This window comes from Rhinolophus hipposideros, assembly GCF_964194185.1.
Source record: "Rhinolophus hipposideros genome assembly, chromosome: 17".
NCBI lineage: Eukaryota > Metazoa > Chordata > Mammalia > Chiroptera > Rhinolophidae > Rhinolophus > Rhinolophus hipposideros.
Window position 1 is genome coordinate 26,655,084 of NC_138063.1, and position 1,153,433 is coordinate 27,808,516.

General features: G+C 35.7%; 1 pseudogene across 1 annotated transcript; it reads right to left on the bottom strand.

The window, feature by feature from the left end:
* Positions 1 to 668,786: 668,786 nt before the first annotated feature.
* On the bottom strand, positions 668,787 to 669,833 carry LOC308509758 (annexin A1-like; annotated as a pseudogene). Its single transcript has one exon. The product of its transcript is annotated as an annexin A1-like (transcript).
* Positions 669,834 to 1,153,433: the final 483,600 nt, after the last annotated feature.

A 1,153,433-nucleotide genomic window follows, 5' to 3' on the forward strand; every position in this document is an offset into this window, starting at 1 on the left:
TTGTTGCCTGTGTCTTGGCTGAAGGATTCACCTAAATATTTGAGGGGGAAAGAAAACTAAACAAACAACTATTAGACTATTGAGAAATTTTCACTTGGAAGGCTTTAAGATGAATTTACCTAAACCCTTACAAACAAGAATGTAACATTTGCTGTGGTTTTACTAATGGCATCGATCTATTGTCTTATATCAGGGGACACCAAAGCAGGTTACAGCTCAGTGCTGTCAGTCTTCTTTCCTGTCCCTTTTGAACACAATACTTGAAGCTAAGCTATATGACCGTCTTTTCTTCTTAGATTTGGTTGTTTCAAGTGTTAGTATCTCAACCACATAAGCAGGGAAGGTAAGAGATGAAGGTTGAATTGGGCAGGATGACGAATGGGAAAATCAGTCTAGTTATAGATGTGGCCCTTAAAGGTAGATCACTCCAGTATTTTTTTTTTTTTTTTAAGATTGCTTTGGCTATTTGGGGTCTTTTGTGGTTCCAAATAAATCTGATGATTTTTTGTTCTATTTCTTTAAATATGCCATTGGGATTTTGATAGGGATTGCATTAAATCTGTATAGTGCTTTGGGCAATATGGCCATTTTAACTATGTTGATTCTTCCAATCCATGAGCATGGAATGTCTTTCCATTTCTTTGTGTCTTCTTCAGTTTCCTTCAAAAATGTCTCATAGTTTTCAGCATATAGGTCCTTCACATCCTTGGTTAAGTTTGTTCCTAGGTATTTTATTTTTATTGCTGCAATTGCAAAAGGAATTTTTTTTTGTATATCTTTTTCTGAGATTTCATTGTTAGTATATAGGAATGCAATGGACTTTTGTACATTGATTTTGTAGCCAGCAACTTTACTGTATTCGTTGATTGTTTCTAACAGCTTTTTGGTGGAGTCTTTAGGGTTTTCTATATATAGCATCATGTCACCTGCAAAGAATGATAATTTAACTTCTTCATTCCCAATATGCATTTATTTCTTTCTCTTGCCTGATTGCTCTGGCAAGGACTTCCAACACTATGTTGAAAAGCAGAGGTGATAGGGGACAGCCCTGTCGTGTTCCTGAATGTAGAGCAAAGGACTTCAGTTTTTCACCATTAATTATGAGATTAGCTGAGGGCTTGTCATATATGGCCTTTATTATGTTGAGGTATTTTCCTTCTATACCAATTTTATTAAGTGTTTTAATCATAAATGGATGTTGTATCTTGTCAAATGCTTTTTCTGCATCATTTGATATAATCATATAATTTTTGTCCTTTATTTTGTAGAGTTTATTTATGTTTGAAAGGGTTCAATACAGAGAGTGAAGTCAAAATAGTAAATAATACTCCAACTCAAGCCAGTGGTACAGCTGTAGGTTCTGAGTATAAATGATTGATTAATTAATACATGATCAACTGTAACTACAGACTTGTGAAAATTAAGCAGAATGTCAAAAACCTCTGCTCTTGGAATGATACAAGAAAACAAGAATAAAAGCTGAATAAAAATAATTGATTTATTGTGACCAGAAAGTACTTGAAGGTTGCGACTTATATTCTCACAGATACCAAGGTTTTACCCCTGGCAGAGTGGACTACTTCTAGAGTCCACGGTTTAAAGAGCTGAGCTTACTGACATTCTTTTTGTTCAGTTCCTACTAGTTGAGATGAAAACACACACACACACACACACACACACACACACACACACACACACAGACAAGAAAAACAAACAACAACATCCATCAGTATAACAGGGGCTGAGAGAACATACTACCTGTTAGACATCATTGCCTCTGCTTCTTTCTGTCAATGGAGCTGCCTGTCTGCTAGGCTGGAGAGCTCCATGTGTTGTAAAATTACTTTTTCCAGTCATCTGGATATAACCTTGTTACCACTTCCTTCACAGGAAGAAGGGAGAAGGATCTTATGTCTTTCTCAAAGACTGAATTTCAAAACAATATTCCCATGAGGTCTCATGATAGAGTAGATAAAGCATAACTTTTGAAGTCAGTCAGAAATTGAGTTCAAATGCATGAATGCTATTTGGGTCTTGTGTGTACCTTGATGCTTAGTTCCTCAAAGTGAACCTGTATTGTCTATTTCATGGTATTACTGAGATGATTAAATGAGAAACAAAAGCATTTTCAATGTCCAGCTCTTTAGCTGGCGCTCAATAGTTGTGAATTTCCTCCACCCCATCCCATATTATCTTTTCCTTTATCTTACGGTTTCATGATGCTCACCTTCTGACTGTTTATATACTCATCTTTCTGGTCCACCATAGTATCTTCAAGTACAACACATGCCATTGAGATTATTTTACTTAAGTCTGGCCAAGTGTGTGCCACTTGTGGGCTTGGGGTGGAGGTGGAGAATGATGTTAGATCAAGGGTGTTATTACCAACTCAGATTATAGAATGTCTAAAATTAAGTCAGCAGTTGTTGGGGACAAGGGGGATTTAAAAGTTAGAAGGCTGATAAGTTAAGATAGCTTTGACAGTTTGTGTATACCTTAAAATTTTGTATATACCTTTGTAGGAGTGATGTACACTTGGATTTATGTCATTTTCATCTTAATGTAGAGTTAATGCAAATTGGAACTCTATAAACCTGGAATCTCATTAACTGATGTAAATATAATTTACCTATGCTTTACCTTGCCATAGGGTGTTTTGCTGCTGTTTATTTTGATATGTTTTATTCTGTGTTGCTTGGTTTTACCTTACAATTGTTATACATGAAAGTGGTTAAAATATCTTGGAGATGAGAATTCAATGAATAATGTCTGATGTCTGTTATAGTTAAAATAATGGATCAGAATCTTTCCTTTTAAGATGCTATTATGCTATTCAAAAGAATGTTTTTTTTTTTTTTTTTTTTTTTTGGTGTGTTTTTTTTTTTTTTTTTCTTTTCTGACTGTGAGTTACCTTTCAGGAATATATCAGTTCTGTGAGGAATAATTTTTAAACATTTAGGACTATATAAAACATGGATAATGCTTAAGAGGTAATCATAGAGTTGGGCTAGTCCATTTCAACCAAAATATATAAAGGAGGTCCTCAGACCTCTTTTAATAGGAGAGATAAAATAGTTTACTTGCAGAGTTAGGCCTGTACAGTTCTAACTGGAATAGTAGTAAGAAAAAAAAAAAGTCAAAGAATTTAAGCCCACAATAGAGAGGAAGTTCAGAAAGGATCATATTGTGCAATAATGGTGATACATATTGCCATTTAATGAGGAAGTTCTATTGTACTTTTTACACCAAACAAACTAGCTTCTTGCAGTGATAGGCTTTCAAAATAAAAATAAATAAATAAATAAAAATTTTAAAAAAGCAGGAAACTTTGGGGCAAGAATATCAAGTTGGATAAATAAGTCAGCTTACACAGCAAGAATTCAGCCTTCCTAGAATAGTATTCTGTTCTTTTTCCGATGGAAAAATGAAGTATCTCTGGAATTTAAAATTGACTCAGAACCCTGAGCACTTTTCTAAATGGGTTCAACACAAGACTTTCAGCACAAACGACACTCTGAAATTTCAAGGGTATAAGAGATGGGTTATATGGCAGTTCAGATATAAGGCTACAGGGATGATTTCAGGGTCCCCTTTTTATAAGAATATTTAAGAGAATAAATTTTTGAAATCTTGATTTATTGGCATAAAAATCTAACGACTGACAGTACCCTTAAGACACAACAGTTTGATCCCCACAGATCCCTCCTATTACCTTTTAACAACTAGAATCATCTACACCCTACTTCCTGTTTCCTATATTTCTAACCCCTTACAATCAGTAGTCTTTTTATTTCTACAATTTTCCATGATAAAATTAGTTTTAATAACATTTAATTTAATCTAATAATCTAATATATATAAACTGTTACAATTTTCATGTGTAATTAGCATAAAAATACATATAAGATAATCCTACTTTCTTCCTTTAGTATTAAGTCTTTGAAATGAGGTGTATTTTGTGCTTAAGGTACGTATCAATTTGGACTAGTGACATTTCGACTGTTCAGTATCTACATGTGTCTTTTGATACTGTATTAGCTCAGGTCTAAGGCATGAATATTTGCCCTTGGATCATCAATGTCATTCTTCTTAGAGGTTTTAATTAAGGGGGAGGGGAAACTGGGTATATTGGATACTTGGAAACAACCTGAACATTTATCATTGAGGAATGATTAAGTAAAAAGTTATACAATGCCTTAATATTATGTTATAGACAGAAAAAAGATTTTTACAAAGAAAACAGGATAATATAATGTAGGGTGACCTACTGTTTTCCTGGGACTGAGAGGTTTCTTCAGACATGAAACTTTAATTGCAAACTAACTTAATGATAACCTTAATTGATGGGGAAATCCTTATAAAAGAAGTGTGTGTGTGTGTGTGTGTGTGTGTGTGTACATATATACCAGGGGTGTCAAAAAATGTATATAAGTGGACACTTTGGTTAACATCGCTCAAGCAGTTGTTTGTCATAATCAGAAGTGTCTGGACACTGATGGTAACCACTTTCAGCACTTCTTGTAATTGCAGATATCAAACGTGACTTGTATTGATCTTTTGTTATTGGTATATGTTGAGTAGTACAATTTTTTTTTAAGTTTATTGGGGTGACAATTGTTAATAAAGTTACATAGATTTCAGGTGTACAATTCTGTAATACATCATCTATGTATCACATTGTGTGTTCACCACCCAGAGTCAGTTCTCCTTCCATCACCATATATTTGACCCTTTTACTCTCATCTACCACTTTCCTTCCCCCTTACCATCTGGTAACCACTAAACTATTGTTTGTGTCTATGAGTTTTTGTTTCTTCATTGTTTGTTTTGTTCTTTTGTTTACAGTTTTAATACAGTTTTCCTTTCTTAAAATGTGTACATGTTCTTGGCACTCTCTGTATATCAGTTATAAATGTTTTTTTCATATATTCATATATATCATATGTATAGATATGTACAATTTAAGTATGTAATATATACATATATGATGAAGACAGGATGACAATATTCATATAAAAACATTTTAGAAACAAGTGCAATAGATAAGCATTTGAAAAATAAAAGCCGAGTTATCACATGGGGAAAAATTGAGCTTTGTAAAGCAGGCATAGAACAGAAAGGCGCTGAAGTGTCTCGGTTATTTTATTGTAAAATTACAAATACGACCAGATAATCTTTAACATCCCTCCTGGTTCCAATATTCTACAATAATAATTCCGAATAAGCCATTGTACAGCCCAAAATTACTAAATAAAATCAAGAAGTGATTTCCATAATCAGAAAATGTTCATAGAAGACGTGAGACGTACATATGTCTTTGAAAGTTAGGTGAACTTGATCTAGGTCAATGGAAGACAGAAGGTAATTTCAAGCAAGTTAATCATAGTAAATTTAGCAAGGCAGAGTGACAAAGCAGTTGAGCTAAGGTCCTTGTAAGAAACATTTTAGGCATGTAAAATTGTTTTAATAGAATCTTATTGATCACCCTTAAAGCAGTCCTCTCTGTATTAATAACTGAGTATTTTACATTTGCCAAAGAGATTATAAAACAGAAGGTATAAGTTTAAAAGAAATTATCACGTGTTTTAAAGCACTATTTTGATTTATAAGATATATTATTTTAAAGACTAACTTGAGATAGTTTAGCTGGACTCTGGAATGTGTGTAGGAGATTCAGAGGATGAGAAGCACAGCAATGAAAAAATGTCCCGTATCTGGAATGAGCTTGGAATGTGGGATAATGAAAAGACTGCCTTCTCTACAAAGTTGAAAATGTAGAATAGGACCATGTTAAGGAATGCCACATCAAGCTAAGTGGTTTGTAATTTATTTTATAGATAGCAAGAAAAACTTATACATGACATGACATGTAGGAAGTGGCATTTATCCTCAGGCTAGTTTAAAGCATTATTTATTTTTCTCTTTATTATCCATTAGTCTTTCACAGAGGGTAATGCTTATAAAACAAGCAAGCTCCTTTGTCAATCATTTTATCCTTGGATGAAAATTGTATCTTTAATAAATTCCTCAGTTGTAGAATAAGATGGCTCCATTGACAGAAGATGTTGTATTTATTTGCTTACAATATTTTGGCCATGTTCAGGACTTAAAGCATTAGAGTATACTTTCAAATGTAACTGGAAGCAACATATTTTTGACCTTGCAAAGTATAATTGATAACAGGCAACAGACCCATGTCATAATCATTTACAGAAAAAGACCATTCAAACACATTTGAAAATTCAACTAAATATCCCCACTGAAACCCAGATCACCAGTTGCCAGTTGGAGGCAAAAGGTCAGGCTTAGAACCTCAGATAACCATAAAAACAAAAATAATAACAACAAAATTTTACTGCATCTCCACATGTTAAGTATCTAAATGGAAACTTAAATCAAAAATCCATAATTCTAATTATCAGGTTGTGCTTTTTTCAACAAAATAACTTCAAAAAGTAAAAATGATAGAGTAGCACAGATTATCTTATGAAATAAAAGTAAATAATTAAATTCGGTGGAGGCAAAATAAAAAAGTAAGTGGTTATTGCTTGATGGAATAACAACAAAAATGATATGTCTGTAATGTTCCATTTGGAAGATATTTTTCTTTGTTTTCTAGAATATCACAGTGTAATGCCTATATAATCACATATACTCACTCATTCAAGAATTTTATTAACTTATTTATTCAAGCATAATTAAACTCTATGTCAGGTATTAGACAAAGTGTGGGGCCACAAGGATATAATACCATCTATCTGAAATTTGACAAACGTGTCAACTCTGAATAATTAAAACCTATGGGAAGAAATATCTAGACTTTTAAATCAGTGGCAAGAAGACTGAACAAACTGTATGTATATATAATGAACATGTTGTCCTTAATCTAGAGAAGCAAGTAATTGAAACTTTATTTATTGCCTATCCTGCTACTTAGTGATCTAGCTTGAGAAAGAAATAGCCAACAGTGATACCATTAAGATACCTACCCAATGCTTATGTGTTACCTTGTAAACTACCCATTTCAACTCATAAAACAGTCATGTTTATAACATATCACCACCCTTTTTTTTTGGCCACATCTAATTGGACTGGAATAAAACACCTAACATAGGAAAACCTAATCTATTAAAGAGGCTAAGCCATTCAGATTCTCTTGTGGAAATTTTAACTGGGCCTGTGTAAAAGCTCAGTTAGCTATGACAAAAGATTTATAAGAATAGTAGAGTTGAGAATAAAGTAGTTACGTTTGGGTCATGGTGAAATAAAACAGTTTGCAGGAAGAGATAACACGCCCTGAAGGGACTGGGGAGGCACGTTTTTACAAAACCGAATTCTATTCAAAATGGCCACTGGCCATTAAGTCATTTGTCACCACAAGCATGTAAAGAAAAAGGTAGTTAATAGATAAATTTCTAGAAATATAGTCTTCCAAGACTGAATCAGGAAGAAACAGAAAATGTGAACAGACAAATTACTGCTAATGGAATCAAATCACTAATCAAAAAACTCCCAACAAACAAAAGTCCTGGACCAGACAGCTTCACAGGTACATTTTACCAAACATTCAAAAAATAATTAACGCCTATCATTCTCAAACTAGTCCAAAAATGTCAAGAGGAGGGAAAGTTCCTAAACTCATTTTATGAGGCCAACATTACCCTAATTCCAAAACCAGACAAAGACATTACTATATATATAATTATATATATATATATATATATATATATATATATATACGTATATATATATATATATATATATATATATATATATATATATATATGTATATATATATATATATAGCCTGATATCCCTGGTGAACATAAATGCAAACATCTGCAACAAAAATATTAGCAAACTGAATTCAGAAATACATTAAAAGATCACATGCCATGATCAAGTGGGATTTATTCCTGGAATGCAAGGTTGGTTCAAGATTTGCAAATCAATTAATGTGGTACACCACAGAAACAAAATAAAGGATCAAAATCATGTGATCGGATCAACAGATGAGAAAATGTGTTTGTCAAAATCCAGCATTTGTTTATAATGAAAATGATCAGCCAAGTGGGAATAGAAGGAACATACCTCAATATAATAAAGGCCATATATGACAAACACACTGCTAATATCACACTCAATGAGGAAAAGCTAATAGTGTTTTTCTTAAGATCAGGAACAAGACAAAGATGTCCACCAGTTTTATTCAACATATCATTGGAAGTCCTAGCTAAAGCAATGTGACAAGAAAAAGAAATAAAAAGCATCCATATTGGAAAGTTCCAAGTAAAAAGGTCATCATTCGCAAATGACATGATACTATATAGAGGACCCTGAAGAGCCCACAAAAAAAAAAAAAAAAAAAAAAAAAAAAAAAAAACCTATTAAAATTGATAAATGAATTCAATAAAGTAGCAAGATACAAAATTAACATTCAGAAATTGGTTGCATTTGTATACACCAATAATGAACTCTCAGAAAGAGAAATTTAGAAAATAATTCCATTTACAATTGCATCAAAAAATTAAAATAGCTAGAAATAAATTTAACCAAGGAAGTGAATGAACTGTACTCAGAAAATTACAAGACATTGAGGAAATAAATTAAAGAAGATAAAAATAAATGGAAACACATATTGTGCTCATGAATAGGAAGACTTAATATCATTAAAATGTCCATACCACACAAAGAAATCAATGAATTCAATGCAACCTCTATTAAAATACCAATGGCATATTTTATGGAACTGGATCAAATAATCCTAAAATTTTTATGGAAGCACAAAAGCATAGCCACAGCAATCTTGTAAAAGAACAAAGTTGGAGGTATCATGCTACCAGATATCAAACTAAATTATATGGCTACAGTAATCAAAACAGCATGGTACGGGCATAAAAAAAAAATAAAAGACACCAAAAAAACAAAATAGCACATAGATAGTGGAACAGAATAGAGAGCATAGAACTAAGCCTACACTTATATGGTCAATTAATCTATGACAAAGGAAGCAAGAATATATAGTGGGGTAAAGACAGTCTATTGAAGAAATGGTGTTGGGAAAACTGTACAGATACTTGCAAAAAAAAAAAAAAAAAAACAAAGCTGGATTACCTTCTTACATCATATATAAGAAAACCTCAAAATGGATTAAAGAGTTAAATGTAAGACCCCAAACCATAAAACTTCCAGAAGAAAACATAGGCAGTAAACTCTCTGATATTGCTCTTTGTAAATAAAGGGCAATATATATAATGGAATGTAGGGAGATATATATATATATGTAATTATATGTAATTATATAATTATATATATAATAATTATATATATATATATATATTAATAATTATATATATATATAATTATATATATAATTTATTTATTTTTTCTTTCTGATATATCTTCTCGGCAAGGGAAACAAAAGAAAAAAATAAATGGGACTATATCAAACTTAGAAGTTTCTTCCCAGCAAAGGAGCCCATCAACCAAATGAAAAGACAAGCTATTGAACAGGAGAAGATATTCGTGAATGATACATCTGATAAAGAGTTAATATCCAAAATTGATAAAGCACTCATACAACTTAATACACACAAAAAAACAAACAATCCAATTTTAAAATGGGCAGAGGATCTGAATAGACATATCTCCAAAGAGGACATATAGATGACCAATAGATACATGAAAAGATGCAATATCACTAATCGTCAGAAAATGCATATTAAAACCACAATATGATATCACCTCACAACCATCACAATGGCTATTATCAATAAACCAATAAACACAAGTGTTGGAGAGGATGTGGAGATAAGGGTACCCTCAGGCACTGTTAGTGGGAATGCAAATTGGTGCAGCCACTATGAAAAACGGTATAGAGTTGCCTAAAAAATTAAAAGCAAAACTACTTTATTACTATTTCTGGATATGTATCTGAAGAAATCTAAAACACTAATTTTGAAAGTTATATGCACCCCTATGTTCACTGCAGTGCTATTTACAATGACCAATATGTGGAAGCAAACTCAATGCCCATCTATAAGTGATTGGATAAAGATAATATGTCGTGTGTGTGTGTGTGTGTGTGTGTGTGTGTGTGTAATGAAATATTACTTAGCTATAAAAAAGAATGGAATTTTACCATTTGCGACAAATATAAATAGACCTAGAGGGTGCTATGCTAAGTGAAATAAGTCAGACAGAGAAAGACAAATGCCTAGGATTTCCCTTATATGTGAAATATAAAGAAACAAAAATAACAAACAAAATGGAAACAGACTCATAGATGCAGAGAACAAAGTGATGGTTGCCAGATGGGAGGGGGCTTGAAGAGCTGGGTGAAAAAGTTGAAGGGATTAAGAAGTACTAATTGGTAATTGCAAAATATGCATGGGGATCTAAAGTACAGTATAGGAGATATAGTCAATAATATTGTAATAACTATTTTTAATGCCTGGTGGGTACTAGACTTATTAAAGGGGATCACTGTGTAACGTATCTAAATGTCTAACCACTATGCTGTACACCTGACATTAATATAACATATGGAATGTCAACTAATTGCACAGTTAAAAAAATAATAAGCCATTAAATGGAAAAAAAAAGTAGTTAAGTATGCAGTCAGTAAGGAAATAATATCTTATATTGGATATTGTTAGTATAGTGTTATAATTACCTGTAACCATTCAAAGTTGTTAATAATGAACTTAAGTGGGCTGTGGAAATAATGCTTCTCTGGGCTTTTTCTTTCAATGAAGAATTCCCCACAGTGTCTCTTTAGGACTGAATCTCTTGGTTCACAATGTCATTTCTTTTAGCAAACAAAGATTTCAAGCATGCACACGTGTGTCAAATAAGTTTTGTACTGCTATTGTAGGGCAAGGAAAGAACAAAATTTTACTCACAAGCCACATTTGGAATACTTCTAGTGGGGAAAATATAAGTCTTGGCTTTTTATACAAGGAAGTTGCTCTTAAGCAACTTTGGGGTTCAAAACTCCAGGTGTGTTGGGTTTCCTTCACAAGGTTTGTGGTACCATCTGCTCCAGGGCCAAAGAATTGCAACTCAAATAATTTATTTTCTACTTAAGGATGAATGAGGGAATAGATTAAAAGTATGCTGGGTAATGTATAATAGGCTGGGCAGTGATTCCAGTTCTTTCTGTGCCTGTGCTTAAGAGGTTGATTGTGATAAGCTTGCCAAAGAACACAGACACTTGTCTTCCTCCAAACATCTGTGGGTGATCCATTCCTCCCCAAATGACAGTATCTGTCTTTCTGCTAGCTGGCTAGAGAGCTAGTGTGCCAGACTCTCACAGCTGTGGGACACAGCTGACTATCCATCTTTAAAATGTACTACATGCCAGTTTGGATTGAGGTAGCTTGGAAAAGTCACTTCTTAGGAAGAAAATTTTATCTGAGAGCTGATTTTCTCATGAGGAGCATATTTCTGCTTTTCCCTCAATTTCTGCACAAAGGGGGGGGCATCAGATGAGAAGTTCTTTTCATCAGATAATGGCCTTGGCCTTGTCTTAGCCTTGCTTCTGAGGGTTCTTTTTATCAGCTTGTAACAGCGTGACTGGGTCACATGCTGAGAGCTTTAGAAAGCAGTCACTACCCTGAATAAAGACTACCCTAAATAAAGGTTATCCTTTCCCAATGCAGATTGACAGATAGACATTTTTTTTTTTATTTTTGTTGGGGAATATTGGGGAACAGTGTGTTTTTCCAGGACCCATCAGCTCCAAATCAAGTTGTCCTTCAATCTAGTTGTGGAGGGCGCAGCTCAACTCCAAGTCCAGTCGCTGGTTTTAATCTTTAGTTCCAGGGGCCGCATCCCACCATCCCATGGATGGGGAATTGAAACAGCGACCTTATTGTTGAGAGCTTGTGCTCTAACCAACTGAGCCATCCGGCCACCTCTCGGAAGCTCTGTGGCAGTTCTTTGTCTTCAATCTAGTTGTGGAGGATGCAGCTCACTGGCCCATGTGAGAATCGAACCAGCAACCCTGTTGTTAAGAGCTTGCATCTAATTAACTGAACCATCTGGCTGCACAACATTTTGAAAATTACAGTGATTTCCCATAAAAATTTTCCCCAACTTTGCTCATAGGAGAAACATGCAATAATAGAAATTTACTTTTGCCAATAAATAAATGCTAGATATTCATTCATGTAATTTATTAATTGTTATTTCAATTTCTATATTATATTGTAAGGAAAACTATAAATTCATGTGTTTTAAATATTAATATAAATATGATAGAAATTTATTTAGCAAAATGTGTCCTAAGGCATCCAACCAAATGACAGAGATCTATATGTGTATACCTATAGATTATATATACAAACACATGTATACATACATACACATATATATTCATACATGTGTCAAAAACATACCATGTTTCCCCGAAAATAAGACCTAGCCGGACAATCTGCTCTTCTGCGTCTTTTGGAGCAGAAATTAATGTAAGACCCGGTCTTATTTTACTATAATATAGGACCGGGTCTTATATTAATTTTTGCTCCAAGAGATGTGTTAGAGCTTATTGTCTGGCTAAGCGTTATTTCTGGGGAAACATAGTACAATAAATACTTAGTCATGTAGTGTGTATACTCATGCAGACATATAAAGACATATGTGTACTCTATAACCATATGCAAAAATATCATTTTATTAAGTAACATAACACTGAATGTCCTAATATGACTTATCTGAGGGTTTTGTATAGATCCATGACAATATCACCATACACCATTTTTAGCATACATAGATAAGTGAATGTGGAAGGGCAAATAGCATGACTCAGATGTAATTTTAATGATTTTTAAGTATGGCTGTGTTCATAAGATTGCAAATGCATTGATTGACAATTTTATTAACTTGAGAAAATTAATGGATTACCCCCAAGGAAGGCCAATTACTTCTCCACCCAACCAATGACCCTCCTTGGAGTCAAGAGTACTTTTTGATTTACCTAGTGAATCTGATTTCTCTGGTTCATATCTTGTATTTCTCCAAATGGGTTGTTGGTGTTTAGTGCACCTTTATCAATAGACTAAAAATATGTAATAAGGTTTGTAGTAAAATAAGCATTTTATATTCTGATGTAGCTTTTTTTTTTTTTCTTTCAAATTAGAAGAGCCATTATGTATAAATTACTTAGCACAGCTCCTGGTACAGAATAAGAGTTCAATGAATGTTTTTTTAGTAATATTATGAGACATCACCATAGCCATATCAAAAAGGCCAATCTGAATGTTTTGCTTTCTCAGTGTTAGGAGAAATGAAGAGCAAAGGGACTGGGTGAGAACTGAGTATGCTTCATAGAGCAACCCATCAAATGTCTCTGGAAGGACTCAAAAACTTTACCTTGGAATGATGATTGGGGAAAAAGACTAGGCTTTAGAGGACAGAGAAACGAGCAAATTCATCTTCCAGATGTAGATAGCTACTGGAAGAGATGGAATAAAAAAAGAAGTCATCAATAACTGAGTTAAAAATGTCGTGGTCATTGACCTCATCTAAACAGTAGCATTGCTTCAGTGGTTGAATCTTTAAAGAAAACAAAAAGCAATATTTGAATATATAAAATCCGCTTTTGCTAATAAATCTACAATTCATTTACTTTATATTTTGGAGTTTTGAATGAGCGCTCATTTGAACAATTGCACTGTTTAATATATTTGAAAAGCACTAGTCTAAATACTAGTATAAATGTAACAATATTATTACTGATATAGAAGTAGGTACACACAGTATGTGACATCAAAATAAGGCAAGGCAGAAGTCGAGTTCTCTGTATAATTTTAATAAAAAGTTAGAGAACATTTATCTCTGTTTTTATACAGATCACGCTAATCAAATGTAAATTGAGAGAGAAAATTACTATGTACATGTATATGAATATATATACACATATACATAAACATAAACATACATATACATATACATATACATATATATACATATACATGTATATATATACATATATATATATATTTATATTTAAAAATCAATGGGAAGTGTGGAGCTGCTCAGAATAATACTTTTTGGAACCAGTTCTACTTGATTTCCTAAAGACCATAATTCTTAAATATCATGAATTCATCATGATATTTTGAAATAATTTTACATATATTTTTCTGTTCTTCAAAAGAGCCACACAATATGTAGAATAGTTATACTTTAATTTTGGATGGGTTAAGTGCAACTACAGAAAATATACACAATTTACCAGAGTTTACAGAGCAAGTTGCTTTCAAAAGACATCTAAAGAAGTCCTCGGGAGCTGAAAAGTCACAGCTATTTCCCCAGGGTCATCTTTCCATCAGCAGTGAAGAGTTCTGCTTTACCCCAACCCACATTGGCAGTGCCTGGTTAGTGCACTCCTTTTTCCTCTCCAGTCACTTTTCCAGATAGCATCTATCAAAAGTAGCCCTGGACAATCTCAGAAGGTAACATGTGTATGCAAATCATTTTCTTTGGAGAAGAGAGAGAGGGAGGGGAGATGTATGGCTAGGGTGTCTCCTTTCTCAGAGTGATTATCTTGGTTTTGAGCTCTCCTCTGAACAATGAGGGATATGATCTAAAGGAAAGCTATTCCCTCTTCAATTGACCTACAAAAACAGTCATACAGCAAATTCCCAGTGAAAGGACAGTGTCCTTTTCCTTTTGACTGATAAGAGTTCACAATATTTTCAGAACAAGTGGGGATTCTTTATTGTCTTTGTTAAAAGTATGCTGAATATGCATAGGACAATAAGGAGAGGGATAAACAGAGGGGACAGGGCCACAGGGACTTGCTTAGGACAGAAACGGGCTGTCATTTGAGGGAGGACAAAACAGTTACAAAGGGCTTTCTTTTCAGAAAATGATCTTCCTTTAGTATGTTGATAGACTTTACTATAGGAAAAGCTGCTTTGCTTCTTTAGCAGTTTATTTCCTATAACCATCTTTGATGGTATATTTGATCCATATAGTTACCGCAGGTATTATCTAAGCGGAGATTGAATTTCTTTTATACTATCACCAAATGTAAAATAAATAAATAAGTAAATAAATAGAAGGGAAAATTCGAAAACTTTATTTTCAACTTCATTTTATTTCCTTATGCCTGTTTGGAATAGTAACTACTTGTTTTAATTCTGTTTAAACTACTTTTCTACAAATATACTAAATATAAGATTTAAACACTTAGAATTGGAAGATGCCATTGAGCAGAGCTGCGTTCATTATCTAACCCAAAGAAAGGAACTTTTGAAGAAAAAAGAAATCACAAATGGCAAGACTTTGAAAAATCTACTTGTTATCTTTTCCACTCCGGTGATTTTAGACTTTCCCACCAAATTGAAATACCATTTCCTGAACAATAATGTAATACATTTTTGACATCACAAAAGAATGCTTTTAAGGCATAAAAATGCATTTCCCTTATGTAATCAAAAACAAAAACCCTATAAATTATAATGCAATGAACAGTCCAATTTCTCTATTGAATGTATTTAAACAATATGTGCTGATGAAGCTCTTAGTCATTTGTGTTAACTGTCTAGTGAAAGCTTTTTGAATCTGGTTTAACCCGTATTAAATGCCCTAGTGGTGGCCCTGAAATAAAAAGAGAAGGGGAAAATTAATCCTACCCTTTGTTCCCTTATATATTTTAATAAATGTTGCTGCACATTGCTAATACATTTATGTATCACACAGAATACCAAATGGTTTGACTCTTTCAATGGAAAAGCCAAGAACAAATTTACACATTAAAATGCAAAGCAATTCAACAATGCAAGCAGTGTTTTCCAGCAGATGATGTGTTTTCTCTGTTTTTTAATAACTCTTCATAGTCATTTCAGCTTTATATAAGTAGGCTTTGCTAAAAGTTGCAGAGTATCTTTTTTTTTTCCTCTTTCTCTCTCTTTGTTACCCTCTGTTTTGCTGAGAATGTTTTAGGACTATTTTGTGCATTCATCCATTAATAGACTCCACCTATTTAACATACTAATTTGCAGGTTGATAGGGACATTTGCTAGATTTTGCCATGAAATGCCTTTACATAGAGAAAAATAAAATAAAAAATAATAGAGAAGACCCCACAATATTATTAGCAGCGATGCACTTAAATAACAGAATACCAGAAGACATTGCAGTAGTCCATGAAGTTGCCATTTCTGGGACATCTTTAAATTGAGATGAAAGGGGTTGACAACCAAAAATAATAAAAGGAAAACAAAGAGGGGAGCCTGTAGATGATACAACATCTGGCTTACTAACTGCCAGATCTCTGGTTTAAGAAAAAGGAACAGAAGAAGAACTATAATGTAGATTCAGTTCCCATACTTAAAAATGTAATTGTCATTGGTAAACATGAATGCAGCCAGACCAGCTGATTATGGTTTAATAAGTCTTTTGAAATAGAAAATTAAGCAGGGAGCTCCTTCCGATGATAGATGTCTGCTACCTAAAAAGTCGTAAAAGTGGAAATGAGTTATACAATAAAATGTATATGTAGAAGGAAAAGCAGATAGGGAAAATTAGGACCAAGTTCGTGGGCTCTGTGACTTAGGACAGATCATTTAACCCTCCAGGTTTCATACTTGTCCATCCTTGTAATACTATGTAACCATTAAGATTTCTTCAGCATAAGATTTTATATGTGAGGAGACTAAGCCCACCCTTTGCTGGGATGTCAAGTAAAACTGATGGCATTCCTTGAGCTAAGCCTCAGTTCCCCTGTAGGAGTAGAAATTTTAGCTTGGAGAACATAGTTCCAACCACATGGAATGGTAATGTTTTTCAAACAGACAACTATGACATCATCTTTCTTTCTCCATACTGGAAATATTTTGCCCATCAATAGTTTTTCAGTCTAGAGAATTTGCTTGGTTTTAGAGTGGAACATTAAAATAAGTCTGCCTATTTCAACAGAGGAATTGGACTGTTCAATTTAGATGACTCTGAAGCAAGTATTTTTTTTCTGCCCTTAATTACTCATTCTGTTGTGCTCATAACTTGTTCTACATTGTTTCTTTCAACAATTCCCTATTCTTCCCAGTTGTGATATCTGAACTTACAATGATAAATATTTAAAAGAAAGTACAAGTAGACCATCACCTCCTGTTTTTATATGTAAGAGCAGGCTGTTTTTAGTAGTAGTGCACTAACGCCCCCTTATCTGTGGTTTTGCTTTCAGCAGTTTGTTACCCTTGGCCAAACACAGTCCAAAAATATTAAATGAAAAATTCCAGAAGTAACTTATAAGACTTAAACTGTGTGTAGTTCTGTATAGTGTGATAAAATCTCATGCCATCTCACACCACCCCACTCCAGACATAAATCATCCCTTGTCTAGCATATTCATGATTTCTACACGACATGCCCATTAGTCGCTTAGTAGTCACCATGGATATCATATCAACTGTTCCAGTATCACTGTGTTATTCTCAGGTCACCCTTATTTTACTTAATAATGACCCAAACAGCAAGAGGAGTGATTCTGGCAATTCGGATGTGCCAAAGGGAAGCCATAAAGTGCTTCCTTAATGTGAAAAGTTATGTATGTATAGGAACAAATAGTATGTATGTTTCAGTACTACTGTTGATTTCAGACATCTACTGGGAATCTTGGAATGTAACACACTCAGATAAAGGGAGACTATGGCATAAGAGAGCTGATAATTCTCCTAACAAGAGAATAAAACAAAAATAGATTATTTTTTAAAACCTAAGAATGGAAGTATAAGAAATTAATCAACGGCATTTAGCATAGACTAATGTGACCTATGCTCTTTTCCCTTTAAATTAATGGCTTGCTGGTGTGATAACACATGACTAATAACTTTGACTACCATTCTTTGAACATATATTGTCTGCTAGAAGTATGAGCTCTGAAACTAGAGCACCTGAGTAAGAATCCTTACTCTGCTACTTAATGGCCTTCAGTTATTTATCTTCTCTGTGTCTTATGTTCTATTCACAGCATGTGTGTGTGTGTGTGCATGTGTAAAAATAATAATATAGACCTCAGGGTTGTTGAGTGTTAAATACTATGATACTTATAAACGTTTAGCCATAGGCCTGGAATGAAAGTAATAAGAATTATTATTATCATTAAAGTTAATCAAGATTATGTAATTAACATTCATTATAATTAATGATGTTAATTATATATAATCAATCTTGATTGTATAATATAATGGTATTAAATATTAGTTATTATCAATAACATTGTTATTCATGTATTTCAATTATTTGTATTATTTACATCTTTCAATTTGCACATTGTATACATTTTCTATGAATTTCTATTTCATTGTATACATTTTCTAGTAACTTATTTCACTGTTATCATTTTATTTTATCTTCCCTTAATCCCTTTGAGTTAAATACTACTAAAATCCTCATTTTGGACATGAAGCATTTGAAGCATAAGGAAACCATGTAAATTGTGCAAGGTTACATAGAGAATAAATGATAACTCTCAGATCTACTCACAAATTCTCCTCTGTCTTGTCCGCCTTTGAGTTCTCTTCGGTTAGCCTTCTCCTCATAATAATCTATACTTGACACTTGGTTTCCACCTAGGACTGTGGACCACAGTATGATTTCCAGAACTGGGTCCTTTATCACCTGGCCAATCTAGTTTTGTTGACCCTCATTCTAAAGGAATAGGGGAAGTAGTGTTAAGGTGTCATGTCTTAGCTTTCTTGAAAGGATTTAGATAGTTCTTTTTAACTTTTCAGAAATGTATGCCTATGTATTGCCACTACCTATAAATAAATTTATAAGAAACTATAGTGTTTTTCTTTTTAAAGATAATGCTTCATATATACACATGCACACACATACACACACACACACACATACCAAGTTTTAATGGTAGATTTTTTTAACCTATGTATTAGGCTGGAAATGTAGAAAATTTGGGGGTGAATATTTGCTCTAGACAGATAATCTATTTTAGTCCTAAAAATGTTACACATTCTTGAATACATATTAGACAAGTTGAGATTATGTAAAGTAACTGCCATAGTCCCTGACACAGAAATCTTTCAAAATAGTGTTTTTTTTCACCTTTTTGTTCAATGTCTGAATGAAAATAAACAGCTATAATCCTCTGCTTTTCTAAATTCTATGATTTATCTCCTTGGGGTTGGGTCATGACCACTGGTCTGACCACCTCTTATTGCCTTGATCCTTGCTCAGAAAATGTGGGAGGCCCTAGCATTTCTGAAGCATGATCACTTAGACCTACCTCTTCCATGTGCTAATAAGCCCTGTGTTGTAGGGAGGAATACACATTCCCCTCTTTCAGACTGTATGCTGCCACTGCACACTGCTGCCCTTTAATCTCAATTCTTTACCAAGACTTCTGCCATACAGATTTTCAAAGATGTTACAATTCCATGAAACCTCTTTTCTTATGTTTTCTGTTTGTTTGCTTTAATGATGATAAAATATACACAATGTAAATTTTACCATTGTCACTATTTTTTTTGGGTTTTTTTTTTTTTTTTTTTTTTAATTAATTTTATTGGGGTGACAATTGTTAGTAAATTTACATAGATTTCAGGTGTACAATTCTGTATTACATCGTCTATAAATCCCATTGTGTGTTCACCACCCAGAGTCAGTTCTCCTTCCATCACCATATATTTGATCCCCTTTACCCTCATCACCCACCCCCCACCCCCTTACCCTCTGGTAACCACTAAATTATTGTCTGTGTCTATGAGTTTTTGTTTCTCATTTGTTTGTCTTGTTCTTTTTGGTTTATATACCACATATCAGTGAAATCATAGGGTTCTCTGCTTTTTCTGTCTGACTTATTTCACTTAGCATTATTCTCTCGAGATCCATCCATGTTGTCACAAATGCTCCTATATCATCTTTCCTTAACGCCGAATAGTATTCCATTGTGTATATGTACCACAACTTCTTTATCCATTCATCCATCGAAGGACATTTTGGTTGTTTCCATGTCTTGGCCACCGTAAACAAAGCTGCAATGAACATTGGAGTACATTGTCACTATTTTAAAATTTGCTCTTCAGTGGTACGTACATTCACATTTTGGTATAACAATCACCATCATCCATCTCAAGAACTTTTTCATCTTCCCAAACTGAAACTCCATAGTAATTAAGCAATTCCCCATTCCCTCCCTCCTTCCATCTCCTGAATGTGAACACTTCAAGGACCATAGAATCATACAGAATTTGTCCTTTTGTAATTGACCTATTTCACTAAGCAAAATGACCTCAAGTATCATCCACATTGTTGAATGTGTAAGGTTGAATAACATTGTGTGTATATACCGCATTCCCTTTATTCATTTATCAATTGATAGACACGTGGCTTGTTTCTACTTTTTGTCTGTTCCTTGTGTTTTTGAACATTCACCCATGGGGATTGTATTAATCACATGAATTCAAAATTATGGATTCTTTAAAAAGATAATTTTCTGGATAGGCTTATTCTCTTTTGTAGAGAGTTTATCACCATGATGTTCTATTTGAAAATAATTATATTATTAACATAAAAATAATCATATTACTAACAATAAAATTAATGAAGAACACCAAGTTTAATGTCAGTTGATATGCCAAGCTGTTTTGAGTAACTCTCTCATTGAATCCTTATAAAAATCATATGAGATGAATACTAGCGATCATGGATACCGATATGAGGAAACAGAATTGTGGAGTAGTTACGTTAGATGTTCAAGGTCATACAGCTATAGTGAGAAGGAGAGTGACAACGTAAATTGTTTAAGATGCTTTTCAGAGCAGTAAAGCATGATAAAATGATATGACCAGAAGTTTACACATATGAGAACATAGATGCTAGTAATTTCAAGGAAATGGCAGGAAGATCTACAATATGAAAAACAATGAAGAGGGCTTTATTCCCACCCATTATACAAACAATTTATCTGACTTCAATAAGTCACCTGATCTTTCAAACTTCTACTTCTGTTATGAAAAGATAATCATGTTGAGCCATGTAATTTTCAAAGTTCATTTCAGATCTAAAAATTGTATGCCATATTTTAATACTTTCCCAGCTCTTTTCTGCTTATGTTAACTGTCTTTTAATTTCTTATAAAAGATTCATAGGATCTAGCAAGAAGACATCATGAAAAGTTGTCTAGATGGAAATTGATGAACTGGTCCATGATTTTTAATTAGCACATCTATTCATGGACAATTTAACATTCTATTGTGTAGTATAACTGTATTTAGGCAACTGAAGCATTAAAAATTTCAGTCCCTCAAATTAAAGGTGTGTAAATAAATATAATAATTTATGCCACTATATGAAATACGTTCTTTTTTTTCTAGTTACCATATAGGTGACCCTCAAAAGTGCCATTGCTTCCCTTATACAAATGGCACACCATCTGCTCCAACTAAGAAATACTCTTTCACGTCTGAAATCCTACCAGGCAGAAAAAGCGATACCTTTGAAAAGTACAACTCTCTTATTCAGCCCCAATGTGAATAAAACACAAATTAGAAAATGAGAAAGTTAAAACTATACATGTATGTCAGCTTATCACTGATTAAAACCATGGATTCATTTGGAATTGTCTGATGTGAATCATTTTGACTAAAGAATACACCATCCACCAAAGCTATTTGTTTGTTTGCTTATTTCATATGCAGTTTACAAGAAAGAGGAAGGAAACAAATATCAATGACAATAAAATCAAACAATTTTCCAGACAGTTCAAAGGGAAAAGCAACTGCCAATAGATTTGAAAAGTGCTAACAATGAATTTTAAAGTGGTAGTCCCTCCCTATCTCTTTGTTTTCAAGGGTGTTTCTTCCAACTTTTTTCAATTAAAACACACATAATCCTCCAGGGATTTATGAACAGTAATGAAAAAGACAATTTCTATTTTTAGAGGGGATTTGAATTTTCCAGATAGTCAGACAGACAGAAATATAAATAACGGAGGAAAAATGTCTATTCGGTTATGGTTCCTACCGGGTACTCGATCACTTGTGACTCAAATTTGGCAAGTCAAACGTTTCCTCAGCAGTAAATGAAACATGAATTGCTCAGCCCAATTCAGAGATTGCTACAAGTCTTAAATGATGTTAAGTATATGAACAATTCGGAGCACTCGAAATCATTGGTTTCCATTGTCAACTTTAGAAATAATTGTGTAAATCCCATTTATTTGATAGCACTCAAGCAATGGTAAAAACGATAACAACAAAATGGCTTATTAACGTAACAGAGGGATTTTTGGAGTAGGAGAAAATAAACATTATGTTATAGTTTCTTATTTGGAAGATTTTCTTTGAAATCATACTTGAAGTAGAGTGCTTCAGTTATATATTCACCCTCCAGTCCAAACATTCAGGTAGAGACCAGGGACCATCTGCAGCATCCCACTCAGCCACTGGGAGACAATCTGACTTATAAGCTAATGGTTCTGAAAACTTCTTCATCATGATTTTTTTTTCTATTTTTCTTTTTATTATTATGTATTATTGTTAGGAAGAAAAATAATGGCATCCAGTCTTCAAATGTTTACTTCTTTTTGGGAAATAAAATTCATCTGAATAATCTCTGAACTCACCTTGAATAGGACAATATTGAGAATATCATCAGTGAAATTTTCATTAAAAGTGTACATGTTTATACAGATGTTACCATCTCATAATAGTAAAACCAACATAGATGCTACCTGAGGAAACATTACACATAATGTACAATAATTTTCATTTCCAAATCATTTTCAAATGAAATATGTATCCTGTATGCATTTTGTAAAACTTTAACATTATTTATTTTTAATATTGCTTCTTTTATATATGTCTAGTCATAAAATATCTCAAATAGTTATTTTAATTAGTAATAAGGTTCAGGACTTAGAAATATAAGAAAAAAAATTCTTACCGTCATTCTAGAAGTTTATATCTCTATAGCACTTAAAACCTCCAGTCAAAATTTTGAAAGCAAAATTTAAAAGCCTCTTGACCTTATATTTGGCAATGTCATTTTGCTTGTCATTGTAAGCTACATTTAGATATTTCATTGACAAATAATGCATTATTTCTCCTGATTAAAAAAATATATATATGTATTTTAATGTAGAAAATGTAGATGGTCAAAATGCAGAAAATAAGCAAATCACCTCTAATCTCATAATGTAGAAATAAATACATATGCTTTTGTGGGTGTAGCATTCCAGGAGATTTTATGCAATTTTTATCTATTAAATTCATCTTTTAAAAAATTAATTACTTTTGTTGAAATATAATTGACGTATAACGTTATATTAGCTTCATGAGTACAGTACAATGTATGTATATATTGCAAAATTATCACCCTGATAATTCTAGTTAGCATCCATCACTGCACATAGTTATACATCTATTTTGTGATTAGACCTTTTAAAATCTTTTCCCTTCACAACTTTCAAATACACAATACAACATTACTGTAGTCACCATTCTGTACATTACATCTCCAGGACCTATTTACTTTATAACTAGAAGTCTGTATCTTTTGACCATATTTACCCATTTCACCTACCTCCTTCCCTTCTCCCAACTCTGGCAACCACCAATCTGTTGTTCACTGTAGCTATGAGTTCAGGCTTTCATTTTTAGATTCCATCTATAAAAGAGATCATACGGTATATGTCTTTTTCTATCTGACTTATTTTACTTAAATTAATTACCCTCAGGGTCTGTGCACATAACACATAACACATTGCAGGATGTCTTTTTAATGCAGAATATTCCATTTGTATGTGTGTATGTATGTGTGTGTGTATACACATACTACAACTTCATTATCTATTCATCCATCAGTGGGTGTTTTGGTTGTTTCCATGAGTTGGCTATTGAAAATCATGCTGTGCACATAACACATAACACATTGCAGGATGTCTTTTTAATGCAGAATATTCCATTTGTATGTGTGTATGTATGTGTGTGTGTATACACATACTACAACTTCATTATCTATTCATCCATCAGTGGGTGTTTTGGTTGTTTCCATGAGTTGGCTATTGAAAATCATGCTGTGCACATAACACATAACACATTGCAGGATGTCTTTTTAATGCAGAATATTCCATTTGTATGTGTGTATGTATGTGTGTGTGTATACACATACTACAACTTCATTATCTATTCATCCATCAGTGGGTGTTTTGGTTGTTTTCATGAGTTGGCTATTGAAAATCATGCTGTGCACATAACACATAACACATTGCAGGATGTCTTTTTAATGCAGAATATTCCATTTGTATGTGTGTATGTATGTGTGTGTGTATACTCATACTACAACTTCATTATCTATTCATCCATCAGTGGGTGTTTTGGTTGTTTCCATGAGTTGGCTATTGAAAATCATGCTGTAATAAACATGGGGTTCAGATAACTTATCAAAATAGTGATTTTGTTTCCTTTGAATAAATGCCAAGAAGTGGAATTGTTGGATCATATGATACTTCTATTTTAACTTTTTGAGTATTTTCCTTTGTTTTTCTTTCACACTGGCTGCACCCATTTACATTTCTACCAACAGTGCACAGGGGTTCCTTTTTCTCCACATCCTCACCAGCTTTGCCAGGTAGTTTTACTGATTGGAAGTTGTTTTTTTTCTTTCTTTCTTTCAGCATTTTGAATTTATTTTGCCACTCCCTTCTGGCAGAATATATATATCTGCTAGTCTTATAGGGATTTCCTCATTTGTAACAGTTTGTTTTTCTCTTGCTGCTTTTAAGATTCTCTCCTTGTCTTTAACTTTTGACAATTTAATTGTAATGTGTCTTGGTTGTATGTCTCTTTGGGTTCATCTTATTTGAAACTCTTGAGGATTCCTGGATTCTCGAATGTCTGTTTTCTTCCCCATTTTAGGGAAGCTGTCAACCATATGTTCTTCAAAACAGTTTTATGCCTCTCTCTTTCTCTTCACCATATGGGACACCTATGATGTGAATATTGGTCCAGAGTTTTGAGAAATCTGTATTTCACTTTGAAGATTGAAGCAGCTCTAATTTTCTTAAACAGAGTGTTAAAGATATCCCTTCTCACTTCCTTACCTGCACTAGGGAACCCAGGTCTCCTGCCAGTGACATATACAACAGTGAGATCCTGATCTGTAATGCCTACATCAAAGCAGCAGTCCTGACTTTAAAATAACATAGAAACATGGAAACTCATGCTAGTAAACATTGAAATTCCATCCCATGCTAGCCAATCCTAGAATCCTTCACTCTTTGCCGAACTGGTTCTTCCTTATTCAAATCTCATCTCATTTCTTCTTATCTCAAAGTAATTTTCCTATTTTTTGCCCCGTAGAAAGTGGGTTCTTTGTTACTGTGTCTCAGAGCACTCTGTTATTTTCCTTTCTAGTACTTATGTACCCTCATTTGTCTGAATATACTGTTTTATTTTTTCTCCTCAATTACACTATAACTTCTATGAGGGAAATCCCACAGCTCTTATCTCATGTTAGTACTTTAAACTACTTATTGGTAACATGGAGTTAATGTGGATCTAATGCCTATAGGGAAAACATACAAACTAGAAACATCAATTCATCATAGTATATCAAATCTAAAATCAGATGCTGACTCTTAAAGATAAGTGTTTTCTATAAATCAAATAATATTTATCTTAACACAATGGAGCACACTCCTAAAATTGTATTCAGAAAATGTGACTAGATTAAAATAATTTAATAAATTAATGATATAAAATAAAAGAAAATAAATGCTTTGATAATCTGTGTAACATTTGAGATTGCATCCTGAAGAGCAACCATTCTCCCTCCGATCTAACTTTGAAAATGAGAACTGGGCTAGGGGTGGAGAGATGGGTAACTTTGTAGCTGATGTAAATTAAGAATCACTGTGGTAAATCAAGGAGCAAAATAAATCACAATTGAAAAAATCAATTAACACAGCACAAAATAATTCTATGAATTTTTAAAGAGGTCTAAGACTCAAATTTGGTACTATTTCACCAAATTAAGTTTATAGACTAAAGCTAAAGAATGAGTTTACTTGAATGTCATGCTGTAGTTTAAGCAGATACAATGCGATTCTGAATTTAAATTATTTGCTCTATAAGAGTCTTGTATTGTCAAAGCAAATAGACATATTATAATAAAATGAATATGTTGTTGGTATTATGATGTGGAAAAATTAGTAATATGATTTTTCTTGATGGTAGTTATCCATTTCCTTTATTAGCACCTTAGAGTTTCACATCATGCATTCAGATTGGCAAAATATGGTGGTTCTTTTAATAGACAATGCGTATTTGCAGCTCTCTGTCTCTTTATTTTACCTGGTTATAGAATTCACTTTTCAGCACTCTGAATATATCTTTAAGCTTTTTGTGTAATCCATTGTGTTTTGACTTCTATGTTTTTTGATGAGCAAAAAGCTAGTAATTTTACTGAGAATCTCTTGCATATGATAATTCATTTGTCTCTTGTTTCTTTCAAGATTCTTTATATCTAGCTTTATACACCTTGTCTTATAAAACTGATTATGATGTGACTTGGCGTGGTTAAGTTTATGTATCACCTTGATTGGGTCATGGGTGCCCAGACATTTGATCAGACATTATTCTGGGTATATCTGTGAAGATGTTTTTGGAGGAGATTAACATTTGAATGACGAGATTGAGTAAAACAGATTGCCTTCTCTAATGTGGCAATTGAGAACAAATTGCCTCTCTCATCCAATTGAGAACACAAATGGGAAAAAATAAATGATTGAGTAGTGGGGGACTTCTGCCTGACATATTAAGCTGGGGCATCAGTCTTCTCCTCAGCTTGGACTAGAGCTACACCATTTACTATCCCAGCTTTTTAGCTTGCCGACTGTACATATTGGGACTTTTCAGCTTCCATGATTATGTAAGCCTATAGGCATATACACACACATACAAGTAATGCCTGTATAGTATGGTTGTTAGGTTCCTAAACCATGCTGTGTTATGCGAATCCGTGTTATACGAAACAAAGAACTAGTACAAAAAAAGGGTTAGGTTCCAAAAATTTTAAAAAACACACATACTATTATATTTTAATAATTAAGAGAAATATCTTTATTAAAGCAATTTTCATCATAATTATAGCCTATTAATATGTATTAAATAATGTTTTCTTCGTCATCACTACTAAGCACCATTAACTGAGGACATTTTCTTTTTGACAAGATATCTCCATCCTCTGAACTTAATACTCCATGAAAAAAATGAATTTAAAATTCTAATAAATTTTAAAATTCTGCAGTTAAATCTGATACAACATCCACGCTCCAATGAAAAATTTCAAATAAGATGTCTTTTGCTATTAAAAGCTCTATTATGTTCACATTTTTCGGGGATTTCCCTAATTTCAAATGAGGTATTTTTCTTCTTAAAAGCTCTTATTATGCTCCATGTTGTTCGGGGATTTCTCTAATTCTCAAACCATGTTAGAGTGAAACCGTGTTAGAGATCTCCCTCTCTCTATATATATGTGTATATATATATATATATATATATATATATATATATATATATATATATATATAAACACACACACATACATACATATATATGTATATATATAGAGAGAGAAGATAGATATAGATATAGATATAGATAGATATAGATATAGATACATAGATATAGATAGATTTTTTTTTTTGTCCTCAAAATGTATACACTAAATTCTAACCCCTAAGATTGTGATAAGAGGATGATATTAAGAGGTGGTGCCTTTGGGAGAGATTAGGTCATGAGGATAGAACCTTCATGAATGGAATTAATATCCTTATAAGAGAGGCTCTGGAGAGATACCTCATACTCTTCCCTCACGTGAGGACACACAGGAGTTGCCACCTATGAATCATGAAGTGGGCCTCCACCAGCCATCACACCAAAGCTGCTGGCACAGTGAGCCTCTAGAACTATGAGAAATAAATTTTAGTTGTTTATAAGCTATCCAATCTGTTTTATTTTGTTATATTTTGTCATAGTTCAGTCTAAATGGACTAAGACCAAAAATTGGTACCTGGACTTGGAGGTGCTACTGTAACAAATACATAAGAGTATGGAAGTTGCTTTGGAACTGAGTGTGTAGACTAAAAGAGTTTAAAGGTGCATGTTAGAAAAAGCCTACTTGCCATGAATTGACCTTCAAAGACAATTCTGGTGAAGGGTCAGAAGGGTAAGAGAGCTCTAAAGAGAGCCACAATTTTCTTAGAGAATACCTAAATTGCCAAGACGAGAATGTTGATAGAAATATGGATAATAAAGGCTTTTCTGATAAGGTCTCAGACAGAAGTGAGGGACATTTTGGCCATCCTTGTTATAAAGGGACAAAGAACTTGGTTGAATTGTGTTTGTATGATAGTGTTTTGATGACAGTAAAACTTGTAAGCAAATAAATTGAATATTTGGCAAAGGAAATATCTAAGCAAAGTATTGGAAGTGTTGCTTGGCTTCTTTTGAATATTTAAGTAAAATGCAAGAAGAGAGAAATGACTTAAAGCTAGAATTGTTAAGAGGAAGTAGAATTTTAAAATGTGGAACACATTCCACCTATCTATATTGAAAGAAACGAGACAGCTTGTTCAGGAGAGAACACAAAGCTTGTTAGGAGCAGAATGATTTCAAAAGAGGAACCAAAACTGTTCAGCACTCCCAAAATCCTGATGCCATGCTCCTCGGCTGCCGTAGGTTCAGTTCCAGGGGCCCTGGTGCAGTGTTTTGCTGTATCCAGCAAAGCATGGGGGGCATGGCTACCTTTACCTAAATTTCAAAGGATGGAATCTCTTGGAGCTAGGGGTGCACGACCCAGACAGAGGGTTGCTGCAGGAGTAGGGCCCCCATGCAGAGATTTCCCATTAGTGCAATGCCAGTAATGAAGTGGGGGGATGCATTTTTCATCCAGGAAGGATATGAATTTTGGGGGCCACGGGTGAAATGTTATTTTCTAAATGTTTGTGTCTCCCCAAAAGTTATACACTGAAATCCTAACCCACAATGTAATGGTATTAAGAGGTGGGGCCTTTAGGAGGTGATTAGGTCATGAGGGTAGAGCCCCTCTGAACGGGATTAGTGCCCCTATAAAGTAGGCTCTGGACAGATCCTTTGTACTCTTCCACCAGGTGAGGACACAGTGAGAAATTACAATTTATCAACCAGGAAGTGAGCCCTCAATATCCACCACAATACATTTGCTAGCATTGTGACTTTGGACATCCCAGCCTTCAGAACAATGGCATACATTTCTGTTGTTTATTAGCCACTCAGTGTGTTGTATATTCTTATAGCTACCCAGAAGGATGAAGACACACACACACCCCCTACTGCTTCTACTTTTCTGGAAAATTCTGACTAACATAGAGCTCTTTGAATTTATCCTACATAGAATTTGTTGAAGTTCTTGGATATGAAGACTAGTAATTTTTATCAAAATTAGTTTTTTTTCCCCATTATACATATTATTGATAAGTTTGATGGTATCCGACAGGTCCCTGTTCATTAATCCTTATTCTTTTCTTTCTGCCCCTCAGCCTGGATAATCTCAATTGATCTGTTCTCAAGTTTGCTAATTCTTCTGCCTCCTTATCTGTAGTTGAACCCCTCCGTGAATTTTTCATTTCAGTTAAATTTTTCAACTATAGAATTGTCATTTGATATTTAAAAATAATTTCTAGCTCTATATTGATATTCTCTATTTGATGAGACAGTGTTTTTTATATTTCCTTCAGTTCCTCAGGCATGGTTTCTTTTAGTTCTTTAAGTATATTTAAAATAACTGGTTTAAAGTCTTTGTCTAGTAACTCCACTGTATGGGCTTCTTCTTTCTATTGATCTTTTTTCCTTGAGTATGGACCATACTCTCTTATTTATTTATATGTCCCATATTTTGTTGTTGTTATTGTTGAAAACTGGGTATTTTAAACAATATTTCTTAACAAATCTGGAAACACAGGTCCCCCTCACTCTTTTGTAGTTTCTGTTGTTTGTTTATTGACTTTTCTGAACCAACTCTGTAAACCCTGTATTATTTGTCATGTGTGGCCACTGAAGTTTCTGATTGGTTAGCTGAGTTGTCAGCTAAAGATGGTACAGAGATTTCCTTGAACATGTGGAACAATAAGTCTCCAAGTTTTGGTAAGGGATTCTGTGTGTTCAATAGTCAGTCAGTTGACAAGTCTGCCTTTTCCTCCATTTCCTGTTTGTGCAGAGCCCCAATACAGCCATACATCAGATTCTAGGATACTCAGGGATTTTCTGAACATTATATAAATCTGGGCATGCACATAGACCTATGTATATGCATGGCCTTCTTGATATCCAGAAATATGTTGGACATTTTCAAAGTGAATCAGTTGCCTTTAATTGTTTTTTTGACAAAGGCATAGGGAAAACGTTTTTCACACTGGGAGATCTCCATTTAAGGTTAAATAAAGACAACCTTGAAAGTTGGGTCTTTTAGGGAACCAACAAGCAAGTTAAATAATGACAATTTTCAGGGAGTGAAGATTTGAAAAATGTCCAAAATCATTCTGCAGCCCTGGTTGCTGCCAGGCTGCCAGTTTTCACCCTGATTAGAAGTTATTGATTTTCAAAGTTACAATGAATTGAATTTGGGGGAAGGGAATTGGAAAAGGACATGTTGAAATGACACAAATCTTGCTGTTCTTAATAAGAATCAGTAGTTTTTCTTGAATGTTGTTCCTTATATTGTTGTAAGCCTTTGTTTGATTTCTAGATTTTGAAAAAGTTAATTCTGACATTTTTGTCAGTTCTCTCTGTCTCCCTCCCTCCCTCAGAACGTTATTTTTAGAGGTCCCTAATTGACGATTTTCACTAACTATATCCCTTTGCTTTTTTAAAGGTAAACATCCACCTTAACTTTAATATCAATAGACAGCTATTGAGAGTGTAAAAATTGGCATTGAAACGCAACCTTCTTTCAGAATTTATCTGGGAGATTTTGTTTTATTTCCATACATTAAAAAAAAAATCAGTACTTTCTAAAATGTAATTGTTTTCATTCTGATGCATCATATTCCTCATAGGTTCATTGCCTCAGTTCCTGGTTGACTATATTGTTGATAATCATTATATGGAAATACCTACACATTGATATTTTCACAGGTCTTTGCAGGACCAAAGAAATATTCCCCTCCCCAAGTAAGGTGTAAACAAATCACCTGCATAGAAAACCATAGTATAGAATACTCAACATGTTTCAGCTAAAGAAGTGGGGTAAAACTTACAAAAAAACAAAACAAAACAAAAACTGCTGAAGATGAATGATGAACAGTGGAAACCAGAAATTAGGCTGCATTCATAGACAGAACCTGATAGTATTATAAAATTAAAGAATAACCAGACTCCAAGAAGAAACCCTACAAACACATAATACTATAGAAAATTTTTATTGTTCTCCCTTTTTAATAAATAAAGAAAATGCAATAACTGTGTTCATTGGTGGAAGTTTTATAGCTCTACTTTTGGTTAGGGGGTCCTCCCCCTGTTTTTTTGTTCAAAAAATATGAACTTAGGAAAAGCCAATTTCATGTGCTGTTAATTTAATTCTCAACAATAAAACCTTACTTCTACTGATGGAAAATGAAATTACCCTCTCTATACCCTTTTTATCTGTCAATTAAATGCTGCTTTTTCCACCCCAGAATAAACCCTGCACATTATTTGACATATATCCTCCTTTCAACAAAAGTAAAAATAGATAGGAAGTAATTTACTGCAATAAGTCTAGCAAATCCTGCCACTTAAAGTTTTTGGCACAATGACCCTGAGAGCCATTGTTTCAAGGTTTATACTGCCAATGAGATGATAATTTTTACTCCATTTAATGGAGTATGTAGAAGCATGATAGTTTCTTGCCAATTATATATATTGTGTGTGTGTATATATATATATATATATATATATATATATATATATATATCACCTACAGTGTTATATACATAAATATATGTATATTAAAAACACCTACAGTGTTTTTACCCAGCTTTAGGTGAATTTATGTCACTTGTACACCATTTTCTTAGCATTTTTGGTAGAAAATAATCACTAAGGTTAGTTTGTGAAATGGGAAAATTTTCCTGAGATACGTAAAAGGTAATAGCATATAGGAATGGTTTCTCTCCCATTGAGTTAAAAACTGTCAAAATGATTGCAAAGTATTCTAACCAAGATGTACATAGACTCTGTCCTCACTAAATAAATACTTATATAATATTATCTGAACTTCTAGTGGTCTGGGCTTCTTGTTTTCCCTATAGGCTCCATATATAGGGATATATAGAAATCCAGTGTTCAAAACACAGGTTAGGCTATTTGAACTAATTTTTCTATATTATCAAAAATTTTATTTAAAATCATAAATTTGTACAAACACACATATAGGCACATACATGTGTATATACATTTAAAATAAAGGTTTCTGAAAAGAGCAATTCAATAGATAATCCTTCCCTAGCTTAGTTTGGAGAAAAAAGAAAAATGTCAGACATACTGTAATTTAAACATGAAAGGACATAAAACCAAAGTTATGGGATAGGTTATGTACAATTGTATGGCAATATCTTTGAAAACATAGAAAAGGTCAACACTTTTCTAGAAACATAAACATTAGCAAAATTAACTTCATAAAAATGGTAGCGTATAGAACAGTTACTTTAGAACTGGAATGTTAATTTAACATCTGCCAATAAAATAGCCAAAGGCCAATTGGATTCCCTATAAATTCTATCTAAACTTTAAGGAATACACAATTCCCACAATATTTAAAATATTCTAGGTGTCATAGAAAGATGAATATATTGCCAAGTCATATTATTAGGAAAGTACAATTCTAATTCAGAAATATGTCAAAAATGAAATCCTGAAACAGACAAACAAAAGCCTATATAGAACAATCTTAATTATAAGCATGGAAGAAATTATTCTTCATAAATTATTAACAAATATAATGCAATGGTATATAAAAATAATATATCTCAATATTATTTATTCCATGCACACAAGGATGATTCAATGTTAGGAAATCAATCATCAGTGTAGCAATACATAGTAAATTTAAGGAGAAAAAATAATTAAATAGTATATGCTGAAAAATATTTCCATGACATCCATTAGTCATTCCTCATTAAAACAAAAACAATAACAACAACAAATCCCTAAACAAAGAGGAACAGAAGAAAAACATATTGTTTTTTATAAATAATTTTTAATCATATCATATAAACATTATTTTTAGTGGAAGAACTCTGCTATTTCCATCTAAATCAGGGATAAAAATAAGAGGTTCTTCATTTAATGATGGTATCAAACCATCATGGTTTTAGAAATTCTAAAATCATTTATTCGTTTGACAGGTGTTAATTGCATACTTGATATGTACCTGGAACTGAAATACAGCAATGAACATGGGATATAATCTTAGTTCTTATAGAATTATCTTTTCTAGTGAGAGACACAAAAAATAAATAAGAAAGGACTGAGGACATAAGATAATTGTAAGTAGTAGTTCTTAAAATTGATATACAGATATTCTTCAAGCTAGATATCCACTCCAACAAATCTATTTCCTAACAATAAAAAGTTGCATTGGTGAAAATATTTCCAACAAAATGAATGCCTATAAAATATTTTTAAACAAATTGTGGTAAATCCCTACCAATGAGTATTACTCAATAATGTAAATGAATGGATTTGATTTCGACTGGTTGACTTGAGAGAATATTTTACATTTTGTTATTAAGAAATCAAATAAAGTTGCAAATAGGAGATTGCATTTTGATAGAACAAATATTAGATTGTTGCAAAAGTCATTGCGGTTTTTGCAACTAATTTTAACCTTATAAACCGCAATAACTTTTGCACCAACCTAATAATAACAAAAAAAGGTACATATGTGCATGTTAATCAATCAATCTGCATACATAAATGCACATATAAAATTATATGGAGAACATATAATAGTAAATAACGGTTACTGGCAGATGATGATAACAACTATTATGGTAAAAAAAAGCAAAATTACTCAAATAACCGTGTGTATAATATTATCCCATTTATGAGTTTTATGAGGAGCTGTAAAAAGATGTTATGAAAATGTTCATGATGACTCTCAGCATCGTAGACTTGTAGGTGGTTTGTACTAATGTCTTATTAACTGTATTATTTTAATAATAAAAACAATAATAATAGCAATCTGTGAAGATGGTGCAAATGAGATTCTGATTTTGGTGTAGAGTTTCCCAGAGTACAACTAGTTAATTAAGAAGACTTTGATATAAACAAATGAGTCAAACTAAAACTCTATGCCACCCAAGAGAATACTCTAAGAAACTCACATGCATTTGTTTACATTCCTTGAGCATACAGTGAGATTCAAGTCTTGGAACCTGAAATAGAGACAAGGGTATTTTATCCACTTCTGATATCCTACCTTTCCTCCATCCCTTATTAAGACCAAATTAACTAAAATAGCTTTTTAAGATGAAAAATCAACCTGCCTTTTCATCCCTTTAAGGCATTCCAAGCATGGATTTCAGTTACAGGATTTGTTACTCTAGAAATGACTAAAGTAAATCATGCTCTTTATGATGAAAAATGTAACATGCACACTGCCATTGCACTCCCTGCATCTCGTTCAGTTCATATTTTGTTTCCTCATCAAAATGCAAAATACAGTTTGAAAAATTAAGCTAGGCCCTAAGTGTTTTATCATCAAGTTTATTTGTATTGTCAGCCCTCAGATACATTAGGCAGTTGGCCTAATCTGAGCAGACTTCTTAGTGTATATGGATTACCTACCACCTTGGGAGTGGTTGGGAATATGCCAATCTTTCCCTGCTGGAGAAGGTCTATGAATACCCATAGCAATTTCCCACTCCTGACTAATATGTAGATGATTTCAAATCTTAAGTGTAATAACAATGACCCATTAACATTTTACACATCATATTAGCCGTTGGTTCTTTCCTTTCAGCGCTCCAATTCACCTACTTTGTTCTAGAGGGAGGGTCCATGGATATTCCCATCTCAAATTCAGCCCCAGGTTTGTTTCCACTTAAACTTTAGATATGAACTCTGAGTGAGAAAATCCACTAGGATATGGTGCAATATAATATGATATAATACAGTACAACACAACAAAATACAATACATTTTTCTAGGTTTAAAAAGGAAAAAAAAATAACTAGACAACTTTTTTAACCTAACTATTTGTTAGGGCCTGTGAACTATGAGAAAAGTATCTTAAGAATCCTCTAAGCAGAATAACTGGACAATGATGATGCCTTTGAGAATAATTATAATCAAACTTTTTTTTTTTTTTTTTGGTTTTTGAAGTGGGTTTTCTAAGCTTTGGGTGGGCCCTGCACAAACTCTAAAGCAGGCTGTATTTGTTTCTGGATCCCTTTCCTCCAGTTTATTTCTCTGTTATTCAGTGTCCTCATGATGATGATGTGGTAGAGTAGAAGTCCTTTCATTATTGTTGTTTATTGGTTAATCACAGAAGATAATTATAGCTGGAAATCAATTTTAAATTGTGTGTGTGTGTGTGTGTGTGTGTGTGCGTGTGTGTATACACAAAACATTTGGGGATATTTCTGCCTCTTCTAATATTTTTTAGTCTCTAAACTTCATCCAGTCTTTCCAAAGATTCTAATTAGATTTTTCTTTTCAAACATATATTACATAAACTTTCAATAAGTTAATAAATTACTGATGGCACAAATAATTTTGGAGACCAACACAATTTAATCTTGGTAAGTATAACAGTCCCCTGGTGGGATCAGAAAAGGCAGACAGTCTTAGCAAGAAGCCCACTGGCCACCATAATTCTGCAGGTAATGGGCATTATTCTATAGGGTTCGTGGAAATTAGAAGTGAAGCCTTGGTTAATTTAGAAGGTAGAATCTGCTTATGAAAGCATCCACTGTAATAATAAAGGATAATAACAGCAGGTGATTGGGCATAGGGCATGTATTAGAAAGTCTGCTAAGCTATTACAAACATACAAACTTCTCTATCATGGAGCCAATTCTGGGCTGTCTGACATCTACTCCTCATTACCAGTAGCTTTCCTTGGTCTATACACTGTTCACATGAGCTCGTTTACATCCAGTTGTAAACATTGTTTCCCTATTAGTTTGAAAACCTTGTTTTTATTTGGTTTAAGTTTCAGTTACAATTTTAGTGGACAGAGTATCGCAGAATTAGACAAACGACATCTAGTACCGCAGAATTAGGGAAAGTATGTCTTACTTGTCAATCAGCACAGTTAAAGAGTGACCTAAACCAGAAAGTGGGTGCTGGTACTTGGAACAAGCAAAGATTGAACAAATTTCTGGAGCTCGTTGATTGAAGAAGGACCGGGTAGGGACTCAAGTTAGGACAGGAATTTCTCAGTTGAATTTAATAAATCATAAGCTTTGTTCTCACAGGATAGGATATTATACATACACTCAATATTTCTTTAATAAGTGTAAAACACCCAAATAAAGTTGTTCGTTTTGTGTAGAACTGTCCAAGAAGAAATGATCTTCTGGCAAAGCAGAAGCAATTTTGACAGGAAGCACAGAAAGAACTTCAGCTGAAAACATAGGTTATCCGTGGAGAGATACCTATCAAGTAAACTGTGTGTCCTGGATGACACAAACTTCCTTACCAATATAATGTCCACATAATGAACTTCCACCCTAAAATATTTTGAATCGATCTATAATGCTGGTGCAAATAATAATATAAAACAAATTAAAACCAAGTTAAGATAAATCAGACATGGCAGCAATATTCTCTGTGGACTGCTGCTGCAAGGTGAAACAGACTGGAGGATTTCACGGAGAAGGAGGGAGAACGAGGGAGAACATCCTTGAGGCGGATGATGGTTAGGACTCCTGGGATGTGTCTCAGGGCTTTTGGGGGTACACATGTTTGAAGAGGACACCAAGACTGAGGAGATAAATCCACTCACCACCTACTTTCAGCAGAAAACTCTAGTTTTCTTCTTCTTTTTGATATAAATAAGTGTTTCTCTCATCACTACATTAAAAAAAAAACAGAAGAAAAACAAATCAACACTACTACTTTAAAACAATGAATATCATCCTGATTTTCCCAACTATGAATCATTTAGTATGTAAAAGCAACACTTTTGGGGATTTCAATTCATAAAATCTTAGATGGATGTCCAAGAATCTGTTTTGTTTTTTATTTTGTTTAAATAAAATATTGGGATGACATTGATAGATGGTATCTCGGGCTATCCTTTAAAAAATGCTTCTTGGAAAGATTTTGTTTTTTTGTTTTTTTGGATTACTCTGACTCTTACCTTCAAATATTTTCAGCACACTTACGTCCTAAAGGTCCCCTTCATCTGATGCAGAGCTCCTTGTCTTCTCTGGACATACTCGTACAGGGACTTCGTTTTGCTCACTCTAAACTCAACATCTAATCCTGCTTCTTTATCAGTATGAAAAATCTATCTCTTTGAAATTTGTTATCTATGTCATTATGATGTAAAAGGGACTTACTTTAGGAATGTTTCATCATTCTGGGTACCATTAATTGAGACTGGATCTATAACATTTTAAAATGAATACATAATATTTCATAGTGATCATATTCACATATCTACATTGCTGTGATGATTTTGAAAGAATCAGTGGGAAATGTGTGTTCCCAGTTATACATTTGGTTAAGTAAGGCAGTGGTTTTAACATTTTTGTGCAGTGTGACAGTTTTAACACAAAATTTTAATGGGAACCTCAATATTTGAAACAATGTAAATTCCTTAGGGACTTTCCTTTTTTGGTTGATAAAAGGAAAATAATAGTTTTTATGGGTGTGCTCAAACACCTCCACTGGGCCCTAAGTTTCTGGGTAAGATAAATTGGAAACCATTTCCTTCAATTGCATAGGTTCTGTGTTCTACCTGAAATTGGGCTTTCCTGGTACTTTTTTCTTCTTCTTTTTTTTTTTTCAAGGACAATTCAATAGAGCTATGTATAAATGCCAAGAATTTCTAGCGGCCTAAAAGAAGAAACAAATGAGCATTTCTCTTTTAGTCGGTGTAAATTATAAGCTAAAATTCTCTCTTGCTGTCTCTGCCCACCCCCTTTTGCTTTATTATGTCCACATGTGTGAGTTGGGAGAAACATATAAAGTGGACTCTTCATTAAGAAAAGAAAACCGCAACCCTTAAATCATGAATTTATGCAATTTTTAACTGTTTTTAACAAGCACAAAATGGTTCACGGGAATTATGCAAGTACAGATCATTTTAATTTGAATCATTGTGGAATCATAAAAGACTCAGTCCTTTAATTTTGTGCCTTCAAGTCAGCTACTTTGATTAAAAAATAATAAAGCATGAGAGCTGTAGGGTCCTCACAGGTTCTCGGCGCTATCGTGGCTCCCTGATCTTCAGTGCTAATTCTCCTCATTAATATTAATAAAAGGCCGATAGGCCATTGCAAAGCATGATACGAAAAGCAGACAATTAATTGCTTGTAGTATTTTTATGCTTATTTTGCACAATGAAAATAATGCCTCGGGATTGACTATCAGCTAATCAATAGTATTAACTGTGTTGAAAATGAGCACCATCGTTTTTTTTTTTTTTTTCATAATCTCCCTTACACCTGAGAAATGTGAAAATCCAGTGAATGTTCTTGAAATGAACAGGACGGGATAGAACTTGTTTTGTTTTAGCTGGCAATCTTCTATTTGGGGAGAGGAATGCCATATATAATTGACCCTTGAACACTGTGAGGATTAGAGGCTCCACCCCCTGCACAATCGAAAATTTGCATATAACTTTTGACTTCCCCAAAACTTAGTTGTCCCTCGGTATCCACATAGGTTTGTTTCTAGGACCCCCTGCAGATACCAATACCCAGGTATGCTCAAGTCCCCTCTGTAAAATGACATAGATTGATGCACACAGTCAGCCCTCCACATCCACAGGCTCCCAGCTATGGATCCAAAATAGTACAGGTATTTACTGAAAAATGTCTGCTTGAAGTACATCTGTGCAGTTCAAACTGGTGTTGTTCACAGGTCACCTGTGTGTGAGTGTGTGTATTTGGGCATTTCAGATTGTTCAATCATTTCGATTAGTACATTCCAGGTGTTTTTGCCTTTTTGTGAGTGAAATTGACATTTGGAAGATAAGAGCATATTGTAGATTAGATAAGCCATTTTGCACATTCCACATCAACCTTATAGATTGATTTTATAAATCAGCCAGTTTTATTGATTTTTAAAAATATTAATCCGTATCTTGATATTTTAAGGCCAAATTCATTACCCATGAGTTGAGTTTTAAAAGTTCAATTCAGGTTAAAAAAAAATCCTAGATTTAGAGGCTCCTCTTTTTTCACTGGAGACTGTAGAAGAATGCTTCTGATTCTGCTATTCCTATCTTGTGGATGTTATGTAAACTCTACTATAATTTTATCATTAAGAAGCCATATTAATATATGGAACAATAAGTTTAATTTGACTCTGTCCCTGAGGTGGCCACGTTTATTTCCTCTTATACTTCCTTTAGTATCAGGACATTGGTTCCTGTGCCATACTGAATAAGGCCAATCATTAGGTGTTTAATAAATCCAGTTGCCTATAATTTAGATGAAAATACATTATATAAATTATTTTCATGGAAGTAACATTTTCTAAGACAGCTAACTTTAAAAATAATTTATGCATTTTTATAAAATAATCAAAATAACAAATGGACACAGATAACATAGTTTGTATAGATATCACAATATTCAAAATAATATGACCCCAAATTCTGAGAAATCAGTTGTTAATAAATAAAAATTTGTATCCAGCTAAATAATCCTGCCTTGAAATTTCTCTATGTCAGTTTTATGTGAATGTGGGTATCCTCTTCTAAATAAAAGAATAGTTACTGAATGAGTGGAATCTCTATGTGAGTTGCAAGCCAAATAGTCAAATTAAAAAAAAAAAAAAAAAAAAAAAGATGAGACAGGCACAAGTCCAACATAAGAACTGGCAAAAGACGCTGCCAGTTCCTTTTCACGTGTTAACTTAATTTCTTAACCAAATAACCAAATAGAGTAACAGAGTAGAACAAATATGATGTGCTTAGAAGGGCTGTGTGCAAGGTCCTGGGATTGTAGCAAATATCAAATTTCCTATCATCAAAATGACTTAGATTTACAAAATGCCCATCTAAAGATTATCGTTCACTGCTAAGAAGTTACTACCAGGAGATTCATGACATTGTAGATTTAGAGTGTTGACTTACTCATTGTGTTTTGGGGATAAATAGTTGTGAATCACATGGTAGATTTAAAATCCTTTACAAAAACATAACTTGATTTGCATATTAGACAATTCATCTCCATTAAAAACGGTAAAATTTACAAAAATTGTAGAAAGCAATGTTAGTGATGTGACAACTTTTATTCATTCTGTTTTTATAACCAATTATTAAACACAAATTCTTCATTTACTTATATTCATGTATTTTCCCATTGAAATTGAGGTGTTTTAAAGCTAAGTGATTTAAAAAATGAAAAACATGCATATATATATATATATACATTCTATTGTAAAATGTGTCTCCAGAAGTAAAAGAAAGCTCTTGAGTGGTTGTTCTTATTGTCATTGGAAGGTTCATTTTGCTATAAAATTTTAAGATCTAATCTAATTTCTGAGTTTTTTAGAAACTAAAGTAAAAAAGGAAACACATTATGATGCATAACTTTCATTTTCTTATAAAGTACAATTTGCAAATTAGTCCCCAGAAATACCTTTTTGTCCCAGAAAGTGAACTCAACTAATTGACTAATCTTAGATTAATTACACTATTTCTCAGAATGCACTTTAGAGGATGTACAAAACATCCTGCCTTTGTTATAGAGGAAAATGATTTTAAAGCTGAAATTGACTTTGGAATATATATATATATATATACACACACACACACACACATATATAATCATTATATAATATATATAATTAATATATATAATCATTATATAATATATATAATTAATATATATAAATTATATATATATATATGATATTATATAAACAGTTGGACTGAGTCTATGAAAAATAGATAGTTTTTGTAGAAAATTCAACTGATTAGCAGCAGCAGCTCATTTGGAAGTTCCTGGCCTCAGATCTCCATTATACTCCACTTTCTTCCTTACTTTTTTTTGGTCTCAAAACAGAAGTACAGCTCAGCCTCCCCTCTGCCCCACACATTCTGACTAACAAATCCCTACAGATGCTTTTATCTAAACGTCTCCCATATTAGATTATGACATAATTGTCCTTTTCCTCTGCTAACCAGTCTCAATTACGTTTCCCACAGAAGCTATTATTATTATTTTTTTTTTAATTTGAAAGCTTGCCTCTTTTTATCTTCTTTTAATTTCAGTAAAGCACACTGGCTCGCCAGCACACCTGCTCCAGATTCAGATTCTTTCATTGACGACCATGGCCTTATCCAAATTTGCTAAGGTAAAACCTCTCCTTACCAAATAAGGGCCAGTATAGAGTAAAACTGCTTCATCTTTCTGGAAAAGACGGTGGTACATCTTTTTATTTATTTTATTTTAAACACTCTTTTAATATTCTCCTTCATGTTTTTTTTCTTTTCAAAAATTAGTTTATTTTTAAATGTTTATTTTTCAATTACAGTTAATATCCAATATTATATTAGTTTCAGGTGTACAACACAGTTATTAGATATTTATATAACACAAAGTGATCACCCTGATAAATCCAGTACCCATATGACACCATACATAATTATTACAATACTGCTGACTCTGTTCCTCATTCTATGCTCTACATTTCCATGTATATTTTGTAACTACCAATTTGTACCTCTTGATCCCCTACCCCTCTTAAACCTCCCCCTTCTCTTCCCAACATTGGAAACTTCAGCTGGCGAGCTTGGTGTGAGCTGGGACTCCTCACTCCTCAGGGGGTATCTCCATAACCAAACTATCCCTCCCAATTTTTAAGTGCCACATGTGGGTGTAGGGCCAGCTCATTTAGCATCTCTGCCCCTCCTACCAGTCTTGATGTGGCTTCTTCTGTATGTACTTAGTTATAGGACTTCTGTTCAGCTGGACTTCAAGTAATTCTCAATGAAATCTGTTCTGTAATTTTGTTGTAATTTTGATATGGTTGTGAGAGGAGGCAAGCACTGTTTTACCTACTCCACCATCTTGACTGGAACTCAGTATCATATCTCTTTAAAGATGCAGTTAAAACGGAAATTTCAGGACACTCAAATAATATTGGCTGGTCAAAATCTTGCAGTCATCTTTTATTATTTCTCAAATATGATACCGATTGACACATAGAAAATACCCACATTTCTTTGTTTTTTGCCATGGTGGTTTTATGCTTTAATTGTATTAATGGACTCACGCCCAGGGGCCACAAGGTGAACACTGCTCACTCAATCAGGCACATGACGTAGCAGTCCTTTTGACATAACTGAGCCTCTGCAAGGACCACCAGAGGAACCAGCAGAGTTTGGGGAGGAAATGGAAACAGGAAAATTGTTCTCTTTTTATAAAAGTTGACTCTTGTATTATCTCCTATGGAAATATCTACTGATACATATATTTTTTGTAGCCTGTTTTAGCTTTTTCTAACATTGAAAATGAGTTTCTTCCTCCCAAATATTTATACAATGACAAGCGATAAGCCAAAATTCTAAGCAAGGGGACTTAAGCTGCTGACTTGCAAATGTGTGTTCCCCTACTTCCCCACAGATACAGCCCTTCAACACAGGTCCTTGGTGAGCCTCCCTGAGGAAGCTTAGACAGTGGCCCGTGTCAGTCAATCCCACCTCCCTCACAAAAGGAGACCATGGAAGACAATGGTTGCTCTAGTGTTAGAGGCCTCTCATAAAATTTTGATTGTTTCTCCTTACACACACACACACACACACACACACACACACACACACACTTTTAAAGAAAGTTTTACTTCTCAAATACAGAGATACAACAATTTCACTATGCAGAGATATTCAACTTCACCCTTCTCTTATTATCTTCTCTATTCAACAAAATGGGGTGTTAGGGAGGGGCACTTTTATCTACTTTGGTTTCCTAACACTTTGTCCATGACTAGTCATTTCAAGGGTATCAAGAGAGTATAAATGAGTAAATAAAAGGCTAGAAAGAAGAACAAAACTTTAATACCTTTTCAACACCTCCATCCCCACCAGAGGCAAGCCCTATCTACACTATGAAATATTCTGTATATAAAGCAAAACAGAGGGTTTCATTCAATTAGGAATTTAATGAATCACTTTTTGAAAATGTTGTTTTTGCTGGTGTTGCTCTGACCTGTTTAGAGGAAAAAAAAAAAAAAGTAGGGGTCATGAATTCCAAATAAAATCCCAAGTGCTTGTCTTTTAAGAAAATGTGCTGTTGCCTTCACTCAGCTCCTTTCAGTGACATTTGCTTGGAAAGGTCTTTGTGAATTTTGCTTACAGTGAGTCCTCCAGCATTAGGGTTTTATTGCATAGCGGGCTTTCCCAAGATCTTCAAGCTGATCTTGACATCATTCAGGTGACAACAGTACATACTTGACATCCATAAAAGAAAGGCTATACGTGACTACACAGTTAAGCCATATCCAAGTTTGGCAGTGTCAAGTCTTAAAATGTTACAGAGAAAAATATTCTGGATTCACGTGTCTGTCAAAAGTGACTGGATTTCCACTTTAGGTCTGCTTCTGTTTAGGAGAAAAGAGTTATTGCAAAAAAAGAAAACAGTAACGTTTCTAAATGTTAAAAAAATACAATATATGTTTTAAAAATTTGACCACAAGGAATAGCATTTGTTATTAATGAGTCTTAACTTTTTAGAAGTAGTTAGTGAAATATATTATTTATTCAGAGAATTTCCTATTTTTAAAATAACGTAGTACTGTATAATATCATTTTAAGCTTGCTATAAATAAAAGATACCATAATGACAAAATCACCCAGCCCTAAAGATACCATAAGTCACTAATTGTGACTTAATGTGGTCCATAACCTCCAATACTCTAAAGCTAATTATTTTGTGAATAGTTTTTAATTCAGGAAATCTGTTGATTAATGTTGGCACTTTGCCAATAAGTTATATAGTGTGTACTTGGGAATAGCTATTACCAAAAAGAAAAAGAAATGCAGTACTACTACCCAATTTCCCACCACAATGAAAAGAACATTTAGTTCATATAGAGAATATGCAATAGCACCCTGGTGCTACATTTATGACCCATGTCACTCTTGGCAAATCTACTGAGTATTCCATCTGTTTGGCAATAGCATCCGTTAGTTAGGACACTACAGTAAAGAACATAAAGCTCCTATGGTTCCATCATTACTGTAGGTCAGTAGGAAAAGTTCTCTGAACTCAGCTCTTAAAATTCATTGGGGGAAAGAGTGGAGTGTAAAGGGCCAAAGTCATCTGATTGGCTCTTATTTCTTGGAACAATGTGCCAGAGACCTACAATTGCTTTGTAGAAGTCTGAATTACCACCAGCTTATTCACATAGAAGCAGGAAGAGCTTCAGTTAGCATATGTCTTAAACCATCCTCTTAATGAAACATGCAAATGTATAAAAATTAGAAATTACAATTGCAATAATATTTAAAGAAAGACTGTCACTCATGTTCTGTATCTTAATATGAGTTGGTATTTAAGACACGATGTAGGAATGGCAGAGTTATTTCAATTGGGATGACTGAGGGAGAACTCATGGAAAAGGAAAAGTTGGATATATATTTTAGATAACAGAAATTACAAGTACGTATCTGTGAAACCTGAAAGTGGTTGTATAGGAGATGAAGGGAATACATTATTCTAAGCAGTTGTTCTTATGTGAACCAAGAATGGTGGTGTGGGGGTGGGGGGGTAGTAAGAGAGTTGGTGTCTTTTGTGGACATTAAATAGTCCACGCAAGCTTATCCAGAGCATCATTTATGATAAGAAGCAAAAGACACTTAAAAGTTGCTTTGGAATGATGGTGGAGGGCCAATTATTTGGTGTCTTCACATATTTTGAAAAAAAAGACTTAATCTCAACAGTGCTTTAGGGAGATTAATGGGTAAACTAGCTGAAAAGGGAAGGCAGGGCACTATTTCAGTTTCTATGATTGAGACTGTATTTGATTTGTATCAAAGTATTGGTGACAGAAAATGAGAAAATAAAAATGAATTTTAGAGTAACAGTGATTAACAAACTGTGGAAGGCATAAGTAGAGATCAGCTTTATGAATGAAGAAACAGTAAAGAAGTGGGGAAGCCTGCATGGGTAAACTTTATTTCTATGGTTCCTAGTTGAATTTTGGTTGGGAGACTAATTAAGAAGACAATATAAACATCTCTGTCTTGGGGCATGGAAATTTGGGGTGAATTATTAATTATTCTGCCTTTGATATCCTCATTTTTAAATCTATGAGAATGGTCTCTGCACTGAGTAGGAAAACATTTTGTGAGACTGTTTTATTTACTTAATATGTGGGAACATGCTCTCAATTCAAGATTTCACTCTTACTGCAATTTAAGGCAGTATATCTTCAGTGTTAAGAAATACCCCAGTAACAGTAAGATCTGGGCGGTTTACAAGAGTCCTAATTAAAGCAATTAAGAGATCAGATAGAGGAACTGGCTATGTTCATGAAGACGGAGCAGCAGATTGATGAGTATTATAATAAACATTTTGAATTTGCAATGCCTAGAGTTATTTAGATGAAAACGTGCTCTGTCATATTGAATATAGATTTTAATTCTATTATTGCATTTTTCATTCCCTTGCAATTCTCTCTTATCCATTTTTGCTTACATCTAATCTTGTTGTGTTTTTAAATTTATCTTTTTTCTTTTCTACATCCAAAAGCAGCAAGAGGTCTGGAATTCTTAACTTGGGATCAATAGCACCCCTAGGGTCCCATCATTAGCTTCAGGGTGCATATGGAATATGTAAAATACTGAGTGTTCAGTTTTCTGGGGAGAGCTTTCTGAAGATTATCAAAACACTCTCCAGTGTTTTGCATTGATACATATTTGTCCGTATACTGACTCACAAAGTAAAAATTGCTTTTAACTTTTGTATGGAATGGCCAATGAGGCTTTGCTTTTGCAAATAGTTAAATACTGACAATAAATTCTATGGCTTTTGTAAGGGGAACAATTAACTCAACTCTTAAAGGCACCCTTTAACATTCCTCATTCTGGTCATAGGTCTAGTCCTGCATGGAGAGTGGGTGACTGTTCTCTTGTATAACATTGTTTCTTCCAAATCCCTCTTTTTCTATCCTAGCTCATTGTGTTAAGTACCCTGGGAAATAGAGAACTGAGGCAGAAGTAACGAAGCTCCTTGTAAAAAAAAATGCCTATTGCTTGCATGGAAATGGCATGAGCTTCTCCCTCTGAGTGATTTCCACACAGGATTCTAACATTTATGTGTTGAGCATCCATAGAATAAAATTCCATGAAGACAGGCAAGTTTGTATGCTGTGTTCACTACTGTATTCAGAGTGCTTAGGATCAGTTTCTTTCAGATGAATTTCCTTCTTTCATTAACATGTGCCTCCACTTCTGCCATCTCTCCTTCTCAGCATCCTGATATCCATCAGATATTCCCACTATTTCCTGCAGCTTTTTATCTTTCCCTCTTTGCCAGCGTCTTAACATAAACATTTACATGTCCTCAGGTCTCACACTTAAAAACACAGAAAAATTGAATCTCTCTTGACCGCGTATTTCCCCTTAAAACTATTTTTCATCTTCCTTTTAAAGACAAAAGTCCTGGTTGTCAAATGCTGTCCTCTCCACTTCCTAATCTCCAACGCACTTCTTCCATTGAAATTTTATTCTGTTCCCACTCTACTAATAAATCTTTTCTTTCCAGGATCACCAGGTACCTCTTTGCTGCTAAATCTTGCGGGTGATGATTTAAGTTCTAATTTTACTTGATTTCTGGGTAGCCTTTGACACCTCTCCTCCTTTTTCAAATAGTTCCCCCTTTAGCTCTGTGATATGTCTGATTTCTCTCTTACTATTGTATAGGACTGATCCTTCCTGATCTCATTTGTAAGTTCCACTTCCTCTGCATATTCTTAAAATGGTTGTATTCTTCAAGGGCAAGTCCTGAACCCACCTTTCTTCTCACTTTGCATACTTTCCTTTGTCCTTTCAGCAATTGCTAAAACTGTGCTTCCGTCACACTTACTGAATGCATATATGACCTCAAATGAAACTCTTCCTCCATCTCTACAAATCTGTCCCTCCTCTTCTGTTTTCTATTTCAGTGAATAAAACAATAATACAGTAAATATTATAACTCATCTAACTTCACCTCTACTGCCACCTGCCACCTGTTATCTTCCATGTCTCACAGATCCGAATTTTCTTTTCTTTTTCTTTTTTTTTTTTTGCAGAGTACTGCAAGAGACTCTCAATTTGAGCCCAATTCTTCTAGTTTTGCCTCTCTTCTATTCTTTTATTTACATAGAATACATAGAAGTTGAGTGATCTTTCTCTAAATTGCAAATGTAGTCCTATCACTTCTATGATTAAAGGCCTGTAATGTCTCAGTATTAAGTACAAACTAATCATGGTGTATAAAACCATTCCTGATGTGATCCTTCCTTACTTCTCCAGCCTCATCTTTTACTCCAATCACTTTGAACCGGATGGGTTAACTGTACTGATATTATATCGTACACTGTCTCATCTTTCTACCAACTCTGTACATTTCACAAAATTATAACTCATACTGGGCCACTACCTAATTTTCTGCTTTCTCTTTGACTGAATAGTTTCTTCTCATACTTTATACAGCAGCTTTAATTTAATTTTCTCTGGGAAGCATATCAATATTGTTATATTGTTTATATATATATATATATATATATAATTCCTATGTGCTCTGAGAGAACTAAGTGGTTCACCTATCAGTTACCCAGGTACTTAGAAAACATCATCTTACATAGTAATTGCCTATGTACTTCTCAACATTCCCTAACAGAATCCAAGTTCAATTTGAATAGTACCTACTTTATCTTGTTTCTCTCTGTATTTACAGCACCTAGTACAATGCCCAGAATAAAATGAATGCTCACTAAATATCACTGAAAGGATGAGTAAATGGGATCATGTTATTTTTCCTATCGTTGCTGTTTTGAACACTTAATATGAACTTGATTATCCTTCAATTCTCATTCTGACTTCCTGAATGACATCAGATCTGAAGAAAGTTCACTGCTTAGGAAATAAGTTATGTTGTTAGCATGCTCTCCCACCCCAAGTCATTCATAATTCTTCCGGGTATTATATCATCACAAAGAAGAGTATTTAATCAAATACCTTCTGCACATGACACAGCTAGTCAATATGTGGTAAACATTCATTTCAATATAAAGTGGGGACACTGTGCTTCAGAGAAATGCTCTGATCTCAAATGGCAGAGTTAGTCTTTTCTGGTGAGAAGAATCTTTCATATAAAGCTACTTGAGTGTTTGAAGGTTTCAACACTTTCATGTTTCAAAGCCTCAATTATTCAGGTACCACAGAGCTGAGCATTGTACGTCTGCCAATGTCACATTTAAAAAGCTCACATGGCTAAGATGCCATGTTCTGTTCAAGGCTTCTGATATTTGAAATTAAGAGAGGAGCTCTTTCATTTCAGCAACTCCTAAGGCTCACCCAGTCTTCCTGCTGTTGCTCTGAAACTGAGCATTCATTAGATGCTTGCTTTCAATTTGAGTACATTGTTAATGGAGTGGACAGCCTCTGAGGTTGAAAGTTCAATTTATACTCTAGGGCAGGGGGAAACTTTTGATATCTCTGATTGAGATTGGTTATTGAATCAAGGGCCTGGTTTGGAGCCGCAGATGTATCAGACAAATTATCTGAGAGGACTGAATAAAATGCTTTTATCTTGTGCAGCATCTGCCCAACCTACAACTGTATTACAGCATATGGCATTCAAAAAATATGTTGTTCTCCTCCCAGATGGCTTTGAGAAACTTTCCTGAAGAAATCAAGTATAAACACTGTGATATTCTCCCAACATTATAAAATACTTCTTTATACCATTCCAGTGATATAAAGCTTCAGGTGCACTGGCTCTGAAGTCACAACCGTAAACCCTGGGGCTACACCACCTTTTGTCAGGCAAATACTTGCATTTCAACGCCTAGTACAATCTTCTTCAAAGGTAGGCTTCCTCAGCCTCAAAAAATCTGTCATTTGCATTGGTCTGAAATAGTCTGGAAATGAGATTTGGAATAAATAATCCTTTGGGTAAAAATTAATTTTAAATAATTGGGAGAAATAATGTATGAAACACATCAGAGGTATCATCAATAATACTAACAAATGAAGTTAGAACCTCTGCTATTTCCATCCAGTTCATGCAAAATCCAGCTTCCTATAGATGCTCATTCAGTAGGTAATTGTTTAATCAAGAGGGAAAAAGCAGTAACCATCCAGCACATCAGTCTCAGACGATTCCTTCTAAAGCACCATTTTCAAAAATGGCTAAATAAAACATCCAAGCTGCTTGGCCACACTACCACTTCCTTTTTGTACCACATTGGTCTTGTTTTCACTCTCAGAATGTGCTCTCCTACCTTTAGGGTCATGCTCACTGTAATGCCCAGCTTCACAGCAGCCACTACCTATAGTACACCTGATCTACCCTTTAAGAATCTGCTAGACTGACTCTTCCATGAACAATTCTCTTACTATTCCAATCTAGAATAATCTTGCCTGCCTCACATTTATATTACTTACCACCTGCCCCATTTATTTGGCATTAAGGCATCCATTGCCTTGTGACATCTGTTCTATTTTTGGCTGATATGGCTATTGACCTTTTTATGTACATAACTTGTCTCCTTAACTGGATGGAATGCTCCTTGAGGACAGGGTCATGAATTGAATCAGAGTTTTACACCTAGAAGAAACTTTGGAGATAAAATCGTCTAACATCTCATTTTATAATTGAGAAGCAAAGAATCTGGTATAAGTTAAATAACCGATTTAAGGTCAGACAATAATTTACTTAGAAGGGGCAGGAATTGAGTTCCTGGCTTGAAATACACTACTCTTTACAGGGTGCTCCACTGTAACTTTCATAACATATTAGAGATAAAATGAGCATTAGTACTTCAGGCTCCTGAATTTATAGAGTGGGAAACTGAAGCCCGGAGAAACTCTGAAACTGTTGCCAATGCCATATATTGAGTTAATTCTAGCAGTCCTGGGACTACAACTCAGATTTCCTGACTGGTAGCATAAACGTTTGCCCACTGACCTAAATTCCCTTCATCTTTCTGTATTCCATAAAATTCTGTGTACAGAGTAAGTACCTATTCAGCATCTCTTTAACTTTATACATTTAAAAATATAAATGTCTCCAGTACAGAATTCTGAAACCTGGTATTTCAATGGAAATGGAGAAGTAATAAATGTCAATGTTTAACTTTGGCCTCCTCCCATTAGCCTTTCTCTGTATGCTCTATTTCATCTTAGGACACCTAAGTTGTGTATAAAAACTGACAAATGTAAGGATACCTCTATTTGTAGACTATGCCTCCTGCTCTGTAAGGTTTTCTGGAGTCAAATCCTCACCTATTTTATTTTATTTTATTTTATTTTATTTTATTTTATTTTATTTTATTTTATTTTATTTTATTTTATTTATGTATGTATGTCAGATATGTTTTCCACAAAACTCTCAATATATTTAGAATTAAGTTGGGGTTTCAATTTATCATCACCCAGTAGTTGCTCCTTTCATGTGAAAAATTCTTATTTTCTGTATCTCATATACAGAAAAATCCTGTACAGGAAATATTATAGTCCTTGACTCAGTGATGTCCATGCAAGGCCCTAAAGTTGTCTTTAGCATGCCAATATGCTTGGCAGCCAGAACACCTAAGCTTTTCAGGGTTTTCATGGAAGATACTACGTAACATTTTTTGAAGACTTACAATGTGTTATGAACTTCATTAGTATTGACTTACTTATTCTGCACAGTAATTCTATGACCTAAGCACTATTATTATCCTCATTTTACAGGTGACAAATCTAAAGCACTGGCTTTAAAGTAACATGTCTCAGAGTGCACAGTGAGTTAGTCACAGGTTGTGCTTTGCAACCAAATTCACTTTCTACTGTCTCTCATGGACAGTCTCCAGAGAGCACATGTCTTCATATTAGAAAAAGGAGATCAGAGAGATCTACAAACTTTCATGCCCACAGGAAAAATTACAAACAAACAAACACAGAAAAAACAACTGCAATATAAAATATATCCAGAGTAACAAATATATAGAGCTAGGAGGTAGGTTGTAGGTGGAAGATTGTGATACAGTGTTTGGGTAAAAATCAAAGTAATTGATAAAAAAAAACACACAAAACATCAGGACTCTAAAGGAGCACCTGATGTTTGTTTTTCATGAGCGTTTTCATCCTCCTTATCTGCTTCTCAATTGACAGTTTGTTTCCTGTCCAGTATACCCTGGTACCATTTTCCCCTGTCTTTAGTGGTCCTCTATCTTTAAATCAGTCATTGAAGAGAATTTGAATATTCCATTGTATGCCCATCACTGTACTTGGTACTAATGATTATGTATGCAAAGTAAATAGGAGATAAGTGGTTAGGAAACTCACAAATTTTAAGTCTTATTTATTGGAGACAATTGCATTATGGTATGAACCCTGACGTGTGATCTTATGTTGTAAATTCCATGTTGTTATAGTGAACCAAATGACATCTAGTCTTGTCTCTGATGTTAAGATATACCTCACTGGCTGAGGCTCAAAAAATTCTACGTTGTTTGTAGAATGAAAGTTGGACTGGTTTGGCTGTAAGATCTCTTCCTGGTATATACTGGGGGTGCCCCCAAAAATGTACACATGACTTGTATTCAACTTTTGTTATCGGTATATATTGAGTATTATAATTTTAATACAGTTTTTTTCTTTCTTTAAATGTGTATGCATTTTATTTATTTATGTATTTTTATTTTTTGGCACCCTCTGTATATACATGCCTTCCGGTTTTGATTAGAGTAACCTATTTTATTTCCGATTTTCTGTTACGTTACTTACATGGCTATGGTGAATAATGTTTAAATATTCGTGGTAAGGTATTTGGTATTCCTCAAATAAATTTAGAGGAAATGGTCTAGCATTTTATGGCTGAAATTAATCTTTTCTAATTACTTACTTAGGTAAAAAGGTCAGTGTTCTGCTTAACTCTTTCAAATGGTCTTTGCCCAGTCAGTGGAACCTATAATCCGAGGGATAAATTAGTGGAAGTTGAGAGCTTATCTTCCTTAAAGTAAATGCCAGCATTGATGGTTGCCCTATCTGAAGAATATGATGTATCTTGCCTGTTTTTTGTCCCCATTATGTTCATATCTTATCTATTTAATTTTGGCCCCAAATGTCTTATTCCTGGGTTTCTTTCTCTTGATTTCTGCTGCCTTTCTCTCTCAAGGTATATTTACACAGGTTTCTTTAAGGAGATCTTAAGCATTAGTTACTGCTCTGGCACTGCTCAAAGAAAGCTGGAGCAGAAATCTGGTCTTTCATATTTTAATTGTCCTTGCTCAAAGGAGCTGTTGCTTTTGCCCCACATATTTATTTTGTTTATGTGTGTATTATTATTTTTTTAAATGAATGACCTTGGGTTCTTAGTTTTAACATTATATGTTTTAATTTTGAGGTCCATCTGTGTTAAATGCTTACCTTCTATTGCTTTGAATTTCGACACATAAACCGTGACACATTGTCCACCAACCATACATTTGCTTCAGTGGTTAAAGACCTGGTGAAGATAATTTTGTTCATCTGGATTTATTTGGAATGACAGGAAAGGGATATTTAAAATAAAACTTACAGCTCAAAACTATAAAATAATCTTGGGGAATATGCACAATTAATTAGCTCAAACAGTCAGTGAAATCAACATATCTACTGAGAGATTCCCCAATCATTCTGTGGCTAGTGATACAAAATCTTGACTTGCTATTTCTAAAGATAATTTAACACTAAGGTTTGAATTCCTAACCATGAAAGTATGGAGGAATTATAAATGTTTTTTGTCAAGTCTCTCGCATTCCAGTTTGTTGAATCTATGCTCCTGTGTACTATGATGCTTAATTTGTCTAGACTGGGTACCGTTTACAAATGTACCCTAAAAAAATAAATTAAATAGAAAATAGAGATAATTGTGATTTATTTATTAGAAAAACTTAATTAAAAAAACTTCAGGTCACTATATATTTTAATTCTTTTTAGCTGTAATTTTAGATTGTTAAAAAGGTTAGGAGAAAGTGGAGAAATAATACAGCTAGCAAGCAAGCTAGAGCCACTTTAATTCTCCTGGTTTATTAAAACCTATTCGAGTCTTTGATGGTCTATGAAATCATGGTGTTCTATCAATTATGATCTCAAAAGATTTCTGAAACATTTTTTTAAGCAAGAAGTAAGTAAATTATGGGTTTGTCTTTTAAAATGTGTTTTATTATGTCATTACTTCAAATAATGTCAGTAACTCAGTACCAGTTTGAATGGTTATGGAACATTTGTAATTCAAGGGGGTGTGATTATCATTGTATATTCTGGTATAAAAAAAGACTTTAGCCAGATTACTTTTTATCGGCTCATGAATTTAGATGCAGTTCTTTTAGTTCCATAATGCAGCTGTCTAGGGGTAGATATATGCAACTCTCCAGATTGGCTGCCATTGAAAACATGTAGTCTGAAACTTGATCAGGGTGGGGAGAGATTGCTGGCTCTCGTGGGGAAAACATTTTGAAACAAATAGCTACCACAATGATAAAAAGAATGAGATTTGGGTTAGATCTTTTCCCAGGTGATATTTTTGTTCTCCATCTATACATGTAATGGATTAGGGGGGGAAAGCTGCCCTCTTTGGGTTCATTTCTAATGCCCGTCTGTATATGATAAATTTCAATTTTACCAATCAGACAACAAAATAAGGACTCTGTCACAAAGAGTCATTCATTTAACTGCCAAATTCACTCTCTTCATTTAATGTTGCTTTATTAACAACATTTTCCATAAGCAATTTTCAACCCTTTCATTAATGCTCACTTAAGAAAATAATTCCTAATTGTCAAACACTGAATAGGCATACTGTATACTCTTTAAAAAAAGATGTACATGAGTAAGAAAAGACAAAGTCATTCACGCAGATTTGGTCTAAACCTCTGAATCATGACAAGGCACTGGCAGAATGGGGTAGGATTACCCCGTTTCACACAGACACCTGTCTCTGTTTATCATGAAAAGTTTTCAGGCAGGATTCTCAATAATGAGTGACGGATAGTGCATCGATTAGGAATCAGAAATATGGGAAATATCAATATTATAAACTCAGTGTGTGTTAGAAAGAGAAACCATTGTAAGACTATAAAGAAGACTTGACTTTAATAAAAATATGATATCCAATATGTGGTTTTAAGGCCCTGAAATCCTGTATTTGAGATTGTTTTGGCACATTTTCCTCTACTCTATCCCCATCTTATAAAACTTAGTAACCTGTGTTCTAATACTAGATGAGGGACACCTCACTAAGCCCAGATTGATGAGAGAAGGAATCCAAGACAAACAAAGTCTGTGATTTAGCCTAAAGGGCACAGGAATTTGCTGGATAATAGTAGTTGAGAAGTGAAAGGGTAAGCACTAAAGTCAAAGGGGAGAGCCTGAATATTGAAGAGGAGATTAAAAAAACACGCAACTTATGAAGAGAGGAGCAAGCCCTAGTGGCTGTTGAGGAGGGAAAACATTCTTGTTTTACCCTCACTTAGGTTCAGTGGGTAAGGCCCACGAATCAAACTAATAAAAGACAGAGTAACAAGAGAAAAAGATTCAGTACACATTGGGGTCAGAGAAGAATGGAAACTCAAAGAGGCAGATAGACCCAGTGGCTTTAAATACCATTTTAACCAAGTGTGGAAAAGGAGGAAACCACTGTGTTTCCAGTGGTGGAAGGTGGTAGGTAGCTTGTGGGAAGACAACTAGGAAATATATCGTAAATAGGGTTGTTCAGCAAGGTTTGTTATGCAGATTTGAGTCATTTCATCTCCAGTGATAAAAGTTGTCTCCTGGTCATTCTTCTTTTCCTGGTTCATAAGAGGGCACCTTTGTAAATGAAAATTTCTTTATAAAAGGGAGTATCAATGACCTGTTTTTAGACAATTAGGAGGAGGATAGAGAGCTTTTCCTGCATCTGCTGTTTCTGAATCACCTTCAATTCAAAATAATCCTATGCCAAAATGGAATCTTTTGGGGTGGCATATCCCAGTCTTCTTCAAGCCAGAGCATAAAGTGTTGCATATAAAATAAAAAGGATAATGTATATTAGGTAGGATTGTGTAGAGTCTGGGAAACAAGCTATATGGATTGTGTATACAGTCTTTGCTGTCTCATTTCTCATTTCATCATCATTAAGTGGGGGTTTCTGTTCAGGGTCTGTAGAGTTTGTGGTATTAGTCCTCTTTTAAAAGAAAAAAAAAACAATTCGCAGAGAAGAAGCAAGTTTTTGAAGGCTCACAAAAAGTCAGTGGTAGACACTTCACTTGAGTCTAAGTCCAAGCATTGTGTTCTTTCCCGAGGTGTTGGGCCTGCTAGGAGGGATCATATGCATAGAAGTGCAAGCAGAGGAGACTTCTTGAGTGGCTGGAATGCTTGAACAAAACAAAATGTAATCACAGCAAATGCATTTAGTTAAAATTCAAATATAAACTACAAAGGCACATCAGAAATGTGGAAGGCTTAAAAGCCAATGTATGCAAAAAAAAAAAAAAAAAAAAAGACAGAGAGAGAAAAGCAAGCCTTCAGTTTACCACATGCCCAGTGTGTGCCAAATGTGTAACATGCCTCTAAAACACAATTCTCAAAAAATATATATCGCTCCATCTATTAGAATGGCCGAAATCTGGAACATTGCCTACACAAATGCTAGCATGCATGTGGACCCACAGGAATTATCATTGCTGATGGGAACACAAAATGGTATAGTCACTTTGGAAGACACAGGGTCTTTTACAAAACTACACATTCTCTTCCCAATTTCATTCATAATTGCCAAAATGTGGAAGGAAACAAGATCACTCCTTCAGCAGGTGAATGAATAGATAAAATGGTACATCCAGACAATGGACTGTTATTCAGCATTCAAAAGAAACGGGCTATCAAATCATGAAAAGACATGGAGAAACCTTAAAAGCATATTACTGAGTGAAAGAAGCCAGTCTAAAAGGTTACATATATATTGTATGATTCTAAGTATATAACATTCTGGAAAAGACAAAACTATAGAGATAACGAAATGATCAGTAGTTGCTAGGGATTAAGTGGGGAAGGATGAATAGGCAGAGTACAGGGCAGTGAAAAAAAAAAAACTACACTATGATACTATAAAGATAGATACATTCCATTATACATTTGTCTAAACCCATAAAACTTACAACACCAAGCATGAACTGTAACTTAAACTATGGACTTTGGTGGATTATAATATGTCAATATAGGCCTATCTTTGGTAAAAGATGTATCATCTGATGGGGAATGTTGATAATGGGGAAAGCTATGCATATGTGGAGGCAGGAGGTATATGAGAAACTTCTGTACGTTCCTCTTAATTTTGCTACGAAGCTAAAACAGCTCTAAGGAAACAAAGTATTTTTAAAAGTGTATGCTGCTCTCTGGATTCACCCATAAGACATTATGCTTCATTCCAAGCTTGAATCTAAGAGAATGGATCATGGAAGGATGGAGAGGTAAAGAACTAACATGGTCTCTGCCTCCTGGGGCAAGGTCGTAACGTAGGAAATGACCAAAATGTAGAAACTGTAGTGACACATCTGTGCAGGTGACATTCAGTGTTATAAGGAAAAGGCATTGTGAAGCATGGTTCTGGAAAGAGCTCACATTTAGGTTTCTGGTCACAGAGAATAAAATCTAGGCACCAGCTTGGACTCAGGTCCTGAGGAGTAGGCAGCCATGTTCTTGCATCCCTTGTCTCCAAGCCTTTAGGAACGGCAAATGAAAAACTCTTTAGACAAGCATGATGAACAGAATAAGGCAGGACGGCTGATCTCCTTATCATTGGGTGGTAGTTGTGGTAGACACCCAGTCTTTGACACTAACTAGGATACCTGGCTGAGTAAATGTTATCAAGGATTGCAGACATTTCTATAAATTGTATCGACCCTCGGGGAAACAATGTGACTATTCCAGGAGACATGGACCTACTACCCATAACACGTTGACATATAAAATTAGCCATAATGCCGCCAATGGATATGTGTCAATGAATTTTAAGTGAAACATTAAAGAATCGTCATTCAAAAGAAATGGACTATAATGTATATGTGTGAGAATAAAATATGTGTTTTTATGCCCTTAAAAAAACTCAGGAAACAAGTTGAAAATCCTTTAGTTATGGTCAGTTATGATCCTAAATGTGAAAGAGGGACCACTTTCAGTCCTATTGGGTAAATGATACGAAGCAGAGAAACCACTGAAAAACTACCTCAAACAAAATTGTGGGAACTGGAACAGAGAGACTCTTTAGTTGGGGGCATTAGTGAAAACTGGAGGGCCAGGTAATAATGGTGACAAAGCAAACAAGATGAAGAAAGAGAATTCTGATCTTAGGTATAGTAACAGAAGTGTGGTATCTAGAACAAGAGAGGTAGCTGTCCTCTTTTGCTTACACTAGTGAAATCACCTCTTGGTTGTATTAATTGTAAGGCACCATGTTCATTGACATTGTCTAGAATATCATCAACCATGTGTGTTAGGGTTTGTGGGATCTCGTTGTCATAGCTGTAGAAAATTTCCTTCTAATTGTTGGACACATATATTACATGTTCATCTCTGTCTCAGAGATTGAAATTAGACACGCCATGGTGCATTGGGCTTACCACCACATTTGCTTATATTATGTGTTGCCAAAGCTACATATGAATGACTGCAACTCAAGTGTGCTGCTCTCCAATTTTCTCAAGATATTGAGAAAATATAAGCACCCCAGAACCAAGGTCAGAGTAATGTCATGGTGTATTTTTCTCTGATCTGTTTTTGATTTTAAGGACAGCAGAGAAAAGAGTAATGATTAACTCAAAGATGAAATAGTAAATTTTTAGACTCTATGACATATTGTTGAAAAGAGTCCTTCAAAATGGCCCTGAAATGACCCCACAGGGGTACCTATTTCCTCATATTTTATAAAAATGGTCTTGATAGAAACTAAGGATATATTATGAATAATGAGGCTAAATTTTAATAAAAACCATGTCTTTACTAATCTAAATGTTCATTCCATCAAACTGAAAAGAATGTTAATCTAAGTGCTATTCTCCTGACACTTAGAAGCCTTGATTCATTCTATTAATATTTCTCTCCACTCTTTCAAAGTCCTAAGATCACAGAGAAGCTATGTTTATTTTTTTAAACAAATAGGGAATTTTCCTGGATGCAATCTTTATCAAAAAGTTTTAATATATTTATAAAACAGAAGGAAACTTCTCAGTACAATGGAGCATCACATAGTCTACAGTTGTGCAATTTAGGGTCTTGACTAGTGAAATAACTTTTTCCCCCAATTCAGTAAAACAGTTATTGATTAAGAATTGCATGTATACTATTTTGCTGGATTCTTAACAGTATAGTTTCTACCTTCAGAGAACATTAAGTCTACCCAAGGAAAACAGATACTATAACAGAATCCGTTAAATATCATATAAAACAGTATAAGAGTAAATATCATAGGTTATTAGTTGTGCAGAGAAACTACTAACATAATATTTGTAGGGTCCAGAACAATCATACAAATGAAGACCTGTGTATTATTTATTTAAGTATTTAAAAGTTATAAGCATTCATAACAAACTGAAAGGCCAAGTTTGAATTTGGGATACTCAGAGTCCCTCTAGCTTTCCTATTAGAATGTTGGGATCAGAGAGAGCCCACTGGTAGCCCATCTGCTGTAGCAGCCTGCTCCATATTTTATATTCCCCTGGCTCTAGACTATACAGCAACTGTCACCCCTTCTGCAGGCATATTGTTACTTTGATCCACACATTGAAGTTCATCTATAGTCTCCAGAAACAGCTACTATTTGGTCAGTGTACACACTGGTGATGAGATCTACATTCTGAAGGAGGGATATGAAGAAGACACCAGCTTTCTAGCAGAACTGGATATTGAATCAGGCCCCAAAAGATGAATAGAATTTGAGATTTGGTTGAGAAGGACAGAAGTCCATTGTAAATAGGACAAAGAATATGATCAGAGCCAGGGAGAAAGAAATCATATTAGATGTTGGAGTTATAGGTGGTACTTTTTTTTTTTTAATTGAGGGACGTTATAAGATCAGGGAGTCCATATTACAAAAAGAGTGGCAAGTTCAGACACAAAATAATCATCTTTAATAATCTTTTCCATTAGCTGTAGAATTATGTTAAAAACTTTTTGGTATTAAAGTCAAGATTTTCACACTCTAATTCTAGACTACCTTTTTGTCCTCACTGCCCAATTTTTTCTCATACCTCCAACTACATTTTTATCAAGAACAAAGAACATGACATTTGACTAGACAATGAAATTTAGCACTTAAATCTAAGAAAAACTTACAAATATGTAGTCAATATATCTTTATGTTCCATATAAGTTATTATACTTATCACATCAGTTTAGTTTACCATTTCTCATTCATGTAAATTTTGACTTTCACATTTTAAGTTACTAAATGTGTTTTCAGGTCAAATATACGTACCCCATGCACTATTAAACAAATCCGTTCAAACCTTTACAGTTCATCTCAAATATGACTAATCATAGAAACCTTTCTAATTTCCTTGAAAAAATTAATGAATCTTTATATTATCATAGAAATGTGTTTGTATCATACTCTTTATTTATGTACATCTTATAACTACTGGATAGTAAATACTTTAAGACAAAGATCATGTCCTATAAACTTACTAAACCACCTACCACAGTCCCTGATATATTGCAAATACTCAGTGAACAGTTAATAAATAAGTATAAGGAACCTTTAAATTTCATGTTGGTACAATAAGTAATGGTCATGGACTTTCAAGTAAATAAGCCTTTTGGAACATATGAACGTCATGGACTATGTACTTTATATAAAGCTAATTTCTTTAAATGCCAAGAAAATAGTTCACCTCAGCCAGTGATGTCAAAAGATTCTCCGTCATGAGAACTTTGCCTTAGTACAGTTCCAGTGCGGATATGGACTTGGTCTGAGGGAAATCCCACTGGAGTTTATGGTGCATTCTCTAGCTTAAGTCCTATCTGTCACTAGATCCTATGTCATTTAAGGAAAAAACACCAATGACTGAAATCCTGCCTATAATTCAATTATCAACTTCACAGAGCTTCAGTCATGGCTGCAAACATCAACAAGCTCCATGAAGTGATTGGCACTGCCCATCAGTCATAACTTGGCTGCAAAATGAAGGAGAGTTTTTTCTTTGTAGTGGACATCTGAGAGAGAAAACATAGTCATCTCAGGTAGGTTTGTAAATGTCACACCTCAGTACAGTGAACACAAATTACGTCCACCTATTATTCACTTATCTTCCTTCTGAATGTGGGTTTGTTCCATCTGAGATAAAATATTGAGTGGCATAACCAGATTTTGGATCATAAGGTAATAACGCTGACAATAATGCTTTTGGAATGAATGTGTTCAATATGGCAGGATTATACTTTTAGGGTTAATTGGCTTTTGTTTTTGATTTGGTTATGAAAATTCAGCATAGGTATGAGACACCCTAATGTAACAATTTGTATTTCCAACTATTAGTTCCACAAACTGTGAAGTTTTATTTGTTTATTTGTTTTGTTTTGTTTTGTTTTAATAATAAGGGCATTGACTTGTATTAATTTATATTGCTTTTCCCTCTTTGGCTGTAATAGAAATTTTCAGAGTAGTTAAATTTCCTTTCTCATGAGTCTTTAGAAATTTTAGGAAATAAACTGATTGGGAACCTAGTCTGATAACCAGTGTAAACTGTGGCTCTATAATTTTAAAAAAATCACAAATTAAAGATACACTGAATAGAAATTTGGATTACAAATTACTGAGTATTTGTGTTTGAAGTGTGCATACATTTCACATTTTACTCTTCAACAGCATTTCCAACACTGTGGACATAAAATGTATCAGATGCAGAATAGAGAATACACATTTCCTTTTCATTGGATCAGTTCTGCAGCAAAGTTGATGATCGATTGCATTTCTGAAGTCATATAACTGGTTAAAACCTGGTAAAATCATATTCTGAGTAAGTTGACTTCAGTGGTGGCCAGATTTGCCTTTTCCTTTGAAAAGCTTCCATTTCAATACATAAAACAAACAAACTAAACTTGTATGAGCCTAATAAAGTAACGATAGTTTAGTTCCGTTTCATGAATACAAACCACACTCTACCCCTAGACGCTGAGCTTACTATAAGTGACAGATTACACAGCAAATCAGTTGAGAAACTGTAGATGACAGAGTCAGTCTGTCCTCACTAGTAGACAAAGCTATGAAAACCCATACACAGCTGCTGCTGGCTCAGTCATTTCTGCTTCCTTTTCAAAGAAAAGCCTACAATATAAACCCCTCTTTGCTATGTTTATACTTATTTGGCCAAATCTGAAAATCTCTTGAGTTCCTATCTGTGACTGAGAAAACTCTTGGAAAAAATAATTTTGTTTGTTATTGAAAGTGCTTTTCACCTCTAGACCCTTTCGGGCCTTCACTTCGAATGGTGTACGTGGCATATGAATGAAAATCAGTGAAAAGTGCAAGGTCATCAGGCGATGACAGAAAACAAAACAGTATCTGGGAGAAGAAAGATGCCAAAGCAAAAGCAGCTCTGCTCTCCTTAGATAAACAGTCCCTCTCGGTTCTTTTCTTTCCCATTACCGTGACTGACAGGCATTGCATGATCTCAGAAAGAGGAGAGAGATAAGCAACCAGAGAACAGGGAAAGGCAAGTGTTTTTAGAAGATTTTAATACTTGGCTGTTTGATTTCCAGCTTGCTCAAATGTGAACACAAGAAGGGTGGCAGGAAAAAGGCGAGAAATGTCTTTTTGGTATCAAGAACTCTTTATTTGAAAATAGATCCTACAAACTCTTCATTTGTCCTCTAAATTGATATTAAAAGGTTTCTGGTGTTCTGTTCTGGTTTCAGCTTGGAGATAGATAGTTGGAAAGAGCATTACTCCCATCCTTCCAAGAAGAAAAAAGCTGAGCAAACTGCAAAGCAGTAACGGCTTTTCTTGAATCCATCAGAGAACTTGATTGGCAAGGCAGCTAAAGAACCCTAAATCTCAGGAAAGTCAGGTGTCTCCAAAGAGAAACAGATCTTGAGCATTTGATTACCTAGGACAGATGCCAGAGGCCCAAAAAGCCAGGAAGAAGAAATCAGCTAAAAAATTTTAATGAATTGCTTAAGACGGAGTGTAAGGTGAAGTCAGAGTAGGAAGTCCCTGTGAACAAAGAGGGGTTGTTTGTATTCTCTTGAAGATTTGTTCTTCCATAAATTTCACCAGGAATTTATAAGGAAAATTGGGAAGCATACTGAGATAGCTTTCCTTTTGGTACTTGGGGCTGGTTGGGGAATACCGAAGGAACAGCATCCACTAAAGAAAAACTGCATGTACCATCGTTCCTATCTCTCCTACGAGACAAAAGCCTTAGGGCACTGGTGGAAACTCACAAGAGCTGTAGAAGAAGAACAGGGAAAGTCTTTCCTGGAGGACACATAGGGATATATATATTGGCCTAGCTCCACAGGGATGGGGATCCACAGGAAAACTTGTGGGAATATCATCTTGAGTCCTAGAACACAGTGTTTTCCTAAGATTGAGGCTTAATCAGCACATCAGAGAGCCATTCCCACTCTTCTCTCCAAAACTAACAAGTGTGCAGTAAAGACAGCAGTGGAATACAGTTGGGAGAAATATAAGTCAGATTGTCTCAGGAACAAAGCACGCATAAGAAGGCACAAAGCCAAGGGTGGCGGTCAGACATTGAGATAATTTTTCGGATTGCAGCCAACACATAAACATGAGGAACTGCTAAAGGATGATAAATACTGTGGTGCCCTAAGGGTAAAATTAGGGCCAGCGATGCTGAAACACAGCCTAACTCCTGACTATATTAAAATAAACCCATACACTAACAATGTAGTGATAGGAAAGTTGTGTTCATCTCCAAGTATTAGAAAAAAAGATTTGCCTGAGTGTCTTCTGTGTCACATAAGATGTTTGACTTTTAATAAAAAAACATGATAAGTCATACAATGAAGCAGAAAATAAACACAATTTCAAGAGACAACATAATCATGAGAACCAGAATCACATTTGTCACAGATATTAGAATAATCAGACCGAAAATTTAAAATAAATAATATGAAAATGTTAAAAAGTTCTAATGTAAAAAGTAAATACCATACAACATCATGTAGATGACTGAAGCAGAGAAGGACACTACAACAAAGAATCAAAGTGCAAAAGTGAAAAACAGATTAACATAGAAAAAGAATATGTTTGGTGGCCTCTTCAGTAGATTCAACATGTCTGATGACAGAATTAATGAATTTGAAGATAAACCAAAATGAAATACCTATACTGAAACATGGCAGCAGGTGGAAGGTGGGAATATACACAAATATATAGTAGAAAACATCCTACAGTTGTAAGGCAGTGTCAAACAATCTAATGGTGTATGTGTAATTAAAATTCTGTAAGAAGAAGTAGAAAACAGAGAAGTATTTGAAGAAACAATGACCAAGAACTTTCCAGAACTAAAGATTATATCAAACCACAAATCCAAGAACCCAGAGAACTACAGCAGAATAAATGTTTCCCCTCCTTTCCACATACACCTATGCACGTCATATTGAGACTACTGACAAACAAACATGAAAAGAAAATCTTGAAGGAAGACAGAGGAAAAAGGGCATGTTACAGAGGAATAAGAGAAAAAAAATATAGCTTATTTTCCCTCAGAAACCATGAAAATAGAAGATGATGAGGTGACATATTAAAATGCTGACATAAAAAGAAAAAGAAATACAGAAATATAGAAACGTAAAGAATTGAAGAGCACTAGAGGTAAAATAATGATAGAATAAAATTTATTTTTATATAAATACCTTAAAATATAATTGTCTAAATCAAAAATAGTAATGATTAATGTTTATAGCATACGTCAAAGCAAAATAGGTGACAATAATAGCATAAAATGTAAGGGAGAAATTTGGAATACACTGTTGCAATGACCTTATGCTACCTGTGAAGCAATAGTACATTATTTGAAAGTAAGATTAATTTAAAAGGGGTAAGCCCTAGAGTGACCACAAAAAAAAGCACAAATAAGTAAATAAAAGTGATGAAATTAAATAATAAAATAAATAATAAAAGTGCTCAATTGACTCCAGAAAAAAAATAGAAAAAGGAGAAAAAAGAAATTGAGACAAGATGAAATAAAGAACATCTAGCAAAACAATAGATTTTATTTATTCTTTCTTGTGTAGGCAGCTGTGGCATAAGGTGATAGCTCAGTTCATATGCTGGTTTAACGGTTTATATATTCTGTGATATTGAAGGTATTCCTTTGACATTCTTAGCCTATTTTTTCATAGTTACAATAGAAATTGCAGTATGTATTTATTAAGGATGCTTTTCAAGAATAAATGAGATCGATGACCTGAAAATGTCTCCCTCAAGTTATAGGATCAACGAATTTCTACTGAGGCTGAATTTAATTCTTTTGAAAATTTCTTCAATAGTAAATGACCAAGATTCTTTCTTTGAGAGTTGTTAGTGTCTGGCTAGAGCACGGAAAAATGCCTTCTCCTCAATCTTATTTTAGTTCCTTAACAAATCGTGTAGCTAATATAAAAGGTTTTTGTTTGTTTGTTTGTTTCTGTTTTGTTTTGTTTTGTTGTTTTTGTGTGTGTGTGTTTAAACTTGCATTGCTTAAATTTTGTCATTCACTGAGCTGTGAAACATTAAACTTTGGGGGAAAAAAGTTGAAGTCATCTTTTCTAGACTCATTATTAGTAATAATAGCCTCCATCAAATCTCTCAGCATCTACTTGAAGGCACCAGTAGTTGGTAATGCACTATTACAGAGTTAAATTTATTTTGAACTATTCTTATTTTCACTTATTGAGCCATCAAAAGGGTAAAAATCATTTTCTCAAGAAAGTTTACACTTAAGTAGTGTAAACGTTACAAATAATAGGGAGAAAGAGATTGATTGTATACTGGTTTTTATTATTGAGTCTACCTCGAATTTTGAGAAAGAAAAAGGATACAGGCAAGGAATGGTAACAGAGAAGGGATGAGAACACAGATGGAAGGAAGGTAGGGTACCCAGGAGCCACTTATTGCTTTTAACACTTATCTAATTCCGTGATATATCGATATACTTATGTATAACTAACTGTCATTAGTTAAATACATCTATCAAACCTGAAATAAAATGCACTAAGCTTTAAGTTTGATTCCACAGTCATACAAAACCTGAGCTGTTTGAATAGTCCTGCTGTGAGATGCAGAGTCCCTTTGATTGATTGTATTTTTTAACTTGAGGACCTGTGGGCATGGAGGCCTGCATAATTTTGAAGCATAAATTTTGGAAATTGATTTGGTCCAATCCAGAAAATATTTATTAAAGGTGTATTGTTTGCAAACTAATAGCAGTCAGTCAAATGATTGGTTTAGCAAAAGCAACTGATAAGACTCATGATTTGAATAAATAGACTGGATCCCCTTAGGAACTAGTATCATGTGTAACAAAATTAGCATTCATCTTTCCCGTAAGCAGTCACTTCTCAGTTTTGAGGAACTGGCAATCCTCACAGCATTGCAGAAAACTTAAAATTTTGACTATATTTTGACTACATGCATTTGATTATATAACGTCCACTTGGATTCATCACATCCCACTAGTTTTACCCAAAAAATACGTTGCCACTCTGTTCACTTCTCTGTATATTCTACATCCTAGTTCTGCCTAACATTGTCATCTCCGTCGGCAATTCAACACTTCTTATTTGTTCTGATTTTCCAACTCTATCTCTTTCCTGTACAATTCTTCTTCCTCAATTCATCCAGAATTATTTCTTAAAAAATTGAATTCATGTCACCTCACTCCTCTTCTGAAATGATTTCCCCATTGTGGGTAGAATAAAATTCATATTTCAAAGAGCAACCCTCAGATCCTTCATGTTTTAGGCCTACCTACTTCATCAGTACATATTGTGTCTCTGTGTGCCCTGGTCAAAACACTTAGAACAATTAAGCCACACTGGTCTTCCTTCAGTTTCTTAAATATCTCAATTGCTTTTTATGTCAGTCTTGGTTCTCCAGAGAAACAGAATATATGCGTATGGAATTGGCTCACATGATGATGGAGGCTGAAATATCCAAAGATCTGCAGTCAACAAGCTAAAGACTAGGAAAGCTGGTGATATAGTTCCCCGTCCAAAGGACAGCTGGCTTGAGACCCAGGGGATGCCAATGTTTCCATTTGAATTCTATCAGGCAGGAAAAACAAAAACAAAACAAACAAACAAACAAAAAAAAAACTGATGTTTTAGCTCCCAGGTAGTCAGGCAAGAGGAATTTATTTTTATTCAAGGTAGGGTCAGCCTTTTGTTCTATTCAGACCTTCAACTGATTGGATGAGGCTCACCCACATTAGAGAAGGTGATCTGCTTTACTTAATCTCTTGATTTAAATGTTAATCTATTACAAAAACACTCTCACAGAAATACTCAGAATAATGTTTGACTAATTATCTGGCCTCCCCATAGCCCAGTCAAATTGACACATAAAATTAACTATCCCTCTTCTTCAAGTCAGATTCTGTCCTATCTGGAAAGCTCTTTTGCTAAAACAGTGGTGGGATAGTTTATCTTAATCCTTTATTATCCCTTCTGCAGTGAGCACATTTCTGACTCACCAATGTATTCACTGGGTTCTCCCAGTTATCCACTCACAGAGTGTCCCTTCATTTGTTGTCATAAACCTTGTTCATGTTATAGTTATTTATTTTTGATTTTGTTTAATGTCTACTTTTTTCACTAGACATTAAAATTCATGAGAGGAGATATAATCTCTCTCTCCCTTCCTCCCTCTTTTCTTATCACTGAAAATTGCTGTTGCCTAGTATATAGCATGTACTCAATAAATATTTTTAAATAAATTAATGTGGAATAAATTATGGAAGAGGGAATGTGACACTCATTGCCTTCCTGCTTTCAAGTCCATTCCTTGCTTTTCCTATTTTTTATTCTTATAATAAATGGGATCTGCCACTGAATACTGCATTTTCCAAACTCAGCTGTCCACTGAGTAGGTCTGGCTAATGGGAGGAACTTGCCAGAAATCGATAGCTGGGAAGAAAGGAGAAGTCAATATGTTGCTCTCCTTTTGCGCTCCCTTCATGGCTCCTACTAAGAAAGATCACAGTGGTTCTAGCTTCAACTGGGTAGCTCTATCTACAATAACATCATCTCTTCAATTGTTCCTGGAGGCATAGAGTTAGCGGCACTTATGTACAGTTACTAATCTCTGAATTTCCTCACTGTCCTCTGATTTACACTTCTAACATGTTTGTCTGTGTCATATGTTTCTCGTATTAAATTCCCATAGAAGCTTATGTTTCCAAGATAGCACCCTGGATGATACAGGAGAATTGGGTTATTTGCCTTCGATTGTCAAGTCTGGTTGGAAAAAGACAGAAGAGAAACTCTTTCAATAAAAACATCAGTGCTGGAACGTTGTTTGATGGTGACCTATTATTGTTCCGACCTTTCTAAAGTAGTGTCACCATGTGATAAGTCTTACATAGGAATATGGTTTGAAATGCTCAGGCAAGTAGGATGGGTGTTGCACCAGTCTTTCTAAAATTGATAGACTATTATATGGAGTTGAATTAGTTTCCCAGGGCTGCCATAACAATGTAGCACAATCCAGATGGCTTACAGTGGCATAAATGTATTATCTCATAGTTCTGGAAGCTAGACGTCAGTAATTAAGGGGTTAGCAAGGTAATACTCTCTTTAATGTCTGTAGGGGAGGATTCTTCCTTTTCTCCTCCAGCTTCTGGTAGCCCCAGTCATGCCTTTGCTTGTGGCACCATCACTCCAATCTCTGTTTCCATCTTCACATAGCCATCTTCCCTTTGTGTTTGTATCCAAATGTCCCTCATCTTATGAGCCCACCAATCACATTGGATTAGGACCCACCTTAATGTCTTCATTAATTTGATGACTTCTGCAAAGTTCCTATTTCCAAATATGATCACATTCACAGGTACTGGGGTTAAGATTTCAACATACCTTTTGGGGGGATACACAACAGGAAGAATGTGGATGTTGCAAGACCTCCCTTTCTCTGCACTCCTTTCTTCTGAAGCTCATTGTTTATCCAGCTTCCAAAAGCTTTTTTATTTTCCAGTATATGGAGGAATGCAAGTTTCCTACACATGTCTCTTCTTTAGATCTTTGTTGCTAATAACACTCCCTGAAATTCCTCCATGAAAATCATTAGAATTCCATGAAAATCATTTGAATAGGGGATCAAAAACATGAGGACCTCCTGGTCTATAGCAATCAGTATGTTCAGGCCTTCTGTCCAATTTGACCACGCTATTTCATGCTGTCCATTCCAAACCGGTTTATTGCCAGGCAATTGTGTTTATTAAACCTTTCTCGGCGTTGAAAAATAGCTACCTCATTGCAGTGTCTGGCAGGCACAGAGTGCATTGTAAACTTCCAAGTGATTCAGCAATTCACACTGTAAAATATAAGAGTCAAATGCTGCAAATACAATATTCTATTGGCTTCCTGGGAATCCTGACCTCAATCCCCCTTCTAACATTTCTCACCTAAAGGGAATTCATTTACTGTCTGTAAACATAGCCCTCAAATACATTATTTTAAGATCTATTATTTACTATACTGGTTAGCAAGCTTTAATCTCTTATTTATGATCAGGTAAATTTTAATTGGAAATTGCTTGGAAGTCATCCAAGCTAGGTGGGTACTATGGTCTCTGTTGTAAATGGATCTTACAAACACCTGCTTGTTGTGTAAAGTTATGCAAAATCATTCTTGAGCTTTTGCTATATTTTTCCTTTTATTTTTAAACTTTTGAAGCAATGTGGAACTTGCCAATTAAATCAAGAAAATATAAATAAATCTCTGTGAATTTGAAAGAGGAAGAAGAATCTTTGTTTAAAGGGTAGTTCTCTTGACTAAATTATAATTCATCATTTTCAAGTTTTATGAGGGTTTTTATTGTTTTTAGCCCCAGTGTGCTTAACTGAAAGAATGTTAACCTAGTTTTAACAAATGAAAAATAAGAAGCTGAAGTCCTATAACCTGAAGGTAAGAGGACATATAGAAGAACAGAACTTTAAAAAAAAAAAAAAATCACACATATTTGTAAATGTGTATGGTCTAAAGTTTACATTTTCAGAACGCATTCAGAGTAAAAGTTTTTTCTCCTTTAGTCTATAATGCCACTATGGACGGGTTACTTCCAGTTCCTCAATGTGTTTTGGGAAGCAGTGAGTAAATATGTAGGATTGAGAGTTTTCTGGAAGGCCAAGATAAGTCATTAAGTCTAATTGCTGTTTGACGGTTCTTTATTATACATGTTTTGGCGAGTATATGTGACTATTTTATTCTATTCTGAAAGCAGTGTAACTTGAGTAAATCTGAATTTTAGTGTTGAAATAGTCTAGCTTTGCATATACATTCGACTCAATTACATGCGCTAATAGAGAGGAACAGTTGTATGATTGATTCAAGGAAAAAAGAGATTATTCACAAATGTCTTTAGATTTTATTATATCACTTTTTCTGCAGCATAATTGCCTTCCTAGCTGCATCTAGCTCCAGCCATTCAATGAGTTTACATTGGTTCACTGAGAGGTGGAGGCAGTCAGGGTGGTTCTCCTTGGTGGCCAACAACTGGAATTGAAATATTTTTCACAAATGAACCCAAAGTAATACAACCATACAACAAAATACTTTAAAGTTTACCTTTCTTCCAGTTAATTTCTGAAATCATAGAATGATGATCATGTGTTGGGCAGCCTCCATTCCTAGTTTTGTTCTTCCATTAGCTGAATCTTCCTTTGTCCCTGAGATGGACAAAATTTCTCATGAAAACTCAGACAGACTTACAAGTTGGAAACACAGAGTGGTACTCTTTCAGGAGAAGAGTTACAACTATTAAAATAGTCAGTGGGTATTACCTATGGGACTTTAGACAAGTGGCTTTGATCTATTTGTGTCTATTTTCTGATCTTTCAAATGGGAATAAAATTATTCTTTGTTAGTTGCTCAGCGTTGTTTTCAATGAAATCAATTATTGGCTTTGTCAAATATAATGCACAATATAAAATTACGGAAAAACAATTACAGAAAAAGATATTATATGACTACGAGAACGAGAACACAGGCCTGCAATAAACACCCTTAGGCTCTGTGTGCCATGCTACTATACATGCAGGTATATGAGTAGTGAATCCACTGACGTACCGCAGTTTGAATCACTATGATTTTGGGGTTGACATTTAAGAAACTGTATCTTTATATCATAGTAATCTCTGAGACTTAGTAATTTTTACATGTTAAACTCCTTTCTATAGGTCATTTCAGCAGTTTCTTTCATTTAAACATTGTCTACAATCATTCCTATTTAAAAAAATAAATATGATGTTCTGAATTTCAGATCAGGGAGAGAATGTGATAAGGCTAAGTCAGAATGTTTTTATTGTGGTTAGAGGACTTTATGGAAAGTTTTAAATCCATTCATTCTATTATTTGTTAATTAACGTATTCATTCAATGAATAAATGCATGACAAATATTTTTTAAATTAAAAAAATAAACATAAGGAATTATTCTAGGCATGATGAGACATGCAAAGCGATGTTATACTAACAGTTTATTCAGAAAGATAGTCAAATCAAATACATGACAACATAAGAACTAACACAAAATGGAATATAAGTGGGCTATCATTGGTAAGACTGTTATGACTAGTGTTGTGAGTTTAAGTGAGAAGACTTGGAATGGATATGATTGGAAAAGGATTTGAAAGGCAAGCTAGGTGTCTGATTTTGAAAGACCTTGCATAACAGGTTAAGTGTATGGAATTTGTCCTATTGTTACTTTAGTTGTAAAGCATTACTGGCTTGGGGGTAGGACATTATTTTCTTCACCTAGAAATAAAATTAAATGTAGATTCCCCCTAAAGATATTAATTTGGTGGGGGGGGAAAAAGAAAGAAAGAAAAAAAAAATGAAAGGAGGAACAAGGGAAAAAGCATTAAAGTAACCTGATGCAAGAGGGAGATTTTAGTGAACATAAGTAGAAAAAAACATATATAAAATCTAGCAAGGACAGAAGAAAATGATTGATGCGTATAACATAACCAGTAATTCTGTTGATTGAATGATTGGTTAATAATTGAGTGACATAATTTGAAAAGAAGTAGGGCAAGCACTTGAAACCTTTCTGATATCAAGGAAATTCATGTTTGAAGATCCAAGACTTTTAATTCTCCTTTTGTTATCACTTCTTATTTGTAAGTCCTTCCCTTGCCATTTGCCCTCTCCTTTCAAAACTGGGTCGGTCCGGTGGCTCAGGTGGATGGAGCTCCATGCTCCTAACCCCAAAGGCTGCCAGTTCGATTCCCACATGAGCCAGAGGGCTCTCAACCACAAGGTTGCCAGTTCAATTCCTCCAGTCCTGCAAGGGATGGTGGGCTCCACCCCCTGCAACTAAGATTGAACACGGCACCTTGAGCTGAACTGCCTCCCGGATGGCTCAGTTGTTTGGAGCACGGTCCTATCAACCACAAGGCTGCCAGTTGGACTCCCGCAAGGGATGGTGGGCAGTGGCCCCTGCAACTAGCTACTGGCAACTGGATCTGGAGCTGAGCTGCGCCCTCCACACAAGATTGAAAGGACAACAACTTGACTTGGAAAAAAAAAAATCACTGTGTCAGTAAACATAGTAGTTAATGTTTACTAGAATATTAGTTATGATAGGCTAGGTTATGCTGTGATGATAATAGTTCTAAAATATTAGTGACTTAGACCACCTCTTCTGATAAACTTATCTTTCACCACTTTAAAAAAAAATAAAATAAAATTTTAGTTACCTAGCTTAAAAAAATTTCTTCATCACTCCTAGTTTGCTGTGAGAGTATGTAACTCTTTAGGGTAGCCAACCTCCAGACCTGGACTCAGCATTCCAGGCCACTTTGATCTTATAGCATAGAGTGTACCAGCATATATTCCAATGATTGCTATGAAGAGAGAGATTCTTACATTGGCTCTACAATATGTCTATTTGTAAAAGATACATATCACTTTAGCTTAAATTTCATTAGCCAGAACGTTATACAGCCACACTTAAATTCAAGGAGAAGTATATACACTCCTATTGTTTGTGCTGAAAGAAGAAAACTAGAAATTCTAGTGAATAGCATTAATGTCCCCCATAAACACTTATTATGTGTTAGCTATTGTTCTAAGAAATTTACATAAATAATTTATAGTTTCATGCATTAATTAGCACAACCATTCTATAGTGTAGAAATAAATCATGTGTTCCCTCTTGCAGATGAGAAAAGCAAGAGAGACATTGAATAAAGTCCTATCACAAAGAGAAGATGGAGTATGTTTCCAGACCATGTGGCTGAGAAGTATATCCCTTAACTATGAGATTATGTTTTCTCCTAAACCATTACTTCTCAGGTAGCACTGATATTTTTAAATAAAATAAAACCTTAAGTTAATGGAATACAATACTAGCAAGTCAAAATTTCAGGTTCTCTAAAATCTTATCACAGAGTCATATTCTGCTCCACATTTGGTTGTAGAATCTTAGTTCCCAGACAGAATGAAGAAGTAGAATTCAACCATGGAGATGTAAAAAAACATTATATAATTGAGTATTTTAAAGAAAAAAATAATCTTAAAGCTAATCATTTGTTTTATCAGATTGCATAAGGGAAAAATTAATTATCACATCAAGTTAATCTGGGAGAAAATCTAGCAAACAAACAAAATTTCAAGTGACATTTTTATTCTCCCTATACATGATTCTTTCCAAGACTAGGTGGTATTATGTTAAACATTGTGAGAGGAAATGGATTAAACAAGTCTCAGTTTATTTAGGAAAAAAGAAGAAAAAAGATTTATGAAATGATAATAAATGTAAAATAATATTATGAATAAATCATGTTGTGACATTATACTTGGGGGCTTCATCACTCAGGAAAGGCATATGCTGTCCAAGAAATATAGCCTCCAGAGTACATCATTTTAAGATGGAGTATTTAGTGAGCACATTAGCAAAGCTTAGTCTCTTATTTATGATCAGGTTCATTTTAATTGGAAGGAAGCTGGAAGGCATCCAGGCAAGTAGCTGTGGCCATTGGATTTCTCAGAACTCAGTAATATTGCTCTTTGAAAAGTCTGTACAAACTCCTAGGGTAGAGGCAAAAATCTAATCGGATGTCCTGAAAAGCAGATCAGCATTTTCATTCCATATCAAAGCTAATCCAAATGAAGACTTTAATTTAGAGAGGATTTGATAAGTTCATCAGACTGAAAGAAGGATATCACCAAAAGAAGGAGAAATCTGTATATTCTTCAATGAAGGAGTTGAGATTTTGAATGTTGACTTCTCCTCTGGAATATGTATACATAATATTATAGTAATAGAATATTGAGATTCTCCCTAGGATCACAGGCACCATGAAAACAATTAAGACAGTGAAAAAAAAAAAAAAAAGGAAAAAAAGAAAACAAAGAAACCCTCTGCTGTAATATTGAACAATCTTCCTTTCTTTGAAATGTTCCCAAATTGCTGGCTTGCCTTCTAGCATCCAACCAAGCACAAGCACATGTTCCTAAAGACCAATGAAAACATATCCCCATTTCTAAAAAAAGCCCACTTGCCAATCAGAGACTGTCAGTATTTCCTCTTTTGGGTTTATAAAACTTACTGTCCCTTCTAACACATTTGAACCCCTGCAGAAACAAAAGTGATGGAAGGCGGTTACCCTGATAATACGTTTATAAATAAATAACCTTTGTTAATTTTGTCACTGACTTAGTTTTGTCTTTGACAGTTATCTGGATGCCACACTTGGATCCTGCCAGATCTACCTACAAGACTGACTTTGGCTCTTGAGCAGGAGCGACAGCCACCTGGGCCCCTTGAGCTAAAATTGCTCCTTCACTTGCTCAAAACTGTAAGTCTTCTTCACTGTGTCCACCCTTATTGTCTAAGAGTTCTTCTATTATTTTATTAATTTATTCTTCCCTGGGTATTTGCATTAATTGGAAGTTTCCTTTATTGGTTTACATCCTTGGCGATTTGCCTCTCTGATGGTTGTTCCTTTAATGTTGTTTAATCATAAGGAAGAGAGTCTCCAGGTATTTTTAATCGGTATACTGCAGTTTCTAAGGGAAATTCTGACTCCCAATTTGCTTCTCTAAAAGATTGTTCAGCCAAAGTTAGAAAAGATTTCAGTGATACTAAACAAAGGACAACTTTCCCCCATTAAAACCACGTCTTCCAGTGTACCCTGTACACACTTCCTTATACCGTGTAGTCTCCTCACTGCACCTCTAACTCTTCAGGCTGACCTTCTCCCTCTGTCCCCAGAACCTTTCCTTCACAAGTTTTCTTTCACTTTTGTCTACCAATGGGCAAAATCCCTTTATGAATCCACTCAGCTCATGAGACAAGAATGTCCTCCACAACTGAATTTAAACCTTGGTCTTACAAATAATTAAGAGCCATTAGTAAGGATTTTCCTCAGCCTCAGGAAGACAGTCAGCTAGTCAGTGAAACATTTAGAATCCTCCTCAGAGTCTATGACTCTGGCTTACCTAACCTTTATCAATTAATCCACATATTAGTAAGCTCCTCAAATGCCAAGCTGCAGAGAGGTTAAAGAATTTCCATTCTGAAAAACTATAGCTTGCATTGTTGCTAAGAAAAACTGTTTTATTTTGTGTTTTCAACATAGATAAGATAAACTTTTATATCAACTAATGGAGGCACACATTATTCAGAAACTATTATAGAATAAATCTGTGAAGTATTACCTCTTACTCAAATCTACACTGCTCTTACCACCCACAGTCTTCTAGAAAGATTAAAAGAACCCGTGACAATCTTAAGTGGAGACTACCAAAACCTCTCAGAAACTCTTGAACTCCTCTGGCCAAAAGCAGGCATGTCGCTATTTTGGCCATTCGATCTACCCCTTTGGGGACAAGTCAGTTATCTCTCTATGAATTTATGATTGGAAGACACTTTTTCTCATCTCTCAAGTGGTATTCAGGTTAATATTGCATATTAGGTGTTATTCCTGCTTCATGGATAGGAACCTGTAGCTTTGGAGAAGTACAACATATTGGCAGTTGTATAGTCAAGTAGGAAGACTTAAGATTTGTGGGTTAAATGGTAAATTGAAGGAAGAGCCAGCACCATAGGTTAGGAGTTGTGATTAGTAATTTTCTTGTTTTGTGACACTAAAAACATTTCTTCTTGATCCACATGGTCTTCTCACAGGGCACATATTATTTTAGACTCTTGTTCAGGGCAATCTGAAAAATAAAACAAAACTTGACCCGTAGTTCATCCCTTGGGAGAGATTCAGTAGTTCACAAGGCCAGACATGGGAAATTACTTGAGGAAAGGTAAGGAACTGGGGACAATATGAGGTGTTGGAGAATGTGAAAAGTTGTTCTATAAAGTCAAACAAGAAACATAGTTATCTTAAATCTTTAGACAAGTGATTTTTTTAATGGTTTGGGATCAACTTTCAAGGTCTGATAAAGACAAGAACTTCCCCAGTAAAATGGAAACAAATGTATATTATCCATTGGTGAATGGTTGATGGTACACACACACAAACACACATATATACAGGTATATACAATGTTAAACTTTTTTTCACTGAAAGTGTAGTTCAAATAAACAAAATTTTGGAACTACTTTAAGCTTAAGTTTAAGAAATGTTTCAAAAGATTATAGAGAGTTCCAATATACTCCTCCCTTGCTTCCCTTAATATGAACATCTTACATAACCATTGCACAATTTTCAAAATCAGGAAAAGAGAATTGATATAATGCTATTAGCTAAACTAGAAACCATAGTGAATTTTACCAGTTTTCTCTCTGCTGTTCTTTTTATGTTCCGAGATTCAGTCCAGGATCCCACATCAACAATATTTCTCCTTAGTCTCCTCCAGTCTCTAATGATTTCTCAGCCTTTCTTTGTCTTTCATGATCTTAAGATTTTAAAGAGTACCAAAAATTATTTTGTAGACGCTCCCTCAAATTACATTTATCTGCTGTTTTATCATTATTGGGATGAGGTCATGTATTTTTAGCAGTAATACCCCAGAAACTATGTTGTGTCTTTCTCAACACAGCGTAATAAAAGAATTCATGATGTTATCACTCCTGACTGGTGATGTTAACTGCAATCATTTAACTAAGGTGATGTCTTCTGGGTTTCTGTACTGTAAGTTATCCTTCTACTTGCTGTAGTTAATAAATACATCGGAGGAAATACTTTGAGAATGTGTGTATCCTTTCACATTAAACTTTTACCCATTAATTTTAGGATACTTTAGTGGGACTTGTCCGTAACCATTTTTACGATGGTGTTTTTCTGATAGTGACTTTTCAATTTCTTCCTTTCTTTTTACATTTATATATGGTATTCGATTATAAGGAAAAACTACCTTTTATTTCTCATTTATTCATTTATTTAAAAATTAGGACTGCATGTCAGTATTTCTGATACATGAGTATGATACATGAGTATGAACTCTGATATTTATTTTATGTCATGAACACTATCTTTTTTAGTTTGGTTTTTACACACATATGCTCTCTATCATTTTTATTTTTTTTAAACTGCCATTTGTAAGAAATGCATATAACAAAGTTACTCAAATAAAATAAAAGATTGGATTCAATTACACTAACAGTAAATTTCAATTGCTTTAAAATTCGCCTATCGCTTCTTGGCCTTTTGGCTAATATCAAGTATAAAATTTGCCTATATAAAAAAGAAAATTTCCATATGATCTTTGACATACAAACTGATACGTCACCTTAGACAGTCAACCAATGCTAACCTTGCCTTTGATGATAGCACATTTGATAAATCCTATGTAAGTAATCCAAGATTTACCAAAGTAAGGTAACAATTAGCAAATGGAGTAAGAGTACTCACATCTCACTTGGGAGAATGAGGGTAGGTATGTGTCAAAGAACACCCTAAAGATCCTCTGCACAGAAATGCACAATAGTTCTTCAGTGTTTCTAGGTGTCTCTGGACTTCCTGCCTACGGAGAAATCAATAAAAAGAAATACTTTTTCTAACACAGTTGCAGTAGAATTCCACATCCAATATATCCTTCCAGTAAAGCATCTTTTGCAAAAGGAAATTGATATTTTTCTCCCAGGACATACATGGTGGGGACTAAAGCATGTGAATAGAAATCACCTGAACTCACCATAGTTTTATACCATTACAAGATGAAGGCGAATGGCATATTTGACAATTTCTCCATGATTTGCTTCAAAAAATTGAAATAAACAACATGTTCTATGGAGTGGAAGATGTTATCTGACGAAAGCCTTGCTTACATTGTCTCCCGCTGTTTCAAGCCACAGAACAGCTTGATAATTTTCAAGCTCCATATTTTTCCTACGACTGTTCTAATTTTTTCACGGCTCCTTTTCTTGCCCATAAGATTAGAAATCTAAGATACTGCACAATAAGGTTTTGCTTTGTTTTGCGGTAAATTCAAGTTTATGTAAACAAAGATCTTAGAAATCAAGACATACCCTCCACCCCTCTACACACACCACCTAGGGCATTATAAAAATAGAGATAAGCACATTTATTAGCTACAGGGTTCCTTTTGTATGGATGTTACAGCACAGAAGCACTGTGATTTGGTATCCATTTGATCCAATAATGAAAGAATTGTATCAACTAAATGATTTATAAAAGTCAACATGCACCCTTTTTTCTGACATTTTATAACTTCAGCTGGGCTAGATATAGGACTAAAGCAAGCTCACATTTGTAATCACAATGTTTTCCCCTTTCCAGTAATTCTATCTGCCATTGTGATTTAGTGATGATGACCCACAAGCATAACATTCTAATCTTCTATATTTGAAACAATACATTAGTAACATATTTTGAATGTAATTTGACCTTGAATGCTTTTGCCATTTCAACTTTCTAAAAACATGAAAAATGGTGTGTGTGTGTGTGTGTGTGTGTGTGTGTGTGTGTTTTGTTTCATTTCCTGGATCATCTAAATATACTAATGTCCCTGATTCTTAGTTAAGAAAAGTCTCTGACTTGGAAACAAGGTCCTTACTTATATGATAGCATAATACTTCTCAGACTTAGTTTTATAAAGAATAAGAAAGAAGGTGTCTCTTTCTCTTGCTCTCTCTGTATATAAGATATATAATGTATACAATATATAGATAGTGTCTATGAGGTGTGATAAAAAATATGGTGAATGTTTAAATTAAAAAAAAAAAAAAATATATATATATATATATATATATATATATATATATATATATATATATATATATATATTACAGTAAAAGACACAGTGCCATTAACTTCCCCTCAAAATAATCCCCTTCACTTCAAACACACTTCTGCCATCCTTCTTGCACTTTCTCGAGCAGTTCTGGAAGTCCTCTTTCATGAGTGTCTTTATGAAGTTTAAGAGAAGTTTAAGAAATGATGTGCATAGAAAACAGCCTGGGAAATGAGCAAATAGTTTCATCTTCCATCATGACAACGCTATGTGTCACACATCACTCCTGGTATGCGGCAATTTCTGTCAATTAAAACATTATGGCGTGTCCTCATCAACTTTACTCACTGGACCTAGCACCATGTGAATTCTGGCTCTTCCCCAAAGTCAAAATGACCATGAAAGGCAATATTTTTAATTGATTCCGGACATCAAGGCAGTCATGGCAGCACAACTAAAGATACTCACAAAAGAGGACTTCAAGAACTGCTTCAGAAAGTGGCAAGAACGATGGGATAAGTGTGTTCGAAGTGAGGGGGACCATTTTGAGGGGGATTAATAGCAATGTGTCTTTTACAGTAACAAGGTTTGTTTCTATTTTAACAGTCACCTTATTTTTCAATCACACCTCATATACATAATAATTTGAAATCTTGTTTTACAATAGCTACATTGCTAATAGACACTTGTAGCTTACATATAGGAGGTAGCCAATAGATACTGGATCTGCATGCCTTTGATTATGATTAAGAAAACCTCAGAGAGAAGTGAAGGGTGAATTGAATTTCAGAAAAAGGGAGCCACAGAGGGGAACCAATCAAAGGAAAAGTATGAGGAGATAAGTTGAGAACTCAGATGTGGCAAGTGCTCAATGAACATGTTGCCTTTGAGGAAGAAAAAAGGAAATGTAGGTATATCTAAATGGGACAGGAAGATTGTCAGGAGGAACAACAGAAAGCAGACTAGCCTTGCTCAAACAGAATCCTTTTTCCAGAGATGTTGGAAATATTTTCTAACTAAAAAGAATAGAGTACATTTCACTCTTCTGTTAAACACTTCTCTTACTTCACTGGCATAGAGTAACTGAGGGGAAATGTACTTTAATTAGATGAAAGTGTTTTAGGAAGTTTTGAAAATAATCCACAAAGAATACCAATATATTCTTGTCCCCTTTAGATTATGTCTGTACTTTATTTTCATGTGAGAGGGACATCCCCAAATCAGGGATTTAAAGTTCTGTCACGATTTTTCTTGCCTTGGTCTGTATCTCCATGTTCCTTACTGAGTCAATAAAATAATAAGGTTACCGATTCACGTGGTTTTCTAGCCTTATAAAACTCTGCATTCAAGTTCATTGTCCAAACACATAAAATACCTTAAATCCTCCATGTTACACACTGCAGTAGGTTTTAAAACAGCCGGTGTGAAGGTTTGTAGGGGGAGGAGGTACACTTTTATGGCTGTACCGATTTAGTTTAAGCTGAAGACACCAAAGACTTTGAAATGCTACAAACTTTCCTGAAAGGGAAAGCATTAAATACCATTCTGCTCTTACTCCCTTCTTATGATGCAGATAAAAAATAATTTCCAGGAGTTAATGGTGATCCCCTTAGGAATTTTGAGAACCATAAAGCATTTTGTTTTTTCAGAGTAGCATTATATCTTCTCCTCCCAGCAGGACAAGCTCCCCAATACCTACCCACCTGCAATAATTTCAGAACTCTAATGTATGACTCAGTACTTTTTATCAGTTCTTAAAGAATGTAGTGAGATGATTCTTTGCTTGATGCACCAAAGATTTTAAAAATATATTTTTTGCACATGAGGAGATGAATGTGTCATGCACGATTAATATGCATAAGATTTTGCCAGCTGTCGACTATATCCAGAGGAAAATACATGCAAATCATTTTAGCTGCTAGTACAAGGTACTGAACCACGTCTGTCCAGGGGCAAGGTCACTGCCTTAAATTGTTCAGCTCTGTCCCTGCCTCAGGATATTCTGATTATGGTTAAAGCGGGAAAGACAAGACTGTCAGATGTGAGAATGAAACCTACTTGGGAATAGATTCAGGCCCTTAAATCTTCAGCAGTTCATGAAAATGAATGTCATCCTCAACTCTGTCTCTCTAGAAAAGTTAAACAAATACCTTTTCAAGTCAGTTATGAAAATAAAGGTGTTTGTGTTTCTCTCCCCCAGCTGTTTGGAAATGAATGTTTTAAAGTAAAATGAGTAAATCTGTGCTTTCTAGGCTGGTGTATAAAAGTGGTTATATTTACTGTAACATCTTTTCTAGAAACTCTATTCTGAAAAGCCAGACTACACCTATACCAGAAGCATTACTAGATTGCAAAAACTATAAAAAATAATTGAAGTTGCAAAATATCTCCTATCCTTTCACTCAAAGATGCCACTGGAGGAGGAAGAGATAACTGGGGTCTAGGAGATGGATATTTCAGAAAGCTAAAGGAATGAGAAATATGTTGATTATTGGGAAGATAAAGTAGAAATGAATTGATATTTGGTGCTACATAAGAACAGGAGAAATGGCACAATGGTTCAAATCTGATGTCCATTCAGAGAAGGATTTTATATCTGGGAAAGTCTGGTATTATATTTTCTCTGAAATTACTCTCACATATTAGGAACAAATCCCAGACACTTGATGAATGTTTTTGAACTTTTCTTTTATAACATTTGTTGAATCTATTAACTTATCGAAACTATTTCTGTACCCACTTATATTTTCAGATTATGTTTATTAAATTTATGCCATCTAAATTCATGTTAGTGATTGCTGGATCACACTGTACTTTCAAAATTCTTCCTGTTATGGATGTTAAAGCTTTTTTTCCCTTTCATTTCTCTACCAACTTTCAAGAAGATTATAGGTCTAGTAATCCAGAAGTTAATATGCAAAATTCATTAATATCAACAGACTAGCCAAACTCTATTATCACACTCCTATATGAGATTTGCCACTTTTATTTTAGAAATTTTAAAATATAAAATAATTTGCTCTTTTAATTGGAGCAGAGTTATAATTTTACATTCCTCTTCATTGATGCCTTCATCCAAATTTGGTTTCTAATTATAATGGGCATATCCTTTTATTGATGCATTTCAAAAAGTACATGGAATACATGCTATATGGCCATCATTGTGCTTAATTTTAGGAACACCTAGAGGAACACCATAAATTCTCTTCCCTAATGGAACTCACAACTAGTGAATGAATAATTATAAGTCATCATATTAAGTACAATATATGATGTTATATACAGTGTCATGGAATCACCAGGGCCCTTTGGGCCTCAGGTAATTATTGTCAGTACCATTAAATGAATCAGGAGAAGGTGTATAAGTGTGTTTGGGAAAGCCGGGTGGGGGAGGTGGTTATGAAGTGGCATTGCGGTGCCTGCAAAGTCACAGCACATGGATGTTCATACCCATAGCAATTTGTGGTGAGGTTAATCAGCCACGAAGTACCTAGATCTTCACCTCTAAAGTCTATAAAACTTGTTTCCTTTAGTTTTCTCTGACATCTATGGTTCTGTGTACAGCTTTGTGTTCTACATATATTTTTAATGATAGTCTATTGGCGATTATGTATAGCAATGACAGCACCTTATTAAACATTTTCATTCCTGTCTATCTTGCCTCTACCTTGAGAGAGAGAGAGAGAATGAAAACACTCTAGGTTACTAAAGAAATGGGAGATTCTATTTACTGAAATGACTAGAGTATCTGCTAGGAAAAAATATTTTGTACAGGTTGGCTCCATTTGAATTTATAATTCTGCCAAGAACCTAAAATATTACTGGAATACCTATCATCACTTATGTATGAAACTAACCCTTTTGTAGGTGGGTAATTTATATACTTAGATAACCACTAAGCATCAGAAACATAACATATGTAAGATGAAACTTATATTCACTCACCCCTAAAATGCTTACCTGTATGTCAATACATGGTACTATCATTCACCTCGTTGCTTAGGTGAGTTTTCTCACCCCCGCCACCTCCCACATCGAAGCAATAAACGAATAATGTAGGCTCATTTTTCCCATTACACATCCTGAATCTGTTCACTATCACCAGTTACGTAGCTACTTTTTTAATACAAGTAACCATCATCTCCCTCTCACTACTGAACTATATTAGCTTCCTAACTGGTCTCTTTGCTCCCATTCTTTATCCATTGTGTCACTCTTCTCCACACAGTAGCTAGAGTAATCATTTTAAATGTATATTAGATCATTTCAATGCGCTGCCTTCAAGTTGCTGTGGTTTCCTGCAACACTTAATATAAAATACAACCGTGAACTATTGCCTACAATGCTCAGCGGGATCTATCCCTGTTCACCCACAATCTTCATCTCCTCATCCTCTGTGCCACGTTCTCTCTGCTCAGGCCACACGAGCTATGCAGCTGAATGAGTCTCAGGCACATCATGCTCCCTCCTGCTTCACTATCTTTGTTCTTCCCCCTGGTTAACAATTTTGTCCTCAAAATTATTGCAGGATTTACTTTCTCACTGTTGTCATGTTTCTTTGAAATTTTTACCTCCTAATCGAAATTAGCTGATTAGATTATCAAAACAATCCTACGACAATCAGATTCCTTATCTTGCTTCATTTGTTACTTCGACATTTTTGCTGCCTAACATATTATATATTGTTGTGGTGTTATTTTGCTGTAAATTAGACTGGAGCATAAATTATATCATACCAACATTGTTTTCCTAGGGGCCAGAATAATGTCTAACACACAGTAGATACTTATCAAGAGACCGAAATTCTGTTTCAGACCCGTCCTTATCTAGGTAGGTGATGGTTTTACAGGTTTCTTCATCCCTCCAAACCCCATTCCCCATCTATATGTAGCACAGCTTTCATGGACTACAACACTTTGGGAATAAGTGTAGATTTCAGTAGTAGGCTCGAGACTTTGTTCCAGATAGCTCTCACAGATCCAGCCTATGGTCATCCTGCCATTTTTCACTTTTCTCACTGGGTGCCTGCCTGCTGATGTACCAAGTGACTGCAGTAGGGGAACACCCACCAAAGGGGAGTGTCATTTCTCCAGGGCCCAGGTGAGACGACTGAGAGCCTCAGAGCTATAAGCCTCAATGTTACAACACTGTGAGCTGACAATGCCCCAAAGGGAACTGAGTGAAATATACCTTCGTAATTGTCCCTACTTTCCATGTACTCCACAATTCTGAGAAGCTTAGGAATAGACATATTGTGTCCTCTAATTTCCCCGACCAATATTATCTATATCCCTTTGTCTTCCCTCCATATGGGAGGATGAGTCTAGAGTCTTTCACTATGGCAGACATCTGACAGAAACCTGAAAACTAGCACGTACATAATTGAAGCTCAAGTTGAGAATCCTACAAAAATTGATGGATGAGATCTATATTTCTCAAAATGTTTACAATTTGTCATGGAACTCCAATAAGTCTGCTGGATTTCTTTTATGATAATTCATTAATACAAGTTTTAATAGTTTCATATTGGCATTGCTAATCACCTTCCCTCAAAGTATGTTGGCATTATAGTTTTCCAATGTTTCTTTTGTTGTTGTTGTTCCCTTTCTAAAATGGACAAGGAGGCTAACTTTTAAATATAGGTTTCAATACCTACATAGTTGTTTTCTTTCTCAGAATTCTTTTAAAATCTCAAGGCTTTGATATTATCCCTGCTTATTTATTTAATTATGGAAGAATATCCTGTGGCAGGTGTGGTGATCAACTTTCTGGAAGCCACCGGAGGCAAGCACCTGCTTATTGCTAATGTTTGCTTCTCTTTCACCCCGCTTGGAGAAAGAACATCCTTCCAGGGGAAAACTGGAGGTTTCTGTCAATCAAGATGTGGAAAGAGCCTTCCATAGCCAGGGGGCCTCCCTCTCCTCTCCGTTTGCCATCTGGTCAGGGCCTTCCCCTGAACTTGCTTGGAGGCCTTAAAAGTTCAAGAGTACATTTTTGTCACCACTTCCCCTCCCAAAAAGTAACAAGAAAAATGCATAATGTATGATAATGGTCAAACTAGTAAGAATTAAAGTAAATGGTGTGGATTAATAATTCTGCAATTTGTTATACAAAGTCAATTTTTTCCACTTGCAGAGCTAAGTTGCCCAGTGGGTTTATTGGTTCACTCATTATTAGGTATATATCACTTTTATTGTTTCACATTTTTATAGTTTATTAAAAAAAAAAAAAGACATCATTCATGAATAAAACATTTTGGCTCCAGGCTGCCATACACTGAGGTTGGTCAAAGAGATTATACCATCCCTGATTTAAAATAATAACCATGCATACAAAGTAGAAATAGTATAAATAGCATTAAATAACATAGCAGCATGTAGGGTGAGTCTTCCATACAAAGAGAGTTTGTATCTCAGGTAAATTCCTCAGCATCAGTTCCCTTGTTTTATGTGTCCACTCTCTAGACAGGACCTCTCAAAAGAGCTTTCTGTTCTTTCTTCTAGAGCCTTCAGTGGCCAGGCACACCTGGGTCCACATTGAATTATTGTGGCTTCTCTCCTCTTCCCCCTCCATCACATAGAATGATGGAGCATCTCAGGTGCAGTTCACTTGCTAATATACATGGAGACATGTAGCGTGATGGACATATTTAATGTTAGTTGTTTCGATCACTCTGCACATTTGGGAGGTCACAGCTAAGCATCCTCAAGAGTCATTTAGAACTCCACAAGTAAAATGTCTATATATTCACACATTAATTTGGTTGTAATGCACAGTATGCTTGTCCTGTTCCAGACAACTCTGAGGATGTCATCAGGAGGAAGTCCTAGACGTTGTCAAGGACCCTGTGGCTACAAACCAGTGCACAGGTAGGCAAATTGGCCAGGAGCTATCTGTTAGTTTTGTGTGTCTGCACCAGGAGTTAGGCTAACCATATGGTTCTAAGTTAGAGCTGTCTACTACTGTAATGGTTACCTTCGCAGGAGAGCAGAAGAAAAATGGTGAGAATAAGTTATCTTTCCAACTTTCTGCCTTCCAAGCTTGCTACCAGTGTTTTCTATACAGAATTAATTTTCTATCAATGCCATGAAAATAAAAGAAAATCATTTTTTTTTAAATCAATGGTAAATTTATCCATTGCCATGATTTGGTGAATTTGAATTAACATATTGCTCTTACATGGCAGAAATCATGGGCAGGGCCTCCAAGGGGACACCTCTACGACTGTAGTTGCTGCCTTTCATCGTGATGGTTTTCCTTAGATACATCATCTACCTATACACGTCTAATTCTGCAGGGATTTTAAATATTCAACATTGTTAATTACCACAGTTTTCATTTATGTTAATAAATTAGAAAACTAAATGAAATGACTCATTCAAAATTAAAGGCCAATACATTGACATTTGCAGTAACTTGTTAGCTTGCTCTTTCCTCTTATCAATTCTTTATTTTAAGTAAGTGGGTAGTTTATTTTTTTTTTATTCATATTGTATTTAATTATCTACCTTTGAACGTGGCTTTTCTTTCTTTCTTTCTTTCTTTCTTTCTTTCTTTCTTTCTTTCTTTCTTTCTTTCTTTCTTTCTTTTCTTTGGTCAGCTATTAGAAATAAAGGGATACGTAAAATCCTTTGGCAGATTGATAAATTGAAAGTCTCTTTAGGACTAGAATACATTTTTAGTAAGAGGTCAGGATTATTGAACAGATAGGCACGGTTTTTCATAAGTTGCTAATATTATTTTATTCCCCTTTAGAGCTCAGGCTCAGAGGTCCCATATCACAATATAATTCAATGTGCCGGAGGCAATGGATTCTGCTTTTAAATGGATTAATTTCAATTTCTAAAAGGAATCCAGTCAGTCAGCCAGTGAAGCAATAATCAATTCAATCAATCATTTTGACCACTGCCACTCACTGGATTGATTTGACATTTAACTGAAATATGATGAAAATAACTAATTTTCTATAGCCATGTATATGTGATATAAAAATCTAATCACTAAGACAGTACTTGTCCATTTTAGGATCTTACTCAGATATCCAAAGCAGTCTATCAGAGAAGAAAAAACTCATTGGAACAGGTTAGGTTGGCTTAGGCGCCCTGGTTAGACTTAGCCTGAGAGTGAGAAAAGAAAAGCACAGTTCTCCGTGATTCTAGATAATACCCAGCCTATGGTATTAATGGTTCTAAATGTAGAACCATTGTGTGTAATTGGACCACTCTGGAGAAACTACGTATTTTCAGTATTTATGAGAAAGAAGAGGCATAACCAGAACATAACGTAAGGGAGCCCCCAAACTTGCGTAGATGTTTCTGATGAAGCAAAGCCTGCAGTTTGCCTCAGTTTGCCTCAGTTTGCAAATGGACATCACATATAGAGGCAACTGCTTGCCTCAGCAATGTGTTATAAATGCCATCTATCAAAACCTTACCTGAAGAAGCAAAACGTAAAGACCTAACAGATTCTCAAATGTCTAGAAAGATAATTTTTTGGTTTCAATTTCAAAGTAACCCCGTGGTTTCTTCAGAGACTGTGTATAGATTCCCCTCAAAGTTCTATTGCTCTGGTGCAGTACAAAACATATATTTTATTATAGCTAGATAGGATTCTTTTATATCCTTTTCATGACATTTAAGTTCTTCATTTACTTTACAGTTACGTTGAGTCATGTATAATTAGGCTAATATTGATATATGATAAACAAAGTCTGTTACTGATGAAACCTTGTGAAAAGCATAAAACTGATGTATCATCTCATGTACAACTCAATAGAGTTTTTGGAAAATAAACATTTCCGGGTCATCGTGTAATAAACACATAACATATGGTTTGTATATTTTCATTTGCAAGGCTTTTAGCTTAGAGTTACATTTATAAAGTTTAGGAAGTGATGTCTAAAAACTCTGAGTATATTAAGTATATGTAGAAAATATAAGAAAGTCTTTGTTTTTTGAGAATATAGATGAAAAACAAATCAATCATTTTCCACTTCAATTTTCTTATGTGTAAATGAAATAGAACTTCAAAGAGAAAAAGAAGGTAGAAACAGTATTGACAACTAGCTTATGAAAGAATTTCCATTTCTGTTGGTAACAAGGTGTAGGCATTCATGATAATGTTAAACAGGAACTATAGGAAATGTTGTCCACTGTTCCAATATTCAGACTTTGGCAAATCCCCATCTAAATGATAAACAGGCGAGCTGGTCTCAGGTGAATTAAATGCAGCAACCCACTACCACAAACACACACAAAAAAAGCAGCTTATGAATGTTCCTCACTAATCATATGTCACTTAAAAATCAGCAAATTCAAACAAGCTCAAGCCATGAGACTGGCCTCTCCTTCCCCAATGTTAGAAATGTAAAAATATATTGCAAAATTTTATATGTGTGAGTGTTTGTACTTCAGTATCAGATACTCAGAATATACAGACAACGTCAATATTTTCACAAATATGTCCTTACAATAATTTGTCAAAGAATGTTACTTTTATTATTACTTATAAAAAAAAAAAAGATAGAAGCAACCAAAAAATCCCCTAAATAAGGGAGCGAGAATACAGAGGTGGATGATATGCATAAGATGAGATGTTTCATCAAAACTTATATTTTAATAAATATACAATATAAGGCACTGCTAATGATATAAAATTACATTATAAAAAGCATAACAAAAACCTACTTGTTGAGCAGCATAATTTTTAATAAATAAATGCATAAAATGACTGAAAAGAAAGAAGATTTATAGCATCGTTATAAGTAATTCTCTAGAATAATGAGATTTTAAATCATGAGATTAATAGTAATTTTCTTACTCCCGATTCTTCTGTTTTACGTTTTCCAAAATATCCCTTTTCACAAATATATATTGTATTTGTAACTATAGAAACTATCATATATGTGTGTGTGTATGTCTATATATAAATATAGATATATGTATATATATAGATATATACATATATGTGTATATATATATATGTAATTAACTACTGTAAAAGTCAAATGAGAAAGTGTGTGTGGTGTGGGTGGCTGATACAATTCATGTCATCACTTATGATAAAAACAATTCTGAGGTCATCTTTCATTTCTCTTTGTATAGTGACACTAGTTTTTTATATGAGTAATGGCATATTAACTTTTGCCTATTAATTATCTCTATTAGATATTTTGACTCAAACATTTCACAATACTTATTTTAAAAATTATGTATCATCTCCTATGTGTTAAATGCTCTTCTTGGAACTCAGAATATAGGTGTGATAGATACAAAATTCTAGGTATAGTCTAGTAAGGGAGCCTGAAAAGCAACACGTAAAAAGAGTCCCCAAACTATATCTATATCTATATATGTATCTGTATATTTCTACACATCTCTATTCATTCATTTATATATTTATCATTTTAAGTGATAAATGATGAAAGGCAAAATAAAGGAGCATGATAGCTTAATGATGGGGGCACGTAAGCTGGACAGTGAAGATATCTCTGATGTGTTAACATTTGAAATAAAATGGAATGAAGCAAGGGAGTAAAGAATAGGAAAGTTAAGCATAGGAACATTTCAAGCAGCAGGAATAGAAGCAAAAGACCCTAAGGTAGCAGTCAGTTTAGCATTTTCAAAAACAGACACACAAACAAAAAACAGCTAGGAGGACAATTTGGTTTTGCAAAACCAAGAGGTAAATAATAAAAATGGGTTAGAAACATAGGTGGGGACATAATTATGAGAGTCTTTTAGGCCATGATAAGAAAGTAAGTTTTAATTCTAAACATTGTTGGAAATAAATAATGGAGTTTTAATAGGTGGTATTGTGATATAATTTATATGTTATATATAAAATTGGTGGTTATATAGAGAAAACTATAAAAAGCGAAGTTTCAAAGACAAGAAGAAAATTAAAAGACATTACAGTAATCAACAATGGAGAAGAAAGTAGCTTGAGCTAGTAGTGGGGGTGGCAAAATTCCTCAGGTTTGGAACACATATAAATAAATAAATAAATAAATAAATAAATAAATAAGTTATATATATGTGTATATATATTATACACATATATATAATATATATACACACATATATATATATAATATATATACACATATATACATATATATACACACATATACATGTATACACACATATTTTTAATGGGAAATATGAGAAAATAACTGGTAGAGTAATCAAAGATAACTTGTAGGTGTTTTCGTCTGCAGATCTGGATTAATAATATATAAACTATGATGGAAAAGACTGGGCAGAACAGGTTAGGGTGAGTTAGGAGGAATCCTGAATTTCAGATATGTTAATTTTGATATGCTTATTCTATGTTTATGTGGAAGACAATGAGAAGAGATTAGAATATTTAAGTTTGGAACTAAGGAAAGAGATTGAGGTAGCAAGACATACTTTTGGGAGTAAGAAACATATAAATGGAACTTAGAAGAAATACTGAAAATAGAAATTTAGAGCATTCACTACCAAAGGCGGATGTTGCTGTAGAGAGAGAATACTCTGGAACTAGGCAGGTGAATAAAGTTTTCAAAGCAATGTCAGTTTAATAACAAGAGAGATGTCTGTAGCTAAAGATAAAAAAGTATTTTGACCTAATCTTTGTTTTTGAATACCTAAGAAAACAAATTGCATTGGCTGACTATTGAGTGAAATCACAACATTCTGGAAGTTCATATTCTGCCCCCAAAATGCAATTCAAATTACAGGGCAATTACATTATATCCACAGAGTAAATTACCTTGTTATTGGCATTCTGTGGAATAAAGTAATCTAGAAATTGGTTTCAATGATGAAACTATATCGAAGGTTTTCAGAGCAACATGATTTCTTATCAGACATTATTCCCCAAACCCTTCAGTTTTTGAATTGACATCTCTTTTCTTCCATTGTCTTCCCCAAATTAACAAACACAATTTATAAAAATGTATGAGTTGGTTTTTGTTTTGTGGTGTCTTAAAAATTCATTATGTTATGAATCATTGTGCATATTAAAATGAAGACATATAGCAAGACTAGAAGCAGTCTTTAAAGATGTTTACTCCTACTGAGATGACCATGTTGCTATCCAACATCTCTAGAAGAGTGATTCAATATAATCTTCTAGCTTCTGTATTTTCTTGATCATGATTATGTAGTCATTAATTTAGACTGCATCAAGGTATTTGAGAATACAATTTTATGCCATATTGGGTGACTGGGACTCAAGCAAAAAACCACACTCTTACTGGAATAAGGCATTAAAATGTAAAATTCAGGGCTGCCAGAGCAACTGAAATTTGAGCAGGAAATTCCAGAATGAAAGTAACTGCAGAGAGAGGTGTTCCACAATTTGTATAAAAATTTTCCCTAATTTCATAAATGACTTGTTATTTACAGATCCACAGAGGAGAACTCAGGGGCTTATCAGAAAATAATGACTGAAGTAAGACTTTGCTACTGCTCATCACAGATACAGTTGAGTTAAACATCTGCTAATAAAAATCAGTGCTTTTTAGAAAAATAAATTAGAATCCAGAATCTCTAAAACATAACCACAATTTCCAATATTGGATCAATATTTCTAAACATATGAAAAAAAAACAACAGTGAAATGTGACAAATTGTCAAGAGAAGAAGAAATTATTAGAATTTATACTGAAATTAGTGGGCTAGAATATTGAAATGGCTATTATAAACATGCTCAAGAGCTTAAATAAAAATATAGTTATAATGAATGATTAGATGGGAAATATCAATGAGAATTGGAAACTATAAAAATGAGAACCAAATAAAAATTCTCAAAACTGAGAAGTAAAATGTTAACAGTTTTTTCCCTATACACTTTTCCTACTCACAAAAGCAGAATACCATCTGAATTTGTATAGAGAAGTCAATAAAAAAATACAGAATATGAAGAAAAAATGAAAAGATTAACAAATATATTGTATTATTTCATATTTATGTGCATATTTGCCTTTAGTAGTGCTCTTTCTTCATTTTTATAGATTCTGTTTTTCATCTGATAAATTTCTTTCAGCCTGAAGAATATTTTGTAAAAAACATTGACTTTTTTAAAGAAAAAAAGTATATCATTTTTGTGTAAGTGATGATTTTTCCAACGTATAGAGATGCAATGTGTGTGACAATAGCACAGACAGTGGAAGGAGTGGTCAATGAAACAATACCATTAAAAGTTTCTTACAATACATAAAGTTCTACAATATTTACTCTAACTTGAGTTTTATTTGTTAAGAATACACTTTAAAATTTCCAGAGCACATACTAAGGAATGCAATGTGCTGTAGCTAAAACCCAATGGACAAATTAAAATTGAATATAAAAACAGTATTTGTTTAAACCAGAAGAAAGCATTAAGAATAAGTAGAAGAAAATAACTAGTAAAAATTAGCAAACTAGAAGAACTAAATCCAAAAGTGTCAATAATTATATTTTATGTAATTGAGCTAAAAACTCCAGTTATAATGTGGATATTGCCAAACTAGATATAGATCAAGATCCTTCTATGCGCATTCTAAACTATGACACAGGATAAAAATAAAAAGATAAAAGTGGGCATACCATAAGAAAAAAGTAAGCATAAGAAGGCTGGTTAATTATTTTCTTACTATGGCTGTAACCAACTATCACAAAGTTGCTTGAAATAATACAAATATACTATCTTGTAGTTTTGGAGATCACAGGTCCAAAATGAGTCTCACTAGGCTAAATTCAGGGTGTAAGCTGTGTTGCTAATACTGGTTTTAGGAGAGAACCCATTTCCTTGCCTTTTCCAAGTTTCTAGAAAAGACAAGATTCCTTACCTCACACCCACTATCGTCTTAAAAGCAGGCAATCAAATTATTCTGACCTTCGCTTTTGTTGTGTGACACTTTTTCTACTCTGTCTCTGACATTCTTATGTCTCTTTTTCGCTTAAAAGAATCCTTGTCATTACATCGGGCCCACTCAGATCATTCAATATAGTATGCCCCTTCCAAAGTCTGATTAACAGCCTTAATTCCATCTACAACCTTAATTTCCCTTTGCCATAGCATTTTCAAGTCTCTGGGGAATTAATAAGTGGAAATCTTCAGCAGCCCATTATTATGCCTACCATAGCTGAATATACTGCATAAATATCAGATAAAATAAACTTGACAACAAATTATTACAAGAGACACAGATAAATATTTCACAATAATAAAAATGTATTTCATCAGGGATTAACCATGTTAACACATCCCTCTCAGTAATGGACATAGAACAATTTAGACATGCAAAGACTTAGCTGCAAATTTTCTTTCAAATTTGTTAGCAACTTATATAGTAAATATATGAAAACGCTAGAACATTGTAAACAAGTAGGGTTTATCCGAGGAATTCAAGGATAGGTTAAAATTTAAAAAATCATCATAATTTACCTCAATAATAGAATAAAGAAACAGCATCATGATTATATCACATGCATTCATAATAAAATATCTCCACAAACTAGGAACAGAAGAAAGATATCTCAATCTGATAAAGGGCAGCTATAAAAAAATCTGCAGCTTACATTGTGCTTTTTAAAATATTAAATGTTTTTTGTGGCAAAATTTCCCACATAGTGTCCTCTCTTAATCACACCAAAGTGTGGAGTCTATGTTTCCTCTCATTCAATCTATTTGGGTATATGACTGCTTTGATCAATATAGTAAAGCAGAAGATATATAGTTTTGCTTCTAAGGCCAAGTCATATAGGCGTTTTGGCCTTGTTCGTGGAACCAGTAATTTTGTACCTCTGAGGTCACAGATAAATCTGATTACCCTAAAACTCTTGGATGTTAGGAAGTTCAGTACCAGGAGAAAGGTGTTTTAGTCAACAGGTCCAACAGAGGTCTCAGCTAACAACCTGAATTAATCCCAGATGCATGACTGAAAACACATCAAGATAATTTCAGCCACTATTGGTTGGGCTTTCCTTAGCCACAAGTCTCTTGAAAAAGCCTCTGAGATTGTAGAACAGAGGCAAGGTGTAGCCATTGCACCTTGTATAATATAATGACCAAGAAAATCTGTGATAAAAGTAAAATATTAGTTTTATCCCACTACATTTTGGAGTGACTTATAACGCAGGAATAGTAACCTCCTCCCTAAGAACACAGACAAGATAAAATTATCTAATCTTGCACCTTCTATTTGCTATTATCTGGAAGTTCCTAAAATTTTCAATGAGAAAACTCAACAAAATAAAGACATACAGATTGGAAAAGGAAAATAATAAAACTTTTTATTTTCAGGTAACATAACTATCTACACAAAAACTCCTAAGAAATCAACAAGGCAATTACTTTGCAACAAATAAATGAATTTAGCAAGGTCACAGGACAGGTCAATCAATATACAAAAATCAATTTTATTTAGATATCGGGATACACAATTTGAAAATAAAATGAAAATAATTTCATGTACCATAAAAGCTATCATGTACCATAACATCAAAACACAACATACTTAGGGATAAATTTAACAAAACACAGGTAAAATCTGTGCACACAGTGTTATAAGACATCACTGAAAAATTAAAATAGACTTAAGTATGTGGAGATATATCTGATTACCAGACATAGTATCAGTAAAGTGTCAATTCTTTCAAGTTGGTCTATAGATTTAATAAATCTAAATAATATCCCCAGCAGGCATTTAATATTATTTATTATTAATCGTCTATTGTTTGTTATTAACATCATTACTTAATATATATGAAGATCTAGAAGTGGTAAAACTATTCTATAATGAAAAAATCAATGGTGGCCTTTGGGTGGGTTGGAGATTGAGTGGGAAACAATAAAGAGGAATTTAATGAGGTAAAAAGAATGTGCTTTATCTAAACAGTGGTATAGGTTGCATGGGTTTATGAATTTGTCAAAAGTCACTGAGTTATTCACTCAGTTATGCATTCACTATATGTGAATTTTACAAAATATATTAACAGCTTTAATGTTAATATTTAATAATTGAACTCTAGTTTGTAGGTTGGCTTTTTTCAGTGGATTGATGGCATGGGTTAGCAATTCAGAAAGTATTTTAGATTTATCCTGGTCTTAAGAAAATAGATAAAAATATTAAGGTTAGTAGGAACCATATTTATTACTGTTGGAGAAGATATCAGCAAATAATGGAAAGCTGGATGATATAATGAACCTATGTTAAGGAAAAGCTGAAGAAAATTAAAGACATGTTAAAAGAAAACAGAATGTAGATTGAAGAGGCTTGCTTTGGTCAAATGTAGAGTAATTTGATCATCAAAAAGATTATAATGATAATACAATATAATCCGTTGAATAAAAGCAGAATTTCATGAGTTCATACTAATATAAATACACGAATGAATGAATGGATTGACATGGGAGAAAGGAAAACTTTCTTACAATGGAATACCAACTAATACATACAGAAAGAATTGATTAAGGTAGATAATCTTCAAGATTACTAAAATTAGTAGATGAAAGTTTGATTAGAAAGATTGTTCAGTAGTCTCAAAGCATCTTCACAAAATCATTTTCTTATTAGAAGGGGGGGAAATCATAACTTTATTATGGAGAAATCAGGTGGACCCAACCTTAATAAAATCTTTAAAAGTGACATCACAAACATGATATGCCTCTGGACATGATTCATGAAAAAGGAAACAGCTTTATTTCTGTGGTATCCTGCCTAAAATGCACAGCCTAAATCTGTTCATGAGGAAATCACAGCTACACCCATATTGTGGGATATTCTATAAAATAGTTGACCCTTTACAATTATCAAGTTTAAGAAATAAAAAGATACATTGAAATTAAAGAAGGCTAAGACTTCATATTCAATCTAGCACGATTTCTTGCACCAAGAAAGAACAGTTATAGAGCACATCATTGAGGACATTTTTAAAATAATGAACATAGACTACATGTTAGAGGATGATATTGTGATTGACATTAAATTTTCTGATTTTGATCATTGTACTTTGTTAATATGAGACTATCTTTTTCTTAAAATCTAAGTGAAAATACTTAGTTATAAAGGATCATGATATCGCAACGTTACTCTCAAATTGTTTTGAAAATAAATGTGTGTGTACACATGCACACTCAAACACATACACAAATATGCAGAAAGAAAGCAAATGATAAAACAAATGAGGCAAAAGTAAAATAACTGGTTATTCTGGGGGAAAAAAGTATAGTCAAGTTTCCTGTATTAGTTTTGAATGTTTTCTCTAAAAATAAAATGTTACACACAGTAAGGCCTTATCCTAAAGCTATTGATATTTTATCACACATTAAAACTCACAGAAAATTGGTCATTCTGAAAACCAAATGTCAGAAAATTTAATAGGTTTGTTTTCTCTTTTTAAGAGGAGTGGAGATAGCTTTCATGAATATGATTGACAAGTCTTGGGAACGAATATCTTTTTCTCCAGAGGACAATTGCACTAGCTTTGCACCACCTCTGTTAATCTGCCTCAACCTTGGCCCTAGTTACCACTGAAAACGAAAAGGTAGTTTTGCCTTTGGGGCCTATTCCATCCTTAGATCCTCTACATAGGCTGACAACCAGAAGGGCAAGTGAATGAGTTTTGTGATCTGTACAATTGTCAATTGGGAACAGATTTGAAACTCTGATATGTTTCACATGCCTCCCAGAAACAGGCCTGGGAATGTAATGATTCTACGATACTATTCATCTAATATGAGATTGAACCTGAGTATGAATGCTTGGAGGAAAATTAGAATGTTTTAACTGTTTTGGTTTTTGTTTAAGTCAACACACATTCATTGAGTATGTGCTTTCTACCTAGCTCTATGCCAAGTACAGTGGAGAATAAATAAAGAATATGTGGTACATGATTCTAAGTGCTTATATGCAGTTTGAGAAGAACAAAAAGCGTGTGACTAAAACAATAATTAATAAACTATAGATATATGTGTTCAAATGTATATCGAAGGTTTCTATTTCTAAATGGCCAGCTAAACCATAAATTTTAACTTCTTCCCTCTTTTATCCCCATTTAAATTATCAATAAAACAACGTTGAAATAAACAAAAACACTGTATGAGAACTATAAAACAGAGATGAATATCATCCACATATACTAAAGCCAAGAAATAACAATTGCTATTACTTATTTAGCAATCTCTATGCACTAGACAGTATGTTGCATATTTTACATATGTATTCTATTCAATCTTTTAAGAATTATTATCAAATTTACCTGAGAATTATGAGACATTGAATAATTCACCCAAAGTCACGCAAGTTATAGAGTTCGCTTAAATCTCCATGTAATAATTCAGCATCATGGAAAGGAGGCGAAGATTATAATTTGTATATTTGTATATGCACAGGAACTATATGACAAACATCTACATATAAATGAGTAAAAAAGCTCTTTCACTAAATCGACAATAAAATTCTAAGAAATTGAAAAAAAAGTCATAGATTGATTGACAGTGTTTTTTTTTTCTTAGAAGATACAAAAAATAATGATGTGTCTCCTGATTAATGGTAACCCAGGTTTACTGAAATTCAAGAAGTCTTAAGAGTTTAATAACCACGAGGAAAATGGGGGTGGAGGAATTAGTCAAGGTATGACCCCCACAAATGTCTAGGATCCAAATGATTTTACAGGTCCACACTTTTGAATTATGAATACCTTAAAAATAATAAATAACTATCACGTGATTCTAACTTTTCCAGAGCTTAAAAAAAGTAGAAAACAGTACCAGTTTAAAAAAAAAAATCAAGCAATACTTAGATAGTAAATGATTTGGACAAAGTGATAACAAATTTTGCTAAGATAGAAGTTAAAAAAGAAGCCTGCAGGATACATGCAAGAATCATAAATAAAATATTGTCAAATAAATTAATCACTGTGGATAATAGACTTTAATTCCAAATAGCAAATGGGAACTATATTCATATAATTTATCATTTTAATCTGCCTAAGAAGAAAAAAATATAGTATCTTCTCAAGAGATTCCAAAAAGCACTTGAGAAAATTTGCATATATTTGCCCCACAAAATCCAAGAAGAATATGTCTACTCAAACCATTATATTTTTATATTTAATGAAGAAATATTATAGTCTCTACCATTGAAAATAAGAACAAGAAAATATTTGCCTAAAACACTTTTATGTAACATTTTAAAGGTAAACTCAAAACAATTACATGAAAAACACATATAAATAGTGAAGAGTTAATGCAAAATGTTATTTCAGTCTATATCACATTATACTTGAAAATTTCAAGAAAACAAAAACCTCGTATGAACAAAGATGTCAGTTGTTTCTTCATGAGGTAAATGAAACATCTCTGTATAATAACAATTTGTTAGACAATTCAATGAAAAATGTCCCAAATCACATTTTTCATTGTCCCAAATCACAACAAAAATAGCAAATATGACCTCTTGATGAGATTTGCCTTGTTCCATTTATAAGTTTTTACAAACTTTTCACAAGGATGGGAAAGCTCAAAATGTAAAGCAATTTTCTTCCCATTTTTCTCACTTACTTTTTCCAAACCTTTCCACCTGGTGACACTATGTTTTTCTGTTGTATGCTAATAACAGCAACATTGACCTACCTTTTGCCACGTCCTGGTTACAGAAACAGTGATTCTATTTTGAAAATGATATTGTTCAAGAGAATTGGCACATAGCCTATTGGAATAGTTACGGTTGGTTCCGGCTTCCAAATGTTGTGGGTGTTTATAATCAGTTAATTCATTGAAATATTATAATTATAGGACACATGAGGGAATTGTTTTTAAAGTTATACTGTTATATGTATTTGGGTGAGGCTACATGGTTTCAATATTAAGGACTTTGGTAGGCAGAATGACCCCCCGAAGATTTGATACCCTAATCACTAGAACCTGAGAATAAGGTCAGTTGCATGAGAAAGGGACTTTGCAGATGTATTTAAGGGTAGATCTAAAGTAATCACGTGAATCCATGAAAGCAAAGAACTTTCTCCAGCTGTAGGTAAGAGAGATATGGCACAAGTAGAGGTGACAAAGATTCAAAGTGTGAAAAGAATTCTACCCACCATTGGTGGCTTTGAGGGTAGAGGTCATGAGCCAGGTAACGTGGGGTTAGGAAAAGGGAGCAGGCAGCCTCAGAAGTTGAGAATAATCACTGACTGACAGCTATGAGTGAGAGAGGGACCTCAGTCCTACCACCACATGGAAATGAATTCTGACAACAACCGGAAGGAACCTGAAAGTGGGTTCTTCTCCGGAGACTCCAATAAGTAGTATAGGGCAGCCAACACCTTGATTTCAGCCTCATGAGTTTCTAAGCACAGTACCCAGCTGAGTATCCCTGTCCTCTGACTTACATAACTGTGAGATAATAAATTTGCATTGTTTTAAGCCATTGAACGTGTGGTAATTTGTTATAATAGCAGTCAAAATCTAATTCAAGGGCAAATCAGTAACTAGATACAATTTATTTCTATATGAAATCAGCATGAGTGGTGGGCAAGAGGAAGGACAATAATAAGAGTAGAGAAAAATAAAATCATATAAAGTCTATTATTGAAAAGAAACACAGAAAATAATATTACTGATAAATATGTATGTATATATATGAGTATATATATATACATACATATATATATATAATTTGTATGTAAAGCATTAAAACTAATAAAACAGTTTATTGAACTCCAATCCACAAATCGCATTAAAAATCAAGAATCTTTAGCTATCTAACAAAACAGTTTTGAGATATATGCTATAAAAAGCAAAAACCTGAACTTCTAGGAAAAATTTAAAAAGATCTATCAAAAAAACAAAGATATTCACAGTTAAAGTAGATATGAGGTAAGTAGAGATATTATACAAATTTAAACAAGCAAATAGAATATATACATTGTTTTCAACAAATGTAGAACTTACATAAAAATGGACTGTTAGGCCATAAAGGGAATCTCAGCAAATGCCAAAGATTTAATATTGTCATGTTTTATTCAGTACAACAGAATTAGGATATTTTTTCAAATCAAATATTGGGAAATAAAAATTAAAAAGTGAAAGTAACATTACTTTGGAACAAAGTCAAAATAAGCATTAAGTACCTGTTTTATTCAAAGAGTTATTCAAAGAGACCGTTATAGTTTAAATACATTCATTTAAAAAAAGAACATGTGCAAAGAAAAATTGAAAACATATACATTTATTAATCAAAACAAACAAAAAAATAAAACCAAAAAAAACAGAAAGGGGAAAAATCAATAAAGATAAAAACAAATTGTTGAAATAAAGAATAGAAACAAATCCCCAAATACCAATTGGTAAATCAAACAAAGTCCTTCCCACAAATAACAAACACCCAACTAATTAAAACAAAACAAAACAAACAAAAAACAACTTAGTTCTTTTTAAGCATTAATAAAATAAAAATGGACTATGTCGAGTAACATAGCTGGGCGTAATTTGAAGTGGGAAATAAAATATACGGCAGTTTATCATTTCATTGTAGTGTTGTCTATCTGGGAATGCTTATTAAAATCACTTTGGATGCTTTTCTGAAATTCAAAGGATCAAATTTCTTTCCTGAGACTCTGAATCCCAGATAAGTGTATGGAGGCAGATATGCATATAATGTTTACCTTCCCAAGAGACCGTGATGCTCACTACCCTATATCATAAGGACCAGGAATACCAGCAATCATACCAAAAGTCTAAAACATTTCAGGGGATCCTGTGAGCAACATTGAAAACGAAATGAAACATTCCAATTATGAATCTGAGTTGCTAGTCTCACCAGTTTGGCAAATAAAAACAATAATTTAGCCAGTTCTTGCTTAAACCTTCATGAGGCTTTATTTGATATCTCTCTTGATCTCTTTCTTTGAGAGGCACAGAATGCATCCTAATAAACCATAGGTGTAACTAGTCAATTCACTAGAGGTGAGAGAAAGGATGTAATATGGAAGCATATTATAGGCTCACCAAAAATGCTAGAGAGCCATCACCAAGACAGAGAAGTATTCTGTTACACATTTAGTCATTTATTCACATTTCATTGTGACCCTATGATGCATCAGGTGTTAAGTTAGAAGTGGATGTACATCTGCAAATATTATAGTCCTGTTTCTTACTAATAAAGATCTTTGTCAACAGAAGAGTAAGCAAAAAATGTGTTATTTCAAATTCTGATGAATGCTTTGAGATGAAATAAATAGGCTATAGATAAAAGATAATTAAATGGGAATACCTATAGATAGTATGCTCCTGGTTTCATAATGATACAAGAGATGGAGATGGAAGGAGCCAGGCACTAAAATACTTCTCCATAAGGAAGGTTTTCTTTGTAAAATTTCCCACTTCCTTGATGACAATGTAACAACAAAATGTTTCACTCAATCTACTTTGAGGATACATACTAATTAGGCCAAGTGGGACTCACTGTGGGACTCAAGGGCAAAACCACCAATCACTCAGCCTTCTCCTGTCCAGACCATTAGTCCTAAGGTGAAAAGAGTCTCCCCAGCTCACATCTGCTTTCACTTCAAATGGACTTGGTAGGAAGACCTTTTGAGGGTTTGGGACACCGGGTAGAAAGAAAGCATGATGCTTTGCTTTACATGTTTGAGCACTGTTAATCTTAAATTTGTTTATTGGCTCTGAGTATCCATGAAAAATTCAGAAAATTGAGATCCTTTTCACAGCTCTTTTCAGAGAACTTACTATCAAATTAGTAAACAAAAGATAATTCACAGCAAACAGTATGTTAGATGACAGAGTATAACTCTAGAAGATTTTGGTGGACTTTATATCCATGCAAGGTAACATGGAGAAGGTGGGACATTTAATGAGTCTTGGAAGAGCAATGGATTAGAGAGTAAAGTGAATAAAGCTAAATGAGTTAGTTTTCATAGAGAAAAGATGGCTGTCACCTCAAGAGTATCTTTATTAAAAAAAAAAAAAAAAAAAAAAAAAGAAACCAATGAGTAACTGTGGGTAATTAATTTCAAAGAGTATGTATTATTAAAAAATGTATCAGTGGTATAATTTTCTTGTATGAAATATGGCCCATTGAATTTTTCTTACTACTTCTTCTTCTTCTTCTTCTTCTTCTTCTTCTTCTTCTTCTTCTTCTTCTTCTTCTTCTTCTTCTTCTTCTTCTTCTTCTTCTTCTTCTTCTTCTTCTTCTCTCTCTCTCTCTCTCTCTCTCTCTCTCTCTCTTTTTTTTTTTTTTGACCATTGATTTTTTTGAGGTTGAAATGAGCTAATTTTCCCCCCCCATGGGGAACATATTTTCCCAGAACAAAAAGAAAAATGATTCCTCTTTACCTACTAATAAACGTTTCTAGCAGTTTTGCATCTGTCAAGCTTTGTCGGTTTATTCTAAAACTTGAACTATCGAAATTTACCGGTAAATAAACAATAGTTTCTTTAGAAAAAATTATTACTGTTTTCCTACATTTCTACTGTGATTTACAAATCCTTAAAAAAATTACTCCATTTTTTTGTATGCAGTTGTATCATCAAAATGCAAGGTCAGATCTTTGAAGTGACAATTCCAAAGCACTAGATAAATGGTCAGATGGCAAAGTGCAGATAATAGATGACCTTGGGAGAGCTAGGGTCTTGAAACTCTCAAGGAAACCATTAGGAATGCTTTATATCATGGCAGTAAGTCACTGCCCTAAAGCTTAGTCTGTAGGTACGTCTTGTTTTCCAATAAAGCGAGGAGAAGATGGAGGAACAACTAGCTATATACTCATACATGTTTACCCATAACCTATACTAAAAAGAATAAATTATTCAAGAGAAGTTTTTTAAATGCTAACTTTCGTCACTCTCCTAACTATACCGAAAGAGATCTGAGGAGAAAGATTGGCTTGTATCATGACAATAGAATTGTAGCATCTTATCATAAAATTACTTGCGTTGTGCTTGCTGGCTTTTTTGTTGTTGTGGTTGTTTAGCCATGTGTGATACAGTTGTGGAAAAAAAAGCCATTTTGCTAAGGAAAGGATCTGGAATTATGAGCTTTTTATACATATATAACATTTTATATGTATATATTTTCCTCAATTTCTGCCTTTCTCTTTGTCTGTCTCTGTCTCCCTTCCTCTCTTTCTCACATACACACATGATAAAAAAAAAAAAAAAAAAAAAAAAAAAAAAAAGTACGTTGATCTCATTTCCCTGACATGCCAATTCTATAGGTCACTAATCATGAGTCTTTGGAAGAATTATTTAAATCTTCTAAACTTTGGTTTCTTCAATGTTAAAAGTATATAAAATATCATCTGTTGGGACTAAACTAGCATATTATTTGTTTCCCCTCTGTTGGGCTAAAACCAGTGTTATGTGTGCCCTGGGGTTTTAAGACTATATAGGGGCAAGGGATACCTGGGCATTTTAAGGGGAATTTTAAGGGGATAATCAACTGTCAGGTGCTTAAATTCCAAACTTTTCCCTTCTGAGCTGCTGCAATTAAAGACTCGTTCAATTTTGCTTTTCTGACTTTTTCTTTCACAATCACACCTTTTCTAATTTATAAAAGAAAGTCACACCTTATATCCATTTCACACCTAATAATTGTGATTCTGGATTGTCTGCTTTAGAGGGTATGAGAGTATTTTTCTTATGGAAGGGGGAGTGAGCCAAACATTTAGTGACCAAAATGAGACACTGTGGTAATTAGAATAGCAACTCACCAAGAATTTCTGGAGTCCCACCTTTCAAGCACATAATAGGATTGCATGTCTTGCCAATGATTTAGGAGTAAAAGTGGCAGATGTCATTTCTGGGCTGAGAATTTAATTGCTGGTAATGTCTTTTCCTTTGCCACTGTGATTTGCAACTTCCAAGATGGTGGCTATTCTGACAGACTGAAGGTTGGAGGTAGTAGACAGTGGACCATAGCCCACAACTGACTTGCATTGAGTACATAGAGGGTGAGAGATACAGACAATTTTGTTTGTTTGTTTGATTCCTTTAATCATTGACGTTTTGAGGTTGCTAATTACGTCTTGATAGCCTGGTGCTTCCTGACTGATATCGTGTTTCTGCATATTACAGGTATAAAACCCAACAGACATAAAAGGAATAATAGAATTGATGATGAATCGATACCAGTCATGGGAGGCAGCCTCATCCATCTCATTAGGAGATTTAAACAACACTTAATGTTTAAGTATACTAATTATTTATTGAAAATTTTAGTATTTTTTAATATTGTGAACAATATTACGTTACTAATTCTGATAACTAATTTAAAATAAGTTTTTTAGCACTTAGAAGCATATAATCACAAAAAGTTTAACATTAAATTTCAATTTAAATATTGTTTGGAATTTGTACAGGAATATGATAGGGATCAATAATAGGGTTTTCAGCATAAATTATATATGTATGGTTCAAAATATAAAATATATTTTATATATAAAAATATGTGGTGAATGTAGCATCATCAAAATAGAAAAAAAGAAACTACGTAAAAGTTCTAATTCTTGAAAAGTTTTTAATGTATTTTTAAGTAAGTAGCAGTGGGCATAGTACAATGATACTTAGGTCCCATTGGAAACATTTGAAAGAAAAATGTACATATTATTTTAAAATGTCAAAATTGACAACAGGTTGAACAATACATCCATTACAACTATGGCAAAACATTTTAAATGTCAATTCAAAAATGTTGAAGGAGATATATTTGTATTTTAAATTATTTTAATTGTATGCAAGCCAAATATGTGAAAACCACTGGGTTATAAAAATAGGGCACGAGGCTTAACACATTCAAGAAACAGTTATTTTAAAGCAGAAACTTAAAATGTGAGCTATTTAGACTCATAACAATCCTTAGGTTATTGTAGTTCTAGTCCTATATGTTTTTATTTATTTACTGATAAAACAGAGGGATGAAGGCAACAAAAACACAGAAAAATGACAACTATTTGAGAGCTACTAAATATTGGTGGGAGAGGTGGCAAATTGTGATTTGTTTTTTTTGTCAGCCTTTGGGGTTTTAGGACAGACCACTGTATGAGGGGGTGAGGTAGGGGCCCAGTCACAGAGTCAAAGCTGATGAACACAAACTTGACAGAGAGATGGCTCTGTGAATTGAGGGTGGAAAATGCCCCTCTTGCAGCTGTCCTTGGATCTGGCCCTTATAGCATTATAATAAAATAACTATAGGATGTTTTCAAAGTTAAAAGGCCTCCATTTGACCTTCTGCAGCCATATTGATCCCCCTCACTCAGAAGAGAAAGGCAGTGCAATCATTTTCTAGAGCTGTTCTAAACAATTACCACAAATTGGGTGGATTATCCATTAAAACAATGGATATTTATTTTTTCACAGCTCTGGAGGCCAGAAATCCAATGTGTTGGTATGGCGATTCTTCTTCTGAAGGCTCATAGGTGAGATTCTGCTCTTTACCTCTTCCAGCTTTTGGTGATCTCAGGCATCTCTTGACTCATGGCTATGTTACTCTCGTCTTTATCTCCATGGTCACATTGCCTTCTGCTCTTCGTGTCTTCTATCTCAAATCTCCTTCTGTCTTTCTCCTATGAGAATATAGGATTTAGAGCCTACACATATAATTCAAGATAACCTCCTCATCTCAACATCTTTAATTCAATTACATTTGCAAAGATCTTTTCCCCTCTCCCCCAAATAAGAAGACATTCTCAGGTTCCAGGGATTAGGGCATGACTATCTGGGAGGCCACCATTCAACCTACTATATAGGCTGCTTTCTGCACCTATGGATAGGTGGCTACATCTGAATGTGAGGTTGGACAATATAATCAGAGAAGTGGGATGGAGCATCTTCTTAACTGATGGCTATGAAATGGCTTAGAAGAAGCCTCTCAATAACTTTTTTCCCCTTCTCATCATTCTCTCTACCACAATCATGTAGGAAACCTGACGGAGACAGTTTAATGGCAAATACATTAGTAGAAGCTGAGAGTTTAGGCAGTGGTAGGAGAATTAAAGGAGACTAAGCTTTGGACCTTCCTGGATATGAACTTTTTGAGGGATAGGATTTCCCAAAAATAAGGAAGGGCTGGGGCACTGCTGCTTACGAAACCTGAGCAAACCTCATCTGGGTTGTTTGGTTTGGCTCTTCTATGGGCATTGTGAGCGAACTGCATAACCTGGCTTTTATTTATTTATTTGTTTATTTTTTTACTATTAGCGTGGTCAGTCAAAAAGGGAAGACAATTTTGTTATACGCTAGGACTGGTCTAGTGACTGGCTTTTAGTTCTAGGTGGGTGGTTCTCAGACTTCAGCATGTATCAGATTTGTGTGTAAGCTTGTTAAACCCCATATTGCTAGACTCCACTCCCAGGCAATGATTCATCAATTCTAGAGTAGAACAAGGAATCTGCATTTTTAACAAGTTTCCAGGTGACGCTGATGCTGTTGGTCTAGAACCCACACTTTGAGGACCACTGATCTAGGCTTAAGGCCTGTTTTTAGCTTCTGCAAGGAATCAGCGTTGGGCACTATTTAGCTGTCCTCACTGGTGACTGCTTTAAAATTTGTAATATAAACCTCATAAGAATAGAGCAGTGACTTTTCACAATTTAATGAGTAAATCAATCACCTGAAAATCTTGTTAAACGTAGAATCCTGCCTGGGTGCCCTGAGTTTCTGATTTACTAGGTTTGAGGTGGGCCTCTATTGGAGAGGGTCATCAAGAGGGTTGGTGACCACTGGTTGACCCGAGAGTTCAACCCAGGCCATTGGAGGTTCCTGATTTTGGAATGCATGATAGTTTCCACTCACCTTGCCACAGCTGGTGCTGTTTTAAGGGTGCTACCTGAGAGAGCAGTGTGTTATTGAGACCGTGTGATGATTCACGTGACCAAGTCCAATTGAGGCCTCTATATAACGTTTTAAGATTGTGACGGGCGGGTGCAGGGAGCTGTTCATCTCGCAGTCGCCAAGATAAGCCTCCTATGTAAATCGTCTTGTTTATTAGATTGCCACCTACCAATCTGCAGTGCCCTGCCTTTTTCTGCCATTGGTCTTTACCCTCCCTGTATGGGGTAAATTTTGAATTTCACCCAAGAAACTCTTGAGGTTGAAACCAATAGCCTGCGATTCTGTGTTTCTAATAAACTCCCAGATGTAAATGTTATTGGTTCAAAGACCACACTTTCCCTAGCAAGACAATAACAGGACATTCATTTGCCTGACCTGTTCTCTGCTTAACCCTTCCTGGAACCTGGGCCAGAATAACATCTAAGACTATGATGGTAAACCTGATTTGAGGCTATCATCTCTGGAATGTGATTAAAATGCTCTTTGGCCTCCAGAAGGAGCTCAAAGATCTCTGCTTTAACAAAGGGTTAACCCTTTCTTTTTTAACAAAGGGTTAAAGGGTCTGGGTCCCAAGGGGACTATTTGGCATTTTTTATGTATGAGACTTAAGTGGGTGAAATGATACCCAGGATTTCTCCTCCTGGGAAGCTTCCCAGTTGTTGCTGTAGGTGTTACTGCAAACCAATTTCCCTTCATCTGTCTTATACACCTTTAGAACACATGTCTTTGATCCAACAGGTTTTGTCTGGTAACTACTCCTTGTAAGAACCAGTGGGCAGCAATTCTTAGGTGGGACTAAGTGAAAAGAGGAAATCAATCTGTGGCAGTGTTTTTGTTTGTTTTCTTGATTGGCGATCTTGTTCCTTGCTTTGATCAGAGGCTTACTTCATCAGGTCCAGCTGAAGAGCTATCATCTGGGTCTGAGGAAAAAAATCCTGTCTAGGAATATATTCTTCTTCTTCTTCTTCTTCTTCTTCTTTTTTTTTTTTTTTTTTTTCTCCTTGCCTTATTCTGAAGACAATCCTCCTTCCAAAGCTTCATAATTGTGGTGGTTGGTAGGGGGGCAAGGGTGTGTATGGAATGACAGTGGGAAAAAAAAAAAAGAGGCTATTGGGATCTAGGACTCCATTTCCCTGCAAGTTCACAATCTCTTTTCATCTTGAATACCATTACTATGGATGAGTTATAAGACAGGTTTGTAAACTAAATAATACTATGAACAAAGCAGTGAAAATTGGGAGGAAGAAAAAGGAATGGGAAAAGAAAAATGATAATCTGAGAACCTTTGGTTCCTGGGAACTATCTCAAGTGCGTGTGTGTGTGTGTGTGTGTGTGTGTGAATATAATCCTCAAGATATCGCAAGACACTAGCACTGTTATGCACTGTTATCACCACTGAATATATAAGGAAAATGTAGAGGTATTAAATAAATTGCTCAAAATCGCAAAATTAATGTTTTAGGTTGAAATTTGAACCCAGGCCTGTCTTTCACAAAAATAAGATTTTTATGGCTCAACCACTTTCTGAAAGTTAGGAAATACCTAGATGTTACTTAGAACTTAATGGTATGCTGCCTAAAACTGTTTCATGAAAAATAAAGGCCATAGAAAGCAAGATGGCTTCTATTCAGCGAGTATGATTACGTATAGGGGGGAGGGGGAGTGGTAGTAGAGGGTAAAGGGGATCAAATACATGGTGATGGAAGGAGAACGGACTCTGGGTGGTGAACACACAGTGGGATTTATAGACGATGTAATACAGAATTGCACACCTGAAACCTATGTAACTTTACTAACAGTTGTCACCCCAATAAACTTTAGCTTTTTAAAAAAAGAAAATAAGAAAGCCTCCATCACTGGGTAGCCACCAATAATCTTGACGAAGTGGTAACTGGGTGTCAATAGGGTGTCTGTTACCTGACAATAGGGAATGCAAGAGGGAATTCTTTTTCTCTTCCTGGATTTCAATCTTGCAGAGAAAATTACTCTCTGATATAAATTCATTCTAAATTCCTGCTAAATCCTTTGGCCCTTCCCAAAAGGTGGTAGATCCTTAGAGAGCAAATCCCAGATTGGGACTTTTACTTGGTTCATCAAAATCACAAATCATTTTTCTAAAAATATTTCATTAGTGGGAACTGTGCAATTCCTTCCTGGCTTCCTACTCAACTGCTTCTTGATCATCAGTCCCAGCGTTCATAGAATGCAAACAGTTTTATTTTAGACTCCTGGAAACAAAAAGGGAAATGCAAACTAGGCCTTATGTGAAATAATTTAAAGACCAATCAGAAAGCATGAACGACAACTGCAAATCATCAGAGAAATGCAAATGAAAACCACAATGAGATATCACCTCACCCCAGTCAGAATGGCTTTCATCAACAAAACAAATGGTAACCAGTGTTGGAGAGGCTGTGGAGAAAAAGGAACTCTCATACACTGTTGGTGGGAATGCAGACTGGTGCAGCCGCTATGGAAGGCAGTGTGGAGGTTCCTCAAGAAATTACGAATAGAATTACCATATGACCCAGCAATCGCTCTCCTGGGTATCTACCCCAAAAATATAAAAGCATTTCTCTATAGAGACACGTGTACGCCAATGTTCATTGCAGCTTTGTTTACGGTGGCCAAGACATGGAAACAACCAAAATGTCCTTCGATAGATGAATGGATAAAGAAGTTGTGGTTCATATACACAATGGAATACTATTCGGCGTTAAGGAAAGATGATATAGAAGCATTTGTGACAACATGGATGGATCTTGAGAGAATAATGCTAAGTGAAATAAGTCAGACAGAAAAAGCAGAGAACCCTATGATTTCACTGATATGTGGTATATAAACCAAAAAGAACAAGACAAACAAATGAGAAACAAAAACTCATAGACACAGACAATAATTTAGTGGTTACCAGAGGGTAAGGGGGTGGGGGGTGGGTGATGAGGGTAAAGGGGATCAAATATATGGTGATGGAAGGAGAACTGACTCTGGGTGGTGAACACACAATGGGATTTATAGACGATGTAATACAGAATTGTACACCTGAAATCTATGTAAATTTACTAACAATTGTCACCCCAATAAAATTAATAAAAAATATATATATATAAAAAAAAAATCTCTGCGGGTGTGAACATTTGAATGTTGATGTATCATATTACAACTAGAAATTAGTAGTACAGTAGTGACAATAGCTAACATTTATTGAGTGATTACTATGTGCCAGGCACTGTTCCAAGATTTTTGTTTATCTTTTCCATTTAACCTATGCAAGAACTTCTAGTGATATTTTTATTTGAAACATGGGGCTAGCGAAACACAGAGAGGGCGTGTAGATTGCCCTGGGTCACACAGACAAGGATAGATAAGAATGTTGTATGGAGCATATATCCATGCTTACAGGTTTAAAATCCTGTGCACAATCAGACTTCATGTGTACATGCCCACACACACATATACATATTCACTCATATAAAGCATCTTTAATTTTATTTTGAATGGCCCAGATCAATAGATTATAATAATATTATAGCTGTATTTATTCTAGCTGGCAGTAGGACAGTATTTAGATAAACCTATAGCACTGTAAGTATAGCATCTTTATCTGCAAGTAACATGGTGGAATATTATTAGTTTTTACATCTATAAGTTTTACTGCTTTTTCTTTGACAATGTCTGAAATAGTACACTGGTGACATTTTTAAAAATTAGTCTTCTGCATTTAAAGACCATTCACTATTGTCATCTATCATTGTTCTGGAAATGTCACATTGATTTTTATCTTCTTTGCAATAAATGGTAACATCCAAAAAAACAAATAATGGTCTGACACTTCAAAATCAACTGCCAGTCATGGGTAGAGCAAAAATGAATAAAAGGGCAATTTTACTTGAAGAACAGGGAAAGAGGGAAAAGAGAGAGAGCAATGCTGTATCAGACACTGACAGTATTGACAGAGATCCAAAGTAACTGAAATTATAATATTTTGTCTTTTCTATTTAAAAGATGTCACATAAATGATTAATATAGTGTGCCCTATCATAGCGCTATTAAATTTTGCAGATCATCTAAATAGACTTAGATGTAGAACCATAGCAAAGATTGAAAATTGCAAAATCAATGTACACGGAAAGCAGATTACTTCCAGATAATATATTCTGGAATTCTCATGGATCATATCAAATTAATTACGTATAATTAAAGATAGGGTGTCAGAATTATGTGGAATTGTATTAAAAGGTCCTGATGTGAATAAAATGAAGTTGACTTTTTTATGGGTACTGAATGAATTGATTTTATTAGAAATGAGCATTGAACAAGGAGTCCAAATTCTGGGATTGTATTGCTAATTCTTCCAGCAATGACTGTTGATTTTGGACAGATAACTTGAAATATATGTAAATATTGTGTCCATGGTACTAAAAATATGAGTGCCTTTACCGTATTCACAAGGCTTTTAATTCAGTGTGTATGGGATTATGGGTCAAGAAATTGTATATTATCAAATTCCTTAGCACCGATAATCAGCAAGTTTTGGGAACCTTTGTTTTTAGAGTCATAGCTGCAGATACAGATTAGAAGGAAGCTATTAAGGGCATCAAATGAACTCAGACTTTTTTTTTTTATCTCTTTGAGTGTACATAAACTTCAAGTTGAATAATAGCCAAGAAGTGTGTCGAAAATATTTGTTTTGTTTTCTCTCAAAAGACTCTCAAACAGTTCTCTGAATACCATGGTGTAGAGGAGTCTGTGGGAATAGGAAGTTGAAAGTGTGGTTGGGTATAACACTGTGAGAAAGCAGGGGTGTGGTCTCCTTTTTGATGTAAAAGCACCATTCATCTACCAAAAATGAATATATTTTCCAATATGTTCTCCTCATCCCACCCAAAAGAGAATTCCCCTCAAAAATTATAGTGGTAGTTTGAAAAAAAATGTGGCCATAATACTTTTAAGCTCCTTCCATTAAGCAGTACATTCAATTACTCCACACTTGAATCTAGGCAGACTTTCTGAATTGCTTTGACCAATGGAATGCAACAGAAACAATGTGTGATTTTGATCCTGATCTCCAAGAGGACTCATATGCTTCTTTCCTTTCTCTTGGAGGCCAGCTACCGCTGTGAACATTTTGGCTTAACCAAATAGAAGATGGGAGACCACATGAAGTAGATTTAAGATCTCACAGCTGAGGTTCTCTCTAGGTCACCCAGTCCCTGGTCAACCTGGAAGCTGGTTAAACCTAGAAGTGCATAAAGAGAATAAGCTAATAATATAGGGCAGTTCAAGTCCTCTCCGATATTCAGATTAATGCATTGTCATGGAGTTCACTCCTGTAATTTGATATTCTACCCCTTCAGGTGATACTGCAAGTGACAAAAAACTAGGATGCCTAAAACATATGGGTAGGTTTTACAGAGCCGTCGTGATATTCTTAGGTACTTAAAGTCACCACATTCTTCAGGGTCAATAAAGTAAGCAGAACTGCTATAAGTTATAGGGTAAGTGATTTATTATAGGAATTACATATTACTCAGTTGTGGGAAGAGCTGGGCAAGTGAAGGTCTAGCAGGAAAGATAGAGCATCAGAGCAGTCATCAACCAACAATTACAGGAAGCCAAGCCATTGAAGGGTATTAGGGAAGCAAGGCTAATGTGTAGGTCTATAGGATACTGTGCTAATACTTCTAATAGGCCTGTGCTGAAGCACCGACAGATGGATCAATAGGATCAATAATGATGGAGAAGAGCTAAATACAAACTAAAGGAAAGAACAGCTAGAATCTGCCATCTTTTCTACAATGATCTCTCCCCAAATCCAACCATGATGACATTCAGGGAGTCATGGCTACTTTTTCACTTCCGCCTTCCATATCTCATGCAATTTCCTCTTTTGGCAAACTTTAATCTGGCACTATACAGGGAAGAAGATTCTGGGAGATGTAATTCTAGCTAAACCAGTTGGATGTGGTTTATATTGCTATATTTGAGTTGAATATTATGTCCATGTAGTTGAAGTCATGTTTCTGAATTCTGGTCATTTAAACTTATACCTAGAAAAAAACTGTTACTAGGTCTTGATCATGGGAGACATAGACCTCAATTATGACATAGTATTTGTATAAGAGCCAAGAAGAGCAGATATTAAAGGCATTAACTGGATATACTGAATAATAAACTTCTTTGTCTACACTATCCAAGCTTAGGAGGAATTATATAAGAGGAATTTACCTTAACCAAATATTAGCTCTAACTTTCTAGTCTACTTTGATTAAATGCATACAAAACACTAACAATCTCTTTCTTTCCATTAATGAAAAAGAAAATACCTAATACCATTTTCTACATATTTACTTTTTTAATCTACATTTGTACAATTTCTGAAATACAAGATCTAAACTCTTTTTCTATTAGCTTTAGTCTGTCTATACTGTCATATAATAACAACCAATATCAGGTTACAATTTTCTAAAACTTGCTTAAAACTTCATGGTAGGTACCCCTTTGTAGCCAGGCCCTTCGTCTCCTTCCACTCCACTTCTAGTAACCTCTGAGAGTTTTCAATCATTACAATTATATCTTTTGTGAGTTGCACATAATTGGAAGGAAGTATTCCATCTTTTGTGTTTGGCGTCTTTCACTTAGCTTAATGCTCAAGAGATTCAGCCACGTGTCAACAGTCTGCTCCTTTTTATTGCTAAGTAGTATTCCATTTAACATAAGTGCCACATTTTGATAATCCACTCAACAGTTGAGTTGTCTCTAGTTTTTGGCTACTATGAATAAAACTATTATGACAACTCAGTCTGCAATTTAGTATGGTCACGTATTTTTGTTTGTCTTGGAAAATACCGAGGAGTGGGATTGTTGGATCACATGAAATGTATTTAATTTTATGAGAAATTGCCAAGCAGTTTCCTAAAATGACTTACAATGTTGCATTCCTACCACTAATGTATGTGAGTTCCAGTTGTTCTACATCTTCACAAACACTTGGTATTTTCTGTCCTTTGTTTGTTTGTTTCAATTGGCCAACCTCTTTGTTTTTAATTTGTACTTTCCTAATGGCTAATTATTTTAAGTGTATCTCAATGCATATTTGCCATTCACATATTTTCTCTGTAGTAGTACCTTTTCAGATATTTTGCTCAATTTTAAAATCAGTCTGTCTTATTATTGGCTTGCAAGAGGAATTCACATATTCTGAAAACAAGTTCTAAATCAATATATATTTTGCAAATATCTTCTCTGAGTTTGTGATTTAGATTCACATTCTTTTAGGTGTCATTTGAATAACAAAACTTTGTAAAATTGGTAACTTCAATTTGTCTGTTTTTTTTTTTGTTTGTTTGTTTTCTCTAAGACATATATTGTTGAGTCATTTGGTAAGTTTTTAACTTCATTAGAAACTTAGAAAAGATAATTTATGGTTTTCAGTGCGTATATCAGATAAGGAGAAAAATTGAAAATTAATTGAAGTAACCATTCATCTCAAGAAATTTAAACAAGAACAGCAAAATAAACAGGAAGAAAATAGAAGGAAATAAATAGTAAAAAACAAAGCACATTAATTTGAAATATTTATCACATTGTACAATCTTAACAAAGCCCAAGTTATTTTTTTAGTAGACTAATAAGGTTCATAAACTGCAGGCAAAAATGTTTAATAGGGACAAAAACTTAGTTAACTTAATTTCGGAATGATAATGGAAGCATTATTATAGATCCTGTGGACATTAAATAAATGTAAAAGGGTGTTAGAAACAAATTTGTGTTATTAAATTTGAAAACATTGAATAGAGAAATTACTTGCCAAAGCTTACTCAGGCAGAAATGGAATATCTAAGTAGTCTTATGATTACTAAAAAAATTGAGTTTATAATTAAAAATAATTCCATAAAAAATCAAATGAAGAAACAAACAAACAAACAAGCAAAACCAATTTCATTTCAGATGGCTACCTCCTTAAGTTATACTAAATATTTACGTAGAAATAATTCCAATATTATGTCAATTCTTTCACAGAATGAGGGTTAGGGGGAAGGTACATTCCCCGATATATTTTAGAAATTCATCCTAACTTGATACTAAAACTTTGAGATTTGATAAAGAAGGAAATTTACAGACCAGTATTTCTCATGAATCCAAATTAAAAAAAAAAAAAATCATTAAAATGTTAGAAATCTCTATCTCAATATATAGAATGAGCAAAGGATCACTACCAGGTTGAATTAATCTCTGGAATGTGGAGTCAATTTAACATTTTAAAATCAATCAACAAAATTTACTATTTACACAATTAAAGAGAAATATCAGATGATCACACAAAGTAGACATAGGAAAACTGATAAATTCAATATTCACTCATAGCAAATTAAAATTAGAAGAACATTAAGATTAGAAGATGAATTTCTGAACTCTTACAAAAAAAATAACAAGTCAATATCAATAGAAAAGACCATAATTAATGGAGAAACAAAACATTCTCTGTGAAAGGGAGAATTAGATGGATAGTAGTTGCTGTCAATACTCCTATTCAATACTGTATGGAAAATCTGAGATAGTGAAACAAAATACATACATATGCATGTGATTCTGTGTTCTTTATGTGTGGTCACAAGAAGACACACAAGAAAGTAAAGTTTATTATATTTGTAGGTACTAGAAACAGGAACCACCAGCATCAGTCAGGGGTAAAAGTTAGGGGAGAGCTTAGGTCACTTCCTTTATTGGAGTTTCTGTTGGAAAGGCAAATAGGGCAAGATTAAACAGTTAAAGAATGGCTACTTTGAGTACTTTTGACACTGGACATGACTAGACATGATAGTGGTGGTTCCTGGTGGCCTTGTCCTGGGATGATTAAAGCAGAGGCAGATTGCTTCCTGGGGTGTCAGATAGAGAAGGTATGATTCTGGATTCCTTAGTTTGCATATCAAAGGCATTCCCTTGGTAGAGCCCTTTGCCATTTCTAACATTTAGCCCTGAGAGGGGAAGTCTCTCCCAAGCCAGAAAAAAATTTTGAGATGTTAAACATCATAATATACAGAAAATAAAAATTATAAAATATATATATATATATATATAAATGTATAACCACATAAAAATAAAAAAATAGAGAGAAGTGAAAAGAAATAAAATTCATATTATTTACAGAAGATATATAATACACATACAGAAAGTCCAAAGAAATCTACATAAAAAGACATTATTCTTAATAAGAGTTCAACAAGTTTATTAATATTCAAAAAATATCATTTTATATACCAGAAGAAAACTACACAAAAATGAAACTTAAAATGGTACTGTTTAAAATAGTATACATATTAAATTCCTTATTAGAAATAAATCTAACAAATCATATGCTAGTCCTCCATAGAGATAACCAAAAAATATTACTGAGGTACTCAGGATGATCTAAGAGTAACAGAGAAGTATTCCATTTTTATGGATTGGGAAATTCAACATTTTACAGATGTCAATTATCATTAATTTATAAATACTATGAAACACCAAACGAAGCCCAAAACTCTTACTAGTATTATTACTGGAAGGCATTTAATAGGCTGGATTTAAAATGTATATGAAAAGACAAAGTGTGAAGGATAACCAAGGCATTCTTGAAGAAGTAACTAGTGGTTAATCTTACACTACCAGAAAATAAATCTTATTATAAATACAGTAATTGAGACAGTACGCTTATTGCTCAGAGGTAACTATGTAGACCAATTAAAAAAAAAAAAAAAGCTTAGAATGACCCATCTATCGTAGAAGTTTAACGATTGATTTAAGACAGAGGTAACAATGAAGAACTTTGGCTATGGCAGTTGTATAATATCCCCAAACAGGCAAAACTAATTTGTATTATTTACAAATGTAGAATTATTTGGTAAAAGTGTAAGTAAAAGCAAGGTATTTGATATCATGTTTTATAATGGTTACTTTCCAAGGATGGTAAGTGTAAATGCCGAGGGAATTAGGGAAGGTTCTGGGTACAGAGATGAGTCTATTTTTGTCCATGTGATGGTTAAACAAGAGATAACTTTTTCAAGCAATCAAGCTCTGTATTAATGTTTCATGAAATTGTCCATACATATGGATTTTTTTCATTCTATGAATTATGCAGTTTGTACACACCAAAAAAAATGCAGGGGGCTTTAAGTTCAGAAAGAATCATATTGTAATTCTAAGTCTTCTACATTTTCCCTGTGTGGTCTTAGATAATTGCTTAATCACCCCTAATGCTTAAGTATATTATTCTGTGAAATGGGGATAACATCTCTTGGCATTGTTGTTATTAGTATTCATGATGCTTAGCTACACAGAAACACTGAGCTAAGTTACTGAGCATTTGTGATTGTCAGACAGTGTCCAAAGTACCTTACGTGTATTAACTCTTGTAATTCTCACGTTTAGCCTTTAAGATAGGTACTATTATTACAAAATTCATAATATACATAATGTGAGGGCCGAGATCCGTCTATCTTGTTATCTATTAATTCTAGTACCTGGATGGACATGTTTAAATTCTGACCTCAGGGTAAGCTTAGAACCAGTGACAGACATGAGTCATCATACTATCAGACCGCACTCACCATTTGTTTGTTCAAGACTGAGCACTTATACTTTAATTGAGGGAAAAAGGATTATGTAGGAATGGCATAAGATGAATGCAGTTTTACTCTCTAATCACCTTATAAATTACTCTGAGGTGAAACACAGATTTTTTTTTTTTTTCTGTAGGAATGAAATCTTAATAAGAGCAAGTAAGTCCTTGTAGATGAACTTGAAGGTGAACTTGGGTCCAGCTTTTGAGAAAGTGATTCAAAATATTCAATAGGAGGCAATAAAAATGATATGTTTGCTTTTGAAAAGGTAGAGAGAAGAATGAAGAGGAAAAATTGAAGGGGGATAGACAAGAGAAGAGAAAGGAAGAGGGAATCTGTAACATTTTAATAAAGTTTCGGAAGTTCATATAATTCTTAGTGTGGTGACAAAATTTTTGTGGAAATCATTTGAAGAGCTGAGATTGTACCCTAGTTGATATGGGCGAAACAGCATGTGCGGATAGAAGCATGAGACAGAGACATCATAAGAAAGCAAGAGCTCAATTTGCAACTGTACTAGGGGTTGGTGTTTGGTCTGGAACCTATTAATACTATGGAATTAGGAGCCTGAGCTAAGAGCCCAAGAAGTCCAAGTGACAGCAGGTCCTGAACTCATGATTGGGGTTTACAAAAACAAAAGCAAAATGCTGGTTGGAAGATCACAGTGGGCTAGAGTAATCCAAAAAATAAATGGACTTCCCCAAAGTCTAAGTGGAATATCCCATTTTATGTGGAAAACACTTAAAAACATTGAACTTCTTTGCAAATGCACGAGTAGAGGGCTTTCATGAGAAACCTTGAATTAAGTCTTCTGTAATCCTTATTTTCACTGTAAAAGGACCTAGAGAGTGACAGAAAGAAGAATGTAGGATGCTGAACCCACCGCCCGCATTCTGCAGCAGCAGCAGTAAGACTTTCCTTGGAGGTCACACATTACACTTAGCTTGGAGCTTCCAGGATTATTGATGGCAGCAGCCAGCAGAATAAAAATTCCATAGGTAGGCAGTAAATATTTGAAAAGACCTTTCAGTTTGGGGAATGGTTTATATTGTTGTTTAAAAATGTAGTTTGAGAGCCATGGGAGCCTCCGATTGGGTGCGGCATGTTTTACAAATGATACCCATTTGTCCTGAGCGAGAAACATTCCACCCTGTAAATGTCAGTTTCACAGTGACCAGATATGATGAATGAATCCTCTGGCTCATATTAATATGGAGGTCACACATTTAGAAAAAAATTAGAGACCAATGTAAAATTAATTCTCCCTTTCAGTGTGGCTAAAATGATAGGAAAGGAAATGGGGAGAGCAAGTTTGCGAAAATATGAAATATCAAGTTTCTTTCTGAGCCTCCAACTTCATAAAGAAATTATCTTAATCATATTGAAAAAAAATGAAAGCGCTTGAAATACGATCTCCGATGGAAACTCCGACACAGGGAAGTATAGCATAAATTTCTAGGCACTCAAGCTTGGGATATTGCAGGCATGATTCCATAGCTCAACCCCTGAAAGGAATAATAATTACTATTTGGCTATTTGTCAAGGTGAGGGTTCCACTAGAGGGAACGTCTTATTCAATTTGGGAGCTGAAATTACACAACTGGTGAGATATTAAATAACAGCACAAAGCTGAAAAGGGAAAGAAGGCAAGCGAGTAGCTGAATTGTAAGTGAGGAATAAGTAGATATAAAGTGTGAGGAGGGCCTGAAGAAGAGGGTGGTTGGTTCTGTGATGCTAATTTTGGGCTTAATCTGATTATATTCAAATTCAGACAATTTTTGGTAATCCATTTATGTGTCGTTAATGACAGATGATGGCACTTTGCAATTAGCAGGTGTGGTAAATCGATTAACTAACCAACAAATATTTATTAAGAGTCTAATATATTCAAAGTCAGTGCCAAGTGTTGTGGAGGATGCAAGTATAAATTATCGTACTTATCTTCCAATTTACTTGACAAATAAGACTACATATGGAAAATTTAGCAATGCAAGACAAAAATATGATACATCACAAGTGAATGGTTGGTTATACATGCTGTAGAATTTCACAGAGAGAATACAGTCTACCCTTCTACAGAAGAATTAATGTAGATACAGGTGGGGATGAGATTCAGACAGGTATTTGCTGCACTTTTGAGCTTGAGGATCAATTTATGTTACTTTTTTTGAACATGCATTTAACAAACATGTATAACATATACCTTTGCTGTTCTAGGAAGGGTGGTAGGTATAAAACACACACAAAAAATTGAGTCTGCTATTCCATCTTTATTATTTCAGATTAGGTGAAGCATTTCTCCATTGCTTGGTTTGAAGGAGTGAATCAGGACTATGAGCTTCCACCTTTAGACAAAAAACCGCATATTACCTTGGGAACAATTGTTCCTATGTATTGTGGCACATTTCTTGGCGACTTGGCTTTAAATTAATTCCACAGTAAACTAAAAAATGTACAATTTGCACCAAATGTATGTTAAATATTACAGTGTTTTATTTGAAAATCGGTATGTGAATGTGGAAATCGGGTTGGTGTTTAATCTCTGGTGTACTTCAAGAAAAGACTGGCTTATATATGAGTTACTGCCAAAATATGAAGGCATCACCATGTTTTATGAAGGAAGTCCCTGAAGCCCCTGGGTAGGGGTTAGAGCAAGGACAGGCACTTTCTCTTGATAAAGGTATTAAGGTATCCATTATAACCTCCTGACCGTCAAATTACTCTGTTTGTCATACCGTTTTAAATTTACATGGTACCAGGGTCTTAAATGTCAGGATTCCTGTTATAACTTAGACTCTAGTGTCTTTAATTAATGCTTCATGTTCCTGTTATGGTTATTTAGAATTTGCTGAAATCCCTAGAGCCATAAATTTCTTTTACAGGTCTTTGCGGTATGAACTTTAACAAAACAGCTATAAAGGGGTAATAGGCAAGAGCAGTATATCACAGAGTAGCAGTGGCAAGATGGGAGGAAGGAGGGAATATTTTGCAAACAGATTAAAAGATTTTGTTTTTGTCAAGGGGTTTGGGACTGGAACAAATTGGACATAAAACTTAGGCAAGAAAGCATGGTCTCCTTTAATGTTTTTAGTGGGTGTACGTTGCCACTTTTCTTTCACAAGATAGATGATTTCATATAAATCTTATTACACTCAAATTGATTTAATTCAAATGAACACTTTTTTTTGAATGCCTACTGTGTGTCTAGTATTTTGTAGGAAAAGGCAAACTCCTCTCATTTATCTTCAAAAACTAGTTTTGAAGGCAAAGTTAGCATATATGAAGCAATTACAGACCATTACCAGACAAAACATAAATCTGCCAAAGTGCACAGAATAGTCTGTGAATTTTGAGTACTCCTGCAGCTCACAGGAAAAGATCAGTGGGAACTAGAATTATCATGGGATCCGCCATAAAGCAGGAAACATGAAGTGTTTCTTGTAAAATGGATGGCCATTGGAATGTGGAAACACAGGGGAAGGCTATTCCAGAGGAGAGAATAGCACAAGAAAATTCATGACAGGACGATAAAAAGACTGCATTGTATAGAGGATAAGAAAATGCTTTTAGATTTGGACAATCATAGTTTTGAATTACCACATTGTATTATTTGTTTAAGGGAAGATTGGACTAGTTAGATAGACACTAGTGTCTTGGGTTTGAAGCATGCATATTTTAAGTATTTCAAGAATAGTTTACATGATTAAAAAAGGTATTAAAATTTCCATTAGTGATATTTTAAATATAAAATGCTTATGTAAGATTGGACAACAAATTAATATGCTACAGTATTTTTTTAAGCATGATGGTTCTTCTTTGACCTTCTGATTCCTTCCCCATTATCTAGAAGAATGAAACCTGGAGGAAAAGAAGTGAAAGAGGAAGACATATGAATCCATATTTATTTTTAAACATTAAAACCCTGCAATAATATTTAAAAGAAAAATTAAAAGCTTTAAGTTATTTTCTAAGACAGATGCAGAGAATTATGCTGGTCTCTGATCTTGATATTTTCTCAGCCTAGGAACTTTAAGCACAATGGTAATAAGAAACAGGTTGTGAAAATGAATGTTTAGCATATCAAGAATTATTTTAGATATCACTGCTACCATATTTCATAATAAATGCATTACAGTTGATTCTTGACTGAGACATAGTCTTGTAGGTATTATAGTGAAGTTGAATTTATTCATTCTATACATATTAATATTTATAAATATTCCATACATTCCAGAAATATTCTATAAACATAATTTAAGTCAGAGCAGGCTAGGTTATGCTGCGGTAACAACTAACCATAAACCCACACTGCCTTACTATCCCATAGATTTACTTTTCCACCCAGCTACACGTCCATTCTAGGTGTTCTGTTCAAGTGGTTCTTATTTAGGAAATAACACTAACAGAGTCTGTACAATCTGGGCAGGTCTTTGGTTTCTGTGGCAGGGGAAGGGAATGTGGCAAAGTACACACAGACGTTGAGAGATTTCTTTCTCAAAGTGGCAATTCAATTCTAGTCACAAGATCATGCCTAACTTCAAGATTGGTGGTCGTGGGGTATGGTGCTGTGCAACATTAACATATGACAGAGGAAAGGAGAACTGGAAACATAGATAAACATTAATGACTCCAACAATTAGTCCTGAGACTTCGGAAGAGAAAGACACACAAAGCCCCTGATCTAATGGTGCTTCCATATTTGTTGGGGACAGAGATAATAAACATGTAAAGAAATAAATAACATAATATTAGATAGTGGTAAATCCCATAAAGAAAAAAAAAGAAAAAAAAAAGAACAATAATTGAACGATAGGAGAAGGAGATGCCTTAACTATGATTGTTGAGAAATAACTCTCTCTAGTGTTAAAGACAGACCTGAAAATTAATGGTGTGCAATGTCCTAAAATCTAGAGAAGAATGTATTTTGAGAAAGATATGGAGATTCAACTTTGTTAACTGATACCAACAAGTTAGAAAGTTAACTTTTGGGATTGTCTAAAACCCTTCCCAGGTTGCTATGGGGATTAAACCTGGAGAAGGGAAGTACAGGTGAGAAATTAGACACTGAGAAAAACCAATCCTTACAAAGTCGTTTTCAATAAGGTAGTTAGGTAATAAATGGGGTTGTAGTCAGAGAGGATATATATTTAAAATAGATGAGGTTAAGGAATGCTTATATACAGATAATTATCATTCAAGTAATATGCTGATTTCAGAGAGACATTCTGGAACAGGTGAGAGGGGATGGGGTATAGATTATACATAAGGAGTTGTCATTAGATAGACAGTTGTCATTAGATAGAAGAGAGCAAATTTTTTCATCATAGAAGAAAAGGCAAATTATGAAGACCTAAATTCAGATAAAGGATATATTTTCTAGTGAGAAAATAAGTTGCTTCTCAATTAATTGTGTCTATTTTCTGAATGTAGTATGAGATGAGGTCAGCAGGTGAGCTAAAGGAAGAAGATAAAGGGTTAGAAGAGAAAAGAAATAGTATGAAATAGTCATATAGTAAGATGGGAAAGTGTATGTTCTAAGGAAGTACATTAGGAATATCTTGACTGTATTGAATGTTCATTTGAGATTTGGGGCCATTCTGTGGTCTACTTGATTAACAATTCAAAGAAATTATTCAAGGACCACAAACACAGAAAATAATTGGGGATGACTGAAATTATTAAGTATGGTTTTAAATCTTGAATAAAGTAAATATATAAAAATTTCTAATTACTATTCAATCGCAGTATTTCATGTGGGCCATCAGTGTCTTAAGTAGAAAATCAGTTGGAGTTACCAGCTTTTAGTCTTAAAGGAGATTGTGGTAAAGGCATATGAATAATTTATAAACCTGTACATTCACTGAAGTATTTATTGAATTTCTACTGTAAACCAGTCATGGGAGAACATACACTAGTAAATGAAAATAGACATGATTTTTCCTAACCTTCTGAATCATCTATTTTAGAGAAAAACTCAATGTTAAGTTATAGACTCAATTTTTATGTGAAAATTTGTAAAATTATTCTTAAATAATCTCTTTGCAAATTAGATTCTTAAAGTGAATAATATTAGTGTGATTTTTCTTCCTTAGCAGCTATATTTTTGGCCTAGAATTTAAAAACAGGAGTTCTCACTTCGGCAACACATATACTAAGAGGGGGAAAAAGGAAATAGGTCATAAGTAACTATTTGGAAATAAGAAAATATGGAAATCATACAGGAGTAAATCAGGTCACACACTGTATCACCTGAAGGAATTGGGTTTTTTTTTAAAGAAATCAACTAAATTTGTCATTAGATTTAAATTTTATTTGATATTTTTGCATGCAAGAAGAAGCAGGTATCTTTATTATTTTTCTAAATATAAAATCAGTACAGATTTCTAAGCATGATTCAGGAAAACAGACTAGTTTGTAGACTTAAGATACTCAGGTCATTTAGAATTAAACACTAATGTTGACTTGAGTTTATAGGAAATATGTTCAACTTCAATAAAGAAAATAAAGGGGATAAAGCATGATTTATGCAAACTGCAAAATACTATACTGGAAGAAAGTTATTTCACTGAAAAACTATTCCTTCTATGAAAAAGTATGAGACTTCACTTTGACAGCTTTGTCAATTACAATGAAAAATTTCCAAATTATTCTTATTGAGAAAATGTGGCTCACAATGCTCAACAATTCATTTTCCTGCATTATGATCAGTAGGAGAATCAAAGTTTAGTAGTTTAGCACGATGCTTAATTACATACCTGTGAAGCTGGATTTGAACCTTAGTTTAATTTAATATGGTAAATTGGCCAATTTGACAAAATTAAGTGTCTGTTGGCTGTATCTGCTCCCTGGTGTTGATAGAAAAAAAAAAGAAAAGAAAAAAAAAGAAAAGAAAGAAAAGAAAACGTTAATATCTGAATTTAGTACTGTGAGTCCAAGTCTTTCAATGAAAATTTATTAATCTATCACATGATGAATATCATACTAGTTGTTGGGTATAAAAAAGATGAAGATAGGCTCTGTATGTAATTTACTGGCAACCTAGTGGGAAAGAAATGCAGGTAAACACACTCGAAATATAAGATATGAATTTCATCTCAATAACATTCAGTGAAGATAACAGGCAGGTTCAGAAAGGAGAAATAAACCTTTCAGAATTATAGAAAGTAAAAATTTGGAAAGTATGGATTGATTATATCTCTGACCACCAGAAAGGGGATGATAATAGGCATTCATTTTAATTCGACTAAAAATCTACTGGATAACCTGAAGGATCAGAATTATTTGTTTTTATTTCTTTAATTTTATATATTTTTTTTATTTACAGAAATTTCAAACATGTATGCCAAAGTGGAGATTATGACACATTATAGACTTATGTATCTATAACCCAGCTTTACTAATAATCAAAACATGGCCAATTTTATTTCCTCTAAACCCTTACATAAATATTAGAAGTGCTTTTATTGATGATAGAGCTCAATAATGGAAATATTAAATATGTTTATTAAGAATATACTTTGCCAGCGTGTCCGTTTATATGCTATTTAGCATTTATAGTGATCCAGAAACATAGATACTACTATTACCATTTTACAGTAAAGAAGCGTGTCTGTTACTTCAAGTCCTCTTGGATTTCCAGTCTTTGTTAGAGCAGTTGCCTTAGCTTTGTCCCTGCTGGGTTTGGGCTTCCACACAGGCACCTGACAATCCCTTACCTCATGCCTGTGTCTCAGACCTTTATCTCTTTCCCATGTTCCCTACTGATTCCTTTTCAGACTTTAACTAGAATGCATGCATTCAAAATCAAGAAAGGCAGGGGCCAACTTTTCGCCAATAAGAGATATAAAGTGGATATTTTTTCATCTTTTTCCTTTTTGATGAACAGTCTTGAGATGCCATTGACTTTGCTCCCCAGAAGACAATTCCATATGACTTGGCAACTGGTTTTATTTAATGGCAACCACATTGCTAACGTAGCTTCCTTGTGGCTTTTCTTCTTCTCTGAATCACTCTCCTCATCCATCACTCTTGTCAGCTGGGTAGCAATCCATAATGAAATCATCTTATATAAATCCTGTTTTAGGCTCTACTCTCTGTGAGACTTAGGCTGCAGCACACACAAAAATAATAATAATAATTTAAGACATTTGTCCAAGTTTACTCAGCTATTGTGTATCAGAATTAAGATTTAAACTAATTTTTTTGGTGGGGGGGGTTTGATTGTTTGTTGATCCAAAGCAAGTGCTCTCTCTCCACAATGCTTGGGATCATGAATGAGAACCCACTGTGTGTGTGCAGGATTGGCACAGATAACATGGCCTACTTTCATGAGAATTTCGCTGAATCTTAGATAATTTTTGAATTCAGGAAAAGGAAAATATTCAGTTTGGGGACATATTTAAGGATTAAAAAAATATATCAGGCGATCCTTGGATATCCATGCCTGTTTGAGAGTGGTAATGAGTCACTGACTGGTAGCTGTTTTGTGTGATTGGGTCTTGTTGACCAGTGGACTCCAGCACTCTGATCAGGAAGATGCCCAGATGGACAACTGGAGTTCTCCAAATATTAGTGCCTATACGCTATTCCTAGGACATTCCATGTCTTTGAAGAAGAACTCTTCGGAATCCATCCTGGTAGAAGGAAACATTGCTGCTGAGCAAGGAAAGAGAGCTAGGAGTCTTACTTTTCATTCCAGATTTTCAAATAATACCTTAGTTTCAGTGTAGATCCCCACCCATACCTCCAACTTTTCTTTGCTTGGTGTACCCAAGAGACTGGAAGCATTCTGGTTTGATTTTGCTAGAAAATAAACCTCTTGTCTACAATGAGTTTTTGAAAAAGAAGCTGCTTAACTGCTTGGGATGATGGAGGGAACATGGAAGTGTAATATTTCGTGAAACATAACTTTAATCCATTGCTTTCATTCCCATATCTCTCTTTCACCAGTTAAAGTGACTGGAGCTTCCCATTCCTGATTTGTCTCTAGGTTGCCCGATTTTGTAAACACCGTCTGCCCTTACAGAAAGTTTGACCACTTTGTGCCCTGCTTAATCTATTAAAAATGTCCCATCCGTTTCCATCTTCCAAAAATTAGTTGACATCTCTCATCCACCCTTATTCATTTTATACTTGTGATATTAAACCTTTTTAATTGACCTACAGTTATTATATTGTAGCTTGAGATAGATTAGAAATAAATGCATATATTTAGTCTGCCATGATTGACTCAACATTATATTTTCTATGATATATAGAGTCATCTGCTCGCTTTTAAAGGTATCACTCTCGTGTTTGTCCTAGTGTTTCTTTTAAGGTTCAGAAAGGATAATATTTTTAAGCTGATACTATATAGTCCAAATTTGCTCATAAGTGATTTATGGGGTTTGATTCATTGGAAATGCTGTAGAAGGGGATTATGCATTCAATCACAATTTTGGATAGAATAACTCATTAATTAAATCAATTAATATGCACTGAATCTATACTAGGTGCTGGGCTTTGCATGTGCATGTGTGAAAAAAGATAGGAGCTTTGTGTGTTGGAGAAATTAAAAGAGGACAAGTGTGAGTCTAGGAAAGGTAGGTAAAGGGAAGCAATAAGGTGGAGGGCCAGAACAGAGTGAGATCATGTGTTTCTACTATGCTAGACTAAACGCCTTATATATAATTACTATAATATATGAAGGATATGTAAAATATCATTTTATTTTTATTCTTTTTATAATAGATGACCATTGAGACATTTTAGGCAAGAGAGCAATGTGAGTTAAGATGCTTAATTAAGTAAACTAGTGCAGTAATGAAGAATGCATAGGAGCTGCTAAGACAGGACACCCCAAAACCATGTAGGCTATTATTAAAATGGCTCAGTAATGAATGATTGGAATTTGGAAAAAAAGAAGACAGTAGAAAAGAGTGCTAGTAGAAAAAATAACTGACTTGAGATATGTTTAGGAATAGATCTTATAGAATTTGAATAGACATGAGAGGTGAAAGAGGCACTTTTACCACAAATGACTCAGTTTTTTGCCTTTGGTGGAGAATTATAGCACTTTCTGAAATAAAGGAGTGGCAATAGTTCTGAGATGGGTGTTGGCAAGAATAAAAACATTTTATTACTTTGGGATATGTTAAATTTGTGATTACCTTGACACATTCACGTAAAAAGACATTTGTATATTTACACGGTTGGACAATTAAGTTCACAAACTCATCCTAGAAACTCATACCTCACTGCTGAATATCACTATGGTCACCTCTAAAGTACTCCTGTTGGGAAACTATGCACTGACACCAGCACTTAGTCCACCCTTCAAAGCAATTTTGGAAATCTTTTTCTGGAATGACCATCAGAGTTGTCATCATATTAAGTCCCGAATGTCATAAAAATGTCTCCTTTCAATATTTCCTTGATCTTTGTGTAAAGAAAGAAGTCATCGGGGGCCAGATCAGGTAAGTAGGGAGGCTGTTCCAATACAGTTATTTGTTTACTGACTGAAAACACCCTCATAGACAGTGCTGTGTGAGTTGGTGCATTGTCGTGATGAATTGTTGGCTAAAAGTTCAGGTTGTCTAACTTTTTCATGCAGCTTTTTCAGCACTTCCAAATAGTAAACTTGGTTACCTGTTTGTCGAGTTGGTACAAATTCATAATGAATGATCCCTCTGATATCCAAAAAGGGTTAGCAACATAGTGGCAACAAGTTTGCAAACTTAATTGTCAGAACTCGTAAGTCTAAGGCAAGACATATAATGTTCAGAGAAATCAATATATTTATAATATTAAAATATATGGAAATTGGTTAGATTTTTCTCAGCAAATACAAGAGGATGCAGGGAGAAAAGAGAACTATAATTTTAGGGTTCTGGAGGAAGAATAGTGGCTGAAAGAGTAGTAACAAAGAAGAACACAAACCATATAGTACATGAGAGAGAGAGAGTATTTAAAGTTGGAGAGAATGGTCAACACTGCTACATGGTGCTGAAAAGTTTAGAAAGATAGGGGCCAAACATACCTATTGGAACCTTAGCAAGAGTTATGTGAGTAGAGTGGTGGGGGCAGTTGGAAGACTGAAAGGTGTGATGATAGGAGTACATAATTGGAGATATTGGTGCAGACAGTGATTTCAGGAAATGTGTATTCTTTTTGAAACACATGAGGTACTACAGCTTATTTGTTTGTCAGTGGTAATGATCCACTTGACAGAGAGAGATAAAGATGCTACAGTGGGAATAACTGAAACAACAAATGTGTTGAGAAAGCAAAGTCCACATTTGGTGAAAATGACCTTTGATAAGAGTGGGGTCACTTTTTTTTTGCTATGAAAAAAAAGAAAGAAGGATAAATTGGTTCTGGTAATAGGATCATGGCTTCTATTTTGTCAATAAAGAGCTTCATACAAGTTATCCAACTTATTCAGGTTGGAGGAAGAAGGAGGAAGATGTGAAAGCATTATTAATTATGAGAGAATACATTTATAAATTCAATGTAGTATAGTATTGCTGTGTATGTGCCCATTTAAAGTTGGTTATAATGAATTATTGCTACGTGAAGCACACCTGCCTAAATGAACCACCATCTCAAGTAGTACTCCATTGAGCATGTGTGCAGGGACCAAAAAAGACAGGTGGTTGATTTCATGTAAGAGTATGTTTTTACCTGATAAGTACAATGAATGGATCACCGAAGTTGATTGCATATATTACGTATGGATGTGGTAGCAACAATAAAAGATAAAAAGTATGATGGTGAAGAAGCAATTGATGTAAACAAAGGAATGAAATGGAACTCTTAGTAAGTTGAAAGAACATTCCAGAACAGATCCTTAATCGAATAAATTAGAAGGATAAGAAGTAGCTATAGAAGAGTGGGAGGTTGGACTCCTGATTTTAAAGTGTCATTTCTGGTGCTGGTAAAGGTTGGACTGTGGCCATGGGAGTAAGTACTAAATAAAGTGGGACAGAAGAAAGGCTCATGGTAGAAGAGATCAAAGAAGTGAGTTAGGTGTTGACTCTATATAAATGTTGGATGCCCTGAGCATGATGGCTGAAGCTGGGTGGAGAGGAGGGCAGTGAGATTGATCTAAATAACTGTGATCCTTACCGATTATGAGATTTCACAATTATGACTTTCTAATTTTAATTACCTTAGTGATATACTTCATTTTCTTGCTCAGAATTATTTTTTAATGAAAGAAAGCTTGTGATAAAATGAAGCTCTTTTCTGAAGATCATGACTGGCAGCTTCTTATTTTTTTCCTAAAACTTTAGATACAAATTTAGGGAGAACAAATAATTATCTTAAATAACAACGAGCTTTCATGAGAATTCTACAAGGAGAATAGTATCTCATTATTAAATAGTTTGATATCGAGCATGTATATGTAAATAGGAAGCATTACCTTTGGTGTTCATTTTTCTGTTGAAATTGTCATATTTTCTGACAAACAAAAATGTGGATTGTATTACATACATCCAGAAGCTAGGTGATATGCACTAGTTTTAAATCTCTATTCTCTTACAGTAATCAATCTATAGAATGTCAAAAAAAAGAATGACCTCTAAATGTGCACAGGATTTAGCTTAAAGAAAAAGAAGCAAATGAAACTGACCTTTTATTGTAGATTATACATTATGATGTATATAGTGGAACTACTTACCACAGATGAAGTTTCTAAGTGGGACCTCACTATTTTTTTAAAAAAGCACTGTAAGTCGGTTAGTTTTGTTACACTTGATTGTGTGACGTTATTAAGGGAAATACAGGACACATAGTTTGAAGTAGAACATCACTCTCTTATGATTTCATGGAAACCCAAATGATTTTTTGGGTTTTAATTACATCCATATGCATATGTGTTTATGTATGTCCATGTATATTTGTATACATGTAAATATGTGTATCATGTCTACACACATGAAAATATATGATTAACAAATAATAGACAAATGAATTTCCGCAAGGTAGAACAAAATTGCAGGAATAACTAATTTTAGTTGTTGACACTATTAATCCAGTTGTTGTGATGGCATATGCATCCAAACTTTATTTCAAGAGTTATTGTACCCAGTTGTACTTAAACTATACATGGAACTCTCTGATTATCAGATGATTAAAAATTATCTATTAAAAGATGTGAATACAAATGTGTGGTGAAAATGTGTATGATTACTTTCAAAATTTTTGAAGCCTAAATTGGCTGAGTATGTGCAAAGAACCACTAAAAGGGCTTTTAAAATATTTGTTTTAAGGGAAGAAGCAGGGACAGACAGAATTACCACTGCCAAAGGTGAAGTGGAATTACACCACTGTCACATAGCTTGTTATGATATGTCACATATGTTTTGTTGGTTCAAATTGCCTACACAGTAATTATCTATGTTTCAGTGGTTCTATCTGTCCTCTTTACAAAGGGCCTCTTACTTTCCAGGGCCATGTTCTGAGTACAGTTATCACTTGTATCAGCCAATATCACTACGTGTGCCAGCATCACTGCTTCCACCAAACCCACCAGGCAAGGCAAGGCTGAGCAAGTGACCATCTATTTTATTCAACAGTGTGTATCCAGAAGCTGGCATAGTACCTGGAGAAATACCATGCTTTAAATTTGTTTCTTGTTGATACATGCGATATTCAATATACAGGTGAACAGAAAATGACAAAGGACATAAATATTCTGGTGTAACCCAGCATTAAAGCCTGCTTTGGCAGGCTAACAGATTCATAGCATTGAAAAGCATTCATAAAACAGTGGTTTACATTGGCATTGCTGGAAAAGTGTTTGATTTTTGTCTGCCATCTTTTACTGGTTTTATCTGACTCTGATATTTTGTGTGTGGGGTGGGGAGAGTACTGGTGTTGGTTTGCCCCCCTCAGGTATCTCATGTGGCCATTCCTATCCCATTTATCCAGGGGCTGAGAAAGCTCTTTCATCTTGAACACCCTATGTCCTTTTTTCTTTCCCTGGCTTCTGAGTCCTATGATGCCACAGAGGCAGAACCTGAGTGCCTATAGGGACCAGTCAGTAAAAATGAATGAGAGCAGAATCTGGGAAAGCTGTGGTAAATAAGAGACTCCATGCTCTATCTCAAGGAGCACAACTACAGTTGACTTGTGCGTCTGAGAATGCTAGTCAAGGGTTACTACATCTGCATTCTAAGAGTAGTTGAAATATCTCCCTATATTTATATATTTGCAAATAAATCCTCCAACTCAAAAACAATAATGCATCATTGGAGACCACATGAAGACCAAATAGAACACATATATAACATAGACCAGCTCACGGTTACCCGCTGGAGTAACCTCCTTTTATCCCCTTTGGTGTCTCACCTCCAGATTCCCATCTCTTCTTGTGTTGATTTTCAATCTGTAAACTACAGAGTTTCCTGATAAATGTTATATAATCATATTACATGCCTGGCAAAAAAAAATAATAACAAAAAAATAAGGTCTTCATCATGATCTGAAGTCTGTTGTGGGACCTGTGAAATAATTATCCCTTCTACTTGGCCAAGTAGTAATAGCAGTTGCCTCTCCTGTGCACTGTATTTCTAAAATCATGATTTGTCTCATGTTCTTATTGTGGCTTGGCTCACTGTTTCCTTTTAGAGGAGGGAAGAAGAGGAGAAAAGGCTAATCCTGTTTCTCCTGTGAAACAGAGGTATGTGGGACACAAGATGGGACAGCTGACAGATGAAGCAGGGACAATAATGACCAGGAGACTTGTGTTTCCTATAAACTATTCTAGTTCCTAATGCCAGTGAGATCAAACAGGCAAAACACCCTTTGTGAAGGTCCCCACTCAAGACTATTGTATGGTGGTAGATGCAGATCAATGGCATCAAACATACGGTAATGCAAAGAAAACTGACTCTGGGTGGTGAACACACAATGTGATATATAGATGATGTAACACAGAATTGTGCACCTGAACCCTATGTAACTCTACTAACCGTCATCACCCCAATCAACTGTAATTTAAAAACAAAAAATGATTATTGTGTAGGATGGGGCTTGCATTCGAACTAACAAACTTCTTAGATTCCTTCTAACTCTGAGATTTTATCAAACATAAGAACACAATTCTTGTAGCTCAAATTCTAGAACTTAAATCAGTTTTTACACATCAAAGTTTTAACTTCTTGAACTGTAGGCGTCTGAAACAATTTATTGTCTTCTTTTTATGGATAGTATTTTGGTCATGACTCTGCTGTGGAGGATACTGAACACATAGATGGTGATCAATAAACCCTTGCAAAATCAAACTGGGTTCATATCTGCAGGTTTCGGCCTACCGTGGTACACATATGGCCTTAATTTATATTGGCGTCCGAATGTTTAAGAACAGATTAAATTAAAGTGCCACCTGCCATATTTCTAAAACCAAGGGAAAAACAGATTTATAGAATAATTGGTACCAGAGATGAGAAAGCGAGCAGAGAGGACAAAGACCAGATTTTATTCAATCCATTTAATTCAACCGATATTAATGAGTATCTAGTCTGTGGAGGTGCCATGCTAGGTGCTGTGGTGATAGGAAGATGTTTCTGCACAGTTCGGGCTGGAATAGTTAAGATGTCTATTATCTCCCCTGCAACCTTGTGATCTCAGAAACTATGAATGCAGTGCTCACAGGACAATAGCTGTAGGAGGACATCAAAATCACTAGGTTCACATTTAACACATCGAAGCGAAAATAGTGAGAAAAGCTGTTTTCCAGGGATATGGTGTTATTGCCATTAACGCTTTTATCAGCCTAGAATTGTGTTCAATGCAGAACCCTGGCACTTGTGAAGTCTTTGGACCAAATGGAAGGGTGGAGGTGGTGGTAATGACACCCAAGCAACATGACAGGAGGCTTTGAGCGTAGCCCCTTTCTAAAGAAGGAAGCTTGATCAGATGTACCCTCACGTCAAAACAACCTGGAAACATGACTTTGTCATACGTAAAAAGGAAATCATTTCTTCCTACATATAAATGGGGCTCAAACTGTATCAAAAGGGAAAAATTCTTATCCTAACCCATGAGCTCAAGCAGTGTGGAAATCTTACAGGAGGGCAGGTCAGCCTTGCCAAGGCTCCTTGTGTGGGGAGCCCTGATATGAAAGGAAGATTTTCGTGATATTAGAGGTGTTGCTATGGGCACTGATGCAAAGGAGCCAGATACAGTGGAAGAAAAATAATGAAAAATGCTGATTAGGAGCTCAGAGAAAGGAATGGAACATTTGTGCTCAACAATAAAATGTGATGCTCTGTTAATCTAGTTCTTGGCTGTCCTTACTCTGTAGGTTTTTAAAATACACTTTTGTTCCTCATTTAGTTCCTTACACTATATTTCCTCCTTTCTCATCATTTTTCCTATTTTGACACTGACTTTAATTGTGCCGAGATTCAACCAACTCTGCAAGGGCATGAATATGAAATATAATGTCAGCATCAAGAGAATCAATGCTTTTTGCTCCATACAAAATCAAAAATGTCAGATATGGATAGTGCATATTAGAACCATCCCCAGTAGAGGCTCAGGAAAGGTTCACCGTTAGAGCCAGGCACAGAGTTCCTGAATTTCTGGGGTAATTTAGAGAAATGTCCCATGCCCTTAAATATCCATGCCACAGCTTCAAATACAAATACACACATATAATCTCATCTCTACCTATGTAAAATTGACAAGAGAGATATTAGACCTGAATGACTCTTTGTTTTAGCTATTTGTCAGTGAGGTTCCAATTAGCTTATGAATAGAACTCCATTTCAATTCTAGAGATAAAGAGAAATATAAGAAGTGTTTTTTTTCCCAGTATCTATTCATATTTTGTTTGTTTGTTTACTTATCATCTGTAAACCTTGCTATCTACAACATCCTGTGATTCTATTTTCTACTTTGTCACTTCCACGTATCACTTCTGCATAATGGAAAATCTTGAGGCTACATTCTATAATATCATCCCAACTCAAGTTCAGGTATGTAAACCACTCTCCTTTTCTGTCTCAACTCTCTATTTCATTAATCCTACAAGTGGTTATATTTGATTTCATGGATTTGTGCCCTTCATTTTTCATTAAAAATGTGACATTTTAAAACAGTACATTAATAGCAATACGTGTTGTGTTTCTTTGGATATCTGCTTTATTTACACTTTGCAGTTTTAGGATATCCAGGTTCCCAAATGTCATACCATTCTTGCAGACTGCAAAGGTCTGCCTGTTATTGGTAAGATGTCATCAGTGTTGGGTGAAATGTGAGTGAAATCCAGATTACGGACGGAATCAGCATACCATAGCTGGCGGGACTATGAACACCGAGGGTTGACATGACCAGCAGAAAGACTACTTCATAAACTTTCCCAGAAAGCAGGCTGTTTTTGTTTCCTAGCCTGCAAAGAACCAAAATGGAACACTTAAACCTTGGCTCCCAGATCATGACCCTCCTCCTGCAATACAACCCCTCCTCTAGAAAATAAAGAAATGAGTCCAGGCAGGGACTACATGTGGCCAGATGCCACAGGGTGCCACTGCTATCAGGTGGCACAGATTTAATCTCTGGGTGCAGAGTTGCTGATTTGATTTAGGATAGCAGTTGTTAAGAGCAGAAGGAGCTGTTGGCACAAATGGCGGCTCTCTCGGCCAAGCATGCTTTCCAACTGTCTTGGATTTAGGAGGAAGGGAAGAAAGAGCCACAAGAGGATGAGAGGGAGGGAGAGAGCATGGTAGCAGACCTATAGAAGAGTTGGGCTGTAGCTCACTCAGAGGAATTCCATTAAATGAACTCATCCGTCATCTTGCCTTTTATTGATGAGTGGCATTGCTTGGTGGCAAGTGACATAGCAGAACAAATAGCATCAGAGTCCTGGCTCCCACTCTGAGGCACACACAGACGCGGGACCCAAAACAATGAGTCATTACTTATTACATCCATTATTAACTCAGCTCAGCCTCATTAGGCTTAGAAATTGAGGAGACAAAAAAAAATCAGAAGCTAAGTAACACCAAGTACCCACACATTTAGGGGGAAAAGGGTGGTGTGGGAGAGACAGTGAACAAGTGAAGGGCAGTTACACCAGCAACGCAGCAATTGTGACGTTTACAAATCCTGAGGGCCACAGGTAGTTGATTGTGTGTTTTCTCTTTTCTGACATGATTTCTTTGAAGACGACATTTTAAAGTAGTGGGGCTGAAGTTGAAAAATATAGGAAGTTAACACCAGCCCTGCAAAATAAAGTTCATTAGAAGTCCGTTTATTAAGGGATGCTTGCAGATTGCTATATGCTGAAAACCAAATGCATGATCACATTTTCTAAAGAGACTTCTAGAAGTAACAGAGATCACCTGCTTGTCCGTAAAGCAATATACCTACTGTCAATATTGTAAGAATGCAGGGGAATCTTTTTATTATTTTTGTTTCTCTTATATCTGCCTAGGGTTTCTCAAAGTTGGCTTCTGCACCCAAAAGTAAACACATTTTCTGAAGTTTAAGTGCTCAAGTACAGAATCCAGGTAATTAAAGAGAAAATTACTTTTGTATTTTAGCAGTGCTGCACAATGATGGAAATACTACACAGAAAAAGATAGAATTAATTATTTGGAAATGATTGTCTTTTGCGACAAAATATGGATTCATATTGAGAACAACTTATGGAAGCATCTCTTCTTTTACTGCTAACCATGGGGAAAATAATGTTTTATATAACCCCATGTGAAGCTAACTGATCAACTCTGTCCACTAAGTTTCTGAGTTAATTAAGTCAAAATGTTGGCTGTATTTTTTTGTCTCTGAATTTTAATAAAATAAACTGTTTTGCCCACGTGGCCATGATTTCCTGGTTCTCAATACATAAGCATGTTTCCCAAGCTTTCAAATACTTCCTTCTTAAATACAATATTTTAAAAGTTCATCTTTTAAGATAGTATAAGAATAGATTTGGGGACGGGGGTTCTTCATTTAAGCTGTGAAAACACTTATTTCTCTACGAGGCAGTTGACATTTATAGTAATGTTCATCATGCAGCCTATATACAATAGGTTGTTAAGTCAGAGTGTGTTTACAAATTGGCAATTAAGTTTCAAGGTCACCAAAAGAAGGAAAAAACCAGTAGTACTTGAGACAAAGGTTAAAATTCTTCCTTTTGTGGAGTTGTAGTTTTGCTAAAATAACATTTTGGACAAGAAATAAATATAAAAGTGGTCATCAAAATTGGTTAAATATAAAAGTAAATCAAAGAATATATATTAATGTTAACTTTTCCTTTTGTTGCTTTCTGTGCCTAGATTTAATTATATATTTGGAAAAATAGTTAAATGTCTTTAGGATATGGTGTTTATATATAACCATAACCAATATAACTATAACCAATATAGATTGCAGGATACTGAATTTGATTGCACATATACTTAATATCTCTTAAAAATAATTGATTTATTCAATTTTACATCTAGACATGTAATCTAGCCTTATGTCATGTCATTATAATTATGAAATTATGAAGAGTAAAACCGTACTATAACTGTCATTTTACCCTAAAAATGAGTGATATTTCTCTCCTAACACTAGTGTTAAAGAAGAAAGAGAAGGAGAAGAAAAAGATAGAGAAAGAAGAGCAAGAGGAATACATATGTATTTGTTAGTTTTTCCCGCTATTTTGAATTTTTTCTAATTATAATTTTCTAAAAAATTACCAAATGCATTTCATTTTATTTTCTTTTAGAATGAATTAAACATTCATCTATTGGCTATGGTTTGGGTGAAGGCCTCTAGCAGAGAACTATGGATAAGTGATAATCCACTTTTTGGTTTGTTCTTGAGAAGCTCCTAGTTCAAAATATATTCAAAATAGTTATTCTCCTATTTGGGCTTTCAACACATTTAGAGGTAGGAAGGATAGATCTATACATTTGTAAATTTTCATTGTAATACTTTTGTCCTTAGGAATAACAGAACAGTTGTCCTTAGGAATAACTATCTTTCCTATTAAACATCCCTTATAACTATTCCAAGATAATGATTGCATTTCTTAACGTGATGCTGTATGCACACTCAGTTTCTTCAACTGTACCATGTGAAAAAATCATTTAAGGCCAAGTCAGCATAGAGAGAATGAAAGATTTTTGTGTGGTAGGAATGTAGTAGTGACTCGGTGGCTTCATCTTCTGTCTGACACACCCTCTTTCCAGGCAAATCACTATATGGGTCACTCCTTCATCCTTACCTTCTAGTCCAAAGGAGTTAGACCTATCAGATAACTATCAGGAGTTTGTAAAACATTTTCTTAATCCACAGAGGTTCGCCCAAAGATGAGGTCACGGGATCTAGAGGCTACCACCATAACTGACAAAATTTTCCTGCCACAGCTGGAAGTTTCTCTACCAACCTGGCTTTTGTCCAATCCATCTTATTTTTCACTAAACATTTCCACTATATTTTCCTTTCTAGTCAAGCAGATTTTTCTAAGGATTACTAAAGAGAAATGCCCTTCTCCCACTGTGGGGACAGAGCCCCAGAAAGCAGTTTCCAGGCTCTCGGCCTCATGTGGAGAGGTGCTGGCTCGAATAGTAGATGGCCATCAGCTGTGGCTGGTTGGCCATCAGCTGTAGCCTTTGAGCCATTGGCGACTGACATGACTGCCGCGGCTATGGAGGGGAGTCGAGGAGAGTGAAGTAGGAGACTGGAAAAGTGAAGGAGAGTCGAGGAGGAGAGTTGGTCGGTGGGCAGCAAAGCGAACAGCAGGTCGCACGTCGTGTAAACCCAGCCTCCAGTCAGACCATAGTGGTATGACTTCCCTACCTATGGCTCCGTGGGTGTTCCTTTTTGGCCTCACCATGTCCTGCGTTCTTATGTGGGGAGCGGGAGCTGAGACCCTGCAGGAGGCCCCGCAGGACGCCCCGCACGACAAATGGCGCAGCTAGCAGGGTGTGGTGTCGGCTGAAACTCTAAGGAATATACTGGAGCAGTTTACACGTATAAAAGCTCAGTTTCGTAAGCAGGGAATGGTGCTGGCCAAAACCTACCAAAGCATGGTGGAGCGGTTTGTGCCTGTGAGAGCCCAGCTTCGGGAGGCCCATGAGGAGCGACACCGGGAACGGGAGGCACGGTCTGCCTGGGAGACTCAAGCCTCCAGCTGGCACACCACCCTCTTGGCCATGGACGGTGTTGCCCTCATTTTGGTAATCTGCTGCGGCCTTAGGCTCCGAGGCTTGTGGACATCTTCCGCGGAGGCCTCCACCCACTCAGAGCCCTGGCATGATGAGCAAGATTCCGACCAGGTAGGAATGGAGTCTGACTCTGGGCAGGAGGATGTGTGGCCCCCTCACAGTGTGTGGTGTCCGGTGGCCACTGTTCTCAGGAGTTGGACCCCCAAGGAGGGGTGGGATGACATGCACCGCTCTCCGGCCAGCATGGAGAGAGCCCTGCAGCCTCTGACTGAGCAGTTGCTGGAGGAGGAGAAGGCTACGGCCGGCCGCATGGGCTGTATGTTCCTCAGCACCTTGAGTCTCAACACGGAAAATGTGCTTAATGAAATGGCCCAGGTGCTGGACCAGGTGTCCCGGTTGGAAGTGCTGGAAGCCCAGGTCTACCTGTTAGAAGAGGGGCCCCACAGTGGAGACTCTGAGGCAGAGGCAGAGGCAGAGAGTGGAGACAATGTAGCTCCCAACCCCCAAGCCCAGCCAATCTTGAAGCAAAGGGTAAAACATGAGCAACCTTTGGGCCCCGGGGGCATTGCTGCCGGCAGCCCAGCTGTGACTGAGTTCACAACCTACACCCCTTACACTCCCACTGAGTTGCAGGAGCTGGGGGGGTGGTGCCGACAGCGCCCTGGAGAGCCAGTCTCGGCTTGGCTACTACGTCTATGGGATGAGGGAGCAGACAACATTCTCTGCTCCCCAGACAAGATGGAAAAGCTAGCCTTTGTGACATTGCATCTATCCCTGCAACAAAGGTTACAGAACTGCCATAGGTTGACCTAGGACCAGGGCAACCACTCTCTAATGCAATGGCTCACTGCTGCGGTACGCACAGTATGGGGACGGGCTGGTGAGCTGCCAGACACTGTGAGTCGATGGCAGTCATATATGGAACTCATGCAAATTATCCATGAAATGGGTATGAGAAATGCTATTTTTAACCTTAACATGCAGGGGCCGGATGACGAGCTTTTTACAGCCAGCATGAGAGATCTGGGTTTGGATACTGCACCTGTGAGTGCTTTTGAATCCTTGGTTGCTATTCTTACACCTTATGTAGGGCGATGGATCCATGAAGTTACAACTGGCATGGCCACCCTAGGGGATGTTGAAAGCCAGAGGCTAAGAAAGTTAAGACAGGAAGTCCGCACAGTTGAGACCTGGAAGACCAAACCAAAAGTAAAGGGGCGAGGTCGCGGGCCTCAGAGAGTAACATGCGCACAGATGTGGCATGATCTCGTGGCAGCAGGGGTCGATCGGGAGAAAATAGACCGACAACCCAATGCACTCCTGCTGGAACTTTGGAAACAGCTGCGTCCGGAACAACAATTCCAGAGAAGCCTAAAGGAGAAGTCTGGGAAAGCACGACCTGTGTCCCTCCAGGACTTCATGCAGCCGCTTGAGGACGACTCCTTTCAGCTTGATTAGGGGTGGGGCCAAGGGACCCGGTCAGAGGGGATGAGCAGGGACCGGAGGCCCCATGTGGAACTGTCCATACATTGGTCCCCTTCAAATGTGCAGAGGGTTTTGGCCCTAGTTGACACTGGCGCAGACTGGAGTCTCATTTATGGGAACCCAGAACTGTTCCCCGGACCAGCAATCTGCATTGATGGCTACAGGGAAAAGACTGTGACTGTGAAAGCTGTTTCCTTACCACTGGGTATAGGAAGGCTTCCCCCTCGTATCTACAAGGTTTATGTCTCCCCCGTTCCGGAGTATATTCTAGGGGTGGAGTGTGGGGATAGAGCCCCAAAAAGCAGTTTCCAGGCTCTCGGCCTCACATAGAAAGGTGCTGGCTCAGGTAGTAAATGGCCATCAACTGTGATTGGATGGCCATCAGCTGTGGCTAGTTGGCCGTCAGCTGTAACCAGTGAGCCAGCCATTGGCCACTAATATAACTGCTGTGGCTACGCTAGCAGAAAAGAATGAGGGCTGGCAAGAAGATGGTGGCTGGCAAGTGCGGACTGCTGTTAGGACGGCGGGTTGCAGATCCCTACTGTAGATCCTACTTCCTGTGTCTCCAGCTCAGCTGCCAGCGAGAATATAGTGATATGACTCCCCAGTCTATGGCTCCGTGGGTGTTCCTTTTTGGCTTCACCATGTCCTGCGTTTTTATGTGGGGAGCGGGAGCAGAGAGCCCGCCTGACACCCCGCGTGACACCCACCAACAATACTTTATGCTACAGAGCAGAACTGACATGTGTCCTCATTTTTCACATAGAAACTCCAGTAGTGTAGCTTTTTACCTGATTTCCTCTTTTATTACGTCTTCCTCTGCTTCGGACTCAGCCTGACCTGAAGAAGACTGGGACACAAGAAAATGTGAGTGACATTTTACTACTGTGTAATCAATAATCCTCCAATTCTGACTCTGACCCTTGTCTCATATCAAGTTTAAATATGCATCTCTCTCTTGTAAGTGAACTTGTCCCGCATTCAAATGCTGCCAAGGACATGCAGGGGTTGCTCGTGTTTCTCACAGACTAGGGATCTTAGTCCTTGTGAATTCTCCAAGAAAATATACTTTTGGTGAGACTTGCCTGTGAGCCTTCCATGAAAACTTCACCACTCCTGAATATTCAGGTGATGCATGACTTGGGCTATTTCTGAAATCCTTTCCACATATCTGATAAGATTTCCATATCATTTGGTCTCATATATTCTTATAAACCCATTTGGCAATAGCCTTCTATTTTATTGAGGATCCTCTGATAGCACAGTGTACACTTCCAGACAGAGCTTTTCCATTTCTGATCGTTTGTGTGTGGTGTACAGGACATCAGCCTCCTGGCATCTGGGTCTAGAGGGAGGCTCATTTTTTGTTGTCCCTTTAATACTTTCCACTCTCTGATGTGATATATAAATTTGCTGCCCTGGTTAGACAGGTTGAACTAATGTCACTTCAGCTCAACAAAATTCTCAAAGCTTTTCCACTTTAATTTTCTCTTAGTTTACATATGTAAAGTATGGCTATTTTGATATTCAGTATGGCAACACTCAAGGTTTCTTCTCCCCCTCCTCCCCCATAGGAATGGCCTCTGGAAAAAGCAGGAACATTTGCTTACCCATGTCGAGAGCCAGAAAAGCATATGGCAAAGAGAAATTCACAGCTGTGATTGAGTGGTGTTTTGAATGGGTTTTAAATGCCCTATAGGATTAGCCACAGGCAAGGGCTGAATAAGGGCCTATCTGCTGGTATGATTGAGGGGTGACAGGTAATCTCACTGCCCAAATATATGCATATCCCCTAAACCACCATGCTGATATTAGAGAATCATTCCTTTGGGCATTATTTCTAAAATGTCTCTGTAAAAATGCAAATACTTTACCTAGAAGTGATGGAACATTAAGCCATTTATAGTCATTTAAATTTTAGGAAAGCTTATAACATTGACATAGAGCTAGAGTAAATCCAGGAAAACGGGATATATAAAAGAATTATTGATTCAGAAACTGAAAGTATTACCTCAAAGCAGCCTATGAAAAGTTGGGGATGGAAGAGAGCTGTACACTAGAGACAAGGATACCTTGGTAGAGGCAATTCAAGGATCAGTAGGTAAAAGGGGGAAGTGAAGCAGCATCAAATAATACATTTTCAAAATTTACCAATTCACCAAGATCTGACCCTGGCACTGTGAGCTAAACCAAAACTGATCACTTTAAACATTTAGGCCATGTTAGGAATGGTTGATCATTGACTGGAAATTGACTAAGGACCAAGAATCTCAAATCTTAAATTTGCCCTTGGAACTCTGAAAGGATACTGAGTTTCCCTTATTTAGTGAAAATAAGTGGCAGATCTCTCCCTCAAATATCATCCTTATATTATAATTTTCTTCATTACTGTGCAGAGTGTAAAGGAAAAATTAAACCAGATGGAGTTAAACAGACTTTATTTAAGACTATTGCAATAAGAGAGAGAGAGTAAAGTCAATGCCACTGAAAGCAATGGGAGAGGCTAAGTGCCACAGTGAGCTAATGAAAAAAAAAATACTTAAGGGCCTTGGGTCTAGAAGGATTGGTCAGTGTGATTAGGGCATGTATGTCTGATAATTTTTCTATATTGAAGTTAGAATCCCACCCTCCCACTATGACTGGGAGTTAGAAAAATACTACCTCCTTCAGTGATTGCATTTCAAAGAGATGATACACAGATTTTTGAGAAGGGGTTTAGAGGATTTGTATCTCAAAAGGACAGGGGGAAAAATTATAATTGTCAGTTTTCTCAAGCAAGTGCTCTAAGAAAAGGAAGGAACTTTTAGTTAGGAAGAAAACCTGTCTAAAGTTTAGTTAAGCTGACGGGGGAATGTTGAGGCCATCTTGGTCAAGTGAGAGCTCCAAGTTGTTGGTTTATTATTTATGTTTTCTACAATGTGATCTCAACTTACTCCAACATTTTTCCCTTTGTTCTGTATATACAATTATCACACACACACACACACACACACACACGCACACACACACACACACTGCAGTGATGTTTGATTCTATTTGGTTAACATTTTTCTTTGTATATGTAAAACTACGTTTATGAAACATTCTCATTTAAAAAAAAAACCCATCATATCATGAAACTTGATTTTTTTTTTTTCTTCAAACCCAAACAAAACAGGCATTGTGACTATTTTACAGCCTGGGCCACAGGATTTTATATGTGGTCAACATGAATTATTGATTCAGAAACATGCTCATGCCTCATGCTTTACAAGGCCATGCTGCAATTATTATCCCTAAGGAGTTCAGTCTTTGTTTAACCTTATCCACCTCCTTTTTTATTTTATCTCTAAACATTAACATCATTTGAAACCCAAGGAAAGCAATGCCAGTGGAGCCAGTGGGGCCAATAGAAATCAGCTAGAGGAAGATGGGTTGTGAAAGGGTAGATATTCCCATGTTGTTCCTTGAGGAGCTGGCTTCCAAGTTCTTCGTGGCAAGTGAGTGAATATTTCAGTGACTCACAGTGCTAATTAATTCTGAAAAGAAAAGGAGAAGAAAGTGGATTGCTTGACAGCTGCCCTAGACATTAAAGTGTCAATGCCAGTTAACAGATGCCACTGATTAGCTGCTTTCAACTTGTTTTCATAAGTCTATCATCAGAATGGCAGGGAGTTTTTACAATTTCTTTCGTGGGTTTAGACTCAAGCAAAACAGCACTTTCTCTGAAAGATGTACATTCAATATGTTGTACCTGCTTGGACATTATTACTGTTTGCCAATAATTGCTAACTTTCGTGGACTCCTGACTATCATCAGTAGCAACTACCAAATTTTATTGGGCACCTACTATGTGCAAGAATCCATAATTAAAGTTCAGTAGTCTAAAAGATGTAGGCAAAAGTTTTACTCTCAAGGGACTTAAAATCTAGGATAAGAAAAGAAGTAGTACACAAAAAATAAGATGCCAAAATAATATTCAAACAAGAATGACTGAAGTCCTACTAGAAGTAGGACTCTGGTATACTTTTACAATTTCAAGTATTTTTCTTTATTTTCCTCTTGGCCGCTTTATATTTATTTATTTATTTATTTATTTATTTAGTCTCAGTCGCTAATTTTTTTCCAACGGTTTTCACCAAGGGCCATATGCGGTAAAATACACAAACAGCCAGGCCACTCACTCGAGGTGAAGTACATATTGCCTCACCTGGTTTATTTAAGTAAACTAAATATATTTTTGGAATTTGCTGTGGGCCAATTAACAATGGATCATGGGCCCCAGTTGACCCACGGGCCGCAGTTTGGACACCCCTGCATTAGTGTGATTCTTATTGAAACTGTGAGGTCATCAGAACATGGTATCTTCTTTCTCAAAATTAGGAAACTGAAACTCTAGGTTAAGGTTGTAAATTTGGGACTAAGGATCAGAATACATGGCATTTCCACTCTGAACACTGCCTCTCATACTATTATATCTAAAAAATACCAAGACTCAAAAGCATATTTACTGAAGAATGGATTCTAAGGCCTTATGGATAATGATCTAGGCAAGACCAGCATTAGACATAATTGTAGAGTTGAAACAGCTTGTTTTCAGCAGGCCTAATTCCTATTCTATAGCTTCCCATCCTTCTTGTCCTTGAACTTCCACTGTATTTCTCCAATCTCAACTATCACCTCCCTCTAGGCAGAAGGCTTTTATTGCTCCATCTTTCTCGTCAGAGACAAAGTGGAAGATGAGATGTACAGCCCGGAGAAATTGGCTGATACTGTTATTGTGTAGCTGCAGTGTGTTTCTACATCATCCCTCTGGTACAGGGTTAGGAAAGGGACTTTGTAAAGGTTAATATTAGGGACTCAATAGCACGTTCTGTTTATCCTTCACTGCTTCACTAGCGTTTCCTCCTCCTGGGAATCTCTCAGACGCACACAGTGAGAGTTGACCAATCTTCCTCTACGCGTTGGTAGCGTCCTACACTTGTCTCTATTATAGCATAATGTGTTACATACTACTATACTCTTTTACTTGCAATTGTCTCCTCTCTGAATATGAGAGCTTTAAGAAAAGGATTCTGTCCTCTTTACTTTTATCATGAGCACCATGCCAGGAGCATAGTCAGGACACAGGAAATATTTTCTAAATGATAGAACAAATGAAAGGATAGAGTAATGTTAGAATAGTGTCAGTATTTAATTCCGGCAATTTCTTGTAACATCTAAATCAGAATAATATTGTATTTATTAAGGAAATTCTGACACATTCTCATTCCTGGAAAGGATCCTTTCTTAAATACTTTCTTACCGAATCTTCTTAAAGGTATAATACAAGTAAACAGCCAGAGACTTGACATTACAAAGGGAAAGTTTTTCAGTGATACATAATTTTCAAATTAAAGAGTAGATGACAGCATTTGTCTCTTATCTTAATCACTCTATCTGGAATGTGCCTGGAACCAATAAAAGTGAACTGTTAAGGTCCAAGTGTAGCTGCACTTTAGAGCTGTTATTTTAAGATCCCTCAGTATAAAATGAACTAGATGCACATATTAAATTATTAATAGGTTAGCTTTCTAAGCCCAAGCTAAGGTAAAAACAGTTAGGTGAGGAAAGCTATAAGACAAAAGTAGATCAAAGGATGTGATGTGATCAACACTCAACAGCCTTTCAGCTTTTCACCTCCTTAAATCAAGGAGCTTTTTGTTGCAATTACAATCAACTGAGTTGAAACAGTGTTCAGATAACCTGGTAGCAGGCTAAGCGTCACTGTTTCAAGCCCAAAATGCATCAGATTTGGTCCTATTTATCTGAGTGGTGGACATACTTTTCTGAGATTCGTTGTAGCTTCTCTGAGACCCATGCCCCACCCTAGTAATTTGAAGCCAATTTCAAACCAACTACCATGTTTCCCCAAAAATAAGACCTAGCCAGACCATCAGCTTTCATACGTATTTTGGAGCAAAAATTAATATAAGACCCAGTCTTATTTTAATATAAGATTGGATATAATATAATGTAATGTAGTAATAATATAATATAACTTAATATAATATAATAATACTGGGATTTATATTAATTTTTGCTCCAAAAGATGCATTAGAGCTGATGGTCTGGCTAGGTCTTATTTTCAGGGAAACATGGTAGTTTATACTTCTAAATGTGATTAAGTAAATCATAATAATGTGTAAACAACTGAAGCTTTTTTTTTTCTTCCGCAACTCTACAAATCTCAGATTTGGGGAAAAATTATATATATATTTTAAGTACCTGAGACTTAGCTTCTTTATATATATATGTATATATATGTATATATATGTATATATATGTATGTATATATACTCACATATATATAAAGAATATATATAGACTATATATAATAAGAGCATATATATAATGTTATATATTATACATATATATTATACATATTGTATTTATATATCATTTTACATTAGAAAAATTTTTTTTACAGATAAGTTTTTCTGATTGCCCTCACGACAGCCTTGTAGAATAAGACATGCATTATCATCCTTATTGTCTATCTGAGCAAATTTAAGCTTATTGAGCTATATATGTCAGCCATTCATAGGAGTAGAAGCTACCTAACAATAAACAAAAAAGAAGGTGTTTATTTCTTGGGCTAAGTTAAATAATCAGAAATGAGGCCAGGAGTTGTTTGGGGGCATAGTGTCAGAGGAGCCTTGAGACAGGGTATTTACTGGAACAGTGGAATGAGGTTTTAGGCAGCATGCAGTATATTTATGGATTTATAGTGGAGTGAGAAATATTTTCCAAGTGCATCAGTCAGGGTTTGATCAGAAAAATGGAATCACTGAAAATGATATATATGTGTATAGATATATAAAGAGAGATCTAATGGGGAATTGACCATATTTAATTTTGAGAACTGATGCAATGCTGTTTTCTTTGCATATGAGCCTGAAATAGTGAGGGCAGGCAGTCAGGAAGGGATGACAGATAGTGAAGTAGGGGAAGGCAAGAACACATTGGAAACCATGAGGATGAACTAGAACCCACAGGATGGACTGGAACCCATGTTTATGTCTCCCTACTTCCAAACTTCAAAATTCAATGACGTGGGTGACTTTATGGAAATTTGGTACCTTTCATTATGTAGCAAAACACACACTGGGTCCAGAAGTTGGAAACACTAAAGAGGAGCCAGTGGGAACCCTTCATATAACATAGGACCCTTCATATAGGACTGCCTCCTCTGCACCAAGACAAGCCCCCTTATCAGTAGTGACAGTGTGCATAGGTTAACACAGTCCGTGGTACTCTTGCATCAACCTTCCAAACTTAAATTTCAGTTGTACTTTTTATTTTCTAAAACTCAAAATGTTGGTTGAAGCTCGTGAAACTTCAGACTGATGCTAGGGAAAGGAAATCTGGAAAACGTAGTTCCCATTTAACTATGTTGAATGGATGTGAATTTACACTACCATTGGCATTCATGTGTGTAAAATGCAGTTAAAACTTTATAACGAAAAGAAGATCTCTAATTCATAAATGTTAAAAGGTAATGAAAACAATATCAAGGAAAAGTGTTCATTTTATTAACTAATCGATTTAAGTGCTGTGATGAAATTGAGCATATACAAGTCTTCAAGACTGTCGTGTTATATTTATCAGACTACTGCTTTTAGATTCAAGGAAGATTTGTGAAAAGCCTGAAAAACAAGACATGTAAGGTGATATTTGGAGATAAATTAAAATGAGTAAGATGAAGACAAAGACAGTTGATTTCCCCAAGCAATGGGTCCAACTTCGACCTTCACCTGCTAACTTAGCAAAACAAATATAAGTGACAAAATTTTTGAAGACTTTAATAACGCTGTGGAGGTTCTTTCCTAAGAAACGTGGACACCACCAGATTATAAAGGGATGAAAATAATGAAAACCACAGAATTGTGAGAGGAAAAAAGAAACAACAATAAAAATAAGAGGCTGGACTTCCAGCTGTGCCCTCCAGTTAAATATTATTGACTAGAAGCAGTGTTTATGGACAAGCTTGTAATGTTTTCCTCTTAGGAAAAATGATTGCTTAAAAAAAAAATATATATATATATATATATACACACACACACACACACACACACACATACATATATACACACACATATATACACACATATATGTATATACGTATACATATATACGTATATACATATGTATACATACATATATATATACACATATATGCATATATATCCTTTACCAGATATCAAATTGACAGTCCTTCCCATTCTGAATTTGCTAAGAATTATATTCATGACTTTTTTTTTTAATTTTATGAAAACGTTCCCCACATATTGAAATATGTTTTCCTTGAAAGTTTCTTTGTCCTCTTCTATAAAACTGTCTGGAACTAATGTTTTATTTATGGTTTTTAAAAAAACTACACATTCAAATTATTTGATAGATATAGGAGTATTTAGGGTTTCTGTTTCTTCTTGATTCCTTTTAGGCAAATTTATTTTTCTACAAATATGCCTGTTTGCCTAAGTCTTCAAATTTTGTGGCATATAAATATACTAAGTATCCTCTTACTATTGTTTAAGTATTTTCTGTATCTATAGTTCTCTACTGTTTTACTTTTATGATATTTTTCTGCCTCTTTTTTATTTTATTAATTGATATAGATTTGCATATTTTATTAGTTGTATAATAATCAAATTTTGGCTTTCTTGAACCTCTGTTTTCTGTTATCTATGTTATTAGATTTAGTTTGTTATTTCCTATATTTTTATTCCCTCTTTTCTATTATTTTTCCTTGGTTATTTTTACTTTTCAAGGTCTTGTTGAATGCTTACTTAATTTACTTTTAGCTTTCCTGTACCTGTACTGTAAGAATTTAGGCTGAATGCCAAAGAAAATAGTTTTTAACTACATCTCAATTTCACAAGTTATGTAGAATATTTAATCTTTAGTTTTTAAGAATTTAAAATTTTTATTATTTATGTTTCATCCCAAGAATTATTTCAAATATAAGAAAAATACTTGGATTTTAAATTATAGTTTGGTTATTGCCTCTTAACTTTATATTTTGGTAAAAAAAGAAAATCTGTATACTAATATGAGTTTTGATATTTGATGAGACAATTTTATCTTCACATTAATTTTTATAACTGTTCAAGGTGTGCCCAAGAAAAATGTGTGTTGACTTCCTGTGGGTAAAGACTTTTGCACATGTCTAATAGGTGAAGATAGTTAATAGTGATGCTCAAAATATCAATAGCTCTATTTTTGGGGATTGAGGGAGCTGGATGACTTTTCAATTTTTTTAGAATAATCTTGAAATGCTCCATTATGATGGTAGATTTGCCAATTTCTTCCTGTCTTTCTCTCAAAATGTCTCATGTATTTTGAGGATATTTTATTAGGTGTATGTATTATTATATATTTCTATTTAATTAAACACTTTATCATTATATACTGACCCCTATCCCTAGGAACAAAGTAATTTTAAAGTCTATTTTGCTCAAGATAAATAGAACTATATTGGTTTTCCCTTGGTTGGTATTTCTCTCAAAATATTGAATATATTTTTTCATTGTCTTATGTCTATCATTTTAATATTGAAAAGTATATTGTGATTGAGCTGTATTGTCTCCTGTGACAATTTTTAAGATAGTTTCTTGGTTTTGATGTTATTCCATTATACTGTAATGTGTCTTGGTATATATTTCTTCATAATTATTATACTTTCTTAGTTTATATAGCCATGCTTTTAATCAACTCTGAAATAGTCTGTATGGTGGTCTTCATAAATATTGCTCTTTGCCATTTTTTCTATTATCCCCTCCTGAATATCCAATCAGAAGCATTTTTAACTCTCTTACTTCCATTTCTATATCTCATATATTTCTTATAATTTCTCTTCTATATTTCTACATTTTTATTCTTATTTTTATTGTGAGCATTTTTTTTTTATTGTTTTTGCTTCTTCTGACACTCACGCTGTATGGCTTTTCTATTCTTGTGCGTGTTGATCTTTGATTGTGAAGTGACTGGATGATGGTAAACCTATAGAAATCCTGCATGCATGCATTAGAAATGCTTTCCTCCAGATTGGATTTGCATATGCTGCTAGGCACCAGAGAATGCTAATGACTCCAAGTCCCCAACTTGGGGACTGAGCTTAATATAGATGTTTTTGGCTCAATTCCCATACCTCACTGGTTGACAATGGCTCAGCATCAAGATCTCAGTGATGACATTGATATCAACTTTCAGGGAAACCATAAACGCTTTTCTGCTCACCTCTTTCTTACCACTTATCACTCTTTGGTCTGCCTCTGGATACAGCTCATATTTCTTTTTTTTTTTTTTCTTTTTGTATTTTTTTTTCTTTCCCTTTCCTTTTATTTTTCTTGTCCCTCTCATCTTTCTCTCCTCTCCCACTTCTCTCCCTTGCTTTCTTTTGGATGTAAAAGAGCTAAAAGACATCCTGTACTCCTTACAATCCCAGTAATGAAGTCGTCCAGTTTTACAGTTGTCTTTTCCAAGATCTAATGGTTCAAGATGGAAAGGATACCTCATATTACTTAGTGAACCATATTTCAGTTCAACCTAAGGACATACAGTGTATTTGATTCTAGAACCTTTTCAGTCATTGTTTCTTTAAATATAACTTCTCTTTCATTTTTTCCATTAAAGATGTAATAGTAGATAGAGTCATTACTACTACTAGAAGGATGCTACTATATTGTTTTCATGATTTTGAGTAAAGAAAAAGATTAATGTAGATGAGTAACCCAGAGTAGTCTGGTAGACCAAATAAAAGCATATTAGAGTAGCTGATATTCTGAAGAATTCAGAATGGTTAGAATATTGTATTATCAAGAATTTAGGTAAGGGAGAAAGAAAGAGCATTTTTGGATACTGGCCTAAGGGCATTTTTAGCAGAAGAAGGGGAGAGGTGTCCTGTATTTTGTATAAACCAAATCAATAATCCCACTGGAAATAGTTCATGGAGAGTAAGTATAAGAGGAAGCGTAGTTGATAAAGACTTGCCTCTGAGCCATCAGAATTAACACTCCTCTGAAAGATCACCATTGAAAGAAGCAATCAAACATAAAATATTGATCAGCACTCATTGTCAATTCCTTAATTTTTATCTTCTAAGTTAATTCTTCTCCTGTCTATTTGTCAAACTCTTCTTCTTGGTACTGATATCCATTCACTTGGTCCCTCAACGTGTAAACTTGAGAGTCACATTTTACACCACATCCTACTGATATTTCTTTCTTTGTATCTCTAGGCTCATTTATTTATCTCCATACTCACTATGTTAGTCACCACTGATTCACCAGGACAATTGCAGCTTGGTCTGCTTGCCTTCCACCCAAAGAAATCTCTTACATAGCTTTTGTTGATTTTTTTTTTCCCCTCAAGGTCAAATCTGATCCTGCTATTTTCCTATTTGTCTTTGAACTTTGCAGTTTTTTTTTAAGCCATATCTCAGTTTTAGATCTTTGTCTTATGTCCTTCATCTTCATTCCCCTCTTATACTTCCTATGCCACACTATATACAACTGTTTCCCAAAATACCACTGCTATATGATTGTGTGTCACAGACTTTATTAAAATTTGGGGAGATCAGGATGAAGTGATTATATCACAGTGCAGCACAAAAAAATAATTTATATTAAATGTTAGAAATACATACTCCAAACACCAAATTCTGTCCTGGGATGCTCCCCTTTTATAGTCAAATCTGTCAGTTAGGAGATGTATCTAAACAAAGAGTCATCTGCCCTAGAGAGCATTCTTGTTCTTTCCTTAGAGGGCAAGCGTGATTTTTAGCAATACTTTTTCCCTCTGATGTTATGGTATATAGGATGTTTCTTCTCTGCTGCTTCCCTCCTCCTTTGTCACATACCACACCAACCATCATCTAATTTTTATTGTGCTGAATACCCTCGTTGCTTTTCCCTATCTAGTGAAACTCATGGAAGGTCAATGTCCAATGACCTGCCCCCTTGGCCCTCAACAGTATTAGTGCTTTGAAATGTTTATTACCACCTTTGTAACATGGGGTAGGTATTTGTCTTTTTCTCACAAATGCCATGTTTCTTAATAGTAAGTATTGCTTCCTGGTACCATGCTAGAACAAAGTATGCATTTTAAGCATTTTTGTGGCATAAATGATTTTTGTGTCCCTTAAATTCCTCCAAATATATCTAAGTCAAATAAATGCTGCCCTCAAAATAACAGGGGAAGAGTCCCTTTCTTAGTATAATAAACTTTATGAAATCATGAGAAAGTCTTATAAAATAATTAACACAAGAACACTGAAATATATTTATAAACACCAAGCACTTTACAATTATTATCACTAACCTTCACAATAACTCTGGGAAGTAGGCATTAATATCCTGATTTTGTAGAAGAGGAAATTAGTCTCAGATCTATTAAAGAAAGTGCCAAAAGATGACCTATTTAGAATTTATATTAGGAAATGGCCTTCTAGAAGAGGATACTTTTTTATCACAAATTACAGTTTTTTGTAATAATTCTTGGGTTTGTTGTGTTGTATTGTGTAATGCCTTTTATTTTCCTTGTCTAATTAAAATTTGAGGAAATGTTGGGAGTGTAAAGTGCTACAGTAGGAATTTTAGGGTTAACTGGCATGCGGTTGGAGATACTAGTGTCTGACTAAACCCTAGGCAATGAAAGCAAAGATGACGCAGAACAACCGTTGTCAAAAGACGGGAAGGGAATTCAGGTCACCTAATTCCCAGTTAACAGTATTGAGTGTTAGACCCTGGGTCTCTTACTGTAGCATTATTCCCTGCATGATGCTTTTTAGTGTCTTAGCCAATCAAGTGTGTAGTTGTCCAAAGGAACTGATGTGCCCACTACTACATGATTTCACAGTCTGAGAGATTTTCATGAGTAAGACTTTTTTTTTTTAAGACTTATCCAAAATTGTCATTTCTTTATCTATATACTTTCATCCCACCTCATTCAAATGTGTTCTCTCTGTCATGATTACCTACCAAATTTACTGTTTAGGAGGGACAAAGAGGATATTTTCAGTTAAAACGTGCATTTGCCTCAAATCACATGTGTGTCCTTAGGGTATGAAAAGACCAGTGGGCTTGAGGAGCATTGAATAGGGAGTAGGGCAGGCAGGTACTTTTTTATTTCTTTAATATATGCAAGAAATACTGAGTAACCTACTTTATATCCAGTACTATGGAAAGCCCTGAGAAAATAATGGTAAAAATAGGGTAAGGGCCTTATCCCTGCTCTCAGTGGGCATATGGGACAAATAAACAGAGCTTTTCATGTAATTAAAACACAAGTTTAAAGTTACCCTGTGAGTGAGGCAGGTGGAAGAGAGATGTCTGTGGATCTCATTGCAACTACCTTTCCCTAGGCTTGCAGGGTTCAGGATATCTTCCAAAAAGAGGTGTCATCTCACTTGAGCCACTCCACAGAGAAGCACAAAGGAAGAGCATTGTAGGAGGAGGGAAGCATATCAAAAGTTTCATAAGAGATCATGTCAGTTTCAGTAAACTGACATGTGACTGAAGAGGAATTTTGGTCCAGATCAACATACAAAACAAAGGGATCAGGGGAGTAAAGAAAGCATTGAAGTTTCCCCATTTTTTAAAAAAAATCCAATACTATTGCTTCCTAATATTATATACCATTTGAAATATATTTCTGTGAGTCTTTTTACCTGTTATCTCCCAGAGTCTCCCATTAAAATGCAAATACAGTTCGAAGGTGTATTAATCAAAGCCCCTTACAAGCTAAAAACTTGGTGGATTTTAGAAGAGCTGAGGAGTGTAGGTGGAAAATCGCCAAAGGAAACTTCTCCCATTCTGCAATTTTGCTGCAGGCCACCCCCACATGTAATTATCATACCCTACTTCTACTCCCTGGGAGGAACTATATTAATGCTTCAGTGCCAAGACCTTAAGGCAGGGGCTTCCAGGCTGGCTGGAAGCAAACAGTAGAGAAAATGTCATAGGCACATCCTCAATAAATTTCTGTAGACTCTGAGATGTGATTCCAAAGTTTTCTGGGTAAGCATCCAACTCTAGCCTTCTGAGATTCACCCATCACCAATCTTTAATCCTTTCAAATGTTTGAAAATGATAATCATATTCCTCTCCCCTCCAGCTGTGAAGATTGCATTTTACTTGGTTCTTTGTAAATCAATCCTTCCTGACACATAGGTGATGGCTTTGCAGCAGACAGATTTACAATTGTTAATTTAGGACAAGATTAGTATATTTCCACATACACATTATTTTTTTCTAAATCTAAATGGATATGTAGGAAGAACAAGTTTGTCATATCTAAATACAGTCATCGATTTTGAATATCTGTATTGCTCGTTCATCTATACCTCTTAACCTCAGAGATACAATAGGAAACCCTTAACATGGGATATATAATTAATTTAACCCTCTCAGTATCCTCAGTATCTATTCTTTATTTCATGGTTTTTAATCAGTTTTTCCAACTGCCTGTGAGGAATTCTGAGCCTAAAGGCAGATGATTTTTCAAAAAGCAAGGAAAGCTTAATAGGACTTAAACAGTCAGGTAATGGAAGGGGAAGATGTAGATAAAAGTATGGGAAAGGATATTGAGTGGGACGCTTTTGTAGATGTCTTTAAATAGTGCCCATAAGGACACATGGACACCTAACTTTATCATAATTCCCTCCCTCCCTCTCTCCCTTCTTATCTCCCTCCTTCCCTCTCTCCTTCTCTCCTTCCCTCCATCCCTATCTTTCTAACTTTCTTCCTTTTGTGCAGATGACCAATGTGGTTGATTAAGACAAGACAATTTGGGGGGAGATCTAAAACACCTATTTATATAAGATTTAGACAATGCTGAATTTAGTCTTCAGATTGCTGTTTTTTTCTCTCAAACTGAATATGTATGCAATGGATAATGGAAGAGTACCTGAAATATTAAAAGCAGAATTGATAATATGCATTTTATTTATTTGAAATATATAGGATTGTGGTAGAGATCAATGAGACTCGCTGTAATTAACAAGATATTGTATTCTATTTTGAAAAAGTGAAATAATTTCAGTATCCATTTTTACACATGTGAGGAATATAATTACCAAACTCATAAGTTCGGTAAGAGTCTCCCCCCATTCTCCCTTCTAAAACCCTTTTTGCCACACTGGATATTTTCCTTCTGCTGTTGACTTGATGAAATGAACCAGATAATTGCCAAATTTTACTTTATTATTCGTCAATGTAGACAGAGTCTAATTTGACCATATAATGAAATGTTTAAATATACCCATGCATTTTGTACAAAATGAAACCCCACGCCACTACTCCTCGTAGAACTTGGTCACTGGGGTATTTAAGGATGCGCAACTGCAGCTGATGCAGAAGTTCTTTCCCAGATGTTCAATTTGACCTGGGGCAGCTCAATCAAAGTTTGTAAGGTTTCCAACATTCCTAGTGGGAATTTTCAGAAAAGGAGGCATATGGATTATTCTGGCAGTGGATATGCAGACAGAAACTCATGTGCAGTGACTCCAGAACGTGAGATCTCCCTGAGAGCAAGTCAAATAATAACACTATTTGTAACAATAATATTAATAAATAATGGAAGGAGCAGTGTTAATGCTTTTCAAGGAAACGAAGCAAGAATCCATAAAGTAATCAGAGTAAAGTAAGTGAGGCTACCTGTCGAGAGCCAGAGCCGAAAGACAGAAAGGAGAGGCAATCAAAAAAACACAAAGGGTGCTAAAGCCTCATACGTGACAACTATATGGTAGGGGAGATAGGCAGGCAGTTTCAGAGGCAACTCTCCTCTCAGGTGTTATTGCTCATATCCCAAGTCAGTCAGCTTTCATGCCATGTCTTTATGCTTAGAGGTCCAAGCCATGAGGAAAACAGCCCAGCAAAAATTTTAATTTTGGTGCTAGTAAATTCAAATAGACAGTTACACAATGAGAGTTTATTGTGTGTTCAGCAGTGTCCTGGGCACTCTGGGGAAAGGAGTTTAGGGCTTTAGACCTAGTTCTTAAATTGTTTTGTGAGATTATGTAAGTCATTTGGATTTTAACCCCATTTTGCTCATCTGTAAAAGTAAAGGTATTAAACTTTCATATTTACTCACTTATTTGACATAAGATATAGTCTCAGTGTCTCTCTCTCTCTCTCTCTCTCTCTCTCTCTCTCTCTCTCTCTCTCTCTCTCTCTCTCTCCCCCCTCTTCCCCAACCCTCTCCCTCTCCCTCAGATGCTAACAAATCTAGTAGAAGGTGAAAATATGTATAAACACTAAATTATTTGTAAAAACAATGAAGCTGTGCACAAGTTCTTCGCTAGACTCTTTTCCTCTTATGCTTTTGAAAATCTGGTATTCCATATGGCTAAAATGGAGGGATCGCAAAGGAAGAAGCTATTTCACTCATACCAATGCTTTTTGTAAAAAACAACAAAAAGAAAGGAAAGCATTCTTTATCCTGTGTGCTCTCATTTTATCAAATACAAGAATCTTGTCGACTACCTATCACACTCTATTTGCAAGCGTTTCAGTTTACATTTGTTCTCCTCAACTCTGAATTTCTTAAAGTCATTGGCCATTGTTGACAGAAAGAATGAATATATTGATGGATTAATAAATGCATGTAAAAATAAATGATCATTTCCACCCAAATGACACAGAGAGGCCTTTTAAGGAAATATTTGAAACATAGCCCAGTAGCTTAATTCTCTTCAGACTTGCCATTTTACATATTACACATTTATCGGTTCACATGAATCATCTATGCTTTCATCCTATTACAGGCCACCATCATTTCTTGTCAAAACTTCTGAAATTGTTCTCTCTGCCTCAATTATTGATTGCATCTAACCCATTCTGACAATGTGGATAGAGAAATTGTTTTAAAAACAAATCTGATTCTGCCAACTTCTCATCCCATCCCTGCATTAAAACCATCATTCTCAGAATAAAATTAAAACTTCTTACAACAATTTAAAATAGTACTTTAAATATTTGGAGAGCAACTCACTAGTGAATAATAATTTAATGTTTTTAAAGAAGAAGAACAAAAAGCATAGATAATACCAAAGAACCTCATTCATATTTAGGGTAATTATAAGCACACACATACACATGGTTATGGACTTCCAGTGTAAAATGTAACTTTTACTATAGACCACAGTTTATGATCATGAAAACTCTGGCCTCAGCCAATCTTGTCGTTTTCATTGCCTGAAATTCTTTGTCTCCTGCTATACCCCATTGATCTCCCCTTACAATTTAGCCATTGCATCTCTTTTAGATCAAGGATTTTGTACATAATCTCTAAAACTCCCCTTCCATCTCTTTAACTGCCTAAATCATCCTCTAATCCACAGTATAAATAAAACTTCAGGGAAAAACTCTTAACCATATGATAGCATTAGTTCTCTCTTTTGTATATTACCTCAACACTGATATGTTTTCTAAAATGGATTCTTTGTCCTAGTCCATTATTCATTCAACACTATTATATAATTATTGTGAAACTATTATTAGCATCAGACTTTAGTTATCTAGTTTTAGCAGGAAAAAACAAAAATAAAAACAAAAAAACTGACTTTAATATGTGAGAAACTTTAGGATATATCCTTTGTCATGGTGGTCACTTTACATATGAGATGACAATATTTTAGAAAATCAATAGCTGTGGATGAATTCAACTATATCAAAAAGCCATTTCTAGCACAGACTTCTTTCTGTTTAATAAGTCTACTTTGTCTTTATAACTTAGTGCTGAGTCTGTCTATTCTCTTCTTCAAGCTCTTTTGGAAAACCAGTGCCATAATATCATTCCCTTTGATTGACTCAGGCATATTGCCATTATTTAGGGTAAAACTACTTTAATTTATGGGTTTATTTATAAAAAACATCTATCTAGCCATTCAAACAACAAATTTTATTACACAGTATTTGTAGTGTGGTAGGTGAAGCTACTTTAACAGAAATGCCCCAAAATCAGTGACAAAATAAAATACATTGATTTCTCTTTCACATGCCATGTTTCCCCCCAAATAAGACCAAGCTGGACAATCAGCACTCATGCATCTTTTGGAGCAAAAATTAATATGAGATCCGGTTTTATTTTACTATAAGACCCAGTCTTATATGAAATATAATATAATATAATATAATATAATATAATATAATATAATATAATATAATACTGGGTCTTATAATAATTTTTGCTCCAAAAATACACATTAGAGCTGGTTGTCTGGCTAGGTCTTATTTTCAGGGAAACACAGTAACAGTCCAAGGTGAAGATTTCACAATGTCTGACTCAACTCCGGGAGTGACCCAAGCTGATGGGAATTCTACTGTCTTAAACATTCAGTCTACAAAGTTACTGTCTTTATTGGCTTACCCACTAGCACATGGGGAAAAGATGTAATGTTCAGGACAAGAAAAGATTTCTTAAACAAATGAAGGGAAAGTTCACATGTTATATTTACTCATATTCCATTGATGAGAGTTCTGTCAAATGGGCAAACCTAGCTGAAAGAGAGGCTGGGATCATAGGCCTGAATAGAGTTTTCATGTTCCATTTATCACCTCCATTACTATGGAAGATGGGGAAAGTAGATTTAGAGAAACAATTATTAGTCTCTATTATATCAGCTTTGAGAAAGGAGGCAAGTGAAATGTAAAGAAAGAATATTGGTTTCTTTTATTATGATACTTAAATGTAGTAGGGGAGGACAAAATACTATAGAAATAGCTATAATGCTGTGCAAAAACCATGTAAGTGGTGCCTAGGAGTCATAATGTTATAAAAATACACAGACTGAAGAAAAATGATAGATTTTGTGACTGAAAAGTTTAAGACATTGGTGAGAGGTAAGCTGAGTCTTGAGGAATGCATGAGGCTTCAGCAGGTGAAAGTAATTGTCAGAGATGTATTTATTTTTTTCTCAAACTCTCCATTGCTCAATTATTCTCTTTCCTAAACACATATTTCTTACCCACTTTAAAAGAACATCATATTTAAGCAAATGATTATTTATCATAGCTGTCCAGTGTCCTATATTTTAAGATTTGTGGAAAACACATTTTTTTCATGAAATTGAATTAATTGAAAAGCACCACTTTTGGAACTCTAAAATATTTTCTTTAATATAATGGGGAATATACAAGCCCATCCTATATTTTGGGGATCTTATCTCATCTATGTGCAATTACTGGATCAAATTAGCATGTGAGTGGAGTCAAAAGCGGCTCATGGGCCCTGAGCCCACAGATATTAGTCAAAATCAGAAGGAGGTTAGAGAGCTGCAGGAGAAACCTGCTGTTCATTATGGCCAGGTCAGAGATGATGCCATTACCTCGTATTGCCTCCAAGGTGACACAGAAAACGTCTACTTTGTCATGCATTTGTTCAGAGTCCAATGTAACACAGTGCTCATAGTCGTGGATATTCACAATATCCACATGTGCAAATATGTGATTAGTTAACATATGATGTGTGATCAAAAAATATGGTATTTAAATTTAAAAATTTATTACAATGAAAGACACATTGCCATTAATCCTTCTCAAAATACACCCTCTCACTTAGAACACCCAAATCCCGTTGTTCTTGCCACTTTGTGAAGCAGTCCTGGAAGTCCTCTTTCACGAATGTCTTTAGTTGTGCTGTTGTGGCTGCCTCAATATCCTGAATCATTTTGACTTTGGGGAAGAGCCAGAAGTCACATGGTGCAGATCTGGTGAATAAGGTGGATGAGGACACACCGTAAAGTTTTCATTTGATAGAAATTGCCATATATCAGAAGTGATGTGATACAGGGCCTTTCTGTTGTGATCACAAAATATGGCGAATGCTGCTGCTGAGTGAGATCCAATGGAAAGGCAGGGATCTGCAGTACAGGAAGTGGTGGTCAAACCACAGTAACAATGTGTGACAAGTTTCAACTTATTCGGTGCAGTCATTCCGGTATGAGCTACAGTTGAGAGGAATGTTTCAAAGTGTGCCATAAATCATCCTCCATGACATCGCTTCTGGTACAGCAATTTCTGTCAAAAACACTACGGTGTGCCCTCATCCACCTTATTCACTAGACTTGGTACCATGTGACTTCTGGCTCTTGCCCAAAGTCAAAATGATTCAGGACATTGAGACAGCCATGACAGTGCAACTAACGACACTCATGAAAGAGGACTTCCAGAACTCCTTCAGACAGTGGCAAGAACGATGGGAGAAGTGTGGTTGAAGAGTGGGGTAGTACTTTGACGGGGAGATTAATGGCAATGTGTCTTTTACGATAATATGCACATTTTTTAATCTGAAAATTCCACATTATTTTTTGATCACAACTCATATGTTGAAAAGAGAAACCAAGTGGCACCATTACACTGTTTATCACAAGAAATTAAAAATGTTTTTTATTTTTTTTTCCTACTGCTTCAACCAACTAGATGTTTATTCTCCTGCAGAATATTGGAATCATTCTTTTGACTTCCCACAGAAATTTTAACAATTGATGTGACAAATCAGATTGACTTTTATTTCTTATAATCTAAACCTAATCTTTCAGGGTTCTGAGATGTTACCTAGGTCAGCTAGATTTCTGTCAGTCTTTCTTGCCCAAATTTGGCTCCTCCAAACCAATTCTCCACACCCAACTGGTATTTCAAAGCCATTATGTTTTTACGTTCTTACCAAAAGTGACCACAATAGGTAGGTGTATACCACCTAGTTCCTGACTCAACAGAAAGTAAGCGGATACTATTGTTAGCTACTTGATGAGAAATGGTGAACATTAGCATCTAGTCACAATACATATGCTTTTGATAATGGTGTGGATTTTATTAGCATAATCCTAATCTCTTTCTCCTGACCCTTTGATTTCTCTTTTCTGACATTTGTTTTGTCCTTGCTACTTTCTTCCAAATGAAATTATATGGCTTATTCAATATGTGATATAGTACAGTACCTGTGTGCCATATACAACTATATTTATCATTGAATCTTCAGTGACTAACTCTGTACTCTATTAATAACACCCTTGAAGATGTGTATTACATTGCATTAGAAGATAAATCAAAGCAAAGAAACTATTGACATTAGTCAGGTTACCAGCTAAATTTTGTGAGGAAGAAAGGAAGAGAAGACAGGAATATAGTGTCTGAAACAAGAGTTTATTTATCATGTAGTAATCAAGTTATAGTCCAGAAATCCAGGGCTGGCAGCAGTGCTGCCATTGACAGGAAGTATTTTGTGCTTGTGGAAGTTCTCCAGTTCTCACTATTTTTGAGCAGCTGGTAGGAAAAACAAACCAGGAAAACATACAGACCTTATTTTTTATTTTTTTTTTTTCCCTTTTTTCCTTTTTTTCAAGGCAAGGCCTGACACTGACACATATCAGTTCTTTTAATCTCATTTGCTAGAATTTAGTCACATGGCCATAACTGACCGCAAAAAAGGCTGGGGAATGGAGTTTTTAGTTGAAAGGACATGCACCTGGCTAAAACACTGTTACTATACATTAAGAAGAAAATGGATATTATGCTACAAACTAGTCATCTTTCACACAATGTGTGTGTGTTTGTGTGGTGGAAGTATCTACGAGCCCAGGATTTTGCCAAGGTCATTAGCATCCTTCGTTGCAGGTACAGAAAAGTCCACTTCATCAAGGAGTAATTGCTTCCTGATTTACCACCACTTTGAGATGAGGTCAGAGATTTCTGCCAGGAATGCAAGTTGCTTTAAGGTGTAGCTCATAGATGGTCTCACTATAATGCTTTGCTCTCACCAGTTGAAGCAATGTGCTATCAAAATCAAGCTCTACAATATCCTCTTTTTTTCTGATATGCCATTTCCCAACAACACTTACTGGAAATTTATTTTTTTCCCCAAAAAACATAGTTGTGCATCATTTTCATTAAAAGTTCCACCCATTTATCTTAATATTTGTATTAAAATGTAGTATCTCCTTTTACTTTAAAATCCTCCAGGTGGTATTTTACAGGAACTCTCGTCTACATCCTGAAGAATTAACCTTCAATAATCAGCACACATTTTGCTAACGCCCTATTTTACCTGAGGATTTCTAATATAATAAAGAATAAGTAAGTTATTTTTAATTGGCGTTTTTTATATATTGAAACTATTTTGCATTCAAAAAATGATCCATTTTAGTTTTCTTAATCTAATTATTTAATATAGAGAATAAAATTAAAAGGTATTTAAAAACATGGTGTGGTAATTGAGCAGAAAACGACAAAACTTTCTTTTTAAAATTATATCTTATGTGCTTGATCTTATGGGGATTTTTTTGAAAAAATCACCACACAATACACTCATTTTTATGAAAATATAAAACTATTAATGTGAAAATATATAATATTCACATGGAAATATATAATGTAAAGGGGCAAATGTTATGTTACAGACAATACATTTTTTTAGGTATTAGTACAATAACACCTAAAAAGCAAACTCTGTGTCCTGTTTCTCCATATTTTGCCTTGTACTCCTTAGTTATACAATAAATATTTGCTGAATGCATCAGTACTTTCTGTCCTGAGCTGGGCATTACCACGGTTGGCTCTAGGTTGAATGGAGATGAAAAGGAAAGGAAAGGGATTGGATTCAGCAAGGAGGGTATTTAAAAAAAAAAGAAAATCAACATTAAAAGAGAGATTAGAAAGTCTCAATTAGGTCACAGTGATTAAAAAACATGTTTTTTGAACATCTGCTGTGTAGCTAGATTTTATTGTATCCTCGCATTCAGACTTCTCTGTGAGGTGGTCTGTGATCTAGATTAAAAGGCGGAGGATGGGGGGATGCATTTCTAACCAAAATGTACACTAGCTCATTTTAGGATATGCGTGGTTACTAGTGTATTCTAAAATCCAAAATGTCCCTAGTCTATAGAAGAAGACATTCCTCACTTTGGAGGTAAAAGCATTTGATCTACTTGTCCTGAGAGTGCCGTGTCAGTAGGACACGTTAACTTTTCCCAGTGCACGAAATGGCCCTGCCCTTCACAACAGCATCACGATGCTGAAAAATGTGATTTTCATAGAAATGTTCAATTTTGCAGCTTAGAGACTTTGTGAAGGGGAAAAATATCGTTTTTGCACTTAAACTGCTCCTCAAATTGCTCACTTCAGAAAGTTAAAATTGGCCCTGAATATAATGACACTGGACCAACATGTGTTGAGATATTTTTAACTCTTTCGTCTTGGTGAGCTCTGCTGTCCTTTGATTGCCTACTTCAGGTCAAACATCCAAACCAGAATGAAATAAAGCCCTTCGGACTTCCATTTGTTCCACTCTGCTCCCAAACAATACCCGGTACCAAGTTCCAATACCAAGTACCTGGATCGCTTTTTAATCTTGATTTGGCTACTGAAGATGAGTAAGACTTTTGACACTGAATTCTACAGGTTAGGACAGCACTGGAGTATGGAAGTCTTCCATGAAAGAGAGGCTGCTTTTATCTCAGCATCCTTCCTCAAACCTCCTCCTTCACCCCCACTTCTCCCCCCAACACACACAAACACACACACAAACACACACATGCACGTGCGTACGCATGTGTGATGCGTGCGTGCACGCTGCGTCTTGACTTAATTTTGGTTCTCAGTCTACTGGTTTATGAGCCCTCTGTAAAACACCTTCCCTTCCTGTGTTTGAAGACTAGGATAGGGAAGGAAGGTTTTAGTCAGACATATTAAAAAGTGAAGTTGCAAGCATCTTCACATCAGAAGATAAGGCTGTATATTTATCTTTTTTAAATCATTGAGTGGTTTCTGAAGTTCTGTTTGACAACTTATCTATCATAGTTTTCCTTTTGAATATCCTCACACTGTGACTATTTAATCTTCTGATATAAGCAAAAGTTTAGTTTTCTACATCTCCCTCAGTATCTGCAAAAATTTGAGACTGAATGTCAATTTGTCTTTGAAAAGCTACCAACCAAAGCACTGAAAATGCCCCCAATAAGCAAAATGCCTATAGCATGATCCATTTTTTTCTTATCACTTTGACTCTTTCTTTCTATCATGATCAATTTAGCAAATGTTTATTTAATAGTCTCTATAAATAAACCCATTGTTTGGCACTGTCTGCAGAAAAAACAAAAGGAAGTTTAAAAATTCTGTTAGCAGATGAGATTTGCTATCTCTTGTAACTCTATGGTGAAAAAGTTCTATCACTCCTGTCTTCATCATCCCTATATTTATTTTCATCCATAAGCATTGATTCAGCATTGACCATTTGCAATACACTATTTTTTTGCAAATAGAGATGAAAAGAAATACTAGATACGGTCTCTGTCTTTAAGTAGTTTGCATTTTAATACCAGAGAAAAGTAGCTAATTATATGATTCAGGAACAATAAACAAACTAAGGATTATTCATTTAGTTGAGGTTCCCAAACTTCAGATCACAAGAATTCCCTGATGTGCTTTCTCAAAATAGTTTCCTGGGTCCTTCTAAGCTGGAGGTTACTTCTCACCTTTAATGTTCAGGTAAAGCTGCTGGTGTACCCACTCACTTGGAGTACCAAGGCCTGAGGACATACTGAATCTTATTTTATGGGGAAAGCTTCTGATGAACTGTATTTTTTATGAGGACCCCAGGTTTGATGATACTAGGTTCCATAACTCTGATCTCATTTTTACAGATGAGGAAAAAAAAAAAATAGGGCAGGTTGATTAAGTCAGTGTTTCCCAAAGCTAGCTATAGATCAAAGTGGCTTTTCAAAAAAAAAAAAAAAAAAAAAGAAAAAGAAAATCAAACAAAAACAAAAAAACTTTTTTTTTTCCCTACTGAATAACTCTCTTGGGAAGAGGCCTAGGAATTGCTCTTTTGAAAAGCTGTTTTTATGTATAGTCGGGAGGGGCAATTGCGCTCTAGGACTTTCCCACATTTACTACAGAAAATTAGAGGTTGAGTTCACGTGTTTCTGTTTTGTTTTGTTTTTGTTGTTTTCTCCTAAAGAGAGGGGGGATGTTAGAGTGATTGGAGACCAAGGAGTGAAGTGTGAAACTGAATCATGACTCAATTTAATGATCTCTGTTAAGTGTGGTAGTCATTGGTGCTGTTCTCCTTCCAGGCACAGAAGAAAATTGCATTTCCTGGCCCTTTGTTGTTGAGGTGGGCCAAATGACAGGTTCCTTTTGTAGGAGGAAAAGGTGAAAGTGAAATGTCAAAGCCTTTTTCCAGCACTTTTGTTGCCTGAGGGAAGGTTTAGAGTAGACCCCTTTATTTCACCTAACATGTTAATAACCCTTTGGATATTAAAGAAGGTGGGTATATCAATTTATGAAAGCAGAGAGCTAAACCATTCTACATGATTAAGGGAGAGGAACTGATTTCAGAAGTAACAGTTGTGAGCCAGAGAAAAGAGATTCCACAAAACTGAGAAGTAGGGACAGGAAATGCAAGAAGAGTCCAAGGGTGGAGGAAGGGAGGTAGCTAGTGGTGGTGGTGGTGGTGGGGGTGGGGAAATCAAGTAACTAGACAGGAAATTTTATAAAAAGCTGAACTACAGAGAGATAAAAATGTTAACTCAACTGGCAGGGCAAAGGACGTTTGAGAAGATGGTTAATATCTAATTTTAACGATTTATGTATCTGTCACATAACCTTTATTGAATGTGTAGTAATTACTTGGGTTCTTATGTCTGTGTATGTGCTTGTTTAATAGGTATTTATTAAGAGATGTAAGCATAAGGAAATTAGCTCTAAGAACTTGAAAACATTAAGAAAGATTGAGAACTTAATACAAGGTCTTTGCAAATTGAAGGAAGTGAAAAGTATCTTGGATGCCTGGTCATCCTCCCTATAAATTTGAATTCATCACCACCCATAGATCCCTATCTTTCCTGCCATTCTCAGGACAAACAGCTATAAGATATTTTGTTTTGTTTTTCTGTAACATATCTTTTTTCTTTTGTTTTGGCTGTTGATGATGTTTTGTAATCTTCCTCCAAGGACATTTCTGTGTTGGGAAATTCATAAACCAACAAATATTTATAGCATATGGATCTTTAGGGGTGACAGTCCCTAGAGGGACTGGGGCAGTTAAGATCAACTGATACTTTAGCCTGAGAAAATACAAGAATATTTAATACAATTATTGTGGTGAATGAAGTCTCTGAAAGGCCAACACTAGAACACTTGAAAGAGGAAGAGAATGCTATCTTTGAGGCAATTTGAAGAGTTTATCATATGTAAACTTCTCAACAACCTGTGACCCTGTGATCTAGGTATTTTATCACCAATTTGTATATGAAAAGCAATAAATCAACATCAAATTGTAGTAAGGAGTAAGAAATTTGTTTACACAACATGCCTATAGCAAGCAAGTGGTGGAGCCCAGACCCAATTTATGACAGCACAATTCCGAAGATTAGTCATTTCTCATTCTGCCTCAACTCATGAATGCTTTAGTCTATTTTATACCAGAATGCAGAAACCAGGGTGGAATTTTAAAAGATGAAGATTTTATTAAAAGGTTTTAAAACATAAGATTATCTAACAATGGAATAAGTTGTCTCAGAAGTCGTTGCTTCTGCCACACTGAAAGAGTTCAAAGGGAAGATGGATGACAATCAGCCTGCAGTCTTGTAGAAAGGATTCCTTGTCTGAAGTTGGATTAGATGTTAGCTAAAATCCATTCTATCCCCAATTCTATGCCTCTAGGGTCCTAAGTGCTTTGTAGGGTGGTGTAGAATGTAAATGAAGTAAGTTAAGAGAGACAATCAACCAACAGATATTTATTAAATTTCTACAATGTGCAAGGCACCGGGATTCTCATCTCACACCGTGAAAATAACTGCTTTTCCTGCTTCCTCCCTGATCTCTGAGAGTGTACATCAGGCTTGGTGTCAGGAAGGCAGTAACCAAGGAAAAAATGTGTCAAAAGGAAAAAAAAAAAAAAGGACCAGAGGGGGATGGGAAAGCCAAAGTTAACTTCTCGCAATTTGCTAAGATGCTCTTCTTTGAGCATCTTAAAGTTCTATGTTGACCTCTCCTCCTCCCCTGGGTGTTAGAATGTGGGGGAAGAACCCCCACTGATTGACTCATGAAACACATTACCAGAAACTCTCTATTTTAACAGTTAAGGCCACAAAAGCAATTTGTACCTTACTTAGAAGTTTATTGCATTTTGATAATTGCTTTTCCCCTTGAACTGTAGTTTTAAAATGTAATTTTTGAACGACTATAAAAAGGAAAGAAAAATCCATATAACTTTAAGAGCATTTCCAAAGCTTTTAAAGTCTTTACCAAACTAAAATAGCCCAAAGTTACCTTGTTGAATTGTTTCAAGTTAGCATCATAGTCATTTTTTTTTTTTAACCCTCTGACATGCAAAGCATTCAGAATGGAAAAGAAAATGACAGATAACTTCTCCTTGTAGAGCATTGTTAAGTCAAGGAGCATTGTTCTGTCCAGGAACAAAATGTTTCTGAAAAACACAGTGAAGGGAAGAGAACATCAAATAGCTTGTCAATGAGCTTGGCTCTGTTTGTATATGCACAAAAAACAATGAGTCTGAAGTGCTTGAACTCATAGAGCTCAGTAGTCAGTCAGTGTCAATGAAATAAACTGAGTAGGTACAATTTCCTATGGAGGGTCTTTTCTTTTTTCTTTTTTTTTTTTCCCCCTTACCCTCATTTCCCTCCCCCCAACCCCCTTACCCTCTGGTAACCACTAAACTATTGTCTGTGTCTATGAGTTCTTGTTTCTCATTTGTTTGTCTTGTTTTTGGTTTATATACCACATATCAGTGAAATCATAGGGTTCTCTGCTTTTTCTGTCTGACTTATTTCGCTTAGCATTATATTCTCAAGATCCATCCATGTTGTCACAAATGTTCCTATATCATCTTTCCTTAACGCTGAATAGTATTCCATTGTGTATATATACCACAACTTCTTTATCCATTCATCTATGGAAGGACATTTTGGTTGTTTCCATGTCTTGGCCACCGTAAACAAAGCTGCAATGAACATTGGAGCACACGTGTCTTTATGTATAAATGATTTCAGATTCTTTGGGTAGATACCCAGGAGAGGGATTGCTGGGTCATATGGTAATTCTATTCGTAATTTTTTGAGGAACCGCCACACTGCCTTCCATAGCGGCTGCACCAGTCTGCATTCTGGAGGGTCTTTTCTAAGTGTGAACATCCTCATGGGTTGTTAGTCAATGGTTTATGATGGTTTATAAACATAAACATAAACATAATAATAATAATAATAACTTACAGAGACCAACCTCTTTTGGGTTACAAACACTAACATATCTTCCCATATAAACTCTCAACATTTGGAGAATATTTACTTTAGATTGATCCAGACAGATAACCAGGATAATAGTAGTTTAAAATACTATATTCCATTCTAAAATATTTCCTAGGATTGCTATTGAATAATTCAACTTTGTCTAGCTGTATTTGTATTAGGTTCAATTCAATCAGCTAATTGGTTTCAACACAGCAATTCTTGACATGTGTTGGTTAGCAAACCATCTGAAAATCAAAAGGCCAATCATCTGCTTCTCTATAATAAAGACATTTAGTCACCTATGTTCACACTTTATTTGTTTGATTATGATAACTACCTTTATAGTATTATAACTTTTGTTTTCTGGAAGAGGTCACCAAGTTAACACAAAGATTTGTGACTTGCCAAGATAGCTATAAAGCCAGAGTAAAAACCAATATTGTTAATTTAACATTTAAATTAGAAACACACATCTTGACGGCACCAGTGAGGCAAATTATCTTCCACCAGAGTTGACCTCTCTTCATATCCATCAATAAACATGGAATATTGTAAATTTATGGAAGAAAGTGCAAACACAGTGGGAAATGAAAGACTTTTCCACAAATGACTTCTACTCAAGTGAAATAAATAAAAATATTTCAAGGAGGGGGCATTTCATAGAGGGCTCTCATTTTGGAAATGTTTCCTTTTCTAGTGTAACCAATTCCCAGTTTATTATCCCATCTATACAATAAATCCATGGATGATGGCTCTATCAGGGGCAATAAAGGGAAGTTAGGTTAATAACAATAACTCATTTATCTAATACTCTATACTTTTCAAAGTGCTTTCAATTATAAAGGGTATTTGATGAAACACCACAGGGAGGTTGACAAGGCAGAGATTTGTAGTGTTTGGCCATAGCACTAGTTAAATGGCACAATTATTTTGTAAAAATGAAAACCTTGTGAATGACCTATACCCTATGTACATAAATGTCTTAAAAGAGTAGTGATAATCCAGTTTAAAACAACAAATGACCCTTCGATTGAATTATAGTATGTGAACATGTAATGCAGAATGTGCCATCTTCAATTTAAAGATGAGGAGACAGAGGCAGAAAAGCAGACTTGGTTACTCAGGAAGTTCATTCAAAACCAGCAATAGATTGCTTGAGACTTTCAAGCTATAATGGCAAGGTTCAACCACACTTCTTTTTATTGCATCCCCCACTAGCTCTGTCAGAGGCAAATTCTTTACTAGATGGGCCATGAGTCCAATTATCATGGTATTTTTTTTTCATTTTTTTAATGAGATACCATATCCTAGTGGTGTCAATATAAAACGCTTTCTCTCTCCGGGTGTTTTGTGGGAGCTTTTTCCCAACTTTGCATCACAAAGTTGTTCAATATTGTATTGGGAAGCACTTTGAACTCCTAGGAAGATAAGTGCTATTTAATTGCACAGTGTTATTAGTCCTTTGACTGTCATTATGTTCACCAGCCCAATTTTACAGTTAATGCATCTCACTATCACTGCTGTTGACATCCTTCACTTTCTTTTAGTCTTTTCTTTTTTAAGACTGGCTCAATGGAAGAATTGGATGTCTCAGGGGACTGGTTATTAGAAATTGGATTCAGAGTCTCTTACTTGTAGGTCTTTAATATCCAATGTGTTGCTCTATTACCCCACGTTGAATGGTGTTTTAGTAGCATCAATACTGTTCTCACACATGACTCACAATCCTGCAACATTATGCATCAGGTCTACTTGATGGGAAAAGATCAATTTGCAGAGAAATGTAGTTCTTATCCAGACTTAATGATTTGAACACTCCTACCTCCTACCTGCAAAAAGAATTTATTTCACTAATTGTATCCCTTTTTTTTTTCTTTGTTAAAGAGATATGTTGATTTAAAATGTTTAATCTCTACTTGCTAAGGTAATTTTATATCATGTATTCTTTTAGGTTCCCTTTTCCCTCCCTAATTCTGTCCACACCTAATTCCAAATACATATTTCCCACTGAGACATCAATATTCACTTCTGGTTTCTTATTTGATGATGAAAAAAGCAATGATATGTGTATGAAATATATCATGTGTTCTTCCCCAACTGTTTTTTGCCATACTAAAATTTTATTACTCCTATTACTTAGGTACCTCTCACTCATTCTTGTTGGCAATTATGCCCTGAATTGTCATATTCTCTATTTGCTGCCACACATCTGTGTTGGTTACTTAGATAGTTGACAGCATGGAATTTGTATTGTGAGGTGAGGTAGAACTTTTGTACAGAAAGAAAGCACTAACAGAACTTAATATCGAATGAGCTAAAGAGGTAAATAACTATTTCAGCTCCCAAAACAAAACTACATATGAGAACCACCTTTTATTCTCAATATTACTATTTTTTTTTGTAAAAATATGTGCAAAAATGAGAAATATAATAGATTCTGGAAAATGGAAACATGGTATGTAGGTACAAATTGTGCTTTGTAGTTCGAAAGGGTTATGTATGGTATGTGAATTTCTTATTGGAATTTTATACTAACATCCTGTTCTTTAATTACTGGTGTATATTTAATGCAGTTCAGTTTGGTTCAATTTATGACATGCTCAATAGCCAATCATTGAATGTATGTATATATCACAGTTCTTTCTATATGTGTTTTCTGTCGAGAACATAAAAAAAAAAATCAATGGGTAAATAAAGCCTATATACATGAAAAACATAATGAGACAAAGGATATGGGTTAACAGATTCTGTAGCTCAAAGCGCTCTGATAAAGCATATAGCATTATACAATTTAAATCAGTGTTATCATCATGATATAATCAATTATTCAGTAAAAGCAAGCTGTACTTTAGGGAATTAGAAAGAAGATACCAAAGTGACTTAAATGAGGGTTAAAAGGCATGAAGGAAGGGTAAAAAAAGTGTTTTGAGTTCAACTTCAAAGGCTATGCTGGCCTTGGATGATCAGAAGTAGGAAGCTGATCTTTGTCTTAGGATGGATTCCCCCAGAAGTGAACCCTGAGACAGGATTAAAGATTTTATTTGCGAGGTGCCAGAATGGTAAATAATTAAGGCAAAAGAAGTTAGTAAGCCCAGGAGGTGACGAGAACTTGATTTTACCAGAAAACTTGATGAAATATGCTTCAGAAGAATCCCACCGAAAAGGCAAGAGAGTTAGGTCATTTATAGACCAACTACAAAGAGTTGAAGACTGCTGGTGAGTGTGTTAATTTCTGGGCCAGACACAGCATGGCCTTCCAGAGTTCCAGAAAAACACTCTCAGACACAGATCTCTTACATAAAACATAAGATAAATAAAATAATAGGAAGTAATGATGAATTTTAGAACTTGAAATAAAAATTCTCTATTCAATTAAGGACAGAACCGATAATGAGGAAAACGAGTTGGAGTAACTTTTATCCCAAGTCCTGAGCAGGTCATTACGAATGTCTGCTCAAATAAATGATCCCATTGTTCTTTCTCATTGATTAGGAAATTAGAAAAGAGAGAGGTTGCATCAACTGTTATTAATTGGATTGGTGAGAATGCCATATTTAATATAAAATTATGTTTAATAGCATGAGCTTTGACCTCAAACAGACCAGAGGTGAAGTCCTGGTTCTACTCCTAGCTGTGAGAGCTTGAGAGATTTACTTCAGTTTCTCAGATGGAAGTTGAATGCATCTACCACATACTATAATATCTAAATATTTAATATTCTCAGTATCTATAATATTATGCAGCTCACAAGTAAGATAATACAGTGTCTGGTACCTATTGTTAACTTGTAAATGTTCTCCCCCCCTCCTCTCCCCCCCCATCTTCCATAATTCCTTTTCTCTGTTTCTCCCTCCTTCTTTCAACCTGCTGGTCATTGTGACAGGAGATGGAGTACGGTGAGGGATCATTTCCCCAAAGAATTTAAGTCTAAAATTTTGAACATATATTTAATGCTACTAATAATAAATACATAATGATAACAATAAATGTTCGATAGTCTACTTTGGCAAAAATAATACTAAATAAATGTAGAAAGTATGAATTTCACAGAATTAAAAAGCAAATGAAATAACTTCCTAAACCCATAATTCTGCTGGTGACAGAAAACCTAATCTTGCCAATTCAAAGTAAATTCAGTCATTTATGTTTAATAACAATCTCCTTGAGGTAATATCTGTAGATTATGGGGAGTTTCCTCCTTTCCCTTTCTCATTCCCTTGTCTCCTAGAATGAGAATCCCAAAGGTGCTAGGTTAGATGAGAATTATCATTGTAGTGTCATCTTTTCTAAGATGGCTGCTTCTGAGATGTAAGAATAACAATAGCAATAATCATGAGTACAATAAAAAATTATATAAATTAATGATTTAATGTACAATGAAAATAAATACAATTAAAATTCTAATATTAGCTGATGTTTACTGAACATCTATTATGTTTCAGTTGCTGTTATAAATAATTAAATGCATTATTTTCATTTTTCACTTCAGTGCAATGAGGTAGATACTGTAATTCCCCATTTTATTGACGAAGAATCCTCACTGGTCATCGACCTCTACTTTGATTGCTTCCATATGCAATGTCTCTGTCTCTCTCAGCTTCCCAGGCACCAGGCCCACACTTGTCCTTCCTGGTCCTTTCCACCCTAGCCCTGAGGCTTTTCCAGATCTGCCTGCCTGCTGTCAGACACTTCTGTATCCACTGAAAGCGTAGAGAATTTTGTATCTTATCCCACAATGCGCTGACATATAAATGCGACTGTCTGAGGCAACTCCTAGTCACCATGCTCTGTAATTGTTTCTATGAAGGCACCGTGCCAGCATCAGGATGTATGACTTTTCTTAGTAAAGATTTCTAATTTTAACAAGGAGCTTACTCCTTCCTTATTCTCACAGTGATGTCTCTAACATTTGGAATCTGTGCAGATGACGGATTAGTGACTGGGAGATGGCCATACCCCAGAAAGATCCTCCTCCTCTCTGCCCACTCCTGATAAGAAGAGCTGTTCTTTGGAAATATTAAGTGCTGTAGATGTCTAGATCAGGACCCTTCTGCCTTCATTTCTAGAGGCACAGGACCACAATATCCACAGCAGGACTCTACTTTGTCTTTTTTTCAAACTAACTCTGCTTCCTGAAGGAGAACTAGAAGGCAGAGAGCTGGTCACCAAAGAACGATTTTTGAATTGGCAATACAGGGGAGAAAAAATAATTCATTGGATTAAAAATTCAGTGGAAATGTGAATTGGGAATGGGTTTTATAAAGGAGAGACTGTCAGTTACACTAAGAAACTAATAAGCTGATTTCCATCCACTGGGACAAAAGAGAAGGAAAGTAGAATGAATCACCATTTTCTGCTATAACAATGACAGTTGGAAGACTGTTATGGCTCTTCCGATGATAATAATTTCCATTTCGATAGGCACCTTTTTCAAGACGTCTGAAGTATTTTACAAGTGATTTTTGCCATCCATCCTCATGTCTCAAAGAGGAGAGATACAAACACTTGCATCCTCATTTCATAAGGAACAAAAGTGTCTGAAGGTTTCTGAATACACTGCTCTTTTTCCAAAGCAATTTTTAATAAGTTCTGCTGTGGAAACTGAAGCATTCAGTCACATCTAGGAAGAAAAAGAAAGGAAGACAGAAGTATAATATTTGGATACAAAATGGCTTAAAAGTTCTTATCATCTTCTTATAACCCATCTTTTGAGAAGTAGAAAAAGGATAAAATAATATTTCCTGTATACATTATATTGTAGCCTTTGATTAACATCAATTTTAGTCCCTTAATATTTAGTCTTTATATACCTCTCTGATTCAGATGTTGTCCTTTTCTCCCTTATATCATAATATTTATCTGCTCTTTTATCTATGACAACCTCTAGGATGGGTTGAGCACACATTAGATACTCTGTAGAGTTATATTTACTTGGTGAGTGTACATAATCTCAAGTGTGAAATAAAATTCTACAAAATTATTCAGCACAAGAAAGGAACTGAGGAAAATACCCATTAAGAGGAGGGGAATATCCTGTAAATGGTGACAATTTTCCTGATTCTTCAACTTCTAATTTAGTACATAGTTGCACTATGGTTTTGTCTTTCTCTTCCAATTTTTCACTCATTAAAAAAAAAAAAAAAGGAGGATTTCTAGTAATTATGTTTGGCAGGCAGACTAATAGCTAACCAAAGATGTCCGCATCCGAACCCCCCATAACCTCTGAAAGCGTTGTTATGTGGAAAAGGAAAATTAAAGGTGTGAATGAAATTAGAGTTGCTAATCAATTGACATTAAAATAGGGAGAATATCCTGGATTATTTGGATGGATCCTATAAAATTAAAAAGTTTCTTTAAATATAGAAAGAGTCAGAAGAGTTTTGTATGAGAGTGATGAATGATATGATGTGAAAAAGACGTAACTGATCATTGCTAGCTTTGGCTTTTCATGGACCAGGGAATGTGGGCAGCCTCTAGAACCTGGAAAAGGCAAAAAACAAAAACAAAAACAAAAACATATTCCTCCCTAGAGCCTCCAGAAAGAAATGTGGACCTTAATTTTAGCCCTATTAGACTCATTTCAGACTTCTGACCTCCAAAACTGTAAGATTATAGATTTGTGTTGTTTTAAGCAACTAAGTTTGTGGCAATATGCTACAACAGGAATGGGAAACTAACAATGTATGCAAACCATGTTTAATACATAATTGAATGAATGGATGAACCACATAGAATAAGTATAATCCTCTCACTCACATCCCACAATCTGAAAATGAGCTGGGAGAACTTTAGCTAATGGACTAGTTTCAAAAGATATAGTTAAGAATCATGACAATAGCAGTGTCCATATATGTCATTTTAATCCCAGTTTCATTCATTCACTTGTATCTGTGAGGAAAAGCATGGTGTTGGGAAAGGAATAAATAGTTGTCCATGAGAGAGCCAAAGGAAATTTTGGAAGTGCTCCAGTTCTACAATAATAGTTATTCTAACATAAGATTTACTCTGTTGCTTACTATGTGCATTGTTCTAAGCAATTTACAAGTATTGTCTAGCTTAGTCCTCACAACCGTCCTATGAGGAAGCTACTTTCATTATCTCCATTTTATGCATTTATGTAGTATAAACAGACACAGAGAGGTAAAGTAACTTGCTCAAGGTCACAGTGCTACCAGTAGCAGAGTCAGGACTTGAAATCTTAGTTATTACAATATATTCCGTCTAAAAAAAATCCCCCCCACATCTCAGTGTCGCTTTTGATATGTAGCCCAACTTGTTTTCTTGGCACATATGAAGGTTAAGGATATTCTAGAGTGAGGAATCAGTGTTAAAACGAGGACTATGAAAAGATCCAGGAAGTGTTCTTCCTTGGTTCTTGCCTAAGGCACATGAAAAACTACAATGAAAAAATGAAACTAGAAGGGTATTTTGGGCTGGGTTTCAAAGGCTTCTGAACTCGAGCATAAGAGATTGCATTCTATTCAATCATCAGTAGAAAACATTAGGTTTTTAATTATAGTTGTGATTGTTTGGTGTTTGTTATTTGCTTTTGCCCAGCAATGAAGTGATCAGAGATTTTATGTTAGAGAGGTTAACGTATATTGGCTCATGTCAAGGGGGACGACGGTTGAGACAGTGAGGCATGGAGTTCAGTGAGAAGGCCATTATAGTCTCACATATGAAGAAGTGAGATTTGAAGAAGGGAGGTGACTACTGGGGTGGAACAAAAGGGGTAAGATAGAAGAAATATTAGGGAGGTAGAACTGACTTGCAAGTCTCTCAAAAGGTGGAAGAACAAGCCTGGATGGTTTCGATCATTTTAGACTGGATGGCAGAGAGACTGTGAATTTGAATAGAAGCACAGCTCAGGGAGCTATACCAGTTTGTGTTTAAGAGCACAGAATAATGAATTTGGTTTGCAGGGACATCACTGAAACTGAAGGAATTATATACATATGAGATATTTAGCCCCCTGAATAATGAGTGCCTGGTTTGTGATTGTCTTTCAGATATTTTGCAAACTCCTTCAAAAAGGCTTCCACTTTGAAGCTACTAATCTAAATTTCATTGCTTGTAATGATACCTATGTCACATTAAAAAATCCCAGGGTTTCACTTTGATTCTTAAATACTCCAACAATAATTCCTAGGTCCTGCTGCTGTGCTACCTGTTCACACCCTCAGTTTTAGATTGATGGATGCTACAGCCACGAAGGTGAGAATCTCCTGATACAAATACACATCTTGGAAATTAGAACCATCCTTATTGTGTAACCAGATGCAGCCGCATAATATACACCAGAACTAGGATACTCCACCACACTTCAGGGGCTCCTGAAGTTCAATGTCACCTGGGCTATCCAGACCATACATCTTACCCACCTGCTACAAATGCATCAGACCCAACAGGCCATTGAAATATTGCTTTGCTAACTCCCTGATATTAAAATCTATGGACTGTCAGTACTTTTTTCTGGGGAAGTAGATACTTCAAACATGGGAATAGGGGCTATATCCACCATCTCTGCCTATGCACTGCTCTACTGCAGCCTGCTTTTTCATTGCTTATATCAAACTCCTAAGCCGTGAATACCTGGAATGCTGCCTGGCAATCTTCTTTCAATTGACTGTCCTATTTCTATGTAGTTTAAAAATTCATCATACTTGAAAGTCATAATGGATGTGCAAATTCTCATTTTTGTTAGAATCCATCATAATGCCTGACAATCCATTGCAACAATTACATTCAATCATTATAGGAAAGCTCTCACAAACTTTATTACAATAATGTTAAATACAACTTCTCCACTGGCCTTTAACCAAAACAGTTTTTTATGTTGAAGTGTAGTTTTATGAAGCTTTTTGAATGCCAACTTTCTCCTAAGATCAAGGAAACTTCCAAATGAGTATTTGGTTATTTGCATCTTTATTGATCACACTTTCCCCACCTCCAATTAAATTATTCTCTCTCTCTCTCTCTTCTTCCTCCACTAAATATTGTACATATTTCTATTCTTATACCTAAAGTTTCTTAGATTTTAATTCCATACATCTTTAATCCTCCCATTGAACGATAAGAACTCCGAGGTCATTGTGGTTTGGTCCATGAATGTCAGAATCAGAAAAAGCTGCTTTTGTATACAGGTTCCACCAGATCTCCAAATAATGTCACCAAATCTTTCTACTGGTAATTGTTCTCATCTGAAATATGGAATTGATCACAGTGGTCCATGTCTTATATACCTCAAAGGGACGTTAGGCAAATCAAATGAGAATGCTTTGTAAGCTGAAGGTACTGTGAAAATCAGATCTACAGATTTTCACCTGTCAGCCTATTTCCCCTCCCCAGCGCAGACTTCTTGGCCCATTCTGCCTCACTGTAGCCTGATATTGACATGATATGTGTGTCTGGTATAAAAGAGATTAATTAAAACACACATATTTGCATTTTTAGACACACACACACACACACACACACAGATAACAACTGCTGCCTGTAGTGTTCTCCTTAAACAGAAAGAAAAATAATGTAAATATCTCCTGTATGCAAGAACAGTGATCCACACCACCGTCAGACCCTTCCCAAAGTCCCCTGGGAAATTAGACCTTATCAATGTCAAGCATCAATTCACAATCACCACAACAAAGTGGCAGAAGTTGCTACAGTGACACGCTCTGCTGCTGAGGCCAAGACTGTCACAAAGAAATGAAGGACAATTATCCTGAGATTTAAGTCCGTGTAGACAGCCACCTTATATTATTCAGGACCAAATTTTTCACATTGTTAGAGCTCCCCAATGACTGTCCCCAACTACTGCCATATCACTCCCTATAGTTCACATTGCTTTATACAGAGTAAACTGGTTCTGAACTTGGTATCTAAAGAGTTCTGGAGAAGGGCCACCACCAAATTACACTTGGTAAGTCTTGACAGCTTCAGGCAACCCAAGAAGCCTGGAGCTGTTGTCCCCCTGGGGCCGTCCTCAAAAATGACACATGTATTTCATGAAGATATTCTAGCAGATAGCATTTGAAAAAAAAAATAAATAAATCTCACCATAGCACACTCTCAGGTAATAAGTATCGAGTGGCTTCAGCAACTAAAGACATCAGCCTCGTGGGGATATGTTAATCTGCTTGAGTCTGCTAGGCGAAGGATGAACTGGCAGATGAAAGTCTGAGACTGTCACTGCCTACAGGGAAGTGATGGGTGAACATCAAACTTCAATTCAGATGAACATCCCAATGCCTGGGTAGGAATTTCACTGTTGAAATCAGTTGATTGGGAGGGGACCAAAGGAGAGGAAATATACCAACACAGTCACAATCCACACACTTCACCCAGCAACATGACTTTAAGGGTGGTAGTTAGGTATCATAAAGGGAAATTGGAAAAAAAAAATAGTTCAGAGCTTGAATAAGATAGACTGTCCATAAATGTTAATGAGAATAGGAAAGATGCTTCAGAACAGGCTCGTCTGGCCACAAGTTAGTGCAGTCCATTGGCAAATAATAATACCACTGAAATGAGTATGCTTAGAAACTCAGGGAAAATATTCAAATTTAAGTGAAATGCACATCCCAATGTAATGTTTAATATTCAAGGTAAACAAAATCAGACTGTGAAGGCACTGTCATTGGGGTAAGCCTTCTTGTTTCACTTATCGACTAAGGTAAGAGTTCTACCTGAAGTCATCTCTGTTCCATTTCTTGAATTTTTTTTGCTAATATTCAGTAATTTGGTTCTTTCACATTCATATTTTACAAATTAAAATTTTAAGGGAAATGGTGACAAGTAAATTGGGTTTTAATTTTTCACATGACTCTGATCTATGGGATGATTTAGATTTAAACTCAAACATTCATTTCTTAATAATCTTCCCTCTGTTCATTGTCAGATTGGCTGCTGGATACAGAATATTACCCCATCACTGCCACAGAAATAATAAGCATCTTTGGAGTGTTTTTCTATTCTAAGCCTTATGTTCTGCATTTAAAACGGATAATGACATCTACCACTGACCAGATAAAGTGTGTGTTAGTATTTCCATTTTATAGATTAAGTAAACTGAGGCTTAGAGTATCTAAATAATATAACCAGGGTTAGGTAGCTAATAATGGGTAGAGCAAGAATTTGAACCCAAATAATCTAAAACCAGCATCTCTATTTTGGAGACATTTATTATGGCACCTTCCTCTTATTTAATGTATGTGATTAAATCGAGTCAGATTTTGTGCTAGTTCTTACATTGCAACAGGACACACATTAGGAAGCCATGCAGTGTTATAATGTACATCATACCTTTCTTTAAATAAGATATAATCCATTAGAACTGTTTATCAGACAGGTTCAAAAGCCAACGATTTAGCAAACAGAAACAACCTGGGAAGCTTTAGTTATGAAAACCACTGTGGTAAAAACCAGTAGCTATATTATTGTAATATATATATATATATATATATATATATATATATATATATATATATATATATACACTTTTTACTTTCTTTATTTGGCATGGTAAAACAAAGTGTATTGCACTGAGGAATTACAGCTATGTGAAGAAGGTTATCCCCTGGACGTACCATTCACAGGTCACATATTTGTTGATTTTCCCAAGGCGGGTCTAATTCCGTATAGTTTGCCCTTTTGCCCCTATTTTTGTCCCACTCTTTATAGATACAGAGTACAGATATTCCTTATTTAAGAAATTAAATATAGCCCTGTTTATACATACAGAAATTAAATAATATAAACATGTATGCACATGAATATTGAAGATAGACATGCCTATCCTTTATATTGAGTGTGTAAATTTTAGTTCTCTACTGATTTTTATTATAAAACAAAGCATGCATTTTTGAGAAGTAAACAAAAGACAATCCTAAGACAATATATTTATACTTAAGAATGTACCAGATCCCTTACAAACGTACATTGAAAAGAAACTTAGTCTTATAATAAAATGCTAATGATACTAAAAATATGCTTTATATTATAAATGTAAATTAGTTAGTATTTTATTTTATGTTTGGGAAAATGTACTGAATGTCCATAGGGAAAAAATGCCTGACAGCCTAAGGAAGAGAACACACTGGAGTATAAAGTTCTTTAGCTTTTCAAAATCTGTGGTCCCCATTAGACTTCAGGAGGAGGACATATCACTGTCTTCTTTCTCAAATCTTTGCCCAGCACATCGTGGAAGTTGTTGCTTTTAAGCCATTAAATAGATTGATCTGAACTAATGGGAAGAGGGTCTCTCTCTCTCTCTCTCTCTCTCTCTCTCTCTCTCCCCCTCCCCCTCCCTCCCTCCCTCCCTCCCTCCCTCCCTCCCTCCCTCATCTCTCCCTCCCTCCTCCCTCTCTCCCTCCCTCCATATATCATCATACACATACGAAGTTCTGACAATTAAGTCATGAACTTGTTGCAATGATGCTGCTAACCTTTTTTGATATCAGAAAGATTATTCATTATGAATTTGTACCAGTTGGACAAACAGTTAACCAAGTTTACTATTTGGAAGTGCTAAAAAGGCTGTGTGAAAAGGTTAAGGTAACCTGAACTTTTCCCCAACAATTCATGGCTCTTGCATCACGACAGTGCACCAGCTCACATGCACTGTCTGTGAGGGAGTTTTTAGGCAGTAAACAACTGTATAGGAACACCCTCCCTACTCACCTGATCTGCCCCCCCGTGACTTCTTTCTTTACCTGAAGATAAATGAAATATTGAAAGGAAAACATTTTGATGATATTCAGGATATCAAGGGTAACACGACGACAGCTCTGATGGTCCTTCCAGAAAGAGTTTCAAAATTGCTTTGAAAGGTGGTCTAGGTGCTGATGCTGGTGCACAGCTTCCCAAGGGGAATACTTCGAAGGTGACCTTAGCAATATTCAGCAATGAGATACGTAGCTTTAGTTCTAAGATGAGTTCGTGAACTTAATTTTCTTATCTTCCTAGATGCATATTCAGATATTCATGTACTTTAAAGGTAAAAGAAGTATACATACATATTCACATATTCATGTACTTTAAAGGTAAAAGAAATAAACACCACTTTATTCTGATATTCTTAAACCTTCATGGTATACAAACTGCAACATGCAGAAAAAGATAAGAGGAAGGCATAAAACATACCCCATAATCCCAAACTGAAAGAAATTAACTGGTAAAGTCTCTTTGTCTTGGTCTCTCTCTCTCTATCTTTCTCTCTCTGTCTTTCTCTCTTTCAATCTCTCTCATTTTCTCTGTATGCATTTGCTTAGAAATATTTACATAATTACATCACAATTATTTTTTTCCATACACATGTTTTTAAATCCTGTTCTAGTGTGTTTAATAGAATCTCAAATTTCTAAGACAGAATAGAGACAGGCATTCCTTTTTTGTAGGACACATATAATTGCCGTCAGACAAATAGTAAAGAGACACATGGAAAAAAGAGCAGTAGAACATTCCAGTGTTTTACAGCAGAGAATCTATTAAACAGAACATTTAGGAGAGGGAGCTAAGAGTTTTAAACTTGTCTGGCCAGGAGACCATTTGCTGCAAAAAGCAAAACTCTATGAACGGAGGAGTTGTAATTAAAGTTAAACAATGTTGAAATTCTCAGAGGGAGAAACAACCCAAGTGTGAGAGGAAAACAAAAAACAAAACAACTGTATGTATTTAGATATCAATAGAATTAAAATACAGTAACAAACTTAATTAAAATTTACTTAGAAGTTTCTTCTATTGTGTGATTGGATTAATATATGTAAATCAGTATCTCCTTGGTAATATAGTTATGTTAATTCAAATGTAGTAGTTTATTTTTTTTAAATGCTGAATTTATTAAAAAATGAATTTATTAATCTTATGCTCCTTTTAGTTCTCAAACGAAAATCAGTGTGTTACTTGGGGCAATAGTTGGTACCCTCGAGAACTTTAAAATAAGAGAAGTAAAATTGGTCCCCAGGCCCTAAACTATAAAATAAATACATAATGCACAATCCAAAAATATGCACAGGCATATTAAAGCATTGGAATGAGTCCAGAGCTAGTCGACAGAATCATAGTCTGACTGAAAACTTATTTATCTGGAGAAAAGAAGCAAAAGGAGTCAGCAGCAGTCAGCATTAAGACCTTAGGTAAAGGAAGGGTAAACTAGACACATACCTAAATCCACTCCTGGCGTGGGTAGGGGTCAGGGTAGAGGGTGCCCTGCTTAGAGGTGTGACCTCCTCTTCCTCATGTCAGAAATATCTACATTTTCTGTCCCCATGTTCACTAAATAATTTTGATTATAATTTGCCTTCTCATGAAGCACTATCTAATCAGACTGAGGTGGGCAGAACATATATTCATCCAAGCTGTTTGGCGATTATTTTACTGTCAATTACAATACTGACAGAAGATCAGAAACTATACATATGAATGATTGTATCCATTCAGCCCTGGGACACTGTGTAGATCAAGTTTCTTTCTTTCAAGGCTAAGGGCCCTATCTTAGACAATACTGATTTTGTTAGCTATGTATATCCGGTCTGAAAATACGTAATATGTGATCCATGACTTCTCTTAGCTGTTTGAGAATTGACATCTCTGTGACAATACTGCAAACTTCCTGCACCCCTCCATCAGCAAGTCCACAAAGATGTTTCAGTGCAACTGTGTTCAGCCTGGGTTTACTGACTTGGGAGGATAAAGAAAATAAAATAAAATAAAAAAGGAAGACGGGGAAGATAAAAGTGGATTCAGCTGAGACTGGAATCACAAAAGCTAAGACTCATATGTAAAAAAGAAATGAACCAAAGCCTAGGAAGATAAACAATATAAGATTAGATGCATGTAACAAGGCCATATAAGACTAATGGCTGCTCATATTGTACCAATAGAGAATTAGCAATTCTGAGTCTGCTTGAGAGGAAGGGAAGGGAAAGTGTAAGATCTCCACATCTCTGCAATTTAGGATGGAAACTAATGATCATTTTGGGCAGTGAGGACACTTGCAACGATAGTGTCCTGAGGCAAAAGTTTCCATGATAATCCCTGATTTTCAAAGACCTTTTTGAACCTTCTAATTAGATGATGCTTCATTATGTTTAACATGCCTTTTTATATAATTTAATTGAGTATAGTATGTGGATCCTAATTCATTAATAGCATTCCTCTGGCAATTTTATATCCTATTATTATTCACGCAAAATGCAACTTTTTAGCTAGCAAAATTCTTAGGATAATTTACCGATATCCATGTCTCCATAAAGCTTATTTCCACCTAATGATATGTGTTACACTCTATATTACAAAACTTTACTAACCTCACCGATTTGTTTATTGTTTAATAAGTATTCATTTAACACCTGATGTTTGCATAAGCACGATCACCCTGAGGCATAGTTCCTGGGTCACCATTGACAACTCAGAATGGCACGGTGGAATTGTGGAATTTGAAGTTTGCATGGCCATATGCTGAATGCTCTGGGCAGGCAATGACCTCAGAGATCTGCTTCCTGCCCAAGAGATTATAAATCTCAAAACTCCATGGTAGGTTATTATTTTAATGGACTGAATGTTTGTGTCCTCTCCAATTTGATATATTGAAACCTAATTTCCAACAGGATGGTCTTAGAAGGTGGGGCCTCTGGAGGTAATTAGGGCATGATGGTGGAACCTACATGAGTGGAATGAGTGCCCTTATTAAACAAACCTCAGAGGGCTCTCTTGCTCTTTCCATCATGTAGAGACATAGTGAAAACATGATCATCTAAAACTAGGAAGTAGACACTTGCTAGATACTGAATGTGCCACCACTTTGATCTTAAACTCTCCAGCTTCCAGAACTGTGAGAAATTAATTTTTTGTTGTTTACAAGCTACCTGGTCTGTGGTATTTTTTGTTGTAGCAGCCTGAACTGACTAAGGGCTACTGCTGAAAGGGAAGGAGGCGATATCAACCATCTCTGTGTTATATGAATATCAGCCTCCGAAAGGACTTATAATGTTCCAACAACCTTGTAACGATCCTACGAATATTCTTCATTTCTTGAGTTTTAAATGACACAGCTTCTCTGTGGGAAAGAATTTGACCCTTATCCAAAGTTGGAGTTCCCCGACTTATCTGATAGTTGGAGAACACTAAAGGAAACTGGGTGGAGTAAAAAATTAAAGATTCTGTGTAACCATATGAGTGAGGGAGAAGCTGGCTGAGACTTACTGGCAGCCGTGTACCCTGGGAACACTGGAGAGTCAGTCCTAGAAGTCCTTACAGGAGACAGAGACAGGGGACAATTTATTTGGAAGGAGAGGCTATGCTGTCACTTTTGAGCAACAAAGTATACATACGAAGGATAATGTTTCCATTCAGAATAAATGTTTATGGGGTATGCTTTAGCAGTGCAGAAATTGAGATTATGGCTGGGAAACTCCCCTCTTTCCGCTTTACCCAGGCCTCCGTCTCACCAGAAAAAGAATGATGCAGTCTCAGGAGGAAAGTGAGCCTGCCTAAAACCCACACACAATCTGGGGCCTGGAGAATGAGTGAGTCATGTATGTGTACAAATCCTGGGCCTGCTAATTCTAAGTTGTGCTTCTACATCCTGTACCTCCTGTTGTCACCAGTGATGGCCAGCAGTCTTGGCTTCCCAGACTCATGGCAACTGCACTCCAGCCTGTTTTTGCCAACAGGAGGCGAAAGTGACAGGTTGAAAGACGGGAGAAGGAGCACAGTCTGAGTTCTTCTCCCTCTTTTTCTTTGTGTTCAATGGCACTGGTGGCATTAGCCATATCTCTTGGATCCATGTCTGACTTTGCAGGCTTCTCTGTTTCAGTAATGCCGGTTTCTCTCTTTCTACTCCCAGCGTATGGGTGACAGCTTCTTTCTGATACAACTTATCTCTGGGTTGCTTTACCATTTCTACTTGACTTCTCAGATTTGCCATTATTTGTGTAATACATTTCCTGAATTAAATTTTCTCTGTTTCTCTGGTTAGACCCTAACTTGAGGCTATTTGAGACTGAACTTTTTGGTAGAGGCAAGAGGCACTAAAATTTGGGGTGTTTATACAGTCAACAACTTAGATGGCAAGTGAAACCTAGCACATACTGGTTGTAGCACTGTTGAAGTCAGAGCAAGGGAGACTTGTAATTCCCATAAGTAGATACCCTAGATCTTTCAGGGTGCTGAGAACTTGGGTGCATTCCCAGGTCAGACCCTCAATGCTATTCTTTTTATTGGTTTTGTTGTGGTTTTGTTTGTTTTTGTCTCCTATAGTTTCTGGGTTTTGAGATTTTGAAAAGTGAAGTCAATCTTGAGAGGATTTGGAAACTAATGAAAATTCCATTTTAGTATCTCCGATTTTGGCTCATGATAGTGACTAAAACATACATGTCTTAATTTACTAGTCCTCTTTTTTATGAAAACATAGGGGTTTGATATAATCCATTGTTAGATTATAAAGTAATAATATGTCACTAGAGACTAATAGATACTACATTTACAAAACTGCAAAGTATTCTATCTATTTTGGTAGAGGCACCTCTGATAGCAAACAAATACTTTTCACTAAAATGTACGTAGATCTAATTCAAACCATTATTAGGAAAAATAAAAAAAACAAAAACCTGAGATTTGTTCCATTAATTACGAGAATATGAATCTCAACTTATCTGGAAACTCTGAATTTGTTTGCCTGCTCTCTTTTCCTTGAATGTTTTTTAAGTATCAAAATCATTCTTCAAGAGCTACAACATTAGTAATTGACTTTTCACTGGGGAAATACGCTGCAAACAGCTCAATTTTATGATGTTTCTACAACTGTAGAAAAACCAAGAACACAGTTTCAAAGAGATAACGGTTAAAAAATAAATTTCCTAGGGAGGCTACCATATTGATGGGCAGAGCTATAAAGTTTTTGAGGTTCAGTGCAGTGAGGTATCCACATGTTAGAATAACCTCTAACTTGTCTGAATATGTTGCAACGGTAAATTGAATCTGAAAATATCCTTAGGATATTCTTTATTTTTGAAACTTGTCTCTTACTAGACTCTCTCCTTCCAAATGTAAAGAGTATAGAAATATTACTCTCCTGCACTCTGTAGGTTCTGATGAGGTCATGCTGCAAACTTTAAACCACATTTTACTAAGTTGGGTGTTTAGGAATATGATTCATGGTGTTATAACAAGATGGATTGGTGTTTAGAGAAGAGGAAGGAGGGATACTAAATTTAAATATTAAATAAGACCCAACTATATACTAGTTATCAATTAAATATTTTATTCTAAGGGATGGAAGAAAGAGAAGACTGGCAGAGCAGGGTCATAGGGATTTCAGGGGGAAAAGATTTGAAAATGAATTATGTTTGCTGTAATGCACTTTATATTTTATTTTGTAGCAAATTGTATGTCCTTCTAGAAGAGAAAATGAATCAAAAGTAACTCTTAGATTTCTGCCTATTTCTTTAAAAATATAGAACAATTTTTATAAAATGAGGAAGACGAGAAAAACAAGCAGCATGTTCAATTAACAATAAAGATTGAAAATACAGATTTTCTATCAGTTTTTCTGATGATGTTGGTAGGAAATATTTTTAAATCTTGAGAGACAGATCTCTGACAAGGTTTTAGAAAGAAAATATGTTCTGTCTTAGAGAAGCACAATTTTTACAAATTTTCATAGAAAGCAAGACTTCATCTGGGATTATAAAGAATTACACACGCTCACATAAAAACTTTCAAATTATATTTCAAAATTCTGAAAACTTAAGCAATTCTATTTTAAAAGTAAGAAAATTCCTAAACATTATTGAGAGATAAATGCAAGTGATCCACTTTGCAAATAGAAAAGCAAATATAGAGTGTATTATTTTAAAATAAAGATAGGTTTGGAAGTGATCAGAAAAAGATTCAATGCTTTATAGTTTAGGCTTTAGAATGTCAAAATGGTTGCAGGAGGACTGAGGAATAAATACATAAAATCCCAGCCTTAACCAAGGAATTTTATCAAAAAAATTGAATGATCTGATCTCGATTTGGTGTTCAGGGAAGAAAATAAATACAGAAAACCTGTATTTTTAAAAATCTAAATAGTATTTAGAAAGTTTTTCAACAAAAAAATAGAGCATTTGGGCTGTGTGGAATATGTCTCTGTGGAAAGAAAACAACTATAATAAATGAATTTTAAGAGAAGAAGTTTGGGAAGTAGGCCATGTATCATTGAGTTCTTTGAAGGAAAGGTTGGGAGGTATAGTAGACAATTTGCCACCAGCTTTGTTAATTGCTAAAAACTGGAAAATGTCTCTTTCAATTTCGAGAGAATGAAGTGCATGGAAGGGAATGCCTCATCCTTTAAAAGGTGGGGACTACATAGCTCTTAACAGTTTCTCCCTCTGCTTCCTGCAGAATCTGGGTTCCTTCACTAACTGTTAGTGGAAATTCTAGCTCAATCATGTCTCCTATGCACTGCAATTTCTTTCTTTTTTATCAGGAAAATTATCCAGTCAACATTACCAGGCCTGATGCAAGACACCTAAAACTGAGCTGTTCTATTTGTTGAGCAAGAATACCAGAGCCATTGCTGGCCTGCATGGGGCTTTTTGCAAGTGACTGGTATATACCCCTCCAGATGGAGGAGCAGTGCTCACAGGTCTACCAGTGCATAAGAGGGCTGGGGCTGGATTTCAGCTCCCACTTGTCCCCTCAGCTGAACACCCTTGTGCAAAACACGACTGCAACAACCAAGTACAGGATCCAGAGTGACACAAGAAGCTCCAAAGGAGGGACATAGTCAATGTATCAGTCAGAGTAGGGAACAAGTTATTCAGGAGAGATCAATGGTTTATTCACGAAAGCATGGATAGGGCTAAGAGAAATCAATAGGAGATAGCAAAACATTCAGAGGCTAAGCCCCTAGGAACATGGGTAAGGAAACATTATCAGAACCCAGAGTTGTAGCAATAGCTGTTGCTGTAGTTGCAGCAGACCCATAAGGTAAGCACAACCTTACAGGAGCCATGACGTAGTAGAACACTGCCAACCCTATGCCCTGCAAGGAGGGAATGGGTAAATAAATACCCAGACTTTAGTCTCCTCTCTCCAGTCTATCTCCTGCCTTCCTCTCATTGAACAGGAGCCAGAGAGCAAAGGAATCTGGTTGATAAAGTCCAAAGATTTCAGCCTCTGGAGGCAAAGAATAGGGTAGATAAAGGTAGAAAATAGATCTGGACAGGCAAATGGAAAACATTCAGCATAGTAAAGCTATTATCAAAGCCATGTATCAGATCAGCCTGTATCAAATTTGGCCTTGAGACAAATGGATTGCTATTTGCCTATCTAAAATAACTTATTTTTTGTTGTTCCCTATTATTGAAACATTTTCTACCCCCAGTTATATCTTAAATTCTCATTCAGGAACTGAAGGTACTCATATACTTATTTCTTCTCCATTCCCACTGGGACAGAGAAAATAGACCATCTTGTACTGTCAGTGCTGTTTGTTTCCACTTTGGTCTTTGTTCCTCCTGGCCACAAATGGAAGACTTGCTAGGAGAATATAAGAGAAAATCAAATCTCTCATGATATATGAGAAGAACAACATTTATTCCCTGTCTTTCCCAGACATGTGATTTTATCATTTCTCCTTTCTTCTATGTATGAGAATCAGTGTGTACTTTGTTGAGATATCCAACAGGACATTTGAGCTGTTGAGCAGGGATTCAGATTTTGGTACATTGTATTGAAAATATGACATCACATCTGTTTCCTATCAACCATCTTGATCACATACTGTTAGAGGAATATGGCAAAATGAAAACAAACAAACAAACAAACAAACAAAAAACTATTAATTATGTTAACGGTGGACTCTCAGACTGCCACAAACAATGGTATACTAGAACCGAAGACAAAGTTTTCTATAGAGTTAGTCATGCGGCTTGTCTCTTCATTTATTCATGGAATCAAACATTCTGGTACGTTGAAGGTGTATGATTTTGGAAACAGTTAGAGATCACACCTTTGCTTAGAAATGCATGTTCTCTCAGGAATCACTATCAGCATTTACAGCATAAAGGTTCTTTCCAAGGGTTTGGGAGACATCAGCCATTGATACCTGGGAAATAATGTGAAAGATGCATCTGATAGATTGAGCACAAGGTGGACCTTTTTGGAGGTCCCTTGTTATGTACTAAATTCCTGCTATGGTTGAGGGAGTACTTGGATTCATTTTAGTTTGGGCATAGTTATAATGTGACCTCACTAAGCAGCCACAGATGATCTAGTCCAGGAGATGGTGAAATACAATTGTCTAAAGGGAGATGCGATTCCAACTAAGAAATGACAAATGATTGCATTTCAAGACACAACCCTGGTGAAGATCTAATCTCCTTATTGGTAACTGTACCATCTCTAGGGTAAAGTTATTGTAGACAATTGCTCTTGATCACAGTTTCAGGATAGAGTTGGAAGAGTGAGGAGAAGATGAATGTTTCTCTCACTGTATTAGGTAGGTAGTTTTGGGGAAAATAAAACAAAAGCAGTTCTGACCAATAGCATACATGTGCGTGCGTACACACACACACACACACAAACCCCACAAAAAACAACACACAATGAAATATAATCAGACTTTAACTTCTACTAACCATTTTGCTAACATGAGAGGATAATGGTAACTTTCACTCTATAGAAAGTTTTCCTATTAAGGGCTAGGGATTTTACTCTTATTATTTAATTTCTACATAAACTTCCAAATACCTTTTCATTATTACTCTTTAAAACCAAAGATTTTCTGACTTCCCTCTTATTCTTTCTCCACCTTCTTTTCCTGTATCCTAAATGTTGTCTTTTAAAAATTGCCCTTCATTTCTTTACTTAATCTGCTTACTACAGACAGTCCAAAGCAATTCTGAGTGAATCACACTTGCTTTTAAATGCCTCAAGATGTCCTAGTACCTAAAATTGCCTTTAGGCTTAATCTTACCTAAATCAATTGGAATTGATTTCAAAATTAACAAATGAGTAACTGTTTGAAAGGGAAAAAAAAACAAAACAAAACACAAAACATCAGAATTCATCATCTAACATTTCTTCTTTCTGGAAAAATTAATTACTGTTCTGGTTTTACTCAAATTTTTCTACTGAAATGTAAATGCTGTTCTATCTCTCCATCTATCCATCTTCCCCTTGGACATTTATTGAGCATCTACTCTGTGCCTGATACTCTCTTTGGAATTTAAAAAAACACAGTGATATCCTGAAATTCAGTTAGATGCTCTGCAGATATTGAATCTGTTTCCTGCTTTATATACTAAAAAGAGGTGAAAAGGCAAGCCCTCACTTGAGACTCAATTTCATCATATACAAGGTTAAACATGCGAGTAAAGTTTTGTTGATTTATCAACTGTATCATTGATCTTCCTTTGCAAGACAGGAAAGTTGCCCTAGTCCTGATAATCGACATTATTTGCCATAATACACAAAACTTAGAATTGTAATTACACAGTAAATTGTACACATCCTCCACATCACAGTGTGATGTGGGTAGGGTAATTCTCTATCCTGTAGTTCTCAAATATAATATTCTAAGTATAATTTAGTTTAGTGATTGTCAAAAGTATACGTTAGATTTCGCTTTAACAGAGAGGCAGGTGTCTCCTTTTAGGCGCAGATCACAGAAGCCATTCAAATGTCCTCCAAGAAACAAGTGGACACATTAAAATGAACATAGTTGACTAGTTCTGCAGAAATCAGGGTAAAACCCGCACTATATAATTCAGCACACCATGATTTCTCCTCAAATTGAGTAGGCATATGGCTTTCCATTACAATTCAACAACCATGTCAAATCTTGAAATCTAATTGTAGTTTACACTCCCTGTTTTGAACTGGTTGGCTTGGGCAAGCAACCAAGAGCAGAAGCATTGCGCAGGTGTTCCTGAATCCTCGGCTGGTTTCCATTTGGTGATTCTTGCAAACCCTTTGGCAAGGCTGCCTGCTGATAAACTCAAACCTGTTCATTGTTGGGATTCATGGATCAGGGAATGAATACCTTAAAGTGAAGGGTGTCATGTGCAGCTAACACCCAAGGATATCTGTTTACCTGTGAGACTGTGGAGTACCATTTGATTATGAAGCATATGCTGAAATAGCAGGGTATGAGCTAAATACAAACAAAAATGTGCCATTTGGCTTGGACATATTGATAAACAAGAGCAAACTATGTTCCCAGATGATATTTAGGTTACAAATAGACCAATTAAAATTCTGAGGGGTGTATTTAGGAGTTAAAATGGCCCAAAGTTATACAGATAGGAGGTAAATTAGCATGAAAGTGTGTGATATGGAGGCAGCATTGAGAGCTATGCTTTTTCAGTGGAATGAAGTCCACTATGTTTGATCAGTATTAGTGTCCAGACTTTGATCAAAATAACTTGGATAAAGCCTGTTTTGTCAGTTTGAAAATAACTTCCAATAAAATATTTAGGGATTCTGTATGAAGAAGATTGTTCAGCCTGTTCTAAGTATATTAGCCTACATTGTTTCATGGGTGAAGATCTGTGTGTGTGTGTGTGTGTAAGATACAGTGTAGACTAAAACTTGGTGCTGTTACTCAGAGGTGGAAGAATTTCCCTCTCCTAATAGATCAGGCTCCAATAGAGTGACTCTCAATCTTGTTTGCACTTTGCAGTCATCTTTGGAGCTTTATAAAGTTCTGATGCCTGAGTACTACCACCCATCCTGAGTTTAACTGGTCTGAGGTTTGGGATAAGCTCTGGGATTTTTAAAGCTCCCAGGTGATTCTTACAATTGCAGTTGAGAAAAAGCAGTTCAAACACTTGTTTTGGGCAACTCCCCATTTTGGGTTAATAAAAGGTCCTCAGAAAAAACAATGTGTTACGAAGAATAGAAGTGCTTGACAGATATATTGTTTAACATGCTTATAAAATAACATTGCCTTATAAATGTGAATGAGAAACTCAATGAGGACCCAAAAAAGGGGATCAAGAAAAAGTGAAAAATACATAGAAAAGAGAGAACCAGTCAAATCAGTTTTGATCAATTGCATATTTAAGACTTAGTTATTCTCACAAGGAAGGATCTCATAAATTTTCTAAGAAATGTCATGCTGGATACCTTGGAAAGGACACAGGGCAAAAGATATACTGGGTCACATTTATTTCCTTAAGTCTTAATTTTCTCATCTTAGAAACTGGTTAAGAAATACAAATACCATGAAATGGTCTTCTAGATGCAGTGTCTATAGGTAAACGTTGGCTACCCTTTGATTTGGAGTCCCTCCTCCTTTGTTTTAGCCAAAGCAGAGCTCTTGCAAAAATTATTTGTTTAGCCCTTTAATATGAAGTGCTATTTGGGCACAGGGAATTGTAAAGTTCAAATATGTTGTGAACTAGAGTGTAGTTTGTACATGAGGTACGGTCTGGGCCTTTACACTGAGAAGGACATAACTGGAAGTAAGCACCTGTTATCACAGATGATGCTTTAGAGTGGCCTCAGTCAGAATGTATCTGTGCAGGAACTATACTGGCCCAGCGAGGCAGAAATTATCTTTCAGATAACTAAGAATGCAGCTGTGTCCCTCAGATAATTGATTAATTGTCAAACAAGTTCAGTGGGGAAAAAAATAAGTTAGATGTCAAAAACAATTTTATCCCACACGATGGTGGGGATTTTTAATTTAAAGCCAGACTTATCCAAAGAAAAGCCAGAAAAAAATATATAAAGTGAAAAATTCATGGGCCATAAAATGTGTACGAAGGTGAAAATTGTATGAAATTCACATTCAGTTAATTAATTTTTGTTTGAAGACCCTCTGGTGACACATTTTATTAACATTAAATTTATTTGTTCCAAGTTTCGATATTTTTCAAAGCATTTTCAAAAGAGACCCTCACTATTTTTTTTTTCTAAGAAGGGAAATGATAATTCACCACTGGAAAGGTAAGAAATCACTATGGTAGAGTAATAAAATAATGAAGTCAAATTGGAATTTTGGAATCTGAGAACTAATACTTTTAGTCAAGATCCTTGCTTTCTGTAAGTGAGAACTCTAAAGCCATTAGATGCAGGGTTTTACCTGATCTCACTCAACTAGTTACATTATGAGGACTAGAGTCCAATCCTCTATTCTCTCCAGTGATTTATATTGCTTTCATTTGGACAAAACCACATAAATACTCAGGGGTAGTGGTAATCCTAAAAGTCAGTACTATGTTAGGACAATTACTGTCTCCCAAGTTAAAAAACAATCTCCCTTAGAAACTCCATTTCTGAACCCCCGAACACTGGAAAGTCCACATAATATGATATGATCACAACATTCCAAACAGAGCTTTGGAGACATTAGGACCCATTTTTCATACCATGTTCTCAGCAGTTTAGTCTGGAATATCTAGGGGATAGTTTCTATTCAGATTTGGTGATCTGAATAGATCTGAAACTATGTTGCCAAAGTACTCATACAACATTGTTAAGTGATGGATTCTATACCACCCAAAAGGTAGTGTATTTTTACCTCAGTTATCTCTGATAAGCCCAAGAAGTCTAGTACTTCAAATTGGACTTGCAGAATTCTAAGTGTGTATGCCAAATTTAAGTATTATTTTATCTCCAAAACCTGTTCTGACTTATACTGATCTCTTCTCAACCTATACAATTGAAGTGATAAAGTAATAGACAATAGATGTAGATGGTATTTTAGACTTAATTTTCTAGAAATTGGTGACATATGTGATGGCCAAGGTTCCAGACTTAGTTGAGTTCTTCTCAGAGATTTTAACCCAACTGGGTTCTTCTCAGACTCCAGCTGTTTTGTTTTTCTCCCTCCATCAGTTAAGTATGAATTGATACAGCCCAATCGATGAAAAGTACTTGGTGTCTTCTTTAATAGTTTACATCTTGAGCGTGTGATGTTATGTGTCCTTATAAGATTTTATGTCTTCAGACAAGAACTGCCTTCTGTGGTGTCGCTCACAACCTAAGACAAACAGTGTTAACCTCAGGGGGCCTATAAATATCACAGTTAGCCAATCTTATTCAATCAATCAAGTACTTGTTCCATAAAGAAAATACAAAGTTATGTTGGGCCAAATGATGTTTGCTTTGATCTCTGATACCTTCCCATCCCCCATTTAATCACTGTCACAGTTGTGTTAGTCCTAACCTGAGAATGAAGCTCTGAAGTAATATGTAGGGAAAGCAATATTTAGCCCAGGTGTTTTGAAAATTGAGAGGGTGTTGGGTTAGTGGGCAAGTTCTAATTTGGGTTTTAATAAAGGCATTCCCAAGCAATTAGCTAAGCACACAGTAGAAAATTAAGGAGGAGGTGAAGAAATAACAGCAATTTATGAACATCAGCATAACGGGCAGCTAAATGGGAGTCAATTTTGTTCATTCAGAGGTAAAACACCCAAGAGAATTAGGCTAAAATGTTGCCTTTCTTTGGCTAGTAAAGGATGATGACATAATCTCCTGCAGATCTTGTAAGGACCTTCCCTTTGTTGAGACTGTGATTGAATACTGGGTCTATGCATGCTGTTCCATTGCATCTGAGCTCTTCTAATGGACTACTGTATGCCAGCTTGTTTGCTTGTTTTTGACAGCAGTCAGTTAAGAGCAACACAATAATTTGTATATATATTTCTTTAAAATCTTCTGTGGAAATTTTTTTTGTGGGAGTAGGACTGCAATTTCCTGTTTCCATGCACAGTTAGTGAAGTTTGCCCTTACTGAAATAGACAGAATTTGACCATTATATTAATTCAATTTGTGCTCTAAATGTGTGCAGAGAAACTAAGGAATAACTTGCATTGACTATTGGAGAGACTGTTTGCTGAAAGACAATTCTATAAAGCAAGAAATTTCGAGAAGTGGGAGGTAAAATAAAAGAACCTGTCATCGTATGTTCATTTCTTCATGATTGCATGTTGGAAGGACTGGGAGTATTTTGGGGTGTGATGATGGAAATTTCGAGTGTACATTTGTCAAGAAATATGACACACTCTTCCTCTACTCCTGAAAGTATTGAAAAAGATATTGCCTTGCAAATCTCTCTAATTCTAGAATGGATTTTTCAATTGTCCTTTTAGAGAATCAGACTTTTCAAATGATAATTAGCTAGTTTACTAAACTGAGAAGCAACCAGCTCTGTGATCACTGGGCTGACAGAGAAGAGAGCACGAGAACTAATCCATATTCTAATTACTGCAGATGGTAACACTATCATGCATCTCATACATTTCTAGGTGGAAATTTTCTTATAAATACCCAACCTTATGTCCATTATAGTTGTGTGTGTGTGTGTGTGTGTGTGTGTGTGTGTGTGTGTGTGTGTGTGTCCACTGATTTCCCACTGGGGTGGGCGATTCACGATTCTCCAGAGTAGATCATTGTTAAATCTAAGTTTATTCTTCCCTCCAGAGCTTTGTAATTATAAAGTTACTACACGTATGGCGATATATACTACCTCACATTTTATTTATTTTCAAAATAACACTGCTGCTTTTATTTTTTAATGCAGAAACATGGCACAATGCAAAGAAAGAGATTTAGCAAGATAACAAGGATTGGTGAATAACAGTTGAAAACCAAAAAAACAGAAACAAAAACAGAATCCAGAGAGAGTGGTCATTTGGCAATTTTGACAAGCAGTTGTAAAGTCAACTGCAATAGCAATGATGACAGTACTAAGTTGCCAAATTCTTTTGGCTTGGAAACAAATTGCTTATGGTTGTCCACTCCTGATAGGTACCTTTGTACTAAGAAACCTATTGGAAATTTGGGCAATTGAAGCCTAGCTCATACCCTCATTAAAAAAAAAAAAAAAAAAAAAGAAAAAAAAAGAAAAGAAAAAAGTAAAACCTTCCTATCTGAACCACATTACCGATACATTTGCTGCTGGTTTTGATCTTCTAAAATGATGATATACTTTTCGGGGGTTTAATACACTAAATGTACATGTTGAGTTCAGTGGTTCTGTTTTTAAGCTATACTAATGTAGTAAATAAAAAAAAATATTAAATGAAAGAATGTTTGTATATATTCACATTTGTATATAGTCACATTTATTCTAAAGAGATCCTATTGTATTTCTCTAAATCTAATATCCCCATTAATATTTTTTATCATTTTTGTTTGTAAACACTACTTAATAAACTCATAAGAAGATGATAAGTTTGGAAGCATTAAAGTGAGTTCAAATATGGTGGCTTTTTACACAGCACTTTCAGTCATTATCATTTTGAGCAGTTGGGTCCCTAATTAAAAAGTTAGTAGTGAGTGATTGTCTCCTCCAGTGTTCCTCTTTATTCAGAAATATTCTACTAAACTCCTCTTCATTTGCAAGAGCACATTTTAAAAAGAGAAGGTCGCCTTGGTCCTTTTTAGAAAGGAAGGGTCTAGTTCCATTTTCTTCTGTAAACCCCAGGCCAAACACCCTTGAAAAGTGTGAATGACACTGTGTTTTCACATCTGAAATGAAAGCATTAAATTCATTTTCATCAATTAAATTATAAAGTGTTTATATTTGGAGAAGCCAGTCTAGGGCCTATGACTGAGCGGCTCATTTTCATTTTCAGACTTAGATTTGTGTTAAGGATCATGGGTTGCACTCCAGAAGGTACCCAAAATGAATTGGAAGATTTGCCGAAAAGAATTCTCATGGAATCAGTTGAACATCCTCTGTAGTACTTATGGGATTTCCCAATTTGTCTCAAGCAGGGACTCACTTGGTTGGAGTGTAGTAGTAATTCAGCTTGGCTGAATTGCTATCTCATTTTATGAATTCCTCTCCTACTAGACTTAAATTTTAAAAGGAGAAAGAAATATTGTAACAAAATTGAATTATTATTATTTTTTGTCAACATAATATATCTGGGAAGTTTCTTAAAAAAAGAGATGAATCAAATTAAAGTGATTAAACTAAAGTGAGATAATTATTTTCAGTATAAATGTATAGCTAATGTCAAAGACATTTGTTGAACAAGCTGTTATGCTACAAGGCTGTCCACAGAATACAAAATATAGTAATGTTCTGAGCTGGGAGACTTTACATTTTAAATGTCACTGGAAATTAAATCCAGTTAATAATGTAATATTTTGAGATTCATGACAAAGGTTTGTTTCTACTAATCAAATGCCTTAGCCTACTTTCATCTTTCTTCATCCAGAGTTTTCTTGTGGTCTAATATTTACACATTGTGACTATTTTTCATCTTTATCTAAATAATAGTACCATTTAGGTAAATAAAACACTTTTAAGATGAAGAATATTTTTGTGCCCATTTTCCTGGAGAAATATTATAAGATTAGTTTGAAGGGAAATAAGATTCAATTTTTAGGAGTTCAATTTATTCTCTTCAACGCTGACTTTCTTGGTAATCCAACTTTGTTTTGTCAAACTACCAGGCAAATAAACACAGAGAATAGCAGCCCTTCTGCTTCTAAGAACAGCCAAAGGAAAAAAAAAAAAAAGGTTTTAAAATAACAATTAAGCAACACCAAATGGGAAGAAAGATCCAGCGGTTTCCTTTAAAACTGATATTTAGAGCTTGATGTATCAATCTATATATAATAAAGTGGAGAGGAGAAAAAATAATCATTCTGTCTTTTATTTGTATAGCATATTACAAATTTATTTTATAGCATTCTCATATTAAATCTTTTCAACAATCTTTGTTAATATCACTAACATGAGTCTACAATATGTTAAGTAATCCAATTCACTAGCTGTGTAACATAAGTTAGACAAGCACTATCAAAGTTAAATTTACAGGTTAGGAAACTAAGGCACACAGTGAGTAACTTTCTTGGCTCAGGGCCTCAAAGATTGTGCACAGCAAACCCAGGACTGGATTTTGCTTCTTTTGGTTCAAGTGATTTTTTTTTTTTAAGAGCTAAAGCTTCCACAAATCAATAAGCTGGTGTTAATGGACCATTAGCAAAGTGAAAACAATTGTAGAATTCCCTTCAAGGATTTCTGTGATGATTTGAGGTTGAAATCCGATGGGTTGACCATTAAGATATCCTAGGGAAAACTCCTTGTGATATTGATTTTCACTTCTCAACATTTTTCTTAGTGACATTTGGTTGTAAGATTGAGGTGCTTAAAGAGCATAAGATGCAGCTCCTCTCTGAGAGGAGGTTTTGAAGACCTCATACAGCTTAAATCTCATCATCAAAGCAGTGGTTCCCAAGCTTCAGCACACTTAGAGCTTATCCCAGGAGCGTGTTATAAAGTAGAATTTGATTCTGGGGCAGGATCCAGAAATCTGCATGTTTAACAGGTACTCCAAGTGAAAGTGATACAAGGAGGTCATTTTGTGAAAAACTGATAGATTTTAAATTAGTTTAGACTAATTATTTCATTTAGATGAAAGAATATAGCAAATGAGGTAGGTATATTACGAGACAACATTTCAGGTAAATAGCATTGTCTCTTTTACCCACAAAATAATTTCTGTTAGAACAGAGAGTGTTGTTCTCCCACATGGCCAGACCAACTATGCTGGTTGTTCACCTAAATGGGCAGCCTTTAGATAAAGGTTGTAGCTAAATTTTTGTGGCACACTTAGTTCTTGGCTTCTCTGGTTTTCCTGCCAACAAAGGGACAAATTAGTGAAGATGGTTTCGGTACTTTTCTTAAAGAGAAATCCCTTTCCACCAGGGAATTACATAAGCCCACCAACATACTTTGCATAACATGAAAAATCAATTCTAGGAGGGACTCAAGATACTGATGTGGCATGGAAAAGAACAAAGCCATTCATCTTTTGTGGATGAGTGAAAGGTTGGCCCATGTGGGTAGGGTCTTGGGCAAAGTAGAATTAAAAGGTGGTCTCCCAGAGAAGACAACTCTGTGCATGTTTTTTAACTATAATGATAACACTAAATTCATACACTTTCTTTTACATTACATGAAATAATGTAGTATATATTTATTCAAGGCTGTTATGTAAACAACACAAAATGAAGAAATCTAGCTACATAAAAGGATAAACAAAAAGTAACCATTTACTCTGATTTTTCATAGCATTATATTACAGAATATTCCTGTTATAGGAAGCCTTTAATCTATCACCCAACTCCTAAGTTTTCCACTGAAAATACATTTTATTGAACTGTATTTAAAATATTTAGCCATTTTTATGGGCATCAGGTAATCAGATACATAATGTATCACACAGTTCCCTAAAAGTCTCTAACCGATGCTGTCTTTCAGCTAATTAAATCTACACCACTGTGGAGGGGTGTGGGGGGGAGACAAAGTTGTTGTTGTTTTTTCCTTTTTTCTCTTTTTTTTTTTTTTGGCTATTCTCAGTTCCTTTTCTTTAAAAGGAAAATTAAAGGTCATCTGTTAATTAGGTCCTTTTGAAAAATATCCATTAATATTACATAAATTACTGCCTACAAATCCAATTAAATTCTTAGGTCATTTTGGAACTAAATAGATGATTTAATTTTCAGGGCACATTATGAAATGAGGTCTATAGGAGAAATCGATACAGACACAGTGAAAAACGAAGTTCTATGTTTGTGTGTGTGTCTGTGTGCACGTGTGTGAATTTCTACCGGTTTTTACAGACTTTTTTTCAAGTGCTAAATTATATGATTAAATGGAGGTATACTGAATGTTTTGGTAATCCTCTGGATTGCTGGTGAGACCACCGCCAAAAATTACCCAGTAGTACCTCCTGGTTAAAATCATAAATAGAGGAGATATGGGGGAAAACAAACATATACATAGAGATTTAGAAATGCTTGAATCTGAGAGCAAAATATGAAGCATTATGAATACTTATGCCCTAATCCATTAATTTAAGCCTTCTGGAAATATTCGGTTGCTCAGAATTAGTCTGCGTTAACAGTATAAATGATAATCAAATTCTATCATTGCAGGAGAAAAGTTGGATAAAGAAAAGACAGAATTTAAAAAAAGTATCCCCTAAATTATGTTTAACTCAATCATGTTCAATTTACTCTGCCATGTGGACCCCGATATATTATGGCCTCAGAGGATATATTAGTTTTCTAGGGGTGCCATAACCAAATACGAAAAATCTGTGGCTTAAACAGCAAGAATTTATATTCTCAGTTCAGGAGGCTGGATGCACAAGGTTAATGTGCCGACAGATTTGCTATCCTCTGAGGCCTCTCTCTTTGGCTTGCAGATGGCCACCTTCTTGTTGTCTGTTCCCATAGTATTTTTTCTGTTCCCCTGCATCCCTGATATCTTCCTTTGTGTCACCATCTCTTCTTTCTATAGGGACATCAGTCAGATTGGGTTAGGGCCTGCACTAAAGACATCATTTTATTTTTATTTTTTTATTTTTATTTTTATTTTTATTTTTTTTTTTTTTTAGGTTTTAGAAATAACATTTATTTTTTTGAAAGTTAACATGTGCATATAGTAAGAAAGTGAAAACACAAGACAAAGTCATAATCACAAGCAGTTTGGTTTGATGTGTCCTTCTAGGTCCTGTGTGTATCTACACAACTAAGCTTCCATTTTTATGTAATTAAGATTGTATAGTTATGTATCAAGCTTTTCCACACGTATGAATATTTACTATTTCAAAATCCCAAAACTATATGAGTATTTTGATAACCCAGAACACACTACACCAACTCAATCTGGAAGAAAAAAAATGTAATCTTGCCTTTCTTGGCGACAAAAATTTCATAAAGGATAAAAATGGCAACAGGCCTCTATGATAAAGGTATTGGCAGAGTTACAATTAAAATACTGCATTCCCTTCATGTTCAATTAAAAATGAGACATAAAGCAACAGAGTACACAAAGTATTCTAAGAGAATTCATTATGATCTACACTTTTAAAATATTAACGAGGCAAATTTCCACGGAAATACTTGTGTATTTCGATAGTAAAGCCAACAGACGCTCACACATCGGTGGTTATCATCACAATGTAAATACGAACACACCTGCATACATCCCTCCCTCTATCCTTCCTTCTGCCCCTCTGCCGCCAAACTCAAGAACAAGTCTCATGAACAAGTCGGAACATCCATTTGTCAGAGATGGTTTAACAATTCCATGTCCAAGCTGCCTCTTTTCTAGCAATTGTAACAAAAAGATATTTACAAATTGGTTAATTCACTAGCTCTACTTTTTATCATAGTCACCTCAGGACATCTAAAAAGCTCAGCTATTGCAAAATAAAGAATGAACCTTGTCCACAACACAGGTACTTTACAAAAATGCACATGGATCTATGATTCTAACCTAAAACTGTCTTCTAGATGTGGGGATCCTAGTCAAGAGCCCTTCCCGTCACCCTTCCCCTTCTCCCTCCTCCACCACGTCAATGACTAAGCACAGACCTACATCTAGTAGCTCCAAGAGGGGGATTAATAACAAAGACTCCCAGAAGACAGTCCTTCCTACAAACTAACAAAAGGGCATTTGTAAAGGGATTATTTTACTACCTCTACTTTTGATATACTTTGGGCATTAGGACTTGTTTATCCTTGAATACATAGCACTATTAACTAAAATGCACATTTATAACAATGGTTAGACAATCTGAACTTGTCTGAAAACTCCTGGGCACAGAACCTGTCTCTGTACTTCCTTTCTTCCCCCCACCCTGTGAACAGTCAGCATCGCTCCAAGACATCAACACTGCATTCACCAAATACAATCACTCCTAGGAAAAAAAACAAACCCAAAACCTTAAAGGGCATTAACTCTTTTAACATGTTAATTTTTAAACATCTAGAGAAGACTAGATGTTTCAAATAAGGATTTAAGTTTGGCCACTATACACCTAGTAGCATTGAATAAACTGCACACAAAGGCTATAATCTGAAAGTCTTCTAAATAGCAAGGAACATTCTGGCCTAGAGCCCTTCCCCTTCTCATCTGTCAACCCAGTGGGAAAGTATAAGCATCTGTAATGCTTAGAGGGGATTTTTAAAATGCCCACTTCCTCACATTTTCAGAATAGTCTTTCCTAGGAATTTTAATACAAACTGTATACAATGTGTTTGTTTATTAACTCTACTTCTGTCATACACTGGCAACCAAAGACATCATTTTAGCTTAATCACTTCTATAAAGATCCTATCTCCAAATAAGGTTATATTCAGATGCACTGGGGGGGATAACAATTTGAATTTTGGGATAACATGAATTTTGGGATAACAATTTTGCCCATAATAGAGGAGTACTGTGGTATGTTACAAAGAGCACCGCACTTTACTCAGACCTTTTATGTGACATAACTGAATAATTATTCGGAGACTCGATGTAGTATAACATAGTAGTTAAAGTCATGGGACTTTAATTCACAGGTAGGTTCAAATTCTAACTCCCTCATTTACAAGTTGAGAAGACTAGAGCATGTTATTGAACTTCACTGTGTTTCAGTTTCCTTATCTGAATGATAACAAATATTTCTGAAGACTTGGGGATTAAATAAAATAGTTTTAAAGCATTTAGATTATGTCATGAAACAACGGAGTGACTAATAAATTGTAGCTATTATTCCTTTTTAACAAAAACAGCTTTGTTGAGGTGTAAATTACATACCATGTAATTCATTTTATGTGTATATGTATATACACAATTCAATGATTGTTAATAAATTTACGGTTGTACAACCATTACTCCACTCCAGTTTTATAAAATTTTCCTTAGCCTAAAGAGATTTCTTAAGTTTTTTTGAAGCCATATCTTATTTCCATTCCCAGTTCCTGGCAACCAATAATCTACCTTTTGTCTCTATGGATTTGTATATTCTAAAATTTCATATAAATGGATTCATGAAATATATCTTCTTTTGCATACAGCCTTTTCACTTAGCAGAGCATATTTGAGGTTCATCCATGTTGTAGCATGTATTAGGAGTGTGTTCCTTCTTATTTCTGAATAAAATCCCGTTGTATAGATAACAACATTTTGTTTAATCCCTTATCGATTGATGGATATTTGGGTTTTTTCTACTTTTGGGCTATTGTGAATAGTACTGCTATGAATGTTTATGTACCAGTTTTTGTGTGGACATGTGGTTTCAGTTTTCTTGGGAAGATTCCTATAAATGGCAGAGTTATATGATAAAATATTGCCTAACATTTTTAAAAACTTCCAAACTATTTCCAATGTGACCAAACCATTTTACATTCCACCAGTAATATATGAGAGGTTCCAATTTCTCCACATCCTCCCCAACACTTGTTATTGTCTGTGTTATAGCTATGCTAGTTGATGTAAAATGGTATCATACTGTGGTTTTAATTTTCATTTCCCGAATCGTAATAATGTTGAGTATCTTTCAATGTTTTTCTTAATTATTCATATATGTACCTTAGAAAAATTTCTATTAAAATTGTTTGCCATTTACAAAAAAATCAGCTATTTTTATTCTTATTACTGAGTTGAAAGTGTTCTTTACTTTTCAAAGTCTGTTTACCAATCCTTTATCAGATACATGATTTGCAAATATTCTCTCTTCGTGTGTGGTGTGGCTTGTCTTTTTGTTTTCTTAGTTGTGATTTTAAAGTGCATCATTTTGAGGATGTCCAATTTGTTTTTGTATTTTTTTTCTTTTTTCTTTCTGATTCCTGCTTTTGTTGCTATACTTAATCCAAGACTTAATGAAGTCTACTTAATGAAGACTTCCTCCTATGTTGTCTTCTAAAAGTTTTATAAACTTAGCTAAGTCTTTTTCTGTTTAGGTCTGTAATCTGTTTTGAGTTAATATTTATATATGATGTGAGGTAAGGATATAAGTTCATTGTTTTATGGATATCCAATTGTTTCAGGACAATAAATTGAAAAGATTATACTGTCCTCAGGGAATTACTTTGACAGCTTCATCAAAAGTCAATTGACCAAATTGAATTATTTTTAAACTCTCAGTTCTGTTCCATTAATATTGCTCTCTTTTGCCATTAGCACATTATCTTCTTTCTTTACTGTAGCTTTATAATATATTTTTATGTTGGAAACTATCAGTTCTCCAAATTTGATCTTCAAAATTGCTTTAGCCATTTTAGGTCCTTTGCTTTTCGATATAAATCTAAGTCAGGTGGCCAATTTCTGCACAAAGCCTGCTGAGATTTTGATAGTGATTATATTGAACCAATGATCATTTTGGGAAGAATTGCCATGTAAATGCTATTGAGATTTTTAATCCATGAACATAGAATGCCATTTCATTTATTTAGATCCTGTTTAATTTTGCTCAGCAATGTTTTGTAGTTCTCTGAGGATAAACCTTGAATTTGTATTTCTTCAATTTAATCCCAAGTATTTAATTTTGGTGCTATTTTGAATTAAGTTATTTTCTTAATTTTGTTTTTGGAGTTTTCATTGCTATTATATAGAAATACAATTAACAAATATTGATCTTGTATTCTGCATTCTTACAGAATTTATTATCCTTTTCTTTTGTTGTTTCTTTTTTTTTCTTTTCTTTTTTTCAGGGGGAGGGATTTTTTGAATTTTCCCAGTACAAGGTTATATCATTTGTGAAAAAAGATAAGTTTTATTTCTTTGTTTTTCTTGTAGCATTGTATTGCCTGATTGTACTGGTTGGAATGTCTAGCACACTGTAAACTAAAAGTGGTGAGAACTGAAATCCTTCCCACTTTACTGATTTTGGGGGAAAAATTGACCATTATGTATAATTTTAGCTATAAGGTTTTTGTGAATGTCTTTCTATCAAGTTGAGGAAATTTTCGTCTATTCCTAGTTTGTTGAGAGTTTTTATTATTAACGAGTGTTGAATTTTGTTAAAATTTTTTTCCACATCTATTCAGATGGTCATATGGTTCTCATGTTATATTCTACTTCAATGTCATGAACCTGGAATGGGTATGGGAGCGACCCAGGCTAAAACTCAGCAGATCTTCTTTCTTCTTACTAAGATTCAAGAATTTTTATTGAATAAATGCTTCTAGATCACAGTTTGCCCTGTGCCAGTGTCCAGAGGCCTGAAGTTGGTGTTTTGCCTAATTTCCATTTATTTATTTATTTATTTATTTATTTATTTATTTATTTATTTATTTATTTATTTTAGTTTTATCTTTGCTTTTTAGGAGGATTTGCTGTGCTCATCGTCAATCCATTTCAGAAGTCATCCTTCCCCTACCACCAACAGCTATTATTTTGTTCAATTATTTAATATCAGTCTTAAATTTTTCTCTTTTGTAAAATAGGATGGCTAACCCTCCACTGGGTTGTTGGGAAGATTAAATATGTGATATATGTGGAAGTGCTCATGGAAGCACCGTATAAATAACATATTCGATAAATGTTAATTAATTGCATTTGAAGTTCAGGTCAATATAATAGAACAGGGTCATTAAGAGGTGACTGAAAATTGTTTGCAGTATTTCAGTATAACTTGGGGAGCTCTATGTGCTCCCCAGTTATACTAAGAGAGAAAAGATTTAAATCAATGTCTGCTAATGCATCTAATTTCTTTGTTGTCTTAGAGAGACACTTTTATATTCTCTTAACTTTTATATCCTTATTAAATCAGGGTTACGTGGTGGCAATCTGCTTTTTTTCTGCTCTCAGAACATTTTACTTTCAGCTGCTTCTTTCTGAATAAATATAGCAAAAATCTAAGTATATATCTGACTTACTGAGGCCCTTTGGAAAAGCCAGTGGCAATACCCTTAGCTACCAATTTATCATAATAGCACAGATTCATTTAATAAAATATATTGTTTATGGGCAGATTCTGTGTATCAGAAATGTCTAATATCAATAATAAGGAGCTAATGACACAGGTAAGTTCAGATAAAATTTGCTGTCTCGAGTTTGTTCTTTCCTCCTTTCCCTTAAGGTTTGGTTTCTTTCTGTAGGTTATGATTGCTATAGTGTGTGTATTGGAATAGTTGTAAACTTGTAGGGAATTAAGTGGCAATAAAGGAAATAAACCTTTATATGAAATTTTTATATGAATCAATCTAGGATCCAGCCCTCTCTAGCAAGATTCCATAATTTTAACTGACCCTTGTGGTTCAACACAATATTCTGGAATTCTCCAAAATAGACTGTTTCTGCCTTCTTGCCTTAAATTATTCATTAGTATAACTTAGTACCCGTTAGTAATGGCTTCTAGTGGGGAAGAGGTTATCCTGGTAATGATATTACATTTATTACATATATATATATATATATATGTATATATATATAATTATATATAAATATATATGAATTATATATATATATATATATATATATATATATATATATATATATATATATATATATAATTTTTAAAAATGTCACAGCAGAAGAATAAGATAAGCAAATATGTAGGAAGGAAATCTATAATAAATGGTGACTCTTGGATTTGGCTATTTTGATCATGCATGCATATCTTGATCTACTCTTTATTTCTTTTTCTCTGTTTCTCCTCTTTTGATAACTTTTCTCAATTTATTTTCTTTTATTTCTCATATCAACATTATTGTTTTTTTCTATACTACTATTCTACTCCCCCGCCCCCACACCCATGTCTTTCTTTATTTCTTTTCTACAGAATGCCTCACTAACTCTTGTTTCTCTTTGTCTTTTCTATATCATCCCAAACATGTCTAAGTATACCGGGAGCAGTTCACATTCCCCAAATAATACACGGGAGGAAGCAGTTAATGTTATCTTTCTAATAAACAATTCCAATTGTACTAACCATAAATATCTCAAAGATGATTCTCTCTACATTTTCATTGAAGCCAGGGCTTTGTTTGGTGTTTTGGTTTTAAACAAACACTTGTCCCAGCAGTGCAGCTCACCAATATAGAATAGAATTACAATGTACTTCCAGCCAAATTCAGTTTATTGTCAATTTCAGTAGTGTTTCTTATGGTAGCAATTATTCTCTGTAAGCCTGCAAGCAAGCAGCAGAAAACTGAAATCATCAAAGAGTTTTTATCTGCAGCAATTCCAGAAATGGCAGGTAGCTGATAGTTTAAACTTTAGTTCTCTGCAGTGGAATACTGCAAATAAGAGAATGCCATCTGCCTGCTCCTGGAGGCTTTTTGAAAAATATACCCAAGTTAATAAAGTGTTGGGGTGATATTCAATGACTTTGGTTACTGTTGCACTGGATGCTGTGGCATATCTATGACCCTTTGCTGCTGCCCTAGACACTCCTGAGACAAATTTCACAAGTGGGAGTGATATTGCTTTTTTAAATATATGAATTATATACTTGAATGTTTATCACAATTTTCTAATTACCCAAAGTGATATATTCTAAATGTAAGTTTCTTGATTTAACCTTGAAAATAGGATTATTGCTGAGAGATGCATGAGGAGGAATGAATATATAAATGAATAACCAGCTTTGGATTTAGTCTTCAGAGAATTCTTAGGAGATTAGATCAAAGGATGATTGCAAAATGTCACCCAGTTGATTCTTCCTATTGATGATAATTTGTTTAACGTATACTAGAGAGCAAGGTGAACTGACATTTTCTTTAAATGTTATAAAATAAGATTTTTTCCTTATTTCTTTAATTGTTAACTCAGCAAATATTTACTGATCTTATTACCCATGCTTTGATTATACTATCAGGGTAGGAAATGCCCTGAGGCTAAAACAGGTATAAAATAGAAATGCTCTCCTATAGCTTATAGTTCAGGATAGAAGAATATTAATAACACATTTGCTTAAATACGATTGTAATAAGTAGACAAAGGAGTGAAGCAGAGAGTGCTATACATAAACGAAGATGATATGGTCTGAGTATTTGTGCTCCCCTCAAAATTCATGTGTTGAAATACTAATGCCCAATGGTATAAGGAGCCTTTAGTAGATGATAGATCATAAAGGTGGAGCTCTCATAAATGGAATTAGTGCCATTATAAAAGTGGTTTAAAAGGAAGCTTGCCCCTTCTATTAAGTGAAGACAGTGAGAAGTAGGCAGTCTGCTAGCCTTTTCCAGAATCCAGCTATGCTGGCACCCTCATTTCTGATGTACAGCCCCTGGACATGTGAGAAATCAATCTCTGCTGTTTGTAACCTACCTGGTCTGTGGTATTTTGTAATAGCAGCCCAAATGGACAAAAACGGAAGGGAATCTGCTCTTGTCTCTAGAAGCTACCTTAAGGAATTTGATGAACCATAAAATATGATTTGGAATTAACTCAGTAAGTGAGGAAGAACTGTGGAAGATCAGTGTAGGCAGATTGGACAGAGTAAGCGAAGGTCCTGAAGCAGAAAAGAACACAGAATATTTGAAGACCAGAAAGAAAGCTACTGTAGTTAGAGCACAAAGAATAATGGAAGAGTTGTTCGACGTGAAGTTAGAGGTAAGCAGGGTTGGAGGGTGTAGCGGTTTGTAAGTTAGGTCAAATATTTTGGTCTGTATGGAAACAATGGAAATGTAATTTAGGGTTTTAATCAGGGGAGTAATATGTTTTATTCTTTCAAAATAACTCAGTTTGCAATGTACAGAGTCAATCTTTGAGACCAAGAGTGAATATTAGGATACTAGTGCTACTTAACCCTAAGCGACAGGAGAGATGAGAAAGAAGATGTGGGAGTTTTTAAGAGTATTTTAATAACGTCTTGTAGTTTTCAGTGTGTAGGTTTTTCATATCCTTTGTTAAGTTTATTCCTAGGTGTTTTGCTTATTTATTTTTTGTTGTTGCAATTGCAAAAAGAATTGTTTATTTATTTCTTTTACTGAAGTGTCATTGTTAGTATGTAGAAATGCAACGGATTTTTGTACATTGATTTGTGTATCCTGCAACTTCACTTTACTTGTTTATTGTTTCTAATAGTGTTTCTGTATAGTTTAAGAATGTGGTCATATGCAAAAAGTGACAATTTAACTTATTTATTTTCAATTTGGATACCTTTTATTTCCTTCTCTTGCCTGGTTCTCTGGCTAGAACTTCCAATTCTCTGTTGAATAACAATGGGGAGAGAGACATCCTTGTCTTATCCCTGATGTTAGAGGAAAAGCTTTCAGGTTTTCACCATTAAGCATATCAGCTGAGGGTTTGTCATATATGGCCTTTATTACATTGAGGTACTTTCCTTCTATACCATCTAACTGTTTTAATCATAAACAGATGTTGTATCTTGTCAAACACCCTTTCTGAATCTATTGATATGATCAGATGATGTTTACCCTTTATTTTGTTTATGTGATGTATTATATTGATCGCTTTGCTTATGTTGAACCCTCCTTGTGCCCCTGGATGAACTCCGCTTGATCATGATGTATTAGGTTGATACAAAAGCAGTTGTGGTTTTTGTAAGTTTTAACCTTTAAACCGCAATTACTTTTGCACCAACCTAATATAATTTTTTTTAATGTATTGTTGTATTTGTTTTGCTAGTATTTTTGCATCTGTATTCATCACAGATATTGGTCTGTAGGTTTTTTTGTTTTGTTTTGTGTGTGTGTGTGTGTGTGTGTGTGTGTGTGTGTGTGTGTGTGTGTGTGTGATCCTTGCCAGGTTTTGGTATCAGGATAATGCTGACCTCATAAAATGGCATAAAATGAGGAAGTGTCTCTTCTTCAGTTTTTTTTTTTTGTTTGTTTGTTTTGTGTTTTGTTGTTGTTGGTTGGTTTTTGTATTTTGTTTGTTTATTTTTATTTTTTTAGAAAGGTATTAAATCATCTTTGAATGTTTGGTAGAATTCCCTAGTGAAGCCATCTGGTCCTAGACTTTTAGTTTCTGGAAGGTTTTTGATGATTGTTTCAATTCTCTTACTGTTGATTGGTCTATTTAGGTTTTCCAGTTCTTCATGGTTCAGTCTAAGAAGGTTATATATTTCTAAGAATTTGTCTATTTTTCTGTTTTATTTAATCTGGTAGCATTGAGTCTCACAGTATTTTTATGTAATTCTTTGTATTTCTGTGGTATCTGTTATCTAACCCAAAAATTTGAAAACATTTGCCTGTGAAGACATATGTGCTCCCATGTTTATTGCAGCCTTATTCATGGTGGCCAAGACATGGAAACAACTGAAGTGTCCTTTAATAGATGATGGATAAAGAAGATGTGCTACATAGATACAATAGATACTCAGCCGTAAGAAAAGGTGACATACTACCATTTGTGACAACATGGATGGATTTTGAGAATATCATTCTAAGTGAAAAAAAGTAAGACAGAAAAAGTCAAGAGCCATATCATTTTACTCATATGTAGGATATAAAAACGAAGGCAACAAACAAACAAGACAAACAAACAAAAACTCATAAACACAGACAACAGTTTAGTAGTTACCAGAGGAAAAGGTGGAGAGGGGGACGTAAAAGAGGGAAAAGCGAATAAAATGTATGGTGATGGGAGGAGATTAAACTTTGGGTGGTGAACACACAATGCAATATATAGGTGATGTATTATAGAATTGTACACTTGAAACCTAAATAATTTTATCAACCAATGTCACCACAATAAATAAAATTTGAAAAAGGGTGTCTTAGGTGATACAATGACATGTGTTAGAATGAATGAACTAGGGAATGGAAGATGCCAAGACTGAATCCCATGGGTTTCACATATAATTGGAGGTAGCAAGGTTCAGAATTAGTAGAGATATTAAACAGACATTTGACAATACTTGAATTTTGAATGGTGAAGTAATCTAGGCTAGTGCAAAATAATGGAAATGATCAGCATATGTGGCCATTAAGACTTGGCTGAAATCACCTAAGCAGCGGGTATGGAATGCAAAGAAAAGACCTAGGTTCTAGTCCATTGAAACTCCAATATTTAAAGTTTCGTTAGAGGATGATGAACACCAAAGCATATACTGTCAGAGATGCAGAGGAAAGAATAGGATAACTGGATTGCCATGGAGTCAAGAAACACACTGATGTATGAACACGGAATTGATATTAGTCATATGCTGCCAAGAAGTTAAAACACTTTCCTGTAAGAAGTGTACTTAGTTTTAATAAACTTCTTTTCATTGCTCAACTTTGAAAGTAAAGGGGATATAGAATCTCCTCACTTTCATTATTATGGACCTTTTATTTCCTTTAGGTTATAAATGGAGTCAGAGTACTGTCTGACTATAAGGAAAATCCCTCCTTTATACAAATAGAATATTTAAGTTTAAACACAGTGTTCCCATGGGCAGCAGAACCTGGGTGCTTCATTTCTGCCTGTCCTTTATCTATGTTTCACTTTCAATTTTTTTTCCTATACCTATTATGGAAAGAATAAGGATTGTATTGTATTAATCAGTAGCTTGGATATTACTGGTAATGCTCCTATAAAATAGGAAATCTTTAGAGTTTTAAGGATCAATGCTTTCCTTTGTCTTAATAAGATATGCATACTAAGGTAAACTAGATTCTTATAATGTTTTTTTTAATTAAAATTTATTGAGGTGATGATGGTTAGTAAAATTACAAAGGTTTCAAGTGTACAATTCTGTAATACATCATCTATATATCACCTTGTGGGCTCACAACCAAGTCAGTTCTCCTTCCATCACCATATATTTGACCCCCTTTACCCTCTTCTATTCCCCACCCCTTTATTCTCTGGTAACAACTAAACCATTGTCTGTGTCTATGAGATTTTGTTTCTTTATTTGTTTGTCTTGTTACCTTTTGCTTTCAGCTTTATATCATTCTACTAGTTATTTTTTTTTCCTTAGGAGATTTTTATTATTTTTTATTAATTTATTGGGGTGACATTTGTTAGTAAAATTACATAGATTTCAGGTGTACAATTCTGTATTACATCATCTATAAATCCCTTTGTGTGTTCACCACCCAGAGTCAGTTCTCCTTCCATCACCATATATTTGATCCCCCTTACCCTCATCTTCCATCCCCCACATCCCCTCTTACCCTCTGGTAACCACTAAACTATTGTCTGTGTCTATGAGTTTTTGTTTCTCATTTGTTTGTCTTGTTCTTTTGTTGTTTTTGGTACAATCCTAAGTGAAATAAGTCAGACAGAAAAAGCAGAGAACCATATGATTTCACTGATATGTGGTATATAAACCAAAAACAACATTCTACTAGTTTTTAAATTTTAGAATATAGGAAACTTCACTACATCATTAGAATTTTGAACTTTAGAAACTTCTTTTCTATGACACTACTTTTTGATTTTTTGACAGGTGATTTATAGGCTCATTTCCATGAAGGATGCAAAAGGAGACTCCCCTGTGCTCATAAATCTGTCCTTGATATTCAGGATCCTTTAAGCCATTGAACTAGCTCTAAGCCCATTTTGAATGGGCTTCTCTTGCAGGATTTCTGGTCAGTCACTGAAGAACAGATCTTGCTTTCTGCCACATATTTAACCGTGTGTGGTGATTTGAAAGGGAGTTAGTATAATGTGGCTCTATATGGCTTCATCTATAGAAATAACAAATGGCATTTTATATTCAATTCTTTAAAATATTAGGGAATTAACTTTTAAATATTTTAAAAGCTATTTGGCTATAAATGAAATAATCACTTCCAACTTTCTAGTGTGTTTTTCACTGATTAAGTGTATCTTTTCAGTTTCTTTCTTTTCTTATTTCCCTTCTTGTGACTACTACAAGTGACTCTATTCTTACTCTCTTACCTCTCTGTAGCACTTTATACTTACAATTTATGTTTAGGTTTTTTTGTTTGTTTGTTTGTTTGTTTTTAAATAACAAGTGTTACTTTGCCTCCTCACTTACGAAAGGCCTGTGAAATACCTGAGGCACCTTCCATTAAACTTAACTAACAGATAAGGCAATTGAGAAAAAAAAAATGAGGCAGAGTTCTGAAGGTGTCCTTGAGCTATGTTTTCAGAATGCAGAACCCAAATTTTCTGGCTCACCAACCTCTGATCATGGTACGATTCCCCTCTCTGGGATCATAAATCTCATTCTCCGGACTAATTCTGCAGGATGTTTGAGCATATGCCACATGCTTAGAACTGTCCTGGGAAAGGTGGGTACAGAGAACAGATGTTTCTACTGAATAAATATATAAACTAAGTAGGAGTTATATAATCCCTTTTATACAACATCTAGAATGAACTACATTGAATGTGCTTTTGAAGGCTTACTGGAATGGTGATTCTTATTTAGGTTCTTTGGAAGTAAGAAACATAGATTTGGAAGTGACAGTATTGAAACACATACTACATAGAAAATGGCTTCGTACAGACTTTGAGATTGAGATTGATGAAGGGAACTTTTGATTTTTGAGCTCCTTGTTCAACTCAGTGGCTCTGTATTTCTTGCTGAATGCTTCTTCCAGTTCTATGAAAGCATAGAAGAAGGTCTACGGAAATATGAAGGTCTGTGAAATCATAAAGGAAGAATATACATAAAATTTACATTTAGAGAGTATATCATTTTTTCAGTATGTCTACTGGGAGTGCCAAAATATGTATACACATGACTTGCATTCACCTTTAGTTATCAGCATATATTGAGTATTACAATTTTAATAATATTTTTTTATTAAAGTGTGTATATATATATATATATATATTTTTTTTTTTTTTGGCATCCTCTGTATATTTTATAACTGTGAAAACCCAGCCCAAAGTTTTTTTTGTTTGTTTTTTTTTCTATGTTCTAGCTAAATCAGTGTTTGAGATTTGAGGCAGTCATAGCACAAAGGTAACGTGTTTTTATGACAAAGCTGATTGTGTTTTCTCCCAAACTTGAGTGGTTCTCTTTTTCATTTACTAACAATCTAGGTAAGGTTGAGACCAAACATGTTATCCACCTAATAGTAACAAGACAATAAAATCATATTTATAATACTGTTGTTTTCCTGCCCCGCTGCTGGCAGGCAGAGAAGAGAGAGATCCAGTCCAAACCGATATTCTCTACATTATGCCTTTCAAATGTCTCTCTAGTATAAAAAGTAACAATGGCTTGCAAACCATTCCTCTCCTCAAAATAAAGGGTGATCTGCCACAGTGAGAATGAGGAGAGAGATCACTCAGCTCTTCTAGCCCCGAAGTGTGGTGTTAATATAAAGGAAAGCTACAAATACAAAGTTGGACTTGTAAATCTACAGAGAATGCCTTGACCCAGTTAAAATAACTTGAATTTAAATTTTCCTCTGCTCTTCAATTTTTTTCTCCCCTTTCCTCTTCTTCCCTTGTCTTTTACTTCTTGCTCTTCCTTACCTTTTCTTTTCTATTAACACAGTTCTAGTTAGGAGATAGGCATTGAACAAGATTAAAGAGAGGTATTATATGTTGCCTCTGCCCTTAAAACAAACAAACAAACAAACAAACAAACATAATTATTGGGATTAGGATGGAGCCATGAAGATAAAAAAAAGGATTTGTAGAATTGAGGAACGGAAACAACAAAAACTTTAACTAGTTGATATAAACATTTTGCAGATTTTTTAATGTATAATGATGACATCACTTACCCCTCATGTCTTGTTAAAACTCATTTCTAGGCTATAAGTGATTTACTCAGTAAATTCACCAGTACTTGTTACCTCTCTAGTGGGAATCATTCTCTGTTTTAGTCTCCAAGAATTTCTTTTATTTTTCAGTGGATTGAGGAATACAGTTAAAAACATACATTTAAAAAAACATTTTTCCAGAGTTGTTGGATTTGTTTTAGAAAATTTCCTTCTGTATTTATTTTACCACATTGTTAACCAAAGCTGACACTATTTTTGGAGTGTTAATTCAAATGGTGTATATAAATTACTTAGCTCAACATCATATAAATTATTGTCATTATTATTAGCATTGATTTCAAACTAATACATTGGATAATGTGAGAATAAAATGTACTGATCCATAGTCCTGTGGTTTGGAAGATACAACAAGTGATTAGCAAAATTCTAAGTCTCCTCTTCTTCAGGTATATCTCTCCTTGGCTTTAGTAATGGCTATATGACTGACTTTGGTCAATGCATGTGAGTATAAGTGATGTGTCGTTTCTGGGTAAAAGCATTTCGGAGGACATTATCTATATTTTCTTCCCTTAATCTGGAAAGATGTGTTAATGTGAAGATACAACAAGGCTGGAACAACCTGGTATGTAAACCCATCACAAGAAGGACATCTGCCTTTGAAAATTGCTTAGTCCCTCAGTGAATATTGGCAGAATAAGAACAACTTTTATATTTATCTCAGTATGCCACTGAGATATAGATAATATAGATATAGATATAGAGATAGAGATAGAAATAGACATAGAGATAGAGATATATAGATATCTGCATAACACCACCTAAACTGACTGATACCATATATTTTTGCTCGGCTTTATGCTCATTGTTTTTTCTAGTTTCTATCTCCTTAATATTTATTACATTATTTCTACTGCTTCATATGCTGTACTTGTTCTGCTCTGATTATATATAACAGTCTTAGATTCCAGGGCCTTTTGACTTATTTTATCTTTTATTTAACTTTATATAAAATAAAACCTTATTATTATTTTTTTTGTTTCCATAGAATTTGTAAGTTTTGGGGGCTATTGATGATATATTAAAATACTTTTATTTCACCAAGTCACCTAACCCAATTTGGTATCTACAGTTTATTTTCAGTAATTATTTCCAAAATGAAATATGTTTTAAATTAAAAGAATAAATTTACCATTGCCCTGATACCATTTTGAAGAATATATCCAATCAGTGAAATACTAGAAAGATTAGAGTATAACATATACATTTTTTTGTTCCATAGAATAGTATAAAAATATGTTAAGCTGCAGTAGTGGTAATATATTTTTAAAATGTGCACTCTACAGGAAAAATAAATTATTTGGATTAAATGGTCCTTTAAAATAATAATAATAAAAAAACAGGTTGTGCTCATTTATTTGGCCATTCATTCTCTCACTTCAAAATAATACTGACTGGTTTCAGTCCATACCCCAAAGCTATAGCACATGTTTTATAACAGATGTTTTATTGCCTGGCACTTTGCAAAACTCATCCATCCAAAATACTATAATATGCCCCCAACCCCAATCCCTACTGAAAATAAAACAGCAAGAATTATAAAGCAACCCAAAAACAAACCCAGAAAGTCATTCCAGAGCTTAGGAACTCTTTTGTTCTTAAGTTTCTCCACATGATGTGCTTTCTCTTTCTTAATTAAACTTTGGTCTCAAGAATGGAGTGCTGTGAGGTTTTGTTCTGCTTTTCTTTTGCACCAGTGCACCCTACTCATCAGAAACCATGACTGTGGATAATGTTACTTGAATGGTATCACTACTTTGACCTTTTGTAAAGAGTTTTATTAAGATGTATCAAAAAATCTCTCCTAGAATTCTTAACATAATTGCAGAAGGTGGACACCAGAGAGGAAACATCTATTTGACTTTATTACACACTTTTGTAAAGACGAGTTCAGACTCCATATCTGCCTGCCTGATAGTGCTAACCCATACTTTTTGAAGTATAAATGCTCTAAGTACAGACAAACGAGGTAGTCAGTCTCTGTAAAGGGGAATGATGGTTGGGAATACAGTTAATAGTGGAGTGTATAACAAATATAAAAATGTCAAATAAAGCATACTCAGGTAACACTGTTTGGCTAGAAGAAAACTCATGCTTTTTTCTACCAGTTTGCATCCCTGTTTAACTAATATGTTTGACTAGCTTTTGCTTGAATCTTATTTATATAAAGATTCATACTGGGAAGAATAGTTTTCCCTGAAATCTTTTGGTTTGTGGTACTTCTGTAAACTTAATAAAATACCCAAAAATATACCCCACACTTAACCCCCAGTCTTCTGTCCTAGTGTCTGTTCATTTGTGTCCCTTGCATCAATAATACTTCATATCTAATGATCCCACAAACAGTAGATTTCCTTTTTTCCACCTCTGTAACTAGACCTTCTAAACATTAGTGTTCTTTTCCAAAGTGTTACAAAGGGAAATAATATCTAAGTTTCTGTGATTTCACTCTACATCCCATGGACATTATTGGCAGCTGAAAACAAATAGAAAACATGTTATGAGCAATAATTGATTGCACATTTTCTTTTAGGACAGGTTAATAAAACAAATCAAATTTAGTATTATCTTGACAAAGATCAAAAGAGGCCAATATTTTTATTTTTTTTAATAGTGACTGATTATTTTCTTTTAACATTTGCCCCACCTTTTGAAGCAAGGAAGCACAGTAAGGAAGAGAGAAGGAAGAGAAAAGGAAGCACAGTAGCCATTGTTTTGTTTTGCCATCATATCATGGGGTTGGGGGGATGTGGTTTTGTACCCAAGCTCCAAGAGACTTGATCATTATTCTAAAGTTATGGATGTTATATTCTAGGATCAAATGGTCTCACAAAAAGTGTTCAACTAATACCTATCGGTCTGAAGATTTTTCCTATAAGTTAGAAATTCTTAGAGTATTTGAAGTTGTACCTTCTAGATGTATGCTTCAGGTTCATCCTGTAACCTCCAGTGAGAAATGTTGGTATGATATATTGTTTCCAATCAGTAACAATATCCTCAAGCTTAACCTATGTAAGGAGAGCCAAGATAATTCTTTGTTTGTGCCTACTTTATTAAACAGACTACTTGTTTAATAATACCAGGTAACTGAGATGGAGACTCTTTGTTTTGGAATATATGAGAGTTGTTAAACTACAGTAGATAGTAGAAGCCCTTTGTAAAGTTAGTTTCTCATGAATACCTGAGAGTCACAGGAGTGGACTATAGGAGTGGTAAAAAACAGCTGATCATAAAGTACCTAATTTCTTTTGAAGAGGATATTAAACATTAGAAGAATTGGGGTTCTCATGCTGTCTATAATGTGTGATCATTGACAAACCACTCATTTAAAAAACGTGGATAGGAAATAGATCATATAATTCCTTCTTTGGGACCTTTTGTGAATCTGGAAATTTCCCACTATAGTCTAACTGCACAAGATCGTAAAATTTCTCCAATATGCATTTGATTTTATGGATGAGTTAAAATTTGAGAAGTACCCATAGGAAATATGAGACTATAAGAAACCCATCATTAATCATGTTCACTTAATTTTAAGTTTCAGATATATAGAGTAATGATGTCCTAAAGTTAGAGTCTTTCTCATTTTTCCTGTCTTAGTCTTCTTCAACTCCCCTAAATTGGTTCTATTTACATTCTCCATATTAGAATTAAATCATGTTTGATGCAGAGCATAGGACTAGGGTCTAACCAGCCATTGGTTTCCTTGTGCTTTCAAAGACTATCATTATTGACAACCTGTCCTGAGTTTCACTGCACCAAAACTATACCCTGAGCCTATGAAACCACAAATGCCTGCACTCCTACATCCCCTCAACCTCAATTCCTCAATAATTTTACAGGATCTAGTTAGTCCTAGGAGAGACAGTGATTCACTGAAAGACCCAAGATTCCAGATCATTTATCTTCCGTCATTGACAAAAGGACCACAATAAAGCTGCTATTGTAAAAGCTATGTTATGGTGTTACCTAATGAGAGACTATAAAAGCAATGCTAGTTTCAGGAAGCATAGATACAAAGAAATGAAAATGAGATATGGGGCAGTGCAGAGGCTGTGTGACTGAAACAGAGACTGTGAAAGAGTGACTTTGTAAATTTCGCTGATTATGGGATGACATGCTTGCACAGAATACAAGGTTAAGTTGGGTTCTAGACGGAGGCTGGGGTGAGGGCAAGATTGGTGGAATATACAGTCAACCCTAATTATTCACAACATCCATATTTATGAATTCTATATTCATGGATTTGCCTACTCACTAAGATTTATTTGTAACCCCCAAATCAGTACTTGCTGCACTATGTGGCCATTTGTGGATGTGCACAGAGCGGCAAAAAATTTGGGTCACTCCATCAGCACATCCCAGGTGAGGTGGGACAAGGCAAGGACTGGCTTTCTTGTTTCAGCTCATGTGCTTTAAACAAGTGTCCTTTTCATGGTGCAATTAGCAGCACATTTTTTCTTTTTTGCACTTTGTGTGTTTTGTTGTTGATTTCTATGTTTAAAATGGCCCCCACATGTAAGACTGAAGTGCTGTGTAGAGTTCCTTAGTGCAAGAAGGCTTTCATGTGCCTTACAGATAAAATACATGTGTCAGATCATCTTCATTCAGACATGTGTTATAGTGAAGTTGGCTATGAGTTCAGTGTTAATGAAATATATATCTATATATCTATATAGATATAGATATAGATGATATAGATATAGATATAAAGATATATATATATATATATGCTCACAAATAATGAGCATCAACTGTAATTTGTTGTTGAACTTCTGTATTCAGTTGTGTGTGTGTGTGTGTGTGTGTGTGTGTGTTTGTGTGTTTGTGCGCACACATGCATGCATACTCAGCACAGAAAGAAGGTCTCTGTCATGCACTAAGCCAGTGAGAATTGTCCTATAAGAAGATCAGGGTTCTGGTCAAGCTTTAAATGCTTCACTTATAAGAATATCCAAGCCCCTTGATTGTGGTTTGTATGTAGCCACACCCTTCTCCTTCGTGAAAAATGTTTTTGAGTTTTGCACAGATGAAAATGTGCAGTGGGTACCTGACATTTTTACTTCAGTGGTGGACAAGTCTCTGGCTCACCAGTTCAAGAGATATATTTGATATATATTTGATATACTGCAGGGGTGAAGCCAAGCTCAAAACACAAAATTATTATTATTATTATTATTATTATTATTATTATTATTATTATTATTTGTCCTTAAAGGCAGAGTCAAGATACTCTCAAGATCAGGTTCCTATTGTATTTAAACATACCTGAGGTATGGAAATAACCACTACAGTCACAGATGTTCTTATGTTACCATTTCCCTTTTTTTGTAGAAGTTATAGGAGTTCATGTCAAAAAAGAACCAACATTTCACCATAATTTTGGCCATCTTCAACTTGGTTTGCTTTCAAGAGTGAGAGAAATAGGGGTTAGTACTGAGCTTACTAAGGACAGGTTTGCAAATGCATCTATGTAAATTGCCAATCCTTCCAGAGGCCCTGGCTAGCTAGAATTCTGACACAATGCTTTGTAATAAAGCTGCAAAATATCCACTTGGTCTTGGACTTACTAATTCATTGTTATAACATGGTTCTCATAAAATTATGTAAAAAACTCATTTTACGGTTGTCAGGGGAAATAACTACCTAGATAAATAGGCATGAAAGTACCATAACTACAGCATAGAAAGCCAATTCGAAATTGGGCCCCAGCCCCAGTCTCCTAATTGGCCTTATTATATTGTCATAGGAATGAAAAGTTATGTTCGCAGTAGTTTTAGGTTTAGTTCACTGTTCTGTAAGATAGAGTCCTATGTGCATTATTGCTTAGAAATTCTGCTGCATTTTGCTATAGTCTTAAACATTTTTGGCATTGATTCCTATGTGAATTTGAAATACTTAGGCAAAAATGGCAATGCTTTCTGTTTTAATTCTTGTAAGTATTCCTAGCAATTATTTTATGTAAGAAAGACTTTTTACTAATTAAGCAAGTGCCATGGTTTAAAATATTTTTTTAAATGTAAGTTTTCCCTGAGCCAGGGCTTCTTATCCTTTGATAACATATTCTCAAATAAATAGAATAAGATAGAACACTTTGTTCATAATTTCTTCTAAAGGGAAAAGATAATAGCAGCACTTCCAGGTTCTCAGAGACTGAAAAGTGTGTGAATGCACAGAAGCAACTATTTCAAACCCTTAGGATACACGCTTTTTATTAAATATATAGTTTAGTAAACATCTTCATATGTATATCAGGTTATATACACATATAGGACAGACAACTGAAACGCAATGTGGAAGTTAGAATAGTAAGAAATCATGGTGTGGATTGGCGTGCATATATACCCTCACCGATGAACACAAGTAGACAGTGGCTGTTTGAATATAATCCCATAAACCAGGGTTTTCTCTAGAACGACCCTCACATCTACTTTCTCTACGCAGAGGGATCGATTCCCAATTTGCTAGGAATCCCTAGACCTGGAGAGAATGTCCCGATTTCTCAATATTCCTAAGACAAACCTTTCGATAAAACACGTATTGGCCTTGGGAAATGTGAATGTAGAGTCAAAAATTGGCAGAAAAAAATATAGCCTTCTTTGTCTCATTGCCTGATTCACAACCAAAGAGGCAGGACTCGGCAGCATCTGGTGGGATGAGAAACCGTTTTAGATTATGTAGGTGTGAGGGAATATTCCTCATCCTAAAAGTACCATGATGATTACGGAATGACTTTATGTTTATGACTGCAGGGATGCTAAATCTCTATGTCTTTCAGCTTATCCGGTTTACATCTAATCTGGAAAATGAGAAAAATTTAGTGCACATCATTAATATTTTCAGGTACTTAATATTATAGTGAACTCCCGTCATGTACTTAGCATTATAGATAACACACACTGCCTGCTCTGTTTTCTCAGTAGAAACTTGAGGTGAATGGGTAGAGAGAGAGGTCTGGATTGAGCTGGTGGAACCACAGCTCAGCTCATCTGAGGACAATAGACCCAGCCAGAGCCTTTATTTATTTATTTTAATTACTTTTCTCTGCCTCCTATTAAATGCCTCCTCCTTTGTTCTTCATTTGAAAACATCCCCGTTCCCATTTAATTACTGTGCTTTTGACTGACAAGCACAGAGGACAGGAAAAAAAAGAAAGCTGTCTCCTTCATGTCCTATTTGACACAATATAATGAATGTGTGATGGCTAGTTTATTTTTTCCTTGACAACTTAAATATTTGAAGATGAAATGTGGAATTTAAGTGCATAATGCCAGAGAGCAGAGGGACAGGAGAAGAAAAAAAAAAAGAAGTTAATTGGACCAGGAACAAAATACAATACTCATTTGTGCATTTGCCTAATAGTTTAATAACTGCCAATTAGATGCAGGGATTCTGTGTAATTGTAATAAGAATTTCATCTTCACCTCTTCTCAGGCAAAGAGGAGTCAGCAAATAGACTGTGTCCACTGGATGCCCCGTCCTGTGTTTTATTATGTTTACTTTATAATCCCATCATCCCCATGCCACCAGCATGCTTGAGGGGTAGTGAAGGCAGCAGCCGCTGCTCCCTCTCGGCCCCCTGTCTTTCAGAGCTACCCTAAGGTACTTAAGAATGACAGTATAAAGAATATCTGTGCAGATGAGCCTGTAGATTTGGGGAATTGGCTGCTTATAGACAGGGATTCTTTTGGTAGACTTAATTCCTTTAGCAAGGGTGAGGTACCATCTGTGGGGATTCCTGTCATGTATAAGGAAGTTAGTCACACTCTCTATGGAGCTGAGTTTCTTGAATTTTAATGAAACCCATGTCAATCTGTCTCCTCTATACCCTAGTGTTAAAATCAGTGGTCAGCTACTCAACAATCACAACAGTAAATCACAGTAGATAAACCAACCAGGACAGCTCTGAAGAATTTAAGGTTGTGTTCCCCCCGTATCCCCCCTTTGCAACTAGGACACTGAAAGAATACTTAATGAACTGGTAGCATTTCTGTTTTAAAGAGGCAGCCTTGTGTTCAAACCAGGAATCAAGACTTTTTAAATGTCCTTCATTGGGAAGTTTTCCTTCTCTTATTATTTATATTTCTTTTAATAGCTCTGTCATAGATTCTGGGGCTTTTGTATAGGTTATGTCTGGCAAAGATTTTATAAAATACTCAGAGAAAAATGCTGATTCTAATCAAAGAAAATGAACTGTTATGCAGAAATTAAGAGAAAATGATGTGTGTGCCACCTGAATATGAATTAACTGTGAATGATGTAACTCTGGGAAGCAGGTGGCAGTTCTATATGAGATATTTACAATTAGCTGTATACATCACTCTGAGAGAACAGCATAGGAAATATCTCACCCAGATTGGATTGACTCCCAGTGGGTTATAATAGCATTACAGACCTCAGTATGGCTTTCTAATTCTTCAATGATGTGTCACTACCATCTCAAAGACAAGGTCATTGAAACATAACTTTCATTTTCACTTTGTTTGCATGGATAAGCCAAAAATGTTTCGATGAGGAGAACTGAGAGGGCAAGTTGGAACTGAAAGTTCTTTTTGGCAGAACTGTTCTGGCATGAAATGGAACTCTAACCGGTTCCTTAATGGTAAAAGCTACAACCCCCATTTATCTTCTTGTTTGAGCTACTGGTTAGAATTACTGGCTGCCTGTTGTCACACATCTATTGTCTCTATCCAGAGTCACTATTCTCTTTGTTTTACTTGTTTTCTTATTGGTGAAGGTATATGCCATTATAGCAGGCTGTCAACGTTTACAGTTTAGATAAAAATTGATGCCCCCCCATTTGAATTCATGTATATTTCCTTCTCAAGTAGTCATTTGAGTTAAAGGCATTACTGTGTGGGTGCATGTGCTAACCCACATCAAGTCTCTACTTAAAATATTGCCTATCTTATTTTCCTATTAACACATGGCTGTGTGCAAAGTTTCTATGGTCATTCTTCATGACTTCATCCATTTACTGCCATTTAACATTTAAATATGTCACAGATTACATGGATGCAAAAGTCTTAATATATAGAAAAAGCAATACTGAGAGAAACACTTTACTCTCAAGCAATAAAACAAAAAAGAAAAGAAAAAGCATCTCATATTTAGTCCTTAGTATTTGCTGCCTGGTTATATCTCACACTGTTTCAATTTATTCAGTGGAGGGTATATAGTAGACACTCAACAAAGGTACTTGATTAATAATTATGTAATCTTTTAGCTAATATACAAAGATCTAATCTTTTTTTGTTTGTTTGTTTGGAAACTTGGTTTTATGGAAACTCTGTAGTTTGGGGACAGCCATTCACAAATACTATATATTTACTAGCCATTTGTTTACTAATTAATTTAGTCATTTTTTTAAAATAAATATTTAATGAACATCCACTGCGCGCCAATTACAACTCTAACCCCAGGCAGTGTGATGGCCAACAAGAGAGATAAGTCTTCCCTCTCTTAAGGAGTTACCATCTAGGAAGCGTATGTGTTACGTGCCGTTGAGTCAGCTCTGACTCTGGGCAGCCCTCTGAATGAGTGATGCCCGCAGTGTCCTGTCTGTATCAGCCCTGCTCAGAACCTGCAGACTCATGCCTGTGGTTTCTTTCATCCATCTCATATTTGGACTTCTTCTTTCCCTGATGTCTTCTATTTTTCCCAGCATCATTGTCATTTGCAAAGAATCTTGATTTCTCATGATGTGCCCAAAGTAAGAGGACTTCAGTTTTGTCATTTTTGCCTCCAGAGGTGATTAAGGCTTAATTTTCTCTGGGACCGACTTGCTCATCTTTCTGTCAGTACAGGGTATCATAGAGCTCTCCTCCAATACAATGTTTCAAATGAATCAATTTTATTTCCCTGCCAGCTTTATTCACTGTCTAACTTTCACATCTGTACATAGTAATTGGGAATACAAGGGAAGTCCCATCGATAAATAATCTAAATGGTTCAATGTCCTTAATGCAGATGTCAGTAATCCATCCAACTTTTACCCAGATCTCCCCTTTATCACTTCAGCACTTAAATTCCCCCAGGTATCAGAACTTTTAGCAGCTGATTACTCAAACTTGGATTCTCTCCAGAAATCTTGCTCCATTGAAGTGAGCTTCCTTCAATTTCACATTTCTTCCTTGAGACAGCCCTCATCCATTTCATGGTGGGATTCAAAGACCTGGAATTTTTTTTTCCCTTAAGGGGGGACACTCCTTAAGGCCCAACCATCTCTAGAACTCCCCTGAGATTAACTGAGGCATTTGTTACAAGAGGCATCACAGTTCATTTTTCTCTGCCCAATCTTACTTCCTTTATTCCTGTTAAACAGAAGTCCCCATACAGTAATCCCCAACAAACCTCAAGGATATACATTTCCATCTCAAATTCTGTTTCTTGTGGAAGCTAATCTAAACAAAGGCCTTGGCAGCTACAAATTGTAAGGTGTAGTAATATATGAGTTCCTAAAGGTAATGTAACTCACTGGATCGGGAAGATGAAGAATAGATTTAAACAAGTGGCATTTGAAATATGAAAAGGAGTATGAAACAATCCTAAATTTGGTCCCCTCTCATTCTCTATTAATATCAAAGTGAATAGGATCAAATCAGAAGGAATGTACCTTTATGTTCCCCATTCAAGAAGTTTTTCTCTTAAAATATCCACACTAAAAGATTATCAGGACTTCTAAGCTGACTTTGCAAAGTATGTTCTCTCCTCAACCTCTATTGCTTATTGAAACATTTCCTAATCTATAGTAATTTCGACTTCCTATAAAATCATAAAACAGCTATGATCTCTGCCAAACAAGTAATCTTTAATATTTATTCTATTGTATTATGAGTTTCTCTTGTACATAGAGGTGCTTGTCTTCCAACTTAGATTTTTTGTAACATCTGTGAGGACAGGTGCCATATTTCAACTTCCATATCCCTCTACTTGCCCACATTCCGGGCTGCAGAGTATATAGGAATGTCTCAAACTTTGAGAGTTATTAGAGGAAAGAATCAAATTCAACATATTCCTTTTTAGAAGATTTGAAAACTACTTGGAAAATTGAAAATAGATTGTTTCTTAAAGCTTGAACACCATCTCTTCCCTCTATTCTTGCCTTACATTTGGCTATGTATACTTCCAGAATGCAGGCTTGCAAATATGAGTTATGAATCTGAGATCTAAAATTGTCTGCTGATAACTATTTTGAAATATTAAAAATAAACAATAGAAAATCAAAGATGAATCAAAGCCATTGAAGAACATGTTGCCTAATTTATTAGTGTAGTACAATAGAGACTAAAATTGCTTAAAAAACAAAAATAATCCAAATATCTCATTCCTTTTCTAAAATGCGACAATGCTATCTAGTTGAAGTTAATAATAATATCTAAAGCAACATTTCTTGTGGATATTTATTTCACTGCAGCTTCTGGTGTTTGAAAATATAGATGTCCATACAGACTGTTTTTGTTATTATTGTTGCTGTTTTGACTGTTGCCGTGGTATTCTTTCTTGCTTGCTTGCTTTCTTGCTTTCTTTCATTAGTAGGGTTAGGGTGCTGGACCTCTGCAACTTATGAGATGCCTAAATGGTCCTCATCTTCAGGAAATAAATTCATTCCACCCGAGATACCCATCTCTGAAGTTAGCTAGAGTGTCATTTGATTAGTTGGATGCAGTCAAATATCAAGACCCCTTTCTTCTCTCTGATATAATGAATGGAGTGATTTCTTTCTCTTTTTATTTTGGAAATCTCAGTAAAAATTAATCAACATGTTTCACTAAACCCTAGTTGTTAAGCCTTACAATTCATATGTTTATGGACTCTTCTTAGAAGGATGAGTTGGAATGAGGTAAAAAGAGTATTCATTCATTTTCATGAATGCATATAAATAGACTAAAAATTTCAGTTGTGATATTTGCAATCATGGCTTTACTTTTAAGATCAAATTTGGTGCCCCGTGAGTGCTTATTTATTATTTATACAGTATATGTTACTTTGATTTTAGACATTAATGGTCTTCTCAACAGCAAAGATCACATCCAAGACATTATCTCTGTTGTTACTGACATCCTATTTTAGGATGTTTTAGGTTTTATTTAAAAAAAAAAAAATGTAGTGTTAAGCCAAAAGGATACAAACGTTATTTTACTAAAAATATAGAGAAAAAAATCAATTTCACTTCATTGATTAAAATATTTACATATGAAATATTGTAAAGAAAATGAGTATAATACAGCTAAAATTAATCCTGATGGTATATATCAAAATGCATTTGGGGCATTTTATGAAATTGCCCAATTTTACAAGGTCAAACACACACACACACACACACACACAGAAACACTTTGTTCTCTATCTCTATTTATACACTATATATTATATTAATATATATTCTCTGTGCTAAATAATAGCTTTATAACTTTTCCACCAAAATCCAGATAAAATCTTCCTTTCTTTGGTTCTAGTTCAAATAAATAACCTTGATTAATTCCTCGGGTGAACAACTGAATTCAATTTTCTATTTTGTTCATATTCAGGATAAAGTACTGGGCCTACAGAAGGCATTTTGTAAACCCAGTTATTAATAAATTAGTATTCAAAAATTAAATTATATTATAATACCATAAAAATAGAATATAGGTTAATTCTGTCACAACTTCCTTTGTTTTCCTCCAACCTTTTCACTCCTTCTTCTCAGTTCTAGTTTTCCTTTCAATCTCGAGTAAGAAAGATGAAACAATAAGGTCAGATGATCCAGTGATGTCAATTGAGTAGTATGTGTAACCAGAATTATAATAACTATCAGTGAAAAGTCCCATCTCAACCAAAAACAAATGCAGAATAAGCCACAGTAATGGCTGCTGTGGTAGAATATAGAAAGGAGAAGTCAAGGTTCCTGGTTTCTAATTCCAATGGTTTATCTATCATCTTAACTGGAGATGGCCATTTATCCTTCTAACTAATATATCCTAAAGTTGAGATATCAAGTTTTGTATATTATTACCTAATAAAGGAGCATTTAAATTTCATTTTAGAAGAGTAACCGTCTCTTCAGAATTTATAATATAGAAGATTGCTTACATAAAATATCCTAGATATCTGTCATATGTTGTATAATGTAAAGTGAACATTTTCTGCTGTAATTATTTTCCTTACCTAATGAGCAGTATAAGGTCAACAGTTCACTAAGCATTTCTTCTTGATGTGAAATTCAAGTGGGATTTTGGGGATATAAACTTACTTTCTTGCACTAAAAAGCATACTCAAGTCAGCAACCCATATTAAACAAATAAATAACTCGCCTTGAGGGTTTTGATATCCTTCAGTACATCTCAGAAAGAAAATAGTAAGTAATGTGCCATCAGACATATCAACATTTCTTTTCTAATACTTCTGTACAGAATGGGTATCTCTTCAGCTCATTTACAGTATTTTTTGAAGTTGTACCTTAATCACAACAGTGTTTTGCAACCAAAGATCAGTTTTCGACTCTAACGTACTGAATAAGGGAGTCTGCTTTCACTTCCAGGTTTTATGCTAGGGGAAACAAACAAAAAAACAAACAAACAGAAAATCAGTTGCTCTAATTGGGATTTTTTTTTCCAAACGTGTTTCACTTTTATAACTTTGCTTTCTTCAAAAAAATATGTGTATATATTACATATATATAACTTAATTGTCTAGCCCCCCTGCCGTGTGTGTGTGTGTGTGTGCGTGCGTGTGTGTGTGTGTGTGTGTGTATGTGTATTCTTAAAGCCTCAGAGTAGACCATTGTACTCAATTTTGTATTTTGTTTAGATCTGCTTCAGGATCTATAGTGCTAGGCCCACAGAAGACAGTCTGTGAATCTTAGATGTAATTGTTAGATGTAAAGTTAGATGTAATTGACTTAATAATCACCCACTAGTGAAGTTCTCTGAAATAAAAATGGGGAGGTGAAAGACAAAGGTAAGCCTCTTAATGAAGATTTGGTGTCACAAATCCCAACCACCAAAGCCAGCATGGCTGAAATAGAACAACTCTAATTATCAAGGTTGCCTTTTTTCCCTTTTTACTGAAGTGATCAATGACCTTGTTTTGCCTTTATCAAAAAAAACTCTCTGAATTTTTTATTGTTTTGATTTCAATTTCAAAAGAAGAAGCTCACAATCTAAAATTCCTCCTTGGCCATCAGAAAAAGTTAAAAACAAGCCAAATAAAACTACCCCAAACAAAACAAAACCATAAAGTGCCAAAGAGCAATGTTTATAAGTTTTCACATAGAAGCTGAAAAAATACCAGTAAAGTTTGGATTTAACTCAAATGTACCATCAACCTCAGGCAGCTCCCTCCTACTACGGCCCCTCTTTAATGGTCCATTTGTCTAGTCCCCCTGGAAGATCTATAGAGAAAATTACCAGGGCAGAATGTAGATCCAATTGCACATCCTGCTACAGGAGAAACGATTCCTGTTCTCATCATTGGGATCAATAATTTGCTAACACAGTATTAGCAAGAGCAACAACTCCACCAGGTTAAAGGAGTTTTACACTGAATAATGATGGCTTAGGAGAGGGAAAAGCTGAGCGAGTAAATCCTGGCAGCCTTTTACTATTGAGAGAGCACATGCCAGTGAATCAATAGCAGCTCTGGTGAGCCTGGGCTGTAAAGATGCTTTATTGTTCTGCCTAAGTACATTGGCAGAGACGCTCCTCTTAATATCTGTACACAGGAGCCACTGGGGTCCAGGCCTGCCCTATTAGTGAAAGCATTTCCACTTCAGAAGAATGGAAGTCCCTTCCAGGGACCCAGAGCTTGGCTGTGTCTTATCTCTATAGAAACTCCAAGAAAAAGAAAAGGGCTGGGATGGGAAGAATGATAAGAGAAGCTCCACAGAGAGCACAGAAAGGGGACCAAGAGCTAGAGAAAGCCGTTTCACCTCAACAGATTTCAAAAACCAATTAAGAGACCTTTTCTTCTACATATTTTCCTTAGTATTTCTAGAAGCAGATACGATTAAAATTATTGTTTTGTTTTGTTTGCTTTTGTGTGTGTGTGTTTTGGTTTTTTTGGATTTTTTTTTTTTTTTTTTTGGTTTTCCTCCAGGACAAATAAATGACCTCTTGATAAGAAAATGCAAAACAGTGACTTGATTTACCCAAAGTCATCACACCTGGAAGAGTTTAGACAGGGATGGAATACCCTGTGCCAGTCACTAGGCTACAGTGGTCTTCCCACTGCCTCCAGTGATAATCTGCAATTAATTTCCCATTAGATAGTCTTATAGGTCTTCTCTTGCCAAATATTTAAGGAAGAGAATGTTGTCATCGAATATTTCTGGCTCTTTACTTTTTCAGGTACAAAGGGAAATTGTATTTCTTGGCCCCATTGAGGCTGAACAGGTCATGGGACAATTTCTGCTAATGAACTCTGAGCAGATACTCTTCTTATACTGGACCAATTACATGCTCATTAAATACTTGAAGTGAACAACATGGCCAAGAGAAGGAAACATTAAGGGGTGTCTCACCCATGGACACCTGACAGATTTAAAGTAACCCACGATTAATTAAGAGAAAGGCAAAGATATAACTAAGCAAGCGTGTAGTGTAAAAATTGTTTTAAAAAATCTAGAAAAAAATATGGTGTGGCTGTTGTCACATGAAGTTTGCTGCAGTTAAAAAGACGAGAAAACTCAGAGAGTTGTGCTTCCAAAAGAACCAACAGCCTGAACTAAAAAGAAAACAAAAACAAAAACAAAACACAAAAAAACAATTGTTTAAGATTTAAAGCAACTCTCAGTCTCTCTGCTGTCTATGGGCAAGAAGCAGGCTGAGAAAGCTGCTCAACCTTTTAGTAAGGTATAATTTCAAAGGCCCATTTCAGATGTTGTGTGTGTGAATAAAGGAGAACAGGCTCCCCAAGTAGGGCCAAGGGTGATGGAGAATAGTGGTCTGAGTGCTCTTTCCATGAAGCTGTTTCAGCATCTAATCAACAAACATGCTTATAGAGGAGGGCTCTTGCTATGTCTGCCAATAGGATTTCCAAATTTCTGCAAATTTCTGCAAAAATTTTGTGTCTTCCCCTTCTCAATGGATTATTACTGTAATTACCTTATCCTTGTTTCATTAAAGTCTGTGAGACAGTAAAAGCAATTAATTCCTCTCTCAAATAATACACAGATTTCCTAATGAAGAAGGGCTTCTAGTGTGCCAGATTAATGACTCTCACATATACCCACCTGATATACTATCGATGTCACATTCTATAAGATCCTGAACTGAGATCTTTTGAGTTGTCTCCCTTGGGGAGGGAATACACACTATATATATATATTTTTTTTTTTTCTGAGGGAGGGGTGTGGTCTGAATATTTTGTGACCAGAAGGGTACACTTTGGTTATCATCGATGCTGTTCATCTCTGCCATGTGATCATATGTTTAGATTATACTTCCTCGATCCTTTGTAATTGGGTAAGGCTATAAGAATAGCCAGTGAGCTTTGAGCAGCTATGCTGTTCATTACTTTTGAGCTAGGGCATTTAATTGGAAATTCTAAACCCTCCAGAATTCTCCTTCCTTTGGTCATCTTTAGAAATGGTGGCTGCTTAGTAGATCAGAAACCAGAGTGTAGAATAGATACTAGTCAAACCATAACAGACCTGTAAAAAAGCAAGAATAAACATGTGCTGCTACTAAGCCTTTATGCTGTGACAATTTTAGTTACTTTAGCATAATCTAGCCTGTTCTGTTTGGTAGAGAATCTCTGTCATCACCTTATTTTACATATCTAATACATGTAAACCAGCACTATTGCTAAAGTATGTGGCTATCATAAAAGGAATAAACAAATGCATAAATAAAAGTGCAATATAGAAACATCTTTAGAAGGAATTATTATTTTACCTACTTCTCACTCCAAATTTTTTCTCATTTTTATGCCCTGAGACTGAAAACTTGAATCACTATACACTTATGCAAACTGTGACATTTTTCTGCAGTTAAAAGTAGTTATTCCTATTTCCTATAATAATTGTCCTGCACAATTTCCAGAAGGTTTTATGATGGACTCTTCAAATAACTCCAGAAGTAGATATTTTCAATGAGCCACCAAAATTCTGTCTATAACATGCATTGGGTTGTAACGAGCCCTACTAGCTGGAGATACTCCCGCACAGCTCATCATATCCTTTGAATGATATCCTTAAAAATTATTTCCTCAGGTTGCCTTCTCTAATTTTAGACTCAAGCTTATAAAATGGCATCCAAACATTGGCCAGTTGATATGCTTCAAAGAATTGGGTATTCAATTCTCTCCTCAATGTGAGGATCCGATTTATAGGTTCTTCATTCTACATACATATTTAGAGTTTATTCCATCAGCTTTGAATCCCAAGGGCTAACACTTCCTGGAAAGAGGAACTACAGTTGTAAAGGTAATGATCCTTCATATTGGTAACCAGATAAGAATTATGTAAAGGTCTTCTCCTATTTATTCTTCTCATGTGCCTATAGTATGTCATTGCCTGAGAAAAGTAGTTATTTGGAACAGTATTTTCCAAAGCAATCTACTTTCATCAGAATACACCACCTGCACTATTCAGAAGCATTTAGAGAAACATTAACTATATTCTATAGTACATAGGTTTTTTTTACAGTCCAGCCAAATGAAATAAGTGTCTGGCAAAAACTGTTCTGTTCTTAAATGAATCTTATGGGCAGCATTCAAAACTCAAGTTAATTATTACTGGAGAAAACTTCATGGGGGACTGTTTTATCAATTCTTTGCTCCTTATCTGTGGGAATAACTTACTATAAGTGGAATTGCAAAGCTCTAAAAAACTGATCTTAAAATCCACCTGCAGACAGAAACTGATTATTATCATTGCACCAACGAACGAAACCAGTGGATTTCCCAAGAAAGGTACATCCAGCCTCACGGAATAATAGACTAAGAGATAGAGGACATTTTAACAACCATCCCATAGTTTTAGAGCAGAGGAAACTGATGTCCAAGTATGTAAACTGCTCCTCAATTTCACAGAGAGAATTAGCAGAAGAGGTATTATTGGTACCAAAGGATACTGATTCTTTCTCTAATAATTCACTCATCAGAAAGTCCAAACCGCTGATATTCACATGTCTAAGGCAGTCAGCAAAAATCGTACCATGTTATGAGTTGGTCCATCAGATCTTCCTATAAAACTTTGCAAAATACTTTAATAAATAAATCCAAGTTTTTATCTTTATATATGTATCAGCTAATTTCAATGCCTTAGCTCAGTGGTTTTCCATGTGAGTCCTTAAACTCCAACGTTCCCTTAAGATACCTCATAGGGAGGATAGCCATATAATTTATTGTCCAAGCTAGGTCACTGTTGAGAGTGAAATAGGGCACGATTTATAAATTCATCAAAGCCACAGGCATAAACAAAAACCATACTGGGCAAATTGGTTTATATTGTCACTTTATTCATTGTGTCTCTAAAAGAAACTGATCCTGAACAAAGAGTTGTCATCAGGGGAATTGTGTGTTTCCCAACTCTGATTCACAATGCATAATTTCATAAGAATTTTATTTTCCATAATAATAACAAAAAGATCTTAAACCACTCTTTCAATGAAGCTCAATCATTTAGGTACCCAACATAGTTATGAAAATAATATTTCCTTGTTTCAATGTACTTTTAATAACCACATGCTCAAATCTCTTCTGAACAATTCTTAGCTTTGCATATTGGACCCAAGATGCTCTCTAGTTCTATATATTAGTAAGTAAGCAGATGAGATTAAGTTGTTCCATTTTTTACTACTCATGCTCATAATTCTAGTTCTTGGAGGTTATCAGAATATGTCAAAGTGGAGTGGTTTATAAAACAAGTGAATATATTTTAATAATGTGCAGAAACTAAAAATAATATTTAAAAGCCTCCAAAATGAATTTATCCAATATGTTTGGTTTTTATCATTTGGAAAATTTGCTGAGTTACCTATTATGCCTTAGGTATCCATTAGATGCTATAACTAAATGTATTTATTAATTTCCTTGTGCTTAGCACTATCTACTTATCTAGGAATAAGAGAAAGAGGTGTGACACATTTAGAAATTAACCCAGTAATGGAGACAAAGTAGATTTAAGTAACAATGCCTTGAAATATTCAATTAATTCACAGTAAATAAGCTACAAGTTATAACATGTTCCCCTGAAAATAAGACCTAACTGGATCATCAGCTCTAATGCGTCTTTTGGAGCAAAAATTAATGTAAGACCTGGTCTTATATATAATATAATATATAATATACAATATACAATATATAATATGTAATATATATAATACATTATATATAATATATATTAAAATAATACCAAGTTTTATATTAATTTTTGCACCAAAAGACACATTAGAGCTGATGGTCCAGGTAGGTCTGATTTTCGGGGAAACATGGTAGTAGTCTTGGAAGTTATCAAGAGGGGATCAATGATAGCAGCAATAAATTGGGAAGACTTTATCTCTGAGGTTATACCAAAGTTGAACTTGAAAGTTTACAGAGTTCAGATGAAGAGAAGTTATGATAGATACTTCTAGGTATCTATCTACACAATCCTTATTCTCTCCTCCTTCAAAACAGAACACAAACTTGACCATTTTCAGCATAATTCCCAGAAAAATAAACCGTAAGTTTTAGCCTTTCTTCTTCTGATGACAGTGAAGAGCATGTGACATAAGTGTAACCAAAGATACGGAAATGAAAATATGTTGGATATTTCTGTGAAAGTTTGTCTTTCCTGATGTAAATTCTATTTGTTTTTTATGACTCTCTTATTCTTGCCTGAAATGGCTTTCTGATGATAGAGGTGGAAAAGCCAATTTATAATTAGGAGGAGGCTACTCACATAAAACCTACAGGCTCCAGATGGCAGAGAAGAAACTAGAGATTAGCTGCTTTCTTTTTCTTTTCTTTTTTTTTTTTAAATTACAGTTGACATTCAATATTTTATGTTAGTTTTGGGTGTACAGCATAGTGATTAGACATTTATATAATTTATGAAGTGATTCTACCCCACCTTCCAATTAGTCGAGTACCCTCCTGGCTCTATACATAGTTGTTACAATATTGTTGACTATCTTCCCTATGCTGTACTTTACATCCCCTTGACTACTTCCTAACTACCAATTTGGAAGTAGCTGCTTTCTTGATGATCTTTTTAAGCAACTGTACCAGCCTTAACGTGCCAACATTCAGGTTCTGGTTGTAGAAGTAAATTAAAACTTCTTTTTGGTTAGTTACAGTAATTGTGTCTCTGTTTCACGTAACCAAATACAATATTTCATTGATAACAAGGGAGTAATTATGGTTTTTCAAATAAGAATAGAAGTACAATTTGATACATGAAATAGAAAGAAAGGAATTATTCAGAATGGAGCCAAACATTCTTACAAAGGACATGTGTCTGGAATAAAAAAAAAAAAATAGTACACAAAGAAAATATTCTGAAACTGCCACTACCCATTTTCATATACATGCTTAGTTCATAAGACTGTCTATGATTTACTTCAGATGTCGTAATGTGTCCCATGTAAGATCCTAAAGGAGAAAAAAAAGCTCTTCAAAATATTGTTATTCTTTTGCTTTTCTTGTGTTTATCGTGTTTGTCATGAAGGTTGAAATCCCCTCTCCCATCCTTTTTTTCTTTTATGTGTGTTTATTTCTGAGCTCTCTATTCTGCTCCATTTGTCTGTGTGTCTGTTTTTATGCCTATAGCCATATTGTTCTAATTACTAGAGGTTTGTAATATAGTTTGAATAAGGGAGTGTGATGGTTCCAGCTTTGTTCTTCTTTCTCAATATTGCTTTGGTTATTCAGGGTCTTATGTGGTTCCATACAAATTTTAAGATTATTTGTTCTATTTATGTGAAAAATACTATTGGAATTATGATGTGGATTGCACTAAATGTGTAAATTTCTTCAGCTTATGGACATTTTAACAATACCGATTCTTTCAATTCATAAACAAAGAATATCTTTCATTTTATTTATGTTTTTCAATTTATTTTATTAATGTCTTATAGTGTTCAATATATGTTTTTCACTTCTTTGGTTAAATTTATACCTGAGTTTTTAAATTCTTTTTGATGCAATTGTAAATGGGACTGTTTTCTTAATTTCTCCTGCTGATTGTTAATTATTAGTGTATAGGAATACAACACACTTTTGTGTACTGATTTTGTATCTGCAACTTTACTGAATTTGTTTGTTAATTTTAACATTTTTTGATGGCATGTTTAGGATTTTCTATATATAATATTATGCCATTTGCAAATAGCGACAGTTTTACCGTTTTCCTTCCAGTTTGGATGCCTTTGATTTCCTTTTCTTGTCTGATTACTGTGGCTAGGATTTTCAGTACTGTGTTGAATAAAAGGTGTGAGAGTGGGCATCTTTGTTTTGTTCCTAATCCGAGAGGAAAAGCTTTCAGCTTTTCACCATTGAGTATGTGGGTTTATCATATATAGCCTTTATTATGTTGAAGTACATTCCATCTATACTAATTTTGTTGAGAATTTTTATCATAAATGGAAGTTACAGTTTTTCAAATGCTTTTTCTGTACCCATAGAGATACTATGTAATTTGTATCCTTCATTTTGTTAATGTGGTATATTACATTGACTGATTTACAGATGTTGAACCATCCTTGCATCCCTGGAATAAACCCCACTTGATCATGATGTATGATCCTTTTACTGTATTGTTAAATTGGGCTTGCTAATATTTTGTTGAAGAATTTTACATCTGTGTTCCTATTGACCTGTAATTTTCTTTTCTTGTGGAATCCTCATCTGGTTTTGGCATCAGGGTGATGTTGGTCTCATAAAATGAGTAAAATTGGAATTAATTCATAAAAGTTTGGTAGAATTCACAAGTGAAGTCTGTTCATACTTTTAAAATTAATTTTTAAAGTAATGAAAAATACCTTTGTCTATTTTTAAGCAAATAAACAAACAAGAGAGAAATGTGCAGAATCAAAAGTGAAACTCCTCTTCACACACCTCCCACCTGTCCCAGACACTCTGAAGCATTACTCTTCCTCGTATAGGAAGCAGGATTGTAAATTAGTCGTTTGGGCTTCTGACCTTTTTATTATATATATACAATTACATATCTCACATAAATCAATATTAGTGAAAAAATATTTTTGCTACTATATTTTTTGTATGTTTACCTGTTTTAAAGTTAATAGGATAAATTTATTCATATACAATTTATATATTTTTGACTTAATTTTCCTTGGAGTCTTCCTGTTGTATGCATATATGCCTCTCTCTTTTTAGTGACTGAATTATGTTTCGCAGTCTATTAGGCAAGACCAGTCTAGTTATGCTACATTAACAAACAACCCTAGTGACTTAAAATAGCAAAGCTGTATTTTTTAACCATGATGTATTTGCATCTCCACTAAGTGGGAGATCTGCTCCACGATTCCCTTGCTCTGGGACTGAGGTTAATAGAGGAAACATCATGTGGAATGCTTCTTGTCACTATGGCATAAGCAGAGATCATGAATAATCACACATTGTCTCTTGATGTCTTCCACCCAGAAGTGACACAGATTGCTACCAGAGAAATACATTTTTACTATGCATCTAGAGGAAGGTATGTTAAAAAGACGTATTTGGGTTTTGATTACCACAGCTTTACCCTAACTCGTATAACACAGTAGATTTTGTATTCCCAGAAATTATCTTTAATTCAGCGTCATTGTCCAGTAATCCCTGAAAACTCTGGGAGTTTCCCTTTCCTCAGCACAGTAATCCTGGTCAATGGTCTTAAGTGCTTTTAGGGAAAGCTAAAAAATAGTTTTATCATTGTGGCGGCATTGTAGGGTAATTTGTCTTAGGGAGACTACCCTATCTCTTTTTTTAAAGGATTCCAGATTATTAAATAAACTCAGGACTTGACATTGGATGAGAGGTTGTGAGTCTGTTGTGAAAATGTGACTCTAATTCAGGCTCAATTATGTAAATAAATTATGAATTCAAATGGCTTCCCACCTTTTTTGGGACTAGAAACACCACACAATCAAGTAGTCCCTTCAGAAGATCTCTGTGGTTTATCTATGTTGAGTTCTGCTCCAATTCTGCTTCCCAACATAGTGTCAAATCCACCTTGTCTCTGGAAATTCACTGCTGCCATTGGACTCTGAATTTCTGAGTTTAGGAAAGCAGGCTGTCCATTTCAGTGGTGACATCTTTTACGAACAACTGTAGCTTTCAGAGGCCAGCCTCTGCAGAAGTGCTTGTGCCCTCCCCACCAATGTGTTTCTCAATGTTATGGTATAGTTGGTACTCCAGGTCTTTCCTAGGTATGTATTTAGGGGATAGATAAGAAAGCCACATGTAATAAATCCAATCCAGCACTGCTCTTCAGGACCATTTCAGTTTATTTTACCATAGTATGAAAAAGAAGTTCTGACATCTCACCTGTACTTATGAAGAGATTATGAGTATAGGCTTTAGTAAACCAACTCAGCAAAATATTTGAAAATTTCACATTCTGTATGCTAAATTCATGAATCCAGAATCTCTTGTCAGTGTACCTATATTGATACATTCAGCCTGATCTATCATTCAGCATCCTTCATCATATACCTATAGGATTAATCCCCACACATATATAGAAAGGTTCTACCAATATAAATATAAATAAATCCTGAAATTCTTTTTATGTGGATAGTGCTTTTATCAGGGTCAGACATTGTATGTATTTTAATACAGAGAATTACAGGTTTATGTGACCTTTCAAAGAGCTGAGGGATTGAACATCAGATAAGCTGCTGCAAATAATACCAGTTTTCCACAACAGAAACTACTACAGGTTGTTGGGGAACCATAAGAGTGTATAGTGGGTTTTCCTAGGAATTGAGTCAAGTTAACGATACAATAGCAGTAAGATCAGAAGGGTCTTGAGAAGAATTGGCACTTCATTGAGAGGCAATTTCCTCATCTCCAGTTAATAAATGTCTTCAGACCAAGAGTTACCTAAACAGGGAAGGAGGAGCTGGGTTGCTGGAAAAATTATACCGAGCCACAGAATTTGGGATTTTTCAAACTCAGTGGAATCTCTCCAAATTCCCCTATTCCAATTTGCTGGATCGTAGAATTTCTTTATCCTTGGTATACTTTTAACTTAGGAAATAGGGTATATTTAATTTCAACATTTGCTCTAACTTAGCCATCAGTAAGATAAAACATTGAGTGTAATATTCACAGACATTAAACTTCTTGAAGCTTTAAGAAATAGGACATCCTTTTTAGAACAAAGAAAGAAACTCTCTGCCCTTCTGATCAAACTTTGGCCAGTTTATTGAAACCTTCACATTTATCACTTTCTCCTGCAAACTTTCCAATGCAGTCTGCTCTACAGTCCTTGTACTCACATGTAGCTATGTTTCCACTAAATTGTTCTATTCCAATAGCAACTTGGTGCTCAATCTCTTGCCTTCTACAAATACTTAATTCCAGGTAACTATAAACAATAACATAAATTTGTTCATTATTGTCTTCAGTTAACCACGAGCGTCATATTTTATACAAGCAAATAGACATCTCTGATATCAAATCTAATCTGGTCAAAGCATCTATTCATAATTTTTATCTTCAAGATTCTGTTTCCCACAAAAGTTTCTCATATGACATAATGTGTCAGTAGTCCAAAGGCATTCGATTCTTGCATTTTTATTTGTTGATGCAGATAATTAGATTTTTAAACCTTTGGATGAGTTGAGGTGTATCAGGGAAGTTGTTGCCAATAATATAAATCTGCAACATCAAAACAGTGGTCCACAGGGGTTTACTGGAAAGCCATATATATATATAAGCCATTCATATATATATATATATATATATATATATATATATAAATCTAGAAACTCTCTGCTTAGTTACATATAGTGGATCAGATTATGTTCATTTAAAATTACATTAGATGTTACAAAGTTCATTTCACAAATGATTTTCCAATGTATATTCTCCCAGTAACCGTGTGAGTTTTCATTTTCCTACAATTTTACAAAAAAAAAAAAAATCTTTTTAGTATGTGCCAATAACATAGAAGTAAAATAGTGTCTCAGTGATAAGACCCACTTTCCAACCATTTTAATAAATTCCTATTTTCTAACCAAGAAAAATCTATAGTGCTAGTTGCATTTTTCTATCTATTGAGAGACTTTTAGAATCCTTCATATCAGCCTATGCTGTGGATAACTTTCTCTTGGGTTTAGGATCCAATCTCAGACAGCATCTGAGAAAGCAGATAGAAAATGGAGAGAGACATATGCATTTTCGTTTGTGATGATTGATTTGGTGCCAACTCCATGAGTTGAACATCATCCACCATCACCGTTGCCAGTTACATACATAAAATATCATGCAGGCAATGGATTTGAAAGGACCTGCCAAGTACAGTGTTGAAAACCCTAGAGATATTGATTTTACAGTTTCTCCAGTGATTCTACATCATGCTCCTTTACTTTCTGGCAATCTTTATAACTTTTACACTGACATAAATTGCCATAAAATAAGCATCCAGTACATCCCTACCCCTCCTCCTCTATAAATGGTTAAGGACACTCCATTATTCTATTAACATGTTTTACCATTAATTCAGCTGATCTCCCTGGGAATGACGAGGTGACTTTAAACTTGGAGGGCAATTTGTACTGCCCAGCAGATTTGTTACTATCCTCTCTAGTGAAAAGCACATGAATTCATCTAAACATTTATTTTCTTTAGTGTGCTGCTATTTTTCTTTTTATGTTTTTTAAAGTAGATTTAGTGGCAGAATATTAGCAGCTGTGGATACTGGAGTTGTTGTCTATGCAGGGAGGCAGGCAGTTCAGTTCTCTGAACATGGCTTCAGACACCAAGACTTTCTTTCCCTTGGCTGTAGAAAACGGGGAGGGCAGTACACTGTTCCCTGATTGGTTATAAATTAGCCAGTCTTTCGATAAACAAAAAGCTCTAGGACATAACAACAATTACACAGACACGGCCACTGCTCAGCCTAAAATATTGATATATAAATTTTCTGTTTCTTCTGTAAAAACTTACCACAATTTTCATGTCTTAAAAAAACACAAATTTATAATCTTACAGTTCTGTAAGTGAAAGTTTCCACACAGGTCACACTGGCTTAAAATTGAAGTGTTAATTTAGCTGTGATCCATTATGGAAACTCTAGGGGAAAATCCAATCCCTTGCCTTTTCCAGCTCCTAGAGCCATCTGCATTCCTTGGCTTAGGCCTACTTCCTCCATATTAATATAAGTAATGTGGCTTGAATCCTTTCTACATTGCATTTATTTGACACTCTTATCAGCCTCTTCTTCTACTTTACTCCTGTGATTAGAGTTACCCCACTTGTTTAATCCAGAATACTCTCTCTGTTTCAAGGTCAGCTGATTAACAGACCTAATTGAACCTACAATCTTAATTTTCTTTTGCCATGTGAGGTAGAGCATTAACAGATTCTGGGGATTAGAATGTGGACATCTTTGGAGCTAAATATTCTGCATATCTAGTAAATTTATATAGGTCTTTGACTGTGAGTAAGGATACATAAACTGGGTACTTTACATTTAAAATAATACTTATGAGTCACCCTAGAGTTCACAAAACTAAAGGAAATAGAAAAACATCCAGAAAATGATTAATCAGGCTTTTTTTTTTTTTCCCACACTAAGAAGTAGGTGAAACGATCAACTGATTTCTTTCAAGGATGCCAAAAAGATTCAGTGGGGATTAAGAATAGTCTTTTCAGTAGAGTACCATAACAACTGGACATCCACATATAAAACAATTTGAACCCTTTTTTAGGACACACACACACACACACACACACACACACACACACACACACACACAAACACAAAATGGATTATAGACCTAAATGTAAAAAGTAAAACTATAAAGATATTAGAAGACAACAAAGGGGTAAATCTTCATGAATTAAGTAATGTCTTCTTATATACGATACCAAAAGCACACAAAAAATAAAATTTTAAAAATACATAAATTGTACTATAGCAAAATTACTATTCATTGTGCTGCAAACAATACCATCAATAAAGTAAAAAGACAGCCCACAGAATTGGAACAAACATTCGTAAAATACATTTGATAAGAGTCTTATATCAACAGTATACAATTTTTTTAAATAAAGCTTACAACTCAGTAATAAAACTATATTAAAAATCCAATTAAAAATGGTTCAAGGATATAAATAGACATCTCTCCAAAGAAGATATACAAATGCACAATAAACATATGAAAAGATGTTCAACATCATTACTCATTAGAAAAATGCAAATCAAAATTGCAAGATATGACATTACTCTCACTAGGGCGACTATATTTTAAAGGGACAAAAACAAGCATTGGTGAAAATGCAGAGCCCTCATGTATTGCTGAGGGGATTGTAAAATAGTGCATCAATTTTAGAAAAGTTTGACAGTACCTCAACTTGTTAAATATAGAATTACCACATGGCCAAGAAATTCCACTTCTACTTACATAGTCAAGACAAATGAAAATATATGTCCACTCCAAAAATTATACTTAGATGCTCATAGCAGCTTTATTCATAAAAGCCAAAAATTACAAATAACCTAACTGTCCATGAAATGATAAATAGAAAAAAAAAAATGTGACATACCCATACAATGGAATATTATTTGCCAGTAAAATGGAATGAAGTACTGATATATACTACAACATAGATTAACATTGAAACCATTATGCTAAGTGAGAAGTCAATCACAAAGACAATATATGATTCTGTTTATATAAAATATATGATTCTATTATCCATATGGAAGGTCCAGAATAGGCAAAGAAAGTAGAGCAGATGTAGGGAGTGGAGACAGGAGGAACCAGAAGAAACTGCTATTGGATATGGACTTTCTTTTTGGGTGATGGAAATATTCTGGACTCAGATTGGGTTGAGAGTTGTACAGAAAATCAGTTGAGCTATACATTTTAAATGGTTAATGGATGAGGTTTTGAATTATGTTTCTATAAAGCTGTTAAAAAAAATGGTGACACAGCTTTAAAAATCTTTGTGACATATAGATATCTAAGAGGCCACAATGCCTGTGCTATGATGACCAGTTAAAGGTGATTCCTGGAAGTGAAATAAGGAGCAAAAATTCTTTTGGAATATATTAACAGTCAACTACTAATGTTAATTCTTGCTATGAAAATTAATTATGCTCTCACATGTGTTTCATTACCATTAGGAGAATCTGACCCTAATATCATTTTGATACATCAGATTGTCTGTGGATGGCCATGAACAACAGGACTGATCACTTAAAAAAAAAAATTACCCGTATGTGTTCTCATTGTGTTTTTTGTAGATTGAGAGACACTGCATGCAAGTGCTTTGCTAGTGCCTGGCATTTGGTGATTGTTCCATAATCCAGAAGACATCATAAACCTGAGTTTAGGCTCTGAACTTGCTGCTGACTGCAAACCCTTACATTATCTGCTCCCTGGATGTTTCACCTGGTTATCCTGAATGTACCTCAAACTCAACATTTTCCACAAATACCTCTTTTTGCTCAAGACCACACTCAGTTATCCCAAATCCCTCCTCCCTCCACCCAGCCCTACCCGATCCCAGCCTTGACTTAATCAGCCCCTGAATTAGAGTGATTTTGCTTTCTAAGTGGCACCTGGTTTTCTGGTATAAGCCCTCATCATCTCTCACCTACAAAACTACTACACATTTTTGATTGATTTTCCTTTTTTTAATCTCACCTATATTCTACATTCCAACCCTCTCTAAATTGATCCATCTAAAACTCAAAATTGTAAATATTTTTCTCCTGGTGATATTCTACATTGATTTCTCAGGCGGGAGTTTTTAGTTTTTCTAAATCATTTGGATTTAGCTATTTGAGTAAGCAATGCATGTTAATTGTTCAAACAAACCATTTAAAAAAAATATAAACAGTATATACAGAACTTTTATTTCTCCTACCTTCGTTGTCCACCAGCCCAGTTATTGATTTGACCATTTCCATAAACAGGAAAAGACTATTATTAGTTTGTGTGGATATCCTTCCAGAGAATATTTATGCAAATACAAAGATAATGCAAATATATATATATATATATATATATATATATATATGTATATATGTGTATATATATACACATATATATATTTGTGTGTGTTTATATACATATATACATATATGTGTGTATATATTTACACACACGGTAAACAAGTATGTATGTATATGCACATATATATTTTATTTGTTTTTACACAAATAATAGCACACTTTCTTTTTTCAATCAATCTATCTTTAATGTATTTTCCCTCTAGAACCTCTTTATTCATTATTATTATCATCATCATTATTATTATTTATTTATTTATTTTCTATAACTTCATACTATTTTGTTGTAGGAATGGACCATAGCTTATTTCACCAGTCTACTGTTGATGGTAATTCAGGCTGTTTCAAGTCTTTTAGTAAGATTTCTTATCCTAGGGTACAAAGAAAAACTTGGGGGAAACCAAAAACTTTCTGAAATGTTGCAAAACCTGCTTGTTGATACATTTTTTTCCCATGGGTTTCCATGGCATTATCAATAATATATCTTAATTTAGAAAAAGCTTAAAAAACATTTGACTCTCACAGTAATCACCATAATTAACTAAGAAGCTTTTTTCTAAAACGTTTGAGGTATAATTTATGAACAATATAATGAACAGATTTTAGGTAAGCAGTTCAATGACTCTTCATGAGTGTATATACCCATGTAATCTACACCCAAATCAAGATCTATAACAATTCCATCAATCATAGAAGCCCTTTTAAAAATAAAGCCTTCCAAGAACCTCTTGGAAATCCAAATTCAGTAGAATTTAGGCCTGGGATTGTGGAGATAGATATTAATATTTGAAATCAGAAGTTAAGGTGGAACATTATTTAAGGTAAACCATGCATTGTGAAGATGAGAAACTGGATTGCTGTCCATGGGACTCTCAAATAAATAAACGAATAAGAAGAAAACTGTCCAGACTTTGTGACTTGAAGATACTAAGCAGACAAGAGAAGGGAAGTCCATAGGAAACCAATGGACATATTTCCTGAAGTAAAAAAAAAATTCTTAAGGACAGTCTCTGTATATTTCATCTTTGTGTTTCCAGAATCTAACATAATAACTGGCATCTATCAAAACAGCAGATTCCAAGATGGCTGAGGCTGACTGAATGAATGATTGAAAGTGAGTGTACAAGGTTGTATTTGTTCTAATGCTTTAACCATCACTTAAACCATGTCTAGTACTCGGATCCAAAATAATATCACTAAATTGACCAGGAAGATAAATAAAACCTCCAGAGTTATCCGAGATTGGCTTTGAAAAAGGGGGCAAATGATTTCAAATGATTTACCAGCATTTCTGACTCCACCCCAAACTGACCTTGAGAGGGAAAAGTGTTCATCTGAAGACTTCAAAATGAATGGTCAGACACTTGATACCAGTGCAACAGTGACAGAAAACAAAAGAGCTCCACATGCTTGAACAAAATCCATAGACCATTTAATTAAAGGCAGACTTGGCGGGGACATCCCTGGCAAAATTAGATCCCTCCTCTTAGATAAATGAAAGCGTGCTCCTAGGGGAATTGTGGAGCTGGGCCCAAAGCACTTGCCGAGGATCTGGCTACAGTTGTTATATTTAGGAATAAGGCAACCATGAGCATTATCTCAGAAACAAAACTTTCTCAGGGCCATGCCCACTAAGAATGAATGTGTGGCGTGAAGAAAATGGGCTGTTGCAAAGACCTCAGCATAAGAAAGTACGCCAACAGGTTAGAGCATGTGGGAATTTTTAGATACTGTGAAAGTAGAGACCAAACCTTGGTTGTGGTCTGATCTGTGCCGTTATCTAGTTTTGTTACCGTAGTGAATCATTCTAATGATGAGACGTTCAGTTTTCCTGTCAGTATAATATATTTATGACTGAAGATAATTTTGTAGATTTCTTCAGGTTTTAGAATTCTTTGAAGTCAAATAGAAAATCAATATGCATCTTATCCAGGTGACTGCATTTATTATTGTATTTATTTATGACTAAATAAAAAAGGTGAAAATTATCCTCAAGGGTCTTTCTTGAAGATGAGAATTACTTAAAAAAAAACAAAAACAAAACAGAGAGAGAGAAAGAAAGACACAACCCAACTTAAAAGCTTTACACATTTTTTTAAAAGGTGGAGAAAAAATTATGTTCTGATCAATTCTCCTTTTAACCACTTACATAACTTAGGAAGGGATTGTTACCTAATCTCGATAATTTTATAATAAACATATTGCCTTTGTACTCCTTTACATGGTAACTCTTCTTATTGTATACTTACCCAAGGTTATATTTAAAATTTTGTATTGTACAAGTTTATAAGAATTTTAAAATATATTATAATTCTGGATATCTATTTTTTTTTTTACTATATGTTTAAAATATTTAAAAATGAAACGAGAAGAGGGGTGAGGGATACACACTAATTCCCTCCAACCTGCTGACAGGGAATTAATTTTGTATCAGTTCAATAAGCATTTCACAAAGAAAAGCATAGAGAAAAAATTTAAAAAGTAAATAAAAAGGAAAACTACCCCTTAAGTATAAAAAGTACAACAAATCATTCCATATAATGGAACTACATGATTCTGATCAGGAGGTAAAGGATAGGGGGGTATGGGGTCAACAACAAAAATGCCAGATTAAGAGAAATCACAAATCTATTTAAGAAAAGAAATCTTGCGAATTGCATTCTTTTCAAGGTCTTTAAGAGATATTGCATTTTGGGATAGAAAAAAATAGGCTCACCCTCTATCCAATTCTTCATTCATTTTCAGTTAGTCAAACAACAAACATGGACTAAATATCTATTTTGTGGACGTGACTGTTATGTTCATCGTTTTTTTTTTTTTTTTAAGCTGTAGTTCCCTCTACAGAATAAGTGCCCTCGTGTGAACCCCGGTTTGTTTCTCAGTGGAGACATATGATCTGCTTATGGAGAGTTCTGCAAGAGTTTATGCAGTGGAGGGGATGGGGCCAAAACATTGTAGGCAGAGAGAATCACAGAGGAAATGGTATTTAGTATAAATGGAGTAGAGACGTCTGAGAAATGCCAGTAGATTGGTATGACTTCAGCTAGACCAAGGGATAGTATGGTAGATTGGAGAGATATGTTGAGACGTGATGTGAGAGTACACACCTGTGGTACAGTAAAATGTTGTATTGTCTTATCTTCTAGGGTTTCATTTATCACTGGGAGAAGCAGGTTTTATCTGCCAGTAGCCAGGCTGTCCCCACATTGTGTGGAGCAAAGATTAGCATGACGATTTGTGTATGCACTTGGTATTTTTTCATTATAAGGACATTTAGTACCAAAGATGCTTCCTTTCTCACACACCTTCCCTGTATAAGTCCCTCCAACTTTGCAAGCTGCCTGTATTCTGCATTTATTGCCACACTAGCATAGGGAAGTGAGGCACATCTTCAGGCCTAGTTAATTTCAGCAGTTGACAGCAATTGAAATGCTAATAATCTTTTTTCCCCCTGAATTCTTATAAAGATACAAATGAGTCATACAGCTGCAAATCATCTGATGGCAGGAAGAATCTTTGACAGCTTCATTTGAAGTTCCAAAGTTCCTGCTTTATGGCTTGTTTAATGTTTGGTAAAAGATAGGCTGTTTAAATTAGAGAAATCTCGTGGTAGAATATATAGTCTCATGGTGAGTGACAAGTTTTTCCAAAAAAACAATTCAAAAAGAGAAGAAAATACACAATTTTGCAAGCTTGTGAAATACAATGTAGTGTTTCCTTTTCTATGTCATAGTTTTTTTGTTTAACTGTTTGCACACTGTACGGTATTGTAAAACACACACATTTTCCTCAACTTGGTCTATTAGTTCAGATCTTCTTCCAGCTCTACTCCAAACTGTCTTCTCTATATGTAAAACAAACCTCAGCCAAACTTAGACAAGTATTCATATAGTTGAAGACAATAGTAAGTAAACCAGGATAATCCTCAGATTTAAACTGAGACATGGAATAATTGGAATGGATAGTCCACAGTTATTCTTTAATAGAGGGTTAAGTCTGTTGGATAAGGAATGCATAAAGTGCTGAGGCTTGTAATCAGAGTGGTTTTATCCCCATTTCCCTGAACCTGTTTTTACCCTTTCAGTGTTTTTCTCACTTATCTGGGTTAGAGCTCCAAGTCTACCACCAAAGATTGGTGAGTCCATGGGCAAGTCAAGAGCCCACTCTAAGTTTCTGTTTTTTTCATTTGGTGAGTCACAAAACTGCTCCCTACTCTGGAGACACAGACGTATGACTGCAACGTGGTGGCAGGCAATGTTTGCTATTTTATAGAGGAAGAAATAGAAATTTAAGGAGAGTATGTGACCTGGTCCTAGAACCCTGGTTTTCAACCAAGGGCTATTTTACCCACTAGGGGGCAGCGGACAATGTCTGGAGACATTTTTGGTTGTCACAACAAGGTAACAGGATGAGGGACTGGTACTGGCACCCAGCAGTAGAGGCCAAGTGTACTATGAAACATAACTTAGGTACACAGGACATCCCAACAAAGCATCAGCTCACTCAAAATGTCAGTAGTACTGAGGTAGAGAAGCCCTATCCTACAGCCCCAAAATTCAGGTCTAGCAACCAGGTATGTTCAATTCCAGAGTCTCAACTCAAGCATTGTACTAATTTGCTTATTGATATTAATCACTATTCCTCCAAGGACCTTACGAGTCAACTGTACCATGGCAGACAACTATGGGAAAATATTAGTTGTTTTCCATGTACTTGAGAGCACATTTCAATTTGTCCTGGTAGGCAGTGGAGAATTTCACCTATATGAAATGGCAGCTTTGTAATCAGTAAGTTGTTTTATCCTTTGATTATAAAAGTTCATTTTTATGTTTGCTGGAGAAGCCATGCCTATCTTTAAAAATTGCTTTCAAATCACTCCACATTTTCTTTTCTGTCTATCTTCCCTGGATTTTATCTTGTTTGATGCTTGTCAGCCTGCACTCTCTAATGTTGTAATTTCCCAGAAATCTACAGATGAATTGAATTTCAGTAGGGCAACCATAAGACAAAAGCTTTGAAAAAAAGTAGCCTTATCACCCAAAAGTCTCATTTGATATTAGCTGAATCCTAAAGTCTCGACTCCAGCGCATCAGTAACGTAAATGGGCCCCATGCAAGCAGAAATGTCAGTGAGAAGTGTCTGTTTGTATTTGTTATCCAAGGTTTGTAATTGTTAAAGAAGTTAATGGAATTGTCAGACCATTGATAAAAGTGGGTCCTGTCGAACAAGAGGTAGATTTAATGAGCAGCTCACCTCTGTCCTCACAATGCAATATGCTTGCTATCCCCATCCTGGCACCCCTTTGTTCGAACTTTTTCAAACATGTCTGACTGACCAAAGAGGAAGTGGTCCGTTTTCCCTATAAATGCTTTCACACTTATGTCTCTGATAAGTGCTTTCATTTAGCTTCTTCTACAAATCGCCCCTTTCAGGCTCGTTCTAAATATGCTCCTTGGAGTATAGATAGTTATTAGATTGAATATACTGCTTGAGGTGAGGTCTAACAAAACACACGGTGTTTTTTCTCTCAATAATAATGGAGTTGAATAATCTTTAATATGGGTTTTTATTAAAATAACTCATATCACTCTCCAGGTCAATATGCTGTAGTACCTTCCCATTAAGGAGATATTATGTTCTTTTATTACATTCTATAAGACTCATTATTCTGCACTTATCTGCATTGAATGTTCTATCTATTAGCCCAAGTATTTAAGTGAGCTAATTCTTTTCCTACCTGAGGATTGTTTTTCAGAGATGACCTTTCCTCCCAATTTAGCATCTTCTGCAAACTAGAACACTGTAGTGTAAGTAATGTGCTTGGAGTCAGTTATTTAAGATCCTTAATAGCAGGATATCCAATATCATTTTTTTTTTTTTGACCAAAGTAGCTCTGCCTTGAGTAGCTTAGCAGTGATTATATTCATTATCTCCTGTTTCATAATATAGAAAGATTGATTGGAATAAAAGCAAGAAAAATATCTTGGTTAAAACAAAACCTCACCTTAAGTAGAAGTTTCTTCTGCTTAATCTCTTTGTAATGCAATGTCCTCTAAGATGAATCTGCAGAGCACCTCTCTCATCCTGGCAGGTAACCATTCACTTTACAACCCTGGGTCACCAAGACAGACATCACTTAGACCCAGAAAATTGATGCAATTAATTCCAGGCTTCTACTTCAGGAGTCCCTGAACTGGTAACTGTGGGTCAGTGACTCAGGGAGGGAGGTGGGGAGGAAAAGGAATCAAAGCTCAGCTACTTATCTGCAAGGCTTTCCTCAGTTACAACAGGGAGATGTGCCTGCATATCCATACCAGGTAGGGAGAAACCACCAATTTGTGAAATCTTTTCACCTTCAAACCCATGTTTAATAGGATTAGACTTTGCCTGAATAAAATGGTGGAGACAACATGGCTCTTTCAGAGCAAATCCTTCCTGCTCTGAATGCTGTCTTTGAACCATACACTGCTGACTGAGAAGGCTTGTACTTATAGGATCGTGGAACATTATGCACTCTTAGAATAAGAAAAGTTAGCAAACATAGAAATAAATAAATGCACGTTGTCCATGTAAACTGTATGCTACAAAGCATAAAGGTAATGATAGCATCCCACTTTATTAGAGGACTAAATTGGTTATCTACTGCTCCCGTAACAAATTACCAGAAATTTAGGAGTTTAAAACAAGGCAAAGTTATTATCTTATATTTGTGTTGATCAAAAGTCCTGTACAGGTATCACTAGGCTAAAATCAAAGTGATGGCATTATTGTGTCCCTTTTTGAAGGCTCCGCAGGTAAATTTATTTCCTGCTCATTTAGGTTATTAGGACAATTCAGCTTCTTGTAATTTCAGGACTAAGGTCCCATTTTTTGCTAGGTGCCATCTTACTGACATTCCCAGCTTCTAGAGATCTGTACATTCTCTGCCTTATAGCCTCCTTTATCCATCTTCAGTGCCAAAAATGCTGTATCAAGTCCTTTCCAGGCTTGGAATCTCTCCTATCTGTTTCTTCACTGCATCTTTCTGACTTCAGAAGAGAAAAGTTCTCTGCTTTTAAGACCTTACGTGATTAGATTGAACCTATGGGATCATCCAGGATAATATCCTCATCTCAAAATCCATAACCTTAATTACATCTGCAAAGTTCCTCTTGCCATGAAATATAAAGTATTCACGGGTTTTAGGAATTAGGACATAAACATCTTGAGCGCCATTATTCAAATCTACCACAATACTTGTGTATTAGATTAGAATTGGGTTTGCAATCTAGAGTTTTAATCTTATCATTGTCTCATAGGTTAGTCTTGGCTGATAAATTCATTGTTGTGACCATGTTTGACCTTGGCATGCTGGATTCTGATTGTAGCCATAAATGGACCTTACAGGTTTCCACAATGTGGACTCCAAATGTTTGTTGCTGTATTAGTAATGGTATCCTTGTATAGATGGGACGATGTATCGTGTGCATTTATTAATTTATACACATTCATTGATTTTCTTCTATGTTACAGGTACAATTATTAACATCACTGCCAACCCATCGACCTGGAGTCATCTTGATCAGGTCAGTCCAAACTCACTATTATATTTCATATTTCTGATATACAACTTTTTACTTGAATGGTCTTGGGATAGAATGCTAGAGACCCAATTCCAGTGGTTAGTACATAGATTATGGATTGAGGTAATGGAATCAAGAGTCAAAAACTTTGATCTTCCCAGAAACAATGTTTTAGGAAAGCTCTGGATGAGAATTATTCCTTTTTCTCATGACCCACCCGTCCCCCATCCAAGTCCTCACAGATTGCGGTGATTACAGGTAATACAGTGTTTCTTCAAAATTTCAATACCATTGAGTATAAAATCATTCTACGGTCATTTTCAGGTTTCTGTGACACCCTGTCCTTGACTGGTAATTCTGTTAAGGCAGTTTGGGTCAGCGTTCAGTCTCCTTTCTGGATTGTCTCTGGAAAGGCAAAGAATTTTTCTTTTTATCTGGATACTCTAGGTACAGGCTATATGGTAGGCAGGAACAATTGTCTTCCCCCAAATATCCACATCCCTAGCCCCATTACCTATGAATATGTTATATTACATGGCAAAAAGGAAGTTACTCAGTCCTGGGAATAATTCTACTTTAAATATTCTGGGATATGTATAACCATTATTTAGAATCTTAAAAACCTATTTGGCCAAACAAGTTAAAAAGATATGAAGGTATTAGGAAAGGCAGTCTTGTGCATGTAGCCTTTTGGACTCACTCAGTCACATAAGAATGGGCCTTGAGCCTGGGATACTTCTTTACCCAGAGATAAAGAGTCCTCAAAACTTGTGCTGGGTTTATTGCCTTCTGTGGGATCATATTTCCCTGTTTCAGACTCAGTGTGTACTTCTTTTGTCTTCTTAAACACATATGTCAGTGGCCCTCAGGCATGCCCCCAGTTTCTGTATTTCAGACCCCAAGAGTGGGAGAGGTTATGATTTTTTTGTTGCAGAAGTGGGATGTATGCAATTGTATCTCTTTTGTTGGATGGGGAGTTGATGTGCTAGCCTTGGGGGACCCAATCATTGCAAGGGGCTGAATCTTATGCATTCTTTCTCTCCCCTTGCTGTAAGTAAACTCTGTACTACTTGAGTCTAATGTAGGAGTTGTCTGTTCTCAGTTTTGTTGTCTCAGTTGTCTGGTTTGTACATTGTCACATTCTTGGGTGTGCCTTTTAACCTCAGCTGCATAGCCTGGCCACTCAGAGAACAGTGAAACAGAAAAGTTAATTAACAATATGAGACATAGGTGCATTTGCTGTTACACTATTCTGTGTGCCTCAGTTTCTTCATTTATGAAGTTGGGAGAATCAGAATATAGGCCATCTTGAATTTTGTTGAATTATTAATCCTGTCTTTTGCAAGACTATGCAGGCTTGCAAAAATGTAGCTTTTACTTCTCTTCCTCCCACCCCACACACAACTATGCATTGCATATTTTCTACGTGTATGATAGCATTTCCAACACAATATTCCCAAACTTCAATGTTAGAGTACGTGTTCATTTAGTGATAGTTTAACATCAGTTAAAATATGCCATATCCTAGCAGTAATTGTTAAATCTTCTAGACAGAGATAAATATCTATGCCTGAGGTGAACTACATCATTTTTGCCTCTGCATTGTTTGCAATTAGGTGGTACATACAACCTAGAGGATGAGCAATGGACTCTGAAGCGAGGCTGCCTACACTGAAGTCCTTTCTTGATAATTCACGAGCAAAGATTTAAATTAGTCGACAAAATATATCTCAATTGAAGTGTTGGTGTATGAACTGAAATAAAGCAAGCAAAGCATTTAGAACAGTTACTGGCAAAGCAGTGTTTGCTTCTAAAACTTGCAGTCTTTCTGGTCAGTGTATCTTTTAGTGACACATTTAATATGGAAAGGGAGCTTGCCAAAACAACATATACAAAACAACATATATTCATCTTTTGTTATCGGTATATATTGAGTATTACAATTTTAATACAGTTTTTCCCTTTCTTAAAATGTGTATACATTTTTTGGCACCCTCTGCATTTTGTCATTATCACTCTTGACACAGAGGTCTCTTAGATAGATTGAATCATTGTAAAGTAGCCAATTTTACATGTAGCACAGGTACATCTTTGCCTTGTTGACCTTGTTAAATTGCTGGGGATATTATACAAGCTGAAAGTTTCTTAGCTTTTGGATGTATGCTTGTTTCTTTACTATACAAGAAGCTCATATATCCATTGGCTTCTTAATTCTATGTTTTCCAATGGAACACAAAACACACTTTCATAATAGTAAATTATAGCTATTATTATAATTTGCAGTTGGCCTGAGATCTCTGTTAAGAAGTATTGCCACATTCTTCACACTTTCTGGGCATCCATATCTCAAGAATGAGAATATTATCCTTCTCTCAGTGATACACTGGTAATAGTAACAAGTGAGGCCGCTAGTTGCTTTTTGTTCCAGCAATGGAATGAAAATGCTTACAATTCAACTTAATCCTTCCAGCAATCCTACAATAAGCATTCAATTTATCCTATTTTATAGATGAGAAGACCAGGACCCAAGTGAGATTAAATAACCTACCAAGGTCATTCAGCTAGATGACGGAAGAGCTAGAATTGAGACTTAGGTCTCCTTCTCTAAAGCCAAGTATCTCCCTAATAGATAACCATCCTCTCTGGAATAATATACCTGTTAGAGAGTTGAATATGGGTGACTCAGTTTTTTTCAGGCCCAATTCTGTATGTTAGAACACTATGTTAAATTTTAAGGTAGCATATTATTATATGTGATATTTTTATCAAATCACTTAAATACTCTATCAGTTTCCTCTACTAAGATATGGGGATACTTTTCTGTTAAACTAAGAGGTGATAAGTAGCACCTAAATGTCATGAGAAAACTTGTGTATATGTTTTTTAAGACTGTAACGCATGCATTTTTTTCTAGCACCCCAAAATTTTGTAGAGATCATTATGCCTTCTTAACTGCCTTATTAAGTATGAATCCATTCCTCTATTTTGACAACCGTCTATGGGGCAACTGCTTTTATAGAGTCTGTGGTTCTCTAAGAAGATGCTATTTTTTTTTTTTTTTGGTGACTGAAGAACCTCTAAATTAATTACAACCTGAATGTCTTGACCAGAAAACCAATGCATGCTCCCTGAGTTAAACTTTAGGTGCTAGGGTGATGTCTACAATGTAAGATTGGCTTTTTGCTAAGCATTGACCATGGTTCACTCTGAGTTTCTTTGACTTAAGGAGCACAAGCCTTAAAACCTGGCTATCATTAAGAAAGAACTGCATGCAGCATATCCCGTCAATCGCAGGGCCCAATATCTTTGCCTTTATGTCAGAATGAGGTAATGGGACATCTATCTGGTTACACCACTCAGCACTTGCCAAGACCTTCTACAGAAGTATCAGTGCCTCCACAGCCAAAACAGCTAAAACTGAGTTACTCTGGGGACATGCAGCCTGTTGTAATGACTTCACCACCATGCATTATTGTTGTCAATATTGTTTGGTAGCTGAGAAAATATGATGCTTAACTTTGCTCTTTGAGGACGAAGTCTCTCCTTTCATCTTTTGCTTAGTCTTATGAGGATGGACAATTGTTCTCAAACTTCTTTGTGTTTTGCTCTCACATGGTGATTCTGTGTCTCTGTCAAACCCTACCCATTCTGAAGATTAAGAACTTGTTTTCCTAACCATGTTGTTCGCCTTTACAAAGATTAATAAAGCTCCATGGGGTTGGATGGCTTCAATCTCTTCTGTGTCATAGACAAATGGCCACCCTCAGACCTGAGGAGCTACAAAAAGCAAAAAACTGCTATACTGGACATAAAAACAACCACTTATTTCCTAGTGGTGATGAGACTGGAGCCATCTATGCTTACTTATTTCATGCAGGATGTTCTTTGTGCTTCCTCATACTTTTAATACTTTTTAAATTTTATCTAGTGTAGTCACTTTCTTTTTAGATAGTTGTCAAAATTCACAATTTATAGAAGTTGGGGTAATTCTTTTTCTACTCTTCTAAAAATCATTTTTGGTAATGTCCAACTTAAACCCCTGCTAAGATATATCCATTTTCATGAAAGAAATTTTTAAAAAGCCACAAATAATTTTTTTAAAAAAGAAAGAAATTTTAAAAAGCCACAATACAAAGTTGTTTGACATTGCAAAGATGAAGTAAATTTAAGACATAAAGATTGTCTACAATTTTCTTGACTTTCTGATAGCTACTTATAATATGTCATCAGGACATTTATAACTAAATGAAGTGCAGCAAAAAAAATAAATGTAAAAGCAATATGACAAAATGCAGAATAACCTTAGTTACCTGAATCTAGCATTAAAGTTTGAAAGTAGGTTTAAAGATGGAGGGGGAAAAAAAAAGAATGTAATAAATAAGTAAATAAAATCATTTGCAGATGGTTCTCCTCTGTAAGCAGAAAATGAATAAAGTCTCTTTCTAGGGTCTTAAATAATTTAAATTCTATCAAATACACATTTTCCCCAGTAACAGGTTTATACAATTTTCACAACACCGTAAGTTGCTACTTTCTTTGGCTTTTGCTTTTCTACACTCCCTGAGGATGTTCTCCAATGATTATTTCTTTCTGTCTTTATTTTGTTTCTTTCTATTTTTTTCCAACCCCCTCCTGTTCCCTGAGGAAGTGTGCAGCCATAATGCTGAAGTGCTGCTAAATGCAATAAGGCAAAAATCATCACAGCTTGATGACACCAGAGTGCCAGTGCTCTGGATAAGGAATTATCCTGCTAACACAGCATGAACCAGCCAAAAGGAAAAGAAGAAAACAACCCCCAATCTCATGGTGTATTTATTTTTTATGATCCTCAAAACCTTTATTTAAAAAAAAAATAAAGTGGGAATCGTTGGATAAATATATTTGAAAGCAGGAATCTCACAGGAAGTTAGGAATGTTTTTTTTGTTTGTTTGTTTTTGTTTTTTTCTTTTTATTAGTTTTAGGTATACAAAGCAACATTATACGTAGTTAGACATTTACATCCCTCACAAAATGATACCCCCCAATCTACTACCCCTCTGACATATATTTTATAATATATATAAAATTATAGTTGGCATTCAATATTATTCAACTTCAGCTTCAGGTGTACAGAACATTGGTCAGGCATCTACACAGTCTATGAAGTGATCTCCCTGATAAGTCCAGTGCCCATCTGACACCCTACATTATCTTTGCATCATTATTGATTATATTCCCCATACTGTATTTCATCTCCCCATGACTGTATTGTGACTACTAATTTGCACTTTCTAATCCCTTTACATTCTAGCCCATCCCTACTCCACTCCCATCTAGCACCATCAGTTTCATTTTTGTTTTTCCTCCCTGTATCTCTGAGTCTATTAACGTAGGGACTGGTTTTGTAAGCTGGTTCTTGGCACTGAGTTTTTCTTAGCTGGGAGGCAAATATACAATGTCCACTAACTTCAACCTGATGTGAAAGGTCCCCTCTTTGATTTGTTCTTTGTAACAAAAATTATGATTTGAAAATAAGCTTTCTCTATTATAATTGGAAATGTGAAAGAAATTAAATGAGTTTAATGAATTCTGGGTTTAAAATATAAAGGAGAAAAACATATTTTCTTTTAAAGTCTCAATAAGGTTATGATATTTATAACCTTATTATAAATATTGAATATATTCTATGTGTTATATACATACAAAAATATATATGCATTTTCTTAGTAAGCTTCATCCATTGTCTAGAAACTTTCCTTGGTGCTTTACTTATATTACTCTTACCTTTCCTCAAAGCACAAACATGCATGCTGGGTCTCTCTCTCTCTCTCTCTCTCTCTCTCTCTCTCTCTCTCTCTCTCTCTCCCCTCTCTCTCTCTCTGTCTCTCCCCTTCTCTCTCTCTTTCTCTGCTCAAATTCAGATGTAGGATTTTATCATCATGGACTGAGGCATTCAGTGTTATGACACGAATAAATACACTAGGGGAATCTAGAATTATTTATATTGGACATGCTTAAGATTTCCTTACTTTCATTGTAAAGTAAGTTATCCTGAATCCAAATCCAAATATTGTTTGTTTAGATTTTAGGTTTCCAATCAGTTTTCTTTTGAAAGGGTTGTATGTTTTTGTGTATAGGTGAAGATTGATTGATTTACTCAGAGGTCATCTTTGTTCTGTTTTCCTGTTTAAAATATTTCTCAACTTTATTTAGATAGCTAGCAAACAAAATTATGTCCATTGTGACAGACAACCTGAGTCATTGTGACTTTAGATGTTTGCAGCAAGATTTGAAATTACAAACCTAATTCCTAGTACTGAGTGCCACATTTCACCAAGACGTTGTGAAGAATTCTCCACATATGAAAGGCCCTTTTCGATTATTTTACTTCTGAATGTTGTGTTTATCTACTAATAGGATTTTAATGATGATATTCCTAACTACAATAGGCAACAAGGCCTGCCAGACAGGCCTGCTAGGTATTTCACTTTTTTTGTTTTAGTTCACTGCTTTCTGGATTGCTTCTTTTCATATTTCTGATGTATATTTTTGTCTTCTTTTTAAACTTCACTTAAGAGGAGTACTGTTTGCAAGATGGAGTCACTGAAAAAAAATCAGTAAGTTAAACTAAATATTCCTAAAGTATTTTTAGAATTCAGGATTCTGTAGTCAGAATTTTAAAGATAAGGAAAGGCATGAGAGTGTGTTTATTTTGTGTATTGTTTTTTCCATGATGATGTTGCAAGTTAATGGAGGAAAAGACTAGAAACCAAGTTGTTATTTACTGTGCTTACGTGTAGACGTTCATTTTCTAAGCGATAAATTCCAAAGCAATTCTTTTGTGGACCATTTGTAACCCATCACATAGAACAACAATGACATTACACCATAGCTTCATTTGTTTCTTTTAACAGACATTGTCGTGGCCTTTTCCTTCTCAGTGAGACACCATCCTGAGCTCTGAGATTATGTGAGTTGAGAGGAAAGGGGAAGAAGTTTATAAGATATCTGTGTGGGTGTGTTCAGAGGTACTTAAATTGACATTTCACAAGGTACTCATTAGTTGTATCACCTAGAATAATTAAGTTTTACTTTGCTAAATTTAATTTCCTTTTTTTGATGTTGGTTAAATAGATGTATTAGTGAGTTAGACTAATTGCTATAACAAACAATAAACTCAGTCATTTAAAAAAATCTTCATTGCTCCCTTATGTTACTTTCTGATGTGTGTTCCTGTTTAGGTGACTTTTTTGGTGTCATTCACCTCCAAGAATCTATTCAGGAACTGTAATTCCAATATCCCACAAGAGTCTTAGAATCCATCACTGCAATCCCTGTATCTAGACAGCAAATAAAGGCAAAAGGGAGCCTGAAGTATTGTGAGGGAGGTTTTTTAGTGGTCAGTCCTGAAAGTAGTGTAAATCAGATCCACCTACATTTCTTTGGCCAGAATTCAGTTCAATGGCAAAGGTGGCCTTGTCCAAATATGAGACTAGCTGGAACGTTAGATCTAATTGTGTGTACAGTGGAGGTGGTATGCAAAGAATATGGAGAACATACAGCTTTATCTCTGCCATATAAGAAAAATCATAGCACCCATCTCTTAAATCTTATGAGCATAAAAGATATAATATGTATCAAACAGTGTCTGGTACTTGATAAACACTCGATTATTATGGGGAAAAGCAAATAAAACAAAATTAAAATAACTAATCCTATTTGACATGGCTAAAGTGATAAATCCCGTAAGTACAGGCAGATTACTGTGGGAATTTAGAGGCACAGAAATCATTTTTCACTGTGAGGATTGATTTGAATACCTTAAATGTGGAACACCTCAGGCTTTTGTCCTTTGCAACTTATCCTTCAGCCCCCTTCCCCCTATATTTTCCTTTTGTTGTCTCATCGCTTCTCCTGGCTTCTATTACCATGTAAGATGGCAGTTAGTACTAAATCGGCATCTCCCTTTTTGACTTCCCTCCATATGTAATTCAAGTGCTTAATGGTATACTTCAGATTTTATAAGGCCCTCACTGAGTTCATCATGCCTTTATTTTCTGCATTCATGTGTATGCTCATTTCTGCACTTCCCTTTCCCACATTTGCCCTTATGTGTTCTTCACATCTTATCATCTCCCTCTCTCTCAACCTTCTTACAACATCAATTACTAAAACTTGACCAGCTTAACTCTTACACATTGCTCCTCCTTTCTTTCTATCTCACTTATACTTGATGAGGACCATCCATCTCTAACTTAGATTAGTATGTCATTTCTCTGCCTTTAGCCTTTCCTCATCACATCATTTTCTTTACAGCAGCCATTAAAAAAAATAAATTATAAATACACATCTAGTCAACTGATTCCACTTTTGCAAGGATTTTGATGACTCCCCATTTTTATAAAGTAGGCACAGACTTCTTGGCGTATCTTAGAATGTCCCAAAACATATTAATTCTCTAGCATTTTAGCTTTATCTCTTGTCACTTTCCATCTGTACAGTGGCCATACTGAACATCCATCCATTCTGCTCATGCATAATAGAATCTCTCATCTCTGGAACTTAGAATATGCTTTTTCATCTACCTCCCATCCTACCCACCTGTGATATTTTGATTTATAATAAGAACTATGTATTTGTCCATTGTCTCCAGTTCCTGTCTCACAGCTCCCAAAATCCGTGGAATTTCCTGAGTGATAAGAGTAATGGGAGCATAATACTTGTCATAATATTTGGTCTTTTGTCCTTAGGTCCTGAATAAACCACCATAAAGTTTAAATGGGTATCTTGTTATTCATAACAAGACCCTTTCCACTACAACTGGGTTTATGTTACTGAGATGACTTTTGGAAAGCACCTAAGGATGGAGGCTGGTGCTAGAAAAACAAATCATGTGATTAAAGGCTTGGAACTTTCAGTCCCACTCCCAACCTCCCTGGAGAGAAGAGGAGCTGGAGATTGAGTCCAATCACCAATAGCCAATGATTTAATCAATCATGCCCACATAATGAACTTCCATAAAAACTCAAAAGGACAAGGTTCAGAGAACTTCCAGATTGGTAGATGCATGGAGATTCAAGGAGACTGGCATGCTCAGAGAATGTGAAACTCCACCCCCTTTCCTTACACCTTTCCCAATGCATCTCTTCCATCTGGCTGTTCCTGATATATATACTAAACTGGTAGTCTCATGAGTAAATAGTTTTTCTGAGTTCTGTGAGCTGCTCTAAAAAATTGACAGAACCCAAGAAGAGTGTCAGTGGAACCTCCAATTTCTAGCTGGTTGGTCAAAAATACAGATGACAACCTAGGTTTGTGATAGGTATCTGAAGTGGAGAACAGTCATGTGGGACTGAGACCTAAACCTGTGGAATCTGCTGTTTTCTCCAGGTGGATAGTGTCAGAATTGAGTTGGATTATAGAACACCCAGCTGGTGTCAGAGAATTGCTTGTCGGTGTGTGAATCCCCCCCACACACACACGTACGCATTGAAATTGGGAACTAAGAACACTTTCCACCCATCCCCTCAAGTAATGAAAGAATAAATACAGCTAACTCTTACCCATTCTTCAGAACTATCTCATATATAATTTCTTCCAGGAACCACTGTAATCTACCACCAGTCCCTCTTTGATAAATATCAAAGTGCTTCATTTTTACCTGTATTTGACCATTGATCAAAATATATGGGGTTGTTTTACTTTTCAAACTATATGGTTGTTTGCCCCTACTTGATGATAAGAGCACAAAGGTAGGTTTAGGTACAAGATTTTTCATCTGTGTTTCCTCAGAAACTATCCTGGAGAATAAGACATCAATCATGTTTTAAATAATCATGGATGGCTTTAAGAATTATTTGTCATTTGAACTGAGACTTGAAAGATAGACAATTATAAAAACTGATGCTAAGGGGTAGAGAATGACATTCTCCCATGAGGGAAACACACAGTCAAAGTCCTGCAGTCAGAAGCATGTAGACAGACTTGTGTGGACCATGATAAAGTCCAGTGCGGTCATCAGTGGACTTTGAGAAAGGTCCTATGGGAGAAATAACAGTTGCTTTCTTATTGTTTCAAATGCATTCTCTTGTAGAGAAGAGGCTCACTCTAAAAGTTACTCTTTCAGACAAAACAACCTCCATATTTCTAGAGAAGCAGCTTCATGTTCAGGTCTAGTGGTTGGGATGTGCCCTAAGAAGGAGGCCCAGTAACAGGTGGATAACACTGGGAATCCCCCTAGCAGCTACCCTTTTCTTCTCCTTAACCCACATGCACACCTCTCCCCCTCGAGTTGCTCCCCAGCTGCACCAGACTCTGCACATAGGCAGCTTTGAGCTACAGTGGAGAGCAAGTGCCGGACAGCTGCTCCTTCACGGCTCTCAACTTCCTCCAGTAGCTGAGTGTGATCAGTTTTGCAACAGCATATGGAGGAGTCTTCTCTGGATATTGCGTTGTGGCAGCAGCTGGGAATTTATCAGATTGGATAAATTAGTATTGAAAGGAGGGGAATGGTCAACACAGCTCAGGGGGCAGATATGTTCTTTGATTTCGCCTCCTCCTTTCTCCAATGTAAAAGCTCAAAGGAAATGCATTTTGCAGGACTTCTTTATAGAGAAGATTGTCTTTTGTTTCCAAAAGTGATTCCTTAAACAAGTCACCTATACCACATCATTTTCTTTAAACTTACAATACACTTGTTTCCAGAACTCAACAGCATCATGGAGTCTCCCGATTTCAAAAGAGCAGTAGGAGTAGAACATGAATAATAAAACATCCTTTGGGCTAGACTTAATGACTAAGGCAGTGTGATGGTTTCAGCATCTAGTTGGTACAGGGCTCTGTCTATGATGAAGACACCAGGGAACATTTTTTATTGAGAAACCTGAGAATGTCTTTCATAATATAAACCATGAAATTGAAGTGACTTTTGTGATGTAAACTACCAATTGTTCTCCAAATTCCTACTATTTCTTCTTCATAATCTGTCATTCATATATTTATTAATTCTATTTGATAATATGTACATTTCATATTACCTCTGATTATGAGGTTTTAATTTACTCTGTGGATTTCCAGAATTGAGTAAACAATCTCTTTTTCTTCTCCTGCATGATCACATTGGTAAGAATTATATTTCCTTTAAAAATGCATGTAACCAGGAGCTCTCTGGTGGTACAATTTCTGTTTAGTGTGTAGTACTTATACGGCAGTATGTGTGTGGGTGATTCCTAGGTTGAGAGTTGAAGCCTCCCCTGGGGCCTTGCCTATGGCAGGACCCTCATGGCTCACCATTGCTGCATGTTCCAGATCACATTCCCAAGTAAATGCTTAAAAACAAAGAATTCCTGTAGCTCTTGTAGATCATTCCATTCATTTAGTTCATCCACATACCGAAGTTTCTCCATATTTTCATCATTTGACTGATTTTTGTCTAGCATAGCTATAGAACTGAAGAATGTGATCAGGCCTTCCCATCTAACTACTTGAGAGAGACGAGAGAGAGAGAGAGAGAGACGAGAGAGAAAGAGAGAGAGAGAGAGAGAGAGAGAGAGAGAGAGAGAGAGAGAGAGAGGGGGGGGGGGGTGGGGGTGGAGGGAAAAAAATGCTGTTAAAAGCTTAATAGAGCTCTGTCATCACTGATGAATGAAGACACGCCTTAATTTAAAAGTAAAATGCAATTATATGTGTGTATCCCAATGTGAAAATTACCATTTTAAATCTATATAGAAAAGAATAATGGAAAGCACTTTTTGATCACTTTGGCATAAGTCAATTTATAATGACCCTTTAGTAAAGCCATAGTCTAACATGGCAACTTAACTGGCATCCCTAAACATTATATGCATGTTGGAGCTCTGTCTTTTAGTTCTAATATAATGCAATTAGGAGGTACAGCAAAGGAATCGAATGCAAGTTTCCAAATTCTAAGATACAGTCGTCTTTTATAAGAGGGATACAATGTAAGGACTACTCTGGCAACAGTTCCATGTTAAACCCTAGTAGTACTATGCTTCTTGAACTTTCTTATAGTAGGAGGCTTGTTGAACATCTGATAGAGGTTAAAGCTCTTCCCTCTGTCCAGAAAAGTTCAAGAAAGATTTTGAAAGATTCAGAGGCAGTCCTACTTACGGTCTCACTGGCTAGACAGCACACACTTCAGGAGGTGTTATATATACAGATGCAATGTGAAGGGAATCCCTGGATGTGTGTGGTGAATGAACTCTAGTCACAAATTATCTAAGGCCTACCTTTAGACCCTCTAGGGATCTTCAGTACAAATTACTGAACATTGTCTCTCAGCCCTCGGGATTTGGTCCCTATCACTCTCTAGCCTCTTATCTCTGTCCATTCTCATTCTCTAATTTCTTCCACTCTTCCTCAAAAAAATATGTTTCAGTAATAGCCAACCCCCTATTAGTTTTCCAAATGTCATACTGTTTCAAGCTTCTGAGCTGCTATTTGTATCACATATACTATTTGGGTTGTCCTTACCTCCTACTTAACTTATATATTATTTTGAAATTGAAATTCAGGTATCCCTTCTGCACTAAAATCTTATTTTTTGAGGGTAGAGCTGAGATAATTTTGTTCTTTTCTTTCTTTTTTTCACACATCTAATTTTGATTACCTATATTCTATTCCAATGATTTTAAAAGTGTCTATGTATCTATTTCTACCCCATATCTATCTTTGTTACTATCTTTTCTAGAAGACTAAAATTTCATGAAAGAAAGAGTCAAATATATATTTACCATTTTATTCCCAGCATTTAGTATTGTTAGTACATGCACATGTATGCTAAATCACCAAATGAAGAAATGCAGTAGAAAATATGAGTAGGCAGGAAATGTGAGTCAGTCATTCCTGATGAGAAAAAATGTTGGGGAAACTGCACAATACAATGTAAAACATTTTAGAGAAACATTAAATAGCCCAATTAATATAAAGTAGAGGTTATACATGATTCTGTAAGACAAAACATCCCCATTAGTAACATGTCTGGAATCATAAGTGAGTGCACTTATATTGTGTCCCTTTTGGATCACTGAGGACACATTAGGGAATTTCCTTTTAATTTCTCTGAATTATCTAGATGATAGAAAGAATGATTTATCCAAGCGCTCTTTGCATGGTGGCCACTACCATGAGGGTTCCGTATAATGACCACACCCATACATCCCACCTATACAAGCCCTGTTGAAAAGAATAAATTAATAAACTTCTTGTGTGTGACTTGAAGGTGTCTTAGTGTCCGATTTAGTCATTTTAGCATTGATGAGTCAATCAGCTGAGCCATAAGGCAGCTGCAAATCTGGATAACGCACAAAACGCTCAATTTGTTGGCCATATGTAGACTTAGACTTCGTGATGAATAAGCAAGACTAACCCAAACCTCTTCTTATATGGGGAATGCACATGCATGTTGATGAGCTGTGAGATCCTCTGCTGACTCAGGAAAGCAGAAAGGGAGCATAAAAAAAAATCTTTTACAAAAAGAAAGCATACAAACTTTCACTGGTTCATTTGCCTAGAGGTTTAATTTATTCATACCTGTTAAGAACACACAAGCCATTCAGTCTATTGACTTCTAGAATCAGTAAATTTATTACTAAAGATTTGTACATGGAAAAAGTGGTCAATGGAGACAATTCACTATTGCAGAAGGTCAATTGGACACATTAATTGGACACATGGCCAATTCTCTAAAGCATGAAGGATCATTTTAGGGCTAGCATTACGATTTGTAGTTAAATAGACAGGTAAATGTTAAAAGGGCAAACAAATTTCATTCCCCTAGGAACTAGCTAATGGCCGGGAGACCAGGAAGTCAGCCCGTATTTCCTACTCACCTGTCCCAAGCCCTTTGATTTCTATTCTGTAGAAATAAAGTTATTTCTCAGTGCCCTCTAGCAGTCTTTGGTCGAGATGGCCTTGGTCTTTGACTAGCCCAGTGAATGCCAGGCATGCTGTGAACAGCTGTGCTCCAGCTGTACCATGGCCTGGAGGACAGCCTCTTCTAGAGATTCTAGGCAAATTTTCAAATTAAGAAAAATATGTCTTTAATGTCCTTTTAACCTTAATTCTACATCCATCTTTCCTGTTCCTGTCAGGTACCCTGGAATTCCATCGTGCTCCCCTTTCTTAGGATTCTGTCACTTCACTACCCAATTTCATCTAAGGCAGTCCACCCAAAATTAGCAACATGGGCATGTCACCCTTTTCTGCATCTCTCCATCAAAACTTGTTCCTTGTTCCAAGAGCTATTGCCTATGGAATTTCTGACCAGTAAGAATTAATCTGACAAAATATATCAGATTACCAACTGTGGTTAGCAAGACCTCTGATTTTAAATTTAAAAGGAGATATTGGTGAAAATTTTAGGCTGCATGGCAGGGTATGAATACATACATTTTTGCCAAAGGGACTTTTGGAGACTGCAAATCATGCCACTTTTATGATTGTGGCAATTTGGCTTTGAAATTTGCCATTACAACAGAAGAACAAGCAAACAAACAAACAAAAAAAAACTTTACACCATGGGATTTTTCTAACATATTTCAATTCTTACTCTCTGGAAATTGTTCCCTAGATATTTCAGCTCACAGTGGTCCTTCCCCAGAGATTGAAAAGAGAAGTAAATGGTAAATAAAGAAAATGTTGCTCATATGTGCAAGAGGCCCTCATGTTTTACCGGACCTGAGGATTTATAATACATTTGCTAATTTACAAAGTTGGTGAACACTCAGAATGTTTTTTTTGTATATTACCTTCTCATAACTAGGAGCCTTTTTATTTTCTTTTTTCTGCCCTGTTCTCCTGCTTTCAATTGGTGTCGTTTGAAAAAGGTACAGATACTGCATTCTAAGCTCCCAAAGGCATCTTGGTTTGCAGAAGGCCAGAGACTGGCTTCAGGGCTTGCAAATAAGTTGAAGGGTGTTTCACCTCAGCATCACTGAATCTTAGCCAACTTGGGTTAATAGCGCCCAAAAGTCATTGTCTGGTTTACTCACATGGTTGCAGGGGGATGGAATGATGGCGGCAATTTCAGATATCCACTTCCCAGATGAGGATGGCCATATGGGCACAAAGCTGGAAGGGAAAGTGTGATAAGTTTGGAGGCAGCAAATACAAATGGGTAAGGAAGCAACCTGAGCCAGAATGCCAGGAAGAGCAGGGCACAAATGAGGAAAAATCATTTCTTCAAAACAACTTATGGCTAGGGATCAGGATTTCCGAGTTTTCTCTGGCTTTACCCCCATTCAGCTAAGTGACCTTGGATAAGCTACTTATTCTATCTAGGAATTTTTGGATTTTGGTGTGTGTGTGTGTGTGTGTGTGTGTGTGTGTGTGTGTGTGTGTGTGTGTGTATGAAACAAGGTAAATTTAAATGTTTATCCCTACATTTTCTTCCAGCTCCAGAATTCTTGAGCAATATTTTGTTATCAAATAATTATAATTTGTAAAGCAGTGACCATATCTATATCTCAGTTTTATTTGTTTATGTGTGAAATAGAAAGTGCCCATAGCTGCCTTACAGGTTCCTCAAGATAATTTAATTACTAATTTTATTACAGCTAGATATATGTGCATTACACATGTGTTTCATTCGATCTTCTCAAGAATACTCTGAAGTATTATTATTCCCTTTTTATGGAAGAGAAAACTAAAGGTCAGAGAATGCAACATTTCCCAATGCCACATAGCAATGAGAATTCAGTAGTTTCTGACATGAAAGCCAAGCTCTTTTACTGTGACACACTTATTCCAAATGCATCTCTAAATACCCTAATAGACATAAAAAAGGCACAGTCTCTACTCTTTATAAAACTTATGAATTAGCCATGAAATCAACACACATAGCACATATTACTACATCAAAATGAAAGACTTAAGGGCAATATAAATAATACACACAAAAAATGCTCAATAGAATAAAATAACAGCAAAATCCATTAAACAAGTGTCATTGAAAATTAAGATTTAGAGAGATGAAAATGAAAAATACTTTATTGAACACCTACTATATGTGTGTATTTCTCCAATTAGTACAGTGAGTATGGTTTCCAATTTAGACATACACACACTCACCCATCCCAAACTACGTGTTAAATAATGTTGTCTTTTTCCACATGATAAAATTAAAGTTGAGAAAAGTGAACTGACTTGCCTAGAATTCACAAAGTTGCAGAGCCAGGATTTCAACTGTAATAAAGAAACGACAAAGTCCCTTGATTTTTCTGTCAAGGGCCAATTGTATTAGAATACTTTCATAAATAACTTGGAGGTCATGATGAGAGAAGGAGAGGAAGCTTTCTATGTTGAAGCAATAGTGTGAGGAAATGCACAAAAGATAGAATCTATCTTGGGGAAAAAATCCAGAAATCACTTTCCTTTCAGAAGACTTATGTGTAGGAAAAATGGGAATTATGCATGAAACTCAAAAGATGATCTTTCTGAAGAAAATGGAATTAGTTATAAACTTAAAAATATATACATATGCCAAAAATTATAAAATGCTAATGTAAGGAGGAAAAAAAAAACTAAATAAAAGGAGAGACATACTGAAATTATGGATCAGAAGATTCAACATGGAAAAGATTTCAATTCTCCCCAAAGTGACCTATGGGTTTAATGCACATTCTATAAAAATTCCAGCAAGAGTTTTTTTGGTTCTTTTTTTTTTTTTTAGACATGACAAACTGATTCTAAAATTATGTGGAAAGACACAGGCCCTGGAGTGGGGGGATTCTTAATAAAATTGGAGGAATCACTCTTCTCGATATTAAGGCTACTGTAAAGTTATAATAATAAAGGCATTGTGGTATTGATGGAGGTACAGACCCATAGATCAATGGAACAGAACAGAGTGCCCAGAAAATGATTCCCACAAATATGATCAAATGATTTTTGACAAAGATGCAAAAGTGGAGAAGAGATAGCCTCTACAATAAACAGTAAGAACAATTAAAGATCAAAAGGCAAAAACTAAATACACATATACATGTACGTACTTACATACATATATAATAGTATCATATGTAATAGTAAAAAAAATGTTAACTTAAAGTCTATCACTGACTTAATGTAAACATAACACTATAAAACTTTTTGAACAAAACATTTTCAGCATCGAGGACTAAGAAAAAAGTTATTAGACTTAACATGTATTTTTATTTCTTTGGAATAAATAGCATGATCTATTAAAGGAAAGATTTATAAATTGGACCTTATCAAAATTTAAAACCATTTGCTCTGTGAAAGATCTTGTCAAGAGGATGTGAAAACAAGCTATAGCATAGGGCAAAATATTTGCAAATCATATTTCCAACAAAGGAGTAATATCTAGAATATATAAAGAACACTCAAAATTCATAGTAAAAACATGTCCAATTATAAATTGGCAAAAAATATGACATTACTCTAAAAAAGATATACAGTTGAGAAAATGACATAAATAGACATTCAACATCATTAACTGTCAGGGAAATAAAATTAAAACCATAATGGGAAATCGCTATATCTTTGTCAGAATGGCTTAAAAAAAATTACTGACAGCATCAAATGCTGATGAGGTTTTGAATAAACTGGGTAATTCAAGTTTCTCATAATTCATATGTTGATAGTGGCTATGTAAAATGGTCTGGCCACTCTGAAGAACAGCTTGGCATTTTCTTAGAAAACTAAGCATGCAATTATCATATGACTCAACAATCCCATTCAGCCATTTATTCCAGAGAAATACAAACATATGTTCAAAAAAAACATATAGAAATATTTATAGTAGACTTATTCTTAATGGCCCAAATGTCCTTCACTGGGTGAATGATTGAACAAATTGTTATATCCATGCCATGTAATACAGAAATATAAAAGAATATATTATTGATACAAATAACTCGGATAAGTTTTAAGGTAATAATGCTGAATGAAAAAACAAACAAATAAACAAAAAACAACTTGTTCAAAAAGATTATATATCATATGTTTCCATTTCTTTGACATTCTTGAAATGACAAGTTATAGAGATGGGGAGCAGTTAATAGTTGTCAGGGATGAAGAAAGAGAGGAAGGAGGTAGATGAGTGTGGCTATAAAAGGATAACAGGAGTGGTCCTTGTGATAATGGCAATACTCTGCATTTTGATTGTGGTGATATTACATACACTTACACATGTGATAACATCAGATGCAACTAAACACACACACACACACACACACACACAAAGAATTGCATATAAAACTGGTAAAATCTAAACAAGGTTGAAGGAATGTATCAATGTCATATTTTTAGTTTTGATATTATTTTCTGGCAATGCAGGATGTCATCATGGGGAAACTGGGTAAAAGGTATACAAGATTTTTCTGTATTATTTCTTATAACTGAAAAATAATTCTATAATTATCTCAACATATAAAAGTTTAAATAAGAAAATGAAAAAGGAGCTTTGACCAAAACCATCAAAGGGCCTTGAAAAAATTCTAAATATGACATGTAAAACTTGGGACCTTTGGGAAACAAAATCCTTCAGTTGTTCTTGCATGATGGTTTGCATTTTGCAGAAAGGAAATTCAAGTACCAAAGCCACTAAATTTCAAGTTCATTTGGAGGTTTTGTGGCAACAGAACCTTGCCTTTGAGACACCATACTTTCCACTCAAAGACAAATTGTTATGTTTGTCCAGTGGTTTGTTCTCCCTCCAAGACTCTTTGAGACCACAGTGCCAGACTTTCTGGACAGACACCACTCGTTTTGCTGTATAATAGGATGACAAATTTCATTTTTGTGTCAATCCACACCATTTTGTAAATGCTGGGCATATTAAGTTTTCTTTCTTTTTCTATCTCCAAGCCGGGGTGGGAGGAAGAGTTTCCCACTATAAAATAGAACATTTTTCCCCCTCATTTATAAGCAGCTCTTCATGTTCCTATAAGACCAACAATAATGCATTGTCTTCCCTCTCTAACTGCAAAAATGGGACCTGGGAGATTTACCCATACATCGCAAATGTTATACATTAGACATGATTATATCCATACAACTATTGGGTTTCAAAAGTTATAATGTTTTAAGCCTAGTCAACTAAAATACTATCGTCTATGAACAATCAAACCTCTCTGAAGAGATTACGCAGAGACCATTTTAATTTATCCATTCTGGAAGGTGGTTCCAAGAGTGCTACAAAGATGAAATCAAAGAAACTTCTGAGTGAGCAATTTTTTTTCCATCAACAGAAAAGTTGCTTTGCTTTGGAAAAAATAAGCATTGGCAGCATGCTTCAGCCTCCTCATATACTTAAAAAAAATGGCATTGACTCTTGCTTACATATGCTCAAAGTTTTAAAGAGCTTGTGTTTTTAGTTCATGTGTCCTTTATGTCTATCAGCTCCTCACAGCCTCCTTTAAACAAGAAACCTCCTAATTTAATCTGTGACATTAGAGGGGTTCTTATGTATGACCTCAAATCAACTTGTTGATACTACTTTGTTCTATGAATTTCAATGCCTACTATCATTTTTGATTGGACACGGAAAATTTTATAAAAGTGTATTGTAAAAACGGTTCCATAATTGAATAGGAAACACACTCTGTACATTTAAGAAGGTCTTTTCTTTTCTTTTTAATTCTATTGACTAGAATATATGCTGGAAGTATGGATAAGCCTTTTAAATTAATATTGTTCTTCTGGTCTTCTTCAATGATTGAGGCAAAAAGTTTGAGAATGGGCAATCAGGTGCATCAGGACCTTTACAGAGGATTTCACATATCACACATAAAGTCTGCCAATCTTTCTTCAAAGTTATTTCTTTGTTAGACGGCAGGAAGAAGTAAAAACACTCAAAAAGTAAGGCAAATGATATATTACAAATGATAATACAAAGTCTGCACTATTAAAATATTTGTAGAGCTTTTTGAATGGAATAGTAAAGGTACTTGTGATATGAGAATCTTCTAAGAAATATGGTAGAAATATGAGTCTCAAGACTTGTAGCAGGATTTATGCAACACTGACATTTGGCTTCAATATTTACTGTTTTCTATGCATTTTTGTTCTTTTCAAGCATTTAACTATACCCTAGACATCCTTCGTGTGTGTCATATGAAGAAAATCTTGTTTGTTTTACCCTCTGTGGCAGGCAGTATCCTGCCCCACAACCACCCTGCCCTATTTCTGCCTGATGCAGATTTGATCTTCCTATGTGCCCAGGTACAATCACCCTTTCCAACCCTAGAGAGTGTGTCATGGCTGGCTTACACTGTGGCTCAATGCTGAACAGTGCTGATACATTCACTGAGAAATCCACAGTAACGTTCCTTGTAGGTAAAACATGGTTAAGTCCCTACTTCTATCCCAATGCACACGTTATAGAGCAAACTAGAGCCCCGCCTGCTATCAGACTTGTAAATAATGTTTTATTTGAATATAGTTACACTCAAGTATTTATGTATGTTCTATAGTGGCTTTTACACTATAAGGACAGTGTTTGCTAGTTGTGACAGAAACGAGGTGGCCCATGATAGTTACTACCTCATCCTTTTGCAGAAAATGTTTGCAGATCCCTGGTACAGGAGGTGGTGACTCAAGCCTTCTAACCATTATTGTCAGGTTGAATTACCTGAGCAGAACCACTGCCGGTGCAGCCACGTTATGCTGAGATGAAAGAGAGATATTTTTAGTTAAATTTAGCCTTAAAATGTAAGACCAACTTAAAATGAGAAAACTTGGACATGTTACCTATTAAGAAGTCTGGAACTAGGGGTTATCAGGATTGATGACGTACTGATACAAATTCAACACTGTCACTCCAGCTGAACAATATCATTACAGATTTTTCCAATGTTGCTTTCCACCTCTCAGCTCCATCATCCTAACCTTGGCAGGCTAGCTCTGATGACCACACTCATGATCCTAAGGTAGTGGGCAAATCTGAACAACGCGTTCTCACATAGCGAGACCCAGCATCACAGTAAAGATATGTTTCTCTTCATACATTTCTTTTTAAAATTAGGGGATAAACCTTTGTCAGAAACCCATCAGCAAATTTCCCGTTGTCTTATTGTTTACATGGCAACTTCCCTCATTTTCTTTTTGAACATTAAAGAGTGAATCCTCACATAGGAGATATGTAAAGCAATTTCAAATTATGGAGAATTTGTTTTTGGAAAAAAACAACAACAGAGAAATGAGAGTAATTCAAAAGATAACAATACCTCCAATGTCATGTATGTTGTGTCACATACAGACTTCCCAACAGGGAATGATTCTAAGGTGGGATATCGTGGCTAGTTCTCTACACCTATGACTGACACTATGGTGAGTTTTAGAAAAGTATTCTAGATATGTATATATTTACTGCATCACAAAATCTTCCTCAAAGAAAATACCAGCCCCAGATTGTCTCACTGAAGGATATCTTGAAGGATAATGTTCCATTTACTGCAATTTTATATCAGGACTATAGATTCTCAGAAGGATTCACACTAAGTGGAATTTTCCACTTTTATTTTTTTATGATTCTGAAAATCTCCACAACTAGCAGGTGTATTTGAACAATTAGGGCTGTCCAGATAAGCATGTGTAAATGCCATATTCATTTCAGGCTTGTTCTTCACTGGACTGCTGCTTGCCAAGAACAAGAGAAAAATGTACTTAATGGTTGTCAAATGGCAATAAATAAAGTAGGTCTTCCTTCAAATGGTCACTTATAAATTCTCTAGTACACCTGTATTTTTGAGCTGTAATAATTATTTTAATAACATTTTAATTTCAAAGAGAAGTCTATTCAGACGTCTAAGAACAAAAATTCCTTAACTTGAAGACATGTAGAAAAGACCGCTAGGATAAATTTCTGCATATTTTGGTTTAGTTTAATATTTTTACATGAGGCTTATGAATCAAAAATAATTAAAGCAAAGGAATATGGTCAATTTGATTTTGTAAAATGTCCTTGGCTTTGCTTTAAATAAGATGACCATTACAAGTAACTATGTGTAACTCATATGGAGTGAATATTCCATTCACTCCATATGAGTTACATATAGTTACCTGTAATGGTTATCTTATTTAAAGCAAAAAAAATATATATATATATATAAATATGTACACATTTTAAGAAAGGAAAAATCTATTAAAATTATGCTGATGGTAACCACTTTGAGCACCTCTTGTAATTGTAGAAGTCAAACATGACTTGTATTCATCTTTTGTTATCGATATATATTATTACAATTATAATACAGTTTTTTTTTTCTTTCTTAAAATGTTTATACATTTGTTGGCACCCTCTCTATATATTATTCTGTATTATACACATATACATAAAAAAAAACTTTCTTGTATATATTGCCTTTAAAACGTGTCATTTTCTGACTTTGTAAGAAGGCAAGTTTTATTTCAATAGGAAATGAGGGGAATTGGGATTCTTTTTCAGGTTTTGATAATAGGATTATAAAGATAAAATGAATTGAGAAAGATAATTTATTCCTCCAAATTCTGAGTAGTTTGTGAAAATTTGTATTATCTCTTCCTTAAATGTTTGGTAGAATTCACCAATAAGATCATCAGGGCTACTGTTTTTGAGAAGAATTTTAAATTATGAATCTTATTTCTTTAATAGACATAAGATTGTTCATATTTTCTACCATTTCCTCGATTGAATTTGGAAATTTATGTATTCTACATGTATTGCAATATATTATTCCACATAGTTATTAAATGCATTGACATAAAATTTGTGTATATATATACACACAATTTGTAATTTGTATATATTTGTGTGTGTGTATATATATATATATATATATATATATATATATATATCCCTTTGTTCTATTTTTTAATAACTATGGAACCTGTGTCAATGTTCCTTTTTTTCATGTCTGTTACTGGAACAGCATCGTTTTTATATCTTTTTCCATTTTCATAATCATAATAGCTGGAGATTTATTGATTTTATTAATCATTTAAAGAACCAACTTGGCCTTGCTAATTTACTGCTTGTTGGTTTTCTATTTTATTATTTTATTTGTTTACTTCTATTTGGATTTATTTTTTTCTAATTTCTTGAAATCGGAAAGTTTAGAAGCTAAGAATATTAATTTTAAATATGATCTTTTCTGACATGGATATAAGGCTATAAATTTCCCTCTAAAAAACTGCTTTCACTACACCCCACACATTTTGCTTATAGCTTTATTACAATATAATTAATATACCATAAACAGCACACATATAAAGTGTACAATTTAATAAGTTTTGAGGTGGCAGACACCTGGGAAGTCATCACCACAATTAAGATAATGAGCATAACCATCACTCCCCAGTGTTTCCTGATGCTCCTTTGTAATCAGCCCTCTCACCTCAGGATTTTCCTTTTCACCAGGCAACCACTGACTTGTTTCTGCTGCTGTAGTTTAGTTTTCATATTCCAAAATTTTATATAGATGGAATCATACAATATATACTCTCTTTTGATTGGAATATTTCAATCAGCATACTTATTTTCAGATCTGTCCATGTCAGTGTGTTTATCACTAGTTTATTCCTTTTTATTACTGAGTAACTTTCCATGGTATTGATATGCTGCAATTTATCTGCCCATTCACCTGTTGATGGACATTTGGGTAGATTCCAATTTGGGACAGTTATCAATAAAGCTTGTGTGTAAATTAGAATACAAAGTAATTTTATGGAATATGTCCATAAATATTTATCTTGGGAAAATACCCAGGAGTGAGATGGTTACAGCTTTGTTAAACTCATAAGTTTTAGTAACTTTTTTTTTGTATAACATGTTGGCAATATTTTCCTGTTAAGGGAAAAGATAATAACTACCTTAGGTTTTGTAGGCAACATAACATCTTTGTTTCTTCTTTCCTTCCTTCATTTTCTTCTTCCCATCTTTAATAATAAATGTTCTTAGCTTGAAAGCCACACAATAACTAGACGTTTGTTTACTTAGATGATTACGTTGTTTGAGATTAAAAATAGTTATACTTACTTTCCAATTTGGATGACTATCACTTGGCTTTCTTTTCTTATTCCACTGTTTAGAATTTCTAATACAATGTTGAGTGCAAGTGTTAACATTGGACATCTTTGTCTTATTCCTGGCCTTAGGGACAAAATATTCACTGTTTTTCAAAATGCCATTTATCAGCTTGAAGATGTTCTTTCCAAAAGCAAACATAAAAAAGAGAAATAAAAGTAAATGTTATATTTCCTTCCAGTACCAAAATAGATTTTATTGCACAACCCACTTTAATGACCATTTGATTAGAAAATTATGTGGCCACAAAATAAAAGTCATGTCATGTTTATTTGAGATGTTAAATTTTACATATGGTAAGTCATTTACATGAGAAAAAATATCAATAACGCCACATTTCCCCAGATTAGATTTTACATATTTTATTCAGGGGCTTGAGATACGACCTGTCATTCACTCTATAAGACCTTCCATTCACCAAAAGATTCCTACAGTATCATGAGTTCTTTAACCACAATAAAGATACGTAAAATGAAGAGAAACATTGACAGTGTTACAACGCTTACAACTTCTACTTCAGTTCAAATGATGTGGTTAATATACAGAGGGTGCCAAAACACGTTTTAAGAAAGTAAAACTGTATTAAAATTGTAATACTCAATGTATACTGATAACAAAAGATGAATGCAAGTTATGTGTATAAATTTTTTTGGCACCCCCAGTATATAGATGTGTTTTATCACATGCTCTGCCAGGCAGTCTGATCTTGTTCCATCCTGGTCAATTAGTGTGTTGTAAAAATATGTAAGATTTGCTTCAATAATTATCATTTTCACAGATTAAAGTCATGTTTTTACCCTCATTATACTACACTGAAATGTTAGGTACTTTCATACCTCCTTGCTGTTTCTTTAATGATAATAACTTTATCCCTGTAACATTTGGTGAAGTCAAACTCATATTTTAATATATAGATCATAAAAGACAGCACTGGTAATATCTACCCATCTACCCCAGGCACAGAAAGTTGCTTTCTTTTCCATTTTCCAAGAGGTACCTCTTTGAAAGGGCTGATTACACTGAATTGTGATGTGTTCATATTTATACTCACCTCAACTAAATTATAATCTCTTCCTTCCAGTAAGACCTAAAAACAGAGACTTATATTCTTTATGCTCATAAAAATCAATGATGATGGTTTTCAGCAGAGATTTTGAATGAAAAAAATGAATGAATGGTGAAAATTTGTCAAATTTCCTGAGTTTTCAGGGAAATCAGACCTTTGAGTTTTGTCGCAAATCCTCATTGTTCCTTTCCAGCAACTTTACTTAGGAAGAATCTCTAAAGAGTAAATAAAAATCTATAACCACTCTGCAAAGCTGTCAGTGACCTTGAACAGGACACACAGATAAGAGATAAGAATCTGAAAATCGGTGGGACTAAACTGAGAATTGACAAAGGACTGGCATAAAGGCTTTGGCCTTGGACAGAAAAACAGAGCAGAGCTCTGAATTAGGGACTGCAAAAGAAAAAAGAAAAAAGAGTTTACTGCTGAGGTGAGCTTGTAGCAGAAAGACTATCTGGGTGTGAGGTATTTGAGTGGGTTAGCAAGAGGGAAAACTAGACACTGTTAGCTTTTTGTTTCTCTGCCTGTACTTCACTAACTTAAATGTGGCCTTGTTCACGTCAGTCAGAGAACTCAACTCAAAAAACTGTTTGTTGAATTTTTTTGAACCCTGTGGCATGAAAGAGTTATCTCTTTATTGTTGTAGTTATATGATGAATAAAATAAGCTTTTAGTACCCAGTAACTCTTAAAAACAAACCAACAACAGCAGCAACAACAAAACTTTGATTTAAAATGAAATAATTCAATCACAAACAGTTCCTGTTCCTTGGCAGGTCAATTTGATTTGCCCCTTAGCCTGCCAGTAGGGATGTGACTGAAGAAGACACATTTCCAGCAGAGTACCCAAAGTTTTAAAGCGTCTTACACCTTATAACACTAAAAAGGAAATTTGACCAACCAGGAAATATGGCCCATTGGCAACTTTACAAAGTTCTTGGGAGAAAAATAGCAAACCTATATGATTGTTTCTTGAATACTTTATGCAAATGTGTTGATGTATATGCACATGTTGGTGGGAAAATAAATGCTAAAAGATGGAAGTTCCAACGAATGAATATGTTGAATAGCTAAAAGCGACATATTGCAGCTTATGTTCTGAGAGCTCTTTGCTCACCATGAAATCCCTAAGCTGAATGTATTCAGAAGAAATGCAATAAGGTATGGAATAGTTCCAGGTTCAGATGTGAACACAGATACAAACACAGTGAATGCCGAAATGTGTATTTGATGCTGTTGTGCAGTGTTGAGAAAATAAATTGGATGTTGTTCATGTTGCTAATGCAAAAACAGAATGAATGCTAAAATGAAGTTATCTGCTGATTTTGGAATCTCATTTATCCCCTGCTGATTCATATCATCTGTTTTGGTTATACACGTGATGCAAACATTCATTTTGTGAAATCCCACTCCTGAGTCTTCAACAACTTTACCCCAGCTTTTGAAAATTAGCACTAGTTCAAATACCAAGAGGATGAAGTAATTGATTTCAAGCTGGTTTAAGAAAGTATTTTCTGGGCTTGATGCTCTCTGGAAATAAAAGTTTGTGTTTGTTTGTTTGTTTGTTTGTTTAAAGAGAAGGATGCTTCTTGCTCATAGTAGGCATGTACTAAAATACTTGTTTACAGAAAGAAAGAAAAAAAAGTCCCTGTCCTAAAGACGCTTAAGATACAATTGGAGAAAAACCAGGACTATATCTTTTTGACATCATTAAACTACAAAACAAAAATAAATAATAATCAGAATATAGAGCGATTGTATTTAGGTATCAAGCTTGAACTGGATTTTATGGTGAAGGTTCTTAAAGGATGTTTATGGTCAGGTAGGTATTGTGAAAGAGCATAGGAGGAAAATGTGACTAAGCTGTAAACATGAGGGAAGTCATTTCTGTTGGGTGGTCAATCCAAACAGAGGAGAAGAGATGAGGATAGACTCATTATGCATGGACAATTAATAAAAAAACAATAAATTCATATCTCATTCTCCCTTGGCTTTTTGTTTGTTGTGTAAATATGGAATTCTAGACATTTGGAAAAACTCTAGATACACACTGAAGTTTCTGCTTCAGGATATTTACATTCTCCTTTTGCCTACAATATATAATTAGATAGTTAAAATCTAGCCAGCTTGTTTTGTTCTTGAAGTTTATAATAAATTAATCCTTTAATATAATTAAATAGATTTTTTCTTCTGTAACATGTATTCACTGTACAATTAAGTTGAGAGAATTCTTGCTGTGATGATGGTTGGCTTAGTCTCTAAATTTAGGGTGTTTTGAGTCTGCAATTTAGTTGTAATATCTTTTTTATTTTTTAATTGATTATAATGTTTCATTGAATTTTGCTAGGAGAAAAAATACAAAGAAACTGTCCCTGGTGTGTCAGAGAGTAGAAAACGGAGTTCAACGCAACAAAAAGTTCTCAGAATTGATTGACAATGTGAAGAAGCTAGATACAAATTTTTGGGGAAATCACTTTTGCTCAGTTTTTGCATATTGTTTATACCTCATGACATGATAGCTGAAAAGACCATCTCTGTCACAAGTGACTTTTATTTAGGCAATCATCCATGTAATGCTAAACCTACAGGTAATTTCCAATCTCCGAATGTAGGTATTTTCACATACAAAGGAATCACTAAGCCTTGTCACTATGGAAGACTGAGCTGAGACACATAACTTCCCTTCTCTAACTCGAAAAACAAAGAAATTCTGAATAAACTGTGACAAAGGAATCCCAAGTGGGCACTGGGGCCTGAGTGAGATAAGAATTGGAAAGTTAAGTCTGACATACATTTAAGAAGTAAGATCTTTGCATTTTTAAGGGTCCTGAGACAAAGCCTGGGACCAAACATGGGGTGGATAGGAATTGATACCCTGAATCAAGGTGAAACCACAAAGGTCTGTATGCTGTTTGTTTGTTTCTTTTGTTTTTATCCATCTACTGAACAAATAATGAAGGTCCGCCGTGTACTAGGCACTGGTACTATAGAGGAAGAAAATAAAAGGAGCATAAGTCTGTGCCCTTGTAAAGCTTAATTCTAGTCTTGGAGAAAAGGCTACACAGAAATAAAGAAGTATGCTGTAGATTATGATAGATGACATAAAAATAGATTAGATATAAAAATATACGTATTTCTGCAAGTCTAAATGCAGTTGAGAAGCATTTTTAACTAAAAAAAAAAAAGAATGAAAGAAAAAGTTTTGGGTAAAGACTAGAAGGAGGTGAGTCAAAAGTTGAAATACATCCATGTTTATGTTTGGGCAGAAGAAACCACAATTACAAAAGCCCTCAGTCAGGAGCCTGCCAGGAAAATTCATGCACAGTAAGGTGACCACTGTGGTTGTGTCAGAGTGATAGGACATTTTAAAATTAGGTCAGAGTGCTAATGAACAGCTAGATCAGATGGATATTTTTAAGGAAGGAGGGGTGATAATGGGAAGGTTAGTTCCAAAGATATGCTAATCATTCATAGCGGTGGATTGAACCAGACTGGTAACTAGAGGTGATGAGAATGCTAATATCCTGTATAGTATTCTCAGGTGAAGTCACTAGGATTTACTGACAGATTGTATATGTGTGAAATAGTTACAGAAGAGTCGAAGATGACACCAAAAATTTTATTTTGGTACTGGAAGGATGAGGTCATTAATTGAGATGAGGAAGACTGTTGGGAACGCCATTTTTGTCAGAAAAATCAGAACTCAGTTGTAAGATATGCTAAGGTTGAGATGGCTATTAGAAAACAAAGTAGCTGTCAAGTGGACAGTTGGATATATGAGTCTGGATTGATGGAAGGTGTCTGGGTTAAAGTGTAAATTTGGAAATCATCAGTGTATAGATAATATTTAAAGCCACTAGACAGGATGAAATCACCAAGGAAATAAGTATAGATAGATTCATGGTTATTAAATCATGTTCTTGAAAGACTACATCTTCTGACTAGGGGTAGGCTGAAAACTGGATGCCCATGGCTGTGACAAGGAAAAGATTCATGCATTTACAGTTAGAAAACCCAATCTGCTCCATGTTAAAGGGAGGGGTCTGAATTCATACCACTCATGTATAGCAAAAAGCTTACATTTAGAAATTAATAAGAAATCTAGCAAAAGTTCAATGTAACCTGTGAGTCACTAGAGAAAGAAATAAAGATATGCTCCTTAAAATGCTTCCTGAGGTCAAGCTTATGTGTCTCCATAAAATACTATGTCCATAGAAAATGACATAGCTATCAGCTTTTATAAGCCACAATAAAGTATCAAAAAGTATTAAAAATAATAATAAAGGGCAAAATGAACACTCAAAGAACATTAAATAGAACATGTTATGAAAATAAATTAATACATATTTGGAAAATTGCCATTTATAAAAATGTTAAAAATTATTTCTTAAAAATAGATAGGTGTATTTAAAAAGTAGATTACTCATACATGAAGCAAGATATAGTACATTAGAAGATAGATTTGAAGAAATTATCTATAATGCATCTGAGAAAGATAAAAAGAATGAATATATGAGGAACAAATTAAGAGATATAGAGAATAGAATTAAAAGGACCAACTTAAATCTAATGAATATTAATCATGGAATGAGGAAAATGAAGTGATAAAAGGATAATGGCAGGAAATTTCCAGAATTGAAGAAAGTTGTAAGCCTTCAACTTGATAGGGAATCCTAGTGTTTCAAGAAGTATAAATAAAAATAAATGCACACCTAAACACGCCATGGTAAAATTAGAAATATCAAAGACAAAGAGAATGTAAAAAATGTAAAACCAAAGAATATTTAATAAGAAAAATAACTACGCAGGCTAACAATTGTACTGACCTTAAGTGTTCTCAACAGCAATGGTAAATGCAAGAAAATAGAATAATATATTCAAGAAATGGAGGAAAACCCATTGCCAACCTAGAATTGTATGAATAGTTACACTAGTGTTTGGGAATGCAAGGGGAATAAAAATATTCTCAAAGACAGAAACAGTTTACCATGCACAGAACTTCTCTGAAGATCTAATATAAAGATTAGACCTCAGCTTTTTGCATTTATGTTTTCCTTTTTGTTCCAAAGAATTCAGGAAAACCTCTTGGGAAATCTAAAGAGGTATCAATTGCCCTGTTTAAAAGAGAGAATGAAAGAAAAAAGGAAACAACACTATTTGCATTTATATGTTTTGGATGCATTTGGCTTCAAGCAATAAACCTGAAATGTCTTAAATTATTATACAAAAAAAAAAAAAAAAGAGTAATAGAAATCAAGAGGTAAGGTAGGCTCTAGGTTAGTAAATCAAGTGGCTAACTGATATTAACAAGGGCCCGATGTGTTGCTTTGACCTCAGGTACTCCCTGAGTTTGACTGCAAGGTAATCTCAGAGCCATAAATTAACTGTAGCGGTTCCATAGATGATATCCACAAATGAGCAGCCTCAGAAGAATACATGGGTCTATTCTGTACCTCCTTATCAGAAAAGAAAAAAAAAAAAAAGAAAGAAAGAAAGTAGTGAGGAAAAATTTTCCAGAAACCTCAGGTAGACCTTCCCTCAAGATTCATTGACCAAGATTAGAGTACGACCTGTTTCCAAACCTGGAGGAGAGAAAGGAATTATAATTTGCTTAGAACTATCCACTGGGGAAGATTTGATGTTAAAGAATCAATTATAAGGAAGAAAAAAGGAATCAGGTAAGGGATATAGAAATCTAAGGCCTTGTCTCCATCCAGAGGAGGATGAAGAAATATATTTACGTATATTTAAATTAGATATAACCAGATATATATTGCCCCCAAATATAGTGAATAATGTTAACATTAAGAACATGAATAACACAAAATCATGTTTACAGCACAGAGTATTACAAGAAAGAAAGAGGAATGACTTGATGATATAATAAATAATCTACCTAAAGACATCATAACCATGCACCTTTATGCAAAGAATATAGTTTCAAGGCTCAGAAAGCAACTGATAGGGTTATCATAGATTTATTACTGAAAACTTCATGCCCATTTAGGTTTTTCACTAGCAAATGCAATAATTATGCTAATAAATGTCTTTAACCCCTACTTTATTGTGTCTCTGATGATGATTCGGGGCTTGTTTCGAGAGCCAAGGGAGCCAGGTGTTTGTAAATATTCAATTTAACTAAAGTGCCTGGTCTGTTTGTGCAAGTATTCCCTGAATAGTAATGTGTCTGCAGTATACAAAGTCACTGGCATATCCAGAATTTCTTTTTCTTTACTCTGGAAGGACAAAATCTAGGCAGGAGCTTCATGGAAGTTACATTCCCAATAGAGAAAAAATAATCAAGAGCCAACTTGCTTAAAAAAGGTCTATCTGTCCTTGTTTTGTATAGTCAACTCTCTTCTGTTCAGAAATTAAGTGTACACATGGCAGGGAGCAGGGATGTGGTGTCTAAGCCATAAGTGGTAGGCAACCACCCCACCCAAACCTATGCAGCAGCTGTACGACCCAAACACACATACTTCATTTATATCCTCTCTTTATTCTCTAATGGATGTAAATTCAAAGGGGAGTCTCTTTCCCCAAACTCCCCCCTTGCAGTTGGTGGAAAGGGATCGCCATGACAAGTTTTCAGGAAATGCCCTGACGTTGAGTGGTCCATCTATACCATGTGATTAAGTGCTAGATTTTTCACTGGGCCTCAGTGCTGTCAGTCACTAGGGAAAATCATTTAGGAACTAAAATGGTTTCTTAGATAAGAACTTCAAAATTAGTGAGAGGGCTGGGATTTCTGGGGACATTAAATCAGAATTAGGGATTCTAGGATTTGTGTTTAGATATAATAGAACTGCAGAACTAGAGTCAAGAGGACACAAAGGAGATAAATACGATGCAAGTCTCTGCTGCATTAGTATTTTGCTGAGGGCCAGCAGATTTTCAAATGGGTGTTGAATAGCAACTTGGTGTTACTGCTACAGAAACCCACATATTAATTTCTGAGTCTCAGATTTCTGTATGCACAACAGTTAAATTCATTTCTAAGCTTGTTACCAAGACTTTGGCAGAAACAAATAATTGATGTCTCTGATATGTTAGAGCATGGAAGCAGGAAGCTGAGTGTCAAATTAAGTAAACTTGTCCAATAGCAAGTGTATCTATTAGTCAGTAATGCAAGTGTCACCAGGTTGATGAATATATAAATCTTTCATAAAGTATTTAAATCTCTCTCTGACAGTCATTTGTCCCCAGATGTACATAGTTATCCATGCTAAAATATGCTATTAAAACATTTCAAGCAAAAATCTTTTGCTCTTATGGTGAAATACAACATATACTGAAAGGGCATAATACATAACAGTGCAGATTAATAATTTATTATGAAGCAAACACCCATTAAATAAGAAATGCACAATTGCGAGCACTCCACAAGTCCCACATGACTTCCTAACAACAATTCTTTCTGCCCCTCTTCTTCTCCCCTTAAAAGTAAAGCTAAAGATGATTTTGATCTTTGAGGTAATTGTTTCCTTATTTACTTTTAGAGTTCTACCTCTTTAGTACTTATCTCTAAACTCTTTAGGTGAGTTTTGCCTGGATTATGAGAGCCATTTATGTTGATTTGTGTCACTGTAGCTTGTTCACTTTCATTTTACAGTATTCCATTTTATGACTATACCACAATTTATTCATTTCTCTTCTAACAAGGACAATTGAGTTGTTTGGGGCTATTTCAAACAATACTCTTATGAAAAGTTTGTACATGACTACTGATATGTGTGTACACACATTTTGGGGGGAATATACCTAGGAGTGATATGTTCTATTTACTGTTTATTATTTCTTATATATGTATGTTCAACTTTAATAGATAAATCCAAAAAGTTTTTCTAACTGGTTGTAAAACTTAAATTCCCATAAACAGCATATAAGAATTATTGTTATGCTTGCCAACAGTTGATATGTCAATATATCTATTTCTTTATTTTACTCATTCTGGTGGATATCAATTTTCCTTTTTTCTGATCAGTCATTAGGTTTAGCACCTTTTCAAGGGTTTTTTTTATTTTTTATTTTTTCCTTTTGTCTTTTAAATTATTTCGTTCTTGTGAAGGACTTGTTAAATCTCTTGCTTATTTATAATATAGGATTAGCCATCATTTTCTTATTGACTTATAGAAGGTTCTCTCTCATTCATCTTTATCACGTCTCTATCATAAATCATCTCATATATGATATGATTCCTTTGCTGGTTATATATGTGGCAGCATCTTTTCCCACTAATTAGCCTGCCTTTTATTTTCTTAAGGGTGTCCCTTTCATGAAAAAATGTCCTTATTTATTTCTAGTGTTTTCTATAACTTGTTTAGAAAAATTTTCCTGTGTTAACTTGTGTAAGCTTGATTGATTGATTTTTTTGCTCTTTGAATTCATTTCTACAATCCAATTGGAACTGCTTTTTGTTACATTGAAAGGTAGCGATGAAATTTCATCATCTTCCAAATGGAAACTCATTTGTCCCAACATCGTTAACTCCAGTAACCTTTATTCCTTCCTCTACTCTCAAGAGTTTCGTCTTTGTCATCAATCACGTGTCCTTGTAACTGTGGGTTTCTTTCTGGTCCATTGGTATATTAGAATATCCTTGCATTAATATCATACTCTTCTAGTTACTTACCTATATAATTTGACTTGATTTCAGGAAAGCAAGTTCTTCTAAGTAGGTATGTTCTTTATCCTTTTCCATCAAAATATATCAGATGCTCCCAAACTTAAAGGACAATAATTTATATTTACCATAATGAAAACTTGTTTATTATGAAACTCCGTGGTGTGTCCGTGGTGTGTCTCACAATGGTGCTGCAAGACATCTGCCATATAGATGGGCTTGGAATTTAATGAAATTTGCACTGGATGAGAACTATACTAATATAGCCTAGAAAACAAGAACCAGAGAGACTAACCAAACATAAACTCAAAGCAGAAGGCTACATTTTAAAGACCAAGGCCAAACATAATTTCTCTGAAGCCAAGATTGAGGTTATAGAAGCAGAAGTTTATTTTCATATATTTATGGGATCAGATAGAAACGGTTTGAGATGAAGGAAGGTGACTTATAAGGTGATAGCTGCAAATATCACTGACTTTTGGCTGCCTGCAATTGATGGTGACAAAAGTGAAAACCAAAGGGCATTTCAGGTTTCTTTTGTTACACACATTTAATGTGATTGCTTTCTCTAAAGCATTTATTTTTTCTAACATGCAATTGTAGCACTCGTCTAATTGCTAAAATTAGAAACTTAAACTTCTAAATTTCAAATTCCCTGGAAACATATGGAATGAAAACAGTCTGAAGGAGACAAGAGAATGGAAGAGAAGATATATGCAACAACCTCATTCTCATCTTGAAAAGTTTGTTTTTGCTTTATTTTCTTCCTTAAATGCCTATACATAAATACCTCTATCCCATGACTTCAACTCCACTGTGGTCATGGGGATTTTCTCTTTTATAAAGTACAATTTAAGATCTATGAAGTTATATCTATCAGTTTCAGGCTGCAACAATTTTATCTTTTCTTTAAAGTGAATTTTTTTTTTTAATGAAATCTGTTATATACCACCTTATATATGTCATCTCACTGTACCAAGTTTCCTCCAAGAATGCTAATTTTAATATAATTATTAATTCTAGTCTAATATGTACCAATATGTTTTTAATACATGCTGATTGATAGGGTAATATGATTGTTCTAGCATTGATCATTCTCTTAATGCTGATAATGACACAAAAGGTGAAATGACAACCACCTAAATGGAAAATATTTTCCAATTCACAAATATGAAGAAGCATTGCAGTTATAATTTTAACTACCCAGTGAATCATTAAAGGTTAACTCAAGATAAAACCGACTGAAAGTTTACCCTGTGCTTGCTCCATTGTGGTCACAGTTGGTACAATGGAGGATCTAAGACATTTAGAAGTAGAGATGAGGATTATATGAAGTCTGTTACCATCAAGTTAGGTTATTTTTTCCTTCGGGTACTACAAAATGTTGTTCTTTTATAAAATTTAAGATCTCTGTCTTTTCTATAAGTGTCCTGGGAAGTCTATATCCCCAAAACAGAATCGGTAGTTTCCATATCAATGTGGAGATTTTTTTTTCACACTTATCATTTTCTTTTCAACCATTCCCACATGCACCAACACTGTCTCCACTGCTTTCCCTCAGAGATTGTATTATTTTAGAGAATTGCTTGCCCCATGAATGCATATTATCTCTCATCTTGAAAAATGCCAATAAAAAAGCAAATTATATTTGTTCTCTAAGATGTTTGCTACAAACCATGACTGATGAGTGTTATATGTGACATCCACAGGAGCAGTAATCAAGGTTATGTTAGCATTGATTTTTACAGAGGTGAAGTCCCTTTGATGTATTACTCCATCAACACCTGCAATGACAAAATTTGCACATGAAATTAATCCCAATTAATTATGCTGTTTGTAGATAGTACTGGCTTTTTTATGTTGCAAAATAAATATTAATTTAGTGACTCTTTTTTCACCTTGTGAGTCTTATGTAGTTAAAGGAGGGGGCCTCTATTGATCAGTATTATGAAATACAAAAGAAAGTTTAGATAACCGAAGGGGCCTGGAAAGCTATTCTAGTCCATTGGGAGCAACTCAAGTATTAAGGCATTGTAGCACTATTTTATTTTCATTTTTAATACTTTAGCTTTGAATTCAGGTTCCTGAGAAAAAGTGCTCAATCCTATATGACCTATTTTTAATATTGACTTTTGCCCACACATGTTATTATACTTCTTCATATACCATTTGACTTGGCCACTGTGTCTAATGGCCTTAGCCTCTTCAATAGTAGGAGAGAGAGAGAGAGAGAGAGAGAGAGAGAGAGAGAGAGAGAGAGAGAGAGAGAGAGAGAGAGAGATGTAGGGAGGGAGGAAGGAAGGAGGGAAGAAAGAAAAGGGACTTAAAGAAGGAAGGAAGGAAGGGAGGGAGGGAGGGAGGGAGGGAGGGAGGGAGGGAGGAAGGAAGGAAGGAAAAAAGGAAGGAAGGAAGGAAGGAAGGAATTCTTGAACTACACGATGGCAAATAGAACTGGGCAGTGCATTTGTTGAGGACCTTTTCTGTGGTTTCTTTCAACTTTTAAAAATGCTGTGAAAACTTGGCCCAGGAAATAGAAGAGTTCCTTTATGTTACCAAGATGTTAAGATAGCATTCCAAAATTATAGTTCTAGCTAACTGAAGTTTATTCTCTAATTCTTACTACTTTAAATATGTAAATTGATAAATAGCACTAAAATACAGTATTCTTACATTGCACACATTTCTAAGTGGGGGCTACGGGAGCTATATCTTATATGTATCATAATTATATGTTTAAACATTAGATTATGTTTTAGAACAGAGTATTTTTTTTAAACATTGTCCCTAAGTCCCTAAGTGGCCTTAGCAGTCTTTATCTTTTCAGCACTTTCATTGGCTTCTTAGGGTTCATACTGCTTCCTCACTGATTCTGATATATTGACCAATTTCACATTTAATTTCCTCCTTGAGAGATCCCGCCCCTATTTATTTTACAAAGACTTATACATGTGTATAGTTACATTTCTGTGCACTCAGAGGTCAACCCTAACTTCTGGATATGTGATCAAATTCTAGATGACTGAGTTGACTGGGAGTCTGCTCCTGGGTATTCGCTTCAACATCCTTCCTCTACATTAACTTGAATGTAGCATTCTTATATTCCAATAACCATAGCCCCATAATTTATCTAATTGAAGCTTTTGGGTAGATATGATTTAACCTACAGCATTGACATTGAAACTCAAGCCGTGGAGTGATTATAGTGAATTCTAATTTTTTTTTTCTTATTTTCTTTATTAGCCCCATTCACAATAGGCAATCAGTTCTATTATTTTAGCTAAGATAATTAACCATTAATATCCTGCAATGTTAAAAGGCTTTCCAAGTAAATGCATGTTCACATTTGGGCAATTGTTAAACAGTTGGCTGTGATGTGTCATCTGTTCAGTGATTTAATATTGTGAAGGAGTAATGTGACACAGTATACAGAGATGAGGCTCTGAAGTCAGATATTGTATTTATGTCCAACTCTTACAATTACTGGCTACGTGACCTCAAGCTAGTTATATATACTAACTTCCTTTTTATCCCTTTTATTCTCTTAAAATATTCCTCAAAGCAGAGCCGAATAAATAATTTCTGGCATGATACATATTGCCCGAACTCAAAACGTTAATGAGGTGTCATGAAAGGTTAGATGACATATTTAATTATCTCTAATCCTCATAATGACCCTGCAAGGTGATCCCATTACACCACTTTCACTGTAAAAGGGGACCCTTTGCAAAGGAAATTTCATGCAGAGTCCACTGTCTGTAAACCAGCTGTTCCAAAAGCTCTTGACAGTAGTGCCAGCATAGGTATTGCCAACAAAAAGCAAACCCGTACCCTAGGGAGAGAAAACATGGTAGGAACAAATTTATATCCCCTTAAGATGGGAGGAGTCTGATGTAATCAGCTTGCCAGCTGGTTGGCGGTCTTCCCCATGACTAGGTCTCAGCGCATCTCTGCTGCTGGTAGCACAGCATTCAGCAGCAATGGCGGCCAGACCAGCGTGCTGAGATGGAGCCCAAATGTGGGTTCATTTAGTCTACATCTTTGAAACCATTGCTAATCCATTCAAGAGTCTAAACTGCAAATGTTACAGTGGCTCAAAACAGTGCTAACCAACTGCTGATAGACAAGCTATTATGGTCACCTGATGGTTAAAAAAGTCTCCTCCACAGTAGATGCTTTATGGTGGGCAATGGAATGAGATAAAAATATTGGCATACAATATGCTCAGTCCCATACATTTATTCACATGCCTCTTTTCAAGGTCTCGTTGGCTCTGATTTTTCCAATTTTACATCTTCTAGGCCCTGATTGATGGGCTAATAAACCATATGCCACTTCCCAGGAGTTCCTGTATATTCTCCACTCAGTCAGTAACTCCCACTGTTTGAAGTTCTGCCCACTGGAAAGATTTCCCTCACCACTGTCCTTTAGAATCCCCCATGTGTGACTTTGGTACAATTTTCACGAACATGTGACCTACCCATTACTGATTCAAGCCTGTTTATTTATTTATTCTTTTTTATTTTTTTCTCCTCCATTGGCTAGTTTAGGGAAAACTGTCAAAATGTCAGAAGTTTGAGATAATGGAGAGATGCCAAGTACAGCCGAGGATCTGGACATAGTGTTTGTATAACGGACTTGTGTCCTTTAGATACATTTTCATCATACGATATTTGCTGCAAAGCCTGTTCAACCTTATAACATGGGAGGTATGACAACACCCAACCCATAAGGAAAAGCTCCTGTCACAAAGCTTTGATAGCAATCATCAGACACCCAGTATCCACTAGGGATCGTTCATACACCTGGAGCTGCTGTTTAGTGTCTCATGAAGTTCTCTGCCGTACAAAATAGGATTACTGTGGCTTCAGCCAAAATTAGAGATGCATGTGAATCAGGTCTTCAAAAGCATATGATTCCAGAAGCTTCCATTCTTGTTCGGGCAATGAGATAGGAGTATTTGTAGTAATTAAAGAACAATTATCTATGCAATAGTTATCAACTGAACAAAATATTTACAAAGACACTACTATACCAAACATTCTCCTAGGTACTGTGAAACATAGAAAAGCATAGACTACAAACTTGAAGCAATTTGGAGTACAGCAAAGCCAAAACCAAAACGGAGATAAAGGATTCAAGGAAAGCCACACTAGGCAGTAGAAATCTGTGTGATGCCAGCGATAAGATAAGAGAGGGGTTGTTAGAGAGCTAATTTTGCAGTCTACATAATGATTTAAAAATTATGACTTAGGCCTCAGGCTTTACCACAGGAAGCAAGGACAATCTCTGTTCACCAGTTAGATCAAATGTAATAGCTGCAGTTACTGAGTCTTCTACATGCTCAAGAGACCACTGCATTGATGGGTCAGAAACTCAATTCCGCTTGGGGGCAGCATTTTGAACTGAAGGAGCAAGCTGTGGTTCTGGTACCAATACCAGTGCTTCCAACAAGCTGCAGAGCAGTGGACAGGTAGTTTTATGTTTCTGGAACTATTTTTTTTTTCCTGATTTAAAAGGTCACTGAGCTTCTTTCCCGATCCTACATTCTTCCTAGAGCTTGGAAGTTAGACAGGGTACTTGATACAAAATACCCCTGGCTTTTCCTTTTTACTTTATGTGATCATCTCTTACTTTCAAGTAATAGTCACTAATGTCTGTTGCCAAAATAATCACCCAGAAATAATCATTTGGTTTATATGAAAATGGATTTTTTTAACATTCATAAAAATGTATTTATAAATATGCCATGGCATTTGTCACTGCTTCTGTTATACATTTTTAAGTATAGCGATTTGTGGATATATGAAAATACATCCACATATTTATTGAGCAGATAATTTTGTTAAGAAAGTCAATTAGAAATCATGAGGGCCAAATGAATGAGGCATCAGATATTGTTTGTCTTGCCAAGCATTTACAATAGCAATGGATGCCTTAGCTATGTGTAACTTGTACACATTTGCACACCTGCATGCATACACACATTCACTCAAAGTAAATAAAAATAGGGGCTGAAATAATAAATGCTGAAATATAAAAGATACAAACAGTAACAGTATCTAACATTGACCATGGAGTACAATAGTATGTAGGAGGTGGGAGTTAGTTAGAGCAGTGGGGAATGTGGTGTTTGTGGACAGTGGGAGCTTTGAGAAATACGGATTGACATGGGCCTTGAAAAACGGTATGAATACAGCTAAGAAAAGAGAATGGATAATAATATGTAGACACAATATAGTATAAGCAAATGGAAGAGATGTGAGTTTAGAGGACTGAAGTTTACTGATGTGTTGAAGAAAAGGACTTCATTGGAACCAGAATGATGAGTTAATGCTGCATTATGAAGGGAAGTGATTACAAGGATGGGAAGTTAAGATTGTTTATTAGTCAAAAAAAAAAAAAAGACAGGAGTTTTCAACTTTAATGCAAGAATCATGTGCATAGAACTCAAACTATGAGTGTTTTCACTTTCTGCTTTCAATATTGTGTTTTTATTTGTTAACTACATATGCATAAATTCTACTGACCTATAAATAAGGGCTATTAACCAGAAAGGGGCGGGGGGAGACCTGATAACAGGTTGGTCTGTATTCTTTTGTTTCTGGTGTCAGTACAAATAACTTAAGACCTGTTGAGAATATTGTTAAATCTATGCATATGCTGTTTGTCAGTGGATCTGCACTACATTGCAACATTTAACCACAATTCCAGGAACCTTATAAAATCCATGGGTCTGTAGTTCACATATTTACAATAGGTGCCTTTTATATACCCAAATATGCCAATGCCAAATATAATGCTTCTCTGTTGGTACATATTAGTATGTTCAAAGAATCTGGACCTCTCCATTTGCATATGAATGTGAAATAATTCTATGAATGTGCGTGAGGGATTTAATTGTTTTTCAAACAATATACTCTTATCTTTCTGGAAGCAATTCAGGCCATCAAAGGGTTGTCAGTGATGAGCTCGCTAATTACTTTCCGATATTTAGCCTTGTATTTCCCTTCATTACTGGTATTCTGTTCCCTCTAGTTTTACATTACTATTAAAAAGTTCATTTAGAATCCAGTCAATCTTCCAGTGCCAATTCTGCACTTTCAATTTGTTATTCAACAAGGACGCGATGGGAATATGTGGAGCTGCCAAGGAGATACTCATAAACTTTTTCCTACATTGTCTTTGCAAAACTTCATGGAAAATTTAATTCAAAAAAAGAACAGATACAGCTATAGTGTACTCAGAAGAGGAACTGTCATTCTGGGCCAGAAGCCAAATAAAGACGAGTTAAATTAGAATGTAAAATTTGTATTTCAATGACACGGATGCTGATTGTTAAGTTTTATTTACCTCCTCTTTTGTTTGCTAGGCCACTGAAGGTAGCCAATATATATATAAAGGAATCTACTAGGATGATTTTATGACTAGAAGAATCTTTCAGCAGCAACTACAGATCTAATGTATGTTTCTGATTTTCTGTTTGCTTTTTGAACTGTGCATTGTGGAAAAAGTGTATAAAAGCATTATTAGCAAAACAGATTATCTGAGAGTAACATTATTTCTTTCAGCAGACTGACTTAATGGTCTTTGGATATGTTTACATCATGCCAATCATAGATATTTCTAAACATCTGGACTTTGAGCATCCAATCAGTAAAACATCTGGATAATTTATTACCACTGTAATTGCTTTTGTAATAGTCTAGATGCCACATACATTTAATTCTGCCTCCAAATGAGATGAAGGTAGAATGCTTGGCAATAGACTCAAATCCAATGTTCGGGATTTTCTGGCTTGCTTCCATGATGAGGGGCTAAGATAAGGTCTTTCACATGTGTAACTAAGTAACATATCCTTACACACATTTTTATAATCACCAATGAGTAAATTTAAAATCTTAGCAAACTTTTCAAGTACTGAAAGAGTTGGCAGGTAAGGTGGGAACAGTTTGGGCAGCCAAAGACAGATTAAGACTGTGATGACAGTTCATTTGAAGATGATTATAGGCAAATGCCAGTAAACCTGTTAGATATTCACAGTTTTGATGACGGTTCAGGGTTTGTGTGATACTGAAAATGAAACACTCGAATCATGTGTGAGTCCAAGAAAGTGAATACCCAGCGAGAGGCATGCATATTAAGTGCCCAAGGTAGGACAATCATCTAGGCTGGAAAGACATAAGGCATTCAGAAGCTATTAGGGTTTAAACCAGTGTAGCTTGGGAAATGTCAGAAATTATTAAATCGTCCACTTTAATTGGGAGATAAAGTCATGTGCACTCTATTCATTATATGTGAAATTTAACGGAAGACTCTCCCTCCTACATGGCTATCTCCATACAGCTATTTAGAGGAGGAATTCCTTAAACTGAGATAATGAGAAAGATTTTCTAACTATCTCAATGTACTGTGGATCATCTTCTATGCAAAATGTCCTTGTGTACTTAGAAGTCAGGCAATTAAAGCAGAATAAGAAATCTCTTTCAGCAAATAGGCATTCTAAGTACTTGGTTCAAGCAAACTAAAAGGACCACAATTATAATAACCGAATGCATACTTAATAACTTAATAGTCTTTGGATATGTTTATATCATGCCAACCATAACTGAACGAATTATATTACAAGATTTTGTATTCTAACTCAGACTACAGGAAGGCTAAATATGTCTGTATGATAAATATAGTAGAACTATCTATACCAAACTGTGGATGAGTTGCAGTCATATAAATGGGAAAAAAAAATCATTTCAAAGATAAGCTGTTTTTCCAAATCTGTGTTTTACAAGTTTGGGCAATTTAATTAGATGCCCCAGGGCAATCTTTAGGTAACTTGCTGACCATGGAAACAATGGTCCCTTAATCATTTGTCTCCATGACGTAGGGCCAGTTTCCTCCTGAGTTATCTGAGAACATTGCCAGGCCGAAGTATTTACTGACTGAGGTGGGAGGGCAGAAGTGGCTCATAGGTTAAAAGATGAGTTGGTAGAGAAATCTAAAACAACTAAATAAGGACCACCTCAAATCTCTCATCATCCAAATAAAGTTTTCACTATATGCCTAACCCAACATGACCTTATGGCTTCATAAAAATTTTAGTTTTCATCACACATATGGTGGTAGGCCTGTACTGCCTAATGAAAGATGTCCCATTGTTTTATACCTTTAGATAATGTTTATTAGTGCATGTAATATAATTATGTAGTAATGGAGATGTCTACATGTATGCTTTATTGAGCCAAATGAATTATTTTATATAGTCACTACTTCAAAAGCTTATCCTCCAGCAACCTAATCTAACTGGAGGACAGGAACTTTGTGTTTAAATGTTGGACTCTCATTTACACATTGTTTCAGAACATACAAGGTGCCTTGTAAGTGAACTATCGTGATGGTTGAGGAATTTCTGAAACCCTGGTGCTGTTGAGAGATAATATTGAGAATCGAATGATATTTGTTAAAACTATATTCTTTCTGGTTATTATAGTTTTTTTTTCTTTTTTCAAAAGACATAGACTAAAAGAGTATCTTATGTGAAAGAAATAAAGAGCATATCTTTGAACGCTGTCATGCTTTGGTGGAGAAAACAATAGAACACATGCTAAAGCATATTAAGCAAGTCACTGAAACTCAGTTTCCTTCTGTAGTATTGCAAAACATAATGTCTTCCCTTTCTATCCCAGAAATTTGTTTTGGGAATAAAATTGAAAGGATACAAAAGCATTCAGAAAGCAACTGTTGGTAAAAATGTAGGTACTATTATATTTGTAAAACATTTGTAGAGAAACAGTTTAACATATTATATCTATAGAAGAATCTAAAGAGTTAGATGATTAAGTTATTTTCAGGCAAAATGCTCTGGTCTGAAATAAATAAGTATGTGCCAATTCACATGCTGTCCCACGAGGACACTCATCTCACATGTGCTACATCAAGTACAACATTGTGTGACGAGGTAAAAGGAAGAAAAAAGTTTTTAAAAGTTTCAATTATAACCCTACACAAAAATAAAAGTCTCTTCAATTTTCTCATTTATTTTTATTAGTTGGGTAGAAAGAGAAATGTGTACATCTTCTGACAACTATAACAGTTTATGAACCATAAAGTTAGGTAATAGAAGTTGTTGATTAAAAAATACATGTTTTTTTGAAAAGTATTAAAAATAATAAGACACCCTGATGTTTTAAAGGTTTGGATGAATAAGTCTCTTGTTTTGACATTTATATCATCACTGAAACGCCTTGATTAAACATTTAACCATCGTTTGAAGTTTGTTTGTCCTTAAATTTTATCTCACAATTTGATTCAACCTCTTGCTTCACTGATTTAATAAAAAATACTATTAACTGTTTGCAAATTATTAAATTGTGGGATTTTATCGTGGATTGTTAATACATCAGATGGGCATAAAACAGCAGTTAGCTTCTGAGAAAGGTAATATTTGTATGTATGCTCCGTTTCTCACTTTTCCCCAGTTTGTCATTTTGCTGATGACAACTGCTAAAAGAAAAGGCTTGATTAAACAAGAAGCAAGTTCTTGGTTTTAAAAGGGTAGTAGATGTGGGGTATTTACCCTCATATACACTAATGCATAGAAGGTCAGAGGCAAAATCTTAACAATCTTAAGTAAATGTATGTGAGTGCATTACTCACAATGAAATCCACAAAGCAAGAAAAAGCCTATAAATATATTTTAGATTCCGATTGCAAAGGTGTGAGTCTTTTTAAGAGTACTACTTATTTCTGAAGACCAGTATACATAATAGTGTGCTAGTCTGAGGGTGATGTAATTGCATACTGCTTGAGCATGTGGATTATAAACCACATGGCCTTGAGCTTTTGTCCCAACTCTGCTATTTTCTAAGTGACTTTGAACACATTACATAAATCTCTAGGATCTCTAGGACTTGATTTCTCTAAATGGGAATACTAATACTAGTGCTTCTTCACAAAGTTGTCCATATCTCTTGGAATATTAGTTCCTGACTGTGTTAATCCGTTTATTTTGTGATAGCAAATAACATACACTGGGTGACTTAAACAACCAATAGATACTTCCTCAGTTTGGGAGGCTAGAGTCCAAGATCAAGGTGCCAGCAGGGTTGGTTTCTGGTGATAAGTCTCTTCCTGGCTTGTAGATGGCCTTCTTCTCATTGTGTCTTCACATGGCCTTTCTTCTGTGTACCTGCATCCTTCAAAAGAGAGAGCTTTGGTGTCTTCCTTTTCTTATAAGAACATTAGTTCTACCTAATTAGGACCCTACCCTTATTAACTCATTTAACCTTAATTGCCTTTTTAAAAGCTCCATGTCTAAACACAGTCACTTTGGGAGTGAGAATTTCAACATACGGGTTTTTGGATGACACATTTCAACCCTTGGCACTGGTCCTATTTTCCACAGCATTTTCTGAGATATCTAGGATGCTCTCTGTGTTGAGGTATTGTTTTCTTCTTGCCCTCTTATGTGTGTCCTGCTTGATCCATGGTTTATGACTGGATAGGTCTCAGATTTGGTCAGCAGCTCATGCCTAGTTTTTAGGGACCCCTAATTATCTTATTTGTTTGTGTAATTCTGTTCATAGCTACTCAATGCTGATCTAGCTTAGTACTTCATAACTTGATAATCTAACTGGAGGGGAACATGTGAAAAATTATAGGGCACCTGTAAGGGACTTGGAATATAAAACAGAGAGGAGAAAAGGTTAATGTTTCTGCCTTGATGTACTCGCAAGGATCCAGGGTAAGTCACCAAAATTGATTTTCTGACTAAAGAGCAGTAGCTGTTTCAATATAGCTTTAAAATTACTAAGACATATTACCTACCATTTATGTTGACATCAGAGAAGGTAGCATTCAAGGGGCCACAGGAGCAAGGGACATGGCATATATGTCTAGTGCTCATAATTCCTTTGTTAGGAAGAATATGAAACTACACATCTCTGTTTCCAAAAAGCTCTCAGCCAGATGCTGACTAGGCTAAATGTAGTTTATATCTTGGAATTTGGGATTTTCTTAGAGCAATTGGGGAAGACATTCCCCCTGCTTAGTACCAATTCCCCTGCTGTTGAACCTCAGATGTCCCTGGAGACCTCCTTCAGTCTCCCATTTCTGACTGTAAAGGCAGAAATCTACATTTAAGTAACTGACCTTACACCCGAAGGTCAATCTACACTTGTAAAGTTTCCCTATCCTCTCTTCCTGAATTCCATGTACACAGTTAATTCTCCCCACGACACATAGTTCATGTAATTTTAAATCTCTCAAAAATAGTTTACATAAGTAATCTCCAATATGCATTCATGCAAACGTGGTTTTTTATTTGATTCCAAGACGTTCACTCTCTTCCCCATCTCATGAAGACACAGAGTTTCAGTGATCCAGTTGCCTTTCTGTTAAATAGAACACCTTTAGGCTGAGGATTGTGGGGACCATTATACCACACCACAAACTCCGGGTATTTCAATGTTGATTTAACAAGAGCGTAATCACTCATTTCCTGTTTAAGAATATACTTTATTGACAGAAAATAATTAAGAGAATGGGATCAAGTCTTGAGAGACATAGTCTTGTTTCTGTTCCAGTAATAATTAGCTAAGTGACTTAGGTCGAGTTATTAATCTCACCAAATCTTAGTTAACTTCTTAGTAATGTGGAAATAAGGGGAGGATCCCCTCATGCAGTGGGGAGAACTTCACACAATCTCAGTACTCAATGAATATCTGTTTATGTAAGCAGCTATGACACCTGCAGTTCCCAGTCTAGGATTCAGCTGTACACGTTCTTTATCGTCCCATTCATCTCTATCGCCACAGCAGGCTGGCCATAACCCTGCTCAACAGCTTAGAGTCGAAAGAGGTAGAAGAGGGAAAAGGGTGTCAAATATAAGGATATGCTGAAGGTAAAGCCAGAAGATATTGCTAATGACTTGAATAGTAAAAGTCAAACAAACAAAAAATGGTGATGAAAGATCTTTCCCCTAAGAAGTTGGATTGAGAATTGGGTCTTTCATTATATTTGAAAAATGTGTTGGGAAATCAGCTTACTATGCACCCATTATAAAATACGATTTAGGGCACGCACGCGTGTTTAACAGAAAGATCAATATATGCGTCAATGTATGCATCAAATAATACCAAGTTGGTTATTCTTTGAGGTCAAAATGTACTCTTCTCTCTTAGTTCTATGATATTAGTAAGTACAGTGTCTCTTTTCTGAATATAAGTCTGCAAAAATGGTGAATAGGTGAAGCCCAGAAAAGAGAGAGGACTCCAGGATTTAGTTCTAGATTAAATGTTGCTTGACCTTGGGCAACTAATTCAACTTGCAAGGGCACAAATATCCTTATCTGTAGAGTGGGGATAATGATACCAGTCTTATCTACCTCGGAGGATCATTATGGACCTCCATGGAATAAGAGAAGTGAAAAGACTGTTTAAAATGTTAACATCATGGTGAGTAATTTATATCACATTTAAAATTTTAATTTGATTCCTCCCATGGTATTCCTTGGTAAAAGCAACCACTTCTCATGCTTGTTCTATAAATTCCCATGACAATTTGGCTTCTCAAAGCAGGTCAAGCAGACACCAAAACAAACTGATAAAGTTAGAATGTGTAGGTTTAAGATAATCAGGGTTTTTTTGTTTTGTTTTGTTTTGTTTTGTTTTTTTGGTGTTTTTTTATAATCCAATTTATTATTTGCAATGAATATATCAAGCAACCTTATTATAAAGACTGATGGTTACAATTTTCTGTATAGCCAACAATATTCATTTTAAAGATTAAGAGCAACTTATCAAAAATGCTTTAACAAATTCCTTTAATCAATCAGCAAGCCTGAGTAATTTTAATACCTTTTATATGAAAGGCAATTTGTATGAAACTTTCTAATAGATGTGTGACTATATTTTGGATTTAGGACCTACAAAATAACCTAGATTTGGTAAAGTACAGAACAATTGGAAATCTAAGATAAATCTTAATATTTATTTTCTTCTCAGCTATCTCTGGAGAGCAATGCTTAATTTGTTGTACCAATAGGTATTTTTTAAAAGATTTTTATTTAAATGTAAGTAAGATAGAATATTATATTAGTTCAGGTATACACCATAGTTATCTAACATTTATATACCTACAGAGGTGATCACCATGATGAGTCCAGCAACCATCTAACATCATTACCATGCTATCACAATATTCGCTATGCTGTGCATTGCATCCCCATGACTTATTTGTTTTATATCTGGAAATTTGGGCCTCTTATTCCCCTTCACCTCCCCCTTCCCCTTTTTAACTTTTCAGTTACAGTTGACATTCAGTATAATTTTATATAAATTTTAGGTGTACAGCATAGTGGTTAGACATTTATATAATTTAAGAAGTGATCTCTCTTACTAGTCTAGTACCCACCTGGCACTATACGTAGTTATTACCATATTACTGACTATATTCCCTGTGCAATACTTTACATCCCCATGACTGGTTTGTAACTACTAATTTGTATTTCTTAATCCCTTCACCTTTTCTACTCTGCCCCCCCAAACCCTTCCTATTATCACCCCAATAAATCTAATACCCATTTGATACCATTCATAGTTATTACAATATGTTTGACTACATTTCTCATGCTACATCCTACATCCCCATGACTACTGTATAGCAACCAATTTGTACTTCTTAATCCCTTCCCCTTTGTCACCCACCTTTCAACCCTCCTCACATCTGGAAACCATCAAAATGTTCTCTGTATCCTGTGTCTGTTTCTATTTTGTTTCTCTGTTTATTTTGTTCTTTAGATTCCACATATAAGTGAAATAACATTGCATCTGCCTTTTTCTGTCTGACACTTCATTCAGCACAAAACTCTTCAGGTCCATCCATGCCTCTGCAGATGGCAAGAACACATTTCCTTCCAGGCCAAGCAATATTTCATTGTATTTATGTACCACTTCTTCTCTACCCATTCATCTATCAGTGGACACTGAGGCTGCCTTCACATTTTGGCCATTGTAAACAATGCTGCAATGAAAATATGGATGCACATGTCCCCTTAAAATAACGTTTTGGGTTTCTTTGGATAAATACCCAGAGGTGAGATAACTGGATCCTTTGACTCTTGCTATAGTCTTTGTTTTAAAGTCTATTTTGTCTGGTATAATATTGCTACTCCAGTTTTGGTTGTTTGAATTTTCATGAAATATCTTTTCCATCTCTTTGCTTTCTTTCTGTCTGTCTTTCAATTTGAAGTGAGTCTCTTGTATGCATTATATGTAAAGGTTTTGTTTTCTTATCCATTCAGCCACCTTATCTTTTGTTTGGAGCATTCAATCCATTTACGTTAAAAGTAATTGTTTATAGGTATGTAATTATTGTCACTTTATTATTCACATTTTTTTTTATTTTTCCCCTCCTTAAAGAAGTCCTTCTAACATTCCTTGTAATACTAGTTTGGTGGTGATGAACTCCTTTAGCTTTTTCTTGACTGGGAAGCTTTTTATCTGTTTTTTCAATTCTAATTGTTTTGCTGGGTAGAGTAACCTTGGTTGTAGGTCCATACTTTTCATCACTTTGAATATTTCCTCCCAAACCCTCTGGCCTGAAAAGTTTCTTTTGAGAAATCAGCTGATAATCTTATGGGAGCTCCCTTGTAGGTAACACTGCTTTCTCTTGCTGCTTTTAGGATGTTTTCTTTATCTTTAACCTTTGGCATTTTAATTATGATGTGTCTTTGTTTGAGCCCATTTGGGTTCATGTTGTTTGGGACTCTGTGCTTCCTGATCTTGTATGTCTATTTCCCTTGTTAAAGAAGTTTTCTGTCATTGTTTCTTCAAATAGGTTTTCAATTCTTTGCTCTGTCTCTTCTCCTTCTTGTGTCCCTATGATGACAATTTTGGTACACTTGATGTTGTCCCAGAGGCCACTTAAACTATCCTCATCATTTTGGATTCATTTCTCTTTTTTGCTGTTCTGATTGTGTGTTTTCTGCTACTTTATCTTCTAAATTGCTGATTCAATCCTCTGCTTTATCCAATCTACTGTTGATTCCCTCTAATGTATTCTTCATTTAAGTTATTGTATTCTTTATTTATGACTTTTTTTAATGTTTTCTATTTCCATTTTTATATTTTTTATCCGTTTCTTAAAGTTTGCCCTGAGATCATTGAGCATCCTTATAACCAGTTCTGCATCTGGTAGGTTGCTTGTGTCCGTTTTGTTTAGTTCTTTTTCTGGAGCTTTGTTCTATTCTTTTATTTGAGACATATTACTTTGTTTCCCCATTTTGACTGCCTTCCTGTGTTTGTTTCTATGTATTAGGTAGGGCTGCTTTGTCTCCTCATCTTAGTAGAGTGGTCTTATGTGGAGCCCAGTGGTGTAATTTCCTTGGTCACCTGAGCCAAGTGCTCCAGGTTTGAACTATACATGGGTTGTGTGTGTCCTCCTGTTGTAGTTAAGCCTTGGCTGCTGTGTACATATCAGTGGGAGTGATTGACCCTTGGGCTGATTGGTTGTGAGGACTGGCCGTGACTACAGTGGAGGAGCTATTGTGTAGAGGCTGACCACAGTGGAGGAGCTGTTGTGTAGAGGCTGACCCTATGGACTGGAATTTACTTTCGTAAGGCTCTGGTGCCTGTCCAGTTTGCCTTTTGGGTGTGTCATTTTTATAGGTGGCAAGGTGATGCTCTGGCATATTCCAAAGCTAGCCACTGGGCATGCCAGCACTGGGATTTCCTGGGAGGGGCCCTGCCACAGGCCAAGTTTAGCCTGTTTCCTCCCCAGGGTCTTCTGGCATGAGCTCCAAAGCAAACCATAGATGGCCACCACCTGTGTTGAGCTTAGCAGTACATTGAGAGGCCACGTCATGTACCAAGGCTGGCTGTCTTTAGTGCCAGGCTTGGGACTTCTCAACAAGTGGTACAGAATATGCCAAAGCCAGATGATGTTTGTATCAGTTTTGCAAACCTTTGAAAGATTTTAGGAAAGTCCAACACATGATTCAAGATAGGTTATTTGTATGAAAAATCCGCTGGAAACACCTTAGGTCGGCCCACACATTAGGTACAATGAGTTCTCAGGTAATCCCATGGTAGGGTAAAACAAGAGTGTTAGTGTTAGAGTTTTGTGGAGACTCTGCACACCAGGCAGGTGGAGGGCTCAACAAAGAAATTGTGGATTCTGCCAGCATTTCTGTCTGTGAAAAAGCTTCCTCCTCCAGCCCTCATCCTTAAGGCAGACAATTCAATTCCTCCCCGTATGTTCTTGGGACCTTTTGAGCTGCTGCCCCAGTGCTGGAGCTTAGAGTGAGCGAGTCCATCAGAGAGTAAGTACATGCATGGGCCCTTTAAGAGGAATGTCTGGGAATTTAGCTGCCTTCCTTCTCATCCAGACACAATCTCTGCTGGTTTTCACAACTAGAAGGTATGGGGATTTCTCTCCGCGGCACTGGAACCCTGGGATCAGGAGCCTGGTGTGGGACTGGGACCTTTTGCTCCTCTGGGGAGTACCTCCACAGTCAAGATATACCTCCCAATTTTTAACAGTCACACACATCTGTGGGACCAGCCCATTCGGCATCTCTACCCCTTCTTTTAGTCTCAAGATGGCTTCTTCTCTGTGTCCTTAGTTGTAGGACTTTTGCTCAGCTAGACTTTATGGGATTCTCAATGATGGTTATTTTGTATTTAGTTGTAATTTTGATTTGGTCATGAGAGAAGGAAATCACAGTGTTTACCTACTCTGCTATCTTGACCAGAAACTGTTGTGCCAATAGGTTTTGACTATCATTTTTTCTCAAACAAAATTATCTCAAGGCTATAACATTGCATTCCTAAAGGTGATATAACTCCATATTATGAAAACAGTGTTTCTTTCTAGTGCATTTTTTTTTACTGAAAGATTTCTGTAAATAGGTTAAAAATTTGAAACATCTTAAGATAAAAATTGATCTAGCATGTATTTTAATGCAAGGTTTGATGATTAAGAAAAAAAAAAAGGACAAGGTTTTTAAAGAAATATTGCATTAGTGGTAGCACCATCAGGCTGAGCCTTTGACCTCTAGGCTTTGAGTTCCCTCCCTATCCCCATTAGGAGAATATCAATAAAAATATCTAAGAAAAACCTCTTTAGAGTTCTAATCAGATCTAGGTGACTTATCTGCACAAATGAAATATTTTTATGTCCTTATCAGAGCCCTAAAACTGTGGATAGTGGATAAAAAAGCTGTCTACAATATAATTTTTATTTGAAATCATCTAGGATTACCCCCTAGAGGTAATAGTACCTCAAATATTGTGTAAATGCCTGTCATTGATATTTTAATATGTCTAGTATGCATAGCTTTATAAGATCAAGTTTATAAGATCCTTTATAAGATCCTCTGTTAGACTAGATTCTCTGAGGAACATTTGTTATATGGAATAATTGGCAGCACAGGAATAAAAGTGACCAGAGGCATGGCAGAATCTGAAGGAACCGAACAATATCTTTGGGACTCAACGTTTTTTAATCTTTCAGTATAGCCTCTGTGTTTGGTCACATGTTTACCAACTATACAAGGTGTGATCAAAAGATACGATGAATGTTTAAATTTTAAGAAATGTATTACAATAAAAGACACATCACCGTTAACCCCCCTCAGAATACTCGCCTCTCACTTCAAACAACTTATCCCATCATTCTTGCCACTTTCTGAAGCCGTTCTGGAAGTTCTGTTTAGTGAGTGTCTTTACTTCATTCTCCATAATGACAAAGTTCTGTGTCACACATCAATTCTGGTACAGCAGTTTCTGTCAAAAAAAAAAAAAAAAAACATTATTCTGTGTCCTCATGCACCTTATTCACTGAATCTGGCACTGTGGCTCTTCCCCAAAGTCAAAATGACCATGAAAGGTAAATGTTTTGAATCAATTCAGGACATCAAGGCAGCCACGACAGCACACCTAAAGACACTCATGAAAGACAGTTTCCAGAACTGCTTCAGAAAGAGACAAGAACAACGGGGTATGTGTATTCCAAGCAAGAGTTGATATTTTGAGGGGGATTAATGGCAATGTGTCTTTTACTGTAATATATATATTTAATTTCCACATTCACCATATTTTCTGATAACACCTCGTACATGCTTTTCCTACATTTGACTTGAAAAAATGACTACTGAACACTCAAAAATCAGATCATTTGACTTAGCAACCACAGTGGAAATGGAAGGTTTTTTCTTCCCATTCTCTGTGCATAGTCTGGAGAAGGAATCTGATTTGTGCCACCTAGACCAATCACTTTGCCACAGTAATGAGATATCTACATTTGTTCAGTTTGTGTTATGTGCCCACACTGATAATCAGGTGCATTGTTTTATGTCAGAACTGGATGGAAGAGAGGGTGAGAGAATAAACAAATCAGTGGCTAGCACAACCAGGAAAATTCTGTAAATAATTATTGCATTGAAGCTTTGTTTTGTTTGTTTATTTAAATGACAGTATTGGCATTGAAAAATTCAATATAATCTAAAACAACCAGAATTAATGCCCAGGATATTAATATCGTACATCCCTGGCATACTCAGTTTCACTGTTTTACATGACAGGGAACCCCTTTCCTTACTTGGCAGCACAATTAATTGTTGGATAAATTTTGCTCTACAGAAATCATAATGTAAGCCCAAATCTGCCTCTTGTTTCTTTGGTTGTAGTTTTACTTTCTGAGAATGACATGGGCCTAACAGACTTCCTCTTCTCATATCAGGTCTCAATTTTGTTGGCTACGTTGTATCCTTTCCTATTATTTTGTCTTCTGCTTGTCACTTTCCATTCTTATGTATCTCCACTGGGCAATTTTCTAAGAAGATGGATACACATGTGGCTAAGGGGAGTGTTGGGAGAGGAAATAAATGAAGGAGAAGAAGAGAGATAAGAAGAGTAAGAGTAGCTATCAGAATGACTGTTTTTCTAATGTGTAAGCTAATAAGGGGGCAGGCAGAGGAGACAGAATTTGATGGGTGAGATTATTGTATTCCCCATCAGGTCACGTCTGCCTAGTAAAAATACTAAGCAAATTAAACAGTACACCGATCTTTCCTAATGCAAAGAAGCAAGATGATATTTAAACAAACAGGATTAAACAGATGGTATATTATGGAAGAAGAACGATTACTTGTAGTTCAGTCATACCTCAAAGTCATTCCCAATATAAGGTAGCTGTTCATTTAAGCCAAATTGAAGATTGTCTTACTACTCTTTTCTTATCAAACATTTATTTATTCATGCTTTCATTTGTTTGTTTCACTTTATGGCTTATGTCCCTCTTTAAAATGGGAACATCCAGGCATTTCTGGTCACATTCTTAGTGCCATAAATAAGAAGCTGACTGCCCAGCTCTCTTTGGAGAGAGGAAAATGTGTCAAACATTTTTATCAGAAAGTCAGCAAAACTCTGCATATATTTTGATGGTTGAATAAAATTACCCAAGGTTGCACAACTAGTAAATGGCAGGCTTGAAAATTAAACTTATATTTCTAAGATAAAAATTACTATACTTTTAACCCATTGTAATAAACTACCTCCAAATTACCTCAGAGCCATCTGGAGTATCTTCCAATCATTGTAACTTACAGGTTTTGATTTCTTTTCCTTCGGTCACTCTTCACGTTCTCCAAACAAATATGTTCCAGGAAATGGTCAGGTCTCAGCTATACTGCTATGAGTAATTTTTTAATCTATCTTGGTATGTTTGGATCTTCAACTTCTTCAATCCACATATGGGACACTCGGTATATAGTGTCTCTTTTCTCAAGTACCTGAAGCAGATGCCAGTGGAGTTTATGGAGGAAGACACAGAATATTTTTTGAACCTGTGAAATGCAAAAATCAACACACATGCTATAAAAAAGTTAGGCCACTTTATTATGCATTTGTTCACTCCCACTATTGGTATGAACAATCAGGATTCAATCATTTACTGATCCATCCAACAGATATTTATTGAATGCCTACACATATTTAGACACTATTTCTGGTTTTGGGGGATTCGGTGAATCAGAAAAGTAAGAAAATGCTCTTGCCTTCATTCATAAAACTTATGCTTAAGAGGGAAGATAGATGTTATGTAGGCCAATAAATAAATAGATAGACAAAAATGCAATTTTAGATAACGATAACTCCTGGGGAAATGATAAAATATTGGTTATAAGGATTGGGGATATCCAATATTCTGTATCTAGGGTACTTGGACTTCTAGAGCTTCTATATGTGTACTTAATAGTTTCCAATAAAATAATGTGTGCCTATGAATATGCACATTTTGGAGGGAAAGAGTTTATGGCATACATCAGTGTTTCAAAAGAATATGCAGCCTATAGAAGATTCAGAACACTTAGATCGACATGGTAAACCTTTCAGATGTGGTACTGTTAGAGCTGAGACCTGACTGTGAAGAACCAGACTATAAGAATTTGTGGGTTGAGAGTTCCAAGCAGAATAATGAGCAAGTTTCTAAGACAGGAACAAACTTAGTAGGATGCATGTGAGTAAAAGATCTAAAAGAGTGAGAAGGAGAAAGATGTTCAAATACTGGAAGAAGTAGGTAAGAGATGGCTCAAGGAGCTTTTGTAGGCTGAAAGAAATAATTTAGATTGGGGAAAAAAACAAAGAAAAAAAAAAAAGAAAGTACTGGGGAACCATTGCAGGATTTAATGGGAGCTATGTGATATGATTTGAAAAGATCATTCTTTCTTGAAACGAGACTTTAAAGAGGTGAGAAGAAACGTTCAGAGCCCACTTACAACTTTTCTTGGTGTCCAGGACAAAGGCACTGATGACTTTACCAGAGTCACTAGTATGAGACATAAACAGACTTGTGCAGACTCCAAAATATATTTTTGAAGCAGAGCTAAGAGAGTTTCCTTTGGTAGCTATTAGTTCTGTTTTGATGATCTGTGTGAGATACCTATTTTTCAACATGTGGTCAATACACATTTTGGTTAAGAGCCAAATGGTAGAATTTTGAATGTTGAACTCAAAATCTGACCAGAATTTTTGTCATAGGGAATAATGAATTTTTCAGCAGTCACAGCTTTTAGGTGTCAATTATAAATAACTGCTCCCTTTCAACTGAGGTCACTGAAGGAGGAAGGTTGGTATGCATCACTTCCCTCCCTTTTTTTTAAATTGGATATTTCACTACAATATTTAAGTATATTTTAAAATAGAAATCAGAAATTGACAATAAATTCAAATTACATTCCTTTTACATTCAATAATATAGATACATGTATGTTTTCATCATTATTTAAATTATGTAAATGATGATAACTTATGCAATTACATAATTATTCATTGTACGTTTCATCAAGTGTGCCAGAAATGAGGTTGAAGCATATGGCTAGTTTGCCTTTCAAAGCCAAAATTTAAACATATGGATAATTCAATTATGGATGTGATAGTAAGAAAAAAAATTATAAGACTCAATAAATCTATGAGCCCAAAGAAAGACAAATTATTCATAAATAAATATGTGTATATTCTTATATGAAATGAAAATCAGCTATTTGATAAACCACCCAACTCCTATCTCAAAAATATTGGCTAGCAGCATGTCTATACTTGTCTGAAACTCATTGGAAAACAAATATATGTAACAAATTATTCTTCCTATTGCTATATCCATATTAACAGATATATACATATCATTGTAGTGAAAGGGAAACTCAAAGAACATATGTTATTTAGTTTATTTTCTATCACCTTATCTATTCTCAGTCCCACCTTTAAAAGAATATTGATTAATATGCTTTTTCTGATACGAAATTTGTTCTGCCCCATGTCCCATAGCCAGTATTCCCAGGGAAGGTAACTACAGATGTTGCACAATTTGTAAGGTAAGTTATATTACTCAAATACTCCAGTTACTTTTTGTTCATATCTTAAGGCTTAGTTGAGAATGGTGGCATGTACTTGGTCAGGTATGTCAGGGGAGTTTCATATTACAGGCCCTGTCTATCATTTGATAAAGATACAGTCAAGTTCATATCACACTGATAAGACCTTGAGATCTGTGAGGTCAAGACAAAGGCTGAAAATGTACCTGACCTCCACTATAACTTTACTAAAGTTTGTGATGACAGGCAGTAAATTGAATGTAGTGTTTCAGTGAGTTGATTTGACAGCTCAGAGTAAGCTGTAAAAGTTTGTAGAAACTCTAGTTTCTGTTACCTCAAATTGATGATTACAGTATAGAAAGTGATATAATGAAACCATCAAGATTTTTCATACAGAGATTACATGTATGCAGAAACATATATGTGTTTCTGCACATATATGCACACAGATAAGCAGAACACCTGAAGTATGTTTGTTTACATTCCACCTTAAAAAATTCAAATTATATGGGGAAATTATTGATCAAACAAAATTTTGTTAAAGCTTTTACCCAAGCTTGCAGAAAGATGATAAATTAGAATTTCTACTTTTTATCTTATGCATGAAATGTAATAATTATTCAGAAAATATTTCTGACTGACATTTATTTTGTAAAAATAATCTTTCTCAAAAAATTAAGAAAAAATAATATCATTGTTTTCTCCTCTTTTATTATTTTTTTTTTTTACAATTTATTTATGTTGTTGAGCTACATAAAAACACAACAGCCTTAGAACAGAAGTATAGTAGAAAGGATGTGACCCAAGGAGACACAAATTGATGGGAAAATTCAAGGCCGATGCAAGAGTATTATGCTACCTCTTAGTGAATTCTATTTAGTAGTTGACCACTGGTGTCACTAAAGGGCCCTCAAATTTTTTTCCAAATCATTCTATCTTTGTAGACTTTTGTCTGATGGACTCCAGACACATGAACAATTGCTACCAGAAAGTATGCAACTAATTTATGTTAACTGTGACATGTATAAATCATGTGGTGAAAGGACAATGGTTATTATTGACCAATAAATTTGAAAAATAATGGAAACATCTTAATATTTCCTTTGTGTTCAAGCACTGCCTTCTTCCATTCTTTACCTCAGGGTCCACATCAAAAGACAAAAACAAACAAACAAACAAACAAAAGCCCATTTAATAAAGTGAGGAAGTAGAAGGCATAAACTGTATGATTAAAAAATAAACTATCGATGTATTCAATATTATTATCATGTACTAGCAAACAACTCAATCCAATCTACCACCCTTTGTTCCTTCTTCCTTTATTTTCTTCCCTTTTTCCTTCCTGCCTTCTATCCTTCTCTCCTTTCTTTTTTTATCCTTCTTCGTCTACCTTCTTTCCTTCCCCAAACATTTGTTGCGACTATAGTACTAGGCATTCAAAAACACAACCTATTTCTTTCAACCTTAATTTTATTTTTGTTGTTCTTCACTTGTACCATAGTATCTAATTTCACACTGCGCCAAGACATTAAATTCCAATGGGCCAATTTTAAGTTACATATGGATTTTGTTTTGGTATCAGGATAAATACAATAGCTGCAAATACACAGTTGTATATCTTTCTAAATGCCTATACGAGGCAGTTAGAGGTTATGCACTAGCATACCTTTCTCACCTGAAAACATTGTTATGCTTCAGCTCATAAAAATATGTTTGCAGATATTTAGTATATTGTATGTTCTTTCAAATGCATTTTCATGCCTTATATTGGGAAGAAAGTCCATTCTTTCTGCAGTAAAGATGGTCAATATAATGCTTGCTATTGTTCTTCTTCATTAAATTTTAAGTACCATTGTAAGTCCAGAAAATACCATATTCCATTTGTATTACACTTGTTGAAATGGTTGGTTCTATGGGTATTTGTTTATTGCACATTTGCTAAGAAAGATGAGCCTAAGATTTAACATTTGAAGTGGAAAACAAATTACATGTAGAACATTGTGAGAACTACGAACCAGATCATAGAAAAGTCCACATATAGAAAATATTCTAGATGTAATTATTGATAGAATCCCACCATACACAGGCTTCAAAAATAGAGGTAGATGTCAAACAGGTTTATTTAAAAAAAATGGAATTAGACATCAAAAATGCATGGCTTTTATAGTGGTTGATATATGCTGCTTTAGAATCTCTTAAATGTAAACCAAAAAAAAAAAAAAAAAGAAAGAAAGAAAGAAAGAAAGAAAGAAAGAAAGAAAGAAAGAAAGAAAGAAAGAAAGAAAGAAAGAAAGAAAGAAAGAAAGAAAGAAAGAAAAACAAAAACAAAACAAATAGGAACAGTATATGTGATTTACTTAATTGGGGGATATTATTACTTTTAGGTTATTTAAGACCTTGAAGTGCATTAGCATATACTCAACTTTAAAGAAAAAGCAAAATTCTTGAAAGACAGCTGCTGTTAAAAGACTGCATTCCATTATTTAACTTAAGGAAACAATCAGTGCTGTACAAATATATTTATATACAAAATTATATCACAGAGTTATTTATAATAGTAAAAAATTGAAAGAACCTAAAAGCTTGATAAGAGAGATTGGTTTTAAATTAACATTCATATGAGGGCACTAAAAATATTTTTGCAGAATGTAAAAATAAATATAAAAAGTTTGCAATATATTGTTAAGTGTAAATAAGAAGGTTACTCATAAGTATATCAGGAATGACCCCAATTTCAATTTCATTTTAAACTCACAGTTAAAAAAATATATATAGAAAATAGGTTTATATTTTCCCCATTATTATTTCAAGGTGGTGAGATTACAAGTAAAATTTTTCAATCTATAGGCTTTCCTGTATATTCCAAATTGAGTAAAATAAGTCACCTTATTTTTATAATAAAAAAGTAAGATAATTTTAAAAGTGTAATACCTAAAAATGCACCCTTAGAACTCCATTTTTTACTGCCACCATTCATTTCCATTTATCTAGATGTTTTGGGAGACTGAATTGTTCCACTTCTGTGCTGTAGAAATACAATATACTGCTCCAATCATATCATCCTACTAACTTGCTCTAACCCTATCTTGTGGCTGTTTATGAAGAAAAGTTTTAGTGTAAATAGTAAGGAGAGAAGTGGAAGAGAGTGTGGAAGGGAAAGGAGAATGGAGGGGAGATCAGAGGAGAGGAAAAAAGAAAGGAATGGTAAAATAAGAGTTTAGTAGGACTTTAGAAACCACATGGACTTCTTTCTCTATGCCCATAGGAAAACACTCCTAATGCAACAAATGCACCTGCCATAAAGAAATAATAAATAAGTACATTTCTTATTCTGTTGAAGATTTCAGTCTTTCTTACCAATGGGATGGGGTTCAGAATTAGAACCTTTAGGGAATTTGTTCCTTCACTTCCATTTTGTAAGGAAAACATATGACACAGTCCCTAAAAATTATTATGAGTTCTCAGGTCCTTTAACTGCCCAATCAATATGATTTGCTTCTGGCCATATCTACATTTTACACTTAAAAAAGAAGGAAAAATGTCTTTTCTACCATATTTCAGAAGCTTTGATTTGTTAAGATGGTTTGTTATATTTGGGTTCTATTCTGACTCCTCTGTCAACAGAAATTAGGGTTTCACTCATAATGGATTTTTCTCCTCCAGGCTCATACCGCAATGAGCCAGAAAAATTGAAGTGAGAATTTGTACCTGAAAGTAAATATTAATTGTACCTTAGGGAGAAATCTTCATTGTGCCAAGAAATGTGTTTGGCATATCTTTCTAGCTTCCAGACCCAGAAATCTGATTGTTGCCTATGCTGGTATTCGGGCTGCCAGGACTAAAAGCAATCATTGCCTGTGACTGCTCTCCAACATGTGCCTGGCTAGAGATATCTTTTATGAAAAAGAAAAAAAAAAAAAAAAATCAGTATAGCCCTATAGGAAATGTAATTACAAGAATAAATACGAAAATGCTAAAAATGTTGAGGGACTCTGTAACATTGACAGATACTTTTCATAACTCAGAAAAAAAAATCTAATGTATATTCTCTATAAATTGAGGTAAACTGCTTTTGTAATGTGAGAACCAATTAATAAAAGATACGATATAGGACAGTACGAAGCATCTGAATTTAATTCTCATTAAGTGGGAGACATAACATTATATAAACTAAAGTCACTGATACTAAGGATAACTTTGGAAAAACAAACAGGAAGGAGAAGAAATAACATCAAGAAAAGGTGGTAGAATGTATACTAGGTGTAGATCACCAGATAATGAGATATAGCCCATGTTGACTGTGGTCTCCAGAAGAAGAAGTGAAAAAGGAAGAGGAGAGGGAGGAGGTGGCCCTTACTAATAAAAAATAAAATAAGTCTTGTCTACCAAACCTGGTCTTTACATAAAAACATAGAGAATTAGCATCAATGTACAAGCAAAATGAAGGCAAGTGTGACCAGTTGGTGCAAAAGTGAAGAAAATTTATACGACTGAAGAGCCATCAGTTAAATATTTCATCACAATAAAACTAAAACATAAAACAAATAAAGGGGTTATGTGAGGGTAAACAGTAGACATTAAACACGATCTTAAAAAAAAGCAAAAATGAAAATGTAAATATCATAAAGAGCACAATTTCATAGTGTAAAATAAATATTTGACATGGATACAAATTAATTAACCTACATAGGTAGAAAACATTGATAAAATATACAAAATCCAGGCTATTTAAAAATGCGGAGCAAGACAGAAACAAAATTGTATAAAAAGTATTTCTGGAATTTTTTGTTCATATACATATATATTCACAAATGCATGGAGGTAATCACAATATATGCAGGTAGGGTATATCGGGCAGTCTTTTTTGTTATTTATTACCTTTTTAAATTTTTCCCCCTGCCCTTCTTTTTCCTGACATTTTTCATCTTATTCTTCAGGTAAACAATATTAGTACTGTAAGCCTTTACCTACCTCTTCTTTTCTCTAGGTTAACAACAAACTATACTTATAAAGTAATGGCTGCATGCCATCCCATAGTTGAGATGTACCATAATCTATCCAATCATACACCTGTTGGTGGTAATGTTTCTTTTACTTTTTTCCCATATGTACAATTTCACAATACAAAAACTTCAGACATATATCCCTATGCCCTATTTTTATTATTCTTAAGATTCTCACGAGTAGGATCAATGAGTCTATTTTTTTCAAGTGTTCAATATACTCTTCTGGATTGCTTTACGAAAAGGCTTTTTTTAATTTAAATATCCATAAGCCATTTTCTCCACCTGCAATAAGTGCTAATGCTCTTTTGAAATTTTCCCCAGTCTGATGATTGTAAAGCAATGACACATTTATATTTGCGTTTCCCTAGCTACCACTAAGTTTTTTGTTCTGTTTTGCCATTTGGATTTGCTCCTTTATGAATTTTATCTTCATATCACTTGTCATTATTCTTGACAATAGATAAGAGTGAAGCTTTATTTTAGATATTAACCTTTTGTCTCCTCCTTATATTGCAATTTCTCCCCTAAATTTGTGCTGGATTTATTCAGACTTGTTAACCTTTACAAAAATATTTCCATTTTTATGGTTAAATATCATCTGTGCTTTTTTACAGTTTTTTCTTTGCACTTTTTAAAAGAAAGTTTATACATATAGTATATACATAAATAAAGAGAGAGAACTATACGTTATACCAAAGGTCATCAATGTTTCTGTAAAGGGCCAGGTACTAAATACTTGACTCTTTGTGTGCGAGGTAGCCTCTTTCACAGCTACTCAGCTCTGCTGTTGTGTTACAAAAAAGGCATAAGCAATATGCAAGTAAGTGAACATGATGTGTTCCAACAAATCTGTACTTAAAGACACCAGAATTTAAATTTTACATAATTTTTATGTGTCATGAAATATCATTCTTCTTCAGGAATTTTTTTTTCAGTCATTTGAAAAGGTGAAACCCATGTGAGAACAGGTAGAAGGCAGGAAGTGACCCATGGCCATAGATTGCCAACCTCTATGTCGTGCTAACAGTTTCCGTCCCTCTGACAATGTCATAGTAATTAGATCACAGGGTCCTGGTTGTGTGCTCTAATTTCAGATGAAACCATGCCTCCATGACTGTTCTTTATTTCCTACTTTTCTTGGTTATGCTAGGAAATTTGATAACATTTTCCCATTTATTTAGCTCTTGTTTTATTTCAATTAAAAGCATCATGGCTTGATCTATGTTTATTCTTAAGGTTTTATAAACGTTTTTCAAATTATAACAGGAATAGTTCATACATGTAATAGAGAAAATGATTGATTTTTATATTATGTATCCATCAATCTGCCCAAATTCATCTCTTAATATTAGTAATCTATAAATAAAAATTTCAAGTATGTTATCAAAATAAATATTTGTATACTTTTTCCAATGATAATATCAGATACTTCATTTTCTTGTCCAATGATAATGTCAGTTACTTCATTTTCTTTATTTCAGTAACTGTAATATCAGTTGCTTCATTTTCTTTTCCAATAATATCAGTTGCTTCATTTCCAGAACCCCTGAACAAATATTTAATAATATAATGATACTAGGTATACCAGTCTTACTGTTGATTTTATTTAACTTATGTATGTTTCATTCCTTTGGCAGGTCTAAATTATCCCAGTATGAGTGAGTGTGAGAGGGGAAGTGTATGTGTAAGCGCACCCTGTGATCTATCCCTTTTTCTTCTTTCCTTTCTTCCAGGTCAATGTACAGTTTCCTTTATTTGAATCACCTTTTTATTTGTTTGGCTAGAACTAGTCCTCATCATAGCAATAGGAATATAATTTGAATGATACTAACAGCAATAATACTAAGTGGTGCATTAAATAATAATAATAATAATAATAATAATAATAATAATAATGATAATAATAATAAAAGCTAATGTTTATTTAGTAGTAACTACATATTCACATCAGAATGTAAGCACTGTGGTTTTTGTGAATTCTGTCCCAAATGCTTGGTGCTTAGGGTCGTCCTTGTCACATAGATAAGACACTTGAGCAAATGAATATTGGTACTATGCTACAAATTTCATGCACAGTATTTCACTGAAGTTTTAAAATATCTCTGTGAGGTATTTATTAAAATCTAGATTAAGTGACGTGACTGAGATCACAGTTTTCCTAAAAGACAGAAGCAGGATTCAAACTCACGTCCGTTCTTAAAGCATGAGCTTAACTACTAGGCAAGGTGATTTCTTTTTTTCCTTGCATATTTAAAGTTTGGCATTAATAAGTGGCTTTTATGATTTAAAATACTGTCTTTAAAATGTGACTTTTGCCGGTGGACACCTGCAGTTTGTCCCATACCTGTTGCCTGTAACCATGTTAGCTGTTAGGCTGGCTATTTTGAATCACAAGAGTTACCAGTCTCCTGCACTGTCTTGCTCAAGGTAGACTCTCAAGAAGGTAGTAGGGTAGTACAGGGGGTAATAGTGGATAGACCCACACTTGCTACTTAGTTCTTTATTAGTGACTGCGTCCTTGTTTGTCTTTATGGTGCCTCTCTGCTTCCTCAGATCTGGGAAATCCCCTGTTTTTGCTTCCGTGGAGTCTTTGCCTTGCAGCCCTGAGTTTCCACAGGCAATTGACCACTTGCCTAAATCTGGTTCTAGCACCCTCCTTGTTTTCCTTGTCTTCTCAGACTCGGCATTTCTGCAGACCTGACCTTTGCATTTGGGAACTCACCATCTCTCCCCTTGTTCTAACTTCTCTTGTCCATGCAACCTGCGGCTCTATGTACTTGCACATGACTCTCCCATTTCCTGCTCCCCAAGACATTTGTTTTTATCATTAGCACTGCCACTGCTACAAATCTCCCCCAATAGTTCTCCCACAGGTAGAAGGATTTTTGGGGGAATACCACCTGGTAATTAAGATGCAAACCCCATATCACAGCAAGGTAAATAGGAATGCTCTATGTTAAATATATATCCACTGGGATTCTCGCGGCCATGCCCATTTTTCTTTTATCTGTCTCTGTCACTTTGTGTTTCTCTCTTCACCTCCCCTCAGGGCCAAAGTCCCTGTTTTTTCTACCGTCAGCAATAGGATGGTCCTCTGTTGGGAGTTTGTCCTTATAGATCTGAGACTTTGTGGATATACACTGAAATGGAGGCCTGCACATTCTTGACAGACTTACTTGATATCAGGAGAGTTATCTTGGAAATGTGCACTTTTCCTAATGCTTCATTTTTTCGTTGTACAGGACAGGCATTTATACTTGTGAGACCGCAGTACGGAGAGCAGATGGTTGAGCACTGCTCTTGGTCACGAGCGAGTTTCCTAACAAAAGAGGTTTTATTCTCCCCTGCATTTCTCTTGCATATCAGATGCGTTTCCCCCTTGTTCTTCCCTTTTATTGTTTTCTTGGACAGCATATATGATCTTGGCTACAGCCTCATGGCATTTTGCTCATTGATCAGCATTAGCTCAGAACTAATAATAAATCTCCTTTCATTTTCCCCACTGGGATGCATTTGAGTTATGACTTTGGAAAGTAACTCAGACCAGCTGGGTTATCTCTGTCGTCTGTGCCTCTGGTGGCCTGGTGTCGTCATGAGGATGCATTTATGAAGCCCAGAATTGTTATCCAGTCTCTCTCTCTCTCTTTTCTTTTTTTTTTTTTTTTTTAAAGAGAAGTTATCTTCTGAGACCCTCTTGTTCTCTGTTTTCATGACAAGTACTGAAGAATTTATTAATATCCAGTATAGCTTATGGAAATTTATATTATATCTGTACATAAGTATTGTCCACTAACTTCTAAAAAACCATGTGTACTGCAACCTAACCAATGGGCGTCTGCACACCTAAATCTTCACCAAGGACTACCCTTCAGACTGTACAGGATAGCTGGTGCTGCTAGATCTTAAACTTATTTTTAAGTTGTTCAAAACACAGAGGCAGCAACAGTGATGATGTGTATGGTTTTAAATAATCATACTATAGCTGAAAGACGTGTTGGTTATCATCTATCCCATTCAGATTCTTAGGGGGTAAGTGACACTGAAATCCAAAAATGGTTTTATGGCGCAGGCTTAAGCCAACACAGTCCTCCAAAGGTGCCAGCTGCAGGTCTCACTCCAGGTCTAAGGTCCCCTTCTGTCTGGTCCCATTCTCTCCTCCCATGTCCACTGCTTAGTGCTCTTCTCCAAATTAAAGCCAAATGGCAGAATGGGAGGATTCCTTTAAACTGGATGATAACCTTTAATATAGTGATAATTGCATAATGCTTTTGTTTGTTTGGTTGGTTGTTTGAGGATTCAACACTTAGTGAATTAAGAATTTGATTTAAAGTTTTCACTTTCTATTTATTATGAGTATTATATGAGCTAATACACTATGATATAAATACACACACACACACACACACACACACAGCAGGTGCCAAAAGAAATGTATACACATGACTGTATTCATCTTTTGTTATTGGTATATATTGAGTATTACACTTAATACACTTGTTTTTCCTTTCTTAAAATGTGTATACATTTTTTTTATATTTTTTAAAATGTGTATGCATATTTTTTATGTGATATATATCACATAAAAATAGCCGTAGTGCCTTAATAACTGCTTTAGTAGAAAGAGAAGATGGTTCTGATCATCTAAAATATATGTTGTATTGTATTAATTTCTATTCAACTTTTCAAAACCTGAGTAAAGGTTTTGATTACAGGTTTGCTTTTTTAGTCATGTTTTTTCTTGGACAAACAATGAAATCTGTTTGCATTTGATGAGTAAACATCAAGTGACCACAGAGACAGACCCATCTTGGCATTACATTTTTGTTGCAGATAAAACCCACAAGCATAATGAGAGTTGATGCTGCACAAATAAATGAGGATTACACATTATGAACATGTTTTGGGAAAGCACATGTTTAGAATAGGAAAATGGGGGAAAGGAAGGAGAGAAGCCAGAGACAAATATGTCAGCAGCTAATTGATCTACCGCAGAATACTTCATGGAGGGAGAAAAGAAACAAAAGTTTTCATCTGTCTGATTGAGCTTCCCTTCTGTCATTGAATAATGAAGTCACGGCCTACACAAACATGACTTTTGATAAGGTTGGAAACCAGAGGATCAAAGAATCTTTGTATCACCAAGTTTTACTGCTGTCAGCAGTCTAAGATGTGAGCTCTAATTCGGCAGTTATATTTGGTCCATGAAGGAATGGCAGCCACCAACATTTCATAATTAAAATGCAGGAGCTGAGAAACTTCTAAAGCCTGCTGGGGTAGGCTGGGACAGCTGAAGAAAGGCAAATAGAGAGCTAGAAGAGATTTTATCAAAAGAATTAGAAAAGGTAATACGACAGGATGCCAGTTTGGTGTTTCCTATTCTGTGACATAGGATGCCTAAGTTTGCACAATAAAAAGATGGGGAAAGATATCCTGAAATTTCTCATTTCCAGCCTATATATGAATTGAGCTATTCACTCATTTATAATGGTTCCTATAACTGTCTCCCCTCCTCTATTACCTGTAAAATTGTTCTTCAAACATCTATCACACCAAATAAATTTTTAAAAAATAACAAAAATGAAAATAAAAATAAAGCTAATGATTGTCTTCACCATCCTCCCAAGGTCCCAAGCCAGGAAACTTGTAAATTATTATTAAGCATAGTCCTTCCTGAATGCTTCCATAATGCTCAATTGATCTAGCCATCTAAGATATGACATATCTAAAATCAGTAGAAAACTTTAATGAGAGTCAAATAATTAAAGAAAGAATTAGAAGTTACATACACACAGCACAGCACTGCTCACTTATTTTCCTGTCATATTCCTATTCTCCCCAATTTTTCCATTAATCGAGATTTGTTAAGAATTGAATTCTGTCAAAGTTTTCTTGTAGTGACCATAAAAATTTCCTCAATCTTCTTTGTGGAGGTTATCCAACAGAGTATTCTTATTTTATTTCCTGTCTACTAACCGTGGATATGAAATTTCATTCTATTAAATTTCATCTCTGGAAATTGAACATCTTGATGAAAGAAGCTGATTCTGGCAAAATTCATACATGCACAGCAGAACCTGATGCAACCGAAAGATTCAGTACATCCCACTCAATATGCCTCCTTGGCAGCAATTACAGGCTATCTTGATTTCACAGCCAAAATGGCCTTGCTTTGCCAATTGGGGACAGGCCACAAAGTAATGGGAAGAAAACTGGGAAGGGAGACAAGAGAACTGGGTTCTAATCACGCTCTGCTTACTAGCTTGGGAATTTCTGAGCAAGTTACTGAAACTCATTTAATCTCAGTTCCCTGACCAGTAAACTAGAGTTGGTAAGATCTGCCTTACCTATTTCATACTTATACAATATATTTCAAGTAATCGATAATGAAATACTTCATAAAATCCTGTAATTATCACTATGAAGATGAATAATAAATCTACACGTTTGTCATGGTATTAAAATAATCTGAGTTAAAATTTATATTTTTCTATTCAGCAAACTTTAAATCTAATAAATATGAAGAGAAAGGACTTTCACTGAGTGTCCTTAATGTTTGAAAAAAAGGGAAAAATTAAACTAAATAGATTAGCTTTAAAATACTATATGCTGACACAGAGATGAGATTCAAAATCTATTTTCCACATTTTAGCTAAAACTGCTTCACCTTCCAGAAATGGTTTTGGCTTAGACTTCAAAAGCTTCGCAAACAGTAATTACTACAGACAGTATAAATAACTAGGCTACAAGGAAAACAAGTAGGAGGGATCCAGGTTTTTCTACTGTTTATCATGCGAAGTAATAATGGTACAAGGGCAATTGTTTGGGAATTACAATACAGCCTAAAATTTAGTATTGATCCTACGGTTTTTAATAAAACAAATAAAAATGCATTGAACATATACTATGCAGTTACTCTGTCGAGTACTTACTCTGCCAAATATTGTGCTAAATACAAGGGGGTACAAAACATGAATTGGGCATTTAAGATACCTAAAGCTGAGCTGACTAAACCTGAGATGTGGAGAGAAAACCTATGTACTTAAGAAGTTAATTAGTAATGGAAAGTGGCAAGTTCAGTAGACCTAAAAGCAAAATGGAAGTGGAAGAGATCTCTCTGATGTAGGTTCTGACATACTTGTGTCAAAAATTTTGTACAAGCTGTGTGAGCTTAGATTAGTCCCTACACTTCTTCCTATCATCATCTAATTAATGAAGACCCATTGAATTAATTATATGATTACATACTTTTAAATTATTGATTCCATGATATGAACATTATATTACTATTTTCTTGTGGAAGAAATTGTGGTGAAGTTAGGAAGGCCTCACAGAACAAGTAACATTTAAACTGTTCTTTGAAAAATGAGTAGGATTAATGTAGACAGAGAGGAGTAGAACAAAGTCTGCTGAGGAAAGGAACATGATAAAAAAAGATGCACACTCTTCAAGGTATAGAATATTCTAGAAACAAAGATCCTACTGACCATTGCAGATATTCAATCAAAACAAAACAGAACAAAAATGTAGTGAGGGAGTTTGGAAATTACATTGGGACCAGGAGTTATAAGTTTCTCTTGGTCACCTAAGAGTTTGGACTACCTGTTTTACACAATGGAAAGGCTTTGGCATTTACTGAACACTCTCATGTCTGCCTGATGGATTTCTTGCTTCACACAATTTCCAACAGGCATGCATATGCTAATTGTTTCCAAATGCTTGTCTTTAATGCAGACTTCTTCCTGAAGTGAAATATCTCAGCACTGTTACAAATGCTTTTTGAGCATTAACTCAAGGATATTGCTCACAACAGGTCCTAGACTTAAATGTTTTAAAGCAAAATATAGGAGCTTAATTTTGGAGTGAAATAAGTTTGCCGTCAAGCCCAGGACATTTGCCTTTGAATCTTGAAAGATAAGAACATAAGTTGATGGATGGAGGTAGAGAAAAGGGCGTCTTCATGGAGCAAACAGCAGAAACAAACAAATGGAAACCCCAAATTTCACAGAATCTTGGGTGAATGATGAGGTATTACATTGTACACGGATGCACTAAGAATGTTGTTATAGCCGCAGTGCTCAAGATGGACCTCACATTGAGATACAAATAATAGTTGTAAAGCCACTGCCACAGTAGAATACAAAGATAATTATGGTTTAATTTAAGGGAATAGTAGTTGAAGGAAATGAATTTTAAAAATACTACATCAAAACAATAAACTAACTTTAGTTACTGATAAAATGTAAATGGCAGACAAAAGGAGAAAATAGAGTTATTGCAATATGTGAAACTTGTATACTATGAGCTTAAGATTCATGTTAAAAATATCAAAAAATAAGAGTAACGGTAAAAGGAAGAGTCCTGTCATCCTTTTCCAGGATAGCTGGCCTGGGCAATGGTTTCTTGCAACAGTGAATTTTACTATGTATAAATTAGAAAATAATAATATGTGGCATCATAGTCTTTATAAAGAGTTTGTTCACCTTATGTTAATTATGATATTCTTTCTATAGCAAGATTTTTGTCAAATATTGGGTATTGAGAATATCCTATTTCAACTACAAATAGAACAGAGGAATGAAAGAATACAGTTACTTAAACAAAAACAATTCTTTAACTTTGAAACCACACTCCTTTTGAAAATTAATTTTGAGTTCTCATCCATCTTGCCCATACTTCTTATCTATAGTCCTTTTGTGTTTTTGCTTTCTTCTCTGAACAGGGAATGATAACAACTGGAGTTCAAATCTGTACTTCTTCACTCTAACCACTATTTCCACAACCTTCTTATCTTTATCAAGTTTCTTTCCTTTTACCATTTGTTTGTGTCAAGCAATATCAAGAAATCTGTGAAAATCAATACGTTATAAGTTAAAATAATATTTTCAATTTCCTGTCACCTGCTTTCAATGTACATGTATTCTCTGTAACTCCTCATCACTCACTAAATCCATCTTGTGGTCAGTTAGATGTAACTTAATGTAAAATTAATCCTTTCTGAGTGACCTCAGAGGTCACTGCATCAGAGCCATGTCTGCTGAACCAGTCATTCTTTGGCAATTGAGAAGGTGAGGAAGAAAATGACAAAGGCAAAAGCCATACTCACTCTAGTAGTCATATTTACACTATGTAGGGTCTGTGGTTGTGAATAGTTTGATGAAAAGGAAGGAAGGAAGGAAGGAAGGAAGGAAGGAAGGAAGGAAGGAAGGAAGGAAGGAAGGAAGGAAGGAAGGAAGGAAGGAAAGAGAGAAAGAGAGAAAGAAAGAGAAAGAAAAAGGAATAACTTTGGCCAGTGCTGCTTAAGTTACTTCTTCATTTCACGGGTGTTGTCAATTGTTGGTATTTACTGAGGTGTGAATTGTCAGGTTATTGTTTCACCACAATTTCTTCAATTGGTAATTTCAAAGGCATGGACTTTTTAAAATAATTTCCAAATATATCCTTGCGTTTCATAAAGAATTTTCTCTACTAACTTTGTCTTACATGGTAATGCTCCAATGTATTAGGAAAGCTGTTTGTATTTTCCAACAGAATAATTGCATATATGCTAATTTTTTGTCTTTTTTAATTTCAGTAACTTTTTTTTATCCAACTGTAAATGTAGAATATACTCCATAAATAGTGTTTAGAGAAATGAAAACAATTACTTTCACTTTTGTTACTATGTTGCACAATTATAGTTTATATATGTGATACTATGCACCAATTATATTTTTACTTTTAATTCAATATATTGTGACCATTTGCCATGTGCTATTAAAAATAAAAATATTTAAAATATGTTTTTATAACAAAAATATTTCTGGCTTTTGCAAGATAGCAAACAAAAGTAACTTGAAAATCCTCTCTACAAACATCCAAAAGACTCATTCATTACAGTAATAAAAACAAATTAAAATGCATTGTTAAGATTACATGAAAAACAAAAAACTCAATAAGAAGAAATTCCCAGATTCCAGAATCAAAGCCAGTTAGACCCAGAGATAATAGTTTTTATGACCTGAAATGTGATTGGGGGCATCTAGGGACTTAGGTATTAGCACTTATATAGCCATGAGCGTCAAAAGTTGATACCCAGAAGAGTCAAGAGTTTAGAACTGAGGCCCCAGGATGATTTTTTTTCTCACTCATTCTTTAACTACCGTGTTTCCCTGAAAATAAGACCTAGCCAAACCATCAGCTCTTTTGGAACAAAAATTAATATAAGACTCAGTATTATATTATAATATATTACATTATATTATACCCAGTCTTATATTACAATAAGACCTGGTATTATATTATATTATATTATATTATATTATATTATATTATATTATATTATATTATATTATATTATATTATACTATATTGTATTATATTATATTATATCCAATCTTATATTAAAATAAGACCAGGCCTTATATTAATTTTTGCTCCAAAAGACGCATTAGAGCTGATGGTCTGGCTAGGTCTTATTTTCGGGGAAACACGGTACTTAAAGAATGAGTGAGAAAAAAATGTGTCCATTGCCATAAAAGACCACAACGAAGTTTGTCTCTGCCTGTTTTTTTCTTTTCCTTGAATGATCAAGACTTTGGACCTCTGTCCCAGAGAGATGGAAATAATATAAATTGAGTCTAGCAGAGTATAACCTAGAGTCCCTGACATGAGCAAATTAAAACCTATAGAGAGAGAATCAAAGCCCAGAAAATCCTGAATCCTCACTGAAGGTGAGCTTAAATTTTAAAATTTCTAAACACACAAGAGTATACTTACTTTAAGTCAACAGATAGCAGTAAATGATAATGCCATTTGCAGCTCTTTTTTACTTCCTATAACTTTTGTTTCTTTATTTTGCATTACTGCAATAGCTAAGACCTCCAGCACAATGTCGAGCACAGTATTTCTCTATTAACATAAATTTAGTTGTAGATTTTTTTTTGTTTGTTTGTTTTTTCCTAGATGGCCTGAAACAGACTAAGGGAACTCTTTTCTATACCTCTATAACTAGTTTGCTGAACACTTTTATCATGAGTGGGTATTGAGTTTTTTTCAAATGTGTTTTCCACAGCTATTGAAATTACCATGAGGTTTTTTGTTTTTTTTTTATTCTAAAATACGGTATATCAAATGGTATGATTTTAAATGTAAAGCTACCCATTATTAATGGTCATACTATCATCTTTTTATCTATAATTGCTTAAATGTTATACATTGTTAAGCATATTTGCAATGTTCATAAGGAACATTTGTCTTTTTTTGTTTGTTTTTTTAAGGTTTTTGTTAGATTTTGCTCTCAGAGTTATGTAAGCCTTATAAAACAATTTGACAATGATTATCTTTTTCTGAAGGACATTGTGTATTGTTGGTACTACTTTGTTTTTGAATCTTTGATATATTTACTGGCAGAAATTCTAGGCCTACAAATTAATTGGCAGGAAAGCTTGGATAATTAATTTACGTACTTTAATAGGTACAGGACTGTTTATACTCTTGGTTTCACTTTGTGTAAATTTTTGCAAGTGGAATTTTTAAAGAAATTTGTTAATTTACATGAAATTGGCATGAATATCTTCATGATTTTATTTTTTATTAAAGTTTATTGGAGTGACAATTGTTATTAAAGTTACATAAATTTCAGGTATACAATTTTGTATTTACATCCTTTATAAATCACATTGTGTTTTCACCACCCAGAGTCAGTTCTCCTTCCATCACCATATATTTGATCCCCTTTTCCCTCATCTACCATACCTCGCCCTCCTTACCTAAACTATTACACTATCGTCCGTGTCTATGAGTTTTTGTTTCTCATTTGCTTGTCCTTTTCTATTGTTGTGTTTGGTTTATGCACCACATATCAATGAAATCATATGGTTATCTACTTTTTCTGTCTGACTTATTTTGCTTAGCATTATAATCTCAAGATCTGTCCATGTTGTCACAAATGGTCCTATTTTATCTTACCACTGAATAGTATTCCATCGTGTATATATACCACAATTTTTTATCCATTTGTCTATCGAAGGACATTTTGGTTGTTTCCATGTCTTGGCCAACATAAATAAAGCTGCAATGAGCATTGGAGCACACTTGTCTTTATGGATAAATGTTTTCAAATTTTTTGGGTTAGATACCCAGAAGAGGGATTGCTGGGTCATATGGTAATTCTATTCGTAATTTTTTGAGGAACCTCCACACTGCCTTCCATAGTGGCTGCACCAGTCTGCATTCCCACCAACAGTGTATGAGGGTTCCTTTTTCTTCACAGCCTCTCCAACACTTGTTACTATTTGTCTTGTTGATGATAGCCATTCTAACTGGGGTGAAGTGATATCTCATTGTGGTTTTCATTTGCATTTCTCTGATGATTAGTGATGTTGAACATTTTTTCATATGTCTATTTGCCATTTGTATGCCCCCTTTGGATGAATGGCTCTTGAGGTCCTCTGTCCATTTTTCAATTGGGTCGTTTGTTTTTCTGCTGTTGAGTTGCATGAGTTCCTTGTATATTTTGAATATTAGCCCCTTATCAGAGGCACTGTTTGTTCTGGAACTCAATAAAAGAAATAAAAGAACTCAATAAAAGAAAATAACTGAATAAAAGAAATGAAGAAAGAAATAGCAAGCTTAGGTAGTAGAGTTGACCAGATGGAGGAAAGAATCAGTGACATCGAAGATAGAAACCTGGAAACGACACAGATGAAAGAAGAAAGAGATTTGAGACTTAAAAGAAATGAAATAACTCTATAAGAACTTTCTGACTCCATCAGAAAGAACAACATAAGAGTAATGGGCATATCAGAAGGAGAAGAAGAGAGAAGGGAACAGAGAGTATGTACAAACAAATAGTCAACGAGAACTTCCCAAACATGTGGAAAGACCCGGATCCTCGAATCCTAGAAGCAAATAGAACACCTAATTACCTCAACACCAACAGGCCTTCTCCAAGGAACATTGTATTGAAGCTGTCAAAAATCAACAACAAAGAAAGAATCCTCAAGGCAGCCAGGAAAAAGAAGATGGTAAACTACAAAGGAAAGCCCAATAGAATATAATCAGATTTTTCAGCAGAAACTCTACAAGCCAGAGGGGAGTGGAACCAAATGTTCAAACTATTGAAAGAGATAAATTATGAGCCAAGATTAACATATCCAACAAAGATACCCTTTACATATGAAGGAGAAATAAAGACCTTTCCAGAAGCTGAGGGAATTTTCTACTGCATGACCTGCACTACAAGAAATACTAAAGGAGGCTATTCTACAACCATCAACAGGGACAGTTTGTGGCAACCAAAACATAAAAGGGGAAGAGTAAAGGCCTGAACCGGAATATGGGAATGGAGAAAGTAAGCATGCTGAAGAAAATGGAATACTCTAAAGATTAAACTTTCTTTTAGATAAACTTAATGGTAACCACTCAAAAAAGAAAAAGAAAAAAAAGAAAAATCTAGAACTGAAATATATACCGTAATAAAAGAAGAAGCGGAGGGGAAAGTCATAGAATACCACTACACAGAAATAATAGACAACAACAAAAAGGCAAAAAAGCAATGACATTTTAATATAATTTTATTATACACAGTATCTGCAGTAAGCACTCTCTTGTAATTCTGATATTCATGATTTTTATTTTTATTCAAAATTATTAGACATTTCCCAGCTGGTGGTTTTGTTAAGCTCCTCGGTAGTATGTTTTCAATTTCACTGACTTATGCTCTTTATTTACTTATTTTGCAGCAGTTACTTTAGTTTTACTTTATTCCCTAATTCTAGCTTTTTTTTAAAGATTTTATTGGGGAAGGGAAAAAAGACTTTATTGGGGAACAGTGTGTACTTCTAGGACTTTTTTCCAAGTCAAGTTGTTGTCCTTTCAGTCTTAGTTGTGGAGGGCGCAGGGGGCTCGGCCCAGTATCCCTTGCGGGAGTGAGGAATCGGGAGTGAGGAATCGAACTGGCAACCTTGTGGCTGACAGCCCATGCTCCAACCAACTGAGCCATCCGAGAGGCAGCTCAACTCAAGATGCCGTGTTCAACCTTAGTTGCAGGGGGCGGAGTCCACTATCCCTTGCAGGACTCGAGGAGTTGAACCGACAACCTTGTGGTTGAGAGCCCACTGGCCCATGTGGGAATCGAAACGGCAGCCTTTGGAGTTAGGAGCACGGAGATCCAACCACCTGAGCAACGGGGCCGGCCCCCTAATTCTAGCTTTTGGGATTGAAATCTTAGTTCATTAACTTTAAACCTTTCTTCATTTATATAAATATTTAAACCTACGGATTTTTCTCCTACTACTATTACTCTGCCTGCATCTCACAAATTTCTAAACATTTTATTAGTAATAATGTTCTGATTTCTTTGTGATTCTTTTTTTGATTTATAATATTTTTAGGACTTTGTTGATTAATTTAAAAATATTTAGGTTTTCTAACATAATCTATTATAATTGATTTCATAGTTAATTCCATTGTGCTTAGAGGATCTCCTTTATATGATATCAATTTTTTGAGATACAATTAATTGAGATAGAGATAGTGTTGTACAGCTATGTATGTATTGATTGGTACAGTATCAAGGTCTAGTTGTTCTATCAATTGCCAAGAGAGAAATGTTAGAATTTCCTGCTATTGAAAATGTCTTACTCTTAAAATCGTTTCTTCTTTCTGTCATTTTTTTAATGTATCCCAGAATTCTGTTTTACCCATGCATGTTAACCATTGTTATATATTCTTGATTAATTACTTGTTGATATGAAAGTTCCCTTTCTGTCTGTGTTTGGTGAAATACTTTTTCTTGAATTCTATTATATTTGGTTTTAGTACAGTCACTTCATTCGAAGTTTCTATTTGCATACGTATTTTTTTACATCCACTTACTTTCTATTTTCTGTCAATATATTTAAAATATTTCTATTGTAGGCAGTACAGAGTTGAATCTTACTATTATAGCCCTTCTGATAATCTCTGCTCTTAATAGAAGTGTTTAGTCTGTTAACATTTAATGCAATTATTGATATAAACAATTTTAAATGTACCATTTTATTACTTTTTGTTTATCTTCTCTATTTTTGACCTCTTCTTTACCTGTCCCACCCTTTTTGATTATTTAAGTACACTTTTTGTTTTAAAATTTTATTTTAACTAATTATTTGTATATATCTTTGGTTGATTGATTAATTGAATGATTTATTGATTGATAGTTAGTTATTGCTCTAGGCATTACAATGTACATCTTTAACTCCTTAACTATCCCTCCTTTTATTTATTCTCTAGAGATGTTAGGTAGCAGATTTTTTAAATTTCGTATATACTTTATAGTTATTACATGAAGGATAATTAATTTGTTACAAGCTTATTCATCTATACCAGGTATGAAATCCCTAATAATGATATTTAATGAGGAGAAAAGAAAAGAAAAGAAAAGAAAAGAAAAGAAAAGAAATGAGAATTTACCTCTTATCAACACCATATTGAAAAGAACTATGATTAAACTCAAGAGGGGTGATAACCCTAACATAGATAATGAAATGTTACAAGTAACGTTGAACAACTGAATTGCTAAACCACGCGATGACTCTAAATTAGCATTAACTATATAAAAATAATGATTAATATTAAATTAGAAGAAAAGATATATATAGTTGACATATGTAGCATGTGATACGGAAATGGCATCGTGAAATCTTTAGGAATGATTTTAGCCGAAACAGAATACCTGACTACTAGTGACTGAATCCAGTAGCTGCTTAGAGAGCACATAACTAGCCTTTTTTATAGTGAAATTCAGCAAGGAAGAAATTTCTTAGAAACCCTTTTTGGGTCAGCCCATCATACAAGCTTTAGTTTCACAAGGTGGAGTGAGTACATATTGCTTTCAACATCCTTAAGTAAAGTATGTGTTCTAAAAACTTAAGGACAACTATTAAAATAAAATAAGTGAAATGTAAAGTTATATATTTCTGGTAAGTAAGAATGAAATAGCAAATGGGTGGGTGATAAATTTAAAAAAAACATGCAAAAGAGAAAAAAGCAAAGAAATCATTGAAGTGAGGATATAAAATAAGTTGGTTTGAACAAATCCGAATGTACCAGAAGTTAAATAAATGTTAATATCTGTTTATTACAATACATTGATTCTCAGATTGAAAATATATATCTCTGTGTGTTTGTGTGTGTGTGTGTGTGTGTGTGTGTGTGTGTGTGTGTGTGTATGTGTGTATCTGGCTATTTGTACTTAAGAAAGATACAAATTTAGAACATAATTTATTAGAACAGAGAATGAAGGAATGAAATAAGTAGTACAAGTTATGGTCCTAGCCAAAAATAAATAAATAAATATAAATATAAATATAAATATAGATATAGATAGATAGATAGATGCACACACGCACATATATTTTTTATACAAAACATACATATTGATGTGAACATCAATTAAAATGTACTTTATGTTAAAATATTATTAGGTATAATGAGAGGAATTATCTAAAGTTAAACAGAATAAATTTTCTATGAGAATGTAATAATTTTAAACGTGTAACTAAAAAACCTAAGACAAAGTACAAATGGCAAAATTGAGAGATTGCAGAGAGATTCAACACTATTTCAATCTCTAACTTTATTTTGGGTATCAGTACAAGGCATCTTAAATTTTGTTGACCCTGTACTATACTTGAGCTCATAGAATTTTCTTATTCAGAAGAAACAAAAAGAAATGGAGGGAGTCATTTATTTTCACAGTTGAAAATCGCCTAAAGTCAATACTACAAAAATCACAAAGGTACTAACATTGGTCTCTTAGCTAATGAGAAGAAATGAGAAAAATTGATGGAGCTGCAGTTTCTTTTATCTTTTTCTTCCCCATTGTTTCCTTTTCAAAGAGTTCATTAACAAAAGGAAAAAAGTGAAATAAAATGAAAATTAGGCTGCTATTGGACAAAGGGTTTACAGATTTTCCTTACAGATTAAAACCAAGAGAGACCTAACATGAAATTATAGTATGTATTTTTAATTCACAGAGCCCAACGATTTCTTTATATTTCTGCATTATAAAAAATATCACTTCTACCTACTTTTTGATATGTGAGATCTCTATTTAGAGACAAAATTTTTCAATCAAGTGTTTTCAATAATAATGAAAATTCATGTTAATTCAGAAGGTAAATCAATAGTTTTAAGTCTCACTCAGCTGGAAATAACTGATATAAGATCTAAAAGCAGTTGTTCTGACTTATCTGTGGTTCCCTGTGCTTCCAAAGCAATGTTCATGGGATTTTCCAGAGCCTACTATGCTAGAAACAACAACAATAAGACAAAGCAAAAATGTTTAATCAAATGATAAAAGCACAAAAGTTGTTGATAGGGACCTCTGAAGACTCCAAAACAAATACAATTACCTTCTCAATGTAAGCATGTTTATCCTATGCACATAGTTTTTCCCAGGATACTTGGTGTACTGGACAGCATATCTATGTCCCACTAAAATACTTATGTTGAAATCTCTAACACTTATGTGATGGTATTTGAAGAAGGGGTCTTTGTGATATAATTAGATCATGAGGATGGAACCCTCATAAATGGGATTAGTGACCTTACAAGAAGAAGCCAGAGAGCTAGCTGACTTTCTTTCTATTGAGTGAGGACATGAGAAGTTAGCAGTCTGCAACCCATAAGAGGGCTCTCAACAAAAGCCAGACATGCTGGCATCCTGATCTTGGACTTGTAGCCTAAAGACCTATAAAATTCTGAGAATTAAAATTCTGTTGTTTATAAGTCACCCAGTTTATGGCAATTTGTTACAGCAGCTTAAATGGGCTGACACTGGGACAATGAATCTGAAGACTTGCTCTTGAGCAGAGAAAATAAACTGGGATAAGTTCACTTCTCGAACATTATAGAGATATCCTAAAGTGGCATGTTTTATTATCTGTCTACCCATGTACTTCCCCCAGAACCAAATAACCTCGTTATTGGTGCTAAAGTGACACATTAGGGACAGATACTAAATCATCTCCAATAATCAGAGTAGTTTTCTTTATAATCAGTTGAATTCATATAAAACATATACTACTGGAGAGGATGTACTTTGATGAGTCAATCTATTATACCTCATGAATTAGGTATCAAACATTAAAATAACCTGGATGTCAGATACTTTGGCTTTCAAAAAATCTTAGGAGAAGAAAAGCAGGAGGAAAAGAAAGGAAGTCGGAATGTATAGGCAATATGAGATCATTGGCACAATTACGTCCATTCTACTTGACTAGTTACAAAGCGGCCCGATTGTGTTTATTTGTATACATTTATTCCATTGCAGAACACCTGTGATGGGATACATTTAACTTTATAGCTCAGTGTCTCTTCTACATAGCACCCTGCTTATGTCTTCACAACTCTTGTTATTTAATGTTTGAGATGCTTCTACAGGACTCAAGATTCTTCTTCCCATCTAGAAAAAGATGTCACATTGCAAATGAATCATAGACCAAATTGTAAAAACAAAACTATAAAACTCCTTAGGAGTAAACCTAGATGGCCTTGCATATGGCAATAATGTTTTAGATACAACACCAAAGGCATGATCCATAAAAGAAGTAAGTTGGACTTCATAAAAATTTAAAACTTCTGCTCTGCAAAGGACAATGTCAAGAGAATGAGTAGGCAAGGCACAGACTGGGAGAAAATATTTGCAAAAGACACATCTGATAAAGGACTGGTATCTAAAATATACAAAGAACTCTTAAAACTCAATAATAAGAAAAGAAACAAAATGGGGCAAGACCTGAACAGACATCTCACCAAAGACATAAAGATGCCAAATAAGCATATGACAAGATGTTCCAAATAAAATGTCATCATGGAAATACAAACCAAAAAACAACAATGAGATACCATTGCACAACTCTTAGAATGGCCAAAATGTGGCACACTGATAAGGTTGTCAGGCAACAAGAACTTTCATTCATTCCTGGTGGGAATGCAAAATAATCCAGCTGCTTTTAAAGCCAATTTGTCAGTTTCTTACAAAACTAAGAAACTATGAAAAGATGTGGCGGAAACTTAAATGCATATTACTTAGTAAAAGAAGGCGATCTGAAAAGGCTACATACTGTATGATTCCAACTCTATGACATTCTTGGAAAAGACAAAGCTATGGAAACAATAAAAAGATCAGTGGTTACCGGGATAGAGGTTGGGAGAGGGATACATAGGTAGAGCACAGTGAAAACACTCTGCATGAGACTACAGTGATGGATACAAGACATTGTGCATTTGTCTAATCTCAAAGAATGTGCAACACCAAGAGTGAAGCCTGATGTAAACTATGGGCCTGGAGTGATTTTGATGTGTCAGTGTAAGTTCATCCTTGGTTTAAAAAACAAAACAAAAACAAAGTATCATTCCGGTGGGGATGTTATTAGGAGAAGCTGTGTCTACGCGAGCAGGGGTTTGTGAGAAATCTCTGTACCATCCTTTTAATTTTGCTGTGAACCTGAAATTATTCTTAAAAAAGTCTTTAATATCTTTTGCAAGGGCTATGACAAAATTAAACAGAGAAGGTGAAGCATTTTAAATCAACAGATTTCTAAGAATATCCACTCTTATTACCATATTTATGTTAAATGCCTTCTTTCAACATGCTGTGTTACTGGACAAAGTGGTTTAGACTAAAATGGTGAAACTTGCCTTTTGAAAGGTGATGGAGGTTCAAGAATGCAAATGCCAGAATAAGCAGTTTCTCTGAGGCAAATTTCCCCTCAACTATCCTATGTATTTCTCAAAGACACCTGCTAATGGAGGGTTACGTTAGCAAAAAACCAACAACAACAACAACAACAACAACAACAACAACAACAGCATAGAAAGCTACAGAAATAAAATCAACTGCAGGTATATTGACTTCTCTGGCTTCCCCTGGGTCAGAAAGGACTGCAAATTCTCCATTACATAAAAGAAGGCTCTTTGTCTTCTAATTATTTTTGTGACAATTTACCTCCCAGAGTCGGAAATATTTTCTCCATGTAGGAAGGCTTGTCATGCTGCTTCCTTTGATTTCTTCCCCAACATCCCTCTCTTCCCACCCACTCAACACAATTCAGATGATTGATAGATAGATAGGTAGGTAGATAGATAGATAGATAGATAGATAGATAGATAGATAGATAGATAGATAGATAGACAGATTCATAGATACATAGATAGATAAATGATAGATTCTCTCTTCTTACCATGTTTCCCCAAAAATAAGCCCTAACCAGAAAATAAGCCCTAGCATGGGTTTTCAGGAGAACATCCCCTGAACATAAGCCTTAATGTGTCTTTTGGAGCAAAATGTAATTTAAGACCTGGTCTTATTTTCGGGGAAACATGGTATCAAGTGTCCTCTGTTTCCTTGCCCTATGATATGTTGGCATGGGTCCACTAACTCCCTATGGCTGTGGGTTAGCTTTTACTCTATTTTGGGAAAGACCTGTTATTTAGACATTTAAACACTGGAAGAATTTAAGCAGATCTTTCTTTATATCTGCATAAGTTCTAGGGGTGTCTTATTATCTGAGGTTTTTATTCTTAGTGTCTGAAAAATCAGGAAGCTCATTTTAAATGGGCGGTTTGAGTTCATGGCCTCATAGCCTCAGGTTTTGAAAATGCTTTCTTTACCTTGCTTGTTCTCTATTTCCCTACAGGGAAGTAGACATTTTGGATACATCAGCATACTGTTATTACCCCAAATAAATATAAAATATAAAATAGTTTTGTCATGTAATTCCATTAAGATGGCTCTCTATGGCGTATCCGTTATTTAAAATATTTGACTTCTTTCATGAAAGTTGCTCATTTACTGGTAAGTAAATGCTATCAAAAAAAACCCCAAGACATTGGAATTTTCAGTCTTGATGACAAGATTGATTTAGAATAGGGTTTGAAAATGAAGGCCCACAACCTGAATTGCATTAGCAAATTCTCTCTCTAAAGAAGATAGATGATAGATAATCGATAGATAGATAGATAGATAGATAGATGAATAGATAGATAAATAGATAGATGATAGATAGATAATAAATGTGTAGATATATAGGCAGATATATAGATAAAGATATAGATATAGATATACAAATATAGATATAAAAAAACAAGAGAGAGTGCATTTGCATTTTTGGTATAGGATTTAGAAAAAGATTATATGTACCCATAGGCAAATAAGAAATTCTTAAATTATCCACAGTCACCACCGCTACCTATTGACTAGTATCTGGCTCAGTTTATACGTGTTATTAGTTTTTTGAATACTAGGTGCATTTGAGTTTGAGTCTCCTGCTTTAGTATATTCAACGGCACAATTTCACTCTGAAAACAAAAAAAGATAGGTTCCACTAAAATAAAATGTATGGTAGACTTATGAATCAAAAGTCAAATGTTAAAACAAGTTCTTAGAATAAAATTCCAACAAAGGCAGCATCTTCCAAACAGAGTTGAAGATAAGCAGACTAAATGAGGTTTCTGTGGGCAAATAAATATTGGGAAGACTAGTTTAAACAAAGGTGAACTGCTGAATTGATGTTTAGATAGTGATACTCCACATGACATGAAAGGGATTAACATGTAGTTTGGATCATCACAGTATTTGAAGGGGTGTATGTGTTCAGTGTTTCACAAGTGTATTTTGTAATGGAATTGTGTATGTAGGTGTGTGCATGCAGCATCTCCTGGAATGACTGTTTCTTGAACCATTCTTTAACTCCCTGGTGTGTTACTCTATCTCCCAAAATGACAGGATCACATGAAGGACTCTGTAATCTTTCCAATTTTCAACAAGAAGGGTAAACCAACAGACCTAATAATATGTCTATTAAGCATAACAGACATGGGCAGACAACATTGCCAGTTTATCCCAGAAACTGGCTTCACTACTTAATGTTTCCTGCAGGATATCTTCTTTCTTTTTGGTACAGGTATCTAAGATCTTCTATCACATACTCTAAATCAGTAGGCCTAGTTGCTTAGAGGGCCTCAGACATTAATATCTCTTAATAGGATCCTTACTTGATTCTAATGCAATCTAAATTTGAGATCTACCCTTGTGAACTCTTCTTGCTTACCAAAATACTCAATACCTCTCTGTCTAACAAAATTACAAGGATAGCAGTCCTCATTGACTTTCACCAGCCATATGTGTTCCATCCTCTGTGAATCTTATTTTTCTCTCCTGGACATTTGTGCTGCCCCTATCATCCTGCATGCCACTGGTAGGGCTATATGTCTCTAGACCTGTTGAAATCATTACTTTAGGTATTACAACTGCCTAAGACTTTTGACAAACAGTTGCATTAGCTCTTGTGGGGAAATAAATAAATAAATAAATAAATAAATAAATAAATAAATAAATAAATAAAAAGTCTTACTCTAATATCCAAGTGAATTACCTATGTTATTACATTAGGACATAGAGACCACAATGAAAAACAAACAAACAAACAAACTTTAGTAACTGAGCGGGAGAACAGGTTTATATATGCCAAAGATGGAAAGATTTTCATCTGGAACATAAATGAAAATACGGCAGGTATTTAGCAAAACAATACCAGTTTTACTCAGCTTTCAGGTATTGTACTACAGTGTATAAATCTTATGAAATATAGCCTTCAGGTTAAACAGAGATGCTCCCTTTAAATACATAAATATTAACTAGCCCAACACATTCTCATTTTTATTAACTAACCCCAGTTAGTTAATTTAGCTGCTGCATATATAGGCTGGTCCTCCTCGGAGACCAACCCACCTGGGGTAATAAATTGAAAACTGATGTCAGGAGAATTGCAGATTGGTTTCAAAGCAGAAAATTACAGTGGGCAACATAAATGCTGTTGACAAAGGCGTCTGGCGTCTATCAACAATTCTCATATGGGGACAACAAAGAGAATGGTCCCATATGAGTCTCACTTTCTGGACTTCTTTTGTATTAGTGTCTTTCTTTGTCTTTTTTTCCTTTTTTTTTTCCCCTCTCCTCTATTTTATAACCAAAAGGACAAGTGGAACAACAAAAATTCCATTTCATAAGCCTGTATTTTAGAGGGCTTATCTACACTTGTCTACAAGTACCCTCTAAAATACAAGCTTATGAAATGGTGGAAGGTTTTCAGGGTATTTCTCCAACTGTCTGCTTTTTGTATGTGAACACTATAGTCAGTTATGAATTCATCACCTTTATATCTGAACTAAGTTTTTTTTATGAAAATATTATTAAATCCTGCTTTTCTCATCTCATCATCTCTGTCAGTTAGCTGTCCGCTTGGAAATTATATTGGATTGTGTAAATAGTTATCTCTGGAGATTTAAAAACTTAATTATTTGTGTTAGGGTAATTTTTAATAAGAAAACTTAATTTAATGCTGTTTACTTGTAACTGGCATATTAGTAAAACCAATGGTCAATCCTCAGTTTTCACCTTACTTTACCTGTTTGCAACATTGAACATATTTCTTTCTTCTGTACACTTTCTCCATTTGGGTTCCAGATTCCCTACTCTCCTTATTTTTTACCTAATCCACTGGCTACTATTTAATCTTTTTTTTCTGGTTTCTCCTCATCTTCCTGACCTCCAAAAGCTAGTGTTACCCAAAGTTCAGACACTGGACTTCCTATTTCCAAATAAAGTCACATTCTGAGATTAGACAAAGGACTAGTAAATTCTATAAGGTCACTATTCAACCTAGCACAATTTACAGGTTATATTTCCAGTCTTATCTCTCCTGTGAAGGCCAAACATGTGTATCCAAATTCACATTCATAGATCTAATTGAAGTTATATTTCAAATATAACATGTACAAATCTGGACCTTTCTCTGCCATTCTTAATCTATTCTTTCTACAGTTTTTCTGTCACAATTTGTAGCAACTCCATTCTTCTAGGTAGTCAGTCAAAATCTTGAAGGTATTTTTAACTCCTTTCTTTATTTCATATCCCACATCCAATCATTCAGCATCTGATGGTTTACAAATGTATCCAGAGTCCAATTTATCATTGCCACTCCTTCACTTTCAAATTCCATCAAACCAATTTCTTGTGATTCCTTCGAAAATGGATATCCTGGTTTTTTTCTTTGCCTCTCTTGAGTCTATTTTCAACACTAGATGCAGATTGTAGGGTGATCACATTAAACCAGAACAGATCATGTAATTCTCTGCTCAGACTACCCAGGTAACATCCCATCTCACTCTGAGTACAACTAATGTCCCTCTACACGATTCTATGAGAATTTTTTTCCACTTAATTCTCTGACTAGATTCCCCAGCTATACTGAGCTTCTTGCTATTCCTTATATTTATCAGGCACATTCCTGTCTCAGAGCTTCTGCATTTGCTTCCCCCTCTTCCTAGATTCTGTTTCACAGTTATTCCCAAAGCTTGTTTCATTGCCTCCTTCAAGTTTTTATTGGGAGGCCATCTTCTCTCTGAGGCCTTCTGTGATATTCTATTTAAAATTTCACTGCCCCAACTTCTCAATCCCTCTTCCCAATTAATTAGATTTTTCTCCGTAGTACATAGCATTATATAACGGAACTCACACTACATATTTTTCCCTCTTCAGAATGTGTTAGGAGGATAAAGGTTTTATGAGCTTTGCTCAATGCCATATCCCTTCCATTTAGAAGAGTGCCACATGGTGACACTAATCACTGTTTGCTGAATGAAGGAATGAGCCATGTCTCATAGCAAGGAATAATAGGAAAACGTGAAGACTAGGTTTCAGAGCAGCAAGTTCTAGCCCCAGCTCTACTGCTTGTAAAGCATTTGCTCTGTACTAAATCTCTTAATCTCATGAAAGTTCTATTTTGCACTCTCTCTTTATGTGAACCTAATCTGGGAAGCACTGCTGTAGAACCACATCCAGGCTGACTGTCTCAGAATTTCCTGTTTGTGGAAAACTCATAAAAAGGCCAGTGCGTATCACAAGTAACCAAACCCTCTATTTGTCATGGCCCTATGAAATTCTTTCTAAAACTGTACAAGTTATTATGGAAGCTTTAAACAGTGATGAAGCATGACCAGTGTCTCTCTTCACAGATATATTCAAGTCTTAGGTCAGCCTTTCAAATGTGTAGGTATTTACAGATATACATTTAGTTTTGATTAGAAAGATGAAGCCGGAGTTCAAATATTGAAGGAAAAAATAATTGGCGGCCTGCTCTTCTTTATCCTGAAGAGACTGATAATGCTACAAATCCCTCATAGTGCTCTTCTCTCACTTTTCCACCAGTTGATATAGAGAGATAACACTGAAAAACTTTTGTTTCTCTTCTCTTTTTATAATTGCTTCCAAGATTAGGATTTGTAGATTCCAAGATTACCTTTCTGATATGGAAAAACAAAACAAACAAACAAACAAAAAAACATTTTGTGTTGTTTTTCTTTTTTAAATAGAAACTGAAATGTTTGGGAAAAAGTAAACTTATTTCCCAAAGTATTATGTTAATGAACGTTTATTAGTTTTCCTTCTGGCAATTTAAAGAGCTCCTGAGATTCCAATTGGGAGAGCTCCATTCAACAAGACAGACACTTAGTTTTACAATAAACCAGGTTATTTCATGCAAGATGTGGAACTTTCTTTCAAATGTTAACTATTTTTCCCATTCTGAATACTTTCAGAATACTTTTCAGAAAAATAGTTACCATTTGAAACATCATCAGGGATTCATTTTGTTTTCCTCTCAGAGTAAAATATCATTGAATAACATAACTCTGCAGATCAACGCTACACAATGTTTGAACCTCTTTCAATTTTAATTATAATATGAAATCCCAATTAATTATGTGTAGAATTAGACTGTTTTACTATATGAAAGAGAAAAGCCTAATCCATAGAATCAGGCAAACACCCACTCATTGATTAATCACAACATTTTCTTTCTACCAGAACCTAAAATGGGACAGTCAGCTGATCAACCCCAAGACACACTTACGGCAAATGTGATTTTGGAAACTACAGACTGCATTTTCCAGGGGAGAGACTTGACACAGTTCTTTCACCATGCTGTGTGGAGACAGTTTTTTCTGATAAAATCAGGTTTAAAGATATTAATCACTGCTAGTGTGATTTTAAAGAAGCTTTTCCACAATATACTAAGTGGCTTTTGACACTACAGAAAATCAAGAAGAAAAATTAGCTCTGTGATCTATTATTTTTCTGTCGCTAAAAGATGAGTTAGAATCCTCTATGAACTTTTTAGATACTGTTGCAGCTCGTGCTTCAGTGGGTGAATCATCAGGTTATACATATTCTGATTACTCAGTTAGATATTTAGTTTGCAAACAAATTCCATTACTTTCTTGACGACAAAAAGATCTCCCATTCATATGAATTACTTTCATTGATTAGCGTCTCTCTGTTTTGTGTAACACTGAGGATTTGAGGCCACGTGGAGGGCGATGAGATTCTCACAGCATGGGGTTAGAAACCATCTGAAGACTGGCAGAAGAAGCTTTTGGAGGTCACCGAGACATTAAAGAGTAGGAACTACAAAGACAACCATGATGTTAAACAGATTTGGTGATAGGTTGGATATAAAGACAGAGGGAAGACAAAGGAGGTATCTAGAAGGACTCTTGGTTTCTGGATTACAAACTTAAATTGATAGACATAATGGCTAAATGATAGATAGAAACTAGCCTATCAGAAAGGGAGCCACATTTTATATATGTATGTATGAATTTATTTGGACATACTGTTTTGAAATTAATTTGAAAACTTAGAGTGGATGTTGACAAGACAGTTAGCCATGTAGACCCGGAGCTTGGAATATATGGACCTGTGAGAAACATCACTGCCACATGTCTGGTGAGCAAAGCCTAAGACTGGGTGAGACTGCTTGGCAAAAAGAAAACAGGAAGAACTGCAGAGGACCTTGGAGTAAGACCTAAGAATTTTCAAGTGTAGGTACCCCAAAGGGGCCACCTATCTCCATCTATTTCCAGAGTAAAATGCTTTGAGCTTGGCTGTGATCATATCACACCTCTGGTCAAAAACCTCTGTGACATTAAATATCGACAAAATAAAGGTCAGAATATTCTGACTAGCATTCATGCCCCTCCATAGCCTAGTCTCAGCATGGCATTCTAACTTTATTTCCAAGGATTTCCCTCAACAGTCTCTTTACTCCAAAATCTTCTTCTACTTGTTCCTATGAGATTTTCTACCTCTGTGACTTTGCAAATAAAATGCCCTTTACATGTAATAAGCATGTCCATATACTCCGATCTCTGTGTATGTTTCAATGTTCTTCAAGTCCCAGCTCATTTGTCCCTCCTGGTGAAGTTGGCAAGAAGCTCCTTGGCTCCATCTCTTCACTTCATTGCGGCACTCTCTGCTTCCCATTATATCACATGGCCTCTAAATGTAAACACCATGCTTTATGACATGATGTAATATGGGTAAAGTGCATACCATAAACCTTAGATGCCCGAAGATTCTCAGTTGTATTCTCTTGTGTCTGTCACAACGGCATGTATGTGGCCTTGTATGTACACATTTCTGTAAGCAATTTACATACATTGAATGAACAAAAGCTTAAGTATATAGGAATGTAATAGAAATGAGATTAAATTTCCTTCGTCCAAATGATGTTTCTCTGAGCATGCATATAAAGGCATTTATAACCTTATTCTACAAACTTTCTTATTGGAGACTTTTAGAAAGTGGAAAAAAGGAAACTGTGAAACCTATATTTTTATCAGTGCTCTGACCTCAGTCAGACAAGCCAGTCAACTACCTATATTTCATTCTTCTCATTTCTGTATGAAGATTATGATACTATCCATCCCTATTCGTCAGGTTATTTTAAGTATCTAGTTAGGGGGAGGTTTATAGAAGATATTTGAATATTTTTTTTAAATATTTATACATATTTCAGATCACATTGGTTGCTTGTGAGCTATAATCATAATGAAGCATTCCATTGAGAACTTTAATGTTAAAATTATAGATTTTATATTGGGATTAATAGATATTTTTTGGTAAAGAGATACACGAGGAATGTTGCAGGATAAAAGAAAATCAATGACTGAATAAAGTAAGGAAATGAATAGTTGTGATAGACATTTTTCTTTATACCTTTGAAATCTCCTGTCTACCCTGCTCTGCATTTCATGAGGTTGACGTCAATGGTCTCGCTTGCCTTCAGGCCTCTGGTTGAATTTGGTCAATGGGAGGCTAAATGCAGGTCACTGGAGAATAAGAGCAGAGTGAATTTGGGACTTTTATTTGCTGTGTCCCTCCCTGCAGGGTTAAGGGTTGGCTGTGTCTCCCCTGAAGGACAAAGTTTTTGCTTAGATATTTTTTTTCTTCTATAGCTACTGTCTTTGATTCTAGTTATTGCTCTCTAATCTTACCCCTTGAGGTTTAAAGATGATAATCCTGCTTCAGTGTTTCTATCAAAGATCCTTTGTTTGCTTGTTTGTTTGCCTGCAAACACACAAACACACCACTAATGTTACCCTCACATGCACACACATTCAACAGACATAGCTTTCATAACAATTCTATGATTTAAGAAAAGAAGAAAGAAAAAAATGAAAAACATGTAAAAAAAGGTAGAAGTATGTAACCTGGGAAACAGTAACCCTCTTAAAATGCTCAAGGATCTGCCACTTTGTAAAATATGTAAAATATGAGTAGAGTTTTTCGGTTTATCCTTAGCAATTAGTAATAAAACTGTATCTTTTTATCTTTTTAACAAAACATATTTCTTTTTTTATGGGAGGAAAAATATGAAAAAAAAAAAAAAAACAGAACACAGAAGTCAAAAATGTGTGTGACCTCCTCAGAGTTGATGAGTTCATTCTCCCTGAAGAAATGAAAAGAGGATCTAAGTATCCATTTATAAGATTGAGTCTTTTTTTTTGGTGGGATATTGGATTAAATAACCACAGAGTATTTTTGTACCTAATAAGTCTATGGATACCTCATATAGTTAGCCCATATGGAAAAAGTAACAATTAGTGATATGTGTAGCTGCATTTACAAAATGGGTATTTTACACATATCATATAGAAATGTATTTTAAACATAAATTCACAGTGGTTGTAATTCTATTTCTGAGAGCCATTCTCACAGATTGAAGGCTAAAATCTGAATGAAATGTGAATAGCTTCCACCATCTTGATATTTATGTTCATATCACCAAAATTTCAGAAGTATAATACAAATACCCCCGTGTCTAACTGAGATGCTCATTTCATTCCAAACATTTGGCATTACGTAATTTATTCATGGTCTTCTTGCTGCCTTCACTAAGCCTGAGAGTGTTTCTTTCCTCCTTCCCTGATGTAAGAAGCCCTATGTGCTGTACACATACTTCTATCAAAACCCCACTATTTCACATGTATTCAGAATATGGATGTGCCTCACTTAGGGCAATGGGCATATGAAATTAAAATGTGAGGTAAAAATTACATTTATCTAAATTAAATCTTATTTGAAATGATGGAGAAAGTGTATGATGTTGAAAGTAAACATAAAAATAATTTAATTTAAATATAACTTTGATTGAGTAAAAAGTTCTATCCATTTCATATTTCCCCTATATCTTCATTCAATTTCATATTGAGTTCTCTTGAGAATGTTTATAACTTAGAGTGGATTTTAAAATAGTTCTCTTTTTCATTCTGCTCATCAAATTGCCTTGTCATAGCTTCCTCCTGCTGCTGTGCACTTGTAGCGGTATGCTCTGCAGAAATTCTAGAAATCTAACTGTATCCCAGGACCACCCTCTGCGTGTCTGTAAATTATTAAGTCACCAATGAAACTACTAAGAAAATAAAATAGCCGAACAAAACTCAGACTTGTTACATAAAGTTAAATAATTCCACAAATGTGTAGACATTTTATTTCAGATTTGAAGTAAGAACCATACCACACCAGCATTTTCCATTTAATATTCTGTATGAATTTGTTTTCATCAAATGTCCTTACAGAGTTAGTTCTTTAAAAAATAAAATGCTTTTCCTTTATAAAACATTTGTTTTAGATTATTTTTAAATAAAATAATAATGAAGGAGAAAATTAAATTCTCATAGTCATGTTAGCAAGGGATAACCAGTATGTTCATGCCTTTCCTTTTCATAACTATTATTTTTGACGTGCAGTTTTTAAACTTCTACCATTGTATGTCAATTAATGGACATCTTGCTCAGTTATAGTTAGATACTCTTGGAATCAATGTCAGATCTTCAAGACACATAACTAGTCTAGTGACCTCCCTTTACAGTTAAGGAAACTACTGCCCAGAAAACTTACATAAATTGCCCAAGATTCTATACTAAATTAGAGGAGAACCAGGTCTTTTCTTCAGTGTTTTCCCAAGTTTGTTGTGTTGCACTACATAGGCAAGCACCCAGGGTTAAAGTATAACGATATGACTTTTGTTAAGACTTTTTTTTTTCTTAAGCATCTTTTTAGAGGTATATTTTAGGCAACATGATATTTGCCCTATTCAAATAGGTCATTAAATAATTTTTGGTAAATATGCAAGTAGTATCACCATAAATCTCTTTTAGAACATTTCATCACCCAGATAAGATTTCTCATACCCATTTTATAAGTAATTACCATTCCTACCTCTACACCCAGTCAACCAATAGTCTACTTTCTGAGTCTATAACATTCCTGGCATGACTTTTGATTTCTCTGAACTACGATTATCCAATGCTAAAATAGGAAGAGTGATATGGTACTGTGGAAAGCAAAGTAAATAATGTTTGATAGAATACAACCAAAAAACAAAATTTAGAAGTAGCAGTAACAGTAATGTATTCACTGGCATCATTCCAAACAGAACACAAGGAAATTACAAGAAACTGAATCCCATGCTTACACTGGCATTAGGATTGAGGCTAGAGTTCAAATTCAAATCATTCCATCCCATTCCCACACTTTACCAACCAAAGCCAAATGGACTGCAAGATCTTTTCATATTTCCCAGCTTCTGCTCCACCCCCAGTGTGCTCCAAATGCTATCTTTGACATTGGGCCTCAGGAAGTGATGAATCAGTTGAATCCTCATCTTTTGGCCTGAGAACACCTGTTAATGGAGCCAATTAAGGCAAAGGATGACAGAGATTTGGAGGAGATGCTGACACTTGTCCAGGAGGAACTGTGCTGAGACTGCCCATCGAAGTCCTAAATAAACCACCAAACAGCTGTCGGAGGGTAAGGATTTTGAAGGTCTTGGCTCAGGATGGACTTTAATAACAGTGATGAAGTCAATGTCTTTGGATCCTGTAGTTGAAGAAATGTGTCTTTCTGGATATGGAGCCATTATAGCAGTCCTGCTTCTCATCGTAAAGTCTCACAGCTGAGAAGAATCTACTAAAAGTATTTATTCTCTACATTTGAAACATCTCTACATTCCATAGTGAGACAGGTAAAAGGGATGAGAGGATTGTGTAGTTTCGATGCACACATTCCAGCCAGAAAAACAAATCGCATATTTGAAATCCAGTACCACTTCACTGCTTTGGAAGTACAACTGGGGGCACCTTGAATTTTTTCTCCACATTGATTAATTGGAGCCAACTCAAGTTATGTACAAGTTTCCAAGTTTGCAACATTAATCACATAAACGAACTGAAAATAATTAGTTCATGGTGACTTTCTGACTTATAATAATAAGCCCCAACTAAACATACTTAGTCTAGACAGCTAAATGTAACGTGGAAAAAAAGTAACAAACAATCCAAAACCTCCAGGCAATTTTTTCTCTGTGTAATTCTCCTAATAATTAACAGGATTCTGTTTAATTGGTACAGTTGATTAATGACAAGAGTGAAGAGGACCACCTAAAACATTTTATTCATTAGTAACATAAAGTGAGGCTTTAAAAATACTTGGCAATATAATTTCTAATCCCTTAATTTTGTGATCACTCTCCTCAAATGTTAATGTTATCTCTTCCTTTTTATTGACTGTATTTTCCTGATTTAAAATAGTATTAAGCTCTCAGAGTTTTACTTCACATACTACCCTACTGCCACCACCACCACGACTACCAAACACCTCAGATTATAAAAACGCAATACTGTAATGACTTGTTTTGGTTCATAATTTTAAATATTTCATTTGATTACCAAGATTAGTTTTCACTGTAGACTTAAGTGTAAATAATTTGTATAGTAAATGCTGCAAACAGGAACAACAAAAAACTAATAGTGATTATTTATACTTTCTAAAATGTTATGTCCAAAAAACAAAATAAAATGTTCTTCTAGTTGTATATGTGCTTATGAAAAAGGAGTCAATTCATTTGTTTTAGAAATGTCAGGAAAGAGATTATACCAAGAACATGTAACACAGGCAGTTCCAGCTAAATGAAAACAATCAGGCCTCACCAAAGGATCCCAAAGCGGGTGCTCACAGTTCTGTCAGGGGTCTCCTCTACAAGGCAAAATGAATAACTGACTTAGCTAGCCTGAATTTGCTTAAATGCAAACAGCAGGACTGGTTTTTAACAATTGTTTCCTCTTAAGACACCTCTCAACTCAAGCAAAGCAAACAATAGATTCATGCAAGCCTGTTTTTGCTCAGAGGACAGAGGGTTTCCATTTTTTAGGTCAGGGCATATTAGCATACGTTTAATGGGTCATAAATGTATTCCCCAGTCTCACTTCTTCTTTCTCTAGTCTTCTGTGTTTTCTATAAGACAACATCCATTCTCATGGTCTTAGTCAACCTCCATGTTCATGCTTTCTAGTAAGATCCCCAGATTAATGTTTGTACCAAGGCCCAGTCTTGTATCTCAAGCTATACATTTTCAATGTCAGGAACTGTTAATATTTCTGGTATCAAACTTACCAAAATTCCTTTAAACTATCTCTTTCTCCAAATAGCCAGTACTGTACAACCCTTAAATTCTTTCTCAGTTTTTTCTTTCTTCTTCCCTTGTCACTACACTTAATCTCTCACATGTTTCCTGAAATGGCCTTTTATGTTTTTTATCTCCAGGTCACTTCTCTACTTCCGCACTCTCACCAGGCTAATGTTCCTTTACTGCTCTATGTTTTTTACTTGGCTTTTATTCATTCATTTATTCATTGATTTAATCACTTATTTGTCAGATATCAACTATGTGCCAGATGTTATGATGCATGCTAGTTTTTGTTGATATGATGGTCCACTTAAAGTCATTCATTGGTTATTTAAAACTGTACAAATTGATCTCCACCAATAATTTTCAACATATCTCCTCTCTCTGGCATAGGTGTGTTCTAGTCATGTCCCTCCTTTGGAAGGTTCAAATCAGCTCCTCTACCTATCCAAATATATTTTTTTTTCTATTTCAGAATAATGTGCATTACATTTTTTTTTCCTTTCTCATTACCCCACTGTTTCATTACCCCTGGAACAAGTTTCATCTTCTTTCTCTTCTTTACCTACTCAAAAATTATTTATATTTTATTTCTTCAATCTCCTTATAGTTACTCTCATCCATTTTTGCCCTCTAAAGTTGTGCATCTTTTTATTACTACTGGGGTAAATTATATTAGAAGTTATAATTTTGGGGGCACCAGAGGAGAGAGAAAAAGAAAGAGAGAGAGAGAGAGAGAGAGAGAGAGAGAGACAGAGAGAGAGAGAGAGAGAGAGAGAGAGAGAGAGAGAATACCCTTTGCTCTTCTGCAATGTAAATATATCCTGTGTCTTACTCAGTATTAAATGTAAGATAGGTATTCCACAAATCCCTTTGCTCTATTTTTATTCTGTCTTCAATCCCTGTCATTTTTATCATAGTGTCCCACCTCTATTCCCACACCTTAGGTGATCTTTTCATATTTTTAAGATTATATGTCCTGGAAATTAAAAAAAAAAAAAAAGTTTGCAAACTACTGGTGAAAATTGTCTCCAGAGTCACTAGATAATCACATTGTCCCCCAGTTCTTTCTTGCTGAGGTATTTTTGGCTTTGTTTTTTTTCCTTTTCTTTCCTTTTTCTTTTTGTATGTATATGTGCACATTGGCACACACAAGTTTTTGAAATGTGTTACTCTGTCAGTGAGCACTACCTATTTGCATCAACAGTGAATAAGGGTTAGATGTGAGGAGTTACCTCAAGTGACTGAATGTGATAGTTAAAGGTAAAAAGTGAAGGGATCTTAGGTAGCTTAGGACAGGTGCAAAAACCATGGCCTTAAAGTCATTTCTTCTATTCTAGTTGTCCTTCAGTGGCCTCTGTTGCCTTCTGAATTCAATGATCCACTTTGCCTGCTCTTTGCTGTCTCTCTTTCTTATTCCTCCACTTGAACACATTGGCTCATCCCATCTATTTGTCTTAATTGTTTTCTTTGTTTAATTTTATCTTCCCTTACAATTTGAGAGAAAACAAAACTACCATGCAAATCCACACTGGAGACATAAAAAGGAAAATAACTTGAGGAATGAGGACAAGTAAGGAGAATTAAATCTGAAGAAGAGTCAAGTTAATTTTCATTCCCCTATCCTGAATCCCTGAAAGGGATCATTTTACCTAGAGAATTGTTTTCTGATATCAGGCACTTACTTCAAGCCATTCACATCTCTATTACAATGTTTTGTGACTGGTTAATTGTTACTTGTCATTGAGCCAAAACAAGGAGAAGGCAAAATAATCTGGGAAACTGCAGAATAAGGCTGCCAATACAGACTTTAAACAAAACAAAAGGAAAAATCCAAAGGTCTAGACATTGAATCTAAAACAGCATCTCTCAAAAATGCTAGAGATGTGCCCAATTTTATCTATTTATCTCTTAATATCGCCATGTGTGTACTTTACCTCCCTTCCCCCGTTAGCTAACTACATTCACATTTTATTCCCAAATAGTGTTTTGAATCTAAAGTCTCCCACCCTCAGACACAAAATGATAATTGAAATAACATAATAAATGCAATGTCTTTTCCATTTCTCCATCTGAAATTTTTTCCTTGCATTCCAGACGTTATGGAACCAAATTACATTTTTGCATATTATATCAAAACAAGTGCAATCACAATAACCATTTATTTCTCAGCGTTTTCATTTCTTTTTTAATGAACTTTCCCTGAGGACATTCTCACAATTGAGTATTTATTTATTATAAGCAACAAAAGAAATCTTGATTGTTCCAGCTGTGACAGTGAAACTTACTTTGATAAGCATACAGTAGATGAAACAAGTAATAATAATGATAAGCATTTCAATACTGTGGAATCTAAAGAAACAAAAAGAAATGAAGAGGCAGTGGATTAGGATATTCTCTTTTTCATTGTTCTGTGGAATATTTTATTTCTCTTCCCTAGGATCAAATGAAACTTGTTTCAAAATACAAGGCTCATTATAAATTACCTTTTAAAAAATGTAAACTTTACTGATAGAAATAACATAACAAGAGCTCTTAAAACCAAATTCTGTTGCTTGAATATTTAGTAATAGTAGCTAAATCATCTTTTTCATAGACCCATTTTAGTTCATAAAACCATTGACCCACTTGTATGTATGCAGCTCTTTTGTATGTATCCTTCCATTCATCCATTTATCCATTTCATGCTTTTGAGGGACAAAAATCTGTCATTGTTTAAGTCTCTAAAAATGAATTCAATGACTTTACTACTCATGTACATTGCTGATTAATGTTTTGGGACCCACTACTATCAACTGGGAACTATTTATTATATCAATTCTATTAGTTTCCTAAGAGGTAAGCAGTGGTATAGTCAGCTAATGTGTATAACAATTACTAAATAGTAGTTTAGTGTGGAGGGAAGAAAATCTTTTCTCACATCCTTTGGACTCTTGGAAACATATGTAACTTAAAAATGGGCTGTCCTCTTTGGCAAAGTAAATGTGCGGTTGTGTGTGTGTGTGTGTGTGTGTGTGTGTGTGTGTGTGTGTGTCTGTGTATAAAAGTAGTCGAAATGGCACCTGAAAGTCATTCATATCTATGAAGATATATATATATATATATATATATATATATATATATATATATATATATATATATATATATGATTTTTCATTGCCCTTGATAACGTTCCTCACTTCCAATTCTTCTTTACCTTTTAGAAACCTCAAGATTATTTTTTAGCAAGGTTACAACTAGAGAAAAACATCCATAAATGCTCTCTGAAAAAAGGAGAGAATAATTAACCAACTGCCTAACTGACTAAATACACATGTATAGACAAGCATTGGCAACTCTGTTCTTCTCTTAAAGTAAGTAGAGAAACTGGATTGTAGTGGAGATAACAGAGGTATAATTCATCATTCTGGAAAGATAAGGTATTTTAAAACATAGCTCCATTTTGTGGGATTCCAAATAATAAAGATTTTGGTGTATGATATAATTTAAGTTTGCAAACCTACAAGTCTTTTTTAACTACTTAAAGAAATAAGGAGTCATTTAAAGAACAATTTCTAGAGCTAAATGTAAGAGACAAAATCATAACATTCTTAAAAGCTGGTATAGAGACTACCCCTATGAACTCAGGAAAAAAAAAAAAAAAAAAAAAAAAAAGAAAAGAAAAGAAATTCTAGAGTTACCCAAAAAGGGACCCTTGAGGAAAACATAAATTATCATAAAGAACTTCCATTTACAAACCTCCAAAAACACTGTAAACAAACAAATTTCCAACTTGGAGAAGATCTTTGTAACACACAAAACTGACCACATGTAACTATTCAAGTATACGAAGAACTTCTAGAAAACAACCTAATATAAATTGTCATTAAGTCTTGAATAGGCATGTCACATAAAGTGAAACTTAAAGGACCCATAAACATAAAAATGCGCTGTGCCTAAATAATATCAGGAAAATGTAGATTTAAAACTACCAGAATGTTTGAAAGGAGAAAGTCTGACCATATCATGGATGTGAATCAATGGAAACATTATGGTTATTTAGATGCTTCCCTAGAATGGTCTTGCACGGTACACCCAGAGAAAGGTACAGGGACATTCAGAACAGGGATATTTTGGGTAACAGCAAAAACTGGAAACAATCCATGTGCACATCAATTGCAGAACAAACTGTATTTATGGTTGTCAACATCAGTGAATCTAAAAAACACAATATTAGATAAAGAAGCATGTTCTGGGGGAATATATGTGTATATTGTATAATTAAAGTGATATCAAGTTCAAAAATAAGTCAAATGAAACAATTTATTGTTTGGGGGCATAAGCAGAGATAAAACACTAAAGAAAATTATAGACTTATAATGAAAAATGTAATCCTATCAGGATTTTTCTGGGGAAGGAACAGACTGTGATCAGAGAAGGGCACAGTGTAGCTACAGTGCTGATAATTCTATAGTTTTTTAATCTAAGTTGTGAATACAAAAGCTTTTTCTTTGATTCTTAACTTAAAAGAGCACACATATATTTTATTTACTCTTCTGTAAACATGATAATTAATAAAAACAAAAATGAATTATTAGGTGAAACATGCAGGAGTGCATTGTCTGTGGAATGTTTGTACAGAAGTCTCAAAGAGTGTCATGTATTGGTTTCTAATAGTCACTATTTACCTCAGCAAGAAATAGAGATATCCTCAAAAATATTAACCCACTCTAGTAGCCATTTTAAGCACTGTCACACGACCCAAATCCCCTTGGATCACTTTTTCCATTTCCCTAAGTTCATAGCCTCCTCATTCCCAACCCTCCTTGCTTTGTTTCCAATGGCCCCAACCTATGATGGTATTTACAAGGATGTTTCTTGGTGTGAGGGAGCCATTTTACCTGCAACCAGAATGTTTTCCTACTTCCAAGGCCCTTAGCTAATGACTAACAGCCACAAGACACAGCCACAAGCTGGCACAAACACAGCTGTGAGACACTGATATACCAGTGCTAGGTTATGGAATCGTAGCTCTTCTGCTTTAACTAAGGATGCAACAAATGGCATACTTCAAATTCTGGGACTTCCATAACCTCATTCTCCCTCTCTCATCAGAAATCACTCACAGACTAATGCTCCTCTCACTATCTGCACCTAAACTCACACACCCATGACTTTGCTGACATGCCAGAATTCATCCGTATATATCTTCTCTTGTCTTAGAGGACCATTACTTAGGTTGTAGCTTAAAATAGGGGTGGTTTTAGTTTTGACAGGCAATGCTTTGTGAGATACATCTTGAACAATGGCAATTTTGGGTTTCTATTTCATTTCTAAATGATGGCTTATATGGGGTTAATATAGGTTTTTATGTAAAGATTTGAAACAACATAATAACATGTTAAAGTCTGATATAAGACACAGAGGAGGATCACTCAGTACTATTAAAGATGAGATTATCTGTATTCCTACTATTTCCATTGTTTAAGGCACAATGTACATTCTGACCTCTCCTTTTATGCCCCCTCAGATTCTATTTCTTTCTTTCTTGAGGAACCATGTGACATAAGCTTATGTGGAATAAAAGAGTAATACTTTGCCTCTACCATACAAGAAGCGGCCTGGATCTGTGGTTCTATCATTAATTCTACCTCTGGGATGAATAATGTGGGACATATGGGTAGATGCATGAAGAAGTCATTTAGAACTTCTAAGTCCATATTGCCTTTCTCAGGCAGACTTAGGACCTAGTAAAATTAATAAGACTGGAAAAAAGAAAATCCTCCTGGGTTTGCCTTGACTGATGCTTACTCACTCTGAAATATTTTTTCAAATGTTAAAAAGCATATCTGTTTGTTAGGGCTGTCATAACAAACTGCCACAAACTGAGTGTCTTAAATAACAGAAATTTATTGTCTCACTAGTAATCCAAAATCAAGATATCAGCAGGGTTGTTTCTTCTGAGGGCTGTGAAGTCAGGATCTCCTCCAGGTCTTTCTCCTTGGATTGCAGATAGTTGTCTTCTCCCTATGACTTACCACAATGTCTTCCCTCTGCATTTCTCCTTTTAATAAGGTTACTGTTATATTGGATTAGGGCCCACCTTAATGACCTTATTTTAATTGATTTCCTCTGTAAAGGCTCTATTTCCAAAAAAGGTCACATTCTAAAGTACTAGGGGTTAGAACTTCAAAATGTGAACGTGGTAGTGGAGGGGTGAGGGGGCACTTCAACTCAAAATGAGCAAGATAAGTAGTCTAGGAAATTGACCACCACCTCCAGGATACAATATGAAGTACCTCCTTGGTTACACAGCTGACAAGTAACCATATTTGACACCTGCAACTGAAGAAAAACAAGGACCAGTTTCATCCAGAAAGGCAAATAATCCTGATAGGACTTGACCTTTAGCTAATTATAATGTCATTATAGTCTCACATTGCAGTTACTATGACTCCCATCGTGCACCTGACCTCATGGCTGTTCCAGAGGGACCAAATAAGGAAAGAAAAGCAGGAAATGATGAGTCTCACCCAAGGGGAGGAGACAGATGAGACATGTCAATAGGATGTCACTAATTCCCACCCTTAAGAAAGATAAACATTCCTAATCAGGACTTCCTTGGGGTGACTCAAGCTTTGAGCTAGCCTGTACTTCCCTCTCAAGTGTGTACTTTCTTTTCAATAAACTCCCTGTGTTTTTCTGCATCTGTCTTGCTCTTGAATTCTTTCTTGAGCAGAGATAAGAACCTGCTCGCCACTGCTGCTCTCAGTTGAGTCTCAGTTGAGTCTTGGACATCCCCATGAGCCTCCAGTGACAATAACAAATATTAATATTAACTACAAATATGCCTGTCAATTAAGTTCACAAACTTGCCACCGTATGTTTACATTGGTAGCACTGTGCAAACAGCTCGGTAAGGTTTCATAACCTTGGTATATTAGTGTCTCACAGCTGTGTTTGTGCCAACTGTGGCAGTGTCTTGCTGAGTGGCATTCATTAATGTTTTGTGTTTTTGTGTGCCGTCATGAGAATGTTTGAGCTTGACTTAGAGCAATGAGCGAACATTAAATTTCTTGTTAAACTTAGTAAGAGTGGAAGTAAAATCAGGAACATGTTAGTCCAAGTTTATGGGGAAAGTGCCATAAAGAAAACGGCAGTGTACAAATGGGCTAAACATTTTTCTGAGGGGAGAAAATGTGTCACTGATGAAGAGAGGTCAGGGTGGCCAGTAACAAGGAGAACTGATGAAAACATTGCAAAAGTTTGTTGAATTGTGCATCAAAATCATCAGCTGACTGTGAGAAGCATAGCAGACCTAGTAAACATTGAAAGAGAAACAGTAAGGAAAATCTTAACTGAAAATCTTGGCATGAGAAAGGTGTGTGCCAAAATGGTTCTGAAGGAGCTCTTGCATTGCGACAATGCACCAGCTCACAGGGCACTGTCTGTGAGGGAGTTTTTAGCTAATAAACAAATAACTATATTGGAACACCATCCCCACTTATCTTATCTGGCTCCCGATGACTTCTTTCTTTACCTGAAGGAAGGAATGAAATTTGCTGACATTCAGAACACCAAGGGTAACACGATAACAGCTCTGAGGGCCATTCCAGAAAAAGAGTTCCAAATTTGCTTTGAAGGGTGGACTGAGAGCTGGCATTGGTGCAGAGCTTCCCAAGGGGAGTAGCTCGAAGGTGACCATAGTGATATTCAGCAGTGAGATATGTAGCACTTTTTCTAGGATAAGTTGGCGAGTTTAATTATCAGACCTCGTATTTTAATATTTTAAAGCTAATGAGGTGCTCTGAGCTGTTTTATTTTATTAGATTGTTTTTAATTCTGTTCATAGGGCTGATTTCATGGAGATTCAATAGCATACACTATATCCCAAAGATAGGAAAGTTGTAGGGCAGGTGTTCAATTCTGATTTTTGGTGAGAGGCTAAGAACAAAAATCTACATTGCCTCTGAAAAGCAAGAGAAGATTACACATTTTTAGTGAATCCAAGAATTTCTGTCCTGGAACAAACTACTCTACCCTTCATGGAAATCTTTGAGAAAGAAGATGGATTTTTTAACTAGAAACATTTTATTAATATCTATAGCCATGGCCAACTAGTGCTTTCTTGTTGCTTCCCCATGTTTATACTTAAAGATAATAGAAGAGACCCTCATCCCCATCCCACCTGTCCCACTACTTTCTCTACCATTACATTCTCATGTGTAATGAATCCACATTGAAAGCTATGGACAATGAAAGACCAACATTTTATTACATGTATGAGAAAGATTGGTTATCTATCACTGTTTCTAGAACAGGTATGTGAGATATTGGAGGCTGGACATCAAGTTAAGCTATGCCGCCTCTGATATAAACACCCTTGATAAAATTATGTCTCAACATGTTTTGCTGCTTAAATTTGTGTTGTTGTTGTTGTTAAAAATTAAGAAGCTTTAACTTTTGAGAAATGTGCATATGTAGTCTTATACATGGATTCTTTCTTGTGAAACTTCAGAACTGTAGGCTAAAATGCCCTGTCTGTGAGACTGTGACTCTCTTTCTACCTTTCTTTGTTCATCTATAAGTTGAGGGAAATATATTTGGTAATACTCCCCTTGCAGCATTCAAAACTCATCATTCTGTTCCCAAAGAAGTGTCAAGTACCCATATGCCTTCTGTAGTCAGGGGCATGAGGTGCCCACTTTGTTATTACAATGCCTGAAAAAGAAGAAAAGAATAACCTGGGCACCACTCTCATTTCTACTTTTATAACCTTGTTTCTGCTTTCTCTGCTGACTTCTGGCAAAAGGAAACTGGAGGTGACTAGCCAGGACACAGAGGCATTTTAAAATCTACTGTGAGTGAATGGTCATTTATTGGGATGGCTTATATGCAGCCATTCTAGAAAGAGGGGGAAATCTACTAAATGACCTTTTGAGGATGATTTCATGTCTATGACTCAATAATAATACTTATCAACCTGTTCTAGTCATCAGGCACTAAAATGGGAGTGGAACGGGCAGTCTATTATTAGCCACGGACTTCTGATTAATCTTTTAAGCTAAGGGATTTTGTGTTTCCGCCAATATATGAAACTGTCTCCTGAGGTGAGGCCATTAACATGCCAGAAATGAGAGAAGGTTATCATTAAGGAAGCATTAGACCCTTATGACTGTAGTGAAGTCAAGAATGACTGGCTGTCTGACCAGGCAAAGCTGGTGAAGAGTTAAAGCAAGGTCACCGTAAGCAATGCCAAGCCATATGTTCCAGTTGAGGATAACTACACAGAAACTCTTTTGTCACCCTCTAGGGGATTCTAGTCAGCAAATGAATGAAAATGTAGTGCTATGAGAGTTAGAGAACTATGGGCTCTACTGTGCATTCTGGTATTGTGTGTGTTTATGTGTATGTGTATATATATATAGTCATGAGCGTGTGTGTGTGTTTGTGTGTGTGTTTGTGTGTGTTTGTGTATTCTGGCCAATATCTGTAAAGCCAATATCTTGGCTTCTAAAAATAGATTAGCAATGGAAATCACGCATTTGCTTACAAAAATTATGCCCTTTCTCCAATTATACCTCTTTCTATGCCAAAAGATCAGAGCTGAAATTTACAAATGTGTGCATGGTTTGTGCATCTTAGATATATATCAAAGGCTTGTCCTCCATCAATATTATAGAATAATCCATTGCCAATTAATAATTCAAAGCAAAACTATAAAAAGGAGTTTAGTGAATTAGTATAGAATGATCAATGAGTCAGTTAAATGTGATTTACTTGTCCTCTCATGTTATTTTCTTTTGATCAACATAGAATACTGTAGCTATTGATACAGAAAGGATGAGGGGCCTGGTGGTAATGGTCAAGATAAACATTTAAAAATATGGAGTATCAATGAGTCCTATGGCTTACTGACAAGTGGCTTTGGTCAGGAGTCTTAGTTTCCTTATATGTAAAATGGATATGATAATGACCTCCTATCTAGTTGCCGTGAAGATTGCAAGTCACAGTGCAGGTGACAGTGTTTTGGAATATAGAATAGTGTGTGCATATTGTTGTTATGTTGTTGTGTTTGTTGTTATTATTATTGTTGATAATAGGAGGGGGAGCTGCTGTATGTGAATGTACATTGTTCTGTGTCCTTTGCCTAGTAAATTGTTGGCACATAGTAAATATATAATGAATACTGAGTTTTTAATAAGTTAGTATATATTGATATAGTTATATATGATATTCCCATATATACCATAAAACTATAATAAATGTTATATTATAAATGTAATATAGATATGAATAAATGTTCCACACACGTGATTTTTCACTATATGTGAACCTATATAGTTTAATCTTATTATTTCTCTTGTAACTATTATGGTTTTTCAAGCTCTGTCATCCATTCCTCCATCTATGCACTCACCTACAAACAAAAAGGCATATCTGGGAATTAATGTACCTGAGTTCATATCTCATTTAATCACTTACCCTCTCTAAACACCTATTTTCTCAGCTCTAACACAAATAGCAGAAAACAGTAGTGATGTTAAGTGCTGGGAGGATAAAATGACGTTATGTTGTAAAAGGGCTTTGCAAAGAACCTGACTTATAATAGGCAATCAAAAAGTGATCTGTTACTAATCATTCAGCATATTCTTTATTCAGCACCAATGTGTATTGGTTTCTCTGCCATTTACTAGAGATACAAAGGAGAACAAGACAGTCCCTACCTTCCTGCAAGGTGTACCTCAGAGCCTCCGGTGAGATGCCCTGTAACAATAAGCAGCATGCAGCATTCTGTATTTCACCCAAGGGACCCAGTGTATCTAATTTCTGAGAGTGAGGTTCAAGCCTACAGTTTAAAACAGTCTAGTTGTACTTATAATGCCCAATAAGTTTAGCTGTAGGATCAGCCTTTATCGAATCTGTTTGTGATGTCAGAACAGAGAATATCATTCATCTGCCACACACACTCAGTGCCTCAATCCTGAGCCATTCGTTTAGTCTCCTACTTCAGAGGGACCTACTCCTCTAAACACATATTCACAACCTAGTTGAATTAAGTTTATTCAGTGTCCTGTTATCTTTTTGTTCTGAATAAAATGATGAGGTGTGAACAAACAATATGGTGAATGTTTAAATGAAAAAGAAATATTATTGTAAAAGACACATTGCCATTAATCCACCTCTAAATACTCCCCCTCACTTCAAACACTTATCCCATCACTCTGGTGACATTCTGAAGCAGTTCTGGAAGTCCTCTTTCTTGAGTGTCTTTAGTTGTGCTGTTGTGGCTGCCTGCATGTCCTGAATCATTTTGACTTTGGGGAAGAGCCAGAAGTTGCACAGTGCCAGATCCAGGGAATTAAGTGGATGAGGACACACCATAATGTTTATATTTGACAGAAATTGCCATATACCAGAAGCGATGTGTAACACAGAGCATTGTCATGATGGAGGGTGGTTTATGACACACTTTAAAACATACCTTCTCTCAACTGTAGCTCACACCAAACTGACTGCACCAAACAAGTTGAAACTTGTCACACACTGTTACTAAGGTTTAACATGCCGTTTCCCATATTGAAGATCCCTGCCTTTCTGTTGGACGGCACTCTGCAGCAGCATTTACCATAATTGTTGAATGGAAAAGCTCTATGTCACACATTGCTTCTGGTATGGCAATTTCTGTCAAATAAGAATATTACAATGTGTCCTCATCCACCTTATTCACTGGATCTGGCACCGTACACTCTGGCTCTTCCCCAAAGTCAAGCTGACCATGAAAGGTAAAAGTTTTGAATCGATTCAGAATCTCAAGGCAGCCTCAACACAGGATCTGTTTGACAGCACAACTAAAGACACAAAAGAAGACTTTCAGAACTGCTTCAGAAAGTGGCAAGGATGATGGGATAAGTGTGTTTGAAGCAAAGGGGAGTATTTTGAGGGGGATTAATGGCAATGTGTCTTTTACAGTAATTTCTTTTTATTATTTAAACATTCACAGTATTGTTTGATAAAACCTTGTAAATGCCCTTGTTCTTTCTCTCTTGGCAATGACTTCTTCAAACTCTTTGTAAGACTTATTTTCAGTAGGGGTACCATTAGAAGGAGAATTAGGAGAAGGTAGAAAAAACACAACAATAGGGCACTGGTCCTATGACCACCTGCATGATTTGCCTTTTGTTCTGTTTTACATGAACGAAACTCAAAGCTGTAGAGACATGTTCCAACAATTTCAACGTCTGGATTAACACAGCTCTTCGTCTTTGCCCCTCTTGTGGAAAAATCACAATTTCTTCTATGACTTTAACAAAAAAACAGGAATAGAAAGACAAGAGTTTAAACACTACTTTGACATTGCAAGGTCGTGACATTCAGAAAACAAATTTTAGATAATGTGTAAAAGAAGTTGCATTTATCATTTTGCTCTTTCTATTTCTAATATTTACTCACTTTATTCAACCTCTGCACAAACATACATTAAAAATTTACAAGTATATGCACTAAAATGTATTAGTACAATACGTTAATAAATATTAAGAATCAAGATAAATTACAAGCATTCTTCTGCATTCTGAATCATGTACCTTAAATTTTAAACATATATATGTGTATATAAAAATGTCATAGCTTGCATGAATCAAAATGAGCCAATACTTGCCAATTTATCTTGTTAATTAATATTCATTGACATACTTCATTTCTATAAATGCTGGGAGCTAACTGACTGTTGTATCTTCAGGGGGCACTGGAGTCAGTTTCATAACCAGAAAGCGAAGACTGTGATATTTATTCATTGGACTCTGAAATGGATCTGTAGCATTAGGGAATGAAATAAGGCCATGGTGCCTTAGGTATAAAAAACAAAAACTGAGTGTCAAACACAGTGGCTTAGGATGAATGTGCCAACTTCGTTTTAAATACCTTTGTTCTGGATCAAGCTTAAGTAAACTCCCCTTTTAAACCCTTGCTCCCAATTCAGGGTCTTCCTCCTATCTTAGGCATCAAGTACTCTCTCTTGCTTGTTTTCTCTTATAAAAGTAAATTGATCTGATAAATATAATCACTCATATTTAATGTGATATTTGTTTCAGTATAATTTGCATTCTAATGAAGGCAGTCAGGAGAGGGCACTACTTAATGCAGATAAATAGAACATTAATAGTGGGACTGCAGACATAGAGTAGAGAAGGTGTTTTCAGGCTGGAAGACCACCAGAGTGGGAGTCATCAGCTCACACTGAGTAGAAAAGCATTTTGGTGCCTAGGCATCGGCCAGCCTGGAGGAGGGGCAATCTCATCTCTACTGTTTTAGTGTGTATGTGGGTGTGAAGGAGATGCTATAACAAGTATCTTCTGGAAAGTCCTCTGTCTCTAGTAGATGTAGAGATGAAGGTAGATTAAAATTGTTAAGATGCCCCATCTGGGGAAAGCACAATCAGAATGCCTCATCCCTAAAACCATCCTTCTGCCTTTATGCTGGTAAATACAGTAACACTCACAGAAGGTATTTGCTAGTTGGGCAAGCTGGAGTGAACCCATAGATCAGATCAAGTTATATACGGTGGACTTACTGCACAGCCATAGTAGCTCACTCTTACTCTTTGTTTTTGTTCTCTCAGGCACTGCTTTCTGCATTTCTGAGCTTAATCAATAACATGCCATCACTATTTCTCTTATCCCTAAATGCATACTTATGGTGCAGAATAAGACTTTATATATAACATCTGATGTCTAAATCTTACGTTGTAAAATTTGGAAATCCTCAAGTGAAACAATGATAATGCTAGTGATGTTGTTGCTGCTGATTGTAATGATAATGAACTATAATGTGTATTCAGAGTTTAAAACGAGTTAGGGAGTATGATAAGGATTTGATGTGTATTACCTGTGCTAGTCCTCTTGGCACCTCTATAGAGTCAGTAGTATGGTTATATCCATTTTATAACCTACTTAATATCATAATTATGATAATGACCCCCATATTTTTATTTATAGGTGAATGCTTATGAACATGCTTCCATTGTCGTTCTCTTTAGAGCTTCACCACAAGTTTAGGTCTCTATTAAACTGGTAATTTAAGGGGAGGAGATGGATTTGTTCTTAGCTCACTTAGATTCAGGATCAGTGACAATCGCTAACTCCTTTACACAAGAAGAATTTGGAACCTTCAAAGAGTGATTGTCCCTATTCAATGTCCGTTTCCACAGCAAATTCCATTGCATGGTTAGCCCCACAGTTGAGAAACAGCATGAATAATGGCAAGATCATTTGCATCTGAACACATGATATAATTCACTCTGTATCTTATTAGTTACGTAGTTAACTCTGAACTTATCTGTAGACTAGGTCTTCTTTGCTTTTCCACATCTTGGAAGTAACACACACACACACACACACACACACACAATGTAAAAGCATTTTGTGATTCTAAAGTTCTATGCACAATTTTGCATATTATACAGTATATATGGCATGTTGCAAGGTAAACATATATCTAGGAACACATGCTCTGTATGATATGGCTGTTTGTGTATGGTCAAAATAAAAAGAGAAGTAAATTACATACTTCAAATGACAGCTGCTTAGCAGTAGTGATCTTGTCACACAAGAATTCCATATATGCATGTCTCAGTAAACAACAACTCTTTTTTGCTTGATACACTGAGGATTGTATTAGTGTGCAACTAATATATGTAAGCCTGACGTTCTTCATTTTACTGTGACAGCAAATGATATACATGATCTGTATCATGTGGAGTGTGTTAGTATGCAAGGCCACCATAGTTCAACAGGTAAATCAACGAGTCCATCTTTTAAAATATTAATACAGGCACCTGCTATGAACTGTAAATCCTTGCTGTACCTACTATCTACCTCTAGTTATAACCTTACATGTTTCTCATTTCTTTTTACCAAAATCTTTTAAAGCATCATCCATCAACATAATACTTGGAATAAAAATATTCTGTCTTGTCCGGCATAACACCATTTTACATTGTACGTAATTTACGGAGGAGAAAAGGGTATTCTAATTATAGTAAAACAACAAAAATAAAGTGGCTCACATTTGTGAGCATTAAGTACAAGACTTGACAATACTTGGGGCTCAAAAGCCTAACGAGAAAGAAACAGATGATGTGTGCAATAATGAGAGTTGCAACATGCAAAAGGAAGCAGAAAAAGAGGACTTATCTACTGCCCCCAACCTAGTGTCCTCTTGACCTGGTGTTGGCATAATATAACCTAATTTAAAACCACATGTGTAAATGAATAGGTAAAGCATGATTAAAAGTTAAAGTACAATGAGGTTGTTAGATAAGAGAGGAAAGCAATTACCTTTGCAATATTCACCAAGCCAAAGAAAGCAGAGTACTCTCCTCTGTTGGATTGGTTGATGGACTTTAAAAAAGCTTGTAAAGCTGAAGGGCAGGACTCACAATGCAATTTAAAGTCTTTGTGATTAACAATTTCTAACTTTATTGACCTTTGTAAGAATAATCATGGCTTTCTCTCCATGGGATATTCTTTCTATTTGTGTAATACTTCCCTCTCAATAGACTCGAGGCACTGAGCACCTATTATTGAATTCTATGTATAACTGAGGAATGCCGGGGAAGGGGGAGATTAAAGCAAGAGGCTTCTCTCCTTAACCCATATTTTGGGTAGTGAAATCAGAACTATTATATTCACATTCCAAAGCACACAGGCATAAGGAGAAAAATGGGATTTAAAAATCCTTGTTTTAAGGCCTAACATATTTGCTGTATTTACTCACATTAGATGAATGTATGTTTCCAAGGCTTTTGCCTTTACTATCCTCCTATTGTGTCAAAAAAGCTCAAGCACTTCTGTTTCTACACTAGCTTAACCTCTGCTAAAACAGTAAACTAAACTGAGGAAACTGCCTTGGTACATAGTGTTGTATTTGGTGTTCTTGAAGGTCATGAGCATTCTGTGCTCTTCCTAACCGATTAGACAAATCATATGCACAATTAATCTCCCCTAATCCTTCCCCTCAGTTAGACCATAGGAGAAAACACACATCCCACAAGGATAATACTTTTGTACATCCAAGACGTCTTTCATCTGAGGATCTCAAAGTCCTTGTTAAATATGTCAAAAGCTCCCTATCACTCTTTCAAAATGGGTATTACAAGATTAATTTGCAGAAGGGCAAAGACAGGCATGGAAATGTTAAGAGACTTTCCAAAGAGCATATACTAAGGAGGGACAGAAATAACACTCCCAAGTTTGGTGTTCCTGTACCCTGGGGGGATAGAGGACATTTCAATATATAGAAGGCTTATCTTTTAGGAAATGAGGTCTCACCAAACAGAAAATGGATTTATGTTATCATGGGCCATGGGTTGAATAAAAGACCTCAGACTTGACGGCTTGCTTTCCCTATTCTTTTAGTCTCCTGGGTTTAGGAGTGAGAGGTGCAAGGCTGCTTTCATTCTCTAAGGTACGAGTACGGGTTGCAAGTGTCTGCCCTTGGACTTTCATTATTATTCAAAAGACTAAAAGATCTTGTAGAGGTTCTTAGAAACAAACGACTGAAGCAGCAGAGGTGTTTTTTTTTCCCCTTTTTGTTTTTGTTGTTTAATGAACTATCATGAGGACTACCACATTAAACCTAATAAAAATGAGAAACTAACACCCATAAATGTAACACTGACATCAACACAGATAATTCTGCAAGATCCTAACTGGAACTGGGAACACATGTTTCCATTGAAACAATGTTAAAAAGGAAGTTATATTCATAGACCTATCCCATGAACTTACTATGTTAATAATAAAAGTTAACTACTGTTCTATTCATTACTGGCTTGCATTTATAAATTACTTTGGTGGTGGTAGTTTCATGGAAAAAAACATTTTGATCCCTAACTTTTCAAAATATTATCCTTTACCAAAGAGCCATGGTTCAGGGGACTCTTGTCAAAGAATGGTAATTAGTGCTTTCTCTTCTCCACATTCCAGAGACACTGTTTGCAGGAGAAGGGTGATGCCTGCCCACTGCTGAGACAGAGGCTGCAGCATTAGTGGAGGAGAGTAGAGCTCTATGGAGCATTTTCTTGTGGGACTCTAGTGATGCCAGTGCTGGAAGGAAATGTTTTCTAGGTCTTGAAAAGTTAGGGTGTGGGACGATTTCTCCCATGCTAGAGACAAGCCACCCCACATAGACACAAGGCTTCATTGAGATAAAAAGGAAATCAATACTTACACTTCCTGTCTCTACCTGACCCTTACATTCTTAAATGAAAAGCATGGAGAGGAGTTTTTAATGAATATTAGCTTCTCTCGAACCCGTGTTTCATCTACCAAGGACTCCTGTTTTTACATCCTGCTAAACTGCTAGAACTGGAGCTTGGTCTACACATCTAGGTGAAATATGGGGCCAGCGGTCCCAAGTAAAGCCTCTCAGGCCATTCTTTCTATGACTGACTTATCCATTTCAGCTCCCATGTGAGCTCCACCAGGCTGAATTATCTGGTACAAGCATAACTCTGAAGCACACCTTACCTAGGTTCACCTTTTGAACCTAACTTTCCTTGTGCCCTGGAATACCTACTTGCTATCTAGAACAGCATCTAGATTGGCTGGTTTCCTCTCTCTTTGGCTTCATACTAGAGAGTAGGCCATCTAACGTGCTGACTTGATCCTTTCCCCTAACAGCCATACTCATGGAAACTCCTTATGCCATGCCCTGAGCACACCAGGTGCTGTGCAGTACATGTCTATGGTATTTTGCTGTCTTCAGGGACTTATAAATATTTTCTGGGGTTAGGTTATGTCCCTTGCCATTGTGGGAGGGATGGCATAGCAGCCACAAAACTTTTCCACAGAAGTGAGGGGGAAGCAGATAAATACACACACACACACACACACACACACACACACACACACACACACACACACACATACATATATATATTTATCTACAGAGGGTGCCAGAAAAACGTATACACATTTTAAGAAAGGGAGAAACTGTATTAAAATCGTGATACTCAATATATACTTATAACAAAAGAGGAACACAAGTCACATTTGACTTCTGCAATTACAGGAGGTACTCAAAGTGGTCACTATCAGCATAATTTTAATACAGTTTTTTCCTTTCTTAAAATGTGTATACATTTTTTGGTACTGTGTGTGTATGTGTGTGCATATATACATACACACACACATATACAATAAAAAGCACATAAGTATGTAACGATTAATGATGATTTTGATAAAAATCTGTGAAGAAATTTTAAGGATATTGCTAGAATATGTCACTGAAGAGCTGAGCTGAAGTATCTTTTGAGTTGAAGGGATAAAACCAGGGGTTCCAAAAACATGTATACACATGACTTGTAATTATTTTTTGTTATCGGTATATATTATTACAATTTTAGTACAGTTTTTTTTCCTTTCTTATAATGTGTATACATTTTTTTGGCAACTTCTGTAGAAATGAGTCAGCAGGGAAATCAGGAGATAACTTCTCTACATGCTTTATGTTTTTTCTGCCATCATTGCTCTTCATAGACATGATATATGGCGATTCAATGTCAAATCTTAAAATCTTGCTAGCATCACCCCTTCCCAACCCCACTGAAGATTTGACTGGTCGAGTTCTGTTTGACAGGGAAACTCCTAAACTAGAACTAAAGATATATAATACAAGAATCAGGGCACTATTATCACGGAGTTTAGTAATCCATTCTCCATGACAGTTTTTTTTTAATATTCCTTAGATTGTTCTCAGATTATTATTTCCTAATGCAAAACATGTCACAATTATTACCTGAGTTTCAACTACATGTATATCATCCATCAGCTCATCCATCCTGTCTCAAAGTCTTATCACCATAAATTACATTTGAAAACCTAAAGTAGATGTTATTCATCCCTATTATTATTGAACAACAGGGGAGGCACATGGTATTTTTAAATCAAAATACTCGCTCTATATTCACTAATGCCTTTCAATATTTTATGGGATATTCAATTGGCAAATTAGTAATGAAGTTTTTTCTAAGAGAAATGATGCTCTTAAAAAAATAATTTCAACACAAACCATTTTGCAGAGGATAAGCATTTTAATAATGGTCTGATGATCCCTGCACAGCTGGGGGAAAATCTCTGCCTTTCAATCTATTTATTTTGACTCCTATGTCTGTTTGGAAATATGGCATTATTATTCTACCCACTGAATTTATCAAAATGCAGCTTTCCTGATCTTTAAAGTTACTTGTAAGACTTCTCCAAGGTCGTTCCCCATCTCTTATCTCCCCATAATCTCTTTTTTTCTCACATCAAGGACCACGGTGCCACTAAGGTATAGTAGTATCATCTCTGTTGACGTCACCACTGTCATCATCATCAATAAGAACAACACCTTATCAAACGCTACTTCAGTATAGAACAAGGAACTCCATGATAATAATAATGCCCATGTGCATTTGAGGCTTGGACTTCTATTAATACACTTGGAGGAATATTAATATGTGATCTTCTAATTTTGTTTCCTCTATTAAGCTTATGAGGCTTTTTCTTAAGACTGTCTGATCATTTCCCCTAACATTCAACCTGTTTATCACACTATTATTGATATGAACACTGAAGTATTTTAGCTAATTTTGGTATTCATTTAATGCATGTCCTCAAATACGAAGTGTGCTTTCTGTTTAGAGTTTGCATGTGTCCTGGTCCATCGGTGACATTAATGCCTACCTGATGGAATAATCAAAAGGCAGCAGGACATGTGCTGTGTCTGTGTTAACTAAAGTGCCTGTCCTGTTGAGATATGCTGTTTCCATAGGCTTACCACATACGATGTAAAACCACCTTACCACCATTAAGTTAAAATAAGAGTACCAGGCAAATTTTAATCTATGGACTTTTAATAGTTTATGAATTACATTTTACTAGTTACTGTCATTTATTTTAATTACCATGTAGTTAAATGCATTCAAGTAATACATAATCATATCAGAAAGAAATGAAAGAAAAATATAGATAAGGAAAGTATTTCAAATAGAAATTACACCAAATTGCACTGCCAAGCCAATAGTTTTTGTTTTGATATTGGAGAATGTAATAGCTTCTGTTATTGCTTAGTACATTCAGTGGTAATGATAATCGCAGTGACTTTCTATTGATGACTTACTGTAACCAAACCCTGTTGTCTGTGCTTCATATGTGTGGGTTTGTCACATCTTCATGATAATCACGTAAGACAGATTCAGGAATCATCCAGTATTATAAATGAGGAAACCCATTCACCATGGTATTTATTTCAGAACGTGTACATGGGTGTTACTCTTCCCAAGTTTTATATTAAGGAGGTCTTCACATGTAGATCACATCTTGGCTACATATTGAATTTGAGAATCTCAACTTTCTTCCTTTAGGATATGGTTGCTTATTATACAAAAGAAAACTCTGAACCCAGCCTCAGCACAGAGAGTTGATTTTTATCAAGTTCTTAGAGCATCTTTCTTATAAGAAATACAGAATCCTGTTGCACAGACACATTGTTTTGAAAACACTTCAATCAATGCTGGTTTTGGAGACTCATAAAATTCATCAACAAGGCAAAGGGTTTTACCTGAGATTTCTTCATTATTCTGGCAGGTGCTATCTCATAATGACAAGTATTGGATTTCATTGTAAACAACCCATTTGAAAAATATTTTTTAGAACATCAAGTCATGTAGTTACATTGTTAACTCTACATATCTTTATGATTTTTAATTGCCTTAATATTATTAAAATGAAAACTTGTAGCTGCACATACAGTTTCTATTGAATACATCTTAATACATATTCAAAAGAGCTGTAATTCACCAAACTTGTATGGAAGATACTGGGCTTGGTAAGAATTTCAGACTGAACCACAGGCAATTGTTCTTTTGTGAGTGAAAAGCCAGTTGAAAGCTGGCAATTTCCTATAGTTTAAACTAATAGGTTAAGTGATCTAAAGTAGCTCTGGTGATAACAGTGAAAAGATTGACACTGAAGGTACATGTTAAGAGTTTGAACAAAATTGTTTCATGACCTTAACATGGAGGAAAAAATATAATTCTCAACTGCAAGTTTTATAATATGTAAATTTAAATATGTCTGGGCAAGTTAATTAGCAAATTAACTTTTATTATAAAAATGTGTACCGTGTTTTCAAGTTGGCCCAATTTTTTAAAATTTTCTCATTGAGAAAATGCAGGACTGGTTTATATTCAGAGTCATCATGGATTTTCCTCTAATTGGGCATGTGTGATATTTTGTTCTGTGAAGATACATGTAAAATTCTATCTTTATCTTTTAGATTCCACTAGATATTGTGACTTAATTTTACTGGCATACATTGAATTCTTTCCATCTACAGAAGCAAGTCTTCTGTCAATTAAATGTATTGGTTCTTCCACCATTTTTTTTTCCATTGCTTTTGTCTTGTTCTCTTCTTTAGGAATACTAGTTTTAATAAGGTGATCTCCAATGGTGGCCCTCATCTATATCATCATTCTTTCTTCCTTTATTCTTCCTTCCCTCCCCTCTTTCCCTCCTTCCCTTCCTCTCTTTCTTCCTCCTTTCCTTCCTTCCTTCCTTCCTTCCTTCCTTCCTTCCTTCCTTCCTTCCTTCCTTCCTTTCATTCATCTTTCTGCTCTTTTCTTCTGTGATTTGATTATCCTATTGCCTGTGCTGCATATATATATATATATATATATATATATATATATATATATTTGTCATATCAGTTCTGATCTTGACTACTTACTGAGCCTTTTCAGAACGGGCACTGTAGCTATGTGTATGCATGAGTTCTTCAGTCAGCCACTGCCTTTGTCACGAGTCTTTCCTTTCATCATCCTATGTTTTAATCCATATATTTTTTAAAGAAAAAGGCAGTTTCTATCTATAAACATCTCTTCTTTCCTAACATAATTGTTATTCCTAGATATGTAACTACTCCTCAATATGCTTATTTTCTGATTTTATGTTAAAGAGAAAAAAAGTTTTGTTTGTTTTGTTTGTTTGTTTGTTTGTTTGTTTGTTCTAATCTATGTGAGGCAAGTAGGTGCAGAATTCTAGTCTGGTTTTGTAATGTGCTATGGTCAGTGGCCAAGTTTTAAAATATTTGTATTGCCTTTAAATTTCTGTGTGTGGAGACTCATCTTTGCTGTGACTCTGTTACTTTGAAATACAGGGGTGAACATGCTTCTATTATTATAGTTTCAGGCTTTTGTATAGCTTGCCTCTCACTATATTTCAGATGCTATTAATCAACATGAGCATGAAATAGGTGGAAGAGTATGTAGGAAGGGGAATTTTCCAATGGGCAGACTGGTGTCTCTCATTGCCCACAAAGACCATTATCCCTTGCTCCCTAATTTTCAGTCCTAAGGCCCACTCACAACATTGGCTCTTGTGTCTGCCCCACCATTTTCTTTTAATTTGGTTCCATCATGTGACACATGTCCGGATTCAGATTCAGCATCGGTAAATATCTTCCCCCACACTGTCATCTCTTTGATGACTTGGGTAAGGTTCTGGGGGAAGAGTTTGGAGGCTTGTTCTTAATCCTGCTTTCTCAGAACATTCATCTATTTTTAAGACTTAAGAAATACCAAACTAGATTTCTTGAGGGATTATAATCTCTCCCCTGCCAAAAAAAAATAGTTGGAGGCAGCTTACTATCTATAACTTCTCACACCAAGAAAGAGAAACTTTCTTAAATTTGGTTCATCTTATATATAAAAGCTATCACCTTATATTAAAAAGAAATCATTTCAGGGAGATTTTATACTTACCTACAGTTATTGACTTTATTTGCATGCTGTAGAGAGGTATCTGGGTGGTAACTCAAACTGAGTCTTCCAGATCATAGCATATGCCGCTGGAGGGCTGGCAGGCTGGCTGACAGGGAGATGTCTATCACAGAAAGAAGCCCAAACACTCATTTGGGCTGAATTCTTTGCTCACTATCAACTGCTGTTCAATTGGAAGCCCTTTTCTCCTTGCCCTTTAGAAAATGACAGTGCATATTTTTCCTAGTTGAGAAACACCTATTAGATTATCTTGTTAATGCAATTCTCAATTTCATAATGTAATACAATAGGGCTAGTGAGATGTTGTTCATGTTTTGGCTCAACTTGAAACATTTAGCAGCTAAAAAACATAGAACTAAAAATTATGTGTCAAAATTGGCTTCCTCAGCCACCTTTAAATGTTGGCACAAATGAGATCTGCCAGAAGCCTGGGTGTCCGAAAGCTTTGGTATTTTCTAAGCCTTTCAAAAGTAGAAACACCCTGAAAACAAACCATAAAAATAACAGAAGGCACTAATGGCTTGCATTTTACTTGTTATGAATCTTGTAACTGGATTTAATAGCACATGTACTATGTGTCTAGGCTCTACAGGATAAGGATATGATAGACACTATGAGAACAAAGAAAAAATATAGAGGCTGTTTTCTGCCTTCAAAAGCTTATGATTTTTTTTTCTTTTTTATCAGCATATATAACTATTATTATTATCATTATTGTTGTTATTATTATTATTACAAATTTCAAGGAAGAGAATTCTATAGGTTGATGTATTCAGAAAAAGATATCCTGGAGGGGGGAAAAATATTTGAACTGGGAAACCAATGTGTTAGAACACATGGAATATGCTATCAAAAGACTGAATATAAGGGGAGTAGTAGATGAGGATAAAAGGGAACAAATATACGGTAATGGAAGGAGAACTGACTCTGGATGGTGAACACACAGTGGGATATATAGATGATGTGTTACAGAATAGTATGCCTAAAACCAATGTAACTTTATTAACAACTGTTAGTGAACTTTAATAAAAAATTTTTTTAAAGACTGAATACAAGCTCTTTCACATACTAGCTGGTGTGTTATTATTGGTTAATTTAGCTCTTTGTCATGATGCAGTTTCCTTATCTGTGAAACAGAGACAATAATAACAATACCCAAGTTGTTGGATTTTTGTGAGATTTTCATGAACATGTTTCCATGAAAATGCTTAGAAGACACATAAACAACCAATACATATTTCCTTAAACTATGTTTTCAATCCACAAGGCGTGTGTGTGTGTGTGTGTGTGTGTGTGTGTGTGTGTGTGTGTGTAAGCATTGGCACCAAGGAGCGAACAAACAGTCATGGTAACATATAAAGTAGAGTTAGCATTCTGAATTCGTAGCATCAGTATGTCTGAAGAAAGAATTTTAGTCATTGAAAACTGAGCAGACATGGGGACATTTTGGAGGAAAGAGTTTGGTGGGGGAAAGAAGGGTTGACTTTGAGGGTACAGATAAAATTGATGTCTACGGAGAATTTCTATCCCATCTTGATAGATCTTTCTCACCTTCCAAATTCCCCATTATACATACTCTCACTTTCTTGATTCCTGTCTCTTCCCCTTGCCAATACCTGCTCTTAGTAAGTGTGCTGTCATGAATTTACCTTTCAAAGTGCTGTTAGGATACTGTGCTCTTCTTCCCATGTTATATGCATGGGATGCCTTTCTGGACCTTGAATGATAATCTGTAGTACCATACGGTGAGGTAGTAGAGGTCAATTTGTGACGGGATAGGACATGGTGGTAGAATATAGAGAGTAAATGACTCATTCAATTTACATAAAAGAACCCTCACCAAAAAAAAGAAAAAAAAGAACAACCTCTGCTGTTTCTGCAGGCCCTGAACACAAGAGGGAAAGTGATGGGAGAATCCTCAAAATCTTTTCCTTTCCTTCATGGGAGTTGGCCCAATCCAACTTTTTCATTCATTCCTTCCTTTTAAAACATTATTTTCATTTCTTAACTGCATTTTTCTGTCTTTGTTTCAGAACTTTCAATCTTGAATCCATCTAAAATTAAAAAAAAAAAAAATGAGCTCCTTGGGTTTTCCAACATTTCTGGTATTTTTATCTTTCTTCTAGCATTACTTTTTCTTAGAAAAATCTACAAGAGAACCAGCATGTACATTTATTTGAACCTGACCTGTAATCTGAAATGTAAAATGTGCCCCAGGATTAAAGTGGAATTACATATGGAAGGATCCAGTGGGAATAGCCTGATAACATTAGTCTCATGTAATTGAAGAGTTCTCTAGGGCTTGCGATGTAGGGAGCTTCCTGTTCTCTAAGACCTGATTAAACACCAGACACCAGGGATGGGAGCTGGCAAATACCAGGAACAGAGACCAGAGGTTGGCATAGAGCTTTCTCAAGTTACTCTTTCCTTTTCTCTAAATTTCCATAGTGTGCCTTTCTTACTTTTCTTAGTATTCTCTCATTAAGGCAGTGTTCATTGATTTCTATACTCCTTTGTCCCACCCCACATCCCCAATCCAATCTGGATAGTATCTTTTTTGAATACAGATGATTTGACACCCAGATTTGTTATTCCAGTGCACTTAGCACATTGTCTATCACACAGTAGGTTGAAACATTCTATTTTTTATTAAGATTTTTAATTAAAATATAGCTAACATACAATGTTATCTTAGCTTCAAGTGCACATCATAGTTATTCAACAGTACCCACCTAGCTCTATACAGTGTTATTACCACATTATTGATTTTTATTCCTTATGCTAAAGAAGTGATCGTCGTGATATGTCCAGCAACCATCTGACACTGTACAATGCTATCACAATATTATTGATCTCCCCCCCCTTTTTTAAATTATCAATTAGAGTTGACGTTAAGTATTATTTTACATTAGTTTCAGGGATACAGAATAGTGGTTAGACATTTATATAATTTAGGAAGTGATCTCCCTGACTAGTACCACCTAGAACTATACATGGTTATTACCTTATTATCGATTATATTCTCTATACTTTACATCCCCATGACTATTTTGTAACTACCAATTTGTACTTCTTAATAACTTCACCTTTTTCACCCTGAGTCCAACCCCATTCCTATCTATCACCCTGATAGATATAATACCATCTGGCACCATACATAGTTATTACAATATCATTGACTATATTCCTTATGCTATACCCTGTGACAACTATGTAATAACCGATTTGTACTTCTTAATCCCAACCCCTTACCCATCCTTCACCCCCCTCCCATCTTAAGGAAGTCCCTCTAAGATTCCTTGTAATACTGGTTTGGTGGTGATAAACTCCTTTAGCTTTATCTTGTCTGGGAAGATTTTATCTGTCTTTCAATTCTAAATGATAGGTTTGCTGGGTAGAGTAATAGAGTTTGTAGGTCCTTGCTTTTCATCACTTTGAATATTTCCTGTCAATCCCTTCTGGCCTGCAAAGTTTCTGTTGCAAAACGAACTGACAGTCTTATGGGGTCTCCTTTGTAGGTAACTAACTACTTTTGCTGCTTTTAAAATTCTCTCTTTGTTTTTAACCTTTGGCATTTTAATTACGATGTGTCTTGGTGGGGGCATCTTTGGGTTCATCTTGTTTGGGACTCTCTGTGCTTTCTGAGCTTGTATGTCTATTTTCTGCACCAGATTAAATAAGTTTTCAGTCATTGTTTCTTCAAATAGGTTTTTAGTTCCTTGATCTCTGTCTTCTCCTTCTGGTACCCCTATGATGTGAATGTTGGTATGCTTGATGTTGTCCCAGAGGTCTCTTAAACTCTCAATTTTTTTGGATTTTTTTTTTTTTTTGCCTTTTGCTGTTCTGATTGGGTGTTTTCTGCTATCTTATCTTCTACAGCACTGGTTGGATCCTCAGCCTCATCTTATCTACTTAATCCTTGCGATATGGTCTTCATTTCCATTATTGTATTCTTTATTTCTGACTGGTTCTTTTTCATGTTTTCTATCTCCATTTTTATGTTTCCTATCTCTTTGTTAAAGTTCTCCCTGAAGTCACTGAGCATCCTTACAACCAGTGTGTTGAACTCTTCATCTGATAGATTGCTTGTCTCCATTTTTTCAGTCCTTTGTCTGAAGCTTTGTTCTGCTCTTTTATGTGAGACATGTTTCTTTGTCTTCCCATGTTGGCTGCCTCCCTGTGTTTGTTTCCCTGTATTAGGTAGGGATGCTATGTCTTCCAGTTTATTAGAGTAGCCTTATGTAGTAGGTATGCTGTGGGGGTTCAGTGGCACAGTTTTTCTGGTCACCTGAGCCATGCACTACAGGTGTGTCCCTTTGTGGTTTGTGTGTGACTTCCTCTTGTAGTTGAGTCTTGGTTGATAATTGAACATCAGTGGGAGAGATTGAGCCTCAGTCCCATGGGTTGTGAAGATGGTCCATGACTACACGGGAGGAGGTGTTGTGCAGGGGCTGATCCTACAGAGCAGGGGCTGCCTCAGAATGACTCTGGTGACACACCCTTTGGGGGTGTTGTTCTTGGAGTTGGCTGGGTGATGCTGCAGCACATTTTGAAGCTGGCCTCTGGTGGCACCAGCCCAAGGACAACCTTGGAGGGGATCTGCTATAGGTCCAGTTCAGACACAAGCCGTACCCCACCCAGGGCCACTCGGGAGAAGCCACAAAGAAATCCGCTGATGGCTGTTGCCAGAACCATGCTTGGATGCACCTTGAGAGGCTAAGCCATGAACCAGGCAAGGCTGGCTGCCACTAGTGCCATAGTCCCTGCTGCCTTCCCAGCCGTTTCCCAGTGTGGGAGCTCAGAGCAAGTGATGCCATCGGTGGGTAAGTCCACATACTGTCCCTTTAAGAGGAGCACATGGGAGTGCAGCCACACTCAGTCTCACTCAGTCACAATCTTCACTGGTTTTCACAACCAGAAATTATGGGGACTTCTCTCCTCAGCACTGGAACTCTGGGCTGGGGTAAGGCTGGGACCTCTCACTCTTCTGGGGGGTGGGAGGTACCTGCACAGCTGAAATATCCCTCTTGATCTTTAATGGTCACGTGAAGGTATGGGACCAGCCTATCCCGCATCTCTGACCCTCCTACCAGTCTGAAGGTGGCTTCTTCTGCATGTCCTTAGTGGTAGGGCTTCAGTTCAGCAAGGTTTTTAGGCAATTCTCAGTGATGGTTGTTCATAATTTAGTTGTAGTTTTGATATGATCATGAGAGAAGGTAAGCACAGTGTTTACTTACTGCACCATCTTGGTATTCCTCTGTGGTTGAAACATTCTTTAAGTGAATTAATGGATCATAGTAATTCTATACAAAGTTGAGAATCAATACAAGGTGAGGAGGAAATGCTGGAGTAACAATGTAATATGTACGGCCTCCTCCCTGAGGATACCTCTTTCTTAACTACTTGTAACTACAGCATCAGCAGTTTATTTCAGTTCAGAAAACACTTATTACAACGAGCTCTCTGGTAGGTTATGAGAAAACAAAAGAGAGCAAAATACATTTCTTTCCAAAAGGCAGTTATATTCTTCTACACAGTGCAAAAGAAAAGGAAATGCACAAAAATAGTGGAATATAAAACATGCACTAGAAGGGACTTATGAATCATCTTGGGTAAAACAGAAGGGGTACTGTTTAGTACTGGGGGTTGATCAGAGAAGAGGGGCCTCAGAATCAAACTTTTAAAGATAAATATGAGCTCATATTTCGGTCCAAGAATGGAAAGATTTGTTCTAGGAGGACTGATAGCAACTCTGTGTGTGCCTATGTGTGAGTGTCTAAATGTCTGTATGTGAGTGGAGGTGCATGTGCATGACTGGTGTGTACCTATTCAAGATGTGTGCTTTTGTGCATGTTTATAAGTTCATGTGAGTATGTGTTAATGTATGTGTGCATACATGTTTGTGTATATCATTGTGGGAGGAGATGGCTGTAGTGTCGTGGTAGGATGATTGCACTGGGGAGTCGGCAGCCTGCAGGGTTAGTAGGTTGGTCTTTCATTAGCTCCCGCTTGTAGGAATGATCTGCTGAGGCTCACAGCAGACGTGACACTGAACAGAAAGTCAGGAAGCCTGGCTGTTAATTCCAGTTCTCCTACATGAAATCAGTGATCTTGGAAAAGACCCTCAACCTCTCTGGGCCTTGTATTTCAATCTGCTCAATGAAAGTGTATGGCTAGACAATGGCAGACTGATAGCTGAAGCCCGGGACTAGTATTGTGTTCCTCAGTGGTCAGGGTAGTGATTTACATCCAGGAAGACCTAAGTGGCTTGAACCATCAGGTGGGAGTCATGATCTGCCCTAGAGCCTTGGCCATGGTAAGGCTCATATTCTGTAGTTCTTTCTGTCATGCTAAATCCCACATGGAGATGGCAAAGACAGTTTGACTAGAAAAGTGTCTGCAATTCCCAATCCTTGCTGGAGGAATTTTAAAAAGAAAAATAAAAGAATAAAATAAACCTAAACCAGTTTTTATGAAAACAGAATTGATTAAAAATTCTCCCAAGAGACTGGATCATACTCTCTCTCTCTCTCTTATTAATAATATAACTGTTATCTTTGATGTGGATAGAGGAAGAAAATAGTTAAAACAAAGAATTAAAATGCTTAAGGTTTTGAACATTCTGGCAGCCAAATTCTCAGATAAATGCTTAAGGGAATTGTTGGTGTTTCATTGGGAAAAGAGAAGTCTTGGGGGAACGTGAGAGTCATCTTCAAATCTTTAATGGATTTCAAAACAAGGAAAGGAAGTCAGTGTTCTTTCAAAATTCAGGACACAGAACCATGTAGATACTTGTTTGAGCAGTCTCTCCTGTCTGACTCCATCGAACTCATTGTCTGCCATGACCCCAGAATTTTCATGTCACCCGCACGAAGTAGGGTGTCACAGAAGATATACAGAGTCAGCAAAATATATGGTACAGAGAGACTGAGATTTGACTTAATGTACAGGAGAACAAAGGCTTCAGAAGCAAAGAAACCTGAGTTTGAATGTAGTTTTCTCACTGATGGTTGTGGTCGTCAGAACATTACCTCTTTGAGGTTCCTTACCGCAAAATGGGAATAATACTTATTATTTAAGAATGGGAAGATTAAATACAATGATATGTAAGCTTTTTTTGAGTTGGACATAAATGGGTCAGCCATGGGTCAGCCATGAAAGGGTAGCTGTTATAGTCATCCTCTTATTTGAGCTTCCTCTAAATTTTTCCGTGTAAATATGATTGTGTCCCTTGTACTTATGAGAAAACTGAGTCTCCTAGAGACTGCGTAAATTGCCTAAAATTACACAAGCAGTAAATGATGGGTGGGGACACCCACTCTCATCTGTCTGATAAGAGAACCCTACCCTTTCCAGGACCACTTTTATTAGCAAGTAAGTCAAATGCCCAGACAGGACACACATTGTCCTCTTCACTCTACACATTGTAATGAAAAGGATACTTTAGGGCGTACCTGACCTGGAATCAGCGTCACATGCTGTTGATGCAAGGTTAACTTTCAATTTGCGGAGCTGCAAAACTGGTACTTAGTAATCACTCCTTTGTTTCTTTCATGCAGTCAAATGCAAGGACAGAACCTCAAGCCTTAAGGGGTTTGATTCAAAGGGCATCTCAAAAGCCCTGAGCCATTGGGTTCAGAACCATCTACCCATCCACTCCATCCCTGCACACACACACACACACACACACACACACACACACACACAGACACACACACACACACTGTATCCTCCAGGCAGCATTTTTTAACATGCAAATACCCCACAAAAGGAAAACTGTGTGTAAGTCACTAGCTCTGGGTGGTGCTAGATATCTTTCTCCCAAAGCAGGATTTATGAAGCTATACAAGGAGATAATTTTAAGGAGGAAAAAGAATAAAGAAAAACAATGTATACATGATACATTTTCTTTGCAATTTTATTTGCAAATTTCCAAATTTGGCAGAGTACTTTTCAAGTCACTCAGTGTTTTGACTATACTGCAAGCTCTGTCGTTTCTGTGTTTTCCTTCTCTGTTCTCCGTTCTCCCTCCCACACCTTGTTCTCTCTGTCTCTCTGTCTCTCTGTCTCTCTCTGTCTCTGTCTCTCTGTCTCTCTGTCTCTCTGTCTCTCTGTCTCTCTCTCTCTCTCTCTCTCTCTCTCCCTCTCTCTCTCTCTCTCTCTTTCAGCCTGAAAATTCTGGTTAGCCTTGGTTTAGGGTACACGTCGTGGTTGATCACCGATAACCACACTCCTCGTTCCGAGGTGCTGGAACACTTCCTTAAAGCAGAGAGTGCACGGACTAACAATTATATTTCAAGCTGCATTTAATGTTGAAGTATGAGACAACAAATTGATCTTAGATTTCCTCAGTCAAGCGTGACCTCACCTCTGACTCTGGCAGAAGCTGCCGCAGTGCCAGAGCAGTGGTTGCGCAGTTGTAAAACAAATGAAAGGAAAAAACAATGCCTGGTCTTCCCTAAAACAAAGCAGAAGACAGAAACTACCAACATTTTTTTTTTTTTCTGCTTTAGCAATACCTGCTTCTGGGAAAGTGGATTGGAAAACAGTAACTGAAACATCCCTGCCAGCCTTCTGTGTAAACCACCCATTCTAATGTATTTCTCCTCCTGGAAAAGATGGGAACTAATAGGCTTTTTAGCTTTATAATCTGGCTCTTTTCATTGTAGTATAGAGAAGTCGATATGTTTAAATATTGCCACAAACATATCTAGCAAGATGCTTATGCAATGTCTAAGAATTATCTCTAGTTTGCTATTTATTGAATTTTTATATAATAATAGCTCTTGAACAAAGGAGGAAATAGTACCTGGTTCTGAGAAGATCAAACATATCACATTCTTTCATTAATTCTCAGATGGTGTCTCTGAGGTAAGGAAGTCGTATCCTTGCTTTATTAGAGAGAGGGAGAAATAAAAATCCGAAGAGAACCTCACACACAGGTCGTGGCGTTATGCAGTTTGTCATTTTCGGAATTGAGAATTAAATCCAATGGTAATAAAAGAAAATATATTTTAAAAAAAGAAGAACAAGGAGAATCAAGAAGGAAGGAGGTAAAAAAGAGAGAACAAACACAGCATTTTCTCCCAAGCTATCAGTTAAACTTTAAACATAATTTCAGATATATGAAAATCAGGGAAACTAAGTGGAAACAGATGACAATGTTGACATTATACTTCAAATACCTTTGTTGTAAAATGAACGTTGCTCCGTTTGCAAAGTTTCTCTTGTGAAATGTTTTGGAGCATTCAAATACTCTCAAATACAGAGTTAACCATGGAAATATCCATTTTTAATATTTTCATTTTTAATATTATAATAATAAATTAAATTAGAAAGTGCACTATATAAAAACCCTTTGTCTCTTCCCAACCGCCTATATTTATAATCCAATTTTATTTTCAGTCAGAGAACGCAAAATTAGACCTTTCCCAAAAGTTTAAGGATTTCTGTGAAAATCTCATCCCTTGTATCCTCAGTTCCCCAAACTGCCTGCTATTCCAGGATTAGCTGCTGTGTGGCGTTAGTCCCCTTCAAATGAACACTCTCACTGCCTCCAGCTCCGACTCTGCTGCCTTGTTGCTTGAAAATGGTTCTCTTTGCTGTCACTGTAACAAACGGTTCTAATTGCTGGGTTGACTGTTATGGTGGAAATTGCCGCCGTCCGCAGTTGAAAGCTTTTGCTCTGCTTTGGTAATGACACGGAGAGCCAAACTGCTCCTTTCCTGAAGGAATAAAGAAGATAATCTTGAAAAAAATAGTAATAAATAATATATCATTTTAAAAGCAGCAAAAAACAAACACTTTCTGAATGGTTGTAGTCTAATCTAATTGCAAGGCATTTTCCCTCTTGAAGGAATGAAAGTTCTTGGATATGATTTCTTATATTCTTGGTGGTGATGATGGTGGTGGTGGTGTTTGTTTTTGTCTGTGAAGTAATACATGGTAGGCAATGATTTGGAATTGTAAACTTTCCAATTTATTTTCATGGCAATCTGTGAGATGTGTCCCTGGAGGTAGGCAAACAATTGCAGTTTTAGAACTGAATTGGTCTCTCTCTCTCTCTCTCTCTCTCTCTCTCTCTCTCTCTCTCTCTCAATCTCTCTCTCTCTCTCTCTCTCTCTCTCTCTCTCTCTCTCTCTCTCTCTCTCTCTCTTTCTCCTTTCCTACATTAGAAAGCATGCAATCTCATTTTGCAAAGGATTACAAAATTGACAGTTTCTAATAAAGTTCCAGAGAAATATGCAATGGTCTGTGATGGACCGTGTGTTAATGAAGAAACACTCCACGATGGAAGAGGTACACATAAGAGCTGTTATTGTTGAATTTTGCTATGATGACAGAATTCAGGTTATAAAAGGCAATCCCTAATTTGGGAATTTAATCAGATAGCAAGCACCAAGGACAGCAGCTGCTGTTACATTAGCTTGGATAAAATTATAGGGCCTGTCAATTCTTATGCTTCAGGGCATAAGCTGATCACCAGCTGAGGTCAGGAGGAAATTTCCCCAATGGCAGACTTGCACAGTTATATCCATTATAAGAGATTTAACAACTATCCCTAAAACATCTGATGTGATTCATTACTAAACAAATACAAACATATACAACATATTCATGTTGGTACGCAGGCTTGTGCACACAGGGACTGAATACTCATGGAAGTATGTATGAGTCTGAATATCCAAGTCTTAGATGAGCTCATAATGTGCCAAAGGAAACCCACTATAACGTAGTCTGCTTTGGCTATAGATTCCTTTAGTCTTAATTGTGTCACATCCATTGGTCCTTATGTTTTCAGTGTCTTCTCCTGTCACATGTTTGCATATGCTTGTGTAAATTTAATCTTCAGTGACAGTAGTAGGGGCTGGTTGGTATTAGTTTTCTATTGCTATAGAACAAATCACTATAATTTTAGCATCTTAAAATAACCCACAGATATTATTTCACTGTTTCTGGGGGTCCAACGTCTTGCTATGGGCTAGCTAGATCCTCTCTCTGCCCATGGTCTCACCAGGCAGACATCAAGGTGTCAGCTGGGGTTGTGGTTCTTACCTGAGGCCCAGGGTCCTCTTCCACTTTCACTGGTTATTGGGAAAAAAAAGTTTCCTTGTAGAGGCATGACGGAGGTCTCTGTTTTCTTCTTAGCTGTCAGCTGGCTGGGGACCACACTCATATCCTAGAGATCACCCACAGGTCCTTGCTACCTGGCCTCCATAAGCAGTTCACAACATGGATACTTACTTTCTTCCAGGCCAGTAGGACTGTATCTCTTTAACTTTTTCTCTCTGTAACCAACCAGCACAGAGTCTTATAAAATAACCTATTGAAGGGAATAGCTATTTAATCATATTCCCAGATTTTTCCCTCCCTCCAGAGGAAGAAATTATATAAAGTGTGTACGGCAGAGTGGGAATGTGGGGACCATCTTAGATTTCTGCCCAAGACAGGGCTCTAGTGAAAATAGTAAAGATCAATATGAATAATGTAGGGCTACTTAGTTTGGCTGACTCTATAAGGATTTTTGTTTACAAAAGCTATTAAATGGGACTAATCATTAATGTGTGCTGTTATAACTATTAGCAGTTGTTCACTAAGGAAGGACAGATCCTTGGCAAATTTGCAATTACAACTATGTAAATAAAATTTTAGAATAGAAATTGAAGGTCATCTTGTTTAGCCATTTTATGTGGCAGATAAAGAAACTGAGACTTCACAAAATTAGGTAGCGTGACTAACTTGGCTGTCATTTAAGGCCAGGATGAGAATAGAGTTCTCCAGAAGGCTGAATAAATTGCACACTCACCTTTAACTCACCACCAGGTTCATCGCCCATGTTAGACTGTGTTCTCTCATTCCTGTGTGTTCCCAAGTGCCTGGAGATCTTTGCCTATTTTGAAACAATCAAACTGCTTCTTCTGAATGAACTGACACACACTGAGGTGCCATTGACTGGTTACATTTGTCCTCATTACAACAGTAGTAGCGTTTCCACAGAAATAAGTACATTAAGCTAAAAAGAGAAAATGATACTCTTAAGGTAGAATTTTATGTTAGGGAGAACCAGAAGGATAAAGTGAAGTGGGGAGAGGGGGAGGGAGGGGGAGGGAGGGAGGGAGGGAGGGAGAGAGAGAGAGAGAGAGAGAGAGAGAGAGAGAGAGAGAGAGAGAGAGAGAGAGAGAGAGAGAATATATATAATGATTTTTCCTGTTGTTTCTAACAGCAAAGCAGATGATTGATTGTCTGGGGTCCTTTATCTGATAAGAATATGACTGAAAATGGAAAAGTAAAGAACTTTTCCTTGCTAATTTAATCATGCAGTGAGGTGTTCCATTTTCTAAAGCTCTCATAATGGGCTCTCCCTTAAACTAACTTCTCATTGTTTAATGTATTGCCACCAATTTGGGGGTAAAGGGTGGAGATTCATTAAAGCTCTATCTCTTTTGCTGTGAACAACTGGCAAGGCAGAGACCCTCAAAGCAGGAAGTGCTCTGATCAGAGAATCTTAGAGTCTGAAAATAAAATGCTGAAATCTCTCCTACTTTTAATAGACAATAGAATCCAAGGCAGCACTGCCAGTTTCAACATCAAGGCAGACTTTTGCACAATGTTCTCTTTGGGTGCCTGTAACGAATGAGTTTTGTTGTTGTTGTTTTATTAAATAAGCAAGCATCTGCCATTGATTGAGAAGGGAAGCAGGCAATGTTAGAAACTGTCTTTGTGAAAAGCAATGCTGAGGATGGACCTTCTCAAAATGTATTTTTATTCAACAGGTGGATGTTGGGTGTTTTTGTCTGTTATTTCAATGAACACTACAGATCACATTTTAATCTTTATAGTTGGATTCGGTGAGAAGGAGAAGAAAGACCAAACCTAAAAATCCTCATTAAGAAGCATACTTCTCTTGCTTGGGCAGTACTGTTACAATACCTACAATTCCATCAGGGTAGTTTCTTAAATGCATATTTTCCTCTGCTAAACTATTTCATTGCCCTAAGATAAGAGTGCATCTAACTTTGTTATATGTTCAGCACGAATTCGTCATCTTTATATTAGACAGGGAAAGGCTGTCATTTTCATTTGAGCTATGAGGAAATATTCTCATATTTTCTAAAACATGTCAATATTTCAAACAAAATGTTATCTTAACCTGAGGATGAACCATTGTCTCATCCAGTATTCACACAGTCCTACACTTTCAGGCAACCATATTGATGGCAATATTATGAAAAATACTTCAGAAAAAACATACTTCTAGTCCGTTTGTCTGGTTAACTAAATCTCACCTGATCTGTCAATATAGGTTCAAATTTTTCCTTTTATATAAAAAAAATTCCTGACTGTCAAGCTCATGGTAATTCTTCCACTTTCTCACAAAACCTATTTCTTGGAGTGTTTAACATGAAACTATGTTTTACCTTTGTTTTCTTTGTGTAAGTCTTATTCCAAATAGATTGCCCAATTTAGTGAAAATAGGAACTTTGCCTTACAAGTTTTTAGTGCCTCCTACAATGGCTAGTATAGTGCTGAAGATAATAAACAATTGTAGACTTACAAATAAAATCAAAATAGAAACAAATCACATTAAGTGGCCAATGACCTTTTCATAATTGGGATAATTTATATTTTTATTTTTTTGTTACTGTTTCTGTTGAACTTGTTAGCTTGTTTGGTGGGTTTTGTTTTGTTTCACATAGTGTCTGAATTTGTTTAGCACAGGAAACTTGAACACAATTTGGTAATCATTGATTAATTGCCATACCATTGTTGAAAGAGCAGATCATGCAATATTTAGAAACAAAACCAAAACCAAGGCATGTGGAGAGATCAAGTTCGAGTATACGTCAGCTTAGCTTGAGTCTGAAATTAAACCCCGACCCTTGTCTAAGACTTAACAATCCAAGTTTTGTGAATTTACTCCTAAGAGTTGCCTGCATATTGGCACATGGTCAACATAATCAGGTTTTAAAACCAACTAAGAAATTCACTGTATAAAGGGATTCTATTGTCAATATTCTCTCTGATTTGAAAAAAATCATCTCTTAATATTTTGTAATGCTAATATTTGTTATTTTGTTATGGAATTTCATGTGCCAAGTTAATTAAGGCAAAGCACACCTATTAAAAAACAAAACAAAACAAAAAAACAGCCAACTAGATGTGATTTCATTTGCACTGCTTTCCAGCATGCCAGCAACCAATAGCTTGGACAGATCTCTAGTCACATACACCTTAAGTTTTAATGGTTACCATGGCAATGAAAAAAGGCATTACAAAATGCACAAGCTGTTAACATGTTGCAGGAGCCAAACGAAAGAGCTAAGAATAAACTTCTGCAAATTCCTGATCGTGCCACATTTAAGGAAAACTGCTGTTAAACCAACGTCATGTCCCAGTCAAATAGCTCATTAATCCGAAGCCGAGGCTGCACATCCCTCCATCTCAGTTCTCCATCAGCTGGGGCTGGGCCATCTCCCTGTGAGAACATAAGTGAGTGTGTCAGAGTGAGCAAGGGGGTGTGGGGAGCTGGCAGGGACAGAGAGACAGAGAGTAAACAGGCTGCAAACTGAGCCTCAGCTCCTTCATCAACAAGAAAGAAAACCATGTTTTCTAACAGAGATGACAGACAAGAGAATTGAGACGAATCTAATTTAGATAAATCTAAATTTTATTGGGTGAGTAAATCATTATAACCGTAAACAGATAAGATGACTGTTCCATTTGCTTTGGGTTTTTCAGACAGAACCCAGCTATTTGGACTGCAAGGAAACAAAATATACGCACCCATATAATCTACCCTGCCAGGAAAGAAGTATTACTTACTGAGTGGAGAGTCTCCTCAGTGATGTAGCTTCCAGAATAAAGAAAGAAGATAAATGGGGTCCTTGGTTTGGGAGTATGAAACCACCCATAAAGATAAGGGGTAAGGTGCCAGCCTTTATATTTAAAGAGTCATATGTTCTAGAATAAACAGACAACTGGACAGAGAGGTAGAACTCTGCTTTATTGATTTATAGACATAGACCCAAGCGGACAAGAAGTGAGGGAGTTAATGAGAGAGATGAAGCATCAGATATGATACGGAAATGAAAGGGTGACTCATGTTATTTAAATGCATGTTTTTCCCCCAGATTTGTGGTTTCCAAGGAGGGATGTCATTTGGCGAAGGGGTGGGGGTGGGGGTAGGACTGACGTTGTGAATTAACTCACAGATTATCGTGTGTACCACCCTCTCTCATATCCATTTCTCTTATGGGAGGATTCTCCTTGTTTCCATGTGCTACTGCTCTCACTTTGGAGTGTCTCTGTGTTGTCTTGTTGGCTGTGTCTGTTTTATTCTCAACCACCTGCAAGTCTAGGCCTTTTTTCATCCCCGTGTCCCTGAGGGGGGCAGTTCTCCCTCCAGTTAGGCCTGCCAACATCAACACAGCGATCCAAATACTATCTCCCCTTTGCCTCCCAATACCCAATACATACCCGATAGTGTCCATTTTTGGCATGGTGCCTGATTACGTACTATTTCTCCTTGTCACTACTCTTGGAAGACTTTAAAGGCCCATCTGCATTTATGATTTCACTACCAGGCCTTCCACAACAGCATTGATGTCTCATGTGCTTCAGACTGTTACCGCAGCCACCGAGCAATGTCAGCATCCTAGGTGACCACCTCTCTTCTCTGTCCTGTTTCTAATTTTACATCTGCAGTCTGATTTTAGAGTCATCTAGGACTGGGATTTCATCCTAATTTTTGCAGTATTCACTATACCTGAAACACCGTGGTGCTTCTACTAAATACCCAATGAATGCTCAGTGAATTGAGTTATATTTTAATCCCCAACAGCAGTGTTCTCCAGCATCACAGCATGTTTAGAAATTGTATTTTAAGACATGTTATAAACTCTAAGACTTTAAGTCATAGAGACACAGTAAATCAAGATGAAACTCAAACCATGATAAGATTGTATAATGTTTGCCAATAATTCATAGAACTGTAGAGCTGGAAGGGATATGGCATGTGCACTACCCTAAATCCAGCCCTCTTTTAAAGCAGAGGTCATAATGTACTGTGAGGTGCCCTCGGTCATATGGAGTTAAGTTGAGACCAGAAAATAGTCTCTTTGAGGATCCTTCATGTATCCTTCCGCAATGCCCTACTGTTTGCCTGCACTGTTATCTATAGGTTGTCCTATAATGCACTATTATAGTCAATATGTAAAGTATAGTCTACTTACTTCCCAGGACATTTCCTTACCTGTTTTAAACTTTTCTGGTTAGGAAGAAGAAAACGCTTTTGCCTGAAGTATCTCTCCAGCTGATAATGTAGCCTAAAGCAACTTATTCACATAAGGCCTTCATTTCTTCATTAATCAAAATTTGTTTTAAATCAGCCAGTGTGTTAGGTGTATGGGGTACTAAGTGGAAGTCATATCCCAAGACTGCCCTCAAGAAGGTTTGTGGTCCAGTAGGAGAGAGAGCCAAGAAGAAATGTAAACCGGGTGCCTAGACTTCTGCGAAGATCATGGAAAAGATAGTTAAGTAGAAGAGATATCTCCACTAAGTACTAGAAGAGTATGAGCAGAGGCTGGAGATGAAGCATTCCTCCGAATGGACTCAGCATGTGCAAAGGGTCAGAGTTTAGAAGGAGGAGTTTGAAAACTTGGAACTCAATTTAGTTTACTTCATGTTCTTGGCTGAGCAATAAGATGGAGTAGAGAGGCAAGGAACAGGCCTTGGGAACCTTTGTGGTCAATGTTATGGCATTTCGATCTTCAAATTTGCAGTACGTAAATACACAGTAGCATAATTATATTCATGTTAAGAAAGACTTTTGATGGCAGTGCCAAAGAAAGTAGTGTCAGAAGAAAATCACTGATATGAACATTTTATCGAGAGAGATACAAACTATTGGAAACAGGGACAATAAAAAAATGAAAGTAGTTAAAATCTGAGTTTTCAGCAGTTACAGCTTAGTTTATAAAGCATGATGAGTGAGTGTTATTTTAATTGCAATTGGTTACTAGAAACTTATATTCCTTTTTAGTGCATAAGCTGACATGTTTGTAGCTCACTGGCTAAGAAGCTATAAGGTCACACTGACATTAAGAAAGCTTAAGTTTTGTTTAAGATCAGTCAGCATTTTAGGAAAAATCAGGACAGTTTTAAGCTTTGGTTCCATGACTATGATTGTTTGGTTAAGGATATAGTCAAACCATGCCCTCCACTTTGGTTGCTCTTTAACACTAAATATCGGCTCAGTGAAGAAAAGGAGAAGAATTTGCAATCTATGACAGTAATCCAAATGAAATATTATGAATTTCTGAACAAATCTAGAAGTAATACAAATGGACACAGGTGGATAAAAAGCCAAATATTTACCAAAACAAAAAATTTTATCATACAGAAATCTCTGAGGGAAAATTTCAAGTTGTAATTTTCTGGCTTGTGTTACAATGAAAAATGGGGCCATTTCCTGGAAAAGGAACAAAAAAGAGGAATGCGTTTGATGATAGGTGTCATTAGTTCATTTTGTAATTGTGGGTTTGATGTGCCTGTGAGAAGCTTCCAGGAAGAGGTTAGACACCAGAGCCTGGAACTCAAGGAAAAGGGCAAGGCTGGGAAGACAGACATCTGTGCCTTCCCTATAGAGATAATGACGGACACAATCACCCTGATGCTGGCTCTTCCCCTAGGACATGTCAGAGACAAATTCCTGGAGAGAGCAGGTGTGGTCCCAATACATCACAGTGTGTTTCATCCTGACCCTGGCGTCTTACTTACTCCCACCGTCTCCCGTTCACTTCCTCTTTTCTATACACCTTTTTCTGAACTAAGGCTATTAAGAACTTCATATATAACTCAGCTTCCTACATATCTATCCCTTGGGACTGTGGAAATTCGAAAAGTCTTCCAGAAAAAAAAAAAGAGAGAGAAAGAGAGATAATCATATCATTTCATAAAAGAAATTAGTCCCCTTGCAGGTTCATGTAGGCAATATTTATAGGAATCCGAGGATGAAATTTGGACAGGGTGATGTGCCCATCATAACGATACTGCAGAGGCAGATCTCAATCCACTGATGCGTAAGAGGAATCGCTGGTACTTCTATGGCACTTTCTATGTATGTTAGAAACTATTCTAAGAACTGTACATAGTCATTTAATCCTCGCAATAACCCTTCAGTATTATACTCTTCCAATGTGCAGATGACATACTGAGTTATGACGCAGTTGAGTGACTTAGACAGAGTCTTCAAGTGGAGGAACTGTGACTCAATCCTAGAGAGTTTACCTCCAGATTCTGTGCTGTAATTGTTTCTAGAATAAGTAAATCCATCCATGCGTAAATACTAAGTAATGTTACATAGCAAAGACAAAATAGAGAAGCTAACTCAATGTTTCTTGACTTGCAAGTCATTTAATGATTGTACCTTTTGTTCATGAATTCATCAAAGACATTCTGGCATTAATGGGGGCTAGAAGAAGGGGTTTTGGTATTCACTATATTCAGATAGCTTGGAAGTATAATATGCTGAATAAAGTGAGAAAGGAAAGATTGAGTAAAACGTTACTTTGTTGTCAATGACAGATGACAACATATTATAGACAGGACATGACTTGGAACTCAACCGAGATTGATTTCTCCTCCTCTTCCTCCTCCCTCTTTCTCCTCCTCCTCCTCCTCCTCCCTCCTCCTTCTCCTTCTAACAACTATTAGTAGAATAACCTAGGGCAAATTATTTTAGGTCTCAGAGTCTAGATTTTGTCTGTGAAACGGGAACACTTCTCCAAGCTTACAGAGTGGTTGTTTCAAAATTGTCTGACATAATTTATCTAAAAACTCTAGCTCATTGCTTAGGAAACAGTGAATACTCTATAAATACCTCATGTTACTTTTACTCACGTTAATCCAATCAAATAACTACGGGAATCAAAATGTAACTTGTCAAATTATAATCACATATTCATACATAGGTTTTGTTATTTTGTTTTTTGTGTGTGTGTGTGTGTGTGTGTATTATCAAAACATCCCTGGGCAAAACATAGGGTAGGCATATTACTTGACAAATGGGGCAACTGAGGTTCAAAGAAATTAATGTCTCAAAGTCCCAAAACTAGTCATTTGCAAAGAATTACTATCTTAGATCCCTGTGCTATGAACCAAAATAATCATTTCTCCTATCTCTTGTGAAGCTGCACTATTGCCCTTAAACTGAAGTCATTTGACCGTCACCCTTATGTTCTTGGCAAGTTAAGACAAACTATAACAGTCAAGTTTCTGGAACACCTATGCTAGGACCCACAACTCTTTGTCCTCCCACTTCCTATGCACCAGATTTACCAGTTTACTTCCATGTAATAGCATAATTTAGTTCTTAATTAGAGGATAGACTGGAGGTCAGAATTATATGTATACAGCAAAAAGCTGTCCACTGTCTTAACAGTTTGCTTACAGCAGATGGATTTCCTTTGGAGGAGCTGCTGTATCAAGTACTGACTCATCCCAACCCTGATTAGTTGTGAAGACTGATAAGATCAGAGCCCAAAGAGGTACTTCCAGTATCCAAGTCGGCAACTGGGCCTGATTCCTCTGTCCTGTAGGATCAACCACCTGGGATGTCCTTGCAGCCTACCGATAGGCTGTCCCATGTCACACTTCTAGTGTCTAAACCTCAGCCTCGGGGAGAAGATTCCAGCGAAAAGCCCAAACCACCCTGCTCCATTTCCTAAGGCAGAGACAGTGAGCACTCTCAAGCTGCTTTCAGCCTCTCAAATAAGTGAAATGTTTGACACAAAAGCATATGTTTTTTGGCAACTTTGTTTAATCCACATTTTAAGGGAAAATTGAAACTCCACAAGGTGTGAAAAAGATTAGGGGAACATTTCAGTATCTGGTGGAAAGCAGACAGTGTTCCCTCCTCCTTCTGTTCTCTTTCCTTTCCTTCATGTGTAGATATTTGCTTTATAAAAGCTGCCATAGAAATGAATCTTTTAATTAAGAATCTAAGCCACCTAACTGCAGAACAGACAGAAATATCAAATGACACAGGATGCAGGAGCCATCTGTAAGACAGATACGGCACATGTCTCTTCTCAAGCAAGCTCACGACTCTCTGAAGGCATGTGCGAATCGCAGAATTAAAGGTTTGGGGATTGTAAATTAGATTTTTAAAGAAGTTATTATTATTATTATTATTATTATTATTATTATTATTTTTTACTACAAGATGAAGAAGTGACTCCTTCAGGAAGAAATTTACTTTGCCAAGATTGGCTTATCATTTTAGAGAATGCAGAGTCATAGGCAATAGCTTTCAGGAACTACTTTTCCAGAAGCTCTGACTGGACTAGTTTCAAAGACACAAATTTGGTCTCCAACTTATCTGAAAAATCCACACAGACATCCCTTGTATAAAACAGGTTTCAAAGTGCCTAAGACTATAAATGGGGGCACCAGTCTTGGGAGGAGTAAAGGGGAAGATGAATGAAGAGTCATCAGATTCCTTACCTTTCTTCAGTCATTGGTCCTACATGTATTTTTTTACTAACCCCCAACAAAAACCTTGCTTGACAGGAAGGGAGAGGTTAATGCTAGAGACCCACAGCTAATTTTTCTGGTGAGTTACTGAATTGAGACCCAAACCCTGCAATGAGTTGCCACGAAATACAAGGTCTGACAATTAAGTTCGGGAACTTGTTGCAACGATGTTGCTAAACTTTTTTGATATCAAAGGGATTATTCATTATGAATTTGTACCAACTGAACAAACAGTTAACCGAGTTTACTATTTGGAAGTACTGAAAAGCCTGCGTGAAAAGTTAGATGAAAACAACCTGAGCTTTTCTTCAACAGTTCATGGATACACCATGACAATGCACCAGCTCACACGGCATTGTCTGTGAGGGAGTTTTTAGCCAGTAAACAAATAACTGTATTGGAGCACCCTCCCTATTCACCTGATCTGGCCCCCAATGACTTCTTTACCTGAAGATAAAGAAAATATTGAAAGGAAGACATTTGGATGACATTCAGGACATCAAGGGGAATACAACAACAGCTCTGATGGCCATTCCAGAAAGAGTTCCAAAATTGCTTTGAAGGGTGGACTAGGTGCTGGCGTCGGTGCATAGCTTCCCAAGGGGAATAGTTCGAAGGTGACCATAGTGATATTCAGCAATGAGGTATGTAGTGCTTTATCTAGGATGAGCTAACAAACTTAATTGTCCGACCTAGGATAGCTAAAACCGTATTGGTGCTAAAAAATGTTGTGTTTAGAATAAATCATAAAGTTGTTATTACATTTGAAATATTTTTTGCAATCAGGCAGTATTTTGGGAAATATCATAATGGTTTGGTAGGCAACATAAGAACATGGATTTGGAACCAGATTTTGGGGATTCAAATCTGAGACTCTCCTTCACACATACACTTACTATGTGACTTTAGGCAAGTTATTTAACCTCTGTTTAAACATATTTAAAATGAGTATAATAATAATACAATCTTCCACATACTGCTTTGTAAGGATTAAAAGAATTAATATAGGTAAATCAATCAGAAAGTACATGGCATAAATGAAATGAAATTTGCTAATTCTGCTATAATTGTCATTTCTTAAAGGTTTCAAACTGTTTTTCTTCACATTTTTTATTGTAGTAGCATGTACATAACAAAATTCACCATTTTAATCATTTTTTTAAATTTATTGGGGTGATATTTGTTAGTAAAATTACATATATTTCAGGTGTACAATTCTGTATTACATCATCTATAAATCCCATTGTGTGTTCACCACCCAGAGTCAGTTCTCCTTCCATCACCATATATTTGATCCCCCTTACCCTCATCTTCCACCCCCCCCTTTGTAAGTGTACAATTCAGTTACACTAAATACATTCACAGTGTTGTGAATCACCACTATACATTTTCAGAACTTTTTCATCATCCCAAACAGAAATGCTGTATCCATTCAAAAATAACTCCCAATTTTCCCCTCCCATTGACGGCTGGTAACCTCTGTTTTTCTTTGTGTCTCTATACACCTGCCTGTTCTAGGTTATTTTGTATAAGTGGAAAATATAGTATTTGTCCTTTCATGTCTAGCCTACTTTATTTTGCATAATGTTTTCAAGGTTCACTCTTATTGTAGAAATGAATTTCATTAATTTATATGGCTGAATAATATTTTATTGTATGTACATGCCACATTTTGTTTACCCAAGTGGTATATACATACTTAGGTTGTTTCCACCTGTTGGCCTGTCTGCAAAATGCTTTGTGAAAAATTGGTGTACACGTATCAGTCTACTCCCTCTTTCAAATCATTTGTGTATGTACTTAGGAGTGGAATTTCTGGATCACATGGTAATTCTGTTTAACTTTTTGAGGAACCACCAAACTATTTCCCGTATCAACTACACCATTTCACGGTCCCACCAGCAATACAAGAGGATTCCAATTTCTCCATTTTTAACACTTGTTATTGTACATTTAAAAAAATAATAGCCATCATGATATGTGTAATGCAGTATCTAATTGTGGTTTTGATTTGCATTTCTCTAAAGGCTGAGCATCTTTTCAGATGTTTACTGAACATGTGCATATTTTCTTTTGGATAAATGTCTATTCAAGTCCTTTGCTTATTTTTTTTTAATTAAAATACATTGGGGTGACAGTTGTTAGTAAAGTTACGTAGATTTCAGATGTACAATTCTGTAATACATCATCTATATCCCATATTATGTTTTCACAACCCAGAGTCAGTTTTGCTTATTTTTTTAAATTTGTTTGTTTGTTTTATTTTTGTTGAGTTGTAGAAATTCTTTAGATATTCTGATATTAATGCCTTTTCAGATATATGACTTGCAAATATTTTCTCTCATTTAGCGGGTTATATTGATACTCTTTAGATAATGTCCTTTGATGCACAGATTTTTTGAATATTGTTGAAATCCAGTTATCTATTATTTTTCTTTTTTTGCCTCTGCCTTTCATACCCTATCCAAGAAATCATAGCCAAACCCAATATCATGAAATGTTTCCCTTATGTTTTCTTTTAAGAGTCTTAGAGATTTACGTTTTATACACGTACTTAGATCTTTGACTCATTTTGAATTAATTTTTCTATACAGTGTTAGGTAAGGCTCAAACTTCATTTTTTGTGCTTGTGGATAGTCAGTTGTCCAACACCATTAGTTAAAAGACTTTCATTTCCCCATTAAATGGTCTTTGGCACCCTTGCCAGAAATCAATTAATCATATATCCTAGAATTTATTTCTGTACCCTCTATTCTCCTCCACTGATCTACATGCCAGTACCACACTTTTTATTACTATAGCTTGGTAGTAAGTTTTGAATTCAGAAAGTGTGATACCTCTGTTTGTTTTTTTTTTTGTTGTTGTTTTTTTAGGATTATTTGGCTATTTGGAGTCTCTTGAGAGTCCATATGAATTGTAGGATTTTTTTTTCTTTATTTATGTCTTATTAATTTCTTTCAGCAATGATTTGTAATTTTCAGACTACACATTTTGCCTCTTTGGTTCATTTTTTTCCCTAAGTATTTTATTCATGTTGATGCTATTATACATTTTAAAACAAAGACTACTTTTATGACTTATTTCAGTTTATATTGGCAACAATAGTTCTGTGAGTGAGAGTTATTTTTATCCTCCTGGTGAGAAAGATGAGGATGTACAAGTAAAATTTGAGGGCTACATTGTAAGATTCTAGTTATTATTTCATACACTGAGTCTTAGTTAGATAACTGTGATCTTGTCTAAGTCCATACCCCTTCATCAGATCCACAATCATCCTCAAATGGAGATAGGACTCCATCCTCCCAGCCTCCAAATGTGGAGGTTCTTTGGGCCGCTCATTGGAGACTCTCAAGGTTTCTGTCTCCACAAACTCAGTCTCCCTGGCATATATATCAGGGTGCCAAATAATGTATACCAGTGGACACTTTGGTCAATGTTGCTCAAGCAGTAGTTTGCCATAATCAGAAGTGTTGGGATGCTGACGCTGATGGTAACCACTTTGAACACCTGTTGTAATTGCACAAGTCAAACGTGTTACATATATATATATATATATATATATATATATATATATATATATATATATATATATATATTAGCCTCAGTTGATGCTGTTGATGTTTATTTCAACATTAGAATGAGAGTAAGGGCATGAGCACTGACTCTGTAAAGCCCTCTCAGAAAAGTGGGACTGGTTTGGTAAAAGAAACTGAATTTGTCCTCATTTATGGTAACTATGTCTCAAAGATGATCATGATTATGGGAGGAAAAGATTGACTTACTTATTTAGTATGTTTTGAAAGTTTATTTGCACTATTCTTTGGATGATGTGTTACTTGTACAAAGTTTGGAGGTTAACAATATATTTTTAAAAGAAACTAAAATGAATTTACCTGCAAATGAATTAATTGTATCTTCTTCAGAAGTGGAACAACTGACTTTAGTGGGTGATTTTTGTGCCTATTTTTCCTCAGTATAGCAGTGATGACATTTTTAAGAAATGTTAATTTTGTATATTGATGAATGAATAGAAAATTTCAGATCAAATATCATTAGTTGTATAAATGATTAATCATAGTTGTGATAAAACATATTTTTCTAAGGAAAATTATTACTAACCATATCATGTTCCTTTATTTAGTTTTTAAAATAACTTACTCTAACATATTCTAAATAATTTCTGCTTTATCATTATAATTAGTCTTCTGGTGATGTAACAGATTATTACAAATTTAGTAGTTTAAAAACAACACAGTTTTGTCATCTCACAGTCAGAAGTCTGAAATGGTTCTCAATGGTCTGCTAAAATCAAGGGGAAGCAGGGCTGTGTTCCTTTCTGAAGACTCTAGGGAAAATCTGTTCCCTTTCCTTTTCCAGCTTCTAGAAGATGTTGCAATCCTTAGTTTGTGCCCCTCTTTCTTCATCTCTAAAGCCAACAATAGCAATTCGGGTCCTTCTCAAGCTGCCATCCCTCTGGTTCTCTCTCCTGCCTCTGTCTTCCATTGACAATGACCCTTGGGATTATATTGGGATTATCCTGCTCTGATAATCTAGGATAATCTCCCTATCTCAAGGTCAACTGCTTAGGAAATTTAAATCCCTCTGGAATTATAATCTCCCTTTGTCATGTAACCTAATATAATTTCAAATTCCTGGGATTAGGTTATGGATATCTTTGGGAACCATTTTTCTATCAACCATATATAAAAATATGTATTTATATTTTAAATCTAGATAGAATTGCTCAAATTCCTTCATTTATGAGGAAACTAAGGCTGAGAAAATGAAAGTGAATTGCAGAAACCTGTCTTCCTCGATTTCTCAACCTTATTAAATATTGTTCCCAGGAACTACCAACAGGCATGTCACCTCCCCTTTCCCAGTCTCTTTAACAACAGAATTTTATCTTTCACATACACAGATCCAACTGTAGCAATTATATTTTCAATTTCTATCATTGACATGCACAAAGCTATCATGTTGTCTAATGCCTGAAATTACCACTGATAAATTTTCAAATGTTGAGGAAGAAAACAGAAAACAAGTGAAAAGTAAGTCAAATTCTGGAGTATCTACTAGAAATAATCCTAGAGTATATGACTATCAGATGTGGATGTTATCAATTCTCAGTAGAAATGAGTAACTTCCTGATAATGAGGACATCCCAATTCTGCTGCTCTCCCATCTGAACAGTTTTCACTCAGAAAAGCAAACATGCCACAGTAAAAGGGTATTTCCAGATTGATCTTTTACTTTTCTATGACTATGTAATAAGAAGGAAGTATGAACAGCAGGAAATATCCAAAGCATTTTAATCTTGCTGTTTGCAGTAACAAGAAAATCTCCCTTGCTTTCCATCAGAAACCAAGTTTTATTTGCTTACTTTTGACTCTAGTATTCAGGAAGAAGCATGTTGATTCTAACAAAGGACAGTAATTACAAAATCTATAAATCATGCATAGAAATAGAGACTTTCTTGTAGCTCACTTCTCCCACATTGCAATAGTGTGAAATACTCAAATTTATTGAATGAAAATTCAAGACTACAAAAATTAAATGATAATTATATTATTTTCTCCTCAAGGTATATGCAATTGGAGGGTGATTTTTCTTTATATAGATATGTTATTTCAGAATATGAAGATACCATTTAAGTCTCCCCAGTGTAGCAGACAATCTGGAAAATATGAATCATTTTGAATCTCCTTTATCGGAATTGTAAAACTGGCAAGGGTGCAGAAGCCATGGTTGATGGTATCACAACTTTCAACCAATGTGACATGTTTGAACAGAAGTTTTGAGACAATAAATATAACTATTATGTTGGTGCAAAAGTAATTGCTGTTTAGAAAGTTAAAAATAATTTCAAAAAACACAATTACTTTTGCACCAACCTAATACTTGCTTCAGTGTGGAAACCAAAATGACAGATCACTAAAGTTGGAAATGATTTTAGAGTATGTCAAATACAATTCTAACATCTTATAATTGAAGAAACTAAAGTTCCCCAAATTTAAGTGACTTGCATAATATTTTAAGTATGTATAGGAGCATGGATGTGTGTTAAAATAACTTGTTCTTATATGACCTTCCCAGAGCTAGCATGTACTCACACATTTGGTTCAAAGGATATCCGATGATCATCTCCTAGCTTCCATCCTATGCTAAATCTGGACTAAAAGGAACACCACTCTCTTGTCCTTAATGAATTTAGAATCTAACTCAAGAAACAAAACAAAGGTAAAATATATGGCACATCATTGATAGTGAAAAGCATGCAGTAATTTCTTAGTTTAGAACTTATTGTTCACCAAGAATATTGCATGCTCCGTATAACTAAGCTGTCAGATCTTATCTTTCCCATTGTCTCCAGAATTACCTTTCTGATAATATCTTTCTGACCACATTTTATCTAGTTGGTAGTTTTGCATGCTTTCCACCATGTATTAGGTCCAGTTCTTCAGTATGCTATGCCCATCCTTTCTTACTCTATTCCCTGCTGCCCATGTCCTACCACTCTCCCCAGCCCCGCCTAGCCATCTCACACCACTCATTGTTCCCTGCCCAGGTTACACCATTTCATTCTCATGATTTGTTCATGTTAGTTCCATAACTGGATCTCCAGACTAAGAGATTATTTGAGTTAGAGACCTTTCTTTCAAGTGTCTTGTTTCTGGCTTTAGAATCTGGGAGACGGTGTTTAATTATATGTTCTCTAAGAGTCCTTCACACACAAACATTCCAGGCCCCTGTGATGAAGACAGTGGCTATTACAAGGATTCAGTAGAGAGGACAATTTTCAATTGGCATAGTTGGGGAAGACATCATATAAAGATAAACATGGAGAATGAAACAACAAATTAGGAGTTATGTCATATAATTACTTCATTTTTAAAAAGAGATTTTAATGTGGTCTAGAAATAGCCTTCACACTTTAGTTCCAGAAGACTAAAATGCAGTGATGATACTTTACTCTTCCCCTAAACTGTCAGGGCCTGCCAGTGCTTATCCTATATAATATCTCCACAATAACATTTGCCAACATGCCAATAAGGACCCAGTATTTTATATATGGTAGAACAAAGGCCACCAGGTAAAGTACCAGGAAGTGTGATTAGAAAGTCCTCCCCGGGCTCATAATTCCCATAGTCTTCTTTATTTCAGGATTTCCAAACTCACAGGCCCTGCTCCTGGTCAACCTGCTTCTTTAGACCAGTCTTTTAAGTGTTTATCTTGCCAGAAAATATAGCAGAATTCTCCAAAGACCAGAAGTCCTTCAACTTTGAAAAATCGCTTGATTCTAGGGACACTGAAGAAAATTCCTCAGCCTAATTATACTTTTACTTGTGCTGTAGCCTTAGCGTCTTTCCAGTTTTCATCTGTGGTATGTAGCACACAGCTTTAAAAATATTGGGCTATCTGTACTGCAGCATTTTATAAAACAATGTCCAACTCCAACTCTTTTTTTATGAATAGAACCTTGCCCATAATTCCACTGGGTCTTGCTGTATACTATAATCAGTTGATTCAACCTACCATATGAAAATCTACTTGGTTATACATGAGTACGTTTTATCAGGTATTGATTTATGAATGATGAAGTTATGCTCCAGTCACCATTTATGCACTAAGGTTTTATCATCTCTACTGGAGTGACAATCTACTCTAGTGACACAGTCTCCACTATTTAAAATTCCATACCTTCCATCTTATTACCCCATTAACCATTATGTTCCCCAGGTTGTAGAAATTTTAATGTAATTAAATATTTCCCAACAGCCCTAGGCTTTTGGCCATGGAGTCTTACTCTCATTTGTAATGGTAAACTCAGTGAAAAGCAATTGTCAAAACTGTAGATTGCAAAGAAAGCCGATGGCAACCAACTTATCCAGTACAACCTATGGGGAAGGGAGGTAAACTCACAATTGGAGGGGATGTCCAAATTTTTGGCTCCACACATTCCCCACTGACCTAAAATTATTTATGTAATTAATGTCTTACTCCTTTTGTGACACATTCTCTTTCTTGACAAGTTCATGAATTTCTGTGGTTTCAACTTCCATTGATAGTTAATGACTCTTAAATATCTATACATGTCCTAAAGAAGTCCAAAACGCAACCAGTTAAAGCCATACACTTTATCTTCGCTTCTGCTCCTACCCCATATGCCACATTATTTACCAGACCTCAAAAAACAAAGGGTCATATTTCTAAAATTTCTCTCAGTCAAGCACACATCTCCCCGTTCTCTATTTGTTTTTGCCTTCTTTAATTTGGACCCTGGTCAATTTGTGGTGATTAAAAAACATGAATCTAGAGCCAAATGGGTTGGTACCACTTAGATCAATTTAAGTCTGTGGGCTCCCAATTCCTTGTGTATAAAACAGAGGTAACAAGAATTTTGACCTTATAAAGTTGTTTCAGGAACTTAAGGTACTAACATTTAATGGGCTTTGAATGTAATGTGGCACATAGTAAGCACGGAACAAAAATCATCTGTTAGAGTCACTCTCTGAAATGTTTCCTTAACTTCAGTTTCTCCTGTGTAACAAATCAACTCTTCTCAACAAAGGAAAGGTGGTATTTCTAAAACAAAGATGTGATCAGGATCTCCCTTCCCCCACACACACTTGCTGTACCTGTCTCAACTATGGGGGATCTTTTTAATGTTTTATCCAAGGCTTTCACATCCTGGCTTTGACACTTCACCCACTATTCCCCGATAGGCCCTTCTCTTCTACCCCGCACACTTTGCTCATGCTAGAGCTTATGTTTGAAATACATACACAGCCCCCTCTTTGCCTCTCAAAACCCATCTTTTCTTTCAAGACCAAGCACAAACATCGTTTTTCTGAATTGTGCCCTGACCTTTCCCTCAGTCAGAATTAATTTTTCTCATATTTAAATTTACACAGCTCTTTTAGCAGACATTATTGTAGCACTTACTACAGTAGGAAATTCACTGTGGTTATTTGTTTACACTTTTGCTCCACTCTCTCTCAAGACTTCCATGATCAGAATGCTATAGATGACATCCTTTCCATATGGGGTCATTCCTTCACCCACTATGTCTGGAAGAAGATGTTATATTACATATACATATATATTAGTCTTCACTTTCGTTTGCTATGCAAGAAACTGTAAAACGTATCACAATTTATATTTTTTAGAAATTCCTAACAATAACTTGAGACAACAGAATTGCTCCTCCTGGAGGAGGAGGAACATTTGCTGAAAGGCAAGAGGGTTGGCAGAAATGAGCAGTGATACTACTAAAGACATGGTGCCTGTTTTCAACTTTTTCAAACCTTTGAACTTAATTCTAAAACAAGATAATTTGATGAATTTATAAAGTATGTTTTCGATCTCATATAAACTTGAAGTAGACATGGAAGATACTACACTTATTTAACAGGTACAGAAACTAGGTTTCTGAGAGGTTGGGTATCTGGCATCAATTGACCAAATTATATATTGTAAGAGATAAAAATAGAACAAGGTTTCCCCATATCTGGGTACCACAGAGGGTGGTGCCCTGTTGGCCCAAATATACACAGAGGGAGGAAATGGAAATTCAGTATAGAAGTTGTTCCTCCTCTACTTCCCTTATAAGTTGATTTTCATGGGCATTTGAAGGAAAATGTTTAGGTTCTTTGGAGCTGTGTTTCACAAAGCATTAAAACAATATATCAAAAGGTGAAAAGATCAGTCAGCAAGTCTACGTTATTCTTTGTTAAATTATTTTGACTGCATCAATGGCACATGTGGAATATAAGAAATCTTTTCTTTCTAACAAACTGTACTTAACTTACCCTTCAAGATCCAACTGCAGTTCTATTTCAGCTATGAAAATTCTTCTGACTGCTGGAGCCAGCATTGACATTTCTCTCCTGAAATTGAGTGATATATCAGCACAGTGAAAAAAATAGAATTTGCATTGTTCTCTTATTTTCTAATAAATCATGATGTCACTTTTGCTTAATAATTTAAAGTAACAAAATACCATTACATACATTATCTTGTTTACTTAACACAATGATGATAGGTATTTATAATGATATTTTTAAATTACTAGTCATTTTCCTAGGTCCCTGGGAAGAAACTTGGAATTTTGTGTGTTATAGGGGTGTCTCTGTTATTCATGGTGTGACCCTAGGGCCACACCTGAGTTTAGGCTAACAAGATAACTCATGATGGACCTTAACATAGTTTCAAGATGGGGGCTGGCCATGCTGGAAAAACGAACAGTGTTATTAGAGGACTGGGCTTTAAGCCATGAAATATTAACCCAATTGCTTAACCTCTAGGGGGGTAAAAAGGGTTGAAACTTGAGTTCAATCACATGGCCAATTACTAAGTCAATCATGAATCTGTAAGGGAACACAAATAAAACCTCTGGACACTAAGGTTCAGGTGAGCTTCTTGGTTTGTTTTCATTGACATGCTGGGAGCGTGATGTTGCCTAATGCCGTGGGGAGAAGGTATGGGAGCTTCATATTCAGGAGCATCCTAAACCTCACCTTATAGGTCTCTTCTTTTGGCTGGTCCTAATTTTCATCCTTTACAATAAAAGTGTTTTTGTAAGTATAGAATTTTGCTGAGTTCTGTGAGCTGTCCTAGTGAATTATCAATCCTGAGGTGGTAGTGGGAACTGCCAAATTTGTTGCCAGTTGGTCGGAAGTGTGAGTGCCTGGGAACCCCAGAATTTGTGATTAGTGTCTGAAATGAGGGCAGACTTATTAGAGGCCTTTAACTTGTGAAGTCTTGCACTAACTCCAGATAGTGTCAGAATTGCATTACAGCAATGTAATGGGGTAATGAACTATGAAAGAATAAAACAATCAGAAAAAAACTTTTTTGTTTTGTTTTGTTTTTAATCGATGTAATAACTGAAGGTAAGAGAGTTTAGATAACTTTACCAAAACCAAACAGCAAATATGAGTGAATTAGTGCTAGGCTTTCATTCCTTTGTTGTTATCACGACATCAGACTCTCAGTTAATAATGTGTGCTAGCTCTACAGAAGTTTAAGACAGTCTTTCCCTTGTATCTACCATAGTGACCAGTGTACGTTAAGACAAATACAGTAGATAATCAATATGTGCATTCTTATTAAGTTCATGAATTTCTTAGTCAAATGTTTTTGCATACAGAAGCCTTGACATGACTGGGATTGTATTTGGGTTGAGAAGGCTCATGTAAGTTGGAGGGGAAAGAAGGGGGAATGGGTGTAAGTCACCGGCAAATGTGGGAGCAGTCAATTTCCAGTTTGTAGCCAAAATAGCTTTTGACTTTTGAAAATACTTTGTGATGTTGTCTTCCTTTACTCACCTTGTTTGCATTCAGAGATGCTGGGGCTCTATTTGGCCTGTTTCCTGGGAATGGTGTGTAGGATCAATAATGTGGTGCTGTCTACTCAGGAAAACAACCACGTCCCCCACTCTCTGGGCTGTGCATTGTGGGATTCATACTCATCAGTTAGATGACCCTGAAATGAGATCACCTACCTGTTTTCCAAAGAGAATTGAACCATCTTGAAGTGGAATTGATATTGGTCCCAGTAGCCACTTGGATTTGATTAGCACAGATCAGGCAGAAGTGAGAGGGGTCATCATAAACAGAGACTGTCTCCTTGAGATGTCTGATCCTCTACCAAATCTATTCCTATGATGCTCTGATAAGAATATCATTTGAATTCACGCAACCATTTTGCCCTTGGAGATAGAAAGAGCACCCTTGAGAAATTAGCTTCCAAAGAAAACTGTCTCAAGCAATTTCTTCCCCCCCCCTTTTTTCTAGACTTTCTTAGATGCATATTTTTCTCTATTAATCTCAAACTCGTACAAATTAGCAGTATAATGATGTACAAGTTGAAAAATAGAATAATTTATTTTACTTCAATCATGTGTTTTCCCTTTCATGGCCTAGTTGCCAAGGACCTATCATCTACAATCCTGGCATTTCTTTTTAATTTTTTGAGCCAAAATCCATCATTTCTGAATATTTTCAAGACAGGGAATCGAAAAGGTTTATTCTGATCATTAATCAGCCCCCTCCAATTAAGCTCAATTATACCATATAATCATTGCTATAATTATTGATTGATTAATCTTTCAACTATTAATTAAAAGTCTTAATTAAACTTTTTTTCTGATGTTATTTAAGCTAAAATATAATTATTATATAATTTCCCTGGTATATGCAACATGTCCTACCAGCCTGATGGTATGGTCATAGTCCACTAATTATGAATCACTCAATAGCAGAATCAGCAAATGAGTGAAGTAATCTCCTTTATACCCACTTCCTACACACGTGCATGTGTGTGGACACAGCCAAGCTCATGGGCAAAAAATTGAGAAGTGTAGGCAACACAAAATAATTGAATATATAATAAGAATCCTGGAACCATAGATGGAGGTAGATTTTTCACACACTTAATAAGCTGGAATCAGGCCAGAGACAGGGCTAGAAAGCATAAATAGATAGTCATGTTTCCCAGGTACCATCCACCCTCCCAGCCTTACCCAGATGTGTTTGCATGATAGAGGCAGATTTCAGCTGTATGACAGTACAAGTGTAGCCTTTGGATGAAGCTGGGGTTACTAGTTTCTTGGCAAAAAATTGACAGGAAGTCAGAAAGAAGAGTAACTCAGCAGAGATCATAGTCCAAAGATTTTAATTCTTCATCGCTTTTTAATCCTCTGGTTCTGCTATTGACTACTGTCGAACGCTAAGGAAGTTATCCCACACCCACATACTCCACCCTCTAGTTCTGTCTTTTGGGACTCAGAGAATGTTAATAGTTACAACAGTCTTAGAAATCCCATAGCCCAGCCCCCAATGCCATGATGAGGAGACTGAGACCGGGAGAGGATTAAGACCTTGCCTGTGGTTTACTGCTAATTACTGACAGAATCAGGCCTCTAGACTCCCAGTTCAGAGAGTTCTTTTCACCACGCCACATTGTCCCTCAAGCTAACATCTGCCCTACATTTTTTACAGGGTTGTCATGAGGATCAAATATGATTAAATATGGGAAAGTGCTTTAAAAAGGTGCAAAATTATGCACAAGAGCAAAGCTTCTTATTAATGGGTTTAGTACTTGGATTCTTTGGGTAAAATGGAATGTTATTGAAAGTGGCTTTATAGGCTTTTTTTAACGATGAAGTGCTATGAAGTCGTGTTATTATGTTTCACAATGAGTGTGCCAGGCCTTGAAAAGGAACCAGTCATGCACATTTCACCTTTATTATATGAAATTCTATCATGGGTAGGATGCTTTCTTGACACGATGATTCCGGTGCACATAGCTTCTTGGGGAAGTGATCTCAGGGAACTCTGCTAAGGGAATGAAGAAGTATGGCAGGAAGGGGAAGAAACACATTAATGGTGCATCATTAAGCATGTATTTCGCTTACTACTTTGGGCTGCTGGAGCGTCATGTCACTGGAAAACACTGGGAGTCAGTTAAAGAGTTTGTATCAGAGGTATCCCTGCCATGGTGGTATCCAGGCTATTTATCCACAGATTCACATCAGCCCTTGCTTAAGTGCATTTCATAGGAGATATTAACTCCACCGCACCTTGCTCAGAGGACTGAGTGGGCTCCTGTGGGCAAAGAAAACCCTGAGGCAAATAGTTGCCTGTGTTTCTAGTTCAAATCTTGTTTGGAAAAAGTAAGTGGTGCGGTAATATAAGCTTTCAGTACCAACAACATCTGTTCTGTGATCCCTTAGGAAAAAGCGAGGTCTCTGCTTTCAAGGCATTTTAAATAGTTTGCAGGACTAGGCTAAGAAACCAACTCATAAGAAACCAACTCACTATTTTTGAATTGCATTAATGTTATCTCTATAATAGTAACATGTATTTGCTTGGGGATGTATAATAATAATAATGACAACAACAATAGCACAATAACAAAACAGTTAACACTTATCAATGTTTAACATGTCATAGGCCCTTTTAAAAGTAAAAGATGAAATCACGTGCACCTTACAGGATTTCTGTGAAGGTTAAATGAGATAATGTACATTAGCACACAGGGAGATATCTGGCAATTTACTGACCTTCAAAAATTAGATCGTCTCTCCTTCCCATACTTTAGATATAGAAATTGATTTTAAATGCCTTGAAGATGTTAGGGTATCATTACTGACATTTCTCCGTGAAGTTGTACTTTTTTTTTTTTTTTCGGTGTGTTTCCTCAAGCAGGTAAATATGTATAACCTAACATATCAGAAATCACAAAACAAACCTATTTGTTAGATACATAAGTATTTTTTAAAAATTACCCTGGGAAGTATGTCTCATTTTTTTTCAAAACTAGGGAGAAGAGGTAACTTTCGGAGTGTGGGAGGTGGGCTATCATCAGCAATTTCTCTTATGGCAGAGGTACTTGATGCACCTACTATGTGATCCATTACTGGGCAGGTCACACTGCTGTGGGAATGCTGCAAACCTCAGGCCAGATTCGGGACAATACATGGGGTACCAGTTAGTGGATAAAAAAAATATGGTCTACTTTATAAACTGACTTGTATCAGACATGTTGTTCATAAGAGTGGCAGGGATCGATAGAGGGCACAAAATTCCAATCTTCAAATAAACAGATTAAAACTCCAATATCCAAGACTTAAGTGAATCTCTGTTGGGCAGCAACCTCTACAAAAGGGACTTCTAGGCTTTACAGCCATTTGGCTGGAAACTGAAGAAAGATGACAGGATCAGAAATTGTTAGATCCCCTTTTACTATTCATTTCTTTGTTCAGAGAGGCCATTTTGAGGAACAGTGCTAGGGAGGTCCCTTCTTTATTTTCACAGCAATGCTAAGATGTGATTCTCATTCATTATGCTGTTCATTCCTAGAGCTCTGTCTTCTCTTTCATGTCTCCAGACATCCTGGAAATGAAGTGTTGCACCCAAGAGGTTTTGTCAGCTAATTGAAGCTTGTAGATGGCTTCTCCTACCCCATCTCGCAACATGTAACCATGTTGTCTAGGAAACTTTCTAAATAGTTTCATTAGCTTCTCTGACTTTTAAAGCAAAGAAAACAGAACAAAATCAGCACTGTTCATTACTATCCTATGCAACGGTACAGTCTCCTGTTGAGGGCTTGTGATAGCTGTCAGTTGCCCCGTTTGGAATCACATTCTTTAATAACATCCCTTTCACTTCTGTCCACCCACTCCTCTCACAGAGGCACACAATCTGTTTTATGGGCCTTTCCTTAAGTCAAATGGGAAGATTGAAAGAGATAGAGAGAGAGAGAGAGAGAGAGAGAGAGAGAGAGAGAGAGAGAGAGAGAGAGAGAGATAAATATGTAGAGATAGATTGAGATTTAAAGTGATGGCTTTCATGTGTGAATTTCTTAACAATTCCTTTATGAATTTAGAGCCTGTTTGATAGGGCTATTCTCTAGAAGGTGGTGTTTGTGAGATGACTCTCTTTGGCATAAGTGCTTTGCTTTGTTGAGTCACATGGATCTCTAACCAAGACCTCAAATCTGCATCTGCAGACTGAATCCATTACAGGCAGTGGCATTTCTTGGGCCATAGGAAAGTGACATAAAATAATGGTGGATACCTCCTGGGAGGCTCATTATTAACTCAGTGTGTGGTTAATTTTTCTGTACCCATTTATCATTTGATTTCTTATCTAATTCCTCCTAACAATTCCTATTGGTGTTCAATTTTAATAACTCAGTAAGTGTTTTCTTTAGTGCTCACTTACAGTTTAAACCACACTTTGAACCCCATCTTCAGCACCATCAGTACTTTCCTGAAAGGGAGTTCATGGCTGGGTTCTAGAATCATTTTTTTCCACTAGTGGAACTCTCTCTTCCCAACTGTACATCTCTTTCAATATCTACTTACTACTACTCACCAAATTTTGCAAGATGCTGAAATATTTGACCATTGGATGCATTATATGTCTTTGATGTCGACACCTAAATACTTGAGTTTCCTTTTATTGGCTCTTCCTGACACCTTTCATATTTTCTAATCTTCTATCTTGGTAGATGTTTCTAGTCATTTTCTGGCCCAAATTTTAACCAACGAATCTCTAGAACTGCTTCTTCCTTCCTTCTATCCTTGCTTTCATCAATTCAGTAATAACTCTTTCATAGGTAGAATATTAATATATCGATTTTTTTCTAATTTTATTCAATGTCAATGGTAAATTTCTGGTAAGTGAACCCTAAAACATAAGAAATTATAGTGGTTTAAATTCTTCGAGTTTCTCATTGTGTTCTTGTACCTTGTCTCGACCTTTCTTTCTCCATAGCTAGAACCAAAGACACTTCACCTCACTACCCAGGCTACCCTCAGCCATGAGAAGTGAAACATACATTTGTAATCCAAGCTTTCAATTCTTCAAAAGGTGGCTTTCCTTAGAAAGACTTGGTAGAACATTCACAATGTAGAAGATACTAGGTAAATACCACACAATAGAATCAAAGGGAAATCTATTTTATTCAATCTTCTCACAATTTTTTTTTCACTGAGAAATAAGTACCAAGGCTGCGCTAATTTCTTTTTTTTAAATCAGAAGTTTCGAGATAAAATTTCAAGATCAGATATTCTCTGCAGCTCTCAGTTTTACCTTCAGATAATATTTATACTTAGCTAACTTACCTCCATTGATTTCTTATTTGTCTGCCCCCTCCCCCCCAGAGGAAATGAGCATTTGAAGCCCTGTTGGCAGTTTCTGCAAGGCACAATGATACCTTTAGTGGAACAGAACCTCTGTGGCCCAGAAGAGGAATTCTTCCCCTATCTTCAAGATAAATAAAGTCAAGATGCTGTTTTGTAGGTGGTGACAGACCTTAGTAACAATCTGGTCAAATGGCTGTTTGATGTTATAACACTAGGAACACTAGGACCGAAAAAGTAATGTAGGAAAAATCGTGTTCAACCTTTCTCACTTCACTTGCAATCTGACCCCATTAACAACTCAGTGGTCTTTTCCTTACCCACCAATCAAGCACCACTAACACAAACCTGAAACTTAACTAACGTACTTTGAAAGAACAGTCATTCTTATCCATGCATGGATTTATTCATTGTTTCATTGATCCCCTTAAATAAATATTAAATGCCAACTGCATATTCTTATGTGTACTGTGAATACAAATATGAATAAGATAGTTTCTGTACCTGAGGGATTCAATGAGTGACTTTTTAATTGAGATGATTATTTTGATAAACTAAGTTATACAGAAAGTTAAGAAACTAATAAGCTGTCTCAGTGATAACTACATTTAAAATGTAAATTGTAATGGGTGAAAATGTGTATCTTGACATGTTACACAAAAATCAGATTTCTAGGAAACAAGTGCAGAGCAATGGAAGTAAGAGCCCTGTACATCTTCATGCATCTTGGATAGTGTCGTGTTGACCATCACTTGTAGAGCCAGCTTTATATGTTTTGTAAGTGGTTAGGTAGTTTTTTTCTCTAACAATGTATTAAAAAAAAAACTACTGTATTTTGCCATGTATATTACACTCCCGTGTATAATGCATACCCAAGTTTCTGGCCCAAACTTTCAGGGGGAAATATCTTTTATTTTAACTTTTTAATTCAAATGTGTATTTGTTTACATTTAGGTACTTGTTTTTGTTTGTTTGTTTTTTATTAATTATAAAGGAATTTTAGCATTTATTTTTTAACATATTCTGGTACAAGAAATTTTATGTAACAAATAATTACAAAACATATGAACAGATTCAAGGTACAATAAAGTTTATGTATCGGTAACAAATTTACAATATTTACACATCATAGAAGGCCAAGAACTCTTTGTTGTTGCAAGTTCATCGTAAGTTTAACAAATCCAAGTATCATATTCCAGGGTATTATTTTCCATACAGATATCATTATTGATTTCTAGAGTTACACTTTTAACTCATAAGCATAAACAAAAGAATGAAAACCATTTATATAGACACGGAATTAGTACTACCCCTGTATAATGCACATCCTTATTTTTCCTTCACAAATGGGGGCCAAAAAAGTGTGCATGATACACGGCAAAATGCACAGGTACAACAACATTAATCAATGCACGTGCATTAGGAGTCAACCTCACTGTGGGTGTTGCAAAAGCCTTCCCGTGGACTGAGCGGAGGAGGATCTTTAGCGTTTTACATCAGCGATAACACTATTGAACAATTCCGTGCCACTCACTGTGCTCCGTTCTTTTTGCCTGTTACTGTACTTGGTTTATAAAATGAAGCAACCTATTTCCCCCACCTCATTTTACAATTGAGAAAAGTGAAGAGTGGAGATATTAGGAACAGAGCAATGCAGGTATTGCCAAAGCTGTTAAATGGAAAATGTAGGATTTGGACCCATTTGTACTTAATTCGGCAAACTGTTAACTGCCATACCATATTTACCTCAACATATGAAAACGCGGTGCGAGACAGGTCGTATACAAAGGGGAAAAGCAGCCAAGAATAACAAAACAGACTATGATCAATGTACCATGATTGCTTTGGAAAGATAATTACGTGGTGTGAGCTTCATCGGTCATGATTACATTTTTTTGTTCTCTCTTCTTGTATTCCAACGACATTTCCTGTAACATCATAGACTCCTAATGAGTATTTGTTGACTCACTCAGTTCATTATTTAATATTGTATATTGTGTATAAAATATTGAGAGAGAACTTTCTTTTTCTTAGTGAAAATGAGGTCTGGTAGGAGACGAGTTGGGGTATCCATGATTCTTAGTTAGAAGTAGATAGATACTTTCCACCATCTTACAATGTTCTGGAAAGACAAAAAAAAAAAAAAAAAAAAAAGGCTTCCATTTGTTGGAAAATCAGTATCATCTCATTCAACAGGTGTAATGTCAATCTTTGACTCTTCTCAAGTGTCAAAGTTACTTTCATAAAGGAAACATGTTACAACTTTGAATATACCCTTTCATGGGGAACAGCATCAAGCACTAGGTGATATTTTTGTTTATATGTATTTCACTGAAGTTTTGAAAAGAAGAATCAAAGATCTAATTACTTTCATATTCATGATAATGATTTCTGGGGCTACTATTTAAAGTGCAGTCATAAAGTGACATGATAGCTCAATTTTAAGATGTACAATAATGAATGCAATAGCTTTTAATTAGAATCCTCTCCAATTCCAAAGTCATTTCTTCCACTTTTTGTCTTATTTTAAAGATTCCAACTATCCTCAAGATTTCCAGATATAAACTTTTACCAAATTTAGCAGTCAATTGTGTAAAATCTACCAGGTTCATGTTTTTAAAACTGTTGAAACTGTTGCAAAAGATAATATAGTTTCTAATCCCTGGCTTATACTATTGAATGATTGTTTAAAATCTGTGAGGTCATAGTAGAACTACAAGACACAATAGGGATTTATTCTTTCCAGCCTGTAAAGACCAGACAAATTAGTTGTAAAATGCTGCACATTTGAGTCATTGTGATGGGTAAGTAGGATTTTATAGAAGGGGTTTTTCCCACTACCCTTCATATCAAACACATCCGTAGCTTCTTTCTCTTCCCATGTACGAAACAGATCCTATCTTTTCACGATTTAAAACAAAACAAAACAAACATGCCTTGCTTTCCCATCTCCTGCACATCAGCACACACAGGAAGCTACATTTCCCCAAAGTTCAGAGAGGGTCGCCCCCACCCACCCCTGTCCCCCTTGCATGTCTACCTGCCCACATAGGGCTCTCACAGCTCAGGGAGAGACACAGCCTGAAATGCACTGCCGGGCTTTGAACGTTCTCTGAATAGCTCTTGTCAGTCAGGAGCCTGCATTTCATGTTTCAGATTTTCCCCAGGGGTCTTTGATGTTAATCCATTTCACACTTCTAACACATCTGTTCTTCTTCATGCTTTCTTATCTTTGCTGAGCATTCAAATATATATGTGGGAGGAAAAAAAAAAAAACTTTTAGCTGTCATTGTGCAGTTTCTGAAACGAGACTTTAATGATAAAGCACATTCCACCTCACCTCATTCATACTCAGTTCTAACCACACAAGATGCTGTATGTGAGTTGCAATTTTTCTAACATTTAATGCCCCCTTCACCCCCGTTAAGGTCAGATGGTCTAGAAGCTGGAAAAAATTAAAGAAACCACTTAAGTATCTGATAAAAATGTGCAAATATAGGTTGTGTTTTGGGCATGTGCCTAGCCCAGTGCAAGGTACTGAGGAAACACAAGGGCCTATAAGAGCAGTCCTACAATTGGGAGCATAAAATTCCACTGGTCAATAAAGACAAACAAGTAAAACATTAAATAATCATATAGAACATACAAAAATAGTTCAGTGTGACAATGCAATCACTGCACAATGCAACATATAAATAATTGGTAACAATGGCCATTCCATTGATTATCAAAAAACAAAACATAAAAAAATAAAATAAAATGACTTCGAGTTATAGCAAGCTGAGAAAGCTTTGGTGGGAAGGAGGTGTGGCCAGAAGGTAGAGTAGGAATTGCATTTAAGCTGGGTATTAAGGATTCTATGGAAGAAAAATTTATTAATCAATAACTAATTTTATCTAGCATTGATGGAATGTATCTTTTTTGTTGGCAGACATATTGTAGTTGCTAAGGTAAGTAATTAGGCCAGGTTTTAGCCCTCGGCAGGCTTGCAATTTTTAAGAGCAATAAAGGAAAAAGAAAACTAAGAAAACTATATATTACTAGAGTGAAGTATTATGAAAATTAATACCAAGGTACTTGTTCTTTTTTATTACATTCTTTCAATCCTATTCTTTTGTTAAAAAGTAACTACTGCTATCCTGATAAAATAAAAAGAACAGCTCTGCAAAATGCTACAAAGTGCCATATTAGATCTATTACATGAATTTAAATGGAGGCTATTGTCAATGTTATCTGTCTCTGTTCTCCTTTCACTGAATGAAACATGGAAAAATTTAATCTATATACTGCTTTCTACATTCTGCAATTGCTACAGAATTTCATCTTTAAGCATACATGCTACAATTAGCAATGTGCCTTATAAAATCTCCTATCTGGGATTAAAAGTAACTAAAAACAAAAAAGAAATATTGAGTGTTTAGTCTTTATAGGTATTTAGAAACAGAAGTTGCACAGCATTTTTTTTTTTCATGTGGGCATAAAAGGCTAGACTGTGACCAATGGAGAGAGATTGTAAAAAGGTGTATTTTGATATAACTTGAGAAAATTCTAACTGCAGCTCTCCAACAGTGGAAATCCACTACAGAAGAGAATGACTATCCATCCAGCACACTGTAGTAAGAATTTCTACATGTTTGAAACTTGTTTGGGAAAGTTCCTAGGATTTCATCCAATGCTATGAATTAAAAAGTCTACCATAGAGCCATATGGTTTTATGCAAATGAAAGGATGTGAAAATAAATAGCTGTCATGAAATGGAGTGGCAATTGAGTGTCATATAGCCACTGGCTATATAGGGCATGTTGTGGGTTATCTTACATAATCTTTCGTGTATCATGGTCGGATAGATAGGCAGGCAGGCAGGTAGGTAGGTAGATGGAGAGATAGATATAAATGACATGCATAATAAATATACATTTATTGCCCTTCTTCTAAGTATACACTAACTTAATAGTGTCCCCATTGAAGCAATAAGGGAAATATTGCATGCAGGTAGTCTGTTGTCCAAGTCAGCAAATGAGAAGTGGTAGAAATTCAGAGGTATGATCCCACATATAGATGAATCTCTTTTTCCCCCATCAACCATAGCCAGCCTATTGACAATTAAAACTGTCATTATTTTCTTCATAATAAAGGCCTGAAAACAAATAAAATGTGGATAACAAACAAACAAAAAATTTTGATAGCATTACAAGATCTGACAATTAAGTTCGTGAATTTGTTGCAACTATGTTGCTAACCTTTTTTGATTTCAGAGGAATTATTTATCATGAATTTGAACCAACTGGACAAACAGTTAACTCGGTTTGCTATTTGGAAGTATTGAAAAGGCTGTGTGAAAAAGACTACCTGAACTTTTCTCCAACAATTCATGGTTCTTGTATCACGGCAATGCACCAGCTCCCACGGCACTGTCTGTGAGGGAGTTTTTAGCCAGTAAATAAACAACTGTATTGGAACACCCTCTCTATTCACCTGATCTGGCCCCCAATGACTTCTTTCTTTACCTGAATATAAAGGAATTATTGAAAGGAAGACATTTTGATGACATTCAGGACATCAAGCATAATACGACGGCAGGTCTGATGGTCCTTCCAGAAAAAAAGTTCCAAAATTGCTCTGAAGGGAGGCCTAGGTGCAGGCATCAGTGCATAGCTTCCCAAGTGGAATACTTCAAAGGTGACTGTACTGATATTCAGCAATGAGGTATGTAGCACTTTTTCTAGGGTGAGTTCATAAACTTAATTGTCAGACCTCATATGTCAAACATAAATATAATGAAAAAACAAACAAACAAACAAACAAAAAGTGCTTCTAACATAAGATGCCGGTTTACAAAATGCCAAATCTCCATTAGGCCTAATGATATACATCATAAATATATGACTTAAGTTAAGTAGTCTTCATTTGTTCTTTCTTTGTGATAGTGAAATATTTCAGTGTTCTTTTTTGTGATATTAATTTACATGGGGTTTAAGAATTCAATCCTTAGAGTATTTGCTGTAATTTATGGTAGTAACCTGTGATCTCTGAGCCATGTAAGTCAGCTAATTCCAGCCAACCCTCTGGCAGCTAATTGGTAAACAAAACAATGAGAAGTTTTAAAATATTAAATTAGATCTTGAATTACCATCAACCCCATTAGCACATTGTATTGTTGAGGAGTGATTTCAGTAAATGAGAATTCTAAGTTGAATGAAACACAAAAGACCAAAATAAAAAAAATACTAATCATACAGATTATCCAACACAGGCATTTAAATTACCACTCCTGTTTTATAGTTATTAGCATACCTCTATAATCCATGTCCCTTTACAAGGCTATTCAAGCTATAACACATGACAGGCCGTGCATTGCTCTGCTATTTATAAGGTGCCTTGGGTCATGTTATATGGCACAAGACTAAAGGCAGAATCACTTAAACCACCCAAGAAGTGCAATAATCCCTAACAAATGCACAGAGTGGGGTGTCTTATTGCTGTTATGAAATGAAATTCATACATTAAACTAAAAAAAAATTGTCAGACCCGGAACATTTATTGGGAATAATAAACATGTCTGTCTATCCATTGATGCATTATTTTCAGCGTATAGGAATCAGAAGTGATTGCTCCAGCCCCATAGATTATCTATTGTGTCTGAAATGCAAACTCCATCGATCTTGTTGGTTTCAGACTTCCCAAACATTGTAAATAAGACCCATTATACCAACACTTTTTAAGCCGATAGGTTTCTTTCCCTGACATTCTCCTGGTTTCCACTGGGTTTGATTTTAGTAATGATTCATGTGGGCTGGGAGAAAAAACAAACAAACAAACAAACAAAAACACATCAGGTTTAACGTAATGAAAATACACTTGCAGAATATAGTATAAATAAACTTGAGAAAAGAATGTAGTTACATTGCCTGCTTGGATCATAGTATACTGAGGGTAATGATGGATAATTATATGTTCAAGTTGAGAGAGTCATTGTGTGGGGTAGAGTATCAGCAGTTAGAAGAGCTGGCTTTATTTAACACCTTCATTAATGACCTGAAGGAGGGATGGAACCACACCCTAATTAAAACATGAAGCAGCACTAAATTGGAAGGTGTTGCAAGTACTAGTGAGGACAGAAAAAATAATGCAAATCCAATTAAAGAGATTAGACATGTAAACAAACAAAAAATAACCAACTTAAATTTAGCTTGGTAACATATAGACATATTCATCAGAGGAAAATAACAACAGATTCATATCTTTGCTAAAAGTATCCAAATTCAGATGATCCCCACATTGGATTTCATAAGTGGCACCAAACACCTACTTGTACTGACTGTCCCGTTTCCTTTTGGGCATTTTACTGTTATAACCCAAGAGACTACAATTCCACTTCTGGTAATCGGTGATTTATTTGGAGCCTTCACAACAGTAGTTTCTTTTGCCCAGTCCCTTCAGTGACAACTTTTGTTCTGATGGTTAAGTCTCAATGTCAAGACTGTATAAATATCACTTAGAAAAAAAACCCTTTATTCCTGGACAATAATACATATATAAAAGAAACAGAGTGAAAGAATCACACAGACTATGCAGACAGCCTCAGCAAACCCAAAATTAAAGTACACATGTCCAAACTGAATACATTCATTCACATGCATTCACATCACAAACAAAATATTTTTATTTTGTTTTTCTTGTGTGTGTTTGTGTGTGTGTGTGTGTGTGTGCGCGCACGTGTGTGTTACAGGATGAGTACACAAAGGAATTCAATTCAAGAGTCATTTAAAAAGCAAGTTCCCCCAAGGTCTGTTTAATATTGTATGTGATACCCTTCCACAAAGCCACATAAAAATACATACCATTTCAAAAAAAAAAAAAATGAGAAAAGTTTCTGGTTCTATTGAGAACCAGTATTTTGTTTGCAGGGAGAAGCATTCTTCCTCCTTATTGTAGAACAAAGCTGTTCTTATCTCAGCTGGACAAGAGTATGGATGTTCATACTTAGAAATATGTCTATTTTACAATCACCAAAGGCTAAAGGACTCCATTCTGAAACATTGTTTTGAGGGTCAAGAGAGGTTTATGATGTGACTGATTAAGACTACAACCTGGAATAATTGATGGAGAGAAGCATAACATTTTGGTTGGCTTGTCCTGAAAGCCATTCATACAAATTCCTCCTTTATATGTGAGGAAAAGCAGGACCTAAATGGATAGGGCTGTAGCTGGAACTCTGGAAAGCCTGGCTTTCTGCCTAACTCTGTTTATAAGGGTCTGATTTGCACGCCTTCAATTAGTGAGACACAATCCTCACCCCTATCAGTCCTAGAGACACTTCACAGATTAGTTGGACAACAAAGGCAGGAGCCAAGCTACAATTTGATGACCTCAAAATTGTCTCCTAATTGGACTGACTGCCTGATTTTAGAACTATGCCACTCGATTACTGAGCTTAGTATCTCAGCCCTTTGAAATGTTTTCCAGATCATGCCAGCTGGAAACTTAAAGAGAGTCAGTATCACATAGACCATAAACTTGGGGGCCAGATGTCTGGGTTTGGATCCTGGCTCTGCCCTTGTGTGACCTAAGGCAGGCTACTTAAACTCAGTGCCTTTGTGTCCTTATCTGAAAAATTCTGATGGTTAATTATCTATCTTATCGAGTTTTTGGGACTCATGAGTCTATAGAGTATTCAGCTCCACATGGCCTGTGGACAACCGAATCTGCCCTAAAGTTTTAGTGTATTTCATGGAGTTTATTTTTTCAGAACCACTATAACCCTCAGAAACTGCTTCTATATTAGCTGTTCTCATTCTACACGATAGTAGCCTCAGTACTGAACTAGGATTTGACAGCATAATAGTGTTTGTTTGGAATATGTGTTTTGGGGGAGAGTGAAGTGGGGAGAGAGGAGGAAGGTGTGTATCACAGCAATGCAAACCACTCCAAATTAAATCATATACATCTTTCGTTATAAAAAGTGATTTGTCTACCCCGTCATCAGGAACTTCCTCTCCTGTCTATATTATCCTTCTGAACCTGTTATATCCCCCTTTCTCCAGTACCTAAGAGGCAAAATCATTGATTGAATGATTGAATCATTATGCAGCATAACTGTAATTGCTTAGGATTCCATAGACATATGTGTCCTCATGTCTTTCTCTGGACCCAACATCTCATTAAAATATTATCTTTTAAAAAATAGCTTCTTTCCTAAAAATAACCTGGTGATTGATACCCGGTAAACTAAAATGTTTCTTCTCTGTTCCATATGTGTGATTACAAACATTTCCGAGCAAAGCTACGGTCATTATTTCATCTTTATTTCCCAGTGATGCAAGTATGAAGGACACGATATACATAAGGGAAACCGAAACTGAAAAAGTCAGCTGACGTTCCCAGGGTCGTACACTATGTTTTTGACAAGATTCAAATTAAGCATGCAACGTATTAATCTTATTCAAAGCAGTTGTACTGATATATTTGGTCTTTGAAAAGGAGATGCCGTCTACACTCACAACTGTTCTACCCATTTAAATCAAATCAGCTAGATGTTCTGCTAATCAGTTGTCTTCAGTAAAGTAAACAAACAAGCCAAATTAGTATCTAAAAATATTAATTAACTGAATTTGCCAATTCACTAAACAGATTTGGCAATTTCATCTAAAGGGTCAGATGAGCCGAGTGTGCGTTAATGGTTATTTACTGAAGCACACTTTTATTCACCACTGCATAGAATTATATATTTTTAAAATCTGCTTCAGTCTCAAAAACAAATTGTTGGGTGCTTACAGAAATGTTGTTGCAAAATGAACGGATTTGTCACCAAACAAGAAACACATAATCAGAGTGGCTGACTGCGCTCTTATTAGGTCTCAGCCTTGGGTTGACACTGACACACGTGTTGAGCCAAGACTTTTCAGGGAGCTGAAGTCTCATTATATGGGTGGTCGGGACTATTGCTATTCTGCTATTATAATTTTACCACATTTTTGAAGTGTACTTCATGTTTCTTTTCTTTAAATTCAGCCTGAATAAATGAGATGGAATTATAAGTAATTCATAGAAAGATTTAACATTCACAATTTTGAAATGCATTGCGGTGATGAAGCATGGTTACAATGTTTGGAAAACAACCACCTAAGCCAACTAAATAACAACAAGAATAAGACTGCAAGGCTAAAATTAACACAAAAGGCTCACATTACATTGCTTCATTTGGTGTCTGGCAAAGCAGTTGCTCTTTTTCATTATTTTACAACTCCAGCTACTTAAAGAAAATTCTCACTGTTGTCTTAGGTGTCATGAAGTTCACTGGAGTCTCCAGAGATAAAGAAGGCTCAGTGAGTTCCAGGAGAATACATTATCTCAAGTCTCCATATAAAGGTAGGGCAAACATAAGTACTCTTAGGACAAGAGTATTTCAAAACCAAGGGGTGCTTGGAAATCCAGCAGGATTAGGAGGTCTAGAAACTACATATAATGACGTGAGGTGGAAGGTGAGGGTGTGAACACTGCAGAAAATGGTTGACCAACAGGCACAGGAAAGCAAGGAAGGAACAACTGAGCATTAAAGCATCCTGCCCTGAACTAGTGTACCTTGGAAAAATAAGCTTGTGTTGAACCCCGATTGCCTGAGCGTGCTCACATCTATGGAAACTGGAACGCAAGGATAAATACCTTGGACTCACAAACTGGGCAGGATAGATGGTTTGTTAGGTAGCTTTAATCCCCCCTCACCTTTGTTTCCAATAAAGGAGGACTTAACCCCAGCAGAGTCTCAGATTTACCTGTATCACTCTAAAATTTGAGTTAGCCCATTGCTGTTATTCCATATCAGCCATAAAAATATAATTACTAGATGAAATTTGCCTTGTAAGTAAACTCAAAGTTTCAGTTCTTTGCTAATTTAAAGACTGAATGGTGATTGGTGCACATACTCAAAGGTACAAATTGTGTGTGTTTTTGTAGTCTTTCAATGAAATTGAGTCAATGAATAGAGATTCGTGAGGGGTGTGTTTATACTGAGGAAAATTTAAAGGTCACAGAAGACCTACATCAACACCAGGGAAAATAATAGACAAGGCAATGTTAGAGAAAAAGTATTATTTAGAATTATTTAAAAGACATGTGTTGTATTTGACAGCAAAATTTCATTCCACATTAGAACAATCAATATTGTGGATTACCTATATTACTATTGAACTCTATGGATATAGATAATCTTTCAAAAGATACACAGTTGTCCTCCCACTATACTGTCTCACAAATATTAGGTTGACTTTTTTCCTTTGCAAGTCAGAAAAAGGAAGGTGATAGGCTATAAAATAGATAGTAAAATCCAGATTATGGCTTGCAGTGTGGAATCCTGAGTCACCTTCAAAATAGAATGACCTGAGCTCTACCTCCACCCAAGAAATGGCTTTGTGGTAATAATTAAGAGATTCCTAAATGTTGTATATTAATGACTAGTTCACAGAGGGAGAAAATCAGCAGCTACCGGGGATCCACAATGCACGCCTTTTAAACTCACCAGGCTTACAGGTTGCAAGGAGGTATCTAAATAAGGCAAAACTACCTTTTAAATATAAAGTGGCACTTTGTTAAATGAATAAATGAGCAAAGGAAAAATTATAGTCTCATTCTATGTGATATTAAGAATTCTGCAAATTACACAGTTTTTCTAAGTATTGAGTTAGTAATAATAAACACAGCGGGGCTATATATCTTCAGTTCCTTGGAATTATTGCAAAGAGGCAGAAAAATATCCACACCGCAGTTCTACTTGGTTGACAATAGAGGATCCTTTCAAGAAGGCTGTTGACCCCTGAGAAATGTGATTTCCATTTGCAAGGCCATTGCTCATCTTATTTGGTTAACTGACTCTTTGGATGAGTGATATTAAATAGAGAGCATTCAGCAAGCATAGCATCAAGCAAAAAAGATTCTGAGGTGGCCTCGGCTCATGGAGGTTCCTAACTTCCCCAGGTGTCTGTGGGCAAAAACTCAGCATGAATTGTCTTATATTCCAAACATCTTAAAACATGAGCAGACACAAATATATATCACTAAAGGTTTCTTACATATTGTGGTACACGTCTTTTGTTTTTTCCTGCTGTGAATCGATATTCCCTCATGTTTTTTGGTTCTCGAAGGGAAGCTTATAGGTAATTGCTACTTGACAACTGGCAATAAACCAACACATTTAATTCAACTGATGCTTACCCTGGTTGACTGATTTACCAGCCCTGTGCAAGGTATCAGCTCTGTGTCTTTGGTCAGGTAACCTAAATTCCTCTTAGAGCCTCTGCCTCCTCATCTATGAAAAGAAAATCCCCTTCAGTGACTTTTGAGCTCTACTCCTTAGAGTGGGGACAGTTCTCTAGAGAAATGGGCAAACAAGATAAGCAGAATAGGTTACTGAGCAGGTCACTCAGCTCTGGTCTGTTCTAACTGTAGACTTCTGCATTTGAACCACACAAGTACAGTCTTAAAATACTGGGAAACCACTCAAATGATCTTTAAAGTGTGTCCTAGCTGATGTTATTGGGTGTTAAGAACAGAGGATTTGGGCAACATGATCTCAACTCTAAGGTAACTCCCAGATGCAATTGACTCAAACAACTAGGACAACAAAAATAAACACAAGAAACCGCAAACTGTTCACAACCTTTAAAGAACAAGAGCTCAGTCTCTGAGGTCAGATGAAAAAGGTTCTAGGAGCTCAGAGATGGAGTAAGGAGAGAAAGTTCAACAAGGATAGGCAGGAGGGGTTAGTCCAGGAAAGAAAGGATAAATGAGATTGTGTCAGTTGTTGCAGTGCAAAACAAGAAAGAAAAAGCAGAATGTCAAAGAGAGGAATGGGAATGGCCTATGTGGAAGCCACACAGCATACCCAGAAACGTAAATGGAAAGAAACATTGCCCAGTTATTTCCCAGTGAAGCACTAGTGGGTGTTAACATTATAAATAAATAAATAAATAAATAAATAAATAAATAAATAAATAAATAACGAAGGGAGACTTCTCAGGGTCTTGAAGAGAATCTTGAGGAACTAGGTCTGGCTGAGCTTATTAGTCAGGGCAAAGAATGGAGAGGGAATTCATCTGGGAGAACATGTGGTAATCTGGCTCTAGTTTACTGTATACAATGAAGAAGAAATAACAAACCGCTGTTTCATTGAGACAACATCATTGTTACTGAAACCCACAGTATTATTCTCTAAGCTTTTTCAGTTTCCTATTTACTATTGAGCCAGTCTTTTGTTTTTTGTGTTTTTTTTTTTTTTTTCCATCCTCCTACTCAAAGCGACAGGTTACATGTTATGGACTATAACATGAACACATAAACTCTGGACAATCTGGTGGCCAGTGTGTAGCAAGTCTATTTATGACCCAACTTTTCCATCATGCTCTCATCCTCATTTTGCTTTCTATCATAGGCAAATCATATCTTAACTTGTTTCTACTTCCTGATATGTAAATAACTAATTTATAAAATATGACCCAGATGAGTGGATTAGGTGAACAATCTAAAGGAAAAATGTCTGTAAAATGTGTAGCTAATATACTGCTTACCCTAAATAGTAAATATGATTTAGCGAGTGATAATTACCCAGAAAATCACTGAGTAAATTAAACATTGAGTTTGTGTTTTGTTTTTGTTTTTTTTATTTTCTTTTATGTTTTTGTCTTTTTACCTTGGATCAAAGAATAGTGTGTTAAATTTGCAGAGCAGAAATGTCCAATTCGGGGTCTTGTGGTTGTGGTGTGGTGTTGAAAATGTGTAGCAAAAGTCATATATGACAGTTTTGAGTTTTTAAATGTGCTCATCTATGAATTACTTTGATGTTGATGACACTTATTTAAGATAAACCAGGAGCATTCTCACCTGAATGAGCTTAGTTTTATAGAGGTGAAGCTATGTTTTAAAGGTGGAAATTAATGAGCAAGGATGAAAAGTTTGAACCAGTGGTCTTATCTGGCCTCTGAAAATGGAGGTAATAGGGGAAATGTTATAAAAACTAAGTAATAACAGAGGCAATGTTAACTGAGTAGTTACTAAATATTAAGGAATGTTAGGCTTCACAATAAGATAGGTAGTTATGTTCTTCATGAGAGATTGAAGGAATCAAATTCTTAGTAGCTTTAGTGATTTGCTCACTTTTAGCTCCAACTCATGACTGGTGGAGTCATGTTTTTGTCCTAGGGTTTTCTGATTCCAGAATCCTTGTTTTTAACTACTTTAAAATGTACTTTCAAAGTTCTGCCCCAAATTGCACAGATGTGGTTCAATTCACATCTAAGGAAAATGGACCTCGTGTGTGTGTGTGGGGGGGGGGGGGTGAGTGGGAGAGTACGTTACTGCTGCCTACTCTGACACTGCAGGAATAATTAATTACAGGATTCAGCAGATGTCAGCACTTGGGAATGCGTGTTGATAAGAAAAGGCAGCCTTCTTTTAAAAAATCCTCTAATCCTAGAAGGAAATGTCACAACAGAAACGGAAACCAGGCAAAATCCAAGCATACCATAGAGTAAGGGGTTAGACAAGATAGAAACTCAAGTTATAGGCTAGTATTTTTTAAAATAAAAGGGAGGTCAGGTTGAAATGCTGTGAGTCAGACTCAGGGTGCTCTGTGGTACATTGGACACCAGGTCTTTTGGCACAGAGCCTGCAATGACAGCCATCAAGTTGTCAGCCTCACCAGCATTCTGAGAACAACTGATCTCCTGGTCCCAATTTACAGCTTTATCCCCATGGTTACAACTTGATGTACCATGTTACATGACCTCACTGGTTGGTCATTGTTCAGTGTTCCATATGTGGTCAGCCAACTAGACTTGTACTAGTCATTATAACAGGAAAAGGTCAGCAAAAGGACAGGCATTAGGTACCGAAGAGACTCATATGCATTCCTTGAGGATCACATGCATTTCATAAAAACAGAATTCTTCTGAATCTGCTTTACCCAGGGGTTTACACTTGAGATCCTCAAGGTAGTTTTTACCTCTAGGCTCTATCCTACACCAGGACCTATTTCAGTCCTAGTGAGGTGGGACATCAATTCAGTGTCAAATGTGTGCTTTGCTTCCTCTGTCCCCTGACCCAATGGAACTTAGGCTAAAGTTATCCATCTAGACCTAGGACTCCAACCAAGCATAGATCTTTTTTTTTTTTTTTTTCCCCTCTCCAAGTCCCTAAACAATAACATTGACCATGAGTCCACCTGCCCTTCCTTGTCCTCAGCCCATACATCCCCACTGGGCTCATTTGCCTAAAATTGAACTTTTGTTGCCTTGGGATTCCAAACAATTATTTTGTCAGAGTTCCTAGTGCTGTGTTGTGATAAGAATTATACACTAAAATCAAATTTTGATTTAGATGCCCAACTTTAATCTTAGGTCGTTTTCCTTCTGTGAATAGATCCTGACCCAGAGCTTAGGGAATAGGGCCTACTGTCCAGGGTGGAAAATCGTAATGACTACTGCTTTCCTCAACAACTTCTAGTACTCACCCACCTCAAACCCTGACTGACACTTATGTGGATCTTAACAAGCACTTCCAAGGAGCCAATCCCCTTAATAGTCCCAGCACCTTTCACACTTTCCGCCAACAACTGAAACTGAGGTGGGGGGAAAAAAAAGAAAACTCTACCGACTGAGACAAATGGTGAGTATGTTCTTTTAAACGTGACGTTGTAAGGGTATCATACAGTAACTATTTGTACCTGCCGTTGGAAAGCTTACAGTCTCTAAAGCTTACTTTAGAGATAGAACTAAATATAAAATGGTTGCACACCTCATACTTATATCCTAGACAGTCGAAATCATACTGAAAGTGTGTGAGACTGGAAATGCTTGAAGGGTGTGTAGAAACTATATTAATAGTGATGACTCCCTTCATGAAAGCCAGACAGTGCTGAGGGTTATACCTATCAGGAAGACACTGCTTTATAGATGAGAAAACAAAGGCTTAAAGGTTAACTACTTTCCCAATATCACACACCAAGTATGACTTGAGGATCAAAGTTTTGCATTTTCTGCAAATCGAATCCCGGCCTGCATACCCCACCCCCGCCAGGCTCTTAGTGAGAAAACAAAACAAAAAACAAAAACCCTCAATGCTGGAACTTGAAGAAGGATATGATTTGAATTGTTTGACAGTGTGAACAAAAGGAATATGATTTGAACCCATATGGCTTCGTCAGTGTTAATCAATCATTTGTGCCAGTCAATTCTCATTCAAATGGAAGAGACCAGCATGTGATGTATTGAACAGTCTGTCATTTCTGCTAATTCTATCAGGACTGTAATGGTGAGTACTACCTGCCTACTACAGCAAGATTCTGAAAGCTCATGGACACCAGTTCTGAGCAGAATGTGGGCCTGGGTGATTGGGAAAGAAAGACAGACCCGTTCAGTGCAGAACGAATTAGTTCTTACCCTTACCACTTTCTCATCGGCAAATGGCTGTTTTTCTTTTCTCCAGCTGTTATCTGTTTTTCAGCTTGCTGTTTGTCTAATGAGGTATTTGGTACTTAATCTCTCAGAATAATGAATGAATCCGTCTCTCTGTAAAGGTGGTTCCTGTCCTGGGAGCACTGTGGCAGCTTGTCAGGATGCCAGGCTATTGTTTGTCAAGACTCTATGAGGCTGGCTTCCATGAATGTGTCTGACATTGAGATTACATTGCCTCACAGAGATGGGGCATCCTGGGAATGGCAAGGCTGTGAAGAAAACACATCCCCTCGGTGAACTTAACGGCTTAGAGTCACATATTAGATTTTCAAGAGAAGCAAAATGTATGGCATAGTTCATTCTACAAATTAGATTTGTCAGTAATATAAAATGATTTTTCAAGTTCCTAAAATACCTACACTTGCACATATATACACTGCTGTGAAGCTTCATACTATACCCACTAGCCACAGTGGCTATTTTAATATGAATAAATACAATTATAAATTTATGACTGCATTTTCACCAGGCACATTTAATGTGAACAATAGCCAAGTGTGACTAATTTCTACTAGTGTTGGACACCACAGATATAGAATATTTCCATTGTTTCTCAAAGTGGTGCTGGACAGCACTGTTCTAGAAGAATAAACAAATAAATTTAGCATTTGTAATGGCTACACTAATTACATCAAGTACATAACAATATATAATAAGCAGTTAGTACATGTTCTGTCTAAACAAGGGACAGAAATTTAGCATTATTCACCAAACACAGACTATTTGAAAATCACACATTTACCTCCATGGTACTAAAGAATAAATAATTAATAGAATCCCCCAGACTAAATAAATCCCTGTATACAACAGGGATAAGGAACTGCCCATGTCTCAGTTCCATTCACAGAGCAAAAATTAGTAAATCCTCTTAAGTGGTGTATCTCATGGTATGATCTCAATTCATCTGCATTACAATAACATGACTAGAGCATTTAATAATAAAATTAAAGTAGAGCTTTGGAATCTGAATTTAATAACTCTCCATGGTATTCTTTCTCATATTTTGATTTAAGAATATCTGCCATAGGGTCAAAGAGAAATGACTTATTGGTCTCTCTTCATTGCTCAAAAGAAGACAGTCACACTTCCTGGATTTGAATCTTGGCTCAGCTACTTACAACTGTGCTACCCTGGGCTAGTTGCTTACCCAGAAACTCCCCAGGGTATATCTCCTCCAATATCATTGGCTAGGTTTGGCTGTGTCATATACCCTTGAGTGAACTCAAAACAGGCAAGCAGAATAAATGGCCATGATTACTAAAACTAATTAGCTTTCATCCCAGGGTAGTAGAAAATGCCATGAAGTGCATGGTCATCCATAAACAAGGTTTGAGGTCATTACCAAGGAACATGAGTAGGATGGCTTTTGAGAGGTAACCAACAGTGTCTTGTACAAAATCTTCTTTAAAACTCACACATGAGTTATTACTGCCACTTCTACATGATAGATTAATATAGAAAACTGCAGAACTCTTTAAAATACTGAAGTCTGCATAGCTTGTTAGAGATTTATAATTAGAGGCACTGTCTGCTCAATTAAGGATGCCTTATTCCTACATTTATACATAGATAACTTCCATTGGCTTGTTTTTCTCCTTCTGTCACAACGTTTCCCCTCACGTATGTCTTTCTTTTCCTTTTATATTTTATGCCAGGACATCCCCTCTGCACATCCTCTATCACACCCCAATACCTCCGTGCTAACAGGCTCAAAAATATACCATGAATTTTCTTTTATCCTTTTCCTTATTTGCAAATATTGTGTAATTTTTTTAATCTACTAGATCATAATCGGTAACTATATAAAAGGATTATCCTATGCTGTGCTTAGGGAAAAATATATATATATACGTATATGTATACACATATATATGTATACATACATATATGTGTGTATGTATATATACATATATACATATACAAGTATATATATATGTATATATGTGTATATATATATATATATATATATATATAAAACAAGGTAAAATGGATACATTATATATAAAGTAAAATGGATATATTATATACAAGATAAAATGGATAAGAGACCCAAGGATTCCTTCATTATTCAGGCTTAGGAAGGATATTGTAAATAGGAAGACATCTGACATTTCTTCACCCTCAAAAGAAAAACCTTATTGCAGACTTTTGAAGATGTGATAGGAGAACGAAACATGAAAAATGCATCTTCACAAAAGAAAAGGAAGCCAATACCCCAGGAGTTAAAAAACCCCAGTCCATTACAGTGGTTGCAACCGTCTGGCTGCATTTCAAAACCTTGTATTTACGAGCTTGCTCTCAGCTTTCCAGCTGTCCCAGGCTATGGCCTAAAAGGAAGATGATAGCTTCAGGTGGGGAATGAAAGCAGATGGGATGGTCACTTAAAGCATGGGGTCCTGTTATCATCACCATGCGTTTGATTCCTTAATTATTAAGGAATGAGGGTAGAGAAATTAAGGGAATGTAATGAGCATTTTCAAATAGGCTGCGTTTTTTCGAAATGCCCATGTGGAAGCACCTGTTCTGGTAATACTCTTTACAGCAAGAATGCTTTGGTGTTTCTGTAGGTTTGTTTCTGCTTGTGTCAGATTATTTCTAGGAGACAGTTTTATCTTTGATCGTTTAATTCTGGTAATAAGGATTATACTTATGCTAAAAAGGCAACCTATCCAGCAGAAGCAACCTTTGACTGGCTATGTAATATTGTAGGTAGTCTACAATAAGAGTGACACAATGCCATTTAGGGTGGGTTATCTAAAATGTCTTAGGTTTTATTTCTCTAATTGTAAGGTAGAGATAATATCAAGGTTAGCAATATACCAGGGGTGCCAAAAAATGTATAAAAGTGGATACTTTGGTCAACGTTGCTCAAGCAGTAATTCTCCATAATCAGAAGGGTCTGGACACTGATGGTAACCATTTTGAGCACCTCTTGTAATTGCAGAAGTCAAACGTGACTTGTATTCATCTTCTGTTATTATTATATATTATTAAAATTCTAATACAGTTTTTTTTTTCTTTCTTCAAATGTATATACATTTTTGGCATCCTCTGTGTATATCCAAGCTCACCCTCAAGAACAGTGAAGATTAACTAAAATGATTAGAGCATTGTGTCATGAGATGGAAATTATAGTTTGAGTCTCCATGTGAGTCAACTGATGTAAAAAGTGGCAAGCAGAACTATAGCAACAATGATAACAAGCATCTTTATCTCCAAATGTAGTATTATATTCTGTCCAGGCATCTCATATATGCTCATTTTTATACATAGTACAATTGGTAGTATGACTACTTGGCAGAATCCACCTTCCTGCCAGGGGCAAAAGATGAGGTAAAATGCAATTGCCTCCTCTCTGTTTAAAGAGCTGCTTATGAGAACATGTAAAGACACTGGTGTCACCTTGGGACCATGGAAACATGAGAGTGGAGCTAGATTTAAAGACTTAAAGTCAGAGGAGAGAAGATACAAAACTGTGTGGCCAGTTAGGGTAACCAGCTGTGCATTATGGGGAAATATGTGGCATTGATCAACCCTGAAAGATTGAAGTAGATCGAGCAGAAAGAGAGAGATGCACTCTAGGAGAGAACTGCCAAAGGACAGCAGCACGACATGAGTAAAAGCCATCAGGATGTAGGGTACAACAAGAAAACACATTTGTAAATGTAGAGATTTGTGTTTGGTTATAGCAGAATAATTTCAGAAATACATTATGGGGTCTAACTTTTATCAACTGAAATGAAAATGAATACAAAAAAAATATTTGGGCTTTTTTCTTGAAGTTATTAAAGATATTTGAGATTTCCTCAGCAAAACTGTTTGTTTTTATACTACTCCGATGACACATTTTTATACTAAATTTCAAGTATAGCAAGAAAAACACTGAACTCATTAAACTCCATTAGTTCATTATAACAATGTTGAAAGTGGAGATAATGGAAAAGAGACAATGTCCTAACATATAATACAAACACCTAATATATATTACCATATCTTTCAATACCCTGTGGACTTTATAGAGCAGGAATTGGCATACTACAGTCCATGGGCCACATGTAGCCTACTGCATTTTTGTTTAAATAAAGTTTTATTGAAACACAGCTATATCCATTCATTTACAAATTTTCCAAGGCTGATTTTGTGCTACAATAGCAGAATTGCGTCAAGAATTGAGAAAGGATATGTGGTCTTCAAATCCTAAAATATTTCCTATCTTTCCCTCGACAGAAAAAGTTTACCCACACTATCATAGATGTGAGCACATTCCAGAGCTATCAAGAAAGGTAATTAGGCAATTAATCATGAATTAATTGATTTTAAAGTAAATAAAAGCAGGAAGGGGCTGCTTTAGAGGGTATAATCTCTTTTCCTTTTTTTTAAATCTCTCTCTTTTCAAAAGCCGCTAATCTTTCCTAGAATCTCTTATCCCTAACATCAAAAAACAACAACAATAGAACAGGTAGAGAATAGAAGATAGTTCTGATGATGACTTGCTCAAATAAGAAAATGTTTGGACACAATTCGAGTGTGATGGATCTTACACTGATAAAAGTTATCTTGGGAAATAATGCAGATTTGATTATAAATTTCTACATCTGGTTACATTTCTATAAATTTCAAATATCTTCAGTAATTTTATTTTTTTCGTAACATCAACCAGTGCAACTCAGCTGATAATTTTATGTTCCATATGTGGATAAGGTTTCTGTATGTTGGGGTGAGACAATATTTTAAAGTGAGTTTCCAGCCAACCACATCTTTTTTGGCTCTCAAAAAAGTCTTAGGCTTTCTAGGGGGTAAATGAATATGTAATTGTATAATTAAGCAATTGCTGCTCCTGTTTCTCCAGTAATATCGTCCGGCTGTGCCACAAGACAAGGTCACTGAATGTGTTAGACTAAAAATGGAAATAGGCTGTTGGAGAAGCTGATGGGAATGACCTGCTGTGGACTGTTTTGTGTGGGCGTGAGGCCTCACGAGATTACCTCCTAAATTAGATCCCCCTGTAGTTGCACTCAGACTTTTCCTAATGTGGTTTTCCTTCCTCTTCCTCACTTACTTTTAGGCAGAATAGGAAGCCACCCAAGTAGTTTGATTTAAAAGATATAAAAAAGTTTTTCAGCCCAGAAGGAAATTCATCTCAATCTGTTTCAGAAGTAAAACTCCACTATTACTGCATTGTTTCTTAGTACTAAGGAGCCAGTGCAGGAGTGGGAACATATGGAATTCAGTGATATGTGACCAGGCTTGGGACACCCCACTACCCACAATCTTCCCCTAAATTACCTATTTCTCCTGAGTCATAGTTTTCCCACATGTATAACTGAGATATGTATAATAATTATCTTGAAGAATGTTTTAAGGATCAAATTAGATGATTTATGTGAATGGTACATTATAAATTATGAAGTTATAATTAAGGCATTGATTCTTTAACTGTCCCATTTTAAATCCCAGCTGCCTCATGGAGGCAGGCATCATTCTCACTCTGGCAGTATAATTTTATTAGAACATTTTCCTCTTGACTGTTAAGGGCAACCCAGTGAGCAATGGTCCTCTAAAGGTGGGAAACAGAGTAGAGAGACAAAATTGGTGGTGGGGGGCTTCCATGTGGGTAATGTTTTTTTTTAAAGTGACATCTATGCTTTGAAATAAAGTATAAAGACAGAACTGGGTAACAGGAAGAGAACCTAGGCATAGAATACAGCCCACAGCCACTGTATACAAACTTTATCTAGTTCAAAATTTTACCAAAGAGTAGTCCTAATTCTAACTACTGTTTTTGTCATATCCAAGCAAAGGATATGAGATCTAATTTGTTGCCAATTTTTAACCAAATGGGAAGATTTCAGGTTAAAAAAAAGTAATTTCCTAGGGAGTGAATGAGCCCCAGGAATATAACTCTGCCCTTTCATAAATCAAATAGAAAAGAAGAATAGGACAGACTTGCCAAATACTTATAAATCAAATGTGCCCCCAAATAAGCTGCATTCCTAATAAAGGCATTCAAATAGCCCCGGAAAGAGGCATGCAAATCATTCTGCATGTAAATCACTATAAGTGGGTGCTAATAAATTTTAGCTTGACTGAAAAGGCAAAATTTCAGAGGAATTAATGGAAGGTGGGAATATTTAGAAAGCAGATGGAATCCCGTTAATCATTTGATCAAGTACAACTGGACCCTATAAATTATTTGAACACATTTTCTGTCTTTTCCAGCATTATCAGGAAATCATTACCATACTAGGTCAACTTACTAAGTCTAAATTAAACTTTACATGAATTCCCTCTATATTAGAAAACTCCCCACTCTTTCTATGAAGTCTCCAGTTTCAGATTAACTCAATTGTTTGGCAGGGGCCCATATGAAGAATTGCCTTCCTGTTTTTTCTAACCTTATTGATTCTCAGGGCAACCATTCAATTCTTCCATACCTACCTCATCATTTAATATTCTCTCTCCCTTCCTCTGCCACAAATGCATTTAGTATTCAACTGAGTAGTTGAATGATGTAATTCTGGACCTATTTAAGAATGCCTTAAAAGACAAAACAGCCATTTGGTTAGGTTTTGTTTTCACACGTTAGTCACATTTCTGTGCCTGTGCCTATCTACATGGCTGGTTGATATCTTCATTCTTTTAAGATTCTAGGGAATAATAATATATGACATGCTCATTGGTATTTGACATGAAGAGCTGTGAAAAGAGAGCTGTATTCCAAAAGGTTTTAATGGAGATTGATTTATATTAGCTTTGAGTCACACTTGAGTTTGTCTTTTAAACAAGCTGTTCGTAGTTGGAACACATTTCTGGTAGTTGAATGGTTACCTGAGGGAAAAAGTGGCTTTGCAACCATCTTTGATCACCAGAGCCATCCATTAAATACTGAAAATGAGTTTTATTGGCTCAGGCCCAGGCAGACTGAACTGCTTAATATGCTATTAAACTGAAGCTTGGAAGCAGTCATTTGAAAAATAGAGAACTTTCTTTGCCAATGGTTTTAAAAAGTTTGAGGCTTATATACATACAGTCACCCCTCCTCACAGGAATGTGCAGGGTCCATCATAACCCTAGAAAGGACTGGTTTTGTGAATGCCTGTCTGCTTACAGTTTGCATACTTCCTCAACTGCCCAAGTATATGCAAATCACTTTTCCTCTGCAGGGCCTGGCAGAGGGGAAGATCATCTGATGTGTGATTCACTCCTACTGTGGAAAAAGCTCTATTTTGGGACAATCCAGTAGATTAGGAAGGCATTATGTGAAACCTCCTCAGTAGCCTCTACTAAATCCTGCGTGGACCTACAAAGTCACTTGGGAGGCCCCATTAAGTCTGCCCCCCTCCAGCCACCGTGCCTAAGGGTTCCAAGACAAACTGATTCCAGCTCCTACAACTAAAAATCTACACTTTCAAACAGCATACACTTAGATGACTAAGGCCTCTTGTCCTGCTCTGCAGTCACACACATACACACACCTGGGCACACACGCAGTCAAATCAGTCATGTGCTAAGTGCCTATGCTCCTGCATCAAAGGGTATAAAACAGAGAAGAATCAACATTTCTGGGAAACCTTGAGCTCTGTGTGGGTCTGAAAGGATGGCTTTGGGCAGCTCTAAGCAAAGAACAAAGGACTTTGCATGCAAGTTGGGGCATTTGAGCAAAACACAAAGGCAGGAAAATAAAAAATAAGTGAGGAGAATAATGAATGAAGTTAACAATATGGGAAGCTAGCCATGGCCATGTAGTTTGAAGAGATAGGGAGGAATCTCATTATAGAAGCTCAAAAGGGCCCTTCCCTCAGAAGTAATGGGACATAGTAGCCATTTTGGATGGAGTCAGACTAAGGTACACTGTTTCTGTGATCAGGTTTTAGTAGGACATGGAAAAAACAAAAAAATTGCTGAAATGAAAAATAAAACTCCTACCCTGCTTAGACTTGACAGCACATCTCCTGCTACTGTGGACTTACAATACAATGAGTCGTAGCCCTCCTGGCGCAGATTAAGACTTTTTCCCAGTCACTCTGAAAAGTGTATCCCTTTTTATCTTTATATCCTAAACAAGGGCTACATTTGATATGGTATCCTGGGCTTCCCTTGAGTTTCTCATTCATTATATTTGTAAGGATTAATTAATGTATTTTCTAGTTCACACACAAAGATTCAATATTGGAGAGAAGTTTCAATGAGTAACCGGGGTTGTGTAAGCATAAAAAATGCACATTATGCCACATAAAAGTCTAGTACAATACAGGTTTAATAAACATTATATTGTGTAAGAGTTACATATATGGGCATATGTAGTCTATCAGCTTTTGGTAGTTGGAGAACGTAGAAGGACCCCTAGATGGAGAGGGCAGGTCTAATGTGATGCGTTAGCTGGCAGACTTTTAAATGAGTGCCAATTTATAGTAGGGCCAAAGAGGAGGAAAGAAGACCAGCTTGGCCTTCCTCACCACTCTGACGGGGGCCATCTCTTCTCAGGCTGACAAATCTCCTTTGTATGAAAACTTACCCATTTGTTCCCATCAGCCAGATTCAACTCCACCTTCGTTTTTCAGACTACCCTATCTGGAGATTGTTTCTCTCTTCCCTACAAAGCTCTAGAAAGCTTTTACTCTGTGATAAATAATGATATACTCAGAGCCCTTCTGTCATTGTGTTATTTAAATTTTTATTCTTATTTTACTTAATTCCTATATATCATCTGTCTCCCAAAACTAAACTGCAAGCTACCTGAGGGCAAAAACAAGAACTCATTGACCTACTTTTCCTGAAGCACCAAGCCACAGGGCATATAATTGTCACATGAAAGATTGATAACTCAATTTTCTGATCTCTGAACCTAAGGCGGGAGAGGAAACTATTCTTTGGTGTGAAGGTCCAAAGCTACAGTATTTAGTCTATTTCCTGGCTGATATAACTCTGTTCTTGTTGGCTGACCTTCTAGTCCTAGGAAAAGGTATATTTTTTCAGCTTGAGCAACTCAAGTGGCCATGAGTAGAGGAGCCGGACCATCAACCATGCATTGGACAGAAACAGCACTGAATCATTTCACCTCGTTTGAGCCAGAGATATAACCAAGAAATCTGCGATCCCATGGACAAGCTAGTCATCCATGGCCAATCTCCTTGAAGAAACTAATGTTCTTATAAAATAATTTAGAAGTCTAAAGGGATATGGTCAATGTATTGGCAAAGGAAATTTTAGCTTCTAGATAGGACACACTTCAACAAAATGGCTTTGGTTTCTGCATTGAATCAACTCATATCAGCAAGTATTAACTGAGTTCTTATCATGTGTAGGGTGTTGTGTAGCAAAGAGAAAAATGTTAATAGCCAGTCCTTTCTTGGAAATTACTTGGGAGGAGCTGACATACATCAAGATTAAAAGTGCCCCACAATTGAGCTATGGTCCAATTTTATGATACAGACATTATCATTATAAATTTTGGAATTGAGAGAATAATTGTAATAGTGTTTCTAATATAATTACCCCAAATGATTGTTAAAGTGAAGATTTTTGAGTGATGCTTCACCTGTAGTGAAGCAGAATGTCTGGACCTGGTAACCAGTTAGCTATTTTTCAATCTACACCTAGGTTTAAGAATCACTGTTGTATCAACTAGGGTGGTAAAGAAAGACATCAGGAATGAATAATTCTGAAAGGAGAAATATGGCTCCTTCTGTCCCTTTTCTATCCTATTTTCTGGGTCACTGGTCAGTCACAAGCAGTGGCTGGTGATGAACTGAGGGGAGATTATCCTGCTAATTTTCTCAGAATATTTTTGATTTGATATATTAATTCTTCCTTAAGGTTAATTGCACCATTCTATAGAAATTGACCAGAGAGAATGCAATTTTATACTAAATATTTTAGGCACAGTGGTCTGATCTCTAAGCCCAGCTGATGTAAAAGTTAGAGAGAGGAAAACCATGTACCTATGGAACCAAGTACCACACATTTGCCTATCATTTTCAAACTCCTGACTTCATTGTTTCTGAAGTGAGTGGTGTGAAAAGATCACCTCCTAATAACATAAACAGTAACACACACACACACACACACACACACACACACACACACACACACACACACTGGCCCTTTCACAGTAGCATTGGTGCCAACTCTTGGTGCCAAGTTAAGAACATGGTTTCTCTTACGTGTGCTCTGTGCATGAGCAGGCACCCATGCAATGCACATGCTTTGGTTTCCTTTTAATGGTCACAAACTTTAGTCTAATTTCTTAGGTGAGTGAGATGCTAATCAAGCAGTTGAAGACCGAGCCTAGCGAAAATAATCAAATGTGAATTTGTCCGGGGGGACTCTCGACTTTGAAGAGGGAAAGAAGAAATTGTCACGTTGATTCCACTGGAGACAGCCTTCCTGTTACTAAGCGGCCCCTGGGGATACGCTACCTGATTTGCTCTTCGAAAGGTTGGCATCTCAGTGACAAGGCAATTGTAATTAGAATGAATAAAATGAGAGATGTGCCAAGTTGCTGCTTATAATTCAGACTGTGACATTAAAGAAACATTGCAGTTTTATTATTTTATTTTTTTTTTAATTTTTTAAGGAGTTACAAACAGCTAGTAGGTCTTTGCCTACTGGGATGCCTTCCATAAAACTCAAAACTGTCTTGCTAAAGAAAGAAAATATGATATGCTTGTTGTACTCCAGATGGTTATATCTTACCTTTTGGGATTTTAGACTGTCTTTGGAAATTGTCTTATTTTTTCATGCCCATTTGTGCAACGCACAGGCAATACAGATTAGGGGTAAAGAAGAGATGTAAAAGAAGATTCATGCTGTCCTATTGCCTCTAAGCTCATTGCTGCTGGGGAAGAGTTAGAGGAAAGTAATTTGGAATGCAATAATAAAAGCTATAGCCACTTGAATATGATGAGGGATATGCCAAGGTGAGGTCTAAAGGGTGGTGGTAGAATCTGATTGATTTTTGAACTGGGTGGACCTTGATTTAGCATGGAACTTGAACAAAATCCAAAAAAAAAAAAGAATCTGACAGCACATTTTGATTTCTCTTCTTACTTTTGAAGACGGGGAATTACTTAGAAATCTGAAGAGATTCTGGAAGGTGATTTATTGATTAGAATCTTGGGGACACTTGCAATATTAAAATTATAAAAACCATTAAACTGAAAAGTTTAGCTCCTCTGTTTTTGTGTCTAATCTGAATTCTTCATAGAGACAGTGAAGAATTTCTCATTGTTTTCCTTCTATCACAATTGGGGACAAAATGTAATGTTTTGCCCTCTGCAAAATAAGATTCCCATTTACCATAATCGACTATGACTTTGTTTTTCTCCTGGTCAATCTATACCATGTTCTTATACAACTCTGCTCTGGTGTGTGTGTGTGTGTGTGTGTGTGTGTGTGTGTGTGTGTGTCCTCCTCTCTTCTTTGATGTATTCCAACAATCCTTAAAGAGTAACTCAGACCCAATCCATTTCATTTTTAAACATGATCTAGAATACTCCCAAAAAAGAAATGTTGATTAGGTGCTTGGATGCAAGAGTCTAGAATTCAAGAGAAAAGTATTGGCTGGAAAAACAAGTTGTAAGCACATGGTTGATATTTGAAATAATGAGACTGGATAAGATCACCAGGCTGATTAGGTTCTTACTCAAACCTGTGATTCCTCTATTTTTTGTCTAGACTAGGGGTTCTCAATCTTTTTAAACTCATCACCCCTTTTGAAGGGCACACAACCATACGACACACCAGTTGCTTGCTTTAAATGATGCCACATAATTTGATTTTTTTCCTCTAATGGAGTCAATCAATATTATGACTGAACATGAGGGCAGCTGAGTTCTAACATGGATCCATGTGGTATGGCCACTACTCCCTTGTTTGAGAGAACACTCTCTAGTCAACCACGTGTATGGGCACGCAGCATAGATTGTTATTTGTAGACATATCCATTCACTCTATTGAAAGGTGCCTTCATGTTGCTACATTTATCTTGCAGTAATTCAATCATCTGTCATGCAGACTCAAATTCATTTGCTTGCCCAGCTGAAATAACATAGGCTTCATCAATGTAATATTGTTTCAGACAATTAAAATTTCTTCTGTATATGAAAAAAACACCAAAAAAATCAATTTATGTTAAAATTTGGGTGGTTTTATTTTTTTTTGAATAAGTGATCTCTTTGCCTTGTGAAATAAGTAACTATGAGACTAATTTTACCCTTTTTTCCTGTCTCAGATTCATTCATCTTCATGAGCAAGAAGCAGGGTTCTAGATGGTCCAAGTCTGTACACTTGTCCTTTTGGTAATGTCCCTGTATTCTGAATTCTGCAGCCCCTTTATTTCATGTTAGTAGTTCTTCCACTTTCCTCTTCTGTCTGCTGACACCAGTCACGTCTTGTTTTGATCAGCATATCTTTTCTGCTGCTAATCTACTTCCATGTTTTAAACTCCACTATCCAAGTAAGGGCAGGAGGAAGCTATATGTCTCTTCCCTTCAGCAGAATTAAGAGCATGAGAGTTGTTTCCTTTGCTGCTGAAAACCTTTGCTTTAAAAATTAATTCCCCTTCTACATCTTTTCTTTAGGAATGACATCAGAGAAGAGCTAAGATTTTCCAAAATTACCTATTGGCAAGGGGGCCACTGATTTAACCGACACAAACATAAGCCTTCCTATTTTTCAAAAGACTTTTGTATATTTTATCATGTGATATCTGAAACAACCAAGATGCCAAAAACAATGCATTCTGAAAAAAAACAACTTCTAATTCACAATGGCATCAATGAAAAAGGTATCTAGATATTTATATTTTCATGGACAGTAAACTTTCACTTTTGCATAAATAAGAAACTTCCCTACATTTCAGAGTTATCTCTGAGGTAAATTTCCCCAATGATATATTTTTTTAAAGTATTTCAGTGTTTATACATCATGATTTTATCTTCCTCTTCCTTAACAAAGTTTCACCAAAATATGTCTTATTTATCTATTAAATGGAATGGTAATACCTAGGAAATATGCTGCAGTGAGTGAGAGTAGCCCTTTCAAGTCATATAATTTTGACCCTACCAGACAGCTGTGTAACTTAAGATGCATAATTTATTTATTTAAGCCTCGGTTTCCTTATCTCTCACACAGGGACAATAGTTTTAAAACCTCATATTGTTGAATAAATGTTCCAAGAGCTACTGTTGATAAAGCACAAGGCTAGTGCCAGGCCCCTTAAAATGCCATGTTATTTAGTTGGACACCTTCATTGTATGATAAAAGGCGTGGGATTCCAGATAAGTTAAGTGACCCCCATTTCTTTCTTACTTTACTTGGAAACGGGCCCTTTGCATATATTTCCTTTAATTCTCACATTCAGCAGCATGTGCTAATATTCTCATTTTAAGGATTGTAGTTGAGTCTCAGAAAATGTATGCAGTTAATTCCAAAACACACAGATCTTAATTTGTAGACTTATAATTTAAAGTTACTGCTTTATGCACCATTCACAGTTGATTTGGCCCCACATACCACCAGATATAGAGTCTTTTATTTCTAAGTTTCCAGGACAGTGGAGGGGAGAAATATAAAGAGAATGTGCTAGAATTATGGATAAGAGAGAGGGAAACTTTACCTTTCCCCCTTTCTGAGACGAAGGCCTTCGAAATGAATAGTATGGTTTTCAGAGACACAAAGAAAATATAGACTTTAATATTTAGTCACTGGCAGGAGAAATCTGCCATATTTGTTCAACCATGAGGCAAAAAAGAAGAACTGCCTGCTTTCTACATCAAGTGTGCCTTCTTCTACCCCCAACTAGATCCTTATCATCTAACAGAATTAGAAAGTGTGGGCATATAGACAATTGTTTAAGGACAAATAGAGATTATTATGTTTAAAAAGTTAAACATCATTTAATCAATGTTTATTTCCAAATATAAGCATACTCCCTCCATCATGGTAACTAGGAAGATGCCTGTCTGGATTCTGAGCCCCCACTTTTATATACTTTATAGAAATGCATTAAGAGGGGGCAGAGGTAAAGTGCATGGTCATAAAGTAGAAAGGAATCCAAACCCCATTTACAATCAAATAAATATCATTTGCAAATATGCTTTGCATTTAACTGAGAAAATGGGAAATGGAGGAGGCAGTGTCAGATCACATTCTGAAAGACACGGGTGATGGGACATTGCAATGTATTTCAATAGAGACTCCAGGTACTTTGGTTTTGAAAATTGCAGAGCAAAATGTGCGACTGAATTGGAAGGGTTTCATCCTTCCTGATGTATTTTCCCTGAACCCCAGTCACACGCATCAGACTTTAATATTCTAGCCGTCGACTGCTGTCACTTCTTGGCTGGTGTAGTTGCCAACCCCATTCACAGAGGAGGAAAAATAAGCAGATGAAATCAGTGGGCAGATTTTGTATCAGAAACTGTATCATTAGTCCCTGGCTCTGTCACTCTTCCTGGATGATGCTAAATGGTAGATCACAAGAAAAATCAGGAAATAAGCAAAACGGAGAACAATACCCCCAACTATTTATATTCTATTTAAATCTTGCTTTCCTTAACTATTAATTTTCTCATCAGTATGTCTGAATAATTGTAGTTTTCCCCCACCCCCAAGCTATCCGCATGTCAATGTACAGATGGTCCTACCCTCTCCAGAGCCTTTTTCATTGCCCTGAACTCCTGGTGCCTCTGGAGGAGTGTGGTTTATGGCTTTGTTTAGCCACTAATGAGATTCTTCTCCTTTCTTCTCTGTACTAAAAGTTATTTCTTTCCTCACTAGCTCAGCCCCCCTCCCTGCTATGGAGTGTTGGTTTTGAATAATAGATACCACATCCTGTGATTCCTACCCCTCTCCCTAGCATGACCAACATTTGCTCAACCCAGATAATTCTCTAGACGTATCACGATCACCTTGGGAAAAACACCTCCACAAGCCCTTTGCATATGCCTGTCACTGATTTTTCATCTGATTTTCTGACTTTCACAGTCCGAATGCTGAACGAGATGGAGCATTAGTCACTCCATTAAATATTTGGCACCTAGTGCATACTCTGCCTCACCTGGTACTCTGCTAGACACTAAACTGTTAAAGAAACGTCTCCCATATTCAAGGAATTTACGTCTTGAGTAGATAAAACTAGGACACATAAAAGATCAAATACACACTTACCTATGAGTTGAGTTGCAATATGACAGTTATACAAATAGTAAAGCTGGTATCTAGTTGCCAAGTTAGAGTTACCAGAATTTGCACTATGAATGCAGAGGAGAGAGATTTCAGATTTAGCTGAGATAGGTAGGACTATTTAAAGATGAGTTAAGTTGGAGATTGACATTACGTTTAAAATCATATATGCAATTAATACCTCCAAGGCTACAACAAGCAGTCCTCCAATCACTTTTAGGTTCTTTGTGACTTTTGTTGCACTTTGTTAGTTTCATTGGTTGTCTCACTTTCATTTCCATGAGTAACATTCATTTTACCTGTACTTGAAAAACAACAACAAAAAAAACAGCCTTGCAAACACAACAGATTAGTAAAATAACGTACTGTATCATTGTATGGACTCAATGTTTCAAAAGCAAGGGATTACTATATCCTCTGCTTTAGAATACTACAACCTCTTACATCACGCCCCCAACATTGTAAAGGAGAGATGTGAGTTGGAAATGTTGAGGTCAGATATCTCAAAATATAAAAGCAATGTTGATGTGTGGGGAAGAAATTGGATGAAAATAGCAGAATCTCAATTTCCAAGTCAGTAACTCACAAGATCGTGATACTCAATGTAAGCTTAGCCTCCATCTTTCAACTCATTTTAAACATGTCTTATCCACGGACATACTTTCCTCTTTTTATAACAAAGGTGCACACAATTAGAGCAAACATTACACAGGATTTTTAAAATAATAACCAACTTATCTGTGAAGATAAAGCCCATTAAAGAAAGTAGGACTGCTATGTTTTATTTTTTCTATACAAATTAATTAGAATTAATTCACCTTAGGTGGTATCATCAGTTAGTTGCATTTCAGTTTCATTTGGGAAATTCTGAATTCATAGGTCTGAAGTCTCTTGCACTTTCTTCATCCATGGAACACATTACATTATAAAACTACCCCCTTTTGGTTTCCGCCAGGGTAGTTGTGCCCAAAAACCAAGAAAGAAAATCAAACTTGTATCAACTGTGTGCCCAGCAGGCTGTGGGGGTCTAAGGGCTTATTAGTGATTCCATCACTTCCATCCATCATTCTTCGTACAGCATGGTGTGCACACCCGCCAAGAGAACTTTAAAATAAGAAATAAAACTCAGTGAACTCACATTCAATTAATATTAGTCATATTATTAATCCTTGCTGGTGCAGAGCTTATCAGGAGATAATTGACCTTGTCAGTGTTTCAAGCATGCTGCATTGCTGTAGGATCTCTCACTCCCATCATGCTTAATTAGAATGCAATGAAACCAAAAATAGTTTTTGTGTTTTTTTCCTTTTTCCTGCTTAACCATGGAATGTCCATTTCCCTCCTCTATTCCCTCTCTAAAAGTTAGGAAACATGGATATCATGGATGTATAATCTTCTCAATTAATAAAGTGAAACTATGGTCACTGCTCCCCTGGCATGACAAATGCACCTGTCTGCAGAACCAGACGACTGATGTCCCTTACGTGCCCAGACGCTTCCTTCTTTTTCTGCGTATTTAAAGAAAATGTGATTTTAATTGGTCTGCAAAAGAGGCACAGGTAGAGAGAAGCGTGTCTAGTCGATTTACTTTCATGTAAAAGGTGATGTTTTCTGACACTGATCAACTTGGTATCAGACTTAGTATCATTTCTCTTTTTCCAATTTTCTAAAAGTCAATTTTCCTTTATTTTTCCTGGGTTCTGGCATCTCTTTGCTCTGCTGCTAGTTCGCTTTTAACATGCAAAACTTAAATTCCTACTTCTTAAATTGTTTTCACCCCATAATTTGTTAGATGACCACCTATTCAGTGTGGGGTAAATGAATTTCATGTTTCAAAATGAGGATTGGCAACAGGACATTTTCAGATGAGAAAGTCTATGAGTTATTTTGAGGATGACAAAGGTAAATCTTTTGGAGTAGATGATCAATAAATTTCCTTTCTCCAAGTCAGGATCCCAAATACATGTCTTCAGACAATAGAATCCAGAGATACTTCTCGTGCTTGCTCCTATGCCTAGCTCTCTGGTCATGCAATGAGACATGTGAACCCAAACAGCTTACATTCTGAAAGACATGACATCTTCAGTGACATACACACACACACACACACACACACACACACACACACGCACACGGCATTAGACTATATGAGCAAATCTTCATCCGAGAATGTGTGAGCATGCTATTTGTGGAGTATTTCAACAATAGAAAATACCATGGTTAAATTTTGTTTGATCACATATTTTATTATTCAATTCCCTGGTCACACAAAGACTTTTAGCAAAACCTAAAAATAGGTATCAGGGGAAGTCAGAATAGTCTTAATTCTGGAGCATATGCATATCTTATATTTACTATCTGCAACTATATAATTGAAAGCTCACTGAAAATGCATAATCCACTTCCTCTGTGTATTAACTGAAAACAAAGAGAGATTATTGAATAATAACAATTACCATTATAAGTCTTTCACTTTGTGTCATATACACGTAGGAAGTTCTTTCCTGTTGTGGCTGGTATGCAAGAAGAGCATGTCAATTAACACAATAAGTGTCTAGTTACTATGCACTTTGTGGCCTATCCTATCCTTTTAAATTTTTTTAAGGGTTTTTTGTTGTTGTTGTTTGTTTTTCGGCCTGCTCAAATGTGATTGTTTTGGATTAAACAAGATTAAAGTTGATGTCTTGGATCACAAAGCATGATGGAGAAATACTTGATCTGTCACAATTATGTGTTAGGGATTGATCAGGTCATGTTAGGGGCTTGGAAAATAAATGAATTTAGCATAGTTCTCTGATAGATACAAGGAGAATTATGTCGCTTTTTAAGCTGAATCCTCTTAAATCAGCCGATTCAACCTTAGCCAACCTGGCCAAATCCTATGGGTTTAGTAAAAAAAAAAAAAAAAAAATATATATATATATATATATATATATTATATATAAAAATATATATATAATATAATTTATTCATTTACTTATTTATTTATTTTGAGAATTGCTGAGGCAGCCTCTCATCATGATGTAATTTTTCTTGGAGGGCAACTTTTTGTAAATATTCTTTTGTTCACTCAGAAATAATTACTGAGCGCTCCCTATGTTCCAGGTACTTTTTCAGGTACCAGGGTTACATTAAGAATAAAAAGAAAGAGTGCCCTCCTATAACTTAAATTCTGGTGAAGAGAAAAAGAAAACAATAGAAGAGATACATAATTACAGATCAAGTCCTCAGGTCCCTTTTCCTACTTCATTGTTGCTTTTTAGGATTGAACCTGGGCCTTGCTCATAGGAGCCCTAACTTTATAACATTACTTCTTGGTGAGATTTTAAAAATCAAGCAAATGATTCTAGCATTTACAAAATTCAAAGAAAAAGATGTAGAGGGAGAAATGGATAAATACAGCCAAGGTACAAAATAAAAAATTCATATATCTGAATGTTCCAATAAGGTGATAATTGCTAACAACAATAAAAAGAGGGAAAGAACGCTAACACTGGGATGATTTGAACAAATTTTGGGGGGAAGATATGAAATACAGTGGAACAAGTTCACATTGAAACCAATGTGAAGTTCATATTGAAACCAATGTGGTCCTATAGACCATAACCAATGACATTTTAAGATTTTCAAACCCCATTATCATAATAGCATAGATACAATTAAGAGAAAATTGGAGCCAGGGAAATATTTCTAGTTCTCCTTATACTATTAATCAGCCCTGATTCCTCAAATTGCAAACTGACACTACTGCAGGCCCAGGTGTGTGCACACTGAAGACTAGTTCTGCTTCACAGGTCGTTCTGGAAGGTCTGCTATCACAAGCACTCTTGCCTTCATGGTTTTATTCTCTACTTGGTTTCCCTGCATAGAACTCATAAAGAACTACTACACAGTGCTACTGAGTTCAGTTATTTTTTTATTGCCTTATGCTTATTTTCAATTATGATCACTTAAAATTTACTGTTTGCAAAATATATGCTACATACTATTAGAGGCAACATCTGATGGTCACGGATTTAATAGTACTGCACAAGCCTTCATGGATAGCTCTCAGACCACGGAAGACTTGGTGCCATCAACATATTCTCCAGGCAAGAAATCTGTGTGGTCTTTTTAAATGGATATGGTCATTCCAAAGATTTACCCAAGTGGTTGCAGTAACAATGTAACCAATTCCTGGTGGTGAGGGATGAGGAGGTATCCAGGGAAAGTCAGAACCTAATTGATCCTTTAATATAGTCAGAAGTGAAACAGAGAGAAAAGGGAACTCGTTTGTGGGATTTCATATATGTTGAATATATTTTGTTTCAAAATATTACACTTTTCTGATCATAAAAGTAATGCTTGTTGGGAAAAATTGAAAATAGAAATCATGTATAATTATGTTACCAAGAAAAGCTAATACTTGCATGTATTCTCCTTTAAAGAATGTAAACACATACATAAAATATAAGTCAAAACCAGATAGTCCTGTAATATTTATAATTTTACGTCTTGTTTTATTTTTTGACCACTATTGTATTGTGAGCTTTTACAATATCATTAATTAATCTTTAAAAACACAATAAAAGCATGATCATGTATCAAAATGTAAATAGTCAATCTCTTCTTATTAGACATCGAAGGTGTTCCCAAACTGTATCGTGGTATATATGCACCTCAAATAAGCATTCTCCTCTATCACAGCTTGCCTTTATATGTTGTATATCCTGGGTTAAACCCTTAGAAGGGAAAAAATTATTTGGCAAGTTTCTGCTATGAGGCAATCAATCTATGTTTAGACTCTCCGGTGGGATGTGAGAGTGATGGTTTCCCCATAGCCTCACTAGGACTGAGTCATAGAATTTAAAAGCTAGGAAGAACTTTAGAATTCCAATTGCAGCCTTTTCATTGTACAGACTTGACCAAAGAGAAGTAAGAGACTTACTGATGGTCATGCAAAGCCAAGGCCCATAAAGTTACTCACTATGTCTTGTAATTAAGAGTTCTCCCTCTTGCCTGGCTTTAAAACCTGGTTCTGATCATTGTTCCTGTCTGACTTAGGAAATTACTTCATTTATACTCTGGTTTTGTTATTGTTAATTCCAAGGTTGTTTTGAGAGCTAAATGAAAAAGCAAAAATTATGAGCATATAGGTATTCTAAGCATCAAAACATTGATAGTAAGTAAATTGGTAATGTGATATGACATTAAAGTAGTAGTTATTATTATTTAGAAGGTGAGATAAAAGGAATGTCTATCATGATGTCTGGAAAGTCAGGTTGAAGCACTAGACTCTCTATGTTTAAATCCCCTTTCACATTTGGAGATGTTCTCTCTAGATGCCTTTGTAATTCCCTGGCTTGGCCTTTGTAACCAGTCTGAAATGACATATATATATATATGGTTCATATATATATATATAAAACACTATATATATATATATATATATATATATATATATATATATATATATATATATTGTTGAAGAGAATGCTTGATTGATTGTAAAGGTTCAAAATATTTAGCTATTATTGATATTGGCCATGACTTCTGACATGCCAACTAATGTTCTACTTGTAAAAGGAACCACTGGAATTAGGATTTACTACCTAGAGAGGACTGTTCTCTGAGGATGTTACATGGGGAGGACAAAAGTGAAGAATCCAGGGACACCTTTCATGGCCAACTCAGTTGCCCTTCCTATCTGCTCTTTTACATTTCACTGCCCTTTCTTTATCTTTGCACAATCTTATCCCATGCATTAGCGGCTACATAAACAATATTATTATTATTATTATTATTATTATTATTATTATTGTTATTGACTAGTTTTCTTTTATTATTTTTCTCAGTATCTTTCAAAAATGCAACAATTTCCTCCAAATTGTGGCCATGTTTTTTGCTCAAATTTAGGAATATGTCTAGAAAAAGTCCCAAATTCCGTCTCAAAGGTGTTCTCCAAATTAAATCTAAATTATCAGAATGAAAATCCATGTAAACCATAATGATATGACTCTCCCTATTTTCCATTACACACACGCATTTCAGGTCAGGTCACTAGTTCAGCATCTATGATTACCCAGTTATCGAGATTTGAGACAGATATGAAAGACTCAATGTTCCCAGAATACTATCTGCCTTCCTAGAATCCCTTCTCTGTGCAGCCTCATCTAAACCTTCCTCCCAACAATGACCCATGTTTTAGGCCTTTGCTGATCTCCTTATAAATATTTTTGCCCAGGCTCTATCGCCCATTGTGTCATGGTCCTTCTTTATGTCAGAATAAAAATTAACTAATTAATAATAAGGTATTAATGTTTAATAATATATTTGCATTTTAATAAGAAACATTAATGTCTTAACTAAAGGAGATGTCTAATGCTGGACATTTTATAATTTTGCATACTAGTCGACTAGAGATGATTAAATAGAGAACCATCTGATTACTCTCAAATGATCTTACCTGATTACATGTGTGTTGCATAGAGCCATAAAGAAACAAAAATCAAGTTAGGGTCTCTTAGAGACTTCTGGCTCTATGCAGTGCATACTTAATAAGGAAGAAGGTTTTATTCTATCCTGTTTGGTTACATGTATAACAAATAGAGATCTCAGACACTGGTGTTAGTCATTACTCATGACAAAATTTTTTTTAAAATGTGGCTTTCCCACCATTACAAAATAGAAAAGATTCAGATTCTTGAAAATCAAGTTTGAAAAAAACTGCTTACTTGTGATTTCTATTATTGTATCCTTGTTGTGGACAGTCTGACTGCTTAGAGCATTTTTTTTATAGTTTTATTTTATTTTATTTTTACATCCCTCACACCGTGAACCCCCCTCCCCCCATCCACCACCACCCTGACCTCACACCGAGCCATCACATTATACACATAAAATTACAGTTGGCATTCATTATTGTCCAGTCTCTGGTGTACAATGCCATGACCAGGCATCCACAGTATCCCTGAGGTGGTTAGAGCATTTTTTTACTATGAAAATTCCCAAGGATTTTAAGACACTTAGAGGAAAATTTTCTGTGAAAATATGAACCATTTTTTTGAGTACAGTAAAAGAATACTGTCATTATCCTTTTATTTGCTTTCTTCTAGCACTGAGATCCAAATGTTCTTAAGTACACACAATGGTTCACAATCTTAACAACCAAATTACTTTTCATTGTGGTTCAATGAAATAAAAATGTCTGGATTCTTTTCCTGTGCCCTTGGTTTTATTTTGTTTGTTCTTTCTTAAGATAGAAATATAAGATGGTAATTATCTACCGAATGGTGAGGGGGTAGATAACCAGATACAGGAAAAGGCAACAAAGCAGGTAACGGATCTGCATGGCAATGTGTAATCTCACACTGAACATTGAAATTGTATTGTCGTGCTGTCAAAATGCATTCAATTCAAACACTATCCTTGGGAACTATACAACCATAAATAAAAGCAAATTGGGGTAATTTAATCATCTTAAAGCTTGTTTCACATATTCCTTTCTTTGTGGCATATAGACAGATAAAGGATATATCAAAACTCACCATGCAATCATCCCTGAGCATGACAACTCATGTTGCAATCATCCCTGATCATGACAACTCCATCCACTTTGACACTCTGAGATATTTCATGCTAGCATTACTTTGCTATCCCATGAAGAAGTGAGTTGCAGCATAGTTTCTTCATTTTCACAGGATCTAGAGCAGATCTGGATATAGAGTTACTATTCAGTCAAGTCTTCACTTACATTTTAGTCCCCTGATACTTTCAGCTATAGAGTCCTTTCTTGGGGTTATCAAGAACTCAATGAGATTGGGAACCTGGGAAGTTGGAGTTTAGACCTAAAAAAAATGAGCATACGTTAGATTCAGAGCTGAATAATCAGTCATTTTACCTGTTTTCCCCCCGTATTTATTAATTCTTTTTAGCCAAATAACCAAATTCTCCAATATCCTTCTTCTCAAAAGATGAGAGAAATATTTGCAGGCTCCTAAACACGGTGAATTTGAGAAGCATATACTTTAAGTAGTCAGAAATATAGGCTCCTGAAATCATGTGATTAGAGGGATGCTATGAGAAGCATCACCCGCAAATAATGCTGGCCCCACTCAAGTCATAAAAACCTTCTACTTTAAAATATCCTATTATTATATTTGTTACCAGAGAGGAGTCATATATCCTTAAAAATATACTAGTAATCATTCATTCATCATATCATCTTTAAAATAGAACAAATTCTTGTGGATAAAAGAGAAACTAGGTTTTGGAAGGAATCAAGTGGGGCAAGAATACCTTAATTAAGGAGAAAAATGACGTCAGGGAGAATAGGAAATCTGTAGGATATTCATCTTGACAATATCACTGTTGAATATTGTGATACATAGTAAGTATCAAATTTTGTTAAACAAGTAAATAAGTAAATTACACACATGAAAGCATTAATGTATTAGATGCCCAGACACTGGGGTAATCAACAAGGAAAATAAGCTATTAAAGAAGAAATGGAGGATTTTCCTTCAAATTTTAGCAACTTTATAATTTTGACTGGAGCTAGAACTTATTTAAATAATGCTTAAAACAGATGGATTCGTGTATTACCTGTGAATTTAATTTTTCCAGGTTCACACTTTATTCTATGACAATGAGTTAATGAGAACTCTATCTGGAGTCCCAAATATTAAGTTTTATAGTATGGAATATTTCCAAATGTATTTCTTTGTATTATTATGCTAAACAAACAATTGCATATATTGTTTTCCTATAGCCATAGCCAGTTTCATTGTATTCCAGAAAACACAACCCAAAAAAAGGAAATCATCTGGCCATGAACATGTAAAAAAAACCAAAAAACAGCAACAAAAAAATAATATAACCAAATATGGTAGAGAATGAAATTTCTTTTTAATAATAGAATTCTAAGTAGGTAACTCAAATTGAAACATTTCTGTGTTCTTTTCCTTTGATGTGTAAATGTATGTAATGCAGCAGAAATCAATATGTGTGTTTTCTTTGTTCCTTTTAAATCAAGTCTAGTTCTGATAACAGGATGTGTGGTTGTGCCCCTGGGTATGTGTGTGTCCTCTGTACAACAAACATGAGTTGTAGAAATGTAAGCCACAGCCTTCTCAACAACCCTGGCAGGCTGGTTCTTCCTGTTTTGTGAAAATCCTCCCCTCAAAAGGTATTAGTGATGACAACACCTGAAGAAACTTCTCAGTCTGTGGTTTTGGATTTTAAAAAAATATATATTAGAAATATAATAAAAAAAAAAAGAAATATAATAAAATTCTTATATTGTGATATTACCAAGGGAATTGAGTTCTAGATTTCACGAGGTTAAGCCAGTATATAGTATGTGTCTTCTGAAACTACATTAGTATATTTGGTTGATTTTATTTCAACTTCTCATGTTTGAAACTCTTCTGAACTGAAGTTAATTCCTATAATGCTTTACTTGTTTTAACCCAGTATTTCTTAACCTGGGGTGATTTTTGTCCCCATCCCCGCAGGACATTTGGTAATTTCTGGAGACTTTTTGTTGTTGTTGTCACAACTTGAGGAGATGTGAAACCAGACTGAAAGTTGGTAGAGGCCAGGGATGGTTAAAACCTTACATTGTACAATGTACAAGACAGCACCCCACCCCAACAAAGACTTCTCCAGCCCAAAATGTCAGTGGTGCCATAGTTTAGAAACCCTAGTTTAACCTATTTTCCCAGGTAATTGCAGCTTCAGGGAGATTTAGAAACAAAACAAAACAAAACAAAATGTTCACTCTTCATTCATCTTCTATTCTGATTCAATCATGGAGTAAATATTGTTTGAATAACTCTTAGGGGACAGGCATGAAAACAGGATATATATATATATAATTTGTGTGTGTGTGTGTGTGTGACTGAGAGAAAGAGAGAGAGAGCCATTGCCTTCAGGGAACTTCTAAGCTAGTGTCTTGACCACAGTGTGTCTTTCGCCCACCATTCTAATACTCCAGCCTTTCCTGCACCCTCTGTGTACTAGTCTATCAGCTGCCTAGTACCCCATCCTGTCCTTCCCTACTGCCACACAGGCCCTATTCTCATGTAACTGCATCTGCTACCTGTCAGCCCCACCAATTCAAACCTTTTGTGAAAAAACCCTGCTTGTCATTGATTAATACTTATTTTAAACAGCTCTAGCATTTGTGATTTCCAGGATGCATTTCTTACTTCTCTGGTATTCTTGTATGCATGTAAATTTTATGTCATCAATTAGATTGTTAGTTTCAGAAAACAGTAGCCAAGCTTTACGACTTTTTGTAACCCTTAAATTAACTGACATTTTGTTTTGACTAACTTAGAGGGTTTATTACTTTTGTAAAAATAATTATAGCTGTAATTTATTGAGAACTTACTAAGTCCAAACCGTGCTAAAGTTTTTTATACACTTTCCTATTTAATCATTATGACAATATTGTGAGATACTAGTCATGCATATCCCATTTAACAGATGGGGAAATTGAAACACAGAGAAGTACATAATTTCTTCAATATGACTTAGATAATACAGGATGTGAACTCAGCTCTGTCTAATCACAAAGTCAAAGTTATAAATATGATGCTACATTTAATAACAGCAACAGCAGTGCTAGCTGTTATGGTAGGCTGATAATTGCTTCCCAAGATGTCAGAACCTAATCTCTGCAACCTCTAAATATTACCTTATTTGGAAAAAGGATCTTTGCATATGTGGTTCAGTGAAAGATTATGAGATCAAGAGATTTGTATTGGATCATCGGGGCATTCCCTAAATTCAATCACAAATGTCCTTATAAGAGATAGCAACAGACTGAAGAAGAGAAGGCAGTGTGACTACAGAGGCAGAGTTTGGATTTATGCAGGCACAGACCATGGAATATCAGCAGCCACCAAAAGCTGGAAGAGTCGAGGGAATGATTCTCTCCTAGAAACACCAGAGGAAGTGTGGTCTTGCTGACATCTTGATATTGTACCAGTGGTATTAATTTCAGGTTCCTGACCTCTAAAACAGTGAGAGGGAGAAAATAAAAAAGAAAAAGTTTTTCTCTTTTTTTTAAGCCATCAACTTTTTGGTGATTTGTTCCAGTAGCTGTAGGAAACAAATACATCTTTTATCTGTCCCTGCTTTGTGTCAGTCTAACAAGATCTCACGAAAACAGGAGCTTAAAGCTCAAGATGTAGTTTCACATGAGATCTAGGAAAGACAGTAAAATCCATGGTATTTTATTTTCATACTTGCTGTAACATTATTTTAACTTGAAAAGTTATTAATGCCTCCTAAACACATATTTTTCTTTTCACTCATTAATAATTATTTTTCCCTATCTTTTGGCTTCCCATTCCGTTCAATGTCTATAAAGTAGTAGGTTTCATGCCTCTTCTAGACTTGACCCTTAAGTAGGACTTCTCTTTATGAGCCCTAACTTTTTAAAGATTTTATAATATCCCCTTTAATTCTACTATATTTGTTTGTCATATAAGCCCTGTTCATTCTATGTTTTGGTAACGTATCAAAAATTAACATATTTATTAGACACTAACTGTAAGCAGCTTCCTCTGGTAGAAGCCAAACACTCATGGGATTTGCCCCAAAGAATCCTATCATTTGTTTGGGGAAATGCAGGATAAGCATACAGCAAGAAATATTTCAGTTACAATTCAAGACTACTATAGAATACACTGTGTTTTTAATTAGCAAATGATCTATAGAGGCAACAATGGGAATAACTCTCAGAGGAAATCACGGAAACACACTGTATCTCTTCTGGGCCTTTCCTCAACTGTAATTCTAAATGGTCGGTCAGTCTTCAAACAGCAACATCCCCAAATGTCTGGATAAATATGATCTTCTGACCACATGTTTAGATTCACCAATTCTGAGAAGTGCTTGATTTCTATACATGCTTTCACTCTGAAGTCACGTGTTACATGGCACAAGCTATCTTAGAACTCAGCTCTTCTTTAAGTGATGGCCAACTTCAATTCAGGCCCCTGGATACAATTATTTTTGCATAGCCCTTCTACCCAATGTGTATAGTCACATACCTTAAAGAAGACTCTCAAAAATTGAAAATTTAATGTAATTACATGAAGGCAACATATCTTCTCAGTAATAGCACAGGACAATTTGGTGACTCATTTGTGTCCATATAGAATTAAAAGTATTTAATCCTCCTCTGAGCTGAGTCTTACTGATAAAGAGAATTCATTAAGAATCATTTAACCATGCTCATAATAGAAACCATGCAGTGGCACAGCTTAAGAGAGAAAAGTTTTAACAGACCAGCTAGAGTCTTAAAAAGTTGTTTTTTTTTTTTTTTGTTTTGTTTTGTTTTTTAAGATCTCTGGGTAACAAAAAGAATGAAGAAGAGGGAGCTGTACTTCAGTGAAATCTTCAGGAAACCAGAGAGAATTTCAATGGCATTTTTCTGAATAGGAATCAGTGGTCTCTCACATTGGTGTGTACCCCATTGTTTAGTCACGAAAGCCATCTTTCTGAAATAGCCATGAGAAAAAGAAAGAGAGATGGCAGAAGCCAGGCAGAGCACAAAGAAACAACAGAAAACCCTTTAACCAAAGAATGAAAACACTCTATGGACTGGGTAAGAGAAAGAGAGGAGTGTCAGGCGAGGAGAAAGGTCAGGAGATGTGTGGCTATGTGGTGAAAATAGTCAAATGATTTCCATCCACCTCCAATATTCCTTGCTTCTCCATCCCTCTTGGATTTTGTTATTGCCATAATTGTAACCTCTGCTGTTTTTCACCCTTTCTGTCCCAGGCTGTTGAGCTAGGCAATTCTTTGCCTAGTTGGCCCCATGTGATGTGATGTGAGTTTTAATAGTTCTTGCATACGTTTAGACAGATTTTTGTCTTGACTCCAATGTTAGGTTCCTACATCCTTAAGATTAGACATCATTCATTTATGCATTTTCAATTACATATGGGAAGATGACCATGGCAGAATTGTACTAAAATGTTTAATAGGACACTGACAGATGACAAAATCTACTGGAGGAGAGGGAATAAAAAACTGATGATTTTAATACAATAGATGCCAACAACTGAGAGGTTTTGTGTGTGTTTTTTTTAATTATACTTAATTATGTGTGTGTTCTTCATTAAAATTTATTAGTCCATTGCTTCCTTATTTTATGAGATGCAAGTCTTCTTTTATCAAGAGAAATACTGAAAAATTACAATGTGAAATAGAGTAGATTGTGTGGTAAAATGAAAAAAAAAACAACAGAAGTAAGAGACTAGGATATGGGATATTAGTGTATAAATGAGGTATAATTGACTTACCATAAAATGTACATGTTTAAAGTACACAGTTTGTTAAGTTTTGTACACACCTGTGAAACCATCAGCGTGATCAAAATTGTGGACATATTCATTATTCCTAAGAGATTCCTTTCACACTGTTATGATGTCTCCCTCCTAATTATCTTCAGGCAACCATTGTTCTGTTTTCTGTCACCATAGATTAGTTTGCAGTTACTAGTTTTTTTTGTTTTGTTTTGTTTTTAATAAGCAGATAGTATATATTCAAATAGCATGTCTCTTGTGATACTTACTTTATTTTTTCCTGAATAATATTCTATAACATCTACATAATACAATTTGTTTGTCCATTTACTTATTTGAATTGTTCCTAGATTTTGTCTATTACAAATAGAACTGCTATGAACCCCTGTACAAGTCTTCCTACATATATATGTTTCCTTTCTCCTGTATGAGGTATACATTTTTAGGAATAAGTAGAATGTTTGGATAATCTGATGAGTGTATGTTTAGCTTTTTAAGAAACTGCCAAACTGTTTTCCAAAGTGATTATTCCAGTTCTACTATATATCCTTACCAACAGTTGGCATTTTTGGTGTTTTTAATTTTAGATTTTAATAAGTGTGCAGTGGTATTCCACTGTAATTTTAATTTACACATCCCTCATGGCTAATGGTATTTAGCATATTACATATAATATATATATATATATATATATATATATATATATATATAATCTGCCATTTGTATATCTTCTTTCATAAATTATCTGTTCAAATAATTTGCCCATTTTTTACAACTGTTTTGTTTGTTTACTTATGAGCTTTGAATGTTTTTTATATGATTAGGACACAAGTTCAGTATTAGATATATATTTCGCAAACATTTTATTTTCCTAGTGGTGGCTTGTCCTTTCATTCTCTTAATAGTATCTTTTGATGAAAAGGCGGTATAAATGTTGATGAAGTACATTTTTTTTTTATTTTTAATGGGTTATGCTTTTGATTATTCGAGAATTCTTTGCCTAACTTATTGCAAAGATTTTCTCCTTTTTAATGCATTGTTACTTAATGATAAGTCTATGATCCATTTTGAGTTAATTTTTATATATGGATTAAAGTTTTTGTGTTTTTTTTTCTTTCTTTACATGTGTCTATCTGTGTGTGAAAACAAAATTGTTCCTGCATCATTTGCTGAAAAACTGTCCTTTCTCTATTGAATTAACTAAGTACTTTTATCAAAATCAGTTCTGCGTGTCATTGAACTGTATATCTATTTTCCTCTCTGGACTCATCTGCTCTTCTCATTCTGCTCAGTGTTCAGGGAAGTGATCCTGTACTGAATGGTTTAAACGCTCGTTCTTATCCTCTCGTTTGTTTGGGGCAATGGTTTGGGGCAACAGGCGGAAACAACAGAAGACCAGAATGAGGAAGGAGAGATGAGTTGGGGTGTTTATTCGCAGCTAACTTTTTGCAAGATCACAACTAGATAGTAGTTGCATTTCTTTTTCGTCTTCTTCTTTTTTTTTTTTTTTTTTTAAATAGGGAATATTGGGCTACAGTGTGTTTCTCCAGGGAGTTGTTCTTCAATTTAGTTGTGGAGGGTGCAGCTCAGCTCTAAGTTCAGTCGCCATTTTCAATCTTTAGTGGCAGGGGCACAGCCCACCATCCCATGCCGGAATTGAACCAACAATCTTGTTGTTCAGAGCTTGTGCTCTAACCAACTGAGCCATCCAGCCACTGGTCCGGAAGCTCAGTGACAGCTCGTTGTCTTCAATCTAGTGGAGGACACAGCTCACTGGCCCATGTGGGAACTGAACTGGCAACCCTGTTGTTCAGAGCTGCCGCTCTAACCAACTGAGCCATCCAGCTGCCCTACCTGCTGCATTTCTTTTCCAAAAGTTACACAGCTCCTGTCTGCTGTACCACTACTATAACAGTATAGCTCTCTCTGAGTTCTCATAATTGTTCCCTTTATTTGCACCTTAAGCTTAGGGCTATTACTGGCTACTATTGCTACTGCAGAGAGCTTCATCATCTCATTTTCTCCAAATCCTGCCCACATCTTTTAAAATTGTCTTAAAATCTCCAGTTACCCCTCTGTGCGTGCTATTTGTGTTTTGAAGGGACCCTGACTAAAACAGGCATTAAATAATTTCCTTGTTTTGATCCCTCTTTGCCTGGTCTTGAGTCAATCAGTAAAACATTTCAGAATGTATATGTAAAACAATGTTATTTTAAAAATAAATAATAGTATTGTATTAATGTAAAATTCTGGTTTCAATAGTATACTTGCATAAGATGTTATCACTGGTAAAAGGGGGGAAGTTACATAGGAACTCTATGTATTATTTTTGAAATATCTTGTGAATATTAAATATTTCAAAACAAAAAGTATTAACACAAAAACTATATATATACAGTTTTATATACATAACTATATATAGTGTATATATATATCTATATAGTATATATAACTGTATATGATTATATATACTATATATAGTTATATATATAGTTACATATATGTATATGTATATATATATATATAATTTAAAAGCAAAATAACAAAAAATCTGTAGCTGCTGCTTGATACTTTTGATACGGTGTTAGCTTCACTCCAGCTTGTTTAATAAGTACAGAAGCAGATTCTAAAAGTAAATTAAATACTTTTCTTATAACTAAAATACCTAAGTCTTATTAATTTAAAAATATGAGTGTATAGAGTTTCTCCTGTCTTTATTACATTCATATATCATTTTCATTCTCATTTTTTAAATCCCATGGCCCTACACCTTTTTTTTTCCTGTATTATAGTACAGAAAGAACCCATCTTTCTATCCATACATCCTCTTGCCATCCTTCAAAGATCACTTAATGTCCATCTTCAGTAAGATTTCTGGAGTACCGCATCTTACATTTGCTATTTCCATGGATTCAGTTTAGGTTAAAATCATATGGAGTCAAAAAAGAATCATCTGGTTTACCCGAGTGTTTTGTAGACAGTATAAGGCTATTGAGGGAAAATGTTATGCCTTTTACTTCTTTTGTAGAACAGCTCTGGGCTTCTGTTGAAGTGAATTCAATTCAATTTCTGAATGTAGGATATGCCTGTGCAGAGTTATAAACCCAGATTCTTATATTTATTCTTCTACTAAATAACTGTGTGATCTTGGATAACTCATTTTCAGACTTTCTTCAAAATGAACTCATTAAATCAGATTATCTCCAAGGTCTCTTTTAGCTCTGCAATGGTACAGTTTTCACTGTAAATATTAGGTAGTAACAGAGAAGTAGAATTATATGGCATAGTCTGTATATTGAACTCCTTTCTTTCCTGGAAATTCTCAAGGAATATTCATCATAAGCTGAAAACCCATGGTTTTGATCTTGAATATTTAGAAGTTTATTATGAATAAATAGCCCCAAACTAGTAAGCTTATTTGAGGCAAGTACTAGTACCTAAACCTCTCGGGTTTGCAAAATTGGGCAGTAAATTGTATGACATGGGGTTTTCCCCTGTGATTTCTTGTGCTTGCTGCTCCTGGCAGGTTGGAATTAGAGTGAGAAAAGCCTGTTTTGTGATACCTTGTTACTGCCGCTCCCAGGTGCAGTTCAGAAGTGTAGACACAATGACAAAGGTGATGAAAACATAATAACAAAAGAAGAATTTAATCAAATTTTTCTGGTTCTCTAAAAGCTCACAGGTCTAGCTCCACTGGTGCCTTTATTTATTTGTATACTTCATTTGTAAAATGGATTCTCTCCTTGGGGAGGAAGAGGAAGTTATGTAATTACCAGTTGAAAATGACTAGCTCTGTACCAGTGAAGCAAAATATGATCTTGGATTCTAAGTGCAGGCAAAATATAATACTTAACGGGGATACTACCAACCTCTTTTTGTTAAAATCCTAAATATCAGATATCAAAACTACCCATAATATTTTTCTATGCTTCAGCCATGCTCATTAATGTCAATTTTGACTCGATTTTCCCAATTCAGTATTTTACAGTTTTCCTCAGCTAACCTCAATTGCAGCTTCATTCAAGGAATCAGCCTTGTTCCATAAACAGGTAAAACAAAAATAGTTCCCTTTCTGGAAGTGCGGTCTCGTGTCCCAGTAGTTACCACAGGGCTTTCATCAAATACAATTCCTTAGATAACGCTATATCTCCTTCATCTTGACCAAAGCAAATAAATAAATAAATAAACAAATAAATAGAAGAGGCTTTTGCACTGATTCTTATTCCTGTGCCCTAAAACTTGTTTTTCCTCCTAAAACTGATGTCTAACATTTAATTGTATTTCCAACTCTTCTCAATATTGTCTGTCTTCAGCTTGCTCTTCTAAATATCATTAGCACTAGTCCCCTCCCTATGTGCTCTGTGAACCTGGGAAATATTACCTGTCACTCACATCTGTATCTCACCTGAAGCATGGCATAGCTGCCAAATTCAACCTTTATTCCTTTCCTCTCCTGGGTGATAAGTTTTGTTCCAGGATCTAATTAGCACTCCTTTTCTTCACTGTTTATTCTGTGGATTCTTACGTCCCTTGTGCTTTGGGGCCAAGAAAGAAATTCTAATTATTAATATCACCATCTATTATGCCTCTGTTGTGGTTCATCTTTGTTAGGAAACCATTTTCTGTGGTTATAGTCATCTCTATCATTACATTTGTACGTATGTCAACATGTAACTTACCACTTTTTACCCTATATTTTCTCATCTGGCTCATGTATGTATGTATGTCTTCTAATCAAAACCACAAACTTTTGTGGACGGGAGTTATGTTTTTCATCTTTCAGTCATCTACTATATCCAGCATGCTATCAGTGCTTAGTAAACTGTCTCAGGGTGACTTTTGGATATGAAATATTTGAATGATGTAATGTAAGTTATAGATTTTTGTAATATGTAGTGTTGTGTATCTGTCTTCAGTTCAACAAACATTTGTTGAGCAACAAACATGGTGTCTTATACATAGTAAACCTTGAATAAATATTTAGGCATAGAAAGATGTCCCTAATATTAGTGACATATCTGCACAGCGAATGGAGCCTTAGCAGAAGAGGAGGTAATAAATACTCTTTAAGCATTTTCTGGTTTATTCATCACAGACCTCTACATTTCAGTTTTAGAGTAGACTGCATTAAATAATACAGAACCTCATTTGACAAGTCGATTCAAGATTCCATAGCCACAGTTGCCACTCCATTGAACTTGAGGTCATTGAAGAAATTTGGTAGTAGGGAAAGAACTTTTGTGAGACTCACCTACTCTTTTTTCATTCCCCTCTAATGGGACATTTCTTGAGTGCCTCCTGCATAAGAGGTTTTAATGAATTCAAACACAGAATGATTTTGTACAGCCCCATGGTGGAGTGGGTATCAAGGATGCAGTGGTTATTATGTTATACAGAACATGAATACCAAAAAGCAAGATGTGAAAAGCTAAACAGCAGCCCTTAAATAAATATATCAATGACAAGTAAATAAAAAAATGCTCAATATCATTAGCTATTAGGGAAATTCAAAACTCCACAATGAGATACCACTAGACACACATTACACTGGAAAAAGAAAAGCAAACTTGACAATGCCAAATATTGGCAAGGATGTGGAGCACCAGGAACCCTGCTGGTGAGGATGCATAATTGTACAGTTAGTTTAGAAGGTGTTTTTTTAAAAAAAAGTTAAATAACCCCTTACATATGACCAGACAATGCAATCCCTAAGTATTTGTTCAAGAGAAATGAAAACATGTTCACACAGAAACTTATTCATGAATGTTTATAGGTGTTTTACTCATAATTGCCAAAAACTGGAAACAACATAAATGTCCTTCAACTGACAGATAAATTAACTATATTGCACACCCACTGCTCATCAACAAAAAGGAGCAAACTGCAGATGCACCCAGAATCACGAATGAATCTCAGAAGCACTATGCTAAGTCAAAGAAGCCAGACTCCAAAGGCAAAACACTGTGATACCATGCATATGACATTCTGTAAAAGTCCAATTATAGAAACATAAAACAGTATAATGTTCACCAGGTAGTGGATTCGAGAGAGGGGTTGACTACAAAGGGGTAACATGAGAAAATCTTTCAGATGAGGTAACTGTTCAGTAACTTAATTGTGGTGTTTGTTTTATGGTTACATGCAGTTTGGAAAACTCAGGGAAATACAAGTTCTAACAATAAAGTTCGTGAATTTCCTGCAACGATGTTGCTAACCTATTTTGATATCAGAGGGATTATTCATTATGAATTTGTACCAACTGGACAAACAGTTAACCAAGTTTACTATTTGGAAGTGCTGAAAAGGCTGCAGGAAAAAGTTAGACGACCTGAGCTTTTTGCCAACAACTTATGGCTCTTGCATCAGGACAATGCACCAGCTCACACGGCACCATCTATGAGGGAGTTTTTAGCCAGTAAACAAATAACTGTATTGGAACACCCTCCTTACTCACATAATTTGGCTCCCAATATGTCCTTTATCTTCTTTCTTTACCCAAAGATAAAGGACATATTGAAAGGAAGCATTTTGATGACATTCAGGACATCAAGGGTAATGTGATAAGAGCTCTGATGGCCATTCCAGAAAAAGAATACCAAAATTGTTTTAAGGATTTACTAGGTGCTGGTATTGGTGCATAGCTTCCCAAGAGGAGTCCTTTGAAGTTGACCATAGTGATATTCAACAATGAAGTATGTAGCACTTTTTCTAGGATGGTATCATTTTCATTCTTCTTTGTATATCTTGACTCCTTAATTCTCGAAATCAGTACACTGGAAATTTTTACAGTGTTGTATGTATTTTTTAGTGTTTTGCTTTTGCTACTTACCAAAGATTACAGCCATTTTTTTTTTCAATGTGGAGCAATTCAGTTCATACTTATTGATAGTCTACAATATTTAGGTTTCAAAGATACAGTGATAAAAGGCACAGTTCATATACACAATGGGTTTATGGTCTAGTAGGAGAAACAGTGAAGTCATGCTCATAGTAGGAAATGTGCTATGATGAAAGAATTCTGAGCAGAGTTGTATAACCCAGAATAGTTTTTAAATACATTTAGAGGATGTTTATATTTGGACTACATAAGAAGAAGCAGTTCAAAAGGGAGATTTAGGAGATGTGGTCATAGAGGTAGAAAATAATACAGTGAACTTTATATCTTTTAATGTTTTATACAGTTTAATCAATTTGATGTAATATAATGTGCTTAACCCTTTTTTATTGGACGTTTACGTATAACCAACTTTAACTGTTGTAAATAACGTTGCCATGAATGCTTTTGTGCATATAGCTTTTATCTTATTTTGAATTATTCCCTTAAAATGTATTCCCATGTGTAGAAGTACTAGGTTTTGTATATAACCCCAAATTACTTTTGAAGAGGCTTATACAATTTACAGTGTCATGCGCAATATATGAGTGTACCAGTTTTGCCATTACTCTCTAGCTTTATGTAATATCATACTTCTTTAAATTTTGCTAATCTAATAGTTAAAGAGAAGTGGCAGTAATTTCTGGGAAGGTGAAACATTTGACCAAAAAAAAAAAAAAAAAAGGTATGAGGGAAGGAACACAACACATTTGGGGCATGGTGATGAGTATGATATAGCAGAAACGTTCAAAATGAAGCATTTTAATCATACAAATTGTAAAATTTTAAAGCATAATTTTGCAATTGGAAATAAGAAGTAAGCTATGTTGAAACATGATATTTCAAACAAGAAGTAAGACCAATGCTCTTCAATGGGGGTTCAGATTTATGTATTGGGTTATGACAAGATCCAGCCCTCAGGAAAAATTCACCACTGGTAGATTTTATTTCCACAGATATTTTATGTACATTACATAGCAACCTACTGCTGACCCTAGTCCCTGCTCTTACACATTCATTTATCTCTAGGTAACACGGTCAGTGCTTTCAGATGAGCCATGGACCTAATGGGAGAACTTGGAATGAGATTGTTTCCTAGAGTGAGTCCTACCAAGTTCTTAGTCGCTTAAAAGTGTTAGGCAGAAGGGACTCTGATAGGCAGCTCTGTCAACATGAACAGAGAGTTTTAGATCAAGCCCGGGAACATTACTGTCAGAAATTACAACCTCGGTGTTGACATAAATGTTGACAGCACCATTTTCACTGATAGTGGTATCAGAGCAGATTATGATTCACAAAGGACTGTCCAACAAGCAATGATTTAGATGAAATGCTCCCAAATAAGTAAAGGGAAAAAAAGGGAAAAGCAAAATATGAAGACTGCAGGTTACAAAATTTTACTAAGCAGAATCATGCTATGCCAGCAAACATCTCTCCTTCCTGGTAATGAGGGCTTGTCTGCAAATTTATATAAAGAGAAACATACTAACGTCAATTCAGACTTTCCTCTAAGTCTGCCTTACTTCCTAATTCAGCCCTGTGATCTACACAGTTCTGTGAAATATTTTGAATGAATGATTCTGGCGTATAATTATAGAGATGACCAACTTTTGGGGGGTACCAGCAAAGTGTTTCAGAAATAGAGACTATAGGAAAGCAAAATGACATCTTGGTAAAGAGACACACATGGAGATACAGACACATTTTATTTTTCCACATATAGAAATACTGTTAAATTATCAAAGCTCATCTCAAATTTCCCCAGTAACTCTACTTAACCCCAGTAACTAATTTCTCTAATATCGTGACACTTAGAGATATTCTATTAAGAAACATTTTATGGTATCTTCAATTGTTTCAAAACTGCTCCTAGATAATGTATTTCCCCCATTTAAATTTTAAATGCTTTTCTATTATTTTGCCCTTACAACATTGAACAGAGGTTTGGGCATGTAGGTGATGGGGGATACACTGAAATGTTTAAGTTAAGATGTATTATCTTGTGGAAACCAAGAAATAACTGTGAATCAACCAACTTCACTCTTGTGCAAATATATTTCCTAATCTATCTCTTTTCAGAGAAAAAAAAAATCACTATGTAAATGTTCATACAAAACAAATTATTTGAGAAATTATTGTGTGATTCATAAATTGTTTCTAAGCCCCTTGGCAATATTGTCTAAAGTGCAAAATTCAGTTATCTGAATCCAAACTAAAAGATTTTGTTTAAATTTCAAAGGCTTGCTCTTGCTTCTAAATGTCATAGTAAATATAGCTAATGACATTCTGGAAACCATTGTGTTTCTACCCCATATTAGCACCTCATTATGATGCTTTACAGTGACCTATATATTTGTCTTTATCATTCAATTTGTATTAAATTTTTGAGTGAAGGAAATTTATTTTGTGCATCATTTTATTCGATATCTGAGTAAGGTAGCTGGAATGTGGGAAGTACTTAAAAAATAATTTGGTAAATAATACATGAATGGATCAATACGTCAATGTTGTTTCCTTAAATCCTTTTTGAAGTAGGCCTCAAAAAATAAAATCAGAAAGGAAGATAGGATGCAAGAATGGGAAACTGATAGAGACTGATCTAATATAAGCATTATTTGCAAGAAAATTAAATTTTCTGAACTGTAACCATCACAAACTCAACTATGAATGAGTATGAATACGTTTTGTAGGAAAATTTCCAGAGAGAAGCCATGGGACATGACAACTCTCCATCTAATGACAAACTGGGAATATTAAGGAGTGAAAATTCCTTTTGTTAGATTGGTGCAAAAGTAATTGCGGTTTAAAAAGTTAAAAATAATTGCAAAAAAACACAATTACTTTTGCACCAACCTAATAGCTTAATTCTCAAATTTGGCTTAATAAATATTCACTCTCTGAATAAAAAGAGCAGTTAAATTGACCTCCTTTTACAAATGGATGTCAGTTCTGCCTGGTGTGATTTGATTACCATACCCCAACTAAGAATAGCTCTGAACTTCTTCCTGGAATTTGCCTTTTGGGAAAATCTGTTACTCTTTCCAAAAGATCAGTTGAGTTATATTATAAATTCCATGTCATTTATTACATGTATTTTAAATAAAAGGAATGTGTTTCCTATTTTCCTGGAAAATATAATGTAGCTACTGGGAAAAACAAAATTAAAATGCAAGAAAATATAGTGAAAGTAATTAAAAGTGACCAAAATCCTGCTAACCAAGATAATAGCAGTCAAGGTTTTGCCACATTTCGCTACGTAATGTATTACTTAACTGTCCTAAGTTGACACTATTTTAGTGGTTTAAAATATTTATCATATTGACCTACACATCTTGTTCAACACAATTTTGCTCCAATGATCTGATCGTATGATTCCACTTTGAGAACATCATGGGAAAAGAGAATGGATTGAGAAAGGTGGGACAGAATGGAAATCTGGATTAATAAAACATCTAGAATAGAATTAAGAATTGTGTAATAACAATAACAACAACACTTATGTTTATATGTGTCAAACTTTCCACTGAGTGATTTACATTGACTGTCACTAAAATCCTGTATGTGTGATACTATTTCCAAACCCATATTATAGTTGAAGAAATGAAGCAGAGAGATTAAGGAAATTTGTCCAAAGTCACATATAGTAATTAAAAGAACCCAGGGAGTCTAGTTGTACCCACAAACATTTCCTTCTAGAAACAAATACTGTTTATGATAATATGAGTCAAGTAGTTTTGCATTATTTATAATTACTTATGATTATTGCAACCTATTGTGTCTCAATTCAGTGAACTGAGCAAAATTATAAGAAATAAAAAAGTTAGGAGGAACAGGAGTTATCATAATAAAGTAATGAACTGAGTACACATCAGTGCAAATTTGCTGTGGCAGATCGAATTTTGGAAATTCTGACAATTGAAAAATAATTTCTCAGACTTCATTCTTTGATTAGAGGTGATAACTTACATAGATTGCCATGGTCTGTGGACCGTACCTAATCACTATTGTGAATTCACTTTTAAAAGATTAAATAAAATTGTCCCATTTTTCACATGACTTTAGACATGATTATAATGGTTTCACTGGGAGGTCTGTCATCTTGACAAGAAGTACTATTGAGCTGTTCTGATAATGAAGAGGGACCTGTATGAGCTGTGGTCTAAAATAATGGTTGAGATAATCTGGTCTAATGACCTTCAGTTCTAGACTTTTTAAAAGGCATGATCTGGATTAAAAACATCTCTCCAGCAGGAGCTCTCTAACACTTAGTCCTGCAACTGCAAGGTATTGGAAAGAATAAATCTCCCACCGCCTACCTCTGCCCACCCTGCTGTCCTTTACTCAGGTCCTGTTTCTTAAAAAAAACAGTCTGCTAGTCTCATTCTGTCCCTTATCAGTCACTGATCATTTGGGAGGGGAAGGAAACTATTCCACCCAGTGCCACCTTGGTGAACATGTTTATCCAAGCCCACAGTGGATTCCCCAGTAACCCCAAAAAGGGGAAGATAAATTTATTTCTGCAAAATGTTACTGTTGTTTTAGCAATTCAGACTCCTGGGGGTAGCTGCCACGTTTGTTGATTCTCTGGTCACAGAAGTTCCTCTGAGCTGTGGAGAGTGTTAAAGGTGGCAAATGATAGGATGGAAGTTTGGCCACTGCAGGTGTAGGCCTTAATTGGGGGATCAGGTGCTCATAAAGAGTGTGCACAGAGGGTGTAGAAATGAAATGACTCAGAGAATAGAGCTGTGGGAAGGCCACACTCTGGAACCCAAATAAAGACCCCTTAAACTCTGCTTCTCAGAAGCTTTATTCCATCTCAGCTTTATTTAACAAGGTTATAAATAACTCTGTTCTGGGCATCCAGAATGATCAGACAGCCATCATCATCTGAATTTTTTTTCTTTTATATGTTGTCTTATTATTGATACTCTTGATTATCTCATTAACAATAATGACATTATTATTATAATCATCACCATCATCATCATCATCATCATCATCATCATCATCATTAGTTTCTAGGAATTTCACTAAATCCTAAATGAGAGAAATATATCATGATTAAAATACAAAACATCTGATGAAATAGTTTTCAGCCTTTTTACAAAAGGAAAAATGTAATGAGAAAGACTAAAGATGTGGGGGAAAAAGGTGAGAGGAAGTGCACAGATCTTGCTAATACTGTATTTGTCAATTAAGGAATGGTCTTAGCTCCAGTTCTTACAAACAAAAGAACTTTCTCATTCTGTAATAATTAGACTTCATTTCATGTAAGTATTAAAAAAATAAAAGAAAAAGGGGCAGACATCAGCTAAAAAATTGGTGATTTCTTATTAATACACTGTCTTTTAACCTCAAATATTGCCTATAAACTTATAGGGCCAGTTTGATAATATTATTTTATCACCCATTTAGAAGATTAAAAAGCAAAAAAACATACAAAAAACAAACAGACAAAAAAAACTATAAAGATAATAACATGAACTAGCAGTATTTTGAGCCATAAAAAATTTGCATTTATTCTTTTTTCTTTATCCTTATCTTCTTCCTTTTCTCTCTTCCTCAACACCATAAAATCTCCAAAGCTAACACAAATTAAAATTGAAAAAAAGATAAATGTTTGAAGCATTGTTCTAGTTTCCTAAGTTTCCATCCACACATTTATCTAACATTTATTGCAGATAATCTTGTTTAACCTTCACAACCAGCACAGAGGTATCTATATGAGCTCAAATTTAAAATAAAGAAATAGAAAGTTACAATGGGTTTATGATGTGTCCATTGTTTTATAGCTACTGAATAGCATAGGAAGGTTTTGTTGCCATCGTAGAACTCAGGGCTATAATTCCAGGCCAGCTATTTTTTGTACTACCCATCACTGTGTCCTCATATTTCACATTGATTTTTCTGTATCATTCCTACCCTCATGTTAAAAGACTTCTATGTCTAGGCAATTATATGTAGTTCTGAATTATCCATTTTTTAATGTAAAGCTTTCATACTCAAGAATATAAGAATTACAGAAAAGTCAACTATGACATTCAAGAATTTACTTTGTGATTGTAGTTTGAATAAGTCTGATTCTTAATATAATTGAGCAATTTTGGTCTGTTTTGAACATTTTTCATTTATTTTGTAAAATGTATGTTTAAATTTGTTTTATTTTGGTGGATTTATTTTATGAATGTCTAAGGGTATATTATATACTGAGATATGAACCTTTTGTGATTAGTATGTTCCAAACAATCTTTTTCCACTTTGTGGTTTACCAGTTCTCTCTTCTTTTTTTTTTTTTTTTTTAGATTTTTATTAAAATATAGCTAACATATGATATTATATTAGTTTCAGGTGTGCACAATAGTTATTCAACATTTATATACCTAAAGAACTGATCACCATAAGTCCAGCAACCATCTGACACCATACCATGCTATCACAATATAATTGATTGTATTTCCGATGTTGTACATAACATCCCCATGACTTATTTCACACCTGCATATTTAGACCTCTTTTGTCCCTTCACCTTTCCCCCTGTTTTTCAATTTTTCAATCACAGTTGACACTAAATATTATTTTATATTAATTTCAGGTGTACAACATAGCAGTTAGGCATTTGTATAATTTAAGAAATGATCCCCCTGACTAATGTACCATGTTTCCCTAATGGATCTAGACAGACCATCAGCTCTAATGTATCTTTTGGAGCAAAAATTAATATAAGACCCGGTCTTGTATTATATTATACTATATAAGACCCGGTATTATATTGTATTGTATTGTATTGTATTGTATTGTATTGTATTGTGTCGTGTCGTGTCGTGTCGTGTCGTGTCGTGTCGTGTCGTATCGTATCGTATCGTATTACATTGCATTGCATTGCATTACATTACATTTCATTACATTACATTACATTACATTACATTACATTACATTATATTATATTATATTATATTATATTATATTATATTATATTACATGGCTTGGTCTTATGTTATATTAAAATAACACCAAGTCTTAATATTAATTTTTGCTCCAAAAGATACATTAGAACTGATGGTCCAGCTAGGTCTTATTTTCCGGGAAACACAGTAGTACTCACCTGGCACTATACATAGCTATTACCATATTATTTATTATATTTCCTGTGCTTTACTCTACAACCTCCATTACTAATTTGTAAATATGAGTTTGTACTTCTTAATCCTTTCACATTTTTCACCCTGCCTCCCAACCCTCTCTCGTCTATCCCCCCAACAAATCTAGTACCAATATAACCCCACACATAGTTATTACAATATTATTAACTACTTCTTTATGTTAGATCCTACATCCCCATCATTACTGTAAAACAACAAATTTGTACTTCTTAATCCCTTCCCCTTTTTCACTCACTCTCAAACCCTCGCGTCTGGCAACCATTAATATATTCTCTGTATCTGTGAATTTGTTTCTGTTTTGTTGGCTTATTTTGTTCATCAGATTCCACATATAAACAAAGTTATATTGTGTCTGTTTTTCTCTGTCTTACACTCTACTCATCACAGTACCCTCCATGTCCATCCATGCTGCCACGGAAAGCAAGAACCCATTTCCATCCATTGTCAAGCAATATTCCATTGTATATATGTACCAGCTCCTCTTTATCCATTCTTTCATCAACAGACATCCAGGCTGCCTCCACATCTTGGCAATTGTAAACAATGCTGCAATGAACACATGGATTTGCATGTCCACTTGATATATCTCTTGGGTTTCTTCAAATAAATACCAAGAAGCAGGATTATTATGTACTTCTTTGTCTCTTGTTATAGCCTTTGTTTTAAAGTCTATTTTGTCGGGTATAAGTATTGCTACTTCAAATTTTTTTTTCGCATTTTTATGAAATATCTTTTTCCCATCCCTTTACTATCAGTCTGTGTATATCTTTCAATCTGAAGTGATTCTCTTGTAGGCAGCATAAGTAAGGGTTTTGTTTTCTTATTCATTCAGCCCTCTTATGATTTTTTATTGGATCATTTAATCCATTTACATTGAAAGTAATTGTTGATAGATATGCAGCTAGTGACATTTTATTCATAATTTTGATTTTATTTTTCATCTTATAGAAGTCCCTCCAACATTCCTTGTATTACTGGTTTGGTGATGATGAATTCCTTTAGCTTTTTCTTTTGTGGGAAGCTCTTTATCTGTCCTTCGATTCTAAATGATAACTAACTTTGCTGGGTAGAGTAGTCTTGGTTGTAGGTCCTTTGCTTTTAATCATGTTGACTATTCCATGCCAATTGCTTTTGGCCTGCAAAGTTTCTGTTGAGAAATCAATTGACTGTCTTATGGGAGCTCCCTTTTAAGTTACTACCGTGTTTCCCTGAAAATAAGACCTAACTGGAAAAATAAGCCCTAGCATGATTTTTCAAGGTGACATTCCCTGAACTTAAGCCCTAATGCATATTTTGGAGCAAAAATTAATATAAGACTCAGTCTTATTTTGGGGGCAACACAATAGTTGCCTTTCTCTTGCTGCTTTTAGGATTCTTTCTTTGTATTTGGATTTTCTCTTTGCCATTTTAATTATAATATGTTTTATTGTTGGCCTGTTTGGGTACATCTTGTTTGGTGGGACTCTCTGAGCTTTCTAGACTTCTATGTCTATTTCTTTCATCAGGAAAGTTTTCAGTCATCATTTCTTCAAATAGATTTTCAATCCTTGCTTATTCTCTTGTCCTCAGCTACTTCTACAATGTGAATATTGTTACACTTCATGTTGTCCCAGAGGTTTCTTAAACTATCCTCATTTTTTTTTAATTATTATTATTTTTCCTGTCCTGATAGGGTGTTTTCTGCTACCTTGTCTTCCAAACCACTGATTCAATTCTCTGCTTCATCTCGTCTGCTGGTGATTCCTTTGAGTGCATTCTTCCTTTCAGTTATTGTATTCTTCACTTCTGACTCGTTCATTTTTATGGTTTTTATGTCCTTTTTTATGCTTGCTATATACGTGCTGTCATTCTCATTAAGTTCCTTGAATATTCTTATAACCATTGGTTTGAACTCTGTCTCTGGTAGATTGCTTGTTTACATTTCGTTAAGTTCTTTTTCTGGAGTTTTCTCCTGTTCTTTCAATTGGGACATATTTCTTTGTTTTCTCATTGTTTTTGCCTCTCTGTTTGTTTCTATGTATTAGATACATCCTCTATGTCTGCCAATCTTGGCCCAGTGGCCTTATGTAGTTAAGCCTGTGGGGTCGGCCTTGGCACAGTCTCCTTGGTCACCTTCTCTGGGTGCTACAGGAGTGTCCCTTGTGTGGATTGTGTGTGCCCTCCTATTATAGTTGAGTCTTGATTGCTACTGGCACATCAGTGGATAAGACTGACACACAGGCTGATTGGCTGTGGACTTTGGCTATATCCACATTTTACAGTGAGGGAAGTTTACCCCACTAAATGGGATTCGCCCCAGTGGGCTCTGGAGGCTGTTGAAAGTTTTGGTATGCTGCTTGTTGGGCTAATTGGGCAGTGCTCGCCTCTTGGGAGGGTCTCCAGTAGAGGTGACTTGTCACCTACTGCCTTTGACCAGCCAGAGACTACCTGATAGAAGCTACAAAGGGATAGCTCTACAAAAATGTCAGGATACCCCAAGGCCTGCTGCCACCTGCTGGCTCTCTTATAGTTCAGCCCCTGAAAAAGCCTCATTTGGTACTCAATTTGGGTAAGGCAGGGTCTCAGTGGGTCACTAGAGTGGGACAAATTGTGGTCAATAGGTTAATGTAGACTCTGGTTTTGTGCCAGTGGTGAACCAGTGGTGAACTTTTGCTACTCAGCAAAAGTCTCAGAGCATACTGAGGCCAGTCTGCACCCGTTTAAGGACAATGGACTCTGATAATTTTCAAAGAAAGTGAGCAATGTGGACAGGGTGGCTGCTCATGGAGCAAGTGTTGAGCAAATTGGGTGAGACAGGGTCCCAGTGAGTCAGCAGAGTGGAACAGCAGAGCTCACCAGTCCAATCAGATTCAGATTTGGCCTGTAGGGGAAGGCTTAACATAGGAAAGCTGGCACCTACCTGTCGACTGCATGGGACAAGGACCCCACACAGATAAAATGGTGACTATCCTCCAGTCCTTGCTATCAAGCGACACACTTCAGTCCGAGTAACTTTATACGTCTCCAATACCCACTGCATTACTGTTCCTTGCCAGAGCCCAAGGTGAGTGTCTGAAAGTGAGAGAATATGTGCATGGGCTGTTTAAGGGGGCCCTGGGTTTTCTGCAGCCTTGAATTCTACCCGGACAGTTGGAATCCCCACTATTTTTCACAGCCAGATGTTGTGGAGGCTCTTTTCCTGGCACCAGTACTCTGGGCTGGGGAGACTTTTTTGCAGCTGAGGTCCCTCATCCTCTGGGGGTAACCTTCGTAGCTGAGATATCCCTCTTGGTTTTCAATCGCCACATGGAGTTTTGGGACTAGCTCATTTTGAGTGTCTGCTCCTCCTACCAGTATCGTATATTTATATCCTTAGTTATAAAACTTCTGTACAGCCAGACTTCAGAATATTCTCTGGGTTGATTGTTCTATAATTTAGTTGTAATTTTGATGTGTTCACAGAAGGAAGCAAGCACAGTGTTCATCTAGTCCACCATCTTGGATCGCTTCACCTTTTTGTTCTCTTAATGGTGTCTTTTGAAGAACAAATTCTCTTTTGATTTAGTTCCATATATCAATCTATATTTTTGTGTGTGCAGGGGCAGTTAGTATTACTGTGTCCTGTTAAAAAGTATTTTCCTACGTCAAATGCTTAGAGATTTGGAGATTTTTGCCCTACATTATCTTCCAAGAGGTTTATTTTGCATTTATCATCTAAATTTAAAAATCAGTCTGAAACTGATTTTTGTGCATGGTGAAAAGCAAATGTTATGACAATATTTTTATGTAGCTATCTAATTATCCCAGTACCATTTTATGGAACTATTGTATTTATTGTCATTCTAAGGTGGCACAGTTTTCCTCAGTCTGGTGTTAGATAACTGTGTATGTAAGAGTTTGTAAACTCTGTGTTTTATTTTATTTCTCTATACCTAGCTTTGTGTTATATATACCTAGCTTTTGTGTTATTACCACAGTCTTAGTTACTGTAGCTTTATGATAATTCTTGATATTTGGTAGAGCAAGTTTTCTTACTCTATTATTCCTCCCCTTTTCCATATTTCTTGTTCCTTTGCATTTCCGTATATGTTGTAGAACTGTTGTAGAACAAATTTCACATGTAGAGACAAAAAAACTGCTGGAATTTTAATTAGTGTTTCAAAACTTTGGATATTTTAAGCCCTGATTTACGTCCCTGAAAAGTGTTCTATAGTTTTCCAGTGCCCTGTTACAAAGGTCAAGTGTACTAATTGTGTTCTTCAGAACTTCTATCTTTTAATAATTTTATTTTTAGTCTATATGTAATTGTATAAAATTATTTCTAATCCTAATTCTATATTTGCTTATTTATTGATGCTATATTACTAGTTACATACAGATGTGCAATCGTTCACCATTTTATCTTGTGTCTTTGATCATTCTTGATTAAGTGTAACTTGCAAAATTATATAAAAAGGGATTTTAGGCCTTGTATTGTGTTATTTTCTTCTAGGGAAAATTTTGTTTGCTTCTGTTAGGTATCTGGTAGCACCAGCACCCTGGAATTACATTAATACAATTTCACGAGTTGAGGAGATTAGAAACTGCTGTCAGGGGTTTCTGCTCAAGAAAAATAAAACAATGAAATAACTCATCACAATAACAAAACCTAAGTATGTTCATGTTACTCATTAGTAGAATTTTCTACATCAAAGCACAAAACTTTTTTTGATGGTTAGCATTCAGATATAAAGACATTTGTAAAAATCTGGCAATTAGGAGTCCCAAATGGTAAATACCAGTTCTTGGTCTATACATCCCAAAGGAAAACCAGTGACTCAACAAACTTTGTTCTAAATTACAGTTAGCTTTCCTACCTTTTTTCCCCCTTCAATATGACTAAGCAAAACTTAGATGTTTGTGACAAAAAGAATGAGTAACACAATAGAAAAATGACCCTTAAGGAAAATTAAATCTGTGAGAGAAAAAAAGAGAACTTAAAATAATTAAAAAGATGTATTTTAGTATTATCAGCTAGACTTCGGAATATATAACATCCTATTAAAAAAAAATAGGATGTTACAGTAAAAGAACAATTGAAGAACAATAAAAAGATATTTGGAGTAAAAATATGATTCTTAATTTTAAAGAAAAGTGTAATAAAATGTGAGAAATAATGTTGAGAAAACATCCTCCAAAGTTTACAAAAAACAGTTACAAAATATGATAGGAAAGTTGTGGTAAGCGACACAATGTAATTCTCTGTGGATTACAGAAAAAATAAAACAGAAAACTGAGTGAAGAAAATTATCAAGGAACAAAAAGAAGAGGATTTCCCAGAACTGGCTGTCAGTATTTGGCTCAATGTAACTGAATGTACGAATGTCAAAATAAAAACCAGAACAGCAAGGAATATAAAAAGAAGATCCAAGTTGCTTTCATTGAGTAAAAGCAGACATTTGAAGGAGTGAAAATAATACTACCATAATTTTTTAATCAACAAGATAGTTCCAAGCAAATTATAGAGTGATAATTTCAAAATACTCTGAAAAACTTTACCTACCCAAACTTCTCACCAATTTCACAAGCAGAACAAAGACATCATCAAACAAGCAAGAATGTATAAAATTTATTCTCCTTGCATCATTTCTTAGAAATTCATTAGTTTTTGAGCTGCAGCCACACCTAGAGAATTGACCTACAAAGAGGTTGATAAGAGATAACAGAAACAAAAGATTTAACTATGGAAGGAAGTGAAAGAAAATCCTAGGGGCACATTTCCATGTCAACCAGACCAATACAAGAGCATAGTGGGCTCTAGGAGGAAGATATCCAAGAATAAGAGTAAATTCAATGAAATAAATAATGAAGAATTTTGAGAGAAAGAAAACAAATAGTGCAATAAGAAGAAAAAAAAAGTAATTAGAAATTTCAAGAAAAAATGCATGCCGAAAGACAATATATAATTGTATTACAACAGTTGGCTTGCTGACATGAAAGATATGTATTTAGCCATGATTATGTAAAATCAGTGTATTGATTTTTAAGTTATTGAATCATCTTTTTGTCAGTACTGCATGCACATTAGAATCTCTGTGGAGCTTTGAAGTGTAACAATATCTAAAATCCCCAGATCTATTAAATTAGAACTCTGGGGGTAAGACTTGGACATTGGTGTTTTCCAGCATTTCCAGGTGACTGTGATGTGCAATTTGATTTGAGAAATGTTGCTATAAACCAAACATAAAACACTCAATTATGGTTACAGCAAGCAAAGCAGATGTTATTAGCCTAATGACAGACATAGGAAAGTAGAAAGCATGAGCAAAGGTGAAGGGAAGCTTGAGATGATAATAGCCTCAGCTTAAAAAGTGGGGCGTTAAAAAGATACTATCCATTGTTATTAGATCAAAAATAATATTTCATACTCTTTCAATGATTAACAATTAAGAACAAAAAATTAGAGGATAGAGGAGGGAGGTGGGGATATAAATAAACCAATCCTTATCATTCACAACTGAATTAATAGGTAATGTCTAAACTGCATAAATCAGGAAAGAGTGGTTGGGGCATATGCCTTAGAGAAAGAGAACTCTCAGAAGAAATCATTAAACATTTTAAAGGTGGCTTTTTCTGGGAGCAACTTACTTGGTTAGCAAGGGTGGGGCAGAGGCCTTAGGCATTCCCTCACAAAACAATGTAATGCTTCATTTTTAATTCATTGCACTGTAATTTTTAGATGCATGTATTTGTTATGTAAGTAAAGTATCCTAAAAGACAACATGAAGAGGGATTCTGAAGTGCTAATAATGTTCTGTATCTTAGGAATTGGTTATCTAGGTGTGTTCATTTGTGAAAAATAACTTGAGATACACATTTGTAATATGTGTACCTTTATATAGGTTTGGTTTACTTTAACAAACATTGAAAAACAAATAAAAGTAAAATAAACAATTCCTTCAAGACTGTGTTAGGTGTGTCTGCCTAATTAAACTAGGAAACTATTTTGAAATAATTTTAAAACCAAAAAACATATAAACTAATGAAACTATTATTTTTAAGAGTATTGTAGACAGTAAATGCAGTTAGAGAAAAAATATACCAATGTATGTTGGGGAGCACCAACTGGAGGAAAGAATTTATCACAACATTGAATTACCTGCAGGAAAAAAGAGGGGTGAGGGCATTTCTATGCATAAAAAGATATGGATATTGGCTAAACATTGCATGGAGATGGGTTTTTGTGTTGTAAATGGAGCCACATCATGGAGGAGAGGGCATAGTGTTAGGAAGCCACATAGGATAAGACTATATTATATGCCGATTGTGATGGGAACGACCAAAGCTAAGGAGGTGGAGCTTTATTATGTAAGCAATGGTGAACTAATGACAAGTTGAAGATAGCATGATGATAAGAGGCAACTGGCATTTTAGGACTATCAGACAGGAAGATGTATGTCATAGGAAATGACATACCATAGGGAAAGGAAGGAGGCTTGCAGTGATGTAACTGTCTCCTTAGAACCCCGTATGAATATCTAGCCTGGTAAATGTCCATATCATCACCCACTGGTCTTCAAATATGGAAAACAGTTTAGTAACAGCATATATACATGTTTCTGGGCTTCCATTATAGCTGAACCTAAATGTGGAGGACAGCTACCATTCATTCAGTTTGTAGATGGTATCACTAGAAGGACAGACAAATTTCAATTAAGTTTTTAAATATTTGAATAATGAAGAGACCTCAAAAGCTCCTTAACTTTTGGGTAGTGAAAACCAAATTGGTATTAAATAAAATATCAAAAATGGAAATTTTTAAAGTCAAGGATTTAATAAACATTTGGACAAGTCACTGCTCTATAAATAGGAACATTAAAACAGGTACTTGGAAATTGGTGAGCAGTAAAACAAACAGAATTTTCTGAAATTCATAATTTTCCCATGATGATCTTAAAGTCAAAAGTGATATAATTTAAAATAAGAATAAAATTTAAATTCATAAGTTTTTATTGAGAAGTTGTGTTTTTCTAAACATTATAAATACTCCTTCCTAAAACATCTGAGGAAAATATAATCATCCCCAGATTTTGCATAAGATAACTGAAGCCTAGAACATTTGAAGAAGTTGCCCAAGATTTCAAAACTAATAAATAGCACAAGCTGGATAGTATTCCAGGAGCACCTAACTCCAAAGCCTGCACTCTTAGCCACTATTGAAAAAAAAGTGTTTCAGACTTAGACACAATATGACATTGGGTATGGGATAAAGACACAATCATAAGTGAGAAGACACATGTTCTCCCTCAAAAAATTTACAGTATCTGTTTGAAAGTATAACACTATATAATGATATTCCATTGCAATATATATATTACAAGATAAAGAAGATATCGACAGAGGCTGGAAATAAATACTCCCTAACTAAGGAAGACAGGAATGCTCAATAGAAAAGGTGCCACCGGAATTTTTACTTGAAGAGAAGAAATTTCAAAGAGGGAAATTTGAAATAAAAGAAGGTAGATTTGCAAATTAATTGCAGTTCATGCTACAAAAGGAATGAACATTGGGAGGGAGAGGAAGGCCAGATCAAGAAATAATCTGTCGGTAAATAATCTGGGGCTGTGTTCTGGAGGCAGTGAAGTGAGACGGGACGGAGGCTGGTGCTAATGGACTGACTGACTGACTGTTACTGGGATGAACACTCATGTCTATTACTTTATGTAATTCTCACCACAATGCTGTGATGATGCAAAATATATATGATTGCCACCATTTACTAGCTTAATAAACCAGAGCAGAAAAGAGTACTGGGCCCAAGCTCACATAGCACATTAGATGGGTCGAATGAGTAGGAAAGAGAGAAGTATTCCATTTAACTTAGCTACAGCAGAGTACACCCATGAAAATGTATGCATATAGAAAACAGCAAACTGGAAGGAACAAAGTCATTGAATTTTAAAGCTCGGTTGCTTTTTATTTTTGTGACTCGGAAAGGATACAATCTCTCTTACCATCAGTGTTTCTCTCCTTTTGGAATGATCATAATGATATGTCCCCATATATACCTTAAAGATTGTTTGGACTAGCAAATGAAATATTGAATATATATATATATACATATACACACACACACAAAAAATTTCAAATTGGGTGAGACAGGGTTCCAGTGAGTCAGCAGAGTGGAACAGCAGCAAATACAAATACAGAAGTTTGGGAATTTGCAAGCAAATAATACAAATTATTAGTTTGTATGCTAAGGTTATATGTAGCAGTATATGAATATTGTCTGTTGGCCCTTATCAATTTTGTATATAAAATTGTGGTAATTGTCATATTTGTGAGACAACCACAAATACATGATTTAAGTTTTTCATTGGCTTTTTGGGAGGTGATTCTCCATAGTCTGTCATGTTTCTTCACATTTTACAAGCAGAGGGACTGACTGCATTTTTTTTTTTCAGACTCTGTTCAAGGATGTTTGCATAGTAACAACCTTAGAAGATAAAGTGTGTTCCTCCAGAGCAAAGAATAGATTTGTTTACTGCCTTGGGAGTTATAGTATCTTCCTCCAGGGTCAAGCTGTCCAGTACAACAAATATGTCTCCCTTTGGGACAAAAGAAAGGCACATACTGCCTGTTATAAAAGGTTTGGATTCCCTAAGCTCAAACTTTCTGCACTGAAATGCAACCCACTGCATATACAGGTATCTCCTGACCCTTTTTGCATTGGTCTTGTGGGAAATGGTGCTCAGGGAACTAGCACGAGAAAAAGCTGATATTCTTACTACTGCTATTACCATGTGTAAGAAAATCCTTTGCCTTTGGCCCAGGAGTCTCATGTCTCCTGCCAAAATTACAAGCTAGTGACAGACTACATTGTTAGTTTACAAATCTGGCAAAGCCTCCGACCCTTCACAGTTCTTGACATGGTTTAACCCTGGATAACCACAGTCAAATAACTGCAGTGGACACGTATGGCTTCTACTGATGCATGACAAAGTCACCTGGTTTAATGTAAAACCTGGTTACAAAAAAGTACTTAAATAGAAACACGAATCAGAATTGTGAAGAATAGTTTGCCTGAGAGAGCCCTTTACAATATAATAGCACAGCTCCTCTACTTTTCCTGCTTTTCCATTATTGTCACTTTATTAATGCAATACCCCAAGACTGGAATGCTCTCTTCTTTCCTCCCTGCTGTGTAAAGACTAACTAATTAATGGGGGGCATTCATAATCCTAGCTGGGACACTAACATTTTCCAGACTGTGCCAACTATTTGTATTTCCTAGCTGTCAACCTAATGCTCACTTTTCATTCCTCAAGCCTCTTTCGCACTCTATAGTATATTATTTGTGTGTCCACTCCCTTCTTCTGGTTTGCCCTCTTCTGTTCCCCTTCCCCTCCTCTAGGCTTTCGTCTCTGCTGACCTCTTTCTCTGCATCAGTACCAACTCCATTTACACAATAACTCATCTTCTGGATTTTTAACTGTTGGTGTTTTTGAGGATTCTGGCTTTGAGCTTCTCATTTCTCATTCTACTCACTCTCATCTGTTCCCTGGACAACGTCAATAACTAAATATTTATATATTTATGTTTATATATCTATATCTACCTCCCTCTCTATGCTCATATCCAACTTTCTAAATAAGAAATGTGGATGGACTTGGGAGTCATAAAACCTTGCCATTTGTGCCATATTCTTGTGCAAGTTACTTAATTTAATAGAACCGCAGTGTCATTATTTACATAATGGGTATAATTACAGTAATATTTTAGGTAAATGGAAACCATATATTCAAAGGTCTTTGTAAAAGTATCTAGTCCATATTAAATGCCCAGTAAAGAATGATGACTATTTTACCCTTCTTATCCATACCCCTCTTCTATAGTGTGGCAATATTATTTCCTCTATTTCTGTATTTCCTGTCTTAGTGAAAGTCACCAGCATTTTTTTACCATCAGGATAGAAACCTAAGACCCACCTTCACCTTTTTTCTCATCTCCCTTATCCAGTGGTTACCAAATTGTACTGATGTTACCTCAAAAATACATCTGGAATTCAAGAACCACTGCCCATTTGCTTTTTTTTTTTTTTTTTTTTTTACTGCTTTAATCCCAGCCTTTCTGTATTTGTCACCCTTACCTCCGAGTCCCCAATCTCTTTTTATTTAATCCATTGCTCACACAACCCAGAGTTCTTATGTAAAGTTCAACAAAGGATATTGTCCTACATAGCAAAGTCTCTGTGCTTTCAGGATATGTTCCAATATCCTGAGCAAAATCTATAAGTCACTTCGAAATCACCCCCAGCCTTCTTTTTGGCCCATTCTCACACCAATACTCCTATCGCTTATGACTTTTCTACAGCTATCCACAACTTCTCCTGGTGCTCTGTGTAGGTTATTTCCTTTAATGTCAAAAACCTTCTTCCATGCATCTATACCCAAAGTTCATGATTACTAGATTTGTCAGGAATGTTCATTTCTGGACTCAACTTTCTCAAGCAAAATCTTATCATTCAAGTCTCAATTTAAGCAGCTTCTATCATTTTATAGAAGTTTCTTCTTTCTGCCTTAGATTTAGTCATTCCCTTTTTCGTATCCACACAGCCTCTTGCTGAGACTATTTTAATCCTACTTGCACTTTCTTACTAACCCCAGACCCTCAAACAGATAGTCAAGTATGTAAAATATTATAGGTGCTCAACAAATATGCCCAAATGACCATATTCATAAATATATATATACATATATATGTGTATATATACATATATATATATATATATATATATATATATATATATATATATGAAAAGTTGTCTGAGAAGGTGAAGATAAATATATGTAATAATGTTACCAATAAGAGCAAAATTTATTGACTACTTCCTGTGTTCCAGGCTCCATGTTGGTTGACTACTTTGAACATTTTATCTCATTTTTAGCTTAGACCTAAAGGTAACCTATAGTGTAGTAAACTACTATCATTCACACTTTCAAAATGAGAAAATTGAGCCTCAGGAAGCTTAAGTACCTTTCACAGTCACACTACTAATAAGTAGATTATCTATTGCTGTAGTTATCTAATACTGCACCATAAATCACCCCAAAATTTAGTAGCTTAAACCACTGACATTTTATTACATCTCACAAATCTGTGTGTTGGCCAAGCTTAACTGGGAGGTTCCTCAGCTAGTCTTTCTTAAGGTTTCTTATACAGCTGCAAAATAACAGATGTTGTTAGCTGGCTGGATAGCTGGTACTTCAGTGCTCTGTTGGGTGGCTTCTTTTTTCATAGCATGTTTCATCCAAGGCCTTTTCACTTGATTCCCATCTCTCTCAGCATAGTCTGAGATTTATCCCTAGTGAGAAGAATTTTTTTCTTAACACCTTGTTCAGAAGTCTCAGAAGGTCACTTCTGCCTCATTCTATCATTCAAAGCAGTTACAGACAGTCTTGCTTCTAAGGGACGAGGAGCTAAATGTACAAACAGAGCAGGGCAGAGAGTTTGGCCATCTTTTGAGATTCTTTATTCCACTATGGGGGCTTGGACTCATTGATTCTCCCCCATTTATAGCAGGAAGATGGAGACAATGTGATTAAAATGGAATTACTTAGCATCTTTCAAGTGCTGCATACAGAATTAAGATGTCCTTCCTTTAATAGATATGAAAAACATCTTTCCCAGTTACCTGATGAAAATTGTACTTATATTTCTGATTAGAGTGTTAAAACAGTGCAGAAGAAAGAGATAAGGCAAACAGTGTTTGCAGAGTTGGAGCCAAAGAAGAGAAGAAGCTGCCTGACAGGAGTTGTGCTATACAAGAGGCAACAAATACAACGACCACCATAATGTAGGAAAGAAGGGGGGAAATATCTTAACCTCACTCTCTTCTTACCATCTAATCTTTGGCTGTCAACTTCGACTGGCTGAACCCTGACCCTGTGCCAGAGAACAGGGAAGTCCAGGAGATGTAGTCCCCTGGGTCAGTCTCCCAGGGAAGAGCAGGACAGACAATGAAGGTAGAGAGGAAGATGGAGGTAAAGGATAACCAGCATGGGGTTTCTGCTGTGGCTACTACTTTGTTTATGTTGTCACTCTTATTATTTCCACTTATTTTCTCTTTATCTAGGAACTGGTGTTATGAAACAATCATTTCAGTTTATTTGAATTTCTAGACAGTTGAACACTGGCTAATTGAGATTGTACTTGTTTAAATGAGCACTTATTATTTAATATGCACTTAGAGAGCAAATGAGATCATTCTCCTCCCTATTTCTCATTCCTCAGCCCCTCTATGCCCACCCGCTCACCTCTTATTATTTGCTCACCAGAGGATCTTGTGATTCAGAAGAGCTTATTCAGAAGAAAATTCTCACAATTAAAAAAATTGGTTGAATATCCACACATGCCTCCTAGGTAGAACAGTGAACAAAAAACCTTTTTAGTTTTTTTTATATACAAGGAAGTTCAGCAGTGTCCCAAATATGGCTTTCTGGTGCTTGTATAATCAAAGCATGCACTGGAAAGGAAAATGGTATAAAGCTCCTTTTTCTCCCACTGTGAGTTTTATTCTGAGTCACCATATTTCTCTTATACACCATACTTTAAGCATTTCTGTCAAATTAACTTCTGAAATTAGAACAGACAATGTCCTGGAACAACCTCCAGAGGTTCAATTTTTCACAGGTTGGTGTCTTTAATTTCGATTTCTAATTAATTAAATCTATCATAGTGATTCATGTTGCTTTACTGTTTGGGCCCATCTAATCCTCTTTTCTTGTTTTCACTGCTCTGTGGCATTCATTAAGGAAGACAAACAAAAAGCTGGAGATGACTGAGGAGGTAATGAGTGGGATAAAATAGCACTTCTGTGACAAGTATTTAACCTCTCTGTTGTCTTCAAATGAACATGACTATTCTAATGATATACATAATGGAGTCACCTGTCTCCATTCTTCAACTGCAATATCACAGGAATCTTCGCACTTCTGCATTTTGTTGTTGTTGTTTAATATTGGTCTCTACACATATTTCACTTTGGAATTTCCATTGTTGCTCCATCTAAGTTTTCTCTCATCTCACATATAGAATTAGTTTTATAAAACTATGCAAATGGCCCATATCTCCATAGGAAAATGATGCCAAAAAAGAAGCAATCAACATGTTAAAATAGATAATCTCAGAGACACACAGTTGTCCTGCACAAGTCAGCATAGCCTCTCATAAAATTCAAGACTGACTCAGCACACACGGGCAGTCATTAGTTCTCCAAAGTATCTTTCTATTTCCTTTATGACCTAGCAGTCAGCTTTGAGGAAGTCTATAATCAGAGGAATCAAACTGGCTTCTTAATTACTGAGATCACAAAAAGGCGCTGATGGCCCCATTAGGAATAAATGAAGCCTTCACATATAAACTCATGCAACTGGGCTACTTGATTTTCAGACTTCCTTTCCTAAGTTTGGTGCCTGAAACAGAGGTGTTATTCTTGTGATGTGCATGCAATTCTGTCTTGTTCTCCAAGAAAACATAGTATCATGCATGATTTAAAGGACAGATAAGTGTCATTATTTTGAATACTTTTCCAAAATCAGATTAGATTAATGGATTCTAATACAAGTATGATAATAAATCATTTTGAAGTTATGTCCTTTATTTAAGAAACATCACACTATATATTTATATACTAGAAAAGAAGTTTAATTATAAAGCAAGGTAATTTAATGTGTGAATATATCGATGGTTTTCTTCTCATTTCTTTTTCAAACTGTGATCCTGAATAATCCAAATCTTTCCTTCTCCATGAGGATTCATAATCTTTCAAAACCATTAGAATATTTAAATTTACATAAACAACCCCCAATTCTACTATTCACTTATCTTAGAAATTGTGTGTCATTGGAATTAACCCCTGGTCATTCACAAAAGGTGAAAAGAATTCACAGACTCAGCCTGAAATGAGGAGAGCAAGTAAGTAAGTTTATTCAACAACAAAAAAAAAGCTGGCATAGACTTTGTCAGGGCAGAGGACTGTACCTAAATTTAGGTTAGCTTTTTCTAATATAGGAAAGTGTAGGTAAATTTCCTTATAGCAAGAGATGTGATGTATAGACCGAGGTCATTTAACTGACATATGCTGGTTATATAACTAGTTTCTTTCTGTTCATGCTCTTACCCAGAATGCATATAGACAAACCCATGGGGGGGCCAAGTTTTAATGTTCATTTCATTCTATTTGCGATGTAATTAGGCTAGAGTTCAACTAACGGGCAGGTTTTGGCAGTTTGAGCATGTGTGAAGAACCAGTTAAAACCAATTGGGTCATATCTCCTCGTTTTATGAGGGTTTAGACATCTTAGATGTATTTCTAGGGGATGAGCCTGGGCAGTTCTTGGGGAGGGGATGAAGGCCTGGTCAATACCCCTTCAGGTTCACTTTTATTGACACTTTTCTGCCTTATCAGAAATGAAATATGATAATGTTCTGATTTTTCTTTGTGTAACATAAGTTTTATTTTCTCAGTTGCATACTAAGATTGCTAAGGCCAGTGACCATTGTAAGAATTTCTCATGTATGCTCCACAGTATGTGAGGGCACTCCATATATATATTATATAAAATATATATATGTATATATAAAATATACATATTTTAATATTTTCTTTCAGCTGAAAATTGAAAAAAATATGAATAACAATTACTTGTTTATACTTATAAAACACACAACTGCCTGATTAAGTTTTCATGAAATAACTGTTGTAATATCATATTTATAAATAATTATATTGTTATAATATCATATTGATAAAGCTGTGAATTATAAAACCTGGAGTTGAAGATAAGATGTTTTATTAGTGGTATCACACTTATTTCTTATGTTTATTGTTAACATACAATGTTTCCCTGGTAATTCATAATTATTGGTGTAATTAAGTTATTTTTCTACTATCCTTTTTAAGGTATTGCTATCTGCTATCCCTGTCTTCCAGGAGCTCAAATTATGGAATTATTTTCAATTTTTTTAATAGAAACTCTTTATTCAAAGCATTTAACTCAGATGTCAACTGCATAAAACAGATGAAAGTAAAGCTCTTCTGCTTGAAGGAGTTGGGCCCGAGAGCCCCATTTGGCTCCCCAGCCACCTCTAAGACCTGTGAATGTAATATTACTACAATTTAAAAATTGCTGCTCTGTGTCTTACAAGGACTGCTCGAATTAGTTACCTGAAAATTACCCATTGAAACAAGGGGTCTACTGGCCTGGGCTTTTATATTCACCACAGTCGGTTTATTTTCTTACAAAGAGTAGCCACTCCATGTTTTTTAGACTGGGTAGATTTAACTCTTTCTCCACTACCTCCTCCCAACCCAATCATTCCTCCTCTTCTATCCCTTAAAATGTCCTTCCTTAAGCCCCACCCAACACACATACACACGCACGCAGACACACGTACACACACATATGCTAACACAGATTCACACACACTTGAGTGCACAGAAATTCATTATAGCTACTCACCAAGCAATAGCTGAATTGCTGTGTTTATGATGAAATTTAGTTGTTTCTAAAGGAAACCGAAAGTGTTTAAGTGCATTGCCTTACAATCTGGTAATTTCAGATGTTTCAACCACAGAATCCCCTCAACCTCTAGAAGCCCATTGCTAGGTCATCTGCCTCCAATGGTCAATTTTGAAATTCAGACCAACAGCAAAAGCTGCAAATGGTCATAATCATAGCACACTAGAAAATAAAAGAGCACTGAGCATTCATGTTAGTGAGGCTAAATGCATTTGGTACTAAAAGAACTAGCTGAAAAGTCAAAACAAAAGTTAAGAAAAACACTATGTTATTTCTATTCACAATTCTGTTTGGTTTTTACTGAATTGGCAGTTGCTGCATGATATTGATAAAATCCAGGAAATACAATAACACCTAACTTTTCTGAATTGGCCAAGAAATGGTGTGTTAGGAATGACTGGATTTGTCATCACTGAAACTTTTTTTAATCATTTAAAGGTGTTAAATGATTAAAGTTATTCCCTTAGTTAACATAGTATGTTGAACATATATTTAACATATGTCTTTAGGATTGAACACCATCATTATGAATCAGATCAAGCAAAGCAATTAAATTAATTGAGCCTTGAAACTTCTGATAATGGCAGCAAAGCAAAGTAGACACATGAACACTCCCACACATAACAATTATAAAACTTGGATAGAATATGTTATGAAAACTGTTTAAAGGCACTGGAAAGCATTCAAAGCAGAGAAAAACAAAGTAAGAATTAATTCTCAAAAAACTCAAAATGGAAGGGAAAAGATCTATAAGTTTATTTCCGTCTGGTTTAAAGATGTTGTTCATACCTCAGCTTGACTTGGGTAGAAGTAGAAAACTTTAAGGAGTAACAACAGGATTTTTTGCCATAATCTCAAGTTAACTCTCCAATTATTTATTAATTACTGCTGTGTTTTAACATGTGTCTCCAAATTTTTCATACTCTTTCTTCCAAAAATTGGAGCTTAATTCAACTTAAGTCCCTTTCCCTTAAGTGGAGGCTGGACTTAGTGACTCATTTACATCAAATAGAACAGAGAAAGAGAAAAGGAAAAAAAAAATAACTTTACAAAGGAGAAACCTTGTAAATATAACCTTGTAAATTTCTAACAACTAAGTTAGAACATTAGATGTCATGTGGATATGCACCCTTTGATATGATGTGATGAAGAGGGCACTTCAGCTCTGTGGTATTCTTCTCTAACATCCATATACTCAAGTCTAATCATGATAAAGCATCAGACAAACCAAAACTGAGAAACAGTATACAAAATACTTGACCAATACTGTTCAAAAATGTCAAGGTCACTAAAAAACAAACTACCAAAAAAAGGAAAGATGGAGAATCTGTCAGACTGATGAACACTATGAAATAGTGGCACCTGAATGTAATTTGAGTTGCTGGTTTCAATCCTGTAAAAAAAAAAAAAAAGGACTTTAGTAGAAAAACTAGTGAAATCCAAATAAAGTCTATAGTAAATTAATAGTATTGTACCCATATTAATTTCTTAGTTTCACCATTGTACCATAGTTGTTTAACATTATGAGAGGTTGAGGGAAAGGTATATGGTGAAGCTCTGTATTGTGTTGCAAATCTTCTGTGAGTCTAAAATTTCAAAATTAAACAATAGAACAAACAAACCCATCATCTCTTATCTCACATCACATATTGTGAATAAGCTGAAAACTCAATGCTATCACTAATTTCAAAACTGCAGACAGCCAGCCGAAGTCCATTACTTCTGGCTCCATGTCTGCAGAGGGAGTGGCTGCTATATAAAAGTCTCAACATATATCGTTGACTTGATATTGGATGGGATTTTAAAAGCTTCACAGATAGATCATTTGACCAGTATCAGGAAAGGACAACATTTTAAATTGACAGGGAAATAGTGAAAGTGATAGCAATTTCCCGACTGTCCAAAATATCACCAAACCAGAACAATAAAGAGTAGAGGGAGGGCAGTGAAGATTCCGTTGATTGAAAGGAGGGTCCAAAGAGGAATGGCAGATTTCTTCCTTTGCTCTGGGTAGCTGTGTTTCCTCAATCTCATCTTCATGTCAAGGAGTTCTAGCTATTTCCCCCCACATTCAGGGAGGTTTACAGATAGGCAAAGGGATTTGCATCAAAAATCCCTCCCTCCCCCCCTTTTTTTTTTGCATCTGAAGTGATGGGCAATGAAAAGGCAAATCTTTTTTGGATTGCAGGTGTGCCTCTCTCTGAGGCAGTTACTGGAAGGACAAACTGTTATTAACCATACAGACAATAACCAAATGAGAAACTGCATTCTTAGAAATTATATATAAATTTATTAGTAAAAGAAAAAAAAAATACCTTTAGAAAAGGTAGAGTCATTGAGATAGAAGGTAGGCAAATAAAAATAGTTTTAAAAATTAATAATTTGATATTTGTTGAAAATACAAAAGTAAATTCTAATAATAGAATTATTAAATTTGATACAACAATGAAGGTGGCTAAACTAATCAAGTGTTACAGATGTATCTGTATTATAGGATATCAAGAAAAGATCAAGTATAGTCAAGTCTAATCGACTCATTGGGGGGATTCAAATTGCTGGTTGTGACTTCCCTTAGATCTTGCAATCAGTAAATTATAGAGCAAGTTCTCTGGTTTCAGTTTCATAACTTAGTCCATGCTAGATAATGTTAGCCTAGCTTTTGCTTCAAAGAAGAGTAAAAAAACTTGGTGTTAATAAGCACAAGCAAGTGCAATTTTTATTATTTCCACTGTATATTTTGGGTATGGAAGGAGCTATTCCTAAAGTTTTCAAAAAAATTTGTTCTTTTAAGCAGACAAATATTCCACCTTATAAACATTTTGCAAAATGCCCATATTTAACATAAAGTCCAGTTCAACCCATGTCTAAATTAGCGCACTGTGTGAATGAGTGAAGTCTAAACTCCTGATTTTTGAAAAGAGGAAAAGGAGGATAGGAAGAAAGAGAAGAAAAAAGAACTGAAAGAAAGGAGAGAGGGAGAAAGGGAAGTAGTAAAAAATGAGGGGGGTGGAAAAGGAAGAAAAAAGGTAGAGGAAGTCACTGGGTTCTTCAGAAACTGTTATGCATGTTATATACACATATATATTAGCTGCTTGCTTATTCTCTTTTCTATTCAAAATTCAAAAATGTGCAGACCAAATAAAAGATAGCATGTACATGTATTTCAAGCCACAAATCTCTACTCCCCAAAGTGAATAATATAATGCAAAATGAATTAATCTCCCCAGATGTTCACTATGCTTTTATATATTATGTATAATAGAAGTCTAATATAATGAAGGGTACTAGAATGTGCTACCTCAAAATATGCCCGTTTGGTACATGGACTATTTTGAGTTACAGGTCCCCCAGAACCAGCAGATGCAGGCAAAATGCTATACAAGGGCACAGGATTTCCTTTGTAAAGCAAATTTACTATTATAAAAGATATTTCCATTTGTAAAGATGTCTTTTTCTCCTTTATCTGGAAGAGGACTCTTAATTACTCTTAAAGGCAATGACTTAAATATGCATAACAAACCTTACTAAATAACCCGCGTTCACCATACTTTTCTTAGTGAGTGCTAGTACTATAACTTGCCATTGCAGCCCAGAGGCCCCAAATCGTTTTCTTTTGTTTATCCTAAAATGGCATACAAGCTCAAGACTTAACCAACTCTTTGGGTTATTCATCACTGGGTGTTCCCCTATGTAAGTGCACTAGGCACATGTTAACTTTCGTTTTTCTCTTGTTAATCTGCCTCTTTCCAGTTTTATTTATACAGTGGCAGGGAGAGAACCTAAGATGGGTAGTGGAAAAATATTTTTTCTACCTGACAATATATAACATTCAAGATGTAATTTAAATTATGATTTTCATTTGAAAGATGAGGGAACTGAGAGATATTAAATAAATAGAACTTGCTAATATAAGATTTTAAAAAAAAATAGACTTAAAGAAATAGAGCTTCTAGCGTTTTCTTCTAAATATTTGTATTAGTATATAGATTGTCTACATCCTTTTGAAGATCAGTGAGCCAAGGAATTTCCTGAAAACTCAGAATATGACTAAAGCACAGTTTAAAAAAAAGTGTTGGATTAAATTTTCTTGGGTTAAAAAAAAAAAAAAAAAAGAAATAGAGCTTGTTAATATAAGATTTCCATCTAATATATTTCCTGTGACAACTATTGCTTCTACTACTAGAATTTAAATGCTGTTGGTGTCATTAAAGGTTTAGGTTGCTCCTTGTTTGCCAAATATTTTCCAAAAATTTAAGTAATTTGGTAATTTTTGATGAACTACCAGTAAGTACTTCATTGATTATGACTATGACTTGTTGTTAAAATAACTGTGTGAAAACATGCCCAAAATGATTATTCTTGAATACATCTCCTTGTGATTCTGTTTTTTTTTCAGATTTATTGAAGTATAATTCACATAAATTGTATATAGATATACAGTGTGATGTTATGCTATGTGTATGCATTGTGAAATGATTGTCGCAGTCAAGCTAGTCAATGTATCTGTCACCTCACAGTTAATGTGTGTTTGTGATATACTCTCTTAGCGATTTTCAACTATACATTTTATTAGTTATAGTCGCTATGCTGTACATTAGTTTAAACAAAAACTCATTAGTATTATAATTGAAGGTTTCTACCCTTTGATCAACATCTCCCCATTTCCTCCTGCCTTTCATCTTTGTGATTCTAATTATCTCTACAACACCCGTCACTGGTCACTCCCCGCTACCTTCAGAGAGTCCCATAGGTTAGAAGTAGTAGTGTCAAATACTATCGCTAAAGTGTGCGGTTGGTTCACTGCTTTGAATATTTTTATATTACTCAGCCCTACATAGGACCCTCTCCATTCCCTGATTCTTTGCTTGCCAAGATGTGCTGCCACATTTTCCTTACTATTCCAACCAAAGGAAGTTCTACTTCTTTAAAACCTCATATTGCTCTGAAGATCTGTACAATCTGTACATACCACTTAAAATTTGATTATGGCCAATCTTATATAAAATACTGTGTACACATTGTCAACTCTTAGAATTCATACTGATTTTCTCTGTCCATTGGACATACAATTAAAAAAATGTATATTGCCATTATCTGCCATCAAGTCATAAGGTAATAACAAACAAGGGCTTAACCTTTTAAGTAACAGTGGTCAAAGTCATGAACATAATAATGGGAGGGGCTGGTGGTGATAATGGATACCATTAATATGAATTGGAATTTGCTTCTTCGCAATATATTTTGTATGTTTCTTCTTAAGTAATTAAAATATAACTTTTATAGCAAAACCCAGAGTTTATTTAAATTTTCCACAGCTTAAACATAGAAGACATCACTAGTTTCCTTGATACAAAGGGCAAAGAACTAGCTACTCCTCTCAGCTGCAGTGAGCTGTATCATTAATACCACACATCAGACCTTAGAGAGTCATTTCCCATTTAATCTTCCTGGCTTTCCTTTATAATGTCTCCCCACATTTCCCATTTGAGCTGATATTTTATATTGCTTCAACTCAACACAAAAAGTTAACTTGGGTACAGGAAATGTTCATTTTTTTAAATGAAAGTATTTTGCTTAGAAGGATGATTTTAAAAGGGCTCAGATGGATTCAGTGAGAGTATATGCTTTGATATGTTGAAAGAAATCTGCTTTACAAATAAGATGAGATGTTTTTGAAAAAATGCAAATGACCTCATACTGATATATGTTGCAGTGAATATACATTCAGATGCTTTTTAAAAGTATTTCAGCAAGGAAAGAGAAATCTGGAAGGTAGTAGAAAGCCAAGAAATCACACAAATACAATTCTAATAATCCTTGGACTGAAAAATGTGGGAATCATGCTTCAGAAATAGAGTGCCATTTCTAGAAGTAAAAACCATTTACTTCAAGTGTTTCATATTGCATATAGGAAAAAAAATGACAAAAACCAATACACAATCTGTCTACCGACTTCTATAAACATGGCAGGTATACCATCAAAAATCTCTAAGTACTCATTTGCAGTTAGTCCTTGTTTCCGTCTCCAGCTATAGACAACCATCTACATGCTTCCTCTATGTAGAAATTTGCTTTTTATGTTTATTTCATAATAAAATGATATAATATGTGGTCTTCTGCATCTGGCTTCTTTCACAGCATAATGATTTTGAGGTTTATCCCTATTGTAGTCTATGTCAGTAGTTCTTTATTTACTGATGAATTGTGTTCAATTATATTAATATAAAACATTTTTGTTTATACATTCATCACTTGATAGACTTTGGGAATGGTTCTATTTGGGGGCTATTATGAATAATGTGCCTAGAAATACCCTCATATGTGCATATATTTAATTTCTCTTGGGTAGATTTACAAATGTAGAATTATTATGTCATGTGGTATATTTGTGGTTATTATTATTATTTTTTAAACTGCCAGTTTTCAAAGTGGCTATCTCATTTCACATTCACATTTAACAATTTAATCATCAATATATGAGGGTTGTAGTTTCTCCACATCTTCTCTAATTTTGTATATTGTCTATGTTTTTAATACAGTTATTTTAACTGGGTGTGAAGTATTATCTCATTGTTTTAATTTCATTTCCATAATTATTAAAGATGTATCTTTTAATATGCTTAATAGCCATTCTTATAACTTCTTTGTGGAAATGACTATGCAAACATTTACCTATTTTTTATTTGAATTTTTTGTCTTCTTTTTTGTCAGTTTTTAAATAAATAAAAAACTGTATGTATTCTAAATGCAAGTCCTTCATTGATATATGATTTGCAGATAATTTTTCCAAATTTGTAGTTGTCTTTCTTTTCTCAATAGTATATTTTGATAAAATCCTGTATAAATTTATTCCTTTATGGAGTTTTTCTGTTAGCATTGTACCTAAGAATTCTGTCAAATCCAAGTTCCTGATCTTCTTCTTTGCACTCTTTTAGATATTTTATAATTTTAGCTCTTAATTTAGGTCAATGATCCATTTTGAATTAATGTTTATATGTAGTGTGAGGTAAGGGTTTAAATTTTTCTTTTTGCATGTGGATACACAATTGGCTAAGCATTTTTGTTGTTGTTGAAAAAACTTTTTTCCCATTGAATTATCTTGACACCTTAGTCAAAAATCAATTTACCCTAAATGCAATATTTTATTTCGAGTATCACATTTCTATTCCATTGACCTATATATCTACTTTTATGCCAATATCATACTGTTTTTATAGTGTCAAAAATCCAGAGCAGTAAAACTTAAAAACAGATATATATAATAGTATTTAGTAGGAGTTTATTGTACACAAAAGAACAGTTTGCAAAGTGGAAGTCTTCAAATTCAAAGAAGGTCAGAGACAGGGTATTACAGGATGGCTTATAAAGGTGAAATGAGAAAGTTGTTTAACCTTTGCAATGATCAGTTATTGCCCTTAGGGGTTTCTAGATGGCAGGAAATTGGTTAAAAGCGGTTTATCTTACACCATTTTAGGAAGATGACTTAGGTTTCCTTTATGATTATCAGAGGCATTAACCAAAAATAACCTAAGTTAAGTTTCACCTGTGCTCATGAAATAAGGTAGACTTAGTTTTGTTTATAGGGCTAAGTGGTTTTGGGGGCTTGGGGAATTTTCAAGCCTAGTCTTCGTTTTATTTTATTTTAATAATTGTATGTTTTGAAATCAGATATCCCTCTTCCTTCTCCTCCTCTTCTTCTCCCTCCTCCTTCTCCTCTTCTTGTTCTTGATCTTCATTTTTGTCAGCACTTTCAAGAATCTTTGTATTTTGCCTGAGGTTTTAGTTTATTTATTTATTTATTTATTTATTTATTTATTTTTTATTTTTTTATTTTTTTTTTCCCTCTCTTACAAGAACTCAGCCATTTTTCTTGTTGCAATATATTTCTCTGGACACTTTCAAGATTTTATCTTTATCTTTGTTTTCAATCCTGCATGGAGGTCACAGAAGCTGAATTTCTTGTATCTGTTATTTGATGCCTTTCATCCAATTTAGAAAATTTTCAACCAATATCCTTTCAGTGTTGTTTGTTTGTTTGTTTGTTTGTTTGTTTTGTTGGTTGGTTGGTTTTTCCTCATTTTTCTCACTACTTTTACTTCTGGGTCTTCAATTATGCAAATCGTGAACCAGCTTCTTTGTTTTTTACAGATATTATATCTGTTTCATTCCCTCATCCCCCCTTTTTTTTTCTTTTTAGATAATTTTCACTGCTTTGTCTTTACATTTAATGATTCTTCATATATGTAGAGGAGGAAAAGTTTCCCCTTCTTCCCTTCTAGTTTCTTGACTTGTCTAATAATTAAATTGACATAAAACGGATTAACACACAAAAAAATAGTGTGCACTGGGGTCACAAATATATCAAGCTCAAAGAAGTGACCAACACAGGCTGCTTTTATATTTTTTCAGACAAAGACACAATAAATTTGTGAAGAATTGACAAGACAAAGGGGTATGGGATAGATAATAAATTAGTGAAGCATAACAAGATTTGTTTATACAGCCTTCTCAACTGTGAATTCCATATCTGTAATAATGATTTCTACCTTCTTGATACAGAGAGGGTACCTTTCACCATTTAGATTTATATCCTGTTTTCAGGGATACAAAGAATGGTGAGAGTGTTCTGCATATGCTAGCTGTTTCTTCAGTAACTTTAATTCAAAATAATCAGTATACCAAAGTGGCATATTTAGGGTGGAATGTTTTGTTTCCCTTCATGTGATATATCCATTCTGCTGATAAACTCATCAGAATTATTCTTCATCTCTATTGCCATTTTGTTGTTGTTGTTGCTCTAGCAATTTTAGCTGAAATTATTCCTGCTGTAGACAGTCTTTGTTACATCCTTATTATACTTGTTGTCATTGTAAAGTTTATCTTTGATAATTTCAACCTTTGGGCTATCTGTTTCTACTGATTGTTTTACCTCTTAATCATGGCTAATATCTATTTTTTATTGTCTTATAATTTTAATTGAATATAGACATTGTAGTTGAATCAGTCATCCAAAACCTTCCCAAAAGCAAAAGTCCTGGACCAGATGGCTTCACTAGTGAATTCTACCAAACATTCAAAGAGGATCTAATACCAATCCTGCTCAAAATCTTCCAAAAAATTGAAGAAGAGACAGTACTCCCTAACTCATTTTATGAGGCCAACATTACCCTGATACCAAAACCTGGTAAGGACAACACAAAAAAAGAAAACTACAGACCAATATCTCCGTTGAATACAGATGCAAAAATCCTAAACAAAATTCTAGCAAATCGAATACAACTATGCATTAAAAAGATTATTCACCACCACGAAGTGGGGTTCATCCCGGGGACACAAGGATGGTTCAACATCCACAAATCCATCAATGTGATACATCACATAAACAAAATAAAGAACAAAAAATTATATGATTATGTCAATTGATGCACAAAAAGCATTTGACAAGATACAACATACATTTATGATTAAAACACTTCATAAAATAGTTATAGAAGGAAAATAACTTAACATAATAAAGGCCATATATTACAAGTCCTCAGCTAATATCATAATTAATGATGAAAAACTGAAGCCCTTTGCTCTACGTTCAGGAACACTACAGGGCTGTCCCCATCACCTCTGCTTATCAACATAGTGTTGGAAGTCCTTGTCAGAGCAATCAGGCAAGAGAAAGAAATAAAAGGCATCCAAATTGGGAATGAAGAAGTTAAATTATCACTCTTTGCAGATGACATGATGCTATATATAGAAATCCTAAAGACTCCACCAAAAAGCTATTAGAAATAATCAACAAATACAGTAAAATTGCTGGCTACAAAATCAACGTACAATAGTCCATTGCATTCCTATATACTAACAATGAAATCTCAGAAAAAGAAATACAAAAAACAATTCCTTTTGCAATTGCAGCAAAAAGAATAAAATACCTAGGAATAAACTTAACCAAGGATGTGAAGGACCTATATGCTGAAAACTATAAGACATTTTTGAAAGAAATTGAAAAAGACACAAAGAAATGGAAACACATTCCATGCTCATGGATTGGAAGAATCAACATAGTTAAAATGGCCATATTACCCAAAGCAATATAGAAATTTAATGCAATCCCCATCAAAATCCCAATGGCATTTTTTAAAGAAATAGAACAAAAAATCATCAGATTTGTTTGGAACCACAAAAGACCCCGAATAGCCAAAGCAATCTTAAGAAAAAAGAACAATACTGGAGGTATCACACTCTCTGACTTTAGCTTGCACTACAGGGCTACAATAATCAAAACAGCATGATATTGGCAGCAAAACAGACACATGGACCAATGGAATAGAATTGAGAACCCAGAAAAAAAGCCACATAAATATGGACAGATGATTTTTGACAAAGAAGCTAAAAACATACAACGGAGGAAAGATAGCCTCTTCAATAAATGGTGCTGGGAGAATTGGATAGCCACGTGCAAAAGAATGAAACTGGACTGTTATCTTTCACCATGTACCAAAATTAATTCAAAATGGATCAAAGACTTATGCTTAAGACCTGACACAATAAACTGCATAGAAGAAAACATAGGTACTAAACTTATAGACCTTGGGTTCAAAGAGCATTTTATGAATTTGACTCCAAAGGCAATGGAAGTAAAAGCTAAAATAAACCAAAGGGACTATATGAAGCTTAAAAGCTTCTGCACAGCAAAAGAAACCATCGAAAAAATAAAGAGGCAACCGACTAAATGGGAGATTTTTGCAAACAGTGCCTCCGATAAGGGGCTAATATCCAAAATATACAAGGAACTCATGAACCTCAACAACAAAAAAACAAACAACCCAATTGAAAAATGGGCAGAGGACCTGAAGAGGCATTTCTCCAAAGAGGACTTATAAATGGCAAATAGACATATGAAAAAATGCTCAACATCACTAATCATCAGAGAAATGCAAATAAAAACCCCAATGAGATATCACCTCACCCCAGTCAGAATGGCGATCATCAACAAGACAAATAGTAACAAGTGTTGGAGAGGCTGTGGAGAAAAAGGAACCCTCATACACTGTTGGTAGGAATGCAGACTGGAGCAGCTGTTATGGAAGGCAGTGTGGAGGTTCCTCAAAAAATTATGAATAGAATTACCATATGACCCAGCAATCTCTCTCCTGGGTATCTACCCAAAAAATCTGAAAACATTTATCCATTAAGACACGTGAGCTCCAATGTTCATTACAGCTTTGTTTACGGTGGCCAAGACATGGAAACAACCAAAATGTCCTTCGATAGATGAATGGATAAAGAAAGATAAAGAAAGAATCCTCTAGTGATGCTTCTATGACTTCAGTTTAAAAGTCACTTCTTCAGGGAAAATCATTCATCTTTAGATTGATTAGTGTATGTCTCCAGTTATATGATTTCTTAGGGGTCACTAATTTTCTGTATTAGCACTTAGCACAATTAAATAGCTATATTTAAGAAAAATATATTTATATGAAATATCTGTTTCCTGCAATAGGATGATTTGCTCTGTCTTACGTGACCTCATGAGTTTGTTTTGTCATTAATATAATCTCGGAACAGAAACTTGAATATGACAAAGCTGAGTGATACTATAAAGTGTCCTTAGTTTCCTAAGGTTGCCATAATAGAGTACTACAAACTGGGTGCCTTAAAACAATGAAAAGGTATTCTCTTACAGTTTTGAAGTCTATAATTTCAAAATCAAAATGTTGGCAGGGCCATGCTCCTTCTGAAACCTCTAGGAGAAGATACATCCATACCTTTTTCAGCTTCTGGTAACATGAATTATTCTGTGGCTTGCAGCAGCAAAATTTCAATTTTTGCCTTTATTTTCACATTGCCATCGTCTCCCTGTGTGTCTTCATATCATTTTGCTTTTTTGCATGTCTGTGTCTAGACTTTTCTCATCTCATAAAGACACCAGAAATATTGGATTAGGGGCCAATCTTACTCCACCATTATCTCATCTCAGCCAATTACATGTCCGACAACTGTATTTTCAAATAAAGTCATATTCTGAAGTACTGGGAGTCATAATTTCAACATATCTTTTTGAAGACACAATTCAACAAACAACAGAAGTAGTTCTGAATCATCAGTGTTCATTTTCTATTATGCAAGGTCTACTCTACTTCCTAACGGAAGATCTCTCTGACAAATTCCATTGCCCTCAGTTAGGTTGAAACCTAACATTCTGTGCTTCTCCACCGCAAATACCACCACAGTGGGAAATAAATCATTGGAATTAATTTCAACGCACATTTGATCACTTTTATTCTTTCTCTGAGTGAAGGATCCATGTCCCTTTTATAAACACAATTTCCCAGGACTCACAAGAATATCTAATTATACCATTGATTTATCATGTGTTTAACAAACAATTCTCTTTTTAGAGAATGAATCCTCTTTGACTTCACCTGAGTCACCTCCAGGTAGTTTTCTAAAATCTAAATTGTGCTTCTTCATGCTTAAAGCTTATAAGCCTATTTATACTTGCTACCCATTGAAGGCCAAATCCTGGTGAGGGCTGCGTGAGTATCAGCTGCTATATTTAATGATAGCTTTCAACACTAGCTAAGAGAAGATTGGAGCCCAGCGTTCTTTGAATGCATGGAAGGTGAAGGAGAAAGAGTCAATGATGTTAGAAATTACAATAGTCATCACTCACCAGCTTTAAAACTATGTCCAAAGATATGATAGCTTCCAATGGTAGCAGAGTATTAATCATCTTCTACGTTTTCTGACATCATTTGATGATGATAAGAGAGCAACGTGAAAAACAACAGAGAAGAAAAAGAAAGGATAAAAGAATATACTCTCTAGTTTGTTCATCAACCATACTACCTATATTTTCCTACTGAATGATCTGTGTCACAATATAATTAATATATCCTTCGCAATACTGTCTCCTGGGAAGAGTATTCTGCAAATAAACAAAGAATGTCAGTGAGTTAACGTAGTGTTTTCCTACTTCAATGACTTTGGCATTAGAATGAAAGAGTATTGCATAGTGGATTATCTCTCTCTCTCTCTCGCTCTCTCTCTCTCTCTCTCTCTCTCTCTCTCACATCTTATTCTCTAAAACAACAAAAACAAAAACAAACAAATAAACAAAACACCTGACCTCTGGATATACAATGAATTGTTTTGACTTGACTATGGGCCATCTTTCTATTTAACAAGCCTACTCCATTTTAATGGTCTACACATTTGAGCAGAGAAATTATGTAATTGTTGACAATAACTACAGCAACCACATGGATATCCCATCACTAGATTTTTCCTAGAAATTGGATATATTTTTTCAGTCTTTTTAATGCCTTTTAAATTTTGACTACCTTCCATGACGTTAACTCACTACCTTTCTACCTGTTTGAAAACTAATTGCTTTAAGTGAAGTTGATGTTTGTAAAATGATATATTCACCATGAAATTTACCTGTAGAAAAACATGAGGTTTTCCTTATCTCTGCACTTTGCTGCACAATTTAGAATCGTAACAACGATTTAGATAATCAAGTCACAAATTTCATGGCTTTGAGCTGCACTGAATGGGCTGTTTTGTATTTTTCATTTAAAATTGGGGATTCTGTTAGCATTGGGATTCTTTTGTTTTGAGGTTCTGAGTCTTAAAAGTCACTTAAGTTAAAATAGTAAACTGGCCATCACAAGTATTCATATTTTACCCCTTGGACCCTGTGACGTGTGCCACCATAAAAGAAAGTGCTACTTTAAACTTGGTGGGACACAACTCCTTATAAAAATGATCATAGAATTATTTTTACTCATTCTGCCTCTACTTTCTATACTGTTTGTGTTCTTTTGCTTATTCCAGATGAGCTCTTCAATCTATGATTTTTTTGCTCAACTTTCCTTATATTTGTCCAACATTCTACTGCACTACTAGTCTTCCCAGTTCAGGTACTCTAAGTTTCTTCAACACAGGCTGCCATTTATTTTTCCACCCTCGCTCCAGGTAGCAATAGCCATATGTACATAAGGATTTGGTTTCAAATTTGATCCAAAACTTTTGTCGTTTAAAATGTGGTTTTATTTATTTTATGCCATCCATCCACAAATAGTTCTAGAACATCAATCAAAAGGAAAAATTATCGATTCAGGTAAATCAAATGATTAACCACAATAACATAACTTGCAAATATGGGACTGGGTGTAGAACTCAGAATTTAGTTCTTCTGAACCTAAATACTTGTTTCTTTTTTATTATATTATAGCTTCCCTACCACCAAATCATCATTCTTTACAATGCTAATATACATAGGGCTGGCGGGTTAAGATGACTTCAGTAGGTCAAAGGACAAAACAATTGATTTCTTGTCACTGAGTCCAGGAAACCAAAGATATACAGACACACCATTTCTTGATATTGTGTAATATGATTGTAAAGTAAAATTATGAATCAGTAAATTGACTGGAGAAAAGGAAAGGAATAGATGATGAATGGGTCCTGATGTAAAGTGTTTGAGGATAAAGAAATGCCAAATGGAGAAAAGGTGAAAGCATGATGTTGGAAAAAAGAATCCTAAGATTCCCCCCTCTTCTCATCCTAAAATTGGGGAAGCTATGCATGTTGCCATTGAGGTATTTTTTTTTTTCAACTTTGTTTTATTTTGAGAACAAAGAATGCTTGTGAAGAAAGTCATTTGACCATATGGACCAAAGATTTCCACAGGTGGACAGAGTAAACTAATTAACTTTGAGCTCAAAATGGTTACTGCCATACCATACTGGGAGATGCTAAATGGAAGACCTTTTTATATACTCCTTCTTCTCATACTAGGGTGCAACACATATAAAATCAGGAACATTCCACCATGGCATCACAGCAAGCATCAAATAGATATTACCAAGTTTCTGCAGTAGACATTTTAATCATGTCAGTTGAGTGTGTGTGTGTGTGTGTGTGTGTGTGTGTGTGTGTGCGCCCCCCTGCGTGTGATTACATTATCTAATTCAATGTTTTGTCCATAAGGTTATATAATACTTATCTTTCCTACATGAATTAATATGATGGATATTCCCCAGTACAATATTTGTGAACAAATCAGACACTTATAAGATCTGCAGTCAGAACTCTCTGTGCTGGTCTCAAGAGAGACAGAGGTTACACTGGCAATTTCATTTAGATATTCTTAAAAGAAAGAAACATCAAGGGCATTCAGCTATCTTTGCCCCTCATGTTCTTTTTTCTGCCCTCATCTTTGGCCTCCATGAAAGTGAGAAATGACTTTTTTATTTGACAGGAAGGGTTGCCTAGATGTTGAAGAGCAATCAACTTACAGAACTTGGGGAAGAATTTGTTGTGCTCTACATGAATGAACTAAAATCTACTTTTAGAATAATTTTCCCCATGATACTGTTTCTGACTTCAGTGGCCTAAAAATAAAGCCTTTCTTTGGAATCTGACTCATTTGGAGCCAATGTTCTAAAGACATATGAATGTGAATGCTATTGAATAATTTAATGGGACTGTACAAAGCAAATAGAGCAGTTCGAGTCCTTGCCAGTGGAGGAGAGAAAAACTGAACACAAGAAGCTTAATCTGCACAAGTAAACTGTCCTACTCCAACACGCACAGAAAGAATCAGACGATTAGCCAGCGGCCGCTTTTTATATATAGCAAACAAACCCAATTACATGGGGAGGAATATTCAAGCATGGCATAAAAAGTTATCAGAGAGCCTGCAGAGATTCCCCCTGGAGCTTCCAAGCACAGATTCAGTCGCCAGTAATTTCTATTTTCTTAGATAATGTGCAAGGACCATGGTGCTGATTAGACCTTAAATCACACTCTCCCAGGAAAAAGAAAGCCTTTAATTTCATTAATGGGCAGAAAACGTGTCTCTGGTTTCCTCTTTTTCACCTTCAGCACTTCCCTGGCAATTGTAAGACACAGTGTGGGGGTATGTGTTTGTGTGTCTGTCTGTGTAAGGAGCAAGTTGAAGTGTTTGCTCCTCGAAGGTCTACACTCGATTTATTAAATTAGTAAGAGAAGTTTCCCCATTAATTTCTATTTGAAATCAGTATTTGAGTTTGAGTGATGGAGATAACAGGAGTTTTTCACCATGATCATCCATAACTGAAATTTCAAACCCACTTGGTATTTCAGTTCTCTGTGGGCTAGATAACAGTGAGAACAGAGAAAAAGAGAAAATGAAGTTCATTGTTGTTATGTCTACCTTTTTTATATCAGTTGGAAGCCTGCTGATAGAAGTTCCTTGCCTTGGTTGCCCATATACAACCAAGGGTTGTCACAATGCCCAGTGTTTAGTAAATATTTGGTACAAATACATTTTTACTATTCTCAATCCAAGAAGAAGAAAAGTGCTCAAGCCATAAAACTGAAGGATTAAATCAAAAGGAAAAGAATGAACAATTTGGCTACTTACAATTAAATCATTTTGTATATGAGAATTGTAAATAAAATCAAAGAGAAAGATTAACTTAGGGAACCTAATTACATCAGATAAGAAAAAAGTGTGATCATCTCTATATATAACGAGTCCATATAACTCATTAACAACTCAGTGATAGGAATGAACAATTCACAGGGGAGATCAAAATAAGCATAAAAAATTTTGCGACTCACCATCAATGAAGTGTCATTTTCATTTAGAGTTACCATCACCTGATATATGAAGTTGACATACCATCAAATGACATACCACCAAGAAACATATTGGCAAATATAAGGAAAACAGGTGACATGTATCTACAATTAGCAGAGAACTGACTGCAGGTATTAGATCTGATATATAGCCACTAACATCATCAATTACCATGTAGTAATATAACTCTGTTTTTAATAACTCTGCCGTCTAAGTTCCGTCGGACATGAGTATAACTTAACAAGTTAACAGACACGTTTGTTTTCCTGAAATAAAAATACTTTTTATGGACACAGAGATAGACATGGAGATTTCTCTCTCTATCATATATATATATATATATATATATATATATATATATATATATATATATATATATGTATATATATGTATATATACATATATATATGATATATGACCATATATATCTATATATATAATAGATTCACAGATACATCTACCTTTCTTCCCTCACATTCAGTGAGCACGGTCCAGTTACCTGCATCTACACAGAACATTACTGAGAACTCAGCTCAGGGAGAATAATGGAGTGAAAACATACATCAAGCCAGCCCTCCAGAGTTTTCATGGTCTATTTCTTTGCTGGAAGCAAAGATGGATAAAAGTATTTACCTCTTAAATGTTTACCTAATACTGTATGAAGCAGTGACCTTAAGTGGTCTTTACAGCTCATAGACCACACACACAAAATTATGAATGAGCAATTTTTATTCCCCTGAAACTAATGGTTCTGGCACACTCTCCTCTACTTCTAGAGGACTGCAAGTAATATTCTCTGGTGAAATTACAATACTTCATAGATGGCAGTGACCAGGTTTCTGAATTTAGCATAAGGTGGGAATTGTAGAGGAGTAAGTAGCAAAGAACTGTCAGAGCTTTATTAGAAAAGGTTGATTCAACTGACTTGGGACTCTAAACATGACCTTGAGTAATCAATCAACTAGAAAATATTAAAATATTCAACCAGTGCATTCTGTGTGTCAGAGTATAAAAACCTCCTTCAAGTGCCAGGTAGTCAATGAGCCAAAGTGTGGCAGGGGGTCCACACTGACCTATTAGTAAGTGTCCTACCTATAGATAGCAGAGCAGCCACTCAACTATTTTTCTCCCTCTCATGCTGGACTACAGGTCCAGTGACTCAATAACTTATGAGTTCTGAAAGAAGTAAGTAATTGAAACCCATGTCTAAAACTGCCATTCAAATATTAGGTTGATGCAGAAGTCATTGCAGTTTTTGCAATTTTTAACCTTTTAAGCCATAATTACTTTTGCACCAACCTAATAAATTTTAGAAATAAACACATTTTTGTGTTAAAGACTGTGCAAGCTAAATATAATGTGTATTGTTAGAATTTGGCCCTTAGGTTTCTAGTTCCAATATTTGGTTAAGGCCTTGTGCTAGACATTGTATAGATACATTGAAATGTAAGATTTAATTGTTGTTCTCAAGAAACTCTGAATAGAGATAAGCAGGAGGGACATACATAGATAGATGTCATATAAAGTATGGAGCCATCTCTCTTCCTTCCGTCTTCCCTCCCATCCTCCTGTCCTTCCTTCTTTTTTGTCAAACTGGCAGCAGTGTGGCCCACATGAGGAAGACAGGACCCAGCAAGCTGAAGAGATGGCCTGCTGCAATTTAAACTCATGCCAGTTAGATTTTGAATAGTGAAAACCAAGTCCCTCAGTGCTGAATTGGGGAGTTGCAAATATGGAAAAAGGAACAAGTACAATGAGCCTTGGGTTTCAATTAAAGATATTGGTATAATGTTATGCTTTTTAAATACATATGCTTTTCTATTTAAATATAAATGCCTGTAGATCATTATAGGGCTAATGATGCAACTAGACCAAAGCCAGAAGCATGTCTACTGCCTGTTGTGTACAATGGTGAAACAGAAGTTTGATGCTGTACAACATACAATTGAAACATGGAACATAAGAACTATGAACCAAGGTAAACTGGAAATTGTAAAATAAGAAATGAGTGTCTAAATATTGCAGTGCTTGATGTTAGAGAACTAAAATGGACTGGAGTGGGACATTTCCATCAGACAGCTACAAAGTGTTCTACTCTGGAAATGACAAACTCAGAAGAAACAGAGTAACTTTAATACTGAGGCAAAATGTAGCACAGGCAGTTAGTGACTACTATGTAAGGTTTGACTGAATGTCAGTCTGACTTCTAGGAAAACCTATTAATATGACCATCATGCAAGTCTATGCTCCAACTGCAGAGGCTGAAGAAGATGAAATTAGAAGCTCTTACACAAGTATCCACTAGAAATTGATCACATACCAAAACAAGACATGCTTATAATTATAGATAATTGGAATGCAAAAGTAGGAAATTAAGCAGAATCAAATGTCATCAGACAATTTGGAGGAGGGGTCAGAAAAGAAGCAGGATATCAGCTTGTTGATTTCTGCAAAGCCAATAACTTGTCCATCACCAACACATGCTTTAAATACCAGATGGCTATATATATATGGACACCACCAGATGGCCAATATAGAAATCAAATAGTCTATGGAATTAGAAAGGAGAAAGGGAAGCTGGATTCTCTCTGCCAAAACAAGACCAGAAGCAGATTGTAGCAAAAGGTGACAAAGACAGGGTTAGAATCCTGAATGCCATTTTTCAACAACTATCACATATAGATAAAACAAACAAACAAAAAAACTATTACAATAATGAATGGAAGGAGGTAGAAGAGGCAAACAAAAAGAAAAACAAGAAATCTCTACTAGAAGATTGAAGAAATAAAAAGGGAAATTCAAACCTATACTTAGGAATGCCGAATGACCAACAAAGAAGCACATTATCTGACCAGGAGAAAATAAAAGGAAGGTGGAAACAGTACACTAAAAATCTATACAGAAGACAGAAAAGCATGATGGATATTTTTGAAGAATATTCCTATGAGGAAGAATCTATAATTCTAGAAAGTGAGGTGAATGCTGCCTTGAAAGTATCGGGAAGAACTAAATCACCAGGCATAGTAGGGATACAAATAGAATTATTTCAAGCGAGAGGCTGAATCTGTTTCAATCCTATCAAGAATATGTCAACAAATATGGAAAACAAAACAACGGACAACAGACAAGAAATATTCAATATACATCCCAAGTTTCAAGAAATGAGATGCCAAGATGTTCACTAACCATCGTACCATTGTTCTAATTTCCCACAAAAGTGATACTCAAGGTGATGCAATAAAGGCTTCTGTACCTTATATGGAGCAAGAAAAGCCAGATGTTCCAGTGGGATTCAGAAAAGGAAGAGACATTCAAGATCGAATTTCAAACATTCATTGGATACTGAGCCCTCCAAAGAATTTCAAAAGAAGATCAATTTATGTTTTATACACAGGCTTCAGGAAATCCTTTGATTGTATGGATCACAAAACACTATGGGTTGCTCTGAAAGAAATGGGCATGCCTCAGCACTGATTGTCCTGATGTGCACCCTGTACTGTGGACAGGAGACCATTGGCAGGCAGCATGTGGAAAGACAGATTGGTTTCCTAGAGGCAAAGGTATCAGACAAGGGGACATTTTATCTCCTATTTGTTTAACCTGTGTGCAGACTACATCATTATGAGAAACTGGCCTAGACTCAGAGGAAGGAGGAGTGAAAACTGATGGAAGAAATATCAATAACAAGATACACAGATCTTACTGGCAGAATGTAGCGATGATTTGAAACGACTTCTGATGAAAGTTGAAGAGGAAAGTGCCAAAGCAGGACTGCATTTGAACATCAGAAAGACAAAAATCATGACTACAGAAGAAACACACGAAGACATCAAATTTGTTTAATATTTTGCTTACTTTGGTGGAGTCATTAATTTAAAAGGAGACTGCAACCAAAAAATCAAGGGAAAGCTAAGACGGCAAAGGGCAGCGATGGAAGAATTAAGAAAGATGACCAGGAATAGAAATGTGTCATTAGAGACCAAGGCTAAGATTATCCACATCTTTGTATTCCCAAGTATTACGTACAAATGTGAAAGTTGGACCGTGAAGAAAACTGATAGAAAAAAAATGGATTCATTTGAAAAATGAGGAGAGCTCTGTGGATGCCAGAAAGATCTAAAAGTAGGTCCCAGAGCAAATGAAGCCTAAAATACCCCTAGAGGCAAAACTGACAAAACTGAAAAGGTAGGGTTTTTGTAAAGACAATAATGCTGGGAAAAAATAGAAAGCAACAGGAGAAGTGGAAAACGAAATATGAGATGGATTGACTCCATGAAAGAAGCCCTAGGCATGAGTCTACAGGGGCTGAGCAGGCTTATTAGGGCCGGACAGTGTAGGGTCCTTCTTGGGGTTGCCAGGAGTCAGAGCCAACTCCATGGCACATAACACACAAGTCTTCTCACTGCATCAGGGATAAAGTTTCTATTCAATATGAATTTGTCTTGAATGTTTAATAATATTTGTTGTTGTTTTGTTGTTGTTGTTCGTGTGTTTTGTCTTTAATGTGTGACTCAGGAGCAAGCCATCCACAGGGTAAGTCACTAAGACCAAGATGTATACTTAGATAGAGCAAAACCCGAGCTTGAAGGCTGATTGCTAAGGTCAATAGTCCTTACTCCACATCAATGTCCAGATGCTGTCCAACATAATGTTTTAAAAACAATTTGGAAAAAAAATAAAAAATAAAAAACCTTCTGTTTGTCTGTATGAATAACTTTTATGCATCTTCAGCGTCAGAGAATTCCCTGAACTCCATAATAAAAATGAAAAACTTTCTCATTTGAGCAAACAGAAAGCACACATGAAATGATATAATTTTAAAATTTCCATTAAATGTTGCTTTCTCGGAGGGGGTACCCAGCCTTCCTGATAACACCTTCTCTGAACTCTTTGAGTCAATAGCATCTTAGCTGCAGACTTTAATCATAACTTAGTCTATATTGTTCTGTACATATCCCATATGCCATTTATTGGGAATGTTTTCCCTGTGTCACTCTCATGTTTGTTTTCCTGGAAAATTGTAATTAGCCTTTTAGTGCCAGTTTAAAAGATCATCTTCTCTCTATGCTTGTCTCTGATTTGTTCCTCATTGCAACTAATTCTGAGTACTTCTCCATTTAGTCCATATTCAGTAACCACAATTAACAAATAGTAACAGTTGCTTATGTCTCTGTTCTCTGTCTGATTGTGAGCTCATCAAAGGCAGGAATTTCAAATTCATCCTTGCCCCTACTGGTTGTCAGCAAATGCTTGGCCTATAGACAACATTTTGAAAGCATTTATCAAATTCAAGTTGAATTGACATCTTATTTTGTGTATCCAATGATATAGTATCCTCATTGTAGGGAACAAGTGCATTTATTTGTAATAATTTTATTAAGATACAATTGACATATTATATGTTCACTCTTTTAACGTGTATATTTTAATGCTTTTTTAGTATAGTCAGAGAGTTCTGTAACTACCACCACTATCTAGATTTCTAATTTTAGCACAATTTTTCCTCCTCCAAAATAAACTATGCACCTCTTAGCAGCTACTATTTTTCCCCCTCTCTTTAGCCCCTGGAAATCCATAATTTATTTTATGTCTTTATGGATTTGCTTTTTCTGTACTTTTCATATAACTGAAATTATGCCCTATGTGACTTTTCATGTTTGGCTTCTTACACTTAACATAATGTATTTAGGGTTCATCAATGATATAACGTGTATTAGGAGTTTATTCCTTAAATGACCAAATAATATTTCATTGTATAAATATACCACATTTTATTTATCCATTCATCAGCTGGTGTACATTTGTGTTGTCTCCACTTTTTCTACTATTTTGAATAAAGCTGCTATAAATATTATTGTATAAGCTTTTGTGTGGACATACATTTTCACATCTCTTGGATATATATACTTAGGAGTATAATTTCTGGGTTATATGATTAATTGTATGTTGACTACTTTGAGGAACTACAAAATTGTTTTATAAAATGGCTCCACTATTTTGCATTCATAACGGCAATCTTCATGGCTTCCAATTTCTTTATGTTCTTACCAATACTTGTTGTTTTCCATTTTTTTTAGTTGTAGATAGCCTAGAGAAAGGGATTCCCTTGTCTTCCTGACTCTACATATTCTCCAATTTGGCTTCCTTGTCTGAAGTTTGTACCTCTTCCAACAATGGACCCTTGTTTCTAGCCTCTTCATGTAAATCTCTATCAACTATTCAAAAAACTCTATCTCCTGCATAGGATGACATTCTCGTTCCATGATTCTTGCCCTCAATATAGCAGTAAATTTCCTGAGTTCTGAGTTATCTAAAGATGTGGCAGGGAGACTTAAGGAGAATAAATCGAAAGAGGTCTTGACAAGCCATATTCTTTATAATATTTTGGGGTTGGGACTACTCTTTAATCTTATAAAATCGCCCAGGACAGTAATGAGCTTTCTAAGTCTGATACCAATTGACTAATACATTCAGGACTGCTGGATTATTTTGTCAAATATTCCATCTCTGAGTTTTGGAATATTTAGTCCAAGAAACAAATATCAATAATCAAGAGTCATCAAAATCAAAACCCCAGAAGAGGCAGACAAGTTTTGTTTTGTTTTTCAACAGAATCATCCTCTGACAGTTTTTTCCATGCAGCCCTTTAATTATGCAAAGCATGTATAGTTCAAATCGTTTATTTTTCTTCCTTTGGAATACATCTCTTTAGGTCCATCAGAAATGAAAAGAGGTTTTCATGACTGAGTTATGTATCTGTTAATGCCAATTGCATTAAATTGTATTCACAGCCAAATGCCTTTGAGTAATTTTCCATTTAGTCATCAATTTCTAGTTATCCTTGTAACTTCTGCTCATCCTGGTGTGGACTACAACAGATAGTAGCTGATCGGCAATTACAGACTGACTTAAGAAAATGGCATGAGAATGAGACTTTCTTCATTTGTTAAATCTCATCCTTCTGAATTTTCTTGATAGTTTGTTAATTAAAAAATAATTTTTGCTGATTTCTGGGAGAAATAAAAAAAATATTCCTCGTTTTGGTTTTATTTTGTGCTGGTTACCTTTCTTTTTCTTTAGCATTTTGTCTCCTTACCTAGCTTCTCACTTTCTGAGATGGTGTCTTCCGATTCCAATGTTAAATAAATCACAGCGTACAAAGATTTTATTATACAGTATTTTGAACCATTTTTCTAATATTAATTATCATTCTTATCATTATTACTTTTACTATAATAATCATTTTGGAGAGTGAATTATACAGAAAGACATTCCCCAAAACAAATTTGATGAAGGCTGATTCTTGATGATATCATTTTGGAGACTTCTAGAAACACTCAAATCACAATTATTAGATCCTCACCCGATCCACTTCAGGATGAGTCATGCTCTGCTCCAGCCTACAGTTGCTACAAAATTTATTGAGCTCGGCCTCTCTCGGCAAATAGTTCCTCGGTGAAGAACAGGCCAGGCAGGGGGTTCAAAGCAAAGTCATCTACAAGCCACAAATATTACCCTACAGCTACTTTCCTTGAGGGCAGTGACAAGAATCCTTTAATGGAAGAAAATTTACAGTGTACTTTCAAAAAAAAAAAAAAAACTTTTCTTCTCTGCTTCTTTCTGCTCTTCTTTGATCTTTTTTGCTTCTCATGTTTCTACATTTTTTCCCCTTCTTTCAACCTATGGAAACAGTAATGAATACTTATGAGAAGTAGCTGAAGATACCTTGGGACTTCATTTTCAGTAAATTAGTTAAAGGACATAAGACTGGTGAGCTCTTGGGTGAACACTGCATTGGATTTGTATAAGAAATTTTCAAATTGTGATCGGAGTATGGAAGCTTTCATCTCTCAATATCAATCTCCAAGAAATGAGGGAAAAAGGAACTGTGTAGTGATTTGGCCAAGTTAGTTAACCTCTTTCCTTCTCTAGTTATTTGCCAACAAGTCAGTAGGTGGTGATGCTTAGAACATTGACAATGTGGTAATATGTTATCCTTTTCAAATGAATGAGAATATTCACTAGTTGCGGAATAATATTTAGGTGGTTATATAGAAAATAGACATGTACAGTGTCAATTTAGTTATCATTCACAAGTGCAAATTGTGGTATGTTATATGATTTTAGAATTAGGAGGTCTATAAATCATATTTAATGTACCGTTTCCTCCCCTATTTTTAATAATAGTTCACATTTATTGAAAAGTTAATTTGTGATGGGTACTTTTATAATTAATATATATGTAAGTTTAATTCTCAATCCTTTGAGTTAAATAGTATTATTTTCACAGCGAAAATAATCGCTGAGGAAACAGAGGCTCCTAGGTTTAGCAATTTCTTTCATCTCACACATTTAGAAATCTTAGAAGGTAGAATTTGAAACAATTTAATTCTACTTCCTGTCTTTGGAATACCCAGGACTTGTTTTTATCAAGTGTGGTAAGACATGCAGATACAGAAATGACTGTCATGAATGAAAAAGTTTACTCACAGGTCTCTGGAAGCAAAAAGCATGCGACTTCATGCAGGGGGGCAACATGGAGAAGGACTCAGGTGAGTCTGGAGACAGAAAACCAAGAGGAAAATGGGAGCAACAGCCTTTATTGTGGTTTCTGTGGAAAGGAATCCATGAAGCAGGACAAGCTGGCTTAGGATTGAATTTGTTTGAATTATTTCATTAGGCCCTGCACATAAGCACTGACTCTACTTTCTAGGTATAGGACCTGGGTGATTAGTGTGAGTGGATTGTGGCCTGAAGTATGAAAGCATGATAGAGGAAGTACTGAGTATGGGCTCTGGACTGGTTAGTTTACATTTTAAAATCATGCTCCTGGAAGATTTTATCTCTAGGAATGACTAATCCTGGAAAGGATAGTCCATTCATGGTCAATAGAACCTAGAGGTCAAAGCAACAAATTACAGATAATAAGAGGTATGCTTAATATAGTTCTCATGTCCAATGTCCACTGTGCTGTCAAGTTTTCATATTAAAACCCACTCTTTGTTTTAGTTATCAGGATTTTCTTGGACTTTTGAATAAATACCTTCATTTCATTGGCCTTTTTTGATGGGTCATTTAAGTCTACTTAGCTGTGACTTTATACAGTGAAATTCTTAAATACATAAACTATATAAAGGGCAAACAAAATTAAAACAACATACATTGAAACTATATACACATTTTTACACATGCATATTTCTTATTCATAAGTTTCCATAACCATTATGTAGATTGCATGAAAAATGAAAATGTCATAGGAGATAAGATAAAATTTCTTCAAGTCAGCTAGTGTCAATATAATGTCTAATTAAAATAATCAGTCTGCTTTGTAATGCCAATTAAAACTTTAATCTGCTCTTTCACTAATAAATATCTGGAGTTACTCAAAAGGTCATTCCTACATGAATTGGAATGTAGCACTAGATTAGCAGTTTTGCAAATAATTTTAAGAAAGATTTTCTTTAAAATCCCTTACTTAAAAATGTATTATATAAAACACATAAAAGCAAAGTTATTTTTACTTACTTTTGAAAACATAGTTTTCTGACTTTTCTTGGCTGTTCCGGGGTGGGGTTGGGGAAAACATTTCCCAAGAAACAGGCTGGGGTGGAAGAAAAATCTCCTGGAAATGCAAGTTGTAAACCACTTGAATAGATCTCCAATATCTCCTCCAACTCTAAACTCCATGATTCTTATGATCCTAACTTGGTGTCAGTTATGTCCGGTCAGTGGGAAAAACCAGGAGAGCATGATAACAGAGGTAAATATAGAGTTAAAAATATTCTAGAGGTCTTCTAGATTCGTGATTTTAATCAGTGTTGACACCAATATTACCTTAACTTTGTGTTATCAGACCAGCCTAACTTCCCAATTTACATTTTGCTGCTTTGAATCTTGCACAAAACTCAAATTAATTATAATTACCATCTTTGTCTATGAAACCAAGAGAGATATAATCAAATTTCTATCTTCCTAGTGTTTATGAAGGCAATGGGGAAAGTAGTTATTATATAAATACTTTAAAATACACATACACACACATGAGTATATAACAAAAAGGCTTAATTTATAAATGTGTCGATTGTCAAAATTACATGTTGGTAATGTGTACATACTAAGATAGTTGTTAAGCTGACATTTGGAAGAATCTCATTAGTACAGCCTTTAGTGGATTTATTTACTATTGTCAAATAAGGTGCACTAAGTTAATGTAATTTTATGAAACTGAATCTATGGGCGTTCAATTTTTTTAGTATTTTTCCATGACAGCAATGGCATTTTAACTAGTGTCTTTTAACTACATTGTGAAATGTCTATGCAAATTTTGATACTTCGCTCAAGTAAAAACACAATGAACTATATAAGACACAGTGAATTTGAAGTATTAATATACATCATTCCTCACCAAAAAAATAAAAAAAAAATAGGAAAATATTTAGCCAATTAGACCTACTCCAGTACATTTTCTCCTTTTATTGTCCTTGTTGGGTATCAATATCTGATGCTCCCTGAGATAACTATGTTGACCTGGGCTGGAAAGATCACTTAGTACCTAACAATTCTGCTTGCAATTTTCTGAGTTTATTCTCTGCTTAGCGCATTGTCACTTTCTGTTTCTCTAGCCTTACCAAACACACTAATCTATGAAATGCTGGAGTTTAGAGTTGGTCCTTTGTGTTAATACTTCAATTTCATTTTTTTTTTTTTGAATGTGTCTCTACTCTGCATATTCTCTGACAAGCAATTGTGGAACTTGCAACTTGTTTTGTTCCCTCTCTCTGGGATGCCCTGCTCTCTCTAATAACCAGTAGATATATGGATATATAGATAAATGATACATAGGTAACATTTTTTACTTCTTTGTCTTCTATTTGTCTTTCTCTTCCTAACCCTCCCCAAATATGCTCCAAGTAACATTTCTTAATTGTAGAACAAATTATAAAATTCTCTCACTTTTTGAAGGAGGTAATATCCAGGTTGAAAAAGACAACCCCTTCTAACAAAAGTCTGAATTATATCATATGTTATATATTATTCTCCATAACCCCTGTGCCTGTTGCAGCCTGTGATCTTCCATGCCTCTTAACACCTAAGCCATTCCAATTAATTTTATTTCATTGATGTAAACATTAGCTCTCTGGAATTTTATCTTTTCAAAGGGGAGAGAATTAAGGTTCAAGGGAGTTACTAATTTTTCAAAACCTTATATTTTGTCTGCTAGTAAGTTAACCAACCTTTTAGCTCTGTGGTAAAACACCCACATGTTTATACTGCTTATGGATTTTGATGATCGAATCAATATCACCCACATTTCCAGTAGTTTTTTTTTTTTTTTTAATCAGGAAAGAAGATAATCCAGGTAATCTTGGGAAGAAGAAGAAAAGTATTGGCACCTGAATTACAAGTTTTGTTTTAGAGGTTTAAAAAAAGAAGAAATGAGCAGGATTTTTTTGTTGGTGTTCTCAGATCACACTGTTTATAAAAAGCATAGGAAGGGAAATTCTAAGAGGGTAACTTCCCTCTGCCATCATGCTTGATCTACCAATGGCCTGCCCTTTTTATTGCAACTTTTAATGACACCACTCCAGTTTAGCAGAGAGCACTACATTTTATGTTTGTGTGGTCATTTAAGTGCTTCTCCCTAAACACAGTGTGTTTTATACCCTCTGCTACCAAAGGGGCTGCTGCCTGGCAGCATTTCTTTGTCATAAGTCATTTAAAATGTCTTAGGTATCATTTTATGTCAACTTTACAAGGTTTTCCTAGGTGACCATAGTTATCCCCTGAAGATATAACTAATGATTTTACTTCCTAATCCTCAAATTTCTGTGGATTTACATTATAATGAAACCTATAAAACTCATAAGGTTTGTAATGAAAGTAACCCTGCTGTTCTAGGGGAAAAAAATCCAAATGTCAAGATAGAGCTGGTGGATATTACAATACAGCTGTATTAAAGTTTCTCAGATATTCATGTAGCCTGCCAGTTGCATAGAATTCATAAAGCCATGAATTATCATTAGGTGGGCAAGGTGAAAATAAATGGCCAAGAGGCAGTGGTTGGCTCCTTGGAGGTGAAAAGTGGGTTGAATCTCAATCATTGTACCTTGAAAGCAAGGAGTATGACCAAGAAGCATGAATTCTTACAAGATTCCACTTAGCTTTCCAAACACTAATCGCGTTTTTCAAGAAAATTTTTGTGTGACAAATACCTGATAGCATATAGTTTACTGAACTCTATGCTAGGCACCATGAAAAATGCAAAAATAGTTAATATTCTTTTGCAAATAGAAATATAAATCTAGATTATTACTATGACTCAATCACGAGAAGTAGAGAACAATGGAAGAAAATATGTCATTTTAAATTGAACATGATTGGCAAGAAAAGGTATAGGTATTAAACAAAGTAAACATGAATTCTGTTTGAAGATGTGCTCCTATTTCTTTATTATCTTTGACTCATTGAATTTTCTCCACAAATAAAAATAAAAACAAAAGACCTGGTATATGTATATAAAATAGTCTAAAAAGGTAGTTTTCAACAGCAATACTTTAATGTTCACCCTTTATAATTAAAATTATTAATAGAATACCATGGATATATAAATACTTATCTCCAACTTAACACTAGGCTGATGTACATATTGTTTAGAACTCTATAATGACATAACTTTGATGCTGCCACTGAAGAAAAGGCTATATAAAATTTCACCAGTTAATAAAAAATGAGTATTTTATATGAATTCATGTACTTGATCCAAGTATATGAAGTTGATTTAACTTCTTTAAAATATATCCTCACAATTGGATGACAAATGGTAATAAGAATGTATATGTTGTTGGATTTTCTTTTCTCAGAGTATTATATCTCATGGCTAAGGATCATTGTGTTGAAGACAGAGACCACTAAAGGAAATCTGTTGACTAACTTAAAAGTAACTGATGTGTAACTTAATAGACAATCCTAAAGAGTTTTAGTGGAATGCTGGGAAGATTTAAGACTTCTCATCAGTACTTTGACTAATTAAGATAGTAATGTACACCAGCTAAAAAACAGTATATTCTGTCATAATTGAAAGGAGACAATAGATGTCATGGTAATAGTGCCTGTTTTAATATATGAGGTAAAATTATTTTTACATTGTTTCTAACACAATCAGGAGTTACTCATATCTCTATTATTAGTTAACAACTTCTCTATCAGTACGAATAGGGAGAAACTAAGGAAGTAAAATGAGCTTCTGAACTATTTTTCAGTTTTCAAACTAAAAACGAGGTATTTTCTTAACCTCACTGTAAGTACTGAAGTTAAGGCCAACTTTATCCACAAATATAGAATACCTCTAATAATATATAATCAAAGAAATACTGAAAAGGTTGGAATGGCATCTCTCCATAGTCTTCTCATCACAATGACAAACAGTTGCCTTTAGAGAGTAATTCTTTTGAGTTATTAATTTATGGAAATAAATCCTAATTAAATTTCATATTTCTAGAGAAATATAACTCACATTTTATCAGCCATAAACATTTTAGTGATGATGGAGTAAGTTAAAGAAGATCCATTCATCATATGTACTTCTTGCTTTGATACCAAGCTCACCACTAGTTCCAGAACAAAAAGTTATAGGAGAAAGTCATCTCAATTATAGAGATCATACGAGAAAGGGGAAGAAAGAGAGAGGTAGCAGGCAAATTACTATCTGTGGCAGTACCAACATTAAAGTACCACAATTACAAGCCATATATTCTCTTGCCCCTACATCCGTACATTCCATGAAGAAATATTGTATATGTAAGTGAGAGTGATATCATCATCATGGCACAATAATCACTTTCTACCATCTGCCCTCCAAATAACACAGATTTTGACAATGACCTATGGACAAAAGAGTCTTTATGGAATTCCAGGATTCCAGCACATAGTTGGGAAAACAAACAAACATAAAACCCAAGGTTGACCATATTGGATAAGATGAAAAGAATAGTTTTACTTTAACCGCAATACCTCTCCATAAGGTAGCTCTGCTCAATGCCAAGAGAAACCTTCTTGGCCTGGGATTTCTCCTACAAGGAAAAGTGAGAGTATGGGTGAGCTTCCCCTACTGTGTGGGACACAGGCAGAGAGACCCACTTCTTTCTCCTCCCATGTAGAATATTTTGTTGCTATCTACATGACTGGGTAAACAGCAGCCAGAGCTCAAAACAAAACATATCAAAGAGGTGTGAATGCTACTAGCTAGAAATCAGTAACAGGAGGAAAAGTGGAAAATTAAAAAATATTCAGAAATGAAGCAACACACTCCTAAGCAACCAATGGATTAAAGAAGAGATCAAAAGGGAAATCAAAAAATACCTTGAAACCAACAAAAATAGAAATAAAACATACCAAAACTTATGGGGAACTGTAAAAGCAGTTGTAACTGGGAAGTTTAGTGATAAACACTTACATTAATAAAAATCTCAAATTAAAAACCTAACTTTACACATAAAAGAACTAGAAAAAGGAGAACAAACCAAGTCAAAAGTAAGCAAAACAAAGGAAATCACAAAGATCAGAGCAGAAATAAATGAAATAGAGACAGAAAAAAAATACAAGAAATCAATGGACTTAAGCTATTTTTTTTTGAAAAGACAAATAGAACTGACAGACTTTAGTTAAACTAAGAAAAAAATGGAGGTGACTTGAACAAACAAAACCAGAAGAGGAGACATTACAATGGATATTACAGAAGTATTATACAAAGGATCATAAGAAACAACTATGGACACTCATATGCCAACAAATTTGATAACCAAGAAAAAAATGGATAGATTCCTAGAAAAATAAAACCAACCGAGACTGAACCATGAAGAAATAGAAAATTTGAACAGACTAATGTTAAAGACATTGAATCTGTAATCATAAAACTCCCAATAAAGAGAAGTCCAAATCATATGGTTGCTCTGGTGAATTCTACCAAACATTTAAAAAAGAACAAATTCCAACCCTTTTCCAAATATTTGACATTATGTACTGACAGTAAAATAGACAGATGGACTAATGGAACAGAATTGAGAGCCCAGAAATTAACCCATGCCTAGACAGTCAACTAATATTTGACAAGAGAGCCAAGAATAGTCAATGGGAAAAGAATAGTCTCTTCATTAAATGACATTGGGATAACTGAATATTCACTGAATATAACTGAATATTTCTTTGCATGTGAATATTCACTTGCAAAAGAATGAAACTAGACTCCTATCTTTCATTGCTCACAAAAATAACTCAAAATAGATTAAAGGCTTAAATGTAAGACGTGAAATTGTAAAAACCCTGGAAGAAAATTGGAAATCATTTCTTTGACATTGGTCTTGGCAAATTTTTTGGGGGGTATGAGACCAAAAACACAAACAACAAAAACAAAAATCAACAAGTTGGACTATGTCAAACTAAAGAGCTTCTACACAGCGAAAGAAACAATCAACAAAATGAAAAGTCAACCTACGGAATGTAGGTTAATATTTTCACACCATGTTTCTGATAAGGGGTTAATATCCAAAATATATAAGGAATTTTAAAAAAAGAAAGAAAAACAAAAACAACAACAACAAAAACATGCAATAGCAAAAAAAAAAAAAAAAAAAACGAAAACCAAAACAAAACAAATAATCTAATTTAAAAAAATAGGCAGAGGACTTCAATAGACATTTTTTTTTCCCCAAAAGGGAAATACAAATGGGAAACAGGTACAGGAAAAGATACTCAACATCACAAATCATCAGGGAAATGAAAATCAAATCACGATGAGATATAACCTCACACCTGTCACCATGTCTATTATCAAAAAGACAGGAGATAATAAATGCTGGTAAGTATGTGGAGAAAAGGGAAGCTTTGTATTAACATTGTTAGTAGAATGTAAATCAGTGCATCCTCTATTAAAATAGTATGGGAGTTCCTTACAAAATGAAAAATAGAACTAACATATGATTAGGCAATCCCACTTCTGGGTGTTTATTCAAAGGAAATAAAATCACTATATTGAAGAGATATTTGCAATCCCCACATTTATTGCCACGTTATTCACAATGGCCAAGACATGGGGACAACCTAATTGTCCATCAATAGATAAATGGATGAGAAAAATGTGATTTTATGTATATATGTATATAAACACACAATTTATACACACACACAAACACACACAGTGGAATGTTTAACCATAAAAATGAAGAACATCTTGCCATTTGTGACAACATAGATGGACCTTGAGGACATTATGTCAAAAGTGAATTAAGTCAGACAGAGAAAGACATATACTGTATGATCTCACACATTTGATTCTCACAGGTATAATCAAAAAAAAAAAAAAAAACAACTATAGCCTAACTCATAAAGACAGAGTAGAAAAGTGTTTCCCAGGGCCTGAGGAGTTTGTGTGTGTGCGTGTGTGTGGGGGGGGGGGCGGTGAGGTGGGAGCGGCGGGGAAGGGAAATGCTGGTCAAAGGGTACAAACTTTCAGTTATAATATATATAAGTTCTGGGTATATAATGTGTAGTAGGGTGACTGTGATTAACAATACTATAGTATACACTTGAAATTTGTTAAGAGAGTAGATTTTAATGTTCTCACCACAAAAACAAAAAGGTAATTATGTGCAGTGATGGAGATATTAATGGATCTTATTGTGGCAATCATTTTACAATATGTAAGTGTATTTAATCAAAATGTTTTACACCTTAAACTTACACGATATCATATGTCAATTATATCTCCATAAAGCTGGGGAGGAAAAGAATTGAGTGGGAGTTTCGCCATCTGTATTGAACATTTCTTACTTTGTAAATCTGGGTTTTAATTTAGCAAACTTAGTTATTATCTCTTGAGGATCCTATGAGGATGGCTCAAAAAAGGTGGCATGCATACTAATAAAACTGTTTCTGTGTATTCCACACTATGTGATTGCCTCCTCAACCCACAGTAATGTATTTATTTCAATATCTTTCCCGTTATAGTGATTATGAGTACCCAAGAAAAAGGAGACTATCAGTTTGCAGAAAAATCAATTATTGCCTACATAAGTAGTATTAATTACAGCGGTAACATATGCATTGCAAAAAATGCTTCTTTGGTATCTTGACAACAATTCAATAGCAGTATTCTATATGTGTCCTATTGTGTTGAATTTATTTTTAAAATATTCTAGTCAAGAGGAAAATGAGAAATACTATATGTTCTGCTTAATTCCAAAGATACTGTTCTTTTGCTGGCTTCACAAGATTTGTCTTTACTAGTAACCCAGTAACTTGCTAAATCTGTTGGCTTGTTGGTAACAGTAATATAACTTTTCACTTTGGACTCACTAAAGAGTGAAGTATGGCTCAGTGGCCTGGCATCATCGGGGACTTGGGATTGCAGAGTGAGACCATATGACCTAAGTTAAACTTTTTTGCTGTGATCTTTTAGTAATCATCTGAGCTACTAATGGCAAGAAAAGACTTAGAATTTTTATCTAATGTTATACATTGCTTAACATCGAGTTATTTCTAGGTCATTGTTTTTATGTTATCCTTAAATAATGGTGTACATAACAGATTATCATTGTAAATATTTAGCCTACTTAGCTTGACATAACTAAGCACAATATTACTTCAGTAATACAGTGCTTGTTTGAAATGATCCCATCCTGCACGTTCTCAATTTTCAGTTATTTCAATTTAGTGGATCTATTTAATGTGTGCAAGAAGCTCTAATGGTTATGCTTTTTAAGTGTAGACATACTTTTTGAATGTGAATCCCTGATAAATCAGAAATTTGCCCTGTGAGATTAGAAACTTTCTTACAGTAGATGAAAAAAAGGAAGCAAACATGATTTGATTTTATTCCAGAATCATATTGAATCATATTGGAACTACACTGCAGGGAAACAGAGGCAAGTTGGACATGTTCAAAAGAAAAATATCTTGTTTAGAATCTTTGTACTTGTTTGGGTGAAGCCTGTTGGGAATAGGTAGGTGTAATTGAAGAAGAGAGACTGAACTGCACTTTTCCCCGTGAGCTCTTTTGCCAGGGAGAAGAAATTAGACCAGTATCTTTGGGAATGGAGTTACCTACTGGTCAGTCACCACAGAGAAAAATGTTGCTGTGCAGAGAGACTTATATTCATTAATTACCCCCAGGAGAGTTTTTTAAAAACCAGGTAGACATAAATTCATGTTTTGGCTTAACATGAATTGTTAACAATAGTATGTTTAACATGAGCAATGATGTCTTCTCAATTTTTTTGTGTGTGTGTGTGTTAGTGCTTGCACTAGTAACTCTCTTTTAGACCTCTAGACATTCTGTTTCCTTAATCCAATCCATTCTTTCTTTTTCTGAAGTAAATATTATTATTCTGTCATTATTTCTATACTAGTTTTCAATAGGTTACAATTTTATTATTGTCATTATTCAAGTTAAAATATGCTAACAAGTCATGGCTCAGGAGAATAGATGGGAGCATTCCTTAACATAAGAATATCATGAGTAATACTGGGCCATATTTCTTCAAGACAGGCAATAAAGCATCAGTTGGAGAAAGCATGATTCTAAGGTTAGTTGAATTCTAAGGTTAGTGTCCATCAAAATATACGCAAGTTCACTCACTTTGCTCATTTTGAACATGACATGAGAAATTAAAATTATTTTCTATCATTTTTTTTCAAAGTATAAAAGAAAACTGGAGATAGTGAGTTCTATGTATTCTCCCCACTGTCTTTTTATCACCTCATCCAGTTTGAGAAATGACTCACAGCTAGCTAAACTCATATCCAGTGCATATCACATTCCAGTGCAACCTGTTTAAACAGAGTGATTCTGATATTTCTTCATAGATGGTGTCCCGCTGCCACACTTCTTGATCAGTATGTGTTTTAAAACTAGTGAGGGAATTAGGGGAGAAAAAATTGAGTGTAGCCACAAGGATTTGTACTGAAAATTGGACATAATCAAAGATACTTAAATCTTTTCTCACAGGAAAAATGAATGGCCTTAAACTACCTTGTCACTAAAAAAAGGGGGGAGGAGAGAGTGAATACACACTATCAGATACGTGGACAGAGAAATAACTGCAGATATACAAGAAAATATATATTCAATATGGAGACTATTTTAATCAATTCTACACAAAACTTTAGAATCCATAATGAAAATGGATAATTTTACAATAAAATATAAGTAACAAAATTCATCAAAGAATAAACAAAATCTCAACAATCATTGCTGTATAAAAATTTTTAATTGTTTAAATAAAGAAGGGAAGAAGAAGGAAGGAAGGAAGGAAGGAAGGAAGGAAGGAAGGAAGGAAGGAAGGAAGGAAGGAAGGAAGGAAAGAAGGAAGGAAAAAAAGAAAAGAAAGAAGGAAAATATGAACTGCTTCTTCTCGAAAATAACATAAAAACAAAATAGATCCTGATAATTGTCACTCCTGACTAACATAAACAAGTTTAAACTTTGAAAAAAAGAAATGAATATTACTGATACAAAAACATAAATGTATGTCATCCAAACAATTACATAGTAATTTAATTAGTGAATATGGATTCAAAAACACAAAATATAAAAATATTAAGCACACTTAAAAATTCTTCTGAGAAAATACAAGAATACTTTAAGTTTTTGAAAACAGAGATCATATCTTCTCTTTGGATAAGACACTGACTATTTTAAGTAACACAAGCTCCTTGAATTACATCATACACACTTAAAGTTATCAATTAAAAGATGAAAGCAGAGATCACTGTGGGCTCCCACTTTGTCCAAGAGGTAACAACAGGGTCCAGAATTACTTCCCACTGTAAACAACCAGGAAACCGGATGACATATAATACAACTGCTTGCAGACATTGGACGATAGGCAAGGCAACATTGTGATCAATCCTCCCTTCAAAAAAACAGAAAAACAAAACAAAACAAATAAAGTAAGCTCAAAATTGGCCTGGTGTGCTGAGAGATAATTTCCATGCTAGCACAGGATATTTTATACAGGTTCAGGATACTATAAGAGTGTCATCAGAAGTTAATTGCTTTTTAATATTGATGAATTATTGAAACAAATTACTAAAAAAATAATATTAAGGATAAATTTAATAAAATATTTGAAAGACCTATAAACTGGTAACTTCAAAATATTGACAAAAGGGATCAAATTGAGATAAATTGAGAGAGATACATTTTCATGGTTTATTAGGCATCTTTTAAAATTTGTCCCAAAGTCATTTATAGATTTAATATAATCCCAAACAAAACCCAGCAGGATTTCTTTATAAATTGATAAGCTGATTTTAGAATTTAGATAGTAAAAAAATGCTCATGAATAGGCGAGGAGATAATGAAAAAGAACAAAGCGAGAGATTTTACCTTATTTGAAGATTTAATATATAAGAGGTAAATAAGACAGTGTATTACTAGAGTAAGAATAGATACATAGATAAGCACAACAGAACAGAGATTCCAAAAATCAATTTATTATATATATATATAATATATATATATATATATATATATGTACGAATGGAGTTCACATCCATGCATACATAGTCAATTGATTATCAATAAAGGTGCCAAGGCGATTCAATAGGGGAAAGTATCTTTACAACAATGCAACAATGTTGCTGGGATATCTGGATGTACATATGAAAAATAAGAAACACCAAAGTTTACCTCCCAGGATAAATGAAAGTTAACTCAAAATAGATTATAGATCTAAACATAGACACTAATAATATAAAACTTTTAGAAGGAAGTATAGGTGAAAAATGTTTTGTCCTTATGAAAGCAAGCGTGTCTTATATAGAGCTCAGAAAGTACTAATCATAAAAGAAAACATGGTAAATAGACTTTTATTAAAGTTGAAAACTCTGCTCTTTGACAGTTAAAAGAAATTATTCCAGAAATATATAAAAATATCCTTCTATAATTCCATAATAATGACACAAACATATCGTATTTGCCGGCGTATAAGACGACTGGGTGTATAAGACGACCCCCTAACATTTCCACTCAAAATACAGAGTTTGTTATATACTCGCTGTATAAGACTACCCCCTCTTCCGCACACCTTCCACACACCAAATAACTTTCAGTTTAAAATTTGCATCATACTTCTTTCTTTTGGCTGGTGCCATGATAGGGATGATAGGAGTTTGACTGGTCGACATTTTCTATGCTGTACTGTACAATGGTGCAGTATTGTGGTTGGCTGTTGGCTGTATACAAAGCCTGATTTGATTGGTCCCTGCTCCCTGTTTGCCCGCCCTGTCACTATAGCAGTCTGGTCCACCCTTGCATCAGCATCTCCCTGGGACCTCACTAGTGCGCAAGTGCGAGCTCTTCAACATTCTAACAGGCACCATGATAGCGCAAAATCGCGAATCTTCAATGCATATGTAAAGAAATATACGGTAACCCGAATTTACCACACTCGCAAAATCGCACACAGCCGACCATACACCCAGTATGGTATCGCGATTCGCGATTTTGCGCTATCATACTGGGTGTATGCTCGGCTGTGTGCGATTTTGCGAGTGTGGTAAAATCGCATAACAGCAAAATCGCATAACAGCCGAGCATACACCCAGCAGCGCTGCTGATGCCTGAACGGTATGTGGAATGAAGTGGGCGGGCATCGGGAGGCCACTATGGCACGGGGCAAGCACTATGGGCAGTCTATCTGAAGTGTACCTGGCGTATAAGACGACCCCCCCACTTGGAGGCATATTTTTCGGGGCCAAAAAATCGTCTTATACGCCGGCAAATACGGTAATTTTTAAAATGAGGAAGGAGTAGCCAGACACATCAGAAATATAGATATAAAAATGGCCAATAAGCATATGGAAAGATACTCAACAACATTAGCCTTGAGATAAATATAAATAAAATCTATACAGACACTCCTACACACTCATTAGAATGGGCTAAAATTAAAACACACACAATATAAAGTGTTGGTGAGGATCTAGAGTAACTGAAACTCATGTATTACTGGTGGAGATTTAAAATGGTTCAAACAATTTGGAAAAAAGTTTTACAGTTTCTCAAAATGCTAAATAATGTACTTTTATGAAACAAAGTAACTGTACGACTAAACGAAAGAGAAATGAAAAAATATGTTCACACAGACTTGCATGTGGTTATTTAGAGAAACTTTATGTGTAGTGGCCAAAAATTGCAAAATCCCTAATACTTTCCACCAATAGATGAATGAATAAAGAAATTCTGATATACCATGCAATGAAATAGCACTCAGGAACAAAAAGAAGCAAACTACAGGTAGGTAACCACCAGGTGATCGATCTAAAAACATGTCAGAGAATCCAGACGCGAATGAGCACATACAGTATCATTCCATTTATGTGAAACTCTAGAAAAGGCAAATTTAATCTGTAATGATAGAAAGCAGAGCAGCACTTGCCTGGGGCCAGATTGGATGATGTTTGGAGAGGAATATTAAAGAACCTTTTGGGTGATGAAAAAATTTTCTATCTTAAATGTGGTGATGAGTACATACATGGGTAAAACCCACTGAACTGTACAATTAAAATTACTAAATTTTATATAAATTACAACCCAATAAAGTAAATTTTTAAAATTAACATGATGTTTTTAGGAAATAACCAGAGGGATTTTATGCTGTATAAAAATAAACTTAATGTAGTTAGGAAAGCAATTGATAAAGTAAAAAGAAGAAAAGGTAAAAGACAGCTAACAGTACCAGATGTAACATTTCATAGCCATATTAATGATAACTGTTTGATGCAATGTATGAATGGATAAGAATAAACAGGCAGGCCTTTTACCATGTTTTTTAAATAATTATTTGAATGAGCATGAATATTACAGATAATACTCTATAGACAGGAGTTCAGAATTAGGTTTTCAGTTTCCTTAGTTTGTTCAGAGTAAAACAAATTTAAAAACGTGTCTAGTACCTTAAAAAGGCTCTATAACAAGAGAGAGTTTCAGGGTACATTTGTGCTCACTGTAAAAGAGATCAATAAAGATCAGGGATTATTTGCATGGTAGTCAAGTAGCATTTTTAAAAGTTCTGGCTTATAGTGTGCCAAAACTAAATTGTTACAATTCTTAATTTTTATTCTTTGTTTAAATAATTTCCCTTGTCTGAGTATAGTGTAGCAACAAATATTTAGTATAACAAGTGGATTCAGGTATCCCAGTTTTCCTTTAGGAAAACACCATGGCTGTTTTTGGCTGTAGCTATATAACCCCCTTTAACATTGACAGTAAGTAGTATATACGACGTGAATAAGTTAAAAATATTTCAAACTGTGAACTTTAAATAAAACTTATTAAATTTCTGGAGAGGAGGGGACTAGGGGTGGCTAAAGGATCGCTTCAAGGGAAAAGGAACTAAACTAAATTCCGAGAGTTACTGTTACTTGTGGGAAACCAGAATGCATCCTTGCAGTCCTGTTTTTTGAAACTCAAGAAAGAGTCACAACGAAGAGTACTTGATAAGATGTTCAAGGTGATAAAGGAAAAAAAAAAGACATTTGCCTTTGGAGGTCCAGGCAAACATTTGAGATCTTTATTCTGGCACTGTCTGTGGTCTTCGAACACACAGGCCCACCCTAGCCTTGGGTCTTTGCACTTGCTGATCCTGCTACCTGGAAAGCTCTTCTCATTGATTACTTTCTAACTTTTTTCCCACTGTCACTCAAATATCCGCATACTCAGAAAGGCCTTTCCTGGTCACCATATCTAAAACTGCAACCTACCCACCACCACCATTTTTCACGCCCCCCACCCCCACCCCGGCACACACATACCTTATTACCCATTTCTGTTTCATTTTCTCCTTTGCACTTTACATGGCCTGGCATAAATTAGAGGAATAGGTAGATGGATGAATAGATTGATATAATGGATGAATAGATTGATATAATCAATCTATTCATCCATCTACCTATTCATCTAATTTATGCCAAATATATATATATATATATATGTATATATATATATATATATATATATGTATATATATGTATATATATGTATTTGAGAGAGAGATTTTCATGGATTATATATATTATATTATAAATATATTATATATAATGTTATATATAAATACATATTTATATATTATATATTATATATAATATATGTTATATGTTTATACATATTTTTTTTTCCCCTTTACTTTATTGTCTGTCTTCCCTTCAGGGTAGCCTCATGAGGGCACAGACTTTGTATGATTTATCGTTGCTCTATCCCCAACACCTATAATGATACGTGACACATAATGATACTTCAGCATTTATTGACTGACTGACTAATCAAATGAATTAATTAGTGATGACTGAAGACTGAAAATAAGGAAAGAGCTTGAAGTTCAGAACTGCTGTGGGGTGGGAAGAAAATACAAATGATGGTTTTCGTAGACTACTCTAGCCAGAGAACCCTGCTCTAACACTTTTAAAGTGATAAACGTGGGGTTAATGAAAAGATTTTATTACACAGTAGAACAGGTTCTATGTGAAACTACCTTAATAAAATTTCAAATAAATCAATGAAGACAATGCATAATGGGCTTTAATAGAAATGGGTATCTTTCATAAATAAAGCTAATCTCTGAATTGTCACTATGATAGCTATTTCTGCACCTTTAAAAGAGCATCTAATGCTACTGATGGAAGCCAATTCTTGGGCTAGATGAAGCATGATGTCCAACTGTGACAAATCCAACAAATCTATTTACTCAACACAATTTATTGAATAATTTTAATAAATAGCATACTTAGGCAATAATAATAATTATTTTGGCATTCTTTAGCAAGAGGTGCTTCTGAAACAACCTGCATATTTTGAGTTTCAGAATTTGACTTTAGTACTTAGTTATGTCCCCCTCAGAGTAGATATCTATGCTTTTGATATCGTGTTTGTGAAAACAATATAAAAAATAAAATAATAATTTGCATTGGAATTAATTTAACCAATCCATACAAGTTCTCACAATTAGGTTGAACTTGTTGCAATGATGTTGCTAACCTTTTTTGATATCAGAGGGATTATTTGTTATGAATTTTTACCAACTGGAGAAACAGCTAACCAAGTTTACTATTTGGAAGTGCTGAAAAGGCTGAATAAAAAAGTTAGACGACCTGAACTTTCACCAACAATTTGTGGCTTTTGCATCAGGACAATGCACCAGCTCACAGGGCACGTCTGTGAAGGAGTTTTTAGCCAGTAAACAAATAACTGTATTGGAACACCCTCCCTACTCGCCTGATCTGGCCCCAATGACTTCTTTTTTTACCGAAGATAAAGGAAATATTGAAAGGAAGACATTTTGATGACATTCAGGACATCAACAGCTCTGATGGCCATTCCAGAAAGAGTTCCAAAATTGCTTTGAAGGGTGAACTAGGCGCTGGTGTCAGTGCATAGCTTCCCAAGGGGAATACTTCGAAGGTGACCATAATGATATTCAGCAATGAGGTATGTAGCATTTTTTCTAGGATGAGTTCACAAGCTTAATTGTCTGACCATATAGTTATAAGAAGGATAACATAAAGAGATCTTCATCCATTTTCATCACCTTGATGTTTCATCAGTTTTATATACCCATTTTTACTCCAAATTTACTCTACGTTACACAATGGTTTGGGTTTGAAATGTCACTGGTTTATGTTTTTCTGCTGTTTGCTGTGAAGTCTCTTCTAGTCTGCAATTGTCCAAAATTCAAAAAGTGAAATACAATTTTTCAACAGCTGTGGCATAGCTTTAAATACTACCCTATTTATAATGTCTCACTGTATGTATAAATCTTTGTAATTAAAAGAAAGAAAAAGAGAAAATGAACATAACTAAGGTCTTTGCTTTCACATGTTACAAAATGTCTGCAATACTTAGGAAATTATACCTAGGAAATTATTTTTGCTTTTTAGAATTTGAGAAATTATAGAAAACACCTCTATGTTAGCATAAAATTAATGTTTTCTAGGACAAACACTCTCAAATAAAGTCCCTGTCCCAAGGCAGTCATTTTATCTATAACACATTGCATGTGTTATTTTCATACAAAATCTACCCCCACATCGCATTCCAGCTATTTATTTTTCCTATGTGATACACAAGGTAGACATTATGCTAGAAGCTAAGAAAAAAAGATGAATGATACATTGTTTTATCCAGTCAAATAGTGTGGATTTTATATGATACAGAAAAGAAGTGAGGCTATCAAAAAAGACCTGTGGGAAAATTTATTTGTAAGGAAATATTTCAAATACATAATGAAAGACTTATGAGGAAAAAAACAAAAGAACTTTTTTGTTACCAACAAAACTGCATGATTTGAAAGAGATACTGGCTCTGGTTAACTAAAACAATATAATCGAAAAAAAATAATTGCACATAATTATAAAAAATAATATAAGAAATAATTTCATAGATACCAGGTTAACACCATATACATTTGGACTATCTACTTTGAAACTTTTTCTTAGGAAAGTAACATAGTAGTATAATCCCCTCCCTACCTTTCTGGAGGAATTGCTTATTTCTACATTGATGTGAGTTATTGTTTGTTTGTGACATATGTATATATATCAAGCAATGTAAAGTATGGATTTCATATTTTAAAAATGTATGTAATTGCCATCATATTGTACAGCATCTTCTACAACTTTTCTCAGTATTATGTTTTTAAAATTTATCAATTCGTATATGTACCTCTATCATTTATATGTATATCTATGGAGTATTCTATTGCAAGAATATGTCACAATTTATTTATCCCTTCTCCTGTTTATAGATATTTAGGTGGTTTCAATTTTTCTCTGTGCTGCTATAATCACTCACGTACATCTTCCTCAAGTCATGAGCTAGGGTTTCTCTGGAGTGTATGCTTGTGAATGAAATTGTTTGGTCTTAGAGAATGAAACATTTAACTTTATTATAAATTAATAAATTGCCCTGTAAATTGTACTGGTTTTATATCACAATCAATGCACTGAAAGAGTCCCCCTTGAAGTAATCAGAACTTCTCACAGTAGGTGATCTCACATTCTGGAAATTTGTGGGGAAGTTGTGGGTTGCCATAATGATTGGAAAGTACTAACCTCATTAAGTGGGTGCGGTCAATGCAAGATGAGTAACAATGCATGTGACAGTCTTCTATGAGAAGAAGTGTTCTGTTTCTCAAGGAATTTTTGAAACATAACTGTACATACATGAAGATAAACAAAACAAAACAAAACAAAACAAAAAAATGAAATATGTATGATTATCAGAGCTATAACATGAATTAGTTTCTATACAACTCCAAAGAAATTTTGGCCTCATTTCAACCATGCTGAATTTGCAATGACTCAAACCACTGGTAAATTATAGAAAGACACATTTTTTTTTTCTTGTAGGGAGGTATTGATATATATAAAAATCAGGCACTACTTTAAAAAAAAAACAAAACAAAACACATTACTAATGACAAGACCCATAGTCATTAAATCCTTTACTAAAATTGTCAGGATCTGTCTGTTCTCATTGTTGTGCTTTTCGTGGTAATTAGATGAAAATGTCTGACATTATGCTGTCATGCCCAAGCATTAACGTATTAAACTATATAATTACATTATAAATTACTTTCTTTTATTCATTCTTTTATATTTGAATTTTGATATTATATTCTATAATAGTATGACTTGATAGTATTGGGTTTAAAACATATATATATATATGTTGTGTATCACATAGGAAAAATAAATAGCTGGAATGCGATGTGGGGGTAGATTTTGTATGAAAATAACACATGCAATGTTATATATAAAACATATATATATATATATATATATATATATATATATTACCTATGAGTTTTATATTAGGCTGCTAAAGGGAACATTATGTCCAACACATAGTATTGACTGACATTTTAAATTTTGCCGATCAAATGGAGGTAAAATATCTTACTTTTTTCATTTTCCTGATAATATTTAGTTTGAACATTTTTTCATACTTTTAATGAACATATTTTCTATTTTATGTATTCTGTTCATAAATTTTGAATTGTTTGTCTTTGCCTTACTAATTTCCTAAATTTTTAACATAGACCAGAAAATAATCATTTGTCATTTAGATGCATTATAATATTTTGCTGCCATTTGTTGCCCTTTAACTTTATCACGTATTTTTTTTTTCAGAGAAATCTAAATGTTATTGTATTTTACTAGGTTTAAGCTATTCTAAAACTTTACTGAAAAATTGATATTATCTGGGATATTTTTTCCAGGAATTTGTATTATATCTATATATCTTTGATTTTCATTTATTTTTACAATTTTGAAGGAAATGGTAAGTTGAAGTAGGAAATTTTATATATGTTGTTTCTCTATTTTTCTCACTGCTTCATCCTCCCTTTTATTTTACCTGTCTTTGTCTCATGATTTTGGCTTTGCTCCCTCCTCCTTGGTCCTTATACTTGTGATTCAGACCTCTTTCCTGCTAAGCTATTGGGGTGTTTGCACCTCCTGTCAACCAGCCAGCTGTAGTTCGTTGCGTTTTCTGATCACATAGCTTTGATCTTGTTCTCATGCTTCTCTATAGCTTTTTTGGTTTGTTTGTTTGAATTCTTTTTCTTTAAAGATTTTAATTAAAATATAGTTAACGTGCAATATTATATTAGTTTCATGTTCACACAATAGTTATTCAACATTTATATATCTAAAGAAGTGATCACTATGATAACTTCAGCAACCATCTGACACTGTACCACGCTATCACAATATTATTGACTATCTTATTCCCCATGCTGTACATTAGATCCCCGTGACTTATTTGTTTTATACCTGGAAATTAGAACCTCTTATTCCTTTTCACCTTTCTCCCCCTTTTTAAATTATAGTTGACCTCCAATATTTTATAATAATTTCAGCTCTACAGCATAGTGGTTAAGCATTTACATACTTTAAGAAGTGATCCCCCGACTAGTCTAGTACCCACCTAGCACTACTCATAGTTATTACCATATTATTGACTATATTCCCTATGCTTTACTTAGCATTTGTGTGACTACCAATATTTACTTCTTAATGCTTTCACCTTTTTCATGCTTTCCCCAGCCCCCCTCCCATCTATTACCCTAATAAATCTAGTACCCATCTGAAACTATACATAGTTGTTACAATATTATTGACTATATTCCTTATGTAATACCCTACATCCTCTTGATTACTTTGTAACAACCAATTTTGTACTTCTTAATCCCTTCCCCTTTTTCACCCATTCCCAATACCTCTTCAGTCTGGCAACCATCATAATGTTCTCTGTATCTATGAGTTTGTTTCTGTTTTGTTTGTTTGTTTATTTTGTTTTTAGATTCCACATATAAAGAAAATCTCATTACATCTGTCTTTCGCTGTCAGACATACTCCACTCAGAACAACACCCTTCAGGTCCATCCATGCCACTGCAGATGGCGAGAACCCATTCCCTCCATGGCTGAGCAATATTCCATTGTATGTATGTATCATATACTCTATCCATTCATCCATGAGTGGACACCCAGGCTGCCTCGACATCATAGCCATTGTAAACAATGCTACAATGAACATATGAATGCACATCTCCTGGAAGTAGCATTTTGGGTTTCTTTGGATAAGTACCCAGAAGTGGGCTTACTGGATCCTTCTTTGTCACTTGTTATAGCCTTTGTTTTAAAGTCTATTTTGTCTGGTGTAAGCATTGCTCCCACTAATTTTTGTTTGTTTGTTTTCGTGAAATATCATTTTCCTATTCCTTTACTTTCAGTCGATGTGTGTCTTTTGATCTGAGGTGAGTCTCTTATAGGCAGCATATGTAAGGGTCTTGTTTTCTTACCCATTCAGCCACCCTATCTTTTGATTGGAACATTTAATCCATTTACATTGAAAACAATTGTTGATAGATATCAACAATTGCCATTTTATTAATCATGTTATTATTATTATTATTATTATTGTTATTATTATTGTCTTAAAGAAGTCCCTCTAACATTCGTTGTAATACTTGTTTGGTGATGAAGAACTCCTTTAGCTTTTTCTTATCTGGGAAGCTCAATTGAAGTCTTTGCCTTGCTTAGGGCAATCTGGCATGAGACACAAAGAAATCCAGAAATGGCAGCTGCCTGTGCAGTGCTTGGAAGTGCTTTGAGAGGCCAAACCACGAACCAAGGCTGGCAGTTGCTTATACCAGGCTTAGGGCTACTCAGCCAGAGGTATGGGGCACAGCGAAGTGAGATGCTGCTTGTTTGGGTTTTTTGAACCTTTGAGAGATTTTGGGAAAGTTTGTAGCATGATCCAAGTCATTCTGTTTATATGGAAAAACCGCTGGAGCAGCTTCAGTGTGTCCAAAATTTGGGTGGAACATGGTCTCAGGGAATCACTAAAGCAGGGCAGAAGAAAGGTAATAGCCAGTTTGATGAAGACTCAGATATGGCGTCTACTTGCACCAGCACACAGGCTCAATAAAGAAATAATGACCTCTGCCACCTTCTCCATCCAGAAAAAAGCTGCCCCCAAACCTTTAGCCTGAAGCCAGACATCTCAATTCCTCCCTGTACGTCCCTGGAACCCCCAACCCCAACCACCAAGCTGCTGCCCCAGCACTGGAGCTCAGAGTGCATCTCTCTGCGAGTAAGTCTATGTGTAGTCCCTTTAAGAGGAGTATCTGGGAGTGCAACCACTCTCCATCTCACTCAGCCACAATCTGCTGGTTTTCAGAGCCAGAAATAATGGAGACATCTCTCCCTGAAACCCTGGGCTGGGGAGGTGCTGTGACCCTTCGCTCCTCAGGAGGGGACTTCCTCCATAGAAATACACCACCCAATTTTTAATGATTACACGCGGATGTGGGACCAGTCCATTCCATATCTCTGCCCTTCCTACCAGTCTCGAGGTGGCTTCTTCTGTATGTCTGTAGTTGTAGAGCTTCTGTTCAGCTAGACTTCAAGCACTTCTCAATAATGGTTGTTCTGTGGTTTAGTTGTAATTGATGTGGCCCTGTGGAGGCTGAGGCTCCTGGGAAACTGCCCCTATCTACATTCTTACGTTTGCTTTTTCAAGCTGATTTCAGTGTAAACTATTCTGACCCCTGTCGTCTGGGTGGCTTCAAGCAAATGATCAACTACTGAGTATCATTGTGATTATCTATTCATAGTCTTGGAAACAAGTAGGCCTGACTCCATAGCTGTGTTCATCTGTTCCATTCCTGATCCACAAAAGTATGTAATCTGGTTTTGGAGACTGGTTAAGTGCTTTAGTTGTTACCATTGCTATTGTTTACACTTTTATATTTTCTGTATCATTGTTATGTGTTTTGTCTTTGCCTCCAGTTGCAAACTTACTACACTCTTTAATAGAATTTGAAAACTCATTTTGAGACAAAGGAGATAGATTGTACATTCGGTAAATGTCACATGTTAAAACATATATCTACTCATGATGAGGAAGATATATCTCAGGCTTATGAACAAGCATAACTCTACTCCTTTCCTGAGGCAAGACTGTAATTTCTTAATAACAACCCAAGGTTTCAAGTTAATGGAGCTGCCACAGAGGTAGTGAGTATAACTGAGACCCCCTAAGTGTTTATGTGCTCTTGTCTTACCTATTTATTTTCATTTGTGAGTCTAGTTTGAAAGTGATAATTGTTTAATTGTGCATATTGGCTTTTTCATTTTCAAATTTAACGTTTCACAATGTTTTTAATCTAAAACAATGCTTCATGCTGTGATAATCAACATGATAAAATGTAAAAATAAATAAATAGCTCACATTTAAAAGATTCCTTTTATCTACCAACAAATCCTATCTGCTGAATGTAAACTTAATTGCAATATACTTCCTTAATGGTCTCCTTTAATTGGTTACCCTGCTATGGTATCTTTGGAAAGATGAAGTTCTATAACAAAGCATTAGTGGTTAGTTCTTATGAAGAAGCTTGTAATTATCAGAACACATATAAATAACATTTTTCAATGTTTAACCATTAAGGGAAAATGAATATACTTTGATTTTCCTTGAGTTAAATTTCTATTTACAATGATATTAAAATTTATAACAAAGAGAAGATGGCTGACAGAAATCAGAACAATTTACAAAATACCATAACAAACAGGAAACTTTACCAAGATTTTCAGCCTCCTTCAATTTTCCTTGACCAGGTGGGGCTTTGAAATGGCAAATTCTTTGAAGACAAAAATTTCTCAGTTTAACCATGAGGTCCATCCAACCTAGTACTCTATTCAAAGAGGTCAATAAACATTTGCCCAATTAAAGGGTGAATTTAGCACAGTTTCTTCTCTACACTGACGCAGAAATATACACTATCACTTTCTTTGTTCCTTCAACTTTTTAAACATTTTAATATTCCAAAAATAAAATGATTTAATGGACCACAAGAAATGATTAAGCATTTTAAAATAATAATTTGCATATTTAAATCACATGTACTTTCTGTCAAGTTAATTATTACTTAAATCACCTTTCCATTCCTTTGTCAACACATTCTTCAATATAGCCTGGAGGGGCCTACTATCCTAATTATTCATAAGCCATGCATTTTTTTGCTTTAAACTTTACATGAATATTCTGTTTTTACCATTCTGCAACTTTCTCTTTTTCAACCAACATTAAAATTTTCAAAGTAAATCTATATCTATACAGATAATACTTTTTTTATTCATTTTTCAATATATGCAAATTATAAATTCTTCCCCAACACGGATATTTTCAAACTTTCGGTATTGCAAAGACATTTTCCAAAGTCATGAAAACTGGAAATACTATACCAAGAGAATGTGAAAACTCCTGATTTTCATATCCTTTCTAGCCCTTTACAGAGTTGCACAACCAAAGGTCAGTGACTAGGTTTCAATATAAAGTCAAGTCTATTCCAATTTGTGATTGATGAAGCTTGTTTTTATCTTCTTTTATTTTCCTTTTAAATTTCAAAACATATGTCTGCCTTTGCCCTGTATTAAACGTCATCTTATAGTTCATATTCATTTATTTATTATATGTAAATTAATGTATCATACATTTTATAAGATTTGTTATAAAGTCATTGAAATAACATTATGCATTTAGGTTGTGTGGGGGTGGTTTTGTTATACAATTTTTCTCATCTTTAAGTAAGTTTTTCTAGATCAGTGAATTCTGATTATTTTCTCTTTCTTCTAAACATATCTTTTCCATCTTCTTTTGGAGTCATCTCCAAATTCTAAATAAACAATGGATTTCTTTTTGAGTCATTCTGATGAGTGATAAAGCTATTTATCAACATTTAGCAATATTGTTTCTTACTGACTTTTGTTTTGTTTTGGGTTTTATTGGTAGTCAACTATGCTTTGAGCATGTAGTCCAGATCATACATCCCCCATTAAATTAATATCTAAAAACATTCTGAGATCTTTATGAAATGTGCTAAATTAGACAGATTTTGAGATCTTGGTAAAATATAATAAATATGCTCTGTTTTTATACAGAGTGGAGATGACATATTAAACAATCAACTCCCTGCTTTTAACTCCATGAAATGGTTTATATGAAGCTTTCATTCTAATCCCTCTAAAAGCGATACAGGGTATGAGAAGCCCCATTTGTAGTGAGATGAGTATTTTTGAGATTGCATAGTGTCAACCTTTCCCACAGAGTAGCTCCCCTGCTTTTTCCCTAAATCTTTAATTTCTCAGATTCTTTGCTTCCTTCTTTCCTGACAAAGGGAAGAAAGGAGGAAGTTATTCTTTGGCAAACAGAGTGACAAAAATAATTATTATGTCTCATTTTCTGCTATTGTATAGGTACATAATACCCATAGTCTTAAAAATTGGACAAATCCCCCAGACTCAATTAAACTCTCATAGATAGTCTTCCATAGTTCCATTTTCATTGTTATACTAATCAGAACATGTATACAAGAAAACAAGGAAGGAGATGGTTTCTTCTGTATCAATAAACTGCTCTGTTCTATGTTAGTTGTGGATGGCAGATTCATAATTATATGGCTGAAAGGATTAAAGGTTTATAGATATTAGGACCATATGAACAGAAAATAACTGCAGTGGCTACATCAACTGATATCTGCTCGGCTTTATGATAACTGGTACAGATCCAAAAAATCTAGTCAATAGATGTCTGCTTATTGCCAGTTGCTGAACTGGACAGACTCAAGCTTTAAATAAAAATAAATCTATTCAATATTATTTCAAAACAGCTTGTCAATTAAGTAAAACTACAACAGAAAAGAGTAAGTCAATTCTTTTTCTAGACTGAATTTACTGATGAGCTCAATCAAAATATCCATTCATTTTCTCTTCCATTCCACACGTTAACTGAGAGTTAAACCGTGCTCAACTCATACTCAGCAATGAACGAGACAGATGAGCTCCTGCACACACATAGCTTTTGTTTTAGAAGTGGGACAGATTCCGGAGTATTGCTGGGGTTTGAAACTGAAGGTTTTACAAACGCTATCTTTAAAACACGACTCATTCTTAGATGAAGAACGGTAATACATAACATATTTAAAACTATATAAATACGTTTTATTATTCTCAGCTTACATTAGCTGCAAAACTTTAATGCAGTAGTACCCAAAATGGAGTCCCTCAACTAGCAGCGTCAGCATCACGTCGAAACGAGTTAGAAATACAAATCCTTGCGCCTCACCCTAGACGTACTGTATGAGAAATTCTGATTCCAATGCACGCTAAAGTTTGAGCAACAATCAGCGTATATCAAAGTCCCTGGAGAGGGTTTATTGCATTACAGATCACTGGACCTCAGGACCAGAGTTTCAGATTCATTAGGTCTGTAGTGGAGCTTGATAATTTACATGTTTTACGAATTTCCAGGTGATGCTGAGCTGGTGGTCTGAGGACCACACTTGAAGAGCCATTGTCTTGCTGGATATCCATCCTGAATGAACATTACATGAAAAAAATCATCCGGAAGCTTCAAAACACACCAGTGTTTGGACTCTACCCCAGATCAATTAAAGCAGAACCTCTGCAGGGGTGGCCCAGACTTGGTATTTAAAAAACAAATTCCACGTGATTCTGACGTATATCCAGGATAAAGGAAGCAAGCATGCTTTAAGAAAATCATTCCAGTCTCCCAGTGCTACCGGTCAGCACAAAAGTAGAATGTTATTCTTCTTAGTAAAGACCATTGGGAATTTGAAACCGAACTCATTTTAAGCTCTTTCTACATAATGCTCCCCCCAAAGCAATAGTAAAATGAAAAAAAGAAAAATCAATGAAACATATTATCTGGCATTATCTAGGTCAAAATAATATATTAAAACCCTAGGTACTCTGCAGAATTCAACTTAATAAGCAACTCTCAACTATATTGAAACTTTTTCCAACTGGGACACGTTGTAAATACAACTCTAATAGTTTTCATTTTTTAAGAAGACATGAATATGAGTTATGGCATAAACCTTAATCACAGTTTTTCATTTTGGGTTGTGGTGGAATAGAAATGCAAAAATATTTACTTTATTGACATACTGAAATAAATGACAAATCCTTGCCTGGCAGTGGGACCATCACATCCACCTGTTCTTGGAGAAAAGAGCAAATGGCAGTTTATCTAGGGGAGCTAATTCTTGCTGTGTCTGGGAAGCTGAGGACTCTCTTATCAGAGTCTTCCATTCTGCAGGGAGCCAGTGGGCTTTGAGGGTCTCTTTGTTTGTGACCTTAGTCCTGTTTCATTAGAGTAAGCACCAGGCCTGTAAGTTGTTCTGTTCCCCAGACTAGTCAGTCTCCTGTGGCTTTAAATCTCTCCAAATGCTACAAGTTCTCAACACCCCACCTCCCAACTCCCCTGCAGAATTTGTAAATGACAAGAAGCTAGAAAAATACAGATGGTGTAATTATATATTTTGCAGTTGATTAATCACCACAAAACATTAATCACATTTTGTATAACAATACATAATCAAATTCTTTATAGTAGAAATTAAGTTTCTTTCTGATAGGGAATGGATTCCTTTAGGATATAGACAGGGTTTTTCAGCATCTGTTTGGCTCCCATTCCACATCTGCATTTGATTTTTGTCTGCTTTAGGGCTTAGTAAAATGTGGCTTAAAGGTTGTTTTATGACTATAAATGTACGTACTAATAGAAAAATTTGTTAAAAGAAAAATATTTGCACAAGTTAGATGCTATAAATATATTTTTTCTAGGCCATAACATTTTTTTTTTTAGTGGTAACCATTGGATTTTGTTTTTCTAAAGAGTAAACTCACTGAAATCAAATGTGAATTATATATCTACTATTTTCTTAATAGCTATTGAGATGTCTGAATCTTGAAATTAGCTTTATATTATTGAGTATATTATTTAGTATATTATTGAGTATATGTGTAACTTCTAATTATAGAAGTGTTTTTATAGTATACATTTATATATTATACGTTATAATGTTTTTATAGTATACATTCCTGAATTCTTTATTATTTAATAATTGTATTGATTGTATATATCAATTTTTATATGTACATATACACTTAATAATCATTTGCCAAATAACTATAATGTATACACATTATATATATTGTATACAAGCATATATAAACAATGTTGCCACACTCCTCTACTACTTGGAGCTCATAAACTAAAATTATTGTACTCCTTAGTAGTTCCAGTCACTCAAAAATTGTTATATATTCTTCGTGGTATATATAAAGAAATATATATATTTATTATGTATCTGGAAGACATTAAGAAACAATGATGTAGATCCTCTGCTTTGAAATATTTAATACCTTAATAGGAAGAACATATGCATAGGAAATAGAAAATTTTCCAAAGCAAGGTTTGAACAATAATATAATAATTTAATACACTTGAATACATGGTGCATATATGTGCATGGTGCTATACATATTACACCCTGATTACACAGTTGGCCTGTAGATCTCAAATAGAAATTCTCATGATGATACTATTCCAGCCCAATCATGAGACATACACATATTTATTACAGGGTAGGTACACATATGTCAATATTAAGTTATCTCTAAAATATTATTGGAGACAAAAATTTAAAGGAATATGAATTTAGGTTGGATTATTCAGATTAGAGAAAGGAATCATCCCAGTGTACTCAGATTACTGGAAAGACAAAGAAAGTGTGTTAGTAATAATCACATGGGTAGGGTAGAAAGGAGAATATGAAATGTCTGCAGAGAAAGTCCAAAGATCAACCTGATCAGAGTGGAAGAACCATGTGGAAGAATGGTTTAAAAAGGCATGATTATACTTTTTGCTAATAAAGAAATGACATGTGTGTCCAGATTTATTTAAAAGTCCCTTGACCACTGAGACTTGGTTATGAAGTATACCCCCTAGAGTGGTTAGAGGCTATACTAAGGATCTGAGTCTCATGTTAGTGAGCTGCTGATGAAAGGCCATTTGAGAAACTAAAATGTCCTCTTCCCTGCAGGTACATATGGCCTCGCAGCCCCCCAAGAGCCTGTAGGCTGCAATTCCAAGAGACTTCCACAGCACCTCTGCTTGTCTGATGACATGGGCACCAGAGTCTACCCTTATTTCACATTCAGCCCTTACAGCTCTGCACACAGAAAGGTAAGCAGTGCAGACTTCATAACCTTGCCTTTGAACAAATAATTTGTCAGTCTATGTTGGGAACTGGGATAGTACTACTTCTGTGAAGCACTTTTAGGGCTGTGAAAAGTGGTATACAAATGAAATGATTGATGTCCTGTCAATAGGAACTTCAGGAAGAGGATCAGAGCAGTTTCTTTTGAAGTAGGGATAGAGGTTGGGGGCAGAGGGGGGAAGGTGTTAGATTTTACTTTTCTATCTATCATAAACCCCAAAGCATCATTCCAGCAAGAAAAGAACCTAGTATCTGAACAAGTCAGAACACAATTTCTTAGCAGTAGACACATACCAGTGAAAAATACAAAAGCTGGATTTGTAAAAATCCATTCATGAGGATTTTATTGTAAATTTTTTCCATCACTGGAATGATGTTGGCTGAAATGTTTACATATTTTCAAGCTGTTTTTCCTTTATGGCTCCATTTTTCATAGGATTTTAACTGTCCTTTTAAATGGTCAGATTACCATCCCTAAGGACATGCTGCTGTGAAAAATATTAAGATAATTTAGCAAATTGCTGGATAGAAAATTAGTATATACAATAAATTGTATATACTGTAAAATAGATATATTAGAAAAATGTAAAAATAGTGCACTGTACAATCCCAATGAATTGAGGATAAGTATGCATCTTTTAAAAAATACATAATTTGCAAGCTCCTTATGAAAAAATGCATAGATATTTACTGGAAAACATTAGAAAATAATTAAATAAGTAAAATGATATACAATGCTTGTAAATAAGAGGATGCAATTATTGGGGGGAAAAACACTGTAATTTTCCCCCAAATAATCTATAGCTTTAATACAATTACCCTAAAAATCCCACGGGCATCTTTTTCTTTTTAATGATAAGTTGATTTCTAAAATGCATATGGAAAAACAAAGTATCAGAATAAATAGTACATTCCAGGTATGAAGAATGGTCAAAATGTTACCAAATATTAAGATTTATTGTGAAGGTATAGCAATTAATTTAGGGGGAGGAATAGAGGTGAGATAATGAAAAGAAAGAGGCCTACAAAGTTAGAAAAGGACACATGTGTCCAAGGAAGTTGATTAAAAACCAGGTACACTGCTGGATAGTGGGGGAGAAAGCAACATCTTCAGTATATTTTGCCAGGACAATCTCTTGTCCATAAAAGTTTATTTGGATCTCTAGCTCACACTATTATCAGGGATCATCGATAATTTAAATGGGTAAAAATTGAAATGTAAATGTCTAAATTATAAAGACAAACTTATAAAACAACACAGAAGAATATCTTAAAGACATTGGCATAAAAGTAATTTCCGAATAAGACCTAAGAAATGCAAACATAAAAGAAAAGATCAATAAATACGAATATATTGAAATTAACATTCCTATTTCTCCGAAAGGTTATTAAGCAAATAAAAAGATACACCACAAACTGGAGGAAGATATTTCATACACAAATAAGTAATGAAGATTAGGTCTAGACTATATAAAGAAATCCTATTACTTAATGAAAAAAATATTTTTAGGGGGAATTTAGAGAAAAAGATTTTTGAAACACACATGCACACCTAGTGGGCAATCAACTGACATTTCACAGGAGAGGACGAAGAAACATCACATAATCATATGAAAAGACCCTCAATTTGTCAATAATCAGCACAGTAAAGTTAAATCTCTACAAGAGGGTAATTCATGTCCAACATACTGGTATAAAATCAATAGAAGGCAGGCAAGTGTTGCTGTGTGGGTCAACTGTTTTTTACATACTGCTGGTGGGAGTGAATATTGATACAATCACTTTGGCAAAAAAAATTGGCATTTTTATTAAAAGAGATGATTCTCACACCTTGAGACCCAGCCATGCCATTCTCAGTTATGTATCCTAGAGAAATCCTTTGGGGACATGCCCAAAAATATACATAGTAGCACTGTGTATGCTAACACCAAAAATATTTGGTCCTTTCACAAAGAAAATGATAATCACATTGTCTGTTCACACACAGTAATTCTCTAAAACAGTGAAAAATAAATAAACCAAAGCTACGGTGCTGTGTCATCATAGAACACCTGTATCCATATCTATAGCTATGAAAACTAGCATACACATTTATCTGTTTATTTTTTTAACATGAATTCTATATTTGGTGCATAATTCTCTCTTTTGGGATAGATTACCGTATTGTTTAGAAATGAACTTCAAACTGAGACTCTTTCTTGTACAAGTCTATATTGTTACAAAATAAAGGCAGGAGAAGTCCTTGGCTGTTAGCTGTTTGAACTTCAGCACAATGCAACTATCTCTTTCATAGCATCCCTAGCTTCTGGTCACTTTCATTCCAGTTTCTCCTGTGCATTCAAGACCTCACAGGGTATATTTTTTTCCAATTACAAAACAGCCCTGTTGCTAATAACCAAGAGCGGTAACTGTATAAATTCCATTCCTCCTATCTTTATACGTCCAGTGTGACATCATATTCTTAGTGCTAAATCTACTTCCTCTAAATCTTCCATGTATGGTGAGATTGTCTGCTTGACCCTACAGAATTTGAATCATATTTCTCCTATTCTGGATTCTCTTTAGTTGTCTTGAAGAGAATGCTCAAATCTAGTTCCATAACTTCAGAAGACAGCTAAGCAACTCCAAAAACAATTGTAGGATTTGGCAGCGTCTTTAATCTGGGTGCTATAGGGCTTGCTCTCTCGTCAAGCATTATATATTTATCTATTCATTCATCCAGTGATGAGGAATTAGAAATAAAATCCAAACATAGTCCACACACTCACAAGTTAGGGTATATGTGAGCTTAATAGGATTTGGAGATGAAGGATATTTTTATTGAATTTGTCCGAAATTATAATAGCGTTTTTATCAAAGAGGACATTTTAAATTCTAACTGGAGAGTTTAATTATATTTGCTACAGCAGTCTATACTGCAGGTGATGTAAATAATTCTGTCTATCACAGAGTTACCAGGAAACAGACTGTGAGTCATAAATTTATTTACAGGATGTTTACTAGGTAATAATTTTACGAACAAATGCTTTAAGGAAGTGAGGGAAGCAGAACTGGGTTGAAGGAGAAGTTAAACTCTGATGTAGTTTCAACAGAACCCTTGACAAACCTTATGGAGAGTTCTGGAGCTCAGATGATTCTTCAGAGCTGTCTTGACTCAAGGTGCCAATACAAGGTGCCTTTGCATTCTGACATTGAATAGTCATTGGATATGTGCTGACTCCCTTCCTCATATGACATCTTCTAGAAAAGAGAATGCTACAGGGAGCTAGGAAAGTGAAAGTTGTAATCCTGAAGGAGGGTTTGGCCACACCACAGTGTTCATTCACTATACTGGAATAATACAGTTCATTTAGAAAAATGCCACAGGTTACAAAATCAAAACCCTAAGGACAACTAATCACAAACAGTGGACTAGGCTTTATGCTGTAGCAATCAACAATTTCCTTATTTTCCTTTTACCTTTTTCTCTGTGAAAGCCTCTCTCTGAGCTCCTCTCAGTGGAGCACCACTTTCAGTTTGGTGCTGCCTGATTCAAATTGGTTTTTGCTCAAATAAATCTTGAAATTTTTAATATGCATCATTTATCTTTTAAGAGTTCACACTGAAAAAAATACATAAATTATATTCTTAATAAAGATTTTGGCATTTTACTTGGATTGTCTCAGCTACTTCTTATTATTTTGAGAACTTCTGAATAGCTTTTGAAATTTTTAAAAGGTTAAACATGTTTGGCTTTGTAGTCCTTGTTACAGGAACTAGAAAGAGGTGTAACAACAAACACCACTGTTTATTTTGTCAAAAATTACTATAAAATGCCTCCAAATAAAAACAGTGGTTATCTGTGGATGCAGGAGAATAGATTATTTTTATTTTCCTCTTTGTGCTGTTTTGTATTCCATAATTATTTTCAATGTACATGCATTATTTGTACATTAAGAAAAATCAGTACAATTTGTTACTTTTAGTATAGAAAAATGTTAGGAATAATACCCTATAGCAACATACACTTACTTCATTGATTTGTAGAAATCTGTATTATAGGAATTAACTTATTTGCCTGATGGGAATGTGTTTTTTGTCCAGTTGTACACTCTATGATTCCAAAGAATTTTTAAGTAGCAGAATTCTATTATTTCATTATGTTTAAGTATTACCCAAATAATATATATATTAGTGAGAATAGATTATGTTTATACTGATATAAAACATAACTACCAAATCTCCATGACTCAATATTTCTTTTTCACACAGGTGTGTGTGTGTGTGTGTGTGTGTGTGTGTGTGTGTGTGTGTGTGTGTGTTTTCTCTTAGGGCAGGGATGCCTTTGATCCATGGTACCACTGACGGAGAAGTGAAACTGGTGGACCAAAGAGGGTCTTTTCAGCCAGGGAGTGAGACCAATTTTGCTCACTTTTCATAAGTCAGGACACCGTATGGAAAAAAAAAAAAAAAAAAAAAAGTAGCCTTTTTAGGGTTAGAAAAGAGGGTGGACTACTGGTGAACACTATTAATGGAAATCAAATAAATTATTTTTTTTCTTTATTCCTGGATTATAAAGGAATTCCAAATCTGGATGCCATCTTGGAAAAATCGCTCTTCTGTACTTTTAATAGTGTATTCTTGGTTCCCCATCAAATTAAAAGGAAAAAAAAGGACACTCTTTGATTCCTTTGACACTTATCAAACACTGAGGATTAGAGGAGGGCAAATGAGAGATAATGTATGTAAAGCACTTTGACTAGCTCAGCAGGAAGGAGCCATCTACATTCAAGGCACTTTTTAAAAATATGCTGATGAAACAAGCTCTAGAAAGATAGAGCAAAAGAGAAAAGGCACAATTGTCACACACACACCTACCCCTGTCAATTTCCCAAGGACCAAAAAGAATAAAACTGTCCAATGTTGCCATCTCATGGTCATCCATTTCCAGAGGTTGTCTGAATTCCAGGACTTCAGCCCCCTGGCCAATCCCACTAAATCGGGAGTATATTACAGTGGAAGACTCTACTTCTGACAAGAACATTATCTGCCTCAATAACTTTAAAAGTCCTCAGGATTAGCATCTCCTATATCTAATCAGTGTCCACTCTGCTGTTGACTGGCTAGATTTGCATACGAAATATACCATACAAACAGGTAAATCCTCTTCAATTTGTGGAAAATGAGCTGTTAGAGAATAAAAACTCATCCCTAATCTGAAGAGATAAGATTTTGCATATGGAGTGGAGATGTAAATCTGGCAGTTTGTGACAATGTGAATAAATCTCTTTATAAAGACTTTCTGTAAGACTGGGAAAAATAACAATAAAAAAGCCTGCACTGGGGAAAGTCTGCATGTTTCTTCACCCAAATGCTCATGTGACCTTAGGAAGGTTTCCTCCACTTATATTGTATTATTATCTCCCTTTCTTATTTCTTAAACTGAAGAGATGACATTGGACTTTATTTAGAAAAGTCTATACTTTCTTGAGGACCCTTTTAAAATATCTGTATTTGAAATACTTCTACTAGATAAGCATTAAAACGTCCTTCAGTGATCTAATATCTTTCATTTACATCATCACAGCAAGAATAGGCCAGTCAATATCGAAAAATCAAATAAACATGTTGGTCACTTTTTGGTAGTCTGCCAAATTTCGAGGCCAGACTTCTGCTTCCAGATAGGCTACTCATTTTGAATGCGATGACACAACACCATCCTAAATGATGTGGTCACATTTAGTAACTTTATGATATTACCAAGAAACTTGTCTTTCTTCATTGTGATTCTCTGCAACAACAAAGTTTTCTCTAATGAGCAGATTCTTGACACTACTTAAGTGTATTTGGGAGGAAAATTTTTGCTCTACCCTTGTAGGTTCTTCTGAATGGTTTAATAATTTAAAAAGCATAAGATGGATGAACAAGAGAAAAAAAATAATGATATATGTATAGGGGGCTCACATAGACATGAGAGGGTCAAAAACAGTCAGGCAATTGAGGCTTCTATGTCTTCTTTAGCTTCACAGAAGGGGTAGGAGTATGGGACAAAGTGAAGGAAGGCAATTAACAGGGAGATGGGAAGAGAAAATGTTGGTCATGCCATGCAGAGATATGAGACACAGAGAGAACTTTTAGCTCCAGGCCCTTCCAATCTGTACTAAGCCCACCACATCTAGCCCATATTCTTTGTAGTTATCTCTGACAATCGCTATCTTCTTGCTGGAAGACCTCTGGTCTAAAATCTTTTAGGCAGTAAAGGGGGAGGTAAAAAGAAAAAAAAACAAAAAAAAAACTTCATGAGTCTTCTGTTTGTCACAAATAATAAATAATGCTATGCCCACAAGACATAGTATTTTGGGGCAGCTAATTCTGCTCCCCTGTAAGTGCTATTTAGCTGTCAAGCTAAATGTCAGTATAACTTGGGAAGGGACATCTCCATGCATGCTACAAAACACACTGAAACTTTCTGAAAAAAAGTTTATATGAAAAAGAAAGAAAGCCAAACAAGATGTATCTTTTTCTTTCTTTCTTTCTTTCTTTCTTTCTTTCTTTCTTTCTTTCTTTCTTTCTTTCTTTCTTTCTTTCTTTCTTTCTTCCTTCCTTCCTTCCTTCCTTCCTTCCTTCCTTCCTTCCTTCCTTCCTTCCTTCCTTCCTTTCTTTCTTTCTTTCTTTCTTTCTTTCTTTCTTTCTTTCTTTCTTTCTTTATAATTCAAGGAGTGGGAGTGCATTGCTAAGAGAGACAGAGAAATAAGATTGGTCATGTGATATCCTGCCCTATATTTTTCTTCTGACTCTTGTACCACATAATAACAACTCACTGTGATTAGTTGCATCTCTTCCTCTTGTCAACATCAATCAGATGACTGCCATGATTATGTAGAGTGAGTCACTCTGTTTAACAGAAAAAGAACTGTGGCATTCAAGAGAGTCATGGAGAATTGTCTAAATCCCACCAAGCCAGTGGGGATACCAAAGTACACCCTAACTCAACTCCTATCAAAGCTACCTTTGACAGGTTACATTGGAACCTAACAATGAATTAGTTGATTAAGACGAAGGTACTCTCTGACTCCATCATATATATCACTACAAACATATTTCTTTTTTACTCAGCCACAACAAGTCTTTATTTTACTAAGTCATAATTTTACTAAGTCATAATTAACTTACTCTCTAAAGAGGGTGGGGCAAGATATTATACCATAACTAGCTAACTCTTTAGCAGTTAGCTCATTATTTGGCTGTTAGTGGGAAATACAGTTTCTGTTTCTTTTCTGGGCTCTGAGATATGCAGGACAGTGGATTCCAAGGTGTCAGAGTGGTGGCACTGATTTGTGACAAAAAGAGTTCTCATATTCTCTTTCTTTCATTTTCTCATCAAGAAAAATTGGCTTACACTACTTAGCTCTTAATGACTACGTGATGATAAAAACAAAATATTAAAAGTCAAACCTCGCACAACATTCTGGAGAAAGCTAAACTGCCAACTTTGAAATCAATAGATCCTCATCTTTCTTGGTGATTAAGTACTAAGGTTTGTTTTCAGCCCCCCCCCCTTTTTTTCTATCTGTTTTTCTAAAACAAAATATATTTTTTTCACTCTCCCTTAATTACATATATTTTAGTTTTCTTCAGTTGAATAGATTGAATGTGACTTTGCTTTAAACATATCTTCTCATTTGAAAAATATGAAAGACCTTCCTATAATGTGGCTGATCCCGGACTGAGACATGCTACTGTTGAACAGGTAACCACCCTGGATATTTCATCGGAAAGACAGATTGTTTTTACATTGGCATTGAGTAAGATGGATCTCTATCCAAGTGTTTATTTATTTTTAGTTACTTTGTTTTTATAATGTGTTTTCCAAATTATAACTAACTGAGGCTTGAGAAAACTCTGGCTCCCTCCCTTGATATCATTCCAGTGGCAGTATGCTGTTACGTATTTTCCCAACTAAGCAGCAATATTTTCTCAGCACCACATGACCAGCAATCTTTCCCAAAGGACGGAAATACATAGACTGTGCAGTCAGGAAAGCATTGCCTTCCTCAGGCACACATGGGCAAAAGGAAATTGAAATAAAAACTCGGGTGCTCTGGAGCTTGCCCCCAGCAGTGGGAACATATCCTTCTCCCTTTGATCAGTCAGTAAGGTGGTAAACAGGCACACCCTTTACCTGCTTTTCCTTCCTCTTCTGCATAACTTTTCTGAAGAACTGCTAACTGGTCCAGCCTCACACAGGCAATCACTTAGAACCACTTTGATGTGCAGTTGGGAACAATTAACTTCCTTTCCTCAGAAAGTGTATCCTTAAATTATCCTCTAGCTTTAGCTTTTTGAATCTCTATGTGTTAAATACCAATGGTAGTAGAATAACTTTTAAGATAGTAGCAGTTTAGAATAAAATGTTTTATAAAATGAGAGGAAATCCAAGAAATGTAGAATTTGAGAGGATTTCAGAAATAGTGCTATCCTATCGATTTTAGTACTGAATTCTTCAGAGCACTCAGGGAGCTAGGAGTGAGAGGGAGGCTGGACACCATGGGCTCCCCATCCCTGCCCCAGTTAGCAGGGTTCTGCTTCTGTCTGCTCAATACTTGGGGGTCTCTGAAAGAAAATTGCTTTGAAAAGAAAATATGCCATTAGTAAAAGGATAAGCTATATATGTGTGCGTGCTTGTGTGTGTGTATATAAATATATATGTACACACACACATAGAGGTTGCCAAAAAAGGTATACACCTTTGAAGAAAGAAAAAAAAAACCTATTAATTGTAATACTCAATATGTACTGATAACAAAAGATAAATACAAGTCACGTTTGATTCTGCAATTACAAGAGGTGCTCAGAGTGGTTACCATCAGTTTCCAAACAGTTCTGATTATAGCGAACTGCTGCTTGAGTATAGATAACAGCCCTTAAAATGTGTATACATTATTTTGGCACCCCCGGTATATATCCTTATAGATATGCTTTAAAGCACTGATTTAACCAATCTGTTCACTTCAAAGTTTAAGAAACAGTGTTGCAAACTTGTCTAAATAAACATGTAAGAGCCAAGACTAGAAATCTGCCCTCCTGATTCCCAATTCTGTTATTTTTTTTCCTGTATGACACTGCCTTTTTTCCATATGACACTGCGTTTTTCTCCATATGGCACTGCCTTTTTTTTTTCCATATGACATGGCCTTTTTTCCATACGACACTGCCTTTGTCGCTTGGCACTAAGCCAGAAAAGACTGGGCTGGTGGGGCCACTGTTTTTAAGATGGGGAGGTGGGATAGGAGATGGTATGGTAACGGGAAGGAATGAGAATCCTAATATCTCAACCGTCCAGAAGACTAAGTTTCTCAGAATGATCAGTTGACAGACAGAACCAGATATTTGTTTCACTTAGATGAGAAGTGGCTGTGGGAGAAGTGAATTACTCTTCTGTAGGTGAGCAACACAGGACATCGGAAGACTTTCTTCTTAGTCAATGCTGGTTGTTGCAAGAAAGTAACAGTGAATAGTGGGCAGAGGGGAGCAGGACGCTTGGCAAGTACCGTCTTTCCCCAAAAATAAGACCTAGACAGATCCTCAGCTCTAATGCATCTTTTGGAGCAAAAATTAATATAAGACTCAGTATTATATTATATTATATTATATTATATTATATTATATTATATTATACCTGGTATTTTATTACATTACATTACATTATATTATATAAGACCTGGTCTTATATTATACTAAAATAAGACCAGGTCTTATATTAATTTTTGCTCCAAATGATGCATTAGAGCTGATGGTCCGGCCAGGTCTTATTTTTGAGGAAACACGGTAGTAGGTGGATAAACATGGGAATCCCTAATCTTCGTCTAGGCTCTTCTATTTTACCGTGACCTTTTCCTTCCTCCTCTATGTTGGTAAACCCTTTTCATTTAGATCAGGATCTTTAACACTTACATATCTATTATATATTTTGGCCTATATGTTACAAATGAGTTCAAATTCATTTATTTGATGACCAATTTCTTGAAGGAGAGGCCAATTGTTTGTTGTCTCATGTCCCTCAGGACACTTTTCACAGTTCTAGTCACTACAGGAAGAATGCATGAAGATCTTTTACTGAATCAATTTCACTGTCAATAAAATTAAAGGTGGACCCTTTAAACAAACAATTATGTGTTCCACTTGTCAAAAGAGGAGTACAGAATTCTCACAGACAAATTGGCTTCATGGCCTTTTTGACAAAGCCAGTTAGATCTCAAAGAAAGTGACTTCAGCCGTCTTCACAGCTCAGGGAAGGGATCCCTGTCTTTCGTTTTCATAGCAGGCTGCTCTGTGTTTGCTCTCCCTGCTTCTTCGGTTTGCAGCAGGCCCTATAACATTACCATGCATAACAATCTGTCACTATTATTCATGGCTTTTCTCCAGTCCCCATACTTTTGACATTGCCATTAAAGAGATTCAGTGTGCTTAGTAGCTCTTTAAAAAATAAATAATTGAAAGCTAAATTATATTAAACCGGGCCAATGCTGACCCCTTCACCTCAGTCCATTGCTATCTCCTTAAATGTATTCCTTCTTAAATCATATTGTAATTTGAAGATGCTGAAGTCTAAGTTTTTTGACTCAAATGCAGTTTCTTCTGATGCATAATTCATTTTCACTTTGTTACTGGTGCTGCACACGCAATCGCTTTTTTGGCAGCTAAATGCAGGATGAAATCAACAACTCTGTAAAGGGTGAGGAATCGGAGTGGACATCTTGGCGGAAGAAATATTAAGCATGTCACAATGTTTTGTACTCTGTCTGGTGAAATGGAGACAAAAACTTCCACCATCTCTCAAGTTATTGTGAGAGAATGGCATTCTACAGCTGAAAATTATCTACTACTGATGTCATGCTGATGTTGTATTTAATTATTCTACACATCACAGAAGATGATGGCTTTTGAACGTTTTCAAGCCTCACGATTATTTGATGAACATGTTCCTGAAGTCTTACTGTTGTTAAGAAAGAGAATGCTCCCTGGTTTTCCTGTCACTATTGTATTCCCTAAGGTTTTAGAATTTCCAGTGAAACATATGACCTTAAAACAAAGAAAAACTAGGCTGGAATATCTCAGAGTGATGAGATTATCCACATAGACAGGAATTAGAATGTCTGGAAAATTTGGTAAATTGAGACCTGCAACAAAGGCAACTGAAATTAAGTTAGCTTTAAATTATGGAGGCAAGTGCCTCCATAAAGAAATGCCATTTTATTGGGCCTTTAAAAAAATATTGTACTGATTCCTTATAATAAGTTGTAAAATCAGAAATTTTGCTTCTGGTGCCTTCAGGTTGCTTTTCTTTTTTTCTTTTTTTTTTTTTTTTTTTTTTTTTTTTAATAAACACATCAATATATAAAATTGAATGCCATTTGTGTTAACTGAATACCAAAAAGCATTTTAAATGCTTAATGTTTCTTTAAAAATAAGATAAATTTGATGAGGGAGCACAACAAAAGTAATGCCCTACCACATTGCCTATTTCCTACTCCTTGTCTTCTAATTTCCTATCTCTGTGAAATTCCTCCAGTAACTCTACCCTCAGTTTCTATCTGTTGGACAAAGCTTGTGTTAGGTGCTAATTACCTGATAAAGGCCTGGAATATGAGCACTCCAAATGCAAGAGTTGGTTAGAATTGGTTAGAATTTCAGAATGATTAACCATGAGGAAGACTCCTCTGTGTGTGTGTGTGTGTGTGTGTGTAGTACAGGAGGGGTAGGATAGATAATATTCCTCATTTGTATACTAATTAAGTTGCTACCTTTTTGGTCTGTTTACTAGACTATCCCACTATATTGCTCTGGCTCTTTCTGGAGACCTTGAAAAAAGACAGCTAAAGACAAATTTTCAGAAATAAGGGGAAAACAACCTGAAAGGTTAACCAGTTAGAGGGATTGTTTCATTGGGGCTGATTAAAAGAAATAAATCTTTGTAACTTGATGCAAGGGCAATGAGTGACTAAGGCAGGGTATAGAGGGGTACATCGTCCTTTCCCTTTTTCATGTATTCAGACTGACAAATTTGAGATGAAAGAGATTTATGAGGTTCAAGGGTAGCTTAAGGATAAAATTTAATCAATTGGTCAATATCTCTTTATTGAATCCCCGCAATGGACAAGCCCTGTGCTAGGCACCTAAGGAATACCACAACACAGAAAGACAGAGGGAACACCAGTTAGATTTTCAAAATGATAACAAATAACTCAAATACCTGAAAAAGACACTAAATGTATAGTATCAGAATTCTCCAATGAACTCTTTAAATTACTTATCCCATATTACAAGAATAAGAATCCCTCTTGAGTTATGGATGACTCCTCATTATGTTATCATGCCCTTTGAGGTTCGGTAATATTAATTCATAGTTTTCCTGTCTGAAGATGTTTTATCAAACCAAGAAAATTGACCCCTCTGCTTTGGTATGCGGGAGTATGTTTTCTGACTTGTTTATTCAATCAATTAGGAAGAAAAATTGCTCTTAGCAAATTATTCTCTTTGTCTGAATTTGATGGAAGACAGCAGAGATTTTCCAAATAGTAAAATTACCAAATTCTAATAAAATTACCTCTTCCAAGATCACCTGTGGAAGTGTTTCAGCATTATATAATTTCTGTGGCAATGGTTCAGCATTGCTCCTCAGTCTTCTTGAACTCTTTGCAGAATGAGAATACATTCTTGTTCCTCCTTTTGGTGTCTAGTATAGGAATCAGTAAGCTTTTTAAATAATCCTAGCTAAGATTTTTTTTAACATTTTCTAAGTGTTGTAATAACAAACAAACTTAAAAATACAAAAAAAAGGATAGAGAAAAAAGCATAAAAGATTCACTGTCTGACCTCTTATAGAAAAAGTTGGTCAGCCCTTACTCTGATAGGTAGCAGACTAGTAGAACTACTGAGACTAGTAGTAGAACTAGGAAGAACTACTAGTAGGTAGAACTACTAGGAATCAGTCTAGCAGGACTGACTATCAGTATGGATCAGACTTCTGAAGCAAGACAGCAATGGCCAGAGTTGAGGAGGCTGGTGAATTGTTCTTTAAAAAACATGAACATTTAATCAAATAGTGAAGCTAGAAAAGGCAGTAGAAACAAATATAGGAAAACTGATCCTCAAAGAGAGTCATGGAACATGAGAAAACACTACAAAAGAAAGATTCCATGTGTGTTATTAATGGACTGTGTTTTTGGTACTAAAACCAATGAGAAAATACCAGAATTCGTGGGATTTTGATATTCAAAAGTCACAATAACCCAAACCTGTATCACAAGCACAAGATACCAGACTGAGAATATGAGCCAAATTTACTGCCAAAATGGGACAAGAGACCAAGAAAACTCATGAGCAAGGACTGTCAAACCAGATGAGCAAAAGAATTACTGTCTTTGAATATAAGCTCAAACATTAAACATGGACCCATTAATTGCATTTAAAAGGAACTCAAAAGAAAAAGCATGTCTCCTAATACCATCCTTCTTTCTTTAGTTTTAAATAGCATCACTTACAAATGTGTATGCTCATTTGGAATAGTTTCATTTATGTCCTGCCAACACCTAAAATGTAACACTTCTAAAATTTAAATCATCATTTTGTTCAAAAAGTTTGCTCCTGTTCTAGACCTGCAGAGAAAGAGTTGATTCTGTCCACTGCCACTACCACTTCCAGATGTGAACTGATATGAGGCCAAATCCCGTGAAAGTTGCCTTAGACCTGCCGAGTCCAGTGCAGCTGAGGAATCCACCACATTGCTCAGCATTGCCTAAAATAATTTATAGTAAAAGTAGCATGCGCCCATTTGTAGCATCAGAAAAGGAAAGAAAGGTGATCTAGTGTGATACATAGCAATTTCCTCATAAACCTGCATAGAATCACCAAAATCAAGGCATATCACAAGAAAAAAAGGGACAATGTATAAAATGAAATCTACATTAGTCAACTTTGACAGCTATAATTTTACACACTAAATTCCATAATATTAATATTATTCCATAATAATATTATGCCATAATAATAGTCCATAAATATACAACAGGCTCCTCCATTACAGTAATGTCAGCTCTTATTGTCTGTTGAGCAATTGCCTAGATAGCAAACCACAGGTGATTCTGAGATAGAGCTTTGAATGAGGCAGTAGGAGGGTCTGACATGAGCATCCAGGTCCCCAAAGGGAAGACAGCCATCCGAACGGAGGAGGAGCACATCATGTATGTCCATTCAAAAAACAATGTGAAACACCACTGAAATGAGCATTGCACACTCAAGGAAGAGTTTCCCTGTTAAAGTCAACCCTTCATGTAATTATGATACAAGGATTGATATCCGGCAATGGCCACTTTTCTGATTCTACCAGTCAGGATTGAAAATTAGTTCTGTTATTTTATGGATCTCAAGGTCTCACCATTTTGTACCCAGATACTATTTATACTCAGCTTAGTCATTCACCTTCATCACTTCACTTCAGGAACTTTTCACTCTCAAAAAAACAAAACAAAAACAAAACAAAAAAAAAAAACAAAAAAAAACAAACAAAAAAAACCACCATATATATATATGTATACGTGTGTGTGTGTTTATATATATATATATATATACATATATATATACATACACACAGAGAGAGAGAGAGAGAGATACCCTGGGACCTCTTATATTAGAAACATTCTACTTGACCTTCTCACCCATGTGCAAAGAGCCTTGTAACATATTAGACACAATAAAATGTAGAATCTAGTATAATTTAATAAACAGTGCAGTTTTTCCCACAAGAAGGAATTTAAGGCATGTGTGCTATACTTACCACTTCAGAGTATCTCCTTTCTCACAGGACATGGGCTCTAAAATTCTGCCTTTCAAAATATATCCCTTTGTGTTATGCCTTTCCCCTTGCCTTAGCTATCTTTTTAAAAATTCAAATACCTCTGGACAAGTTATCAAACACAATATGCATGCTTTAGTAAAAATAATTTACTAGATCACGTCCTCTCATTATTGGGAAAATGATAAGAGCTAAGAATACTTTTTTTATATGAAACTGAGAGAAGATGCATCGTGGAAAAGGGATTTAAAAAGATACAGATTCTAAAGGGTTGAGTTCAAATAAAGACAATCTTTAATGACGTCACAATTTGAGGAAGATTTATTCTAACCCTTCCATTTTGGGCTCTACTTCCCACCTAACCAGAGGATAAGACTGGATAATTTTCTTTCCCTTTTAAAATAGTGTTCAGCAAACACCACACATATGTGAAGTATGAAAGGAGAAGAATGCTACAAGCTCTCAAAGCGGTGGTGGAAATTATAGGTAGCAAAATGTAATTATCCAAGTTGGAGTTTTTCCAGGCCGGATCCACCTGATCAGAGACATTAGAGCAAATGCATTACACTTTTAAAAAGTCTCCTGCCGGGCTCACTGAATGAGAGTAATATCATATTGCCTATGGTTCTGGTAAATAAAAAGCATCATTAACAATAACACAATGTGAAGAGCCTGCTGAAATGATATACTGCATTTAGCCAGGATGGTACTCACAATGAGGAGCCTGGCTTCGGAAATGGGCGGATGCACTGGAGGGGCAAACAGTGATGATTAAAAAATGCAGCCAGAGCAGGAGCAAACTCTTCCCAGCTTCTTATAGAAACTTTCCTCTTCAAAAGAAATCATACTTAGAAACTTATTCCACTTCAGCATAGGAGAGCCTATTGTACTGAACATGTGAATAAAAAAGTTCTTTCTATTCTGCCACAGTGGCATAGTCACCAAACCAATGGCAAATGCATGTGCACTGATGGGTCACTTGCTGGGTGCAGGCAGCTTAGCTGGGAATGAAAAGAGGGCTCAACAATGATTGGAGACAATGTATGTGTCATTCCCCATTCTTAGCAGACTCACTTCAATAAAATTCAGCAAATAGTTTGAAACATCTTTAATATGTAGGTATTACCCATGAGATTATGAGTTATGAAAGAATTGTGACATACTCCCTGTTCTCAAAATGATTACGATCGATTACTTTTATTTGGGAATTATAATATAAGAAATAGGTTAATTATAGTGTTCTATTCTCAAAATAAAATAGACATATAAAAAGGTGCTATGGGAATCCAGTAAGGAGCCTTTATGAACAGTGAATAGCATCAGTAAAGACAATAAGGAGGAGGTGTTATTTAACATAGACATTTAAACAAATGTGGGGCTGATTGCAGCTTGTAGGAACAAATAGGTCCTCCCAGTTGTTTATGCCCAGTGTCCCTTCTGATTGGACAGTGCTGTAATTGGATAGACTGCTTAGATTTGCACATATAGGAAAAGGAGCTGGAACAACATATGTACTATGTATAACACATCTAATATGTTCTATAAAGAGGAAGAATCAGATGCTATATATAAAGATTTACATCTATCAATTAGTTATATTCATGTAACTAATTGTATTATCTGTTATACAATTATATTTATCAAACCTGCTAATTTATGTAGTGCCCACTATGTGTACTTGTCATCCCTAATTTTCATGGCAGCGCCTATTATTCTCATTCCCAGAGGAGGAAACAGTATCATTGAGAGTGTGATTATTCAGGAACCTCCAAGCAGGAAGGAGTATGAAAGGATTCATTTTCACTACTGCTGGGCTCCTACCCAAATAGAGGAAGCAGTTTGGAGAAAAAAATGGAGAGAGGTGTAGGAATCATACTCGGTTCACAAATAGAGTGCTTGCATGAGACTTGGCTGGAGTAATGTAGAAAGTGAAAGATGAAGAATAAATAGTAAGCATCTCGATAGTGTCATTTGAGCAAACTAGAGCTGGCTTCTTGTCACCACATATCTGTCTTTTCTATCACTGCAGGCACTGGTAACAGTCATGAATCCTTTGGGTCTTGTATTTTCTTAATCACGTTTGTATTTAAAATGAAGTTTTCTCTATGGAAAGTTAACACCAAAAATAAATATATCTTAATGGGAATGGGTTTGTCAAATCACTTTTCTCTCTGCCCAGCATGACTGCCAGTAGCACAAAAGCACCGACATCCTAGATGCATGTACTTTCTTGAAAGGAAAACTGAGGAGAACACAAAAGGGAAAAGGACAGAAAATAGACATTCTCTTCATCAAAGTGAATCTGTGACCCAGTCTGGTGACAATTGATCTATTTTTTCTGATATCTCCATATTCTTTTCTTTTAAATATATATATATATATATATATATATATATATATATATATATATATATATATATATATAATTTTTAATTCCTTCCCCTTTTCACCCACCACTCACCAACCCCCCCACCCAGCTAGCAACCTTCAAAATGTTCTTTGTATATATGAGTTTATTTCTGTTTTGTTTGTTTATTTTGTCTTTTAGATTCCATATATAAGTGAAATCATATGGCATTTGTCTTTCTCTGTCTGATTTACTCCACTCAGCACAATAACTTCTAGGTCCAATCATCCTGTTGCAGATGGAAAGATTTCATTCTTTTTTAAAAATGGCTGAGTAATACTCAATTGTATATAGTCATGTGTACCATCTCTTCTGTATCCATTCATCCAGTAATGGACACCCAGGCTGCCTCCATGTCTTGGCTATTGTAAATAATGCTGCAATGAACATACGCCTGGATTTGTGTTTTATGTCTCTTTGGATAAATATCCAGAAGTGGGATTGCTGGATTTTTCTTTGTCTTATGTTATATCCTTTGTTTTAAAGTCTATTTTGTGTGTTATAAGTACTGCTAGTTCCGGCCCTGCCCCTTTTTTTTTCATGAAATATCTTTTTCCATCGTGTTACTTTCAGTCTGTATATCTTTCTATCACAGGTGAGTCTTTTGTAGGCAGCATATGTAAGGGTCTTGTTTTCTTATTCATTCAGCCACCCTATTTATGATTGGAACATTTAATCCATTTACATTTAAAGTAATTGATGATAGATATGTAGTTATTGCCTTATTATTATTATTATCATTATTGTTATTATTATTGTTATTATTATCATCATCTTAAAGGAGTCCCTCTAACTTTCCTTGTAGTACTGGTTTGGTGATGAGAAACTCTAGCATTTTCTTATCTGGGAAGCTCTTTATCTGTCCTTCAATTTTAAATTATAGCCTTGGTAGGTAGAGTAATCTTGTTTGTAGGTCCTTGCTGTTCATCACTTGGAATATTTCCTGCCAATCCCTTATGACCTGCAAAGTTTCTGTTTAGAAATCAGCTGACAGTCTTATGGGAGCTCCCTAATAGATAATTAACTGCTTATCTCTTGCTGCTTTTAAGATTCTCTCTTTGTCTTTAACCTTTGGCATTTTAATTACAATGAGTCTTGGTGTGGACCTCTTTGTGTTCATCTTGTTTGGGACTCTCTGCACTTCCAGGGTTGTATGTCTATTTCCTTAGACAGATTAGGGAAGTTTTCCATTATTATTTCTTCAGATAAGTTTTCAATTCTTTGCTCTCTCTCTTCTCCTTCTGGTACTCCTATTATTCAGATGTCGGTATACTTGATATCCCAAAGTTCCCTTAATTTTTTGTGAATTATTTTTTTGTTTCTTTTTGTTGTTCTGATTGGGTGTTTTCTGCTATCTTATCTTCCTAATCACTGACTAAATTTTCTGCTTCATCTACTGTTGTTCCCCTCAAATCGATTGTTCATTTCAGTTATTGTATTCTTTATTTCTGACTATTCTATTTTATGTTTTCTATATCCATTTTTATGTGTCCTATATCTTTGAGATCACTGAGCATCCTTACAACTGGTGTTTGGAAGTCTGTGTCTGGTAGATTAGTTGTCTCCATTTTGTTTAGTTCTTTTTCTGGAACTTTGTTCTGTTCTTTCATTTGGGACATCTTTTTTTTTTTTCTTTTGTCTCCCCATTTTGGCTGCCTCCTTGTGTTTGTTTCCATGTATTAGGTAAGGCTGCTATTTCTCTCAGTCTTAGTAGAGTGGCCTTAAATACTAGGTGTCCTGTGGAGCCCAGTGGCGCTGTCTCCCTGGTCACTTGAGCCACGTGCTCCAAGTGTGTCCCTTGTGTGGGTTGTGTGTGCCCTTCTTTTGTAGTCAATCCTTGATTCCTGTTTGCATGTGAAGGGGAGTGGCTGACCCTCAGGCTGATTGGTTGTGAGGACTGGCCTTAACTATTTTGGAAGAGCTGTTGAGTAGGGCCTGACTCTACAGAACAAGATTCCTTTTAGCAGGGCCCTGGTTCCTGTCTAGTTTGCCCTTTTGGGTGTGTTGTCTTTGGAGGTGGCAAGTGATGCTCTGGTTAAGTCTGAAACCAGCCCAGCGCCTGCTGGAAAGGGCCCCTGCTGCAGGCCACATTCATTCACAGTCTGTGCCCTACCTGGCACCACCTGGCATGGGTGACATAGCAATCTGCAGATGGCAGCCACCCACACTAGTTTTGGAGGTGCCTTGAGAGGCCAAGCTGCAAAGTGAGGCCAGCTGACACTAGTGCTGGGCTTAGGGTTGCTCAGTGAGAGGTATGGGACATGCTGAAGACAGATGCTGCTTGTTTGGGTTTTGTGAACCTCTGAGAGATTTTAAGATGGTCCTCAACATGAGCCAAGATAGGCTGTTTGTATGGAAAAGCCACTAGAAGTGATTTGGGTGGGTCCATATGTTTGGTGGAACCAGGTCTCAATGATTTACCAAAGCAGAGTGAACAATGTCAGCCAGGTCGTTGGAGACTCAGAAATGACAGCTGCTGTGTCTGTAGGCTGTGTGTGTGATGTAGAGGGCCCAACAAATTAATAATGGATTCTGTCTGCACTTCTGTCCTGGGAAACACTCCCTTTCCATTCCTTGCTCCAAAGCCAGACAACGTAGTTCCTTGCTGTATGTCTCTGGTGCCTTTTGAGCTGCTACGCCATCAGTGCAGCTCAGAGTGAGTGAGTCCATCAATGAGTAAGTCCATGAGCGGACCCTGTACAAGAAGTGCCTGGGACTCCAGCACTAACCCAGCCAAAATCTCCACTGGTTTTCACAGCCAGAAGTTGGAGGGACTTCTTTTCTTGGCACTAGAATACTGGGCTGGGGAGCCTGGTCAGAGCCTGGGACCCCTCACTCCTCAGGAGGACCTCCGCAGCCAAGATATCCCTCCAAGATTTTAAACCACCACATGCAAGAGTGGGACCAACCCCTTCTGCATCTCTGTCCCTCCTACCAGTCTCAACATGGCTTCTTTTGTATGTCCTCAGTGTTAGAACTTTTGTTCAGCTAGATGTCAGGAAATTCTTAATAATGGTTAAACTAATAGTAGTTTAGTTGAAATTTGGAAGTGGTTGTGAGAGAAGGCAAGCAAAGAATTTACCTACCCCACCATCTTGACCAGAAATCCCCTCTATACCCTTTTGATGTGTAGAAATCCTAATCAAGCATCCTGAGAAATTCAGCAATCTACAAAGAAGTCAGGGACATCTCTACATCTTTAATCATGCCTTGAAATTTTCTTTCTTGAGTGGATTTCTTCCTTTCCTTTAATCTTCTACACCAACTCTTCTTTGAAAGTTCCATTTAAACCCTATACCATCCCAGACATCTACAATGTCTAGCAAAAATGTTATTGTATCTGGTGATCCCCCCCCCTTTTTTTTTTGCTGTAATATCCCGATGTCTCATCCTCTACCAAATTTTCACTTAGTTCACTTGTCAATTAGCAAATGCTTTAGAATGATGGTAATGGAGGTAGGGCTAAACACAGCTCTGATAATATCAGTATTTGGGTTTTTATACATAAATAATCACAAATCATCACTTTATACATATTAGCAGATAACTCAGTGTATTTCAGTGTATTTGTGGGCTAGGTATAGTGTGTGTGTGCGTGAGTGTGTGTGTGTGTGTGTGTGTGTGTGTATAACATTATTTTTTCTCCTTATCTTTAGATGCTTACAATTTAGTGTAAAAAGGTTCAAATGTACTTTGAAAGACTGTACATAAGGCATCAACACTGGCAAAATTTTAAAACTCTCCCATTAAAAATAACTAACATTACAGAAAAATTATTTAAAATGTGCAATTTTGAATCTATCACAGAACTGACAAGAAAATGAGTGTTCCTCAGAGTTTGGGAAAAGAATGGGAAACCAGGGAAAGAAGTGAGCAGTACAGGATTGTTGAAGGGGGAGGATCAGCCATGCCCAAGAACTTATTTTGTGCAAGTCCTTTTACTCCCTGGTATGCTTATTAAATTATCAAGGTGTATGTAAAAAGACAAGGTGCTAAAAAAGACAACGAGAGAGCTATTAAAGATTGAATGAGTAGTAATTCAGGAAGTAACTCCAAGAAAATGATTTGAAAGGCAACCTAAGAGATGAGATGAGACAGCCATGCAAAACATTGGGGATGGGGGGTGTTATTCACAAAGGGAATAATGTTCCTTAAGGCACTGTGGTTAGAAAGAATTGACTCCTTGGAGAATCTGAAAGAAGATAAATCATGCATCTAGAGTGAGAGAAAGTGGGTGTGTAGAGGCTGGTCATATGGGCATGAGTCAGTCCATGCAGTGTAGGTTTCTAACAATTATCTGGAGTTGATATGTGCAGTGTCGTCATTGATGGCTTTTCAGCAGACAGGTCACAATTATTTATTGTTTTTAATCTTAAAAGTACAACAGTGCTGATTTCACTCATGTGGGTTTTACATAGTGTAATGTACCATATCAGAAATTAAACTTAAAGCATAAATAATTAAGAAATAAAACTGTAAAAAATCAATTACATCCTGTTAATAACACATTTTAACGAAAAATAACTATGTTAAAAAAAACTAATTCTTGTGAGAAGAGTATTATTGTTTTCCCTTTTTTTTTAAATCTATTCAATGCATAGTTGTATCAAAGATGGCTGGATTCTCATGTGTGTTTCTATTTTCAATCTGTTGCAACATCAGAAATTATGTAGCCTATGGGAAGTTCTACTATACCCTTATGCGAGAGAAAAAAAACAAACAAGCATGACGTCTTCATTTTATTATGAAAATAGTTTTGGTCCTGCTGACCAACTGCAAAAATCTTGGGCGCTCCCATGACCACATACTGAGAATCACTAATCTAGATGAAGTACCCACAGGTTTGGCTGGAATGTAAAAGCCTCCCCAATCTGTATTCTTCCAAACTGATTTCTACTCGTCAAAATTTCCCTCCAAGACAAGCAGAACCCAAGGCTATCGTACCTGAAGGGAATATGGGGCTGAAAACAGGACTTATCCTCAGGCTACAGCACAGAGTTGAAGCTAATTTGAGTTTCAGTGTCCAGAGGTATAACGGAAATGAGCAGCCAGGTGATGGTCCTATAGGGACATCAGTCAGCATCAGACATCAGGTTGCAAACAGTACCTAAGACGCCAGGGGCCTGGGTTTCAGACGGGATAGCTGGAGACTGGCCATCCTGAAAATTTTTGAAAAAGAGGGTTAGAGAAAATTTCTGAACTGGTGAAATAGAGCTTCAGGGATTTTTGTAAATATTTGCAGCACAAGTATGATTGTCATGAAAGATATTTTAAGGACACTTGAATGTCAAAGAATGTATTCTTAAAAAAAAATCGGTAAAAAAAAGAAGATATGAGTGAGTATATCAAAATAAATATGAAATAAACTTGCAATCTCATTAGCAAACACAAATTATGAAATAAAATACCAATTTCCACTTTTCTCTCATGAAATTGACAAATCTCAAACAGGAAAATACAACTAATGGAGAGGTAAGCATTTTAATACACTAATGGCAGGACTTTTAAATCTTGCTTTTCTGGAAAGCTAGTTGGCTGAATTTCATGCCCTTGTTTCAAGAATCTCGAGTTCCAAGTAGGTTACACTAATATGGCATAAAATACTTTGTCAAGAATTTGTATCTATTAAGTAAAAATCTATGAGTCCTTACTGACAAAGAACACATACATAAACAAGTAAATAAATAAATACAGTGAAAAGAAGGCTCTTTCTTACCATGGAATGCCTACTAATAAATGTAGGGAATATGGTGTTAGAAAATCATTACTTACTAATGATCATAAACATAATGATTCAGATAAAAATTGTCAACAAATGCAAACATTTAATGAGGAACAAGATATTTAGATAGACTCAAAGTATCTCCTCATACAAGCATTTATTTAAAAAAAATAACTTTACAATGAAATTTTTAAAACTTGGTAGACACACTTTAACCAAATCATCAATGTTAATGTCACTAACAATAGAACAAGCCAACATTCTGGAGTGATAAACTGAGAAAACACAGCATTGCTTATGTTGTATATTCTTGCCAAGAATAAATAACCTGTCTGATTGTGAGGAAATCTTAAGTTAGGGACAGTCTAGTAACTAAATAGGCTATTTGTATTTTTCAAACTATTTCATGAAAGACAAAAAGGGTTGCAAAACTGTTCAGATTAAGAGACCTACTGAGTCATCTCATGATTAGTAAATTCAATGCATCATCTGAAATGGATCCTGGAATTAAAGTTAGCATAAAGAATATTATTGGGGCTTTTCGTAAAATTTAAATATGGGCTATATATTAGCTAATATTCTTTTTTCAATATTAAAATTCTTTAATTTATTAACTGTACTAAAGTTTCTTTCCTTGTTTATAGAAAATATGCTCTATATTTAGAACTGGGGTTAAATGGTATAATATATTCAATTTTCTCTTGTAGTGTTATAGAAAACGTAAATATGTACACATAAAAGGAAAGACTAATAGAGAAAATGTGGATAAATTGTGAATATGGATACATATTATTTAGTACTTTTTTGTACTATTCTTGAAACATGCCTGTACATTTGAAAATATCTAAACAAATTTAAAGAAAAATTATACGCACAAATTTTCACTGAAGTCTTATTTAATATGTGTATTAAAGGCCATGAGTTTCCCTCCAAGTACTACTTTATCTGGATTCCATGGATTTTCCTACGTGGCACTTCCATTCTGTCCAAATAATTGAAATTTCCCTTTTGATTTTGTCCTATTTAGAAGAACGTTAATTACTTCCCCTAAGTGTGGAGGTTTTGTGCTTGCTGGTGTGGATTATAGATGCAAGTTTCCTCACCTTCCCCTCCCTTTCTTTCTCTTCTCCTCTCCCCTTCCCTCCCTTTCCCACCTCTTCTCTCCTCTCCACAACCACCTTTTCTTCCTCCTTTTTCTCCTCATTCTCCCTCTCCTTTTTTTCCTTCTCTGTTATTTTTATGCTGATTTTTTAATGTGGATTTCTAATTTACTACATTTGATCATTTGATGAGGTCTGTATAATATCGATTAGAAATTATTGAGAGTTTTACGGTCACCTAGGATGTAATTAAATTATGTAAATGTTCCATGTGTATTTGAAGTATTTTAAAAGAGTGTGAATACTGAGAGAGTCTATATCCAAACAAATAATGGCAGTTCATATATTGAAATAAAACTCCGATCCACCACTTGAATCAACCTGTTCAGGAAACCAATCCCTTACCCACCATAACCAACCAGGAAGCCAGCAGGGGATTAGAATTGTAGGAAGTCAGACTTCTATCTCTGGTAACAATCCATAAAGTCAAACAATAACTTCTGTAACATCGAGCCTCAAATGGCCAGAATTTGATGAATAATTGATAGTTTTCCTAATTTTTGTTCCTACTTCCAATTTAGGACCAACCAGAGAAAGCCAAAAATGCATTCTTTATCAGTCACATAGATTGTCTGGCTTCTAGGTAGCCTGCTTACAACTTCCCCATGCCAACAGCCTCCAATCAGGACAAACCTGAAGTCATTCCTAAAGCTTCCTCACTTCTATGTCTGCCTTTGAGTCTCTGCCTAAACACAGGTAATGGTGGCTGATTTCCTTTCCTATAGCAAGCTTTAAATGAACAGCCCTTTCTTTACTCATTTGGTTTGTCATTGCTTTTTCACAATATTTTGTTTAAGGTCTTTCTCTCTCAGATTGTCTGTGTTTCTGTCTCTCCCTGTGTGTGTGTGTGTGTGTGTGTGTGTGTGTGTGTGTGTGTGCCCAAATTTATAAAGCAACAATAAGTTGTCTACTTATGAAAAAAAAAAAAAGGTCAATAAGGTTACCCAAATATGGTAACACATAATTTTTGGAAAAGATTATACTTTTTATTTTTATGTACTTAAATTTTTCAAATTTTCTGTAATTGTGAATTTGTTTTATAAACTAACAACAAAAGACAACAAATGTCTTTATTTTTATTTTTTTTAATTAGTTTCAGGTGCACAAAACAATGTAATAGTTAGACATTTATCATTTATATCCTTCACACTGTGTCAACCGACCTCCACTCATTCACTATCCGTCTGACATCACACACAGCTATTACATTTCCACTGTCTACATTCCTAATGCTGTATTCCAATTATTGTAACTATATACATAATATATAAACTTGTAGTTCACATTCATTATTGTTCAGCTTCAGCTTCGTGTGTACAGTGCAGTGATCAGGCATCTACATAATTCCTGAGGTGGTCTCCCTAACGAGACAAGTGTCCATCGGATACCCTACAAAATCTTAACAACATTATTGATTACATTCCCCAAATTGACTTTCGTAACCAATTTGGAAAATTGACAATCTTGTGGTTACTGAGTGTGCTTTCTAATCCCCTCATCTTCCCCCTTATCCCCACCCTTCTGCCATCTCGCAATCCTCAGTTTTTCCTCTATGTCTCTGAGTTTGTTTATGATTAGTTCATTCACTTATTCTTTTCTTTAGATTCCACATATAAGTGAGATCATATGGTATTTGTCTTTCTCTGTCTGACTTATTTCATGTAACATAATGTTCTCTAGTTCCATCCATGTTGTTGCAAATGGTAAGGTTTCTTTCTTTTTTATGGCTGTGTAATACTCCATTGTATAAATGTACCCCAATTTCTTAATCCAGTCATCTACCAATGGGCATTTCGGTTGTTTCCATGTCTTGACTATTGTATATAGTGCTGGGATAAACATAGGGGTGCATAAACTTTTTTGAATTAGAGTTTTGGATTTCTCCGGATAGGTATCTAGGAATGGAATTGCTGGATCATGCAGTAGTTCCATTTTCAGCTTTTTGAGATACCTCCATGCTGTTTTCCATAGTGGCTGGACCAATCTGCAATCCCACCAATAGTGCACAAGGGTTCCCTTTTCTCCACATCCTCGCCAGCACTTGTTGTTTGTTGATTTATTGATGATGGCCATTTTGACTGGGGTGAGGTGGTATCTCATTGTGGTTTTTATTTGCATTTCTCTGATGGTTAGTGAGGTTGAGCATTGTTTCATATGTCTGTTTGCCATCCGTATGTCCTTTTTAGAAAAAAAAAATGTCTCTTCATGTCTGCCCATTTTTTAATTGGGTTGTTTGTTTTTTTGAGTTGAGTTGAGTGTGTTTTTTATAAATTTGGGATATGAACCCCTTATCAGATATATCATTGGCAAATATATTTTCCCATTCAGTAGAATCCCTTTTGTTTTATTGATGATTTCCTTTGCTGTGAAAACACATTTTAGTTTGATGTAATCCCACGTGTTTATTTTTTCTCTTACTTCCCTTGCCCAAGGGGATGTATCAGTAAAAATCTTGCTCCGGGTAATGTCTATAAAGTTTCTTCCTCTATTTTCTTCTAGGAATTTTATGGTTTCAGATCTTACATTTAAGTCTAAACCACTTTGAATTTATTTTTGTATATGGTGTAAGGAGGTGGTCCAGCTTCATTTTTTTGCATGTGTCTGTCCAGGTTTCCCAGCACCATTTATTGAATAGACTGTCTTTACCCCACTATGTTGAGTAGAAGTGGAGAAAGCATCAATTTTACTTCCTCCTTACCAATTTGGATGCCTTTTATTTCTTTTTCTTGTCTGATTGGTGTGGCTAGAACTTCCAGCACTATGTTGAATAGAAGTGGAGAAAGTGGGCAATCGTGTCTTGTTCCTAATCTTAAGGGGTATGGTTTTTGCTTTTCCCCATTGAGTATGATGTGAGCTGTGGGTTTATCATATATGGCCTTTATTATGTTGAGATATGATCCCTCTAGTCCCACTTTATTAAGGGTTTTTTTTATCATAAATGGCTGCTGGAGTTTGTCAAATGCTTTTTCTGCATCAATTGATATAATCATGTGATTTTTATTTTTCATTTTGTTAATGTGGTGTATCACATTAATTGATTTGTGGATGTTGAATCACCCTTGCATACCAGGGATGAATCCCACTTGATCATGGTGTATGATCTTTTTAATGTATTGCTGAATTCTGTTCACTAATATTTTGTTGAGGATTTTTACATCTATGTTCATTAGAGATGTTGGCTTGTAGTTTTGTTTTTTTGTAGTGTCTTTATCTGATTTGGGGATCAGGGTGATAGTGGTCTCACAAAAGTTGTTTGGGAGTCTTCCCTCCTTCTGTATTTTTTTTTTTTCTTTTGTATTTTTTAGAAGAGGTTGAGAATAGGTGATAATTCTTTTTTGAATGTTTTGTAAAATTCACCTGTAAAGCCATCTGGTCCAGGGCTTTTGTTTTTTGGGAGATAGTTGATTACGGATTCAATTCCCATGGTGGTAATCAGTCTATGCAGGTTTTCTGTTTCTTCTTGAGTTAGCCTTGGAAGGTTGTATGCTTCTAGAAAATTGTCCATTTCTTCCAGATTGTCAAATTTGTTCGCCTATAGTTGCTCATAGTAATTTATTTTCTTTCTTTTTTTTTTTTTTTTTTTTTGTATTTCTGTGATGTCTATTGTCACGTCTCCTCTTTCATTTCTGATTTTATTAATTTGGGTCTGATCTCTTTTTTTTGATGAGTCTGGCTAAAGGTGTGTCAATTTTGTTTATTTTCTCTAGAAACCAACTCTTAGATTTGTTGATCTTTTGTATTGTTTTTCTCGTTTCTATTTCATTTATTTCCACTCGGATCTTTATTATCTCCTTCCTTTTGCTGTTCCTTCTTTTGCTGTTCTTTTTCCAGATCGTTTAAGTGTGAAGATAAACAGTTGATTAGTGATTTTTCTTGTTTCTTTAGGTAGGCCTGCAATGCTATGAATTTCCCTCTTAGGACTGTTTTTGCTGCATCCCATAGATTTTGGGTCATCATGTTTTTCATTTTCATTTTCCTCGAGATATCTTTTGATTTATTCCTTGATCTCATGGTTGACCTAGTCATTATTTAGTAACATGTTGTTCAGCCTCCATGAATTGGTGTGTCTTCCAGTTTTTGGTTTTTCTTTTTTTTTTTTTTTTCTCCTGTAGTTCATTTCCAATTTCATAGCACTGTGGTCAGAGAAGACAATTAATATGATTTCAATTTTCTTAAATTTATCAAGAGTTTTGTGGCCTAAAATGCGGTCTATCTTGGAAAATGTTCCACGTGTGCTTGAGAAGAATGTATTTTGCAGCTTTGGGGTGAAATGCTCTGAAAATATCGACTAAATCCAAGTGGCCCAATGTGTCATTTAAAGCCATTGTTTCCATATTGATTTTCTATCTGGAAGACCTGTCCCTTGTTGTCAGAGATGTGTTGAAGTCCCCTACTATGATAGTGTTACTGTTGATTTCTGTCTTTATGTCAGTCAATATCTGTTTTATATATTTAGCTGCTCCTATGTTGGGTGCATAGATATTTACTCGGGTTATGTCCTCTTGTCAGACCGATCCCTTTATTATTATATAGTGCCCATATTTGTCTTTTAATATATTCTTCATTCTAAAGTCTATTTTGTCAAATATAAGTATTGCAACTCCAGATTTTTTCTCATTTCCATTTGCATGAAATATCTTACTCCAACCCTTCACTTTCACCCTTTGAGTGTCTTTTGATCTGATGTGTCTCTTGTATACAGCATATACAAAGGTCTTGCTTTCTTATTCACTCAGCCATCCTATGTCTTTTGATTGGAGCATTTAATCCATTTACATTTACAGTGATTATTGATAGGCACATAGTTATTGTCATTTTTAAAATTTGTAGTTAGATTGTTTTCATCTTTTTTCTATTTACAAAAGCCCTTTTAATATTTCCTGCAATGCTGGCTTGGTGGTAATAAATTCCTTTAGCTTATTCTTTTCTGAGAAGCTCTTTATCTCTCCTTCAATTTTAAATGATAGCCTTGCTGGATAAAACAATGCAGGTTGTAGGACTTTGTTTTCCATCACTTTGAGTATCTCCTGCCACTCTCTCCTGGCCTGCAATGTTTCTGTAGTAAAGTCATTTGATAGTCTTATATGAGTTCCCTTGTATGTAACACGCTGTCTTTCTCTTGATGCTTTTAGGATTCTCTCTTTGTCTTTAACCTGTGCCATTTTAACTATAATGTGTCTTGGTGTGAGCCTGTTTGGGTTTATCCTGGTTGGAACTCTCTGCACTTTTTGGGCTTGTATATCGGTTTCCTTCACCAGGTTAGGGAAGTTTTCAGTCATTATTAATTCAAATATGTTCTCAATCCCTTGCTTCCTCTCTTCACCTTCTGGTATTCCTCTGATGTGCATTTTGTTGTGCTTGATGTTATCCCAGAGGTCTCTTAAACTATCTTCATTCTTTTGTATTTTTTTTTTCTTTTTGTTGTTTGAGTGATCTCTGCTAACTTGTCTTCTAAGTTGCTGATTCAATCCTCTGCTTCATCTAACCTGCTGGTAATTCCTTCAGATGTGTTCTTTATTTCAGTTATTGTAGTCTTTAGTTCTAACTGGTTATTCATTATGATTTCTCTGTCCTTTATGTCGTCACTACGCTACTTAAACATTCTTATCATCAGTGTTCTGAACTCTGTCTCTGATAGGTTGGTTACATCTATTTCATTTGGTTCCAATTGTGGAGGTTTCTTCTGTTCTTTTATTTGGGACATGTTTCTTTGTTTCCCCATTCTGGCTGACTCTCTGTGTTTGCTTCGATTTATTAGGTAGACCCCTAGGGTTCTTGGTTCTTGCTGGGTTATCTTATGTTGTATGTGTCCTTTATATTTGACTTGCACCACTTCCTTCTTCTCCTCTGCATGTGCTCCAAAGGTGACTCTTGTGTTGTGTATATTGTCCTGTTAATGTTGATCTTTAATTGTTTTTTAGCTTTTGAGTAGGTGGGATTTACTGCTAGGCTGACTAACTGTGAGACTTGGCTCTGCCCACTGCAGGGTGTTCTGTTGCGTGAGGGTTGACCACTTAAATGAGACTTGGCCTCTATGGGCTCTTGTGCCTGTAGAGAATTCCCTCTGGATGTGTCACTTGTAGGCCAAACTCGGTATTACTCTGCTTTGGTCTCAAGTTGGCCTCTGGGTGTGTTGAATCTTGTGCCTCTTGAACTGGGCCCTTGTGTAGGGCGATTTCAGAACAAAGCAAATCACCAAGCACACCACCAACAACAACAATAACAAAGAAAAAAACAAATACATTCACATGTAAAAACAGCCAATAACCCACACTCAACACAGGCAAAAATATCAAAGATATAAAAACAAAACAAAACAAAAAGCAGCGCCATTTGGCTTAAGCCCACCAAGTAATCTCCAAGTTGTCCTCTGATGTACCAAAGAGTCCTCTGCATATTGTGCAGGCAGAGCCAGTCACCTGGTGCCCAGAATGACCTTGGGACTGCAGATTTAGATGAGTGGGGCTGAGGGGTCTGGATGGTAGTTTTTACAAAGTCAGTGCAGTTTCTGCTCTTGCCTGCACATGTGCACACTGAGAGTAACACCACCAGCTCTGCGCCCACTTCTCCTGAGTCTTAGGGCTCCTCTTCCATGTGCGTGTGCGTGTGTGTGTGTGTGTGTGTGTGTGTGTGTGTGTGTGTTGGGCAGGAGATTTCTGAGCTGCTGAAAGCCCAGAGCTGCATCTGCTGCCTACTGCTAATCCCTGGGAGTGTCTCCGCAGTTGTAATTGCCTTGCCCTAGGCAGGTCAGAAAGGGTGGGGGCTGGGGATGGAGGAGTCTTGTCTCTTCCAGCCCAGCAGTGTCACACTCTTCCCACAGGCCAGAAAAGGTGGGGGTTGGAGATGGAGGAGTCTTCTCTCTCCTGACCCAACAAAAATCACATTCTTCTGAGCATCTTCCCTGGGTCAGAGCTGCACACCGGGTCTTCCCAGATCCTGAGCACTATGGCTCCTCTGTAATCTGACACTACTCCTCAGTTCACGGGCCAGCTTAAGTCTCTGGAAGGGTGAGGGTAGCATTGGGAGAGTGGGAGGAGGGGCCCAGGTATGGAGTTTATGTCTTTTGTCTGACCTAGTGCCCAATTGGAGGTCTTAGCTGAGGTTACTGCCTCAAATGCTGTATATGCTGCCCTCTCTGTGGGAGAGATGCAGAGAAAGAGCCCACCTCCTGGCTCTTGTGGTCTCTGTTCCGTCCTGAGATCCCCTGCGTCTCTGCAGCTGTGGATGCGGGCCGTATCTCCACTCTGCTCCCTTCCCTCTTCCCCTGCTCGCCCAATTTGCCCATCTTCAAGTAATCCTCGTCTGAGTTTCTTAGCAGTTCTGTGTGATGAGCAGAGAGTCCTTTGATGAGTTAATGATGTTTAGTTTGTGATAAGCTCTGGAGGAGAACTCAAAAAGTTCACCTCGCTGCCGCCATTCTTATGACATCCAACAAATGTCTTTTTGAAACTGCTTAATGAAATATCAGTCATCTCTGAGGAAGTCAGAAAGAGGGAAAGCTTAAGGCGATGTAAGACATAACTATATTTACATAGCAGGAGATAAATTTAGTTGTAGAAATTTGCCATCAATTTAAATATATTACTTATTGCTAGTACATATTAAAAGTGTAATCCAAAGGGTTAATAACCTAGGCTCAGGAAAATCTGAATGACCTGTCATGAGTTAAAATAGAGTAAAATGGTTGGGATCAAATAAGATGAAATGAACGTGTACTGGCACAAATGGTACAAATGTCACAAAAATGTTTCCTATAAATTGAGCTACTCACTTTTGGTGGGTGTAGTGTGTGGGGGAGCTGCTTGAGAGAACATTATTCAGTAACATATCCTGTTTTTTGTTTGTTTTAATCCACAACTGTTCTGTTAGCAAAACCAGTAATATAATTTTGAAAATCCCATTAGAATCCCTGTATCTCAAAGCTCAAGGCAGTCCATTATGATGGTGAATTTCTTGTTATTTGTTTACTCTGTTTTTAAATAACAATGCTAACAGTAATCCTCCTGTGGGATCCCACAACCTCTAGCCCCCTACCAAGGACAAATCTAGGGATTATTAAGGAGAACTTTTAAGCAAGTGTGGAGCTTGTTGCTCACAATCCCTCAAGGGAGACCCTTATACCAAATTCTGAAAGTTAGAATGTGAATATTAACTCTTCAAATTCCAAATCATGTGAGCACAGCTTGTCAGGCCCTAACTTCACGTCTCCATGATTTTGCAGGCAATGTCGTAGAACCAAAGCTTATAAAAAATACTCTTTAAAGAAGGGTGACCTTCACAATATTCAAGTCCTAAATTTAAACTACTCTGATTTATATTTTTTAAGCATTGTGTCGTAGGAATAACTTTCCTGTACCCTCAAGGTTCTTTTGACTGGTCTAGTAATCAAATAGACATGAAGCAGATTAGCAAGAGAAAATAACCAAATTTAATACATACATATGTACAGGAACCCTGAACACAGGAGTCACAGACCCCACATGCAGGTGAGGTTCAGAGATAGAAAGGGGGTCTACGTATATAAGACATCGTGAGCTAGGGATGAGGTAGTGTATCTTGGGGGCTTCAAAGGGTCATTGCAGAACAGATATTTAGTAAATAGAAGTTTGCCCTGCCATATAGGTGGGTCAAAAAGGGATTATTGCTGATAATCTCTTATTACAGGCAAGACCCCTGATTCAAGATCTTCTAGGTAGCTAAAGGGAGGGGCAAAAGTTTCTCATGAGCCTGAGGCTAAAATTGCCCTTAGTTCAAAACAATCTGTATACCTCAGAAGAACATCTTTTGTTGGCTCATTCTGAACCCCCACAGTGCCTTATTACCAATAAAATTTCACTCCATAATACTACATTGTTTTATTTTATAACCATTTTTCTCAATGTGTTTAATTTAATAGTACACTTTGATATTTTTCATGTAAAAACTAAGGTAATTAATTTTGTTAGCTCAAATATTTTCTTTAAATTATTATTTTTTAATGCACCAAGAAAAAAGATGGTATACAAATTATTTTGTGACTTGAATTAGATTTTCTTATTATGAAAATAGTACATTTTTAATATCTAGAAAATATTAAAAATATTAAAAATGAATTATTACCATGTATAATTTCCCCCCAAAAGCCATATACTATTAGAATTTGAATTCAATTGCCTGTCATTTCCTTGATTTTAACATTAAAAAATTTTTAAATACTAACAGACAATATTGTATTAAATGAGCAACAACGAAAAAATTCAAAAGTGCTCAAAATGGAAAAAAAAAAAAGAATTCTGATTTAACGTGTCAGATCAAGTGTTTAAATCTGTTTCCTTCTAAAATCACAGCACAATAAAATAAAGCTGTAAATCCATGAGGAAAACAAGAACAAAATAGAAAATGACCCCAGACAAATGACATCAATAAAATGTGTAAAATGACAAACAGATGGACCAGTAGTAATTGACTAAGTAGAACAGGGGAGAGAAAGAAAAAACAACAAACAAACAAACAAAAACCCTGCAATTCTGCTGAGGGGATCATTTAAGAAAAAGCAAGGATATTCACACCTCATAGTTCTGGAGAAATACAGAGATTAAAGATAACAATTACTTCTAAAGGTGGGGGTTAGAGACAAGCTAGAAGGATCCTTCCACCTAAGACCATCAAGAGATAGCCTCTGCTGTTCTGCAGCAGAAGATAGGAAGTCAGTCTCTGGAGAAACTACTGCAGAGAATCTCTGGAATTTGGACAACAGCAAAGCTGAGAATGACTGTCATGACATCCCTGGAATTACCCTAATATATCACATGCCATGGTGTCTTTGGAATGATCCTGAGTATAACATAAATTAAAGATTAAAAGAAACTGCAAATTTAATTGACCAAAAATCTAAAATATGACTAGAATGAAATGATTTGAATTCTCTTAGGGGGGAATAAATGGAGACAATAGCAGCATCAGGATTTATTATAAGAGGGATAAGTTAATATTTTGTTTGAAAATATTAAAAGTATAATAAACAAGGTAAAATAATGACCTGTTTGAGATGCTAGGCTCCTTGTTATTGGATTTGAGCTCTAACATGATAACATCCATAGATCAAGGCCAGAGAAATTGGAGAAACCATTCCTACTTCATAACTGTTCATCTCTTGTGGTTTTAGAAAAGTAATTCAGGAGGAAGCACTCATCTGAAGTCAAATGTGCAGAAGAATATATTTCTATTACATAGTCTGATAGATTTAGATTTAGAAAATTAGATGAGACCTTAGATATCACTTAAGCCAAAATCCTTTCTAATTGAGAAGTCCCTTCTAAAATATCCCCAACAGCTTGCCATTCAGAGGGTACTTGGTCATTTTTAGTATCCATCATATTAAACATTAGCCCTTTTTATTTTATATGGTAAGTAAATATGTATGCTTTTCCTTACAATCACTGACATTTGTGTCTTTGTAATTTTCATCATTTAATCCTCATTTTGTCCTAAACCTATTTAAACAATTACATCACACTTAGGGAACATGTTCCACTGTTTTTCATTTTTTTTTTTTTTTTTTTTTACCTAAACGTTCCAAATTACTAGTTTCACATGTAACAGGATTCCCAAACATTTCACTACTGCCCCTGAATTGTTTCTAATGTGTGTGTTTTATTTAATTTATTTATTCATTCATTCATTCATTCATTCATTCATTCATTCATTCATTCATTTTAACTGCAGTGCCCCAAACAAACTGAAAAAAAAAAAAAAATATTCCAAATTGATCTAATCAAAGTAGTTAATTTCTCCTAGTTTTGGACACTGAAGTTTACCTTTACTTATACTATTTAGGATTTGATTAGCCATTTTGTAAATTAAACATATTCTAACTTCCTCTAATCTTGGAGTCATGCAAAACTTCAAAACCTCAAGAGACATGCTCTGAGTTTGGTTTTAAATAGATTTTCAAATTTACATTTATCCCTATTAACTATTTTGCTCTCCCATATGTGCATCATTCTAGCCTAACCTTTTTAATCTGAAGTCTCTGGTGTGATCATTTATTCATCTGAATTTGTAAAATCTAAGGATTTAATCATAACTTTCTATTTCCCCACCCACTGTTTAATGAAGTAAGTCAAATTTATATAATCTTCATGAAGACAACAAAGAGTCCAGTCTGTCTTGCCAATCACGATCTTGCTCACTGCTGTTTCTTCAATTTTGTCAAATTCTGTATAGTAGGCACTTGATGGCTATTTGTGGAAAAAAAGCAACACAGCCAAAAATCTCTCTCTAGATCAACATGTATTCTTTAAGAAGCCAGGTTCAAGCAGCACTGACTTTATTACAATGTTCAATATCCCCCCACCATCTTCTTAAAAAAGAGAAAAGCTTTGCTGAAATTCAGCAATATTGTAATTGTAACTTCTGATTTTGTAGTTTTGCAACAGGGTCAACAAAAGAAATGAGATTAGTTTAGCATGAGTTATATTTTAAGTAAAAACACAGTTTCTGCTTATCCATTTATTTTTTTTGAATATGGACAAATTAATTATTTAATAATTAATTAGACAAATTTTCCAGTTATCAGTGCTAAGCACTTGGGCTATAATTTCCACAATCCACCTTTTTCTCTGTTTTGAAAATTGATGAGACTTTCACATTTGTTTTCTATCTCTTCTCTTTTCATTTCCCCCTGATTATAATTGCTGCATGACTCTGAACTTACATTTGCAAGTTTTTCTTATTTAAAATAACCAGGTTTCTTCTTACAACTTATTGGCCTTTGGTAGGTTGGAATGCTTTTTTTTTTTAAATCTCATTGTGTGGCCCTTTATAGTTTGATCCTCTGTTTTTCTTTAATAATGAAGATGAGAAAAGGTGCATTTCTTGGAGGTGAAGTTTTTCAGATCATGGAATGTGTCACTAAGGAAGGTTATCTAATGTCATTTTATTTTTTGGAAGATCTGTGAAAAGAAGGCTAATGCTAATTAATGCCCATTTTCAAATCAGGTTCTGCCTGTGAGCCACATGATTTGGTGCCCCATTGGCACACCTATAAAAGCCTATCCTCCATACACTCAGTTCCCTTCACTTCCTCAAAGCACAAATTTCCACATTCCTCCTGAAAGCACATGTCCATCCCAAGCTTGGGGGTTCACTAAGGCATAAGCAGCTGTGAAAAATCATCAGCATAACACCAAGATGTTTTCTTTTGACTCATCATTCTTCTTTTGGCTTCCCAGAGGATTTTCTTTCTGGGGATCAGGGGTTCAGGGATTCCTTTGACTGAAATCTCTGAATAATTTGCATCTGACATTCTCCATGTTGCTGTGCTACCTGATTACCTGGACAAATAGTGTTTGCATTCCCAGTGCCCCAGCAGCTTTCACAGGCAGGGGACTTTGATCTATTCCTGATTTTGCAGTTATATTAGATGAGATGTCCCTGTAAGCTAATTACTTTGGCAACCACGGGGGCACCGATGATTCTGTCAGGCATCCATGGGGGCACCTTAATAGTGTTTTAAACAATGTATACATAAGGGGTTAAAAGCTGCACAGAGAGGAGTAGAGCCTGAGGGGAAAGACACTGCAGGTGTGTGGTTAACAAGGAACTAATTGGGTAACCAGGCAGGAGGAGAAGCAAGCCTAAAGCTGGTCCACATGCTTGTGTAGAATTCCAGCAGTTAGCTAGTGCTGAGCCCTTGAGGAGTTGAAATAAAGACAAGTTGAATCTGGAGTCTATTTTTTCCTGTGATCTTTACTAGAAACTACAAATTGGGACTTGACAGCTTTCTTCGCCGCCTGTTGCTTTATTTCAGGTGGTATTGTTTTGAAGGAGCTAAGAGCTGACATCCTGGATGCCTAGCCCAGGTGTCTTGCATCCAGACAAGAATGTGCGTCAACTCTTCAAGGCACGTTACTCTTTCTTCTGTTCTTAATGATCTCTGGGTATTGTGAGTGAGGTAGGAGAACGTGAAATAAATGTTGGCCTAGTACTCAGGAGACTAGATTCTAATCCCAAGTGTGTACTCACAGCATCAGCTTGAGCCAGTTAGCTTGCCTACCAGGACGTCACTGCTCTCCAAGCTATAAAAATAATGAGATTGTGTGTGTTTCTCTTCTGAATCTTTTTGAGCCCTAAGTCTTTTTCAGTTTAGAGTGAAAATTAACTAGTTTCCTCTATGGAACTTTGACCAAGTGCCTACAGGTAGACTAGGCAAAATGGAAAATAGAGAGTCGAAGGCATGGTTTCTGTCCTCAAGAGTTTTTAAAAGAACAAAAACAAAACAAAAGCACCAAAAACATAGGATTGCTAAATACTGTGGTAGAGATGGGTGTGCAGGCCCTTCTGGAGCAACTAACATGGGGGTGCAGCCACCCGAAGAGCAGCGCAGTTTCACAAGGAATGGGCGAAGGGATGATGTTTCTAAAGAAGTAAGCTTTGAGGTGACAGCCGAAGTAGTTCTCTAAGTTGTTGGAATGGTGGAAAATATGGCTCAGGATTGATAATAATCCCATGGGAGTGTGGTGTGATAAAGAGATCGATTAATCTGAAGCAGAGATCAGTTAATGGGAAGCAATAACAATTGTCTTCTTTGATCCATAATGATGGATAGCCTGAAATGACAGGCAAGGAACTCTTAGATCAGAAAAAAACAAAACAAAACAAAACAAAACAAAACAACAAAAAAACACACATAAACACACACACACACACACACACACAACACTTTAGATTTGGAAATATTTTAAAAAACATTTAAAAAAATATTCTGTTATTGAGTAACACATAGAACTAACTCAATTTCAATTACTGTTTATCTTTAAATAATAATGAAGTATATAATAAAAAGAAAAAGAAAATCTTACTAGAAAAAATAAGCTCCCAAACCAAAGGAAAATGTCCATTCACTAATGTCATTAAGCTTCTCATTTTAGTCCATGCTGTCGATCTATATTTTTATCTGAGCCATAATAAGTTGGCATTGAAGGACATATAAACAATTTGACAGCTGTTTAATTCAAAACATCTAACTGATTTTTGGCATAAATACCAAAGGAACTAAAACAGAGAGTCAGTATGGTATATCATGATGATAATTGGTCTTGAAGTTGGGTACCCAACTTCTTACACATGTAATATATAGATATGGTCATGGGCTTTCTCTTGGCTCCAACATTCCCTGTTATCTCTCACCTTTCTCACTGGACTCGTTAATGATGCCTATATTGTCCGTGACGTCACTTCCAGGTATAATCCCTGATGACAAATGGCACTGCCATTATGTGAGTTATGTCCTTGACAGTCCATGTAAACTCTCTGGCCTCTAGATTCACATTTGGAAAATGAAAGTGTTTGACTTGAGTCGCTCTAATTTCCCTTCTAATTCTAAAGTTCTGCAATACTTAGCAAGAAATAACATTTTTCTAACGCGACAGTGTGATATGACAGTTTAGAAAGAAGGGAGAAAAGGAAAGTTTTAAAGACCAAATTAATGGAATGCAAATTGCAGCCATATAACTTTTATTTTAAAGAAATTACCTCATTTGTGTTAATTTTCCCGAAGAACCAAATCACAATTTCTTAAAGAAATTTGCAAAATCAGAATCTTATTTCCTGGCATGTCTTTCTCCACCCACATCCATTCAATTTTCAACTTACAGGGAAGAAAGAACATTTTTAAAAGAGCTTAGAATTAGGCTCAAACAGCAAGTTCTGTAGTTTGAAGACATTTTAGCTGTTTTAACAATAGCTGTACTAACCCTTTAGCAATTCATTGAGATCAGTGATTCTTTTAAATTAACTACAGAAAAGTTCAGCTTCTGAGTAAAACTAGCTGGTTGAAATTTTTATATAAAAATGGGGCTATTACACAGAATTTATTATACAGTATTTCAGATTTCCAATTTCTACTTCTTAATGTACAGTGCCATCAAGCAAACCTGACATTTATACAAGTTGAGTACACATCCATTTTATTTCTATAACTTACTCTTGATTAATTGCTTTCTTGTCTTTGGTATGAGTTGAAGCTATGACACACAGCTTTCATGTACCACCAAAGACCCATTTCTCTCCTGTCTAGCCAAATTCTTCAAGTTGGGTTATTCACTTCTCAAAATGGAATCTCTAAAGAGTACTTGAATAACAAGCATTTGATTATCTTATTAAACATTCTCTTTCATCCTATTTTCATTGTTTCTTTGAGTGCTTTTTGTTTGTTCTTAATGGTTGGGCAAGAAGAAATGCAGAAATAAATTCCTGACAATCATAGCATGAGACGTTTCTATAGTGATAGAGGGTCAGGTTACAATGGGATTCCAATATTCTCCACATCTCTCATTTGATGGCCAGAAGGCTAAATGATAATTGTAATGATAGTAGATTTGTTGTTCTATTATTGGAAAAAAAAAACTATATTTTCACAATAAAATATATTATTTGTGATGTTCTATCCATCTACCCACACTTTATATACTTCTTTGAATATAGTGATGATAAATGAAAATTTATAATTTTCCTTCATTCTTTCTACTATACAAGAGAAGCTTTAAAATGTGATGACACCTGCCATGTTTAGCCAATAATTATAAAACATGATTTCATGTGATGAAATAGGCTCCTAGGAGCACGTCGCATTCACTTATTGAGTCAGTCCACACTTAATTGAGAATCTTTCATCACCAGACATTGGGCATGGACCAGGGGACAGTGGTCTACATGACAGTGAAGTCTTTGCCACTTTAGAGCTAATATTGTGCAGAAAAGGAGTCATATGATAAATAAGTACATAAAATAAAAGAAAATAATTTGTGTGAAGTACTATAAAGGAAAAATAGAGCTCTGTGATAGAAAATAAAGAAATATTGTTGCAGTAGTGGGAGCTACCTTAGACTGGGAGTGGTGAGCAGAGAGAAATCTCTCTGAATAGGTGACATCTAAGTGAAGCATTGGATGTAAAGGAGTCAGTTATGCAAAGATCTGTGGTAGAGCCTAGAGAACAGCAAGAGTGAAAACCCAGAGGCAGGAAAGAGCTTGGTAATTTTGAAAACAGGCTAAGTAGTGACTGATTTCCCAGAGGAGCTAGAGCAGTGTGCAAACAGGAAATGGTATGAGAAAAGATTGGAAAGGCTGGATGGTATCACAATGTGAGGAGTCATATAACTCATGTTCATGAGTTTGTACTTCATTTTGAGCACAGTGAAAAGATACTCAGTATAAAATTATGTTTTAAATTATCCACTCTCTCTGCTGTTTGCAGGGAGTGGAATAGAAGGGGACATGAGTAAAAACAGGAAGTACAGTTAGGAAATAGTCCTGAAATACAATTGTGGAAGCCCAGACAACACTAATTCCACTAGAAATGGAGATGCATGATCAAGTTGGGAAAACATTTTGGGGGCAGAAAATTCAAGAGTTACAGATAGATAGTCTGTAGAAAGGAATCAAGGATGACTCTTAGGTGGTTAACTTGAGAAACTAAGTATTATGTGGTATTATTTGCTATGAGTGAGAAGACTCAAGGCACACATGTCCTGTGTGTGTTTACATAAGTGGGCTATCGTGTGTGTGTGTATGTGTGTGTGGTAAGGATTATAATTATACGTAAAACGTCTATAAAATACATTTCAAGTAATTAGTATGTCAAATAAGAAGCTAGATAGAGTACTCTCAAATTTTCTGAAGAGTTACAGCCTAAGGATTAAACTTTGGTAGTCCTTAACATGTAAATTGTTTTTGAAGCCAAGGAAAAAAAGGCTATCCCTTGGAGAAATGTTTTAGATAGGGAAGAAAATAGAGACTAGAACAAATACCCAACACATAAGCACATGGCTAGATATAAAAGGACTCCTAAAATGTGTCATGAAAGTTTTCTCAGAAAGCTATCAGAAAGTATTCACCCAAAGCAAAAAAAAAAAAAAAAAAAATCAAAAATGTAAACAAGAAAAGAAAAATGCACAAATGCAATTTTAAATACAACAATAGTTATTCTAAAAAAGTAAATAAAACTGGTGAAATTAATTTTAATAATATATTTAATTAACCCAATATTTTGAAAATTTTACCTTTTAAAATGTGACTATATAAAACAATTATTAATGAGATATTTTACATTTTTAGTTTGGTGCTAAGTCTTTGAAATCTGTTGGGTATTTCTTCAGTACATTTCAATTTACACTAGCCACATTTCAAGTGCTTAGTAGCCATATGTGGTTCCCGGTTGCATGGAAATCAGGGGTCTAGAACGTTGTGTATGAATGATCTGGTAGAGAGAGAAACATCGGATAAAGAAAGATTTCATCTGAAAATATTTTATCTTTCAAAGGAGCATTTTATAAAGTTATAAAGTTAGGATCCAGGGCATGAAGTGTTGGAGGTTATTCTTTGGAGGACGGACACTTCCACAGATGTAACAGGAAGTTTTTTTTTAAAACAGGGAGGGAATAAAAAAATGTAATTGCCAGTAGAATAGATTTATTCATGGAAAGAACCAAAGTGTAATTTAGAAAAATTCTATTTTCTTCCTGAAATATGTAGCAAAATCAACTAAGTGGGATAAGGGTGTAATTCCCTGTTCACAGAGAACTTTCTAAATTGTTGCCTAACTGCAACGTCATGAATTTGTGCTTAATACATGGTACCTGGTCATGATACCAGTTGACTGTCAGAATTCCTCTGTGTAGCCCTCCACCAGAAATGTTGAGTGGGTGTCTCAAATGCGCATGCAGCCTCCTCCTCCCTCCTTTTTACTCCCCTTCTTCTGGCAAACTTACATATTTGCTATTCAGTACTCTTGGAATTCGACAGCAGGCTTTGACAGCAGGATGGGATGTTGCTTCAACGTGAATTGAACAAATGTTTTATTCTGTCATTGGTAACTTTCTGCTCTCTCTCTCTCTCTCTCTCTCTCTCTCTCTCTCTCTCTCTCTCTCTCTGTCTCTCTGTCTCTCTATGTGTGTGTGTATTTCAACAAGCACTGCAATGTGTACTTTGGAGTCATGGTAGCTGTGTTCCTACCAGATCATGGTATTGGCGCAACTGAAAATACATAGTGAACGATTAGTGGTGATGCAGGATTAACAGCTTCTCTACCGTGGCATCCAAATCCCCAGCTCTGCCCCATGTATTTAAACTGAGTAAAGAAGAAAGAAGCTCCCCAAACAGGAAATCCAAGGATGGCAGGAAGGTCATATGGAGCAAGAGCAGAATGGATGGCTGTCCTGTTTCATTGAGAAAATAAGAAGACAGGAGCTGAGAAGTCAGATTGTATAAAAGTTACTGCTTTGTACCGAGGTGAGAAGGAGGAGAAGGGTAGTGCAATAGACTTGCCGTTTCCAAGAATGCCAAGGATTTTAAATACAGGTCACTCCCAATCAATCCACACCACACTCCCCCAAAATAAAGAAAACACTAAAACAGCTCTTGATGTAATGTATGCTATCAGATCTTGCGGCAGAGAGAGTTTTCTAAAGCTTTAAGCTGTCAGTAGTTTTTCTTTCTTTTTTTTAAAGCCCTATATCCCACTCACGTAACCATACTTTCTATTTTTAGTTTTCTCTTTCTGATGAAACCTTGCTGATCATGAAGATAACATTCTCTGAGCAACATTAGACTAAGTGACTCCCCAGATTTGCTTTATGTTCAGCATTCTCTTTAGTTGTATTTCTTTTCTCTATGCATTCCAGTGTTACCTCTTGGTTCCCTAAATATTTTACAGACTTTTGCTATAATTTCTAATGTATAGTTGATCTTTGAACAACACGAGTTTGACTTGCATGAGTCCACTATATGCACATTTTTTTTTCAATAAACAAATACAGTACTGTAAATGTATTCTCTCTTCCTTAGGATTTTTTAAATAATATTTTCTTTTCTCTAGCTTACTTTATTGTAAGAATACAATATATAATGCATATAACATACACAGTATATACTACTTGACTGTTTATGTTATCGGTAAGGCTTCTGGTCAGCAGTAGACTATTAGTAGTTAAGTTTTTGGGGGAGTCAAAAGTTATATGTAGATTTTCAACTGTGTGGGAGGTTGGTGCCCCAATCCTGATGTTATTCAAGGGTCAAATGTACATGTAATCTTACATGTGGAGAAGAATATTGTGGCATTCTTTGTTGCAAGTTTACTGAATAGGGAAAGACGAAAGGAAGACAACCCAAAATTCAGGGCAGGCTTTTATATTATTGGAAAGTTATGTTCATTTATGCATTTCTTCTCTATGTTGTACACTCTTTAAACTTGCTCTCACACAGGTTAGCCCTATTTTTGAAAACAAGCCATTTCTCAAATTGGTTTTCCCCTGCTTTTCACTCTTGCTAAGGGGATAACGTATCGCTGAGTATCACTCAATTTCTACTCCATATGGGCCTTCCAAGACATCCAACTTTTTTTTTTTTTTTTTTTTTTTTTCATTTTCTGAATGCCTGTTTCTCAAGGAATCCTAGATCAGGGCAAGGGAGGTTATGAATAAGAGTCTGGATATTCTCATGAGACAAGCCTCAGTTTGAATTCCAGTTCTAATTCTCAGAGTTATGCCACACATATAAGTTACATAATATCAGCTTCCTCATTCCTAAAATCAATAATTCCTCAAGTAATGTTACAAGAGGTAAACACCATGCTACTTTCAAATCAGTGTGCATATCGCCTCACTTTTAGCCAATGTAAGTAAATCATTACTATTTAATTAGTTGTAGTAAAGACAATAGCAAGGAATAGAAGAGGACTTAAACACCATTGGGCATCATTTTTTAAGTAAGGCTCTTGAGACTTACTGTGTTAATTTTACTAAGAGCAAACACAGCAACGGAGCTGAAAATAAAATTAATATTTTCAAGCCTCTAATTCCGTTATCTTACGTTTCCCTAATCATCAATTTGTGAAGTCTCTGGTAAGAAACAGTGTCACACAATGGATGGAGAACAATGTTTGCAGAGAAACTTACGGAGTTCAATCCTACCTCCAAAACGTAAAAATGTTGTGGCCATGTATAACTTACTGACATCTCTAACTTATTTCTTGCTAGTATCTAGTTCACAGGACTCATTTGGGTTTTGCACAGCATATTCTATATAAAACAAGTGTCAAGCCATGACGCACAGAAGGGGTCAAAGGACTGAAGGAGAAGGAGAAAAGGTTGTGGGAGAAAAAGGCTGTTGGGGGTAGGTGTGATGTGAACACCTAAGGATTTCCTTCTTGGCCAGGAGGCCCAATACTACTTTCAGCTGGGGATCAACAAGTTTAGGATAGAATGAAGAGGAAATTGTGAGGTATAAGAAAACAGCAGCAAAGGAGTTTTCGTATGATCAGATTTGTTATTTTTATTCATCCTCTCTTTAAATGTATTTATATTTAGAAAATGACATACAGTAATTAAATTTATAATTGCAAAGACTTAAAATAGAATTTGTTAAAAGTAGTGACTAAAATTTTAGGTTGCTTTCAGTTCTGGAACAAAACAGCAGGCATCCATTGTGTGTGTGTGTGTGTGTGTGTGTGTGTGTATGTGTGTGTGTGTATGTTTGTGTTTGGAACAATTCTACTTTCTATGTGCCAACTGTATGCTGATAGTATTTGTCTAAAAATTAAAATATATATATATATATATATATTTTGAATCCTATGGTGTTATTTTTGGTTTTCCCCAGTTGGACACTGTTGACTTTTTACTTTTTGTTGACAAATAATGCACTAGAATTGAGTGTTTTGAGTTTTAACCACTTAAAGCTTCATTTTCTTTCTTTTTATTTTCTAATTTTTAGAAGTGTTTTTCTATTTTAATAAACCACACACAATTGACTGTTAATTTCTCCTTGAAAGATATTGGAAAAAGGCTCCCCAAATTAATGGTATAAGACAAGTTTACAAACTGTACAAACTGTCAGGCTTTGAAGTGACAGTGTGTCATTCTTTCTGAAAAGAGCAGAGCACTGAACTGACTGCAATATTATGAAAATCTCTCAAGGCAAAATGTAGGTTTTTTATATGAGAGGACAAAAATTAAACAAATGTTTTCTTCCCCACCTCACTTTCCAAATTCTATCAACATATATATACTCTTGCACACCCATGCACAATTGAGAGAATTTTCCAGCAGCAAATTCTTCACTAGTCTAAGAAATCAATGGCCATGAGAATTGCATGGTAATAATAAAAATTCCATTTGAAAAACAAAACAAAACTGTATTGACTAGCATAATTGGACAGGGGTAGGTGGAAGAAATCTAGGAAAGTGTGATTATTTTTTAACTTCCAAAAGTAAAAAATATCAATGTTACTCAAAATTTGATGGCCAAGTTGAGTAAAAAGCTTCAGAAAGGTAAGCTAACATTTTCAAATTGAGCAAGTATTGGCTTTATTTTCACACTAAAATTATTGGTGTTACTAAGAGCTTTGTCCAGGCTGTTGTCTCAGGGTCTTATAATGTTGGAGCTGTAGACTCCTCAAAAAGTATAAAGCACAACTTTTTTACTATTTACAGTGGCAGAGGACTTGGGATGCATCTTGTTGGGGTTAGGCAGATTTGGTGGCATTCCAAACTTGCTTTTTATTTTTAATGAAATCATGAACAACTTTCTTAACCTACTTGAGCCCCAGTTTTACGTAGCTATAAATTGTGAATCATAATTCACAAATCTGGAAGGATTAAATTAGACAATAGGTTTAAGGCACATGGCATATTGTTGGAGTCCTAATGAGAGCTGCACCCATGCTGAGATGAGGAAACAAAGGTTATCATCATGGAAGTAGAATCTGTTCTTGAAGAATGAGGGTGGGGTCTTCTTTATGGGAGCGGATTTTTATCCTGGAGAATACCTTTGTGGGAATATGTAAAGTCTTTCCTAGGGATTATTGTGCACCAGTAATTTCAGGGAATACATTTCCAGATACTCAACTTTATATATATGTATGTATGTAAGTCCTGTTTTGCCCATTAGGTTAAATGTTACTCATACCTTTTAAAAAAGATGATAATAAAAGAAATTGATGACAAGTACTGTCTCATGGTAGCAGTGAGTAATATTCACCCACGAATTCATAAAATAATAAGGAAAAAACCCAGATCCATCTATTTCATAAAGAGATGCATTTCCAATGAACTTTTTCATTTTATGTTTAATATTATTTATCAAAATGATATTTTTGTATTACTTTGATCAATTGTGAATTAGTGATAATTATCATAATAACTCAGTTGGGAAGAAATTTTAATTTGTTCTTAGAGTTTCACAGTCAGAGAAATAAAATATTAAGTTACATTTTGTGTACATAATTTCATTGTAGCGAAAAATGATAGGATAATCAATAAAATACTTTCAAGCATAAAATATATTAAACGATAAAATTCTGTAGGGGATATAGAATGGAAATATAAGTTCATAGAGAAAAAAGAAACAGAAATTTAATACTGCTAAGGAAATTCATGTCATCTACTGTTTTTATAATGATGACAGCTTTCAAATCATAGTATTTTGATTCCATGAGGTATATTTAATAGAATGACTTAATTTTATATTTAAATGTCACACTTATAATGCATTTATTTTGCACCTTATGTCATAAGTATAAATTTATGATGAAAACATTTAATATCAACTTAAAGTTTTGGGAGGAGTACATAGTTTGTCATAGCAGTTAGTTGTACATGAGCACAAAGTTTGAGGGCAACTGCCATAAAATACTTACAGAGAATCCTAAAAGGGCACAGAAAAATTTTTGGACACTCTCTCCTGCTTTCTTCTGTAGAAGCAAATATGGTTTATGCACCTATTTAATTTTTATTAAAAAAAAGACATGGATAGAACATTTAATTTGTTTCCCAGCTGCACCATTTTAAAATAACAGCAATTTGTCTTTTCATCATAAGAAAAAAATGTTGGTAAAATTCAATACCTGATGAAATTATTATAGTTCAATTGTAACCTGGGAAGTTATAAGGGACTGCAAGTTAATTACCCTCTCTGTAATTGCCCTGGGCAGGAACACAGATCTGTAAATTAAATGAAGTCTATATTATGTCATGCCAAAGTGTAGCTCCATAGTAGTCTTTAGGAAATAAAATTTACTGGTTTTGGTGTCTTGATATATCCTCTCTTTTGGGAAACTGTAAATTTAGGGTATTTTGATATCCATTGGAACCACTTAGGGTTCCCAGTGTGTCTAGGACTTGTTCTCACATACCCATGGTCACAGAACATAGCATTGGATAAACTGTCTGCAACCTCTAGGTCAAATCTAGAAGAAAGTGCCCCATCTCTCCTCCCAGCCTAAATTGGCATTCCTATTTTATATATTTATTTTAGCACAAATTATTCTAAAACTTTCATCTGACCCCAATTTTTCCCATAAGACTGCTTCATTTATGTCATTATCTGAAGTTCTATTGCACTTCTTCATAGAAAGATACTGTTTGCCACTTCATTGTTTCATATTTTTATAAAGGGTTATTATGCTTCATCCCCCACCAAAAAGGAGGCCACAAAAGAAAGAGACTATTTCCAATATTTAATTTTTTTTATCTTTCATAATATTTAAGGCAGTAGACTTTCAATAAATCTCTAATGATAGATTACTTGATCCCATTTGCTATATTCCTTCATTGAACCTTCTCCTAAGTAATTACATAACCTCCTCTTCACGTGCTATCAGAAAGCTCTTTAAAATGAATCATTTAAAATTAAACTACTAAGGATAATAATTTATGTCTACTGTCCATTAATAGCCTGGTTTTCAGAAAGATACTTTTAAGTCCAAATAATGTAATTAGAGTTGCTTCAAATTGGAAGTGGTATTGCACAAATTCAAATCTAACTTCCTCATTTTATGGATGAATTGGAAGCCATATAATTTATAGCCTCAAGGTCACATAGCTAGTTAGCAAGGACTAGATTTAAGACTAGTACACAGGCTGCTGACTTGTGATTGAGTGTTTCTGCTATAACATACTGCCTTTCAGACCATAAACCAGGGCTTCTTTTTTGATGAGCATCCTCTCAAACATATACCTTTGCAGTCACTCCTGTGTCCCCTGCTTCCTTTAGCTTCTCTGTGAGTAATGAAAATAAGTTATGGATTAAAATTTGGAAACCCCAGTTTATCACAATTAGTTATTAATAACACACATACAGAACAATTTAACTGTCACACCTTGGGAGTTGTGTGGACTTCTTTCCCTTTACTTCCTTTCAGTTCCCTTTAGCTTCTGGAAAATCTCCAAACATAAATTAAGACACTATTCTTTTATGTAAGGTCTTTATTATGAAAGATATAACCATCTGTCTTAAAGAAAACTCCATATTTTAAAATAAGAGACCATCTTCCAAACAAAGTGACAAATTCCATACTACAGTGTTAAGGAGGTAGAACTATGTGACAGTTGAAGTGATAGCAGTGTATTTTATTATTGAAGATAATATGCAGAATGAGAAAAACAGAAGAATGGCAGTCAATGAAACATTAAAGTAAAAAGATTGGAAGAGAATTGTAATTGAAATGAGAATATAAAATTTTAGACTAATTTTGAAGAGGAATTGGCAAAGTCTCAGTAGTCAAGAAAGACCAGCGCAAGAAGTGGAGGGAATCCAGGCATCTTCCATAACATGAGGAGTCGGGGTAGATTGGATGGTGATGGATCCAAGAGTGTGGCAGGACTTTGGCTCTGACAGAGTCTAGAGTAATTCTGCTGGTTGCGTATTCATTTCTAAGGTTGACTTTTATTGCCTTTGCTGAAGTGGAAGCCATGTTGTCTTTCCCTTATACCCCTTCCCAGCAGCTTCCAAAGAACTCAGGACAGGACACAGCCGTTTTATTCTATGTGCTTTTCAGAAAGGAATGGAGAGAATTTGAGGAATGGGTAGTCCTTCTGCATTTATTTCTCCAAATGTATTTCTTCTTCAAAAAATGTTAGGGTACTGTATTGACACAATATTTGTTTGAATATGGAAATACTTTAGAGAAAGAAAACAAAAGACTGAGAGACATGAAAGGAAGATAATCAAATGAGGTGCCCTTTTCTTTTATCTTGCTCCCCACCAACTCATGACACAGGTTTCACACCTGGCCTTGCCTCTCAGGTGTGGCAGAATGGCAAAATTTAGCTAAGGTGAGAGGAAAGCTAAATTGTCTTCCAATTTAATAATTCCAATAGCAGGGTTTTTTTTGTTTTTTTTTTCCCATGTATTGTTTATGTTATCTCCTGCCCTAATATCTGGAATTCCCTAGAAAAAATGGAATGGGTGTTTTGTTAGTAGTTTACAAGTCTCATTAAAGTTGAATGAGTTGAAACTCTAAAAAGAAAAATAAGGGACAGAAAATATGGAGATGGTTACTCAACCTTAGAGTTGAGCAAATAAACAGAAAAATAGCTTCAATCTAATGAGGAGAAAGAATCTTTCCTGAAGGTGGCCAAAATGAGTGGTTTAATGTGTCAGAAAAAGAAATATACTTCGATGACTTTCCTTAAAGGCAACTTCTCACTTATTTTATGTTTTCACTTTTCCCAAGGACCTCTTATTCAATGCTCATCTTTTGCATCAGCGATTTACATCTAAAAAAAAAAAAAAGTTTTAAGAACAGTATTTCAGTATGGGACACATTGTTTGTTGTTTTCGTTTGTTTTGTTTTCTTTTGAGAAAACTGGGACTGATAAAGAAGTGGTAAAAAACCCAAACTCAGGTACAAACGCAAATTTGTACATGTGTTTTCTTTACAAAGAAAATGTGCATTCTGTACATGGGAAGCTAATTTAATAAGCAGCCTCTCACTGCTAGCTTGCGATTAAACTGAATTGCCAGCCTAAACTTTTTTGTGCAGAATTTCAAATGTCAACACATTATATTGCAATTCCTCTTAATTTCTCACAAAGAAAATGCAAAATGAATTCATTATGCTGGAGTAAGTGGAAAAAATGATGAGTTTCTCCAGAAGAGTATGCAATGGGGAGAGATTGGGCAAGACGATTATATTGAGATATTTGAATAGCTGGCCATTAGCAAGAGCATCCCCATTACTCTGCTGACAATTATATCTCTTCTGCTATGACTTCCCAGTGGAATAATAGAATGTTCCCAGTGCAGGAGATAATGCAAAATACCATTCAGGTGGTACACATATGCCAGGAATACAATGTAGGATTTCTTCTTGGCTTTTGCTCTGCCTTAGCCCCCCTCAACCCCAACTCTTTGTACCTTGTCACTCTAATGGTGGACACTTATGAGGTATATGTTAATATGTGTTTGGTTGTTCTCTGCTGTATACAAAGAGAATAAATGTATCTTGAAAATGGAAATGGCAATGGAATATCATTCTTTCAACCTAATTATCTCCGGTGTTTAGAAAGCCCGGTGTTTTGCTGAGTACATTTTTGTTAGCTATTATGTAAATGACTTTCAAAACCCACTATGGTGTAGAGTGAAGGCTTTAGATGGGATCTTATAAGGATAAAACTTGTTTTTTTTCTCTGTAAGGATAAAAAAAGTTTGCATATTCTTCTAATTAATCCATCATTTTGTAGACATTTTTTATTTTAGCAATCAAGTGAAATTAAGTAAACAAAAAGGGAGAAAAATGAGATCAAACAATAACACCCACTCATTTTCCCTCCCTTTCTTCTGTTCTTCTCTCTCTCTCTCTCTCTCTCTCTCTCTCTCTCTCTCTCTCATCATGTTTGAACGATTCATAAAACCTCTCATGTGTTATTGCCACCTTATCATACTGTGGCATTTTTATTGCTGTTTATTTTCAGTTTAGGGAAATCTTGCTGGGTACTGTATGTTTTTACAAATTCATTCATTTTATAGAAAATTCAGTTTGCATGTCTGCTCACTCTCCTATGCTGTACCACTGTTGTTTTCATTCTGGATCTTTGCTTGGGAGTTTCTTTTTCAAATTATATACAAGAAGGAAAGTTTTGTAGGAACAACTTAAGTTTACATCCTGTAGAGGGCAGTGAAATGTTACAATGGTTTTACCCTCCATAAGGGTTAAATTAAGAACTGCTCATTTTTCAGAGTTTTGGCATGCACTGGAAATCAGGAGCAAAGAAAAGCTAAATTACCTAAGGATGCCAATTTTCCCCCTATTTATGTTTAGAGTCAGAGAGGTGTACGTCATTGTACGAATATTTTCTGGTTAAAATGTTTACCTGAGAGTGTATTCAGAATGTATAAGGTTGCAATGTATGTGGACAAGTGGCTATGACTCAAACCGCATGGAAACAAAGCATGTATGCTCATGGTGTTAGTGTTAGGATTCAGACTTAATCTTCAGTTAATATCCAACCACAGTCAAAGGACTGGTAAATATAGTCAATGCTTAATGGTGCTGTAATAAGAAATTAGGACCACTTCTAGTGTAGAAGGTTTAATTTACAGGTTCCAGTCACATACACCAAAATTAAAATCTCATCTGTTTACAATTTGCATGTGTTGAAATCAATATCGAACATTACTTAGTAGCTTAGTGTAATGGTGAACATTAGTTTTTACATTTTGATAATTAAATTATTTGTACATATTTTAGGAAACATCGAGTTCCAAAGAGAATTTAAGGTTTTTTAGCCTGTTGATCTCTAAACTAAACAAAATTTAAATTTACTATAATACAAAGTACATGACTGTGTATATTACATATGTGTGAATATATACTGTAGGTTGCTTATAATGACATTGTCAATTTATTGTGTATTTTAAATATCATAACATTCATACAGATCTTCTTGTTCATATACTTACTTCTGTAAGTATATGATAGACTTACAGAATACTTTTATACTTGATATGCAATGGAAAATGCCACAATATATCTAAATGCTTTCTCAAGTCTCAAATCTATATGATGAAATCAGTGTCATTAGTGACACTGATTGAAATATACACACCACACTCTAGTATATATTTGGGGAAAAAATAACCTAAATTTTAATAATAATGCACTGTAAATAACAACATACTGCTATTTAACTTTATTCTGGAATTGACTACCCTAGTTCTCCTCTATTTTTATTCTCCTTTCTCCCTCTCAATGACTTTTCATTACATTTCCAAACTGTTTTCTTTTTGAGATGTCAAAACCCCTATGATCAAGATTTTGACTGTTTGCACATAAATTCTCTAGAGTTTTCTCACCTTGTATATGTTTTTCTTTTTCATCTTTATCTTTTTTTTCTCTTTTTTGACTGTTCACACTGATCCCATTCCAAACTGTCACCGCCTGAGCCTTCTGTTTCTTTTCCAAAATTCGAATGTACTAAGTTCAGCTAGTCCTAGCAAAGGTGAATTTCCTCACTGCCTAAGGTGTAATCTCTCCCATTTAAGAGGAAGTACTCTCCCAGGGAGGTTTTATTCCTTATTCTAATCTCTTGTATAACCTTTCTAATTTTATTAGTTTAGGATAATCTAATATTGGTTTTCTTAATCATTTGTCTTTCTATTTTTTAAACAGTTAATTTCTTTTGCCAAGCTTTTGAATCAAAATTGTATGCTGATCTAGAATTAAATACGCTCTTGCACTTCAGATTTCAGTTGTAGCTGTGCCAGCTTAATTTCAAGTCCAACTGTAAATGTTTAGAGCCAAGTGAGCTGTCTGTCTCAAGGTCTGACCTGTGGTGTGGAAGCCCACTCATTCCGTACATGAGGGTAACCAGAAAGTGCAAAGGCATTTCTCCCAGGGAAGCCTTCTGACAATGAGTATATAAAAGCTCCCATGTCCCATTCTTCAGGGAGGGAAAGTTTGAATGACATTCTATAGGTTTTCCAGGTGGTCTAAGCCCCTGGCCCACAGTGGTCATCTCCAAGGCTCACACCAAGATTGGCTTCCCCACTTTTCCGAATTAACAGTCCCTGATCCCTTACTCCTACTCTCTGGGTCATCTCCAAAGTAAACTGCTTGTACACAAGTCCTTGACTCAAATTAAGTTACTCTTCTTAAAATTCAAGAATCGTAGCACATGACAATCATATGAAATGGGTGACATGTTTAAATGGTTCTCAATAGCATTCACATTTCCTAAAAGTTTGACTTACTGGGTTGATTATTTGAGACACAGCATAACATGTGATAGCCTTATCTTCTAAATTGTATCAGTTTGTAAATAGACCCATTAATTGTCATAAAAATGGAATTATAAAATTCTGGCTTATATAAATAGTGTAGAGTGACAAGAAACATAAATGCCATTTTATAAAATACCAAAAAAAAAGGGGGGGGGGAGTAATCCATACTTTAAACTTTAAAAGAGAGAAGGATCTGTCAAATCTTACTAGAGGAAAAAATGTTAAAACATTTAAATTCTAGCTCCTCTTCTAATTGTTAAGGAACATATCTTAATATTTTTATAGTAATTTATTTCAGAAAAATTGGCACTTATTAACTTATCTAAATGTTTCTGTGTAGATATCAATTCAATATTTGAAAATACCTTTGGTATAGAAATACCCAGAATTAATTGCCTCTTTGAAGGTGAAAGGATCAATAAAATGACTGACACATAGTTTGAATATTTGTGATTTATTTTTCTCTTTAGAAAGAACCTATATTTTCTGTATTATTAATTTCTTAACCTATTTGTTTTTTTTCCAGCTTTGTTGAGGTATAACTCACAAAAATTGTATATATTTGAAATATATTCAAACTGAAATCAGGGACAGAGGGAAGGGTAGTGTGATTTGATAAATCTGTAGAATTTTATTCATGGAATTTTGGGGGTACTTGTTAAACTACTGGTTAGAATAAAGTTAAGAGACAGTCAAAATAAATATGAGACACCATCAGGAAGCTATTAAACCAATTTATTCAGTTTATTCTTCTGTAAAGTTAAATATATTTTTTGAAAGAGAGTTTTTAATCAAGTAAAACAACCAAGATTCATTATAGGATTTTCTTTGTCACTTGAAATTTTCATGATGGGACAAATAGAAAACCAATAGCAATACATCATATTAATACATCATATTAATAATTACATCATATCAATAATTAAAACAGACCACAAATCAAAATGAAAGATAGAGTTTCAGACTGGATTAAAAAAAACAAAAAGAAAAAAAAAAGTAAGACTGAAATGTATGTTATTTCAGGAGATATATTTTTAAGTTGAAAACACAGTTAGCTTGAAAGTAAAACTATGGAGTAAGGTACACCATAAAAATCATAATCACAAGAAAGCTAAAATTGCTGCATTGATAAATAATAAAGACACCTTAAAGACAAAAAAAAATGACCAGTAAGAAAGATATATAACCATAAAAGCATCCTTTAATCAAGATACCATAATAATACTAAATGTCTATGTATCTAATGAAAAAATTTAAATTAAATGAATAAAAAATAACTAAAAGGAGAAATACAAGAATGGATAATTATACTTGGAAAGGTTAACAGTCTTCTCTTAATAATTAATAGAGAAATAGACAAATGTACAAAATCAGTAAGGATATAGAAGACTTGAACAATACTGGATCTAGGTGAATATTTATTAAGAACTATGGCTGAGAGACAGACAGAGAGGTAGAGAGGTAGAGAGGTAGAGAGAGAGAGAGAGAGAAAGAGAGAGAGAAGAAAGGAAAAGCAAAAGATAGAGCTTGTCAAGTATGCATGGAATATTCTGCAAGATAGATTATAATGCTTATAAAATCTTACTGTTTGAATATTTTTAAAGTCTACGTCAAAGAAGAAACACAAAAGAAATCAGAAAAAATGTTTTATTAGTTTCAGTTGTACAAGGCAACATAATAGACATTTTGTTGTTCCTCACAAAATGATAAGCCCCCTTCCCCAAGCTACTACCCCTCTGACATCTTATATAACTGTTGCAATACCACTGACTACCTTATTTAATCTATGCTTCATCTCCCATGACTACATTTATTTATATATATATATATATATATATATATATATATATATATATATATATATATTTCTTATACTTGACATATAAGAATTATATTTTTCTTATAATTGACATATAATATTATTCCACTTCAGCTTCAGTTGAGAAAATATTTTAAAATAATGATAAAATAAATGTAAACAAACTACCAAAGTTTGTGCAATGCATTTAAAATAGTATTTAGAGAAATATTTATATCTTCAAATGTTTATATTAGAAAATAAAAAAGGATTGAAATCAATGATATAATCTTCTATGTTCAGAAGATAGAAAAGGAAGAGCAAATTAAATACAGACTGAGTAGCAGATAAAAACAAACTAGAAGAAAGCAGAAATCAATGACATGAGAAACAAACAAACACAAAAGAAGAATGAATAACATTATTCTGCCTATTAAGGTTGGTTAGAAAACATAAATGAGCAATATTTAAGGCTGAAAGAACCAATACTTATCACTAGATTTTAAAGCCAGTTAAAGTTTAATAAGGAAATTTATAGTTTATTTCATTCCAGTAAATTCTACAACTTAAAAGAAATAGATTAATTTTTGAAAGAAAAAAAATTACCAAACAGACTCAAGGAGAAATAGAAAATGTAAACAGACTTTTATGTATTAAAGAAAGTAAATTCATTACATAAAAAAAAAAAAAAAAAAACAAATTCCATGAAGACAAACCAGGTCCTTAATGGCTTGTTTGTTGAAATAACACATATCTGAGGAGGAAATAATATGAATTTACATGAAGTCTTTCAAAAAAATCTGCAAAACATGAAAAAATGTATTTAAGTAAAATATGTGTATAACATAGATATGTATATAAACCTACAGTGAATAATACCTAAACAAATGGAGAATTATATCCTATCATTGTTTAGAAGACTCATTATTTTTATGATATTGATTCTTACCAAATTTATCAATAGATTCAATTAAATTCCCATCAAAGTCCCTTCTACAAAGTCCCTTTTGTGGGAATTAACAAGTAGATCCCAATACACATATATGGAAATGAGAAAAAAATTATGAAGTGAAGACAATCTTTAAAAAATGACAAACATGTGGGATTAACATTACCTGTTTAAGGACTGATGGAAGACAACAGTAATCAGTACAGTGTGGTATTGCTTGATACTTAAATAAATCAAGCGAATGAAAAAAAGAGTACCAAAATTGATCTATTCCTAGACAATCAATTGACTTGACAAAAATGTCAATGAAATCCAACAGAAAGAAGAAAAAGCAGTGCCACGGTACCTTTGCAATTAACATGGAAGAAATATAAATGGCCAATAACTACATAAAAAAGATTCTTAATGATAAGTACTAGTCATAAGTAAATAAAAATTAAATTACAATTAGATATCACTATAAACTTACTGCGATGACTAAAATTAAAATGGCTCACAATACTAAGAAGTAGTAAAGATGAGAATCAATTGGAACTTTCCTATCTGGCTGAGGGGACTGTAAAATTATATAACCTTTTTGTGAATTGGTTAGACATTCTCATGAATTAGATATATATTAAACCTATGATCCAATTTTTTCACTTATAGTTATTTACCCAAGACAAACAAAAACATATGCACCTAAAATATGTGTACACAAACAATCATAGTAACCTTGTTCATAACAGCTCCAAACTGGAAAAAATACAAATATTCATTGACCATAGAAAGCTAAATAAATTATACTATAGACATATAATAATGGACTACTACTCTGCAGTGCAAAGGAAAAAAAAAAAAACTACTGGTATATGCAACAAAATGAATGAATTTCAAGTTGTTATGATGAAAGGGGGAAAAGGGTAGCTTTACAGTGGTGAAATATAACAAACTTGATCTTAGACAGGTGATCAAAGTCAGAATCAACAATGATAAGTCCATTTGATAGTTTGTACCATTGAATGATACAACAAAAACTGCATTTTACCTCTGTGGTCTTCCTTGCCAAACTTATAACTCTGTTCTAATCATTAGAAAAACATCAGACAAATTATAATTGAGGGACATTCTACAAAATATCTGACCACTAAATTTTAAAAATGTCAGGATCATCAAAAACAAGGAAAGTCTGAGAAACTCTTATGACCAAGAAGCCTAAGAAGACATGATGACAAATTTCATGTGGTATTCTGGATGGGATCCTAGAACAGCAAAAAGACATTGGGTTAAAGCTAAGAAAATCTGAATAAAGAGCAGACTTTACTTAGTAACAATGTAATAATTTTGGTTCTTTAATTGTAACAAATTCACCATACTAGTGTGAGAAGTTAATAATAGAGGAAACTGTGTGTGAGCTATATGGGAATTGTGTTTATTGTCTGAACAAATTTTCTTTAAACCTAATAATGTTCTAAAAAAGATTATTATAAAATATTATGATAAATATTATGATAAATAAAAAGTACACAGGTATGATTTAATTTAGATTGTAGAACAGACTAATCAATGAAAGGAGGAATGTGAGTAGTTTTTGCCTCTTGGAAAGAGGGGGTTAGATTTATTTTTCAGCGAAGACAACTTTCTGGAATGAAAAAGCTGTGCTATATCTTGGTAGCAGTCAGGATTTTATAAATGTAATAATTTTCCCAAAACTCATTGAGTCGTATACTTCAAATCTGTGCATTTAATGGTATGTAAAATACACTTCATTTTTTTAATTAAAAAAAAGTTACTGAGAGGCAATAATGAAGTATTCAAAACCTATCTCTAGTCTGTTCCCTTCTTTCTGATTTAGTTGTCCTCCATTGGAAATGAGAATAGGTATTCTCTGCAGCTCTTTGCCTTGTGAGATCTTTGTACAAAAGCCATTCGGTAAGTACAAAGGCTCATTGTGACTGTGTACGGTGACTCACTGCCAATTGAACTTTTAAATAGGGAACTTTACTTGAAAATCTTACCTCCCTTTGTTTCTTGATTTGAATACATGCAGAGATTCTTCCTTTGCCTCTCCTATTTTAAGTTCTCAAAAAAGACTGAACTCTTTCTGTAGTCAGAATAATATTTTCTTCTTACTGTTATTCCAGAAATCATACTATTTCACTCAGTGTTATTTGTTTCCTTGTCATTATGTTACTCAAGGGTCCTTACAGTTGTCCACATGTTTGTTCATAGGAAACAACTGTTGTATTGAATTCCAAAGCTCTCATCTTTATATAAGTGTTATGGATGCCATCTCATCATTTATGTTTCATTCTCTTTAGTATTTTAAGTCTCTATTTTAATGAAAAAAATATTTAATAAATGAAAGACAAGAAGGAAACAGTGAAGAATGAATGTGAGGAATGAAGGTAGGACACGGAAAGGTAAAGAGAAAACATGACTCAGCCAAGACCACCCAAACAAACTAATAGAGCCATTAATAAGCTATGTACATCATAGTATTCATGAACTTTACCATGGCTCCTGTTTCCCTTTAAGATTTGTTTTTCCCTGAATTGGACAATATGTAGAAACATTAAGGACATATTAATATAGGCTTATGATAAAGGAAAATATTGTGTAAACTTTGAGAATGGCATCTTTTAGAATTTCCATGACCTCCATGATTTAACTTTTCCTCATCATGATCTATACCTATGTTATTTTATAAGAGTGTGTCTTAATGTAACATAAAAACTTTTGAAACTCAGAGTATCAAAGGCAAGCTATAAATGTATGCTACATGGCTCTGAATAGAGCTTGTTCATATAGGATTTTAGCTTTTATAATGTTCAGATTAAGATGTCTGTCACACAATACATACATAGAATAGTAATTCACTAAGAATTAATATTCAGTAGCTATAATTAAAATTATTCTGAAAATAATTACTTCTCCTTACAGATTCCAAATGCACATATTGCTGTTTCAATGACAAAATATCACTAAGAACTTCACATGTAATTTTCTGGAGGAGTGCAAAGTGCCATTTAATAAACAGTTTCTGTTAATAGAATGTCCAGCCACTGATAATTTGCTACATTTATTTTCTTACCAAGGATATAATAAGTGGTAAAGATATTCATTCATAGAACTGTGCTGTAGGAAAGGGACAGAACTTTTAGTCATGTGTAGGTGGCCAGAGAACAAAATGGACTGAGTCAAAGGATTGAAAGAATTTCAGAAAAACAGAGCAATGATCAGGGACAAGGAATCCTCCCCAGTAAGAAGTCAATGAATGTTGATCAAGTGCAATGGATAAATATATAACTGAAAAGTGTCTAGTCAAAGAAAACATAGTAGAGCAAAGCTTCCAAGCATGGAATTGATAAGGAGGCAAAGGATCAGTGCGAGGTCATGAAACGGAATTCCATCCAACACAAGGCGAAGAACTGAAATATAGGTTGTTCTCATAAATGGACTACAAGACTGATTCAGCATCCAGCCAGTCATTAAAATGAAGATAAGGGAACTATTCTGCCAGTTATGAATGTCAAGTTGCTGGGGAGAGGATAGAAAAGCTCATGTACTGAAGAGACCCCAAATAATAGCACTCCATAGATACTTTGGCTCTCTCTCTGAGATAAAATAAAACTTGATTAAGTAATCCCTAAGACATTTTCCTTCACACCATTTCTAATATTCATTGTCATATAAAGATAGAGCTTCTGATGTTTGTGCCAAATAGTATCTTCATGGTTGTAGGCAATGATACTGTATCTTGACTGTGTCTGAATGACCATGGAAAACTCCTTCATAAAGTTTGATTGAAATACAGACTAACATTTATAGGTGCTAAGGAAGGTATAGGGTACACTAAAAAATTAAATACTTTGTTCTAAGGGCAAATATTTACCACACACACAAAAAGATCTAAGGCTAAATATTTAGCACATTACATGAACATAATATATGACATGTGCCTAAAGGGTAAAGAGATCAAAATAATGAATCCTCCCCAAAACAACTGTCAAGAGATAGTGAAAAGTGCTAAAAAGTCAATTAATAGGCCAGATCCTAAAACATAAGAATTCATTATTGAGAGAGGGGGCAGACAAGAGGAAGACATTCCTTAGAAAAGAAACCATATAAATAGTCAGTTATATTCCAAATTAAGTATATTTCAAACATGGATTCTTGGGAGATCTGAGAATAGACCTTCAATAGAAAGTTTTTATTGGAAACTAAGGAAAGAAAAGGACATGATCCAGTCTTTGTTCCACGTCCATTTTATAGTTGGAGAAACTATGCTACAAAGAGCTTAAATAATTTTCCCAAGGTCATATAGCTAGTAAATAGTAGAACTCGGTGTTTACCACAAACTGGCTCCCCAAATCATCCCTTAACTTCTGTGTTATACCAAATCTTTCACATTCATTAGGTAGAGTTTCAAGTTCACAGCCTACCTTTAACTACTTTTCTAGACCAATATGAATATGGTAGGAATTATTTGTGACCAAAGAAATGAATATTCTTTCTGTGAAAAACCTTCCTTATACTATCAGCTTATCTAGTACACCCTGAAATAAGGATCAAACAACAGTGAATCCTCTGAAATGTTAAAAAGGTTAACCCAGTCCATCGCATTGCCCCAGGGACAGCAATCCACCCCAGAAGTGGATATGAACCCTGCTCAAGGACTTACCTGAAAAATGGCAGAGATCGTCTTTGTCTCAACAGCTGTTACCAACTTGTAGTCATAAGGATCAGAATGGCCAAGGAAGAACTTTCCTTCAAATAATCTCAACTTGCATTTTAGAGGGGGGATTTTAAACAAACAAGGAAATAAAACAAAAATACCATTATTATTGTCACGGTGACTTAGCTCCAAAAGCTGTGACATTAACACTCATAACATCATCTAATTCAACCAGCAAATTGTATCACGTGATTTGTCACGCAGGGAATTCACATGCAAAAAAGAGGTGTCACATTGACTCAGGCTGCCTGGGAGAACCTTTAAGTATAATTTCTTCTAGGTTCCTATTGGGGTATTTAACCTGCTTTGGGAAAATGTCAGTCATACTTATTAGTTCAGTCTTTCTTGCCAAAGAGTCTCCAGTTAAAGCCCCAGCAGGAATTGCACCACGAGCCCCATTTTTCAAGGGCTTTCTAACTCAGTCATAAAAATTGGATCTGGGCACAAGCTTGTCCCAATTGTGGTGCACTTTCTAGCTTGTTTGTTATAACCAGATGTATTTAAATTTTGTTCAGCTGCTTTTGAAGGTGGAAGGAAAATGACATTTTCTGCTTTTCAGATGAATTTTGGCAATGCTAGGAATCTAAAGGGAGTCTGATTTTCAAATTAAACATGAACTTTTAGATTCTATTAGGCCCATACTTTTGATCTGGAGCCACTGCCTATGGGCGTTTCTATTAACAAGCAAACAGAAAATAAAACCCAGTGGAAATCTCCAGTTAAAAAGGAGCTAATAATTCAGTTCCATCCCAGGCCTTATGCTCATAGTTAGCCAGTTGTGGAATGCCTTGACCTCTGTGGGAGATGTGTTCTGGCTCTGTGGAACATCAAATTGGGAGTTTGGGCTCAGATGCAATTTTGGTTAGGAATTGAGAGGCAGGCAACATGAGAAGGGGGACTTTTGATCACAAAATAAATGTATAAAAGGAGGAAAAAAAATTATATGTTCAACCACCAAATATGTTTGAGTGCCTACTATGTGTTCAAAAAGCTGACTAGAGCTTCTTCAGAGAGGGGGCCTACATATCGTTGAAGATCTGAACAATGTAAACTGTGAAGGCAAGTATTAAAACAGTGGCTGGAAACAAGAATGTGTCAATATGTGCTGCAGACAAGTGTCCAGGGACAGGATAACTCACTTTTACTGTGGAAAAGATGCCATGGGGGTTGGAGGAGTCTCCCTGACATCATTCTTTCTTTGCACCAAGTGGAACTTGAACTAGCTTCTGGAGGATTTGGCAAGGACAGGAGCAGAACCACATCGGCAGAGAGATCCAGAGTGAGAATAAACTAGGCACTTTTGGAAGATCATATTGGCAAGACCAGACAGACTAGGTTGTAGATGGTTTTACATGCCAGGATCAGGTTTATGGTTTGTTTGTTTATTCTTAATAGAATTTGCACATTTAGTGAGGGATTTTTGAAAGGAAGGGCACTTCAAATGATGATTTAAAGGATTGACCCGGCTTTAGTGACAAGGACGCATGGAATTTACACCAAAAGAAAGGGCGGCAGAAAAGTCCTTCAATTAATAAGGATCTAAAGTTTTGTGGTTATCAGAAAAATAAAAGAAAAAAAAATAGCTTGAACTCAATGTCTTATTTTATGTGGGAAAGGGAAGATGATAAAGAGACATGATAGGTGAGATATGAAACCTCTAAGGAACATGGAACCCTAAGGTTTTTCTGAGGTTTTCCTGTCCTAAAACCCAGGTTGTGTGTCTGTCCTGCTTGACAGCCTCAGTGTAGGCATCAAAGCGAGGGGCAGGGTACTCTTCCTCATTCTTGCTTGTGTTTTGAAGAAGAAAGAAATGGGAAGGTGATTGTCGCGTTCCACACAACGAAGGTTGTGGGGAGCAAGGAGGGTGGCCCAGGGTTAAGAAAAGACGGTAGCCATGAATAGAGTGAAGTGGGGCCAAGGGACTGCAGCATCAAGGAGTGAGCCCCTAATCGGGGCCTAAGCATAGCTTTTATTAGTTAGGTGGGGAAGTAAAGGAGATAAAGCTTGTCAATCTCACCATCTGTGAATCCCATACATTATGATAGGAAACTGATTCATGCCAATCACCCTTGCCTTTAGGCAGGAGTACTGTAAGTCTCAGGATGTTTGTACATCCCCAAAGGGCAAAACCTTTATGCATATGAATAGATGAAGAGCACACCATTGAATCTCTTCCCTTGCAGGTTGTGGGAAGGAATGCAGCCAGAGGCAGAGGGGCTCCTTAGCCAGGGGAAGGTGGGGGGCTGTGCCCACCTCTATCAACTTGTGGATTCTCCTGTTGGTCCCCACTTGACTGCACCTGGCTTAGGTTGTTTTCCATGTGGAAAGTCGTACCCATCTTTGACTGTCCAGTCATCTTTGGGGTTAGACAGAGAAATGGCACAAAGTTGAAGCAATGTCCCTGAAAGGATCCATCTCACAGAATCTCCTTTCTTTAGGGACAGGTACAAGGAGACAGACGGGTAGGTTGCTGCGTGGCAACAGGTTGTCTCCTAAAGAATTAAGCAATCTATGTATGATGAGGCAGAGCTTGCTACTTAACTTTCATTCTCTTCTTTTTCTTTAATATGAATGTGCTCAGTTTAAGAAAAAGCAAAAACAGTAAAAACAGCATCAACATTAACAATCAGTTTTCTTTATGTTTTCTTATTAATACAGAAGCCAGTGAGATTCATTTTTTCCCAGATTTATTGAGGTATAATTGACAAATTGAGGTATAATTGACAAATGTAATAATTTGATATATGTTTACATTGTTTAAATGATTACTGCAATCAAGCTCATTAACATCCAGTGAAGTTTCAATGGGAACCACTGGGGTGGGACATTCCGGAAAGCTCTTTAAAAGGACTGACTTCTGTGAAAACAGGTGATTTTTTTCTCACACCTGCTTCCTCCTGCTTGCTGCCTGGAACACAGATATGATGAATGGACACCCAGCAGCAACTTTCTGACAATAAAGAAAGTGGAAAATGGAAGCCATACATAAGGATAGCAAAGTAGAAAGATAGAGGGGGTCTCCATAACTTAAAACCCACCATGCCAGTGCTGCCCACCTCTGCACTTTATGTGATAGTCTCCCTCAGGGAAAATAAGTCTCTACTGTTATTTTGAGTTATTTCCAGCATCTCAATGCATTCTCAATGGACACATTGAGAAAGCAACATTCATTAAGCATAGAAATCTTTAAGATTTACAACTTTTCTTGATTACATTTTCTGTTTCAGAACTGCTTGGGAATACTGGGGATACCAAGAAAAAGGTATACAAGTGGACACTTTGGTCAATGCTGCTCAAGCCATACTGTGTTTCTCCCAAAATAAGACCTAGTTGGATCATCAGCCCTAATGCGTCTTTGGAAGAAAAATTAATATAAGACCCAGTATTATATTAAACTATATTACATTATATTATATTATACCCGGTCTTATATTGTATTGTATTATATTATATTATATTACATTACATTACATTACAGTACAGTACAGTACAGTATAGTATAGTACATAAGACCTAGTTTTATATTACATTAAAATAAGACCAGGTCTTATATTAATTTTTGCTTCAAAAGACACATAAAAGATGATGGTCTGTCTAGGTCTTATTTTCAGAAAAACATGGTAGTTCGCCGGAAGTATCTGGATGCTGATGATAACCACTTTGAATACCTTTTGTAATTGCAGAAGTCAAACGTGACTTGTATTCATCTTTTGTTATCGGTATTTATTGTTACCATTTTAATACAATATTCCTTTCTTAAAATGTGTATAAATTTTTTAACACTCTCTGTAGATTAAATACACTAAAGTAAAAATAATCTTGTCCCTAGACCTGGTGAAAGACTGAAACTTAGTAAGTATTCAGAAATGTTTGTTGGATGAATCTGTGGACAGGTAAAAATATTAATACATTTATCATTTACTCTCTCCCAGTATGATTAATTTTACCTTTTTAATCTCTTCTGTTTGGCATTGGCATACTTACATCTCATCTTTATCAAATGGCAAAAAAAGGGAAGACTCATATTAGCCAAATATTGTTAATTTTTAACTCTTTAATATCTTGGTAGATAGGAAGTTTAATAGATTGGATATAATCATGTTAATAGATCTTGGAGATACTTAAATGAAAACTAATGGCTAGAAAGACTAAGCAAGAGGTAGCATACTAAATATTTAAAGAACACTTACAAATCCATAAGCAAAAGGCTTTTACCAAATAGAAAAATAAATAAATAATTTAAATGGTGAGGTCACAGACAAAGAAATGGCTTTAAACATATAGAACGGTACTCAGCCTCACACTATTAAACATCAGCAAAACAGAAAAATAATTACCTTTAGCTTTTAATATTCAGAATAACAAATATCAAAAATTTGGCGTGGAGGTCAGGAAACGTGATCTCATTTCTGTTGGTAGAGCACAATTTGATGCAACCAGTTTGCTGGGGAATCCCACTATATCTACCAATAATGAAAGTATAAATATACATGGATGTAGTAATTCCACTCAAAGGATTTTATTATACAAATCTACTTGCCCATATGCACAGAGATGTATGCACAATAATGTTTGTTATCAATGGAAAAAAGGACATATTATTATACATTTCCACTGAGAAGCACCCTATAGTTATCTGTTTTTCATGATATGAATATTTATTCACATAATGAAATACTAAGACAAAAAAAAAAGTGAATCTTTGTGAGCTAAGATGGAAGTACACACAAGATAAATTAAGAAGAATGATGAGCAACAAATGTGTATATATGCCTGTATGTTTATATGCTTTTAGTGTACAATCATATTGATGAGTGTTCATCTTCCTAAGGTCACGACTGAAATCTTACCTTTGAGGCAGTTATTTAATAAATTTTGTCAGCTAAAAGAAGGTATTAGCATGATACAATGTAGTTTACCCCTACTACTGGGAAAGGAAATTAAAATTTTCTTTTATGCTGACATCTTTCTATCAATTTCCTATGGGGCCCATTGCAAAGTAATATTTAATACCTGAGCTGGGAATCCAGTCCACAAGTAGGTCTTACTAATATGAGAAAGCAAGCTCTAGTTGCTCTGATGAATACTTTATCTACTTCATGGGAAAATTAAATTCTCCTTGCCCTTGGGCTGATCAGATCAGGCCCATGAGATGTTGTGTATCTTCTTCAGCCAAAACACCAGCAAGGTTATTGGTCATTAAATTATCTACCCTGTAGTTCAACATTATTATTTGATTTAAAGATATCCTACAGTAGTGAATTCCACAGACCTATTATCACTATATTTAAGGTTATTGCCTTTAATTTGTTTCAAATTTGCCAGCCCTTCTGCATTGCCCCTGGTATCTTCTTTTCCTGCTGTACCAAAGAACAATAGAATTTTCTTTCCTTCTGTGCTGTCAGTTTGCTTATATTACTTTGCTAGAGTGCTAATGACTCCATATTTCATTACCTTAAGTATCCTCTCACCTTGTCCCCAGTTTCCTTATTTTAGTCCAGGATATATATCTTTTGGAAGATAACTTTAAGGTTCATTTGTGGACCTACTCCAGGTTAAATAGTTCATGACAATGACAAATATCTACAATGATGGGTGACCTTGAACATGACTGACATTTTAATTTTGCCTGGATGTGATCTAAAAGCCAAAAGGCACAAATATGATCTGGAAATTTTACACAACTATGGCAAATTATGTTTTTATTTTTTTGTCTCTAGACAGATGTCTAAGAGATAAAGTAGTGTAGTAGAGGAGAGGGAAGGAAAAAATGCTTTAGAGTGAGGCAGAAACTGTTTTTTTTACTGGTTTTAAAACCCAATACTGCTACTTCCTAATTGCAGCACCTTGGAAATGTTCCATAAACCCCACAACTTTTAGTTTACTCTATAAAGTAGCTATAATGATGCATAGTAACCGAGTTTTTAAACAGCATATAAAAGGTGTTCCATAAATTTAGATCTTATTATCTAAATAGAGAGTTAATATTTTCTTATATAGATAAACTGTTATTCTGGGGGCAGAGAATTGTGAGAAATAATTGAGAAAATCAGATTATATGACTATATAATAAGGATTTTAGAAGTAGCCATGGATTAATTAATTGGAAAAATAAAAATGTTTTATCACATACTTCTAATATAAGCTTACGTTTTTGAAATTTGGGTAAATAAACATGCGCAAAAGAAAAAAAAATGAACATATGACCTTCTGAATGAGCCATATGGTATAGAATAAAGAACATTAGGAGTATATAAAGCCGGAATCTTGTTTGGCTCAACCATTGAACAACTGCGAGACCTTCTGTTTTCTCATCTATTAAACTGAAATATTGAACAATATGTTCCCTTAGGTTTTCTTTTTTTTGTTTTTTTTTTGTATTTTATGATTCTATAATTTAATGATATGTGGCTTTTCTCTGTCCAGATGCCTCCTCCTTTTCTATTACCAGGTACTTCTCACTTCTTCCTTTGTTGGTTTGTCGATGAATATAACTGGTGTATGCTTGGGCAGTCTCTATTTTCCCACTCCTTTAGCTAAATTATGAAATTTCTTCTTAGCTCCTGATTGCAGTTTTGTGAATCAGAGACTAAGTCAATGGTATGCTGGTAAATGTTTATCAACTATGCTTCTACCAAAAAACCCCACAAAAACAAAAACGAACAAACAAACAAAAAAGAACAAGAAACTCACAGTTCTCTTTTTGTAGCATTTGCCAATTTCTGTTGTGTAAATACTCCCACCATGGTTTATTTCGATCTACCAACATGATATATTTGAAGGTAGAGATGAATGAGATGGACATTATCACACTATTGTAGAATATTCCCATGTACAGATACAATAGACATGATATAAAAAGTAATAAAATAATTAGAAAGAAATACATTTTAAGTGTTTATGACTCTTCTTTTTAGTACAGTTCATCTAATTGTAAATTAATATAATTTAATGTTTAATAACGGCAGTCTTCAAAAATCATCTTGCAAAATTCCTGAAAATTTAACAATTTCTCTTTTTTTGAGCTGGTATGAGCTGACTCCAGTACATCACTGACATGTAATTCTAAAGTTTAATTCAAAAGAAAGTCTCTCATTGGAAGATGCAGAATGTTATGCTTTCCCAGGACTGGGACTTTGAAAGTTTGGGTCAACTTGTAGAGATTTTGCTTCTAACTCCAGAGAAGAAAAAAAGAGAATCGGTAAATTACACAATTTTGTGTCAACTATTTGCAATGATTTTATGCTAGACATCATTGATGAGCATCTTAATATATAATTTTTATAAACATAGTGTTGAAATCTGTGTATATATTGTTCATCACTAATTGTTTTGTGGAGTTTTAAAATTTTATTATTGCCCATATATTTTAATCTGTTGGGAAGCTAAAAAGCAAAGAGTTATAGAAATGAGAGGTATCTATGAATGAAATAGAAATATTGATATGTATTTTCAAATGTAACAGGTAATAGTTGAAAGAAATTATAATTTTTTAAAGTCCCTGTAAACTGTCAGGAAAATGATTGTAATTGGGACAATGATTAAGACGATCAGGTTCTATGTAATAAATTATTTGCTATCAGTGCCTAATTCTGAGAATTAGGCCTTAACTGTTCTGAAAAATATGTAAAGGGTATGGGTATGTTGAAGAACAAAACAGACCATAAACATTCCAATTCTTCATCATATCTAAAGGCAAGAATAATATTAACATATTATTTCCATATCAGTAATAGGTAAAAAGAGCAATGTTGGTTTAAAGCAAATAAAAGGAATAATACCAATAATATCTTCAACGTTGATTTTGGCAAATCATGTAAGTGGATCTATAGTCGGTTTGATAAAATTAATGATATATTTCTTAAAGTTGCCTCATGAATGAAATTGACATATTCTCTAGTAGTTGTGCTGTTTCCAAAGAAAAAGAAACCAGAAAGATGTAGGCAAAATGTAATAAGCAGAGAGGCAGGTGTGGCAACTAGGAGAAGCATTGCTGATCTGCAAAAAGCTACACTGTTGGTTAATAGAACATGATATCTCATAGGAGCAAGATAAAGAGGCTACTAACAAGGGTATTTCTAATTTATACAAATAGAGAAATCAAGAATGTATAATCAGAAAGCTAAGAGCAGTTACCAAATTTTTAAAAGTCATCATTCTGTCAATTTCTAAATTTAGTTTGATTTTCAAATCTAGTTCCTATCAATTGAGAGGGAGACTGGATTCCCAGGAGAAAGGACATTGTAATAGCATAGCAAAGTGTATGCAGTAATGATTCTCCCAGTTCTTATTAAAAAGGATCCATGGTCATTTATGCAAGTAAATGGAACTTCAAAATTGTATTGACTTAGAATAAGAGAGCAAGACTTAAACTCCTCCACTAACCAGTCATTGGATGCAAGATATCCCTGGGAAGACAAAGAGACTTTGGGTGAAATGGCTGTCTTTGGCCAAAGGCAATTTCTGTAAGGAAGTTTTCAGCTAAAATCTTTCAGCCATCAACTTTCACAGTAGCTGGGACAGTAAGTACTGAAAGTTGGGGAGGGAGATGAAAGCTTGGTGACACAATACAGTGTTCACTTTGGGGCAGTAATTCTGGAAGAAGTAGTAATAAGTAGGGTCTTTTTATTGTCAGTAGAGAGGGTTTCAATGTTCAGGAAGAATAAAGCTCATGAACAAAAGTCAACAGACAAAAAAGGAAACAATATAAAGAGAAATTGAAGTGATCCATTCATTTGGTGGAACCATAATAAGACAAACGCATTGCTGTTGTGAAAGGTGAGGCTATCCATATCCATGCACAGAGGGCCAGTCTAAGCAGTGTGAAATATGTAGTCTGTCTCTTTTCTTGTTTTGAGATTTATAACCTAGTTGGCAAGTATCTTGAGATCAGGACTAAAACTAGGGTGAGGCAAGTGAGCCAACTAAAGTTCAAAATTTAAGGAGGCACTCACTTTCAAACTCAACAATTTGGCACAAAAATTTGTAAATATTTTTACAAAAATATTTACAGTAGTACTCTAGTACTGTAGTAGTACTCTACTGGCACTACTGAGATTATCAGATTTTTAACCAAATATTATCTTCCCTTTCCTTCAAATTCCACTTGGGTCTAATAATCCATAAGTTGGAATGATCATGCTTCCCGTAGAGCGTAGAATTATTACTTCTTTTATCTAAGTCACTCTGTTAATATTTTCTATGTCACATAATCTAGGGATACCACCAACCATTAGTAATGAATTTGTTATCTTTTCAAATATCTTCTTGTTCCCTTCTTGTGATTTCCAATAGTCATTCAAAATGGCGTTCTTTGAACTCTGCTAGAGCTAGCATAGTGTAATAATGATATGTATCTTCATTCCAATTAAGAATGCTAAAACATGTTTATAAAAATTGATTTAAACAATCTAGCCCTTGGAAAGCAACCTCCTTTCATGCTTTCTCAAATACCTCATTACGTGAAAACTGTGAAACTTGAAAACCAGGCCAGCTTTCATGGTGGTGAATGTTCTTGATTTTCACACTGATAGGATTTCAGTGGTTTGAATGGAGAATTTCCATGAAGAATATGAGGAGAGACAAACAGATAAAGAAGCCATCAGACCATTGATTTTCAAGTTTATTTAATAAAATGCATTACTTAAATAGACTTTAATTATTAAAAGCAATTCATGCAACTTTGAGCACGTTTCCAATAAAATATAGAACAAGAGACACAGTACGACTGGGGTTAGGGTTGTTGACACAATCATGTCATTGCAATCCATTGCATTATACATGAAGGCTTATTAAACATATTCTATCGTTAATTTGATTTGAAGACCAAGAATAAGGCTATAAACAGAATATGAGCAGAGAAAATGAAGTTCAAGTGACAATCATGCCAAGGCAACCTTGTAAAGTGTCAACTAATTAACTAGGAAATCTTTAGATGAACTTTGTAATGCAAGTGCCTTGATAATATATGGTTGGAGCGGAGGAGTGGATTGAGGCTAGAAGGGTTAGGGACACAGGGTATAGCTCCCACCAGGAAGAGTTGGGGACACCTGCTAAGTTCAAACTTCTCAAACTCCTGTACAAGCACAGGTATGTCAGAGACTGTGTAAATCAATAAACACTGGCCAACTTCCTGGGGCTCTCAATTTTTAGCATAACATTTTAAGAAAGTGAACTCAGAAGTAATTTTAAACATTTTTATATTGCAACAAATGCCAATATATTATGGTATAAATGCAAAATATGCATGAATTTATAAGATAAAACGGGAGACTTCAAAGAAATTTCACATTTGCTCTGGGCCAGTTAAGTCTAGATCTCAGAGCCCTGGGCACACACTTCATTTTCTCTATCCTGATAGGGATAAATCATTGAAACAAAATTGGAGAAGTATTTCCCTAAAATAGGTTTCTTTTGTGGGTTCTTTCTGAGAATGAATCTACTTGGAGAGGGGAACATAAATTCTACCACTGAGATGGACCGTCTAATTAGTGAGATTTCTAATAATTTCAGGCTGAGATGTTACTAGAGACTTAGCAAAATATATGACATTCTAGCTTCTCCCCGAATGAATGGCAAAGTAAATCCCCTCTTGATGTGAGTCACTAAACCACTCATAAACCTAAAGTGCCTGAATAAAGAGGTACATCTGCGCATTCTGTTTCAGAAATACAACTAGGGACATCCCAGCTTTAGGGTGGCAGAGTCAGGTCTGGGGCTGTAAATTAAAGGATTCCATTTTAGGAAGGGCACAGACTTCCCTAAGAATTTGTAACTTTCTAAACCAGGAGGTGGTGAGAAAGTCTATCTCATTGTAACTGACAAGGTGTCGAGTCTTAGTTATAGGACAAGAATTCTGTCTAGATCAGGTATTAGCAAACTTGCCCCATAGGTCATATCTGACCTACTGACTGTTTTTGTATGGTGTACAGGCTAAGAGTGGTTTTTATATTTTTAAATGGTTGAAAAAAATTCTGATGAAAACTTTATTCCTTGACATGCAAAAATTACATGAAATTCAAATTTCAGTGTCCGAGTTTTATTGGAATAAATCCATATCCATTTGGTTATGTATTATCTATAGTTTCCTTTATGTTATAACAGCAGAGTTGAGAGTTATAGCCTAAAATATCTACTGTCTCTCCTTTTATAGAAAAAAAAAAAAGTTTGTCAACTCCTAGTTTAGAGTCTTGTAACTTAATGTATAGTCCTAGGACCAGCAGCATCAGTACTACCTGGGAGATTGTTGACATGTAGAATCTCAGGCATAACCCCATCTCTCCTGAATCAGACTTGGGATCTTAGCAAGTTTTACTGTTGATTCTTAACGTACAGTAAAGTTTTGGGATTGCTAGCCTAGGTCACAAAGACCTTGAACAGGTATATGCTTCTCACCAGTCTCAACTGGCTAAAGAATAAAAGGGGGGAAGTGGGTCTTAGACCAGGAGTACATGAGATAATGCTCTCCATGGTTGCTGAAAATGAAAATAAGTCACGTTTTGCACCGGGAAAAAGGTTTTTAATTAAACTGAAAGGATATACAGCATGGATAGCAGATATCAAGAATGGAATGATTCCTCCAAGAAAGCATTTTGTTCTCCCAAGAAATTCTTGAACTGGAATAAGATGTGAGGCCACCCTGGTCCCAGGTTGCACAAGCACGATAGCTCTGATGAAGTTATATGAGTATATGCTGGAATATAGGTCTGGTGAAGGGTGTCTGAACTCTTATTAGTTAGACATGGATCAAAGAGAGTCTCTTTGAGATTTAGTATTAAATAGACTCTTGAGTTTTGTGCTGCCACAGCAGAATAAAAAATGAGACGTCGTGTGTTGTTTTTCGTTACTGCAACTGTAGATGCCAGTAGCCAGGAAACAGCAAAACTAAGTTGCGTAAGTGGACTGAGATTCATCTAATGCTAGAAAAGGAATTTGTACACTGGTGTTGGGACTGTCAATATAAGCCAGACACTACTGCACATGTCTTCGTTGCTAGGGGAGAACAAATCAGCTCAGTAGGGTGTATGGAACGCCTTAATTTAGTAGGGCCCAAATAATCACATGCATTAACTCCGTGGTAAATATTCACAGTAATGACAGATGTTTCTGGTGGTTTGATTTCCTGGGTTTTTCCTAAGCTTCACTAGTACTTTAGAAAGAAGCTGGTATTGTCTTGTTATTAATTTTTAAAGTACAGACCTACATGAACACACACTTATGTTGGACACTATGCTGGGTACTTTTCAGACATTAATGCCTACCATACAATGCCAGGGAAGGTGGGCATCGTTATCCAATTACAGAGAGGAAGTGACTGAGCCTCAGAAAGATTTCATAAGTTCCTCAGTTAATTGGTCATTAATGCTTTGGATATTTGCAAGGTGAATCCATCCAGGTTTTCATGTGGGTGTTATGAGAAAAACCAGGCTGTAATCCCACACTCTTTCCATCTCCTTCACTGCCAAACTGTTGGGTGTCCACCAGTGAAATATCAAGAAGTGTGTCTTGGTCAGTCTTAGAATCTCTTTAGCCACTATAATCACTTTAAAGTGAACTGAAAGAGGATCTAAGTTCTTGTCCGCCAGGCTTCTAAGGTTGCCTGCATCTAAGGTCTGCACCCAAGGTTGATGTGCATGATTTTTCTTTCCTCTACACTATAAGCAGAGACTCTTCCTTAGAAAATGGTCCAAATTAAAGATGTATTGAATAGTGGGTAAAGGTACAAAAAAGTCAACAAAGAATAAGGCTTATGTTAATTTTAATTAACATAAGATACATGATGCTAAACTGTGTGAAAGATAAAAATATTCAAGAGCAATAATAAAGTTTGACAATACTAGATTGGGCTAAAAGTTTCAGTACATCTTCTCTTATGTATTTCTTATAAGCATAAGAAATGAATGACCTCCTCATGCTTTCACATTTTACCCTGAATTATGAAAATTAACAAATCTTTGGCTAAAGAGATTTGATTCTCCTGTTATGCTTAGAATGAGAGGTAGGAAGACCCTCTTGTCCATTCTTGCTTCTTCTACAGTGAGCATTTGTTTTTCATAAAGCATGGCATTTTTAATAGCAGAATAAGAGAATAGTCATTATCTTTCTGTTGAATGTGGTTGGCATATTGCTAAATATGCACCCTTTTGATAACATGTATTGTTGGCCCTGTGACCTGTAATATATACTCAGTGTAATCACAGGTCTCGGCAAACTGCTTCCAAATTCCATGGAATCCCTTTAAATAATGATTATATAAAATGTTAGAAAAGAAATCATTACTAAGATGGTAGATTGAATCACATATTAAACTTAGAGTGTCTGCATATCCTTTAAGACAAAAATCTGTCATCTACTTAAAAACATGAAAAGGACAAGCACAAACTGTTTCCATTTTCTCATGAAATAGTTGTGAAGATAGAATGGGATAATAGGAATAAAGTATTTAGAATGTCTGTCACACAGTAAGTGCTCAGTAAATATTAGTGATGGTTTAATGATTATTAGTTATATTCAAGGATTCACTTCACTTTGGTCAATAGCCTTTCATCAAATATTAATGACCTTGAGTATTATACGGTGGCTTTAGAAAGTGGTAATTAGGCAGCTATAGGCTGACTAACATGGAAATGACAGGCAAATATATTCATACCACTCAGATGTGAAAGTCAAGCTCCCTCATGGGCTTTTTCATGGGACACCTACCCAGAGGGCACTGAGTCAGTTTGAAAGTCCTTCCCTCCCAGTGGGAGTCCCATTTCTAGGACATTGTGGCCTGTCATCTCTTTCAGAGGAGCCACAGCAGGAATACTGATTTGGGCTTAACAAATAGCCTTTGGGGAATTTCAGTTAATTGGTCATTAATGCTTTGCATATTTGCAAGGTGAATCCATCCAGGTTTTCAATGGGTCTTCACTACAATAGCCTGTGTGTTCATTCATCCATCTCACAGCCCATAAGGTGATGGGGGAATGTGGAGATAATATGCAGAATTCAGAGGGTCAAATAGATATTTGGAACATAGATTGGATTATAGGTTAGATGTTGATTATAGTGCTTGATTATGGTGGGGGTCGGAGAGGGATGATAGTTATGTGTGTGTGACAACTTTCCTGATTCACATACATGTGCATGTTTATATTTCGGAACTCAAATTCCAGAGGATAGTATCCTACCTAAATTCATTTCCCGTTGTATATTTATTATATCAAAAAGCATCTTTCTTGATCATAACGCTCCCATATTCTTCACACTCCTGTGTTTTTCCTGAATGCCATTTCATCTAGAATTTCAAATTTATTTGCATAAAAGTCTACAATATAACCTCCTGTGATTTGTAAAAACCTTTTTGTTTCAAAGGTTATATCCTCTTGCTAGTGTCTTATCTTGTATATTTTTGCTTTCTCCCCTATTTCTTGATTGAGTTAGCTAGTGGTTTGTCTATTTTGCTAAAATTTTCACAAAAAAACACAAAATTTTGATTCATTTATTAGATCTGTTTGTCACTTCTCTTCATTATTATTTTTTATTATTTTCCTTCTTTGTGTTTTCTATTCTTTGTGTTTGCTTTAGTTTTCTTTTTCTAGTTTTTTTTTTTTGAACTGAGGGTTATGACATTTATTATTCTTTCATTTTTACTGATAAAAGGGTTTAATACTATGAATTTTCCTCTGATCTCTGCTCTAAATGCATTTCATGTTATGATGTCTAGTGTCTAGTGTTTTTATTGCCATTCCTTTTCATAACAATTTGTAATTTTAGTTTCTATTCCTCCTTTTACTAAACAATTGGTTAATAGAAGGATTGTTCATTTTCCACATGGAAGAGCCTTTTGATTTTTGTATTGCTGTTGATAATTTATAGTTTTATTTTATTTTTATCAGAGTGTTGTTTGTATTTCTACTTTATGGAAATTACTGATGTTTTTTCTATAACTCACTTTATGATCAGTTTTTGTGAATGTGCCATGGGTGCTTGAGAAGATGCTGTATTCCATTTATCAGGGTGTAAAGTTTAATATAGGTCCATAAAATTTAATTATTTATTACATTTTTTATCTTTTACGTTCTTATTTATTTTTGTTCACTTTACCAGTTCGTTTTGGAATAATGCATGAGAGCATGCTATTATAGTGTTTCTATTTATGTCTTCTTGCATATTCTGTACGTATTTGTTTCATAAAAGTGATCATTGTATTACTTTGTGCATAAATATTCAAATATGTTACATCTTCATTGTTAATTGTAGATGTTAGCATTAATAAGTGTTCTTTTTGCACATTTAATGGTTTCGGGTTTGACTTCTCCTTTTCTGACATTAGGATCTCTACTATTGCTCTCTGTGTTTCCATTTTTCTGGTGTAGTTCTGTCCATTTCTTTATTTTCAGTGTTTCTGAGTTTCTTTAGGTCAGAGTTTTTCTTTTGTAGTGGACCTAGTTGGATCTTGTTTTGTGAACCAAATAGGAAGTTTTTATCTTTTATTAGATAACTTCAGTCCACTCACAGTCATCACAATGACTGCTATGTTTGATCTCAACTCTGCCATAATATTTCATCCCTACAAATATTTTGTTTTATTTGCTTGGTTTCATTCTTACATCATACACACACACACACACACACAGACAAATTATATATATATATATATATATATATATATACATATATATATATATATAAAACACATACATATATAATTACTTAAAAATATATTTTTACGTGGTATTTAGAAAGGTTTGTGTTTTTATTGTAGTGGTAACCTCTGTATTTATACTTTTGTGAAATGTTCTTAGTCTGTTTTCATATTTAACATTTTTCTATCTGATGTCTCAGTTTTTAAAGTGTCTTTAATGCCCATCTATAGCCTATCCAACAGTGAACTTACTCTACTTTTTTTTTTCTCTCCCATCTTTTCCCATTATTCATTGCATTATTTCTACTTTGTCACAACATTCAGAATTTTTTTTAATAATAAGTAACAATTTTCACAAAATATAATATTTGTACCTTCGTTTTCCACTATCATCATTTTTTTGTACTGTTTAGGGAGGGAATACTAGGAGAAAGCTAACTGTACTACTGATACTGGTTTATCTACCTGGAAGTCCCTGTCTCCACGTACTGAAAATGACTTATGCCTCTCGCTACTTTCAGGCTAAGGTTGGTAAAAGCTTGCTGTCACCAGCCCTGTGATTCTGACAACTCCTACTTGTTTTCCCATCCCCTGACTTTGTAAATTACCCCTTTGTTAAACTTTCCCTAAATCACCTCTTTGAATATCTTGAATAAGGTGCCAATGTCTACTACTGTGTGTTTACTCATTTTTCCTAGTATATCCTGCTGTAATGTTTAACAGTGTTAGTGGTATGCTATTTGGAGTACAGATGTTTATATTGTTTATTTTTTCTTCTCGTGACTATTTACTCTTTAGCAGTTAAAAGTGATTTATCTGTCTTTTTAGGACATTTTGGTCACAATTTAAACTTGTCTGATACTAACATCATGATCTTTGCTTTCTTTTTATTTGATTTTTTTCTGTAAGATTTCAGCCAATTTTACAATTTTTAATATTTTTGAGTTACTTTTATATACATGTACACATGTGTGGTAATGATATCTGTAGATCACAGATTTAGTGGAATTGGGATTTTGCTTGGTGATTAGATGATTACATCTGAAAGTCATATTCCTCTAAAAGATGAGTTTAACCAATTTAAATTTATTGATATACATATGTGGGCTTAATATTTACCTTTATATAGCACTTTTAAATAGTTTCCTGTACCATTTTTAAAAGTTGTTCATAATTCTGATATTTAAGACCGTACCCTTTTTCTCATTACCTTTACATTAGTTTCAAAGTATTAAGTCTATTGAGTGTTCACTATGGGCATCTCTCCTTGTCCTCTACAATTCTCTCTTATTTAATTTTATTTTCTTGATTAGTATCTACCAAGATACTTTTAATGAGTTTCTAGTTCAAATAATTTGATTCTATCTCCCAACTATTTAACTTGTCCTTTTTCCAGTTTGTGTTATTTGTATAATTTCTATATTGTGACACATAGAACTTTCATTTCTGTCCCATCACCTTGTTCTCACATTTGTTTTAGTCACTGTCTACAGTTAAATGTAGCCATTGCTCGCTGCCAATGCTCCTGCTGTAGTTTCTCTAGTCATGCCTCAATTAACCCTGGTCTGGAAGCAGAATCATTAACAAGTTCACATAAAATCTCTTTTGAGTTCTAGAATGTTAAAAACCATTTGTCTCTTGATGTTATGATTTATTAACATTTGAGCGAGATGTAAAATCTGTGGGCCACTTCCTATTTTCCAGAAATTTGCAGATGTTGCTCCACTGTCTTCTTGTGTTGTTGGTTGCTATGGAAATGTTGTGGCCAGCCTTGGCTTGCTCCCCCCCCCCCACCGCCCCCCGTTTACAAGTGAATTGCTTGTTTTTCATGATGTCTGAAGGGTTCCTTTATTTAATAGTTGAAATCCAATGCCTTTCTTATAATGTGTGTCAGACGATCATTCTTATTATTCCCTGGTACGGGTTTTATCTTTTAATATGTAGAAATAATATTTTTAAATTAAGTCAGTCTTCTTGAGTTACATATTTCAGTACTTGATTTTTATGAATCTGTTTTCCTGTAAGGACTTTGATTATATGTAGGTTGAGTCTCTATTTTTTGTATTTTTTTCTTGTAAATCCTTTATTTCTATTTTATTTTTCTTGTATTTTTCATTTCTATGTTCTATGACGAACATTATTACATTTCATTTGTGTTTCTATTTCACCTACATTTCTGTGATTACTTATTTTTTTAGTATTTTCAGTTTACTTTCTGAGCTATGTTGGCTATGATACCCACTTCCTACTCTTGCCCCACTATCGCATTCTTTATTATTACTATTATTTGATTCAAAGCAGAGTGGGACATAGTACCTTTCTTCAGTGATGGTGAAATATTTGCCTACATTTTTATCTACACCTAGCAACACTTTCTTGGTAGTAATATTCCTTTTCCTATTTGCCTTGTAATGTCTTTCTGTTGATCTTATGCTTGTTTCGTTTTATTACTGTTACTAAAAAAGGTAAATGTATTCTATGTCAGATATTTTAAGGGGGCTCTTGTGGCAGTGCAGGGTCCAGAGCCTTTTTCTGGTAGATTTGGCATCTTTTATAAAGTTTAGGTTTTTGTGTATGAGTCTCTGTAGTAGACAATTTTAAAGCTAATGCAGATAGGCAGATGTGTGTTTTCTTTTCTTTTCTTTTTTTTTTTTTCTTTTTTGTATTGTAAGTGTTCTGTTTTCCTCAGCAACATACAGGCAAATTATTTTATAAAAGCATGACTTGTTTATATGATTCTTGGTTTAGTATAATCATCTTTTCTTCCTAATTGATTCCATGCTATATCCGGTACCAGCCAGTACAGAAAACTACACTATATGTTTTATCTAACTAGCATCTTCAAAAATGCTGGTTATTACCACCTCTATTAAATTAATAAAGTGATAAACTCACTTCCCTGAAGGGGTTTATTATCTATTTTGTGCTACAAAGCACATAAAGAGGAGTAAATAAAACATCTAAAAAATAAAATGGGATGATAGCTACAGCAGCACTTTGGAGACGTAAGGGTCTTATATCATCCCACGTCAGAACAGGAGAAATAAGACCATACTTAAGCCCATAAATAAAGAAAAAAGGAAAAAAAAATAAAACTTTGAATAACTGTTCCTTAGTAAGTCATTCTCTGCTGCATGTTTAGTGATATTATCTAACATCAGTATCATATGTGATTTAGTTTCAGGTTGATATTTTGTAATCAATGTTCATTTAGACTTAGCAATACATTTTATTGATTTCTTTGCTCACTGCTGCTTCTTAAACTCCATTTCCTTCTTAAGGATTCATTTATTTTACGTGCTGGAATATATGCTCTAGTAATTCTTTCAGATTTGAATTGTAGATGGTAAATATCCATGTCCTAAGAAAATCTGAAAATGTCTTTATTTTACACTAAAAAGTTAATAATAGTGTTCAACACAATTTTCTCTAACAATATTGAAGGAGGTAGCCTTCTTACACACAGTGTTACTGATGAGAATCTGAGGTCAAGAGAGGTTGCTTTGTTTGAAATCCCATTTATACTCTTTTACTTAAGACACTTTTAGGGGATTCTCTTTATGTTTGGACTTTTAAAATTTCACTATGATATTTTTATGTACAGTCTCCTGCCTTTTCTTTCTTTCTTTCTTTCTTTCTTTCTTTCTTTCTTTCTTTCTTTCTTTCTTTCTTTCTTTCTTTCTTTCTTTCTTTCTTTCCTTCCTTCCTTCCTTCCTTCCTTCCTTCCTTCCTTCCTTCCTTCCTTCCTTCCTTCCTTCCTTCCTTCCTTCTTTCTTTCTTTCTCTCTTTCTCTTTCTCTCTCTCTCTCTCTCTCTCTCTCTCTCTCTCTCTCTCTCTCTCTCTCTCCCTCCCTCCCTCCCTCCCTCCCTCCCTCCCTTCCTTCCTTTCCTTCCTTTTTTCTTTCCTTCCTTCCTTCTTTCCTTCTTTCCTTCCTTCTTTCCTTCCTTCCTTCTTCCTTCCTTTCTTCTTTCAGTTACATAATATTTGAAGGACTCTTTCAATGTAGAAACTCCTATTTTTCTTTAGTCCTGGGAAAGTTTCTCTTTGCTTATTTCCCCTTCAATTTTCTTGTGATATCTTTTCAGAACATTATTGGATATATGTTTAAATTTTTGCAAATGTGCTTTCATGTCTTTGCCTTTTTATCCTCATTGGAGTGAGAGGATCTCTTCAATTACACCTTGCTGAAAAAAAAAATACTCTTTAGTATTTGGATAGTCCACTAGTCAACTTTTCAATTCACTTTTTTTCTTCAAGACTCCAATTTTCAGTTTTCAAGTTTTCAAACTGCATCTTGTTTAAAAAGGAAATAATTATAATGTCATCCTGTGTTTCTCAGATGATATTTTAACATTTAGTCTAATAGCTCGCTTATTTTGTTCACTGTTTCTGTGAGCATATGTTCTTCCATTTTCTCTGTTTTCTGCTTTTCCTTCTTGATGTGGCTTTCCCCAGATATTTGGTCATCTCTGGTTAAGTGTTTCTCTTTATTTTAGGATCCACTGTTACCTTTCTGCTAATGCCGTGTCGGTTTGCGTAGACTGTGTGGGCTATGTGCCAGGTCACAGTACTGATGTTTATATTGATATGCATGTGTTCTAGGTGTGGAATCACCCTATTCACCCTGAGCTTTAGCAACTTCTCAGGTCATTATTACCTTGTTTTCTGTCCTGTGTGCTCACACTCATGGTTGTCTGGGCATCACTATTGTTCATGGTTTGGACAAAGATTTGAGGGTAAGGAGAAATGCCATGCAAACTAATGGCCCTGCAATTGCTTCAGTCCTACCCTGCTCCTGACACCACAGTTTTAGAGCTTTCATATTTTGCAGCAGCCTGTAGTATGGCTCAGTTTGCTTTCCATACTTTAGATCATACTCATGGTGCCTCACCCAGTGGATTTTCCCCTGCAATCTTTCATATTTTGCAGCAGCCTGTAGTATGGCTCAGTTTGCTTTCCATACTTTAGATCATACTCATAGTGCCTCACCCAGTGGATTTGCCCCTGCAATAGGGTTGTGGATTAATTTTATAATGGCATGATAAATTGGTGATGGAAAGGGAGGCTGAGTTATGTGTACCATCTGCTCTCTTGAATTTGTATAATAGGGATTAGATGTAACTCTACATCATGATGTGGAGACATCTCTAAAATTTTCAAATTCATATCACTTGACATAATGATTCCATCCAACCATCAACCCTTGAGAGCTTGATGTTTCAACCCTGCAACCTGAGAGAGTCTGCTTGGCTACAAATAATGCCACTTGCTGCTGAATTCAGTTTGGAGGACAATTGAAAAATCCATGATGCGTGCCCAATTAGAACAGTAATCGCCCTTTCTTCTCCTTATTTAAATCCACAACTACTGACCCAAATCCTTTTTTGAATAATCATGTTATAAAGAATTAGTAAATAATGTAAGCTATACCCTAAATCCCCTATTCTTTAGAGCTCATCTTCTTCAGTAATCTTTCTCTAACCCACCAGCCTACTTTAACTCATACTGTCTCTCCATCATGGTTTCAGAGTCAGGAATGGGGATGTTTGTAGGGGAAAGACAGTCATCATGCTAGCTGATTATGATCTTCCAGCTGACAATCTAATTAGACAATTTTCTTTTTAAATATGACATTGTCACATGGTAATGAAGATTTTGTACGAATATTGGCTAAACTGCATTTAGTGGGGAAGATGTTTGCATTTATTACTTCATCAATGTCTCCAGAAACAAGAGCACCAAACTCTACTTGTTACATCTATTCTGCTCTCCTTACTCCATCAGTCCTATTAATGTTTTACCTAACTTATCCCTTGAATATCTGCAGTGACTCTTGGGAACCTATTTCTCTGCCCTGTCATTCTTACTGCTATAAAATTTTTTTATTATCTGGTTAAAGCTTCCTCTTCCTTAGCTCCAGGCCATTGTACCTACTCCTGCCATCATCTGAGACTGTGAATAATTTCTACCCTTCATTTATAGTGCTACCTCGAAGGTATTTACAGTCTGTGATCATGTCTCTCTTGAGCCTTCATTTTCCACTTCTCCAGCTTTCCCCAAACTCTCTTGCTAGTTTGTGGAGATTTGTTTTCATTCTTTATATATTTCTCTAGGTTTCTTAGTTCCTTCCAAAGAGAGCCAAATAATGCCGGATGTTCCAGGTGCTGTGGCACATGGGAGGGAAGGCATGTGACCATTATCCCTCCTCACTGCATGTGTTCTCTTTAGAGTAGAGCTTCAGAACTGATAATGGTGCTGCACATAAAAATAAGCATAATCCCAGTCAACTAACCATGTTAATAAATCAGAAACCCGCCATTCACCGGCTGCTTCCTCCCGTCCCAGGGTCTTAGCGATATAATAGGGCATAATTCAATCCTCACAAACACTTAATACCGCATTTCCTCCATTTACAATCTGATAATATTCAAATACTATTGCTGTATTATGCAGCTCACAATTGCAGATGTGATTCCATAAGAGCCTCACACTTTGGCATACATTATGGAAGTTGGTATAAAATTGCCTGTCTTAAAACTCTTCTTCAATTGCAACCCAATATCATCCTTTCACACACAGAGCTTCGGGAACATTAAAAATTTAGCTTCTTCCCTATTTAGCAGGTTCTGCAAAAGGGAGCAAAATAGACAAACAGATGTTCCTTTTTCTGAGTCCCCAGGAGGTCTGAGGCAAAGTAGAAAGACCCTAAACTGGAGACAACAGCAATGACACTGAAGATACATTTATTTAGATTTAAAAAATGAGAGAGAGAGAGGGGCGGAGGAGAGGGAGGGAGAGAGAGAGAGAGAGAGAGAGAGAGAGAGAGAGAGAGAGAGAGAGAGAGAGAGAGGGACAAGAAACTGTTTGCTGTCTTTTCTGGAAAAGCAGAAATACTCTACATTCCACTGGTGAAAGCTGTTCTGAACTGGAGGGACTTTCCAGGAAGTTATCACCTTACAAAATCAAACCTCCCCATCTTACAATTATTAGCCAATATCCCATGTATTTTCCTGGGAGGTAAAGTGATGTGTGCATTTTGTATTCCTACTAGTAGATATCAGTAGCTCAGAGACTAGAGTGTCAAAACATATGCCACCCCTTCTCTCAATCAGCTCTGATGCCACATGCTTTAACAGGGACAAAAATCTTCCATTCCACAACTCAGAATATTATGGCTGAACATGAACACACCCTCAGGGAAGGTGGCGCGAGGATTCTCATTCATCTTAAGACAGATGTAAAACATTTTCCAATTGCAGGTTTTGCTAGAAGAAAATAAAAACTCAGGCTCCTGCTCTAACGTTAGGAAAGTGAGGAAGCAGTTATAAAAGGCATAAAATAGCATACAGTAAAGGGAGGATAATTTTTTAATAACATATTACCCAAGTAAGAATGCTGAATGAGGAAGGAACCAGAATATGGAATTTCTAGTTCTGGCTCTTTCTCCAAGGAGCTCCAGGATGCTGGCAAAGTCACCTAAACTTTTGGGCCTCTGTTTCCTTTATTAATAAGCGAGGAGGGTTTTGGGCTACTGGCTCACCCAGCCCTGATACACTAGGACGACTGTTGATGAGCAGACCAGAATATATTACACACTGTAATGTCTTTGGGCTTAGATCAATGAGAACCGAAAAAGGAAAATTGTGAAGGTAACATAGAGAGATAACACATATAGACAGATGGTTTGCCAATTAGCCGTTAGGATTTTTTCCCCCGTTTCATGCTTGGCTGTCCCTTGCCTTTGAAGATGATAGTGCTAAAGCAACTGACTCTCCATGTGTGGGTGTGGCTAAGAAGATGAAAGCAGAAGGTACAGGACACATTTCCCTTTCCTTCCTAGACTTGGTGGGGAGGATCTGCCTTTTTTGCTCCCACTTTGATTTATGCTTCTGGTTATTTGGAGACCAGTTAATCCTTAGTGACAGCAGCTGACCACTTCCACAAAACTTCAGAAAAATATGCCCAGCTACTATTTCTGGGAGGAAGGATTGCTCTGACAGTTTGGAAATGATTACCTTTGTGGGACTGCAGCTGCAAGGGAGACAGAGGGAGAAGCCAGCTGCTGCATTCCGATGGCTTCTCTGAAGACCAGGTGAGGGCAAGGAATTGAACATTTGAAGGTAAACCCAAACCATAACAGACAAAACAAACAAACAAACAAACAAAACTCTTGAATGGTGTGAAACATTTTTTTTTTATTTTGTCTGATTTTATCTGAAATTATTCTGTTGCACTGTCTACAAAGACTTTTATAGTTGAATATTTTCCCCATTTCTGGTCCTCGGTTTGCTTATACGTGTGCATTGGTAAAACTGGTTTACTGCTTAGTGGAATTTGAGCATCCATAATGAAATGGTTCAAATTGTTCCACATTAATCTGAAACTTAGTTAGACAACAAATGCAGCAGATTACTTCCCAAATGCGTGACTCGGTATACACACATTTTACAGTAGACAGAGCTCTGAGCTGGGTGTGAGGAGTCCCATATTCCAGCCTTGCCTCTTTTCCTGACTGGTGATGAACTGTGGGGGAATCACATTGTCCTGGGGGTCGTTGGTCTCTAGTCTGCAAAATAAGGGGGATGATGTAGTTGGCCTGTAAGACTTTCTCCAGTAATAAGATTTAGACTTTTACTATTAACAGTCAGTTAGCTGAATAAAATTGGCAGGAGAATTGCAAACAAAGCATAGAAATTTGACAGGATGGTGGAAAGACAAGGAACACTAACTATGCCAGTAGGTGAGGTCCAGTTTTATCAGTGGCTGAGGTCCAGAGGGTAAGCCTAATGCTATGGGGAACCGGATGGCAGGTGGTTGAGCATTGTCCGTGTTTTCTTCTGTTACAAATATGCCTAGGGTGAGGGTTATCTACAAGCTCATTGTTTTAAGGTGAATGTAATTAGAAAAACTGTTTATAAGTAAAAATTAAAAACCAAATAAGCATGTATATGAAGAAATCTTAAAACTAATGATTTTTCTTAGAGGCAAAGATTGATTTGACCATTTAAACTGTCATGAGAAGAGCACACAAGAAGGCACTGTAGGCTATGTTAAAATTAAGATCTAGAAGACATATAAGAGCTCAAAACTCTAAAAAAAAATTGACTTCAAAGATGTCTAGTTTATAGTCATGTAAAACTCACTTTTGTTGATTTTTTAAATGTGCATTTTCACCAATCTCTCCAGTTCAGATAGAAATGGAGATACAGTGGTAATCTGAAACAAACTCTGACATGGACAGAAACCAAGAAAATGCAGACAGATCAATAGAGGTGGAAAAAGGATAGAGTCGATAAGGTTCTTGATAGCTCCAAGGGCAGATTCAAATGAAGTGGTGAACAATCATTTGCTAAATTTAATAAAAATTAATGACAGTATTTCCATTCTCCATACATTTCTCAATTCACTTAATAAATGAGTAGCTGTTAGGGAAATGCATAAGGATATATCTATCAGTGAACAAGAGACATCCGTGAGATTGACCCTGTCCTCAAGAACCATATAATTTAGCAGAGAACATAGTCAGAGATTAAGTATTTTCAAGTATGATCAGAGTTATGACAGAGCAAAGGGACAAACTAACTTAATCACAGATATGGAGAAGAACCTTAAGGAATATCCTTTAACCTGAAAACTTACAAGAGAACAGCAGTAAGTCAGGTGTTGGTCATTAATCCCCACCTGGCTGTGAGCACCCTGCCTGGGCTGCAGCAAGAGGGCGTGGTTAAGGTGAACCGGTGATAATGGTGGTTGCATAATCCTGGATATTCCGATATAGCCCAGGAGGGAGAATTTGAGGCAAGAAAGCATACTGCCCAGACTAAACAAAAACAAGCAAACAAATACAAATAATTAGAGCATAAGAAGAGCAGAATAATTAAAGTGGCATTCCTCAGAGAGGCGGTGGAGCCCCCAGATTTGCTGGGCATTATGTGTAATTTAATGGACTTTCCCTAGCTGCTTTATGGAAATTGGAGTAGTGAGTAGAGTGCAGACTCCAAAGAATTAATGTGAGATATAAACACTGTATACACTTGAAAACAAAAATGTACAAAAAATCCAGTCTGTGGAAAAAATCAATCAATCAAACAAACAAACAAAACAAACACTAAAAATTGAGGATGGAGCTCCTCCAGAATTTATTAAAAGTTAGTACACCTGACCCTACTATAATGAATATCTACCCCCGCTGTCTTCACCCCATCCAAGAAATGGACGTGAGCACTGTGATGAGGGGGAAATCACTGCTTTTGAAAGGAGGGTCTTGTTCAATAGTGTGCATAGAGCCCTAAGAAAATCTCAAATGAACGTGACAGTTCCTTTGACAAAGGGAGATAAGATCTCCTTCCCAAGCTGGATGTCTACATAGGTAGTCAAATTGCTAATCTGTCTATCCCAGTGGTAGAGAAGAGTGGAAAGAAGAGGCTGGAGGAGAAAGAAAGTGGCAACCTTGACTCAAACCAGTTGGCTTGGCAGATAGGCTACCTCTGGGTTAAAAGGACACTGTAGAACACTCTGGAAGCTAGCTAGAGCAGAGACATTGTGCCAGAAGCCCGCTCAACAGAGATACCCACTGAATCAATGTCCCCAAGTTGCAAGAAGCAAGCAGGAACTGAGGGCAGGTTGAACATTCAGACGGGACAGGGTCCTGAGTGGTTGAAAGGCTACAAGAGACCCTGCTTTTGCATGGGTGGGTGCCAGCAATGTGAGCAGCGTATGCACACCTTCTACATAGATCTCATCACCGATAACAGGTCAGAGATAGGCAGAAAAGCAGCGGACATCAGCACAACAGGATTGAAATTATCCCAGAAAAAAAAGGGACATTTACCCTTACCCTTCATTCCCTTGCTCTGCCCCTAATTCTTGAGGTATTAGAACTTAAGAAAAAGACAATGACGAGGGTGTGGAAGGTCCCAGCCAATCCTTGAATCAGCAATAGCAGAGGGAAGGGTTTAGAATTAGGTAAGAGATGGAGCTTTACACATGGACTGACAAATTTTAATATCTGAAAGAGCTGGAAAGTAATAGAATCTTCCCAGGATATTTTTAAAAGGTAGGAAAGAGGAGGTGAACATTTCCCAGGCCATAATTCGAGGCAGTATTTAGAAGAAATAAAATCATCTCATCCTATACTCAGTGGGAGTGAGATTCCTTAGTGAACAGGTTGGGTTGGATTAAACGTGGCTATCACTGGGTCCCAAGCCCAGACTCACCCCACTCTCTGCTGGCCTCTTACTACAGTCTAGAGTCAACTTGCTTTCAAAAGAGATGAGTTGTTGAGGTCTTCCCTCAATAGCATCTGAGTCCAGAAAATCAACAAATTTTGTAAAGTAAAAAAACAAAAACAAAAACAAAACAATGATCCAGCTCGACCTAGAACAAAGGTAGTACTTTACAATAAACTCAGGACAAATTTGGCTCCATTCTTCATTTAAGAATAGTATGTTTGCTCTACTTTAATATAATCCAGTCTCCTTGTCAACTCCAACTCCCATGGATTAGATTAACTTGAAAGGTGATGTAAAAGCTTTGCCTCTAGAGAATAATAAAATAAAATACAGTGAACGAAAGGAAAAGAAAACAAAACATACTTAGTGTTTACAATGATAACTTGCCACCTCTGCCCTCTTTCCATGAGTAGGAGCTGCAGAGGCCTGACAGGTTTAAGAGCAAGGGTAATGGTGAACATTCTGAAATTAAGGTGGACCCTGGAGTAGAGAGTTAGATATTCGTGTTTAAAATAGGTCTGTCTTTAAATTAATTTATTTTCCAATTACAGTTGGCATACGATATTATATTAGTTTCAGGTATACAGTGTAGCCATAAGATATTTCTATACCTTACCAAGTGCTCACCCTGGTAAGTGTAGTATCCATTTGACACCATACATAGTTATTACAATATCATTGACTATGGGGCTATCCTAGAAATGGCTGTGGGAATTCTCAGTATATTTGTGGTGGCTAAAGCCACAGACATGGTTGACTTTCCCTAAGAAGCAGGTGGAAGATTAAAATAAAGGACCCTAGAATTATGTCTGAGTTAATTTTACACTGAACAGCAATTTTGTGCTTTTGCTAAAGACTTATTTCCTCATTTTATTTTCATTTTTTCAATATCTGTAGGCAAGACAGATATTATTTTTCCCTTTCTATATTAGAAAATAGAGGCACATATGTTTAAATCTAAGTGGCAAATCCAGAAAGACAAATCAAGTATCATGTTTCCTTATCCTATGTTCTTTCCAGTACAGCACAATCAATTTCTATCCTCTCCCCCCCTCCCACATGGAGCAAGAGTTTTAACTTAAATTCTCTGAATTATCACTCTAATTCTTTACTTGAGTGTTGAAAGTTACTTCTAAGGAGAAGACTAATCGTCAAAGGGAGAAATTTTAGAAACTTAAAAACTTGCCCATAATTTATAATGCTCTCAAATATGCTGTCATTGTGTGTTGAATTAAATAAAGAATCACATCTTTGATTTGATGTATATTCCATGTGGCAATTTTAATAATATGTCAGGACACCTTCTCCCGTACACCAAAGAATTCAAAGACATTTCAAATATCATTCTCCAACAACTCTCCTCACAAAAGTGATATACTCCCTCTCATCAGCCTACACTCTGTGATCCATTTAGAATACTCCGTTCAGCTCTATTTAGGACCAGTAGATATGGCACACTCTGGGCAACTAGGGCAGTCCCATCCCTTGAACCCTGATGGAGATCAGCTGGCGGGAATTTTCACTTTGGCTCATGGAAGAGCCCTGTGTTCATTTCAAGGTTCTTATTTCTATTTAAAAGTAAGAGTGAAATTTATTTTCTCTCTATCAACTGTCAAATTGTCAAAACGCACTGAGTTTGTTTGGATTGGAGGTATTGGAGTGGTGGGGAGACCATCTGCTTTTTCTGACATGATGACTCCCCATATTTTGCAAGATGTAATTATTCAGTCCCTTGTAGCAGCCTTTCTCAGAGAAGAGGCCTTCAAAGTGCCCACTAGTAAATGTTTTTCAAATAGAAAACAGGAATTTCTGAGCCCTGCAACTATAGGATCAGTGGTTTTATGATCCTTAGCCTTTGTAATAATGGGTATCTGCTTCCCCTATGTAGGCTGTGCTGTGGTTAGTGTTGTTTCAGGAAAGAATTTTTGGTTTCATTTCCACAGATACTGTGCCTAGGGAGGACAGATTGTATTTCCTGATAGAGCTTCTTGATTTTTAAGCACACTTCACTGATCCCAGCTCTCACTCTTGGTTTTCAGTATAAAACAAGGAAACAAATGTAAACAAATGTGCAAAACATAAGACGGGAGGGCAGAGGTGACATATGTACAGAGAACAACCGAGAAATGGAAAGCATTTACAAAGCACTACATCTTATAAAATATTACTTAGATATCAATTTAGTTAAGATGATATATATGCCCAGAAAGTCTCTGATATTACTCTTCCAGACCGTTGGTGACAATCCAGCTTATCGCACAGGTTTTAATAGAACAGGCTGTTACCGAAGTTAACTTTCTGGATGATAAAAACTTGTAAATTTCTACCCTACCACACAGAGTTTTACAGTTAGAAGGAGACTGACAGTCTCTTTTGACCTTTAAAGAGAGCTGTCAGCCTTGGGTGCTTCGTTGTTCAGAATGCTTTGTATAAAAAAAATAAAATAACATAATTAAAAATTACAAACAGGAGTTTCGTTCTGATATGTGTCCTCTGAATCTCTGTAACGCAGATCCTGCTTGTAATGAGACCTACTTGAAATTGCTCATCTGTGCCATTGTTGTGTTTGGCCCATTAAACTCTGAGCTCATGAAAGAAAGGAGTTACATTGAGTCTATACTAGGTCAGGGGCATATACTTCCCTAAGAGAAGTGCTGGCTAGAAAGATGTGATTGATTGGGTGTTTTAAAGTGTTTATATAAACATGTGAACTGGTTACATAGATATATTGTCCCTGTGGCCTGAGGAGACAGCAATGGAAGTGGCCGTCTGGCAGCCTGTACTCTGTCTCAAATTTGCTCTTTTGGAGGGATGGTGATAGAGTTAGAGGTGACTTTCCTACTCAATGAAGTCTGCTTTTACAGGATCGTTTCTATTTAAGGCAAAGTAACCAAAGGGGTCATTTGCAAAGTATTCACTCTTTTGTGACCTGGTATTCTTTTATTTACTTAGTGATGTGGAAATAATGCTTCTACATATTAAAACGATTGGTTGATCACTGGATGATCTTAAAAGGTGTCATTCGACTTCCGAGTGAAACCGGAACCTTTGCAGGCTTCCACTGTGGGTAAGTGGAAAACTACTGCTCCCAGAGGAATATGAAATTGCATTTGCAAAGTAAGTGATGTGGTGTGTTCCACGAAGGAATCTGTTTCAGTTGGTGTAGAATGGAGGGGTGATTCTCTCCAATGAATATAGTTCTCCTCATGGCTATTGTATAGCTAAGAATATCAAACATGACAAAAAACAGCCACACAAGGACTCTGAGGTGAGAGAGAGAAGCTGTACTTAGGTAAACAAATTAAAGAGCCATTTTGAGGTGCATAATGAATCCTGGAAGCTGAGACTGACAGTAGCTCCCCAGAGGTGATAATGATCTTGAAGCGAGGTGCTAGCTGCCCAAGGAAAACTTTCATGGACTAGAGTCTGTGTAGGACACAGGGAGACTTAGAAGACCCTGAAAGACAAGATATCCAGATTTACCCAGGGCAGATTCTCTTTTATTACCATGTGGGCAAACATTTGCTCATAGGTCCGTAGTGAGTAAGCAAAACAAAATTATAACAGAAGTTCTGCACATGTTATATGTTTCAATATAAATACAAGATAAATGTGTAGTAAAGTATAAGTGTTCTGTGGAAAACTGGTTTAAATGTATGTGATTGTAAATATATAAGGTACATGATTTGTGATTCCAATTTTGAAACATTTTCAGGATAAAGTTATTTGTGGGATATTCCTTATATAGAACTTAAAAATGCTGTTTATTAATTTCTTCTTTTATTAGAGGGGAAACAGGTAAGTATTTTAAGAAACAAGCTTTGGCCTTGCTTCAAGTCCCCACTTGCTCTATCTCTGTATAGAAATAAAGGTGTCATAATAGTCATTAAAGAACATTATTAAGCAACATTATTTTCTTAGAGAATAGTATTTCCACATTCTCTTTTTCTTAGTAAATTATAGTATACTCCTTATTCGTAATAGAATAGTCTCAGATTTTACATTTGGTAAGTACCTTTGAAGATGAACGCATCCGTGATTCTGATTCTCAACTCTGATTCCCTCATGCATATTTGAATGACCTGAGATGCAAAACATCCCTGTCCCATACACACAAATTCACATTCACATACACATGTATGCACACATATACACACACAAGCTATACAAATGTCCACATGTACACAGGCATACAGACATGTACACACACACACACACACACACACACACACACACACACACCAGGGACACAACTTGAAATAACATGGTTTCATATAGCAGGTTAGGGCCTGATCATTGGTATTTAAAAGTACGTCCCAGTGGAATTCTCATTTGCAGCCAGGGTTGAAACCCACTGGTCTATAGCATGTAGTAATCTGCAGTTTTGCTGAGGCACAAAATTGAATCACTTGTGCTTGGAGTGAGTGATTCAGTCAGGGAAGGAGGCCAGCCTGCCACTCAGCTTCTGCACCTCTGGACAGCCTGGTTTTACTCTATTTGGTCTTGTATACTCACTGACTCTTGTGAAGTAAACAACAACAACAACAACAATAACAAAAGCAAGCCAAAATAGCACTGTGCTTCTTCTTCTTTGTGGAAAATTGACCGAACAGAGAGAAACAGCCTCTCATGTCTCAGATGTAAGTGAAAATATTATAAAGAAGTCTAAGAAATCCCAATAGTAGATTTTCTAAATACATTCTAATTAAGCAATCTTATATTACCTCTATCATCCTCATCTGTGGTGTGATCATTTTAGAGTTCTAAGTTAATGCTAAAAAAAGGACTAGTCTGACTAGCTAGATATTGGATTTTACTTGCCTCATGATGTCTAGGAAACATCCTCATAGTAGCTAAGAGTGGTTCCAGATTAGCTCAATAGTGAACATTCTAAACAAGGATGTAATCACCTAAGATTTTATGCCATAAATGTACATATATATGTTTGTGTGTGTATGCACACAAGCAAAAAGCAAAAAAAAACAAAGCAATCTCCTTTGGGTTGAAACAATATACGCGGGTGTGCAGTGACTTACAACCATGACAGCCCCCGATTTTCTCTTCATCCCAAATTAGGAGATGTTTTCCTCACACATCTCTGCTTTATTTATGATTATTAGTTTTTGGCATCTTGAGATATTCACTGAACATAGACTCTAAAAGGTCTGAGCTATATCATCTATTGTAGTAACGATATTGTGAAATCCAGATAAAGGAGATTGAGAACAGTTTTATTGAGATTCTGTTTACTTATTGTTTGCTTGTTTTTAATAAATCCAAACCTTGTAATCTATCTACTAAAAGACTCTCTCTAAATACTGAAGTCACACTTTTTGGTTGGCTCCCATTTAATTATGGCACCACCTTTCCAATTACTAATCATTCAATCAATGACTTTTTGTTGAAACTGTTCATGATCTTTTTACCATGGGAAAGATGGACATTAGGGATAAACTGATGCCGTGTTCATGTTTCCTTGATTTATTTCTTATCATCTAAGCACTCTTTTATGTCATACTCTTTGTTCCCCTAACAGTGCCAAGAAAGTTGATATCTGAACCAAAATAAGTCTCTTCATAGACACGTACCTGTCCTTTTCTATTTTGAAAAAGCCCTCTTCAATGTCCATGAGTTATAGGTTCAGCTCTTGTTCTCACAATATTCAGAATAATTATCAAATGACACTGCAGTAGGGGTTTTGCTTCTAAAAGCCTTACTTGATGAGTAACCAGACACAGAGTACTTGCATAGCTACATGTTGCAATACCATACCTCCCTTCCATATACGCATCACATATGAACTTGTCATATCCAGGAACCAAGAACTCTACAAACAGCATCTCTGCTCACTGATGTCCAGAGATGAGCCCTTGGAATCCTTCCTTTAAGGAACTGCATCAAACTTGCTTCTATGACCTCCCCAGAATTTAGTTGTCTAGAATAGTGAGTAGCAATCTCTGAGAAATCTTGCTGCTAGTCTATTCACAACATAAGACCAGTAAGGCTTTGATACCTCCATATCCTATCCTCTACTACATATCAATGGCTTTCCTACTGCCACACTCAGGTAAGATCTGGGGTTGACCCTGATTATAAAAATGGCCCAGAGCATAAAAATTGTGTTTGAATTAAGAGCCTCAAGTCAGATTGAATCAGCAGTCCCGAATGTGTGTCTATACTCAGCATATCCCCAGATAAGCCATTGCACTTTTTCTGTGTCCAAGTTCATCTCCCAGATGAATTCCCTTGGATAAATAGATCATGTCTTCCCACTATTTATATTTTTTCCTAATGATTTGCATATGCTTCAGCTATAGTAGAAACCATTTCTATTAATAAATTGAGAAAACAAACTTGGAATTTATTAAAATTCACTGTCCTCTCTGGCTACAATTTAAATAATTTCAGTTACCCTTTCCCTCCACCCCATGCACTCACTTTCTTTTCTCCTGGATTGAGGTTAATCATGTTTCATGTAATATTTCTGAAAATTTTCTGCTTTTAATTTCCTCTGAGCTAGAGAAACAGATAAACAACAATTTTAGAATTTGTGTTAAATTTAATGGAATGCTCAGAGTTTGTGGAATTTTCTCCTATACAGTAAAAACCACTGTTTTTATCATTGAGCTTTTGCATTTGGCTTTTGATTGTTTATGTGACATCACATTGCTTTTGTCTTTTCCTATTTTTTCAATCTCTTTGCTCCTCCTCTGCCTCCTCCTCCTTTCCCCCCTTTCTCTATCACCTCTCCTCTTTTTCATCCGTCTTCTTGAATTAGACTATTATTATCTAATGATAGGAAGCTGATGAAAATGTATACCTTTCTCAATATATGTCTTTACCATATTGATCATAAAATATAATCGGAGCAATATCATTTTCACCAACCTGAAATAAAGAGTCAGAAATTGCAAATGAGTGTAGAGGCTCATATTTGTAAGCCTCTAAATAGATGAATTCAGAATAAAGAAGACACGTGAAAATTTTTGGTCTCATATATTTCCTAAATATAATTCTAAATATCTTCAATATAGTGTCCCTGGTCCATGATATAGGAATGAGTGAAGAGGATAAAATATCCTGTAAGTGATATTTAGTTAAGTTATTTTAACAGCAGTTTCATTATATCTAGCCATTGAAAAAGGTGGAAAGTGAACCCTAGGGAACTGTAATGACTTAACAAAGGTCATTTTAGCAGTAAATGACACAGAAAAGAGTGGTTCCTAGAGACCTGACCTCAAAACCCTGCCTCTCCAATTCACTTTCCCCTGATACTGCCATACCTGCATATGTTATTTTGATAGTGACAATACAATAGCAATGCTCCTTACATTCTATTTAAAATGTTGTTTTTTTGCTCAAATAGAGAGATATGACAATACCTCAGAAAAACAGGTATTAGTAAAATGTACCTGACCTTAAAGAAATTTGCATAGAAGTCTTATAAACTGTACTCTTCGTGTGTTCCATAGACCCAGTTTTTTTGTTTCTTTGGTCTTAACAAAACTAAAGATTCCAGGTGCAGGTACCATATTTAATAAAAAATAAAATTTAATAAAAAAGCAAATAAGGAAAGAAAATGGTCATAATATTTCCTTTCTTCAGTTAGGACCACAACTAAAAGTCAATCTACAATTTGTTTTGTCAGAAATGTTTTCAGCTCTCAACTGTTCTGACCATTCACTGCTGGAACAGCAAAAATCAAGATAAAAAGAATTTTCAACTTTATCTCACTATGTGGTGAGTCTGTGAGGTCCTCAAAACATATTCCATAAGGAGAATGAAGGGCCAGATCTTACCTAGATGTGCAAAAGATGACAGTCATGCGATATGATGTGACAGGGAGAAATGCACGTAAAATCTGCCTGTCTCCTGTTTATCATTCTCATTCGTTTATACCTTTGAAGTCTTCAAGGTTCAATGTAACTTTTTGTTCTGAAAGGTGTCAGACTTTAAACTTAAAAGTGTTACTTTTGTTTAATAGCTATCACCTTAACTGGGAATTCATTGGCCAAATGAAAACAAGAATTTGACATGAATTAAGGGAAAGAGACTTATCTATTTCAGATTCAAATCATTATAAGTTAGTTCATGTAGTGGAATGGGACTTGGGGTTCGAAAACACTGGTATGTCTCAGCAGAAGAACACTAGCAGTGGAGGTTCTGGTTTTCAAATCAGTAAACGGAGGTATAGAGTTCTGCCAAAAAATTGGTGTGATTTCTATCAGCCCAGCTGCCCAGTCTCTGCTCCACCTGTGATGTTGCTGTAACTTTCTTATTAGGACCTTCACCTGAATAGCTATCCATGAGTCCATTTGGAAGCACTCGTTTAAAGACATTTCTCCACGCTGTGTTATAGTTAAAACAAAACAAATAAATAATTTTAAAAAGAAACCTATATATAATCTCCTTCAGAAAAAAACTCTGTTCGTAGACAGTCATGAATTAAGGAAGGCCATCAAATCAACTTTTTGCTTTTCTTTGGCAGTGGGAACTCAGTTTAATTGTCTCATGTGTCTCCATAATAATACTGTTTCTGTTTTTAGAAATGCATCTAATTTTCTCATCTTTAAGCAACTACAATTGCAAACATTCTAAATGTAAAGTAATAAATGCAGAGAATGGGGGGGTGGTTTATTACATTGTATATCATGTTTCTTTATGCTATCCTGAATTCCTGTTGATATTTCTCATAATGGCACTATATTACCAAATATAATTCAGCTTTAAGGCAGCTAGAATCACAAGACCAAATGCAAAATTGATATCTATCCCATCCAGAGGTTTGAAATATGCTTCCTAATTAGCCGGCTTGACAAATACCATCCATCAGTGCACCAACCAAGTTGAGTATGACATTATTCTATAGTATAGAAGCATGAAATAATAAAAGAGATAGTCTCAAGAATCTAAAACTACACTGAGCATGAGGCTATGGTCATGTGTGCTGTTCACCATGTTCTTGTTCTCTACCCTTGGACTCATGGTGGGGTTGCTCTTCTTGACCTCTTGTTACTTGAGTGATGTGTCTAGTTTTTTCCAACAGGTTGTCAGTGGAAATACGATAGCTGAATGCCTATCTTAGACCCTCCAGGACTCTTTCCCTTTTAGACAGGGTTCCAGAGGAACAGACAGGAGTATCCTGTTCTCATAGAATAGATATGTATTATGAGCAAGAAATAACCATTTTTTTCAAAGTGCTGATTTTTGTTACTGCAGCATAACCTAGCCTCTGCTAACTAATAGACATGATCAGCATCTGAAAAATGCTAAACACACAAAAAATAATTGTATTTATAATTAATTTAGTATATATATATATGTGTGTGTGTGTGTGTGTGTTTATATATATAGACACACACACAGACACACATATTTCTTGAAAAATATGTATTCTAAGTTGATCAAAAATTAAATATAAACTAAAACCCTACCTATTTCAAGACTGTGGGAAAGATATTTGATGGGCAAGAAGATGTAATCTTTATTTATCAAAAACTATTATAATAGCACTATTAATTTCCTAGGACTCCCATAAATAGTGATCACTAACTGGGTCACTTTAGATAACAGAAATGTATTTCCTCAGAAATCTGAAGACTAGAATTCCAAAATTAAGGTGTCAGCAGTGCCATGCTCCCTTTAAAGCTTCTAAGGAAGAATCCTTCCTTGCCTCTTCCTAACTTCAGCTCTGTGTAGTGAGAATCCTTGGTGTTCCTTGGTTTGTATCTATATCACTCCAACTTCTATCTGCATCTTTACATGGTCTTCTTTTCTGTATGCTTTTACCTGGCGTTTTTATAAGGACACCAGTTAATTTAGGATCAAGCATATTTTGAGGATCTAGATGGACATGAATTTGGAGGAGGGAGACACTATCAAACCCGATATACCAGCACTACGCTAAATACAATTTCAAATTCAAGTATGATCTGTATAATTATTGAGTCATATTGAAAGACAACTATGCCATTGGATTTAGTGTTTGTTCTTTTTTATTGCTGATACTTTAGATAGTGTAGAAAAGAAAATTAAGGACAAAGACCATTCTTATTCATCCTTGGCTTCTCCATAGTTAATAGATGTAAAATAAATATTTGCCAAATGAACAAACTGATTGGATACATGAGTTTGTTCTTGATCAAATGACAATTACATTTCTAAGATGGAATCCACAGAATTACTGGTTGTGTAATTCTGCTGCTATCTGTATAATTGGAAGGTCTGGAAGAGGAATTCAAGCCTGCTCACTTCTGCTGTAATTTTTTTGTTTAGTCTTGCATGTTATACTATTTTTTCTTTATGTGGCAAGTGGGCATGTAGTTCAAATGAATCTATGGAGCCCTAATTGGAGATCACCTATATTTTCTGCATCAGTATCATTATTAAATATGAATTGAGCATCTATTAAGTGTTGATGATGACAAATAGGAAAGTGAGCAATGTGAATCCAGTTTTTGAAAAATGAACAACCAGCTTGCTTTAGGACATTTAGAAACCCCCAAGCTACATTTCTGAAGGAGATACACACACACACACACACACACACACACACACACACACACACACACATATATAAATAATACAACTCTGTCAGAGTATCATAGGCCTGGAATTAATTTCAAGGATTAGGGTTACCAAAACAAGCTTCATTAAAAATAATTTGAATTAGGACCTGGGTTAAGACATTATGTTGTCTGAGAATAGTAAGTTTTTAAGGAATTAATGCATTAGCTCATCTAGTTTATCTGACTAAATCAATTAGACTCTCAAGTAATGAGACTCAATGGCGAATTAATTTTGGTGAGAGGAAAGCTGAGAACTTAGAGAACTTTTTGGTTATCAGAACCCTGCAATTGAGAACTCTTGGTTTCCACACGATGATAGTTCAGAGACAAAGGGAACGTAGCCAGGATACCTGAAAGAAGAAGCTGTATGGCCCCTGAATAAAATTTCATTTTTATTGCAGTTTTGCTAAGCACTGTCTTAAAAGCTTCATAAGTCTTGGTTTCCTTTGATCTTATTTATTGCCTAGAATAGTGCCATGTTGCAATCTCATTTAGCATGGCACATCAGAGTATATGATGGATTTTTTTTTTCTGCCTTAAGTCCCTGAAGAGCACAATGATAGAGATGTAATGCATCTGTATACACATGCAAGGTAGTTTGAATTTAATGCATTTCATATCATTAAAGTTAACATTTCATGTATTATATTTCCTTTTAGAATGCACTTGCATACATCCATATCCATATAGATAGATGCGCGCACACACACAAAATCCCATTATGTAGATCGATTTACATGATCACAATGTTCATATCCATAAAGCAGTGAACTTCCCAAATCAGATGCATGCATAAAAGCATTGATGCATAAAATTTCCATCTTGCAAGTACAGAGAAAGTTCTAGTAGGCATTTAGTGCCATGACAGGTCACTTAGGTTACGACTAGCTCTATAGGACATGCTAATAAGATTTAACCTTCTTTGTCTGTTGCTGAAGAAGGGGAGTAAGGGGAGGGGTGAGACCTTCCTATCTTTGAAGATATCAAAGAAAATTAAAAACAACCACTTTCCCTCTGATCTCTATGGCTGAATGTTTTTGAGCTGCATAAATTAGGTATACACAAAAGGACTATATATTTTAGGGGAACAATATGAGGTCTTAATCCATTCTCTACTGATCATAGCGTAAATGACGTTGATAAAACAGAATTTGATGGGGTGTGTGGATAGAATTACTCTCATCTCCATACTTGATATGACTTTTCATCTAAAGTAAACTCCATCGAGATTAATATTTAAAATGGAAAGCTAGAAACCAAAAGTGTCATATGACAACACTTAAGTGAAAATTTATTAGACTTGTCATTTCTGTTAATTATTGTCGTTCAGCTAATTACTAGCCATTCCTGTTGGTTATTAGACATGTCATTTCCCCTTCCAAGCTGCCATCTAACACCATCTCTGATTCTAGTTTTACTGCTCAGTCTCAGGTAATAGGTCAGGGGCCAGCCCAGTGGATCGGCATTTCAGAGAAACAATTCAGAATTGTTGTCAAAAGACAGAATGATTAGTGAAGAAATCCTTAACATTTTTTATTCTTCTTCTAGGGTGAGAGTGAAGGAGGTGGCATCATTTTGTTATAAACAAAATAACAAAAGCAAAAGGGATTGTTTATGGACTAGAGATAATCTATGAAGAGTTTATCTATAGCTTAACCAAACTCCAGAGAACTCTTGAACTCAGCAACATTTCTTTCCCCAGAGTCTTACAATCTATATTGGACAATAGACTGAGAGGTGTCAGCTGAAGGGTAAATTACAGAGACCAGCCTGACACTGATTTTCAATGAAGAATTCTCCCTGTCTGAAGTGCTATCAGTAGTTGTTGGAGAACTGTTTGTATTCGTGTGTATAAATGTATTTATTTTTCCCCCAGGAAGTCATAAAGTATAATCTGATGATGGTAATAGAGAGATTAATCTAGGAATTGCATCGATAAAATGAAATTCAGGTATCACAAGAAAGAAAACAAGGAAATGCAGACACTGCATTTAAAATAAATGTCAATAGACTGAAGCATCCCTAAACAAGCAGTATGGACACTTGATTTCGGTATGTTTAGGGTTTGATTGGGAATCATGGCATGGTCTGCATGAATAAGGCCAGTTGTGCTATTATGAAGAATATTCATGGCAATTTTATTGGATACCTGGATAAATGCCCTCTCATTACATTTTGGTTTTGCACATAATCAAAATAAAATGGAAAATTGAAAAATTATTTCAGAATCTATTCCGTAGCCAAATTCATCAAATAAATTATTTTGCTATGGATGTTTTTCTCCGGTATAATCCAAGTACTCTATTATTCACTTATTTCAATTTGCTGCTTTAGACTCAGAAATCCACCCTTCCTACAAAGGAAGCATTTGAGTTCCTAACTCAGTCATTTTCACATAGACCCACCTAAGTGAATATTAGAGGATCGGTTTCCCTTTCTGTACATTGGGCTAAAGTAGTCATCCCACATCCCTTTGAAATGTTTATTTATTCAGTGTTACTGAGGTAATACCATTTTGATCAAGAGTACTGTGACTAATCAGAGTTCAAGGGTATCTGCCGTAACTAGTTCAAAAGAGGCAAGGGAGTGCCTAAGATCTGACATATTCGAAGAAAACTGAGTATTCTCAATGTATATATGTCATCCTCAGGCCTTATTAGATTCTTCTTAGGAAGCACGGACACTAGAACAAAGATGAAAGTCCCTTAGCCTGAAAAACAAATCAAGCCATTTATTAGATTGAAACCAGATGCTTCAGAAAGCATCCTTATTCCGCTAAAGATTGTGTTCCCACAATTGCTGGCAGTTAAAACCCTTTATAGAAGACTGGGAAAACAGATAGGCTGATGGTCATTAAAACAGTTCAAGTTGGTCTATATTTCATATCCCTAGACTTTCAGAACTCAAGCATTGAGACCCGGACACACACCATCAGTGTGTGCATTCAGATAGATTAGTAAACCAAGAGCAGTCGCTTCAGAACCAGATTCCTAGAGATAGGAGCAAATTAATCACGTGCTGATTGAATTTACAAAAGGAGCAAGAGCTTTTGAAGGCATGTAATTTCTACAAAACAAGGATACACATATAACTTTAGGGGGCAAAACATTACATGTTAGAAGACGTAGATTTTTCTACTAATGGGAATCAGAGTAATGGAAACAATAGTTTCTGAGTATATATTATTATAGAAGTTATTAATTGAATCTACTGAATTAATGATAAAATCAATAATTAACACCTGGATTAGAGGCTAGTATGGTGATGATAATCCATACATTTTCTTTCCAGTTCAGTGTAGACGAAGCAAAGGGAAGAAAAAAGGCTGGGGAATAATAAAGGAATTCTACCTGGAATTTAATTGTTAGATACTATTAGGCCTCCTTTCTAATCTGTCTCAAGAAACCAGAATGCACATCATGGAAAAACAGGAGAAATTCCTCTCTAGATGAAAATAGCCACTAGGCACAATTGAGTTGTTTGCTACCTGTGTAAAGATTCCCCCTCAAGCTTGAGAACTTTGTTTCTATCTTCCGACCAAAAACCGGCAATAGGCTACAGGTATTTGCCTGGAGCAACCCTGGGACAAATTGGAAAGGGAATAGAAAAATAACTTACTGCACGTGAGTGTGGATGCGTGCTTCACCACAATCAATCACATTTTCTCTGACATTGCTTCATTTATGGATTATAGCAAAAACACAGGAAGAATGTGAAAAGATAATGTTGTAAAGCTATCGGAATGAAATTGGTGGGAGGAACCCATTTCTCACTGTGTTCCCAAGCACCTCTGCACTGAGAATCCCAGCATTGTTTAAACCTCTATTCTATATAAGAAAGCTAATCAAATGACACTCAGGAAAATTGACTTGGGTTTTCAATCTAGTTTCAGATCTCTAATGTACTTATTTCAAATGGCATTTGTTATTCTCTGCATATCCTTAGGAACATGCCCTGTCAAGAAATGCCATACAACTTCAAACCATGTTTTTTCCCACCTCTATAACTTTTTATGTATTCCCTTTTTACATTTTATTACAGCATAACATCTAAAAATGAAATAAAGATTATAGGCAATGCTTCAGGACCTAGAGGTCTATGCCTTGCCCTGAATATAAAACCGTGTTGACAGGAACCACTGTTATACTTCTGGAAATTGCTCAAATCACCCCACTGACCATCACTGTAATTATTTCTGCTTGGAAATGAAAGGTTTGATTGGCAGAGGGGTCTTTTTTTTTTCATGTCTATCTTTTCTTCCATTCATCTGAACTACACATTTCTTCCTTGACAGTGAATTCTGGAGATTAAATCTGTATTTATTTATAATACTTATTTCTGGGAGGGGTTAATCAAACAAATGAAGAAGAAAACAAGCAATCAATTTTTGTAACTTTTTAAAGTTAACAGTATGAAAATTTGCCCTTCACTGTCATGGTTTTAATAAAATCAGAGTAGTTGGAGTTCTTGTTCTCTCTGAAATTATGTACTTTGTACAAGATGAGAAAGAGTAAGAGAGTGAAAGAGGGGTGTGGGGTGTGTGTGGGAGAGAGAGAGAGAGAGAGAGAGAGAGAGAGAGAGAGAGAGAGAGAGAGACAGGAATTGATTTTTAAACAGAAATTGAATTTTATAGAGACAGGGCAACTTCACGCAAAAATCTGCATTAATAAAAAGTTTCCTTAGTCAGCTAACCTTAAAGACATTGAGTTTGTTATAAATAAGAGAAAAAAGCGCTATAGGTCATTTCCTGTAGGTTTAAAATGTTTATTTCATATCCATTCTCCGTTCTTTTTAATATGACTCTCCTTCTTCTACTCTGAGTCAATGCTAACATGGGATTGATTACTTCCTTTCACCTGAATATCATTCTTTCTTTCTTAACATACCCTATGACTGGAATATTTCTTAAATTTCATTGGAGATAGCAAACATTCAAATATAGGAAGGTGGTTCAATATGTGGGGTGGAGGTAGTGGTATATGTGTGTGGGGGAGAATACTTATGGGGTATTTCTCCCCCACTGAGTAAGAAGGTACTTAAGAGGTATTAGGGAAAAGAACTGAAAGTAATAATAAAACCAAATCACAGCTAACACAAAATTAGGGCAAGGCAAGAAATAGAGGAAGAAAGAGATGTCAAAAGTCATTTTATTCAATTTATAGAGTGGAGAGAAATAATCTTGCTGTAATTGTGGTTGTATAAACTGTTAATTCGTATACCTTCCCCAAAGTCGCAAAGGTCAGGATTATTTATTTCCTTTCTTTTTTCCCTCTTTCTTTCTTGTCTTTTCTTTTTTTTTTTCCCTTTCCTTTCCTTTCCTTTCCTTTCCTTTCCTTTCCTTTCCTTTCCTTTCCTTTCCTTCCCTTCCCTTCCCTTCCCTTCCCTTCCCTTCCCTTCCCTTCCCTTTCCCTCTTTCTTCCCCTCTTTCTTTCTTTCTTTGTTCCCCTCTTTCTTTCTTTCTTTCTTTCTTTCTTTCTTTCTTTCTTTCTTTCTTTCTTTCTTTCTTTCTTTCTTTCTCTCTCTCTCTCTCTCTCTCTCTCTCTCTCTCTCTCTCTCTCTCTCTCCTTCCTTCCTTCCTTCCTTCCTTCCTTCCTTCCTTCCTTCCTTCCTTCCTTCTTTCCTTCCTTCCTTGGTTCCTTTCTTCTTTCCTTTTATCCTCCTTCCTTCCTTTATTTATTCATTTATTTTTTTTTCCTTTATTTTTCTTCATCTAAATTGGATTTAATGAGCCCCATCAAAGGGCAGTAACCTCAGCATACATTTCCTGGAAAGAAGGCCCCTTGAGTATGGCAGTCCTAAATCAATGAAAAGACCCAGTCTGCAATATGATAAGTTGCTGTCTACAACATCCAAATCTCAGGGGAAGGGAGGAATAAAGTTCTATATATATATGTTTTCTGATTTTTAATGAAAATACAAATGGAAAGGTTATAACTGTGATTTTAGAGAATGTGCATGCCCTGAAACTGAGAATAGTGTCAATTAGTAAAAGTTTGAAGAATTCCTATACTTTGCACATATGCCTTACTTTGGTGCATGACCTCTGAATTTTTTAGACCATGTCCATGCATGCCAAATTAAATAATTGGGGTAAAAATAGACCTAATTGCTTCTTAGCATCATTGAATTTAGATGCCATCTTATCCCATTTTACAGATGATAAGACTAAGACAACTTGCTCAAATTCACCGACTTAGTTGGATACGGAACTGATACTAGAATCTTCCTGTCCACATATTAGGATGAGTAATACTATACTTTTGCAAGTAGAACTGATCTCACTGGATATCCACTTCAGATGAGTCCTCTAATAGGCATTTACGGAATGCCATCAATTACCAATGAGAGAACCTTAGACTAATTAGTAGAACAGAATGCCCCAGCTGACTTGGACTGTGGTCATGCAAATCACTCTTGATTTTTAGTAAACCAAGAATGGTTTTGCAATGACCAGAGCTTTAAGACCATCCAAGAAAAAAGCAAAAGAGCTTGCTTGATAGGGGGAAAAGGATGCTAAGGAAATTGTTAGTGTGAAATTCAGAAAGAATACCTGCCAGAGCACTGATTTCCCTGTGCTTTAGTTGACTTCAGGTTTAAGAATTGTTTTTGATATGCATATCACTACCTCTTGTTCAAGTTAATTTGTTTAAACATTCATGAAGGCGAAGGTTTTTTTAATAGAAATGTGCCAAATGTTGTTTTTGTTTGTTTGTTTGTTTTTCCAATTATAGACAAACTGGGGTGTGTGCTGATCCATGAACAATGTGAATATTCAGATTGTGGAGAGTTTCACTGCCTAATAACAGAGTTTTTGTTTTGTTTTATTTATTTATTTATTTTTTTGTTTAAACTTTTGCCCTTTCTGTTAAATGTCAAGATCTTTAAGGAAAATGATGGGAAACACTTTAGCATTAGATTCCTTCCAAATGGCTTGTTTTGAATAAGGCAGAGATTTGACTGTGACTTCGTTGGGCTGAAATGTAAAAACAAAACAAGTGTATGTAAGTGAGAGGCAACCGAGAAATTAATCCTGTGGGCTGGCAAAATCAGCAAGGATGCGGGCGGTGAGATCAGTAACACTACCAATGCTGCTCAGTAAATTCTGTGACCCATTAGGTTGAGGGAAGTGTTGTGGAAAGTTGGGTCAGAGACTCCAGAGAAGGTTGTCATCAGAGGCATCTCAGCTGACCTACCAAGGAACAGTGCGGGGTGGAGATTAAGGAGAATTCCGTGGAGAAGATGGAGGCTGTATGAGATCTGACCAATGTTGGCTCTGCTCTTATCTTCTCTCTCACGCCAACAGAGTGTCTAGCAAATAGTAGAAACTCAATAGATATTTTTAAATGACTAAAAGAATGGATACAAGCAGTGGACATAGAAGGATATCTGAGCAGACTAGCATTTACAAATAAAAATACAAGGTTGCAAATAACCAGTAGCCGATTAGGAAGACTGAGGTTTGCAAACAGGATGTCTTTCTACAGAAAGAAACAAAGGTTTGTGCTAGCGACTAAGGTATAATGTAACAATTTAGTTGTAATTAGATCACAAGAATTTAGTTCTTATTGGTAGAAGGACCAAGGATGAGATGGACTTGATTTTGAGCTGCTGAGCTCATACACTACCACGGACTTTAGACTTCTTAGGTTCCCCCAGACTGAAAACTGGATCAATTCCAGGGACTGAGATGAAATAGAAGTGGGGAGTCGACCCCAGTATGGAACTGGAGAAGAACTGAGAGCCAAGCAGCAGTAACACAAATGATTTTGATCCCCTTTTATGGAACTTTGGAACACAAAGGAAAACCACTTGACAGATATGTCTTCCAAATTACCATCAGAGAAAGGTAACTTTGATTTCTGCCAGAACCGCAACGGGTACCTGTTACCACGCAACAGCCTACCCATTTGTCTCCTCATACCTGCCCCTAAAGAAAGGAGAGTCTGTGAGATGGATCCTTTCAGGGACCTTGTTTCATCTTTGTGCTTGCTCCTTATGTCTCCCTATTTGGCTCCAGAAAGACGCTGGTCAGCCAATGAAGGGTACGACTCCCCACGGATGGGGCAACCAAGCCAGACAGAGCTGTGTGGGGACCAACAGGAGAACCCACGGGGTTCATAGAGGTGGGCACAGCCCCCAACTTTCCCCAGGCTAAGGAGAGCCTCTGCCTCTGTGGCTGCATTCCTTCCCACAACATGCAAGGGAAGAGATTCAATGATGTGCTCTCCATCTATTCATATGCATATAGGTTTTGTTCCTTGGGGAAGTATAAACATCCTGAGACTTACTGTTCTGCTGCCTGCAGGCAAGTGTGATTGGCTTGACTCAGTTTCCTGTTATAATGTTTGGGATTCACAGATCTTGAGATTGACAAGCTTTATCTCCTTTACTTCCCCACCTAACTAATAAAAGCTATGTGTAGGCCTGATTCGGGGCACAGTCCTTGAGGCTGCAGTCCCTTGGCCCCGCTTGCACTCTATTCTAGGCTACCGTCTTTCTTAACCCTGTGCCGCCCTCCTCGCTCCCCACAACCCTCGTTGTGCGGGACATGACAGGTACCTCACAGAAAATTTCTTCCATCTTGGAATCTATTGATTTCACTGACTGGAAAAACTATTGTCCAGTTGACCCTCATTGCTAAAATATGCATCTTGTGTCATTTTTTGGATGCTGCCATCTCTGAGACTGGTAATATTTATGTCCGTGATATTAGAGTCTCTGCAACTGGCAGAGGAAGGCTTGGTTGTTGTGAGCTGCTGATCTCTAATGACAGGCCATCACTACTTCCATTATCAAGAAATGATTGGCAGAATCTGCAAGGGATGCCCTTTTCTTTTGTCTTTTAGGAATAATGACTTTCTGTGGTGTTTGCTCCGTTTATAGAGTTCAGATAAGAGCCCCTTCTCTTCTTCTTTAGATCTTTGAGGAAGCAGCTGCAGAGTTCCAGTCTTTGTCTGAAGACTGGGCCAGAGAAGGAGACTTTGGTATTTTTATGTTCTAATATGGAATATTCCAGGTTAGGACAATACTCAAGATACAATAGGTGTGACAAATTTACGTGGAGGCCAGGTCATGTTCCCAAGGAGACTGAGGAGAAATGAAGCTAGGATGATACTGGTTGGTTGTTAATATTCAAGTCAGTCTGGATACTGTTGAGAGTTGGAATTGAAACGTAGACTGGGTCAGGGACCAGAGGTTCCAATAAAGGTGGGAGGCGATTTTTCTGAAGCCTAGATGCATGGCATTGTGTTACTTGGTAGCACTAGCAGTCCAGAAAATGTTGTGCACCCCTTTGGGAATGAAAGCGCACTCTCCATAGAATACTTAGCATTAACAGAAGTGGTTAGAATGTTTTGTTGTCTTTGAGCATATTGAACAATGGTTCTGCATTTGCCTGATTATTGAACCTTGAAAAACAATTTTAGCAAAAGACAGAGAAATGGAAAGGAAGTAGGGATCAACTGTAGTGAATGTAGTCACAGATAATGAAAAACAGGGAAAAGTGACCCACGGTGTGGGGTTTTGAGTTATTAAAATGTATGGGTAGGTGTGTTTGTAAGCAGTTTGTGAAGAGATTTCTTTACACGCATTGGGAAACCAAAAAAAAAAAATGTATGACTCACTTTATTGTGGTATTTGCTTTATTTCCGTGGTCTGGAATCAAACCCACAATATCTCTGAGGTCTGCCTGTAATACATTTCAGTGATATTGTGGACTGTTGGAAAATTGAAGAGAGAAGCAAACTTGAAGTCAAGTTTGATGCTTCACCATTCTGAGAACACGTTTACATAAGACTGCTGAATCAGTCTTTCATGTTTCTATCACTCTTTCCTTATTCTCTGTTCTTATTCTGGCATAACCTAGTCTTACCTCTCAGCTGTGGCCTCTCTATCCATCTCTTCTTGTGCTCCTGCTTTTCCTTATATCTGGACTTCATTCTGTCCTTCTTGACTCTTGTTGTTTCCTTTGCTTCTTCTCTCCCCATTCCCTTTAACCAGAGGAGTCAATTGAAGTGACTGTTTGTCCCTATAAGACACAATTGGACTATGAGGGGTCCATCCCCATTTCATACGCACTTCAGTCCATGGTAAGAGCAAGGTAAAATGGCAGTAAGCATAGTTCTTGTTTTGTCGAGTTTGACTGTGGAGATAAACAATATAGATAAATAATTTTCAACTTCCACTCACAAAACAACTCTTTTTGTCCTCTGTAGTGTGTTTTCAGGCCTTAAATTTTTTATATCCCTCCTTTAACAATTCACTTCACAATGCCTCCATTAAAAAGTAATGTCTTTTCTCTTTTGTTAAAAGAGGAATAGCCTCCCAAGCAGCTATCTGTTGAGATGTGCTGAAATCCCAAAAGGAATTGTGTTTTACATTAAAAAAATAAAATACTGTCTAATGTATTATCTTGTTAGATAATCCCCCCAAATCATGTGAAGTAGGCAAGGAGGCAAAAGCTGTTTCAGAAAAGTTTGGGCAACAACATAACAGGCTAATTAAGGGCAGAACCTAGATCTCTCTCAATCTTTACGGTACCTATACCTATGAGTTTGCATTAAAGTCATTTTATATAAAATTAACAGATACAAAGACCGTGAATATGTAATAAACATGTATGATTTTCTCCTCTTTATTTTCAAGGAGAAGTAACATTTGCAGTTGCCCCATGGAAACACAAATTGCTTCCCCTGGGTGATACACATACCCTATCTCTACAGGTCCAGATGTATTTTGTTGTCTTTTAGTCAGTTTTACTCAGAAGGTTGTCCTGGCATGAGTACCCACCCCACAATGAGATTTGATCTGCTTTTTGTTCCTTCCTTTCTCTTTCTTTCCTCCCCTCTATACCCTTGTCTCTTCCCTCCCTCCCTCCCTTCCTTCCTTCTTTTCTTCCTTCCTTTCTTCCTTCCTTCCTTCCTTCCTTCCTTCCTTCCTTCCTTCCTTCCTTCCTTCCTTCCTTCCTTCTTTCCTTCTTTCCTTCCTTCTTTCCTTCTCTTGATTTTTTTTAGTTCCATCCCTTGTTCCACTCCCACTCATGAGAAGAAATGAGAAATCCTTGATTCCTTGAATTCACATTCTCTTGGCTTTCATGCTATTTTCCCCCAGTCTTATAATGTAATGCCAATTATTAGAAAATATAATTCACTGTGTCTCACACTATTATTTATAATCTACTTGAGCTTTTTCTCTACATTCTTAATATCCCTGGTGTCAGAGAGAATTACAGCTGGGAAGCTGACTGCAGGCCTCCGTGTGACGAGAAGAGAGAAGAACGTTGTTTTCACAGGCATATTTTCTGTTATCTGGTGGGGTTTTATGATTTTTCTAGAATTGTTAGACGTTTGTTATGCATTTACAATTATTTTTGCCAAAAAAGACACTTGATGATTAAGTTTTTCTTTCCTTTCTCTATGTGAATAAGAAAATAAAAATGTTTCAGTGGATCTGTTTGAAGGAGAGAACTTTATGCATTTACAAAGATATTCAGTAGGTAATGATTTCTGGACAGTTTAGGTCTGCAATACAGTTCTGAACATATATGGCTCATTCTGTGCATTTGATTCTAACTTCCCCTAGCTACTGGGCTCGCTCTAGCTATTAGGTTGGTGCAAAAGTAATTGCGTTTTTTTGAATTTTTTTTTTTTAACCTTTTAAACTGCAATTACTTTTGTGCTAACCTAATATCTATCTGTCTATCTATCTATCTATCTATCTATCTATCTATCTATCTATCTATCTATCTATCATCTATCTATCTATCTATCTATCTATCCATCTATCATCTATCTATCTCTACATACACACAAACACAGAAACACTACATCAAGGTGAACTCTTTGAGGATAAACAAATGAGGAATGAAATCTACATCATTCCTTCAAAATCTAGTAATCAATATAGTCTCTGTCTGGCAACACTGTTTTGTTGTTTTGCCAAAGTTAAGATTTATGAACTTATAAGGAGTAGTCAAGACAGAACCAGACAGGAAAGAAAAATAAAAAATATATATATTTCAGAAAATAGGATGTTGAATAGGAAAGGAAGTGAAGAAAGAACAGAAGACAAAAGCAAGGTAGAAAGATAAGTTATTCCTTCATAGGCATACAACATGACATTTGGTGACCTGGGTCCAAGAGACTCTCTGGACTTTAATATTGAGACCTCAAGTCCTTTACCAAGCCCACAACACACACACACACACAGACACACACAGACACACACACACACACACACACACACACATTCTTTCTTTCTGTGTCCTAGAGATTGTTTCTGCCCCTTCTTGGTTATTGCAAGCATGCACATATCTTCTTGAGCTCCTCCTCCTTAAATAACTCAGGGTAGACAACAGCCTCTCTAGCCACCTATCTTCCTCCTAGCCCTGTACTCTACTCTTCCTGAAAACAGAGTAGAGATACTTTACATTTTGAAAATTTCAGTGCTACTCGTGATAGGAAAATAGACACAGAATAACAATAATAAGCTCAAATCCATGTTTTAGGATTTTATGTATAATCAAGCTTTCTAGTGTGCATTTTATAATATCTTCTGAAATTCATCCATTCGTGCAATTAAATGATATTCTTACCTAACATTTTTTTATAAAATAGGTCATGGTTCTAGTAGAATCATTTTGATTTTCTCATAAATATTTCTTTAATGTTGGGGCTCATAGTTCAATAAATGAATCAGCCCATAATTTAGGATTTTGCTTTGTTTACTTGTCTTTTTTTATGTTAACTAGGCCCAGTACATGTTTCCATATGAAATAGCCTGAGTAATATAAAATCAACCACTGACTTCATGAAACACACTTTCTTTAGACAGGGAGGTAACAAAATTCCATTGTATTTAGCAATGTGACATCACCAATGCTCAATGGTGACCAGGTTCGCAATAGTGTGTTAATTTCCTACAACTGCCGGTCCAAAACAAACTGGTGGCTTAATTAAACACAGGTTTATTCTATCTTATTTCTGGAGGCTAGACATTTGAAATTAAGGTGTCAGCAGTATTGGTCTTTTCTTGGGAGCTCAAATGGAGAATATGTTCTATGCTTGTCTCCTAGTTTCTTGGGGTTGCTGACAATCTTTGGTATTTCTTGTTTTGCAGAGGCATCACTCCAATCTCTGCTTATGTCTTCACATGGTGTTCTTTTGTATGTCTGTGTCTCATTGGTGCATGTGTCACATTAGTGCACATTAAAACATGGTGTTCTCTCTATGTGTGTCTCTGTAACATTAGTGAGGCCATTCACCATTGGATTCAGGGACCATTCCAATCCAGTGTGACTTCCTCTTAACTAATCACATACACAAAATGCATCTATCTAAATAAGGTCACAGTCTGAGGTTTCAGGTGGACATGATTTTTCTGAGACATGTTCCACTCACAGTAGATGGTAAGCAGGGGTCCTTCAACTTACCTGAAAGGTAAAGTAAAGCAAGATGGTGTCCTTGAATATTTTATCCCCCTATCCACTTAGTCTCTATTCTACTCTTCTGCAGAATGGTTAGATTTACATGTACTTTCAGGGTGAAACAAGTTACATCATTGATAGCTACTTTATCAATCTCCAGACCCTTCCTTGAAAATTAGCAAAGGAAGCCAGAACACACATCCAGTACCTGGGGTTCTGACAATAAAATGCACTATTTTCTGATTTAAAGCTACGGATTTGGAATTCATGTAAGTAGACAGAACAACTTCTAAAATGGACTTTAAAGAATTAAAGATCTCTTCTCTAGATCTACTTAGCAAAGTCCCTAGTAAAGAATAAGGAGTTAACTATGAGGCTTATCAATTGAAATTACTGAAAACAAATCATTCTATTTGGTGGTAAACTATAAAGACATAGATATTACACACACAGACACACACACACACACACTCTCTCTCTCTCTCACACACACACACACACACAGGAAATAGGGGCCTTCCAATAGCTTGCTTTATTTTATTTCAAGACAAAAAAAAATGTTTTATGTTCAAATTACATAATTTTATACTTGTGTAGAAAATGAACTAGCTCATTCTTTAATCCCTGGCACCTCATATTCTTTTTCTGGCAGGTTTTCAGCATATCTAGTTAAAGTTTTGTGTCAAACCCATCCTTTCTCCCACCCTACCATGCTATTGTAGTTTTATTTTGTCCTATAATAAAATGATTTGTGAATATGGCTTAGAAGTAGCCTAGAGTGGCCATTAAGAACATTGATTCTGGAAGTAGGTGGCCTGCATTCAATTTCAGGCCCCACCACTATGGGAATTTGGCTAGGTACTTGACCTCTGTGTGCCTTAGTTTCCTTATTTGTAAGATGTACATAATGAAAATGGTGCATTCTTTATAGGAATATTATGAGGATTAAATAAATTGATATCGCTAAAACTCTTATGCATTATATTTGTTAACTTCTGCTAGATCAGAGGCTCACTGGTGTAGGTTTTTGTGTCTTGTATCTCTACTATTCTCTCTTGCACCAAAACAGTGTTCTGCACTTATCATATATGGAATGCAATATTTATTTTCATAAAATATAATTGAATTGAGGTGAAATAACTTCCCCCAGCAAAATTCCCCTTCCTTCATATGGATTGATTTTATGAAGGGAGAAAAGGGATGTCTATCCATCTCAGAGGTTTATAGGGGCTCTGTGAGGATAGGAAACTAACTGAGCAGTGCACATCTAACATAGCACTGCACGTTTTGAAAATGCCCATTGCAGGTATCTTTCCCACCTTCCCTTGAACAAGCTAAATAGTCCAGCTCAAAACCTATCTTCTTTTAAAGGCTTTTACATTAACCTCAGAAGTATGTCTCTTACTATGTGTTCCTTAACATTATTGTTGTGTTCCGTAAGAATACTATTTATAAATGTTACCATAGTCTGTAAAACAGGATGGTATAGTAGAATTTTCCAGGCCAGTGGTTATTGTCAGTGGCATAAATCACAGTCAACTTGGAGTTTAGATTTGCCTTGTAATACACATGACTGGGACCCGTCATCAGAAATTTGGATTATATAATGCAGTAGGGTAGTGGTTTCATGTTTGAGTTCCTGTCAGACAGGACTTAATATAAATTATGGCCCTTTTCTCTTGTCATCAGAGTGACCCAGACAGTGCTTTTTAAACTTTAACATGCGCACGTATCATCTGGGGATCTCATGAAAATGCAGATTCTGATCCAGCAGGTCTGTATGAGGCCCAGGATTCTGCATTCCCAGCAAACTTCAGCTGATGATGGTGCTGGTCCAGAGATCCATACTTTGAGTATTAAGGACCTAAAAGCTCATTGCTTAATATCTCAAAAATCTTAATTTCCTTATATGAAAACTAGAACTATTGTGAAAATTAAAGATGTAATGTGTAGAAAGTGGCTTTATCACACAGCCTCATACAATTAAGTGTTCGTTTATTGGTATCATTATTAAGGCTAGCTTCATGGGCGTGCAGTTGCACAGATCTTTTTCTTAAGAGAGCTCCAATTTTAGTTTAATGCTCTGAAGTCACCATCTTGAATTCTGAATGATTTTATCTTTGAACTTGTGTTTTATATCTGAAGTTCAATATTGAAGGGACAATAGGGCATGCCCATGAGCAGAGGAGATACTCAAAATATGCATCATTACCAACATTCCTTGTCAACCATTTGCATTTAAAATTCACAAGGTACCAAGAACACAGAATTCTGATGGACCCAAAATGAACTGGAGTTCAGTAAGGCTCAAAAGAACAAGGTATATGTGTTACATCAACAACTAAGTGAGGCCACAATTTCCCCAAGAGACCAGGCTTTCTGTTTGACCCAGAACTTGTTTTGAATGTAGAATGAAGACAATTACAGTCTAAGAATCATGAAAAGTCCAGGATCCCTGTTATACCCTTTCTTACTCAAATTACTTTCCTGTATATTAGCTAACCACTTACACTGGAAATAATGAAGGAAAGGAAAAGATAGGGCAACTCCTAGTTCTTGCTTTTCAATTCTTTCTTATCATTAAGCAGAAGATATGGGTAGAGGGTATGCATATCAACAATGAAATGCAAACAAATGTGTGGTGTGTCTTCCGTTCAAGTAAGAACAAAATATATATGGGTATATGAGCTTAGAATATGAATTGTGCAACTTTGGTGATTCCACATACAAGTTAAATGCCTTTATATTTTCATTTAAACTGGCATTTGTACAATATAAAGATGAATGCTAAAAGTTATGCTAATTATTTACATTTAATTTTCACCAATTAAACATTAATTAGCAAATAACAACGACAAAATAAACCACACTATAATAGTTTGAATGAGAGACCATGGAATCAAGGAAATATCTTTATATTTTAACATATTTAATCGGTACTTTTTCTCTGCTTTTTGAACTTGGGGTTCCTGCAGTTTCATTTTATACTGAGCCCCACAGAACATGTAGCCGGCCCTGCCATCATTATCATAACCTTATGAACAGGCCTGGTCTGGGGTTTCAGGTTGAAAATCCCCGATGAAACTAGAAATAATTTTACAAAATTACTATTCAGATCAGGAAACTGTATTTTAACTATAGCTGAGCACAATTCCAACCCTGTAGTTTATTGCTAAAACTAAGAATATTTTTTTATTTCCACAAATACTGGATTCTGAGGAATGTCAGATTAATTATTTTATTTTATTATTTATTTATTTATTTTTTTAATTTGTTAGTTTCAGGTATACAAGACAAGGTAATATTTAGACGTTCATCATTTATATCCCTCACACTGTGAACCCCCCTCCCCCCATCCACTATCCCTCCGACCTCGCACCGAGCCATCACATTATATATATGAAATTATAGTTGGCATTCATTATTGTTTAATTATTTTATATTTTGTTCAGATTCTCCTCCAGGAAGAAAATATCAGCATAGTGTTTATTTTTCATCTGACCTCATCTAGAATCAGTCCTTTCCATGTCTGAAGACATGCATTGTTGCAGTTGGCCACACCTGTGACACACACCATGGTCTCACCTGCATTGTTACTCCTGGCACTTCAACTCCCAGCTCTGCTGAGCCTGAGGGTCATTTCACACTGGATAGAAGTTTTCTCCACAATACAATCTAGTCTTTTCCTGAGGAGTGAATGAGTGAATAGGCTAAGTAATCAAACAGACTGTGAGCCCATTTTAATAATTACCAAAGGAAGAGGGGTCAGGTCCTGAGGCAATACATTAAATTCTAGTTTTGACTGCATGTACACTTTCACCAGAGAGAAAGCAGCAACGTGTCAGTTATCGTAGTGTGTTGTCTTCATCTTTCTTGAATGGGTCGGTTTTATTCCACTATTTGAATTTATTATTGTGAGATAAATAATAGTTCTTATAATTGAAAGTAAGCAGGAAGATGCTGGACACTATTTCTAAAGGTAAGAACAGCCTAAATTGCTCCTCAACAGATGCAGGTTCTGCCCTATGTAGACATCTTTAAATATAAATTCCATTCATATACTCCCATTCTAAGCAGCTAAGACTTTCACCCCATGTATTGCACTGCACAATTGACTCGCTGCTTTGTGTGTGTGGGGTGGGGGTTGGGAGGTTGCGGGGGGAGTTTGCTCTCCTCCAGTGCTTCATGTATCATCTGGTGCCTGAGGCAGTGAGAATACAACATTGATGGACCAATGGGCTGATCCAATATGGCAAATCCTATATTCCTGTTTGGGTACAAATGAATAACCTCATATAGTTCTGCGCACATTCAACAAAATGATGAAAGGGAGGGAAAAAAAAAAAAACAAATGGAATTTCCTGATCATTGCATTCCACTTTATTTCTCTGTTTTAACTTTGTAAGTGAATTCAATGTCTGTAGAGGGCGATTGATGGCTCTCAGAGAAAAGGAAAGAAAAATGTTAAAACCTCAGACCACAATTGAGCACTATTAGGCTAGAGGCTCGGTTCTCTTCTGCTGAAATCCTCTGCTGGGGCCCTCATCTCGCAGCCTTCGCAGGTCATCTCAGCATTTCAGGGCTAGGGGATTGTGGATTCTGTAGGATAAGGTTGCAGTCCTAGGTCTGCTGCCTTTTATTAGTAGGGGGAACAAGGGGATGAGGACAAAGACAGGAAGGATTGACTATGTGTATATGAAAGAAAATAAAGTGAAGCTTCAATATGTCTCCAAACCTCTCAAGATATCGTGCTCCATGCCAATCAATTCACCTTCTCCACAGCCCACCCTTGAATTTCCAACTTTCTAGAATACCCTACAATTTAATTCATCTGCCTATCTCATTCTTGTGCTGTATATATTCTTCACGTCCTATTTCCTGTATGAAGTCTTCCTTAATCAACCCAGACCATAATATTTCTGTCACTATGAGTTTCTGAAGGATTTATTATGTATTGCTTGTTTGTCATCATGTTAGTCTGTACTTTAATTTTTATTTTTCACAGATATGTGTCTTCCTATTAAATAAGTTAATTAAGGGAAGGTGTAGAATTCCTTATCACTTACAGTTCCTGGCAGTGTCTTTCACATAATAAGTTCGTAATTAACATTTGTTAATAAAAATATGGTCATACTTAAAATAAGTATATGTACACCATCTGTTTCAATATATATACATATATGTGCCTAAGTAATTTTATTCATACATTTATACTTTAAATACTCAAAAAAGATTAAAAAAAGAAAATCGTTTGGTTCTCCTTTTACACTGGCTGAAAATAGCTGAAAGACAGAATCCATATTTCCAAGTACCAAGGTCTATCAAGCACCACCGTATTCTAGGAGCAGTTTATTTATTTATTTATTTATTTATTTATTTATTTATTTATTTATTTATTTATTTATTTATTTCCTATTCTTATCAAGGGCCAGGAAGTCTGATTCCAATCTCATTATATCTAGGTAGAGAAAGAAGGAGGATAAACCCATCTATCATAACCTGATCAACCAATTTAAAACATCAGGGCATATTAACCAGAAAAGCAGACAATAATGAGTAGGACAAATGTGTAAAAGGCTCAGTGTGCATAAACAGCATATGCAATGCAAGGAGCGATACTGCAGAAAGAGATCAAAAACAATTGAATGTGAACACTGTACATAAATCCAGACGAGATTCAAGCTGTGACCTTGAGGTGAAAAGGTTCCTTAAACTGCAACCAGAGCTTTCTATTCTAAAGGGATTAAATCTCTGAAAATCATTCTCTTTCTCTGCATACATGTTTCACTTTGTAGTGCTCACATAAAAAGGGCAGATATACCAGCAGTCCGGTGTTTACTTTCTTGTGTTTCTTTTCTTCCCAGATAGCTGGTATCGGCTTTACTGCAGATCAGAGTGGGTGAGCCTTTTTCACCTTCTGATTATGGTTTGTAATTGTCGATACAAGGTTAGCAAGCTTTCTAATGGAAATTACCAGTACACAGAAGAATGATAAAGCAATCTGCTCAGGTGGGAGAAGTATAGGCTCCAGAGCCGAAATCATCTTTTCTACGGCTCACAATAATTATGAGAACAAATTTAATAAACTTTTGCATGAAACCTGTAACAGAATATCCCTAGATTCTGTTGTTACCACTGCATTGCAAACTGGAGAATACCACCAGAGAACTTAAATGTTCAAACACAGGACAGGCAAGGCTTTATCCTGACTGCTTTTCTACGGCCTCAATGTAACATTCGAATTCAACTCTTAAGACAGGGTTGCCTGTGGCATTACGAGTTTGCGTTTTCCCTTCTCACCAGACAGGTGGCAATGATCACAGAGCTCCAACTTATTTAGAGTGGCAGCAGACAGTGGTTTCTTAGTTCAGAGCTTGAAAGGATTAAAGCTGGATTAGGAGGAGGAAGGATGTATTCCCAACGGCAATATTTATAACAAGGAGAAAGCTTCCCCCCCACCACACACCCCCTCTACAAGAATAACAAGGAGGAAAAATGAATCCCAGCAATGATTCTCAAATGGCAAGGTGTGGGCAGGACTTAAGAAATACACCTTTCTAATTCCCAGGCAATTTATGTGTGTGTACCTAAGTATTCAATTAGCAGACACAGATGCCATTTTGCATTAAAAAATATAGGTTTTACAACTGCAAACCAGCTGTGCCCATAAATTTCACCAACCACTTTGCAAAGGTCTACCAACAATTTAGACTTTAACGTTATGGAAGTTATTTTTCTCTGCATTAATATGATCAAAGATTGACTGGCATTTTTTGTTTAGTAAAATATTTTCCTCAAAGAAGAGCAGGAAATTGTAATACTTGTACAGTGATAAGCCTCACAAAAATCAATAGAAATAGATGATTTCTGACCTATGAAAAGCCTACATGTTAAACTAGCTCTGCCCAATGCAATTTTTCACAATGAGCGGAATATTTTGCATATCCAATGCCCATTACACTAGCACTGGATACATGTGGCAACTGAGTATTTGCAATGTAGCTAATAAAATGTGGACTGTATTCTTAATTTTATTTAATTTTAACTAATTTAAGTTTAGATAGCCACACAAGTATTTACCACATTGAATACCCTGTTTCCCCGAAAATAAGACCTAACTGGATGATCAGCTCTAATGTGTCTTTTAGAGCAAAAATTAATATAAAACCCAGTATTATATTACATTATATTATACTATAGACCGGGTCTTATATTATACCATGTTATATAAGACCCAGTCTTATATTAAATTTTGCTCCAAAAGATGCATTAGAGCTGATTGTCCAGCTAGGTCTTATTTTCGGGAAAACACGGTAGCACAATTAAAATCATTCTTGTTATTAATTATGTCAATAAATTAACAAATGACAGCCTGAAATCAAATAGACACCTACTGCTTAATAGACATGTGACTTCATACCAGTTAAGCTGAGTAAGGCCATGTCTTTCATCTGATGAATGCCAATAGCAGTGGTCCCTCCAGTATTATTGGATGTTTAAATGCACAATGTATACATTATTTGTTTTGACCTCTTGCCTGAAACAAAGCAGGTCATTAATCATTGATTTTGTATCTTCCTTACTTTGTCTTTCCCTCCTTTGTTTTCTCCCTTCGTCCCTTCCTCCGTTTCCTCCTTTTTTAGATACCAAAGAACCCCCAAAAGCAGCAAATAGACAGCAGTCTTGATAAGGAATATTGTTATACCTGTCACTTCATTGAGTGCATTATTCTAAATTATAATTTGACATAAAAGTTCCTTAACATCCAGCCTAATCCACACTCAACAATTAGGAAAAATGCACACCACAACCAATATAAACTGTGCTGATTTTTCTTGTTGATCTTCTAATGTGTATTAAAATTATGATAAAAAGAGAAATTGTTTAAAGTCTCCGGGAGAAAAATGGTTATCACTGGCCCTAAAAGAAAAGGTGTAGACAGTGAAATGGCAGGACAAAAACAGAAATAGAGAAGGAAACAAAATGGAAAATAATTCAATGTAATGAATTTTAAATGACGGTACTTATTGTACACTCTTAGTCTCACTATGCTTAAGAAATGTTAGAAAAGTTTAATACCCAATGTTTAGAAACTTCTATGTTCAGATGAAAGAATTAAGCCCCTTGTGAAGACATGATTCAAATGGAACAGTATAAACTACCACCTCTCCTGTCCTGTACTGTTCCTTCCTGTTTCCTTCCTACTTTGGAAGAAGACACATCAACCAGGGGCTGGTTTTATCTGCTTTCTTCTTTATAGTCACTACCCCTCCTGAACCATATTTTACTAATTTTCTGTGTCTCTGTCTTCTATCTACATATTTCTCTTGTTTTCAGTACTACTCATGTTTGTTCGCTCCTTTGCTTGGCTGCACTTTTTACTCAATATATTTTGTCTGGGTATGGTCACCATAATCGAATGACTTGGTTGAAAATATGTTATTTAGCACTTGGTAGGTATTGGAAGAAAGCCTTAAGTAGTTCTTTTGTACAAGAAGTATATGCTTTAATTGTGAATCCACAGGAAAGTGGATTATTGAAATTAGCTGTGTAACTAAAGTCACCAGAAAACCATTGGCCTGTTTGGCTGCACATGACCTAACAAGAAAACACTTGTTTTTGCCTCTTTTGAGGACCTGTGTTACCCTAATGAACTCTTTATTTTATTTATTTATTTATTTTTAGTTTTTATTTTTTTATTTTTTTTCAAGGTGAGAAGAAGTCATGCATAAATTCAGGAAATAGCCTTGGGAAAATGCAGGGCCTGAGGTTCACTTCTGGGGACCTCTGCCTCTTCTGTCCTGAAGTTGCCTTGGTGCAGAGGCTCCCAGTGTTGTTCCAGCCAACAGAACTGGAACAGGAGTGGCTGTGTCTTGGAGGGAGCCCAGCTAGATACTCGTACATTCCTAGCTCTATGCCAAAGTTTACACACTCAAGTGAGCCCTCCACTCTCCTCACTCTGAAAGCTCTTAGCAACCTGCTCTACTACAGCTGAAGGAATTTCTATCTGAATTACATCTGTATATAGTAAACATACATATATAGAATAGTATATGGAGAGGAAAGGAACATCAACACAAGAAGTAACACACTTAGCCAACATTTTGCAAAATTTGGGATAAAATATTTCCTTATACATTGAAAAGAATATGCATTCACATGTAAATGTGGGAGCTTCAAACAAGTGGGTCACAATTTAAAGAATAACTGAGATATTTATGTAGCAAAAGCCCTGAAACAAGAGGACTGACTTATTGTGTTGACTGGCTTGAGGGGAAAGCAGGATGTGATAGACACAAATGGGTCAGAAATCAAATGGCAAGCGGACTCTAGCTGGCCCAAAGAAAAGATTATTTCCATAACCTACAGGTTAACAGTTCTCCCCAAAGCCCCCCACGAAAACATAACTAGCACCTACCCTAGAGCCCCTCTGCAGAACCTTGCATTTAGATGTACACACTTCTTAATGCATCATGCATTCCATTTAGTTCTCAGCTATTGGGTTCAATGGGTCTCAATCAGTTTTTATCATTCTCATAAATTCTAGGTTAGAGAAACCTAATGGATTGAGATGATCTTGTTTGACTATTATTGTCAAGATCTTGGCATGATGCACAAATCCAGTCAAGAACATCTGTCCAGGACATGGCTGAGATCAGGGCGCTGATCTTGTACTTTGACTTGCAGCTACTTATTACACATGACTTTCAGGGAAGACTGGGCAACCTTACAGGAGAACACTGATGATCATACATGAAAAAGCCAAGATAAAATATGGGGACACCAAAACTAAAATAGAATATTTTTACTGCGATTTTCTGATAGCTACATAATAATTTTAGGTACTAATAAAATTGTTTATATTTTTTATTCTATCAATTTCTTTCATCACCCTTTGTAAAAAGATCCTGCTGATATCATTTTCCCCATGTGATAGATGTATAAACTAATACCCAGGAAAATTAAAATTCAGTAGGATGCTCAGGGTTCCTCAGCATGACGGTGGAAGAGAGAAGACTAGGACTGACTTACCTTATTTCTAATGCATATTTTCCCTAGTGGCCTCATATTTAATTGTGCAGGTAATGCAAAGGGACAGAATCCAGTTAGGCTCTAGATCAGTGGGGACTCTCTCCTAGGCTAAAATCAAACAGTGTCTGTATACCGGGATGCAGGCTCTCATTTTTTAAATATGTGTATCTTTAGTCTTTTCTTTTGCCACTCATATCCCGTGTGCTGACTGTTGGGAGGTTTCTAAGAGAGGCATTATTTGTTATGTTCAGGAGGATTTGTGGAGGAATAAATTGCCCACACATAGTGTGATGGCAGCTGGCAGTCAACTGTGACTGCTGTTGTGCACTTCACAACATGTTTTATGTGGCTGGGAACATTTACATTAAGGTCAATTAGGTTGCCAAAATGGAGAATCGCAGCTGAGGGACGCTTAGTGGAGTGCACTGGTGTTTGGCAGGGGAAATGAAACTGACAAACCTACATATGCTTAGTCTGCCAGCTGGTGGGTGGTCCCAGCCATGTTGTTGGGATACTATTCAATTCAATTCAATCCAACAAATATTTATTGAATAACTAGATGGTGCAAAACACCAGGCCACGTGCTGCTGGGTGACAAGTTAGCACAGATCATGGTTTGGGTCTTAGAAGAGTTTCTAATAGCAATAGATCTCAATAGCTAGCAGGGATTACATGATTACTACATGCTAGAAATTGTTCTAAATGTTTGACAGGTATTAACCACTGTGATGTTCATAGCAACTCTATTTTATCAATGAGGAAACTTGGTTGGTGAGGTATGACAGTCACAGACCTGGTTGGTGAGATACGATGCTTTTGATAGTTTTCATAACATCCCTTTTTCTGGGCATATGACAGAGTTGCATTTCACTGCCACATTGGAGTTGCCCATGTGGCCATGTGCCTTGCCTTAACCAAAGAACTGTGAGCAGCAGTAATGTGTGTCAGTTTTTGGGAAATTGTTTGAGACGGTACACAATTCTCCTCCTACCATGGTACCCACTGGCCTTCCGGATGATGGAAACTCCATCAGCTTCTGTCTGTGAGCAAGGATGGGATTAGAGCAGAGACCTCGCTACATGAAATAAATATGAAATAGAGTGTCATTTAAGCCTCTGAGATTTTAAAGTTACTTATTTTGGCAACATAACTTATCATAGACTGGCTAATAAAAGGTAAGAATAATAGACATATGAAGTTAAGTGGGGGAAAAAAAAAGATAGCACACGATTAAGTCCCAATTAAAAAAATAGCAATAATAAAAGCAACTGCCGTTTATTAAATTCTCAGCAAGGTGCTAAGCTTATTACATACATTTTCTCTAGTATGTTAAATAAACCTGCACAATTATAATTCACATTTTACAGATGAGAAGAGGAAGCTCAGAGAGGTTAACTGAACTACTGAAGATGACATAAAAAGATACAAACTATGAATAAAACCAGGTCTTTTTGTCTCCAAAGCTTACACTACTTGCAGATCTTCCAGAAAAGACCTCAGACAACCTTAGCCTTCAATTTGTCCACTATAGAGTTGACATAATTATAAGCCTCTTTCCTTTATTCCCTCTCCACTTCCTTCCTTCTCTATATCTTTTCTCTTCACCTCCTCTTTCTCTTCATCCCTCCTTCTCTGTCCTTTAATTCTCCTCTCTTTCACTCCATTTCTGTTTTCTTAATTTCTGCCTTCACAATTTTCTCCCCGTGTCTATTGCACGTGCTCTTCATGCCCATGTAAGGAGCATGAGATTTTCCTCGAGTTTATCTCCTCCTTCATAAAATTTCCCATGGGTAGCAATCATATTCTGCAATGCATTAGGACAGCCTCACTTCAATAAGAAATTATCCAGCACCAAATGTCAATATAGTGCTGAAGTTGAAAAACCTTGCTATAAATTAGCAGTTGACGCATCAGAAGCTCTTCTTCAAGTTTGACTCTAGGACTCCATATCATCTCTCAAGTTTCTTGGTTCATCAAAAGTTGATTTCACTACTTCACAACAGGAGGCTACACTTCTTTGTTTCTTTCTTCTTGAGTCTTCCTCCATCTCAGGGATTTCCTTGCATGGTTCTATCCACTCTTGCTTCTTCTGGTTAGGAGATAGTGCATGGGATCTCAAATTCCAGTTCAATTCTTTCAGTGAGACTATATTACACTTGAGAATCCTAGGATTTTAAGGCTCTAAAGATATTTTTGCATCTCCAAAAATTAGATCGACAGAAAACTAAATCAGTAAGATGTTCATCTTCAATGGAAAAACAAATTTCATAATATCTTACACTTGGAAAATGCTATGATGAAATTAATCAGATTTCCTTACTATAGAGCTTTTCTGAGCCTTTAAAACGCAGTATGTCTTGAGAATCTATTATACAATGTGGAGATGTTGGAGTGTTTCGTCTTTATGTTTTATCACAGACTTTTTTGTTTGTTTTTTTCAGAGTATCTTTCTGGACTCTTGCTTTGTAGTAGTACATAATTTGCAAATTATGACCCGTCCAACTTGCTCATTTGACTGAGGTCCAGAAAATGAAATGTTATTCCGTTTCCAGGACTAACTCTTGCTAGAGCAGTCATCTGAATCTAAGAGTGCTGACCCTAATTCATTGTTCTTTCCAATGCATGTTGTAAAATAAAATGACATATCAATTCCAGTACATTCTTATATTGCAAGCATCTCCGTTTAATTTAGCTTCTTTAAAATCAAAATATATGAACACTGACATAAGAAGAACTAAGCTATTCACATATTTTTTCTCATGTAATATTTACAACGAGGTTTACAAATGTTTGGTAACACATTGAAGCATGGCTACAATATCTGTAGTTTTGTTGAGATTTCCCTACACATTATCAACTGAGGAAGAATTATACTTATGATGATGGATTTATCTAGTTCTATGAACCCATAATATTTTATCTTAACATAAGAATTATTTATGAATCTTTTATAGTGAAGTATACCATGTTTCACTAAACCTTATGCTCTCGCACTTTTTCTTTTGTAATGTTCTGCATCATTAAACACAGGGTGTTATTATCTTACCTTGGGTCCATTGAAAACAGAACTTTAGACAAGGAATACAGGTGAGGAAAAAGAGAAAGGATGGCGAGGGAAGTTGTGAACAATGTGATGTGATGTGTTCTTGTGTGGCTACTACTTTATATTGATTTGCAAAGAGCTCTAATCATCTTTTTGCTCATTTCTAGTTTCCTATATTAACCAAGATGCAGTACTTACTTTGACAGATTTCCGAGTCTTAAAAATTCTTAGTGTTCCACTTTATTTCTAAACTCAAATGCCATTTTTTCAGATTTTCCCTGACCTGTCCAGAAATGGACTTGATTTGACCCTTTTTTTTTGATATTCCTAAACATTATACTTCAAACCATTCATTATATTCCATGTTTATAACAAGATTCTCTTAAGACATGTTTGATGTTCTTATTAGATTATAGAAGCCCTAGCTGGGCAAATATGTTGCCCTTAAAAAATCTGTCTCTCACAACACCGAGCACAGAACCTCACACATTGCCCATCTTCAATATAAGTTTGCTAAAAAATTGGCTATTTAACTTTACTTAACCTTTTATTTTAATATACAAATGTACAGGCTTTCTACCTTTCCAATCCTGTCTTGCTTGCTTTTCTTTCTTTCTTTCTTTCTTTCTTTCTTTCTTTCTTTCTTTCTTTCTTTCTTTCTTTCTTTCTTTCTTTCTTTCTTTCTTTCTTTCTTTCTTTCTTTCTTTCTTTCTTTCTTTCTTTCTTTCTTTCTTTCTTTCTTTCTTTCTTTCTTTCTTTCTTTCTTTCTTTCTTTCTTTCTTCTTTTTTTTTCAGTTAGTTCTTAACCCCTGTTGATATAAGGCAACTGAATAAAATACAAGTAAGATAATAAGATAATTGTTTTCCTTACATAAAGCTTTAAGCATTTTTGCTGAAAGGAATAATGTGATGTAGTTATAGCTGACTAACATTTCCAGTCTTTGCTCTGATGCTAATTAGCTAAGCAACCTTGAAAAAGTCATCTTACCTTTCTAAGCCTTCATTTTCTTATCTTTAAAATGAGCTACAGCATTCTCTATATGAGCTACTACACAGGACTGTTTGAAAAAGCAAACACTATCACATAAATACTTTTTGGAGGTGCAGAGAACCATGTAATGGCAAACACTATCATGAATAGAAAATAATAGTGTCTCTGGGTAGGGCAGGACTTTGAAAACATTTAGTCCTGTCCTGTCGTGTTATTGATGATTAAACTGGATACTAGAAGCTTCCAGACCTTTTTAAAAGTCACAGAACTGATTGATGCCAGAGCCAAGAAATGAATTCAAAGATGGAATCACCTGATTCTATTTCTTCTAAAATTCTACTCCCAGATCTCCAGCACACCTGATCTTTCTAGGCTATTAAATTGTTTCTATCCTTCCATCCTCAATGCACTCACTTTCTCCAGTTTATGATTCTTCTTTGATCCCTAAAGAGGTCAGAATCACTATCGCTGGCTTTTTTGTAGGCTCTTTTTGCCCTTCAGTGATTCTATGCTTCTATAATTTGACTTGATATGGTGTCCTGGCCAGGTCTCTGAGTGACTTTCTGCCCAGGTTGGCTGGTATCTTCTTCCTCTGACCTGTCTATACTAAGCTCAACTGCTTTGAAAATCATCAACGGGCTCCTTCAGTTTTCTGATTTGATAGCTTGCCCTCATACTTCTTGTGAGTTATTCTTTCCAGACAGAAGGTCTGTGGGCATTTGTGCAGAGAGAAAATTCCTGTGCTTTACAGTCACCACTGCCCAAGTTGGCTCATGTTATCAACCCTGCCAAGTCTTTGGGATATTCTTTGGTAACTTATCACTCAGGTACTCCCAGAATTGGAAGATTAGTTCCAAGTTATTTTAATTGCATAATACAGTCCATGGTATTTTAACCAATAAAATTACTTCCCTTCCCCTCCAAAAAATTGGGCCTTCTGATTCAGACAAGAGTTTTTTAAATATATATTTATATATATACATATATATGTATATATATGAGTGTATATATATACACATATATACATATATAATGGCATATTTTATTGTTTATTATCATTAGTGCTACTATTATTTCAAGAACATGAAAAATAGAAATGCTTTATTCATCAACACAACTCAATTTGTATTTTTTCTCATTCTTGAAAAGGATGTTATATTAGCTGCCTTTGAATTTCATCAACTTATTATTTCCTTTGACAGTGGAAAAAGAAAAGTCAGAAAATCTAAGCACTTTCTACTGGCAGTAGTCAGATGAAACTCATATATACAAAATGGAATGAAAAACTGTTTGATGAGCTAGACTTGAGGCAAGAGGACAGGCATCATATATCTCATTGTTTTATTTGCCTCCCTTGGTCCTCCAATAACTATTCCCAATTTTGTTTTGCATCATCTATTCTGGAGAAATATACTCCTTAGGCTTTGATATTTATAGGTCCTTCTTTCCTTTTCATTCCTTTTATGCTCTTCCCCCCCCTCTTTTTCTTCCCTCCCCAATTATTCTCCAGAGGTTTTATTGACTTTAGCCTTTGATAGCTCTATGTATTTGAAAGCAGCCATTCACCACCTCCTCTGGAGAAGTACCAATAAAGTGCAAAACCATTATCACAAAACTGTTTCTCAAAGTTTTGTCACATCCCAGACAGTTTCATGAAGATATGCTGAAAGGATTTGTTTTGTTTGTTTCTGCTTTAGGGATTGCTAAGGGCAACAGGAGATCTGGGAAAGGGATTGTAAATCGTAAATTATTGTGACACATCTTATTTGTTTCTGTGGTGTTCTGTTTTCTTTGGGCCAAAACATTCAAAGTTTTGTTCAAAACTATTTTCTGATGGGCAATGCCATATCAGAAAAACAGTGCATGTTTTCTGTGTTTGAAATCTTGAAAACTCTCTAAATGATTTTTTTTTTTTTTAATGATTTCCAATCCTGGGTCAATGAGCTCTGTATTAAGTAGCAACCAATTTTGATTTAAAAAATAAAAAGAGTTTGTAGAATCTGTACAAGAGAACAATTTTCAGAAGCCTGTTATGGAATGGAGAGGAGGAACTAGAATCAACCAGGTAGATCATCTACATATACAGACTGAAAGGGACACTCATTGTGTTAGGTCTCCTTAGAGGATACGCTGTGGTGTTAAAATATGCCACTGGGAGCTCTATTTGTGTGATTTTACTCTAATGTTCTGGGCCTCTGGTCAGAAGTATCAACAGTCCAGAGGCTCAGTAATCAAGGTACTTGCAATGATGAAAGATGTTTAGGTTTGTTTATTTTGATTGGAAGATGATTTATTTTCGATTGTTTATTTGTGTTTTAGAAGTCACTATTTTTTTTTTTTTTTCAGTTACAGTTAACATTCAATCTGCCATTCGTTTCAGCTGTACAGCAGCTGTGGTTAGACGTTTATATACTTTACGAAGTGATTCCCCGCTATAAGTCTAGTACTCACCTGACACCATACCGAGTTATTACAATATCATTGACTATATTCCGTATGCTGTACTTCACATCTCCATGACTATTTTGTAACTGCCAGTTTGTACTTTTTAATACTTTTGCCTTTTTCACCCAGTCCCTCCTAACTCCACCACCCCCCCATCTGGGAACCATCAGTTTGTTCACTGTATCTATGAGTTTCTAACTGCGTTGTTTCTTCATTTATTTTGTTTTTTTTTTTAGATTCCACATATAAGTGAAATCATATGGCGTTTGTCTTTCTCTGTCTGATGTATTTCACTTAACCTAATATAATACCCTCTGGGTCCATCCATGCAGCGACATGTGTTTTAGAAATCTTGATTGAGGAGGCTGAAGATATCCATGCTGAGCACTGATCCATGCATCAGGAAGTCTAGAAGCCTGAAAGTGTAGTCGTCCCCTACGTTTTACTAAAATATACACACCAGGCTCCTAAAGGAGGGCCACCTTGTGGTGGGTGTAGAGAACACAGTCATGAAAACCAAACAAAAAAATAGTTCTTGACTTCAGGGAGTATAGGTGTAGTAAAGAGAATTTTACAGTATGAGAATTTTAAGTAATCCTTACCTTTCAGAAGTACCTGAAGGAGAAGGAATCAGGGGTACAGAAAAATAAGAGAAAAATGATATGGAATCCATAGAAGGGAGTATGATCAATGAATAAATAATTGTTCAACTATATCTGCCCTTTGATTGGGTGTTTTAGGAAGGTGAATATTAAGAAGATATTGAAGTCAGTGAAATTAAGTAGATATATTTTGTTTTGTGGAAACACAATTCTTTGTCCATTCTAGGAGGAACCTACCAACAACAAAAATAACTATCTGTAAGAGAGCACAATTCTCTAGAGGGTATTTATAATAACAGATTCTTTTTCTGAATTCTGTTGGTGTTTACCCATGAATATACATTTTATCCTATACTTTCTTGAACTTTTATTACTGACTGAATATTCAACAAGTCTTTACTGATTGATTGAGAAATACGAAATGATACCTATTCCTCTCCATTTGGCACAGATATCATCTGACAGTGTAGATTCAATAAAGATGTATTAAGGACATTTAACTATGTCCCCCACACAAGCCATGATTCAAACACTGAGAGTATAGATTTATTAATAAATATACATGAAAAAGTAAATAATTCAAACAATGATAGTATGTATGCATTTAGTAGGGCTCTTATTAGATTAATTGGTTCTTTCATCCACTAGTCCAATTATTGATTTCATGTGTATCAATTCAGATGACCTCTATTTTTTTTTTCTAATCCAAGAATCTCTGATTGTATAATTTGATGACTTCAAATTCATGCATTGGCCTGTTTGCCTTGATTTTATTTTTTCTTTCTTGGTGGTATGCGTGACCCAAACAGCCTTGAGAAAAGGTCAGAGGGCATGATTTCTCTTAGTATATCTCCTAAAACTCCTGGCAGCATGCTATGAGAGCAAGTAATTTTCTCTCTATAGCTACTTGCTAAATGACATAAGTATTAATGTGTACATGAACATACACACAGCTATGCCTAACTATATGTGTCCTCTAAAGGGAGGGTCAGTATCTCACCAATATTTTGTTACTTTGTCAGAGATTCAGTTACTTATCCCATGTCACTTGCTAAACTATGAAATGAAGTATCTTCCAGAGCATTTTGATATATACAATTTAATATAGTCATATTAACATGACTATTTTTATTAAGGGGATTATTTGCAGTAATTTTATTTTTCTTGGTCCCATCAAAATGAAAATTCACTTCACTGCTTGGGGTCTCTTTGTGTTTATTTACCAGGAAGGTCACATAAGTGAAGTCTCTGATTCTCAATCCGTTTGAGATCCCAGCTCCAGCACAGTTCCCATCATTGCGGTAAGGTAAGCAAAGAAATTTTACTTTTCTCATTGTGCATTAATTTCCCTTTGTTTCTACACATTTTCTGCCTATTCAAAATTCTCTGGATTTTCAGTCCAAATTGCAAAAGTTAGTGTGATTAGCTTATGTAATTACTGTTAATTCTCTTTGGTCAAGTCATTTATGATTGAACACACTATTGGTCATCATGCAGAATATGGCCCATTTACCTTTGAATCATAAGGGCATCTACTCTTGATTAAATCAGTGGCCATTTCTGCTTGAAGGACATTTCACTACTTATTTCACAAGCACTGTTCTGTGGATAGGGTGGGTTCATAAAGAAAGAGGTACTGGGTATAGCTGGGCTGACTATAGGTGCTAATATGCTTGAGATAGTTCCGTTTTGCATCTGCTATATCTCTCCCAGCTGTGTAGCTCATTGGCTCTTAGATACTCTATCCTCCCTAGCATTGGCTGCCATCTTCCTACATATATAGTTTCAATGATGCTCTTGTCTAACATGATCCATGAAGACAAACATAAACACAATCATTGCCTTCCAGCAGGGAGGCAATTCAAAGACATCTCCAACTTTGTCCACAGGGAATATTGCCGGCTTCTTTAAATTCTCCATAGTCTCCATATGTTGTTTTCTCCTCTAATTCCATCATAATCCCACCCAGATGTTACCAGATAACCTATAAACTATAGACTATATAATAAATGTAGCTACAATGCAATATCTTTCATGTTGTAAAGAGGGACTAATTAGGACACATGAAAACACATAAGAACAATAGCAATAATAACTAGACGCAGATAAAAACAATATCCTTCATTTATGCTGCATATCACAACACCTTAGCTGGTATGTTTTCCTTATCTTACCCAAGGCATTTCTATAGTCTATGGCCTAGTACAGACCTCCAGTGGATCAGAACTCTTAAACCAATGGTGTGAGACAAACACTTGGCCATTAGGAAGCCAAGGCCTAGGTGATCTTGCCTGTGAATGTGGTGATAGATGGCTATTAATTTTCATCATCGCTCGTGGTTATGCAGGAACCTCCACCGGGGATTCCTTGAGTTCCAAATGTACCTGGTACCAAAATTCATTTCTAATATTTCTGCATAGCAAAAGAATTCCACTTAGGTTCAGCCACCTGCCCCTCAAGAAGATAGCACTATTCCAAGTTATGTTCTTAAAGATTTTTTTTGTTAAAAATATAGCAAACATACAATATTGTATGAGTTTCAGGGCTACACCATAGTTATTCAACATTTATATATCTAAAAAAGTGATTAATAAAATAAGTCCAGTAACCATCTGATACTACCACACTATCACAATATTATTGACTATATTTCCCATGCTGTACATCACATCCCCATGACTTGTTTCATACCTGGAAATCTGGACCTCTTATTCCCCTTTACCTTCCCACCCCCTTTAGATTTTTCAATGATAATTGACATTCAATATTGTTTTATATTAATTTCAGGTATATAGCATAGTATTTAGACATTTGTATAATTTAAGAAGTGATCTCCTTGTCTAGTCTAACACCCATCTGGCATTATACATAGTTATTATCATATTATTGATATTTCCTATGCTTTACTTTACATCCCGTGATTATTTTCTAACTACCAATTTGTACTTCTCAATCCTTTCACCTTTTTCACCCTGTCCCTCAACCCATGCCCATCTATCACTCGGATAAATCTAGGACACATCTGACACTATACACAGTTATTACAGCATTATTGACTATATTCCTTATGCCATTCACTGCATCCCCATAACTACTTTGTAACTAGCAATTTGTACTTCTTAATCCCTTCCCCTTTTTTCACCCACACTCCTAAACCCCTCCCATCTGGCAACCATCAAAATGTTTTATGTATCTATGAAGTTGTTTCTGTTCCTTTGTTTATTTTTTTCTTTAGATTCCACATATAAGCAAAATCACCTTGCATCTGTCTTTCTCTGTCTGATACTGCACTCAGCACAATACCCTCCAGGTCCATCCATGGTGTCTCAGATGGCAAGAACCCATTACAATCCATGGCTGAGCAATATTCCATTGTATATATGTATTACCACTCTTTATCCATTCTTCCATCAACAGACACCCAGGCTGCCTCCACATCTTGACCATTGCAAACAATGATGCAATGAACATATAGATATACTGGTACCCTCTAAGTAACGTTTTAGGTTTCTTTGGAGAAGTATCCTGAAGTGGCATTACTGGGTTGTTCTTTGTCTCCTGTTATAGCCTTTGTTTTAAAGTCTATTTTGTCTGGTATAAGTATTGCTACCCCCATTTTTTTTTTCCTTTCCATTTTCATGAAATATCTCTTTCCATCCCTTTACTTTCTGTTTGTGTGTGTCTTTCAATCTGAAGTTAGTTTCTTATAGGTGATATATGTAAGGGTTTTGTTTTTTTATCCATTCAGCCCTCCTATGTCTTTTGTTTGGAACATTTAATCCACTTACATTAAAAGTAATTGTTGACAGATATGTAGCTATGACATTTTATTATTCATAATATTTATTTATTTATTTATTTATTTATTTATTTATTTATCTATTTTAAAGAAGTTCCTCTAACATTCCTTGTAATACCTTTAATATTCCCTATAATACTAGTTTGGTGCTGATGAACTCCTTCAGCTTTTCCTTGTCTGGGAAGCTCTTTATCTATCCTTTGATTTTAAATGATAGCCTGGCTGGAGAGCACCCTTGGTTATAGGACCTTGCTTTTCTTCACTGTGAATAGTTTGTGCCAATCCCTTCTGGCCTGTAAACTTTCTGTTGAGAAATCAGCTGGCAATCTTGTGGGAGCTCCCTTATAAGATACCAGTTTCCTTTCCCTCCCTATTTTTAGGATCCTCTCTTTGTCTTTATCCTTTGCCATTTTAATTATAATGTGTCTTGGTGTTGGCCTGTTTGGGTTCATCTTGTTTGGGACTCTGCACTTCCTGGACTTGTAGGTCTATTTCATTCACCAGGTTAGGAAAGTTTTCACTAATTATTTTTTCAAATAGGTTTTCAATTCCTTGCTCTCTCTCTTCTCCTTCTAGTACCACTCCGATCTGAATGTTGTTATACTTACTGTTGTCCCATTGATCTCTTAAGCCATCTTCTTCTTTTTTTTCCCCTGTAAAATCATTTTATTTTCTGTTACATAGACATCTTTCCCAGGTAATGTTACTAGAACCTGTTTATGGGGTTTTATAGTCGGGGTAAATATATTTTTGCAAAAATTTATTTCTATTATACAGAGTTGTGATACAAAAAAAAATGATTTATAGGCTACAGTTTTCAGAAGGCAGTTAGCTAGACTAACACTGCTGAAGAAACTTTCCTACTTAAGTCTATAATATGGAATGAAAAGATGATTAAAAAATCTTCTGATCAAAAAAGCTGAGATCATCAAAGGAATGTTTACTGTCCTCCACAGAGAGTCACCAGGATTTTCTCATAATCTCCTTTGGTTTCATCCAGGATAGTATGGCAGAGAGAGATACCATACAACTTCTGATAGCATGCTTTGATATCATTCATGTCGACTTCAGAGCAAAAAACCATTATTTTGATCAATGTCTTATGACGTGTTCCAGCACCCTTTATGGCCTGATGAAGCTTCTCAGCAAAGAACATTGGCTTGTTTGTGGCACACTTCACAATTGTGAAGCATTTCTCGATGTCACCTTTCATCTCCAGATCCAGAACTTTGTTCATGTCATGCTTATTGTACTTGACATATTTCTGAAACACTCTGCGAAGATGGGAATAGCTTCTGGTGGTAAGAATGGTATTGAACACATTCACATCTGTCCCTTTTCTCCTTTCTCCTCCTTCATATAATGCCTTGGCGTCTGCGTCAGCCAAGTCTTCACTGAGGCTAAAATCCTCAGATCGGTCACCCTTAATAAGAGAAAGCAAAGCCTTCTGGTAATCTCCAGATGTGTCTGAGGTGATGTCTTTAGCCCCGTCTCTCTTCAATTCTTCTTTATAGACTCTGTTAATTTCTCTGATTTCTCTATTAGTTCTTGATGCCAAAGTTTCATTCAGAGTGTCTTCATCAGTTCCAAAGCCCTTCATGGCAGCACAGAGTTCATCAGCATCAAATTAGGCTGGAGTTTTTAATAGAGCCAAAGCAACTTCCTCAAGGTGACCTGTAAGGGCTTTCCTCAGAATTTCATCCAGGGGCTTTCCTTTTTCCTGGAGATACGCTGCTTTGATCTGTTGATGCTGTGCATTGTTTCTCTTGGTAAGAATGTCAATAATGGTTGCTTCATCCACACATTTAACCATTATTGCTTTATATAAGGCAGTGACATCCGAGGATGGATTGAAGCTAGGATAGGGGCTCACTGCTGATCCGGGACCACCTTTGGATCTTTTCACAGTGTTAATGTATTCCTTCTCTTCATTGTCAATAAACTAAGCCTGCTTGAGGAATTCTGATACTATTGCCATTTTTAAAGAAGTTTCGTTTTATCCACCTTCTTCCACAGAACTAAAGAGAGAATCTTCTCTGATCCTTTCACACTTTCATTTTTTTAAATTCTGTTTTTCTTTCTGCTGTCCCGATGGGGTGTTTTCTGGTACTTTGTCTTCTAAATTGCTGATTCAATCCTGTTCCATCTAGTCTGCTGGTGATTCCTTTTTGTGCATTCTTTGTTTCAGCTTTTGTATTCTTCACTTCTGTCTGGTTCTTTTTTATGGTCTCCATGTCCTTTTTTATACTTACTATCTCTTTTTTGAAGTTCTCACTAAGTTCCTTGAGCACCCTTATAACCAGTGTTTTGAACTCTCTCTGGTATGTTGCTTGACTCCATATCATTTAGTTCTTTTTCTGGAGTTTTCTTCTGTGTGTGTGTGTGTGTGTGTGTGTGTGTGTGTGTGTGTGTGTGTTTTGTTTGTTTTTTTGCTTTTTTTGTGTTTTTGTTTTTTTTTTTTTTGGATGCATTTATTTGTTTCCTCATTTTGGTTACCTCTTTGTTTGTTTCTATGTATTAGGTAAATCTGCTATATCTCTCAGTCTTGGCCCAATGGCCTTATGTAGTAGGTGCCCTGTGGGGCCCTGGCACAGTCTATCTGGTCACTTGCTGCAGGTGCTCTAGGAATGTCCCTTGTGTGGGCTGTGTTTGCCATCATGTTATAGTTGAGTCTTGATTGCTATTGGCATGTCAGTGAGTAGAATTTATGCTCAGGCTGATTGGCTGTGGGTTTTGGCCACATCCACAGCTTACTTACTGTCCCAGTGGTCTCTGGTGACTGTTGAGACTGTCCTTTTTGTATGCTGCCTGTGTGGCTAATTGAGCAATGCTCTACTTTGGTCTGAAGCCAACCTCCATGTATATTTATTTGTTCTGGGGCCTCCTGGGAGAGGTTCTGGTACAGGCCCAGGTCACCCATTGCCTGTGACTGGCCAGGGGCTATCTCATAGGACCTACACACCAATTCATGGTTTTTCACCGCCTATTCTAAACCTGGAGGCCTGTTGGAGGGGCCGCACTGCTAACTGAGGACATCTACCACCAGTACTGGGCCTGGGGTAGCTCTGCAAAATGCCAGGATACCCGAAGGCTTGTTGCCACCTTTCAGCTCCCTTAAGGTTCTGCTACTAATAAAGCCTCACACAGTATGAAAGTTGGATGAGGCAGAGTCTCAGGGAGTCATTAGAGTAGGAAGAGTTGTGGTCACCAGGTTAATGTAGATTCTGGTTTGGTGCCAGTGCTTAGCCTGGAGCTGCTCAGCAAAAGTCTGAAAGCTCACTGAGGCCAGTTGCCACCTGCTGGGGTCCCAAGGACTCTGCTGCTTTTCCAAGAAAGAGTGAGATGTGGATGGGACTTGCTGCTTAACAAGAAAATGCCTCTGGCATTAGGGGAGTTGGGTGGAGCAGAGTCTCAGTTGAGTCAGCAGGGTAGAGCAGTGGAGCTCACCAGACCAATTCAGATTTAGATTTGGCCATTTGTAGGATGGCTCAATACAGGAAAGATGGCACCTGCCTGCCAGCTGCATTGGAGAAAGACACCACACAGGGAAAATGGTGACTGTCCTTTGTCCCTCACCTTGAAGTCACATACCTGAGTTTGCCACACATATGCCTTAGTTACCTGCAGAGACACCCTCCCTCTGCCGGAGCCCAGGGTGAGTGCCTGAGAATCAGTGAGTCTTTGCACAGGTCCTTTAAGAGGATGTCTGCACTTCCCGCAGCCTTTCATCCCACCCAAATGGTCAGAATCCCTAGTGTTTTTTTACCACCAGATGTTGTGGGGGCTCCTCTTCCTGGCGTCAGTACTCCAGACTGGGAGCTGATGTGGGGCTAGCATCCTTCCCTTTTCCATGGGGAACTTCTGTGGTTGATATCCCTCCTGATTCTCAACTGCCACACAGAATTTTGGGGCCAGCCCATTTTACATTTCAACCCCCTTTACTAGTCTCAACATTGCTTCTTCTTTATATCATTAGTTATAAAACTTCTGTTCAGCTAGACTTCACATGTTTCTCCGGTTGATTGTTCTATGATTTATTTGTAATTTTCATGTGTTCATGAAAGGAAGCAGGCACAGTGTTTACTACAACCATCTTGGATCTCCTATTCCACATTCTGTAACTAACCATGATAATTCTATTATACTTGCCAGATTTAGGGTGAGCATCTGACCTGATAGGTAGCTCTGTTGAGGAGATTCTGAGAGAAAAAAAATATATATATATCATTTTTTTTCCTCTTCAAAAGAGACAAGAAACAGGTGCTATTTTTTTCTGCTACATGTTATTTTGTTGGTATGGAATATATGTAACTTCAGTAGTCCTTTGATATTTAAAGGGCAGTAGCTGGCTTCACTTACAGAAAAATCGTGAAGGTGAGACCTATCTGACAGGCACATTGCCCTACAGGGTATGTGCACAAAGTGTGGGTAAATGCAAAGGAAGAAATAACTAGCTCTCCCTTGTGGAATTGAAAAATGTTCAAGAAAGAGTGATTTTTTAAACCAAGATTTAATAGATAAATAGAAGTCCATCAAGTGCAAGTACAGCAGGAAGAGTTGATCCAACTAGAAGGAATACAATACACAGAGGCACAGAGGCTTAAAAGAACATGCCATGTTAGAGGAGATTTGTGTGTGTGTGAATTATTTGGAGGAGGTAGTCAGGAAATGAAGCTAGAAAAATTTATTGAGGCCAGATACGGGGGTCATTTAATGAGTTGCTTTAAGGAAATGAAAATGCAACTGATGAGGAGCAGCTAAAAGTGCTTAATGATTACATGTTCACATTCACATTTAGAAAATGTTTTTGAGAGGATGGATAGAAACTTTGAAAATTTAGGAAACAGGGAAAACCATTAAAAGGTGGTTAAAGTGGTAAAATAGATGAGAGAAGTGAGAGAATTAGTAAAAGCCATTGGTTTTGCTTAATTTACTGACCCTTCCCTTTCAAGAATTTTACATCCTACAGTGGACCCAACGCAATGTGGATTTGAAACCTGGCTTCATTTGCCAATTTTGATGGCAAGTCTTTCCATAAAACTTCCATAAATATTGATATTTCATGTTTTTAATCTAGGACTACTAATAACTCTATTTTTGATGTCCTCTTCCCAGTCTTAAAGGACAGCATCAATTGTCTTCATGTTGTTTTTTTCTCTTTCCTAAATTACATTGAAAACTTCTGCCAGAAGCATAAAATCATCATTAAAAAAAAATAAAAAGATTCTGTCGTCCCATCTGTTGCAGGAGTGCCACCTTCCCTGAAGACCGCTAACACATTTTTCTCTCTCTCCAGCAGTCAATGTTGCTCTACATTCCCTCAATAGAGTCTTTGAGATAATCTCAAATTCTTCCCCAACCTTTTTGGTCTACTCTGTAAGACATGCATGAGACTTAGGGTTGGTGTATGGAAAGGACTTGTCATCACACCAATATTTCTTTCAAGTTTGCTCTTTAGTCTTTTAGACTCTCAAGATATCCATCATGTCTTGTCTCTCCTGAACCGTGCATGAAAGTTGTCCTCTACATAGGCTGGTCTAGCAAGCATTGACGAGCAGTGTCACATTCATCTCAGGTAAGAGGAGCTGTGCGTCTGGACTCCTAGTTAGAGAACTCCTTTCTGATCCTTCTCTCACACTGTCTCCATACAATGGGTGGCATTTAGGAACCTGTGAGATATGCTCACATGGAACCCCTCTTCCTCTTCTAGACCATGTTCCAGTTATCTGGGACTTTGAGATTCTCTGCTGAAGCAGCCCCAGGCTCACTGCTAAGGACTGTGCAAACCTCTTCCCAATTCTTGCCTCTAAGGAAGTGGCGAGTATACTCACTCCTATAGCCAACCCTTAGCCAAAGGGAAACTATTTACAATATATGTAAATGGAGTTTGATGTGTAGTCTTGAGGATCTACACATATGTATACCTGCATTGCTAGACAGAGCTAGTGATACAAAGAGAAAGGGATGGTCAGTTTTCCCCACAGTGTCATAATTCTGGTCCAGGATCCTGAAGAGGCAAAGAATTCTAAATTCAAATGTACCCTTTCTGGTTGTTATGAAGATATCTTTTATCTAAGTAGGAAGAACAAATATAATTTAATAGTTTGTTGGTTTTACATAAAAATTTAAATATTTAAGCGTGTGTTATGTGGATCTCTACTTGTACTCTTGCCCCAGGAAATGCATATGTTAGGAAGAAAAGATGATGAGGTATGATTTGGTGGATCTTAGATAGCTTTCTACATGTTTCTCTATAGCCAGTTGCCATGGCTGAAATTCCACCATCATTGTTCCTTGTACAAATGCAAGTTCACCTGAGGGTATTACTTCTGTGTGGTTGGCATTTCCAAATTTTCTCCAGATGGTAGGTATGGAGAACAGATTTTAATAAGTGGAAGATGGAAATGCTATGAAAACAGATAATAACCATGTGGATCTGAGAAAAACTTGGGGGAGACTACAAAGGAAGGGATAGTAAGGGGAATACACAGAGGGACTGCACAATTCAACAAGCTGCCTAAGATGCCGGTTCCCAAAGACTCGTCAAATTCAATTCCATCAGTCACCATTCTGACCATTGGATCACATATGCATTTTGTCATATTTTGCTGGGATCCTGGTCCAGGGCTAGTGCTTTTCTTGGATTCATGGCGAGGTGAAACAGATGGGACAAGGAGTACTGCATCCAATGCCATTTCTGGCACCGCTAGGTGTCATGGCCTTAGAATATAACTCTCTGCTTCCTGTTTCCTATTTTCTAGGTTAGAGATAATATTCCCTGACAACTCTCATGTAACATATATACATATATCTATATCTATATCTATATCTATATCTAATCTCTCTCTATATTTTTTCTGATTGGTTTGACCTGTTTTTTAGTTTGTTTTGTTTTTGTGAAACTCAAATAAGAATTAATTTAATGGATTCTGTAAAAAAAAAAATGTCTTGTACATGAATAAGCTGTTAGCATTCTTTTGTGCTTGGCCTTGCCTTACTTTTCTCATTATTGTTGTGATTTTTGTGTTGTGTTGTGTGTGTGTGTGTGTGTGTGTGTGAAGCAACCTTGGTTTTCTAATCATGATAAAGTCAGTATGCAACAGGAATACTATAAAGCAGTAGGGTGAGGCTGTCATTCATGCTGTCATTGCTATGGTTTGACTCAAGAAGGGGACATTTCCACCATTCCCAAGGGATAGTGCATAGAATTAGAGTTAAAATTGTTTATCAAAAGCCAAGTCCATGATCTACTTCCCTGACATGTTGAAAGTTGGATACCATTCCCAGATCAATACATCTCCCACACACTGAATAATATTCAATATTTCTCCTTAGGTGAAATCTTTGATATCAGAACAAGTGGTAGGGAGAAAAAGTTGGGGTTCTGCTTGTCATCATTTAGATCTTAACAGTCAGAGAAGTTATACACATCAGAAAGGATCAATGAGGTCAAAATAGTATTTGAAAATCATCAGAAATTGAGAAGTCCCATAATAGGAAGCTGTAAAATGCTACACAAACCAAGGAACAGAGGAATCAAGCTGAGAGAGAAGCCGAAATGCTCCTGATTACTTTGCTCTAATACATATCTTTCGGTGTGGGGCTTTGTTGGTATTGCAGCCTCTAATGTGTGTGCAATGCTGGGGACCTCTGGTAGCATCTGATTAGAAAAGTGCAGTTGTCAGTGCATTTCTACTCTTTAAAAATGTGAAGTGATAAAATATCAAAGTCAATATTTTTGCCAATCTTCCCTGCCCTTTGCAATCTTGCATCTCTCCAGGGGCCTAAAATCTGCCGGTCCTGGAACAGATCCATGTGTGACTGCCAACAAAGCCTCTCTGAGGAGAGGCTGAGTGTTTGATTCCACATTGGGCAGACAAACACGCTCCCCTGAGTTCTCCCCAGTGAGTGGAGGAAATTCCAAAGGCAGGCACAGCGATGAGCCCAGGGTTCCTCAGCAATGAAGCAAAAGGTTCTATAGTGATCATATTTCCTTATTTTGTTTTGTGTTTTCCTTCTCTATTTTCATTTTCCTTTATAAGAAAATTGAATAGAAAATGAATATGTATTGAAGAAAATGATGAAAGAATTATTTAGTGCTTGAAACATTGTTGTAGAGGAAATTCTGCAAAAAATTCAGTGGAGTAAAATTGGCCCCTGCCGATAGCACTTTGAGTAGTTTTGTTCCCTTCACTTCTATCTAAATAGTGATACAAAAACCTGGTTATCCTGTCAGTAATCTTTGACCAGATACCTTTATTTTTTGCCATTGTTATCCCCTCAATGTCTACTTTTGTTCTCTATATTTGAAATATTAACCATGCATAAACATTTCATGGTCTTCACTGTTTTCCACACACTGGGCTCTTTATATGATCTGGAGGGAGGTTAAATCTCTGATGTAAAACTCTAGCTGTCTATAGTAGGTGAGGCCAACTTTGAGTCCAGATGAAAAGATGAGTAAGCTGCACAATTATCACTCAGGAGCTTTGTTAAGTGTACGTGTCCTAGGACAAATCCCTGGGATTCTGGTCCTACACGCCTATCTGGGGGCTCAGGAATCTGATTTTATCATATATTCTAAGTGTTTCTCCTAGAGTTGCAAATATGAAGAATTTTTCCAACATCCTTCACAATTGGCTGTCAAATGCAAAGTTTGTTCTCAAAATTTCAAACCGCACCAAAGGTTTTATTCTCAAATATTCATATTATTTTTTTTAATTTACAATAAGCTCCCAATATAAATATCAACCACAGGTGAACACATAAACAAAATGTTCTATATCCACTTAATGGAATACTATTCAACAATAACACATTGATAACAACTAATCAATAAACCACTGATATATGAAACAACATAGTTGGAGCTTTAAAATATCATGATGAATTAAAGCAGCCAGGTACAAAAATGTGTATACTATCTGATTATGTTTATATGAATTTCTAAAGTGCAATAAAATCTGTATTTTTCTGGCAGTGTTTAGGAAGGAGTGAGTGAATTTGAAGGAGCACAGGAAAATTTGGGGGTTGATGGAAATAAATGTTCTATTATTAATTGTGATGGTAGTTAAATACATGTGTACAGTTGTCAAAACTCTCCAAATATACACAAAATTCTCCAAATGTACACTCATTTTATTGTATGTACATTTTACCTTAATTAGGTCAAATTGGATTTCCTGTAACTGAGGAGTAGAGTTCAAATTAATTGAATGAACTGACTATAACCCCAAATCAAAAGTAGTTTATATAAAGCATACATTGTGTCAATTCAATCTTCTACTGAGGAATAATTATAAAATACTGAACTAATGGGAAGTAAGGGAAGTTCAAAGCCATTTATGAATTTAGTCAAGAACAAAGGGTTTGGTAAGACTTAAGGCTAGGACATAGTACAATGAAGTTTTCTGTGGAAGTCAGGTGTGTTTGTGTGTGTGTGTACTAATTTTATAAGAAATTGAAATCTATGTAAATTTACTAACAATTGTCACCCCAATAAATAAATAAAAAGAAATATAAATTTAAAAAAAATGAAAAGAAATTGGGTAACAGAACGGGGATACGGGAATTACAGATGAGAAAAGGGCTGGTGATGGAGCAAGAAAATGACAAAAAAAAGGCAAGTGTGCTCTACCAATTAAAGATTAATTTGGAATAAGGGACACAATTTGAAGATACCCATTTTACCCATTCTGTAGCCATTTAGATTGTCTTATCAATGTTCAGATTAATTAATGAAATCAAAGCCTGTATGTCTTAGCTCTTAGTGAATAAAAATTCTGATTAGAGTAGTGGGTAATTTTGTAACTATAGTTCTTGTTGGGGAGTGCAGATATGAAACTTCAAAGAACTTTAAAACTCAGAACTTTTTTTGAGTGAAGGCAAAAAAGTGTTATGGATAGCAGTAGAAGAAACGGGATTTTCAACTTGCTGGTGTTTAGTTTTGCTGATTAAGAATTTCACTTACATACTCACAACTTTTTAAAATTAATCTTTAATATTTCTCAAAATGTGCTCTGTACCACACCTTTAGAGAATCACATGTGTGCTAAAATTGTGATTCTAAAGATTCCCTCAAGCATCCTGAACTGAAATTTTTGTGAGTTTTCTGTCTAAGAGCCAACAAGAAGTACAATTACTGATCTGTGGATAATCTAAAATTTGAGAACTCCAGTTATGATTGCATCCATTTAAACACTCAAGGTATTTTGTAAAGTTCTGCAGCCCATATTATGAAAGTTGAGTCCTCCTTTTGGTCATTTAACTCATCCAATTTCTTTTAAAAGAAGTGTGAAAAAGAGATGAAGGAACCCCAGGAAGAACACCTGAGGAGTCCCTACAGTAAGAGAATGACAATATAATTGTTTAATCTTGAGGCATGGAGTGGCCTCAGAAAATTGGTAACTGAGAGTTTTATGGTTCTTGAAACTGCAAAACAATATGAATGGGAAATTACATATATACATAACCATATATGTAAAACATATATAACATATATATTCATCAAAAATAAAACAATAAAACTCATCCAACGATTACTTAATGAATAACAAAGAGTATTGGTTAATTGATTTCTTGTTTCATCCATTCCTTATTATATATTTATTGCCTACTCTGAGATTAGTATTGTGAAAATAAAACAGAAGATGCTATAACCAATGAAGGATATACTCCATTTAATTAGACCAGACTAGTATACATGTCTTAAGAAAACAATAAACGTTATATGCAAAAGACTATAGAACTCTATATAAATATTATTAATACAGGAGAGTAGACGTCAAATACTAGAGAAGAAATTCTCATAAAGAAGATAAGTGATGTTCTTTGAGGTTGGGTAGAATTCAAACCAAGATATGTGTGATGACTATTACTAGAACAAGGGAATATGAGCAAGTCATAGAATTCAGAAAATGATACATTCTCATAGGGTGTAGAAGGGTAAGGGTGGCATATGTCAATGGGCCAATATAATGGGGTTAAAATATGACATAAAACTTCAACTGCCAAACATTTTAATTTATTGGGGAGTGAATAGAGAGGAGAGCGTGTAGGAATGGAGAGGAAGTGATGGGAAGCAGCAACAGAAATGGGTAGCAGTTGCTACCATCCACCTCTATCCCACCCTGTAAGATTCTCATTGTAATCCTTATTCTGCCCTCTTTAAAAAAAATAATTTATTTTCCAGTTACAGTTGACATACAATATTATATTAGTTTCAGGTGTATAACATAACGATTAGGCATTTATACACCTTACCTCGTTCCTCCCTCTTTTAATAGCAGAGTATATAAATAAGTAGATATTCTGCTTTGTTTCTTAATTTGGTGTACTATTAATTCCCTGGTATCCATGGATATGCTTAAATAGGAGCGTGTGTGTGTGTGTGTGTGTGAGAGATAGAGAGAGAGAGAGAGAGAGAGAGAGAGAGAGAGAGAGAGAGAGAGAGAGAGAAATAGATACGGGGTGGGGGTGGGGATGCCTGCTCCAACTATAGGGGCCTTTTCTTGGATTGGTATAACATCTTGTTGGCTGAACGAAGATCCCTGTCATACTTCATTAATAAAAATTAACTGTAAATCTCCTAGCTTCCCACAGGAGGGCCTTTTAAACATTCCATCAGGGACTTGCAGAGGATGTCTGGCAGGGAGTCAATCAAGAAGCAGCATGAATTGGCAGCCGAATCTACAAGGATTTTTAAAATACACATTTATGTATACATTTATATACTTTTTGTTTATCTGTCAGTCCTAGGAAGCCCTCATCTGAATTTGTTTTCATGGCCTCTCCACTGACAATCTCTTTTCCCACCCTCCCATCACTACCCTTATTCTTCCCTCACCACCCCGACACCCCCACCCCCTGCTGTCCTCCTAGTGCAGGAGACCTGTGCAATATCATTTTCCGCATAATGAAATCTGGAGTGACATTAATATAAGTGTAATTTTATAGAAGGGAATGGGCCTGGCTGATAGTTTCTACCTGCTGTGTTTTGATGATAGACATCGGGATGTCACCATCTGTGTAATGAAATTTCACCTCCGTAATGGTTCAGATTATCAAATGTTCCTCCAAGCTGGCTCTGGGAATCTATTTATTTATTTATTTATTTACGTATTTATTTATCTGTGAACAGCACTGTAAGGCCTGTTTATCATGGAAGGTATGGCTGAAGAAGATTTTAAGTGCATTAAGCAAAGTAAAGGAGCAGTGAATCTAAACATTTGCTATTGCCCCATAAATTCATGGACGGATCATGAGGTTAAGTTACTATTTCCAGGCCTGGACAGAACTTTTTCTTCTATCTAACCCCCCACCCTCAACCTCCACCCCAGCTCTTTAACTGGAACATATCAAATTGATGGGTTAATGTCAGGTGAGTGTAAAACAAAGTAAGAAAAATGTGTTGAGTGTTGATTGCATAGATGTGTATACATTCTCATTTAATTTCTAAACAGTGTTGTCAGGACATAATGTGTTAGCAAGTTTAAAGCTCTAGTAGACAAATATAAGACACGACAGATAACATTCACCCAAAGTAGTTGCTCTTACCCTTTGAAGCAAAATGTGAGACTCAGAGAGGAGAATTAACTTGTCCAGATGACCCAGGGGTGAAACATGTTTTAACTCATATCTGTCTTCCTCACAAATTCATGCTCTCTTCATTACTCCTACTTACTTCCCAAGTACTGAGGCCAAATTGAGGCAGGTGAATTGAAGTAAGGAGCATCTCAGGTATGTCCAACTGTCGTAAGATGGCTCAATATATTCACGTTGTGATAGTGACTCTCTTGTCTCCAGTTGTCAGCAATGGCCTAGACTTTGCATATTTTTTATTTCCCTAATGTCTAGCTGAGACAATGTCATTAAGGACATAAAGAAGACAGGAGAAAGAATAAATATTGATATGTAATCATATCAGTTAGATGGCAAACTGCTTATTCCATTGCATTATAAATCCATTTTTGTTTGGATACTTAAATCTACATTTTAGATTATATCCAGAATCCTTGAACGTATTTTGCTGAATACTATGGCTAATTATATCATCTACTCTCTTTTTAAGATAAAAAAAAATATTAGCAATATTTTATGATCATTCAGCGTTTTAACTATCTTATTTCTAACCTAAAATTTTTCAAAGATTCAAAACTGTCTCAATTCTTTTCAATTGGTATGATTTTTTTTAAACTTTGAGGCATGCTACAAGTGATAATAATAATAGTTAAATCCTCAACATTTTAAATCATTGAAAACTTAATTTTTACTCACTTGCAATTCTCATGTGATTTCTTGAGTAGGGAAGAAATGGGTACAGTTAGTATTGTTTTCCATGTAAAATCCAAAGTCTTTTTACGTAAGTCATAGCCTGCGGGAGTGTGGAACCCACATGAAAGTTATATATCAAATCCTGGCAAAACCCTGAGAATTGTAGATCTACTTTATTAAGTGCGACTGGTATTTAGCCCCTCCTCAAAAATGTCAGATTTTTTTTCATTCTCTCTCTCTCTCCCCCCCTCCTTTACAGTTTCTCTTTGTCATGACTTGTTTTATATTCCATCCCATGTACTTGTCTGACATCCCCAATTTTACTGAAATCCCTCAAAAGTGAGGGACTATTTTACCTATCTTTAATTTTATGGTGACACCTAGCACAGAGCACTGGAAAATCAGGGACTCTGTTTCCATGTGTTCAATTACCCTCTTTTAACCAGTATTAAAGGTAATAGAGGTGCCTTAGTTACATACTTGGGGATCACACTTTGCCACGCAGGGTGTCATGCAAGGCCTCTGCTCCCACTCCCCACATAAGAATGCAGGACACAGTGAGGCCAAAAAGGAACACCCATGGAACCATAGATATGGGAGTCATACGACTATATTCTCGCTGGCGGCTAGGTTGGAGAAACAGGAAGCAGGAGCCACACTGTTCACAACCTTCACTGCACCGCTTACAGGCTCAGCCACCATCTTCTTGCTAGCCCCCATTTTTCTGCTAGTGTAGCCATGGCATTTATATTAGTGGCCAATGGCTCACTGGTTACAGCTGACGGTCAACTAGCCACAGCTGATGGCCATCCACAGTTGATGGCCATTTACTACCCGAGTGAGCACTTTTCCAAGTGAGGTCGAGAGACTGGAAACTGCACTCCTGGCTCTGTCCCCACATTCTTCTAGAATTGGGATTTTCTGGCAACCTCCTAAGTTTTCTTATTGCTTTATGCCATTTCTGGTTCCCAGATTCTCTTACATAGAGCTTTAAGCCTTTCTTCATTACCTCAATCAGGAGTCTCTGTGGCTGGGGATGTCGAGAGATTGTCCTTGATCACTAGTTTATTTGGGCTGAGAGAAGAATCAAAATACTTAATACCTGGACAGATGGCCTGAGCATCACTGGAGTGTGAAACCAGCAATGTTTTGTTGGTGGTGAGCACATGCTTATCGACTTTGAATAAACAAACCCAGTGGTATAGGTTTGTTTATCAATAGGGGGTAAGGATAGAGGTGGGGGACAAGTTTGTTTTCTTGACATCTTCCATCTGGGTCTTGGGAAAAAACAAAACAAAACTGCTAACTCAATATTAGAATATTTCTCTTAAAAAATATGCTTTTCATGGTCCTAAACCTTTTGCATAGAACAGAGACCAGAGCTTGGGGTATTGGCTCTGAGTTAATGAGAGCCCCTTAAGGACTTTTGCCTATATCTCAGTATAGCTAGAGTCTCCAAAATCCCTCATTATGAAATAATGGACATATGTTTGATTGTCATTTCCATCTAAAGGGATTGGATTATCTTAGTCAAAACTTGTTGGCAGAAGCCCAGATCTCACCTACCATTCTCTTAGTTTCCAATGTCTTCAAAACCCCTCACATTTCCCTTTTGGGAGGATGCCATTTTCCAAGTCTCTTCAAGAGGAATTATTCACCAATAGTTCATCATAAAAACATTTTCTGAACTTCTAATCCTGAAAATTCAAGTTCAAACACTCATACACACACACTACACACATACACCCATGGAGTCTATTCTTCATTCTTTCTTGTTACTTTTTGTTGAGTCACTCTCCAGTGTTTAAAAAGTTGCATGGACATTTGCTCACTCTTTACAACTTAGAGGTAGAAAGGTAAACAGTTCAGATACAGTCTGTTTCCCTTGTATTGACTCTGGAGTCACATCAGCAAAAGAATTCCAAGTAAGGGTTGAGCTTCAATGAATTGGGGCTATGCTTAGTGAATTTTCCGTTGCTAGAGATTATGAACATGTGTGAGCAAAGAGTCAAGGTCACTCAGAAAAAGTTATGAGGAATAGGAGGAGCCAGTGGCCATAAGCTATGTAAGCAGATGGGCTTCAAAGAAACAAGACGGTTTTAAGTTTCAGAACGAACAAGACACCAGTAATCAAGGTACTATTCTGTGATAATAAAAGTGAAGTAAAGGGATCAGAGATGGGGATCTGGGGTTCATTAACTTGCTATGAAGTTAAAAACAAGAACCCATTCTCACAGGTCTCTCAAATTACTGGGAGTTTCTTAGTTTGTGCAAAGTGCGTAAGCTTTAAGAATAATCTAGTCACTTCTTCTACTGCTCCCAGTCCACAATTCCTGGCAGAAAAATGCAGTAGGACTCAGTAAATTAAGAATAGAGGAAAAATTCCTCAATGGATAAAGACTATCTAAAAAAGAAATTTACAGCTATTGTTATACTAAATGGTGAGTAACTCACAGCTTTTCAACTAAGATCAGGAACAAGGTAGGGATGTTTCCTCTCCCTACTCCTTTGCATGTAGGAAGTACTAGTGAATGCAATAAGTCAAGAAAAGGAAATAAGAAGTATGCAGATTGGGAACAAAGAAATAAAACTGTCTTTGTTCACAGATGGTATGACCATCTATGTAGAAAATCTGAAAGAATTAACAAAAACCTCTTGAAACTAATAAGCAATTATACTGGATCATAGGGTAGTTCCATTTTCAGATTCCTGAGATACCTCCATACTGTTTTCCATAGTGGCTGCACTAAAAAAAAAAAATAAAAAAATAAAAAAAAATAAAAATAAGATTGATTTTCAATTAAAAAAAAAAAAAAAAAAATAAGCAATTATAGCAAGGTTACAGGATACAAGGTTCATATAAGGATACAAGATGCTTATATGCCAACAATGAACAAATGAAATGTGAAATTTAAAATATAATACAATTGATATTAGCATCCCCCCAAAATGAAATATTAATATATAAACCTAACAAAATATGGACAAGATCTATGTAAGAAAAACTATAAAACTCTGATAAACGAAATGTAAAGAATCAAATAAATGGAGAGATATTTTATATTCATTAATAGGAAGACTCAATATCATCAAGATGTCAATTCTTTCCAACTTGATCAATAAATTCAATGCAATCCCAATCAAACTCCCAGCAAGTTGTTTCATGGATATTGACAAACTGATTATAAAATTTATATGAAGAGGCAAATGACCCATAATAGGCAATGCGTTATTGAAAGAGAAGAATAAGCTTAGAGGACTGACACTCCCTGATTCCAAGACTTACTATAAAGCTACAGTAATCAAAACAATGTGTATTGGTGGAAGTCTAGACAAACAGATAAATGTAATAGAATATAATGCCCTGAAATACACCCACGTATCTATAGTCAACTGACATTTGACAAAAGAATGTAGTCTGGTAGAGCATATCCTTCTGTTCTCACCATTGTATTTTATATAGAATCTGCTCAGCAGTTGTTTGTAATGTTTTCTTATATTACAGAGAGAAGCCAGGAATCTAGTTATGACCATAATGTTGTAACTTCTAAATACATGTGGGTAAAAATAGACAAGAAAAAAAAAATCAGAATTAACAGGAAAAATGAAAAAAAAAAAAAAAGCAATGGCATATATATTATTTGACATTTCATACTATATATTAAAACCTTGATAATTTTTTTTATTTTGGCATTTGCTCATTCTTTTAAAAAAATCCCCCCCAAATCTCCAAATTCTTTCTTTTTTCCCCTTTCCTTTCCTTTCCTTCTCTCTCTCTCTCTCTCTCTCTCTCTCGATTGAGTTGTGTTATCTTTCACATCTCTAAACTGGGACAAATGGTCTCAAGAGTCTGTCATGTTGGAGTATCTTGAAACGAAGGAATTTTTGGTGTATAGTTGATTGGTTGGTTTATGGTTGCTTTTCTGTGTGTGTGTGGGGGGGGTGGGGATGGCACATTTATTTAGTTTACATGGTCACTGAGGCTACAGCCCTATCAATGCTGTTACAGTAGGGAAGCATTAATGTCAGTAGCAACACACTGTATGTTTCTTAAACAGCATCAAGCCTCATGCGTTGCATTTGCATTTTTTTTAATTCTTATGAACCAATCAGGAAGCAGTTAAAGGCCAATTTTAAACAAATTTCACTGAAAATGCAGTTGAAATGCAACTGCTATGAGTACTAAGAAAAGGATAGATCATATTTTCCAGAATAGATCATATTTTCGGCCGCTAAACAAATCTTAATAAATTTAAGAAAATTAAAATCATACCAAACATCTTTTTCATCCACAATAGTATGAAACTAGAAGTTAATTACAAGAATAAAACTGGATAACACAAAGGATTATGAGAGGCTACTATGAACTACTAATTGCCAACAAATTGGATTACCTAGAAGAAATAGCTAAATTCCTAGAAACATACAACCTATAAAGTCTGAATTATGAAGAAATAGAAAATCTGAACAGACCAATTATTAGTAAGGAGATTGAATTAGTAATAAAAATAAATCTCCTAAAAAAGAAAAGCTCAGGACCAGATGGCTTCACAGGTGAATTTTACCAAAAATTTAAAGAATTAATACTAATCCTTCTCAAACTCTTATAAAAAAAGGGGGGGAATGGAATATTTCCAAACTCATTTTCGAGTTTCTGATATGATAGCCAGAAAAATACACAATATATGTTAAAATGTTCAGTAAACGGAAAAGCACTACACGGATGTGAGTTAATATTTTTATTATTGTTATTACTACACTTGGACATCCTCATAAATATAGGCCATATTTTCTCAGTAGTGAGTGTTCAATGAGGATTATTTGCTATAGTGGACTATCAAATTATAATTTTCTAAGTGTTTTTTTTTTTTTTAGATTGTAGTTACTACGTATTGAGCATGAGTTACCACTAGATAAAAAATAAATAAATAAATAATAGTTAGCTCAAATTTCCTGGATGTATTTTTATATTTTTCATATTTGTTGACTTCATATATATATATATATATATATATATATATATATATATATATATATATGTGACTTAGATTTTAATAATACTAATTTTATAAGTATATGTCAGGGACTCAGCTATTACTCTGTGTGCTTCCTCTCCTTTAAAACTCATAATTAATGCTATAGACTGTATATAATTACTCTCATTTCATAGATAAGGAAAATAAGGTTTAAAGGGGTTATTGTAAATGCCCTGTATCCAATAATTCATAACTAGCAGACCTAGGGTTTGAGTCCAAGACAACGTAATTTCAGAGATAGCTGTTGTGCTTTACCAGTGTTTTAACTAAACAGTGTAGGTTGCTCAATATTTATTTTTTAATGAAATGAATGAATGAATGAATGAATGAATGTTTTCTCAATTTAGATCTGATAACCGTATTGGCTCATAATATTTCAGGGAAATATCATGGGAAATATTATAGGGAAAAATATCTGGATTTCTATTCTGCAGAATGTGTATACAGGGATTATTGATCTTAAACATCCCACCACTTTTTCAAATTAAACGGGTAGCAGTAGTAACTATCTTTCAATATACATTTGATCCTTTTACCTGTGTGCCCTGATTTAGTAAAAGGTGTCACTATCCACCCAGTTGCCTGCGTTAAATACCTAAAGTCTTCCTTCTGCCTCATCCCTTATTTATAATCCACTTCTACATCATGTAAATTCTTCTGTAAGGAATTTCAAACCTGGCCATAGTCCACCTTGGTTCCAACCATCACTGTCTCTCAGCTGGGTTACCGTAATAGATTCCTAACTGGTCTTACCCACTCACGTCCATTCTCCACATTGATGTTAGAGTGTCCCTTCTAAATGTGGATTTGATTCTACCATATTCCTGTTTTAAATGTTAAAACTTTTCCTATTGCTCTGAGGACAGAGATCAAACTTTTCGGCATTGCCTATATTGATCTTCCTCAATATTCCTTCTACAGTTCACTTCATTGGACTCACCACTTGCCTCCTCACACTTTCCATCATAGAAACAATTAGTTGCCCTTTCACGAATGGGCAGTGTCCTCACAGCTTTAGCCTCTATTCCTCGGGCTAGATTCTCTTTTTCTACACCTGGGCTAATTTCTCAATGGAAGGACTGGGCTAAACAGTTATCTTCCCAGAAGTTTTACCAGTCAAAGCACACTTAACTTTCCTCATAACCTCCTGAATCTTTCTCTATTTGATACTATTCTACTGTAGTAATTGCTTACTTCTCTCTGTTTCCACTAAGTTAATCAGCTTGAGAACATGGGTCAGGTCTTTTTTTATTTTTATATCATCAGAGTTTAGTATGCCTGGCATAATTTTGATATTCAATAAATTGTTTCAAATAACATAGTAAATAACTGAATGGATGAACAGAAAGGAAAGAAGGAAGGAAGGAAAGAGGGAAGAAGGAAAGAAGGAAGGAAGGAAAGAAGGAAGGAAGGAAAGAAGGAAGAAAGAAAGGAAGGAAGGAAGAAAGGAAAGAAGGAAAGGGAGAGAGAAAAAATAAGAAATGAAGGAAGAAAATTTATGTCTGCGTGTCCAAGAAGAATATAAAAACTTAATACAGTTGGTTTTGAGGTTATGGGGATGGGATCAGAAGCACATGCTTCTGTAAGATGCAAGTGTATCTTTAGAGAAAATAAATTATAGTATGTTTCTTGTATAGTAAACTGTAAACCTATCACTTCCTGCTGTAAATCTGACCCTCCATGGAATAAGTCTGTCCTGTAATCTCAGTATTTTTCATAAACTGGCATTCTATTCTTTAAGAGTAAAATGCTTTAATTTGCAGTTCCAAAATATCAATTTTCATAAAAAAAAGGATTACTGAAATTTATAGATTTGGCCATGGTAAAATGGCATTTATGTTTTTCAGAGTTAAAATAAAATAAAATATATAACTTGTTGGGTTTTGCTTTCATGACAAATAGGCACTGACAAATACATACCACATTACCATCCTTGATTGCTCTGATGGAACTCATTTTCATCTTGTGTTCCTCTAATTACATGAAAATTGCATACTTTTTATGCATGACACATTTTGCACAGCTTTAGCAAAAGGTTGTGAAGAGAGGGGAAAAAAAAAACATTTATCAGTTTTTTCCCCTTTCACAGCAGCCATTGATCATCTTCTCAGCAATCAATCTTGCTTTATGGGCCCACTTTTCTCCACTATTGTTGTAACCAAGTGGCAGCAGAAAGGCACTGTACACACACAAAAATATGGTGGAGGATTTTAGGTGTTTTTCTCTGCTCTTAATAGATGAGATTTAGGATGCCCTTGCTTTCCAACGATGGTTCTGAGTTGTTTTCTTTGCTCCCCACTCCCCTTTCTGCCTGGATTTGAAGCTTTTTACCTTAGGAAGAATCATAGGACTCCTAAGTGTCCTGCCCCAGCCTTATTTTTCATTCAAACTACATTACACTTATAGAGGATATTTAACATTTTAAAGCACTTTCTTATAATATTTTTTCATTTAGCTTCATAATTAAATGAGACATATTCAGAGAAGATCATTTTAATTCACATTTTAAAGATGAGGAAATTGAATGATTATATGACTTGTGACTTGCCTAAATTGATGTGATTTATTTGTTTTGAATCTTGCTGTTGACTCAGAAGTCCTGGCTTCCAGTCCCAGCTTTTCCCACAAGGTTTGACTTCTCTTTACTGAAGACCTGGGAAAATAATTTTTCTGCTACCTATCCCTAAAATGCAAAGAAAGAGTACATCAATAACAAATACCAGAGCAAATTACAGGCAATCAATTGGGTGTTTTCTTTTCCCATTCTTTATTTCTATTCTTTCTGAGAAAGAAGGCATTGGCATTCACAGGAAGCACTGCATCATTGTATTTAACTCGAAAGGGATTGTGGAAGGCACATCTCATTCCTTGAAAATAATGACAAATTATGCAATTTTTGTTTTACCCAACTAGATTGAAAATGTCTGGGGAATAGCCAAGCTGCCAGGCAAAGGGAGGCATTTGATGTTTGGGGCTTTGGTGCTGAGGGAGCAGCATTGCTTTTTAAACAGGTGCAGGCTCCTAAAGCTTTGCTCGCCTCCCTTTTTTGGACGGGCACAGCACCTGACCAACTTCAGGAGAACAAAGCCTCCATCTGGACCGAAGGGAAAGAGAGCTGGTCGCCCGTGGAGCAGCAGAGAACAAGGCTCTGCTTCTCTTTGAAGCACTGGCGTTCTTCTTAATCACCTGGCAAAGACTTCATTTAAAGAGAGACTCTTAGAGAAGGGGGGGGGGATCTCAAGTATATTTGACTTTCATATCAAATCTACTTACCTTTCATCCGGTTTATTAAAATTGGCGACGTGTTCATTGTGAACCACGCTTGTACCGGAATATGAAATATTGCCTTTAGGGTCTCCCTCACTGTTCCATTGGGTCCAGGGATGCAGCTGCGTTTCTGTCTTTGCCATGGAGTAGTTATTTCCAGGGACAAATACAGTGACATAGGCACACTGGGTTACAGTTGTCGCAGGGTGAACACCAGGGGTCTTTAGGTTTTTAGATTACCTAATTACACCACAGAACATGCATTGCGCAATGGCTGAAAAATACAACCCTAAGAAGACTGCATTTTTTCACTGTTGGATACTCCATGCATGGATGAATTTCATGTACTTACTCTTATGAAACAGATATCCTAAAGGCATTCTCTTACTTCTTTAGAAAGTTGCCTGACAGATTCACTTTGGAGAAGTATATGAAAGCTATAAAGCTGTACTCTTGGAGGGATAGTGAGCTCCGTGCTGTGAGTGTGGACTCTGTCAGTGATTCCTGTACCTGCACCTCACCCAGCTTCCACCTTGGAGTGCTATTTAAAAAGGGGAAGAAGGGGAGGTAAGGGATTTCTCCATTTTATGCTTCGTGGTGGCTCCTGGATACAACCACATGCTGGGAATATAAGAATTATAGAGTAGTTCTCGCCACAAAGCAATTTATAATCTGAGTAAAATAAAATCATCGGCGAACACAACTGCAAAAATAGAATGAAGCATCAATAATGATCAATATGAAATTAGTCATACAATTTTAGTCAATGAAATAGGGAACAGAGTTCATGGACTTGCAGTTTGAGATAAACATTAAAAATTGTACAGCGATATAAAGAGAGGGATGTTGATGGTGTGTTCTTAGTGTTGAGGAATGAAAAGAGTAGTGGGAAGTCTCATCGTGCCGTAATGAGAGTTTTGAGATGATCTCCGAATAAATGAAGAGATCGTTAGGCAGTTACCAGATTGGAAATTATAGATGGAAGTAAGCTTTTGATTGTGAGTAGAGTGTGTGTGTGTGTGTGCACTTTTTCACTAAACTCCTTGCTTTCTTCTCACCTTCCTCAGCTGGTTTTCATGAGGTGCTATACCCAAATATAGCCCATTGGTCCATGACTCCTACTCCAAAATATGCCTGTCTTTCTCTGCAATGGCAACCTTCCCCTTTGGGACCTGTTTCCAGTTGATCAACAAAATGATTTTACACCAAGTTGTGTGTGTGTGTGTATGGATCTGCAACATTGCATAAAACATCTCCCAAGAGTATTTATATTTGCAAAGGGCATTCCTAATGCAAAAACCAGTAGAATGTTCCTTCAGGGAGTGGGCAACTAAGGAGCACTTTTGGGGAACAGGAGGACATCTTCGTATCCCTCAGTTCTCCCCACATGAGTTGCTGCTTAATCATGGAAATGCACCTGAGGACAGAAAAGGACTTGTTCTTCAGGCCCACAGACATTCTCGGGCCTATGACCAATGGTGCTTGTCACACTAGGGGTCGGAAATGGAAAGATGGGTGGGGAGGTGGTGCTCAAAAAAGCCCATCTAAGAAATTATTTATTATTCTAGTTTGTAGTTTATGCTTATAGCATCTGTAATAAATAAACATGCTCCAGAAGAAAGCACAACTTAACAAGGAGTAGATGAGATTGAATGTGACAATTCCAGCCCTGTACAAGAGGCACTGGCCCATTAAATGAATGTGCACAGCTACTTCTTAATGCTATCCCGCCGTAATCAATTTCTGAAAATACCAAATAATTTTAAAACAGCCCTATCTGACCTCGCTCGTCAGTGATGCTGGACCAGCCGTTGATGATTTGCCTACCTAGTTTTTAATCAATCAGATTTGACATTTTTGGTTTATTTTTTGTTTCTTTCCCTTGCCTACACCTGCACCTTTCCTCTTCCCTTAGCAATATTAAATGGTATCTGCCCTTCATCAAGGTTAGGGCCCCAAAATGTAGTTTAATATTTATAGGTTTGGACTTTTTTTGTTTTTTTTTGAAATAGCAGCAGAGGAATCTAAATGCCATTGCAAGAGGCTAGCACATTTTGATGCTGTACTAGGATTTGATTTCTATTCAGATAGAAAGACCCAGGATGCCCAAAGTCTGAACACTCATGGAACTTGAGAAGGAAAAACTGTCAGTCTGAAATATCTTCTGTCAGATTTTTGAATGGAGTATGATTCATCAAAAAGGGTTAAAAAAATCTGACTTGAGCCTCCTTTCTCTTTTGACTGATTAAATTTTCCAGGTCATTCTAAAGCAAGTAATTTTTCCAGGTTCCAAGCTCATGGGAGATAATATTTGGAAAGCATTTTATAGATTCCAATTTCTAAATATATATTGCGTAACATAGGCTTCCTATTTGTTTGTTTGTGTCTTTCTTTTTGGTCTCTAATCAGTCTTACTGTTTCTCTCCTATCTTTTATCCCCTCATCCTCTTATTTCCCCTTCTCTTCTTGCTTTCCCTCGTCATTGTCCTTATTTTAGATATAATTACATATATTTTCTATAGATTGGCTAGATGTGCCTCCCCCCCCCAACCCAGATTCATGTTGAAACCTAACTGCCAATATGACACTGTTTGGTGGTGGGACCTTTAGGAAGTGATTAGATCATAAGAGTGGAGCCCACTTGAATAGGGTTAGTGCCTTTATCAGTGGCTCCAGAGAATTCCCTTACCTTCTTCTGCCATGTGAGGACACAGAAAGAAGATGGGCATCTAGGAATTAGGAAGCAGGTCCTAACTCGACACTGAATCTGCTGCCACTCTGACCTTAGACTTGATCTTGGAGCAGCTTCCAGAACTGTCAGAAATATACTTCCGTTGTTTACAAGCCACCCCTGCTATGGTATTTTGTTATAATAGCCTGAACAGACTAAGAATCATAATGTATCTTAGTAAGTGTGGAATACTGGGGGTGTGAGAAAGACAGTTAGCATGGAGGGTTATGTGCATTCATGATTTCATATCGGGGAGGAGGAAGAGGCAAGATTAGTAAGATCACTTTAGTAATGTTATTAAGATAAGGAGTGGTGCTCTATTAAAAAAATAAAATGATTTAGATAAAGGAAGAAATTGTTTTGACAGGTGAGAAGATGGCAATTCAGGAAAAAAAATTGGATTCTCGCAAAGTAAGTTGATAGTTAATGAAAAATTGTGACAATATGGGATGTGCCTACGGAGTAAATGGTTGTCCAACTCCAGATCACACAAAGGCTCTGTGTTCTAAAATTGCTAGGGAAAAAGGGGGCCAAGATCTTTGCCTATTCGATATAGACAATCTTAACAAGTGTCAGAAGTCATAGTTAACATACTACCAGCAGAGGTGGCCTGGTGGACTTTCTGTTTGGGATACAGCTAAAATGACTGCTGGAATAAGGCAACGGCATTAATATGAATTATGTTAAATGATATATGTACTAGGAAAACTGTAAATGGCAAAAATAAAAATGAGGTTCAAATAAAGTGTTGTCCAAAGAAGCAGCTGAAACAGATGATGAGCTGTAGCAGGGATCAGCAAACCACAGCTGGTGGGCTAAATCCAGCTGGCTAAGTATTTTTGTATGGTTCTTGAGCTAATTGTTTCATCAGTTTTAAATGGTTGAAAAACAATCAAAAGTAGAATATTATTTCATGACACCTTCAAATTATATGGAATTCAAATTTCAGTGTCCATAAATAAAGTTTTATTGGATCACAGCCATGCTCAGTTTGGAGGAGACACTATCTATAGTTGCTTTCATGCTATAATGGAAGAGTTTAGGTTTTGCAGGAGAAACTAAATGGACTGCGAAGCCTAAAATATTTTCTATTTGTTTCTTTACAGAAAAAATTTTCAACTTCTCCTTTTTACATTCTAATTTTGGGAATACTGGATCTTTATCTATATATTTAATTAATGAAACATATTTATTGAATGTTTACTATTCCCAGTGATACTTCCTATAATGACTGAAATTGCATTGTAAATGTCTGTTCCTTTGGGATTTATTCGATAAACAAAAATTAGCATGGAATTTTATCATAAATCCAGTACTAGGAATGAGATGAAGAAGTAACCATTAAACCTCTATGAGAATTTTCAAGATTCAAAGAAAGGGAAGGACATGCTAAGTATAGAGCACACCGTGAGTTTTGGATGAGAGGTGTCAGCAAACATGGTACATTCCAGGAATGGGGACACATTTGAAATGGCCCAAACATGGCCTATGTGCAAATAGGAAGTGGCCCAACCAAGGTTAAAAGAAAAAATCAATTTAGCCAGATTATGAAGAACCTTCATGTGATGAATTAATGTGATGTCAAGAATTTGGATTTTGCTCATGGAGAGGGAAGATTTATTATTATTATTATTATTATTATTATTATTATTATTTTATCTCAGATTATGAAGGAGAGTGAGTCTGATGTGTATTTCAGGGAAAGAACCAATGAACTTAGCTATAATCAGATGTGAGTAGTGAGAAGATAGACACAGGGTGGTTTCTGGACGGGGTGCCTTCATGTATGATGATCTTCCTAAAATGGTAAATGGAGGTGGGGAGAAAGAGGGTGGGGAGAATGAGGTCTGTCATAGCAGTTTTGCAAGACCCATGTAAGATTTAAGGGCACAGATTTAAACACAGGGAAGAGGTGCTTCTGAGTGGATAAGAAGGGTTGAGAATCATTAGCGTACAGTGGGAGCTGAAGCCATGGGGTGAATCAGATTCCCCAGGGAGGGCAGATCAAATGTAAAACAAGAGAATCAGGGAGTGTGATTAGAACAGTAATACTATTAAAGAGTTCTCAAAAGGATACAATATCAAATCTTCCTTAAGCTCCTTAAGACTTAAAACCTTGTGGAACTGACATCCAGGCTATACTTCTGAGTATATGCAAAAAATGATAATAATAATAATTATAATAATAATAAAAATAAAAAGGAAAGGTGTGTGCAAACGGGTACATTCATGTCACCAAAGATGACTCAGGACATAGTCTTGATTTTGGTGAGAGTCTTTCCCGTGCTCCTGATTCCTAATTATGAGTTCAAATTCCTAAGCTAAAAATAAAAATAAAATCCTTACACAAAGCAGGCTGACATCAACTTGCCCACTGCTCCTGGGACAGCAACCTGTCCTCCAACCCCAATCAGTTACATTGTAATTTCTTGATTCCTCCCCCAGTTACAGAGGCTGATCATATTTTGTTTTCCACCATCTCCCTTTATTTCTTCCTTTGCCAGTTGCTAAGCACTCCCTTGTTGCTAAGTGGGATATGAGCACTTAATTTACTCCATTCTTTTTTCTTGTACCAGATTTTAGAAATTGCAGATCCTGTTTAATCAATGTGTAAATGCAATGCTTTTGATGTATTTTTCCTAAGAGCAATATTTTGATCATTCTTAATGATACTTAATGAAGTCACCGCATGATTTCTGATTGTACCTAATTGAAGCTTGTGACTTGCATTTCAATATTATCATCTTACAGCTTTAGGTCTATGAGAAGAAATTTTTCCAGGGCCCCATAATATTAGAAAACATAAAGAACTGATGTTTTATTTTAAATCAAAAATTATTCTAGAATAGAGGTATGTTCGTGTGAATGTATATACATGAAATTAAATGAAAATGGAAAGAACTTTTCCAAAATGAGTTTTATATGTTGATGATAAAGGGAGCAATCTTTTTGATAAAGAGGAAGTTAACCGTTAGCTTAAAGTCATACAAAGAAATCTATAGTGCCTTAATATTAATACTTTTTCATATAAAACCCATGCTGAAATACATATAGAATCCCACATGCCAGCAAATTCTGGCCCTTGAAAAAGATAATAAATTTACTATTTAGTTTTCTTGAAGCCACTTTAGAGACCTACCTCAATGATTTAATGCCTGGAAGCCATGATACCAAAATTTTAACTAGCCCCATACTTAGTGTCATTTTTTAAAAATGTTGCATTTCTTATATCAAAGTATGTCCATCATGTGCCCTTTTCCCCCAGGGTTTTTTCCCTTTGCTACAGGACAGTGGGTGGTAATGGCTTAATCAGAGACAATAACCCCTGCTAATATGTTAACTAGCTAATGTATGAACCCTCCTAGGATAACACATTAGCCTTGACCCAGATTTAAAAAATAAAAAATAAAAAAAAAAGAACTACAGCTCTACTAGAAGCCCGTAAGGAATAACACTATTATAGCAACTTAACCTCATAGCAGGCCAGTTGGTGAGCTACTTAAGGGCAGCTTTTAACATTCCTGATATCATACTGTCATCTCCGTGATGAGTCAATGGTAGAAATAGATAGCAATTTTGTTGCTGACAGACATCAATTCCACTAGTTACTTCTAGTACCTCTTTCAGGGATTTCCATGGACACTCATAAAGCACATCCAAAGTATAGATTGCATGTATTATCTTTGTAAGACTCCAGAAGGCACCAGAGTCAAAGGGGGTAGTACTTCTGTCACCAACATCACTTGCTCTTCATGCGTTTCCTAAATATGAGGGATTACAAAGACATTTCTAATGAATATTTATTTTTCTAGCCACCAGATGAGATTGTTGACAGTTCTTCCTATTTTATAAATAAGGAAGTAAAGGCCCAGATAAGTTCCAAGTTTAGTAAATATGAAAGCTGAGACTCAAATCCAAGACTTTTAGTTCCAAGCCTGGGGTTACTGTCTGTTCTAGGGATTTACCACCCTGCTCCTAGGTGAGTTTGGGGGAAGCCAGGTATAGCCAGGATATACATGGAATCATAGCAGCAGGAGATACTTGACTTATGGAGCACTGAACCCCACCCTCACCTCTTCCAGCCATTGTCCTCCAAACTGCACCTAGAAAGACATTAATACTATGAAGACAAAACAAGTCCACACAAGAGCAGTAAGCAGGTTTTCCAATAGAGACATTGTTATAAGAGGTGGTTAGACACACTGGTGTGACTAGTGGTAGTAGTATTATAGTATGACTATTATCAGCCTGATCACTGCTTGGGCGTGCATTTCTGGGTTAGGTTAGGATTGCACTGAAAAATGCATTCTAACCCCTGAACTCTCACTTATGGACAATAGATAAATAGCCAGTTCATGGCTTAAGGAAAACTTGCATAAGATGTTATCATTGTCATCCGGGTAGAGTATAAATATGGAGACAATGAACAAAAACGTCAGTTATGAACCAAATCAAGGTCTCTAAATAACAGGCATTGTAAGAATTCAAAACAAACAAACAAACAAAAAAAGGAACTTTACCACATTTTTTAAAAAGCAATTTTAGTAAATTATTTACATTAATTCTTTTTTAATCTTCTCAATAAGGCTAGGAGACAGGCACTATGGATATTCTCACTTTATACATGAGGAAACTGAGACTGACAAGGTAAGAAAGTGCCCCATGTCACACTGGGAGTATGTGTCCAAGGCAAGATTTGAATCGAGGCATTAACCTTCTACACTGACTGTGCATTCATCCTCCTAGTCTTGGCTAGGAGGCTAGGAATTTTTAACAAATATTCCTCTTTATTTCCTCTCAGTTAGATTTCAGCTCTTAATCTGAGTGAATCCCCATTCACTGGAGCATGCACAGTTTCTTCACTGGTCATTACTGACTTAGAAGTAATTCTCCAAAGTACTCTATTGGTTAATATCTTTCTCAGCTCTGTGGGTAGTGATTCTCAGCCTCAATGTGCATCACCTGGGTAATTTGTTAAAAGCAAATTCTGATTCAGTCAGTCTGGGTTGGAGCCTGGGAGTCTGCATTTCTCACAGACTTCCAGGTGATGCTGGCATTGCTAGTCCACAGAACACTCTTCAGTAATCAAGGATGTAGAAGATACATCTATCTAACAGGCAGATGACAAAAAGCTGGTAGAAGAGTGAATACTTGAACCATTTCAATTGTGAAAACTTCGCAAGGCTTAGCCAAGATTTTGAAACACCTTAAATATCTGCAATAAATTGTCCTAACTGGAAAGATAGCATTTAATTGAGAAGTGTACATAATGGGGTGTTCAGTGAATTGGTTAAAAAAACGAGGCATACGTGAAAAAAACTGATTAATAAACTTACTCAGTGTCTCTAAGCCTATGAATGGACTAGCTGGGATTTAAACCCATTTAGATCCAACTCCAGGGTTAATTATTATACTGAGTGTGTAAACTGCCTCTGAAAGGGTACAGATTAGGGCATGCACACAAGCTATGTCATAGGACATAGAAGGTTATTCAATCAGGGCTAACAGCATGAGAAATGAGGTATGATACCAAGACAAAAAAATAAGTTAAGTGAAAAATAAAACAATTTTCCTATTGAACCTTTCACTTATACTTATCAGATTACATCAGGAGTCACAGTTTAGGTATGATATTCACAATATGAAATATGTTCAGGTGAGGGGAAAAGTCATTTTAGGGATTCCAGAAGTATGTCCTAAGAGCTGCTAAAAAAAAACACACAAAAAAACAGTGATATTCAGAGTGGAGGAGAATGTACTTACTGAGGGGTGTAAGAACAAACTTACTGATAATGTAGTTTAGCCAGAGACAGGGAAGAAGGAAGTGGAATTGTTCTGTGCACCTCTGGAGAACATCATTAGAACCAAAGCATGAAAGGGGTACTAGAGCAATTTTTCAGCTGAATATGAACTATCAGCATTGGAAGTACTCAACCAGAAGCCTGCCAAAATCTCCCAATAATCATGCAGTTGTGATCCGAGTCCTTTGTGAAGTAGAGGGCCTGCAAGCATCCACTTGGAAGTCTTTGGTCAAGTCTCTCCACAATGCTGTAATCAAGAAGCAGGTTAGCATTCAGAAGAGATATAAACCAAAAACAACAAAAGAACAAGAGAAACAAAAACTCATAGACACAGACAATAGTTTAGTGGTTACTAGAGGGTAAGGGGGACGGGGGGGTGGAAGATGAGGGTAAGGGGGATCAAATATACGGTGATGAAGGAGAACTGACTCTGGGTGGTGAACACACAATGGGATTTATAGAAGATGTAATACAGAATTGTACACCTGAAATCTATGGAATTTCACTAAAAACTGTCACCCCAATAAATTAAAAAAAAAAATAATTCCATTATTTAGTTACACGTCTTCAAGGATGTTAAAGGAGATCTAATTTATGACCCACTGAAAAACTAAAAATCACTTCCGCCTCTCTCCAATTCTTTTTACTCCATAGCTATTAGCAGTATCCCCCAGGACCTTAAACATAGGTATTCCTGTTCCAGACCAAGACATGTTTTCCCTCTCTCCTTGTGGGGACAGAACCCCAGAAAGCAGTTTCTAGGCTCTCGGCCTCACATAGAAAGGTGCTGGCTCAGGTAGTAAATGGCCATCAACTGTGATTGGATGGCCATCAGCTGTGGCTAGTTGGCCGTCAGCTGTAACCAGTGAGCCATTGGCCACTAATATAACTGCCGTGGCTACGCTAGCAGAAAAAAATGGGGGCTAGCAAGAAGATGGTGGCTGGTCTGGCAAGCGTGGATTGCAGTTAGTGGCAGAATGTGGATTATGAATAGCAGAGAAATGGACAGCTGGTTGCAGACAGAGTGGCTCCTGCTTCCTGTGTGTCCAACTCAGCTGCCAGCAAGACTATAGTAGTATGACTCCCCTATTTATGGCTCCGTGGGTGTTCCTTTTTGGCCTCACCATGTCCTGCGTTCTTATGTGGGGAGCAGGAGCTGAGACCCCGCAGGAGACCCCGCATGACACATGGTGTCGGCCAAAAGCTCTCCGAAGGGCAGTGGAGCAGTTTGTGCTTATGAACACTCGGTCTCAGGAAGACCAGGAGGAGCAGTTGCCTGAGAGCTAGACCCCCGCGGAGGAGTGGGAAGACGTGGATGGTTCCCCAACCAGCAAAGGGCAGAGAAAGTGAAGGTCCTTGCGGCCCTGTGGGCTGGGAAGTGCTTGCTGACGCAGCCCGGATGCAGGACTTGTCCTGGGAGGAAACACTTGCTGAGTCCTCCTTGGGAGATGAGGGTGAGGTCAAGGTCGTCCCTCACCCCCAGGACAGCCCTGGCGAATGACTATGGACTATGGGGAATTGCCTTCCATCCCTAATTTAATGAACTGCTTGACTGTTTGGGAACATACTACCATGTAGTGGAACTGGCGGATGTTTGCTTTTGTGTCTTGACTGGCCGCCATCGAGAATAGGTAAGCACCTTGACTGTGAGCCGCTGTTGTTCCAGTACGGTACCACGAAAGGCCCAGAGAGAGTGGCAGTGCCCTGTGAGCCCTGGCTCTGCCCGGGGAGACAGGTGGTACCCTAAGAAGCCCAGGAAGTCTGGCTGTGCCCAGAAGTATTGGGGTGGTGCCCTGAGAAACCCTGGCTGTGCTCAGAGAGGCTGGCTATGTCCAGGATATTGCATTCACCTCCAGGCTCCTCGCACAGGGCCCCTCGTGGAAGATGTTTGTCGCGTAGATTATGAGGTGAGACCCTGTAGGGGTGGAGTGTGGGGAAAGCAGTTTCCAGGCTCTCAGCCTCACATAGAAAGGTGCTGGCTCAGGTAGTAAATGGCCATCAACTGTGATTGGATGGCCATCAGATGTGGCTAGTTGGCCGTCAGCTGTAACCAGTGAGCCATTGGCCACTAATATAACTGCCATGGCTACGCTAGCAGAAAAAAATGGGGGCTAGCAAGAAGATGGTGTCTGGTCTGGCAAGCGCAGATTGCAGTTAGCAGCGGAATGTGGATTATAGATAGCAGAGAAATGGACAGCAGGTTGCAGACAGTGTGGCTCCTGATTCCTGTGTCTCCAACTCAGCTGCCAGTAACGCTATAGTAGTATGACTCCTCTACCTATGGCTCCGTGGGTGTTCCTGTTTGGCCTCACCATGTCCTGCGTTCTTATGTGGGGAGCGGGACCTGAGACCCCACAGGCCGCCCTGCATGACAAAGGGCACAGCGAGCAGGGTCCCCTGCATGACACTCTTTCTCCCTCTTTCCAGCAGGAAAGAATTCTTTCCTTTTAGAGGAAGGAAGAAGGGGTAAAGAAAAGTTTCCTTTAACTGGATTGGAGGGAGAAGCAGGCATCAGTCCTGACTCTCCACACAAGTCCAGAGTTGGAAGAAACTGGAAAGCCTTTGTTCTGGTTTGCTCTGATTGAAATCCTGCTTGGACCCCAGTGTTTATGTTTAGATGGATGAATGGTGTTGCAGGAGAGATTAGGAGGAGGGGTGTGTGAGAGAGCTGGCTTGTTTCCTCTCAGATTTATGGGACGGTAACACAATTATCACTAACAAAATAGAATCCCCCTTCCCTTCATCTCTACCACCTTATGCACTGTCTGGAGAAAAAAAAAAATTAAAAGAAAAGGCAAAATAGCAAAATCCTGTTAACTACCAAATCAACTTCTTTTCCTTCAGAATCTAACTCACTTCCTTGAAAAAATTGATTATCATTTGATGACCATAGAATATCTCCCTGGTTATGAAACAGAATCTGCCGAGATTGTGACAGTTGAAAAAAAAAAAGGCAATCAATATTTCAGTCAATTTGCTGGGCACTGACTATGTCCTCAGTCATTTAATTGGTCTTCTGAGAAGATACACGAGAGAGAAGAGACCTGGTTTTCTGAGGGCTGTGCTTTAAGTTCAATACTAGCTTAGTGGACTTAAATTCTAGTTCTAAGCCTTTGAAATTGTGACTGTTCCTATGTGCGTTGAGTGTGATGGAGTTTGTGTATGTGAGTATGTTTGTGTATGTGGAATGGTGTTAATGAAACAAAGGCAGAATCACACTATAAAATTTGTTTTATTAGCAACTTGGTGCAAGACATCAGTTTTAGGATTTGAATTAGAGGCACTTGTTCTGGGAATCTGTTTAGTAAAAAACTTCCACTGTTTTGTGGTCAGTATAATAATGTCTCATAAACTTGCAAATTTCTACATCATATACAACTATTTGGCAATGTACCAATGTACACATCTCAGTGGAAGTTGGGGCAGTATGTTTTGTAAGAGCTCTATTGATAATAGCAAAAGCATTATCACCAAAGCATCATATAGACCATAACAGATATACCTACTGTATACATAATGCTTATTGGGTATTGCATGCTGTAAGGAAAATGACTCATAAAATTTCAGATGTCTTTTTTGTCCTTTCCTCTTTCTCTTTTTCTTCACTGCATTTGCTTACAGTGTCACTGTGATGTGTAAATAACTGTACTGGGGTGCATGATGGATGAAAGAACAGATGAATAGATATCCCTGTCATTTTTGTTGATAGTACTAGGGACAATTCCCTTGAACAATGAAAAGTAGAAGTTTAGATGGTCCAATGAACAAAAATCATGTGTCAAATTTAAAAGAAAAATGAAGACAATAGAAAACATAACATTCCTGAGACCTAATTTTTTACGTTCTGTGATACAGCTTGTAATATAATGGAAGATATTGGATTGGGAGCTAGAACACCTGAGTTCTTGTCTTGAATGGCTACCAACAACTGGTGTGACCTTGGGCAAGTTGCTTAACTTTTCTGAATTTCAAAATGCAGGATGGAGTTTGTGTTAATCTAAATCCACATCTGGTTTTCACATTCTTTGTTTTGGTGTGTTCGTTCTATCAAGAAGTCAAGTCATTCACCAAGGACTTATTGGTTTTGTTTGTTTGTTTGTTTGTTTGTTTTAAGTAGCATCTTTTATGGTGTAGAGAATGTAAAAAGATAGAGGGTATTGTTCTTACTTCACTTGAAATCAGATTCATTAGGTAAAATAGGAATCACAAAGTATATAAGCAAAGACTTATGCATGAGTCCAGATAGCATCATGAGCAAGCATTGGGGTACTAGAGAGTAACAAGCATAGTTGAAATCTTTGTGGAAAAGAGGTTGGTGAGAATAATTCAGATATTCCAAGTTCATGACCTCCTCTAATCTAGACTACAGAAGGAGAGTGGGCGAGGTGAGGGAGCCATATATTCATCAAGTTCTCTGCCCCTGTGCTTAATAACCAACCTCTCTATGGAGTCACACTTCTCCACAAAATAATCCTCTCTCTTTCTCCCTTTCCACACTACATACCTTGATCATCAGAACACCTACCCTGATATATTTTGTCATAGAGATTAGGAATAATATCCTGTAGTCTTATTTTTTAAGACTTTTTAAGAGAAGTTTTTGGTTTACATCAAATTGAGAAGAAGGTACAGATATTTCACATGTGTCGCTTGGCCCCACACATGTATAGCCTCCCACATTTTCAACATCACTCACCCAAATGGTAGATTTTTAAATAAGGAGGAGTCTGCCTTGACACATCATAATCAGCTAAAGCCCATACTACTTTAAGTTCCATTTTTAGTGTTGTGCATTCTATGAGTTGGGCAAATGTGTAATCCCATATATCCATCACTATAGTGTCACACAGAACACTCTCACTGACATAAAAATCCTCTGTGCTCTAACTATTCATTTTTTCACCTTGATACCCCCACCAGCAATCACTGATCTTTTTTATTATCTCTAGAATTTTGCCTTTTTCCAGAATGTCATAGAGTTGGAATCCTACAGTATGTAGCCTTTCCATATTGGATTATTTCACTGCATATGAATTTAGTGTTCCTCCATGTCTTTTCATGGCTTGATAGCTCATTTCTCTTTAGTGCTGAATAATATTCCATTGTCTGGATGTATCACAATTTACTTATTCATTCACCTGCTGAAGGACATCATGGTTGTCTAACCTTATTTTAAAGTGTGAAAGTTTAGACATTAGCCAAGGATAGAGGGTGCAACTTGGGAGCAATGAATCACGGAAACTGTAGAAAGCGCACAATGGAATCAACAAGCTATCCTCTTTTTTTTTTTTTTTTTTTAATTTTCATCCATTTTATTAGGAAATAACTTTCTTGATTCCAAACGTATGGGTGTAAAATTAAATCCTGTTCAGGGTTATAGTTCCCTCCCAGTTTGAACTGTTTAGAAGCAGAGGCTTTTTTACTTAGTAGTATCTGATCATGTGGTAGAGTTCCAGAAAGCTGGTTCCATTGAACCAGACAACTGTGAGGCCTTCCACATAGCTCCAGAAGATATATTATGGTTCCATTTTGGTCAGAATCTTCTGGAAGTTGTGTCTCAGGACTTGTTAGAATTTTAGGCAACTGTGGCAGCTGCAGCAGTTAGTTAATAAAGCGGTATTGATCCTAACAGTTTTACACAACTCTTTTCTTCTCCTGACTAGGAAGATTACCTAAATTCTTTCTCTTCTAGCATCTTGTTTCTGGTTGGATCAACAAGGTGGAAATGAAAAGCCCTGCAGAGGTCACACAGTGAAATTTCTAATATAAATGAGAATTTTTCCTTTGCTAGAAAATCCTATAGGTAGAAGAAAGATGTCAAGAACAAAGTTTCTGGCATTAGCTCAACTTTAACTCTTTGCTCCTATGCTTACCAGTAGTATGACCTGGGGAGATTCTTTTTTTCTATATCTCGATTATTTAATAGTAATAATAAATAAAACTATCTTATAGAATATTTATGAGGATTCTAAAAGACTATTATTAAAATAGTTTATCACAGTGCCAGAAAAACCATAACTTTGCCATCAACGTTTGTGGTGGTGTTGGTTGTAATCTTTCCAGAGACTAGAGAATGGTGACTCCAAAGCTGAACTTTCTGTGTGTATAGCGAAAGACACTAAGAAATACATTTCTGGTGACTACTGCTCATCCATCTTTGTTTTTGTAAGTTCCGTGGCATAACGGCCCTCTTGGGACTGATAAGTGGCTTAAGAGAGGACAAGGAAAGGGAAAGATGAGAAAGTTGGCAAACCATTTCAAAGGGCCTGAGAATCCATATGTAAAATAAGAAAAGGGCATAGGCTAAACAAAGAAACTATGCATATCAATGTTTAAATATATATCTTTGTGATTAATAATATTTTCTACATGTATTACATATTTATTCAGCAGAGTAAAACATATAATTAAAATAGAAATTTATTTGGCTAATTACAGAATTAACTTATGCATGCTGTAAATCAAGAGATAGAAAACAAACACCTATTGTGTTTCCCTGAAAATAAGATGGGGTCTTATATTAATTTTTTGCTCCATTAGGGATTATTTTCAGGGAATGTCTTATTTTTTCATGTACAACAATCTACATTTATTCAATTACAGTCATGTCATCTTCTTCTGAAACATCATCATAACATGCTAAATGCATTCATCTGGCTGAGATCTTAACTGGGGTTTATTTTTGTCATAGGTCTTATTTTCAGGGAAACACGGTAGTACAATATGAAGGCTCAGAAAAATCTGGGACATTCAAAAAGAGTGCCTGAAATGGATCTTCTGGAAACTTCTACCAAAGGCAAATGTTCAAGGGACTTTTGTGAAGATCCTTCATTGGACTGTTCTCCATGTCATTAAAAGGGTTCTTTTGGGGACAAAAATATATGATTAGAACTGAGATAAGTGCCAAAGGTATAAAATTTGCTCCATAAGGATCCCAGCTATGATTAACCCAACATCTAAGCTGCCTGTTGCCTGTGTTTGCCAGAGAAGAAAACTACAGGAAGCTGTTGTTTTGTTTTGACTTCACATATATTTTTTGCTTGTTCTGCTGATGTATAGCATTAGAAAATAAAGGGGAATATCTTAGTCATTCATCTTCTTTCTTGCATGGCCTGTACGGAGATGGAAATTTGAAAAATATGGCTAGAGTAAGAGAAATAGCACACAATAGTATGACGTTTGGAATAGACTTAAATTTTTATGGCAAAATTTGGCTGATGGAGATCCTGAGGTAAAAGACTACAGTTGACTCCAATAAAGAGACTATCGAATAGTAAATGGTTTTCTCACATGACCTGAATCAAGTGTTGAGCTTTCTGCTCCTGGAGCTATGCAAGCTGAGATGTGCTGAGGGTGTTGGTACAAAGCAAAGTCCATCCCAGGAGAGACTGGGTTGATAGCATTTCAGTGATATGGTTTTACTCTTTAAGTTGGAGAAAAGGATTAGGAAGGGGTCCTGAGGAAACAATTTTTCATTTCATCTTGAACTGACCCTTGTGAGAGATTTTTATGATTAGTGTTAATCACAGATACATGGAAGTATAGAGCTGGGGTAAAAACTCATAACATTTAGCCCAAAATAGAGCCCTGTTCTTGAGAAAAAAAAATCTGATCTATTGACTACTCTTTGGTCTGACTTATTTAGATCAGCAGAATGTCCCAAGTTTATCAAGTGGCAGTTTGAGATGTACGCTTTTGTAAACCATTCTGTGAAAGACTGTGGGCACTGAGCACTGTGAGAGATGAGACTGGAGGTCTCACAAATGTCCTCCATTCCATGTTGAATCTACCTGCCCTGTTTCTACTTCTTCTAACTCTTTGAAGCCTTGTTGTTTCTTACTGATCCTTGAGATATTAGAAAAGGTCATACCCACCTAGAAATTATGGTACATTATACTTCCATGGGTCTTCATTCTCCAGAACAATGAACAGAAGTAGTACAGCTTCTTTGAGGGCATTTTTGTTGTTAAAAATATTGGTGTCACTACTGGAATTTAGTGGTTGGAAATAAAAAAAAAAAAAGAGACTCATCTATTGCTATCTGTGGAAAATCACATGCAAAAAACATATCCCAGTTCCCACAGAAATTTTTAATGCCTCACCAGTTTTTCATGTGAATAAGTCTAGACTGTACACCTGTTTTATATGTAACCAGTCAGCTTTAATATTCATTCACTTTTCCCTAAAAGCAGCTATCCAGTCAATTAAAGGAAGGCCATTTTTTTATTTTGTTCAGAACTTTATCAGAAGTGTTTTGTCATTTCAGAAAATCATTTCATTGATGACAATAGCACTTGTGGTATTTGAATATCAATACCACATGCTGCGTTCGCATGATTTGTAGTTGACTCATTCATGAAGGTTCTATGTATTAGTGAAAACCGCCACCTACTTTATTATGGTTCTACTATAGTTATACCTGTGCATTTAAATATTGAAATACATATTATCTTATATGTTATGTGAAATTTATATATCTTAAAATTAAAGTTTGGATATTATATTATATTATTATTTTTTTTAAATTCTGCATGTTGTAAGTTACTTATAAATTTCATTTAAGGGTACTACACTGGGTTATAGAAAATATTGGTTTTAAACAGAAGGCATGTATGGCTCTTAGCATTGAGAATAACTGTTCTAAAGAATTTCCTGTTCCAAGATACAAGGTTTTTCTAGCCTTCCAGGCATTTAACTACTAAACCTGAGATTATAGATCTATGATAATGGGACTTAAAATTCTTATCCCTAAGAAATAAATTTGTGGAAACCTACATATATATACCATGCTCATGTGATCCTTCTAATGTGTTTATCTTTTCCTTGAGAAATTATATGGTATAATCAAGTTCAAGTACATTCCATAGTATACCATCACAATAAGAAGAACCAGTATACTCATTGGTTGTTGGGTCATGTCATGCCTGAGGCCCAACTATTTAAAATGTCAGCTTTAAATGGATCAAGTTTATTTTTGCCGAATGGAAAAGAGCAACTCTGAAGTGGGGAAAATGGCTCAGAACCAGAGTTGAAGCACCAAATAAACCACTGGTTTGATAATTTGAGCAAGGATGAGCATAGGGTTAGTTAATGAAATGCGAAGGAAGAGACAGATGAGGGAGGAAAAGGAAAGAACGTCTTCTACATTGAAATTGAAATTGTGTGATTTCAGTTTCATGAGTGTGATTTCATCAGCACAGAAAACTAGAGACAGGCAGTAGGTATATGTACCGTCTCTTCTTCTAAGGTGTGCCCTATGTAGTTAGGAGAGAACATTTCCTCAGCGTCCTTCTTTGATGGTGAACCTTAAGGTAACTTTTTTTTTTCCTTTCAAATCTTCTTAAATCAATTTTTTCTCTTAGTTCTTAAGCCTCTGTCTGTGTCTCTCTTTCTTTCTCTGTACATATACACACATGACAAATACACAAATACTTTTACTTTTAATTGAGGCTAAATCTCTTCCTCTGGGTTAATTTTAGGGCACCTTTTATCTGCCTTATGCACTCTGTATCTCTTCTAATTATTCTCATTCATGTCATGAAACCTTATTCAAACTGAATCTGTGTTAATTAATGTATTTATCCAATATATCAACTTAACAATTAGTAGATATTTATTGAGTATGTATTGGGCACAAAATATTCTGACAGATTCTATAGTGCTCCAAAACATATAACACTTTATTTCTTAAACTCAATATATTTAATTTAGATAGAACAGAGCACATATAAGAGCAGTACATCGATGTTCTTGGTTATAAGGATCTTTTACAGACCCTTCTGTAGCTCCTCACAATTGTGACGTAAGTATTATTATCATCATCATCTTCTACTTTACAGGTTAATATAATGAAACTCAGAAAGGTTAATTGAGATTCTTAAAGATGATGGACCAACAGCTCAATCCCTTGTCTGTTAATACCAAATTTAAAGTTAATTCTACTGTTCATGCTGCTTCCCAGAAAATAATAAACAACAACCACAAAAATTAGACCAACAGGCAGTATATAATTAAGCTCCAGCTGAGGGACTGTCAATAAGGACTTGAGAAGCTCAGAAAAAAAGAGAGACACCACTATAGGTGTGAAGGGTCAGCGAAAAACCTCTTAAACCCAAAGGAAATCAAATAAAGCATCAGTTTCAGGTATACAGGGCCGGGAACTTTTCAAAAGTAAGAAAAAGTGTGTAATAAAAGTATTGAGGCAGGAATACGTGATACTTACTTAAAAAAAAAAAAAAGAATACCTAATGTCAATTGAGCTCTTACTCTGTCCAGATAGCTTTCCAAAAGTCCTCTGAAAGTGATCACTTTTCTACAGATAAGGAATTTAAGGAAAAGTAACTCATTCAGTGTCTCACAGTAGAGCAAGTGTGAAATCAGGACACCTGGTTCCAGAGCCTGTGCAGTTGTCAACTACGCCGTGCTTCACACTCCTTTTCCAACAGTTGGTGAAGTGAATATATATACAGATGCTTCTCTGTATATATGGAGCAAGTCCTATAAACCCACCTTCAGTTGAAAATATTGTAAGTTGGATATGCATTTAATTCACTTAATCTACCGAACATCGTAGCTTAGTCTAGTCCACCTTCAACGTGCTCTGAACACTTACATTAGCCTACAGATGGGCAAAATCAATATAACACAAAGCCTATGTTATAATAAAGGTTGAATATGTCCTGTGATTTATTATGTGCATTGCTTTAGCACCATTGTAAAATTTAAAAAAAAATTGTATGTGACATCATTGTAAATCAGGGACCATCTATATATGTGAGAAAGAAATCTAGAGTACAGCCTCACTTTACATGTTCTTCCTCTTGCCTTCTGAATTTATTTGTGACTTTTAGTTATCTGTACTTACATTGTTTTAGATGTTGGTGAGTGATTGATTCACTTTTTAAATCATTCACCCAGCATATTCACATGTCATAGTGCATTTATTTCTGACTAGAATTCTATGATAAAAATAACTCAGATAATATTTCCATTTTGATAGAAAGATAGAATAAAATGACATATCCATGGGTCATGTAATACCAACTTTGTTTTCTGCTTTTTACTGCCTCTCACGCAGTGCAAGTTGGCTGAATCACAATCTGCTGGGAGATGTCACCATCTCTGGTTCCTCCCACTCTCTCTTCGCTCTCAATAGCTTGGTCCTCCCAAAATGCTGCATATCTGAAAAAGGAGAGGAATTCATTCACTTAAATTGTAACTCCGAGCATGACAGAATTGGAAAAGATAAGGGGAAAGGGAACTTTAGTTTCTAGAATGAGGGCCCCTTTGCCAACAGCTGTTGGATCTGAGTGATTCAATATCCTTAAAGACTGTCACTGTATCCCATGACAATCATTCCACTGGGCAGGGGATAGCCCCCGCAGAAACTTGCAGGGAAAAAAAAAAAGTCTATTACCTATGAACAAAATAAACTGCTTACCTAAGCTTTTGACTTGTTATGGATTCAGTGGTTACATCACCCACAGAATTTCATATTTCAATTATAAACTGAGAGCAAAGTAGGTAGGGGGGCGGGGAGTATGAAACCTTAGGAAATGACAAGCAGTAATAGACTTTTACCCTATTATCAGGTCTAATTTTCCAGAACTTTATCACTTCCAAAATCTGTCAGGGTTGTTTTTCTTTCTTTTCTTCTCTTGCAACAATTAGAGGAAAGCAGTTTAGAAGGGTGGCCAGGCCCAGCTGAATTGCACCTGAAGGCTCAGGCTCTATGTTTGGGGCAAGCCCCCGATGCTTGGAACTGGGCAAAGGTTTTCGTCTTCACACTCATTATGCCACAAGCCTCTTTTAAGCAGAGATACCTGACAAGCCCAAGTATGCACATTCCATAATGAAGACAAATGTCCCCTTGAAGTGAGTTCAAACTGTGGAATGCATTTTGCTATGGAACTTTATTGTCTTCTAATTAGAGTGACATTTGGTCAGTCTCATTATATCTGGAATCAAACCAGAGACTTAGAGGTAACAGCTCATGTATGCCCTGCCCTCCTTCCAGATATGGAGAGTAGGGTGGATAGTGTTCCTTTTTGCTAGTTCTCATCCTCACAGCCAGATTATTACTGAGGTCGTTACTAGCAAAAGATGCCGGAACCAAAAGTGCTTTTTGTGTTCTGATCTGTCTTTTAAAATGCAGTGAGTCTTTGCTCAGATGTCTCCCTTTTCCCTGAGCACACTTAGGGGTGGATGCCTTTCCTACCCTTCCTCCCTGAAGGACCACAGGTGTGAGAATGCAGAGATGGTAGACATACAGGAGTGGCACCCTTTCCTTTGAGAGTTAACTGGTAGGAAGGAAGGGACACCAAGCATTTAATTTTGTGGACTTTCTTCTGGAGAACACAAATCACAACATTTGAGTTATATGAAAATAAATATTAAGGGCCTTCCCTCCATGTAGAATCTCTATATTTTATGGGATTCAAATGCTATGGGTCCCAGGCAGTAGATCTTGAGATAGACCGAGGAAGTCTAAGTGAAGAGAAAGAAAGTGAAGAGAAACAAAGTGAAGTGTTGGGCTCACATTACAATTCCCATGAATGGCAGTTTGGCATCCAGGAACCTCCCCTCATGGCCATAAGGTGGTAGGTGTCACCTCTGGACTTGCCCTAAATTAAATAGGATAATTTTGTCAGCAAGTCTCTGGTCTGCAAAATCAGCTCTGCCTCAGTACCCTCACACTCCAGGATGATTTTGTATTTTCCCTTGAATAGGTCTTCTTTCCTATTCTTATCCCTTTCTTTTCCTCCTAATGAGTGGGGTTCTTTGGTATCCGTGGTCAATCAAAAATGCACAGTGAACAATATATAAGACTGTAGGATATAGGTTATAGGTCACCTAATAGAATATAGGTTACCTAATAGAACTAATAGGATATAGGTTTTCTATCCAGTTCTTAAATTTCCAGATTATCAAGCAACATCCTCTTGCATTTGTGCTCTTAGCATGTTAATCATAATTATTTTAAACTTTGGGTCTGATAATTCTAACGTCTCTGTCATCTCTGAGTCTGATGCTTGCTGTCTCTACAAACTGTGTTCTTTGCCCTTTAGTATGCCTTGTAATTTTTTGTTGAAAACAGACGAGATGTATTGGGTAAAAATCTATGGTCAATAGGCTGTTAGTGATGTGGCAGTAAGATGAGGGGGAGGGGAAGAATTCTGTAGTCCTGTTACTAGGTCTCACTCTTTGAGTGAGCCTGTGGCCTGGACTGTATCTTTCACAAGTACTTCTCAGTTTTGTGTTGGTTTTGCCTTCTTTTCCCTCCTTTAGGTGGGACAGGATGGCTAGAGCAGGCTGGAGTTAGGTATTTCCCTTTTCCCAGGTTAGAAACTGGAAGTGCAAAATCTTTCACCAGTCATGTTAGTTTAGTCCTCCAAATTCTCCAATATTCCTACATTACTTTGCCTCATTTGTGTAAAAATGGACACCATATACGGATGGCCTGAGACTCCCCATAATGAGGCATTTGTATTTGATCCTCACTCCTTCTATATCACCAGTTACAGAAATCTTCAGTCACAACCTGAAAATGATACCAGGTGTCTGTATGATTGAGCAAACCTGAGCATATATGAAGGTATTAGGAAGAGGAAAGATGCCAGGGGGGCGGGGGGGGGGGCTCATATTACTCTTACATAATATGGGGAATTTATATTCTTCAGACATCTTCATATTACCATCACAGTAATCATTCCCATTATTGGAGTGTTTATCCTACATAGTGTTAGATATAGACTTTGACTCTCAGGGTCTCTGTGGCAAATTTAAATGGCTACTGGGACCAGGCATTGAATGACTTAAGTTATGTAGGGTAGGTTTGGGAAAATCTTGGCCCTCATGCCCTTGTTGGAAAACGGACCTGATATTAAGCTCCAGGGGCTTTGTTTTGAAGGAAGAGAGATCAACTCTTACTAGATCATCAAGCTTTTCAACAGACACTACAAGTACAGGTCTTTATGTTAATTCTCCAAATTAGTTAATGACGTCAATGACTTTGACTATAGTTTAATTGAGCAAAGCAAAACATACCTGTGGACTAGAATTCTTTAGTCCCCCCTCCCACCCCACATCGTGCATCCTGTCTTAAGGATGTACTCTAGCAAAGATGTATTTTCCCCCTTAGACAGTTACCTGCGCTACCAAGAAAATGCTCTTTAGAGACTAATTCATTTCTCCATGTTGAAAATAGTTAAATCAGTCACTCCTTCCTCTTAAGTACAGTACTTAACAATGGGCTGTATTACCTGATCACAAGTTCCGTTGACAAAAATCATGTCACGAGATCATCATTCTGTGTAGGTCTGAAAATGTTTCTTTAGAAAGTGTCACGAGGCAATCATTGTGCTATATATACCTAATTTAATATGATAAATAAAACATGGTCCTTTGTTAAATACTTTGTGAATATTTACACAGTGGAATATTATATAGCTGTAAAAATGAGGAAGATATATATATATACACACACACACACACACACACACATTCATATACTGGGGGTGCCAAAAAAGTTTATACCAGTGGACATTTTAGTCAATGTTGCTCAAGCAGTAGTTCACTGTAATCAGAAGTGTCTGGATACTGATGGTAACCACTTTGAGTATCTCTTGTAATTGCAGAAGTCAAATAAGACTTGTATTCATCTTTTGTTATTGAGATATATGTATGTATACATATATATATATATATAGCCAAAACAATGTATACATATTTTATGAAAGGAAAAAAAACTATTAAAATTGTAATACTAAATATATACCAATAACAAAAGTTGAATACAAGTCATGTGTATACATTTTTTGGCACCCTGGTGTGTGTGTGTGTGTGTGTGTAAATATATATATATATATATATATATATATATATATATATATACACACACATACATACATACACACACACACACACACACACACACACACACACATATATATATATATATATATATATATATATATATATATATATATATATTCTGATATGGAACAATCTCCAAGATATAATGTCAAGTGGGGGAAAAAGGTGATGGACAGTGGAGAGTAAACATGCTGAAAGCTGATATTGGCATTAAAATGGGGAAGAATGTATATTGTTGGTTTTTGTAGAAATAATAAAATCTCTTAAAGAACACAGAGAAATTGATAAAACTGTTGCCTTCAGCAGAAGAATTGAGAGGAAGGAGACAGCATAGGAGGAAGACTTTTTCTATTTTGTATCAATTTAATCTCTAAAATAGGTTTACTATATTGTCAACCATGCTAATAAAATGGATAGGCAAGCTATTCTTTTAAAAATATCTATCAGGGGATTTTTATGGTCAATGACTGACACCTAAGGATACACTGGAAGCAGTTTCCCTTCTACCCCAACAAACTCATACATTTTTAAAAAATCAATCAATAAATGAAAAATTAGCAGTATGCAAATGTATTTCAAAAGAAAAGCTCTCAATGGCCCAGGCAGCTTTTGTTTGCAAGAAGCCAGCATCTTAAACTGAGAAGCAAATCCCAAATTGAATTTTCTTGGTCCCTAAAATGTATACTGGCTGTCCTGCTGGTGAGATACCAGGGGAGTCACAGCAGAAATCTGTTATTCATAAATCCTTCCTCTTAAAAAAAAAAAAAAGTTGTTGTATTGTTGTTGTTTTAAACACAAGAGTAGAGATGAACTCCAGATCTCAGAACCCATTTTCATGCAAAACCACACAGCTCTGTATACAAATAAAGACCTAGCTGGGAACCCTGAACAGAGCAACATAAATACTCACATCTGGTATAAATAAACAACAAGATACAATGTTTTACGATTAATGCCCAGCTCATGAATAAGTGCACACAATGGAGATAGAAATATTTAATTTTGTGTTGTAGAACATAATTAGAAATTATTAAACAAAGTCAGAACACAGTAGAGACTTCTCAAAATGCACAGGCCCCAGGTGCAATCTGGGTGTATTTGGAACCAGTTTTGTCCAACATCAGATTTTTCTTTTTTTAAGAAAATCAATCAAAAAAAACTATAACTACTGTGTTTCTTTAAATAGTTCATGAGTGTCACTTATTCTCTCTCTCTCTCACTTTCCCCACTTCCTTTTTGGAGTTTAATGCACTGAGATAAGATAAATATCTGCTTTTTAACGATGATCACACCGTATTAAAATGTCTCACCCTGTTACGGATAATGTATGAGATTATGAAAGATGAAAAAAAGTAAAAGTCTCATTTTCTCCTCCCTGCTGATGCTGTTTGTTTAACTTTCACATTTGTCTAGCTTAGACAGTGAAACAACAACAGCTAATTTTACGGGATTTCTGTTCGTTCCACTTTGATTTCTCACAGAGAAGTAATCTCTACAAGTTCTCTATTATTTATTTATTATTTTCTTCTTAGATCGACAATCGTAATTTCATTTCATTAAACTTGACTGGTTGTGTCAGTACTGCTTGCTTTAATCAACTGGGATAGAATTCGGTAGAGCTAGGACAAATTGCCAGCATTCAATTAAAATAAAAGATTGCCCAGTCTTGAGCTATGGGGAGGAATAGCAGCAGATCACACACCATGTCTCCCAGATACACGTAATTGTGTGTGGTCACCAACACGTGTGTGTAGCATTGTTCAAAGAATCAATGGAGTGATTTTTCTTCTGATTCTAACTCTTAAGAACTGTTGTGAATCAGGAGAATGCGGGAACTTGATGCAGACTTTATTTTTAAATTTTAGAAGTCAGCAAGTCAAGAAGAAAGGCTGAAGAATAATAAACCAGTAGACAAGTAGAAAGAGTTCTAAAGTGTGATTTTCACCTTTGCTTTGCCAGGTTATAGAAAGCAACAACAGGGCTTTTGTCCTCAGTTAGAATCGTCCCCTGCTCCGATTTTCTGTCTGGATAACCTTTCGAGCTGATTTATCTCCTTCTTAGAGACCAAAATGATAAGGATGCTGTATCTCTTCTACCTGGCCTTTTCCTCTACTCCCCTGCCAGCAACTTAACTCTTATTTGTTTTGAAAATGAGCCATTTAATAGGGCATTGCCTTTACTGGCTATTTGTTCTGCTGACCTATGGGGAAAGCTGGAATGGTGCTGCAAATGTGCTCCTCTAACAGGTCTGTTATTGCATTATTTCTTTATGGGGGCTTCCACGTAATTACACCAAATGTTGTTATAAATCCCACTGGAAGCCACCTCTCGGCTGAAGTCTAGAGGACACTTTCAGTGTATATCTCCCTCATCTGCTATTAGCACGCCTTCATGTTCTTCCCAGTATATTAGAGGACATGCTGAGCAGGGAACAAGGGCTACATGTTCCAAATGGAGAGTGAATGATTTGACGAGAAGCCAACCAGCACTTTGAGCAAAACTAACTACCGTCAAAACACTTCCTTCACAACAAAGGTTGAATCAAAACCCTATTCCCCTAGCATATGAATTAGAAGAACAATTGTCTGATTATGATTAAAAAAAGGAGCATTACATTTTATGTTCAGCCATAATTGGTATTTATGACAATTTATGTAAACAGTAATGAAGCCTATGTGATTTTTGCGAGGAAATTGCATTATGACACCAATGATCGTTACTGTTAATTTTCCTGAAGACATGATGGCAATCAGCAGGCATAGTTTCATTGTAAATAGGTTAATTTAAAATTCAAACACTGCTGATTTTCAAAATGAGTTCACATTTGATTTCTAAAAGCTTTGGCCTGGTCTTTTTTGTTGTCAACATAAAAACGTGTGGATGATGTATGTCAATATATAAACATACACATATATGATGGTGTGTTTTACATAATACACATCCATTTAATTTTTGTTCTGTTTTTGTATATAGAAGTGTCTCAAAAACTTACCACTAACATCATGGATTTGCTAGTTTTGTAATATAAGTAAAGAGTGACATGCCACCATATTGTATTATTTGAAGATTACCTAATAAAATTTTTAACACGATATAAAAACATAAGTGTATCTCTCTTTATTAACTTTGGGTTTCTGGCTAGTTACTAAGTTAAACTGATGTTCTGCCAGTACATATTTTCAGACCACATTAACTGGTTAATAATTTCTTTTTCCTTTTAAAATGTATACTTCCTAGGATTTAGATCAATTCCTGCCAACTTGTCCAAGCAAAGTGAAAGTGTCTAATTTTAACCTTTTGACATTTAAAAAATTGGTATCTATCTATCTATCTATCTATAAATATTCCAAAAAGGCATTTAGAATTATAAGGAAAAAAAGAAGAAACTTTTTAAATGCTGGCCTGTGTCTACTTATTTTAAGCAATCCCATGATATACTTTCACATCTTTTATAATTGTAATAATATGAAAACTGTAGAAATTTAAGTTACTATTTTTTCTTAAAAAATAAAATATTGCAGATGATGAATGTGTATTGTTGCAATAGTTTTTTTTTTTTTTTAACAATTGAAATGGCCCATGCTTGTAAATATCTCCTCTCTCTCTCTCTCTCTCTCTCTCTCTCTCTCTCTCTCTCTCTCTCTCTCTTTCGGCAATTTCTGGGTGCTCAATCAATTACTCATAGTTTGTTATTCTAATGAGAGAAAAATGTAAGCGTGAATATTCAAAATGTATTACAATTTTGACCATATTAATCCTACCAGTTTGATCTTGAAAATTTCCTTCTTTATAGAGAAGCTGTATGACTATGCCCATCTTTGTATATAGTACTTTTAATTAAAATGTCATTTGAAAAATAATACACACAGATAGTTTTATTTCTGGACCACTCATTTAAAGAAATTTGGAATTGGAAACCATGGTTTAGATAAGAAAATACCTGGAAAGGTTAAGTAAATGCTCTCAAACTTAGATGTTTATAGCTCTGAATTCATATTGCTTTGTACCGAATATAATAAAAAATCAATAATTTTTATATGAAGTAGAAGTACATTTATATGAACAGAAAAAATATATATGGCTATATATTAAGTCCGTGTACTTAATAATCTCAACCAATTACTCATGCTTACCTCAAGAGAGAGAAATAAAAGATGTTGAAGAGGTCTGTTCAGGTGTTTTCTATGTATTTTTCTCAATATTCATTTGTAACCTGTTCCTTCATTTGATAACAGACTTGAAGTAGCCATTGTAATGTTTTAAGGGGAAATAATAGAAAGAAATCTTAAAATTAAGAAAATTATTTACATTTATAAATGATCTGGGAATTAGATGAGGGCTATTTTTTAATTACTTCCTTTAGCAGGTATACCTTCTATGGGAGTTTATGTTGAGAATTACTGCTCTACAATATAATCAAAATAATACAGGTCTGTTGCTGAATAGAAATTTTTAAACCATTTTTAATCTGATTAGCAATTCTTTGCTGATGAGGCCAAATTCCTGTTTGGTCCTGGATGATCCCACTTATTGTCTTTTCATTCTCCCATGGACAGAATAATTCTTAAATCCGGAGAAACTCTTTCATCAAAAAGAGTGACTTGCTTAACACAAACCCTTCTATTTTAAAAGCGGAATCAGTACAACAAAACGAAACAAACTAAAATTTGAAAACACGTATCCACTTACTGAGAATTCTGAGTCTTCATTTTTTTATATGAACAGTAAGGATGTCTAGTTACCCTTTTACAGAATTGTTTTGCCATAAAATCTCAGGATTCTTTAACTTTTAACACTTTTGTAATCTCACATCCCATATAGGTCAGCTATTAATAAATCCTAGTTATATGACATCAAATTGATGAGCAAATCAATTTAGTTAACGTAGTCAAATAATGGTGGGTTGTTACTAAAATAAATGTGTACAACCAAACTGACCTGTCTAATTATTTGGGGTGGGGATATTTATCTCCATTAAAGAAAAGAAGGAAAAAAAAAAAAAAGGAAAGGGAAGGCAAATAAAATAAAGAAAAAATTAACTTAAAGCAAAATGTCAATGTCAAACGAACCATAGAAAGTGATCACTGTGTTAGTTGACTAGGTTTGTTTGTGTATCCCTACAACTGAGCATTTGGTTTGGTTATAGGATAGCGTACATGGGTTCTGAATCTTGGTTTTAATATCAGTACAGGTAACTTTTATTCATTTTATAGACTACATCTCTAGTTTCATCGAAAGTATATTTCTAAGCTTAACCACAAATCGTGCCTGTAAAACTGGCCTTTAACCGAGTCCAAAATCTCACAGAAGAGTATGGGTCAACAAGAGAAGAAAGAATATTAGTTGACAGTCAACCCTTCATTTAGAAAACAAACAAACAAACAAACAGAAAACAGACAAATGAAAAAAAATCTCGCCACTTATACTATATAGAATATGAAGAGATATCTTTTTTATGTGAATTCGCTTGTGCAAGATATCACCTCCCATGCTCTTTAGTTTTGGTGTACTTAGCAGCATACTATAGCTATGTGAACAGATTTGAGACCTGCACCCTCCTACACCCACAAGTTTCTTACCTTATAGCCTGAGAACAATGGCATGATTGGAAGAGACAGAAAAGTATACAAAACTATTTTCTTCATCTCTGTATCTCCTAATGATTTTCCCATTATTAGGATTTCAAAAATGTTTGCTGAAATGGTTGATGAATTACACAAATGTTAAAGGTTTTGGCTCATATTAGACCTTTTAAAATTCTATACTTGGGTGGAAAAAAGATAACATGCCACCAATTACCATGGTCTCACTTTCTCGAAAGGGAGTACATAAATGCATTGGGTATAGCATGCAGGCAAGGCTGCTGGCATCTTCCATAGATTGTGTCCACACTGTAGAGCTGACCAGCTGATTATTCATACTCCTAATTATGTTGTAGTGAAAGCTTACTAGGAATTGTGCAAACCTTATGCTCTCTGTCCTAATAGGGGAAAATGGCTGACAAACTGATTTACCTCTGAAGTTTTTGATCTAAGGATAGGCAGAGAGAGAGTCTAATTCCACTTGTTAGTATCTGTCTTTCATCACTCAGGGCTGATGAGAAAGAAAGAAAATCGCAGATAAAGAGCATTCTTTTATTTCTGAAAGAAAAAAGAATTTGACCACAAAGATGAAAAAGTTACAATTCTTTACCTTTAAGGAGAAACCTTTGGAGGATGACTCTCTCATTCTAAAAATGCAGGCATTGCTTTTTTCCTTTTGTGCTCTATTAAGAATTGTGCATGAAACCACTCAGAGTAGATGGGGACTACGGGTCAACAGAACAGTTAGAAAGGTGACAAATAGCAATTCATTTCACTGTTTGTTTTCTAGATGATGGCTGCCTCTTTCTCCCAGTGTCCCCATGTTTCTAGGGTGCTACACAATGAGTTCTATGTCCTTTAAAATAGGGGCAGAGCTGACACAGTATAAACTAATAAATAGCACAATTGAAGTTTTCTTGGTCATGAAATACAATGAATTCCTCTCAGTTACTCTATTCTTTCTCACAATTATCTTTTCTAAAGAAACACAGAAGTTATTTTGTGACTTTATTCTGACATTTATAGGTTACTTTTTTTTTAAATAGTGCAGCTTCTCTATACCCTTCATGAAGTACAAATTTGTATTATGTTTGCTGAATTAGATTCAAAACCTGCTGTCTTAAGAAAATTTCTAAAGTTAGCCCTTATTTAGTAACCAGTTTATTTCTCACGTGTTACCTTCATATTTTACTTTTATTTTTAAAAAGCGACAATTGAGTGAGGAAGAAATGAAGAATTTTCAACCGGAACATATTTCTAGATATTTCTGTAGTATCAACCCAATGTGGATGCCAAATGTAACTCATAGATGAAAAAAATAATTCTGTCTGATCAATACACTAATTTCAGTTGTCTTTACAATTAATATCTGTCGATCTAGTCAAACAGATATTTAGTAATCCATAGTGATCTCTAATATTTCCAGAAAATGACTAGGAAAAAATAACAGCATGCCACCATGCGTTAATTGCACTCCTAGTGACATTTTCTAAGTGCCAGAATTTCTAAGATAGAGACAAGTCAAATATTAGAATACCAAATCCAAGAAAAGTGATGTTATGGTACTGATTTAATCAGAACATTTCCTCCAGAAATGTTAATTTACAGTTTATTCCTAATCAAATTCTCATATATATTTTTAAGCTCCTTTTCTCAAATAGCACTATTACAACACCTGCTGATTTTTCAACCAACATAGTTCTCAAATACATTGGTTAGCCCTGTGCTTGCTTTATAGCTTTTCTTGCCCAACTTGAATTCCATATTCTATTATTGCATTCATGCAATGTTTCTCTGTCCAAAACACCCTGCAGTACATTGCATGATAGTTCAAAATATTTGCTGACCCTTCCAGAATAATTATTATATTTTTTCCCTCCCTCATTAATGTCTAGCAAAATTATGTACATTTTTTTCTGGGGGCAGGGGACAATGAATGGAAACTGAAGTAGCCTATAGCACTTGTAAGTGGAATCTTATATGTATAATATGTACAGTTGCACTCTTTATTTCTTCAGCCGTGAACCTAGCAATGTCATAGAGATAACTGTCAACTGATTGAAGAAATTGTGAAAAACAGCCAAACCTGACCTACAATGAATAACTAAACTGAGCAAGAAATAATCCTTTGCTGTTGCAGACTCCTGAGCATGTAGGACCTGCTGGATACTGAAGCAACACTTAGCCTCTGTTTCCTGAGGTATAAATTGATACCAGGAAAGGAATGCTCTTGTGCTGCAACAAACTATCTACAAGCTATGATACTGCTCTCAGGACATGGCAACAAAGGTAAGGAAACAGTTATTGAAGATATAAAAGTGGTTTTGAAATTGTCAAACTTTTGATAAAATGTTCACCTGCGATCACTTGGAAGACAGGAAATGCACCAAGTGATCCTAGGAATGATCCAAGCTAATTCTAGGAACTAGAGTTTTATTAATATGCTTTTGTTGCCCTGGACTATATTTGACAAGTGACTATAAGAAAGATGGCGTAAGAAAATCAAACTAAACAGGGTTGAATGCAAAAAAGGAAGAAAAGGGACTGGAAAGTGTGCAGAAATTCAGGAGTTTATAATCCTAAAAGCTGCAACTGGGGGTCAATTTCCACCAATAGAAGGAAAAGGTAAGTAGAACTTTGTAAAACAAAATGTACTCATGACTAACTGGGAAATGGGAGAAATAATGTCAAAAGATTTGTGGGTATGCCAGTTGGTAAACGGACTTTTCTAGAATCGAAGAGTTAAGAGAGAGAACAAGTTTTTGAAAAGAACCATCAATTAAAGAAACACTGATTATTTGAGGCTGAAAATCACTATTTAGTTCCCTGACTTTCTAAATGCAAGAAGCAGGATGGAAGAACTCAGCCAACGATAAGAAACATATTCCCCAAAGAAAAGTGATTTGGAAGACACTTTATAGGCAGCAAAATCAGCTATCAAGGATACTCCCAAAGCCCAGAATAGAGACACCTCATAACTTTTCCAAACAGAATGTCATGACTACTACAGAGCACTGACACTACATGCCTCCTCTTTCCCTCTCCAAATGGCAGTGTTTATTAAAGTTACCATGTCTTTGTTTCAACATGCATGTTCTTCTACCTGAGTAGGCTAGATAACTTTGTATTTGGGGTCATATATCTTTGTAACCAAGAGAAACGCAGTACTGGTCTAATGTATTAGGGTGGTGCAAAAGTAATTGTGGTTTAAAATGTTAATAATTGCAAAAACTGCAATTCCTTTTGCACCAAGCTAATAGATATCTCAATACCCCAGACTTAAGTTTGACACTGTGTTTGGATGGGAATACCTTTCATTCCTTTTTCTTGCCTTATTGAATTGGGTCAGTTCTGCTACATGTGATGCGAGCAGATATCTTTTACTTGTTCTTGATTGTCCCAGGAAACATTAGTCTTTAAACATACATACATTAGGCTTTAAATGATTTTTAAAGAGCATTGTCTTTAAACATTAAGGATAATGTTAGACGTAGGTTTTGTAGATACTTATTATCAAGTTGACAAAACCGTCTCCTATTCATAGGATGCAGGGAGGTTTTTATCATTAATGGATGTTGAATTTTATCACTTTTTTGCAAATATTGAAATGATCATATTTTTTTTAGGTTGTTAATTTCATGAATTAAATCGATTGATTTTTTTCCAATGTTAAACAAACCCTGAACTCCTGGAATAAATCTCAGTTTATCATATTATATTATCATCTTTATGTAGTTTTGGTTTTGATTTGCTAGAATTGGGTTTAGAATTTTCTCATCTGTGTTTCTAAGTATTGCTCGGTATTTTACTTTACTTGTAATATTGTTGTCTGGTTTTGCTACCAGGGTAATGCTATAGCCTCACAGAATAAATTGCAAATCAATCTTTTATCTTTATTTTTCTGGAAGTTTGTGTAGAATTGATATTATTTTTACCTCAAATGTTTGGTAGAGTTTGCCAATGAAATCTGGTCTTGGAGTGTCTCTGTGGCATAGTGTTAAACTACAAATTCAATTTATAGACTAGAAATAGGGATATTTATGTTTGGCTTCCCTTTTGTTTTGTGAGTTTTGTTATCTTGTGCTTTTCAAGGAATTTGTTTATTTCATTGACATTGTTGAAGGTATTGGCTTAAAGTTGCTCATCATATTTGCTACCCTTTAAATAACTATAGAATGATTTTATTCTATATGTGTGGCTACAAGAAACACTAAAATGATTACTGATGTTCCTTCCATCTCTCATCCCTAATATTGGTAATCTGTGTGTGTTCTAATTTTTCTTAATTATTCTGACTAAAGATGTGTCATTTTTATTTTTTTATTTTCAAAGAATCAATCAGTTTACTTTCATTGATTTTCTCTATTATTTTCTGCTTTGTAATTTATATTTCTGGTCTGACTTTTATTATATCTTTTGTTCTGATTATTTTAAATTTATTCTTCTTTTCTTGGTTATCAAGGGGGAAGCCAAGTTCATTAATTTGACACTATGATTTTACTCTACTATAATCATTTAATGCTTTACATTTTCTCCTGTTTTAAAAAATGTTTTTACTGATTGTAGAATTCTAGGTTGACAGTTTTTCTTCCAGCACTTTAAAGATGCTTCTCCCTTCCTTCTCAATTGCATTATTTTTTATGAGAAATCTCTGTCATGGTTTTTATTTTTCCTCTGTGCAAAAAGTGATTTCTTGTTTGGCTGCTTTTAAAAATTTGTTCTTTATAAGTAATTTTTAAATAATTTTATCACCATATATCTTGATGTAGTTTTCTTCATATTTCTTTTGCTTGGGATTTATTGAGCTTCTTGAATGTGTGGCTTTATAATTTTCAACCAATTGGGGAAAATTCTTGCTGTTATTTCTTCAAATATTTCTTTTATTCCACTCTTTTCTGTCGTTAGGAGTATTATTCTCTGATTTGGTTTCTTGGTAGGGATTTTTCCCCCACTATTCTTCATGGCTCTTATGCCTGTACTCTGAGAGATAAATCTGTGTTTATTAATTTCCACAGCCATAGCGGAAGTAGGTATTTTGCAAAAAGTCTTCCTTAGGGATGCACAGCTTTCACAATTCACAAATTTGATGGCCTCAGGTTTGTTGTTGTTACTTGCTTGTTTCTTTTGTGTGCTTTTTCCTAATGACTCAAAACTTTTAATTTTAATCTTCAGTCCAGGCTTGTGGCTTTTTTCTTAATATAATTTCCTTAAAACTTAGTAGGCTTCTGATTTATTTGCTTTTTGAAAGTTTTATGTGCCTTTGTGTGGTGGGAAATCATTCTCCTTGAGACTATCACAATTGCACACATCTTACAACCAAAGTCATGGAATGCCTTTTCTCCTGGATTATCTTTTTAAGGGTGTTTATGTAGCAAAGGGCTTTGGAAGTTAGAGAAAGTATCTAGCTCTGAAGCAAAGAGCAAATTTATTTACCGCCTTCAGATAGAGATGATATCTCCTTCCAGGCAGAGTTCCAGCATGCTCACTATCATTTATAAAATTTTTGGATTCCCAGAACTCAGGTTTCCTATACGATAATGCAAGCTACGTTGTATGCAGATGCCTTCGCATCGCCCCATGGGAATTGGGATATAGAGAACTGGTAGGAAAAAAAAAAAAAATCTTCAGCTATAACTATTGCTTTGAGGAAACATTTCTTTGTCTTTGACTCAGGATTCTTGTCAGGAATTTGACTCAAGATCTTCTGCCAGAATCCACAAAACCTCGTCAGGCCAAATTCTTAGCTTCCAAGTAAGGTAAAACATCAGCCCTTCGGAGATATTCATGGTACCAATGCCCAATGTACATTTTCCTACAATGTATTTCTCATGCGTATTCATTTATTTGCTGCCTCATCCTCATAACTCTGTTTCTTTGTTTAATACAACTTAGACAATCTGAAATAAAAGGCTTATTATGAAAATAATACTCTTACTTTGATCTTTGATGCAGAGCTGAGTCATTTACCTCAGCTGAAACGTCTTACTGTACAACGTTCACTTCATTCTTTCTTCTTTCTCTTTGGAGTCCAGAAGTCATCATCTTCCTCAATCTTTTAAGGGGGCTAATATCTGTATCCTTTTCCAGTTCTTTTTGAAAATCAGTGAATCTTTGCTTGAACTCACTTTTCTTATAACATATTAAAGTTAGACAATAATACCCATGCAGCACCAGCTCTCTGGTTCTTTTTAACCACTGCCTTATAGCTATGGTTTCAACACACACAATATCCTCTTTCAAGTTATTGAAGACAGTTTAACCAAGCATTTGCCACTATGCAGCATGGATGTCCATCTTTTTTGCCTGTGAAACATATTCTCTCACTGCCGATTACACAAGTTCTCAACTACTAAGACAACATCACACATTTTGTTATTCTTATTTTTCTTACATGGCAGCCACTCACTTAAAAGTACAAAGTTCTGTATTTGCTAGTTAATCTTAACTACTGAATCAATCTAACTAAAACAATGTGTAATATGAAGTCCAGTTAGAAGTTCCTATCTGCAGATGGCTTTTTTCCAGGCAGTGTTTCAAGGATCCAGGTTTATTTTGTCTTTCAACCATACTATTTTTGACACATGACCTCCAAAATCACCATGCCACCTGTATTAGTATGGTTAATATTGAGAAATCATCAAAAATCACAATCATGCATGGGAAACTTTTATGAGCCAGAATTGAAAGTTGTGTATTTTGCTTTCAATGATATTATACTGGCCCCCTAACTTCAACATAATATGGAAAACATAGTATACTTTTTGGTTCAGTAAGAATGAAAATTATTTGGTGAATGATTTGCCAGTCTCCACAGAGCATATTTATATATTTATTGATATGGTTATTAAATTTCTGTCTCCATTACTAGATTATAAGCTTCATAAAGACACATTGTATGTATAATTGTTTTACAGTTATGCTCCATATTTAGTGTTCAATAAAGTATTTGTTTAAAGAAATGAATGAAAGAATTAAGGAAATTTAATATGGCCACACGGTTTTAGTAATAACAAAACAGAGATTACAGATTAATTTACTTTCTCATTTCATATAGTTCTAAAGTTTCTAAAAGTCTATAAAACCTAGCTCTATAGACTTTCATGTTCTAGGAAATTTTACAAATATTCACCAAAAAGTTCCAGTGACTAACAGTGTTATTGTATTGAGATGCACATGGTTTTTAGAAATGTAGCAACATGAAAATAGCATATTAAAAAAAATACTCACAGGTTCTATTTACAAAGGATTTAGTCTTCAACTTGGGTAGATCATACCTCAGATTCAGCTTTTTATAATATGAATGAGGATGTGCTCTACTTATATACTTAAATACCAATCATGAAAAGTCAATTTACACCCAGTTTTTTGACAGTTGTAAGATTTGTTCAGCCCAAGCCTGATGGGCCATCTTAAATTTTTGTGTGTCATGAACCATTCCTTGTAACATCAGGCTGACTTTATGTGTAAATGTAGGGTTTTATTTTCTTTCATAATATAATCTTATAATATATTCAAGGAGTTTTCTATAGGTGGAGGTAGTTTGTTTATTTTGGTTTTTGACAAAATACTCCTCCAAAGACAATGTCACCTTCTGCCCATTGTAGCTATGATAGTTGTACTGGTATGGAAATTTGTCTGTGCTTGGTATGTTTTTAACATTAGTTAAGAGTCGTGATGTATTTCTACGTTGAGAGAAGGATGATGAGAAAGTCTGGAAGATTGTGGAGCACTGTCTGCATTTCTTTTTAACAAGGTCGAGTTCAAGGGCGACATTAACAACTTGTTCTCTATCTAAAGACACATTTAGATTAGAGTTTACAGTGTACACAGCCTACATTTGTTTTCCCCTCCTACTCATTGCCAGATAAGATACCTGAAAGGTATCTCCACAGTAACATTCCAGAATTCATTTATTTAGATGAATAAAAATAATGAAAGGCCAAATGAATTAAGAATCATATTTTTATACTAACTGAAAACAATTTAAATAGTCCATATTAATTAGCTCTGTGGCATGAATGATCTTTTCATTTCAAAGTTTAAAAAAAGTGAAGAATTTTTCAGTTACTATTGCTATATTTTTATGTATGGAAGAAGGGAGAAATGACTGCATACAGGAAATTTGCAGCTACTCTTTTCCCTAGGAGTCTCATTAGACCTACCATAGCCAGGAATACAATAAGAATACACAACTGGAAGGTTGATTTAAATTTATAATGTTTAAAAAAGTACAATTATATAAAGTTATAGTGTCTCTTGTTTTCTTTCCTGTTGAAAACTTTTAGCTTGTATTTCAGGAACATGTAAAGTAAAAACAAGGTCAATGATTCTAAAATTGTTGTCTTTTTGTGATTTGTGTACACACACACACACATACACACACACCCACACACACACACTAAGGTATCATTGCTTGCATATTTTTCTTTCCACTCTGTCCTATTCCAAGTCTCTTTCCCTCGTGAATCCTACCTGCCTAAGATACATAGTAACTCAGCAGCTGCCTGCCACTAGATTTCTGGCAGATGGTCCTCCTCTGCGAAAGCTCTGACAAACATATTCTGCATGTACTTCCTTTTGGTGAAGTCTCAGTAGGTGTACCATGGATTTGAGAACCTTACATAGTTCTTAAATTACTTTATATGTATGTGTCTTTAAAATCTCACGTCAACTTCCTTAGGCAGGTACTATGTAATATCTTTCTTTTAAATCTCTCATAGTAGTTAATATAATGTTGCATGCATGCCAAACATTCAATAAAAATGTATCAAATTGGATAAGTTAAATAGAATTGCTATTTATGACCCTAAAATTATCTGCCTTATTGACAAGAAGACACTGGAAAAAATGAAGCCTGGTATTTGCTGAAAGGTTGCTGAATGCCATTTTGTCTAACTTTCCATTTATTCAAGATGGTTCCCAGCGTTCTTTCATGTTCAGTGGATAACTAATGTGGGACTACAACAGAGAAGTATGGGCAGATAAAATGCCATACTCATTATCATGTGTAAATGTCAATAGAGTTCATGTTTAAAAAACACCTTTTAATGTGAGAATAGGCACTGGGCCATGCTTCCTCATGTACCATCTGTCACATCACCTTTGAAGTCCTACTAAATCCTCGTCCTTTGAAGTCAGACACTCATCCTTCTACACAAAAGAAGCTGCTACATGCAGCAGTAGCAAAGAGATGAAAGAGTATGCCTTAGCTCTGCTGAATATACTATCGATGTTTTAATTTAAAGAGCTAATATTCACCTTTGACATAGAAAATTGGCTTCTGGTTACAGTTCTTCTGGAAGTGTGTTCGGGAACAGATAGGTAAAACCTTCATAGATGTTTTCATTTCATGTGATAGTTTCAATTATAAACCATTTTCATAGATGCTTATTATAATATGACAGCAACTATGATAAACAATGTTAAAATATCAGCAAAGTTAAATATACTTTCTCCCGGACCAAATTGTAGAAAAGCTCCTTGAAGCTCTTTGTTCCTAGGCCTGTCTTTGGGCCCTGTCTTCACACTGCTGAGTACTGTTTATCAAGAACCTTATTAAGTCAATTTAGCAAGAATTCCCCACCCTCGATATCTCATCATGCTCAATATTTTCATTTCTCACCCTGAATATCTGATGACCCTGGTCTATCTTGATCAGAAATCTTATTAAATATACTTAATACGACTCCTCCTACCTTTCTTTGATGGCTCCTCTTAGTACTTTTCCATTCACCAACTCCCTCATTCTGCTTGTTTGTTATTAAGTCCCAACATATTCCTGCTATATTCATGATTGAGCCCAGTTCTATATTGGTCTCTTTTTCCCCCTATTGCAACATGTTATAATAAAATCTGTTTTTACCACTTCAGGTACGTCTGACTCTGTTTCTCTTAAACAAAGCAAATACATTCATTGCATAAATCAAATGACTAAAGACATATATGGTGTATTTTTGTAGTGGGTGATACAAGGTGGAGTCTTCTACATTTGTATCTATGATATTAAAATTGCTTCAATTTGTTAGGAAAAAATTATATTTTCAAAGAAGGAAATGTATTCTTTATATTTTACTTTTCTACCAGAAGAGGTACCACCAATCAGAATAGATTTATGGATACCTGCAATACATCATACAGTGTGCTGAGCCTAGGTGCAAAAATTTAAATACAAGGAAATTCAGTCCTGTTTTGAATACTTTATATGGTGATAAGCCAAATTAATAAACATAGAAATAAAATATACAATATAGGGGTGCAAAAATAAAGTACTATTTACATTAATGTTACCTTTGGGTAGGGGTTGAAAGAAAGCATTCTGAATGTGATGACGTTTGAGGTGAGATATCAAGTAAAATTAACTATGAAAAGTGGAGTGGCAATGAGTTAGGAAGAACAAAAGGGAAAGGAGAAGATGGAATTTAAGGCATTCTAGGTACAGGGACAGTAAAAGAAATCATGGGTGTAAGGTAGGTTCTCAAGGTATCATCTTTGGGTACACCTTAGATCAGAATCACCTGTGTTGGTGAAAAATGCCTATCTTCAAATTATCTTTAAAACTTGAATGAACCCATCTGACTGATACTTAAAAATACAAATTTTACAGGTACTTTCTGTTTTTTTTTTTTTTTAATTTTATTATTTTATTAGTTTCAAATGTACAAAGCAACATAATAGACTCTTAAACCCCTCATAATTTGATAACCCACCCCTAAGTTACTACCCCTCTGACACCTTATATAGCTTTTACAATACCACTGATTATCTTCCTTATGTTGTACTCCACATCCCGTGACTATGTATACCTATATATTTAGTTACAGTTGACATTCAATATTATCCTACTTCAACTTTAAGTGTATAACACATTAGACACAGTCTACGAAGTGATCACTCTGACAATTCCAGAGCCTATCTGACATCTTATATGATCTTTACAACATTGTTGATTATATTCCTCATACTGTATTAACTACCAATTTGTATTTTTTAATATCTTCACTTTTTTCACCCTACCCCCAAACCCCACAACCCCATTCCAATCTATCGCCCCTGATAGATCTAGTACCTATCTGGCACCATACCTAGTTATTACAATATTATTGATTATATTCCTTATGATATAACCTATATCCTCATGACTGTTGAGTAACAACCAATTTGTACTTCTTAATCCCTTCCACTTTCACCCATTCTTCATTTCCGTTATGGTGTCCTTTATTTCTGACTGGTTCTCTTTCATGGTTTCCATCTCCATTTTTATGCTCCTATTTCCTGTTGAAGTTCTCCCTGAGATCACTCAGCATTCTTATAACCAGTGTTTGGAACTCTGCCTTTGATAGATTGCTTATCTCCATTTTGCTTAGTTCTTTTTCTGGAGCTTTATTCTGTTCTTTTACTTGGGACATATTGGCTGCCTCCCTGTGTTTGCTTCTATGAATTAGTTAGGGCTGCTGTGTCTTCTGCTCTTAGTAGAGTGGCCTTAATTAGTAGGTGTGCTGTGGGGTTCAGTGGCAGTCTTTCTGGTCACCTGAGCCATGCACTCCAAGTGTGTCTCTTGTGTGGGTCGTGTGTGTCATCGTCTTGTAGTTGAGCCTTGGTTGATAACTGCACATCCATGGGAGGGACTGACCCTTAGGCTCACTGGTTGTGAGGACTGGTCTTGACTACAGTGGAAGAGTTGTGCAGGGGCTGATCTAATAGAGCAGTATCTGCCTCAGCATGACTCTGTTGCCTCTTCAATCCACTACTTGGGTGTTTCATACTTGGAGGTGGCTGGATAATGCTCCAGCTCATTTTGAAGCTGGCCACTGGGGCACCAGCCCGTGGACCACTTTGGAAGGGATCGCCGTAGGTCAAATTCAGCCATAGTCCATACTCTACCCGGGGCCACCCAGCAGGAGCCACAAAGAAATCTGTAGATTGCTACCACCTGTGCTGTTCTTGGAAGCACCTTGAGAGGCCAAGCCACAAACCAAGGCCGGCTGCCACTAGCGCCAAGCTTAAGGCTGCTCAGCCAGAGGCAATAGGACACGCTCAAGCCAAATCCTGCTTATCTGGGTTCCACGAACCTTTGAGGACCCTAGGAAAGTCTGCAGCTTGAGCCAAGGCAGGTGGTCTGCATGATAAAGCCAAAGAAAGCAGCCTGGGTGTGCCTGAAAGTTGGGAGGTGCCGGGTCTCGAATCTGCAGTGTGTGGTGAACCAACAGCGGAGACTCAGATATTGCAGTTGCCTGTGTTCACATTCCTGAAAGGGGGAGGGCTCAACAAAGAAACAATTGCCTCACCAGCTCCCCCATCTAGGAGAAAGCTGTCTCTGTAGCCCCCGTCCCAAACCAGAAAACTCAGTTCCTCACCATGTGTCCCTGCCACTTCTCCAGTTGCTGCCCAGTACTGGAGCTCAGAGAAAATGATTCTGTTGGTGGGTAAGTCCATGCACAGTCCCTTTAAGAGGAGCACTTGTGAGTGCAGCCACACTCAGTTTCAATCAGTCACAATCTCCGCTGGTTTTCACAACCAGAAATTATGGAGACTTCTCTTCCCAGCACTGGAACCCTGGGATGGTATGGGGCTGGGATCTCTCACTCTGCAGGAAGATGGCGGGACCCCCACAGACAAAATATCACTCCCACTCTTTAATGGTCACATGCAAGTATGGGGCAAGCCCGTTCTGCGTCTCTTCCCTTCCTACTAGTATGGAGGTGGCTTCTTCTGTGTATCCTTAGTTGAAAGGCTTCAGTTCAGCTAGATTTTAGGCAATTCTCAATAATGGCTATTTTGTAGATTAGTTGTAATTCTGATGTGATTGTACGAGAAGGGTTGCACAGCATTTATCTACTGTGCCATCTTGATTGTCTCTTCTCTGTTTTATTTCTATATAAATACATTTGAGTCTTTGGCTTAAGATACAGAAGGTTTGCCCTTAATTCAATTAAAAAATAACATTTTACCTAGTCATCACTAATTTAGCACACAAAAGGACTGAACATCTTTCAGTAACTAGGTGATTAACACTATTTTTAGAGAAAGGGGGAGCTTATATTTTTAGAAAGAAAGTGATTCTGTATTAAAGTATGGTAGAAATATGGAAGACTAAGTACTTTGAACATTCCTGCAAATATATCTCTGAAAATATTGCTGAGCTCACAAGAAAGAAAAAGGAACCTCTAAGAAAAATTAATTAAATTAAAAAACAAAAACAAAGAAAACTAAGTATATAAATAAATGATACTGACTTGAAGCAAGAAGGAATTGTAGACAAAGGAGACAATAAGCCTAGTGTAAATCATACCAGTTCTGGGATCCACAGAAAAACAAAAACAAAACAAAAACCTATGGTTTTCTGTGATGCTAAGGAGCTGAATTTGAGATGGAAAATTAAGCTGGTCTATTCAAGAGGTATAAAAATAGTGGCAGGTCCAGTGTCACACTTTGGCTGCCAGTAAAACAAAACAAAACTTCTCTGGAGTAATATGTCCAGCATTTTACAGATTAATTTAAATAAAATATAATTATCAATTGAAAATCACCAAACATAAGTCACCAGCAGAAAGAGTTATAAAATGATACCAATAATATAACCAAGATAGACTTTAAAGACTATTAGAATAGATTATATATTTATAATGCATGAAACATTTAGAGAAAAAATATGAAATAAAAAATCCTACCAATATTATTTATATTCAACATTGTGTTATAGTTGCAATTTCTAGACAAATCCATAAGCAAATAAAATAATTGGTATAAAAATTAAAAAGAAAAGCATGTCATAAATCAAAAATAATATATTTATATAATATACTACAACTAATATACTGGAAAACATGCATTCAGAAGAGAATTTAGCAAGATGGCTAGATATAAGATAAATTACACAACTCATTGACACTTTAATATACCTATAACAAAGTAACTTGAAAATATTTATATTATTTACAATGGAAAATTTTTAAAATACAGTCAGAAATCTAGGAATATGTTTATCATAGCATGTGCATGGCCTTCATAGTTAATTTTTAATTTGATAAAATAATCATTAGAAAAGACCTAAAATAATAGATACATATACCACATTTATGAAGAAAATAATATCAAAACATATCAATTCTCAAATTATATTAAAATAACTCCAACCAAAATACCAGGAGGTCTATAATAGCTAAGCTCTTTCTAATATTTATGTGTAAGAACAAAGCCTGATCAATAGCCAAGACACTCCTGAAGAAAAGATTATTTTGTTTGGGGCAGCAAATTATGCTCAGAGACTGAGATTGTCAATTTGTTTAACACAAGTTCACTGTGGGAATTTCACAAGCCAATATCATACAGGATAATGTCTCTTAATAATCCAATAAAGACATGCTAAAGGATTTCTGATCAAGATGGCAGAGTAGGAAAATGCTGTGATTGCATCCTCTTACCACCACATCAAAATTACAAGTAAAGCACAGAAACAAAATATTGAGAGTTGCCTGAAGTCTAGCTGAAAAGAAGTCCTGTAACTAAGGATGTATAGAAGAAGCCACTTCAAGACTGGTAGGAGTGGCAGAGACATGGAACTGGCTGGTCCCACATCCATGTGTTGTTATTAAAAATCAGGAGGGATATCTTGGCTGCATAGGTTCCCCCTGCGATGTGAGGTGTCCCAAGCCCAAACCAGTGGCCCCAGCACAGGGTTCCAGTGCTGAGAAGTGAAGTCCCCACAATTTCTGGCTGTGAAAACCAGAGGAGATTGTGGCTGAGTAAGATGGAGGACAGCTAGAGCCCCAGGTGTTCCTCTTAATGGGTCCTAACATGGAATTACTCACTGACAGACTAACTCACAATGAGTTCCTCAAAAAGTACCAGGGATATATGGGGGCGGGGGGAAACTGAATTGTCTGGCTTCAGCGTGAAGACTGCAGGGGCAGCTTTCTCCCAGATGGAATTGCTGGCAGAAGTCATTTTTTTTTGGTTGAGCACTCTCCCCTCCCAGATGCAGGTGGGTGCCATATCTGAGAATCCATCAACCTGGCTAACATGGATCACCCTGTCTTGGTGATTCACTGAGATCCCATCTACCCAACTTTGGGTACACCCAAGCCGCTTCCAGTGGCTTTTCCATACAAACGATGTGTCTTGGCTCATGTTGCACTCCTTCCAAAAATCTTTCAAGGGTTCACAAATAAGTAGCAACTGGCATCAGCATGCTGCATCCATCTTGCTAAGCAGCCCTCAGCCTGGCACTAGCAGCAGCCAGCCTCGGTTTGTGTCTTGGCCTCTCCCAGGCATCACCGAGCCCAGCACGGATGGAAGACATCTGCAGATCACTTTGTGGTTCATGCAAAGTGGACTCAAACATGGCACAGGCAGAAGCTTAACTTGGCCTGTGGTGGGGCAGACAATCTCAGTGACTGGTTTCATGCCATAGCACCACCAGGCCACCTTCATATATGATGCACCCAAAGGACAGTGTGAGCAGGCACAAGAGCCCCATTAAAGGGGCTTCTGCTCTTTAGGGTTGTCCCCTGCACAATAGCTCTTCAACTGTAATTATGGTCAATCCTCATAACCAATCAGCCTGAGGATCAATTCTTCCCATTGGTGTGCCAATAGAAACCAAATTCAACCATAGCAGGAGGGACCAACACAATGAATATAAGGGACACACCTGAAGCACCTGGGTCAGGTGACCAGGGAAATTGTGCCCCTGGGCCCCACAGGGCACCTACTACATAAGACCACTATACTAAGACTGGGAGACATAGCAGCTCTACCTAATACATAGAAACAAAACAGGGAGGCAGCCAAAATGCTGAGACAAAGAAACATATCCCAAATTAAAGAACAAAACTCTAGAAGAAGAACTAAACAAAATGGAGACTAGGAATCTACCAGAGGCAGAGTTCAAAGCACTGGTTATAAGGATGCTCAATGATATCAATGAGAAGTTCAGCAGAGATAGGAAATATAAAATTGAATATTGAAAACAAAAAAGAACCATTCAGAAGTGAATAGTGAAGAATACAATAACTGAAATAAAGAATACGTTAGAGGGAATCAATATTACATTTGACAAAACAGAGGTTTGGATAAACGATTTGGAAGATAAGGTAGCAGAAAACACCCATTCAAAACATAAAAAAAAAAAAAAAAAAAGGATAAAAGGATGGTTTACAGGGCCTCTGGGACAACATCAAGCATACCAACATTCACATCATGGGGGTACCAAAAGGAGAAGAGAGAGACAAAGGAATTGAAAACTTATTTGATTAAATAATGATGAGAAACTTCCCTAACCTGGCAAAGGAAATAAACATACAAGCCCAGGAAGCACAGAGAGTCACAAACAAGATGAACGCCAAAAGGCCCACATCAAGATACATCATAATTAAAATGCCAAAAGTTAAAGACAAAGAGAGAATCTTAAAAGCATCAAGGGATAGGCAGTCAGTTACCTACAATGGAGCTCCCATAAGACTGTCAGTTGATTTCTTCAGAGAAACTTTGTAGTCCAGAAGGGACTGGGATGAAATATTCAAAGTAAGGACCTACAATCAAGATTACTCTACCAAGGAAACTATTATTTGAAATTGAAGGAAAGATAAAGCGTTTTCCAGACAAGAAAAAGCTAAAGGAGTTCATAACCATCAACCCAGTATTATAAGAAATGTTAAAACGACTTCTTTAAGAAGGAGAAAGAAATGATCAAAACTGTGAATAATAAAATGACAATAAATACATATCTATTAACAATTACTTTCAATGTATAGGGATTAAAAATGCTCCAATTGGAAGACATAGGGTGATTGGATGGTTAAGAAAAAATGGTCACATGTGCTGACTACAAGAGACTCACTTCAGATTGAAAGACACACACAGACTGAAAGTAAAGGGAAGGAAAAATATATTTTATGAAAATTGTAATGAGAAAAATACAAACACACAAACTGAGTATCATGACTTAAAATAGAAAGTAAAGGGAACGAAAAATATATTTTATGAAAATTGTAATGAGAAAAACACAAACAAACAAACTGAGTATCACGACTTAAAATAGACTTTAAAACAAAGGCAATGACAAGAGACAAAGAAGGGCCCAGTGATCCCACTTCTGGGCATTTATCAAAAGAGACCCAAAACATAAATTTGAAGGGACACGTGCATCCATATGTTTATTGCAGCATTACTTAAAATAGCCAAGATATGGATGCAACCTGGGTGTCCATCAATGGAGATATGGGTAAATAAGAGGTACATACATTACTATATTCAGCAACAAAAAAGAATGGAATTTTTACATCTGCAACAATAAGATGGATGTGCTAAGTGGAGTAAGTCAGACAGAGAGAGACAAATGCCATATGATTTCACTTATATGTAGAATCTAAAGAACAAAACAAACAAACAAACAAAATAGAAACAGACTCATAGATACAGAGAACATTTTGATAGTTGCCAGATGGAAGAGGGGTTGGGGGAGGGTAAAAAAGTTGAAGGATTAAGAAGTATAAATTAGTAGTTACAAAATAGTCATGGGGATGTAAAGTATAGCATAAGTAATATAATCGGTAATATTGTATTAACTATGTATAGTGTCGGATGGGTACTAGATTTACTGAGGTGATCACTTAGTAAGTTATATAAGTGTCTAATTACTATGTTGTACACCTGAAACTAATATAATATTGTATGTCAACTGTAATTAAAAACTAAAAAAAATATTAAAAAATAAAAATAAGCATACATTTTCTTTTTCGCATAGCAATTTTTGCTAATGTAGCCAAATAAATAATAAATACCAAAAAAATAAATAATACACTCCAAAGTAATAATTGATTAATTACACTATTGTTCCAGGCAAGAGGAGATGAAAGAAATAAAGTGCAAATTTAGTTGAGTTATACCTTTTGTAGTACTGTGTTTCCCTGAAAATAAGACCAGGTCTTATATTAGATTTTGCTACAAATGATGCATTAGGGCATATTTTCATAGGATGTCTTATTTTTTCATGTACAATAATCTACATTTTGAGTAAATACTACAGTCATGTCACATTCTTCTGGAACATCATCATAATGTACTAAATGTGTCCGTCTGGCTGATGATCTTAACTGGGGCTTATTTTTGGGGAAACAATATGTTAGATTGGTTTTCCAGAGATAAATTAAAGAACTGTGTGCTGACTTCCAGCTGCCAGGGTAAAACCCAAAGCCTCTCGTTGCTAGAGCACATTGCTTAGGGAATGATGGTGCAAGTATTGGTGGGCAAGATGTTCTTTCTCTGCTATTGCTCTGCTCTCACCAGTGCCACCACCAATGAAAGAGTCACCTTTACCACAGAGGAGTCAATGCCCTAATGGTCTTCAGAGAGCATTTTAGATCAGCAAAGTGTTGCCTTGCCCAGACAGAATCCTCTCAAATCGGTCTTCACAAGCTCTCAGTATTTATGGTCTAAATGTCCCTTTGCTGTAGGTGCTTCTCCACATGTTCTCAGCAGGGCCCTTCAGCAGATGCTGAGGGCTCCCTAACAACAACAGATGAGATGATGACATCCTAATGCAACTTATTTCATTCTTATATCAAAACAACTTGACTTCTAAAACAACTCTTTTTTTGTCTTTACCGTAAGCCAGTTACTATAGGACAAATAAATGAACAAGCATTTCAAAGATAAAATTAAATCAGGTAATAAATATACCCCCAAATTGTATTTTTTATCCAAAAAATTTTATTTGAATCTATCAGAAAACATGAGAATATGGAGCAACACAAATCCTCCACCGTAGCCGGTATCAGTGTGAATACAACACCATTAGAAACCATTTGCTGCTGTCCTGTAAGTCATACATGTGCACAGATATTACCTATCGGTTCCTCCCTTAGGTGTATACCAGAGCCTCTCTAGCCTATGCACATGAGAGATATTCATTCTGTAATACACAAGAGCATTCATTCTGTAATACGCACAACATAGCAACACGAAAACATGAAAACCACCCAAGTGTCCATAAGCAAGAGAATGGATATTTACTCAAAAAAAAATAAAACAGAGAAAATGTGTAAACAAAAACAACTCCCAAATACAATAATAAAAGTTAGAAACATATTTTGAAACCAATCACAGACACTATAGAGTCAACAAATTTAATCACTAGATATAAAGTCTATTACTGGCAAGAGGCCCTCATAGTCTCTATTTAATTGAATTTAGAAAAGAGTTGTAAAGTATAGGCTTTGTGTAAAGCTTAATTCTTGATTCTTAAGCACACTACTGTGTTTGATCCTACCTCAGTGGTCTGTTGAGACCTGGTCAACACAGATTTTCTGACAAATAATTTCCCTTAAAATGAAGATGAAAATAGCTTGTGTAATGTGAACAGAACTGAATGCTCTGACCAGATAATGATCTCCTACGGTTGGTGAAAATAAGTATCAAGGCGAGGCAGACACATTTATTTTCAAAGCGGGAGACTATTTTTCAATCACAATGTCCAATTTTATTTTCATTAATGTTATTAGAAGAAAACAATTTATGGCCAAAAATAAAAAGTAAACAAACAAAATTAACAAGATCCCAGTGTTGCTGAGCTCAGTGGGCTTACTTTGATGTAGGGGTTAAGTATTCCTAGCTGATAACCATCCTAGTTAGCAAAAGTTGAATGAGAAAAGTCTACAGTTTGAACAAATTTTACATTTAGATTTTTCATAAACTTTGTGCTTAGAGACTGCTTTTCTTTAGGAGTTTTTCAAGTAGACTTTAATGACTCTGTGTCCCATTGACTACCAATTGTGAGTTTTCATTTGTGCCTAACCAGAGAGACAAAATTTGCCCGTGGAGAGGTAGGCAAACAATCCAAGATGATTAGACAGTCAACCTACAAATGCTTGTTTTAAACTCTATTTTGAGTTTGTTGTCTTTCCTTTTGTTTTGTCTCAACTGCTGGGCAATTGCTTCAATTTTTTACTTTGATGCCTACATAGATATAGCCTTAGATAACAGACTCCCAGAAATGCTTAACAATTCTGAATTACAGGCAAAACCAAACAATAAATGTATTCTTCCTCTGACACAGATAGATGATGCGCTAAAAGGAATTGTTATTCTAATATCTATATCTCACTAATGTTTATCCATTGTTAGCAGAGGCTGTGACATTTGGAAATTATTATTGAGGTTTCTAAAAATCTAAATCAATATGCCATAGTTCTCAATGTTTTTTTTTTTTGAGGCATGTGAAGCAAAAATCAAGTGGTACTTCCAATCCTCAGAGTAGATTCTACATGCCATCAGTCCCTATTTGAAAAGATGTAATTATCTAACTCACACTCCATGTTTAATTGCACATTTCTAAGGAACAGTTCATATTGAATCATTATATTCTTAACTTATAAATTTCTTTTCAGATTTTTACATTATTTTTGTGCATCATTTCAAAAGTGCTCAATTTGGCTTTCATTAATATGTGGAATCCTGGTATGTCATGGTGTTGGTGTGGAAACTTCCTTTCCCTAATGTTAATAACATCGCCTCACTGTGTGTCACTCTATTCTTGCTTCTTCTGACACATGCACCTTTGTCTATGTTCACTTCCCAATACAGAATGATCTTTCTCCATCCTTCAAATAAAATTTGTCCTTTAAAGTCAACTTGAGGTCTACCTTTTCCATGCTAATCCCTTTACCTCTCTGCCATTGGCACCTCTCTCTTGGACTATGGTGTTGACTTCACACCGGTGGGAGATGAATGATGTTTGTATCTGATCTCACTAATGAAATTTGAGCCTCTTCAAAAGTTGGCATTTGCTGAGTACTTTGCTCTTTGGACCTCATAGCATCTAACACAGATATGGTTACATGTTGGGACATATCTAGTTGAGGAATTGAATTGCATATGAATGAATGAAACATAATTGAATTGAATGTAACACTATTTTCCAAAATATTGTTCAAGTTGTGTTTTCTAGATTTTATTTTCAAAAGTAATAATGCTTTTTACACAAGAAACTGTGTTTTCTTACCAGTTGATTTCATGAGTGATTTTTGCATTGATTTCTTCACCTTAGGATCAAAGTCCCTAGAGAAATCCAAAGCCAGTGAATAGAGCAAAATAAGAAAATACTCACATTAAGGGGAAAAAAAATCTTTTTTAGTTCAAACATCTGTGTAGAAGTCAGCTAGTTTTTCTTTTCATTTCTCTGACACTGAGTTGCGATGAACTTTTATAGGACTCCAGTTCTTCAATACCTTTTGATGATCTCCATCTCCCCAATATGCAGTCTCTGATCTTTCCAGCTTGAGTACAGCCGAAAGCCAAAGGAGAGGCTCTAGCTCTTGAAAGCTTTCAGGATTTGATTTCTAATATTATGATCATAGGGTGCTTACTCAGATTTCCTTTCATCTGAGGCTCTTTAAAATTCAGTACACACTAATTATTAATTATAAACAGAACAGCCACCATGCCATCATGCATTACTTTTCAATTCTTTTCTTTCTCTGACTATCTCACTTCTTTTTATTACTCTTACTTTTATTTTTCTTTCTCTCTATCCCTCTTTTTTTTTTTTTTTCCTTTCAATTAATGGACAGGGATGGGTACAAGGGCCAGAAGTATTAAGGTTCCCTTTCTCTGGAATCCTTATCTATACTACTCCTATGAGCAGTTAACTTACTTTGTCAGAGTTTCAGTTTCTTTTGTAATTATAATTGAATTTCATAGTCTCTACTGTCATATTTATGTTTAATGGTCCATGAATCTAAGTTGCCTCTTTGTTCTAGGATAGATGTTAAAGGATTTGCCCTTGGGAAAACCTGAAAACTAGGTGCAATTTATTTTTAGGGATACCTCTCCCATTTCTGTTCCTGGCTCTGTTCTGAAATCATTGTCATGGTAGCAATGCCTGCTTTTTAATCCTGTTCAAGGGTCCACATATTACCCCCAAAGCAAGGCTCAATATCTCTGAACAACTTGCCATGTTTTCTCTATTAAGTAGTCTCCATTATAATATTCCCATTTTTAAATTTCTTGACATCAGGACAATTATAGAAACTTGTTAATTTAAAAAGTCTAATTTATGAAAGTGCTAAAATGCAAATTCCCACTGGAGAAGTTATAATCAAAGTATTACCAACCAGGTAGAGGGCAATCCTGCAGATAACATATATTTCCCTAAGAACCCAGTCCCAGCTGGTGAATTTTCAGGTATTATGTCAAACCAGTGGGGGAGATAGTTTTGCTAACAAGTATCTTCCCCTGAGGCCACTGACCTCTTCTTCTCCTAACAGATCAAATGGGTACATTTCTACAGTAGTTACTGCCTAAAGTGCTTTAGGATCTTTAATGCATGCAGGAAAACCTGAAGGGCATGATGCTCTCAGAAGCCTGGAATCCTCTGAAAGGAGATATTGGACTAAACTTTCCCCAGTTGAGAGATGTGCTTTTATCAGAGATATTAGGGTAGTTAAGTGTATGTGCTTTGTAGACAGATCTGGGTATAAACCAGGCAGCAATGGCTCAAGGGGTGGCTTAGAGCTATGAAAATTCCCAAATCTTTATCAGTTCTTTCATAAGCAAAGAAAACTCAAACAAAAATGCAAACTAAGTCAAATTAGTATGATTGTTATGCAAATGTAGTTTTAAGACACATGCACCAGTACAGCATTCTGACAAGATTATCTCCGTCCTATATAAAATCACAGAGCCACTATTAAAACCTATATTTTAATTCACTGCAAGCACCGTTACCAAGACCTTGCTACTTGAAGATTGCCAACTACTATCATTTGCTTGGAGGCTTTCTCTAAAGCAGGAAAGGTTTACTCTGATTATGGTTATGGGGAATTGCCACTTCTCCCAGTATTGACAGTATTGCCACTTCTCCCAGCTTTCAATTAATAACTAAGCAGAATTAATGTATACGTATCCCAGCTCCCATCCATCTGGATTGCAATAAATCTGAGGGATGTAGTCTGCTGTTTCCAAGAGTTTCCCCACAAGATAAAGCTCTGGTCAATGCTTATGACAGTCCACAAGATAATGAACTTAATTTTGGCCACCATCTTTCCAACTTCTCAAATTCCTTCTCCTCTGTTGCTGTTTCTTAACACTTCCGAATTGACTACATTTACTCAAATCCTTGACTAGGGTACAGCCCGGATTTGCCAGTTATTAGGAGTGAGAGAGCTTCTGGGATAGTTGCCCTCTCTTAAGCTCTACTTCCTTATCTTTAAAATGGAAGTAACAATCAACCTGTTTTCCAGATTAGTTTTTGAGGCCTTCGTATAATTACACTTGTAAATCACTTAGCAAAATGAATGGCAAATACAATCTAAAAGTTTAGTGAATGTTAGATCAGATGTTAGATCTGTTTCCCTCATGATTAGAAATGTGGCATAGCAAATTTACTAAGGATATTCCGAAGTACATTTAAAATATACACAGATGTAGATTTGAAACCCTCTATACCATCTACAACTACAGGATTTTGTAGGGTTTAGTTATCTATATTGTCCATGCTCATGTCCAATAAACATGTTTGAGATGAGAATTTTTCTATGTACACCCAAGTCTACTGATCGAGTTATTAACAGGTAGTTCATTTTCATCAAGGCTTTATAGGAAGCAACAAGTACTACAATGTATCCCAAACTCTATGGTGTGAAGTTTCATATGCTTCTGGAGAGAAATGGGGATATCATGCTGGTATTTTCAGGAATAAAAAAATATTGACAGGTCCATGGATTCCTTTTGTGTACTCAATTACTCTCCCAGATTCTTAGGTCAGGATACCTTAAAATTCATGACACTTCCTGGAGTTCAGAAGAATAATGGAGTAGCCTCACTTTGGGTAAATTTATCTTGCTAACCAATCTATTGTAAAATATTCAACACAATGTAGTATCACACAATGGAAATGATATTTGGTTGTTCAATTTGCAAAAATTCTAAGAACTTTGAGCTAATGTAGATAATCCAAAATATGTATATGTGTGTTTACCTGTGAAAAATTCATAATACATTTACAGAAATTAACTGGCCCATTAATACCTCTGTTAAAAACCTACTCCTACCTGAAATAGCAAAATGATGACTATTGTCATTTTGGTTATTGTAATGTATTTGAATTATCAATGTAACTACACCAATTTTCCAGAATATTCTCCTTGTAGAGACATGTCTATTGTTATATATCCAATCAGATAATTTTTTGTAGCTTTGTACAATTAAATTTACACGGCAGTCAATGGTACATTCTCTTGAGAAAATGCAATGGTGGGAAATTAATTTTTAAAATATAGATTTCAGTTTTTTAAAAAATAGTGAGCATTTATTAAAAGACAAGCTTTAAGACTAAGGTGGGGTACCATTTTGAATCAAATTTAATTTAATTGTTCTTTTTTTGTCAATGTAGTTTTAAGGACATTTTTAAAAGATGAAATCAAAAGTATTGAACGTTAGTTGTCTAAAAAATGTTAGTCTCTCCAAATTCTTTTCTAGAAGGCAGCCCTAATTTGTATTGATATACCTGATACTCCCAACCCATACCATAACCTCATTATTTTATAGTCATACACAGTTGAGAGAATTGACCTATTATACTTTAATAAAAAATACTTGAGAACTGACACATGCACACAAATATAATACCTGTGTGTGTGTGTGTGTGTGTGTGTATTTGACAGAAATGGACAGCGAGAAATCATATAATTTGAGTACCATGATATATACACACAAAGAAACATGAGAAACAGATTATAATCAAGTGATGATATGTGTGGCTTACAGCTCTCTATATAGCCATATGCAAAATCTAAGAGAGGAATGAAGCCAGCTTTCGATTTGAAATTCACTTTCACCTGATATATTCAGGTCAATCACTGAAGCAAAAGAAGTGATTTCATTTGAAAGATATAAATAATAGTGTGGATTCTCCTTATCACTACATACAGGACTTCCACCGTGGTGTGTGGGGTTGATAGGAATTCATTGGAATTATACGTATGAAGAATGTGAGGTGGAATTTCTGTATGTCGGCAAAGCAACCAGTTTGTTCGGTTTGTATTGTCTTCACTATTGTGTTTTTATTTGCATGAGTTGGCTTATGTGTGTGTGTATGTTTTATGGGGATGAGGGCAACAGAGTCGTTACAAAAGAAACACATATGTTTGTGGGTGATTAGATGAATAATAGTTTTATTACTATTCGTTAGAGAGAGTTTTCTGCCTTGTCCCCCCAAGGTGTGAGTGGGAATTAAAGCGAGTTGGCAATTGCAAAGCTCCTGCTGCTGAATGTGAGAACAGGCACTGCAGTTATTGGCAGAGATCCCCCCCTCCCCTCTTTCTTCTTTCTTGAGGCTTAAGACAAGTTTGGAGGCCAGTCGTTTCTCCTCTGCACTCTACTGGCTGTTGCAGCCCGAAGCTAGCTTGTTATAACCTACTTAGGCAGTGGGGAACTGTCACTCACCACTTCAGAATCAATGGTTGCAGATGGAAGCTTGGATGCAGTGCCTTTTCCCCCTGCAGTAACAAGCAGTTAATAGATTTTATTATAATTATTTTAACTGCACAAGCTCAGAAGGAAATTTAGAGGAGGTGTGCAGGTTTGCTAATCAAAATCACATACACTCCCACACAACAAAAGGCAGTGGAAGCTTTTGAAGGCATCGTTCTCAGAGCTGAATAGTATTAATAATGATATAAATAAAAAATTCATTCCATGGGGAATTTGTTTGCATGAACCTGAAATGTTGGTTCATCCGAATTTTGCTAAAGGAAAGAAATATTCACCAAGCTGTCATCAAGGGAGTGATGTTTTGTTGATTTATATGTACACAGGGCTAAGTCTCTGTGGATATGTGTACACATACATATATGTGTGTATATACAAAGGGTGCCAAAAATGTATACACATTTTAAGAAAGGAAAACTGTATTAAAATTGTAATATTCAATATATACCAATAATAAATGATGAAGTCATGTTTGACTTCTGCAATTACAAGAGGTGCTCAAAGTGGATCCCATTAGCATTCAGACACTTCTGATTGCGGTAAACTACTGCTTGAGCAACGTTGACCAAAGTGTCCACTTGTATACATTTTTTGACACTCCTGGTGTGTGTGTGTGTGTATAGACATATGTAGATATCTCTCTCTTCTTTATATATATATATATATATATATATATATATATATATATATATATATATATACACACATATATATATGTATTTGTATATATATGCGTTTATATAAATAAATTTCTTATTTCTCTCAGGGAGTAAATAATATTTAAATATTTTCAAAAACTGAGGGTCACATTTCAACTCAAAAAAAGAAAATTCACATACTGTGTTTCTCTTTGTTAAACTTATCAGTTATAGTTCCTGACCTGGAACTTGCCTTAATCAGAGACTGCTCTGTTGGGGCAGGCAAGGGTGAACTTTTTGCTATAATTTTAAGTCTATATTTACCTATAACTGCCTGCTACAGTTTAGTAATCACATTACATCTCCCTTGCTTTCTAATTTTTGTGATATGAATGAAAAAAAAGCTCTGATAATAATTCATGACATAAAAATAAGTAATAGAAAAAGTCGAGAACCATGTGATTTCACTGATATAAAACAGATATAAAACTGAAAGCATTAAAGGAACAAGACAAACAACAAAGAACGAAAACTGATAGACATAGACAATAGTTAATGGTTACCAGAGGGAAAAGGGGGTGGTAGATGAGGGTAAACAGGGTCAAATATATGGTGATGAAAGGAGAACTGACTCTGGGTGGTGAACACACAATGTGATATATAAATAATGTATTACAGAATTGTACACTTGAAACCTATGTAACTTTACTAATCATTGTCACCCCAATAAAGTTTAATTAAAAAAGAAAAGAAAAGAAAAGAAATAATAGAAAATGATCCAAGGGAGTAATGTAATATGTACTCTTAAGGTTACTAGGAAGTCCTCCTCATTGAAAAAATATTCTTTTGTCTTCGAACTTGAAGTTCTACTAGTAGCTACTTCATTCTTCTAAGTTAATGCTTTTTGTTTTCAGAAATGTAACATACTCTTCTACTATTAGCCAGTGTTGTAGACATTATTCTCCTTTCTTTTCAAAATTATCCTCCCAAGATGAAGACTAAAAATGCCAGATACTCACATTCCTAGCCCTTTCTTTCTACAGTAGTGGCCATATGACCCAATTCTAGCCAAAAAGACATGGGGGGGGGGGTGGAGTCTGCTGGAGACTTCTAGGAAAAATTTATCTCCATTATAAAACACAAGGAGAGAACTCTTTCCCCATACTCCTTTCTCTGGACATTTCCACATAGCTACTGTGAGGGTACAACCTTGTAGAAGCTGTCCAGTGACCAAGAGAAGATACCACTCGTTCATTGATTAGGACAAAATGGGAAAATGGGACAAAAACTGAGCAAGGATACTGGTGAGCTAGTAAACAAATTCTGGAGCCATCGATATCCAGGGTAATTTTTGTGGGAAACTATTTCAGAAAGACTTTCCGAAGTTCGTTTCTCAAATTTAAACAGGTTAGAAGAACAATCGGAACTGTAACCCTTAATAGGTATCAATCAAACATATAATAGTACATGCTCTTGATAGTGTCATTTAGGTAAAAGAAAATAATTGAATTGATATGAAGTCAATGACTCTCTGTATATTGGTTTTTAAATGTAGAATGTCGTTCTCACTCCCATTTTTTCTGGACCTAATGTGATACAGACTATTTCACAATCAAAATGTTTGAAAAATATTGCGAAAGGTAAATTAAATTGGGGAACAGCAAATTTAGCATTTACTGTTACAGTGTCATTAAATGTTAACTCTACCATGTGATTCCCCAGTCCCTACATTCCTTCTGCGTCTGAGAATGAGGAGGAGTGTGTTGACTAAAGTAACCAATTATGATTTGACTGATGAATATAAGGTGACTCTTTTCACTTTCTTTATACAACCTGACAACTCAGTTTCTTTTTACCAGTGAAAAAAGAAACAGGGTATGGACAAACTAAGATAGTAACATGACTGAGAGGTAACACTTCACTTAATAATATTTCTTTTTGTTCTGCCTTTTGAGAAAATATAGGTATTATAATAAAAATGCATAATTTACTTTTTAAACTTCAATAGATATTGTCTTATTGAGAGTATACATTTTATTTTAAAAATGTAGCTTTGACTCTATAATAAATTACACTAAATAATACATTTAAATTTTATATTACTAAAAGGAAGTTGTATAAAACCTCTTTCTGGACAACAGAACCCTGTTATATGTGACAGTATTTGGGTGTTAGAGTGTCTAGTTTGATTGGATCTCAGATCCACCTCTGAGGGGTCATACTCTTATCTCCAGTCACACTTCCACTCATGCAGGTGATGCACTGCCTGAAAAGAGAAGTGAGAGCAATAGCCCAAAGTGGATGCTTTCTGGAAGGCATTTATACTATATTTTCAGGTTTTATTCATTTGTTCACACCTTATGTATCCTCCAAGATTGTCATGAATAGACCACTAGTGATCTAATCAATGGAAGATGTTTGCTTTATTTCCTAAGAGGGTGATAAGTTCCCAGTCAGAAATTCATCACTCACATGCAGGCATACTCACTCACTTACTCATCTATTAAATCATTCAATTATTAATTTGACAGATATTTATTACCTACTGTGAGTGTTATACTCTAAAGAATACAGTAATGATGTAGATACAACCTTTGTTGTCAATGAGTTTATTATCTAAAAGAAGAAACTGACATCTGAAAATATGATGTAATTATTACCCTGAGAGTGGTATAGATTAAAAGAAAAGTGGGGGAAAAAAAGGACATGAGAAATTATAATTATACTGGACCAAGCATTGCTAATTTACTTTGTATTCATTTTCTTACAGATTTAGAAAACTTTCCCACAGTAAAGTTAAACAGCTCTGAATGACCACCAAAACAATGCTGAAAGCTCTTAATGGTTTCTTATATGCCATTGCCTCTCAGACTTAAGTGCACATTAGAATCTCTGGAGCTTATACACAGATTCTATGCTGAATCTCCCTTTCCCACTCCCAGAATTTCTGACTCAGTAGGTCTAGGATGGAGTCTGAGAGTTGCATTTTGAACATGTTTCCCAGATGCTGCTGCTGGTTTGAGAACTGCAGTTTGAGAAGCACATTCATGCTGTTGCTTATTATGGTTCTTCTTATGATCTTTAGGATTTGGGTAACATGGGTAGACATGCAAGGGGATGAGATCTGTAAAAAGAACTTCTTTTCAGGCTACTCTATCCAGTCTATCCAGACTGGGCCTTTTTACTTCTGTTTTTTAGAAACCTCCCAAAAGCTAAGTTGGGCTATCAGTGACCCAGTAGGACAATGAAATGGGGAATAAATTTTTCTTTTTTTTTTTTTTTTTAGTTTCAGGTATATAAAGCAATGTAATTGCTTTATACATTTTATATATATATATATATATATATATTTGTATATATTATCTATATTTATATATGATATATAAATATATATTATGTTTATATATAATATTTCTATATATACATATATTTATATATTTGTGTATATTATATATATATGTTTTAGTTTCAGGTATATAAAGCAATGTAAAAAACCCCTCTGACATTGTGCATAGCTATTGCTATACCATTGACTCTATTCCCTGTGCTGTACTCCATATCCTATCTATATAGTATATAGTATAGTATTTAGACAATTATATATTATTATATATTAGACAATTATATAGTATATAGACAATTATATTTGACATTCAATATTATTCAACTTCAGCCTCAAGTGTTCAGTGCATTGGTCAGGCATCTAAACAGTCTATCAAGTGATTTCCCTGATAACTCCAGTGCCTATCTGGCATCTTACATAATTTTTACACCATTATTGTTTATATTCCCTTACTTTATTTCACATCCCCGTGACTTATTGTGACAACTAATTTGTACTTTCTAATCCCTTCACCTTTTCCCCCATTCCCACCTCTCTCCCATTTAGCAAACATCAGTTTCTTGTTGTTTTTTTCCCCTATATCTCTGAGTCGAGGGAAGAAACTTGTTAACGGGATTAATTGGCTGGTGGTGTCCCTCGAGACGACCATGCAAATATACAAAAGGATATCCATATTTCAGAATTAACATTATTAGCTTTCACTGTATTGTCTGAGTTTACCATACTATTTTGCTCTCAGCTGGGAGCATTATCCACTCTTATGTTACCTAGGTCCAATATAGAAGAAAATGGAAATGAGTTATATGTTTCTTTTCCTCCAGAGTCTAACCCTCTCTCTCATGCACGTGTTGCTCTTCTATGTACCCCTTCTCATTCTGTGTAGATTCCTTATTACACAGATGAAGACTTATGCTTGCGTATTAGTTTATTTTTATTTAATCCACATGTATTGCATTTTCTTCACCTTAAAGTGAGGATAGTAAGAGAATCCACCCTAAAGTAACCTTGTAAGCATTGCAAGTGCTTATACATGGAAAGAGTTTAGAGTACAGAAGGGCACATGGGAATGAATCTCTTGATTAATGTTAGCTGGAGCTATATGTTTAGCTTTTTAAAACATTTTAGTGGAAATACTTTTCAACATATAGAAAAGTTGAAAGAGTTTTACAGTGAATATATTACAGGAACCCTCAAAATTGTTGATGCATTTCAAAGTAAATTTCAAATACTAATCTACTTTCCCCTAAATATTTCATCATGCAAATGATTATAGTTCATTTTTTTTATAGATTTTTCTTTTTGAGCTGAAATTAAATCTAAAGAAAATTTAAGTGTACATTAACTGGGTTTTGATGAATGCATACACATTTATAATCTAAAAATCCTTACCCTATCAAAACATGGAACATCTCCTGCACCTCAGAAAGTTCCCCCACGCCCCTTCTAAGTCAATCTCTGCCTCTATGCCAACCCTCCCATGCTTCCTCATCCCCATCTTTCAACCTGTTAGTTCTGGCTATTCCACATCTTTGCCAACATTCGCTGTTGACTATTTTTTTTAATGTTGGTGCATAGGTGCTGGTGTCTCATTATAATGCTAATTTTAATTTCTCTGATGACTAATTTGTATCCAGCACTTCTTCAAGTCCTTACAGGCCATTTTCATAACTTCTTTTGTGAAGTGTCTGTTCAAATATTTTACCATCTAAAAATTAATTTGTCTTTTTATTTAGAGTTGTAGTTCTTTACATGTTTTTATACCAGTTTGGTAGAAATTTGTCTAGTGAATATTTTACCCTAGTTTGTGACATGCTGATTCATTTTCTGAACAGTGTATTTTGATGAGCAGAATTTTTAAGATTTTTATGATTTGTACGTAATCATTTCCTTTTTAAAAATCTTATGGGTATTGTTATGTGTCCTGCTTAAGAAAACTTTGCCCATTCTAAGTCAAGAAAATAGTTTCCTCTGTTTTCTTCTAAAATCTTTGTGGTTTTAGCTTTTATTAATGTTTATGTCTAAAATCCATTTTAAATTAATTAATATATATGGATATATATATACATATGAATATATAGATATACTTATATATCTATATACATATAGATTTCTTGTAAAGATATCTAGTTATTCCAGCATCATTTGTTGACTTTTCATCACCCTTTGAAATGCTTTGACCCTTCAATTGCAAAGCAAATGATAATATAAATGTTAACCTATTATTCGATTCTATATTCTAGTACTCTTTATCTATTATCAATCTTTATGTAACATGACACTTTCTTGAATGATGCAGTTTTTATATAAAATCTTGGAATCATGCAGTGTAAATTCTCCTACTTCTTTCTTTACTTTCTTGTTTTTCTTTTCAAGATTGCCTTGTGAATTCTAGATTTATTGCTTTTCCATTGGCAGTTTTAGAATAAGCCTACCAATTTATAAAATCCTATTGGAATCTTAATTACAATTGTATTAAATCTATGTTCAAAGTTGGACAGAATTGTCATTTGAACAATGTTGAGTCTTCTGGTCTTTGAATATAGTATATCTTAACATTTATTTAGGTCTTATTTATTTTAGTAGTTCTCAGTATAGAGATCTTGTATATCTTGTGTTAAATTTACTCCTATGGGTTTGATGTATTTTGATGGTATTATAAAAGAGGCAATTTCATAAGTTTATTTTCTGTTTTTACTGCTAACATAAAAATCTTCATTTGGTTTTGGTATATTAAGCTTATATCCTATGACCTTGATAAATTCATTTGTTGCTTCTGGCAGTTATTTTACAGACCCCCTTGGATTTTCTGCGTTGATAACCATGTCGTCTATAAATAGAAAGAGTTTTAATTCTACCCTTGCAATATTTATGCCTTTTATATCTTTTTATTGTCTTATTGCAAAAGCTAAGGCCTCTAATGCAATGAAGAATAAAAGTAGTAAGGAGGCACATACTTGTCTTGTTGCAGACCTTAGGAGAAACACATTCAAAATTTGAAGATTAAGTATGATGTTAGCTGTAGATTTTTTTAAAGATTTTTTTTTTAATCAGGTATAAGGCATTCCATTTTATTCCTAGTTTGCTCAGAGTTTTTATCATGAATTGGTGTTAAATTTTGTCTATTTTAGTAATGAAATAAATGTCTTTAATAATTTAAGCGTATTCAGAAGTTTTTTCATCATGGATCTATTTTCATAATGTTGAAGATATTTTTTGTTTCATCAAGATTGTTGATTATGTTCAAGTAAAATTGTTCAAATGATTTCTTCTATCCTGTGGTGGTCTTCCAGATGTGTACAGATACCTATTCTCTTCTTTCTTGATGCTAGTAATTTGTATTCTTTCTCTTTTTAATAAACTTTATTAATATTTTCAAAGGATCAACTGTTTTTTTAATCATCTCTAGTGTATGTCTGTTTTTACTTTTATTTATTTTTCCATTTATTTTTATTTATTTTCTTGTTTGCTAAATTTAAGTATGCTTTGCTCTTTTTTCCTAGCTCCTTAAGTTGAAACATTTTGTCATTGAATATAGACATGCTTTTTTTTCTTTTTTAATATAAATATTTAAAGCTATAAATATCAGTAAGCACTGCATCACCTGTACCCACAGATTTTGATATGTTGTATTTTCATTATCATTTAGTTTGAAATATTATCTACATTCTCTTTTTTTAAAACCTATGATTATTTAGAAGTTTATTTTTTTCTAACATATGTTGTTTTTCCAGATAAATAATATCTAATCTAACTGCATTAGGTCAAATAATATATTCTATATGATTTCAATCCTTTAAATTTTTTGAAACTTCTTTATTGCCTAGCATTTGGCACATGTTGGTAAACATACAATCTGTACTTGATTTATAATGATCGATTAGATCAAGATTTTTATAGCATTGTTCATGTCATGTAGTTCTTGGTTGAGGTGTGACATGAGGCAGGAGATTCATATTCATGGAGAAATATATCACAAGGGGCAATATTTAAACATGTAGGGAAATTCTAGGTCTGGATGATAAGTGAGTGTGTAAATTAAGACAACAAGGGCAGAGGTTACAAAAAGCCAAGTCAGATGCCATGGAATGAGTCAAGTTCACTGGGTTTCAGCACACGTCAGCAGCTCCAATGGAGTAAAACCTGTGAGTAATATATTAAATTAATGTAGGAGCCAGTATGGTAAAGGCTGCAGAAGCTAGGAAATACCCAATGCTCACAATCAAAGCAAATTCTATGTTTAAATACGCTAAACTTATTCAGTTCACTCATTATTTTTCATCATGTTTGCTTACGTGCCCTCTTAAGTCTTCAGATTTGTTACAGGACAGGACAGACTGAGCTTCTTTCAAAGTGCACCAGAAACTATACTTTAGCAGGGATGAAAAGACAGAGACTTAAAGTTCAGAAACAGATTCTTCTTCTGAAAACTACAAGTTGCTGCTCCCTATATATGTATCTATTTAAGAAGTAAATTAAAAGTCAGAAAAGTGGAGTCAAGACTACCCCAAAACTATGAGTGAAATAAGACAAGCTCATTTTTCTGTTTGTTTGATGGACTAATCAACTATTATAATTTGTCGTGATACTCCAAATCCAGATACCTTTCCTTAGCATGATAGACACTTGGACCTTTCTACTGAGTCTTTCATTTCCAGGAGAATAAAAGCTCGGACTTTGTACAGTTATCTATAGGGCACTTATGCTTGATGTCTTTGGACATCTTTTTGGAAGCTTGGTAACTTGGATGGCAGAAAAGTTATTAAACCACTACAAAATGAGCCAAGGTCTATGGTGTTTAAAGTTGTTTTTTTTTTTTTCCCTCAAGAAATGTATTTATTTTAATTTACATTTAGATGAGGTTTACAGCAACAGATGGCAGGAATTTCAGTCAATTTGTAAGAAGCAACAGACATTTTAGCCAATAAGATAGCAAAAAGCCATAGCGCCTGTCTTTTCCTTTACCTTTTTGGACAACCATGTTAGGAAAAAAATTATATAAATATATCTATATATCTCTCTATATAGAGAGATATATAGATATATATCCTTAAATTCAAGTGAAAGAAGTCCAGTCATTTTCCAAAGAAACCATTTAAGCACAAATGATTCAAATTTCTAAGGAAATAGTTAACAACAAGGTAGAATAACTATTATTTCACCTGTATTGCTAGCATTATGATTTTTATAACAAAATAATAAATTCTAATTATGAAAATGCACATGGTTTGGAGCTAGGATACCTACCTATCTTTTAATTATCTCCATAACTAATTTTCTATAATGACTTTCTGAGCTTTAGTTACCTTTCATCAAACATGCAGGAGATAACATTTTGTGTACAGATTATTAAAAATGTAAATATATATAAACATGTATAGAAGTATATGTGTTCACTTTAAAGTAATTTCTAAACATTTGTGATTATGATTATGCATAAAAAATGAGGGATTCTATCATAGGACCGACTTAAGGGAATATGAAGAGATGTTTTCTTAACTATTGCTAATAATACTTTTTTAAAAGTGATAAGAATGATTGCAGTATTGAGCATTACAAAAAAAAAATATAGGAGCTAAGTGGGGTCCACTATCAAAGTTATCTCAAATTATTTTCTTTTGTTCATATTGTTATCAAACTATTGATTACGTGAGTTCCCCAGCCATGGATAATCTTGATTTTAGTAAGAATTTGCCACATTTTCTCATAACATTATGCATAAGATTATAGACATATTGACATATATATATATATATATATATATATATATATATATATATATATATATATTGCTTCTTTAAAAGTAGCTGAATAATTTCTAATAAACAATATTCATTCTGTACTCTGTAGTACAGGGAATATTATAATATAAAAACTACTTAGTAGGCATGCCATACATTCCAGAAATATATATTAGAAGAAACTGAGATGGATCAAGAAGAAGAGTAAATTATTAAAATCCCACATGTATAGATTTCTGGTATCCGCAGCTTTACTACTCAGTTTACCATTAAGACTGTGTGACCTCAAAGGATTTTGGAAGTAGAAGGGTTCCATGTTTGGCTTTAAATCCATATGCGGATCATTAGTATGATCTAATTCTTGGTCCTGTTTCTGTTTTAGTATACCATGTTAAAGGAAAAGAATCCATTGATTTGAACAGTGATTTACAGGTAATTTTGATATGTGGTGATGTTTCAGAGCTTGTAAACTTGTGTCATTCCTCTATTTTGCCTTTGCAGGGATGGAAATGAGCTATCCACGGCTAACATTTAACTATACACTGAGCTAGGATTCAAGCTCATGTCTTTTTCTTTCTGTGTAAGAAATTATACCAAAGTATACACTTGTTTACTGGTTAATTATTACTAGATAAGTATCATATGGGTAGTCAAATTTCATAAGGTTTTATTTAGGGGGATAGGAAAATGTCTCCAAAGTTACCCTCCAATAATAGGGACTTGCCTGACTATTATTTCACCATAAATCTTAATGATATAAATACTTTTGAGACATCAAGTGTTCATTAATCCAAACAAAATACATCAGTGAGTGGGGAGAGGTCACATCTTATATTTTTATAAGAGAAAATTTTAATTATCTGGTAACACTTTAGTTATTAGTAGTGCTATGCTAGCAAATATTCAACATCTGCTTTGGCTCCACTCCCCTCCAAACATCCCAATTCTGTGTGTGTGTGTGTGTGTGTGTGTGTGTGTGTGTGTGTGTGAACACATACATATTTGTATTATAAATTTCAAAAACTAAAAGATTTATGGCACATAATTTAGAAATAATAAAATATATTAGGTTGGTGCAAAAGTAATTGTGGTTTAAAAGTTTAAAAATAATTGCAAAAACTACAATTACTTTTGCACCAACCTACTACAATATTTACTGCAGATTCATATAGCAAATTGACATTCTGAAAATGTTTAGTTGATTTTTGCTGATCTCTTATAGCTGGTGTCAATCTATGATTGCAAATGACTAATGAATACAGTTTGGACTTAATGTAGGTTGATATTTTGTGCCTATTTACAAGGAAGAAGAAAGTAAAACAAGGAAGACATGCAGAGACTTCAATTATTCAAAAATGACATTCTTTACTTAATTGGATAATAGTTTTTAAATACTAGAAAAATATTTTCTCAGTTTTTATGCTATTCACAATATAAGGGTTATTGACACATTTTTGAGTTTAATCTGTATTAAGAACACTTTCACCCCTATGTTCATTGGAGTATTATTTACAATAGCCAAAATAAAGAAGCAACCTAGGTGTCCATTGGTAGATGAATGGATAAAGATGTGGCATGCATATATATATATATATATATATATATATATATACACACACATATATAAATATATATACATATATATATATATATATATATATATATATATATATATATATATATATATATATATATGTATGTATGTATATAGTCACGCAGGGTGTCACGTGGTCTTTCTGGTCCCGCTCCCCACATAAGAACATAGGACATGGTGAGGCCAAATAGGAACACTCATGGAGCCAAAGATAGGGGAGTTATACCACTATAGTCTTGCTGGCAGCTGGGTTGTAGAAACAGGAAACAGGAGCCACATGATCCGCAACCCTCACTCTGCCACTTGCTAGCTCAGCCACCATCTTCTTGCTAGCCCCCCATTTTCTGCTAGCGTAGCCACAGCAGTTATATTAATGGCCAATGGCTCACTGGTTACAGCTGACAGCCAACTAGCCACAGCTGATGGCCATCCAATCACAGTTGATGGCCATTTACTACCTGAGCCAGCACCTTTCCACGTGAGGCCGAGAGCCTGGAAACTGCACTCCTGGTTCTGTCTCCACATACATATATATATATACACACACACACATATATATATGTGTATACACATATGTATATTATATATATGATATATATTAGATACATATTATATATGATGGAATATTACTCAGCAATAAAAAGAATGGAATCTTGCCATTTGTGACAACATGATGGACCTAGAGGGTATTACGCTAAGTGAAATAAATCAGAGAAATACAATATCATATGATTTGACTTGCTTGTGGTATCTAATAAAATGAACAAAACAAAACAAAAACATACTAACGGTTGCCATAGGTGTGGAAAACATACTGACGGTTGCCATAGGAAAGGGGTGTGGGGTGATGGGTGAAAGGGATGAAGGGAAATAAGAAATACAAACTTCTAGTTATAAAATAAATAAGCCACATAGATTATAACTTTGTATAGTAACAGATGTTTATTAGAGTTATGTTGATCACATTGTAAGGTATATAAATATTGAATCACTATGTTTTACATGTGAAATGAATATAATATTGTATGACAACTATACTTTAATAAAAGAAACTTCAACCTCAAAAAAAAGTAACACTTGCTGCATCACTTTCTGAAGTCAAGACAATCCTCAAAGCAATAAATCAAGCCCCAATTCATAGTATTTGCTGGTTTCTGTGAATTTCAACCTACCAATATGATGCAACTGAATGCGGGTTTGGGAAGAAATGTGACATAGCACACTATTATATTTAATAGTCTCACTATTAAATTTTTTGTCTCACTACAGAGACAATAAACGTAACACTCCTCAGAATCATAGATAATAGCAATGTAGTGAAATATTGAGGAAGATATATGTTGAGTATTCATTTTTTGTTTGTTTTTAATATACTATATTTAAGTAAAGTGAATGTAATTTAAATTTTAATAATACCTTTGTTTAAAGACTGGCTTTCACTATTCCTGAAAATTTAAAAATTGGTGCATATGAGCCAATTTTTGGTACACCCATTATACCACTGGTTCAGTTAATCCTTTGGTGGATAATATAAAGAAAGGAGAGGACACTAATATGAAAGATGAATTCCACTAGAGGGAAAAAAATTGATGCTCCAATTAAAAGTTGCTTACTTTAAGACAGTGCAATGCAACTCTGAAGGTAAAATTTCAGCATAAGACTTTTTCTTTTAGGGTACAGTTCTCTTCATATTTGCTGTTAAAGTGAGGTCACATGACTAAATTTGGGAAATCATACTTTCTTTCTGAAAGAATGATTTCATAGAAAGTCATGGAGTTAGAAAAACTATTTGTAAGAAAGTTGGAGATACATATGATACAAATAGGCTTGGCAACCATGCTAGACTTACTATGTTAATCCCCATCCTTGCAAACCCCTGCACTGATCTGTTGTTAAGATCCTATTGCAATTTGAGAGTAACTTATTTTGTGAAGTTTAATTACAGATGATCTTTACCAACCTTCCATTCCCAGGCTCTTCTGCCTGGGCTAACTCTTGGCAAAATAGAGCACATCTTATAAGATGCCTTTTGTTACGAGTGTGATCAAATTTCAAAAGAGTTCCTGTTAATCTGTAAATGTTATCGAATATTATTAAAAAGAAGCAGAATATAATGGAAGGATATATGTTTGTAAAGTTTCCTGTTGATTTTTTGGTCTCTACACAAGAAAATTGTTTCAACTTATAAAATTAATCTATACTGTTCAGACAAGTTCACAATGAAGGTAAATATCCTAAACATTTAATCAAGTTAACAAGAGTACATTCCGCATATATGGAACAACTTTGGATTGAATATCTGTGGAAAAGTGAATGATGGTTTTGTTTTATTTTCTTCTGGTCCGGCCAGAGGTACTGTTTATTCCTTAGGAGTTTGAATTGTATATGGCCAGAAAATCCAGTGGTTTTTGGACATTATTAAAGATCACCACAAAGAAGGGAAAGTCATATCTCCTGCCACAGAGGTGCTAATGATCAAATTAGGGAACTCAACTAATTTACAAGAAACTACTAGAAATATGTTAGGACAAGATATAACCATACTTTAAATTTAAATGCTTAAAGATAGAAATTATGTGGCATGAATGATATATTAATCGTTTTAAATATATGAGTGTTATAGACCCTCATACAGAGAGAATATGTAAAAGAGTAAATAAGTGTGTATGTAAAAAATCATAGATAAAAACTCATAGTGGGGAATTAAAACCTAAGATACATTCTCTGCCTTTTGGGATTTTACCAGCTGGGTGGATAAAAAGACAAAACATAATATATACAGAAATAGTTAATCAATGATAGAAAACTGATGCGCTTAGGTCCTATATTATGAGACAGTGCTCACTGGGTATATAAGGAAGGGAAGTGACCTTGGGCCGGAATTAGCTGGTAAGACCTAGCAGAGAAGTAAGGATTCAGTTGAAACTTGTAAGCATTTTTTATACTCAATATGAAAAAAAAACAAAAACAAAACACCAGGAAGGAAGAACAAGGGAATCAAGATCTTGTAGTCTGAAACAAGAATAGGATGTTTGAGCAGTAGTGATGATCAACTGAATGGACGAATCAATTGGGGAATTTAAGAATAAATACTAACTGAGCAGCAGAGGAATATACTATAGTGGATTTTGGAAACGAGATTAAAGTTGGTACTTCGTCCTCATGGCCAATGAAAGGCCAGATATTATAATTTTTTTCTCTGAAGGATTCAGAGTTAACAATGTCAACATTTTTTTCTAAATGTCCTGGAGTGCCAGGGTTCGGTCTAGCTGACAAAGATATCCAGTGCAGTCAGTGGCTCTCTTCCACTATCTGTCTACAGTAGTATCTGGTTGGCTGAAACCTTTTACTGCTAAACCACCATACGGTGCTTGTCTAAGTTGAGAACTAGACTGAGGCAAGTAAGACATTCACCTCAGGACCAAAATGTAAGAGGCATGAAAAAATTCAGCAATCAATATAAATATTTTAATGCAATATTCAAAAAAATAAATATTAATGCCAAATTACATATGAACAAAATATCAGAAAATTACATAAAGGCAGCCTCAGTATTCACCATACATGTCTGCATGCCCTATCTCATTTGATCCTAATGATCCCCACGTGAGGACCACAAGACAGTTAATTGTTTCTCTCATGTGATACCATGGGCAATTAAAACTCAGAGAGATTCACTCATTTGCTGCAAACGTGGGGAACTATAGCTCAAACCTGGATATGCTGATAGCGAAAGCAGTACATTTCCCATTCTGGAAAACTGGCATGTCCTTTTATGGATGCTCTCAGAACAGAACTGCAGAAGGGCAATTCAAAGAGCTCAGAACACTCATGGTGCTCACTAATTTAAGTCTAGGAGACTTGCTATGCATCATGCTGATTCCGTGATATGTTCTTCAACCTGAGTATTTCTGTTAAGACTTGTGGGGGAAAATCTTGGGAAAAGTTAAACAAGATCAGCCCAAAAGAAAAAAAAATAAAAAAATAAAAAAATTCACTTGAAAAGAGACTGAGAACAAACTGCAGAGTCTAAATACAAGAGTGAAAATTACATGCTAATCATATGCAAATAATATATGTCCTTCCTATTTCAAACACCTGCATATGACCCTCAGGGATTAAAACTAGCTGAATCCATTGCATTTGGGCACATTCCCTGAATTGGATTTACTAGTAAAACCAACTCAGGTAAAATTTTATTTATTATTTATCCAATGAGAATGGTTCCAAGGTCACTAATTAGCAGGTTCAATCTCTCTAAACTCCCATCAAACTTGGATCCAAGGTTCTGGTCTACACCTTGTGTTCCCATCTGTATTTGCTTTGATTTTACACTTGGACATCCATACTGATCCCATCTGCACAATGGTTTCTGCCAGCCCAGAAACTGGTCAGTTGTGTTAGGGGGAGGGATGCTGGGCCTGAGGATGGCAATGAGGACCGCAGGCAGCAGCATCAGTGTAGAAGAGGCCAAGACCAGCAGCCAGAGCCGATATTCAGTCTACTGGGCGTAGGAGTCGGAAGTGCTAGGTGCACGGCAGGTGGACTGATGAGATCGCTGGGCAGCAGCAGTTTGGAGTTGGCAAGGTTGTGCTCACAGTTTGAGTCAGCAGCCTTATTAGCATAGTTGAAGCAGTGGCTTAATCCACTGGTTTCCTGACAAAATCATTGTCCCACTTTCAAAACTCAAATAAAATCTCAACAGGAAAGCAAGCCTCCTGTGTGTGGAAAGGTATTGCTCTTTGACCAAGCACTTTGCTTCCAGTGGGAGAGAGAAGAAGGAGAGGGCATTACTTGCTCCACCAGGTTACCAATGAACCTCTGTTTATCTCAGCTCTCCCACCCACAAAATGAAAAGAATGGCCTTACGTATATCACAGATATGTCATGAAAATGAACTAATGTTCATGACACAGCTTTAAAAAGAAGAAACCCTAGTAGCTTAGCCATTTCTGTTATTAAAAAATAGTATTGGTTTTGAATCTAGACACTTTACTAGAATGGCTCTTTTTTTATTGTTCCTGAGATGGTATTTAAAAGTAATCTCAGTTACCATTAATCTTGCACCATTTACTTCTTGCCCCCAAATTCCAGCAAAGATTTCATTTTTGCCTGTTCCCTGATTGTAATTCTTTGTATATTTTCCTGCTTTCATCCTAATTTTTCTCTGTCAGGAAAATTTCTTTCCTTTTATTTGTCTAAGTCAAAACTTTACCCATCTCTTCAAATCCCATCTTAAGTATCATTTTGTTCATAAAAAATCAGTCTCCTCTTGCTACTTGAAACTTGGAAAACACAATCTCTGAATTTTGTTATGCTACAACCTGCCTCTTCTTTACAATAGAGTCATTGATGTCCTTGAATTATTCCTTTGTACAGATTTTAATCTTCTTTGGGGCAAGATACCTATAAGGGAAGTCTAGGGAAGTCCTACACTCATATTCTTCAACAGATTTTGTTTGTATGACCCAAAGACTCACCCTGGACTTTCTCTTCACAAATTTCCTTTGGTAAAATATATAAGCAAATCAAATATGTATTCATGGTTCTGAAGTGCAGCAGAAATTTCATTTTTTGCTTTCTTTTTGTGAATAAAAGTGGGAGTTATTCCTGAAATAAAAATCTTAGTAAGACTTTTACCGACACTGAGAAAACTGGCAGAAAAAGTCCAGCAGAGGGCCTCTTGCCACGTAACCTTAGTGCCCACAGTGAAGTGGGCAGCCTATAAAATTCAGAAACAAATCCATCTTACTCACTTGGTAAGAGAAGTTACTCAAATCTCAAAACACAATAAATAACTGATGTATATGAAACTCTGTAGAATATTTCTGGTACCCAATAGGTTTTCAATCTATGCTAAACTGAAGACAAAAGAAGAAAGAATAGTAAGCATGCCTTTCATATACCATAGTGCTAAATAGGGCAACAGGAATAATGGTGGAGGAAAGACCACCTCCATTGATCATTCCTTCCATGTTCGGACCCAGGATATACTCACCCTGTACCCAGGGAGTTGGAGAGATGAGTACGTACATGTACAGAAGGTCATCATGCCTTTCACTGATAAGTCGGCCAAATTATAGTGGATCATGTCAGCCTGGCTTGGGTTGCCCAAGGGGTAGCCATGCTGTTAGAATCATTTACTATCCCAAGTCCAGTGAGAAGTTGGGAGAACGCAGTGGGAACATTAATTCCATTTTATCTTAGGTCAGCAGTGACTCATGATGTGACTCATCTTCAGATTTTGGACAAAATGGTCAATGCACATTTTCAGATTGTTACTAACTCATTTGTTCCAATGCCCTCCTAATGAGACACTAGGAAACATGGTTTCTGGCATTGTGTGGCACTTACAAGGCATTTGACTGAGCCACTTAACACCCCTATGCTGTAAGACTAGGGTTACCATTTTCCCCTCATTGCTTGTCATAGTCCCTGTTTATTTCTGTTGTCATTGCCTATTTATTAATAGCATCCATCTTCATTCTCAAAAGAGTCTACATTTGGACAATAAATTGTACAATCACCCTACTTATCAAATAAGGATTGTGGACCAATGATTTATAATGTCTTTGCTCTTGTAGATTTCTATAATTTTAAGTAATTGAAGAAAACCCACATAAAATGAGACACAATTTATATATGAGGTGTAATCACAAAATACGATTAATGCTGCTGCTGAGTGCCATCCAACGGAAAGGCAGGGATCTTCAATACAGGAAGCGGCACATCGAACCTTAGTAACAGTGTGTGACAATTTTCAACTTGTTTGGTGCAATCAGTTGGGTGTGAGCTACAATTGATAGAAGGTGTGTTTTAAAGTGTGCCATAAATCATCCTCCATCATGACAGTGCTTTGTCACACATCAGTTCTGGTATATGGCAATTTCTTTCAAATAAAACCATTACTGTGTGTTCTCATCCACCTTATTCACTGGATCTGGCACTGTGTGACTTCTGGCTCTTCCAAAAAGTCAAAATAACCAGGAAAGGTAAACGTTTTGAATCGATTCAAGGCATCAAAGCAGCCATGACAGGGCAACTAAAGACAATCACAAAAGAGAACTTCCAGAACTGCTTCAGAAAGTTGCAAGAATGATGGCATAAGTGTGTTCAAAGCGAAGGGGAGTATTTTGAGGGGGATTAATGGCAATGTGTCCTTTTAGTTTAAAATTCACCATATTTTTTGATAACACCATATATAGAGGGTGCCAAAAATATAAATGCATTTTAAGAAAGGAACACTGTATTAAAATTGTAATACTCAATATATACCAATAACAAAAGATGAATACAAGTCACATTTCACTTCTGCAATTACAAGAGTTGCTCAAAGTGGTTACCATCAGCGTCCAGACAATTCTGATTATGACGAACTACTGCTTGAGCAACGTTGACCAAAGTGTATACTTCTGTACATTTTTTGTCACCCTCAGTGTGTGTGTGTATATATATATATATATATATATATATATATATATATAATCAAACAGCATACTGTAGCCACATTTTTGTATTACATATGTAAAAACTCTCAAACACTTTTGCAGAGTTATACTTAATTCACAAAGCTCATTGATATCTCCAGTACTCTACCAATGTTCTTTGATAGATGAGAACAGGCAGACAACTTTACAGATTAACGTAAAATTTTATCCAAATATACACATTCTTTCTTTTTGTTTGTTCTGGTCTGTGAAGAAAGGGAGTGCTTTTCCTTCTGAAAGTCTTGTCTTTGGGAGTCCACTGGGCTTCAGTCTTCTTGAAGTAATGTTCTCAAGAAAATAAAATTTATAACAGTGAAAAACATGAATTTAGTTTGTGGATAAGAGTGAGAGCATTAAAATAAGAAGGGTTGCTGTGGGTAGAGGCAGGTAACTAAATGCTACTGAATGAAGGAGAGATAAATGATAAAATAGGAGAAAAATGGGAGAATACATTCAGATTTGCTAGGTCATATCCTTGGCTTTGGGTATTTGTCACATGTTGTGACAGATGTGCCTCATAGTATGACTTGTGGAAATAGGCTATTGTATTTGTTTAAAGAGGTATTCATAGGCTTCTTAAATATACTGGAGATAGATATATCAGGAACCATAGAGAAAAGAAATCTGAGGAAATGATAAGGCCAAGTTGTGAGTTAACACCCTCTCCACCTTACACACACATAACATACCCCCTAGCATGGTCTTTGGACATGTGTTTCAATGGATGACAGGCTTTAGTAAATTGAGAGGAAAAGTAATAGCAAAGATAATGATGTATGATGTCTTTAAAAGTGTTTTGACTTTAGCCTGTGTCTTTGTCTCTTAGATTGCTCTGTTTAATGATGTTAAATAATCTCAAGCATTCTTTGAAGTTGGGTAACCCTCAAAGCTCTTCTTCTGAATAGCTTTGAAGTTAGATTCTGAAAAGCCTCAAATTGAAGTATAATTCAGAAATCTAAACAGGGTACATATACATCTCCAGTCACTGTAACATGAAAAGCGTTCAGGCAAAGCTGCATCTGAGAAGCACAAAACCAAATGGGTAGTTGAAAAGTTTTCCTGTGGAGATGACCACTTTTAATATGTCAGATTAATATTTTCCTAATTTTATTGATTATTGAAATAAAACCATTATTATGTTAAAATATGTGTTGATATTGTCTCAATTTTTTGAGAATTATAAATAAAAATAATACTATACCCCGACTTTGGCCAGAATAAAACAAAACCTGAATGTAAAAAATAAAGTAATTAGTGGTAGGAGAAATGGTGAGGGTTTAAATCCATGTGACTTCAAGATTTCAATTTCCTAAAAAGTAGAAATTAGGTAACATGTGTATTCTTGCTTTGTGTTCAGCACAGCATCTTATAAACTCTAACTCTTCCTATTCTCTCCAACTGAGGAGACACAGGAAGTCACAGAAGCCATTCATCTTATAGAGGAAACTGCTGTTGGTGAGACTTTTGTGGACACTCTTTGGGAAAATCCAAAGAAATGGAAATGAGTTTACACCCTTTTGTAACCCAGACTGAGTGTACTAAAACAGAGCACAAGACCTGAAAACAATTTGGCATATCCATTAAAAAATACATATCTATGAGGAAACACGTATCATTATTAAATATATAAAAGGCGGTCAAATGCTTTAGTAATGAGGGTAATGGAAATAAAACACAAAGCAGAGTTTTATTTAATGCCATTTAATTGTCAAAAAATAATGTCTATATTACCAAATGTTGAAAGATCAACAGGATCTTTTAAATACTGCTGGTGGGTATATAAACTACTGTTTCCCCAAAAATAAGACCTAGCCAGACCATCAGATCTAATGCTTCTTTTGGAGCAAAAATTAATATAAGACCCAGTCTTATTTTACTATAATATAAGACTGGGTCTTACATAGTATAATGTAATGTAATGTAATGTAATATAAGATTGAGTCTTATATTAATATTTGCTCCAAAAGATGCATTTGAGCTGATTGTCCAGCTAGGTCGTATTTTTGGGAATACAGGGAAAACAACTACTTTGGAAGACAGTGTGATATTATTGTGTAAAATTGAAAATTCACATAACCTACAACCCTAGCAATTTGATTCTTTTGTATAAACCCAGGGGAAAATAATTGTACATATTCACCAGAAGATACACAACATAATATTCCTAGCAGCATTATTTATAGGAGCAAACATCTGGGGAGAAAAACCACACACACAAATTCTCATCAAGGGAATAGTAATATAATTTGTTGTATACCCTGTTTCTCCAAAAATAAGACCGAGCTGGATCATCAGCTCTAATGAGTCTTTTGGACCAAAAATTAATATAAGACCCGGTATTATATTATATTATATTATATTATATTATATTATATTATATTGTATTGTATTGTATTATATTGTATTATGTTATACTTACTATATTAAAGACCCGGTCTTATAGTAAAATAAGACCCAGTCTTATATTAATTTTTGCTCCAAAAGACCCATTGGAGCTGATTGTCTGGCTAGGTATTATTTTGGGGGAAACACAGTAGTACAGTGGAATAGGGTATATCTGTGAAAATGAGCTACAGTCACATCCTTCAATTTAAAAAAAAAATATTATTTTCAGTTATACTTGACATTCAATATTATTTTTTATTAGTTTCAAGTGTACAGCATAGTAGTTAGACATTCGTAGAATTTATGCAGTGATCCCCCTCTGATAAGTGTAGTACCCATCTGGAATTATACATAGTTGTTGCAATATTACAGACTGTATTCTCTATGATGTACTTTATATCCCCATCACTACTTTGTAACAACCAATTTGTATTTCTTAAACCTTTCACCTTTTTCACCCAGCCCCCCAACCTCCTCCCCTCTGACAAACAACAGTATGTTCTCTGTATCTATGAGTCTATTTCTGTTTTGTTTGTTCATTTATTTTGTTTTTTTAGGTTCCACATATAAGTGAGATCATATGGTATTTGTTTTTCTCAGTCTGACTTATTTCACTTAGCATAATACCCTGTAGGTCCATCCACATTGTCACAGATTGTAAGATTTCATTCCTTATCACATGCCACAATTTGAGTGAATCTACTTAATAAATATATTGACTGAAGAAGTAAAATCCCAGAATTATATATTAAGAAGTTAAGAAAATAGCTAAGGCTAAAACTTATACAAGTAAGCACTCACACACATACTCACAAGGTATGATAAAAAAATAGAGAATGTTTAAATAAAACAAAAGATTATTATAGTAGAAGACACATTGCAAGTAATTCCCCTCAATATACTCCCCCTTTCTTTGAACACGCTTATCCCATCATTCTTGCCACTTTCTGAAGCAGTTCTGTAAGTTCTCTTTTGTGAGAGTTTTTAGTTGCCCTGTCCTGGCTGCCTCAATGTCCGGCATCAATTCAAAACATTTACCCTTCCTGGTCATTTTGACTTTGGGGAAGAGCCAGAAGTCGCAGGGTGCCAGACCCAGTGCATAAGGTGGAGGAAGACACACTGTAATGTTTTCATTTGACAGAAATTGCCATATACCAGAAGTGATGTGTGACATAGAGCATGGTCATGATGGAGAATGATTTATGACACACTTTTAAACACACCTTCTCTCAACCATAGTCACACCCAACTGACTGCTCCAAAAATGTTGAAACTTGTGACACACTGTTACTAAGGTTTGAAGCACAGTTTCTGTATTGAAGATCCCTGCCTTTCCATTGAATGGCACTCAGCAGCAGCATTCACCATATTGTTTAATCACAACTCCTATGCGTATGTATAACATGTTTAGTCTTAGGTTTCTGTGTGTGTGTGTGTGTGTGTGTGTGTGTGTGTGTGTGTGTGTGTGTAATGTCTATAAATACATACTCTCTGGGATCTTGTATTTCACCACTGGAATATCATCTTTGTGTGTCTTATGAAAGTTTTAGCCTCCTAGAAGACTGTTAATATGCACAGTCCCTGGGATGAAAAGTATACAATGCGTTTAGAAGGAAGTGACATTAGGACAGCCCAGAGAAAGCAATGTCTTGCTGGAATAAGGCAGACAGTCATTTACGGGGTGTCCATGCCCCAGAACATTAGGCCAAATCCAGTGTAAAGAAAGTTGGAAAGGTATCATAGTCAACCATTTTCTCTATTTTTATTCTCCCTAGAGCTGCACCACAACATGGCTTTAAGAGGTGAACTTGGATATACTTCAGCAGTCCAATCTTTCCCCTCCAGGGTGAGCCAGGCCATTTCCCTATTTTGGTGCTTAACCTAATTTGGAATCTTCCTCTGCAAAATGCCTTTACCACCTGCCTGAGGTGAAAGGAACAAAGCTCATGCCAACTGACAGGAATGTTTTGTGCAAGGCTGAGTTAACAGGGCAACCTTACATTATCTTTTGCTGAATAAGGAGATTTTTCCCAACAGTGAGGGCTGCAAATGTATTTTTCTTTATTCTTTTAAATGAAACTGAGGTTAAAGGGAGCAGCCAAAGAAGCAGATTTCACACATTGGGAATTACAGTGATGTTCTTATATCCTGAGGAATGAAGGTATACACAGGAAAGGAAAGTGTGTTCTCTCTAGAGCATTACTAGAAAATCACACAAGCTCCTCAGTAGACTGTTTTCTATGAAGCTAATCATTTCCATGTGATAGCAGTCATGCTATTACTTCCCAATCTTCAATATGAACAACTCCTCATAACTCTACTGGACCATTGCAACAATCTTTACACCCCCATACCTAAAATATAACCTTCACTTTGTCACCAAGCTTATCTTCTCCCCCATCAAATGCATCATGTCTCTCTAGGGCTCAAATACTCCCAGGGTCTCTCCAGCACCGACAAGATAATGCTTGAAGTTAATTTGAGATTGAAAGTCTTCCACATGCAGGTCCCTGTTCACCTTTATAAACCAAAGGCCAGCTATTCTCTTTACCAGCACTCTTCTCTGGCTAGACCTCTATGTCTAGTCAATTCTATTGACTGACATTGCTTTGTCCATTCTACTGTTTAATCATATAGTTCCCCCAATAGAATATATGTCTTTTATAAAATCTTAGCTACTCTTTGTGTCTTCCCCCTCCTCCCTAAAATCTTCCTGATTACTTCAGTATGTCCTACTTTGCCTTTCTCTGTATCTTTTGCATTATTTATGGCTAAGAGAAATCCACACTATACACTATGTCATAATACATCTTGACTTATTGTATGTGTCAAGAGTGTTCATTTCATTCATTCAATCAACTAGTGTGACTAGATTATTACTTACCAAAATTCAATTCCTGGGTCTTAGGCTGTTTTCTCCCTTCCCCCCCACCAAAAACTGGTGCTATGGCTATGTTCATACTGATATTCAAAAATGATTTTGTATTAATTTAAACCATCAAGAAAAATAATTAAATGAAAATCATCTCCATTAGATGCTCTATAAAATTCACACTGACAAGAAAGATCAATTACGGGTGGATTTTTTTTTTTTATTCAAATCATTGATGTTTTCAGCTTCAGGACAAGTAGCACAAAGGATGCTGTAGTATATTGAATAGTACCCATACAAAAATGTGTGTCCATTCAAAACTTCAGAATATGACCATATTTATAAATAGTGACTTTGCAATTGTAATTACTTAAAATAGTATGAGTTCACATTGCCTTACTGTAGGCTTTGCATGCAATGGCTTATGTCCTTATAAAAAGAGATAAAGGACATACTGAGACAAACGCAGGGAAGAAGGCTAGATGACAATGAGACAGGAATTGGAGTGATGGAGCTACAAGACAAAAAGCCAAGGATAATGGAGAGTCACCAGAAACTAGGAAGAGGCAAGAAAAGATTCTTTGCTAGAGGCTTCAAAAGGAGCACGGCCCTGCTGACATCCTGATTCCAGACTTCCAGGCTCCAGAAGTGTGAGGAATAAATTTCTGTGTTTAAAGCCATCCAATATGTGGTAATTTTTTATGGCAGACCTTGGAAACTAAACAGATGCTGAGTGTTATATTAAGTGTCCTGAATGTGAGTGAGGCATGTTTTTAAGAACAGAGATTTTAACACTAGCTGAAAAACAGTATTGTCAGGGAAACTCTCTTTCTATAGAAATTTTTAAAAATAGAAGAGCTTGTCATTTTTCTGGGATGGTTTTGGTGCGATCCTACTTCAAAGGAGGTGAATGAACCAAGTGACCTTTGAAGATCTTCCCCAATCCTTTGATGCTAGGATTTTATGAACTCTACTCACTTGATAATCTGGGCCAGCTTTACTTACACATTTATATTTCCAGAACAGTTCTCCATCTCAAAATTTCTACTAGAGGCAAATAGATTCCTTCACAGCCCCCTTCCCTCCTCTTTCTACACATATACACTAAAGAACGGCCATGTCTTTGTTCATCCTGATATATCTGTTCTTACTAATATCCTTTAAAGTATGCCCCTATTAAGGTTCCTTTATGCTGCTTTTGTTCACTATTTTAGGAGACATTGTTTGATAAGATTTTTGTTTGTTTTTTGTTTTTCTTTTTATCTAGGGTGATTTAAATTGTTCCATCAGACTAGATAGTTCCAACACACTTAGTCAGTTTGGGCTGCTATAACAAATTACAATAGACTGGGTGGCTTATCAACAACAGAAATTTATTTCTCGCAGTTCTAGAGACTGGAAGTCTGAGATAAGGGTGACAGTATGGTTGAGTTCTGGTGAGAACCAGCTTCTTGGTTGGTAGATGGCTGCTTTTTTGTTATATCTCAACATGTCAGAGGACAGAGAAAGTGGAAGCACAATCTAAGGTCTCTTCTTATAACAACATTCTTATAATCCCATTCATGAAAATTCTACCCTCATGACCTCTGTAACTCCCAAAGGATCCATCCCCTAATACGATCACATCAGGGATGAGGATTTCACCATAAGAAGTTTGCAGGGACACCTGCAAAAGCAGTTATTTGTTAAAACTGTTGTATTATGGGGTCATTATGGGGTAGGTTGAAGTAATAAACAACCCAAAATTACAGTGGGTTAAAACAAATTGTTTCCCTTTCACTTTCCTAACTTTGAGTCAATTAGAGTCTCAATGGCACATCTTACTCATTCAAGCTGGCATATCAATGAAGCTCCGATATTTAGAACATTTTGAAAGTTGAAAGGAAATATAGGCAATCATGTACTAGTTCTAAAGTCTTCTCCTTCAACATGAAATGTATCACTTAACATCACATTTCTTTGGCCTGAGCAAGTAACATGTCCATACCTAACTTCAAAAGGGAATGGGGATGCAATACTACCATGTCTTTAGAAGGAGAACTGTAAATATTGGTAAACAGTGTAAACAATGACCAGCATTCCAAGCCACAATTCAGATACTTTGTTATTTAACTTTATATATGGCATAATAGGTACTCAGATACAGCATACTCCTAGTCTTAAAGGAATTAATATTCCAGCTAAGAAAATGATCAATTCTCTTAGAGGGAGGACTCACAGATATGGACAAGTTGACCCTACAATGAAATTAGAGCTATACAAAACTTAAGTAGACAGCTCAAGATGAAGACTAAAATGGAGAATGTTCTGGGTAGATTGGCCAGACAAATAGATGTCCAAGTCAAGAGGCATGGAAGCACCTAACTTCAAAAAGGGAAGCTCCTGAAATATTTGGGTCTGGGGAGGAGATAATGGGAAGTTAAATGTGACTAGAACATCAGTCACAGAATATCAGACTAGACTATCAGGAACACTGTAGTAGTTAAAATAATTATTTCTGTTCTCAGATTCCTATGTTTGCATTTTTGCTTACAGTTCCACATGACAGTCCCTATCTGACTGTGATCCTGACTTCTCACCTGGAATCTCTTTATCAATCCTCTCCAGGTAGACCCTACCTATATCACTACATCATCCCATTGGGCAGGGAATAAGATAAAGTAACGAGGCAACAAGGGTGTAAAACGTAAAGAGACACCAACTTTCACATGCTGACCTTATACTTGCACAAACCAGGTAATAAGTGCCTCCTTAAAAGTGAAGCATCAAGGAGAGTGTGCAATTAAAAAAAGGTATAAAAAATGTAAAGCATAAAATAGAAATGCATTATTTCTGAGTTTCCAATTCATGTAGACTAAGAGAAATCTATCTAGAACACCTACTAATCTGTACATTCGTTTCGGGAGTGCTGGCTATTCTCCATTTGCACCTGCTCCCTGCTAACACAAGCACTTCTACATACATGTCCGCCCCACCCTGTGGTCCTACAGTGTGCCACTTCTTCCATATTTCCAGTTCCCAGTGGGTAACACTAGCAATATTGCCTCCCCTAAAGTCCTTTGGCCTTAAAGATGGGTTGCTACTCTCCAAGTGCCTGAAATTGTTGTTAATCTCTGAGTGCCTTACTATCTTCTCTTTGTGCCCCTAAACCTGCCCTCACCTCTGTAAAACGTCCTTTCATTCGTGTCATTTGAACCCGGGGTGAATTCTGTTTCCTCATGAGACTCTGTCTGACTAATAGAATCTATTGAATCCCAACTTTTTCCATAGTACAGAATTGATGCATTTGCATATTTTCCATTGGTAAAATTTAAGGGAAAGGATAGAATCCTGTTGTACTTATCCAGCTTGATTCATGTAGACTTTTGCCTGAGGCGAATTTCTAGGTAGATCACATTTGTATCATCAATTAGTATACTATTTTCCTGATTTCAGTATTACGGAGAGGTCTTTCTTTCATCTCACCCTTTAAGATAGCATGCCGACCCAAGACATAAAAATAATAAAAAAAGAAAATTAAGAAACTCATGCTTTCCTCAATACCATTTTGAAGTTTCTCAAGAGAGACAATAAGGCTGTTTCCCTGGTGATGAAAACCCTCCAAAAAGTTTATAAAGGAAACAAATTCCCCTTGGGCAGTAACCAGTGGTCAGACAGTATCTGACAAGCACAGCGGAATTTTAGCTATTGCTCTAGGGCTGTTCTTAGTTCTGGTCAATTCCTTTGCTAACTGGGATATGAAAGGAACCCAAGTGAAAATAGTCCAGAGGAAAAAAAAAATAAGAAAGATAATGTAAAACAAACTCATTATATCTGAAATATTAAGCTTTTCCCTAGAAGATTTCCTTCTTTTTGCCCTAGAGCACTTGAAAGTTTTGAAGAGCCATTTAATGTAAAGTCAAAATAATATTTTACATAACACTTATTTTATGTTTAAACGTTTGCTACAATGAAACTGGAGCTATAGCAAACTTAAAGCAGCAAAATAAACTGCAGATGCCCCATAAAAACATATAGGCAGTAGCCAGCTGATGCAGGCAAATAAGGTTTACAGTATGCGACGACTGACTTGCATTAACACCTAAATTCTTTCTGCCTCATTCTGGAGTTCTCATGCAGTAGTAGCATCCCTTCCTACACCTTTTTCTCCAAAAAGAACAGCAGTCCTACTTCCGGACTAATTAGAATGGTTTATAATTAGATTTTTGGCCTGTAGGAAGGGATTAATCTCTGTAAGAGGTGTCGGGAGATTCAGCAACTTCCGTTAGCAAGGGTATTCACGCCAAGTTTTATTTATTTTTATTTCGAGTTTCATTTAATAGGAGGCTTCCTTCCATAGATTCCCTTTTGATGTCAGGATTAAAGTGAATCTTCACATTCACTCCCTCTTGTTCACACAAATTTTAAAGTAAATTTTCAATTTCACTTCCCTCCACACGTCAATCTCCAGGTTTTGAGTAGCCACTGAAAGCCTCAAGATTAAGAATCTGCCGATTTTCATATCTTCATCCAAAAACAAGTAATTTGGGTCTGCCCCCCTGCTTCCCTACATCAGCCAGTTAATCAAGTGTATTGATTTTGTGCAAGAGACTCAGCCAGATGCTATGGGGTATGAAGAGTAGGGGTTTACAAAATCACTGAAAATATAATACATTAATAAGAATGTATCAATATCAATCTCAGCTTGAACTGGGCATCAGGGTCATCATAAAAGGCATGAATGATTAAATGACATATGAGCTCTATATACAGTAAGAAATCTACTTGCAGAGGAAATTGTTCCAATAAAGCCTCTGCCACCAACCAGAGCTATGATTTGGGGAAGTCTTTTTTCTCATGAATACAATAAATAACATTGTTTCTATGTTTTTTTTCCTGGTTTAAAAGTTTGTGGTTCTATGATTATCTTGTACCATGTATCTTGGGGATGAAGTGGACTTTATAATTTTTACTTTGGCGATATGGCGACCCTCTCAATAAAGAGGTTGAAGTAAGGGAGGTTAGCTTTTTACATAGAAAGCACGTTCTAACAGAGTCACTTCTTCTCTCCCTCCTCCTAGAGTTGATAAAGTACATAAACAGAATTTTTTGTGAGAACCATTCCTCATTTTGTATTTTAAAAAGTATGGAACTAAAAGTTTTAGTTAAATGAGCCATCTATTACTGAAATTGTATTAGGTAGAAGTGAAAGTTGTAGCTCCCATGGTTTTTCATACTCCAATTCCTCTGGACTCAGTTCCTTCCATCAGAATGACAGAAAAGAGGACATAAGCTCTCATAACCACCTCTCATCCCCAGACTACAGCAGTTTATATCATTCTTCATGACTCAGAGCTGCATTCTGCCGCTGTGACGAGACTTATACTGAGAATTAAAGTGAGATAGAAATATGGAAAGGGATGGATGGATAGAGGAGGATGGATGGTCAGATTTTAAAACAATGAACTCATATATACTTTGCCAAAGTTTATCCTCGTAGTAGGTTATTGGCCTATCTCCCTTCTACTGTACCAGCTTAAATTCCAATATATCTTATCTGTCTTTAAAAGTCCAGTGTAAATTCTTCCTTTTCAAAACCAGTTCACTGAGACCTAATACTCCTGGCTCTTAAAACAGACATTGTCTTTCCTATGAGTAAATAAAATGGCTGGAGGCATATGCTCATCAATCAAATATCCTGGCCTCACACCCTATCAAGCCTGTTCATTAGCTGTGGCCTTGGACATGTTACTGAAACTGACTGTTTTTCCATCTGTGAATTGGGATAACAGTATTATCTAATTTAAAGGGTTGTGGTGAAAATTAAATGAGTAATACTTGTAATTCAAACCAAATAAAACCTGGTACACAGTAAACATTAAACATCCAAAGGTGTGAGCTATCTTTACTGGACACATAATACTCCAAGTTATGTGCTTTTATATAACTTGACTGTAAACTCCTTAAAATCTGTTTTTATATTCATACTTCTGGGTATCCCTTCCAGTACCCAGTATAGCACCCTGTACATAGAAGACACTAAGAAAATATTATCTAAGCAATTCTTAGCAATACTGAACTTGTTTCTCTAAGGCAGATGCTAAATTAAAGATGAATAATTAGTTGAATAAGTTTTGAAAATGTAGCTCAGAGTTACACTGATTGATTTGGAGATTAGATTAGACCAAGACTGAGTATACCTCCATCTAAATTGCCCTATTGGAAGCTATATCCTGTGTCTCTCCCCGTACCCTCTACTCATTGTAGTTGTGCCCCATATGGGAGAGAAGACAAAAGAACTCAAATTTGGCCCTAGCCAGAAATGTCTATGTTAAAACATATACATACTCATATTGTAGTTTCCACATAATCTCCTTCTAATAAACACGACAGCCTGAGAGTCATCTGCTTTACCCACATTTTTGGCAGTAAACCCACAGAAACACAGCAATGTGTCAATACTCCTTGGCCTGTTGCAATATTTTTCTTCCAGGCAGCACAAAAAACATGATAGTCACTTTTTTGAAAGGCCAGAGTCCAAATGAAATTTCCATGAAGATCCCCTGATTTTAAGTATGTATATTCATCCAAAAAGCTAGAGAAACACCCAGTCTTGGTGTCAGCCCTGGACAACTGTGGCACCAACCTCAGGGAACTGTCACTCTTCCTTGATGACCGTGGCTCAAATCTGCCTTAGAAAACAAAAGAAGAGCATTTGCTTTTACACAGTACACATTCAATCAAGCTTTAACTCCTGAATTACTTGGTCCCAGCTTCTGGAACTGACTTCTGTCAAAGTGGCCAGAGAAATCACATGATGGCCAAAGTCTGGAATGCACAGATAAGAGGAATGAAGCAAGTGGGATGAGGCTGACATACACTTCTCTCTATAGATAACAAGTAGTGATTCAATGTAATGAAATGCTCTATTTTATAGATGCACTCCCCTAGACAGACAAACAGACGCACAGATACACACACACACACACACACACACACACACACACACACACACACACCTTCAAAAACTGAAGGCTGGAGACAGTTGGTTCCAAGAAAAATAATAATGACTGCTGTTTTGTAAATTATAATTAGATATGAGACATTTATGCATTTTATCTCCAAATCGTAGGACAACCTTCTAGGAAGGTGATGTTGTCTTTATTATGTGAGTGTACCAATAAAGCTCAAAGAGCTTGCCAAAGCCACAATTCTGGCACATGGCAGATACAGGTGCCCACTCAGGCAGCTTCTGCCCAGATAGATCTGCATCCCACTTGGCACTTTCACACGAGTCATTCTTTTACTTTCATTGTCTGTGATTTACAGATCCACCCACGCTAGTAAGCAGCCATTCAAATACCTCAGGGACCATAAAACCATTTCAAAGTACTTTACTATTCAAACTTTTGTCCAGAGCACTGTCATTTGGAACCAACAGAGAACAAATCTGGCTCTCTCAGATGATAGGTGATAGTTAGATAGATAGATGATAGATAGATAGATAGATAGATAGATAGATAGATAGATAGATAGATAGACAGACAGATAGACTAGATAGAAATGTTGATATATATTTCTATCATCTATCTGTCTACCTATCTAATCTATTTAACTACCTAAAATTGTTCATTGCTTGTTTTGAGTATTATAATCTATTTTATCACCAAGACTATAAACTACTTGCATTCATCTTTCATACGACATGGGACAACTCAGATGATTTCCATGTACATTTCATCTTGTTTCCAAAACTTGGTTTATATATTATATGATAAAGTGTCCCACAATAGATGTACCTTTTTGTTGAAATAATCTCAGTAATCCCTTCAATATTTTAGTGGTATTTACTTTTTGGTTAGGGTTCTAGATGAGAAAAAGTAAGCTCCTAAAGTTACAGAAACAAGGGTTACAAAGAGAAAAAATAAATAATAGGAACACATAAGGTAAAAATAGAATATTAAAAAAAAAAAACATACTTAAATGAGCAAGACCCAGTGAAAATTATCCAAGACTAGAGCAAAAGCTAGCAGAAGAAACATCAGAGCTGTTAGCAATTTGTGAGAACTGGTGTAGGGCAGGTGAGGCAAGGCAAACAGGATACGTACGACGTTTATTCAGATGAGGGCCTGGGCAGAGACAATGGTGAATGTAGGAATAAACTTGGAAATGCTGTGTTCCTAACTAGTGAATCACGCCACTAATCAATAAAGACATTTTTTCCTAATCACCTTAAATGAAACAAAACATATTTAATTTAATGCAAAATAGTCATCCACACTTCATTAAATAGACACAATGATAAAGTTTTTTTGCTTTTAATTTTTTTTGCATTACTGTTACTGTTGTTTCTTCACAGTCCTTCAGAAGTGACTAAGGGCAGATCCAAAACATTGATAATGATCAGTAGCAGCTGACACTTGTATAGTACTGTAGAAACATAATATTCAGAAAAAAGATTGGACTGTTACACAGATGTAAAAATAAACATGTTAAAGTTTTGAGGAAACTAGGCAGATAGTAGAACCAGTTCAAAGGGAAAGTTACACACACACACACACACACACACACACACACACATTTATATGGAATAAAGGAATTGAATTGAAAATGAACATACATTGTTTTTTCCACAAAGGGGAGTAAAGGTCGATGAGAACTCTCTGGAAAAGACACAGTTCGGCTATTGGTTACTAACAATTAACAAAGAGGTACAAAATAGTTCAACATAATGAACAGGGCTAAAATCAGACAGTTCAGAAAGGTGTGATGTTCACAACACATACTATTCCAGTATAGTACAAGTGTACATTATAATACATTTTTTTCAAGTCTCTTTCATTTGATCAAAAATGATCTCAAATATTTTTCTTGATTACAAAATACTGATCTCAGTCGATTTACCCTGATTATTGATGTAGGTGCATCAAGGGTGTTGATCTACCATACAGATCTTTGTGTGTTTGCTTTGCTGGAATTTTATGTGAGATATTTCAGACTGGATTTTTTTTTTTTTTGAAGTGAATGTTTTGTTTTAATTAAATTTGTTGGAGTGACATTGATTAATGACATTATGCAAGTTTCAAATGCACAATTCTATGATCCACCGTCTATATATTGCATTGTGTGTTCACCACCCAAAGCTGAATCTCCTTCCATCACTACATATTTAACCTTCTTTACCCTCTGCCTTCCCCCTTTCCCCTCTGGTAACCACCATAGTGTTGTCAGACTGGCTTTTTAATAGCATCTTCAGAATAGAAAGCCAAGCCAAGAAACTCTACTGGATTTCATCTACTGTACCTATATATTGGATTAATGCCTTACTTTGCAAGGTCTCATAATATCCCAAGCTTCTTGGTCCAGCCTAAAAGTGAACTTACTCAGTCACTTTTAAGTTTGGAAACTCTAAAAGCCAGATATCAGGCCAATTTTCCGAAGGAGCTTTGTTAACTTCTACAAAAAGGCAAACAGTTATTTAGAAGTGGCTGGCCATTGCTGATTAAGTAAACATCATTGTCAAATATGACATTCCAGAAAAAGACTTGGCTATATAAACCGATGTTTCCGATTACACCCTGGAGAAGGATAGTAAATTCTTAGCTAATCTATGCAAATAACTATATTGCCATGAATGTAATACTCAATAAGAGATTCCAATCATGCATGGAGACAAAGAATAAGAAAACAGTGCTACCTAATATCATAAGGCAAAGCTGCATCAGAACTCTCATAAATAGAAAACCTGTCTGGGAGAGTTTAGGGCATTGACACATCCCTAGGAACCATACAATTTCCTCATATTAACAACAATATTCCCATGAAAATTTAACCTAGGAACAGAAGGACATCTCTTCAGATTTGACATCTTCATAAAATTCATTAATGTTAACATATCAAATAAATCTATTTTTGGCACCTCTCTTTTATAAGGTAGACTACATCTATGTGATTTTTCAGAAACCCTCTGGGAAATCTCAAAGATAATTTTTAGTGTAAAAAATATGACAGTTGTATTTTCTTTTATTTCATTTTACATTTAGTATTCAATTTTAGGAAGGCCGTTTTTTTTTCCTTAACTGTAGTCAGGAGATTTAAGCATGTAAGATAGAAATAATACTTGTTTACTCATTTGAACATGACAATAAAACATTTTAAAATAAACATAAAAAGTAGCATGATTGTAAAGAACTGTACCTCTTTCATTAATGAGGAACCTTTGTTGTTGTTTTCAAATAATCAAGGACATAATAAAACGAACACAAAGCACAGAAAATTATTCTGGTAAAACACAAAAGCTGTGCGGATTACACAGAATGCCATACAGAGGTCAAGGCAACCCACAGTAAATGAAAACAAAATCAAAAACAAAAAAAGCCCATCAAAACTGAGCAAACTTTCCCAAGATTTTATCACATTTCATCGCTTTTTCACACTCATTTTTTGTACCCACTATATTCCAAAGAAACAAAAATTCCCTTTCTATGAACCTTCTACAACTTTTTATATCCATTCGGGTTTTGTCCTGCACCAGTCTCTTGTTATTCTGGAACACACATTCACATTAATTTAGAACAAAACTATGTATTCTCTTTTTCTCTTACTAAACAAGAACGTATCTTGTCACCTCATGCACAAAGTTGTATCTTTCTGCCACTATTACTCCTAGTAAACTCTCATTTACTTCTAATAACTATAACGTTTAAAATAACTTCTATTTCGCTAAGAAAAAAGGAGTTGGATGATTGTGAATTGTCAGACAAGCAATTTGCAGCAGACTAGCAGAGATCATGCCTACACAAAACCTAGCTTTCTACAGCCCTTTCTATATACATTCCTTCGAGTGCAACTTCTCCAAGTGGCAATAATGAACACAGTCATTGACACAAAGATTTAGCCTCTAGGTAGCATATAAAAATAAGAAGCAAAAGCACATAAACTTAAAGTCGTGCTTAGTAATTAATGTTTCAGTGTTCTGTCTAACTTAGAAATGATCTAAGTATTCAATGAATGTGCACTAATTAACTTGATTTAATTAGTACATCCAAGGATGTACGTCACCTAAACATCTCAGAAATTTTCTTCAAGCTGACAACTACAAAGCACAATTACTGTGAAAATAAAATTAATCTTAATGGAGATTCAAAACACAGATTTACATTTTTCATAATCTTGAACATTAAGTAGAATTAATGCTAGCTTATTTGATCAGTAACTTGTATCAGTTTAGGAAAAACATACACACAGAGAAGAAAAATGTACACTTGTGTTATATTTAATACTGATAAATCAGAGAACACATAGCTGTTTTCATTAAACCAAAAATATTTAAGTAGTCTCATTTGCCAGACTGATCTAAATTATGTTCCCTTGAATTCTTAAAATATTTCTAAATTGTTTTTTGTAAAAGTACATTTTTCCCCATTTAAAGTATTAAAGTTCAATTGCCTTATTTTCTGGAAATTTTAGAAGTGTTCAGTTTATATAACTGCTTATTTATCTTTATAAGCCAACCAAAACAAGTTCTTTTAAGAGATGTTATAGTCTAATTTATCAATATCATCTGGAAGTAGGAAACCATTATGCATCTATATAATCAGAGGCAGAGGTTTGAGTTATAAACACTAGAACACACAAAAATAGAGAGCTTCCATTCTAAAATTCAGCTAAGGATCAAGAGTAAATAAAGAATCACAGCATTGTACCAGTCTACCATACACACGATCTTCCCAGTGGAAAAATTCATAGTTGATTGGAGCTCAAAACAGACAAACAGAGAAGGTTTAGAAACTAGGTTCTCTGTCTCATCTAACAGAGACTAGAAACCACCAAATACTCAGATGATAGAATTCAACTTCTAAGCAAAAAGATTAATACACCAGTTGTCTCTCACTCAGCAGAGAGTAGATTTCTATAAAGCATTATTACTTGTACAGAACTCATCAAATAAGCAGACTATAAAACTAAATTCCCAAACATAAAAAAAGTGAAACACAAAATTATTAGAGAATAAAATTAACATGAGAGAAACAGAGAGTCATTAAAGTTTTATTACCTCTTTGGAGTTACCTCTGGGAGCTAAGAAAGGATGTGCCTGGGCATAACCACCTTCAATGTGGTCTCCACTGGTGAGTAAGATTACCTGGCTCTGGCAGCTGAATCCATTAGTCATCTTGGTGACTATTGAAAACTATTGAAAAATAATTTTCAGAATAAGGCAAAATCATGACTCTCTTACAGATATAAAAAATGAACATGTGTTAAAGATTTGATATTTCTCATATGAGGGAATAGACATATGTTGTAATCTGTTCAAAGGAAAAGCCAATAAAGCACAGATTTACATTGAATAGAAAATACTGTAGCTGTGAAACTTTGCTTTTTGCCACAGTGGAGAGGGAAGTCAATGGAAGTTCTACTGGACAAGATAGTGTGTCTGTTTATCAGTTACTTACAATTTATAAAGAGATGTAAAATAGTTAAAAAATAATGACGAAGCTAGAATTCAAGAGATCAGAAGGTGTCTTGAAGTATAAGCTCACGCTTATTATTTTATGAGACTTTTATCTACTCAGTGAGGTCTGAGAAACAGCCATTGTTACCCCATTTTATAGATGATAGAACAGAGTAAATAAGGTAAGAGCTCATAAGTATTAGGAAAATAATTTAATCCAGGTGTTCAAACACAACAACTGATGCTTTTTGTCTCTCTGTACTAGGTAAAAGTCTATACTAAACACTGCGGGGGATAATAAGATAAGTGAAATCTCTGGATTGCTAAACTTTGCAAGTTTATATAATGCAAGCCATACAAACTTTCAATAGAAAATATAACATAAGCAAATCTCAAATGGCGGTGTTAAAGGACTCTAGAAGGATGTGATCACTTAAAATCTAAATGCATTTTTTTATCTAGGAACTGTAATTCAGGATAGAGTCTTCAATGTATTTCATACATTTACTTTCATAACAGAAATAGAGAACCAACACAATGTGTTTATACATACACAATCTTACTTTCGACATTAGCCTAATTTTTGGTTTGAGCCTTAGAAATGATCTAGTTAAATAAGAGGAGCATTCCACTGCACTACCCAGAAATATGGAGCAGTCATAGCTGCACGTTCAGTTATTTCCATGAACTCCTCTGTCTGAAACATTTTCAGTTTACCCTTAAGTTGGTTCCTCCTATACTAGGTCACACAGTAATAGAAGTCATTTGACCCAGAGATCACTAAAACTGGCATCCACCAGGAAACAATCCTTGAAGGGTAAGAAACTGTAATCTAAGAAAAAGACTTTAGAATAAGGATTGTGCTAGATGATAAGGTCAACTTGAATTGTCAATGAGCCGGTATTTCTCTAGCTTTCTTCTTCTAAACATAAAACCTGTTTCTTCCATAAGCAAGAGTGTTTTCTATGCTTTTTTAAGATTTTTGTATGCGGGTATTCAGGGGCTATCACCACAAAGATGGAAAACAAAGGAAGTAAACTGAGAGAGTTGTAAACTACATTTAAAGAAGGACCAGAGTAAAGAGAACACATTTAGTGTAAGTGGCTCTGAGGAGTGTAAATGGAGTGAGTAGATTGTCCAGCAAAAATGGTGAACTTGTTCAAGATCAATTGAGTTCTGCTACACTGAGAACAGCACTGAGTATCTCTCTACATTTCTCATCTCTAATTCTTTGGTCTTCCTCCACCTTCTGCAGGCTTTCTCTTTATAGTTTCAACATGGCTGTCAATAGCTCCCGGGCTCTACTCGTTACACTTCCTCTTTTCTAGTTCAGAAAACATTGTGAAGTTCACTCTGGGGCAGCTCAGATCGTGATCACCCCTCTACACCACTCATCACAGCCATTGTTATGAGATATCTTGATCCATTAAGCCAATAATGGTCAATTCTGGAGTTGGTACTTGGGTAAAACCTATCCAAACTTCTAGGACAAAAATGAGATGATGGTTTTCCATGGAAACTATCGGTCTTCTTTCCTGTATGGAGAAATGTTGGATGGTGGGCAGATAAGCACCATCGACATCCTCTAAGTTGATTTTAGAGAGCCACGGCAGAAGAGAATACTCTTTCTCTGTATCAGGAGCCATGTGCACTAGTCCTGTGGCTATTGCTCAGCAGCCAATGTGAAATCATTCAATCACTCTGTTTCTTCATCTTTCAGATGGAGGTAATATTTACCTCATCTTGGGAGGAAATAAATTATTTAAAACTTTATATATATATATATATATATATATATATATATATATATATATATATATATAGTCTATTTCTATATTTCTATACAAATTATTTATTCTGGTTAAGATGTGGTTGCTTTCTTCCTTCAGCTCTCCTCAGTTTAAGTAAGAACACTATGGCTTGTATTAGCATTGACAGATTTAGCAAATGAAAATAAAGTTAAATATTTTGCCTGTGAACTCTACTTGTGTACATGACTCTTAAAATGTATCAGAGGAGCTTTGAGTGACCTGAAATGACCCTGCCACCTGAGATAGAGTATCTCTGGCCTTCCTATTTCTTCTACCAATGAAATCCAGAGTTTATTTTTGGAAGTGTTTTAGACATTCAGCAAAACTCAAGTGTGAGCCCAGGATTTAATCATTTTGATCACTTATTTACTACATTTTTACAATCTGCTGGACACTTTTTTGACTAGAGAATGCTTAGTGATTGGTTAAAAGACATTCTTTTCAATTGTCTTAAAACTTAGTTACATTTATAGTTTGCTATATAGATAGATAGATAGATAGATAGATAGATAGATAGATAGATAGATAGATAAATGTATATGTATTCTCTTTTTGTTTGCTTGTACATTCTTCTCTGTGAATGCTCCGGTGATATTTTAAAATGAATCCTATGAATCACCAGATGAGTCTGATTGCTAACACAAAGCCTCAGAACTGACCACTAGCTTACCCTGCAACTCTGCAGTGATGATTCTTTAGGGGAAGAAGAGTGATTCTGTCCTTTTCAAAGTTACTTTTCCTCACTGTTGGGGAGGATTGTGCAGCAGTGCATCAGTTGGAAACTACTCTGATTGGGCTTATTTACAAGCAATGCGCCTCCTTAAGATGGTGTCGGTGACTCACACTATTAAGAACAGAACACAGTGTAATGTACTGAAGCTGCATCAGGGAAAATGTTAGTTAAATATTAGAAACAGTTCTGCAAATCTAAGCTCTGATAGGTCAGAAAAGGAGTTGCCAAGGCAAGCAGTGCAGAGAGTCAGCCAGGAGTCTAAAGATGTCTCTTTCTTTACGGCTGCCTTCTTTACAGCTGCCTTAGTCTTAAATCCAGTCTACGTGGCTCTGAGAAGATGACTTGGTCTTGAAGAGTCTTGGGGATGACCAGTGACGCATACTGTGCCTTCTCAGATCAAGGAGTCTGAGATATATTAACAAAACAAACTAATATATCAGCTTCAAAGACTTTAGCATACCAGCTGTTACATAAAGGAAGAAGGTTTCTATCATTCAAACCCAGATTATATAAAATTCTGTGTTTTCTTTCCCTTAAAACAACTGTCCAGTAATGGAGCCAGAACAATGGAGGGCAATAAATATCTATGCAGTACTGCTTCACCATTCTGCTAAAATTACCCTTCAATTACAACTAGTCTTTGGAGCAGAAAAATATGGAGCTAGATAGAATTTTTAAAATGATCTAGTTCAAAACTTTTTTTTTCTTAAGTTGAGGAAAGTTAAGCCTAGAGAGAAAAATTGTCTACAAGAAAATTACAAAAATTTGAACATAGTTTTCCTATCTTTTAATCTAATTTATTAAATTGCTCCTGAATTGGATTATTTTTACATGGAGATATTTTAATATTCTGACCTATTAACAAAATTCTTGGATAAAATATACATTGTTAATACATACATATATATATATATATATATATATATATATTTTTTAAAAGTCATCTGGAAAGTAAAATACAGGATATAATTCATTTTCATTTTTTTAACCTTAACTAGCATAGTTTTTGCTTGTTTGTTTGTTTGTTTGTGATGAAAGTAAGAGAAATGTCATTTGTGATTTGTGCAGATAAAATCTTAATAGCAGGTATCACTAGTTCTAAATCTTTAGCATGCATCAGAGTTGTTTTGACAGCTTAAAAAAGATTGCTGGGAACAACTCAGACAGTTATTGGAACCCAGGAATTTTCACCTCTCACAATTTTCAAGCCCATGCTGATGCTACTCCTTTGAATGTCACACTTTGAGAATAACTAGTATTTATGACATAACATGTAAAATTCTAACCCATGACTGCAGAAAGTTTGATTCCAATTCTGGCTCAGATAATATTTAGGCATGTGATTTCAAGAAAATGTATGAGATTTTTTTTTAGCAATATTTTTCAACTTTGAGGAGAGAATTTAAGTTGATTCAGTCTAACATTCTGTTGTAGGGGGTTCATGATAACAAGGATATGGAGATATTTCAAACTTAGTCTATAACGAGATTTGAATGCTCTCTGAATCTGCCCTCAAGCAGTGATTGAGAAGAAATAAGAATAAATATACTGCTGCCTTGCACCTGGTTTGGAATAATTTGGAGGTGGGTTCTACCCTGGCACCCTGACTTCCCCAGTGGAATGGAGCTCCACCTGTCACAGTAGTAGCTGGTCCAACTGTGCATGTGTGATTGACGTCCCATTCTTTCTCTGCTCCCTCTCCTTACTGAGATCACCTCCAAAACGCACGACTGTCACTTAAATTTTTCTTTTAAGGTCTGATTCTGGAGAACTCAAACCAGAGCATTGTTTTTTGTTTTTGTTTTTGTTTTTTAAGTTGTTACTGTTGTTTATTTTTTTACATCATGAATAACAATTCACTTTTATTCCAACTCTTGCTGGGTGTTAATTTAACCTATTGATTTACTGATGATTAAAAATATTTGTCAACAGTTTTGTGTTTTTGATGTTATCTTTGATCAATGGTATTTCAAGTTATAAGATTCCTTTGAAAAGTTATGTTAGCTTCTACTCTTTAGACCTTTGTATTTGATGATGAACAATCTTTATGCAGGACAGCGATATGGTCACTGGGGAAAAATCTAATCTATTAAAAATTATCATTCAATACATGTTTGACCTTTAATCATAAAGTGTTTATATACAGTGCATGTATTTGGGAGATTTGGATTGCTTTTTTTTTCACTTTTGAACTCAAACCATAATAAGTACACACTTATAATTAGAGCTGGAAGGGACCCTAGATTTATTTTTAATACAACCATTTCTCTACATACGTGCAAACCATGTTCTCAGAATGAAATAAACTGTTGGGCAGGGCAGAATTTATGACATAACTAGAAAGAGAAGCTTGGTGTCCTGATTCCTAGGGCATTGTTCTCACTGAGCCTCCACAGAGTACATTTACAAGCATTGAATTTCATTCTCACTAATAACCAGTATCCTTTAAATGAGTAAGAGTCTTCTGCAGAGTATATTGGGAATATCTAGAATTTCTTAAACTTAAAAACTACTTTCAGGACTCATTCCTCAAATGTAGTCACTTGAGGACAAGTTGACAATGTTATGCCCTCTGGGATGAACGTACAGCAATTTGAGGAAACAATAGACCAAAATGTTGAGTGGTTGATTGAAGTGTTAAGAGGGAAAGTATAATTATCCGGTGATATTAGCCTAGAGCTGTATAGCATCTTGTTGTGAATAGGAAGAGAGAAAATAAATCAAGGCACACCAAGCTCTATTTAATAGACAGTTGGGTACATTTGACAAGTTCAAGGTCAAGAGGTTTCATTGTTTATAACCCACTTTATAAATTGAAATACTAATACTGTGCTTTAACCTAACCCCATCAAAACTTCTATAAAGGGATTTGTGAGATAGATCTGTAAAAATTAATATTCTCTTATATAGAGAAGCTCACAACAATTTCCCCAAACCTCTTGAAATAATAAATAAATACACATTCTATTAAATTAAGGAAGAAAATCTTTCAAACCATCAACTAACCAAAGAGTGAAAAGAAGATAAAATGGTAGAACCTCTAATAACTAGGTCAATATGAGTTCCAATATAAATCAAGTACAGATAGAAAAATAACTATGGATGTTAATTTTTATTAGGGAAAAATTATATATGTGAAACTCAAATCTTAAGTGAACTGTCTGGCAAATACATATTGAATGTCAGAACATTTCTAAGACCCCAGAATGCTTTCTTGTGCTTCTTTCCAGTCAACCCCTCATCACAAAAGCAGCTACTGACCTGATTTCTATCACACCATAGGTTAGTTTTGCTTATTTTAGAAAGCCTATAAATGGAACCATACATTATTTATTCTTTCATGTCCAGCTTCTTTGAGTCAGAATGATATTTTTATGTGCATGTTATTGACTATATCGGTAGACTGTTTTTTGAGTAGTGTTCCGTTTTATTAATATACCAAGGCTTTTTCATCTGTTCTCCTATTTATACACATTTGTGTTCTTTCCTATTTCATACTATTATGACTAAAGCTGCTATGACCATTCTTACACAAGGATAGTATTAATCTATGCTTTAATGTCTATTGGATAAATATCTTGGAATGGAAGATCTAGACAAACACATAAATTATGACTATTAATTTAACACACAAATCTCATATACGAAGTCACACAATTCTTTTCACGAACTTTTCACCATGTAAGTGCACAGTGGAAAGTTCGTGAACTTCATTGTCAGACCTTTTATACAACAAAAGAAAAAATGAGAAAATACATATGTTTTCTAAGATTTGAACAGTCATATGGTTATTTATCTCACTGTACTGTAATGTCTGCACTTACATTGTTTGTTCCATCATATATTAAATATGTATACCTAAGTATTGATATTTAACCATATAACAATAGTTATCAATTTAAGATATTTAAATAGTTCAATCAATAAAAAATTGGGCGGCTTGCACATTACATTATTTCAATTGATAACATAGTATAAAATGTGCTCAAATATTAGTTGAAGTTAAGTTTAGTATCAAAATCCATGTAGCCCAGAATTTTGACAGAGTTTACCAAGAAACAATTGAAATACACGAACTTACCATTATCGCACAAAAATCCACCCCCTCGATACTCTATTAAGTATTTATCACATATAAAATACAGCACTTCCAATTAGATTCCATAAACTGCCTTGCTAGCTTCCTTTCTATTACCATCTCTGAATGTCTTCTGCATGTATTTTCTGCTGAGAACTGGGCTGTCTTCATAGAGCCCTTCTGTGGTCCTAGGCATTTCTGCCTGCTCAACCTGGCCCATCTCTTTTAACTCCTTGGAGTACCTTCTTACCTCCCTTATTCTGTGTTCTCACCAATCCCCATTCAAAATTGACAGTTATTTAAAACTCAGATCTTTTTGTTTGTTTGTTTTGTTTTGTTAATTTGGCTCCACCACTCTGTGGACATACACTTATATCACCATTAAATGTAGTGCTAAGTGCATCATATTCTCAAATCACTGATGATTGATGGATATCCTTTACCATTAAAGTAAAGGGTCTACTAGCCTTTAGGTAAAGTAATGCTTGCCTCCTTTCTTTTCGAAGTGCTCTCATTTGTATGATATCATTCTAGAACAGACTAGAAATATCAAGATCCCTTTTACTGATGTCTGTTTTCATAGTTTTTGTTCTGGCCCTCTTCGTCTTTGCTTTCATGTACATAATTCTGATCTTTTTTTAAAAAAAATATCCTTTAGTACATGACACTCACCCACATACCCTAATTTTTGGTGTGATTGACATTTTCTATTCTGGATCTTTCTTACATTAATATAACCATCTTTTAGATTGATGATCAAAGCCAATGGTTAGGAGAAAACATACCAGCTTAGAGATCAGGAAAGTTGGGTCTCATTTTTTTATTTTGCCATCAGTGTCACTTCTTGGAGCTTTAGGTTCTTCATTTATATATACTGAAAAGTTAGCACTTAATCTCTGTTTTTCCCAATACGATAATTTTCTGACTAAAAATATATTAATAATATGTAAAGATAAGTATAGCAAAAGAGGTGATCAATGGAAAATTGAATATAGGTTTTTCTTGCTTTGCTGATAATAGACATACTGCAAAGGGTGATATGTATTTAGATTATAAAACACTAATGTTAAACTTATGTTGGTTCAGTCACTTCCATCATACAGTATTTAAAAGACTAGACATTTTTAAAAAGTCTAAGTCATTTTAAAGTAATATAATAATAATAATAATAATAATAATAATAGTTATTATTACCATTACTGTTATTATAGAAATAATTATTTAGATATGGGCTATTGACAAATAGCCTGCTGTAAAATGAAGGCTGTTCAGCAAAGCTGTGCTTGAAAAGCCCCCACTGAAAGTAAATCTCTGTCGTGGAATTTTTCATGAGATATGATGGTCAGAAAGTTTCTGACAAACTGTCCTTCATCAAGGGAATAATTTGTGTATATTGACACATATTTATTTGTTCAAATTTTATTTGGAATCATATGCAGCAATAGCTGTGGCAAAAAGAGTTTCAGAAGTGCAACCATATGATTTGCTTTAGTGGTTTTAGGCGAATTCACCCAGTTGTCTGCCTGGCACTTTGAGGATGTGAAAATTATAAGCAATCATGACCATAAATGTTTATTTTTTTCTTCCCATTGCCTGTGTCAACAAACAACCAAATGAATTGTTTAGCTAAATCAATACACTGGAAAAGACACCTTTCTACAGTTTGTTTAGTATAACTAAAACAAAACCCACAATTCATTGACAAAATTTTCACTCTTTTGCTGGTAGTGGTTCTATCTTGCTTACATAATCAGACAGTTATTTGCTCTTTTCCCATTATCAGTGGTAAATCTCTTGACTGGGCACATCACTCTTGTGTGCACACTGTGGCGATGAATTATGCAGAAGGAAAATAAACCTGAAAACGTATGGCTTGCTTTTTTCTGGGTGCATTTTTAATTCTGGGTGTTCGCTATGAATCTATCTGTTCTGGTTTCTTAGAATGGCTCTCACTTTGCTGCATGCAGAAATTAGAGCCGGGTCAGGAGACATAAAATGAAGAATCTTTCAACCAATTACCATATCCTGGGCTTTGAAAAGCTTGCCCTGAGATGAACCTACACCAAAGGAAAAAAAAAGAAAGAAAAAAAAATAAAAAGAAAAGGAAAGGAAGAAAAAGAGAAAACGTCAACCAAGAAATTATGTATCTCATTAAAATGAAACTGGGTTGACTTACTGCAGTTGTAATCAAGGGTTGCATGACCTTTTAAGCTTTGCTACTCCATTTATAATAAACCCGGGCAGTTAAAAATAGATGAGCTTTAGGACAGATCATAAAAGGAATACTTTGAAAAAGTGCATGATTATAAGTAAAAGGTCTGCCATGCAATCACTGACAATCTCTGCTTAATCATCAGGGCTGGTGGGCTAGCTGGGTCAGCAGGTACTTTGGTCTTGTTAAACAATGGGATTGTCCATGCTTGTTTTTTTTTATACTGGCTCTAAAGGTTGAAGAAGCAGAGAGACCCAATATCAACAACCTTTGACTCCTCCCAAGCAATCTCTGTTGTAATTGGAACTGAATTCATCTACTAGTGTAAAGCAACAACACATCTAAATCTAGATCATAAATATAGGTGTCATTCATAATCACGAATGAAGAAAATTTCAAGTCACACAAGGCTATGCATTTTCAGAAATGTGTATATCATCACTTATAACAGGGAAGAAAATAAATGGTTACTCTATGGCCTTGCACAGAAAAGATAAACACTAAATACTTTATTTGCCTCTTTTTTCTTAAACAAAGGTTGGAGGGAGGGAGTTTGTCTGTACAAGAGAAGAGTAAAACTAGTTTGTATTAACAAAAAGGCAATTTTATGAGGTATCGTAAATTGCATGGCAGTTAACAAAGATGTGTTGTCCCTCTTCACAGGACTATTGTATTTCCCTGTCCCATCAATGTTAGAGTGGCATGTAACTTGTTTTGGTAAATGAATTAATGTCTGAAAAATCTGCAGTGATGTGCTTTTCCAGCCCTGTTATTGTTTATATTGTTTATCTGTACAATCCCTCCCTTCCTCCTGCCCTCCATTTCTCTCTCTTTCTCTCTCTCTTCCTTGAATAATCCTACCAGAAGTTTGTCAATTTAATTAGATTTTTTTTCAAAGAAATAACTGGTAACTGGTATCAGTATTGAGTCCGTGCACCATGTGCTTGTTTTCTATATAAAATTTTATTTTGAAATCTATGACTACAATTGTCTTATTAGCTCTTTCGTATAATCTTTAGATTATTTTTGCTGTTATTTTTCCAAATTTGGGGAAGCTAGAAAGCTCATTAATTTTCAGCATTTATTTTTCTAAAGTATACATACATATATGCTTCTTCTGAAATATATATATATATATATATATATATATATATATATATATATATGTATGTATTTTTTTAAGGCTATATAAATGTTAGTCTGAAGGCTGCATTGATTGTGGTCCACAGTTTTTGAATAGTGGTATTTTTATTATCATTTAGCTTAAAATGTATTCTAAGGTTCTATTTCCATTTCTTTAATCCATGAGCTATTAAGAAATGTTTCTTGATTTAAAAATATATGCAGGTTATCTATCATCTGTTATCTATCATATTTACTTGGTAGTTAGAGGAAACATTTTATATGATGTAAATCCCTGAAAATTTGTTCAGGCTTTTTTTAAAAAAACAAAGTTTCTGGACAATTTTTTTAGTGTGCTTTTTGTGTCTGGAAAAAAAATGTCTGATTTGCGTTAGTTGGGATAATTATCTACACATGTCTACTAGATTAATTCTATTTCCTTACCAATTCGTTGACTTGCTATGTGAATTACTAGATTACACACTTAACAATGATTATAAATTTTCTATATTTTTAACTCAATAAACTTTGGTCTGTAAATTGCAGTTATGTATTTAAAGACATACATATTAAATGTTTGTATCTTTTTGGTCATTTGAAACTCTTGTCATTATAAAGTAATTATCTTAATTGCCAGTGTGTTTCATTCCATAACATCTATGTTGTCTGACATGTAGCATTTGAATTTCAATCTTTCTGTATCTTATTCTTTATATATGTCTCTTATAAATAGCATTTGCTATTCAGGCATGAACATGGTTGTCTTTTACCTGGATTGCCTTTTATATTTAACACAATGTAGGTTTACATCTATTATCCTATTATGTGATTTTATCTATTCTACCTATAGTTATATAATCTCTTTGCTTCTTTTATGGCTAATTGGTGGGGGGGGATAGCAACATACATTAAGTAAACAAAGTATAAAATTAATAAAATCTTATATCTTCTTGGATTATTATTAATCCTATTTAAACCCATGATATTTATGCCTCAAGGCATAATGTCTAGCATTTTAATTCTATTTAAACATATACATAGCATTATTACTAATGTTTCATATAGTCAAAAGTGTTTACATTTGTCAACATGTATACTACTTTCATTGTTTTTTGTACCCCAGATAAAATATCACTGAAATTTTTATCAAGAATCACATTCTCTCTGGAATCCATATTTTAACAGTCCTTTAATAATGGTGATTAATTCTCCAGCTTTTGCTTTAAAATGTCTTGAATTTCACTCCTATTATTACAGATATTTTCACTGCATATAAACTCAATGTGCACGATCCCTTTTGGTATTTTAAAGATATCGTCCCATGGTTTTTTTGGCTTTAATGGTTGCATTTGTGAAGACCGCTGTCAGTCTATCTGCCACTCTTTCAAGGAAATCTGTTTTATTTGCTGGCTGACTTTGGTTTTCCTGACTTTCACTGTCAACAATTTCTCTATGATGTCTTTGGGTACTAATTTCTATTTAATTTATCTTGCTTGAGGCTGAATCTGTGGACTGGTTTATTATCAGGTCTAAAGAATTCTCTGCCGTTAACTTTCTGCATTATTACCTCGACCTAGTCCTCTCTGCACTATTCTTCTTGGACTTATTCGAGTCCCGAAAACCATATACTCTTTCTTGAATTTTATGTTTGGTTTCTCCCCGTTCTTTAGCGTGAAGAATACCTTCTAATTTATCTTCTGCTATATTGATTTGCAATTGGGGTGCATTGTTTCTACCGTTAAGCTTTCCCACTGAGTTTTTAATTTGCTTTATATTATTCTACAATCCTATTTTGTTTTCTACAAATCTACCCTTGCTTCTACCCTATACTTGCTTCTGTCCTGCAGGTAGTGTCAGCTTGGTCTTTATTTCTTTAAATATAACATGCATGGTCATTTTATAATGTGTTTTAGACATCTCCAGTATCTGAAGTGTGAGTCAATATCTTTCTGCTATCTGCTTTTTTTCACTCCTTACTAATACTGCTCTGTTCTTTTGAATAATGTGTTATTTTTAACTGCATGCTGTATACCTTCTTTAATGAGTTTTGATGTCATTTATTTTTTTTTCCAGTTCATTTAATTGTTTTTCAAAATGAGTTTATTTTGAAAAGCTTAGTACACTATTACTAGTCTTATCAAGATTTTCTTTTAAAATTTACTTGATAAATTTCAGCCAAAAAGGAAAAAGAAGTAATAAATGAAATATTGTATTTTGGGGAATAATTTATCTTATATTTTTTTTATTATATTTCTTTAAACTTAGTAAGCATGGCTATTTCGTAAACTGCATTGATCCCCTTAATAGTTATTTATCTAAAATTATATTATAGACAAAAACAGTATTTTTATTTCATTTATATTATTTGACAGAATTTAAAAACAAACTAAATATCTAATATTGATGTAAAAACATGTAACATCAAATATGTAGCAATTGATCGAGATTTATAAAGCATTCTTAACGATGCAGGAAAATTATTCATGAGATAATATTTAGATTTAAATCATAGCATATAGAATTGTTTAAAGAATATAATCTAAATTTTGCGTAATACAGAGGCATTGCCTTTGAGAGGCAAAAAAGATATAGAATGTTGTTTTCTCTCCAAATTGTGGAAATTTCCAGATTTTCCACCAAGATCATATACTACTAAGAAAAAAGAGGAATCTGATAAATAAAGTAAAACCAAATGATAGTATCTGTGTGCTTATTTACCCGGCTTCACACAGCAAGGGCTGCATTTTCCCTTTTCATCTAACAATTCTAATCTGAAAGCAAGTTTTTAGGGCAACAGCAACAATACAAAAGAAAACAAAAAAATACAGTACTAAAATAAAAATAAAAAGATAACAAAAACAACAGTAACAACAGCAACAATTCAGGAAAAAAAATGATGATGAAGTTCTCTCTTCTCTTTGTCTTCTGTCAGCATTATGCCATCTGTCTTTAGCCATAGCTTGTCCTCCCTGCAGTCTTCTTTAGAAACCTAGTTTCCTGTATCCTTCCTGCTACCCTTGGCATTTTGGAGCCCAGCACAATTTGCACTGCCGCCTTCTCAACATGGGCCTCCCATGTATGGACTTTTTTTTTGTATCCCTCTTTGTTGAATGTCCTTTCTTTCATCATCTGTGCACACACTGAAGAAATAGAACCCCTGTGAAAGTTTCCTGGGCCACAAAGCTGTCTCCTTTGAAATGTTATTTAACTTCCTCGTTTCAATTATTGGCAAACATCTTCTCAAAGTATCTTTTTTTTTTAAGTTGCCCATCCTTTAACCATTTATAGAATATCTGTTAATTGGTTAAAAATAATCTCTCCAAATTTATTGAATCCAATGCTCCTCTAAAATAAAATTCTAATTAAATCCCAAGTTCCATTTGTTTTGTTTTCTGTTATCGAATCCAAGGTCTAAGAGTCTTACCATTTCTACATAGTCACCAGTTTCTTTTTTTACTCATTGGTAAGAATTGGATCTAGAAAAGAATGTTTCTTCTTTTGCTTTCCACCAAGCAAGTCCTAATTAGCCTTTCAGCGCATGTCAGGATAAAGAAAGAAGGCTGTCATTCTGAAAGTTTGGGGACAATGTGTTCAAGATGGACAGAATATATCATTTTCTTTTTTTTCCCCTTTTCTTTGTTTTTTGGTTATTTGAGATCTCAATGTTATCATTGTTCTCCACCTTCATAAATGAAGACAGATTTCTTAAACTTCTCCTTTTCCTTCTACTTCCCAGAGTGTTTCAACAATTAAATATGTAATCATGGGTTTTTGTGTAGGACAGCCTAATTTAAAACAAAACAAAACATTTCTATATACTATCAGTACACAGAGCTGGGATGACTTTCAGTCTTCAGGAATATTTTAAATACCACTGCATACCTATCTATACGTGCAACCAGTCCGCATTATGCACAAATGTTGCCATTCACATGGTCTTTTCTCATTAATTTAATTGGCCTATAGTTATCTAGTCTCCCACAGGGAAACAAAATAGCGTGAACCCCTTCACCATTTGTATTTTAAGAGGAGGGAGAAAATGCTTTATTTGGAATATTGCAACTTTTATTTGATGAAAGTTACTATTAACATATTTTCATAATCTTCTCAGCCTAGCAACAGCAGGAGTAAAAGGTGTGAGGGCCATGTAATATTCATGAAATTAAGACGACTTGAGATGAAAGGGAGTTCCATTAGAGAGACCAAGTGTGACAATATGACACATATTTGCATATTTTACACTTTAAATCTTTTCAGCACATCCAAGTTGATATATGGATGTAAACATGCATTGCCAGTTTTTAGCATATTATAAGCCCTCAAGACTTTGCATGCATTTTAATATGTTTCATTATTGCTGTAGATTTTAATTTCCAAACTGCACAGCTTTGATGGAAGGAAGCTGGAAGTCAAGGCATCTGGTCTCTGCCCCAGGCAAGCACAGCCTTTTCCTTGAATATTTTGGGCAGAAATCAGACTATTTATTTGTGGGGCAGTGGGGGGAAATGAAAAAGAAAAAAAAAAGTGCTGCCCAAAAGCATGTTTTGTTTGGTACACATACTAATTAAGTGTTAACTTAACCATCCTGGCAGGAAAACTAAACCATTCCACTGTAGATTTGCCAAAGGAGACAAATTGTATGGAGCTTTTATAATCCCTTTTTACCTCCTCTAAACCAGTCTCAGTCCCTATAGTTTAAAGTGGAGATTGTTGTAAGCAGTTTTGTTTATTTGTTTGTGTGTGTGTTTGTTTGTTTTGGGTGGGGGGTAACACTAGTTAATAACCTTATATAAATTTCAAGTGTATAATTTGATAACACATCATCTGTATATTGCATTGTGTGCTCATCACCTAGAGTCTAATCTTTCTGTCACCACATATTTGACCCTCTTTACCCACAACATAGAGTCATTTATTTTATTAAATGTATTGGGGTGACATTGGTTAGTAAAGTTACATAGGTTTCAAGTGTACATTTCTACAATGCATCATCTATATACCACGTTGTGTGTTCACCACCCAGAGTCACCTTTTCCATCACCATATATTTCACCCCCTTTTCCCTCTTCTACCACACCCCTCCCCCTTTACCCTCTGGTAACCACTAACCTGTTGTCTGTGTCTATGAGTTTTTGTTTCTGAAAGCAGTTTTTAAAAAATGATTTTAAAACTGTTTATTCTTTAAAACAACTGAAAATATTTTTTTGATGCCATTTCATTTTCTGTAATACAGGGTCCCTACTTAATAGAGGACAAGTTCTTCCCATGGAGGTATTTGTTCCAAAGCACATCTCACCTAAATAATTTTCTTAGAGGTTTTTGTGTGTTTGTTTTTCTGTTTTACAAAGTGCTATATATATGCATGTGTATATATATATATATATATATATATATATATATATATATGATTTTTATTTAAAAATATAGCTAACATAAAATATTATATTAGTTTCAGGAGTATACCATAGTTATTCAACATCTATTTATCTAAAGAAGTGATCACCATGGTAAGTCCAGTAACCATTTGACACCAAACTATGTTATCACAGTATTATTGACTATATTCCCTATGCTGTATCCCTATGACTTATTTGTTTTATACCTAAAAACTTAGACTTCTTATTCCCCTTCATCCTTTTCCCCTTTATTTTTTTTTCAAATTATAGTTGACATTTAATATTATTTTATATTAATTTCAGGTGTACGGCATAGTGGTTAGACATTTATATAATTTAAGAAGTGATCCCCCTGACTAGTCTAGTACTCACCTGGCACTATACCTAGTTATTACCATATCATTGACTATATTCCCTATGCTGTACTTTACATCCCCATGACTATATTGTAACTAAAAATTTGTGATTCTCAATGCCTTCAGCTTTTTCACACTGTCCCCAACCCCTTCCTACCTATCACCCTGAAAAATCTAGTACCCATCTGACACCATACAGTTATTTAAATATTGTTTTACTATATTCCTTATGCTATAACCTACATCCCCATAAGTACTTTGTAACAACCAATTTGTACTTCTTAACCCCTTCCCCTTTTTTCACCCACACCCCCAACACCCTTCCCATCTAGTAACTATCAAAATGTTTTCTGTATCTATGAGCTTGTTTCCATTTTCTTCATTGTGTTCTCCAGAGTCCAATATAAGTGCAATCTCATTGCGTCTGTCTTTCTTTGTCTGAAACTACACTCAGCACAATACCCTCCAGATTCATCCATGATGCCACAGATGGCAAGAACGCATTCCCTTACATGGCCGAGCAATATTTCATTGTATATATGTACCACCTCCTCTTTATCTCTTTATCTATCCCATTGACAGACGCCCAGGCTGCCTCCACTTCTTGGCCATTGTAAACAATGCTGCAATGAACATATGGATGCACATGTCCCCTTGAAGTAGCATTTTGGCTTTCTTCAGCTAAATAACCAGAAGTGAGATTACTGGGTCTTTCTTTGTCTCTTGCTATAGCATTTTTTTAAAGTCTATTTTCTCTGGTATAAGGATTGCTGCCCCAGTTTTTTGTTTGTTTGTTTGTTTTGGTTTATTTATTTCAGTTTTCATGAAATATCTTTTTCTGTCCCTTTACTTTCTGTCTGTGTGTGTCTTTCAATCTGAAGTGATTCTCTTGTAGGCAGCATATATAAGGATATTGTTTTTTTTTTTTTTTTTTTTTTAATCCATCCAGCCATTCTATGTCTTTCAATTAGGGCATTTAACCCATTTACATTGAAAGTAATTATTGATAGATATGTAACTATTGTCATTTTATTATTCATTATATATATATTTCCCCTTCCCCCCATCTTAAAGAAGTCCCTCTAACCTTCCTTGTAATACTGTTTTGGTGGTGATGAGCTTCTTTAGTCTTTTTTTTTTCTTTTTTTTTTTTTCTTATTTGGGAAGCTCTTTGTCTCTCCTTCAATTTTAAATGTAGCTTTCCTAGGTAGAGTAACCTTGATTGTATGTCCTTCCTTTTCATCACGTTGAATATATTGTGCATAACACTTCTGGCCTGTAAAGTTTCTGTTGAGAAATCAGCTGACAATTTTATGGAGACTTCCCTTATAAGTTACTAGTTGGCTTTCACTTGCTGCTTTTAGGACTCTCTCTTTGTCTTTAATCTTTACCATTCTAATTATAATGTGTCTTGGTGTGATCCTATTCAGGTTCATCTTGTTTGGGACTCTCTGTGCTTCCTGGATTTGCATGTCTATTTCCTTCACCAGCTTAGGAAAATTTTCAGTCATTATTTCTCCAAATAAGTTCTCAATCCCTTGCTTACTCTCTTCTCCATCTGATTCCCCTATGACGTGAGTGAATGTTGTTATGCTTGATGTTGTCCCAGAGGTCTCTTAAACTATCCTCATTTTTTTGGATTCTTTTTTTTACTTTTTGCTGTTCTGATTGGGTGTTTTCTGCTACCTAGTCTTCCAAATTGCTGATTCATTCCTCTGCTTCATCTAGTCTGCTGTTGATTCTTTCTAGTGCATTTTTAATTTCGGTTATTGTATTATTCACTTCTTTCTGGCTCTTTTTTATGGTTTCTATGTACTTTTTTATGCTTGTTATCTCTCTGTTGAAGTGCTTGCTAAGCTCCTTGAGCATACTTATAACCATTGTTTTGAACTCTGTCCCTGGTATGTTGCTTGCCTACATTTCATTTAGTTCTTTTTCTGGGTTTTTCTCCTGTTCTTTCATTTTGGATGGATCTCTTTGTTTCCTTATCTTGGTTGCTGCTCTGTGTTTGTTAGGTACATTTGCTATGTCTCCCACTCTTACCTGCATGTCCTTATGTAGTAGGGGTCCTATGGGGCTCTGGCACTGTCTCCCTGGTCATGTGCTCCAGGTGTTCCCTTGTGTGGGTTGCGTGTTCCCTCCTATTATAGTTGAGCCTTGATTGCTAATGACATATCAGTAGGTGGGATTGCCCCTCAGGCTGATTGGCTGTAGGTTTTGGCCATGTACATAGCTTACAGTGTGCTAGGCGGGGCGGGGAAGGGCTTACCCCATGGAGTGGGATTCAGCCAGTGGGCTCTGGTGCCTATTGTGACAGCATTTGGGGGTGCCATTTGTGGGGCTAGTTGAGTGGTGCTCTGCTTTGGTCTGAAGCCAACCTCCAAGTATATTAGTTCTGGGGCCTCTTGGCAGGGGCTCCAGTGCAGGTCTAGGTCACCCACTGCCTGTGACTGGCCAGGGACTACCTTGTAGGAGCTGTAAAGCAATCCACAGTTGTTCACTTCCTGTGTTAAACCTGAAGGCACATGGGAGAGGCCATACTGTGAACTGAGGTTGTCTGATACCAGACCTGGGCTATCTTCTCAAAAACCAGAACACCCTGAGGCCTGCTGTTATCTTCTAGGTTCCTTAAAATCCAGCCACTGATAAAACCTTGTGCAAAACTCAAGTTGGGCAAGGCAAGTTCTCAGGGAGTCCCTAGAGTGGGGAGAGTGTGTTCACCAGGTTAATGCAGATTCTTGTTTGGTGCCAGTACTGAGCTTAAGTTACTCAACAGAAGTCTCAGAGCACATCAAAACTAGTCCCCATTCATCTGGGTTCTGTGGACACAGATAGTTTTCCAAGAAAGAGTTCAATGTGGGTGGGGCTGGCTGCTCATGGAGAAAGTACCTCCAGTATTAGGGGAGTTGGGTGGGGTGGGGTCCCAGCAGAGTCAGCTGGATGGAGTGAGCAAAGCTCACCAAACCAATTCAGATTCAGATTTGGCCATGGACATGGGTGGAAGGCTCAACACAGGAAAGATGGCACTCGTCTGCTGGCTGCATGTGAAAAGGCCCCTTCACAGGGAAGATGGCAACTGTCTTCTAGCCCTCACCTTGAAGGCACACCCCAACCTCCAAGTATATTAGTTCTGGGGCCTCTTGGCAGGGGCTCCAGTGCAGGTCTAGGTCACCCACTGCCCCCCACATGCCTCTGACACTCCCCGAGTCACCATCCCTCCGCTGAAACCCAGGGTGAGTGCCTGTGAGTGAGTGAGTTTGTGCGCGGGCCCCTTAAGAGGATGCCTGGGTTTCTCGCAGTCCTCTCTCTAACCCGGATATTTAGAATCCCAACTGTTTTTCACAACCAGATGTTGTGGGGGCTCCTATTCCGGCACCAGTACTCTGGACTGGGGAGCTTGGTGTGGGGCTGGGGTCTCTCGCTCCTCTGTGGAGAACCTCCACAAGCAGATACCCCTCCTGATTCTCAACCACTACATGGAGGTTTGGAGCCAGCCCATTTCACATCTCTGCCCCTCTACCAATCTTGATGTTGTTTCTTTATATGCCTTTATAAAACTTCTCTTCAGCTGTATTTCAGATGGTTCTCCAGGTTAACTTTTCTATAATTTAGTTGTAATTTTAATGTGTTCACCGAAGGAAGCATGCACAATGTTTGTCTTCCACCATCTTGGATCTCTCCTGCGCAAAGCTATGTCTTTAAATAGCTAAAGAGGTGTTATCTTTGTTTGCACACTATTGCCTAAGAAAAGTTAAAATAAGTTAGATTTTTTTTTTTAAATTGAAAGTTGTCTTGGCCATTAATGAAGACAGATGACCTTTAAAAATAGTTTCTAACGACCATATCAAAATTTATTTTTATTGATATAGAACCATCATGTTTCACCTATTAGCTTCTCTCAAATGTTCAATTTATTTTCATATTCAGTGATATGGTAAAATCACTGAGTTCAAAAAGTACTCTAGTTATGCATCTTTTCATAAATGATAAAAGTACATAGTGATTATCAATATTCAGGAACATGTTTGGATATTCTGCACATGCAAAATGCTGTAAGAAACAATAACAATGGAGAAGAAATCAAAAGCTATATTGCTACTATAAGAGACTTTATAAACAAATTAGAAGGTAATGCTTAGATTTTTTAAACCTATTTTACCATCCTAAGAACACAGACATTCATTTGCAAATGAAATAAGAAAAAAACAACAGTGTTCTATTTTCTTTAGTCATTCTTTCTTCTCTAAAATTTTATATAAAATTATAAAATAACCAGAATAATGTTTCCAAGAACTACCTATACATAAGTACTATAGTTCAATCAAAAACAATTGAACCTCTCATTTCATTTTCAAGTCAACATGAAATTTACCAAAAAGATTTCCAGTGCTCAGAACACTAAGGGTGGATATGGTTGTTTTTATCATTCTCTTCAGTGAACAACATGGTATTGTCTGATGGCACATAGGTCAGACCATGCTGACTTGTACAATGCAGATTTGTAATCACTGGTTTGATTCTCTTAGTTGTGCCATTTTTCAGATCCCCAAAGTTGAGCTTTCTTATGGATACAACCACAGGGCCATGGTCCAATTTTCTGAGCCAATGTTGACTGGGATGGAAAGTTTATCAGTTGGGAATTGTAAAGTTACTAATTCCTGAACATAGTGATGACCCTTGGTAGTTGTGCAACAAAACATTTGCAATACCTAATGGAATAAGGATGAGCTTTAGATTCTGTGAGGGCATTTTATTGAAATATATGTTCTGTTCTTTTACGAAGTCATATTTAATTCTTACATCTTTCTCTTCTTTTTATCATGCCTAGTAAGAAAAGTAGGCTTCCTCTTAGTCCATGGCCCTCGATGCCAATCAACTTATATCACACTTTATTTCCTTATCTAATTTCTGCTAGGTCTAGCCCTATAGGAGTTGGACTCTTCTCTTCATGGCCCTAGGCATTGGCTGGGAATCTGCCATAAATGAATTGCTCTCCCATGACAAGATGGTATTCTGACTAATTACAGTAAACTTAGCTGTCAAGGACTCCACTTGGCACAGACAATAGACTTTCTTATACTGGCACATAATGACCTGTAGCTGGGTTGCTACTTCCTTTGAGAACACTGACTTGGAAAAACCTAACATCTTTGTCAGAGCCAATTTCTTCTGTCAACACTGTTTCCTTTGTCCTTCCAGGCAAAGCCTTCTCCTGCTCACCACACAACCTCCAGTTTCTCCATGTCTTATCCCAGAGCATCCTTCTGTTAATTCATCTCTATGAGGTCCCATAGTGGCTCTGCTTTGAGGGCTGAACAGGCTCTGCATGTGCGTCTGCCATCATCAGTGCTACTGTGTGCTGTGTGAGTCACATTTGTCATAAATGAATAGAGAACATTTGTTGATTTATCATCTTTGAATATTTGATCCAATGTGTTAAGTCATTAATTTACAGAATATCAAGTTCTTCTGAATGTCCCACAGTCCTTCAGATGAATTAGACAGTGACACAAATGGTGAATTTTCCCTCATTTGTGTTCTGTGGTTCTTTTGTGGTATAACATCTTGTCTGAATGATTATTTATTTCTACTTTGAATCTTACATGACATTTAATCAAAAACCACAATCAGAAAACTAATTTAAAAAGGGTACATAACTCACGCTGAACCTTTTTACCTGAGAATGGAAACTGCAAATACAAAATAATAAAAAGAACTATGATATGTCAAGAAAATAATAGGTACTTTCATTGAATGTTTACTATGAGTCAAGCACTTTACCTGAATTACATTACTTTTTCCTCATGACAGCCTTATGAGGTAGATCCAATTATTCTTATCCCCATTTTCAGAGGAGAAAACTGAGGTTGAGTGAGGTTAAATAACTTTCCTAATGTTATACAGCTGAGACATAGAAGCACTTTGCTTTAGACTATAGGGCTTGTGAGCTTATGCTTTGTGGCAACCTGCCTGACAATCACAGATAATTTTTTGTTTGTTTGTTAGTGTTTTTTGTTTTTGTTTGTTTTTTTGGTTGTTGTTCTCTCCCAGTTCAAGGATTGTAGAAAAAGGATCTCTTGCTGCTTTAGTATCTGAATAGGGAAAAAAATAGAGCGTTGTGTTCTGCACACATGTTTTCCTCCTTCTCTCCCTGACAATTTCCAGATTCTAGGAAATGTTTTAACTATTCCATGTTTATTATCTCATCAAAAGTAAATGTCTTCCCTATTGCCGAGGTCTTCTATATTCTTAACTATCCCCCACCCCCCAAAAAATCTAGGTCAATATCCCAGTTTCCCAGTATTTCCAACATCCACCTACTGCTTCTGTTAAGACAGGTGGTTGCTTCATTATTATACTGATATCTGTCCTAATGTTTTTGCTCATATGGTTTCCCAGAATGGAATGCTATCTGTGGCTTTCTCAAATCCCAGCCAACCTCAATCCTTTCCTGCTGACTTATAGATCACCATTACCCTTCTCTTACAGAACTTTATCTTTACCCAGGTTCCTGTTTATTCACCCAACTATTAATTATTGGTCATTTCCTTAATGCCAGGGGCTGATTTAGCCTAAGATGGTAAGATAACAAATAAGTCAAACTGAATCCTAGTCTTATTGAATGACAGAGATGAGGACAAAGGCTAGAATAAACAATAACAATAAAATGATGATGATTATGGCTGAGGGCAGACTATAAACAAGTGCAAAGTAATGGTGCTAGGCTTTCCAAAGATGGATATAAAAAGTGAACCATGGCCAGGGGTGAGGGCAGGGGAGAAGCAGAAAGGGGGTCAGTGGGCCCAGATTATACACCCTTTTCTTGAGTGGTTGGAAAAAAATCCTGTGAATCAAACTAGGGCCACAGCAGCAAGTGCCTTAAAGTCATGACAAGGAGTCCAGCCTTTGTTTTAAGAGTCAGGGTGAATGCTAGGATGGTTTTAAACAGGATGATTTAAACAGACATGAGGGAAAAGGTATGAAAGATTGGGTTGTATGTTAACTTGAAGACACTGTTGTATCGGGCATTTAGAAAGATCACTCTGGCTCACCGTGTAGACTGCATTGGCAAAGGGTGTGGCTGGAAGTCAGGGAGACAATTATCAAACTATTGATGCATTCCAGGTAAGGATAGATGGTGGTGTAAACAGGATAACGGCAGTACAAACCGGATATAATTGGGTACATTTTGGAGATATTTAGGAATAGAAATCTTAGGATTTAGCAATTGATTGGACGTGGGACATCAGAGAAAAGGAGACATCAAGGATTCCTTCCAAGTATGAGACAATGAGAACCGAGTGGATGTATGTATGAGGATAACAATAAGGGAATAAAAATAATAAGTACAAATAGTATTTAAATATCTATGATTACGTATTATTCCTTACTGTCAGGTGTACAGTCAAATCATCCATTTTCCATCCAAGTACATTGTAAACTCATAAATCTAGGAACTGTCTAGTTTTATTTTTGATGCATCTCCCAAATAGCTGAGCATTAAGCTAAAAACTCAATAAGGAATCAATAAATACTTTTTAATAGTTCACTTGATTAGTGCTGAGAGGTAAGACATTGGGTTCTGGCTCAGAGACATACTTATGGGATGTATTTTCCCCAATTATAAAATAACAATTGAACTTTATGTGTGTATATAGTGCTTTATTTTCGTATACCTGGTCTCAGAATGGGATTTTTTAAATTTGCTTTATGGAAGAGATACAGTTACACAGTGAAGGTGGATAGGAAAAAAAAAATCTGTTTTCATAACCTGGGATGATGAAAGTATATTAAAAGTATTCCTGTGAAATTGGGGAGATAGAAAAAAATAACAAAGCTGGCCAAGCTTCTTTTTGTGTAGAAATTCAGTCAGGCATCGCCATTCTTGTCCCTTGGGTTTGTACTTTTCTGCTCTCCGTGACTATCTATCACTGCTTGTAAAACTCGTCCACGGAAAGATCTTAAAGTTCACAGTAAAGCAATGTAATTATTCTGAGTCATTCCTTCTTACCTTTTAACCTAATCTTCAGAGGTGCCGGGACTGAAGAAGCACGACTCCTGCCCAAAATGAGCCTAATCTTGTCTCTGAAAATAGCACTTCCTTGCCAAGAAGAACTTTCTCCTTTTGAAAGGCTGCGATGATGAGAAAAAGGAGCCAGGCTTCATTAATGGCTCCAGGCATGGTGGGTACTAACTCAGAGTGCCCTTCCTCTCTACAGAAAATAGCACTGTCTACTTACTAAAGCTTTTTCTTTTTTTCTTTTTTTTCCCTTTTTATCCTTACAATGGCTGTTGGCAGAAAGCTTTGAAAGGGCTCCTTACTGATTTCTAATTCAACAAGCTAAAAGGGTGAGGTGGAGGGTAATGTAGATTCAGATTTAACTGTAAGTTTTTTTGGAATTCCTACTATGTGACAGGCGCTGAGTGAAGTGTTGCTATGACGACCCTCTACATTGGGAGAGATGAACCTGGTCTAGTAGCTAAAAGAGGACAGCTCAGATATGATAAGACAAACATCAAAGCTGGGAAATTTGAACCCAGATCTTCAGATTCCAAAAGCGTTGATCACTGCATTACCTATCACATCTGACTGCCAGCAAACAAACTCACATCCTACGTAGTATCCAAAATAAAGCCATTAAAAGAAATGACATCTCTTTCTATCTGTCAACTTCCAGGAAGCCTCACACACTCATCCAGCCACTGCTCAGGGGAAAATGGGAAATATTGTTGTTGTCCTGCTATTGGCTAATAATACCTCTCTACCTGGGCTCTGCTTCCACTGTCTCCTGCCTTCTTGGCTTCACTCACTCTATCTTCTCTCTCCCTTGCAATTCCTGATTCTCTACAGATCCTATCAATTAGCATTAAAGTTGCTCAAGTCTCATCCAACTTGGAAAAATAATCCATAAAACAAAACAGAAAAACAGCTTCTGTTATCCTATATCTCATTAGAGCTTCTCAGTTCACTCCCATATTCCTTCATAGTCAATAGCCTAACTCACTGGATTAGAAAAGTTAAACTATGATGAGTCTAGTGTTTGGCATATAATGAATGCACAATAAGTTTGACCTGACTATCTTCACAGATGTTATAATATATTGCATCTCAGTCTATCTGCATTGGAGCTGCTCTCAGGATTCAACATTGTAAATTCTATTTCATATCACTTTCTTCTCTTATCTCGAATAATACCCCACCAGATTTGTTTACCTCTCTTTTTTGTGGCTGCTTTCTCAGATTTCATTTATTAAACATTAAATATATTTGGTATACCCTCTTCTTGACTCATTCTATATGCTACTATTTTCTTGTCATCCATTCCTATGAATAAAAATTTGACAATGATTCCCATTTTGCTTTTTACCCTAGAATGTGTACATTCAAATTTATACTGTAAATATCTATGTGTATTGGCATAACTCAGAATCACTTCAAACTCAGTGCTGTATTTTATAAAATCACTCAGTTTAGAAAGGTGAGCCACTGTTCCAGAAAAGAGAAAAAAAAAAAAAGTGAATGCTGCTATATTCTGTGGCAATAGGGATGGGGACAAATGGGAAGATTCTAAAAAACATTTAGCAGGCAGAAGTGCAAGGATTTGATGGCTGATTGTATAAAGGACTGGAGGCAAGAATCTAAAATCAGTAAATTAGATCTGTTGTCTTAAAGGTTGAATAAGAGGAAATGGTAAACACAGTTATTGATGCAGCTAGAGAGGTGATCATAAGACAGGTAGTGAAGGCTCTTACATTTGGACTTTATCTTAGCCACGGTGGAGAACTATTGGGGAGTTTAAAATAAGGAAAAGATATAATCAAATATGTCTTTTAGGGAACTTACTCTGACTGCTTTGTGGGACTTGCCACACAGCTGGATAAGCAAAAGAGACACATATGAAAAAATAACTAGAATCACTAATGATTAAGTTGTGCCAACATGATTAATGCAAGTAATAAATGTGACTGAAGATAAGAGGAGGGAAATTCTTACAGATTGCTAAGGAAAGATTCACAGAGAAATGAAAATTGAAAATTTGAGTTAAGACAATGGATGATGCATTCGATCTAAAAAGGAAAGAAAAGAACGTAGAATTTTGCAGACAGACAGAAGTGATATAGGTGTGAGTTACATACAAAAGCTAAAAGCTCCCAGGAATTTTTTTGGTGAGACAGTGCACTGACCAACTTGCCTGATTCAGAGGAGTCACATGGAGGAGCAGCATGAGAAAAACGGAGATGACAGTACTTGTGAATGTCACTGAACTCAAGATCGCACAGATTCTTTCCTAGGCAATTGGAAACCATTCCACGGTCCTGACCTGGGAACTTAGATGAGAAATCGGTTGTTTAGGACAGTAAACATGGTGAAAGGAAAGCCTGTAGTTAAAGCTAGATGGATTAGAGACAGAAAAATAAGTCTTGAGGGTGTTTATGGGGTCTGAGGTCATGAGGCATTCAACTAAGTTAGCTTCAAAGAAAATGGAATGAAATTGTTGGAAATGAGAGAATCAAGGGCTTTCAGAACATGAGGCAAACATTATACACATTGTTCTAGTTACCTAATACCCCTTCATGATGTAAGTAAGAAATACATTTGGCTATGGTAGAATAAAGCTCAGTGTCTATGGGGACAGCTTGCGTTCTGCAAAGGAAATTGGGCGTGTTTTCTCTTTGCAACTTGTCTTCTAACCTTGCACCAGTCTTTATTTTAGTTCCATAGTGCATGACAGTTTAGAAGAAATTATTTAAAGATGACTGCAAAGTTAGAAACAAACCTGTAATTTCCGTCCAATATCTGTTGAATCTTGAACAGGAAATGAAACCATGGAAAACCATGAGCAATGAAGAAACACTGCTACTGTGGTGGCAGGAATGTAGAAGAGGCAGGGGAGACAATGGGATAAAATTCCATTTTGAGTATGGTATGTAAGTAGAATTTAATATCTTCCACTAAGCAAGCCAAAATTCATCCCAACGTACCAGCTTATTTGACTGCATGAAATAAGTCTAAGAACTGTTATTGCAGACAATGAAGAGCTGCTTGCCATCTGATACTAGGATATTTTACTGTTCGATATACACAGTATATGTCGAACAGTAAAACATCTTGGTTAATATAGTATATATTAAAAATTAATGATAGAGAGTGTTGAATCACCAGCTGAGAAATAAGAACTCAGATCTTAGATAATTTTCATTGAAGGAATGAGCCAAGGAATAGTGTTGGCCATAGTTGCCAAAGTCAAGAGAAGAATAACAGTAACTTGGAAGAGTCAAGAAGAAGTGGGGGTATCTGGATACACGATCTTGGGTACTAGTCTAGTAAGTGCTAGGATTTAAAAAAAAAGTTATTTTTTTTGCATTGTCTTTAGCATATTTGCTTAATTTTGTGTATATATTATTAATGGTGATAGTAATGGATATTATAGGTCTGAATGTACGATTATTCACAAGACTCAGCAAAGCAAATATTTAAAGTTTTAGAAAATTGCAAGCTATCCAGAGAATGTACAACTCTCCTCTTGGCTACGAGCCTTTAAAATAGAATACATGGCAAAGAGAGTGATACATAGATCAAAGTTAAATATATAAATATGTATGTATATTTTCTTGCTTCTTTATCAAAATTCAAATTGTCACCACCATGCCACTCCCAAATACCCAGAAAGCTCTGATGACAGCATTAAAAATGTAAGCAGTAGAGACTTATTCCTTTTTAAGGAATCACCGCCATCTTCCTCAAATACCCTTAAAGTGAAAACAATCCTAAAAGAACAATAATGTGAATTTCTGAACACTTTGGGAGGTTACATAGCCTTTCCCAGTCCTCTAAACAAGGTGTAAGGAAACACAAGAATCTGAGAGTTCAGACAAATAGTACAATTAGGGGAAATAGACTAGAAAGAGAAACAGGCAGGACATTGGAAATGAACACCAACACTTTGACCCAGGGCCAAGTCCAATGTTCTTTCTCTCAGAAATGTTTATTTAAGAAGTCTCATTCAACAAGTGGTGATGGAACAACTGGATATCCACATGCAAAAATTAAATAAATAAATACATAAATAAATACATAAATAAATACATAAATAAATCTAATCACAGACCGTACACTCCTCACAGAAGTTAACTTAATCTGGATCACAGACCTAAGTGTAAAATGTACAACTAGAAAACTTCTAGAAGATAACATAGGAGAAACTCTAGTTGAGTTTGGGTATGGTGATGGCTTTTAGATACAAAGCCAAAGGCACCATGTTTGAAAGAAAGAATTTGATAAGCTGGACCTCATTAAAAGTAATCATTTCTGTCCTGTCAAAGACATTGTCAAGAGAATAAGAAGATATGCCACAGACTGCGAAAACATTTTTGCAAAAACCACACACAAGATAAAGGACTGGTCTCCAGTATACACAAAACAATTCAATACTAAGAAAGCAAACAACCAGTTGAAAAATAAGCCAAAGACCTTAACAAATATCTTAAGAAAGAACATATGCAGATGGAAATAGACTTATGAAAAGGTACTCCACAGAATGCGTCATTAGGGAAATGCAAATTAAAACAACTGCAGGATACTACTGCACTCCTACTCTGTTGCCCCAAAAATAAGACTGGATCTTATATTAATTTTTGATCCAAGACGCATTAAAGCTAATGTTCAGGGAATATCATCCTGAAAAATCATGCTAGGACTTATTTTCCAGTTAGGTCTTATTTTCAGAGAAACACAACATTAGAATGGCCATAAATCTGGAACACTGACAACACCAAATGCTGGTGAGGCTTTGGAACAACAGGGAACTCTTATTCATTGCTGGTGGGAACACAAAATGGTACAGCTGCTTTGGAAGATAATTTTGCCCTTTCTTACCAAATTAAATGTACTCTTTCCACATGATCCAACAACCATGCTCCTTGGTAATTACTCAAAGGCATTAAAAACTTATGTCCACAAAAAAACCTACACAAAACTATTTATAGCAGCTTTATTTATAAATACCCAAAGTTGGAAGCTACCAAGATGCCCTTCAATAAGTGAATGGATAAATACACTGTGGCATATCCAGACAATGGAATATTATTAAGTGCTAAAACATAGAGGGAACGTAAATGTATATTACTAAGTGAAAGAAGCCAATCTGAAAAGGCTACATACTGTATAATACCAACTACATGACATTCTGGAAAACCAACACAAAACTATGGCAACAGCAAAAAGATCCGTGGTAGCCAGAGGTGATAGGAGAGGAAGGGATGAAGAGGTAGAGCGCAGAGGACATTTAGGGCAGTAAAACTACTCTGTATGATATCATAATGGTGGATACATGTCATTTTACATTTGTCAAAAATACCTTGGAATGTATAATAGCAACAGTGAACTATGTAGGTTCATTGATTGTAACTAGCAGCCCTCTGGTGTCAGATGTTAATAATTAGAGAGTTGACGTGTGTATATACCGGAACACTCTGTACCTTTCTCTCAATTTTGCTGTGAATCTAAACCCGCTGTAAAAACAAATTCTAAAAAAAAAAAAAAAAAAAAAAAAAAGCAGCCCATGTATTATTTTTCTATTACTGCTCTTTCCTAAGCTTCATGAGCGGGACTAAGAGTTATGCATTTCCATTCTTTTTCTTAAGGTCGAGTGTGTGATTCAATGACACTTGGAGACACCCTTACTCAACACCACCCCAAATGGCTTTACTTACAATGAGATGATTTGACCCTTAGCAAAAGACCAGACCCTTAATATGTGGAAAGAGAGAAGTTAGGTATCCATTTGTGGAAGTGAGTTCCTTACCCACCTGGCCACAGGCCTGGAGAGTACCCTTCCCAAGAAAAGAGTTCTCAGAAAATAAAAATAATTGATATCTTTACATATACTCCCCTCCTTCCAATCATCAACTTTCTCTGGGGAGCAGGGCAGTGCTAAACAGGTTTTGTGCCCTCTCTCCATGGTTGCTAAACAAACTCCAGGCCAGAAAAATCCTTCATGTACAAATCTAGCTGGGTGGAGATGGAGGCAAAGCACTCCACATAGAGGGTCCGGAAGCTCCCCTAAGAGACATGAACACCAAAGTCAGAACAGTGTGTTGTGAGGGGAAAACTTAGGACAACGGAATGGACAGTGAAGAGGCCCGCTTGGAGTATCTGCTCTCCCACTAATTACCCAAACGAACTAGGGCAGATCATTCAAAACTTCTGTTTTTATCTGGGGAGTTTGCAAAACGGGGTAGGGAAGAATTGGATTTGGTAATCGCTTCTAGCTCTAATATCCTGTGATCTATCTGGCTCTTTTTTAGGCTTTTTGAGATAATCCCATTGATGTTTAGGACTGTAGGAGGTTTGAGGGATTAATCAGTATCCCTTTCATTCTGGAACCATTCCAGCTAAGCTCAGAGAAAAGAAGCAAACAGTTCCAATCTGCTTGTGTAAATCTGTAACATAAATATGCTTGTAGGCACAAATATTAGGTCTAACTATAAGTATGCATAGACCATATACGGAAGGAAATGTTATAGTATTAGGATTTGAGATGAATGATATACATCTCTTTTTCTTTTACGATACAAAACTGTTTTCTCCGTTAACACAATCATTTTTCATTCCTTTTTCCCCCTGATATTAAAATGTATTCATACTAATTATTAGACCCATAGCACATATGATTTCATACACTTTATCTCATTTACTTTTCATAAGGGCTTCATAAGGAAAACAATGTAAGGTATTATTTTATATAATTAGCAAAAGAAGAAACTGAAACCCATCTAGGATAAGCAATTTAGCTATACCCAGGCAACTAATAAGAGGAGAAACTGGAATTTGAACCCAGCCTTTTCTGATGTGTGATTTTTTATATTTACTGAGGTATCATAGTGCAAAAAGTAAAACAAAACATTTAAACAATTATACATTTAAAGTTCATCTCTTCTGGTTCCATCAACATACAAAATCACTTTGATATAATGGGAGGAAAAAGATTCTTGCTTTCTTCCCATTCAAATTTAAGAGGAAAAAAACAAGAGAAGCTGCGATGCTGATTTGACATGCAAATAAATTAAATATTTTGCTTGTTCAAGCCCAGTGAAGTGGTTGCTCTGTGGACACTAAATTCGTTATGAAGTTCCACAGAACTCTGCTCTGCAGAGCATGCTGGGATTACCTGTGAAGCTTGCATTATGAAACTGGGCATCTTTTATTCTAAAAGGAAAAATGTACACCATCTTTATCTTTTTAAACCATTATTAAACCATATAGTCATACTTCTATTTTAAACCATTTTCCCTTCTCTTCCCATTATATCTCCTCTCTAACATGGATGTATTAGTCAGGATTCTCCAGAGTAACAGAATCCATAGGATGTATATAATCTATCTATATCTCTTTATCTATCTATCTATCTATCTATCTATATTTAAATATCTATATTATATCTATATATACATATATATTAGATAGCTAGATAGAGAGAGAGAGAGAAAGAGAGAGAGAGAGAGAGAGAGAGAGAGAGAGAGAGAGAGAGAGAGAGAGAATAAGGAATTAGCTTACATGATTATAGAGACTGATAAGTCCCACAATCTCCAGGGTGAGTTGGCAGGTTGGAGACCCAGGAGAAGTGACTGAGTACCAATTTAACTCCAAAGATCTGAGAGACCAGAGAGCTAATGCTGTAGTTTCAGTCTGAAGGCCATTAGACTTCAAACCCAGGAGGAGCCAATGTTTCAATTTAAATCCAAAGACAGGAAAAGAAAAGCTGATGTCCTGATTTGAAGGCAGTCAAACAGTAAGAATTCTTTCTTACTTAGTGGAAGGTCAGCTTTTTTCCTCTGTTTAGACCTTCAACTGATTGGATGAGCCCCACCCACTCTCATACAAGAGGTGAATGTGCTTTACTCCATTTATGACTTAAGTGCTAATCTCATCCAAAAACACTTTCCAAGAAATACCCAGAATAATATTTGACCAAATATCAGAGCACTCCATGGCCTGGTCAAATTGACACAAAATTAACCATAACAATATACTTAGTGAGGGAAGCCTACCGGGAATTGTCTGTGATTTAACATGGCAGGAGGAAAATTGTTGGGCGTTGAAGTTATTCTGCTCTGTCAAAGGAGAACACTCTAGAAAGTCCCAAGAAATAGGATAAACCTCCACACAGCTATCCTTCTATCTTCCTTCTCATAGTCACTGTTATGAGCTGAATTTGTTAGAAGTTCATGTGTTCATTAGAACAGAAAGGAAAAAAACATGGTAAGAGTGACTTAAAATAACTTTTGTCTACAGTAGCTTCAAAGTATCTTTTTCCAAACCATATTTTAAAAGTCCTGGGAGAAAGAATGTTAGTCTTTCTAGTTCTTATATATAGAAGAGTAAACATTTTGAGTGGGTGTTTTTGGAATATAGTTCTATTATAACATTAAACAAATCTATAAACTTCTGGGGGGTCTCCGGTTGGATACAGAGGATCTACAAATTCTCTAAAAATGAATGCAGAAAGGAATTATTTTTAGAAGAAAGCTTATTACTTTGGTCAGATTTTCTAAGGAGTGTGTAGCCCTGTCAAAAAAAAAAAAGGGATTTAAAAGTGTCCATCCAATGAGAAGGAATAGAAAGTCTGAACAGGGGGTAGCAGTGTAGAGAGGGTACTCACATAATCTGAAGATATTCTCTAAAACGGGCTTGACTTTTGAGGCCCTCTGCAGTTCTGCTCACGTAGATCAGGAGGGTTTTGAAGGGAAAGCAAAATGGAGCCTCTTACCATTTGTTGCCTGTGAGACCATTGGAGGAAACCCACACTCTAATTCTTGAAACTGCCTATTACTCACACTCTCCTCTCCACACGATGCTCACCTGAACCCACAGGCAAACGGAAGGAAACCCTCAAAAAAAAAAAAAAAAAAAAAAAAGATCCCTGAGAACAGGTAGTAAAGTGTGAGAACATTGGCTTAAGTATATTGCTCTAGCTGGGCACTTAGGCAAGGAACATAAATTCTGTAATCCTTGGTTTCCTAGGCTAAAATATGGGCTTAATTTGCATCTGTTCCTCAGATGGTTGTTGTGGACATAAATGAAATAGTACACAAAAAGAATGTATAATAATAGTTAAAGACAGTAGGTAGAGTGTGCTCATTCACTTCCATTCCTTGATGAAACCCCAGTAAAATGACAATAAAGTAAACTTTTTGAAAACATTCAAACCCACAAACAGAAAAAAAGTAAATAAAAATAGCATTTTGGAAGCTGGAAAGTCAATGGATGTTAAATAATTTATTGGACCCCCCCCAAAGATGAATTTAAACTGGCAGTAGAAAATTGTAGAAACAATTCAAAACATGGAAAAAAAAAAAAAAAGACTAAAAACCTCCAAAATTTGTGGCAGCAATGATTTTTTTTAAAATCTCAAGAATTGGTGGTATCTCTGGGAGGGTGTTTATACAGGTCTTCTAGTAAGAAAAGTGTGTTTAGAAATCACTTCTCAATCTGGGCAGTTTCATTCCCAGGGAGTGCTGGAAATATGGACGTGCATTGTTGGCTATCACCATGACAAAGGGATGGCATCTGGCTTTCAGTGGTGTATCCACAGTAATATAGTCTTGCACTATATGTGACAATCCCACACAATGGATAATTGTTCAGCCTAAAATATCAATACACTTTTCCCATTGAGATCCACTGTTTTAGACTCTTCTCAGTTTCCTTCTCCTACTTTGCATAGATAAATAACTACCACCTCTCACCCCACAGAAAGGCTGGAATTTTATGCTCTAAAGAGGGTAAGCAGTGATCTACAGACAGGCCAATGTCAATTACAGCTGTGAGAGGGTAGACTCTACGTACATCCCGTTAGTAACTGTTAAAACTCCTAGTCTTCTTTCCTAACCTAACCAAAAGACTTTCAGCCAATTTGCTGCCCTACAAGCAGAAGAAATCAAGAGACTCCTCTGGAAAATGTAACTAGCTCATGGGATGAGTTCTAAATGTGCTGACAGAGATGATAGCTAATGAAACAGCCAAACTAGGTTACCCTGAGTGAACATTACAGTTGATATTTCCCATCCATGAATTCTAAGTTTCCAGTAATTGTCTTAGTTTATATTTATAAACATAATTAAACAACAAATGACAACCAGGAGAGAAGCCAGAACAAATAAACAAATACTAACAAATTGATGCAGAAATAGACTAGGAAGAAAAAATAAATTTCAAAAAAAACATGTGCATTTTAATATCCTAAAAGAGAGAAGAAAGAGAAGATCAGTATCCAGGCAACCTCAGAGAGATAATCTATGAAATAAGAAGAGGATAATCAAAAAAGAACATCTATAGAACAAATACAAGCTATAGGGACTGAAAATTATAATACAACATGAAAGATATAATAAAAAATTGTAAGATAAATTTGAAAGAAAAATATCTCAGAAAGAACCAAAGACTAAGATGCAAAGTAATAGAGACAACATGAAAGTTATAAGACCGGTACAGAAGATCCACTATCTGGACAACAGAGTTCAAGAGAGAATAAGCAGCGGAAACGGGGAAAGGAATTCAATAAAAAATAACTCAAGAACAATTGTAAGAACCAAGGAAATTGAATTGCCAGACTGAAAGAGCCTATGAAAGGCCCAAGAAAATGAATGAAAGTACATCTATACAAAAACACAGCATCTTGAATTTCAGAACGATGGGTGCGAGCAGATTCTTTCTAAACTTTCAGAAAGTAAGAAGTTTACATATAAAGGATTGAAAATCAAAATGGCATCAGATTTCTTAATATGAAACAGAACAAACAAACGAAACTGAACATTAAAAGACGATAGAGAAAGGTTTTCAAAATTCTGAGATAACATTATTTCCAATCTAGAATACTGCATCTAGTCACTATCGATGCATGATAAAAGTAGAATAAAAACATTTTAGACATGTGAGATCACACAACTTTCCCTCCCGAGCACCTTTTCTTACAAAACAAATGATATGATTTTCCAAACGCAAGAAAATAAGCCTAAAAAGGACATATGGCATAATGGAAACATAGGTTCTGAAACAATAGAGAAACAAAGGAAATACCCTGTGTGATGGTGAAAGTAAATTCCAAAAGACAGTTGGATTTTAGAGATCAGTCAACCCAGATTGAAGCAAGTCAAAGATACCTGCAAAAACTGCTTCATGAAGATGACAGAGAAAATACCTGAAGGATCTTCATGTATTAAAATAAAATTCCAACAAAAGAAGGAAAGTATGGAATAAATTAATAAAAATTAATAGAAAACTACAGTAAGCAAAAAAAGAAAGGGGGGAAATTATTATTTTAAGAGACAACAAAAAGTGGTTCAATATGTAAATTACTAAATATAAATTCAATCCAAAATATGACATAATCACATGTGAATGATGAAGATATAAGAAGAATGCATATGTTTGAGGGCAGAAAGGGATGAGAAAGATTGCTAAGATCTCATCTTGCTAAAAAATTTAAAAGTAACTATATAAGCATATTATTTAGAGATGTAGATTAAAACAGAAAAGAGATCTATTAAAAGGTCAAAAAGTTATTTTCTCTAGGTAACAGAAAATGTGGGGATGAAGTAGTTCAGGAAATTGCTTTTATTATAATGAATTCTATAAAACTTTGTGTGTGTTCACTATGATTTAAAAAAATAAAAGCTAGAAGCATGTATAACATTGATAGGATAAAAAATTAAATTAAAAATTTAATGCCTACACATTGTAAATTCTCAATATCATTCCCATTTGTGAGTATGATTAAAGAATTGTAAAGGTTTGTTCTCTCAAGCACCTTAAATTTTCCTTTTTGGTACTACTTATATCATCCATTTTCTCAGTAAACATCTTTGTGCCATGGCAAAGAAGGATATTCCAATATACTTCTGTCTGAATTATCACAAAATCTCAATCAGTCTGATACTGAATTAATATGTTTGACAATATTATGCTTTATGTACAGTTAAAAATGTTGATTTTTGGGGGGAACTGAGAGAATATGAAATATATGTAAGTAAACATTGAGCTAATACAAAGTCTGGCCATAATATAAATAAGACTCATCTTTTAATAATATCACCAGAGAATAGTTAAGATATAATAATATTTTAGTGCATCAAATATGAAATAATATATTTATCTCATGCTCGCAACATTTTATTTTCATAGCCATTATACTTATTTTAGAAATTACTACTAATATTATTAGATTATATTTATTGAATGTTTTATATGTACAGGATCCTGTATAATGCTTCCTCTTAAATTACCTCATTTAAACCATTTTAAAAATGAGTAAACAGATTAAAGAAGGCTAAGTAATTTGTCTATGCTTAAAAATAATATAGGATGTAATCTGTTTCAAAATCATTATATGAACACAAGACATATAGTGTAAATAATGATTTTGAAACCAGTTTTGTGCGTGTGTGTATATATATATACATACATATGTATATGTGTGTATATATACACATATATATTCATGTGTGTATGATATAGATATAGATATAGATGATATATATATATAGATATAGATATAGATATAGATGATATAGATGATATAAATATATAGAGAGACAGAGAGAGACAGAGAGACAGAGAGAGAGAGAAAGATATCATTGCCTATGGTATAACTAACTCTTCAATCCTATCTTCTGGGAAACAAAATTAATGTTTAATGGCCTCTATTCTCTCAAACAAAGGTGTGGAACTGGTCTCAAGAACATATACAGTGATTCCGGTAAGAAAGGTGGGAAGCATATTTATAAGACTTTTATCAAATTCCTTAACCTTTGTAACTTTTCCGTCCTTTCATTGGGTATCTCTTCTCTTTTGCCATGATTGTCATGAGGATCAGAGTGTAAAGGGGGCTGCTGAGGTGATGGAATCCCATTGCACAGCCAGTTTTGTTGTATCCAAACGAATGTTAAGCAAAGGATGGCACTAAGACATGATACATTGATAGATAATCGTTGAAGAAAAATTGACACATTCTGGTTTATTTTATCTAGTTCTGATTTCTCCCTTAATCTCCAGATGCACTAGGATGTCCAATTACCAAAAGTGGCTGACATCAGCTAGGTTACTCTGTCTACTTGGTTTTGCAGTGATTTTTCTGAAATGGATATTCTCTTATTGGCATTAGCATATACAGAGGGTGCTAAAAAATGTATACACTTTTGAAGAAAGGAAAAGTTTATTAAAAGTTTATTAAAAAGTTAATTAAGGTTTATTAAAATAAAATCACCAATAACAAAAGATGAATACAAGTCACGTTTGACTTCTGCAATTACAAGAAGTGCTCTAAGTGGTTACCATTAGTATTCCGGATACTTCTGATTACCGCGAACTACTGCTTGAGCAACATTGACCAAAGTGAATACATTTTTTGGCATCCCCACTATTACAAAAATATTCATACATTGTGACCGCACATCTGGGTCTTTCCACATTCTTCTTTCTCAGACTTACTTCTTCTTGATCTTCTAATCTTTCCTCTTCCATTTCCAGTTCCCTGTCTCCAACCAGCCAAGCCATTTGCCACTGCAAATATATGTATTATTTTTTTTTAACCTCAGGCCACACATCTTTCCAACATGGTGGATATCCAGGCACATCCCATTAACCTCTGAATACAGGGGGCATTTCCACCCACAATTGTTTTTATGGTAACCTCTGAGAAGGAATGTATTACAGTTGCAGTCTATTTTTTTAGTTTGTGCCCATATGCTGAGCCAATCAACCTATGAAATAAACACAGCTTTTTTCCTTCCCTGTTAGCAGGTAATATGGGGTTGGCTTCATACTGTCATAGATATGGTCTCAGGAAGAGGCACTGGGGCAACACAGTGGATGGCACAGAGGTCTGGGACACCTACTAATGCAACTTACTTGTGATCACCCACCTGTTTATGACTACTTTTATCTTAAAATGAATTACTGTTGAAAATGTCCAAACTTACTAGTTGGTGGTACTACAGAGTTAAGCTCCTGATGGGCATGTCTGGTCCTAAGCCCACTTCATGACACATGATGAAGTTATTTCTCTTGCCTTACATCAAGCCAAGAGATATTTTCTGACAGGCATATCATTCTCTGTTGCAGCTGGTATGGTCTTACTCCAGAAACCTAGTGGCATACATTGTGATTCTCCTACTGGGGCTTTCCATATCCTCCATACAGCATCTGTTTCAAACCGAGATACTGTTCATACCATAGCCGAGATATGCTGCAGTGTCTCTTCAAACCCGGACTCCACCAAACCTGGCATCTTCTAATGTCATCTCATATATATGTCAAGGGAATATTCCCAAGTACAGAAAATGTTTCCAGAACCCACAGAGACCTACTGGATATTAAGTTTCCTTGTTCTCCTTGTTAGTATGGGGAAGTAAGGGATGTAATGATATCCAGTGCCCTAGAATATTGGACCCTAAAGACTTTACTGATGTGTCGTCTCTCAATCTTATGAAAGCCTTGTTAAGAACTGTAAAGAATACAAGATTTTATCCTACTTGAAAGCTAAAATTGTTTGCCTCTAATCGTTTTGTGGACCCTGGATGAAGATTAAAAAAAAAAAATCCCTGGATCAGAGATGAAGGATCGTGTTACTCACAACATAGAAAACAGCAGGAGTATCACATTTGCCTCGGTTTTCCTTGACACCAAAACGTACTAGAGTGATGTGAAGGGACCCAGGTAAATGCTGCACACACAATGGATTTGCATCACAGCTAAGGATCCCTAATCTTAGGGAATATAAATCTTTTGAGATAAATAGTAAGCCTGTGTCACTTATGTCCCAGAGGAAAACTTTGTCTTTAATATTGTGGACAGTAAACAAATCAACCCTTTGCTCTGGAGAGAGACACTATATTTTCCAAGTCTCATTTGTATACAAACACTCTTGAAAAGATAATCCAAAATAAAGGCAGTCAGTGCCTCTGCTTGTAAACACACAGAAATGCTAGAGACCTGTGGAGAATTGTTTCCCAAAGGCCTTCAATGTACTCGTCACATCTTGTTCATCTGGTTTGATCTCTTTGGGGAAAGACTGAAGGCGTCATTTCCATATATATTTCCCATGGTGTTGTAGGGTTGTTTTCTCCAGAGATCCAGTTTCTCTTTCAGTTAATCGATTATAACAGATAAAAAGTGGATGGAGTCTGTAATTTTGGTAAGGGAATAATGATTTCTTATAGAAGCAACAGCCCTTACCTTCCTAATTATCCACACTTGATTTCCTCTTTTTGTATACAGTTAGCAATATTTTTTGTTGTTGTTGGCAGCCTGTCTGTCTTGCCCATAGGGATGTCTTGTTCTATGAACCATCTCCATAGTTCTCTACAGATATGGATCCCCTGGCTGCTACTACAACTTTGCTGCTTATTAAAATCATTGCACCCACTTGTCTTCTGACTGTTGAATATGGATGCGTAACATTTAGTATACAGGATCCTATTAACCTCATTGTTCAGTGAGCTCAGTTGTGTAACCTCCTCCCATCATCCCTGATCTTCAGACGACAACGACCACTGAGCTTCCCAGTGATGCCGCGGCGGTTACTTTCACCAGTGTGCTTATTATCACTTTGATAAACAGAGGGTTTTTGTTTGTTTGTTTGTTTGTTTGTTTTCCTTTGGGTCCTCCTGCAGAATGTGGATATTTTATGCCTTTCTAGCTCTATGTGGAATGTGCAGTCTCTGAGCCTACTAATTCCTTCCTCACTCATCTGCCACAGTAGCACGGTCATCCCTATATTATTTGCTATTGGAATTTATTTTTCCAAGTTTCCAAAGGTCCTCTCAGCAATATATTAGTATTATATTCCAGGATCCTTTCCAGGGTGTTAAAGCCTATATTAAGGAAGAGTGCTCTTATATCAATAAAATCTCACTTATCCAATCTTACTCTCTACCCCCAAAATCATCACCCTCAGGATTTGTCCCAGACATACACTCTTGACTCCTGCCTATATATGGCGGTCAGATCCTTCAGTTTCTTCAAGGCAAGATCCCTTTCCTCTCATAGCAGTCCCCAAAATTCCCTGAATAGGTTATGTTGTGATTTAATCCTTTGTTTCTGGTCTATTGGGCAAGCAGACAAACAAAATAAGGTCTTGTATGTGTATATATATATATATATATATATATATATATATATATACACACACACACACACACACACACACACATACATATATATATATACACATACATATATATACATACATATGTGTATATATATATATACACACACATACATATATATATACACATACATATATATACATACATATGTATATATATATATATATATACACATACATGAGAGAGACAGAGAGAGACAGAGAGACAGAGACAGACACAGAGACCGAGAGACAGAGAGAGACAAAAAATGTATATACATTTTAAGAAAGGAAAAAAAATGTATAAAAATTACACTGATGGTAACCACTTTAAGCACCTCTTGTAATTGCAGAAGTCAAACATGACTTGTATTCATCTTTTATTATTGGTATATATTGAGTGTTACGATTTTAATATTTTTTCTTTTCTTAAAATGTGTATACATTTTTGTCACTATACACACACACAGACACACACACACACACACACACACACAAATTATCAAGATTGAAATGTCCTCTATATACTTTTAACACCCAAATTTTTATGTCTAGATCTGACCAATTCTCAAAATAAAAAATAAAATAAAAAGTAATTTATTATTTTATATACTTAGCTTCTCCACTTAGGTGTCAATTAGGCACCTGAAATTCAACATGACTAAAACAGAAATCTTATAAACCATACAACTGTTCCTTTAAAAAAAAATGAAGCTGCTGAAGCCAAAATCTAAGTGGCCCCCTTTATTCCAATATTCATTTCACCACCTATATTAAACTTATTATCAAGCCCAATTGATTTTTCCTCCAAATAAAAACCTAACATGTCCAAATTTTTATCTATTTTCTCTGTGACTATCTTAGTTAAAGCCATCATTATCTCTTGGGCTATTCCAATGGCCTTTTCATCAGACTTTTAGTTTCTTTTATAAATTATTCCGCATACAAGAGTCAAGATCATTTTGGAACTGTAAATCAGATAGTGCTTTTTCTCTGCTTAAAATTTTCCAATAGTATCTTTTTTTGCAATTAGAATAAAATGTAAACTCATACCTTGGAACACACAGGTCTGTATGATCAGGTAACACCTGTCTTGTTCAGATTTTCTTATGTCTCAGTCCTCCTTATTGGTACATCTCCAGTCAGTGCCACACTTTCCTGAAGTCAGTTCATAGATCACCCCATACTTGTTCTTTCCCAGGGTAACTGTACTGGCTGTGCCATTTGTTTTCAATGATCTCTCCAGGTTTGACCACTACCTGTTCCATCTTAGAATTTAGTTTCTGTTTAACCACCCAACATAGGGAAGCTATCTCATTACTCTATACCAATCATGCTGCTTATTTTTTGCATTGCACTCAGTAATATCTGATTTTGTTTCTTTGTGTTTTTCTCTCTGACAAAATATAAGCTCAGTTAACTGGTACCTTACCTGACCAATTCTCTGTTTCATTTTTATTGCTTTAGAATGTGCCATGCTCATAATAAGTACTCAGTATTTGTTACCAGAAAGAATAGAAAGAGAAAAGGAGGGAAGCCTGGCAGGGAAAAAAAAAAAAAAAAAAAAGGAAGGGAAGGAAGAATATAGTTTATTTTAAAAATTTTGTCTGCTGACATTAGTTACAGTAAAAGCAAAACTAAGGTACATATTATTGTAGATATTGAAATATACTTAATTTTACAGCCTTAAATCTCTTTTCTTCTAGAATTACCTTAAAGATTAGTAAAGAGTGACTATTTCTGACAATGAACACATTATTATATTATACATATAAATATTACTGTGCTCAGTGAAAGCATTGGATATGGCACTGCGTTAAAATTCTTTTCAACATAAAGTATCTGTTGAATGTGATTTCTTAAATGTTATATTTCCAAAATAAAGGATGATATTATTTTTTCTTTCTACTTTTGTACTGCCTAGCAAGTAAATATGATTAACAAATATTTGCTTAAAAATTAAATGACTACATAAATTCAAACAACTTTTTAAAAGTTCACTCAGCCTGTTTGAGGAACTCACTATATAGATTTGATCATTTTTCTTCCAAATTGATATATGAAGTTACTCTTCCAGCACAGTGGAATGAATCCCTACTAGACTGAAGATCATGTAGGTAACAACCATAAAGTCTGCAAACGAACACGTGCATGTACACACACACACACACACACACACACACACACACACACACACACACTTCCTGAGATTTAAGAGTTTTTGGAAAAGAGTTAAACTTTGTAAGAAGAAACCAGCACCATGTATTTCCTGTTAACACAGCTTCAGCACTAGGGAAAACTTCTTTTACAGAAAGGCATAGGATAACTAAAATTACTTTTAAAAGCCTGATATCTTTGTGTTGGCAAGAACCAGAAGGAAAAAGCCAGGTTAACAGCAGCCCCAGAAAACTAGGAGAAAATCTTAGAAAGAAGGGAATTAGAGAAGGTTAGCTCAAAAGTCTGTGTATAAACTCTAGCCAAATTTCTAGCTGAACCTTGAACCAAACATCTGGGGCAGAATAAAATTGGCTTTAGCTGAGGCTAAAATAATCGAACTGCAATTTGAACAACCACCAAATTCAAACAAGTCACAGTTTATAGTTTGAGACTAAATAAGTTAATTGCCTTCTAAATATATATATATATATATATATATATATATATATATATATATATATATATATATATATATATAGAGAGAGAGAGAGAGAGAGAGAGAGAGAGAGAGAGAGAGAAACCCACAGTCATTGAAGCAGTATAACAGAATCCAGTTTCTCAACAATGTAACATTCACAATGTCAGGATACAATCCACAATTACTCATCATATGATAATAAAGATACAATAAAATAAGGCCCATTTCAAGTTAAAAGGCAATTAACAAAAACCAACCTTTAGATGACAAAGGTTTGGAATTATCAAACCAGGACTATTATAATTACACTCACTGAAATATAAGAAAATATGCCTGTAATGAATGAAAAAGTAGAAAACAACAAGAGAGAAATTGTGTGTGTGTGTGTGTGTGTGTGTGTGTGTGTGTGTGTGAAAACTTCTAGATGGGCTTCATTGTGGAATAGATATGACAGAGCAAAGAACAGTAAACTAGAAGACAGACTAGTAGAAATTACCCACTTTGAAGAAGTGAGAAAAAAAAACAGAAAATAAATTCAAAGAGTTCAAGGCACTGTGGAAAAATATTCTAAGTTCTATACATGTGTCCCTGAAAGAAGGAGCAAGAGAAAAGGGAAGGAAAAAAAAAAAAAAAGTCAAAATATAATGGTCAAAAACCTTCCCCATCTGGGGGAAAAGCAAAAACTTCAGGTACTTGAAGATTAGATAAACCTAGGGTTAAAAAATATGAGAAAAATAACTTAGTCATATCATAGTAAAATTGATGAAAATTTTCTTTTAAAGGAAAAAAAATAATACTAACAGCAATTAGAGAAAACAACATATTACATGTAATTAAACATCAACTCAAATAACTGAATATTTTATTAGAAACACTGGACACAAGAATAGAGTGAGACAGAATATTTAAAGGGCCAAAAGAAGTGAAAAAAACAAAACTGCCAATCCAGACTTTTATATCTAGTGAAAATATCATTTAAGAATGAACCATTCCCCCTAATACCTGGAACAAGGCAAGGTTGCCCACTATCTCCACTTCTATTCAACATAGTACTGGAAGTTCTAGCCACAGCAATCAGACAAGAAAAAGAAATAAAAGGCATCCAAATTGGTAAGGAGGAAGTAAAATTATCATTATATGCAGATGATATGATACTATATATTCAGAACCCTAAAGACTCCACCAAGAAACTATTAGAGCTTATAGATGAATTTAGTAAAGTAGCAGGATACAAAATTAATATTCAGAAATCAGTTGCATTTGTATATACCAATGATAAAATATCAGAAGGAGAAATTAAGAAAACAATTCCATTTACAATTGCTCCAAAGACTATAAAATACCTGGGAATAAATTTAACCAAAGAAGTATAAGATCTGTAGTCAGAAAATTATAAGACACTGAAGAAAGAAATGAAAGAAGACATAAATAGATGGGAACACATTCCATGTTTGTGGATAGGAAGAATTAATATAGTTAAAATGTCCATACTGCCTAAGACAATATACATATTCAACGCAATTCCTATCAAACTACCTACGGCGTTTTTCACAGAAATAGAACATATAATCCTAATATTTATATGGGACCATAAAAGACCCCAGATAGCCTCAGCAATCTTGAGAAATAAGAACAAAGAGGGAGGTATAACGATACCTGACTTCAAATTATACTACGAGGCTACATTAATCAAAACAGCATGGTACTGGCATAAAAATATACACATAGACCAATGGAACAGAATAGAGAGTACAGAAGTAAATCCATGCCTATATGCCCATTTAATCTACAACAATGGAAGCAAGAATGTACGATGGGGTAAAGACAGTCTGTTCAATAAATGGTGCTGGGAAACCTAGAGAGACACATGCAAGAAAATGAAGCTGGACCACCTCCTTACACCATATACAAAAATAAACTCAAAATGGCTTAAAGACTTAAATGTAAGATCTGAAAACATAAAATATCTAGAAGAAAATATAGGAAGAAACTTCACAGACATTACCCGGAGTAAGATTTTTACTGATCTATCCCCTCGTGCAGGGAGGTAAGAGAAAAAATAAACACGTGGGAGTACATCAAACTAAAAAGTTTTTTCACAGCAAAGGAAACCAGCAATAAAACAAAAAGGGATCCTACTGAATGGGAAAAGATATTTGCCAATGATATATCTGATAAGGGGTTAATATCACAAATCTATTAAAAACTCACTCAACTCAACTCCAAAAAAACAAACAACCCAATTAAAAAATGGGCAGAGGACATGCAAAGACATTTTTCTAAAAAGGACATACAGATGGCAAACAGACATATGAAGAAATGCTCAACCTCACTAACCATCAGAGAAATGCAAATGAAAACCACAATGAGATACAACCTCACCCCAGTCAAAATGGCTATCATCAATAAATCAACAAACAACAAATGCTGGCACAGATGTGGAGAAAAGGGAACGCTTGTGCACTATTGGTGGGATTGCAGATTGGTGCAGCCACTATGGAAAACAGTATGAAGGTATCTCAGAAATCTGAAAATGGAACTACCCTATGATCCAGTAATTCGACTCCTAGGCATCTATCCGGAGAAATCCAAAACTCCAATTCAAAAATCTGTGTGCACTCCTATGTTTATTGCAGCACTTTACACAATAGCCAAGACATGGAAACAACAGAAATGCCCATCGGTAGATGACTGGATTAAGAAACTGTGGTACATTTATACAATGGAGTATTAGGCAGCCATAAAGAAAAAAGAAATCTTACCATTTGCAACAACATGGATGGATCTAGAGAACATTATGTTAAGTGAAATAAGCCAGAAAGAGAAAGACAAGTACCATCTGATCTCACTTATATGCGGAATCTAAAGAAAAGAATAAGTGAATGAACTAATCAGAAACAGTTCTAGGGACAAAGAGGAAAAACTGAGGGTTGTTAGATGGGCGGGAGGGTGGGGATAAGGGGAAAGGTGAGGGGATTAGAAAACAGTCGGTAACCACAAAATGGCCTCAGGGTTTTTGAAAAATAATTTTGGGAACGTAATCAATAATGTTGTAAAGATTTTGTAGGGTATCTGATGGACACAGGTCCCATTTGGGAGACCGCTTCAGGGAAGATGTAGATGCTTGATCTATGTACTGTACACCTGAAGCTGAACAATAATGAATGCCAACTATAATTTTATATATATATATATATAATGTGATGGCTCCTTGCGATGTCGGAGGGATAGTGGAAGGGGGGATGGGGGATGGGGGATCACAGTGTGAGGGATATAAATGATGAACGTCGAAGTATTACCTTGTCTTGTGCACCTGAAACTAATAATAATAATAATAAAAAATGAACGTGAAATAAGACACTTTCAGATGAAATAAAACCCAGAGGATTCATTACAAGTGCACATGCACTATAAGAAATGCTATCAGAAGATTTTTAGGCTGAAAGAGAAATAACGCAGAAAGAAAACGCAAATCTCCAGGAAGAATGAAAGCATTTTTAAGTGAGTAAATTTATTTTTTAAAAAAATTTTCTTTTTGTTTAAATTTCAAGGGACTTTTTTACATATATATATATATATATATATATATATATATATATGTGTGTGTGTGTATATATATATATATGTGTATATATATATATAAGCTTTTTACATATATGTTAAAAGTTATATTTGTACATATATACATATATATGTATATATGTAAGTCATATATATGCATATGTGTATATATGTGTGTACATATATATATGCAGAATTCAAATGTGACTTGTACTCATCTTTTGTTATTGGTATATATTGAGCATTACAATTTTAATATTGTTTTCCTTTCAAAATGTGTATGCATTTTTAGCACTATACATATATATATGTTGCTAAAAGTTTATATATATATATATATATATATATGTAAAAAAGTCCCTTGAAATTTAAACAAAAAGAAAATTTTTTTAAAAAATAAATTTACTCATATATATATATATCTATATATATATATATAGATATATATATATATATATATATATATATATATATATATATGCTTTTTGTGGAGTTTATGATGAATACAGATACAATACATCTGACAACTATAGCACCATGATAGAGAAGAGAGATAAATATATTCAAGGTTTTAATATTTTGGTTGAAGTGTTGCAATATTAACTCAAATGTGAAAATCAAAGGTGAATATTATAATATGTGAAGCAACCATTCAAATAACGCAAAGAGTTATATCAAAAAAACAACAGATCAAAATACAACTCTGAAAAATTATCTATTTTGAAGGAAGTCAAGAAAGAGTTTGCAGGTGAACAATAACAAAAACATACAGGGAGAATACAAATATAAATAATAAAAGTGTAGATGAAAATTTAGCAATAGCGGTAATTGCATTGCAGGGGACACACAGCAGTAAGCCTGAGAAAGTTTGAGTGGCTATATTAATATAAGATGAAATAGACTTCAACCCATAATGATACAGGTTTAATTCATCAGGAAGTCATAACATTCATAAACATGTATGCACTAAATAACTGCTTCCATATAAATAATGCAAAAATGGGCAGAATTTAAAGAAAAATAGACAATTTAGCAATCATAGTAGATTTTAACACCTTTATTTCATCAATTAATGGAACCTTAGGCAAAAAAGATGAGGAAATGCAAAAATGGTCCGAACATATGGAACACCTTGACCTCATTGATAATTATCGAACACTACACCTAACAAATGCAATATATGCATTCTTTTCAAGTTTATAGTGTATATTTACTGAGATTAACCATATGTTCATAAACTGGGCAGATAAATTTTCCTTTACAATAATGGGAAATATCATAAAATATTGGAGTGGGCAGAAGATTAATAAAATAAAAAATTGGACAAACAAATTACAACATGGGTGGAAAAACAAAAGAGCTTGGGAGTGAGAATTGAGAAAGATGAATAGATAAATATAAAAAATCAATTTAACTGGACTTGGAGCTGAGCTGCCCCCTCCACAACTAGATTGAAGGACATGACTTGGACCTGATGAGCCCTGGAGAAACACACTGTTCCCCAATATTCCCCAATTAAAAAAAAATCAATTAACCTATGTCAGCCATTGGGCTATTTCTTCATATCGGCAGAAGACTTATACAGTAAGCGTATCAAATACACAAATAACTGGTAAATAGAGCAAATATGTTTCTGTTTTGATCATTGACTTGCTAAGGACATATCGTTTCATTTATTTTATTTTTTTTCACATGGTATAGCTCCTTATTTAGGGGATCTATTTTATTCATCTAAACTGGCCAGCATTTTTTTCTTGAGTTTTTCTCTCCACACAGCGCTATGGGGCTCAAGAGGTATTTGAGATTTATTGGCCAAGTAGAAGTATATTCCAGCATCTTCCATAGATCAGAACATTAACAACAGATGCGTAGTTCAGAACAAGCTGACATTACTTGTCGTCATCTGCTATTTTTTCCCCTAAGTTTTCCCTTTTATTTAGAAGTTCTTGCCTTGCTGTGCAGAAACCATAATAGAGGAACAAATACAAAACATGTCAGCCAAGAGAACAACTGAAAAAAAAAATGTCTTTAATGAGAAGGCAATCAGAAAGTTTTTGTGAAGTGTGTTCATAATATTAATTAGAGAGTTTGCTACCAAGAACATTGTAACATGACTGATGAGGAGGGCTTTGAGCCCAGTGGCAATAATCTGTTCTATAGATTTCAGAACTCTGTTTCTGAGCAAGGCATTTATAGGTACTTTGGGAAAGTGCAGGTGTAACTGTGTCCCATTTTTTTCATCAGCTCTGTAGATCATAGCTAACTGCTTATGTCTGATCAAAACACATTCAGTGCATATATCATATTAAATGGTTTGATGTTTCCTTTGGGATAAATAAAGGCATCATCCAATTACTAGACTAGTTTTCTTCAACTGGAGATAGATGATACATAGGTAGATGATGGTAGATGATAGATTGATGACAGATAGATAGATAGATAGATAGATAGATAGATAGATAGATAGATAATCATTAATAGAAAGACAAGTAATAGACACATTGTCTTGTTCTGCTCTCAGTTTCTTCTCACAAAGGCTTTTTCACCAAGCACTTAGGCAAGGAGATATTCCAGAGGGACTCTGGGCTTTGATTACTTAAGGTATTTGTTGAGAATGCGGTTGTCTTTTTAATTAAGGTGGTGCGCAAGTAAAGTAAAACATATCCTGATTTTGACTGCATATTTTTTCAAATAGAGGTTTTTAAGCAACTTACCAAGAGACTCTAGAGTAAAAGCACCAAGGAGGTCTTTCTGCATGATGTCTATGGTAGACTTGGTGCAAACCCAGATACCAAGCCCCACTCTTTGTGTTCTGGCATGTATTTGTACCACAGTGCATCAAGCATTATTTGTTACCTTAAACCCCCCCCCAAACTAAATGACTTAAATGACAGCCATTTTATTTGATCGCAATTCTGTGTCAGCACTGTGATCAGGGTTCATTTCAGCTGTTTTTGTTTGTTTGTTTTTTCTGTTGGTATTTCCTGGGGTCACTTGGGTGACTGCAGTCTACTGTCAGCTCAGTTACAAGTTGGCAGTCTTCAGAAAACTCAGTTCAGTGTGGTTTCATCCTCTAGCAGGCTAGCCCAAGCTTCTTCACATAATAGTAACAGGTTTCAAAAGGACGAGAGAAAAACTACAAGGTTTCTGTGGCCTGATCTTGGGAATCATATATTGCTTTCCCTGAAATTTATTTGAGCAAGTCACAGAGCCACTCCAGACCTAAAAGTTAGGGAAATGCAAACCACCTCTGGAAAAGAGAAGTGACAGAGTCACATTGCAAAGGGCCATCTGTACATGAATACATTTTTTAATCCATCCTTGCAATTCACTGCACACAGGAATTCTCATTTTCCACAACCACCACTGCGGGTTCTTCTCAGAAAAATTCCTTCCAAGTTCTCATAGAACTCAACAGGAGAGAAAACTCTGCCATTAGGAACACAAAAAAACAAATTGAGGTTGAAAACAATAACAAAATAGTCATAATATTCCCTAATATACCCTGTGGACTATTTAAATATAGCATTTGCAAAATATAAACTTTTAATTAAACTTTAATTATTTGAACAACAGCGATTAAATGTATTATAGACTCAAGTTCTCTTCTGCAAATAAAGGATGCACATTTTCCAAACTCTGAACCTATGGTATATTTCTCCTATAAGAAAATACACTCCTGGCAAAAGACCCTTCAAGTCACAGATGATTTAAACTTTTTTTCTCTCTCTTTTTTTTTTTTTTTCTGATATTTGTTCTGGTTGGTGGTTCCTCTGTCTATAACACTTGCTCTATTTATTGGGTTCATTTCATACCCCACACTGATCTCTACCTCCTAACAAATGAGAATACTTTTTTAAAGGCTGGTATATTTATCACAAATAATTTTCAAATTATTGTTTAATAATTTTTTTCCAAATATAATTATTTGAAGCACAAATAATTCACTGATCACACTTTATAACTCAACTGCTATTTTTATTAACTAATAGTGGATATCGTCAGTGCTCCACTTGAGTCCTCTTGGGTCCTTTTTAGAGTTTTTGATTTTGCTTCTAATGGTCTGTACCTTTGCCTCTTCTCGGCGGAATGTCCTAAATAAGGAGGAGATGCTTTCCCTGTGCTCACGGTGTGGAAAATGCCTGGGAGTTTAGATCTATGGGGTAGCCCTTAGCAAATAACTAGATGACATGAAAGCTCCACTCTCTTACCTGTAGAAGCAACAAGTCTGAGGTAGTTTTTATCCACCCCAGTCCCTGTGGATCACGCTGAACCACATTCTGCAGAACTTCCCCTAAAACCATACCTTTGGTTGGCCTCATTTGCTTTTCTGCTTGCTAGGCCTCACTCTCTTGCCTATTCCTCCTAGAAACACATTCCCTAAGAGATCACTTTGCACTCATCTCAGTTTTTTGAGTACTGTGATGTAAGAAATGAGCTCAAGATCTACATACTCTTTTGAATTTAGAAAAAAGTTTATACTCCTCAACTATCAGTTATATCAGCCTGATAAGACCTAGTGTTACCACGTTTACATCCTTCCTCTCCTCAGGTATTGAGTTGAATTTTGTGATCTATGCAAGGTTGGAGAGCAAAGTGCAAGCTCTAAAAAACAAACAAACAACAACAAAAATATATATATATGGTTTTATATGGTTTTAAATGGTTTTATATGGTTTTATATGGTTATATATGGTTTTAAAGAGCCTTTAATTAATACTTGAAAATACACGACTTCCAGTATAGCATAGAAATTGTGTTATGCCATATAAAATATCCACTAAATTATATGTTACATCATCACGCAAAAAAGTAAAATAAATGATTGATGTAATCATCAAGATTATTTCAGATAGATGAAACAATTTTCAACCTTAAAATATTTAATTCAAACTCAGAATTTTCATAAATCTGTCCTTAGGTCTTCAGAGAAAATTCAACCAAGGTTCATACAGAATCCAATAGATTTACTTTTTACACATTTATTCCATAAACATTTGGTACTTATGTGCAAGGCACAGATAAAAATTAGTCAAAATAGTCTCTGTCAGTTCTTTGGTAGTCCAGTGACAGTAATCTACAATATTTCTGGACAACCGCTTGATAGGCTGACAAACATAATAGATGTTTCTAGTTCACTATTAATTCCATCAGTTTCTTGACTGGTCATGAATGTGAAAGCATTGATTGAGAGCCTAGTTAGTGCTATTATGAAAACATTGCAAGTTTTGGGGAGAAAATGGCAATCACAGCTTTTGTGCTAAAATAAGCAATTAATTTGACTGAGAAAGTAATAATATATAAAATAATAATAAACAATCCCAATGAGGGTTCTGTAAAACCGTTAAGTTTTTTGGTATTGATGATAAGTGTCAAGGATTCAGAGTAGAATAAAAGCAATGAGGGCCAAATTAGTGAAGTCTTTAGTGAGAATTAGAAAAGAGTAGTGTGATAAGAGTCTCGAAGACACTTGGGCTTGATAATTCTCTAGAGGGACTCGTATATCTCAAAAAAGCTGTTCTATTCATAGTTGTGGTTTATAACTGCAAAATAATGCAGATGAAAATCAGCAAAGGGAATGGCAAAATCCAGGAGAAACCAGGTGCAAGCTTTCAGATGTCCCCAGCCAGTGGGAGTGCACTTAAGTCTCCCAGCAAAAATGGATGACAACATGTTTCAAACATTTGCCAGTCAGGGAAGCTAACCCAGGTCCAAGTGTCTAGGGATTTTATTGTGGTTTAGTCATGTAGGCATGTGTCTCCATGTGTCTGATCTCTTCTGTTCAGACTCCAGTTCCTTCCTTGCAGAGGAGAAATAAGCATTTAGCAGCATGGCCCAAGGCCTCTGGCATGAAAAAAACAATCTTATTATCAGGCTCTGAGGTGATGCCCCAAGAGTTGATCAAAGGTCAATCCTGAAGACGGTTCTTTCTTCAAAATGTCCAGGATTTGATCAGTCCAGACCTGCTGAGTTAACCCTTTCCTGCCAAAGTAGCTTAGAAAATAAAGCTCACAAATCAAAGAGCAACTTCAATTTAAAACATTTAGTTCAACATCGAAGTTATTACACACCCCACTGTTCATATCCACTAGAATTTTCCATTTCCTGAAAAGGAAATAAAAAATGTATTATTGAAGACATAAGTTATGGGGGTAAAAAGTTGTGTGTTTGGTTTGGTGAGTGAGGTTGGGAGATCAGTTTATTTTTTATTTTTTTATTTGCATGTGATAAAACTTTTTGGTAAATTTGGGGGCAGTTTCATTATATCAGTTCTATCTTAGTGACTCTATCTCATTAAATCTTATTTTCAATATTTAGTGCTTTTTGGAGGATAGAACATTTGTACTTCGCAAACTGGCATGTCATAACTAATGAATATCCAAAGTGTGGGTTAATGAAACAAGCTCATTTGGCTTCAAAATGTGCCACTCTCAGCTAAGTGCTAAGCATATACTTACTTTCTGGTCTTCAAAAATACACCATAAATGGTATTTGGTGAAGAAAAGATAGTTAAATTATGTAGGGAAAAATAGAGTTTGAAAGTTGTAGTATCATTATAAAATTTGCGTATTTTATAATTCCACACATTTGAAATGGATTTTGAAATAATTATTAAAACTTTGAAAAGAAATAATTCAACATAGGAATTTTAGTGGTAATATTTACATTAGTGTAACTCAGTAATAATATGAAATATTATCAAATATCAAATAATAAATAAAATAAAATATGTTGAGCATGTGTCATACTTTATAACAGACAACTAAGAAAATGGCAATTTAAGTTGACAGCAATTTTAAGAAAGTAATGTATCCCTCAGTATGAGATAATAACAACATCTATTAGTGGAGAAAATATAGAATGGCATAAAATTATAAAGGATTTCATTTATTCAATTTTTTTTCATTGTACTAGTCACACTTCTACATATTTAAAGGATATATGTTCAAAATATATTTATTATTTAGTGGATACATGTTTCAGTGTGTACATGGAGCACATGAACATGCAGCTTTATTTTTTTTGTAACATCCCTGGTGTCTAAATACCAAAGCATGGAACCACTACCCTTGATTAATCTACCAAAAATAACACTTTTTATCAGTTATATATTTTATAAACTTCAGTGAGTCACCATTTCCCTACTGCATTGTATCTTTAATTGAATTAAGTTATTTAGTGCCTCATAACGATCGATATAATAGCTAATACTGACTTCATGGCTTATATTATGCTTAACTTCCATCTGGTATTTATTCTCCTCTGTCTATAAATTCAAATATTAGCTAATAGTCAAAATGCAAGGTCAAAAACTGTCACCTTCAGGATACCCTACTGGACTGTTCCACTTTCCACTTATATTTCTTTTAATATGAATTGAAGGCTAGAGTTTATACAATGTGATCTAGCAATTATCCTTATCTATTTTTTTCAAATAATTCATTATTATTTCTTATGTCAGTCTTCTCTAAAAATCTAGAACATGAGTTTCACAGTCTCTATAACTTCTATTCATTATGTTTTTCCTTCTTTAATAACCAATTTTATTTCCAGTGAAGAGCATTATTGTGTGTCATATTGCTTCCTATGTGGACATTACGAGCGATTTTTTTTTTTTATAAGAATCCACATGACCCCTTGTCTAGAAGTATCTTACTTTGGAGTTTGCTATCTGTAGAGGAATTGTACCTGTTTTACTCTCTCCCATGGTAATCCTCTTCTCAGTTACAGATCTCCCATCATGTATCTTGTTTTTGTTTTCCATTTGGAATTAGATTGTATTGCATTCAATAATTCTGCATCTTTTTACATAAAAAAAAATCCATGTCACTAATTATATGAAGGTGAAATAAAGGCTCAAGGACTGTGTTTTATGCTTTCATTAGGTTGGTGCAAAAGTAATTGCAGTTTAAAAAGTTAAAAATAATTGCAAAAACCACAGTTACTTTTGCACCAACCTAATAAATATTACCTGTAGCAACTAACCCAGTTATGTAAGGGAAGGGTGACTAAACATGTCAGTCAATGGTGATGCTAATGGCCACACCCAATAAAACACAGTATAAGGATTATATTTCATGGTATATCAGTGAAATTCCACCTTTTTATTAATAATACAAGTTAACATCATTATCTTTTTTAATGTATCGGTTGAGGCTATCCCAAAGAAACTATCTAATTTCTTGGTAGGTGCATGCTCATCATACGACTCGTATAGTAGTGAAAATAAACAGGAAAATATGTGATTATTTCAGAGAATAACTCATTTCAAATATTTTCTGAAGAATAGTAACAATGAGAAAAAAGAAAATCATCCTTTTAAACAACTTTTGCTTTCTATAAGATACCATAAGAGCTATTCAACCTGGAAGTTGCTCTGTCGCCTGGCTCATAATGACTTCTCCAGCCAGAAGACTCTACCTCAGGGACAGCTATGATGGGAAATCTCTGGTTTAAAGGAACTGTGCTTGCTATCACTGTCATGGTTCTTGTATATTTCCGTGTCTTTTTCACACACCAAGATGGTTTGTCAGTGTGTTGTGATTGTGTGTCAGGAGGCTCCTCATTACTGGTCTGCATGGAGATGAGAAGGAAGGAAAGAAGGCTGACATGGTTTGTATTAATTACATAGCTATCTGTGTTCTTGCAGTCATCCAAGCATATAATAATTTAAGTAGAATTTCAGTGAGTTAGAAGCTTCAGCCCCTTCTAATGTTTTGGCTAGCTGATTTCCTATTATATCACAGTCAGTGCTTTTGAATAAAGCCTTGACAAAGAGCAATGGTGGCCAAGACCTTTGTCCTCTCCCACCACTCAGTGCTAAGAGAATATCATCAGTGTCCTTATACAACAGAAGGGGTCACTTTATTGTGTTTTTGGAAACAGAGTTAACTCCTCTAATTGTTTAAATATCAGGTATTAGTAGATTTTTTTTCTAACCAGAAACATGATTCAACAAGAAATATGGTACACTGGGTATGAGAACGGGGCTCAATTATTTTTACCAAGTATATTAATAAAAGTTATTAAGAGTAATCAAAACTTCTTCCACATAAAGTGTATGGTAGGTGCTCAAAAATCAATAGCTGATCGAAATTTGAGATTCAGCGGCATAATGTGGAGAATGGCAGTCTTTTCTCCTCACAGAAAAATGTTGGCACTCACTGAGTTTAACAATGACAGTGAAAGATGTTTCTCCCTTAAGAGAAATAATGTAGTGCATTGCTTGATATGTAAACAAATCTCTTAAAATCTGGAAAATTGGCATTTTTCTTCTACTGTAGTATAGTCTGAATTACTATTGGGACATAGACACAAGAGAATTTCACCCTGACAGAGCAAAAGTCAACTTTGTAAACGAAAATTTTGTTAAATGGAGAGGTCTAAGGAAGTAGGGTCTGAATGATGTTCTATCTAGACATTATAACAACAATGTGTAGCCTTTGTATAGTCTTATTGTATCAGAGAATCTCAAAGTATTCATCAAATGAGAGTTAACACTGATTAATTAACCCATCTGGTCATCCCCTCTTGTTGCTTTAAAAATTGAGCAGCAGTTCTCCATTACAGACAATTTAATTGCATTTACTACACTAATTAAGCATTCCTTGTGCTTTAATTAAGTGTTCAAATGTCGGGCATAGCATCCATCTCCCCCAAAATGGAGAATTATCACCTCCAAGCTGCAACGTTAAACTTGAGATACTAGCACTTCAAGAAAGAAAGAATTAAGGTGGAGTTCTACAGGGAGAAAGAAAAATTAAATGTGGGAAACCAAATATTTCAGACCCACAGAACTAATGAAAATTTCAAATGTATACATCAAACAAAAATGTTTATTAAGGATTTTTTTATGTGCTGAAGAAAATAAGGATGACAGATAAGCAGAGTCCACTCTGAAGTCCAACTTTTAGGGGAGGAAATGTTAATTTCATGACTGTGTTTCTGTCCCCAAACACATCCTAAAAATATGAGTCAGCTTATAAGCTAATGTGATCAAATAAAACAAATAAATGAATGAAGACCTCTGGGGGCAGAAGGATCTAGTTTAAAAATATTGAAAATCTCTGGAGCTAGAAGGAAGAATATATGAAAAGCATGAAAGAGTTGAAATCAACATTTCTAAGTCTGGATGTTTTATGAGTGTTTAATTGAATTATACTCATAGTTATGTTGGGGCACATTTATCAAGATTTCAGCAATTACTGGTTATAATGTACAAAAAAAAAAAATCACAGCTGTCCTTGGTCCTGAACTTTGCAGGTCCTGAACTTTTTTAACATTGGAAAGCATTGTCACAGTAACTACCCTCACTCCTCCATGGACCAGCCACATAAGATTTTCTGGGTAGCTTGTTAAAAATGCAAAATCAGAGGTCCTATCCAAGACCTACTTCATCAATATCTGGTTTTTAATATTATCCCCTGGTGATTTACGTACTACTGATTACACTCCACAACTATCACTTACTTTTCTCCAAGTGGGTGTGGAAACATTGTCTGATTTGAGGATATAGATTCTCTGAGAGTGCTTGGTTCAACATTTCTGGACTGTCCTTTTGATTCCCCTGACTGTATAATGGGTGCTTTCTGGTCTGCGTTTTATCATGATGTCAAGTTCTTGAGGGAGGCTCCTGCAGAGGAAATCTGTAATTAATCACCTTTGTCTGTACTGTACAGGATAAGCAAAGTACTAATATAACTTATTAGGAAACCATTGTGGCCACACATCTAACCCAAGTGCTTCAATCAGCTTTGTGAAATAAAGTTGACAGTTTTATTCTACACGTCTGATTGTTCGAGAACAATAGTAGTGCAGATAACTGCAGAATACAGTTTTTGTTGTTGTTGTTTTTCTTTGAAATGTCTCTTAACTCATCCCTTCTTACACAATTTTGCAGTGACTACCTTGGCTCACAGACCTTCATGGGATGGGGTGTTTCAACCACTTCCCACCTGCAGTGTCCTTCCTCTCCAATTTCTAATTATCAAAATTATCATATTTTTCTTTCTAAAATATGGAACTTATTTTGCATTTTGGTTTTAATTGCTGTTTTTTTCTTTTGCTTACAGCAGAAGTTTCTATTTTAAGTTGAATTTCAAAACGTTTAAGTTACTTGATCCAGTTTACTTTCTCATCTCTTCTCCCAGGATAGTGCCAAATGTGCTTTATTCATTAGATACATCAAATTTTCTCGTATTCCCCTATACAGTTGAAGTAACATTAAAATGCTATACCTTTGTTCCATTCTAATGACCATTCTTTATCATTTAGATTTGTCTCAAAATTCACATCAACCCCCTTGTTTACCTGGGTATCCTTAGCATGGTTAGATTATGTACAATGCTATTTGTAAAACACTTAACATAGCGCTTACTTCTAATATTTGATGTTTATTTGCCTTGTACTTATTTGTGCTCCTAAGATTGTGCTCCTAAGATGATGGTGTTATATGATTTTATTTTTCAATATTTCATTACAAGGATCTTGCATATAAATGAATGGAAGGGATGAACAAGTGTATAAATAAATGGATGCAATAGGTATAGTGTATTTGTGTGGGGTGATTTTTGTTTTTTTTTGTTTTAAATTGACAGAATGCACTATTGGTATGTCTCTGTGCAGGCAGATATAAACAAATGTCAGTCCCTCATTTCACAAGTTGATCATTTGTGCAGTGATCAGACCACAGACAACTCCTGGGCCTCGAGTTTGCCTCTTCCCACAATGAGTAACAGCATGAGGAGTTCATATTTCAGCAGTTCTCCTTCATTGAGCAGACGCTTCAAATGAAAGCATATTTACACTAGCTGGTTCTAATTTACATTGTATCATCTAAATAAAAACATATGCATTATCAACAGTAAAATTAAATGATCATCAAGTTAATTAGCTATTTTGTTATCATTGAGTTTATTGTTTCAATTGTGTCAGTGCATATTAGCAAAAACCTTAATTTGTATAGAAATCAATATATTTATTTGAGCCATAATGCATGCATATCTTCAGATTAATGTCATTATAAATAAAAACGGTGGTACAATGAGGTAAGGTTTTGCTTCAGATTTAGAAACCATGGAGTTTAGGACTATGGTGCTCTCCTTCCACAGGGTGAAGAGACTGAAGTCAATAGAGCAGCTTTTTCAAGGTCAATCTTGAGCTCTGATGTGGCTTCAAGAGGATAAGACTTTGTCCTTACATGTGGATATATATATATACATGAACAAGTAGGAAAGGACATCTGTGTGGTATTCATTAATAAATACCAGGGACATTTGTTAGAGTGGTATTACTTAGAGAGAGAAAAATCAGGTACATTTCTGGGAGAAATAATGAATGAGATTAGACAATTGGGATTGTGCCTCTGGAATTTTGGTCCAGTACTTCAGCAATGATCTAATTAAGGGGAAAATTATTTTACTTATCCCTTTTTATTTTTCTCAAATTTAGTCTTCCTTCCTATTGCCTCTTTTGCTATCAAAAGCATAGTTTAAGCTCCACCTTCATTTAAACATTCCTCGTTATCTATCCCTCATTGAATTTCTTCTCAAATTTTACAGTACAGAATCTGGAAAACACCAACAGCTTTTATGTTCATTTAACAAGTATTTACTGGTCATTCACTATGAGCCAGGTATTATAGAAGGACTATGGAAAAGAATATTGTGTGCTGTGAAGCAGTATATTCTGTTTGATTTATGTGTTAGATTGGTCTAACTTCCTTTAAAAAAGCATATCTTTTCTATTGCCACAACACCTAACAGAGGGATGACTCCAGTTGGAAATCTGATTGATTAATTCTGTCTGCCCTATCTATAGACTTTTAAATACTAGTGGTACTTCTATGCATCTCACCATGGAGGCCAATTAAATGTCAGTGATAAATTACACCTCTTCTTGATTTTTTTTTCCAGAAATAACCTCCCACTTAATCTCTTGACCTTTATTCTCTACTCTGGTTTCCAGTGTCCCTATGCTTTGACTTCATACTGAGCTTTTGACATCTGCTTCTTTTCTCTCAGTTTGATAAAAAAAAAAGAAAAAAAAATGTGTTCTTCCATTTCATGCTTTACTGACTGCATTTTCTCCACTGGGTTATTTATGCTTCTCAGTTCTTCTTACAGATTCATTTAGGAATATTTCCCTTTGTGAAACCTAATCTATGGAATCCTCATTTGCTTGGTTAATCCTTACTGGTAATATATTCCATCAATTTCTACGTTCACAACAAAAACAGAGAGGTCCAGATATATTAATGGAAGAACATCAAAAATAGAAGTATATTAAAATCCATATTTTTATTAAATCTGAATATTTTAAGAAAGAAAATATCATCAGCAAGAACCAGAATGAGATATAGTAAGAATTCTAGACAGTCTAACTAGACAGTGTATTTGTCTGAAGGGTTAGTAGACAATGTTGAAAATGTGGACTGGAGCCAAATGACAAAAGTTTGGTTATTATTATATCCTCTAAAAATATGGTAAATTCTTTGTCCCTTGAGGACTATTTTTTCATTCCTGTGAGATCACCCATTATCTTCAACTTTCAAGCAAGCTTTACAATTCTTGAAGAAGAAATTCTAAAGTTTTTGGATTATTTGGAGGTGGTTTGCTATTTTTTTTTCCCTTTTTGCTGTGGAAGGGTGAAGATAATTCTTGCCCTGATTCACTGTCTCACACTCCTTCCTTGTTTTCACAATAGTAGTTAATAGCTACAGTGCAATCAATATTGCTTTACCCTATAGCATCTCCCATAAGGCAATATTGCAAACTACTTTTTTCTTTAAATAATACAGTAAGCGAGTTAAATAATAAATAATAGCCCAGAGAGAGGGAAGAAATGAATATTGTGTACAAAGAAGGAAAAATCGGCCTCTCTATATGATTTGAAAGGAAGTTAGAAGTTTATGAGGTAGAGGTCTAGGAAGATCGTATATCATGGGAATAACAGCTCTCTGTTTTCAAGCTTCTGGAATCATCCTAATTTTATGAAGGCAGTTCTGAAATGTCACCGTGAGATGATGAGATTTTCAGTGAATATGAGAATTTACCAATAAAGCAGCATTGTATCACACCATGGTAAAAGAAGCATGCCTCAATTTTAACTCTGGAATTTGAGTATTAGAATATCATTTTGTGAAAGATGTCTACTATTTTTAAATGATCTTCAAGTTGGGTAGAAGACTCTTGTAATATAAAATACATCTAGGACCACACAAAGAATCTGATGAATATAAATATATGGAACAGTGAATCGATATTAATATTGTCCCAAATAGTGCATAATTGTAGAAAATCATGGTCAGGTTTCTTACCTGCTCAGGCTGTTCTAGTAGCTTATTATAGCTTCCCATTTCAATTTCTGTAGTGCAAACCTTTTTCGTTCTTTGTGGTTCAGTTCAACTATAGCCTCCTCTGAGGTGAATCTCCTAACAAGTGGTAATAGTCTTCTCACCCCTAGTGCCCCATCCGCATTGATATTACTTTCTTTGAGGGCTCTCTATTGAGCTTTGTACGATTGCTGTTGTTTTCATGTTACTTCCCATATTGGAGGCTCACCACTAAATTTCCCAAAGTGTTTTATATATAGTGGTTTTCCCATGCCTCTTCCTCTAATGAAATATCAACCAGAAATACTACAGAGTTCAAGTCAATTAAATGAAGAGTATATAAAACCCTGAGAATGGGTGCAGGAATTTTGTCTTTAGGATCATGCTTTATAAAAGGCAACATGCTGGGCATAGGATGGTGAGTAGATATTGAATACACTCATGGAGGGTACATTCCTACTTGTGCCATGGTTGATTAGGCAAAAAACTGATGTATATTTCTAAGTCCAGAATCCTTACTTATCAAAAATATTAATGAAAGAGCTGAGCCATTCAAAATTATTTTATATCCTCCATGCAATATTTAGCTACAAGTAGAATACATGGTTTTCTCTTATCTTTGTCTACAACAGACTGATAACCCTCTTTTTTCTTTTTTTTTTTTTTTTTTTTCACTCAGGTTAGAGTTTTAAAAAGAAAAACAGGGTTGGAGGGGAGTCTAACATTCACAATCCCCAAGCTACAAATGTTAAGTCTAGACAGATAATGCTAGATTTAGGGTGAATATAATTTATCCATTAAACTTGTATGCTCAATTTAGAGTATCCTATAGGAGGGATATACACTATATCTGGCTCAGTCAGAGAGCCCTGTGCTTGCTTCTGATGCAATGTATGAGAAGAAATGAATAATTTTCATCTTTCACATTGGTGCTTACGTTTGTTAGTATTTCAAATAAATAGTGGAAGTTCCCCCACTCAATTTTAGCTCCTGGTGATCAAGAATATTTAACTTAAATTTCTTAGGACCTAAGACAGAGAACATCACAGAGTAGGAGTGGACTATATTAACTGAATGAATGAATGAATGAATGAATGAATGAATGAAATATATCATTGTAGATCTCGATTGACTGTTATCTACTACCAGGATTGCTGGGAGCGGAAAAAAGAAAAGTGCCCACAATGTCTAACTCATTCTTCCCTGTTAGTTCCATTGTTCCCATTATGTCATCTTTGGGTAAGCACGGGGAGAAGTAAGCACCAGGAAAGTTGTATGTTAAATGTGAAGGACCAATCTAGGTCATCAGTGAGTTACATGCACATAGGAAACAACAAGGCAGCTAGTACCTAAAGGCTGTATGAGAATGTGACAGACTCCAACAGCTCCAAACATGCAGAAAAAGAAAACCTCATGCAGTTGCAGATGCAGGTGAAGCAGTAGGTTTCATTAAAGGAGGGATCAACTCCAATGCTGCTTCTTTTTTTAGCTCTATGACCTTGTTTGCTAATTGAACCACTCCAAGCTCCTTTTTTTCTCATCCAAGAAAACAATGAGAGAATACTTGTGGGGCTAAACTTCTAAGGTTGTGTGAGGCTCACTGAATTAACTTATGTTAAAGTACTTTGAAATGCATAAGCAGTAGCAAGGAGGAAGATGATTATGTATTACTAGTTGCAGAGGCTTCAAGGAGGGTCAGTGGGGCTTGAATATGCAGAAAGAAGGCAGGGGGGTACTATAAGCACAAGGAAAATACCTGGAAACATGTCTGGAGGTGCAAATAAATCTGCAGGTATGCCGAATTTAGGTGGGGGGTGTCCTAATTAGTGCTGAGGTAAAGAATGTAGCAGGAAGAATGAAAATTATAGGGAATCTTGCCTTTTTTTCAACCATTTGCTCCCCCCGACCCCTCCACTGTAAATCTGTCTATGGAAGTCTGCCTACTTAGATATACAGAAGGCCAGTATCTGGCCCAATGGTTAGAACATCGGCTCACTATTACTTAGTAAGGCAATTGCTCTGAATCCTTTATCAGCTCTGGTTATTCAATCCAGCTCGATTCATAAACAGAAATGCAGAAGAGAAATAGTGGATTTCCCATTCTTGAATAGGTGTTTTGTCAAAGGCCCATACCTATGGCAGAACGGTTATAATAATTTTCTAAATCCACTCTGGGCTTTTCCATTAGCATTCATTTTCTCCTCATACAAATGGCTACCAATTCAAATAGAAATAGTTGAAAAAGTCCACCCAAAGAGGAAAAATTTTGCCTGATGCCTGAACGTACAACCTTTCATAATTTATTTTAGAATAAAGAGAGGAAAGCTATAAAGTTTATATACATATGTGTATATATGTATATGTATAAAACTCGTGCAAGGGAGACTTCTCTGTGACACAATGATCACCAGTGTTTTCTGAAAGAACTTTAGTTTGCTAATAATGTAAGACATCAATAATAAAAGTGTGTGTGTGCATGAGTGTCTATAAGTATATTGCGTGTGCACGCATATGTGTGTGTGTCAAGTAATGGGAGTAAAAAAGGAGCAGGTGGCAGTTGCTGAAATCTAGTGATTTTTAGAAAGTAGAGTATACCTCTAAGACAAAAATCACACACTTTTTATTTGTTGCAAACCCTCTGTCCAGCACATAATGCCAGCAGGTCGGTATTTAACAACTATACAAGGCAACTTAGCCTAGCAGAAGAAATGCGATGAGAATGCTAGGAGGCTATCTAGTTGAAATCTTGGGTCAATCACCAAATCTCTCTGATGCTCAGTTTTCTTATCTATGAAATCATTACAGTAGTATCTAGTTTGTTGTCTATTTAAAAAGGTTATTTTGAAGCTCAAGTGAGATATCACATAAAAAACATCTATAAATTGATATTCAATTTTTAAATGTTGTTATTTCTGGGTTATTTCATCGTTTTCTGAAATCCCATCACAGGACTTTTACACAAATCTGGTCCTTAAAGGTTAAAATATAGGACAGAGCAGTTGGATAAAGGTTTCAGCAGCCCTTAGATAGTTGTGATAGCCAGCTTCCAAGATGGCATCCAATGGTCTCTGCTTCCTGGTATCGATGCCCTTATGTAGTGCCATCTGGACTAGCATTGGTCTTTTTGACCAAGAGGTTATTGTTGAAGTGATGGTATGTCACTTCTGAGATTAAGTTAGACAAGACATTGAGTGTCAGATATAGTTCTTCTGAAGCCTTAAGGCTTAGGTGGAAGGTGTTTTTGTTGTTGTTGTTGTAAGATTTTTATTTATATAAACGTTAACAACCAGCACTTGGTGAGGCCTTACTCTGTACTCAGCCTTCTGCTAAGCACTTCACAGGTATTGCCTCATTAAATCCTCACAGCAACGTTTGTGGAAAAAAATGAGACTGACATTAAGCCTTTCTGTGCTTCTCTTTGCCCTTTCTATATTAGATCTTAGCATTGGGTATATTTAAGGATACAAGGAAGGGTCCGTATTTAGAATGCTGACCCTTTTGTACTAATGCCTGTCCAGCTGCTGAGGAAATAGTTCCAGGGTGCATTATCTTCCTTCTTTCTTTCCTCCAGATATTATACCTCTACTGTGTGGAAAATGAAAAGGTAAAAATCCCAATCGTACAACATGAATGCAAGAATTGTGTTGTTTTAATAAAAGGGCTATGTGTACCAAGAGGATATTAAAGTATCAGAGAAAGTTAAGGTCACAGCTGTTTGAGACACAGTTTGAGCTTCTCAGAGTATACCTTCATTAGCATAATTCTAAAATGGAAACGAGAAAACAACAATGTTGTGTGTTTGGGAATAGAGACACACAAATACACATACTCACACATGCATGCAATGCCTTTCTATTCTTCTATAGGACTGGAAGGATGGGTGTAAGTGTGTATGAGCAGAAAAAAAGATTTATTGTGTAGACAGTGGATAGGTCATACTTCAAAGTGGAGTGTTCCAGGAGGTGCCTCTTCAACTTCATTTCTCAATTAAATGGGGATAGGAGAATTATGGGCATTAATCCTCTTTGAGCTGAGACAGGGATTAAAACAAAAACATGTTTCACCTAGTCGGTAACCCTAGGAATCCACGAGACCTGTTCTGCATAGATCAAATTTATTTTGAGAACTCACTGAAGTATTTAAGCTCCCCTTGATTAGATGTTATAATGATCAGACAGAGAAGTACAATGAGCACAACTTTGCTGAGGGCTTGACGACATTACCAATGTGGTTTATTCTCAGGCATGTGGCAATTTCATTAATTTATTCATTTTAATTTGGAAAATTATTTGCTCTAGAAAAGAGTTACATGAGGACTAATGTTCAATTTGTTTTTCGTGTTCTTTAAATGCTAATGATATGTATTAGTTTAGAGGGCCTGCCCTCTCGCTGATTCCCCATCCAGTGATATATGATATAATTACAATGGCAATTGATCTTTGACCGAAACGTTGGTAAAATGGAATGGAAGTCGCTTTTCATGTGCCAAGGTTACAGTTAAGGACACAAGGAGCTTTGCTCCTGCTTGCAGAATGGCTTACAGAGCTTTGTCTAACCCCAGATATTGATTGCTTGCCTTTTATTGTCATCGTGTTCACCTACCTGAACATTAAGAATGGGATGAGAGAAAGCAAAAATGACTCATCATGAGATGATGGTTAGGGGATATCAAAGGCAGGAGAAAAGTTTGTCGACATGGTTTGGTATTGGAGGTTAATGAAAAGAACGTGGCGCAAGCCTCACAACTGATTATAATGAGTAGGCAGCTTGTGGACCAGGAATATGACTAAACCTACAAGTCAGAAGGTTACGCCCCGGTCTGCTACTAGAATTTTCTGAGCCTCTGCTTCCTTAGCTCTAAAACAGAGTTAATAATAAGTGAACTATACTTCTTAGGAAATTAATTTAAAATCCATGTTTTGTAAGAAAGGACCTAAGAGGTCATCTAGGTAACTTACTTTCTCATTTTAGATCAACTCTTCTGAAAATTGAATTATGGCTCCAGGAACACAATAGAAACTTTCAAGCATAGTGAATGGCAGACTCTTTCCATCTTATAAGAGTTGAGATTTGTCAGTCATTTATATCTAAGGGTTGATTTTTTTTTTTTAATCAGTTCTTTTTCAATACCTGCTTCAGCTAGAGAAACCTTTGGAAACACTTGGCACCTAAGGGGAAAGGGATTCAGGGGAATAGCAGAGTGAGGTTAACTGGACTGTATTGATGAGGGACACTACTGGCCTGAGACCAATTAGTGAATCAGTGGATTTGATACCTGCATCTTCTACTGACCTTACATGAACTTCATTGAGCAGTTCCATCAGGGTAATCTATATGTCTCATTGAATATTGATATGTCTAACTAGGTCACCCATCATGAAGAGGAGCAAGTCGATGTTGATGGCATGCTGTATTGCTCCACAGGGCTGGGTGTATGTCTAGAATTGTGGACAAAACATTGCCTATAAGAATAACTGAAAATGAAGGGTGAAATTAGAGAAAAGCAATGCAAGTAGAATTTCAAGTCATATAACTTTTCATGGTATGGACTGTTCGGAAAGACTATAATTGTGCTAACTAGATAAAGACTCAGAATTGGTCCAAGCCGCTTCAGTGAAGAATTTCAGTCTGAGTAGCATATAGTTTAATGAGACAGCAGAGACGCCAAGGACAGTGTTTGCCTCTATACTATAAGAAAAAGACTTTTGTCTTTTGAGCCATACCCAAAACACAGATTATTATGAAGAATGTCACATCTGGACATATATATATAATCCCTCCCTACATGCACAAGCACACTTACACATATCTAGAGTGGTCTCCAACCTTTTACCTTTAGAAAAACTACCTCTTTCCAATCTTTTGCTTATTTTGCCTCTCTTCACTTAAGGAAGAGCTTGAGAACAAGCTGAAGGTCACTTCAGATTTTCCAAATCAATGATTCATTTAACAATGTAGTCATGGCTTAGAAATGCAGCTGCATACCCGAAAATGAAAGGAAATAGGAGATTTCTGCAGCCCCAATGGGATCACAGTGAGCAGCCCGCATTAGTCAAGAGCCTGAGCCAGGATTTGAAAAGACATGCTACCGAACATTGAGTAAGCCAGTTTCGTTTGATTAGACAATAGATGCCTGCTTAAGAATATTTGCACTAATGCTTCCTCTGATTTAAGTAGGTTAGACCTGAGTTCCCAAGTCCCTCTCATCTGTTTGCCAACAAAAACCATCACCTAAGAGGACATGAGCCATGATTTATTTTAAACAGTAAAAACTATAGTTGGTAGGAGAAACATTTCTAAAGCTTTGCAAAAGACTCAAGTCCTTCTCAACTTATTGTATTGTTATGATAAAGATATTTTTTTAATGGTTTATGAAACTGAGTCCCATCCTTTAGAAAGCATACATTTATCACCACCACTATATTAGTCATATCAAAAAGTATTCCTGGGGAACAGAAAGAAAAATGAATTTTAAAATTGGTTAGAAGTAGGTAAATAAATCAGAAGCACATCTTTCTTTAAATATCAAATACATAGCAATGGGTGCTAACTCACGAAAATAGACATGGTACATTTTATAGGAGAGTCCATTTTATAAAATGGCTAGTAGCAGCTTAATATTCCAAGATTTCCTAGAAGGAATGACACCAAAATGATTGTGTTTGCTAAAAGTAATAAGTGGAAATGTGTGTAAATGATTTTGAGGAAAACAGAGTATTCTGATTGTTGAAAAAAATCTTAATAAAATGTTGATATGCATTCACTTCTAAATAGTTTTACTAAAAATGTGCATATATTTCAGCCACTATATTAATCAATATATGTATAGATTGAGATACAATTTTGTAAAATACTTACAGCCTAGTGTTTTATTTAGAAAATTTTGGTCTGGACAATTCTAAGTTAAATGAATATTTTGCTCAAGATTTTTCAAAAAGTTATCTGGGTTGTAAATAAAGATTTAAAATATTTGAATATGATAGTTAAGGATGAGTGTTAACCAACCTGCCTTTACTAGTACTCTTCTCCTTTGAAGTTTGGGCTGTTGTATCTTTTGCTAACTACTTCAATCAATTCCTTCATGCTGTCAATCTCTTCTCTGCAGCTATCTTAAATCCCTGGCATCCCTCTTACTCTTCATATACGTATGGAGGAATAACTGAAAAGATAAATGTCATTGAAAAGTGTTACAACTTGCTTCAACATGAATGATTGGTTCTATTGATCTGACTAAACTGACCTATCTGTAAGTTAAAAAAAAAAAAAAAAGGCAGGATAACTAACTCAGTTAAATCTTTTTGATTAAACTAAACATATGATTGTAGTTCCCTATGGGAGACAATGTAGGTAAATTAAAGTATTGTTATTAAAATGACTACAATGTATGCAGCACCATGCTACTAAGCCTTTTGCAACATACAACAGAAATGCAACATGGCTCTACACTGCAACATTTGTAGCTCGGGTTTGGAAATAAGGTGTGTATCTGTGTAATCAAGAAGGATATATGACAATGCATAATCAAATACTAATATGTCTGAGTCATGGATATGAAAGCTATGAGTTATCAAAAGGGAGAATTACATTTGGACAAAGAAATCTGGGATAATTTCTTCATTGGGACTTTGTGATAAACATCTTTCTGGGAAACATCTTTACCCTTATTCTTTCTGGGAATTATCCCTTTGCCCAATTCATCCACATACTTTTACCAGGAGCTGCTATGTGTTTACCTACTTCAGTTTTCTTGAATCAGTGAACTGGTTGTTGGACAAGCCCATTGTATATGAGGGAGATTCCCTGACAAAAATATCTACGCTTTGACTCAAGAAAGTTTCGGGAATTCTGAACAGAGACAGAGGCTCTACTTCATACGTTGAGAGTTGTTGGTGGATTCACTTCCTTTTTTATATATAGTATTATTATAGTATATAATATATATTAATACTCAGTCTGCAGGAAATAATGAAATACAGAGGAAAGTTGAGAGGGAATGTCTTTAATTTTAAATTGTTCTTTCTGATTGTTCTGAATGTGAAGTCAAATTCCTCTTCTTGGGTTCCATATGACTCTCCATATTTTTATGAGATGCCTTTTTCTTCTTCACTTAGATTGAGTGGAGATTATTTAATTTTCTATGAAAAGCAGTGAATTGAGCTTATTATTCTTGGCCTAGTTTCTTATTCTCATTTGGAATACTTTGATCTGTAAATATTGGTTGGCTGGTAAGTATTGTGATGGTTAAAATGACAAATCCCAGACCACTCCTGAGTCTTCCCTGTAAAACAGAGAGATGATGCATTTTAGCAATTGTCATAACTCCACAAATCCACCAAAATATTGAATATGCATAGCTCAGTATCATCTTATTGTGAACATCTGAGGGACAATTTCCTATAATTGTTTCATTACTGGAAAGTAGAAAGTGATTCTATGTTTAAGCAAGTCAAAAAGAACAAAGAAAAATGTCATGATTTATTTATTTGTATCATACAGAAATACACAGATGTTTATTTATTTATTAACTTTTTTTTAATAGTCCATCGGATAAGGCATCCTACAATTACCAAAGAGATGTTTATAGATTTTTAGAACACATAATTTTTGGTAAGGAGGAGAAAGTCTTATCATGGTGATCACATCTTTAGGTATATACATGTTTAATAAATATGGTGTACATGTGAAGCTAATGTAATATGTATGTTAGCTATATTTTAATAATATGTTTTAAAAAGGAGGAGAAAGTCTAAGAATGATGTATTCAGTGATGGTACATGTGGATCTCTATATACTTATATCTATATATTTAGGCAAATATCTCAACTTAGTTTTATAATAACCTTGTGTGATTATGATTATCCCATTTTATAATGGGAAGACATGTACACATAGAATGAAAGTCTGTTCTCAGCTTATAATAAAGAGGTGGCAGATATACCATTAGAATTTTGCCTTATTAATGAAAATCTATCATTTCCACCTAGTCTTACTTAATTCTTCCTTGAATTCTTAGAAAAATAAATAAATAAATAAAATAAGAGTAAGAATTATGTGGTATTCTAATACGTAGTCTTAGAAATGAATTATATTTCTTATAGTTGACAACTAATACATGATCGTCAGGTTTCCAGAGTCAAAGAATGGTCCTGTTCGGAGAAACACTGAGAGTATAGTTCACATCTGTTCTTTTACAAATGAGAAACTAATGTTCTGGGTTTCTCTGTACTATGCTATGTTGATAAAATAACGGATGCATGCTTATGTAGACAACATCGGTATTTCTCTGAAAGTAATATAGTGAAATTTTTATCTGCCACTGAGTTCTAAACCTCAAGAGAGTTTTTCTCCCCACTTTTGTGACAATGAACCGTCTTATGTACATAGAGTGTTCATTCACTATGTGATCTATTGATTATAACTCCAAGGATGGGAAATAAGATAATGCAAGGTCAAATGTCTCATGTCAAAGTCATGTATTTAACAGACTCCCAAAGGATATTAAGTGAGTAGAAATGAAGTTACCTCCAAATCTTGGCACAGCTTCAAGAAAAACTCTTAGCACTAAGAGGGAAAAATGCCTCTGAAACAACGAAATCCATGGGATTTCAACCTGGACACTTCCCCAAAGTGGATTCAATGCTAGTTTGTGTGTGTGTGTGTGTGCGTGTGTGTGTTGTATGCATGTTGCCAATATTCTTCTGGAAAATAAGTTATATGTAGAAGAAAAATAAAATGTCACATAGAAAGTAAGAATAGCACCATATTTTACGACATTTGAATATTGGACAAACATTGTACTTAATTTTGTAGCAATGGCGAATCATTCATGGTTTATAAACAGGGAAATGATAATGTTAAATATGGAATATGTATATTCGATTGAAAAAGGGGTTGGCTGGAGCTGAAGATCACTTCAGAAACTATTAAAATTGTTAAACACAACCTAGGTAATAGCAATGGGGACAGAAAATAGAGAGATAAATATGAGAGCTATTTCAAGAATTTTATAGAATTTTCCAAGTCCCTTTCTCCCATAACCCTGTATATTTTGCATATAATTCTGGAATGAAAACAAAAACAAAACAAAGCAAATCACCACTACCAACATCAACAACAAAATACACGGTTACCTCTACCTGCCTTGCTTAAATCCACACTGTTACTTAGAGGCACTCAGGCCTAAAACTCAAGATTCTAAATTACGTATTTTCCCCATGTACATTTTAGTATTGTTTCTTCAAGGCAGTCTTAAGTCTACTAATGCAGTTTTTCATTGTTAACATATCAATTTTTTTTTAAATATCCAGACATTTAAATTTTTAAAAACCGTATTTCAACAACTGTCCTGAGAGGGCTGCGTGTTTTGCAAACATTCTCTCAGAACAGTCCTCTGAGAAAAGCAGGAAAGCTATGTCCCCCTTGAATGATGGCAAATAGAAAGTTACCTTTAATTCATCCTTGTATCCTTTGAATAGCTGTTTTGTTATTTCAATAAAGGTCAGAAGGCTTAATGCACAGGGAAAGATTTGCTCAGGTTTGATTTTTCTTTTTTTTTAATTTTTAAAAATGAACACGAATACAAACCCGCTTCACTGGTCACTTTGAGATACAGCTTCCACCATCAAGAAGCAGTTGTGAGTTTTAATCAGAGAAGGAAACCAAGAATATTCTCAGGAATATAGAGAGAGCCTTATTTTCATGCTGCCTCTTCAAGACCTGAGCCATCCCCAGGATGATGGACAAAAACAGAAATGGTGTGGACCCTTTAGAATAAATGTGCTATTTATTAACTCATTTTTGGTTGAATTACAAATATCATCTTATTAGGGCTATGTGATTTCATATTTGTTTGCTTTTGTTGTTTGTGTTTGTTTTGCTTTTTAAGATGAGGTCACTGGTCTGAATCATAGGCTAGATGATTCTGGAACTTTCTCTATATAAAAGGATACAGCATTCTGTTGTAGGGAGGCCATACTTGTTCTATTCATACCAATCTTCATATATTTAAGCAAACATTCTCTTGATCCCTTTCCACATTTTAGTAGGCATTTTCTTATTCATGTACTCATGTACCCTTTTTGACATAACATTTATCCCTCTCTTCCACTCTTGCCTACTCGCGGATGTCTAGCATCTCAGGTATCATTCAGATGTTATACTTTTTCAATTATTCTAAAAGTAGAAAGTTATCAACTTTATTGGGGAAAGTTGCTGTGTAATATCAACAACGATGAATGTGATCAACATATTTATTGATAACTTGTGAAGTGCCAGGCTGGGTTTTAAATGTTTGGCAAGCATTATCTCATTCAGTCATAAGAAAACCCTGATGAAATAGACATTGTTTTCAACCCCATGTTGCAGTTGAGTCAACTGAGAGAAGGAGAGATGAGGTTAGTAACTCACTTGAAGTCATGCTGCGTATAGGCAAACTTCATTATGCATGTTCTCCCTTACTCCTCCATTTCCTATCAGCTGCTGTAGAATCCACTCTAAGAGCCTGCTGAGTTTCTAGAAGCAGCCCTCCATGACTGCATGGTTTGAAACAAGATATAGTTTATTGATGAACACAAACCCATCAAGGAAATACCTTCTTGAATAATAAAAAAAAATTTCCTTTTATGGGCATTTCCTGGAGTTTATGTATATGGAAATCTTACACAGTCCACTTTAATTCTTAAATGAAAATGCGAAAATAATGAAGGAAAAACAGTGTAACATTTTTTAACTTGAATGTAAGTTTGAAAGTTATTTGGTTCGTTCCTCTTTTTATAAGTAACAAACAAAATTAATGTCAATGAATTTGTTTTAGTTTTTAGGTATCTGATTGAATGTTGTAACTTTGGAGACTTTAGTAACTTAATATAAAACCTGTCATAACATAAAAGAAACTGATTTCAGCTCTTAAAAGTGCTGGACTGAATAAGAAAAAGTACGATTGTGGATTATGAATTTGGTCACAAACCTTCAAACTGTAGAATTCTAATTCCATTTTGGGTTTTGGTTCTCTAGGGTTCCAAGCACAGATCAAAAGCCTCTTCTTGTTTTCATTTTTAATGGGTTACTGCTTAAAAAGTAAAACCTATTGCACTTCTGGGTCTTCCAAAACACAACTCCCCCATGAGCTGACCCCCAACTTCTCCACCACAACAAAGAATCTGTGTGTGACCTGGGTGTTGACCAGCTCATAGCCAGCATTCCTCCAAGTTCTGTTGTCCCACATCCAGAATGGCCTCCAGCTATATTCAAAATCCCAATGTTCAGAACTTGGAAATCCACTAACATGAACACTGGCCCACTCTGGCACTAAGTTTGGAGTTCCTAGGTGATTTCTAAGATCTTCTTTGGCAGAAACCCACCTGCTACCTCCTGCCAATGAGAAGGGGAAAAAAACACTTTCAGAAGGAACAAAAGTGGGAAAAATACTGTCAAAAGGAACAAAAAGTTTAGGAGAATGGATTTCCTTTAAAATATATTCATATATGAGCACTCATTCATTCTTGATAATGAATGGACCTTTTTATATTGTTTGATATATTTATACTTAATACTTTTCATACTTAATAGTTTCTTCATACATAATAGTTTTCATACTTAATACTAATTGTAGGACCCCATCAGTATATGTGGGTGCTTTTGCTAAACCACACATATGTTTCTCAGTCCATTTTATGTTTTGCTTTTTTTTAATTGCATTTTAAAATATTGTAAATTGGATCAAGGTACTCTATAAAATGGATATTTAGATAGTCTAAACATTGTTTAAATCATGACATGTATGAATGTGTGTGTGTAATCGTTTGTGTAATTTCACTGGGTTCAAATTTTTTTGTATATATGAAGAAATTATCAGGGAATGACGGAGAGTGAATTGTGAAGAACAAAAATTGAATACTCTGTGTGTGTGTGTGTGTTGTGTGTGTGTGTGTGTTTGTGTGTATTACTAGATGGTAAGAGTTGGTTCCATTCGACCAAAACTTTGCTAACAGAAGCCAAAATTTGAGTTACCATAGGAAAAAAATGAAATCATGAGAGAATTTTACTCAGAGGGTTCCTCTAGACTCACATATTCTATTAACGTGCATATGTCCCAGCTCAAGGTGGTTTACAGTTCAACAAGCAAAAGAGAATTCATTTCTAAGAACTAGATTCCAATTTATATCTCCAAGTCATTAACTAAGCACTGTACACCAGGCATAATGATAAACCTTGATGTCTTTCTGAATTGCAACAAACTCTCACACCATCACACTTTTGCAGATAACTTTCTTTTCTTTCTGATTGGAACCCACTCTCTAAAGTTTGCTCTATTTCCCTCATCTACCTACTAGTCATTCTTTATCTAGCTGGCTTCTTAGATACATTTTCTTGAAACTCTTCCTTGATCCCCTCCTACCACCAAAATCTTTCTTTGATGTTTCTAATGTATCCTATAGTTTCCTATTTGTGTCACTTATGATATTGCACTATGATTGCTGATTGTTTGTCTGATTTTCCCAGAAAAACCCTAAGATCTACAAGTCAGAAACCATGGGCTATCTTGTTTATCACTGATTTCCCAGTGCCTGCCCTAATATTTGGTATATAGTAAGTGCTTATTAAATATGTCTGGTCTAAATGGGAAAAAATGCATCCCACAGTTTATGTTAGAGCTGCTAGTCTCCCTAAGCCACACAGCACTTTGCTATGTGTTCACAGTGAAAGTGGAACATAGACTACCCAGTCTAGGACATCTTCCTTCTTATATTTATTCTGTTGACCACAAGTAATCAAGAGCCAGAACTTTCTCATTTTCCTCAGGCTTCACCAAGCAAAAGTGGGCTTTGAACCATACTCTCAAGACCCCACATAGATTCCTGATTCTTTTGTATACTATTGTCCTATCTGCCAGTGGATTTGTCCAACCACCTGTCTAATTCACACTGTTTGAATTTTTGCTTCAGTGTCGCCTTAGAGCATTTCTCCTTCCTTTCCATTGTGCAGTCTCCCCACTTCTTATGCCAGAACCCACCTCTGCTGTCCTTTGAGGGCATCACAAGTCTGGCCCCGCAGTACTAGCATGCAGCGACTCAGATTCCATCATGCCAATCTTGCCTCAGGATGACTTTAAAACACTTTTTTGGGACACTTCAATGTTTCCCAGGGAGGTTGTCTTTTAATTTCAGAAAGATTTCAATAACATCAAATCCCTCCCTTGCAGAAGTTCCAGGGAGGTGAAGCAATGATGCCAGCTTTTAACAACCATCTCCCAGCTTCCAGCCACACATTGTTCCACTTAACTCAAGTGACAGCCTCTAAGGAGAGGTAGGATTGGCTGATCCCCAGAAAAGAAAGCTGGAATAAGTTGTTCTGGATCCTGAATGGAAAAAAAAAATCTCCAATGACACTTTGAAAACAGTTATTAACACAACCCAAATACATTCTTTAAAGGTTTATTTGCAAATGAGTGAATACCAGTAATTCCCTTATGTTTAAAGTGAAAGTTTCAGATGAGGTAATGTTGACATCTTCCTGCACAATTATGATTTACATGACACATGCATATACACAAGCACACACAGACATACAGCTCATTAGATATAAACAACTTCAAAGAAACATATGCTCCCACCATTACCATTCAAGGAAGTCACCCCAGCTTGTTGAAAATTCAGTGTATATAAGACTTATTTTAGACACTACCATAGTTTAGATATTTTGAGACCGTATTAATGGGAAGACTGACGAAATTAGAAACTGCTATATTAACTCTCGCTTCTTAAGACATGGTCTTAAATGGACCCGTGGGATCATCCCCTAAATGTACCAAGATCAGTCAGAGAGATTTATGCTAAGGAGTATTGACAAGAGAAGCAAAGCCATGTAAATCTGGCCATGTCTTTACTTTATTCAAGAACCCTCTTTCCATGGTAAGAACAAAGCTTCTTATAGAGCCGCTGCCTTCCTCGTCAGTCAAACTCATTTCAAGCCCACAGCTTGATAAGTTCTAGTTCTACTATTGGTAATTTTTCCCAAGACAAGCTTTCTTCACCCTGTCAACCCAGACCAGACTAGGCCATTTTTGTCTATACCTTTAAATCATACTGTACTTCCCTGCAGCATTCAGCACAACTCTAAGTTAATTAACCATTTGTTTTTCCTGAGCTAGACTATAACTCTCAATGAGGATAGGGGTTCTCAATGTCTTGTTTGCCACTATATTCCTACCGTGGTCAATATGTAGGAAGTTTTCAGTTTTTAATAATAATTGTTGAATGAAATAATGAATGAATGACCAGCTAATACACTTGGTGCCTCGATCTCCTCTACTCTCTCTAACACATTTTGTTCATGGTCTTATCGTGGCAAAATAGGCTTAGCTATCTCCTGCCTGTGCGATTATTAAGGATCATCTTCAGTCTGAACAGTTCCATAAAGTTTCACATAGTCTTTCCCTCCAGAATGATTTTACTCTTCTCAATCTCTCTCCCTTATATATTTTGTATCATTACATAATTCCAACATACTTATTCATACTTTCTCCCTCATGTTTTTTTTTTGTTGTTGTTTGTTTGTTTGTTTCCTATCTCAGCTTTCCTCAGTACTCTCTTAGGAGTCCTAAGAAAAATAATATGTGATACAGAAGAAACACACACACACACACACACACACACACACACACACACACACAGAGATGAAGTATTATCTTGATGATTTTTGACTCAGATTGATGCCCTGATTTTCCCACTAGGCACCTGGTAGTTATACTTTGAAGTTAGTTTCCACAACTTGAGAACTTCTTACTTTCTCTTTCGAATCGCATTTTGGCCAATTTTTCTATACCAAGTGACCTTGACAACATTCAGTAAGTACTTCCATCACCCAATTCTTTTTTACAGAAAAAAAAAAAAAATCACTGTCAGAAGAGATAAAGCAAGGATGTGTGTTCAATCAATTTCTATTGAACAAATGAATTATTGCCTACATATCTCCAGTCCTCTTTCAAATACAGAAAAGATATAAAACAAATAGAGGAAATCCTTGCTCCTAAGTGCTACAGTCCTATCAATAATATAACTTAGGGCACCAAGGTCTTAGAGACTGTATCTGCCAGATTGGACGTGGTTATGCAAAGATGAAAAATCACCCAAAAACCTCAGAAGCAAGAAACATTAAAATGTATTTGTCCACAATGAGTTAGATGGGTGGCTCCACTCTTAACATTAACAACCAGAGGACCAGCTGAGGGAAGCTCCATTTCTGTGCTTTCATAATTCTGAAAGTAGGAGCGGGGAGCTAGGTGAGTGTGTACTGAATCTGAAAGTTTTATTGGCCAAAAAAAAAAGAAAATCAAGTGGATATATGCATCCAACCTCAGTGGAGGTATGGAAATGCAATCCTACCACCTGCCTGGAGGAAGGAAAATCTAAAAGGACCAGTTAAAGCATTGCATGAATGACTATCACCAGGAATAATTGCTAAATCTGCAATGTAGATTATACACTATAGGTAAACTGAGAAAAAGAAAAAAAGGAGGATAGGATTTAGAGAACAAAGGGGATGTGGATTTTAAATGAATGGTCAAAAGGAAATATGTTATAGAGTTAATTTTTAAAGGACTAAATTAATGAAATATGAATTCACTGTTTTGGGCAAATGTTTAAGGGCAGGTGAGGCACTTGCAACTTGAGTAAGTTTGGTCCCAAGGAATCTGGCAGCGGCAAGAGCGTATACTGCTGGGAAAATTAGCGTGGTACAACTAATCCGAGTGGGTGCTAACACAGTCTGAGACAAAGCGTCTTATAGAGCCCCTGCCTTCCTACTCAGTCAACCTCATTTCGAGCCCACAGCTTCATCAATTCTAATTCTACTATTGCTAATATGTGAGAAGAGGGGTGTCGAAGCATGAGGTGTGGGCACAGCATCTGGAATTCTACTGAGAGGTGATATATTCCTATGAACTCCAGAACTGTGGGGAGCTGGGGAGTAGTGCGGTTCTGGTAGCCCTCTCCATGTGGACTGACTTCTCACTGTCAGTAGAGACGTGCCCTCCAGGATGCTGGACTGCTACGTAAGAGGGGACATGCTCCACCCAGGCCAGCTGGTAGAATTCCCAGATCTGAGGGCACCCTGAACAATTCGAATTAGACTGAGAAGAAAAACCTGATGAAATGTGTGTGTGTGTGTGTGTGTGTGTGTATTTAAATTAAAGAAACTTTCAAAGTCTGTGAAAGGACTGGTTGTACAGATGGTTCATGTTCATGATGAGAAGACCTTAAAAATCAGATCAAGAGAGGAATTCATGATAAAGAGAACATTTCAGGAATTAATCAAATCAACATGACTTCACAGGGAACAACCTTGTGGTTGCTTTTGGAGTACAAGTAGGATAATTAGGTAAAGATATTTAAGCATGCATTTGCCTAAGGGAACCAAACATAGTGAACTGAGTTTAGAGGAGTGAGGAGAAGATGAAGACAGGCATATCAGATGTTTTTTTAATGCAAAGGATGAAGCCACTTTATAAACCCATCCAAAATTTTCAGACCCACCAGGTGGGACAAGCATTATCTACACAAAGAACCAAGAAGCAAGGTGTTCAAATAGCATCCCTGCAACATTACGTAAGTAGCACTCTTGCAAGAGTATTCTGGACCCTATCTTCGCTAGCTTTAGTTATTTCCCAAGTTCTCCAACTGGAAATATGCTCACTCTTTTTGAGTACCAGACGTAATTTTGTGCACATTTTTCTTCCAAAGGATCCTAGCAAGTCGGACTTATGCTACCACAGATTTTCTCTGAGGTCAGTTGATTTTTCCAAGGTCAGTTAATAGTCAGGTAGAACCCCTGAGACCATTTCATTCAATAACTGCAGCTATCAGTGTACTTACTTAGCATCAGATCTGTGGCCTGGTGAAGCCAACATCCCAGCATCACTTGGCCTTTTATGTCACATCAGGCTTCCAAACCCAAAAGGTATCCTTTTTCATTTCTACTCAGAATTGGGTATTTAGTTTCTCACTCCTCCCAAATTCCAGTGTTCCTTAGTTAAACTAAATGCCTCTAATGGCTCGATCAAAGTTTTGACTTTAATTTTTGTTTACATCTTTTGTAAATCCCTGTTACATTTTAAAATATTCATAAAATATTCAGGGCCAAACATGTCAGCATAATTTGTTCAATAATCTCTTCTTGTGAAATGACTTTGTGTTTGTTGGTGAATAGATGTGAGGAATGTTGTTTTTGCCACTGAGTCCAGTGTGGGAATCAAATAAATGGACAAATAGTTATAGTTCAATAAATTCTGTGAAAGAGGGGTGATGACTACACTAATAATGGTAGTGATGAAAATAAAGTCTCCTGTTGTGTCCCCAGCTAATTTTAATACAAGCCTCAAAGATCCAGGCCTTTGTGCTTCTGAATTATTATTCGTTAGACACACTAGTTCCCTGAATTACACAAGCTACGATAAAGAATAACTCATTTCCAACTTCCCTCTGAACTCTGCTCCCTCTCAGAAAAATTTTAAATCTAACTGGGCCTTGGTTTCCATTTGTTTTCACAAGAGATCACTGCTTTCTCTGTTTGAAGCAATAATTAAGGGAGGCAATACATGTATAGGAGAAGGGACAAAACTAAATGCCTTGGGTTTTCCAGGAGCAGCCTTGCCCCTGTGGTCAGTGCCTTCTTGCCCTCCATTGTTTCCCGCTTTGTTATTCAACTGGTTAAGATGAAAACACTGAGCATCTGTGTTGGCAGGATGAGAGTGAGAATCTTGGCTGCAGAGGTTTATGTCAAACAGAGAGAACAGGGTAAGTGTGATTCATATACCAATGGTTACATATTTTGGCCGAGATGAAAGATGAGAAGAACACAATCAATATTCTGTATAAGTGTTGATTAGTAGTAGTGTTCCTGGTAATTATATTCCTGAGATGGTCAGAAAAATTTTATTCCCCTCGAGAAAGCTGCTTGGGAGTTATTTCATCAAGTATATATATCGATACTATAAAATAAGAAGTATAGGATATAAAAATGAGAAAATCATTATTTAATCTCAGAGGTTTGTTATTTCTTCTTATTCTTTTTTTTAAATTTAGCATCAATGAAATGGATGCAAAGATTATTACTTAGGAAGAGAGATATCTGAGCTCTTATTTGCCAACAGTTTGGGAAGCTGTGAGGAGAAATCCACCTTGTGGCAACTGGCCACAAGCTTTTGGCATCTTAACTATTGTGCCCAAGAAAGAAGAATTGATAAAGACTTGTGAGAATAGGCTTTATTAGAACTTACTCAAAGATGGTAACATAACTGTTCACTAAACCTAATGAAGCCTAGAACCTCAAGGTTATCTGATGGGCCTGAAATCTAGGATGTCCTTCCTCCCTTTCCTCTCTCTCTCTCTCAGTATCTCTCTCTCTCTCTCTCTCTCTCTCTCTCTCGTCCTGTAGAAATGATTGTCTCTAGGTATCATATCTGACCCAGTGGCTGGAGACATTCGAGCCCTAGAAATTCTGCTGCGTAACCATAGTGATTCCCTCTCTGAAATTCTGACATATTTTCTCTTAACTTCCACTGACCACACCACTGCCTGCCATAGTAAAGTGTCATTCCACCGAGTGAACTTTATGGACTCTGAACTCCAGGGCCCTCCATGGCCAATATCAGTGCTTACAGAATGCATGTTCCGGGCCTGTGATCCAGGATCCTCTGTTGGAAACACTGGACTTTCTATCCAAGCTATCTAATCAGACAATTTCCATGTGATTCACATTTATTAGACACATATCATAAGCTGAACATTGTACAGTCATGGGCCACATAGCATTTTAATCCATGACAATCCTCATCTATGACAGTGGTCCCATAAGATTAGAACAGAGTTGAAAAATCACTCTTGCCCTTTGATGTCATAGCTATCCTAATGACATAGTACAACACTTTACTGTCGTGTTTATGGTGACGCTGATGTAAAGGAACTTACTGCATTGCTAGTTGTATAAAAGTATAACACAATTATGTACAGTATATACTACTTGATAATGATAATAAACTATGTTACTGGTGTATGTATTTACTATACTATACTTTTTGTCATTATTTTAGAGTGTATTCTTTCCATTTATTAACAAAAGAAAAAGTTTGCTGTAAAACAGTATGCCGTCTTGCACCCGTAGTCACCTCATATATCTCGTGCTTACTCGACTCTTGATCACATCATTTTTTCTTGTGCTTAATTAAATCTAGTGTTCTGTGCAGACTTGAAGCCTAGGAGCTGTAGGGTTACCATACAGCCTAGGTGTATAGTAGGGTTCACCTACTATAAGCATGATGTTCACAAGACAACACAGTTCACAGAATGTAATCCCATCATTAAGCAGCACATGACCGTAGCAAAACAAGTATGAATAAGACGCATTCCATTGGAGGTGATAAATGCAACGCTTAAGAACAATAATAGCGATTGTTTGTTTACTATATGAAGGGTGTTGTGTAAAGTACTCTGCATACATTATTGTATGTAATCTCTACAACACATCAGTGAGATAATTCGTATTACCACATTCTTATTTCAGATGAGGAAATCGAGGCATAAAGAGATTAAATCATTTGCAGAGTCATATAAGTTATGAGTTGTAGGGTGAAGACTCAAGACCCAGACAGTTTTATGGCAACCTGTTAACTATTGTACTTTTCTCTGTCTCTGTACCTCACCACAGGTAACATGTCTCTTCTCTTTAGTGAGGTGACGCCCACGTGCTTCAAATTCACAATGTGATCATGTCATCATTCTCTGAATGGGACCACAGATTCTGGTTAGATTTACTTACTTCTAAAGTATCCTGATGATCCGTAGGTATAATTCCATAGTGTGGGGCTCATCTGCTCCTCTGCTTTGTTTGCAAGCTGTCTTTGTCCTATTTCCAGTTCTGAGGTGCTCTAGGGCATGGTGACCAGCAGTTGTCACTCTCAGTGTCCACATGCCATCTCTCTCCTTCACGTATTTATAAAGATGACCCAAATTTCCTATCTAGTGCAACTAGCTTCTACCTGAGAGAAGTCATCAGATTCCAAAGCCTTCTGGTCCAACTTAAAGTCCAGGGAACGCAGAATCTCTCTGACTCCCAGAATTCCTTCCTTGGCACTCTGTCCTTTGCACATCACCCTTAATCTGGTGGCCAAACTGCTGTAGCATAGCACACAGATGTCTGAGTTATTTTACTCTCCCAGTGGATCCACAGAGTATTTCACTTTCACTCAAAGTAAAAACCACTTTCTAGAGAAAATATGGAAATTTACTTAGCAAATGGAAACCTGTTCCTATTTCCATCATAGTAATTCTCCTACCATTTGCCAGCATAGCATGGAATGTCCCCAGACCATGCTTTGTGGTTGAAGCCCTTGAGATGCACCATCTGTGGCACGGCCAGAGAAGGCTCCTCCTAGAAACAGACACTGTACGATGCCCCCCAAGGCAGCCCTGCCTTTCTGCCTCTGGTTCTCTGCACATTTCCCTGCAGGGCTCTGCCCATAAGGTCATAGCATCTGAGAGTATCTCCTATATCCACCTTCTGTACCCACAGTAGCTGGCAGTGAATTTATGTATAACCACTGACTGATGCTATGGTTTTAGAGTGAGGTCCCTGATAAAGAGAGAAATGTAGGTTAATTACTCTCTCACTACACAGTGTCTCCAATTCTATGTCTGTTCCTGTACTTCAGGAGAAGATCTATTTTTGTTTTTGTTTTTGTTTTGTTTTAGGGGGGAAGGGGGGCATCAGGCCTATCTAATTTCTTTTTAAGAAAAACAATACAACACAAACAAATAAATAAATATAATAGTATGAACAAAAAATATCAGGCACAAAAATTAATATTTGTGCAGTATAATAAAAGAAATCAAGACAAATTATAATTTTAAAGGCTTAAAAATCCACAGATTTTACTCTGTATAGACATAAAGAATATTAACTTTTAAATATTTTCTATATTTAAAATATTTTTAAATTTAATTGACTTACTATAAATTAACTTTAAGTTTTATAATTTTTATAAAACTTATATATATTTTTTTAAAGATTTTATTGGGGAAGGGGAACAGGACTTTATTGGGGAACAGGACTTCTTTTCCAAGTCAAGTTGTTGTCCTTTCAATCTTAGTTGTGGAGGGTGCTATTCAGCTTCAGGTTGTTGTCCTTTCAGTCCCAGCCGTGGAGGGCGCAACTCAGCTCCAGGTCCAGTTGCCATTTCTACCATTTCTAGTTGCAGGGGGCACAGCCCACCATCCCTTGCGGGGAGTTGAACCGGCAACCTTGTAGTTGAGAGCCCACTGGCCCATGTGGGAATCAAACCAGCAGCCTTTGGAGTTAGGAGCATGGAGCTCTAACTGCCCAAGCCACCGGGCCAGCCCCAAAACTTATAAATTTTAACAGATGTAGATTCACGTAACTATTCAAACAGTGAAGATACAGAACAATTAACCACACACCCCCAAAATTCCTCATACTGCCCTTATAGTTAAACCTACCATTACTCCCAAACCGTAACCCCTGGAAAATACTGATTTGTTCTCCTTCCATGTAGTTTTACCTTTTCTAGAACATCATACAAATGAAATCATATACTAGTATAAACTTTTTGGACTGACTTTTTTTATTTAACAACATAACATATCTTTGTGATTTGTCCAAGTGATTGCCTACATCTACAGTTCAGTTGTCTGTTTTGTTGAATAGCATCCCATAGTAGAAAATGTCCAGAGTTTATCTCTTCACAATGTTTTCTACATTTTGTGACTGCATACTACTTGTAAGACAAAGATTTTGTAATATTCTCTTTAACATAATAGAAATTCAGTCTTTCTCCTAACATGATTGAAATTTGATTTTTACTGCTGATGTTTTTTTATTTTTTATTTTTTTTTTTAGTATGTCTTTTAGTTTCGTCAATTTGACTTGGTAAATTTGGACAATATTTTCAGATGCTTATCACATGTGGGAAAAATGCTATCAAAATTTTCTTATACTTGAGCAGTAAGGTTTGGAAGAATTTTCTGCAGACTAGCTCTGGCTCCATACTTTGCAAACTTTCATGTTTCCCCAGTCCCATCATCCTTTGAGTGCCAGCCAGGTACCACCTGGCGCATCCATACTGAGATACAGCCCCTGATCCTGGACCCTTAGGTCACCACTCCCTGTGGATCAACACAGTGGGCAGTAAGAGTATTCCAGGAAGCCGTGACTACTCAGGGGTGGCTAGCAAGAATTTATTCACATATAGACTACAAACTACAAACTGCATTCTCACTAAACAGAAACCAAAGGTAACCCCAACTCAGCTTCCTGTTTGCTGGATCTAAAAATTTCCTGTAGCCATTCCAATGCTATCCCCCAAAGGGAGAAGTGTGTTAAGGGGAGGAATTTAAAGTCGAACAAGGTAATGGTTTTTACTGGTAGGAGTTTAAGTACCTTACCTTTGTAAATGTGTAGGTTTTATTCTTCACCATATTGCTATAGCTACCTTCCATTGAGACTAGGCCACAGCATTAAACCCTGAGGGCCAGGTGGTTTGGAAAATCCATTCCAAACCCATGTCACTCTCAGAGCCCTGCTTTGGATACAGAAAATGTCAGGAACTGCAAAGTGTTTAATAGTAGACACCATGATTCCTCTTTGATTTTAGAGACTGTTTCTCCATCACTCTTTGCTTCCCTGGACCTCTCTTCCCCAAGGTTTAAACTGGTAACCGTCCTTATTTTGTTTGCTCATCACTACTTAGTCTTAAAGAGCTTCAGTCACATGAAAATATCTCTCTCTTTTTCTCTCTCTCTCTCTTTCTCACTCTCTCCCTCTTCTGAGTGTCTTTGGAATATTTCTCAAATAAGTTAGGACACTTTCCGGTACCTAGGCCAGTTATATAGAGTTCCAATGGTCTTGGTAGATACCAGATAACACTCTCCTCTAGGACTGCTGCCTCTAGGGGGCTTCTGTAGAGGACAGCTATCTCCTGTGGCTCGTGATCTGTTATTTTTGGAGCGGTCCACTGGTGGAGCCATCTACAAAATAGTAGCACCACGATACTGAGGTAAAGGAGACAAACATTCTATTCTTTCCTAGTAAGCAATGACTTCATTAACTTCTTTGAAAATCAAACCAACAAACAATAACAAAAACATGCCAAGGTACTAACAAGCTGAAGGATCCTTGTAAGTATAATATTTCCCTTTCCAGCTGACATGTAGATTTTAGAAGTGATCTCTAGAGACAGTCCTCTAGATATATTACCTCAAGAGTAATCTTCTGATTCTGGGAAGCAACTTCTATATATTACAAAGGTGGATAAAGTGTAGTTTGAAAGAGAGCAATTCTGTTGCTTAGTGAATGACTATAGTACAATGTGTTGGTACACACACACACACACACACACAGGAGGTCTGTCAATTAAGTTTGCAAACTTATTGCAATGATGTTGCTAACCTTTTTTGATATCAGAGGGATTATTCATTATAAATTTGTACCAACTGGACAAACCATTCAGCAGTTTACTATTTGGAAGTGCTGAAAAGGCTACATGAAAAAGTTAGACAACCTGAACTTTACACCGACAATTTATGGCTCTTGCATCATGACAATGCACCAGCTCACGCGGCACTGTCTGTGAGGGAGTTTTTAGCCAGTAAACAAATAACTGCATTGGAACAACCTCCCTGCTCACCTGATCTGGCCCCCAATGACTTCTTTGCCTAAAGATAAAGGAAATATTGAAAGGAAGACATTTTGATGACATTCAGTACATCAAGGGTAATACGACCACAGCTCTGATGGCCATTTCAGAAAAAGAATTTCACAATTGCTTTGAAGGTTGGACTAGGCGTTGGCATCAGTGCATAGCTTCCCAAGGGGAGTACTTCAAAGGCGACTCTAGGATATTCAGCAATGAGGTATATAGCACTTTTTATAGGATGAGTTTGCAAACTTAATTGTCTGACTTTTTGCATGCGCATGTGCACGCGTGTGTGTTAATCAGATGAAAGGTCTATAACTTTGGACTTTAAGACATTATATTTGCCCTTATGTGGTTTAACATGGAGATAAAGAATAAAATGTATTTAATTTGTGGGATAGGAAAGAATAATCAGTACCCTCTATGGTAAAATCAACATTTTAAATAATGAATCCAATTAACACTGGAATTAATTAATGTTGGAATTAGTCAACATTCCAAACTAACTAATCATTTTTGGATCCAATAATTCTACTTCTAGACATTGATTTTGAGAAAATAATCAGTGAAGTAAATGATTATTTATGTGTCAGGACATACAAGCATTATTTATTAATAGGAATATTATGAGAAAACTGTAGTCACTGTATTAATTTATTAGGGCTATCATTACGACGTCTAATAGGCTGAGTGGCTTAAGCGACAATCTATTTTCTCACATTTTTGGAGGCTGGAAGTCCAAGATCAAGGTGCTGGCAGGTTGGTTTCTTCCGCATCCAATCACCTTAGTTTATAGATGGCTATCTTTTCTCTGTGTCTTCATATGGCCTTTCTTCTGTGGGCCTCTGTCCTAATCTCCTAAAGATAACAGTCATAGTAGATTAAAGCCTATCCTAATGACCTCATTGTAACTTAATCACCACTTTAAAGACCTTATCTACAAATACAGTGGCATTCTGAGATATTGGGCATTAGGACTTCAACATATGAATTTAGATGGGAAACAATTCAGCCCATAACAGCCATATAATAGGAAATCCATTTAAATCATTATGCCACATGTGCTTTATACTCTGCAGTCATTGAGAGTTATGATGTTTTGTGAATACTTACTGGTATAAGAAAATGTTCAAGGTAAAGAGTTGATTTTAAAAGTAGACTATAAAATTATTTGAACATAATCCCAACTTTATAAAGTTATACATATATGCAAACAGATTTATATTATATATTTTAAATGAACCTAATTCTTGCCCCATCTACTTACCTGACCCTAATACCTATGTCCTTCCTAACTCTCCTCTATATGTATAGGGAAAGGGCAGGGGGCAGAGAGAGAGAATTACTGACTGCTGTTTCTTCTAACTTATGTAATTATGAGTATTTAGTTTTCTCTTTTAATGCTTCCATTGTTTATTATTTTTTGTTTACAAGCATTTATTATTTTTCACCTTTTTTATGATATCTGAAGTACAGGGGAAGTACTGTCAACAAAGAAATAATAAAACAGGTAAAGCTCAACAGGTCAGAATGAATAATATCAATTTTAACATTAAAATTTGAAATTCTAAGTTTACTAAAAAAAAACCCAACTTTTTGCACTCTTACAAAACAGGGAAATCTGGTTTACTTTCAGATAATATATAAAGGTGCTGGGGTTTTTATTGTTCTGCTTGTAGGAAGAGCCCATATCTGGAGGAGAGTCAGCAGAAAATAACCAAGCCTGGGTCCAGTGTCTTCCTAGGAGGCAGTGAGAGCTTGAGCCATTATTACCTAAAGAAAAGAGGACTTGGGCACCTTAGCAGTTTTCATATATATGATGGACTTCCTCACGGAACAAGGATTGGTGAATTTATTGAATTAGATAGGTATATCTAGAAGACAAAGGTAAGATCAATATTTTCTTCCTTTTAATAGAAGTATATTGACCACCTGTTCTATGCCAAGCATTGAAGATAAGAAGAATCAAACCAGTAAATGGTATAGAAGCAGATATCTGCTCAATAGATTTTAAAAGGACTTTATAACAGTTTTTAATAATAGAACAGGTTGTTCGTAATGTAGGAAGCCTCCTGTCATTCAAATGTTTTGAGTGAGACTGTATGACCATTTCCCAAGGATGTAATACCAGAAGTTTCTGAATCCAGATAGCCTAAAGCTATGGTTCTCAAACTTTAGTATTGAGAAAAATCACCCACAGGTTTCTTAAAGCATAGATTCCTGGGCACACCCCCAGAGACTGATCCAGCATATAATTTTCATTTCTAATAAGATTCCAGGAGACGCTGATGCTATTTGTCTGCAGACCACATTTGGAAAAGCAATGGTTGAGGTGAAGATATCCCAGCGGTTTTCTTCCTTCCAAAACCAGTAATTCTTAGACTATACACAGAAAAACATGTCCCTCATCAAATTTATTTTCCTCAGCTCACTTAAAAAGGAAAGACGGCTGAGAGAAAGAAAGAAACACAATCTGATTAAAAGCAGAAACTTCCCAGAGAGATAGACTTGTTTCTGGGGCCCTGAGATGTTTAGAAGACAAACTAAGGAAACCCACCCACCCAGGTAATTCTTGTAGAATGGTTTCAAAAATAATTTTTTTCACATGTCCCCAATTACAGTCTACCCAGCTCTTAGACTGTACTGACAAAGCTTTAAGAAATGATGCATTTACTCCATGCAGGCAGCAGTCTCTGGAGCCAAAGCCTCTGTGTTAGCGATGTGTTGCAGCTGGTTTCAGGGCTGTGTTGAAAGCTTCAAGCTTTGGCACGACCGAGCATTAACTCAGCATTAAGCAGAAGCTTTGACACCGGAGACTACAAACTTGGATGGATTAAATACACATTTTGAATATCTCACAAAATACTAGCAGTAAGGGGAATACAGAGACTTTTAGAAAGAGAAAGCAAGAGAAGGAAATAAAAAGCATGCAAAGCAAATGAACACAGGCTTACGTCTGGCAAATCTGAGCTGTCCCCCCTTCACCACAGCTCCCTTTCCTTTCAGACCTTGCAGCATTTATATCCACCTTCTCAACGGGAATGTTTCTTTGAGGTTTAAGCCTAAATGTGGATTATTGGGGCACAGTAAAAATTATTTGTAATATGGCAAACTCTCATCTAGTAGCATTTATTTTTGGAGAGATTCAAGCCAACTGCAGGTCAGCTCCTGGCCCAGAACAGGAAAAAAAGAAAAGAAACAGTAATCATACAGGAAACATTCAGTATATTCACATAGATTACTAAAACATAGTACATACAAATGCCATCCTCTAGTTCTATTATGTTGTGCATATAACATTTCCACTACAATTTCAGATATTGACTGATTTGATTCTTACTATATAATCCATGTGTTAGGTCAGGATTATTACACCATTGTCGGGGGGGGGGGAATGAGTATCTGAGTTTTTTTGTTTGTTTGTTTGTTTGTTTTTACCAAGACTATACAGAAGATTATAGGTAGTGTCAGGGCAAGATTCCTGTTTTACTAAAACAAAGTTCTCAGACTTTTTCTTCACTATGCATATCCAGAAATTCCAATACTTAGTACAACCATTGTAAATAAATTCTACTCGTGTCCTTATTTGTCGATTCACATTTGTAAGAGCCTTATAAAGATTCTAGAGACTCTCTTTCTGGAACTCTACATAATAGTAATAAGGAACAATAATACACTAGTCTAAGCCATGTACTAATGTAGGGATTTAAAAGATGCTCTTTAGAGCTGTCCCCAACTAGTTTGTTAGAATTCTACTCCAGCTCCAGAGTAGATTTATCAGTTAAACTTAGCTAATCTCTTTCCTTCCTTTTTTTTTTCTTCTCTCCCTCTCTTCCTCCGTCTTTCTTGGATTTTTTTTAGGGGAGTAGTGTTCCATATAACATTAGAAAACCCAAGTGGATTAAGAAAATAGTAGGTCACGCCACCACATTTTCAAGGTAACACTATGTTAAGTAACCAGCCTCACCAATAAAAGGACATTTTGAGATGCATATGTTTTGTCTACTTAGATTATATCTACAAATTCTAACATAATTATATGAAAGTATTAATTTAGCCGATCATTTGACTATTTTTTCCTGACCTAACACAACCACCAGATTTTTTGTTTGTTTGTTTGTTTGTTTGTTTTTTAATCACTGAACTTCTTTGCAAATTGTCTAGATATTATGCCGATACACCCCAAGATCCATTTTCTTTTTCATAATTCTTCATCTTCTAACAATTATTTATTAAGCATCTCCCCATAGGTTCCTGGGTGAGAAAGATGGAAGCTAATGGTCCTTGTTTTCAAGATATTTAGAGAGTGGGAAGAAGACACATATTTCAACAAAATACGTGCAATAAGTGGTTACAGATATACCAATAGACATTTATATGGGAACAAATGCTGCCCAAAGAAGAGTGGTGACAGGCATGACACAGAGAGACTAAAGTGACTGGTCAGGGAAGTTGCTGGCTTCAGGGAACACTGGTAAGGGATTGGAGCAGAGCATCAAGGAATATAGGAGACACATTCAGTGGACACAACGAAGGCTGGCCTTTCTGCAGACTTCAGGAACACTGGTAAGACCAAGACCAGATCTAGGGAAACAGAATTGGTTTAAAAATTAATATGTGCTTCTTCTGTTCATGTAGTATCTCATAGAATCCCAGCAGTGATTTTAGGAGGCAGGTCTGATGCCCCATTTTATAGATGAGGAAACTGAGTCTCAGGAATGCTAGAGAAAGACAACAGACACTGGAGCAGCAGCAAAGCTCATAGTGCTGTGTAACTAAACTCCAGCCCAAAGATTCCAAAATACCGTGTGACAGAAACTAGCCGGTCTGAAGCCTGGGGGGGCTGTGTCTCTAGCTATGTGGATGTGTTTGTGTATAGACGATGTGTGTGTGTGTGTGTGTGTGTGTGTGTGTGTGTGTGTGTGTTTGCCTCTTTCACAGGGGAATAAAATGTGGGAAGGGGGAATGAAAACAGTCAGGTTATTGCATTCCCCTTTAAGATTTTAAAACATGGCATTTATGACAATCATATTGTGATCTGTCTACTAAAACATAAAAAACATGGAGGCCTAATCTCCCTAGGTTTAGGATACAATTCTGCCTTTGGAATATCAAGTAACAATATTGAATGCAAAGACTGCCTTTGACTGAGGACACTCTGGGAAACAATTTTCCACTGCATGTTAGCGTATCTGCAATCAAAGTCTGTGTGTATCTGTGATTTCTTTTTAATCCCTTCACTTCTTTCTTCCTCTTTTTCCTCATTGTGTCCCTACTTTCCCCGCCTCCCCACCATCCTCCAAAACACTTTTCTCTCGCCTATGGAGATGGGAACCAAAAGGAAATTGATGCAGTGGCGAGTTTAATATGACATTTGAAAAGTGACTTTTTGATTTTCAATTAACCTTGCACAAAGAGGAAATATTGAAATTCGCCCCTTTGTTCTTGGCAGGATCTGCAGACAGGCTGGTTGGTACCAAGAACTGAATGGATTTGGGGTGGGGCAGCAAGAAAGGAAGAAGCAGGAAAGTAAGAGAGAACCTGGCACCAACCAAAGCACTCCGCTTCTGTTTGCACAAAATGAGACAAGAGTAGCCTGTAGTAATTACTCTCAGAAGGGGGAAACAGGTAGGGGAGAAAATGCTCTTGTCATTTGTTTGACTTAATTGTATGCTTTTATGAGCTGTCTGGCTGGAAGGATTAAAGTTACTTTTAATAACACTTCCTTTCAGAAAGAATTTGATTTGAAGTTTCCCAGCAGGGCTTCCCCATCAACAGCAGGGCCCCTTCCCCAATCCATGCCCCCCCCCCTTTTCCCTTCCAGCCAACCCTCTCCCCTTTGCTTCTTTGAAAGCCCCATTGTTCTGTTTGTAGAAAAAAAGACATGCTTCCATCCTAACAAAGTTAACTCTAAGTCTCCTCTTTCTGGATTTTTCTGTACGGGCTTGACTAAAGGCGGTATCTCCCTCCTCCTTTTTGCAAGAGGAAATTTAAATGATATATGTAAAATGAAGTCGCTTGACGCTTTTGATCTGGTTCTGCTGGTTGTGGAGCCCAGAGTGATGACAGTGACCAGGTTCCACGTTGTGAGGCAATGTCTGAGCGGACGGATAGACCCCCTAGGGTCGCATTCCTACCCTCTTTCTGTCCCGGTCCTTGCAATGTGTCTGCCCCTGGCTGCCTCGCTGTTTGCTCTCGCTCTCTTCCTCCCTCTCACTGTTTTTGTCTGCGTTTTCACTCGCTCCCAGGCGTCCCCGTACGGTGTCTGCCCGGGTGGGGTCTGCGGGGTCCCCGCGGCAGGCGCAGGGCGAGCCGGCCGTGCCGGGCATAACCCGTGCTTCGCAGGGCAGAGCCGCGGGGCCGGCGGGACAGGGACGCTGCGCGGTCCGCCCGCCGCCGGCCATCCGCGCCGAGCCCGCACGCGGAAACACGCCCTTCTCATCCCTAGATGGCAGCAGGATTCTGAGGCTGGCGCAGCTCTCGGCAGCCCTTCTGGTCTGTGTTCCTGAACAGATTGCCAGGGGATACGGCGGCTAAACAGCCCGGCGCCTCCCTGGAGTGCAGGTCAAGCAGGAGAACAAGCCGGACAAACACAGCTGGCAGGGCCTCTGGGGTCAGATGCTACAGCTCGGGACACCACATCCTCTCTTTGCACATAGATGTTAAAAGTGTGTTAAAAAAAAAAAAAAAGGTAGGGGTGGGGGTTCAGTCTCTTGGAGACTGTGTCTTGTAAAGACTAGTGATTCTGGATGATGACAGAAGTCCTCAGGGCCTGAATGCACACAGGACACACACACACACACACACACACACACACACACACACACACACCACGCATAAACTCATAAGCAAGCACTTGTTTTCCACCCCAGGGACCAGGCGGGCCATACAGGAAGACCGCAGGATCTGAAGACTGAGATTTCTGTTCCAGCCTCTCTGCGATACTGTATACTGCAGAGGCAGGTTCTCTCTGTCCCTGAACCTCAGTGGCATCATGTATAAAACTGGGGTTATGATAGCTTTCAGCTCTGTGTACACACAAAAGATTGTCAGGATTATCAAGAGGAACAAAGAAGGGAAAAATTCACTTTGGCAGGAGCAGTCTCACTGCCGCAGCCTTTGGCTTAGAACAGGAATTTTTCTTCAGAGGATAGATCCAAATTGTGCTACAATATTTATTGTGATCAGCCAGAAATTACTTATTTGAAAACAAAGGGCAAAGGTTGTTTCACAACTTAAAAGCCAGGGATCTTTATCTCTAAACCACTTCGATTAGCTGCACCCAGGCCCCGCCATTGACCTTGTCATCACCTGGAAATCCTATACCTCAGAAATCCTTATCACCTGAAACTACACACAGCAGCCCAATAGATGAGTCCCCCAAGGGTCCCAGGATTAAATAGGAACGGCAGAGACGACTCTGGTATATGTATTTTGGAGAACGTTACTGTTAACACGGCACAGCATGCATTGTGTGAGTCAGGAAATTTTCTCACCAAGGCAGACTCAGAGAGAAAAAAAAAATATTTGGAAAAAAAAAACATTTTTTTTTTTAAATCTCTCATAATACAGTACATTCTCCTGTTTGCCTTGAGTTCTATCCCTTTTTAAAACCATGGCAACCTTTGTAACAAAAGGAGTGGGAGGATAGAGGTTTCTGATGCTCATCTTTATCTTGTCTGGGGTCTTGTTTCCTTGACTCTCTCCTGAACCATAATTTCAGCAAATAATACCAAGGCAAAAACACCCTGTCTTGCCTCTGCCCCCCAGGAATTATGTAATATGTGTAAAATCTTAACCTTGATTCTCTTTTTTATGTTTTTAATTTTATTGGGGATATTGGGGAACAGTGTGTTTCTTTAGGGTCCATCAGCTCCAAGTCATTGTCCTTCAATCTAGTTGTGGACAGCGCAGCTCAGCTCCAAATCCCGTCACCGTTTTTAATCTTTAGTTGCAGGGGGCGCAGCCCACCATCCCGTGAGGGAATTGAACAGGCAACCTTGTTGACAGCTCCTGCTCTAACCAACTGAGCCATCCAGCCGCCCCTCTGGAAGCTCAGAAGCTCAGCAGCAGCTTGTCGTCTTCAATATAGTTGTGGAGGGCGCAGCTCACTGACCCATGTGGGAATTGAACCAGCAACCCTGTTGTTCAGAGCACGCGCTCTAACTAACTGAGCCATCCAGCCGCCCCCTTAACCTTGATTCTTTACACCAAATAGAGTATAGCTTAACAGTCTACAGATGTGTTTATTGGAAGTTTTCCAGACCCAAACAAAGCTATTCCAAAGTGATACTGAGGTGGCAAGAAGTGGGGGAGAACAAGACATTTTTTAAAAAAGTCTATCCATAGACACTTATCCTTCCTTAAAAAGATCATGCCAGATCATTTGGCATGAGGCAGAGTGGAAAGATTTCTGTCATTTGAGTTCTCTCCTGTCTTGTTTGAATATTAGACCTATTTAGTGTCGTCATAAGACCCCTTTGTATCAGCCACAGTGACATTATCATATCAGTAATGCCAGCACTCATACTACAATATTGACTTGTCACATAGCCTCATCCTTATAGCTTTCTAATAGTCCCTCCCATTGGGCCAGTTGTCCAATCTCAGAATGTGCTTCCTTCAACGACCTCCTCCACTGTCCTTGAAAATTGGCTTCCCACTGCCCCTTACCCATCCTTTCCTGTAAACCATGCCAGCCTGCATCCCAAGGTTGATCTCTGAATCATTCTTATTCATGCCCTCCACCTTCTCTTCTGGAAAAAGCAGAATACTAACAAAACTTCAAGTGGAGAGATGGGGGGAAACACATCAATATCTCAATTTGCATTCTCATCCTAGAGCCAGAGAACAAGACAATGTTGATGAAACTCACCCCCCTTCCTTATTATTGTCACTAAAATCATTGCATACAATCTTAGAGGGACCTTTATGTTGCCTGATAATTTTATTTACTCCTGGTTAGTATTAATTACTGGTTATTTCATTTTTTTTGACCCCCAGTTATTTTTTTTTCTTTCCTAGTGTTTTTAGTGAGTATGCCAATACTTTGGCTTTGTCCTCAAGGTACTCACTTCCCATACACTCGCTTACAGCAGCTGAGCCCTTCAAATGCTTCACAGAAGAAGCATTTGATGCTTCACATTAGGTAGAATGGACCTCACAAATCTCTGTTCCCAATCTAAATGCTTATCTACCTATGATCCTCTCTTTACCTCTGGTCTCATCTGGGAGAGATCCTTTATCCGTTGTAAGGTACCCCTCCCAGGAATTCTCTTAATTCCATTTGTTCTCATTTCCTCTAGGACCTCGTAGATTCATAAGTTACCCTCTCTCCCTTCTTTCCCTTCAACCACCTTGTCTAATTCCCCAGTTTCTTTTTCTTTCTCTTTACACTCCCTTCTCATGTGTGCATCAATCATCTGTGAAATTCTCTAGATGCCCAGTAGTGCTGAAATGCATGTCGAGACACACACACATTCTCTAGTGTAGTGCTTTGCACACCTCTCTTTGTTCGTGCATGTCTCTTTGCTGAGAGTAACTTTCCTACACTTTTTTTTTTCCTTTTTTTCTGATTCTTGCTTATACTTTAAGATTCTGGCTCAGAGACCATAACATGTGAAGTAAACTTTCCTTAACATCCAAAACAAGCGAAGTCCTCTTTCTTTATTTTGCCTTGGCAGAGAGCACATTCCTTTATCATAGCTGTTATACACTGATTTTTTTCTCATTGTGTGTGACATTAGCATTTAATACACTAGAATATGAACTCCTTAAAGGCAAACAAACAAACAAAAATGTGTCTTATTCATCTTTATTTCTTTATACCAGTTCTGGGCACATACTCTGTTTCCCCGAAAATAAGACCTAGCCGGACCATCAGCTCTAATGCGTCTTTTGGAGCAAAAATTAATATAAGACTCGGTATTACATTATATTATATTATATTATATTATATTATATTATATTATATTATATTATATTATATACCCAGTCTTATATTATAGTAAAATAATACCGGGTCTTACATTGATTGTTGCTCCAAAAGACGCATTAGAGCTGATTGTCCTGCTAGGTCTTATTTTTAGGGAAACACGGTAGTATGGCAAGTCCTTGAATATCATTGTTTCATTCATTGTCGTTTCATTATAACATTGATGAGATGCCAAAGGAATCTAACTCATTTACATCAATTAGCCTATGGTAAAATTGGTTTTGTTATACACCGTTTCGCTTAAAGTCGCAGAATCTATTGACAACATTGAGGACTTACTGTATTTGTTAAACTGTTTCAGACATATCAGTCATACCACCTTCTATACCTGTTGATTTTTAAGGAAAATACGTGTTCATAGCATCCCTGCAGAATACAGAACCTTCTATTTTACTCTGTATCATTTGGCCCTTCTCCTCACTTAAGATGTTGGACTGCACTGAGTACTAGTCCCAAGGTCAGCCAATGTAACTAGTCAGTGGTCTACAAGATGGCCTGATAGGGAAAGCTCTTCCCAAACAATCATGATGTAGTCAACGAGTCTTTTCAATTTAAATGGATCCTATAGAGAGAAGGAGGAAGTTGGCAACAGAAGCAGAAACTTTTAGATCCTGAGACAGCCAAAGGTAGAAGACAAGAAGAGCTAAAACGGTCCCTCACTGAACTGAGTTTTGAAAGCAGAAGTAATGAACAGACAGATACTTGATCAAATTTAAGATAAGAATCTATCCCAAGTTCTCACAGACTGTATTAGAGTGAGGACTGGAGCCTAGTTCTCTTTATATTAAGACTAATGCTCTTTCTAGTTCAACTTATGTGCTTTGTTCCTCCTTGTATATACAGTAGTTCACCTTTACCTCTCTGTTTGCTCTCTATGGTTTCAGTTACCCACAGTCAACTGTCTGAAAATATTAAATGGAAAATTACAAAAATAAAGAATTCATAGGTTTTAAACTGTGCACTGTTTTGAGGAGTGTGATGAAATCTCACTCCTTGCTCCATCCCAACCAGGACATGAATCATCCCTTTGTCCAGCATATTCACACTGTGTACGCTCCCCACCCATCAATCACTTAATAGCTGTCTTCGTACATGGTTTATATCACAGAGAGAGAGACCACATTCACCTAACTTTTATTACCATATATTGGTATAATTGTTCTATTTTATTATTAGTTATTACTCATCTTTTACTGTGCCTAATTTATAAATTATACTTTATCATAATCATGCATGTATAGGAAAAGAAAACATAATATACGTAGGTTTAGTGAATAAGGTTTCAGGCATCCACTGGGTGTCTTAGAACTTATATTCCCCATGGATGAGGGAGAATCGACTGTAATCTAATGGCATTGCAAAGACAGCTGTCAAATGACTTATTAGTTGATGAACTACAAATGACCAAAGGTGGATTTTTAAGTTAAAGAGTCATTCATTGAGGATATAAATTAATGATCACAATTGATTGGTGTTTACTATAATCCAAGCAGTCACTATGCATTCTCCCAATCTGTGATTTGTCTTCTCTTGACATTGTTTTTGTTGTCGTTGTTGTTGTTTTGTTTTCAGAGAAGACGTTTTTAATTTTAATTAGGTCCACCTTATCCTATTTTTTCAATGGATTGTGCCTTTGGTATTGTATTTAAAAAGGCATTGCCATATCCAAGGTCATCTAGATCTCCTCCTATGTCATTTTCTAGGAGTTTTATAATTTGGTTTTACATTTAGGTCTGTGATCCATTTTGAATTAATTTTTGTGAAGAGTTTAAGATCTGTGTTTTGATTCATTTTTCTTGTGTGTGGAAGTTCAGTTGTCCTGGTACCATTTGTTAAAACACTATCTTTGCTTGATTGTATTGCCTGTGCCCCTTTGTCAAAGATCAGTTAACCATATGTATGTGAGACAATTCTGGGTTCTCTATTGTGTTCACTGACCCATCCATCTATTCTTTTGCCAGTGCCAAGCTGCCTTGATTACTGTATCTTTACAGTAAGTCTTGAAGTCAGGTAGTGTCAGTCCTCCAATTTTATTCTCTTTTAATATTGTGTTGATTATTTTGGGTCTTTTGCTTCTCTATATAAAATATAGAATTAGTTTGCTGATATCAAACACACACACACACACACACACACACACACACACACACACACACACACACAAACAAAAACTTGCTGTAATTCCGATTGGGGTTTCATTGAATCTATATATCAAGTTGGCAAGAACTGACTTCTTGACAATATTCAGTCTTCCTTTCCATGAACATGAAATCTCTATCTATTTATTTAGTTCTTTGGTTTTTGTTTCTCAGCGTTTTGTAGTTTTTTGTGTTTTTTTTTCTCATACACATCTTGTACATATTTTGTTAAATGTATACATAATTATTTATTTTTGGAGTGTTAACATAAATGGTATTGTTTTTAATTTCACATTTCATTTGTCCATTAATAATATGTAGGAAAACAACTGAATTTTGTATATTAACCTTGTATTCTGCAACCTTGCTATAATGCTTATTAGTTTCAGGAGGTATTTTGTCAATTTTTTTCAGATTTTCTACATAGACAATCATGTCATCTCTGAAGAAAGAGAATTTCTTTCTTTTTTTTTTTTTCTTTCCAATCTGTACTCCCCCCCCCCCTTTTCTTATTTTATTAGCTAGACTTCCAGAACAATATTGAAAAGGTTTGGTAAGAGATGGCATCCTTGTATCTCATCTTAGTGGGGAAGCTTGGAGTTTCTCACCATTAAATACAATGTTTGCTGTACATTTTTAAAATATATTCTTTATCAAATTGAGGAAGTCCTCAGTGGCTTTTGCAGCAATTCAAATACAAAATTCTTTATGTTTTCTTTAATATATAAGGTGGAAAATTTAGGGTGTGAGTGAAAAGGATTGACCAATCTCATCCAAAAGTGTTCACCAATAAATCACTGTCAATAGAAGAAATGTCATTTGATTGGAATTTGATATGGCATTTTACATCTGGTCACTTCTGTTCAATATTCTTATCAGTATGTTAGCTAACCAATGATTGCTTATCAAAACTGTAGTTAGCATATAGTTATGAAGGATAATTAGAGGTGTCTATTCAATTCAAGCCAATACCAGGTGTATGAAGTACCTGGTTAGATTTTGTGAGGGCTCCAAAGATGAAGCATGATCACTAACCTGGAGGAGAATACGTTTCTATAGGGTATATAAAATATGTATGCAAGACAAAATGTGTCATGGCAGAAGTAGACGTCCCATTTCTTGCCTCCTCACTTGTCATTCTGTCTCTTCTTCAGCACATGGTGGATACTAGATTCCATTTCTTTCTTCAGAAATGCCACATACTTTCCTAACTCAGCGGTTTTTAGACCTGATGTTTCCTGTCCACAAAAGACTCATTCCACCATCTAAACCATCAACTGCTTGCCACACACTTAAGCCCCACCAAAATACACACAAACACTCATGTATTCTTTGGATATATTCTAGGTATTCTCCAGAACTTACATAAAACACCACCACACAAGAATACTATTCGAATACCTTGCTCTATGATGTCATAGAATTTGTCATTATGCATGAATATGTATGCACAAATTTGTATATATTTGTTTAATGTCTGGCTTCTATACGATCAAAGAAAGATGAAAATAATCTAGTTTTGTTCTTTACAATGTGTACAATAACTGGATCAGATCTATGTATATGACAGATGACATATTTGCTATAGTAATTAATATAAAAACAATGATGTCTATTCCCCAGCTGAGTGAAGATGATGTTCATATCAAAGTGGTGGCATTTGGGTTAAAATTTGGAAGTTGCATACATTTTTATAGATGGAAGACTGAGGGAACTAATAGTCCCACTATGATCTCTTCACTATCTAGCCCATGACTGAGTATTTTATAAAGTTATGACTGTCATTTTCAAAAATAGACATTGATAAATGGGAATGCGCAAAAGGAAAAGCAACCTAGATAGTAAAGTGCAGGACATATCAGACGTGACATCGCTCAAGTAATTGGATGTTTAACCTGAAGAAAAGGAGACATGTGATGACAGTTTTCTATCATTTTCCCTGTATAAAAGAGAGAGTGACATTATTTTTTTGACGCTCAAGAGAGTTTAACATAAGACCAATGGGTAGAAATTTGGGGGAAAGAGAATTGGCTCACTATGTGAAGACCTCTAAAAATGATGGTGAATACGATATAAAACAGGGTGTTCAGCTATATATATGGACCCCTAAATCTGGAGTGGATCGTATGGGGACTGTGTGACCTTCTGCCTAAAAATTATGGAAGGGAGCACGAAGTAGATGCTAGATACAAATTGGTGATCTCTAACCTCTCATTAAACTCTTTACTGGTGCAGAGTGACAGAAATGATACTTATGGCTTGTTCAGTTTTCTCACATGTCAAATAGAGATGATGGTAATAACAATGACAGTAATACAAATAATAATAATCCTATGAATGCTGAGAAGATTGAATGTGAAAAATGTCTTATAAAGTGCTATGATATATTATATGGAATACAGAGAAATAACAACAATGATAACTAACATTTCCTAAGCACTTATTAGGACTGGGCACTGTGCTAATCATATTTTGTTCCATAAATATTTGTTGAATCAAATGGATTCAATATTGTTGTTGATATTAATGTTTCATAATAAAATACATTAATGTTCTTACTTGAATGACAATTATATCCCTCAGATCTTGGTAGACTCATTCTGATTTTCTGTTTTTCCAGTTGGTGTGCTCACTCAGTAGAGGTACGCCCGTGCACTGCAGTCTTCCATCACCCAGCATGCTAAAGCCTGAGACAACACTGAGAAATGACTATCTACACACATGGTTACTCATACGTTCATATGCAGGAATTGTATATTATATTTCACAAATAGAAATCAGCCCATGGTGTGGTGATTAAAAACATTACATTAATAATTGCTAGGACTTGATTCTGGTCACCAATTTGTCATTAACTGTTATGCCGCCTAATCTCATGGGATGTTTGTGTAGATGGGAAATAAGAGTTATTTATTTTTGTCTACTTCATTTCTATTATCTTTTCTAGGTTCAAAATTCTGCTTTCTTCTTTAAAAAATGATTATCTGATAGAACTGAAGATTTTAAACTTTAAAATCATTTTAAATAGGAATCTAAAGAGTCAGTAAATGAATCCTAGGACTGGGGGATTGGTATGGGGACAATTTTATGCAAATGCAATACATGGATTAAATTAGAGAAGTCCAGTGCCTTAAGAACAAAAATTATAAGACAGGAAGCAATAATTTTGAGAAAACTCTATTCCTTATTGGGCAAAAGACAATAGGATTTCTTACAGATAAGAAGTTCTGCAGTTAAATTTTTATCTATTCACTTATCCTGGTAGAAACTAAATATAAGCATAGTAATCCTCTCCTCCCTCAGGTTTTAAGCTAGTTTAAATTTTCCTTGCTAAGACAGATGTGATTGTGCAGGGGCATGAAGGGAAGGTTTGGGGGGCCAGAAGATTCCGGAGAAGCTTTAGCAAGCAAAGTGCCAAAAAGGTTTAATTTACAACTCTTCTAATTTTGATAGTTCTCCTGCAGCCTGGGTACAGAACCACTGTTAGATTAAGAAGTCCCTGATCACAGTGAGGGGGGAAAAATGACTTGGTATTTGAATAGAAGTGTACACAATGAACAAGAAGAAAGAAAAGGGGGAAGATAATTGACTGTAATTGAGTTTCTTTTTTGTGTGTATGAAAAACTGCTTGGGAACTTCATCTTCATAACACTCCTATGAATTAAGTGTTACCCTATCATTTATATAAAAAGAGGGAAGCTGAAGTTCAAAGAGGTTAAAATATCCCCCAAAGTCATGCCAGTATTGAGGAACAGAAGTAGAATTTAAGCAAAGACCTGCCCATGTGTTATTCAAATGTAATGTCATTTTAATACTTTTTAACGATTATGCATAGTTGTTTTAATATAAAGTTCAATTGCTATAAAAAGTCAACTGATTTTTATATCTGAATTATAGAAACTTAAAAAAAAATGTGGTTTTTACTATAGAACTACTATCAAAATATTCCCTATAGTCTAGTAGCAAAATTATCTAATTGGCAATCAAAGTTCAAAACAAGGACAAAATGAACAAATTCATATTTTTGGTTTATTTTCACTTCCTGTCCCAATCTGCTTATTTGTATCAGAGACAGGTTATAGCATTATTATGGACTACAAAATCGTATGACATTAAATCTGAAATATATCTAAATAATCAGGTTGTAGTCCCAATTTAACAATTTAAAAATTAAGAATATGACTCTTAAAGGAGATAATTGCCTCTAACACAGCGACACCTATAATTATAGACTCAGCATGAGAATTCTGAAGGGCATTTATTCACTAAATATTTATTGAGAACCAATCACTTGATACTTTTCTAGGTACTGGTCATACAATAGTAGATAATAAAGACAGACTCTGTTCAACCAGAAATTATGATTTACTGATAAATGCAGAGAATTAAAATGGAGGAGCCCTACATTGTAAGAAGGAAACTTAGCCACATAAAAATTAGGGGGGGAAAGCATTCCTGGTAGATACCACCTCAAAAATGATGAACCTTAAAATAGGAACAATATTGACATGTCCCAGTAACAGAAAGAATGTGTTGTGGCCTGAGTGTGTTGGTCTAGGGGAGAGGGTGGTTAGACAAGGTTAAAGATAGACTGGAACCAGATTATGTGAGTCTTCATAGGCCAGAGTCAGAATTCTACATTTTATTTTAAATGAGTTAAGACAATTTTAAGGTTTTAAGCAGGGAAGACATGATCATGTTTAAAATATTTACAGACTAGTTGGGTAACTGTGAGGGAATAGACCAAGCAGGAGCAGAAAAACAAATCAGGAGGCTCTGCAGCTCCCAGGGGTCAGAAGACAGTGGATGAGTGTATGAGGTTGGCAGTACCTGGGGTGAAGAGAACAAGACAGATCTTGGATATGATCTGATAGCAGAATCAGCAGATCCTGCTTGTTCGTTTCATGTCAAAAGAGAAGAATCAAGGATGATTTATTTATTTATTTATTTATTTATTTATTTATTTATTTATTTATTTATTTATTTATTTATGGCTTGACTAATAAGGTTGGTTAGTCAGTGGAGTAATTAGCTGGAAGAGATGAGACAAACTGAGGAAAGAGGAGACTGAGGGTGAGGGAAGAAGAAGGTATTGAAGAGTTCTGTTTTGAACATGATAAATTTGAGATGCATATTAGAAATCCCTTAGAGATACTCTCCTGGAGATGTGGGAAGAGGTCAAGGCTAGAGATACAATTTGGGAGTCATTATCATATAGATGAATTTGAGGCCATGGGAGTAGATGAGATTATACCTATGGAGAGGAGATAAAGGATCCCAGGAATGAGCCCTGGGGCACTTCAAAATTTTGAGAGCAGCATTTTTCCTTAAATAAATGTCCTTGTATTTAACTAGTAGATTTAATTTCGGAAGTTTTCTAATAAAGAGTAGTTAAGCCAAAGCAAAGCAATCATTATTTTTTCCTTGAAATCTTCTCTAATCCCCACGACCCAAAGGTCATATATAAAGTTATAAGTAAGTTTAATGAAAGAAATATAAAAATACACACAGTTACACAATTTGTTTAAGAGGGGCTTCTTGATTGTTGCTTTGTACTCCATAGCTTTTCTGTCTACCTTTGGACATCACCTGTCATTCAACCTGTCCTAATAATAGATTGTGACTGTGCATGTTATTATATCTTTCCAAACTCAGACAGAAGCGTTGTGTTCTATGAATTATACCCTTATGAGTTTAAACCCTGTCAAAAGTATAACAATTGAGTACCTTTGTCACTGAGCAATTGCCGCTCAGTATTACTAACATCTTTAAGCTGCTCGTTGAAGAGTAGGATGGTGCCTTCCGACCCGAGTAATTCCCAGTTCCAAAGCAGTGTTTTTATACTGTACCAATTCCAAGGCCGGCCAGCTGCAGGTTTGAAATAGCTGCACTCCGTGAAACCAAACTTTTAAATCCCAAGAAAGGGAGTTCAATTCTTTATTGTCCTAAAATAGACCAATGTGTTATGGCTCAGTAAGGGGTCCTTCAGATGGTGCCTTCAACATTATCATCCTCAGGGTTCTGTGTGAGAAATAAGTCATAGAGAACTTTTCAGGAGTAGGCTTTTGGCCTGAGGCTCTTGAACAAAATCTTTTCAGTTTCTCCCTGTCTGAATACGTCATGATCCATTACTGCTTATCATATTTGCCAGGAGAAGGGACTACTTCTTTTATGAAGGTTCCGGGCTATATTGAGTGGTTGAATTGCAGCTGTGGTTTATAATTAATTGGTGGCAATGGGATTGGTTGCAAAATTTTAAATATCTAAAAGTGTGGCATAAAATATAACATTCCCATGATTGCACAAGAGAGAGGGTAGAAAACTGAGCTGCATTGATTTCTAGCCAGATTTGTTTCTCTGCAGTACACATCTCAACGTCCCTCACAGGAATTGCTAAATTCACTTTCCTAGATTCTAAATCTGGTTCTGGGTGGAGGGAGTAAACTTTCCTGCCCCCTCAGCTGCCTTCTGGACTTCTAATACTAGCTATTTTCTTATCTTCCTTGCTTGTATTTCCAACCTGCTTTCAGGTCTGACTTTTATTATCTGAGGACATTCTTAGCTCCTCTGCTCTCAGAATCACCCCAGGCCCTTCAGTGACCTCCATTCCCTTCATCTTTAGGTTCCTCATTATTCCTGGATATTCTCATTTAACTTAGTTTCATGGTTCTCCTATCTTCTGAAGGTAAACATAGTTTTACATCTGTCTCCAAAAGGTTCAAGTCCTATACAGAGGAGAATAATTATCTTCATGTTCTTTGGAACATTTACCTCAATTCACTTTGAATGAAAATGAGGTGTATGGTAATATTTTTCTAAAGTCCAAACACTAATGCCATGCCTGACTCTATTACATTTAGTAAAATAATTACCTAAATGGATGATTTTTATTTTACTGTTCTTACCATTTTCATATTTTTTAATATGATTTAGGTTTTCCTTTGAGGATTAACTAGCTTAAAACAAGAAAAGTCTTGAGCATCTATTTTTTTTTTCCTTTTTTATCCTTGTCTCATTGACCTTGCCAAAGCAGAGGTGATAACCTGTAGTATTTCTCCGTACTGACCTCCACTTCCTGTACCAGTTTTCAACTCTTTACAAGTAAAGAAGTTAATAAACGGGGGGAAAAAAAGGAACTTTGATGCTGCCAACTCTTAAGCAATTTAAGCTGTGACTTTACTAACCTTAAAGTAAATGAAGCCAGATCCAGTAGCTGCATGATCAAATGCTGTTACAGGATAATTTAGTCCAATTGAATATTATAGTAATGGAAGGAAAATGAATTCTGTGCACATTGAAGTTTCTACTTCTCCAGGAGAATTAAATTGCTGAATGCCCATGTACCCCACTGAAAGTATCTCAAATGCACCTAAGCCTGGTGTGTGAATGTGAAGTTCAGGTCTGTTGACTTAGCTTTCTGGAATAGATCTCCAAACTGGGACCACCCATTTCCCCTGTTCTTAAAAGCTCAAGTGTTGTCTGTATATTTTTGAAGAACTAGTTAATTTCACAAATGGGCTACATCAGAATACATACATATATATATGTGTGGGTCCAAGGATTCTATGGAATTTACAACAATTGCCTGACATACAACTAAGGCCACACATATGTTAATTTACGAAGCCAATGAAAATCTACTATAAATATTTCTTTAAATTTCTTTCTAAGTAGTAAGTGCCAAATTTTGTAATTTTATGGAAACAACTTTTTTAAAAAGCCACATGCAGAAAAGATACAGGAGAAAAAATTTGAATGCTTATATTATGGTCAAGTAAATATATATATATATATATATATATATATATATATATATACACACACACATACATATACATATGCATATATGTATATATACGTATATATTGTTATTATTATTCAACAAGCCAAGGCAAGAAGCTGCAAGTACTGAAATGTAAATAGCTGTCCTGAGGTAGCACATTCAACAGGAAACAACTAAAAACATGGCCACCAATCACTTTGGCTCCAGAAAGTATAGATGATAGAAAGTGAAAAGGAAAAATTCATACCTATGAGATAGGGAGAAACAGGAGTGAAGAGGTAGAAGGTGTAGAGAAAGTAAGTCTCTGCACCTTGAGACAGTAAGTCAAAAAGAATCATAGAACTGAAAAATTTATGGAAAGATCTGATAAATATAGAGGATACAGTACACATTTCAAAGACAGAGAATAATATTTAATCTAAATTCAAATATTGTTAGTATATTTAGCATCACATGGTTCTGTTGCATAGTTTCAGAAAAAAGAGAGGAGAGATTCCAGATGCCCTTTCTCAATTGGCATCTCATATAATTGTGTAACCCAGCAAACAAAGTTCACCCAAACATATCTGTTTCTAAATAAAACAACCACTTCTGAACTATATCTTATATTTGACCCTCAAACCATTTTCAATGGTGAAAGGCTGAATCATTAATGGATGTTTGGAAGACATCTTAGCAAATGCTGACCAAGACCTGCTGATTGACAACATCCGTATAATAATGTCCCCTTGATGGTAAAGTATATGTTAACTTAATTCAAGCATTATGTAAAACATAATGTGGTACTAAGACCTTCCTATCTTAAGATACTTCCCTCTTTTGTTTCCCAAATCCTAGGGTTCATCTCTCTTTTTGTCCTGAATATTACATAGGCAGAGTTCTTCCCATCCATCTATGCACTCATCCATCCATCCATCCATCCATCCATCCATCCATCCATCCATCCATCCATCATCTATATTGAACAATCATTTATTAAACACCTACTCTTAGCTCAACACAGTGCTAGGTCCATAGGAACATATAAAGAAGTATTCAAAATTGTCCTTTACCTTGTAGAACTCATCATTTTAAAACGATCACATCAAATTCTCATTTTTCATTATCTTTCATTCTATTTTTTACTGCATGATTATGGTTACTGTTTTCTGGGAACAATTTACTTGCTTTAGGAGTTCCTTTGTTTTTATTCCCTCCACTTGCCACCTAAATCATAATTTAGGATTGCCTAATCTCTAATTTTTGTCTAGAAGGACCACTTCACACACATCATTTCAGCAGCAAAAATCTCTCCTTATGGCCTTCATTTCCTGCCTTTTTCAAGTCACTCTGCCATATATATGTATGTATGTGTATATATATATATATATATATATATATATATATATATATATATATATATAGAGAGAGAGAGAGAGAGAGAGAGAGAGAGAGAGACAGAGAGAGAGAGAGAGAGAGAGACAGAGAGAGAGAGAGAGAGACAGAGAGAGAGAGACAGAGAGAGAGAGACAGAGAGAGAGAGAGAGACAGAGAGATCCTGATTTTATTTATAGTTAGATGCTTACAATTAAAATGCCACTACGCTTGTTAAGTTGCTTTAGTGATATCATTCTCTGCCAAAACCATGGTAGCTGTAAATAAAATTTGAGACTCATTTTCTTCTCAGACGAAACAAAACCTAAATTTATGCATGCAGTTGGTGGCCAGTTTTCTTACTTCTGCAAAGAAGATGCAGTCAAGTGCCCAGGGACACATGTCTCCTTGATGTCCATCTACACAGTGAGGATTTCATGCCCTTATCATCCTTTTTGTCCCCTAGAATATTCTTTCAACTCCCCTGACATCCTCATCATAATCATCACCATTGCCATGAGACTCAGCTCTTCTGAGTTTAACTGAGAAATTCAAATTTGTCCAGACATAAAAGCCACTGTGCCTGTGATTATGTCACCTTTGGTATCAGCCAGGGAAGAAAATAAGAAAGAGAAAATGTGTGAGTTGAAAAGAAACACTAAATGGAGTGCTTATTTAAACATATTCTAAAATATGTTTGTCTACTTGACCTAACTACTGACTTAAATGCAATAAGAAGGCATTTTAACACCATTAGTATCTGGATTTCTGCCAGAAGAAAGCTCCTTGCTTTATATTCCCTTAGGCTGTACTGATGAAACTACCTAAAACTGGGGTTTAATAGCACTTAATTCATTTTAAATGCTAAAGCAACCATTAAAGTATATCAGATGATGAAAAAAATAAGACTCTTGTTGTTAAAGAAGTGTTCCAGCCAGGATTTCTTTGCTTGTATACAAAATGTGTCATGTTTTGGAGTCATGGTAAGGACTCGTCTTTCACCAGGCAGTGGGTTCTGGAAGACATGGCTTTGCTCCAATAGCAGTGATATTGCTTCATCCACTGGCATGTTTTTCCAGACATCACAATCGAGTTATGACTGCAGATTTAATGTTGAAGGTTTTGGTGGTGGATAGGGTAGCAGCGTATGAAACTTCTTTCTTGCCCAGTATAATGCCCTTTCTGTTTTTACTTTAGTTTCAGCATGTAAGAATATTTGGCTCCTATTCATGAATTCATTCACTTATGCAGTGAATATTCTTTGTGCACCTACTATGAGCCAGCACTGTGCTGTGTCCTGGAGAAGAGGCAAGCAGAGAAGTCCATGATTACAATTCCTTAACGTACATACTATGCTAGAAATAACTATGTAATGGAAACATAATTAAAACAAAACAAAGCATTTATCTCAGTCATTCAGATCAGGGAGATATTCCTGGAGGAGGCAAGCCTTTTAGCTGAGTCTTAAAGTAGGAACTATACAAATGAAGAGAGAGGAATTCAAATAGAAGGAAGAGTGTGTTTAAAATCACAAAGAAGAAAGACAGACCATGTCCAGGAATTGTACTTTTGGGGGCCTGCCTGGAGCTCAACATTTGCATGCAGGTGAAACCAAAAATGAGACATTTGAGGTGAAAGATGATGGCTTTGGTATATGAAATAGAGTTGTCTGTGGCAGAAGAGACTACAAAGGACTTTCTTAGTTCCTTTTGTGGAGATAGAGAAATCAGTTTCAGTTTTTCTTATGTGTAAAATCAAGTATTTGGACTCTACAATCACCAAGGTCTTTTCCAGCTTTAAAATTCTGTGATTCTATGAATTTTTGGTGCCTTGAAAGAAAACATGAAAATATTCATGAACACATGAATCAAAATTCTCCTCTGTAGGAGAAAACAATTCCATTAGCCAAGATTTATATTTAGAAAATTGCTATGGTATCAGACATGTTTCACACACGGTCACATCATTTAGCTATTAAAATGGTATCAATTGTTAGTAAAACGAGAAAAAATATACACTTATGTTATATTAATAAACATGTTACTTATATTTATTGTTGTCTACAGTCTCATTCTTTAAAAGAATGTGAGATCTCTCAACTTCTGCTTAAAATTTTTTAGCAAATTAAAATGGTAGTTGAAACTAGTTTTCTGAAATCAAAGGCAAGGTATTTTAATAGAACTATTATATAATGGTGAAAACTCAAGTAAATATTAGTCATTATTTTTTAATCAATGTAAGAATGAGGCCAATAAGATTTAACTTAGGAGTATGTATATGAAAGGAAAAACAAATATATCAATTTGCTCATTTCTCTGCTCTGTAATCGAACTTTGTGTTACAGGAGTTTGTCATTATTAGTAACTTCTACCTTTCCATCTAGCAAAATGTCAATAAACTTACACTTAATTAGGTATAATAGACACATATTTCCAGATGCACACTCTGTTTTGCGTTGCCAAAAATCTGTAATTATGGTAAAATTCTAAAATGACTACATATATAATTTTATCGCAGGGTCCTTTTCCTATAATTTTTAAGAAGAATTGAGTCAAGTAGTTTAATTACTTAAATATTTAAATTAAAGAAAAAAAAGAATGCAGGGGATCTGAGTTATTTATTCAAAATCACACCGCAATTTCAATGACTACAAAATTTGGTAGTTTAGAGTCATACAAGTACACTGCTATTGAACCCATTAATGCACTGGTTTTCAAGTATTCCAATTTTATACCATATAGCCTCAAAATTTTCAGAAAATCAGTCTCTTCAGTTACAGTCAAAATAAGCAATCTCATTCATTCAACGTACATTTGTAATGTGACTAAAGTTTACCAGGCATGGAATTAAGCATTGAAGTGACAAGAGCAGAAGTAAGCCAACCTTTGTTCCCCAGGTGCTCATAGTACTATGAGGCTGCCGCCCGGCAAATTAGCAATGACAAGCTTTGTAATAAATGCAAATAGGAAATAAGTTTGAGGTACTTAGAAAGGTACCATAGAGGGGATACAACCCCTATCTATAGGCCTTCAAAGATCCCCTGTGGGAGTGATTTCTAAATTGGTCTATGGAAGAAGGTGGAGTTAGAGAGAGAAGTTTGGGATTTGAAAAGTATCACCATTTACAGACTATGTGGAAGAAGAGAAGTGAAAAGAAGCCTGAGCAGAAGCATCCAGAGAGGTGATGGAAGATGGGGGAAGCGTGATTGTGGGGTCAGAGTTCCAGAGAGCTCTTGGCCTCACGTGGAAAGGTGCTGGCTCGAGCAATAGATGGCCATCAGCTGTGACTAGCTGGCCATCAGCTGTAACCAGTTAGACATTAGCCACCGATACAACTATCAGTTGATACACTGATACAACTGAGCTGCCGTGGCTGAGCTACCAAGCGCAGATTGCAGTTAGCAAAGGGGTTGGTTGGTTGGCAGAGAAGCGGATGGCTGATTGCAGCTAGCAAGTGGGGTTAGCAAGCGTGGATGGCGGATTGTGGATCGTGTGGATCCTACTTTCTGTGTCTTATCCAGCTGCCAGTGAGACTGGGTGCAGGAAAACCCCTTGTTGGGGTACTGGCGGATGTTTGCTTTTGTATCTCCAACCCAGCCGCCAGTGAGAATATAGTGGTATGACTCCCCTATCTATGGCTCCTTTTTGGCCTCACTATATCCTGCGTTCTTGTGCTGAGAACAGGACTAGAGTCCCCCATGACAATGATTTTATGAAATCCAAGGGCATAGAGAATTTCTAGACGAGCATGGTTGTCCAATTTGAAGACTGCAGAGAAGTTAGGAAAGAAAATGACCAAAAAGCAGGTGATAGGTTTAACAACAGTGTCATTAGTATCCTAATGACAAGGGTCAATTCATGAAATGATAGGGATGCAGTCCAAAAGGCAATGGGTTAAAGTGACTTTGAGGTGAAGAAAAGTGACAATTCTTTTGAAAAGTGTGGTTATATATATATATATATATATATATATATATATATATATATATATACATACATATATAAAGGATGTAGTATGGTGGAGAAAGGGAAAGGTTTGTGGGAGTCTTTATTTTCTTTAATGATATAAGGGCCTGACCCTATTTAAATACCAATAGAAGTAATTGGGATCCCGTGTCAAGTAGAAAGTGATTTAAAAGGAGGCACATTTGACTAAGGAGGGTGTGGGATAAAGAGAGTGTGGAATTAGCTTTACATTGGGATGGGGTACTCTTGGAAATAGAAAGGACGAAGTATTAGAAGGCTATCTTGTAGGGAAGTATTGGGAGTTGATGGTGTCCCTGTCTAATACCTTATATTTTCACTGATGCGGCGTAGGGAGCCAAGGCCGAAGTGGAGGAGATAGGATATGTGAAGAGATATTTTGAAACAATGCTGGAAATAGCACCATTATCTAGCAGTACAAAGGCCTTAGCTGTGGCTCGGTATCCTGAATTTATATTAACATGATACTGAGTGATTTTTTTCAATAGTATTTAGAAACAAGCTATGGAAGGAGGAGGCCTCTTGGATGGACAACAGTGTTGATGTGTTGGACAACAGAAGCTAGACTGAAAGAGGAGACAGGAGAGGTATGATAGATAATAAAATATTAAACAGGTAAACACACTAACATATCAATGCGATTTGAATTTAGATATATTTGTGAGAATAATCAAGGAAGAGTGCTGAAAGGCAAGAGATTCAGCTGTGACAGAATGTCATATTTCAGAAGTGGAGAAGGTTAGTTTGTTTTGGTCTGGGTTGGTTTGGGTTTTGGTTTTATTGACTAAACCTAAATTTTGGCCCCAGAAATGGACATGTAAAATAAATGCAGTTATTCGCCGAGATGAAAATGTTAAGGAACTGAAGAAAGAGTGAGTTGCATGAGTGACGCCGAGTAGTGGCAAAGCTCTGTCCTCCCCAAGTTCTAACAATGAGCTTAGACAACTGGCAAAATCCCCTGCATAGTACCACTCACAATATCTTACCATCTTACACAACACCACTCTTCTCACTGCAACCACTATTATTCAATCATGTCCCCTTACTGTTAACTGTTGGGGAGGACATCCACAGCGTGCTGAGTAAAGTTTAAAGAGGCAGGCATGTGAAGCTGAATCGGAATAAAATTGAACGTCAACTATAATTTAATATATATATATATATGGTCACAGGATGTGGAGTACAGTATAGGAAATAGAGTCAATGGAATTGAAACAGCTAGTATATACAATGTCAGAGGGGTAGTAGATTGGGGGAAAAGGGTTATAACTTTGTGAGCGGTCTAAATGTCTATTACATTGTTTTGTACACCTGAAACTATTGAAAGAAAGAAAAAGAGGCAGGTATGCAGTGGGATGGTGGAAAAGGACATAAATCATCTAAGAAAACACAGCCCAGTTTGGAATAAAAATCCAGGAGAAGGCAGGTTATTGGAGGGACTTAAATTGGGGAGTGGGAAGCATTGTGCGTAAGACCAACTAGTCAAAGTTTTCCAAATAAACTGTTCCTGCAATATTCTAATGGTAGAGTGAGGGCTGAGGGCAGGAGGCAGAGTGGGACAGACATCCTCTCTGGAAAGAGCCATTGGTAAAACCATCTTAATGATGCTTAGGAGAGAATTTTACCCTTGAAGTAAAGGCAGACTATAGGAGTATTTAGTTTCCAGAACACTTACCATGTGCAAATTCTGTTTTTCTCTCCCTTTCATTTCATTCTTTCTCTTCTCCCACCCTTCCTCTCTCTCCCTCTCACCATGGCCTCACTTCTCTCTTTCTTCTGTCTTTTCCACACTCATTTCTCTCTATTTCCTGTCTCTTCCCCCATCATAACAAATAAGACTCAATAAGGTGCAGCAAAATAAAGCTGGGGCAGAAGAATCTCTGCTGAGACTTTCTTTGCCTTGCAGTGGGCACTGTCTAGAAGGATCCACAATGTTCTCTGTCTGAGCCATGATTAACCAGTGGTTCCAATCCAGCCCAAGGCCAGCTAGCTCTGCTTCTAGAATCAGCCCTCTACCCACAGGGTACGCTTCATTTTGCTTGGCCATGACCTTTCATCAAAATGTAATTCTGCAGAGCCGATTCTGATACTTTAGTGCTCAACCTGCACGTACCATGTAGACACATATGGATGTGCTTTTACATTCTTCTCACATGGCCTCTGCCCTCCTCTAGTCTCGGCCACTCAGACTTTGCTCCTTGACTGCTTGTGTGTCCCATTGGAATGGCACACATCCACTTCCTTCATAATAAATGAAAACTTATTCCATATATGATTGTCAAATTCTGAAGGCCTGGGCCAGCTAGAGGTTACCATCAATTGTTGAGCAGTGACTCATTTTATCGTGGGATATCACCTTTTCCTTATTTCATATGAAGTGGCAGCTAGAGGAAATTGGCAGGGGCACTCTTCTTTCTTCCTTGTGGGAGAGATTAAAAAAAAAAAAAAAAAAAAAAAAAGAACGAAAGGGACAGAGATACCTTCATGAATCATGCAAGTTGTCTGCTACCATGCCAAGCAAATTATCTTCTCTACACTACCCATCAATACCATTGACCTTTGTCATAAAAAGCAGGTCGCTTATATCTATATCCCATTAAAAGGCATCATCTTACAATCACTTCTTCAGTACTATTAAAGTCGTGTCAAAAAGAATCATTGACTTATTGTCAAACACATCCAACCTTCCACATTAATGTACCTAAGAGACACCTCACTAATCAGCAGGCAAACAATGCCAGACACCCAGGGAAGCCCAAGGAAGCCAGGGGAAAAAGGTATCTGACTTCACCCTCCTCAACTGACGTGTGCATTTTTTTCTCTATCCTATACATCGGTACAGTTGATATTTAGTTTAGCACATCAGTCCTTATATATTTTGAATAAACACTACTTTTTCACTATCACGTCTAGAACATGTCAGTGGTAGAAATTCCATAGAATTCCAGAGGATGCCAAGGAGTCTTCATGACCCCTCTGGACCTAACATGGCAGTGGATATTAAATATGTACCCAAGGACTGCTTATTGCATATATCTCTTGGTGGAATTAACAGCATAATAGAAGCTTGTTAGAAGTGCAGAATCTTGAGCCCCACCCCAAGATTACGGAATCAGAATCTGAATTATAACAAGGTCCCCAGGTGATTTGTGTTGACCTTACCATTGTTTGTGTTGCACTAACTTAACATTATCACTCTCCTGTTTTTCCTATAGTACTTACATTCCCAGGTTTTCTCTTGTCTATTAGTATATATTTGTGTCAGCTGTACCACTCCACTATATATATGCTCCATGAGCTTGTCATGGATCTTGTCAGCATTGCTGGAGTCTTAGCATACGCAGGGACAAGAGCAGTGCCTGACGTTCATATGGTTTGTTGAATGAATAAATCCCCATTTATTTAGATGCCATACTCTAGAGGGGAAGAATTGGGTTCCAAACTCTTCATTTCACCTCACACCTCTCTAGCTCATGAAATAACGTATGCATATCTGTTTCTTTGGGAGGCTGAAGGAAGTTCATAGTAAAAGGTAATCTGCCTTCAAAATGAATCAGGATTAAATGGAATGTCAGTCTTTTCTCAAGCTTTGTTCTAGAACAGCTGCCATGTGAAGGTTTCTGAGCACTGTTCCCAAGTCCCTTGAGTGATTCTGGCCTATCAAGGGTCACAACTGAAGCTGAAGTTGTGTTTACCCCCTTGGCAGGACAGTGAATTCACTTAATTGAGGTGATTAAATGCAAAGAATGAATTCTATCAGGAAAATCAATAAGCTGGAATGAGAGGGGTAGGTTGTGAAGAAGCCAGGAGAGAGGAGAAGAAAAGATGGAGGAGAATGTCTGGGAAAGTGGGTGGTAGCCATAGCGAATTCCCTAAAAACATATGTTTTTATGAGGGAGAGAGAAGGCACAAGCATATGTTTCTTTTTTCATAATTATTTTGTGTCTATGAGGTCAGACAATTAAGCTCGCGAACTACTCCTAGAAAAAGTGCCATATACCTCATTGTTGAATATCACTATTGTCACCTTCGAAGTGCTCCCCTTGGGAAGCTATGAACCAACACCACTGCCTAGTCTACCCTTCAAAGCAATTTTGGAACTCTTTTTCTGGAATAGCCATCAGAGTTGTGGTCGTATTACCCTTGATGTCCTGAATGTCATCAAAATGTCTTCCTTTCAGTATTTCCTTTATCTTAGGGCAAAGAAAGAAGTCATTGGGGGCCAGTTCAGGTGAGCAGGGAGAGTGTTTCAATACAGTTATTTGTTTACTGGCTAAAAACTCCCTCACAGACAGTGCCATGTGAGCTGGTGCATTGTCGTGATGCAAGTGCCATGAATTGTTGGCAAAATGTTCAGGTCGTTTTCATCTAACTTTTTCACGCAGCTTTTTCACCATTTCCAAATAGTAAACTTAGTTAACCATTTGTCCAATTGGTACAAATTCATAATGAATAATCCCTCTGATATCAAAAAAGGTTAGCAACATCTTTGCAACAAGTTCATGAACTTAATTGTGCGACCTTCGTATATCATCCTATTGCTTTCTAACTTCACCCCACACGACAAATAAGATCATCTAAAGAATCAACCATTGAACACATAATACATTTTTATTTTCCCAAACAGTGACTTTAACTCTGCCACCAGTGTGAAAACGTACATTTTTAATTTTCTCCATGTCTTTTGTTTTGCACCATTAGTTCTCCTACTTTTTCACACAGAACTCTTCAATTCCAAACAACTTACACCTCTACAACAAAGGAAAGCTAACTAGCACTATCCACAGACTTAAAGTCGGGATTTTGGAAGCTAATTCAGATATGTGGGACTCTTCTTTATAAAAACAAAGTTAATCTGAGGTATAAATAAATACAACCACACAGGTGAAAGATGAGCTATGAAGTGGAAAAGATAAAACAGATCGTCATAATTTAGGGAAGAAAGAAAGAGAGAGAGAGACAGAGACAGAGAGAGGAAGAAAAATATGTTATATCATGTTATAAAATATATATGTTAGAAAATATATATAAAATGCCTTCTGTAATGATGAAAGACATTTGTAAGTAAACTAAGATACTAAAATAAACAAAAAACAAACAAAAGAAAAAGATGTCCCATTCTTTCAAAGAATTGATCATATGGTCTTTCCTATACACCCTAAAGTCCTTACAACAAATTTAGTTCACACCTTCACTGCTTTTTATCCAGAAGCTTAACTCCTATGTTCATATTGAATGATCTTAACAATCACTTTTGGATTGGGCTGAGATATCTATTTGTAAAAAATGAATGCAGCCACCTGCAAATGAGTTGGATTCCTACATACATACACACACACAAGTGTCACGGATGCCTGCTACAAGAAATTTAGGAGAGCAATATCAAACTCAACTGAATGCTTTCACAATTACTCATTTTTGTTCCTGAAACAGGTTTCCCTTCATCCCGACCCTGGAAAGGCAAAGACAGCAGTGAAAACAAACAACAATGACAAAACAATGAATAGCAAATCTGGTGTTTTCCAACTCAAGAAGCTACAGTTGATTTGAGAAGTGGCAGAACATATAAGCTGCTTTCAATTTTATTTCAGCAAAATCTTCCATCCCAGCCTTTGTATATGCCTGGCCTCACACATCACGGTTACACACCAAAGCCCTCAGGAACTAGGGTTTGAGACCAGTGTCAGAGCATTTCTATTTTTAAAAATACCCTGAAAAGGCCAGCTCTCCCCCAGCTTGGATTGCTTCCCTCGTGTCCTGCAGTTAGAGTTGTCAACATTAGTAATATACATGACGTTTGAACTTCTTCCAAGTGACTTACCCATACACTTACTCTCCCAACAAATTTCAGTGTCTGCCCACCTGCTGTTCAAGTGTGGAAAAGAGATGAAAGATTCTTTTCTCCTGAAATTAAAGAGAACTGTAAACAAACAATTCTGACTGAATACCTCGGTTTGTGCCAAGACTTCCTCTGCTCCATCTTGTCAGCTGACCCGCGATAGGAAATCAATTCCTTGTGACATCCTCTTTAATACAATCAGATGCATTGGAAGTTTTTAAAGGCTCTTCTTGCATGGGTCTGATAGGCCGTAATTATTACACTGTGACACCTGAAATAGACATTTACATCCAATGCTTTTTTTGGTGGTGATAAACATAAGTATAACAGCCTCTGTCAGATGAATTGAGCAACCTAGTTTCAAAGGAATTCATGTACCAATGCTACTCCTTGCCTCATTAAGAAATAGAGAAGTTAAAAAAAAAAAAAAAAAAAAAAAAGAAATAGAGAAGTTTCCCATATGGTTCTTATGAGTACTCCTTTATAAGTCTTTTGACCACATTAAATGTATTAATTCTTTCATTCATTTGATTTGTGTTTGTTCATTCATATTTTTTCTCTGCTGCTACTCAGGGATATCATGTGATAAAGATAAAAGGAATTTTTTGAAAAATTGCATTTGCCTCAGTTTCTACAGTCAAAGAACTTATATTTTTTGGAGACTGGATTAGATATATAAATAGTATGTAAAAAAATGCATTAGCTAACAATGCAAGTTTTAGGCATAAGAGATAACACATGGTAGTGTTTAATATTTTACTAAATGGTCTAAGAATTAAGTTACAAGTTGTATAGGCAGAGTGTTGAGGAAGATGAGAAGCTTCAACTGGGCATTTTACAAATAGGATTTAAGTACAGTTGACCCTTGAACAACGCTGGGGTTAGTGGCACCTATTCCCAAGCAGTTCAAAATCCATGTACAACTTTTGACTCTCCAAATACTGAACCACAGTCCTCCCCTGGTATCCACAGGGGATTGGTTATAGCTCCACGCCCACCCCATGGATATTCAAATCTGCAATGCTCCAGTCCCTTGTATAAAGCAGTGTAGAACAATATATACAGGCGGCCCTCTATGTGCTTGGATTCCCATCCACATATCATTTTTTGATCTGAGGTTGATTCCATCTGTGGATGAGAAACCCAGGAATATGGAAGGCCAACTGTAGACTTGATAAAAATTCACATATAAGTGGACTTGTGCAGTTCATAGACATTTTGTTCAAGGATCAACTCTAGTTGGAGAGACTTGAAAAAGATATTTCTCACATGGAGGGACAACATGAGCAAACTGCTGAGAGGCAGTAATGCATTAGAACAAGGGAGGGGGCAGGAAATGAACATAATGATGACTGTCCTTTGTTAGTTTAATTCATTTATTTGCTACATAGATCTTCTATCTCCTCAAATGCTTCCAAGGCATTTAGTTAGATTGAAAATATTAGTTTGTTACAAGAAACTCATTTCTGCTAGCTCAAGGAATAGTGGGGTGGCAAAGGGAGAGAGAAATATTAATATATGTAATCTATTCTCCTTGTGCTCCAGGAGAAAAAAAAATGATTGGGGCTGGGACTTTCTCAGGTGGAGAAACTCTGTTCATAGTGTTTCTGAGAATCACAATGTCAAGAATTTGTGTTGGCTCTTCTTTCCAGTTTTTCATTTGGCTATTCCCTCAACTTTTGCTTCTTTTGTAAGTCTGGTCTCCTTATTTCTCACTCAATTCTTTGCTTCTTTACCTTGTCATCTTAAATACATTCTATTTTTCTGTGTCTCTTTGCCTATAGTTTCTCCTCCCTTTGTCTTTGGCTAACTCTTGATATAAGCTTGTTCACACCACCTCACTCCCTATCTTAACTGATAAACCACATTCATTGTAAACTTACTCCATACTTACTCAACATCTCCCATCCCCCATATTTCTCCATTCTATTTCCTGGAAACAAGAATCCAATTGCCCTAACTTATTCACTACTGGGGAGACAGTTCACATCAGGATAGTCATGCACTGTGGAATAGCATAAAGATGGCTGCCTGTGAGTCTGGAGTACTTTCCATCCAAAAAGGCAGACCCAGGGACTGGTATAAAGCATGGCTGGTTGAGGCTCCTCCCTCGAAGATATTCATGGGTAGGTTAGCCTTCTTAAAAGAATTTTGTCATGGGGATTGACAAATCTAATAGAAAAGGTAGGGACTATCTTTATTTTGTAATCCATTTCAAGAGAGATGGCTTATTAGTGTGATAATGGGTTTATTAAGTATCTACTAAGCTACGGATAGTGATGAGACCTTTACTTTCATTAAGTTATTTAATGTCCAAAACAATTTTGCAAAGTAGTTATTGCTATTCCCATTGTAGAGATAAAGAAACTGAAACTCTAATAAATTAAGCAAGTTATCCCAAATCAAGTAACAAGTAATTGATGAAACTTATATTTTAATACATGTTTATTAAACTGGAAAGAGAATTTGATTCATATACCCATAACTCCCCCTTCCTTCATTATACAATTCTGATCATTTCAGAGAAAATTTAATCCTGTACTTGTTGACTTCAAACTGGTATAATCAATCATTTGATGAACCAAATAATTGCTTTTGCTCTCTCATTTACTTTAATTATGGGCAACACTGGGTAACACTAGTTCATATTTGTCAAATGTGAAACTGAAAAAAAAGACAAAAAACTTTTTAAACCCATTTTAATTTTAAAGAACTCCTTTTGAATTATCCATTGATTCTAAAGTAGACTGTCCTTATGTTCTACATGTATGTTACTGGTTATATTGCTTAATTAAATTGTCTATTTCTTGATGGCAGAGACTGGTTGTCTACTGACTTTTTACACTGAAAGTCACGATACTGAGAAGAAAAATATTTGGGTTTGTGACAATTTAACAGTAGTAACTTTAGGTTTAGAGGATGTAACATATTTATAAAACTGGATTTGTTATTTACTTCATGTATTCATTCTACAAATAAAATAAATCGTATTCAATAAATCACTGCAGTACAATCTGAGACAGGAATGCGTGGAGTATTTCCTGAAGTACAACTCCTTCCTAGGCACTAAAAGATGTCTAAAGGAGATTTCATGTTTTTTGGCCTGAGAACTTGAAACATTTCACATATGAAATGTACTCAAAATAAACAGGGCATAAAAATAAGGTATAATGCAGACAACAAAATAAGTAGCATGAGAAATGTGTGCTGTAGAAGTTCAGAACAATAAATCAGTAGGGGCTAGAAAAGTCAAGAAGAAGAGAGGCTGAAGATAGAGTATAAAGGAAGACATACATATGAACACATCAAGGCTTGTTTAACTTACACTCTGATAAAAAACAGGCATGTTTTATAATGAAAAGTGCTGACTAAAGCTGAATAAATAGAATGCAGATTTATTTTACTTTATTTTAGACTTGGATATCACACACACACACACACTATGTATTTGAAATTATTTTATAAACATCATGCACCAAAATTTCCAATCAATTATTCTATGCCTGCCTTATTCCCCACATCCATAACAAAAAGAAAAATTACTTGGTAGTTAACTTTTTCTCTATAGCGAATGCCTAATCACCTTAAGAAAAATAAGATTAATTTGAGTAACAAATAGAACACCCCATACCCAGTTTTTCTTTTGAAGAGTGATTTAGCCTCTGCACAAAGGCAAGACTCCCCAGGCTTCCATCATGGAGCCTTTGCCTACATGGAACCCAGAAATGTGTATACCAACCTTTGTTCCTTTCTTGCTTCAATGTAACATACTGATGAATGATTAGGGACCAAGGTCTATATTAGTCTTGCCTGATCAATTTTGTAAAACTGCTTAGGACAACATCTTGTCATTTCCATTTTGGTCAGCAAAGCAAAGTAGGGAGGGAAGAATAAGCAAGGCCATTGGCAACAGAAAATGTGCTCTATTCAAGGATGGGAGAAAAATCTGTTCAAAAATTTCCATTTCCTCTTTGCGATACTTTAAGGATCTTGTGGGTCTCTGACCTTTGTTATCTAACTTATGTCCTTCTGGATTCTGAAAATGTAAGCTCTGTTTATTAATAATTTCAGAGAACTCTCTACTACTACTGGAAAAATAAATTAAATGCAAAGATGGATTTTAGCTATAAAAAGCTAGGTATTTTGGAAATCTGAATGCTTGACTATGCCATTTAAGATGTCTGAATATAAAGATGTTGGTCTGAAACCCAGAAGGCATCTGAACATGTATATTGCTTGGGATTCATTTGGCTTCCTTAACCTAAGGATTTCTATCTTTCAACAAATCTGGTATAATTTCTGCCATTTTATCTCCTAAGTTAACCTCTTTCTCATTCTATTATATCTTTTTGAAATTCTGATTACATTTGTTAGACTTTTTTCACTCTATTTTCCATGACTTTTGACTTTCTTATTTTTAGTATCCATCTGCTTCTCTGAGCTGTAGTACAGATTTAAAAAGGTTACCGATTTTTCACGTTTCCAATTTTCCCTGTAGTAGTGTCTAATATTCTATTAATGTATCTATTTAGTTTTTATTTTTAAATATTTTGTTTCTCTAAGTACCATTTATTCCAAATCTAGTTAATATTATATAATCTCTTTTTACTTGCTCTTATTTTTAAACATCTCTTTTTTGATTATATATTAAACACAGTTTTTTTTTATATTTGTGTTTGATACTTATATCTGAAGTCTTTATCAGTCTGATTCTACTACTTGTTTCATTTTTAACTCACAGTGCTTACACACACACACACACACACACTTTTACAATGAGCTTCTCATTTTTCTTTGAACATTATTTGTGGTGATTCTTGAATTTTAGTAAAGGTAGCATTCTGCTACAGATAAATTAAAATTGCTTATAATCATTGAAGTTTGGTGTATGTTGAATGGGGGTGGGGTGGTTCTTCCAACTCAGGAACATTTAAAATTAAATTGTTTACTTGAAGTTTTTCTGACCACACAAGAGTTAAATAAGATCAAAAACCTTTCTGAAGGCTGGCTTGTGATTATAAATTCTCAAGGGATATTTTCTTATTTTTTCCATCTACCCAGTGCCAAGGTCCAGACAGGCAAGCTTTCTTTAATTCTCCTTTTGTGCAATGGGTGGAGCCCATTGGGCTCCTAACTTTATGAAGTTGTCTGATATCAGACTCTCCACCTTGAATTAGCCTATGCTTCATTGCTTGCTTTGTGACTTAGTCTAAAACATCCCGAATTAAAAAAGACCATTGCACCTAATTACCTTCCTGGGTTCTAGCCTTCTTTTCATATAGAGGAATAAAATTTTTATATGATACGTTAGAGTCTTTTATTTTTTTTTTTAATTCAAGAGGATCGTTGGGTTAGGGAAATAGGATTACATTAGACACTCAACATAATATTGGATAATCTGACTATTTCTGAGTTTATAAATAGAACTGAACTATGTGTAAAGTTGCTGCTTCAGTTGGAGAAGTAGAAAAAAGTCCCTGGGTGCCAACGACAGAGACTGTCAACTGGTTAACCAGGGTAGTCCCAAACATCTGAAACTTGTGCTCATAGTGTAAGGGTGGAATTCAGTAACTCAATAATGTAATTAGACTTTGCTAGGTTGTGGTTTGAATCACCTCATAGGTAGCTCGCTATCTAGCCACTTGCAGTTAAATTAGTTAGTTTGCAATTTGATCCACCCTGATATTCAGCTATTTCCTCTTTGTTTCTCCCCTCACTGATTACCTGAAGAACTGTTTTATTCCCTTTCTCAAGGCTACCCATACATCGTTAATCCATTTAATTAACAGAATCTTAAACTGAAAAGAGCAATTTCTTAATCCCTGGGCACCCAGACACTGGAATACACATAAAGTCCCAGACCTCAATGGTCCAGTCTGAGTCTGGAGTCCAGAGATAACATTATCTTAAAACAGAACTGACCCCAAGAAGAGATGTCAGACCTCAGACCTACCTGACCGAATCCCCCTTTCTTTTGTGCTTCTTGTGTACCTGTAAAACCATCTGCTTGTTCTATGAATGGGGAGGCAGCCTTTGGACAGGAGTCCTCCATTCTCTCAGAATGCCGGCATTCTGAATAAACCTACTTTTCTCTGCACCAAAAAATGTCTCTTGATTTTTAACTTTTTCAACTGGCAGGCAGCCAGACCTTAGCACGGTATCAATACAACCTGCCTCTTATCACCAGCCTCATTACCCCGGCACCAAGGGAAATTATTCTTCCCTTCTTCTCATATAATTTTCAATTGTTTTGGTTGTGGTTTTCCCCTGCATACATTTCTTTGATGTAAAATTAACTTGATTTTACATTTATAAAGAAAAGGAGAAGATAAGGGATGATGAGGTCATGACTTTGACTCTGAGAATTCTATTTCTTCCTTGGAATGACCTGGATAGAGATACACCCTAGGAAAGGCTCTTCTTGGAAAATAGGAGTGAAATACATTCATTCAATGGTTTCTTCTTATCAAAGATACAATCCAAACTTTTCTATGCTATTCAATATTCTCAACTGATATAGTTTTGTTTCCCACTTTTCACCCCTTTTCTCCTTCCGTGTTTGCCTTTTAAAAATTTGTTTATATTAATAGTTATCTGAATAGGGCAAGATACTTGCCTCTTTTTCTCTGCCCATGTATTTTCCTTCTCTTCTTCAGCATCTCAAACCCTTATGCTCCAACACCTATCTTAATTTCTTGTGTGGTTCCGGATTGGACCTAAGTATTCTCTCTATCCTCTGCCCTGAGAAGTGTTTATCTCTTCTTTAGGCTATCACTGCACTTTTATGAAGGTCTATTAAAACTATCAGTGATAATCAAACAATTTATATATATATATATATGTGTGTGTGTGTGTGTGTGTGTGTGTGTGTATGTGTATATATATATATATATATATATATATATATATATATATATATATATATATTCTTCTCTCCCTTAATGACACCTGAGCTCCTTAAAGGTGAGAGCAGCAACATTTTAATCTTTATATATTCAATGCTAGAGAAAATTATAATTACTCAATAACTGATTGATTAATGACTAGATTAATTAACATAGAAGACACTGTCAGTACTTGCTTTAGGTATATATAATGACCCAAAATTAACAACATAAAACACTGATCAACCAAGGCAATCAGAGATCCATGAGGTGTGATACAGAAACCAGCTGTTACAGGAATTTGGGTATTTACTCTAGACTCAAGCTCCTCTTACTATATGTCTTCTTCCTTGATTAATTGGGACATCAGTCTGGATGCTGTGAGAATAGGAATATCAATATCCCAAATCTCTTCCATTTGCAAGATTCAAGTTAGAGTGTTGCTTAACATATGTTTAGAGGAATATATTCTGTAACTGATTTGACTTCATATGATTTTTTTTTTTTTTCCAAAATTCCTGGTGGATGTTCTGTCAGATAGCTGTAGCTATACCCATTTCACAAATCATGATATTTTGTTCAGGAAAAGTAAATATGTCAAGATTAGTCTCTACACCAAATTACTGCTTGTTGTGCAGATTAAGTTGGTAGTGGGAAAACAAGAACTAGCCTCCCAGTAATCAGAATCATGGTCTAAAAATTGACCCACCACAGCCAGCTGCCTTCATGAACCCACAGATGAATATTCAGCACAGTTACCTGAACATGCTAAGATATTTAGCAACTAAGGGTCTTTTTTTTTTTTTAAATCTCTATAAAACCACTACATCGCCAAATGTGGGTTCTACCTGGGCATCTGCTTTTTCTGTTTTTTGTTTTTTGTTTTTTTTATTGCTTGACCATTGCACTTGTGCCATAGTGCTTGAGTCTTTGTTGTTGGTCTTTGGTTTGCTTTCACTTTGTTTTTATTTTCTATTTGCTTTGCTTTCCTGGAATTTTGAAGAAAAACAAAATAAGAAAATGACTGTTGCTTTTCTATATTTACGAGCTTAAAACACTGAAGAAGACTGACCATCATCTTAGGCTAATCCTCTGGAAGAGAATGAAAATTGAGCAAATTTCTGGTCAATGGTAGGAGTGAGGATATGCTGAGGAAATAAAGATTCAATTGCTTGTTGAGCTGCTGGGTAGCAGCAGGGCCTGTGAGGGTTGCGGAGCCTTGAATTCTGAGAGCTATGGGGAGAGCACATAGACATTTGTGCATGAGTTGCTTGGGTACTGGGAGGCATCTGAATGAATATGAGGTGATCAACCCCATTGTGTTTATATGAACACACATTACCATTTCCCGCAAGGAAGCTGATAACAGCACCGTGATACTTCGCTATAAAATTCATTGAACATTTTCCTGCATGTTTTACTCCCTTTAAAATGGCTCAAAAATAGGCATGGAAAGTGCCATTGCTCCTCTGTAACATTTTCTTTCCCCAAATGGGAACACTCTGTATGGGTGTTTCACTGCAAAATGTTTGGCATAGACAACTGGGGCGAATGAAGGATTTTCCTTTAAACCCAGCAGGTTTGGGGGCTGTGTGTGGTGGGGGGTGTGGGGTGGCCTGATTGTTTTCCTTTTCTCTCTGTATTTCTATGTTATAACTCACAGGAACAGATAAAGAGCAGGGGATTTAATTATGTGTAAGTGGAAGACAATGAAGAGTCCTTAGGAGTGCAATTAGCTGTGGATGTAGATGTGTGCATTCTTATAGCTACATTTTATTTGCATAGGAATATAAAAGTTCAGAAACACACAGGCTTTGGACACGTAAAAAAGCTTGTGGCCACAGAGGCATAGCATAGTATTTTGCAAATCTCGTGTGTTAGCACTGAATTCATCAAATATAGGGGGAAAGCCGCCCCTCCCAATAACAATAACAATAATAATAGCAAATATTTATCGAGTAAAAGAACTTCCATAGCAAGGTCAAAATATTTAAATATACTCTAACATCATTTTAAAATAAATTTTTAAAAAAAGAAGAAGAAGAAGGAGAAGGAGAAGAAGAAGAAAGAGAGAAAGTAGACTACAATCTTAAACGTATGGCTAGAGTTGTCCTCATAATTCAATGCCTTCTGCTTCTAAGCTGTCCAAGGGTGGAAGGTAGAGGCACGTTTGATGCAATTAGAAAGTTAAGATCATGTCACTGGGATATGAGAAGTGAAAAACTACTATATTATCATTGAGATTCTGTAAAACTAATATGTTTCTCTCTGTATATATTTTATTAAAGACATATTATGCTTAAGGTGATGGATTTCTACAGCCTAGAAATTTCTTCACTTTTCATAACCATCCTTGATAATATGTCCTAATACTTAATAATAACCTCTCTTCTGTCAACAGTTATCATTCAGTCTCCAAAACCTAAATCCTTCCTTTCTCCCTTCTGGTTCACTTCCTCCTGATCTGTCTTTGGTGAAACTCAAGGACAGTTAAGCTCTCTATTTTTCCTTTATAACTGGTGATTGGTGTTGTTGTTGTTGTTGTGTTTCCAATTTAGGACAGACTCTGTGGCAAAGAGATCCAGTCAGTTGTTTATCCAGAGTTGGGGAAGTTCTCTTTCACTGTGAGAAAGGCCAGCCAAGACTCAGTGATATATGTTATTAAAGAACATTTAGGTGAAAGATTATGAAGTCACTTAAGTACTGAAAATGGTTCCTTAGTGACAAGGAGAGTTGTTAAGAATATTAAGAGAGGATATCAACCAATCAGAACTAAGAATCACTTAGATTAAATAGGAAGAAAGAGAAGAAGTAGACCAGAAGGCAGACCATCTGAGAAAATCAGTGCAGAATTGGGGTTGGAAACTGATGAAACAAGGGTGAAAAAGCCACAGATAAAACTGGAGGAGCTGGAAGAATTGTAGGGTCCTAACTCTGTTTGGAAATGGAGGCAAATGGCATTGTAAAACTTTACCTGAGCCCTGTGCTACCAGAAAATAGTGACGTTTATTTCTCTCCACTCTTTTCTGTTGGTTAACCACAAAAGACAACTCTGCACTAGCATATTTGATATAATGACCCACCTTCATTCTCCACACACTTTCATAAGATTCATGAATCATTTCTTTATCTACCTGCCTCTGTAGGACCCCAGACTCCCTTTCTTTTCAGTGAGATGTTCCTCATTAGTGAACATTCTCCCTATTCAATAATCTGAATAAAATCATCTCCTTATTTCTCTGGTGAATTTTGTCTTTCACACAACAATACCTATTTTTTTTTTCTAGAAGTACCAATTGAATCTACAAAGATTTATTCCTCAGTGGAACTGCCATCTAGGAAATGATACTAACCAAGTTTTAAAAGGGCAAGGAGATGGGGTAAGAGTAATTTAGGACTATTAAAGTCTTCCTCTTTTCTGACGGAAGTTTCTTCTGAGTTTAACTCAGGAGACAGTGTCCTGGAGCAGGGTGAATTACTTAGTTAGGGTCGTGACTCACCCCATCTCTACAGTATAGATGTCAGTAAGTAACATAGGATGAGAGAAGGTTCTCATCATGGATGATTCGATAGTCTACTCCAGCAGTCTACTGCTTTTCAACCTTGAAAGCAGGCTTTTTCCCCCAGTGAGTTCTTGGTACCTCACCTTAGGGTACACATTCCCTTTGCTAAACTCCAATAACACAGAATCTGTTATAATCAACCAATCAGCTTCACTGTATTCTATTCTATTTTGTATTACTAATTCACTGTCTTGAATGAATTTTTAATTAGAAATATATATATGCATATATATTTCTTATTAAAATAATTGAATATATATGTACACAAACACACACATATATATATATGTGTATTCAAAACAAAATTATATATATGTAAAACATATATAGTTAAAATTAAGCTTCTCTTTCTCCCCTGACCCCTGGTCTTTGTTCCACTCCCTAGAGGCAAATATTGTTGTCAAATATATTAATTGTTTTAAGCATTTACATGATGTGTGTGTGTGTATACCTGTGTGTGTGTGTGTGTGTGTGTGTATGACAGAGAGAGAGGAATATTTTATATATATATATATATATATATATATATATATATATATATATATATATATGTTATGTATGCTATTATATATACAATTAATTCACCATTCTCATATTTATATGTTATCTATGATATATTTTGTAAAACAACACTATATATCATATTGTACTCTCTGTTCTGTACTTTGCTTTTTTATTTACAAAGTAATATATATTGAAGATCCTTTCAGATCCATATATAAAAAGCTGTCCCATTATTTTTAACAGCTACAAAAATCCATCAGATGATGTCCCATAATATATTTAAGCAATCCCCAGTTGATTGGCATATAGATTGTTTCTGATATTTTCAAATATAAAGACAAAAACAGTGCATGATTTTCTCGTTCACACATGGTTCTTTCATGTTATATATATATATATATATATATATATATATATATATATATATATATATATATACACACATATCTGTAGGATAAATATTTTGAGAAAGAACTTTTGAGCCAAAGAGTAAATGCATTTGTATTTATGATAGGTATTGCTCAATTGCCTTCTACAAGTTTTATACACGTTTACACTCCTTCTGCAACCTTTCCTCACTTTCAAACTGATACACTGTGGAATCATCTTCAAAGTTTGAGGATACAAATAATTAAAATATTACGTCTTTGCACATAAAACTTTCATTTCTCTTGTTTTGAATTATTACTTTTTCCAGTGGCTGTGTCAACTTCCCAAATAGACAGTGGTCAGCTTGAATGGCAGAATATTCCTTTGTATTACCCTCTCCTCTTTCCCAGCACCTAGTATATAGCCCTATATATAGAAGGTACTCAAAACAATTTTATTGATTAATTGATTCTACCCCAAGTTTGATTAAGTATCACTAGCATGTGCACTCATTGTTCCTGACTTCCTCTTTCCTTCTTATTTTCCAAGGTGGCCTCATTAGGAATAAGAATAGAAAATGATTCTCACCTTCCCCACTCTGTACAGTTGATATTTAATGAGTGTTTAGGTGGAGGATAAATATAAACTCAATTTCACATGTCAATAGAATGAGAGAGGATGTATGTAAATGAACTTCTTGACAGGAGGTAGGACTTAGAGCTTCTTTCATAGGAATTCTTCATTTGTGATGCAAGTTTTCCCCCAGGGGAGTAAAACAAGATTTGATGCAGTTTTTCCCTAAATTAAATTAAATTAAATGGTCATACGGTCCCCAAAGGGAGACATACTTCAGTTTCTGAAGGATGATGGCTTACTCCAAAGCAAGTAACATTTGAGTAAATTGAAACTGTCTCTGATGAGACATGGGGGAGGAAATGAATTGATGTACTGGTCTAATGAGCAATATTATTAAAAACCCATTCCAAGGATCATGGTGGGTTCATGGCAGGTAGTTGAGTATAATGTTCAACTGAGAAGAGTGTTAGCTCAGCAAATATTGCTAGTGTTCGTTTGAATATTTCTTCGTCACTCCTCTATATACCCTTGGGAATAAATAAAAGGTTGGGGAGAAAAAGTCTTTCTTTCTTTTTAATCAGAAATCTGCTAAAAATGTCTTTTAAAAAAATTCATAGTCAATGCAGGATTTTATTTTACCAAATTAATTTGATTGTGTTCTGTTGAAATTGAGGTATTTTTTTACTCCCAACTATGAGTTGAAACTTTGCCTAATACCTATAAAGAACTTGTAGAATGTTTATTAAGTGACTAATTCCGTGCTACTTATTATAAAATCACATACACACAACTATTGTTTCTAGATTAAAAAAAACAAAGAAAACAAAATAAAAGGGACATTATATATACACGAGACAAGTATAATCTCTATAAGATGATAAATAAAATATGCAGCTTTCCCAAACAGCTGCAAGTCCTGACGTCCTTGCTTCCAACTTTCATTTCCCCATTTACTAAGACATGATACAGTAAAGTCACACTGATGAGAGTTCATGTCCCATCTCTTGCTCTTAGTGTGTGGGCTCAAGCAAGCTAATTCACTTCTCTGAGACTCACCTTTCTTTTGCTGTGATTTGTGGATAGATAAGAAAATATCCCTCTGAGTTCTGTTAAAAGGATTAGAAATAATGCATGTAAACTACGAAGCACATAATAGGTATGCTGGAGATTTAATACTAAAGAATCAACACCTGGGATTCCTACTCCTTCACCCACTTCAGTTAATCACTTAGTTTTTTATTTTCTCCGTGATTCCCATTATCTGTTTATTCCTGTGAACACCCTAGAGAGGCTCATGCAAATGGCCTGTGGTTTCTTTCACTTGCCTCCTCTGTCCACTACAGGCAGATTCATCCTTCCCCAGTTCAGCTTTCAAAATGGGGCAACCTGGGCTCCCATTTCCTACTGAAAAACAAAAACAAAAGAAACAAAACATACACACACACACACACACACACACACACAACAAAGACCGTAAACATTAAGTGTCCACCATAATTGGGACCTGTCAGATGTGTCAATTTTATTTCTTCCACTCCCATTCACATAGCGTTTCCTCAGGCACACTGGACTTCTCATCCTGTATCTGAATATTCTGTGTGACTCCTCTATTAGGTCTTCAATCATAAAGTTTCCTCACTGCTCACATACCAAACTCCTATCAGTCTTTAAAGCCCACTTCAACTACAACTTCTAACCACTCACCTTATTCACATTTCTTTAACTTTTTTTTTTTAATACCTCTCTTAGAACACTTAGCACACAGTTCTTTTGAATTGTAGCTGTTTGGTGCCATTTTTCATTTCTGTATGATATTAAATATTACTGAAGTCAGAGGATGGATTTTTTTTTTTTTTTTTTTTTTTTTTTTGTTCCAGAGACTGGATTTTATTTTATTTGCCTTGAGATGCAGTGTGACACAGTGGTTGAGAGGAAATGCTAGATCAGTCCGTCTGAGTTTCCATTCCAGCTTAGGATTTTATTCTCTGTGTTGAACAAGTTTATTATGTCCAGCTCAGTTTTCTTAATTCCATGCATTCATTAACTTATTCATTTATTTAACAAATAAATTGGTGTAACAAATAAATTAATAATTAATTCAAAAAATAATTTAAGCAATAGTATGAGCTGGGAGTACAATGGTGAATAGACTTTATGGACCTGGGAACTATGTAGTCACACAAGGCCCTGGGCTGAGAAGGACCCTGCACTTGGCTTAATGCCTGCTGTCATCTTGACATTCTTAATAATTTTTTTAACAAGGGGCCTATATTTTTATTTTTCCCTCAGCTCTAGAGATTATGTAGACGGTCCTAATGGTGAATAACATAAATATAGTCCTTGCTCTTATGGTGAGACAGACGTAAACAGGCAAATTAGAGAGCGAAAAAGAAGAATATCAGTGATAACTGCTGTGAACGCCGATGTGACAATTTTATATTTGGCGGCCAGAGAAAGCCTCTTAAGGTTACATGTAAAGCTGAGATGTGAATAATAAAACTTACTGTACAAAAGGCTGAAGAACATTCCAGGTAGAGAAAACAAGCGCTAAGATGCTAAGGCAGGAATGAACTGAAGTGTTTAAGAAACACTGACTGTTCTTGGGAAAGAGAGAGCAAGGTAGAGAATGATTACCTCTGAAACTTAGCCTGGGCTAATTCATGCCAGGATACGGGATTTGCATTTTATTCCAAATGTGATAGGAAGCCATTATAGGATTTACACTGAGGCCATTAAATTTTATTTGTTTTTTAAAAGATCACTCTTTTCAACTATAGCGAAACAAAAATGGAGGCAGCATATCAGCAATAAGAGTACTGTACAAGTCTAGACAAGCAATGATGGCAGATTTAACCAGAATTGTACATGAGCAGCTGGATGGAAATGGAGGTACTTGGGACATATTTTGGAGATAAAATCAATCAGACTGCTGATATATTGGATGTGGGGGATGAGGGAAAGAGAAAAAATACCAAGATTTTTGGTAGATGTGTCATTAAAATAGAGAAGATGGGCAACGATAATTTTAGAGGACAATATTATGTGTTGTTTCTTAGGCATCAATGTGGGGAATTCAAGAGGGAAGGTAAGTATTATCACTGTCATAAAACAGGGATAACAGTATGCGTCTCATGCATTTATTGTGCATATTCAATGAGATCATACATGCAAAGAATTACATTCCATGCCTGCCACATAGAAATGCTCAATATATGTTACTTACTTGCTATTTTTGAGACACGTAGCCAAGAGTAATTGTAGACTGTAATTCAGAAAAAATTCATAGCATTAAAAGTGGCTCTAAAAGGTCTAAAGGAATAGCTGGATGGAAAAATAGAAAGATTTGAAATAAGAGAAGGGATAAGGAGGTGGATATTGTCCTTCTATTTAAACAAATCCTTTTTACTCATTAAAAGCTCCACATTTCTATGGCCTCTGTTTTAGGAGTCTTTCTCAGAATACAGGAGCCAAAGACACAGCCAGTGGCATAATGAACAATAAAGACATGCATGCAGCAAGGGGAAGGTACACATTGCATACTATGAAAGCACAAGCTATTTACTAGTACTCTTTCAAATGTTCTATAACTGACACCTGATTCACATTCTCACCATTATTCCTTATTCGTAGGATCTGTCTTTAATTTGGAAGCTGAAGTGTTTTTATTGTATTATAAAAAAATGGAGATAGGATTTCATAGATCACATCATTTCTATTTTAAGTGTTTTTCCGGTATATCATGTCTATAAAGCTGTTCTTACCCTGAACAGGGAGTGCTGGCTCTAGGAAAAGCTGGTTTAACTTATCATTGGTTAGTGTGGCAGAGATCACTCACAAGACTGGGCTCTAGCCAACAGATATCTGATTGACTTTTGGTGTGTCTTATTTGCTCTTACTTTTCATCTTACGATGTGAAAAGTATACCTTAAAGAATTTTAAATCTCAGAAGTCATATATTATGATATATGTAACCATTTGTTGTCTAGCATCAAGATTACTGGCAGCTATATTAAAATATTTTTGAAATTTTGTCTTTAAATAGCATCTAAATATTAAAGTCATGAACCTATCCCCAGTGTAGCCTTATTTGCTAGGTAATATGTTAGCGTATTTTGGATACAAAGCAGTGCAAAGAGAACCCTTCTTAAATGTGAGAGGCCTGGCTCTAGCCTTGCCACTGATTTGTTCCTATGTCTTTGAATTATTTAAGGATCTGTAAAATGGTTGCAAAACCATGTAGCCTTAGTCCCACTCCAATACCCAAGTGAGAATTAAAAAACAAAACAGCGGCTGTGAATGCAATTTTCAAAGACAGAGTGTCAGACAATGGAAGGGATTATTATAAACAGTATTTCTGCTGTCCTGAGTCCCTTTCAGAAACTCCCCAAATTCATCCTCTGCTGGTTGTAGTTCTCCAAAGCATTTTCTGTGCAACATCCTCACCGGGATCCATTGCATTTTCTCAATTCCATTGCTCTGCATAGGAAACTAAAAATACATATCTCGCAGATTTGTGTTACGCTAAATGATCATTTAAATGTTCCGATCGGAACCCCTGGAATTTTCCATCTGCCTTTCGTCTGCTGGGCTGGTTCTGGAAGGGCACTGCTGGGAGCTTCCCTGTGGGTTGGCTTTGCTGGTGGGCGTGATTGAAAATCTGTAGCTAACATGCGGAGAAAGAGGGTAAGGGGGATAGTTAATAAAGGACAAAAAATTGAGATCAAAAAGATATAAACACACATCACAGTTTGATCTCAATATCATTTTTTAAATAATACATTTGCACATTTTCAAGATCAGGCTCTCTGGGGTTTCTTGCAGGGGACAGAATATTCTTGCAAGTTTGCAGGGAAGCTGATCTAGTTTTAAAGAAAAGGGTAGAGGTGGCAAATTGCCAATTAGATGGCTTGCAGAGATGGGGGTGGGAAGGTGGAGATGGATGGTCTGAACGTCAAGAAATTCATGCTGATGACAGAGAGAGAGAGAGTGAAGACACATTTTAGGCCTGTGAAAAGGAAGGCAAGGCAGACGTAGGAGGTGAAGCAAATCACACACTTGCTTTTTGTTTTCGCTTACAAAAAGAGCCCCCCAAACGTGGAGATCATTATACAGAATGTCCAAGGCAAATTAAGGAAAATAATTATTGTAGCTGATGAAGCAGAAACCCTATTAGAGCTAAATGCTACTTCACAATATTCAGTGGTGGAGGTTCTGAACTAAATGCATTTTTCAGCATCTTTAGTGTAGTATATTAAATTAAGTTTTTAACCACTTTTCTCCTCCCCTTTATTTTGATCCCCACCCCCCGCCCCTCTTCTTCAATCTCTCAGGCAGGTGGCACAGGGTTGACAGTCTGTAGAATGTGCTACAAAAAAGGAACAGCTGTAAAAGAAATCCCTTATTTCCCAACACTTTTTTTTTCCCTCTAAGATGAAAAGTAAATAAAAACCCAGAGGGGTAATTAATGGTGGAAGACTGGGGCTTCAAGTGACAAGGAGTGCCATGTCCTGGCAAAAAATTGGGACAGAGAAGAAGCTATTGAGAAGCAGAGGGAATTCTTAAGCTTGTTTGGCTTTCTTTTTTTCTGTTTTCATTTAAGGGAGCTCTTGCATTTAAGGGAGCTCTGAAAAAGATTTCCTTTATCCCTGTGTTCCACTCCTCTCTGAAAAAGCAGATCTGAAATAGGAGAGAATTTTTGTTGATTTGGGATGTATATGTTTCTCTTAATTCTTAGCTAACGAAGACAGTACTGTTTTTTTATTGTTTTCTTCTGTTTTTGCTTGTTTGTTTTAATCGATGCTGTTTGTTAGAAGCATTTTTCTGTATTACACTTGGAGTCTTTAAGTCCATAATTTATATATCTCTCCAGTTAGATGACAAGTTTGTCAAGTATAGGAATTGTCTTATATTGCTTGTATATCCCATGCTTCTCCAGCAATATTTGCCCTTTTTTTACCATATGACAGATATGCGTTAGATACAGGAAAGCAATTTTTTTTTTTCCCCTAGGAAAATTCCTGGCTCCAAGGAAGCCCTATGGATGGTCTGTGACCACCCACTCTCATGTCCGTAATGGAGCAAAGTAAGGAGTCTTTAGCACTGTTCTTGACTTACAGTGTCCAGTCCTCTGTTAGCTAAGGGAAGAATTTCTGTTTCCACTTCATCCAGGAAAAGACATGGGTTCCACGCGGGCCCTGCCCATCCCCACTGGACTTTTGCACGCTCTAGCATATGTTACCAGTGCCATCTGTTCAGACACAAAACTGTTGATAGGTGGGCAGGAACCATGCTTTAACACTTCGGTTTTTCATTTCAGAGTCTTTATCAAAGCTTTGCACATAGCAGGCATTCAATATGTCTTTGATAATAATTTTGATCATCATAAAAGGGTTTCAGATTAGATAGTCCAACAAAGATTGAAACACACATTTGCAAATAAGCCTAAACTTCTCTCAACCCCCCAAAAAGATCCGTTAAAGCATTTGTATCAGCTGCCGGGAGTGCTCACCCTCCAACACTTCAGAGGAATGTGGGATAAGCTTCCGTCATTGATGTCTGTTCTCTCTCTGCCACTTAGTTAGCTGGAGACCACGGGAAAATGAAAGTCCAGTTTCAGTCATCAACTTAGGTCAGACGAGAAATAACATTGTTCTCCTGAATTCTGATAACTTCTGTTTTACTCTGTCCCAGACACATTCCTAAATGCTTTACATGTATCGATGTATTTATTTCTCACAGCAACCCTAGGTGGTGGGCACTATTGTTTTTGTATTTTATAAATAAGAAAAATGAAGCATGGAAGGTTAAATAGCTTGCCCTTGATCACAGAGCTGGTAGACAGCTGAGCAGGGATTCAATGAGAGAGTGACTCTGGTGCCCAACTTCTTCAACCATGCACAGCTCTGCCTCTTGCTGGTTGTTTGTTTGCAAGAATCAAAATATGTATTATATGATGAACTTCTGTAATCCATTTTATTTTAAAAAGTGGATGAAGAATTTTGAGAGTATAAAAAAATGTAAGAGCTGGTCTCTACTAAGCTCCCATCTGGTCCCTGATTTCCCCCTTACCATTAGCAGAGAGAGCCAGTGGCAACCACACATGACTCATTCAGCCCATTACCTCCTGAGGACTGGTTGTGGCTGTTTTCAGGGGTGACATATTTCTCTCTGTTCTCTGTAGTGAGCCAGGAGAACTGACTCTGGGAAAGAGTTCCAAGCTCTTTGTGCAGTGGTGTTTAAAATGCAAGATCCCTGTCTGGGAGAGAAATGACTTGAAGAGCCTTAATGCAAACCCTCGTTCTGCTCTCCAAGCAGCTACGAGGCTGGCAGGCCCCGTAGGCAGAAAAGGGACTTGCATGGGCCATGATAATACATATTCAGTAGCGAGGAAGACTTGATTCTGTACCTTGCTGGTTAGAGCTGCCAGATTGTGAGCGATCGATAGAGAACTTTGTTAATGATGTGGAATTCACTTCTGGCATGCTCTGCACAAATACATATGCAATATGTTATTAGTGCCCTCAACTACAGGCCTGTCCACATGCAATTTAATTCAAAGTCTGATTATCTTTTCCTCTTTTTACCTTTATAATTGGAACGTTGTTGATCGGGTTCTGCTTTTCATAAAAAAATGCCAAACCAAGCAGCATTGCTCTGAAACAATTTGTTTGGCAGCAAACATCAGAAAATCACAAGGTAAAGGTAATGAAATGACAGTAGATATTATGGCAGCCCAGAGGAAAGCGACTTGCTGAGTCCTGGAGTCCACATTTTAAGAAACATGAGGTAGGGTGGATTATCTTTGGAAATTATTAGAGAAGATGTATTTATATAGATTCCTTTCCAAAAGATGAATCCAATCATCATCCCATAGACAAATGTGGAGTCTTAATGGCAAATGTTGATTTAATATTCGAGTCTGAGTCTAGCAGTAAAAAGACTGAATTGCATTAGATGAGCTGGACTAGAACTGGGTAGACACAGAAACCTAATACCACAGCAAATAAATCTGGCAGTACAATTTAAAGCTGAAAAGAAATAGAAAGATAAATGATGTCATAAAAGATTCACTGGGGCGTTTTTAACTGAACTGCTAAATATTTTAAAACAGAATAGCCAAGGCCATTTTGCATTAGAAACCCAAATGAGTGGCTCTCTCAATTTATTAAATTTAGTTCCCTCAGTGTTTATCAAGCCTGTTCTTTCTGAAAGGTACTGTACTAAGCACTGGGATATTGGAATATTAGCCAAGGAGATTACTGACTCGTAAGGGAGATAAGGCATGTAGCCCAACAACTTAAATAAACACTATAATAAGATAGCAAAAGGAATGTGCTGGTAAAGCTCTTATACGGGCATTCCTGTAAGTGCATTGTAAGGAAGAAGTCTAGAGACGTTGCCTCTTACAAAGTTCCTATGCCTTTTCTTAAATAACCCAAGTTTCCTGGCTACAACCAGGGACAAGGCTCTAGCCAGACACTTATCCCAGGGGTGCCAAAAATGTATACATATGACTTGTATTCATCTTGTGTTATCAGTATATGAGTATATCAATTTTACGAGTGTTATAATTTTATACAGGTTTTTTCTTTTTCCTTGCTTAAAATGTGTATGCATTTTTTGGCACCTTCTGTATATTGGCCATCATAAAGAAGTTAGTGACTGTTGAAGAGGACTTTCCATATTGGATGAGAACAAAACCATCCTATTAGATCATCTCTTTAGAGGAAGTGTTGGGTTTGAGACAGAGAGTAGGGGAAGCAGAACAGAAGAAGAAGCACAGTTGAATGGCACGAATCATTTCTAAAAGATTGACTACTTACAATAGCGCAGGGTCCAGGTATGGTTGTCAGAGAGTACCACCTTACGAATCATTGCTCTTGCATTTATAGAAAATAAAACCATGAAAATGCATACTGCATTTAGACCTAGATGAGAGAATATGAGAAGGGCCTGGGATACTTGTAATAAGCAGAGGCATTTTCAGCCTTAAAGGAAACTGAAGAGAGGGAAATAGATGTCTAAAGCCCCCTACAGAATCTGCTGACTGAAGAGCTAGTTGATATGCTCAAGGCCACTGTTAATAAAAAGAAAAAATACATACATAAATACAACACACGCAAGAGGATCCTAAATTTACAGCAGGCTTTTTAAATTGAAACTTCATAGACTTTACAAACTGAGAGACTGTTTTAATAAAACTAGATCAAACTTTTAACAGGCCAAGTGTGAGGTACGTATCTGGACCTGACCTGAGCTGAGTAAATTACTGATGAATACAAGAAAACAAACACCTCTGTTTACACTCTAGCTATTATGTCCAGGGACTGCCTGTATCACCGTATTTTATTGTTCAGGGTGTATTAGCACCAATGGACTGCGTGGAGCTGAGAGAAATGGCCCCTCATGTACTGGGTGTGTTTTATTAGAAGATAAGGAAGCTCCACATGCCTGGAAATAGCATATCCCTGTCCTATCATTGGAGACGTCATTTCACATGTTAAGACAAATGGAAACATCCTTGGGGAACAATTTGTCTTTTGTTTTCTATTTGCTGGGAATATTGTTATTAGATCCATTTAGCCAATCAGCTAGCTAAATATTTAAGTGGATAGACGTGAGGTGGCGGGGGGGCATGTTATGTAGGACCTGTGATTGTGGGGGACACCAGGCTGGCAAGGGAGAGAGAGTAGAACACCAACGGTCTATGTGATTGTGCTGGGGCCTAGTTTGTCCTGAATTTCATGGTAGGAAAAGGTGCTAAAAGAAGTAGAGGGTGCTGAACACAAGTTTCATTCATTTTTCTGATTACTCTCAGGGCTGTTCATGCTGTGAGTTTCCACAAATGCATTTATGAAATAAATCTCGTTCTCCTGACCAATAACCCACCTTCTCACCCAATCTTGTTCAGACTTTAAAAACGTGTGTCTTGCTATTTCCTTCCAAACTTTTAAACATTTGCTGTCAGGAAAGAATCTTATGATTGTAGTTAATATTTGAATGTGAACTATTTATGGTGTAACCTGTGTTCTTTTCTGGGAACATTTGTAACCAAAAGGGTGAATATTCTAAGAAAAAGGAGCATGTTTCTAATCATGGAAACTTGTCTAAAGATGGGCTTTGAAAGTGAGAAGGTTTTGGGGGGGCTCCAATCACCTGGCAATACCAGGTTAATCCTGCTGTCCTTCAGTCGGGGCCTTGCTGGTCTGAGTTAGAGACCTGTTCAATTTCCCTCTCCCCAGGTGCCACCTCCAAGCCAGGCCTGGAGAATTTTGCCTATGCTTTGATGTAGTCTATGCTACACATCATGCATACAAAAAAGAAAAACTCTCGTCCATAAAAATGCATTCTGTAGTAAAACCTCAACCATTTGAAACACTCAATTCAAATTGCCAATTGACTAGACTTATTTTTATTTTGAATTTTTATGAATAAAGAAAGTAAAAATAAATAAAGATAAGAGGAAAAAGGTGCTTGCTGAATTTAGACATAAGAAAAATCATCTCTAGGCTCTGTCTAGGGATAAGGCCCCACTGAGCTACCTTTTACATCGTTTTTCCTGATCATATAAGATTATATTCAGCATTATGCATAGAGATCTTACAAAGTCTTATGTTGGTTAAATAATAAAAAAAGCAAAAAGAAGGAAAGAAAGAGATGGAGGAAGGGAGATGAGGGGAGGGAGAAAGATAGGGAGGGAGGAAGGGAGGAAAGAAAAGAAAAGAAAAGAAAAGAAAAGAAAAGAAAAGAAAAGAAAAGAAAAGAAAAGAAAAGAAAAGAAAAGAAAAGAAAAAAAGAAAAAGAAAAGAAAAAAAAAATCAATGATATTACAAGACTTTCCATATTAAAACCTGGAAGTAAACTCACACATCATAGTAAGATTTTTCAACACCATATTTTGAAATTGAAAAATGTGATCCTTAGTGACATAAAGAATTTAATTCACTGAATTTCTTATAATCTTATAGAAAATCCTGGCCAATTACCCTTTGATTCTCTGTGTTTGATTGATAATGGAAGGGCTCAAATTCCTAAAAAAAATATGGTTAGCAAAATAATCACTCTAATATCTCCAGAGGCTCCCCAGAAGCAACTAATCTCTTGGACCCATACCTTCCAAGTCATATCTAGAAATCATGTTTATGTATCATGAAAAGTAATACTGTTATCATTACCCAATAAAGAGTTGCCTTTTCAAAGTCGCTTACTATCTAAGAGATCTGCTCCTTGTTTCTCTCATATGATTACTTTTCGTATATTTAAAAATATATATATATTAAAGCTTCAAAAATATAAGAAAATAGAGATAATTTAAAACTAACTGCTGTTCTATTATTCCACCACATTAAACTCTTCCATTAAAAAAAAATCCCAATTAGTGGGATGTATTTATGTTTGTTTGTTTTTCACAAATAATGCTAAGAAAGTTATGCATAAAGTTGTTTCTGTTCCATTGGAAAAGTGTGGGTAATTATCAACTCACTAACTTTGATATCTTGAATGTTATGAGACACTGGTCTAAAAAGTATTTCTCTTTCTTAAGCCATAAAATTCAAGACACTGAAAGTGCTAATACTTGTGTTATGTCTCGGTGACTAATTCTAAAAGAGCTTAATTAACTTGACTAGAGGTGTCCAGTCACTCAGTGCCTTCCATGTTCTCACTGTTCCCCGGAAACCAAAAAAAAATCTTAGCAACAGTGAGAAGGCCACATTCAAATACGGCTCTTAAGTCTGACTAGGTGAGAGGTAATGCCTTTCAATTAAATAATTTGAAACTTGTGTAAGTAGTGACCTCTTTCTCTACATCAGAACTTGGCAGACATGCAGAAACCCCCATGCCAAATGTTCATGTATCCACCCCCCAGGAGAGACAGGGTCTGGTCAGGCACCATTCTGGAAAACCAAATGTGGCTTGAGGATGCTAACGCTGAGCCACTCACCAAATCTCTTCTGCTGAATAGGGTTTTTTTCTCTATGATAGTTTCCACCTAAGAAGCCTAGGAAACCTGAGGCACAGCCTCACAGGTAGAGGGGCTCCTTCACTCCTTCTAGATAGTTCAGGGCACTGGCCCTGAAGCAGAAACCAATGGACCAGGACAGACAGCAGGTAATGGACCCTGTGCTACTGTAGTGACTCTTATATCCATGGTCATGGGATTACCTAATTGATGACTCATATTTAAGGATGATCAGGGTCACCAATTGCACAACTACAGGGGGCTCCATTCCTCCTGTCAACACAGTGATAACTCCTACCTGGGGTTATACAGTTGTTCAATAACAACAGCAAAAAAACTAACTTGTACAGTTGAAAGTCTTGTTAACAGGGCTATTGCTAGGAACATGCAGAAGACAGGTCTCAGGGTATGGAGTCGAAACCACCAGCAGCATGGCTAGGTAGGAGTGTTGCAAGACCTTCTGAAAGGATTTACATTAGCTAGAGACAAGGGAATGGAGGGCTCATTCCATAATAGGCACAGCAGAATCAGTAAAGCTCCTGTGTAAATAAGAAATGGAGACCCCGGGGGTTCACTGGGGCCTGGCTATTCTCTTTTGGATAATCACAGAAATAGTAACCTGGAAATGAACACTAAACTCTAACAGATATACAGGAGTGTGATCAGTCTTCTGTCAGAACTGGTCCACAGCTATTAGTAGGCTAACTGTTCTCTTTCTCTCATTTTCTGACCACTATAGTTTAATTTAGAACATCTCAAAATTTTTTTCTTGTCACAATCCACAAATCAGATGCTGCATATTGCATGAATTTCTAGTCCTCAGTATTCACTACCAAAAGCTATCATATTTTTTTCTTTTTAATTAAGTATGCTATGATAAATGATGTGATATTCAGACACAAAGAACATTTATTTTTAATAGAAAAATCCATAATTTTAAGAAAAACAAGGATGATGGGGGGAAAAAGATGCAATTATTTAGGATCTAAAGTCCATAACTAAAAAAAAAGATATTGAATGATGTCTTCATCAAAATATTCAAGAAAATAAGGAGTAAATAAGTTACTGGAGGAAAGCTATTTATGATCTAAACAAAAAGACAGATGGTTTTCTCTTCCTTAGAAGGATAACTATCCTCCTCTGCAAGGTATTCTTTCCTTGTTTTTCTACTCAGGAAGGTGTTACATCCTGTAATAGTTCTACCTCCCACCTTCTCCTGTCTGTACTTTTTACATTTTTCTTGAAAATTCACATGTGGCTCCCATGGAGTCAAGTCAGAAGTTTTCACAAATGAAAACTACGATGTTTCCTCGAAAATAAGACCTAGCGGGACAATCAGCTCTAATGCATCTTTTGGAGCAAAAATTAATACAAGACCCTGTATTATATGATATGATATGATATGATATGATATGATATGATATGATATGATATGATATGATATGATATGATATTTATTACATTATATTATATTACATTATATTACATTATATTATATCATATTATAAAGACTGGGTCTTATAGTAAAATAAGACCGGGTCTTACATTAATTTTTTTTTCTTCAAAAGATGCATTAGAGCTGGTTGTCTGGTTAGGTCTTATTTTTGGGGAAACAGTATTTCCACAGTCTCCCAATAATATGTAACATTTTATTAAATATTTTCCAGTTGGTGTTGTCCATATTTGACTCCATTTCCTTCAAAGAGACAGGCTTCTGGTATATTCACCAGGAACTACTACTTTAACAAACAAAATCTGTTTATAGTAGAGTGTGACAGAAGGATTTGGTCACAAAAGAACCTTGTCTTTTTCACACATTTCCTCTAACACAGAACTTTGTGGTATTTGCAACTTTCAGACCATAAGGGAAACACATTTCTGCCACATAGTATACTGGAAACAGCAGTGGACTTTGAGTCATGTTTGTGTATATATATATATATATATATATATATATATATATATACATATACATATATATATATATATACATATATATATGTATGTATGGTGTGTGAGACTTGACAATATGACTTTAAATGGCTTATTCAGATGCATATACTTCCATGAAAAAAAGGTTAGTTTCTTCATCCTCCCTTCTACCATCTTTTTCTCAAAATGAAAGTGCTATAGACAATGCTTCTGAATAACATAAACTTCACTTTTTTTCATCAAATCATAAGATAGGACCTTAAAAAGAAAGTGAAAAAGAAAAACAGAAAGGAGGGTAGAGAGAGTGCTAAATTAATCGGGACATTTAGTTTGCCTGAAAATACTGAGTGCTGCTGGGTATCTAAGTTTTTCTGTGAATCTTTATATTTCTTTAAAACAAGACAACCTAAGCTATGCAATCTCTTTTGGGGAGCAGTAGCCATTTTACTAGAAAAGCCTGCATTTGTTCTGCTTTTCCAATTTTTTCATGGTATGACATTCAGAACAATGATAGGTTTCATGGATTTAATAACACAGGCTGTTGTCCTCAGCGCAGTAGCCTTGTCTGACTCTTGTGTAGAGAGCTGGGCATGCAAAGTGACCGTATCATACCACCTGCATGCCAAGGGAGTCTCCCCTCACCCAGACAGGGGAGTGGAACTTAGGGATTCTTCCTTTCTCTCTCTATCTGTTTATACCAGTTTTGTTTCACATTTATTCCTGGTATCTTCTAGGCAAGAGTCTGGTGCTCTATAAATCCCTAAACCACATCCATTCTTATGGAAATACGGTGATTCAGCTGAGTACCTGGCCACTTCCCCCAGGTGTCACTACAGAGGCTAAAACCTCATCAGACAGGGACCCCACTCAAATTTGGATGGAATTAAATTACTTTGGTCCAGACAATGTTTTCATGCTGTGAGTGGATACAATTTCTCAAACTAGTCTGAAGGCATACGGGCTAGTAAAAACCCACTTTTTTTTTTTTTTTCTTCCTGCTACAGTAAGAAGTATAAAGGAATAGAAGGGAGAAGTCAAAGAAAGAGATAAAGATTTTTCACTTTGTTTTCATCTATCTTCAGATGGTTACCTAGTTCAGCATTTATGATTGTCAGCCAGAGGCCACCTCCAGCTTTTTGCAGAGACTATGCCACTTAATGAATTCTTTCTGGCCTCCAAGCCCCTGGCTTTGCATGACTAGGTCAGTAGGGTTTCCTGAGATGGCTGCTACTTTGAGAGGTGACAAAATCTTTTCTCTCCCTGCAAGAGAAGTTTGGATATGTACACACGTTATGGTTTTCTCTCCCAGAATTCCAAGTCCTGCAATGCCAGCAGTGTAGCAGGCAGTCATGTCAAAACATCTTAGACCTTTTCTGTCAGGAAAATGTTTCTGTACCAAGGCATGGTGACAGAGGACAGGATCAAGAACAATTGAAACGGAGGTTTCCCTTTGAAGCTAGAGCCAGAACTCTCCTAGGAGCAGAAGAGGAGATGGCAGGAGTAACCACAGGCTGGGCAGAAAAAATGAAGAGTTGCTATTATAACAACTGGCATAAAATCTCAATTATGCAAGGTGAGAAAGTTCTAGAGATCCGCTGTAAAACACTGTGCCTATAGCTAAGGATATGGTATAGGACACTTAAAAATGTGTCGAGGGTGTATTTCACATTAAGTGTTTTGACCATAATAAAAATATATATATTTTAAAGGTGGCATGCAGGTGGATTCTGAGGTATCCTGTGCCCCAAATACGGCTCTCCCATGGGCTGGCTGACTAAGGACCTATGGCCTATATTTAGTGAGTCTTTTCTTTGATTTTAAGAAGTAGTACCCAAACTATATCACTATGAAGGAAGAGAAAACACAAGAAAATATTACTTAAAGAAATCATCCTTTTCTTTAGAGTTCCTACTGAGCACCTACTGGGAAATAGGTGCTCACAATTTTAGAGTCCTACTATGATGTGAGTGGCAACTATGTCAGACGCTGCTCTCTTTCAGTTGACATTGGTAATCATGTTCTAATCTAGATTGTGTAGATGGTAGCAACCATCATCCAAAGACTAAGATGTGCCTGAATGTCATTTTATTTTCAAATAACTCACATTTCCTCATGTTTTAGATACCATTTGATGGACTGGTAAAAACTTTAGCTATTTTCTTCTGGGAGTCACCACCTCTGACCTCCACTTCCTAGGGTTGAACCAGGTTTCAGTGAGTCTTAGAACCAAAAATCACCTTTTGGTTGAGGGAGGTTTGGTTCTCAGATATTAATCCACAGAGGTCCCCACTGAGCAGCTCTTTATTTTTGGCCTACCTGACCACTCCCTGTGGTTTCCAGATCTCCTCTGTGGGCACAATAATCTCTGCTGTTACTGTACCAACAAGAGCCTAGGGTGTTTGAGAAGCTATACATGGGCTTTCTTCTCCAATCACAGCCATTCTCTTTGATATTTTTTGTCTTCCTAGGGAGCTGCCCAGGAAGTTCAGCCACCTTCTTGTTTGAACCCAAATTACATTCTGCTCAGTCTTCTTATCCCTGCTTCGCTCCCTTATATCTGTTTGTCCTTATGACACCTTCAAACAAGGAGATTCTTCTTCAGATCTTAAGATTGGGGGTGCTGGGATGGAAGTTCATGTCTCATCATTTCTTTGTGCTTTCTTCCCTGAGTACAGAGACAGCTAACTCTCTGAATGATTGGGGGGGGGGGGGAGGAAGGAACAGGGAAAATATAAAAAGGCATAAAGAAGACATGAAAATGAAAAAGAAAACAATATATATATAATTTTACCACTAGGTATATTGTATATAGTATCGATGAATATTTCTGTAGGTTAAATGTAAACTGGCCACTTTCCCAGAGCATGAGTGTGGACTAAAATCTAACCACACCTTAGCTTACCAAGCCATGCTTCGTCTGTTAAGAAAGGGTATCTTTTTTTCTGATTCATATGAGGTACCTTACAAACCAGCAGGGATCTTGCGAAACATATGTGTATATTATCAGGAATTCTTGAAAGTTGAGAGGAACTTTCCATTCCTGGCATCTTTGTCAACACAAAGCAGATGCCTTTGGTCTTTGATCCATTCCCTCTTCTAACTGAGCACAGGTGTCATGTATAAAAGGTGATTTTTATATCGTACCTGCTGTACATGGTCTGGTCCTAGAACTGTGACTTTTCGAAGGCTCTACTTGTGGAAAAGGCATTTTGATGTTTCAGGAAAAGGGAAGGTCATGAGGAAAGGCAAAGACCACATTTTCTCCTAAGAAATGCTTTTCTATCCCGTGAAACAGCAAACTATAAACTGTGCTCGGAAAAGGAATGTTCTCAAAAAATGACAATGACAGCTCTGGCTTTAATTCACTTCTCTGACTCTGACAATAAAGTGACAAATGAAATCAGCGACTGTCCTGGAATAGCTCTTGCTTCGGTGGTTAAAGAATCTGGCCCTACACACCGACAGAAACATACATCATTCGAGAAAGTAGTTCTTTACCAATTATTTATTTATGTATTGAACTCTGCATTTAGATATGAAACACTGATCTAAGCATCGTAGCAAATTCAGATGCCTCCAAGTAGTAGGCAGGTAACAGAACTATATGGTGGCCACATATATACAGTGGAGAGTGAAAGGAACAGGGAAATAACAGAGGAGTATGCCTGCTCTAAAAGCATTCAGAGACGTAATGTTGAACATGGTGTCTGCCAATATTAAGGATAGGTCTGAGCTACTGCTATGAAATTCTTTCTTGTGAGGATATTAACGTAGGAGGAAGAAACAAACATGACTATATACATCTGCTGTTATCAGGCATCTTCACAATTTGTAGTTTCTTCACATTTTATAAATGGGTAGATAAAGGCTATAAGAGATTATAGAACTTGTCTACGTTTACACTCTTAGAGTGGGACAAAGCAATGAGTCAATCATAAAATAAATGTTCTCTGAACAAGTGTCATTTCACATGCTCATGCTGCCTGCCTTTTAGACCTTAGCATCTCACCAAACAGTGGAACCCAATTACATGAGGTATATACGTGAAAAGGTGGAAAGGTGGGCCAGTTGGGAGATGTTGACAGAAGGCCAGAGTTGGACAAGCTACTATAAATCTGGATGGGTAAAAGAGGTTTTACTTTTTTTCAAAGCTTAGGAAGTGGAGAGAACACAGGCATAATTGCATAAGGGAACAGTGAAGTGACTGGAGGTTTAGGTACTATTGCTAAAAAACTTATATTTGGAAGGAGGAAAGCTAGATTAAACAAGATGTATTGGCTAAGAGGTAGAAGAAATAACACGTGCTCTTTACTAGAAAACAAACTTAAGAGATGGTTGTTATTTCTAATCCATTAATAAAACCATAATTTGCTTCATCACTTCCAGCTTTAAAATTGACTGTATTTCTGTACCCAGTAATGTTTAAGTAAACCGTCTATAACTGTATAAAACAATGGAGATGCTTTCTGGTCAATAATGGATACTGAATTCTAGGTAATATCAATGGGAGGAAAAAATGAGAGAAAGAGAGGAAAATGTAAGGGATTCTGATTTGGGGAAAGTATTTGCCAGTGCTTAACAGAATTTGATGGAAAAAAATAATAATTCAAGTTGGCTTGGAAATAAACCTTGCCACATGCATCAAAGACTCTCAGAAGAATCGAAACCAATAATGATAAACAAGACTGTCTTTCTTGGAGGAGGTGGCTGTTACTGTACCCAAGACTACATTTTCTGAACAGCAGTAATCAGTTAATTGCTCTAGTGTGTACCACACCATGGGAATCACTTTTGGAATTAGACCACATTTCACAACTTGAAGGATTAAAAGACAGAAAGGGGCATGTTACGTTTATTTTATTTTATTTTTTTATGATCCAATAATACTTAGCTAGCTTTGCAAATAGCTACCAGCCCATTAAAGAAAGCAGGGTGTAGGTCTGATAATCATTACCTCAGGCCACGGAATATAGAGCTCTCCCTACAATGGGATTAGTCTGGATTTACTGCTCTAGCCCTAGGCAAAATGACATAGTAAGAACTGGGAATTCCTGCAGTGTTCCTGTGCCTCTGCCTTCTAACTAAAATAATTTTGATTTGTTGAAAGTGTATAGCATACAAGTGACCTTTTCCTATTATTATAACCTTCTACATCCCTATAAGGTTGGTACTGCTGTCACCATGTTAAAAATAAAACCAAGGGTTACTTCCAAGTTACTGAAAGCTTCTAACTTCTATAAGACACTATTACAGTTAAAACAACTCACTTGACTCTCCCTATGTATATAATGTCTTCATCCTCGCCCACCTGAAACAATAAAATACATTGTCTAGAAGAGACAGACATTACTTGGTGTGCATACCAATACAATATATTAGAATGAATGTGACCTCTCCCAAAATTGGAATTTCAAATAAGCATTAGAGTCTTAAGATAAATAAACGGAAGTCTACTATTAATGAAACTTGCAATATCCTAAGCAATTTGTAGGTAAAGGGTAGAGATAGGTGATATTGTTTTGTGATGACAAGACATTCATGCTCAGGGCTGCTCAACGGGACACCGTTGCTGTGGTATTCATGGAAATGTCCCCCCACGCCCACCTCAAGGGTGCAACATGGCAGTGCTGTTCACCATGCCATTGCTATTCTGATGGGCAAGTGCTGACCTAGCCTTTAAGCCTGGATCCTGAGACAGCTGTGGCCCATACTGTCACTCCCCTACACGATTTGGAATATGAACAAAATAATACTGAAAATACTTCAGATGTGCCTGGCAAAGATGTACAATACTGTGAGCAAATGCAATTATTTGTTTCTACCATGTGGACGCAAATATTTTCAAAAATTTTACTTATTAAATTAATATACAGTGAAATTCGCTTTTTTATGGTGCACAGTTCTGAGTTTTAATACATATACAGATTCAGGTAACCATCACCACAATCAGAATACACAACAGTTCTGGCATCCTCAAAACCTCCCAGGAACTATCCCTAAAGCATGAAAACCACTCATCTGTCTCCTTCACTCTAGTTTTGCCCTTTCCAACAGTGTCACATAAATGGAACCATAAAATATGTAACCTTGGGAGACTGGCTTTTCTACTTAGCATAATTCCTTTGAGATTCATAGATGCTGCCACATGTTATCAGTAGTTTCTTTCTTTTTATTAGCACTAGTATTAGTATTAGTGCTATCCCATTATATAGATTTACCAGTTTGTTTATCCATTCATCAATCAGATAATACTTGGGTTCTTTCCATTTTGGGTCAATTATGAATAGATCTGCTATACACATCCATATGCAGGTTTTTGTATGAATGTAAGATGTAAGTTTTTTTTTTTTTTTTTTTTTTTTTGTCTAGGGTAAATTACAGTGGCATATAAGTGTATGTTTAACTTTATAAGAAACTGTCAACGGTTTTCCAGAATGCTTGTAATATTTGAATCCATGAGGAATACATGAAAGTTCTAGTTGTTTCAAGTCCTACCCAGGATGAGTATAATGCCACAATTTTTTTTTTCTTTTTTCTTATTGCTTTTGTTTATAACCGTCCCAGGGGATGTGTAGCAGTATCGTACCATGGTTTTAATTTGCATTTCCCTAATGACTAATGATACTGCACATCTTTTCATGTGCTTATTTGCCTTCTGTATGTCCTCTTTGCAAGTGTCTTGTTCAAACACTTTGCCAATTTTTAACAGGGTTGTTTGTTTCATTACTATTGAGATGTGATCATTTTGTTACTGTTGTTGAAAATTTTATGCATTTCATTCCAGCATATTGTTACACAAAATTTAGGTATATGTGAGTAATTTTAATATAGTCTGCATGTATATTGTTTGTCAGATATGGTTTGCAAATATTTCTCCCTGTCTATGATTTGTCTTTTCATTCTTCTAACAATGTTTTTCTATATAAATAGAATTTGTGAATAGACAGTTTTATTTTTTTTTTCCTTTGCAACCTGTATGTCTTATAGATTCATTTTATTAACTCATTGCACTGACTAGGTAATAAAGTATGATGTGTAGGAGTGGTAAGAGTAGACATTCTGACCTTATCTTTTGGAGAAATAATTCCATTTTTTTATCATTTGAAATATTGCAAACTGTAGTTTTCCTACAGATGATCTCTATCATGTTGAGGAAGCTTCCTTCAATTCCTAATTTGCTGAGTTTTTGTTTTTTTTAATTATATATGTAGGTTGAATTTTGCCAAAAAAGTTTTGAACATCAATTGATATATGATCATGTAGTTTTTTCATCTCAAGTCTGATAAAAATCCCACTTAGCCATCATATATATACATCAAATATATATATGTATATATATATAAATATATATATATTTAGAATACATATTAGATTTACTAGCATTTTATTAAAGATTTTTGTGTCTATGTTTATGAGAGAAATTAATCAGTAGGTTTCTTTGCTTTTGCTTGTTCTTTTGTTTTCTGTACTGTTTGTATCTGGTCTTGGTGTTAGGGTAACTCTTGTCTTATGAAATGACATAGGAAGAGTTCCCTCTACTATTTATTAGAAGAAATTGTGTAGGCTTGTTATTTCCTCCTTAAATGTTGGGTATAATTGACCAGTGAAACGATCCAAGACTGGAGATTTCTTTTCTCCGAAGGCTTTTAATAATAAATTCAATCTCTTCTATAAAATAGGATTATTTATGTTATCTTTTTCTTCTGAGATGAAATTTGGTAATTTGTGATTTTCAAAGAATTTTGTATATTTCACCTAGGTTGTATGTATTTGCATAAAGTTATTTGCCATACTCCCTTATTTTAATGTCTGTGTAATCTCTAGAGATATCCCACTTTTGTTTTTGATATTGATGAGTTATGTCTTTTCTCTTTTTTTTTTTATTTTTAGCATGGCTAAATATTTATTAATTTTACTGATCTTTTAAAAGAGCGGCCTTTGGTTCAGTATTGACACTTGTACTTTAGTCCAATGAGAGTGATTTTGGATTTCTAGACTTCAGAAATGATTTTAGAAGTTGATTTGAAGATGAATAAAGGTGAAGATCAATAGACAGAAGGAAACCAAAGACCAAATATGAAGCAAAACACGAGAGTGTGTAATATATAGACAACAGGGGTGTGAAGTGACCCAGGACAATGGCAGTATTTGGAATGATAGAGACAACCAAGAGCACAATTGGATTCAATGTCTTGATTAATAAGGTAGGATAGAGGATGGTGAACTCAAATAGCAAAAGCATCAAAAGAGAAGCAAAGACTTCTTATATGAAAAGGTAATCATTTGAAAGCTGCACTGGGATACAACAAAAAGGCTACTGACCCCACTTCCCAACCTCAGATGCACACAGAAGTGAGCCGTTGATGTGAATGTCAATGTGCATGAGAAACATTTTCTAAATACACGACCTTGGGTGAAGTATGGTGAAATGGGATTCAGAGAGAGAGAGAGAGAGAGAGAGAGAGAGAGAGAGAGAGAGAGAGAGAGAGAGAGAAACAGGATTGTGCAGTTTCATTACTTAGCCAGCCAGGGCCACTCAAGGGAAACACTGGGTCAGTCATGAGCCAGAGGGAAAGGGTCTACTGTGGACAAACACCTTCATTGGGGTTTCCCTGAGAAGAAATGGGTGAGTCAGTCTCAGTAGATTTAGGATTGACAACTTTAATAATTCTAGAATGTTTTGGGGTATGGAGGCTGTACCTAGCCCTGGGGTGAGTAGGGTGGGTATATAGTGGCACACAGTATGAGACCCCAGCATGGGAATTGATTGCTGGGAAGTGGACTTACTGGGCTACTCAAGAAGGAGAACTAACCAGCTTCTTACATTGGCTTCAAAACTGGGTCAAGACAGCAGTAAAAACAAAACAAAACAAAACAAAACAAAACAAAACAAAACAAAACTATATTGCAAAGCTCTAACACTTTCCATACACTGATCTCCAAATTGTCATACTTTCCATGCACAAATCTCATCTTTATTAAATCAACAGAAACTTTCACAATAACTCAAGGGTCTTGACCAAACTATGTTTTCTAAAGAACAAAACTTTTATATTTCAGATTCGTATTTTACAATATTTTTACAATAGGTATGTTTTTCATCACTATTCACACAATGAAAGAAATGTCACCTTTCTTTATCTTTTTGAATGAAATCATATTCATATCTGAGCTTCTCTTAGGAGCATAACTTGTGTTCTGTTTTTTGTTTGTTGGTTTGATTTATTTTGCTTTTTTTCTTCTGGCTCCTATGATCCGTTAGAAAGTAGAGGTATTCACCTCTTTCACTGTAGCTCCCATGGTCATGATGCTGAATGTTCAGTGCCCAAGCATTTATGGCCAGATTCTGTTATGTCTGGGAGCTTGTTTTATACTGTGTGAGCATTGTGGACAATCACAGAACCCATTACCCTTTTGTCTTTTCATGCTCTAAGAATCATTTTTCTCCCAGCCTGGTATCAGCATCTTCCCCTAGAAGCACCAGACCCCGTCTCCCTGAAGATAATCTAACAATATTATTTCAATCATACCTATAAATCAATGCCATTTTAAGAATTTCCGCACCTGTTTGCAAACTTATTTATTCCCACGATACAGAAATACAAACAAGTGTGAATTTTCCTCTGGGATGAAGCAACTCAAAACATAATTAGACGTGGTAGATGGAAGGGGAAACTTGTACTTTTTTATACATCCTCTGAGAAAGGGTAGCTTTCTTTGATTCATATGCAAATAAATCCACAGTAAGGAAAAAATGAGTAATGTTTTATTAAAGAAAATATTAAAATGAGACCCAATTTTTTCAGCATAAACATTGAAATGGGGTTGTAAAGTTTACTTGGAAATTACAATAGTTATTGCCTTGGTGAAGTTTACTCTGGGGTTAAAAATGATGGGATTCTGAACAATATATTATTAATGCAACAAAAAAATACATTTTAAAAAACAAAACAAAAAAAAAACAAAAAAAGCTAAGTTAATTTCGCCAAAACGATAGAGGAACATTTAGTTTTCTCAACTATTGTTTAATGCATTTATGTAGTTGGGACTGAATACAAATAACTAAATAATTTACTTAGTTCAGATAATCATAGAACATGGTACTAATTTTTCTGTAGGTCAGTTTGCTTTCATGATTGCCAATAGGTTCTTAAAGGACCTACTTTAAGGGTAGATCATAATTATTTATAACTAGCATTTTACTTGTACCAATATTCAAAAATAAAGGTACTAATGATTTTCTAAACACTGAAACAATTCACTTTTGAGAATGCACCTATTTTTCTCTCCACTTTAGCAGTATTTGTGTTAACTACATTCAAAAATATATGGCCTTACAATTAGATATTGCAATGACTAATTTCAGCCTTGTCAGTGTCTGTGTAATATGTTTGAAATATGTTAGGTCCACATTAATGCAGTTTCTTGTAGTGTAGGCATATTTTTATTTTTACTTTTTTTGTTGTTTTTTTGCTTAGATCAGTTTATAATATCAGCGTTTATGAAATATTTTGTTTTCCAATTAGAAAACTTTATATGCAAATCATAATATGATGTTCCATGCTTAAGTTGATTATAAATTATATCCAATGCAACACACTTTATTTAAATACTTAATGCAAGTTATAAAACAAAGTAGTTTTTTAATCTTATAGAATTAATCAAACACTTTCCTGTTTGAATGTATTTTCAAAACTTTTAGGTGTGATTTTCAGACCCCTAAAAATGTGGAAAGTCGTTGTTCACCAAATTATATAATAAACATATTTATCTAGGAATTTAGCACTTACTTATTTAGCTCAGATCCAGAGACACTGACTAGTCCCTCAAGAATGGTTTGTGATTAGAAGTCTGGAAGAGTAAGAGCTGATGAATATGTATGTTTTATTTAAAAAAATTTAATTGTTTCATATACTTTAAAGATACGCCTAAGATTGAATAGGGAGGCCATACAAAAGCATCTTTGGGGCATTTTGGTGGTTGGGAGTGGTGGGGATACAGTGCATGTGGATAAAACAGTCTAAGTGTTACCTCAACTAATCTGGAAACAATCAGATCACCTCAGTCACTATTTAAGGACAAGAATAGTGAGCTGGGAGCCACATGGGAGAAATGTGTGCTGCTGAAGTTCTCACAGAACGAGTTTCTCACATCAACAAAAAGAAGTTTCACCATTATATTTCTGAGCTGAAAGACTGGTTTCCTGAGTACATTTTAAAACAGTGCCCATTGGAGATATTTGCTATACCGTGTACAATAATTTGATACTTTTTGAAGTAGCCAACAGCAGAGAAGGATCAGAAAGATATGAACTCTTAAGACACTGCTCATTCTAACTCACTTTGAACTTTAAAGCCTCTTTTTCAGTAGTACCAGGGTCTACGACAGGAGATCAAACTTGGAAATCACAGCCTGAAATGCCCATCCAGATGAAGTGATGCAGAAAATGAAACATATCTGGCAGAGCAAAGCTGTGGTCAGGGAAACCAGACAGTGTCAAAGGAAAGGGCAATAAGGAAATAATCAGAATCCATTTCTCTTTGTTCCTCCAGCTCTCCTTCCCTAAACCCAGCCTCTGGCCCCGAAGGAATCCTAAGAGTGTATGAAAAAAAGGCACATGCAGACCCAAACTGAAATGGGCAAAGGATTCCGTGGGAGCTTTTTAGTGTCTGGGTCAGCTTGGTTTGGCTGAACACATACATGCAGGCGGTCAAACATTGAAGTAACTATGGGGTATTCGAGACCTGCCAGGTGTACATCTACCTTATCTAGGTCAGAGATCTGGCAGTTGGCAGCATCAAGCCAAGTGCGAGTGAAAGAGGCCAAGCCCCTCCGATGTGATTCAGAATATCTGTGTGCTCTCTCTCTTCTCACCTAGATCATAAACTTGTTGAGGGGAGGTTGTCTCAGAACTCTATTACCCCCGGCACCTTGTACTTCTGGGACATCCAATATATACATTTTTGTTTAGTAACTATTTTCTTGGTGTGTGTGTGGGTGTGTGAGTTTGTGTGTGTTTTGCTATTGTCATTAATTGGCGTTTAATATTAGATGAAAATGGTGTTTTATTTCGTTTCCTGGAGTTTCAATTCATGGCGTTCCAATTCTCCCTTTTTCTAGGCCCCTGAAAACTTTCCAACCAAGGAAAAATTTTCTTCCCCTGTCCTGTCTAGCTTTATTTAGAATTAATAGTTCATTGGCAAAAGTTATTAAGAATGACTCATTTCTCCAGTTTTTTCTTTTCCAGGGCAGCTGCTACTGCCAAGCTGTTGCAACTGTTCTGGTGGTGAGTGCTTTCATGTGCTTGAGAGAATTGGAGTAGAAACTAATTTTTTGTGACCTATAATTTTATAATTTGTATGTAGGAAATACAATCCATTTTCTTAATTCCTCTACCTGAAGACTCAATCTTTTACTCTGAATACATGAATTCCTGGTTATGGTTTGCCTTAAAACTGAACTGACAACAGAAGAGAAAAATATAGTGGCCTCACTCAGATACAGACATACAGGTTCGTAGAATATTAGAGCTAAGGTAAATCTTCCTTAGACACTTAGCATCATAATCCTAATGAGGTTGAGTGAGTTGTTCTAAGTCACATGGTTGTCTGCCATTGGTTATAACAAAATTCAAAATCCCTAAATTTGGATCCAGTGTATTTTTTAGTAATTGATAGCTGCTAGTACCCTCTCTCAAGTAAACAAGAAATATAAATATTTTATGTATTGGAAAGATGGTCATATTAGTATATTACGGAATGCAATTTAACATATTACTACTATTGTTTAAAACAGTGTTTTAATATACACTATCTAATTTGTTTTTTATAATAAACCTGTTAAAGTTATGTCTTATTATTCCCAGACCAAGGCTCATGAAGGTGAAAGGGTTAATACTTGATAAATCTGAGATTCAAACCCAACACTTTTGTGTTTAGTTTTTTCCCCTTTCCCTAAGGAAGGTACCCAGAGTTCTAGATTTCCCCAGTTGTCTAAGGTGGACACAAACCTGCTCACTTCTACTTGTATCCTTGGAAGGCCTGTGTTCATATTATTTCCCCTCATGAGGTCTAGATGAGGTCTCTCTAGACTTTACAACTGGACTGTGTCTCTCGAATCATTTAAATGAACGAGTCAGGTGGCATCAGTCCTTGACTTCATTGCAAACTGTAGCTTGCCTTAACTCAATCTTTACCTTGTCCTAAATTGCTCTGTGAATTTAATACTATAGGTTAAGTTTGTACAAATAGCTAGCTGGGGATGTGGGGGAAGAGAAAGAGAGAAAGAGAGAGAGGATTGTGGAAGTATGCAATGAATGATGATACTTTAATTACTCAAAAATATCCCCAGAAAAGACAAAAGAAAATTATATGTAAATTATATGTGTATGTTGTGTATGTATATGTGGAGATTATATATATATATATATATATATATATATATATATATATATATATATATATATATATATATATATATATATGTTTATTTTCTCTTTTTGCCCCCTAGAAAGATGCTAGCTTTTCACCCTCATTTTAAGAATGTTATCCAGAGTATTTTTGCTAGAGACTATGTGGACTTGAATGTAGACACTCTCATGGGATTATTTCTAACATTGTACTGGAGGGTGAAAAGCTAGTAATTAAAGGGATAATGCAAGAAAAATTTGAGAGAAGTTCATTGGGTCAATTTGCTATCAAATATTTACCAGTTTCTCACTCTATACTTTGTACCACGTAGGTTGCTAGGAATGAAAACAAAGTTTCTTTCCTTTTTAGTGTATTCATGCTTTTAGAGAGCATAAAATTAAATTTAAGTAGTGTAAGAGACAGAGATAGATGGAGGATAATATTAAGTGAGCACATACTATGTGCTAGGGGAAAAATGACCATTTAGTTACATATATATAGTAATTGAATTTTATAGCTAAGGAAACTGAAGCTCAGAGTGATTTGATAAGTTGCTTAGAGTCACAAAGCTTGACTTTTCTCCTACACTAAATTGCCTCAGTATAAGTGCTAGAACTTTGTAGAAAGAAGAGTGGGAGATACCGTCCATGTACACTGATATTAGACACATCTAAGTATGATCATAATTCCTTCTTTTCTCAATGGAAAAAAAAAGCTCCAAATAAAACCTTTTGGCTAACTTCAATAATTGAATGTAACATTTAGGGCTGTCGCTGAAATGTCCAAATATCTGCTAAATATGTTTAATTGATTAAAACCTAGCATTGCATGTGCATTTAATGTTACGTGTTTTAAAATGTGTTTATTTGGAAATATTACCTTTTTCCATTCTCAAATTATATGAAATATTTTTATGTAAACTACTCCTGGTCATTTGACATTTATGTTATCACCTTCACTGGAGCTACATATGAAATCATTAGATACTTAAACTTTCCAAGGTATATAATCCTAATGGATGTCTATTATGTTTGAGTAATAGCACTTTTTGCAGCAATCTCAAATTGTTGCACGCACAGTGCACACTCTAGTCTTTTCCAGAATCACTTGATAGTTAGTTGTTGATGAAATGCCCCAACACCACTGGAAACTTTCTTGTCTATTTCTTATGAAGAAATCAGGAGTCAGCAAACTATGGCTTATGGGCCAAATCCTATGTGTTGCCTAATTTTATAAATGAAGTTTTATTGGCACATGGTCACCCTTATTTGTTTATATGTACTATGTGATTGCTATCCTCCTACAATGGTAGAGTTGACTAGTTGTGACAGAGACCACATAGGCTGTGAATTCCAAAAAAGATTGCACTTTCCTGATCTTTATGGGAAAAGTTAGCTAGCTTTTCTCCTACATAATCATAATCCAACCATCAAAACCAGGAAATTAAATGCTACACTACTACCCTGTAATTCTCAGACCCCAATCAAGTGTCTGCGGGGTGCCTAAAAACATTCTTCAAAGATTTAGTCGAGAATATCGCATTCATTTAGTTGCCATGTCTCTTTAGTCACCTTCAATCTGAAATGGCTTCATGGAAGCCTTTCCTTGACTTTCATGACATTGACACTTAATGATTACAGGCCCATTATTGTGTAGAACGATCATCAGTTTGTATTGTTTTCTGATGTTTCCCTGTGATTAGATGCAGGTTACGCATCCTTGGCAGGACTCTCAGTGATAAACGCACGTGCCCGGTGCTTCTCAGTGCACCTATCCAAGAGTGCGTGCTAGGGGTTTGTCCCGCTACTGATAATGTTCATTTTGATCTCTTGATTATCAGAGTGTCCAGCAGGCTACTCCACTGTGATAGTACTTTTCTTCCCTTTGTATTTCCTAAGTATTGTGAATCTTAGACAAGTCCATAAATATATTCTCAGGAAATATGTATATGTGCTTAACTGTGTGTCTCCAGGGTTTGGGGTGGTAAAGAGAGTTCTTGCTTATTCTGCTTTGTCAAAGAGATAGCTGCACTTTATTGAAAATTATCTTGTACATTAGATTTCTTTTAAGATTAAAGAAATAACAAGTTGCTTATGGTGGTGTTTCAGAAACTGAGACAGGTGGCATACAAGAAAAAAGAGGGCAAAAATATCAAACCACGACATTATTTAAGAATCATTCAATTCTCTTTAAGTGCATGTTTTGTGAGTCCTGTTCACGTGACGCCTGTTATATGTTGCCTATGGAGACAATGGAATGAGAACATGCCTGCATGTTACCATATGGCTCTAAAGAAACTCCTAAAGTCAATACTGAATCTTCTGAGGATATTAACCTCTTGCAGACCCACTAGTCCTACAACCACCACTCATATATAATAGTCGCTCCATAAGCATTTGTTAAATGAATGAGTGCATGAACGAATGGGCGGATTTTAGGACTGGCCTTGTAAGCTAGCATACTATATCTTGCAAAAGTACTTCTGATAATTTCTTTGGAAACTATACAATGTGCATACGTCTAAGGGTTATTTAAAAACTCCTGAATAATTAAAAATATTGACTCATAGAAATATAAACCTGGAAGGGACCGATAAGCCAACTTTCATTTGGACCGTATCTACTTTAAAATGGAAGTTTATTTTTATTTTTTTAATAAAAAAGTTGTTTAGCACCCCACAGAAAACAAAAACCATTGACTAAAACTTTGAAAAAAAGATAAATTCATGATCTCACTGTTTGTGTAGATACACTCTTAGAGATTTCAGACAGATAGGCAGACCAAAACTAGACGCACCCTCAGCTCTATGCTCTGAGATACTGGAAGCCCAGCAAATATGTAACCTTTCTTCCTAAGTTCTTTATGAGGCTCACACACCAGAGGCTATGCCTAAATTTGTATATCTTTTCCTTTATATCTCTCAATGGTATTTTAAATTTATTCTTCTTACCTAGGTTCTGCCCCAAATCAAAAATATTCAGAGAAAACCAATGCACTCGCATTTCCTTTAACTTCTGCTGTGTTTCATTCATCTGTGAGCTAAACTAGAATGAATTCCAAAGACTCAGAAAGGATTAGGTTAAGATATAATCTTGAAAATACTTAATAAACATAGGGAACTGGAACACATAGCATCTGGCCAGGAATCCAACTAAATTTTACTCAGAGTGGTCCCCTACGATAAGCCTGCGGACTTGTTGAGTATGAATCCACAGATATGATTATACTATCCATCCATTTCCCTAGCCACAGGGGTAGAGATTTTGCTGGCATGTCTCAATGCCAATCCAAACAATGATATGACTTACCACTTACAGCAATGGCACACATTTCTCATCAGAAAGCTTTATGAATGGAAGCTCATTAATCAAGCAGTCATCCCGAGAGTGAGAGCAGAAGCAGAATCTGAGCTTGGAAGGTGTCCGGAAACTGCCAGGTGCAGAAGCATGCATTTACTGACTCGTCCTTCAGTTACTGGGTGTCAATAGGGATTTCTAAATAACTTTTCTAGTTAATATGCCAATTCTAGTTTCGGCATTCCTAAATATTTCACAGCCTGCATGTATCAGTTCCAAGACAGATTCTAACCACTCCTCTTGGACAGACACCTATTTGAAATCCTTCCTTTGCACATATTAAGTTGATAGCTTTGGGCAATTTGCTTAAATGTTTTGATTCTTAATTTTCTCACCTGTAAACCTGGGATCCTTGTTATCTAGTTTTCTCGAGAAAAATTGATAAGATGATGTAAGCAAAAGACCTAGCAGGGTCATACTGCAGTGCTATTAATCCCTGAGGGGGAAAAAAAGTGCCATACATGCTTCCCCAAAACACGATCATTCCTCTGTGATTTCATATAGTCATCATCATCATCATCACTATTATCATTATTATCTCTTCTTTGTTCAGTGTGACTTTTTGACACACTATCCTGTGTGTGTGTGTATTAATTTATAGTTAATCTCCTTTGGTCTATGGATGTATGTAGTTAATAACTGTAATTTAGTCACTTCAAACAAAGAATATTTACATTAACTCTATGCATAAATATTGTTGTTCTCATTTTACAGCTGAGAAAACCAAATCTGGGAGATTTAAGAAACATGAACAGTAGTATTTAGTGACTATTCGATGTCTCAGTTGAATTCAAATCAGCCTTTCAAAATCCAGTGTCTATCTTCTGCCCCTATATTAAAGGCATCATTCCCAGAAGAATGTCTGCAAGGAGGAGAGAGTAAGGGTCATGAGCCAATTCAATGACTTGACTTCATATATTAGCTGTTCATTTCACTTGCAAGTAAGAAGTGGGTTTTCATTCTGCAACCAATGGGCTGGACAAAAGTAGACATTTAATGTGATTTTTTTGAGGAACAGTTGCCCAATCATTAAAATGTGGGTGTATAAGAGATAATCTTCGAAATTCTCCCATTTACATAAAACACTGGTGATTAATTAACATATATTTGAAAATATATTAGAAATTGAATGTGCAATTTAGAATAATGAATCACACTCAAAATTTTGTTTCATTTTGTACTTATGCGTAAAAGAATATATTCCCCAAATTATACATTTCAATATGTGTTCTATATAATACAAGCATTTGATATATGTATATAGATCCTCGCAGTGGACAACTATTCTCTATCAATGTGTTTGCTCTGAATGTTTACGACCACTCAGTGAGGAAGACAGGCAAGTGCAAATCCCTTTTGAACATGAGAACACCTAATCTTTGAGAGTTTGAATGAGCTCATGTTTGCAAATGCATTTGTCTTCCTCAGGACTCAATCACTACTGGGGTGAATTGAAAAGTGTCCTCGCTATTCACTTCCACTCATAAGTTCATAATGTGACTTTATTTGGAAATAGTTTTTGCAGGTATAATTAGTTTAGTTAAGAAGAGGTCACACTGCATAAGGGTGGGCTCCTAAATTTAATAACAACTGCCTTACAGGAAGATGTAAGGAGACACAGATACATAGACACACAAGGATTAAGACCATGTGATGACAGAAGCAGAGCTTGGAATCATGCAACTACGAGCCAAGGGACAATCAGGATTCCCGGCATCCACTAGAAGATAAGAAAAGGCAATGAATAATTCTTTCTTAGAAGGCTCCTTGATTTCAGACTTCTGGCTTCCAGAGATGCGAGAGAATAACTTTGTGTTGTTTTATGCCACTCAGTGTGTGGTATTTTGTTTCAGCCACCCTAGGAAACTAACACAACTACTAAGAGACCATAGTCTTTGCACCATGCTTTCTGATAATATTAGCCTAGACTAGCATGTGGTAGAGCAGAGAACCCAAGTGAATGGACTTAAAAAATTTATTCTTTAATTCCACAACCATGTGTACAGGTAATTGACATGTCCTAATTTATGTTTTTCAAAAGCCCATAAAACAGTAAGAAAACAAAGTTGGAGGCCAGGGAGCCAGAGCTGAGACTACACAGTAATCCAGAAGAAAAAAAAAAAATGATGGTGGATAGGTCCAGCTGGGTAGTGGTAGAGATAGTGAAAAAGGTGGCGCACTAGCTTTATAATAGACTGGTGATAAGTCTTGGGAATGAGTAAGCACCGAAGACAGAAGGTTGAGTCTATAGAGAGGAATGCTTGAAATCAAGATTTAGGAGGGCTGAAGTTATTGGTGGTGATTTTGACAATGGAATTACATGATCAAGGTGAGGTGGGAGAAAACATCATTTGAAGTATAGAGGAAAAACAAAATGAGAAGCTGGATGTTTTATATATGCTTCTCAAATAGTCCCTGGATGTAGCTGTCATCTCTGGATGTAGTATGTCATCTCCCCCTCAGCCCCTGGGACAGACCCTGTGTCCCAGCCATCTCCATGTTACTCATGCTAATCACAATCCTGGTACTAAAGAAGAACTCAGGAAGTGCTTGATGTAGACTGAATTATTAGAGTTATGAGAATATTATCTATTTCTGATTAAGCTGATTTCTAAAGGAGTTCCTACTTTAAGTGATATGCTGCTGTGTTAACACTCATGATGTAATGGAAAGTAGACAAGAACAATGTACTTCACACACACACACACACTTAACCACTGATTCTGCATTTTGGAAAAGCACAGTGTAATGACGCATAAGTGACCCAAACTGAATACAGGGAGGGAAGGAGGAAGTATGGCGGTCTATCACCCAAGGCACAGGGATTCTGCTGTCAGCAGGAGCTTTCACCGCAGAAAAAGAGTTTGAAAGCTACTTTCTCCATAAGTAGTATGTTTATGTATTATTCACAGTAGCAAATAATTGCAAAATGTCAACATTTCATTTTCCTCTTAAGAGCTTCTTTTGATTAGTGACCTAATTAACCATTAAGAAGAAAAGGTTTTTTAAGTGTAAATATGAAAAGAGGGAGTATTTCCTAGCAGCAATTTGTGATCTTAAAATGTCACAGGCAAACACATCACGGAGGGGAAACCAACAAGCATTTTTCAAAATACGACTCTGTATCAGGAGCGTGAGGCGTGGATGTATTTGGTTTATAGGAGGGGGTTTTTGGTCTTTATTCTGAAACAAGCAATGCAAATATAGATATGGTTGCCCGAGAGATTTCTTTCCCTTTTTGTAAACCCTTCAACATTTTCTCTGACAACCTAGGAAAGGTTGTTTTTTAATCTATTTAATTTGTGGCTGTATTCTCCACAGATACTGACACATTTTCTTTCACTTCCTGAATATATATTTGGAAAAAAATGGAAGATTGCCATGCACGCGCTCGTGCACACACACACACACACACACATACACACACACACAGAGCTCATACACAATTTCCTACATATACAATAAATATACAACTAAATACAATAATATACATGCAATGCATACACGCAACACACACAATACAACATACATAAACATGTACACTATACACGACACATGCATACACAACACACACACAATGCACACATTTGCATGCTCTCACATACACACCATATGCATATTTCCACATACTCATGCAAACACGACACCCACATGCACATAATCACATAGCATATTTACATATGAATTTTAAAGGCATTTCCCTAAGACCTTATTCCCCGTGTCATGGTGTGACATCTCCTGGGAGATCTCAGCTGGAAACATTTCTGAAACAGCCTTTCTCACAGTTGACAGTAACCTGACCTTTCATTCTGGCTGCCCACAGGGACCAGGGATGAGCAAGATGCATAAAATGGGAAAACACAAACAAATCTATAACCATGTAGCATTCTTCTAAAAAGCTCCAAGTCCGGTGTAAATACATTCTCTCTGACTTCTACCCCATAATGAAATAATGAAGTTCTGCTATTAGAAACAAAAATATTATAAGAACCTATCCCTCTTTTAGGGATGATGATCAAAATCAGAGTCTAGAAAATATAGCATATTATTAAAATTAACATAGATTAAGTTATACATTTTATTACAACTACAAATGCATAAAATCTTGGCAATTATTTAAGCCCCATCTAAACCCATTCTCTCAGTATCTCTCTCTCTCTCTCTCTCTCTCTCTCTCACACACACACACACACACACACACACACACACACACAGAGTCTTTGTAAATTAACCTTTCAAGACCAAGTTATTTGTCTTTCTTTTCATTTTCTTTTCCCTTCTGACCTACCAAGCATAAATGGCATGTGCTAATAACATTTTGTGAATAAATGAATACATCCTTAAGAATAAGAATTCACACTAAATTAAAACATTTAACACTATGTATCATGTGTGATTTATTTAGCCACCATTGAGAACCTACTATGTGCCAGGCACTGTGTGAGGCCTTATTAGGTAGTATATAGAAAAAACTCCTGCCTTCCGATAGCCTCCAGGCTAGTAGTGAGAGAGAGACGTATTACAATAATTTGAGGTTAGTGCTATAATGATGGAAGGCATAGGGTATTACTAGAAAAAAAAAGGGAAGTTTCCTTCCATCTCCAGCCCCTCCTCATTCCCTGAACAGAGCTTTAGTTCCCAGAATAGGTACATGAAGTTCTGTAAACTGAAGCAAAGACAGTCACACTGGTGGCGAGGAATCAGAAATACACATTGTGTTGTTACAATGCCTTCAGGGGCTAGAACCACCCTTTTTGAACCTGGACTTACTTAGTGGCAAATTTGCACAGGAAAAATAAACTGCTTAAGAAGCCATTTCATATCTCATTTTGGATATAATCACAATCATCCAGTTGAATTCTGTGAAGCCAACTTGACTATGTTGAAGTTGACGATGTTCACCATTTTCTATTTCCTATCTGTGTCCCTACCTTAGACATCCAGCTCTCAGTAAGGGCTCCAGATACTGAAAGGGCTCCAGATATCCACATAGCTATGTGGATATGTGTCTGCATATGACTCTTCATATGCACATTAATGTTTATATGTATGTGTATGTGAGTATGTATATGTATGTGTAAGCATATCGTCCAGCTTCTTTCTCATGGTCATTTGGCTCCAACATATGCTTTGAGTGTCTGAGCAAGACTCATTACAGAAGTCACCGGACTTTTCTGGTTCAGACACTGCCACTTCCAAAAGTCAAATAAAGCAGCCTGTTCCAAGCCATTTCCTTGAAAAGGATGATATCTAGAAATAGCAGAACGTCACTACGGCATTCAGTATGCCAGTGTCCAAAGAGAGTGAGGCTGTGCATTCTAGGTCTGAGCAGGAGACCAGTCCTTATTCTTGGGGAAAATAACCATTTTCTTTGGACTCTTAGGAATTGATCAATTTCATCTGATCGTGTACCATTTCTTTATTTTCCAGTTTAAACCTATATATGACTCCTCAGCCCATGAGTTCTTAACCATGTGGATGAGGGTAGTATTGGCAAGTACTCTACTAATGTGTCGGGAACCATGTGTTTGACCATATCGCTTGTTCCTAATGACAGCGTCTTACTCATCTGCCGAAAAACGGTTGTCAGAGAATTGAGCTTCACTAGTGACAGGAGGAAAGCTTCAGTACTTGGTCCAACAAGGTTTATGACAGCAGCTTTTGCAAGCAGCATCAGTTGAGCTACTTGCCATATTCACTTCTGACTTTTGCCCTGGAAGATGTTTTCTCTTTCTCCAGATTTACGGCAAGAGACAAAAGACCAGTGGGGGTGCACAGAAGTTATTCTTCCTCCTAAACCTTGGGTATGGTTTTTGAGAATGGAGATTTCAGTGGACCCCCCCTTACTGAGGCTCATCACTTATTATTTATAAACTCTCAGAAAGGTTTGGTAATGTATGATTTGCAAATGATATTACTAAGAGCACTATTGGTAGGAGAAGTACAGGAAAAATATAACACATGATGTTAAGAATTCACGGAAAAGATGGGGGGAAAACAAGAAAAAAATGTCAGATGTACATATTAGAAATTCTCTGGATTCTGTCTCTTAAAAAAAAAGGAAACTTATCTTTAATCATTTGTAAAAGGAAAGAATTAAAAAGAAACAAGGTCCTTGGCCCAATAACCTCCTATCTCCACAGGGCTCTATTAGAAGCCTGTGACAGCCCCTGTGTAGAGAAGATAACGTCCCTATCCAGCAAGGACCAGCAATGGGCTGATTTTTCACACATGCTTCAGACTCCTGTAACCAGATAATGGCTAAGCAGGCTGTGCAGAAGAAAAATTGGCAAATCACGAAAACAGAGACTGATTTTCTCCTTTATTGCCTAAAAGCAGATGAAATTATCCTTACATAATAAGCAGCTAGGAATTCTGTACCAACTGCCTAAGCCCCAGTGAGTCTTTTCTCATGATCATGATGTCCTTTAGTCTGATTTCAAATTTAAATTCTTTTGGTCACTGAGCAAAGCCAGGTGACTCCTCTGAACCCCTGACCTGTTGCAAATAGGGAGGATCCCCTCACTAAAGGCCCTTTTCTCATCTTACCAGCATTTTTATATTCTGTCAGTTACTGCAGAATTTTGTTAATTTCTAGGTGAGTGTCTGTAAAACTCATCTCCCCAAAGATCTTCAAGTATAAATTCCAGTGATCATTAAGCTCACCAATTGTTAATTTAAAATTTATGGAAGTGAGACATTTAAAAGCCATAGTTCCTGTAGAAACAGATTTCTAAAGCAAACTCATTCTTGGCATAAAATAGCTATCTTTGTATTCTGTTTGAAGATACAAGGGAAAATTATTCTTAATCATATCTTCTCCTTTCCAAGAAGTTTGTGCAAAAGGTCAAAGGAGCTGAAAGACTGACAAAAATACTGAATTTCATTTTGCAAGGGGTGTAATTCTGTCTTTATTTAGGCAATGCAGCCACTGTCTTTCCTGCTTTCAGCACAGAATTTACTCCAGATCTGTCTAGTTCTCTTCACCTCCACTGATGCTCAATTCAGCCACCATCATCTCTCAGCTGGACAACATTAAAACCCTTCTAACTGGTCTCCCTCCTTCTACTTTTGCCAACCTATAGTCCTTTCTCCATAGCAGCCATTACTTAGAATTATGTCACCTTCATATTTGAACCTCACTGATGCCTTCCTATTTTCCTTAGAATTAAATTCAATTCCATATCTTATGTTCTGGTGGCCTCCCAGTCCCCAGAATGAGCAACTCCCTGTCTTTTCTGTTACATTCTCCTCTTCCTGGTCTTGTCTACACCTTTTTTTTATTTCCCCCAACAGAACACTTTAGTTTCATTCTTGTGACTTGCTATGCCCCTCTGCCTGAGCTTAACCTTTTCTTTTGGCTCCTCAGGACAATGGAAGTTTAAGTTCAGATGCTCTGTCTTCACGGAGGCCTTCCAAAAGCACCTATTTAAGTGTCACCACCTGTGACATAATCCTGTGTACTATCTTTGTAACATTCAGTACTATTTGGAATTGTGAGCACACAGACGAGGACATTTACCCAATGGCGTTACCTCTGTAGATATCTAATGACATCTGATCTGGACTTCTAGCATTGGACTGTAACTTAATTAGTTTAACTATTAATCTTTGATATGCTGTCTACATCTAAGGTTGTTCCAATCACATAATCCCATGGTTGGACATTGAGTTATTTGGAAAGATTTTAAGACACAGTGTTTTGTAATAAAAAATTCTGGTAGGCTGTCAGAGCATATGGCCTGTACTAGGCAAAGAATAATATCACTGTGAGCATAGAATGGACGAGGTTCCTAGCAATATGCCGTAAAAACTTGCCACTTCACTGATATGTGACCTTTATAGCTTGTAGCTTTTAAAATCATATTCTTACCCAGTGCCGCATGTCACTCTCATTAAAATAACAATTAACCCTATACACTGCTGAGTGGCATTAGTATTTTTTACGAGAAAAGCACATGATTTTATTTCATGCAAAATGAATATAAAAGGTCATGCAAATAAACTCAACTATTTTCTTTTCATAACTCACTGTATGAGCTGGAAGAAAACCAGCATAACTTAATTCACAGAAACGTAAGCCAACATATTCATTCGGAAGGTAAAGGTGGAGGAAACAGAAGCAGGAAAATTTTACTTGTAGAGTGGCATGCAGAATTGAGTATCAGAAGCCATGTATGATAGATTAATGGAAATTCCAATCTGTGCATGAGTGAAATTCAAACATCCCCAGACTGGATGGGTTTATACTGCCACTTTACTAAACTCAGATTTGGTGCCCTGGGTCATTTGCATTTACATTAATGACTTTATGTTAATGCAAAACCTTCCTTAAAACATATAGTCATTATTTGATCATCCAGTTCACAAACAGGTGTTTCTGTTTTTAATAATGATAATAAAACCATTTGAATTTGAAGATGTTAGGGTTAAGCTAACAAGTCTAACAATGAGAGAGTCTTATGAATGGGATAAAAAAAAAGACTTTTCATTACAAATAGGTGACATAAAACTCCATTGTGCAATCTTATTGTCATAAAAATGCAAAGAGAGGTCGTTGTATTTCTCCAACTTCTACCTTCTTTGAAAACAAATACCAGATAGCTTGATTAAAAACTTAACTCTGTGTTGATTTGGTTTCAAATTCAGAAGTCTTCTTCTTTTCCAAGCAGAGAAAACATGGAAAATGTCTTCCACTACAAATAGAAGATTTCTAATGGGTAGTTCTCAAATATTTCGATTGCAAGTTTCTGTTGTGGAAACCAGCCACATAATTTAGTACTTGATTAAAATGATGCACAGGAGTATCATTTGTCTGAGCAAAGTAGTTTGATGGATGGAATTAAAATACTAATAAAATTCTATTGTCAGAAAGACCTTTGAGTTCTTATAGTGCAATTTCCCAGTAAATATGATGTCCTTGTTTAGTTCAGATAAATATGGTCATTTAGTTCAGATGTAATATTTCTAGTGATAGCATCCTCATCATCTCTCATTTTATGTAGCTGTAAGTAATAAAAAAAGCATTTGTGTTGAGAAGTCCAATAGATTCTTGCAGTGCACTCCTACTCTCTTTGAGAGTACTTCTCTTCCACATACAATCCTCAAAAATTTTTGAGACACCTGTTTTCTACTAACCTCAACCATTTCTCAAAAGAATTGGAGATTTCTAGTAATTTAATTACAAAACTAGTTGGTAGTTCAATGTCTTGCCTGGATTCATTTGTGATGGATTTAGTTTGTAACTAAAATATGATATCTGGAATTAAGCGCAGTTCTTTAACCATGGTCTATTAATCTAGCTTTCAAGGCATCATACTTCTATTAATGTAACTCAAATTGTGTTAGTCTTCGAATAGCCACTTACCTCATCATTGACTCATATTTTTTTACAGTCAAACTGTCTTTTACTATTTTTCTAATTAGCTCATGTAAATCTTTCAAATCTTTTCACCAGAATGTGATAATTTTAATTGACATAAAGTTCAAAAAACCAAAATGCAATTTGCTTATCCATTCTGCCTAGCAGAGCCTCCTCTTATTTTCCACACTTTACACGCATTAGTCATTTAGCTCCCTGATTGTGTTTGTGCGATTTACTCTTATGTATATACCCAAATTGTTTCCTTCAGATTCTCTCTTCCAGTCTTACTGGAAAAGCTCATATCATGTTTTTCTATCATGTTATATTTCCTGATCAGGTTAGCCCACAGTGTTTTCATTCTCTCCTCTGAATTTTCATAGCCAAAACAGTCAATCACTTTAAAATTAATGATGCATAGTTCTGTATTATGATAGAGCTTTTCACAAACACATACTTTGACAGCTCAACTACAACACAAAGTGTTTGAAGGAAGGGATCTTACTCTTTGAATTTTCCTAAACATATTTTAATGAAGAATCAAGCAAACAGATACTACTTAATGAATGCATGATAAATGGTAACAAAAATGAAAAAGATTTGTCTATCACTGTGGCTAGGAGGAAACTAGACCTGAGTCTTTATCTTGAAGGGAACTTGTCGTAGATTCCTGAAGCTTTCTCTCCATTCAGGATAATTTGATCTTTGCCTTAACCACTGGACTGCAGAAGGCATTACACTGGGTAAGAGTGGTTAGCATTATTTTTGGATTGTCTATTCTGCTCTCTTTCTAAAAGATAATTCTGCTTGTTGGGCATTGATCAGATTTTGTCCCTTGGTATATCTATGTCTATGTCTATGTCTATGTCTATGTCTATGTCTATATCTATAGCTATATACCATTTAACATGTTTTGATGTAGGGATATATTTTACATAATGTATTTATGGGTGGACTCTAGGTATAGTCCTCTCTTTCATGAAGGTTTCGAATCTCATACAATGTGGTAAGTAGGATCTGCTCTGAGAAGAGTAGATCATATGTGAATGTGAGTGTCTGTGTGTCCACATAAATGACATTTATTGAGTACCGACTGTATGCCACTCAACAAGGTAATACAGGGATTGCTTCCATTTTGCAGATAAAAAAGTAAATCTTAAGAGAAGTTAAGTAAATTTTCCCAAGGTTACATCGTCATATGGGATGAAGCTGAGAATCACATCCTCCCTGTCTTCCTTCACTTTCAACCACTCTATTACATTGTTGGAAGAGAGTTGAGAGACAGAAAGAGAGGGAGAATTAGAAAATTAATTTATTAATAGAAATAATTAAACCATAGAGTGGGTTTTGTAGACATAGGTTTTAATTTCTAAGAACCCTGAAAGAATCAAATGTGATACCAACAGAGGGCCTGTACCTTGTATGTACTCAATAAATAATGTTTAAGGGGCTTAGTCATAGTTGGTCTAAGTGTGGGTTTACAAACTACTTCCTGGGGTGTTCATGGCCCATTAATAAAATTCTTTCTGACATTACCAATGATGATACTGGTAACCCTCAGATGAATTTGGATGGATTCAGAAATTGTAACAATTAGACTGGCATGTGTCTAGAAGTGGAGCAGTTGTAATTCTAGTAGGGCACATATTTCTAGTATATTTTCCCTATAATACCTCCTAATCCTTTCTTTCAAAGCAGATAAAGGCCTGTGTGATAATAAGCTACAGGTCAAAAAATCCTAAACAACAGCTACATACTGGTTCTAGATTGGCTATGACTACTATTTAAACTATACCTGTTGAGTAGTGGAAAGAATAGATAATGTTATATGTTGATTTGGGGTAACAATATTTTATTTTGATTTATTTTGAGTTTCAGCACCGACTAAAATAGTCAGACATTTTTATTGGCTTTGCATTTGAGGACAGTTTATTGAAAACCTGGCTTAGATCCAGCATAGGTTTCCCACTCCCTAGGGGTGGGGTTTTAGCACCACATTTTCTAATGCAATTCAGAAGTAAACCGAGTGATCTCAGCAGGTTCACAAGGTTTCACATTCTATTATAAAAGGAGAACAAAGGAACAACAGAATTAGAGACAAATGATGTGACCGAATGCCACGAAGAAGGTTCATTAGAAACTAAAGACAAACCTATGAAACACTGATCTGAAAAATGTTTGCATCTTCATACAAAGGTCTGTTCTGGATTCAGTGACTGATCTGTGGGGGGTCACAATGACAGGAGTGAAATGGCATCCTTTGTTCACTGAGGCTGCCACCCAAACAACCCTAATTTCATGTATCTCTCTTTTTTTTTCTTCTTTTTTTGAAAGACATTTTTCTTTTTCTCTTTCTCTGAACAGTCATTGAGAGGCTTAATTAATGAATTAGTATTTGCAGAAATCTTTGATATTCCAAGATGAAAGCTTTTGCATGAGGGTAAAGCATCAGCACCAGCAGTAAAATGTCCTCTTGATGACAGAATGCATGAAGTGTTAAGCTGGAATACATTTGACAACTGCAATTAAAGAGGTTTGATCCTGTTTTCTTGCTCTGCTTTTTATCATGTACATTTTTCTGGAGGATATGAGGCTAATAGGAAAGGTAAATTCTCATTGGCCAGAAATTGTTGATATACACACACATACACATTTCCCAGTGGTAAAGGCAGGTGGAAAGTTTATGGGCAGCCTCTTTCTGGGGCAATAAAAGCTTCTTTTATTTCAAATTCTCTTTTTACACCAGTTGCTATTACTCTGAAAAGCTCCTGGCATTTGGAAGGCAATAAGCAGGGCATAAAATCCATTCTTCCCTGAACAGGTCCCATTCCTAGGACTGCTTTTAAACTGACTAGTTTACAGCAAAGAAACAGACAGCCAGGTCTCCTGCAAAGACTCTCAGGAAAAGCAGAAGGCTGGAGACTTGCTAACTACCTGAGTGCAGTACATGGGTAATAGATAAGTTACCAACTGGATCTGTAACTATTTCCTCACATGACTGAATTTCTTTGGATCTAAAATATGATTAAGTTGACAGAACTGATGTCAGTTGTAGATAGAGGAAATGACTTTTATGTTCCCATTTTCTGCAGAATGTCTCTTTCTTGGTTTAGGCTCACTGAAAGTCTTTTAAGAAAATCCCAGTGCCAACTTCTTCTGAAGTTGGGGTATAGATGGGAGTGAATGTAGAGTTGGAGTAGATATTTAGTGCCTTCCCCTGGCAATAAACTCAGTGCTCCACCTGATAAAATGAGGGCCTACGTGACATTCTTGCAGTGTAAAATATCAAACCAAAGCATACCTAATTGTATGTCCAAGTGTCTATGTCCAGCACCACTACATGTCCACTCAGCAGACTGTATCTTCCTCTTCCTTACTTTGAGAGAACTGTCACCTCACCTCTCAGGGAGGCCAGACCAGTCAACGGGCCTTATTGGTGGAAGCCTGAAGTGGAATGAAATTCTGGCCCAGGAGATATGTATAGGAGTCAACTTCTGGGATTCTGGAGAGGACTTTGTGGATGTTGATTATAAGCCCATGACAATTCCGGGTTTTACAATGAAATGTATCTATGAATAGAAGGAACTCCTAGGTCAGAAATAACTTGGAAACTGGGTAAGAATTTGGACCAAGTGCCTAGTTGTGACTTAAATCAGATCTTGGTCAGACTCTTTGCATGATAATGGTACAAAACTACGTATAGAACACAGTGGCAGAATTATAATCACTTGACAACTGGAAGATTTAATGTTTCTCAAACTAGTAAATACTTTCATAGAGAAAACTACATTAAATGTGTGAAGTCATTTGTTCCAGGTGGCAGGATTTTATCCATCACTTTCTTCTACAGGCATTTGTACAAGAAGAATAAAATTTTCCCACCACAGCTGTGTTTGCAAGTATGATCCGGCAGCCTCCAATTCCATTCTTCTGGGCAGAGAAACTGAGAAACATGTTCCAGAGAGCTCAAAGTGAACCTACCAGAGAAGCTCAGGGGAGAAGATTGAGTACAAGGAGCATTTGTATTTTCAAGAAGGATTTAAGTTACCTTTCAAAAGGTCATTAATGAAGGAATTTTCAGGAGATAAAATTGATAAAGCCACATAAGGAGCAGGACATGTGACCCAGGACATAACTGAAGTATCATAGTACGGGGAGAGAAAGGCTCTCTGTTCCCACTCTAGAGTTGGTGATTGGCCCAAGACCATGATTTCTTGGTACTATCTGTTGCCATCTGTAATCTGAAAATGTGATGTAAGTTGATTTTCTTTCTGTAACTTAAATTGCTTGCTGAAATGTTACTTTTGATGACTGCAAGTGTGGCTATGCTATAGATAATTTCTGCACAAACAGATTAACTAGCTTCAAAATATGTGTCCAACTCTGCAAAGGCTATTTTTAAACCCACAAAATAAATGGGCTCTTTATGGGCAAAGGCATATAGAGAGATAGATAATTTCATTATGAACATTGAATAAACATTATATCTGTGGTTTTGTGGTCTTCAGCTTACATTATTTTTTGTGGTCCACAGAAACTTTAATTTCTGACTATACTTCAAGTAATGACTTATATAGACAATCTTTGAAGTTAATAATTTATAATTATTAATTGGAGATTGATAAGGCCCATGTCCCCTAATTCAATGCCCTATTAATGGAATAGATCCTTGGAAATTCCCCAAGTCCTATGTTTTAAACGATATTCACTTTTTGGGCTTCTACTACTCCCTGTCACTAGAAATGGAACTGTCCATATAAGAAACCTAAAGTTTGGTTTGTTTGAAAGTTCCTGGGTGCATGGCTGATTTGAGGGGAGGAAGGAGGTGGTTTGGGAAATATGCTTGCATCTCACAATCACAGCTGCATTGTCATCTGTTCAGATATGAATAAACCAAGGAATATTTGCTACCTATAAGGTCAAATGTAGAACAAATTGGCAGTTTTCCCAATTTATCATGTTTGACACTTTGAAAAGATTTTGAAGGAAGCCGTTTATGCATTTTAAACAAAGCCTCTGATCAAGGGCATGGTATATCTATTGGTTTATTAACACACCAAAATTCTGAAGTTGGCAAAGTGTCTTTCCACTCCATTCACCAATGTGTGTCCTCTCTCTAGCTCTCACAGTTCTTTCTCTTCCATACTTCAGGTAGTTGTATGATCTTTTCCTGTCTCCAGCCCATTCCCTTCTTTTGCCATCTTTTATTTTTCTTTAATCATACAGTTTTCTGAGGCTAATAAATGATCAAGCAGCACATCTGTGTTGGAGAGCTTACATTTTAAAGGAGGGGTTGTTTAGGCTTAGAAAATAGGAGAGTAATTTAGGAGAGATATTCTCAATGCCCCTGAAATCACATTGTATAGTGTTGATAAACTTTGCATAAAATTTTCTTCTTCATTTCAGGATGTGTTTACCTGCTTTTGGTTCATAACTTCCATCTTCTGTCTCATTACCAATGCACTCCAATAATGCTCAGCCAAGAAAGTAAATTTGCCTCGCAGTATGAGGATGGGGAAATATAAGCCCTCAAGATGATTGTTGTACAATTACCAACCACTTTCCAATTTCCTCAAGACCTAGACAAAGTATTTTAATTTGAAATTTTTTGATATCTATATATTTTGGGTCCAAACTATAGACAGAAATTGGAGATTCTGTCTCACTATTCAGCATTCACAATGAAATCACCTACTTGTCTCCTCTTACACATGCACAGTTAACGACCATCAGCTTTCGTTTTCTCCAAGCACAATAATTACTAACTCCCCACTTTCTCTGCTCCTTGCCAAATTTCAGATTCTTGTTATAGACTTACATAGTCACATAGCAAAATCTGTGCTTCAAATATTAGTGACTATCAAAGTGTTAGTTATTAATATCTTTATAATAGTTAAATAAATAAAAGCTTTCAGAACCACAATCAGCTTTATGAAACTAATTTGTCATTGTAAATGGTGCAGCCTACAATATCACATAGGGTTTCTTATATTTTTAAAGCAGATTTTCATTATTTCTGAATTGATATTTCTCTACTCTCTCTCTCTCCTTCTTTTTCTCTTTCTCTTACATAACACCTTTTACAAAAGTAATATACAAAATTTAAACAATTACTGCAAACTTATTTTTATTTGTTGGAAATCATTCTTAATTGAAAAAGTGGCTCTAAATAAACACAGCAAATCTGAATAGAAAGGCTTCTGACAAGACCAGTCAAATAAAGTCAATTAAATATTAACTTTCTCAACAGACTTCAACTTTTAAGCTTAAAATTTCTTGAATTTAAGCCAAGGTTACTTCTGGTTTTAACAGAATTGGTCTCCTTATAACTATTTCAATAAAGAAATTTTTGACAAAACTTAGGGAAGGCCATCAGTAAGTATGAAAATTTAAATATATTGGCTGGAAGACATATCTCATTCTCAGCAATTAGTGTGTATTTTGGAATGAGAGCTATGATTTCTGTATGTGTGTGTATTTTATATTTTATTGCTAGTTTATTTAGGATCTTGTGGAAACTAGAAATAATGGTGACATTCCTTACAATATTTGTAATAATTATCATATCTTAGAACTAATCATCTTCAAATCAGTGTATAGTTAATATTCCCACTTGTAGAGGAATATAAGCCACATTAAAATATCTATGTTATTTAAACCTGGATGCAGGGCAAGCTATTCAGTCAAAGTCATGGCAAAATGTTAACAACTTCACACACTGTCAGACCCAGAGGATCCAGGAAAAGCACAGTGTTTAGCTCAGCACATTCCATGTTAGATGAGTATTTTGAATTTATCTCCAATATTGAGGAATATTTTTACTAAGTAGAGATCCTGAAACAGAGGCAGGGAAAACAAAACAAACAAACAAAAATATATGAGTTCTATTCCACAGTATAGTTGGTCAATACAGGCATATGAAAGTAAACATAAACAGCTGAACCAACAAATACAGAGCAATGTGAACACAACCATAAGAGAGGTGTGTGCAAAGAAATCACCCCACATTAGTTGTTCCCTGGAAAGTTACAGGGTACTTCATTAAGAGTATGATTCTTCTGTTTAGTGCTGGGATTGCTACTTGAGGAAGGGGAGAAAGTGAATCTGGGAAGAGAATATAGCATGCTTGGAGACACTGAGAAACTAAAAGAGGGATTTATTGGACTGTCTAAGGGTAGAGGAGCTAGAGATGAGGTCTGGAAATGAGCAGAGAACAAGTCCTTACAGGACATGGCTTACCACGCTGAATAGTTTAAGGTTCATTTTAATGGCTGTGGTGATAACTTGATCAATTGCAGGGAGAGAATCAATCCCATAGTGAGGTATTGGGAAATAATGAGTGTGGATGCAGGAGATAAAATAGTCCTGGGATAGAAGAGACTTTGTGTGGATAGACAGGAAAAGGTGGGTTCAAGAGATGATTAAGGAGGACTTTGATATTGATAGGAGACTTTGGGTGACATGTAATTTAATGTCCAAACCAAGACACTTTTGAAAATGCATGGAGGCTGTACCATTAAGAATTATGCCAGAATGGCAAGCATAATTGAGGACTGTCCAGGACCATCAGGGGCATATGCTCAATCTAAGGATAGTACAGGCCATACCTATAGGTCCTTGCTGGACACAGAACCCAGAGACTAGAAGAAAGCAGCCTTGATAATGGTACTTATCAGGAAGATAGGACATCAGACAACAACTTAATATATTATTAGTCACAGGAGCATTTGCATTTTAAAAGACTATTTGAAGAACTATAATGCATTAACTCCAAGTAATCACTTTTAAATATTTGCCTGGGCCTCAACCCAAATTAATTTAATCAGAACTCTTAGGGGTAGAGCCTGTACATTAACAATTTAAAAATTATTCCCAGATGTTCCTGATATGCAGCCAGTGTTAGGAAACACTGGACTAGAATACAACATTCTCGGGAAAATTGTTCACTTCCTGTGTTTCTTTGTATCTATTCAAGTTCTTAATACATCACATTATACTTACTACATTTCCAACATTAATTCAGTCATACTTTTGGTAAGGAAGACACTGAATCCCTTTGAATGAATTAATAGGATTCATTTGTAATTGGCATATTAATTGTTAATATGCAAATCCTGGTGCTAGATATTTGAAAGAAAATTATTTTAAGTGGTTAAACATACTCTGGCTTACGTGATTAATTTATTTAGCAAACTCTTTTTCATAGATAGTACAAGGGCAAACTTCAGTCCCACTACCTTCTGAATTATCAGTGTCCATATTGGTGGGGGTCCAAATTAATGAATTTTTACAGAGCAGATTGTTGAGCTGTCAAGACCACAACACCCAAAGTGGTAATGCAGGGCTTTTTAATCTCAGGGAATGAATGAAGTTTTCCTAGATGGTAGCTAATCTACAAGATATTTGTATTTCATACTGCTAATAAATGTTCATTAAAACAGGTTTCATTATTAATTATACAACTAGCTTTCAGAGAGCCAGTAAATTGTATCTCTATAATAATAAACATATTTAATTACACAAGTTCAGTAGCAAAGCTTATTTTTGTAAAGCAGCCTTATTAGGTGTGTCATATGCTTCAAAAACCACGGAAACAGACCTCACAATGCAGGAAGCGTGTTGAAACATGTCAGAGTGGAGATTACTACATTATGTGATAAGTGATCTCAAATGTACAGTTACCACTTTTTATTTAACTTTAGTATTAGTCTTAAAGTGCTATGAACTGGCCACTGGTATTGAATAAATGAGAAGTACCATCCACTTTGTATCTCTTTGTCCAATATAGATCATTTGTGGTTATCTGTGGTTATATCTTGGCCACACATTACTAAGCCATGGTAAATCATCCCTGCCCAGAACGAGAATGGCATCAGGATATTTAGGTGCTTCTACATGGTCAGAACTTCTAATGAGAAATAGACTCTTGAGGTGCTAACTTCTGTACAGCGAATAAACGTGAGGTTTACTGTATATATTACAATTTTGTGCTGAGGAAATATCACCACTTTTGAGCTAGAGGAAAATTAGGCCCCAGTGATGTTAAATGAGTAGCCCCAAATTACACAGCAAAATTAGACAAGCAGATGGGGACACAATAAGCAGAGGGAGGCAGCATTGTATACTGTGCTCAAGATATTCAGAGCCAAGGAATTAAACCTTGTCTCTGCTACCTACAATCTTGTAACAATGATCAAACTATTCCTCCTTTAAAGCTCAGTTTTCTTATATGTAAAATGGACAAGTCCTATCTGCCTCACTTGCCTGTTGTCAGCAAAAAAAACCTACTACCTCATCTGGCACCCAGGAATCCTCAAAATATATGTATCCCCTCATTTTCCCCTGGAAGCTGTATTTTTTAACTTAGGATCCTGTCTGCTTCCCACTGGATCTCAGCTGTTGCTCCTCATTTTCATTGAGATTATGTTTTAGGTTTATTTTTTCCTGCATGTTATTCTTAAGTGCGAGTTCTACTGATGGCATTCCAGGATATTGGAAAGAGCTGTCTAGTGAGATAGAAAAATCCCCTACCTCTGAGGAGTTTCTCAGGATGACCTCAATCCACTTCAAAGAATATTAGAATAGAGACTCATAAATAAGTGAACACTTTGAACTAGATGAATTCTAACTTCTTTTCATATTTGAGATTCTATGGTTTCCTTGACATCTAGAGGAGACATTTGATAAAATTTGGTCTGACCCACCAACTTAAATCTCCTTTAGGACTGGAAGGGTGTCTCATTCACCTTGTATTTCTTGTGTCTATAATCATACCAGATAGACAGGCCTGAAATTGAACCAAATTTCTTTCCTTCATAACTGAGCAGCCTCTGAGACTTGGAGATGTAGAGTGACTCTCCTATGTTCTTATAAACTTACTGGCAGAACATGGAAACCTCACTCCTTGTTTATATGTAAAGGGCTAGCACAATGTTGGATTACCTATTGGCTCCATAGGCACATGCTGAATATTTTTTTTTCCTTTTTGCTTCTTTTTCTGTTTTCCTTTTTTGCTTGGTCTCATTAATCCTCAGTGTTCCATACTTTGCCTCCCGTATGAGAGGGTTCATAGGGTATCTGTGTATGAATGAGCAATTAATAGGTTTGAGGACATTTGTAGGAAGTGATATACAGGTATATTTTCTTTTTTTCCCGTTTGTTGAGAAATTAAGTTGTGGTTTATCTCTCGTGAGCATGATATAAGCAAGGTGACATACAAATAAACAAGGAGAGTATCTTCTTTTAATAAAGCAGCATCACCTTTAGAAAAATGCTATCTGGAGTTTTTATACAATAAACTAAAGTATATTTTACCATAAACTTTGAGGTTTGTTTTCTTGTTTTTTTTTTTCTGTTTTGGCTCCAGGGAGAAGTCACTCTCATTCTTAATCCTTGGCTGTTACTGGCTTGCTTTAGACACAGTAAAAATAATTAGCAGGGATAAGTAGTATCTAACAAGAGGATTAGGCATTTATATGAGTAAGAATAACATCTGCAGTGACATGATAAAAAAAATGATACAAACCATGAAATTGCATACATCAGGGCATAAACTGATCACCAGCTGAGGTCAGAAAATAATCTCCCCTCATGGTATAATATTGTACAATTAAGCAAATTTGAGGGTTTTATGCCTTATTTTAGAACATTCATTATCGTCTAGCCTCAAAAAGAAGCTCCTGGTTCTTGAGTATCTTCTTCTCAGAATGTCCAATGATCTTAAACTCTCAAGGCTGACACTGAAATCCATGCTCTCCTTACTACCACAGACATCCCACCATATGCCATATGAGTTTTCTCTTTCTGTTACTCAGTGAATAAGTGGTGTGAAGCCTTCCAGTCTCTTATGCTTGCCCTCCTTATGGTCAAGAACATTTGTTGAGGAAATGAATGACCAAAATTTGATGTGTAAGCTTGTGGTTAAAGGTTAGTTTAAGTATCAAAACTGAACTCATATTTTTCTTTATTGCTTCTTTCATTCATAAGGTCTGCAATATAACTAATAAAATATTAATGCATTAATTATTTAATGATGACCAACTATGTGACATACATCATTCTAGGTGCTAAGAATATAACAGTTAATGAAGCAAACAAACAATTTGACTCATAAAGAAGACAATTAAAAAATAATTAAAATGCCCAAGCAAACAAAAAACTGACAGAAATAAATGGCGACATAGACAATAGTAATTGATTTCAATAATGGATAGCACAAGTAGGTAAAAAATCAACAAAGCGATAGAAGACTTGAGTGACAGTATAACTAAGTAGAGCTAATAGATTTCTACAGAACACTTTGTCCAACAACAGCAGAATATATTCTTGTCAAGTGCACATAAAACATCTGCCAAGATAGGCCATATGCCAAGCTATAAAGCAAACCTCAATGACCACTACAGAATAAAATCAGAAATCAATAACAGAAAGCAATTTGGAACTCATAAATATGTGGAAATTAAACAATGCACTCTTAAATAACTATCAAAGGAAAATTCAAATACATTTGAAAATATCTTTAAATGGTTAAAAATAAAGACACAAAATATCAAAACTTATGGAATTCGGCTAAAGCAGAGCATGCAAGATTTCCAGTGAAGATGTTGGAGTAGGTAAATGCTGTGCTTGCCTCATCTCATGAAAATATCAAAATTACAACTAAATGACAGAACAAACATTACTGAGAATTGCCTCAAGTTTAGATGAACATAAATCCTATAACTAAGGATATAAAGAAGAAGCCATGTCGAGACTGGTAGAAGGGGTGGAGATGTGGAAAGGGCTGGTCCCACACCCATATGTGACAGTTAAATACCAGCAGAGATATCTCCACTGCAGAGGTCCTCTCTGAGGAGTGAGGTCCTCAGCCCCCCCACAAGCTCCCCAGCCCAGGGTTCCAATGCCCAGAGAGAAGTCCCCATAAGTTCTGACTGTGAAAAACAGCAGAGATTGTGGCTGAGTGGGACGAAGGGCAGTTAGAATCCTAGGCATTTCTCTTAAATGGCCTATGCACAGATTTACTCACTGATGAACTCACTTGCTCTGAACTCCAGCACTGGGGCAGCAGCTCCAAAGGCTCCAGGCACAGCTCTCTCGCAGACAGAAGTGCTGGCTGAAGTCATTGTTCCTTTGTTGAGCTCCCCCTTCTCAGTGTGCATACCAAGGTGGCCACCATATATGAGTCTCCATCAACCTAGCTAACATCATTCACATGCCCTGGTGATTCCCTGAGACTCTGCCTAATCCAATGTGTGGGCCCACCCAAGCTGTTTCCAGTGGCTTGTCCATACAAAACGCCTGTCTTAGCTCATGCTGTGGACTTTCCTAAAATCTCTCAAATGATCACAGACCCCAAACAAGCAGCATCTGGGCTTGGCATTCACTGTACCTCTTGCTAAGCAGCCCCAAGCCTGGCACTAGGAGCCGCTGGCCTCTGTTCACAGCTAAGCCTCTCCCAGGTACCTTCAAGACCAAGCTTAGGTGGTGGACATTTGTGGATTCCTTTGTGGCTCACTCCAGGTGGCCCTCTGAAGGGCATAGGCTGCAGTTGAACTTGGCCTGTAGCAGGACTCTCCCCCTACCCCACAAACTCCCTGCCCAGAGTCCCCAGGGTGGCATGTTGGGTGGCTGGTTTCCATTGCCTCTAGAGATGACAATCATAAAGGGCAGACTTGGCAGGCACCAGAAAACTGCTAAATCAAATCTTGCTCCTTAGGGTCAGGCCTTGCACAATAGCTCCTTCACTGTAGTCACAGCCAGTCCTAATGACCAATCAGTCTGATGGTCAGTCCCTCACACTGACATGCCAACAGCAATCAAGGCTCAACTACAACAGGAGAGCACACAAAACCCACACAAGGGACATACCTGCAGCACCTGGCTCAGGTGACCAGGGATACTGTGGCACTGGGTCCACAGGACAACTACTACATAAGGCCACGTTACCAAGACTGGGAGACCTAGCACCTCTACCTAATACATAGAAACAAACACAGGGAAGCAGCCAAAATCAAGAGACAAAGAAACATGTCCCAAATGGGGGGAAAAAAAAAAAAAGAATAAAACTGCAGAAAAAGAACTAACCAAAATAGAGACAAGCAACCTACCAGAAGCAGAGCTCAAAACACTGGTTAAGAGGATGCTCAATGATCTCAGGGAAAACTTCGACGAGATAGGAAACATAAAAATGAAGATAGAAAACATTAAAAAAAGAGACAGAAATGAAGAATACAATAACTGAAGTGAAGAATAAATTAGAGTAAATCAACAGTAGATTAGATGAAACAGAGGACTGAAATAGTGATTTGGAAGGTAAGGTAGCATAAAACACCCAATCAGAACAGCAAAAGAAAAAAAAATCCAAAAAACTGAGGAGAGTTTAAGAGGCCTCTGTGACAACATCAAGTGTACAACATCAAGTGTACAACACTTGCACATCAAATGTACAACATCAAGTGCACTCTATGTGCATCATAAAGTTACCAGAAAGAGAAGAGAGACAGTAAGAGATCAAGAACCTATTCAAATAATTAATAACAGAAAATTTCCCTAACCTGGCAAAGGAAATAGACATACAAGCCCACGAAGCACAGAGTCCCAAACAAGATGAACCCAAAAAGGCCAACATCAAGAAACATCATAATTAAAATGCCAAAGGTTAAAAACAAAGACAGAATGTTAAAAATAACAAGAGAAAAGCAGTTAATTACCTACAAGGGAGCTCCCATAAGACTATCAGCTGGTTTCTGAAGAGAAACTTTGCAGGGCAGAAGGGATTAGCACAGAATATTCAAAGTGATGAAAAGCAAGAACCTAAAACCACGATTACTCTACCCATCAAAGCCATAATTTAATATCGGAGGGCAGATGATGAGCTTCCCAGACAAGAAAGGTTAAAAGAGTTCATTACTACCAAACCAGTATTGCAAGGAATGTTACAGGAACTTCTTTAAGACAAAGGAAAAACATATAAAAACATATGAATAATAATGTGGCAATAACTACATATCTATCAACAATTACTATCAATATAAATGGATTCAATGCTCCAAACAAAAGATTTATGACTGAATGAATAAGAAAACAAAACCCTTACATATGCTGCCTGCAAGAGACTAGGAAATGGAAATATATGCTTCATGAAAATTGAAAACAAACAAACAAACAAACAAAAAAACTGGGCTGGCAATAGTTATATCAGCCAATAGACTTTAAAATAATTGCTATAACAAAAGACAAAGAAAGACCCAATAATCCCACTTCTGGGTATTTATCCAAGGAAACCCAAAACACTATTCTGAAGGGACATGTATATTCATATGTTCATGCAGCAGTATTTACAATAGACAAGTTATGGAAGCAACCTTGGTCTTCCATCAATGGATGAACGGATAATGAAGAGTGGTACATACATACAATGGAATATTACTCATCTCTAAAAAAGAATGAAATCTTGCCATCTGCAACAACTTGGGTGGACCAAAAGGGTATTATGAGTGGAGTAAGTCATACAGAGAAAGAAAAATGCCCTACGATTTTACTTATCTGTGAAATGTAAAGAACAAAATAAAAGAACAAATGAAACAGAAACAGACTTAAAGATACTAAGAACATTTTGAGGGTTGCTAGATGGGAGAAAGACTGAGGGGATGGATGAAAAAAGGGAAGAGATCAGGCGGTACAAATATGTAGTTACAATAGTCATGGGGATGCAAAGTATAGTATAAGGACTATAGTCAATAATACTGTAATAACTATGTATGGTGTCAGATGGGTAGTAGAGTAATTAGGGTGATCACCTCATAATTTATATGAATGTCTAATCACTATGTTGTACACCTGAAACTAATATAATATTGTATGTCAACTGTGATTAAAAAATAAAAAACAATTATTTTTTAAAAACAAATTATGTACCATCAAACAAAATAAAGCAGTACATGCAAAAAACAAATTATAGCCAGGAATGCCTATATCATAAAAATAATCTATCTTTCCAACTTAAGACACTGAAAAAAGAAGAAAATAAACTTAAAAGAAGGGGATGAAAGAAAACAGTAATAATTAGAGTGGACATTAATAGAACAGAGACTAGAAAAACAACAGGAAAAAAAAAATCAATGAAACCAAAAACTAGTTCTTTGAAAAGATCAACAAAATTGAGAAACATTTAGCTAGACTTATTAAATAAATAAAAGACACAAATTCCTAGAATCTGAAATTTAGAAAAAAGACACATTACTGCTAACCTTACGAAAATAAAAGTATTATAAAAGAATATAAACAATTGTATGTGACTAAATTAGATGACATAATTGAAATAAACAGATTTCTAGAAAGATACAAACTACAGAAATGGATCAAGAAGAAATAGACAATATTGATAGCCAATAACATATAAAGAGATGAGTTAGATCAGCCATAAAAGAAAACCTAGGACCAGGTGACTTCACAGAAAATTTCTACCCAATATTTAAGAAGAATTAATAATAATTCAAGAACTCTTCCAAAAAGTAGAATTGTGAAAATATTTCTCTATGCATTTTATGAAGCCAATTCAACCCTGAATCAAAACCAGACAAAGACCTCACAAAAAATATAACTACAGTCCAATATGTCTTATAAATACGGACTCTAAAATTCTTAACAAAATACTAGCAAACTAATACCAGTAACATATTAGAATAATTACACACTATGTCCAACTGGGATTTACCCAGGGATTCAAGTTAAGTTTAACATCAGAAAGTCTATTAATGTAATACACCATTATTACAATATATTTTTAAAATGATTGTCTTCATAGATGTGAAAAAATAATTCACAAAAATCCAACATTTTTTATGATAAAAACATGCAAGAAACTAGGAACACAAGGGAACTTCTTCAAACTGATAAAAGGGATCTAAAAAAATAATTCAGGTAACATCATATAAAATGATTAAAGACTGAATGCTTTTTCCGTAAGATCAGGAACATGACAAGGATGTTTCCTATCACCAGGTCTATTCAGCATGATGCTAAAAGATCTAGCTGCAGCAATTTCACAAGAAATATATATAAAAGCCATTCTGATGGGAAAGGAAAAAGTGAAACTATTTTTATTTGCTGACAATAGGATTTTCTATATGAAAATATAAAATATAAGACACTATAATAACTACTAATTGAGTTCAGCAAGGTTGATAGCTTCCAGATGAATATACAAAACTTGGTTGTATCTCTACATGGTAGCAACAAATTTATAAATTTGAAATTAAAAATACCTCCATTCATAACAACATCGAAAGAAGAAATTTAACAACAGCAGTGCAAAACTTACACTCTTAAAATTACAAAATGTTTTTGAAAGAATGTAAAGAAGGTCTAATAAATGAAAAAAAAATCACTCCATATTTATAGATCAGAAGACTCAATATTGTTAAGGTAGCAATATTCCCAAAATTAATCTACAGATTCAATGAAATTCCTACCAGAATCCCATCTGGCTTCTGTGTAGAAATTAAGAAACTGATTCTGAAAATGCATATGGAATTGTAAGGGTCCCAGAATGACCAAACAATCTTAAAAAAAAAAAAAAAATCAACTATAATTGAAAAAAAAATAAAATGACTATGGTAATTGTGCATATCTGTGATATACTAAAAACTATTGAATTGTACACTTTAAATGTATTAATTGTATGGCATGTGAATTATATCTCAATGAAGCTATTTAGTTTTTAAAGCCAACACATAAATAGCATGACGGATAGAGCTGAGTTTTAGGCAGAATAGGTGATGGCAATGGGGTGCCATTGTAGATATGGGGAGTTGGGGATGACTTGCTCTTACATGGATACTTTGAATGAGGCCGTATTTTTTTTGTGCGTGTGTTTTTAATATATGTTGGCACTATACTCTTATAACAGTCAATATAGGGAGATCTGTTCTTATTCCTCTTGACAGAGGTGCTGTCTCCTCTGAGGCATCCATAGCAGTGAGAGAAAAGGAGCGAATACTCATTTAATAATTCAAGATTACCTATGGTATTCATTATAACAAAGGTATAATTCTAATTTATACTGTCAGACTACCTCCTCCACTTCTTTCTTTCACTCTTTCTTCTCTTACTACTCCCCTTCTCAGTTATATACTTCTCCCTCACTCGCTATTGCTTTGTCCACTACTTTCCTATGATCTTTTACCCCTTCCTTCTTTTTTATTTCAATTTAGTTTCTTCATTTTCAGTATCAAAAAAAAAAAAAAAAGGTAAAATAGGACACACCCAGGCACTATAAAGCAAACAACTTCTTTAGTTAACTTACTTGTATGTTTTTTGTTTTTTTTTATAAAAAAAGTAACTTGGTGACTTGAATTATATAGGTAGTTTTTTGTCTGCTACCTCACTATGTAACATTCATTCACAGTTATAACCAAGGTTTTCTCAACCTCAGCACCATTGACATTTTATGCTGGATGATTTTTGTATTGAAAGGAGCTATCCTGTGCGTTGTAGGATCTTAAATAATATTCCTGGCCCCTGTGTGCTAGCTATTAGTACCAAACCCACCCCCAGACTTACCAGTGATATGTCCTCATATTGCCAAACATCTCCTGGGGGGCAACATCACCCCTTGTTGAGACACATTGTGAATCAGGCCTGCAAGAAGGGCTCTTTTCTTGATTGGCTCCCATTACTTTTAATCTCTTTTCTCCTAAAAGAAACGTAGATTTTGGAAGGGATATGCTTAAAGCTAAAAGAGGGCCAGGAAGATGTCTTACTTTTCATTTTATCTTTGTTACCCAGTGCAGACCCAGTGACCCGCTGAACAGAAGTACACATTTTCACTTCAACTTTTTGACCATATTGCATATGTGATAACTATATTCTGTCATTTTTGGTTTTCTTCCAGAAAACTCAATACAATGCATTTTTTGTTGTTGTTGTTTTTTTTTGTTGTTTTTTTTTTTGCTTCTCAGGTCCAACACATGTTTTCAAAACATTAAGCGGCTTCCTGTTTTATTGTAGACATAGCTGACATTCAATATTTGAAAGAATAGACAAAAATCTGGGCAGTGTCTAGCAATTAACAATTTTGCTTAGATATGTCTACTATAAGAGCAGCAATGGCTTACCAAAGGTAAATTATAAAGCAGCTCAGAGTCTTCAGGACTTTATTCTTTGTCTCGCTATCATGGCCTGTGCTTTTCCACCCACTCCATTCCAATCACCAGGTCCATAACACTCATTGTGTATTGACAGTGTACAAAACACTAATACACACCAAAAATTTCAATAAAAGAAGGTAAGGGATGAATGAGCACAAAAACTAAGACAGCAGCAAGCACAGGCATCATCTGCACTAAAGATTGGAAGAAACCTTGAATATCAGCTGTCCCCAATACTTTATCATGTTGTATTTGGATCAAGTCTTTAAAACAACCCCTTAGTATCCATTTTATCAAGGAAAATGTTACCTCAGGAATGGTGTTATCATGAAGGTATCCCATTTTACCTGTCACATCATTTTAATTACTTTCTTTCTGGTATGACAGTTCTCCCTAAAAATTTCTCAACATTTTTTTTCTCATTGCACCTCATAGAATTAAGTCCAATCCTTTATATAGATAGTAAATCTAAACATAATGGAACATAACTGTTGTGGTTTTCCTATTCTAAATATTTGCATAGGTTAAAATCTTGTCTGACCCCGACTGTTTGTCAAAGACATGACTAAGTGCCCTTGCTACGTATAAACTGTACTTCAAAGATTGCGTTAAGTCTCTGAATGTGGGATGTTCAAATTCAAACACAAGCCTCTAGTTACCATCTGACAACAAATGACCCTCTCTCTGTTCCTTAATATAGCGAGGCAACCAAAGCATACTTGCAGAGCGTGGGACCCACCTCCATAAAGCTTGCAACTTCCCCACTCGCAAACAGAATATAAACCAGAATTTCCCAGAGGCAAACCAATAGTTGTTCTAGAAACCCCGCAGCTTTTCAGCAAGGCAATATCATCTCTGAGATGGGGGTGAAATCCCACCACTGGCATCAGCAGGTGTAAGGACTAGCTGTTCCTCAGTGCAATCATCGAAAAGTGCAAGCGAAATATGCCCTCTGGGACTGGAGTAGGGAAAGATCAAATGAGTAGTATTTCAACATATTTTCTTTTGAATTAAAATGCATGGTTTAAGCCATATTTCAATTATCAGCTTGACATTACTCTTTAAGCAAATGACTAGAGTTAACAAGAGAGCCACTACATTTTGAATACATTGATTTTCTGCTTGGTGTAAACTCTAAATAGCTGATTAGAAAGCTGTGAATCAGACAGACTCAGTGTACCTAATACATCCTGCTACATATTACCAACTGGAAACATTCGGATCTTTGAAGGTGAAATGAATTAAAAGCACATGATTGTTACAACTTCAATATATAAACAGTAACGACATACTAGCTCTTATCTGGCAATTTAAAAAATAGTCCACATTTTGTTATGCATATCAACCTAATGCATAAAACTACTGAGCTTAGAGGTATAAAGCAACACAGATTTATTTTTTAAAAAATGACTGTGAAATGAAATGAATATTTAATTGAACAGTTTCTAGTGACAGAATATGCTGATCTGGCTCTCCATTATTTTCATAAGCAGCAGGATATTTCTGCCACCGTGTCTCTCACTTATATCCTAGCATGATATTCTGGTTGTCCACATTTCACCTGGGCCTCCATTTTATCGATCACAGAAATATCTCATCAGCTTAAATAGTATTCTTTGAATTAAAAATTAGTTGTCTTTGCTTAGCGTGACTCCCAGCCCTGACAGTGTGACCTTGGGGAAATGGCTGCCCCTCACAGTATCCTGAGTTTCTCTCCTGATAAAATTATATTAATGAAATGATAGCATGTACCATGCTGCTGAGAAGGGTAAAAGGTGATTATAACAGTACAGGCTGGTTGTTGCAATTATAATGTCAGGGTTAAAAAAAAAAAAAAAATCCATGTAATGTTTCCAAGGCCCCCTTCTTAACAAACATTAATAGTATATTTCACTATATTTTGGTTCTGAAATTTAAACATTCTAATCGAATTGAGAAATGGAGGAGGCTTTATCTATTTGATGTGATTACTTAGCATATAAATTGCATTTATTGATGCAAAGCACCTCCCAGTAATTTTTCCAAGCTGTTTTGACTGTCATACAAATCCAGGTATCAGATGGTCTTTGAGCTAAGAAAACTCAACCATGGGCGATTGTAAGCACAATGCATAGCAGCGTACAACAGATGCAGGTGAATCTAAAAGGAGTCTCTGCACCATCATCTGCCTTGGAGGGAAAGACAATATTCGTCTTGGGTGGACTCTGCCTTTACCTTTACTTTTACTGGCTCTTAACCTTACTCCCAGCACACCTTCCATTGCCTGTCAGATTTAACACCTTTGTGCCACCATCTTATTTTCAACAGAGCCAGAGGAGACTTTTCTCCTATCCAGTTTCCCCAGGCAGGGCAAAGATCTCCTAATGTATTGCACTCTGTACAATCATACAATTCAGGGCGCTGGTTTCAGCAATTTGAAATAATGTTGAGGTTTTAACAATTTAAAATAAGAAATGATAACAACACAAACAGCAATATGTTGCCTTTCTCTTGGGACATTTGCATTCTAAAATACATCAACGACTTTTAAACCAGATTTAGAAATCTGGGGGGAAAGAATGGAGCACTGGAGAATTCTCATTCATTTAAAATCATTCTCTGTATGGCATCGGGAATTGAACCTCAGGTGTTAGATCGGCTATTATATTGTACCATTAGAAAGGTTAGATGGAAGCTTAGCCAAGTCCACTTGGCCAGGCTCTGCTTCAGGAATTAGCCATGCTTTGCTTGGTTATGTTATGTTTAAACTGTCTATTGTTTCAAAGATAGTTTGAGAAAGTTTGAAGACTTCAGCAATGAAAGTGACTGAATGAATGGAAATATTTTCTTTGGGGGCATTGTATAATCAGGCTCTGCAGTGTGTAAAAATCAAAGCTGAATAGGCTCAAAGTCTACAAATCTATAAAATTGAAAAGAATAGAGAGGATTGAAATGGACGTATTCATCAAATTCCAGAACACAGGGTTCCCTTTGAAGCTTGAAAAAGGAGGATTTAGGATAAATGGAAAGAACTTTTTTTTTTTTTTTTAACACAGTGGGGGATAAACTTATGGAACTCATTACCTCAACTATTGCTATTCATTAAAAAGACAAATAGATCCAGACCAAGATTTGTTTCTGAACGAAGATCAGTAATGGATTATTAAAGCAGAGTCAGGTGTGGTTTTAACGTTGGAAGCCTTTGCATTCTTGTCATCCATACCTGGTTTTAAGTCCAAGTAGAGACCTTACTGGAGAAATGACTTAACCTGCAAGGACCCAGTTTGCGTTGTGCCCAAGAGCTAATAATAACACTAACATTTTTGGTTTGTTGGAATGTTTAAATGAGATGAAGCATGTTGACTTCATCATAGCATGCGATGATGATGAAGGTGAAGGAGATGAAGGAGACAACGACAAAAGAGGAGAAGGCAGAGGGGGAGAGGAAGGGGAAGAATAAGAAGGGGAGGAGGAAGAGGAAAGGAGATGAACACAGATTTACACCATAGACTGCACTAAGGAAAACTATTCTATACATAGTCTCCTTAATTATAGGTTACTAAGCTCTACTGACATACATACATAAACACATGCACATATGTATACACACTTCAACTCTTTGGTCCAATGAGTCTTCAATTTAACAAGAAATTAAATATATAGATTTGTACATTTATTTGACTGGGAAACTTAACGGGTTAAGTTTTGCTTGTAAATATAGGTTATATTTCAGTATACACTAAACACTGAGATATTTTCCTCTTTGAATTTTGTTTTTAGCCTCCTCCTGTAAAGTCAAAAAACAATGAGTGGAAAGAATGTAATTCCATATTAAACACTGGAAAACATATCTTTGTATACACCCAACGTATATCTACACTTCTACGTTCATTGCTGCATTACTCTCAATAGCCAAGAAAATGAAACAACCTAAGTGTCTTGTCTAAAGGGGAATGGATAAAGAAGATGTGAGAAAGCCATGAAAAAGGAGGAAATAATACTGCCATTTGTGACAATTTGGATGAAACTTGAGGCATTATGTTAAGTGAAATGTCAGAGAGGGAAAGACAAATATCACTTATATGCAGAATCTATAAAAAAAACAAATTCAGAGAAATAGAGTGATGGTTAGCAGGGTCTGAGGTTTGGGGAAATGGGGAGATATTGGTTAAAGGGTACAAACTTCTAGTTACACCAATCACAAGTTCTAGAGATCTAATTTACAGCATGAGAATTATAGCTAACAATACTGTATCAAATACTCGATGTATCAAATGCATTTTAAATGTTTTCATTACCAAAAAAGAAATAGTAGTTATGTGATGGATGTTAGCTAAGGCTATGGTATAATCATTTTACAATACATAAGTGTATCAACTCAACACATTGTACACCTTAAACTTACAGAGTGTTATATGTCAGTTATATCTCAGTAAAGATGGAGGAAAATAAGAAATTTGAACCAAGCATTTTCCTTCACCCTCGTCTGTCTCTAAGAACTTTCTAAGATGAATTATACTCTCTCTGAAGGTTCACCACTGATCAAGTTTTTTTATCCATGCTTGAAACAGATTTTTTTCTTTTTACTTTTATTATTTCTTATTGTATTATTTCCTCATATAGCTCATGGGCCTTATTTTCTGAAAATATATTTCTTTTCCCTTTTACACACCGTAAAAGCAACTACACTTCCACAATTCTTTCCTAACATTCATTAAAAAGCTCCCATGAAATGGCCACTCCTACACACACACCACACCACATTTTCACACACACACACACACACACACACACACACACACACACACTTTCTCTCTCCTCCTCCTGAAACACACATCTCTAACTCATGTTATGGCTTCTTCACAGTTGAAGCAGAGGTCCTGACACTCAGTCTGCATAGCCCTTATCTGTCCTACACAGGAGGAGCCAAAGGGGTCTGGGGGCAATGGAGGGAGCTATTTGTTGTAGTTCAAAGCAAGCCGTCTTTTTTCTTCCTTTCTTTCTCTTTTTTTCCCCTTCCAAGATAAATAGAAGTAGAAAGGACAAGCAGTTTTGATTAGCATTTAAAATGTTGTCAATTTTTAATGAAAGCGTAACCTCCAACCATCAACTTCACACAAACTGGAGACAAGGTTGCAAAACGAATGCTAATATATTTGGCACACTTTCTCCCACTTGTCCTTCCGTGAACTTTTCTTGTTGCTAATTTGTTATGTCAGCCCACATTAGTAGGTTTCAAAAGTCCAAACTGGCAAGTGTGGTGACCCAAAGAGAACCAGTCTTCGGAAGATCTTTAAATTGAGGCAAACGAGTTGGGCAGTTTATTAGCGGTGTACCTATAGTCCTAAATACGTGACTGTATTCGCTTGGAGGAGTTGCCAAGTTTCAGGAGTAATCTTCAGAGTCTTTCAAAATCGGTTTCTGAATGTGACATTTTTATTCAGGAAATAAATGCTTGCCAGTCAGTCAACAACATGCATTGCATGCAAATGATATATTTGTTCTACCCTCTATTGATAAAGCCCCAAATAACAAAAGGAATGCAGGATACAATGATTTCCCTTAAGGAACGTACATTTTTAACAGCCAAAACAAGAAAACAAATATGAAAAGGACATAAAAACACTGAGAAAAATGTATAAATAATATGAAAAGTTCAAGAGCGGACTGCTGAGGGAAATTTATCAGTGTTATTAGGGTCCATATACAACTGAATGCAGATTGGCGTGCCTCTCTTAGAACAATCAGCTGCTTCATGAGTGAGAGCAGACAGCCTATGCTCTCCTACCATTAATTTACTTAGAGGAAGCCTGGTAATAAAACAAATATATCCGGTTATCTCTGATAGTGCAAAATAGAGAGGGAAAACAATGAGCCACATCGCACAAAATTCATGAGATATTTGACCTTTGGGAGCTTTGCTTGAATCTTATTTAAAAGTCAAGTAGGCAGCCAAACTAGTTTCCACTCCAAGAGGATTAAATATATATATATATACCTGGTATTTAGGGCAATTGGTTTACTGTTCTCTTTCGGTCTGCCTCTCTCTTTTGAATTCACAGACACTTTCTACAAACTACAGTTCTGTTGTAGCAGGCAGTATATGAGTTCTATGAGATAGGTAGATTTTGTTAGAAAGGTCTCCAAGCACAAGATGTTAGTGGAACTTCCTGGGGAAGTTCATGTTTCCCAGTTTTCCCTGGGAATGGGGCTTGGGGAATATTATTTTCCTCAGGTAAATGTCATGATACTTTCCCTTGTCAATTCTAAGTGCACCTATGTACATGACTTTATCAAAAGTAATAAGTGCTTCTTTGCTACGTGTTTATGGATTTTAACATGGATATATAGTTCTTTCTGGGCAAATATGTACATATTTACTCCCCTAGGCTCTATTCTTTTCAAATTCTTCCACCATCTTTTGGAGACTTTTATATGCTGAAGAAAATCATTCCATTGTTGTCATGGGAAAGTTTTCTATTAGTGACTAATGTTAAAAAATGACTAATGTCAAAAATAGACTTTAATGAGCTCTGCATTTTATTATACACTGAAACATGCAAGTCAGTAGGAAAAAAATCAGAAATGGAGACTCTTAACATTATAATGTGCCCCTAGCAGACTTTTAAAATAATAGTCTGTTAAAAGTATACAGTCATGAAGCTAAAATAGATAAGCTTACAATAAAAAATAAGCATCGTTATATTGTCATTTCCTGGCTTCTATATTTAACTCTAAAGTATTAATGTTTAATTATCTGAGTTAATTTAGGAAGAAACACACACATGCACACACACACATCTTTATTAAAAATAAGAATTGCACAAGATGATACGATGGAAGAATTAAAATTAAAGGTCATGAAATTTGATCATCTCCATATTTAAGGTTACTCTAAGTACTCTGCAAATAACAAGGTGCTTTAATGCCGTGCCTGCACTTTCGTCTCATTTAATATGAAACCCGTGAAAGATTGTTCCTGAAGTCATTATCTTCAACTGTTGAGAGCATAGATCATGACTAAGTGACTGAAGTGCCGTGGGAACTCTCAATGGGATCCTGTTCAAGATCTGATATATGTCTCTTGGTATCCATCAAACTCAAATGATGTGCAAAAGAAAAGAAAGGCAGAACTTTAGTGTGTGTGTGTGTGTGTGTGCGTGTGTGCGTGTGTGTGTGTGTGTGTTTGAAGTTTCTGTCCTGCTTCTAAAATGCAGGACCAGGTAAGCTGAGAAATCGATGCCCAAGCAAATGAAAAATATAATGTTAAAAAGTCATGTGAGAGAATTTTTTGATGTTCCTGTGAGAAAATTATACCTTGCTTTTTTCAAAAAGCTACACATAGCAAACTTTTGAAATAGTAAAGGTTTTGTGAATTATACCTTATCTGTTTCTTTCCTCTACGCAGAAGTTGGTTAATCTGTTTAACAAGTATGTTCTGAATATCTAATATTCATATAAATGGACATAAGAGAGTCTGTCATGAAATAATTTTGACTTTAAGAAAGGAGGTAGCTGACTTGAGTGAACAGAGGTGGCGTCATGGATGAAGAGGTATTTGAGGCAGACTCTGAAGGGAGAGGGCATTTCAAGATGAAAGAATCACATCAGTAAATGTACCAAAGGGAGGCTAGGAGGCTTGATTCTAATACATGGAAATTATCACATAGGAGAAAATAGTGCACATCTGAAAAAAGGTGGAGCTACTTTAGCTTGATGCAGACTTAACAATTTGAACTCGGGGCATTGCAAAGACTATTGAATATTTTGAGGAACAGCATGACACTAATCAATGTAGTTTAGAAGGACGACTCTACTAGAAATACAATACATGGTAAACTGGAATGGGAAAAGACTCAGGCAGGAAAGTTAAGAATTTGTTAATATAATGAAAGGCCTAACACAATAGGGATTTCAAGTGTGGCAGACATTGGAAAGACAAGAGGGAGAACATAAAATCAGATCAAAGGAAGACTCTCTAGACTATATGTGAGAGACTCATTGGGGAGAAGAAAAAGTCTAAGTCAATATTATTCCAGGTTCAACTATGGGTATTAATGAGAATGATGGATATGTATTTATCTCTGTGGAGAACAGAGGGAGTAGACTTTGAATTACATTTCAGGCATTTTCAGTTTGCTTTGAGCACACCATCTGAACTGAAGTGTACAATCGCTACTTGGCAAATCAAGTTTGGGTGGTAAAGCAAAGATTTCCTCTGGAGATTTAAAATAGCAAGTCACCTGAATCAAGAAGGCCATCACGTAGAGAAGATATTACCACAAGAGGGTAAAAACAACAGAGCAGAGAAAGCAGGGTGTTGTAGTGGCTCCCAAAGACACCTATGCCCTAATCCTTGGAACTCATGAGCATTACCTTCTAGGGCAAAGGGCTTTGTTTGTTTAAGTTAAAACTCCTGTGAAGGGGAGGGTATCCTGGTGTCCTTATAAGAGGGAGGCAGAAGGAGATTAGATTATTGAAGGGAAGGCTACATGACAATGAAAGCAAAGATTGGAGTGATGCAGCCACATGCTGGGAGAATCTGGCAGTCTCTGCATCATGAAAGGATCAAAGAATAAATCCTTTCCCAGAATCTCCAGAAAGAAGCAGCACAGATAACATTGAATTTAATCCAGCGGAAACTGATTTTGGACTTCTGACCTTGAGAACTATAAGGTAACACATTTCTGTTATTTTAAACCATGAAGTTTATACATTTTCAGCAGTAATGGGGACCTAGTACACAGGGTATATATACAATATATGGTAGGTGGAGAAGAAAGAAGAGACTGACAAGAAAGAAAGTGAATCAGGAGTGTTCAATGAGTCATATAAATTAAGGGAGAGGAGAATTTCAAAAGAATGCCCAGTATTGAAAAGATCACAGAAATTCTACATCTCTCAGATTGAAAGTTCAAGATGCAGAAGGGTGAAGGTAGTTAGATGTAAAGATTTTGAACTGATTTGGGTTCTTTATTCAGATCCAAAGAGAAGTTTAAGCTTTGCAAGATGTAGTCTCACGGTCAGCTCTCTCCTGTTCTCTGAGGAGTGAGAGAAAATATTTTTCTATGTATCTCGTAGGCATATTTGGAGACAGCATATAATACAGTGGTGTTCTTTCTGGGAGATTTCCATATGAGCTCCAGAAAGATAGTGAGCTAAGCTGAATTACTCTATGAGTTTCTCAATCTTTTTCTTTGAAGTTCCAAGAAGTCAGAATACAAACATTTTTTACACCTAAATGAATAGTTTCTTTCCAACCCTCTATTTTGCATAAAATGATGTTTAGATGTGTGTATGTGTGTGTGTGTGTGTGTGTGTGTGTGTGTGTGTGTAGTTCAGTAATGATATGAAAATAAATGATTTTACATAAACTCTGCTTCACGAATCTATATGGAGCTGTCCTGCCTCACTACCTCACATGACCTTGGGACTAAAGGATGTTTACATCAGTGATGAGTCTATCAGCGATGAATCCCAATGCTTGCTTATGTTTAATCATTGCTGATAGTAACTGCTGACAGCAAGACCTGAGGAGAGAAAGGGGTAAAACCTAAAGCAACTGAATTCTATTTAATAGAGGAGAAAAAAAAATTACAAATGACTATTTTTGCATATGGATGAAGTGAACTGAAGGTTATTTTCTATATTTGTATAAAGTATACGAAATTACAGAGGATGCGTTTATTTCTTTTTGAAAATAAACCCTGAAAATGTTCCTGATAAGCCCTTTAAGATACCAGAACGAATTATCTTTTGACTTTTTAGCATGAGAATTGCTTATCCCAGCATTAGCAAAGAGTGGGGACACTTTCTCATAGGTCAAAAAATGATTTTGATTGGGTAAAAGGTAGGGGAGAGAAAGTAATGATGGTTTTAGTGGTCTTAAACATGGGGGATTGAGCAGGAACAAGCAGATTGGATTTGAATAGCATGGACTTCCTTGAATATATTAGCCACTGGACAAAGGGGCATATGCAGAACTCTGCTGGACAAACGCTTGGATTTTATAACAAGGTAAGCCTTCCATTTCTATGTATACAACCAGGAAATGTGTTTTTGTTTGTTTGTGTTTTTTTTAGTTTGTTTGTTTGTTTGTTTGTTTTCCCAACACAAAGTGAAGCAAACCAGCATTTTATCACCAGCCTGGACACACAAATATTTTCTTTTCCATAAATGTCCTTCAAGGTGCTAGAGTTTCCTTTGCACACCAGTCTGATGAGTCACAATTGAGGATATTTTCAAAGGAATGTGACTACATGGTGGATGCACTAGCTTTTGTGTAGCCATGGTGACAACAAGCTTCTCTCTAGTGTCTCAATTTGGGAGGAGCCAGGAGAGATAGCATGGGACCTGATAGGAACTCCTGTTTCAAGCTGGGAAGGGAAGGGGAAGCTATGGCTATGGTATGTAAGTTGTCCTTTTTAATCCATGTGTTACAAGAGTGGACCTTGGATGGCTTTTGCATTTTTCTCCTTGTCTTTTTTATCCACTGGTCCTCTTACCACAGATGAAATTCTAAGTAATGTTTGAAAATAACTCTAATGGTTTAATGGTCTCCTGTGCTTCTACACTGACTTAAATCCAGTGGAACTTGGATTTATACTCCCAGGCTCTGACACAAAAGTCAAAGTCCCAGGTAAAGCTTCTAGGCCCAACTCCTTGCTCCTTCACATTTTCTATCATTGTAATGTCCCTCTTCCCTGAGCAAACATATCCCAGTTCTCCTTTGTGACAACAGGATTTAGGTCCTGATTCCATGGGAACCCTGAGAACTTGTAAATCATGTCAGTCATTAACTGCTCACTCTCTTTTGTCCTCAGCTATAGATAAGATTGGCCTTACTTCTATTCTACACTCTCCTAGCTTCACCCCAGTTTCTCAAACTGTCCCTTCCAACTAGGAATTGAGCTTGTCCCTCTCCTGAACTGAATGATTCTCTGCCCCCACAGACAGCTGGCAAGAACACATGTAGTGAGATGGTGACGGTCTCTTCATGTTGCCCGAATATTGGCTGTTGCATGGTTTTGCTGTGTGTGGAGTGTGTGTTTGGAAACAAGGTCTGAGATTTTCCCCTGCCACAGGTACTATGGTTACAGCTGTCCTTGCCTGGACAGGCAGGCCAGTGGCCTGGTGCGTGGGCTTTCGGAGGATCTCAGCCTTTTTACCTCAGCCTATTTCCTCAGATCACTGTAGCCATGGCACCACAATGTGTTTGTCCTAGAGAACACAGAAAGTAAAACAAAGGTCAAAATTGCTTTAGTTTAGTTTTGTGTTCCCAATTTATTAACTGCCCACTGTTGGCACTAAGGTGGGAGGCTACCGTCAGTCTGTCCATCTCAACTGCACATCCTTCAGTTCTACTGTCGGTCTCTTTGAGACACATGCACTGTGAGGAAACAGAAAGGATGATGGTTGTCTTAGGCCAGAGATATTATGGCAGGAAGGAAGAGATTGCTCACTTAAAAAAAAAAAAAAAATCTGTATCACAATAGCCTATTCAAGGAATGTTCCCTTGAGATGGAGGGAGGAAGAGCCTAGAAATACTGTGAGCCTTGGAAAACAGGACTAGAATTGGTGTTAGACCTAACGGTGGGTGTAGAGGACAGAGATATCACTAGGCTATGATTTCCACCCCAGCAAAAGCGGTTCCCCTTTAAGGGTCGAATCATTGGCTTCAGGAGGAGGTCAGCCCTAAGTGCAATCAATTCCTGTGTACTAAACTGAAATATTTCTGCATCACACCAAGGTTCTCTTGGTAACCATTTTATTTAAAGTGGAACATTTCCAGGAGCTGATTACAAGCAAGTGAAAGAAGTCTCAGTTGCTATTTTTTCAAACTTCAATCAATTCACAGGGATGATTATATTCAGCTACTGAGGGAACAGTTGACGTAATCTTTCCAAACATGTTCCTGAGTCATCGCTGAAAATGTTTGTATCCACAGACTGCTCTATCTTGCCTTGCCTTTTCTTTCCCTTTTAATTAGCAATCTTCCCCTCTTATGCATGTGCATTTCTTCTTTCACATTCACTTAAAGTTTCTATTCTAGAAAAGGTTCCTACAAACAGTAACCACTATGGATGGTGAAATCAACAGAACAGCAAATGTGGTTCTTGATGAGGGGAGACCTGTTGCGTCCTCAGCTCGTAAAAAAATATTTGTACACATATACATTTTTAAACGTTAGAAAAGATCATGTGAAAAAAGCATATGGCTCTACTTTTTACAGATTGGAAAGATTCTTGGTATTCTGTGTTAATATATTACTTTTTGAAATAATCGTTTGTATAGCCGTTTTCCCTTTCTATTACTTTGTTGTTCTTACTCCTTTATTTAGACTCTTTTCCATGCAAATATTATTTAAGCCTTACTCAGCTTATGTGGTGATTTAAAAATGTTTTAATGTTCCATTTGACATTCCCGCTGGCCCCATTTCTTGTGCTGAAAATGTATTAATTCCCATATCAATATATATGTATATACATTCTTGCCAATCAGGGGTATAAAATGATATTTTCTGTGCATACATTAGAGAAGTAAAAGATAGGAGAGGAGGAAGGAGGGAGATAAAAAGAGCAAGGGAGGAAATGAGAAGGATATAAAGCAAAGGAAATTGGAAGAGAGAATATCAAAACATGGAAAGAGCAAGAAAGATGGAAGGAATTCTCAAGCTAAAGATGGAAAAAGAGTGAAGCAAACTCAGTGACAAGGAAATATATGCAGAAAAATCAAATAGTAACCTAATAAATAATTAGAAAAAACTAGGCAAGAATCAGATTAAGGGCTATACAGCATATCACAAATAAAAACAAAAGATAGTATGCTGTTGGTAATGGGTCATTTCAATTTAACTGAAATGCTCTGAATTCCTGTATTATCAGGAACATTTTTTTTTTCCTAATTTTATCAAAAATGTTATTCCTGAAGTATTATTCTTATTAATGTTCTCTTCATTTCTGCAGGAGGCATAAAAATAACTGATGAGTGTGGGAACATAAGCTGTGTGGTTAGTGAGGCAAGGGTGATAATTAGAACATGCTGTACTACGCAGTAAACAAAGCTATTATGAACGAGCGAGTTCTTTATAGAGTGTTTAAAAAGAGAATGGAAATAATATACTTTCCCTTGACTGGCTTAAAAGCTCAGCTGGTTTCTACCCTGAGAAATGAAAAAAAAAACAAAAAACACAAAAAAACAAAAACCAAAAAAACAGTTGGATTTAACCAGCCAGTAGATTTGGAATCTAGTTAAATACAGCCACAAATGTTATTGCTTTATTTCTTATTAATTTTTTTCTGACATGATCCCTTTCCTGTCCAAAAACTTCTAGTTTTGAACTGTATCTTAATAATTTCATGAAGCAAAGTTACTGAATGATAAGCATTCATAATTTTTAAACCCATGTTTTTAGATGGCTTTTAAATTAATTTTTAAATTCTGATTTAGAGTTCTCAAAATAATGAAATATAATTTGTAACCCCTGACATTACTCTAGACCTCACTTGTCATTTGGGTCAAATAATTCTCTGATTCTGGAATTATTCTCCACTAAGTAAATCCAATATGACTATCTGACTGGAAAGAATTTTATCAAAGCTATATCAAATTTATAAAAAAAGTTCACAATGTGTTTCCTCTCCTCATACACCTTCCCCAAAAGTCTTAGTTATATGAAGAAACTCACATTATACCTTCTCATCCAGGTAGACTTACCATGGTCCCCCATTTTTTTTCATACTATAAGTTCATTTCACTATTGTAAAACACTGTGATGTTTTATATAGAAGAATTCTTGATTAAAGAACACTAATAATCTGAAAATGTGCATAGTGCTAAATTTCTCAAATTCCTTTACTTGGCAAACATTGCTTAATCACTTATTCGGGTTAGTCACTATAGTCTTGGTATATAGTGATATACATAGCATGTGATTTCTACAGCCATGGAATCTGGAAAAGAGCACTAAAAGGATAATGATTACTGATATAACAAACTATAAACAATATAGGGAAATACTTTGGTAACACAGATAGTTATGGATGACCTCACAAGAGAGGATATACCTTACCTGGTATGTGTAAACGGGGACACAAAACTCAAAGTGACTTTTTAGATAACGAAATTAACATGATTGCCTTCAAATGCAGACTTTTAAGGCCTGATACTTATAAGATGGAGTAGAGAAATTTTGCCTGACTTTATTTAAGTATGCATGTACTCAACACTGGTCTGGGTTCTAGGGAGAGGAAGAAAAGTCAATAGTGGTCCTTGCCTCTGCAAAGCTGGTAGTCAATCCAGAGTGGTGGAAATGGGCTTGTGAAAAAACAAGTCCACTGAAAATTACTGGAGCTACAGTAGGAAAACACACAGAGGAACATGGACCCAGAGAATTGGAGACAAATTGCAAAGGATGAGGGGTCTGGGGCATACTCACCCATGGCAATGGTCTCTGTACTTGTCTTCCTGTTTCTGCTCTTGCCTTTCGAGTCGATTCCTCACAAAAAGGAATCCCTTCGAAAACTTAATTTTAATAATACCATCTGTCTGTTCTGGATCCTGCTGTGACTTTCCATGCCATCTTGTACACAATCCACACCCCTGTGATCTGGCCTCTGACAATTGTCCAACCTCGTTTTTCTCTCCTCCCTTTTTTACTAAGGGCCTTTCTGCTATTCCTCCAACTCACCCAGCTTATCCATGCCCTTACTCTTACCAGGGACCTTGCTCTTCATTTCTGCTGCAATACTCACTCTCTTCCGACTTTCTTTACATGTCTATTCAACTATCTCCTCTCCAGAGAGGACTTCCCTAACGAGGCTCCCTCTGTCCCTTATTCTTTCTCTATCTCTAAAATTTCCCCCACCCCATACCATTTATCATATTTATTAATGTTATTGCTTACTGCCAGTTTGTTTTCAGACACACAACATAAGCTCAGTGAGGACAGAGACTTAATCAGATTTGTTCACTGAAATATCCTCAGTGTCTTGTACAGTGTCTGTCAAAAAACAAACAAACAAACAATCATTCAATTTGTAAATAAACGAGTAAAAGAATAGGGTGATGAGTTCTAAGAAAAATTATAGTCATTGCCTAACATTTTCATTCTATGTGAATCACTTTCCAAAAAAATTTAAGATGTCCTCTTTCTGGCCTCATGAGGCAGGATTTTTGAAGATATTTAAGTAAAGTCTGTGCTCATGTGTTAGGAGGAATTCCTCCTGCAGGAAAAAAAGAAAAGAAAAGAAAAGAAAAAAAAATACATATATATGCATTAGACACTTGGTTGGATTAAATAAGCTCAAAGACCTTCCAGTATTAATGGTTCATGATTCTACAGACAAAAGTACCTAACCACAGGAGACCTGTGGTCTATGCAGGGTTTTAAAAACTGTTTCAGAAAGTAATAGTTTCCTGGGCCTGAATCTTTGTGATAAATAAAAAGTTGTGAAGCAAATATATTTGAGAAATTTGAACTAAATAAATTAAAATAAGCTTCTTGATAGAATGAACTTTAACTATGTAAATGGGTATTGTTAATGTTCAAAGCAGGGATATTGTTTGCAGCATTAACCAGATTTATTTGAATGTGAATATATTTGATTGTAGAGCAACTTATATACAAGTTGATAGGACTTAGCAAATATGCAAAGTGCTTGAAAAGTTACTGTCCCTGTCCCACACCTCGCTCTTCTGAGTTCCTTTCCACCTTTCAGTGCCCTCCCATATAAAGTAACTCAGAATTTTAAACTTCCCTGACTTTACATATCATGGACAATGATCTGATAAACATTTTCAATATGTTCATGTTTAAGTATAATCTAGAGTACAATTTAGATATCATTCCATATAATAACAAAATTTTAAAGGGGCTTAAATGGCAATAAAACATAACTCATATTTCTATATTTTTAAATAAAATTCTAAGTGATAGAATCTTTAACCTTAGAGATAAACAATACAGGCATGAGAATCTTGACTCTGCAGAGAAAATTAAGGCTCAGAGAGATAAAATGGCTTTCTCTTATCTCGGAACTGCTAAAGGTGGTACCGGATCCTGTATGTAAATATATTTCCCCTTAAGTCCACAACCTAATGGGGCCCTGCCAAGCATTGTAGCATCAGTATATGGGTGATATCTGCTGATCAAGGGTGAATGGACTGTCTCAGGGCATTTCAGATGGGAGCGTGACACAATGCATCTTTTAATAACAAATATTAATGAGCCTACTCCTTCACCCCCACCCTGCAAAATTATGTGTAGAAGAGTGAGAAGGTGGGCTTTACCTGAGGACAGAGAGGTAGTTCCAATTGGTGGGGAGACATTACCACTCAATTGTTTTTGTACTCCTACATTGAGTCTGGTTGTTACGTCTCTCCACCATTACCGTCAATAATGTGTGAAAGAGAAGACTTGTTTTTAGTTGTGAAGATATATGAAACTTGAATTTGGGAAGCTTGTCAAAAATCTCTTTCTGAGCTTCCACTGAGTTTTCTTGCTACCAGCCATAGAGAAGGTCAGGAGAGAAAGGCATGATGATAAACTCACTTGTAAAATGGTTCTAACAAAGCATCTGTGAGCTACTGCTTGATCAAAATGACAGACATCAATCAGAATAATAACTTTGAATATGAGATTTTCAATTAGTGAGTGAACATAAATAAATGTGTCTGGAAAATCAGCATAAGGGATTTTAGACAGAGACAGCCCATACATAACAAGAGAGAGGCGGGCAACAGGGAAAAGGTGTACTTGTTCAGCAAATGCAAAACAGCCCCACAGAACCCAGGGTTAAAGAAGACCTAGAGAAATCAGTTTACAGATAAACAGACCTACTATGCACAGTATCCTTGAGTGATGCTTTGAGCTCATGTATACCTTATTAGAGATCTGTAAAGAGGGCTTGCTTCCATTTTGTGAAAGGGCAGAATAAGCCTTCCTCTGATGCTTAACATATGAGTAGGTTCCCAGAGCTCCCTAAGCAAACATAACCAATTAGACAAATATCAAAACAGGAAGTCTATTCCACTTGAGAAGACATTTTTTAGGGGTGGGAAAGGGGAAAGAGAAATGTTATGAAGGTCAGGGAATTTTTCAAAATGTTGAGTTTGACTTTTCAGCTAACTAAATAATCCAAAATTTGGTCCATAGTGTGACAGTAAAGATAACATAATGAATGCCTGTAGAATGACGGGCTTACTATCCAAGCATCAACGAGGAAGGAGAAAGGAGATGCTTGGCTGACAGTATGCCTCACAGACTACACAACTGTTGTAATTATACCAATAACGCGACTACAAAATAAAACCTTCAAAACTCTTATGTATATTCCAACTTTGATCAGACAGCCGCTAAGGTCTTTTCAAACAATAACTCATTAGTCTTTACAATACCCTTGTGAAAGAGTTGAGGATGTCTGCATTATTAGTACTTTGCATTTCCATTGTATTTTTCCTCTAAGGAGATAGAAGTGGGTAGATTGAGATCCTAAAGTAGAAACCACTTCGAATCCATAGATAGTTTTAGAGTAGGGTTTTGTCATGGCTGTGAATGTGCTCCTTCAGCAAGTAAAACTTAAATGTTATGGAAGGGAAAGGAGGAGAAATGAAATGAGAATGCATCTGCCTTGATGATCCTTTGATGGCTCTTTTTTTCTCATAACTCTGCATCCAGTTGCTCTGAGTTCAGTCACTGAACACTTGGTCACAGTGGAGGGAGTCTCAAGCTCATTTACCATCTTAAAGAAATAGAAATAGGAACTCTTCTCTCATAACTAGTCTAGGGCCCCTTTGTGTTTCTCTAGTTTCTAGTAGCAGGGGCCCTACTGTGTTTCCCAGAAAATAAGACCGGGTCTTTTATTAATTTTTGTTCCACAAGACACATTAGGGCATATTTTCAGGGGATATCTTATTTTTTCACGTACAACAATTTACATTTATTCAAATATGGTCATGTCATCTTCTTCTGGAACATTGTTATAACGTACTAAATGTGTCCATCTGGCTGATGATTTTAACTGGGGCTTATTTTCCTTGTAGGTCTTATTTTCGGGGAAACACTGTATCACAGTTCCAGAATATTTGTCTTGCTCACCTCACTTCTGTATGCCCATGCTCCAGGGTTGACTTTTTTGCTGGTTAAGACAAGTAAGGATCTGAAATAACTTAATTATAGCTACCTTAGATCTTCTGCTTTGAGTCTAATGAAAACACCCTTTTCTTAAAGCAGAAGCTGAATTAAAGAGTTGTTTCCAATATGCAACTTCTTCAGGGAGTTTCTCAAATATTTCTTGTGATCGCAGCACCTTAACAAAAGACAGAGTGAGAAGTGTTCAGAATGGTGCAGGTGTACCCTCAGTTTGGTTAAATAGCCTTATCTAATAAACAGTAAGAACACTTTAAACTTTGTGATTTGGGGATGCGATGTGAGATAGGTAAAATAGTGACCACAAAGTAGAGCAGGATTATTGTATGTAATCAATGAATATAATCAATATTCACCAGTAATTGATGGTTTAAGTTAATATCATAGACTAATAGGAAAAAAAGCTCTTGGAATGTGATAGCAAATTCCCATCCATTGTGAGAGAGTCTTTTCTTTTTGTGTTTCTGTTTCTGACTTGAGAAGTAGGGTCAATCTTTTATACTCTACAGATTTATGATTTCTTTTTTATTATGTATCACGCAAATTTTAAAACACGAAGAATTGTGTTCTATCATCCAGATTTATCAAAAGTGGAATTGTTACAAATTCAATTGAAATAACCTTTACCACTCCCTAACCCATTTTGGCCTTTCCCTCCCCTAGGGTAATGAATATTTTTTAGTCTGATGAGCATTTTCATATTTTTATCATTACATATGCTTACTATAATGTTTTAAATATTAATATTATTTTTGTAGTTATAGTCACCTTTTGTTCATAACTGTTTATTTGAGCTATTTTTATTTGTTGACCAGTCTTGGCAATGATTCTAAATCTTTTTAAATTAACCTTTCTTAGGAAACAATTTTAATTTTATTAATTATTACGTTTTTGTTTTGGTTTTGCTTTATATTTCAATAGTGCATGCTTTGTTTTTTTCTTTCTTTTACTGATTGTTTCAATTATATTATTTTTCTAGATTTATCAGTTGAAATTTTACTCAATTTATCAATCTTCGTTTATTTTTTTAAACAGATAATTTAGAGTCATCTACATGTTTTTACTTAAATTTTAATTTAAATATCATTTTACCTTGTAAAGTTTGATGTTTAATGCTATTCACTATAAATATCTTTTATTTATATTTTCATTCAGAACTTATATAGGTGTATATACCTTTTAAAATATCCTAGGTTTCTTTTTTTTTTTTTTTTTTTTTAGGAGGGCACAGCTCACAGTGGCCCAAGTGGGGATCGGACCGGCAACATTGGTGTTATTAGCACCACACTCTAACCAACTGAGCTAACTGGCCACCACCCTAACTCTTTTTATTATTTAATTTTATATTGTTGATGTCTAAATTTATTGATATGCTGTAAGAAATTTTGATTGATATGACATTGATTCTTTAAAATGTATGAAAATATTTTTGTTTTCTAGAACATAGTTAAATTAAAAAATATCCCATGTATATTTGAAAATAGTCTGTTTTTTAAGTATGAGTTTTATAGTTATAAAATAAATAGAAATAGACATACTTAGATATATTAAAATTTCTTAATATATTTATTCCAAACATTTGACCTTTTTTGATCTTTTTTCCTCTGAACTGTCAATGTCTGATAAGATTATATTAAATTCCTTTTGATTTTTCTAACTATTACAAAATATAATTTTATATATTTTTTACATATTTTGACATAATTACTTTAGGAATATACATGCTTATGACCATTGTATATTCTTAGGTTTACTCTCCTTACCACTACACTACTCTCTTTCAATTAGATACTCTTTTCTACATGATATATGTTATATGACTTTAATATTACTCTATTCTTGTAAAGCATTCCTTTCATTACTGTTTCCTTCCATATTATCTCTCTCACTCTAATATTTTAATCATTCAGCATCATTTTGTTTTAATGCATCTTTCACAAGCAGCATAATGGATTAAAAAATCTATATTAAATTTCCTGATATTAATAAATAAATTTAACCTGTTTATAATTATCATATTTGTTGATATATTTGAAATGATTTGTACCATATTTAGTGATTTGTGTTTTCATCACCTTTTAATTTTTTCAGTTTTATCAGAATATTTTTTAATTTCCATTGTTTTTCTTCCTTCTCGTTTGGAAGCACTGTACTATATATCTGTTCTTCCATATTTTAATCATATACATTCATATATAGGTACATATGCATATTTATAGGCATGTATGTCGCAATGCTTTATTAAAATACAAATTCTTCACTGGTTTCTCTTTCAGAATATGTAAAGGAAAATGTTATATTTTAATTATAGACTGAAAAGTGCCTACCAAACATTCTTATTACTTGTTGTTTAGAATTTTACTCATGCCTTTTAAAAGACACACAATAGTTACTCATTACCTTTTATATTTAATAGTTAAATAATTTTGCAATATATCTTATCTCTTTCAAATTTGTCATTTTTCTTGGATCTTATTTCAACCCTTGATAAAGTTCATCCTTTACTTGAGCTTTCCTGGAATACCTGTGTGTAGTTAACTTAGCATTTAGAATTTGTCACCCATCAGTTAGACATTACTACCCACATTCTTTATGAAAGCTCCGAGGGGTGATAACAAATCTGCTTTCAGTCCAATTACTGTCTCTTTGTTTGCAATATCTATTTTTTTCCTAGTTTTTCTAAACCTTGATATTTGTCATTTTTACTGTTATCTTTTAGAGGTGAACTCTATTTTGTGTGTCTCATTTATAAGACTTGGAGAGTAATAGTATAAATGTATGGGGAGGAGGAGAATAGGTCCAGAAAGTACTCTTTTAAACACATTGAAATATCAACTTGTTTAATATCACAAGAACTATTACTTAGGAACTAATGTTATGTTCATATTACAGATGAGAAAATGGAGACCATAACCTCCAAAAAAAAACTATTTAAAATTTCCAAATTTAAACTTCAATCAATCAAAAAAAAAAAAAATCAGCCATTTTGCTTTGAATATTGCTTGTTCTCATTCTCTTTAATCTTATTTTTTGAGGACTCTTGTTAGTAACTGTGTTCCAAGGCCACCCCCTGTAATAAACACATGACAGTGATATGTATAGTATTAAAGGGAGATGGATAAGGTAAGCAGGGACTCATGTGTCATGTGGATTGGAGTCTATATTTTTCTCTATAGTATTCTTTCTGTCATCTGCTGGTTTAGTGCAACAAGATGTGTATGGAATGTGACCCTCATCCTTTATTTCATCTGTTTCTAATTGCTGTATCCAGCATGGTTTACTTGAAAGAACACACACTCTAGTTTTGATTCTGATTCTTTTATTTGATGCATTGGAACACTGATGGGAATAGTATAATTAATTAACATTCCTGGGTTTGTCTCCATTTTCGTATCTGTAATATGGATGTCACATTAGTACCTAATTAATTTGATGCCTTATGATATTAAAAAGGTTGATATTTTCAATGTGCTTAAAAGAGTGTTTCCTGGAGCTATCCTCCCTCTCCCCACATACCTTCATCCTATCACTTTCCAAGTCCTACTAACATTATTTGCCAAGCATCTCAGATCATACCCTACTATTGACCCCGATACTTCCTTAGCTCAGGTTTTAGTTATTGCTTATCTGGATTATTGCAATAATTTCCAAAAAGGCCTATGTGACTCTAGCTTCATTTTACTCCAATCTGTCCTCCATAGCTTCACCAAAATTCCCTTTTAAACTGTGAATCTGTTCACATCACTACCATTCCAATTCTCCCAATGAATTTTAATGACTTCCGCGTACTTTAACATTGATCTACTTCAGCTTCTGGCCCCAACTTGTTTCTTCAGGCTTCTCTCAATCCCTGAATTTCCACCAACCTCTCTTTCTGGTTCTCTATTCAGTTCCCTAATAATTTGTGTTCTTTCTCTCCTCTGTGCTTGTGTCCATGCCACTGCCACTTAGAACACCCTGCCCAACACTGTCCATTTGGCTGGTCTTCCACTCATCTCCCAAAGCCAGCAGGAGCTGCCAACATCGATCTCCTCCTTCTACCATGCTTCCCTGAAAATAAGACTGGGTCTTATATTAAGTTTTGCTCCAAAAGACACATTAGGGCTTAAGTTCAGAGGATGGCATCCTGAAAAATCACGCTAGGGCTTATTTTCTGGTTAGGTTTTATTTTCCAGGAATCCTGGTAGCAGTGATTCTTCATACCAATCCCAGGCCGAGGTTAGATTCCTCATCCATGTTGGTGAATACAGATACTATAGCACTTACTCCTCCTTATTTTCATCACTCATTTTGTTATCTATTTCATTGATTCTAAAGTGAACTCCTTAAAGGTAGGAACCATGTGCTGCTAATATCTGTATCAGAAAAATAACCATTTGGTACATGGTAAGAAGCCTCAACAAATATATTTGCTAAACTCCTAAGTAAGTGCTTCACATACTGAATTTCAGTAAATGATTCACAATGTAGCTTGTGGAATAAAGATGGTTACTATTAATTTATTAGAGTCCCATAAGACTTATTTTCAATATTACCATTTAATTAAGAGTAAGGAGTGAGCACCTACCTGATGGACAACAATGTGCTACCAACTATGGGCCACATAAAGGATGTCAAATAATTTTGGTCCACGGGATTCTGAGAGACATTAAAAGAAACAGTTAAATTTTTATACAGTGTAACACAAAGTATTATTTTGAATCTTGAAATCAACAATGGTTTTGTGACATTTTGATTCTATGACTAACAGACATTTTAATCTGTCTACTCCCTGGAAATAAGTGCCTAATAAAGATATCCCGGCCCCCACACACCTCTGTCATCTGCACCTTCATGCTATACAGTATGGTTGCCCTTCACCCTTTGGCCAATGTGTAGAATTCCTATTAATTTCAGAAAAAGGCAACCTCCATAGCAATCAGAGTGGATTTAATTTAAAAAGTGCAATCATGTTCTGCCTTGTGCAGAACTAGACTTGGAATTATTTGTGACTGTGATTTAGCATTATTTCTGGGGGGGAGAGTCACCCTGTTTAATACTAATAGTGTTCCTAGGAAGTTTCATTAGAGTGAATGGCAATTTTTATTGCTCCGGATTTAACCAACTCCAATCTCAAGTCTCAGTGCCACGTTCTGCCAGCCTCCCGATCTCAGATGAAATTCTCAAGTCTAACAATGTCAGCCCAGGACTTAGCCTGACACCCAAGTTTCCTTGCTGAATCCCATACACCAGAGACCTCACGCCTCTTCCCTCGTCGTGAGCACCTTTCTCCTGAAATTCCTCTGCTCCACACTCCTGACCACAAACTGTCTGCACATGCACCAACAGCTGCTGCTGTTGAAAAATGGGCTCGTCTCTCTCTCGGGGGCTATGATTTCTGGCATATGCATGCCTCCTACTGTCTGTTTGGTTTTAAAGCAATTTTCAGCACACCTGCTTGCTTGAACTTTACTGACAAGCCCTCTTAAGAGTTCACTGAAGAAAAAATTATCCGTTTCCTAGGTACTTTCCTGTAATTCTAAATTTCACTTTAAATCTCCCAGTAAAGTGTTTACTCCTGTGGATGGAGAGACAATCTGTGTTGAGACAGTCCCGCTGCCTCGGGCAGGATCTCATCAGCTCTCATATCACAGCACATAGAGAAAGGAATGATCCATTATGGCAATAAGACCAACTTGTTCCTACCGCCGAAATTGTTCCTTAGAGTACATTTGCTACTGCCGTGTCCAGTCTGGGTTTAACCATCACCTAAGAGATTATGTCTCAAAAAATTCCCCAATTGGATGGTTCTAGTCTTTTAATTTTGATGCTACCAGCTTTTCAACTGAAGACAACCTGTTAGGAATACTACTTAGTGCATTGTTACTCCATTTTCCAGCCTGACCTTAAAGAAGTTCATCAAATTGCGCTTTGGATTGTGTGACAGGTGCATTTGTGTGGCCACTCTCCTTAAGAATCATCCTTTACTCTATCCATGGGTCCTGTGAAAAGTGGATACTTAATCTGATTATATACAGCCACCTAACAATTTTAAAATCCCTCTTTTCTTCCTTTAGTTTAGAGCCCCAGTCTTAAAGTGACTGTCTCACTGCTCCAGTGTAGTCATCGTATGACAGCGTTCAGTGTCAGAAACCACTTCTGATTACTGCTGTGGAACTTGTGGGTGCTCTCAACTCTGGCCAAGGTCAGTGGGTTAACCTGTCTCAGTCATTGGTAAGGCCATGAACTAAGGAGTAAGTGAAAGTTTCTAAAGCAGACTCAAGGTAGCAAAACCTTTTCCAAAACAGTGAGAAACTATCTGAGTGCAATGGTAGGGAATTCACAGTGGTATGAAATAAATATATAGGAAAGCAGAGTGAAAAGTTCAAGGAATATTAGTTTAGCAACTATTATATATTCTATTTACTTAAAATACACACGGACGTTACTACACAGTGATGCCATGGATATTATTATCCAAATTCTACATATGATTAGGCTGAGATTCAGACAACATAGCTAGTCAGTGTAGGGCCAGGATATGAACCAAGCTGATTCTGATTCTAAAGTCAGGGCTTTTCCCATTATGGTCTTCCTCCTTGGAGACTTCCATCTCCAGCTGAAGGATAAAGAATCTCAGACACCAAAATTGCATTTATTCTCGTGCCATCTCTCCCTTTCTCTCATTTTATTTTATTGTTTCTACATCTGTGCAAGAAGGCATCTGCTATGGGAATGGGAAAATCATGGCTTTGGAAAGGGACCAGCTGCCTTTACACTCCAGCTCTGTTTCATACTAGCTCTATGAACTTTGTCAAGCAAATTAACCTCTCTGAAACTCAGGTTCCTCATCTGTAATGTGGGAATAAAAATGCTTGAAAAAGACTTGCTGGGAGGCTCCAACACCTGGTAGATAATGTATGTGCAGCAAATATCAATTCCTTTCCCTTCCATTGTCAATTTGTACGCTCCAGATTGACTACAATCTTCCTGCTTTGACCTTCCCTCTTCCTTCTTACAAAATTCAATTCCATTCACTTAGCATCCAAACATAATTGATGCTTCATGAATACATGTTGAGTCAACGAAAGACCTTTTCAAGACTCACATCAAATGTGCTCAGGACTCTGAAGCCCCAACCCCACCCTTGTTAAAATCTGACTGACTTATATTGTGTTGTATTCATTGGCTCCTGGACTTTCTCACTAAATGACAAGCTTCTCAAAAGCAGGACCGTGTTTTACTTTCCTTTATAAACTTACCACTTAACAAGTATCTTGGAATATTTATTTGACATGTTATTGTTTGAAAACTTTAATCTGAATCATTAATGTAAGTAGTTAACACTAATTAATCTTGCCTGTGATATCTCTGAAAGTATTTGAATGCAATAAGGAGGTTAATTAAAGAAATTCTAACTATAACCTAGACAGAATATATTAGTTTACTTAGATTTACATCATAGTTTTAGTCCATATTTATGCAAGAGTTATATTTTGAACAACCCCATGTTTGATGATTGGAGGTGGAAAAGTGTGAGGTGTGGATTCTCTACAGCTGTCTCTATATGGGTCAGTTTATAAAACAAATAATTTAAAACAAGTAAATAACTCCCTTAATCAACTTATTCAGTAAATAGTTAAGTTTCCCTAAAATAAGTTCCATTATATACTGAGAGATTTACATATATATGCAATCTTGAACAAAGACACAAAACAAAAAAATTAAAAACACCCTCTCCCACCCCTCCCAAGGGCACTCACCGCTCACACACGGGGTTCGGTTTGATGGTGGTGGTTGTAGTGTTGCTAATTTGCTAGGTGGCTCTTGAAAGCAGATGCCTCTGTCTGTTTCTTTAGAAATCTTCAGGAAAGGGTAAATTCCAGATACAACCACTGTGTCCTAGAAGACATGAACAGGGATAAGACTCAGCTACCTCCTTTAAAATAGGGCTCACCCACTTCAGAGGAATCTTGGTTAAAGCATTCCATAGATAGAAGAGATTCATTGCAATCATATGGTCTTTCACTTCAATTTTAACCCTTTCTCCTCTTTCAAAATCATCAGAAAACAATTTCAATTTCTTTATAAACAATATAAATGGGACTTTCATGCAGTGTCTCAGTTCCCACTCCCTGCACAAGAATGCAGGATATGGTGAGGCCAAAAAGGAACACCCACGGATCCATGGATAGGGGGTTCATGCCACTATTTCACTCTGGGGGCTGGGTTGGAGATACAGGAAGCAGGAGCCACACAATGCGCAATCCACCGTGTGCTTTCCTGACGACCGACCAACCAACCAACGTAGCCACGACAATTACATCTGTGGCTAATGACTAACCGGTATCAGCTCATGGCCAACTAGTCACATCTGATGGCCATTTACTACAGAGCCAGCACCTTCCCACGTGAGGTCGAGAGCCTGGGAACTGCTCTCTGAGACTCTGTCCCCACAGGGAACTTTTAAGTCTGTTGCCTTCTAACTTTCCCAACTTATTCTCATCATTCTGTCCCTCATGGATGACAACAACTTCCTTCCCCCACCAGTCTTCACTCCCCCATCCTTCCCTCTAAGCTATCCACTAAGATGTCCCTTCAGATGTTAAATGATAATTACATAATATCTTTACCTGTTCTCTCAGGCTTTAATTCCCCCACTTTCAATTAATTATGAAAAACCCTCAAGTAAAATTTCACATTATAGATATGGCTATGCCACACTTGAAATGCTATCCCCCCATCACGAAGGTAGCTGGTTACTTTACCTATTCGGAAACCTGGCCCTGCTGAAAGGGTACCCCATCTCTGAGAGGACAGAGGTTCTCTTTTGGCTGAGCCAGAAGGTGGGACCTAGCAGATGTCAAGGCTGAATTTGATTTTCCTTGGAAACATTAGTCAGAATGGGGAGGCTGCCCCATTAAGAGAACCTGCAGATACACTTGGCTTTGGGAGGGTGACTCACCTCTAGGAGAACATATTACTTTCCCGGAGCACTGCTACATTCTCAATTTCTCCTTTTTTTTTTTTTTTTTTTTTTTTTTTTTTTTTTTTTTTAATGGCACATATAAAGTGGTTAGCACTCCCTCACACTTTTCCTTCAGCATTTCTGAAAATCGTACAGCCCTGTTCAGGGCTTCACCAGTGATAAAAAGCTTATTCTGCATATTCCCAGACAGCAAATGGCATCAAAGCTACCTAATATGACTGCCCGGTGCATTGACATTCATATTTAGTATGCGAAAGCAAGTCGTTTCTGAAGGAGGGAGCCTGGTTTGTTCTGTAATGCCCTGAGACGGTCCTGTATTTCCTGCTGCGGCTCCTGACAGATCTTATAAAAGATCGTAAATTACTATCTGTTGAAATATATGAATTTAATGGATTCCATTAATGCACACCTGCACAGAAGAGATTTCAGGAGCCCAAAGATATGATCAGTCAAACAGCTTTAATAGTTATTAATTACAGAAGCAGACTATTTATCCCCTGCCTACATAGAAATCTGCAAGTAGTGTAATACTCACACTTCAAGGCTTTCTAGATGGAAGAAGGAAATGGGCTTTGGTTGAAAGGATCAAACACTTATTTTAGCTAATGCATTTCCATGCTGGGATTTTTTTATTTTTTTATGGGAGAGAGGTCACTACTTTCGTATGTGAATTTTAAGTAATTTAATACCATTGAGAGTGTTTTCTTTTTTTTTTTTTGAATCAGTTAAAAAATGATTTAACCAGCATTTAATACAGGCCACTTCCTTTTACCTCTAACTGCATTAAAATCAAAATATTTAGATAAAAATCTAAACTAACCATTCAGGGAAGTTCATATCAAATTGTCATATGTAGTCTTGATGGGACACTGGTTGAAACAGTTAGGCAGGGTGGTAGTATACATGAAGTTTCCATGAACAACAACTTTGATTTAGTCATCCATGCACCAGGGACAGAGATCTCACTGTCTTTAGCTACCCTGTTTCCTTGAAAACAAGACCTAGCCGGACAATCAGCTCTAATGCGTCTTTTGGAGCAAAAATTAATATAAGACCTGGTATTATATTATGTTATATCATTTTTTCTAAGACCCGGTCTTATAGTAAAATAAGACCGCATCTTATATTGATTTTTGCTCCAAAAGACGCATTAGAGTTGATTGTCCGGCTAGGTCTTATTTTCGGGAAAACACGGTAGTAAGAATCATGATAATGACAGAAGTTAATTTTTACCGTATGCCAGATGTCTCACAGCAACTCTATGAGGCAGATACTATTATCATCTCCATTTCACAGATAAAGAAATTAGGGCACAGACAGGTGAAGGGCCTTCCTTACCTTTGATCCCACACCGAGGGATAGCATACGAGCTGCATGTTGCCTGATTCCATGCCCTCAACCACTATGCAAGACTGCTTTCCGGCCGTTTGCAAACATGGTCACATGCGATCCTATTTCTCTTCTGGGAATGATGGCTTTATCTACCTGGAGGCAAACTTTGTGACACCAGCTAGATGGAGGTATGTGCCCTGGAAGAGAACAGACCCTTCGTCAATGCAGAACCAGTGTCTGAGTCTGCAAACACCGATGCCGGAAACAAGTGGGCCAAGAACTACGTCTAATGACTGAATTAACTGAGACACTCTTCTCCAATTACAGAACCCAGAAATATGGCTGCAGCCTGGGAGATTGATGTCTGTCCTCAACACTCAACACGAGGGTCAGAGGTGGACTGTTGTGATGTACACTCCTGCATGCTGTGGCCCGCATCTAGATATTTGACCAGATGTGCCTCCACATATGTCTTTTGAACTTATTTTTTTTTTTATTAATGTGATTTACCTTCCTGGGTGAGCTATATGTTGGGGACAACAGACTCTGTGCCTGAGGTACTTTTCCATTTCTAGCAGGGTCTAGAGCAGTGGTATGCATGTGGCTAATATTCTATATATGTTTACTCAGTCACTAGAGGCTGATTTGTTATATAGGCCTTTGTTTTGCTAGCTTTCCAAATACTTTTGTTATTATTTAAGGACCTGTAGTAGTGCCACTTTTTCTATGAAACCTTTAAAGACAGAGGTAGCCCATCCTGTTTCCTTTTTTTCTGGATACACATAAACTTATACTGTTGGCTGCCCTTCTTGGAGACCAGTCCACAACTGACATACATGTATTGAGCATTTACCAAGTACAAAGCATGGTTCTAAATAATTTTCATGTATCTGAACTTTTAATAATCACAACAATCCTCTAAAGAGATGCCATATCCCCATTTCACAGATAAGAAAATAGAGGCACAGAGAGATTAAAAATAAATTGTCCCCAGTTGTAAAGTTAGAGGTGGTAGAACCAGGAACCATACCTGAGCCTTCTGATGCAGAACCTGAACCTTTTGATACAGAACTGTTACATTGCCTCCCAGAAACCAACGGACTTCTGAGAACTTCCAGTTAAATGGAGAGGTTAAGTTTGAGAAAGGACAACACTTGGAAGAAGTTTAGCAGTGAACAGGGAGATAGAATGGTGTGGGTAGTTGAAAGTTTGTTTTGTATTTAAGATGAGAAATCCTTAAGCACGATTAAATGCTAATAGATTAGAACCAGCTCAGAGGCTGGAAATGTAGAAATGAGATTAGGAATAACTCAGAAGAATGAGGTCCTCACCTATTCACACTGCCTTGGCCCACTTATGTGGGCCATCCTCACTTATGTGGACGACAGCAAGAGTTTCTCACCCAGTGTCGTAGTGTCCACTCCCATTTCTTATCGCAACAACTACAACTGCCCCTTTCTACAATTGTAAACTGCTCGTGTCACTCCTTGGCTTAAAATTTAAATGGCTTTCTCATTGCTTTAAATTCTACCATATGACTCCAAACCTCTTTCATGATCTGCCCTTGTACAGCTTAGCTTAATAATTTACTCAGTAAGTTGCTCATCTCCTCCTTTGCCCATTCTGCACTGAGCTACTTTAAGTTCCCCATTCTCTTCGGCTAAGGAAGCTATTCTCCCTGTGGTCTGCCTGTAAAATCACTCATATTTTAAGAATCACATCAGATGCCACCTCCTTCATAAAGCCTTTTCTTTCTCCCCAGGCAGAATTAAACATTCCCTTTTGTGTCTCCCTGTGTACGCTGCATATCCTTCTATCATAACAACTATGATGTTTTATTGCTCTGATTTGTTCACATGACTGGCTTTCCCTGTGAAACTGAAAGGTGCTTGAGAGCAAGGACAACTTGATTAGCCTTGATATTCTCATGTGCAACAAGCACATAGTAGGTGCCCAGAAATCAGTTGTGAATGAATAAATAAATCGATATGTCTGCAAAGAAAGGTAAAAATATGTTCTTGGATGATGTGGAGAGAGAAAAAATATAATGAAGACATTTTTCCTCCTCTAAAGAGCTGAAATAATGTCGCTGGGTTATAAACAAATCATTCTTCTTTCAAGAGCAGCTTGGTAACTGTCTCAGTAAGTGAAGGGCATATATTAGAAAGGTATTACACTTGCTGTTGACATTTCATTTCCTGGATTTTTTTTCTTTCTTTTTTTTTTTTTTTTAATGTGCCCATACAGCTGCAATAACCTTGCTCCTACAACCCTGGTGATTGGGAAAAATATTTCTATGCATAAAGTTTCTGTGTGTACAAGTATGTGGAGATAGACGATGAGGTTGATGGTTATAACTGTGAGTTGCCCAATTTCACCATTCTTGGCCTAAGTATATCCATAGAAGTCATTGAATGAGTTTTATGTTGCACTGGGCAGTGTTACATTTACAAGAATAGTATATCCCTTTGCATAAATAAGGTGGTACATTTTGACATGCTTTCATTTGATCAGAAGTTTAATCCAATGGACGAGGCCAAAATTATATTACTGTCCATTTCATGGCTGTGAAAGCCAAAAAAAGATGGTTAGGGATGGAGCCAAAGCCAGCACCTAGCAATTCTGACCTCCCCCATTCTGCTTTCTTCACTATGACTTTCCAAATGGAACCTGTACTGGGAGGGAGCACCACTGGCCAAATTCACACTTTGGTTTAGGTAGTGAATATCTCTTGGCTTAACATGATGAAGAAATACTTCATTTCTAAAGTGCTTATAGCTAATTTATAGGAGTAGAGAACACTTCTGTATGGTACTTGCAAATTCATTATCATTATCTTCCTCAATGTCTTCATTAACATTGCTCGCGATTTTATACTATTTCACAATTTCAGCAACACTGTCATCTTCTCTGATTCTCACGAAGGCTTTGTGAGATACATATTATATTACAATGCCCATCTTACACAAGACGGCACTGAGTCTTAGATTTGGTAAATAATTCAGCAGGTAAGTGGTGTGGCTTGATCTTGATATCAGGTATTCTACCTGAAACTACATGTTCATCGAATACCTGCCTTACCCTCAGACTTTGCAATGGGAATCTCATACCTCTGTTCCGGTATTGTCTCCATGACAGAAGTAGATCTTTGCCCAAAGCGTAACATCTTAGCAATATCCCTTTGTTGAGCATCTATTATAGGCAAGCATATGCCAGGCATCATAAGAAATATCAAGAAAAAGAGGACACAATCCTTGTCTTAAAGGTACTTATGTGTGGTTGGAGGAATAAAATTGGGGCAAATAAAAGATCTTCAAAGTAAAAGGTATTTATGCCAAGAAAAATATATATACTATTAAAGTATATACAATAAAGTCTGTGGAAGCTAAAAGGAAGTAATAGTTCATTATTTCTTGGCATCATGAACTCTGGGAATGGATGAGATTGTACAACGGTGATTAAGCTTCTTATGAGTTTCATATGGGTTTCATAATGAGATGGCTTCTCATTGCCTATAGCATAAAATCCATAACAGAAAAACTCAAGACTTCTACATCCTGGCTTCTCTACTGTCCCAGCCACATCCTACACCATGAGAAGGCTCTAGCTACACAGCATTTCTTACATTTCCCTAATTATAACACATAGAATACATATTTTTCACATTCTGTGCCATTAAATATTCTGCTTACTTTTCCTGCAATGATCTGTTGTTGACCTTGTCTTTCTTAGAAGTCCCAGCCTAAGCATTCTCTTCTCAAAGGTAACTTTCAGCAGTCCCCAAGAAAATGAATGGTTCTCTCCTTATGTGCCAGTATATGTTACCTCTCCCTCCATTATAGAACTTTTGGTCATCAACCTGTTTCTTCGACTAGAATACGAGCTATTTGAGACCAGAGACTATAACTTGTTTGATGTTTATAAACATAGCACTGAACCCAATACTGGTCATATGTTTGTTGAATGAATAATGAATAAATCCTATAGATCATAGAGGGCAACTCTTTCAATGAACAAAACACATAGTTTCAAATACAGAAATTTTTCCTTTACTTTTCCCCTTTAATTTAATCATGTCTCCTTTAGATTAATCTCTGACAATATTGGGATCGCTACTGCTTCAAAACAAAGGATGAACACAAATTATTTTGTAATTTCTCCATTACAATTATATACATGACACTCAGATAATTAAAAATAGTAATCACGTTCTTTCTAAGTTCTTTCTAATCTAGAATAAATAACCATTGTGCATTCAATTATTTCAGGTATGACATAGATATACACATTTTGGTTCATCATTCCCTGGTCTTGAAGAACTTTGTGTTCCATTTCAAATGGATTTCCTGGAGTCTGCTTGTAACTCTCCTGAATACTTCTTAGAAACAAGGAGAAAAAAGTCAGAATTGGCCTGGAGCTCAGAGCTGTCTTAACATTGGGAAAGGGCTCAGAGGAGTCTTCTAAAAGTGAGAAGGGTAGATTATTATATTGCATTATTAATATGCAATGGATATGCATTTATTCATGTATGGTTTGCTCTACCTTTTCAACATTAAATTACTTTCTACCTTACGAAAACTTAGTTTCAAATGCTGTTCTGAAGTGCAAATTGTCTAGGGAGAAAAGATGGTTCTGTTAGGTTGGTATTCGAGACCAGCCCTAGGTGAAATAGTGAAACAGATGAGGATTTTTCTTGGTATCTTTCCATCCTAAAAAAAAAAAAAAAAAAAGAACAAAAATAAAGAAAGTTCACCCTGCTAAGGGATCACTGTCCTCATTTTATAGCCGTTGGCCATAGTTGCAATCTCACACACACCCCAACAATTGCACATGTCCCCTAAACTCCTTTTTGGGGTAAGGATGGGATTAGGCATATGCTGCAGTAACAAACAACTCCAGATCTCAGTGGCTTCATACATAAAACATTTATTCCTTGCTCATACAAATCAGTCGTAAGTCCAATAACTCCACAAAACAGCTATCATCCCAGGGATACCTTAGCAACTACAGCTGCTTCCATCTATTTTTTCTGCCATCCCATCACACAGGCTCCACAGCCATTCCACAGGGGAAGAGAGGCTGCAGGGTTCCCTACCAACTTCTAAATGCTTTGGCTCGGAAGGGAGTTTTATTACTTTCATTCACATTATTTGTTGTTGTGGTTGTTGTTGTTCTTGTTTTTGTGTGCTTGTTTTATGAGAATGAGTCACATGGATGTATCTAATCGTAGAAGGCTAGGAAATGTGGGAGTATTTACAAGTATTTAGTGAGCCATACCTATCTATGCCTCATGCTTGATCACCAGCCTCTGCTAAAACAGAGCAGGAAGTAACACTAAAACAAATTCAATCAAATTCAAACTATATGTAGTTGTATTTTCTAGTGGTGGCCAGGGCAGACAATCAAATCAATATACTGCTTGTATTGCCTTCACTAGCTAATACATTTCTTAACATCTTAAACAGATTATGGTGTTTTTCACCATTGTGGACTGAAATGTGTTTGCCCCAAATTCATATGTTTAAGGTCCAAACTCCAGTACCTCAGAATGTGACTGTATTTTGAGATAGGGACTGAAAAGCTGTGATTAAGTCAAAAGGAGTGGAGTGGACCTTAATCCAGTCTGACTGGAGCACTTTTCAGAAGAAGAAATTTGGACATGCAAAGAGAATCCAACAGTGTGTGTGAGGAAAGACTAGGTATGGACACAGCAAGAAGGCGGCCATCTGCCAATCGAGGAGAAAGACTTCAGAAGAAATCAATCCCACTAGGCCCTTGATTAGACTTGTAGCTTTCAGAACTGTGAGAAAGTACTTGTTTGTTCCTTAATCCAATTAGTCTTTCCTTCCTTCTTTCCTTCTTTCCTTCTTTCCTTCTTTCCTTCCTTCCTTCCTTCCTTCCTTCCTTCCTTCCTTCCTTCCTTCCTTCCTTCCTCCCTTCCTCCCTTCTTTCCTTCCTTCCTTCCTTCCCTCCCTCCCTCCCTCCCTCCCTCCCTCCCTCCCTCCCTCCCTCCCTCCCTCCTTCCTTCCTTCCTTCCTTCCTTCCTTCCTTCCTTCCTTCCTTCCTTCCTTTCTTTTTAAGGTACCATAGCAAATTCATATACTAATCTTCAGCATGTTCATAGTATCAGGATGAGCTAAGTTATTCAGTAAGAACAAATAAATTCAAGCTCTTAATAGTTGAAAAACAAAATGTTTATTTCTTGATCCCTGTATATGTCTCTTCATAGGCCAAGTTGAGGCTCTGTTCTGTGTGATATTTACACAAAACCAGACTTCTAGAGCTTCCACTATCTGAAACACAGTGGATTCTCTGGTGGATGAAAGAGAAGGTACCAATGTGATGTCTGGCATACCACTTCCTTTTCCATCACACTGGCCAAAGCAAGTCCCTTGGCCATACCCAATTCCAGAGGGGGCAAGGGGTACAGTCCTTCCATTTTCAGGAAGGAGGATGACTGGAGTATTTGTGAAAAGCACTAAGAGTGCACTACCACTCCCAGTGAAAGAGGAGGCCAATGATGAAATGTCTGCAGATTTGGAGGGTTATTAGAGGAGGTAGTTTAGTCGTCCATTGACGTTAGTCTCTTGTTTGTCAGCAGCATGATGCTATACAAAGCACTCTGAGTCAGATAGACTCCACTTCTGCTAACTTTACCCAGGACATTTATCTTCTATCTAGACAAGTTATTTAAAATCTCTGAATCTTAATTTCCTTCCTTATTAAAGGGTGGAAGAAATCTAGAGGATCACTAGCAACCTTTTTTCATCTTTAAAATTCTGAAATTTCAAGATCCATTTTTGTTCTTTACTCAGTTATCAGTTTAATTCCCCCCTCTCTCTTTCTCTCTCTTCCTTCCTACCTTCCTTTCTTACTTCTTTTTATTTATTCTAAAAGTACAACCTAAAGACATACCTCACATTAGCTTCTGACTGAGATACTCTGAAAGATGGAAAGTTGCTTAAACTTCATGGTTCTTCCTGCTCACAAAAACGAGAAAATAGATACACACATGAATAATTATATACCAGTCAGAAGATGCCAAGTTGCCTTAAAAATAATTAGAAAATCATAGACTAGGGCTTCATAGAGTAACCAGTATGTACTCAGCAAATCAGGAAAGAATCCATGGTGAAAATGCCAACATCTGAAAACCAGGTGAAGGTACTCTCAGTGGAGAAATCCAAAACAGCAAAGCAAGAAAGAGCGTCAGACAAGAAGGTACCTCAAGGAATAGCCATGGCCAGAAGGCAGAGCTGGTTTGGAGGGCACCAAGCAGTGAGACTGAGTTTGTGGGTCACCTGAGAATGTTACCAAGAAAAGGGTGGGGGCACTCACCAGTTTTATGAAGAAAAAAAAGTAACGTGATGAAAAAGGTGGAATTGATTATGTAAATATTTTACCAAAGTAAAGACTAACAATGTTAAGAATAATATGAAGAAGAAAACACTGGGGTTATTTAAAACAGAAGTGTCTTTTAAGGAACTTAGAATGCATCATAGATTGCCGTGCCTGTGTGTGTGTGTGTGTGTGTGTGTGTGTGTGTGTGTGTGTGTGTGTGTGTTGTGTTACCCTCTAAGGGTGTTGTGATAGTTACTTTTACATGTCAGCTTGACTCGCCTCTGATGCCCCATTGTTTCATCAGACAGGAGTCTAGATATTGCTGTGAAGGCACTTTGCAGATGAGACTAACATTTACGGTCAGTAGACTTTAAGTAAAGGAAATTAACCTCGATAATGTCTGTGAGCCTCATCTAATCAGTCGAATGCATTAAGAGTAAAAAACTAAGATTTCCCAGAGAAGAAAGATTTGCAGCCTGTTTGCCTGCCCTGCAGACTTACCCATTGCTAGTCCCCATAATCACACAAGCTAATTCCTTAAATTCTATCTATCATCTGTCTGTCTGTCTGTCTGTCTGTCTGTCTGTCTGTCTGTCTGTCTATCTGTCTATCTACCTACCTACCTGTCTCCTATTGGTTCTGTTTTTCTAGAGAGCCAGGTGGGAAGGGAAAAGCAAACACAGAATCTTCCATTCACTGCCCTAGAACAAACCTATGTCCTTACATCCCTTGCTAAAACTGATAGATAGAATTTAAATTGTTTTTAGTAAGTGATGAGGACTGATTTCAAAAATATCGTTTCACAGAACTTCTGTTTCTGCACAGCACTTTTTGCTGCAACAAATATTTGCTTTCCCTTTATTGTCTTAAAACTGCTACTGAAATCTTTCATTTTTAAAACTTTTACATGTAATCCTATCTCTCTAACCATATTGTTGTCATGAACAACCCATCCACCCCTCACGTCCAGCACAGTTCTCTCAGGCACATGTTTGATGATTTGAGTGGAGAAGAACATTTGATCCAGAATCAGCTCTTGGAATGAACCCTGGAGCTCTCCCGGAGCAAGGCTCTGAGACACTGGCAGTCCTGGAGGGGTTCTCCCTGCACCCCCTTTGCAGCGGTAGCTGAGGCAGCGAGAGCCTCCTCATAGGAGAAGAACACCCATCTGTCTAGGTGTAACGCAGAGCCACTTCTACTGTTTCCCATGAGTGCCCTCATCTCGCTCTGCACGGAATAAGTGATATGACTGACAAGCGCGAAGCTCGCCCAATCCATTTCCACAGACACTTCAATTTGGACTACAGTATCATCAGACCCCAGATCAGATTGAACAGTTTCTTGTCTCTCAAATAGTGAATATTCAGACACAAAAATGATCAATGTAGCATATGTTCTTTGTCTGGCTTTGCCTTTGTTTGCAAACTTCTCAGAGGCAAATGTGTTAAGAAAATTTGAAGCACAGGATGCCTAGATCAGGAGATTAGGAATGTGTCTCTTTTTAAACATAGATTCTTCATCCCACACGTTTTATCAAGGCATGGTGAAAAAGCAACTTACATCGCAACGCATAGTGAATTATTTATTTATTTATTTATTTATTTATTTATTTATTTATTTATTTAATGCTGTTGTTCAAAAGCTTCTTCAAGTTATGGCTCCATGTTTTCTAGAATGCTCCAGTTTCACACTGGTTACATTCCACTTCCTTTCTGTTGTAAGAATGTAATGCTTGTATTACAAAGTACCAGGGTATCCTGATACAGAGTGGTCTTTTTCAGCTAGAGTGTCAACTAATGGCTTAATGGAGAAAATTTCATTTTGGTGGGATGCTGAAAGACAGAAAGGGTTTTGGCAAGGTGTGTCCAAAACAATCTTCTTTATCGCCTACCCCAAAAGATCTACTTCCAGATTCCTTAGCAGTGCCAAGTTTAATCTCCTTGTTTGTCAAAGAGCAACAGAAACAATGTTTTCTTGGTTTAAAAAAAAATGGATGAAAAGAAGTCATATCATTTTGTAATTGGTTCATGTCTTATTTAGATCCCCACCCAATGATGTAAAAGTCCTTAAGTCTGAAGCAGAATTTTAATAAGACAGTCATATCATTAAGGCATTCCCATGGTGTGGACATCGAAGGCAGAATTAGAATAAAGCTTCAACATAAGGTAATGGAGAACTTTTGAAAAAGGTCATCAGAACTGAATTTGCCCACCAAGTCATATGCCTTTTAGCACAGAGAACATTTATAACATGCCATGCTGTATCAAAACCTCTGGCTTTGTTTCTGTCTAGCATTTGCCCGACACCCTCCTTTCCACCTCTTCAAATCCTGTCTGTCTTTCAAGGGCCTGCTGAGGTCTCCTCTGAGCGTTTCAGTGATTAACCCCGTTGTTCAGGGTCATACGTTCATCTAGCAAATACATATTGAGGGCTTAGTATTATTCAAGGCTGTTGTCCACAAATCCAGAATGCATTCCATTCTAGCGTAGGTCTTTTCTAGTCATTTCTTTTGTGTCTTCACGGTATACATTCTCCATGGAGAGCCGGCATGTTTTCTGGAACTCTGAAACTGTACAGCAAGGATCATTAGCCACACCTATAGTTTCTACTCTCCCCCACATTCTGGGGCAACTTCTGCTCCAGGAGAAATTAGAAACAGACAAGTCCCCACTGGCTCCCAAGGAATCAACACTGTTGGAACCTCAGAACTTTAATTTCTTATTTATTCAATGATCCATTGAGTATTTACCCTGTTCCAGGCATGAGGATAGAGCTGGACCTATAGAACTTTGAAGATTTCTCATCCACTGGTGTCTGATTCGGCAGACAGATAAGTAAAGTTGTGATTTTTTTTTAATGTGGGAGGTACCAATATAGCAAGGAAATACTCTCAAATTTCCGTGGTAGTGTGAGAGGAGGGGCACATCAGAAACTGAGTATTCTCAGAAAACACGGATTTTTTTTTCTGTTAAGCCCTAATATAGCTCAGTCCCCATACTGCCAGATGTCCTCCATACTCTCTGCTTTCCTGTCTGACTGGCATGGTCCATACCAACTCTCTGTCTCTTGTTCCTCTTTTTTACTTCTTTCACATTCACCTTACTTTATCAGTTTGGATCATAAACTTGGTTGGGACTATTAGCTAGTGCTTCTTGTACTCAATTTAAATTTTCCTTAATAGAATGATCTTCTGACTCATGTTCATGTTCCAATAAGCCTGTAAGTTTCATAGCACATATCTGTTGAGTCGTTTGTTTAATTTTTAAAAATGTATCAGGATTCCAGGAGTCACCCTATTGCAACATGTAGTAAGCCTGTGGCACTGACATGGATTAAATACAATATTTTTTATATTATTATTTTACAAAGTGCAAAGATGACCAGAATTTGAATCCTAGGCTGCCTATCTTCTTTTGCAATCCATCTTTATATATTAGGACAGATAGGTAAAAAAAGAATACTTAAGGCAATCATACATTATTACTAGCTGTGATATTAGCCTCCAAACTAAAGTTAAACTTTTATTCTCTTGTACCAGGTAAGACCTCAAGGACACCATTTGCTTTTCTAACTAAACTAAAGTTAGGTCTATGGATTTACTGAATGCCCTCACCCAAAGAAACCTCATCCTTTTGTTTCATTTGGCATCCAAAGGGAAAGGCTACCCTAATGAGAAAGATACCCCAAGGTACACTGTAGCACATTTATATCATACGATAAAAGAGGGGGAAAATTGTGGAAGAATAAAACACAATGCACAAAGAATTAAACAGATAAAAGGATAAATTTGCTCCTGTCTGATTTTGTTCCTATTCATCTTATTATTCATATCAAAATGTTTACTCGACTGTGGTTACTTGGGACATTTAAAGATTCATTTAATTACTAATGCATATCAGAATCTTTCTGTTGTAAAAAAAGGCTGCATGTATAAGTAGGTTAGGAAGAATGGATAAGTAGAAGGAGGAGGAAGGGAGAAGAATAAAGAAACACTGAGCTCTACCCAAACCCATGTGAACTTCCCTCATGGTACTCATTTGGTACAGGCATGGCCACTGATATCTCTTCTACTTCATGTGGCACCCCAATCCTTAGAACAGAACAAAGAACCAGGAAAACAGTCACAACAACTTCTCAGTAATCAACACACTGTACTACATATCTGAAATCTCATACCCTCACAAGTACCTTCTCTCAAGGCTTATTATGCCATTTTTCTCAGAGATCAGAAAATAATGCATTGTGTTCATCATTGCAGTTTTTACGCTGGAAAATATATGGCCTATTTTAGAAAGTTTTCAAATGAAAATGGTTCAAAATATTTTGACATTTAAAAGACTAAATCTTCGTTATCTGAATAATGTAGATGACTGAAACCCTTTCAATAGGAAGAAATGATTCACTTTTTTAAAAAAAATAGCATTTGTACTGTATTATACACATGCTGTTGCCTTGTTTAGCAATATTATAATAGTAATTAATATTTTTCATAGCATGAGTGAAATGCTGCAAATTCAGCCACCAGCCTGTAGGGAAGAAAGCAGCTGAAGCCAAGACTACACAGGGCAGGAGATGAAGTATTAATTAGCATGCCCTAGTCATTAAGAACTTGCTCAAAGCATGGTCACCACTTTTTGGGTGAATTACCTAAGCCTATTCAGTCAGATTTACTTATGTACAAAAAACTATAAATATCATACTATTTATTCATGGGTTATATAAAGATGAAATGAAATAATATATACAAAGTATTTAGAATGGTGCTTGGCACATAGGAAATACTTAAAAAATATTAGGAATTTTGTGGGATTGGACCCTGAAGAGTACAACTAGCAGCATGCATTGCGATGCTCTAAGACGTGTCATTATCTCATGCTTGATTTAGGCCAATGTCCATATTTGAGGGTGTCCAGCCCTGCCTGCTGGGGCACATGGCAAGAGGCTTCAGGCAGAGGCAATAATGACAATCAGGTGGATGGCAGCACTATGGTTCCAGATGGTCCTTTGGCAAAGGGTCACATCCACTGCTGGAAATAAAGCTGATGGGGTCCAACCCCCAGGGGATGGTAATGAAATACTGAATAGGAATCCAAAGTGAATACAATGGTGCTCAGGGAGAGGCTGTGGCTTAACAAACAAACAGATGCCCCGGCTTCACTCTACTTATACCAAGTACTGGGTCATTGGCTGTTGAGGACAATCCTACTCCCCATTATGTCTTGATGATGATGCTATAATATTCTCAGTCTGGGGAGACAAAATTGGCTCAAAAAATGGATTGGGCTAGAACTGCAGTTTGAAGTGTTTGCAGGTGAGTGAGCTGGGAAAAAGTCAATTTAGAACACACGATGGTATATTCTAAACATTATCTCTCTAGGTTCAGAAATGTCAAGGTTTAGATTCAGAATACTATCCCCAAAGCATGACATGTGCAAGTGATGGAGCCAGGCATGGAACCTTATTATTCTCTTCTAGTATGGTCAGTTGCTACTCCTTTTTGTAGTGGTGCTACCACAACTGTGGTTTTATATATGTTGAATCTTCCAGTTGCAATGTCAAGTGGAAGATGTATTGGACTGCTTGCATGTAGCCAAGATTGTGCAAAATAGTCTTCCATAAATGATTATTGATTAATTTATAGATTGCTTTAGTATAGTCTAATTACCTCATATAACTGTGCCCACTTGTGCATGTAAGAATTATTGCTTGTAGAGGATGGTGATATTTAAAAACGTAAAATGTAAAGGGTAGGTTGTAATTGTAGAGTAATAGAAGCAAAGTACATGCACACTGAACATACTCTTCAAATATATATTTTTTAATTCTTTAATGTAGTCCACATTTTATGGTTCTCAATGTGTAAATTATTCTGTATGTCTCATTAAGTTCTGAGGGCTTTATGATGAGAAAACAGTCATGTACTTACATGTCTAGTAGGAAACATAAGAAATTAAATCCCAAAGGAGTTAAAACAGGTACACATTTAGGAATGTTTTATATAAATTAATGTGTGATAGATTCCTGGTACAAGTTTGTAAGGGGCAGTGTTCTTATTGTAGACAACAGAATGCACTTCCTCTAGTTCAGGTAGAAAGAGATTAGTTTCCAGAATCACATTGATGTAATTCACCTCTGCCGTGGGCAGGTAGTTACTAAAACAGGAAGCCTGGATCAGTGCTGCTTCCTACCCCAACAACTCTGATTTGAACCACCCCAGCAAAATGGATTCTCTGCACAATTGCATTTTCCCCACATAATTCAATTACAAATCAGTTTTTAAAAGAAGTAACTGATTGGTAAAACCTAAAGTTGGCTTTACCCCAGCTGAAAAGGAGCCAGAAAAATACAGCTTTATTTACTTTTTATTATAATTTTGTAACTGGGAAGGTAGAATTTCCATTACTTGGAAACAATCAAACTACTGAATGATATTTTGAATAGTCCCAGTAGTTGAACATCTACTTCAGATGTCAGAGAAAGATACAGACATTAATAATGTTTTATCCTCTGTGATTTAGTTCATGCTCAACAGAACATCCTCTAAATGTTCATTTTTGCCCTCCTCATAGATTGGACTATATAGACTGTGTGTATCTAAAATCTGCATGGACTTTTTTAATGATGGAAAAACACATATTTCAATTGTCTTTGTTAATAAATGTCTCCAATAGCACCCTGGGAAATCAGGAATCTGGATGTGTGTTATCCACTTCTGAAAATCGTGAGTCCTGATAATGTCACCATCATATAACTGATGAACTAAACTTCAGAATCTTGGTGTTGATTATAGTTAAGGAAGTACAGTAAGCTGAAAATAAACATATGTGCCAAATCTTTTCTTATGTTTATCGTTTTAGTACTTGAGAATATTTCCATATGTATGCACAAACCCATACAGTAGCTCTTTAGTAACTTTATGAACTTATCCTTTGCAAATTATTCATACAATGTGATACAATGCAAATTAAATGCAATAAAGAAAACTGAGCTTTAAAACTTGATGTTAATAAAAGATTAACATCTATAGTTTGATTTATTTTAGCCACAAGTCAAATAGTATGTTTAGATTGATATGCATATTTTAGACGAAATAATTAAGATCAGTGGTTCTCAGATAAGATGTCCAAGATGTGGAGATAGATTGGAGGATTATACCATGACATAATAATGAGATAAAAATAAAATTCGTGTGAGGTCAAAGAAATGTAGGTAACAGAGCTAAAAGTGAATTATATGATGATATCAATATTGATGGTAAACAGGAACAAATCTGGTTCTCTATAGTTTATCAGTTAATGTGAAGTGAAAAAGAAAACCATGTTACTTAGACAATTCATAGTGTTAGATTTCCAAGATTTTAGATTCCACAGCCATTTGTGTGACATCACTGTTGGCAACAACTGAAAAAAAAAAAAAAGTCCTCAGACCTCCTGGAGGGTACAGTATAAATTAAGATAAAAAGTAGGAACAAAGTCTTCTAAAGGATGGATCTGCTTGGAATGGAAGGAGAGAGCAAGCAGCCAAGAGACACAGAGATCATCTCTCCTACTCTATATGCCACCTGCTGTCTCTTTCCCCTCATTTGTGTTCTTCCTAAAACCCCAAAATCCCAAAGTATTAATCATTTCTATAGGGGAGTTCTGAGAAAATGCAAGCTCCATGTTCACAATGTCTCTTTTTTAATCTGCCTTAATAGAGAAAGTTAAGAAAGAAGAGGAATCCGAATTCAAGCTTCCAGCTTCCGGAGTGAATATCCTACCACTTCCTTTCACACATCCTACCCCACTTCCTGGCAAACTTCCTCAGCTCACATCTCAGCAACTCTTCTCTTTTCTTATTTAGTTCACATGCTCAAGCTCTACCTCTCTGCCAAATTCTTAAAGGAGCATTTAACGTCTGTAGGTTACAATTCAGTGCCTAATATGTCATCTATTCTTTGTTGTTATTTTTTTTGTATTTTAATCCTCTTACACTGCTTAACAAAATTGCAAATGATACAAAGCTGTATGAGATAGCTAATCATAGGAAGTATAGATTACAATAGGCAGGAGTAGTGAATGCAGGACACCATGCTAAAATCTGATAGGAACAAATGAAAAATCTGACCTTGGCCAATCCCTTTGGTGTGCCACGAGCAGTAGAGCATGATTAACTCAATTCTGTGTACATTAGATCTGTTAAAAAATTAAGAGAATGATAAATTTCTGTATTTATAAGCAAAAATGGAGCTGCATATATAGAATAGCAGTTTAGACAGAACTGTTTATACAGAAAAAGAACTATGTCTTTCATTTATTCATTTATTTTTTATTCACTCATTAAGGATTTTTGACAACCAGACAGGTGCCACACATTGGGCTGGATACCCAGAATTTACAGGTGAAAAATCTGTTGCCACTCTCCTCAAGGATCTCATGCATTGCTATTTAGACTAAGGGCCCATGTACAGTATGAAGAGCGGGAAATAGACATGTGTTTAAAATGCTAGGTGGAAGCAAAAGCTCCATATTAATCACCAGTAGGCAAATTATAGTGAATAAAGCATTCATGAAAACAGAGGTTGATTCCAGGATACAGAGTGCCTAGAAAGAAGAAGGGAGGTGGTAATCCCACGGACCCCAAGCAGTCAGAGAAGAAGAAGGACGAAGGATGCTGGTAGATTCTAAATAACACACATTATGAAAATAATTTGGAGATTATGGTGTACTCTGAAGGGGGCCACATGGAATTAAGCAGTATGGAGAATAAGTCCTGTAATAAAATATGTCAAAAGAAGAAGAGAAATAGAGAAGAGATAAAGACGATTATATTTAAATACTTGTAGGACTCGTACTGGAGAAAGGTTAGACTTTAAAAACATGCACACAACAAAATGGGATTTGGTGGCTGAATGGTAAGGAGACAGATTTAGATTGAATAATGAGAATGTTCTCACAGTAAAAACTGACCAAAATTAAAATACGCTGCTTTGGAAGAAGAATCCTCAAGTAAATGACCCACAGTCCCCTTGGAATTTTATTGCATCATATCTGAGGTTCATTCTATATCTAATAATGATGAAGATTTTGATTATATTTATACTTGTATATTGATTTCCCCAGTATTTATTAAGGTTCTATTATCTTCCAGGAACTCTATTAGGTAACTTATATTTAGCTAGGGTATTTTGTGGCTCTAGAAATGTGATATTGAGATGACTGATGGAATAAATGAAGTTAAAGGGTATAGGGAAGATAAGTCAAGGTAGGAGCATACTCTCAGGGCAGGACATCAAGGGTAATATGACCACAGCTCTGATGGCCATTCCAGAAAAAGAGTTCCACAATTGCTTTGAAGGGTGGACTAGGCACTGGCATCTGTGCTTAGCTTCCCACCTTAGAACTTCCCACCTTAGTACTTTGAAGGTGACCGTAGTGATATTCTGGAATGAGGTATGTAGCACTTTTTCTAGGATGAGTTTGAGAACTTAATTGTCAGAACTGGTACCTAGGGTTCAGGAACCCGGAGCTACCAACATAAGACCTGATTCGGAACTGACTCTGGATTGTCTATAATAGAATTAAACTGACAGCCAAAATCTCTGTAGCTATAACAGGTACAGAAGACAATGCAATTGAAACATCAAAATGATATGGTTGACCCAAAAGACGCCATAAACAAAATCCTAAAGTAAGCTAACAGACTGGAGAAAAACATTTGAAAAACAAGTCAGTAACAGAGTAATATCTGGGTAAAAGTTTAACAAATACATACCTTGGCGGAGTAACAAATGTTTGACCAGCTTTGAATGTGCATATCATAGAATCGATTTCTAAGATACAAGATTAAATCTGATTTTTTTTTCCTCAAAAATAAATGACTGTGGCATTTACTTGTTGAGAATTTGAATGGTCAGATTCAAAAGTTTGACATCATGGTGCAGGAACAGTAATGTCTCTGCACTATTGATGGCTAATGGCTCCTGTAGTCACATTGATGCACTGAAAGCAAAGTTCACTTGTAGCAGACATGTCATAATCTCACACCAAAATGTAAGTCAAGGGGAAAAATCAGTAGCATTTCTAGAATAAGTGTTTTAAGCATAGGCCCATTTCAAAACTCCTACAGATATTGAAAACAGGTAGAAGTCTCTAAAAATTATCTCAACGATGCTGAAAATTTTGACCTCCATTGACTCTAAGAGATAAGAAATTATCTTCTTAAAATGTCCTTTGAAAGGCTGAAGTATTTTGAAGTTGTATAAGTGAGAAAAAAAATGTTGTCTGGACTATTTTACTTTCCTTCCACTCTTTCTTCTAGTGTTTATACTCCTTATATTCTTCAGTATGTCGAGATCAAAAGTGATTTATCATGGATATTGCTGCACATGATTTTGCAGTTTTTCCTCCTCATGACATTTAGAAGTGGAAAAGTTGAAATTCGTTTTTTAATTCATCCTCACAAGATATGAAGACTTCTTAAATAGGACTTTTTTCTTGAAACACTCTTGGCCTCTACTGAACCAACTAAAAATTAAATATAGGTCTTAATGCTTCCAAAGATTAGCATTGTGATATAATCTAATTTCTATTATTCTGCCTTTTTATTAGCATTTAAATTTTTATAAACATTTGCTGGCTCAAAACGGATATTATGTTCTTGTTAATGTTATCTATCTAATGCACTCTTATTCATAACTGCTAATATTGTTTAACTCTTTGAAAGTTCTTAATAATTTCTGTATACAACATTAACAGCTTTCAAAATCAGCATTAATTATTTCAATATTTTATTACTGTAATAAATCTGCTTATAATTCAACTGCCTGAATAAGTGCATAGAGATTTTCATTGCAAGTTGTATCTCTAATGCTCACCTAAAGTTGAAAATGAATATTAACAAATATCAGATACTAACAACCAATTCAAGGGCCACACTGTGTTCATATCCCTGACATTGCTGCACTGATTAGAGAAGAGGGTCATCTGTGTGGCCATGCCCCCAATGAGTAGGCAGATAATCAAAGAACAGGAAATGAAGTAAGCATTTTGTTACTTTGTCTTTCAAAGTCTGAAGCTGCAGCCAAATCCAGGTATCATATTTTTTCTCAATACTAAAGCTAAAGTTAAATTTCACAGCATCTCTTTATAAAAAAGAACTCTTACATTAAATCAAGAAGCAAAAAAACAATATAAAAATGGCCTACGTCAATAAACAATCCCTAAAGAGGAAACTTGAATCATCAATAAACCTATGAAAAGCTGCTTAACCCTGCCAGGAATTGGGTAATGGAAATTAAAACAGCAATGAGATGCCATTTCATACCCACCAGGTTGGAAAATAAAAGCCTAACATTAAATATCAAGCATTGGTGAGAATACATGAAAATGGAAAATCATGAGTGATTTACTAATACATGATAAATGTGAAGTTAAATACTTAGCAACCAGCAATTTCATTTCTAGTCTATATCCTAGAGAAACATTTGCACAGGTACACCAGAGATAATGTGGGAACTGGGTTGTATCCAAATAAGGAAATACTATATAGCAATTAAAAAAAAAAATGGAATCTACTTTTGTCAAGTTTGATAATTTTTTTTTTTGGGCAAAAAGATCGAGCTGCAGAATGGTAACTAAAACAAAGTAATACTTACATTATATTCTAAAAGATGCCAAATACATGTTTTGTGGCTACAAATACATAGTAAACATACAAAGAAAATACTTGGGAAGGTTTGCATAACAATTTTAAGGTGGTGATTACCTCAGAGGAGGGAGCCAAATTTAACTATTCTCTTTTATTATTTATAAAATAGACCTGGAAAATAAAATCTCTATCAATAAACAATACGAGGTCTGACAATTAAGTTAACGAACTCATCCTAGAAAAAGTGCTACATACCTCATTGCTGAATATCACTACAATCACCTTTGAAGTACTCCCCTTGGAAAGCTAAGCACTGATGCTAGTGCCTAGACCACCCTTCAGAGCAACTTTGGAACTCTTTTTCTGGAATGGCCATCAGAGCTGTCATCATATTACCCTTGATATCCTGAATGTTATCCAAATGCCTTCCTTTCAATATTTCCTTTATCTTCAGGTAAAGAAAGAAGTCATTGGGGGCCAGATAAGATGAGGAGGGAGGGTGTTCCAATACAGTTATGCGTTTACTGGCTAAAAACTCGCTCACAGACAGTGTCATGTGACCTGGTGCATTGTCACAATGCATGAGTCATGAATTGTTGGTGAAAACTTCAGGTCGTTTATGTCTAACTTTTACATGCAGCCTTTATAGTACTTCCAAATAGTAAACTTGGTGAGCTATTTGTCCAGATGATACAAATTCATAATGAATAATCCCTCTGATATCAAACAAGTTTTCAAAATTGTCAGACCTCAGATACTATTGCCCTCATTTTTACAGAGAGGAGGAAACTGAAGTACAGAGGAGTGAAGTAACCACCCCATGATCACACAAGTAATTAGGGCTAAACCAGGGATTTGAATGAAAGCTATTTGGCTCCAGTGCTATGCTCTTAAATATTAAAATACACTGTGCTGCTTGGTTAAAATGTGTCAGTAGATATTGAAAAAAAGAAAAAAAAGAAAAAGCTATTCCCATTACCTGGTAGAGAGATGATGTGAACTCATTTCTAGCTGATTCAAAATGCCTCTGGCAATAGTATTCCCATGGCCCCAGAAATTTATCCACCACAGAGGAGTGATATCCAAATATTTAGCTTAAATGAAGGGAGTTATTCTTACAAAGGAATTAACAATTTACTGTGGACCTTGAATTCTGGGGAACTTCTACGCAACCAGTGAACCAATGGATTTGGTTGGTCTGGTAATCAGTGTTTCTGTGTAGGAATCCAGGATGGCATTTCTGAGAAAATTTATATGACTTTCCGTATTCTGAGAAAAATCAATTAAGAATTTGGGGAAAGTATTATAACTTTGTGAGATTTAAAATTTAAGAACCAGCTTTGAGCCCTTATTTCTTCAAAGGAGTCCACTAATGTCAAGTAGAAGCAAGTGCAAGAAGGGGCGATGAGCTTAGTCAAAAGATAATGTTGCCATTTCTGAGTATCAGGACAGGACTGAGTAGGAGAAAAGTGGTCACCGTATAATTAATCTTCCTTGTAACTGTTAGATACTATGTTAGAAGGTGTCCGTCTGTAGCCTGTTTGCTATAAATAACATCATTCTTGCAAATAAAACATGTATTAAGAAATTTATATGCATAATATACATTATATAAATCCTATGAGTAATGTTCCAAAAAACAAATTTTGGAAGCAAAACAAATCCTTAAAATGGCAATTCCAACAAGTGAGTTTCTGTGGTATTCTTAATGATGCCAGGACATCTGTATGTTGCATTATCCAATGTTGCTCAATAATGTTTATTGGTATTTGAATATTTGCTATAAGCTACAGTTCTTTGGAAAGAAGATACAATACTTTCATCAGTGAAAAAGGAAATGAACTTGTGGTAGGTAGCATAATGGTCCCCAAAGATGCCTGTATCCTAATCCCGCGAACTTGTGAATATGTTACTTCATATGGCAAAGGGGATGTTGCCGAGGTGATGAAAGATCTTGAGAAAGGAAGATTATTCTGAATTATCCAGTGGCCCAATGTAATCACAGGCATCCTTCAATGAAGGGAGAGAGATGCAGATGGTCAGAGAGAAAAAGATTTGAAAATGCTACACTGCTAGCTTTGAAGATAATGAAAGGGACCACTTGCCAAGGAATGCAGGTGGCCTCTAGAAGACAGAAAAGGCAAAGCATTGGATGCTTCTCTGGGGTCTCCAGAAAGAAGGCAGCCCTTCTGACATGTTAATTGGAGCCTAGTGATACTTCTGACTTACAAAGTGTGAGATAATACATTGGGTTTTCTTAAGCCAGTAATTTGGTGGCAATTGGTTACAACAGCAGTAGGAAACTAATATAGAGTGTATAGGAACCTAATACAGAATGTATACGAAACTTGAGGATACTTAGATTCCCTCCTAATAGTTCAACTGCAATGCCAATGAAAAATGAAAGTTTCCACACCTGTAATATTTGTCACAATGTAAAGATCGAGAATATGGAGCAGAGAGATTAACACTCTCCAGGTTTTTAAATTTTTATTTTAAGAGTGGCTTTTAAATATTTGTGTTATGTTTTTCAATATTTTAAATTATTTTGTTTGATCTTTATTTTGTGTAAACAGTTGCTGTTTTTAATGACATCTATTGTCAAATGACAGTATTAGGTAGATATTTTTATGTGTTATTGAAATATGTAAGTCTGTCACCGGTTATAATAGTACACAACTATAAATTGACTATTATATTTTTCCCTTTTTAACAGATAAACTTGTAAAATTTTATATAACTGTCGCAGAAAAATTATTTCTTGTTTATTACTGTTGTGGCTCACTACAATTCTAAAACATGTAAATAAATTGTTATGAAAAATACAGACTATTTTGTGATTTCAGGCATTCCTGAGTCTTCCTGGGAACTTTGATTTACTTTTCCTGATTCCTGAAGATAAATATGTGTTTAGAATTTGGCAACAGAAAGTAATCGTATGTAGGGATGTGACTCCTCTCAGAGGATACAAAACTAGTACATTCTTTTTTGAGTCCATACGTTCAAGGTTAGGTGCTCTAAAAACTAATCTGTCAGACTTGTAGTATAATCCAATCAACACTGACAGAAAACAAATTGAGTGCTATAAACAACCAAGATGAATTGCTGGAAAACTGTGATACACCCATGATTATAATCATACTGATTCCATTGTCTCCACAGAATAAGAACAACAGTGAAACATTCCGTATTTATGGTACCACTGGATGGAATGAGGACTAATTGGAACAGATCGGAGAGCTAGCCTTAATGAATAGGTTGCTATTCCTGAGACTGACCTCACAGTATTATCATGAGTCTTCCCATATCATCAAGGGGAAAGTGCAGACTTGGAGTGGCTAAGTCACTGACACAAATTCCCTAATTCCTACACTGAGCCATTTACACATGTGATAAGCTAATGAGATATACGAGTTCGGACAATTAAGTTCACGAACTCATTCTAGAAAAAGTGCTACATACCTCATTGCTGAATACCACTATGGTCACCTTCGAATTACTCCCCTTGGGAAGCTATGCACCGACGCCAGCACATAGTCCACCTTTCAAAGCAATTTTGGAACTCTTTCTGGAATGACCATCAGAGCTATCGTCATATTACTCTTGATGTCCTGAATGTCATCAAAATATCTTCCTTTCAATATTTCCTTTATCTTCGGGTAAAGAAAGAAGTCACTGAGGACCAGATCAGGTGAGTACGGATGTTCCAATACAGTTATTTGTTTACTGGCTAAAAACTCCCTCACAGACAGTGCTGTGTGAGCTGGTGCATTGTTGTGGTGCAAGAGCCATGAATTATTGGCAAAAAGTTCAGGTTGTCTCACTTTTCATGCAGCCTTTTCAGCACTTACAAATAGTAAACTTGGCTAACTGTTTGTCCAGCTGGTACAAATTCATAATGAATAATGCCTCTTATATCAAAAAAGGTTAGCAACATCGGTGCAACAATTTTGCGAACTTAATTGTCAGACATTGTATGCATTCTTGGAATTAGACATTTCTGGGATTGGAATTGCTCATTGTGTCCCACTTTTAACTATTTCTACGATGTGAATACAATGTAAACCAATCAATGGCAAGCGTAAAACTTAAAGAAACCACTTTTCACATTGTTTCTCACTTTTGTGGGTACAAAATCAGAGTGATCATACACAGGGCCAGAGATTTCAGAGACTTTCAGGAAAATGACAAAACTATTCAAACAAAACCTTGTGATTCAACACCTTCTCTGCCAGGAAATGATATGATGCTCTTCATGTCACAATGAAGTGTGTATTGGGCATAAGTGTTCTCTAGCAGCTGGAGCAAGGATGAGGACCTCTGGGAATGGTTTCAAGATAATTCCATCTCAAACACAGAGAACAACTTTTTATGCTACACCAGTGTCCTAATTAAGACTTCTAAGATTGAGATAGTGAAGGGAAAAGAAGAATCCATTATCTTTATGTAGACATTCTGACAAAAAAGTGGAAGAGAACCTTTGTTGTATAGTAGATTTAAAATAAAATCACGACACACACACACACACACACATACACACACACACACACACACACACACACACACACACACAACACGTTTTTTTGTTTTGTTTTGTTTTTCCTGGATTACCTGATGTAGAACCTGCTTTTTTTGGACTTTGACTAGACTGAGATTCCCATTGCTCTACATTCATGGGGCTGTGGCTGATGGCTCTCTCTTTTCCCTCTCAGTTTGAAGGCCTTCGATATTCTAACTGCCCCCTTCCTCCATTCTTTCTTAGTCTTTCAAAAAAGAAAAAAAAAAAGTAATACCAATGAGAGAACTAGAATGTCTTTTAATGTGAATAATTAAATTTTAATCATGGAATATTTAAACTAAAAGAATCTTTAGTGTTTATCTGTTCCTACCTACCACTTTCATTTTTAGAGTCACAAAATAAGAACAAAGTGATTTTGGCCACTGTGCATATTACATTTAATCCAGAGTCCTTCCTACCCAACAATAGATATTGTGTAGATCCATATTTTCTGTCTTTTTTTTGTTTGTTTTGCAAAATTTCAGGATGTTAAAAATTCAATATGGGCTAACATTCACATTGTTAGCTATCACATTTTATGTGAAAACACAATCAATCTTTAGAGGAAAAAAACAAATCTTCAGTTGGGTATTTAACTGCATAAGAAATCAACAAATATGAGGTTTTAGTTAAGTCATAATAGTTGTTTGTTACAAATCATCAAAAATGTACCAGGAGATAAATTTCATGAAATTCATTTAATTACAATGATAAACGCTTCTGAGATATTCTATAGAGAATACTTTCAAATCCATATATACATAGGGTGCCAAAAAAATGTATGCACATTTTGAGAAAGGAAAAAAAACACACTGTATTAATTGTAGTACTCAATATATAACAAAAACAAAAGATGAATACAACTCATGTTTGACTTCTGCACTTACAAGAAGTGCTCAAAGTGGTTACCATCAGTGTCCAGACACTTCTGATTATAACAAACTACTGCTAGAACATAGATAACATCTCTTAAAATGTGTATACATTTTTTGGCACCCCCAGTATTTATTTAATTTCTTGTATTCTTTCATACCAAAGTTTATCCTTCATTTAGATGAAAGTTTGTGACCCAGCACTTTTATTCATTACAGCCGATAAAATGTGTTTCTTCTTTATTTCATTTGTGACTCTTGTAAGAGAACAATTATATGTGTACCTATTTGTTTAGTGTCTCTCTATAAGTTCCATATGGGAAGAGTCTAGTCTGAAATTGTTCATTGATTTTTGAATAATTAATGCAATGTGATGGTCTTGAATCACAGCAATATAAGCTTTATTTTTATTTTTTTTATTTTTTTCCCTCAATAGGAAACCCTTTGATCTCCCTTACAGTCATAGATTCAGGAGATATGTTGGGATTAACTTCAACTTCTATTGCATGAAGTTGTTATGTTAATGAAGACAATGATATTAAGCATGGTTTTTTAAGTGCTTATTTTGTGCAAGAATCTGAGTTTTAAAGAGCTCACTTTTTCAACTTAACCGTAAACTTGAAGAGTACAATATAGAGCATATTTGAAAACTATTATAGGTTGAATGGTGTCCCTCAAAGAGATATGTTGTAATCCTAATCCTCAATACTTATAAATGTGAACATATTTGGAAATAGGGTGTTTGCAGATGTAATCAAGTTAAATTGAGGTCATACTAGATTAAGGTGGGCCTTAATCCAACATGATTGATGTCCTATAAGAAGAGGAGAAGAGATGTCGACACAAGCAAAGCAGAGAATGCCATGTTAAGACAAGAGGCAGTGATTGGAGTTACACATTAGAAGATAAGGCATACCAAGGATCACCTGCAACCACTGGAAGCTAGGAGAGCATGCAATAGATTTCCCCTCGGACCTTCTAGTGGGAATCAATCCTGCTGATACCTTGATTTCAGACATCTTGCCTCCAGAAATGTGAGGAAATAAAGTTCTGTTGTTTTCAGCCACCAAGTATTGGTACCTTGTTATAGCAACCTTAGGAAACTAATACAAAGAGTTAGTGTGTTGTGGTGGATTTATGGTTGAGCAGTAGACAGATGAGATTTTGCATTCCAGCTCTTTTACTTCACAATTATGTGATGGGGCAAGTTACTTACACATCTCTACTAATTAGTTTTTTTTTCATTTATAAATAAGGATTGTTATACATACTCTGAAACTTATTATGTGGATTAAAGATAAATTTAAAATATCTAATATTATGTCTGGTAATAATATGTATTCAATAAATTGTTACTTATTACCAAAAACATTGAACTATGTTTAACTTTAATATTGTTTAAAATCAGAGTTACAATTGTGTCTCACTTCACATTTAGTTTACACCTCCTGTATTACTGAGATGATGAACACACTTCTGATACTCAACAAATAATTTTTTGATTGATATAATGCTTTTGAAAGCATTGCAATGGTGAATAGCAGGTGCCTAAGCTGTCATCTTTCTTCATGTTTTAAAAAGATGATGGAGAAAGGGACTGATCTGTTAGTATCTTGAAATTCACGAAAATATACAACTGTTTAAGAAGAATATGAAAAGGTTTCAACTGGGCCTTGACCAGGAAGCATATGGCACAGAGAGTATCTTTTAGACAGTGGTGTGCCCCATTCTCATTGGCTATCCAAGAAACCAAGCAATGATTATTCTTTGAAGTATCAGTATCTGTCCATGACTTTTCAGATGTGTCTCTCTGGAAATTATAAAGTTGAATGAAATTGAACATTTGTTAGTAGTGCTTGCTCATTAGTTCGTTTCCCTTTTTGAAAATAGCATATGTAATATGCATTGGGGAGGATTCCTGTCCCATCTTGATTGATCACCTATAAACTACTGGGGACAATTCCTGTTGGTGAATGAGACACAAACTCGTTTATCTTTATATCATATCTGTTGCAAATTAAAGTAAAAATGTAGAGTTTGCACACTAAAATGGTTCTACTGTGGAGCAATGTGGCTATAAAACAGCATGCTAACAAGCATGACATGATGAATGGAATACAATAAACTGCCATGATTTCCATTACTCCCCCCAGCCAATCTCAGGAGTCTCACCTACTGGGGACATAATAACAGTACTTCAGAGAGCCCAGTAAACCACCTGGAGGGCAATGACCCTCAGCGTGCCCAGGGTAGCTGCTCAGCCAAGCCAAGACGAGAAACACTGGGCCTTGTGACACATAGTTTCCACAGGTCTTTTCTCACTGTATTTGAGCACACATTCTGACAACCACAGAATGTGCAATATTGGCAAGAGGTCGGAGTGATAGAAGAAGAAGTGCATTGATATGGCATGATGCAAAAAGAAGGAACAAGAACTCACAACTTTCCCAGACTTCCCAAAAACAAAGGGCCAAGAATGAGTGACTCATTCCTTTCCTACTGTTCAAGGCGCTGTTTTAGTAAAAGCTGGACAGTCATTACTTTGGAGAGATTTTAAGTTTGAAAAGAGTTCCCAACACAGATCAAAACCAATTTAATAAACTTTTTTTTTTTCTGATTCCATCCATACTTTATAAGAACTTGTGGCTTGGCAAATTTGAAATATATGGGGGTAAATCCTTTTACAAAGTACTTCACTATAATATATATATATATATATATATATATATATATATATATATTTTTTTTTTTTTTTTAAATAATGTAGGTTAAGTTTCCAGTTTTGTACATCTAGCAGTATTGAAGTCTGTCCCTCACACTATGCCATAGGAGTCCATCTTTCCCACTTCCCTAGGCCTCTCACACTCTAAACTCTCCACATTGTAACTCCCCTTCATCTCTAAAACGTGCACTTGTCTGGCCAATTTCTCCATTTTCTTAGAACACAAAGGCTATTTTTTTTTCAGTTCATCAATACAACATTAACCATTAATTTTTATTTTTTTGCATTGACTTTATGTTTAAGTTTTGTCTAATAAGGAAGAAAGAAAGAAGGAGAAAAGGAAGGAAGGAAGGAAGGAAGGAAGGAAGGAAGGAAGGAAGGAAGGAAGGAAGGAAGGAAGGAAGCATCTCTATTGCCTTCTTTTATTTAAATGTCTACTAAATAACATGTATAAAATACACAATTTACTGAACCCCTGAGAGCATTCACAACTCTTGTATAATATATCCATAAAAAACAAAAGATAATAATGTTTCACATCTCTTGGCAATGGATTCAAATAAAATTGCAAATGAAAGAATTTTAGAAGTATGTAGTCTTTTGAAAATAATATAAAGTGTTTGGGATGGGAGGCAATATGAATCCAGAGAAAATATGAAATAGAGACCAGTGTCAGAATTTGGTTGGCCTTCAATATTACTAAACACAAAACTCTGAAACATGAGGCAAGATTCTCAAAAAGATTCCATTTCTTTAGACTACTTTGGAATGATCTGCATCGATAGGAGCTAAAATCCCCATATAACAAAAATCCAATCCAATTTCACTCTGCGTAGCCAAATTCCTTTTACAGTATACATATTTTAGGAGCATACATTTCAAGAGACAAATGGAGAAACTGTTTCTTGCCCTGAGGAAGGCCATAACAATTTTAATGTATCAAAATCCAAAAAGAATTTCAAGTTATAAAAGCCACTCATAAGGGAATGAGGTTTTGAAATTACTTAATGTGAAAGATGTTTGAGGATAATGGAGTATTTAACTTTAAGAGAGGATGTCGGAATTTTTTGATGATTTTTTTCAACTACATAGAAGAGTGCTTAGATTTATTCTGACTGTACTTTATGGTCAGAGAGTGGTCAGAAACTATACCAGGGACTACACATAGAAAATGCTGCAATTTCAGCTTAATATAGGAAAGAAAATTTTAATAAATGGAACTGCATTGGATGTCTCATATTGAGTTGTCCATTTCTAGAAAGTTTAAAATAGAGAAAATATTAATGTTATCCTCAGTATAATAGTAAATCAATTCCCAGCTGAGTGATTAAGCCAAATATATGTCACAGTTTCTTCTAAAGTTGAGATTTAATGAGTTCTGATGAGATTTTTCCACTCTCATGGTGACTCTTAGAGCTAGGTGCCAGCTCCATAGAATGTCTTTGGAGTTCTTCAAATTACATCCTAACCAATGTCTTAGCATTCCTATGAGTTACCAAAAGCCTACCTAACTTATCACAACATACATAATCTCTTCTTCTGATTTAATGAATACACTTGCACGTGATTATTCACCACTTCCAAAGGTCCCTTATTTCATTATTGGGTGATTGAAATTGTTAGACACTGTTTTCTTTGTCTGATGAACATGGGCAAATGAGTTAACCTTCTTCATTCTCGGTGTTCTCATCTATAAAATGAGGGGTTTATGTTCCAGTTTCTGTGCACTCAGTGTGACCTTAGTCACCACAAAAGCCCAGTCAACCATTGAAAGAAAACTACCATAGTTCAGTTTTAGACCCCTGTTTAAGAACTCTTCTTGGTGTCAATTAAGTAGCAACACAAGAACATGTCTCATTAGGTTATAATCCAATTCTGTTTTCAACCAAACACTGCATTACCCAGCTTGATCACTCATCTTATTCAGTAGACTTGGCTCTGAATGACTTTTAGCTATCTCCAAAAATTGAATCCATCTGTAAGAGATGAGGATTTACCACTGTTGAGGTCTAAAAAAAAAAAAAAAAGTGCTACAGGCTTTGAAGAAAATTCCAAAAGAATAGTTCAACACAGAATAATTCTGGGCTATATCAGCATCACTAAAATACATGTATAATTGCCCAATGAACAAAAGTTATTTGAAGGTGTAAGTTCTGATATGACAAAAAATAGTGACAGAGCATATTTAATTCACAAAAAAATATTAAGTAATGATACAGAGCAGCATATGAGAGAGATGGAACATCATGCGCCTGACAGAAGGTCAGGGGCTGGGGTCACTTTACATTCATTAGTCAGAGGAGGTTAAATGGAAAATACAAAATCTATTCTGAGCTACAAAGAGTGGACAGACTATTAGCATCTATTATTACCTGAATAAAAAAATACATGTTTTACTTCACCAGAAGGTACTAGCTGGTAATGCTAGTTAGCTTTCACTCAGAAGACAATTGAATTCTGACAGTTAAGCTTTGCCCTGGCAAAGGTCTGAAAAGGTAAGGTCAGGAGCCACAACCACAGCAGACCGAAGTGGGTAAGGTATCAGGTGGATGGCCCTCACTTTCTCTGCCTCCCAGATAACACATTCAGTGCTTTTGCCTATAAAGACTGACATTTTCGTAAAGAAGTAAAATCTCACCTGCCACCAAGAAAGCCCATAAACAACATCACTACAAAATGAAACCACAGTCTACTCTTCTTGTCAGGGGCTAGGGAGGACTCCAATGACCCAGACACATGGCTGGGTATGTTAAATAGCTGTTTGGTCCTTAATCCCTACTTGCTACCCAAATTTACAGGTGTGTGTTTTTGTTTTTTCCTAGAAAGATGCTATGGAACAGGACTCTCAATTCTGACTTTTATAACCATGTCAGAAGAATGGCTATTAAATGACAAGATTATCAGGCCATAAAAAACATAGAGAAGGGTTCACAAAGAAGACTGGAGGTGATGAAAATGATCCTTCCCCACTTAAGAGTGTCACTCAAGCAAAATCTACTTGTTCTTTCTATTTCCTCAAAGATAGCAGGGAAGGGGAATGTCAGTAAATGGGTGTGTCAGATGTATTGCAAATCTCTAAGTGTTCTAAAGGTCATTTGCAATCCACATGGCTTGGCATTTGCCTTCTGGGGCACTAAAATAAATAATTGAATTAACTCTTCCCAAGAAACATAATCAGACTTAATTGGAATTTATGCAGATCAACATATTTGAGTCTAGGTTATGGATAACTAGAAAATGAATCACACACACACACACACACACAAACACACACACACAATACATTAGTTGGTGTCAGTAAATTAAAGTCGAGAAGTACTTGAAAAGAAAATCAAAACTTAGTGCACAAGAGTTTGAACTTCATATGAATTCAGTTTAGCACTCTAATAGTTTTTTCTTGGCCCCTTTTTCCAAATTCTTAATCTGTGGGAAAAAAATAGGTAAAAAAATGAGTCAATAACAAAGCTTGTCTCTGAAACAGGAGGCTCAACAACAAATACTGCCCAACTGTCATTGTTTAAGCTGCAGTTTACTTATGAGCAATTGAATCTCATTATTTCAGCCAAATCGTGTTTTACTGCAGTGAGAAGCCAGAAAAAATAATTTAAACTGTGTTGTTTTTTTTTTCCCTACACTCCAGATTTCAGTGATATGGAAAAACATTGAATTCTCAAGAAAACAGGAATGTCTTGTTATCCAAGAGGACTATCTCAGGAATGGCAACCAGCAAGTTTTGTTGACCTAGAAATTAGGGGGAAAAATAGCATTTTCACCAGATCTTTATCATCCATGTAGTGATTTAGAAAGTGACCGTTACCATATAGAAAGTAAACAGTGAATATTTCTAAACATTATGTATTTGGCAGAAAAGGACAAGGAATGTTATATCTTTCAGAGTTTCCTTATTACATGAGTAGCAATTATCGTTAATAATAATAAAACTACTATCAATTGAGTGAGACAATGTGCTAAATTATTTTCATGGACTATCTTTTTTTAAGTATGATTACAAAAATACTATGAAATACTTCTACATTTGAGAAACAGACTAGAAAAGTAATTTGGTTAAGGTTACTCAGCTAGTGAGTAGTCGATGTACTCTCAGTATGGCAAAGATCATTGGGATTCAGTCTCTTTTCTCCATCGCTGTGGTCCTCATTCTCAGGGGAAGATTCCCACATGATAGCAAAGACAGTCATTAGCATCCTCGGTTACGTCTGTAGAGGTCGACATTACATACTCTCAGAGACGCAAAGAAATAAAAGTACGCTGCATGCGTGACTGCTCTAATTTTGCTCTGGAGTCTCTAGTAAGGCTGAAGGGGGCACTTTCTCCCACCTTATCAACACATTAAGAAAAGCTGCCTCTGCCTCTCGAAACCAATGTATTTTAGGATATTTCAAGTTGTTTCAGGAAAATATTTTAGCAGTCAAAGTTCAAATATTTTTCTCAACTCAGAGATTCACCCATTTATTTCCTCCCGTCCCAAATGGTGACAGGGTGTAGAGAAAGCTCACACATCCTTATGGAGATTGGTAGAGGTGGTAGGTTTGCTTGCCACCTCCATTGGCCTTTGGCTGTTGGCTTGGCCAAGGATGTTGGTGCTCCACTCCCAGCTCCCAAAGCTTACTCCACATTATGTATAGGCTGGGAGAATGGACACATGCGGTTCTGGGACAGCCTCTTTTCACCAGAGACATTCCACTGTGCTACTGCTTGTTCCACTCAGTGTTGGCTTCACTGGGTCAATCTCCTCCACCAATTCCAAATAGGAGGCAGGACTCAAACCTTCTCTGATTTGGATTTTCCACTCAACCTACATGCTATTTTAAAAAGTACTTCCTTCTTTCCTTCAAATAATACTTGAGTGGTAGAAAGCAATGCCTGTGCATTTTTCATTTCATGTCCTCCTCCCAGAATCTAAGGCCTTTTCTCGTTCTCCTTTCTTTTCTAAGATGAATTTCTTTTATATAATACCTACTCCTTTCCTGGGACACAGAAATGCAGAAATGCAGCAAAGAAAGAAACCACATTAAGAAGAAGGAACCATACATCATTGAACCCTGTAGTGTAGCGAAGAGTTCCTCTTCCCTGATGGCTTTACTCAAGTTGTGAGCATGACTCATGGTGATCCCATGTGGGTTCTGTATCCAATCTGAACCCATTGCTTTGGAAAAGAAATGGAATGCCCTAATGAGCCAGACCTGAGTCAAATGTTAATGTGATTGAGAAGGTTGGGATGAGATAGAAATTGGGTTGACTCCATTCAAACATAAACAGTTTCAGAGAGGAAAGTTTAGAAAGAAGAGATTTGTTACAGATTGTACATAGTTAAACATAGTCTGCATAACAGCTACAGGGAAATGCCTCATTTTACAATTAATCTAAGTTAATTTCACTCTACATACTGGAAAAACCAAGATACAGAAATATATAAACCAAGATATATATGTCTATTTATGTATCTATCTAAGTATCTATTATCTATCTATCTATCTATCACTCTGCATACTGGAAAAACCAAGATACAGAAATATATAAACCAAGATATATATGTCTATTTATGTATCTATCTAAGTATCTATTATCTATCTATCTATCTATCTATCTATCTATCTATCTATCATCTATCTGTCGATCTATCTATCCCTTTGTATCCCAGAAACTTGGCCTTTATGATACTAAGGAAATACAGTTCTTAGACTAAAGAAAAAGTAAAAAAAAAAAAAAAAGTCAATCACTAAAAGTTAAATACTTCTGAGTATCAATTGTCCCAGATTCTAGTGATTAGTTATTTAAGCAATTTTCAATAGGTTTTAGTATATGAGATTTTAAAATACTTATTCCTTAACTTTTCACTTTAATTGCCAAGTAAATTATCACACACCTTCAACATACATGCATATTTAAGATGTTATTCTTCTGTATTCAAAGTCTCATAATCATGGACAGAGTGATATTCTATCCTGAATAGTGGCAATAGCTTCAAATTGTGGTGATGAGTTGTCGTTTGTTTGTTTGTTTTTTTGCTTGTTTGTTTTTATACCTAAATTCTCTCTCCTATAGCACCACATGAACACAGATATCTGTTGCTCGATTATATGCAGTCTTTCTACTATCGTCAGGACAGAAGCCAAAGACCTGAGTCTAGCATTTAAGATGTTTCATAATCTGGACCTGACATATATTTCCCTTTTTTAAAATATAACATCTCCATACACTATTAGTTCCAAAAATTTAGGAAGCCTATTATATTAGGACCTTGCTAAAGTTCAAAATTCCAGGCTTCACCTATTCCAGATTCTGATTCAAGAGGTATAACAGAGAAACCTATGTTTTAAATGAACATTTTTGTTAGTCAGGACAGGTTAGGTTCCATTGCGACAACAAACAAATCTTCAAATTTTGGGGGCTTTGAACAATCAAAGATGATTTCCTTCTTGACAAAATATACATCATGAGTCAGCTAGAGGGTCTTCTTCAGGACCAAGACAGAAACATTACCATTCACCTTAACTGAGATAAAAAAAATATATATATATATATGTTTAACTTAATAAAATAGGTATAGAAGGAAAATACCTTAACATAATAAAGGCCATATATAACCAACCCTCAGCTAGTATCATAATTAATGGTAAAAAACTGAAGCCCTTTACTCTAGGTTTAGGAAGACAAGAGGGCTGTCCTCTATCTCCTCTACTTTTTAACGTAGTATTGGAAGTCCTAGCCAGAGCAATCAGGCAAGGGAAAGAAATAAAAGGCATCCAAATTGGGAATGACGAAGTTAAATTGTCACTTTTTGCAGATGACATAATGCTATATATAGAAAACCTAAAGAGTCCACCAAAAAGCTATTAGAAACAATAAACAAATACAGTAAAGTTGCCAGCTACAAAATCAATGTACAAAAGTCCATTGCATTCCTATATACTAACAATGAAATCTCAGAAAAAGAAATTAAAAAAAAAAAAAAAACACAACAGAAAACAAATTCATTTTATAATTGCAACAAAAAGAATAAAATACCTAAGGAATCAACTTACCCAAGGATGTGAAAGACCTATATACTGAAAACTGTAATACATTTTAAAAATAAATTGAAGAAAACAAAAAGAAATAGAAAGACATTCCATGGTCATGGATTGCAAGGATCAACATAGTTAAAATGGCCATAGTACCCAAAGCAATATATAGATTTAATGCAAACCCATCAAAATCCCAATGGCATTTTTTAAAAGAATTAGAACAAAAAATCATGAGATTTGTATGGAACCACAAAAGATCCCGAATAGCCAAAGCAATCCTAAGAAAAAAAGAACAATGCCGAAAGCATTACATTCTCTGACTTCCGCTTGTACTACAGGGCAACAATAATTAAAACAGCATGGTATTGGCAGAAAAACAGACACACAGACAAATGGAATAGAATTGAGAACCCAGAAATAAACCTACATAAATATGGACAGTTAATTTTTGACAAAGAAGCCAAAAACATACAATGGAGAAAAGATAGTCTCTTCAATAAATGGTGCTGGGAAAATTGGAAAGCCACATGCAAAAGAATAAAACTAGATAGCTATCTGTCACTGTGTACCAACATTAACTCAAAATGGATCAAAGACCTAAACATAAGATCTGAAACTATAAACTGCATGGAAGAAAACATAGGTACTGAACTTATGAACCTTGGGTTCAAAGAGCATTTTATGAATTTGACTCCAAAGGCAAGGGAAGTAAAACTAAAATAAATGAATGTGACTATATCAAACTAAAAAACGTTTGGCACAGCAAAAGAAGCCATCAAGAAAATAAAGAGGCAACAAACAGAAGGAGAGAAGATTTTTGAAAACGATTCCTTTGATAAGGGTCTAATATCTAAAATATATAAGAAACTCATACAACTCAACAACAACAAAAATCAATCCAATTAAAAAATGGGCAGAGGACCTGAAGAAACATTTCTCCAAAGAGGACATATGAAAAAATGCTGCACATCACTAATCATCAGAGAACTGTGAATTAAAAACCACAATGAGTTATCACCTCACACTTATTAGAATGGCTATCATCAACAAGACAAACAGTAACAAGTGTTAGAGAGGCTGTGGAAAAAAAGGAACCCTCATACACTATTTGTGGGAATGCCGATTGGTGCAACCACTATGGAAGGCAGTGTGGAGGTTTCTCAAAAAATTAAGAGTAGAATTACCATACAACTCAGCAATCCCTCTCCTGGGCATCTACCCCCAAAAAATCTGAAAACATTTATCCATAAAGACATATGTGCTCCAATGTTCATTGCAGCTTTATTTACAGTGGCCAAGACACAAAAACAACACAAGTGTCCTTCGATAGATGAATGGATAAAGAAGTTGTGGTATATATACACAATGGAATATTATTCCGCCATAAGAAAAGACAAGTACCATATGATCTCACTTATATGCGGAATCTAAAGAAAAGAATAAGGGAATGAACTAATCAGAAACAGTTTTGGGGACAAAAAGGAAAAAAAACGAGAGTTGTTAGATGGGCGGGGGGGGCGGGGATAAGGGGAAAGGTGAAGGGATTAGGAAGCAGCTGGTAACCACAAGATGGCCTCAGGGTTTTTGAAAATTAATTTGGGGAACGTATTCAATAATGTTGTAAACATTTTGTTGGGTATCCGATGGATATGTGTCCTATTTGGGAGACCACCTCAGGGATACTGTGGATGCCTGATCATGGCATTGTACACCAGAAGCTAAACAATAATGAATGCCAACTATAATTTTATATATATATAATGTGATGGCTCGGTGCGAGGTCGGAGGGATAGTGGATGGGGGAGGGGGGTTCACAGTGTGAGGGATATAAATGATGAACGTCTAAGTATTACCTTGTCTTGTACACCTGAAACTAATAAATTAAAATAAAAATAAATAAATGAATAAATAAATAAATAAATAAATAAATAAATAAATAAATAAATAAGCTATGGCATTAGCTTTTCAAAAAAAAAAAAGAAAAGATGAAATAGTACCATTTTCAACATAGATGGATCTTGAGATTATAATGCTAAGCAAAATGAGTCAGACAGAAAAAGTAGAGAATCATATGATTTCACTGTTATATGGAATATAAAACTGAAAATAACAAAAGAACAAGACAAATGAAGAAAAAAAACTCATAGACACAGACAATAGTTTAGTGGTTACCAGACGGTAAGGGGGTAGAGGGTAGTAGATGAGGGTAAGGGGGATCAAATATATGGTGATGAAAGGAGAACTGACTCTGGGTGGTGAACACACAATGTGATTTATAGATGATGTAATACAGAATTGTACACCTGAAATCTATGTAACTTTACTAACAATTGTCACCCTAATAAACTTTAATTAAAAAAGAAAAAGAGAGAATGTGTTTAACTTCTCACTGGCTCTTAAACCTTCTATCCAGAATTCACACCCATCTCTTCTGTTTATACTTCATTGGATAAAACAAGTATTGTGGCCATATTTAACCTCAAGATGATAAAGAACTATTTGATTGATGGGATTTTTGCAGATATTCTGAGGACTTCATTTGGAGACACAAGTACTACATTTTTTATTCTAAGTTAACTTGTCTATTAAGTTTCAAAACCTGCCTTCAGATTTCCTCTGTACATTTGGATATCCTTTACTATGCTCAATTTGTCATTCCTGTTTCTAGGTACCACAGAAATTCAAACAATAGTTTTATCTTCTGGAACTAAGAAGTCAAAAGGCATTTTCTGCTCAATAATTTATTTGCTTTTATTGTATTTTTAAATAGGCAACTTGTTCAAAAAGCATTTAATGTATCTAGAACATCTGATATAATCTTATTTTTAAGAAAAAAATCTTTCAGCAATCAAATTAGGGCAAAAGAAATATCAAGGAAGTTACCTTTACCTGTTCAGCAGAACACAACTATTGATAGATTATGTTCTAAAAATTTCTCTATAAATCAGATGCTTAAAAATCTTTTATATTTCTCCATCGGGACAATATTACAGTGATTGAGATTTCTGGGAGAACATTTGAACGCCTAATTAACTCATTAGGCTGTATGTTCAAAATGAAACAACATGAAACAGTATAAAATATAATACAACACTTTTACAATGCTAGAACAAAAAAAAAATGTTGAAATCCAAACCATATGTTTGTCATGTATATTTTAAGCTAATACTGAGAAAAACCTTTGTAATTAGAGAAGAATGAAAAGGTAGGTTGAGATTTTGCAGTTATTCTGGAGTACTTATGCATATTTTCATGGGTTTATATGTTATTGGCAGTAGATATCAATGATTCCTAATTGCCACTTCAAACTGTATGACGTCCTTGCCTTAATACAGGTGTATCACTAATAACACTTTAATATTTCAAGCTATGATTAGTTCATTGTTCCAATCTTGATTGCAATAATAAGGGTGCAAATTAAAAAAAAATGAGTAAGAAAAAAGGAGAGAGAAGATATACTGTGTTAACTGGGGAAGAATTTTAATAAATAGAGCAGGGAAAAATAATACTGAGGTGAATGTGTTTATGTTGTGAAGGGTTGTCTCAGGGGGAATACCTGAGTTGTTACTGGTAAACTACAGAGGAGAAAGGGAGAATGATATCTGTTCATGATTCATTTGAGAGAAAAATAAAGTTGGTAGTGTGGTACAGAAATATTTGAGTCAGACAACTTACATAATCTAAAGAGAAAAGGGGAGAAAAGGGGAGAATAAAGTTGCTTGCTTGATTTTTAATGTAATGAGTTTGAGTGGGACCTGAGCATGTGGGATGACGGGAATAGGGGTGGGAAGATAAAATAGACAGAGAAATGATCTGAGAAGGTGCATAAAATATATTTACTCTAGTATTTAAAAATGACATAGGGTGTCATCTCCCCAGTTAAGCTTCCTAAAGATGAGGTCGGTGTTCCCACAGATATTGCAGATATCTGAGCCTAGCCCAGAATATATATCTGCTTTTCATTTGTTGACCAGTGATGTCTGGCAACCTTCTGGGTAGTTAAATTTGCTGGACTTCATTGCATTAGGCCTCCTCCTTCCCTTCCCTCCTGCATTATCCCCACACCCTCTTTAGGCTGAATCCTGGGAATCTCCCCAGAGTCGATGACACATGAGATTAGACGTAGGACTATTAACAAAAATAGAGCCAAGGAGAGACAAGACTGGCAGCGATCCACGGTGGACACTGCTTCGATTCAAGTGAATCAAGTGTGTATTGAATGTCTACTTATGGATCAGATGCTGTGCTACGAAATTTCACAATTTCTATTTCACATATAATTTCAATTTTAGATATAATGTCTATTTAGCATTTAATCAGCCTTTTAGTGATCATAGTCTCAGCAACCACAGACAGGAAACAGAGGACTAACCGGCAGTCACAGGTTCAAGTCAGAGGAGGCAGAAAACCAGAGTAGAATCATAACAGATGGAGACCACTGGATAGCTAAGCCTGAGGGCAAATGCCAGGGTCTCTGTATCTGTATCTCTGCCTTTCCCAGGTCTCCTACCTTGAATACCAAGAAGTCATCACATTTGAAAACTGGCTCTTAAAGCCTTCATCACATTGACATGAAAGTGAAACCAGCTTTAGGTGCCAGCAGTCTGAGAACACCAGGCCATTTCCTTTGAATCAAAGCTTTGTGATAAATAAATCCATTCATTTATGTATTATTCAGTCATGTATTGAATACCTTCTACATGTCAAGAAGCAGGCTAGGCTTTATTGTTACATGTGAATAGAAGCTATAAATGGTCCACCGGAATTCCAGATATTAGTTAAGAAATGTGCGTTTAGAGGATGGAGATATCAAAGCCTTCAGTCTTCTCTAAAATCAGCCCACAGTGCATTATTTCCTCAATTTCCCCTATCTTGACTACCTGTCCAGAAACACTGGTAGTTTAACAACAATTGACCAATATAGGTTGACTATACCTGAAACAATGGGAGAAACAGCACAAACATAAACTCTGAAGGGAGAAGAGTGTAGCAGAGACACACAAACGTTTGAGGGGTCAGTGCAGCAACATGTTTATGCAAATGCAGGATGACCACGTCCACATAGATCACAAGGAATAAGTCAAAGCTTTAGAATGAGAATAAACTTTCCAAGAGATTGTCCACAGGGATAAACACATTCCTGAAATGTAGTTTTATGCAATGGAGATAAATTCAAAAGGTTATTTTATATTTGTAAAGAGCATATCTATATTAAGTGTATTCTGTTATGTACGAGTGACAATCACATAAAATGTTAGACACAACAATATCCCATGACACTCCAATCCTTTCCTGAATCATAGAGGTATGTGTCTATTCTCCTCTGCGATAGGGCAGTGGGGTGCAAGAGCCTTAGAAAGACAGGCATTGTCGTATGTGAGTCCAGGCTCAGGATGGAAAGGTCGCCTGTCAGAACTTCTTTGTCCAGAAATATCTCCTGTCTTCAACTGTCAATGACTTTGTAGTGCAAGACGTTCGTTCTTTTCCTATATCAACACCCACCCTGGTCACTTGCCTTGGGAACACAGAGATTTCTAGAAGGAGCAGCAAGCTGCTGGAAGTCATTTTGGGGCTGTGGATTAGGTTATCAAAGAGCTATCCTCCTGCATGGCAAGCTCACAACCATAGAGTAAGGGACAGACGGAGGAAAGGCCAGGTTTGGATGAGAATCTGCTGTGAGGTCAGTATGCTTCCCACTAGGCTAACATTTGAAGATGGCAGGCAGAGCATTAGCTCACCAGTTCTCAAAGTGTAGCTCCCAGACCAGAGGCATTTGCATTACTTCGGAATGGTAGAGATGCAAATTCTTAGGCACTACCTCACAAATGTTCAATGAGAAACCCTGGGATTGGGGCCCAACAGTATGATTCAACAAGTCCTCCAGGTGATTCTAATGCATGTTCAAGTTTAAGAAACACTGGCCTACCTGTCAGTTCCTCTGTGGGTTCATTGTATATGTAGATTCAGGAAACCACCTAACAGTTAATGGATTTCTGATGCTTTCCTGAAACCAGATTTTGATGTCATGGAGGAAGGACTAGAATAAAAGCTTCCAATGCTAAGGCATTGGGGGTTTCAGAGGGTGAAGTGGGGTGAGATGGAGGCAGGATGTGGATGGTGTGAAAGTCCAGAAACAAAAGAAAAGAAAACAATGAGATTGTAGGACGACAAGTACTTGACCACTTTTTCTAGCTTGGTTCTAGCGTAACTTCAGTCTTTTCCATGATAAAACTTCACACTGATGACTAATGCGTTGCAGACCAGGATTAGGGCTGCACTGGGGACCATTTGCATCTTGGGTTTTTGTTTTTCTGTTTTGAAAAGCAGTAGCAGCAGGTTAAGCTGCCTCCCAATTTGTGAGCTTTCTTCTGCCCCAACTTGTGTTTTTCTTTCTTTTTGGAATGAATTCTAATGTACTTACATCTTTCCAGGGATTAGGCCTGACAGCGACAGCCCACAATGAAGTGAGCACGAGGTCACACAACAATATATGAGGAAGAATGAGCTACAATTAAGCCAACATAATTGCCTACAAAGCAACACCCTCCAAAGTAGGGAACAATAAATCTGTGGCTCAGAGTAATGAGGGATTGGGAGATGAGAATATTGGAACAGCTCATTAGAGCAGTCTTAAAACTCACAGCGAAAGAAAAACACACAACACAAATTGCCATGGATTCCTAATGCCAAGAAATCAGCCTTTCTCCCAAAAGGTAAGATTCTACTTTCTAAGGTGCATCATTATTGCCAAAAACATAATTCCCACCTAGCTTATTGGATGAACAGTGGGCCTACCTTTGCTACTGAAACCAGTGTTCAGTTACTTGGGTAATGGGGAAGAGCCTGACAAGAATTATGCAAACGTAAAGCTAATCAGCACAATATTTAAATTAAGTCACAATGCATTTTGTTTATGAAGATTTTCATTCCAACAGCCAACTGAGAGTATACTTTTCCTCAAATGATTTCTAAAACTCTCCAGCCACCACAGCGTAGAGGCAGATTTGTTGTTTAAGTGGTTTTTCTTACTATAAGTCATCTGCAAAACTAACCTAGTCTCAGAGAGGAAATGTGACTCTGAGGGACTTGGAGGTCCATACTAAAATGAATATGGTTATTGATTTTTATCTCTTCCTAGTGGAGGAGCAAAGAGGCCATTGTACTGTCAAAGATTAAAAAAGGGGGTGCAGAGAGATAGGAGCTTACTTTTTCTTAAGAAATTATTAGTGGACTAGGGAGTCTAGAGCATAGTAAGTAATTCTTTGGCTGAGTCTATTTGTTGCTATACTACCCATATCTTAAAAACCTTCATAATTAAGACATTAGTGATATAACAACTCAATCACTGAGGAAATATTTAATACATTTTTACTAGGCTGCTAAATGTGGCCTAGTAATCACCCAGATAGGTCATGGTATCATTCCTTTTTTTAAAGAATACATATTCCATTGTAGGGGTGGGTCGGTTAAGACTGAGACACTTGACAAATTACAGACTAATTAAATGCCTAATTATGAGCTACAGATTATCAAATAACAGAGAAGCATATAGAGAGATGTTACGTAGACAGAGAAGCTGAAAATACTGGAACTGAACTTGAAATGAAATTCTTTGCAAAACACCAAAGATCTTGCTGTCAACCTTCTTTCTTGTACGTTCCCTGCAAACCTACAAAAATGGGCACCCAGCTTTCAGTCTACTTGAAAATCATTGGGACCATAATCTCACCAGGGACTGAATGTTATGATATTAGTCTGTTATAGAATACACAGGACATCATCTAAATTTCAGGTTTTATCAATTGAGACACTCATAAAAAAGGCACCAGACATAGTTGGAATCTTAAGAAACTGTAGATTTTGAAAATCTCTCTAAATGAAGAAAGCAAGAAGCAGAGAGGGAAAAAAAAAAAAGAAAAATCACAGATAAACAGAGATGGAGAAACAGGGAAGTAATGAAAGAAAAAGAGACATAGAAGAAAGGAGGAGAATTAAAGGAGAGGAGGAAATTAAAACAAACAAAAAAAATTGAGCAAAAGAAAATTCAGGATATTTGAAATATTTCAGTTTTCTTTTGTATGAAATTTCAGCTTACAGAAGCACATTCTGTGTGTGTGTGTGTGTGTGTGTGTGTGTTATGTATGTGTTGCAAGTCCTCTAATTAATCTTTTACCTTATGTGACTGGTTTTATAAGTGTGATTGGCTGTGGAGAGGGTCAGAATATGCCACTCCAAAATGTGCCTCTTTGGCATGTGGATTATTTTGTGCTGAAAGCAATCAAGACCCAGCGGACCAAAGAAAAACTTTTACCTCTCCCTTACCTACCTAACAAAGAATTGATATGGGGACCTGGTTCCGAGATAGAGCTTTCACCAGAGATAACTTTTATCTGAATGACTTATCTGTATTGCAGGATAAACAACTAATTACCAAACATCTGCTCTTCTTATTGCCCTTTGAATTATCCTCCTCCCCTTTGAAACTCCTTGCCTTTATTTTTTTCCTTAGCTCAGGATGGCCTGAGTTGACCTCACGTCTCATCTTTTTATGCGGCTCCTGTACACACAAAATTAAAAATTTTGTTTTCTCCTGTTAATCTGTTTAAGTCAATGTCATTATTAGACCAGCCAAAGAACCTAGAGTGGAAGGTAAATGGAAAATGAGTCGTCCCCAAAAGCTGGTTGTATTTGAAAATTGGTACCATGTAGGAAAAACTTTTCTGCTCACTATAGCAGGAGGAGAAGGGTTACATGTCTTTTGTTTTCACTATGTTGACAAACATGATCCTGGACCCATTGCCTATGCGTTAGTACCTGCTAACCTATTGACCTGAATCCATAGGTCCGTATCAGTTCTCCTTTGGACTAAAATAAGTTGACTTTGAGGCCAGGAGCCACAGACTTGAAAGGAAAAGCCTGAAGCTGTTAGGACAAAGGAAATTAGGAGACTCCCTCTCACTCCAGAAATGGAGCAAGCATGTGTGAGAAAACCTTGTACACACTAATTAAACACATTTCATTTACCTTTACATCTTTTTTTGCTTAACTAAGGAGAAAATGTGCATTATTTTAAGAAAACAAACAGAATGAAACCACAAAAAAGAAACCATTTTGATTCAAATCTTGGCAAATATCCAACTTGCAATAACTTGAAGATTTAATATTATTACATGCACAAAAAAATAAAGCCTAATGCTCATCCAAGCATATTTCAATCAAAACTCTCTCTGGGAACCTTCCTACTGACAATACAATTTCATGCAAAATAAACAATAAGATGCAAAAACTACAGTAAGCAGTTTAGGAAATTACATATCAAATATCTATCTAAGAGCCTGGGGGTCTTACTGAGCAGAAGTTTTGCCTAACAGGTCTCATTGCATATGCAGATTTAAATAATTCACTTGTTCAAGCAATCTCCTATTCTCTATTTACTCACGAACTTCAGGGGTGGATTGTCACCAACAGTCATGCCAAGAGTCGAAGGGAAAAAAAAGGTTATTTTTCTAGCTTTGAAAGAAGTGATGTAAAAATAAGTAGCAAGCCTAGGATTTTGCAGTAAAGTCAGGTAACAATAGTACATTCAGTCAAAATCGGTTCTCTATAAGTGTGATTTCAGAAACCAGGGTAATTCATACAGATATGCATACACTTACACTGAATGTTTGTATAGGCAAGCTTAGCTACCTAGACAACTAGTCTATCTCTCCAATTACACAGGTGAGGAACCCAGAGAGAGGTGCAGTCCATGGTCACAACACCAGTAAAAACGTAAGCACTGGAATGAGACAACAGAACTTCCAAATATCGGTTCCTGTTTCCCCCACTAAAGCCTACCACACATGGTATCCTGTATGTATGAATAAATATATACATATGAAGTCTTAAATGTTTGTGTATGTGTATCCTCCCACACTTCCAAGTTGTTTAGATTTTGATTAAATTGAATAAATCTCCAGTACTCTCATGCATTCACGGATTTTCTCTTATGATTTAGCCAATAATAGAATAATAAAACACAAAGACAAAACAATAAACTAACCATATATTCTCTAACAGAGGAAATTAACAAAATCAATGTCTACAGTACAAGCTGTACTGAGGTAGCTATTCAGAGGCTTTAGTCTGAAAATTCGAATAGAGATTGTTTGATTATCAAAATTTTTAAACTTCCAAAAGATGCATTTTTACTTCAGTCCCATTTTTTAAAAGAATTTTTTGATTAAATATGTATTGGAGGGTATATCAAAACACTCTTTACCACCTCTTTTCAGATAAAAGTGGCCCACAGAGTCTAAAGCAATTGTTGATAATAAAAGAAAATTATAGGTGTGGCTTTAGATGATGTGTTGTTTGTGATTTCCAGGCTCTATTACACATTCAGTTTTCCTCTGTAAAAATCTCACAAGCATTCCAAGACATCATATATATATATATATATATATATATATATATATATATATATATATATATATATATATATGTATGTATGTATGTATGTATGTATGTATGTATGTATGTATATGTATATATTCACTGTGCCTAGGACAGTGGGAACCAAAGTGGAAGAAAATGTCTTACCTGTAGTGGAGTTCACACACTTGCTGGGATGAAATGACCTTTTTACATGAAAAGTAAATTTCTAGTTCAAGGCTGTATGCCATGCCATTTAGTGACAAAAGAACAGCATAGAGGAAAAGACGGATTCAATCAAGTATAGGAGATACTGTCCTGAGCTCTGGGGATCAAAGGAGTTTTCCGGGGAAAAGAGACTTGCATGGGATAGACATTGATGAGAAAATAAACCTTTCATTTGAAGAAAAAGTGTGGAAGGATGAAAGTCAGATTGTTAATAGCGCTTTCTTCCGATAAGATCTGTACAATTATGGGGTTTGAGTGAGAAGAGACTGACTTAAAGTTTGCTGTACATGCATTTTCAGTTATTGAGATTTTTACAATAAATTATCAATTTATATATTACTGGTATAGTCATAAGAAAAATAACAAGTTAGAGCTTAGAGGCCAGGTAGGCAGTTTCAATTAAGTAACAGGGACTAGATGTCTCTATAGCATTATAGGAGTAGGGAGGAAAAAAGCATGGTGGCTGAGGATCCAATTGGGAGTGGTGGTAGGATGGTGTGGTGACAGAATTCGCACTCAAGTTTAAGAAATGTTATAAAATTAGGCTTGGAAACTCATTGGCTAAAATAAATCAACTGATGGCTGATACTCATTCATAAAGTGATTCACCATTTTTTCAACAAATATTTCTTGAACATTGACTTTATCACAGGCCTTTTTCTTGGGAGAAAATAGTTGAACTATCTTGGAACACACATTCCATGTGGGGGAGAAGGTATGGTATGTAAATTAATAATGAAATACAATTTTTAAGTCAGGTAAAGTTATGGTCCATGAGGAAAATAAAATAAGGGGATGCAGAGAAGACAAAATGCTAGGCTACCATTGATGATAGGGAATGCCTTTCTGGGAAGGTGACAAAAACTGGGATATTAATGATGATAAATTGTCATGAAAGAAAATGGAGTGGATATCATCTAAATAAGTACAAATACCAATCAAAATACGTTAGGTCATATAAACACAGAGATGTAACAGAACAGTTGATATTTCAAGGCTTCTCAGAACACTTTGTTTTTACAAAAGAAAGAAAAAGAAATCTGCCTTCCCTGACAACCCTGTAAAGCCTACTCAAGGGCAAATTGCCTTGTTCGTGACCTTCATCCAATCAACTTATCCAAGGGGGAAAGAAAACAAAAACAAAAACAGACCAACAAACATAGAACTCTGTTCCACAGAGAGTCTGCAGTTTTACTCTCATAAACTTAACCTTTATTTTTGTTTGGAGAAGCAATCTATATAGAATTGCTCTCCCTCAAATATGAATAAATATTCAACTACACTTTAAACATCTCCCAGTCATTCCTTGACAGTGCTAAGAAGAAATCAGTCATGCAAATTTTAGGAGGGAGAACATTCTGGACAGATGGAACATCGTGGGTAAGGGTCTTAAGTTAAAATGCTTTATATTGAGATACAGAAGGGAGAGAACAGATTTGGTTGGTGTAGAGAGAGGTGTTATTAGGAGTCTTGTTTTGGCTACACTAAGCATGGATTAGTCAACTCAGTTGCCATAACAAAATACCACAGAGTGGGGAGCTTAAACAACAACAAAAAATCTTCCTCTCAGTTCTCGAGGCTTGAAGTTTGAGATAAGGGTGCCAGCATAATTGGGTTCTGGTGAGAACCCTCTTCTTGGCTTGCAGATGCCATTTTCTTACCATATCATCATGGGACAGAGAGAGAGAGCTCCAACCTCTTGCTCATTTTACAAGAACACTAATCCCATTATAGGGGCCCCACCCGAATGCTCCCATTTATATTTAATTACCTACTGAAGTCTCCACCTCCAAAACCATCACATTGGGGGTTAGGGATTCAACATTGGAATTTAAGGGACATGAACATTCAGTTAATAACAGATGTTTATTAGATTTACACGTGGAGAAGGCAAGGATGCAGTAAGATTTGGTATTTTGGAAAGAGGGAAAAAAGAATATATGGATTTAGGAATCACAGTATATAGATGATTTTTAACAAAGGGACTAAATGAGATTAGGGGATGAAGGAAGGTGTATATATGGAAGGGATGATAATGTACATTCGCTTATAAAAGCAACAAAACCCTTCAACCCGAGAACATGTAAACAGGTTGGTTAAGTCAAGCATAAAGTTAACTTTCTGTTATTTTCACTGGAGTTAACATGAGTACCGGTCTTGTTCTCGGTCCCTAGGTTTACATGGTTTAAAGTAATCATTTTGTTTAATTTACAGTTAAACTTATCGTGGCATATTGATTGACATTAATCAAAATTACAAGAAAATGTTTTGACAGCCAGAATTCCTGTTTGTTACTTGGAAATGAGAATTTATCCTGGTACAACATCCTCAACTAGTTGTCCACCAAGGCATAACTTGATCAAGATGTTAAAATTGGTTAATGGTAGCTCTAAATCTAGATTTCAAGGCATATAGCCACCTAATTTTTGTTGCGGTGCATTAAGCAGTAATTCTCTGGTTCTTAAACTAATTATTTTACCAAGAAAAATACCTTAAATTCAAACAAACCTGCTGTGACTCTCAATACTGTACATTACTAGTGACCTAAGGCAAGTTACTTAACATTTTTATGAGTTTCCATACCTAGGAAACGGGAGTAATACTACCTACCTCCTAAGATTATTGTGAGAATTAAGTAAAATAATGAATGTGTGGAGGGATGGAGCAGGTGACTGACACACAGTAATCAATAAATGCTGTTGATTATTTGCTTAGAGTTAGAGGAGAGGCAACATACACTCTTAGGGATTCAAGTATTTGGACTGAAGCAATTGGATAGAAGCACTTAGTTTTTTTTGAAGTCTTGTGTTGAATTTTAAAATACTGTGTATTTTTATTTCTCCCCCATAGGAATCTATGTTGATATAAAAATAGTCTCCATCAAATAATGGAATATATTGACCCTTAAAAAATGTCTCTGTGGTTTTACACAGCCTCTAGAATACCACCCAGGATTCCATGCATCAAAATGAGTTGCTGGGATGTAGAGAAGAACCCATCTTGCAGTTTTAATATTGTTGGTTAATATTAAATGTAACATTCATAGTTGTCAGATACACCCTTGATCTCTCAGATAAAAGAATGGAGATATCCTGATATTTGCCATATTTACCAATCATCTCTTAAAATAGGCCATTTCCTCAATAAGGTTTCACAGGTGGATGTTCCCATTCACTGATATGAAATCCTGTGATATGAGTCTGAGTGACGTTTATTGATCAGTCATACTAAATCTGGGAATATGGTCTCCAAATCCAAATCCAGGATGGGAGAAAACTGAAGTTCATATCTGAGCTAGAGTGTTTGGAGAAGTGATATGAAGAGTTTAATATGGAGGATGATACACTTACAGTTATAGCTATGTTGTACACACAGACACACACACACACACACACACACACACATCAATACACTGTTCCTCAGAGGCTCCCACATTTTAATTTAATTTAATTTCACTGAACAATGTGCTTTTTGACATTTTTCTTAATCATAGATAGATAGTTGCCAAAGTTTCTGATTAGCACAAGATAACTTATTCAACCAGGGTTGTTTCATGAGTTGAAGTTATTTTACACAAGGCAAAGAAAACTGACACTTGATCTAAATGTGAGCAGCCTTTTCTTAATCACCTAAAAAAGGGCTTTTTTAAAACACATATTATACGTGACTTTTGTGGACCTTTATCATTTTATGTGGACCTTTATCTCACAGCACTATAAATCTAAGCACCCAGTTTATAATTACTGACCCAGGGTGTAACCTTTCTTCTGTGGCAGTTAATGTTGGAGGGGTATTTGGAAGTGGGGATGTGCCTGGTTACCACCCCCTTAGGATATGTCTGAGAGTTTGATCAAAGGATCCGCTGAAACCTGCCTCTTGTACTACCCAATTTCACAGAATACCTCTTTGTATTTTAGTCTTTTACTATCTCTCACTGCACCTAGCATAGAATTGCAAATTCCTATTGATTGATTAAACCAATTTAGACTGGTTCACTTACAGATGGCCCAAAGGGAAAAGCACAAAAACAAACAAAACAGAAAAAAAAAAATTCCAAGTTCTTTCACTTTCAGAGTCTTTGGATGCTTTGTAATACAGGGAACAAAGCTCTCCTCAGTCATTCATTTTCGTTTTTCAAGATTCCATAAAGGTTGCTACTGTTTTTGGGTTGTTTTTTTTTTTTTTTTTACTCCACACAATTTGCAAACACTGAAAACAAAGAAGGCTGTTGTTTCCAATAATTTGCAGTTTCAGACCAACATCTTCATGCCTTTTTCCCTGAGTTATTAATTACAGCATAATGGAAGAAATTTCAAAAACACACCTCCTTCAGATGACTATGCCAGTTTCACAGTTTTCTTACCTTATGAATTGTGTACACCCCGGATCCAACTTGGAGTCTTCATCTAAGGGCGAGTTTGGGAGGACAAGACCTAAAATATATGACAGATACTCTCATACTCTGATCCACTCTGTTCATAGTGACCTCAACAAAAAAAGGCGACTTGGTTTAAAATTAGTGTCACACAGAAAAAGGGGAAAGAATAGTGGGAAGTAAAAACTGTGGGAATGTTTATACCCATGATAACATTCATTTCTCAATTTCTGAACAATCAGAAACATAGACAATGATCCCAAGTTAGCTACATGGTTCATTCAGTGTTACATTGTGACTCTCATGAGTGTCATATCCCTGGTTTGGGAAATGATTATTCTTGGCTTCAACCTCAATACTTGGAGGGGTGTTCTTATAGAGATGTTACTTGATGATCCATTTTAGTGTTATTTTAAAGTATTCAAATTTATTATATATTTGTTATGTACTTTGTATCATCTCTTGGGATTACAAAATTCATCTCTGTATCTTCTAATAATCAAAGAAATTGCCATATATTTTGTTAATTTTAAACTTTATTTTAATTTCATAATAACTGAGATGGGGCATTTTTATTTTTCCAAATCGTATACTTCATTATTACGTGGACATTGTCTCATTTCAAATACTCAGTCTTTGTGAATTAACAGAATTTGTAAATGTCCACTCTACGTCTTTATTTGATCAATGGATTTTAAGTTGTGCTTGTAGATATCTTTCCAGGGTCAAGGCAAACAAGAGTAAGGAAGGGGAATGAGTCCTATCCTCCTAATCTAACCAGAGTATTCTCACTTTGACTATTTCACAAACTTGTGTAAATAAATTTTTACACAATTTATATTTGAAAAATAAAAATTAGATTATCAACAGTCCAGACTACAGAATTTTAGCTCTTTCATTAAATAACACATTCACTTATTTGATAGATGTTGACTGATTGATTGTTTTTTGACATTTATATGCAAAGAGAGAATATAAACTAAACAATTAACCCTTTTCTGTGAGTCACTTCCTTGTGACTAGAGAGTGTTCCTCTTTCTTTTCCAGACCTCTTGTTTCACAGGTCTTTATAAAGCATCTTTGTAGTATAGCAATAATTTATTTCCTGTTTTCCACATTATGATTTCATTGAGGGCAAAAATGTCTGGCATTCTTCTTTGTATACATAATATCTAGCACTGAGGAATAGCCTAATGGGTGTGTAAATCTGAGCAGGAAACCTCAAGAACTGATGTAAATTTCACTCAAAGTAGGTAATCTAGCGGGAGAAATACTTCCCTAATCACACAGAGGTTGTATATTCGCTCCACAAAAGAACGGGTGAACGATAATTATTATATCTTTGAAATAGTAACCCTCTACCACTAAGTTAAAGACCCAGTTACCTGAGTGATGAATTGATTCTTTCCTTCATTCTTGATCAAACATTCATTACACACTTATTTTATACATAGGCTTGTACTAGGTACCATGGGGGTAGAAAGATGAACAAACTGTGGTATATATTCTTGTAGTTCTCAAAATATAAGTAAGGAAATAAGACCGACATGAAAGCAGTCAAATTGTAGCTTGAGGTAGAATATAGGTAGTCAATTAGTTCTAAGAAGAGAACGTACTGCGGGGAGGTTTAAGGGAAAACAGAATACTTAAGAATAGGGACTTCAGTTATGGAGTGGGGATTAAAAGAGGCCTTTAGGAATGGTTGAAAATGAGAGAGGCAAGTATGTTGCATGTACCTACGTGGAAGGAGGTAATGTAGAGGGAGTCTGGACAAGGAGGGGACTTGTAGCTTGCTGCCAAGCTTAGAATGATGAAGAAACCACCAAAGCAAGGCGAGCAGCCTGCCAGGAGCAAAGGGTTCAGGATCGATTGTTTAGTATGGGTCTAGTATTATACTGGGATTCGGGTGGGGTACCACTCCTCCAAAACCATTCACTGAAACACACACACACACACACACAAAAGGTACATTGAGAATTCTCAGATCCCTGCATAACAGTAAACAACAACAAAGAAAACATGAGCATTATGCTTTTCCAATAAGAAAGACACAGAAAGGAAAATGTAAAAATGTATATGGAAGTCATTATACTTTGATATGGGTTAGCAGAGGAAGATATAAAGTCTATTCTTTTTTGTTAGTTTGTTTAATATTCACCTGCTTAGCTTGGAGGCAAGAAAATGGAACGTTTAAGGTGTTTTCATATAATTCTAAGGAACTGCAACTCAAAATCGTATTTTCTCTCCTTTTGTTATCTTTTGATATTGTGGGAGATTAAAATATAATTTCCCTTCTATCCTCCTAAGATTTTTCAAGTTAGACCAATAGTCAAATTAAAATGTGACAGATTAACTGGAGAAAAAGAGTGAATTTATTATGTGTCACATATGGGAATTCCCCAAGAGCATGAGACCCAAGGACACATTGAGCAGTTGAGGCTTAGATGCCATTTGGGGGTGGCAAACTCTTTCCTTCAATATTTTCAGTGAGTGTATCTGAATGACCTAGAGAAAAAAAATAAAATGAGTAAATTTGGCATTTGGGTGTTTCAGTCATCTTTTTTTCCCCATCTAAAAAAATAGTGGCTGCTCGTTCGAACTCAGATATACATGTTTAAAGCATTAATGAGTAAGACATTTTGCATTTTCAACACAGAGATCAAATCATCCTCAAAGAATAGAAATTCCCATGTGGCATTATAAATATCCCTGAGTTTGTGCTCCAGGGAATCTGAAACCAGATTCAGTGGGCAATCAGCTCGTCTTTCAGGTGGACGCCTTAGTGATCCTCATGGCCAGTCAGACCAGGTGCATGTAGCTGGAGCACAGTTTTCTGCCTGCCTGGTTTTCACCCTTAGAGACTCACTCTATACTAGCGGGGAAGGGGGGGGGGCTGGGTTTGCCTCCCAGGAAGCAGGGAGGCACTTGTTTAGTTCTTTAACTCTCATGTGCCTAAGATTGGTAAAAAAAAAACCAAAAAAACAAACAAACAAACAAACAAACAAAAAAACAAGCTTTAAAACCAAACCAATAAACAAGAAATAAACAAGAACTCTTTACTTATAGAAAGGAATACTTTTATGGGCTGGCATTTAGCTCAACATTTTTATTCTTCTTCCAAATCCAAACCCACTCCATTTTCTTCCTCCCTCTTAGAGTTCCCTTTTCTCTTTCTTCAAATATGTTCTTTTGTTTCTTTTCCTGTTTCTATCTAATAGTCTATCTCTCCCAGCTTTGTGCTGGTAATACAGAAAACAACTCTCTGGAAAACAAACCAAAACAACAACAACAAAAAAACAAACCCGATTTATGTTTGTGGCATTGCTGATTTTGGTAGTGTAAATACTCCCTCCCTATCATGGCTAATTTGGCATGTGTGAGCAGGCTCCAGTGTACCATTCACTCAACTCAGTAACTCTCTCTCTCTCTCTCTCTCTCACACACACACACACACACACACACCACACACACCCCTACAAAGCCACTCACCAGAAAGATAAAGAGGTGAATAGAGAAGAAAACCCTGAAATCAAAGAATATTTCAAGAATTTCTCCTCTTATTGAAGTGTCATTCTGGTCTCCTGGTATTTGAAGTTTGGGGCCAGCGATGTTCTACCTCTTTTTCTGTAGAGTTGGGCAAAAAATTCAGATCTCAGCTGAGCTCTTACAATTTTTCCTTCTAAGAAAAAGTGAGCTCTGGGGAAGAGGAAAAATCTGAAGAGTTTATGTGTGAGTTTTCATTTGTTGCTTTGAGATTCAGAACTTCTGTTCTATTGCCAGTTAAAAACAATATATATATTTTTTTCTCTTTAAGTCAGCAGGGAACTGGGGATGATGAGCCCAGGACTTGGTTTCAGCCCTGGGGCACAACATCATAAGATTTAAATAATGTCTTATAGGTTTTCATACCTTTTTTTCCCAGAGTTCTAAGCGTGTTGAAATGTGTAACTTTTGTTCTCAGTAGTCATTTCCCATTGGCTTTCTTTCCTTTCAACATTTTCTCTTCTCAAAACCTTTTCTCTTTCTCTCCTTTTCCTTTTTTTCATCCCTACTCTTCTCTAAGTTTTACTTTCAATCACCTTTTCCCTTTGCTTTTCTTCAGTCCTCTTTATAACTTTCCTTCCACCTGTGATTTCACATTTAAAAAAAAAAATCTTCACCCAGACTTTTCCCGCATAATATCATCATGCAATAATTCCTCGTGGCAATACATTGAAACGTTTGGGAGCAAGAAAAATGATCATTAGCATAAATAATAAGAAGAGCCCAAATAAGAGTTGAAATCCTGGAAGGAGAAGGAACATTCGTTCAAAATCTTAAGTAAACCGTGAGGTCAAAGTCAATATAACTGTAGCTGTCATTAGTACCGCTCACTAGCTAGTTCTGCTCCTTCTCCCGGGCACATGATGATGCTGTGTATCCCTCTCACCTTAAATTGGATGTATCATAGTGCATGTGTAGGCAGGGGAAATGAGAGTGGCGGCAATATTATTTAAAGGCAAATGTTTCAAGAGCTGATGCCGTGGCAATTTACAATGTTCAAGGTGGTGGAGGCTCTGTCAGCCTGGGTCCCAGAGTGAGGATAAAGAAGGACAAAACATCCGGAAGACTTGTGGTGGAAATATAAAATGAGCAAAAAATAAAATTTGTTTTAAGACTCTGAGCTGTGGAGGTTGTTTGTTACATAGTACATAACATAGTCTATTCTGAAGAGTATAGTAACCAAGAGGAGAAAAACATAAAATAAGCTATTGGCTTTCAGAGATAAGAGTGTAGAGGCTCAAAAGAAAATGAAAAATGAGGTTAAATTATTGTCACTTCAAGGAAGATTTCCCCAAGAGTATAAAAGATGGCTGAAACTAATCCTGTATTTTGGATAAATTCAGTAAGCGCTAATTCCTGTTGTCCACGCACATGACATATTTAAGGTCCAACAAATACTTTAGAGCACTTGCAAATGTTGCTGCATCTAGCCAAGAGGAAAATGTGCGTTTTCAAAAGTGTTCCAATCCATGATTTGAAAATCACTGCGAGATCCAACCCAAGGCCAATGCCAACCTAGGATGTAATTGAACCCATTACTTTCTCATGATATGGGATAGGCAACATTCTTTCACCATTTTTTGTACTTTATTCATTAAAAATTATCCGATATCTATCTGAAACTAACGTAGACTTTGGAGTGTTATTTTTATTGCAATTAATGAAATATATTGGGAAGAATATCAAACAAGAAATAAGAAAAAAAAAATCACCTGCTTAGATTCTGTCTCTGAATAGCAATACTATTTTAGGTAAACAAACCTGAGCCTCAATTTTTCTCATCTGTAGAATGAAGGATGATCTCTATGATCATATCCAGATTGAATATCTCCTGGTAGCATGCATAGGAGTCACAACTTACAAGGAATACTAATACTTGATCCTCAAAATGACTGTGGTTGTCTAGAAGACAGTTCTGGTCTATTCCATCAGGGGCTGTCAAGAGTTGTGAATGGGGTGAGATTTTACCGCATTTGCCAGCTAACAAGTTAGCCTTCCTCAGTTTCATGGGTATGGGCAGAAGACATGACACTCCTGAATCAGAGACAAAAGGCTCATAGCAGTAAGAGTAGTGAGAATATCCACATTGCTTGTGCTTAAGCCCCATTTCCCACAGAGGGATATAAAGAGAGCCAAGTGACCCCTACATATGCAAAGATAATCCAGAACAAAGATAACCGGTGTGTTTGCTCCTAACACATGCAGAAATATGTGAAACCCATGGAGAAAATAAGTCTCCCTTAAATAATTACCCATTGTTTTTACTTCATCATGGCTTCTGGAAAATTTCTCAAGGAGCAAGCCACTCCATAACCAACTTTGATTAATCTGGAACCAAATTTCCAGTTTATCCCACACAGCATTTGATTAAGGAGTCCAACAGGATTCCAAGCAACAGGATGGTGTCAACCTGAAATATTGGATCTCAACCATGCCCTCAGGTTCTTGATCCCAACCTGAGTAAGGATCGAAACATTAGAGTCTACCTTAGAAAGCCAGGTGGCTTTCTCATTACATTCCTGTATTGATCTTTGCACTTGGCCCAAGATGTTAATACAAGCCCTGCAGATTGTTTTAGTGATTGCACAGATTCCACCTTGGTCTACAAGGAGGACATGTGTGGCGATTCTATCATCCACAAAAATGGCCAATGAGTTGAGGCTGATCTGAATGTCTCAGAGGGCTAAAGTGGTGTCATCTATTCCACTATGATCTTTTCCACTATGACAACACCTACGTAAAAGCAATTCAGGTAAAGTGAGGGACAAATTTTGCACCCCCTTTTCTAATTAGATGATCCCCATCAGAGGGATAATACCCAGCAGATGCAAATGAATAACAAGACAAAAGATAATTATCTCTCTAGTTATTAGAGACAATTTCATAACCAAATATAAGAGATTTCAAGACTTAATAATCTGATTACGAAGTTGCTAGAACAGTGCCAAAGTAAAGTATTATAAAATGATGTATTTCATTTACTGTCTAATTTTTATAATTTAAAGTTTTCTTCTGATGAGGATACTAAGTAAAAGTCTTGCTTCTTTGTAAGCCTACGCCCTTTTATTAAAAAAGAAAAAAGTGAGAATGAATGTTCACAAAACATCAAACTGGGCAAGCCCTATTTGCAGACAGAATAGGTATTTTCCCATATGGTGTGCAAATAAGCAGTTCTTATCTAAATCAATCCCTTTCACTTGTCTGCCATTGTGTCTGAAATTCACACCTTTAGGTATAAATGTGTTTATATCTCTATATAAAATATAGAAATATAGCTTGTTTATATCTATATCTATACATAAGGGGGGGATTCCTGTTCACAGCAAATATCCTTAGTAAGAGAAATGCTCTCAGTGTTTATTATCCACAGAGTTTCAATTAACATGAGATCTTTTCCACTGAGACAGCACCTATTTAAAAGAAACTTCTTATGAAATGAGACCCACAATAAGAGGTCAGTTTTGAAGAGTGCATAAGTCAAATAAAGAAAGAAAGGAAACATGGGGTAAATATGAAATTGGAGGAAGGTATGTGTTGGGGAAGAGGATAGTGAAAGTATCAGTTTAAGAACACAAGGTATCAAAAGATAACTTACCCCCACCCCCAACCAGGCCAAAAAAAAAGAAGAAGAAAAAAAAAAAACACACTGTAGAAATCAGATTGTGTCAAAATCTCAGTTTTGCCTAATAATGCTCTTTCAGGGCATAAGAAATTGTAGACGATTGGAGATTGGAAGCAAAGTCTTTTTCTGTGATGGAGTGTACCATTAAAGTATACTGGCTCCTTTTATTTCAGAACAACGTTGACCCAAGTCCAATGAGATCCATCAACATCCTATCTCTGCTGACTCATTTAACCACAAAAAAGAGGTTCACAAATCAATTCAAAATAGAAACACAGGAAAGGTGCACAAAATAATGGAGAATTGAAAGAGATATCATGTAAGACTTCTAGCACCCTTTAAAAAAAATTAAAGCAAACCCTCCTAAAATAAAGAAAAAAAAAGTTTGGAAATAATTGGGGCGGGGTGGGGGAGTCTCTGAGCCCAAGACCACTGTACCAGGTGCACAGTAAGCGAAAAACATAACCTTTCATCTCTGGGAATGATAAATGGATGATTGTGAAATTGTAAAATCTGTAAATGGTTTTCCCCACCACTGCCTGAATACCTGGCTTCTGCATCTCACATCCATAGCCCAGATTTTATATCACAGAAGCAAAAGGGAGGCATGTGGGGCTCAGCTGTCAGCCGTGTTGACACCACACTGCAAAGGCTGTTCAAATGGACAGATCTTCACTGGGATTATGCCTAACTCAGTCGTTAGTCATTCACCCTTCCTGGCTTATCTGCTTTAATTTGTTTATCTTGTTTGTTTGTTAGTTTTGTCTAGATTTTATATTCATTATTCTGTATTGTATCTCTGACATTTCAGTTTAGGTGGTGATTGTTTACCGTTATACATTGATTCTCCCAGGCCCTCAAATATTCCACAATCGATGCTAACAAGATAGTAACTACGAATAGTCATCATTTGGCTATTTTGGGACACATTCTCTGTCTCATTTTAATGCATTCTTATGTTTCCTGTCTCCTGGGGAATCTCACATATTCCTTTTGAACCTTTACTCTTTAATGCTACCCAGACGGAGCCTTTGTACCTCTTTGGAATGAATAAATACAGACTATCTCTGGTGATTTAAATCTCTCTCTCACGTGCCTTTAAAAATGCACACTTTGCTTTTATCAACCCCATATTTTGCACTTTTAAGAGAAAACACTGCAAATGGCATAGGTTCTCTTATCAGTCCGTATTATAGATGAGGGGACCAAGTAGGGACAGGCTTGTCTTCTAGGTTCCTAGCAAGTCACAGACACAGAAGGAATGTATTATGGATGTTGTAGATCATTTGTCTGGCCTGTTTGCTATTGTAGTTTTTGTTGCTAGTTTATCTTTTTACTGCACCTGCAGTTTCCATGTGGCCTTTAATTGGGGCTGAACAAGGAACAGTTATTCTCAGGGCCGAAGAAATATGCACAGCCTGGGAGTTTGCTACGTGTAGTAAAATCCATGCCCTGGCCCTAAGAGAGAGAGCTCCAATACCAATAGAACAACTGCCCCTTCTACTTTCCTTCTTTGTGCTTTTCTGGGTTTACTTGACTTTTTTTTTTTTTTTTTTCCATAACAGAGTTACCACTGTGCAATTGTCATTGCTCCATGGGTAGGGCAGACTGTTGAAGTACTTTGGAATATTTAGATATAGTCCATATATTGGCAAAGCTGATGCTACAACCTTCATACTAAACTATACTAAACTATACTATACTATACTATACTATACTATACTATACTATAAAACTTGGTATGAAAACAGACAAGCTAGCTTTAGATGGCCATAATCTCACGAGTAGACCTAAAACAGGTTCTGCTTCATGTTATTCTGAAAAAAAAAAATCTTACCTATTTATGTGAAAATACTAAGACATACTGACAAAGCAATAAACGCAAAATGTGGCTGACTTCTGCAGGATTGTGTGGGCAGTCAGGCACTTCCCGCCAAACGCCAGGGCATCCAATAAAAGAGCTGTTACATTGTGTTTCATCAAACCAAGATTTGCTTTGGAAGAGATATAAAATGGAAGAAGAGGAGGGAAAAAGGAATCTTTCTCCTCAGCATCAGGTGAGGCCCATATACTGGGGATTTATGTCTGAGCACAAACGAGCCACATATCCATAGCCAAGCTTTTGTTTGCAATATTCTGTTTTTATCTCTTCCACAACAACCAAATTATAGAAACACTTTCAAGGAAATGATAAACCCCAAAGTAGAATACAACTCAATGTATTAGGAATCCAGATTAACTCAGTTAGATGTCTAGTCCAGGGAACAAAATATTCAACCTTTAAATAAATACACAATAAAAATAGCACACTCTTACTATAGGGTTACTGGACTGTAGCAATAAATGAACTGAATAAAATTTTATGGCTTCTTAACATGCTGAGGTTTTTGCAGTGTCTTCCATCTTGTAGCTTAACAACATTTTGCAGTCTGCTATCAGTGAAACTAATAGTGCAGATGAAAATTTTATGAAAAATGGGAAATCTACATTGGTTTTATATTATGTCAGTGAAATGAATAAAGATCATATTTTGGCATTAACAGCTAATGGTGAGAAAAGGAGTGGGGGCTGGTTACTCCAATTTGGCCCTGGAATTGATGTTTTTTAAAGAGTCGGCTGTAATTATGATATTTGAATGTCATTATCATTAAACTGATGAATTATTTAGAAAGAAGGTGAACAAGGCAAAGAGTTCTTCAGTGTGTTCATGCATTTTAGTTGTATTTTGCCAGTCGAGGTGCTCCTTTCAGAGGGCGGTATTAATCACGGGGATGGTGCAGATATGTGGTGTTATTGTTTCTCTCAGCAAGGTCAAACTTTTCTAGCATAGAACATTTGGGGGCTAGGAATAGAGGAAAAGGGGAAAAGGAATTGCTACATAATCAATCACATTGCAAATGTTGATAGAAAATAGTTCCTACTCTTCGAAATGAATTGTTTTATATTTTGCATTTGAGTTGTTATAACGACCTCCTTATCAAATTTCTGGCCTCCCACGTTGATTGACTTCAAGAAATCATTTTGATAAGAAGAAAACATAATTTTGTTTAAAAGACTGTTAGAATAATATTACATGGATGAGAACAATATTCAATTTAAGATACAAGGAACTTTGCCTACAAACATTTTCTTTGAACCAAATGGCACATTAATTATTAGCAAACTTTATTTTCTCATGTCTCTCTTTCACTCCCTCTCTAGGAAATAACATTTGCTTGTTTTCAGTGGTTTTATTTTCAGGCGTCAGGAAAGTAATTTTCTCTCTAGATGTATTTTTAAACATTAAGTTTCATTTACCTGGCTCAGATAGGTACGTCACTGCCTTCAAAAACAAAACTTGCAGTTTGAGTCCTTCATGCCAGTCTTTGACTGATACTTACTGAGTATCAAAGTACATAATTGTGTGTGGTATACAAGATGGAACATACAGGATTCTTTGCTTTTGATGTTATAGTTAAACAACCTATCATACTTTAACTTCATCCTACAAAATACAAGTTAATTTTCTTGTGCCCTAAGATTTTGTTCATTTTCATAATTTGTAGTAAGAATGCTTTTGTTCTAGATCATTCTGAATGCTATTTTTTTTTTTTTTTTTTTTTGCTAGTGGACATCCTTATTTCCCAAAGTATTTGTATGATTCCATGATTCCAGTAATATGACCTTTCTCAGTAGTTTATTCTTATCTTTTTTTTTTCTTTTTTTTTTTTCTCATTGGGTTTAAGATTGTTTTGACTGGAGATATTCCTTTGACAAAAGTCCCCAAAGAGAATAAACTACAAGCTGCATTCTAAGCTGCATCCTTGGAATGGACTTTGGATGTGTGGCTTTAGGGTACACTCTAAAGATAACTTCTTCCCATGTTTCCTCTATTAAGCTCAGTTAATCAGGAAAGGTCCAGAAAAGCACAAGCTAACTTCTGAATAGTATAAAGAATATGTATTGAATGAACTATTTTTTTCTACTCTAGATTCAGGAAAAATGGAAATGAAGTCTATGGAGATAAAGAACACTCGGCATCCAAATAAATTTTCCATCCATATGGCAAAATTAAAACAGGGAAATATAAATCAAAACCACATTGAGATATTACCTCATACCACTAGAATGCAGGTTATAATAAAAAAGATAAGAAATAACAAGTGTTGGCAAGGATGTGGAGAAAAGGAAACCCTGGGCACTCTTGCTGGGAATGTAAACTGGTACATTCAGCCAATATGGAAAACAGTATGGAGGTTTCTTAAAAAATTAAAAACAGAGCTACCATATGATCAAGCAATTTCACTTCTGGGTATTTATTCAAAGGAAACAAAAATTCTAATTTGAAAAGACATATGTACCCCCATGTTCATTGCAGCTTATCATTACAGCATTATTTGTAATAGGCAAGACATGGAAACCACCTAAATGTCCATTGATAGATGAATAGATAAAGAAATTGTGTGTGTATGTATATACACACACATACACACACACATATATGTGTATATATGTATGTGTATATATATATATATATATATATGCAATTCAGTCATTAAAAAGAATGAAATCTTTCAATTTGAAACAAGATAGGTAGTACTTGACAGCATTATGCTAATGAAATAAGTCAGAAACAGAAAGAAAAAAATACCTTATGATCTCCCTTATATGTGGAAAACAAAACAAAACAAAACAAAACAAAACAAAAAAGAAACAAAAAAATAAAAAACAAGCTCCTGGATATAGAAACCAGATTTGTTATTGCCTGAGTTGGGGGTTGGCCAAAATGGGTGAAGGCTGTCAAAAAGTACAAATTTCCAGTTATAAAATGAATAAGTCAAGGGGATGTAATGTACAGTATGACTATAGATAATAATGTCTTATTGAATATTTTAAAGTAGCTAGGAGAGTGGATCCTGAAAGTTTTCATCACAAGAAAAAAACCATTTGTAACTATGTATGGTGATGGATATTAACTGGACTTATTGTGTTGAACATTCTGCAAATATACAAATACTGAATCATTGCATTGTACAGCTGAACCTAATACAGTGATATTTCAGTTACATCTTGATAAAATAAACAAACAAAACAGAATTGTTTTTCTCGTATTAATCTTTTTGTGGATTTGTTTATCTTCCTGTATTTTAGTCTTTAAATACTTATGGTAAAGAACTTTCTGTACATTATATAATATTTCTTGAGAAATATTATATAGTACAGGTATTACTTGCTAAGAGAATTCCTAGATTTTAAAAACAGATATTCTTTACACATGTCTTTTATGTTGTAGCAAAGTACTCTCTTTTATCTGTTTAAGTAAATTATTTTTCTACCTAGTTCTTTGAATACCTTATGGGTTCACACACACAGTCCCACACAAACATATACACAAATACACACATACACTCTTATCACAAGTGATTATCAAAGAGAAGCCAGTGAATTTATTAATTTATTCAGTGTTATTTACATTGAATGAATGAGATTTTATTTTCTCCAATAGTATTTACATTCATATTGTTTAATTTATAATAAAGAGTAAGTATCAGCCACACATTTCATTTACATTTGAATTTTTAAGCAATGGAGCTTATTCTAATTAACAAATGATTAGCCTTGACTAAAGAGTAAAAGCTGAATATTAAGAAAGTGATAATATTTTGTTCCTTATTACTGAACATGAATTCCTGTAAGATCTTTTAACTCTTGTGTGTCTCTTTTCTCTTTTGATTTTCATTAATAAAAGCTATTTAGAAATTTTATGTCATTCAGTTTTGATTTTAGGTGTGACTTAGGCTAGTTCTACCTGTGTTTTCAATAAGAGCACAACCACATACTAATATATGAACGCTTTGCCCATGGGATGCTAACCATTTAGTGCTTGAGAACCATGTACACATACACCAGGTTTGCATTCTTCTGGATCATTAACATTATGCAGCCAATACCTCCAATTGGGAGACTTAGAAAGCTTCCCAAGAAATAATTTTTGATTCCACTGACAGAGTTTTTGCTTATTTGTTTATTGGTTGCTTGCTTACTTGTTTGCTATTCTTGCCTATTTCTTTGTTTATTTTTATTCAGTCCTAGATTAGTGGATCAAATCACATCCCTTTATGTATGTATGTATATGTGTATGTATTTATAAGTTGTAAGAATTGAGTGTTGTAACTTGAGAAGTATAAAAGACAGTCGATATTTTTTATTTAGATCTCACACTACTAGATGTGGAGTAGGGAGGACAAAAACAGAGATCAAGTATTTCCTTTTGGAGCATTTCAGAATCAGAGTTAGAAAAAGTATTTCTTTGGGATTTCATCAATCAATATTTACAAGATTTCCATGAAATGGTTAGAACTGAGACGCCATGCTGAACAAGTCAAATGTGGCTGAAATTCACCCGGGAACGAATGTTGCAGGTATTAAATTATCCATGGGCTCCAGTCAAGCAATTCAATACTCAATCTGCTCAAAGCCCAAGGAAATAAAGATCACATAAGGAATTCCAGTTTGAAAGAATATTTTTTTTTAATTTCTGACGTACAATGGCAGGCCGTCTGACATCATGTCACATCAGCTTAACTCCCTGGCTGCAACAGACCTGTTGTGCCGTATCAGTGGGGGAAACGTACAAAGAGATTCTTGTCCTCAATCAGATTTCTCTGGTATCAGTCTGGACAGCAAGCAGTCAATCCCAATTGAGCAGGCAGATGGAGACAGAGCAGATTAATAAGTGGATCCTCTTTATCTGAAGAGCTGGCAGGCATCATGGTTCGCCAGGCACCTGAGTTATATTTTTAAATAGGTCAGCACATCAAGCGTTTACAAAAAGGAAATGGAGTTAGCTGGAAGATTGGCACCAGTGGGGGACACAATGTGGGAGGTGGAGCTCCAGATGTGCTTTGATGGAGTCTGAGGATTTGGGACAGTAGAGGATTGAAAATAAAGAGTCTTTGTTTCTGTTTTACCATCTTGTTTGGGGGTGGGGAATGAATGGAAAGCACACAAAACACATGTAGGCAGTGTCTCTGAACTTGGCCAGGCATTTTAAGGTTTAAAAATTTTCAACGTTATCACTGTATCTACACAGTCACTAGCACCAGGGCAAAGTACCCGGTTTTTTATTGTTGTTTTATTTGTTTGTTTTGTACCTTAGAAGGTAAACAATCCTCTGGAAGCTACACAGGAAGTAGAGAAATTGGACCTAAACAGAGGCAACATATAAGCTAACATATAAATGATCCCCAAGATTTGCAAATAATGCTGCCATGAAAACTGACCTTTCTGTATCTTAGCCAACAATGTGATCAATAGTTTACACCTTGAATATTAACCTGTATCAACCTGAAAGTTTTAGTCCCTAAAATAAACAGAGAAATCTGGGTACCATATTTTCCAGGGTATAGATTTCCAGGGATAGAATTATAGAGTGGTCCGAGCTCAATTCTTAACTGCAGTAACAAGGTGGCCCACTTAAAATATTGTATTTCCAAATCTTAACCCTGACTTATCAAAGAAGTCCAAGGAATATAATGAAGATTCACTATGGATTTCTGTATGAATGAGCTCTGTATGATTAAAATAAATAAATGAATAGTCCACCTTTTTGAAATTATGCCATTTGTCTTTGACTCCTTTCTCTCTCAGTGGTAGGGGAGGATTCTTGGGACGGTGCCACATTACCAAGACTGAACAAGGCAAGATCGAGTGATTCACGCTCACAGGGTTTGCCTCTTGATTTGACAGCTGGAAGTCAAACTCCATTTGCTTGTGTTGTTTCCAAGGATAGATAAAAAAGACATTTGAAAAGAATAATTTGAGACCTCTAGGGAGAATTGTGTATTGATTGAGATGAAGTGTGCAAGGCTAAAGGAGCAAATTTCTCCTAAAATGAGACTCAGGAAAATTAAGTAGCAAGAGAGCAATGAAGTAACAATAAATGCTTAATTTGGAAAGGTTTTTTTAAAGTCTCCCAGAGTTCTTGAATCCTCTGATCTCAGTGCCTTAGATTTAGTCAGTGATTAAATGATTATCTGATATGACAGTACAGTGTGGTGGGTGTTTCCTCTATAATTTCAGTATTGGAAGAGCCATTTTCTTCCCTTGGAGGATAGAGGGATAAGCATTGGTATTATATATCTAAGGTATATTGGGATATAGAAGTGAAATGACAAAATTCTGAACTTTCCTTGAAGTCATTTGAGAAATCAAAGAAAACTGAGCGAGTAGAAACAGTCTCAGCACTGACAACTGAGGCAATCCTCGAACTCAGAAAGTAAAATGTGACCACCGGAAGACTGCAGTTGCTATTGAGCAGCCATCCTGGGTCAGGGAGATGTGATAGAGATGGGGCTGGGGATCGGGGGCAGCAGGCCTAGTAATAAACTTGACAAAGTGGTTCTGGGAAATGGGAAAGCCTGGAAGGATCACCAGATCGAGAAGTGTCTCCAAGACATCCACCTCATATTAGAAATTTAAGCAGCTTTATTATTCTCCAATTCTCCTCATGCCCAACAGAAAACCTTTCCAGTGTTTTTGGATCTTATCACCCACCCTTCAAACTCTGTCTCATGAGCATACCTGTGAAAATGCTAGCCAATGGGTCGTCCAAAGAAACAAAAGATGATCAATCCTTGAGCAACCTTAATCTCCTATAGGCCAATAAAAGATTGATTATATCTCTGGAAAAAACTTACGACTCTGACTTCTGGTGTGAATGCAATTAGAGATACCAGTTAAGAAATATAGCCATACAGCTTTTAACAGAATATAATACGAATAAAATAAAATTTAGAAGTAAAAATAAGAATCCCACTGCTGTAACCCAACACTTTTCATTCCCTGCAGTTTCTATTTTTAAATTTAGTTCAGTATATCACACACATAAGAGTCAGCCCTATAACAGGGACAGAAAGATGACTAAGACATTACCCCTCTCTTCCAACAAAAAAGTTCAAATTTTATATGGGAAAAAATATTCATCTACAGTAACTATGATATGTTAATTATTACTTTATTCATTTAAGATGTAATCTAAGGAAGAAAAGCAGAAGAACATATTTTAACAATTTCTTATACTAGGTACAAATACTTTTCATATTGTAATATAGACTTTAAATGTATCAGATTTGCAAAACACCTTTTCCCCACTTCACCCAGACCTTAGTTCCATCTTTCCTATAGCCAGCTGCAGTGGAACAAGACCATAGATGAGTTCAATAGTTAAAGTACTTAAATCTGGCTTTAGAGTTGGCATTCAAATTGTCTTATTCCCATGAAATGCGCAAATTCCCAGGAAATGTCCCAGGAAATGACATGTAATAAGCGTTCAGTAGATAATAAATCTCAGAAATTTTTCCAAAGGAATTTTGTTACCTACCATTTTTGCTCAGCTGAAGGTGCTACACCATCACCTATCATGAAAAAAGCCTGTAAGCTTCATTCATCTCTCAACATTCCCTCCCCCATTCATTAACCTGGTCCTCCTTAATATACTCAGAGTATGAGTATAATGACTGGTTTAGAGTGAAAACTTCTAACAGGATATCTTTATGCTGAAAAGATTTGTGTGTGTGTGTATTCAATTGTCTGAGTGTGTGTGTGTGTGTGTATGTGTGTGTATGTGTGATGTACATATAATCATGCTGGCTTTAAGAGAACATAAACATAAACAATAAATAATAAAATCACACAGGAAAAAAAAAACAGGACTATTTTTTTCTTTTTTAGAAAACACTTTATCCAATACTTTTCAATACTTTATCCAAGAATGATGATTCCTTTCGTTCTCTTAACTTAGTACAGAGGTTGTGACTTGTTTGTCCTATGTATTCACTTAGTTATTAGAATAGTACTAAGTACAATAAGTGTCAGCTGATTGATGAATTAATGTAAAAGTTAGATATATGACTAAGGTAGTATTTAGTTTATCATCATAAATGACCCTCCAATTGCACATTCTACTTACAGATTCCCTAATTATTTTAATACAATTCACAATGCATTGGATGACCACCAAAAAGCAGCAGATGTGTTTACAGGGACTCGTACAAAATTTAAGTTGCCAAAGAACATTGTCTTTGAGGAACAAGAGAGGCAGACTCATGGTGTGATTATAATCAGCTACCAAAATAGGCAGAAACCAAAGCATGAAAGAGACCTTAAGACCCTGCCTCTGCTGTATTTTTAAGCAGAAACTGTGACAGCCTCTCTTTCTCACTACTGGTCTTCGCCTCCTTCCCAGCATAGAAGCTACTGCATTATTTTCTTTTTCTCTTGATAAATGATTCCATCCCCCGCCCCCCAACATAGTTGGCAGTATGGGCAACGATAAATGTTAATTTGTTTAAACTAGCAGAGTGTGGTCAGTTTATTCCTGGGGGAGGAGAGGAAGTCAAATAGGTCTAAAACAGCATCATTTAAGAACACAATCAATTCATTATCTTTTTTCATAAAGTTCACATTTGCACACATTAATCATCATGACATGGAACTGGGCAGGAAGTTCTTACCTAAGCAAGTTCTACTCTACAATATATCTTTAGTGTTTAATGGTCTTTGCAACTTGGATTTTGTTGTGTGCTCACTCATCTGCTGTTTTATGAGTCAGTCTGTGTCTTTGTGATGAACTGATTAAGCAACTGGTTTTGAAGTTAAAGTCATAGGCGAGTCAACACTCCATCCATATCTACCTAAGGACTTTGGACCATTATAGTTTCAAAGCTTCTGGAAGAATTTGAGGCTACTTAATAAATTAAGAAGTTGAAAAACTCTAGATGGTGACTGACAAAACAGGATATTAAGTTAATATCTTGGTGACCATCTTAACACATGTGAATGCTTATCTACATTAAAGTAAAAAACATAAAGTTACTATCGTGTTTCCCTGAAAATAAGACTTAGCCAGACCATCAGCTGTAATGTGTCTTTTGGAGCAAAAATTAATATAAGACCCGGTCTTATTTTACTGTAATATAAGACCACTTTATTATATAATATAGTATAATATAATATAATATAATATAATATAATATAATATAATATGCATAATTTAATATAATACCAGGTCTTATATTAATTTATGCTCCAAAAGACACATTAGAACTGATGGTCCAGCTATGTCTTATTTTCGGGGAAACATGGCATATATTGCTCCAGAAAAAATACAATAGTCCTATGAAAAAGAATAAGGGTGAAGATAAGAAATAAATTCCTCAGCATGCAACAGTGAAACAAATTAATGGAAGAAACATTGCAATTTTTGTCAGTGAAATGATTCCAGAAGAATCTGGATGAAGATATGTTGGGGGTATTAAAGTAAATTATGCATTTGCTGTGAGATTGGCCTTGATGACCTCCCCAGTTAGAATCCCTGATGTTAAACATTATTTGACATCTAACAGTCTTATTATTTATTAACCAATCAATCTGGTGAAATAACCAGTTTGGTTGTTTTTCTCCCTTCTTTCCTCTTCTCTCCTCTCTTCATTTCCTCCTTAGCTCTTTTCCTTTCTATTTGTTGATTTTTTTTCAGTTAAATGTAAACCTTTTAATGATGATTATTTAACTCTTATATACAAGCATAGTGGCAGCTGCAAATGTTCCACTGATTCAAACAAAATAATTCAGACCTAATTTGATACCAAAGGATACCTTGTACCCTTCTATGTTAAACTATCTCCCATGGTTAGTGTGATGCTACTCTTTAAGCTAAATGGCTTATATTATCAAAATTCAGAATAGTTTACCTCATTTTTTTCCTAAATAAAGCATTAAAATTGCTTAATTTTTAATTTTAGAAGGAAGTTTACACTTTTAAGTGACATATACTCAATAAATAAAATCCAAGAAAAGAAATGTCAAGCACATTTCCAATTCATCCTAAAACAAATGCCAATTTTAGTTTTAAAGCCCACCTAGAGAAGATTGTAGAATCTCTTCAAAGCCTTTAAAACAAACAGAAAAACATGTTGGAAAAAAAAATCCCCTATTTCCTTAATTTTATCTAATTTTGGCTTCCTTGAATATGCAAAATAATTTGATTCTTATAAACATTTCTCCTATTTTTGTAGTTTGCAATTAAATCACCCCTTTGCCTTCACTTCTGTATAATAAGTTGGAACTTTATCTCCTCCCCAGCACTGTTTTGTGCTAGCTCTTTAAAGATTTATGCTACTTCCTGCTGAATTCTTACTCAAAACTATTTCCATACAAAATTGGGCTGAATTCTTTATATGCTAAAGCTCATACTGCCCTTCTCAGATTGATGTATATCATCATCTACTATTTGAAAGTTGAGGAGGAAGCTAAAGAAGAATTAGGCCCATCATCATTAATAGACCCTGAATCATGGCTAGGATTAGAAATCAGAAGTTCATACCAAATAATAATGAGATGAACAGCAACTTCATCACTCACCAGTCACCTGACAGGTTGCCCTCCAATATCATCTTTATTTTATAGCAGTATATTTCTTACCTCTGGGAATCTATGTGAAATGGATGGGATGATTGGCTGGGCTATGATGGAGACAGCCATGTTGATTGCTTGTTTTCTAAGACTGAAGACTCTCTGAATGTTAAACCTACTCTGTGGTGGACAGACTTGAAGGCAGCTCCATGACACCAATCTTTTGGTGTTCATGTTGTTGTATTATCTCTTTCCCTTGTGTGTGGATGCAAACTGTCACTTATTTATAACCAGTTGAATACAGCAAAGGTGATGGGATATCACTCCCGTGATTATATTGTTATATACACTCTGTCTTGTTAATGGGCTTGTTCTTGCTCTCCTACTAGCTTAAAGAAGCAAGCTGCTATTCTGGTTACTGCTTATAGAGATGGCCACATGGCAGGGAATGGGGGAGTTGAGGATGGCCTCTAGGTGACATCTAGCAAGAAGCTGGGGCTCTCAGTATTATACAACCACTAGGAAATGAACTCTGCCAGTGACTGACTGAGCTTGGAAATGGATTTTCCCCAGTTGAACCACCAGACAATAATGCAATCTGGCCAAAAGATACCTTGATTGAAACTTTGTAATACCAAAACAAAGAACCTAGCTACACCATGCCCAGACTTTTAACTCACAAAGACTATGAGATAATAAGTGTGTGTTATTTTAAGCTGCTAAGTGTGTGGTAATTTTTTACATAGCATATGAAATTAATGTGCCCTTTGGCAGATGAGAAAAGTGAGTATGTTGACTATAATAAAGAAATTTTCCCAATAATCTCAATAAAGGGACCATAATTCAGAACTATGAGGATGATGATAAGGATTTTTTTTAAGCTTTAACCTAGTGATATCTCACTGTAAGAAGACATGACATAAAATCAGGATTAAGACTAAATTGTGCAGATGTAATTTTATTCCCCTCTCCTATACTCTTCAAGAATTTACTCTGGACAGGTAGAAATGTAGGAAGAGGGTCTGAGCCTAACACAGAAATGTTGATATAATTTTTGGCATTGTAAAGGAGCTATGGTTTCATTATCAGTCTTAAAATAACTTTTAAATTCATACAATGCATATTAACCTATGATAGGTGTTTCCTTAAAACAAGATAATGAAAACAAGAGTTATTTATATTTAATGCATGGGAATAACTTAAAAACAAAAAAAGAGAGGACAGAAGGTAGAAGAGAATGAAGAAAAAAAAAAACAAGAAAGAAAGGGGGAGGGGAAAGAAGGAAGAAAAGGAGAAAACAAAGAGAAAGGAAGAAGAGGATTCACACAAGATAATAATAACCCTTTTCAGAAAATACATAAAATACAATTGTTTATAAACCACTGTAGCAAATTAGTTATTTTTACTTTATGTGAACATAGAATGATTCACATAAAACAAATATTTAAATAATAGACATGCTTTAGTTTATGTTATGGACATTATCACACATCTAAATTATTATAAACTTCTTTAAAATACTAAAAATTAATGACTTATTGTCACAGAATTTTGAACATAATGTTCACAACTCATAGATCCTGCTCAAGTTTCGAGTTTCAGCTTATCTTCCACTGCCTGTAGAGTTGGTATTACCAGCCACCCGCTTTGAATGTTGTCTTTTAGATTCAATACCTACAGACTCCCAAATCCTTCCTTGTCCTATAACTGGCTACTTCCAAGAGAGGTGCCTATCTTTCTTAATAAGCCATGATGAACTCTGTTCCCTTAATGCAGATAATTAAACAGGAAGGATCCATTTAGAAACTCTGACAATATACTAGGCCACTTATCTTCAAGGCCTTCAGGGAAAGAATTAAAAACTTTGACAAAACTTAGGTGGTGATTTCTCAGGAAGAATAGCATTCCATCACTGATTCTGTAGCTTATTACTCTTGTTCAATCCATGGAAGGCTTGTACCCTGTGGTTCCCTCCTCGGACATTCAGAGCCCCTCATGCTTTTCTTGGATAACCAAGGTTTCCTATTTTGGTTTTCCATGTGCAAAATGCTCTGACTCCTGTATTATCTCACCCTTGAACATTTACCAGCAGGAAATCCTTCCTTGTACTGAATATGAGGTGACGCTTGTTGTTAAGTCTTGTTCGCTTATCATTACACCAATCTAGATTTTCACCTAAATGAAGCTGCTCAAACCAACCTGCCACTTACGAGTAGAATACTCCACTTCTCTACATTTCACTCATGGTATGTAGGCACCTGACTAACGGAAACTGAATTCGAACCTCTAAAGAATGTGCAAATACTTTCAAATGTCAAGGTCTGGCCCTCACCTTTCCTCTTCAGCTTGTTTTTGACCAACCTCGATGACTCACTCAGTCCTTAAAAATATTACTTAATCTGGCACTTCTAGGATCTATTTGAGGACCCTACAGTACTTCTCAAATACTACAATAGAAATTGTTGTCCTACTTACATAGGACAATGTGTATACCGATGTATCTATCAGGTAAAAATATGGTATCAACTACTTTTGATTCCTTATAGTCAAAGATGTAGCACGTTGTACACAGTAAGTATTTAACACATTAACCATTAAATAAATACTTTGATTAAATGAATACTTGCTAATCATCAGTTAAAAATTGGTGAATAATCTAATACTAAGAACTCAACAGTTCAAAGGGGTTCATTTTTCCCCCACTATAATTATGTGGAAAGGCCCCAGTATTAAATGTGGAAATTTACTCCCCAAGTAAAGGTAGTGAAGGGAATATTATAAGGAGATAGGACTAGATACCCAAGAGTCCAAAAAGATTATGTGGCCTCAGCCTCATGATTCAGTGTTTAGCAGTGAGATCATTTGAGTAACAAATGCTAAAGAACAGCTGCAAGTTTGTATGGGGTGGAGGTAAATTTAGGTGTAGAAGGAAGCTAATTGCCTTCCTGTGTGCCAATCTTTACAGGTGCTAACAAGATCCTGCTCAAGACCCTGGGGCCAGGGAGCTGGAAGGAGAACCTGGAATGCACTTGATCTCAGCTATTGACTCACATCCTAAAATCAGTCATTGAAAAAAAAAAACAAAAACAACAACCTTGATGGAGGTTGAGGATAAGAAAGGGTATTCTGTCAAATGTCAATCTGTGTAAATAAAACAAACTTGATTTAATTAATATATCTTAATTCTTTTGGGAGAAATGTAGTTTGAGTCTAAATCAAATGTTTCGATGAAGGTGGATACTTAGAATAAGATTTTAGAATTTCTAAAATCTCTGCTCATATCTAGAGAATGATAAATATTTTTTACACAATCTCTACAATATTTTGGGAGAAGATATTTCTAAGATAAAAAATAAAGTAAAAGTTATTTCAGTTCTTCATTATGACCTTGCATAATGTGTGTGTGTGTGTGTGTGTGTGTGTGTGTGTGTTTAAACTTTCCGGATGAGAATCAGATTAAAAACTGCTCAGTACTCAATTTCATATACTTAACAGTTAGTTAAACATTCTCTTATAATGCACTGAAATGTTAAAGAGAAAAAGCAAAGTAGTAAAGAAATCAACCAGTTTTCAATTAAATTAGAAAGCCAGTCCAGTGTCATGGGGGAAAAAAAGAATAGATTTGTTTTAAAAGTGATTAAGTTGTTTGAGATTATCTGCCACCTGTTCCTATGGGTTGTTTGATGGTGGAACAATACATGTGGGACATCCCTGCTTGTGCTATCACAGGTTGACTGTGGGTAAGGCTTAATGATAGGATGGACAGATTTCTAACACTGGGATCTTAAAAAATTCACTTACCTACTATACTTCCCAGCTTTAGGACTGGAGTATTCTCAAGCAATAACACAGAAAGGTGTTATTCTTTAGTGTGTCTCCTATTCAAATGATCCACCACCATTTCCATCACTTCTTTAGTCTTAATTTATTCAGAGATTTTCAGTCAGGGCTGGAGGGCAATTATGAGGCTGAAATTTTTAAAAGCTAACATTTGAGCCTGATGTACTACACAAAGTCTTAACTCATTCTTCTGGAATAAAACACTCTCCAGAATTTTCTTAAAATTGTCCACTTCCTACATCTATCTATTTACCAAACGTCCTTCTCTACCTTTGGTCAAAGGCCGCTTCTTACAAGGAGTATTCAAAAATTTCCCCACTCCTTATGGTCATATCGTAGTTTGCTTATCTTTAAAGTAACTCACCCCCAATCTTAGAGCTACCTGTATTTTCCTATGCACCTCCGCCATAGGGGACTTTCCACATCTCAGCACAGAGCCATGAGTCGCCCACTCTCTGACACCCTCTATTCATGAAAGGCCATGGAACTCAGGCAATGTTCCTTCTTTCTTGGCTTCTACACTAATCCCTTTTCTCTCCCATGGTTTTCTTTTCTTCTAGGCCTGATATTTGCATTGGACACATTGTACTTAGGTTCTGTGTCTTGTGGCTTTTGATACCAACAATTTTCACACTAGAGTTTTTTTTGTTTTTGTTTTTGTTTTTGTTTTTTTAATAGGAACACAGATGGGGAAACAAAAAATAAGAAATACATAGAAGGACAAGCTTATCCTAATTTCTAAAGCTCTTTTAATCATGCCCATATGCTCACTCTACTTTTCTTCTGACTGGTTGTAAAGAGATGGGCTTCTGCCATGGGATTTCATTCTTAAGTGTGGGAATTACCAAATTCCCTATCTCCTGACTTGCATTTGGTAGAAGCAATGTGAACTTCTTATTATTGAAGGCCTCATTTCCTCACTTTTGCTGCTAATGTTGAAATCAATAATGTTCCCTTTTTTTCCAAAGATGAATTATATTTTCAGAGAAACTTCATTGTCTACCCAGCCTCTGCCTTAGACTGGGATATTCCTACTTGAGAGGTTCTTCTTTCCCCTCTGAAGGGTAAGTTCTTAAAAAGAAGACATCATGTCTTTTGTTGTGTCTATATTTTATTTTATATTTTATAAAATATGTTGTATTCTATCATTATATCACACATAACAGACTTACTGTATATTCACTCAATGACATGATTTAGGTGTAATTAATATTCCACAAAGCTTGATATGATATTCCAGTTTTCTCTTCTGTCTTTTGGAAATACTTGACCTTGGGATGTGGTACATGGCTGATAAATGTGGTGATAGCTTAGGACTCAAGAAATGGCGAGAGCTCTCTGCGGGGCCTATACCCAAGCTGCCTCCACATCTTGGCCATTTTAAACAATGCTACAATGAATATATGGATGTATCCATCCCCTAGAAGTAGCATTTGGGGTTTCTTCAGATAAATACCCAGAAGTGGGATTGTGGGACTTTGTCATTTGTTATAGCCTTTATTTTAAAGTCTATTTTGTCTGATGTAAGTATTGCTACCACAGTTTGCTTGTTTGTTTGTTTGTTTGTTTTCATTTTCATGAACTATCTTTTTCCCTAGCCCCTTACTTTCAGTCTGTGTGTGTCTTTTGATCTGAAGTGAGTCTCTTGTAGGCAGCATATGTAAGGGTCTTGTTTCTTATCCATTCAGCCACCCTATCTTTTGATCAGAGCACTTAATCCACTTACATTTAAAGTAATTGCTGATAGATATGTAGTTAGACATTTTATTCATTTTTTTTTTTTATCTTTTTAAAAATTCATCTTAAAAGTGTCCCTCTAACATCCCTTGTAATACTGATTTGGTGGTAATGCACTGCTTTGGCTTTTATTGTCTGAGAAGCTCTTTATCTGTCCTTCAATTCTAAATTATAGCATTGCTGGGTAGAGTAATTTTGGTTGTAGGTCCTTGCTTTTCATCACTTTGAATATTTTCAGGCCTAATAAATTCCTGTTGAAAATTAGGTGACAGTCCTATGGGAGCTCCCTTTTAGGTAATTGCTTTTCTTTGCTGCTTTTAAGATTCTCTCTTTGTCTTTAAGCTTTAGTGGTTTAATTATAATGTGTCTTAGTGTGGGCCTAGAGTTCATCTTGTTTGGGATACTGTGCCCTTCCTGGGCTTGTATCTCTCTTTTCTTCACCATATTAGGAAAGTTTTCCATCGTTATTTCTTCAAATAGGTTTCAATTCTCTGGTCTGTCTCTTCTCCTTCTGGTACCCCTATGATGTGAACATTGGTGTCCTTAATGTTTTTCCCAGAGGTACCTTAAACTATTTTTTTTTATTTATTCTTTCTTCTTTTTGCTATTCTGGTTGGGTGCTTTGTGCTTTCTTATCTTCTAAATCACTGATTAAATCCTCTGCTTCACCTAATCTGCTTTTGCTTCCTTCTAATGTATTCTTTATTTCAGTTATTATATTCTTTATTTCTGACTGGCTTCTTTTCATGTTTTCCATCTTCATTTTTATGTTTCCTATCTGTGTGTTGAAGCTCTCCATGAGATAATTGAGCATACTTGTCCTCAGTGTTTGGAACTCTTTGTCTAGTAGATTGCTTGTCTCCATTTTGTTTATTTATTTTTCTGGAACTTTGTTCTATTCTTTCATTTGGGATATATTTCTTTGTCTCCCCATTTTGGTTACCTCTCTGTGTTTGCTTCTATGTATTAGGTAGACCTGCCATGTCTCCCAGTCTTAGTACAGTGGCCTTATGCAGTACGTGTCCTTTAGAGCCCAGTGGCACAGTCTCCCTTGTCATCAGAACTGAATGCTCCAGGTGTGTCCCTTGTGTGGGTTGTGTGTGCCCTCCTATTGTAGTAGAGCCTTGGTTTCTGTTTTCACATCAGTGGGGGGGATTGACCTTTGGGCTGATTGGTTGTGAAGACTGGCTTTGCCTACAGAGGAGGAGCTGTTATGTAGAGGCTGACCCCACAGAGCATGATTTGCTTTAGCAGGTCTCTGGTGCCTGCCCAGTCTGCCCTTTGGGATGTTCTCCTTGGAGGTGGCTGAGTGATATTCCAGCTTGGTCCAAAGCTGGCCACTGGACATGCCAGCCCTGGGGCCTCCTGTGAGGGACATGCTGTAGACTAATTTCAGCTGTAGCCTGTGCCCAGCCTGGGGCCACCTGACATAAGCTACACAGCAATCTGCAGATGGATACCACCTTCACTGGGCTTGGGAGTACCTCAATAGGCCAAACCATGAACCAAAGCCCACTGTCACTAGTGCCAGTCCTAGGGATGCTTAGCCAGAGATATAGGGCATGCTGAAGCCTATGCTACTTATTTAATTTTGTGAGTCTTTGAGAGATTTTAGGAAAGTCTGACACATAACCCAAGACAGGCTGTTTGTAGGGATAAGCCACTGGAAATGATTTGGTGTCCCCACAATATGGGTTGGGTGGGACCTCAGGAAATCAGGGCAAAGGAATGGTGTTAGCTAGGTTGATGGAAACTCAGATATGGCAGCTGTCTACATCTGCATGCCAGATGTGGGGAGGGTCAACAAAGAAACAATGGCTTCTCTGCCAGGTCCTCCATCCAGGAGAAAGCTGCCCCTCTGGCCCTTGCAGTCAGATAATATAGTTCCTCCCCATATGTCCATGGTGTCTTTCAAGGTGTTGCCCCAGTACTGGCAATCAGAGTGAGAGAGTCCATCAGCAAGTAAGTCTGTGTATGTGCCTTTTAAGAGTATCACCTGTGACTGCAGCTGCCCTAGTCTTACTCAGCCACAATCTCCATTGATTTTCATAACCAGAAGTTATGGGGACTTCTCTCCTCATCACTGGAACCCTGGGCTGGGGAGCCCGGTGTGGGCCTGGGGCCCCTCACTCCTCCTGAGGTGATCACTGCAGTCAAGATTTCCCTCCTGATTTTCAATGGTTACACTCCAGTGTGGGACGAGCCTGTTTGGTTTCTAGCCGCCCCTCCCTATCAATCTCGAGTTGTCTTCTTCTTTATGTCCTTAGTTGTAGGGCTTCAGTTCAGCTAGACTTCAGGTGATTCTCAGTGATGGTTGTTCTGTAGTTTAGTTGTAATTTTGATGTGGTTGTGAGAGGAAATAAGCACAGCGTTTACCTGCTCTGCCACCTTGATCATAAGAGTGCAACATCAGTTCCTTAAACTTGTCTTATGGGGCCTATTTTCCCTTGAATTGTAGTACACACATTTGAAGTATATTGCCTTCCATGACCCAAGGCTTAAGCCTGCTAATTTTAGGGAAACTGAAAAAATAAAAAATAAAAAAAGTATTGTGATGACAACCATTATGCTGTGTTAATTATCCCATTACAGACAAAAAATACTTGCACCATGGACATACATCAAAGACAGTTTAACTTAAAGAATGTACATTTAGATCTCCTGTTCCAAACACATTCTCAAAATATGCTCACCAAATAATGAGAATTATGGTTGACTTCTCCATCACAGTTGCCTTTATGGTCCCTAGTAATAGCCATACTCAAATGTACCAGGCAATGCTCCATTTGGGCCAATAATAGGATTAGGCCAGTCAACTGAGTGACTTAAAAAATAGACTATTCTTTAGAGCAGTTTTAGGTTTGCAGAAATATTGAGCTGAAAGTTCAGACAGTTCCCAAAGAGCCCTTTTCCACCTTCACCCACATCCACAGTTTCCCCCAATATTAACATCTTGCATTCAGTGTGGGTGATTTGTTACAACTGATGAGCCCAATGGACTTTTGCCACTCAGTTAGAAGCTATTATATTTCCTGGCACAAGTCTGGAATCTAAGCCTCCCAAGTTTGTTCTTAAAGGAAGCATGGTCTAACACAATGTCAGGAAATAGAATTAATCTCATTTGCCAAGTGGATTGCTTAACTATTTTGAGGAGATGCAATGTTTTTTGAAGCTGCCTCCATATGCAGCGGGAAAGCAGGTCATCACAGATTAACAATGACTGCCATGCACTTGGAGGAGGAGAACGGTAACAAACATCATACCTATTTGTGATATTGGAGTACCAAAAATATGTGGTACTGTGAAGCAGAAGCCTGAATTCTAGCTCTCTCCAGCATAATTCTACCATCTCAAGGTGCTAATCTAACCATCCTGAATCTCAGGTGCAATAAAACAGAAATATTATTTTAACTTCCTGAAAGCAGCACTCTGAACTATTAATAGAAGAAATCTTGAAATTACAGCTCTAAAATACATGATTTTAAGTGTCTTTAAAAAACATTGCTGATTCAGTTTTTATCAACTCAACCAATAGACAGACAGCTGGCATTTTTAACACCATATAGTTTTCTTGGCTGAAAGTAACTATTTCCATAATTAAATACAATAATTTATTCCTGGCTTAACTCAATCCAAACTCAACACACTAAAAAACAACAACAACAACAACAACAAAAAAAAACACAAAAAAAAACAAGGTGGGGAAGAAAAATAACTAACATATTTTCCATTTGATCATTACATTCTATTTTGGTGGTTGTCAAAAACAATATCTAATTTACAGTACTTTATATTGAATCATCTGACAGTTTGATTAATTTGATTAATTAATTTGTTAGAATTCTATCAACTCTGCTACACCATAACTTGAATATGAAACTACGCAGTGAAAAATAGCTTTAAAATGAATTAAAGATGTCATTATTAGAGGTTTGATGTTATTAACTTATCATCTGGAAATGGCAAAATAAGATGAAATTAGGAAATTAAGAGAAAAAATAAATAAATTTCCAAGCTAAACATGCATTGTAAGATATGTAACAAGTACTTTAAGGTGTTTGAAATTATATAGATTCTGAAGGATGCTAGATGATTGGATGGTTTAAAGGAAGATTTGTTGGGAAATATATTCTTATATTTTGGGGCTTGTTTTTGATTTCCAGCTAAAAATGAGACTGCCCGGCACTTTAGCTTATGCCTTCCATTTGGCACTCAAGTGTGGTAAGTCCAGCAGGACCCTTGTGGAGAAAGTCTGCTCAAGTGCTGGATCATCTCCTTGTGTCAAACATTTTCTCTAGGGGGAGAAAATCAATCTATTTGCTGCACTAGTTGTTATGCAATCTGCTATCTGGACATCATACCGCTGATATGTTGAAAACATCTCTCAACTGACAGCTTTCTGAAGCTGGCTTTCCCAGTTATCCAGCTGATGAGCTTATAGCCACCCCACATTTTCCTGACCACTGCAATTTCACAAGCAGGGCCTAGTGAGGTAATCACCTGACCTCAGCAAAACCATTGTGTAAAGGAAATTTTGTTAACATTGTTGTCAGCACAGCTGGATGGACTAACATTGCTTTCCTTTGCAGATTTGAAGTCTGAATTCCAGCAGCCAGCAATGGTGTTCCTGGGTTCTTGCTGGCACGTGTCTGCATCTGGCTCGTGCTTCTTTCTCAGGTGGTTAAGCAAACTGCCCATTTCTGGAAAAGTTCTGCAGCACAAAAGGAAATTTGCATGCGGCCTCTCTCTCAGGACATGGAATTGCAGGATTGACCTATTATTTCAAAATTGGGGTAGGAATTACACAGGAGGGTAAAATCCACATACTCACTCCTCTTCCTGAGTGCCCACTGCAGGTATAAGTGTCTTTTAGGTCTCTGTGAGCAACTGAAAAGAGATTGCATACATTTGCATATTTTACTCTTACTCACACAGACTGTGGCATATTCTGAGGCAAGATCATCATCCAGAATAATATTATCCTTTAGAGATTTTATGTTTTGAATGATCTCACATTTATTTTGAAATATCTTTTGTATTGATTGAATGTTCCCTGGACATTGAAATAGGGAAGGGTATACACAAAAACTGAGGACAAGGAGAGAAAGGGCAGAGATGCCAGAGATTGTGGGCAAGGGAAAAGAGAGCCTCAGATTCACTCCTGTTGGGAAGGAGGAGGGAGGGTTTGGGAACATGGACTGATGGAGTGACACAACTTTATGGAAATTTTGAGATTAATATTTTTATTCTTCCACCTTCCTTTACTCTTACCATACCCTTGTACTCTATCTACATTCCCAGTTCCCAACTGTTTTTTCTCCTTTAGTATCACAGTCAGACCAGACATGCTTTCTTCAGGCTGCAGACCAACCCTGTGACTTCACTTTCACCCCAGGTCCAATGTTCCAGCACTTTAATTCCGACCCTCAGCTACATCACATTGTATGAGAAGGTCTTTAATAACCTGAAAAAGGTGACTAGATAACAGTGACATAGAATCGTAGATCTCAGTGAGATGTTTATATCTAAGTGAAACTTGGTAGAGACTGAGGTACCTTAAAACAATGGATGGCAAAATCAGTCTCTGGTGCTATGGAGTGGGGGGACCATTGGTCAGAAAGATCATCCTGATGCTCATCAAATCAATGCACAGGTGTCTAAAATTGCAAAGACATGTGTAGTGTTGCTCAACAAATTATAGGTACTGTAATCAAGAGGTACTCACTAAAATTGAAACAATTGGTTTTATATTTAATAAAAGGAATCTGTCTTATCTCATGATAAGACATGGTATTCAAAATAAAGACAAAAACTGATTCATGAGTAACTAAGAGGTGCTTATAGGCAGCTTGATGAAATACCAATGCCAACATAATAAATGCCAACATATTCAATGCTGACATAATAAAATGAACCCTGACCACCTATCAACCACACTTCTGTCGTCCTAAATCATATGGACCACTGTGCAGAATTAGAAGCAGCTCCCATATGACTACATTCTAACTGTGTTTGAAAAAAAATTCTAAACCCAGAAATGTTTTATAGTCAAACACTTGCTCTCAAGATCCACTTTTAGTCTTAAGAGCATCCCTGACTACTTGTGAGCTCAGGGACCTTGAAGCACAGGGTTGGCCACCACTTCCACAAATATTTAAGGAGCCTTCTGCCGAGTTCTAATTCAATGCAGGAAAATAATGTCACTCTTGTTTTCGGTCTCAATTTCTAAAGAAAAAGAGTTAGTATAGATAGGACGTCCCTTCCAACATAGTTGGTAATACATTTTTTGCCAATCTATATTTGGTTTCAGATCAATCTCTCAGAGTTCTCTCATCCTGTGACCACACTAATTGAAGTCTCTTCAATATTACTCTTCATGTATGAAGTGCTCAATAATGTGGTTAAGTTGCCTTGATGAATGGACTCATCTCTAATCATTTGCTCCCCCAGCCATTCCAAGGTAAGTCTCTGTGAGACAGCTCTGGGACTCCTTGGAATTCTGGTCTCAGTTGAACTTACTTCTTCAATATTTTGCCCTTAACACAGGTTATTTTTATTAATTGCAATGAACAAAGATGGTTGGACCGTGCATCTTTGTTTTAAACTCCTAGGGTAAGCAAATGAGGACATTTGCTGACTACCCACTGTGAATAGTGTACTTCAATAGAATCTGAACTTATAAACAAAGCAATTAAATAATAAACAAACAAACAAAAAAATATTTCCTGGTTCTAAATTTGAAACAGAGGACGATGTTATAAGTAGAGTGAATACACACATCCTATTCTAAATCATAATCAGAGCTCTAGTTAAAAAATCGTCTTCTGAGAGTTGATCCCCTCTTCTTACTGAGATGATTTTCCCTCAGGTCACAGTCACTTCTCTGCTCTTCTAATGAATGCCAGTCTCTCTCTGCTCACCTCTCACATCTAATTTGATGAAACATTTTATGGACTTCCCAGGGTTAATATTTACTATTGTGTACATACCTTGCCTCCCTACTTATATGGTGAAATTTCTGAGATTAGGGATCTAGACTTCCACCTCCTGGTATTCTTCACTCTTGGCACAAAACCCCCACCCAAAGGATTCAGGAATGTTCTCTTCTTCAGGTTGCTACAAGACTGGCCACTTTTCAGACTTAAGGTCTCAATTCAAATGTCAATGAGGCTTTCCAGGGAAGCCTAGCTAAAATATTGGTCAACATTGCCAAGAAGTTAGTCTACTCTGCAATGTCCCATTTGTTTGCTTCATAGCAACTCTGTTGCGATCCTTTATTTTATGTGCTTCTTTATTTTCTGTTTTTCCTACTAGACAAAAATATCTGTGAAAAAATGGGCTTTGTTGATTTTGTTTCCTACTGTATGTACAACCAGAGTTTACCTCACTTCCTAGCACATTCATTATTATTTACTTGAATTTTTCATGTTTCAAATATGAATAGATAAATATTTAAAAATAAGTATTTATTTATTGAACTATGTATCATTCATTCATCTGGATTCTCAAAATGATGGTGAAGATGATGATGACGATGATGATGATGATGACAGAAATAAACCTTTGGAGAAATCTCATATATATAAATACATTAACTCTAAATAAGATTTCTTTTTTAATTAAAAATTTTTGAGGTGACAATGGTTAGTAAAATTACATAGGTTTCAAGTGTACAATTCTGATATATAACATTGTAGTTCATCTAAATAGGCTTTTGATTCCCTTTAAAAGCAAAATTTAAGAAAAATAATTTAAATTTTAAATTAAAAAGCAAAATTTTGCTAGGAACAATTAGTATATTTAAAGAAGATAGAAAAGTAAGTTGTTTTTGGTGAGTTTGGACATAAAATATGATGTTCACTAGAGGTGATGTGTCTATTGAGTTCCATGGAACACACTGATGTAGGGTACACAAGAATCTGGGTAGTTAAGAATGGCTTGCAGTCTGGGAATCCAGGAAAGTACCATTTGACAAATGAGAAAAGGTGATATTAGAAGTGGTTCTAATCAGATCATTGCCTTCATTTCAGATTGTGTAGTCTATTTCTTCATTGTCAACCATCTTGACATTGAAGATAACTGTAACTGTCCTTTTTTGTTTTCTCCCAATGTAGTTAACAAGCATAATTGTTTCCATTTCATGCACATTCTATTACTGCCGCCAGTTGTTAAATAGCTACCTACGTGGGATTCTTGCCAAAATGGTCTTATTGTTATATCCTAACTGGGTAACCAATTGCTACAACCCATGTATTTGGCAGTAGTTTGGATGTTTTTAGTTCTGTGTATAAAAAATTGAGGTAAAAAGGAAAAGACCTGAAATTTAATCAAGAAAACACACCAAATTTCTCCCCTTTATTTCCTTGGCTACATCTACACATCATCACCATGGCTTTGACAGTATTTGTCGACCAATATGGAAAGATCAAAATCAAATCCTAAGGTCATGTATCTGTGGCCATTTCCATTACTTCTCTGTTATCAGTATGACCTTAGGAAAAGCCAATGGTTTGTTTCATTGACTACCAAAATTGTCATAAAAGTAATCAATTAATCAGAACTAGACATCGAGGAGACTCTTAGGATTCAATGAAGTACAGTAAATTTTTATAGAGCTCATGGAACTCACAAGGCATGGGGAAGAGGTGCTTTCCTGGCCAATTAATGCCATAGAATCTATAATCATAGGACTGGAATCAATATTAGAAATCATCTAATCAAACCTTCACTTTACGGCTGTGCAAACAGAAGCCCAGAAAATGTAGGTGACTTGTTCAAGGTTTTTAAGTGTGCCAATGGCAGAGTCAGAGCCACGGCCCTTGATTCCCCACCAGGTAACAATTTAGAAGGAATTAATTGACATCACCTGAACATACAGCAGGAACTGGGACAGCACCTTGGGGAGTACAGAAATGCTGGGAACTGCTAAGTAGGAACCTAGAGAAAGAAATTACAGTAACAGCCACCATTTATTGAGAAACTATTATGTGTAAGGCACATTGCTTGACATTTTATAAACTGATCTCAAATGTTCACAACAGCTCTACATGGTAGATATTATTCATTTTATTTTCTAAATGAAGAAATAAGTTCAGCAAAGATAATTAACTAGCCTAAGGTCACAGTTAGAAATGAGATTCACACTGAGCTCACATTCTTTTTCCTAAGCCAAATTTTCCCAAGGTAATACTAAAGGTGTAGGGGCCATGTTTGATCTGACCAGAGAATTCACATAATGGAAGCACATGAAGGGTAGGTTCAAATGATCATGGGAGATTGTTTATGCTGGACTAATGACTAAGGATTTTAACAGGGATTCTAATAGAGGCATATTTGAAAACTGGTGCTTCAGAAAAGGGACTTAGGTAGTGCAGGCCATATGATCAACCAGTTGGAAGATTGATGAAGACATGGAAACCAATAATAAGTGTTTGATTTCTTGTCCCTCCCTCTTATTTCCTTACAACACTCAGAGCTATTCTGGCAGGGTGATTTGAAAAGTGATCCCAAGTCCTCAGAGGCATTTTTCCTTCTGGCACAGCCAGTCTTGATTTTCAGCATGCACTTACTGTTCTGATTGGTCACACATCTGTTCTGTTGGAGGTACCCATACCACAGCAGATATTCCAATTTTGCAAATAACTTCTTTGTATATCAAAATGAATCTAAACCATCCTTCAAAGCTATCTGCTACTACATCGTGTGTGTTTCTCTTCACAATTCAGCACTTCACAATTCAGTATCTTCATTAGTAAATCTAATATTAGTTAACCTAAGTGTTGTAGAAGTTCCTGGAATTTACATTTTGCTGTTGCTATTTTCCCAGCACAGCAAGTGAGGCTGTTCCGTAGTTTGCTAGTGTTTACCTTTTACCCTCCATCTTCCTACCATTCATTAATAGGCATAAATCGTTCATACTACTCAGACAGCTGTTTGTCTTTTCTTCCCTATCTGCGTGAATTCCTTTCTTCTCCTGGAATACTCCTGCTTAATTTTCAAATATTGAGGACAACCTCCTGCAGTAACTCACCCTATTTATGCTATCACAGAATCCTGTGCTTAAACATCCCAGAACAATTATATTTTATGACTATTGTTGAACTTACTGATCACACATTTCTCCTCTAAACTGGAAATTTCTCACAGATGGCAATTTGATTTTCAACATAGATTTGATTTTCAACCTATAAAAGACCAGGCACTGCTTTATAAATATTTTCAGGAGAAAATATTGAAAAAAGGAAGGGTAAAAGAATGGAAGAAGGAGGTGGAAGAAGCATTTACATGTGAGCAAATTAAATCTACAAGTAGTTATGATTGTTTGTTCTGGGATTTCTACTGTCTCAACTTGTGGTTGATTAAAAAGTGATGTTATCTCAACATGTAGACCAGTTAGTTATCCATATTATACCTGTTCTACCAACCAAGAAAAAATCTACAGAAACATGTGGATCATTGAGCATATCAATGATATATAAATACTGAATAAGTAAATAAGAATGCAAATTCAAGTAGAATTTGATCATTGGTTAGATTGAAAGCATTATTACTCTTAGCTGTCTGCCATCCAGTGCCTAGCAATGGGTTGGGAACATGTTACTTAAGGGAAGAGATGATGGTTTACTCATTATATGTTTTAACCTCTGCATAGCACAGTGTCTAGCTCATAGTAATTTTATAGTCAAAATTTGGGTAAATGTTAAAACAATATTCACATTGTTAAAATGGCCATATTACCCAAAGCCATATACAGATTTAATGTAATCCCCATCAAAATTCCAATGGCATTTTTTAAAGAAATAGAACAAAAAAATCATCAGATTTGTTTGGAACCACAAAAGACCCCAAATAGCCAAAGCAATATTAAAAAAAAAAAAAGAACAATACTGGAGGTATCACACTCCCTGATTTTCGCTTGTACTACAGGACTACAATAATCAAAACAACTTGGTATTGGCAGAAAAACAGACACATAGACCAATGGAATAGAATTGAGAACCCAGAAATAAAACCACATAAATATGGACAGATAATTTTTGACAAAGAAGCTAAAAACATACAATGGAGGAAAGACAGCCTCTTCAATAAATGGTGGTGGCAGAATTGAATAGCTACGTGCAAAAGAATGAAATTGGACTGCTGTCTGTCACCATGTACCAAAATTAATTCAAAATGGATCAAAGACTTAAGTATAAGACCTGATACAATAAACTGCATTGAAGAAAACATAGGTACTAAACTTATGGACCTTGGGTTCAAAGAGCATTTTATGAATTTGACTCCAAAAACAATGGAAGTAAAAACTAAAATAAACGAATGGGATTATATGAAACTGAAAAGCTTCTGCACAGCAAAATAACCTATTGACAAAATAATGAGGCAACCAACTGAATGGGAGATTTTTGCAAACAGTGCCTCTGATAAGGGACTAATATCCAAAATATACAAGGAACTCATGAAACTCAACAACAAAAAAACAAACAACCCAATTGAAAAATGGACAGAGGACCTGAAGAGACATTTCTCCAAAGAGGATATACAAATAGCAAATAGACATATGAAAAAATGCTCAACATCGCTAATCATCAGAGAAATGCAAATTAAAACCACAATGAGATATCACCTCACCCCAGTCAGAATGGCTTTCATCAACAAGACAAATAGTAACAAGTGTTGGAGAGGCTGTGGAGAAAAAGGAACCCTCATACACTGTTGGTGGGAATGCAGACTGGTGCAGCTGCTATGGAAGGCAGTGTGGAGGTTCCTCAAGAAATTAGGAATAGAATTACCATATGACCCAGCAATCGCTCTCCTGGGTATCTACCCAAAAAATCTGAAAGCATTTCTCTATAGAGACACGTGTACTCCAATGTTCATTGCAGCTTTGTTTACGGTGGCCAAGACATGGAAACAACCAAAATGTCCTTCGATAGATGAATGGATAAAGAAGTTGTGGTATACATACACAATGGAATACTATTTGGCATTAAGGAAAGATAATATAGGAGCATTTGTGACAAAATGGATGGATCTTGAGAGTATAATGCTAAGTGAAATTAGTCAGACAAAAAAAGAAGAGAACCCTATGATTTCACTGATATGTGGTATATAAGCCAAAAACAACAAAAGAACAAGACAAACAAATGAGACAGAAAAACTCATAGACAGACAATAATTTAGTGATTACCACAGGGTAAGGGGGTGGGGGGTGGGTGATGAGGGTAAGGTGGATAAAATATATGGTGATGGAAGGAGAACTGACTCTGGGTGGTGAACATACAATGGGATTTATAGATGATGTAATACAGAATTGTACACCTGAAATCTATGTAAATTTACTAATAAGTGTCACCCCAATAAATTTAATAAAAAAAAATATTCCACACTTTATACTTGTTGACTGAACCCTGGTTTTGTTACTTAGAGTTCTGTAATGTTTGTGAGCCCCAGTTTCCCCATCTGTGAAGAACAAATATATATCTACTCACTTTTACTGTTCTGAAAATTATCAGAGATAATATGTTTTTAAAGACTGTATAAACATTAAAGTCCTTAAAAAGTGTGAGCTATAACTCTTATTGATGGATTGAAGTAAATGTATTAGTTCTTCCTATAAGCAATATCAATTTTCAGGGTGAAAATAAGAAAGTTATCATTATATATTAAGAGGATCGAGAATAAGAGGAATTTACCCTTTTCCAGCTTTGCCTCTGAAACTATTCTTTTCATGCCTTGTCATTTTTTCAGTTAAGAGGTGTCTATATTGAATAATTTCTTAAGATGGTATGACAGCCTTACTTTGTAAATACTAATTAAAAGAGCCAAGATACAGCTTATAGAGGTCAAATGAATGGAGATGCTTTACTGCTAGGACAGATTTGGCCCTTTCCACGGGAATCCATCATTGAAACCAAGGAACTTCCATTTCAATAATCTATGAATATGAGTTGACCATTATACAGAAGTTTCTGAGAAACATTCCTTATCGATTACTATAGAAAATATGCAGTTTTTAAAAAAATCAAGATTTATCAACTTGTGTCTGACTGGATGTAGTGTTATGAAATGTATCATTAGAAAATTACTGTCCCATTGCTGGTTTGGTCATTTGGTTTAGCCCTGATTTAAAGAAGCTAAAGGTGTGGGTTTAATTATTGAACAAATGCCTTAATATTTTCTCAGGAAGTAAGACATTTCTTCTGTGTACATCTGATCTCTGTCAAAGGAAGAACCAGGGAGAAAGTAAGAATAGTTATGGAAGACCGGTTACTACTTGAAAAGGGAATGCAGAGGAAGAAACTTATCCTCCCTGAGTTCTTCCTTTACTGTAGGCACTAGGCTTGGTGATATGCACACATTTTCTCATTTAATCCCTGCAAGGGAGGAATGAGTCTTCATACTCCTGAGGAAAGAAATGAGGGCTTAGTGAGCCCAGGTAATTTGCCTAAGGTAACCCATGTGGTAAGTGCCAGCGTAGGGATTGAAACCAGTGTGTCAGACACTTACTGGAGTACCACGGTTTTGCAGGTTATGACAGATATTTTCAGTTTGCCTCTGTAACCTCTTTCTACCTTCTTCCTCTTTCAGCCCTGCAAGACTGATCTGTGATGAACCACATTAAAGAGCTTCCATGCCCTCTGGTTTCTTCTGGGGTTTAATTGATAGGAGCTCTGGAGGAGATGGGAAGGAAAGAAGAGGGAGAAAGATTTTATTATTACGTGATTCCTTCCTTGTCTGGTGTCCTTGGGATATCTGTGTTCTTTAACAGAAAATCACTGCTTTCCTTAAGGTGGTTTGTTTAACACACTACTGGGCTTCTGGATCCTGGTAACTTCTTCCTTTCTGTGTCCTACAGGCCTTGGGTGATAACAGCTCTCAAGTGCCATTCCCAGGTTCCTGTACTACTTGTGTTTCCTCTAGACGAGCCCACACCTGTGGGTTAGAAATACTATAATGTGAGTGTGCCATTTATTTCCTACTGACGCCCTGACTGAAACAGGTATATTTGGAATGTATACAAAAGTTGCATCAAAATACAATCACAAGGTAAATACTTTGTCCAAAATTCATAGTGCCACAATTTTGTTGCTAAAACTATGTGCTTTGAAATGAATCAAAGTTTAAAACTGCTTGTGACTTAGGGACTCATAACTAAGAATGACTGCTCTCCTAGAACCGTGTTCCCCAGACAAGAAGCATGCTGTGACTTTTAATGATGAAAAATGCATTCACTGCAGAAATTTAACATTAACTCCATGAAGTTTATGTAGAGAATGTTTTCAGTCAACAAAACGTGTCAGAGCAGTGAGTAAAGTTTTAGAACGAAGGCTGAGTTTAGGGATGCTGGGGGAAATACAAATTGAGGATCATACATTTTATAATGTCTGTCTCAGGCTACAGCAAACAAATGTTCCCTTCCGTAGTTTACAATGAAGTAGAGAAATCATTTAACTTACTGCTAAATACTTGTGATAATTACTTGCTTTGTGATAAAATTAATTTCTTAAATAACTGGATTTTAAAAATTTTTTTTAAACAAACTTCTTAGCACAAACTATATATTTTCCCTGGTTAAAAATAAATGAATACATGAATGAATCAGAAGAAATGTTTCTTGGATAAGATAATTTTTTTTTCTTGTTTGTTTATCTGTTCACTTTATTAGAAGAGGCTGTAGATAAAGGAGCGAAAGTATTAAGTGAAAATTATGAGAGCTTATTAGATGCAAAATTATTAGTGGGTTTAATGTAGAGATGGCTATTCTAATTTACTCATTAAGGAGTAAATATTTAGACTTTACCTTTGAAGATTTAGACAAATTCCCATGTAGAGCTCCTTTAAAGTAAGTAAGGGAGTTTTTTAGATTCATGTCCAGAAAGGTAATCATGTTCTAATGCTTCTTAGAAATTGAACTCAAGGCTAATTTGTAAGCCAGGTTATATTTTTATTAAAAACATATTTGCTTTTCAAATTATTAAAAAAGGCTCTGAGCCTTCAAAAGACAAAAATAATAATTAAACTTTTGCGAACATATTTGACAATCACCATAATGGATTATCCATTTCAGGCCACCTCACCACCCCTTGTGCTAGAATCTCCCTCTTTTCAGCCTTTGCAGCCATCCCATCCCCCTGCCAACGTCTTTTGAGTCCTTCCTGAAAGTTGAGCTCAGTGATTCTCAAACCATTCAGTGTCCACATGATACTTTTAGATAATTTATCACAAGACGTGGGTTCCTGAATTCCTCTTCAGCGATTTTAATTCACTAGAGGCCTATAAATATTTACTTGAACAAACACCTCAGGTTCCCTGATGTAGGTGGCTGGAGAACATTGATTTAGTATTCTCCAGTATTCTGCGTTTATCTTGATCACAGGTAGGTGTAGGTGGATTAAGGTATTTTATCCAGCACAAGTCTTGACTCAGTAACAAGTTTCACTTTCTACACATGCGGCTTTATTGTGATGCCCTAATTCTAAAAACTGTAATGCAGGGCTGTTCTCAAGAGCAGCAGTCATCTTGACTCTCACTTCTGCTAATGGGGTAGCATGTGTTTTGCTGAGTCCTGCCCAAGTTACCTCTGGGGCCAGGACTCTTGTCTGTCAGTCTCTCTGAGGACTTGAAGTTCTTGCTGAGAACTTGGTAGCTGCTGAAAGACTTTGTGCATACAAGTCTCTACACATGGTTGCCTCCCGAGTCTTTCCTTCCCTGCTTTCATGCTGGGTCCTTTGTATTAGAAGCAGAATAGTGCAGTAGTTGTCACATGCATTAAAGTCAGAGCACCTGAGTTGAAATCTTGATTCTGTCTCTCACTAGCTGGCTGACACTAGCTGGCTGACCTTGAGTATGTTAGACTCTGTGACTCAGTTTCTTTTGTGCATGATGGGAATGGCAACATCAGTGACAACCCCATAGCACTACCGTGAGAATTAAATGTAATATACATAAAGCACTTACCACAGTGCCTGGCACATACTAAGCACTAAATAAGTGTTAGCTAACACAGTTATCAAAGGGATGACCTTACTGGACCACGCGATTATCATCTTGGGGTAGAATGGACTCTCTCCAGCTAGACCTCTTGTCCTTTTCTGTCTCACCCTAGCAGAATGGCACAGCCACTCCTGGTCTGCCCCACACCACCTCAGACAATTGGCCACTTGAGGCTTCAACTAATTGAGATCATTAACAACGTCTTCTTATTTTTCTACCCTTTGCATTTGGTCTGAAAAGGAGACTATAATTCTTTATTAACTTAATACATGAGTAAATGGATAAGCTTCCTAAAATGCCAGACTGTATTTTTCAGTTTTTGTGTGTGTGTGTGTGTTTCTTCATTTGTGAATTTGCCAGTTATTGTACTCTTATGAATTGTCTAGTGTTATCAATTCTTTTAGCCTAAAAAGGAAAGTGAAGAAACTTGAGATGAAAACTATAAAAAAGACAGAGCATTACCAAGAAGAGGAATGGCATAGACTTCTCCAGACCTTTAGCCACTCACACAGAAGTATTTTTATGTGTATGTGGTATACATGGACATGGGAAGGCGCTGTCTCTTAAAAAGTAGCCTATGCAGGACTCCACAAAAAAATTGAGCGGACGTATGGCAACTAAATTATTTTCCTTGGAAAGCAGACTGTCCCTGTTCACACATTTCACTATTGTATGGATTCTTCTACAAACTGGGTTTCAAAATTAGAGGAGTGGGTGATAGCCTACCCTGTCTCTTGACCTAACAAACTTGACCTGTTGCCTGCCCCTCTCTTGAGGTCTGACTCTGTGATCTAAGCTGTGGCAAATCCTTGAGATTGCTAAGAAGTGCAATGCTGTCTCTATCCCATATTCCAGTGACTGTGAAAGGCCTTATTTGCTCCCCCTTGCTGAGGATGCAGCTGTATTGTGGTGATATGGGTCCATCTTTCTTTGCAGCAGCCTGGAGGCCTCCTATGACATGGACTAATGTTCCAGAAATCCGAACCAGCCGCAAGGCCCGCAGTTCAGTGGAACAGTTGTGGTTCTTGGGGTCTTGAGGTCCACCTGGGAAATTGCTAGGTAAATGAACACTGGGGACAGGACTCGGACAGCTTAATCCTGCATTGTAAGAAAGGCTGGAGCTAATGTAAGCTCCAGACAAACTGTCATTTAAAACGGGAAAAAATTTTGACCATGTCAACTTTTATTTCTTATTATCTCCCAGAGACCTGAAACGGTTTACTAGGAAGAGAAAAAAGGGGTGGAGGGGGGAGGAAAAAAGATCAGTCTATATCCCCTCTGAAATCCTGTTCAGAGGATTTGCTGCAGTGGTATTCCAACTTCAAATAAGGCTGATTAAAATAAAATTACTCAGTCTCCTGACCCATAGCAAATTTCATGAGCTGCAATTTGTCTAGTAGTTGAGCTGTGAGTACAATCTGATTGGCTATAATTTAGGTTTATAGTTCCTTTATTTCCCCCTCAAACGCAGTAGAATCCAGTGATCCTAAAATAAAGAATTAGCAGAAAAAGGGGGACTTAGTATAAACTAAGGAAAAATACAAAGGAAATTAAAAAGATATATATGATAACATTGTTTGCTTTTTGAAAAGATTGGATTTTCAATGTCTCTGGAGTTTTGCAGGAGGAGACTGCCCTTACGTTTGCATTTGTACATTCCATTCTAAACTTCCTGGCTATGTTTATGTTTGCCCTGTTGGATTGTGTTGCTTTTTTTTCTCTCTTTCTGTCTCTGTCTCTCTGTCTCTCTGTCTCTCTCTGTCTCTCTGTCTCTGTCTCTGTCTCTGTCTCTGTCTCTGTCTCTGTCTCTCTCTCTCTCTCTCTCTCTCTCTCTCCTGTTGTTTTTTTCTCCTTCTCTCTCTGTTTTCATCTCTGATTTCTAGGTCTGTAAGTCACAAGAGAATTTCCAATTCTGAAAATGCTGAAGCCCCCATAGTACCAAGAATTTCCAACCCATTGTCCAGGGAGAGTGGCTCTTTCTGTCTACATGCTGCCACTTTCTCCTTCTCCCACGGTTATTAGTGCTCTTGACAACAAAGTGCCTTCTTTTTTCAAATGTCCAGTAAAGCATGTCAGCGTCCCTGGCAGGAAGAGAATCTCTTTGAACTCCTATTGTCCCGGATGTTGGGACAAATCTTTTCAACATCCAGAAAGGGAAATGCATGCTAATACAAAGAGCAATATTGGGGAATAGACACCTGTTTCATTCTCTCCTTACCAATGAAGACCACAGAGATTACGTATAGATGAAGCCCTCGTTGGCCTTATAACATTAGTCCTGCTATTTAGGTCTCTCCAATGAGCTAGAGGGAGGTGTACTGGTAAAGTAGAGAGACAATTTGAAGCCCAGGCAGACGTTTAGACTTCTCAGTAATGCATCACTGACTGAACCGTGATTACATATACTTTCGGCAACATAATTTCCTTAATTCTCTATAAGACATGGAAACATTGCACCTCTTCCTTTTTTCTACCTGGAGCTCGGTTCCTGGCAGTCTGGGACCAAAGAGCTTACTTGGGTATAGCGGCCAAAAAGCAGGTAGATGTGGGCACAAATTCCTGTCACTGCATTGATCTCCTCCAGATCCCACAATGTGGTGAGTTCTTCTAAGAGGGAGATTAGCAAGGCCTTCCTTATTTCCCAGTTAGAGGCATCTGTGGTATTTCTTGTGACATATAAAAAATTTTGAAGAAACAACTCTAGTTTCGTTTTACTGTCCTGAAAGAACCTGGAATACAGTAGATGCTCAACTGAAATCTGTGGAAAAGTGAATGAGTGAGTGGAGCTACTTCCTTGTAGACTGTGCCTTGCTAAATGGGGGTTGATCAGTCTGCAAGCCTCTCACTGCCTGGGAGACAAGGCAGGAACACTGGATTGACTGTCTCTGGGATGTCTTATAACCATTTATTTTTCAAAAAAAGATATTTTGACCTGCTCTGTTAGAGCAACAAGTTCAGGAGTTCCTTCTCGTCTTCCCTTTGCTCTCGAAATGAAAAGAGGTTATTTCTATGGAAAAAAAAAAGCTGCTTGGGTTCAGACAAAACTCAGCCTGAATATGAGTTCTACAGGTTGTGTGTTAACTGGGACAAATTGCTTTGTATCTCTGAGGCTTAGTTTCCTTTCCTACAAAATGAGAATAATAAATTCTACCTTGCAAGAATGTTAGGAGGATTAAATAAAATGAGGTATCTAAAACTCTCGGTACCTAGTAGGATCTTAATAAGTGAGCACGGTTATAATAAAAACATATGAAGAACACTTGGCACTTTTCTACAGAAATCTCTCTTTAATTCACTTCTTCTCATACATTGCTTAAGGCCACTCTAAAAAAAGGGGAAATTTTATTGAACTACCAATGCTTATTTTACAATGTGTGATCACAAGAGAGTCTAAAATGAGAATCCACCATTCTTCCTATGTTTTCAGCATTGCCATAGAGTCTCATTAATTTGATATTCAGGAGAACATGGAAAATTGATTCCAACTGCAAGTCGTTTAACTTTTATTTCATTATGAAAAGATTCAAACTTATGTACAAGTATGAGTACATAATGAAATCCATGTTTCTCTCAATCTTCTTCAAGTTATATGGAAACCCAAAATCTTTTTCAGGTAACATGGAAACTGAAACTTTGACAACCTCATGGGATCTTAGATTTCCATGTTTCCTCCACAAGATGATAAAGAAGACCTATACTTATACTCGTTTTACAGTTGAGAAAACAGTTTCATAGAGATTGTGAGGGATTGAGAGTCACACTTCAACCTAGAGAAGAATTAAGCCCAGGACCCATATGCAATGCCCACTCCCCAGCATTTCTCTTTTATGACACTTGTCAATATGTAAGGCTGAGGAGCAGAAGTCTTAAGAAAAAAATCAGTATGTTAGGTTGGTTAATCATATCTTCATCGGCCATCCTCTTATTGGAGTATGTCAAATAGTTAATGACTCCATTATAAACAAACTACTTTCTAGAAAATTTAACTTTGTGTAACCTAAAATGTATTTCAGGTTTTATAGCAGGCAGTTTTCATATTAACAAGATGCAAAAATGTACTGCCTAGGTGACATCAAATCCCCTTAATTAGATGATAGAGGGAAAGTTTTTCCCATTAGTAGTCTTCTTTAATCAACATGGATGGTAAAGTCAGGTTAAAGAAATTCTCTTCCATGTGATTCCTGAACATCATAAGGAAGTACATAGCTTTGGGCAGGAATGATCATTGTTAAATTTTTAAAAACCGTGAATTTTGGGCTTTTGGAAGACTGGACACCAGAGGGTGCTAAAGAGCTGCATAATTTACTGTTGGGTCTTTCTCTACCAAGTTTCTATGGTAATGTGGTCAGCTGGCACTGAAAACGGAGTTTGGGTGTGTTTAGTGCTGGGGGATGTGTTTGTTCCGTGGCCCAAGATTTTGTTGGAAGTGTATGGCCGCCTGGAGCCACAGGCCACAATAATGTACTTCGATGTGGCCGTCCTCTTGTTGCTGCTGACTTGACGGTTTGGTCAATCCCATTGATTGTGAGGAAGTCAACTGTTAAAAATAGAATCAATGGTGCTACCACCAGCTCACCAGCCATTTACAGGCAATCATAAATACTGAAAATGACTGCCCAGAGGCTGAGCTTCCAGGCTTCTTTTAACTTTACTTTGAATTTGCTTCTTCTCACTACATCAGCGGAAGAGAGAACTTGAAAGAGCTGAAAACAGCCCAGACTGGATGAGTCTCTCAAGAAAGGAATTATTAATAAAACGTCAACTCCTGTGCATTAAGCTTCTTTTGAAACCCTTTCCTAAATTCATGAAACACAGGGATTGGTGCTTTGGGCCTGCTTTATATTCCTGGACCCCATACTTCTGCTTCTCAAGAACAAATTACTGCTTTTATCCAAGGAATCAAGTTCATCTCCTGACATGACTGTAACTACTGAGGGCTTGACACAATGCTTGGCACAATACAGAATATAAAATAATAACAGATTTTGACCTCAAGAATCTTACAATGATTTAAACAGAAAAACATGTAATGAGCAATTTGACTATTTTATAAGCTGCAGTTTTGGTTGGTATATTGAGATAGCGCAGTGGTGGGAGCTCAGTCTAATTTACATTAAGAATATGGGAAATGCATATGTATATATATTTGCATGTGTATATGCAAAATGTATACAATTAGACCTTGAACAATGTGGGGGTTGGGGTGCTGAACCACATGCAGTCAAAAACCTGCATATAACTTTTGACTCTCCCCAAACCTAACCACTAATAGCCTTACCGATAACATAGCCAATTAATACACATTTTGTATGATGGATGCATTGTATACTATATTCTTACAATAAAATCAGCTAGAGAACAGAAAATGTTATTAGGAGAATTATAAAGAAGAGAAAATTCATTTACAATGCTGTATATATTTATTGACAAAATCCATCTATAGGTGGACCTGTGCAGTTCAAACTCGTGTTGTTCAAAGTTCAACCATATATGTATATATATTTGTATATATACATACATGTATATATTATTATATGTATATAAATACATACATGTATATATTATTATATGTATATAAATACATATTTATATAAACAATATATGACTGAGTTAATTTGTGTGGTTTAAACATGAAGTAAAACATGATTCTGAAAAAGTTTTGTTTCGTACTCTATTTGTCTTCTAATCACTCAATATTCCCTTACATAGCCATTTCATTCTACATTCATGATGGCATACACATGTTAATAATTTTACTTGTACAGCACACTCTTCACCACTCATTCATGTATTCATTCATTCAGGTTTGAATTCAACAAATATTTCGGGCACCCCTCATATACTAAAGATAGGATGAAAATTGCTTTAGTACACTACAATGAGTAAGATGCAATTCGTGACCTCATGGAGTTGATAGTGCACCAGGGGAAACAAGTAAACTTACATAGACAGACTCTAAACAGAGGTGCAAATGGGGTGTTATAGGAGATATGGAACGCTAGGTGAGATCAGACAAAACATCTTCCAGGAGGAGGTGGCATCTGGACTGAATCCTAAAGGATGAATTGAAGTTAGCCAGATAATAAAGGGAACATGAGGACATCTGATTATGGGTCAACCATGTGAAAGGCCCCAAGGTGACAAGAGTTTGCTACATGCTGGGAATCACAAGTCATTCAGGACTAAGAGATGAAGTATCAGGGGTCAGCAGAGATGAGCCTGGAGAGACAAGCAGAGAGGATTGATTACAAAGAAATGCATGCATCATCCTAAGGGATTTGGATATTATGCTGTTGGAAATGTGGAGTCATTTAAGTATTGTAGGGAGGAGACTGGTTGGGTCAGAGCTGCGTTTTAGACAGATCTCATTGGCTACATTGATTAGAAGAAGACAAAGCAAGAGGCAGGGATAGCAGTTAGGCAACTACTTCAATAATCCAAAGAAAATTTTGCAGACAACTGAATTCACGTAACAGCAGTGGTGGTGAAGATAAGTAAAGGTTCTGAGAGAGAAGAGCCTTTGGTTGTTAATGATGAACTCCGGGGCATCGGTGAGAGGTAGACAGTCAGCAGTGAAGCCCTAGATTGAGGATCAGTCCATTCTCTGGGTGACTGATGGTGCTATTCTCTTGGAAATATGAGGCCACAGGCCTTTTAGATTCACTTTTTGGATGAAGTCTTCTGTGCTTAAGATTATTATACTTTTGAATTCATATCTTAACGAAATCATATCACGAACACCTACCACACATTATTTTGTGTTATTTTTGAATTGTTGGTCATGTCTCCACATCAAGAGGATCACAGAGAAGAATCCTCTACTTTGTGATTACCTGCACAGCTGTTTTTATAATTGGAGCACCATAATCATATTAAACCTTTGTCTGATTTCAGCTTCGGGCTTGAGTTCAGAATGTGTGATTATTGGTTACAAAAAAGGCAACCTTTTAACATTGGGATCAGAATCTGGAAGTAGCTTTTAAGGTCTTTCCCAATTGAACTCCAAGTAAGACTCTTTTGTTTTCATGCTACCCTGACTTCTTACTTGTCTCTACCAATTCCCATACTCTTCCATTCATTGGATTTTAAAGGAAGGAGGAAAAATAAGTTACAATCAGTAATGGCTTCCAAACCTTAATTTCAGTAAACACTATGTACTCACAAACTCAGATAAATTCATGGTTTGGGGGAAATTTTTTAAGTTTCTTTTTCTGGTTTTCTCACAAATGCATTTGGAGAATTTTGCTGTGTAACATCAGCACATAGCAGTCTCCACTAACCCCCCTGCATGGCATGCCGCCCCCACACATGGCAGCTCCCTTTCCTCAATGCTCTCTTGCTGGTTCTGTGGGTGGGTTAACAAGAGGCACAAAATCAAAATCAGAATCCTTTCCCCCAGAGGGCAGAACTCATTGATAACTTTTCCAGTTAGAGAGTAGTAGATTACTGTACTATACCATTTAGGTTCCCAAAATAAAACAGGTTTTTTTTGTGTGTTTTTTTTTTGATAATATGTTAAGCTATTGTGCTGTTCCCCTGATAATATCTTAAGCTATTGCTTTTTTTTTTTAAGATTAAAAAGTGTTAAAAATATAAAACTCTTACCTCAAACGTATCAGCTATTATAATGCTGTTAACATTTTTTGAGAATAGTTTACAACTATCCCCTTGTCTCTGTACAACATATTAGATATTTTAAAAAGAGAAGTAGGTATGTGAGTCTATGTACATACCAACTACTAAGAAAAATGTGAACATACCCTAATTTTTATCGTATAACCTTTTCCCACTCAGTAATTTAAAAAACATCTGTCAATAAATACATATCTATATCATGATTTAATGGCTACATAGCATACTAACGTGTGGATATGCTATAATTTATTTAACCAATGCCTATTAGAAGGTAAACTTTTGCAAATATACACTATGATGCAAGGAACAAATGTGTATACTCATATTTGCTCCCTTCTTAACAATATCTTTAAGACTAATTTCTAATCATGAAATTTAAGTCAAAAGATGTACATAGGCTTTAATAATGTATTCATTTTGCCAAATTTTACTCTAGCAATGTTAAATCAACTCATTGTTCCATGAAGTGTACATACAATAAGAACACACCGAGTCCTTGTACTGTCATAACGCAACTCAAGACTTGGACATTTTTTTTATTATTGTTTACAAATTCAGTGAATATGAAAAAAAAATAATGTATACTTTTTTCAAAGAGTAGAGATATTTATTTAATCTTTTAATTGTACTTTGTCCATTTTTGCCTTACTTTATCTCTTTCTAAAAGTTTACCTTAAGTATATGTTTCTACTGATGTATTTGATCCTGACCAATCTTACAATGTTTAAATTATTATTGCTTTGCCATGCGTTTATAAATAGTATAAATGTCACAGGAAATGCATGTTTTGTACAGGCCTTAAAGGAATCACCAATAAAACAAACTAAGTAGACCTCATTAAAAAAAAAAAAAAAAAAAGACTCTTTAATTTATTAAAAATTTCTACATTTCCTCCATGATTGAGTTTTATCCTTTTACTGTTAAAATCACTTTTGGAGTTAATTTTGTTATTTTCATTTCTCTACAACACTATTTTAGTGACTTACATTTCCAACATTATTTTCACAGCACTTGACAAATTTCTCTCTTATGACTAGTTTATTAAAGCAATGCCATCTTCCATTTTGTTAACTCTTAAATTTGTGTATTTTTAGCTTTTAACATTTTCTTTGTTATGCACTTTGGAAGTTTTTCTTTATACAAAGACGCTCTTTCTGGTTTATGAACTTTAATTTAAAAAATTATAATTCTTTCATTTCATCTCTCATTTTCATACATTTTCTTTTGATTTAATAGCACTAAATTACTGCTTCATTTTCTAATCTTTTGATCTCATGGATTAATTCGCCTATGCTTTGTTTAATGATAAATATACTTTTATAAAATTCTTTAGTTTATTTTACCAGGTTTGTGGATGCATAATTGACAGACAACAAATATTTAAATTGTACAAGTGGATATACTGTGAAATGATTACCACAATCGAAATAGCAAATGTCTCTATCACTCCAAAAAGCCTCTGTGCTCCATTGTTATTCCTCCTTTCTGCCGCATACCATACCCTCCCCATCTATCCCCAGAACACCACTGATATACTTAAGTTCACTGTAAATTATCTTGCAGTTTGTAGAATTTTATATAAATAGAATCATACAGGATGTCCTTTTTTTTTTTTTTTTTTTTCTTTTGGTCTGTGCTTTTTGTACGTTGGGTCTATTACAAATAAAAATTCTAGGACCATCCATGAACCCATCCTTATAGATACAAGTTTTCATTTTACTTCTTTTTTCTTTTCTTTTCTTTTTGAAGTGAAATGGCAGGACTTTTTTGATAGGTGTGTGTTTAAATTTTAAGAAATTGCCAAAGTCTTTACCAAAGTGATTTAATTATTTAAACCTCCCTCAGCAGTGTACAAAAGTTTTAATTCCTCCACATAGTTACCAATATTTGGTATGCTCCGTCTTCACAACTTTTGCCATTTTAATAGATACATAGTGGTATCTCATTATAGTTTCAATTTATATGAAATTTTGTATGTTTTGATGTATCCCAAGTATTCTGTGATTTCCTTTTGAAATAATAATTAAAGGAAGTTAAAGAGTCCTATATTTGGGATGTTTTATTTTCATTATTATTATTAATATTATTATTATTATTATTATTATTACATAATATCTTAAGATTATAATATATATTATTTCTGTGGGGGGACATTATAGTATTTATATCAACTGATCTCATAGAGTAATGAATTTAAATATGGTAATTATATAAAATAATGTCAAGAGTCATATTAAATGGCTTGTGCAATTGTTATGTTTATTTAATATTATCAATGAAAAATCTATCTTATTTATGATTTGACATGAAGAGAAAAACTTGGGGAATGTGAGAGTAAACCTAGATTACTAGTTGGGAGTCTGTTTATCCTATATTTATGCCTGGATAATTAACTTCAGAAATTCTCTCAACAAGAATCTTTACACACATTTCCATTCTCCTGAAGGACTAGCTTTAGTGACACATGAAGAGCTATCAGTCTTGAAGCATCCTAAAGTTCTTAAATTCCATATTTAAATACTATTTAGAATGGTAATGAAGTCAAAAAAATAAGAGTTACATTAAACAATGATGATAGTAGTTGACATATAAAAGGTCACTTATCGAGTGCTAAAATATCCAAAATCGAACATCATAAACCTGTTCATTTAAAAATTATATCTCCACATTCTGCTATACATATTTTTTTTTTCCAACAGCCAGGACTTATCAGCATGTATATGTGAGGGAAGATAAGTATCTGAGAAGAATAATTACTATTTAATAGAATCACAGACACATTTTGATACCACCAGTTTAAATAACTGTTTAGCCAATTGGTCATTATGGAATGATACATATATCATTAGAAATACCATTGTCAAGGCAATGGCAGTCAGGAAACTAGAGATCCTGGTGGATTTCAAAAAATACTTTTTTTTTTTTCTCTTCATAGAAACATGGGCTTATATATAGAAAACACTATATTCATACTCATGAGTACTTGAGACACCATCATTCATTATACCTAGTAGGGAGACTTTGCCCAAGTTAGACAGCCCCTCTGGGCCTCTGTTTCTTCATTAGTAAAGGGAAGATGCACTTACATGTTCTCCACATAGCAGTAAAACTCTGCTAGTTCATGATTTTGTGTGTTTATGTAGCCTCCTTTTTGATAAGAGGTAAAAAAAAAAAAATACATGGCTTAAAAAGAACTACTTATTCCCACAATTGGGAACAGTGGCCAGTGGATGTAGTACTCTTGAATAAACTCTATTAAGAAATCCAGGAAGAAATTGGGTCATTTAGCCTGGAGATAAGAATACTGAGGGAGGGTTTATTACAATCTCCTGGGGCATTTTCTCAGCATCTAAGCCAGATGGCTTTTCTTAGTTTTCTTGTTTAGGCCATGTGCAAATGAAGTCATTAATATGACCTGATGGCAGCTTTCTTTCTGTCTACTGGCCTTACAGAGGCTGTCAGAATGTTTGTTGGGTATACTTGCCTGTGAACTGTACCCTTCTCTGAATCTGAGTGACAAGCAGATGACTTTGTAAATAACGGAATGTGAGGATTCTGATTGCTTTCCTCATTTCCCTGAGATGCCTGAACCAATAAGCAAAACCTTAATTCGACGCATGAAATATAGTTTTGCTTTTTAATATATTCATCAAAAAATCTTTAATTGGCGAAACAATGAATTACGCCACTGAGATTTGGACTGCTTTAGCCAGTGTTAACACACAAACACTCACACACACATATGTAACTGCTATTATGGCAGTGACAACGCTTCTCATGGTGGACACCTTGATCCCATAAAGTAACTTACTGAATATTCATCCCTTTATCCATTTCACACACATTTCCTTAGAGCCTATTATGTAGTAGGCACTATCCTGAGAACCCAATATATTGGTAAGCAAAAACACATATTAATCATGATCTTGAAGCATCAATGTAGGCAAGATAATGATCACATTTTTGCACAATTAAATGTAACATTATCATAAAAAATGCTACAAGTAGAAACAGAGGATGCCACAAGAGTCCATTGGAGGGAACTTGCTTCGGGGTGTGAATCATCATGAAACAGTGTTTGCACTAGGCTCTGAAGACTAAACAGTAGTTCAAGTGAAGTGAAAAGATTATTCCAAGTGGATGAAACAGGATGTCCAAGCATCTGAGTGATTTGATTTAATCAACTCCCTACCCAATGTGTGTGGCTGACCTTCGGTGATACTCAGCATCCGCTCATTCACTCATTCCACATTGCTTATGATACGTCTACTATGTCTGTATGGAGGCACTGTACTCTATGCTGGGAACAGGGTGATGAAAAAAAAAAGACCAGGTCTGGGACCTAATAGAAATTTTAGTCTAGGAGAAGAGGTAAATATTAAATTAATACTAGTAAGAAAATTATTTAAATTACAGTTATAAGAAATCCCAGAAAGCATATTAAACAATGTGTTGGCTCAGGTATAGGGCACAGTTGTCAGATGGGAACTGGGAGAATTCCTTGATGAAATGACATTTAAGCTGAAGCTTGCAACATATAGAGAAGTGTTGAATACTCCAAAAAAAGACGAAAAGCTTTCCAGGAAGAGGAAATTATTGATTCAAAGTTGCTTACACATGAACTACCTTGGTGCATAAGTGGAAAAGAAAGATGGCAAGGAAGTTGGAGAAGAGCAGGCAGAGGAGAAGATTAGGAGAGCTGGGCTGACCTTGGGAGGCGTTTACAAGGGACTGGTCTCTATTTTAGTGGCACTAGGCAGTTACTGCAATAGTTTAAAAGGAAGAAGATATAATAAGATTGTGTTTTAAGAATATTTGATGACCGCTTTGTGGCGAATGGGTTAAAAGTAGGCAATGGTGGAACTAGGTGATCAATGTGGAGTCGACTGGAGTTATCCAGGTGAAAGATGATGGCAGTTCAAAATAGAGAGGGAAAGCAAGATTAAATTTGATTAGGAATCGTATTTAGGAATCATATCTATGTTTAGGAATCATATTTAGGAAAGATCCAAAATCGATTTTGATGCCATGACCTAGACCGTGTTACCTTGCTGCCAAAATGAGCGGATGACAGCATGTGTCATACTCATGGAGCTCTCCTTCTCATAGCATTACACAACAGGGTTATATCTCTACCAATCATAGCTCAGTGATCTTATATTTAGCTTTGTTCTGGATGTAAGTTGTACTACTGAACATATTTATATCAGTGCACTAAAGCTAAGTCAGAACGGTGCATTTTCTGGGCAAGAGATCAATGCCTATCTGAAATAGGAAAAAGCTTTTATCAGTAAAGCTCCACAGTACAATAGCACATTTTATAGAAATATTGTATCTAATGGTAAGAATCTTCCATAAAACAAAGAAAATACAGTTTGAATTTCAATAAAAAGAATTTAAATCAGAGGTAGAAGTGTACCCTGAGGAGAAGTTGAAAAAAATTTGATACTTAAAGGAGGTAAGTTAAGAAGGTATTGAGCCATGAAATGGAATGTGAACCATGGAAACACCTAGGGTATGGGGTTCTGCAGATTCTTCATTATAGTTTTCATGATTGGCACTTCATGGAGTTACACAATGAGCAAACTCACCAAATTTTTGTCACTATCTTGTCCTACCTCCGCCACTTGCCTGCTCTATGACTTTGGACCAGTCACTTCATCTGTTGGATCTTCTGACTAATTTCAAAGAGTTGGACTGTACTGCCTGTACATACTAACATAGCTCTATAACTCTATGATTTTAAGTCAATATTTCTGAAGTTGATAGCAGCTTCTTAAGGTGTTAAAGTGGTATTTTCTGCCTAGGTCTGGGGGAAATTTTGATTCACTCATGGGTTCTTCTGAAGGTATCCAAAGCAGACTGGGAGGTGTAGTGAAGCTGAATATCTGACTTCCCCGCATTAGCAGACTTTAGTACAGCTTCATAGTCTAAATCCTTTGGTTCATTCAGGTATGCTTTGTCTTTCTGAGTCTCAGATTAGCAAGTATTTTACATGATGAGGTCTCAGTAAATCTGCCAACACAAAAATGTGCAATCCTCAATTCTTGAACTCAGTTTTCCATACAACTTGACGAGATTTCTATGAGACCAAAATATATTTTCAGCTGTTACAGACATCCCTTAAACATTTGTAGCTCGATGCAGTTGAATATTCACACTGTGTTTTTAATTAGGCTAATGTGTGCTTGCTCCAATGTATAATAAAAGACATAATCCATAATTATAACCCCTTTGCACTGCTTCCTGTCAGAGGGATTGGTAAAAAAAAAATCTTGTTCTATCTTTCAATTTGTTAATGGGATTATGATGAGCCAAAAAAGCCTGATTACCATGGCCGAGCAGGCATGCCTTTGCAAGGTGAAAGGATTAATACTACAGGTCATTAGTAATTTAAAGATGTCAATTGCCAGGCTCATCCATGGGTTTCCGAAAAATCAGAGAATCTAGAAAATGTTTGCTCCTCGAAGGTGAGCACGTCAGCCACCCTTAATAAGTGCATAGAGAAAAAGTGCCCTTATATAACTCTACAATTCAAAACTACTGCATGCACCTGTAAAAGAAAACACTCCAATCATGAATCTATATATTGGGAACAAAAATAAGAGTGAAAAGGAAAATAGCTTTGCAGTGAATACAGTTTAAAACATTCGATATTATGAATCCTATCCTGGGTCTTCATTGTAACTTTTTGAATCTATTACCATGCACTGTTATTTGTGTTTCCATGTGTAAGATTTTTGTTTCTCTGAGTGCATTTCCCACTCCACAAAGGTAGGGATTTCAGCATGAAGCAGTGGACATTGCCCAAAGTGGGTGCAGGACACAAGCTCACTGATATTTATGATGAGAGCAATCCCTAAGGTTGTATAGATGTGCAGGCTAGGAAAGGTCATTTCATGTCAATCTTAGTGGACTTTAATAGCAGGTTCATTTGCTTTTAAAGTGTATAAATTAATGTTTAGTGAACTATAATACGAAACAGTGAATTCTGTGTCGTTTTGCCAAATGTGTTTTTCTACCCTGAACTTTTGGAATCAAGAGGCTTTTGCGGATGCTTACGTACTTCATAGGTGTCATACTACCACATAGAATAGTTATTCAAACTGTCACAACCATATACGCTATTCCGCTAGATGACACGATGATGCAAGCCAGTCTAGGGTCGCATAGAATAGCATGCAGAGTCTCAGAAACAGAATGAAAAAAAAAATAGTGTTATTCTAAATCCACATAAAAATGAATTCTCCAATTGGTTAGGAGTGAGAATGCTAAACCCCTCCATAAGTTCTTTTATTAAATTATTTATCCTCTCCCTGAGTAAAAAAGTTTTATTTTCTCACTGCGTAGGAGAAAAGCACAGTAAGGGGGCAAGGAAAGGACAGCTGGAAGCTTCTATGGAAAAGAAAGCATAACCAACATTGGAGAAGAAAGAATACAGACAAACTATATATTAATTCTTCTGAGTATAAGTTTTAAGCAATTATTGTTTAAGTAAATAAAATTCTAAAAATAATTAATTATTCAAAAATAAAATAGCAGTAATTTAAATATCTTCATGTCAACAAACCAAGGAAGTTATATTTTATTGATTCTGACACTCTATAAGTAATAATAATTCCTTTTTCTGGGACTGTTTTTCAGTTCTTTTGATGTATCTTTGTTGTCTTAGAGAAAAATAAAAAAAGCAAAATTGTGTGGGTTTTTTTCCTGAATTAATTTTGTCAATACCGTCTGTTCTCTTTATTGCACAATATAAGAACAATTAAGTCATTTTTAAAGAGAAAGTACTTTGAAGATAACAATTTTAGGTTACTGCCTTTCTTAAAAAGAAAAAAAAAAAAAAAGATCTGAGACCTAATAAGGAAATGCATTTTATTACATTTGTTATTGATGCTATAAAACACAATTTTAATAGCTAGGAAATGCAATTCAATTGATCATATGTTAGAAATACATTAATTTGAGTTATCGTATTTTTCACATGTAATTTGAAATTATGAACAGACGTAAAAATGTCTATTGCATGGTATAAATCTATGCATTACTATTTCATTACATTAAATTAAAACCATGTCTATGAGAGATTTACACTAATATTTCTCTGAATATCTGACACAATATCCTGGAGGACTTTCTCTTAGATTGAACTGACCATGGTCTATTATTTGGAGTAAGTGTTTTCATAATTCTAGTCCTGGTCTATAGTTTGTTGCTTTTGACCTATTGTTTCTAGAAACAGTCATTGGACTAAAATAATGCCATCCATAAAAAGGGCCATTTAGTAGTAAAAAATAAAGAACTTTACTGAGGACAACATGAGACAGCAGTTCAACAGCCCTTTATAAAGGCTACTTTGTTTTCAGGCAGGAGATGCTGCCTCCCAGATCCATCTCCATCCCTCAGCATGTCAAGAAATGGTGGCAAAGGAATGTCTTCCCAGTGTATGTGGGTTCCTCTTGCACAACTGGCTGAACTCAGAAGAAGAAAAAGAACTCTTCTGGTCAGCAGGGTTAGAAGCATATTATTCAGATCACTGTCCAAAGTAATGTTATCCCTTTGATCTAGTTATAATGAAACTATCAGTACATTAACAAAATATCCTGCTTCTCACTATATACAGGGTCTGAATTACCTAATTATTTGCCAGATAAATGTGATGTAGTGTGTGTGTGTGCTGGCGCGTGCACACACACACACACACACACACACACAGACTTAGATTTCTGTGCTCCTCTAAGCTCAGATGTTTTAATTAGTTGTTAATCCTTCCTCAGGCATAATTTCAGGAAATGTTTAAGCTGATATTGCACACATCTACTTTCTTCACCTTGGTCGCCCAAAGCTAGATTAGCTTGGTATCTTACATTCTATCTCTGCCTATCTGAAACTTTTCTAGAGATAAATTTGTAAGAGAGTAGAGTTTCTTTGGCTTCCAACTACTAACTGAAGAATGCTTCATGTTTTACTTTTTCATGTGATGATGCAGTCTCCTGCTCAGGTTCATAACCTTAGAGGTCATCTTTCATCCTGAACACCCTTTGATTATAAATTTACATCACACAAATCTCCTTCTATCATCTCCAGAACATAGCAAGGCTGTGACCAAAGCTGTCTCAGGAAGATGCCAATTCAATAATTCATATCGTTATTATATCTTGGCTGGTCGCAGTAATTCATCCTAGTTGTAACACCAGTAACTCTCTCCGCTCTGTACTTTAGTAGTGTTGAGGAACTCTCCCATCTATTGCCAGTGCTGTCACTCTAACGTATCTGATATTTGTCTAGTACATTTGAATTATGCATCCACGTGTGTTCATTCCATTAATTATTTATATAGCTTTGAGTACCTCAATACCTAAATTCTTCAACAAAAGAGACTATAATCAATGGTTATCAGGATGGGGAGGGAGTATCATAACCTGAGAAGTAGCTTTGAGAGACCTAAATGTTGACCCTATTTCTATGAAAGAACCAACCTGGAAAATTACGAAGCAATCAGAGACATTAAAGCTAATAAATGTCTAATCAACCATAATGAAAGAAAAACCTAAAAGTGAAACTATAATAAAATAAAGTAGCTGAAACTGTTCTTTTTTTTTTTTTTTTAAGTTTTGAAAGCTCTACATTAAGCTAAGAGGGAGAAGAGAGTAGTAGGAGAATAAGTCTGTTGTTTATTCCATTATTCAACAGATATTTATCAGACAGATAATCTATGCTGGTTGTTACTCTGGAAACTGGAGAAATGGCAGTAAAGAAAACAGACAAAATCCATGAAGCATTAATGGAAGTGGATGAACAAAGAGACAATGATTATGTGATCATGCTTTAATGAGATGCATCTAAAAATGGCAATACCTTGGCTACAGTTTGAGAATCCACTCTCACTTTCTACCTAATAAGCCTAATAGAATGTGTTCTTCTGTTCTTGTAGGAGCTTCCTGTTGACTTGTATCAAGGCAGAATATGAGCAAACAATTGTTCATTTGTATAAAATAAATGTAGTTGTCTTGTGTTCAGGTCTATTAGAAAAAAAAAGGTCAACAAAGGAGAAAGAAACTGTGGGAAAGTTTTAAAACTCAGTATTAGTCTTAAAACACTACAGAGCAATAGGAGAGAAAATAATTTACAGAAAATAAAGGAAAATCATTAAAATGAATGGTTGTGGAGAGCTCTCAAGGGAAGACTTAGATTTTTCCATTATAATTCCTCTTACCATATCACTGAAAGGACCAAATTCAGACAAAAAATAAAGTAATTTTTTTGGTGATAAAGTGTAGATAGTTCTTTCAAGAAGTATGACAGAATATTAAAATAGATAAAATGGAGTCAAAAGAAGCACAATATGTTTAATAGTGGAATTTTCTAGAATAGGGAGAACTGATTTGTGTTTTCTTTGGCAGGAAGATGTCAACTTGAAAGAGAAATGATAAAACAAGTAGCAGAGGCCATAATTAAAGAAACAAAGTCCTAAAAGAGTAGTAGAGAGCCACCAGACAAAGATGAGGTTGAGCAATAAACTTTAATGGAAATACAAAAAAGGATAGGTTGGATTGGGAAGGAGAAACAGATAAAGTGGAGAAAAAGGTTTTGTGGTAGAGCTCTCTCCCTTTCTGCCATCAGATGGCTTCAATGTCTCATGAAAGAAATTCACACTATCTTTGTTGAGAGTATTGCATGGATTTACATAAAGACACGGTAGACTTACAAAGAAGAGACAGTTTGAAGTAAGCAATGTATATGCAAATCTTCCACATAAAGTATTTTAGTGTACAGTATCTTTGCTGACTCCAAATAAGAAGACGTTTTCAGAAACATGACAATAGCAATGATGTAATAATAATGCTTGTTTAGTGATGTCATCCAGCTGAAGTTTAAAAAAAGTTTTACGTCTTATGGTAAGAAGACACATTATGGACATATACCTTTAACAATAGGCCATGCAACTATTTGATATGATGTTTACATACTAATTTCTAGTTTGAGCTTGGAAATCGATCGTGACTTTCTCTTAACCTCCTTTTGTCTGCCCCAACTTCTAACCATGTGCTACACACTCAGGAACTCCTCTTTTATTACATAGAAAATTTCCTGTCTTTCAGATCTTATTTGTGTTTCTTCAATGACTCCAAAATATTAACTTTTCTTTGGAAAACTCCTTTTTTTATAACTTCTAATTGGTAGCTTTTCATCCTTCCACAAGCATTCTCCTAGGGCCAAACATGAGCTAGAAATTCTCTTAGGTCCACATGACTATTCCCTGGGTAGCTACTTCCCCTGACTCCCCTTTCTTGGAAGCCCATCTCTCTATCACTCTTGTCACATGCCGCCATCACTGATTGATGTCCAAATAACACCCATAGTCAGTGAAGGTTTTGATAACTTTCTTGATCACATTTGTATTCTTGTATTTATCTTGTGAGAATTCAACATTCACAACTATGCTCATTTAAGAACTTCGGGCTTTGAGTTTGATTCTTTTGGATTTTCCATCCACTCCTACTATGGTGGTCCAAAATGAGGGCCAAACTTGGGCTTGGAGTATATTTAAGTCATACATTGCCTCTTCAGTTTATCTCATAAACTACCTCTACAAGTGTATTCCTAACACCCTTGATCATATCATTGTCCGAAAACATCTTATAGGTCTTGACTATCCATTAGAAAATATTATTTATACCCCTTAGCATGGAATCTAAGACCCATCACAATTTTACTTAGACCTTCCATATCAACTTTGAAAGCAGTCTTGTTTTTTGTTTTTTTTTTTTAGAAATGAGATAGTTCACTTTATGCTCTCTGAGTAAACTATGGAAATTTCATGTCTCCATGCCTTAGCAAATTATTTCTGCTGTTAAGACTAAGCTTTTATTCATTTTTCTTTCCTTCTCTATCCTAATTCTTTTGGGCCCAGCTCCAGTACCCCACATTTAACTTTCTAAGATCTCTGCTTGTATTCTAACCATGCATGCGCTTCATGCCTTCGTAGCACTTGGCTTATATCTCTCTCTTTCCTTATGATGGTGGATTTATAAATAAAGCCAGCACATAATATCAATTCAGTGATAACCTCCTTTGGTCTAAGTTCCCATGCTTATAAAAAGAGAGAACTAGAACAGACACCACCTAACATTCCTATTAGCTCAAATGTGCTATGATTTACTAGTATGATATAAAATATTCATCATTTTGTATTTACCAATTACTGCCTCTAAATAGTGTGTATGGCACTTGCATTTCAATGCATGACCAGCTTCCTATTTATTGAGAGCTTGCTATATACAAATCACGGTATGTGTAGTGTGTGTGTGTGTGTGTGTGTGTGTGTGTGTGTGTGTGTGTGTAAAATCAAGAGCCATAAACTCAGGCAGATTATAACCAATTCAATGAAATTCTCTGAATTCCCCCATATACATGGACTCAATAGCTTTATGGGCATTGTCAATTCTTTCTGTAAAACATAGTTGCAGAGTCCTATAAGAGACTGAAAACTTACTCTAATCAACTGAGTTGTATACTTCCTAAGACTCAGTTCTGTTCATCCCCAAGGAGGCTCATATTCATTTTATGTAATATTCTAAGTATATAATTTTATTGCATATAAGTTGCTGGGAGATGAATATAGAAATAATTATTATTTCTAAGACAAGTAATTTAATTTGAATGCCTGTGATGTGCATACCCTAGGGTGACCCCAATGAGTCATAGTTTTGTATAATTCCTCATGTTACATGCAGGTGGAAACTGTGACTTGCTTCTAACCAAAAGAACATGGAAAAGGTGAAGGCATATTTCTGCTGTGATTATATTACATTACATAAGACTCCATCTTAGCACTCTAGAGATAGAGATATTTATGCTGGCCAAGAGCCATGTTGTAAAACAACCTATGGAGAGATCCATGAGGCAGGTAACTGCAGGCAGCCTCAGGGACTTGAGGTCGTCCAGTAAGAAGCTAGGACTCTGTCACAAGGCCACTAGGATATGAGTTTTGCCAACAACCTGAAAGACCTCCTGAGAGGATTCTTCCCTTGTTGAGCTTTAGATGAGAATATAGTCTGGCTGATACCTTGATACCCATAGTCTGGCTGATAGCCTCTAAACGGAGGAGTCAACTAAGCTGTGGGAGGCAACTTGACCTTCAAAATCTGCAATATAACAAATGTGTGTTGGATTAAGCTGGTAACTTTTGGGTAATTTGTTATGCAGCAATAGGAAGCTAATATGGTGCCTTAGAAAGGTTTATTAAAGTGAATTTGTTAGTTGCAAAAAGAGCCACCACGTAATACTACTGTGAAATTCAGTCCAGGCAGGATAACAATACATATTTGAGGAAAAAATTTAGAAGTTGATAAGTATTCTTCCTTTAGATTTTCACAAAAGTATATTTAGGATGTTGCTCCATGTTTTGTTTTGTTTTGTATGCTCATTTATTTGATGTTCCTCTATTATAAAGAAGTTAATACAGAAATAATAAATGATGCATTAGAGAACAGTATATATAGGAAAAATAGTGATAAATTACCATCACAAGATTTATATTCAAATTAAAGTCTTGGGCAACACCAACAGCTTAAATAATTATTTTATGTATCTTTTAAGTTAGAATAACAAACTTAAAAGGCATACCTTTTAAATAATCATTTCATACTTTAACTCTTTTTTTTAAAGTTTATTGGGGTGACAATTGTTAGTAAAGTTACATAGGTTTCAGGTGTACAATTCTGTAATACATCATCTAATATCACATTGTGTGTTCACCACCTGGAGTCAGTTCTCCTTAACTCTTTCAATTAGCAAACCAACCACACGTATTGACTGTGTTAGATAAAAGTTTATTTTATTTTATTTTTCTACAATAAGGAGAAGACTTTGGCCTAATTAATGACTATAGGATAAACATTCTTGAGAAAGGAAAAAAAGAAAATCTAGCTAAGACCACTACAGAAGTTTTCACAGAAATGAAAACCTTTGATATGTACAGTAGATAGGAAAAAACAAATGGGCAGGGTTTCAGTGGGTCTTGATGTGAAGGCAAGTCCCAAGAAAGGGCATATGTGCAATGGTAGATAGGACAATCTGGGTTTCAAAGTGGTGAGACTCCAGTCTAAGAGAAAAAAGTCAGTAAATAATCATCAAACAATGGCATGTGTCCTCCTGCTAGTAAGAGTTCTGTCTTTCAATTTGCAGGAAATAGTATGTTCATTTAGAAAAATCACAAAACCATTGAATGCACTATGTCTTTAGGAGAAAAAAAAACACAACAATTTGGAACTTTACCTATAAGTACAGTTAAAACTTAACCCAATTCCCAAAAAGTACAATTTAAATGAAAGAAAATCTTAAGACCTGAGGAAGGAGCTCACTAATATTATTCCAAGTTGGAAGAAAGTCAGAGGAATGCTCGTAATGAATCAGCCTATGCAGGTGTCTACAGTTGAAGGAAACTCCGCTAGCCAAGAACTCCATTAAAAAGTATGGTATATAACCTTTGGTTATTGAAATTTTTATTGCTGCTATATTATCCTTACACTGAATGGCCATTATCCCAGCTACTGGTTCTCATAGGTTTCTGTTAGCTGCTTTATCATGTTGCAGTTTGTACTACTTAAGCAGGCCATGATGATATATTACAGTCAGCTAAAGTGTGGAACATTCTTAGATTTATTTTGACACCTAAAGCAACTTTTCATTAGGCTGGTAACAAGCCATACAGATGCCATAGTCCTCGCAAAAGCATCATTAGGATGTCGAAAAAGTGCTGACATAAATGTGGACATTCTCAAGAACTTGTTTAAGAAACTGATAGGGTGGAAGCTCTTAATTTTCTCAGGTAGCAGAAGGGGGGAATCATATGCAAATGGTAAAGCAATGGTGCCCATTTTTCTTTACAGAGAAAAGTTCCCATTATGCACATCTAAGAGCTCCACCCTCTCCTGACTGACGTTTTATGAAATTACAGAGTACCCTGGGACATTGTTTGAGCAATATCAAGTGCCTCCAACAGCTGCTTTGCCTTTCATGGAATGGCACAGACATTTCATGGGACACATAAAAGACTCAGACTGAGATAGGGAGAAAAATTCACTGAAATGTATTACTAAGTAATGAAACATAGAAACAAAAACAAAGCCATGAAATTTATTATAAATCTATATGTAAATTTATTTCACAATCCAGGTGAGAAAAAAAATGGGGGGGAAGCGTTCGATCCACATGGACCCCTGTGCTACCATTAATTACTAATTTAAGGACATTCTCTTTAAATCATGGTGCAATAATCTTCACTAGACTTTCTGCAGATTTGAAATCAAGTGGGAGTACCAGCCTACCAGATGCACTGCTTTAATAAAATAGGGTTTTCTCATAATTCAAGTAAGATATATATATATACATATATATATATATACATATATACATACATATATATGTGTATATATATATATGCTTAACTTAAGTGTATCAGAAGGCAGACATATCACATTATCTGTATACATGCATATATTCATATTACATAACAGTAAACGTGGCTGTCCATCCAAATCCCACCCTCCAACCTCATAGGAATTAATAATCACGTGTCTTAATTCCCTTTCTTTAGCTGAACTAATTTAGTCATTTGTTAACATTATTGATATCGTTTCAAACTTCGAGTCATTGTTTATTTTTTCTTGATCATTTTTGCCTTCCATTGTACCAAGTTCTCTATCATGTTTTTTCAAAACTTGACTCTACAGTTGTGGGAAACCATTCCATTTTTATTCCCTCCCTTCTACTTAGTCTTTCAGTGGCTCTATACTGAGGTTCACATATTTCCATTATTTAACACTTACCATTCTATAACATACAAATTTTCTTCAGTTTTTCTCTGTGAATGGATTTTCATGTTAAATATGGTACTTTCTACGTACACTTAATGGAAGATAGTTGAATCACTTCATCCACTACCCCACCCTCTGTCCAGAATTTCAGCAAAATGCTCACATCCAATTGTTATTGCTATTAGCATTAGTGATAGTGAATAGCAACAAATATTATCTTTACTGTATCATTCTGATTATATTGACCATTCTGTGGTCTGTTTTTTGGTACATATATAGACGGACAGTGCTATTAACCATATGTTATCCCATTGTTTCAACACCGAGATTACAAGTCATTTTCTCCTTCATGATACTATATCTGGTATTCTGTATCATCTATTTAGCTATATTATAACTGGATAAATCAACATAATGGACACTAATAAGGTAAAACTTCTTGTTAAAATCACTTGTGGGATGTTGAATCATTATCTGGTGAATGTTCCTTCATCTACCCATCCTTTTATTCTCTTCCCAGATGACTGAGAATTGACAAGAGAAAGAAAAGAAAAATTTACCGATACAGTACAAATGACTCACAAATGAGTTTTGGGGAGTCACATCCAAGAGGTATGGGAAAGTTGTGAGAGTTATTTAAAAAATCCTTCTATATGCATTTCCTCCCTGTGATCTACTCTCAATGGCCATATCCAATATCATATAAATGTCTTGATTTCCTATGTATCTCTGGGCTCTATTATGTATACTTGCTTTAGATAAAGCTCACAATCACCATTGTGTTTGACATCCATGTATTATTTTACCATAGTGTAAGTGCCAGGGCTCAGGGCTACATAGCTCATGGGAAGTTCTATTTCAACAATATAAAGAACTTATTCATTCACAAACTAACACATTCCATAATGTTCATAACATACAGTTTTTTGGAGCAACTTATTTTCTGGGGAACAATGTATTAAAAGGGAAGTAATAGTACCAGTAGATGCCCTCTGACCCCCTAAATGTCCTATTGGAGGAGGATTTACTGGCCATAAAAACAATGACTCTCTTAAATAAATTTTGATCACTACTGGACTGCTATCTACAATAACTTGTTAAAGAGGTATGTCTAGTTGCTGAATCAAATCTCAAAACATCTCATGAGCAGACCAGTTGTTCACCACATAAATTCCGGTTAGGTTCCAAAATTCAAAATTTAATCTTTGTTCTCTTTTCTGTTTCCTCTTATTTATTAATTATATCTTATCTAGTATTATAAGAAGTTGAGATATCCTCATCCCTAAATTTGTAAAATCAGAATAATATTCTTTCACAGAACAACTCTCCAAAGGAGTGGAATAATTCACTGGCTAATATGCTTTATCTTGCAAGTAGAGGCAAATATATATATATATATATATATATATATATATATATATATATATATATATATATATACACACACACACACACACACACACAATACATATATATTGTACATATATATGTATATACATATGTATATATGTATATATATGTATATATATACTATATATATATATACACACACACACACAATAACCAAAAAGACAAAATTATAGGCTAAGTGTGCATGTTTGTAGTCTTTTTAAAATCCAGACTATATACCATTCTAAACACTTTTAATTTTCAATGATCTTTATTTTCTTTTTCCAAATATTAGAAGATTATTTTAAAAATGTCTTTATAGGAAGTTTTTTCACAGCAAAGGAAACCATCAATGACAAAAAGGGATCCTACTGAATGGGAAAAGATATTTGCCAATGACATATCTGATAAGGGATTAATATCACAAATCTGTAAAAAACTTACAACTCAACTCCAAAAAAACAAACAACCCAATTAAAAAATGGGCAGAGGACTTGAGGAGACATTTTTCTAAAAAGGACATACAGAAGGCAAGAAGACATATGAAGAAATGCTCAACCTCACTAACCATCAGAGAAATGCAAATAAAAACCACAATGGGATACCACCTCACTCCAGTCAAAATGGCTATCATCAATAAATCAACAAACAACAAATGCTGGCGCAGATGTGGAGAAAGTTTAACGCTAGTGCACTGTTGGTGGGATTGCAGATTAGTGCAGCCACTATGGAAAACAGTATGGCGGTATCTCAGGAATCTGAAAATGGAACTACCCTATGATCCAGTAATTCCACTCCTAGACATCTACCTGGATAAATCCAAAACTCCAATTCAAAAATCTGTATGCACTCCTATGTTTATTGCAGCACTTTACACAATAGCCAAGATATGGAAACAACCAAAATGCCCATCGGTAGATGACTGGATTAAGAAGCTTGGTACATTTATACAATGGAGTATTACGCAGCCATAAAGAAGAAAGAAATCTTATCATTTGCAACAACATGGATGGATCTAGAGAACATTAGGTTAAGTGAAATAAGTCAGAAAGAGAAAGACAAGTACCATATGATCTCACTTATATGCGGAATCTAAAGAATATGTGAATGAACCAATCAGAAACAGTTTTGGGCACAAAAAGAAAAAAATGAGAGTTGTTAGATGGGCGGGGGGGGTGGGGATAAGGGGAAAGGTGAAGGGATTAGGAAGCAGCTGGTAACCACAAGACGGCCTCAGGGTTTTTTGAAAATTAATTTGGGGAACGTATTCAATAATGTTGTAAAGATTTTGTTGGGTATCGGATGGACATGTGTCCTATTTGGGAGACCACCTCAGGGATACTGTGGATGCCTGATCATGGCATTGTACACCAGAAGCTAAACATTAATGAATGCCAACTATAATTTTATATATATAATGTGATGGCTCGGTGCGAGGTCAGAGGGATAGTGGATGGGGGAGGGGGGTTCACAGTGTGAGGGATATAAATGATGAACGTCTAAGTATTACCTTGTCTTGTACACCTGAAACTAATAAATAAATAAATAAATAAATAAATAAATAAATAAATAAATAAATAAATAAAAGTAAAAATCTCTTTATAGGTGTTCTATTTCTGAAATAACAGGATAATCAACACTAATAGAAAAAAAATAAGACTGTCACACAGACAACAACTAGAAAATTGGCCCAAATATAAAAATAAAAATGGTTTGGTGGCCTTGAAAATCTGAAAGAAAAAAAAAAAAATCAGTGAAGAGTTTGAACCCAAAACCTATGAGAAGGAAACCCAGAGAGATGAGACCAGTTTTCAGCAAGAACTGGCCTCACAGGAATTAAATCCCAGACTCAGATGATCATAATCTCCAATCAAATTAAAGTCACTTGGAATTGCTAGTTCCCATCTAAACATAGAAATTAAAGATAAATATTTTCTGGAGGAAAATAACATTTTCCTTTACCTCAAAATATCTATGTACAAGACTAGTATTCAATCAAAAATGTTCAGGAAAACAAAAAGATAAGATAGTATAATTTATAAATCAAGAGAAGTAAGACTTTAGAGACGAACTCATAGAATATACACAACAGAGTTAATGGTCATGGACTGTAAAATAAGTAGGCTTAAAATATCCAAGAAAAAAGTAGAAAATTATTTCAGAAAACCAAAAAGCTATACATGTGAACAAAAAGGGAATTCTATACATGAAAAACGGACAATTTTATCAGAAAACTGGAATATACATACATACATACTTACATACATGTAAATGGAAATTCTAGAAATAAAAAAAAAATAGATAAACTTAATAGTAGATTAGATATAGGAGAAAAAAAGGATTATAAGATTGATCATTATAAAATATTGAAGTTAAAGAAGATAAATAAAAATGTAAAAAATACATAAGAGGAATGTGAAACTTGGTGAAACACTCTAACATATAAATAATTGGAGTCTCAGAAAAAGGTAGAGAGAGAATCAGTTAGAACATTTTGAGATAATCTGGCTGAGAATTAAAAAAAAACTGTTTCAATACATTAAATTGCTGATTCAAGAAGTGTATAAAGAGGCAACAAAGTGAACAGGAGAAGGTTTTTGCAAACAGTGCCTCCGATAAGGGGCTACTATCCAAAATATACAAGGAATTCATGCAACTCAACAACAAAAAAACAAACAACCTAATTGAAAAATGGGCAGAGGCCCTGAAAAGACATTTCTCCAAAGAGGACATACAAATGGCAAATAGACATATGAACAAAATGCTCCACATCACAAATCATCAGAGAAATGCAAATAAAAACCACCATGAGATATCACCTCACCCCAGTCAGAATGGCTATCATCAACAAGACAAATAGCAACAAGTGTTGGAGAGACTGTGGAGAAAAAAGAACCCTCATACACTGTTTGTGGGAATGCAGACTGGTGCAGCCATTATGAAAGGCAGTGTGGAGGTTCCTCAAAAAATTAAAAATAGAATTACCATATGACCAGGCAATCCCTCTCCTGGGTATCTACCCAAAAAATCTGAAAACATTTATCCATAAAGGCAGGTGTGCTCCAATGTTCATTGCAGCTTTATTTACGGTGGCCAAGACATGGAAACAACCAAAATGTCCTTCAATAGATGAATGGATAAAGAAGATGTGGTATATATACACAATGGAATACTATTTGGTGGTAAGAAAAGATGATATAGGACCATTTGTGACAACATGGATGGATCTTGAGAGTATAATGCTAAGCAAAATAAGTCAGACAGAAAAAGCAGAGAACCATATGATTTCACTGATATGTGGTATATGAACCAAAAACAAGAAAAGAACAAGACAAACAAATGAGAAACAAAAACTCATAGACACAGACAATAGTTTAGTGGTTACCAGAGGGTAAAGGGGTGGGGGGAGGGAGATGAGGGTAAGGGGGATCAAATATATGGTGATGGAAGGAAAACTGATTCTGGTGAACACACAATGGGATTTATAGATGATGTAATACAGAATTGTACACCTGAAATCTATGTAACTTTACTAACAATTGTCACTCCAATAAACTTTAATTAAAAAAAAATAAATTAAAAATTAAAAAAAAGAATTAAAAAAAGAAATGTTACAAATATCAAGGAAAATACAAGTCAAAAGAGAAACAAAAACTAGCTAGAACATATTATAATATCAGAAACCCAAGATAAAGAGAAAAATTTTGAAAGCAACTGGAAGAAAAATAAATCCTTTTCCCTCAAAAGAGAAATAATAAGACAAAGCTGAATTTAAAGAAGAAATGATGACTATAGATAAAAGAAAATAACTTACAAACTAAAATTTCATACGAAGCAAAATTATCTACCAGAAATGAGAATATGTATTGCCAATGGACCTGAAATAACAGATATGGTAAAGAGATTTCACCAGGCAGAAATAAAATGATCTGAGGTGAAACCTGATCATGCAAAATGGACACAAGATCTCTGAAAACGTAAATCTGCTGATAAATCTAAATTAATATTGATTGTTTAAAGCAGGGATCAGCAAAAATTTTATGTTATGGGTCAGAGGGTAAAATCTTTAGTCTTTGCAGGCAACATATGTCCTCTGTTGCATATTTTCCATTATTTTCATATATATATATATGTGTATATATGTATACACACACACACACACACACATATATAAATTCTTTATTCACAAGCCATCAAGCCATAGATAAACACACTGGGGGCTACATTTGTCCCCAAATGCTGTAGTTCACTGAATCCTGGTTTAAAGCGACAAGAACAATATAGTTCCTATTGTTAGTATGCAAACTATGAGCAGGATTAAAATATATTTAAAAATACAATAAAATGCAGAAGGAAAATCGAGTTAAAGTACTTTAATATTCTTGCATTTTCTGGCATGTACTTAAAATTCCATTTTAAGGTAGATTTTTATTAATCAGTGCTGCATGCTGAAATCTCTAAGACACTAAAAGAATAATAAAAGTTTGCATAAGTAATAAGTTAATACAAGTTAAAATAGTATAATAAAAAATACTGATTAACCCAAAATGAAATAAGAGAGAGAGAGAGAGAAAGAGAGAGAGAGAGAGAGAAAGAGAGAGAGAGAGAGAGAGAGAGAGAGAGAGAGAGAGAGAGAGAGAGAGAAAGGAAAAGGACATCTGTAATACAAATAGAAAAGAAATAGTAAGATGTAATTAAATCTCCAAATATCAGCAGTCATATTAAATACAAATGGACTTAAACAACAATTAAATCATAAAGATTGCCACACAGTATCTTTAAAAAAATATATGCCATGTAGAAGAGAAATATCTCAGATATAAAGTAAAATGAAAACTAAAACATCTGCAGAGGAGACCTACACTTCTAGGCATAAAGCAGAAGTTTGAAGCAGGTGGTGGACCTGTCAAGAAAGATTAACACCAGACAAACTACCAAAATATTCTGTTTGATGGCATCAGAAACTTGTGCAAACAAATAATAAAGTGACAAATAAATAAATAAAATAAATATTTTTAAAGTAAAAAAAAATAACAAATAAAATAAAATTTCTCTCTCTTGTGAAAGAGATACACCAATAATCCATACCATTTTTTTGTTTTGCATTTTTTTTACTCTAAGTATTCAAAGACTGTGGGTATGGACTTGAGGCTGAGAATCTGAGTTTGTGTCACAAATATTATATATATATATATATATATATATATATATATACACACACACACATATATATGTATATATATATGTATATATATATAGTTTTTATAATTTTTATAAAATATATATATATATATCTTTATACATATACATCTATCTTCTGTCTATCTATCTATCTATCTATCTATCTATCTATCTATCTATCATATTGATGTTCTTTATTTCTTCCTCTAAAATCGTTACTATTTTGAATTATTTCAGCCTGAATCCCATTAATATTTCTAGTATCTCAAGTCTGACAGCAAAGAAAACTCTCAATTTTTGTTTATTAGGGAGTATCTTAATTTGTCTTTTATTTTTGAAGAATAGTTTTACTGGATATAGACTTCTTGAATGAGCCTTTTTCTTTAGTACTTTGAATATGTAATCCCATTGCTTTCTGACTCCATGGCTTCTAATCAGGAAGCAGCAATTAATTCTATTGAGAATTCCTTGTATATGATAAGTTTCTTTTCATTTGCTGCTTTCAAGAATCTCTTTTTTTGTTTGTTTTGTCTTTCAACTATTTTGTTATAATGTGTCTAGGAATGAATATATTTGAATTTATCCTTCTCATGATTTGTTGAGTTTCTTGAGTGTGTAGATGTTTTTTTTATCAGATATTGCAATTTTTGGACATTATTTCTTCAAGTATTCTTTCTGTCTCTTTCTCTCCCCTTTCATTCTGTGACTCCAATTATGCATATGTTGGCACTTTTGATTGTGCTCCACAGGTCTTAATCTCTATTCATTTTTCAATTTTTTAAAAATGTTTTCTATTTTAAATTAATAGATGATTTTTGGAGCAGTTTTATGTTTTCAGCAAAATTGAGTGGAAGAAAAAGACATTTCTCATATGGCCCCAAACCCTGTGAGTCGGGTTTTCGAGGGAATTGGCACACAGGACAAATCTATATATACAATCATTCTCTAGGGATGAGCTTTGGAGGTACTCCAATGCCATTCTGCCACTTTCAGTGGCTATTAATATGCCGGCTTTCACCTTGATTACAGAATTGTTGACCTTCAAGGCTACTACAGAGCTAGGGGGAAGAAAATGTGAATGAAAGTGTCATAAAGAACAACATTATTACCAAGATTCAGCCATGTTTCTTTAACAAATTCTTCCCAGCTTTTGAAATCCTTTGGTTAATTTCCAGAGATCTGAAAAAGTTGATATGAAAATACTTTGCCAAGGTTCTCATTACTTTTATGGTGAAGTTTTTGGAGGGTTTTACGCAGAAGGTTCAGAGATTCTTACTGGTGTCACTCTTCCCAAGAACAGTAAATATTAGTTTTAGTGTTGAAATATTAGAAGCCTTTTCCCTAAGATCAGGAAACAAGGCAAGTGTGCTCAGTGTGCTCACTTTAACTACAAATATTTGGGCATTATATTGATGATCTTATCCAAAAAATAATGCAAATAATAATAATAATAATAATACAGAATACAGAAATATATTTAGATACATAGATATAGAGAGAGTTAATTCCAGTTATTTGTAGTTATGTTCTATAAAGTCAACATGAATACTGAACTAGCAAATACTGAACAATTGCTTCTAGGGAAATATAGGGTTAAGTGTCTGAGAGCCTTTGGTCAGATCATTTTCATTAATTAATCAATACATAACCTTGTTTTATATGCATTTATATGCATATATTTAAAGACATATATATGAATATATATACATATTCATTCATATGTGTGTGTGTGTATATATATGTATATATATATATATATATATATATATATACATATATATATATATATATGTATATATATATTCATTCATTCATATATATAGTCATGATTCATTGCGTTGAATTCATGCCCAACAGCACTATAACTCACACCTGAACAAAGCTTACTTAACACATGTATCTTTTCTGTAAGGCACATCACAGTCTAATTACATTTAGGGATACTAGACACACTTCAGCACTAGGCTTGGAGGCCATTTTAAACAATAAAATCACCAACAAAAATGCAAAAAATGTAGCTCCAGAAAGACTGTTTCATCTCTCATACTATAAACACTTGTTTATAGTATGAGAGATGAAACAAGAAAGCAGAGTAACATTTTATTCAATCTATATAGGAATTCATGTGCTGGTTGATTCAAATTTTTGTTAAATCTTTGCATATTCACAAATGACCATGAAAGTGACATGAATATGTATTTAAGGATTACAAATACGTTTTAGTAAGTAGGTGAATTTGCATATACGGAATCTGTTAATAATGAGAATTGACTATATGTGCAAGTACACATACACATGTGCACACACACACACACACATTCAAATTAACTGTTTCAATTGATAAGTAAAATTCGAAAAGGTGCTGGATACATAGTTGATTTGCAAAAGTCAATTGCTTTTCTAAATAATACCAAACAGTATTTAGAAAATATTTTTAAAAACATGTTATTTTCAATAGCCTCAATAAAATATCAAATCCCTATAAAGAAATCTAATAAAAGATGTTTAAGACATTCTAGAGATAATGTAAAATATTACTATATTAAAGAATTGGAAGAATTTATAGTCTTAAGAAGTTAAAACTCCATAAATTGATTTATAGATTCAATGCAATTATATTATCACAATACAAAATTTTGGCAGTTTATTTTTGTGGAAAATGATAAACTGTCTTTAAGGTATGTATGGGAATACAAAGGGCCAAGAAGACTCAATATTAAGTTGAAATATAGAACTAAGATGAAGATCTAACAATACAAGATAATCAACCTTCTTAGAAGGCTGCAATAATTATTTAGGATACTGTGATATTAGCATAAAATTAGAGAAGTAGACCACTGGAAAGGGATAACGTTCAGATTCACCTTTATACTTGATTTATGAGAAGGTAGTTCCACAGGACAGACAGGAAAAGACCATCTTTTCAATAAATGAATAAAATGATTGAGTACATTAAAGTTTACAACTTCTCCTTATTAAATGACCTCATTAATAAAGTGAAAATGTGAGACACAGAGTGAGAAGAAAATACCTGTAATATCCATGTGCAACAAAGGATTTGTATTCCTAATATATAAGTTATTTATATCTAAATTTATAATAAATAAGAAAATGATTGATAACCCACTTAAAACATGACTAAGAGACTTAAATGGGAAATTCACAAAAGTGTATATCCAAATGGCAAATAAATATATCAAAGGCATTTGGAATTATTAGAATTGAAGGAAAAGTAAATTGAACCATAATGATATCCCATCACACACTCCCCACAATTGCTCCAACTTAAAAGACTGACAATAGAGTGTTGGTGGGTATGTAGGGCAGCTACAAGTGTAATATACTTCTGGAGAGGGTGTAAACTTGCACAACCACTTTGGGAATCGGTCTGCAATTATCTACAAACCTGAATAAATGCCTACCAAATGAAACAGTATTTCTACTTCTAGGTATGTACCCAACAGAAATATCTTCACATTTACACCAATAGAAGTATATCAGAATTTTCGCAGAAATATTTTTCACGGGAACCCAAACCTGAAAGCCACTCAAATGTCCATCAATAGTAGAAAGGATTAAAAGAAAAAGCATGTTTCATTCACAAATGGCATAAAATATGAAAGTGAAAATGTGTGTACTACAACTACAAACAAAAACATGGATGAATATTGCAAACATCATGATGAGTGAAAAAAGCCAGACATTAACATGTATGTATTGTAACATTCCAGTCACATGAGTTCAAAAGCAAGCAAAAATACTCCATCACGTTAAAAGTCAGGTAGTGGGTTTCTTTGGGAAAGAACAGTGGTAGTTCTTGAGAAGGTGCACAGGGAGGGCTTCTAGGATACTGGTAATATCCACTGGGTGGTGGATACAAGTGTGAATTCACTTTTCAATAAGTCATTAGTCAACATACTTACAACTTAATCATTTGGTATGTTTTTCTTGAACAACTCTATTTAAATAACCCCATACAATTTATGAGGTTGATGCAAAAGTAATTGTAGTTTTTGCACTGTTGAACTTTGCCGTTTGATATTGGACTACATTCTTAAATAAATGTGGTTATGTTATACATCATTTTAATGTTCATTTCTCGCTTTATTTTATTTTTTGCTAATGACTTATTACTTGCTGTCTATTTTATATTTATTTTAGACTATTTAAATGACATTACACAGAAATCAAATTCAAGTGATTTTCTTATTCGAGTTCAAATTGGGTCGTAAAGCAGCAGAGATGACTCGCAACATCAACAATGCTTTTGGCCCAGGAACTGCTAACGGACATACAGCACAGTGGTGGTTCACAAAGTTTGGCACAGGAGATGAGAGTCTTGAAGATAAGGAGCATAGTGGCTGGCTTTCGGAAGTTGACAACAACCAACTGAGAGCAATCATCAAAACTGAAGCTCTTACAACTACATACGAAGTTGCCAAAGAACTCAACATCGACCATTTTACAGTCATTCGGCATTTGAAGCAAATTGGAAAGGTGAAAAAGCTCGATAAGCAGGTGCCTAATGAGCTGACCGGAAAAGAAAAATTGTCATTTTGAAGTGTTGCCTTCTGTTATTCTACACAACAACAATAAACTATTGGTCCATCGGATTGTGATGTGCGACGAAAAGTGGATTTTATATGACAACTGGCAATGGTTGGACCAAGAAAAAGTTCAGTGGTTGGACCAAGAAAAAGCTCCAAAACACTTCCTAAAGCCAAACTTGTACCAAAAAAGTTCATGGTCACTGTTCGGTGGACTGCTGCCGGTCTGATCCACTACAGCTTTCTGAATCCTAGTGAAACCATTACATCTGAGAAGTATGCTCATCAAATCAATGAGATGCACTGAAAACTGCAACGCCTGCAGCCAGCATTGGTCAATAGAAAGGGCTCAATTCTTCTCCACGACAATGCCAGACTGCATTTCACACAACCAATACTTCCAAAGTTGAGCTAATTGGGCTACGAAGTTTTGCCTCATTTGCCATATTCACCTGAACTCTCGCCAACTGATTACCACTTCTCCAAGCATCTTGACAACTTTTTGCAGGGTAAATGCTTCCACAACCAACAGGATGCAGAAAATGTTTTCTAAGAGTTCATTGAATCCTGAAGCATGGATTTTTACACTACAGGAATAAACAAACTTATTTCTCATTGGCAAAAATGTGTTGATTGTAATGTTTCCTGTTTTGATTAATGAAGATGTGTTTGAGCCTAGTTATAATGATTTAAAATTCACGGTCTGAAACCGCGGTTACTTTTGCACCATAGACACATTTTGAGCACCATTTTCTGTACCAGAGACAGGGCTAAGTGTTGTGGACGCAAAAATCAATACATGACACCTCTTGGAGCATTTCAAACTTATATTCTAGGGCTGACAACTGCTCTAGATTACTCAGTTTCATGATTCTACTTTCTTTCCAAAGCAGAAATTTGGCTACATAGAGAACTCAACACAAATGCATAAGGAAGTGCACTGCCTAACTGAGCAGGAGTGAATGGGGAGGAAAAAACTTAGTGACATTAAATGTTCACAGTTGCAGAAGCATTTGTAATCAGAAAAATGAAGTATTAAGTTGGTGCAAAGATAATTGTGGTGTAGAAGGTTAAAAATAATTGCAAAAATTGCAATTACTTTTGCACCAACCTAATATATTTTCATACACACACACACACACACACACAATATATATATATATATACACCCTCAATAGCACAGAAGAAAAAAATCAGTAAGGAAAGGGAAACTTCTTGCCATTTAATCATAGTAACAGCAAATCCTCCATACATGCTTGTACTTGAAGTATGAAACGACATCTCGCTTCCCCCAACTTAGTTTTAGATCATGAATGGTAGCAATGAAGTCGGTGTCTGGCCTTGTGTAATCATCTCCACTTTATTCAAAATAAAACCACCACTAAGAATATATATTCTCAGTGTGATATGTGTATATCACACTGAGTCAGCTATTAAGGCTGTTGAGAATGTATATTCTGTTACTCTCCACTCATAGTGTAGTGATAAGAACATGGCCTTTAATACAAGCACATACAAAATGTCACACCTTCCTTACACAATTAATTGAAATGAGCCCCTAACAGATTAAAGCACCTGACAGAAGTCATAACGCTAGTCAGAGACTGAGCTGAAACTCCGATTTTTACCACCTGTTTGCAGGCTTGGGCTCTTACCCGTTCATTCTGCTAAAAGTTAGACAGAAAAACCGATTGAACATGGTGTGTAGTGGAATTAGATTATAGTTGCCCCTTGAACAATTCGGGTGTTAGAGGTGCCAATCAATCACCTGTTCAGTAGAAAATCTGTGTGTAACTTTCAACTCCTAAAAAATTTAACTACTAATAGCCTACTGTTGACTGGAAGCCTTGTTGGTAACATAAACAGTGCATTAATACATATTTTGTATGTTATATGTATTATATACTGTATTCTTACGATCAAGTAAGCTAGAGAAAAGAAAATGCTATTTCAAAAATCATAAGGAATAAAAAATACATTTACCGTATTGTACGTATTTACTGAAAAAAGTTCCATGTATAAGTGAATCTGCGTTGTTCAAATCTGTGCTATTCTAGTGAGGGTCAACTGTACTTCAAAGGCCTTTCTGTCCTGTATTTATTGGGATTCAGTAGACAATGAGCAATTATGGTTTCTGAGTCATTAGAAGGAAAGATACCTTAGGTCAGCATCCAAGCATACATTTAACCTTTGCCTGTTAAAATAAAAGTATTTCCTTTGCAGCAGGAGGCAATCCAAAGCTGACTAAGTTTAAGTCCTGTTGCCAGGGGCTGGCAATGAAGTCACCATTTTCCCTCTTTCCAGGCACAATAATTTCTGCCACATTCTGAGTTCCTAAGCTCTATTCTTCTAGCCGTTTCTCTTTCCTTCAACCTTTATCTGTTTTAATTGTGATTATTTTTCTTTCCAATTACATTGCAATCTCAAGTTCTCAAAGCTTACTTTCTTTTTACTGTTTGGAATGAACAAAAGCCAGAATCTGCTTCCTTTACATGATTAGCTACCAAGGTAATAAAACAGGATAAATGTCCAAGGGAATGGCATATTTGGTTGTACATATGGAATGATTCTCTCAGACATTTTCAAAAGGAAAGTACTTAAAAAATGTACTGTTTAAAATCTGCTAAGTGAAATAAGTCAGACAGAAAAAGCAGAGAACCCTATGATTTCACTGATATGTGGTATATAAACCAAAAACAACAAAAGAACAAGACAAACAAATGAGAAACAAAAACTCATAGACACAGACAATAGTTCAGTGGTTACCAGAGGGTAAAGGGGGTGAGGGGAGGGAGATGAGGGTAAGGGGATCAAATATACGGTGATAGAAGGAGAACTGACTCTGGGTGGTGAACACAAAATGGGATTTATAGATGATGTAATACAGAATTGTACACCTGAAATCTATGCAATTTCACTAACAATTGTCACCCCAATAAATTTTTAAAAAATCGGGTGTGCACTTTAAATATATACAGTGTTTAAATGTCAATGTTAGACCAATAAACCTGTTTTAAAAAGAAAAGAAGAAAAAAAGAAACATAAATTGATATAATCATGAGGATGTAAAGTATAGTATAAGGAATATAGTCAATAATATTGTAATAAACACATATGATGCCAGATGGGTACTAGATTTAACAGGGTGATCACCTTGTAAGTTATCTAAATGTCTAATCACTATGTTGTACATCTGAAACTAATATAATATTGCATGTCAATTGCAATTTATATATATATATATATATATATATATATATATATATATATATATATATATATATATATATGTATTTAAAAAAAATCATCCTGTAACTCCTTGTCTTTTAAATTTTCCCTGGATTTTCCCTCGAAAATACTTAAAAGCTTCTTATGGCTTTCTCAATGAAGATCTAGAGAAATAAAAGTATTCTAAATGTTCTATTTACATTTCTATCTTAAACTTACTTTAAAAAAAATTTGCATTGATCCAATATCTGTGTTAATATCTGTTTCCCTTCCCCAGTTCCATCCCAACTCTGCAACCCTGTCTATAAGATTGAAACCTTCTGCACTGCTGGAGTGAGAGCATATTGAAGGCTGGGGCAGTATGGGAAGTTATCAATCACATGCATAGAATGAATTAAGATTTATGACAATTGTAAAGAAGAATGTTGATTTGTTATTTTTCCTCTGGGCACATGGGCCTGAGACGGTTAAAAAGAGTAATGAGGAAGATGACAGAAATAAAGCTAAGCCTGTGTGATCTCTTTATGTCTTCCTGTTTCTAGCCCTCCAGAGTTCTCCACACACCCAGAAGAAAGCATTTCCTGGGATTCAGAGTGCCTAGTTGAGACCAATAGAAGGAAGTACCTCTGAAGGAGAAACTGGAATCAGTCATTTACTGGATCTTATTTCAAAGCTCTCTCAGAAATAACCTGTTGTGACAATCCAAACAACCACTTTGATTTGCAGAGTTCTCACCTGTGGAACGGGATGAATGTCACTATCTTCTTTGCTTATAGACTTGTGAGGATTCATATGAAGTAGAATGAGAACGCTTTGAAATGCATGGAGGATATGCAAGTTTAAAATGTTATCAGGGTCATTATTAACAGTGTCATGGATATATAAGTGTCAGTGGTAACAGTGAGTGATGACTACAAAACAGTGGAGTTGAGCATAAGCAAAATCAGGCATGACAATGAATGCTTCTTCAGTATCAGCACTGCACTGAGGCCTCCAGGCAGGAGTGAGCTGGAGTTCAGGGTTCTCAGTTAAAGACAAGGCCTGACAAGCTCCTTCAGCTCTTTTCCGTGCTCCTCCACCCATGCACAGGGCGGGGCTGACATCTCTGAACAATGCCAACGGGAGCTTGTCTCCTGGTTGGTCATCCAGAAGGACAATGGCAAGAGAAATTCACTTCTCACTCTCCTGGGCAGAGGAAAGTGGAGATCTTCATCTCTATTTTCTAGGCCAACTATAAATCTGCCTTTCAGTTTTGTGTTTCAATGATTATTAATTATTTCTTTCCTGGAAGCTATAATCAAATGGCTATTTTTTTTAATTTTTGGTCTTTCTTATTGACAGTGGCTCCCTGAACATAATAAATTGCCCAAAATATTTATTAAATGATCATTCTTGGCCCTATGTTTACCTTTATTCCATTAGAAATACAGATTATCAGGTGCAGGCCTTAAAACTCTCAATTTTGACCCAAGTTCAGGTTATCTAGAAGCTTTTATCTGTGTCTCAGAAGCAATAATTAGGTAGTCAATAATGAGTTGACATTCTTCCTGAGACATTTTCTTCACATGAAAGCTCTGATAAGTGTTTCAGAAGGAAGAAAACACAAATAAGTATGAGGGAGCTCTATCCAAGGGCACCTGGAGTGATGACTGACCTAATCCCCGTCCTGAGTGCCATATTTATAGTGATTCTGGTATAATCAGACACTAGAGAACTATTCTGCTACATAGCTTTGTGTCATTTAACCAGAACATCTTTCTAGGGTATCTTGAAATCTAATCCGGTAACCAGAATGTTGCTTGATTGGCAAAAAATTAGAGCAAATTGAAAATGCATTTTACAAATATTTCTCTGACTTGAATAGTAATAAGTAAGCACTGAGAAGTTCTAATTGTTAAATTAATTGTGTTTTCAATCATCAAACTTATTTGCTCTTTTAGGGTCAGTTAAGATACAAGAAAAAGCACACATTACAGTTTTCATCAGTAATGTGTTTTCATCAGTCTGACCTCAGTTAGCTTGATTGTATTAGGGAGAGAGCTTGTTCTCATTTTCTAAAAAAATCATTTTAAAATACTATTGCTTAGGATAGAAACCTATGTTGTTTCTAGACATAATTGTATTCACTCATTTTAAGATATATTATGACTTATGTAAATAAGTATTGACTCACTTAAATTTCTGATTTTGTATTTACTTAGGGCACTTCTAAGATCTCAGACTCCACTTCTGTGTCTAATAAACTTGTGCAAAAAACAAACAGAATAAACGGTGTACTCTATTTTCCTACTGAAGTATTCATAGATGTTCCCTTTCTCCCCTATTAAAAGGTTAGCTATTATTTGAAGGACTTGCTTCCTCCAAGATCAATCCATTCTCTTATCATCTTTTATAATGAGAGCTACCAAGGTAAGCTCAATTCTGTTGAAATGACAGAATTTGAGGGAAAAGCCCCAAAATGAACACATATGGTATTCCATGTAGAAATTTTATTGTTCTATTAGACAAAATATGTACGGTTCTAACATAGCTTGGCTCAGAATCACTTTTGAATCAGAGTCTTGCCTCATGTATAGAAGGACTAATCCTCTAACATCTGAAGCAGTAAAGCAGTCATGTCAAAACAGAAGAAGAAATGTTGGAGAATGAGGGGGAAACAATGTCTCAAGGAGATCATTTAATTTTTAACCGCAACAATAATTCAATTTGAATTACCTAGCTAAATGCCTTATTTAAATAAAATTTCTTTCTTGAAAAAAAAGCTTTAGACTCTTAAAGGATGCAGTGTGTATAACATCCATGGGGGGGAAATATACTCATTTGGAGGGAACTGCATTTTAAAAAGCAAACCTGTTTGAGGTATTTAAAAAAAGAATTCCAATACTTAAAATTAATATAATTTGTTATTGTGATATATTCCTGAATCCCCCATCACAACTTTGTAAAAATTTAAGTTCTTCATATGCCCCTCAATGGGGCACGGCAGACACTCCCAGGTTTTAAATGGAACTGGACCACTAAAATTTTCAATCCATAATAATAGAAACTGCATATCAACTATCTCTCTGTCTCTTCAAGTGCCTATCACAGTATCTGGGACATAGTAGGCATTTTCTATGGATTGATTACATTTAATTGAAACGTTTTCCAATTGATATTTCCAATATCAATATAGATATCAATGACTTTCCGTGACAGGAAAACTGAAATCGATTTCCAAATATGACACATTTTCAGGTCAAATTTTTATACATTTGAAAATAATTTTGATTCACACATCTGGGAGGATTATTATCAATTATTTCCTAGTCAAACTAAAATCTAAAATATCCAAAGCAGTTATTTAGGGATGTAAAACAATATTCCCAGTATTGAAAGTTTTTGTAGATCTTTATTTGTTTTTTTGGTTTGTTTTTAATCATATTTTCTGAAGCATTCCTTTTACTTTAAAAAGTAACCATCATTTATCATTATGAAAATTCTGTCTTTCTCTTGAAATCCTCTCCAATACTAAATCACATTTTTTTTATTATGCTGAATAGATAATCAAGATTATAAATTGAAATTGGGCTTTTAGAAAGAAATACTTTATCTCTGAGGAACACCTTTGAGGTTTCCTTGGGTTCCTGAATTTTGTGACATCTTTTTGGCCGAACATAAACACACAAGTGTATCCTACTCTTAGGCTGATTACTTCCAAGAGGTAACATAATAAGTAACCTTGTACTAAATGTATGCCTACTGTATGTGACCTGATCAGCTGTGAATTCAGTTCAGAGTCATCTATGTATGTATTAGATGTGTATAAAATGAAACAATTACCCTACCAATTTTACTTGTAGTATTAATAGCTGAAAATAATATCTTTTCTAACAATATTGTAATTTTATTTTTTGTTAGGATTTTTTTTCCAATATTGACTGAAAAGATCAATAGACTATCTCAGCATGTTATAGTGTGCATTTATTTACTGTTGCAATAAAATTAAATTACAGTACTTCATCAGCTCATTCTATCCTGTACTTAAATTACTTAGAGTGTCATTTCCAAAAATATCAGGTTGGTCCCATGAAAATTGCGAAGATAATACCCTAACAAGTGGGAGAGGTGGGAGTCAGCAGGAAAAGAGTTAAAATAAGAGCTTATGCAATATGTAGTGGAAACACAAGACCTCAATTCAATGTACTTGTTCCAATCCCTTCATTATCCCATTTCATTTCTTGTATTTGATACTGAATTAGTACCAAAGTTCCTGAAATTATCAATAAGAACGTTACCATTGTCACCACCAATATAAGTTATAATACAAATAGTGCAGAATGCCTTTGGAAGGGCTATTACCTTTTTGGAAATTGTGAATGGAGCCCAGTGTTTTCCCCCTTGTATGTAGCAATTTACTGGTACAGAAAGAGTTCAGAAGATATTGGTGCAGATTTATTCATTAATTGATTCATGCACCAGACTACTAATTCAACAAATATTCATTTAATACCATCTATTCACCTTACAGTGTGTTTGGTCTTGGGAATAAACACAATTTTGTGGCTAGAAAAATGACATCAACAGTTATAATACAATAGCAGTAGTAATGAATTTAATAGAGTAAAATGCAACTTTGTCTGCCTAATTGTTGGGCATCATAAAATCTGTGGTGCTTTGCTAAGCTTTGAGGAAAGGGTAGAAATGTCTCAGGAGGAAAAGTGCAGAAGAAAGTGTATCCAAGGGAGAAGTGCAGAAGAAAGTGTATTCAAGACAGATTTTGTATATGTGCTGCCGAAGCGAGCACTATTCAAGACAGATTTTGGACAGATCTTTTGGACAAACTGCAAGTACAAAGATCACATAGGTGTGTGTGTGTGTGTGTGTGTGTGTGTGTGTGTGTGTGTGAGAGAGAGAGAGAGAGAGAGAGAGAGAGAGAGAGAGAGAGAGAGAGAGAGAGAGAGATACAATAGGAACTCCAAGTAGTTAGATTTTTTTTGAGCCTGGATCCAAGTAGATGCTCAATAAAACATCATATTGTTTTTATGGTTGTGGCAGAATGTGGAAAGCAAGAGAAAGACCTGAGTAGGTTCAGTGACAGCCATTTTGTCAATGCGATTGCCTCCCATTTTAAAAGTGGGACTTTTTTTTTTTTGTATTAAGACCATGATGAGATCTAGTTGACTTGAAAAACAAAACTTGAGTTTAGTTCCAACAAAAGAAATCCACAGAATTAGATTTATACTCATTCTCAGTCTCTTCTTTTTCTTCCCTCTCCTCACTTTCCCCACTTTCCTCCCTTTTCTTCTCACATCTTGCTCACTCTCTCTTCATTTATTTTTTTAATTGTGCAGATACAACCCAAATCTGGGACTCTTGTCTTTAACTTTACATATCTAAAAAGAGATAGTATGTGTTTATAAAATCCTAAGACAACATACCATCTTTCTATGGGTGTGCTCAGGTCAAGGCAGATTTATCTTCATAACAGAAATTAACAGATTAATTGCCCAAAGAAACTTCCAAAATATGTTTTCCTTGGATTTTAACTAATACCTTAAGTACCATTCCAGTGTTCTAGGTCCTCAAATATCACACCCTGGTGGCACTCTGATCTTATCACTCCTGCTCCTTGGCCTAGAATAATTTGTCTTGCTTGCTCTTTTTGCTGCCTGTGACTGCCCTGCAAACCTACCTGTGGCCCCCTCTCTACTAGGGTCTTTAAGCCTGCACACACTCACAGCTACAGGCACAACCTCTTCTGCCTCGAGTCCAGTCTCCGTCCTGCCTTGATAATCAGAGTCCATTATTTTGATAAGTTTCTTGCCAGTTACCTACATGCTCTTGTCCTCTTCCCTTTCTATCACACCAACTCTATAAAATCTTCTTTGGGCTTTAGAATTCCTGCAGAAAAATATATACTGGTGATGACGTCACTAGAAATTCAGTGTCTGCCACTTAAGCTGGAACCCTCTATGTTTCAGACTTTTAAAAACTCTTCAACTGATTTCCCTCTCCCCCTCCTCCTTCCTCTTCTTCTTCATCTTAAAAAAAAGATGTAAATTTTATTTCGTTATCTATGTTTACCACTGACACTCTTGGAATTAAAAATTAACTAACTTATCTGTGAACATTTTACATATAAGCAGAACAAAAGTTTCAGCCTTCTTTTCAACATTGTTCTGCTACGCTTTTTCTAAAAGTATCTTTAAAAGCCAGCTGCCATTCAGGTTCGGGCAAATTCTCTTAATCACAATTTTACTTGGGAAGACCTGAGCCTTGAAGGATGGTATCATGGAACGTTTTTTTCTTTGTCTTTTTTTTTTGTCTCTTTTATGACTCGTATATGTTAGAGAAACTTCTTCAATGAGCAATAAATAATGACAAACTGCTTGCCACTTAACTCTTCTTCAATTAATGGACTAGCTGGACTTGGATCTTTTGGACAGATTTCAGGTTAGGAATGGGAACAAAGATTATCACATCTTACTGACAACTACCACTTTTAATTTTCTTGGTCCTGAGACATTTAACTCTGTTAGCTGAACCTTCCAAATCCAGTAGGAGCTGAGAAAGTCCAGACTGAACTCATCCACCTTTTGCCAAGGCTTCAAAATCACTCGTCTTGAATTAAATATGAACTCATCTGGCTGAGCACGCTCAGAAAGCTGTATTTTTTAAAGAGAACTCAACGTATCTCATTGAGAGAAACAGGGAAGAGTCACTCCAGAGATTGCAATGAGTTGCCATCTTCAAGCAACTCTGCTCTGCTAAGTTGATTTCCCCATTGCTTTCCCCAACAATTCCATGCTGATAATCGCCTGCAGTCCCCTGGATTTGCAAATCTTTTTCTGGAATATGTACTTTGGTATTTGCTATTTCTCCCCCACCCCTTAAAGTCCTCTTCTACCTTCATTCCCTCTCCTCTGAACCTTTCATCTTGATTCATCTTATTTTTACCTATATTAACAAGCTCTTCTTTCCTTGAATTTATATTTCCATTTCATATCCACTAGGTAGCGTATCTCAATTTAACGTTTTCATGTTGGAAAATATTTTGTTGATAACTCTCTTATACTTTTCTGCAAACAATAAGTAAATAAATAGTATTTAAATATTCCTTAAAATATTTTGTGCGACAATAGGTTCTAAGTGTTAAATGTTTTTTTCTGGATTGAGTTATCATTATAATTATCTATAGTATACAATTGGTCACAATGATATAAATACAGTGTTACATTTTGATGACTATTTCACATGGAAAAAGTTAAATTTATTGGAACTAATCTCTTAATGACATAATAGAGTTCTTATTTATAACTTTTAAATTAATGTACCTAGTTATAAATATTATTTATAGAATGTGGCAGGGTACTCCCCAAAATTTTCTTTCTAGTTTTAGTTTTTAAAGACTAAGCATGATAAACCTTGTTCATATAAGTACGTATATGGGAATGGAAAATATTTTGTTATACCAGTGTCTTTCAGATCTTTGACTTCCTTCTGAGTTATCAGCAAAAAACAAACAAAAAAATCCCTCTGTGATCTAGCATTAACTTTTATTTCTATTTTTATTTTATTTTATTTTTTAATAATTTTATTTTTAATTAACTTTTATTTTTAATAATGTACGAGTATATGCCAATTTTGTTAAATGCAAAGCATCAGAAACATCTGATTTCTAAAAGGATTTCTTAGTCATCAAAGTTATTTACTTCCTCAGCCCAGAAACCACTATTTTGAATTGTTCATTTGTTTGATATCATTGATGTAGCTTCCGATATCTGAAGGTGATTTACCTTAGTAAATCTTTGCTTTTTAAAGTCAGAGAATGACTTTGTGAGAAGGTAGGCAGAAGAAGAAAATCCAGTAGAAAGATCAGTTTCAGGACAGAAAACATATGAACTGCTAAGGACCCGGGAGTTGATATCTCAAATATTCCCCAAGCCTTCATGCTTTTGAGAAAAACGTCATTCTTGAGAAGTATGCTAATCCTGGTAGAAAGACCATTGCACATACACCCTAGTCTGCCTCTATGATTCCCTTTATCACCCTACGTCATGATGATCTCATGTCTGTGCCTTCACTGGAGGATGTGTTCTTTAAGGACAGCACCTGTATTTGTCATCTATCTATGTTTGCAGAGTGTGGCACATAGGAAGTATTGAATTTATGTTTTTAGAACGAAATGTAATAAAACAGTGAATAAAAACAACTACCGAGAAACTAACCTACTTGGGGTACTTCCTGCTTTGTACCTTCCTTAAGTAACAATTCCTCTGAATAAAAAGAACATATAGATTATCTAACTTCATTATAAATTAGTTATTACTTCATTTGCTAAGGGTATCAAATGAGATTAAAACAAAGAGAAAGAGGACATCCAGTATGGGGGAAAAGAATACAAAGAGGAAAATGAAGGACAAATATGGCCAATTTCACAACTGGGGCCTAAAATGCACCCTGTAGTTGGGGAGAAGTTAAATGACTGAAAGGTTACTATCATCCTAGGGTAATGGAGTCAGAGAAACAGGAAACCTTGAATTCTGTATTATCTGAGGTGCTACAGGAAGATCGGAAGTCCCAATTAAAAGGTAAAACTAATACTTATGCACAAATTGAAGGCAGCTTTGTATCTGAAACTGCAAATCTGTCACATTAAAATTCATCCTTTTCCCTACCTGAGTTTATTCTGTTCAAGGTGAGTTTATTCTTACATAGCTCCAAGGCTGATCTCTTGGACTGATAAGGTCTTGGTTGGATTTCCACTGCAGTAGGATGAAGCAGAGGACCTTGCAAAATTAATGTTTCTCTGTCACTCTGAAGATAAGTGCTTGGCTGACCCCAGAAGTGCAAAGCTGCCTGTAAAGTTCACCTTCTCTCCATATCCCAATCTTGAAAGAAAGCTGAAATGGTGAATAATTCATCTGGCAGTGATAAGCAATGTGGCCTTGTTGGTAAGGGCTTTGTGATGCTATCACCATCCATTCTCTGCATGGAAACCTATCAAGGGGTTTTACTTTATGTCTATTTCACTTAAGAAGCAAACAAAAGAAACTAACGGAGGTCAAAGTGCAAAGGTTCAATTGGAGTAACTTGGGTCATTTTTTAAAGTCTGATATTATTGCATTTCAGATTTTGATTATATTCCAAATGCCAGTTTCTCTGCATGGAATTTCTTTATTTCCATCATTTAGTGAGTCAGTTCAAACACTGTAATTTATTGTGGACCTGGGAAACCCACCATCAGTAAGCCCTTCTACACAGGCACGCTGACCTTCAGTGTACTGTACTTGAAAGTTTGAAATTTCAATTCTCTAAACATCTTCAATCCCCCTTCATAAGAATTTCTCCTTTCTCTTTCAGGAGTATATATGCTCTTACACCCATCACTAAGAAACTTCCGTTAATTTATTAGAAACTTAAAAAACGTAACTAAGTCAAAAACACTGACCCGGAGCACACATCAACTTCCCCAGGCAGCATATTTGGACCAAAGGAAGTCAGGGAAGAGCAGATAAACCCAGGGGAGTGAATTTAGTTGTCAACATGCTAAATCTAAAATAGATTAGGAATAAATAATAAAGTTATCTTTTCAAATCTTACATTTTACAGGAATCAAAGTAATAATTTAAACTAAGAAACAATTCTGATATTTAAGTGTCTTCATCTAAATAGAAACTTTTTTTTGCATTTCATAATACACATCAAAATAACAAACAGTTTATAGTGCACATCAAAATAACAAGCATGTTTTACTATCAATTTATAAAGCTGGCCTTTCTGGCATCATTCATTCATTCATATGACAGATATTTCTTTTTTGAGCCCAGTATGTGCAAAGCACCAAGTAGATACCATAAGAATAGATATAAATAAGACAGGCTCCCTGTTCACAGGCTAGGAAGATAAGCAAGTGATTGAAATTCAAAAATATTGTGCTGTAATACAAAGATAATTGAGGAACACTGGAACATTTAGACCAGTCTGGATATGCCAGCAAACATTTTACTAAAGATGTTACCTGTAAGTATGTGTTTGTGTTAATAAGTAGGTAGAAATGGATTTCAAAGAAAAATAGCATTATATTTTAAGACATTGAGGAAGAATATATTTTAGGAAGTACATGTGTTTCATCTTTTTTGAAGTATCAAGTAAAAAACAATGGCTGGGCTAGTCAGTTTGGTGGGTCATTTGTGAAGATTGTATGCTGTGCAAAATATTGAATTTTATTCTATAGGTGATGGGAAGCCATGAGAACGATAAGCAGAACTGTGGCCAAGTCACTCATCCCATCCCTTTTAGGTAGCCCTTGCTCTATTCACAGGTGCTTTCATTCTACGTGCAGCATCTGCCTTCCTTTAGCAACTTTGTGTCCTCATCTCAAGTGTTATCGAGCAAGCCATATGTATGAGATGTACACACATTCATTCATTTTGTATTTGGATATGCCCACCAGGAGGGTGGGATGCAATACCTGTTATGATTCCCTGTGATCGTGACAAAACTTTATGGATAAAAACAGAGCTTTTCTGGACATATAAGAAATGGAGCAAAGGAAAAAAGTCACAAAGAGGAAATGGAAATGCACTGAAATTTAAGGCTGGATATTTCACAGTTTTGAAGAACATAATTACAGCTTATCACTTTTCCTTTCTTTGCTTTCCTCCTGACTGAGAGTCCCTGTCCCACTTCATCGTTTTTAATCAAATTTTAGAAAGATTTAGAAACACTGACCAAGGTTCTTAGAGGATTATTTACAGCTACACCATTTAGAATCCACATGGTGCTCTTGAAAACCTTTTGTCTACTTCCTGACTTGTACCTGCAAGTCTTTCCTGTCTACATATGTTCATCTTTAAGCATTTTTATCTTACATTTGTCATTCATAAGTACCATTCATTTGGACTTCTTCCTGGCCTTAACTGTCTCATATCTTCCCTGTCATCCTACCATTATTGTTTCCTTCCACCTCTGAGTCTCTTTAGTTTTTACCTACTCAATAGCTGCAAATCCTTGTTTTCCTAAAAAACATCAACAATTTCTCATTTCAGAGGTATAGAGATATAACTTAAATCATAAGATGTCCAGAAATATCTCAATAATTACAATCTCATCTCATCTCAGTTTTTTTTTTTTGTTTGTTTGTTTTGAGTAGTGTTTGAGAAAACTATTGGTTCATGGTTCCTGACTGGAATACTTATATCAAGTTATAGAAAGAACAACTCAAATTTACTTAAACAATAAAGGGGATTTATGGTCCCACCTACCTGGGAAGGCCAAGAGTAAGGCTGGCTTCAGAATTTGAGTTAGTAGCTCAAAAATATCAAAGAGCCAGTTTCTTCTGTTTTTTGTTTGTTTGTTTGTTTGTTTGTTTTTTGCTCTGTCTTCTGTAATGTCAGATTTATTTCATAATGGCAGTATGGCCATAGCAGTTTCAGATTTCATATCTCCACACCAAATTGTCTAGCAGAGGGACTGGTTGACTTGGGAACACAATTGTGCTTATAGCTAGAGCTACAGGTCTTGTCTCATCAGAGTACTTGAATTCAGGGATCTTTGCGGCCTAAGCAAAACATTGCAAAGCCTGCCCATCTCTGCGCCCCTTACTTTAAAAGTGTCCATATCGATCATGGCCTCCTCCTTTAGGCAACAGACTCTGGTAAAGAGATGCAGATAATTCACTCTTGTCTTCAGTCTACATCTTATAAGGAGCTTGGCTGTCCTCTTTGTAGTCATAGAATACGTACGAGAGATCCTTGAAAAGACCTCTGTGTTAAGCTTGGATGGTGACATATTATGCCAATTACTGCCTAACTTTTCATATGCAAACCATAGCTAGAAGAAGAGAATTTGACTTTTCTGGTCCTTCTGGACTCCAGCTGTCTAGACTTTGAGGCATTTGGTTGTCTTCAAGCAGAGAAGATTGCTGATTGCCTCCTATTTACCACACTGGTAATGGAGGCATCCGCCATCTTAAATAATACAAGGTGACAGACCACATAGGCACTGGATAGGTTTAGATTGACAGCAGTTTATTAGTCACCTATACTCACAGCCTGGGAAAGGAGGATACCACGTGCCATGCAGGGTCACACAGAGGTTATAACTGGGAGCAGAATGAATCAAAAAGGACTGTGGGAGGCAAGCTTTGTAGTAACAAGAGGATGAGGTGCCCCATGTTTCCCGTGAGAGTATGTAATTGGATTCATTGAATAATTTTTGAGGGCTAGCAAGGAGGTGAAGCCCATAAGGTTGAGAACAGGGTTGGGAACAGCTGGCCTAACAGAGGAACAAGCTTAGTGGGAGTCTCTTCTGCTGGGTGGAGGGTTGTATCTGACTAGACCAGACCAGGGAACGCCTGTGTAGGCCTCAGGGATGATGTGAGGATCAAAGGTGTCAAGGCAGATTTGAAATTTTAGATTATATAAATCAAGAGGTTCTCTGTTAATAATGATGTATTTTATATTTTACTGGTTTCAGAATAGCCATTATCCGGCTAAGCTTGAATGTTTGTTTCTTTTTGAAACTGGCAAGCATTCCAATGTACGGCTTGTTTATTCCTACTGTTGTGCTTGGAATATGCATGATCTGACTTCCAATATACAAAAGCTGTGGTCAAAACATAATTTTTTACTATTAAATAGTAAGTATTTTAAATATTCCAGCTTGGAATATTGAGGCCTTCTCTCTCCTATGCTGTATATTCCCTGGTTAGCCTGTTCCACATTTTGGAGCTAGTAATTTGTAATACTTTCATTTATTTATTTATTTATTTATTTATTTATTTATTTATTTATTTATTTATTTATTTATTTATTTAGTAAACTGAGATTCTTGGTTGCAAGGAACAGAAATCAACTCTAGCAAATTTATGCAGAATAGATAGTATAAGTTATTGAACAGCTCATAGAATCAAAGGGAATTCTGGAGATCCATGTTCAAAAAACTGGGTAAGAACTAAAGAAGTCTAGAAAATAAAAACTGCAGGCAAATAGTGGCACCGGAGGAGTCTTGATCTTGATACCCCACACCCAATGCCACTGTTATGGCAACGGCACACTGATAAGGGGACTTCTGCTAAACTCAATTCTGCTGTTGTCACCAGACTCTTGAATCTCTTAAAGATTTTTTGAACTACTAGAGTTTTTAAAATTTGGTTAAGTTCACTTCATCAATTTTATTCTTGTATTAGTTTTTCTGGTGTAAAGTTTAAAATATTTGCTCATCACAAGGTCATGAAGATCTCATATTACTGTATATATTTTTGTTTTGTTTTCTTTTACATGTATATCAATGATCCATCTAGTATTTCTTTTTGTATATGCTGTGAGAAAGAGGGTCTAGGTTCATTGTTTTCTTATGTAGAGATCCAGGTGGTCCTGTAGTATTTGTGAAATCAACAAGAAAAACTATTCAGAGATTGCTATAGCAAATGAGTCAGCCACCTCATTTGCATTTGGTAGAGACTCAAAGGCAAGCAGAACACTGGGAAGGCTTTATAAGTAGAAAAATATGAAGAGTTGAGATAGACCTTGATTGGACAGTATTGGCATGGGGGAGCTGGAGGCAAGAAAACTAGAAGTAAGCCATCCCGTGTAATTGGTTAGAGGAGTCTATTTGGCTTTCTCCAGTTGCTTATACATTTGTAGCAGTGATCAAATTTAGGAAAGCTGTCAGTCACTGATCAAGTCCTGGCCATGTTAGTACCATTGCTGTGGTTTGACTTCATGTACGTTTTGCTGCAAAGATTGTGGTTTGGCTTTTAGGTTCATTTCTAGGTAGGCTGTGGATGAGGGTTCTATTTTGATGTGTAGTTTGGTCATGGTTAAATTTGCATTTTCAGTCTCTTATGTTTGAAACATCAATTTCTCAGCATTCCAATAGCACCTATAACATAAATTGACTGAGTACATGTGCTTCTGGAATCTTTATTGTGTTCCATGAGGCTATGGGATTCTCTTTGAGCTAATGCCAGAATTATTATAACTTCTTAATGATTCTTGATATCTGGTAGGTGGCGATTCTCCTGCTTTGTTCTCTCTCAAGATTGTCTTTTTTATTCTTGATCTTTTTCGTTTTCATATGAAATTTAGAAATAATTTGTCAGTTTCTACAAAAACAATCTGCTAGGATTACTAATAGTGTGGCTTTGATTATAGCTCAATTATGAAACATGATCTTTTTTGCAATATTAAATCCTCCAATCCAAGAACACAGTATATTCCTCCTTTCATTAGGGTCTTCTTTCATTTTCTGATTAATGATTTATTTTCCTTTTTAAGTATTTAACGAATTTGGTCTATTGTAAACGCAATTTTAAAAATATGTCCTTTCATAATTGTTTGCTCAATTCACTTATTATGTCTAATAGTTTATATGTAGAATATATAAATATACATATCTGCTTGTTTTCTCAGTTCCTAAGAGAGGTATGGTAAAATCTATATTTCTGTAGTATTTGTCTATTCTCCTTTTAGTACTATACATTTTCGGCTTTCAGTATTTTGAAGTGGGCTTCTGCTTTTGCTTAGGATATAGAAAACTTCAAAGAAAATCATTCCATCCCAATAATGAATAAAATCCAGGTAAACTATAAAATCACATTTTTTGAAGGCCATCAGAAGTGTCAAGGCAACCCAATATAATACTAAGAAAAAGAAGTCTCTCCAAAGAGTGCTGAGACATGTGATCTGTCTTACTTATGCCAGAGCATAGGAAGAAGGGACCCTTATAGGTTGCAAAACAAGTAGGTAAGAGTAAGCTAAAAATTTAAAGTTCTCATAATAGCCAAGTGTGCATGAACAAGTCATTGCCAAGTACTGATGCGGTGCCTATACAAATAAAATTCTGCAGTCACTTGGAAGTCCAGGGACCCTCGGTCATATACTCAGGAGTGAGTGTGGGGCAGAACCAGAGACTGACCTCTTGGTGGTGCAGGAGCTAATAGGGGCTACATGGCAAGGGAATGCCTGAAATATCTGTGGGCTTCCAGACCCTTCTCTGCCACAAAGGGAAAACTTTAATTCCATAAGTGAGGGACAGAAAAGTCACTTGCTCAAGGAGCACAGACAATGAAAATATCACTGGTAGACAAGTCAGAGAAAACTCTCTGAGTTTTCTTGAACCAAATCTACTGTTGAGGCAGGTGTGCTATTGTTGAGGAAGGGTTGGGGAGAAGAGGGACAGCATGCAAGGCTCATGAAGCTCAAAGTAATCCGGCTTCCAGGGAGGTGGGGCAGATAGCCTGAAAACGTCTTAACCCAAAGCTGGTGCACAGGCCCTTCCTAAAACTGAGGCTGGACTAAAATGACTGAGAAGGCCCCTCGCCCATTCAAGAGCTTGCCAGCATCTAGGCTGCAGGAGTCTGATGATGCATGCAGATATGTGGTTAGAGTTGCATGATGGGATGCCTGCACAAGATTACCTTGTGCATATTTGGAGACCGAGCATCCAAAGGAGAGATGTCCATTGACTGTAATGTTGTTTCCAATTTTTTTTTTTTTTAAATTGGTAAGTTCCAGCTCTAGCGTGCTTTCCTTCTGAAGTCCTCTGCTTCGTCTACAGAAAAGTGTCATCCTTTTGTACTATGGTGGATGGACTCCTCTTCCAGCTCTGCTGTCCTTGAACTGTGACTGTTATTTGTACCTCAAAGGAAGGAATCAAACATTTTTCGTCTATGAATAACTTTGTGCAGTAATTGGCACACAATGGTGTTATCTGTTATCTATTTATCGATCTGCAAATGAATGAGCAAATTCATGGTTATGTAACTCTGGGCAATTTTCCTGATGCTTCCCAATTTCAGTTTTACAAATCAGTAATGCTGAAAACCCTACTTTTTAATATCCAAGATATTAATAGTTCTCATGTTCCTGTAGGTCTTCATCTCTGTGTCTGGGGTACTGATTTTAAATGTTATTTTTATTTGTTTATTTGTTTGTTTTCCAAGTGTCTGGTTGACCATTGTGTATCCCCAGAAGTCCTGAAGTGGCAAGTGTGTTAACATGGATTCTCCAAGCCCTTGGTGACCTGTCCACATAGACAAGTTCTTCATGATTCTATCCAAATGTAAATGATTTTGATGCACCCAACAGAAGACTTAGAGGGAATGTAAGAGAGAGAGCTCAAGCAATCTGTTAAGCCATGTGCTTTGGGACAATGGAGGAAGAAAAATACACACTATTCTTCTCTAGTTTCTGAAGTAAATACAGACCAGTTCTTACATTCTCATGATACAGGGGCATTTAGACAGAGACATGTACTCACATAAGTACTCTCAGAGAGGCAGTTAGGATTATACAAGTTCATAAGCCAGGCTAGAAAAGGAGGAGGCTGACAGGCAAAGTGTGGTAGGGATTGTTGACCAGAGAAATACAGGTCCTGGCAGAAGTGTGTCTTTAGGCTAGAGGAGAGACCCCTGCCACGAATGTACTCTAGTTGGCAGCTCTGGCCAAGCACTAGTTTTGAGAAAGGTCGTCAGGGCCACCCCTTCTTATGGAGCCATCTAGACTTAATCTGACTTAATCAGGAACTTCCAAGAAAATAACAAACTGACACTTTATTTCATCAGGGGTCAGCAGGTATTTAGTATTGTACCGCCTAAGCAAATCAGATGTGGTCAATGCTTCCCTGGATGAAAAATAAAATGAAATACATAAAATAAAATAACTCACCAATCCTTTCAAAATGTAGAGCACTCAGTTTTACACATAAAACATTGATAGCTAAGCTCCAATTTCATATTAGGTGGAATTGTTCAACCAGTTCAATATTTAAATTTCATAGGCTTTAATCTAGGAGAGAATGTGGTTACAAAAAAAAAAAAAATCACCACAAAAATCATACTTTCTCAGAAGGGTGTATATTCCAGGCAGGAGTATCCCAGGAATTCCTTATCAGGACAACAGTTTCCCTGGGCACGTGAAGGGAGATGAGTCTGAGAATATTAGGTTGGTGTGAAAGTAATTGAGGTTTTTGCAATATTTTTTTCTTTTTTTTTAACTTTCTGAAGTGCAATTACTTTTGCACCAACCTAAAAGCAGCAGATATTCATGCTTATGTGTGTATGTCTCTCTCCCCCCTTGGTTAAAAGCAGAAATTATCTCAAGATTCACTTGGAACCAATTACAATTTGATTCATACAAAACATGTGTATGACATTTTACTTAAAAAACATGTTAGTAAAAAATGATACTCATCAGAACTATTTGTGAATCCCATTCCATTCCCCACTGCACAGGCCTTTTATTCTCCTGGGGTAATTGAGAGAAACAGAATAAGACATTTGCATTGGTTGCTAATTCTTGTACTGATGTTGCTTGCAGTGCGAGAGTTCCTCCAATGCTGGAGTCCCCCATTTTTAAGAAGACTCACAAATAAAGCATTGCATAAAAGACTTGAAATGCCACAGGCAAATGTACTATGGTTCGTATCACTGACCCTTCCCTTTGAGATAAATCATCCACGTGATTATTCCTTTCACTTTGAACTTTTAACTCTGCATCTGGCCTTTGCTTCTTCTGAAGTGTTTCCCTGAAGGACTTCTACAGGATCGATTGGGTTTTGTTTCTCATAATCTTACTCTCCACCATCCTACTCTGTCTTTATCCTTAACATCTGACACTATGATGATGCTCTCTTAGGCTCTTTTAAACAAAATTGGAGCCCTTGACCCACTGCTCATTAAGTAAATCTAAAATATACTCTCTGTGGGAGTTCTACAAATAGAATGATTTGCAAGTTCTTCCTCCAATTTCTTTCCTTCACACCAAGGCTTTTTACATTATTCAGGTCTATACTGCATACCACTATTTTTTAAAATTTTAAACTTTTTTTTGGTCATTTGTGTGTCTGATTTTGAAGATCAATAGTTCCTTTCAACATTCAAGGTTTGTGGGCCCCTTATATATTCACAAAGCTATGCTTTGGAGATTAATATTAACCATCAAAACTTGCTGAATTCCATTGACAGTAGTCATTGTGTAGTTAGCTTTGTTTAAATGCTTATTGCCTACACTGTCTTTTCTGTTTTCAGTGGCCTTACTATCTGTGTGACCAAAGAAGCTATTTGAATAAAAACCTAACTGTTCTTCAATGGTGTAATTTTACATCTCTGAAAGAGCCGAAGAACCAGGATCACCTGTTCACGTTTTTTTAAAGACCATAGAGGATTGAGGTATGTGTTATCTGTGATGTAACAAAATGTGGAATTACAAGCAATGCATTACTTTGAAAATAGAATAATTAATTTAAAAAATGACAGGAAAGTATTTGGTCTCGGATGTATGAATCACACTGGTGATACTTCAAAAGACGATTACAGATTCCCAAGTAGATGGGGAATACAGGACATTACCATCAGCACTAATTCACTTCCTCATTCATTCACTCCTTTACATTTTCAATCTCATATAAATATATTCTGAAAACTCATAGCAAAAGACACTTCAGCAAGTACTATGGGAACTACCAATTTTCAAAGAATTAAAGAACGATAAAAGGAAAGCAGAAGAGAGAAGTAAAAACATGAAATGAGAATTACATTTATTGAGTGAATCTACATTGCTGCTTCTGTTAATATTTTTAATAATGATTCTTTGTATTTTTAAACCATTATGTAATCTAACAAAAATAATTCCACAAGTTGTTATTATTATCCCCACAGTAAGAAAGTAAAATTGAATGCCATAGAGGCTTCATGACTAGAATGTGACTGTCAGGATTTTAAACCTGGCTTCCAAAATTTAAGTCCATATGCCTTCAGTCTATTCAGTAGGAAATCCTTTATGTCAAACAAATAAATGGTCAGCAGCAACTTACACCTTCTTTGCATAAGCAATTGAGATTTATTCCTTTAAACTGGTTGTGCTACTCAGTTTTGCTGGTAGCCTGAGGGTACTTGACATTTGGGAGTTGAAGAAGGGGGTATAAGGGTCACTAGGAAAGTAAGACAAGAGTTCAAAGACAGATGTGGCCAGTTCCCCAATTTTGACCAGAGTCAGTTTGATAAAATTGCCTCTTCTCTTTCCTGTTACTCTGTCAAACTGTTGTTGGTGAATCATCTCTTCCCTAACCCATTGTATAACCAACAAACACTTCATGAAGGTCTAATATGTACCAGGAATGGTGCACATTTACTCCTGCAGGAGATTTCATGCTAGATTAACATTCAGACAACTTTAGAATCAGAGGAAGCATCCAGATTGCACACTCAGAATTAATATAGGAGTACATAGATAAGAAAGAATAAAAGTGGAACTAATAAGGACCCAGTTTCCTAACCTGCTTTGGGGACAGTGCCCCTGAAATGGGAAGTGAGGCTCAAGCAGTAGAACAGTTTTCAAAAGAAAAGCAGGAACATGGTCCTTTGGTTCTTGCCTTGTGGTTGTATTTTTTCATGTGCATGTGTCTGGGTTAGTGACATTGTAACTGCTTTATATCAGGAAGGAAGGAGAAAACCTTTGGCCTGAAGGAATTATTGTTGACCCAGGCTCCTGTAACTAAGAGAAAGATAGGCTAAAGAAAGTCACTGACAAAAGGGAATCCTCCTCTAAGTGTCTGCAGAATGATGTTTTGCTTTCTGTTCCTCTACTCCCCCATTCTCTTTTTGTACATTCCCAGATATGCCTCTCTGTTTCTATTGTTTTACTTCTCTTGCACCCTCTACCCTAACTACCCTTATTCATCCACTACCTTTTATAGGGCAACTTTTATAAGTTGCCCATTAGGAAGAAAAAAAAAAGGAGTCAACTTTAAAACAATAATTTACCTGGGACAATCAATTTTCTTAACTAGAGAATGTTTACTGATAACATATGATTGTACATGAATTCACACATACATAACATTTTTAGGGTCATGTGACAGCACAGGAATTAGATGCATGCCAGATAGCAACTCTTTGCTCAATTATATTTGTTGATCAGTTTTCCATCCAATATGCACCCCCTTGTCTTAATGCTTGTGTTCATTTTGATCCTCCTTCTACACTGCCCTCCTACATACTTAACTCCATTGATAAAACACTTTGCCATCCTCAGAGGTCCAGCTCAGAGATTAGTAAATACTTATTGAAAGGATTTGTTGAATGAATAACCATGCTTTCCTTTGAGATGAACTCTCATTTCCCTTCCCTACATGCTGAAAGATTTCACAATCTACAGAGAAACTTCCTGGAGGAGAGTAAAGAATGTTTCTTTGAATGGGATACTAATAGTGTTGGAACATGTCATTCATTAATCACACAAGTGATTTCACTTAGCTTGGTTGACTGTGCCATCCTTCCCCCATTAAGGATGGTTGCTCATTTTATTCCCTCATTACCATGAGCCCAGAAGGAACACCTGCCAATTAGAAAAGACACTAGATGATCATACAAATTTGTGTATGTTTGGAAATAATCTTCAGAACTTGGTGACAGATAAGGTGGAGAAAAGGAAGGAATAGAAAAGCCACAATTATTGAGGTGAGATGTCAGGGAATATAGGAAGAGAATGCTAAACCTGGGAATATTTTGGATTGTGGTAAGGAGGGTAGATGATATCCCTATAAGGGTTTCTTGGTAACACCTTTGGGGAAAGACATATAGAGCTGGATTAGTGGAATGGATGGAATTAGTTCTGTAACTCTGATGATGAATTTAGTTTTTGTCTTTGTCCTCTTTTGATTTCAGTCTTATTTAGATGGGAAGCCCACTGAACCGAAACAGGTATCGCCCACCCATCGTACAGAGTTGAGTGCACTAACTGTCACTGCTATATAAATTGCCTCCTTCTTCATGGTAATAACAATATAGATCATTCCTCAATTCCGGGATGGCAGATCTTATGTTCATCTATAACATCTTGGACATCCAATTCAGTTTGCATCTTCATATTTAAACACCTTTGCATTTCCACTACTACTATTACTACTACTACTAATAATAATAATAAAAACTAAAGATGGCTGGTATATTTCACATTTGAGATATAGAGTTAAGAAATCCTAGGGATAATTTTCTCTCCTTTCTTATTACTTTGTAGTATACGTATTATCAGAACAGTTTGCTAGATGCGTATTCCTTACTTTAACAAATTGGTGGAATTTATTCTGTTTTGGAAGGAGTCTTCCTATTCCCCAACTTAAATTCCTGAATTCATTGTTACCTGTGTCATATCTTATGCATGCACAATTAACATGAATACTAGAGAAGTATAGAGAGTGTTTATATACCTTTGAGACCCCTATAACATCTCCAAAAGTTCTTATCATTTGAATTAAATTGAAAATTACCCCAAAGAAGGTAGTTTTCTTATTTCTCTGTGTATAGGAATATCCTTGTTTAGAATAATTGCTCTGTAATATTTTTCTTTATCTGAGTGATGGCTATCACTTCTGTGAACTATCACAGAAGTTTTAGATCATGAAACATTCTTAGCATATCTCTGTATTTATGAAGTCAAAGCAATTGGTTTGTAAGTGAGAAGGCCCATGAGTGATGATTTCATATCAAGTAGGCAAAAACAACTTCTCATGCTATTTTACTGAATCGAAATCTGATTTCAGTCACACATGGTGCTTGTATATAAATATCCCGAGGTCCCTATCTGGACCTCTTTAAAACTTTAAACAATATGGCACAATTTTGGAGGTATCTAAATGTAACTAAATCAGTTTTGAAAAGGAAAAATATATATATATATATACCTCATACTCTGAATTACAGATATTAACATAAGTATGACGTTGATAAGACAACTGGACTTTTTTTTTTCTTTCCATTTCTCTCTTGGCTAAGTAAGTAGTGTGCTTAAAATGTTCCTATATGCTTCTAATTAAAGTATCTTAACTAGGTTTAGGTATCCTAAAATAATTAAACAGCTTGTTCCTATTTCTAACAAACAGAATAGATCTTGGAATTAAAGTAAACGCATCTTTTTTGACCCTCATCAAAATGTTGAGATGATTTGAGGCAAATCAGAGAAACTATTGTATAAATCAGAGTAGAGAATAAGATGTCAATTGTTATGACTATAAAATAGGAAACTGTCTTTGGTTTCAAAATTTTCCCGTCTGAACTCTCGCAGGTAAACAATAGCTAACTCTCAGTTTATACTCCTCAGTATATATGTTCAACATCCATTGCAACTCAATTGCTCACCAGAAAAGACACAATTGATGATTTGGGCTGTCTCTGTATTGTAGTGAAGTTGCAGCTTTATAAAGTGAGAACTGCCATTTGAGATTCTCACCACGGAGAGTTAAAATAAATTAATCTTTGTCAATTTCAATGTTTTCCCTTGTTTTATTGTTATTATAAACCAGTCTGTGGAAAAGAAAAGTACAGTGACACCACAGGTTCAACAGACTTGAAACTAAAGGTTAAATGAATTTCTCAGACTGAGCTCATTCAGAAGGAGAAGACACACATATCTTCATATAACACACAGATTAATCTGCATTTACTGGACACCTAGCTTATTGGGCAGCAAAGTGTTTGTGCTTAGAATATTAAAAGCCATATACTACTTCTTGAAAATAGCAGGAGAAAGAAGTTAACATGTTAACCCACCCCCATATATACAGAGGGTGCCCCCAAAAATGTATACACGTTTTAAGAAAAGAAAAAATGGTATTAAAATTGTAATACTCAACATATACCGATAACAAAAGATGAATACAAGTCATGTTTGACTTCTGCAATTACAAAAGGTGCTCAAAGTGTTTACCATTAACATAATTTTAATACAATATTTTCCTTTCTTAAAATGTGTATGCATTTTTGGGGGGCACCCTCTGTATATATGGGAGGGGAGAGAGAGAGATAGAGATAGATAGAGAAAGAGAGAGAGAGAGAGAAAGAGAGAAGGAATGAAGCACATAGAGCAGAGCTAAAGTCTGTATAGCTTTTCATGTAGGGTTATTTTTGAGGAATACTAGTGAAAATTATCATCTGTACTACCCTGTCATGATACCTAGAATGTTTATGATTTCAGAAATGTACATTGATAGAATGCAATTATGGAAGACACCTGAGAGATTATTTACCTCAGTTTCCTCTTTCATCAACCAGAGAAACTAAGTTATCTGCCAGAGTTCATGGATCTGACTAAAGGCAAAGTGTGCACTGGAACATATCTCCTGATTCCCAGACCAACATTCCTTTTCTTGTACCTAATAGAGATTCCTACCTTTGACTCTAGAATTGTTAAGACCTCAAGCACCCACTTAAAGGGAGCACTCTGCATTGTTATACTTAAATTTTTTCATGTAAAATAAGTTTGCAGATGTTTTTAATTAAGAAAACTGACTGGCAAACAAATTCCCGAGGGAACAGGGTATAGAATTGACATCTATATAATAAAGATTCTACAAGGAAGGACGGGGGGTACTCATGCTTCTATTCTAGACTTAAGGTGAACAAACTGATTAGTGAAGTACCTTTCAACAAGGTACGTAACTATGGTGTGTGTTATTTTGTATGCAGGTGTACATTTTCTGACCAATGCAGGAGAACAAAGCACTACGTTTAATTCTTTTCTGTATGTATATGTTACAGAAATTCATTTCACCTTTACTGTTCCTTTGAGGACGGGTTTCATAATTGTTGCTTTATATGACATCCCAGTATATGCAAGAAAATCAGTCTGCTGGTTTGGGACAGAGCTGTACACAACTGCCCAAGTTTAAATGCTTTAACTCATCCTGTTGGTTTATTCTTCAAGGGACGCTACTCCTATAACGATTGTGGTAGTTTGAGATAAAATGTAAATTAATTTACCTTTTCCCAGTTTGATCAGACTCCCTAAAGACCATGTAACGACTGCCTGAGTGGAGTAAGCAGAAATGCCAGTCAGGGACATATCTGGGACTCAGACTTTGAAGTATAGGAATCAAGTGAAAATGAACAAACACTACAGAGTGTCAAGCAGCGGTTCCAGCTTCACTGGGTTCACGCTGTCGATGTGCATCAGGAAGCAAAATCAGAAGAAGGAAGATCTCCAGAAGAGCTCAATTCCAGCTACTTCAGGCTCCTTTGTAGAATTCATCAGAAAGCTCCACCTTCTTTGTTCAAGGTAATTATTTAGTGTCACTGCTCTGTGTGCAAAATGAAGGGAAGAACCCAACCCAGTTGATGGCAGAATCATACCCCCATACTAAATAAATGGCAATTCCTTTTAAAGCTGAGTGTTGGCTTTGGGAAGTCCCCGCTAGGACATCCCACCGGCCATCTCCTGCTCAGGACCTTAAGAATAGCTTCCTGTTGAGGAATCCACATTCATCAGTACCTTACTTTTTCCCAAATACTGAGTTCACTTCCTGCTCCTGCTGCCTGCCACCCAGGGAAGACACATAACTTCTTTAAAACAGTCACTCTAAGGATCAACTGAGATAAAAGGGAAACTGCTTAACACACAGAGCCTAATAAAGGGCAAAGTGTAGCTTCTTGTAGAGGTGTCATTTCCCTGATCCGCATAGCTGCTACTGCTCTTCATTCCATATCAGCTCCTTTCTTTTCTGCCCATTCCAGGTGGGAGGAGTGATGCACTTTTCTACCTCTAGTCTTTTTATTCTGTCCCAAGAATATGCCCATGGGCGCTTTTCATGCACATTCATTTACAGCAATTCCTGTAGGAGAAAGTGTCTTGGGAGGCAGAAATTATCAATAAATCTGGTGCTCCCGTGATTTTAAAATTTCTCAGGACTATTATTATCACATCTGTTACTTTCTGACATTAAAAAAAGAAAAAGTATAGCATTTCATGTCTAACTACCATCACTTCTTTTGTGAGAACAAAGTCATTTTGAATATGAATATGTTTTTAAATTGTGGATAGAATACACAGAGGAGATTTAGTCGTGGTCTGAATAGTTATTTCTTGGAATATACTGAATCAATTCTATTGATCCTCTTCCTTCATCATCACAGAGGTCTCCTCAAACATGTGTGGACTCATGGCAATCAAGTGTGCTTTAAACTCAACAGAGTAATTCTATTTCAGTGCAACTCCAAACCCCTAACCCCACTTTAAGCATTCATTTCCCTGCTTGATAGAGGAGCATGCTCCTTAGGTCTTTGTTACATCCTTTCCCCACTTGAAACAAAAAGGAACTGCCCATCTTTCCAGAGGCCAATAAGAAACATGACTGGGGAAAGAAGTATCTTTGGAGTGATACAGGCAATATGCTGACTCTGCAACCTAAAGAAGGTTGGGAGTTAGAACTTGTAATAATGTCATCAGAAAAAAACAACAGCAACAAAACCATTTCCATTAGACTGTAGCACTCTTGGACTCTCTTTCTGAATCAGTTAGTCTTCTTTTATAGTTTGAATCTCTGAGGCACTGACCATGTAAGAAGAAGAGCCTTGGTGGGGTATATGAGCAGGCAATGGACAAAGTGGCTTTCTGATGGCCCTGGAATTGCCCTGAGGAGGTGGTTACATGCTTTGCCCATCTGCAACTTCCTTTATTGAATACCATGAATCCAAACCAACTTCTCACTTCCTCAAGAATTCAGCATGAAGTGAATGTGTGAGCTCCTCACTCGCCTTTGTAACCTGCCATTCACAAGGTTCTCTCTCTCTCTCTCTCTCTCTCTCTCTCTCTCTCTCTTGCTATCTCCCTCCCTCTCTCTCTCTGGGAAGTTTTGTGACTAATTTACCTTTATTTCTTGGCATCAATCATTATGTTTCCCTGAAGCTCAGCAGAGGCAAGAACCTGCTGCCTCCTGACTTTTGAACTGGAGATCACACTTTCATGGTGGTGTTAGGGTGAACTATGAACTCTGTGGGTCCCTGGGAAAATTACAGAGCCCTGACATGACACCAATAATAAAGTTGGAAGGAGCTGTTCACGTGGAGCCGGGAATCTATGGCCCAGGAAGTCTATATAACACATCGGAAGTTTTTAGCCTATGCAGACATTGGTATTGCACCAGTGAGGGACTAGAATGTTGTGATTGGGAAAATAAAGCAGAATTCCAAAGTTTTGTTGGAGCATATTCTGTTACAACTGATTAATTAGGAGTAGGAAGGATACTCTGAAATGCTTCAGTTCATATACCTGTAATTATTAACCTTAACTTTATGATAGGCCAGACCAAAAAAAAAAAATGAGGTATTATAAAAATTATAGGGGAAAAGAACAAGTCATTTTAATGCACTTTTAAATTTTAAAAACAACACTCACAGTATTTGAAATTTGACATTTAATTTTGTGTTTAGTTGACTAATATAAATGTGGTTCTTTATTCATTCTCTCCCTGTGCCCACAGAATAAATGATCCATAAAGAAAAGGATAGTGTCTGGTTTGTTCATTCCATGTGACTTGGAACTAAAATTCTGAGACAGCAACCAGAAAAGAGGAGAGCAGGTATATGGGATAGGTGAGGAGCAGGTGGATAACACGGCCACCTAGGGCCCCATGGAGTCTGCCTTGCTTGCTCCCATACAAACAGAAAAGAATACCACCTAATTGACTACTTCTTAGAGAGACAACCTCTAAGGAAGGATGGAGAAGGGGCTCAGTAAATTAATATTCATGGAATGAATAGATACATGAGTTAAAATAGCACTTCTGCTAGATGGAAAGACAATCACTGAGTTGAGGCATTCTCTCCCAGTCAATGGAGAAGCTGGTCCTCAACCACGTTTTGAATTCCTTGACTTTTGGGAGATTATTGTTCAGATTTCTCTTTCTGAGTCCTCCCCTTTCCTAACTGTCGTCAACCTTCTTTCAGGTATTTAACAGCTTTACCTGTTTCTTCTCATTTGTCCACTTACAAAGATCTGCAATCAGTGTCAGGCACTTACTGGGAATGGAAGACCCTTCGTGTTTTCTCACATGGTTATTTCTATATTTTATCACTGGATTTCCCTATGTGCCCTCCCATGTTCGTACAGCTTGGTCTCGAGTTATACTGGTCTGCAATCTCTGTACTTTGGCAGGTCTTGAAGCAATCCTACCAGAGGCAGGTAATATATTAAAGTAAGTAAAAACTGAGAAGATGAATACTTAGTGATGATTTTTTTCTTTGACTCTTTTGCAGTAAAGAAGATCCAGATGTCCAACTGAAAACCACTGATTTTTATAAACCACTCAGTTTCCTTTTCTTATAAACTATTTTTTATTTTATTTATTTAAATATTTTCATTAATATTTTGTTTAGTATTAATATTTGCTTTAAAAACAATTTGTAGATGTATGATTGATATACAAAAAGCTGTGTGTATTTAATGTATACAATTTGATGAATTTGGAAATAAGTGTAGGCTTCTGAAACCATCACCACATTCTAAACCATAAACATACTCAAACCTCCAAAAGTTTCCTCCCACCATATAAATGATTTTTAAAAACTATTTTTATTAAAACATAGCTAACATACATTAACATTAGCTAACATACATTAACATAGCTAACATAATTAACATTATATTAATTTCAGGTGTACACAATGGCTATTCAACTCATATACCGAAAGACGTTGTCCTGCGGCGTCTCTGCTCCCGCTCCCCACACAAGAATGCAGGATATGGCTAGGCCAAAAAGGAACACTCACGGAGCCATAGTTAGGGGAATCACTATATTCGTGCTGGTGGCTGAGTTGGAGACACAGGAAGCAGGAGCCACACTGTCCACCACACTGTCTGCAACCCGCACTGTCCTAACTGCAATCCGTGCTTGCCCATCACCATCTTGCTAGCTCCCATTTTCTGCTAGCGTAGCCACAGCAGTTATATTAGTGGCCAATGGCTCACTGGTTACAACTGATGGCCAACTAGCCACAGCTGATGGCCATCCAATCACAATTGATGGCCATTTACTACCTGGGCCAGCACCTTTCTATGTGAGGCAGAGAGCCTGGAAACTGCTTTTTGGAGCTCTCTCCCCACAGACATGATCACCATGATAAGTCTAGCAATCACCTGACACTGTACCATGATATCACAATACATTACATCCCCATGACTTATTTGTTTTATACTTGGAAATTAGACTTCTTATTCCCCTTCACCTGTTCCCCATTTTATGAATTTTTCAATTACAGTTGGCATTCAATATTATTTTACATTTCAGGTGTACGGCAAACAAACACTCGGTTTCTTAATCCAAACTACCCCATTTTTGCCTCTTAATTCTTAATTCTTAGTCCTGAAGACGGTGCACAAAAATAAAACAAATCAAATAACATCAAAAAATAAAAATTCTCCAAACACTGTCATCTACCAGTTCCTCAAACAATATCCAATTCATCGGAGTAATTTCATGAATCCAAAACCAAAATCGACTTTGAATTTCTTAAGTTCTCTCATCTCTTAATCATCACTCTAGATCAAGCCACAAACATACCGTAAATGAATTCTGTAGTAAATTCTTCACTGTTTTTTCTACATTTTCTCTTATTTCAGTTCCTTTTCAGTCTTCAACCAAGAGATCTATACAATATGACTTTCTCATGTCACTCGACAGCAACAGAGCCATGCTGGTCCAGTCTTTCTCTCCAATGTCATATCCTCGCACTTTTCCCATTCCTCACCTTGCCCCAACCACTACAGCTTCCAACATTCTTAGAGCAAAATCAAGCACTTTCCCACTCCAAGGCCTTTGTACACAGTCATCTGTGCAATGGGGATTCTAGTTTTCTATTTCTTTATCTGATACCTTTCTTTCTTCTTTCAGATCTGAGTCTATTGTTTTGTCTTTTCAGACAAACATTTCCTGTATCCACATCTACTCTCCCACCTCCTTTATTTATTATCTATCACTATATTTATTTTCATCATAGCATTTACCATAAGTTGTACTTATTTTACTTACCTATTATTTGTCTTCCTCGTTGGAATATAAGCTCAATGAGCAATGTTTGATTGTTCAACATTTATACCACCAACATATAACATTGTGATGAGCACAGGTTGGTGTTCAGTCAACATCTGTTGTGTGAAGAAACGCATGAATGGATAAAAAACATAAAAAACTAGATTTCTCTGGTGGGTATTCATGCAGGTTTCCCCTAATCTGTACCAATCAGTCTTTAGCCTCCTAAACCTAGATATCTTATTTTGTACCCTGGTCCTGGAAGAAACCACACACTCTCCTATTAATACAATTGAAATATCTGTCTTACAAAATATAACGGGTTTCAATTATTTTTATGTTTGTTTGTTTTTCAGTTCTGAATACCTGTATATTTGGCTTGACAAATGGGTAAACCATACTTTCACCTACAAATAATTATTTAAGGGGCATTGGAGTTTCCTTTTTTTCTCAGTTGACACATTGTTTAAAATTACGCTTGTAGAGAAAGAATATTAAAAAGGGGGGGGAAGGGACAACTTATTGTTTTTCTATCATGATTTTAAGCCATTTAAGAATATTAGACTCTATTTACTTCATAGAAGATCCAACCAGTATTATAACATTTCACTCTAAAGGAAAAGAAGCATTTGGCCAAATCACAACTTGCATTTCTTTTCTTTGTCATTAACAAAGCAGAAATCAATAGGGCTACTCACTCTAACTATGGGGGTGGGGGGAGGAAGGAAAGAAAAGTAGGAAGGAAGGGAGGGAAAGAAAGAAAGAAAAAAGGAAGAAAAAAAGGCTTGTCTGCTGCCATTCCTTTTTTTCTGCCATGCAATCACTATATCCCCTTCTTGTACCTTTGCTTCCCTTAGTTTTTCATTTTATATTTTGATTCCATGGGATCTTGCTGTCAGAGAGCACTGAGGTAAATTGCTAAGACCTTGGCACCAGGAATAGAACATAGCCTGTGCCACTAAAACCAGCTGAGTGGTTTTAGAGAATTTTATCATCTATAAAATGCTATTACTAATACCTATCTTGTTGGATTGGTGTGGCAATTAAATGAGATATTGAATGAGCAATAATAGCTTGGAGCCATAAATGTGGTAAACCTTAATTAGTATGCACCTGTTTTTATTGATAAACACACTTCAATGAGAGATCCTTTAGTCACCAAAATCATTAATGACAAATCTTGGGATATCTGGCAGCACCATGGAATGTTACTGGGGTGAGGGGTGAGATTTTTTGTGTGGTTTCTTTCTTCTCTAGCCCTTTTAAGACTTATTTAGTTATTTCTCAATGCTCTTCTCTATACATGATTTCAGCCTAACTTCACGCAAGCAATTAAACCCAAAGCAGTTTGTTTTACTCAGGAGGTCATTCATATATAAAATGTAGTTAACGGGCTAAGCTCTTATTTAAGTGGTCCCATGTTTGACTACATGGGTGATCAGAGTTGACTGCCAATAACAAATCGTGCTTCTCATTCATTCATTTGGAAATTCTTGCTGGGACTTTTTGCCC